The sequence below is a fragment of the Pseudophryne corroboree genome, chromosome 1, assembly GCF_028390025.1.
Source record: "Pseudophryne corroboree isolate aPseCor3 chromosome 1, aPseCor3.hap2, whole genome shotgun sequence".
NCBI classification, from domain to species: Eukaryota; Metazoa; Chordata; class Amphibia; order Anura; family Myobatrachidae; genus Pseudophryne; species Pseudophryne corroboree.
In genome coordinates, this window is record NC_086444.1 from 47,454,676 (window position 1) to 48,608,108 (window position 1,153,433).

At 47.8% G+C, this 1,153,433-nt stretch overlaps 4 protein-coding genes across 9 annotated transcripts; 2 read left to right on the top strand and 2 right to left on the bottom strand.

Moving 5' to 3' along the window:
* Positions 1 to 10,845: 10,845 nt before the first annotated feature.
* Positions 10,846 to 53,483, bottom strand: ACAA2 (acetyl-CoA acyltransferase 2). The gene is made up of 10 exons (XM_063959222.1): positions 53,336 to 53,483; positions 40,210 to 40,376; positions 39,558 to 39,686; positions 39,313 to 39,429; positions 38,938 to 39,085; positions 38,434 to 38,609; positions 31,352 to 31,481; positions 15,113 to 15,183; positions 13,480 to 13,634; positions 10,846 to 11,795 (listed from the first exon to the last, which is right to left on the bottom strand). Exons 1-10 carry the CDS (start codon positions 53,349 to 53,351, stop codon positions 11,711 to 11,713), a joined length of 1,194 nt encoding a protein of 397 aa, XP_063815292.1. The 5' UTR covers positions 53,352 to 53,483; the 3' UTR covers positions 10,846 to 11,710.
* Positions 53,484 to 117,694: 64,211 nt separating this feature from the next.
* LOC134895171 (tetraspanin-36-like) lies at positions 117,695 to 132,629 on the bottom strand. Its single transcript, XM_063913856.1, has 7 exons — positions 132,493 to 132,629; positions 127,477 to 127,668; positions 127,048 to 127,122; positions 119,816 to 119,911; positions 119,281 to 119,424; positions 118,496 to 118,579; positions 117,695 to 118,055 (listed from the first exon to the last, which is right to left on the bottom strand). Exons 1-7 carry the CDS (start codon positions 132,550 to 132,552, stop codon positions 117,987 to 117,989), a joined length of 720 nt encoding a protein of 239 aa, XP_063769926.1. The 5' UTR covers positions 132,553 to 132,629; the 3' UTR covers positions 117,695 to 117,986.
* Positions 132,630 to 147,946: 15,317 nt separating this feature from the next.
* On the top strand, positions 147,947 to 222,779 carry CFAP53 (cilia and flagella associated protein 53). 2 transcript variants are annotated; one of them, XM_063959245.1, is made up of 9 exons: positions 147,947 to 148,076; positions 149,415 to 149,506; positions 183,639 to 183,868; positions 189,103 to 189,276; positions 213,232 to 213,535; positions 213,615 to 213,833; positions 215,279 to 215,495; positions 220,223 to 220,325; positions 221,809 to 222,779. In XM_063959245.1, the coding sequence occupies exons 2-9, from the start codon at positions 149,435 to 149,437 to the stop codon at positions 222,047 to 222,049; spliced, it is 1,560 nt and encodes a 519-aa protein (XP_063815315.1). In that variant the 5' UTR covers positions 147,947 to 148,076; positions 149,415 to 149,434; the 3' UTR covers positions 222,050 to 222,779. The 2 variants fall into 2 exon arrangements, with proteins under 2 accessions (XP_063815315.1, XP_063815305.1); XM_063959235.1 differs by having other exon boundaries at positions 149,418 to 149,506.
* Positions 222,780 to 346,321: 123,542 nt separating this feature from the next.
* PDZD2 (PDZ domain containing 2) lies at positions 346,322 to 906,122 on the top strand. 5 transcript variants are annotated; one of them, XM_063959260.1, is made up of 25 exons: positions 346,323 to 346,503; positions 507,482 to 508,228; positions 750,119 to 750,551; positions 754,097 to 754,239; positions 754,753 to 754,885; positions 761,847 to 761,999; positions 779,302 to 779,413; positions 780,093 to 780,241; positions 782,749 to 782,868; positions 785,181 to 785,295; positions 793,351 to 793,424; positions 795,179 to 795,404; positions 795,708 to 795,825; positions 799,766 to 799,898; positions 803,527 to 803,608; positions 804,397 to 804,500; positions 805,019 to 805,187; positions 808,441 to 809,240; positions 811,032 to 811,176; positions 815,401 to 818,578; positions 839,733 to 839,850; positions 888,354 to 888,455; positions 890,712 to 890,967; positions 900,988 to 901,119; positions 905,473 to 906,122. In XM_063959260.1, the coding sequence occupies exons 2-25, from the start codon at positions 507,747 to 507,749 to the stop codon at positions 905,637 to 905,639; spliced, it is 7,644 nt and encodes a 2,547-aa protein (XP_063815330.1). In that variant the 5' UTR covers positions 346,323 to 346,503; positions 507,482 to 507,746; the 3' UTR covers positions 905,640 to 906,122. The 5 variants fall into 5 exon arrangements, with proteins under 5 accessions (XP_063815350.1, XP_063815330.1, XP_063815340.1 ...); XM_063959270.1 differs by having other exon boundaries at positions 754,100 to 754,239; XM_063959280.1 differs by lacking the exon at positions 761,847 to 761,999 and having other exon boundaries at positions 346,322 to 346,503.
* The last annotated feature ends 247,311 nt before the right edge of the window (positions 906,123 to 1,153,433 follow it).

Below are 1,153,433 nucleotides of genomic sequence, written 5' to 3' on the forward strand. Positions count from 1 at the left end.
GGAGTGTATCTTAGCTTAGCAGAAGTGCGAACGAAAGGATCGCAGCGCTGCTACAAAAAAAGATTGTGCAGTTTCAGAGTGGCTCGAGACCTACTCCTATCTTGCGATCACTTTACACTGTTTAGTTCCTGTTTTGACGTCACAAACACGCCCTGCGTTCACTCAGCCACTCCCCCATTTCTCCAGCCACTCCTGTGTTTTTATCTGGCACGCCTGCGTTTTTCAGCACACTCCCCGAAAACGGCCAGTTACCTCCCAGAAACACCCACTTCCTGTCAATCACTCAACGATCAGCAGTGCGACTGAAAAGCGTCGCTAGACCTTGTGTGAGACTACGTCGGCTTTTGTGAAAGTACGACGCGCGTGCGCACTGCGTGCCATGCGCATAATTGCCGATTTTTTTGCCTGATCGCTGCGCTGCGAACAACGGCAGCTGGCGATCAACTCGGAATGACCCCCATAGTCCCACCCCTTTCATATCAAATAATTGGACCGCCACCTTCATAGGCCCAGCCCTCTTCGTAGACTGGCCAGCCGCCTTCCCAGCGCTATTGTCCATTAATAGCTCAAACCATCAATGTTTCCCTGTTGAGGTAAACGGTCATCAATATAAAGTACTGATGGCACTATTAATGGTGAACAATTCAAAGGCCATCCCTAGGTCCTACAGGTTTGATGGCACAGGTATGATGAGAGGGGGGGGCTGGGATAAAGGGGGCTCTGTAGTCCTGATAGTCTGAATAATTTACATAGGATCTGGCTCCTACGGTATATCATTTAAGGATTCCCTAAATACACATTATAGGTTAGTTTTACATAATAGTCGGCCAAAAACCAAGCCTAACTTGCATATTAAAATAAAGTCGGAAGGGTCTACTGTTTATATCGTTATTTCTACTTTTAGCCCCAGAAAGTGATACAAGTATGTGTTATGTGCACTATAATCGCAGATAAACAAAGATTAGTAAATATCTGGCTAATCTTACATCATAAATCCTTGTGTAATGACCCAAACCCTGGATATGGGGCCTAATTCAGAGTTGATCGCAGCAGCAAATTTGTTAGCAGTTGGGCAAAACCATGTGCACTGCAGGGGAGGCAGATATAACATGTGCAGAGAGAGTTAGATTTGGTTGGGGTGTATTCAAACTGAAATCTAAATTGCAGTGTAAAAATAAAGCAGCCAGTATTTACCCTGCACAGAAACAATATAACCCACCCAAATCTAACTCTCTCTGCACATGTTATATCTGCCCCACCTGCAGTGCACATGGTTTTGCCCAATTGCTAACAAACTTGCTGCTGCGATCAACTCAGAATTACCCCCATGATGCTTTGCTAATCCCAGTAGCTGTAGACTCTGGTACCTGTGAACATTAATTTATAAAACAGAGAGAAATACAGTGTATCAGTGCACGGAGATATAATAAAGACCGTGTATTTCAGAATAAACTTGTCAAAGTGGTTAGACTGGAAACGGGAAGCCCAAAAACTGAAGCCCTCCAAATCCCGATAATGGAAGTCTACGTTCTGCAAGATTAACTCTGCATACACCCAAGAGCACACAGCAGCCAATTGTAGGTCAATAGACCATGGCGGACACTGCGTCACTACTCCTTCAGTGTCAAGGTGATCCCTCAGCCGTGCAGGAAGGTGACTCGGCTCTCTCGCCGAGCAGCGTCTGCATTGTGCCCAGACAGGAGATCCAGTGTGATGGGAAATTCACTCTAACTAAGGGGGTCATTCAGAGTTGATCGCTCGCTGCAGACTTTCGTAGCGCAGCGATCAGGTAAAAAAAAAAAAATGGCAAAACTGCGCATGCGTATGCACCACAATGCGCAGGCGCGTCATACAGGTACATACAGGATCGGTGCTGGGCGATGGATTTAGCGAAGATTCCATTCGCACAGCCGGTCAACTGACCGTTTTCTGGGAGTGGTAGGAAAAACACAGGCGTGTACAAGCATTTGCAGGGCGGGTGTCTGACGTCCATTCCGGACACGAACAGGCTGAAGTGATCGCAGCGGCTAAGTAAGTCCTGGGCTACTCAGAAACGGCACAAAATGTTTTTGCAGAGCTCGGCTGCCCAGGCGTTCGCACACTTGCAAAGCAAAAATACACTCCCCTGTGGGCGGCGACTATGCGTTTGCACGGCTGCTAAAAGTAGCTAGCGAGCGATCAACTCGGAATGAGGGCCTAAAACAGTAGTGTTTCTATGGATGGAACATATAGGCAGGAGTGTATTGGCCATACGGCTCACCAGAACGATTCCTGGTAGGCTGACGTGTCTGTGGGGCCTGTTTTGTGTGTTGTCATGTGGCCCTAACACGGAGCCCACCGCACACAGTACACTGCATTGTCCCTATTCATTCCATCTCTGCAGTGCAGCGACTGCCATCCAGTGATGCTGCCATGGCTACACGGTATGTTATACCTCTTGTGCTGCCCATGTTGTGGCACTTCAACAAAAGTTCACAGGGCCACTTTAGTTCCCAATCCACCCCTGGTCTCAGACACAATTGCAGCAAAAGACGTAAGGAAGACCACAATTGCCTAAAATCAGTCCCTAGGAGGAGGGATCCTGCTCTCTAAACAGACCCCATCCCCTCATCAGACCACACCCCATTAGGGCTGCTTCCATAAATTTCCCTGGTTTTCCATCCCAATCCGCCCCTGTATATAGTAGTCTATACACCAGGGGTGGGGCACTTTTGGCCCTCCAGCTGTTGTTGAACTACACATACCAGCATGCCCTGCTACAGTTTTGCTATTTGGTCATGCTAAAACTGTTGCAGGGCATGCTGGGATGTGTAGTTCAACAACAGCTGGAGGGCCGCAGGTTCCCCACCAATATCCAGCACTAACTCTGTATCACTGCTGATTGTAGCCGTACTGGCTGTATTTGAGCTGGTACTTGACACACCGAGACCCCTCATGGAGACCTGGCGAAAACCCCGCTCTCCTGTGAGAAATTTATCCTGGGTGTCGGCAGCCCAGCTCCGCCAGCGACGGCTTACGTTAAAATGCACCAGAGCATGCGCTTAGTTGTTTAACCCAGAGGGAATACTTCTCCGGATTTGCAGGTCACCCATTGCCTGGTATAGGCAACGCCAGCTCAAGATGGCATTACTCGGCAAAGCTTTGCTTTTTTTCTCTCATGTGATAATTTCATGATTCCATTATGCAAATAGAGGACTAGGGAAATGGCGGTAAAGTGCGCTAAATAGGCGTTTCCTTTTCCTGATGAAAGCAGAGAAAAGGCTTTTCTTAGCTGGAGCCAATTGAAGCTGCATACGGGATAACAGTTGCAGGCTAAAATGCACCCTGAAAATGGTTGAAATGTCCGCGTTCTTACTCCCCGTAACTGCCGCAAACGGTGCTTCTCAATCACTTTGCAAATAAATGCTCTCTGTGACCGCTATGGCAAGCCTATACACCATTTTCGGGGTGCATTTGAGATTGTGTTTGCAATAAATATTGCATTCTCCCACACACAATGGGGGTAATTCCAAGTTGATCGCAGCAGGAAATTTTTTAGCAGTTGGGCAAAACCATGTGCACTGCAGGGGAGGCAGATATAACATGTGCAAAGAGAGTTAGATTTGGGTGGGTTATTTTGTTTCTGTGCAGGGTAAATACTGGCTGCTTTATTTTTACACTGCAATTTAGATTTCAGTTTGAACACACCCCACCCAAATCTAACTCTCTCTGCACATGTTATATCTGCCTCCCCTGCAGTGCACATGGTTTTGCCCAACTGCTAAAAAATTTCCTGCTGCGATCAACTTGGAATTACCCCCAATATTGTAATAGAAGGCGATGCTGCCATCTTGTGGTGTTTTATGGTATTAACCATAGACATACTTCAAAAGAGCAACAAAAACTACTTTGGTATGTTGTAGAAGGATGGACAATAACATCATATAGTCCCTCTTGGCGCACCAGGTCTCGCCTGACTATCTCTCTCCAAGATGCTGGATGAGGTTAACTACCAACCAATCACGGTCTGTAATTTTTCAAACACAGAATGTAACATGGCCGTTAGGAGCAGATTGGCTGGTAGTTTATCTCTATCCGAGGCTTAGGACATATGTCCCACAGTGCGATACCCTGATGGCTTGTGGGGTGGAGTAGGTGCAATGCATACACTGGATGTATTGTCCTCTTCTGAAAACATTTTAGGGCTGTACACTTGCCTGGCAGAGAAGCCAGGCTTTCCCCCAGGCCAGCAGAGACAGAGACGCAGATATAAACCGCGTTACTCTTTTGCATCATAATGCCATTTGGTATGAGGCCTGAACTAATCACAACATAAACGATCACGGATATATCTTACAGTGTAAATTACAATGAAATCCCGCTTAGAAAATGCTAAACGAAGCAATTATGCATCAAGTAGAGCAAGAATAACACTTTGCAGCACAGTCTGAAAAAAATAAAAAAAATAAAAAATAAGAATTTACTTACCGATAATTCTATTTCTCATAGTCCGTAGTGGATGTTGGGAACTCCGAAAGGACCATGGGGAATAGCGGCTCCGCAGGAGACTGGGCACAAAAGTAAAAACTTTAGGACTAGCTGGTGTGCACTGGCTCCTCCCCCTATGACCCTCCTCCAAGCCTCAGTTAGGATACTGTGCCCGGACGAGCGTACACAATAAGGAAGGATTTTGAATCCCGGGTAAGACTCATACCAGCCACACCAATCACACCGTACAACCTGTGATCTGAACCCAGTTAACAGCATGATAACAGAGGAGCCTCTGAAAAGATGGCTCACAACAATAATAACCCGATTTTTGTAACTATGTACAAGTATTGCAGACAATCCGCATTTGGGACGGGCGCCCAGCATCCACTACGGACTACGAGAAATAGATTTACCGGTAAGTAAAATCTTATTTTCTCTGACGTCCTAGTGGATGCTGGGAACTCCGTAAGGACCATGGGGATTATACCAAAGCTCCCAAACGGGCGGGAGAGTGCGGATGACTCTGCAGCACCGAATGAGAGAACTCCAGGTCCTCCTCAGCCAGGGTATCAATTTTGTAGAATTTTACAAACGTATTTGCTCCTGACCAAGTAGCTGCTCGGCAAAGTTGTAAAGCCGAGTCCCCTCGGGCAGCCGCCCAAGATGAGCCCATCTTCCTTGTGGAGTGGGCATTTACAGATTTTTAGCTGTGGCAGGCCTGCCACAGAATGTGCAAGCTGAATTGTAGTACAAATACAACTAGCAATAGTCTGCTTAGAAGCAGGAGCACCCAACTTGTTGGGTGCATACAGGATAAACAGCGAGTCAGATTTTCTGACTCCAGCCATCCTGGAAACATATATTTTCAGGGCCCTGACAACGTCTAGCAACTTGGAGTCCTCCAAGTCCCTAGTAGCCGCAGGCACCACAATAGGTTGGTTCAGGTGAAACGCTGAAACCACCTTAGGGAGAAACTGAGGACGAGTCCTCAATTCCGCCCTGTCCGAATGGAAAATCAGATAAGGGCTTTTACAGGATAAAGCCGCCAATTCGGACACGCGCCTGGCCCAGGCCAGGGCCAACAGCATGACCACTGGCACTTTCCATGTGAGATATTTTAACTCCACAGATTTAAGTGGTTCAAACCAATGTGACTTTTTGGAACCCAAAAACTACATTGAGATCCCAAGGTGCCACTGGAGGCACAAAAGGAGGCTGTATATGCAGTACCCCTTTTACAACATCTGAACTTCAGGGACTGAAGCTAGTTCTTTTTGGAAGAAAATTGACAGAGCCGAAATTTGAACCTTAATGGACCCCAATTTCAGGCCCATAGACACTCCTGTTTGCAGGAAATGTAGGAATCGACCCAGTTGAATTTCCTCCGTCGGGCCTTACTGGCCTCGCACCACGCAACATATTTTCGCCAAATGCGGTGATAATGTTTTGCGGTTACATCCTTCCTGGCTTTGATCAGGATAGGGATGACTTCATCCGGAATGCCTTTTTTCCTTCAGGATCCGGCGTTCAACCGCCATGCCGTCAAACGCAGTCGCGGTAAGTCTTGGAACAGACAGGGTCCTTGCTGAAGCAGGTCCCTTCTTAGAGGTAGAGGCCACGGATCCTCCGTGAGCATCTTTTGAAGTTCCGGTTACCAAGTCCTTCTTGGCCAATCCGGAGCCACGAATATAGTGCTTACTCCTCTCCATCTTATCAATCTCAGTACCTTGGGTATGAGAGGCAGATGAGGGAACACATACACTGACTGGTACACCCACGGTGTTGTTACCAGAGCGTCTACAGCTATTGCCTGAGGGTCCCTTGACCTGGCGCAATACCTGTCGAGTTTTTCCCAACGGTTTATAATCATGTGGAAGACTTCTGGGTGAAGTCCCCACTCTCCCGGGTGGAGGTCGTGTCTGCTGAGGAAGTCTGCTTCCCAGTTGTCAACTCCCGGAATTGCTGACAGTGCTATCACATGATCTTCCGCCCAGCGAAGAATCCTTGCAGCTTCTGCCATTGCCCTCCGTCTTCTTGTGCCACCCTGTCTGTTTACGTGGGTGACTGCCGTGATGTTGTCCGACTGGATCAACACCGGCTGACCTTGAAGCAGAGGTCTTGCTAAGCTTAGAGCATTGTAAATGGCCCTTAGCTTCAGGATATTTATGTGAAATGATGTCTCCAGGCTTGACCATAAGCCCTGGAAATTTCTTCCCTGTGTGACTGCTCCCCAGCCTCGCAGGCTGGCATCCGTGGTCACCAGGACCCAGTCCTGAATGCCGAATCTGCGGCCCTCTAGAAGATGAGCACTCTGCAACCACCACAGGAGGGACACCCTTGTTCTTGGTGACAGGGTTATCCGCTGATGCATCTGAAGATGCGACCCGGACCATTTGTCCAGCAGGTCCCACTGGAAAGTTCTTGCGTGGAATCTGCCGAATGGGATTGCTTCGTAGGAAGCCACCATTTTACCCAGAACCCTTGTGCATTGATGCACTGAGACTTGGCTCGGTTTTAGGAGGTTCCTGACTAGCTCGGATAACTCCCTGGCTTTCTCCTTCGGGAGAAACACCTTTTTCTGGACTGTGTCCAGGATCATCCCTAGGAACAGAAGACGAGTCGTCGGAACCAGCTGCGATTTTGGAATATTGAGAATCCAATCGTGCTGCCGCAACACTACCTGAGATAGTGCTACACCGACCTCCAACTGTTCCCTGGATCTTACCCTTATCAGGGAATCGTCCAAGTAAGGGATAACTAAAATTCCCTTCCTTCGAAGGAATATCATAATTTCGGCCATTACCTTGGTAAAGACCCGGGGTGCCGTGGACCATCCATACGGCAGCGTCTGAACGGATAGTGACAGTTCTGTAACATAAACCTGAGGTACCCTTGGTGAGAAGGGTAAATTTGGACATGAAGGTAAGCATCCTTGATGTCCCGAGACATCATGTAGTCCCCTTCTTCCAGGTTCGCAATCACTGCTCTGAGTGACTCAATCTTGAATTTGAACCTCTGTATGTAAGTGTTCAAAGATTTTAGATTTAGAATCGGTCTCACCGAGCCGTCCGGCTTTGGTACCACAACAGTGTGGAATAATACCCCGTTCCCTGTTGCAGGAGGGGTACCTAGATTATCACCTGCTGGGAATACAGCTTGTGAATGGCTTCCAAAACTGTCTCCCTGTCAGAAGGAGACATCGGTAAAGCCGACTTTAGGAAACGGCGAGGGGGAGACGTCTCGAATTCCAATTTGTACCCCTGAGATATCACCTGAAGGATCCAGGGGTCTACTTGCGAGTGAGCCCACTGCGCGCTGAAATTCATTGAGACGGGCCCCCCACCGTGCCTGATTCTGCTTGTAAAGCCCCAGCGTCATACTGAGGGCTTGGCAGAGGCGGGAGAGGGATTCTGTTCCTGGGAACTGGCTGATTTCTGCAGCCTTTTTCCACTCCCTCTGTCACGGGGCAGAAATGAGGAACCTTTTGCCCGCTTGTCCACGAAAAGACTGCGCCTGATAATACGGCGTCTTCTCATGTTGAGAGGCGACCTGGGGTACAAACGTGGATTTCCCAGCTGTGCCGTGGCCACCAGGTCTGAAAGACCGACCCCAAATAACTCCTCCCCTTAATAAGGCAATACTTCCAAATGCCGTTTGAAATCCGCATCACCTGACCACTGTCGTGTCCATAACCCTCTACTGGTAGAAATGGACAACGCACTTAGACTTGATGCCAGTCGGCAAATATTCCGCTGTGCATCACGCATATATCGAAATGCATCTTTTAAATGCTCTATAGGCAAAAATATACTGTCCCTATCTAGGGTATCAATATTTTCAGTCAGGGAATCCGACCACGCCAACCCAGCACTGCACATCCAGGCTGAGGCGATTGCTGGTCGCAGTATAACACCAGTATGTGTGTAAATACATTTTAGGATACCCTCCTGCTTTCTATCAGCAGGATCCTTAAGGGCGGCCATCTCAGGAGAGGGTAGAGCCCTTACAAGCGTGTGAGCGCTTTATCCACCCTAGGGGGTTTTTCCCAACGCACCCTAACCTCTGGCGGGAAAGGATATAATGCCAATAACATTTTAGAAATCATCAATTGTTATCGGGGGAAACCCACGCATCATCACACACCTCATTTAATTTCTCAGATTCAGGAAAACTACAGGTAGTTTTTCCTCACCGAACATAATACCCCTTTTTGGTGGTACTCGTATTATCAGAAATGTGTAAAACATTTTTCATTGCCTCAATCATGTAACGTGTGGCCCTACTGGAAGTCACATTTGTCTCTTCACCGTCGACACTGGAGTCAGTATCCGTGTCGGCGTCTATATCTGCCATCTGAGGTAACGGGCGCTTTAGAGCCCCTGACGGCCTATGAGACGTCTGGACAGGCACAAGCTGAGTAGCCGGCTGTCTCATGTCAACCACTGTCTTTTATACAGAGCTGACACTGTCACGTAATTCCTTCCAACAGTTCATCCACTCAGGTGTCGACCCCCTAGTGGGTGACATCACTATTACAGGCAATCTGCTCCGTCTCCACATCATTTTTCTCCTCATACATGTCGACACAAACGTATCGACATACAGCACACACACAGGGAATGCTCTGATAGAGGACAGGACCCCACTAGCCCTTTGGGGAGACAGAGGGAGAGTTTGCCAGCACACACCAGAGCGCTATATATATACAGGGATAACCTTATATAAGTGTTTTTCCCCTTATAGCTGCTGTATCTTTAATACTGCGCGTAATTAGTGCCCCCCCTCTCTTTTTTAACCCTTTCTGTAGTGTAGTGACTGCAGGGGAGAGCCAGGGAGCTTCCCTCCAACGGAGCTGTGAGGGAAAATGGCGCCAGTGTGCTGAGGAGATAAGGCCGCCGATAAGGGGGCGGAGCCTATCTCCCGTTTTTCTATGTATTCTGGCAGGGGTTAAATGCATCCATATAGCTCAGGAGCTATATGCGATGTATTTTTTTGCCATCTAAGGTATTTTTATTGCGTCTCAGGGCGCCCCCCCCCCAGCGCCCTGCACCCTCAGTGACCGGAGTGTGAAGTGTGCTGAGAGCAATGGCGCACAGCTGCGGTGCTGTGCGCTACCTTATTGAAGACAGGACGTCTTCTGCCGCCGATTTTCCGGACCTCTTCTGGCTCTGTAAGGGGGACGGCGGCGCGGCTCTGGGACCCATCCATGGCTGGGCCTGTGATCGTCCCTCTGGAGCTACTGTCCAGTAGCCTAAGAAGCCCAATCCACTCTGCACGCAGGTGAGTTCGCTTCTTCTCCCCTTAGTCCCTTGATGCAGTGAGCCTGTTGCCAGCAGGACTCACTGAAAATAAAAAACCTAATTTAAACTTTTACTCTAAGCAGCTCAGGAGAGCCACCTAGATTGCACCCTTCTCGTTCGGGCACAAAAATCTAACTGAGGCTTGGAGGAGGGTCATAGGGGGAGGAGCCAGTGCACACCAGCTAGTCCTAAAGCTTTTACTTTTGTGCCCAGTCTCCTGCGGAGCCGCTATTCCCCATGGTCCTTTCGGAGTTCCCAGCATCCACTAGGACGTCAGAGAAAAGAAGTTTGAGGCAGATTCAGTATCATCTCCCCTTTCGGTATAGGGTTCTCGCGGTGTCAGTCACAGGTATCAGCGTCCCTCGAGTAACAGGTCTCAGCCTGAAACCACTGCTTAGTATCTGCTGCCGTTCTCAAGATGTCACCCTCTCCCTGGAGCTGCTATTCCTCCCACCCCAGCTCTGTACAAGACGGTGCCACCCCTGCTAACAGTTCTCATGCTCCTCTGGGTTTTAACAGCAGTCCCCCTCAGCAGTTACTGGCACTCTCTCCAACTGTCACTTTTTGCACCCAAAAGGCTTGTGGGGGGCTGTAGCCTGCCGCGGCTCCCAAACAAAAGAAAGTGATACCTCGTGATTTGGGGTATCACAATTGGGGTATACACTGATAGTGTACTCTGATCAATATGGTGTGCGACATTTGTACATCTGCGTGTGACAGATTGTAAGTGCTGTGTCGCAGCAGCCACGCCCGGTTGTGTTTCACCTGCAACTTTTTACGCGTTTAAAACTAATTTCTGTGCGGTTCAAGTCGTAGTCTAGAGTCTCTAACACACAACGGGGGCTTTTCGCTCTGTCTGCGATGCGGCCAACATGCAAAATTGAATTAAATATATGCAATACTCCTCCGTTGTGCCAGGTGTGTCGCACGATGACATGCAAGGACAGATCTGTACGTACATACACACTAAGGGGCACAACTTAAAGAATCGGATGCCACCCGGAACACAACAATAAATGTGTGTAAATGTATCACGATTTTCGTTATACATAATATAATGATCACGAGAAACACATACTGTATAGTCACATTTTATTTTGCAGTCTCGGTAAAGGCACTTGTACAATGAGTTAGCCCTTTATATCCTGGCACTAGTTAATCTTTACATTCATTGGCAAGTGTAATATAAATGGACGATAACACAAATTAGAGGATAGTGAAGCAATTTGCAGATTGCCACGTTAGGAGGTGACAATATATAATTTGGTGTTTACATTAGGTGGCCAGTCCCAAAACCTTTAAATGCCCAATGAGCACTAGCCACAGACACACTGGGGTCAGCCATTTTATGCCGAAACCAATATTCATTAGCATGTGGCCTATGAAATCCTTAGGAGCTTGTGAGATCTTTGAGGCACGAGGCATCGGATGTCCATAGTGAATTAATAGGCTTATTATCTCAGCGCCTCACTGTGTTTGGAACCTCCTTTTTGCAGCAAATTTCTTTACACTATAGATGGACAATTTTGGCTACGACTTGTTTCTATAAAACACTAATAGAATCCGTACACTGCATGGAAGCAACGGAACGCAGGACCAAAACAATACTCATTTGTATTAAATTTAAACAACAGAGACTGGGAGATCTATGGTGCGCTAAACGAACCGCACAAATACAAGATGCTGGGAACGCCTACTGCTCCTGTGTGACAATATAAATGTATTATAGTATTCTCCAATAGAGAATGGGATTGTCTGGTCTCGTGTATTGTGTCCGGGAGAGTTAAGCGGCCTCCGCAGCACTAGATTGTATCCGCCATGTTGGTTCGATCACCCGGTGACCCATCATTTCCAACAATTGGCTACTACTTTATAAACAGTTGGGCTGGTTTCCTAAAGAATAACATTGTCCATTGGTTTCCATGTTGTAGGTGGAGACTTTAGACGACATTTTCCAGGATGATGGCGATACCTTGTCCTCCACCGATGCAGGCAGATCCCACCGCGTATTTTCCACCACGACGCCTGAAGTTTTAATTATTTAAAAATGATTAATACATTTTTATTGTAAATATTAGAGTCATTTTTTTTTAAGGACATAATAGATGTTTTCAAAGTTTAAACCATGTGATTATTTATTTATTTATCTATCCAGGATTAGGCCAGCAAAGTGCCGGAGTGCTTGTAATTTCTTACACGTTTCGCCTATCAAGTGCCGACTTCATCAGGCAGCTCCGCATGGCTTACCGCTAGAAATGCCCATTTATTCTGTCGGTATTAATTGGTCTTCAATGTCTAATTAGTAAACATTCTGAGGCTCACCAGCTTGTGAAGGGTATCTTGAGTGGTTTTGCTCTGCCCATGCTGAAATAGCGATCACCTGTATATTCTCCTTCTGTCTATTACACGTTGCCGCTATGGCTTGTCTCCTAGCAGAGTCCTGGTTGTTGCTAGGCAACCTGGACACTGCATCTTTTTGCCGCTGAGGTTTAAGACCCGTCGGCATCCTAAGTACCAGTGTGTGCGTTGTACACTAAGGCTGTTGTAGGCAGAAGACTCTCTCATTGACTCTAAGGGTCTTCCACAATTGTGCTGGAGTTCCATAACACTGTCACACATGTAATACGAACATATCAGTCCTTACAACGGAGGCGGTGGAACATAAGTGTGGATATGCACTATTTTACCTTGTATACTTTTCTGAGGTTTATCTTACACCCATTTTGCTACCATTCAGCCCCCGTTTTAAATAAGTACTTAAAAGTTGCATTTGTAACATTCATAAATTATAAGAAAGAAATGGAATACTATTAATTGGCACAAGAGAAACCACTCAGACGTCAAGAATGAACTTCTTATGAAGAGTGTTACCTTAAATTTCTTTTCTATAAGCATTTAGTGAAAATCGGTCAGATACTATAGGTGAAAAATGCAAATGGTTTAAGCTGAAATGAGTGTGAAAAATGATGCTATAGAAAGAACAGGATGTTTGCAGATCCTCGATGCATATTCTATTACACTGACCTCCTGTATCTTAGACGGTTTTGTTATATGATGTGGTGAGATCCTCAGGGTATACAGTATATAACATCAAATGCTTACTATAGATGCTACATTCACAATACTATTATTCCACAGTATCAGACTAATTTTTAATTGATTCTAAATGAGAACATGAAGGTAACAATTTTTAGAGGTATTCATTAATTTGAGCGATTTCTCATGTACCAATGTACTTTAACGCACACAAGTGTAATGTACATACACATCTTACAAACGGTCGTTGAAAGTACAGACTCCGGCTATTCACTAATTGGACCAATGAAGAAACACTCCTAGCATTAGGTCATATACACTTCGCTAAGGACATCTGGGTTAGGTAGGCGAAACGCATAGGAATATATATATATATATATATATATATATATATATATATATATATATATATATATATATATATATATATATATATATATATATATACACACACACACAATGGCCCTTGCTGAACAGACTCCAGCATTGCTTTCTACCCCATAACCCAATAAACTCCACAGGGAAAGCCAGGGGATAATCGGACTCATGATTAACCAGCACTTGAGGAAAGGGCGACACAATGATCAATAAAACTAGTATCATCACTAGATGCCACTTACACAAATACACTATGACTTTATACAAATGGAATGGTTAAGCCAATAAGACGCACCTGAGTTCATGGGTGAGATGAGCAATGATTCGTGACCCTGACGCAGCCAGCGGATGTCCCAGGGCGATAGCTCCTCCATTAACATTGGTCTTCTCACGGTCTAGGCCTAAAACTTTCTCCACTGACAAATACTGGGCAGCAAAAGCCTCATTCACCTATCAATGCAAATAATTGAACAGGGTTTATTACAGTGGATTTATATATTATACATACCGATTAAATGTAAAATATTTTAAAGTGTAGCCATAACTCCCATATTCTGGAGGCAGCCATTTTGGCTGGGCTAATAGGTAAAAAAAAAAAGAAAAAAGTGAACTCAAAAGAAACCAGTGACTTCACTGAGGTATGAGGCACAGGGAGAGGTCACAGGTTCCTAGTGCATTTGCTTTGCCACTAACAGAAATATGTCCACATACACCTGTCCTAAAATCGCAGCCCTGTTTAATGGGCCACAGACTTTTGCGCCAACACACTAATTCTAAGTACCTAGCACACAATACGTCATATGAAGTGCTTCAAGTATTACTAAGGGGCATATTTATCACTCTCCGCATCTCAGATGCGGATGGGATGGGATGCAATAAATGCACCCAAATTTGCATTGCGATAACTTAATGCATCTCAAGAACGTACCAAATATCGCATGCAGGGCCAAATCTTGCGAGAAAGCACTGTCCCTGCAAATCGGCTCACCGCAGTTCTCAGGGTATTTTTCACAAAAAATACTCATAGTGCGTGACCATACATGTGCCACTGGCTAAAAGACTCCCCGATTCGCTTACACTTACCTGCAGACAGAACTTGTGATCGATGATCCGGTGAGGACAGCCGGTCAGCTGATCCTGTGCTCCGGCTGTGACCCCAGATGCAGTTTAGTGATATGGCGACTTCACAACATCAGAGTTCAATTTACTGCACTGGGGGGGGGGGATTTCAGTAGCAACAAAGCGATCATCTTCTGACCGGCTGCCCTCACCAGATCACTAATCACTTGGTGAAGGTGTTACTTAAAAAAAAAAAAAAAGTGGTCAGCCTGTGGTTTTTCAGACACACATGGTGGATCACAGGGGCTGGGTCTGAACTCATCCTTCCCTGCCAGCATGCAGAGGAATGGAAGCCTGGATAACGCTATCTGAAGATGGCATTATCACATAGGACAGTTTTGTTTTTTTGTTTGGTTTTAGTTTTTTTAAACTTGGGGTCTGTTTTGTGTGGAAGTTTTCCGGATGCAATGTAAGCACATTTACTGAAAACAATTACTCGGTGAGCTCTTCGGAGTAGTAGGATTCCAAATATTTGTACAGAGACACAGGACGTTGGGGCTCCCTTTAGTCATCACTAAAGGATTTCAGTGTAAACAAACATTTATGTGGATCTGCAGCAGGCAGGCGAGACCACATACACCCTGCATTACCCCTGGACTGCCCCCTGCTGGCAGAGGTCACAGAATGTCTCTGCATTCAGATGAGGGGACGGACACTATTTTCTGCAGGGTACAGCAGCCACCGTTCCATGTTAGCAGGTGGTCAGAAATGGTTAAAGACTACTATTTCTATCTCTGTATCATGGTTTATTAGGAACAGGCAACGAATCAGGGCACTTTAAGCAAGACCTGTAGCTACATCACAATTACCTCCACGAGATCCATGTCTTTGATGGTTAGTCCGGCTTTCTTTAGCGCTTCACTAATGGCGGGAACGGGACCTAAAAATGAAGTCAAACGGCAAAGAAAAAGGTAAAAAGGTCCATTAAATATCTCCCAGCCAGACAGTCACAGTAAAATAACCTTCTATATTGTGTATTATCTTCCCGCCTGCGCACAGACAGCGGATGCTCTCCCCAAACGATGACCGTGCGCAATGGTACCTGCAGCTCAATATGCAGAAAATGCTATCGCTTCAGCTGCTGTGACATCTAATCATGGTTCCTGTAACACATGATGCATTTCTGCAAATGAGTCTGGCAAACCATCACCCACCCGGTATCTGCTCTGCCAGAGAAGCATCTCCTCCCTAAGAGGATAACCTGCTGTAGAGGAGTGAGCAAGCGTGGAGGTAATGTTTTATTAAACGAAAACCCCACTTGTGTGGCAAATTCAATTAGCTACGGGACTTAAACACCCGGAGATATTAAATTAGCTGCCCGTTTACTCGTGTAGTGACCTACATATTGGGGGTCATTCCGAGTTGATCGCTCGCTAGCAGTTTTAGCAGCCGTGCAAACGCTATGCCGCCGCCCACTGGGAGTGTATTTTAGCTTAGCAGAAGTGCGAGCGGTTGTATCGCAGAGCGGCTACAAAGTTTTTTTGTGCATTTTCAGAGTAGCTCAAAACCTACTCAGCGCTTGCGTTCACTTCAGACTAGTCCGTTCCGGATTTGACGTCACAAACCCGCCCAGCCACGCCTGCGTTTTTCCGCACACTCCCTGAAAACGGTCAGTTGCCACCCAGAAACGCCCACTTCATGTCAATCACTCTGCGGCAAGCAGTGCGACCGAAACTGCATAGTTCGGTGTGACCGTACGTCGTGCGTGCGCATTGTGCCGCATGCGCAGAACTGCCATTTTTTAGCCTGATCGCTGCGCTACGAACAAATGTAGCTAGCGGTCAACTCGGAATGACCCCCCCCCCCCCCCCCCTTCTGCGTTAAGTGACCGGAAGAGTAAGCCTCAAAAGCCTTACTTACTCACTTCAGAAGCGTACAAACAAAAATCTGCCTGAAGTGCAGCTTGCGTAATTGCCACAGGCTGAAAATGAATAGCACCATAGAACCCGGGAGCTACAAGCACATGGTAAGTCCTTCGGCTAACTGAATATAGCCCCATGTGTAGTTTATGCATTTATTTATTTTTTATGATGTGGTTTAGGGATTTAGGGGCAGATTTATCAACAAGTGATATCCTTGTTATCGCTCGTTACGTATGATAACTGATGCTCCAGCCAATCAGCTCCTGTCATTTTTCAAAGACATGTGTATGCCTCACTCCCTGAAATGCGTTTTGCACCTTGAGTAAAAGGAACCAGTGTTCTATAAAAGAAAGGCCTAAGAACAGAATACTTGTGATCTCAGGAGAAGAAACCTTCTACGCTTCACACCAGGATACGGTTGGAACCGGCTTCCTGGTGCGGACCACGCTGTATAAAAATATATAGCTATACCAGAAACAGTCTCCCTCAGGTTAAACCTTCTGCAGGATGCAGGGTAACATCAAAAACCAGCCTCATGCATACCAAAAACACCTTCTAAATTCCTTGTCCTGGAGCAGTAGCACTCCACATTGTGGTTCAACCAGGATACCATCATGTCAAACTCCGGCTGGCCCCAAGAGTCCACAATCTGCTGGGAGACTTCCGAGTGAAGGGACCAACCCCCAGGGAAGGGTCTGGTTGCAGTTTAGTTTCTACCCCCACTATGGTTGGAGTATTAAAGCTTTGCTCCTCACATGATGGTCCTGTCCATCTTTCAGTGGCTGTAGTCTGAATGGTTCTTGATGGCTATTCCCCATAAGAACTGGCCTCCTCTGACTAGAACACTGAAAGCCAAGACTTGACTTAGCCAGAGGGTATGAAATGCTAATTGGTCACTTGATTGGGAGGCTAGTTCCGTTGTGACAGAATCTCAACTTACTGTTGAACACACTTTAAGAGATAAGTTTAGACCGTCTCCAGAACCTGAGATACAGCAACGTCCGAGATCCTATTTAATCAGATTATACAGGTAATGGATAACCATCGCCCCCTGGATCTGAGAAGAAGGGCAGTCCTCTCCACCTTGAGCATTGTCAACGCCCTAGGTGCTGAAGCCAAGACTGGAAAACAGTAGCCAACACTGGTCCCTCCCAGATTTGGAATATGGAATCACGTCCTCAATGTCCATAGACACCTGGACCCCATATACCTCGCCACCTACACTTTTTAGGTCCAGAATGGGACCAAGAAGATTATTTGAGGAAGAAAAAAAAAAAAAAAAAAAAAAGGGAGGTTGAATCTCATATACATTTGGGACTGGAAACGACCTCTACTGGCTTATCCTAAAGCAAAATGCAATGTTTATCTCCGTGGAGATCTGAAAACGGTCTTGTTGGGGACTTCATGAAACATAAAAGAATCCCAGACTTATAGTACATCCCTGTGGCCGAGACCCTGGCGGCCACATGGTTAATGGCTGCCAAGGCACGTACGGGGTTAGCCCTTAAGTGCCCAGCGCCATTTTAAGGACAACTTTTGCTAGGCACCATATTTGAAATTTACTTACGGTGCTGGGCGCGGACTGTAAAAAATATGTTTAATGATGTGTTTTAACATGTCATATGTAGTGCTCTGTGCACAATTGTAGGATTGCATGTTTAAATGTATTTATATTTAAGATGTGCTCACATGTATTTTAAAGGGAAAAATGCACTTAGTACTGTATATGTCTGAATAAGCATCCCCTATCTTCTGCGACTAGGAAATGGCATGCTAATTGCCCTCTCCTAGCAGATGTGTGAATGACAAAACCTTTTGAGGTTGGGCAGTGCACAGCAGGTAAATGCTGGTAGTGCGAGTTCCTCAGGGAAAGATGTTAATCACGGGGGATTTCCTTATTCCATATGTAAAGTGGCATGGATTGGTATGGGTTTGGAACCTGTATTTATTTATGTAGCTGGTTTAATTGATATATGAATCCTGAATGGTATATGCAGGAAGGAGGAACATTTGTTTGGGAAATCAAATACAAACCGTGTTTTGAAGCTATGTGATAAATGCATCAATGGCGAAGTGTAGTGTAAAGTTCCAGGTGGTAGGAATTGGAGTTTAAATGACACAAAACTTTGTGTGTGACAGGAAGGAGGAAATTGCTTCATGCACTTATATCCTTTTAAAATGTAATTTATTTATATTTTGTAAGATATCCGGATTGGATGGAAAGGACTCAGGGGGGAACTACCCCCTGAGATGCATTGTGGTTTTACTGTATAAAAAGGAGGAGGCCTGTGAGCTCCAAGGTGTATTATACCATTTCCATTCTGCTGTAACATCTTGCTGTATTGCTGTTGCCCTTAGCAATAGGGAAGAGTCTTTTTTAAGACTATTTGAGCAAGTAAACATCTGCCTCAAGATGACCGCTTCATCTTGTGACCTGCAGGGCTAGGCGAAACCTAGCTCCGTTTTCCGGCTGTCCAGGGTGTAACCAGCATCTCCAAGCTCCGCCTTCAGCCATTTACCAGATAGCCTAGCGGATCGGCTAGCGGAATTAGGGGAAAGGGCAACGGAGCAAGAGTCAGTGATCATCATCAAGATGTGGCGTGATGAGCGGGCACCACAGGCCGTGGTACCCCGTGAGCCGTTGTCCGCTGCTGCACTCAGATAGGGACGCATTCAGTTTGCACACAGTGATGGGGACATTTGGCCTAATTCTGAGTTGATCACAGCAGCAAATTTGTTAGCAGTTGGATAAAACCATGTGCACTGCAGGGGGGACAAATATAACATGTGCAGAGAGAGTTAGATTTGGGTGGGGTGTATTCAAATTGAAATCTAAATTGCAGTGTAAAAATAAAGCAGCCAGTATTTACCCTGCACAGAAACAAAATAACCCACCCAAATCTAACTCTCTCTGCAAATGTTATATTTGCCCCCCATGTGGACTGTGGGGGATTACGACGAAGTCGCGAAGGCCCTCCTCCAGCGATTCTTCATCACTCCAGAGTCTTACAGGAAAAAGTTCAGAGACTTGCCCAAGAACCCTAACAGCACCCATGAGCAGTTCGCCACCCAGCTGCGGCAGTACGTGGTGAAGTGGGTGAAGGATTCTGAAGCCACATGGGACGCACTGATCGACCTGATCTGCAGGGAGCAGTTCTATCGCAGGTGCGCCCCTGAAGTGAAGGAGTGGGTGCTAGACCGGGAGCCACCCAGCTTAAAGATGGCTGCCCAGCTAGCACATAAGTATGTGGCAATTCGGCCACATGGGCAGAAACGCCCAAGCAGCAGCCAGCCCCAAAAGACTGTACCACCAGGGGGACACCCCTCTTCAGTTCATCGTCTCCCAACGCAAGCATCTTCTAACCCGGGTGCTTTTGGCCAGCAACTGCCCTTAGTGCCCCTGCCAGTAATCAGAGGCCACGGGAGCTACGCCTGGACAAAAAGTGCTATAGTGGTGGGAAAAATCGGACAGCCGAGGATGAAGTGCCTGAATCCCAAGCACCCCAGACTCGTGCCCCAAATCAGAGTGCTGGAGCCCGGATTGCTTGCTTAACCTGTGGAGATGAGCCTTCAGAGACTGTACCCCCTCCAGTCAGTCTGATGGAGTGCGGCAAGTAACAGGTGCACTCTGCGGAGAGAGTCACCTGCATGGCCAAACAGCCCCTACCCAATATGTGGAGGCACCTGCAGCCGGTCCACATGGGACCCCTGTAGGGAGAAGGCCTAAGAGACTCTGGGGCCTCAATCACTGTGGTGAGCCCCCACCTTGTCGATCCTGCTGCAGTATTGCAGGGTCGCACTGCCAAGGTCACCATGGCAGATGGAACGGAGAAAGCGGTTCCCATGGCAAGAGTCTACCTGGACTGAGGAGCTAGACTAGAGTTGCGAGAAGTTGCAGTCATGGATGGTCTCCCAACTGATGTGGTCCTAGGAAATAATCTGGGTGGTGGGATCATCACCAGTTTTGCTGGCGCCATTCCCCGGAGTCAAGTTCCACAACCACCGTTGACATCAGCTACTCCAGCACAGTACAGCCCAGAGGAAAAGACTACAGCAGCTAGACAACTGCCAGCACAGCCAACCACAGCCTCAACCAGCCCAAAGGAAAAGATTACAGCGGCTAGATCGGTACATTGACCCCGCATGCCTTTTGCATCTGGTATGCCTACGTTCCCCAGCAACGCAGAGGATGTTGGTTCCAGCTCGTTTGATCCTGTGGGGGTGCCCAATGATAGTTGACAGTTAGCAGACAGTTGCCAGATAGGAATGACAGAGGTGCAGTGCCTGGGTCACAGTGTGGGAGGAAACATGGGTAGTCCCAAAGCAGAGGCGACCAGAGGCTGTCCCCGGCCCACATCACCCAGACAGGTACTGACCTTAGAACCTGTAAGGCCCTACGGACATGTCACTGACTTTAGTTCTGTAGTGAACCCCCTTACAGAGATGACTAAGAAGGGCTTTCCCAAGTCAGAGGACTTTGCACCCACTTGTGAGTTGGCATTCCAGTCATTGGAGGAGGCTCTGGTAACCGCTCTAGTGCTTATGGCGCATATTCTTGACCAGGACGTTGTGGTACGAACTACTGCGCCACTGCACAGACTGGGAGCAGTACCGAGCAAGAAGGAGCCATATGGGCAGGAGTACCCTGTGGCCTGTTTGAGGAGAACACTGCTATGGTGGGAGGTGGGGTATCCCACAATTGGGACACCTTGGGTGGCACTTGTGTGTACGTTGGACCAGTTTTTACTTTATTTGTGTAACTGGGCCCCCCCAGTGGTGACTTACCACCCACCTGTTAGGTGGTTGCAACCTTCCTTGGAGAGCATTGACAGACTTTTGTGGTGGAGCCTTGAACTTGGACATCATGTGGACTATTTGAACATTGTGTACCCACGAAGAAAGGCCCATAGCACTATGGATGAACTGTCTAGGCTGGCGGCCCCACGGTTAATGGCTGCCACGGCACGTAAGGGGTTAGCCCTTAAGTGCCCAACGCCATCTTAAGGACAACTTTTGCTAGACACCATATTTGAGATGCATTGTGGTTTTACTGTATAAAAAGAGGAGGCCTGTGAGCTCCAAGGTGTATTATACCATTTCCATTCTGCTGTAACATCTTGCTGTATTGCTGTTGCCCCTAGCAATAGGGAAGAGTCTTTTTTAAGACTATTTGAGCAAATGAACATCTACCTCAAGACGACTGCTTCATTTTGTGACCTGCAGGGCTAGGAGAAACCTAGCTCTGTTTTCCGGCTGTTCAGGGTGTAACCAGCGCCTCCAAGCTCCGCCTCCAGCCATCTACCGGGTAGAGCCTAATCAAGCGACTAGTGGGGATTCGTCAACACCACACAGGTGTGGTAAGGCGGCGTGCGACGCATACAGAGAAGAACCATGGTTCCTGAAGCCATGGCAGGTTAGGAGTTTGGTGGTGGCAGCGCAGAACCCGCCCACTGCGCAGTGGGTGGTGTCCGTAACAGGCGGTTACTGGCGGCAAGCGGGAATCCCTTTTGTGGCCAGATCCGGTGTGACCGAAACATCCCCTCTGTGTACTGGGGACGGGACGCGACAGTGGTGAGGGCTGTCGTACAGGACCGTCCGGTCACAATCCCATTCAAGCCTCTAGTGCAACCAAACCACCAGACCTGGAATAGCAGCAGGTTGGATCACTGTATGATAAATCCTTTGTGGGCAGCCTGTCGTAATGTCGTCTTTTTGCTTGAAATTCCTCAAAGTAGAATCTTTAGTAGTTAAAGCTTTTTTCTCTGTGGACCTCCACAAGGAGTGGGGGGGGGGGGGGGGGGGACTGTCCTCTGTAGGAATAACGCCTCATCTAACTGCCAGACAAAAGGATTGTAAGCTAAGGCCTTTAGGTTAGAAAACTAGCTTAATTTCCTTTCCACAGGGGGAAAATAAGAATTTACTTACCGATAATTCTATTTCTCGGAGTCCGTAGTGGATGCTGGGGTTCCTGAAAGGACCATGGGGAATAGCGGCTCCGCAGGAGACAGGGCACAAAAGTAAAGCTTTCCGATCAGGTGGTGTGCACTGGCTCCTCCCCCTATGACCCCCCTCCAAGCCAGTTAGGTACTGTGCCCGGACGAGCGTACACAATAAGGGAGGAATTTTGAATCCCGGGTAAGACTCATACCAGCCACACCAATCACACCGTACAACTTGTGATCAAACCCAGTTAACAGTATGATAACAGAGGAGCCTCTGAAAGATGGCTTCCTAAACAATAACCCGAATTAGTTAACAATAACTATGTACAATTATTGCAGATAATCCGCACTTGGGATGGGCGCCCAGCATCCACTACGGACTCCGAGAAATAGAATTATCGGTAAGTAAATTCTTATTTTCTCTATCGTCCTAGTGGATGCTGGGGTTCCTGAAAGGACCATGGGGATTATACCAAAGCTCCCAAACGGGCGGGAGAGTGCGGATGACTCTGCAGCACCGAATGAGAGAACTCCAGGTCCTCCTTAGCCAGAGTATCAAATTTGTAAAATTTTACAAACGTGTTCTCCCCTGACCACGTAGCTGCTCGGCAAAGTTGTAATGCCGAGACCCCTCGGGCAGCCGCCCAAGATGAGCCCACCTTCCTTGTGGAGTGGGCCTTTACAGATTTAGGCTGTGGCAGGCCTGCCACAGAATGTGCAAGTTGGATTGTGCTACAGATCCAACGAGCAATCGTCTGCTTAGACGCAGGAGCACCCATCTTGTTGGGTGCATACAATATAAACAACGAGTCAGATTTTCTGACTCCAGCTGTCCTTGCAATATATATTTTTAATGCTCTGACAACGTCCAGTAACTTGGAGTCCTCCAAGTCACTTGTAGCCGCAGGCACTACAATAGGCTGGTTCAGATGAAATGCTGACACCACCTTAGGGAGAAAATGCGGACGAGTCCGCAGTTCTGCCCTGTCCGAATGGAAAATCAGATATGGGCTTTTGTAAGATAAAGCTGCCAGTTCTGACACTCTCCTGGCCGAAGCCAGGGCTAGTAACATGGTCACTTTCCATGTGAGATATTTTAAATCCACCTTTTTTAGTGGTTCAAACCAATGAGATTTTAGAAATTCCAAAACCACATTGAGATCCCACGGTGCCACTGGAGGCACCACAGGAGGCTGTATATGCAGCACTCCCTTAACAAAAGTCTGGACTTCAGGGACTGAAGCCAATTCTTTTTGAAAGAAAAATCGACAGGGCCGAAATTTGAACCTTAATAGATCCCAATTTGAGACCCATAGACAATCCTGATTGCAGGAAATGTAGGAATCGACCCAGTTGAAATTCCTCCGTCGGAGCACTCCGATCCTCGCACCACGCAACATATCTTCGCCAAATGCGGTGATAGTGTTGCACGGTTACTTCCTTCCTTGCTTTAATCAAAGTAGGAATGACTTCTTCCGGCATGCCTTTTTCCTTTAGGATCCGGCGTTCAACCGCCATGCCGTCAAACGCAGCCGCGGTAAGTCTTGAAACAGACAGGGACCCTGCTGAAGCAAGTCCCTCCTTAGAGGTAGAGGCCACGGATCTTCCGTGATCATCTCTTGAAGTTCCGGGTACCAAGTCCTTCTTGGCCAATCCGGAACCACTAGTATCGTTCTTACGCCTCTTTGCCGTATAATTCTCAATACTTTTGGTATGAGAGGCAGAGGAGGAAACACATACACCGACTGGTACACCCAAGGCGTTACCAGCGCGTCCACAGCTATTGCCTGCGGATCTCTTGACCTGGCGCAATACCGGTCCAGTTTTTTGTTGAGGCGAGACGCCATCATGTCCACCATTGGTCTTTCCCAACGGGTTACCAGCATGTGGAAGACTTCCGGATGAAGTCCCCACTCTCCCGGGTGAAGGTCGTGTCTGCTGAGGAAGTCTGCTTCCCAGTTGTCCACTCCCGGGATGAACACTGCTGACAGTGCTATCACATGATTCTCTGCCCAGCGAAGAATCCTTGCAGCTTCTGCCATTGCACTCCTGCTTCTTGTGCCGCCCTGTCTGTTTACATGGGCGACTGCCGTGATGTTGTCCGACTGGATCAACACCGGTTTTCCTTGAAGCAGAGGTTCTGCCTGGCTTAGAGCATTGTAGATTGCTCTTAGTTCCAGAATGTTTATGTGAAGAGACGTTTCCAGGCTCGTCCACACTCCCTGGAAGTTTCTTCCTTGTGTGACTGCTCCCCAGCCTCTCAGGCTGGCGTCCGTGGTCACCAGGATCCAATCCTGTATGCCGAATCTGCGGCCCTCCAATAGATGAGCACTCTGCAACCACCACAGAAGAGATACCCTTGTCCTTGGAGACAGGGTTATCCGCTGGTGCATCTGAAGATGCGACCCTGACCATTTGTCCAACAGATCCCTCTGGAAAATTCGTGCATGGAATCTGCCGAATGGAATTGCTTCGTAAGAAGCCACCATTTTTCCCAGGACTCTTGTGCATTGATGTACAGACACCTTTCCTGGTTTTAGGAGGTTCCTGACAAGCTCGGATAACTCCTTGGCTTTTTCCTCCGGGAGAAAAACCTTTTTCTGAACCGTGTCCAGAATCATCCCTAGGAACAGCAGACGAGTTGTCGGCATTAACTGGGATTTTGGAATATTCAGAATCCAGCCGTGCTGTTTTAGCACTTCTTGAGACAGTGCTAATCCCCTCTCTAGCTGTTCTCTGGACCTTGCCCTTATTAGGAGATCGTCCAAGTATGGGATAATTAATACGCCTTTTCTTCGAAGAAGAATCATCATCATCTCGGCCATTACCTTTGTAAAGACCCGAGGTGCCGTGGACAATCCGAACGGCAGCGTCTGAAACTGATAGTGACAGTTTTGTACAACGAACCTGAGGTACCCCTGGTGTGAGGGGTAAATTGGAACGTGGAGGTACGCATCCTTGATGTCCAAGGACACCATAAAGTCCCCTTCTTCCAGGTTCGCTATCACTGCTCTGAGTGACTCCATTTTGAACTTGAACTTCTTTATGTACAGGTTCAAGGACTTCAGATTTAGAATAGGTCTTACCGAGCCGTCCGGCTTCGGTACCACAAATAGAGTGGAATAATACCCCTTTCCCTGTTGTAGAAGAGGTACCTTGACTATCACCTGCTGAGAGTACAGCTTGTGAATGGCTTCCAAAACCGTCTCCCTTTCGGAGGGGGACGTTGGTAAAGCAGACTTCAGGAAACGGCGAGGCGGATCTGTCTCTAGTTCCAACCTGTACCCCTGAGATATTATCTGCAGGATCCAGGGATCTACCTGCGAGTGAGCCCACTGCGCGCTGAAATTCTTGAGACGACCGCCCACCGCCCCCGAGTCCGCTTGAGAAGCCCCAGCGTCATGCTGAGGCTTTTGTAGAAGCGGGGGAGGGCTTCTGTTCCTGGGAAGGAGCTGCCTGTTGGTGTCTCTTCCCCCTTCCTCTGCCTCGTGGCAGATATGAATATCCCTTTGCTCTCTTGTTTTTAAAGGAACGAAAGGGCTGCGGTTGAAAAGTCGGTGTCTTTTTCTGTTGGGGAGTAGCTTGAGGTAAAAAGGTGGATTTCCCGGCTGTAGCCGTGGCCACCAAATCTGATAGACCGACTCCAAATAACTCCTCCCCTTTATACGGCAAAACTTCCATATGCCGTTTTGAGTCCGCATCGCCTGACCACTGTCGCGTCCATAAACTTCTTCTGGCCGAAATGGACATAGCACTTACCCGTGATGCCAGTGTGCAGATATCCCTCTGTGCATCACGCATATAAAGAAATGCATCCTTTATTTGCTCTAAAGACAGTAAAACATTGTCCCTATCCAGGGTATCAATATTTTCAATCAGGGACTCTGACCAAGCTACTCCAGCACTGCACATCCAGGCTGTCGCTATAGCTGGTCGTAGTATAACACCTGTATGTGTGTATATACTTTTTTGGATATTTTCCATCCTCCTATCTGCTGGATCTTTAAGTGCAGCCATCTCAGGAGAGGGTAACGCCACTTGTTTAGATAAGCGTGTGAGCGCCTTATCCACCCTAGGAGGTGTTTCCCAGCGCGCCCTAACCTCTGACGGGAAAGGGTATAAGGCTAATAACTTCTTTGAAATTAGCATCTTTTTATCGGGGGCAACCCACGCTTCATCACATACATCATTTAGTTCTTCTGATTCAGGAAAAACTATAGGTAGTTTTTTCACACCCCACATAATACCCTGTTTAGTGGTACCTGTAGTATCAGCTAAATGTAACGCCTCCTTCATTGCCAAAATCATATAACGTGTGGCCCTACTGGAAAATACGAAAAGAAAGAGATCACAAAACGGAGACCGTTTGTGATAACCCGGCGCTGTAATAGTGTAAATAGTTATATATTTGAGATGTTTCAGCAGCTAAGCATAAACAACTTGCCAGGTTGCAACGTTAAAATCTAGAGAGAAAAAAAGGAGGGGAGTATGCTTTGCGCTTGAAACAATATATCAAAAATTAGATGTGAAATACACGTCTTGAGGAAGTCTCCGTTGCTAGGAGACGAAACGCGTTGACGCCCACTCTCGATACACTTCTCACTTGGTGATACCCGCCGAAAGGACCCAGTCCGCAGCTCAGCATAACCGTGACAGCTTCGGTCACAGCTTTTTGCCGCACGCTGGATTCATCATTGCCGCACGGCTGTACAAACACTGGTCGGGTGAGTTCTGTGTGACCCCCGCTGTGGGGCCTAACAACCGTTCCCAGTAGTTTGTTCACGGCGGCTAAATCCATCTAAATTGAACATTGCTGCTATATTTATAATTAACAAAACCTTACCGGGAAAGACGGCAACTACCAGCTGTAATTATAACAGGAAATAAAGCACACATTATTACTCCTCGTGTATTTCATTTAATGAGGACCCTGTTTCTACACTAACGCAGGAACCAGCACGGGAGCATTAATTACAGATTGCACCTTTCCTTTAAAGAACTATATTAATATCTGAGACTGTGAGACTGTCAATTATCCCTGCGGGAATTACAAACCCAAAATAATACACTGGGACGCCAGTGTTGTGATTTTTTTATTATCACCATTTGAATATAATCATTTAACTGTTTTATTTTTATTCTTATGTTTATTTTTATTTTCAGTTTAGTTTATCTAACAAATTGTAAAACTGTCATTATTTTAATTCATTCTATATGTGGCATACTCTGCTTTAATTGATACCATAAAAGTGTTTTTTTATTATCATTTTGAAGTTGTACTGAGTCTATCTTCTTTGTCCGACTGCACATCTAATTTTTGATATATTGTTTCAAGCGCAAAGCATACTCCCCTCCTTTTTTCCTACTGGAAAATACGGTTGATTCGTCACCGTCGCCACTGGAATCAGTGCCTGTGTCTGGGTCTGTGTCGACCGACTGAGGCAAAGGGCGTTTTACAGCCCCTGACGGTGTTTGAGGCGCCTGGACAGGCACTAACTGATTGTCCGGCCGTCTCATGTCGTCAAACGATTGCTTTAGCGTGTTGACACTATCCCGTAATTCCATAAATAAAGGCATCCATTCTGGTGTCGACCCCCTAGGAGGTGACATCCCCATATTTGGCAATTGCTCCGCCTCCACACCAATATCGTCCTCATACATGTCGACACACACGTACCGACACACAGCAGACACACAGGGAATGCTCTTAACGAAGACAGGACCCCACTAGCCCTTTGGGGAGACAGAGGGAGAGTTTGCCAGCACACACCAAAAGCGCTATATATGACAGGGATAGCCTTATAATAAGTGCTCCCTGTATAGCTGCTTTTATAATATAATTTTTGCCACTATTTTGCCCCCCCTCTCTTGTTTTACCCTGTTTCTGTAGTGCAGTGCAGGGGAGAGACCTGGGAGCCGTCCTGACCAGCGGAGCTGTGTAAGGAAAATGGCGCTGTGTGCTGAGGAGATAGGCCCCGCCCCTTTTCCGGCGGGCTCGTCTCCCGCTCTTTAGTGTATTCTGGCAGGGGTTAAATATCTCCATATAGCCCCCGGAGGCTATATGTGAGGTATTTTTTAGCCAAATAGGTTTTCATTTGCCTCCCAGGGCGCTCCCCTCCCAGCGCCCTGCACCCTCAGTGACTGCAGTGTGAAGTGTGCTGAGAGGAAAATGGCGCACAGCTGCAGTGCTGTGCGCTACCTTTAGAAGACTGAGGAGTCTTCTGCCGCCGATTCTGGACCTCTTCATGTTTCAGCATCTGCAAGGGGGCCGGCGGCGAGGCTCCGGTGACCATCCAGGCTGTACCTGTGATCGTCCCTCTGGAGGTGATGTCCAGTAGCCAAGAAGCCAATCCATCCTGCACGCAGGTGAGTTCACTTCTTCTCCCCTAAGTCCCTCGTTGCAGTGATCCTGTTGCCAGCAGGACTCACTGTAAAATAAAAAACCTAAGCTAAACTTTCTCTAAGCAGCTCTTTAGGAGAGCCACCTAGATTGCACCCTTCTCGGCCGGGCACAAAAATCTAACAGGCTTGGAGGGGGGTCATAGGGGGAGGAGCCAGTGCACACCACCTGATCGGAAAGCTTTACTTTTGTGCCCTGTCTCCTGCGGAGCCGCTATTCCCCATGGTCCTTTCAGGAACCCCAGCATCCACTAGGACGATAGAGAAAAAGTTTTTACCCTAAGAGATCAGCAAGAACTCAACTGTGTCCGCCTTCCAAGCACTAGGCCAGAACACAAGACATTCTGTGAACATGGAGGCTGATTAGTAACCCCCATGGGTGGGCTGACCACAACCAATACACTGTAACCCACATCCTTCTCCATAGGAAATTTGGGAACTTACATACATTCCGTGCCTCTGGTACGTGGTCAGATGCCAGAGCACCACCCAGAAGGCAATCCCACAAGTGCCAGTCTAATGGGACATTTGAAGCGCACAAACTCATCCCATCGATCCGGACTAATGACTCCACAGAGGGACACTTACATGTTGCTGAATGCCTTCAATATCTCAGTCTACATGCCCGATGAAGAGGTGGAGGAGGTGTCAGCGCCGCACACAGTCGGCTGATGTAAGTTTGGCATCAGCATAAGATGCAGGTATGGCTGGCTGAGAATCCGCCAATATAATGCATGCTGTAGATACGCAACTAATGAAACGTATCACAGTCCTCAGGTGGTCCCGAAAGCCACTGTGCGATAGACGCCCTTACATGTTCCTTTACTTAAAAGGGCAACTTCTAAAAAAATGGACTGCTGCACCATATAACCCGGTTCATGGATTACTGATCAGTCACGTTACCATCCTCCTCCTGCTCAGAGACGTAGGTCAAGGATACGAAAAACAAACCATTAATGAGAAACCATTAGAATATTTATCTGCAAGACTGAGAAAATAAATAACTCTGAACGGAGTAAATACATCCTGTGAAGTGGACATGCGATTTACTAAACAATGAAAAGCAGATCTACACAGCATACCCAATGCCAAGTGATTATAATATACCCAATGCCAAGTGATTTAGTCACACGCTAAAAAACAAACAACTGATAATTGATATATGGGTATGTCTGGCTGTGTGTACAGGCAACGTGCCGTCCTCACAGACATATTAAGCAGCAGACTGGTAAGTGTGTCGGCATGAAGGGCAGTCGGCGGATATGTCTGTGTAGTGCGTACTCACCATTAGACCACATGCACATGCTTTGCGATACAATGTAATGACAGCGAGCATCATGGGGACCTCACATCTTACTCAGAGAGTTTCTGACTGCGAATATCTAGCAAGAAAACCTCCCGTATACTGTATAAGGACCCAGTGATGTTCCGTCTCCCTATGTTATATCCCCAGCTGGGTTCAACACTTGTAAGTCTCATTACAGCACTTCCTCCAAAGACAGCTATTCCACATTCACAGAACAGGAAGCTGGTACCCTGCCCTTACCCTCCACCAGCTGAGCATGTACCCTGCTCTTACCCTCCGCCAGCTGGGCCGGCACCCTGCCCTTATGCTCCGCCAGCTGGGCACGCACAATGCCCTACGTGCACCCTGCCCCTACACTCTACCAACTGAGCGCGCACCCTGCCCTTACCCTCCGACAGCTGAGCTTGTACCCTGCCCTTACCCTCCGCCAGCTGGGCCTGCACCCTGCCCTTATGCTCCGCTAGCTGAGCACGCACAATGCCCTGCGTGCACCCTGCCCCTACACTCTACCAACTGAGCGCGCACCCTGCCCTTACCCTCCGACAGCTGAGCGCACAGCCTGCCCTTACCCTCCCCCAGCTGAGCGCACACTACGCCCTGCGTGCACCCTGTCCCTACACTCTGCCAGCTGAGCCTGCACCCTGCCCTTTCGCCACCTGCCCTTACGCTCCGCCAGCTGGAGGCGCACCCTGCCCTTACCCTCCACCAGCTGAGCGTGCACTCCTGAGAATGTCATGCTTCGTCTTTTCTCAGGGTCTTCCATCCCCTGCACTTATGCCACCTACCACCAATGTTCCTGCCGTTCAGGATGCAGTCAGCATGTTGCCGGTCATAATGTCAACAGTACGATGTCGACAAGTGAAATGGTACCATACTGCTGGCATTACATTTAGGGAAATACCATCGCAAATGCTGGGTTACAGTTAGGCTACTTACGGCCGACACAGCCAGTTGACATTACTGTTAGCATGTTGAAATTTCATCTGTGTCGACATGCTCAATACTGGCATCCCACATGTCAACATTACGACCATGACAAAATTTTCATGCCTTAATGATGAATGTCAACACCCAAATAGCCCCTATTTGTGCCTCGTACCTCAATGATGCTGCATGTGCCAGATAATTGATGGGATACAATCTAAGGCATGTTGGCTGAGCCCCCACTATGGCGCCTCTACTATATTGTAGCCAACAGCTGATGTTTATAGAATATTGTACTTGCAACATTAAGGGGGGGGTTGTTCAATTAGCCGTGGGACTTTTAGCTCTTGGTCAGGGAGCCAGAAGTTATTCACTTAGTGCCTGTGGTAAGCCAAGGGTGCACCTAACGCGGATTTCTGAGTGAAGAGCCCCCCCCGGAGCTTACTGCACAGTAATCCAGAATCGGTGCCTTACCGGACGTTAGCCGTGGGATATAATTCAATAGCTCCTGGCACTTACCGCAGGCTTTTAGTTCCTTGGTTAAGTCCTGCAGATAAGCATTCTAGCGCCTGACCTTAGAATAACGGGACAACTACAGAGAACATGTCTTCTTACCAATGCCCATGATCTTGGGGTCACATCCAGACGCGTGGTACGCCACGATCCTAGCCAGCGGGGTGAGCTTGTGCTTGGTAATGGCTTCCTCGCTGGCCACAATCACGACACCGGCTCCATCGCAGATCCCCTGCGGTAGAGAATCTCTGTTACTGGATGTATGGACAGGAATACGGCGACAGTAGAAAATAAGAATTTACTTACCGATAATTCTATTTCTCGTAGTCCGTAGTGGATGCTGGGACTTCCGTAAGGACCATGGGGAATAGCGGCTCCGCAGGAGTCTGGGCACATCTAAAGAAAGCTTTAGGACCACCTGGTGTGCACTGGCTCCTCCCCCTATGACCCTCCTCCAAGCCTCAGTTAGGATACTGTGCCCGGACGAGCATACACAATAAGGAAGGATTTTGAATCCCGGGTAAGACTCATACCAGCCACACCAATCACACTGTACAACTTGTGATCTGAACCCAGTTAACAGCATGATAATAGAGGAGCCTCTAGAAAAGATGGCTCACTACAGCAATAACCCGAATTTTTTTGTAACAATAACTATGTACAAGTATTGCAGACAATCCGCACTTGGGATGGGCGCCCAGCATCCACTACGGACTACGAGAAATAGAATTATCGGTAAGTAAATTCTTATTTTCTCTGACGTCCTAGTGGATGCTGGGGACTCCGTAAGGACCATGGGGATTATACCAAAGCTCCCAAACGGGCGGGAGTGTGCGGATGACTCTGCAGCACCAAATGAGAGAACTCCCGGTCCTCCTCAGCCAGGGTATCAATTTTGTAGAATTTACAAACGTATTTGCTCCTGACCAAGTAGCTGCTCGGCAAAGTTGTAAAGCCGAGACCCCTCGGGCAGCCGCCCAAGATGAGCCCACCTTCCTTGTGGAGTGGGCATTTACAGATTTTTAGCTGTGGCAGGCCTGCCACAGAATGTGCAAGCTGAATTGTATTACAAATCCAACGAGCAATAGTCTGCTTAGAAGCAGGAGCACCCAGCTTGTTGGGTGCACACAGGATAAACAGCGAGTCAGATTTCCTGACTCCAGCCGTCCTGGAAACATATTTTCAGCGCCCTGACAACGTCTAGCAACTTGGAGCCCTCCAAGTCCCTAGTAGCCGCAGGCACCACAATAGGTTGGATCAGGTGAACGCTGAAACCACCTTAGGGAGAAACTGAGGACGAGTCCTCAATTCCGCCCTGTCCGAATGGAAAATCAGATAAGGGCTTTTACAGGATAAAGCCCCCAATTCTGACACGCGCCTGGCCCAGGCCAGGGCCAACAGCATGACCACTTTCCCTGTGAGATATTTTAACTCCACAGATTTAAGTGGGTCAAACCAATGTGACTTTTGGAACCCAAAACTACATTGAGATCCCAAAGTGCCACTGGAGGCACAAAAGGAGGCTGTATATGCAGTACCCCTTTTACAAACGTCTGAACTTCAGGGACTGAAGCTAGTTCTTTTTGGAAGAAAATTGACAGAGCCGAAATTTGAACCTTAATGGACCCCAATTTCAGGCCCATAGACACTCCTGTTTGCAGGAAATGTAGGAATCGACCCGGTTGAATTTCCTCCGTCGGGCCTTACTGGCCTCGCACCACGCAACATATTTTCGCCAAATGCGGTGATAATGTTTTGCGGTTACATCCTTCCTGGCTTTGATCAGGATAGGGATGACTTCATCCGGAATGCCTTTTTTCCTTCAGGATCCGGCGTTCAACCGCCATGCCGTCAAACGCAGCCGCGGTAAGTCTTGGAACAGACAGGGTCCTTGCTGGAGCAGGTCCCTTCTTAGAGGTAGAGGCCACGGATCCTCCGTGAGCATCTCTTGAAGTTCCGGTTACCAAGTCCTTCTTGGCCAATCCGGAGCCACGAATATAGTGCTTACTCCTCTCCATTTTATCAATCTCAGTACCTTGGGTATGAGAGGCAGAGGAGGGAACACATACACTGACTGGTACACCCATGGTGTTACCAGAGCGTCTACAGCTATTGCCTGAGGGTCCCTTGACCTGGCGCAATACCTGTCGAGTTTTTCCCAACGGTTTATAATCATGTGGAAGACTTCTGGGTGAAGTCCCCACTCTCCCGGGTGGAGGTCGTGCTGAGGAAATCTGCTTCCCAGTTTTCCACTCCCGGAATGAATATTGCTGACAGCGCTATCACATGATTTTCCGCCCAGCGAAGAATCCTTGCAGCTTCTGCCATTGCCCTCCTGCTTCTTGTGCCACCCTGTCTGTTTACGTGGGTGACTGCCGTGATGTTGTCCGACTGGATCAACACCGGCTGACCTTGAAGCAGAGGTTCTTGCTAAGCTTAGAGCATTGTAAATGGCCCTTAGCTTCAGGATATTTATGTGAAGTGATGTCTCCAGGCTTGACCATAAGCCCTGGATATTCCTTCCCTGTGTGACTGCTCCCCAGCCTCGCAGGCTGGCATCCGTGGTCACCAGGACCCAGTCCTGAATGCCTAATCTGCGGCCCTCTAGAAGATGAGCACTCTGCAACCACCACAGGAGGGATACCCTTGTCCTTGGTGACAGGGTTATCCGCTGATGCATCTGAAGATGCGACCCGGACCCTTTGTCCAGTAAGTCCCACTGGAAAGTTCTTGCGTGGAATCTGCCGAATGGGATTGCTTCGTAGGAAGCCACCATTTTTACCCAGAACCCTTGTGCATTGATGAACTGAGACTTGGCTCGGTTTTAGGAGGTTCCTGACTAGCTCGGATAACTCCCTGGCTTTCTCTTCCGGGAGAAACACCTTTGTTCTGGACTGTGTCCAGGATAATCCCTAGGAACCGAAGACAAGTCGTCGGAACCAGCTGCGATTTTGGAATATTGAGAATCCAATCGTGCTGCCGCAACACTACCTGAGATAGTGCTACACCGACCTCCAACTGTTCCCTGGATCTTACCCTTATCAGGGAATCGTCCAAGTAAGGGATAACTAAAATTCCCTTCCTTCGAAGGAATATCATCATTTCTGCCATTACCTTGGTAAAGACCCGGGGTGCCGTGGACCATCCCTACGGCAGCGTCTGAACTGATAGTGACAGTTCTGTACCATAACCTGAGGTACCCTTGGTGAGAAGGGTAAATTTTGACCTGAAGGTAAGCATCCTTGATGTCCCGAGACATCATGTAGTCCCCTTCTTCCAGGTTCGCAATCACTGCTCTGAGTGACTCAATCTTGAATTTGAACCTCTGTATGTAAGTGTTCAAAGATTTTAGATTTTAGATTTAGAAACGGTCTCACCGAGCCGTCTGGCTTCGGTACAATAGTGTGGGATAATACCCCGTTCCTTGTTGCAGGAGGGGTACCTTGATTATCACCTGCTGGGAATACAGCTTGTGAATGGCTTCCAAAACTGCCTCCCTGTCAGAGGGAGACGTCGGTAAAACAGACTTTTGGAAACAACGAGGGGGAGACGTCTCGAATTCCAATTTGTACCCCTGAGATATTACCTGAAGGATCCAGGGGTCTACTTGCGGGTGAGCCCACTGCGCACTGAAATTCATTGAGAACGGGCCCCCACCGTGCCTGAGCTTGTAAAGCCCTAGCGTCATACTGAGGGCTTGGCAGAGGCGGGAAAGGGTTTCTGTTCCTGTGAACTGGCTGATCTCTGCAGCCTTTTTCCTCTCCCTCTGTCACGAGCAGAAAAGAGGAACCATTTGTCCGCTTGCCAACAAAGGACTGCGCCTGATAATACGGCGTCTTATTTTGAGAGGCGACCTGGGGTACAAACGTGGATATCCCAGCTGTTGCCGTGGCCACCAGGTCTGAAAGACCGACCCCAAATGTCCCCTTTTTTTGGCAATACTTCCAAATGCCGTTTGGAATCCGCATCACCTGACCACTTTACTGGTGGAATTGGACAACGCACTTATACTTGATGCCAGTCGGCAAATATTCCGCTGTGCATCATGCATATATAGAAATGCATCTTTTAAATGCTCTATAGGCAATAATATACTGTCCTTATCTAGGATATCAATATTTCCAGTCAGGGAATCCGACCACGCCAACCCAGCACTGCACATCCAGGCTGAGGCGATTGCTGGTCGCAGTATAACACCATTATGTGTGTAAATACATTTTAGGATACCCTCCTGCTTTTATCAGCAGGATCCTTAAGGGCGGCCATCTCAGGAGAGGGTAGAGCCCTTGTTCTTACAAGCGTGTGAGCGCCTTATCCCCCCCCTAGGGGGTGTTTCCCAACGCACCCTAACCTCTGGCGGGAAAAGGTATACTGCCAATAACTTTTTAGAAATTATCAATTGTTATCGGGGGAAACCCACGCATCATCACACACCTCATTTTATTTCTCAGATTCAGGAAAACTACAGGTAGTTTTTCCTCACCAAACATAATACCCCTTTTTGGTGGTACTCATAGTATCAGAAATGTGTGAACATTTTCCATTGCCTCAATCATGTAACGTGTGGCCCTATTGGAAATCACGGTTGTTACTTCACCGTCGACACAGGAGTCAGTATCCGTGTCGGCGTCTGTATCTGCCATCTGAGGTAACGGGCGCTTTAGAGCCCCTGACGGCCTATGAGACGTCTGGACATGCACAAGCTGAGTAGCCGGCTGTCTCATGTCAACCACTGTCTTTTATACAGAGCTGACACTGTCACGTAATTTTCAACAGTACATTCACTCAGGTGTCGACCCCCTAGGGGGTGACATCACTATTACAGACAATCTGCTCCGTCTCCACATCATTTTTCTCCTTACATGTCGACACAAACGTACACACAGCACACACACAGGGAATGCTCTGATAGAGGACAGGACCCCACTAGCCCTTTGGGGAGACAGAGGGAGAGTTTGCCAGCACACACCAGAGCGCTATATATACATATACATATATATATATATATATATATATATATATATATACACACACACACACACACACACACACACACACACACAGGGATAACCTTATATAAAAGTGTTTTTCCCCTTATAGCTGCTGTATGTTTTAATACTGCGCCTAATTAGTGCCCCCCTCTCTTTTTTTAACCCTTTCTGTAGTGTAGTGACTGCAGGGGAGAGCCAGGGAGCTTCCCTCCAACTGAGCTGTGAGGGAAAATGGCGCCAGTGTGCTGAGGAGATAAGGCCGCCGGAAAAGGGGCGGAGCCTATCTCCCGTTTTTCTGTATATTCTGGCAGGGGTTAAATGCATCCATATAGCCCAGGAGCTATATGTGATGTATTTTTTGCCATGTAAGGTATTTTTATTTTGTTTTATTGCGTCTCAGGGCGCCCCCCCCAGCGCCCTGCACCCTCAGTGACCGGAGTATGAAGTGTGATGAGAGCAATGGCGCACAGCTGCGGTGCTGTGCGCTACCTTATTGAAGACAGGAACGTCTTCTGCCGCCGATTTTTCCGGACCTCTTCGCTCTTCTGGCTCTGTAAGGGGGCCGGCGGCATGGCTCCGGGACCCATCCAGGCTGAACCTGTGATCGTCCCTCTGGAGCTAATGTCCAGTAGCCAAGAAGCCCAATCCACTCTGCACGCAGGTGAGTTCGCTTCTTCTCCCCTTAGTCCCTCGATGCAGTGAGCCTGTTGCCAGCAGGTCTCACTGAAAATAACAAACCTAATCTAAAACTTTCACCAAGAAGCTCAGGAGAGCCCCTAGTGTGCACCCTTCTCGTTCGGGCACAGAGATCTAACTGAGGCTTGGAGGAGGGTCATAGGGGGAGGAGCCAGTGCACACCAGGTGGTCCTAAAGCTTTCTTTAGATGTGCCCAGACTCCTGCGGAGCCGCTATTCCCCATGGTCCTTACGGAGTCCCCAGCATCCACTAGGACGTCAGAGAAAAGAAAATGTGTACCAGCGCTGGCTGAATGAAGTTAAAATAATATTATTAATAATAATAATAATAATAATAATAATAATAATAATAATAATAATAATAATAATAATAATAATAATAATAATAATACGGATGTTTTGTTCTATGTAAAAAAGTAACAATTTAATGACATATCAGATATACCAATTCTAAAAAAGAAGGAATTCCTCTTGCCACTAAGGTGGCAATAAAAACTTGGGTATAACTTATCTGGACAGGATTTAATAAATTTCACATTCTCCAATGTTAGGATTGTCCATTCCTAAAGGCTAGGACAGCCTCCCTCTGTGCATTCACTGTACTGGGTAAATATTTACCAAATCCGCTCGTTGGTGAGCATCAGCCTTGGAACAAGTCCTTTGTATAGCTGTAGGGGTAAATGCCAGTTTGATGATAAGGTCCAGTGATGGGAGAGAAGTCCAAATTGTGCCAAAGGAGGACACGGCTTTTGCGGGCCGGTTAGGAGAACGGGGTCCAGGAGGAATACGGCGACAGTGGGCAGAATTCAGAATTGATCGCAGCAGCAAATTTGTTAGCAGTTGGAATGACCCCCATGGTTTTGTCCGAGTTGATCGCTCGCTAGCTGCTTTTAGCAGCATTGCACACGCTAGACCGCCGCCCTCTGGGAGTGTATCTTAGCTTAGTAGAATTGCTACTAAATAATTTGCTGCAGTTTCTGAGTAGCTCCAGACTTAGTCCTAGACTGCGATCACCTCAGTCCATTTAGTTCCTGGTTTGACGTCACAAACACGCCCTGCGTTCGGCAAGCCACTCCCACGTTTTTACCTGGCACGCCTGCGTTTTTTAGCACACTCCCTGAAAACGGCCAGTTTCCGCCCAGAAACACCCACTTCCTGTCAATCACACTACGATCACTCGAGCGATGAAAAAACGTCACTCGACCTTGTGTAAATCTACAAAGTTTTGTGTGAAAGTACTTAGCACATGCGCGCTGCGTACCATGCGCATTTTTGCAATTTTTTTACTTAATCGCTGCACTGCGAAAATAGTCAGCAAGCGATCAACTCGGAATGACCCCCCATGTGCACTGAATAACCCCCAGTGTGCGGTGAATAAGGACATATACAGAGTATATGGAAAGAAGGTGGTTGATATGTTGCCAACATGGAAGTCTGAGAAAAAGCCTCACCGATAGGCAATGAGGGGATAGAAGTAATACATCACAGCGCCTCTCACCGATGCATTTCCGGCAGTCACTACGCCATCCTTCTTGAACACAGAGGGGAGTTTCGCCATCTGCTCCAAGGTGGTCTGTGGCCTGGGGTGCTCGTCCTGTTCCATTTTAATGGGCCCTTTCTTCGACTTCAATTCAATAGGGGCCATCTCAGCTGCGAAGTGTCCTGCGTCCTGAGCTGAAGACGGGATGAGATTCAGATCACATATAACGTAACTAGTTCTAGAACATCCCCATACACATGTATAACCGGCAATCTGTGAAGGATTAATTTACAAATTATTTAGGTAAATGAAAACAAATTCTATGAATGGTTCTGTTACAAAGCGCCTACTCTTTAGTATACCAAGTCAGGAACGCAGCATTATGACTGTAATCTAGTGACGCAGCAATCAATAGGCTTTTTATGGACAAACGACATCACAAAGCTGAACACGTGTGGTCGCTGTGCGGAAAAGCGGGCATTTTAACAAGGATCCTTCAAAATCCCCTCATCAGCAACTCACCGGCTTTCCACCGCTGCTGGGTCTGGAAGGAATAGTTGTCACAATCTTGCCTGGCGATGCCGTACTTTTCGGCGAGGTTCTCGGCGGTGATGGCCATTGGCATCTTAATGTGAGAGTCGGTGAGACCAGCCCACAGCGTGTCTTCCATCTGGGGGAGTGGAGAGCGGGAGACTCAGCTACGCAACAAGCAGCTGGGGCGGCCGTACGGTGACGGCATTTACAGGACGCAGGCACCACAAATAATACACACACCAGGGAAAAAAAGGCTCCACGGTTGACCCGAATAAGGTCATCAGAGAACAATTCACCGCAGTAACGCCGGCATCACATGACCAGCTCAACATCACATTTGCAGGAAACGGACATTTATCGCACCTTGATGTCTGATCCCAGCTTGGTACCGAAGCGGATATTCCTGACGGCGTACGGAGCCTGGCTCATGCTCTCAGCCCCGCCGCACAGCACAATCTCCGACTCCCGAAGGGCGATTTCCTAGGGTAAGAAAGGTGAAATCACTATTTATCGGCCTGAAAGGACAATAATCTGCGTGAGGCTGTACACACAGCTGGGGTGTTATAACAGATGTATAGCAGTGATAACAAAAAGGCCAAGACCCGTACCTGACACCCATTGACGATGGACTGGAAGCCGGAGCCGCAGAGCCGGTTGACCGTTAGAGCGGGAACGGGTATGGGTATCCCTGCTCGGAGACCGGCATGTCTGGCCAGGTATATCGCATCGGTGGCGGTCTGCAACGTCAAACAACATTATTTGTATTAAATCAGGACTTCCTGTAATGACGACATGCAATATAAGCGAAAGCGTAGTAAGATTTTCAGCAGGGTGTAATGGAGTCCGAGATCACCGCAGCTGCGCAATGCCGCCAGTCCCGGAACTTTTTTTAAAAGATCACTTACAAGGCAGGACTCGCACCATTTGGAAGACAGATTATCACCCACTCGGCGCTTAAAAGCGCTTGCGACCCTACGGGGTAGTGAACACCATTGATTGAGCAAGATCCCACCACTGTAAAGTGCGTCAGGAGTCGCGCTAATACGGCTGGGCGAATCCAATTGCCCACAACTGAATTCCCCCGTTGGATAACAAAGATGGCCCAGAGATACTTGGCGGTGTTGTCCAGAAGACGGACTTGGCGGAGGAAAGTAATGCAGTATCATCAGCATAGAGAGACTTTATATGAAGGACTAAACCGCTAACGGAGGAAAGACGCAACCCAAGAGGCGCCGGGTGATCCATTATTTGGTATCATACCTGGGCAACGTTGCCAAACACCACACTGTCCACGGCATCAGGAGACACGTTTCCAGAGGCCAGGGCGGCTTTTATTGCAATCTCAGCCAGGTCCGTGGCAGTGTGGTCCTTCAGCACCCCCCCATAGGTGCCAAATGGGGTTCTTTTGGCAGCAACGACAAAAACGCCTGTAAAAGAGAAGTTTCACATAAGAGACTATGTATTACCGCTGCGCACATGGCGGAGTACAGGATCCAACAAGAAGGCTTCAGACCATAAAAGTACGTCGTTTTTTTATCTACGGAATAAAGTTCAGGGATTTACAGAGTATCTAGGCTGCTGCTGAAAGATCCCTTTAAACCCCGTAACCCCCGTAAATCTCATTGAAAACGACAAACTGCAAATTCATTTTTTTTTTTTTACTATTACCAAAGCTTTATTCCCCAAACAGACCAGTCAGTCAGCAAAGGAAACCACTGTCCGAGAATCTGATTGGTTACGGTGGGCAACTTAACCTGACCTTTATAGAAGGTTGGCTACATCCCCCCTCAGTCACACAGTGTAAGCGGGCAGATACATGGGCCTAATTCAGACCTGATAGTCGTTGTGCGAAATCGCACAGCGGACGATAATCAAATGACTGGCCATGCACCGGAAATGCGCAGGCGCGATCCCAAACAGCGTCAGAATTGAAACACACGACGTATGCAAGGTGACTGACAGGAAGCGGACATTTGTGGTTGGTAATCGCCCGTTTTCTGGGAGTGTCAGGAAAAACGCAGGCGTTCCCACGCGTTTTCAGGGCGGGTGTGTGGCGTCAGCTCCGGCCCCGATCAGCCCGATTCTTTCGCACTGCATGAGTAAGTCCTGGGCTGCGCAGAGACTGGAAAAATCATTCAATGGCGAGGTGCGAATGGATTTGCAGCTGTCCGCTGCCTGGCGAAGTTTTCGCACGGCGTACGCATGCATTCGCACACCTGCAGGGGGCGGGTTTTCACTCTCTATGGGCGGCGAATATCTGATTGCAGACTGCTGCAAATTTGCAGCACAGTGATCAGGTCTGAATTAGGCCTAATGGGGGTCATTCCGACCCGTTCGCACACAGAGGTTTTTTCGCTGTGGTGAGGAATGCGCGGCGGGCGCAGTGCGCGTGTGCGACGTTGCTCGGCGACAGGGGTCGTCGGGTTACGTCGCGGCTGCTGACGGGAGAAGATTAGGCGGATCCGGACCGTTGGAGAGCGTTTTCGGGGAGAGGCGAGTAAAACGCAGGCGTTTCCAGGACAACGGAGGGCCGAGGTGTGACGTCAAAGCCGGGTCCATCATCGTTGGATCCATCGCACAGGGCAAGTATGTCCAGCCCTAGTCTACTTCTGCTTGAAATGTTTTAGCTTAGCAGGGCTCCACAAGGGATCGCAGCCCTGCTAGGCTATTGACCAGTGGGGGGCAGCGTTTGCTATAGCTGGGAGGCAGCATGTATACATCACCAGTGTAATCAGTACTAGCTGTATGTACAAGGGTCACGCGGCAGAGGAATAACGGTTACAAAGGTGACTAGTCCTTTCTGCAGCTATAACTGGGATATTTTATCACACAAGTCTCCCCACGGGACTTGCACCAATCTGTACAGTAAGACATTTTGGCGCTCTAGCAGTCATCTGATGCAGACCGTAGGACAGGAGCTGATTGGCTGGAGCAGCACTTACTATACGCAACGAGTTTAAAATAGCTAAAACACAACAACATGTAGAAGCGCAGCGTTCCCGCCGGGTGTCTGCTCAACGTGATATTGCCCTGCTTACCCTGCCAGCACCTGCGCTCAGTACACAGTGCCACCATGACCACACCTGCATGAAGAGGGGGTGTATTTGGGGGTGAAGAGAGAGTAACTAAAATGTGTGGCCAATTCCAGAGGGTTTCTAGAACCAAGATCTACGCACCTACCTTTAGCGTCGTCTTCCTTTAGCGTGGTGCTAAAGGAAGACGACGGATTTAAATTACGCTCTTGTTGAATATGATCTGAATGAAGCAATGTAAAAAAAAACTATGTTATCTCAAGTGAGAGCGTGCTAGAAACACAGATGTAAAAAGTTAAATATCAGACACCTCCGTTGTGGCCCCCAGGAGCCGGGACCAAGGCCTGGCACCCCGCTGCCCTCCCAGGAGCCAGAACCAAGGCTAGGCACCCCGCTGCCCTCCCAGGAGCCGGAACCAAGGGCAGGCACCCCGCTGCCCGCCCAGGAGCCGGGACCAAGATGACAGTACGCTAATAACCGTTTTACTACTAATGTGGCAATTCACCTTTCTCCACAAAGTGACAGGACTCTAGAGGTCCCACGTTCTGGACACCACAGTCCCAAAATAACTGAACCTGTCAGCACCAACTTTAATATCATATTTATATGGCATCAAAAGGATTCCGCAGTCTCCTATTGCCCGGTGCTTGGCACCCTGGCAAGGTTTATTAAAAAACCCATGTTCTCAAAATCAGGCGCTTATCATTTCTATTCTGGACACGGACATAAGATTTTGGGCCCTATCACAGGATCACTTCACAATGGTAAAAATAAGATTTTACTTACCGATAAATCTATTTCTCGTAGTCCGTAGTGGATGCTGGGACTCCGTCAGGACCATGGGGATTAGCGGCTCCGCAGGAGACAGGGCACAAAAATAAAGCTTTAGGATCAGGTGGTGTGCACTGGCTCCTCCCCCTATGACCCTCCTCCAAGCCTCAGTTTGGATACTGTGCCCGGACGAGCGTACACAATAAGGAAGGATTTTGAATCCCGGGTAAGACTCATACCAGCCACACCAATCACACCGTACAACTTGTGATCTGAACCCAGTTAACAGTATGATAACGTAGGAGCCTCTGAAAAGATGGCTCACAACAATAAACAACCCGATTTTTTTGTAACAATAACTATGTACAAGTATTGCAGACAATCCGCACTTGGGATGGGCGCCCAGCATCCACTACGGACTACGAGAAATAGATTTATCGGTAAGTAAAATCTTATTTTCTCTGACGTCCTAGTGGATGCTGGGACTCCGTCAGGACCATGGGGATTATACCAAAGCTCCCAAACGGGCGGGAGAGTGCGGATGACTCTGCAGCACCGAATGAGAGAACTCCAGGTCCTCTTTAGCCAGGGTATCAAATTTGTAGAATTTTACAAACGTGTTCTCCCCCGACCACGTAGCTGCTCGGCAGAGTTGTAATGCCGAGACCCCTCAGGCAGCCGCCCAGGATGAGCCCACCTTCCTTGTGGAATGGGCCTTGACAGATTTAGGCTGTGGCAGGCCTGCCACAGAATGTGCAAGTTGAATTGTGCTACAAATCCAACGAGCAATCGTCTGCTTAGAAGCAGGAGCACCCAGCTTGTTGGGTGCACAGTATAAACAGCGAGTCAGATTTTCTGACTCCAGCCGTCCTTGAAATATATATTTTCAATGCCCTGACAACGTCCAGCAACTTGGAATCCTCCAAATCGCTAGTAGCCGCAGGCACCACAATAGGCTGGTTCAGGTGAAACGCTGACACCACCTTAGGCAAAAACTGAGGACGCGTCCGCAGTTCTGCCCTGTCCGAATGGAAAATCAGATATGGGCTTTTATACGATAAAGCCGCCAATTCTGATACTCTCCTGGCTGAAGCCAGGGCCAGTAGCATGGTTACTTTCCATGTAAGATATTTCAAATCCACCGATTTGAGTGGCTCAAACCAATGGGATTTGAGAAAATCCAAAACTACATTAAGGTCCCACGGCGCCACTGGGGGCACAACCGGGGGCTGTATATGTAGTACTCCTTTTACAAAAGTCTGGACTTCAGGAACTGAAGCCAATTCTTTCTGGAAGAAAATCGACAGGGCCGAAATTTGAACCTTAATGGACCCCAATTTGAGGCCCATAGACAATCCTGTTTGCAGGAAATGTAGGAATCGACCCAGTTGAAATTCCTCCGTGGGGGCCTTCCTGGCCTCACACCACGCAACATATTTTCTCCAAATGCGGTGATAATGTTGTGCAGTCACCTCCTTCCTGGCTTTTACCAGTGTAGGAATGACCTCTTCCGGAATGCCTTTTTCCCTTAGAATTCGGCGTTCAACCGCCATGCCGTCAAACGCAGCCGCGGTAAGTCTTGGAATAGACACGGTCCCTGCTGAAGCAGGTCCCGTCTTAGAGGTAGAAGCCACGGATCTTCCGTGAGCATCTCCTGAAGTTCCGGGTACCAAGTTCTTCTTGGCCAATTCGGAGCCACGAGTATCGTTCTTACTCCCCTTTGCCGTATAATTCTCAGTACTTTTGGTATGAGAGGCAGAGGAGGAAACACATACACTGACTGGAACACCCACGGTGTTACCAGAGCGTCCACAGCTATTGCCTGAGGGTCTCTTGACCTGGCGCAATACCTGTCCAGTTTTTTGTTGAGGCGAGACGCCATCATATCCACCTTTGGTTTTTCCCAACGGTTTACAATCATGTGGAAGACTTCTGGATGAAGTCCCCACTCTCCCGGGTGTAGATCGTGTCTGCTGAGGAAGTCTGCTTCCCAGTTGTCCACTCCCGGAATGAACACTGCTGACAGTGCTATCACATGATCTTCCGCCCAGCGAAGAATCCTTGCAGCTTCTGCCATTGCTCTCCTGCTTCTTGTGCCGCCCTGTCTGTTTACGTGGGCGACTGCCGTGATGTTGTCCGACTGGATCAACACCGGCTGACCCTGAAGCAGGGGTTTTGCCAGGCTTAGAGCATTGTAAATCGCTCTTAGCTCCAGTATATTTATGTGAAGGGACATCTCCAGGCTTGACCATACTCCCTGGAAGTTTCTTCCCTGTGTGACCGCTCCCCAGCCTCTCAGACTGGCATCCGTGGTCACCAGGACCCAGTCCTGTATGCCGAATCTGCGGCCCTCTAACAGATGAGCACTCTGCAACCACCACAGAAGAGACACCCTTGTCCGTGGCGATAAGGTTATCCGCTGATGCATCTGCAGATGCGATCCGGACCATTTGTCCAGCAGATCCCACTGAAAAGTTCGTGCGTGGAATCTGCCGAATGGAATCGCTTCGTAAGAAGCCACCATCTTTCCCAGGACTCTTGTGCATTGATGCACAGACACTTTTCCTGGTATTAGGAGGTTCCTGACAAGTTCGGATAACTCCCTGGCTTTCTCCTCCGGAAGAAACACCTTTTTCTGAACCGTGTCCAGAATCATTCCCAGGAACAGCAGACGTGTCGTCGGGTTCAATTGAGATTTTGGAAAATTCAGAATCCACCCGTGCTGTTGCAGCACTACTTGGGTTAGTGCTACTACGTCCTCTAGCTGTTCTCTGGACCTTGCCCTTATCAGGAGATCGTCCAAGTAAGGGATAATTAATACGCCTTTTCTTCGCAGAAGAAACATCATTTCGGCCATTACCTTGGTAAAGACCCGAGGTGCCGTGGACAATCCAAACGGCAGCGTCTGAAACTGATAATGACAGTTTTGCACCACGAACCTGAGGTACCCTTGATGTGAAGGGCAAATTGGGACATGCAGGTAAGCATCCTTGATGTCCAGGGACACCATAAAGTCCCCTTCTTCCAGATTCGCTATCACTGCTCTGAGTGACTCCATCTTGAACTTGAATTTTTGTATGTACAGGTTCAAAGATTTCAGATTTAGAATAGGTCTTACCGAGCCGTCCGGCTTCGGTACCACAAATAGAGTGGAATAATACCCCTTTCCCTGTTGTAGGAGGGGTACCTTGACTATCACCTGCTCAGAATACAGCTTGTGAATGGCTTCCAATACCGTCGCCCTGTCTGAGGGAGACGTTGGCAGAGCAGACTTTAGGAACCGGCGAGGGGGAGACTTCTCGAATTCCAACCTGTAACCCTGAGATACTATCTGCAGGATCCAGGGGTCCACCTGTGAGTGAGCCCACTGTGCGCTGAAATTCTTGAGTCGACCCCCCACCGCCCCTGAGTCCGCTTGTAAAGCCCCAACGTCATGCTGAGGGTTTTGCAGAAGCCGGGGAGGGCTTCTGCTCCTGGGAAGAAGCTGCTTGGTGCACTCTCTTACCCTTTCCTTTGCCTCGGGGCAGATAAGACTGTCCTTTCGCCCGCTTGTTCCTATAGGAACGAAAGGACTGCGGCTGAAAAGACGGTGTCTTTTTCTGTTGGGAGGGGACCTGAGGTAAAAAGGTGGATTTCCCGGCTGTTGCCGTGGCCACCAAATCCGATAGACCGACCCCAAATAATTCCTCCCCCTTATACGGCAATACTTCCATATGCCGTTTGGAATCCGCATCACCTGACCATTGTCGCGTCCATAAACTTCTTCTGGCAGATATGGACATCGCACTTACTCTCGATGCCAGAGTGCAAATATCCCTCTGAGCATCTCGCATATAAAGAAAAGCATCCTTTAATTGCTCTAAAGTCAATAAAATACTGTCCCTATCCAGGGTATCAATATTTTCAGTCAGGGAATCTGACCAAACCACCCCAGCACTGCACATCCATGCAGAGGCGATGGCTGGTCGCAGTATAACACCAGTATGAGTGTATATACTTTTCAGGGTAGTTTCCAGCCTCCTATCCGCTGGATCCTTGAGGGCGGCCGTTTCAGGAGACGGTAACGCCACTTGTTTTGATAAGCGTGTGAGCGCCTTATCCACCCTAGGGGGTGTTTCCCAGCGCGCCCTAACCTCTGGCGGGAAAGGGTATAATGCCAATAACTTCTTTGAAATTAGCAGTTTTCTATCGGGGTTAACCCACGCTTCATCACACACTTCATTCAATTCGTCTGATTCAGGAAAAACTACAGGTAGTTTTTTCAGACCCCACATAATACCCCTTTTTGTGGTACATGCAGTATCAGAGATATGCAAAGCCTCCTTTATTGCCGTGATCATATAACGTGTGGCCCTACTGGAAAATACGTTTGTTTCTTCACCGTCGACACTAGATTCGGTGTCCGTGTCTGGGTCTGTGTCGACCGACTGAGGTAAAGGGCGTTTTATAGCCCCTGACGGTGTCTGAGACGCCTGTACAGGTACTAACTGGTTTGCCGGCCGTCTCATGTCGTCAACTGATTTTTGTAATGTGCTGACATTATCACGTAATTCCATAAACAAAGCCATCCATTCCGGTGTCGACTCCCTAGGGGGTGACATCACCATTACCGGCAATTGCTCCGCCTACACACCAACATCGTCCTCATACATGTCGACACACACGTACCGACACACAGCAGACACACAGGGAATGCTCTTATCGAAGACAGGACCCCACTAGCCCTTTGGGGAGACAGAGGGAGAGTTTGCCAGCACACACCCAAGCGCTATAAATATATAGGAACAACCCTATAGAAGTGTTGTCTCCTTTATAGCAGCTTAATATATATAAAAATCGCCAAAAAAGTGCCCCCCCCTCTCTGTTTTACCCTGTTTCTGTAGTGCAGTGCAGGGGAGAGTCCTGGGAGCCTTCCTCGCAGCGGAGCTGAGCAGGAAAATGGCGCTGTGTGCTGAGGAGATAGGCCCCGCCCCCTATTTCGGCGGGCTCTTCTCCGGTGTTTGTGAGACCTGGCAGGGGTTAAATACATCCATATAGCCCCAGGGACTATATGTGATGTATTTTTTAGCCAAAACAAGGTATTATCATTGCTGCCCAGGGCGCCCCCCCCAGCGCCCTGCACCCTCCGTGACCGCTGGTGTGAAGTGTGTGACAACAATGGCGCACAGCTGCAGTGCTGTGCGCTACCTCATGAAGACTGAAAAGTCTTCTGCCGCCGGTTTCTGGACCTCTTCACTTTTCGGCATCTGCAAGGGGGTCAGCGACGCGGCTCCGGGACCGGACTCCATGGCTGGGCCTGTGTTCGATCCCTCTGGAGCTAATGGTGTCCAGTAGCCTAAGAAGCCAATCCATCCTGCACGCAGGTGAGTTCACTTCTTCTCCCCTAAGTCCCTCGTTGCAGTGAGCCTGTTGCCAGCAGGACTCACTGTAAAATAAAAAACCTAATAACTTTTTCTAAGCAGCTCTTTAGGAGAGCCACCTAGATTTGCACCCTGCTCGGACGGGCACAAAAACCTAACTGAGGCTTGGAGGAGGGTCATAGGGGGAGGAGCCAGTGCACACCACCTGATCCTAAAGCTTTATTTTTGTGCCCTGTCTCCTGCGGAGCCGCTAATCCCCATGGTCCTGACGGAGTCCCAGCATCCACTACGGACTACGAGAAATAGATTTATCGGTAAGTAAAATCTTATTTTTACCATTGTGAAGTGATCCTGTGATAGGGCCCAAAATCTTATGTCCGTGTCCAGAATAGAAATGATAAGCGCCTGATTTTGAGAACATGGGTTTTTTAATAAACCTTGCCAGGGTGCCAAGCACCGGGCAATAGGAGACTGCGGAATCCTTTTGATGCCATATAAATATGATATTAAAGTTGGTGCTGACAGGTTCAGTTATTTTGGGACTGTGGTGTCCAGAACGTGGGACCTCTAGAGTCCTGTCACTTTGTGGAGAAAGGTGAATTGCCACATTAGTAGTAAAACGGTTATTAGCGTACTGTCATCTTGGTCCCGGCTCCTGGGCGGGCAGCGGGGTGCCTGCCCTTGGTTCCGGCTCCTGGGAGGGCAGCGGGGTGCCTAGCCTTGGTTCTGGCTCCTGGGAGGGCAGCGGGGTGCCAGGCCTTGGTCCCGGCTCCTGGGGGCCACAACGGAGGTGTCGGATATTTAACTTTTTACATCTGTGTTTCTAGCACGCTCTCACTTGAGATAACATAGTTTTTTTTTACATTGCTTCATTCAGATCATATTCAACAAGAGCGTAATTTAAATCCGTCGTCTTCCTTTAGCACCACGCTAAAGGAAGACGACGCTAAAGGTAGGTGCGTAGATCTTGGTTCTAGGACTAGGACGTCAGAGAAATACATCACTAATCCTTATAAACCATATTTATTAACGCTGTAGAATCAGGAAATGGTTCATACTGGAGCCCAGTACATCTGTACAAAGTGATAGCTAGACCTGACCCCGCACAGCGCAAGCTGGCTCAGTGATCAGTCTCACCCCGCACAGCGCAATCCGGCTCAGTGACCAGTCTCACCCCGCACAGCGCACTCCGGCTCAGTGATCAGCCTGACCCCCGCACAGCGCACTCCGGCTCAGTGATCATCAGTCTCACCCCGCACAGCGCACTCCGGCTCAGTGATCAGTCTCACCCCGCACAGCGCACTCCGGCTCAGTGATCAGTCTCACCCCGCACAGCGCACTCCGGCTCAGTGACCAGTCTGACCCCCGCACAGCGCACTCCGGCTCAGTGATCAGTCTGACCCCCGCACAGCGCACTCCGGCTCAGTGATCAGTCTCACCCCGCACAGCGCACTCCGGCTCAGTGACCAGTCTCACCCCGCACAGCGCACTCCGGCTCAGTGACCAGTCTCACCCCGCACAGCGCACTCCGGCTCAGTGATCAGTCTCACCCCGCACAGCGCACTCCGGCTCAGTGACCAGTCTGACCCCCGCACAGCGCACTCCGGCTCAGTGATCAGTCTTACCCCCGCACAGCGCACTCCGGCTCAGTGATCAGTCTCACCCCGCACAGTGCACTCCGGCTCAGTGATCAGTCTCACCCCGCACAGTGCACTCCGGCTCAGTGATCACTCTGACCCCCGCACAGTGCACTCCGGCTCAGTGATCAGTCTCACCCCGCACAGTGCACTCCGGCTCAGTGATCAGCCTGACCCCCGCACAGTGCACTCCGGCTCAGTGATCACTCTGACCCCCGCACAGTGCACTCCGGCTCAGTGATCACTCTGACCCCCGCACAGTGCACTCCGGCTCAGTGATCAGTCTCACCCCGCACAGTGCACTCCGGCTCAGTGATCAGTCTCACCCCGCACAGTGCACTCCGGCTCAGTGATCAGTCTCACCCCGCACAGTGCACTCCGGCTCAGTGATCAGCCTGACCCCCGCACAGCGCACTCCGGCTCAGTGATCAGTCTCACCCCGCACAGTGCACTCCGGCTCAGTGATCAGTCTCACCCCGCACAGCGCACTCCGGCTCAGTGATCATCAGTCTCACCCCGCACAGCGCACTCCGGCTCAGTGATCAGTCTCACCCCGCACAGCGCACTCCGGCTCAGTGATCAGTCTCACCCCGCACAGCGCACTCCGGCTCAGTGACCAGTCTGACCCCCGCACAGCGCACTCCGGCTCAGTGATCAGTCTGACCCCGCACAGTGCACTCCGGCTCAGTGATCCGTCTCACCCCGCACAGTGCACTCCGGCTCAGTGATCAGCCTGACCCCCGCACAGCGCACTCCGGCTCAGTGATCAGTCTCACCCCGCACAGGAGGCTGGCACCACACACACATCGGGAGGGAGGCTGGCACCACACACACACACCAGGAGGGAGGCTGCCACCACACAAACACACACACCAGGAGGGAGGCTGCCACCACACAAACACACACACCAGGAGGGAGGCTGGCACCACACACACACACACACACACACACCAGGAGGGAGGCTGGCACCACACACACACCAGGAGGGAGGCTGGCACCACACACACACACACACACACACACACACACACACACACACCAGGACGGAGGCTGGCACCACACACACACCAGGAGGGAGGCTGGCACCACACACACACACACCAGGAGGGAGGCTGGCACTACACACACACACACACACCAGGAGGGAGGCTGGCACCATATACACACACACCAGGACGGAGGCTGGCACCATAAACACACACCAGGAGGGAGGCTGGCACCACACATACACACCAGGAGGGAGGCTGGCACCACACACATACACCAGGCGGGAGGCTGGCACCACACACACACACACACACACACACACACCAGGAGGGAGGCTGGCACCACACACACACACACACACACACACACACACACCAGGAGGGAGGCTGGCACTACACACACACACACACCAGGAGGGAGGCTGGCACCATATACACACACACCAGGACGGAGGCTGGCACCATAAACACACACCAGGAGGGAGGCTGGCACCACACATACACACCAGGAGGGAGGCTGGCACCACACACATACACCAGGCGGGAGGCTGGCACCACACACACACACACACACACACACCAGGAGGGAGGCTGGCACCACACACACACACACCAGGAGGGAGGCTGGCACCACACACACACACCAGGAGGGAGGCTGGCACCACACACACACACACACCAGGAGGGAGGCTGGCACCACACACACACACACACACCAGGAGGGAGGCTGGCACCACACACACACACACACACACACACACCAGGAGGGAGGCTGGCACCACACACACACACCAGGAGGGAGGCTGGCACCACACACACACACACACACACACCAGGAGGGAGGCTGGCACCACACACACACACACCAGGAGGGAGGCTGGCACCACACACACACCAGGAGGGAGGCTGGCACCACACACACACACACCAGGAGGGAGGCTGGCACCACACACACACACACACACACACACACACACACACACCAGGAGGGAGGCTGGCACCACACACACACACACCAGGAGGGAGGCTGGCACCACACACACACACACACACACACACACACACACACCAGGAGGGAGGCTGGCACCACACACACACACACCAGGAGGGAGGCTGGCACCACACACACCAGGAGGGAGGCTGGCACCACACACACACACACCCCAGGAGGGAGGCTGGCACCACACACACCCCCCAGGAGGGAGGCTGGCACCACACACACACACACACCAGGAGGGAGGCTGGCACCACACACACACACACCAGGAGTAAGGCTGGCACCACACACACACACCAGGAGTAAGGCTGGCACCACACACACACACACCATAAGGGAGGCTGGCACCACACACACACCAGGAGGGAGGCTGGCACCACACACACACACACACACACACACACCAGGAGGGAGGCTGGCACCACACACACACACACACACCAGGAGGGAGGCTGGCACCACACACACACACCAGGAGGGAGGCTACCACCACACACACACACACACACCAGGAGGGAGGCTGGCACCACACACACACACCAGGAGTAAGGCTGGCACCACACACACACACCAGGAGTAAGGCTGGCAACACACACACACACACACACACACACACACACCAGGAGGGAGGCTGGCACCACACACACACACACACACACCAGGAGGGACACTGGCAGCACACATACACACACCAGGAGGGAGGCTAGCACCACACACACACACACACCAGGAGGGAGGCTGGCACTACACACACACACACACCAGGAGGGAGGCTGGCACCACACATACACACACCAGGAGGGAGGCTAGCACCACACACACACACACACCAGGAGGGACACTGGCAGCACACATACACACACCAGGAGGGAGGCTAGCACCACACACACACACACACACACACACACACACCAGGAGGGAGGCTGGCACCACACACACACACCAGGAGGGAGGCTGGCACCACACACACACCAGGAGGGACACTGGCACCACACATACACACACCAGGAGGGAGGCTAGCACCACACATACACACACCAGGAGGGAGGCTGGCACCACACATACACACACCAGGAGGGAGGCTGGCACCACACATACACACACCAGGAGGGAGGCTGGCACCACACATACACACACCAGGAGGGAGGCTGGCACCACACATACACACACCAGGAGGGAGGCTGGCACCACACATACACACACCAGGAGGGAGGCTGGCACCACACATACACACACCAGGAGGGAGGCTGGCACCACACATACACACACCAGGAGGGAGGCTTGCACCACACATACACACACCAGGAGGGAGGCTTGCACCACACATACACACACCAGGAGGGAGGCTTGCACCACACATACACACACCAGGAGGGAGGCTGGCACCACACATACACACACCAGGAGGGAGGCTTGCACCACACATACACACACCAGGAGGGAGGCTGGCACCACACACACACACCAGGAGGACGGACACACACACATACACACGCACGAGGTTGACACTATACACTGTGATACACACTTCTGCAGAGGCACAGCCACACATACACTCCTGAGTCATACAATACATGGAGTTTGCAGCGATAGAAGCAGTTACCTCGGAGCAGAGCCATGCTGGAAGTGTGTGCAGCTGTCACAGGATAAGGTCACAGTACAGGCCCGGCCTGTTCTCCTTCACAGCCTGCCTTATTATCATCACCACAACCCCAAGGTCCTCCTTCTCCCCTCCCCCTGTATTACACTGCTCTCCACCCTGCCAGCATGCCGTGCAGAGCCTCCCCTCTACACTCCGCCCAGCCAGAGGAGTGCACTGCAAGAGACTCCCGGGGCTCTCCCCTTATATTTACACTACACCCAGCCAGCCAAGGTGCACTGCACACACACAACTACCCCATTACACTACACCCAGCCAAGGTGCACTGCACACACAGCCTCCCCATTACACTACACCCAGCCAGCCATGGTGCACTTCACACACAGCCTCCCCATTACACTACACCCAGCCAGCCAAGGTGCACTGCACACATAGCCTCCCCATTACACTACACCCAGCCAGCCAAGGTGCACTGCACACACAACTACCCCATTACACTACACCCAGCCAGCCAAGGTGCACTGCACACACAGCTACCCCATTACACTACACCCAGCCAGCCAAGGTGCACTGCACACACAGCTACTACCCCATTACACTATACCCAGCCAGCCTAGGTGCACTGCACACACAGCTACCCCATTACACTACACCCAGCCAGCCAAGGTGCACTGCACACATAGCCTCCCCATTACACTACACCCAGCCAGCCAAGGTGCACTGCACACACAACTACCCCATTACACTACACCCAGCCAGCCAAGGTGCACTGCACACACAACTACCCCATTACACTACACCCAGCCAGCCTAGGTGCACTGCACACACAACTACCCCATTACACTACACCCAGCCAGCCAAGGTGCACTGCACACACAACTACCCCATTACACTACACCCAGCCAGCCAAGTGCACTGCACACACAGCCACCCCATTACATTACACCCAGCCAGCCAAGGTGCACTGCACACACAACTACCCCATTACACTACACCCAGCCAGCCAAGGTGCACTGCACACACAGCTACCCCATTACACTACACCCAGCCAGCCTAGGTGCACTGCACACACAACTACCCCATTACACTACACCCAGCCAGCCAAGGTGCACTGCACACACAGCTACCCCATTACACTACACCCAGCCAGCCTAGGTGCACTGCACACACAACTACCCCATTACACTACACCCAGCCAGCCAAGGTGCACTGCACACACAGCTACCCCATTACACTACAGCCAGCCAGCCAAGGTGCACTGCACACACAGCTACCCCATTACACTACACCCAGCCAGCCAAGGTGCACTGCACACACAACTACCCCATAACACTACAGCCAGCCAAGGTGCACTGCACACACAGCCTCCCCATTACATTACACCTAGCCAGCCAAGGTGCACTGCACACACTGCTACCCCATTACACTACACCCAGCCAGAGGAGTGCACTGCAGAGACTCCCGGGGCTCTCCCCTTATATTTACACTACACCCAGCCAGCCAAGGTGCACTGCACACACAACTACCCCATTACACTACACCCAGCCAGCCAAGGTGCACTGCACACACAACTACCCCATTACACTACACACAGCCAGCCAAGGTGCACTGCACACACAGCTACCCCATTACACTACACCCAGCCAGCCAAGGCGCACTGCACACACAACTACCCCATTACACTACACACAGCCAGCCAAGGTGCACTGCACACACAGCTACCCCATTACACTACACCCAGCCAGCCAAGGTGCACTGCACACACAGCACCCCATTACACTACACCCAGCCAGCCAAGGTGCACTGCACACACAGCTACTACCCCATTACACTACACCCAGCCAGCCTAGGTGCACTGCACACACAACTACCCCATTACACTACACCCAGCCAGCCAAGGTGCACTGCACACACAGCTACCCCATTACACTACACCCAGCCAGCCTAGGTGCACTGCACACACAGCTACCCCATTACACTACACCCAGCCAGCCAAGGTGCACTGCACACACAGCTACCCCATTACACTACACCCAGCCAGCCTAGGTGCACTGCACACACAGCTACCCCATTACACTACACCCAGCCAGCCAAGGTGCACTGCACACACAGCTACCCCATTACACTACACCCAGCCAGCCTAGGTGCACTGCACACACTGCTACCCCATTACACTACACCCAGCCAGCCTAGGTGCACTGCACACACTGCTACCCCATTACACTACACCCAGCCAGCCTAGGTGCACTGCACACAGCCTCCCCATTACACTACACCCAGCCAGCCAAGTGCACTGCACACACAGCTACCCCATTACACTACACCCAGCCAGCCAAGTGCACTGCACACACAGCCTCCCCATTACACTACAGCCAGCCAAGGTGCACTGCACACACAGCTACCCCATTACACTACACCCAGCCAGCCTAGGTGCACTGCACACAGCCTCCCCATTACACTACACCCAGCCAGCCAAGTGCACTGCACACACAGCCTCCCCATTACACTACACCCAGCCAGCCAAGGTGCACTGCACACACAACTACCCCATTACACTACACCCAGCCAGCCAAGGTGCACTGCACACACAGCCTCCCCATTACACTACACCCAGCCAGCCAAGGTACGCTGCTACTACCCCATTACACTACACCCAGCCAGCCAAGGTGCACTGCACACACAGCTACCCCATTACACTACACCCAGCCAGCCAAGGTGCACTGCACACACAGCTACCCCATTACACTACACCCAGCCAGCCAAGGTGCACTGCACACACAGCTACTACCCCATTACACTACACCCAGCCAGCCAAGGTGCACTGCACACACAGCTACCCCATTACACTACACCCAGCCAGCCAAGGTGCACTGCACACACAACTACCCCATTACACTACACCCAGCCAGCCTAGGTGCACTGCAGACACAACTACCCCATTACACTACACCCAGCCAGCCAAGTGCACTGCACACACAGCCAGCCAAGGTGCACTGCACACACAACTACCCCATTACACTACACCCAGCCAGCCAAGGTGCACTGCACACACAGCTACCCCATTACACTACACCCAGCCAGCCTAGGTGCACTGCACACACAACTACCCCATTACACTACACCCAGCCAGCCAAGGTGCACTGCACACACAGCTACCCCATTACACTACAACCAGCCAGCCAAGGTGCACTGCACACACAGCTACCCCATTACACTACACCCAGCCAGCCAAGGTGCACTACACACACAACTACCCCATTACACTACAGCCAGCCAAGGTGCACTGCACACACAGCCTCCCCATTACATTACACCTAGCCAGCCAAGGTGCACTGCACACACTGCTACCCCATTACACTACACCAAGCCAGAGGAGTGCACTGCAGAGACTCCCGGGGCTCTCCCCTTATATTTACACTACACCCAGCCAGCCAAGGTGCACTGCACACACAACTACCCCATTACACTACACCCAGCCAGCCAAGGTGCACTGCACACACAACTACCCCATTACACTACACACAGCCAGCCAAGGTGCACTGCACACACAGCTACCCCATTACACTACACCCAGCCAGCCAAGGTGCACTGCACACACAACTACCCCATTACACTACACACAGCCAGCCAAGGTGCACTGCACACACAGCTACCCCATTACACTACACCCAGCCAGCCAAGGTGCACTGCACACACAGCTACCCCATTACACTACACACAGCCAGCCAAGGTGCACTGCACACACAGCTACTACCCCATTACACTACACCCAGCCAGCCTAGGTGCACTGCACACACAGCTACCCCATTACAATACACCCAGCCAGCCAAGGTGCACTGCACACACAGCTACCCCATTACACTACACCCAGCCAGCCTAGGTGCACTGCACACACAGCTACCCCATTACACTACACCCAGCCAGCCAAGGTGCACTGCACACACAGCTACCCCATTACACTACACCCAGCCAGCCTAGGTGCACTGCACACACTGCTACCCCATTACACTACACCCAGCCAGCCTAGGTGCACTGCACACAGCCTCCCCATTACACTACACCCAGCCAGCCAAGTGCACTGCACACACAGCTACCCCGTTACACTACACCCAGCCAGCCAAGTGCACTGCACACACAGCCTCCCCATTACACTACACCCAGCCAGCCAAGGTGCACTGCACACACAGCTACCCCATTACACTACACCCAGCCAGCCTAGGTGCACTGCACACAGCCTCCCCATTACACTACACCCAGCCAGCCAAGTGCACTGCACACACAGCCTCCCCATTACACTACACCCAGCCAGCCAAGGTGCACTGCACACACAACTACCCCATTACACTACACCCAGCCAGCCAAGGTGCACTGCACACACAGCCTTCCCATTACACTACACCCAGCCAGCCAAGGTGCACTGCACACACTACTACTACCCCATTACACTACACCCAGCCAGCCAAGGTGCACTGCACACACAGCCTCCCCGTTACACTACACCCAGCCAGCCAAGGTGCACTGCACACACAGCCACCCCATTACATTACACCTAGCCAGCCAAGGTGCACTGCACACACTGCTACCCCCAGAGCCGGCCCTAACCTGTATGATACCCTAGGCAAGATTTTGGCTGGTGCCCCCTAGGCACTGCCGCTGGTTCTGCAGGAAATGCCTGGCATGAGTCAGCTGGCAGCTCTGCTAACCTCAGGTGTCTCTTGTTTATGAAAATGCATCTTTTCTCTAACGTCCTAGTGGATGCTGGGACTCCGTCAGGACCATGGGGAATAGCGGGCTCCGCAGGAGACAGGGCACATCTAAATAAAGCTTTTAGGATCACATGGTGCGTACTGGCTCCTCCCCCTATGACCCCCCTCCAAGCCTCAGTTAGGTTTTTGTGCCCGTCCGAGAAGGGTGCAATCTAGGTGGCTCTCCTAAAGAGCTGCTTAGACAAAGTTTTTTTAGGTTTAAATCTCAGTGAGTCCTGCTGGCAACAGGATCACTGCATCGAGGGACTTAGGGGAGAGATTTCCAACTCACCTGCGTGCAGGATGGATTGGAGTCTTAGGCTACTGGACACTTAGCTCCAGAGGGAGTCGGAACACAGGTCCTCCTGGGGTTCGTCCCGGAGCCGCGCCGCCGATCCCCCTTACAGACGCTGAAGACGGAGGTCCGGAAAGCAGGCGGCAGAAGACTCCTCAGTCTTCATGAAGGTAGCGCACAGCACTGCAGCTGTGCGCCATTGTTGCTACACGTCTCACTGATTCAGTCACGGAGGGTGCAGGGCGCTGCTGGGGGCGCCCTGGGCAGCAATATTAAATACCTTTAGTGGCAAAATAAATACATCACATATAGCCATTAAGGCTATATGTATGTATTTAACCCAGGCCAGTTTTCTTAAAACCCGGGAGAAAAGCCCGCCGAAAAAGGGGCGGAGCTTATTCTCCTCAGCACTCAGCGCCATTTTCCTGCTCAGCTCCGCTGGTGAGGAAGGCTCCCAGGACTCTCCCCTGCACTGCACTACAGAAACAGGGTAACAAAGAGAAGGGGGGCATAATTTCGCGATATTGATATATTAAAAGCGCTTATATCAAAAACAACACCTTCTAGGGTTGTTTATATACATTTATAGCGTTTTTGGTGTGTGCTGGCAAACTCTCCCTCTGTCTCCCCAAAGGGCTAAGAGGGTCCTGTCTTCGATTAGAGCATTCCCTGTGTGGCTGCTGTGTGTCGGTACGTGTGTGTCGACATGTATGAGGACGATGTTGGTGTGGAGGCAGAGCAATTGCCGGTAATGGTGATGTCACCCCCTAGGGAGTCGACACCGGAATGGATGGCTTTAGTTATGGAATTACGTGATAATGTTAGCACATTACAAAAGTCAGTTGACGAAATGAGACGGCCGGAAAACCAGTTAGTACCGGCTCAGGCGTCTCAGACACCGTCAGGGGCTGTAAAACGTCCCTTACCTCAGTCAGTCGACACGGGTACCGACACAGATTAATCTAGTGTCGACGGTGAAGAAACAAACGTATTTTCCAATAGGGCCACACGTTATATGATCACGGCAATGAAGGAGGCTTTGCAGATCTCGGATACTGCTGGTACCTCAAAAAGGGGTATTATGTGGGGGGTGAAAAAACTACCTGTAGCTTTTCCAGAATCAGAGGAATTGAATGACGTGTGTGACGAAGCGTGGGTTAACCCAGATAGAAAACTGCTAATTTCCAAGAAGTTATTGGCATTATACCCTTTCCCACCAGAGGTTAGGGCGCGCTGGGAAACACCCCCTAGGGTGGATAAGGCGCTCACACGTTTATCAAAGCAAGTGGCGTTGCCGTCTCCTGATACGGCCACCCTCAAGGATCCAGCAGATAGGAGGCTGGAAACTACACTGAAGAGTATATACACACATACTGGTGTTATACTGCGACCGGCAATAGCCTCAGCCTGGATGTGCAGTGCTGGGGTAGTGTGGTTGGATTCTCTGACTGAAAATATTGATACCCTGGATAGGGACAGTATTTTATTGACTCTAGAGCAATTAAAGGATGCTTTTCTTTATAGGCGAGATGCTCAGAGGGATATTTGTACTCTAGCATCAAGAGTAAGCGCGATGTCCATATCTGCCAGAAGAAGTTTATGGACGCGACAGTGGTCAGGTGATGCGGATTCCAAAAGGCATATGGAAGTATTGCCATATAAAGGAGAGGAATTATTTGGGGTCGGTCTTTCGGACCTGGTGGCCACGGCAACTGCCGGCAAATCCACTTTTTTACCTCAGACCCCCTCCCAACAGAAAAAGACACCGTCTTTTCAGCCGCAGTCCTTTCGCTCCTATAAAAACAAGCGACCAAAAGGACAGTCTTATCTGCCGCGAGGCAGAGGAAAGGGTAAGAGAGGGCAGCAAGCAGCCCCTGCCCAGGACCAGAAGCCCGCCCCGGGTTCTACAAAGCCATCAGCATGACGCTGGGGCTTTACAAGCGGACTCAGGAGCGGTGGGGGGTCGACTCAAGATTTTCAGCAATCAGTGGGCTCGCTCACAAGTGGACCCGTGGATCCTGCAGATAATATCTCAGGGTTACATGTTGGAGTTCGAAAGGTCTCCCCCTCGCCGGTTCCTAAAGTCTGCTTTACCAACGTCTCCCTCAGAAAGGACGTCGGTTTTGGAAGCCATTCACAAGCTGTATTCTCAGCAGGTGATAGTCAAGGTACCCCTCCTACAACAGGGAAAGGGGTATTATTCCACACTATTTGTGGTACCGAAGCCGGACGGTTCGGTAAGACCTATTCTAAACCTAAAATCCTTGAACCTGTACATACAGAAATTCAAGTTCAAGATGGAGTCACTCAGAGCAGTGATAGCGAATCTGGAAGAAGGGGACTTCATGGTGTCCCTGGACATAAAAGATGCTTATCTGCATGTCCCAATTTACCCCTCACACCAAGGGTATCTCAGGTTCGTGATACAAGACTGTCATTATCAGTTTCAAACGCTGCCGTTTGGTTTGTCCACGGCCCCTCGGGTCTTTACCAAGGTAATGACCGAAATGATGGTTCTTCTACGAAGAAAAGGCGTATTAATTATCCCTTACTTGGACGATCTCCTGATAAGGGCAAAGTCCAGAGAACAGCTGGAAGTCGGTGTAGCACTAACCCAGGTAGTGCTTCAGCAACACGGGTGGATTCTGAATCTTCCAAAATCTCAATTGACCCCGACAACTCGTCTGCTGTTCCTGGGAATGATTCTGGACAAAAAATTTGAAAAATTTGAAAAAGGTGTTTCTCCCGGAGGAGAAAGCAAGGGAGTTATCCGAACTTGTCAGGAACCTCCTAAAACCAGGAACTGTGTCAGTACATCAATGCACAAGAGTCCTGGGAAAGATGGTGGCTTCTTACGAAGCGATTCCATTCGGCAGATTCCATGCACGGACATTTCAGTGGGATCTGCTGGACAAATGGTCCGGATCGCATCTGCACATGCATCAGCGGATAACACTGTCACCAAGAACAAGGTTGTCTCTCCTGTGGTGGTTGCAGAGTGCCCATCTGTTAGAGGGCCGCAGATTCGGCATACAGGACTGGGTCCTGGTGACTACGGATGCCAGCCTACGAGGCTGGGGAGCAGTCACACAGGGAAGAAACTTCCAGGGCGTGTGGTCAAACCTGGAGACGTCCCTTCACATAAATATACTGGAGCTAAGAGCGATCTACAATGCTCTAAGCCTGGCAAAATCGCTGCTTCAGGGTCAGCCGGTGTTGATCCAGTCGGACAACATCACGGCAGTCGCCCACGTAAACCGACAAGGCGGCACGAGAAGCAGAAGAGCAATGACAGAAGCTGCAAGGATTCTGCGCTGGGCGGAGAATCATGCCATAGCACTGTCAGCAGTGTTCATCCCGGGAGTGGACAACTGGGAAGCAGACTTCCTCAGCAGACACGACCTTCACCCGGGAGAGTGGGGACTTCATCCAGAAGTCTTCCACATGATTGTGAACCGTTGGGAAAAACCAAAGGTGGACATGATGGCGTCTCGCCTCAACAAAAAATTGGACAGATATTGCGCCAGGTCAAGAGACCCTCAGGCAATAGCTGTGGACGCTCTGGTAACCCCGTTGGTGTACCAGTCAGTGTATGTGTTCCCTCCTCTGCCTCTCATACCAAAGGTACTGAGAATTATACGGAAAAGAGGAGTAAGAACAATACTGGTGGCTCCGGACTGGCCAAGAAGAACTTGGTATCCGGAACTTCAAGAGATGCTCACGGAGGATCCGTGGCTTCTACCTCTAAGAAGGGATCTGCTTCAGCAGGGACCTTGTATGTTCCAAGACTTACCGCGTCTGCGTTTGACGGCATGGCGGTTGAACGCCGGATTCTAAAAGAAAAGGGCATTCCAGAGGAAGTTATTCCTACCTTGATTAAGGCTAGGAAGGAAGTGACTGTACAACATTATCACCGCATTGGCGGAAATATGTTGCGTGGTGTGAGGCCAAGAAGGCTCCAACGGAAGAATTTCAATTGGGTCGATTCTTACATTTCCTGCAAGCAGGATTGTCTATGGGCCTAAAATTGGGGTCCATTAAAGTTCAAATTTCGGCCTTATCAATCTTCTTCCAGAAGAAATTGGCATCAGTGCCTGAAGTACAAACTTTTGTCAAAGGTGTACTACATATACAACCCCCAATAGTGCCTCCAGTGGCACCGTGGGATTTGAACGTAGTTTTGAATTTTCTCAAATCTCATTGGTTTGAGCCTCTAAAATCGGTAGATTTAAAATACCTTACATGGAAGGTAACCATGCTATTGGCCCTGGCTTCAGCCAGGAGAGTTTCAGAGTTGGCGGCTTTATCATACAAAAGCCCATATCTGATTTTCCATTCGGACAGGGCAGAACTGCGGACACGTCCTCATTTTCTCCCTAAGGTGGTTTCGGCTTTTCACTTGAACCAGCCTATTGTGGTGCCTGCGGCTACTAGCGACTTGGAGGACTCCAAGTTACTGGACGTTGTCAGAGCATTAAAAATATATATTTCAAGGACAGCTGGAGTCAGAAAATCTGACTCGTTGTTTATATTGTATGCACCCAACAAGATGGGTGCTCCTGCGTCTAAACAGACGATTGCACGTTGGATCTGTAGCACAATCCAACTTGCACATTCTGTGGCAGGCCTGCCACAGCCTAAATCTGTAAAGGCCCACTCCACAAGGAAAGTGGGCTCATCTTGGGCGGCTGCCCGAGGGGTCTCGGCATTACAACTTTGCCGAGCAGCTACGTGGTCAGGGGAGAACATGTTTGTAAAATTTTACAAATTTGATACTCTGGCTAAGGAGGACCTGGAGTTCTCTCATTCGGTGCTGCAGAGTCATCCGCACTCTCCCGCCCGTTTGGGAGCTTTGGTATAATCCCCATGGTCCTGACGGAGTCCCAGCATCCACTAGGACGTTAGAGAAAATAAGAATTTACTTACCGATAATTCTATTTCTCATAGTCCGTAGTGGATGCTGGGCGCCCATCCCAAGTGCGGATTGTCTGCAATACTTGTACATAGTTATTGTTACAAAGATCGGGTTATTACTATTGTTGTGAGCCATCTTTTCAGAGGCTACTTCGTTTTTTGTTATCATACTGTTAACTGGGTTCAGATCACAAGTTGTACGGTGTGATTGGTGTGGCTGGTATGAGTCTTACCCGGGATTCAAGATCCTTCCTTATTGTGTACGCTCGTCCGGGCACAGTACCTAACTGAGGCTTGGAGGGGGGTCATAGGGGGAGGAGCCAGTACGCACCATGTGATCCTAAAAGCTTTATTTAGATGTGCCCTGTCTCCTGCGGAGCCCGCTATTCCCCATGGTCCTGACGGAGTCCCAGCATCCACTACGGACTATGAGAAATAGAATTATCGGTAAGTAAATTCTTATTATTTGCATTACTATGTGGCTAGGACGCACAAGCAGCTTCTGCTGATTAAAATGACCTGCAGCATGCCTATATTCTGTGTGCGACTGCGGCTGTATCTGCATATGAAATGCTACGTTACAGTGATTTCCAGGAATACACTGCAACATAGCATTTCGTATGCAGATACAGCCACAGTCACACACAGAAAATAGGCATGCCGCATATCATTTTAATCAGCAGAAGCTGCTGGTGCCCCTAAGAATACCAAATGCCCTAGGCATTTGCCGAGTTTGCCTATGCCTAAGGCCGGCTCTGGCTACCCCATTACACTACACCCAGCCAGAGGAGTGCACTGCAGAGACTCCCGGGGCTCTCCCCTTATATTTACACTACACCCAGCCAGCCAAGGTGCACTGCACACACAACTACCCCATTACACTACACCCAGCCAGCCAAGGTGCACTGCACACACAACTACCCCATTACACTACACCCAGCCAGCCAAGGTGCACTGCACACACAACTACCCCATTACACTACACCCAGCCAGCCAAGGTGCACTGCACACACAACTACCCCATTACACTACACCCAGCCAGCCAAGGTACACTGCACACACAGCCTCCCCATTACACTACACCCAGCCAGCCAAGGTGCACTGCACACACAGCTACCCCATTACACTACACCCAGCCAGCCAAGGTGCACTGCACACACAGCTACCCCATTACACTACTCCCAGCCAGCCAAGGTGCACTGCACACACAGCTACCCCATTACACTACTCCCAGCCAGCCAAGGTGCACTGCACACACAGCCTCCCCATTACACTACACCCAGCCAGCCAAGGTGCACTTCACACACAGCCTCCCCATTACACTACACCCAGCCAGCCAAGGTGCACTGCACACACGGCCTCCCCATTACACTACACCCAGCCAGCCAAGGTGCACTGCACACACGGCCTCCCCATTACACTACACCCAGCCAGCCAAGGTGCACTGCACACACGGCCTCCCCATTACACTACACCCAGCCAGCCAAGGTGCACTGCACACACGGCCTCCCCATTACACTACACCCAGCCAGCCAAGGTGCACTGCACACACGGCCTCCCCATTACACTACACCCAGCCAGCCAAGGTGCACTGCACACACGGCCTCCCCATTACACTACACCCAGCCAGCCAAGGTGCACTGCACACACGGCCTCCCCATTACACTACACCCAGCCAGCCAAGGTGCACTGCACACACGGCCTCCCCATTACACTACACCCAGCCAGAGGAGTGCACAGCAGAGACTCCCAGGGCTCTCTCCTTATATTTACACTACACCACACATAGCCTCCCCGGAGTGCAGAGGCAGTGTATATATACTACACCCAGAAATGCGGGAAGATGCACTGGGGTCTATTCATGGAGCAGTGGAAACTCTGGAGAGGTGACAGTGGAGAAGTTGCCCATGGCAACCAATCAGCTGCTACGTATAACTTTATAGAATGCACTTTATAAAGTTAAGTCAACACTGATTGGTTGCCATGGGAAAATTCTCCATTGGCTCATTTCTCCAAGCTTATCACTGCTTCATGAATAGCCTTGGAGAGAGATGGGGTCTATTCATGAAACAGTGAAAACATTGGAGAAGTGAGCCAGTGGAGAAGTTGCCCATTTGTAAAGCGCATTCTATAAAATTATACATAGCAGCCGATTGGTTGCCATGGGCAATTTCTCCACTGTCTAACTTCTCCACATTTTCACTGCTTAATGAACAGACCCAAAAGTACCAGCCAACCAGCTCCTAAGTGACATGTTATAACAGGCTGTGTTATGAAAATGACAGGAGCTGGTTTATTGGTAGTTTATCTCGCTCCACTTTACCACTCTCCACAGCTTAATACATCTGTCCTTATGTATTTACACTGCACCAGCCTGAGGGGATGCCGCCACTTTACCTACAATCAAAACCCCGACATGGTCAAAATACCAACATTTAAAATGTCAACAGGTCAAAAAGTCGACTTGAGTTTTTGTATTTTTTTCATTGAAACCGACTTGTTCATACTTTACTATCCCAGTGGACCTGGAGGGGGAATATACTAGTATGCCGAGCGCAGCATTGTTTGCGCAGCGAGCAATGCAAGGGAACGCGGTACACTTATACAGTGACCTATATATGCGCACCCAAAAAAACAATGAAAAACTTGTGTCGACTCTTTGACCTGTCGACATTTTAAAATGTTGATATTTTGACCTTGTCTGTATTTTGCCCATTTTGGGGATTTTCACCGCCAGGCAATTGTCGGTATTTTGACCGTCGGGATTTTGAGTGTAGTCATTTCATACTAAACCCAGCCAGAGTGCAGAGCCTCCCCCAGTATTACACTACCCACGGCCAGAGTGCAGAGCCTCCCCCTGTATTACACTACACACGGCCAGAGTGCAGAGCCTCCCCCTGTATTACACTACCCACGGCCAGAGTGCAGAGCCTCCCCCTGTATTACACTACACACGGCCAGAGTGCAGAGTCTCCCGCTGTATTACACTACACACGCCCAGAGTGCAGAGCCTCCCCCTGTATTTTACTACATACGGCCAGAGTGCAGAGCCCCTTCCTGTATTACACTACACACTGCCTGAGTGCAGAGCCTCCCCCTGTATTACAATACACACGGCCTGAGTGCAGAGCCTCCTCCTGTATTAAAATACACACGGCCAGAATGCAGAGCCCCCCCCCCCCCCGTATTACACTACACACGGCCTGCATGCAGAGCCTCCCCCTGTATTACACTACCCGCTGCCAGAGTGCAGAGCCTCCCCCTGTATTACACTACACGCGGCCAGAGTGCAGAGCCTCCCCCTGTATTGCACTACACGCAGCCAGAGTGCAGAGCCTCCCCCTGTATTGCACTACACGCGGCCAGAGTGCAGAGCCTCCCCCTGTATTACACTACACACGGCCAGAGTGCAGAGCCTCCTCCTGTATTACAATACACACGGCCTGAGTGCAGAGCCTCCTCCTGTATTAAAATACACATGGCCAGAATGCAGAGCCCCCCCCCCCGTATTACACTACACACGGCCTGCATGCAGAGCCTCCCCCTGTATTACACTACACGCGGCCAGAGTGCAGAGCCTCCCCCAGTATTACACTACCCACGGCCAGAGTGCAGAGCCTCCCCCTGTATTACACTACACACGGCCAGAGTGCAGAGCCTCCCCCTGTATTACACTACCCACGGCCAGAGTGCAGAGCCTCCCCCTGTATTACACTACACACGGCCAGAGTGCAGAGTCTCCCGCTGTATTACACTACACACGCCCAGAGTGCAGAGCCTCCCCCTGTATTTTACTACATACGGCCAGAGTGCAGAGCCCCTTCCTGTATTACACTACACACTGCCTGAGTGCAGAGCCTCCCCCTGTATTACAATACACACGGCCTGAGTGCAGAGCCTCCTCCTGTATTAAAATACACACGGCCAGAATGCAGAGCCCCCCCCCCCCGTATTACACTACACACGGCCTGCATGCAGAGCCTCCCCCTGTATTACACTACCCGCTGCCAGAGTGCAGAGCCTCCCCCTGTATTACACTACACGCGGCCAGAGTGCAGAGCCTCCCCCTGTATTGCACTACACGCAGCCAGAGTGCAGAGCCTCCCCCTGTATTGCACTACACGCGGCCAGAGTGCAGAGCCTCCCCCTGTATTACACTACACACGGCCAGAGTGCAGAGCCTCCTCCTGTATTACAATACACACGGCCTGAGTGCAGAGCCTCCTCCTGTATTAAAATACACATGGCCAGAATGCAGAGCCCCCCCCCCGTATTACACTACACACGGCCTGCATGCAGAGCCTCCCCCTGTATTACACTACACGCGGCCAGAGTGCAGAGCCTCCCCCTGTATTGCACTACACGCGGCCAGAGTGCAGAGCCTCCCCCTGTATTACACTACACACGGCCTGAGTGCAGAGCCTCCCCCTGTATTACACTACCCACGGCCAGAGTGCAGAGCCTCCCCATGTATTACACTACCCACGTCCAGAGTGCAGAGCCTCCCCCTGTATTACACTACCCACGGCCAGAGTGCGGAGCCTCCCCCTTTATTACACTACCCACGGCCAGAGTGCAGAGCCTTCCCCTGTATTACACTACACACAGTGTGAGTGCAGAGCCTCCCCCTGTATTACACTACACACGTCCAGAGTGCAGAGCCTCCCCATGTATTACACTACCCGCGGCCAGAGTGCAGAGTCTCCCCCTGTATTACACTACACGCGGCCAGAGTGCAGAGCCTCCCCCTGTATTGCACTACACGCGGCCAGAGTGCAGAGCCTCCCCCTGTATTACACTACACACGGCCTGAGTGCAGAGCCTCCCCCTGTATTACACTACCCACGGCCAGAGTGCAGAGCCTCCCCATGTATTACACTACCCACGGCCAGAGTGCAGAGCCTCCCCCTGTATTACACTACCCACGGCCAGAGTGCGGAGCCTCCCCCTTTATTACACTACCCACGGCCAGAGTGCAGAGCCTTCCCCTGTATTACACTACACACAGCGTGAGTGCAGAGCCTCCCCCTGTATTACACTACACACGTCCAGAGTGCAGAGCCTCCCCATGTATTACACTACCCACGGCCAGAGTGCAGAGCCTCCCCATGTATTACACTACCCACGGCCAGAGTGCAGAGCCTCCCCCTGTATTACACTACACACGGCCAGAGTGCAGAGCCTCCCCCTGTATTACACTACACACGGCCAGAGTGCAGAGCCTCCCCCTGTATTACACTACACACAGCCAGAGTGCAGAGCCTCCCCCTGTATTACACTACACCGCCAGAGTGCAGAGCCTCGCCCTATATTACAATACACACGCCAGAGTGCAGAGCCTCCCCCTGTATTACAATACACACGCCAGAGTGCAGAGCCCCTTCCTGTATTACACTACACACGGCCAGAGTGCAGAGCCTCCCCATGTATTACACTACACACGGCCAGAGTGCAGAACCTCCCCCTGTATTACACTACACACGGCCAAAGTGCAGAACCCCCCCCCCCTGTATTACACTACACACGGCCAGAGTGCAGAACCCCCCCCTGTATAACACTACACACAGCCAGAGTGCAGAGCCTCACCCTGTATTACACTACACACGGCCAGAGTGCAGAACCCCCCCCCCTCTGTATCACACTACACACAGCCAGAGTGCAGAACCCCCCCCTGTATTACACTACACACAGCCAGTGTGCAGAGCCTCACCCTGTATTACACTACAAACAACCAGAGTGCAGAGCCCCCCCCCCTGTATAACACTACACACAGCCAGAGTGCAGAGCCTCACCCTGTATTACACTACACATGGCCAGAGTGCAGAGCCTCCCCCTGTATTACACTAAACATGGCCAGAGTGCAGAGCCTCGCCCTGTATTACAATACACACGCCAGAGTGCAGAGCCTCCCCTGTATAACACTACACACAGCCAGAGTGCAGAGCCTCGCCCTGTATTACACTACTCACTGCCAGAGTGCAGAGCCTCCCCGTGTATAACACTACACACAGCCAGAGTGCAGAGCCTCACCCTGTATTACACTACACATGGCCAGAGTGCAGAGCCTCCCCCTGTATTACACTACACACAGCCAGAGTGCAGAGCCTCCCCCTGTATTACACTACACCGCCAGAGTGCAGAGCCTCGCCCTGTATTACAATACACACGCCAGAGTGCAGAGCCTCCCCTGTATTACAATACACATGCCAGAGTGCAGAGCCCCTTCCTGTATTACACTACACACGGCCAGAGTGCAGAGCCTCCCCCTGTATTACACTACACACGGCCAGAGTGCAGAGCCTCCCCATGTATTACACTACACACGGCCAGAGTGCAGAACCTCCCCCTGTATTACACTACACACGGCCAGAGTGCAGAACCTCCCCCTGTATTACACCACACACAGCCAGAGTGCAGAGCCCCCCCCCTGTATAACACTACACATGGCCAGAGTGCAGAGCCTCACCCTGTATTACACTACACACAGCCAGAGTGCAGAGCCCCCCCCCCCCTGTATAACACTACACACAGCCAGAGTGCAGAGCTTCACCCTGTATAACACTACACACAGCCAGAGTGCAGAGCCCCCCCCCCCTGTATAACACTACACACAACACTACACACAGTCAGAGTGCAGAGCTTCACCCTGTATTACACTACTCACTGCCAGAGTGCAGAGCCTCCCCCTGTATAACACTACACACAGCCAGAGTGCAGAGCCTCACCCTGTATTACACTACACATGGCCAGAGTGCAGAGCCTCACCCTGTATTACAATACACACGCCAGAGTGCAGAGCCTCCCCTGTATTACAATACACATGCCAGAGTGCAGAACCCCTTCCTGTATTACACTACACACGGCCAGAGTGCAGAGCCTCCCCCTGTATTACACTACACACGGCCAGAGTGCAGAGCCTCCCCGTGTATTACACTACACACGGCCAGAGTGCAGAACCTCCCCCTGTATTACACTACACACGGCCAGAGTGCAGAACCTCCCCCTGTATTACACCACACACACAGCCAGAGTGCAGAGCCCCCCCCCCCCCTGTATAACACTACACACAGTCAGAGTGCAGAGCTTCACCCTGTATTACACTACTCACTGCCAGAGTGCAGAGCCTCCCCCTGTATAACACTACACACAGCCAGAGTGCAGAGCCTCACCCTGTATTACACTACACATGGCCAGAGTGCAGAGCCTCACCCTGTATTACACTACACACAGCCAGAGTGCAGAGCCCCCCCCCCCCTGTATAACACTACACACAGCCAGAGTGCAGAGCTTCACCCTGTATAACACTACACACAGCCAGAGTGCAGAGCCCCCCCCCCCTGTATAACACTACACACAACACTACACACAGTCAGAGTGCAGAGCTTCACCCTGTATTACACTACTCACTGCCAGAGTGCAGAGCATACTTGCCGACATTCTGGCTGCTCTCTGCGGGAGAGAGCAGCCAGGTCGGCTCAGCAAGGGGGCAGAGGAGGGCTATGACGTGGGGAGGAGGAGGTCCGGAGGCGGTACGGAGGCGGAGCAAGGGCGGGGGCGGAGCAAGGGTGGGGTCACGCTGACACCCGCTTTAAGCCACGCCCCCCGCTCTGTAATGCCGCGATCACCGGCATTACACGGCAGGGGGCGTGGCTATGATGACGCGATTCTGCAAGAATCGCGTCATCAACTGCCCGGACCGCCCACTTTACACACTAAGTGGGCGGACGGGCAGGGGGACCCCCGTTTCCGGGAGACTTGCCTGCTCTTCTGTGGGGCCGGGAGGGTCACCCGATTTTCGGGAGCCTCCCGGCCATTCCGGGAGAGTAGGCAAGTATGGTGCAGAGCCTCCCCCTGTATAACACTACACACAGCCAGAGTGCAGAGCCTCACCCTGTATTACACTACACATGGCCAGAGTGCAGAGCCTCCCCCTGTATTACACTACACATGGCCAGAGTGCAGAGCCTCACCCTGCATTACACTACACACGGCCAGAGTGCAGAGCCCCCCCCTGTATTACACTACACACAGCCAGAGTGCAGAGCCTCGCCCTGTATTACACTACTCACTGCCAGAGTGCAGAGCCTCCCCCTGTATTACACTACACACGGCCAGAGTGCAGAGCCTCGCCCTGTATTACACTACACACAGCCAGAGTGCAGAGCCTCACCCTGTATTACACTACACATGGCCAGAGTGCAGAGCCTCACCCTGTATTACACTACACAGAGCCAGAGTGCAGAGCCTCGCCCTGTATTACACTACTCACTGCCAGAGTGCAGAGCCCCCCCCCCTGTATAACACTACACATGGCCAGAGTGCAGAGCCTCCCCCTGTATAACACTACACACATCAAGACTGCAGTGCCTCGCCCTGTATAACACTACACATGGCCAGAGTGTAGAGCCTCCCCCTGTATTACACTACACACAGCCAGAGTGCAGAGCCTCGCCCTGTATTACACTACTCACTGCCAGAGTGCAGAGCCTCCCCCTGTATTACACTACACACAGCCAGAGTGCAGAGCCTCCCCCTGTATAACACTACACACAGCCAGAGTGCAGAGCCTCACCCTGTATTACACTACACATGGCCAGAGTGCAGAGCCTCCCCCTGTATTACACTACACACAGCCAGAGTGCAGAGCCTCGCCCTGTATTACACTACTCACTGCCAGAGTGCAGAGCCCCCCTGTATTACACTACACACATCAAGACTGCAGTGCCTGACCCTGTGTAACTAGAGTGCAGAGCCTCTACCAGTATTACACTACACACGTCCAGAGTCCGACGCCTGTGTTATCCTCGCTCCCCCCCAACGCTGCCCCTGAAACGCAGATGTACCGCCCCCTCCCGCGCCACGAATGCCTCTGCCTGTCAATCAGTCAGAGGCGTTTGCACACGTGAGATGTCGCTGTATCTCACTGTGGTCCTAATTCAGCATGGAACGCAGGTATTATTGCATTTGCAGGCTGAAGCCCTGCGCTTGCTGCGCGTGTGCACCGCTGCCTGATTGACAGAGGCATTCGTGGGGCAGGAGGGGGCGTTGACTTGCTGTTTAAGTGGCGTCGCAGTGGAGTTGGGCGGGGCATGGTCCGGACAATGCAGGCGTGTTCCAAACGCTTGCAGGGGCAGACCGCAGCAGCTGCATGATGTAGCACGCATCCAATATGGCGGGTAGCCGTCTGCCTTCGTAGCTAGGCTGCGTAGGCACGGGGCTATCCTAAACATGCAAAAGAATCGCCATCATGTGATGCTTTCACATGTTGCAGGGAGGAGCAGGACACGGCATGCGGGGCGGACTATCCCTGTGCTGGGCGTCCCCCCTCATGTCAGTGTAATGGATTTGTAGATCTGCGATTTTTCACACATCTATGATCCATGCTGAATTATGCCCTGTGTGTGCACGCGCAGTGCGGCTGCTGCCGGTGCACACACTCCAGAAAGATTCTGCATGCCAGCGCATTCGTAGCTGTGTTGAATGCTGAATCAGATCCTTAGGTCACACAAGTGTGGTATTCCAGACCCTGGGCGTAATTACCCAAGTTGGTACCTATGTCACATATACAGTATATATATCAGGGGTGGGGAACCTCCGGCACGCGGGCCGTATAAGGCCCGCGTGTATGACTTGAAACCAGCCGCCGGTTAGTGAGCCAATCAGAGCTCGCGGACCGGCAGCCAATCAGGAGCCGTGGCTGCCGGTCTGCGAGCTCTGATTGGCTCCCGAACCGGCGGCTGGTTTCAAGTCTTACACACCGCCGCCCAACATAGCCGCGCTCTCCTCTGTGTCACCGCCGAAAGGAGCGGTAATCGGTACGGGTGGACGGGGACGGGGGGCATCTGTATACCTGGCACTGTGGGGGGGCATCTATATACCTGGCACTGTGAGGGGCATTTGTATACCTGGTACTGTGGGGGCATCTATATACCTGGCACTGTGAGGGGCATTTGTATACCTTGCACTGTGGGGGCATCTGTATACCTGGCACTGTGGGGACATCTGTATACCTGGCATTGTGGGGGCATTTGCATACCTGGCACTGTGCGGGCATCTGTATACCTGGCACTGTGGGGACATCTGTATACCTGGCTCTGTGAGGGGCATTTGTATACCTGGCACTGTGGGGGCATTTGTATACCTGGCACTGTGGGCGCATCTGTATACCTGGCACTGTGGGGGCAATTGTGGATCTGGCACTGCACTATTGGGGGCATATGTGTATCACGTCCCATTTTAACTGGCCACACTCATTTATTTGGCGCGCGCACGGGGCAGACTTGTATGGCCCCCGAAGGATTTTATAAATATCCAAATGGCCCTCGGTAGAAAAAAGGTTCCCCACTCCTGATCTATATCATAGTTGTTACCCTCCTGCAGGGTTGGACTGGCCCAAAGGGGTACAGGAGAAACCACTGGTGGGCCACACTGCCGGAGGGTCCTCCCCCTCCTCTAGCGACCATGTTCCAGACTGCAACCGTATTATACACATATGTTACCTGATACTGAACAGGACTATGGTGTATTCTCTACAGCGCTTTGCTGTTATTAATCTGGGTGGTCATTCCGAGTTGTTCGCTCGGTAAATTTTTTCGCATCGCATCGATTTTCCGCTTAGTGCGCATGTGCAATGTCCGCACTGCGACTGCGCCAAGTAAATTTGCTATGCAGTTAGGAATTTTACTCACGGCTTTACGAGGTTTTTTCTTCGTTCTGGTGGTCGGAGTGTGATTGACAGGAAGTGGGTGTTTCTGGGCGGAAACTGGACGTTTTATGGGTGTGTGCGGAAAAACGCTACCATTTCTGGGAAAAACGCGGGAGTGGCTGGAGAAACGGAGGAGTGTCTGGGCGAACGCTGGGTGTGTTTGTGACCTCAAACCAGGAACGACAAGCACTGAACTGATCGCAGATGCCGAGTAAGTCTGGAGCTACTTAGAAACTGCTAAGAGGTGTGTAATCGCAATTTTGAGAATCTTTCGTTCGCAATTTTACTATGCTAAGATTCACTCCCAGTAGGCGGCGGCTTAGCTTGTGCAATGCTGCTAAAAGCAGCTTGCGAGCGAACAACTCGGAATGACCACCCTGGTATATTATCATTCATGCACTAGCAGTATATACTGTATATCTCTGCTCAAGCCTCTAACCCCAAGCAACTTTTTAATACATTTAAATCACTTCTTGTCCTTCCCTCACCCAACCCACCAGCCACTGTCAGTGCGCAAGATCTTGCTTCCTATTTCAAGGACAAGATTGATAAGATCCGGAAATTAAATGGTATGCTCTTCCACAGCCAGTGACCTGCTCAATTCCCTGCCTGAACCCTCTAACACAGTGGTTCCCAAACTTTTTGGAATCATGGCACCCTGGAGTATCAGAATTTTATGCGTGGCTCCCCTAGGCCAAAAATGTCTTAGCGAGAAATTTTGAAATGAATATTAAATCAAAAATTGTGTTTGAATTACATCTTTAGGTTCCATTATGTGGTTAGGAACAAGATTTGCTTCTGTTTGTCCACAGATTTTATGATTGACAGCCACCAGCACTGGTTTTGCCTATTACATTGACCAGAAATAATTTTGATTGGTCCTGGACCACCAATCCAAGGCACCCCTGCAAGTGTCCTGAGGCACCCCAGGGAGCTACGGCACACAGTTTGGGAACCTCTGCTCTAACACCTTCTCTCCCTTTGATCCTACAAATGAAGATAAAGTATCTGCCCTCTTCTCATCTGCCTACTCTAATACCTCTCACCTTGACTCTATACCAGAGGCGTAACTAGGGTTTTTGGAGCCCAGGGCAAGATCAAAAAAATACAAAGGAAAGTATGTGCGCACGCCAGAAGGAGATATGGACACAGAAAATAGGATGTGCCAACATGGCACGCCAGCTGTTTCATGTCATACTGGGAACATTCTTTATAATTCCACATGCACCTTACCATCATCATCTCCTACACAAATAGGTGTCACTGTGCATAAAGATGTCAGGGTGTGTGTGTGTATAGATGTAGGTGCAGTGGTTGAAGTGGAAGTTTTGAAGTGGGGCTATGGAAAAGTGAAGGGTGCAATTATGCGCGCGCATCTGGAAAAGGGGCGTGGCCACTCAAAAGGGGGTGGGGTCCTTCAGTGTAGTAGAACCCCTGGGTGTAGTATGGTATGCCGGCGACCGGCCTCCGCCGGCATACTGACAGCGTGGCGAGTTCTGTAGTGCATGTGATCAGCGGTTAACTGTGCATGCGTATACACCGAGATCGTCGGACAGCGACAGGCTGCTGCGAAAAATGCAATCGCACAGCCATTTGCATGCTGATTGACAGGAAGAGGGTGTTTGTGGGTGGTAACTGGACGTTTTCTGGGAGTGTCAGGGAAAATGCAGGCGTTCCCAAGCGTTTTCAGAGAGTGTTCATTAATGAACGAGATTGTTCATATCTTTCAATGAAATCTTTAAGTGTGTAGAGTCCTGGGCTGCGCACAAACTGCGGACAGTGGAAAAATCATTTGACGGGGAGTGAGGTGCGAACGGATTTGCAGTTTTGCGCTGCCTGAGGGATTTTTTGCAGCTCGGTGTACACATGCGATCTCACACTTGCATGGAAAATATACACTCCCCTTGGGCGGTGACTACCTGAACGCAGCACAACAAATTTAGCAGCCCAGCGATTAGGCCTGAATCCCCCCGCTGTTTGCTCCTCTTATGCTTAAAATTATTCTTTCCAGGGGTTAAAGTGAGCCGGAACGGGGGGGATCTGCGTTTCGTCAGTTCGACTTGGAGATGGAATGCAGTTCCACCTCCTCCAGCTCACCTAACCCGATGTGTGCCGGCGCCGCAGGGAGATGCCGGGCGCCCGCTGAGATTGTGTTGTCAGCTGCGCCCGGCTCTCCCAGCACAGCCAGCGGCAGGAGCTCACTACTGAGCTCCTGCTTCCAGCTCCCGGCTCAGTGCGCGCTATGAAGAGAGACGTCATGACATCTCTCATAGTGCTGGGGAGCGAAGTGAAGCGGACGCCAGGAGATCACAGCGGGAGCGGGGATTGGTAAGTATGGGGGGTTTTTCGTTTGTTTTTTTAAAACGTGTGACTACTACTGGGGGCATAACTACAGGCGGGCTAACTACAAGGGGGCAAGCTACTGGGGGCATTACTACATGGGGCAAACTACATGGGGCAAACCTACAGGAGTGCATTACTACTGGGTGCATAACTACGGGGGCATTACTACATGGGGCAAATCTACAGGGACACATTACTACTGGGGGTATAACTACAGGGGCATTACTACTAGGGGCATTACTACTTGGCGCAAACTACTGGGGGCATAACTACAGGGCATTATTAGGGGCAAACTACTGGGGGCATAACTATATGGGGCTAAACTACATGGGCTAAACAACTGGGGGCATTACTACAGGCAACATTACTACTGGGGGCACTACTGAGGGCATTGTAAAGGGGGCACTTCATAAGGGGCATCACTCCTGGGGACATAAGGGGAACTACTACTGGGGGCATTCCATAAGGGGCACCACTACTATGGGCTCTATATAAGGGGCACTACCACTGTGGGCACTACCAGTACAGTGGACATTGCATAAGGAGCTACTACTGTGGGCATTGTATAAGGGACGCTACTGCTGTGGGCATTATGTATATTACGGGGTGCTGCTACTGTGGGCATTATTACTATTGTGTGCCCACGACACTTCCACATATTATTCATTATGTGCACCAAGCTAGTGTTATCACAGACAAGATTGATAATCCCCTAAATGAAATGATATGCTCTCCCTCAGCCAGTGACCTGCTCTGTTCCCTTCCCAAAGGGGTCATTCCAAGTTGATCGCTCGCTAGCTGTTTTTTTGCAGTGCTGCGATCAGATAGTCGCCGCCCATAGGGGAGTGTATTTTTGCTTTGCAAGTGTGCGATCACTTGTGCAGCCGAGCGGAATGAAAAAGTTTTGTGCAGTTTCTGAGTTGCTCAGAACTTACTCAGCCGCTGCGATCACTTCAGCCTGTCTGGGGCCGGAATTGACGTCAGACACCCGCCCTGCAAACGCATGGACACGCCTGCGTTTTTCCAACCACTCCCAGAAAACTGTCAGTTGACACCCATAAACACCCTCTTCCTGTCAATCTCCTTGCGATCGGCTGTGCGAATGGATTCCTCATAAAACCCATCGCACAGCAACAATCCACTTTGTACCTGTACGACGCGCCTGCGCATTGTGGTGCATACGCATGCACAGTAGTGACCTGATCGCAGCGCTAGCGTGCGGTCAGGTCTGAATGACCCCTTATATCTCCACTTCTTTAAACCCGTACTTTAGTAAATATACCTCTTAGAGTCTAAACTGGTACTTATATCTACATTATAGCGTACATCTGCTAAACAGCGGTTCTAGCCGGAGGATTTAAAAGGGCTACAATATTTAATCTAACATTTGTCTAGACATTTAGTTCCATTGAGAAAGTGGAGGTCAACTCATATACGCCCGGTAGGATGGAGACGACCAGGTGAGGAGTTATTACAGAAAGAGGACAAATATAACGGTAGGTTTCATAAAGCATTTAATGCAAATTGTCAACGCAGCATGAACAATAAAACCCCTGATTCAACTTAAAATATATTTAAGGCTGAATGTTAGAGTTGAACATACATAACTGCAGTATTTATAGTTGCTCTCTGTCACCCCTCTGTAGCAGGATGCCATATCAGGAGGGACTGGCTCCAGCAAAGCAGCCTTGCATAAAGCAGCACCTTTGCAGAAATCCTCTGTCTGGTTGGATGGTTTTGTATACAGGGGTCACAGCAGCTCATATGACTGCATTGTCATTTGAAAGACAGATTCCATTATAACATAGTTGCCTACCCTCCCTCATTCTGCAGGAGACTCCCTGAAATAGCAGCAATCTCCCTCACTCCCTGAATAGACCAGCAATCTCCCTGATTACACCTTATCCCCATTATGCAGCTGTTACATTCTTGGGGGGAAAAATAAACCAGACATAAATACATTCAAATGGGATCATCAGCGCTATTTCCCTGCATTGGTTATAAGACACAATGATCCCTATGGCTACATGCATTTTAAATAAGGTTTCTTGTGGTCACTTAGAGTATATGGAACCTCTTGCAAAACACAATACACAAACAAAAAAGGAATAATAGAGGTGGATGGTTGCGCTGTAAGGATTTGTGCAGGCCTGGGGGTAGTCTGGGAGTTCTCTACAAACTCCAAATGGTAAAAATGCACTAAAAATGGTAAAGTGACTCCTCCCACTTTGGTGCTAATCCAATGCTACACTTTTTGCAGAAACTTCTATTTTCTCAATAAAATGTAATGTACCGGCTTGATGTGAATAAAATATAAATTTAATACTACACAGTGATTAAAAGTGAGACAAAAACAGAACCCAATATGGGAAACAGAGTCCTACCAAGATGATAATCGGAGCCGCAGGTGTTATGAATGCAAGGTATTTCCCGGGAACAATACCCTGCATGTGGCTCTGTCAGGAGTGTTCCCCAGTGGTCCCTTTCACAGTCAAGGATGTCCAGAAGCACAGGAAAGTGCTGGAAAGCAGGTGCCGACGCGTTTCGGGACATAAAAGTCCCTTTTTCAAGGCTGTCTCACTTTTAACATTGTGTAGTATTAAATTTATATTTTATTCACATCAAGCTGGTACATTACATTTTATTGAGAAAATAGAAGTTCCTGCAAAAAGTGTAGCATTGGATTAGCGCCAAAGTGGGAGGAGTCACTTTACCATTTTTAGTACAATACACAAACAAATGCTGCAAAATATCAGTGTCTTTTCTTCAACAAATAGATATTACTAAGTTTGTGGCTCATTTATATTTGGATGTAAGTAATTTTCGTAACACGCCTCTCCGATGTAGCAGTACGCGGCCGCACTTTTAGTTGTTACTTTCACAATCTCCCTGAAATGCTTTTTCAAAAGTAGGCAAGTATTCATTATTACAGATGTGGCAGAAGCTTCTACTGTCTATAATACAGTGGGGAGGTACATTTGTTGCATAGTGGAAGGTTACCGCTGAACAATGTGATTACATTTCACCATTTATATGTGAAAAGAAAAACATTTTAGGACTTAGTGGTTGTTTAATAAAGGACTACCAGCAGGGGCGTTTTAAGAGAGGAGAGGGCCGAGACGCACTCTCTCTTGCTGGCAGCAGCTGGTAGACTAGCACGTGCTAGCGTCTACTATTCATGCACAGTGGCTGTGTACTGCTTTCTTCTCTGAATATGCCACATTCTTGCTTGTGATTTTTTTGCCTTTAAGTCAGTTTAGAAACATGTTGCATAGACTAGCACAGGAATATAGCAGTCCACAGAGATAAGCTTACTAATGACATTTTGGTAAGCAAAGCTCTTCAAATTATTTCATTTCCCCCCCCAGATTTCCTTTTAGTGTAAAGTGTGTTATAATGAAGCTAATTGATGTGTACTGCTCACATGTCACCACAAGATGGCAGCATCCCCACTCATGCATAGCTGTACTACTGCACCACCAATGTAGAGTTTTTTTCGCTTTCCCTTTGGGGCTAGAGGCCTGAAAGGCTGGAAGGCATTTTTCACGGGATCCGGTCTCTAGGTCGACACTATCTAGGTCGACAGGGTTTCTAGGTGGACAGGGTCTCTAGGTGGACAGGTCAAAAGGTCAACATGAGTTTTTCACGATTTTCTTCTATTTTTGAACCTTTTCATATTTAACGATCCACGTGGACTACGATTGCAAGGCTAATCTGTGCCGAGCGAAGTGGTAGCGGAGCGAGGCACCTTCCCCAAAGCATGGCGAGCGAAGCGAGGGGACACGGTGCACTAATTGGGGTTCCCGGTCACTGTACGAAGAAAACAACACCAAAAACCATTAAACAAAAAACCTCATGTTGACCTTTTGACCTGTCGACCTAGACCATCTCAACCTTAAAACCCTGTTGACTGAGTTACTGTCGACCAATAGTGGTCGACCTAGACACTGTCGACCTAGTTACTATCTACCTTCCATACCATACCCCACCTAAATCTAACACTCTCTGCACATGTTACATCTGCCCCACCTGCACTGCACATGGGTGGTCATTCCGAGTTGTTCGCTCGCAAGCTGCTTTGTGCAGCTTTGCAAACGCTAAGCCGCCGCCTACTGGGAGTGAATATTAGCTTATCAAAATTGCGACCGACGGATTCGCAATATTGCGATTAGACCTCTCTTAGCAGTTTCTGAGTAGCTCCAAACTTACTCGGCATCTGCGATCAGTTCAGTGCTTGTCGTTCCTGGTTTGACGTCACAAACACACCCAGCGTTCGCCCAGACACTCCTCCGTTTCTCCAGCCACTCCTGCGTTTTTCCCAGAAACGGTAGCGTTTTTTCGCACACACCCATAAAACGGCCAGTTTCCACCCAGAAACACCCACTTCCTGTCAATCACACTACGATCGCCAGAATGATGAAAAAATCGTGAGTAAAATTCCTAACTGCATAGCAAATTTACTTGGCGCAGTCGCAGTGCGGACATTGCGCATGCGCACTAAGCGGAAAATCGCTGCGATGCGAAGATTTTTACCGAGCGAACAACTCGGAATGACCACCCACGGTTTTGCCCAATTGCTAACTTTTTTGGTTTGCTAACAACTTTGAATAACTCCCTTGGTCCCTGCGGCTTATGTCATCTGAAAGTGATGCTAGCCCTTTGTAACCTATGTACTACAGTTGCAAGAGGGATACTAGCAATGGCTGCCGCACATGCGAATTGTGTCTCACTACCATTCCGAACACAAGGCACAAGCTCCTTCCGGAGACCCTGACCCTGCAGGTGTACATTGGTACATTCAGGTGTAATAATAACATACTGGAATAGACCCCTGTAGGGCTCATATTGGTGCATTCTTTGTGTGGTCCAATAATGCAGCATTTGTGTGAATTGTGGGGGTAATTCCAAGTTGATCGCAGCAGGACATTTTTAGCAGTTGGGCAAAACCATGTGCACTGCAGGGGAGGCAGATATAACATGTGCAGAGAGAGTTAGATTTGGGTGGGGTGTGTACAATCTGCAATCTAATTTGCAGTGTAAAAATAAAGCAGCCAGTATTTACCCTGCACAGAAACAAAATAACCCACCCAAATCTAAATCTCTCTGCACATGTTTCATCCTGCAGTGCACATGGTTTTGCCCAACTGCTAAAAGATTTCCTGCTGCAATCAACTTGGAATTACCCCTGTGTGTATATATATATATATACAGAATCTTGTCGGCGGCACTCCGGTATACAAATAGGTACAGACACAGGTACTATGAAACAACGTTTCGAAGTTTTATTTACTTCGTCCTCAGGTAAAGTAAATAAAACTTCGAAACGTTGTTTCATAGTACCTGTGTCTGTACCTATTTGTATACCGGAGTGCCGCCGACAAGATTCTGTATGTTACCCGCTGCCATACGGGTTCGTGAGGGCACCGGACATTGACATTCTGAGACTGGGAGTGCTGCCAAACATTTTCCCATATATATATATATATATATATATATATATATATATATATACACACACACACTGCTCAATAAAATAAAGGGAACACTAAAATAACACATCCTAGATCTGAATGAATGAAATATTCTTATTAAATACTTTGTTATTTACATAGTTGAATGTGCTGACAACAAAATCACACAAAAATCATCAATGGAAATCAAATTTATTAACCCATGGAGGTCTGGATTTGGAGTCACACTCAAAATTAAAGTGGAAAAACACTACAGGCTGATCCAACTTTGATGTAATGTCCTTAAAACAAGTCAAAATGAGGCTCAGTAGTGTGTGTGGCCTCCACGTGACTGTATGACCTCCCTACAACACCTGGGCATGCTCCTGATGAGGTGGCGGATGGTCTCCTGAGGGATCTCCTCCCAGACCTGGACTAAAGCATCCGCCAACTCCTGGACAGTCTGTGGTGTAACGTGGCGTTGGTGGATGGAGCGAAACATGATGTCCCAGATGTGCTCAATTGGATTCAGGTCTGGGGAATGGGCAGGCCAGTCCATAGCATCAATGCCTTCGTCTTGCAGGAACTGCTGACACACTCCAGCCACATGAGGTCTAGCATTGTCTTGCATTAGGAGGAAGCCAAGGCCAACCGCACCAGCATATGGTCTCACGAGGGGTCTGAGGATCTCATCTCGGTACCTAATGGCAGTCAGGCTACCTCTGGCGAGCACATGGAGGGCTGTGCAGCCCCCCAAAGAAATGCCACCCCACACCATTACTGACCCACTGCCAAACCGGTCATGCTGGAGAATGTTGCAGGCAGCAGAACGTTCTCCTTGGCGTCTCCAGACTCTGTCACGTCTGTCACACGTGCTCAGTGAGAACCTGCTGTCATCTGTGAAGAGCACAGGGCACCAGTGGCGAATTTGCCAATTTTGGTGTTCTCTGGCAAATGCCAAATGTCCTGCACGGTGTTAGGTTCTAAGCACAACCCCCACCTCTGAACGTCGGGCCCTCATACCACCCTCATGGAGTCTGTTTTTGATCGTTTGAGTAGACACATGCACATTTGTGGCTTGCTGGAGGTCATTTTGCAGGGCTCTGGCAGTGCTCCTCCTGTTCCTCCTTGTTGCCCTCCTACGGCCTCCTCCACGTCTCCTGATGTACTGGCCTGTCTCCTGGTAGCGCCTCCATGCTCTGGACACTACGCTGACAGACACATTAAACCTTCTTGCCACAGCTCGCATTGATGTGCCATCCTGGATGAGCTGTACTACCTGAGCCACTTGTGTGGTTTGTAGGCTCCGTCTCATGCTACCACTAGAGTGAAAGCACCGCCAGCTTTCAAAAGTGACCAAAACATCAGCCAGAAAGCATAGGAGCTGAGAAGTGGTCTGTGGTCACCACCTGCAGAACTCCTCCTTTATTGGGGGTGTCTTGCTAATTGCCTATAATTTCCACCTGTTGTCTATTCCATTTGCACAACCGCATGTGAAATTGATTGTCGATCAGTGTTGCTTCCTAAGTGGACAGTTTGATTTCACAGAAGTGTGAGTGACTTATAGTTACATTGTGTTGTTTGTGTTCCCTTTATTTTTTTGAGCAGTATATATATATATAGACACAAATATGCATACTATACTATGTGTTGTGTTCAATACATTATTGTTATGTATACACTATTTTCTGACTTTTGTTCCTCCTAATTAGAACATTGTGGCGGAGCAGTTGCGGAACCTGTGATTGAGGGAGCCCAGGTGCAAAAATATGCTTTGGGCCACTTGTCTGCCTCGTGAAGAGTTCATAATATGCAGGTAGAGGCAAGGCAGAGGGAAGCAGTGAGTGACATGGAGAGGCAGGGGGAGGCAGTAAGTGACAAGAAGAGGCAGTGAGATATAGGGGGAGGCAGTGAGTGACAGGGAGAGGCCTGCGGTGACATGGGTGGCAGTGAGTGACAGGAAGATACAGCAGGAGAATTGAGTGACATTGAGAGGCAGGGGGTGATAGGGGGCGGGAGTGACGAAAAGGCAGTGAGTGATAGGGCGAAGCAGGGGGCAACAATGAGAGTCAGTGAGCAACAGGGAGCAGGGGGAAGCAGTGAGGGACAGGCAGAGGCAGCGAGTGACAGGGCAAAGCAGGGGGTAACAGGGAGAGTCAGCGAGTGACCTGGAGAGGCAGGGGGAAGCAGTGAGTGAAAGGGAGAGGCAGTAATAGGGAAAGGCAGTGAGTGACAGGGTGAGGCAGGGGTTAGAGAGTAAGCGAGTGACAGGGGGAGGCAGAGGATGATGGGTGAAGCAGCAGGTGACAGGAGAAGACAGTAAATGATGGGGAGGCAGTGAATGACAATGAGGCAGCAAGCAACAGGTAGAAGCAGAAAATGACAGAGATGCAGAGGGGGACAGGGGAAGGCAGAGGGTGACAGGGACAGGTACAGGGTGACAGGGGGTAGGTGGTGTTAGGGCTGGACTGAGGAATACAGAGGGTGACAGAGTAATGCAGTGGATGGCAGAGATAGAAGTGCACAGTCTGGCCCTTACCATAGAGATGCAGCATGCATTCCCTGTGCGCACTGAGGCAACTCAGATGCCAGAAGCACACAGCATTCTGTACCATAGTACTATTCTCCTCTCCATCCTTTCTGCTGCCTGTGACCACTCTCCTGGCTTCTCCCTAAGTCCGACATCACAAGGTCATACTGATGGCTGCCCACTGGTCAGCTGAACCCTGCAGAAAATGGTCAGGTGACACAGACCGGGAAAACGCGTCGCTGTCTGGACAGCACGGACTCCTTACTACCCAGGTGCCCCGGTGCCATGCATCTGCTGCACAGCTGGTAGCTCCGCCCTTGTGGAGAACCACTGACATTCACTTATCAGGTCCGCGATTACGTTTGTATTTTCAGCAAAGATGTGCCATAATGTCTGCACCAACCCTGCATTACACTTACTGTGCGCATTAGGTTTTCTTTTTACTTCCGTGTTACTGTATAATTCTTTGTACTATGTGCTTTGTTTTTGATGCCTGTAAAGCGCCTTGAGTCCTATTGGAGAAAGAGCGCTATGTAAATAAAATGATATGTTATATTGTAAAAATAAACAAATAGTTTTAGTATAACAAGAGCTCCCCTGACCCAAAACCAGCACCAGCGTCATATAACCGCTATTATTTTCCATGGAAGCAGGATGTTATGGAGCAAGCGGTACAAGGCTAAAGTACCGGCATCACACGTTGAGCTGTTCTAGAACCATGGGGGTCATTCAGAGTTGATCGCTCGCTAGCTGCTTTTAGCAGCCGTGCAAACGCATAGTCGCCGCCCACTGGGGAGTGTATTTTCACTTTGCAAGTGTGCAAACACGGGTGCAGCCGAGCGGGACGAAAAAGTTTTTTGCAGTTTCTGAGTAGCTCTGGACTTACTCAGCCGCTGCGATCACTTCAGTCTTTTTGGTCCCGGAATTGACGTCAGACACCCGCCCTGCAAACGCCGGGACACGCAAGATTTTTTCCAAACACTCCCAGAAAACGGTCAGGTGACACCCATAGACGCCCTCTTCCTGTCAATCTCCTTGCGATCGGCTGTGCGATTGGATTCTTCGTAAAACCCATCGCCCAGCAACTATTCGCTTTGTACCTGTACGACGCGCATGCGCATTGCGGTGCATACACATGCACAGTAGTAATCTGTTTGCTGTGCTGTAAAAAAACGTCAGCGAGCGATCAACTCAGAATGACCCCCTATGGTAGGGGAACTCGGTGCAACATCTGGTCCGCCTATTCCTATGTGATTCACCTCCAGCCATAGAAAATCTGTGCTGTAGGGGCCACAGTAAATAACCATGTGAGTGACACAGTGGAGCTTCTCTTCCAGTAGAGTATTTACTTTGTAGATTACTGTCCCATACGGGATACTGTGGTCTCACTGGGAACACACCCTATCTCATGATGGAGCCCCAGGCTTATTGTTCAAGGTCATAATTTGGCCATGATGAGTTCTGCAGGGGGCTGGGGAAGGTGCTCTACACCCCTGTGTACAGGCATAGGTTTCCCAGCCGGAAACCCCCTGATGCTGCACTCCCTGTGTCATGGGCTTTTTTTTTGGGGGGGGGGGGGGGGGGGGGGGGTAATTTTAAAATGTGACCATCAGGTACAAACCTGTACAGTATATAATATACAAAATTCCACAGGTGAACAGGATGAAGCTACTGTATGGCCTAAATATCAGCACTGTCAGCCAGATGTACTAAGCTTGAAAAGTGATAAATATCACTGTGATAAAGCACCAGCCAATCGGCTCCTAACTGTCATTTTTCAAACACAGCCTGTGACATGGCAGTTAGGAGCCGATTGGCTGGTGCTTTATCACAGTGATATTTATCACTTTTCAAGCTTAGTACATCTGGCCCTGTGTCACTGTAGGTCTGCAACTATGTCAGCACTATTGTAAACTGAGGACCTCAACGCCACCCTGTTAAGGAGAATGAGGGTGGTGGGGGTAGTTACAATCAAGGGGGGCTCAGGGTAATTGTTAAAAAAAATTACATTTGTTTTTTTAAATAGGACTCCTGCTTCTATAGTTTCCATACTCCCATTGTATACAACGCTGTTGCTACATTATTACAAATCAGTTTTTATATGCAATACTCTACATATAAAGTATAGTACAGAGAGGTGCTGTATACAGTACACGGCACCCAGCAATACCCCACGGTACAGTAACATTTTATACAGGATGAATTAGTGGTTTATCAGGAGACATTTACAGGCAGGCGATGGGGCACAATATTGCACCTTTCCCTATCATAGGGTGAACAGCTGAAGCCCATCTAGCGTTGGTTATGGATTGTGGAGCGGGGCACAGTTTATGGTGTGTTTTACCAGAGCCGGCCCTAACTAATATGATGCCCTAGGCAAGATTTTGGCTGGTGCCCCCTAACACCGCCGCTAGTTCTGCAGGAGTTGCCTGGCATGAGTCAACTGGCAGCTCTGCTAACGTCGGGCGCCTTTTGTTTATGAAAATGCATCATAATACTTGCATTACTATGTGGCTAGGATGCACAAGCAGCTTCTGCTGATTAAAATGATATGCAGCATGCCTATATTTTGTGTGCAACTGTGGCTGTATATGCATACGAAATGCTACATTACAGTGATTTCCAGGAATACACTGCAACGTAGCATTTCGTATGCAGATACAGCCGCAGTCACACACAGAATATAGTCATGCCGCATATCTTTTTAATCAGCAGAAGCTGCTGGTGCCCCTAAGCATACCAGATGCCCTAGGCATTTGCCTAGTTTGCCTATGCCTAAGGCCGGCTCTGTGTTTTACTATGACACATGGGGGATCCGGTCTCTAGGTCAACACTATCTAGGTCAACAACTATTGGTCGACATGTTCTAGGTTAAAAGGTCCACATGAGTTTCACGATTTTTTTCTTTTTTTGAACCTTTTCATACTTAGCGATCCCGATTGGACCGGTAATCTGTGCAGAGCGCAGCGAGGTACCTTGCCCAAAGCATGGCAAGTGAAGAAAGCCATGCGAGGGGACACAGTGCACTAACTGGGGTTCCCGGTAACTCTACGAAGAAAATGACACCAAAAAAAATAAGATTTTACTTACCGATAAATCTATTTCTCGTAGTCCGTAGTGGATGCTGGGACTCCGTCAGGACAATGGGGATTAGCGGCTCCGCAGGAGACAGGGCACAAAAATAAAGCTTTAGGATCAGGTGGTGTGCACTGGCTCCTCCCCCTATGACCCTCCTCCAAGCCTCAGTTAGGATACTGTGCCCGGACGAGCGTACACAATAAGGAAGGATTTTGAATCCCGGGTAAGACTCATACCAGCCACACCAATCACACTGTACAACTTGTGATCTGAACCCAGTTAACAGTATGACAAACGTAGGAGCCTCTGAACAGACGGCTCACAACAATAACAACCCGATTTTTTTGTAACAATAACTATGTACAAGTATTGCAGACAATCCGCACTTGGGATGGGCGCCCAGCATCCACTACGGACTACGAGAAATAGATTTATCGGTAAGTAAAATCTTATTTTCTCTGACGTCCTAGTGGATGCTGGGACTCCGTCAGGACCATGGGGATTATACCAAAGCTCCCAAACGGGCGGGAGAGTGCGGATGACTCTGCAGCACCGAATGAGAGAACTCCAGGTCCTCTTTAGCCAGGGTATCAAATTTGTAGAATTTTACAAACGTGTTCTCCCCCGACCACGTAGCTGCTCGGCAGAGTTGTAATGCCGAGACCCCTCGGGCAGCCGCCCAGGATGAGCCCACCTTCCTTGTGGAATGGACCTTGACAGATTTAGGCTGTGGCAGGCCTGCCACAGAATGTGCAAGTTGAATTGTGCTACAAATCCAACGAGCAATCGTCTGCTTAGAAGCAGGAGCACCCAGCTTGTTGGTTGCATACAGTATAAACAGCGAGTCAGATTTTCTGACTCCAGCCGTCCTTGAAATATATATTTTCAATGCCCTGACAACGTCCAGCAACTTGGAATCCTCCAAATCGCTAGTAGCCGCAGGCACCACAATAGGTTGGTTCAGGTGAAACGCTGACACCACCTTAGGCAGAAACTGAGGACGCGTCCGCAGTTCTGCCCTGTCCGAATGGAAAATCAGATATGGGCTTTTATACGATAAAGCCGCCAATTCTGATACTCTCCTGGCTGAAGCCAGGGCCAGTAGCATGGTTACTTTCCATGTAAGATATTTCAAATCCACCGATTTGAGTGGCTCAAACCAATGGGATTTGAGAAAATCCAAAACTACATTAAGGTCCCACGGAGCCACTGGGGGCACAACCGGGGGCTGTATATGTAGTACTCCTTTTACAAAAGTCTGGACTTCAGGAACTGAAGCCAATTCTTTCTGGAAGAAAATCGACAGGGCCGAAATTTGAACCTTAATGGACCCCAATTTGAGTCCCATAGACAATCCTGTTTGCAGGAAATGTAGGAATCGACCCAGTTGAAATTCCTCCGTGGGGGCCTTCCTGGCCTCACACCACGCAACATATTTTCTCCAAATGCGGTGATAATGTTGTGCAGTCACCTCCTTCCTGGCTTTTACCAGTGTAGGGATGACCTCTTCCGGAATGCCTTTTTCCCTTAGAATTCGGCGTTCAACCGCCATGCCGTCAAACGCAGCCGCGGTAAGTCTTGGAATAGACACGGTCCCTGCTGAAGCAGGTCCCGTCTTAGAGGTAGAGGCCACGGATCTTCTGTGAGCATCTCCTGAAGTTCCGGGTACCAAGTTCTTCTTGGCCAATCCGGAGCCACGAGTATCGTTCTTACTCCCCTTTGCCGTATAATTCTCAGTACTTTTGGTATGAGAGGCAGAGGAGGAAACACATACACTGACTGGAACACCCACGGTGTTACCAGAGCGTCCACAGCTATTGCCTGAGGGTCTCTTGACCTGGCGCAATACCTGTCCAGTTTTTTGTTGAGGCGAGACGCCATCATATCCACCTTTGGTTTTTCCCAACGGTTCACAATCATGTGGAAGACTTCTGGATGAAGTCCCCACTCTCCCGGGTGTAGATCGTGTCTGCTGAGGAAGTCCGCTTCCCAGTTGTCCACTCCCGGAATGAACACTGCTGACAGTGCTATCACATGATTTTCCGCCCAGCGAAGAATCCTTGCAGCTTCTGCCATTGCCCTCCTGCTTCTTGTGCCGCCCTGTCTGTTTACGTGGGCGACTGCCGTGATGTTGTCCGACTGGATCAACACCGGCTGACCCTGAAGCAGGAGTTTTGCCAGGTTTAGAGCATTGTAAATCGCTCTTAGCTCCAGTATATTTATGTGAAGAGACATCTCCAGGCTTGACCATACTCCCTGGAAGTTTCTTCCTTGTGTGACCGCTCCCCAGCCTCTCAGACTGGCATCCGTGGTCACCAGGACCCAGTCCTGTATGCCGAATCTGCGGCCCTCTAACAGATGAGCACTCTGCAACCACCACAGAAGAGACACCCTTGTCCGTGGCGATAAAGTTATCCGCTGATGCATCTGCAGATGCGATCCGGACCATTTGTCCAGCAGATCCCACTGAAAAGTTCGTGCGTGGAATCTGCCGAATGGAATCGCTTCGTAAGAAGCCACCATCTTTCCCAGGACTCTTGTGCATTGATGCACAGACACTTTTCCTGGTTTTAGGAGGTTCCTGACAAGTTCGGATAACTCCCTGGCTTTCTCCTCTGGAAGAAACACCTTTTTCTGAACCATGTCCAGAATCATTCCCAGGAACAGCAGACGTGTCGTCGGGGTCAATTGAGATTTTGAAAAATTCAGAATCCACCCGTGCTGTTGCAGCACTACTTGGGTTAGTGCTACTATGTCCTCCAGCTGTTCTCTGGACCTTGCCCTTATCAGGAGATCGTCCAAGTAAGGGATAATTAATACGCCTTTTCTTCGCAGAAGAAACATCATTTCGGCCATTACCTTGGTAAAGACCCGAGGTGCCGTGGACAATCCAAACGGCAGCGTCTGAAACTGATAATGACAGTTTTGCACCACGAACCTGAGGTACCCTTGATGTGAAGGGCAAATTGGGACATGCAGGTAAGCATCCTTGATGTCCAGGGACACCATAAAGTCCCCTTCTTCCAGATTCGCTATCACTGCTCTGAGTGACTCCATCTTGAACTTGAATTTTTGTATGTACAGGTTCAAAGATTTCAGATTTAGAATAGGTCTTACCGAGCCCTCCGGCTTCGGTACCACAAATAGTGTGGAATAATACCCCTTTCCCTGTTGTAGGAGGGGTACCTTGACTATCACCTGCTGAGAATACAGCTTGTGAATGGCTTCCAATACCGTCGCCCTGTCTGAGGGAGACGTTGGCAAAGCAGACTTTAGGAACCGGCGAGGGGGAGACTTCTCGAATTCCAACCTGTAACCCTGAGATACTACCTGCAGGATCCAGGGGTCCACCTGTGAGTGAGCCCACTGTGCGCTGAAATTCTTGAGTCGACCCCCCACCGCCCCTGAGTCCGCTTGTAAAGCCCCAACGTCATGCTGAGGGCTTTGCAGAAGCCGGGGAGGGCTTCTGCTCCTGGGAAGAAGCTGCTTGGTGCACTCTCTTACCCTTTCCTTTGCCTCGGGGCAGATATGACTGTCCTTTCGCCCGCTTGTTCCTATAGGAACGAAAGGACTGCGGCTGAAAAGACGGTGTCTTTTTCTGTTGGGAGGGGACCTGAGGTAAAAAGGTGGATTTCCCGGCTGTTGCCGTGGCCACCAAATCCGATAGACCGACCCCAAATAATTCCTCCCCTTTATACGGCAATACTTCCATATGCCGTTTGGAATCCGCATCACCTGACCATTGTCGCGTCCATAAACTTCTTCTTGCAGATATGGACATCGCACTTACTCTCGATGCCAGAGTGCAAATATCCCTCTGAGCATCTCGCATATAAAGAAAAGCATCCTTTAATTGCTCTAAAGTCAATAAAATACTGTCCCTATCCAGGGTATCAATATTTTCAGTCAGGGAATCCGACCAAACCACCCCAGCACTGCACATCCATGCTGAGGCGATGGCTGGTCGCAGTATAACACCAGTATGAGTGTATATACTTTTCAGGGTAGTTTCCAGCCTCCTATCCGCTGGATCCTTGAGGGCGGCCGTTTCGGGAGACGGTAACGCCACTTGTTTTGATAAGCGTGTGAGTGCCTTATCCACCCTAGGGGGTGTTTCCCAGCGCGCCCTAACCTCTGGCGGGAAAGGATATAATGCCAATAACTTCTTTGAAATTAGCAGTTTTCTATCGGGGTTAACCCACGCTTCATCACACACTTCATTCAATTCCTCTGATTCAGGAAAAACTACAGGTAGTTTTTTCAGACCCCACATAATACCCCTTTTTGTGGTACTTGCAGTATCAGAGATATGCAAAGCCTCCTTCATTGCCGTGATCATATAACGTGTGGCCCTACTGGAAAATACGTTTGTTTCTTCACCGTCGACACTAGATTCGGTGTCCGTGTCTGGGTCTGTGTCGACCGACTGAGGTAAAGGGCGTTTTACAGCCCCTGACGGTGTCTGAGACGCCTGTACAGGTACTAACTGGTTTGCCGGCCGTCTCATGTCGTCAACTGATTTTTGTAACGTGCTGACATTATCACGTAATTCCATAAACAAAGCCATCCATTCTGGTGTCGACTCCCTAGGGGGTGACATCACCATTACAGGCAATTGCTCCGCCTCCACACCAACATCGTCCTCATACATGTCGACACACACGTACCGACACACAGCAGACACACAGGGAATGCTCTTATCGAAGACAGGACCCCACTAGCCCTTTGGGGAGACAGAGGGAGAGTTTGCCAGCACACACCCAAGCGCTATAAATATATAGGAACAACCCTACAGAAGTGTTGTTTCCTTTATAGCAGCTTAATATATCAAAAAACGCCAAAAAAGTGCCCCCCCCCCTCTCTGTTTTACCCTGTTTCTGTAGTGCAGTGCAGGGGAGAGTCCTGGGAGCCTTCCTCGCAGCGGAGCTGTGCAGGAAAATGGCGCTGTGTGCTGAGGAGATAGGCCCCGCCCCCTATTTCGGCGGGCTCTTCTCCCGGTGTTTGTGAGACCTGGCAGGGGTTAAATACATCCATATAGCCCCAGGGGCTATATGTGATGTATTTTTTAGCCAGAACAAGGTATTATCATTGCTGCCCAGGGCGCCCCCCCCAGCGCCCTGCACCCTCCGTGACCGCTGGTGTGAAGTGTGTGACAACAATGGCGCACAGCTGCAGTGCTGTGCGCTACCTCATGAAGACTGAAAAGTCTTCTGCCGCCGGTTTCTGGACCTCTTCACTTTTCGGCATCTGTAAGGGGGTCGGCGGCGCGGCTCCGGGACCGGACTCCATGGCTGGGCCTGTGTTCGATCCCTCTGGAGCTAATGGTGTCCAGTAGCCTAAGAAGCCAATCCATCCTGCACGCAGGTGAGTTCACTTCTTCTCCCCTAAGTCCCTCGTTGCAGTGAGCCTGTTGCCAGCAGGACTCACTGAAAATAAAAAACCTAATAACTTTTTCTAAGCAGCTCTTTAGGAGAGCCACCTAGATTGCACCCTGCTCGGACGGGCACAAAAACCTAACTGAGGCTTGGAGGAGGGTCATAGGGGGAGGAGCCAGTGCACACCACCTGATCCTAAAGCTTTATTTTTGTGCCCTGTCTCCTGCGGAGCCGCTAATCCCCATGGTCCTGACGGAGTCCCAGCATCCACTAGGACGTCAGAGAAAATTAATTAAAAACTCATGTCGACCTAGTTACTATCTACCTTCTATACCACACCCGACACATGGTGGCAGAAAATGTGCTGCTCATTTATAGATTAAAAAAAAAAAGGTAGAAGGGGGGCGTGGCCTGGACGGGCATGGAGTAGCACTTGTACTGTGCAGCTCTCCAGCCAATATATCCTGAAACATTATCCTGGACTCCCCCCCTGGGTCTGATCTTGGGGTCAACGTTGCATGAATGCTTCCTGCCCCCCTGGTGTGAATTTGGGCCGGATCCCGTTGTCCCTCTGGCTCCTGCAGCCCTATCTACCCGGCGGGCCCTGCTCGGCGCTGGAGCTGCCGCCTCGCGCTCACCTCCGACCGGAAGTTCGGCTCCCGCTCACCGCCGCCACCCGCGTCTCTGTGGTGGGGAGTAGGAAAGCTCGTCTGCCGCCCCTGTGTGCCTGCTGAGGGACCCGAGACGAGACTGTGGCGCCTGGAGCACTTCGCGCCCTGCACCGCCACGTACCTGTGCCGCCCGGAGGACCGGAAGTTCGGCTCCGGCTCTCCACCGCCGCCCGCGTCTCTGAGGAGGGGAGCGAGGGGAGCTTGACTGACACCCTGTGTGCCTGCTGGGAGGACCCGGAGCACGTCTGAGGCTGCCTGCACCGCCGCGGGCCCGGGGGACCGGAAGTGCGGCTCCCGCGATCTCTCCCCGCCCGCTGCAGCCGTCCGGGACTTTTGAGCGGGGCTGGGGCGCTGTATCGCCTGGACACTCTGGGGAGCCTGGAAGTTCATCCTGCCCATATTCGGCTGCCGGCCGCTGCGTCCACTGATCTGACCATCTGCTGCTGCATCCTCCCATCCTGACTGAAAATCGGTACCTACTAATACGGGGCGGATTGTTAATCTGTGGGGGCCTAACTGAGCTGGCTGGCGGTCTGTACCCTTCCCCTTTCTCCTCCTGCTGCACATCTCTAGCTGACCGTTCCGGATCTCACCTTGCCTGGAGGTCAACATTGGGGGCTGTTTATCTTTACCGCACAGCTCTGATTAGGGGGGACATTGCCTAATTCCCTGCTCCATCAGGCGGTCACTTTGCATTATATCAGGAGGCTCTGGCCCTGCTGCTTAGCTGTATATATTTATACCCTGCCTTGAACCCACTGGCCTTTCTGTGGGGTGTCGGCGTGGGCGCCCCCCTCCTGCTTGCCTATATTTGCTTTGATATACCTGGTCGGCTGAGTAGAGCGACACCGTGTTGTCTAAAATGGTGCGCGGCGGCCGCCAAAGTAATGCGGCGGCGGGCGCAATGGATAAGTTTGTCCGGAATCCTGGCTCTCAGCGGCGGGGGGGTGAGAGCGCCGGTTCTGAAACAGCACCACCATCTCCTGCGTATAGTTCCGCTTCCTCGGATCATCCGGATGCTGCTCTGCAGAGAGTATTAGAGGCGGTGACTGCCAGTGAGGCACGTCTGGCGGACAAGATTGGGCAAGTGCAGTCTGATCTCTCCATTATCCATCAAGACCTTCAACGAGTGAGAGAGAGAGTGGGAGAGGCTGAGACCCGTATATCCAATGTTGAAGACTCCGTCGGGCCGCTGGGTCGTCGCACTGATGCTTTGGAATCCCAAATGACTGAGGTGCGCAAAAAACTGACGGATATGGAGGGGCGCTTGCGGCGCAATAATGTCCGTTTCGTTGGCCTGCCGGAAAAGGAAGAGGGCTCAACTCCTGAAGAATTTCTTGTAAAGTGGCTCCGGGATGCTTTTGGGACTGAGGAATTCTCGCCTTATTTTACCGTTGAACGGGCCCATAGAGTTCCGATGCGCCCACTGCCTCCGGGGGCTGCACCTCGCACCTTTATTGCTAAGTTCCTTCATTTCCGAGACCGCGACACAGTTCTAAGGCTGGCCCGCACCAAAGGACCTTTGAAATGGAACGGATCGCCCATATCGGTTTTCCCGGACTTTGCCGTGGATGTACAAAAGGATAGGGCTCAGTTCCTGTCTGTTAAGAGGAGGCTCCGTGAACTTGACCTGCCGTATGCCATGCTCTTCCCATCTAGATTGCGAGTGGTGGCTGATGGGGAAACAAAGTTTTTCACAACTCCTCGTGAGGCCGCGGCGTGGCTGGATAGACGATTCCCAGCGAGGCGTGCCCTTGCAGACCCCTGAGTCTCCAACTACCCCTGACGCTGACTTTATCCTGTTTGCTGTATTTGTTTTTTTTTTTTTTTCTCTCTCCTTGTGTGCTTCTCTTGTTATTTACTATGTGGGCTGCACATGCGTGTTAATTAATGTGTGGTGATAGGCTGCGGGGGTGATATTCTGTGGTCATTGTCCTCTGTATCCCAGTTATTTTACTCTGATCTCACAGGTTAGACTGGGCATGTGACTACTCGTTTGCCTACGTTGATGTTTCGGGTAGGCTATCGGATTTATATTATCTCCTGTTGTTTCTGGGGGGTGGGGGGGGTTATGTTTGTGGGTCGATATGATTGGCTCTTTGTTATAAATGTATGCTCATTTTGGGTGTGACCGGACCCAGGGGGTGGATGTCTATGATTTCCCCTCCTACATTTTTTTTTTTTTGGGGGGGGGGTTGGTGGCTGGAGGCTATCTCTATTTTCCCGAGAGTCATTATATTCTTGGCCCCGATCGAGGTGTGGTTGCACCAACTAAGCCCCGATTAAGGAGTGTTTGCACTGGCCAATGGTGCAATACAGTTTGGTTTATTTTAATTTTTCGGTATGAACACTCAGTTTTGGGATCCAGGTATGCTGCATGTTGGGGGTGGTATACAGGGTGGGGGGAAGGGGAGGGGGATGGGTTATGTTTATTTTTTGAGCGGAAATGTATGTAGTGCAAGTACATGGTCTACAACTGTGCATTATAAGCAATGGTGTCTGGTTACAGAATTTGTATGTGACGGGGCTGACCGGCCGCGGGGCGATACACTGATTATACCTCTACTGTACTATGACGGGGATTAAGGTGGTATCGTGGAATGTGAGAGGGCTCAATGATAAAGTTAAGAGGTCTCTTGTGCTCCGACAGCTCAAACACTATGCCGCTGATATTGTTTGCCTTATGGAAACACATTTGGTAGGTAGTAAGATTCTCTCACTGAAGAGGCCCTGGGTGGGTTGGGCATACCACTCTATGCACACGTCCGCCTCACGCGGGGTCTCAGTCCTTATTAAACGGACCGTCCCTTTTGTAATGGAATCTATACAAACGGATCCCTGGGGGAGATATGTGTTTTTGAAATGTAGGTTATTTTATGTTCCTGTCCTCCTGCTGGCAGTCTATGTGCCCCCTCCATACTCTCCCGATGTACTTAAGAGGGTTGCTGGGTTCATGGCCTTATCCCCCGGGGTGTCTGTTATCTGCCTGGGGGATTTCAATAATGTGCTGGACGTGGTCATGGATAGGCTATCCAGGTCTCCGTCTGCTGCGGGTCCTGGGGGGTCTGGGTTTGCAAATGTGGTGTCGGGATTGGGCCTGGTCGATCCATGGAGACTGAGACACCCTTCTCTTAAACAATACTCGTGTTTCTCACACTCCCACTCTTCGTTCTCTAGGATCGACCTGGCCCTCCTCTCGAATGACATGGTTCCGCGCGTCGGTAACATTAGATATGAGACTAGAGGTATATCAGACCACTCCCCCTTGACCTTTAATTTAGACTTTAATTGTGATAGGGGTCAAGCTGTGTGGAAATTTAACCCATTTTGGCTCGTTCACATGGGTGAAGGATCTGAAATGGTGGCCGCATGGCGGGAGTTCTTCGAGCTGAATAGTACCGACCAGTCTATCTCTAACCTATGGGACACATTTAAGGCCTTTTTACGGGGGAGTTTGATTAAACGGGTGTCTGAACTCAAATCCTTCTATAGGAAAAGGGAGGCTGAGTTGGAGGCCCGGACTGTCGCTGCAGAACTACAATACTTGCAGGATTCCTTGATCAGTTCCAGGTCAGCCTGGTTGTCGGCTCAGAGGGAATGGAGAGACTACCTAATGGAAAAGACTCAGCATAGACTCCTTTTCTCATCCCATACCTTTTACGCAACGGGGGACAGGCCGGGGACATATCTGGCCTCTCTGGCTCGGGGAGACAGACCTACTAGTGTGGTGGTAGAGATTGTGAGCGCTGACGGTGTCCACCTGACCCAGACTCCACAGATGACGGCTGAATTTGTATCCTTCTATAGTCGCTTATATGAATCTAAATTAGATTGTACCTCATCACAATTAAATGATTACTTAGACGGTGTCTGCTTCCCCACCTTGTCCGGGGAGGCTTGCGACCTTTTGGAGGCGCCCATTTCCCCCGATGAAGTTAGAGCAGCGATTGAGGCCTCTCCTAGTGGTAAAGCCCCGGGCTTGGATGGAATACCATCCGAGGTTTATAAGCATAACTTGGATTTTTTTGTCCCCCACCTACTTGAGTTATATGGCCAGATGTTTACACAGGATTCTCTTCCCCCGTCTATGGCGGAGGCAATGATTGTGGTTCTCCCTAAACCTGACAAGGATCCTAAGAAAGTGGAGTCCTACCGTCCTATATCCCTCCTACCCACTGACATTAAAATTTTGGCTAAGATATTGGCTGGTAGACTAAATACAGTTATTTCCCACATTATACACCCGGATCAGACGGGATTTATGCCTAATAAATCGACCTCCATTAATCTCAGACGTTTGTTTACCCACCTACAAATCCCCCGGGCGGACCCTTCCTCCTCCATTGTTGTTTCGCTGGATGCCGCTAAGGCTTTTGACTCTGTGGAGTGGGAATTTTTATGGGAAGTTATGCGAAGATTTGGCATAGGCCCGAAATGTATTAAATATGTCCGACTGATGTACTCCTCTCCCTCGGCAAGGGTGGCGGTCAATGGTTTCGTGTCTCACTCCTTTCCCTTGTCTAGAGGCACGCGACAGGGTTGTCCCTTGTCCCCTACCCTGTTTGCTATGGCCGTTGAACCCCTTGCATGTCTTCTGAGAACTGATACGGGTATTTATGGACTTAAAGTGGGTGCTCGGGAGGACAGAGTGGCCCTATACGCTGATGACATCCTGATGTTTGTGGATCGCTATGCTGAGTCTATGCCTAGGATCTTGGAAATTATTGATGGGTTCGGGCGATACTCTGGCTTACTGATAAACTGGGAGAAATCCTCTATCATCCCACTTAAGGGCGAAGTCCCTGCCTCCCCGTTGATGGTTCTTCCATTGAAGTGGGTGGAATCATTCAAATATTTGGGTGTTTGGGTGTCTAATGACCCTCAAAAATTCTCTCTTCTCAATGTTACTCCTCAAATAGTATATCTCCGCGGCCGGGTGCAGGCGTGGGGTAAGTTGCCCTTAACAGTCACGGGGAGGGTTAATATGGTTAAAATGGTCTTCCTGCCCAAGCTACTCTATGTCCTGCAGCAATCACCCGTTTATATTCCACAGAAGATCTTTAAACAAATAGATGGGTTGATTTCCTCCCTGGTGTGGGCCAGTAAACGTGCACGCTTAAAACTAGATACCATGACCAGAACACGTGAAATGGGGGGTCTGGCCCTCCCCAATTTCCGTTTCTACTACTACGCGGCGCAACTGATACATGTCTGGGAGTGGGTTAATGATCTCGATCCCCTGGCTTTGCATTCGCTGATGTTGCATCACGACTACCCGGGGGGCTCCCCATTACAGCTACTTCTCTGTGGCAGCGTTAAAATGTCCACAATACCACTTATTAAGCAAGCCATCCTGGTGTGGAAAATGGTGCACTCGGTGATGCGGGGCCATGGCGTCGACCCTGACACCCCTCTGGATAACATATATGGGTTACCCGAACTGAGTCATCTTCAGGTCCGAGAAGTTTGGGGAAGATGGGGAGTAACATCTATGGGCCATATATATAGTGATGGGATTCTTAATTCTTTCCAACAACTTCAACACGCACACAACATTCCCTCAGGGTTCTTTTTTCAATTCCTACGGTTGAGACATGCACTGGCTGCCCAGTTCCCAAATGGCCCTCCAGTCTTAGTTGACTCCCCGGTTAAAACAATGTTGCAGACGCTAGACGCGGGACACTTGGTTTCTAGGATATATGGTCGTATCCTGCTAATGCACCACAGTGACCCTCTCACGGCTCTTCGGGGTAGGTGGAAATCGGATGTGGGCTTGCTATCAGATGATGCATGGAATACTGCCATAGGGGCCCATCGGATCTCCACTTCCTCTGTTAGATATCAGCAAATACAACTGTACATTCTACACAGGGTGTATATGACCCCGGTGCGATTGGCACATATCGGGGGTGCTCACAACTCGCAATGCCCTAGATGTGGAGCCGTGGATGCCGACTTCTGGCATTTACTGTGGGTGTGTCCTGGCGTGTCTGTGTTTTGGACGGCGGTAATACGGATCTTGTGCGACACAGGTATTCCCTCCTTCGTGTGTACTCCTGCGCTTTGTACATTGTTGATTGTGGACGAGGAAGCCTTAGACCCACCTAGTAGGCGATATGTTATTAACCTATGCGCTTTAGCTAGAGTCTGTATTGCCCGGCTATGGCTGGCCAGTGAGGCCCCGACATCTGGGGCTTGGATATCCTTGGTCAATGAAACAATTGCGCATGAAAGATTTGTGTTTCTGGCTAGGAAGGTGGAGAAGAAATGGTCCACAATATGGGGTAGATGGATGGACTCTAAATATTACAAAGAGAGATATAGCTAGACCCGGGTTCTTCCCAGGGTGTCAGTATGGGATGTTGTGTGGGCGGGGAGTCTCCGCGGCCGGTCTTGCCTTGCTATGATATTTGTAACATAATGTGACAATTCTGATGTGTGTATAAGCTCAGGGGAACTGTTATGTTTAGGATGTGTTGAGCTAAGACACCGTTGCTATGTGAATCTAAGCTATATGGGTAATAATGTTTACTAAATATACTATAAACTGCATACATGTACTGTTGTCTCCACACATGTTGGGTGTGGACACTGTTTGTGTGTTGTATGTGTGAAGTGTTAAAGCAAAATTGAAAATCTCAATAAAAAATATTGAATTTAAAAAAAAAAAGTAATAAGAACCTATTGTTTTGGGAAACCTTAGTACAATTATCATAAAGCCCCATGGTACGTTGCAGCCGACTTAAAATTGATGCTTGGCAAATATGAATCCCAGCTCAACCTATATGAATCCAAGTGGTCGGTCGGTTCACTGCGGGGCTGTGTACACTGGCACAATTACTGTGTTTTTACTATACAAAAAAAAAAAAAAGCTTCAATGTAGTTTTATTTAGAAGTAGTATGTTCCACTAATACTATATATACACACACAGTGCATACACTAGTGATTTACCATAAACAGTTAGCAACCCAAAAGTGACAAAGAAAACGAGGAGTTGAAGAGAATCTCTGCCCAGCCAGGTAAAGCCAAATCATCCCCCACCACAGGAGATTGTCACATCTAAATGCCCTTAAGGGGGGTACTAACGGAGCAATATTCTAAGCAATCTGACTAGACAGCTTAGAATATCGGCATGATTGCTCCGTGTGTAGCCCCCTCAGCGATAGCGATGCGCGGCCCCGCACATCGCTATCGCTGCTGCTAGATTGTCCTGCATGCAGGCCAATCTAGCGGGTCGCTCACTTCACCCGCTGGGTGAAATGAGCGCCCGCCACACGCTCAGCACAGATCGCGCTGTGCTGAGCGGCAGGAGATGAGTGCGGAGCGGTTCGCTCAGCACTCATCTCTCCTGCATTGACCCGTGGGTACTGACAGACAGAATGAGGCCTTAACATGAACTTTCTTCAGAACGTGCCCCCAACTTAAAATTCTCTCATCACAGATTCATAGAATGAGATAAAATATAAAAGCACAACACCTTTTTGATCCAAAAATGATTATGCATGTAACAGATTGCACTTGCAACAAATAAAACCAACTGTAGCAAACTATAATATTCCACAGTCACACATACAAATTGTACGCTTACCAGAGGAAAGAGACATATGGGCACACCAGATAAACTCTAATGGACCCTGGGCACCGATAGTCTGTGACTGGTTCTCCAATGTTTGCCAAGCATCCGAGGATTCTGTAACATTCCACCCTCTGCATCTCCTTAGTGTGTTTTGGTAAAACAGATCTCTCCTAAGATGTCGCTTTACTTTCATGATTGTGTATCTATGGTAAGTATTGCTGGCAAACGGAGTTACAGTAAAGGCACTTAACATTCATTTTCAAAGATTATACCAACAGGTAAAACGGTTTACTACTGCATTATATTTACAGCTGGTTGGCTCTTCAGTGTGGGGCTTTTAAATACTTTCCTCATTCAGCGCACACAACTAACACTAGTAGGGTACCAAAAGTTAATAATGCAAATCGAGTTGGGCAGTTAAATAAGGTAATAAAAATCAACAGTAGAGACCCAGGAACTGGGAGAAGATTCAGAAGGATGGGATGGCCGAGTCACTAGCATGTCTTCTCATCCTTCCTCTAGACCCCGGTTCATCATTGCTGTGTTATCATATCATACAGGCCACCAAGAACCTCTGCAATCTGGTGGACAACTATGCAACAGACAGCACTTATCCTTGTGTATCCATGCCTATTTTCCTATAGACTAATATTGCGAGCAGGGCCCTCCTACCTCTGACTGTTTATTACACACTTTTGTTATATCATTATTTCCAGTTGTAAAGCGCAATGGAATTTTCTGCAATATATAAGAAACTGTTAATAAATAAGGGAAGAAAAAAATAAGATTTTACTTACCGATAAATCTATTTCTCGGAGTCCGTAGTGGATGCTGGGGTTCCTGAAAGGACCATGGGGAATAGCGGCTCCGCAGGAGACAGGGCACAAAAAGTAAAGCTTTTCCAGATCAGGTGGTGTGCACTGGCTCCTCCCCCTATGACCCTCCTCCAGACTCCAGTTAGGTACTGTGCCCGGACGAGCGTACACAATAAGGGAGGATTTTGAATCCCGGGTAAGACTCATACCAGCCACACCAATCACACCGTACAACTTGTGATCTAAACCCAGTTAACAGTATGATAACAGCGGAGCCTCTGAAAGATGGCTTCCTTCAACAATAACCCGAATTAGTTAACAATAACTATGTACAATTATTGCAGATAATCCGCACTTGGGATGGGCGCCCAGCATCCACTACGGACTCCGAGAAATAGATTTATCGGTAAGTAAAATCTTATTTTCTCTATCGTCCTAGTGGATGCTGGGGTTCCTGAAAGGACCATGGGGATTATACCAAAGCTCCCAAACGGGCGGGAGAGTGCGGATGACTCTGCAGCACCGAATGAGAGAACTCCAGGTCCTCCTTAGCCAGAGTATCAAATTTGTACAATTTTACAAACGTGTTCTCCCCTGACCACGTAGCTGCTCGGCAAAGTTGTAATGCCGAGACCCCTCGGGCAGCCGCCCAAGATGAGCCCACCTTCCTTGTGGAGTGGGCCTTTACAGATTTAGGCTGTGGCAGGCCTGCCACAGAATGTGCAAGTTGGATTGTGCTACAGATCCAACGAGCAATCGTCTGCTTAGACGCAGGAGCACCCATCTTGTTGGGTGCATACAATATAAACAACGAGTCAGATTTTCTGACTCCAGCTGTCCTTGCAATATATATTTTTAATGCTCTGACAACGTCCAGTAACTTGGAGTCCTCCAAGTCACTTGTAGCCGCAGGCACTACAATAGGCTGGTTCAGATGAAATGCTGACACCACCTTAGGGAGAAAATGCGGACGAGTCCGCAGTTCTGCCCTGTCCGAATGGAAAATCAGATATGGGCTTTTGTAAGATAAAGCTGCCAGTTCTGACACTCTCCTGGCCGAAGCCAGGGCTAGAAGCATGGTCACTTTCCATGTGAGATATTTCAAATCCACCTTCTTTAGTGGTTCAAACCAATGAGATTTTAGAAAGTCCAAAACCACATTGAGATCCCACGGTGCCACTGGAGGCACCACAGGAGGCTGTATATGTAGCACTCCCTTAACAAAGGTCTGGACTTCAGGGACTGAAGCCAATTCTTTTTGAAAGAAAATCGACAGGGCCGAAATTTGAACCTTAATAGATCCCAATTTGAGACCCATAGACAATCCTGATTGCAGGAAATGTAGGAATCGACCCAGTTGAAATTCCTCCGTCGGAGCACTCCGATCTTCGCACCACGCAACATATTTTCGCCAAATTCGGTGATAATGTTGCACGGTTACTTCCTTCCTTGCTTTAATCAAAGTAGGAATGACTTCTTCCGGCATGCCTTTTTCCTTTAGGATCCGGCGTTCAACCGCCATGCCGTCAAACGCAGCCGCGGTAAGTCTTGAAACAGACAGGGACCCTGCTGAAGCAAGTCCCTCCTTAGAGGTAGAGGCCACGGATCTTCCGTGATCATCTCTTGAAGTTCCGGGTACCAAGTCCTTCTTGGCCAATCCGGAACCACTAGTATCGTCCTTACGCCTCTTTGCCGTATAATTCTCAATACTTTTGGTATGAGAGGCAGAGGAGGAAACACATACACCGACTGGTACACCCAAGGCGTTACCAGCGCGTCCACAGCTATTGCCTGCGGATCTCTTGACCTGGCGCAATACCTGTCCAGTTTTTTGTTGAGGCGAGACGCCATCATGTCCACCATTGGTCTTTCCCAACGGGTTACCAGCAAGTGGAAGACTTCTGGATGAAGTCCCCACTCTCCCGGGTGAAGATCGTGTCTGCTGAGGAAGTCTGCTTCCCAGTTGTCCACTCCCGGGATGAACACTGCTGACAGTGCTATCACATGATTCTCTGCCCAGCGAAGAATCCTTGCAGCTTCTGCCATTGCACTCCTGCTTCTTGTGCCGCCCTGTCTGTTCACATGGGCGACTGCCGTGATGTTGTCCGACTGGATCAACACCGGTTTTCTCTGAAGCAGAGGTTCTGCCTGGCTTAGAGCATTGTATATTGCTCTTAGTTCCAGAATGTTTATGTGAAGAGACGTTTCCAGGCTCGTCCATACTCCCTGGAAGTTTCTTCCTTGTGTGACTGCTCCCCAGCCTCTCAGGCTGGCGTCCGTGGTCACCAGGATCCAATCCTGTATGCCGAATCTGCGGCCCTCCAATAGATGAGCACTCTGCAACCACCACAGAAGAGACACCCTTGTCCTTGGAGACAGGGTTATCCGCAGGTGCATCTGAAGATGCGACCCTGACCATTTGTCCAACAGATCCCTTTGGAAAATTCTTGCGTGGAATCTGCCGAATGGAATTGCTTCGTAAGAAGCCACCATTTTTCCCAGGACTCTTGTGCATTGATGTACAGACACCTTTCCTGGTTTTAGGAGGTTCCTGACAAGCTCGGATAACTCCTTGGCTTTTTCCTCCGGGAGAAAAACCTTTTTCTGAACCGTGTCCAGAATCATCCCTAGGAACAGCAGACGAGTTGTCGGCATTAACTGGGATTTTGGAATATTCAGAATCCACCCGTGCTGTTTTAGCACTTCTTGCGACAGTGCTAATCCCATCTCTAGCTGTTCTCTGGACCTTGCCCTTATTAGGAGATCGTCCAAGTATGGGATAATTAATATGCCTTTTCTTCGAAGAAGAATCATCATCTCGGCCATTACCTTTGTAAAGACCCGAGGTGCCGTGGACAATCCGAACGGCAGCGTCTGAAACTGATAGTGACAGTTTTGTACAACGAACCTAAGGTACCCCTGGTGTGAGGGGTAAATTGGAACGTGGAGATACGCATCCTTGATGTCCAAGGATACCATAAAGTCCCCCTCTTCCAGGTTCGCTATCACTGCTCTGAGTGACTCCATCTTGAACTTGAACTTCTTTATGTACAGGTTCAAGGACTTCAGATTTAGAATAGGCCTTACCGAGCCATCCGGCTTCGGTACCACAAAAAGAGTGGAATAATACCCCTTCCCTTGTTGTAGAAGAGGTACCTTGACTATCACCTGCTGAGAGTACAGCTTGTGAATGGCTTCCAAAACCGTCTCCCTTTCGGAGGGGGACGTTGGTAAAGCAGACTTCAGGAAACGGCGAGGTGGATCTGTCTCTAATTCCAACCTGTACCCCTGAGATATTATCTGCAGGATCCAGGGATCTACCTGCGAGTGAGCCCACTGCGCGCTGTAATTTTTGAGACGACCACCCACCGTCCCCGAGTCCGCTTGAGAAGCCCCAGCGTCATGCTGAGGCTTTTGTAGAAGCCGGGGATGGCTTCTGTTCCTGGGAAGGAGCTGCCTGTTGCTGTCTCTTCCCTCGACCTCTGCCTCGTGGCAGATATGAATAGCCCTTTGCTCTCTTATTTTTAAAGGAACGAAAGGGCTGCGGTTGAAAAGTCGGTGCCTTTTTCTGTTGGGGAGTGACTTGAGGTAGAAAGGTGGATTTCCCGGCTGTAGCCGTGGCCACCAAATCTGATAGACCGACTCCAAATAACTCCTCCCCTTTATACGGCAAAACTTCCATATGTCGTTTTGAATCCGCATCGCCTGTCCACTGTCGCGTCCATAAAGCTCTTCTGGCCGAAATGGACATAGCACTTACCCGTGATGCCAGTGTGCAGATATCCCTCTGTGCATCACGCATATAAAGAAATGCATCCTTTATTTGTTCTAACAACAGTAAAATATTGTCCCTGTCCAGGGTATCAATATTTTCAATCAGGGACTCTGACCAAACTACCCCAGCACTGCACATCCAGGCAGTCGCTATAGCTGGTCGTAGTATAACACCTGCATGTGTGTATATACTTTTTTGGATATTTTCCATCCTCCTATCTGATGGATCTTTAAGTGCGGCCGTCTCAGGAGAAGGTAACGCCACTTGTTTTGATAAGCGTGTTAGCGCCTTGTCCACCCTAGGAGGTGTTTCCCAGCGCTCCCTAACCTCTGGCGGGAAAGGGTATAATGCCAATAATTTCTTTGAAATTATCAGCTTTTTATCAGGGGCAACCCACGCTTCATTACACACGTCATTTAATTCTTCTGATTCAGGAAAAACTATAGGTAGTTTTTTCACACCCCACATAATACCCTGTTTAGTGGTACCTGTAGTATCAGCTAAATGTAACGCCTCCTTCATTGCCAAAATCATATAACGTGTGGCCCTACTGGAAAATACGGTTGATTCGTCACCGTCACCACTGGAGTCAGTGCCTGTGTCTGGGTCTGTGTCGACCGACTGAGGCAAAGGGCGTTTCACAGCCCTTGACGGTGTTTGAGTCGCCTGGACAGGCACTAATTGATTGTCCGGCCGTCTCATGTCGTCAAACGACTGCTTTAGCGTGTTGACACTATCCCGTAGTTCCATAAATAAAGGCATCCATTCTGGTGTCGACTCCCTAGGGGGTGACATCCTCATATTTGGCAATTGCTCCGCCTCCACACCAATATCGTCCTCATACATGTCGACACACACGTACCGACACACAGCAGACACACAGGGAATGCTCCTAACGAAGACAGGACCCACTAGCCCTTTGGGGAGACAGAGGGAGAGTTTGCCAGCACACACCAAAAGCGCTATATATAACAGGGATAGCCTTATAATAAGTGCTCCCTTATAGCTGCTTTATATATATCAAAATATCGCCATAAATTTGCCCCCCCTCTCTGTTTTACCCTGTTTCTGTAGTGCAGTGCAGGGGAGAGACCTGGGAGCCGTCCTGACCAGCGGAGCTGTGAGAGGAAATGGCGCCGTGTGCTGAGGAGATAGGCCCCGCCCCTTTTCCGGCGGGCTCGTCTCCCGCTATTTAGTGAATCCAGGCAGGGGTTAAATATCTCCATATAGCCTCTGGGGGCTATATGTGAGGTATTTTTAGCCTTTATATAGGTTACATTTGCCTCCCAGGGCGCCCCCCCCCCAGCGCCCTGCACCCTCAGTGACTGCGTGTGAAGTGTGCTGAGAGGAAAATGGCGCACAGCTGCAGTGCTGTGCGCTACCTTTAGAAGACTGCAGGAGTCTTCAGCCGCCGATTCTGGACCTCTTCTGACTTCAGCATCTGCAAGGGGGCCGGCGGCGCGGCTCCGGTGACCATCCAGGCTGTACCTGTGATCGTCCCTCTGGAGCTGATGTCCAGTAGCCAAGAAGCCAATCCATCCTGCACGCAGGTGAGTTCACTTCTTCTCCCCTCAGTCCCTCGTTGCAGTGATCCTGTTGCCAGCAGGACTCACTGTAAAATAAAAAACCTAAGCTAAACTTTTTCTAAGCAGCTCTTTAGGAGAGCCACCTAGATTGCACCCTTCTCGGCCGGGCACAAAAATCTAACTGGAGTCTGGAGGAGGGTCATAGGGGGAGGAGCCAGTGCACACCACCTGATCTGGAAAAGCTTTACTTTTTGTGCCCTGTCTCCTGCGGAGCCGCTATTCCCCATGGTCCTTTCAGGAACCCCAGCATCCACTAGGACGATAGAGAAAAAAAAGGTAACCAGGAAAGGTATGATGTGGTTCTAACGCCTCTATAGGCCAGAGCCTACTGTCTGTATGGTGACCAGCGGCCTCCTAACTGCCAGTCACACAAACACAACCCCTAGGAAACAATGCCTTTCTGGCTTGAAGTATAACTGAATGCTCCATAGACTTAACCAAAAAAGAAAACTTTGAAAGACACATTACACCCTCCCCCAGGAAGTCTTCATGCAATGTACTTATGGTCCTAGACCATCTTGCAAGAATTTTCAAAGGGGGGGCGGGGGGGCTTGAGGGAAGAGAGACTTCCAATACCCTCTAAATCAGTGTTTCCCAACCTCAGTCCTCAGGGAACACCAACAGACCAGGTTTTAGTGCTGTCCACGCTCAAGCACAGATGGTTAACACAATAACTGATATACTAATTAAGTCACCTGTGCTCAAGTATGACAATCCTTAAAACCTGGAGTGTTAATGAGCATTGAGGCAGCATATTAGGAACCCCTGCTCTAGGTGATAAATGGAGGTGGTACCCATACTAACATTGGACTAGTACATTCTACCAAAAAAGCCATACAAAGAAGAAGTATAGACAAGTGGACTCTTTTTTGGGAGCACTCTAATTCAGAGGTGAAAATTGTAACATATCACTGGTAAAGTCATTTTTATTAGACATTTGTATGATTTGAGTTTTAAGGAGTATAAATATTTGAGTGATGTAGCCTCGCTAACATATAGACGTGAATTATTCAACATAAGTGATCACAATATCACAATTTGCGAATTGCCGGAAATAAGTGGTCATTGTACCTGGATTAAACAATCATTGCACGTTATTTCTCATATGGAATATGACCATCATTTTTTCTGCATGTATCCATTATGGATCATTGTGGTTGCAGAGAATTAAATCATAGGTCATATGAAAAACAGTACCTTGTGGTATTTGTCAAATGTGACCGTCTATTTGGAGCCAATTTATTGCAGTACCAGGGTGTTCAGAGGTGGTCTCCCATCCTATTACCAACCCGGCCCTTCACTACTTAACTACCAAGGCCAAAAAAGACCGGGCGTCTCCAGTGAGGTATGACCGCAATTATTGAGCTCACCTTTCTTGGTCACCTATGTGTTTGTTGTGTAATCACTGTATGTCTATATTGGTAAATGCTATAGGCACTCATAGGTCATATGGAACCGAGTACCTCGTAGTATTCGTCCTGGTGACAATCTATTTGGGAGCCAATTTATTGCAGTACCAGGGTGTTCAGAGGTGGTCTCCCATCCTATTACTAACCCGGCCTTTCACTGCTTAGCTTCCAAGGTCAGAAGAGATTGGGCATCTCTAGTGAGGCATTACCGAAAATATTGAGCTCACCTATACATATTGTAACGTGATCACTATATATCCACATTGGTGAATTAAGTAGATGTGGGATTGATGCCAATTGCGTATGAGAGTAAATGCAAAATACTGACTTAGTCAATATGTGACAGGTCAGGCAAAAGAGTACAATACTGGAGTAGAAAAATTTACTGTGTGGAAAAATTATTCAGAACCGCACAGCATCCACACATAGGACTTACTTTTTACTCATTTAGAAACCTCGGGAGACAGCAGTATGTCCATGTCAAACAAACATTAGGTGCCGAGTAAAATTGTTCTCTACATACTGCACATGTAGCAGTAAATTATAAATAAATATTTGAGCTACAATAGCCAAAGGATTGAAATAATTACCTTGGCACTGAAAAGAATTTTTCTAAATAGAATGCTTGCACCCAAAACTGTAGCACTGTCACTATATTGGTATATGAGAAAAAGGGAGGAAAAGAGGGATATGTGCTCGTAGCTATGTGGATGTTAAAGCTTGTTGCTATTCATCATAGCGTTGTAGATTGTGACCGGCACTAAATAAATGGATATGCTCTTCTTGATTATTTTATAAGTGAATCATATGTATCCTTCTGCTGTTGCTGATTTGAAAGTAAGTTACTCCTGATCGTATATGAAAGGAAACAAAGTATCTTAGTACAATTCCTCCTGCTCATAAATTTACTGAGCATGCACACATTTCTCTGACCGGTACCAATAAGCCCACAATCATTGCTTGAAGGTATAGAATATGATTACCGCCTTAATTTGTATGTACTCAGTCTGAGAAGTTTGAAACGCTTGTGATACACAAACTTCTCAGAGTACATACCAATTAAGGCGGTAATCATATTCTATACCTTCAAGCAATGATTGTGGGCTTATTGGTACCGGTCAGAGAAATGTGTGCATGCTCGGTAAATTTATGAGCAGGAGGAATTGTACTAAGATACTTTGTTTCCTTTCATATACGATCAGGAGTAACTCTTACTTTCTAATCAGCAACAGCAGAAGGATAAATATGATTCACTTATAAAACAATCAAGAAGAGCATATCCATTTATTTAGTGCCGGTCACAATCTACAACGCTATGATGAATAGCAACAAGCTTTAACATCCACATAACTACGAGCACATATCCCTCTTTTTCTCATATACCAATATAGTGACAGTGCTACAGTTTTGGGTGCAAGCATTCTATTTAGAAAAATTCTTTTCAGTGCCAAGGTAATTATTTCAATCCTTTGGCTACTGTAGCTCAAATATTTATTTATAATTTACTGCTACATGTGCAGTATGTAGAGAACAATTTTACTCGGCACCTAATGTTTGTTTGACATGGACATACTGCTGTCTCCCGAGGTTTCTAAATGAGTAAAAAGTAAGTCCTATGTGTGGATGCTGTGCGGTACTGAATAATTTTTCCACACAGTAAATTTTTCTACTCCAGTATTGTACTCTTTTTTGCCTGACCTGTCACATTTTGACTAAGTCAGTATTTTGCATTTACTCTCATACGCAATTGGCATCAATGCCACATCTACTTAATTCACCAACGTGGATAATAAGAATTTACTCACCGGTAATTCTATTTCTCGTAGTCCGTAGTGGATGCTGGGAACTCCGAAAGGACCATGGGGAATAGCGGGCTCCGAAGAAGGCTGGGCACTCTAGAAAGATCTTAGACTACCTGGTGTGCACTGGCTCCTCCCACTATGACCCTCCTCCAAGCCTCAGTTAGGACACTGTGCCCGGACGAGCGTACACAATAAGGAAGGATTTTGAATCCCGGGTAAGACTCATACCAGCCACACCAATCACACCGTATAACTCGTGATATTATACCCAGTTAACAGTATGAAACAATTGAGCCTCTCAACAGATGGCTCAACAATAACCCGATTTAGTTAACAATAACTATGTACAAGTATTGCAGATAAACCGCACTTGGAATGGGCACCCAGCATCCACTACGGACTACGGGAAATAGAATTACCGGTGAGTAAATTCTTATTTTCTCTGACGTCCTAGTGGATGCTGGGAACTCCGAAAGGACCATGGGGATTATACCAAAGCTCCCAAACGGGCGGGAGAGTGCGGATGACTCTGCAGCACCGAATGAGTGAACTCCAGGTCCTCCTTAGCCAGGGTATCCAATTTTGTAGAATTTTGCAAACGTGTTTGCCCCTGACCAAGTAGCAGCTCGGCAAAGTTGTAAAGCCGAGACCCCTCGGGCAGCCGCCCAAGATGAGCCCACCTTCCTTGTGGAATGGGCATTGACAGATTTTAGCTGTGGCAGGCCTGCCACAGAATGTGCAAGCTGAATTGTACTACAAATCCAACGAGCAATAGTCTGCTTAGAAGCAGGAACACCCAGCTTGTTGGGTACATATAAAATAAACAGCGAGTCAGATTTTCTGACTCCCGCTGTCCTGGAAACATATATTTTCAGGGCCCTGACAACGTCTAACAACTTGGAGTCCTCCAAGTCCTTAGTAGCCGCAGGCACCACAATAGGCTGGTTCAGGTAAAACGCTGACACCACCTTAGGGAGAAACTGGGGACGAGTCCTCAATTCTGCCCTATCCATATGGAAAATCAGATAAGGGCTTTTACATGATAAAGCCGCCAATTCTGATACTCGCCTGGCCGAAGCCAAGGCCAATAACATGACCACTATCCACGTGAGATATTTTAGATCCACGGTCTTTAGTGGCTCAAACCAATGTGATTTTAAGAAACTCAACACCACGTTGAGAACCCAAAGTGCCACAGGAGGCACAAATGGGGGCTGAATATGCAGCACTCCTTGTACAAATGTCTGGACTTCAGGTACTGAAGCTAGTTCTTTTTGAAAGAAAATCGACAGAGCCGAGATCTGTACCTTAATGGAACCTAATTTTAGGCCCATATTCACTCCTGCTTGCAGGAAATGCAGAAATCGACCTAGTTGAAAATCCTCTGTTGGGGCCCTTTCGGCCTCACACCATGCAACAAATTTCCGCCCTATGCGGTGATAAAGATTTGCTGTAACCTCTTTCCTGGCTTTAATAAGTGTAGGAATGACTTCTTCCGGAATGCCCTTTTTCTTTAGGATCCGGCGTTCAACCGCCATGCCGTCAAACGCAGCCGCGGCAAGTCTTGAAACAGACAGGGCCCTTGCTGTAGCAGGTCTTGTCTGAGCGGCAGAGGCCACGGGTCCTCTGAGATCATCTCTTGAAGTTCCGGGTACCACACTCGTCTTGGCCAATCCGGAACCCCGAGAATTGTGTTTACTCCTCGCCATCTTATTATTCTCAATACCTTTGGTATGAGAGGCAGAGGAGGGAACACAAACTGACTGATACACCCACGGTGTCACTAGAGCGTCCACAACTATTGCCTGAGGGTCTCTTGACCTGACGCAACACCTCTCTAGTTTTTTGTTTAGGCGGGACGCCATCATGTCCACCTGTGGACAATCCCACTGATTTACAATCATTTGGAAGACTTCTAGATGAAGTCCCCACTCTCCCGGGTGGAGGTCGTGCCTGCTGAGAAAGTCTGCTTCCCAGTTGTCCACTCCCGGAATGAACACTGCTGACAGATGATTTTCCGCCCATCGGAGAATTCTTGTGGCTTATGCCATTGCCATCCTGCTTCTTGTGCCGCCCTGTCGATTCACATGGGCGACTGCCGTGATGTTGTCTGACTGGATCAGCACCGGCTGGTGTAGGAGCAGGGATTTTGCTTGACTTAGGGCATTGTACATGGCCCTTAGTTCCAGAATATTTATGTGAAGGGAAGTCTCCTGACTTGACCATAGTCCTTGGAAGTTTCTTCCCCTTGTGACTGCCCCCCAGCCTCGAAGGCTGGCATCCGTGGCCTCGAAGGCTGGCATCTGTGTGCCGAATCTGCGGCCCTCTAGAAGATGAGCACTGTGCAGCCACCACAGAAGAGACACCCTGGTTCTTGGAGACAGGGTTATTAAACGATGCATCTGAATATGCGATCCGGACCACTTGTCCAACAGGTCCCACTGAAAGATTCTGGCATGGAACCTGCCGAATGGAATTGCCTCGTAAGACGCTACCATCTTTCCCAGGACCCGCGTGCAGTGAAGCACCGATACCTGTTTTGGTTTCAGGAGGTCTCTGACTAGAGAAGACAACTCCCTGGCTTTCTCCTCCGGGAGAAACACTTTTTTCTGGACTGTGTCCAGAATCATACCAAAGAACAGTATACGTGTAGTCGGAACCAGCTGTGACTTTGGGATATTCAGAATCCAGCCGTGCTGGCGCAGCACTTCCTGAGATAGTGCTACTCCCACCAACAACTGCTCCTTGGACCGTGCCTTTATTAGGAGATCGTCCAAGTACGGGATAATTAAAACTCCCTTTCTTCGAAGGAGTATCATCATTTCGGCCATTACCTTGGTAAACACCCTCGGTGCCATGTACAGTCCAAACAGCCGTGTCTGGACTTGGTAATGGCAAACCTGTACCACAAATCTGAGGTACTCCTGGCGAGGATGGTAAATGGGGACAAGCAGGTACGCATCCTTGATGTCCCGGGATACCATGTAATCCCCCTCGTCCAGGCTTGCAATAACCGCCCTGAGGGATTCCATCTTGAACTTGAATTTTTTTATGTATGTATGTGTTCAAGGATTTTAAATATAAAATGGGTCACACCGAACCATGCGGTTTCGGTACCCCAACCGTGTGGACTAGTAACCCCATCCTTGTTGAAGTAGGGGCACCTTGAGTATTACCTGCTGGGAATACCGCTTATTAATTGCCTCTAGCACAGCCTCCCTGCCTGAGGGAGTTGTCGGCAAGGCATATTTGAGGAAACGGCGTGGGGGGAGACAACTCGAATTCCAGCTTGTACCCCTGAAATACTACTTGAAAGAAACAGGGATCCACCTGTGAGTGAGCCCCCTAATTGCTGAAATTTTTTGAGAGGGCCCCCCACCGTACCTGGCTACACCTGTGGAGCACCCGCGTCATGCTGTGGACTCTCAGGAAGCGGGGGAAGAATTTTGATTCTGGGAACTGGCTGACTGGTGCAGCTTTTTCCCTCTTCCCTTGTCTCTGTACAGAAAGGAAGCGCCATTTGACCCGCTTGCTTTTCTGAAGCCGAAAGGACTGTACCTTTGTCTGTGAGGAAACCCGAGGTAAAAATATTTCTTCCCAGCAGTTGCTGTGGATACGAGGTCCCAGAGACCATCCCCAAATAATTCCTCACCCTTATAGGGCAGAATCTCTATGCGCTTTTTAAGTCAGCATCACCTGTCCAGTGACAGGTCTCTAATACCCTCCTGACAGAATGGACATTACATTCATTTTGGATTCCAGCCGGCAAAATATCCCTCTGTGCATCCCTCATATATAAGACGACGTCTTTAATATGTTCTCATATTAGCAAACTAGTATGCTTGACAGGGTCACCGACTACGCTGCAGCAGCACGATCTGCAGGTCTCAGTCTAGTACCCGAGTGTGTAAATACAGACTTCAGGATAGCCTCCTGCTTTTTATCAACAGGTACCTTCAAAGTGGCCGTTCCTAAAACGGCAGTGCCACCTTTTTTGTCAACCGTGTGAGCGCCTTACCCACCCTAGGGGATATCTCCCAGCGTAACTTATCCTCCTGGCAAGAAAGGGTACGCCATCAGTAACTTTTAAGAAATTACCAGTTTCTTAACGGGGGAACCCACGCTTTTCACACACTTCATTTATTCATCTGATGGGGGAACAAAACACTGCCTGTTTTTTCTCCCCAAACCTAACACCCATTTTTAGAGGTGCTTGGGTTAATGTCAGAAATGTATAACACATTTTTTATTGCCGGGTTCAAGTCACGGATGTTCCTAGTGGATTGTGTATATGTCTCAACCTTGTCGACACTGGAGTCAGACTCCGTGTCGACATCTGTGTCTGCCATCTGAGAGAGCGGGCGTTTTTGAGCCCCTGATGGCCTTTGAGACGCCTGGGCAGGCGCGGGCTGAGAAGCCGGCTGTCCCACAGCTGTTACGTCATCCACCCTTTTATGTAAGGAGTTGACACTGTCCGTTAATACCTTTCACCTATCCATCCACTCTGGTGTCGACATCACATATATCGGCCTCTGCTCCGTCACCATATAAGCCTCCTCATTCAACATGTCGACACACCGCAGACACACAGGGAATGCTCTAAACGAGGACAGGACCCACAAAAGCCCTTTGGGGGGGGACAGAGTGAGAGTATGCCAGCACACACCAGAGCGCTATATAATGCAGGGACTAACTGAGTTATGTCCCCTATAGCTGCTGTTTCTATATAATGTATACTGCGCCTAAATTTAGTGCCCCCCCTCTCTTTTTTAACCCTTTTCTGTAGTGTAGACTGCAGGGGAGAGCTAGGGAGCTTCCTTCCAGCGGAGCTGTGAGGGAAAAATGGCGACAGTGTGCTGAGGGAAGATAGCTCCGCCCTTTTTTGCAGCCTATTCTCCCGCTTTTTTTATGGAATCTGGCAGGGGTATTTAATAATATATATAAATATATATATATATATATATATATATATATATAGCCCCTGGGGCTATATATTGAGGTATTTTTGCCAGCCAAGGTGTTTTTATTGCTGCCTCAGGGCGCCCCCCCCAGCGCCCTGCACCCTCAGTGACCGGAGTGTGAAGTGTGAGAGGAGCAATGGCACACAGCTGCAGTGCTGTGCGCTACCTTGGTGAAGACTGATGTCTTCATGCCGCCGATTTTACAGACCATCTTCATGCTTCTGGCTCTGTAAGGGGGACGGCGGCACGGCTCCGGGACCGAACATCAAGGCTGGGCCTGCGGTCGATCCCTCTGGAGCTAATGGTGTCCAGTAGCCTAAGAAGCCCAATCCGGCTGCAAGCAGGCGAGTTCGCTTCTTCTCCCCTTAGTCCCTCGCTGCAGTGAGCCTGTTGCCAGCAGGTCTCACTGAAAATAAAAAACCTAAATCTTTCTTTCTAAGAGCTCAGGAGAGCCCCTAGTGTGCATCCAACCTCGGCCAGGCACAAAATCTAACTGAGGCTTGGAGGAGGGTCATAGTGGGAGGAGCCAGTGCACACCAGGTAGTCTAAGATCTTTCTAGAGTGCCCAGCCTCCTTCAGAGCCCGCTATTCCCCATGGTCCTTTCGGAGTTCCCAGCATCCACTAGGATGGTCAGAGAAATATAGTGATCACGTTACAATATGTATAGGTGTCCAAAAAGGTGAGCTCAATATTTGCGGTCATACCTCACTGGAGACGCCCGGTCTTTTTTGGCCTTGGTAGTTAAGTAGTGAAGGGCCAGGTTGGTAATAGGATGGGAGACCACCTCTGAACACCCTGGTACTGCAATAAATTGGCTCCAAATAGATGGTCACATTTGACAAATACCACAAGGTACTGTTTTTCATATGACCTATGATTTAATTCTCTGCAACCACAATGATCCATAATTGATACATGCAGAAAAAAAAAAAAAAAAAAAAAAAAAAAAGTCATATTCCATATGAGAAATAATGTGCAATGATTTTTTAATCCAGGTACAATGACCACTTATTGCCAGCAATTCGCAAATTGTGATATTGTGATCACTTATGTTGAATAATTCACGTCTATATGTTCGCGAGGCTACATCACTCAAATATTTATACGCCTTAAAACTCAAATCATACAAATGTCTAATAAAAATGACTTTACCAGTGACATGTTACAATTTTTCACCTCTGAATTAGAGTGCTCCCAAAAAAAAAAAAAAAAAAAAAAAAAGAGTCCACTTGTCTATACTTCTTTGTATGGCTTTTTTGGTTGATTACTTTTTTGACTCTAGGGAGCACCACTGAAAGCAACATGTATATGTAAAAGGACTTACATCCCATTCACATATGGTTGTTATATCTAGAAGCAATTCAAGAATAATTCAGTTTTTTTCAGAGGACATTATCAGCTTAAATATTTAAAAACCTTGGGTGGTACCACCACCCTCTCTTTTCCTCAAAACTAGTACATTCTAGAAAGGTATAGCTAGATCCTTTCGGTTGCTATATGGGCATCAGAACCACTTTATGCAGTTAGGGGCTTCTAATAAAGTAGGGTAAATCGGGAATGCAAAAGGGTAGTTATAACTACATTGTCTAGTCAATGTTTCCTCTCCTCCCCCCCACCACAGTGGGGACTATAGAGGAAGATGAGGAGCACATCAACAGAGTTGTGTCAACCGTTTCGCAGCGTCTTAACAGTCCCGTTTAGACAGGAGGGAGGAGGGGGGGGGGGGGGGGGGGGGGGGGAATATATATTTAAAAAAAAAATGTTTGCCCAAATGTGCGTCTGACAAATAGAAAGTGACAGAGCTGCATTGCTAGCACGCACTGGTTCATGCGACATTTGGTGCAGCACAGTCTGAATCCGTAAGAGGTGCCGTGGCTTTTCCCTCATCACAGGCTCTGTTGCGTTGCACCTGCAGCTTGGTGTGTGTGTAAACCCAGTTTGTGCAGTTAAAGTTACAGCCTAGCATCTGGTACACTAGGAGACTTTGCTGCACCTGCGATACAGCCTAAATAAAGATACAATACGCTACTTCTCAGAGACTCATGCCATCCATATGCCAATTCCACCCCCATGACAACCTACACATTAAAAAGGAACCTAAATGCAAGGACATGCCCTTTAATTCAGCTTTGTCGTACATCCGTTTTGTTAGAAGATGGAGGACCTCCTTCAACATGAAACATATTTTTATAATGTGCCCAGCATGAAAAAGCCCCTGAAAAGTTCCCTGTACTTACAGCTCATAGTAGGAATGGCCCAACTGTGGTCGATCCACATAATTTAATAAAGGCTGAACAGAGAGGAGGGAATAAAATAAATGTAAAGATAAATTACACATTACTTATTGTTTTATTCCAAAAGTTACAGAAATGCAGACACATACACAAACATTAAAAAAACAAAAATGAAAACAAAAAATAAAATTAAAAAAAAAAGTTAGTACTACAGGCTATTGCCACTTCCATTTTACAATTGAAATTAGAAGTTTAGAGAGTTCTAGTCCTTATTTACACAGAGCAGGTCCAGTGATAAGAATGCCGTGCAATAGATCCATCGAACATCATCCGTAAGGCCACTGTACTTTAATAGAGGTTCCTGAAGCTTTATAAACCACAGTAGGTCCTAGAGCAGCTGGTATCCTTCTGTTGCACTTCTGCGGTAGATGACGCACAAGCTTATCAAGCCAAGTAACTGCAAGAAAAAAAATAATAATTTACATTTAGAGTGTCAGCGGGTGGTCAAGAACGCTAACCATGCCAAGACATTCTGGAGTCCTGTTTATTTCATTCTCATACAAAGATCACAAAAATACGAATAAGAGTTTTAAATTGACCATTGGTGTATCCGTTCTACTAGATAGTAGGGCTGTAGTCGTTATCAAGTGCCACCACTAGAGATAGTGTATAAGTCCCTATGTGCCACCACAGTAACACGAGTACACGGAATCCCACACAATGGTGGGATGCAGATCCCACTCAACATTGAGCGGTAGCCATACCTACACCACTGGTATTATTTTTAAGTGTGGACAAAGGTGTACTGCCACCCCAAGCAAGATACCATGGCCCTACAAGGCCTCTTGGTGGCCACATTGACATACTAGTCCAATACCAGTTTTACACGGCACGTACCTCAATCACAGCAAATCCCAGTATGACTAGCATAGAGAAGCTCATTACTTGGTGGACCACAGTCTCCAACTTTACTTCACAGCCCTGTGAATGGGAATTACAGACCAAGAATTAAAACAGTCGCACAATACGTACCGGAAGTTCAGGAGTTTCAGCGTGCAACAGACTATACAATGGCCCTCATTCAGAGTTGTTCGCTAACTAGCTGCTTTTAGCAGCGTACGCTAGGCCGCCGCCCTCTGAGAGTGTATCTTAGTTTAGCAAAATTGCTAACGAATGGTTAGCAGTTCTGCTATTAACTATTTCCCTGCAGTTTAAGTAGCTCCAGACCTACTCCTAGATTGTGATGACTACAGACAGTTTGGTTCCTGCTTTGACGTCACAAACACGCCCTGCGTTCAGCTAACCACTCCCGTGTCTCCAGCCACTCCTGTGTTTTTCCCTGTCACGCCTGCGTTTAGCACACTCCCTGAAAACACCTAGAAACACCCACTTCCTGTCAAACAACGAACACTTGACTGAAAAACGTCACTTGAGCTTCAGTAAAACTACTACGGTTTGTTAAATTACTTAGCGCATGCGCATTTTCCACCCGATTGCTGTGTTGCGAAAAACTACAGCGAGCAACTCTGAATGAGGGCCAATATTTCCATCCAATGCACACTGCCAGAGCCACACATTAGCGCCTTCACAGAACAGACACCTACAGCGCTCCAGTTATATGAACCCAGCAATATTCTACACGGACCAGTTAACAAGTACTTTTCAAAGGTTGGTCTTCCTACCTCCTGGTTGATCTTGTCTAGAGCATCCAGCTTTCCACGACAGTCCGTTGCGTTCATACAGCAGCTTAACGGTAGACTGGCGTTCGTTTTCATCCAGGTGGTGTTCTGCCAGCTGGTGTAGTTGTTCACACCACAGCACTGCAACTATACACAAGAAAGGAAAGAAACCATAGTATTTAGGACACACGGGAAGCAGGGGAGGGACCAGAGCGGGCGAGCAGGCTGGTAACGGCCATACGCTAGGTAGATGCCCCAAGTGGTAGAGGCTGACAAAGACTTAGAACCAGAGAGCAACATGCTAGAGGCTGACAAAGACTTAAGGTCCGTACACATTAGACAGTCGCTCTGTGAACTTTAAGCCAATTTTTTAGCTGGTTTACACAAGAGAAAGCCATTGTCTTATATGCAGGTACCACTAGGTTTTTGTTTTAAAGAGCTGGTCTAACCGGCCTTAAATGTAAAGAACATTGCACGAAGAGCAACGACTGGTACTGCTGGGCACATTCCGCAACAGAACAGTCACATTCATAAATACCTCTTCTTGGATGAAGTCAACAGCTGAACTCTGTGTATTCTTCCCATTGTACTGCGCAAACAATTCATCCATGTTCTTATGGAGTTCTGGACTGATCTAGATCATAAGGATTAACACAAGTGACAGAAAGGCAAAAGTTTATTATAAAAAAAAAAAAAAAAAAATAAATGCATTATTCAATATTTCTCATTGGCTCTCCAACGATTGTGAAACTACACATCCAAGCATGCCCTGCCCCAGTATTAGCATCACCAAATAGCAAGTGTGGCACAGAACGCTGGGATTTGTTGCTCTCCAGCTGTTGTGAAACTACAGATTGGCCAGGCCTACCATAGATGATTGTCAGATAAGTCTGGTTGATGGAAAGTATATCTGAGCACAAATTAGCACATCTGTCCGGCATGCAGGAAGGTTTTCATGCCCGACAGACCGGTTTTTGGAGGTAGATTGCGGCCACAGACTAATCAGTATAGTGTTTTGCCATCTTCTCAGACAAGGTAGGCAACATTTTAGCTATACTTGCATATATGCATCATCCATGTGAAAACTACAGACTGTACAGTTAGTAAGAGCAGCCTCTGGCATGAGTCTAGATTCCAGATAGACCCACTTGGTCTTTCAATCACCCTCACCAATCCTTCTTGCTTTAAAAATGCCCCTTACAAAAATCCCGGTCAATTGTGCATGAAAGCACATCAACCCAGGACTTAGGTGGGTCTGAATGCAGACGACCAGGGACATGGAGCAGAGATCTAAGGATTTGCTGGTGTGTTAGACCCAGCAATTTCACAGGTCTGATGTCCGAAAGAGGTATATACAAGTGATATTTTGTTTCTATATATATATATATATATATATATATATATATATATATATATATTAATTAGTGTGTCTGGCCCAGCAAGACCAGACACAGATTTGCCAGGCCAGTATACAAGCATAGGCCAGAGGGACACCAACATCTTCTGAAATCTCAGTACCTGTACCAAATTGCATTCTCTCTTCTGTGAAAGAAAAAAAGAAAACGACAAATGGCCGCAATATGTTCTGTACCGACAGAGCACATGGTGGTCTTGCATTGATATCCCTCTTAATAGGGAATAGGTGGGCATATCTTCTGCAGAAGAGACAACCTTACGTCATCCTTGGTTGGCACAACATGGACTGGCATTAGGAGTCACGAACAGCAGGAGGCTTTCAAGACTAGGGACATAACATTACTGGGAGCTTTCTGGTGAAAATGTGAGGCTACTTTTTCTGAATATACCGTCCATACACTATGGTAACTTGTGAAATATAAAAATAAGATTTTACTTACCGATAAATCTATTTCTCGGAGTCCGTAGTGGATGCTGGGGTTCCTGAAAGGACCATGGGGAATAGCGGCTCCGCAGGAGACAGGGCACAAAAGTAAAGCTTTTACAAGTCAGGTGGTGTGTACTGGCTCCTCCCCCTATGACCCTCCTCCAGACTCCAGTTAGGTACTGTGCCCGGACGAGCGTACACAATAAGGGAGGATTTTGAATCCCGGGTAAGACTCATACCAGCCACACCAATCACACCGTACAACTTGTGATCTAAACCCAGTTAACAGTATGATAACAGCGGAGCCTCTGAAAGATGGCTTCCTTCAACAATAACCCGAATTAGTTAACAATAACTATGTACAATTTATGCAGATAATCCGCACTTGGGATGGGCGCCCAGCATCCACTACGGACTCCGAGAAATAGATTTATCGGTAAGTAAAATCTTATTTTCTCTATCGTCCTAGTGGATGCTGGGGTTCCTGAAAGGACCATGGGGATTATACCAAAGCTCCCAAACGGGCGGGAGAGTGCGGATGACTCTGCAGCACCGAATGAGAGAACTCCAGGTCCTCCTTTGCCAGGGTATCAAATTTGTAAAAATTTACAAACGTGTTCTCCCCTGACCACGTAGCTGCTCGGCAGAGTTGTAATGCCGAGACCCCTCGGGCAGCCGCCCAAGATGAGCCCACCTTCCTTGCGGAATGGGCCTTAACAGATTTAGGCTGTGGCAGGCCTGCCACAGAATGTACAAGTTGAATTTTGTTACAAATCCAACGAGCAATCGATTGCTTAGAAGCAGGTGCACCCAACTTGTTGGGTGCATACAGTATAAACAGCGAGTCAGAGTTTCTGACTCCAGCCGTCCTTTAAATGTATATTTTTAAGGCTCTGACAACGTCCAACAACTTGGAGTCCTTCAAGTCGTCTGTAGCCGCAGGCACTACAATAGGCTGGTTCAGGTGAAACGCTGATACCACCTTAGGGAGAAAATGCGGACGCGTCCGCAGCTCTGCCCTATGTCGAATGGAAAATTAAATAAGGGCTTTTATAAAACAAAGCCGCCAGTTCAGATACTCTCCCGGCCGAAGCCAGGGCCAGTAACATAGTCACTTTCCATGTGAGATATTTCAAATCCACATTCTTTAGTGGTTCAAACCAATTGGATTTGAGGAAATCTAAAACTACATTTAGATCCCACGGTGCCACCTTAGGCACCACAGGAGGCTGTATATGCAGTACTCCTTTGATAAAAATCTGGACCTCAGGGACTGAGGCCAATTCTTTTTGGAAGAATATTGATAGGGCCGAAATTTGAACCTTAATAGATCCCAATTTGAGACCCATAGACAATCCTGATTGCAGGAAATGTAGGAAAACGACCCAGTTGAAATTCCTCCATCGGAGCACTCCGCTGCTCGCACCACGCAACATATTTTCGCCAAATACGGCGATAATGCTTCGCGGTGACTTCCTTCCTTGCCTTTATCAAGGTAGGAATGACTTCTGGAATGCCTTTTCCTTTTAGGATCTGGCATTCAAACGCCATGCCGTCAAACGCAGCAAGTCTTGAAAAAGACAAGTACCCTGCTGAAGCAGGTCCCTTCTCAGAAGTAGAGGCCACGGGTCGTCCGTGACCATCTCTTGAAGTTCCGGGTACCAAGTCCTTCTTGGCCAATCCGGAGCCACTAGTCTTACTCCTCTTTGCCGTATAATCCTCAATACCTTTGGTATGAGAGGCAGAGGAGGAAACACATATACCGACTGGTACACCCAAGGTGTTACCAGCGCGTCCACAGCTATTGCCTGCGGATCTCTTGACCTGGCGCAATACCTGTCCAGTGTTTTGTTGAGGCGAGACGCCATCATGTCCACCATTGGTTTTACCCAACGGTTTAATAGCATGTGGAAAACTTCTGGATGAAGTCCCCACTCTCCCGGGTGAAGGTCATGTCTGCTGAGGAAGTCTGCTTCCCAGTTGTCCACGCCCGGGATGAATACTGCTGACAGTGCTATCACGTGATTCTCCGCCCAGCGAAGGATCCTGGCAGCTTCTGCCATTGCCCTCCTGCTTCTTGTGCCGCCCTGTCTGTTTACATGGGCGACTGCCGTGATGTTGTCCGACTGGATCAACACCGGTCTTCCTTGAAGCAGAGGTTCCGCCTGGCTTAGAGCATTGTAGATTGCTCTTAGTTCCAGAATGCTTATGTGAAGAGACTTTTTCAGGCTCGACCACACTCCCTGGAAATTTTTTCCCTGTGTGACTGCTCCCCAGCCTCTCAGGCTGGCATCCGTGGTCACCAGGATCCAATCCTGCATGCCGAATCTGCGGCCCTCCAATAGATGAGCCTCCTGCAACCACCACAGAAGGGATACCCTTGTCCTCGGCGACAGGATTATCCGCAGGTGCATCTGAAGATGCGACCCTGACCATTTGTCCAGCAGATCCCTTTGCATGGAATCTGCCGAAAGGGATTGCTTCGTAAGAAGCTACCATTTTTTTCCCAGGACTCTTGTGCATTGATGTACAGACACCTTTCCTGGTTTTAGGAGGTTCCTGACCAGGTCAGATAACTCCTTGGCTTTTTCTTCGGGAAGAAAAACCTTTTTTTGAACTGTGTCCAGAATCATCCCCAGGAACAGCAGACGAGTTGTCGGCATTAATTGGGATTTTGGAATATTCAGAATCCATCCGTGCTGCTTTAGCACCTCTTGAGATAGTGCTAAACCCATCTCTAGCTGTTCTCTGGACCTTGCCCTTATTAGGAGATCGTCCAAGCATGGGATAATTAATACGCCTTTTCTTCGAAGAAGAAATATTATCTCGGCCATTACCTTTGTAAAGACCCGAGGTGCCGTGGACAAACCAAACGGCAGCGTCTGAAACTGATAGTGACAGTTTTGTACAACGAACCTGAGGTACCCCTGGTGTGAGGGGTAATTGGAACGTGGAGATACGCATCCTTGATGTCCAAGGATACCATAAAGTCCCCTTCTTCCAGGTTCGCTATCACTGCTCTGAGTGACTCCATCTTGAACTTGAACTTCTTTATGTACAGGTTCAAGGACTTCAGATTTAGAATAGGCCTTACCGAGCCATCCGGCTTCGGTACCACAAAAAGAGTGGAATAATACCCCTTCCCTTGTTGTAGAAGAGGTACCTTGACTATCACCTGCTGAGAATACAGCTTGTGAATGGCTTCCAAAACCGTCTCCCTTTCTGAGGGGGACGTTGGTAAAGCAGACTTCAGGAAAACGGCGAGGTGGCTCTGTCTCTAATTTCAACCTGTACCCCTGAGATATTATCTGCAGGATCCAGGGATTTACCTGCGAGTGAGCCCACTGCGCGCTGTAATTCTTGAGACGACCGCCTACCGCCCCCGAGTCCGCTTGCGAAGCCCCAGCGTCATGCTGAGGCTTTTGTAGAAGCCGGGGAGGGCTTCTGTTCCTGGGAAGGAGCTGCCTGTTGCTGTCTCTTCCCTCGTCCTCTGCCTCGTGGCAGATATGAATAGCCCTTTGCTCTCTTATTTTTAAAGGAACGAAAGGGCTGCGGTTGAAAGGTCGGTGCCTTTTTCTGTTGGAGAGTGACTTGAGGTAGAAAGGTGGATTTCCCGGCCGTAGCCGTGGCCACCAATTCCGATAGACCGACCCCAAATAACTCCTCTACGCATCGCCTGTCCACTGTCATGTCCATAAAGCTCTTCTGGCCGAAATGGACATAGCACTTACCCGTGATGCCAGTGTGCAGATATCTCTCTGTGCATCACGCATATAAAGAAATGCATCCTTTATTTGTTCTAACGACAGTAAAATATTGTCCCTGTCCAGGGTATCAATATTTTCGATCAGGGACTCTGACCAAACTACCCCAGCACTGCACATCCAGGCAGTCGCAATAGCTGGTCGTAGTATAACACCTGCATGTGTGTATATACCTTTTTGGATATTTTCCATCCTCCTATCTGATGGATCTTTAAGTGCGGCCGTCTCAGGAGAGGGTAACGCCACTTGTTTTGATAAGCGTGTTAGCGCTTTGTCCACCCTAGGAGGTGTTTCCCAGCGCTCCCTAACCTCTGGCGGGAAAGGGTATAAAGCCAATAACTTCTTTGAAATTAGCAGTTTTTTATCGGGGCACCCCACGCTTCATCACACACGTCATTTAATTCTTCTGATTCGGTAAAAACTACTGGTAGTTTTCACACCCCACATAATACCCTGTTTAGTGGTACCTGTAGTATCAGCTAAATGTAACATCTCCTTTATTGCCAAAATCATATAACGTGTGGCCCTACTGGAAAATACGGTTGATTCGTCACCTTCACCACCGGAAACAGTGCCTGTGTCTGGGTCTGTGTCGACCGACTGAGGCAAGAGGCGTTTTACAGCCCCTGACGGTGTTTGAGGCGCCTGGACAGGCACTAATTGAGTGTCCGGCCGCCTCATGTCGGCAAACGACTGCTTAAGCGAGTTGACGCTATCCCGTAATTCCACAAATAAAGGCATCCATTCTGGTGTCGACCCCCTAGGAGGTGACATCCTCATATTTGGCAATTGCTCCGCCTCCACACCAATAACGTCCTCATACATGTCGACACACACGTACCGACACACAGCAGACACACAGGGAATGCTCTATACGAAGACAGGACCCACTAGCCCTTTGGGGAGACAGAGGGAGAGTCTGCCAGCACACACCAAAAAGCGCTATATATGACAGGGATAGCCTTATGATTAAGTGCTCCCTTATAGCTGCTTTTATATTAATATATAGCCATTTATTTTGCCCCCCCTCTCTGTTATACCCCGTTTCTGTAGTGCAGTGCAGGGGAGAGACCTGGGAGCCTTCCTGACCAGCGGAGCTGTGACAGAAAATGGCGCCGTGTGCTGAGGAGATAGGCCCCGCCCCTTTTCCGGCGGGCTCGTCTCCCGCTATTTAGTACATTTAGGCAGGGGTAAATATCTCCATATAGCCTCTGGGGCTATATGTGAGGTATTTTTAGCCTTTTTAAAGGTTTTCATTTGCCTCCCAGGGCACCCCCCCCCCAGCGCCCTGCACCCTCAGTGACTGCCGTGTGAAGTGTGCTGAGAGGAAAATGGCGCACAGCTGCAGTGCTGTGCGCTACCTTAAGACTGCAGGAGTCTTCAGCCGCCGATTCTGGACCTCTTCTTGCTTCAGCATCTGTGAGGGGGCCGGCGGCGTGGCTCCGGTGACCATCCAGGCTGTACCTGTGATCGTCCCTCTGGAGCTTCATGTCCAGTAGCCAAGAAGCCAATCCATCCTGCACGCAGGTGAGTTCACTTCTTCTCCCCTCTGTCCCTCGTTGCAGTGATCCTGTTGCCAGCAGGAATCACTGTAAAATAAAAAACCTAAGCTAAACTCTCTAAGCAGCTCTTTATGAGAGCCACCTAGAATTGCACCCTTCTCGGCCGGGCACAAAAATCTAACTGGAGTCTGGAGGAGGGTCATAGGGGAAGGAGCCAGTACACACCACCTGACCTGTAAAAGCTTTACTTTTGTGCCCTGTCTCCTGCGGAGCCGCTATTCCCCATGGTCCTTTCAGGAACCCCAGCATCCACTAGGACGATAGAGAAACAAGGGTTAGAATGGACAGAGTTTCAACATACTTACCTACTATACCAAATGAAAACCAGTTTTCAGGGGTTCTCCCTCACAAGTAAACACCCATCCATGATCCTAAATCCCTCCTCCCTTTACGCAGCCACCATTTAAGCTTTCCACCAGGGATCTCCTGAAGGAATATCTTAAAGAGTCAGACTACGCTCTACAGTTAACAAATTCCATAGGGCCAAGTCAATTGTTGGTCTCCTCAGCCACCACTAGAGATGGCCCCCCAACGGAGCAATTCAATTGCTGCTCCATTTTGAGCGCACACCACAACAAGTTCTCATTTTGAGAGCCCTCACCTTATCTTTGTATACGAGTCCTAATATGAGGGCAATCACTCCAGCAGCAAATATAATGGATATCAGGAACATGAACTGGAAGGACAGAAGAGAGGGACAACATTAGTTGTAATAACTCAAAAGTACGTAAGAGCCGATACAAAAGGCATATGGCTAGAGTTTTAGATCTTCTAAGATGTTACAACATGGCTTCCAAGTTACAATGAATGAACCAATAGGAAAAAACTTCTACCTCTCCTTACACTGAGAAATATCCATCCTTCATTTACCCCGTATCCATAGGGGTAAATGAAGGGCTAAAGTGGAGAAGTTGCCCATAGCAGCCAACTTCTGTCTTATATAGCACAGTCTATGAAATGACAGAAGCCGATTGCTTTGGGAGGCTTCCATGACTCGATACATCTCCCCCCTTCAGAGAACAGTACTCACACATCCCAGGCCACAGCAGGACTCCTGGATAGTAGAGAAACAGCCGAGCAGCCCAATGATGAACAGAACCACAGCTACAGCCAGGACGATTATAGCAGGGAGCATCACGTATGCGTTTCCCAGGAAGTCCTCATATTGCTTATAGGTGACAATAACCTTAATTCCGACATAACCCAGTCCAGCAGCCGCTGCCTGAAAAACAATGGATAATATATTCAGGAACATGATGTAAACACAACAGATTTTCAGGATACACAGAGATAGTTACCTTAAGGTGATGGCGACTAAATGAATAAATACGACCTGTGTTTCAGCTCACCCATCACCTACACCAGGCATGTCCAAACTGCGGCCCACCAGCTGCTGTGAAACTACATATCCCAGCATGCGCTGGCACAATTTTGCTGTCAGAGAATGCTAAAGCTGTATCAGGGCATGCTGGGATGTGTAGTTTCTCAACAGCTGGAGGGCTGCAGTTTGGACATGCCTGACCTACACTGTATAATAATTTACCAGATTATACAGGTGACTGTCAAAATACAAATGGCATAAAGACAATCACCAGCAAAGTACAGTAGGGAAGGCTTCTTGACGGTAAGAGCAGTGAAGTGGTGGAATTGCTTACTATAGGTGGTTGCACCATATTCATCCACAGATTTTATAAATGGATTGGATTGCATCTGTACTGAACAATCTATTCCATTGCCATTCTGGAGGCTAGGTGTAGAAGATTTACCACAACCTTGATTATGTGGTGGGGGGGGCTCAGGTTTGGAATCTTGGAGAGCAGTAAAATACCAATCAGCTCCTACATTTTTATAGGCGAGGGTAGAAAATGGTCAGAAGCAGTTTGCTATAGCCAACTTTTCCACTTTACCCTTTTCCAAGATTTGATAAGTTCCCCCCCCCCCATAGTGCTAGGAAGGCTCCCACCAAAGTTAAGCTTGTATAGAAGTTTATTGCCGATGACCAGAGAGTTGTAGCAAATCTACACTCGTGTCTAGACTATGGAGAACATGTGACAACAGCATACAGGCTGTGAAGGACTATAACACAGGAAGATGGTGTACAAAGGGAACCAAACACATAAATGTGTTGTCCCATGATCACTGCAGAGTGATGTCATCGTAATTTAGGAAGTGAGGTCACCAGAGGTCTAGGTACTGTTATTGTATGCAGCGGTTCCTTAAAGGATCACCCAGAGCATAGTGATCATGAATCACAGATTAGAGGAGCTACAAGTGACAGTTAAGGGTCTCGCTGGATGTAGAAATGCCATGCTGTATAGAGGTGCCCTGGCACCCAGCACCAGCCTGACCAGTCCCACTTCTCTACTCCCTGCCGTGTTGGGCCATGATCCTTCCCCTATTCAGCCTAGTCTGTGGCTTCCCGTTTCCCTCCGCTCCCTTCCTCATATCATGCTTCCCTGTCACATGCCGCCTTGTGCTCACCGACAGATCAGATGCATATAATATTATAACCATTATAGATAGGGTAATATGGTCTAAAAGGAGCTGAAGAGCACTGCAACGTAAATACACTACTATATAATAAAGCAGACTGCTAATAAAAGTGGCACAAGGCAACGCAGACCAGATACTACATAGTATCCTCGGTGAACTCGGTCCTCAGGACCCCACACAGTGCATGTTTTGCAGGTCTCCACAGAATCACAAGTGAAATAATTAACTTCACCTGTGGACCTTTTAAAATGTGTCAGTGAGTAATTAATACACCTGTGCACCTGCAAAACATGCACTGTGTGGGGTAATGAGGACAGAGTTTGAGAACCACTGCCATGGAGCATAGGTCTGCAAACTCGGCCCTCATTACCCCACACAGGTGCATTAATTAATCACTGACACATTTTAAAAGGTCCGCAGGTGGAGTTAATTATTTCACTTGTGATTCTGTGAGGAGACTGGCAAAACATGCACCGTGTGGGGTCCTAAAGACAGAGTTTGAGAACCTGTGCTCTATGGGGACCTGGCTGAAAGGTAGACAGACAGGAAATGGGGGATGGAGAGCGACAGACATTGGAGAAGAAAATGACCACAATGCAGGCACTGTCTTACCATACAATAGCACTGCATCACTTAAGTTAAAAAATTGCCGCAAGAGGCCTGCAAACAGTCCTGTATGTCCCTTAAGGGCAAACAACAAGCCCAGACCAGAACCACTGGTTAAGATTAGAACAGATTAAACCAACCTTTATGCTATAAATCTGCATATTATGCTGTTCGGTTTAGCTGTTCTAATTAGAGCAAAATATGGACCCACAGTTTCTACAACATAGGCCTTCTCGTACAGACACAGATTAGTTACAGGTTGTTCTAGGCCCACCCACTTTGGTGCTAGTGATATACCAGAAAAGTAGGAGATGAATGTGTATATGGAATGCGTGTAATGCTCACACACTAGTCCAGTTTCCTAATATCAGCCATTACAGGCCAGGTTTTAAGGATATCCATACTTGTTCACAGGGAACTCAATTAGTACCTCGGTACTCAATCATGGATATCCTTAAAAGCTGGATTGTAAAAAAAGGTGGAGTTTGGGAAACTCTGCTGTAAGTCAAAACTACAGAGTAAACAACTTTCTTCCAAAGAAAGTCTATCACCGCATTTCATGCGTTCTATTAGGAAGTGTTAACACCGTCTCTTCACAGTTTAACACCGTACCCTTAGACCTACAGCAAGCGTTCCCAACCACGCTCCTCAAGGCACCCTAACAGTGCAGGTTTTAGGGATATCCAGGCATCAGCATAGATAATTAGTACCTGGTTATTTTGATTTTAGTCACCTGTGCTAATGCCTGGATATCCCTAAAACCTGCACGGCTAGGGTGCCTTAAGGACAGAGGTTGGGAATGCCTGTCCTGCAGTATGAGGATGGAGATTCAACAGTCAAAACTAAATCCCAGGGTGTTCCCTTGCTACATGCACGTGCTGGCGTCAGCTGCACAAGCGGTAACAAGAAAGCGAACACCTATCACCTTTAGCGAAAGAGAATGCAGACGTTCAGAACATGGGACCCCCAGGGTTAGTATAATTAAATTGCTTCAGATCATAAATTAAAAAGTTGTTCAGAACATTACGCCAAATTAATACATGTAGCAGTTTAAGGACCGTATCCAATTAGCGCAGATTCATTTTCAGCTGATAAAAACAGCCAGATATGGCGATTCATGACCGATCATTATCGCAGTAACCTATTACAGGCCGTTTCAACTGGCAGGAAAAAAAAAAAAACCGCGATCGTGCGTTAACACATGGGAATGGGGATAAGATCCTATATGTTATCGAGCGCCTCAGCATAATCCCCAATAAGTGCCAGCATCAGGCATATTAGGATAGCTCCCAGGAATACAATTCACCACGGGTAGTTGGATACCCCCCCTAAGTGTTAAAAGGAGGTTTACTTAATATTCCAAACAAGTTTACCGATGTTCTGAAGCAGTTAAGTTATGCCAACCCCGGGGACCCCATGTTCTGAGCTTGGCCTCAAAATATTTAGGAGTTTATGTATCAAGCAGCGAGAAGTGGACAAGTTAGCCAAAGCAACCAATCAGCTTATACATAGCATTTTATAGAATGTACTTAATAAATGCTACCTCTATGGCAATTGGTTGCTACGAGTATGCTCACTATCCTTTTAAACCGGGACAGTCATGAGTTATGGGCCCAATACACTACAGACACATGTCGGAGGCTAAATTCGGATGCGATTTCCCTTGAACAGCCTCCCAGGCAGCAGGGGTTATTATTATTATTAAAATTAAACCTCTCCAAGGACCCATTACATTCCCCCTCCGTGTCTCATTACCTATACAAGGTCTATGGGCACAACATAAAATTACTTGGAGCTTGCAGCAATAAAATGAATGACTCAACAAAATAAAACAGTCGTCTGGTCAGTATCAATGGGTAGGTCACATGAGTGTGGGCAGAACTAAAGCCAGCGTGTCATTATCCAGTGCACCTTGTACCTTCCTGTATACAGCAGGAGCAGAACTAGTGGCCCAGATAGCAAGCTCTGCACGTGACAAAAGGGAGAGGGGAGAAGAGAGTAGAGATCCACAGACTGCAGTCAGGAAGAGACACCTCCTTATAGGCAGGGGGAAGTTGGAGAGGAGTTGGGAAGGTCCATGCAGGCAGTTAGAGCCACCTGGTTGCAGGCAGGGGAGAGATCCACACAGACCACAGGCAGGTAGAGCCACCTGGTTACAGGCAGGGGAGAGATCCACACAGACCACAGGCAGGTAGAGCCACCTGGTTACAGGCAGTGGAGAGATCCACACAGACCACAGGCAGGTAGAGCCACCTGGTTACAGGCAGGGGAGAGATCCACACAGACCACAGGCAGGTAGAGCCACCTGGTTACAGGCAGTGGAGAGATCCACACAGACCACAGGCAGGTAGAGCCACCTGGTTACAGGCAGTGGAGAGATCCACACAGACCACAGGCAGGTAGAGCCACCTGGTTGCAGGCAGGGGGGGGGGGGGGGGGGGGGAGAGAGAAAGAGCCACACAGACTGCAGGCAGGTAGAACCACCTGGTTACAGGCAGTGGGGAGATGAGATAGCGCAGTCTGTATTTGCATTTGGTTAGACCAGGTCATGGGCACACTAAAAACTACAGCACTACCATAAATTGTCAGCAAGCACCTGAACCAGGCAACACTTCAATTATCCCATCAAGCGCCATCTACTGGCCTCTGGCACACAAAATACTTGAATTCCCCCCCATAGAGGTGAGGAGCAGTTAGCCATTTATTATATAGGATAATACAGCAGGAAATATCAATCCAGCTGCTGAAGCCCCTACCCACTGAGCCAGCCAGAGATCTGACTAGTTACTTGTTTTGTAAGCTTTATACTTTGTTTTGTTCCCCCTGATTACAGCCAGGAGAGGGTCCTGACAAAGCCTCAGCACAGATGGAAGCTGGCAGCAGATAATGCCAGCCCCACTTTATAGCACTGTGTATAATATACAATGAGAGTAGAGGGGAGACTTACCACAAACACCAGGCTGAGCAGGATGAGGAAACTCTTGGAGGTGAATACTCCCAGACCCATGGTGCTGCTTCTCCTGGAGGTCCTGTGACTGCACTGAGACCTGCCTGGGCTGTGAGAGGAGCTGCACCTCCCCAGTAATAAACCCAGTCCCTCACATGTGACCAGCACACTAATCCCAGCAGTCACATGACTCCTCCCCACTCCCACCGGTGTTACACATTGAGAAGCAGCATTTCCTCTCAACTTTCACTAGTGGATACATTGTGCTGTGTTGTGCAATACACTGGTGACCTGGTGGTGTCATAGACACATGTCTGTAACAATTCATACACAACAAATACACTATTGTGCTCAGGTGTCATATCTATCTATCTATCTATCTTCTGGCGTATCAACTATTCCCAGACTCAGGCCTCAAGGCACTGTAACATCCCAGGTTTTATGGCTATCCATGCTTGAACATGCTCAAACTCGATCCTCAGGACAGTGCAAGTTTTCCAGATCTCCTCACAGACTAGCATGTGACATAATTAGCCCTACTTGTGGATCGTGTTAGTGAGGCTTACCATCCCTTTAAATCAGGATACTCATTGATTACACAGGTTTTGTGGCTGATTAAAACCAGATGACATACCGGCTTGAAGACAGCCAGCCCCAGAACCTGTGTAATTTATGAGCGTCCTAGTTTAAAGAGCTAGGGTGGGATGTACTAAAGGAAAAATGCAGTGAAACCCCCATTTTCGGGGGTTTTACTGCATTTTCAAATGTACCAAGACCCGGTCGCCGTTTTTTTTGCCGCGCAGGGTATCGCCATCTCTGGATGGCGATACCCTATAGAAGCCTATGGGTTTCTTATCGCCGGCTGACGCAACCCACCGCCTCCACCGCCCCCCCGCCGCAGATGCCGACCGCCCTAGTCGCCAGAATACCTTCCTCCAAGCAGCCTGGACCCGGAAGGTAAAATCCTCCTCCCCCTAGCAACGCAGCCGGAGGTCCTTCCGGGTGCAGGGGGGAGGAGGAGGCGCCGAGGACAGCCTGCTGCCGTGTTCCCTCACAGGTATCGCGGGGGGCCTCCGTCACCGCATTGCGATGTTGATCGCATATGTTAGTACATATGCGATCAACATCGCTGCTATGGACAGTGCATGCGCAAGTCTCCCAAAAAAACGCAATTTTTCAGAGACCTGCGCATGCGCTGTAGACTCTACGGAGCTCGGGAGAGGAGAGGGCCCACACCCGGACACCAGAAAGGTAAGTATAGAAGAAATAGGTGCAGTGTGTGCAGTGTGGGCCCCCTCTGGACCCAGGGGCCGTGTGCACTGCACCCATTCTAGATACGCTCCTGCTTTGCAAGTATAAATATATGTGTGCAGGGTGTGTGGTGTGGGTCCCCCTGGACTCTGCACCCATTATACTATAGACACACCAGTGTCCATGTAAACCTGCACATAGACCCTCTTCTCTTTTAAAATGCCCCTAGCTGGCACACAAAGTCATAGAGCAGGAAGTACCACAAATGCCCAAAATTCCTCCGTAGGGTCTAGAGACCACATGGGTCTTCAACTTGCGTCCCTACAGCTGCTGTGGAACTACACATCCCAACATACCCTGCCAAAGTTTTAGCATACCTTAATAGCAAAACAGGGGCAGGGCATGCTGGGATGTGTAGTTTCACAGCATCTGAAGGGCCACACGTTGAAGACCCATGGACAAACTGTATATTGTTATAATATGATGAGGAACTGTTGCACTGCCATTTCTAACACACACACAGTCCCACACACACACACACACACACACACACACACAGACACACCATAGTTGCCTACCCTCCCTCATTTTGCAGGAGACTCCCTGAAATAGTAGCAATCTCCCTGACTCCCTGAATACACCAGAAATCTCCCTGATTACACATTACCCCCATTATATAGTTGTTACATTCTTGGGGGGGGGGGGAATAATCAGAGATAAATACATTTTGTCACGAACCGGTCTCTCACCTTTGCGGGTTCTGGGGTTCATCCGTTGCCAGTGCGGTTGCTCGCGGTGCTGTGCGCCCGTGTGGGGACACGGCGTGATCAATGGCACAGGTAATGCAGAGTCTGGGAACTGTGAGTGCGGGGACCAAATGGCCTAAGGCACTGCGGTGTGTCTGCTGTATAGGAGGTGGCCATGCTGGAGACCAAATAGCTAATACAGAGCACTTGTGAAAACACCTGTGGACAGGTGTAAGCCAATCCCGTGCTTGTGCTGCCTTTAAGTAGGCTGGGACTATGTTACTCGGAGCCAGTGCTTTGTTGTATCAACGCTGTGCTCTAGCTCTGAGCTCTCTTCGTGCATTCCTGTGTGATTCCCGTGGTCCAGATATCGCCTCCGTTCCTAGAGGTCCGTCTGCAGCCTTCACTGCTGAAAGATCCACCGGCTCTCCGCTGTGCTGTCAGTTAATTGCTCACCTACTGGAAACAGTTGAATTCCCAGAGTCTTGCATGAGGTTACCTTGTCAGTCTGCCTATCCTACAAAGTCTGGAGGATCCCATTTCCCTCAGCTGTTCGTTTGTTCAACTCTGCATTTAACCAATTCATCACCTTGTCATCTACTACAGTTTCACAGTGATCTCCGGAACCCGCAAGTAACCCAATTCAGTACTTTTTGCTATGTTGTCATTACAAGGATAATTCTTCACAGTCTCTGTTAACTCTCAAAACTCCATTGCAAATCCTTACAGTTATCTCTTCATGTCTGCATTATCCAGTTAATCACATTCTGCAGTTCAGAATCAAAGCTTGTTTATATTTGCTATGTTGTCATAACAAGGATAATTCTTCACAGTCTCTCAGTTAACTCTCAAAACTCCATTGCAAATCCTTACAGTTATCTCTTCATGTCTGCATTATCCAGTTAATCACATTCTGCAGTTCAGCATCAAAGCTTGTTTATATTTGGACAATCCAACATTTATTCATCAGCTTGTTTTGCATATGTTTCCATGAACATTTCTTTTATTTATTTTTGAGTTTTCTCTTGCATATTATTCCTGCAATACTTCATTATTTATAATATGATGATTAACAACTTGTCAGTTAACTCTTTACTGAATTGTTATTTTGAATAAATATATGAATCGGAACTTTCTTCGTCCTCCCTACTTTCTTCATAGTCCAGCACCTACACCTGTGGTTGGTCCCGGGTTAACGGATTCACAAAACACCCGGTCCTGACAGTAAGCACTGGCCACATGGATCCGTCAAGTGACCAATTCGCAGGAGGCGGTGCTACGTCAGATATCCTTTCCCGTCTGGAAAACCAGGAGTCTATACAGACACAAATAGTGCAGTTTATGCAAACTATGGCAGACCGTTTAGAGACTCTTCATACGGCTATTAAAACGTCCCAAGTCCAGATTCCAACCCCGGATGTCCCAGTTACCACTACAGCTTCTCCTGTGATGCTGCCTACGTCCCGCTTGCAGTTACCCTCTCCGAGTAAGTTTGACGGAACTCCAAAACTTTGCAGAGGATTCCTGAATCAATGCGAGATCTAGTTTGAACTGATGTCTGCCAGTTTCCCATCAGCTCGTTCTAAGGTTGCATATATTATTACCCTCCTCTCCGGTCAGGCTCTGGAGTGGGCATCACCATTATGGGAGAGAGGTGATCCTATCCTCTCATTACAAAGAGTTCGTATCTTCCTTCCGGAGAATCTTTGACGAACCAGGCAGGACCGCCTCAGCATCCTTGGAGATTCTCCGTCTACGTCAAGGTTTACGTCCTGTCAGTCAATATATTATTCAGTTTCGCACGTTGTCTTTAGAGTTAAACTGGAATGAGGAGGCCCTGATCGCCGCGTTTTGGAATGGACTTTCAGAAAGAATCAAGGATGATTTAACTATCCGGGATGTGCCAATTAAACTGGATGAATTGATTTCTCTCTGTAACAAACTTGATTTACGTTACAGGGAGCGATGTTTAGAGAAATCCAGGGCAGAGCGATCCAGTCCACGTTATCATCCTAGGTCTCGACAAGATTCTCCATCACAGTCTCCAGTAATGACTGAAGAACCTATGCAGATTGGGCGCTCTCGCCTCACAGAGGAGGAACGACTTCGTCGTCGACAGGGTAACCTCTGCATGTACTGTGGGTCCTCCGAACATTTAGTTAAATTCTGCAAACTCCGACCGGGAAACTCTCGCCTCCTAGCTTATTCAAGAGAGGTTAAGCTAGGAGTTACTTTAGAATCACGTTCCGGGAAAGAGCCAACCTTGTCTATTCAATTAGAAGTTCCAAGTTCTACAGTGAAAGTTTCAGCTCTCCTAGATTCCGGGGCAGCCGAGAACTTCATCTCCTCAGCCTTTGTCATATGGTCTAAAGTTCAAACCATGCCTCTGGAAGCAGCAGTTGCCGTTACAGCAGTGGATGGAAGTCGAATTCCAGATGGTATAATTACTCATCGAACCGTATGTCTCAAGATGAAAGTTGGTGAGCTCCATTCCGAATACCTCTCCTTCTACGTGATTCCCAAAGCCTCTCAAGATGTGATACTTGGTTTACCTTGGCTGCAGAAACATAATCCTCAACTTAATTGGCAAACCATGGAAGTCCTTTCATGGGGTAAATCTTGTACCAAGGACTGTGTAGCTGCAATTGTACCTCTTCGGTCAATTAGCCTTTCCGATCTACCTCCGGTGTATCAATCCCTTGCGGATGTTTCCAGTAAGCAAGCAGCAGACTCTCTACCTCCTCATCGTGAATGGGACTGCCCAGTCGTCCTGGTTCCGGGCAAGACCCCTCCTAGGGGACAAATTCATCCGCTATCCATCCCAGAGACGCGAGCTATCCGGGATTGGTCCACTCCTACTACTCTCAAGGGGATTCAGCGATTTCTTGGCTTTGCTAATTTCTATAGGAGATTCATTAAGAATTATTCTACGTTAGCTGCTCCTATCACAGCCCTAACTCGCAAGGGAGCAAATCCTACGAACTGGTCTTCTGAAGCAATCAAAGCCTTCTCTGATTTAAAGCAAGCCTTTGTGTCAGCCCCCATTCTTCGACAGCCTGATTTGAATCGTCCCTTTCTACTAGAGGTGCATGCATCTACAGAAGCAGTAGGAGCTGTGTTGTCACAAGTCTTTGACGATAAAAAGGTCCATCCCTGCGGATATTGCTCCCGTAAGTTCCTCCCGGCAGAACGTAATTATGCAATCGGTGAGCAAGAGTTACTTGCCATCAAGTTGGCATTTGAGGAGTGGAGATACCTTCTAGAAGGAGCTCAACATCGCATTACAGTTTATACTGATCATAAGAATCTTCTGTATCTGCAGTCAGCTCAGTGTTTGAATCCACGACAAGCTCGATGGGCGCTTTTCTTCTCACGATTTGATTTCAAACTCACCTATCGTCCAGGGTCTCAGAACAAAAAGGCAGATGCCCTTTCCCGGTCCTTTGCTTCTTCTGAATTAAATGATGCTACCACGAATCAAGCCATTGTGAATCTTACGTCCTTTTTAATGACTCGGACCTCTCCAGTTCCTCCGCCTGGCAAGACCTTTGTCGCCACAAGTCTTCGAAAACGGCTGCTTACCTGGGCTCACTCCTCTTCCTTCATGGGTCATCCTGGGGTTCTAAAGACTCTCAAATTTATTCAACAGTCTTATTGGTGGCCACGTCTCAAAGTCGATGTCCAAGAGTTTATAGCAGCATGTCCTAAATGTGCCCAACATAAGAGTCCAAGAAGTTCTCCACCAGAGTTTCATCCATTGCCAGCCCTAGAGGCTCCAGCAGCAGATCAAGAGCTTCAACGTCTATCTAGCATCTGGAGTTGTGTACGTAAGTCCTTGGTCAAAACTTCCGCTCGTTTTAAATCTTTTGCAGATAGAAAACGTAAAGCTGTACCGAATTACAAAGTGGGAGACCAAGTTTGGATTTCTACGCGCAATCTCAAGTTCAAAGTTCCTTCTCAGAAATTTGCTCCCAAGTTTATTGGTCCATTTCCCATTGTAAAGGTACTCAACCCTGTGTCATACAAAGTGAAGTTGCCACCGTCTTTGAGAATTCCTAACGCCTTTCATACATCTTTACTGAAGCCTTTGATTCTCAATAAGTTCCGTACTACCCAGTCCAAATCTCCTAAAGTTCACTCTTTGCAGTATGAGGAATTTGAAGTTAAAGAGATTGTGGACTCATGTTCCCGATATGGACGTTTACAGTTTCTGGTCGACTGGAAGGGTTACGGTCCGGAGGAGAGAGCCTGGGTTTTCTCTGAAGATGTTCATACTCCAAGACTGGTACAGAAATACTTCTCCAAAAATCCTGACAAGGTTCAAAGGTGTTCGGAGACCACCCGTAGAAGAGGGGGTACTGTCACGAACCGGTCTCTCACCTTTGCGGGTTCTGGGGTTCATCCATTGCCAGTGCGGTTGCTCGCGGTGCTGTGCGCCCGTGTGGGGACACGGCGTGATCAATGGCACAGGTAATGCAGAGTCTGGGAACTGTGAGTGCGGGGACCAAATGGCCTAAGGCACTGCGGTGTGTCTGCTGTATAGGAGGTGGCCATGTTGGAGACCAAATAGCTAATACAGAGCACTTGTGAAAACACCTGTGGACAGGTGTAAGCCAATCCCGTGCTTGTGCTGCCTTTAAGTAGGCTGGGACTATGTTACTCGGAGCCAGTGCTTTGTTGTATCAACGCTGTGCTCTAGCTCTGAGCTCTCTCCGTGCATTCCTGTGTGATTCCCGTGGTCCAGATATCGCCTCCGTTCTTAGAGGTCCGTCTGCAGCCTTCACTGCTGAAAGATCCACCGGCTCTCCGCTGTGCTGTCAGTTAATTGCTCACCTACTGGAAACAGTTGAATTCCCAGAGTCTTGCATGAGGTTACCTTGTCAGTCTGCCTATCCTACAAAGTCTGGAGGATCCCATTTCCCTCAGCTGTTCGTTTGTTCAACTCTGCATTTAACCCATTCATCACCTTGTCATCTACTACAGTTTCACAGTGATCTCCGGAACCCGCAAGTAACCCAATTCAGTACTTTTTGCTATGTTGTCATTACAAGGATAATTCTTCACAGTCTCTCAGTTAACTCTCAAAACTCCATTGCAAATCCTTACAGTTATCTCTTCATGTCTGCATTATCCAGTTAATCACATTCTGCAGTTCAGCATCAAAGCTTGTTTATATTTGGACAATCCAACATTTATTCATCAGCTTGTTTTGCATATGTTTCCATGAACATTTCTTTTATTTATTTTTGAGTTTTCTCTTGCATATTATTCCTGCAATACTTCATTATAATATGATGATTAACAACTTGTCAGTTAACTCATTACTGAATTGTTATTTTGAATAAATATATGAATCGGAACTTTCTTCGTCCTCCCTGCTTTCTTCATAGCCCAGCACCTACACCTGTGGTTGGTCCCGGGTTAACGGATTCACAAAACACCCGGTCCTGACACATTTAATGTAATGTAATCAGACGTCTACGGTCTCATAGGAAAGGCCATCGGTAGGTTATCCATTGATGGTCACCATTCATGGATAACCTCAATGGTGTAAAACCATCTGTAAATGTACCATCGATTGTTTTACCCAACAATGGTCACCCCCTGTATTACTGTTAACTGTAATGCAGGCCAATCAGAGCCTGTGTCGGGGGGCGGAGCTAAGCTCTGTGCCCTGACACTATGTGGGGGGGGGGGATAAGTAAATTTTGTAGCACTGAACCATCAATGGTGGGAAACCATCTGGTTCTCCCCCATAAATGGTAAAAGTATTCGACATTGGTAATAGACCATCGATGACTTTTAATAATCGATGGTCGATGGCCACCCCTACCGTTTCAACACCTCCTTATAAACAAATCCTAAATAAGTGTGTTAAACTCATGGCTAGTCCTGCAGGGTTAGACTGGCCCCCAGGGGTACAGGAGAAACCCCCGGTCCCATTCCCTCCCCCCTTCCCCTCCGGGATCAGGTTCCAGACTATGTTCTTGAATTATACATTTCATACATTATGTATGTATGTATGTATGTATGTATACATATATGTCAGATATATACATTGAAATGGGATCATCAGTGCCATTTCCCTGCACTGGTTATAAGGCTCAATGATCCCTATGTCTACATGCATTTTAAATAAGGTTCCTCATGGCCACTTACAGTATACTAACTTTAAGGCTCATTTACATTTGGATATTAGTCATTTTCATGACACGTCTGTCTGCACTGATAGGTGTTACTTTCACATCTCCCTGAAATGCTTTTTCAAAAGTAGGCAATTATGACACACATACAGTACACACACACACACACACACACACACACACACACACACACACACACTGGCACACACACACACACTGGCACAGGCTCATATCTGCAGAGCGCTGCTTGTAGGTTTTCCTAGAGCAGGAAGTAACTGAGCATATAACCTTTGTTATGTATACTCTTAGTGATATTTATAGAGTCTGTATATCAGGAGAAGTGTCGGCATGCCATTGTCCCGGGATACCAAGTGGCGGCATGCCATTATCCCGGGATACAAAGTGTCAGAGTGCCATTATCCCAGGACACCAATTGTTGGCATGCCACTGTCCCGGGACACCAAGTGTCGGAGTACCATTATCCCGGGATACAAAGTGTCGGAGTACCATTATCCCGGGATACAAAGTGTCGGAGTGCCATTGTTCCGGGACACCAAGTGTCGGAGTGCCATTATCTCGGGATACCAAGTGACGGCGTGCCATTGTTCCAGGATACAAAGTGTCATCATGGAATTGTCCTAGAGTACCAAGTGTACAAATTCCATAGTAATGGTACTTTAAGGGGGGTGGGGGAATTCATTTGTTTTATTGGCTGCCTAAAGTATTGGGCACCTGTCGGAGCAATTTAATTGTTGATCTCATTGGGTGCACATTTTGTTTGACACGCACTGAGTAAAGTGGTTAAAACCAGCGAAAGTCCTGCCCACAACACAGAATACTCCCATTTAGGCACCCAGACGGGACACTTTTGCCCATTCCTGATCCACCGTGGCAGGAGGCTATGAACAAAAATGTTGACTCTAATGATGATCGCGTCCAAGTGGCAGAACAATTAAATAGCTGATAGCCGGTGCCGCCTAGTGTCTGACACACAAACAACAATTGAATCAGCCCCTATATACAGTGGTGCTAGTAGAAATTCTTTGTTAGTGGTACTGATAGTAAAAACGGGCGTGGCCACGTGTCATGAGGGGGCGTGGTCACACAAAACTAGGAGAGTATCTACATGACAATAGGGACATTACTACATTATGTCAAACACCGTATTACCCATTACACATTATGCCAAACACGTAATACCCATTACACATTATGCCACACCGTTATGCTTATTACACATTATGCCACACACCGTAACACCCATTACACATTATGCCACGCACCGTAATGCCTTACATATTATACAACACACCGCAATGCCTATCACATATTATGCCACACACAGTTATGCCACTGACACTATTTTATGTCCCACACACAAAAATGCCCCTTATAAATTATGCCCCAGCGGTGGGATGGTGGTACTGCATACCACCACCATATATCTTAATGGTACTCCATACCATCCCGTACCACCCTACTTTCAGCACTGACTAAGTGTCATTGTGTGATAATCCGGGGATCTTCAGAGTCAGTATGGCCTTGTCCAGGGGCACCAAGTGTCAATATACCACAATCCTGGACCATTGTTCTGTGGCTATCAAGCATACCTCCCAAAATGACCCTCTCCAGGAGGGACACAATGCTCTGCTTCTGGACTTTTCTCTTAATCTATGATTGCAGGCACCTGTTTTGAACAGGTTAATGGATAAGAAAGGAGTTTTAGCACAGGTGACAGCAATCACAAATTAAGAGGGAAGACCATGAACAGAGCATTCTGTCACTCCTGGAGAGGGTCATGTTGGGAGGTATGCATCAAGAATCAATGTGCCATAGGTTTGCCCATCCTGTCAGCATGCTATTGTGTTTATGCAGTAAAAGCTGGGAGGACCATTCCTAGAGGCATGTACAGGAAATATATACAGAATCTAACAGATATGAGACGTGCTTAGACTACATGTATACAGTGTTTATTTCCTCACACGTGAATTAAACACTGCAAAAAAAGTGAAAACACTGTAAAAAAAAGAAACTCCTGCCCACAAAACAAAGAAATAAAATGGTTCCAAGTTCCCATTCTGCTATCTGTACGGCTCTAGGGGCCTAATTCTGAATTAATCGCAGCATCAAATTTGTTAGCAGGTGGGCAAAACCATGTGCATTGCAGGAGGGTCAGACATAAGATGTGCAGAGAGAGTTAGATTTGGGTGGGGTGTGTTCAAACTGAAATCTAAATTGCAGTATAAAAATAAAGCAGCCAGTATTTACCCTGCACAGAAATGAAATAACCCACCCAAATCTAACTCTCTCTGCACATGTTACATCTGCCCCACCTGCAGTGCACATGGTTTTGCCCAATTGCTAACAAACTTGCTGCTGCGATCAACTCAGAATTACCCCTTAGGTTGCAAGCTCTAAGGATCAGCAATGTGCATAATATGCTGTCATACAGGTTTGTGCTTGTGGTAATGGCTTATCGTTCTATCAGGTCAGGGAAAGCACCTGTGTCATGTGATTGTGACATGCTCTAGTCATGTGTTGTGGTCATAAATTATCATATGATGTAATGGCTGTGCTTGTGGCTAGGCAGCAATTATGCCTGACAAGGGTACATGGTCCACAATAGGTTTACTAACCAATGTGCTGCTGCAGCTGCTTGCAAGATTAAGGGGGGCATGTACTAAGCAGTGATAAAAGTGGAGAAGTGAGCCAGTGGAGAAGTTGCCCATGCCAACCAATCAGCTGCTCTGTATATTTTTAAAGTATGAAAATTATAAATGTTACATCAATGCCGATTGGTTGCCGTGGGCAACTTCTCCACTGGATCACTTCTCCACTTTTATCACTGCTTAGTACATGTCTCCCTTAATGTAAGATGATCAGACGTTTACCGTCTCAACACCTCCATATAAATAAATCCTAAATAAGTGTGTTACACTCATGGCCAGTCCTGCAGGGGAATGCAGGTCCTATGAGGCGGCTAGAAGGGAGCTGGGCCCGGTTATGCCATGGCCCCCCTCTGATGCCCCTCTCAGAGCATTTGCCGGTCCAAATTGTGTTTCTGTCTGTATTACTCCGTGGTAAAGGCAGTAACCGTGTGTTGTGATGGTACGTTTATGCGCTGTGATGTTGTATGGTGTACATCCTGTTTAGGCGGAGATTGATTAAACCTGGACAAGCGGCGATAACCAATAAGATTCTAGCTGACAATTTATAGCATGTACTACTAGATAATGCTCGCTAACACGCCCAAACTGGCCGGGAGGCTCTCGAAAAATCGTGTGGCACTCTCGGCCACCCGGAAAAGTGGTCAAGTCTCCCGCCCGCAGCCCCCTCTCACCGCCGCATCCTCATGGAGGAAATGTGGTTAGGGTGATGATGCGATTCGTGCTGCCGGTAATGTGGGCATTGTGAAGCAGGGGGCGGAGCTGTGATGGTGTCTCCACGCCACCGGACGTCTGTTTTTTTTGAGCCATGCCCCCTGGTGATCGGACGCGCAGCTCCCTCCTAGAAGAAGCAGCCATTAAGTCCGCAAGTACGTACTAGATAGACAATAGATAAAGGTGGTCATTCCGAGTCGTTCGCTCTGTAAATTTCATCGCATCGCAGCGATTTTCCGCTGCATGCGCAATGTCCGCACTGCGACTGCGCCAAGTAATTTTGCTATGAAGTTAGTATTTTTACTCACGGCTTTTTCATCGCTCAGGCGATCGTAGTGTGATTGACAGGAAATGGGTGTTACTGGGCGGAAACTGGCCGTTTTATGGGCGTGTGGGAAAAAACGCTACCGTTTCCGGGAAAAACGCGGGAGTGGCTGGAGAAACGGGGGAGTGTCTGGGCGAACGCTGGGTGTGTTTGTGACGTCTAAACAGGAACGACAAGCACTGAACTGATCGCAGATGCCGAGTAAGTCTGGAGCTACTCAGAAACTGCTACGAGGTGTGTAATCGCAATATTGCGAATACATCGTTCGCAATTTTAAGATGCTAAGATTCACTCCCAGTAGGCGGCGGCTTAGCGTGAGCAACTCTGCTAAAATCGCCTTGCGAGCGAACAACTCGGAATGACCTCCAAAGTACGGTTGCTTTGGGCAACTTCTACACTTGTACTTCTCTAGCAGGCACAGAGTCTGCAGAGCTGCGACCGCTGACGGAGAGGAGGAACCTACACACGGCTCCCCTCTCTTCATCCGCCCCTGGATGCAGCCGGGACTTTTGGCGGTCACCCGTCTGTGACTTTATGCAAATGCCCCTACAAAGTTCTTCCCATGTGTAGCTTCTGAGACCCGATGAGCACTCTGTATCCCCTTACCGTTCCCGCTGGGGGCGTGTCGGAAAACGGGTGTGCGGCCTAGCTTAAAGGTGACTCTGGTTGCACTGGGAAGCAATCGATATACCGACGACGGGATCCCGAGAGAGGACGCTATACCGGCATCTATATACCGACGCCAGACAGGATGCCGGCGTCAGAATACCAACTGCCTGCCAGCATCCCAAACATCCTGACAGCAGATGTGGTGGTGGGTCAGGGGTGTGTGTGTGTGGGGGGGGGGGGTTAGGATTAGGCAGAAGAAGGGAGGGTTAGGGGGAAGCGCAGGGAAGGTTAGGGTTAGGGACCAAGGCAGGAGGGTTAGGGTTCGGCATCAAGCGGAGAGGGTTAGGTTTATGCAGCGGGAAGGGAGAGTTAGGTTTAGGCACCCACAAGGGAGGGTTAGGGTAGGGAAAATGTGAGAGTTCGGGGCATACTGGGGGCTGTTGGTATTATGATGTCGGTATACTGACCATCGTCATCCCGTCCATCGGTCATATATCCCGTTGCACTGCCTCTGTGACAGGAACCAAGTGGTGCAGGAGGATGTCACACTACAGCACCTGACTCTTATCACCTCCGAGGGTGACACCCGGGTGTGGCCCACACACCCCTAGTGACACCACTGTGCCTGTTGCCTCTTTAGCCACCACCATCAGTCGCACCATCGGAAAATTGCAGCAGCCCCACGCCAGGTGCAGATTTTACATCAGTCAGATTTGCACAGATCCAAAGACAATGGGGGTCATTCCGACCCGATCGCATGCTGCACTTGTTCACAGCGCAGCGATTGGGATGGAATTGCGCATGTGCCGGCGCCGCAGTGCACCGGCGTATGCCAGACGGACGAAGGCCGTTGTTACATAGCGATCACCTCTGCGGTCGCTGGGCGGGAGGGGGCGGCATGGCGGCTTTAAGCCGATGTTTAGGGGGCGTGGTCCGGCCAACGCAGGCGTAGCCGGACCGTGCGGGGGGCGGGCCGCAGAGGCTGCGTGATGTCACACGGAGCTGCTGCAACACGGGGCAGTGTCGAGTAACTCCCGGCCAGACGCAGGAGCTGCGTTGGCCGGTAGTTACACTCCAAGTACAAAGCATCGCCGCTGTGCAATGCTTTTGTACCTGTGCGGGGGGGGACTGACATGTGGGGCGGACTAGCGCCGTGCTGGGCGTCCCCCCCACATGTCTGGGAAGATGATCGTAGCTGTGCTAAATTTAGCAAAGCTACGATCAACTCGGAATGACCCCCTGTAGCAGCCTCCAACCTGCGAAGCTCAGTACAGGAACCTGTCCTGCAAGACAGCGAGCTTGTCCAATATCAGCAAAATCAGGCATCATTACAGATATGTTATATACTATATTGCATTGCCGCAATCCGCTCGTCCGTCTAGATCTGCTGACGACCTGAATAACTGTCATAGCACCATGACAATAAAAAAGTCCCATAAAAAACACCTGAGAGTAGTAGTGGCGTAGGTTTTTCTGATAAGAACAATAAAGCAGGTAGGAGTGATTATTCACATTTAAGTATCTTTTTGTAAATGACCCAACTACTCTTTTATTTGAGACTAGGCTTCGGCTGCCTGTTATGGATACACAAGCCATGCTGGGACTTGTAGTTCTACTGACAGGCTCCTTAAAACTAGATTCTATTGGATGTAAACAAGCTGCCTGCAACAGAAAGCCCACAGTATGTTCTATACACAGGACATATGCCCTCATTCCGAGTTGATCGCTCGCTAGCTATTTTTTGTAGCGCTGCGATCAGATAGTCGCCGCCTATGGGAGAGTGTATTTTCGCTTTGCAAGTGTGCGAACGCTTGTGCAGCCGAGCGGGACAAATTGTTTTTTTTTGCAGTTTCTGAGTAGGTCTGAAGTTACTCAGCCCTTGCGATCACTTCAGCCTGTCCGGTCCCGGAATTGACGTCAGACACCCGCCCTGCAAACGCTTGGACACGCCTGCGTTTTCCCTACCACTCTCAGAAAATGGTCAGTTGACACCCATAAACGCCCTCTTCCTATCAATCTCCTTGCGATCGGTTGTGCGAATGGAATCGTGGCTAGAAGCCTTGCATAGCAGCGATGCTGTTTGTATCCGTACGACACGCCTGCGCATTACGGTGCATGCGCAGTAGTAACCTGATGGAATGACCCCCATAATTTAGTGTAGGGATGGCCATCGACTATCGATGATTCAAAATCATCGATGGTTTATGGCCGATGTGGAATACTTTAGCCATCAATGGTGGAGAACCACATGGTTTCCTGCCAACGATGGTAAAGGCCAACTAAATTGTGTGTCCCCCCCTACACAGTATCGGATCTTGCTACGGGCAAGCAGGACTTTTGCCCGGGGCGCCGCCTTCCGGAAGGGCGCCGCACCACGGCAAGATCCGCTGCTGCTGTGCCCCCCCGCTGCCCGCTGTGAAGGGAAACTAGACGCTACGCGTCTAGTTTCCCTTCGTGGAGGGGACCTTTTCTGTAATGGTGTGCGGTGCGTGTTGACGTCATCGCGCATCGCACATAATTTCAGCGGCGCTACTACTGTACAGGGGGCGAACTGACCACGCCCCTGTATGAAGCCACGCCCCATATGGTCATCCGGGGCGCAAAAAGACCCTGAGCCGGCCCTGCCCCTACAATGTGTTTGGAGACGGAGCATAGCTCCGCCCCCTGATAACAGCAAAACCCCGCCCCCAGTGATTGTCCCATAGTCCCTTTTAAAGTAAAGCATGGATAACCATCGATGGGTGAAACCATCAATGGATCCCTATCAAATAGTCTTATACCATCGATGGTTGTAATCGATGGTCACAATCGATGGGTAACACACCGATGGCCATCCCTAATGCAGTGGGTTAGAAGCTGAGAAATGAATGGAGGGACTGCAGGGAGTGACTGGCAGCCTGTAGGTGCTGTGTGAGACTGGCAGTGACTCAGCAGCGCCCTCTGCTGGTGACTGCCTTGTGCACATTGCCTGGCTTCGCGCATGCGCCGCGGGAGTTTGTGTTTGGTTGCTAGGGCGCGGGTTCCTCACTTCCGGAGTCACGTTGCCTGGTGACCGAAACCTGGCTGTGTGCGGCTCAGGTGCTCTGAGGACCGGGCCTGAGAGCAGAGGACCGGGCTCCCAACAGTGACGGTAATGGTGACACCCCTATTCCCTGTATATAGCTATAAATCATGCCTTTACACAGTGCATGTGTCTGCTGCATAGGTGTGTGTGGGTCTGCAGGTGTGTGTGTGTATTTATATATATATATATATATATATATATATATATATATATATATATATATATATATATATATATATATATATATATATATAACACTGTAGTACACTTATTTTGTCACCAAAAAGTCCTAAATGAACAGTGCAGGGCCTCACTCGCGGTGTGACATAAATGCAGTTATTTGGGCCTTTACCTGTTAATATGCATGTGTTCATTTCCGCAAGCGACATCTTTTTATGTGTGCGACCACCCTGTTATTGCCAATGCCTGGGGCCAGGACTGGGCGTGGAGACATGGGCAAAATACAGTAATGGTGTGAAGGTCTGAGAGCGAGTAATATTTGAATGCAGGTGGCGACGTTCCCTTACTCCCAGTGTCTACCGTGCACTCACTGTGCGATACCCTGGGCAGCGATCCCGGGTGATGAGCGCCGTTTAAGTGGCGATGATAAACCACTAGGGCTGTTTCTTTATCTAGAGGCATATAAATGTTGTATCTGTAGCGTAGCCTGCGTTTTAGTAGATGACGGGAGTCTAGAAACAGCATTGTTTATAGTAGTGATCTATAGATGACTGCTGTGACGCGCGTTGAATGACGCGCAGGATAATACTCCACTCTTATACCGCTATCCTCTAATTGTAAGTGTTCCTCCATTTCAAAAGTTGGGAGATATTAAATTGGGATCAGTATGATTTACCAGCAATCAGAATCCTGATGATCCAAATACCAACAACAACTGAATACCGACAAGGTCATAATACCGACATGTAAAATGTCGACAGGTCAAAAAGTCAACACAAGTTTTGTGTGTGTATGTCGACATAGGTAAACATGAACACTGTATAAGTGTACCGCGTCCCCTTGCATGGCTCGCGTGCTTCGGGCACGGTGCCTCGCTGCGCTCGGAACACTATTATATTCCCCCCTCCACGTCCACTGGGATGGTAAAGTATGAACTAGTCGGTGTCAATTAAAAACTCATGTCGATTTTTTTTTGACCTGTCAACATTTGTCGGCATTTTGAACAGGTCGTCATTTTCAGTGTTGGTATTTTGACCGTCAGGATTTTGATTGTAGGTAAATTGACTGCATCCCTATTAAAGTATCTTTCTTTATCGCCTATACCTGTAATGATCGGCGTGAGGAAGTGGAAGTGTTTGGGAATAAGTACAGTGGAAATAAAGGTCTCTCTGTACATCTGTCTGTCACCCAGTACTGTATCTGACTGATCATTCTGTTTTCTAGTAGACGTCCCAGGAGATATCATGCTGCTGAGCCAGAGGAGCCGACCGCGCTGCCGGGAGGTGACCGGACCCAACCCTCACTCTGTGGCTCTGGTAAGCCGATGGACGTTTTACAATTAAGTAGGGTTATAGATATACGGAGTCCCAAGGGAACGCGCAGACAGATGTAGCAGACTTCAGTGTAAGCGCTATGGGGTGCTGAACACCAAACGACGGCAGCAACCAAGTGTTTAATGTTAGAGATAAAATGATCTTATTTTTGAGTTTAGAACCAGTGCATTGCAAAAAAAAAAGTCTACTCCATCTGTTTGAGGTACAGGCTAATACTTAGGTAGATAAAAAGTAGATGCTTTACTTTAAGAGGTCAGTAACCCCCTTCCTCTCTGCCACCCATTGCCTGAAGCCGGAGCAGTTATGTGTATAGTGTTTGCGGACTTCCCCCAATCCCCTTCACTACACTGCAATATACCGTATCACAGTATAACACATTGGGGGTCATTCTGACCCGATCGCTTGCTGCAGTTTGTCGCAGTGCAGCGATTGGGTCGGAACTGCGCATGCGCCGGCGCCACAGTGCGCCGACGCATGGCAGCTTTCGTTACCAAGCGATCGCCTCTGAGACAGAGGCGGTCGCTGGGCGGGAGGGGGCTAAACGGCGGTGTTAAGCCGCCTTTTAGGGGGAGCGGTCCGGCCACCACAGGCGTGGCCGGACCATTGGGGGTCTGCGGCCAGCGACAATTAACTCCCGGCCAGCCGCAGGAGCTGCACTGGCCGGGAGTTACTCCTCAAATACAAAGGCATCGCCACTGTGTGATGCTTTTGTATTTGTGCGGGAAGGGGGGGGGGGGGGGAGCCGGACTGACATGCGTGGCGGTATAGCCCTGTGCTGGGCGTCCCCCCGCATGTCAGGGAACATGATCGTAGCTGTGCTAAATTTAGCACAGCTACGATCAACTCGGAATGACCCCCATTATAATCAGTTATGCATAGTGGAATGGTCACATTAACTATGGGGCAGACGGAACTACAGCTCCAGGCCTCCTCATGAAAATAGGCCCATCATCATAGCAGTATGAAGATGACCAGCCGCCCAGTTGGCAACACAATCAGCCATAATTAATAAGTATTAAAATTGTTTTTCTAGTTTTCTCACAAAATGATGCAATTTTTGTATCTTTATGTATTTAGGGAGACAGTGGGGCTGATAGTGTAGGGGTGTACATGCCCACACAGCACTGCCCACACCCACACAGCACTGGCCACACCCACACAGCACTGGCCACACCCCCACAGCACTGGTATAGCGCCTTCCCTTTTCAGTATAGGCCCATGAACATTTCAGCCTCAGGCCCATGTGTTCCTTAATCCGGACCTGCAAAGTGGTGAAACCAGGTAAGTTAGTGAGACATGTTAAGAATTATGGCTTACATCCACAGTGTGGGAGGCTGCTGGCGTAGTGGTCAGTACTGGATCATGATTGTAAGGTCTAGAAATACACTCTGTGCGGGAGTTTTGATGGAACTGGTTAGAAAAATGCTTTAGATGGAGACGCTCGATTATAAGGACGGATAAATAATTTTGCTTATGGGACTGCATCCCCAGGCGTCCATCTTGAAATAGGCCCATCAGCCTTCAGATGCGTGCCTCAGCTCTGTGCCACACTCAGGCATAGTCTCTGCTTTCTAATGAAACAGAATAGTCTGACAGGCCCTCCAACATGGGTGGTCATTCCGAGTTGTTCGCTCGCAAGCTGCTTTTAGCAGATTTGCACACGCTAAGCCGCCGCCTACTGGGAGTGAATCTTAGCTTATCAAATTTGCGAACGAAAGATTCGCAATATTGCGAAAAGACTTCTCTGTGCAGTTTCTGAGTAGCTCCACACTTACTCTTCCAGTGCGATCAGTTCAGTGCTTGTCGTTCCTGGTTTGACGACACAAACACACCCAGCGGTCGCCCAGACACTCCTCCGTTTCTCCAGCCACTCCCGCGTTTTTCCCAGAAACGGCAGCGTTTTTTCAAACACTCCTATAAAACGGCCAGTTTCCGCCCAGAAACACCCACTTCCTGTCAATCACACTCCGATCTCCAGAACGAAGAAGAAACCTTGTAATGCCGTGAGTAAAATACCAAACTCCATAGCAAATTTACTTGGCGCAGTCGTAGTGCGAACATTGCGCATGCGCAATTAGCAGAAAATCGCTGCGATGCAAAGAAAATTACAGAGCAAACAACTCGGAATGAGGGTCATGGCCATTAGCACAGGTACAAAATGCTATTCTCCGGGACTTCCCAAGTAATGTTTAACTCCAGTCACATGTCTTTTGTGCCAGTCTGAGTGGCATGAGAGAAGCCGGAGGTGTTGAGGTCATGTAGGGTGATCAGAGTGGCATGTCAAAAGGTCTGGGTTGCATGTGGCTTGGTGTAAGTGGCATGTGGGGAGGTCTTCAAGAAATGTGGGGGAGGTATAAATGACATATAGGAAGACGTAAGTGCCATTTAGTGAGATCTGAGCAGCAAAATTGAGGAAAAAGTGTACAGCACAGGAATCGCACAAGGGATTTCTTGCCATATGATGCAAAAAGGATAGGTGTATGAGGAAACATCTGTAAATGATAATGATAAATTATAAATATAGTTCAATGGTGAAAGATGAGATTTAGCACCTCAGTATGCTCATTATGTCACCGACATACATCATGGACAGATTTTGTGATGTCACTCAACTTTGGTATGAATATCACTGCTTGGTTTAACTTTAAAGCTGTCCGTTGCATCTGCTGATATTACATGTTAAAGTCCGTGATCCAAGGAATAGGAGAAGGGGAGAGTTCTCCTAAGCACTGGCACTCTGAGTAGTGTAGGGGGATGGTAAGCATATCTACAAACAGAACTAGGTGAGGCCATTATCAGGGATATTATTTAGAAAATGCGGAGGTGACCCCCATGAGGGTGGAGCTAGAAAACAACAATGGGGAAAAGAGAAAGTTCTCTCGCTTATTGGTCTTAATTCTGAGTTGATCGCAGCAGCAATTTTGTTTGCAGTTGGGCAAAACCATGTGCACTGCAGGAGGGGCAGATATAACATGTGCACAGAGAGTTACATTTGGGGTGGTGTATTCAAACTGAAATCTAAATTCCAGTGTAAAAATAAAGCCGCCAGTGTTTACCCTGCACAGAAACAAAATAACCCACCCAAATCTAACTCTCTCTGCACATGTTATATCTGCCCCCCCTGCAGTGCACATGGTTTTGCCCAATTGCTAACAAACTTTCTGCTGCGATCAACTCAGAATTACCCCCATTGTGGCACTCAAAAACTTTTACCTTTATTTGTACTAATCTAAAAAGGACCAAATGTATTGTCACTAACACGACACATATATATAGTCATAAAACAATGAGCCAATCAGAATGCAGAATTATCATGATTGTACATTTATTAACCAAGGTCAAAATAGTGTGGAACATCAAATCAATAATAAACAATATAATGACAGGCTCATTTCCCTATATATGTTTCCATCGTCACCAGCAAGTGTAAATATTATGAAGATAATGAAAGTTAATATACGGTGATACAGAATACAATTGTATGCTATCTCTGTAACCTATAAAGGAGAGCAAGAAGAAATATCTGTAATCTGATCCTAAAGGAACCATGCCCATATGTAAGATGCAGTTTAAAGTATAAATGTATCATATGACATTTGTACAAAGTACAACAACATATACCAAGTTTAGGTATACAGGACATAAGGTAAATACAATTGTTTAAGTATCTGTGCCTTTGTTACCATCAGACCCCACCCCGAGTCTAATCTAACAGAGCAGATGTCCTTGATCTTCTGCCAATACCCCTAAATTCTGGAGAGGGTCCGTTCACATGCTGTTCACTGCTGCAGGGGCACACAGCGCGCAGCAGTCATCTCCTCCATTACACATTTAAAGGGATCTTGTCTTTATTAGATACCTCTACTGTATGGTAAAACAATAAAAAAGGTCCTTGCCCCAAACTTGTTTCAGATGTATGGTCCTTCAACCAATAGTCATTTGGATTCTCCTCATTTAGTATGCCTCACAGGTGTGGAGGCATGAAAAATGAAGAAAAGAGGGGTATAAATAACAACTCTATTTTATGTGAAGATCAGGGAAGGTTGGTATTATCATACCCTTATCCTCTTCCCAAAAGAGAGGGGTGCAGAAATCCTCTACAGTATGGGGCACCACCGTGATAACAAACAGAATAGTGCTCACTTTGGTGGTCATTCCGAGTTGTTCGCTCGCTAGCTGCTTTTGGCAGCTTTGCACGCGCTAAGCCGCCGCCTACTGGGAGTGAATCTTAGCATAGTAAAATTGCGAACTAAAGATTAGCAGAATTGCGAATAGACACTTCTTCACAGTTTCTGAGTAGCTCCAGACTTACTCGGCAACTGCGATCAGTTCAGTCAGTTTCGTTCCTGGTTTGACGTCACAAACGCTCCCAGCGTTCACCCAGACACTCCCCCATTTCTTCAGACACTCCCGCGTTTTTCCAAGAAACGGCAGCGTTTTTTCGCACACACCCATAAAACGGCCTATTTCCGCCCAGAAACACCCACTTCCTGTCAATCACATTACGATCACCAGAACGAAGAAAAAACCTTGTAATGCTGTGAGTAAAATATTTATTTATTTTATTTATTAACAGTTTCTTATATAGTGCAGCATATTCCGTTGCGCTTTACAATTAGAACAACAGTAATAGAACAAAACTGGGTAAAAACAGACAGACAGAGGTAGGAAGGCCCTGTTTGCAAGCTTACAATCTATAGGGAAATAGGCATAGATACACAAGGATAGATGCTACCTATTGCATAATGGTCCACCAGATTGCTAGGTTCTTAATGGGTTGTATGATGATACCCCACAAAGTTATCCAAGTGTCAGGAGGGTGTGAGACTAAAGAAAGACAAGATATGTGATGTTATGTATACTGTACAGAGAGGATGTAATTAGATAGGGAAGCACTGAAGGTTATGTGGGTGGGTCTGGAATTTGATAGGCTTGTCTGAAGAGGTGAGTTTTCAGGGAACATTTAAAGGTTTGGAGACTAGAGGCGAGTCTTACTGTGCGTGGGAGGGCATTCCACAGAGTGGGTGAAGCCCGGATAAAGTCCTGTAATTTTGAGTGTGAACAAGTAATGCGTGTGGATGAGAGACGTAGATCTTGTGCAGAGCGGAGAGGTCGGGTAGGGAGATATTTTGAGATGAGTGAAGAGATGTATGTTGGTGCAGTTTGGTTAATAGCCTTGTATGTGAGTAAAAGTATTTTATATTTAATACGGTAGAATACCGGTAACCAATGGAGGGACTGACAGAGCGGATCTGCAGACGATGAACGTCTGGCAAGGAAGATTAGCCTCGCAGCTGCATTCAAAATGGATTGTAGTGGCGAGAGCCTATGTGTGGGAAGACCGGTCAGGAGACTATTACAATAATCAATGTGGGAGATAATGAGAGCATGGATTAGAGTTTTTGCTGTGTCTTGTGTAAGATAAGGGCGTATTTTGGATATGTTTCTTAGATGTATGTAACATGATCTTGAGACAGATTGAATGTGGGCAAAATACCTAACTGCATAGCAAATTTACTTGGCGCAGTCGCACTGCGGACATTGCGCATGCGCATTAGCGACTAATCCCTCCATTGCGAGAAAAAAATAACCAGCGAACAACTCGGAATGACCACCTTTGTTCTTACTTTCAATAGATATGCAGAATACTCATAAAGGTTTCTTTAACTCTTATGAACACAAAACCATAGGTGGATTCATAACAGATGCTCACACTGCTTACGTGTTTATCTTGTTATTCAAGGCTCATAAAGGTTTCTTTCGTTCCGTTGCACATGAAAAAACAGTGTAGAAACTTCTCATGGTGTACTATACTTAAAAACAGTATTTAATCACAAACAAAACCATGTGATGGAACCCGGGTATTAGTTCTGTATACCGTACTGATGCTCGAAAGGGGATCCGGTCTGAAGATCGACAGTATCTAGGTCGACAATGTTTAGGTCGACCACTATAGGTCGACAGTCACTAGGTCGACATGGATGGAAGGTCGACAGGGTTTCTAGGTTGACATGTGCTAGGTCGACAGGTCTAAAGGTCGACATGAGTTTTTCACATTTTCTTTATTTTTTTACATTTTTTCATACTTAACGATCCACGTGGACTACGATTGGAACAGTAATCTGTGCCGAGCGAAGCGGTAGCGGAGCGAAGGCACCATGCCCGAAGCATGGCGAGCGAAGCGAGCCATGCGAGGGGACGCTGTGCACTAATTTGGGATCTATGAAGAAAACGACACAAAAAAATATATCCTCATGTCGACCTTTAGACCTGTCGACCTAGCACATGTCGACCTAGAAACCCTGTCGACCTTCCATCCATGTCGACCTAGTGACTGTCGACCTATAGTGGTCGACCTAGATACTGTCGATTTGATGAACCACACCCGCTCGAAAGATCAGCGTGGATGGGAAGCCCCTGGACAATCACTCCTTTGACATGTTTCAGCACCAAGGGGTGTCTTTTTCAACAGTCTAATCTAACAGAGCAGATCTTCTGCCATTACCCCTAAATTCTGGAGGGGGTCCACTCACATGCTGTTCACTGCTGCAGAGGGCACACAGCACACAGCAGTCATCCCCTCCAATACACATTTAAAAGGATCTTATCTTTTCTAGATACCTCTACTATATACAGTATATGTTATCGTAATGCTACATTAATGTTACGCAATAAAGCTCCATTTTACACTGCATAATGTCTGTGGCTATTGCTCCACTTGGATCATATTAGGGGTTTTCCTTGCTCCTGATTCATTTAGTCGCGGGGAACCTTGCGCGATAATCCCAAGAGGCAGGTTTTCTTTCCTCGTCTCAGGAGCTGCTCGGAAAAATCTGCATTAAAATGCACCCTTGGCATTTAGCATGCAGGGAAACCCATTGCATTCCACGTTTTATGCCGGTTCCATTGGTTTTTCCGCCTGGTACCAGAGGTTTTATCGTGCAGGGAAAAGGCTAAGAGGGGAATTCAATTAGAAGAGAATAAACATTTGGAGCAAAAAAAATTCTAAATGTTTCCTGAAGTTTATTCTGTATTTTTTTCGGACTATCCAATTTGGCCACTCTAAAAAAATACAATCTCTGCAGAAAACACACAGGTTCAGTGAGACAGGAGAAACTTAGGGGGTCATTCCGAGTTGATCGTAGATGTGCTAAATTTAGAACAGCTATGATCATGAACACAGACATGCGGGGGATGCCCAGCACAGGGCTAGCCCGCCCCGCATGTCAGTCACTGCCCCGTCGCTGAAGTACTTTTGTACTTCAGGAGCAGCTTTTGCGTGCTGGCCGGAAGCTACTCATCGCTGCACGGCTCGTAGCGGCTGCGTGTGGCGTCATGCAGCTGCTGCAGCCCGCACTGTCCGGCCACGCCTATGGTAGCCGGACCGCGCCCACAAAACAGCGGCCAAACGCCGCCGTGCCGCCCCCTCCCGCCCAGCGACCGCCTCTGCCTGTCAATCAGGCAGAGGCGATCGCTAGGCAACGACAGCTGCAGCGTAGTTCTGACCTGATTTCTCCTGTCTCACTGAACCTGTGTGTTTTCGGCAGAGATTGTATTTTTATAGCCCCGGCGCCGACAATTACTCGCAGTCACTGACTGCGGGTAATTGAATTCCGCCATAAGTGACTGAATAGATTCGGTCGTTAAACCTGAAACTTTCCTCGCGCAGTAAATCTTGCGCCTAATTGAATATGCCCCTTAAGGCATGTACAGTTGTGTTTGCCATTTTGTCGTGTATGCCTAAACGTGAGATAATGCTGTTCTTATATACTGCTATACTTTGTACAAATGTCATATGATACTTTTCCTTTAGGATCTGATTACAGATTTTTCTCCTTGTTCTCCAGTATAGGTTACATAGATAGTATACAATTGTATTCTGTACTTCCGTGTATTACCTTTCATTATCTTCATAGTATTTGCCATTGCTGGTTGGAACATATATAGGGATAATGCCGTCGTTATAGTGTTTATAACTGAGTTGATAGTTTCTGCAGCACATTATTTTGACCTTGGTTATAAAATTTACAATTATGACCATTTCACATTTATCTCATTAATTTGCTTATTGTTTTTATGGCTATCTATCTATCTATCTATCTATCTATCTATCTATCTATCTATCTATCTATCTATCTATCTATCTATCCTCACTCACCTATACTCCTATTCCACCTGTAGCACGGGTTGCAGCCGGGAGCCTGACACGGCTGCGACCCGTGCTACAGCCCCCTTTCCCACAGCGCTCACCAACCGGCATATTGCTGGGTTGGTGACGCTGCTAGTGACGCGGCAGGGGCGGTGCTGGGAGATCACATGATCTCCTAGCGCCGCCCTTCCATTCACTGTGAACGGGAGCCGTGTCGCCTCGACACGGCTTCCGTTCACACTACACAGCTTACCGGGTTGAACACGTGTTCAACCCGGCAAGCTACCTGTGTAGGATTCCCGGATCACTTGATCCGGGAATTTGCCGGGGGGGCCGTTTCCACTAGGAAAAAACACAGGTAAATGTGCGCCCCCACGTTATTTACCCGTGTTTTTATAGGTCGTGGAAAAGGGGTATCACTCACTCACTCACTCACTCATCACTAATTCTCTTACTTCCCGATATGTTAGGAAGCTGATATATAACAGGTATACAGGTGCTGATATGGAGTGTTTTACCTTTGGCTGCTACTTGGATGGGGTTAGTCAGATCCCTGTTACACAACAACACGAAAAAAATACACAAAGGTGTAAAGGAGCGCTATTCATAAATTCAAAAGAATGACATAAAACTGGGATAATACAGTAATAAAATATTTAATATGGATTAAAAACAATATATTCATATAGCAGCTTTTATCTCACCCATGACAGTGATCAATAGTAGCATGAATATGTTCAAGTCCTAGTAAGTTCCTGTTCCTATTTTTGCCTCTGATACAGGTTGAGTCTCCCTTATCCAAAATGCTTGGGACCAGAGGTACTTTGGATATGGGATTTTTCCGTATTTTGGAATAATTGCATACCATAGTGAGATATCATGGTGATGGGACCTAAATCTAAGCACAGAATGCATTTATGTTACATATACACCTTATACACACAGCCTGAAGGTCATTTTAGCCAATATTTTTTATAACTTTGTGCATTAAGCAAAGTGTGTCTACATTCACACAATTCATTTATGTTTCATATACACCTTATACACACAGCCTGAGGGTCATTTAATACAATATTTTTAATAACTTTGTGTATTAAACAAAGTTTGTGTACATTGAGACATCAAAAAACAAAGGTTTCACTATCTCACTCTCACTCAAAAAAGTCCGTATTTCGGAATATTCCGTATTTCGGAATATATGGATATGGGATACTCAACCTGTAATGATATTGGTGAGCTTGTGGAGTTGAATGGACCTTGTATTGTAGCCGGTTAATCTTTAAGCTGTGATGGTTTCCGCTAGTCCTTTAGTGGCATGCAAGCCTGGTTTTTATGTGCGGCAATAATATTGTTATCAGCTCCAAAAACATTTTGATGGAAAGAAGAACGGTCCCCGGTAAGCTGGTTTTCTCCAGTTGGAAAGTAGGAAAACTACGTAATTAGAATTTGAATAAACCTCCCCTAAGGGGATTAACAGGGGGTTGACATAATGACGTCATTTCCAATGGGTGGTGTGCGTTGCGTGAATGATAACGCCAAAACAGACAATCGGATCAAAATTTGGGTTGCACTTGCACTTCCAGTGTGTAGAATTTAATAAACTACAAAAGTGGTCCTGTCATTTTTTACCGTAGTACTACGGGTGCTCTTCGGGTAACGCCAAAATCCATGGATTAATAATCTTTATAGATTTACCAAATTTGTAACACTCATTTATATTTACAACCATGAAAATCAGAAACTCCCATGCAAAGAATATATATATATATATATATTAGAGATGAGCGCCTGAAATTTTTCGGGTTTTGTGTTTTGGTTTTGGGTTCGGTTCCGCGGCCGTGTTTTGGGTTCGAACGCGTTTTGGCAAAACCTCACCGAATTATTTTTGTCGGATTCGGGTGTGTTTTGGATTCGGGTGTTTTTTTCAAAAAACCCTAAAAAACAGCTTAAATCATAGAATTTGGGGGTAATTTTGATCCCAAAGTATTATTAACCTCAAAAAACATAATTTACACTCATTTTCAGCCTATTCTGAACACATCACACCTCACAATATTATTTTTAGTCCTAAAATTTGCACCGAGGTCGCTGTGTGAGTAAGATAAGCGACCCTAGTGGCCGACACAAACACCGGGCCCATCTAGGAGTGGCACTGCAGTGTCACGCAGGATGTCCCTTCCAAAAAACCCTCCCCAAACAGCACATGACGCAAAGAAAAAAAGAGGCGCAATGAGGTAGCTGTGTGAGTAAGATTAGCGACCCTAGTGGCCGACACAAACACCGGGCCCATCTAGGAGTGGCACTGCAGTGTCACGCAGGATGGCCCTTCCAAAAAACCCTCCCCAAACAGCACATGACGCAAAGAAAAAAAGAGGCGCAATGAGGTAGCTGTGTGAGTAAGATTAGCGACCCTAGTGGCCGACACAAACACCGGGCCCATCTAGGAGTGGCACTGCAGTGTCACGCAGGATGGCCCTTCCAAAAAACCCTCCCCAAACAGCACATGACGCAAAGAAAAAAAGAGGCGCAATGAGGTAGCTGACTGTGTGAGTAAGATTAGCGACCCTAGTGGCCGACACAAACACCGGGCACATCTAGGAGTGGCACTGCAGTGTCACGCAGGATGTCCCTTCCAAAAAACCCTCCCCAAACAGCACATGACGCAAAGAAAAAAAGAGGCGCAATGAGGTAGCTGTGTGAGTAAGATTAGCGACCCTAGTGGCCGACACAAACACCGGGCCCATCTAGGAGTGGCACTGCAGTGTCACGCAGGATGTCCCTTCCAAAAAACCCTCCCCAATCAGCACATGATGCAAAGAAAAAGAAAAGAAAAAAGAGGTGCAAGATGGAATTATCCTTGGGCCCTCCCACCCACCCTTATGTTGTATAAACAAAACAGGACATGCACACTTTAACCAACCCATCATTTCAGTGACAGGGTCTGCCACACGACTGTGACTGATATGACGGGTTGGTTTGGACCCCCCCCAAAAAAGAAGCAATTAATCTCTCCTTGCACAAACTGGCTCTACAGAGGCAAGATGTCCACCTCATCTTCACCCTCCGATATATCACCGTGTACATCCCCCTCCTCACAGATTATCAATTCGTCCCCACTGGAATCCACCATCTCAGCTCCCTGTGTACTTTGTGGAGGCAATTGCTGCTGGTCAATGTCTCCGCGGAGGAATTGATTATAATTCATTTTAATGAACATCATCTTCTCCACATTTTCTGGATGTAACCTCGTACGCCGATTGCTGACAAGGTGAGCGGCGGCACTAAACACTCTTTCGGAGTACACACTTGTGGGAGGGCAACTTAGGTAGAATAAAGCCAGTTTGTGCAAGGGCCTCCAAATTGCCTCTTTTTCCTGCCAGTATAAGTACGGACTGTGTGACGTGCTTACTTGGATGCGGTCACTCATATAATCCTCCACCATTCTATCAATGTTGAGAGAATCATATGCAGTGACAGTAGACGACATGTCCGTAATCGTTGTCAGGTCCTTCAGTCCGGACCAGATGTCAGCATCAGCAGTCGCTCCAGACTGCCCTGCATCACCGCCAGCGGGTGGGCTCGGAATTCTGAGCCTTTTCCTCGCACCCCCAGTTGCGGGAGAATGTGAAGGAGGAGATGTTGACAGGTCGCGTTCCGCTTGACTTGACAATTTTGTCACCAGCAGGTCTTTCAACCCCAGCAGACCTGTGTCTGCCGGAAAGAGAGATCCAAGGTAGGCTTTAAATCTAGGATCGAGCACGGTGGCCAAAATGTAGTGCTCTGATTTCAACAGATTGACCACCCGTGAATCCTTGTTAAGCGAATTAAGGGCTGCATCCACAAGTCCCACATGCCTAGCGGAATCGCTCCGTGTTAGCTCCTTCTTCAATGCCTCCAGCTTCTTCTGCAAAAGCCTGATGAGGGGAATGACCTGACTCAGGCTGGCAGTGTCTGAACTGACTTCACGTGTGGCAAGTTCAAAGGGCATCAGAACCTTGCACAACGTTGAAATCATTCTCCACTGCACTTGAGACAGGTGCATTCCATCTCCTATATCGTGCTCAATTGTATAGGCTTGAATGGCCTTTTGCTGCTCCTCCAACCTCTGAAGCATATAGAGGGTTGAATTCCACCTCGTTACCACTTCTTGCTTCAGATGATGGCAGGGCAGGTTCAGTAGTTTTTGGTGGTGCTCCAGTCTTCTGTACGTGGTGCCTGTACGCCGAAAGTGTCCCGCAATTTTTCTGGCCACCGACAGCATCTCTTGCACGCCCCTGTCGTTTTTTAAAAAATTCTGCACCACCAAATTCAAGGTATGTGCAAAACATGGGACGTGCTGGAATTTGCCCATATTTAATGCACACACAATATTGCTGGCGTTGTCCGATGCCACAAATCCACAGGAGAGTCCAATTGGGGTAAGCCATTCCGCGATGATCTTCCTCAGTTGCCGTAAGAGGTTTTCAGCTGTGTGCGTATTCTGGAAAGCGGTGATACAAAGCGTAGCCTGCCTAGGAAAGAGTTGGCGTTTGCGAGATGCTGCTACTGGTGCCGCCGCTGCTGTTCTTGCGGCGGGAGTCCATACATCTACCCAGTGGGCTGTCACAGTCATATAGTCCTGACCCTGCCCTGCTCCACTTGTCCACATGTCCGTGGTTAAGTGGACATTGGGTACAACTGCATTTTTTAGGACACTGGTGAGTCTTTTTCTGACGTCCGTGTACATTCTCGGTATCGCCTGCCTAGAGAAGTGGAACCTAGATGGTATTTGGTAACGGGGGCACACTGCCTCAATAAATTGTCTAGTTCCCTGTGAACTAACGGCGGATACCGGACGCACGTCTAACACCAACATAGTTGTCAAGGACTCAGTTATCCGCTTTGCAGTAGGATGACTGCTGTGATATTTCATCTTCCTCGCAAAGGACTGTTGAACAGTCAATTGCTTACTGGAAGTAGTACAAGTGGGCTTACGACTTCCCCTCTGGGATGACCATCGACTCCCAGCGGCAACAACAGCAGCGCCAGCAGCAGTAGGCGTTACACGCAAGGATGCATCGGAGGAATCCCAGGCAGGAAAGGACTCGTCAGACTTGCCAGTGACATGGCCTGCAGGACTATTGGCATTCCTGGGGAAGGAGGAAATTGACACTGAGGGAGTTGGTGGGGTGGTTTGCGTGAGCTTGGTTACAAGAGGAAGGGATTTACTGGTCAGTGGACTGCTTCCGCTGTCACCCAAAGTTTTTGAACTTGTCACTGACTTATTATGAATGCGCTGCAGGTGACGTATAAGGGAGGATGTTCCGAGGTGGTTAACGTCCTTACCCCTACTTATTACAGCTTGACAAAGGGAACACACGGCTTGACACCTGTTGTCCGCATTTCTGGTGAAATACCTCCACACCGAAGAGCTGATTTTTTTGGTATTTTCACCTGGCATGTCAACGGCCATATTCCTCCCACGGACAACAGGTGTCTCCCCGGGTGCCTGACTTAAACAAACCACCTCACCATCAGAATCCTCCTGGTCAATTTCCTCCCCAGCGCCAGCAACACCCATATCCTCCTCATCCTGGTGTACTTCAACACTGACATCTTCAATCTGACTATCAGGAACTGGACTGCGGGTGCTCCTTCCAGCACTTGCAGGGGGCATGCAAATAGTGGAAGGCGCATGCTCTTCACGTCCAGTGTTGGGAAGGTCAGGCATCGCAAACGACACAATTGGACTCTCCTTGTGGATTTGGGATTTCAAAGAACGCACAGTTCTTTGCGGTGCTTTTGCCAGCTTGAGTCTTTTCAGTTTTCTAGCGAGAGGCTGAGTGCTTCCATCCTCATGTGAAGCTGAACCACTAGCCATGAACATAGGCCAGGGCCTCAGCCGTTCCTTGCCACTCCGTGTGGTAAATGGCATATTGGCAAGTTTACGCTTCTCCTCCGACAATTTTATTTTAGGTTTTGGAGTCCTTTTTTTTCTGATATTTGGTGTTTTGGATTTGACATGCTCTGTACTATGACATTGGGCATCGGCCTTGGCAGACGACGTTGCTGGCATTTCATCGTCTCGGCCATGACTAGTGGCAGCAGCTTCAGCACGAGGTGGAAGTGGATCTTGATCTTTCCCTAATTTTGGAACCTCAACTTTTTTGTTCTCCATATTTTATAGGCAGAACTAAAAGGCACCTCAGGTAAACAATGGAGATGGATGGATTGGATAGTTTACTAGTATACAATTATGGACGGACTGCCACGGTTAGGTGGTATAAAAAAACCACGGTTAGGTGGTATATATTATAATAATAATACAATTATGGATGGACGGACTGCCTGCCGACTGCCGACACAGAGGTAGCCACAGCCGTGAACTACCGCACTGTACACTGGTTGATAAAGAGATAGTAGTATACTCGTAACAACTAGTATGACACTATGACGACGGTATAAAGAATGGAAAAAAAACCACGGTTAGGTGGTATATATTATAATAATAATACAATTATGGATGGACAGACTGCCTGCCGACTGCCGACACAGAGGTAGCCACAGCCGTGAACTACCGCACTGTACACTGGTTGATAAAGAGATAGTAGTATACTCGTAACAATTAGGATGACACTATGACGGTATAAAGAATGAAAAAAAAACCACGGTTAGGTGGTAGGTATATAATAATAAATAATACAATTCTGGTCGGACGGACTGCCTGCCGTGTGCCGACACAGAGGTAGCCACAGCCGTGAACTACCGCACTGTACACTGGTTGATAAAGAGATAGTAGTATACTCGTAACAATTAGGATGACACTATGACGGTATAAAGAATGAAAAAAAAACCACGGTTAGGTGGTAGGTATATAATAATAAATAATACAATTCTGGTCGGACGGACTGCCTGCCGTGTGCCGACACAGAGGTAGCCACAGCCGTGAACTACCGCACTGTACACTGGTTGATAAAGAGATAGTAGTATACTCGTAACAATTAGGATGACACTATGACGGTATAAAGAATGAAAAAAAAACCACGGTTAGGTGGTAGGTATATAATAATAAATAATACAATTCTGGTCGGACGGACTGCCTGCCGTGTGCCGACACAGAGGTAGCCACAGCCGTGAACTACCGCACTGTACACTGGTTGATAAAGAGATAGTAGTATACTCGTAACAATTAGGATGACACTATGACGGTATAAAGAATGAAAAAAAAACCACGGTTAGGTGGTAGGTATATAATAATAAATAATACAATTCTGGTCGGACGGACTGCCTGCCGTGTGCCGACACAGAGGTAGCCACAGCCGTGAACTACCGCACTGTACACTGGTTGATAAAGAGATAGTAGTATACTCGTAACAATTAGGATGACACTATGACGGTATAAAGAATGAAAAAAAAACCACGGTTAGGTGGTAGGTATATAATAATAAATAATACAATTCTGGTCGGACGGACTGCCTGCCGTGTGCCAACACAGAGGTAGCCACAGCCGTGAACTACCGCACTGTACACTGGTTGATAAAGAGATAGTAGTATACTCGTAACAATTAGGATGACACTATGACGGTATAAAGAATGAAAAAAAAACCACGGTTAGGTGGTAGGTATATAATAATAAATAATACAATTCTGGTCGGACGGACTGCCTGCCGTGTGCCGACACAGAGGTAGCCACAGCCGTGAACTACCGCACTGTACACTGGTTGATAAAGAGATAGTAGTATACTCGTAACAATTAGGATGACACTATGACGGTATAAAGAATGAAAAAAAAACCACGGTTAGGTGGTAGGTATATAATAATAAATAATACAATTCTGGTCGGACGGACTGCCTGCCGTGTGCCGACACAGAGGTAGCCACAGCCGTGAACTACCGCACTGTACACTGGTTGATAAAGAGATAGTAGTATACTCGTAACAATTAGGATGACACTATGACGGTATAAAGAATGAAAAAAAAACCACGGTTAGGTGGTAGGTATATAATAATAAATAATACAATTCTGGTCGGACGGACTGCCTGCCGTGTGCCGACACAGAGGTAGCCACAGCCGTGAACTACCGCACTGTACTGTGTCTGCTGCTAATATAGACTGGTTGATATTTAAAGAGATATTAGTAGTATACAACAATACTATACTGGTGGTCAGGCACTGGTCACCACTCCTGCAGCAAAAGTGTGCACTGTTAATTAATATAATTGTACTCCTGGCTCCTGCTAACAACCTGCAGTGCTCCCCAGTCTCCCCCACAATTAATTATAAGCTTTTAATTTATACATTGATGACTGTGCAGCACACTGGGCTGAGCTGAGTGCACACAGACTGAGTCACACTGTGTGACTGACTGTGCTGTGTATCGTTTTTTTTTTCAGGCAGAGAACGGATATAGCAGAGAGAACTGAACGGATATATTATATTAAATAAAAGTTAACTAGCAACTGCACTGGTCACTGACTGTGGTAAACTAACTCTGTCTGCGACTCTGCACAATCTCTCTCTATCTAATCTATCTATCTCTATTCTAATGGAGAGGACGCCAGACACGTCCTCTCCCTATCAATCTCAATGCACGAGTGAAAATGGCGGCGACGCGCGGCTCCTTATATAGAATCCGAGTCTCGCGAGAATCCGACAGCGTCATGATGACGTTCGGGCGCGCTCGGGTTAACCGAGCAAGGCGGGAAGATCCGAGTCGCTCGGACCCGTGGAAAAAAAAGTGAAGTTCGTGCGGGTTCGGATTCAAAGAAACCGAACCCGCTCATCTCTAATATATATATATATATATATATATATATGTCTATGTTTATTGTTGTGCATTCAATCTGTTAATATATTAGTGACAAATCATTTTTGGGCTTTTTAGATTAATACCAATAAAAGATTACGTATTCATTTTCCTTCTAGGTTGAGTGCCACAATAAATGAGTATTTTCTCTTTTTCCCTTTGTACAATGACATCTAAGCGTAAGGTAAATTTATTTTTATCTAAAGGGAATTCAGTTGCAGGCGAATAATCTTGTTAGGCTGAATCAGCGAAACAACTGCCACACTCTACGGCAGTGGTAACTCGCAAAAAAGTGTTCGCTGCCCCATGTCACTGATGCACAGTGTTACCTGCTTAATATGATGACTGGTGTCCAGTGGCTGCGTCTCTGGGCTGGAACCGAGGAGGCTGTATATAGCATGAGACTTTGGTAGCTGGAACGGACTGGCTACTGGCTGCAGAGACGCTGCTGGACCAGACTGGCTAATGGCTGAGGAATACAGCTGAACCGGTCTGGCTACTGGCTAAAGAGATGCTGCTGGAGCGGACTGGCTATCGGCTGAAGAGATGCTGCTGGACCAGACTGGCTACCGGCTGAGGAATACAGCTGACCCAGACTCGCTACCAGCTGAAGAGATGCTGCTGGACCGGGCTGACTACCAACTGAGGAATACCGTTGAACCGGACTAGCTACCAGCTGAAGAGATGCTGCTGGACCGGGCTGGCTACCGGATGAGGAATACAGCTGAACTGGACTGGCTACTGGCTGAAGAGACGCTGCTATACCGGACTGGCTACCAGCTGAGGAATACAGCTGAACCGGACTGGCTACCTGCTGAAGAGATGCTGCTGGACCGGACTGGCTACCAGCTAAAGAGATGCTGCTGGACCGGACTGGCTACCGGCTGAGAAACACAGCTGAACCGGACTGGCTACCGACTGAAGAGATGACACTGGACCTGGTAACTGCACAGAAGACAAAATGCAGGTTCACTTGTCACACATACAATGTAACTCGTTGCACAGGCCCAGAATGCTGTAGCTGTTCTTCCTTTAAATCCCTTGCTGGGCTGTGATTGCCTGCAGGGCAACTGGACTGAGACTTAGGTTGGTGAAGTGGAGATCAGCTAGAAAACATGGAATGCAGCAATGTCAGAAAATATCATAGACTGCACACAGGAGCTTGAATAAACCTCTGGCACAGGTATAGTTAACAACTGGTCTGAGAACATTGCTGCAATCTGGATTCTGTGCACCTATGTAATCATCCTGCGAAGGTGCTGCAGTTTGGAAACTGATTATGCACAGCAAACACTGGAGCCCCCGGGAACACTGCAGAGGATCATCATAGCTTGCCAGACGCCGGAGCTCTCCTTCCAGAGGACCCGACGGACCCCCCCGCCACACCTGAAGTGACACTGGTGAGTGTTTAGGACGCTGATGCTGGTCATGCGTCCTGACACCCCATAGGGTAGCAAGCACTTTTGTGCGAATTTCCTGGATTCAGCCGGGCAGGTGAAGGGTGTGAGATGCAGCGCTGTGTCCGGTGTTTAAATGCCGCAGCTATGGCAATTTGCTCTCTTCGACTGTAATTGAATCCCCCCCCACCCCCCCTAAATGTTACATGAAAATAATGTTAGATGATTCGAGATAAACATATAGACAGATAGATACATACCGCACATAGCTATCAGTTGTAAAGTGCTTGCAGGTTAAGTTTTATCATAGTAGGATGATCATGTGACTAGTTAACATCACAGTCAGCCTTTATGACGTTACTTAGTTTGGTATTAAAGTCACTGATTGGTATAGTACTGTCAGTTATCATCTATCTCTCTCTCTCTCTCTCTCTCTCTCTCTCTCTGCTATTATGACCTCACAATAAGGTAACTCATTTATACCTAAATATTGTTTGAAAATAATGTTTTACAGTGCATCCGGAAAGTATTCACAGTGCTTCACTTTTTCCACATTTTGTTATGTTACAGCCTTGTTCCATAATGGAATAACTTGATTTTTCCCCCTCAAAATTCTACACACAATAACCCATAATGACAACATGAAAAAGTATTTTTTGAGATTTTTGCAAATGTATTAAAAATAAAAAACTAAGAAATCACATGTACATAAGTATTCACAGGCTTTGCTCATTACTTTGTTGATGCACCTTTGGCAGCAATTACAGCCTCAAGTCTTTTTGAATATGATGCCACAAACTTGGCACACCTATCTTTGGGCAGTTTCACCCATTCCTCTTTGCAGCACCTCTCAAGCTCCATCAGGTTGGATGGGAAGCGTCGGTGCACAGCCATTTTCAGATCTCTCCAGAGATGTTCAATCGGATTCAAGTCTGGGCTCTGGCTGGGCCACACAAGGACATTCACTCCTTTGATATCATGGCTGTGTTCTTAGGGTCGTTGTCCTGCTGAAAGATGAACCGTAGCCCCAGTCTGAGGTCAAGAGCGCTCTGGAGCAGGTTTTCATCCAGGATGTCTCTGTACATTGCTGCATTCATCTTTCCCTCTATCCTAACTATTCTCCCAGTTCCTGTCGCTGAAAAACATCCCCACAGCATGATGCTGCCACCACCATACTTCACTGTAGGGATGGTATTGGCCTGTTGATGAGCGGTGCCTAGTTTCCTCCAAACATGACACCTGGCATTCACACCAAAGAGTTCAATCTTTGTTTCATCAGATCAGAGAATTTTGTTTCTCATGGTCTGAGAGTCCTTCAGGTGTATTTTGGCCGACTTCAGGCGGGCTGCCATGTGCTTTTTACTAAGGAGTGGCTTCCGTCTGGCCACTCTACCATACACGCCGGATTGGTGGATTGCTGTAGAAATGGTTGTCCTTCTGGAAGGTTCTCCTCTCTCCACAGAGGAATGCTGTAGCTCTGACCGAGTGACAATCGGATTCTTGGTCACCTCTCTGACTAGGGCCCTTCTCCCCCAATCGCTCAGTTTAGATGGCCGGCCAGCTCTAGGAAGAGTCCTGGTGGTTCCAAACCTCTTCCATTTACGGATGATGGAGGCCACTGTGCTCATTGGGACCTTCAAAGCAGCATATATTTTTCTGTACCCTTCCCCAGATTTGTGCCTCCAGACAATCCTGTCTCGGAGGTCTACAGACAATTCCTTTGACTTCATGCTTTGTTTGTGCTCAGACATGCACTGTCATGTGTGGGACCTTATATAGATAGGTGTGTACCTTTCCAAATCATGTTCAAGCAACTGAATTTACCACAGGTGGACTCCAATTAAGATGTAGGAACATCTCAAGGATGATCAGTGGAAACAGGATGCACCTGAACCCAATTTTGAAGGTTGTGAATACTTTTATGTACATGTTATTTCTTAATTTTTTATTCTTTTTTTTTTTTAAACATTACATTTTTTTATTGAGTTTTCATACAGATTACATGTACATTTAAATTGGTAGGTAAAATCAAGTGGGGGGGGGACACATACATAACAGAATTAATAAAGACATGGGGGAGGGAGAGTACATATCAGGGATATCGCAGTATAACAATGAAATCGTAGTATAGTGAAAGACAACAAGTCTGCTTCCTTTAGCAAATTAAGGCCCGGTATGAACCGGGGAGTGAAGCACAGAAAGGTCTGGAATGTCAGTTGGGACGCCAAATGCACCCGTCTGGCCCAAGCCCTCCCTGTAGAGGGACCATTTAAACCATTTCTTACTAATGGAATTATTTCCTGAGGAGTAATTGCCCTCTGCTGTTTCAAAAACATAGTGTTGATGGACTCTATTTTCTATCATTGAAATATTGGGGATGACCGCTGACTTCCATTTGGAGGCAATGGCGGCTTTAGAAGCTATGAGGATATGGCCTAAAAGATATCTATCAGCGCTAGACATCTCCTTCTCGTAATAGTGGAAGAGTGCCAAAAGGGGGTCTGGCAGAAGGACAACTCCTAGTATGTGGGAAATGAACAAGAACACCTCCCTCCATAGCGCTCGGATTTTCGGACATAACCAAAAAATATGTAGAATATCTCCCACCATCCCACACTCTCTCCAGCAACTAGCGGAGATATCAGGCCAGATCTTGTGCAAACGGTCCGGCGTTAAATATACCCTGTAAACCAGTTTGTAATACATTTCACAATGGTTTACGCATTTGGAGATTCTAAAACAGGATTTAAAGATATCTTTCCAGACATCTTCAGTGAAGACTGCAGGGAGGTCTTTTTCCCATTTAGTCTGTGCGGGGAATACCCCATGGTGGGATTCGATCACAAGATGCTGGTACCATCTAGATATACCTCCCCTATTGCCGCTAGGCACTAGAAGTGACATCAGTATTTTAGGGAAGTCAGTATGTGGGACTCCACTGGGAGAGCAGCTTTGAAGCCAATGTCGCAATTGTAGATATTTATGAAAATCTTGTTTGGGTACCTGAAATTGTTCTTGGAGTAGGGAGAAGGGGACTAAAGCGCCCTCTTGAAGAACATCTTTTAGAATGGTGAGACCCAAGTCCCGCCAGTGGTGTAATTGCAAATCTGGGATCGATAGGGCTATTGCATGGAGAGACAGCTGGGGGGAGGGCAGAGCACCAGGAGGGAGAGACCTCGTCACGTCCTTCCATGCCAACAGCGTTGCATGGATTGCGGGGCACTCAGCAACTCTAGTTGGGAGTGATTTGATGGGCAACCATAACAAGTCTGATAGTGTAAAGGGGGATATTGCGTCCTGTTCAAGGGATACCCATGGTTTAAAATTGCCCTGAGTGAGCCAATCTCTAGCCTGGGAGAGTAAACAAGCAATATGGCATCTCTCTAAATCTGGATATGCGGCTCCACCGGCACACTTTGGAGCGGTTAATGTGGATTTCGCTATTCTCGGCTTTGAGCCCCCCCCATATATATTTAGTTAATAGACGATTGAATCTATTACAAACATCTTTGGGGAATGTCCTTGGGATGGTACGGAAGAGATACATCAATTTTGGTAAAAGAACCATCTTCGCAGCTGCCACCCGTCCGACCCAGGAGACCTCCAGCATCATCCAATCTTTAATAAATAATTCAAATGCACGAAAAAGTGGGTCGTAGTTACACCCCATTAAGTCCCGCCCTCTAGATATATGTACACCCAAATATTTAAGCGAGCTAAGTTGCCACGTGTACTTATAATCATTCTTCAGACGACTAAGAGCGCTGTCCGAAAAGTTCAAAGGGAGGGCCTCAGTCTTAGTAGCGTTCAATTTATAATAAGAGACCGCTGCGTACGAGTCCAACAGAGAATGTAAATGAGGTAAGGACGACTCAGGCTCACTAAGACACACTAAGATATCGTCAGCAAAAAGGCAGATTTTATGGGGCAACCCTCCCACCTCTGGACCAACAATTGATTCCGACACCCTAATTCGCTCCGCCAAAGGTTCCACAGCTAGTACAAAGATAAGGGGTGATAGTGGGCATCCCTGCCGAGTCCCATTAGTAATATTAAATACAGAGGAGTTGCATCCATTGGCGAAAACCGAAGCCGAGGGCGAGGAATACAAAGCGAAAATGGAGTCAAGAATCCTACCCGCAAATCCAAACCGGCCCAGGGTAACCCTTAAATAGTCCCAATGGAGCCTATCGAATGCTTTTTCTGCGTCCAGGGAAAGAAGCAAGAAAGGTTCGCTCCGGGCCTGACAGCGGACAATCACATTAATAACCCTACGTGTGTTATCTGACGCCTGTCGGCCCATAACAAAACCCACCTGGTCAGGGTTAATCAAACTAGGCAGGAGAGGGGAAATCCTATTCGCAACCATCTTAGCGTACAATTTAAGGTCAGTGTTCAGCAATGCTATAGGGCGGTAGTTCTGAACAACTGTTGGGGATTTTCCTGGCTTGGGGATAGTAACTATTCGGGCCTCTAACATCTCTTTCGGGAAACATGTGGAGTCAGAGGCTTCATTGTAGACTGACGTTAAGAGTGGGGCAAGGGTTGATTTGAATGCTTTGTAGAAGCTGGAGGGGTACCCATCCGGGCCGGGGGCTTTATTTACTGGACATGAATCTATGGCTGCTTCGACTTCCTCGGGCAACCAGGGGGCGCTAAGGGATTCACGGGTCTGAGAGTCTATAGTAGGGAGCGACAACCCGTCCAAAAATCTGGTGATATCTGCCATAGTGGGCTGAGGGGTACCTGGGTCATCTCTGAGGTTATACAGCTGCGAATAATACTCAGCAAACGTATTCGCTATCTCGACCGGATCGGTTACTTTAACTCCAGAAGATGTATGAATAGCATGTATGCGTTCCTTGGCTCTACGCCCTCTCAATTTACGCGCCAGTAGCCGTCCCGCTCTATTACCAAGCCTATAATATTTTTGATTTAGCAGCTGCAGGTTGCGGTGAACTTCTGTTAAGGCAAATGTATGCACTTTGTCACGGGCACTAAGAAGTTGCTTAAAAAGGGATTTATTATCGGGGTTAATTTTATGTGCGGCTTCCAACCGGGCAGCCTCTCTTTCGGCCGAGACATGTCTTTTTCTATAGTCGCGTTTGAGTCTAGCCGCTATTTAAATTGCAGAGCCTCTAATCACGGCTTTCAGAGAACACCAATGGGTGAAAACAGATGTGTCCCCGGGGCAATTAGTGGTCAAATATAAATCCAGGGATTGCTGGATGACCTGGTGAGCCTCAGGGTTGGCCAGAAGGTATTGGCCCATTCTCCAGGGACCATGAGGGACCACTCTCTTACTGACATCCCAAACAACAATAAGCGGTGAGTGATCTGACCAGGACATAGGTAGTATATCCATCTTACTAATAGCCGCTAATGTCCATTTATCAGCTAATGCTAAATCTATGCGGGAGTACGAATTATGTACATGGGAATAGAAGGTGTAATCCCGTTCTGCCGGGTGTTTAGCCCTCCAGACATCATACAACGCGTACTCAGCTAGTAGTTGACCAAATTTGCATGAGGGGTCCTGAGGCGGACTGCTACGAAGGGTTCGGGTTGGGCGGGAGCGGTCAATAACGGGATCCAGCACCATATTGAAATCCTAGGATCAAAAGGGCTCCTTTAGTATGTTCTTTGAGAGTTCTACAGAAGGTTCTAAGAAATGGGATTTGTTTGGTATTGGGTGCATAGCAAGATACCAGTGTGGTCTATACATTATCTAGTTTGCCCACTAAGATTAAGTATCTCCCGTCTGGGTCTTCATATTTATCGGACAGAACAAACGAACAGTGTTGTGCTATAAGAAGAGCCACGCCAGCTTTCTTGGCGGGTCCATTTGCCATATAACAATGGGGGTAGCGTGAATTAGTGAAGAGGGGGGGATTTTGGCTCTGAAAGTGTGTTTCCTGTACTGCTACCACATGTGCCTTAAGCTTATAGAAATAATTCAAGGCTACTCTTCGTTTATGGGGAGAATTGAGCCCTTTGGCATTAATAGAGACTATGTTAACCATAATCCGTTGCAAATAGAGCTGATGATTCCGTTGACCAATTTCTGTGCTTAAACTGATATACCTGATAGGGGGGGGGAGAAACATATCCGGGAACAGGGAGGTAGACATAAAAAAAACAAAAAAAACAAAACTGAATTGATCTCTCTTGAGATCATTACCAGTCGCCATAATATGGCGGCTGTGTAGGCTAAAGGAGGGGTTAGTGGCATAACTCCCACCCGTTGCCATACTTTATACTGTAAACTATAAAAAACACATGAACATCTTGATAATATAAAGGCATATGAATACACATGCATATAAACAGAACATGATGGGCATATGATGCATAACAGAAACGGTTCAACCTGGAACTAAAGCATAAAAACAAACACTGAAATTGGTAAGATCATTAGGGTCTCCCCAGCGACCCATCCTACATATCAAGCTCTTAAGCTATCCTATCAGGTTAATTTTGATAGGGGCCTACCATGTCTGGGGGAGCGTCAGGCACTCCTCCCATAATGAGAGGGGAAAAAAAAGAGAACAAACTAGTCAACCTGTAGAACAAAGTATGCATACATGAGAATACGTCTGTAACATGGGTTAATCGCCTGCTACATTCAACGCCCCTCCCTTACTCTCCACGCCTCCCCAAACATGGGCAGAAGTGGTGTTGACAGAGCTAACAACCATAACTGGAGAGTCACCGGAGTCGTAACCGTAGAGACAGATCATCATTGGAGGCTATCTGGCCCAGAGCAGGCCTCCTCACTTCACCGAGGACCAGTCCTGCTGAAGTCGACGTGGGGAGGAGTCTGCTGAGGGGTCCGCAATGTTCCATGATTTAAGCAACTTTGCCCCTTCATCTGCAATAGAAATAGAGACAGTGGAGCCATCTCGGGAAATCAGCAGCTTGGTAGGGAAACCCCAACGATAGGGGATATCCGCCTTCCTAAGGGCTGCCGTGATAGGGTGAAAGGAACGCTGTTTGTAGAGGGTGGCTGCAGACAAGTCTCCGAAGAGTTGAAGTCCTTTAAGGGCTGAAGATGTGTCTGACGTCGGTCTTGATGCTTTCAGTAGGGCCTCTTTGACGTGAAAGTAGTGCATCTTCATTAGGACATCTCTAGGAGCGTCTCCTGGGGCTGCTCTAGCCTTTGGCAGCCGGTGTATCCGGTCAATAATGAAGTCTGCCGATGGGGACTGAGGTAATAGAACTTTAAATAGGGCCACGGCATAATCGTGCAAACTGCTGTGTGACACCGATTCAGGGACTTCACGCAATTTAAGATTGCTGCAACGCGATCTGTCCTCCAGATCAGTGACTTTGTCCCGCAAAAGCTTCACCTCCGCCTCTAGGGCGTCATGAGAGTCTAGTAGGCTGTTATGAGACCCCACGACTTCCTCCATTTTATTTTCCAAATGGTCAGTGCGGCCACCTAGGTCATCTATGGATTGTTGACATGCCGTTAACGTGGTACGGAACTCCGCTGCCACCTCCTCCTTAAAGCGAGACAAAAGGAGCTTCATAGTGCCCACGGTGAGAGCATCTCCATCTCCGACTTTGTCCAGGCTCGTAGCAGCTATAGAGGTGGAAGGGGGCACCTCCAGGGAGGGGGGAGTTTGCGGGACTGTATCTTTTGTAGAGGACCCGGTTGTTTTAGAGCCCGACATCCTCGGAGATGACTTGAAAAATGAAAGCTGCTGGGCGGGCTTTGACGGCTTACTGCATCTAGAAGGCATACTCAGGCCAGAGAAAAATAACTCGACGGTTCCCAACACTTAAAGATGGAGAGAAAAAAAAATAGGAGGCTCCACTGTCTCCGGGATCACCAAGATGTCACGTAGATATTGGCAGGGGTAGGAGATATTTCTCTTTTTACATTGGCATGAGCAGGGTCGGCAGGGCTATAGGACTAGCCATCCTCTTGTGCGTGCATATGAAGCATTGGGGGGAACTCCAGTCCCGCACCCCAAGCAACCCAGATATACTCAGGTTCGGGCCACAGGTCGTAGAAAATCAAGATCAGGTCCAGGGCTCCCTGGAAGGATATAATAACTTGGAGAAAGCGAATTCTTGATAATTCTAAGTGTAGGTCCAGGAGTGCTGCCTAGCTGCAATAGAGGAGCCCGGACGTATGAAGGATGTGTCGGCAAGGCTGGGGGGCCTGTCGTATTCGCCCCTACTGCTATATTATTCTGGGCTTCTTCCCCACGGCTCCTGCGTCTAATATGGGGCCACTGCAGGTCGCAGAGATCCCTGTCGACCTCCCTCTCCGTCCAACGAGCCACCCACAGCCGCGGGCGGACTCGCAGAGGGGCCGGGGTGCTACGGATAGGCCGGTAGAGTAGCTCTTATAGAAGGGGGGGTCTGTGCTTTCTGCTCGGGGGGGCTGCACCCCTGGATGCGGCTCAGCTGACCCCAGACCTCAGATATATGGGGGGGGCGCCCACCGAGCTGACTGCTCAATTTCTGACTGGCAGGAGGGGGGAAGCCTTGGCCGGGCCGGCAGTCCTCCGCAGCAACGTGCCACGGGTTTCCGGCTAAAGTACACGAGGGGGGAGAGGTACAGCCGCTCCTATGAGATCAAGGCAGCAGGTCGCTTACCCCCGAGGGCTTCCGGACAACTCCTCCGGGTCACCGCTGCCTCTCCTCCCGTCGCCCGTCTCCCAAGATGGCCGCCGCTCGTGCTCCGGAGCCCGCGTCTCGGCTCCGATCTTGTCCCGGATCTCCCCCGCCAGCGAGCGAGGACCACCCGGTAGGCTGCAGTGAAGTCCCAACAAGGGACAGGGTCAAAGTAGGCCCCTCCGACGTCCCGGGCTGGCCGTCCACCCGGCTGGGGGAAAGTATGAAAATTTAGGCCCCGGCTTCCGTGCAGCGAGTAGGCAGCAATCCGCGGGAGCCAGGAGACCGGCTCCCTGATTCCGCAGCTCTCACTCACTGCCTGCTCTGCTGCCTTGGGATGTTGATCTAGGCGTTTAGGGAGAATAATAGTCGTGTAGAGGCTAGTTTATAATAATGAAACTCCCAGATCCCTGGGAGCTCACAGGAAAAGCAGCCTGCTCATTCAGCCTCCAGGCCACGCCCCCCAATTTTTTATTCTTAACAAATTAGCATAATCTCCCAAAAAACTTTTTCACGTTGTCATTATGGGGTATTGTGTGTAGAACTTTGAGGGGAAAAATAAATTTATTCCATTTTGGAATAAAATGTGGAAAAAGTGAAGCACTGTGAATACTTTCTGGTTGCACTGTATGTATAGATTGAGATAGGCTAACAAAAAGATCTGAGTGTCATATGCTAAGAGTTCGCATGGGGTGGTCTGATTTGAATGTAGGAAGGTCTGAGTGGCATCTAGGGAGGTCTAAAGCTGGGTGTACACTTTAAGATATATTGTGCGATACAGATGTGTCCTTTTGCGTCTTGGCCAATGGCATGGAATGAAACGCCATGCATAACGTAGAAAAGTGCACGTCGGCGGCCGCACTTGTGCGCTCACACCACGCGATCCCTTAGGATTGCATGGTGTGTACGGCGATGCAATGTATTGTTACAATGCATCGCTGCATCGGTAGCTTGCACCATCAGAAGGTGTGTACCCAGCTTATGTGGCATGTAGAGTGGTCTAAGTGTCACGTGGAGAACATATGGGAGGTCTGAGTGGCATATGGGAAGGTGTAGGTGCTTAATGGGATGTCTGAGCGGCACAGAAATAATAGACATAAGCAAGCAGAAGAAGCGGGCAGAAGTTTCATGAAATGCGTAACAGCGTTTATGCAGTTTTATCACATGCTGTATCAGATGATGAAGACACCTTTATATTGATGACATACTACGACTCTTCAATAATCTATTTATTTAGAAGGTACTGACTATTCAGTTAGGGGAACCTGCGCCAGAAAAGACATTTGCCCTCATTCAGATGTGGTCGGAGTTGGTAGAAGCAGCAGCGATAGCTGTAATATGGTAATGCAGCAAGCGGGTGTCACGCCTCCTGCATGCATTACTGTATTGGATCATCTTCAACACCATTGGCCAGCTGCGTGACCCGTGGGGTCACACAAACTGGCCGCTGCATTTCTAAACAGATGCAAGGAAATCTACGTCCTCTGACGGAGATCCTGGCCTCTTCCCTCCCCCACAACGTCGGCAACACGTCTACCATGGGGTCGCGTAAGCCGGCCGCCAGATTGCTACACAGAGGCCAGGAAATGTCTGGCCTCTTCCCTCCCCCACAACACTGGCGACATGACTCCATTTTATGAAATGGAGGCATAAGCAGCCCCCTCCCCATCCCAAAATGGCGTCATACTTTCAATCACTGACGGTCTGATCCCTGTTATCACGCATATTGCGCCCGTAGTAATCCGGTTTAGCTGTGTAAAGGATTGGGTGCCTCATTACCCCCGGGGTAGCAAGCTGAAATGATGATACCACGCCCCCGAGGGCAGAAACAGAATGGGTGTGGAAGGGGGTGAAAAGAATTGAATACTGCCCATGGAGAAAAGTTAAAATAATCAGAGTGTGGTTATGATAACAAGCACCACCTGTGATTAAATATAAGAGGGAAAAAAGTGTCCCAAAAATATAGTTGACTGTAGACATTCCTTAGTCTGAAATACAAAACCTGAATATCCACAACATGAATAAGAGATGATTTTCACCCCTTAATGGTGTATCCTTACATTCATAGGATAATTACTAGGCATGCAGCGGTATCTACTCAACAGGGCTGATATCTAGAGCCTCTCTCTCTCACTCTCCGTCTGTCTCTTTCTCTCTCTAACTTTATTTTCATGTAAAATTGCCTTCTTAATACTGTGAGATGTCATATTAACAGATGTAGCTGGTACTTTAGCTCTAAACCAAGCAGTGACTTTAATACCAAATTGAGTGCCATTAGTAATTAGCCTAATGAGTCGATAAATCTAAACCTGCCTGCATTTCACATTTGATATCTATCTATCTATCTATCTATCTATCTATCTATCTATCTATCTATCTATCTATCTATCTATCTATCTATCTATCTCTGTAGATCTAACATTATCTTCATATAACATTTAGGTTAAAATAAGCTTACCCTACACTGTGAGATGTCATATTAGCAGGTGCAGCTAATAACTGATAGTTCTAAACCAAGCAGTGACTTTACAACAAGCTGGGTGACATTACAATGTCTGTCTATGATGTAAGCCAGTCACATGATAAACCTACTGCAGATTAATAACTGACTTGATTGCAGGTGCAGGCCTCCTTCTACATACAGGCATATCAGCCTCAATTGCGTCCCACTCTAATATATAATTTGCTTTTTTATGAAGTAGAACAGTGTTTCCTAAACTCTGCCACTACAGTCCAGGTTTTACAGAGATTAATGCATGAGTCCAGATGGTTAAATCAAATTGACTGAGGTACTACTTAAGTCACCTGTGCTTAAGCATAGATATCCTTAAAACCTGGTGTGTAATTTCAGAGTTTGTGAATCTCTTAAGTAGAGAATAGTCTGACAGGCCCTCCATGACCCCTGCCACTAAGTAAATGCTCTGCTCCTATGAGTGCAGAAACTTTTTTTTTTTTTTTACTCCAAGGTGGAAACCCTGCAATGTTCAAAGACACAACCAGAAGTAAAATGGTGCTTCACAGTATTTTCTGAAATGGTAATAAAGGTGCATAACCGGATAAGATGTGATTGTCAGACATTCAGAATAACATATAAAATACCTCCCCGGCCCCGCTGCACCCATGGTGTCCGCATTAAACATGCATAATGAATTTCCTATATATCGGATTTGTTTCTTAGGTACTGTAGGGTCTCTGCTATTAAGAACATGATTTTTTCCAAACTTTCCTATCATGCACCCAACACTTCTCTAATTTTATGTGACACCGTGTGAGAGTGCGGATGCCCAAGAGGAAAACAACAGGGGGGACTCAGTGTACAAGACGTTCTTGCTTTGGGTTCAGTATGATTTACCGATGGATAGGATGCCGGCGGTCAGAATACAGACAGCGGCATTTTGTCCATCAGAATCCTGACAGCCCCCTACCCTAACCCTCCCTTGTGGGTGCCTAAACCTAAACCTCCCCGGTACCTAACCTTAACCTTCCTGGCCCTGCACCCTAACCCACCACCTACCGCTGAAACTTTACCCCCCCCCCCCCCCCTCCGTGGCAGGATGCCAGCGCGCCCCACTGTCAGGACGACCGGGCTGCCGGTAATGAGACGCCGGTATCCAGAGTGGCGTCGGTATCTAGACGCCGGCATTGCATCCTCCTTCGGGATCCTGGTGTTGGTATATCAACCGCTGGGATCCCGTCTGTCGGGAAGCTAACTGCTTCCCCTTGCTTCTGCCTGTTCAGTTCTTTTCCGCTATATCACAGATTGGTGCCCGGGTATAGAACACTTTACAAATGCCCAATTGGAATCTGAGCTTATTTCCCCTTATTCCCACACTACTCCAAAAACCCCTCCCCCGACGCCCCACTCACTGACTACTTTGATCCCAATCTGTATTCAGAGTAATGTCTTATTTTCCTCTACCTCTGCTGAATGGCAGAATGGTAACAAAGGTTTTCCCCATTCCCATTGCTACTCCCCATACATCTGGGGCGACCCAACTTTACCAGCATCCCTAGATTATCCTGGTTTTATAAATCGGTCTTGTAAAGGAATTCAGTCTTAGACATGTCTTCAATCCAGGAGGCCACATGCTCATCTTCCAGCAACTCCATGAGGGGGTATGATCTTCCTCACCAAAACGTCCTTGAGTACAGATGTGTCCACTTCCATCTAGCCTCCCTGCACGTTAAACTGCCTTTCTAGTATGGTGTGGCTCGGTAGTGGTGAGTGTCTTTACTTGCAACTTTTTCCATTAAAATGCGTCTTAATCACAAAATGATGGAAAGAGGACGCACAAGCAGGTTTCCTGTAACGTAGCATTTCGTATGAAAATACAGCCGCAGTCAAACACAGAGAATATAGATATGCCGCATATGATTTTAATCAGCATAAGCTGTTTGTGCATCATATTTGCATCATTTTGAGAATAACACGCATTTTAATGGGAAAATTCCGTAAAGGTTCATGACTAGCATATCCCATCCACTAAGGAAACGTGTATGTGGGTCCCAGGTGGTGAGGCATACAGTATCTCTCAAATAGCCTGCGGTCGTAGTAGCAACCTCTGGCAGCAGAACGTATCCCACAGCCCTCCATCGAGGCCACTACAGTGCAGGGACCGGAGTCAGCAATTCACCCACAGCAAGTGGAGGAGGGTAGCACTGTGAGGTGAAAGGTCACGCTTTCTCATTCCGTAGCAGCAGGAGCTGACCAGGAGCAGTGGCACGGTCTCCCCCACCGTTCCGGGGGTCCGACATGAACTGTTGGCAGCAGAACCACTGTGGGCGCAGAAATATGCTATGAAGTCACAAAGGAATATGCTGCGCTATATAAGAAACTTTTGCTAAAAAATAATAATGAAGTCTGGCTCAAGCAGGGAGCTCCAACTCTATGCATCCACATTCTCTTGCGCCTGTGTTAAAAACACCGTCCTCGTCCATGAATCAGTTCAATGCAAGTTATTGCAATTTTCAATTAAGTAAAAAGCCCAGGAGCATATTGTACCTGGTGGAAGGGGTCAGGAATGCCAGCCATGGCTTCTGTGTCATGTGGCCTCCTCAGCATACTGCAGATCGGAGGAGGGAGTACTGTGTGCTTTCCTTCCTTACTTCACAGAACACCTTCTGGAGAGGTGAGTATTAGATTTCCAGTGGGTTTGGGCAACCTGCACAGCGCAGCCACATAGACCATATGCTCTTCTTCAGGTGTCTGCTGAAAACCTTTGTTGTGTTTAGACTGTAAACTCTCTGCCGAGCTGGACTGGCCAGTCTGCAGGGCCTCTGACTAGGGTAGTGGTTCACAGCATCTGGGGAGGTCTACGGCATGTGGGGTGTGGTGGTGGAAGGTCTGCATGGCATATAAGGAGGTGTTGGGGCATTTGTGGAGGTCTGAGGGGCATGTGGAGTAATATGAGGAGGTCTAAGTGGCACAGGGGAGGTAGGGGCATAGGAGGAGTGTTCTGAGGCGCATATGGGTGGCAGAGTGTTTAAGCACACATCTGACGGCAGGTGGGAGTCTGTAAGTGCATATGGGAACATTTTGTTGTAAGTGGGGGCTAAAGTGGCATGTGGTGGAATTTGGGAACTAGTGAGGGGCTTGTTTGGGTCATTTTGGGATGAGTGATGTGGGGAAGCCGGGGTCAGGTCATTTTGGGGGCTGTTTTTTAACTCTTGATATTAGAGGTATATGAACAGCCCTTTTGAGATTTGGGGGAAATGTAACAGTGTGTGAGAATCAGGATGTGAAAGACTTTGTGAGTTTTCCCTGTGTTTTTTTTTTAAAGTGGCAATCATTTACATATCAAAATAAACTTGCTTTTGTCATGTAAAATGATTGCCACTTTAAAAAAAAAAACAACAACAGATGACCTCTCACATCCTGATTCTTACCCACTATTTCATTTCCCCTTAGGAGTGCTATACATGTAGCCCTTGCTGTATGAGAGGTTGCCCATCATTGCCTTAGGGTTAGGGGGTTACCCTAAAATAAGACGCATGAACAGGTTCCCTAAAGAGCTCCCGGATCTGCTTCCCCTATGTAAGGCTGCCAAGGCCAAACTCCCCTCACTAGATTGTTTTGTTAATGACTCCGTTTCCAGTTCTCTATTATTAATTTTTCTACTTTTGAGAGGTCCTTGCGATATAGAACAGTGAGAATGCTGGACGCTTCACCCTATACCATGTGTCACTAGGGTGCCTTATATCAAGCGTAGGCTGTAGTAACATAGTAACTAAGGTTGAAAAAAGACAATTGTCCATCAAGTTCAACCTATTTGTGGTCTCCTATGCAGTCTTATTATAGGACTAGTTATTTTTATGTTAGGACTAGTTATATTAACTATAATACGGGCCTACGCACCATAACCCTGAATATCTTTATCCAATAGGAATTTATCTAACCCATTCTTAAAGGTGTTGACTGAGTCCGCCATTACTACTCTCTCAGGCAGGGAATTCCAAACACGTATTGTCCTTACTGCGAAAAAATCTTTTCGCCTCAATGTGCGGAAACTCCTCTCCTCTAACCTAAGCGAGTGACCACGTGTCCTCTGTGCTGATCTTATAGAAAACAGGTCCCCCCCGAGCTCTGTGTATTTCCCCTTATATATTTGTAGATGTTGATCATGTCCCCTCTTAGTCTCCTCTTTTCCAATGTAAACATGCCTAGCCTTGCAAGCCCTTCCTCGTATTCCAGCATCTCCATGCCCTTGATTAGTTTGGTCGCCCGCCTCTGAACCTTTTCTAGCTCCAGGATATCCTTTTGTAATATGGTGCCCAAAATTGCACACAGTATTCAAGATGCGGCCTCACTAGTGATTTATATAATGGGAGTATAATACTCTCGTCCCTTGTAAGCGACACCAACAGCATAAAGACAGTGTTCCTCATATACAGACTTACTGTATTGTCCACAGATTTGCACCGGTGCATCTAGCACCGTCTGAACTAATGTGATATACCGCCAAGAAACCTGCCAGGCCACAGTATGAAATACACCACTGGTCACGCCTGTCCGCCACTGGCCACACCCACGCACCACCGTCACTACTGCCACTCATTCTCCCAGTAGGCCCTTGATAATCGTCCGTCCTAGGCCAATGCGGCCCTTTCTCTGGCCCAGCCTATAGCTGATTCATTTTATATTCTCCTCCATACAGAAAGCCAAGTTTCCATCCAAACGCCCAAATGACTATATGAGTCTAGAGCGGAGGCGGCAGGATGACCTCCGGGACCAGATGCTGAACTTCACCAAACAGAATGACTTTGATTATATGAAGAGCAAATGGGAGAGGCTGACGGATCACAAAATACTGCACAATATGGTCCAGAGGAAGGTGACAGAGACGATGCAAGACTACAGGATGCACATAGAGCAACGCAGAGACAGGTAATCACAGCCACACAAGTGCCATTGTCATATGAGCAGTGCTCAGCGTTACACAGTCATTGTATATTACAGGTGATCACAGCCACACAAGTGCCATTGTCATATCTGTATGAGCAGTGCTCAGCGATACTTACACATTGTATATTATAGGGATATTTTACGTGACCTCGGTAGTCCATGCTCTGTATATAAAAAGCACACTGCAGCCTTTAGTTGTACAAACAGCAATGAACAATCCCTGAGAGATCTGTACCTAATGTCCACCCATCCCTTCCATGTCACCTGACCGCGTGCTGCTCATACAGGGGGTCATTCAGACCTGATCGCTCGCTAGCGTTTTTTGCAGCGCTGCGATCAGGTCAGAACTGCGCATGCGTATGCACCGCAATGGCACAGGCGCGTCGCACAGGTACAAAGCTGTTCACCGCACAGCTATGGGTTTGTGCAAAGAATCCGTTCGCATGGGCGTTCAACAAGGAGATTGACAGGAAGAGGGCGTTTGTGGGTGGCAACTGACCGTTTTCTGGAAGTGTTTGGAAAAATGCAGGCGTGTCCAGGCGTTTGCAGGGCGGGTGGCTGACGTCAATTCCGGTCCCGGACAGGCTGAAGTGATCGCAGCGGCTGAGTAAGTCCTGGGATGCGCAGAGACTGCACAAACTCTTTTTGTACCACTCGGCTGCACATGCGATCGCACACTTGCACAGCTAAAATACACTCCCTGGTGGGCGGTGACTATCTGATCGCAGTAGTGCAAAAAACCCTAGCGATCGATCAGGTCTGAATTAGGCCCAAAGACCTTAATCGCATTATTGTGGCTCACCTGCGCCTCCTAGTGGTGGGGATTGCATGGTTTGTAACGTGTAATGGGTTTTTGGGCACTGGCATAGGCGTGCGCAGGGGGGGTTCCTGGTGCGCACAGGCACCCCCTAATGTCTGTAACCCCCTCACACACACCTGCTGCTGCAGTATCAGTGATCGACGAGTGTGCTCATTTCTTTCCTCCCACCCACTGCGTCCGCCAACCCCTTCGCTCAGTCTGGCTGTTATTCATTTTTATGGTGCAGCATCACTGACGTAATCCTACTCCCAGTTCCTCTAACCTGTGGGATGTGTCGTGATGATGTCATGCCGCGTGCATGGCCGCTCATGCTCCCACCCACACTCTCTCTCCTCATCATGTGCCAACGCCACAGAATACAGCGTTCCTCTTGGAGGAGGACAAGTTCAAATTCAATATCAATATATATTTTGAGAGATTAGGATATAACCTATGGTAATAAAATATACAAATTGAACATATATAACAGATTTTATCCTATCTATCTATCTATCTATCTATCTATCTATCTATCTATCTATCTATCTATCTATCTATCTATGCATCAATTCTCTATATTATTTAGTTTGCATTGAGTGCCAATATTTGGTGGTAGACACGCCTAATAGGTGGTGCTAGACACACCCATTAGGTGCTGTTAAACATGCCCAATAGGCCGTGCACCACCTAATAAAATGTCCTGCGCACGCCTATGGGCGCTGGTGCTGTTTTACCAAAGGAGAAAAAGAAATAATGATATTTTGTCTTCGTCATTCTGATTACAGATACAGGTTGAGTATCCCTTATCCAAAATGCTTGGGACCAGAGGTATTTTGGATATCGGATTTTTCCGTATTTTGGAATAATTGCATACCATAATGAGATATCATGGTGATGGGACCTAAATCTAAGCACAGAATGCATTTACGTTACATATACACCTTATACACACAGCCTGAAGGTCATTTTAGCCAATATTTTTTATAACTTTGTGCATTAAACAAAGTGTGTCTACATTCACACAATTCATTTATGTTTGAGATACACCTTATACACACAGCCTGAAGGTCATTTAATACAATATTTTTAATAACTTTGTGTATTAAACAATGTTTGTGTACATTGAGCCATCAAAAAACAAAGGTTTCACTATATCACTCTCACTCAAAAAAGTCCGTATTTCGGAATATTCCGTATTTCGGAATATTTGGATATGGGATACTCAACCTGTATATATGAATCAACCTGGGGATGTAAATGAAAATGAATAGAACTTTGTATATATAGGATTGCAGTTCTTATATAGTGTCTAATTACTGCCTATAAGGAGAAAAGTTGACTTGTAAATGTTACTGCCTGGGGCAGGGCCGCAACTAGGGGGGGCTAGGGGGGCACGCGACCTGGGCGCGGAATGAGAGAGGGCGCCGGCGCGGGCGGTAAGCGGAAACATGCAGTGTAGGACGGCGCAGGGGTGAAGTAGCGCCTCCCCGCTCCGCTGCGCCAGGATGCTCCGTTAGAGTCTGCTTCCGGAAACACAGAGGCTCCACTTCACACTTCACACCAGCGGTGTGTGTGTGTGTGTGACGACCATCTTCAGAAACGGAGAGGACGGGGGCCCTGACGGATCATCACTAGGTGTGTGTAAAGGTAGGGAGAGGCGGACAGCTATATATGTATAATATGTGTGTGTGCAGTGTTGTACTTTAACCTAGTGTGTATGAGCAGTGCAGTGTAACCCTGAGTGAGTGTGTGTGTGTTGGAGCAGTGCAGTGTAACCCTGTGTGCGTGTGTGTGTTGAAGCAGTGCAGTGTAACCCTTTGTGTATGTGTGTTGGAGCAGTGCAGTGTCACCCTTTGTGTATGAGTGTTGGAGCAGTGCAGTGTAACCCTGTGTGTGTGTGTGTGTGTGTGTGTGTGTGTGTGTGTGTGTGTGCATGCATGTGCTGGCGCAGTTCAGTGTTACCCAGTGTGTGTCTGATGGAGCAGTGCAGTGTAACCCTGTGTGTGAACTGGAGCAGTGCAGTGTAACCCTGTGTGTGTATGTTGGAGCAGTACAGTGCAACCCTGTGTGTATGTGTGTTGGAGCGGTGCAGTTTAACCCTGTGTGTATGTGTGTTGGAGCAGTGCAGTGTCACCCTGTGTGTATGAGTGTTGGAACAGTGCAGTGTAACCCTGTGTGTGTATGTTAGAGCAGTGCAGTGCAACCCTGTGTGTATGTGTGTTGGAGCGGTGCAGTGTAACCCTGTGTGTATGTGCGTTGGAGCGGTGCAGTTTAACCCTGTGTGTATGTGTGTTGGAGCAGTGCAGTGTCACCCTGTGTGTATGAGTGTTGGAACAGTGCAGTGTAACCCTGTGTGTGTGTGTGTGTGTGTGTGTGTGTGTGTGTGTGCATGCATGTGCTGGCGCAGTTCAGTGTTACCCAGTGTGTGTCTGATGGAGCAGTGCAGTGTAACCCTGTGTGTGAACTGGAGCAGTGCAGTGTAACCCTGTGTGTGTGTGTGTGTTGGAGCAGTGCAGTGCAACCCTGTGTGTATGTGTGTTGGAGCGGTGCAGTGTAACCCTGTGTGTATGTGTGCTGGAGCAGTGCAGTGTAACCCTGTGTGTATGTGTGTTGGAGCAGTTCAGTGTAACCCTGTTTGTGTGTGTTAGAGCAGTGCAGTGTAACCCTGTGTGTATGTGTGTTGCAGCAGTTCAGTGTAACCCTGTTTGTGTGTGTTAGAGCAGTGCAGTGTAACCCTGTGTGTATGTGTGTTGGATCAGTTCAGTGTAACCCTGTGTGTGTGCTGGAGAAGTGCAGTGCAACCCAGTGTGTGTGTGTACTGAAGCAGTGCAGCGTAACCCGGTGTTGTGTGTGTGTGTGTATGATGGAGTACCCAGGTGGGTACTTAATTTGTATATACAGTATAGGAGGGATGTATAGAATCAGTGTATTGGGGTAAGTGTATATACAGGGGCATGTATATATGTTTATTTGGGTGGTATGTGTATATTCAGGGGCTGTGTATATATGTACCGTCCTGTGTATTGATGTACGAGAGGATGTATTTCTGTATATTGGGGGGCGGGGGGGTGGGGGGCAAATGACTGCCTTGCCCCGGGTGACAGAAACCCTAGTTTCGGACCTGCCTGGGGAGTGCCTCGGTGCCTCATTGTTCAATGTGACATCTGTGTATCATTCTTAACACACAACAAGTTTCTTAAAAAACGGCAAAAGAAACAAAGTTTTATAAAACTTGTTCACTGTTTCCCACAAGAATTGTATCTTTGTACTCAGCGGCTGTGTGATAATGCGCTAATTAGAGATGAGCGGGTTCAGATTTACTCGGTTCTCAAAACGGCATCTTATTGGCTCACGGATGTCTCTTGTATTGGACAGCCAATAAGATGCTGTTTTGAGAACCGAGTAAAACCCGAACCAGCTCATCTCTAGCGCTAATGCTGTCAGGGGGCGCTTTATGGAAATAGTCGCCTCCTGGCAGCTTCTGTGATCTGTTGCTGTGTCCGAATCATCGGATCATCTGAGTGACTGTCGGCCATCTGAGTGACCCTCACGTTACATAGGATGGCCGGTATCTTCACACAGCCAGAGCCAGTAAAGCTGCGTCCTGCCTCGGCACGCCCAGGATGTGGGTGTCGGGAGTCAGGATCCCTTTTTCTGGAACACTGGCCATTACTGCTCCTTTTTCACTCCTACACAGATACAGGCTGTGGCTTGGGGGGCACTATGAGATAGAGCAGTACAGGTCCTGCGCATACGCAGATCTCAGACCATCCCTGAATCCGGTCCACAGTGTGTTGGCTGCTTTGCAGCCATTAGGAAAGCTGATGGCACAGGCCGTTACTGCTCCGCTTGGCTACACATAGAACATGTCACTGACGGCAGGTCAGAACCACAGCACATCCCGTCTGTCCATCCACACACACTATTGAGGACACTACTGTGTATTCCAAGTTATTTCTGTCTTCAGTGTAGGACAGTGTCAGAGACCTCTGTATGGTCTAGATGAGCTACATCTCAGGTTCCACCTTGTTATATAGGGGGAGATGCGTCAAACCTTCCAAAGAGGAGAAGTAGAGGTGTTGCCCAGAACAACCAATTAGATTCTAGCTATCATTCTGCGTTCACTTCTGAATCGGGCCCATTTGTCTGATATTAGCTGAAATATCCTCACATATCTATCTATCTATCTATCTATCTATCTATCTATCTATCTATCTATCTATCTATCTATCTATCTATCTATTTCACAGATGCCTCCTATCTGTCTGCAGATCCCACGTGTATTTATATACCAGACTCTCCCAGAGCAGAGTCACCAGGTCTGTATACCATGCAGGTGGCTGAGTCAGTGACACCATCCTACAGGTAACACAGAGATTAAGACTGAGTATAACCAGTGTATTCTTACTTGCGCCAGACTCAGGGCTCTGCTGGAGACAGAAGAGATGGATCACATCAGGGAGATGGAGTCCATAGAGGAGACCACCCTGGAGCGGCAGGCTAAGATGCGGGAAAGAGCCAAGAGCCTGAGAGAGAAGAGGGAGAAGGAGAGACTGGCCCTGGTGGAAGAGAAACGGGACCAGCAGTTCAGGTAACACCGGGGCATCACTGTGCAGACCCAACACACGTCAGTGGTTCCAGGCAGCCTATCATTTCACTGTGGACGTGTGACATCACCGAGGCCTTTCCGGTTACTGTCTCTGATGTTACTAGTTCCTTGTGAGTATGTTCATGAATGTGGTTGTAATATAACCGCAGATCACCTCTATGACCTTCCAATAAGCTCCAGTGATACTGGCAGAGATAAGGCTGCTCTGTATAAACACCAATCAGCCATATATCATCCGGTTTGGCCGCTTCCCCAATTACCAGTCTGGACACTAATCTTCGTTCAGCGTGCAGACCGGGCATTAGAATCATACTATGTGCCACTGGCTGGATTCCTCATTTAAAACTCAAAGATGTAAAGTTCAACCGAAATCAAAGGCAACTACTTACCCCGACTAGTGGCAGTAATGGTCCCTTCCCCAGGGGTAAAAGCTTGGAGGTTTAACAATATGTAGTAGCTGTATGTACAAGACTTGCAGTCATCCACTCAGCTGTGCTCTGTGTACAGATCCGTCCTCATACGTCTAGCCTCAATACGCCATGCGGCGCAAGAAGCCTGGCGCAGGTGAGCCCAGCTGAGCGCTGTAGCATCTTTTTTCCTTGAATGTGCGTCTTAATCACAACACGATGCGACTGAACTGCTCTGCAGACTGCACTGATTAAGTTGTTATGCGACACCTCTGTATCTGTTTATAACTGAGTCTGTATACAGAGCGCAACAAAACTGGGCGTGGAAAACAGCCACGGCTGCTGCATCGTAGCACTTCCTATACAGATTCAGACTCCGTTGCACACAGATATACAAGTGTGACATATCACATTAATCAGTGCAGTCTTGAGAGGCGGTTCTGCAAATCTAGACAAGAAAAAGAGGTAATTCACATACCAAGGTAGCGCATTAAATACCTTGTTTAATTATAAAAGAGATATAACATACATATTATCCACACAATTACAGTTGTAACAAATATTCAGATAAAATTATAACCCCTTTCTGGTACCTTCCAGCTTATAAGAAACAATCAAAATGTAATAAAATTGGTCCACAGTAAATAGTTCAATGCGAATTAGCATTGATATTGATGCAAAAGGACCGTCTCTAGAGGGAGGGCACAAAGATGTATAAAGCGCTAGGCTCCACCTCTTATTGATCCTCCACAGTATTATTGGGCTGTAGAGATGACTGACAGCAGAGTGAGGGCACTGGATTCTTTGAAGATCGTCCCAGTACTATGCTCCACCCCATAGATTTAGCTGTTCCACGTAACAGTAATTGATTTCCTACTCGTAGCAAAGACAAGAGAGTGAGCAGTACTTTTAAAATATTACCCACAGCCGGAGGAGGATTTGCTTACGGTACTGCCTTAGTGGGAGCAGCAATTTAAATGAGATATATACATACAGTATTGTGATTACTTTTCAAACAAATGTGCTTGGAGGCTGATTTTTAGCGCTAGGGTTTCTTTCTTTTATGGGGCCTAATTCAGACCTAATCGTAGCAGCAAATTTGTTAGCAGTTAGGCACAACCATGTGCACTGCAGGTGGGGCAGATAAAACATGTGCAGAGAGAGTTAGATTTGGGTGGGTTATATTGTTTCTGTGCAGCGTAAATAGTGGCTGCTTTATTTTTACACTGCAATTTAGATTTCAGTTTGAACACACCCCACCCAAATAAATACCCTCCAACATGACCCGCCCCACTAGGTACAAAATGCTCTGTTTTTGGACTTCCCTCTTAATTTATTATTGCCATCACCTGTGAAGAAACAGCTTTCTTATCATTTAACTAGTTCAACACAGGTGATGGAAAATAAGATTTTAAACCTACCGGTAAATCTTTTTCTCCTAGTCCGTAGACGATGCTGGGGACTCCGTAAGGACCATGGGGTATAGACGGGCTCCGCAGGAGACATGGGCACTCTAAAGACTTTAGATGGGTATTAACTGGCTCCTCCCTCTATGCCCCTCCTCCAGACCTCAGTTAAAGAACTGTGCCCAGAGGAGACGGACAGTACAAGGAAAGGATTTTTGTTAATCTAAGGGTAAGATTCATACCAGCCCACACCATCCACACCGTATAACATGGAATATACGCAACCAGTTAACAGTATGAACAAAACAGCATCAGCCAAAGACTGATCTTAACTGTAACATAACCCTTATGTAAGCAATAACTATATACAAGCCTTGCAGAAATATGTCCGCACTGGGACGGGCGCCCAGCATCCTCTACGGACTAGGAGAAAATATTTACCAGTAGGTTTAAAATCTTATTTTCTCTTACATCCTAGAGGATGCTGGGGACTCCGTAAGGACCATGGGGATTATAGCAAAGCTCCAGACCGGGCGGGAGAGTGCGGATGACTCTGCAGCACCGATTGAGCAAACATGAGGTCCTCATCAGCCAGGGTATCAAACTTGTAGAATTTTGCAAAAGTGTTTGAACCCGACCAAGTCGCCGCTCGGCATTACAGCTTTTACCGAATTTGGTAACTGCAATCCAGCCGTAGAATGAGCCTGCTGAATCGTGTTACAGATCCAGCGAGCAATAGTCTGCTTAGAAGCAGGAGCGCCAACCTTGTTGGCTGCATACAGGACAAACAGTGCCTCTGTTTTCCTAACCCGAGCCGTCCTGGCTACATAAATTTTTAAGGCCCTGACCACATCAAGGGACTTGGAATCCTCCATGTCACCCGTAGCCACAGGTACCACAATAGGTTGGTTCATATGAAACGATGAAACCACCTTAGGCAAAAATTGAGGACGAGTCCTCAACTCTGCTCTATCCACATGGAAAGTCAGATAGGGGCTTTTGTGAGATAAAAGCCGCCAATTCGGACACCCGCCTTGCAGATGCCAAGGCCAACAACATGACCACCTTCCAAGTGAGAAATTTTAATTCAACTGTTTGAAGAGGTTAAAACCAGTGAGATTTTAGGAACTGTAACACCACGTTGAGGTCCCATGGTGCCACTGGGGGCACAAAAGGAGGCTGGATGTGCAGCACTCCCTTTACAAAAAACTGGACTTCTGACAGAGAAGCCAATTCCTTCTGAAAGAAAATTGATAGGGCCGAAATCTGTACTTTAATGGAGCCTAACTTTAGGCCCATATCCACTCCTGTCTGTAGAAAGTGGAGAAAACGGCCCAGATGGAAATCTTCCGTAGGAGCATTCTTGGCTTCACACCAAGATACATACTTCCTCCAGATACGGTGATAATGTTTCGCCGTCACCTCCTTCCTAGCCTTTATCAGAGTAGGGATGACTTCCTCCGGAATACCTTTCCCAGCTAGGATTCGGTGTTCAATCGCCATGCCGTCAAACGTAACCGCGGTAAGTCTTGGAACACGCAGGGCCCCTGCTGCAACAGGTCCTCCCTGAGAGGAAGAGGCCACGGATCTTCTGTGAGCATTTCCTGAAGATCTGAATACCAGGCCCTTCGAGGCCAATCTGGAACAATGAGTATTGTCTGCACTCTTTTTCGTCTTATGATTCTCAATATTTTTGAGATGAGCAGAAGATGAGGGAACACATAGACCGACTGAAACACCCTGTCACCAGGGCGTCCACCGCTACTGCCTGAGGGTCCCTTGACCTGACACAATACCTCCGAAGCTTCTTGTTGAGGCGTGACGCCATCATGTCTATTTGAGGAAGTCCTCAATGACTTGTTATCACTGCAAAAACTTCTTGATGAAGTACCCACTCTCCTGGATGGAGATCGTGTCTGCTGAGGAAGTCTGCTTCCCAGTTGTCCACTCCCGGAATGAAGACTGCTGACAGAGCGCTTATGTGATTTTCCGCCCAGCGAAGAATCCTGGTGGCTTCCGCCATTGCCACTCTGCTCCTTGTCCCGCCTTGGCGGTTTACATGAGCCACGGCTGTGACGTTGTCTGATTGAATCAGAACCGGTAGGTCGCGAAGAAGATTCTCCGCTTGTCGTAGGCCATTGTATATGGCCCTCAATTCCAGTACGTTGATGTGTAGACAAGCCTCCTGGCTTGACCATAGTCCCTGAAAATTTCTTCCTTGTGAGACTGCTCCCCATCCTCGGAGGCTCGCGTCCGTGGTCACCAGAACACAGTCTTGAATGCCGAACCTGCGACCCTCGAGAAGGTGAGCACTCTGCAGCCACCACAGGAGAGACTCCCTGGCCCTGGGCGACAGGCTTATTTTCTGATGTATTTGTAGATGGGACCCCGACCACTTGTCCAGAAGGTCCCACTGAAATGTCCTCGCATGGAACCTGCCGAAGGGGATGGCCTCGTAGGCCGCCACCATTTTCCCCAGTACTCGAGTGCATTGATAGACTGACACTCTTTTTGGTTTTAGCAGGTCTCTGACCATGTTCTGGAGTTCCTGGGCTTTTTCCATTGGGAGAAAAACCCTCTTCTGTTCCGTGTCCAGAATCATGCCTAAGAAAGATAGCCGAGTCGTTGGAATCAACTGTGACTTTGGTAGATTTAGAATCCAGCCGTGCTGCTGCAGCACTCTCAAGGAGAGCGACATGCTTTTCAGCAATTGATCTCTCGATCTCGCTTTTTTTTAAATTCAATAAGTTTTTATTGGTTTTTACAATGCTTTAACATTTAAACATTGCCTAGGGCAAACATAACAAACATAAATCAAATAAACTAAAACAATTAAACAAATAAAAAGTAATAAAATCGACAACATGCTTACGGTATTACATAGAGAGCATAATGTGACGTGGTGTTATGTATCCCATTCAAAGTCATATATAGCAACAGAGCAGTGATGACCCAGATTTACTATATATTGTACACACATCGTATTATACTTTGTCACGGCAGTATCATGCATTTGAACCCGGCTGACTATGGGCCACTCACCCCAGAGATCTCCCACAGAAATCACTCATATCGGTTAGTTAAATACATCTAGGGCTCAGCAGTATTCATCCGTGAAGCGAAATAGCGAGAGCTCATCCACTTTCCCCATATAGCAATAAACTTTTTTTCCGCATTCCTGGCCAGATATACAAATTTTTCATGTATGACAGAGGCATTAACCAGAGCAATCCAGGATTGTGGTGCTGGGGCTTCATTAGCCATCCATAGTCTGGCTATGCAAACCTTGGCCAAAGCACAGAGGTTTACAACATAGCGTCGACTGGGCGAATCTAGAACTTCCTCATCTATAGTTGCTAATATACAAGAGATAGGTGTAAGTACGGTAGAGGGGATACCCGTATCAACTATAGCACGTATAACCTCCTCCCAAAAAATCGACACCAAGGGACATAGCCATATCATATGCCAAAAGTCTGCTCCCAGACTGCCACATTTGGGACATTTTGAACTGTGGGATCCCCCTATATGCGACAGTCTCAGAGGGGACATATATACCCTGTGTAGCACGAACAACTGAATTTGTTGATATCGGACAGATGATGTTGAAAGCCGGCACGATCCCAGAGCACCCTCCCATATATCATCCGACACTGGACCTAGATCAGATTCCCACTTGGTCTTGAGGGAGCTAAGGGGGTCTATATGATGCATTTGAAGTAAATGGCCATATATTTTGGAGACTAAATGACCGGATCCCACCGTCTGCAACAGCAATTTGACCGGGGAATCAGTAAGCGCCGGCGGGCCATCGGGGAATTGGGCAGACATAGCATGCCGCAATTGGAGGAAGCGAAAAAAATACGCAGAGGGGACGTTAAATTCCTGTTGAATCTGCTGGAAGGATCTAAAAAACCCGTCAGTGTATAAGTGTCCCAGTGAAGTTACTCCCCATGGTTCCCACACCTCCCTGACTTGAAGCTGACACAACTCCGGCAATTCATATTTATTGTCCAGCGGAGTGTCAGGGTCAATGCCCTGTCCTTGCAATATCTGGTGCGCCAGCCTCCAAACAGTAATATATTGTTTAATGAGTGGTAGTGCCGACACTTTGACGCCTCCACAGAGAAGCAGTCTCAGTGGGGAACCACCTGGGTACTCCTGCAATATCAACTGTGAGTGCAGACTCGAATTGTCAGAATCATTAACCCATTCCCATAGATGTGCTAATTGTGCTGCAAAGTAATAAAAACGAAAGTTGGGAAGAGCCAGCCCCCCTGAAGTTTTGGGCCTGGTCAAAGTATTAAGTTTCAACCGTGCCCGTTTACTAGCCCAGACCAAAGAGGACAGCAAACCATCTATCTGTTTGAAAGTTTTCTGGGGGATGTATACTGGGGATTGTTGTAGTATGTACAGGAGTTTGGGCTGAAAAAACATTTTCACCATGTTAACCCTCCCTGTAACTGTCAGGGGCAGTTTCCCCCAGACCTTCACTTTATTGCGAAGATAAGATATTTGCGGTGTAATATTAAGGGAAGTAAATTTATGAGGGTCGTTGGATACCCAAATGCCCTGATATTTAAAGGAATTCACCCATCTTAGTGGGAGAACAACCAATGGGGAGGCAGGGACCTCGCCCTGAAGCGGGATAATGGAGGATTTCTCCCAATTGATCAGGAGCCCGGAGTAACATCCGAACTTATTAATAATATCTAAAATCTTAGGCATAGACTCAGCATAGCGATCCACAAATAGCAGGATGTCATCGGCATATAGAGCTATTTTCTCCTCCCTGGTGCCCACTGTATATCCAAAAATTTCAGGGTTCGCTCGCAGAAGACATGCAAGGGGTTCAATGGCCATAGCAAACAGGGTAGGGGACAATGGGCATCCCTGACGAGTACCTCTAGACAATGGAAAGGAATGTGATACAAAGCCATTCACCGCCACTCTAGCCAGGGGAGAGGAATACATCAATCGGACGAATTTGATAAAGCTGGGGCCTATACCAAACTTGCGCATGATACTCCACAAATACTCCCACTCCACGGAGTCAAAGGCCTTAGCGGCGTCCAATGATACTACTATGGATGAGGGTGCCTCACGGGAGACCTGGAGATGGGTAAATAATCGTCTGAGATTAATGGATGTTGATTTATTGGGCATAAACCCCGTCTGATCTGGGTGTATGAGCTGCGTAATGACCTGATTTAATCTACATGCCAGGACTTTGGCCAGAATTTTAATGTCGGTCGGTAGAAGGGAGATAGGTCTATAAGAATCAACCTTCCTATGGTCCTTATCGGGCTTCGGAAGGACAATAATCAATGCCTCCGCCATAGATAATGGGAGGGATTCCTGTGTGAATATCTGATTATATAACTCAAGTAATTGGGGGACAAAAAAATCTAAATGACGTTTATATAGCTCAGACGGTATGCCGTCTAGTCCCGAAGCCTTCCCATTGGGAGCAGCATTGATAGCAGCCACAATCTCCTCTGGCGAGATAGGTGCCTCGAGGAAGTCATGCGCCTCACAGGTCAGCAAGGGGAGCTGTATAGTCTGTAAATATTCGTCTAATTGCATCGGGGTACAGTCTAGTTTAGAGCTGTATAATCGCCTATAGTACGACACGAATTCCGACGCAATCTGTGGGGTCTGCAATAAAGTGGTACCGTCTGAGGCCTCAATTTCAACCACGGTATTAGAGGATCTCTCACCCCGTGCCAGGGAGGCTAAATACGATCCCGGCCTATCCCCGGAGGCGTAAAAGGCGTGAGAGGAGAAGAGGAGTCCATGCTGAGTCTTTTCCATTAGACATTCCCTCCATTCCCCCTAAGCTGACAACCATGCAGATTCGGAACTATCCAAGCAATCCTGTAAATATTGTGCTTCTGCAGCAACACTTAGGGTCTCTAGTTCGGACTCCCGGTGCCTGAAAAAGGTTTTTAAATTAGCCACTCGTTTAATTAGGGTTCCCTGCAAAAAGGCCTTAAACGCATCCCATAAATTAGAGATAGGCTGCCCAGCCTTGTTTATCTCGAAAAATTCCCGCCACGCAGCCACCAAATCGGAGCCATCTCCCATATGTACTAGCCAGAACGGATTAAACTTCCACACTGCCTGGCCTCTAGAGCAATTAAAATCCAGGATCAATGTTAAAGGGGAGTGATCCGATATACCCCTAGTCTCATATTTGCAATCCCGAACCCTAGGAATCAGATCGCTCGAGAGAAGAGCCAGGTCAATCCTAGAGAACGAGGAGTGGGAATGTGAGAAACATGAATATTGTTTAACAGATGGATGTCTCAGTCTCCAGGGATCAACCAGGCCCAGCCCCGACACAACATCAGCAAAATCATTTCTACCAGATTGTGGACCAGAGGGATTAGTAGAGAATCTATCCATCGCTTTATCTAATACATTGTTGAAATCCCCCACACATACCACAGGTATTCCCGGTGACAAGGCCATAAACCCTGCAACTTTTTTCAGGACATCGGAGGAGTACGGGGGAGGCACATAGACGGACAGTAAAAGCAGAGGGGTACAGTGGATCTTACACTTTAAAAACACATATCTCCCCCATGGGTCCGTTTGTACTGACTCCATCACAAAGGGAACAGTCTTCTTTACAAGGATAGAGACCTCCCGAGAGGCAGAAGTGTGTGTAGAATGGAATGCCCACCCCACCCAAGGTCTCTTAATGGCCAGGGTCCTGCTGCCCACCAGGTGGGTCTCCATAAGACATATCACATCAGCGGCATACTGCTTAATTTGTCTAAGCACCAGAGATCGCTTAATCTTGTCATTGAGTCCCCGCACATTCCATGACAATATCCTAAGTCCAACCATGAGGGGTCGTTGTGATAATAATAGAGGCTACAGCCCGCAGCCATCCAGATCCATCCTCGCTGCATACAAGTACAAGGCACCACCGCTCAATGAATAGATTCGTAAGCCACACATACTCAAATTCCAAACATCCATACAAGAAACAACCGTAGCCTTTAACTTTCCCCCTCCCCCCACCCTGTACACTACTCCCAACCTGCAGCATACTTGGATCCCCTAACCTAACACTAGCTCAAACCCAGAGCACACAACTAGTTATACTCTGGGTGGAGCCAAGAATATAATGGCCCTGAGAAAGAGAAAACAAAACACAAACAAAACAAAACATCCCCAGCCATTAGACTAAATCACCCCTATAAGATAGAAAAAGGGGCGAAACATACAAAGTCTCCCCCCGGGACTTAAGAACAAAATACAATCGGATATATTCGGACCACAGATATATCCCTCCTCTCCCCCAGCCCTCCCAACCCCCGCATCCCAGCAATATGAATATAATAATTGGCCTGTATGAGAAGAATAACAAAACAAAAAATCAGGTAAATAATTATCCCCCCCCACCACCCTCACATCCTCAGGGAGCAGCACTTAGATACTTAAACATTTTCCACATCCTGCAACCCCCCAGTAGATGTGCAGATATTCTTTATTCTGTACAGAAAATCTCTTGCAACTAGAGTCACAGGAATTAATCACGGATCAGCAAGAGCCCGTCTCGCCGGGAAGCGTCTATCCAGCCATACCATCGCCTCTCGAGGAGCCGCAAAAAATTTGGTTTCACCATCAGCTACCACTCGTAATCGTGATGGAAAGAGCATGGCGTATGGCAAATCAAGTTCCCGGAGTCTCCTCTTAACAGGTAGAAATTGAGCTCTATCTTTCTGCACCTCCACCGCGAAGTCTGGGAAGACCGATATTGGCGACCCGTTCCATTTTAGGGGGCCTTTCGTGCGAGCAAGTTTCAAAACAGTGTCCCGGTCGCGGAAGTGGAGGAACTTGGCGATGAAGGTACGAGGCGGAGCCCCCGGAGGCAATGGGCGCATCGGAACTCTATGGGGTATATGCAATAGCGGGCGAATCGCGGCATTAGATCCGCCTCTGTGTGATTCGCCCGCTATCGCCAGCCGCAGCCCTGTCGCCGGGACGCTGGTTTCACTATATTCAATGAAAAAACGATTCGCCCCTCCCGCAGGCGGATCCAGGCCAATCGGCGAGCAGTGGGCGTAGTGAATTCGCCTTCCTGCCCAATGGCTGGAACGGTAAAATCAGGGAAAAAAATGGCGTGAGGTCCCCCCTCCAAAGCATAACCAGCCTCGGGCTCATCGAGCTGGTCCTGGTTCTAAAAATGCAGGGGAAAAATCGGGCAGGGATCCCCCGTATTTTTAAAACCAGCACCGGGCTCTGCGCCTGATGCTGGTGCCAAAAATACGGGGGACAAAACGAGTAGGGGTCCCCCGTATTTTTAACACCAGCATCGGGCTCCACTAGCTGGACAGATAATGCCACAGCCGGGGGTCACTTTTATGCCGTGCCCTGCGGCCGTGGCATTAAATATCCAACTAGTCACCCCTGGCCGGGGTACCCTGGGGGAGTGGGGACCCCTTCAATCAAGGGGTCCCCCCCCCCCAGCCACCCAAGGGCCAGGGGTGAAGCCCGAGGCTGTCCCCCCCCATCCAATGGGCTGCGGATGGGAGGGCTGATAGCCTTTGTTGTAAAAAAAAGATATTGTTTTTTCCATTAGTACTACAAGTCCCAGCAAGCCTCCCCCGCAAGCTGGTACTTGGAGAACCACAAGTACCAGCATGCGGGAGAAAAACGGGCCCGCTGGTACCTGTAGTACTACTGAAAAAAAAATACCCAAATAAAAACAGGACACACACACCTTGATAGTAAAACTTTATTTCATACGTCGACACACACATACTTACCTATGTTGACACGCCGACTGCAACGATCTCCGACGATCCGAGGGTACCTGTCAAAAAATTATACTCACCTTCCAGCGTCCGTCCAGAGGTCCAGGTCCAGTGGTAAATCCACGTACTTGGCAAAATAAAAAACGATCAGCGAGCCATACGTACTAGAAAGGAGTGTAATGTTTTCACATTACACTACTTTCTCCCGAATGCCGGGACATCACGTGACTCCTGTCACTGACGTCCCTTCAGCCAATCAGGAAGCGCTACTTCCGTGGCGCTCAGCTGATTGGCTGGACGCCGTCTGTATTCTGACAGCGCCTTGCAAAGCCGCTCCATTACTTTCAATGGTGGGAACTTAGCGGCTAGCGGTGGGGTCACCCGCCGGTCACCGCTGACCGGCGGGTGACCTCACCGCTAGCCGCTAAGTTCCCACCATTGAATATAATGGAGCGGCTTTGCAAGGCGCTGTCACAGCGATCAGCCAATCAGGTGAGCGCAACGAATTTGCGCTTCCTGATTGGCTTAGAGACCTGTCAGTGACAACTGTCACTGTCAGATCTTAATCGTGGAAAGGTGACCCATGTGTCAACATGGGACACCTTTCAGTCCGTTATGGAGCGGGTAAATGCGCTTTCTTTTTTTGCCAAGTACGTGGATTTATCTCTGGAGCCTGTTGAGGTGAGTATATTGATCTTTTATTTTCAGGTACCTTGGGATTCTACATGGAGAAGAGGACCGATGTCGGCGTGTGAACATAGGTAAGTATGTGTGTGTCGGCAGTGTGTAATAAAGTTTTACTGTCGACGGTGTCTGTGTCCTGTTTTTATTTGGGTATTTTTTTTTCAGTAGTACTACAGGTACCAGCGGGCCCGTTTTTCTCCCGCATGCTGGTACTTGTGGTTCTCCAAGTACCAGCTTGCGGGGGAGGCTTGCTGGGACTTGTAGTACTAATGGAAAAAACAATATCTTTTTTTTACAACAAAGGCTATCAGCCCTCCCATCCGCAGCCCATTGGATGGGGGGGGACAGCCTCGGGCTTCACCCCTGGCCCTTGGGTGGCTGGGGGGGGGGGACCCCTTGATTGAAGGGGTCCCCACTCCCCCAGGGTACCCCGGCCAGGGGTGACTAGTTGGATATTTGATGCCACGGCCGCAGGGCACTGTATAAAAGTGACCCCCGGCTGTGGCATTATCTGTCCAGCTAGTGGAGCCCGATGCTGGTGTTAAAAATACGGGGGACCCCTACTCGTTTTGTCCCCCGTATTTTTGGCACCAGCATCAGGCGCAGAGCCCGGTGCTGGTTTTAAAAATACGGGGGATCCCTGCCCGATTTTTCCCCTGCATTTTTAGAACCAGGACCAGCTCAATGAGCCCGAGGCTGGTTATGCTTTGGAGGGGGGACCCCACGCCATTTTTTTTTTCTGATTTTACGTTCCAGCAATAAAAAAAAAAAATATTATTTTAAAAAATATATAAATAATATTTGTGCCTCCCCCAAAAAAAAAAAAAAAACCTAATCCCTTCTAATATAAATAGATCTACTATTCCCAAAAAAAAAAACACAAAAAAAAACATGTTTAAATTTTTTTTATTGGTTTTCACCCTCCAAAGTGTGGCGGAAGGAAAATCGCGAATTTGCTGTCTAAAAGCACTGCAGGCGAATTTCCAAACTTGCATTGAATATGCTGGAGGCGAATTGCAGCATCTGTACCATTGCAGAAAAGGCGAATTCGGAAAAACGCGAATTGAAAAAAGGCGAATTTTGACGGGCCGTTTTTTTGCGAAAAATGACTGCACTGCATAGGCGAATTGATTTTTGGAGGCGAAAACGGCCCGGAATTCGCCTTTTTTGCCGATTCGCCCGCTATTGCATATACCCCTATGAGCTCGTTCTATGGTGAAATGAGGCGAGAATTCATCGGACCCAAATGCCTTCCGAAGCCATGTTTCTAGAAATTCCTCAGGAGATGAGCCTTCCTCCTTCTCGGGCAAACCGATGAAACGGACATTATTGCGACGTAAGCGTCCCTCCATATCAGTTAGTTTTTTGCGCACATCAGTCATCTGAGACTCCAAAGTATCAGTACGCCGTCCCAGCGGGGTGACAGTATCCTCGACATTGGAGATACGGGTTTCGGCTTCACCCACCCTCTCTCTCACCCGTTGTAGGTCCTGATGGATAATGGAGAGGTCAGACTGCACCTGCCCAATTTTATCAGCCAAGCGGGCCTCACTAGCTGTCACGGCATCCAACACTCTTTGTAATGCAGCATCGGGCGGTTCTGATGAGGCAGAGCTGTATGCAGGAGAGGGGGGCGAAGACTCAGCTTGTGTAGTTTCCCTCCTCTGTTGTTGGGGACCGGGATTGCGGACAAACTTCTCCATTGCGCCCGCCGCCGCGTTTTGTTGGCGGCCTTTCACCATTTTGGATAACACAATGCCGCCGTACTCGACCAGTTATATATCAAATCAATGCAGGCAGAGAGAGGGGGCGCAGGTACTAGCACGCTGTGAGAGGGCCAAGAGGCGCGGGACAAATATATATTTATAGAAGGACCAGTGTTCTTGGTAGTGTTGCTGAGTGTCGGCACAGTGGATTTGGGAGCTGTGGTCTGAATCAGGGAGTCAGACAACTTCCCACCTGAACAGACGGCACCCCCCTGAGGCAGAGCAATGCAGGTCTCTCAGTATTAGTCTCCAGCCTTCAGTCAGGTCCAGCTGCCCAAGCAATATGAGAGAGACACTTCCAGCAGGAGAGGTGTGGACAGGAGCAGAGCCGAGCCCGCTGCCAACCACAAGATGGCGCCCGGAAAACCCCACGAACAGCACAGCCGGTAATATAGCCCTCAGGGGGGCAAGGGCTCATGTAATATACAGCGGGGGTGCTCTCCGGCCGGCACACAGGCTGCTCCAAATCCAGCCCAGGACTGTCAGGGGCGGGTGGCGGAGCTCCGTGCACGCGACCCGCCAACCGCAAGATGGCGCCCGGCGGCTTCCCGCAGTCAGCACAGCCGCAACAAGCGTCCCGGCCGTCCGGCGGGGAAGAGGATTAGATCGACGAGCTGCTCAAGCGGCGGGGCCCCCGTGCTATCCTCTCGCCGGCCGTGAGGTATGTTAGGCAAGCCGGGTGGGAGAAGAATGGCACAGCTCCCGGGCAGCACTGTCCAAGATGGCGCCGGCCTCATGCAGGTCGGGACCAGCACACTCCTTTAAATGTTCCCAGCAGGGACACAGGATCATATTAAAATGAAGCCCAGAACGGACAGCAGGCATTCAGACAGCCGTACAGGGCCACTTAGGTAGTCACTCAGGGGTATCAGGATATATTCAGGATACTGTTGGCTGGGGAGCTAGGAGAACACGTCCTACTCCATATCCAGTCAGGCCACACACCCTCGATCTCGCTTTTATCAGGAGATCGTCCAAGTACGGGATAATTGTGACTCCCTGCCTGCGCAGGAGCACCATCATTTCCACCATTACCTTGGTGAAAATCCTCGGGGCCGTGGAAAGCCCAAACGGCAACGTCTGAAACTGGTAATGACAGTCCTGTACAGCAAATCTCAGGTACGCCTGATGAGGAGGATATATGGGGACATGAAGGTATGCATCCTTTATGTCTAGTGACACCATAAAATCCCCCCCTTCCAGGCTGGAGATAACCGCCCGGAGCCATTCCATCTTGAATTTGAACCTTTTCAAGTACAGGTTTAGGGATTTTAGATTTAGAATGGGAATGACCGAGCCATCCGGTTTCGGGACCACAAACAGGGTTGAATAGTACCCTTTCCCCTGTTGGACTAGGGGAACCTTGATAATCACTTGCTGTTGACACAGCTTTTGAATTGCAGCTAAAACTATTTCCCTCTCTGGGGGAGAAGCTGGCAAAGCCGACTTGAAAAATCGGCGAGGAGGCACCTCTTCGAATTCCAGTCTGTAGCCTTGGGATATAATTTCCATCGCCCAAGGATCCACGTCTGACAGAACCCAGACCTGGCTGAAGAGTCAAAGACGTGCCCCCACCGGCGCGGACTCCCTCACTGAAGCCCCAGCGGCATGCGGTGGATTTAGTAGAAGCCGGGGAGGACTTCTGCTCCTGGGAACTAGGCGTAGCAGGCATTCTTTTCCCTCTACCCTTACCTCTGGCGAGGAAGGAAGAGCCCCGACCTCTTCTGGACTTATGCGACCGAAAGGACTGCATCTGATATTGTGGTGTTTTCTTTTGCTGTGGGGGAACATAAGGCAAAAAAGATTTACCCGCGGTAGCCGTGGAAACCAGGTCCGCGAGACCCTCCCCAAATAAAACCTCACCCTTGTAAGGTAAAACTTCCATAAGTCTCTTTGAGTCGGCATCACCCGTCCATTGGCGGGTCCACAGGGCTCGCCTAGCAGAAATAGCCATGGCGTTGGCTCTTGAACCTAACAGCCCAACGTCTCTCGCAGCGTCTCTCATATATAAGGCTGCGTCTTTAATGTGACCCAAGGTCCATAAAATGCTATCCCTATCTAGGGTGTCAATGTCAGATGACAAGTTATCTGCCCATGCTGCTACTGCGCTACATAACCATGCCGACGCCGCTGCCGGTCTGAGCAAGGCACCCATATGTGTATAAATTGATTTTAAGGTAGTTTCCTGTCTGAGATCAGCAGGATCCTTGAGGGCTGCCGTGTCCGGAGATGGTAGCGCCACCTTTTTGGACAAGCGCGTTAAAGCCTTGTCCACTTTGGGCGAGGATTCCCACCGTAACCTGTCCTGCGCTGGGAAAGGGTACGCCATAAGAATTCTCTTGGGAATCTGCAGTTTCTTGTCTGGAGTTTCCTAAGCCTTTTCAAATAAAGCGTTCAGCTCATGAGATGGGGGAAAGGTTACCTCAGGTTTCTTTTCCTTAAACATGCAGACCCTCGTGTCAGGGACAGAAGGGTCATCTGTGATATGTAAAACATCTTTTATTGCAATAATCATATAATGAATACTTTTGGCCACCCTAGGGTGTAACCTCGCATCATCGTAGTCGACACTGGAGTCAGAATCCGTGTCGGTATCAGTGTCTGCTACGTGGGACAGGGGACGTTTCTGAGACCCTGAAGGGCCCTGTGACACAGCCAAAGTCATGGATTGACTCCCTGTTTCTTCCCTGAACTCTGCTTTGTCCAATCTCTTATGTAATAAAGACACATTTGCATTTAAAACATTCCAGATATCCAACCAATCAGGTGTCGGCGTCACCGACGGAGACACCACAATCATCTGCTCTACCTCCTCCTTAGATGAGCCTTCTGCTTCAGACATGCCGACACACACGTACCCACACCCCCACACACTCAGGGATATATATCTATATGGAGACAGTCCCCCAATAAGGCCCTTTGGAGAGACAGAGAGAGAGAGTATGCTAGCACACACCCAGCGCCACCGGACATTCAAAATCCCACATTTTTGGGTCCCCTACTGACAAAATTACATATATAGTATATATTATGTGTATATACAGAGCCGGCCTTAACCAATATGATGCCCTAGGCAAGATTTTGGCTGGTGCCCCCTAGCACCGCCGCTAGTTCTGCAGGAGATGCCTGGCATGAGTCAGCTAGCAGCTCTGCTAACGTCGGGCGCCTTTTGTTTATGCATCTTATTTGCATTGCTATGTGGCTAGGATGCACAAGCAGCTTCTGCTCATTAAAATGATATGCAGCATGCCTATATACTGTGTGCGACTGTGGCTGTATCTGCATACGCTGCAATATAGCATTTCGTATGCAGATACAGCCGCCGTCACACACACAATATAGGCATGCCGCATATCATTTTAATCAGCAGAAGCTGCTGGTGCCCCTAAGCATACCAAGCATTTGCCTAGTTTGCCTATGCTTAAGGCCGGCTCTGTGTATATATTGATATGTTACATAGATGTATAATATAATATATATAGATATGTGTCATTATCTCAATAGGGGACCCAAAAATGTGGGATTTAGAATTTTGGATAAGAGATACTCAACCTGTGTGTGTGTGTGTATATATATATATATATATATATATATATATATATATATATATATATATATATATAAAATACACTCACTGCGCCAAATAAATGTGCCCCCCCCCCCCTCTTTTGTGCCCTCTGTACTTATGTTCAGCAGGGGAGAGTCCGGGGAGCCAACCACTCTGCAGCGTGCTGTGGAGAAAATGGCGCTGGTTAGTGCTGGAGGATCAAGGTCCGCCCCCTCAACGGTGGGCTTCGGTCCCGTTCAAATCTTTATACTGGCGGGGGTTTCTGTAATATACTGCCTCCGCAGTATATATATATCTATGCCAGTGTCCCTAGAGGTTTATAATTGCTGCCCAGGGCACCCACCCCTGCGCCCTGCACCCATACAGTGCTGTCAGTGTGTGTGAATGTGGGAGCAATGGCGCGCAGCGTTACCGCTGCGCGGTACCTCAGTGAAGATCAGAAGTCTTCTGCCGCCTTTGAAGTCTTCTTTCTTCTTATATTCACCCGGCTTCTATCTTCCGGCTCTGTGAGGAGGACGGCGGCGCGGCTCTGGGACGAACAACGAGGATGAGACCTGTGTTCCGACCCTCTGGAGCTAATGGTGTCCAGTAGCCTAAGAAGCAGAGCCTATCATTTAAGTAGGTCTGCTTCTCTCCCCTCAGTCCCATGATGCAGGGAGCCTGTTGCCAGCAGTGCTCCCTGAAAATAAAAAACCTAACAAAAGTCTTTTTCAGAGAAACTCAGTAGAGCTCCCCTGCAGTGCATCCAGTCTCCTCTGGGCACAGGATCTAACTGAGGTCTGGAGGAGGGGCATAGAGGGAGGAGCCAGTGCACACCCATCTAAAGTCTTTCGAGTGCCCATGTCTCCTGCGGAGCCCGTCTATACCCCATGGTCCTTACGGAGTCCCCAGCATCCTCTAGGACGTAAGAGAAATAATAAATTAAGAGGGAAGTCCAGGAACAGAGCATTTTGTACCTAGTGGGGTGGGTCATGTTAGAGGGTCTGCACATCTATCTGTCAGGCCAACAGAGTTACATCTAAATGACATGCTATCTTAATTTCATGCATTTTTCTCTATCGTCCTAAGTGGATGCTGGGGTTCCTGAAAGGACCATGGGGAATAGCGGCTCCGCAGGAGACAGGGCACAAAAGTAAAGCTTTTACAGGTCAGGTGGTGTGTACTGGCTCCTCCCCCTATGACCCTCCTCCAGACTCCAGTTAGATTTTTGTGCCCGGCCGAGAAGGGTGCAATTCTAGGTGGCTCTCATAAAGAGCTGCTTAGAGAGTTTAGCTTAGGTTTTTTATTTTACAGTGATTCCTGCTGGCAACAGGATCACTGCAACGAGGGACAGAGGGGAGAAGAAGTGAACTCACCTGCGTGCAGGATGGATTGGCTTCTTGGCTACTGGACATGAAGCTCCAGAGGGACGATCACAGGTACAGCCTGGATGGTCACCGGAGCCACGCCGCCGGCCCCCTCACAGATGCTGAAGCAAGAAGAGGTCCAGAATCGGCGGCTGAAGACTCCTGCAGTCTTCTTAAGGTAGCGCACAGCACTGCAGCTGTGCGCCATTTTCCTCTCAGCACACTTCACACGGCAGTCACTGAGGGTGCAGGGCGCTGGGGGGGGGCGCCCTGGGAGGCAAATGTAAACCTTTAAAAAGGCTAAAAATACCTCACATATAGCCCCAGAGGCTATATGGAGATATTTACCCCTGCCTAAATGTACTAAATAGCGGGAGACGAGCCCGCCGGAAAAGGGGCGGGGCCTATCTCCTCAGCACACGGCGCCATTTTCTGTCACAGCTCCGCTGGTCAGGAAGGCTCCCAGGTCTCTCCCCTGCACTGCACTACAGAAACAGGGTATAACAGAGAGGGGGGGCAAAATAAATGGCAATATATTAATATAAAAGCAGCTATAAGGGAGCACTTAATCATAAGGCTATCCCTGTCATATATAGCGCTTTTTGGTGTGTGCTGGCAGACTCTCCCTCTGTCTCCCCAAAGGGCTAGTGGGTCCTGTCTTCGTATAGAGCATTCCCTGTGTGTCTGCTGTGTGTCGGTACGTGTGTGTCGACATGTATGAGGACGTTATTGGTGTGGAGGCGGAGCAATTGCCAAATATGAGGATGTCACCTTCTAGGGGGTCGACACCAGAATGGATGCCTTATTTGTGGAATTACGGGATAGCGTCAACTCGCTTAAGCAGTCGTTTGCCGACATGAGGCGGCCGGACACTCACTTAGTGCCTGTCCAGGCGCCTCAAACACCGTCAGGGGCTGTAAAACGCCCCTTGCCTCAGTCGGTCGACACAGACCCAGACACAGGCACTGATTCCGGTAGTGAAGGTGACGAATCAACCGTATTTTCCAAAAGGGCCACACGTTATATGATTTTGGCAATAAAGGAGATGTTACATTTAGCTGATACTACAGGTACCACTAAACAGGGTATTATGTGGGGTGTGAAAAAACTACCAGTAGTTTTTACCGAATCAGAAGAATTAAATGACGTGTGTGATGAAGCGTGGGGTGCCCCGATAAAAAACTGCTAATTTCAAAGAAGTTATTGGCTTTATACCCTTTCCCGCCAGAGGTTAGGGAGCGCTGGGAAACACCTCCTAGGGTGGACAAAGCGCTAACACGCTTATCAAAACAAGTGGCGTTACCCTCTCCTGAGACGGCCGCACTTAAAGATCCATCAGATAGGAGGATGGAAAATATCCAAAAAGGTATATACACACATGCAGGTGTTATACTACGACCAGCTATTGCGACTGCCTGGATGTGCAGTGCTGGGGTAGTTTGGTCAGAGTCCCTGATCGAAAATATTGATACCCTGGACAGGGACAATATTTTACTGTCGTTAGAACAAATAAAGGATGCATTTCTTTATATGCGTGATGCACAGAGAGATATCTGCACACTGGCATCACGGGTAAGTGCTATGTCCATTTCGGCCAGAAGAGCTTTATGGACACGACAGTGGACAGGCGATGCGTAGAGGAGTTATTTGGGGTCGGTCTATCGGATTTGGTGGCCACGGCTACGGCCGGGAAATCCACCTTTCTACCTCAAGTCACTCCCCAACAGAAAAAGGCACCGACCTTTCAACCGCAGCCTTTTCGTTCCTTTAAAAATAAGAGAGCAAAGGGCTATTCATATCTGCCACGAGGCAGAGGACGAGGGAAGAGACAGCAACAGGCAGCTCCTTCCCAGGAACAGAAGCCCTCCCCGGCTTCTACAAAAGCCTCAGCATGAGGCTGGGGCTTCGCAAGCGGACTCGGGGGCGGTAGGCGGTCGTCTCAAGAATTACAGCGCGCAGTGGGCTCACTCGCAGGTAAATCCCTGGATCCTGCAGATAATATCTCAGGGGTACAGGTTGAAATTAGAGACAGAGCCACCTCGCCGTTTCCTGAAGTCTGCTTTACCAACGTCCCCCTCAGAAAGGGAGACGGTTTTGGAAGCCATTCACAAGCTGTATTCTCAGCAGGTGATAGTCAAGGTACCTCTTCTACAACAAGGGAAGGGGTATTATTCCACTCTTTTTGTGGTACCGAAGCCGGATGGCTCGGTAAGGCCTATTCTAAATCTGAAGTCCTTGAACCTGTACATAAAGAAGTTCAAGTTCAAGATGGAGTCACTCAGAGCAGTGATAAGCGAACCTGGAAGAAGGGGACTTTATGGTATCCTTGGACATCAAGGATGCGTATCTCCACGTTCCAATTACCCCTCACACCAGGGGTACCTCAGGTTCGTTGTACAAAACTGTCACTATCAGTTTCAGACGCTGCCGTTTGGTTTGTCCACGGCACCTCGGGTCTTTACAAAGGTAATGGCCGAGATAATATTTCTTCTTCGAAGAAAAGGCGTATTAATTATCCCATACTTGGACGATCTCCTAATAAGGGCAAGGTCCAGAGAACAGCTAGAGATGGGTTTAGCACTATCTCAAGAGGTGCTAAAGCAGCACGGATGGATTCTGAATATTCCAAAATCCCAATTAATGCCGACAACTCGTCTGCTGTTCCTGGGGATGATTCTGGACACAGTTCAGAAAAGGTTTTTCTTCCCGAAGAAAAAGCCAAGGAGTTATCTGACCTGGTCAGGAACCTCCTAAAACCAGGAAAGGTGTCTGTACATCAATGCACAAGAGTCCTGGGAAAAAATGGTAGCTTCTTACGAAGCAATCCCTTTCGGCAGATTCCATGCAAAGGGATCTGTTGGACAAATGGTCAGGGTCGCATCTTCAGATGCACCTGCGGATAACCCTGTCGCCGAGGACAAGGGTATCCTTTCTGTGGTGGTTGCAGGAGGCTCATCTATTGGAGGGCCGCAGATTCGGCATGCAGGATTGGATCCTGGTGACCACGGGTGCCAGCCAGAGAGGCTGGGGAGCAGTCACACAGGGAAGAAATTTCCAGGGAGTGTGGTCGAGCCTGAAAAAGTCTCTTCACATAAGCATTCTGGAACTAAGAGCAATCTACAATGCTCTAAGCCAGGCGGAACCTCTGCTTCAAGGAAGACCGGTGTTGATCCAGTCGGACAACATCACGGCAGTCGCCCATGTAAACAGACAGGGCGGCACAAGAAGCAGGAGGGCAATGGCAGAAGCTGCCAGGATCCTTCGCTGGGCGGAGAATCACGTGATAGCACTGTCAGCAGTATTCATCCCGGGCGTGGACAACTGGGAAGCAGACTTCCTCAGCAGACACGACCTTCACCCGGGAGAGTGGAGACTTCATCCAGAAGTTTTCCACATGCTATTAAACCGTTGGGTAAAACCAATGGTGGACATGATGGCGTCTCGCCTCAACAAAACACTGGACAGGTATTGCGCCAGGTCAAGAGATCCGCAGGCAATAGCTGTGGACGCGCTGGTAACACCTTGGGTGTACCAGTCGGTATATGTGTTTCCTCCTCTGCCTCTCATACCAAAGGTATTGAGGATTATACGGCAAAGTGGAGTAAGACTAGTGGCTCCGGATTGGCCAAGAAGGACTTGGTACCCGGAACTTCAAGAGATGGTCACGGACGATCCGTGGCCTCTACTTCTGAGAAGGGACCTGCTTCAGCAGGGTACTTGTCTTTTTCAAGACTTACCGCGGCTGCGTTTGACGGCATGGCGTTTGAATGCCAGATCCTAAAAGGAAAAGGCATTCCAGAAGAAGTCATTCCTACCTTGATAAAGGCAAGGAAGGAAGTCACCGCGAAGCTTTATCGCCGTATTTGGCGAAAATATGTTGCGTGGTGCGAGCAGCGGAGTGCTCCGATGGAGGAATTTCAACTGGGTCGTTTTCCTACATTTCCTGCAATCAGGATTGTCTATGGGTCTCAAATTGGGATCTATTAAGGTTCAAATTTCGGCCCTATCAATATTCTTCCAAAAAGAATTGGCCTCAGTCCCTGAGGTCCAGATTTTTATCACAGGAGTACTGCATATACAGCCTCCTGTGGTGCCTAAGGTGGCACCGTGGGATCTAAATGTAGTTTTAGATTTCCTCAAATCAAATTGGTTTGAACCACTAAAGAAGGTGGATTTGAAATATCTCACATGGAAAGTGACTATGTTACTGGCCCTGGCTTCGGCCGGGAGAGTATCTGAACTGGCGGCTTTGTTTTATAAAAGCCCTTATTTAATTTTCCATTCGACATAGGGCAGAGCTGCGGACGCGTCCGCATTTTCTCCCTAAGGTGGTATCAGCGTTTCACCTGAACCAGCCTATTGTAGTGCCTGCGGCTACAGACGACTTGAAGGACTCCAAGTTGTTGGACGTTGTCAGAGCCTTAAAAATATACATTTAAAGGACGGCTGGAGTCAGAAAATCTGACTCGCTGTTTATACTGTATGCACCCAACAAGTTGGGTGCACCTGCTTCTAAGCAGTCGATTGCTCGTTGGATTTGTAACAAAATTCAACTTGTACATTCTGTGGCAGGCCTGCCACAGCCTAAATCTGTTAAGGCCCATTCCGCAAGGAAGGTGGGCTCATCTTGGGCGGCTGCCCGAGGGGTCTCGGCATTACTACTCTGCCGAGCAGCTACGTGGTCAGGGGAGAACACGTTTGTAAATTTTTACAAATTTGATACCCTGGCAAAGGAGGACCTGGAGTTCTCTCATTCGGTGCTGCAGAGTCATCCGCACTCTCCCGCCCGTTTGGGAGCTTTGGTATAATCCCCATGGTCCTTTCAGGAACCCCAGCATCCACTTAGGACGATAGAGAAAATAAGAATTTACTTACCGATAATTCTATTTCTCGGAGTCCGTAGTGGATGCTGGGCGCCCATCCCAAGTGCGGATTATCTGCAATACTTGTACATAGTTATTGTTAACTAATTCGGGTTATTGTTTAGGAAGCCATCTTTCAGAGGCTCCTCTGTTATCATACTGTTAACTGGGTTTAGATCACAAGTTGTACGGTGTGATTGGTGTGGCTGGTATGAGTCTTACCCGGGATTCAAAATCCTCCCTTATTGTGTACGCTCGTCCGGGCACAGTACCTAACTGGAGTCTGGAGGAGGGTCATAGGGGGAGGAGCCAGTACACACCACCTGACCTGTAAAAGCTTTACTTTTGTGCCCTGTCTCCTGCGGAGCCGCTATTCCCCATGGTCCTTTCAGGAACCCCAGCATCCACTACGGACTCCGAGAAATAGAATTATCGGTAAGTAAATTCTTATTTATACATATACCCTTTATTCCACTTATTCCACTTATTGCTAATTTTTATTGATTCTATGGGGGAGATGTATCAATCCTTGGAGAAAGATAAAGTGGACAGAGATAAAGTACCACCCAACCAGCTCCTAACTGCCACTTTTCCAACACAGCATGTGTTAGGTGCTGGTTGGATGGTACTTTATCTCCATCCACTTTATCTCTCTCCAAGGCTTGATACATCTCCCCCTAAATATTGTAAATGTATTTTAAAGCCATTTTTCATTGTTTCAACAGTGTTTTTGTACATTGCCCTTCTCCCCATGTTGTGCCTTGGTTGAGGGACCCCCAACACTTAATTGCAGCTGCCACTCATGGTTTTAGCCGGGATTTGAACCTGTTTGGCCTTGAGGATTGCAACAATGCAAATTCTCATTGGACAAGAGCCACAGCCAATCCAAACAATCCCTTTTTAATTATACATCGCCTGTTCTAAGAATTGGTTAGGTAGGACCCGGCGACTTTGCTGATCTCAAAGCTTCCTGTTACTTCTAGTGTGATCAGTAGGTCTGGTGACAGTGAGGGTTCTGGGGACAGAGATACCCACTCGATCACTCTTGAGGGGTTGTACAGAGTAAGTAGAAATGGTTCTCTAATAGTGCACAACCCCTTTACGACACTCTATCATTGCTGTTTCAGGGAGCAGTGCGAGGAGATGCGTGCCCTGAAGTCCAGGCTCCACCAGAACGAGGTGTGTACGGAGAGGATGGCTCAGCTGGTTCTGAAAGAAGAATTGGAGAGGCAGAGAACTAAGGAAGAGGCCCTCTATGCTGAGCTCTGGGAGAAGGATCGCTTGGCCAAAGTGGAGCATGAGGAGAAGAAGACTCAAAGGCAAACGGAGCTGAACCGAGAAATGCTGGATGTCCTCCAGACCCAGAGAGGAGCCGCCGAGGCTCAGAGGGCAGAGGAGAAGCGGCTGAAGGAAGAGGAAGCCCAGTTACTGGTGAGATCTCTCTCCTAGGTGGACTGTACTGTTATAGAGAGATATAGGAATAATAATAGTAACGATGTACATGTGACAGGTGGAGCAGCGGAAGCTGATGAAGCTGGAGGACGAGCGGGCCCTGAGGGAGAAGCAGCAGAAACAGTCACAAGTCAGGAGCATGTTGGACCATTCCATCCGCCTCAAGATGAAGCGCCTGGCTCGGGACCAGCAGGAGGAACTGATGCTCGACATGAAGATCATGGAGCAGATCATGCAAGACAGCCAGGACGACACTGAGGAGAAACACCTGCGGAAGGTAAGTCAGACACACTTCTGTGTGGCCGGGTCTATAGGACATGATTCTGTCTTCCCATGCTGCTCCTGGCCATGTGTGTCACTAAGGGGTATATTCAATTGCTGTCGGAAACTGCCGTCTTGACGGAAAGACGGCAGTTTCCAACAGGTTTCGGTCGGAAGAGGTTCCGACCGATTCAATACCAGCTGTTTTTTTCCGTCAAGTCGGGAATTCCCGACTTGTCGGAAAACACGTGGATTGTCGGATTAGCCGTGGATCCACGTGTTTCGCGGCCAAATCCGACAGGTGTGGCCCCGGTTCCGAAAACGTTACAACGATAAAATTATACAACGATAAAAAAGGGGCAGTATAGATGGGCCAAGTGGTTCTTATCTGCCGTCAATTTCTATGGTAATGTCAATCCGACTCTTTTTTTTAAAGTCGGATTAACATTGTCGGAATCGGGGAGATGAGACGGGGGAGCGGCGACAGGTAGGAGGGGACGGGGACCATGTGAGGAGAGGAACGGGGACGGATGAGGAGTAGCTGAGAGGAGGAGCGGGTCAGCAGCAGCACGGACGGGACACCGGCACTCAGCACGGGGTACTTGTAATAGTTCTCGGGAATGGCCAAATGCGACAGTCGGATTTGGCCGCTTATTGAATAGGGCATTGTTGGGTCATTTCCGTCGGAAAGGATCCGACAAGCATTGAATATACCTCTGCGTCCTCGGACCTCCCAGGTAAATTCAGAGTCACCATGCGTCTCTGTGCATCCAGCGTTAGTACCCTGTGCTTCAGTCACGGCGGCCTGAACCCGATTGTAGGAACAGATCCCAGGCTCTCACCCTCGTGATGATGCTCACACACACATATCAGCCTGGAAATGTACAGTCTGTGGTTGTCAGTGCCGGCTATTAGACAGCTTCAGCAACACATTGGATTACATGGGTATACAGCGATCAATATAAACAGATACAGAGAATAAACAAATTGAGATATATAGATGCATAGGGCCTGATTCTGAGTCGGACCATCTCCATGCATACACATGGCCACCTCCCTCTCACCTCCCAGTCATCGCCCAGGAACGCCCAATACATTGTCAAGACATTTCTGAGGCTGGATGCATGTACAGTGAGAAACTACATCCGACAGATACATTCCGCACAACAGCGACATTCCGTCCAACTCACAATCCACAGGAATGAATATGTAACAATACATGAGGGAGGGACCTGCTCACAAGATCTTACATTTTGAAGGGCAACGGGATACAGAGAAGACGAGTCTGTAGGACAGTGGGGTGCAGAATTTGGAGATTGGAGAACCTGTGCGGTGCTGTGACCAATGCCTGTATAGCCAGGATATCCCAGTTAGTTATAGATGTGTGTCTGATACAATTGTATGAAATATAACACAAGAGTAACAAGCAGCCATTGATGTGACAACTGCTCTTGGCCGTAGCTGGAGCTGCAGAAGGAGCAGCAGACCTACCGGCAGTACCTGGCCCAGCAGCTAGAGGAAGAGAAGCGACAAGAGCATGAAATGGACAAGATGATAGAGGCTGAGCTGGAGAAAAGTCTAGCTAAGCGGGCGGAACAGCTGCGGCTGGAGAAGGAGGCCAGGAACCGCCTCATGAAGGATGTCCTGGACACACGGAGGCTGCAGATTAAAGAGAAGTGTATGTATAGTGTCACCATGTGGTATGCTCTCAATACAACACGCGTAGAACGAATATGGTTTCTATAGAAATGATGTGCTTGTACCACAGTATGGAATATGTAATGATGGCGGCTCATAGATGGAAGGGTCACTTCCGAAGCCAGGTGATGGAGCAGGGAGCGGTGACTGTAACAGATGAGCTCAGTAATGCCACAGACATTGGTGGCAGGTAGCCAATGGCACATAGTTGAGGGTGTATGTATAGTTGGGGCAGGTAGTTGGTGCAGCTAGTGGTAGGGATGAGGCACAGTGAACATTAGTAGATGAGCTGGGTAATGAGATAGGGGATGATGGTAGCCTGTGTATGGGGCAGGTAGTAGTAGGGATTGGTCACAGTGGAGATTAGTAGATGAGCTGGGTAATAGGATAAGGGGTGATGATAGCCAGTGTATGGGGCAGGTAGTGGTGGGGATGAGGCACAGGGGACATTAGTAGATGAGCTTGGTAATGAGATGGGGGATGATGGTAGCTAGTGTATGGGCCAGGTAGTGGTGGCAGGTAGTGGTAGGGATGAGGCACAGGGTACATTAGTAGATGAGCTGGGTAATGAGATAGGGGATGATGGTAACTAGTGTATGGGGCAGGTAGTGGTGACAGCTAGTGGTAGGGATGAGGCACAGGGGGCATTAGTAGATGAGCTGGGTAATGAGATAGGGGATGATGGTAGCCAGTGTATGGGGCAGGTAGTGGTAGGGATGAGGCACAGGGGACATTAGTAGATGAGATGTGTAATGAGATAGGGGATGATAGTAACCAGTGTATGGGCCAGGTAGTGGTAGGGATGAGGCACAGGGGACATTAGTAGATGAGCTGGGCAATGAGATAGGGGATGATGGTAGCCAGTGTATGGGGCAGCTAGTGGTAGGGATGAGGCACAGGGGACATTAGTAGATGAGCTGGGTAATGAGATGGGGGATGATGGCAGCCTGTGTATGGGGCAGGTAGTGGTAGGGATGAGGCACAGGGGACATTAGTAGATGAGATGTGTAATGAGATAGGGGATGATGGTAACCAGTGTATGGGGCAGGTAGTGGTGGCAGTTAGTGGTAGGGATGAGGCACAGGGGACATTAGTAGATGAGCTGGGTAATGAGATAGGGGATGATGGTAGCCAGTGTATGGGGCAGGTAGTGGTAGGGATGAGGCACAGGGGACATTAGTAGATGAGCTGGGCAATGAGATAGGGGATGATGGTAGCCAGTGTATGGGGCAGCTAGTGGTAGGGATGAGGCACAGGGGACATTAGTAGATGAGCTGGGTAATGAGATGTGGGATGATGGCAGCCTGTGTATGGGGCAGGTAGTGGTAGGGATGAGGCACAGGGGACATTAGTAGATGAGATGTGTAATGAGATAGGGGATGATAGTAACCAGTGTATGGGCCAGGTAGTGGTAGGGATAAGGCACAGGGGACATTAGTAGATGAGCTGGGCAATGAGATAGGGGATGATGGTAGCCAGTGTATGGGGCAGCTAGTGGTAGGGATGAGGCACAGGGGACATTAGTAGATGAGCTGGGTAATGAGATGGGGGATGATGGCAGCCTGTGTATGGGGCAGGTAGTGGTAGGGATGAGGCACAGGGGACATTAGTAGATGAGATGTGTAATGAGATAGGGGATGATGGTAACCAGTGTATGGGGCAGGTAGTGGTGGCAGTTAGTGGTAGGGATGAGGCACAGGGGACATTAGTAGATGAGCTGGGTAATGAGATAGGGGATGATGGTAGCCAGTGTATGGGGCAGGTAGTGGTAGGGATGAGGCACAGTGGAGATTAGTAGATGAGCTAGGTAATGAGATAGGGGATGATGTTAGCCAGTGTATGGGGCAGGTAGTGGTTGCGTGTAGTAGCAGGGGTCGGTCACAGTGGAGATTAGTAGATGAGCTGGGTAATAGGATAGGGAGTGATGGTAGCCAGTGTATGGGGCAGGTAGTGGTAGGGATGAGGCACAGGGGACATTAGTAGATGAGCTGGGTAATGAGATAGTGGATGATGGTAGCCAGTGTATGGGGCAGGTAGTGGTTGCGGGTAGTAGTAGGGATTGGTCACAGTGGAGATTAATAGATGAGCTGGTTAATGAGATGGGGGATGATGGCAGCCTGTGTATGGGGCATGTTGTGGTAGGGATGAGGCACAGAGGACATTAGTAGATGAGCTGGGTAATGAGATGGGGGATGATGGCAGCCTGTGTATGGGGCAGGTAGTGGTTGCGGGTAGTAGTAGTAGGGATTGGTCACAGTGGAGGTTAGTAGATGAGCTGGGTAATAGGATAGGGGGTGATGGTAGCCTGTGTATGGGGCAGGTAGTGGTAGGGATGAGGCACAGTGGAGATTAGTAGATGAGCTAGGTAATGAGATAGGGGATGATGTTAGCCAGTGTATGGGGCAGGTAGTGGTTGCGTGTAGTAGCAGGGGTCGGTCACAGTGGAGATTAGTAGATGAGCTGGGTAATAGGATAGGGAGTGATGGTAGCCAGTGTATGGGGCAGGTAGTGGTAGGGATGAGGCACAGGGGACATTAGTAGATGAGCTGGGTAATGAGATAGTGGATGATGGTAGCCAGTGTATGGGGCAGGTAGTGGTTGCGGGTAGTAGTAGGGATTGGTCACAGTGGAGATTAATAGATGAGCTGGTTAATGAGATGGGGGATGATGGCAGCCTGTGTATGGGGCATGTTGTGGTAGGGATGAGGCACAGAGGACATTAGTAGATGAGCTGGGTAATGAGATGGGGGATGATGGCAGCCTGTGTATGGGGCAGGTAGTGGTTGCGGGTAGTAGTAGTAGGGATTGGTCACAGTGGAGGTTAGTAGATGAGCTGGGTAATAGGATAGGGGGTGATGGTAGCCTGTGTATGGGGCAGGTAGTGGTAGGGATGAGGCACAGGGGACATTAGTGGATGAGCTAGGTAATGAGATGGGGGATGATGGTAGCCAGTGTATGGGGCAGGTAGTGGTGGCAGTTAGTGGTAGGGATGAGGCACAGGGGACATTAGTATATGAGCTGGGTAATGAGATGGGGGGTGATGGTAGCCAGTGTATGGGGCATGTAGTGTTAGGGATGAGGCACAGGGGACATTAGTGGATGAGCTGGGTAATGAGATGGGGGGTGATGGTAGCCAGTGTATGGGGCAGGTACTGGTAGGGATGAGGCACAGGGGACATTAGTGGATGAGCTGGGTAATGAGATGGAGGATGATGGTAGCCAGTGTATGGGGCATGTAGTGGTAGGGATGAGGCACAGGGGACATTAGTGGATGAGCTGGCTAAAGAGATGGGGGGTGATGGTAGCCAGTGTATGGGGCATGTAGTGGTAGGGATGAGGCACAGGGGACATTAGTGGATGAGCTGGGTAAAGAGATGGGGGGTGATGGTATCCAGTGTATGGGGCATGTAGTGGTAGGGATGAGGCACAGTGGAGATTAGTAGATGAGCGGGGTAATGAGATGGGGGATGATGGCATCCAGTGTATGGGGCATGTAGTGGTAGGGATGAGGCACAGGGGACATTAGTGGATGAGCTGGGTTAAGAGATGGGGGTGATGGTAGCCAGTGTATGGGGCATGTAGTGGTAGGGATGAGGCACAGGGGACATTAGTGGATGAGCTAGGTAATGAGATGGGGGGTGATGGTAGCCAGTGTATGGGGCAGGTAGTGGTGGCAGTTAGTGGTAGGGATGAGGCACAGGGGACATTAGTATATGAGCTGGGTAATGAGATGGGGGGTGATGGTAGCCAGTGTATGGGGCATGTAGTGGTAGGGATGAGGCACAGGGGACATTAGTGGATGAGCTGGGTAATGAGATGGAGGATGATGGCATCCAGTGTATGGGGCATGTAGTGGTAGGGATGAGGCACAGGGGACATTAGTGGATGAGCTGGGTAATGAGATGGAGGATGATGGCATCCAGTGTATGGGGCATGTAGTGGTAGGGATGAGGCACAGGGGACATTAGTGGATGAGCTGGGTTAAGAGATGGGGGGTGATGGTAGCCAGTGTATGGGGCATGTAGTGGTAGGGATGAGGCACAGTGGAGATTAGTAGATGAGCTGGGTAATGAGATAGGTGATGATGGTAGCCAGTGTATGGGGCAGCTAGTGGTAGGGATGAGGCACAGGGGGACATTAGTAGATGATCTGGGTAATGAGATAGGGGGTTATGGTAGCCAGTGTATGGGGCAGGTAGTGGTTGCGGGTGGTAGTAGTAGGGATTGGTCACAGGGGACATTAGTAGATGAGTGGGGTAATGAGATGGGGGATGATGGCATCCTGTGTATGGGGCAGGTAGTGGTGGCAGTTTGGTCTGGGTAATAGGACAGGTAGCGGGTGTGGTCAGCGGATGTGACAGATACTGTAGGTCTCGGGCTGCAGCTAGTAAATCAGACAGCGCTGGCATCTTGCTGATGGAATACGTAATGTTGCCAGCTCAGAGATTGTACAGCACAGTGTGATAGATGGGCAGCAATAGCTAATAGCTGATGAGATGAGTAATTGGACAGGTGGCACCAGGTGGGCAGAGGAGGTCATTGCCTCTGAGACAACATGGCAGCACTGATCGGATGCATTCCTAGATTGGCTGTTTATAGGATAATATGCGGCTGTCTCTCCGCATTCCCAGTAACAAGACACGATTATGGATGTATTGTGATACCTGACGGCACAATGAGCGCTCCTTGTATCTCTCTCTTTCTCCAGTGGAACAAAATGCCAGAGAGCAGGAGGAACTGGCCTCCGATAAAGAACTTCTGGAAAGGGCTATTGCAGAGCACCAGCAGCTGGAGAAGGAGAGGAAAGAGAGGTAGGTGCACATCTGCGGTGTCATAAAGTGTATGCAGAGGACAGATATTATTTCCCTGCTCCCTATGTACCGGGAGGTCATTGGGAAAACGTAGACAAACGCAGCGTTATTCAGTTCTCATTTGTAAAGAGAAGTGTTAGATGTGCTATATTTTGTAGGCTTTCAGGATGTCGGCAGCAGAGTGTCAACATGTCTGAATGTCGACATTCAGGATATCAGCATGTGCAGAATCTCAACACTGATATAACGTTGCCAGAATGTCCGCAGTCACCACGTCGGCAATGGGATTTCCCATTCCCTGTTACTCTACGCCTAACCCTGACCGCAGCCTGACCCTAACGCTAACATAACCCTAACCGTAATTCCACCCTAACGCTACCATGGTGTGTCGATATTCTAGTGGTCGACATTCACAATGTTGACTTGCCAATGTTGACATCAGGATGTTGACTACTGAAGGTTCACGCGATGACTATAGTTGGCCATCGGGTAGGTGGCTGGTTGTCTGGAAGTACTGTTCAATGTAAGATGAGAAATATTTAGAACAAATGATCCCTCTGAAGAAATACATTACAATCATCTTTACTGTGCAAAAACTACGAGAACACAATGGGCCTAATTCAGACTGGATCACTGCATCGGCAGTGATCGCAGTCTGAAGCCCTTTGCGGAGTGCGCTCACGTAGCGGGTGCCCCGGAAGCCCAGTGAGATGCTAACAGCAATTCAGGTCTACGATCATCTCAGGGAGGCGGTCGCGGGGCGGGGGGGCGTACCAACAGTGTTAGAACGTTGGCGGGGTGCGGTCCGGACAATCCAGGTGTGTCCGGACCGTTGTGGTGGCGGGCCGCGGCGGCTGCATGACGTCACACGCAGCCGCAGGACCCGGGACGCGCCGAGTAGCCGCCTGCCAGCGCAGCCAGTGCCGCCATGCAGTGCTTTTGCACCCGTGCCGGGGGGGGGGGGGGGGGGGCAGGGCCTGACATGTGGGGCGGACTAGCCCTGTACTGGGTGTCCCCCCGCATGTCTGAGTACCTGATCGCACATCTACGATCAGACCTGAATTACCCCCCAGTGTCCAGTCATTTTCTTAAACTATATTACTGTGTGAGAGTTATAAACGTTCCGCAGCATTCCACATCTTATATAAATGCAGCAGCCGGGGAATGGCCTTGCTGTAGACCGGTGAGTTATGGCGCTGGAACTGTCCGTCACGACATAATGCGGTAGTAATGGTAAATGCACATCAGGCTGCTGGCATCGCCTGTGGATGGTTTCTTTGGGTAGGACGCTGCCCGTCCTTTATTAAAAATATGGGCAGAGACAGGAATACATATGTCTGTGCGCCCGTGCCCCTAGTCTAATCTTAAATACTGAACCTATATTTCCGATCACCATATTTTGCACCTCCTATCTGCAATACCGTAGTTTCGGGACGTATGCACTGATTCCATAATGACTGTATGGCGATAACTATCTCTGCAGGGACAGGAAAGGCGCTCAGCAGTATCAGCAGCACCTCCTGTCTCAGGTGGCTTACCAGCAGCAGCAGCGGGAGTCCGCCAAGGAGGAGGAGTGGAGGGAGTACGAAGCCGGACTGCAGGCTGAGAAATCCTACCAGCAGAAGCTGCGCGATATCCTCTCCAGACCGTACATCCGCCAGGACCATGTCCATCCCTTGAGAAGGACACGTATATCCAGCCCTAAAGACTGGTTTCCACAGTGATCCCATCGGCATCTCAGGGACCACATTTGTATAGAAATATGTTTGTTCTGCTCTGGAAAAAAAATTGTCCAAATGAGATTCTGTAACATGTTGAAAAATGTGTAACAGAGACCAGGGTAGGCCTTAGTGAAACGTGGCAAGAGTGACGTCATTATACTATTAGACCTGTTATCCGAATGGCTTCCTCATCAGATCAAATACAAGAAATGTACGATGTATACGTTGAAAATATCCGTAATAGCCCAACAAAAATTTCCCTCTGTGGCCCAATGGTCTCTGTCCCTGTAAATGAAAACTAACGCGTACACGCGTTTCACTGTAAAGCTTAATCAAGGCATACAGTAGGCTTCAATGCCTTTGATGCTTATCTGAGCTTTAGGAAGCCATTCGTATCATGGCATCTGATTTTTAGTCCCTAAAACACTGTTCTACAATGCATCCCCCAAAGAGAGGGACAATAGCCTTCGGCAAAAGCATTTTATTAAGATACTGTTGTTGAAAACAGCCTGTAAACCAAACTAATCCTCAAGAAAATTATTTATCATATATGCACACTTTTTTTTCCAAAGACCATTTTATATAAAAGTGTCCTATGTAAAATGCCTGACCTGGATAAATATTAATATAAGTTTTAAACATCTGGAATTTATTCTCTGTATAATGGGAGCAAGACATGCAAAATAAACATTAACAATGTGTAAAAAAAATGAATAAACTATACTATACCTTACACAGTGGAGAGATGTGCCGCCTCTTGGTTTGGGTGCTTTTGAATCAATAGGCAGCTGATTTGTACCTCACCTGTGATATCAGCACCATGGGCTCGATTCAATTCTGAGAGAGTTGAATAGCGCCGGGAATTAGCTCCCAATGCTATTCAATACAGTGCAATAGTAAGTCGTAGAATGCCTGTTTTCCCGGACTAAACAGGGTGTTTTGTCAGGAGAGCCGGCCTTTTCCGACTTAAGTGCCCGGCGCAATGCTGTTTCCGCTGCACTAAGGGCAGAAATCAGCATTGCGCCGTCACTTTTGATGGATTTCTGCTGCATCCCTCTGGGGGTGCTAGAAGAAATCTCATCATCGGGGGTCACAGTGCGTTGTATTGAATAGCCCCGGGAGCTAATTCCCGGCGGTATTCAACTCTCTCAGAATTGAATCGAGCTCCTTGGTAGCAGAACCGGGGTAGACCCCCCACGCAGAAACAGACATCACGCCAGGTGAGGGGCCTGACCAACCCATTAGTAATGACTGAGTATCAGTCATTAAAGTCGTAAAGTGCGCCCGCTGCCGCAATGACTCGCACCCACAAGATCATCGGGGCTAATTGGATTGACCCCTAAGCGTTGAGATTGTTGTCCCTCTCTGGCCTCTCATGGTTGCAGAGTTCTGTAGCCAGAGACATCGCTCACTGGACACTGTTACAGTTCATGAATATCTTTTAAAGGGTCACTGAATGTAGCTGATGTGATCAGTGATCTTATAAAGCTGATGCAACTTGCAGCTGAGTGACTCACCACTAGGTGGCAGTATTGTGCTATGAGAGATAAGTATCCCCAGGTACAGTTCCCCTGGTGGTTATTTGTACATTGAAGAAAAAACAACTCTTCCACTGCAAGTGTTTGTGATTACATTCTCACACTTATGATTGTGTCATTAATTCCCACAAGTATATATTAATGTTTCCTTACTATCACCAAGAGAGATGCGTCAACCCCAGACGTGCGGATACATTGTTGAATTATTCCAGCATAGCAGGGTTTGTCTAATAATATTAAGTTTCCCTTTGTCCACTTTTATCTGTTCAAATTATTAAAGCATATAGGGCCTATTTATCAATGAATATTTGCGTTATATCCCCCCAAAAAACACCCGATTGTAGGTTGGTAGGGGTACCTGCAAATATTACATCTCCAGGATGTAGCAAACCATCACTAAGTTCCATCATTATAACAATAAAATAAAATAAAAAGATAGGACAAATAGTCCCCACCATTTATTTGGGAGTTTGGATTTATAGCATCTGATGAGAGACATGTCAGTGAGTAGGGAAAAGCAAGGAGAGGAGGAAGATGGGGTTATATGGCTACATATAGGTCACTGGTAGAACCCAGAGCCGGCCCTAACCAATATGATGCCCTAGGCAAGATTTTGGCTGGTACCCCTAGCACAGCCGCTAGTTCTGCAGGAGATGCCTGGCATGAGTCAGCTGGCAGCTCTGCTAACGTTGGGTGCCTTTTGTTTATGAAAATGCATCATATTATTTGCATTACTGTGTGGCTAGGATGCACAAGCAGCTTCTGCTGATTAAAATGATATGCAGCATGCCTATATTCTGTGTGCGACTGCGGCTGTATCTGCATACGAAATGCTACGTTACAGTGATTTCCAGGAATACACTGCAACGTAGCATTTCGTATGCAGATACAGCCGCAGTCACACACAGAATATAGGTATGCCGCATATCATTTTAATCAGCAGAAGCTGCTGGTGCCCCTAAGCATACCAAATGCCCTAGGCATTTGCCTAGTTTGCCTATGCCTAAGGCCGGCTCTGGTAGAACCCCATCTAGTGCACTGTGCAGAGTTCTGGAAACCCCATTCCATGGATGTAACAAAATAAAAAAAGTGCTATGAAATGCTGCATGATCCCCAAAGCAAAACCCAGGAAGGAATACACACATCGCTGCTGTTGCCATGGCTGGATTAAGGGGGAGGGGGGTGACAGGGAGCCCACACACACAGGGAGATCCTGCAAATGGTAGGAACAGGTTCCCTGACAGGGGCTGCACAGACTGCATACAGCGCAGAGTCAGAGCCAATGACCCATCATGTCCGTATCTCTAATGAGGGGACTCTGGATGTGCCAATCTGCCATGGTACCTGGGTGGCACAAGGGAAGGGGGGGGTGCACTGTGGCCATATTGCGGGGGGGGGGGCAGGGCAAGGGGTCATTTTATTGGAAGGGGCCCCCCCACAAGCCTTAATCCGGCCCCGGCTGTTGTGGTTGATTCAGATGGTATCAGGTAGGTGGCGGAAAAGCGATGGGTGTTCCTATACAGTGACTGGAATGAGGCTAGTAGTGCAGGCAAGCATGGTCCGTTCAGTGGGCGTGTTATGGGAGTGTCCTGGGTGGGTCAATGCAAGCGAATGAACTCGCAGATGCACAGCTGCTGGTATAGGAGTGGTCAGACGGAGAACCTGTGCACAAACATCCACAAGTGTGGGGCCAGATAGGGCTGCGAGGGGAGGGAGTGTGCACACTGTCGAATCGCAACTCATCCCTCTCATGTGCGGGGATGGGGTCACTGGATTGAGCCCTTATAGTCACTGACATTACATTCTCTTTTCTCTATCGTCCTAGTGGATGCTGGGGTTCCTGAAAGGACCATGGGGAATAGCGGCTCCGCAGGAGACAGGGCACAAAAAGTAAAGCTTTTCCAGATCAGGTGGTGTGCACTGGCTCCTCCCCCTATGACCCTCCTCCAGACTCCAGTTAGATTTTTGTGCCCGGCCGAGAAGGGTGCAATTCTAGGTGGCTCTCATAAAGAGCTGCTTAGAGAAAGTTTAGCTTAGGTTTTTTATTTTACAGTGATTCCTGCTGGCAACAGGATCACTGCAACGAGGGACTGAGGGGAGAAGAAGTGAACTCACCTGCGTGCAGGATGGATTGGCTTCTTGGCTACTGGACATCAGCTCCAGAGGGACGATCACAGGTACAGCCTGGATGGTCACCGGAGCCGCGCCGCCGGCCCCCTTGCAGATGCTGAAGTCAGAAGAGGTCCAGAATCGGCGGCTGAAGACTCCTGCAGTCTTCTAAAGGTAGCGCACAGCACTGCAGCTGTGCGCCATTTTCCTCTCAGCACACTTCACACGCAGTCACTGAGGGTGCAGGGCGCTGGGGGGGGGCGCCCTGGGAGGCAAATGTAACCTATATAAAGGCTAAAAATACCTCACATATAGCCCCCAGAGGCTATATGGAGATATTTAACCCCTGCCTGGATTCACTAAATAGCGGGAGACGAGCCCGCCGGAAAAGGGGCGGGGCCTATCTCCTCAGCACACGGCGCCATTTCCTCTCACAGCTCCGCTGGTCAGGACGGCTCCCAGGTCTCTCCCCTGCACTGCACTACAGAAACAGGGTAAAACAGAGAGGGGGGGCAAATTTATGGCGATATTTTGATATATATAAAGCAGCTATAAGGGAGCACTTATTATAAGGCTATCCCTGTTATATATAGCGCTTTTGGTGTGTGCTGGCAAACTCTCCCTCTGTCTCCCCAAAGGGCTAGTGGGTCCTGTCTTCGTTAGGAGCATTCCCTGTGTGTCTGCTGTGTGTCGGTACGTGTGTGTCGACATGTATGAGGACGATATTGGTGTGGAGGCGGAGCAATTGCCAAATATGAGGATGTCACCCCCTAGGGAGTCGACACCAGAATGGATGCCTTTATTTATGGAACTACGGGATAGTGTCAACACGCTAAAGCAGTCGTTTGACGACATGAGACGGCCGGACAATCAATTAGTGCCTGTCCAGGCGACTCAAACACCGTCAGGGGCTGTGAAACGCCCTTTGCCTCAGTCGGTCGACACAGACCCAGACACAGGCACTGACTCCAGTGGTGACGGTGACGAATCAACCGTATTTTCCAGTAGGGCCACACGTTATATGATTTTGGCAATGAAGGAGGCGTTACATTTAGCTGATACTACAGGTACCACTAAACAGGGTATTATGTGGGGTGTGAAAAAACTACCTATAGTTTTTCCTGAATCAGAAGAATTAAATGACGTGTGTAATGAAGCGTGGGTTGCCCCTGATAAAAAGCTGATAATTTCAAAGAAATTATTGGCATTATACCCTTTCCCGCCAGAGGTTAGGGAGCGCTGGGAAACACCTCCTAGGGTGGACAAGGCGCTAACACGCTTATCTAAACAAGTGGCGTTACCCTCTCCTGAGACGGCCGCACTTAAAGATCCATCAGATAGGAGGATGGAAAATATCCAAAAAAGTATATACACACATGCAGGTGTTATACTACGACCAGCTATAGCGACTGCCTGGATGTGCAGTGCTGGGGTAGTTTGGTCAGAGTCCCTGATTGAAAATATTGATACCCTGGACAGGGACAATATTTTACTGTCGTTAGAACAAATAAAGGATGCATTTCTTTATATGCGTGATGCACAGAGGGATATCTGCACACTGGCATCACGGGTAAGTGCTATGTCCATTTCGGCCAGAAGAGCTTTATGGACGCGACAGTGGACAGGCGATGCGGATTCAAAACGACATATGGAAGTTTTGCCGTATAAAGGGGAGGAGTTATTTGGAGTCGGTCTATCAGATTTGGTGGCCACGGCTACAGCCGGGAAATCCACCTTTCTACCTCAAGTCACTCCCCAACAGAAAAAGGCACCGACTTTTCAACCGCAGCCCTTTCGTTCCTTTAAAAATAAGAGAGCAAAGGGCTATTCATATCTGCCACGAGGCAGAGGTCGAGGGAAGAGACAGCAACAGGCAGCTCCTTCCCAGGAACAGAAGCCTTCCCCGGCTTCTACAAAAGCCTCAGCATGACGCTGGGGCTTCTCAAGCGGACTCGGGGACGGTGGGTGGTCGTCTCAAAAATTACAGCGCGCAGTGGGCTCACTCGCAGGTAGATCCCTGGATCCTGCAGATAATATCTCAGGGGTACAGGTTGGAATTAGAGACAGATCCACCTCGCCGTTTCCTGAAGTCTGCTTTACCAACGTCCCCCTCCGAAAGGGAGACGGTTTTGGAAGCCATTCACAAGCTGTACTCTCAGCAGGTGATAGTCAAGGTACCTCTTCTACAACAAGGGAAGGGGTATTATTCCACTCTTTTTGTGGTACCGAAGCCGGATGGCTCGGTAAGGCCTATTCTAAATCTGAAGTCCTTGAACCTGTACATAAAGAAGTTCAAGTTCAAGATGGAGTCACTCAGAGCAGTGATAGCGAACCTGGAAGAGGGGGACTTTATGGTATCCTTGGACATCAAGGATGCGTATCTCCACGTGCCAATTTACCCCTCACACCAGGGGTACCTCAGGTTCGTTGTACAAAACTGTCACTATCAGTTTCAGACGCTGCCGTTCGGATTGTCCACGGCACCTCGGGTCTTTACAAAGGTAATGGCCGAGATGATGATTCTTCTTCGAAGAAAAGGCATATTAATTATCCCATACTTGGACGATCTCCTAATAAGGGCAAGGTCCAGAGAACAGCTAGAGATGGGATTAGCACTGTCGCAAGAAGTGCTAAAACAGCACGGGTGGATTCTGAATATTCCAAAATCCCAGTTAATGCCGACAACTCGTCTGCTGTTCCTAGGGATGATTCTGGACACGGTTCAGAAAAAGGTTTTTCTCCCGGAGGAAAAAGCCAAGGAGTTATCCGAGCTTGTCAGGAACCTCCTAAAACCAGGAAAGGTGTCTGTACATCAATGCACAAGAGTCCTGGGAAAAATGGTGGCTTCTTACGAAGCAATTCCATTCGGCAGATTCCACGCAAGAATTTTCCAAAGGGATCTGTTGGACAAATGGTCAGGGTCGCATCTTCAGATGCACCTGCGGATAACCCTGTCTCCAAGGACAAGGGTGTCTCTTCTGTGGTGGTTGCAGAGTGCTCATCTATTGGAGGGCCGCAGATTCGGCATACAGGATTGGATCCTGGTGACCACGGACGCCAGCCTGAGAGGCTGGGGAGCAGTCACACAAGGAAGAAACTTCCAGGGAGTATGGACGAGCCTGGAAACGTCTCTTCACATAAACATTCTGGAACTAAGAGCAATATACAATGCTCTAAGCCAGGCAGAACCTCTGCTTCAGGGAAAACCGGTGTTGATCCAGTCGGACAACATCACGGCAGTCGCCCATGTGAACAGACAGGGCGGCACAAGAAGCAGGAGTGCAATGGCAGAAGCTGCAAGGATTCTTCGCTGGGCAGAGAATCATGTGATAGCACTGTCAGCAGTGTTCATCCCGGGAGTGGACAACTGGGAAGCAGACTTCCTCAGCAGACACGATCTTCACCCGGGAGAGTGGGGACTTCATCCAGAAGTCTTCCACTTGCTGGTAACCCGTTGGGAAAGACCAATGGTGGACATGATGGCGTCTCGCCTCAACAAAAAACTGGACAGGTATTGCGCCAGGTCAAGAGATCCGCAGGCAATAGCTGTGGACGCGCTGGTAACGCCTTGGGTGTACCAGTCGGTGTATGTGTTTCCTCCTCTGCCTCTCATACCAAAAGTATTGAGAATTATACGGCAAAGAGGCGTAAGGACGATACTAGTGGTTCCGGATTGGCCAAGAAGGACTTGGTACCCGGAACTTCAAGAGATGATCACGGAAGATCCGTGGCCTCTACCTCTAAGGAGGGACTTGCTTCAGCAGGGTCCCTGTCTGTTTCAAGACTTACCGCGGCTGCGTTTGACGGCATGGCGGTTGAACGCCGGATCCTAAAGGAAAAAGGCATGCCGGAAGAAGTCATTCCTACTTTGATTAAAGCAAGGAAGGAAGTAACCGTGCAACATTATCACCGAATTTGGCGAAAATATGTTGCGTGGTGCGAAGATCGGAGTGCTCCGACGGAGGAATTTCAACTGGGTCGATTCCTACATTTCCTGCAATCAGGATTGTCTATGGGTCTCAAATTGGGATCTATTAAGGTTCAAATTTCGGCCCTGTCGATTTTCTTTCAAAAAGAATTGGCTTCAGTCCCTGAAGTCCAGACCTTTGTTAAGGGAGTGCTACATATACAGCCTCCTGTGGTGCCTCCAGTGGCACCGTGGGATCTCAATGTGGTTTTGGACTTTCTAAAATCTCATTGGTTTGAACCACTAAAGAAGGTGGATTTGAAATATCTCACATGGAAAGTGACCATGCTTCTAGCCCTGGCTTCGGCCTGGAGAGTGTCAGAACTGGCAGCTTTATCTTACAAAAGCCCATATCTGATTTTCCATTCGGACAGGGCAGAACTGCGGACTCGTCCGCATTTTCTCCCTAAGGTGGTGTCAGCATTTCATCTGAACCAGCCTATTGTAGTGCCTGCGGCTACAAGTGACTTGGAGGACTCCAAGTTACTGGACGTTGTCAGAGCATTAAAAATATATATTGCAAGGACAGCTGGAGTCAGAAAATCTGACTCGTTGTTTATATTGTATGCACCCAACAAGATGGGTGCTCCTGCGTCTAAGCAGACGATTGCTCGTTGGATCTGTAGCACAATCCAACTTGCACATTCTGTGGCAGGCCTGCCACAGCCTAAATCTGTAAAGGCCCACTCCACAAGGAAGGTGGGCTCATCTTGGGCGGCTGCCCGTGGGGTCTCGGCATTACAACTTTGCCGAGCAGCTACGTGGTCAGGGGAGAACACGTTTGTAAAATTTTACAAATTTGATACTCTGGCTAAGGAGGACCTGGAGTTCTCTCATTCGGTGCTGCAGAGTCATCCGCACTCTCCCGCCCGTTTGGGAGCTTTGGTATAATCCCCATGGTCCTTTCAGGAACCCCAGCATCCACTAGGACGATAGAGAAAATAAGATTTTACTTACCGATAAATCTATTTCTCGGAGTCCGTAGTGGATGCTGGGCGCCCATCCCAAGTGCGGATTATCTGCAATAATTGTACATAGTTATTGTTAACTAATTCGGGTTATTGTTGAAGGAAGCCATCTTTCAGAGGCTCCGCTGTTATCATACTGTTAACTGGGTTTAGATCACAAGTTGTACGGTGTGATTGGTGTGGCTGGTATGAGTCTTACCCGGGATTCAAAATCCTCCCTTATTGTGTACGCTCGTCCGGGCACAGTACCTAACTGGAGTCTGGAGGAGGGTCATAGGGGGAGGAGCCAGTGCACACCACCTGATCTGGAAAAGCTTTACTTTTTGTGCCCTGTCTCCTGCGGAGCCGCTATTCCCCATGGTCCTTTCAGGAACCCCAGCATCCACTACGGACTCCGAGAAATAGATTTATCGGTAAGTAAAATCTTATTTTCTCTGACGTCCTAGTGGATGCTGGGACTCCGTAAGGACCATGGGGAATAGCGGCTCCGCAGGAGACAGGGCACAAAATAAAAGCTTAAGGATCAGGTGGTGTGCACTGGCTCCTCCCCCTATGACCCTCCTCCAAGCCTCAGTTAGATTTTTGTGCCCGGCCGAGAAGGGTGCAATCTAGGTGGCTCTCCTGAGCTGCTTAGAATAAAAGTTTAGTTTAGGTTTTTTTATTTTCAGTGAGTCCTGCTGGCAACAGGCTCACTGCATCGTGGGACTAAGGGGAGAAGAAGCGAACTCACCTGCGTGCAGAGTGGATTGGGCTTCTTAGGCTACTGGACATTAGCTCCAGAGGGACGATCACAGGTACAGCCTGGATGGGTCACCGGAGCCGCGCCGCCGTCCCCCTTACAGAGCCAGAAGAGACGAAGAGGTCCGGTGAAATCGGCGGCAGAAGACATCCTGTCTTCAGACTAAGGTAGCGCACAGCACCGCAGCTGTGCGCCATTGCTCTCAGCACACTTCACACTCCGGTCACTGAGGGTGCAGGGCGCTGGGGGGGAGCGCCCTGAGACGCAATATAACAGTATATACCTTAGGTGGCAAAAAGAATACATCACATATAGCTCCTGGGCTATATGGATGTATTTTAACCCCTGCCATTTTTACACAAAAAAGCGGGAGATAAGGACGTCGTGAAGGGGCGGAGCCTATCTCCTCAGCACACAAGCGCCATTTTCCCTCACAGCTCCGCTGGAAGGACGGCTCCCTGACTCTCCCCTGCAGTCCTGCTTCAGAATCAGGGTAAAAAAGAGAAGGGGGGGCATTTTTGGCAGCAAATAACGATAATAACAGCAGCTATAAGGGAATAACACTTATATAAGGTTATCCCTGTATATATATAGCGCTGGGTGTGTGCTGGCAGACTCTCCCTCTGTCTCTCCAAAGGGCTAAGTGGGGTCCTGTCCTCTATCAGAGCATTCCCGGTGTGTGTGCTGTGTGTCGGTACGCGTGTGTCGACATGTATGAGGAGGAAAATGATGTGGAGGCGGAGCAGTTGCCTGCGTTGGTGATGTCACCCCCTGGGGAGTCGACACCTGACTGGATGATTGTATTTAAACAATTAAGTGATAATGTCAGCAATTTGCAAAAAACTGTTGACGACATGAGACAGCCGGCAAATCAATTAGTGCCTGTCCAGGCGTCTCAGACACCGTCAGGGGCGCTAAAACGCCCGTTACCTCAGTGGGTCGACACAGACCCTGACACAGATACTGAGTCTAGTGTCGACGGTGACGAGACAAACGTAATGTCCAGTAGGGCCACACGTTACATGATCACGGCAATGAAAGAGGCATTGAACCTTTCTGACACTACAAGTACCACAAAGAAGGGTATTATGTGGGGTGTGAAAAAACTACCAATAGTTTTTCCTGAGTCAGAGGAAATAAATGAGGTGTGTGATAAAGCGTGGGTTTCCCCCGATAAAAAACAGCTAATTTCTAATAAATTATTAGCATTATATCCCTTCCCGCCAGAGGTTAGGGCGCGTTGGGAAACACCCCCTAGGGTAGATAGGGCGCTCACACGTTTATCTAAACAAGTAGCGTTACCGTCTCCTGATACGGCCACCCTCAAAGAACCAGCTGATAGAAGGCTGGAAAATATCCTAAAAAGTATATACACACATACTGGTGTTATACTGCGACCAGCAATCGCCTCAGCCTGGATGTGCAGTGCTGGAGTCGCATGGTCGGATTCCCTGACTGAGAATATTGATACCCTGGATAGGGACAATATTTTGTTAACTATAGAACATTTAAAGGATGCATTGCTATATATGCGTGATGCACAGAGGGATATTTGCACCCTGGCATCAAGAGTAAGTGCTATGTCCATCTCTGCCAGAAGAGCGTTATGGACGCGACAGTGGTCAGGGGATGCGGATTCCAAACGGCACATGGAAGTATTGCCGTATAAAGGGGAGGAGTTATTTGGGGCTGGTCTATCGGACCTGGTGGCCACGGCAACGGCTGGGAAATCCACCTTTTTACCCCAGGTCACTTCACATCAGCAGAAAAAGACACCGTCTTTTCAAACTCAGTCCTTTCGTTTCCATAAGTACAAGCGAGCAAAAGGCCACTCCTTTCTGCCCCGGGGCAGAGGAAGAGGAAAAAGACTGCACCGTGCAGCCGCTTCCCAGGAGCAGAAGCCCTCCCCTGCTTCTGCCAAGTCGTCAGCATGACGCTGGGGCTTTACAAGCAGACTCAGATATGGTGGGGGCCCGTCTCAAGAATTTCAACGCGCAGTGGGCTCACTCGCAAGTGGATCCCTGGATTCTACAGGTAGTATCGCAGGGGTACAAACTGGAATTCGAGGCGTTTCCCCCTCGTCGGTTCCTGAAGTCTGCTTTACCAAAGTCTCCCTCCGACAGGGAGGCAGTTTTGGAAGCCATTCACAAGCTGTATTCCCAGCAGGTGATAATCAAGGTACCCCTCCTGCAACAGGGAAAGGGGTATTATTCCACGCTGTTTGTGGTACCGAAGCCGGACGGCTCGGTGAGACCAATTTTAAATCTGAAATCCTTGAACACTTACATAAAAAGGTTCAAATTCAAGATGGAGTCACTCAGAGCAGTGATAGCGAACCTGGAAGAAGGGGACTATATGGTGTCTCTGGACATCAAAGATGCTTATCTCCACGTCCCAATATACCCTTCTCACCAAGGGTACCTCAGGTTTGTAGTACAAAACTGTCATTATCAGTTTCAGACGCTGCCGTTTGGATTGTCCACGGCACCTCGGGTCTTTACCAAGGTAATGGCCGAAATGATGATTCTTCTACGAAGAAAAGGCATTTTAATTATCCCTTACTTGGACGATCTCCTGATAAGGGCAAGATCCAGGGAACAGTTAGAAGTCGGAGTAGCACTATCTCAGGTAGTGTTACGTCAGCACGGGTGGATTCTAAATATTCCAAAATCGCAGCTGATTCCAACGACACGTCTACTGTTCCTAGGACTGATTCTGGACACAGTTCAGAAGAAGGTGTTTCTCCCGGAGGAGAAGGCCAGGGAGTTATCCGAGCTAGTCAGAAACCTCCTAAAACCAGGCCAGGTCTCAGTGCATCAGTGCACGAGGGTCCTGGGAAAAATGGTGGCTTCCTACGAAGCGATTCCATTCGGAAGATTCCATGCAAGAACGTTTCAGTGGGATCTACTGGACAAATGGTCCGGATCGCATCTGCAGATGCATCAGCGGATAACCCTGTCGCCAAGGACAAGGGTGTCTCTCCTGTGGTGGCTGCAGAGTGCTCATCTACTAGAGGGCCGCAGATTTGGCATTCAGGATTGGATCCTGGTAACCACGGATACCAGCCTGAGAGGCTGGGGAGCAGTCACACAGGGAAGGAATTTCCAGGGCTTGTGGTCAAGCATGGAAACATCTCTTCATATAAACATTCTGGAACTAAGGGCCATTTACAATGCCCTAAGTCAAGCAAAACCTCTGCTTCAGGGTCAGGCGGTGTTGATCCAATCGGACAACATCACGTCAGTCGCCCACGTAAACAGACAGGGCGGCACGAGAAGCAGGAGGGCAATGGCAGAAGCTGCAAGGATTCTTCGCTGGGCGGAAAATCATGTGATAGCACTGTCAGCAGTGTTCATTCCGGGAGTGGACAACTGGGAAGCAGACTTCCTCAGCAGACACGACCTTCATCCGGGAGAGTGGGGACTTCACCCAGAAGTCTTCCACCTGATTGTAAACCGTTGGGAAAAACCAAAGGTGGACATGATGGCGTCACGTCTAAACAAAAAACTGGACAGATATTGCGCCAGGTCAAGGGACCCTCAGGCAATAGCAGTGGACGCTCTGGTAACGCCGTGGGTGTACCAGTCAGTGTATGTGTTCCCTCCTCTGCCTCTCATACCAAAAGTACTGAGAATCATAAGAAGGAGAGGAGTAAGAACTATACTCGTGGTTCCGGATTGGCCAAGAAGGACTTGGTACCCGGAACTTCAAGAGATGCTCACGGACGAACCGTGGCCTCTACCTCTAAGAAAGGACCTGCTACTGCAGGGGCCTTGTCTGTTCCAAGACTTACCGCGGCTGCGTTTGACGGCATGGCGGTTGAACGCCGGATCCTGAGGGAAAAAGGCATTCCAGAAGAAGTCATCCCTACTCTGGTCAAAGCCAGGAAGGACGTAACCGCAAAACATTATCACCGCATTTGGCGTAAATATGTTGCGTGGTGTGAGGCCAAGAAGGCCCCTACAGAGGAATTTCAACTGGGTCGTTTCCTTCATTTCCTGCAAACAGGACTGTCTATGGGCCTAAAATTAGGGTCCATTAAGGTTCAAATTTCGGCCCTGTCGATTTTCTTCCAGAAAGAACTGGCTTCAGTACCTGAAGTTCAGACATTTGTAAAAGGGGTGCTGCACATACAGCCTCCTTTTGTGCCTCCAGTGGCACCTTGGGATCTCAATGTTGTGTTGAGTTTTCTAAAGTCACATTGGTTTGAACCACTTTCCACTGTGGACTTAAAATATCTCACATGGAAGGTGTCGATGCTGTTAGCCTTGGCTTCAGCCAGGCGTGTGTCAGAATTGGCGGCTTTATCATATAAAAGCCCTTACTTAATTTTTCATTCTGACAGGGCGGAATTGAGGACTCGTCCTCAATTTCTACCTAAGGTGGTTTCTGCATTTCACATGAACCAACCTATTGTGGTACCTGCGGCTACCAGGGACTTAGAGGACTCTAAGTTGCTTGACGTTGTCAGGGCCTTGAAAATATATGTTTCCAGGACGGCTGGAGTCAGAAAATCTGACTCGCTGTTTATCCTGTATGCACCCAACAAGCTGGGTGCTCCTGCTTCAAAGCAGACGATTGCTCGTTTGTAGTACAATTCAGCTTGTACAATTTGTACAGCTTGTACAATTTGTAGTACAATTCAGCTTGCACATTCTGTGGCAGGATTGCCACAGCCAAAATCAGTAAAAGCCCATTCCACAAGGAAAGTGGGCTCATCTTGGGCGGCTGCCCGAGGGGTCTCGGCTTTACAACTTTGCCGAGCAGCTACTTGGTCAGGGGCAAACACGTTTGCTAAATTCTACAAATTTGATACCCTGGCTGAGGAGGACCTGGAGTTCTCTCATTCGGTGCTGCAGAGTCATCCGCACTCTCCCGCCCGTTTGGGAGCTTTGGTATAATCCCCATGGTCCTTACGGAGTCCCAGCATCCACTAGGACGTCAGAGAAAATAAGATTTTACTTACCGATAAATCTATTTCTCGTAGTCCGTAGTGGATGCTGGGCGCCCATCCCTAGTGCGGATTGTCTGCAATACTTGTATATAGTTATTGTTACAAAAATTCGGGTTATTATTGTTGTGAGCCATCTTTTCAGAGGCTCCTTTGCGTTTATCATACTGTTAACTGGGTTCAGATCACGAGTTGTACGGTGTGATTGGTGTGGCTGGTATGAGTCTTACCCGGGATTCAATATCCCTCCTTATTATGTACGCTCGTCCGGGCACAGTATTCTAACTGAGGCTTGGAGGAGGGTCATAGGGGGAGGAGCCAGTGCACACCACCTGATCCTTAAGCTTTTATTTTGTGCCCTGTCTCCTGCGGAGCCGCTATTCCCCATGGTCCTTACGGAGTCCCAGCATCCACTACGGACTACGAGAAATAGATTTATCGGTAAGTAAAATCTTATTTTTTGTTTGTTCGAACTTTGCGAATCCAGCAACAAGAAACCGTCGCTGGGTCAGGCAGAGTCTTTCTACGTTTCGTCCTTGTTATGTGTCTTGTGTTTAGCAGCAGGACATGTTTTTGATTTGATTAAATATCCCTCTTACACATTATTTTCACCCAATCTCCTTCTTACTTTTATTCTGTAGCGTTTAGTTGGCAGATTGCTGTCTGTCATGTATGCTAGCCATTCCCCCCCCCTATACCCCCATCCAATCTCCTTCCCGGTACCCCATCCTTCTCCCGATGCAGCAGAGGTGGATGCTCCAGATGGTAAATGTGTCTGCAGTTGTCACTTCTACTGTGTTTTGGATGTTACTATTATAGAGGGGTGTGCTCCTAAAATCATTGGTTCCAAGTACAGTGAAATTATAGTAATGCTGCTTATTTCCCAACCATCCCAATTGCAGTGGGACACTCCGTCTTTTTCGCACACTGGGGGGGTTTCACACCTGATCGCTCGGCTGCGTTTTCTCACATCGGGTGATCAGGTCTAAGCTGCGCATGTGTATGCACCACAATGCGCAGGCGCGTCGCACGGGTACAAAGTGGATCGCCGCTCAGCGATGGGTTTGCGCAACGGATCCTTTTGCGCGGGCGATCGCAAGGATATTGACAGGAAGAAGGCGTTTGTGGGTGGCAACTGACCGTTTTCTGGGAGTGTTTGGAAAAACGCAGGCGTTCCCAATCCTTTGCAGGGAGGGTTCCTGACGTCAATTCCGGTCCCGGACAGGCTGAAGCGATCGCAACGGCTGAGTATGTCCTGGACTGCGCAGAGACTGCACATAATCAGTTTGTACTGCTCGGCTACACATGCGTTCGCACACTTGCACAGCTAAAATACACTCCCTCTGTAGGCGGCGACTATCTGAACGCAGCAGTGCAAAAATCGCTTGCTATCAGGTCTGAATTAGACCCACTGTTCCGCAGTCCCACCTGTATTCTGCTGAATTCAATGGAATACTTTTACTTAAATAAGGCTACCATCCAGACTACACCAATATACATCTCTTTGCTTATCTCAAAACATCTCCCAGCTCTCTCCACCTGCTCCGCTGTACAAGATCTGCGTCTCTCATCCTGTCGCACCTCACAAATGGATAGTGGATGCCAACCCGTAACTTGGGATTGGCAGTGAGATTGGAGGCGCGGAGTCTAACGTGTTGATATTCACCATGGACCCCCGCACTTTAGGTACTTGCAGTGCACTGACAGGCGTAAGACAAAGGGGCAGCAGACTAGATCGGAACTGGACAGGAACCAGGTACCACGCACAGGAGACAGGAACCATCACAGTAGGAAGGAACCAGGTAATAGCCATATATATTGTGTAGAATCACTACAGCCATTGATAGAAGCAAAACTGCAAGCTTGTACCTACCATACAGAATTTACCAACTTGTATTCTAGGACTTATTGTATTTTAACACCATTGGCTTGTAGTTGTACATGGATGACATATACCGAACGCGGCCTTCATCAGTCTAGGGGATCTAAAAGTCAAGGAAAAATCTGATAAATGAACTGATGTATCTGTTTATCTATGGTGAGCCAATAGCACGTTTACATTTTTATCAAAGACATTATGGCAAATCATTAAATGGAATCAAGCGCTTAACCTGTTGTGCAAATATTGGCAAATATAGGCTTTACTAACAACCTGAATGACTGACTGACGTCTGCTGGTGATAAGAGGCTTTGCCCAAAGTAATAAGTAAACTATCAGTGCAACACTTCTTCACATATGTTTTACGTTATCTTTTATTGCAGCAATTAAAAATAACATTATTTTGCTGGGATCATGAGGCTAATCTCCGGATTCATTATCAATGAATGGGAGGGTGGTTTGCCGAGTGTAGCAACGCACGGCTCATGGTTTCCCAAATAAGAACTCCCCCCCCAAAAAAAAAATCTACGTACCGCTCCGCCTGCGCTGTCAACACGGACATGCGCACGCAATTAAGGAAGGGCTGCAGTGATCACATCTTCATTGCACTTGCCTCTGAATATAATACCACATTCCCAGGATTACATGCACCTTTGTCCAGGTATGCATGTGTTCACAATTGTGCAAATACACCTTTGCTGTACTCAGCCTAAGGGGGTCATTCCGACCTGATCGCACGCTAGCTATTCTTTGCACTGCGCATACGTATGCACCGCAATGCGCAGGCACGTCGTACGGGTACAAAGCGGATCGGTGCTGGGCGATGGATTTAACGAAGAATCCATTTGCACAGCCGATCGCAAGGAGATTGCCAGAAGAGGGCGTTTGTGGGTGTCAACTGACCGTTTTCTGTGAGTGTTTGGGAAAATGCAGGCGTGTCCAGGCGTTTGCAGGGCGGGTGTCTGACGTCAATTCCGAGACCGAACAGGCTGAAGTGATCGCAGCGGCTGAGTAAGTTCAGAGCTACTCAGAAACTGCACAAAACTTTTTTGTACCGCTCGGCTGCACATGCGATCGCACACTTGCAAAGCGAAAATACACTCCCCTATGGGCGGCGACTATCTGATCGCAGCGCTGCAAAAAATAGCTAGTCTGCGATCAGGTCGGAATGACCCCCTAAGTTACAACACAAGGTGCAGTAATGGTCAGCGTTACTCAAGTCTGCATGTGCATAGCCGTGGTCAGTACATCTGTGTCTGAGGCGACACACCTCCATTTTTGGGAACGGACCCCATCGCCGTCCCAAAGATATTTGCCTTTTGCTTTCCTAGTTAATACACAGCGTATGAATGCCGACATCCCCTAGATATCTTGACTCATCGAGTTCCGCAAACACAGAGGATGTGTCACACTCTGGCATGTGGCTTAGGTTTGCTGCCTGTTCTGCAGGTCAGGTTTTCTTGTTGCACTTGTGTTGTGGAGCTGATGCATGGACGTCGCCATGTTGGATCTTGTCAGGTGACTGCATCTCCTTCAGAGTGCTCCTTGCCTCAGCTGACTCTGGCAGCCAATCTGGTCCCAGCCAGTAAACTCCAGTTACAGTCCCAGCCTGACTAATACAGCCCTGCATCCCCACAAAGCCGGTTCCGGCCTGTAATTCCTGCGTAGCCTGTCCTGGCCTGGTATCCCCGCCTAGCCGGTCCTGTCCCAGAATCCTGTGTAGCTGGTCCTGGCCCGGCATCTAGCTTAGTCAGTCATCCGATACAGTCCATCATCCAGTTTCCAGTCCTGCTGCTGCCTTGCCTCAGTCCTAGAGTGGTCACCTGTAGCAGCACCATTAAAGTACTTAGCTAAATCTCATACAGCTTCATCTATATTGCCCAGTGGTTCCAGTTCCAGTGTCCACAAACAAATCCTGAGTCTGACGGATCGTGACAGGATAGAGGATTGGTGTATTGCTGCGCATGCTGGCTTAGTACATAGCAGGCGCAGGCTTCCCTTGGCAGTGGTGCAACAAGGCAGCCTTTTGAGAATGGTGTGAGTGACTCTGCCCCAGTAGTGCAGCAGATGTAGCTACGCTTATTCAGCCTGCAATGCGGTTGCATCGCTCCACACCAATCGCCAAAAACGCGCCCGCCCATAGGCTTTGCAATGTGCGATCCCCAAGTGCGACTATTCGCACCTAGGCGCGGCAAGACAAATGCGTGACGCATACGCACGTGCGGCCGCATCGCGATTTGAATGAGCGTGGCTACTTCTGTAAAGCAAAAAAAGCAAGTAACTTTGTGTCTGGAACAAACCATATTGCCATGCAAGTGGAGCAAATACATTTATATTGTTTCTGTGTAGGGTAAATACTGGCTCCTTTGGCATGTAGCCCACAAATGTTAGACAGCTTTATGTTTACACTGCAATTTAGCTTTCAGTTTGGACACGCTGCAGCCAAATCTAATTCTCTGCACGTTACATCTGCCCCACCTGCAGTGCAGTATGGTGGTGCACAGTTACTTGTTGTTTTTTTGCTTTACTTCCAAATCAGAATCAGGCACAAAAGACTCAGACTTTTTTGGGCATGAACGTCCGGTACCCTAAGAGAAAAATATTGCCTACTGCTCCCCTGGCATATACAGCTGGCTTATTAGAACAGTGTTAAATAGAGATGACTTGTATAAGCAGATAATTATAGAACCATGTTCCATAAAAGCCCCTTCCCGTCTCCCAGCAATCACACCAGCAGGATATATAAAGTTGGCCTATTATAGCAGTGTTATATAGAGATCATGACTAGTGTACTGTAAGCAGATAAATATAGAACTCACCAGCTTGCACGGACCCAGAAAATTGGTGTAAATAATTTCAGCCTTTGCTGATTGGCAGGATGGAATACAGTCACATCTAGTGATTTCTGCAGACTGCGCCTGTGCCGCAGCGAACATAACGCATATTTGTGTATCATTGAGTATTACTGAGTCATACGCATCTCAGCCACTTCTCTCCACCCTTAAAATAAGATTATTATGGCAGACTGTAATATATCTAGTAACGGTTAGGGGAACAGGTACCATATCTAAGAATTGTCATGCAACTGGCCTCAACCTGTTTTATTAGGCAGCAAAACAAAATAAAACATCAAAATAAATACCTTGCCGTCTGGCACCAAACTAAATGGAATACATACGGAATCCTGGGGGATCGGATTCAGGCGACCACAAAAATTACAGAGGCATCCCGATGCACAGAATCCTGTCAGGGGTCAGGTAAGTATGCCTAATCTTCCCCCTATCTCCCTCACTCGCAGGCTAACCCTAGCCCCTCCCCCTCCCGGTAGTGTAGCCATAACCCTCCCTTGTGGTGCCTGACCCTAACAACCCCCCTTACCACAGACTAACGCTAACACTCCCTCCCTCACAGCCTATCCCTAACGCTCCCTCCAGCACAGCCTAACCAAACCCTCCCTGGGGTGCCTAACCCTCCCTTCCTTGTAGCCTAACCCTCCCTTCCCCACAGTCTAACCCTAACACTCCTCCCGCAGCCTAAACCTAACTTTCCCCCCAGGGCTAAAATCTAGGAGACACGCAATACTTACATTCACAATGCAATCAGTCGGGATTCTGGTGTCGGTATTCCAATTGATGTTGGAGTTGCGGTGCCAGGATTTTGACATGTGTCAGGATTATGGTGCCAGCATCCCGACAGCATCCCAACTTAACTCAAGAGCTTTTAGAAAGCATAGCTTACTTGTTTTCCCACTTGTTGTCTCTCACAGACACTCCGCAGTCTCTTTTTTTTTTTTTTTTTATCCCAGGCAGCGTGATATTGACAGCCTTATAACACTCTCATGCAGCTGAAATCACTTTCTATGGAGCCAACAGGCCCTAAGACGAGAAATGGGCCCGCCCTCTCTTTTCACATCCATATCCCAGGAACCCTTATCCAGCTTTTACCAAAAGCTGTTCGTAACACAACTAAAAACTTTCCTCAGGTTTTAAAATATATAGGTTAGAAACCTGGATCAAATATACCTGCCTTCATATATACATAGACCTTTCTCAAGAACAACATCACTGTCAGTTTTCTTTAAAACATATTTGTTCTCTATAGTGTCATATCATTCTCATGTTACCTTGGCTATTATCTAGTGTGATATTTATTAGTAATTGTTAGCATTTTCTTATTTTTTTTCTGGTTCCATCCAAAAATGGGGTAGAGCAGTTTTCTAGCATCCCTTTACTTTGTAAACACCATCAAACAGGTTATACATTGTATGCTATATATATATATATATATATATATATATTTTTTTTTTTTTTAATGCTGGGAAAGTTAACGCAATATTTTCGCATTAACGCTGTAACTTAATAACGGCGTTAATATTTTTATCGCATTAACGCTGCTGGTGGGCTACATGTGTGCTGCAGAGCCATCTACATAGCTGTTACTGGTCCGTTCGTCGCCGGAAGCTGCCAGACCCAGAAGCAGCAAGTCGCCGGGCCCCTTTGATGCAGAAGCCGCTGGATGCCATATCCATTTGCGGTGGAAGCCACTGGATTCACAAGCCACCAGACTCGCTTGCGGTGGAAGCCGCTGGACCCGGAAGCCGCCAACCGCCATACCTGATTGCAGTAGAAGCTGCTGGATCCCAAGCCACCAGCCGCCATACCTGATTGCAGTGAAAGCTGCTGGATCCCAGGCCACCAGCGGCCATACCTGATTGCAGTGAAAGCCGCTGGACCCGGAAGCCACCAGCAGCCATACCTGATTGCAGTGGAAGCTGCTGGATCCCAAGCCACCAGCCGCCATACCTGATTGCAGTGAAAGCCACTGGACCGGGAAGCCGCCAGCCGCCATACCTGATTGCGGTGGAAGCCGCTGGATCCCAAGCCGCCATACCTGATTGCAGTGAAAGCTGCTGGACCCGTAAGCTGCCAGCCGCCATATCTGATTGCAGTGGAAGCTGCTGGATACCAAGCCATCAGACCCGCTTGCGGCGGAAGCCGCTGGACTTGGAAGCTGCCAGCCGCCAGACTGTGTTGTGATTCAGGGAGACTGGGCAGACTCCCTCTCGGACACTCTGCCTGGGGACACCAGATCTCCCACACACCTGGGTACGTGCACTTGGGGTTCTAGCAGGAAAGGAAATATAATACAGTGACAGTGGTCTGCCAGACTTGTGTACATTGGGGCTGATATTGCTTATATTAACAGGAGAGGTAGTGGATGGGATTGAAAGCTTTGGGCCTTCTACGTAAGACCTCCTTCGTTCATCAAGGTCTCCCTGCTGCGCTATTATACTCCCTGTTATTTCTGGAGTGCCTAATCTGCTGTAAAAAAATGAAAAATTACAGGTTTTTTATTTATTTATTTTTTTCTCACAGAAATTAGAAAATGGAGAAAGGAAACAAAATCTGACATGGACATTTTCATTTTAAATCTCTACCAGATGGCAGAGTTGATAAAACTAAAGTTATTTGTAACCACTGCAAAGTTGAATTTTCTTATCACCTGAGTACTTCGAGTCGGAAGTTTCACTTAAATGCAATACACACCGTTGATGCCAGGAAATCACTCACCCAAACAAACAGTGGAGGGAGGCTTCGGCCAGCGGTGCAAGTGGGCGGGTACGGGTGGCTACGGCGTACCCTTAAGAATTTAGCCGTGGGTACGCCAGATCCACCGCCGCCGGACCGCCGCTCCCTCCCCCCCTCCGCTGCTGCTCACCGCGCAGCTGCTGCTTGAGGGGAGGAGAGCGCAGCGTGCGCCTCTCCTGCCCCTCAGTGTCTATCTTCAATTTGGCGCTGGCCCGAGAGCCAATCAGAGCTTGCAGACCAGCAGCCAAGGCTCCTGATTGGCTGCCGGACCGCGAGCTTTGATTGGCCCACGGATCGACGCCTAATTGAAGGTAGACACCTGCACCGCCACCGGAGACTGCGCTCTCCTCCCCTCACACACAGGACAGCAGCAGCTCGGTATGCAGAAGGGGAAGGGAGGCACTGTGAGGACACGTGTGCCTTGCACTGGGGGCATTTCTGTATCTGGCACTGTGGGGGCAATGTGTATCTGGCACTGTGAGGCAATATATATCTGCCACTCTGGGGGCATTTGTGTATCTGGCACTGTGGGGCAATGTATATCTGACATTGTGGGGCAATGTATATCTGGCACTATTGGGGTCATTTTCATTGGCCACGCCCCATGTTGAATTTTGCCACACCCATTTTTTAGCGTACGCACACAGTACCTGTAAGACATTTTTTCTACTTGCACCACTGGCTTCGGCAGACTATGTTGGATACGGCATATGGGAGAAGTATAGATAAACAAAAGCAAAAAATTGAACAAATAACAGCGAAGTGGATAGCTAGAAACTGCAGGCCGATTAGTATTGTGGAAGATGTCGGTCTGAGGAACGTTCTTAGGATCGCAACAAATTACAGCACGTATGAGCCTCCCTCAAGACGCACCATCAAAAGCTGTGCTGACCGGGAGCTACTCCTGAAGCATCACCGCTGTGCGATGCTTTTGTACGGGGCGGACTAGCCCTGTGGTGGGCGTCCCCCCCACATGTCTGTGTTCCTGATCGTAGCTGTGCTAAATTTAGAACAGCTATGATCAACTCGGAATGACCCCCTAATTCTGGAGAAGGGACAAAGAAGTGATAAAGCAGAGATAAGTGGAAAGTGATAACCCACCAGCCAATCAGCTCCCAACTGTCATTTTTCAAATCCGTAATGATTGGCTGGTGCGTTATCACCTTACACTATTACCGCTTTATCCCTTCTCCAGGCTTAATACATCTGCCTCATAGACTGTTTTATCCTGCTCGCTGATAAAGAAAAAAAAAAAAAAAAAATCCTACTGGTACCTGTTCTCAAAAACAAAAGAAAACAGATTTAGATACATACATGTTAACATTACATTAATGTTTTACTTTTAAAGTTGTGAGAAATATATTTTATTTTTAAAGTTTTTTTAAATGCTACTGTGTAAAGGGAATACTGCAAAGTGCAAACCAAGGGGTAAATTTACTAAGATGGGAGTTCTATTTAAGTTGGGATGTTGCCCATAGCAACCAATCAGATTTTACTTCTCATTTATTCAGCCCCTTTCAGAAGATAATACCTGGAATCTTATTGGTTGCTATAGGCAACATCCCATCTTAAATAGAACTCCCATCTTAGTCAATTTACCCCACATTTTGTTGCACTGTTGTTCATATAGAAGTACTAAAAGTGCGCAAAACACCACCTTTGAATTCATTATTGACTTTTGTGCCCAACAATGCGATTAATCGCAGAAAATCCTGCCATTAATTGCGATTAAAAATTGTAATCGTTGCCCAGCACTAGTGTGTGTATATATATATATATATATATATATATATATATATATATAAATAATTTATTCTCTCTTTTTGTCACTACAAGTTCATGTAAATCCAGTTATAACTGATGTATAAAATGTATATTGATGATAGCAGCTGTAACGCAGCAGCATTGCTATGGTTACTGTGACATCACACACCTATCCTGTGACATCACAGAGCTTCATCCTGCAATATCCTGTCTATATCTGCTGCAGTTTCCAGTTACCTTGCAGGAAGAAGGAAGGTAAGTCATACATAGGTTATGATGGAGATGGGGAAGGAAAGCAGAGTGCAGTAAATTAGGGAGGAAGGAAAGACAAGATAGATAGAACAGGGAATATACCGTAGGTACAAGCAGAGGCTGCGGATCCCGCTCGGCAAGGGTATGCATTGCAGGGAGGCGCCGGTCAGGAGAGGCGCTCTCCCCCCGATCTGCTACTGGGTCCACCATTACTACCGCTGCGCTTGTCAGACTGACAGACGGTAGCAATGTGAAGAGCGCCGCCTCCTCCTTCTGGCTGTATCACTGGCGTCTGGGTAGGTTTCAGCGCCGGAGCCTACACAGCTTCCTCAAATATCACCTCCCTGTATAACTCTGCTGACAGGGAGCGGATCCCTCTCTCACACTGCTGGCTACTATCGCATACCCTCCAACTGGACCTTTTTGGCAGGTACAGTACCTGTTTTTTTATGGTCTGTACCTGCCAAAAGGGCTTTGTACCATATTTGACCTCTCCAAATTTACATTGAAAGTATTGGAAAGGGTGTGTGGCTACGCCCTTTATCCGTGGCCACACCCTTTATCCGTGGCCACACCCACTTTGCTAATTTGTACCGGTTTTTATGTGTAAAATGTCTGCTATCAGGTTTGTCATACAGTATGATCAGCGGATCCGCAGCTGCATACACTGTAGGGCTCCATATAAGTAGTACAGGCTGTATTTTAGTTAGCAGGCTGCTGTTAGTGCGCGGCAGGGTTCCCTGTAGTGTACAGGAGGCGGAGCCCTGAGCAACATCAAAGGACGCAGGAAGGGGGATGAGACTTCTGCTGCGGAGGCTCCATGGAGGGATGCCCTGGCCTAGACTCTGCTGGAGCTGCAGGTGAGAGAGGATGCAGTGTGCAGAGTGGGCTCACCCTACTGGTAAGTAGCTCTCAGCTGGCCCCCGGGACAATGACCTTAAGTACCAGGACTTCAGGCTGATAAACTGATGGAGGATTCCAGGACTCCAAAAGCCAGAAGGTACTGCAGTGTAATCCTAATTTCCCCCCCGCCCGCAGCCTAAAGGACCCTACACATTGGCCGAGCTGCCCGACGGGCGACCCGGCGGCGGGGGGCAGTGATGGGGGAGTGAAGTTTCTTCACTACCCCCGTCACCTGGCTCCATACAAGTGCAGGCAAATATGGACGAGATCGTCCACATTGGCCTGCATGCACAGCCGACGGAGCACCAGCGATGAACGAGCGCGGGGCCGTGCATCGTTCATCGCTGGTGCCTCCACACTGAAAGATATGAACGGTATCTCGTTCAATAATGAACAAGACCGTTCATATCTTTGAAGATTGTCGCCAGTGTGTAGGGCCTGTAACTTTAACCGTGACTCCCCCCACAGCCTAACTCTAACCGTGCCTCCCCCACATCCTAAACCCAACCCGCCCCCCCCCCTACAGCCTAACCTTCTCCACCTCTCAGCCTAACCCAACCCCCAACAACTTAACCCTCCACCTGCAACCTAAGACTAATCATCCCCTCCCTCAGCCTAACCCTGACACTCCCCCACAGCCTAACCCTAACCACCTCTACAGCCTACCCCTCCCCAGCAGCCTTACCCTCCCCTCCCTCAGCCTAACCATAACCCTCCTGCATCCTAACCCTTACTCTCCCCTCCCTCAGTATAACCCTAACCCTCCCCCTCGCAGCCTACCCTATCCCTCCCACAGCCTAACTCTCCCCCTGAAACCTAATCATCCCCTCCCTCAGCCTAACCCTAACACTCCCCCACAGTCTAACTCTAACCACCTCTACAGCCTACCCTTCCCCAGCAGCCTTACCCTCCCCTCCCTCAGCCTAACCTTCCCCCCCTTCCCCCTCCGCAGCCTAACCATAACCCTCCCGCATCCTAACCCTTACTCTCCCCTCCCTCGGTATAACCCTAACCCTTCCCCTGCAGCCTAACCCTATCCCTCCCGCAGCCTAACCATAACCCTCTCTCACCACAGCCTAACCCTAACCCTCCCTCAGCCTAACCCCTTCTTCAGCCTAACCCTCCCCTCCCACAGCCTAACCCTCCCATCCCGCAGCCTAACCCTAATCCTTCTTCCCACAGCCTAACCCTCCCCTCGCAGCCTAACCCTCCTCTCCCACAGCCTAACCCTAACCCCTTCTTCAGCCTAACCCTCCCCTCCCACAGCCTAACCCTTCCCTCATGCAGCCTAACCCTCCCATCCCGCAGCCTAACCCTCCCATCCGGCAGCCTAACCGTAATCCTTCTTCCCACAGCCTAACCCTCCTCTCCCACAGCCTAACCCTAACCCCTTCTTCAGCCTAACCCTCCCCTCCCACAGCCTAACCCTCCCATCCCGCAGCCTAACCCTAATCCTTCTTCCCACAGCCTAACCCTCCCACCACTGCCGGAGACCAGACTGAGGGGCAGGGTGGCAGGCAGGAAAGGCGCGTGCTGCGCTCTCCTCGCCTCTAGTGGATGGGCGGCGGATCGCGATCGACTGGCCGCATGTCCGCGATCAACCAGTCGATCGCTATCAACTGTTTGGCCACCCCTACCGGCGCCTTCAACACTGTGGCACCTTACCTGTGCGCGTACCCCGCGTAACGGGCGGGTCGACCCTGCCTCCCACAGTCTAACCCTAACCCTTCATACCCGTATCCTTACCCTAATCCTCCCTCCCCGCAGCCTAACCCTTCCCCCCTGCAATCTAACTCTAACCCTCCCTACCCGCAGCCTAACACTAACCTCCTCCTACCATAGACTAACCCTAACCCTCCTCTCCCACAGTCGAACTCTGACCATCACTACCGGCAGTCTATCCCTAATCCTTCCTCCCCGCTGCCTAACCCTAACCCTCTCTCAACACAGCCTAACCCTCAGACTTCCCCCTGCAGCCTAACCCTTACCCTCCCTGACATGCTTACATTCAGGATTCTGGTGCCGGCATTCTGACAGGTGTCGGCATTCAAGAACTAGTTTCCTGACATGCAGCCTTCCCAAGTAAAAGATGCAAGGCAGGCCATAATTACCTCAGATTTAGAGGGAGTAAACCGCCACCCTCAGACCCCATCCTTTCAAAAGACTGACCCCTATTAGTGCTGTTTCCAGTATGTATACAGTGCCAGCGCAACCCTCTCAGTGGCACCTGCTACCCGTGTGCATTATGTGTATAAGTGGATGCTACTACAAGGGGATTATGTCTATAAGGGGCAATACTACTGTAGGCATTATGTGTATATGGGCGCTACTACAGGGGGATTATGTGTATAAGGGGCACTACTACTGTGATCATTGTGTATAAGGGGCACTACTGTGTAGCGTAACGTGAATAAGGGGCACTACTATGTGGTGTAATGTGAATAAGATTGCGCTATTGTGTGGCGTAATTTGAAATGTGTTTATTATTGTGTGGCCATGCCCCTTGTGAGACCATACCCCTTTTTTGCGTCACATTATCCCTTTGTAAAGTATGGGAGGGAGGGTGCAAAGTTGTTTTCTCTAACGTCCTAGTGGATGCTGGGGACTCCGTCAGGACCATGGGGAATAGCGGCTCCGCAGGAGACAGGGCACATCTAAAGAAAGCTTTTAGGATCACATGGTGTGTACTGGCTCCTCCCCCCATGACCCTCCTCCAAGCCTCAGTTAGGTTTTTGTGCCCGTCCGAGCAGGGTGCAATCTAGGTGGCTCTCCTAAAGAGCTGCTTAGAAAAAGTTTTTTTTAGGTTTTAAATCTCAGTGAGTCCTGCTGGCAACAGGCTCACTGCATCGAGGGACTTAGGGGAGAGATTTTCAACTCACCTGCGTGCAGGATGGATTGGAGTCTTAGGCTACTGGACATAGCTTCAGAGGGAGTCGGAACACAGGTCATCCTGGGGTTCGTCCCGGAGCCGCGCCGCCGACCCCCCTTACAGATGCTGAAGATCGGAGGTCCGGAAACAGGCGGCAGAAGACTCTTCAGTCTTCACGAAGGTAGCGCACAGCACGGCAGCTGTGCGCCATTGTTGCTACACACTTCTCACTGACCAGTCACGGAGGGTGCAGGGCGCTGCTGGGGGCGCCCTGGGCAGCAATATTTAATACCTTTAGTGGCAAAGAATACATCACATATAGCCATTAAGGCTATATGTATGTATTTAACCCAGGCCAGATTTCTCAAAACCCGGGAGAAAAGCCCGCCGGAAAAGGGGCGGAGCTTATTCTCCTCAGCACTCAGCGCCATTTTCCTGCTCAGCTCCGCTGTGAGGAAGGCTCCCAGGACTCTCCCCTGCACTGCACTACAGAAACAGGGTAACAAAGAGAAGGGGGGCATAAATTGGCGATATTTATATATTAAAAGCGCTTATAACAAAAACAACACCTTTTAGGGTTGTTTATATACATTTATAGCGCTTTTGGTGTGTGCTGGCAAACTCCCCCTCTGTCTCCCCAAAGGGCTAAGGGGGTCCTGTCTTCGATTAGAGCATTCGCTGTGTGGCTGCTGTGTGTCGGTACGTGTGTGTCGACATGTATGAGGACGATGTTGGTGTGGAGGCAGAGCAATTGCCGGTAATGGTGATGTCACCCCCTAGGGAGTCGACACCGGAATGGATGGCTTTAGTTATGGAATTACGTGATAATGTTAGTACATTACAAAAGTCAGTAGACGAAATGAGACGGCCGGAAAACCAGTCAGTACCGGCTCAGGCGTCTCAGACACCGTCAGGGGCTGTAAAACGTCCCTTACCTCAGTCAGTCGACACGGGTACCGACACAGATGAATCTAGTGTCGACGGTGAAGAAACAAACGTATTTTCCAACAGGGCCACACGTTATATGATCACGGCAATGAAGGAGGCTTTGCAGATCTCTGATACTGCTGGTACCTCAAAAAGGGGTATTATGTGGGGGGTGAAAAAACTACCTGTAGCTTTTCCAGAATCAGAGGAATTGAATGACGTGTGTGATGAAGCGTGGGTTAACCCAGATAGAAAACTGCTAATTTCTAAGAAGTTATTGGCATTATACCCTTTCCCACCAGAGGTTAGGACGCGCTGGGAAACACCCCCTAGGGTGGATAAGGCGCTCACACGTTTATCAAAGCAAGTGGCGTTGCCGTCTCCTGATACGGCCGCCCTCAAGGATCCAGCGGATAGGAGGCTGGAAACTAACCTGAAAAGTATATACACTCATACTGGTGTTATACTGCGACCGGCAATAGCCTCAGCCTGGATGTGCAGTGCTGGGGTAGTGTGGTTGGATTCCCTGACTGAAAATATTGATACCCTGGATAGGGACAGTATTTTATTGACTCTAGAGCAATTAAAGGATGCGTTTCTTTATATGCGAGATGGTCAGAGGGATATTTGTACTCTAGCATCAAGAGTAAGTGCGATGTCCATATCTGCCAGAAGAAGTTTATGGACGCGACAGTGGTCGGGTGATGCGGATTCCAAAGGAATTATTTGGGGTCGGTCTATCGGATCTGGTGGCCACGGCAACTGCCGGCAAATCCACTTTTTTACCTCAGACCCCCTCCCAACAGAAAAAGACACCGTCTTTTCAGCCGCAGTCCTTTCGCTCCTATAAAAACAAGCGAGCAAAAGGACAGTCTTATCTGCCGCGAGGCAGAGGAAAGGGTAAGAGAGGGCAGCAAGCAGCCCCTGCCCAGGACCAGAAGCCCGCCCCGGGTTCTACAAAGCCATCAGCATGACGCTGGGGCTTTACAAGCGGACTCAGGAGCGGTGGGGGGTCGACTAAAGATTTTCAGCAATCAGTGGGCTCGCTCACAGGTGGACCCGTGGATCCTGCAGATAGTATCTCAGGGTTACATGTTGGAGTTCGAAAGGTCTCCCCCTCGCCGGTTCCTAAAGTCTGCTTTACCAACGTCTCCCTCAGAAAGGACGACGGTATTGGAAGCCATTCACAAGCTGTATTCTCAGCAGGTGATAGTCAAGGTACCCCTCCTACAACAGGGAAAGGGGTATTATTCCACACTATTTGTGGTACCGAAGCCGGACGGTTCGGTAAGACCTATTATAAATCTGAAATCCTTGAACCTGTACATACAGAAATTCAAGTTCAAGATGGAGTCACTTTAGAGCAGTGATAGCGAATCTGGAAGAAGGGGACTTCATGGTGTCCCTGGACATAAAAGATGCTTATCTGCATGTCCCAATTTACCCCTCACACCAAGGGTATCTCAGGTTCGTGATACAAGACTGTCATTATCAGTTTCAAACGCTGCCGTTTGGTTTGTCCACGGCCCCTCGGGTCTTTACCAAGGTAATGACCGAAATGATGGTTCTTCTACGAAGAAAAGGCGTATTAATTATCCCTTACTTGGACGATCTCCTGATAAGGGCAAAGTCCAGAGAACAGCTGGAAGTCGGTGTAGCACTAACCCAAGTAGTGCTTCAGCAACACGGGTGGATTCTGAATCTTCCAAAATCTCAATTGACCCCGACAACACGTCTGCTGTTCCTGGGAATGATTCTGGACACGGTTCAGAAAAAGGTGTTTCTCCCGGAGGAGAAAGCAAGGGAGTTATCCGAACTGGTCAGGAACCTCCTAAAACCAGGAACTGTGTCAGTACATCAATGCACAAGAGTCCTGGGAAAGATGGTGGCTTCTTACGAAGCAATTCCATTCGGCAGATTCCATGCACGAACATTTCAGTGGGATCTGCTGGACAAATGGTCCGGATCGCATCTGCACATGCATCAGCGGATAACACTGTCACCAAGAACAAGGTTGTCTCTCCTGTGGTGGTTGCAGAGTGCCCATCTGTTAGAGGGCCGCAGGTTCGGCATACAGGACTGGGTCCTGGTGACTACGGATGCCAGCCTACGGGGCTGGGGAGCAGTCACACAGGGAAGAAACTTCCAGGGTGTATGGTCAGACCTGGAGACGTCTCTTCACATAAATATACTGGAGCTAAGAGCGATATACAATGCTCTAAGCTTGGCAAAACCGCTGCTTCAGGGTCAGCCGGTGTTGATCCAGTCGGACAACATCACGGCAGTCGCCCACGTAAACAGACAAGGCGGCACGAGAAGCAGAAGAGCAATGACAGAAGCTGCAAGGATTCTTCGCTGGGCGGAAAATCATGTCATAGCACTGTCAGCAGTGTTCATCCCGGGAGTGGACAACTGGGAAGCAGACTTCCTCAGCAGACACGACCTTCACCCGGGAGAGTGGGGACTTCATCCGGAAGTTTTCCACATGATTGTGAACCGTTGGGAAAAACCAAAGGTGGATATGATGGCGTCTCGCCTCAACAAAAAACTGGACAGATATTGCGCCAGGTCAAGAGACCCTCAGGCAATAGCTGTGGACGCTCTGGTAACACCATGGGTGTACCAGTCAGTGTATGTGTTTCCTCCTCTGCCTCTCATACCAAAGGTACTGAGAATTATTCGGAAAAGGGGAGTAAGAACAATACTAGTGGCTCCGGATTGGCCAAGAAGAACTTGGTATCCGGAACTTCAAGAGATGCTCACGGAGGATCCGTGGCCTCTACCTCTAAGAAGGGATCTGCTTCAGCAGGGACCTTGTATGTTCCAATACTTACCGCGACTGCGTTTGACGGCATGGCGGTTGAACGCCGGATTCTAAAAGAAAAGGGCATTCCAGAGGAAGTTATTCCTACCTTGATTAAGGCTAGGAAGGAAGTGACCGCACAACATTATCACCACATTTGGAGAAAATATGTTGCGTGGTGTGAAGCCAAGAAGGCCCCAACGGAAGAATTTCAATTGGGTCGATTCTTACATTTCCTGCAGGCAGGATTGTCTATGGGCCTCAAATTGGGGTCTATTAAAGTTCAAATTTCGGCCTTATCAATCTTCTTCCAGAAGGAATTGGCTTCAGTGCCTGAAGTACAAACTTTTGTCAAGGGTGTACTACATATACAGCCCCCGATTGTGCCCCCAGTGGCACCGTGGGATCTAAACGTAGTTTTGGATTTTCTCAAATCTCATTGGTTTGAGCCTCTCAAATCTGTAGATTTGAAGTATCTTACATGGAAAGTAACCATGCTACTGGCCCTGGCTTCAGCCAGGAGAGTTTCAGAGTTGGCGGCTTTATCGTACAAAAGCCCATATCTGATTTTCCATTCGGACAGGGCAGAACTGCGGACACGTCCTCATTTTCTCCCTAAGGTGGTTTCGGCTTTTCACTTGAACCAGCCTATTGTGGTGCCTGCGGCTACTAGCGACTTGGAGGACTCCAAGTTACTGGACGTTGTCAGAGCATTAAAAATATATATTTCAAGGACAGCTGGAGTCAGAAAATCTGACTCGTTGTTTATATTGTATGCACCCAACAAGATGGGTGCTCCTGCGTCTAAGCAGACGATTGCGCGTTGGATCTGTAGCACAATCCAACTTGCACATTCTGTGGCAGGCCTGCCACAGCCTAAATCTGTAAAGGCCCACTCCACAAGGAAGGTGGGCTCATCTTGGGCGGCTGCCCGAGGGGTCTCGGCATTACAACTTTGCCGAGCAGCTACGTGGTCAGGGGAGAACACGTTTGTAAAATTTTACAAATTTGATACTCTGGCTAAGGAGGACCTGGAGTTCTCTCATTCGGTGCTGCAGAGTCATCCGCACTCTCCCGCCCGTTTGGGAGCTTTGGTATAATCCCCATGGTCCTGACGGAGTCCCCAGCATCCACTAGGACGTTAGAGAAAATAAGAATTTACTTACCGATAATTCTATTTCTCATAGTCCGTAGTGGATGCTGGGCGCCCATCCCAAGTGCGGATTGTCTGCAATACTTGTATATAGTTATTGTTACAAAAATCGGGTTATTATTATTGTTGTGAGCCATCTTTTCAGAGGCTACTTCGTTTGTTATCATACTGTTAACTGGGTTCAGATCACAAGTTGTACAGTGTGATTGGTGTGGCTGGTATGAGTCTTAGAACAAAGGTTTTGATGGAGACAGAGTGCGCAATCAGACCAAGTGAATCGACCCAGTGAAAAATACAAAGGAAGTTTCACCTACTTCCAAGACAATTTCTATATACACAAGTAGTATCCCACTCTGGCGCTTCACAAGGTTTACATGTGTAGGAATATCTTCATATCCTTTAAAACCTATATATATAGCTTACATCCAATTTTTCAAGGATGTAAGCGAAGAAAAAAGAAGAACAATATAGTGCAGAGACCTTTTAAAAATGGATATCTTTATAAAGACGAATGTACACTCACAAGCCGACTTTAAAACATAAGCCCATCAGAGTTTCTCTCTCTTGTGTTGATTCCAAATGGGATTTTATTCTTCATTCTCCATAACACCAACCTGAGTAGAGTGTGTATGTATCTCCCACAATGGAGAGACACAATGGCTCACACACATAAAACAAAGAAAGGCTTATAGTGCAGACGTCCTTAAAAAGTATAACAAGGTTTTATTCTGACAAATTTGCACTTACATAACATAAAAGAATAAAAGGCATATAGAATCTCTATATCACTTCCCAACAAATGCCAAGGTTATCCACACCGGAGCGCAGAGATCACAAGAAACTGCTGGTTGGCTGCGGTCCCGGGAACCGTATAGCTCACCTATTCCAGGGGACAAGGATGGTATTCAGGCAGATGGTGGTATCGTGATGCAGACCCGCTTAACGCGTTTCGGTTTCCCTTTTTTTTGGTATGAGTCTTACCCGGGATTCAAGATCCTTCCTTATTGTGTACGCTCGTCCGGGCACAGTACCTAACTGAGGCTTGGAGGAGGGTCATGGGGGGAGGAGCCAGTACACACCATGTGATCCTAAAAGCTTTCTTTAGATGTGCCCTGTCTCCTGCGGAGCCGCTATTCCCCATGGTCCTGACGGAGTCCCCAGCATCCACTACGGACTATGAGAAATAGAATTATCGGTAAGTAAATTCTTATTTTTTGCAGTACAGCGCCGAACACCCTAGCACCGGCCCTGGGTACAAGGACGCATGATAAAGAGAAGTACAGGAAGTAATGACAAATTCAGGAAAGATAAGTCATAATGTAGCGTTGCAGAAATAAAGAGGGCATTATGGAGAATAAAACAGGATTTTAATTGTCTACCGAGAAATTCCTTTTCTCGAAGTCCGTAGAGGATACTGGGGTTCCATTTTGTACCATGGGGTATAGACGGGTCCACTAGGAGCCATGGGCACTTTAAGAATTTGATTGTGTGGGCTGGCTCCTCCCTCTATGCCCTTCCTACCAGACTCAGTCTAGGAAACTGTGCCCGAGGATATGGACATACTTTGAGAGAAGGATATAAAAGGATAGTGGTGAGATTCCGAACCAGCACACACAACAAGAGGAAAGCTATGCTAACCAAACTTGAAACAGGAACAGCAACAGCTGAACCAACAATACTTAACCAAGTAACAGTGCAGAAATAACGAAGCACCGGGCGGGCGCCCAGTATCCTCTACGGACTACGAGAAAAGGATTTACTGGTAGGTAATTAACATCCTATTTTCTCTTATGTCCTAGAGGATACTGGGGTCCATTTCGTACCATGGAGAAGTACCAAAACTCCCAAACCGGGTGGGAGAGTGCTGAGGTTCCTGCAGAACTGATTGATCAAACTGAAGGTCCGCAGAGGCCAAAGTATTGAACTTGTAGAACTTAGCAAACGTGTTCGAACCAGACCAAGTAGCTGCTCGGTAGAGCTATAAAGCCGAGATACCGCGGGCAGCCGCCCAATAAGAACCTACCGACCTAGTACAGTGGGCCTGTACAGATTTTCAAACTGACAATCCCGCCATGGAATAAGCATGCTGGGTAGTAAACCTGATCCAGCGTGCAATTGTCTGCTTAGAAGCAGGACACCCAATCTTATTGGGATCATAAAAAACAAACAGTGCATCCGATTATCTATGACGAGCAGTTCTCTTTACATACACCTTTAAAGCCCTCACAACATCCAAAGACCTTGAAGTAGCAGAGGTGTCGGCAACCACCAGAACCCAAATAGGTTGGTTGATGTGAAATGCAGACACCACTTTAGGAAGAAATTGCTGACTAGTTCTGAGTTCAGCTCTGTCCTCATGGAAAATAAAATAGGGGCTCTTGTGAGACAACGCCCCCAGCTCTGACACACGCCTCGCCAAAGCCAAGGCCAACAGTGTGACAGTCTTCCATGTAAGATATTTTATGTCTACCTCCAATAATGGTTCAAACCAGTCCGATTGGAGGAACTGCAGCACCAAATTGAGATCCCAAGGTGCCGTGGGAGTCACAAAGGGAGGTTGGATGTGCCGAACACCTTTCAAGAATGTCTGGACCTCAGGGAGAGAAGCCAATTGTTTCTGAAAGAAAATGGACAAGGCCGAAATCTGGACTTTTATCCACACCTGCCTGCAGAAAAAGCAGGAAACGTCCCAGATGAAATTCCCCCGCAGAATAATTTCTGCTCTAACACCAAGAGACGTATTTCTTCCAAATACCGTTGTAATGTTTAGATGTTACCCCCTTCCTGGCTTGGATCGTTGTCGGGATAACCTTGTCAGAGATCCCTCTCCTGGCTTGAATCAGCCGTTCAACTTCCATGCCATCAAACGTAGCCGCGGTAAGTCTTGATAGACGAATGGACCCTGTTGCAGAAGATCCTCGCGAAGTGATAGAGGCCACGGATCTTCAAGGAGCATCTTCAGAAGGTCCGTGTACCAGGCCCTTCTTGGCCAGTCCGGAGCAATGAGTATTGATTGAACCTTTTCCCTTTTTATTCTTTTTAGAATCCTTGGGATCAGAGAAAGTGGAGGAAACACGTACACCATCCGATAGACCCATGGAGTCGTCAGAGCGTCTACCACCACTGCCTGTGGGTCTCTCGACCTGGAACAATACCGCTTGAGCTTCTTGTTGAAACGAGGTCATAATGTCGATGTCACAACTGAGGGCCTGAGCTGACGGGAGGCAGCCTCAGTTGTAGGGGCTGAGATGTACCGGAACCTGGGAGGTTGTATCAGACCCCTGGACATGTAAGTAACATGAATAATAACTGCCCGAAGGCGTGACCACGACAACTTGGATAAAAGTCAATGATGTTTATTATGACAACTCCGCAACACAGCAGCAGTAAAAGAAAACGTAAAAGTCAGCAAAGAATAAATACAGTTCCTGGGTACTACAGGATGGCAGGAGCCACAGGACACTGGTAGTGTGAGATAGTTCTTATGATCTTCTAGATGGAAAGTCCTTACCAGGCCCGACTGTAGCAATGGAGATAACCCAGGATTGTGCCAGCTGGTGTTCCAGGAAAAGCTGGGTTGCTGAAGGTAAAACAGCTGCTGTGGATACTGGCTGGAACCAGACTGTTGTTAGCACGGAGTGGATACTGGCTGGAACCAGTTAAATAATAAATGAACTTGGGAGCGATGAAATATGAACTGAAATGTAGAACTTGAGAGCGGAGAAATAATAATACCGGTGGAGAGTGGTAAAGTGTAGAAAGGACACCGGCCCTTTAAGGGAAGCTGTACTCTGCTGGAAGCTGAGCTGGAAGCAGGTAATGTTGTAGCTGGAAACAGATGAATCCACAATGGATTGGAGAGTCAGGCTACACCGCAGGTGGAATGCTGGTGCGGGTCTCTATGGTGGAAGTCTTGAGACAGGAGCTGGAACCTGGAAGACAATCACAGGAGAGAGACAAACAGGAACTAGGTTTGACAACCAAAGCACTGACGCCTTCCTTGCTCAGGCACAGTGTATTTATACCTGCAGCAAGGAAGGGATTGGCTAGGCAATTATGCAGATTAACAATACTGACAACAGATTGGAGGAAATGATCAGCTGACAGAATCCAAGATGGCTGCGCCCATGCAGACACTTGGAGGGAAGTTTGGTTTGTAATCCATGTGGTAATGAAAACAGTAATGGCGGCGCCGGCCACTGGAGACAGGAGACGCCAGGCTGACAAGTGCACATCCAACCACGCGGACACAGCGGAGGCCGCGGCTGACGTAATCGCCACTCTGACACTCTGCATGCAGAAGCTCAGGGACGGCGGCGGAGGCCGCGGGAGACGCCATGCCAGATGTAATAAGGCGTTACTGTGACAGCGTCTCAGAGAGACAGGAGAGGATGCAGGAATGTGAACATTAGGATAACAGATGGGATCCGGTCCTGGAGCGCTGAGCCAGCCTTAGGAGGCATCTGATGGGTAAGAAATGGCGTCCAGATACCCGGATCGTGACAGCACCCCCCCCCCTTTAGGAGTGGCCCCAGGACACTTCTTTGGCTTTTGAGGAAACTTGGAATGGAATCTCCGGACCAAGGCAGGAGCATGGACATCAGAAGCATTGGTCCATGAACGTTCCTCAGGACCATAACCCTTCCAGTCAATAAGATATTGTAGTTGACCGTAACGGTGACGTGAGTCCAGGATCTTGGCCACTTCATACTCAGCGCCTCGTTGAGTTTGGACTTTCGGAGTTGGAGGAAGTGAGGAATGAAACCGATTCAAGATCAGCGGTTTCAACAGGGAAACATGGAATGTCCTGGGTATTTTTAAGAAGGGAGGCAACTGGAGTCTGTAAGCAACAGGATTGATGACTTGTTCAATCTTGAAAGGACCGATATAGCGAGGTGCAAACTTCATACTGGGAACTCTTAACCTCAAATTCTTCGTGGATAACCATACCCGATCACCCACCTTGAGAGCAGGAACTGCTCGACGCTTCTTATCCGCAAACTTCTTGTACCTGACCGATGCCTTGAGCAGAGCTGATCGTACGCTCTTCCAGATATTGGCAAACTGATGCAAGGTGATATCCACTGCGGGAACAGAAGTTGCTGGAAGCGGTTGGAACTCAGGAACTTTAGGGTGGAATCCAAAGTTAGTGAAGAATGGTGTTGAAGCAGATGAAGAATGATACTGGTTGTTATGACAGAACTCGGCCCAGGGAAGTAATTGAACCCAGTCATCTTGAGAGGAGGACACATAGATGCGGAGGAAGGCCTCCAAGTCCTGATTCACCCTCTCGGTTTGACCATTGGTCTGAGGATGGTAAGCCGTGGAAAACTTTAGCTTGACTTGGAGGACTTGACATAAACTTCGCCAGAATTTGGCTGTGAATTGAACTCCTCGATCTGAGATAATTTCTTCAGGAAGACCGTGGAGTCGGAAGATCTCTTGTATGAATACTTGAGCCAACTTGGAAGCTGACGGAAGACCGGTGAGAGGAATGAAGTGTGCCATCTTGGTGAACCGGTCAACTACCACCCAGATGGTATTGAACTTGTTGCACATGGGTAAGTCTGTAATGAAATCCATCGACAAGTGGGTCCATGGTCGACGGGGAACGGATAGTGGAACCAGTTGCCCCGCAGGCGACTGGCGGGATACTTTATGTTGGGCACACTTTGGGCAAGATGCAATAAACTCCAAGACGTCCTTTTTCAGAGTTGGCCACCAATAGGACCTAGAGATAAACTCCAGGGTTTTTTGGATACCTGTATGTCCGGCAAAACGGGAAGCATGGGCCCAATGCATGAGCTTCTTCCTTAGCATCGGCTTCACAAAACTTTTCCCTGATGGGGGCGTAGAGTCCATCCCTACCGTGGAGAATGCCAACGGATTTATAATAGGATGCTTGTCTGAAGACTCTGACTCATTTTCTTGCTCCCATGAGCGGGAAAGGGCATCGGCCTTGCGATTCTGAGAGCCCGGACAGAACTGGAGTTTAAAGTCGAACCTGGAAAAGAAAAGTGCCCATCTGGCCTGACGAGGGTTGAGACATTGTGCGCCCTTCAGGTATAAAAGGTTCTTGTGGTCTGTAAGTATGGTGATTAAATGAGAAGCTCCCTCCAACAGATACCTCCACTCTTCTAGAGCGAGCTTGATGGCTAGCAACTCCTGGTCGCCAATGGCATAGTTGCGCTCAGCTGGGGAGAACTTCCGGGAGAAGAAACTGCAAGGATGTAAATGGCCATCTTTAGCCCTCTGAGATAACACCGCTCCTACTCCAACGGAGGAGGCATCCACCTCTAGGATGAAAGGAGAGTCGATGTCAGGCTGTTTCAGGACAGGCGCAGAGATGAACCTCTGTTTTAAAAGATGAAAAGCTTGCATGGCTTCTTCAGACCACTTGGACGGGTTAGCACCCTTCTTGGTGAAAGCAGTAATAGGCGCCACAATGGTGGAAAAGTCTCGTATAAACTTTCGGTAATAATTGGCGAACCCTAAGAACCTCTGGACCCCTTTGAGGGTTAAGGGTACCGGCCAATTCTGAATTGCTTGTAGTTTCTCAGGATCCATCTCTAGTCCGGAACCGGACACAATGTACCCTAGAAACGGAATGGACTTGACTTCAAAGACGCATTTTTCTAATTTGCAATAGAGATGATTGACACGGAGACGGGACAGAACCTCTTTAACCCAAAAACGATGTTCCTCTAAATCGTTGGCAAAAATGAGGATATCGTCTAGATAGACCACGACATGACGGTATAGAATGTCTCTGAAAATCTCATTGACAAAATGCTGGAAGACAGCTGGAGCATTGCTCAATCCGAAGGGCATGACGAGGTACTCATAATGTCCGTCACGGGTGTTAAAGGCGGTCTTCCACTCGTCACCCTCACGGATCCGGATGAGATTGTATGCACCTCGCAAGTCCAGCTTTGTAAAGATGGTAGCTCCGCTAACTCTGTCAAAGAGCTCAGTAATCAGGGGTAAAGGATAACGGTTCTTGATGGTAATGTCGTTCAAACCTCTGTAGTCGATGCACGGCCGCAGACCACCATCTTTCTTTTTTACAAAAAAGAAGCCTGCGCCGGCTGGGGAAGAAGAAGGTCGAATGAACCCCTTTGCTAGGTTCTCTTTAATGTATTCCTCCATAGAATGCGTCTCAGGCAGAGACAACGGATAAGTTCGGCCTCGAGGTGGAACCTTCCCTGGAACGAGATCAATCGGGCAGTCCCATTCTCTATGAGGAGGAAGGATATCAGCAGAAGCTTTACTGAACACATCCGTGAAATCTTGATATGGAGGAGGTGGAACATCAGACGACCTGGGGGAGGAAGAACAGACAGGCAATACTTTAAACAAACATGTCTCTGCACAGGAGGAACCCCATGCCAGGATTTGCGTAGTCGTCCAATCAATTGTAGGATTGTGAAGACGGAGCCATGGAAGGCCCAGGACCACAGGATGTGTGGCTCTTGGAATCACTAAAAGTGAAATAAGTTCGGAATGAAGAACTCCCACTCTCAGACGAACTGGTAGAGTCCTTAGAGCAATAACAGTATCAAAAATTTTACTGCCATCCACGGCAGTTAAGGAAAAGGAGGAAGGAAGTCTCTCGGTGGGTAGGGACCACCGTTTAACATAGGCTTCAGTAATAAAGTTCCCAGCTGCTCCGGAATCAAGGAGAGCAATGACGTTCCGATAACGTTGAGCAACTTGAAGCGAGACTGGGAGATTACAATCATGAGGAGATGGAGAGGAGATCATTACTCCTAGCCGGCCCTCTCCTGGGCGAGCTAGGGTTTGGAGTTTTCCCGGACGTTCGGGACAGGCATTGATGGTGTGAGACGGAGCTGCACAGTAAAGACAAAGAGACTCAGAGAGACGTCTTCGGCGCTCAGCAGGAGTTAAACGGGAACGGCCAATTTGCATGGGCTCATCTTTAGATGGTGACAGTTGACGAGGAGGAGGAGCAGAAGATTTTGGAGCAGATGATCTTCCACGCTCAGTTGCTCTCTCTCTGAAACGTAAATCAACTTTCGTGCAGAGTGAGATTAGCTCATCTAACTTAGAAGGTAAGTCTCTGGTAGCTAACTCATCTTTAATAAGCTCAGATAAGCCATGCCAGAATGCAGCATACAGGGCCTCGTCGTTCCATGCCAGTTCGGATGCCAGGATCTGGAACTGTATCAGATATTGTCCTACAGTACGTAACCCCTGGCGTAAACGGAGAATCTCGGATGAAGCTGAGGTTACCCGGCCTGGCTCGTCGAAGATGCGCCTGAATGTTGACACGAATGCAGTGTAAGAAGATAGCAGGGTGTCGGACCTCTCCCATAACGGTGATGCCCAGTCAAGGGCGGAGCCACTGAGAAGAGAGATGATGTAGGCAATTTTTGTACGGTCACTGGGAAAATTGCCAGGTTGTAGCTCAAACTGAATCTCACACTGGTTGAGAAATCCCCTGCAGAATCTTGGAGATCCGTCAAATTTTGCTGGCGTTGGAAGATGAAGACGTGGAGCAGAAATGGGTAAGGTGGGTGGGGTTATAGCTGGAGTCACTGTGGTTGACGCACCAGATGCGCCTGATCCACGGAGAGTTGTCTGAATCCCATCCAGCCGAGTAGAGAGATCCTGGAGACAGCGGATGATGTGGCCCTGTGCAGCCTCCTGATGTTCTAGTCGGGCTGCCAGTTCTTGCATCGGCCTGGCCACTTGATCCTGGTCTCCGGCTGGATTCATTAGGTCAGTGCTTACTGTCACAACTGAGGGCCTGAGCTGACGGGAGGCAGCCTCAGTTGTAGGGGCTGAGATGTACCGGAACCTGGGAGGTTGTATCAGACCCCTGGACATGTAAGTAACATGAATAATAACTGCCCGAAGGCGTGACCACGACAACTTGGATAAAAGTCAATGATGTTTATTATGACAACTCCGCAACACAGCAGCAGTAAAAGAAAACGTAAAAGTCAGCAAAGAATAAATACAGTTCCTGGGTACTACAGGATGGCAGGAGCCACAGGGCACTGGTAGTGTGAGATAGTTCTTATGATCTTCTAGATGGAAAGTCCTTACCAGGCCCGACTGTAGCAATGGAGATAACCCAGGATTGTGCCAGCTGGTGTTCCAGGAAAAGCTGGGTTGCTGAAGGTAAAACAGCTGCTGTGGATACTGGCTGGAACCAGACTGTTGTTAGCACGGAGTGGATACTGGCTGGAACCAGTTAAATAATAAATGAACTTGGGAGCGATGAAATATGAACTGAAATGTAGAACTTGAGAGCGGAGAAATAATAATACCGGTGGAGAGTGGTAAAGTGTAGAAAGGACACCGGCCCTTTAAGGGAAGCTGTACTCTGCTGAAAGCTGAGCTGGAAGCAGGTAATGTTGTAGCTGGAAACAGATGAATCCACAATGGATTGGAGAGTCAGGCTACACCGCAGGTGGAATGCTGGTGCGGGTCTCTATGGTGGAAGTCTTGAGACAGGAGCTGGAACCTGGAAGACAATCACAGGAGAGAGACAAACAGGAACTAGGTTTGACAACCAAAGCACTGACGCCTTCCTTGCTCAGGCACAGTGTATTTATACCTGCAGCAAGGAAGGGATTGGCTAGGCAATTATGCAGATTAACAATACTGACAACAGATTGGAGGAAATGATCAGCTGACAGAATCCAAGATGGCTGCGCCCATGCAGACACTTGGAGGGAAGTTTGGTTTGTAATCCATGTGGTAATGAAAACAGTAATGGCGGCGCCGGCCACTGGAGACAGGAGACGCCAGGCTGACAAGTGCACATCCAACCACGCGGACACAGCGGAGGCCGCGGCTGACGTAATCGCCACTCTGACACTCTGCATGCAGAAGCTCAGGGACGGCGGCGGAGGCCGCGGGAGACGCCATGCCAGATGTAATAAGGCGTTACTGTGACAGCGTCTCAGAGAGACAGGAGAGGATGCAGGAATGTGAACATTAGGATAACAGATGGGATCCGGTCCTGGAGCGCTGAGCCAGCCTTAGGAGGCATCTGATGGGTAAGAAATGGCGTCCAGATACCCGGATCGTGACAGTCGATTTGTGTATACCCCATCGACGTGTCAAGCACCTGAACTCCCCCGGGTGCATGTCGTGTCCCACTCCCCCGGGTGCATGTCGTGTCTGCTGAGGAAGTCTGCTTCCCAGTTGTCTACTGCCGGTATGAAGACTGCCAACAACACCACAGCCTGTTTTTCTGCCCAGAGGAGAATTCGTGACACCTCAGACATTGCTGCTCTGCTTTTCATTCTGCCCTGTCGATTTATGTACGTTACTGCCGTCACGTTGTCTGACTGGACCTTAATGGCCTGATCTTGAAGAAGATATGAGGCCTGCAGAAGGGTGTTGTATATGGCCCTGAGTTCAAGAATGTTGATTGGAAGGATGACTTCCTGACTTCACCATCTTCCTTGAAACTGCACCCCCTGGGTAACTGCTCCCCATCTGAGGCTTGCGTCTATAGTTAACAGAATCCATATTTGAATTCCGAACCTCCGACCCTGGACGAGGTGAGAAGTCTGTAGCCACCACAGAAGGGAAATCCTGGCTTTTGGTGACAGACGGATCCTCTGGTGCATGTGAAGTTGCGATCCGTACCATTTGTCCAACAGATCGAGTTGGAAGGGTCTTGCATGAAACCTTCCGTATTGAAGTGCCTCGTAAGAGGCTACCATTTTCCCCAGATGGTGAATGTATAGATGCACCGATATCCGGGTTGGCTTCATGACATCCCGAACCATCGACTGGATTACTAATGCCTTTTCCAGCCGAAGGAACACCTTCTGCCACTCCGTGTCCAGTATCATTCCCAGGAAGGGAAGCCTCCGTGTCGGCTCTAGGTGAGATTTCGGAAGGTTCAGAATCCACCTGTGATCCTGGCGAAGTATGGTTGAAAGACCAATGCTGTCCAGCAACCTCTCCCTGGATGGTGCCTTTATCAGAAGATCGTCCAGGTATGGAATTATGTTCACTCCCTGTTTGCGGAGTAGAAACATCATCTCTGCCATCACTTTGGTGTACACCCTCAGTGCCATGGAGAGACCAAATGGCAGGGCCTGGAGCTGGTAGTGACAGTCCTTCAGTGCAAACCGTAGATAAGCCTGATGAGGTGGCCAGATCGAAATGTGAAGGTACGCATCCTTGATATCCAGAGACACTAGGAATTTCCCTTCCTCCAGACCTGAGATCACCACTCTCAGAGACTCCATTTTGAATTTGAACACTCTTAAGTATGGGTTCAATGACTTGAGGTTCAGAATCGGCCTTACCGAACCGTCCGGTTTCGGTACTACAAACAAGTTGAAATAGTACCCCTTGGTTTGCAGATGAGGTGGAAGTGGAACAATTACCTGAGTCTGCACCAGTTTTTTAATGGCGTCCTGTAAAGTTATACTTGCCTCTTGTGAAACTAGTAAGCCTGATTTGAAGAATCTGTGAGGTGGGAGCTCTTGGAACTCCAGACTGTAGCCCTGGGAAATAAGAGCTATGAACCAGGGATCCTGGCACAAACTTGTCCAGATGTGACTGAAGAATTTTAGTCAGGCTCCCACCTGCCGGTCTTCCAGGCATCGCGGTCCATTGTCATGCTGAAGGCTTTCAGGAAGCAGAGCCTGAGCTCTGTTCCTGAGAACCGGCAGTTGCTGGTTTGCGTGGTTTACCTCTTGCACTTCTGGTGGCTGTAGAAGAAACTCTGGATTTGCCCTTAAACTCGGCTGTCCGAAAGGACTGTAAATTTGAAGCTGAGTAAGTTTTTCTGGCTGGGGGAGCTGCGGAAGGAAGATATGTAGACTTACCCGCAGTAGCTTTGGAGATCCATTTGTCTAGTTCGTCTACAAATAAAGCCTCTCCTGTGAATGGTAGACCTTCCACGCCCTTCCTGGAGTCCTCATCAGCAATCCACTGGCGTAGCCACAAGCCCCTGCGTGCTGACACTGCCATAGCGGTGGTGCGTGCGTTAAGCACGCCTATCTCTTTTATGGCTTCCACCATGAAGTTCGCAGAGTCCTGTATATATTGCAGGAGTAAAACAATTTCCCCCCCTAGGTAAGGAATCTAACCCCCCAATTAGGTTACCTGGCCATTTAGCAATGGCCTTAGTAATCCACGCACATGCAATAGTGGGTCTCTGGGCCACCCCAGCAGCTGTGTACAAGGATTTGAGTGTATTCTCAATTTTACGATAAGCCGTGTCTTTTAGGGAGGCTGTACCAGGAACAGGCAATACAATTTTCCGTGACAGCCTAGTCACTGATGCCTCCACTATCGGTGGATGTAACTATTTTTTTTAATTCTCAGTAGGAAAAGGAAAAGATGAGAGTAACCTTTTAGGGATTTAAAAGTTCCTATCAGGTTTAACCCATGGTTCTTCAAACAGGGTATTTAATTCCTTTAATACAGGAAAAGTGACTGAGGACTTTTTTTTTTTTTTTTTAATAAAAACAAGATTCCTCACTCTCCTCTGTCTCCTTATCAGGAATTTGCAGAACGTCTCTGATAGATTCTATAATAGCCTCTATTCCCTGTGACAGAGCAGCACCCCCCCTTATGTATCCACCTCCCCCTCCTCCATGTCTGACCCTTCAGCGTCAGAGTCAGACTGCAGGACATGGGCCAGAGTTCACTTCTGCGGCCAAATGGTAGGGGACTGAGATGCTGGTTTGGGGACTGAGTCTCTGTTCATAAACTCATCCACAGTCTGTCTCAAGTCACCATCTCATTGAGGGACAATTTATTAGAAATATTGGAAATCATTCCTTTGATAGAATCCAGCCATGCTGGTTCAGCGCCGCTAGCCTGGGAAGGTGCATTACACTGAGTACATAGTAGTGAGCACCCTGGGGAAGAGGAACACTCTGCCATACATGTAACACTCTTTGCCTGACATATTGTAAATGTGACAGTACACACAGACACAGGAAAGGTTAAAAGCACAATTAACTGGCAAAGATCCCTTCTAGGGAGACACAGAGGTATAGTGGAGCCAGCACAAAGGTGCCCTTATCGCTAATGCCAAGCTTAGCCGGGTCGCAGACTAAGTACCCAGATTGGGGACTTAGTACACTAGTAATCACTCCTCCCCACTATGACCCTCTGGTACCACTGAGGTAATCTGGAGTCACTATGGAGGAGCTGCGCGTCCCTGTCAGTCAGCGTCTGTGTCCACTGCAGACGGAAAATGACACTGGTGAGCTGCTGGATCCTCTCATAGTGAACCCCGCCCCTTCAATAGAGCGGTCTTCCTGCTTTTTTATTCTGGCTGAGGTAATCTAATGCTTAAAATGGATTGAAAACCGTTTTAAGCCTGTGTTTGCCAGTGTGGGTACTGTGTACTGAGACGCAGTTGTGTACCGAGTCTGGAGACGCAGTCCGCCCCAGTTAGAAGCTGTGCGTCTCCGTACCCTCATGCCGCCATAATGTCCGGCGACCCACTAACCGGGATGACGGCTTAGTACTCACCACTCTTCATTCTTCTGCCCTGTTAGGGGTGGTGGTGTGCTGCGGGAATGTACGCTCGCCGTGGTGGGGCTTGCGAATAGTTCCCTCAAGAGCTAGTGTCCTGTTAGCAGGGAACGGGACCACTAACCCTTCAAGAGATTGGGCCGTCTCCCCCCTCCTAAGTCCCATGAAGCAGGCAGGCTGGTGCCAACCAGTCCTGCATGAAAAAAAAGATAAAATAAATGCAGAAAACTCTTCAGGAGCTTCCATAAGCGTGACCGGCTCCTCCAGGCACATTCTCTAAAATGAGTCTGGTAGGAGGGGCATAGAGGGAGGAGCCAGCCCACACTATCAAATTCTTAAAGTGCCCATGGCTCTTAGCGGACCCTTCTATACCCCATGGTACTAAATGGAACCCCAGTATCCTCCAGGATATAAGAGAAAGATGATGAAGTGGTTGGAAGAACAGGGACTTTGGTCATGGAAGAGTAAAAGACACCGTGTGAGAAAGTAACAGAGGACAGTGCAGAGTGAGGAGCTGCCAGAGGCATCATTAGTATTAGACTGTGCTGTGAGGAGAGACTGCATGGTAGAGTGACAGACAGACAGACAGACAGGGGCAGATGAAATCATTTGTATTAAGGTCCATACACACTGAGCGCTTTTCCCCCCTGCCCAGCGATGTCAGCGGGGGTGAGCGGCTTTCCATAGCAGGACGCTATGGAAAGCCGCTCACCCCGCCGTTCATCTACTGGTAATACCAGTAGATGAACGGTGGCCGCCAGCGATGAAGCGGGAGCGCACATCAGTGCTCACCGCTTGCTCATACACGCTGGGCGTCTTTGAGCTGAAAGCAGCTCAACACACCAAAAGTGACCTGCTCTCAGCTCAACATCACCCAGTGTGTATGGGCCTTTAGTCTGAGGTAAATGTGCTTAGCATGTGATAACAATGGTGGTCATTCCAAGTTCATCGCTAGCTGCATTTGTTCGCAGCGCAGCAATCAGGCTAAAAAATGGCAGTTCTGCGTATGCGGCGCAATGCGCATGCGCGACGTATGCCCACCACGAATGATGTCGTTTTGCACACAGAGTCTAGTGTTGCATTTCAGTCGCACTGGTTGCCGCAGAGTTATTGACATGAAGTGGGCGTTTCTGGGTGGCAACTGACCGTTTTCAGGAAAAACGCAGGCGTGCCAGGGAAAACGCAGGCGTGGCTGGGCGAACGCTGGTCGGGTGTGTGACGTCAAATCTGGAACTGAATAGTCTGAAGTAATCGCAAACGCTGAGTAGGTTTTGAGCTACTCTGAAACTACACCAAAAATATTTGCAGGCGCTCTGCGATACAACCGTTCGCACTTCTGCTAAGCTAAAATACACTCCCAGTGGGCGGCGGCATAGCGTTTGCACGGCTGCTAAAAACTGCTAGCGAGCGATCAACTCGGAATGACCCCCAATGTGCACTAAAATACTAACGGACTAATTTATTAACGAGTGACAAAACTCATTGTGGATGACAAAACTTAGATATAATAAATGCTGCCCCAGCCAATCGGCTCATAACGGTCATTTGTTCAGTTCCTAACTACCATAAGCTTGAAAAATGACAGGAGCTGATTGGCTGGAGTACAATTCATCATACACAAAGACTTTTATAATTCACAATGAGTTTTATCACTTGTTGATAAATGGGTCCCTACATCTGACAGCATCGTATCCCCCATTAAAACCTATCGGGGTTGCTACTGATGTTGTAAATGGAGGGACTGCAGCAGATATCAGAGTATTGCAGGGGAGGGGGATCACAAGTATCCCTCTCCTGGGTAGTTTTGCATAATGTAGCCCCTCCCATTACCTCTTAATGCCCAGAGGTGAAGGCGGTCCTGAAGCCATAGTTCCCCAGAGGTTTCCTCCACAAGGGGGTTTTCCTCTCCCGAGTGCTGAAGGATGACTCTACGTGAGCCCTGAGGCCGTCCCAGTATACATTTTATATATATATATATATATATATATATACATATATACATACACATACACAGTATATTAGCATTTTTTTGTGTCGACCATTTTCATGTCGACATTTTGATCGTGTTGACATTTTCGCCCTGTCGACCTTTTGTACTGTCTACCTTTTTCATGTTGACTTTTTAACCCTGTCGACTTTCTGACCCTGTCGACCTAATGTCTGTCTAACATGTGGTGTCTATCTATTGACTGTCTAACTAGACACTGTCTATCTATCATCCCACACTCGGTTTAGGCACCACTGCCGGGGTTTAGGGTTAGACTGCGGTGAGGGTTAGGTTTAGGCTGCGGGGGAAGGTTAGACTGCGGCCTCCGGGGATCCGGTTTAGGCTGAGAGGAAGGGGAGTTAGAGCTAGGCCCCTCCCAGGAGGGTTAGGCTAATGGAAAGGGAGGTTAGACTGTGGCCTCCGGGGATCCGGTTTAGGCTGAGAGGAAGGGGAGTTAGAGCTAGGCCCCTCCCAGGAGGGTTAGGCTAAGGGAAAGAGAGGTTAGACTGCGGCCTCCGAGGATCCGGTTTAGGCTGAGAGGAAGGGGAGTTAGAGCTAGGCCCCTCCCAGGAGGGTTAGGCTAAGGGAAAGGGAGGTTAGACTGCGGCCTCCGAGGATCCGGTTTAGGCTGAGAGGAAGGGGTGTGAGGGATAGGTACCTCCTAGGAGGGTTAGGCTAAGGGGAATGGAGGTTAGGTTTAGGCACCACCGTCCAAGGTTTAGGGTTAGGTAGCGGGTGGGGGAAGAGATTCTTTAGGCTCTGGTGTTGAGGGTTATGGGGGCCAGAGGGGGAAGGTAAGTTGAGGTTCCGATCTTCAGGATGCCGTGGTTGGTATTCTGACCGCCAGCATTCCAGACGCCAGCAAATTAAACCGAACCCATACAGTGTTTTGGGGGTTTAATTACTAAACTTTGGATGGAGATAAAGTTCCAGCCAATCAGCTCCTAACTGCCATGTCACAGGCTGGGTTTGAAAAATGACAGTTAGGAGCTGATTGGTTGGTACTTTATCCCCGTCCACTTTATCTCCATCTAAGGCTTAGTAAATAGACCCACTTAGTGTGTTATGGTACAGTCCCTGTGCTCCATGTGTACATGGTATTAGTGTGTGCTGTGTCAGTCCCCGTGCTCCATGTGTACAGGGTATTAGTGTGTTATGGTGCAGTCCCTGTGCTCCATGTGTACATGGTATTAGTGTGTGCTGTGTCAGTCCCTGTGCTCCATGTGTACATGGTATTAGTGTGTGCTGTGTCAGTCCCCGTGCTCCATGTGTACAGGGTATTAGTGTGTTATGGTGCAGTCCCTGTGCTCCATGTGTACAGGCTATTAGTGTGTTATGGTGCAGTCCCTGTGCTCCATGTGTACAGGGTATTAGTGTGTGCTGTATCAGTCCCTGTGCTCCATGTGTACAGGCTATTAGTGTGTGCTGTGTCAGTCCCTGTGCTCCATGTGTACAGGGTATTAGTGTGTTATGGTGCAGTCCCTGTGCTCCATGTGTACAGGGTATTAGTGTGTTATGGTGCAGTCCCTGTGCTCCATGTGTACAGGGTATTAGTGTGTGCTGTGTCAGTCCCTGTGCTCCATGTGTACAGGGTATTAGTGTGTTATGGTGCAGTCCCTGTGCTCCATGTGTACAGGGTATTAGTGTGTGCGGTCAGTCCCTGTGCTCCATGTGTACAGGCTATTAGTGTGTGCTGTGTCAGTCCCCGTGCTCCATGTGTACAGGGTATTAGTGTGTTATGGTACAGTCCCTGTGCTCCATGTGTACAGGGTATTAGTGTGTGCTGTGTCAGTCCCCGTGCTCCATGTGTACAGGGTATTAGTGTGTGATGTGTCAGTCCCCGTGCTCCATGTGTACAGGGTATTAGTGTGTTATGGTACAGTCCCTGTGCTCCATGTGTACAGGGTATTAGTGCGTGCTGTGTCAGTCCCCGTGCTCCATGTGTACAGGGTATTAGTGTGTTATGGTGCAGTCCCTGTGCTCCATGTGTACAGGGTATTAGTGTGTTATGGTGCAGTCCCTGTGCTCCATGTGTACAGGGTATTAGTGTGTTATGGTGCAGTCCCTGTGCTCCATGTGTACAGGGTATTAGTGTGTTATGGTGCAGTCCCCGTGCTCCATGTGTACAGGGTATTAGTGTGTTATGGTACAGTCCCCGTGCTCCATGTGTACAGGGTATTAGTGTGTTATGGTGCAGTCCCTGTGCCCCATGTGTACAGGGTATTAGTGTGTTATGGTACAGTCCCTGTTGTCACAACTGAGGGCCTGAGCTGACAGGAGGCAGCCTCAGTTGTAGGGGCTGAGGTATAGTGGAACCTGGGAGGTTGTATCAGACCCCTAGACATGTAAGTAACATGTAACAGAATTGCCCGAAGGCGTGACCACGACAACCAGGATAAAAGTCAATGATGTTTATTTATGACAAAACTCCGTAACACAGCAGTAGTAAAAAGAAAACCTAAAAATCAGCAGAGAATAAATACAGTTCCTGGGTACTACAGGGTGGCAAGGGCCACAGGGCTCTGGTAGTGTGAGATAGTTCTTATAATCTTCTAGGTGGAAAGTCCTTACCAGGCCCAACTGTAGCAATGGAAATAGCCCAGGATCGTACCAGCTGGTGTTCCAGGAAAAGCTGGGCTGCTGTGGGTAAAACGGCTGCTGTGGGTACTGGCTGGAACCAGACTGATGTTGACACGGAGTGAATACTGGCTGGAACCAGTTAAATAATAAATGTAACTTGAGAGCGATGAAATATGGAATGAAGTTTGGAGATTGAGAGCGGTGAAATTATAATGCCGGTGATAAATGATAATATGCAGAAAAGGGTACCGGCACTTTAAGAAGAGCTGACCTCTGCTGGAAGCTGGATGCTGAAAGCAGGTGGTTCTGTAGCTGGAAGCAGATGAATCCAATGAGGATAGGAGAGTCAGGCTACACCGCAGGTGGAATGCTGGTGCAGGTCTCTTTAGTGGAGGTTTGGAGATAGGAACTGGAACCTGGAAAACAACCACAGGAGAGAGACAAACTGGAACTAGGTTTGACAACCAAAGCACTGACGCCTTCCTTGCTCAGGCACAGCATATTTATACCTGCAGCAAGGAAGGGGTTGGCTAGGCAATTATGCAGATTAACAATACAGGCAGCAGATTGGTGGAAATGATCAGATGACAAAATCCAAGATGGCTGCGCCCATGCAGACACTTGGAGGGAAGTTTGGTTTGTAATCCATGTGAGAATTGAAACAGCAATGGCGGCGCCGGCCACAGGAGACAGGAGACGCCAGACTGATGATTGCACATCTAAACCACGCGGGCACAGCGGAGGCCGCGGCTGACGTAATCGCCACTCTGACACTCTGCATGCAGGAACTCAGGGACAGCGGTGGAGGCCGCGGGGAACGCCATTCCAGATGTAACATGGCGCCGCGGTGACCGCGTCTCAGAGTGACAGGAGAGGAGGCAGGAATGTGGACATCAGTGTAACGGATGGGATCCGGTCCTGGAACGCTGAGCCAGCCTCAGGAGGCATCTGAAGGGTAAGTAATGGCGTCCAGATACCCGGATCGTGACAGCACCCCCCCCTTTAGGAGTGGCCCCAGGACACTTCTTTGGCTTTTGAGGAAACTTGGAATGGAATCTCCGGACCAAGGCAGGAGCATGGACATCAGAAGCATTGGTCCATGAGCGTTCCTCAGGGCCGTAACCCTTCCAGTCAATAAGATACTGTAGTTGACCGTAACGGTGACGTGAGTCCAGGATCTTGGCCACTTCATACTCAACGCCTCGTTGAGTTTGGACTTTCGGAGTTGGAGGAAGTGAGGAATGAAACCGATTCAGGATCAGCGGTTTCAACAGGGAAACATGGAATGTCCTGGGTATTTTTAAGAAGGGAGGCAACTGGAGTCTGTAAGCAACAGGATTGATGACTTGTTCAATTTTAAAAGGACCGATGTAGCGAGGTGCAAACTTCATACTGGGAACTCTTAACCTCAAATTCTTCGTGGATAACCATACCCGATCACCCACCTTGAGAGCAGGAACTGCTCTACGCTTCTTATCCGCAAACTTCTTGTACCTGAACAATGCCTTGAGCAGAGCTGATCGTACGCTCTTCCAGTTATTTGCAAACTGATGCAAGGTGATATCCACTGCTGGAACAGAAGTTGCTGGAAGCGGTTGGAACTCAGGGACTTTAGGGTGGAATCCAAAGTTAGTGAAGAATGGTGTTGAAGAAGATGAGGAATGATACTGGTTGTTATGACAGAACTCGGCCCAGGGAAGTAATTGAACCCAGTCATCTTGAGAGGAAGACACATAGATGCGGAGGAAGGCCTCCAAGTCCTAATTCACCCTCTCAGTTTGACCATTGGTCTGAGGATGGTAAGCCGTGGAAAACTTTAGTTTGACTTGGAGGACTTGACATAAACTTCGCCAGAATTTGGCTGTGAATTGAACTCCTCGATCTGAGATAATTTCTTCAGGAAGACCGTGGAGTCGGAAGATCTCTTGTATGAATACTTGAGCCAACTTGGAAGCTGACGGAAGACCGGTGAGAGGAATGAAGTGCGCCATCTTGGTGAACCGGTCAACTACCACCCAGATGGTGTTGAACTTGTTGCACATGGGTAAGTCTGTAATGAAATCCATCGACAAATGGGTCCATGGTCGACGGGGAACGGATAGAGGAACCAGTTGCCCCGCAGGCGACTGGCGGGATACCTTATGTTGGGCACACTTTGGGCAAGATGCAATAAACTCCATGACGTCCTTTTTCAGAGTTGGCCACCAATAGGACCTAGAGATAAACTCCAGGGTTTTTTGGATACCTGTATGTCCGGCAAAACGGGAAGCATGGGCCCAATGCATGAGCTTCTTCCTTAGCATCGGCTTCACAAAACTTTTCCCTGGTGGGGGCGTAGAGCTATCCCTACCGTGGAGAATGCCAACGGATTTATAATAGGATGCTTGTCTGAAGACTCTGACTCATTTTCTTGCTCCCATGAGCGGGAAAGGGCATCGGCCTTGCGATTCTGAGAGCCCGGACAGAACTGGAGTTTAAAGTCGAACCTGGAAAAGAAAAGTGCCCATCTGGCCTGACGAGGGTTGAGACATTGTGCGCCTTTCAGATATAAAAGGTTCTTGTGGTCTGTAAGTATGGTGATTGAATGAGAAGCTCCCTCCAACAGATACCTCCACTCTTCTAGAGCGAGCTTGATGGCTAGCAACTCCTGGTCGCCAATGGCATAGTTGCGCTCAGCTGGGGAGAACTTCCGGGAGAAGAAACTGCAAGGGTGTAAATGGCCATCTTTAGCCCTCTGAGATAACACCGCTCCTACTCCAACGGAGGAGGCATCCACCTCTAAGATGAAAGGAGAGTCGATGTCAGGCTGTTTCAGAACAGGCGCAGAGATGAATCTTTGTTTTAAAAGATGAAATGCTTGCATGGCTTCTTCAGACCACTTGGACGGGTTAGCACCCTTCTTAGTGAAAGCAGTAATAGGCGCCACAATGGTGGAAAAGTCTCGTATAAACTTTCGGTAATAGTTGGCGAACCCTAAGAACCTCTGGACCCCTTTGAGGGTTAAGGGTACCGGCCAATTTTGGATTGCTTGTAGTTTCTCAGGATCCATCTCTAGTCCGGAACTGGACACAATGTACCCTAGAAACGGAATGGACTTGACTTCAAAGACGCATTTCTCTAATTTGCAATAGAGATGATTGACACGGAGACGGGACAGAACCTCTTTAACCCAAAAACGATGTTCCTCTAAATCGTTGGCAAAAATGAGGATATCGTCTAGATAGACCACGACATGACGGTATAGAATGTCTCTGAAGATCTCATTGACAAAATGCTGGAAGACAGCTGGAGCATTGCTCAATCCGAAGGGCATGACGAGGTACTCATAATGTCCGTCACGGGTGTTAAAGGCGGTCTTCCACTCGTCACCCTCACGGATCCGGATGAGATTGTACGCACCTCTCAAGTCCAGCTTTGTGAAGATGGTAGCTCCGCTAACTCTATCAAAGAGCTCAGTAATCAGGGGTAAAGGATAGCGGTTCTTGATGGTAATGTCGTTCAAACCTCTATAGTCGATGCACGGCCGCAGACCACCATCTTTCTTCTTTACAAAAAAGAAGCCTGCGCCGGCTGGAGAAGAAGAAGGTCGAATGAACCCCTTTGCTAGGTTCTCTTTAATGTATTCCTCCATAGAATGCGTCTCAGGCAAAGACAACGGATAAGTTCGGCCTCGAGGTGGAACCTTCCCTGGAACGAGATCAATCGGGCAGTCCCATTCTCTATGAGGAGGAAGGATATCAGCAGAAGCTTTACTGAACACATCCGTGAAATCTTGATATGGAGGAGGTGGAACATCAGACGACCTGGGGGAGGAAGAACAGACAGGCAATACTTTAAACAAACATGTCTCAGCACAGGAGGAACCCCATGCCAGAATTTGCGTAGTCGTCCAATCAATTGTAGGATTGTGAAGACGGAGCCATGGAAGGCCCAGGACCACAGGATGTGTGGCTCTTGGAATCACTAAAAAAGAAATAAGTTCGGAATGAAGAACTCCCACTCTCAGACGAACTGGTAGAGTCCTTAGAGAAATAACTGTATCAAAAATCTTGCTGCCATCCACGGCAGTTAAGGAGATGGATGAAGGAAGTCTTTCGGTGGGTAGGGACCACCGTTTAACATAGGCTTCGGTAATAAAGTTCCCAGCTGCTCCGGAATCAAGGAGGGCAATGACGTTCCGATAACGTTGAGCAACTTGAAGCGAGACTGGGAGATTACAATCATGAGGAGATGGAGAGGAGATCATTACTCCTAGCCGGCCCTCTCCTGGGCGAGCTAGGGTTTGGAGTTTTCCCGGACGTTCGGGACAGGCATTGATGGTGTGAGACGGAGCTGCACAGTAAAGACAAAGAGACTCAAAGAGACGTCTTCGGCGCTCAGCAGGAGTTAAACGGGAACGGCCAATTTGCATGGGCTCATCTTTAGATGGTGACAGTTGGCGAGGAGGAGGAGCAGAAGATTTTGGAGCAGATGATCTTCCACGCTCAGTTGCTCTCTCTCTGAAACGTAAATCAACTTTCGTGCAGAGTGAGATTAGCTCATCTAACTTGGAAGGTAAGTCTCTGGTAGCTAACTCATCTTTAATACGCTCAGATAAGCCATGCCAGAATGCAGCATACAGGGCCTCGTCGTTCCATGCCAGTTCGGATGCCAGGATCTGGAACTGTATAAGATATTGTCCTACAGTACGTGATCCCTGGCGTAAACGGAGAATCTCAGATGAAGCTGAAGTTACCCGGCCTGGCTCGTCGAAGATACGCCTGAATGTTGACACGAATGCAGTGTAGGAGGATAGCAGGGTGTCAGACCTCTCCCATAACGGTGATGCCCAATCAAGGGCTGAGCCACTGAGAAGAGAGATAATGTAGGCAATTTTTGTACGGTCACTGGGAAAATTGCCAGGTTGTAGCTCAAACTGAATCTCACACTGGTTGAGAAATCCCCTGCAGAATCTTGGAGATCCGTCAAATTTTGCTGGCGTTGGAAGATGAAGACGTGGAGCAGAAATGGGTAAGGTGGGTGGGGTTATAGCTGGAGTCACTGTGGTTGACGCACCGGACGCGCCTGATCCACGGAGGGTTGTCTGAATCCCATCCAGCCGAGTAGAGAGATCCTGGAGACAGCGGATGATGTGGCCCTGTGCAGCCTCCTGATGTTCAAGTCGGGCTGCCAGTTCTTGCATCGGCCTGGCCGCTTGATCCTGGTCTCCGGCTGGATTCATATGGTCAGTGCTTACTGTCACAACTGAGGGCCTGAGCTGACAGGAGGCAGCCTCAGTTGTAGGGGCTGAGGTATAGTGGAACCTGGGAGGTTGTATCAGACCCCTAGACATGTAAGTAACATGTAACAGAATTGCCCGAAGGCGTGACCACGACAACCAGGATAAAAGTCAATGATGTTTATTTATGACAAAACTCCGTAACACAGCAGTAGTAAAAAGAAAACATAAAAATCAGCAGAGAATAAATACAGTTCCTGGGTACTACAGGGTGGCAAGGGCCACAGGGCTCTGGTAGTGTGAGATAGTTCTTATAATCTTCTAGGTGGAAAGTCCTTACCAGGCCCGACTGTAGCAATGGAAATAGCCCAGGATCGTACCAGCTGGTGTTCCAGGAAAAGCTGGGCTGCTGTGGGTAAAACGGCTGCTGTGGGTACTGGCTGGAACCAGACTGATGTTGACACGGAGTGAATACTGGCTGGAACCAGTTAAATAATAAATGTAACTTGAGAGCGATGAAATATGGAATGAAGTTTGGAGATTGAGAGCGGTGAAATTATAATGCCGGTGATAAATGATAATATGCAGAAAAGGGTACCGGCACTTTAAGAAGAGCTGACCTCTGCTGGAAGCTGGATGCTGAAAGCAGGTGGTTCTGTAGCTGGAAGCAGATGAATCCAATGAGGATAGGAGAGTCAGGCTACACCGCAGGTGGAATGCTGGTGCAGGTCTCTTTAGTGGAGGTTTGGAGATAGGAACTGGAACCTGGAAAACAACCACAGGAGAGAGACAAACTGGAACTAGGTTTGACAACCAAAGCACTGACGCCTTCCTTGCTCAGGCACAGCATATTTATACCTGCAGCAAGGAAGGGGTTGGCTAGGCAATTATGCAGATTAACAATACAGGCAGCAGATTGGTGGAAATGATCAGATGACAAAATCCAAGATGGCTGCGCCCATGCAGACACTTGGAGGGAAGTTTGGTTTGTAATCCATGTGAGAATTGAAACAGCAATGGCGGCGCCGGCCACAGGAGACAGGAGACGCCAGACTGATGATTGCACATCTAAACCACCCGGGCACAGCGGAGGCCGCGGCTGACGTAATCGCCACTCTGACACTCTGCATGCAGGAACTCAGGGACAGCGGTGGAGGCCGCGGGGAACGCCATTCCAGATGTAACATGGCGCCGCGGTGACCGCGTCTCAGAGTGACAGGAGAGGAGGCAGGAATGTGGACATCAGTGTAACGGATGGGATCCGGTCCTGGAACGCTGAGCCAGCCTCAGGAGGCATCTGAAGGGTAAGTAATGGCGTCCAGATACCCGGATCGTGACACCTGTGCTCCATGTGTACAGGGTATTAGTGTGTGCTGTGTCAGTCCCCATGCTCCATGTGTGCAGGGTATTAGTGTGTTATGGTGCAGTCCCCGTGCTCCATGTGTACAGGGTATTAGTGTGTTATGGTGCAGTCTCCATGCTCCATGTGTACAGGGTATTAGTGTGTTATGGTGCAGTCCCCATGCTTCATGTGTACAGGGTATTTTTGTGTTATGGTGCAGTCCCCGTGCTCCATGTGTACAGGGTATTAGTGTGTTATGGTACAGTCCCCGTGCTCCATGTGTACAGGGTATTAGTGTGTTATGGTACAGTCCCTGTGCTCCATGTGTACAGGGTATTAGTGTGTGCTGTATCAGTCCCTGTGCCCCATGTGTACAGGGTATTAGTGTGTTATGGTACAGTCCCTGTGCTCCATGTGTACAGGGTATTAGTGTGTGCTGTGTCAGTCCCCATGCTCCATGTGTACAGGGTATTAGTGTGTTATGGTGCAGTCCCTGTGCTCCATGTGTACAGGGTATTAGTGTGTTATGGTACAGTCCCCGTGCTCCATGTGTACAGGGTATTAGTGTGTTATGGTGCAGTCCCCATGCTCCATGTGTACAGGGTATTAGTGTGTTATGGTGCAGTCCCCGTGCTCCATGTGTACAGGGTATTAGTGTGTTATGGTGCAGTCCCCGTGCTCCATGTGTACAGGGTATTAGTGTGTTATGGTACAGTCCCCGTACTCCATGTGTACAGGGTATTAGTGTGTTATGGTGCAGTCCCTGTGCTCCATGTGTACAGGGTATTAGTGTGTGCTGTATCAGTCCCCGTGCTCCATGTGTACAGGGTATTAGTTTGTCCCTGTGCTCCATGTGTACATGGTATTAGTGTGTTATGGTGCAGTCCCTGTGCTCCATGTGTACAGGGTATTAGTGTGTGCTGTATCAGTCCCCGTGCTCCATGTGTACAGGGTATTAGTGTGTTATGGTACAGTCCCTGTGCTCCATGTGTACAGGGTATTAGTGTGTGCTGTGTCAGTCCCCGTGCTCCATGTGTACAGGGTATTAGTGTGTTATGGTACAGTCCCTGTGCTCCATGTGTACAGGGTATTAGTGTGTGCTGTATCAGTCCCCGTGCTCCATGTGTACAGGGTATTAGTGTGTTATGGTACAGTCCCTGTGCTCCATGTGTACAGGGTATTAGTGTGTGCTGTATCAGTCCTTGTGCTCCATACGTACAGGGTATTAGTGTGTGCTGTATCAGTCCCCGTGCTCCATGTGTACAGGGTATTAGTGTGTTATGGTACAGTCCCTGTGCTCCATGTGTACAGGGTATTAGTGTGTGCTGTATCAGTCCCCGTGCTCCATGTGTACAGGGTATTAGTGTGTTATGGTACAGTCCCTGTGCTCCATGTGTACAGGGTATTAGTGTGTGCTGTGTCAGTCCCTGTGCTCCATGTGTACAGGGTATTAGTGTGTGCTGTGTCAGTCCCTGTGCTCCATGTGTACAGGGTATTAGTGTGTTATGGTACAGTCCCTGTGCTCCATGTGTACAGGGTATTAGTGTGTGCTGTATCAGTCCTTGTGCTCCATACGTACAGAGTATTAGTGTGTGCTGTATCAGTCCCCGTGCTCCATGTGTACAGGGTATTAGTGTGTGCTGTGTCAGTCCCTGTGCTCCATGCGTACAGGGTATTAGTGTGTGCTGTGTCAGTCCCCGTGCTCCATGTGTACAGGGTATTAGTGTGTTATGGTACAGTCCCTGTGCTCCATACGTACAGGGTATTAGTGTGTGCTATATCAGTCCCCGTGCTCCATATGTACAGGGTATTAGTGTGTTATGGTACAGTCCCTGTGCTCCATGTGTACAGGGTATTAGTGTGTGCTGTGTCAGTCCATGTGTACAGGGTATTAGTGTGATAATGCTGATATTGATTACCTTATAACCTTCACTATATGGGTAAGAGACTAAGTACGCAATTGGCGTATGAGATACCGTAAGGGTACGCACTTAGCGTAGCAGATGCTTAGCCGTGGTCGGGACGCACGAGCGGCACGTTCGCTCACGGCTTAATGCGTAGAGTCAAACACGCTATAGGCTGCCGACTACCGTAATGATACGCTACCAGCGTAGCGGACGCTCGAGACCACAAGGAGATCACGAGCGGCGCAGACGCTCACAATATGACAATCAGTAAACCTTGAATGTAACACACAGAAAGGATACTCTTATGCTGTAAACCCTGTACTGAAACACTGTAGCGATATAACGCTGCTTAACCTTAATAATACTAAAGCTGTTTGAGCGATCGAGACGCTCTTATTACCCTTTGCAATATAATGAACACACAATACCGTGCTAAGGTTCCAACACCTTTACTAACAAGCGTTTAAGTTATATCGAAAAGAGAAACAGTTAACAAGTCATACACTACAAACTAACATATAATTCTAACAGATTATCTAGACAGAAATATACAATAACATTACAATCTTATACTAAAACAGAGAGAGAGAATATGGCCAATACAATCAAAAGAGCGAGAAGATTACAGAGAATTACTTACAGACACTGGGAACGATCGCTGCGCTAGTCCTGGTACCAGCTCCGAGTTAGTCAATATGATAACCGTTTGTGGAGTGAGAGAGTGAGCTGTCCAGGCTGGCTGACCTTATATACACTGCATACAGTATACTACAAAGGGACCTATAATCTCATTGTTCATTGGACACAGGAATGTCTCCTCGCATCATAACAAAAGGTCATAGGTTAGTTTGAACAGGTGGGCTGTGGCTATTACAACCAGCTCAGGTGGGAGGGAATCTCCGGATTCCCGCCGCATGGATAATGAACTGCAAATATAGGAAATGTCCAGAAACTACTAATGGCCATAACTATACGCAGGAGCGTTTAATCTATACCTAACCAACACCGGATTATTGCTATTAAAATACTCTTCGGTTAGGTACCAGACACAACTGTTCTACCTTAATCAGACCCTTTGTACCACGTAAAGAGGGATTCCCAAGTCCGTGAACAAGTCACATTAAACAAACTTACAGTTATCACTAAGGGGAACATTACCTATAAAACCTGCTATATGGATTTACTATCTAGTGATTGAGTCGCTCGCTAGACGCACACAAACTCTACCGTAAGTGCACATACCATGCGCTCGAGCGCACGCCGTAGGGGCGCCGTCACGCAACTGCGAGTATGTGCACGCACGCCAAAGAAAGTGCATGTGCAGCGGGCAAGCGCATGAGGTGAATATATGGCAACGTGCAGCGTGATATTTTTATGACTTTGACAGTCCACCCTTTGGCAGTCACCAATAACTGCCACTTCCTAAAACAGTTCAAAAAGAGAAAAATATATGTCATATGTAAATACATTTCTATGATTGGGTAAGGGAGGAGAGAAGAAGGTGGGAAAAAGGTATGACCTAGTGAGATAGTAGAAGCATGTATGTATGAGTCCATGTTTGAGGGGTCATGTATCATCGTGCCGTACGTGTTTTAGATCAAGCTTCGAGGTATTACAAAGTATACATTTGAATTCCTTCTTATCCCGTATTAAGGGTCTGTGGATGGGCTGTCAAACTTTACCGAACTCTCTTCGGCTTTTGGTTGTAACAAAATGGGGGAGCACATTTTAGTTGATGATACATGAATGGGGGGGATATGTGATTGCTGATATCTGTGCCTATATTCCCTATCGACTATGTGTGTCATTACCTGAAGGTTGTAGAGATGAAGATAAGAAACAATTATGGTAAATGCAGTGATAAACTATGTGAGTTTAATATACATTTGCCGATTGAGGTCTTGTCTTGTGTCTTGTCTTGTCTTGTCTCGATGTACATGTTGACTGTAGTCTCCTGATGCTTTTGCAATAAACGGTGTGCAAAAAGCTTTCTCAATGTCCATAGACTTACAATCTTTAAAGTGTTGGGCTATCGTAAAATTTAAAGTCACTAGGGATATTGGGGGGTCTATGGCATTGTCCATCAGTGGTCTGTATAAAAGGTTGTCAAATTCTTCTTCCAAGCGGATGTCTTTGTACCTTGGAAGAAAACAAAGGAGAAACAGGTGAAAGAAACGGACCGCGGAATCACATTTTCATCACAACATTGTCTCTATCGTTGGGTCATAAATCAAATTAGTGGTTGTTATTACAGTATCTTCACTTCTTAAACTCATCACTCGGGCACTACGTTTACACTTCGTTAAAACCCGAACGCATCTAAATATCAGACCGACCAATATGATGACACCCAGAATACTCAAAAGAAATTTCCCTACATCCATGATAATACCTTGGGCCCATTCTCCTAAACCAGAGAACCAATTTTGTGGGTTCAACCATGACACCCAACCGGTCAGCTCATTACCCACAGCGGCGAGGGTGAGATTATGTCTCCTTCGGAACTCCCACTTTAATTGCAAAATGTCATCCATCTTTTGGTCTATGACTTCGACCGGGTTCTCCGTGCTGTTTGTAATGTACGTGCAGCACTTTATTCCATATTGAGTCGCTAGGGTAACACAATACCCGCCTGTCACAGCTGTGAGATAATTGAGAATCATCCTATGCTGAACCAGTTCTGTTTTGTAGGCCTGTAACTCTCTCCCAGTATACCTGAATGTGTCGTCATACATTTCGGTGATATTGTCTAATAAATTTGCAAGCGCAGATATATATCTATAATTCATCACTCCTCTGGCGGTACGAGTGATATCTAACGCGAGTAGGACTTGAATCCCGGTGGATTCATGGATCAGGTCAGAGGCCGGATGCTCTGTTCTTTCTATCAGGTGCCGTTTAACGATGTGCTCATAATGAGTGTGAGTATAAGGAGCTTGGGCACCACGGTGAATATCTTTCATTTTTGTGTGGGATACAGTCATTACCTCAGGCAGCACTTTTCCAATATAACATAACCCTTCTGAATTTGGGGCAAGCCACTTATACGCCTTCCTCCCGCATATGAAATATGCATCATCGGGGAGAACATATGGGACGGAGTGTGACATAACCATATTACAAATTTTCCATATGAAATCTCCTAACCCTAATTCTCCCATCTGTTTAGTACACGTATCTGTTTGTATGACATGTGCACAGTATCCTGGTGATACTTCTCCAACTTGCATGGTCCTACTTCCTAAAGTGTACCTATACCGGAAGAATCTTCCATGGTCGGCTATCTGGCGTATAAGCTCGGTGTCTATGGGCATTCTGTCGGCTCTGTGTGAAAAGGTCATGGTCTGATTACTCCATGACACTTCCCAATTTCCCGGCTTTCGGGGATTGGAAATGTTAAAGCACACTAAGGACCTATCCACATGATATTGGTGGAGCTTCAAACTAGGAGGACTAGAGATATTAAACCTCCTGTCCATTGGCCTCCCACCACTTAGCTCAAGTACCTCTCCTACCGTTAAAGGGAATGGTACTAGCCCTGATTTGCTATGGCCTTGAGGTACTTGAGAGCATACCCAACAGTCTGTCTGATTTAGTACTTTACCCACTAAGGAGTGATAGTCACTCAATGGATGCCGATCCATATGGATATTAAAACTGGATTGACATTTCTTGATGCACCCATCCTCAACTACGTTATTACAATGCCTACAGATGCAGTTTTCTTCAGCTAACAATCCTTCACAATTCCTTTTATTGTCAATGCTATCAGATCGTTTTCTGATACTCGCCTTTACTTGGTGATTATGTTGTTCTTGGAAAACTACGACTCCATCCTGGTCATCAGAACCCATTGCAGATCCTTTCTCGACTTCCATGGTACTCTCACCGAAACAGACTGCTCTGGTCAACATAATGGTTAACAGGAAAATCCGTATCACAGTCTCTTGGGGCAAGTCCATCTTAGAGGAGTAAAAGGAGAAAATAAGAAGGGGGAAGGGAAATATGAGGGAGGTGGGAACTGGAGAAAATAACAAATGGGAAAAAGAAATCTGGCTCGACAAGCTTCTGGTCTTATTATTCTCAACGCTCAGGTGTCGTCTCAATCTTCCCTGAACAGACACTCTAGTGATACAACCTCTACCGTCTGTTCTTTGTCACGGGACCTCTCTGGATCCGCAACCTTTTTACAATGAGACGTATGGACCCAAGTCTCTCTCTCGGCAACCTTCAAAGCAGTTGTGCTGGTCAATAAGACTTGATATGGTCCTTCCCATCTGTCAATAAGGCAACCTGAGCGTAGAAAATTCCGTATCATTACATAATCCCCAGGTTCAATGTCATGACAATTACTGTTTGGTAAATCAGGAATCACCAACTTTAGATTATCATTCTGATTCCTCAATTGCTTACTCATCTTAACCAAGTACTTTACGGTTACTTCATTGTTACATTTCAAATCATCCTGGGGGTTAATCATAACATGGGGTTGTCGGCCAAACAGAATTTCAAAAGGAGACAGATTAAGAGGGGACCTGGGAGTGGTTCTGATGCTGTATAATACAATTGGTAAGGCTTCAGGCCACAACAACCCTGTCTCGGTCATTACCTTGCTCAATTTATTTTTAATAGTGCTGTTTACCCTTTCCACCTTCGCACTCGCCTGGGGGCGATACGGAGTATGCAGCTTACTATTAATTCCCATTAACTTACACATTGTTTGAAAGACATCACCTGTAAAATGGGTACCCCTATCACTTTCGATTATTCTAGGGATACCGTACCTACACACAAATTCCTGCACAATTTTCTTTGCAGTAAATACAGCGGTATTTGTGGCCGCGGGAAATGCTTCGACCCAATTTGAGAACACATCAATACAGAACAAAACATACTTCAAATTTCTACAAGGTGGCAATTGTATGAAATCAATTTGTATTACCTGGAAAGGGCCATTTGTTGGAGGGATATGAGATGGCTCTGTCGGTACTGCCTTTCCGATATTCTTCCTCAAGCAGGTGAGGCATGTCATTGCTCTCTTACCCGCATGGGAAGAAAATCCTGGGGCGCACCAATAAGCTCTTACTAGCTTACACATCCCTTCTTTGCCCAGATGAGTCAGCCCGTGTGCTGCTTCCGCTAGACTTGGAAGGTATGTGTCACAACTGAGGGCCTGAGCTGACGGGAGGCAGCCTCAGTTGTAGGGGATGAGATGTAACGGAACCTGGGAGGTTGTATCAGACCCCTAGACATGTAAGTAACATGTAGAATAACTGCCCGAAGGCGTGACCACGACAACCAGGATAAAAGTCAATGATGTTTATTATGACAAACTCCGTAACACAGCAGCAGTAAAAGGAAACATAAAAGTCAACAGAGGATAAATACAATTCCTGGGTACTACAGGGTGGCAAGGGCCACAGGCACTGGTAGTGTGAGACAGTTCTTATAATCCTCTAGTTGGAAAATCCTTACCAGGCCTGACTGTAGCAATGGAGAGAACCCAGGATCGTACCAGCTGATGTTCCAGGAAAGGCTGGGCTGCTGAAGGTAAAACGGCTGCTGTGGATACTGGCTGGAACCAGACTGTTGTTGGTACGGAGTGGATACTGGCTGGAACCAGTTAAATAATAAACGAACTTGAGAGCGATGAAATAATAATGAAGTTTGGAGTTTGAGAGCGGTGAAATAATAATACCGGTGGAGAGTGGTAAACTGCAGAAAAGGACACCGGCCCTTTAAGAGAAGCTGTACACTGCTGGAAGCTGGGCTGGAAGCAGGTGATTGTTTGAGAGCGGTGAAATAATAATACCGGTGGAGAGTGGTAAACTGCAGAAAAGGACACCGGCCCTTTAAGAGAAGCTGTACACTGCTGGAAGCTGGGCTGGAAGCAGGTGATTGTTGTAACTGGAAACAGGTGAGTCCAGAATGGATCGGAGAGTCAGGCTACACCGCAGATGGAATGCTGGTGCGGGTCTCTATAGCAGAAGTCTGGAGACAGGAGCTGGAACCTGGAAGACAACCACAGGAGAGAGACAAACTGGAACTAGGTTAGACAACCAAAGCACTGACGCCTTCCTTGCTCAGGCACAGCTTACTTATACCTGCAGCAAGGAAGGGGTTGGCTAGGCAATTATGCAAATCAACAATACAGACAGCAGATTGGTGGAAATGATCAGATGACAAAATCCAAGATGGCTGCGCCCATGCAGACACTTGGAGGGAAGTTTGGTTTGTAATCCATGTGAGAATTGAAACAGTAATGGCGACGCCGGCCACAGGAGACAGGAGACGCCAGACTGACAAGCGCACATTTAACTACGCGGGCACAGCGGAGGCCGCGGCTGATGAAATCACCACTCTGACATTCTGCATGTGGAAACTCAGGAACAGCGGAATCCGGTCCTGGAACGCTGAGCCAGCCTTAGGAGGCATCTGAAGGGTAAGTAATGGCGTCCAGATCCTCGGATCGTGACAGCACCCCCCCCCCCTTTAGGAGTGGCCCCAGGACACTTCTTAGGCTTTAAAGGAAACTTTGCGTGGAAATTTCGGACCAAGGCAGGAGCATGGACGTCTGAGGCATTGGTCCAAGAGCGTTCTTCAGGACCATAGCCCTTCCAGTCAATGAGGTATTGTAACTGACCGTAACGGAAACGTGAGTCCAAAATCTTGGCCACCTCGTACTCGACTCCCCGTTGAGTCTGAACTTTGGGAGCTGGAGGAAGTGCGGAATGAAACCGATTCAGGATCAGCGGTTTCAACAAAGAAACATGAAATGTCCTGGGTATTTTCAAGAAGGATGGTAACTGTAACCTGTAGGCAACAGGATTGATGACTTGTTCAATCTTGAAGGGTCCGATGTAGCGAGGTGCAAATTTCATGCTGGGAACTCTCAACCTCAAATTCTTCGTGGACAGCCACACACGATCACCCACCTTGAGAGCAGGAACCGCTCTACGCTTCCTATCGGCAAACTTCTTATACCTGAATGAGGCTTTAAGCAGGGCTGCGCGGACGTTCCTCCAGTTATTTGAAAACTGACGCAAGGTGACATCCACTGCTGGAACAGAAGTTGCGGGAAGCGGTTGGAATTCTGGGACTTTAGGGTGGAATCCATAATTAATGAAGAATGGTGTAGAAGAAGATGAGGAATGGTATTGATTGTTGTGGCTGAACTCGGCCCAAGGAAGGAGTTGAACCCAGTCATCTTGAGAGGAAGACACATATATACGGAGGAAGGCCTCCAAGTCCTGATTCACCCTCTCGGTTTGACCATTGGTCTGAGGATGGTAAGCCGTGGAAAACTTTAACTTGACTTGGAGGGCTTGACACAAACTTCGCCAAAATTTGGCTACAAATTGTACTCCGCGATCCGAGATGATCTCTTCAGGAAGACCGTGAAGTCGGAAGATCTCTTGTATAAACACTTGAGCCAACTTGGAAGCTGACGGAAGACCGGTGAGAGGGATGAAATGTGCCATCTTGGTGAACCGGTCAACTACCACCCAGATGGTATTAAACTTGTTGCAGATAGGTAGATCGGAAACAAAGTCCATCGACAAATGGGTCCATGGTCGACGGGGAACAGATAATGGAACCAGTTGCCCCGCAGGCGACTGGCGGGAGACTTTGTGTTGGGCACACTTTGGGCAGGAGGCAATAAATTCCATAACGTCCTTCTTCAGAGTTGGCCACCAGTAGGACCTAGAAATAAATTCAAGGGTTTTCTGAATGCCTGTATGTCCAGCAAAACGGGAAGCATGGGCCCAATTCATGAGCTTCTTCCTTAGAACTGGCTTAACAAAACTTTTCCCTGGTGGAGGCGTAGAGTCCATCCCTATCGTGGAGAATGCCAACGGATTAATAATAGGATGCTTGTCTGCAGACTCGGACTCATTTTCTTGCTCCCATGAGCGGGAAAGGGCATCGGCCTTACGATTCTGAGAACCCGGACAGAACTGGAGTTTAAAGTCAAACCTAGAGAAGAAAAGTGCCCATCTGGCCTGACGAGGATTCAGACATTGTGCGCCTTTGAGATATAAAAGATTTTTGTGGTCGGTAAGTATGGTGATTGAGTGGGAAGCTCCCTCCAACAGGTATCTCCACTCCTCCAGAGCGAGCTTGATGGCTAGCAACTCCTGATCGCCAATGGCATAGTTGCGCTCAGCTGGGGAGAACTTCCGGGAGAAGAAACTGCAAGGATGTAGATGTCCATCTTTGGCCCTCTGGGATAACACTGCTCCTACTCTAACGGAGGAGGCATCTACCTCTAAGATAAAAGGAGAGTCGGTGTCGGGCTGTTTCAGAACTGGTGCAGAGATGAACCGTTGCTTCAGAAGGTGAAAGGCCTGTGTAGCTTCCTCGGACCACTTGGACGGATTAGCACCTTTCTTGGTTAATGCAGTGATAGGCGCCACAATGGTGGAAAAGTCTTGTATAAATTTTCTATAATAATTGGCGAACCCTAAGAACCTCTGGACCCCTTTGAGGCTTAAGGGTATAGGCCAATTCTGGATTGCTTGGAGTTTCTCAGGATCCATCTCTAGTCCGGAACCGGACACAATGTAACCTAGAAACGGAATGGTTTTAACTTCAAACACACACTTCTCCAATTTACAATAGAGGTGATTGACACGGAGACGGGAAAGAACCTCTTTTACCCAGAAACGATGATCTTCGAGATTATTAGCAAAGATGAGGATGTCGTCTAGATAAACCACGACATGGCGGTACAAGATGTCCCTGAAAATCTCATTCACGAAGTGCTGGAAGACTGCTGGAGCGTTGCTCAATCCGAAGGGCATGACGAGGTACTCATAATGTCCGTCACGGGTGTTAAAGGCGGTCTTCCACTCGTCACCCTCACGGATTCGGATGAGATTGTAGGCACCCCTCAAGTCCAGCTTTGTGAAAATGGTTGCACCACTAACTCTATCAAAGAGCTCGGTAATCAGGGGTAAAGGGTATCGGTTCTTGACGGTAATGTCGTTCAGACCTCTGTAGTCGATGCACGGACGCAGACCACCGTCTTTCTTCTTAACGAAGAAGAAGCCTGCGCCGGCTGGAGAAGAAGATGGTCGGATGAAACCCTTCGCCAGGTTCTCTTTGATGTACTCTTCCATGGAGTGTGTCTCAGGCAGAGACAACGGATAAGTTCGGCCTCGCGGTGGAACCTTCCCTGGAATGAGGTCGATTGGGCAGTCCCATTCTCTATGAGGAGGAAGGATATCAGCAGAGGCTTTACTGAACACGTCCGTGAAGTCTTGATATGGAGGAGGCGGAACATCAGATGACCTGGGGAAGGAAGAACAAACAGGAAGAACTTTGGCTAAACAAGTCTCAGCACAGGAGGGACCCCATGCCAGTATTTGCGTAGTCGTCCAGTCAATTGATGGGTTGTGGAGACGGAGCCATGGAAGGCCTAAAACCACTGGATGTGTGGCTCTTGGAATCACTAAAAAAGAAATATACTCAGAATGAAGAACTCCCACTCTCAGACGAACTGGAAGAGTCCTTAAGGAAATGACTGCGTCAAAAATCTTGCTGCCATCCACGGCAGTCAAAGAGATGGACGAGGACAGTCTCTCGGTGGGTAGGGACCACCGTTTAACATAAGCTTCGGTTATGAAATTCCCAGCTGCTCCGGAATCAAGGAGGGCAATGACGTTCCTGTAACGTTGAGCAATTTGGAGCGACACTGGGAGGTTACAGTCATGAGGAGATGGAGAGGAGATCATTACTCCTAGCCGGCCCTCTCCTTGGCGAGCTAGGATCTGGAGTTTCCCGGACGTTTGGGACAGGCATTGATAGTGTGCGACAGAGCTGCACAGTAGAGACAGAGAGACTCAGAGAGACGTCTTCGGCGCTCAGCGGGAGATAGACGGGAACGACTAATTTGCATAGGCTCATCCTTGGATGGAGATGGTTGACGAGGAGGAGGAGCAGAAGATTTAGGAGTAGATGATCTTCCTCGCTCGGTTGCTCTCTCTCTGAAACGTAGATCAACCTTCGTGCAAAGAGAAATTAGCTCATCCAACTTAGAGGGCAAGTCTCTGGTAGCTAACTCATCCTTGATGCGTTCTGATAAGCCATGCCAGAATGCAGCATACAGGGCCTCGTCGTTCCATGCCAGTTCGGATGCCAGGATTTTAAACTGTATAAGATACTGTCCCACAGTACGTGTTCCCTGGCGTAAACGGAGAATCTCAGATGAAGCAGATGTTATCCGGCCTGGCTCGTCGAAGATGCGCCTGAATGTAGCTACAAAGTCAGTATAGGAGGATAGCAGGGGATCAGACTTCTCCCATAAAGGTGATGCCCAGTCAAGGGCTGAGCCACTGAGAAGGGAGATGATATAGGCAATTTTGGTACGGTCACTGAAGGAATTGCCAGGTAGAAGCTCAAAGTGGATTTCACATTGATTGAGAAATCCCCTGCAGAACCTTGGAGATCCATCAAATTTTGCTGGCGTTGGAAGATGAAGATGTGGACTGGAAATGGGTAAGGTGGGTGGGGTTACAGCTGGTGTCACTGTAGTGGACGCACCGGACATGCCAGGTCCACGGAGGGTCGTTTGAATCCCATCCAGCCGTGTAGAGAGATCCTGGAGACAGCGGATGATGTGGCCCTGTGCAGCCTCCTGATGTTCAAGTCGGGCTGCCAGTTCTTGCATCGGCCTGGCCGCTTGATCCTGGTCTCCGGCTGGATTCATTAGGTCAGTGCTTACTGTCACAACTGAGGGCCTGAGCTGACGGGAGGCAGCCTCAGTTGTAGGGGCTGAGATGTAACGGAACCTGGGAGGTTGTATCAGACCCCTAGACATGTAAGTAACATGTAGAATAACTGCCCGAAGGCGTGACCACGACAACCAGGATAAAAGTCAATGATGTTTATTATGACAAACTCCGTAACACAGCAGCAGTAAAAGGAAACATAAAAGTCAACAGAGGATAAATACAATTCCTGGGTACTACAGGGTGGCAAGGGCCACAGGCACTGGTAGTGTGAGACAGTTCTTATAATCCTCTAGTTGGAAAGTCCTTACCAGGCCTGACTGTAGCAATGGAGAGAACCCAGGATCGTACCAGCTGATGTTCCAGGAAAGGCTGGGCTGCTGAAGGTAAAACGGCTGCTGTGGATACTGGCTGGAACCAGACTGTTGTTGGTACGGAGTGGATACTGGCTGGAACCAGTTAAATAATAAACGAACTTGAGAGCGATGAAATAATAATGAAGTTTGGAGTTTGAGAGCGGTGAAATAATAATACCGGTGGAGAGTGGTAAACTGCAGAAAAGGACACCGGCCCTTTAAGAGAAGCTGTACACTGCTGGAAGCTGGGCTGGAAGCAGGTGATTGTTTGAGAGCGGTGAAATAATAATACCGGTGGAGAGTGGTAAACTGCAGAAAAGGACACCGGCCCTTTAAGAGAAGCTGTACACTGCTGGAAGCTGGGCTGGAAGCAGGTGATTGTTGTAACTGGAAACAGGTGAGTCCAGAATGGATCGGAGAGTCAGGCTACACCGCAGATGGAATGCTGGTGCGGGTCTCTATAGCAGAAGTCTGGAGACAGGAGCTGGAACCTGGAAGACAACCACAGGAGAGAGACAAACTGGAACTAGGTTAGACAACCAAAGCACTGACGCCTTCCTTGCTCAGGCACAGCTTACTTATACCTGCAGCAAGGAAGGGGTTGGCTAGGCAATTATGCAAATCAACAATACAGACAGCAGATTGGTGGAAATGATCAGATGACAAAATCCAAGATGGCTGCGCCCATGCAGACACTTGGAGGGAAGTTTGGTTTGTAATCCATGTGAGAATTGAAACAGTAATGGCGACGCCGGCCACAGGAGACAGGAGACGCCAGACTGACAAGCGCACATTTAACCACGCGGGCACAGCGGAGGCCGCGGCTGATGAAATCACCACTCTGACATTCTGCATGTGGAAACTCAGGAACAGCGGAATCCGGTCCTGGAACGCTGAGCCAGCCTTAGGAGGCATCTGAAGGGTAAGTAATGGCGTCCAGATACCCGGATCGTGACAGCATGCTCTTGGTGCCACTGGTTTACCTTGTCCATCTGTACAGAGTCCTGAGGACTCCTGGCCATATCCTTTTGACCTCCAGACTGCCTTTTCCTGTGGGAAACACAAGTTTTGCATTTCACACAATTTCTTTGTGTTTACAGTATTAAATACCATCAGTTGTGTGGTGTCTGTCTGTCTGGGGGATACAGGCTGCTAATTTAGCAGCTTTGTCTGCTCGGCTGTTACCAAGTGATACCGGGTCTTGGCTATATGTGTGAGCTTAACACTTGATAACAGCCACTCTGTCGGGTTCCTTTATCACTGTTAGAAGTCTTTTGATGTGAGCTGCATGCGCAACGGGTGTGCCAGCTGCCGTCATGAAATTTCTGAGGCGCCATAGGGCTCCGAAATCATGGACTACTCCGAATGCGTACCTAGAATCTGTGTAGATATTGGCTGACTTGCCCTTAGCCAATTCACATGCTCTGGTTAGGGCAACCAGTTCAGCAACTTTTGCTGAGTGAGGTGGGCCTAGCGGTTCTGCTTCTATGGTACCTTGGTCATCTACGGCTGCGTATCCAGTACACAAGTCTCCCGAGTCCGTCTGTCTGTGACAACTACCGTCAGTGTAGAAAGTAAAATCTACATCTTCCAGTGGGTTGTCACTGATGTCAGGCCTTGCCGTGAAATTTTGGGTCAAATATTCCATACAATCATGCATGTCATCCCCTGTATTAAATCCTCCTTCACCATCACTCTCATCCTCCACCCTTTGTGCCTGTCCAGGCACACCTGGGAGATACGTTGCAGGATTTAATGCGCTGCATCTCCTTATGATAATGTTTATGGGGGCCATTAATGCCAATTCCCATCTTGTAAACCGCGCTGATGAGACGTGCCTGGTTTGGGCAGAATTCAGCAAGGCTAACACTGCATGTGGTGTATGAATTGTGAGGTTGTGTCCTAGCACTACATCTTCGCTTTTTGTAACTAGCAATGCTATCGCTGCAACACTTCGCAAGCATGTGGGGAGGGATCGCGCTACCGTATCTAGCTGAGCGCTGTAGTAAGCTACCGGCCTGCTGGCATCACCATGCTTCTGGGTTAGGACACCTGCTGCACAACCAGCACTTTCTGTTCCGTACAGCTCAAAGGGTTTCCCATAGTCAGGCATACCTAATGCCGGTGCCTGCGTTAGGCACTGTTTTAGTCTCTCAAATGCCATCTCAGATTCGTCTGTGTGCGAAATCCGATCAGGTTTACTTGATGAGACCATCTCCTGCAAAGGTAGGGCTAGTATGGAAAAACCTGGGATCCAGTTACGGCAATACCCACACATTCCTAAAAACGTTCTAATCTGTTGCTGGGTTTGTGGCAGGGTCATGTCACGAATTGCTTGAATTCTATCAGCGGTGAGGTGTCTCAGTCCTTGTGTCAGACAGTGTCCCAAATACTTCACCCGGGCCTGGCATAATTGTAATTTGTCCTTGGAAACCTTGTGTCCTGTGTCTGAAAGATGAAACAGGAGCTGTTTCGTATCTCTCAGGGATGCTTCCAGTGAATCTGAACACAGTAGTAAATCGTCCACATACTGTATCAGTACTGATCCACTCTCTGGTTGGAAAGACTGTAAACAATCATGCAAAGCTTGTGAGAAGATACTTGGACTGTCTATGAAACCTTGTGGTAGGCGAGTCCAGGTATATTGAACTCCTCTGTATGTGAATACAAATAAGTATTGACTGTCAGGGTGCAGAGGTACCGAGAAGAAAGCGGAGCAGAGGTCAATCACAGTGAAAAATTTGGCAGTGGGAGGGATTTGCATTAGGATAACAGCTGGATTTGGCACTACTGGGAATTGACTCTCAACTATTTTGTTGACCCCCCTTAGATCCTGCACTAATCTGTAACCCCTCCCCCCACTCTTTTTAACAGGGAAGATGGGGCTATTGGCAGTGCTGGACGTCCTTACCAGAATGCACTGTTGTAGCAAGCGCTCTATTACAGGGTAAACTCCTAGCTCCACTTCTGGCTTCAGAGGGTACTGTGGGATTTTTGGAGCTATCCTACCATCTTTTACTTGCACAACTACTGGGGCTACATTTGCCATCAATCCAGTGTCTTGTCCGTCCTTGGTCCACAGTGAATCTGGTATCTGGGACGTCATTTCTTCTATCTTGGACGGACACCTATTTACAATAACAGTGTGTGACATTAATCTTGTTGGGGAGTCTAGCATATCTTGCGCTTCCTGAGCGTATGTCCAAGAACACACTTTCAGGAGTACAGTATATGACGCATCCCATTTTGCACAGTAAATCTCTCCCTAAGAGATTAGTCGGAGCCGATGCAGCCAGCAGGAAAGAATGCTTGGTATGCAAAGGCCCTATCGTAACCTCTGTTGGTTTGCTTAAAGGGTATTGTCGTACTACTCCTATTACTCCCATGGCTGGAATTGTTTTACCAGTGGTTCTCATGCCCACGGTCGAATTTATCACTGACTTGGCCGCCCCCGTATCTACAAGGAAATTTAGAGATTTACCAGCTACATCAATTGCGACCTCGGGTTCACTTCCAAGACTCGCAATTAATTTCACTGGCTGCAGATTACAGGTGTGGCCACACCCCTATGGTGCGTGGTGACCTCCCTGTATTGCAGTGGCCGCTATTACCTGTGAAGGGGGTAAATGGGAACTACCAGAGACTTGCCAGTCTCTTTTTGGGGGATACCTTCTTGTTTCCCCTGCGTGTGGCTCATAACTCCGTCTCTGCGGTCCCTGATCCTAATTTCGTGTGTCATGTCGTTGTCTAGGGGGTTGATATGATTTTTGTGCATTTTTCAATCTACAGTCTCTTGCAAAATGTCCCTCTTTATGACAGTAATAACAAGTTACCACATTTGACTTACGCACAGGGGTCGGAGATTTATACAGAGGTTGCCTTGTGGTCAGGGCCTGTATACTTACGGCCATTAACTTATCACTTTGTGACTCCCTGTTTGGTGATATTCCGATCATGATCAATAGCAGCCTCTCTCAAAGTAGCCACCGACAGACCTCGCCAACATGGTTGGGTGGTCTGTACCCTTGTCCTCAATACTTCCTTTAAACCATCCATTAACACAGATACTGCTACTTCTCTATGATTTACATTTGTCTTAATGTCTTCTATGCCTGTATACTTAGCCATTTCCTGTAGTGCCCGATGAAAATACTCAGCAGCTGTTTCTCCCTCTTTTTGTTTGATGGAGAAAATTTTATTCCATTTGGTAACAGCTGGAAAATACTCTTTTAACTGTAAATTTATTATCTTCACATTATCTTGGTTGTACACATCCGTAAGGGGTACGTCTTCATCTAATTTACAGTCAGCTAAAAATCTTGCTGAGTCGACATTGGAGGGTAAACATGCCCTCAGCAATATCTGCCAGTCTTTGTTATTGGGCTCCACAGTATTTCCTAGTTCTCTAATGTATTTCTGGCTAGCGACTAGATCTTTTCTAGGATCAGGGAATTCAGACACCATTGCTCTCAATTCCATTCAGGAAAAAGGGCAGTGCATGGCAATGTTTCTGACAGGAGTGACTCCTGAAGCGTCAGTTTTCCCATTTGGCACTGCAATTACCCTAACGGGATTAAGTCCAATAACATCATTCTGAGTAGATTCTACAACATGTGGTGAAATGGTTTCAGCATAGTGTATGGTGCCGTACTTACCAGTTGATACGACCTCACCTGTCCCTCCACTAGGGGCCTTTGATACTGCTCTTACTGGCTGGGCCGTGCCCACTGTTGTTTCTGCTATGGTGGCTGCTAGAGAGAGTGCCGATATTGTTGTTGACTCATCCTCTTGATCACACTCCTGGGGAAAGTTTAAAACAGGGTACAGCTTGCACGGGTTAGTATTTGCATCTATAATCTTAGTCACATTATTCTAAACATTTACACAGTTACTAAGTGCCTGTTTATCATACACCAGTGTGTCATTCTCTGTAACCACTTTCTCTCCCGTTATGTATGGTGGCGGTGGCGCGGTAGCTATCAGTTTCCTGATAGGGTTAGATCCAGCCGCCTGAGCCAATCCTCTCTGTATTTCACCCTCCTGTTGCCATGACTGTAAATAGTCATAATGTTTGATCCGTCTCTTTGCAGATTTAATGAGACATATCCTTCTCCTTAGATTTTGTAACACATCTGGGCTAAAACTGCCTACTCTTGGGAACTTCTCCCCGTCATGCACAGTCATTCTTTCCCATTCATCGCACAAAACCTCTGTGTGTGAACCGTATTTCTCACACATTACATACCTTGCCAACCCGATTGGTCGGTTTACTAAGTCAACCCGAACCGAGGTTGATCACCCCCTACCTGAACAACTGGCCCCCATCTTTGCAGGTGTTGCTTTCACTACCTCTGACCTTCAAATCAGGGTCTTCAGCTAACCCTTACAAAAACCAAGATGTCCGGGGTAGGCCGGCGGCGAAGTTTACCGAGTACTCCACTCACTCGCCCACGTCGACCAATACGCCCACACACTGCCTTAGCGCTGGCGTACTCGACCTAGTGCCCCTGCGACCTGAACCTCTATTTACTGGAACATGTGGGTGTGATCCGAAGAGCACTTAACCCTTTCCAGTAACTATTGGTTGTTGGATAGTTCCCGAGTGACCAGCGAACTTCCCTTAAAATAAAAAAAATTACACAAATCACGTTAGAATGTACAAATAGCGTTTATGACCCCTCTAGCGTACGCAAATGGTACTGGGTCAAATTACTAACTAATGCACACAATTACGTGCGGTACAATCGTTCTGCACATAAGCAACTAATCTTATGTGCGGAGCGACCAGTGGAATCGAAAATTGTGGCTGCGAATTCCTTCAGCCTGAGCTTTAATGGCCTATATGGGTTCCGCACCAACCCTTTCTGGTGTTGTGCTTCTTTTATCTATAGCGGACTTCTTAGTCTGCTGTACCTAGACCTCCTGGTCTGTCTGGACCTCCTGGTCTGTGCTACAGTAGACCTCCTGGTCTGCTATACTCTAATGCTCTTTTTTTAAATGTTTAACAAGGGATGCCTCCCAAGCCACCATGCAGTCACTTACACGTATGTACCTCACGAGAACTCGATGATTTCCTGTGGTTCAACCCAAAAAGATTTTAGAAACTTATATATATGTATACACACTCTTTCACCTCATGTACCCTTTACTTTAGTTTCTGCGCAGAAATCCCTTTCATTCAGTAACACAGTCTAGTCCAGATGAGTCGCAAATTAGAGAAGGATCTATTAGCTTAAAATTTTGGACACTAAAATTGACTTGCGCTATTATCGCGTTACCACCTTTTCGCCTACTTAAAATAATGCTATCGTGTGATTTGTATTATGTGGGCGTACCCAGACGCTCCGTTGCGTAATATACGCTCCGTGCGTCGGCCCTTCTGTTGCGTACACTAGTCTCACCCTTTTGTTAGAGACACGTGCATGCCAGCCAGATATGTCCACGGAGATACAATTAACACGTTTATATCAATGTAGATGATCTTTAAATGTAATCATCTACCGAGCACCACACATGTCTTTCCTTATGTCTTTAGGCAAGGCTGTGTGCGTGTTTTACAAATTACCCCTTAATGTATTCTTTTTACTCTTTAACTACCAATAGCAACAAATCTTTCTTAGCACGTTATCAATTATGAAATGGCAAACAGGAAAGTGAGATGTGAAAATAAACAAATGAAAAGAAATACAGATGTATGCGTGCGTGCGTACGCAAGACAGAAATAAAACAGTTTTAAAAAGACAATAGCGTATTGTTCTTACCTCCGGTTCCGGATTCCACCAGCACTCCTACAACGTAGCGAAACAGACGCTTATCTAGCCAGCACTACTGCCTACTGCCTTCCCGCCCTTGCTGGCAGATCACGTCTGCTTTCGTCAGTGTGGATATGTGGAGAACGGACGAGCTCCCAATTGATAATGCTGATATTGATTACCTTATAACCTTCACTATATGGGTAAGAGACTAAGTACGCAATTGGCGTATGAGATACCGTAAGGGTACGCACTTAGCGTAGCAGACGCTTAGCCGTGGTCGGGAAGCACGAGCGGCACGTTCGCTCACGGCTTAATGCGTAGAGTCAAGCACGCTATAGGCTGCCGACTACCGTAATGATACGCTACCAGCGTAGCGGACGCTCGAGACCACAAGGAGATCACGAGCGGCGCAGATGCTCACAATATGACAATCAGTAAACCTTGAATGTAACACACAGAAAGGATACTCTTATGCTGTAAACCCTGTACTGAAACACTGTAGCGATATAACGCTGCTTAACCTTAATAATACTAAAGCTGTTTGAGCGATCGAGACGCTCTTATTACCCTTTGCAATATAATGAACACACAATACCGTGCTAAGGTTCCAACACCTTTACTAACAAGCGTTTAAGTTATATCGAAAAGAGAAACAGTTAACAAGTCATACACTACAAACTAACATATAATTCTAACAGATTATCTAGACAGAAATATACAATAACATTACAATCTTATACTAAAACAGAGAGAGAGAATATGGCCAATACAATCAAAAGAGCGAGAAGATTCCAGAGAATTACTTACACACACTGGGAACGATCGCTGCGCTAGTCCTGGTACCAGCTCCGAGTTAGTCAATATGATAACCGTTTGTGGAGTGAGAGAGTGAGCTGTCCAGGCTGGCTGACCTTATATACACTGCATACAGTATACTACAAAGGGACCTATAATCTCATTGTTCATTGGACACAGGAATGTCTCCTCGCATCATAACAAAAGGTCATAGGTTAGTTTGAACAGGTGGGCTGTGGCTATTACAACCAGCTCAGGTGGGAGGGAATCTCCGGATTCCCGCCGCATGGATAATGAACTGCAAATATAGGAAATGTCCAGAAACTACTAATGGCCATAACTATACGCAGGAGCGTTTAATCTATACCTAACCAACACCGGATTATTGCTATTAAAATACTCTTCGGTTAGGTACCAGACACAACTGTTCTACCTTAATCAGACCCTTTGTACCACGTAAAGAGGGATTCCCAAGTCCGTGAACAAGTCACATTAAACAAACTTACAGTTATCACTAAGGGGAACATTACCTATAAAACCTGCTATATGAATTTACTATCTAGTGACTGAGTCGCTCGCTAGACGCACACAAACTCTACCGTAAGTGCACATACCATGCGCTCGAGCGCACGCCCGTAAGGGCGCCGTCACGCAACTGCGAGTATGTGCACGCACGCCAAAGAAAGTGCATGTGCAGCAGGCAAGCGCATGAGGTGAATATATGGCAACGTGCAGCGTGATATTTTTCTGACTTTGACAAGTGTGTTATGGTACAGTCCCTGTGCCCCATGTGTACAGGGTATTAGTGTGTTATGGTGCAGTCCCTGTGCCCCATGTGTACAGGGTATTAGTGTGTTATGGTGCAGTCCCTGTGCTCCATGTGTACAGGCTATTAGTGTGTTATGGTGCAGTCCCTGTGCCCCATGTGTACAGGGTATTAGTGTGTTATGGTGCAGTCCCTGTGCTTTATGTGTACAGGGTATTAGTGTGTGCTGTGTCAGTCCCTGTGCTCCATGTGTACAGGGTATTAGTGTGTGCTGTGTCAGTCCCTGTGCTCCATGTGTACAGGGTATTAGTGTGTGCTGTGTCAGTCCCTGTGCTCCATGTGTACAGGGTATTAGTGTGTGCTGTATCAGTCCCTGTGCTCCATGTGTACAGGGTATAAGTGTGTGCTGTGTCAGGCCCTGTGCTCCATGTGTACAGGGTATTAGTGTGTGCTGTATCAGTCCCTGTGCTCCATGTGTACAGGGTATTAGTGTGTTATGGTGCAGTCCCTGTGCTCCATGTGTACAGGGTATTAGTGTGTGCTGTGTCAGTCCCTGTGCTCCATGTGTACAGGGTATTAGTGTGTGCTGTATCAGTCCCTGTGCTCCATGTGTACAGGGTATTAGTGTGTGCTGTATCCGTCCCCGTGCTCCATGTGTACAGGCTATTAGTGTGTTATGGTACAGTCCCTGTGCTCCATGTGTACAGGGTATTAGTGTGTTATGGTACAGTCCCTGTGCTCCATGTGTACAGGGTATTAGTGTGTGCTGTGTCAGTCCCTGTGCTCCATGTGTACAGGGTATTAGTGTGTGCTGTGTCAGTCCCTGTGCTCCATGTGTACAGGGTATTAGTGTGTGCTGTGTCAGTCCCTGTGCCCCATGTGTACAGGGTATTAGTGTGTTATGGTACAGTCCCTGTGCTCCATGTGTACAGGGTATTAGTGTGTGCTGTGTCAATCCCTGTGCTCCATGTGTACAGGGTATTAGTGTGTGCTGTGTCAGTCCCTGTGCCCCATGTGTACAGGGTATTAGTGTGTTATGGTACAGTCCCTTTGCTCCATGTGTACAGGGTATTAGTGTGTTATGGTGCAGTCCCTGTGCTCCATGTGTACAGGGTATTAGTGTGTGCTGTGTCAGTCCCCATGCTCCATGTGTACAGGGTATTAGTGTGTTATGGTACAGTCCCTGTGCTCCATGTGTACAGGGTATTAGTGTGTGCTGTGTCAGTCCCTGTGCTCCATGTGTACAGGGTATTAGTGTGTGCTGTATCAGTCCCTGTGCTCCATGTGTACAGGGTATTAGTGTGTTATGGTACAGTCCCTGTGCTCCATGTGTACAGGGTATTAGTGTGTGCTGTGTCAGTCCCTGTGCTCCATGTGTACAGGGTATTAGTGTGTGCTTTGTCAGTCCCTGTGCTCCATGTGTACAGGGTATTAGTGTGCTGTATCAGTCCCTGTGCTCCATGTGTACAGGGTATTAGTGTGTTATGGTACAGTCCCTGTGCTCCATGTGTACATGGTATTAGTGTGTGCTGTGTCAGTCCCCGTGCTCCATGTGTACAGGGTATTAGTGTGTTATGGTACAGTCCCTGTGCTCCATGTGTACAGGGTATTAGTGTGTGCTGTATCAGTCCCCGTGCTCCATGTGTACAGGGTATTTGTTAGGCGCCGGGGTCCGCTCGTCGGTGCGGCCCGGCGCCTAGCAACCAGGGACGCCGTATGCGTACAGCCGCCGGCTCCCTGGCAATGCTAGACGCCGGGCGCACTGAGCCGCACGGACCCTAGCAACGGGGACGCCACGGGCGGACCGCGTTCCCCGTTGCTGGGTCCAGTTTAAATGATTGTGCACCTGTTTCCTGGCCGTGCAGCAAGGCAGCTGCACGGCATTTATGTAATCAGCCCTGTCAGCAGCTGATTGGAGGACTCCTGTTTATATGCACTCTCAGGGCTTCTCACAGACGCCGGTAATAGCTTCCTGCATGCTGACCTTGTTTGCTGAGAGTCTGTTTCCAGTCTTGCTGTATCCGGTCGTTCCAGTCTTCAGTAGTCCTGTACTCGGAAGTTGTCATCTTGTTCCTGGAGTCCTGACTGATCACCGTTTAACATCCAGTGGTGTTCGTGAGTCGCGGCTTTGCCGTGTGTTGCGGCTTGGCCGCTTTACCATTTATTATTTGTGTTTTGGAGCATTTTGCGGAGGGTTCCGCTTCCACAGGTCCACTCTGGTATCCGGCGGTGCTGGGTAGGAGTATTGGACAAGTGGATTTTTGGTTGTCCTTTTCCCTGGCGGTTTTTCCGCACATACTTCAGGTCTTTGCTAGTTAGCTTGTTGCCCCTGGCCTGTTGTCAGTCAGAGGTCCTCTTGTTATCATCCCGCCTCGGATTTCCCTTTGTCTCTCATTAAGACCGGGGGGCACCGGAGTTGGGCAGACATAATCCGCCCTTCAAACGTGGCTGCCATGGGCTCAAGAAACCATAGTCTCGCAAGGGATCTCCGATAGCACGGGTGAGACAATAGAGTTAGGGCACCAGGGGCAACTAGTCTTTCCTGCTCCCGTTACCAGCATTCCATTCCAGCGCTCTGGTCATTGTCATAAGATCTCCTCTGGTCAGGAGTGCTGGAATCATAACATTATTGCCGGCCACACCAAAACTTAAAATTAAACGGGGTTTAATTTTTTCATTCAGTTTTGTAAGAGTTTATTGGCCTCATGAATCCAACAGGTTTAGGGCCAAATCCTGGTCAGCTCTTAGTCAGCCAGATTCAAGAACTTACTCAGATGGTTCAGGATCTTTCCCTTCGGGTGAAGTCGCAGGAAGATCTTTTGCGAACTTCCCCGAAGGTAGTCCCTGAACCAAAGATGCATTTGCCTGACCGTTTTTCTGGTGATAGGAAAGAGTTTTTTAATTTTAAAGAATCCTGTAAACTTTATTTTCGTTTAAGACCGATCTCCTCGGGTACTGAATCTCAGCGGGTTGGGATTATTATTTCTTTGCTCCAGGGGGATCCTCAGACCTGGGCATTTGGTTTGAAAGCAGAGGATCCGGCCTTGTTGTCAGTAGACGCCTTTTTTGGGTCTTTAGGGCTATTGTATGATGACCCTGATAGAGAGGCATCCGCTGAAGGTCAGTTGCGCGCTCTCAGACAGGGTAGGAATCCTGCAGAGGTTTATTGTACGGAGTTTCGCCATTGGTCGAATGACTGTGGCTGGAACGACCCAGCCCTGCGCAGTCAGTTTCGCCTCGGCTTATCAGAGTCTATAAAAGACAGTCTCCTTCAGTATCCCGCTCCTGAGACTCTCGATAAACTCATGGAGCTTTCTATTAAGATTGATCGTCGTCTCAGAGAGCGGAGGGCTGAAAAAGGAGCTCCTGTCAGGTCAACTCCATGTGTATATTCCATTCCTGAGGACGTAGAGGAGCCCATGCAGATGGATCTCTCCCGGCTGTCTCCTGAAGAAAGAGCCAGAAGGCAAAACTCTGGTCTTTGTTTGTACTGTGGGGGTAAGGGACATTTTGCTCGTAATTGTCACCCTTGGCTGACCTTTCATAATCCCACCATTGATTGGCGGTCGGGGGAGATTTCACAATGGGGTACCTTCTGTGATAAGGAATGTATTACGTTTCCAGTCAGAATAGCAGCTGCCATTCCTGAACTCATTCCCATGGAATACCAAGAGTTTGCTGATGTGTTCTCCAAGGGCAATGCAGACATTCTGCCTCCACATCGGCCTTATGATTGTGCTATTGAGCTAATTCCTGGTGCCGCATTGCCAAAGGGAAGGTTATATGCTTTATCCGGACCAGAAACTGCGGCCATGAATGATTATGTTAAGGAGAGCCTAGGGAAAGGATTTATTAGGCCATCAAAATCTCCTTTAAGTGCAGGCTTCTTCTTTGTGGAGAAAAAGGATGGCTCGCTTAGACCTTGCATTGACTATAGAGCCCTGAATAAAATCTCAGTTAAAAATACTTATCCTCTGCCGCTGATTTCTGTCCTCTTTGATCAGCTGCGTTCGGCTGTGATTTTTTCTAAAATTGACCTAAGAGGAGCATATAACCTCATCCGAATCAAGTCTGGAGATGAGTGGAAGACGGCCTTCAGTACTCAGTCGGGTCACTACGAGTACCTGGTGATGCCGTTCGGCTTGTCTAACGCTCCAGCAGTTTTCCAGGACCTCTTTAACGATGTACTCCGTGACTTCCTAGGGAAATTCGTGGTCGTTTACTTAGACGACATCCTGATTTATTCTGACTCAATTGAACAACATGTTACCCAGGTGCGTCAGGTTCTTCAAAAGTTACGTGAGAATCATCTATATGCCAAACTGGAGAAATGTGAGTTTCATGTCACGGAGGTATCTTTTTTAGGGTACATTATTTCCCCTCTGGGATTTTTCATGGAACCTAAGAAGCTCCAGGCCATCCTTAGTTGGGCGCAACCCACCAATTTAAAAGCAATTCAGCGCTTTTTAGGGTTTGCAAATTACTATAGAAGGTTCATTCATTCTTTTTCCGACCTGGTTGTGGCTCTGACAAAGAAAGGAGCGGATCCTACCAACTGGTCGCGTGAAGCTGAGTTGTCCTTTCGGGCCCTGAAACAAGCTTTTGTCTCGGCTCCAGTCCTCAGACATCCCAATCCAGAATTGCCCTTCGTTGTGGAGGTTGATGCCTCGGAGGTTGGAGTGGGGGCTATCCTCTCTCAAAAGGATCCGGAGTCTCTGGAACTACATCCTTGTAAAATTGACTTGCGCTATTATCGCGTTACCACCTTTTCGCCTACTTAAAATAATACTATCGTGTGATTTGTATTATGTGGGCGTACCCAGACGCTCCGTTGTGTAATATACGCTCCGTGCGTCGGCCCTTGTGTTGCGTACACTAGTCTCACCCTTTTGTTAGAGACACGTTCATGCCAGCCAGATATGTCCACGGAGATACAATTAACACGTTTATATCAATGTAGATGATCTTTAAATGTAATCATCTACCGAGCACCACACATGTCTTTCCTTATGTCTTTAGGCAAGGCTGTGTGCGTGTTTTACAAATTACCCCTTAATGTATTCTTTTTACTCTTTAACTACCAATAGCAACAAATCTTTCTTAGCACGTTATCAATTATGAAATGGCAAACAGGAAAGTGAGATGTGAAAATACACAAATGAAAAGAAATGCAGATGTATGCGTGCGTGCATACGCAAGACAGAAATAAAACAGTTTTAAAAAGACAATAGCGTATTGTTCTTACCTCCGGTTCCGGATTCCACCAGCACTCCTACAACGTAGCGAAACAGACGCTTATCTAGCCAGCACTACTGCCTACTGCCTTCCCGCCCTTGCTGGCAGATCACGTCTGCTTTCGACAGTGTGGATATGTGGAGAACGGACGAGCTCCCAATTGATAATGCTGATATTGATTACCTTATAACCTTCACTATATGGGTAAGAGACTAAGTACGCAATTGGCGTATGAGATACCGTAAGGGTACGCACTTAGCGTAGCAGACGCTTAGCCGTGGTCGGGAAGCACGAGCGGCACGTTCGCTCACGGCTTAATGCGTAGAGTCAAGCACGCTATAGGCTGCCGACTACCGTAATGATACGCTACCAGCGTAGCGGACGCTCGAGACCACAAGGAGATCACGAGCGGCGCAGACGCTCACAATATGACAATCAGTAAACCTTGAATGTAACACACAGAAAGGATACTCTTATGCTGTAAACCCTGTACTGAAACACTGTAGCGATATAACGCTGCTTTACCTTAATAATACTAAAGCTGTTTGAGCGATCGAGACGCTCTTATTACCCTTTGCAATATAATGAACACACAATACCGTGCTAAGGTTCCAACACCTTTACTAACAAGCGTTTAAGTTATATCGAAAAGAGAAACAGTTAACAAGTCATACACTACAAACTAACATATAATTCTAACAGATTATCTAGACAGAAATATACAATAACATTACAATCTTATACTAAAACAGAGAGAGAGAATATGGCCAATACAATCAAAAGAGCGAGAAGATTCCAGAGAATTACTTACACACACTGGGAACGATCGCTGCGCTAGTCCTGGTACCAGCTCCGAGTTAGTCAATATGATAACCGTTTGTGGAGTGAGAGAGTGAGCTGTCCAGGCTGGCTGACCTTATATACACTGCATACAGTATACTACAAAGGGACCTATAATCTCATTGTTCATTGGACACAGGAATGTCTCCTCGCATCATAACAAAAGGTCATAGGTTAGTTTGAACAGGTGGGCTGTGGCTATTACAACCAGCTCAGGTGGGAGGGAATCTCCGGATTCCCGCCGCATGGATAATGAACTGCAAATATAGGAAATGTCCAGAAACTACTAATGGCCATAACTATACGCAGGAGCGTTTAATCTATACCTAACCAACACCGGATTATTGCTATTAAAATACTCTTCGGTTAGGTACCAGACACAACTGTTCTACCTTAATCAGACCCTTTGTACCACGTAAAGAGGGATTCCCAAGTCCGTGAACAAGTCACATTAAACAAACTTACAGTTATCACTAAGGGGAACATTACCTATAAAACCTGCTATATGAATTTACTATCTAGTGACTGAGTCGCTCGCTAAACGCACACAAACTCTACCGTAAGTGCACATACCATGCGCTCGAGCGCACGCCCGTAAGGGCGCCGTCACGCAACTGCGAGTATGTGCACGCACGCCAAAGAAAGTGCATGTGCAGCGGGCAAGCGCATGAGGTGAATATATGGAAACGTGCAGCGTGATATTTTTCTGACTTTGACAAGTGTGTTATGGTACAGTCCCTGTGCCTCATGTGTACAGGGTATTAGTGTGTCATGGTGCAGTCCCTGTGCCCCATGTGTACAGGGTATTAGTGTGTTATGGTGCAGTCCCTGTGCCCCATGTGTACAGGGTATTAGTGTGTTATGGTGCAGTCCCTGTGCTTTATGTGTACAGGGTATTAGTGTGTGCTGTGTCAGTCCCTGTGCTCCATGTGTACAGGGTATTAGTGTGTGCTGTGTCAGTCCCTGTGCTCCATGTGTACAGGGTATTAGTGTGTGCTGTATCAGTCCCTGTGCTCCATGTGTACAGGGTATTAGTGTGTGCTGTATCAGTCCCTGTGCTCCATGTGTACAGGGTATTAGTGTGTTATGGTACAGTCCCTGTGCTCCATGTGTACAGGGTATTAGTGTGTGTTGTGTCAGTCCCTGTGCTCCATGTGTACAGGGTATTAGTGTGTGCTGTGTCAGTCCCCGTGCTCCATGTGTACAGGCTATTAGTGTGTTATGGTGCAGTCCCTGTGCTCCATGTGTACAGGGTATTAGTGTGTGCTGTGTCAGTCCCTGTGCTCCCTGTGTACAGGGTATTAGTGTGTGCTGTATCAGTCCCTGTGCTCCATGTGTACAGGGTATTAGTGTGTTATGGTACAGTCCCTGTGCTCCATGTGTACAGGGTATTAGTGTGTGCTGTATCAGTCCCTGTGCTCCATGTGTACAGGGTATTAATGTGTTATGGTACAGTCCCTGTGCTCCATGTGTACATGGTATTAGTGTGTGCTGTGTCAGTCCCCGTGCTCCATGTGTACAGGGTATTAGTGTGTTATGGTACAGTCCCTGTGCTCCATGTGTACAGGGTATTAGTGTGTGCTGTATCAGTCCCCGTGCTCCATGTGTACAGGGTATTTGTTAGGCGCCGGGGTCCGCTCGTCAGTGCGGCCCGGCGCCTAGCAACCAGGGACGCCGTACGCGTACAGCCGCCGGCTCCCTGGCAATGCTAGACGCCGGGCGCACTGAGCCGCACGGACCCTAGCAACGGGGACGCCACGGGCGGACCGCGTTCCCCGTTGCTGGGTCCAGTTTAAATGATTGTGCACCTGTTTCCTGGCCGTGCAGCAAGGCAGCTGCACAGCATTTATGTAATCAGCCCTGTCAGCAGCTGATTGGAGGACTCCTGTTTATATGCACTCTCAAGGCTTCTCACAGACGCCGGTAATAGCTTCCTGCATGCTGACCTTGTTTGCTGAGAGTCTGTTTCCAGTCTTGCTGTATCCGGTCGTTCCAGTCTTCAGTAGTCCTGTACTCGGAAGTTGTCATCTTGTTCCTGGAGTCCTGACTGATCACCGTTTAACATCCAGTGGTGTTCGTGAGTCGCGGCTTTGCCGTGTGTTGCGGCTTGGCCGCTTTACCATTTATTATTTGTGTTTTGGAGCATTTTGCGGAGGGTTCCGCTTCCACAGGTCCACTCTGGTATCCGGCGATGCTGGGTAGGAGTATTGGACAAGTGGATTTTTGGTTGTCCTTTTCCCTGGCGGTTTTTCCGCACATACTTCAGGTCTTTGCTAGTTAGCTTGTTGCCCCTGGCCTGTTGTCAGTCAGAGGTCCTCTTGTTATCATCCCGCCTCGGATTTCCCTTTGTCTCTCATTAAGACCGGGGGGCACCGGAGTTGGGCAGACATAATCCGCCCTTCAAACGTGGCTGCCATGGGCTCAAGAAACCATAGTCTCGCAAGGGATCTCCGATAGCACGGGTGAGACAATAGAGTTAGGGCACCAGGGGCAACTAGTCTTTCCTGCTCCCGTTACCAGCATTCCATTCCAGCGCTCTGGTCATTGTCATAAGATCTCCTCTGGTCAGGAGTGCTGGAATCATAACATTATTACTGGCCACACCAAAACTTAAAATTAAACGGGGTTTAATTTTTTCATTCAGTTTTGTAAGAGTTTATTGGCCTCATGAATCCAACAGGTTTAGGGCCAAATCCTGGTCAGCTCTTAGTCAGCCAGATTCAAGAACTTACTCAGATGGTTCAGGATCTTTCCCTTCGGGTGAAGTCGCAGGAAGATCTTTTGCGAACTTCCCCGAAGGTAGTCCCTGAACCAAAGATGCATTTGCCTGACCGTTTTTCTGGTGATAGGAAAGAGTTTTTTAATTTTAAAGAATCCTGTAAACTTTATTTTCGTTTAAGACCGATCTCCTCGGGTACTGAATCTCAGCGGGTTGGGATTATTATTTCTTTGCTCCAGGGGGATCCTCAGACCTGGGCATTTGGTTTGAAAGCAGAGGATCCGGCCTTGTTGTCAGTAGACGCCTTTTTTGGGTCTTTAGGGCTATTGTATGATGACCCTGATAGAGAGGCATCCGCTGAAGGTCAGTTGCGCGCTCTCAGACAGGGTAGGAATCCTGCAGAGGTTTATTGTACGGAGTTTCGCCGTTGGTCGAATGACTGTGGCTGGAACGACCCAGCCCTGCGCAGTCAGTTTCGCCTCGGCTTATCAGAGTCTATAAAAGACAGTCTCCTTCAGTATCCCGCTCCTGAGACTCTCGATAAACTCATGGAGCTTTCTATTAAGATTGATCGTCGTCTCAGAGAGCGGAGGGCTGAAAAAGGAGCTCCTGTCAGGTCAACTCCATGTGTATATTCCATTCCTGAGGACGTAGAGGAGCCCATGCAGATGGGTCTCTCCCGGCTGTCTCCTGAAGAAAGAGCCAGAAGGCAAAACTCTGGTCTTTGTTTGTACTGTGGGGGTAAGGGACATTTTGCTCGTAATTGTCCGAACAAGTCGGGAAACGCCTCGACCAGGTGAATTGTGAGGGGGTTCACCTAGGTCTGCAGCTTATCTCCTCGAATAACTCCCTTTTAGTCCCAGCTAAAGTTTCCTTTGGCAGCCTCAGTTCTTCGGTGTCTGCTTTTGTTGACAGTGGAGCTGCAGGAAACTTTATGGATTTAACTTGGGCTAAGGCCTTAGGCATTCCTCAGTTATCTTTGGGTAGGTGTGTCACCATGCATGGCTTAGATGGGAGTCCACTGTCCAATGGGGTTATTTCCCTCTGTACACCCCCTGTACTACTTACGGTAGAAGCTCTTCATTCTGAAAAAATCGAGTTCTTCCTTACCCATTGCCCAGCAGTTCCAGTGGTTCTGGGTCACCCTTGGCTGGCCTTTCATAATCCCACCATTGATTGGCGGTCGGGGGAGATTTCACAATGGGGTACCTTCTGTGATAAGGAATGTATTACGTTTCCAGTCAGAATAGCAACTGCCATTCCTGAACTCATTCCCATGGAATACCAAGAGTTTGCTGATGTGTTCTCCAAGGGCAATGCAGACATTCTGCCTCCACATCGGCCTTATGATTGTGCTATTGAGCTAATTCCTGGTGCCGCATTGCCAAAGGGAAGGTTATATGCTTTATCCGGGCCAGAAACTGCGGCCATGAATGATTATGTTAAGGAGCGCCTAGGGAAAGGATTTATTAGGCCATCAAAATCTCCTTTAAGTGCAGGCTTCTTCTTTGTGGAGAAAAAGGATGGCTCGCTTAGACCTTGCATTGACTATAGAGCCCTGAATAAAATCTCAGTTAAAAATACTTATCCTCTGCCGCTGATTTCTGTCCTCTTTGATCAGCTGCGTTCGGCTGTGATTTTTTCTAAAATTGACCTAAGAGGAGCGTATAACCTCATCCGAATCAAGTCTGGAGATGAGTGGAAGACGGCCTTCAGTACTCAGTTGGGTCACTACGAGTACCTGGTGATGCCGTTCGGCTTGTCTAACGCTCCAGCAGTTTTCCAGGACCTCATTAACGATGTACTCCGTGACTTCCTAGGGAAATTCGTGGTCGTTTACTTAGACGACATCCTGATTTATTCTGACTCAATTGAACAACATGTTACCCAGGTGCGTCAGGTTCTTCAAAAGTTACGTGAGAATCATCTATATGCCAAACTGGAGAAATGTGAGTTTCATGTCACGGAGGTATCTTTTTTAGGGTACATTATTTCCCCTCTGGGATTTTTCATGGAACCTAAGAAGCTCCAGGCCATCCTTAGTTGGGCGCAACCCACCAATTTAAAAGCAATTCAGCGCTTTTTAGGGTTTGCAAATTACTATAGGAGGTTCATTCATTCTTTTTCCGACCTGGTTGCTCCCATTGTGGCTCTGACAAAGAAAGGAGCGGATCCTACCAACTGGTCGCGTGAAGCTGAGTTGTCCTTTCGGGCCCTGAAACAAGCTTTTGTCTCGGCTCCAGTCCTCAGACATCCCAATCAAGAATTGCCCTTCGTTGTGGAGGTTGATGCCTCGGAGGTTGGAGTGGGGGCTATCCTCTCTCAAAAGGATCCGGAGTCTCTGGAACTACATCCTTGTGCCTTTATGTCCAGGAAATTCTCCTCCGCTGAATCCAACTATGACGTTGGTAACCGGGAGTTACTGGCAATAAAATGGGCTTTCGAGGAGTGGAGGCATTGGCTGGAGGGAGCAACACATACTATCTCAGTATTGACTGACCATAAAAACCTGCAATACATCGAATCAGCTAAGTGGCTGAATGCCCGGCAGGCTCGTTGGGCTTTATTCTTTACTCGTTTCAAATTTATTATCACTTTCAGGCCAGGTTCCAAGAATACCAAGGCGGATGAACTGTCACGCAGTTTTCTTTCGGTTCACAATAACAGTCCTGTTACTCCCATACTTCCATCTTCAGTCATTTGGGCAGGCCTCACACAAGATTTATTTACCCAGTTAAAACAGCTTCAACACCAAGCTCCTGGAAATACTCCTGCTGGTCGTCTTTACGTCCCTGAGTTTTTGAGAGCCACTGTTTTGACTGAGTTCCATGATAACAAAGTTTCCGGGCATCTGGGGATCTCTAAGACTTTGGAGTTAGTCTCCCGCTCAGTATGGTGGCCTGGTCTTTCTAAAGACGTTAAGGAGTTTGTTTTTTCATGTCAGGTTTGTGCACAGCATAAGGTTTCCCGTTCCTTGCCTATCGGGCAACTTATGCCTTTAAATGTCCCCCTCAGGCCATGGTCTCATATTTCCATGGATTTTGTGGTAGACCTTCCCCTTTCAGCCGGATTCCGAGTCATATGGGTGGTAGTGGACCGTTTTAGCAAGATGGCTCATTTCATTGCTCTTCCCCGACTGCCATCTGCCCAAGGATTGGCAGTTTTGTTTCTCCGCCATGTTTTCAGACTTCATGGGTTGCCCACTGATATTGTTTCTGATCGGGGTCCACAATTCATTGCACAATTCTGGAAGTGTTTTTGTGCTTCATTAAAGATGAAATTGTCATTAACATCCGGTTACCACCCCCAATCCAACGGGCAAACCAAGCGAGTTAACCAATCATTGAAACAGTATTTGCGTTTGTACTCAGCCAAACTCCAGAATGATTGGTCCGAGTTTCTTCCATTGGCGGAGTTTGCTTACAATAATTCCTGTCATTCCTCCACTAATGTGTCTCCATTCTTTTCAGTTTTTGGTTTTCACCCCAGAGCTAATTCTTTTTTTCCAACATTCCTCAGTCTCCTCGCTAACCTTAACCTCCCATCTCAGAGCCATTTGGAAAAAAGTGCACCTTGCTCTCAGAAAAGCGGCCTTTCGAGAGAAAAAAATTTCTGACAGGCTCCGACGTCCTTGCACTTTTAAGGTGGGAGATAGGGTATGGTTGTCGACTCGTAACATTAGACTTCGACAATCCTCGGCTAGATTGGGACCCAAATTTATTGGACCATTTCATATTATTAAAAAAGTCAACCCAGTTGCTTTCCGGTTACGTTTACCAAGATCTCTCCGGATTGGAAATACGTTTCATTGCTCCCTGTTGAAACCATACGTTTCTTCCAGTAGATTTCCTCGGAAGATCTCTCAGGGAAGATCTCCAGTGGATGTACAGGGACAACAGGAGTTCCTGGTGGAGAAGGTTCTCGATTCCAAATTGTCCCGGGGCAGGCTTTATTTTCTGGTTCACTGGAGAGGCTATGGTCCAGAGGAAAGGTCTTGGGTCCTGGATAAGGCTCTTCATGCCCCAAGGCTCAAGAGGGCATTTTTTCGGGATTTTCCTCGGAAGCCGGGCTTTAGGGGTTCCTTGACCCCTCCTCAAGGGGGGGGTACTGTTAGGCGCCGGGGTCCGCTCGTCGGGGCGGCCCGGCGCCTAGCAACCAGGGACGCCGTACGCGTACAGCCGCCGGCTCCCTGGCAACGCTAGACGCCGGGCGCACTGAGCCGCACGGACCCTAGCAACGGGGACGCCACGGGCGGACCGCGTTCCCCGTTGCTTGGTCCAGTTTAAATGATTGTGCACCTGTTTCCTGGCCGTGCAGCAAGGCAGCTGCACAGCATTTATGTAATCAGCCCTGTCAGCAGCTGATTGGAGGACTCCTGTTTATATGCACTCTCAGGGCTTCTCACAGATGCCGGTAATAGCTTCCTGCATGCTGACCTTGTTTGCTGAGAGTCTGTTTCCAGTCTTGCTGTATCCGGTCGTTCCAGTCTTCAGTAGTCCTGTACTCGGAAGTTGTCATCTTGTTCCTGGAGTCCTGACTGATCACCGTTTAACATCCAGTGGTGTTCGTGAGTCGCGGCTTTGCCGTGTGTTGCGGCTTGGCCGCTTTACCATTTATTATTTGTGTTTTGGAGCATTTTGCGGAGGGTTCCGCTTCCACAGGTCCACTCTGGTATCCGGCGGTGCTGGGTAGGAGTATTGGACAAGTGGATTTTTGGTTGTCCTTTTCCCTGGCGGTTTTTCCGCACATACTTCAGGTCTTTGCTAGTTAGCTTGTTGCCCCTGGCCTGTTGTCAGTCAGAGGTCCTCTTGTTATCATCCCGCCTCGGATTTCCCTTTGTCTCTCATTAAGACCGGGGGGCACCGGAGTTGGGCAGACATAATCCGCCCTTCAAACGTGGCTGCCATGGGCTCAAGAAACCATAGTCTCGCAAGGGATCTCCGATAGCACGGGTGAGACAATAGAGTTAGGGCACCAGGGGCAACTAGTCTTTCCTGCTCCCGTTACCAGCATTCCATTCCAGCGCTCTGGTCATTGTCATAAGATCTCCTCTGGTCAGGAGTGCTGGAATCATAAAGTTATTACCGGCCACACCAAAACTTAAAATTAAACGGGGTTTAATTTTTTCATTCAGTTTTGTAAGAGTTTATTGGCCTCATGAATCCAACAGGTTTAGGGCCAAATCCTGGTCAGCTCTTAGTCAGCCAGATTCAAGAACTTACTCAGATGGTTCAGGATCTTTCCCTTCGGGTGAAGTCGCAGGAAGATCTTTTGCGAACTTCCCCGAAGGTAGTCCCTGAACCAAAGATGCATTTGCCTGACCGTTTTTCTGGTGATAGGAAAGAGTTTTTTAATTTTAAAGAATCCTGTAAACTTTATTTTCGTTTAAGACCGATCTCCTCGGGTACTGAATCTCAGCGGGTTGGGATTATTATTTCTTTGCTCCAGGGGGATCCTCAGACCTGGGCATTTGGTTTGAAAGCAGAGGATCCGGCCTTGTTGTCAGTAGACGCCTTTTTTGGGTCTTTAGGGCTATTGTATGATGACCCTGATAGAGAGGCATCCGCTGAAGGTCAGTTGCGCGCTCTCAGACAGGGTAGGAATCCTGCAGAGGTTTATTGTACGGAGTTTCGCCATTGGTCGAATGACTGTGGCTGGAACGACCCAGCCCTGCGCAGTCAGTTTCGCCTCGGCTTATCAGAGTCTATAAAAGACAGTCTCCTTCAGTATCCCGCTCCTGAGACTCTCGATAAACTCATGGAGCTTTCTATTAAGATTGATCGTCATCTCAGAGAGCGGAGGGCTGAAAAAGGAGCTCCTGTCAGGTCAACTCCATGTGTATATTCCATTCCTGAGGACGTAGAGGAGCCCATGCAGATGGGTCTCTCCCGGCTGTCTCCTGAAGAAAGAGCCAGAAGGCAAAACTCTGGTCTTTGTTTGTACTGTGGGGGTAAGGGACATTTTGCTCGTAATTGTCCGAACAAGTCGGGAAACGCCTCGACCAGGTGAATTGTGAGGGGGTTCACCTAGGTCTGCAGCTTATCTCCTCGAATAACTCCCTTTTAGTCCCAGCTAAAGTTTCCTTTGGCAGCCTCAGTTCTTCGGTGTCTGCTTTTGTTGACAGTGGAGCTGCAGGAAACTTTATGGATTTAACTTGGGCTAAGGCCTTAGGCATTCCTCAGTTATCTTTGGGTAGGTGTGTCACCATGCATGGCTTAGATGGGAGTCCACTGTCCAATGGGGTTATTTCCCTCTGTACACCCCCTGTACTACTTACGGTAGGAGCTCTTCATTCTGAAAAAATCGAGTTCTTCCTTACCCATTGCCCAGCAGTTCCAGTGGTTCTGGGTCACCCTTGGCTGGCCTTTCATAATCCCACCATTGATTGGCGGTCGGGGGAGATTTCACAATGGGGTACCTTCTGTGATAAGGAATGTATTACGTTTCCAGTCAGAATAGCAGCTGCCATTCCTGAACTCATTCCCATGGAATACCAAGAGTTTGCTGATGTGTTCTCCAAGGGCAATGCAGACATTCTGCCTCCACATCGGCCTTATGATTGTGCTATTGAGCTAATTCCTGGTGCCGCATTGCCAAAGGGAAGGTTATATGCTTTATCCGGGCCAGAAACTGCGGCCATGAATGATTATGTTAAGGAGAGCCTAGGGAAAGGATTTATTAGGCCATCAAAATCTCCTTTAAGTGCAGGCTTCTTCTTTGTGGAGAAAAAGGATGGCTCACTTAGACCTTGCATTGACTATAAAGCCCTGAATAAAATCTCAGTTAAAAATACTTATCCTCTACCGCTGATTTCTGTCCTCTTTGATCAGCTGCGTTCGGCTGTGATTTTTTCTAAAATTGACCTAAGAGGAGCGTATAACCTCATCCGAATCAAGTCTGGAGATGAGTGGAAGACGGCCTTCAGTACTCAGTCGGGTCACTACGAGTACCTGGTGATGCCGTTCGGCTTGTCTAACACTCCAGCAGTTTTCCAGGACCTCATTAACGATGTACTCCGTGACTTCCTAGGGAAATTCGTGGTCGTTTACTTAGACGACATCCTGATTTATTCTGACTCAATTGAACAACATGTTACCCAGGTGCGTCAGGTTCTTCAAAAGTTACGTGAGAATCATCTATATGCCAAACTGGAGAAATGTGAGTTTCATGTCACGGAGGTATCTTTTTTAGGGTACATTATTTCCCCTCGGGGATTTTTCATGGAACCTAAGAAGCTCCAGGCCATCCTTAGTTGGGCGCAACCCACCAATTTAAAAGCAATTCAGCGCTTTTTAGGGTTTGCAAATTACTATAGGAGGTTCATTCATTCTTTTTCCGACCTGGTTGCTCCCATTGTGGCTCTGACAAAGAAAGGAGCGGATCCTACCAACTGGTCGCGTGAAGCTGAGTTGTCCTTTCGGGCCCTGAAACAAGCTTTTGTCTCGGCTCCAGTCCTCAGACATCCCAATTCAGAATTGCCCTTCATTGTGGAAGTTGATGCCTCGGAGGTTGGAGTGGGGGCTATCCTCTCTCAAAAGGATCCGGAGTCTCTGGAACTACATCCTTGTGCCTTTATGTCCAGGAAATTCTCCTCCGCTGAATCCAACTATGACGTTGGTAACCGGGAGTTACTGGCAATAAAATGGGCTTTCGAGGAGTGGAGGCATTGGCTGGAGGGAGCAACACATACTATCTCAGTATTGACTGACCATAAAAACCTGCAATACATCGAATCAGCTAAGCGGCTGAATGCCCGGCAGGCTCGTTGGGCTTTATTCTTTACTCGTTTCAAATTTATTATCACTTTCAGGCCAGGTTCCAAGAATACCAAGGCGGATGCCCTGTCACGCAGTTTTCTTCCGGTTCACAATAACAGTCCTGTTACTCCCATACTTCCATCTTCAGTCATTTGGGCAGGCCTCACACAAGATTTATTTACCCAGTTAAAACAGCTTCAACACCAAGCTCCTGGAAATACTCCTGCTGGTCGTCTTTACGTCCCTGAGTTTTTGAGAGCTACTGTTTTGACTGAGTTCCATGATAACAAAGTTTCCGGGCACCCGGGGATCTCTAAGACTTTGGAGTTAGTCTCCCGCTCAGTATGGTGGCCTGGTCTTTCTAAAGACGTTAAGGAGTTTGTTTTTTCATGTCAGGTTTGTGCACAGCATAAGGTTCCCCGTTCCTTGCCTATCGGGCAACTTATGCCCTTAAATGTCCCCCTCAGGCCATGGTCTCATATTTCCATGGATTTTGTGGTAGACCTTCCACTTTCAGCCGGATTCCGAGTCATATGGGTGGTAGTGGACCGTTTTAGCAAGATGGCTCATTTCATTGCTCTTCCCCGACTGCCATCTGCCCAAGGATTGGCAGTTTTGTTTCTCCGCCATGTTTTCAGACTTCATGGGTTGCCCACTGATATTGTTTCTGATCGGGGTCCACAATTCATTGCACAATTCTGGAAGTGTTTTTGTGCTTCATTAAAGATGAAATTGTCATTAACATCCGGTTACCACCCCCAATCCAACGGGCAAACCGAGCGAGTTAACCAATCATTAAAACAGTATTTGCGTTTGTACTCAGCCAAACTCCAGAATGATTGGTTCGAGTTTCTTCCATTGGCGGAGTTTGCTTACAATAATTCCTGTCATTCCTCCACTAATGTGTCTCCATTCTTTTCAGTTTTTGGTTTTCACCCCAGAGCTAATAATTTTTTTCAACATTCCTCAGTCTCCTCGCTAACCTTAACCTCCCATCTCAGAGCCATTTGGAAAAAAAGTGCACCTTGCTCTCAGAAAAGCGGCCTTTCGAGAGAAAAAAATTTCTGACAGGCTCCGACGTCCTTGGACTTTTAAGGTGGGAGATAGGAGATGGTTGTCGACTCGTAACATTAGACTTCGACAATCCTCGGCTAGATTGGGACCCAAATTTATTGGACCATTTCATATTATTAAAAAAGTCAACCCAGTTGCTTTCCGGTTACGTTTACCAAGATCTCTCCGGATTGGAAATACGTTTCATTGCTCCCTGTTGAAACCATACGTTTCTTCCAGTAGATTTCCTCGGAAGATCTCTCAGGGAAGATCTCCAGTGGATGTACAGGGACAACAGGAGTTCCTGGTGGAGAAGGTTCTCGATTCCAAATTGTCCCGGGGCAGGCTTTATTTCTGGTTCACTGGAGAGGCTATGGTCCAGAGGAAAGGTCTTGGGTCCTGGATAAGGATCTTCATGCCCCGAGGCTCAAGAGGGCATTTTTTCGGGAATTTCCTCGGAAGCCGGGCTTTAGGGGTTCCTTGACCCCTCCTCAAGGGGGGGTACTGTTAGGCGCCGGGGTCCGCTCGTCGGTGCGGCCCGGCGCCTAGCAACCAGGGACGCCGTACGCGTACAGCCGCCGGCTCCCTGGCAACGCTAGACGCCGGGCGCACTGAGCCGCACGGACCCTAGCAACGGGGATGCCACGGGCGGACCGCGTTCCCCGTTGCTGGGTCCAGTTTAAATGATTGTGCACCTGTTTCCTGGCCGTGCAGCAAGGCAGCTGCACGGCATTTATGTAATCAGCCTTGTCAGCAGCTGATTGGAGGACTCCTGTTTATATGCACTCTCAGGGCTTCTCACAGACGCCGGTAATAGCTTCCTGCATGCTGACCTTGTTTGCTGAGAGTCTGTTTCCAGTCTTGCTGTATCCGGTCGTTCCAGTCTTCAGTAGTCCTGTACTCGGAAGTTGTCATCTTGTTCCTGGAGTCCTGACTGATCACCGTTTAACATCCAGTGGTGTTCGTGAGTCGCGGCTTTGCCGTGTGTTGCGGCTTGGCCGCTTTACCATTTATTATTTGTGTTTTGGAGCATTTTGCGGAGGGTTCCGCTTCCACAGGTCCACTCTGGTATCCGGCGGTGCTGGGTAGGAGTATTGGACAAGTGGATTTTTGGTTGTCCTTTTCCCTGGCGGTTTTTCCGCACATACTTCAGGTCTTTGCTAGTTAGCTTGTTGCCCCTGGCCTGTTGTCAGTCAGAGGTCCTCTTGTTATCATCCCGCCTCGGATTTCCCTTTGTCTCTCATTAAGACCGGGGGGCACCGGAGTTGGGCAGACATAATCCGCCCTTCAAACGTGGCTGCCATGGGCTCAAGAAACCATAGTCTCGCAAGGGATCTCCGATAGCACGGGTGAGACAATAGAGTTAGGGCACCAGGGGCAACTAGTCTTTCCTGCTCCCGTTACCAGCATTCCATTCCAGCGCTCTGGTCATTGTCATAAGATCTCCTCTGGTCAGGAGTACTGGAATCATAACAGTATTAGTGTGTGCTGTGTCAGTCCCCGTGCTCCATGTGTACAGTGTATTAGTGTGTGCTGTGTCAGTCCCTGTGCTCCATGTGTACAGAGTATTAGTGTGTGCTGTATCAGTCCCTGTGCTCCATGTGCACAGGGTATTAGTGTGTGCTGTGTCAGTCCCCGTGCTCCATGTGTACAGGGTATTAGTGTGTTATGGTGCAGTCCCTGTGCTCCATGTGTACAGGGTATTAGTGTGTGCTGTATCAGTCCCTGTGCTCCATGTGCACAGGGTATTAGTGTGTGCTGTGTCAGTCCCCGTGCTCCATGTGTACAGGCTATTAGTGTGTTATGGTGCAGTCCCTGTGCCCCATGTGTACAGGGTATTAGTGTGTTATGGTGCAGTCCCTATGCTCCATGTGTACAGGGTATTAGTGTGTGCTGTGTCAGTCCCTGTGCTCCATGTGTACAGGGTATTAGTGTGTGCTGTATCAGTCCCTGTGCTCCATGTGCACAGGGTATTAGTGTGTGCTGTGTTAGTCCCCGTGCTCCATGTGTACAGTGTATTAGTGTGTGCTGTGTCAGTCCCTGTGCTCCATGTGTACAGGGTATTAGTGTGTGCTGTATCAGTCCCTGTGCTCCATGTGTACAGGGTATTAGTGTGTGCTGTGTCAGTCCCCGTGCTCCATGTGTACAGGGTATTAGTGTGTTATGGTGCAGTCCCTGTGCTCCATGTGTACAGGGTATTAGTGTGTGCTGTGTCAGTCCCTGTGCTCCATGTGTACAGGGTGTTAGTGTGTGCTGTGTCAGTCCCTGTGCTCCATGTGCACAGGGTATTAGTGTGTGATGTGTCAGTCCCTGTGCTCCATGTGTACAGGGTATTAGTGTGTGATGTGTCAGTCCCTGTGCTCCATGTGTACAGGGTATTAGTGTGTTATGGTGTAGTCCCTGTGCTCCACAGGGTATTAGTGTGTTATGGTGCAGTCCCTGTGCTCCATGTGTACAGGGTATTAGTGTGTGCTGTGTCAGTCCCTGTGCTCCATGTGTACAGGGTGTTAGTGTGTGCTGTGTCAGTCCCTGTGCTCCATGTGCACAGGGTATTAGTGTGTTATGGTGCAGTCCCTGTGCTCCATGTGTACAGGGTATTAGTGTGTTATGGTGCAGTCCCTGTGCTCCATGTGTACAGGGTGTTAGTGTGTGCTGTGTCAGTCCCTGTGCTACATGTGTACAGGGTATTAGTGTGTGCTGTATCAGTCCCTGTGCTCCATGTGCACAGGGTATTAGTGTGTGCTGTGCCAGTCCCCGTGCTCCATGTGTACAGTGTATTAGTGTGTGCTGTGTCAGTCCCTGTGCTCCATGTGTACAGGGTATTAGTGTGTGCTGTGTCAGTCCCCGTGCTCCATGTGTACAGGGTATTAGTGTGTGCTGTATCAGTCCCCGTGCTCCATGTGTACAGGGTATTAGTGTGTTATGGTACAGTCCCTGTGCTCCATGTGTACAGGCTATTAGTGTGTTATGGTGCAGTCCCTGTGCTCCATGTGTACAGGGTATTAGTGTGTGCTGTCAGTCCCTGTGCTCCATGTGTACAGGGTATTAGTGTGTGCTGTGTCAGTCCCTGTGCTCCATGTGTACAGGGTATTAGTGTGTTATGGTGCAGTCCCTGTGCTCCATGTGTACAGGGTATTAGTGTGTTATGGTGCAGTCCCTGTGCTCCATGTGTACAGGGTATTAGTGTGTTATGGTGCAGTCCCCGTGCTCCATGTGTACAGGGTATTAGTGTGTTATGGTGCAGTCCCTGTGCTCCATGTGTACAGGGTGTTAGTGTGTACTGTGTCAGTCCCTGTGCTCCATGTGTACAGGGTATTAGTGTGTTATGGTGCAGTCCCTGTGCTCCATGTGTACAGGGTATTAGTGTGTGCTGTGTCAGTCCCCGTGCTCCATGTGTACAGGGTATTAGTGTGTTATGGTACCGTCCCCGTGCTCCATGTATACAGGGTGTTAGTGTGTGCTGTGTCAGTCCCTGTGCTCCATGTGTACAGGGTGTTAGTGTGTGCTGTGTCAGTCCCTGTGCGGCATATGTACAGGGTATTAGTGTGTGCAGTGTCAGTCCCTGTGCTCCATGTGTACAGGGTATTAGTGTGTGCTATGTCAGTCCCTGTGCCCCATGTGTACAGGGTATTAGTATGTGCTGTGACAGTCCCTGTGCGCCATGTGTACAGGGTATTAGTTTGTCCCTGTGCCCCATGTGTACAGTGCATTAGTGTGTGCTGTCAGTCCCTGTGCCCCATGTGTACAGTGTATTAGTATGTGCTGTGTCAGTCTCTGTGCCCCATGTGTACAGTGTATTAGTGTGTGCTGTCAGTCCCTGTGCCCCATGTGTACAGTGTATTAGTATGTGCTGTGTCAGTCCCTGTGCTCCATGTGTACAGGGTATTAGTGTGCGCTGTGACAGTCCCTGTGCCCCATGTGTACAGGGTATTAGTTTGTTCCTGTGCCCCATGTGTACAGGGTATTAGTGTGTGCTGTGTCAGTCTATGTGTACAGGGTATTAGTTTGTCCATGTGCCCCATGTGTACAGGGTATTAGTGTGTGCTGTGTCAGTCCATGTGTACAGAGTATTAGTGTGTGCTGTGTCAGTCCATGTGTACAGAGTATTAGTGTGTGCTGTGTCAGTCCATGTGTACAGTGTATTAGTGTGTGCTGTGTCAGTCCATGTGTACCGGGTATTAGTGTGTGCTGTGTCAGTCCATGTGTACAGAGTATTAGTGTGTGCTGTGTCAGTCCATGTGTACAGGGTATTAGTGTGTGCTGTGTCAGTCCATGTGTACAGAGTATTAGTGTGTGCTGTGTCAGTCCATGTGTACAGGGTATTAGTGTGCGCTGTGACAGTCCCTGTGCCCCATGTGTACAGGGTATTAGTTTGTCCCTGTGCCCCATGTGTACAGGGTATTAGTGTGTGCTGTGTCAGTCTATGTGTACAGGGTATTAGTTTGTCCCTGTGCCCCATGTGTACAGGGTATTAGTGTGTGCTGTGTCAGTCCATGTGTACAGAGTATTAGTGTGTGCTGTGTCAGTCCATGTGTACAGAGTATTAGTGTGTGCTGTGTCAGTCCATGTGTACAGTGTATTAGTGTGTGCTGTGTCAGTCCATGTGTACAGGGTATTAGTGTGTGCTGTGTCAGTCCATGTGTACAGAGTATTAGTGTGTGCTGTGTCAGTCCATGTGTACAGGGTATTAGTGTGTGCTGTGTCAGTCCATGTGTACAGGGTATTAGTGTGTGCTGTGTCAGTCCATGTGTACAGGGTATTAGTGTGTGCTGTGTCAGTCCATGTGTACAGGGTATTAGTGTGTGCTGTGTCAGTCCATATGTACAGTGTATTAGTGTGTGCTGTGTCAGTCCATGTGTACAGGGTATTAGTGTGTGCTGTGTCAGTCCATGTGTACAGGGTATTAGTGTGTGCTGTGTCAGTCCATGTGTACAGTGTATTAGTGTGTGCTGTGTCAGTCCATGTGTACAGGGTATTAGTGTGTGCTGTGTCAGTCCATGTGTACAGAGTATTAGTGTGTGCTGTGTCAGTCCATGTGTACAGTGTATTAGTGTGTGCTGTGTCAGTCCATGTGTACAGGGTATTAGTGTGTGCTGTGTCAGTCCATGTGTACAGAGTATTAGTGTGTGCTGTGTCAGTCCATGTGTACAGGGTATTAGTGTGTGCTGTGTCAGTCCCTGTGCTCCATGTGTACAGGGTATTAGTGTGTTATGGTGCAGTCCCTGTGCTCCATGTGTACAGGATATTAGTGTGTGCTGTGTCAGTCCACATGCTCCATGTGTACAGGGTATTAGTGTGTGCTGTATCAGTCCCCGTGCTCCATGTGTACAGGGTATTAGTGTGTTATGGTACAGTCCCCGTGCTCCATGTGTACAGGGTATTAGTGTGTTATGGTACAGTCCCTGTGCTCCATGTGCACAGGGTATTAGTGTGTGCTGTGTCAGTCCCCATGCTCCATGTGTACAGGGTATTAGTGTGTTATGGTACAGTCCCTGTGCTCCATGCGTACAGGGTATTAGTGTGTGCTGTATCAGTCCCCGTGCTCCATGTGTACAGGGTATTAGTGTGTTATGGTACAGTCCCTGTGCTCCATGTGTACAGGGTATTAGTGTGTGCTGTGTCAGTCCCTGTGCTCCATGTGTACAGGGTATTAGTGTGTGCTGTGTCAGTCCCCGTGCTCCATGTGTACAGGGTATTAGTGTGTTATGGTACAGTCCCTGTGCTCCATGTGTACAGGGTGTTAGTGTGTGCTGTGTCAGTCTCTGAGCTCCATGTGTGCAGGGTGTTAGTGTGCACTGTGTCAGTCCCTGTGCGGCACATGTACAGGGTATTAGTGTGTGCAGTGTCAGTCCCTGTGCCCCATGTGTACAGGGTATTAGTGTGTGCTATGTCAGTCCCTGTGCTCAATGTGTACAGGGTATTAGTATGTGCTGTGACAGTCCCTGTGCTCCATGTGTACAGGGTATTAGTTTGTCCCTGTGCCCCATGTGTACAGTGTATTAGTGTGTGCTGTCAGTCCCTGTGCCCCATGTGTACAGTGTATTAGTATGTGCTGTGTCAGTCCCTGTGCTCCATGTGTACAGGGTATTAGTGTGTGCTGTATCAGTCCCCGTGCTCCATGTGTACAGGGTATTAGTGTGCGCTGTGACAGTCCCTGTGCCCCATGTGTACAGGGTATTAGTTTGTCCCTGTGCTCCATGTGTACATGGTATTAGTGTGTTATGGTACAGTCCCTGTGCTCCATGTGTACAGGGTATTAGTGTGTGCTGTATCAGTCCCCGTGCTCCATGTGTACAGGGTATTAGTGTGTTATGGTACAGTCCCCATGCTCCATGTGTACAGGGTATTAGTGTGTTATGGTACAGTCCCTGTGCTCCATGTGTACAGTGTCAAAGTCAGAAAAATATCTCTATACACACTGCCATATTTGCACCTCATACAGGTCCGCGCTGCGCATGCGTACGCTCTCCCGTGCGTGCGCATACTCACAGTCGCGGGCACCCGCAGGCGCACGGTATGCGTATTTACGGTAGAGTTTATGTGATCGTAGCGTGCGACTCAATCGTTACATATTTTCACTATATAATGTATTTTGTAGATCATGGTCCCTTTGATAGATTCTGAAAGTTTAGTTAATATAGCATGTTCCTGGACAGAGAGATCCCTCTTTGTATTGTACGAAGGGTCTAACAGGGGTCATACAGTGGTGTTTAGTATCCATCGGAAGAACATTTAATTAGCAATATTCCGGTGTTGGTTTGGAGTGGATTAATCGCTCGTGCGAATAGTTATGGACATAAGAAGTTTATGTCCATTTACTATTATTTGTTCTTACTTAGCCATGCGGCGGGAAACTCAGTATCCCACCCACCTGAACAGTTGGAAGTAGCCACAGCCCACCTGTATGAATCAACCTATGACCTTTTGTTATAATGCGAAGCCGAATTCCTGTGTCCAATGAACAATGAGATTGTAGGGACCATTGAATTGTATTGTGTGTGGGGCATAAATAGACAAGCCGACCATATCCAGTGCACTCTCTTCAACGGTTCTCATTGCTGATAATCGGGAGCTGGATATCGAGGCGCATGCGATCGTTTCCCCTTGTGCGTAAGTCTTCTCCGCAATCATATTGATCTTCTTGTTATTGTGAGCCATTTCTCTCTCTCTCTCTCTTCTCCTCTTTCTCTCTTATTTTCCCTTAAAACGTAATTGTATTGTATTGTATTTCCTGTGTAGTTATCTGGTTAGGTAGTCTATGTTATATTGTAGTGTATGACTTGTATTGTGTTCAATTCTTTTGCAAGTATATCATTCATAATATATATATAAGGCGTTAGACCCTAAGCACGGTATCTGTGTATTTCTTATAGTGTTAAGTATTCTCAGAGCGTCGGTGACGCTTGAACAGCTTTTGAGTTAATAAGGTTATACTGTGTTGCATTTACACTCTATCATTACACTAAGGTTTTACTGCATAACACACTGTTTATGGTTTAGATATAAAGGTTTAACATTGTGAGCGTCAGCGCCGCTGGTGATCTCCTCGTGGTCCCAAGCGTCCGCTACGCTATAGCGAATCATTACGTTAGTCGGCAGCCAATAGCGTGCCTGCCTGTGATCTCTTGGCCGTGAGCGAACGTGACGCTTGAGCGTCTCGACTACGGCTAAGCGATCGTTACGCAACGTGCGTACCCTTACGGTATTCCATACGTAAATAGCGTACAGTGTTCTTAGTCCTCATAAAGGGTTTTATATACGATAAATATACAGCTTTATCAATTGGCGGCTCGCCCGTCCTTCACATATCTGCACTAGGTAGATACAGCAGACTTTATCCATCAGCAAAGGGCGGGAGGTTATATTCCTCGTAGTGCTGTCGGGATAAGCGTCTGCTTCACTTAGTAAAGGGTGCTGAAGGAATCCGGGAACCGGAGGTAAGAACAACACGCTAGTCTCTTTTAAAACTGTTTATTTTTCTGTCTTGCGTACACACGCATGCACATATATATATCTGCATTTCTTTTTCATTTGTGTATTTTCGTATATCACTCTCCTGTTTGCCAGTTTTATAGTTGATAAACGTGCTAAAAGAGATTTGCCGCTATTTCATAGTTAAAGTGTAAAAGTAATACATTAAAAGGGATAAAGTGTAAAGCGCACACACAACTCTACCTAAAGGTATAAGGAGAGATTGGTGTGGTGCTCGGTAGATGATCAAGGATCATCTACATTGATAAACGTATAAATTGTGTTACGGTGGATCTTTGCTTTGCGTACACGTGTCTCTAACAAAGGACTGAGACTTGCGTACGCAACCCAAAGGCCGATGCACGCAGCGTATATTACGCAACGGAGCATCCGGGTACGCCCACGTAACTCAAATCACAAGTGTTATTTTTACAGGCGATAAATAGCGCAACGCGGTAAATAACGCAAGGCGATAAATCGCGCAAATCTATTTTAACATTCGAAATTTAAATTAACAGATCCTTCTCCTAATTGGTAACACATCTGGTCTAAAGAAAAATTTCTGCGCAGAAATAGAAATAGAAACAAAAGTGTATATGTGGTGAGTGAGTGTTTGTTTTTACAATTTTTGAGGTTGAACCACAAGAAAAGTCGAGTTCTCGTGAGGTACATACGTGTAAGTGACGTACATGGTGGCTAGGGAGGCATCCCTGGTTAAACATAAATTTGAGCATTAGAGTATAGCGGACCAGGAGGTCATACTGTAGAACAGACCAGGAGGTCCAGGTACAGCAGACAAGGAAGTCTGCTATAGAGTCAAGAGGCACAACACCAAGAAAGGGTTGGTGCAACACCCATATAGGCCATACAAGCTCTTGCTGAAGGAATTCGCAGCCGCAATTTTCGATTCCGTTGGTCGCTCCGTACATAAGATTAGTTGCTTATGTACTGAACGATTGTACCGCACGTAATTGTGTACATTAGTTAGTAATCTGACCCAGTACCATTAGAGTAAAGGGGTCACAAACGCTATTTGTACATTCTAACGTGATTTGTGTAATTTTTTTTATTTTAAGGGAGGTTCGCTGCTCACTCAGGAACTATCCAACAACCAATAGTTACTGGAAAGAGTAAGTGTTCTTCGGATAACCCTCGCAGGTTCCAGTAAATAGAGGTTCAGGTCGCAGGGGCCCTGGGTCGAGTACGCCAGCACTAGAGCAGTGTGTAGGTCGTATTGGTCGGCGTGGGCGAGTGAGTGGGGTACTCGGTAAACCGCCACCGTCAGCCTATTTTGAACATTTTGGTTTGCGTAAGGGTTGGCTGAATAAAGCAACACCTTCGAACTATGGGGGCCACTTGTTCAGGTAGGGGGCTATCAACCTCGGTTCGGGTTGATTCAGTGAACCGACCAGTCGGGTCGGCAAGGTACGTAATGTGTGAGAAATACGGAAGTCACACAGAAATTTTATGTGATGAATGGGAGAGAATGACGGTACATGACGGGGAGAAATTCCCAAAAGTAGGTAGCTTCAGCCTAGAAGTGTTACAAAATTTAAGGAGGAGGATATGTCTCATTAAATCAGCAAAGAGACGAATCAAACATTACGATTATTTGCAGTTGTGGCAACAGGAGGGTGACATACAGAGAGGATTGGCTCAGGCGGCGGGATCTGGCTCTATCAGGAAACTGATCGCCACGGCCCCACCGCCACCATACATATCGGGAGAAAAATTGGTTGCGGAGAATGACGCACTAAGGTGTAACAAACAAACACTTAGCAACTGTGTAAATGTTAAAGATAATGTTAACCAATTAACCAATGCAAGTATTAACCCGTGCAAGTTGTACCCTGTTTTGAACTTTCCCCAGGAGTGTGATCAAGAGGACGAATCGGCAACAATATCAGCGCTCTCTCTAGCAGCCACCATATCTGAGACAACAGTAGGCACGGCTCCACCCCCGAGATTAGTAACAAAAGCCCCTAGCGGAGGGATAGGTGAGGTCGTATCAACGGGTAAGTACGGCACCATACATTATGCTGAAACTATTTCACCACAGGCTGTAGAACCTACACAGAATGAGGTTGTTAGAGTTAATCCTGTTAAGGTAATAGTAGTTCCAAATGGGAAAACAGACACATCAGGAGCCACTCCCGTTAGGAACATTGCCATGTATTGCCCGTTTACCCGAATGGAATTAAGGACCATAGTGTCTGAATTCCCTGACCCTAGAAAAGATTTAGTTGCTAGCCAAAAATACATCAGAGACCTAGGAAACACTTTAGAGCCCAATAATAAAGATTGGCAGGTACTGCTAAGAGCTTGTTTACCCTCCAATGTCGACGCAGCTCAATTTTTAGTTGACTGTGGATTAGATCAGGATGTACCTCTTACAGATGTGTACAACAAAGATAACGTAAAAAGAATAAGTTTACAGTTAAAGGAGTATTTCCCAGCCGTAGTTAAATGGAACAAAATATTCTCCATTAAACAAAAGGAGTCAGAAACAGCAGCAGAATACTTTCACAGGGCATTATTAGAGATGGCAAAATACACAGGCATAGAGGACATTAAAACCAACATAAACCATCGAGAAGTAGCAGTATCGGTACTGATGGATGGTTTAAAAGAAACATTAAAGGCAAGGGTACAGACCACACAACCATGTTGGCGAGGTCTGTCTGTGGCTACTTTGAGAGAGGCTGCTATTGATCACGACCGGAATATCACCAGACACAGGGAGTCGCAAGGTGATAAATTAATGGCCGTAAGTATACAGGCCCTGACCACAAGGCAGCCTTTGTTTATATCACCAAACCCTGTGGGTAAGTCAAATGTGGTTACTTGTTATTCTTGTCATAAACAGGGACACATGGCACGAGATTGTAGAGCGAAAAATTCACGAAACTCATACCAACCCCCTAGACAACGACACGACACACGACATTGGGACCAGGGTCCGCAGAAACGGAGATATGAGCCACATACAGGGGAAACAAAAAGATGCCCCCCGAACAGAGACTGGCAAGCCTCTGGTAGCTCCCAATTAACTCCGTCACAAGTAGTTGCTGCCAGCGGGATTCAGGGAGGTCACCATACCCAATAGGGGTGTGGCCATACCTGTAATCTGCAGCCAGTAAAATTGATTGCAAGCCTTGGAAGTGAACCCGAAATTGCAATCAATGTAGCTGGTAAAACTTTAAACTTTCTTGTAGATACGGGGGCGGCCAAATCAGTGATAAATTCGACAGTGGGCATGAGAACCACTGGTAGGAAAATTCCAGCCATGGGAGTAACAGGAGTAGTCCAGCACTACCCTGTTAGCAAACCAGCAGAGATCACAATAGGGCCTTTACATACCAAGCATTCCTTTTTGCTGGCTGCATCGGCACCGACCAATCTTCTGGGAAGAGACTTACTGTGTAAAATGGGGTGCGTCATTTATTGTACTCCTGAAGGTGTATTCTTGGACATACCTGAGAATCACGCTCAGGAAGTGCGAGACATGTTAGACTCCCCATCAAAATTAATGTCACATACCATTATGACAAATAGGACTCCATCCCAAGTAGAAGAGATGACATCCCAGATACCAGAGTCACTTTGGACTAAAGATGGACAGGACACTGGATTAATGGCAAACGTAGCTCCGGTAGTTGTACAAGTAAAAGATGGCAGGATAGCTCCAAAAATCCCACAGTACCCTCTGAAGCCAGAGGTGGAGTTAGGAGTTTACCCAGTAATAGAGCGCTTGCTACAACAGGGCATTCTGGTAAGAACGTCCAGCACTGCCAATAGTCCCATCTTCCCTGTGAAAAAGAGTGGGGGGAGGGGTTACAGGTTAGTGCAGGATCTAAGGGGGATTAACAAAATAGTTGAGAGTCAGTTCCCCGTAGTGCCAAATCCAGCTGTCATCCTAATGCAAATCCCTCCCACTGCAAAATTTTTCACTGTTATTGACCTCTGCTCCGCTTTCTTTTCGGTACCTCTGCACCCTGACAGCCAATATCTGTTCGCATTTACATACAGAGGAGTCCAATACACATGGACTCGATTACCCCAAGGTTTCATAGATAGTCCAAGTATATTTTCCCAGGCTTTGCATGATTGTTTACAGTCTTTCCAACCAGTGAGTGGATCAGTATTGATACAGTATGTGGATGATTTACTACTGTGTTCAGATTCATTGGAAGCGTCCCTGAAGGATACGAAACAGCTCCTGTTTCATCTTTCAGACACAGGACACAAGGTTTCCAAAGACAAGTTACAATTATGCCAGACTAAAGTAAAATATTTGGGACACTGTCTAACACAAGGACTGAGACACCTGACCGCTGATAGAATTCAAGCAATTAGAGACATGACTCTGCCACAAACCCAGCAACAGATCAGAACGTTTTTAGGAATGTGTGGGTATTGCCGTAATTGGATCCCAGGGTTTTCCATTCTAGCGTTACCCTTGCAGGAGATGGTCTCCTCAAACAAACCTGATCGGATTTCGCATACAGACGAGTCTGAGACGGCATTTGAGAGACTTAAACAGTGCCTAACGCAGGCACCAGCATTAGGTATGCCAGACTATGGGAAACCCTTTGAACTATACGGAACAGAAAGTGCTGGTTGCGCGGCAGGCGTCCTAACCCAAAAGCACGGTGATGCCAGCAGGCCAGTAGCATATTATAGCGCTCAGCTAGATACGGTAGCGCGATCCCTCCCCACATGCTTGCGAAGCGTTGCTGCGATAGCATTACTAGTAACGAAAAGCGAAGATGTAGTGCTAGGTCACAACCTCACAATTCATACACCACATGCAGTGTCAGCCTTGTTAAATTCTGCCCAAACCAGGCACGTCTCATCAGCGCGGTTTACAAGATGGGAATTGGCACTAATGGCCTCCGTAAACATCACCATAAGGAGATGCAGTGCATTAAATCCTGCCAACATATCTCCCGGGTGTGCCTGGACAGGCACAAAGGGTGGAGGATGAGAGTAGTGGGGAAGGAGGATTTAATACAAAGGAAGACACTCATGATTGTATGGAATATTTGACCCAAAATTTTACCGCAAGGCCTGACATCAGTGAAAACCCACTGGAAGACGTAGAACTCACGTTCTACACGGACGGTAGTTGTCACAGACAGTCAGACTCGGGAGACTTGTGTACTGGATACGCAGTCGTAGATGACCAAGGCACCATAGAAGCGGAACCGCTAGGCCCACCTCACTCAGCCCAGGTTGCTGAACTGGTCGCCCTAACCAGAGCATGTGAATTGGCTAAGGGTAAGTCAGCCAATATCTACACCGATTCTAGATACGCATTCGGGGTAGTCCATGATTTCGGAGCCCTATGGCGCCTCAGAAATTTCATGACGGCAGCTGGTACACCGGTAGCGCATGCAGCTCACATAAAAAGGCTTCTAACAGCGATACAGGAACCCGACAGAGTGGCTGTTATCAAGTGTAAAGCACACACATATAGCCAGGACCCAGTATCACTTGGTAACAGCCGAGCAGACGAAGCTGCTAAGTTAGCAGCTGCTACCCCCAGACAGACAGACACCACACAACTGATGGTATTTAATACCATCAACACACAGAAGTTGTGTGAAATGCAAAATTTGTGTTCCACACAGGAAAAGGCAGTCTGGAAGGCAAAGGGATATGGCCAGGAGTCCTCAGGACTCTGGACGGATGGACACGGTAAACCAGTGGCCCCCAGAGCATACCTTCCATGTTTAGCTGAGGCAGCTCACGGGCTGACTCATCTGGGCAAGGAAGGGATGTGCAAGTTGGTAAGAGCATATTGGTGTGCCCCAGGATTTTCATCTCATGCAAGTAAAAGAGCAATGTCATGCCTTACCTGTTTGAGAAAGAACATCGGAAAGGCAATACCTACAGAACCATCTCATATCCCACCTGCCGGCGGCCCTTTCCAGGTAATACAGATTGACTTTATACAATTACCCCCTTGTCGGAATTTGAAATATGTACTTGTTTGTATAGATGTTTTCTCAAATTGGGTTGAAGCATTTCCTGCGGCCACAAATACCGCTATGTTTACTGCTAAGAAAATTGTGCAGGAATTTGTATGTAGATATGGTATCCCTAGAATAATCGAAAGTGATAGGGGTACCCATTTTACAGGTGATGTCTTTCAAGGAATGTGTAAATTGATGGGAATTGATAGCAAGCTGCACACTCCGTACCGTCCACAGGCGAGTGCGAAGGTGGAAAGAGTGAACAGCACTATTAAAAATAAATTGAGTAAAGTTATGGCAGAGACGGGATTGACATGGCCAGAAGCTTTACCCATTGTATTGTACAGCATCAGAACCACTCCCAGGTCCCCTCTTAATCTGTCTCCCTTTGAAATCTTGTTTGGTCGACAACCGCATGTCATGATTAACCCTCAGGATGATTTGAAATGTAACAATGAAGTGACTGTAAAATACTTGATTAACATGAGTAAACAGTTAAGGAATCAAAATGATAATCTGAAGTTGGTGATTCCCGATTTACCTGATAGTAATTGTCATGACATTGAACCTGGGGATTATGTAATGATACGGAATTTTCTACGCTCAGGTTGCCTTATTGACAGATGGGAAGGACCATACCAGGTCTTATTGACTAGCACTACAGCTTTGAAGGTTGCTGAGAGAGAGACTTGGGTTCATTCGTCCCACTGTAAGAAGGTTGCTGATCCAGAGAGGTCCCGTGATAAGGAACAGACGGTAGAGGTTGTATCACTGGAGTGTCTGTTCCAGGAGGATTGAGGCGGCACCTGAGCATTGAAAATCACAAGACCAAAAGATGTTGTCGATCCCCTGTTCCCTTTTATTGTTTTTCTCCGACTTCCCATCCCCTCTCCCTCAAATTATTTTTTTTCCCCCTTCTCATTCTTCTCCGTTTCCTCCTACAAGATGGACTTGCCCCAAGAGACTGTGATCCGGATTTTCCTGTTGACCATGATGTTGACCAGAGCAGTCTGTTCCGGCGAGAGTACCATGGAGGTCGAGAGAGGTTCTGGAATGGGTTCTGATGATAAAGATGGAGGCGTAGTTTTCCAAGAACAACTTAACCAACAAGTAAAGGCGAGTATCAGAAAACGATCCGATAGCATTGACAATAGAAGGAATTGTGAAGGATTGTTAGCTGAAGAAAACTGTATCTGTAGGCTCTGTGACAATGTAGTTGAGGATGGGTGCATTAAGAAATGCCAATCCAGTTTTAATATCCATATGGACCGGCATCCATTGAGTGACTATCACTCCTTAGTGGGTAGTGTGTTAAATAAAACAGATTGTTGGGTATGCTCTCAAGTACCTCAAGGTCATAGCAAATCAGGGCTAGTACCATTTCCTTTAACGTTAGGGGAGGTACTTGAGTTAAGTGGTGGGAGACTGGTGGACAGGAGGTTTAATATCTCCAGCCCTCCTAGTTTGAAGCTCCACCAATACCATGTGGATAGGTCCCTATTATGTTTTAACATCTCCAATCCCCGAAAGCCGGGAAATTGGGAAGTGTCATGGAGTAACCAAACCATGACCTTTTCATATAGAGCAGATAGAATGCCTACAGATACAGAGCTTATACGCCACATAGCCAGTAGAGGAAAATCTTTCCGGTATAGGTATACCCTAGGAAATAGGATTACGAGAGTTGGAGAGGTATCACCAGGATACTGTGCACATATCGTACAACCTGATACGTGTACTAAGCAGATGGAAGAATTAGGGTTAGGAGATTTCACATGGAAGGTGTGTAATATGGTTATGTCCTACTCCGTCCCATATGTTCTCCCCGATGATGCATATTTCATATGCGGGAGAAAGGCGTATAAGTGGCTTGCCCCAAACTCTGAAGGATTGTGTTATATTGGAAAAGTACTGCCTGAAGTAATGACTGTATCACATGACAAAATGAAAGACATACACCGTGGTGCCCAAGCTCCTTATACTCACACCCATTACGAGCACATAGTTAAAAGGCAACTGACAGAGAGGACAGAGCATTCGGCCTCTGATATGATCCATGAATCCACCGGGATTCAGGTTCTACTTGCGTTAGACATCACTCGCACCGCTCGAGGAGTGATGAACTATAGATACATCTCTGCGCTTGCAAATTTGTTAGATAATATCACTGAAATGTATGATGACACGTTTAGGTATACTGGAAGGGAACTTCAAGCTTACAAAACAGAACTGGTACAGCATAGAATGGTTCTCAATTACCTCACAGCAGTGACAGGCGGATATTGTGTCACACTGGCAACGCAATACGGCGTGAAATGTTGCACATATATCACGAATAGCACCGAGGATCCGGCCGAGGTCATAGACCAAAAGATGGATGATATTCTCCAATTGAAGTGGGAATTTCGCAGGAGACACAATCTCACTCTTGCTGCTGTAGGTAATGAGCTGACTGGTTGGGTGTCATGGTTGAACCCGCGAAATTGGTTCTCTGGTTTAGGAGAATGGGCTCAAGGAGTCATAATGGATGTTGGGAAGTTTCTCCTATGTATCTTAGGTGTTGTCATATCAATTGGTTTGATATTTAGATGCGGTCAGGCTTTAATGAAGTGCAATCGTCGTACTAGGGTAATGAGTCTGAGGAGCGAGGCAACTGTAATTCCAATGGACTTGATTTATGACCCAACGGTAGAAACAATGATGTAATGAAAATGCGATTATACGGTCCGCTTCTTTCACCTGTTTTTCCGTTTTTCTCCAAGGTAAAAAGACCCACTTGGACGAGGAATTTGATGAGCCGATATACAGACAACAGATGGATTAAAGAAGAAGTTTTGACAACCTTATACACAGATTTTTGATGAACTATGCCATAGATCCCCAGTTTCCCTAGAAATTTTAAAATTACGCTAGCCCAACACTTTTGTAAATCTATGGACATTGACAGCTTTTGCTCGCACCTTATGGGCAAAAGCACAAAGAAGACTGCAACCAACAGACACCGAACAAGACTTCAACCGACAAATGTACATTAACCTGACATAGAATACCACTGCATTTACCATAAGTGTTCTTTATCTTCATTTCTACAACCCTCAGGTAATGACACACATAGTCGATAGGGAATACAGGCACAGATATCAGCAATCACATATCTCCCCCATTAATGTATCATCAACTAAAATGTGCTCCCCCATTTTGTTACAACCACAGCCGAAAAGAGCTCGGTAGAGTTTGACAGCCCATCCACAGACCCTCAATACGGGATAAGAAGGAATTCAAATGTATACTTCGCAATACCTCGAAGCTTGATGTACAACACGTACGGCACGATGATACATGACCCCCCAAACATGGACTCATACACGCATGCTTCTGCTATCTCACTAGGTCATACCCTCTTCACACCTTCTCCTCTCTCCTCCCTTACCCAACCATGGAAATGTATTAACCCCTGACATATATTTTTCTCTTTTTGAAATGTTTTAGAAGGTGGCAGTTATTATTGACTGCCAAAGGGTGGACTGTCAAAGTCAGAAAAATATCTCTATACACACTGCCATATTTGCACCTCATACAGGTCCGCGCTGCGCATGCGTACGCTCTCCCGTGCGTGCGCATACTCACAGTCGCGGGCACCCGCAGGCGCACGGTATGCATATTTACGGTAGAGTTTATGTGATCGTAGCGTGCGACTCAATCGTTACATATTTTCACTATATAATGTATTTTGTAGATCATGGTCCCTTTGATAGATTCTGAAAGTTTAGTTAATATAGCATGTTCCTGGACAGAGAGATCCCTCTTTGTATTGTACGAAGGGTCTAACAGGGGTCATACAGTGGTGTTTAGTATCCATCGGAAGAACATTTAATTAGCAATATTCCGGTGTTGGTTTGGAGCGGATTAATCGCTCGTGCGAATAGTTATGGACATAAGAAGTTTATGTCCATTTACTATTATTTGTTCTTACTTAGCCATGCGGCGGGAAACTCAGTATCCCACCCACCTGAACAGTTGGAAGTAGCCACAGCCCACCTGTATGAATCAACCTATGACCTTTTGTTATAATGCGAAGCCGAATTCCTGTGTCCAATGAACAATGAGATTGTAGGGACCATTGAATTGTATTGTGTGTGGGGCATAAATAGACAAGCCGACCATATCCAGTGCACTCTCTTCAACGGTTCTCATTGCTGATAATCGGGAGCTGGATATCGAGGCGCATGCGATCGTTTCCCCTTGTGCGTAAGTCTTCTCCGCAATCATATTGATCTTCTTGTTATTGTGAGCCATTTCTCTCTCTCTCTCTCTTCTCCTCTTTCTCTCTTATTTTCCCTTAAAACGTAATTGTATTGTATTGTATTTCCTGTGTAGTTATCTGGTTAGGTAGTCTATGTTATATTGTAGTGTATGACTTGTATTGTGTTCAATTCTTTTGCAAGTATATCATTCATAATATATATATAAGGCGTTAGACCCTAAGCACGGTATCTGTGTATTTCTTATAGTGTTAAGTATTCTCAGAGCGTCGGTGACGCTCGAACAGCTTTTGAGTTAATAAGGTTATACTGTGTTGCATTTACACTCTATCATTACACTAAGGTTTTACTGCATAACACACTGTTTATGGTTTAGATATAAAGGTTTAACATTGTGAGCGTCAGCGCCGCTGGTGATCTCCTCGTGGTCCCAAGCGTCCGCTACGCTATAGCAAATCATTACGTTAGTCGGCAGCCAATAGCGTGCCTGCCTGTGATCTCTTGGCCGTGAGCGAACGTGACGCTTGAGCGTCTCGACTACGGCTAAGCGATCGTTACGCAACGTGCGTACCCTTACGGTATTCCATACGTAAATAGCGTACAGTGTTCTTAGACCTCATAAAGGGTTTTATATACGATAAATATACAGCTTTATCAACAGGGTATGAGTGTGTTATGGTACAGTCCCTGTGCTCCATGCGTACAGGGTATTAGTGTGTGCTGTATCAGTCCCCGTGCTCCATGTGTACAGGGTATTAGTGTGTTATGGTACAGTCCCTGTGCTCCATGTGTACAGGGTATTAGTGTGTGCTTTGTCAGTTCCCGTGCTCCATGTGTACAGGGTATTAGTGTGTTATGGTACAGTCCCTGTGCTCCATGTGTACAGGGTGTTAGTGTGTGCTGTGTCAGTCCCTGTGCGGCACATGTACAGGGTAATAGTGTGTGCAGTGTCAGTCCCTGTGCTCCATGTGTACAGCGTATTAGTGTGTGCTATGTCAGTCCCTGTGCTCCATGTGTACAGGGTATTAGTATGAGCTGTGTCAGTCCCTGTGCTCCATGTGTACGGTGTACTAGTGTGTGCTGTCAGTCCCTGTGCCCCATGTGTACAGGGTATTAGTATGTGCTGTGACAGTCCCTGTGCTCCATGTGTACAGGGTATTAGTTTGTCCCTGTGCCCCATGTGTACAGTGTATTAGTGTGTGCTGTCAGTCACTGTGCCCCATGTGTACAGTGTATTAGTATGTGCTGTGTCAGTCCCTGTGCCCCATGTGTACAGTGTATTAGTGTGTGCTGTCAGTCCCTGTGCCCCATGTGTACAGTGTATTAGTATGTGCTGTGTCAGTCCCTGTGCTCCATGTGTACAGGGTATTAGTGTGTGCTGTAAGTCCCTGTGCCCCATGTGTACAGGGTATTAGTTTGTCCCTGTGCCCCATGTGTACAGGGTATTAGTGTGTGCTGTGTCAGTCCATGTGTACAGAGTATTAGTGTGTGCTGTGTCAGTCCATGTGTACAGAGTATTAGTGTGTGCTGTGTCAGTCCATGTGTACAGAGTATTAGTGTGTGCTGTGTCAGTCCATGTGTACAGAGTATTAGTGTGTGCTGTGTCAGTCCATGTGTACAGAGTATTAGTGTGTGCTGTGTCAGTCCATGTGTACAGAGTATTAGTGTGTGCTGTGTCAGTCCATGTGTACAGTGTATTAGTGTGTGCTGTGTCAGTCCATGTGTACAGGGTATTAGTGTGTGCTGTGTCAGTCCATGTGTACAGGGTATTAGTGTGTGCTGTGTCAGCCCATGTGTACAGTGTATTAGTGTGTGCTGTCAGTCCCTGTGCCCCATGTGTACAGGGTATTAGTATGTGCTGTGACAGTCCCTGTGCGCCATGTGTACAGGGTTTTAGTTTGTCCCTGTGCCCCATGTGTACAGTGCATTAGTGTGTGCTGTCAGTCCCTGTGCCCCATGTGTACAGGGTATTAGTATGTGCTGTGTCAGTCCCTGTGCTCCATGTGTACAGGGTATTAGTGTGCGCTGTGACAGTCCCTGTGCCCCATGTGTACAGGGTATTAGTTTGTCCCTGTGCCCCATGTGTACAGGGTATTAGTGTGTGCTGTGTCAGTCTATGTGTACAGGGTATTAGTTTGTCCCTGTGCCCCATGTGTACAGGGTATTAGTGTGTGCTGGGTCAGTCCATGTGTACAGAGTATTAGTGTGTGCTGTGTCAGTCCATGTGTACAGAGTATTAGTGTGTGCTGTGTCAGTCCATGTGTACAGTGTATTAGTGTGTGCTGTGTCAGTCCATGTGTACAGGGTATTAGTGTGTGCTGTGTCAGTCCATGTGTACAGAGTATTAGTGTGTGCTGTGTCAGTCCATGTGTACAGGGTATTAGTGTGTGCTGTGTCAGTCCATGTGTACAGAGAATTAGTGTGTGCTGTGTCAGTCCATGTGTACAGGGTATTAGTGTGCGCTGTGACAGTCCCTGTGCCCCATGTGTACAGGGTATTAGTTTGTCCCTGTGCCCCATGTGTACAGGGTATTAGTGTGTGCTGTGTCAGTCTATGTGTACAGGGTATTAGTTTGTCCCTGTGCCCCATGTGTATAGGGTATTAGTGTGTGCTGTGTCAGTCCATGTGTACAGAGTATTAGTGTGTGCTGTCAGTCCATGTGTACAGAGTATTAGTGTGTGCGGTGTCAGTCCATGTGTACAGTGTATTAGTGTGTGCTGTGTCAGTCCATGTGTACAGGGTATTAGTGTGTGCTGTGTCAGTCCATGTGTACAGAGTATTAGTGTGTGCTGTGTCAGTCCATGTGTACAGGGTATTAGTGTGTGCTGTGTCAGTCCATGTGTACAGGGTATTAGTGTGTGCTGTGTCAGTCCATGTGTACAGAGTATTAGTGTGTGCTGTGTCAGTCCATGTGTACAGGGTATTAGTGTGTGCTGTGTCAGTCCATGTGTACAGTGTATTAGTGTGTGCTGTGTCAGTCCATGTGTACAGGGTATTAGTGTGTGCTGTGTCAGTCCATGTGTACAGAGCATTAGTGTGTGCTGTGTCAGTCCATGTGTACAGGGTATTAGTGTGTGCTGTGTCAGTCCCTGTGCTCCATGTGTACAGGGTATTAGTGTGTTATGGTGCAGTCCCTGTGCTCCATGTTTACAGGGTATTAGTGTGTGCTGTGTCAGTCCCTGTGCCCCATGTGTACAGGGTATTAGTGTGTGCTGTGTCAGTCCCCGTGCTCCATGTGTACAGGGTATTAGTGTGTTATGGTGCAGTCCCTGTGCTCCATGTGTACAGGATATTAGTGTGTGCTGTGTCAGTCCACATGCTCCATGTGTACAGGGTATTAGTGTGTGCTGTATCAGTCCCCGTGCTCCATGTGTACAGGGTATTAGTGTGTTATGGTACAGTCCCCGTGCTCCATGTGTACAGGGTATTAGTGTGTTATGGTACAGTCCCTGTGCTCCATGTGTACAGGGTATTAGTGTGTGCTGTGTCAGTCCCCGTGCTCCATGTGTACAGGGTATTAGTGTGTTATGGTACAGTCCCTGTGCTATATGCGTACAGGGTATCAGTGTGTGCTGTATCAGTCCCCGTGCTCCATGTGTACAGGGTATTAGTGTGTTATGGTACAGTCCCTGTGCTCCATGTGTACAGGGTATTAGTGTGTGCTGTGTCAGTCCCCGTGCTCCATGTGTACAGGGTATTAGTGTGTTATGGTACAGTCCCTGTGCTCCATGTGTACAGGGTGTTAGTGTGTGCTGTGTCAGTCCCTGTGCTCCATGTGTGCAGGGTGTTAGTGTGCACTGTGTCAGTCCCTGTGCGGCACATGTACAGGGTATTAGTGTGTGCAGTGTCAGTCCCTGTGCCCCATGTGTACAGGGTATTAGTGTGTGCTATGTCAGTCCCTGTGCTCAATGTGTACAGGGTATTAGTATGTGCAGTGACAGTCCCTGTGCTCCATGTGTACAGGGTATTAGTTTGTCCCTGTGCCCCATGTGTACAGTGTATTAGTGTGTGCTGTCAGTCCCTGTGCCCCATGTGTACAGTGTATTAGTATGTGCTGTGTCAGTCCCTGTGCTCCATGTGTACAGGGTATTAGTGTGTGCTGTATCAGTCCCCGTGCTCCATGTGTACAGGGTATTAGTGTGCGCTGTGACAGTCCCTGTGCCCCATGTGTACAGGGTATTAGTTTGTCCCTGTGCTCCATGTGTACATGGTATTAGTGTGTTATGGTACAGTCCCTGTGCTCCATGTGTACAGGGTATTAGTGTGTGCTGTATCAGTCCCTGTGCTCCATGTGTACAGGGTATTAGTGTGTTATGGTACAGTCCCCGTGCTCCATGTGTACAGGGTATTAGTGTGTTATGGTACAGTCCCTGTGCTCCATGTGTACAGGGTATGAGTGTGTTATGGTACAGTCCCTGTGCTCCATGCGTACAGGGTATTAGTGTGTGCTGTATCAGTCCCCGTGCTCCATGTGTACAGTGTATTAGTGTGTTATGGTAAAGTCCCTGTGCTCCATGTGTACAGGGTATTAGTGTGTGCTTTGTCAGTCCCCGTGCTCCATGTGTACAGGGTATTAGTGTGTTATGGTACAGTCCCTGTGCTCCATGTGTACAGGGTGTTAGTGTGTGCTGTGTCAGTCCCTGTGCTCCATGTGTACAGGGTGTTAGTGTGTGCTGTGTCAGTCCCTGTGCGGCACATGTACAGGGTAATAGTGTGTGCAGTGTCAGTCCCTGTGCTCCATGTGTACAGGGTATTAGTGTGTGCTATGTCAGTCCCTGTGCTCCATGTGTACAGGGTATTAGTATGTGCTGTGTCAGTCCCTGTGCTCCGTGTGTACAGGGTATTAGTTTGTCCCTGTGCCCCATGTGTACGGTGTATTAGTGTGTGCTGTCAGTCCCTGTGCCCCATGTGTACAAGGTATTAGTATGTGCTGTGACAGTCCCTGTGCTCCATGTGTACAGGGTATTAGTTTGTCCCTGTGCCCCATGTGTACAGTGTATTAGTGTGTGCTGTCAGTCCCTGTGCCCCATGTGTACAGTGTATTAGTATGTGCTGTGTCAGTCCCTGTGCCCCATGTGTACAGTGTATTAGTGTGTGCTGTCAGTCCCTGTGCCCCATGTGTACAGTGTATTAGTATGTGCCGTGTCAGTCCCTGTGCTCCATGTGTACAGGGTATTAGTGTGTGCTGTGACAGTCCCTGTGCCCCATGTGTACAGGGTATTAGTTTGTGCTGTGTCAGTCCCTGTGCGGCACATGTACAGGGTAATAGTGTGTGCAGTGTCAGTCCCTGTGCTCCATGTGTACAGGGTATTAGTGTGTGCTATGTCAGTCCCTGTGCTCCATGTGTACAAGGTATTAGTATGTGCTGTGTCAGTCCCTGTGCTCCGTGTGTACAGGGTATTAGTTTGTCCCTGTGCCCCATGTGTACGGTGTATTAGTGTGTGCTGTCAGTCCCTGTGCCCCATGTGTACAAGGTATTAGTATGTGCTGTGACAGTCCCTGTGCTCCATGTGTACAGGGTATTAGTTTGTCCCTGTGCCCCATGTGTACAGTGTATTAGTGTGTGCTGTCAGTCCCTGTGCCCCATGTGTACAGTGTATTAGTATGTGCTGTGTCAGTCCCTGTGCCCCATGTGTACAGTGTATTAGAGTGTGCTGTCAGTCCCTGTGCCCCATGTGTACAGTGTATTAGTATGTGCTGTGTCAGTCCCTGTGCTCCATGTGTACAGGGTATTAGTGTGTGCTGTGACAGTCCCTGTGCCCCATGTGTACAGGGTATTAGTTTGTCCCTGTGCCCCATGTGTACAGGGTATTAGTGTGTGCTGTGTCAGTCCCTGTGCCCCATGTGTACAGGGTATTAGTGTGTGCTGTGTCAGTCTATGTGTACAGGGTATTAGTTTGTCCCTGTGCCCCATGTGTACAGGGTATTAGTGTGTGCTGTGTCAGTCCATGTGTACAGAGTATTAGTGTGTGCTGTGTCAGTCCATGTGTACAGAGTATTAGTGTGTGCTGTGTCAGTCCATGTGTACAGTGTATTAGTGTGTGCTGTGTCAGTCCATGTGTACAGAGTATTAGTGTGTGCTGTGTCAGTCCATGTGTACAGAGTATTAGTGTGTGCTGTGTCAGTCCATGTGTACAGAGTATTAGTGTGTGCTGTGTCAGTCCATGTGTACAGTGTATTAGTGTGTGCTGTGTCAGTCCATGTGTACAGGGTATTAGTGTGTGCTGTGTCAGTCCATGTGTACAGGGTATTAGTGTGTGCTGTGTCAGTCCCTGTGCTCCATGTGTACAGGGTATTAGTGTGTTATGGTGCAGTCCCTGTGCTCCATGTGTACAGGGTATTAGTGTGCGCTGTGTCAGTCCCTGTGCCCCATGTGTACAGGGTATTAGTGTGTGCTGTGTCAGTCCATGTGTACAGTGTATTAGTGTGTGCTGTGCCAGTCCATGTGTACAGGGTATTAGTGTGTGCTGTGTCAGTCCATGTGTACAGGGTATTAGTGTGTGCTGTGTCAGTCCATGTGTACAGTGTATTAGTGTGTGCTGAGTCAGTCCATGTGTACAGGGTATTAGTGTGTGCTGTGCCAGTCCATGTGTACAGGGTATTAGTGTGTGCTGTGTCAGTCCATGTGTACAGTGTATTAGTGTGTGCTGTGTCAGTCCCTGTGTACAGTGTATTAGTGTGTGCTGTGTCAGTCCATGTGTACAGTGTATTAGTGTGTGCTGTGCCAGTCCCTGTGTACAGTGTATTAGTGTGTGCTGTGTCAGTCCATGTGTACAGAGTATTAGTGTGTGCTGTGTCAGTCCATGTGTACAGAGTATTAGTGTGTGCTGTGTCAGTCCATGTGTACAGTGTATTAGTGTGTGCTGTGTCAGTCCATGTGTACAGGGTATTAGTGTGTGCTGTGTCAGTCCATGTGTACAGTGTATTAGTGTGTGCTGTGTCAGTCCATGTGTACAGTGTATTAGTGTGTGCTGAGTCAGTCCATGTGTACAGAGTATTAGTGTGTGCTGTGTCAGTCCATGTGTACAGAGTATTAGTGTGTGCTGTGTCAGTCCATGTGTACAGGGTATTAGTGTGTGCTGTGTCAGTCCCTGTGCTCCATGTGTACAGGGTATTAGTGTGTTATGGTGCAGTCCCTGTGCTCCATGTGTACAGGGTATTAGTGTGCGCTGTGTCAGTCCCTGTGCCCCATGTGTACAGGGTATTAGTGTGTGCTGTGTCAGTCCATGTGTACAGTGTATTAGTGTGTGCTGTGCCAGTCCATGTGTACAGGGTATTAGTGTGTGCTGTGCCAGTCCATGTGTAAAGGGTATTAGTGTGTGCTGTGTCAGTCCATGTGTACAGTGTATTAGTGTGTGCTGAGTCAGTCCATGTGTATAGGGTATTAGTGTGTGCTGTGCCAGTCCATGTGTACAGGGTGTTAGTGTGTACAGTGTATTAGTGTGTGCTGTGCCAGTCCCTGTGTACAGTGTATTAGTGTGTGCTGTGCCAGTCCCTGTGTACAGTGTATTAGTGTGTGCTGTGTCAGTCCATGTGTACAGAGTATTAGTGTGTGCTGTGTCAGTCCATGTGTACAGTGTATTAGTGTGTGCTGTGTCAGTCCATGTGTACAGGGTATTAGTGTGTGCTGTGTCAGTCCATGTGTACAGTGTATTAGTGTGTGCTGTGTCAGTCCATGTGTACAGTGTATTAGTGTGTGCTGAGTCAGTCCATGTGTACAGAGTATTAGTGTGTGCTGTGTCAGTCCATGTGTACAGGGTATTAGTGTGTGCTGTGTCAGTCCATGTGTACAGAGTATTAGTGTGTGCTGTGTCAGTCCATGTGTACAGGGTATTAGTGTGTGCTGTGTCAGTCCATGTGTACAGAGTATTAGTGTGTGCTGTGTCAGTCCATGTGTACAGAGTATTAGTGTGTGCTGTGTCAGTCCATGTGTACAGTGTATTAGTGTGTGCTGTGTCAGTCCATGTGTACAGTGTATTAGTGTGTGCTGTGTCAGTCCATGTGTACAGTGTATTAGTGTGTGCTGAGTCAGTCCCTGTGTACAGGGTATTAGTGTGTGCTGTGTCAGTCCATGTGTACAGAGTATTAGTGTGTGCTGTGTCAGTCCATGTGTACAGAGTATTAGTGTGTGATGTGTCAGTCCATGTGTACAGAGTATTAGTGTGTGCTGTGTCAGTCCATGTGTACAGTGTGTTAGTGTGTGCTGTGTCAGTCCATGTGTACAGAGTATTAGTGTGTGCTGTGTCAGTCCATGTGTACAGTGTGTTAGTGTGTGCTGTGTCAGTCCATGTGTACAGTGTGTTAGTGTGTGCTGTGTCAGTCCATGTGTACAGAGTATTAGTGTGTGCTGTGTCAGTCCATGTGTACAGAGTATTAGTGTGTGCTGTGTCAGTCCATGTGTACAGTGTATTAGTGTGTGCTGTGCCAGTCCCTGTGTACAGTGTATTAGTGTGTGCTGTGTCAGTCCATGTGTACAGAGTATTAGTGTGTGCTGTGCCAGTCCCTGTGTACAGAGTATTAGTGTGTGCTGTGTCAGTCCATGTGTACAGAGTATTAGTGTGTGCTGTGTCAGTCCATGTGTACAGAGTATTAGTGTGTGCTGTGTCAGTCCATGTGTACAGTGTATTAGTGTGTGCTGTGTCAGTCCATGTGTACAGTGTATTAGTGTGTGCTGAGTCAGTCCCTGTGTACAGGGTATTAGTGTGTGCTGTGTCAGTCCATGTGTACAGAGTATTAGTGTGTGCTGTGTCAGTCCATGTGTACAGTGTGTTAGTGTGTGCTGTGTCAGTCCATGTGTACAGAGTATTAGTGTGTGCTGTGTCAGTCCATGTGTACAGAGTATTAGTGTGTGCTGTGTCAGTCCATGTGTACAGTGTATTAGTGTGTGCTGTGCCAGTCCCTGTGTACAGTGTATTAGTGTGTGCTGTGTCAGTCCATGTGTACAGTGTATTAGTGTGTGCTGTGTCAGTCCATGTGTACAGAGTATTAGTGTGTGCTGTGTCAGTCCATGTGTACAGTGTATTAGTGTGTGCTGTGTCAGTCCCTGTGTACAGTGTATTAGTGTGTGCTGTGACAGTCCATGTGTACAGTGTGTTAGTGTGTGCTGTGCCAGTCCCTGTGTACAGTGTATTAGTGTGTGCTGTGTCAGTCCATGTGTACAGAGTATTAGTGTGTGCTGTGTCAGCCCATGTGTACAGAGTATTAGTGTGTGCTGTGTCAGTCCATGTGTACAGAGTATTAGTGTGTGCTGTGTCAGTCCATGTGTACAGTGTATTAGTGTGTGCTGTGTCAGTCCATGTGTACAGAGTATTAGTGTGTGCTGTGTCAGTCCATGTGTACAGTGTATTAGTGTGTGCTGTGTCAGTCCATGTGTACAGTGTATTAGTGTGTGCTGTGTCAGTCCATGTGTACAGTGTGTTAGTGTGTGCTGTGTCAGTCCATGTGTACAGAGTATTAGTGTGTGCTGTGTCAGTCCATGTGTACAGAGTATTAGTGTGTGCTGTGTCAGTCCATGTGTACAGAGTATTAGTGTGTGCTGTGTCAGTCCATGTGTACAGGGTGTTAGTGTGTGCTGTGTCAGTCCCTGTGTACAGGGTGTTAGTGTGTGCTGTGGCAGTCCCTGTGCCCCATGTGTACAGGGTGTTAGTGTGTGCTGTGGCAGTCCCTGTGCCCCATGTGTACAGGGTGTTAGTGTGTGCTGTGGCAGTCCCTGTGCCCCATGTGTACAGGGTGTTAGTGTATGCTGTGCCAGTCCCTGTGCCCCATGTGTACAGGGTGTTAGTGTGTGCTGTGCCAGTCCCTGTGTACAGGGTGTTAGTGTGTGCTGTGTCAGTCCCTGTGTACAGGGTGTTAGTGTGTGCTGTGCCAGTCCCTGTGTACAGGGTGTTAGTGTGTGCTGTGTCAGTCCCTGTGTACAGGGTGTTAGTGTGTGCTGTGTCAGTCCCTGTGTACAGGGTGTTAGTGTGTGCTGTGCCAGTCCCTGTGTACAGGGTGTTAGTGTGTGCTGTGTCAGTCCATGTGTACAGAGTATTAGTGTGTGCTGTGTCAGTCCCTGTGGTCTATGTGTTGCTGTATACAGTGCAGGCATATGCTGGATGCAGAGTACCAGACGAGTGGCCGCCTCCTCTCCAGCACAGGGGGCGGCGGTGAGGAGGGCTGTAGACCAGCCCAGTGTGAGCTCCTGCAGCCAGGGTCGGGCGGGCTATCCGCTGCTGCTGCTTCCTCCTGTCCCTGCACTGATTCATACTGCAGCTTCCCCGGGAACCGTGCGGTCCCTGCACCTGGATCCCCCGCACACTGCAGGTAAGCCGGCTGTAACCCCGGGGGGAGCCCCTGCACTGAGGCAGGGTTATAAATGGGGGGCTCTCAGTATCCTTGCAGCTGCTGGAAGTTGCTGAGTCTCCCCAGTCCTGTGTGCGAGGGTTTGGGCAGCGCTGTTACTTCTATTACTGCATCCAGCCAGGAAGACTGGAAAATGTGTGTCGCATGTTGTAAAGATGGAAATACCATGGTAATTCCCCCCAACACACTTACACACACACACACACACACACACACACACACACACACACACACACACACACACACACCGCACTTTCTGTCCTGCCAAGAGGTTCTGCAGCAGCTGCCCAGCCAGTTCTCACTGTAGCTGCAACCTTATACTGCACAGCAATTTAGATTACAGGGAAATCTTCATCCTTTATCCGGGTATGGGTCATTAGGTCGACCACACTTAGGTCGACAGTCATTATATCGACCACTGCTGGTCAACATGCATTAGGTCGACATGAGTTTTTTTAACTTTTTTTTTGGGTGTCGTTTTCTTCGGAAAGTGACGGGGAACCCCAGTTAGTGCACCGCGTCCCCTCACATGAGCAAGGTGCCTCGCTGAGCTACCTCTGCGCTCGGCACAGTCCACGTGGATCGTAAAGCATGAAAAAGTTCAGAAAATGGGAAAAAAAGGTAAAAAACTAACGTCGACCTAGTGATCATGTTGACCTAATGCATGTCGACCAATAATGTTCAACCTAATGACCGTTGACGTAAGTGTGATCAACCTAATGTGTGATCAACCTAATGACTTTATTCTGATCTATCCATCCAATATATATTCACATCATAATAACTTTAGAATTACGTTTTGATTATGTGGGGGGAGGGGAACTGTGCTTTATATTACTGTATGTTTGTTTATATACTGACAAGTGATGTATTTATAGCATATGTTAGTGGAGAGTGATTGATGACAGGTAGAGTAGCTAGGTGAGATGGACTTCCTCATATATGGCATCATGCAGTGAGCAAACAATGCATCATTTCCTGATTTTTTTTCAGAGAAGTTACAATACGACCGTTCAGCAGCATTTGTTTCCACTTCATGTGTTAATCCCACGTTTCCTTTCCCTGCGTCCATATTCCGTGGAACTGAGGCGCTTTCTGCCATGTACCAAAATGCAGACTCCCCTGAATAGGGCACGTTATGACGATAAGCTGATAGTTTCAGGGGCAGATGATCCACCCAGGTAAACAGAGGCTGTATAATGTTCCTGCATGGAGTCTGCCGGCGGCGATCAATGGAAGAGCTTTGGCGCAGAGGAAGTGTTTGTTTTGAAGAGCCCTAGCTGATGCCAATGTATACTAGTCCTTATCCAGCAATTATACAGTTCGGTGCTGGCAGAATGCTGAAGCAGGTAGTTGGCACTATGTCATATATCCCTAGTAGTAAAACTTACTAGAGGTTTCCTGCTGTACATTCACTTTTTTTATTACTTTGTGCTTATTACACTCCCCCCCCCCCCCCCCCCCCCCCCCCCCCGAGCCGCGAGGTCTGGCGGGATAAAGACTAGATGGTCAGGAAAAGGCGCATTTTATTAGATTTTTGTATTGCAAATTACTTACCCACCGCCCTCAGTTAGCCTTTGAACTGGAGCCATGGTCTCTAGACCATGGGTCTTCAACCTGCGGCCCTCCAGCTGCTGTGGAACTACACATTCCAGCATGCACTGCCACAGTTGTCTATTAAGGCATGCTAAAACTGAGGCAGAGCATGCTGGGATGTATAGTTCCGCAGCAGCTGGGCGGCCTCAGGTTGAAGACCCATGGTCTAGACCAGGGGTGGGGAACCTTTGGCCCTCCAGCTGTTGTTGAACTACACATACCAGCATTCCCTGCTACAGTTTTGCTATTCGGCCATGCTAAAACTGTTGCTGGGCGTGCTGGGATGTGTAGTTCAACAACAGCTGAAGGGCCAAAGGTTCCCCATCCCTGGTCTAGACCATGAAGACAGCCATTTTGCAACCTGGACCAGTGACCCCTGGAATCCGGTGACATTGCTGAGGCATAAGGCACTTGAAGAATTTAAGGAATGGGATCATAGGGATTAAAAGATTAAATGGTCAGATGCAACTGGTTTAGTAGCCTGCGTTGTAATATTATTACAGGTATCGGCTATTATAGAGTTCTGTTTGTATGTGCATTCATCCCGAGGCAAATTTAGCACATAAGCAGTTTGGAATAGCATGAGAATAGGGATCATTGATCCCTGTGCGGAAGTATGAACCATTTTATCCTGATATTTTGTTGCCCATCATTTGTTTGGTTAAAAAAAATACATGTTCTGTATGCACCCGCTCCCTATAGATATCGGTCCTTGTAAACGGCGTTGTCGCTGGGCTTAGGAGAAATATTCCCCTGGTGTGTACACAGTGGCTGGCAGCAAGGGTATGTAACTCAAAACTGCTGACCTGAGCGACTTTGGGGTCTATTCATGGGGATCCGGTCTGAAGATCGACAATGTCTAGGTTGACAATGTTTAGGTCGACCACTATAGGTCGACAGTCACTGGGTCGACATATTTTCAAGGTCGACAGGGTTTCTAGGTCGACAGGTCAAAAGGTCGACATGGGTTTTTAATTTTAATTTTTGTATTTTTTTGAACTTTTTCATACTTAACGATCCACATGGACTACGATTAGAACGGTAACCTGTGCCGAGCGCAGCGGAGCGAGGCACCTTGCCCGAAGCATGGCGAGGGAAGCGAGCCATGCGAGGGGACACGGTGCACTAATTGGGGTTCACGGTCACTGTACGGAGAAAATGACACAAAAATATATATGAAAAACTCATGTAGACCTGTCGACCTAGAAACCCTGTTGACGTTAAAACCCTGTCGACCTAGTGACTGTCGACCTAAACATTGTCGACCTAGATACTGTCGATCTAATGATCCACACCCTATTCATGAAGCAGTGAAACGTGTGGAGAAGTGAGCCAGTGGAGAAGTTGCCCATGGCAACCAATCAGCATTGACGTAACACTTATAATTTGCATACTATACAATTGTTCGGAGCAGCTAATTGGGTGCCATGGGCAACTTCTCCACATGGTCACTTCTCCACTGTTATCACTGCTTCATGAATAGACCCCTTTGTGACGGCACAATGTTCTGCTCCTGTTTCACCTTCGTTCTCTCTTTGCTAACAAACTAGCAAACTAATAATATATATATTTTTTTCTGCTTCCCCCATTAATAACGAAATCTCTTCTTCACGTTCACCCTTTCCACCAGTATTGCTGGGACTCATTGGGAAGCCCTCCTGGAGGAATACAGGTTGTCCTGTAACGGCCTGCCTGATGTGCAGCTGCTCAGTCCACACTCACATGTTTGACAGGCTCAGTTGTGCGTCCCTGTGTCAGTCAGCTGTTCAGAACAGGGTGGGTGGCAGCAGGGTCAGGCCACCCCTAGGCACAATTTTATTGCCCCCCACCCCACCTCGAGGGCTTCTGGCGAGGCTCCACCCTGCGGGTGTGGGTTTCCTCTTTCAGGCTTCCAGATTGCAAATGCAAATGCTCCCAGGACTCCCCCTGATACATACCTAATGTTCTGGACTTCTGGATTACACATGCGCCTGCTCCTGAGACTCCCCCTTATTCACTGTATGGGATGTAGTCTTTGGTGGTCATTCCGAGTTGCTCGCTCGCTAGCAGTTTTTAGCAGCCGTGCAAAAGCTATGCCGCCTCCCACTGGGAGTGTATTTTAGCTTAGCAGAAGTGCGAACGAAAGGATCGCAGAGCGGCTACAAAGTTTTTATTTGCAGCTCAAAATCTACTCAGCGCTTGCGATCACTTCAGACTGTTCAGTTCCTGTTTTGACGTCACAAACACGCCCTGCGTTCGCCCCAGCCACGCCTGCGTTTTTTCTGGCACGCCTGCGTTTTTTCGAACGCTTCCTGAAAACGGTCGGTTGACACCCAGAATCGCCCACTTCCTGTCAATCACTCTGCGGCCAGCAGTGCGACTGAAAAGCTTCGCTAGACCCTGTGCAAAACTACATCGTTTGTTGTAATAGTACATTGCGCGTGCGCATTGCGCCGTTTTTTTGCCTCATCGCTGCACAGCGAACAAATGCAGCTAGCTATCAGCTCGGAATGACCACCTTTGTTCTGTAGCCAAATAGCCACGGCTCAATTGGGGCAATGGAAATCTGTGATGCCAGGGGATTGCTGTGCCAACCCCAGCCAGTGGCGCCCCTAGGTACGGTCTTGAAGTCATAGATGGATTTGCAGTACTTTTGTTTTTTACAAATTTTAATTGAAGTCCTGAATGCTTAAACCCTGTATTTTTGATATTTATTTTGTCCATCCGACAGGGACACTTTCCGTGTGTACTTCGAGGTTAGATGCACATTGTCAATAGAACTTGGGTTTACCGCTAAACTACAGTTCTAAGAAACCCCTACGTAGTAAAACTCTGGCCCAGCCCCCGGCAATTTACTCCTTGCCCTTTATGGACGTTAACATTCTAAGGGGTCTATTCATGAAACAGTGAAAAGTGTGGAGAAGTGAGCCAGTGGAGAAGTTGCCCATGGCAACCAATCAGCATTGAAGTAACATTTATAATTTGCATACTATACAATTGTGCGGAGCAGCTGATTGGTTGCCATGGCCAACTTCTCCACAGGCTCACTTCTCCACACTTTTCACTGTTTCATGAATAGACCCATATGTGGTCTATGTACTAAACCTTGGAGAGAGATAAAGTGGACGGAGATAAAGTACCAGCCAATCAGCTCCTAACTGTCATGTTACCGGCTGTGTTTGAAAAATGACAGTTAGTAGCTGGTTGCTTGGTACTTTATTTCTCTCAGGCATCGTACATAGTGCATAGTATTTGGAGGTTTAATTAGATTTACATCAGTGTTGCTGGAAATCTTATCCAAATGAAAAGACCCCCTACCTTCCCCCAACCCCACACACAGAATATGGCTGCCCCCGGTGTGTCTGAGGCAGGTACCCTATTTATACCCACTTACATGCAGTGCTGTCTCCCAGAACCGTGCAAGAGCAAGGGAATAACATTCAGGTTACAATTTATCATTGGCCGCATTTTCTCCCAATAAGCATAATTTGTTCTTGTGCTATCCTTTTAATACATACCTCCGATATTAATGTGGCAATCCTCCTAGCAGACCTACCGGTACTTTGATACATTGGCCCCTCAGTGTTTTGGTCTAAGCAGTGGTTCCCAACCTCTGTCCTCAAGGACCCCACACACATTAGGTAGGAGGGAACAGGTACAGATGTGTCCTCTTACATCGTTGCTGCAGTCACGCTAAACAGCCGTTCAAGTCGCGCTATGCCATGGCGGGACTCGGGAGCGCAGAGCGTCTTTTGCTGCGAAAATGCATCTTAGACGCAATGAAATGCAATAGGACGCACGCGCAGCTTATGCTGATTAAAATGGTATACAGCATGCCTGTATTCTGTGTATAATAGCGGCTCTATCTGCATCCGAAATGAAACGTTACAGTGTTTTCCAGGAAAACACCGTAGGATTGTATGCAAATACAATCATAGTCACAGACAAAATGTAGGCATGCTACATATAATTTTAATCAGCAGACGCTGATCGTGCATCTTATTGCATTACATTGTGTCTAAGAAGTATTTTCAGGGGGAAAAGTGCAAAAAAAAAGACACTTGGCGCAAACGGGTCACGCGCCACTCTAGCGACTTGTAGCGCATGGAGCAAAGTTGTAACAGGACACATCTGTAGCTTTGGACCATCTGGTGGTAGGTACACCTTATATGTTCTTGGTGACACTTTTGCTTCATGCAGACCAAACGCATCTCTGTTTACACGGTATACAAAGAGCTTGCTCGGGTTAATTGTGGTGAGCTCTGTGTAAATTGCACATTATATGCAAATAAAATATGAATGCACGGGGCGAGGAAGACATGTATTTCCCCTTCTGAGTGCAGCCCTGCTCGCTGTGACTCGTGTTGCATGCTCTGGATCTGCGCAGCGAGAATTTAGAAATGTTTGAGCTGGATGGCCTTGTCTTTATTATATATCTTTTGTTCTTTTTAAGCTGTGCCCTACCCCTGGAATTCTCTACCTCTCCCTATAAGATGCTTCACCTCTCTACAAAACTTCAAACGGGCTCTCAAGACCCATTTCTTCATCAAACCCAGCCATCTCTTATCCTAACCCTCTGTTACATGATCACTTGTACCCCATCTGTGTCACTCCTGTCTGTCTGCCCCCTCCCCTTTACAATGTAAGATCTTACGAGCAGGGCCCTCGTGCTTTTTCTTCTCTTACTTATACTATCATCTACTCCATACTCCCTAAGGTTTCCGGTCTTTAGGTGGACACTCATTAGGTCGACCATTATTGGTTGACATGCATTAGTTCAATATGGCAAAGGTCGACACATGAAGATGTCGACATGAGTTTACATTATTTTTTAAAAACTTTTTCATACTTTACGATCCACATGGACTACGATTGGGGAATAGTAACCTGTGCCGAGCGCAGCGGTAATGACTGTCGACCCAACGATCCACACCTTTCCCTAAAATGGTACTTAGCCCTCGTTTTCTGCCAACATGATGCTTATGTCAGTGTCCTGTCCCCTGAGGCAGCAATGTTTATATACCATGTAGTTGTCCTCGGTTGTCTTGTGCTGTAAGTCGCTGTTTTCTTGTCTTGCTCGTTTGTTTATGTACTCTGTTATGCGCTGCGGAACCCTTGAGGCGCCTTATAAATAACCAATAATATAGACAGACACATCTTCTGTTCCGACTTGCAGACTATGGGTAAGAACCAGCACTTGCCCTCTGACCCCTCGTACCGCGGCCCTGTGTTTACCAGAGGGACATAGATAACTGGGGCTGGGAGGAAGCCAGCATGTATGGAAGCAATAAGGAGCATCCCCCCTCCTGAATGCACTAATGTCTTTGAACGGATAGTAGGACTAGATGTAATAATCCGTGCATCGGGAAGTTTTCTGTTGTTGCTTAGTGTGACGTCCCATTCAGTGTCTGCCTCGGGTAAGTCACATTGCCTGGAGCAATCAGTGGAGGGAAAGTAACTACATTGGTGCACACAAATCCGTATTATTGTTGTTGCGATTGAAGTGTATAAAGGTTGTTTGGTGCCGTACACTGCAGCCACGCACAGTAACACACAACACTTGTACACTTCAGTAGCAACAACAAGGAAATTGTCATTACTGCCTTCTTATACACCGGCACTGAAATTAGATTGCAGCAGCTGGACGCAAAGAGCCGAATGTTGTCTGGAGTTCCTGAAAGGGGAGATTAATCTCACCTTATGTAGCAACCAATTAGATTCTAGCTATCATTTTGGAGAATGTCCTAGACAAAAGCTGGAATCTGACTGGTTGCTATTGGAGAGAGATAAAGTACCAGCCAGTCGGCTCATAACTGCCGTGTTACAGGCTGTGTTTGACAGACAGGAGCTGATTGGCTGGAGCACCATTTATCGTTTGTAACGAGTGATAACAAGAATATAACCTGTCGTTAAATCTGCCCCTAATGTTTCTCAGTTACTGCCCTGAATGCTTAAGTTGCAGTAAGTGCCCTGTCCTTATGGAATGTAACCCCTGGGGCAGAGAACCGCTTTTATTAGGGTGCACACCGCAACGGCAAAGAAAGTGGTCCTGTCTTTTTTTTCCGCTGGAAATATGAGGTGGATTAAAAATATTAGCGGGGGGGGGGGACTCATTTTTCGCCCATGGTGCATCTAACTCCGAGTGCTTTACTTAGCAAACTTATTTTACTGGGATCCTTGTATTTCCTTCCAATGAGCGTAATAATGGTTGAATCTCTCTGGGCTAATTCACATTTCATTCACATTTGATGAAGTTACCTCATAGTTCAGTCAGAAATGACGTTATGACAGACCTAATACCCCCTCCCACCCCTCGGCTAATTATGTGATGAATCATAATTACATTTAATGATGAAAATAAGTCGGGAAGTGTTGCTGATGTACTAAATGATTGTGACCTGTGATGCTAAGACTACTTTTGGAAAATTGTTCATAACAAGCAATTTAATTTATGCTTTATGGCATAATCGCCGGCTCCGTGGGTGCCTGGGCGCTCCCAATATTTGTACTTCCGCAGCTTATTATAATATTATTCTCCTGCATTAACCTACCTCCCAACCTAGATTCTAACTGCAGTATGCAGAGGTGATGCACTGGGATGCGGTTAAGATCCTGACTGCCGGAAGCCTGGCAGTCAAAATACAGACGCTGGAATCCCGACATCCTAACATCGGAAACCTGACAGGGTCAGGATATCAATGGCAGAACCCTGACAGATGGGATCCCAACCGTTGTAAGTATAGCTGCCAAGCTTGGGTTAGTGCAGGACAGGAGGGGGTGGGGGGGGGGGGGTGGGGTATTAGGTTTACGCGGAATGCCAGGTGGGTATATTTTGACTGCCGGCATTCCATCCGGCGGTCATTCATACCGAACGCAATGCATTGGATAAGAATGGGGTGAACAGGAGCAGAACATGATTACATTGTAGTATTGGGATATGTTGACAGGTCTGTATCGATTCTCGTTCTCCATTAGTAGATTGTTTTACTTCTCTGCTTTGCTAATCCAAATGAGTGTACACGTGCGCATGCAGCAATGTTTGTTTCTCTGGGCTACATGTAATAGCCTCCATGTTGCTGGAGGTGCGGAACTTGTGCAGGTCTTCCCGCTTTTTTTAAAGCAGCAATCATTTACAAGACAATTCCAGGTTGGTCTTGCCTTGTAAACGATTGCTGCTTTAATAAAAACTCTCACAAAGTCCCCGAGGCTATTACATTTAGCCCTTTTTATATTGCCATTAGTTCATGTTGTTTTTTTCCCATTTGTGTTTTTACGCAGATTTTATTGGACTTTTTAGAGAAATAGGTACATTTTCTGTACGTTTCTGTGCATACTCGGCTGGATGATATCATAAGAGACGTGCTCGCGGTGAATTGAGCCCAGACCCAGAAATCTCCCTGGGTTAATAAAAAGGCAAAATAATTAACAAGAGGTGGAAATGCAAACTAGAGTTTATCGTCCTGATCAGGAAACATTCAGCAACTGCATGAGGTTGTTCTAGGAACCTGAGCTGGCACATGGGATTGTCCTAGTCCACGCTGAGCCCCTGGATCTCCTGAATGAGAACAGAATTTGTTATTATAAAATATCCACAATCCCCTTTCCGACCTTACTGCCGAGCAGACAGATTTGTCCGCTGTTGTCTCTGCTTTAGAATCTAGAAGTGTCTTGTGTCTGACAGAGGAAGAGCAGCTTCCTGAGTGACCCAGGGTCCATTCTTATAGTACATTATAGTGTTCACTCTAGGATTTTTTTAGGGCAGGGTGCTGAGCATTGAAGAGGGCACATTTTTGACGTGACGCTTTGCGCACAAAGCGTAGTGCATATGTTTATAGTTTTTGTACATACATTTTGCCCTTAGTAAATCATATACCCATGCATACATATAAGACACCTAACATCTGTACTGAGAAACATGCTGTATATATCCAGTCTTCTTGAAAGATCGGCTGTAGCATATACATAAGTAGATAATTATAAATGTATTTCTCTGACGTCCTAGTGGATGCTGGGAACTCCGTAAGGACCATGGGGAATAGCGGCTCCGCAGGAGACTGGGCACAAAAGTAAAAGCTTTATGACTAGCTGGTGTGCACTGGCTCCTCCCCCTATGACCCTCCTCCAAGCCTCAGTTAGATTTTTGTGCCCGGCCGAGAAGGGTGCATGCTAGGTAGCTCTCCTGAGCTGCTTAGAGTAAAAGTTTAAATAGGTTTTTTATTTTCAGTGAGACCTGCTGGCAACAGGCTCACTGCATCGTGGGACTAAGGGGAGAAGAAGCGAACTCACCTGCATGCAGAGTGGATTGGGCTTCTTGGCTACTGGACATTAGCTACAGAGGGACGATCACAGGCTCAGCTTGAATGGGTCCCGGAGCCGCGCCGCCGGCCCCCTTACAGAGCCAGAAGAGCGAAGAGGTCCGGAAAAATCGGCGGCAGATATAAGGTTTAAAACACGTTTTAAACCTTATATGGCTAAAGAAATGCATCACATATAGCTCCTGGGCTATATGGATGCATTTAACCCCTGCCAGTTTTCCTAAAAAAAGCGGGAGAAAAGGCCGCCGAAAAGGGGGCGGAGCCTATCTCCTCAGCACACAAGCGCCATTTTCCCTCACAGCTCCGCTGGAAGGACGGCTCCCTGACTCTCCCCTGCAGTCCTGCTACAGAATCAGGGTAAAACAAGAGAGGGGGGGCACTAATTGGCAGATAATACAAATACAGCAGCTATAGAAGGGAGAAACACTTATATAAGGTTATCCCTGTATATATATATATAGCGCTCTGGTGTGTGCTGGCAAACTCTCCCTCTGTCTCCCCAAAGGGCTCGTGGGGTCCTGTCCTCTATCAGAGCATTCCCTGTGTGTGTGCTGTGTGTCGGTACGATTGTGTCGACATGTATGAGGAGGAAAATGATGTGGAGGCGGAGCAATTGCCTGTAATAGTGATGTCACCCCCTAGGGAGTCGACACCTGACTGGATGGTCGTATGGAAGGAATTACGTGACAGTGTCAGCACTTTGCAAAAAACTGTTGACGACATGAGACAGCCGGCAAATCAGTTAGTGCCTGTCCAGGCGTCTCAAACACCGTCAGGGGCTCTAAAGCGCCCGTTACCTCAGATGGTCGACACAGACCCAGACACGGATACTGACTCCAGCGTCGACGGTGACGAGACAAACGTAATGTCCAGTAGGGCCACACGTTACATGATCACGGCAATGAAGGAGGCTTTGAACATTTCTGATACTACAAGTACCACAAAAAGGGGTATTATGTGGGGTGTGAAAAAACTACCCATAGTTTTTCCTGAATCAGATGAATTAAATGAGGTGTGTGACAAAGCGTGGGTTTCCCCCGATAAAAAACTGCTGATTTCTAATAAATTATTGGCATTATACCCTTTCCCGCCAGAGGTTAGGGCGCGTTGGGAAACACCCCCTAGGGTAGATAAGGCGCTCACACGCTTATCAAAACAAGTGGCGTTGCCGTCTCCTGATACGGCCGCCCTCAAGGAACCAGCTGATAGAAAGCTGGAAAATATCCTAAAGGGTATATACACACATACTGGTGTTATACTACGACCAGCAATCGCCTCAGCCTGGATGTGCAGCGCTGGAGTGGCTTGGTCGGATTCCCTGACTGAAAATATTGATACCCTGGATAGGGACAGTATATTATTGACTATAGAGCATTTAAAGCATAGGTCTTCAACCTGTGGCCCTCCAGCTGCTGCGGAACTACACATCCCAGCATGCCCTGCCTCAGTTTTACCATGCCTTAATAGCAAAACTGTGGCAGGGCATGGTGGGATGTGTAGTTCCGCAGCAGCTGGAGGGCCACAGGTTGAAGACCCATGATTTAAAGGATGCATTACTATATATGCGAGATGCACAGAGGGATATTTGCACCCTGGCATCAAGAGTAAGTGCGCTGTCCATTTCTGCCAGAAGAAGTTTATGGACACGACAGTGGTCAGGTGATGCGGATTCCAAACGGCATATGGAAGTTTTGCCGTATAAAGGGGAGGAGTTATTTGGGGTCGGTCTATCGGACCTGGTGGCCACGGCGACGGCTGGGAAATCCACCTTTTTACCCCAGGTCACCTCTCAGCAGAAAAAGACACCGTCTTTTCAAACTCAGTCCTTTCGTCCCCATAAGGGCAAGCGGGCAAAAGGCCACTCATTTCTGCCCCGGGGCAGAGGAAGGGGAAAAAGACTGCAGCAGGCAGCCTCTTCCCAGGATCAGAAGCCCTCCCCCGCTTCTGCCAAGTCTTCAGCATGACGCTGGGGCTTCACAAGCGGACTCAGGCACGGTGGGGGCCCGTCTCAAAAATTTCAACGCGCAGTGGGCTCACTCGCAAGTGGACCCCTGGATCCTGCAGGTAGTATCACAGGGGTACAAATTGGAATTCGAGACGTCTCCCCCTCGCCGGTTCCTGAAGTCTGCTCTACCAACGTCTCCCTCCGACAGGGAGGCAGTATTGGAAGCTATTCACAAGCTGTATTCCCAGCAGGTGATAATCAAGGTACCCCTCCTACAACAGGGAAAGGGGTATTACTCCACGCTGTTTGTGGTACCGAAGCCGGACGGCTCGGTGAGACCGATTTTAAATCTGAAATCATTGAACACTTACATAAAAAGGTTCAAATTCAAGATGGAGTCACTCAGAGCAGTGATAGCGAACCTGGAAGAAGGGGACTATATGGTGTCTCTGGACATCAAAGATGCTTATCTCCATGTCCCAATCTACCCTTCTCACCAAGGGTACCTCAGGTTTGTGGTACAAAACTGTCATTATCAGTTTCAGACGCTGCCGTTTGGATTGTCCACGGCACCACGGGTCTTTACCAAGGTAATGGCCGAAATGATGATTCTTCTTTGAAGAAAAGGCGTCTTAATTATCCCTTACTTGGACGATCTCCTGATAAGGGCAAGGTCCAGGGAACAGTTAGAGGTCGGAGTAGCACTATCTCAGGTAGTGCTACGTCAGCACGGGTGGATTCTAAATATTCCAAAATCGCAGCTGATTCCAACAACACGTCTACTGTTCCTAGGGATGATTCTGGACACAGTCCAGAAAAAGGTGTTTCTCCTGGAGGAGAAGGCCAGGGAGTTATCCGAGCTAGTCAGGAACCTCCTGAAACCAGGACAAGTGTCAGTGCATCAATGCACAAGGGTCCTGGGAAAGATGGTGGCTTCTTACGAAGCGGTTCCATTCGGAAGATTCCATGCAAGAACTTTTCAGTGGGATCTGCTGGACAAATGGTCCGGATCGCATCTTCAGATGCATCAGCGGATAACCCTATCTCCAAGGACAAGGGTGTCTCTCCTGTGGTGGTTGCAGAGTGCTCATCTTCTAGAGGGCCGCAGATTCGGCATTCAGGACTGGATTCTGGTGACCACGGATGCCAGCCTGAGAGGCTGGGGAGCAGTCACACAGGGAAGAAATTTCCAGGGCTTGTGGTCAAGCATGGAAACGTCTCTTCACATAAATATCCTGGAACTAAGGGCAATTTACAATGCCCTAAGTCAAGCAAGGCCTCTGCTTCAGGGTCAGTCGGTATTGATCCAATCGGACAACATCACGGCAGTCGCCCACGTAAACAGACAGGGCGGCACAAGAAGCAGGAGGGCAATGGCAGAAGCTGCAAGAATTCTTCGCTGGGCGGAAAATTATGTGACAGCACTGTCAGCGGTGTTCATTCCGGGTGTGGACAACTGGGAAGCAGACTTCCTCAGCAGACACGACCTCCACCCGGGGGAGTGGGGACTTCACCCAGAAGTCTTCCACGTGATTGTAAACCGTTGGGAAAAACCAAAGGTGGACATGATGGCGTCTCGTCTCAACAAGAAACTAGACAGATATTGCGCCAGGTCAAGGGACCCTCAGGCGATAGCGGTGGACGCTCTGGTAACACCGTGGGTGTACCAGTCAGTGTATGTGTTCCCTCCTCTGCCTCTCATACCCAAAGTATTGAGAATCATAAGAAGGAGAGGAGTAAGAACTATACTCGTGGCTCCGGATTGGCCAAGGAGGACTTGGTACCCGGAACTTCAAGAGATGCTCACGGAGGACCCGTGGCCTCTACCTCTAAGAAAGGACCTGCTCCAGCAGGGACCTTGTCTGTTCCAAGACTTACCGCGGCTGCGTTTGACGGCATGGAGGTTGAACGCCGGATCCTGAAGGAAAAAGGCATTCCAGATGAAGTCATCCCTACCCTGATCAAGGCCAGGAAGGATGTAACCGCAAAACATTATCACCGCATTTGGCGAAAATATGTTGCGTGGTGTGAGGCCAAGAAGGCCCCTACAGAGGAATTTCAACTGGGTCGTTTCCTGCATTTCCTGCAAACAGGACTATCTATGGGCCTAAAATTAGGGTCCATTAAGGTTCAAATTTCGGCCCTGTCAATATTCTTCCAAAAAGAACTGGCTTCAGTGCCTGAAGTTCAGACGTTTGTCAAAGGGGTACTGCATATACAGCCTCCTTTTGTGCCTCCAGTGGCACCTTGGGATCTCAATGTAGTGTTGAGTCTCCTAAAGTCACATTGGTTTGAACCACTCACCACTGTGGAATTAAAATATCTCACATGGAAAGTGGTCATGCTGTTAGCCCTGGCTTCAGCCAGGCGTGTCTCAGAATTGGCGGCTTTATCATATAAAAGCCCTTACCTAATTTTTCATTCAGACAGGGCAGAACTGAGGACTCGCCCTCAATTTCTCCCTAAGGTGGTTTCAGCGTTTCACATGAACCAGCCTATTGTGGTGCCTGCGGCTACTAGGGACTTGGAGGACTCCAAGTTGCTGGACGTAGTCAGGGCCCTGAAAATATATGTTTCCAGGACGGCTGGAGTCAGAAAATCTGACTCGCTGTTTATCCTGTATGCACCCAACAAGCTGGGTGCTCCTGCTTCTAAGCAGACGATTGCTCGTTGGATTTGTAGTACGATTCAGCTTGCACATTCTGTGGCAGGCCTGCCACAGCCAAAATCTGTAAAAGCCCATTCCACAAGGAAGGTGGGCTCATCTTGGGCTGCTGCCCGAGGGGTCTCGGCTTTACAACTTTGCCGAGCAGCTACTTGGTCAGGGGCAAACACGTTTGCTAAATTTTACAAATTCGATACCCTGGCTGAGGAGGACCTGGAGTTCTCTCATTCGGTGCTGCAGAGTCATCCGCACTCTCCCGCCCGTTTGGGAGCTTTGGTATAATCCCCATGGTCCTTACGGAGTTCCCAGCATCCACTAGGACGTCAGAGAAAATAAGAATTTACTTACCGATAATTCTATTTCTCATAGTCCGTAGTGGATGCTGGGCGCCCATCCCAAGTGCGGATTGTCTGCAATACTTGTATATAGTTATTGTTACAAAAATCAGGTTGTTTATTGTTGTGAGCCATCTTTTCAGAGGCTCCTACGTTTATCATACTGTTAACTGGGTTCAGATCACAAGTTGTACGGTGTGATTGGTGTGGCTGGTATGAGTCTTACCCGGGATTCAAGATCCTTCCTTATTATGTACGCTCGTCCGGGCACAGTATCCTAACTGAGGCTTGGAGGAGGGTCATAGGGGGAGGAGCCAGTGCACACCAGCTAGTCATAAAGCTTTCACTTTTGTGCCCAGTCTCCTGCGGAGCCGCTATTCCCCATGGTCCTTACGGAGTTCCCAGCATCCACTACGGACTATGAGAAATAGAATTATCGGTAAGTAAATTCTTATTTTTCCAGTGCTGAAGTAGTTATAATCCGTATGTGTTATAAAACAGAAAAGTTAAACAATGGGTTAAAATATATAGGAAAAAAATAAGTGTTCTACTAGGGAAATACTGTAAGCAGTACATGCTCGCTGCTTACCCTGTTCTTTCCCTCTTTATCAGAGTGCTGTGTTATTTACGGTGCCTCCTCTGCCATCCAGTTGGCTAAGGATAGAAATTGTGTTCCAATTTCAGAGGTGGGCAAGGAGTAGACGACAACATTGTAACATGCACTCTGACTGTTGCATTCTGTATACAAAGGGGCGATTTATGGTCCTGCAGGGTGCACTGAAAAAGGGCAGGGTGCTTTTTCACATTTCGAAAATGGGCAGGGTGCAGCACCCTGCTGAAACAGCCTAGAAGGAACACTACATTAGTTATTCCCGCCACTGCCTGGGTTTTTCTATTCTCTGTTTCCTCCTCACTATCTTCAGCGGTCCCCTTCCTACTTTTTGTATCCCCCTCTTACTCCAGCTCTCTCCTCCCTCCTCTATTTATTTTCCTTCCTCTAACACCCTTACCCCTTTTTCTTCCTTTCTCTAACATCTTTATCCCTTTTTCTTCCTCCCTCTTTCACCCTTACCCCTTTTTCTTCTTCCCTCTAAACACCCTTACCCCTTTTTCTTCCTCCCTCTAAACACCTTTATCCCTTTTTCTTCCTTTCTCTAACACCTTTATCCCTTTTTCTTCCTCCCTCTAAACACTCTTACCCCTTTTTTTTCCTCCCTCTAAACACCCTTATCTCTTTTTCTTCCTTTCTCTAACACCCTTACCCCTTTTTCTTCCTCCCTCTAAACACCCTTATCTCTTTTTCTTCCTTTCTCTAACACCTTTACCCCTTTTTCTTCTTCCCTCTAAACACCCTTACCCCTTTTTCTTCCTCCCTCTAAACACCCTTATCTCTTTTTCTTCCTTTCTCTAACACCCTTACCCCTTTTTCTTCCTCCCTCTAAACACCCTTATCTCTTTTTCTTCCTTTCTCTAACACCCTTACCCCTTTTTCTTCCTCCCTCTAAACACCCTTACCCCTTTTTTCTTCCTCCCTCTAAACACCCTTATCTCTTTTTCTTCCTTTCTCTAACACCCTTACCCCTTTTTCTTCCCTCTAAACACCCTTACCCCTTTTTCTTCCTCTCTCTAAACACCTTTATCCCTTTTTCTTCCTCCCTCTAAACACCTTTATCCCTTTTTCTTCCTCCCTCTAAACATCCTTACCCCTTTTTCTTCCTCCCTCTAAACACCCTTATCCCTTTTTCTTTCTCCCTCTAAACACCCTTACCCCTTTTTCTTCCTCCCTCTAAACACCTTTATCTCTTTTTCTTCCTCCCTCTAAACATCCTTACCCCTTTTTCTTCCTCCCTCTAAACACCTTTATCTCTTTTTCTTCCTCCCTCTAAACATCCTTACCCCTTTTTCTTCCTCCCTCTAAACACCTTTATCTCTTTTTCTTTCTCCCTCTAAACACCTTTATCTCTTTTTCTTTCTCCCTCTAAACACCCTTACCCCTTTTTCTTCCTCCCTCTAAACACCCTTATCTCTTTTTCTTTCTCCCTCTAAACACCTTTATCTCTTTTTCTTCCTTTCTCTAACACCCTTACCCCTTTTTCTTCCCTCTAAACACCCTTACCCCTTTTTCTTCCTCTCTCTAAACACCTTTATCCCTTTTTCTTCCTCCCTCTAAACACCTTTATCCCTTTTTCTTCCTCCCTCTAAACACCCTTACCCCTTTTTCTTCCTCCCTCTAAACACCCTTATCTCTTTTTCTTTCTCCCTCTAAACACCTTTATCTCTTTTTCTTCCTCCCTCTAAACATCCTTACCCCTTTTTCTTCCTCCCTCTAAACACCCTTATCTCTTTTTCTTCCTTTCTCTAAACACTCTTACCCCTCCTTCCTCCTTCTAAACACTCTTACCCCTTTTTCTTCCTCCCTCTAAACACCCTTACCCCGCCTTCCTCCCTCTAAACACCCTTACCCCGCCTTCCTCCCTCTAAACACCCTTAGCCCTTTTTCTTCCTCCCTCTAAACACCCTTACTGTTTTCTCTTGCTCTCCTGCTACCCTGTCTCTCTATCTGGTCTCCTTTCTCTCTTCACCTCTCTCTTGTCTTGCTCTTTCCCCCCCTCTCGCTGTCCTGCCCACTCTGTGTTTGTGTTTCTGTTTATCTCCAGCCCCTCTATTGCTTTTTCATCTCTCCCCTTTTCTTTAGATTTCAGTACATTCTCCACGGGACCGTCTTCAGTTCTTCCAAATACTGTAACATCAGCTAGAAACTGGCATTGCACGCACTGTGCTTGTCGCTGCGTGGCCCATGCACATGTGCATGCTAGACCTAACGCGCACACTTGTATGCATGGATTGTGATTTTCATCTTTACTGTTGTACTTTTTTTGGGCCGTCCTCACCTTTTCTCCTTTACAAAGTGTTTCTCTTTCTGTTTGTGTCTCGTGCATCCCTGTCTGCCTTTTCCCTTTTATTTATGCTGTTTGGTTATTGCTGTGATGCTGTTGTTGAGCGGTTATTAGGAGTGTCTGTGCTGTCAGCATGATGTGGTGTGTGATGAGTAAGTATGGGAAGTAACAGAACTGTTTGGAGACTATAGATGTCAGTTATGCCAGAACTTTCTGGAAGTGACATCACTGACACATGTGGGAGGGGCCATAGTTCATATCAACTGCCTTACATTCCAATGTGATGACATCATTTTTATCAGCAGCTGATTTTATTATCTAGACTAGTAGTGAGTTGAGACTGTAACAAAGTAATATGGACAGGAAATCAGTGACAGAGGGTTATATGTAGAGAGGTAAAGTACCAGCTAATCAATTTCTGTCCTTTTTCAAACATAGCATGTAACATAGCAAGTAGGAGGTGATTGGCTGGTACTTTTATCTCTCTCCAGGGCTTGGTAAATAGACCCCAGAGTACTGCGTTTGCGCATGTCCCTGGGAAAATGGCATGGTATACTTTATCTGTAATTCCAGCATGGTGCACTAAAATATGAGGTTGATATTGAGCGATACTGCTGGCGCCAGGGGCTAAGCACTGTTTGTGCCAGGTTACATGGCAGTTATTCCTTGCGGCAGGAGATCCTGTTGCGTCCTCCAGCTGCGTTTACGTTGTGTAGGAATATATGCAGTTATTGGTACTGTTGGTAAATACCCTTCTTCTCAGATACGCATCATCTGCAGAATGCCGATGTATGCGTTCTCCGCCATAACGCTTTTAAGCACTCATGCTAATTCCTATAGTCTCCATGCGATCCTTGGGGCTATGCTAAGTGATCCGTGGTAAGTGCAGGACACATGTATATGAGGCTGATTGCTGCGTTCCTTCTGTGGGGGCTTCTACTAAGAGCATTGTATTGATAAAAAAATAAATAATTGCTATATCCCGAAGATAATTGGAAGCCGTGGAATGTATAAAATATTCTTCAGGTAATTTCCCTTAATGAAGTATGAAGCATTTTCGGTGTTTTTGAGAAAACCAATTGACTATTACTAACGGAAAGGACACGAATGATCTGTCATAACGTGTCACAGACTTATACACATCACTCTTGCAGGAGAGTATGCGTGGTTTTGCCATACACCTAGTTGTGTGTCTCCCACATGTAGAGGCGCACACATTCTGTATAGGGGGACCCTGCTGTAATGAAGGGTTAAGAAACATCTGGCCCGCTAGCTGCTGTGGAACTACACATACCAGCATGCTGTGCCGCCGTTTTGCTGTTAGGGTTTGCTAAAACTGTGGCAGGACATGCTGGGATGTGTAGTTCCAGAGCAGCTGAAGTGCCGGGCGCTGCCTGCCACTGCTCTATCGTTACCAAGGTTTGGAGTCCGGTAAGAAATTCTGAAAACTGATGTTTTCTGGTAATTTTCTGAATTGATTAATGCGTATCAGCTGTCTCCAGTAATACTGCGTGTTCCGGCATCGTTTATGTGTTGAGTTCTGAGAGTGAGGGGACACGGGGACTGCCTTTATGACATGTCACTATTTTACAGTTTAATGTTTTTATTACATTCGATAAAATGCTTCTAAAACACACTTTACAGTGCACCTGGTTCTGTCCATTAGTTACTCTGGGAAAGCCAGTTCATTATTTTACCAAATTATTAGATGACCTTATTTTAATGGTAGTTATACAATCTGTGTGCTAGAGGCAGTTGCTCGATATAAGTGCACTAACCCTTTTGAACCCCCTCCACTACTCTCTTTGTACACTTGCAGCTATTTATTATCAAGAGATGTTTTCCATAATATTTTATAGAAGAAGTAATCTTTCTCCCCATTAATGTCGTCAAATTATTGGACTTGCTACTACGTCCACATGCCCGGAATGTTCTAGACCGGAGGTGGCCTTATACCATTGCTTGTGGGACTGTCATGGGTCACAGTGAAGCGATTTGTACTCGCTTGTTAGTATCCGATAGTATCCGATAGCCATATTGATAGTATAGGCCACTGGTTTCCAAACTTTTTTGAATCACGGCACCCTAGAATATCAGAATTTTTCTCTAGCTGCTTGTTCCCGAAGCCGCGCCGTGTGGTGCATTTTATTATAATTTCTCTGACGTCCTAAGTGGATGCTGGGACTCCGTAAGAACCATGGGGAATAGCGGCTCCGCAGGAGACTGGGCACAACTAAAAGAAAGCTTTAGGTCTAGCTGGTGTGCACTGGCTCCTCCCTCTATGACCCGCCTCCAGACCTCAGTTAGAATCTTGTGCCCGGCTGAGCTGGATGCACACTAGGGGCTCTCCTGAGCTCCTAGAAAAGAAAGTATATTTTAGGTTTTTTATTTTCAGTGAGATCTGCTGGCAACAGACTCACTGCTACGAGGGACTAAGGGGAGAAGAAGCGAACCTACCTGCTTGCAGCTAGCTTGGGCTTCTTAGGCTACTGGACACCATTAGCTCCAGAGGGATCAAACACAGGACCCGACCTCGATCGTCCGGTCCCGAAGCCGCGCCGCCGTCCCCCTTACAGAGCCAGAAGCAAGAAGATGGTCCTGAAAATCGGCGGCAGAAGACTTCGGTCTTCAACAAGGTAGCGCACAGCACTGCAGCTGTGCGCCATTGCTCCTCATGCACACCTCACACTCCGGTCACTGATGGGTGCAGGGCGCTGGGGGGGGAGCAGCAATATTAACACCTTGGCTGGCAAAAAAATCACAATATATAGTCCTAGAGGCTATATATGTGAAAAATACCCCTGCCAGAGATCCATAAAAAAGCGGGAGAAAGTCAGCCGAAAAAGGGGCGGGGCTATCTCCCTCAGCACACTGGCGCCATTTTTCCCTCACAGCTCCGCTGGAAGGATCGCTCTCAGGCTCTCCCCTGCAGTTTCAAGACTACAAAGGGTAAAAAAGAGAGGGGGGGCACTAAATTTAGGCGCAGCAGTATATATATAAGCAGCTATAGGGGAAAATCACTCAGTTATAGTGTTCATCCCTGTGTTATATAGCGCTCTGGTGTGTGCTGGCATACTCTCTCTCTGTCTCCCCAAAGGGCTTTGGGGGGTCCTGTCCTCTGTCAGAGCATTCCCTGTGTGTGTGCGGTGTGTCGGTACGGCTGTGTCGACATGTTTTATGTGGAGGCTTATGTGGAGGCGGAGCAGATGCCGATAAATGTGATGTCACCCCCTGCGGGGCCGACACCTGAGTGGATGGACTTGTGGTAGGACTTACGTGAAAATGTCAACTCCTTACATAAAAGGTTTGACGACATACCAAATATGGGACAGCCGGCTTCTCAGCCTGTGCCTGCCCAGGCGTCTCAAAAGCCATCAGGGGCTCTAAAACGCCCGCTACCTCAGATGGCAGACACAGATGTCGACACGGATACTGACTCCAGTGTCGACGACGATGAGACTAATGTAACTTCCAATAGGGCCACACGTTACATGATTGAGGCAATGAAAAATGTGTTGCACATTTCTGATGTTACCCCAGGAACCACAAAAAAGGGTATTATGTTTGGAGAGAAAAAACTACCAGTAGTTTTTCCCCCATCTGAGGAATTAAATGAAGTGTGTGAAGAAGCGTGGGCTTCCCCCGATAAGAAACTGGTAATTTCTAAAAGGTTACTAATGGCATACCCTTTCCCGCCAGAGGATAGGTCACGTTGGGAAACATCCCCTAGGGTGGATAAAGCGCTCACACGCTTGTCAAAGAAGGTGGCACTACCGTCTCCGGATACGGCCGCCCTAAAGGAGCCTGCTGATAGGAAGCAGGAGGCTATCCTGAAGTCTGTATATACACACACAGGTATTATACTGAGACCAGCTATTGCTTCAGCATGGATGTGCAGTGCTGCAGCTGCGTGGTCAGATTCCCTGTCGGAAAGTATTGATACCCTAGACAGGGACACTATATTGCTAACCGTAGAGCATATTAAAGACACAGTCTTATACATGAGAGATGCACAGAGGGATATTTGCCGGCTGGCATCTAAAATAAGTGCAATGTTCATTTCTGCCAGGAGAGGGTTATGGACTCGGCAGTGGACAGGTGATGCAGATTCTAAAAGGCACATGGAAGTTTTGCCTTATAAGGGTTAGGAGTTGTTCGGAGATGGTCTCTCGGACCTCGTTTCCACAGCAACAGCTGGGAAGTCAGCATTTTTACCCCATGTTCCCTCACAGCCAAAGAAAGCACCGTATTATCAGGTACAGTCCTTTCGGCCCCATAAGGGCAAGCGGGTTAAAGGCGCGTCCTTTCTGCCTAGAGGTAGAGGGAAAAAGCTGCAGCATACAGCCAGTTCCCAGGAGCAAAAGTCCTCCCCCGCTTCCTCCAAGTCCGCCGCATGACGCTGGGGCTCCACAGGCGGAGCAAGGTACGGTGGGGGCCCGTCTCAAAAACTTCAGCAATCAGTGGGCTCGCTCACGGGTGGATCCCTGGATCCTTCAAGTAGTATCTCAGGGGTACAAGCTGGAATTCGAGACGTCTCCCCCCCGCCGTTTCCTCAAATCTGCCTTGCCTACAACTCCCTCAGGCAGGGAGGCAGTGTTAGAGGCAATACACAAGCTGTATTCCCAGCAGGTGATAGTCAAGGTGCCCCTCCTTCAACAAGGACGGGGTTACTATTCCACAATGTTTGTGGTACCGAAACCTGACGGTTCGGTGAGACCCATTTTAAATTTGAAATCCTTGAACACATATATAAAAAAATTCAAGTTCAAGATGGAATCGCTCAGGGCGGTTATTGCAAGCCTGGACGAGGGGGATTACATGGTATCACTGGACATCAAGGATGCTTACCTGCATGTCCCCATTTACCATCCTCACCAGGAGTACCTCAGATTTGTGGTACAGGATTGTCATTACCAATTCCAGACGTTGCCGTTTGGTCTGTCCACGGCACCGAGGGTATTTACCAAGGTAATGGCCGAAATGATGATACTCCTTCGAAAAAAGGGAGTTTTAATTATCCCGTACTTGGACGATCTCCTGATAAAGGCGAGGTCCAGGGAGCAGTTGTTGGTCGGGGTAGCACTATCTCGGGAGGTGCTACAACAGCACGGTTGGATTCTAAATATTCCAAAGTCACAGCTGGTCCCTACGACACGTCTACTGTTCCTGGGGATGGTTCTGGACACAGAACAGAAAAAAGTGTTTCTCCCGGAGGAGAAGGCCACGGAGCTGTCATCTCTAGTCAGAGGCCTCCTAAAACCAAAACAGGTGTCGGTGCATCACTGCACGCGAGTCCTGGGAAAAATGGTAGCTTCCTACGAAGCAATTCCATTCGGCAGGTTCCATGCAAGGACTTTTCAGTGGGATCTGTTGGACAAGTGGTCCGGATCGCATCTTCAGATGCATCGGCTGATAACCCTGTCTCCAAGGACCAGGGTGTCTCTGCTGTGGTGGCTGCAAAGTGCTCATCTTCAAGAGGGCCGCAGATTCGACATACAGGACTGGGTCCTGGTGACCACGGATGCCAGCCTTCGAGGCTGGGGGACAGTCACACAGGGAAGAAACTTCCAAGGACTATGGTCAAGTCAGGAGACTTCCCTACACATAAATATTCTGGAACTGAGGGCCATTTACAATGCCCTAAGTCAGGCAAAACCCCCTGCTTCAAAACCAGCCGGTACTGATCCAGTCAGACAACATCACGGCAGTCGTCCATGTAAACCGTCAGGGCGGCACAAGAAGCAGGACGGCGATGGCAGAAGCCACAAGGATTCTCTGATGGGCGGAAAATCACGTGTTAGCACTGTCAGCAGTGTTCATTCCGGGAGTGGACAACTGGGAAGCAGACTTCCTCAGCAGGCACGACCTCCACCCGGGAAAGTGGGGACTTCATCCAGAAGTCTTCCAACTGATTGTAAACCGTTGGGAAAGGCCACAGGTGGACATGATGGCGTCCCGCCTGAACAAAAAGCTAGAAAGATATTGCGCCAGGTCAAGAGACCCTCAGGCGATAGCTGTGGACGCTCTAGTGACACCGTGGGTGTACCGGTCTGTTTATGTGTTCCCTCCTCTTCCTCTCATACCCAAGGTACTGCGGATAATAAGGAGAAGAGGAGTAAGAACTATACTCATTGTTCCGGATTGGCCAAGAAGAGCTTGGTACCCGGAACTTCAAGAAATGATCTCAGAGGACCCATGGCCTCTGCCGCTCAGACAGGACCTGCTGCAGCAGGGGCCCTGTCTGTTCCAAGACTTACCGCGGCTGCGTTTGACGGCATGGCGGTTGAACACCGGATCCTGAAGGAAAAGGGCATTCCGGAGGAAGTCATTCCTACGCTGATTAAAGCTAGGAAAGAAGTGACCGCAAACCATTATCACCGCATTTGGCGAAAATATGTTGCGTGGTGTGAGGCCAGGAAGGCCCCAACGGAGGAATTTCAGCTGGGCCGTTTTCTGCACTTCCTACAGTCAGGGGTGACTATGGGCCTAAAATTGGGTTCCATTAAGGTCCAGATTTCGGCTCTATCGATTTTCTTCCAGAGAGAACTGGCTTCACTACCTGAAGTTCAGACTTTTGTTAAGGGGGTGCTGCATATTCAGCCCCCTTTTGTGCCTCCAGTGGCACCTTGGGATCTCAACGTGGTGTTGAATTTCCTAAAGTCACATTGGTTTGAGCCACTTAAAACCGTGGAATTAAAATATCTCACGTGGAAAGTGGTCATGCTGTTGGCCTTGGCTTCGGCCAGGCGTGTGTCAGAATTGGCGGCTTTGTCATGTAAAAGCCCTTATCTGATTTTCCATATGGATAGGGCAGAATTGAGGACTCGTCCCCAGTTTCTCCCTAAGGTGGTATCAGCCTTTCATTTGAACCAACCTATCGTGGTGCCTGCGGCTACTACAGACTTGGAGGCTTCCAAGTTGTTGGACGTAGTCAGGGCCCTGAGGATTTATGTTTCCAGGACAGCGAGTGTCAGGAAAACTGACTCGTTGTTTATCCTGTATGCACCCAACAAGCTGGGTGCTCCTGCTTCAAAGCAGACTATTGCTCGCTGGATCTGTAGTACGATTCAGCTTGCACATTCTGTGGCTGGACTGCCGCATCCTAAATCAGTGAAAGCCCATTCCACGAGGAAGGTGGGCTCTTCTTGGGCGGCTGCCCGAGGGGTCTCGGCTCTACAACTTTGCCGAGCAGCTACTTGGTCGGGGTCAAACACATTTGCTAAATTCTACAAGTTTGACACCCTGGCTGAGGAGGACCTAGAGTTTGCCCATTCGGTGCTGCAGTCATCCGCACTCTCCCGCCCGTTTGAGAGCTTTGGTATAATCCCCATGGTCCTTACGGAGTCCCAGCATCCACTTGGGACGTCAGAGAAAATAAGATTTTACTCACCGGTAATTCTATTTCTCGTAGTCCGTAGTGGATGCTGGGCGCCCATCCCAAGTGCGGATTGTCTGCAATACTTGTATATAGTTATTGTTTAACTAAAGGGTTATTGTTGAGCCATCTGTTGAGAGGCTCAGTTGTTGTTCATACTGTTAACTGGGTATAGTATCACGAGTTATACGGTGTGATTGGTGTGGCTGGTATGAGTCTTACCCGGGATTCAAAATCCTTCCTTATTGTGTCAGCTCTTCCGGGCACAGTATCCTAACTGAGGTCTGGAGGAGGGTCATAGAGGGAGGAGCCAGTGCACACCAGCTAGACCTAAAGCTTTCTTTTAGTTGTGCCCAGTCTCCTGCGGAGCCGCTATTCCCCATGGTCCTTAAGGAGTCCCAGCATCCACTACGGACTACGAGAAATAGATTTACCGGTGAGTAAAATCTTATTTTAAGCAGCGCTGGTCACATATATCCCTTGACGGGATATTTGGGCGCTGGGGTGTGAGCTGGCATACTCACTCTGTGTCCTCTATCTGGGCTTCATTGTGGGCCTGTCCCCTAGCTGAGACATTCTGTGTGTGTCCGTGTCGATAATACGTGTCGGCATGTCTGAGGCTGAATGTTATTCACCGGAGGAGGTTATTGGAGCGGATGCGGGTATAGATTTGGGCCTGTCGGCACAGCCGACACCTGATTTACTCACATTGCTAGGTACAATTAATACGAATGTAGCATCTTTGTCAAAGAGGTTGGATAAATCTGAGTCACAGACACAGGTGTGGAAAAAGTCCATGGAGGAGGTTTTGTCTCAGGTGCAGACCCCATCGGGGTCGCAAAAGCGGCCATTTACACGGACTCTGATTCCGAGGTCGATTTCACTGAGGCGGCTTTACATCCACGATTAGTTAAGAGTATTCAATACGCATTTCTGATGAATCTGCGGTACAGGAAACAAGGATTTGCTTGTTCAAGGAAAAAAAAAAAACCTGAGGTGAAGTTTCCCCCCTCTCATGAAATGAAAACTCTTTGTGAAAAGGCTTGGGAGTCGCCGGACAAGAGGTGGCAGATTCCCAAGAGGATTTACATGGCGTATCCTTTCCCCTCTGACAGGGAAAAATGGGAGTCGTCTCCAAATGTTGACAAAGCTCTATCTCGTTTGTCTAAGAAAGTGGCGCTTCCGTCTCCTGACACGGCAGCTTTCAAGGATCCGGTGGATCGCAAGCTGGAGACGTCGCTGAAGTCCATTTTCGCTAATTCGGGTGCATTGCTCATACCTGCTGTGGCGTCGGTATGGGTGAGTAGTGCTATTGCTAAATGGGCTGAGAATTTAGCTAATGATATTGATACCCTTGATAAAGATAATGTTATTTTGACTCTTGGTTATATCAAGGACGCTGCAGATTACCTGAAGGATGCGGCGAGGGATGTTGGTCTCTTGGGATCAAGAGCCAATGCCATGTCGATATCGGCCAGGAGGGCGTTGTGGATCCATCAATGGAATGCTGATGCCGACTCCAAGAGAGCTATGGAAGCTTTACCCTTCAAAGGTAATGTCTTGTTTGGGGACGGCTTGGCTGACCTGGTCTCTACCGCGACGGCGGGTAAATCCTCTTTTCTTCCCTATGTTCCCACACAACAGAAAAAGGCACCACATCAGCAGATGCAGTCCTTTCGTCCCAATAAATACAGGCGTGGAAAAGGTTCGTCCTTCCTCGCTTCAAAGGGGTAGAGGAAGGGGAAGAAAGTCGCCTGCCGTGTCAGGCGCCCAGGACCAAAAGTCCTCCCCTGCTTCTACCAAGTCCACCGCATGACGCTGGGGCTTCCTTGGGGGAGTCCGGACCAGTGGGGGGGCCGTCTGCGAATCTTCAGTCAGGTCTGGATTCAATCAGACCTGGATCCTTGGGTCCTAGAGATTGTGTCTCAGGGATACAAGCTGGAGTTTCGGGAGGTGCCCCCTCACCGGTATTTCATTTCGGCCTTACCAGTTTCTCTTCCAGACAGGGAGGTGGTGCTGGCAGCGATACAAAAATTGTGTCAACAGAGGGTCATTGTTCCCGTTCCCCCGTCCTAACGGGGGGAGGGGTCTACTCGAGCCTCTTTGTTGTGCCGAAACCAGACTGTTCGGTCAGACCGATTCTGAATCTAAAATCCCTCAATCCATACTTGAAAGTTTTCAAGTTCAAGATGGAATCTCTTCGAGCTGTGATTTCCAGCCTAGAAGGGGGGGATTTTATGGCGTCAGTCGACATAAAGGATGCCTACTTACACGTCCCGATATATCCTTCGCATCAGACCTTCCTCAGGTTTGCGATACAGGATTCTCATTACCAATTTCAGACGTTGCCGTTTGGGCTTTCCACGGCCCCGAGGATTTTCACCAAGGTCATGGCAGAAATTATGGTTCTCCTTCGCAAGCAAGGGGTTACAATTATCCCGTACTTGGACGATCTCCTGATAAAGGCGAGGTATTTGTCGCTGTCTGTTCTGCGACAGCACGGTTGGGTGCTAAATTTGCCAAAATCTCAGTTGATTCCGACCACTCGGCTGCCTTTTCTGGGCATGATTCTGGACACGGAGTTACGGAGAGTATTTCTTCCAGAAGAAAAAGCTCTGGAACTGCAGTCGATGGTCAGGGAACTTCTGAGGCCGACGAGTGTGTCAATCCATCACTGTACTCGGGTTCTGGGGAAAATGGTTGCGGCGTACGAAGCCATTCCGTTTGGCAGGTTTCATGCCTGGGTGTTTCAGTGGGACTTGCTGAGCAAATGGTCCGGGTCTCACCTGCACATGCACCGGAAGAACGTCTATCTCCCAGAGCCAGAATTTCTTTCCTGTGGTGGCTACAAAGTTCTCACCTCCTAGGAGGACGTCGGTTCGGTATCCTGGACTGGGTACTTCTGACAACAGATGCAAGTCTCCGGGGCTGGGGTGCAGTCACCCAAGGAAGAAACTTCCAGGGGAAATGGTCGCTCCAGGAAACTTGTCTCCACATAAATGTTCTCGAGTTAAGAGCCATTTACAATGGCCTGCTACAAGCAAGAAGCCTTCTTCAGGGTCGACCTGTCCTGGAACAGTCAGACAACATCACAAAGGTGGCACATATAAACCGTCAAGGCGGAACAAGGAGCAGAGCGGCAATGTCGGAGGCCACAAGAATCCTTCACTGGGCGGAACAACACGTGAGCGCCCTGTCAGCAGTCTTCCTACCGGGAGTGGACAACTGGGAAGCAGATTTCCTCAGCAGACACGATCTCCATCCGGGAGAGTGGGCTCTTCACCAAGAGGTATTTGCAGAGGTGACAAAACGTTGGGGAATTCCGTTGATCGACATGATGGCGTCTCGTCTCAACAAGAAGCTCCCGAGGTATTGTTCCAGGTCAAGGGATCCCCAAGCCAGTGCAGTGGACGCCCTGGTGTCTCCGTGGGTGTTCCAGTCGGTGTATGTGTTCCCTGCACTTCCTCTCATTCCAAAGGTACTGGGGATCATTCGACGAGCAAGGGTTCAGACGATTCTCGTTGTTCCAGATTGGCCAAGAAGGGCCTGTTACCCTGGATCTTCAGGAATTAATGGTGGAAGATCCTTGGCCGCAGGGTCCATGCGTGTTTCCAGACTTACCGCGGCTGCGTTTGACGGTATGGAAGTTGAGCGCCAGATCTTAGCTCGTAAGGGTATTCCCGGGGAGGTCATTCCCACTCTCATTAAGGCTAGGAAGGAGATTACGGCGAAACATTATCACCGTATTTGGAGAAAGTATGTTTCCTGGTGTGAGACTAAAATGGCTCCTGCGGAAGATTTTCACTTGGGTCGTTTTCTCCACTTTTTGCAGGCAGGTGTAGATGCAGGCCTGAAATTAGGCTCCATCAAAGTGCAGATTTTCGGCTTTGTCTATTTTCTTTCAAAAAGAATTAGCTGTCCTCCCAGAGGTTCAGACTTTTGTGAAAGGAGTAATGCATATCAATCCTCCGTTTGTGCCTCCTGTGGCTCCATGGGATCTTGAGGTGGTCTTACAGTTTCTCATGTCTTCCTGGTTTGAACCTTTGCGTAAGGTTGAGTTGAAGTTTCTCACTTGGAAGGTAGTCATGCTGTTGGTGCTGGCGTCTGCCAGGCGAGTGTCAGAGTTGGCGGCCTTATCTCATAAGAGCCCGTACTTGATTTTTCATTCGGATAGGGCGGAATTGAGGACTCGTCAACAAGGACTCGTCAATTCTTCGTTTCACATTAACCAACCTATTGTGGTGCCAGTGGCTATGGATGCTGTGGCGGTTCCAAAGTCTCTGGATGTTGTGAGAGCTTTGAAGATCTACATCGCCAGGATGGCTGTTGCCAGGAAAACTGAGACGCTGTTTGTCCTGTATGCTTCCAACAAGATTGGTCATCCTGCTTCAAAACAGACTATTGCACGCTGGATTTGTAGTACGATTCAGCAGGCTCATTCTTTGGCCGGGCTACCAGTGCCGAAGTCAGTGAAAGCCCATTCTACCAGGAAAGTGGGCTCATCTTGGGCGGCTGCCCGAGGCGTCTCGGCTTTACAGCTTTGCCCAGCGGCTACCTGGTCGGGTTCAAACACTTTTGCGTTTGCTCAGTCGGTGCTGCAGAGTCGTCCGCACTCTCCCGCCCGGTCTGGTGCTTTGGTATAAACCCCATGGTCCTTTTGGAGTCCCCAGCATCCTCTACGACGTAAGAGAAAATAGGATTTTAGTACCTACCGGTAAATCCTTTTCTCCTAGTCCGTAGAGGATGCTGGGCGCCCATCCCAGTGCGGACTGTTACTTGCAGTGTATTCTTGCTGGTTAAATTAGTGGGTGGTGTATTTATGGTTTTCAGCTTTTTGCTGTTAATTCATACTGTTATCTGGTTTACTGTTACTCTGGTTGTACGGTATGTTTGTGGTATGGGCTGGTATGTTTGTAGCCCTTAGTTTAAACAAAAATCCTTTCCTCGAAATGTCCGTCTCTCCTGGGCACAGTTCCTATAACTGAGGTCTGGAGGAGGGGCATAGAGGGAGGAGCCAGTTCACACCCAGTTTAAGTCTTTTCAGTGTGCCCAAGCTCCTGCGGATCCCGTCTATACCCCATGGTCCTTTTGGAGTCCCCAGCATCCTCTACGGACTAGGAGAAAAGGATTTACCGGTAGGTACTAAAATCCTATTTTTTCACGGCACCCCTAGGCCAAAAATTTGTTATTGAGAAATGTAGAAAGAAATATTATATTAAGTAGATCTCGTTTATATGTCATCCTTAGGGTCAGTTGTGTGGTGAGGGACAAGATTTGCTTCTGTTTGGCCACATATTTTATGACTGGCAGCCACCAGCACTGGTTTTGCCTATTATATTGACCATGAATAATTTGAATTGGTCCTGGACCACCAACCAAGGGCACCCCTGCAAGTGTCCCGAGGCACCCCAGGGAGCCACGGCACACAGTTTGGGAACCTCTGGTATAGGCTATGCTGCCCTCTACTAATTGTTTGAAGCCTGCTACTGTTTTGGAGAGCTCTTCTGGTCATACCGAGAATTGGGTTATTGTAGCCCCGCACTACACCGCACAATGCTGCAATTTGTAGTAGCGGGTGGAACCTTGATGATGCAGCTCATGGCGCCACCTCCTAAGTCTCCAAACTGGGTCTCTTCCTCCAGCGACACCTGGGCTGCTGAGGTGAATGATTAACAAGTGCGGCGCTGTGCGAAGCGCACAGCTGCACCTAGAGAGGAACGCCCCAAACTGCTCAGATCCTCGCACCATGCAAGATTCTGAACCTCCAGCAGATGTCACCAGCCAGGGGGGGTTCAGGTTTAGGCACCACCAGGGGGGGAAGTTAGGTTTAGGCACTAAGGAGAAGGAGGGGGGTTAGGGTTAGGAAGGATGCGGAGCAGGGGGGGCTTAGGTTTAGGCACCACTGGGGTGAGTTTAGGCACTAAGGGGGGAGGTTAGGCTGTGAGAAGGGAGGGTTAGGTGGCAGGGGACAGGTGCTAGTATAGTAAACTCATCCTTTCGGGATTTCACACTTTGTGATACCGGCGTCTGTATTTTGACTGCTAGCATACCGGCAGTCATTCATACCGAACCCCTTCTGGGGGTGTGGGGGACTGTCCGAAAAAAATCTTGAGTTTCCTGTAACTTTTGGGAGAGTAGGCAGGTATATGCTGTAAATGTTCCTCCGCTATGAATAGAATATTACAGTGTGATTATGTTTTTCTGCCGTTGCAGAAAGGAAGTTTATAATTAACGTCAGTGGTTTTGTCTCAGAATTGGGACAGATTCGCGTCACGTACCTCAATCATTGTTAATTAGTCGGGTGTGCGCGGCTCTTAGTCTAGAAAGAAGCTGCACAGTAAATATTGGACACGATTGTTTGTTTTCCTCTGATTTCCCTGTGTGCAGAAAAGAGGGATTTAATGTACAGGGTGATTCAGAAGTCGCAGTATACCCTTTTGTTTCAAAAACTGTGCAGGAAATGGGAAACTGAATACTCCAGTAAGGGATGGGTGAGGTGGGCTATCTTTTAGGGTATGGACATGGGCGCCATCTTGAAATTGGCGTAAGTCAGTTTTCCCATTTCCTGCACAGTTTTGGAAAGAAAGGGTGTACTGCGACTTTTGAATCGCCCTGTACTCTCATGTAACAAGTTCTAAAGTCGAGAGGAGATAATCCCTATTTTTTTTGTGCGTTTTCGCCCCCCCAAAAATGGATTTTTAACATTCGTGAAAATGTAACAAGGCATTCCGTGAATGTGCAGTCTACTAGGGGGGTCAACAGATTGCATTGCCGTGCTAAAATAAGGAGATTGTCATACATGTACCTCCAATTACTACACCAGGGTTGACGCTGGTGAGTATTGCCAATGAACCATACTGATGTCACACTTTTTTCTAGTGAAATACTGTAGATTGTAGGTCAGGGGTAGGCAAAGTGCGGCACTCCAGCTGCGGTGGAACTACACATCTCAGCATGTCCTGACACTGTTTTAGTATGCCCTAACAGCAAAACTTTGGCAGGGCATGCTGGGAGGTGTAGTTCCACAGCAGCTGCAGTGCAGCAGGTTGCCTACCCCTGTTGTAGGTGCTGGGTGTACTGTGAAGGAGGGTTACAGGAGGACGGAGCAGGGTACGCATTAGTTAGACTTGCTCCCTATGTAAACTTTTATTTTAGAAGTTAAATTGGACGTGGAGAGTGGAAATTTCTGCTCATCGGGGCTGAGTGCATATATAACATAATGGCTGCTTTATAATGTCACTTTTTGGACTGGCTTCAAGTCTATTAGAGCTAATTGTACATAAACTGCTGTATAGGGGAGAAAGCATTTGCATCGATCACAATACTGGTTGCTGTGGCTGCCCCTAGACAAGGACATGCCCTAATACACTATAGCACCTTACGTATCTGCACCATGTGCCTGAATTACAGCTTCATGGCTTTGCCAGGTTTCTGCAGCTTGGCAGAATCACAAATCTGTCAGGGGCTGAGGTTGTGCTCTGAGTCATTATTTTGAAATGGAAAACGGGGACATCCAAGGGATGATGACTCTCTGTGTGCGCCAAACGAGCCATAACGGCTCCAGGACAACACTCCATCTTATTACTGTATGTCAGCCTTTGGGCACCAGGACAAACGTATAGAAAAATAAGCACGCCGAGGGTTAGCAAACAAGTTAGCTTTAGTCTAGAAGTGTAAAACTTTGTTTCTCTAACGTCCTAAGTGGATGCTGGGACTCCGTAAGGACCATGGGGAATAGCGGCTCTGCAGGAGACTGGGCACAACTAAAAGAAAGCTTTAGACTACTGGTGTGCACTGGCTCCTCCCACTATGACCCTCCTCCAGACTTCAGTTAGATTCTTGTGCCCGGCTGAGCTGAATGCACACTAGGGGCTCTCCTGAGCTCCTAGAAAGAAAGTATATTTAGGTTTTTAATTTTACAGTGAGATCTGCTGGCAACAGACTCACTGCAGCGAGGGACTAAGGGGAGAAGAAGCGAACCTACCTAACAGGTGGTAGTTTGGGCTTCTTAGGCTACTGGACACCATTAGCTCCAGAGGGATCGACCGCAGGACCCGACCTTGGTGTTCGTTCCCGGAGCCGCGCCGCCGGCCCCCTTAGAGAGCCAGAAGCAAGAAGATGTTCCGGAAAATCGGCGGCAGAAGACTTCAGTCTTCAACAAGGTAGCGCACAGCACTGCAGCTGTGCGCCATTGTTCCTCATGCACACCTCACACTCCGGTCACTGATGGGTGCAGGGCGCTGGGGGGGGGGGGGGGGGGGGCGCGCCCTGAGGGCAATATAAGACACCTTGGCTGGCAAATCTACACCATATATAGTCAGGAAGGCTATATAGGTGTAAAAATACCCCTGCCAGAATTCCAGAAAAAGCGGGAGAAGTCCACCGGAAAAGGGGCGGGGCCATCTCCCTCAGCACACTAGCGCCATTTTTCCCTCACCGCTCCGCTGGAAGGACGCTCCCTGGCTCTCCCCTGTAGTGTACAAGCTACAGAAGGGTAAAAAAGAGAGGAGGGGGCACTAAATTTAGGCGCAGTATATATTATATAAGCAGCTATAAGGGAAAAACACTCATTTATAGTTGGATCCCTGTGTTATATAGCGCTCTGGTGTGTGCTGGCATACTCTCTCTCTGTCTCCCCAAAGGGCTTTGTGGGGTCCTGTCCTCTGTCAGAGCATTCCCTGTGTGTATGCGGTGTGTCGGTACAACTGTGTCGACATGTTTGATGAGGAGGCTGATGTGGAGGCGGAGCAGATGCCGATAAATGTGATGTCACCCCCTGCGGGGTCGACATCTGAGTGGATGGTGCTGTGGAAGGAATTACGCGACAGTGTCGACTCCTTGCATAAAAGGTTTAACGACATACCAAATGTGGGACAGCCGGCTTCTCAGCCTGTGCCTGCCCAGGCGTCTCAAAAGCCATCAGGGGCTCTAAAACGCCCGCTACCTCAGATGGCAGACACAGATGTCGACACGGATACTGACTCCAGTGTCGACGACGATGAGACTAATGTAACTTCCAGTAGGGCCACACGTTACATGATTGAGGCAATGAAAAATGTGTTGCACATTTCTGATGTTACCCCCGGTACCACAAAAAAGGGTATTATGTTTGGAGAGAAAAAACTACCAGTAGCTTTTCCTCCATCTGAAGAGTTAAATGAAGTGTGTGAAGAAGCGTGGGCTTCCCCTGATAAGAAACTGGTAATTTCTAAGAGGTTACTAATGGCGTACCCTTTCCCGCCAGAGGATAGGTCACGTTGGGAAACATCCCCTAGGGTGGATAAAGCGCTCACACGCTTGTCAAAGAAGGTGGCACTACCGTCTCCGGATACGGCCGCCCTGAAGGAATCTGCTGATAGAACGCAGGAGGCTATCCTGAAGTCTATATATACACACACAGGTGTTATACTGAGACCAGCTATTGCTTCAGCATGGATGTGCAGTGCTGCAGCTGCGTGGTCAGATTCCCTGTCGGAAAATATTGATACCCTAGACAGGGACACTATATTGCTAACCGTAGAGCATATTAAAGACGCACTTTTATACATGAGGGATGCACAGAGGGATATTTGCCGGCTGGCATCTAAAATAAGTGCAATGTCCAGTTCTGCCAGGAGAGGGTTATGGACTCGGCAGTGGACAGGAGATGCAGATTCTAAAAGGCACATGGAAGTTCTGCCTTATAAGGGTGAGGAGTTGTTCGGGGATGGTCTCTCGGACCTCGTTTCCACAGCAACAGCTGGGAAGTCTACATTTTTACCCCATGTTCCCTCACAGCCAAAGAAAGCACCGTATTATCAGGTACAGTCCTTTCGGCCCAATAGGGGCAAGCGGGTTAGGGGCGCGTCCTTTCTGCCCAGAGGTAGAGGGAAAAAGCTGCAGCATACAGCCAGTTCCCAGGAGCAAAAGTCCTCCCCCGCTTCCACTAAGTCCACAGCATGACGCTGGGGCTCCACAGGCGGAGCCAGGTACGGTGGGGGCCCGTCTCAAATATTTCAGCAATCAGTGGGCTTGCTCACGGGTGGATCCCTGGATCCTTCAGGTGGTATCTCAGGGGTACAAGCTGGAATTCGAGACGTCTTCCCCCCGCCGTTTCCTCAAATCTGCCTTACCAACCACTCCCTCAGGCAGGGAGGCAGTATTACAGGCAATTCACAAGCTGAATTCACAACAGGTGATAGTAAAGGTGCCCCTACTTCAACAAGGACGGGGTTACTATTCCACAATGTTTGTGGTACCGAAACCGGACGGTTCGGTGAGACCATTTTAAATTTGAAATCCTTGAACACATATATAAGAAAATTCAAGTTCAAGATGGAATCGCTCAGGGCGGTTATTGCAAGCCTGGACGAGGGGGATTACATGGTATCACTGGACATCAAAGATGCGTACCTGCATGTCCCCATTTACCATCCTCACCAGGAGTACCTCAGATTTGTGGTACAGGATTGTCATTACCAATTCCAGACGTTGCCGTTCGGTCTATCCACGGCTCCGAGGGTCTTTACCAAGGTAATGGCCGAGATGATGATACTCCTTCGAAAGAAGGGAGTTTTAATTATCCCGTACTTGGACGATCTCCTGATAAAGGCGAGGTCCAGGGAGCAGTTGTTGGTCGGGGTAGCACTATCTCGGGAGGTGCTACAACAGCACGGCTGGATTCTAAATATTCCAAAGTCACAGCTGGTCCCTACGACACGACTACTGTTCCTGGGGATGGTTCTGGACACAGAACAGAAAAAAGTGTTTCTCCCGGAGGAGAAGGCCAAGGAGCTGTCATCTCTAGTCAGAGGCCTCCTAAAACCAAAACAGGTGTCGGTGCATCACTGCACGCGGATCCTGGGAAAGATGATAGCTTCCTACGAAGCAATTCCATTCGGCAGGTTCCATGCGAGAACCTTTCAGTGGGACCTGTTGGACAAGTGGTCCGGATCGCATCTTCAGATGCATCGGCTGATAACCCTGTCTCCAAGGACCAGGGTGTCTCTGCTGTGGTGGCTGCAGAGTGCTCATCTTCAAGAGGGCCGCAGATTCGGCATACAGGACTGGGTCCTGGTGATAACGGATGCCAGCCTTCGAGGCTGGGGGGCAGTCACACAGGGAAGAAACTTCCAAGGACTATGGTCAAGTCAGCAGACTTCCCTGCACATAAATATTCTGGAGCTGAGGGCCATTTACAATGCCCTAAGTCAGGCAAAACCCCTGCTTCAAAACCAGCCGGTACTGATCCAGTCAGACAACATCACGGCGGTCGCCCATGTAAACCGACAGGGCGGCACAAGAAGCAGGACGGCGATGGCAGAAGCCACAAGGATTCTCCGATGGGCGGAAAATCACGTGTTAGCACTGTCAGCAGTGTTCATTCCGGGAGTGGACAACTGGGAAGCAGACTTCCTCAGCAGGCACGACCTCCACCCGGGAGAGTGAGGACTTCATCCAGAAGTCTTCCAACTGATAGTAAACCGTTGGGAAAGGCCACAGGTGGACATGATGGCGTCCCGCCTAAACAAAAAGCTAGAAAGATATTGCGCCAGGTCAAGAGACCCGCAGGCGATAGCTGTGGACGCTCTAGTGACACCGTGGGTGTACCGGTCGGTTTATGTGTTCCCTCCTCTTCCTCTCATACCAAAGGTACTGAGGATGAGGCTAATAAGGAGAAGAGGAGTAAGAACTATACTCATTGTTCCGGATTGGCCAAGAAGAGCTTGGTACCCGGAACTTCAAGAAATGATGTCAGAGGACCCATGGCCTCTGCCGCTCAGACAGGACCTGCTGCAGCAGGGGCCCTGTCTGTTCCAAGACTTACCGCGTCTGCGTTTGACGGCATGGCGGTTGAACACCGGATTCCACGTGGAATTGAAGTATCTCACGTGGAAAGTGGTCATGTTGTGGGCCTTGGCTTCGGCCAGGCGTGTATCAGAATTGGCGGCTTTGTCATGTAAAAGCCCTTATCTGATTTTCCATATGGATAGGGCAGAATTGAGGACTCGTCCCCAGTTTCTTCCTAAAGTGGTATCAGCTTTTCATCTGAACCAACCTATCGTGGTGCCTGCGGCTACTACAGACTTGGAGGCTTCCAAGTTGTTGGACGTAGTCAGGGCCCTGAAAATCTATGTTTCCAGGACAGCTGGAGTCAGAAAGACTGACTCGCTGTTTATCAGTTTATCCTGTATGCGCCCAACAAGTTGGGTGCACCTGCTTCAAAGCAGACTATTGCTCGCTGGATCTGTAGTACGATTCAGCTTGCACATTCTGCGGCTGGACTGCCGCATCCTAAATCAGTAAAAGCCCATCCCACGAGGAAGGTGGGCTCTTCTTGGGCGGCTGCCCGAGGGGTCTCGGCTCTACAACTTTGCCGAGCAGCTACTTGGTCGGGGTCAAACACGTTTGCTAACTTCTACAAGTTTGACACCCTGGCTGAGGAGGACCTAGAGTTTGCCCATTCGGTGCTGCAGAGTCATCCGCACTCTCCCGCCCGTTTTGGAGCTTTGGTATAATCCCCATGGTCCTTACGGAGTCCCAGCATCCACTTAGGACGTTAGAGAAAATAAGAATTTACTTACCGGTAATTCTATTTCTCGTAGTCCGTAGTGGATGCTGGGCGCCCATCCCAAGTGCGGATTGTCTGCAATACTTGTATATAGTTATTGCCTAACTAAAGGGTTATTGTTGAGCCATCTGTTGAGAGGCTCAGTTGTTATCATACTGTTAACTGGGTATTGTATCACGAGTTGTACGGTGTGATTGGTGTGGCTGGTATGAGTCTTACCCGGGATTCAAAATCCTTCCTTATTGTGTCAGCTCTTCCGGGCACAGTATCCTAACTGAGGTCTGGAGGAGGGTCATAGTGGGAGGAGCCAGTGCACACCAGTAGTCTAAAGCTTTCTTTTAGTTGTGCCCAGTCTCCTGCGGAGCCGCTATTCCCCATGGTCCTTACGGAGTCCCAGCATCCACTACGGACTACGAGAAATAGAATTACCGATGAGTAAATTCTTATTTTTCTTTCCTCTTGTGAAAAGATTATTATTTTTAAGAAGCATAAAAACGATCAAACGTTCTACAAAGTCAGGGGTTAGCAGAACCGGGTACACCAAGTTAATATATGATGATGTAAGTATACAAGAGAATTACATAGGAGAGATAAAATTGCATTGGTGGCACTTTAACTTGATTCAGTCTAGATTAGGAGATGTTTGGCTGTGCTGAAACCTGAGCCTAATTAGTGAGCTTGTAGTCTTCTAGGTAACATCAATGCTTTGTGCAGATTGATGGATTCCCCCCTCCTCCCTTTCCCTGATAGGCTGCAATGTTAATAGGGCAGGGCTCCTTTAAATAAGTACGCGGACAGTGACACTTGCTGGAGTAGAACATCAGCACAGAGCTATGTATTTTACCTTCATATATCATTTATGAGAATTTGGGGATTTAGGTGTTTTAGATATGACTGTGCAAGCTGACTTTTACTTTTTATACCATCTGTAGGTTGTTGTCTCGCCCCTTCTCAGCAGTACTCCATGCCATGGCCTCAACCCGTAACGCATTAAATTTGTGCATTATAAATACATAAAACTTATTTATAATCGATCCTTATTTCAGTTCTATTGTTCACCATAAATAATTGAATGCTGTCTGCAAATAATCACTGTTCGGAGAAAGCACCACCCACTTTTCCCCATTCTACCTGCTTCCAGTCCAGGGCAGTCTTTCTGCTTGCTGGATGTGTCGGGTTATAAAACCTGACGCTTCCGATCGTGTTTATGCGGAGATTAATAAAGGGCAATGCAATTTACTTGTCGTGTTTCCGTGTTCAGCTGAGTGCTACTGCTTTCTAGTACCTGTGTGCACAACTGCTCACAGAGACACTGTCATACAGACGCTGCTCAGCTGAGTGCTCAAGCTTCCCGGGGCCTGCAGTACCTGTGTGCACAACTGCTCACAGAGGGGTAAATTTACTAAGGTCCCGATTTTGACCGAGATGCCGTTTTTTCTTCAAAGTGTCATCTCGGTAATTTACTAAACTCAAATCACGGCAGAGATGAGGGCATTCGTATTTTTTTGGAAGTAGTTGTAAAAAAATACGAATGAATACACCATCGGTCAAAATACACCAGCAAATTAGTAGAACTCGGTCATTTACTAAAAAGTGCAAATCTCCAAAGAGGAAAACACTGCGGTGAAAAATTACAAATCGCAAAAAAGTGCTAAAAAAAAGCAGACCTGCTTTTTATATTCGTGATTGCATAGGCATGCAGGGATCCATGAGATCCGTGCATGTCTATCAGTGGGAAAGTGGTTTTTTCCCCCAAAAAAAATTGCGTGGGGTCCCCACTCCTAAGCATAACCAGCCTCGGGCTCTTTGAGCCGATCCTGGTTGCAGAAATATGGGGAAAAAATTGACAGGGGTTCCCCCATATTTAAGCAACCAGCATCGGGCTCTGCGCCTGGTCCTGGTTCCAAAAATACGGGGGACAAAAAGAGTAGGGGTCCCCCGTATTTTTAAAACCAGCACCGGGCTCCACTAGCTGGACAGATAATGCCACAGCCGGGGGTCACTTTTATATAGTGCCCTGCGGCCGTGGCATCAAAAATCCAACTAGTCACCCCTGGCCGGGGTACCCTGGGGGAGTGGGGACCCCTTCAATCAAGGGGTCCTCCCCCCCCAGCCACCCAAGGGCCAGGGGTGAAGCCCGAGGCTGTCCCCCCCCCCCATCCAATGGGCTGCGGATGGGGGGGCTGATAGCCTTTGTTGTAAATGAAAAGATATTGTTTTTAGTAGCAGTACTACAAGTCCCAGCAAGCCTCCCCCGCATGCTGGTACTTGGAGAACCACAAGTACCAGCATGCGGCGGAAAAACGGGCCCGCTGGTACCTGTAGTACTATTACTAAAAAAATACCCAAATAAACACAAGACACACACACCTTGAAAGTAAAGATTTATTACATACATGCACACAAACATACATACATACTTACCTTATGTTCACACGCAGGTCGGTCCTCTTGTCCAGTAGAATCCATGGGGTACCTGTAGAAAAAATTATACTCACAAAATCCAGTGTAGATCGGTCCTCTTCAAATCCATTTGTAATCCAGGTACTCGATTAAAATAAAAAAACGGACACACGAGCCACGAACTGAAAGGGGCCCCATGTTTTCACATGGGACTCCTTTCCCCGAATGCCAGAAACCCACTCTGACTTCTGTCTAAGTGGGTTTCTTCAGCCAATCAGGGAGCGCCACGTTGTAGCACTCTCCTGATCGGCTGTGTGCTCCTGTACTGAGTGACAGGCGGCACACGGCAGTGTTACAATGTAGCGCCTATGCGCTCCATTGTAACCAATGGTGGGAACTTTCTGCCCTGCGGTTGACCTAAAGTGACGTCACCGCTGAGCAGAAAGTTCCCACCATTGGTTACAATGGAGCGCATAGGCGCTACATTGTAACACTGCCGTGTGCCGGCTGTGTGCCGCCTGTCATTCAGGACAGGAGCACACAGCCGATCAGGAGGGTGCTACAACGTAGCGCTCCCTGATTGGCTGAAGAAACCCACTTAGACATCAGTCAGAGTGGGTTTCTGGCATTCGGGGAAAGGAGTCCCATGTGAAAACATGGGGCCCCTTTCAGTTCGTGGCTCGGGTGTCCGTTTTGTTATTTTATTCAAGTACCTGGATTACAAATGGTTGCCCCGAGGACCCTGGGACCCGGGATCTGGTGAGTAGAATTTATTCAACAGGTACCCCTTGGATTCTACTGGAGAAGAGGACAGACCCTCGTGTGAACATAAGGTAAGTATGTATGTATGTTTGTGTGCATGTATGTACCAGCCTCCCCATCCGCAGCCCATTGGATGGGGGGGGACAGCCTCGGGCTTCACCCCTGGCCCTTGGGTGGCTGGGGGGGGGACCCCTTGATTGAAGGGGTCCCCACTCCCCCAGGGTACCCCGGCCAGGGGTGACTAGTTGGATTTTTGATGCCACGGCCGCAGGGCACTATATCAAAGTGACCCCCGGCTGTGGCATTATCTGTCCAGCTAGTGGAGCCCGGTGCTGGTTTTAGAAATACGGGGGACCCCTACTCTTTTTGTCCCCCGTATTTTTGGAACCAGGACCAGGCGCAGAGCCCGATGCTGGTTGCTTAAATATGGGGGAACCCCTGTCATTTTTTTCCCCATATTTTTGCAACCAGGATCGGCTTAAAGAGCCCGAGGCTGGTTATGCTTAGGAGGGGGGACCCCACGCAATTTTTTTTTTTGGATTTTACAGTGTTTAATTTAAAAAAAAAAAAAAAAAATGAACCCCAGCACGGATCACACAGATCCGGCCGAGATTCATTGTAAAAAAGTCGGCAGTGTTTTGCTAATCACTGCCGTAAAAATAAAAAAAAAAACACGAATGACATCGACATCGGAACAAAAGAAAAACCCGAATACGACAGCTTAGTAAATCCGTCGTAACCAATTCAAAAAGTTGCAGTTTTACACTTTCGATGTCATTCGTGATTGAACTTTGACCTGAAACGGGAAAACACGAATCTTAGTAAATTTACCCCAGAGACTCCATCCTACAGACGCTGCTCAGCTGAGTGCTCAAGCTTCCCGGGGCCTGCAGTACCCGTGCGCACAACTGCTCACAGAGACTCCATCCTACAGGCGCTGCTCAGCTGAGTGCTCAAGCTTCCCGGGGCCTGCAGTAACTGTGTGCACAACTGTTCACAGAGACACCGTCATACAGACGCTGCTCAGCTGAGTGCTCATGGTTTCCGGGGCCTGCAGTACCTGTGCGCTCAACTGCTCACAGAGACTCCATCCTACAGACGCTGCTCAGCTGAGTGCTCAAGCTTCCCGGGGCCTGCAGTACCCGTGCGCACAACTGCTCCCAGAGCCACCATCATACAGACGCTGCTCAGCTGAGTGCTCCTGCTTCCCGGGACCTGCAGTAACTGTGCGCACAACTGTTCCCAGAGCCACCATCATACAGGCGCGGCTCAGCTGAGTGCTCAAGCCTCCCGGGGCTGCAGCACCTGTGCGCACAACTGCTCACAGAGACACCATCCTACAGACGCTTCTCAGCTGAGTGTTCCTGCTTCCCGGGGCCTGCAGTACCTATGCTCACAACTGCTCACAGAGCCACCATCATACAGGAGCTGCTCAGCTGAGTGCTCAAGCTTCCCGGGGCTGCAGCACCTGTGCGCACAACTGCTCACAGAGCATACTTGCCTACCTGACCCTCTCCATGAGGGAGAAAATGCTCTGTTCCTGGACTCTCCTGGTAATGTATGATTGCCATCACCTGTGGTGAAACACCTTTCTTATCAATTAACTAGCTCACCACAGGTGATGGCAATCATACATTACCAGGAGAGTCCAGGAACAGAGCGTTTTCTCCCTCATGGAGAGGGTCAGGTAGGCAAGTATGTCACAGAGACACCATCCTACAGACGCTTCTCAGCTGAGTGTTCCTGCTTCCCGGGACCTGCAGTAACTGTGCGCACAACTGTTCCCAGAGCCACCATCATACAGGCGCGGCTCAGCTGAGTGCTCAAGCCTCCCGGGGCTGCAGCACCTGTGCGCACAACTGCTCACAGAGACACCATCCTACAGACGCTTCTCAGCTGAGTGTTCCTGCTTCCCGGGGCCTGCAGTACCTGTGCTCACAACTGCTCACAGAGACACCATCCTACAGGAGCTGCTCAGCTGAGTGCTCCTGTTTATTAATAATATTAACAGTAAACCGTTCAGAATCAGACGTGCTGAGAGTGTTTTCCTGCAGTTACTCTCGGGAGTGAAAGCAGCTGTACCTACTGTAAGAGTTACTGTTTATAAGTAGGGGAATTATGCCGGTGAGTGACTGAGCACTTAGGGGCAGATTTATTAAGCTCGGTGAAGTGATAAAGTGGAGGGTGATAAAGGACCAGCCAGTCAGCTCCTAACTGTCATTTTTCAAACTGAGCCTGTGACATGGAAGTTAAAATCTGATTGGCTGGTCCTTTATCACCTTCCACTTTATCACTTCACCGAGCTTAATAAATCTGCCCCTTAGTCACCCTGTTTATGTGACATCGGATACAGTATTGCTGCGGCAACGGTTAGTCAGCGCTACCAGCAGGAGCCGGGCAAGTGATACTCCATATGGATCAACAGCTGAATAATAATTTAACAAACGGCAGAAGTCTGCTTTAATATTTTCCCTCCCTAGAACGTGGTAATGGGCCATTATTTCTGGTTTCTTTTTTTCAATTTAAATGGATGTTTTGGATACAGTCATTTAATTGCTGTAAATTTTCCCATTATTCACGTTAATAATTCACCTTTCTGTCTAATGCTCATGATTAATATTCGGATTAGGTCATTGTTATTACAGCATTCAAAGCTATTTATGGGTAAAGGAATGAAATTTATTGCGCAGTAAGTCTAGGTTGTAATACTTATTACAGAAGTGAAAGTTTTATATAGCAAGGTGTTTTCATTTTCTGTAGCTTTTAAGTTTCCCCAAATGTAAGTCCATAGCCCACTGCAAATGCCACTCATGAGCAGAAAATAGTATTTTGTGGTAATCGTCATTAAACACATTGCGTCACTGAGGCTGGGCACATTAGCGTGGCACTGAGGCTGGGCACATTAGCATGGCACTGAGGCTGGGCACATTAGCGTGGCGCTCCTTAGCATGGCACTGATGGGCACCTTAGCGTGGCATTGATGCTGGGCACCTTAGAGTGGCATTGATGCTGGGCACCTTAGAGTGGCACGGATACTAGGCACCTTATCGTGGCACTGATGCTGGGCACCTTATCATGGCACTGATTCTGGGCACATTAGTGGGAAAATGTAGATGATCCTCCTGTATGGGGTTAGTGTTTTAGACTTTCCACAGCCTAATCCTAACCTTCCCCTCCCACAGCCTAATCCTAACCTTCTCCTCCCGCAGCCTAATCCTAACCTTCTCCTCCCGCAGTCTACCCTAACCTTCCCCTCCCGCAGCCTACCCCTAACCTTCCCCTCCCGCAGCCTACCCCTAATCTTCCCCTCCCGCAGCCTACCCCTAATCTTCCCCTCCCGCAGCCTACCCCTAATCTTCCCCTCCCGCAGCCTACCCCTAATCTTCCCCTCCCGCAGCCTACCCCTAACCTTCCCCTCCCGCAGCCTAATCCTAACCTTCCCCTCCCGCAGCCTACCCCTTACCTTCCCCTCCCGCAGCCTACCCCTATCCTTTCTCTCTCGCAGCCTACCCCTATCCTTTCCCTCCCGCAGCCTAATCCTAACCTTCCCCTCCCGCAGCCTATACCTAACCTTCCCCTCCCGCAGCCTAATCCTAACCTTTCCCTCCCGCAGCCTAATCCTATCCTTCCCCTCCCGCAGCCTACCCCTTACCTTCCCCTCCCGCAGCCTACCCCTTACCTTCCCCTCCCGCAGCCTACCCCTATCCTTTCCCTCCCGCAGCCTAATCCTATCCTTTCCCTCCCGCAGCCTAATCCTAACCTTTCCCTCCCGCAGCCTAATCCTAACCTTTCCCTCCCGCAGCCTACCCCTAACCTTTCCCTCCCGCAGCCTACCCCTAACCTTTCCCTCCCACAGCCTACCCCTAACCTTTCCCTCCCGCAGCCTACCCTAACCTTTCCCTCCCGCAGCCTACCCCTAACCTTTCCCTCCCGCAGCCTACCCCTAACCTTTCCCTCCCGCAGCCTACCCCGAACCTTTCCCTCCCGCAGCCTACCCCTAACCTTTCCCTCCCGCAGCTTTCCCTAACCTTTCCCTCCCGCAGCCTACCCCTAACCTTCCGCTCCCGCAGCCTCCCCTAACCTTCCCCTCCCGCAGCCTAATCCTAACCTTTCCCTCCCGCAGCCTAATCCTAACCTTTCCCTCCCGCAGCCTAATCCTAACCTTTCCCTCCCGCAGCCTACCCCTAACCTTTCCCTCCCGCAGCCTACCCCTAACCTTTCCCTCCCGCAGCCTACCCCTAACCTTTCCCTCCCACAGCCTACCCCTAACCTTTCCCTCCCGCAGCCTACCCTAACCTTTCCCTCCCGCAGCCTACCCCTAACCTTTCCCTCCCGCAGCCTACCCCTAACCTTTCCCTCCCGCAGCCTACCCCGAACCTTTCCCTCCCGCAGCCTACCCCTAACCTTTCCCTCCCGCAGCTTTCCCTAACCTTTCCCTCCCGCAGCCTACCCCTAACCTTCCGCTCCCGCAGCCTCCCCTAACCTTCCCCTCCCGCAGCCTAATCCTAACCTTCCCCTCCCGCAGCCTACCCTTAACCTTTCCCTCCCGCAGCCTACCCCTAACCTTTCCCTCCCGCAGCCTACCCCTAACCTTTCCCTCCCGCAGCCTCCCCTAACCTTTCCCTCCCGCAGCCTACCCCTAACCTTCCCCTCCCGCAGCCTAACCCTAACCTTTCCCTCCCGCAGCCTACCCCTAACCTTCCCCTCCCGCAGCCTAATCCTAACCTTCCCCTCCCGCAGCCTAATCCTAACCTTCCCCTCCCGCAGCCTAATCCTATCCTTCCCCTCCCGCAGCCTAACCCTAACCTTTCCCTCCCGCAGCCTACCCCTTACCTTTCCCTCCCGCAGCCTACCCCTAACCTTTCCCTCCCGCAGCCTAATCCTAACCTTTCCCTCCCGCAGCCTACCCCTAACCTTCCCCTCCCGCAGCCTAACCCTAACCTTCCCCTCCCGCAGCCTACCCCTAACCTTCCCCTCCCGCAGCCTACCCCTAACCTTCCCCTCCCGCAGCCTACCCCTAACCTTCCCCTCCCGCAGCCTAATCCTAACCTTCCCCTCCCGCAGCCTAATCCTAACCTTCCCCTCCCGCAGCCTAATCCTAACCTTCCCCTCCCGAAGCCTAATCCTAACCTTCCCCTCCCGCAGCCTAACCCTAACCTTTCCCTCCCGCAGCCTACCTGGCAGCCTACCCTAACCTTTCCCTCCCGCAGCCTACCCCTAACCTTTCCCTCCCGCAACCGACCACTAACCTTTCCCTCCCGCAGCCTACCCCTAACCTTTCCCTCCCGCAGCCTCCCCTAATCTTCCCCTCCCGGAGCCTACCCCTAACCTTCCCCTCCCGCAGCCTAATCCTAACCTTCCCCTCCCGCAGCCTACCCCTAACCTTCCCCTCCCGCAGCCTAATCCTTACCTTCCCGCAGCCTAATCCTATCCTTCCCCTCCCGCAGCCTAATCCTATCCTTCCCCTCCCGCAGCCTAATCCTATCCTTCCCCTCCCGCAGCTTAATCCTATCCTTCCCCTCCCGCAGCCTAATCCTATCCTTCCCCTCCCGCAGCCTAATCCTATCCTTCCCCTCCCGCAGCCTAATCCTATCCTTCCCCTCCCGCAGCCTAATCCTATCCTTCCCCTCCCGCAGCCTAATCCTATCCTTCCCCTCCCGCAGCCTAATCCTATCCTTCCCCTCCCGCAGCTTAATCCTATCCTTCCCCTCCCGCAGCCTAATCCTATCCTTCCCCTCCCGCAGCCTAATCCTATCCTTCCCCTCCCGCAGCCTAACCCCAACCTTCCCCTCCCGCAGCCTACCCCTAACCTTCCCCTCCCGCAGCCTAATCCTAACCTTCCCCTCCCGCAGCCTAATCCTAACCTTCCCCTCCCGCAGCCTAATCCTATCCTTCCCCTCCCGCAGCCTAATCCTAACCTTTCCCTCCCGCAGCCTACCACTAACCTTTCCCTCCCGCAGCCTACCCCTAACCTTTCCCTCCCGCAGCCTCCCCTAATCTTCCCCTCCTGGAGCCTACCCCTAACCTTCCCCTCCCGCAGCCTAATCCTAACCTTCCCCTCCCGCAGCCTACCCCTAACCTTCCCCTCCCGCAGCCTAATCCTAACCTTCCCCTCCCGCAGCCTAATCCTAACCTTCCCCTCCCGCAGCCTAATCCTAACCTTCCCCTCCCGCAGCCTAATCCTAACCTTCCCCTCCCGCAGCCTAATCCTATCCTTCCCCTCCCGCAGCCTAATCCTATCCTTCCCCTCCCGCAGCCTAATCCTATCCTTCCCCTCCCGCAGCCTAATCCTATCCTTCCCCTCCCGCAGCCTAATCCTATCCTTCCCCTCCCGCAGCCTAATCCTATCCTTCCCCTCCCGCAGCCTAATCCTATCCTTCCCCTCCCGCAGCCTAATCCTATCCTTCCCCTCCCGCAGCCTAATCCTATCCTTCCCCTCCCGCAGCCTAATCCTATCCTTCCCCTCCCGCAGCCTAATCCTATCCTTCCCCTCCCGCAGCCTAATCCTATCCTTCCCCTCCCGCAGCCTAACCCCAACCTTCCCCTCCCGCAGCCTACCCCTAACCTTCCCCTCCCGCAGCCTAATCCTAACCTTCCCCTCCCGCAGCCTAATCCTAACCTTCCCCTCCCGCAGCCTAATCCTAACCTTCCCCTCCCCTCCCGCAGCCTAATCCTAACCTTCCCCTTCCGCAGCCTAATCCTATCCTTCCCCTCCCGCAGCCTAATCCTATCCTTCCCCTCCCGCAGCCTAATCCTAATTTCTCTAACGTCCTAAGTGGATGCTGGGGACTCCGTAAGGACCATGGGGAATAGCGACTCCGCAGGAGACTGGGCACAACTATAAAGAAAGCTTTAGACTACTGGTGTGCACTGGCTACTCCCACTATGACCCTCCTCCAGACTTCAGTTAGTATCTTGTGCCCGGCTGAGCTGGATGCACACTAGGGGCTCTTCTGAGCTCCTAGAAAGAAAGTATATTTAGGTTTTTTATTTTCAGTGAGATCTGCTGGCAACAGACTCACTGCAGCGAGGGACTAAGGGGAGAAGAAGCGAACCTACCTAACAGGTGGTAGTTTGGGCTTCTTAGGCTACTGGACACCATTAGCTCCAGAGGGATCGACCGCAGGACCCGACCTTGGTGTTCATTCCCGGAGCCGCGCCGCCGTCCCCCTTACAGAGCCAGAAGAGTGAAGAGGTCCGGAAAATCGGCGGCAGAAGACTTCGGTCTTCACCAAGGTAGCGCACAGCACTGCAGCTGTGCACCATTGCTCCTCATGTACACCTCACACTCCGGTCACTGATGGGTGCAGGGCGCTGGGGGGGGGGGGGGCGCCCTGAGGGCAATATTACACACCTTGGCTGGCAAATATACACCATATATAGTCCCAGAGGCTATATAGGTGTAAATTAATACCCCTGCCAGAGTTTCAAAAACGCGGGAGAAGTCCGCCGGAAAAGGGGCGGGGCTAACTCCCTCAGCACACTGGCGCCATTTTCCCTCACAGCTCCGCTGGAAGGAAGCTCCCTGGCTCTCCCCTGCAGTCTACAACTACAGAAGGGTAAAAAAGAGGGGGGGGGCACTAAATTTAGGCGCAGTATATATATATATATATATATATATATATATATAAAGCAGCTATAAGGGGATATAATTCAGTTAGTCCCTGTATTATATAGCGCTCTGGTGTGTGCTAGCATACTCTCTCTCTGTCTCCCCAAAGGGCTTTGTGGGGTCCTGTCCTCTGTCAGAGCATTCCCTGTGTGTTTGCGGTGTGTCGGTACGGCTATGTCGACATGTTTGAGGAGGCTTATGTGGAGGCGGAGCAGATGCCTGTAAATGTGATGTCACCCCCTGCGGGGTCGACACCTGAGTGGATGGTGCTGTGGAAGGAATTACGCGACAGTGTCGACTCCTTGCATAAAAGGTTTGACGACATACCAAATGTGGGACAGCCGGCTTCTCAGCCTGTGCCTGCCCAGACGTCTCAAAAGCCATCAGGGGCTCTAAAACGCCCGCTACCTCAGATGGCAGACACAGATGTCGACACGGATACTGACTCCAGTGTCGACGACGATGAGACTAATGTAACTTCCAGTAGGGCCACACGTTACATGATTGAGGCAATGAAAAATGTGTTGCACATTTCTGATGTTACCCCCAGTACCACAAAAAAGGGTATTATGTTTGGAGAGAAAAAACTACCAGTAGCTTTTCCTCCATCTGAGGAGTTAAATGAAGTGTGTGAAGAAGCGTGGGCTTCCCCCGATAAGAAACTGGTAATCTCTAAAAGGTTACTAATGGCGTACCCTTTCCCGCCAGAGGATAGGTCACGTTGGGAAACATCCCCTAGAGTGGATAAAGCGCTCACACGCTTGTCAAAGAAGGTGGCACTACCGTCTCCGGATACGGCCGCCCTAAAGGAATCTGCTGATAGAAAGCAGGAGGCTATCCTGAAATCTATATATACACACACAGGTGTTATACTGAGACCAGCTATTGCTTCAGCATGGATGTGCAGTGCTGCAGCTGCATGGTCAGATTCCCTGTCAGAAAATATTGATATTCTAGACAGGGACACTATATTGCTAACCGTAGAGCATATAAAAGACGCACTTTTATACATGAGAGATGCACAGAGGGATATTTGCCGGCTGGCATCCAAAATTAGTGCAATGTCCATTTCTGCCAGGAGAGGGTTATGGACTCGGCAGTGGACAGGAGATGCAGATTCCAAAAGGCACATGGAAGTTCTGCCTTATAAGGGTGAGGAGTTGTTCGGGGATGGTCTCTCGGACCTCGTTTCCACAGCAACAGCTGGGAAGTCTACATTTTTACCCCATGTTCCCTCACAACCAAAGAAAGCACCGTATTATCAGGTACAGTCCTTTCGGCCCAATAGGGGCAAGCGGGTTAAAGGCGCGTCCTTTCTGCCCAGAGGCAGAGGTAGGGGAAAAAAGCTGCAGCATACAGCCAGTTCCCAGGAGCAAAAGTCCTCCCCCGCTTCCTCTAAGTCCACAGCATGACGCTGGGGCTCCACAGGCGGAGCCAGGTACGGTAGGGGCCCATCTCAAATATTTCAGCAATCAGTGGGCTCGCTCACGGGTGGATCCCTGGATTTTTCAGATAGTATCTCAGGGGTACAAGGTGGAATTCGAGACGTCTCCCCCCCGCCGTTTTTCTCAAATCTGCCTTGCCAACCACTCCCTCAGGCAGGGAGGCAGTGTTACAGGCAATTCACAAGCTGTATTCACAACAGGTGATAGTGAAGGTACCCCTACTTCAACAAGGACGGGGTTACTATTCCACAATGTTTGTGATACCGAAACCGGACGGTTCGGTGAGACCCATTTGAAATTTGAAATCCTTGAACACATATATAAAAAAATTCAAGTTCAAGATTGAATCGCTCAGGGCGGTTATTGCAAGCCTGGACGAGGGGGATTACATGGTATCACTGGACATCAAGGATGCTTACCTGCATGTCCCTATTTACCATCCTCACCAGGAGTACCTCAGATTTGTGGTACAGGATTGTCATTACCAATTCCAGACGTTGCCGTTCGGTCTATCCACGGCCCCGAGGGTCTTTACCAAGGTAATGGCCGAAATGATGATACTCCTTCGAAAGAAGGGAGTTTTAATTATCCCGTACTTGGACGATCTCCTGATAAAGGCGAGGTCCAGAGAGCAGTTGTTGGTCGGGGTAGCACTATCTCGGGAGGTGCTACAACAGCACGGCTGGATTCTAAACATTCCAAAGTCACAGCTGGTCCCTACGACACGTCTACTGTTCCTGGGGATGGTTCTGGACACAGAACAGAAAAAAGTGTTTCTCCCGGAGGAGAAGGCCAAGGAGCTGTCATCTCTAGTCAGAGGCCTCCTAAAACCAAAACAGGTGTCGGTGCATCACTGCACGCGGATCCTGGGAAAGATGGTAGCTTCTTACGAAGCAATTCCATTCGGCAGGTTTCATGCAAGAACCTTTCAGTGGGACCTGTTGGACAAGTGGTCCGGATCGCATCTTCAGATGCATCGGCTGATAACCCTGTCTCCAAGGACAAGGGTGTCTCTGCTGTGGTGGCTGCAGAGTGCTCATCTTCAAGAGGGCCGCAGATTCGGCATACAGGACTGGGTCCTGGTGACCACGGATGCCAGCCTTCGAGGCTGGGGGGCAGTCACACAGGTAAGAAATTTCCAAGGACTATGGTCAAGTCAGGAGACTTCCCTGCACATAAATATTCTGGAACTGAGGGCCATTTACAATGCCCTAAGTCAGGCAAAACCCCTGCTTCAAAACCAGCCGGTACTGATCCAGTCAGACAACATCACGGCGGTCGCCCATGTAAACCGACAGGGCGGCATGAGAAGCAGGACGGCAATGGCAGAAGCCACAAGGATTCTCCGATGGGCGGAAAATCACATGTTAGCACTGTCAGCAGTGTTCATTCCGGGAGTGGACAACTGGGAAGCAGACTTCCTCAGCAGGCACGACCTCCACCCGGGAGAGTGGGGACTTCATCCAGAAGTCTTCCAACTGATTGTAAACCGTTGGGAAAAGCCACAGGTGGACATGATGGCGTCCCACCTAAACAAAAAGCTAGAAAGATATTGCGCCAGGTCGAGAGACCCACAGGCGATAGCTGTGGACGCTCTAGTGACACCGTGGGTGTACCGGTCAGTTTATGTGTTCCCTCCTCTTCCTCTCATACCAAAGGTACTGAGGATAATAAGGAGAAGAGGAGTAAGAACTATACTCATTGTTCCGGATTGGCCAAGAAGAGCTTGGTACCCGGAACTTCAAGAAATGTTGTCAGAGGACCCATGGCCTCTGCCGCTCAGACAGGACCTGCTGCAGCAGGGGCCCTGTCTGTTCCAAGACTTACCGCGGCTGCGTTTGACGGCATGGCGGTTGAACACCGGATCCTGAAGGAAAAGGGCATTCCGGAGGAAGTCATTCCTACGCTGATTAAAGCTAGGAAAGAAGTAACCGCAAACCATTATCACCACATATGGCGAAAATATGTTGCGTGGTGTGAGGCCAGGAAGGCCCCAACGGAGGAATTTCAGCTAGGCTGTTTCCTGCACTTCCTACAGTCAGGGGTGACTATGGGCCTAAAATTGGGTTCCATTAAGGTCCAGATTTCGGCTCTATCGATCTTCTTCCAGAAAGAACTGGCTTCACTACCTGAAGTTCAGACTTTTGTTAAGGGAGTGCTGCATATTCAACCCCCTTTTGTGCCTCCAGTGGCACCTTGGGATCTCAACGTGGTGTTGGATTTCCTAAAGTCACATTGGTTTGAGCCACTGAAAACCGTGGATTTGAAATATCTCACGTGGAAAGTGGTCATGTTGTTGGCCTTAGCTTCGGCCAGGCGTGTATCAGAATTGGCGGCTTTGTCATGTAAAAGCCCTTATCTGATTTTCCATATGGATAGGGCAGAATTGAGGACTCGTCCCCAGTTTCTCCCCAAAGTGGTATCAGCGTTTCATCTGATCCAACCTATCGTGGTGCCTGCGGCTACAAATGACTTGGAGGCTTCCAAGTTGTTGGACGTAGTCAGGGCCCTGAAAATCTATGTTTCCAGGACAGCTGGAGTCAGAAAGACTGACTCGCTCTTTATCCTGTATGCGCCCAACAAGTTGGGTGCACCTGCTTCAAAGCAGACTATTGCTCGCTGGATCTGTAGTACGATTCAGCTTGCACATTCTGCGGCTGGACTGCCGCATCCTAAATCGGTGAAAGCCCATTCCACAAGGAAGGTGAGCTCTTCTTGGGCGGCTGCCCGAGGGGTCTCGGCTCTTCAACTTTGCCGAGCAGCTACTTGGTCGGGGTCAAACACGTTTGCTAAATTCTACAAGTTTGACACCCTCGCTGAGGAGGACCTAGAGTTTGCCCATTTGGTGCTGCAGAGTCATCCGCACTCTCCCGCCCGTTTGGGAGCTTTGGTATAATCCCCATGGTCCTTACAGAGTCCCCAGCATCCACTTAGGACGTTAGAGAAAATAAGAATTTACTCACCGGTAATTCTATTTCTCGTAGTCCGTAGTGGATGCTGGGCGCCCATCCCAAGTGCAATCCGCACTTGGGATGGGCGCCCAGCATCCACTACGGATGCAATACTTGTATATAGTTATTGCCTAACTAAAGGGATATTGTTGAGCCATCTGTTGAGAGGCTCAGTTGTTATCATACTGTTAACTGGGTATTGTATCACGAGTTGTACGGTGTGATTGGTGTGGCTGGTATGAGTCTTTCCCGGGATTCAAAATCCTTCCTCTGGGACTATATATGGTGTATATTTGCCAGCCAAGGTGTGTAATATTGCCCTCAGGGCGCCCCCCCCCAGCGCCCTGCACCCATCAGTGACCGGAGTGTGAGGTGTACATGAGGAGCAATGGTGCACAGCTGCAGTGCTGTGCGCTACCTTGGTGAAGACCGAAGTCTTCTGCCGCCGATTTTCCGGACCTCTTCACTCTTCTGGCTCTGTAAGGGGGACGGCCCCGGGAATGAACACCAAGGTCGGGTCCTGCGGTCGATCCCTCTGGAGCTAATGGTGTCCAGTAGCCTAAGAAGCCCAAACTACCACCTGTTAGGTAGGTTCGCTTCTTCTCCCCTTAGTCCCTCGCTGCAGTGAGTCTGTTGCCAGCAGATCTCACTGAAAATAAAAAACCTAAATATACTTTCTTTCTAGGAGCTCAGGAGAGCCCCTAGTGTGCATCCAGCTCAGCCGGGCACAGTATCCTAACTGAAGTATGGAGGAGGGTTATAGTGGGAGGAGCCAGTGCACACCAGTAGTCTAAAGCTTTCTTTATAGTTGTGCCCAGTCTCCTGCGGAGCCGCTATTCCCCATGGTCCTTACGGAGTCCCCAGCATCCACTACGGACTACGAGAAATAGAATTACCGGTGAGTAAATTCTTATTTTTCTCCTCCCGCAGCCTACCCCTAATTTTCTCCTCCCGCAGCCTACCCCTAATTTTCTTATCCCACAGCCTACCCCTAACCTTGACCTCCCATAACCTAATCCTAACCCTTCCACAGCCTACCCCTAACCCTGCCTGTCGCAGCCTAACCCTGCCCTCTCGCAGCCTAACCTTTCCCTTCCGGAGCCTAACTCCTAACTATTCCCCTGCTGCAGCCAAACCTCTAACCCTTTTCCTGCCACAGCCTAACCCTCCCTTTCCGCAGCATAATTCTAACCCGCTCTCCTTCCACAAACTAATCCTAACCTTCCCCTCCTGCAGCCTAATACTAACCCTCCCCTCGCAGACTAATCCTAAATCTTCCCTCCCACAGCCTAACCCTATTCCTCCTGATAGTGCCTAACCCTATTCCTCCTGATAGTGCCTAACCCTATTCCTCCTGATAGTGCCTAACCCTATCCCCCCTGATAGTGCCTCACCCTATCCCTCCTGATAGTGCCTAACCCTTCCCACAGCCTAACCCGGACCTCCCCAGAAATCACATGTACATAAGTATTCACAGCCTTTCCCATGAAGCTCAAAATTGAACTTAGGTGCATCCTGTTTACACTGATTATCCTTGAGACATTCCTACATCTTAATTGGAGTCCACCTGTGGTAAATTCAGTTGATTGGACATAAGGCACACACCTGTCTATATAAGGTCCCGCACTTGACAGTGCATGTCTGAACACAAACCAAGCATGAAGTCAAAGGAATTGAATGTAGCCCTCCGAGACAGGATTGTCTTGAGGCACAAATCTGGGGAACGGTAAAGAAAAATATCTGCTGCTTTGAAGTTCCCAATGAGCACAGTGGCCTCTATCATCCGTAAATGGAAGAAGTTCAGAACAACCAGGACTCTTCCTAGAGCTGGCAGATCGGGGAAGAAGTGCTAGGCTTGCCCCCAGTGTGACGTAGGTGCCCCGGGGGTCCCGTTTTACAGATTTCCTTGTGCTTGGAGATGATTTCCTCTCCAAGAGCTGGCCTCAAAGACACTGCACCCGTGTGCAGTGTGAACGGGTCAGCACTGCAGTGTAAATGGTTCCATGTTCCAAATTCTGGGTTGGATCCGTGATTTTGGTGTAAAAGGGGTATACGACAATACTTACCTGGTTTCGTCTTACTAAACAGTGCAGCTTTAAATGTGACTGCTAACTCACCGAAAACTCTGCAGTTTGCCACACCCTATCACTGAACATTTTGGTACCACATCTGCTGTATTGTAGACGGTTTGTTTTTGTTTAAATTGGTTCATTTCATTATTTTATGGGGCCAATTAAGCACCTATAAATACTAAGCCTTTCTATTAGAATAGGGTTACAATGCTACCATAAGACACGAGCTGGTGTCGCACAGCCATAAGATTTGTGCTGGTGTAGCACTGCCATAAGATTTGTGCTGGTGTGGCAGTGCCATAAGATTCGTGCTGGTGTGGCACTGCCTTAAGATACGAGCTGGTGTGGCACTGCCTTAAGATACGAGCTTGTGTGGCACAGCCATACGACACGAGCTGGTGTGGCACTGCCATAAGACACGAGCTGTTGTGGCACTGCCATAAGACACGAGCTGTTGTGGCACTGCCATAAGACACGAGCTGGTGTGGCACAGCCATAAGACACGAGCTGGTGTGGCACTGCCATAAGACACGAGCTGGTGTGGCACAGCCATACGACACAAGCTGGTGTGGCACTGCCATAAGACACGAGCTGTTGTGGCACAGCCATAAGATACGAGCTGGTGTGGCACAGCCATAAGACACGAGCTGGTGTGGCACCGCCATACGACACGAGCTGGTGTGGCACAGCAATAAGACACGAGCTTGTGTGGCACAGCAATAAGACACGAGCTTGTGTGGCACAGCCATATGACACGAGCTGGTGTGGCACTGCCGTACGACACGAGCTGTTGTGGCACTGCCATACGACACGAGTTGTTGTGGCACTGCCATACGACACAAGCTGGTGTGGCACCGCCATAAGACAATGTAATACATGAGCTGGTGTGGCACTGCCATAAGACACGAGCTTGTGTGGTACCACCATAAAACACGAGCTTGTGTGGCACAGCCATAAGACACGAGCTGGTGTGGCACCTCCATAAGACACCAGCTGGTGTGGTACAGCCATAAGACACGAGCTGGTGTGGCACCTCCATAAGACACCAGCTGGTGTGGCACAGCCATAAGACACGAGCTGGTGTGGCACCTCCATAAGACACCAGCTGGTGTGGTACAGCCATAAGACACCAGCTGGTGTGGTACAGCCATAAGACACCAGCTGGTGTGGTACAGCCATAAGACACGAGCTGGTGTGGCACAGCCATAAGAGATAAGCTGGTGTGGCACTGCCATAAGACACGAGCTGTTGTGGCACTGCCATAAGACACGAGCTGGGGTGGCACTGCCATAAGACACGAGCTGGGGTGGCACAGCCATAAGAGACGAGCTGGTGTGGCACCTCCATAAGACACCAGCTGGTGTGGTACAGCCATAAGACACCAGCTGGTGTGGTACAGCCATAAGACACCAGCTGGTGTGGTACAGCCATAAGACACGAGCTGGTGTGGCACAGCCATAAGAGATAAGCTGTTGTGGCACTGCCATAAGACACGAGCTGTTGTGGCACTGCCATAAGACATGAGCTGGGGTGGCACTGCCATAAGACACGAGCTGGGGTGGCACAGCCATAAGAGACGAGCTGGTGTGGCACAGCCATAAGAGACGAGCTGGTGTGGCACAGCCATAAGAGACGAGCTGGTGTGGTACAGCCATTAGACACGAGCTGGTGTGGCACAGCCATAAGAGATAAGCTGGTGTGGCACTGCCATAAGACACGAGCTGTTGTGGCACTGCCATAAGACACGAGCTGGGGTGGCACTGCCATAAGACACGAGCTGGTGTGGCACAGCCATAAGAGACGAGCTGGTGTGGCACAGCCATAAGAGACGAGCTGGTGTGGCACAGCCATAAGAGACGAGCTGGTGTGGCACAGCCATAAGAGACGAGCTGGTGTGGCACAGCCATAAGAGACGAGCTGGTGTGGCACAGCCATAAGAGACGAGCTGGTGTGGCACAGCCATAAGAGACGAGCTGGTGTGGCACAGCCATAAGAGACGAGCTGGTGTGGCACAGCCATAAGAGACGAGCTGGTGTGGCACAGCCATAAGAGACGAGCTGGTGTGGCACAGCCATAAGAGACGAGCTGGTGTGGCACAGCCATAAGAGACGAGCTGGTGTGGCACTGCCATAAAACACGAGTTGGTGTCACACTAGAGCTGTTGTAAGCGAGCATTTTCCAGCCTATGTTATGCTGAACACAAATGTGCAATTAATAATTTTCACCCCAGTGTACTTATTACACATGTACTAATTATATAGATTGTGGAGTATATATTCCAGGCATTCCCAACCACGGTCCTCAAGGCACACCAACAGTGCAGGTTTTAGTGATAGCCAGGCTTCAGCACAGATGGTTAAATCAAAATAACTGAGCTACTAATTAAGTCACCTGTGCTGAAGCCTGGATATCACTAAAACCTGCACTGTTAGTGTGCCTTGAGGACCGTGGTTGGGAATGCCTGATATATTCTATGCACATTCTTTTTTTCTCTATCGTCCTAGTGGATGCTGGGGTTCCTGAAAGGACCATGGGGAATAGCGGCTCCGCAGGAGACAGGGCACAAAAAGTAAAGCTTTAGGATCAGGTGGTGTGCACTGGCTCCTCCCCCTATGACCCTCCTCCAAGCCTCAGTTAGATTTTTGTGCCCGGCCGAGAAGGGTGCAATCTAGGTGGCTCTCCTAAAGAGCTGCTTAGAAAAGTTTAGCTTAGGTTTTCTCTAACGTCCTAGTGGATGCTGGGACTCCGTCAGGACCATGGGGATAGCGGGCTCCGCAGGAGACAGGGCACATCTAAAAAAGCTTTTAGGTCACATGGTGCGTACTGGCTCCTCCCCCTATGACCCTCCTCCAAGCCTCAGTTAGGTTTTTGTGCCCGTCCGAGAGGGTGCAATCTAGGTGGCTCTCCTAAAGAGCTGTTTAGAAAAGTTTTTTTTTAGGTTTCAATCTCAGTGATTCCTGCTGGCAACAGGATCACTGCATCGAGGGACTTAGGGGAGAGATTTCCAACTCACCTGCGTGCAGGATGGATTGGAGTCTTAGGCTACTGGACACTTAGCTCCAGAGGGAGTCGGAACACAGGTCAGCCTGGGGTTCGTCCCGGAGCCGCGCCGCCGATCCCCCTTACAGACGCTGAAGAGACGGCAGAACGGAGGTCCGGAAAGCAGGCGGCAGAAGACTCCTCAGTCTTCTTGAAGGTAGCGCACAGCACGGCAGCTGTGCGCCATTGTTGTCACACGGCTCACTGACTCAGTCACGGAGGGTGCAGGGCGCTGCTGGGGGCGCCCTGGGCAGCAATATAATTACCTTTAGTGGCAAAATAAATACATCACATATAGCCATTAAGGCTATATGTATGTATTTTAACCCAGGCCAGTTTCTTAAAAACCGGGGAAAAGCCCGCCGAAAAAGGGGCGGAGCTTATTCTCCTCAGCACTCAGCGCCATTTTCCTGCTCAGCTCCGCTGGTGAGGAAGGCTCCCAGGTCTCTCCCCTGCACTGCACTACAGAAACAGGGTAACAAAGAGAAGGGGGGCATAAATTGGCGATATTTATATATTAAGAGCGCATATATAGTAAACAACACCTTCTAGGGTTGTTTATATACATTTATAGCGCTTTTGGTGTGTGCTGGCAAACTCTCCCTCTGTCTCCCCAAAGGGCTAGGGGGTCCTGTCTTCGATTAGAGCATTCCCTGTGTGGCTGCTGTGTGTCGGTACGTGTGTGTCGACATGTATGAGGACGATGTTGGTGTGGAGGCAGAGCAATTGCCGATGATGGTAATGTCACCCCCTAGGGAGTCGACACCGGAATGGATGGCTTTAATTATGGAATTACGTGATAATGTCAGCACATTACAAAAGTCAGTTGACGAAATAAGACGCCCGGCAAACCAGTTAGTACCGGTTCAGGCGTCTCAGACACCGTCAGGGGCTGTAAAACGTCCTTTACCTCAGTCAGTCGACACGGGTACCGACACAGATGAATCTAGTGTCGACGGTGAAGAAACAAACGTATTTTCCAATAGGGCCACACGTTATATGATCACGGCAATGAAGGAGGCTTTGCAGATCTCTGATACTGCTGGTACCTCAAAAAGGGGTATTATGTGGGGGGTGAAAAAACTACCTGTATTTTTTCCAGAATCAGAGGAATTGAATGACGTGTGTGATGAAGCGTGGGTTAACCCCGATAGAAAACTGCTAATTTCCAAGAAGTTATTGGCATTATACCCTTTCCCACCAGAGGTTAGGGCGCGCTGGGAAACACCCCCTAGGGTGGATAAGGCGCTCACACGTTTATCAAAGCAAGTGGCGTTGCCGTCTCCTGATACGGCCGCCCTCAAGGATCCAGCAGATAGGAGGCTGGAAACTACACTGAAGAGTATATACACACATACTGGTGTTATACTGCGACCGGCAATAGCCTCAGCCTGGATGTGCAGTGCTGGGGTAGTGTGGTTGGATTCTCTGACTGAAAATATTGATACCCTGGATAGGGACAGTATTTTATTGACTCTAGAGCAATTAAAGGATGCTTTCCTTTATATGCGAGATGCTCAGAGGGATGTTTGTACTCTAGCATCAAGAGTAAGCGCGATGTCCATATCTGCCAGAAGAAGTTTATGGACGCGACAGTGGTCAGGTGATGCGGATTCCAAGAGGCATATGGAAGTATTGCCATATAAAGGAGAGGAATTGTTTGGGGTCGGTCTTTCGGACCTGGTGGCCACGGCAACTGCCGGCAAATCCACTTTTTTACCTCAGACCCCCTCCCAACAGAAAAAGACACCGTCTTTTCAGCCGCAGTCCTTTCGCTCCTATAAAAAGCGACCAAAAGGACAGTCTTATCTGCCGCGAGGCAGAGGAAAGGGTAAGAAAGGGCAGCAAGCAGCCCCTGCCCAGGAACAGAAGCCCGCCCCGGCTTCTACAAAGCCATCAGCATGACGCTGGGGCTTTACAAGCGGACTTAGGAACGGTGGGGGGTCGACTCAAGATTTTCAGCAATCAATGGGTTCACTCACAAGTGGACCCGTGGGTCCTGCAGATAGTATCTCAGGGTTACATGCTGGAGTTCGAAAGGTCTCCCCCTCGCCGGTTCCTAAAGTCTGCTTTACCAACGTCTCCCTCAGAAAGGACGTCGGTTTTGGAAGCCATTCACAAGCTGTATTCTCAGCAGGTGATAGTCAAGGTACCCCTCCTACAACAGGGAAAGGGGTATTATTCCACACTATTTGTGGTACCGAAACCGGACGGTTCGGTAAGGCCTATTCTAAATCTGAAATCCTTGAACCTGTACATAAAGAAATTCAAGTTCAAGATGGAGTCACTCAGAGCAGTGATAGCGAATCTGGAAGAAGGAGACTTCATGGTGTCCTTGGACATAAAAGATGCTTATCTACATGTCCCGATTTACCCCTCACACCAAGGGTATCTCAGGTTCGTGATACAAGACTGTCATTATCGGTTTCAAACGCTGCCGTTTGGGTTGTCCACGGCCCCTCGGGTCTTTACCAAGGTAATGACCGAAATGATGGTTCTTCTACGAAGAAAAGGCGTATTAATTATCCCTTACTTGGACGATCTCCTGATAAGGGCAAAATCCAGAGAACAGCTGGAAGTCGGTGTAGCGCTAACACAAGTAGTGCTTCAGCAACACGGGTGGATTCTAAATCTTCCAAAATCTCAATTGACCCCGACAACACATCTGCTGTTCCTGGGCATGATTCTGGACACGGTTCAGAAAAAGGTATTTCTCCCGGAAGAGAAAGCAAGGGAGTTATCCGAACTTGTCAATAACCTCCTAAAACCAGGAACTGTGTCAGTACATCAATGCACAAGAGTCCTGGGAAAGATGGTGGCTTCGTACGAAGCGATTCCATTCGGCAGATTCCATGCACGAACATTTCAGTGGGATCTGCTGGACAAATGGTCCGGATCGCATCTGCACATGCATCAGCGGATAACACTGTCACCGAGAACAAGGTTGTCTCTCCTGTGGTGGTTGCAGACTGCCCATCTGTTAGTGGGCCGCAGATTCGGCATACAGGACTGGGTCCTGGTGACTACGGATGCCAGCCTACGAGGTTGGGGAGCAGTCACAAAGGGAAGAAACTTCCAGGGCGTGTGGTCAAACCTGGAGACGTCTCTTCACATAAATATACTGGAGCTAAGAGCGATCTACAATGCTCTAAGCCTGGCAAAATCGCTGCTTCAGGGTCAGCCGGTGTTGATCCAGTCCGACAACATCACGGCAGTCGCCCACGTAAACCGACAAGGCGGCACGAGAAGCAGGAGTGCAATGGCAGAAGCTGCAAGGATTCTGCGCTGGGCGGAGAATCATGTCGTAGCACTGTCAGCAGTGTTCATCCCGGGAGTGGACAACTGGGAAGCAGATTTCCTCAGCAGACACGACCTTCACCCGGGAGAGTGGGGACTTCATCCAGAAGTTTTCCACATGATTGTGAACCGTTGGGAAAAACCAAAGGTGGACATGATGGCGTCTCGCCTCAACAAAAAATTGGACAGGTATTGCGCCAGGTCAAGAGACCCTCAGGCAATAGCTGTGGACGCTCTGGTAACACCGTGGGTGTACCAGTCAGTGTATGTGTTCCCTCCTCTGCCTCTCATACCAAAGGTACTGAGAATTATACGGAAAAGAGGAGTAAGAACAATACTGGTAGCTCCGGACTGGCCAAGAAGAACTTGGTATCCGGAACTTCAAGAGATGCTCACGGAGGATCCGTGGCCTCTACCTCTAAGAAGGGATCTGCTTCAGCAGGGACCTTGTATGTTCCAAGACTTACCGCGGCTGCGTTTGACGGCATGGCGGTTGAACGCCGGATTCTAAAAGAGAAGGGCATTCCTGAGGAAGTTATTCCTACTTTAATTAAAGCCAGGAAAGAAGTGACCGCACAACATTATCACCGCATTTGGAGAAAATATGTTGCGTGGTGTGAGGCCAAGAAGGCTCCAACGGAAGAATTTCAATTGGGTCGATTCTTACATTTCCTGCAAGCAGGATTGTCTATGGGCCTCAAATTGGGGTCCATTAAAGTTCAAATTTCGGCCTTATCAATTTTCTTCCAGAAGGAATTGGCGTCAGTGCCTGAAGTACAAACTTTTGTCAAAGGTGTACTACATATACAACCCCCAATAGTGCCTCCAGTGGCACCGTGGGATTTGAACGTGGTTCTAAATTTTCTCAAATCTCATTGGTTTGAGCCTTTAAAATCGGTAGATTTAAAATACCTTACATGGAAGGTAACCATGCTGTTGGCCCTGGCTTCAGCCAGGAGAGTTTCGGAGTTGGCAGCTTTGTCATACAAAAGCCCATATCTGATATTCCATTCGGTCAGGGCAGAATTGAGGACACGTCCTCAATTTCTCCCTAAGGTGGTTTCGGCATTTCACTTGAACCAGCCTATTGTGGTGCCTGCGGCTACTAGCGACTTGGAGGACTCCAAGTTACTGGACGTTGTCAGAGCATTAAAAATATATATTTCAAGGACAGCTGGAGTCAGAAAATCTGACTCGTTGTTTACATTGTATGCACCCAACAAGTTGGGTGCTCCTGCGTCTAAACAGACGATTGCACGTTGGATATGTAGTACAATCCAACTTGCACATTCTGTGGCAGGCCTGCCACAGCCTAAATCTGTAAAGGCCCATTCCACAAGGAAAGTGGGCTCATCCTGGGCGGCTGCCCGAGGAGTCTCGGCATTACAACTTTGCCGAGCAGCTACGTGGTCAGGGGAGAACACGTTTGTAAAATTTTACAAATTTGATACTCTGGCTAAAGAGGACCTGGAGTTCTCTCATTCGGTGCTGCAGAGTCATCCGCACTCTCCCGCCCGTTTGGGAGCTTTGGTATAATCCCCATGGTCCTGACGGAGTCCCAGCATCCACTAGGACGTTAGAGAAAATAAGAATTTACTTACCGATAATTCTATTTCTCATAGTCCGTAGTGGATGCTGGGCGCCCATCCCAAGTGCGGATTGTCTGCAATGCTTGTACATAGTTATTGTTACAAAAATCGGGTTATTACTGTTGTTGTGAGCCATCTGTTCAGAGGCTACTTCGTTTGTGTTATCATACTGTTAACTGGGTTCAGATCACAAGTTGTACGGTGTGATTGGTGTGGCTGGTATGAGTCTTACCCGGGATTCAAGATCCTTCCTTATTGTGTACGCTCGTCCGGGCACAGTACCTAACTGAGGCTTGGAGGAGGGTCATAGGGGGAGGAGCCAGTACGCACCATGTGACCTAAAAGCTTTTTTAGATGTGCCCTGTCTCCTGCGGAGCCCGCTATCCCCATGGTCCTGACGGAGTCCCAGCATCCACTACGGACTATGAGAAATAGAATTATCGGTAAGTAAATTCTTATTTTTTATTTTACAGTGAGTCCTGCTGGCAACAGGATCACTGCAACGAGGGACTTAGGGGAGAAGAAGTGAACTCACCTGCGTGCAGGATGGATTGGCTTCTTGGCTACTGGACATTAGCTCCAGAGGGACGATCACAGGTACAGCCTGGATGGTCACCGGAGCCTCGCCGCCGGCCCCCTTGCAGATGCTGAAACGAGAAGAGGTCCAGAATCGGCGGCAGAAGACTCCTCAGTCTTCTTAAGGTAGCGCACAGCACTGCAGCTGTGCGCCATTTTCCTCTCAGCACACTTCACACGGCAGTCACTGAGGGTGCAGGGCGCTGGGAGGGGGGCGCCCTGGGAGGCAAATGAAAACCTTTTTTGGCTAAAAATACCTCACATATAGCCTCCGGGGGCTATATGGAGATATTTAACCCCTGCCAGAATCCGTTAAGAGCGGGAGACGAGGCCGCCGAAAAAGGGGCGGGGCCTATCTCCTCAGCACACAGCGCCATTTTCCCTCACAGAAAGGCTGGAGGGAAGGCTCCCAGGCTCTCCCCTGCACTGCACTACAGAAACAGGGTTAAAACAGAGAGGGGGGGCACTAATTTGGCGTTAGAAATATATAAAAAAGATGCTATAAGGGAAAACACTTATATAAGGTTGTCCCTATATAATTATAGCATTTTTGGTGTGTGCTGGCAAACTCTCCCTCTGTCTCTCCAAAGGGCTAGTGGGTCCTGTCCTCTATCAGAGCATTCCCTGTGTGTGTGCTGTGTGTCGGTACGTGTGTGTCGACATGTATGAGGACGATGTTGGTGAGGAGGCGGAGCAATTGCCTGTAATGGTGATGTCACTCTCTAGGGAGTCGACACCGGAATGGATGGCTTATTTAGGGAATTACGTGATAATGTCAACACGCGCCAAGGTCGGTTGACGACATGAGACGGCCGACAAACAATTAAACGCCCGTTTACTTTAGTCGGTCGACACAGACACAGACAGGGACACTGAATCCAGTGTCGACGGTGAATAAACAAACGTATTCCTTATTAGGGCCACACGTTAAGGGCAATGAAGGAGGTGTTACATATTTCTGATACTACAAGTACCACAAAAGAGGGTATTATGTGGGATGTGAAAAAACTACCGTAGTTTTTCCTGAATCAGATAAATTAAATGAAGTGTGTGATGATGCGTGGGTTCCCCCCGATAGAAAATATGGGCGGTATACCCTTTCCCGCCAGAAGTTAGGGCGCGTTGGGAAACACCCCTTAGGGTGGATAAGGCGCTCACACGCTTATCAGAACAAGTGGCGGTACCGTCTATAGATAGGGCCGTCCTCAAGGAGCCAGCTGACAGGAGGCTGGAAAAATATCATAAAAAGTATATACACACATACTGGTGTTATACTGCGACCAGCGATCGCCTCAGCCTGGATGTGCAGAGCTGGGGTGGCTTGGTCGGATTCCCTGACTAAAAATATTGATACCCTTGACAGGGACAGTATTTTATTGACTATAGAGCATTTAAAGGATGTATTTCTATATATGCGAGATGCACAGAGGGATATTTGCACTCTGGCATCAAGAGTAAGTGCGATGTCCATATCTGCCAGAAGATGTTTATGGACACGACAGTGGTCAGGTGATGCAGATTCCAAACGGCACAAAGGTGTATTGCCGTATAAAGGAAGAGGAGTTATTTGGGGTCGGTCCATCGGACCTGGTGGCCACGGCAACTGCTGGAAAATCCACCGTTTTTACCCTAAGTCACATCTCTGCAGAAAAAGACACCGTCTTTTCAGCTTCAGTCCTTTCGTCCCTATAAGAGTCATATCTGCCCAGGGATAGAGGAAAGGGAAGAAGACTGCAGCAGGCAGCCCATTCCCAGGAACAGAAGCGTTCCACCGCTTCTGACAAGCTCTCAGCATGACGCTGAGACCGTACAGGACCCCTGGATCCTACAAGTAGTATCCCAGGGGTACAGTTTGGAATGTCGAGACGTTTCCCCTTCGCAGGCTCCTGAAGTCTGCTTTACCAAGGTCTCCCTCCGACAAGGAGGCAGTATGGGAAAAAATTCACGAGCTGTATTCCCAGCAGGTGATAATTAAATTACCCCTCCTACAACAAGAAAAGGGGGTATTATTCCACACTATATTGTGGTACTGAAGCCAGAAGGCTAGGTGAGACCTATTCTAAATCTAAAAAAATTTGAACACTTACAAAGGTTCAAATCAAGATGGAGTCACTCAGAGCAGTGATAACGAACCGGGAAGAAGGGGACTATCTGGTGTCCCGAGACATCAGGGATGCTTACCTCCATGTCCCAAATTTGCCCTTATCACTAAGGGTACCTCAGGTTCGTGGTACAGAACTGTCACTATCCGTTTCAGACGCTGCCGTTTGGATTGTCTACGGCACCCCGGGTCTTTACCAAGGTAATGGCCGAAATGATGGTTCTTCTTCGAAGAAAAGGCGTCTTAATTATCCCTTACTTGGACGATCTCCTGATAAGGGCAAAGTCCAGGGAACAGTTGGAGGTCGGAGTAGCACTATCTCGGATACTGTTACAACAGCAGGGGTGGATTCTAAATATTCCAAAATCGCAGCTGATCCCGACAACAAGTCTCCTGTGCTTAGGGATGATTCTGGACACAGTCCAGAAAAAGGTGTTTCTCCCGGAAGAGAAAGCCAGGGAGTTATCCGAGCTAGTCAGGAACCTCCTAAAATCAGTGCATCATTGCACAAGGGCCATGGTAAAAAAATGGTGACTTCCTTCGAAGCAATTCCAGTCGGCAGATTTCATGCAAGAACTTTTCAGTGGGATCTGCTGGACAAATGGTCCGGATCGCATCTTCAGATGCATCAGCGGATAACCCTATATCCAAGGACAAGGGTGTCTCTCCTGTGGTGGTTACAGAGTGCTCATCTTCTAGAGGGCCGCAGATTCTGCATTCAGTTTTGGATGTTGGTGACCACGGAGGCCAGCCCGAGAGGCTGGGGAGCAGTCACACAAGGAAAAAATTTCCAGGGAGTGTGATCAAGTCTGGAGATTTTTCTCCACATAAATATAGCTAAGGGTAAATTTATAATGCTCTAAGCTTAGCAAGACCTCTGCTTCAAGGTCAGCCGGTATTGATCCAGTGGGATAAAACATCACGGCAGTCGCCCACGTAAATAGACAGGGCGGCACAAGAAGCAGGAGGGCAGTGGCAAAAACTGCAAGGACTTTTCGCTGGGCGGAAAATCATGTGATAGCACTGTCAGCAGTGTTTCATTCCGGGAATGGAAACTGGGAAGCAGACTTCCTCAGTAGGCACGACCTCCACCCGGCAGAGTGGGAACTTCATGGGGAAGTTTTCCACATAATTGTAAACCGTTGGGAATTACCAAAGGTGGACATGATGGCGTCCCGTCTGAACAAAAAACGGGACAGGTATTGCGCCAGGTTAAGAGACCCTCAGGCAATAGCTGTGGACGTTCTGGTAACACCGTGGGTGTACCAGTCGGTGTATGTGTTCCATCCTCTGCTTTTCATACCTAAGGTACTGAGAATTATAAGACGTAGAGGAGTAAGAACTATACTCATGGCTCCGGATTGGCCAAGAAGGACTTGGTACCCGGAACTTCAAGAGATGCTCACAGAGGACTTATGGCCTCTGCCGCTAAGAAGGGACTTGTTTCAGCAAGTACCATGTCTGTTCCAAGACTTACCGCAGCTGCGTTTGACGGCATGGCGGTGGAACGCCGGATCCTAAGGGAAAAGGCGTTCAGGAAGAGGTCATTCCTACCCTGGTCAAAGCCAGAAAGGAGGTGACCGCACAACATTATCACAACATGTGGCGAAAATATGTTGCGTGGTGTGAGGCCAGGAAGGCCCCACGAAGAAATTTCAACTGGGTCGATTCCTGCATTTCTTGCAAACAGGAGTGTCTATGGGCCTCAAATTGGGGTCCATTAAGGTTCAAATTTCGGCCCTGTCGATTTTTCTTCCAGAAAGAATTGGCTTCAGTTCCTGAAGTCCAGAAGTTTGTCAAGGGAGTATTGCATATACAACCCCCTTTTGTGCCTCCAGTGGCACTGTGGGATCTCAACGTAGTTCTGGGATTCCTCAAAACACATTGGTTTAAAACCAGTCAAATCTGTGGATTTGAAGCATCTCACATGAAAAGTGAACATGCTCTTGGACCTGGCCTGGACCAGGCGAGTGTCAAATTGGTGGTTTTTTTCTCAAAAAAGCCCATATCTGTTTGTCCATTCGGACAGGGCAGAGCTGCGGACTCGTCCCCAGTTCTCTCCCTAAGGTGGTGTCAGTGTTTCACCTGAACCAGCTTATTGTGGTGTCTTGCGCCTACTAGGGACTTGGAGGACTCCAAGTTGCTAGATGTGGTCAGGGCCCTGAAAATATAGGTTCCAGGACGGCTGGAGTCAGGAAAACTGACTTGCTGTTATCCTGTATGCACCCAACAAACTGGGTGCTCTTGCTTTTAAGCAGACTTTTGCTAGTTGGATGTGTAATACAATTCAGCTTGCACATTCTGTGGCAGGCCTGCCACAGCCAAAATATGTAAATGCCCATTCCACAAGGAAGGTGGGCTCATCTTGGGCGGCTGCCCGAGGGGTCTCGGCTTTACAACTTTGCCGAGCGGCTATTTAGTCAGGGGCAAACACGTTTGTAAAATCCTACAAATTTGATACCCTGGCTAAGGAGGACCTGGAGTTCTCTCATTCGGTGCTGCAGAGTCATCCGCACTCTCCCGCCCGTTTGGGAGCTTTGGTATAATCCCCATGGTCCTTTCAGGAACCCCAGCATCCACTAGGACGATAGAGAAAATAAGAATTTACTTACCGATAATTCTATTTCTCGGAGTCCGTAGTGGATGCTGGGCGCCCATCCCAAGTGCGGATTATCTGCATTACTTGTACATAGTTACAAAAATCGGGTTATTATTGTTGTGAGCCATCTTTTCAGAGGCTCCGCTGTTATCATACTGTTAACTGGGTTCAGATCACAGGTTGTACAGTGTGATTGGTGTGGCTGGTATGAGTCTTACCCGGGATTCATAAATCCTTCCTTATTGTGTACGCTCGTCCGGGCACAGTACCTAACTGAGGCTTGGAGGAGGGTCATAGGGGGAGGAGCCAGTGCACACCACCTGATCCTAAAGCTTTACTTTTTGTGCCCTGTCTCCTGCGGAGCCGCTATTCCCCATGGTCCTTTCAGGAACCCCAGCATCCACTACGGACTCCGAGAAATAGAATTATCGGTAAGTAAATTCTTATTATTCAGCTTAAAATAAATGTGACGTTACTAGATAGTAGATCCTGGCACATACTGTATATACATGTAAATGTAAAGCGCCTGATGCAGCGTTGCATCAGAATTGCTGCCACATTGGGTGCACGTAACTAAATGCGTATTTGCAGAGTTGTACGCGACTTATCGGGTGTGGCACCCCTATCTGTATGCTTAGCGGGATAGCCATCTTCATTATCATGGCACACCTGCCCCTGCCTGTACTTGTTGCAGATAATACACATATTTACACCTCCGTCTAACTCTGCACATCCTGCAGTTCAATCAGACGCTCTTTGCACGTTGCATCTGCAAGGATGACCCATTGCGGCACAGTGCCCCTTTTCAGTTGCTAGTGGAGACGGGATTGAAATGACAACCCTCTGCTCATACGATGTCCCCAGCGGTTCATTCCCAAATATTCCTACTGGGCTCATTTCTGATGATCATAACAATACTTTCTCTAACGTCCTAAGTGGATGCTGGGGACTCCGTAAGGACCATGGGGATTAGCGGCTCCGCAGGAGACTGGGCACAACTAAAGAAAGCTTTAGGACTACCTGGTGTGCAGTGGCTCCTCCCACTAAGACCCTCCTCCAGAACTCAGTTAGATTCTTGTGCCCGGCTGAGCTGGATGCACACTAGGGGCTCTCCTGAGCTCCTAGAGAGAAAGTATATTTAGGTTTTTTATTTTACAGTGAGATCTGCTGGCAACAGACTCACTGCAGCGAGGGACTAAGGGGAGAAGAAGCGAACCTACCTAACAGGTGGTAGTTTGGGCTTCTTAGGCTACTGGACACCATTAGCTCCAGAGGGATCGACCGCAGGACCCGACCTTGGTGTTCGTTCCCGGAGCCGCGCCGCCGTCCCCCTTACAGAGCCAGAAGCAAGAAAAGGTCCGGAAAATCGGCGGCAGAAGACTTCGGTCTTCACCAAGGTAGCGCACAGCACTGCAGCTGTGCGCCATTGCTCCTCATGTACACCTCACACTCCGGTCACTGATGGGTGCAGGGCGCTGGGGGGGGGCGCCCTGAGGGCAATATATGACACCTTGGCTGGCAAATCTACATCATATATAGTCCTAGAGACTATATAGATGTAAAATTACCCCTGCCAGTATTCCAGAAAAAGCGGGAGAAAGTCAGCCGAAAAAGGGGCGGGGCCATCTCCCTCAGCACACTGGCGCCATTTTTTCTTCACAGTGCAGCTGGAAGACAGCTCCCCAGGCTCTCCCCTGTAGTTTTCAGGCTCAAAGGGTTAAAAAGAGAGGGGGGGGGGCACTCAATTTAGGCGCAATATAAGTATACAAGCAGCTATTGGGGGAAAAATCACTCTGTTAATCCCTGCATTATATAGCGCTCTGGTGTGTGCTGGCATACTCTCTCTCTGTCCCCCCAAAGGACTTTGTGGGGTCCTGTCCTCAGTCAGAGCATTCCCTGTGTGTGTGCGGTGTGTCGGTACGGCTGTGTCGACATGTTGGATGAGGAAGGTTACGTGGAGGCGGAGCAGAGGCCGATAAATGGAATGTCGCCCCCTGTGGGGCCGACACCAGAGTGGATGGATAGGTGGAAGGTATTAACCGACAATGTCAACTCCTTACATAAAAGGCTGGATGACGTAGCAGCTGTGGGACAGCCGGCTTCTCAGCCCGCGCCTGCCCAGGCGTCTCAAAGGCCATCAGGGGCTCAAAAAAATGCCCGTTACCTCAGATGGCAGACACAGATGTCGACACGGAGCCTGACTCCAGTGTCGACGAGGTTGAGACATATACACAATCCACTAGGAACATCCGTTACATGATCTCGGCAATTAAAAATGTGTTACGCATTTCTGACATGAACCCAAGTACCACATAAAAGGGGTTTTATTTTTGGGGAGAAAAAGCAGCCAGTGTTTTGTTCCCCCATCAGATGAATGAATGAAGTGTGTAAAGAAGCGTGGGTTCCCCCGATAAGAAACTGGTAATTTCTAAACAGTTACTGATGGCGTACCCTTTCCCGCCAGAGGATAGGTCACGCTGGGAGATATCCCCTAGGGTGGATAAGGCGCTCACACGTTTGTCAAAAAAGGTGGCACTGCCGTCTTAGGATACGGCCACCTTGAAGGAGCCTGCTGATAAAAAGCAGTAGGCTATCCTGAAGTCTGTATATACACACACTCAGGTTCTATACTGAGACCTGCAATTGCCTCAGCAAAATAGTGCTGCTGCAGCGTGGTCTGATACCCTGTCAGATGATATTAATACCCTAGACAGGGATAATATTTTGCTAACATAGAGCATTTTAAAGACGTCGTCTTATATAGGAAGGATGCACAGAGGGATATTTACCGGCTGGCATCCAGAATTAATGCAATGTCCATTCTGCCCGGAGGGTATTAGAAACCCGGCAGTGGACAGGTGATGCTGCCTTTAAAAGGCACATGGAGATTCTGCCTTATAAGGGTGAGGAATTGGTTGGGGATGGTCTCTGGGACCTCGTATCCACAGCAACAGCTGGGAAGAATTTTTTTTACCTCAGGTTTCCTCACAAAAGCCTAAGAAAGCACCGTATTTTCAGGTACAGTCCTTTCCGCTTCAGAAAAGCAAGCGGGTCAAAGGCGCTTCCTTTCTGCACAGAGACAAGGGAAGAAGGAAAAAGCTGCTCCAGGCAGCCAGTTCCCAGGATCAAAAATCTTCCCTCGCTTCCTCTGAGTCCACCGTATGACGCTGGGGCTCCACAGGTGGAGACAGGTGCGGTGGGGGCGCGTCTCGGGAACTTCAGGGACCAGTGGGCTTGCCCACAGGTGGATCCCTAGGTTCTGCAAGTAGTATCACAGGGATACAGGCTGGAGTTCGAGGCAACTCCCCCTCGCCGTTACCTCACATCAGCCTTGCCTGCTGCCCTCGGAGAAAGGTAGTACTGGCGGCAATTCACAAGCTGTACTTCCAGCAGGTGAAATCAAGGTACCCCTCCTTCAACAAGGCCGGGGTTACTATTCCAAAATGTTGTGGTACCGAAACCAGACGGTTCGGTGAGACCTATTCTAAAATTGAAATCCTTGAACACTTATATACGAAGGTTCAAGTTCAAAATGGAATCGCTCAGGGCGATTATTGCAAGCCTGGAGAATTTCAGGGTATCACTGGACATCAAGGATGCTTACCTGCATGTCCCTATTTACCCTCTTCACCAGGTGTACCTCAAAATTGTGGTACAGTATTGTCATTACCAATTCCAGACGTTGCCGTTGGTCTGTCCCCGGCACCGAGGGTATTTACCAAGGTAATGGCCGAAGTACTTATCCCGTACTTGGACGATCTCCTTATAAAGGCGAGGTCCAGGGAGCAGTTGTTCGTCGGAGTAGCACTATCTCGGGAAGTGCTACAACAGCACGGCTGGATTCTGAATATTCCAAAGTCGCAGCTGGTTCCTACGATGCGTCTACTGTTCCTGGGTATGGTTCTGGACACAGAACAGGATAAAAAGGGTTTCTCCCGGAGGAGAAGTCCAAGAAGTTGGCGTCTCTAGACGGAGACCTCCTAATACAAATACAGGTGTCGGTGCATCAATGCACGCGAGCCTTGGGAAAGATGGTAGCTTCTTACGAAGAAATTCCATTCGCCAGGTCCCATGCAAGGATCTTCCAGTGGGATCTGTTGGACAAGTGGTCCGGGTCGCATCTTCAGATGCATCGGCGGATAACCCTGTCTCCAAGGGCCAGGGTGTCGCTGTGGTGGTGACTGCAGAGTGCTCATCTTCTAGGGGGCCGCAGATTCGGACATACAGGACTGGGTCCTGGTGACCACAGATGCCAGCCTTCAAGGCTGGGGGGCAGTCACACAGGGAAGAAACTTCCAAGGCCTATGGAAAAGTCAGGAGACTTCCCTACAAATAAATGTTCCGGAACTATGGGCCATTTACAATGCCCTAAGTCAGGCTAGACCCCTGCTTCAACACCGGCCGGTACTGATCCAGTCAGACAACATCACGGCGGTCGCTCAGGGAAACCGACAGGGCGGCACAAGAAGCAGGATGGCGATGGCAGAAGCCACAAGGATTCTCCGATGGGCGGAAAATCATGTGTTAGCACTGTCAGCAGTGTTCATTCCCGGAGTGGACAATTGAGAAGCAGACTTTCACAGCAGACACGACCTCCACCCGGGAGAGTGGGGACTTCATCCAGAAGTCTTCCAAATGATTGTACACCGTTGGGAAAGGCCACAGGTGGACATGATGGCGTCCCGCCTCAACAAAAAGCTACAAAGATATTGCGCCAGGTCAAGGGACCCTCAGTCGATAGCTGTGGACGCTCTGGTAACACCGTGGGTGTACCAGTCGGTGTATGTGTTCCCTTCTCTGCCTCTCATACCCAGGGTAATGAGAATAATAAGAAGGAGAGGAGTAAGAACTATACTCATTCTTCCGGGTTGGCCAAGAAGAGCTTGGTACCCAGAACTCCAAGAAATGATCTCAGAGGACCCATGGCCTCTGCCGCTCAGACAGGACCTGCTGCAGCAGGGGGCCTGTCTGTTCCAAGACGTACCGCGGCTGCGTTTGACGGCATGGCGGTTGAACGCCGGATCCTGAAGGAAAAGGGCATTCCGGAGGAAGTTATCCCTACGCTATTTAAAGCTAGGAAAGAAGTGAACGCAAACCATTATCACCGCATATGGCGGAAATATGTTGCGTGCTGTGAGGCCAGTAAGGCCCTAAAAGGAGGAATTTTCAGCTAGGTCGATTTCTGCACTTCCTACAAGTCAGAGGTGACTATGGGCCTCAAATTGGGTTCCATTAAGGTCCAGATTTCGGCTCTATCGATTTTCTTCCAAAATAGAACTGGCTTCACTGCCTGAAGTTCAGACTTTTGTTAAGGGAGTGCTGCATAGTCAGCCCCTGTTTGTGCCTCCAGTGGCACCGTGGGATCTCAACGTAGTGTTGGATTTCCTGAAGTCGCATTGAGTTGAGCCACTTAAATCCGTGGAGCTACAATACCTCACGTGGAAAGTGGTCATGCTGTGGGCCTTGGCGTCGGCCAGGCGTGTATCAGAATTGGCGGCTTTGTCATGCAAAAGCCCTTATCTGTATTTTATATGGATAAGGCGGAATTGAGGACTCGTTCCCAATTCCTTCCTAAGGTGGTATCAGTTTTTCATGTGAACCAACCTATTGTGGTGCCTGCGGCTACTTGGGACTTGGAGGATTCCAAGTTTCTGGACGTAGTCAGGGCCCTGAAAAATATATGTTTCCAGGACGGCTGGAGTCAGAAAGACTGACTCGCTATTTATCCTGTATGCACCCAACAAGCTGGGTGCTCCTGCTTCTAAGCAGACTATTGCTCGCTGGATCTGTAGCACGATTCAACTTGCACATTCTGCGGCTGGACTGCCGCACCCTAAATCTGTAAAAGCCCATTCCACAAGGAAAGTGGGCTCTTCTTGGGCAGCTGCCCGAGGGGTCTCGGCTTTACAAATTTGCCGAGCTGTTACTTGGTCGGGGTCAAACACTCTTGCAAGAGTCTACAAGTTTGATACCCTGGCTGAGGAGGACCTAGAGTTTGCTCATTCGGTGCTGCAGAGTCATCCGCACTCTCCCGCCCGTTTGGGAGCTTTGGTATAATCCCCATGGTCCTTACGGAGTCCCCAGCATCCACTTAGGACGTTAGAGAAAATAAGATTTTACTCACCGGTAAATCTATTTCTCGTAGTCCGTAGTGGATGCTGGGCGCCCATCCCAAGTGCGGATTGTCTGCAATACTTGTATATAGTTATTGCCTAACTAAAGGGTTATTGTTGAGCCATCTGTTGAGAGGCTCAGTTGTTATCATACTGTTAACTGGGTATAGTATCACGAGTTATACGGTGTGATTGGTTTGGCTGGTATGAGTCTTACCCGGGATTCAAAATCCTTCCTTATTGTGTCAGCTCTTCCGGGCACAGTATCCTAACTGAGGTCTGGAGGAGGGTCTTAGTGGGAGGAGCCAGTGCACACCAGCTAGTCCTAAAGCTTTCTTTAGTTGTGCCCAGTCTCCTGCGGAGCCGCTAATCCCCATGGTCCTTACGGAGTCCCCAGCATCCACTACGGACTACGAGAAATAGATTTACCAGTGAGTAAAATCTTATTTTTCTTGGGACAAGCAGGAACAGGCGGAAAAGTCACAATGTACTTAGTGATATATTGCCGACAATGATATCACTCCTGGTGTAATAGGATTCCTATGGCTAATGTAACGGATAGAGTGGGTGATATCGCAGAGGGTAATGTCTGGATGCTGAATCAATGTAAAAGGTGACAGTGCTGTGCAGTGCAGTGGGTGTGCAGTGTCACTGACTGCACAGCACTCTCGCCTTTTACATTGATTCAGCCAGTCACTCGGTTCTGCCAGCCAGTCACTATTGTTAGCGCCGGTGTCCTAACGCGCCGCATTACAGGCAGAGGCGTCACCGGGTGTGGTGACACCCGGTGCGCACCCCTGATCTCCTGCCGTGGTCTTTGCACATAGGGGGCGTGGTCTTACACAGGGGGCGTGGCTTCGCGGGGATCCCGGAATCGTCACTCTGGGGGCATGCCCAGAGTCTGTCGGCTCCTCTTCTATGACAGGAGCCGGGTGCTGTAGGAGACTTTCTCACTGCAGCACCTGGCTCGTGTCACTGCGGAGGAGCTGACATTTGGTGTCACCCCCCTCCAGGTGTCACACGCCTTGTGATGCCACTGATTACAGGGAAGTAGACGCACCAAATAAACTACCCCTCCCAGCAGCCCTTAACGCCAAAGCATTCCGGCGCTAATGCCTGCTGGGAGCTGTAGTTTATTGAGTGCATCTTCTTCCATGTAATGAGGAGCATTGGGACACCGGCGCTAACAATAGTGACTGGCTGCTGTGCGAGTCTCCGGGAGAGCCACTGCCAAAGGGAGGACAGCAGCTTAGCTGCTTCCAGGAGGAGAAGCAGGAGAAGCATTACCCACCCCTCCCCCACTCGCAATACCTCCCGGGCCCCATCCGCGGCACCCCCACTGCCCCCCCTCCACCTCCCGCGGTGTCTCTGGACCCCCACCCCCGCACCCTCCCCTCCGTCACACCACCACACCCACCCTTCCCCCATCGGCAGCACCCCCGCACCTGCGGTGGCTCTGGATCCCCACCAGCAGGAAACCCACCCCACCCACAGCACCACCGCACCAGCACCTCCCCCACCCGCAGCACCCCCGCAACCACCCTCCCCCATCCGTGTCTCCCCCGCACCTGCCACTCCCCCAATCACAGCACCTACTAGGTGATTCATCAGGCCCTGCGTGCGCTGTTCACGCTGTTGCAAGGGACTGCGACCCCTTAACCACCGCAGGCCCTTTGTCCGTGCAATATTTAACCACTCACACAATTATGATTGGAGGTAATACTCCATATAATACAAATATTGCACGCCACAAGAGCGTGCAAGGGTTAAGAGGGCGTAGCCCCTTACGATGGCGTGAAGAGCACCCGTAGGGCGCAGTGAATCACCTAGTACAGTATATTAAAGGAAATGCTATAGTAAACAAAACTTCATGCTGAGTAAAGTAGGGATGTAGTATGCAGATTTACAGTACAGCATCGGTACAGGGGGCAGCTGTAAGTGCTTTTCTGATTTCATAGATCTGTTCTGAATTTCAGCGCAGGTCAAGGTGATCCAGTTTGTGGCCACTTAGACTCATGGCAGGAGTAGAATGAGATCTAAAATGGAAGCCTAGGTCATAGTCACTTGGGGTCTGGATGACAGCCATCTACAGTACACAGATATGCCTTACTAGCTAAGATCAATTCCCAGTCAGTATTATTACCGGGATACCAAATAACAAAGAGAACATGTTATTATAATCATTAAATATATATTTTCAAAATAGCGTTCGACCGACGGGACGCTCACATGGATGTCTTTTATTGCTCATGAGAACTTATTTTGCAAAGACAGTAGTGCCATGTAATATTGTGATGGATATTTTATATTGTACACACTGATCCCAACATTTTTTTGTAAACAATATTTGCAGTTTTTCCTTCAGGGATAAACACAAAAAGAAGTATATCTGCTATATACAGACATAACCCTTAAGGTTTAATTATATGTATAGATAGATTCATTTGCCATTTAAGTATATCCAGGAAATCAACCTCAGAAACAAATCTGTGATACAGATACACAATAGGGTTCTAAGTCCAAGAGCCCAGACATATGCAAAAAATGGAAATAGGAACTGAGCACTCAATTATACATGCAGAACAAAGGATCTGGCACTGTGCAGACCTAAATATATATATATATATATATATATATATATATATATATATATATTGGTGCTAGAAACAATATATATATATAACGTTCAAAATCTCCAACTTAGTGCAAAGGTGCAAAATATGCTCAGGTGAACAAATATTTTGGGAATAGACTTAAGGGCCCCATATATTACAACGATACGTCTGAGTCTGAAGTCGGAGGGGATTTCCCTTGAACTCTCCCAGGAGCTTCCCGGGAGCGGTTCTATATGATTCCATACGATTTGGTACATTTTGCATGCGATATATCGTATGCGATCCCAGTTATGCCTGCGGGAACCGACATATCACAAGTGCAGCACTAACGATCTAGGGGAGCCGATCCGACCCTCACGGGGCCGCGCATCGAATCGGATACACAGCCAAAATGCCCGATTTGAGCCAATATATCGGCCATTAGGCTGAAATCGGGCATAATTGTTCTAGTAACTTATATTATACTAAAGGTGGATGTTTGTATCACCAGCGCTTTCTCCTCCGGAAGAAACACCCTCTGTAAGAAACACTTCTGTGTCGAGAATCATTCCCAGAAAAGACAGCCTCCTGGTTGGCTCCAAATGTGACTTTGGAAGATTCAGAATCCAACCGTGTTCCCTGAGCAGATGAGTCGTGAGAACAATGGACTGTAACAGCTTCTCCTTGGACGATGCCTTTATTAGCAGATCGTCCAGATACGGGATTGTATTCACCCCCTGTCTGCGGAGGAGACCCATCATTTCCGCCATTACCTTGGTGAACACCCTCGGTGCTGTGGAGAGGCCGAATGGCAGTGCCTGGAACTGAAAATGACTGTCTTAACAGTGCGAATCGGAGAAAAGCCTGATGCGGCTGCCAAATCGGAATATGGAGGTACGCATCCTTGATATTTAGGGATACCAGGAATTCCCCCTCCTCCAGACCTCATATCACCGCCCTCAGGGACTCCATTTTGAACTTGAACTCCCTCAGAAAGGGGTTTAGTGATTTTAAGTTCAGAATGGGCCTGACCGAACCATCCGGTTTTGGTACCACAAAAAGGTTTAAATAGTAACCTTTGTTTTGCAGATGAGGTGGAACTGGTACAATAACCTGTGACTCTTCCACCTTTTGAATGGCTTCCTGTAGGACAGCCCTGTCTGCCAGCAAAACTGGCAACTTTGATTTGAAGAATCGGAGAAGTGGGAGATCTTGAAATTCCAGCTTGTACCCCTGGGACACAATATCCTGTACCCAGGGGTCCAGGCCGAACAACACCCAGACGTGGCTGAATCGTCTGAGCCTCGCTCCCACCGGCCCTACCTCCAGGCCGCGCGGTCCACCGTCATGCTGAGGACATTGACGCACCTGAAGCGGGCTTCAATTCCTGGGAACCTGCAGCAGCAGGTTTCTTGGATTTTGCCCGACCTCCTCTAAAGAAGGTGTTAGACGGCTTGGTCTTTCTTGAATTGACAGCCCGAAACGACTGTGACGTAGCTGCAGAAAAAGGTTTCTTCATAGCAGGCACAGCTGATGGAAGAAAAGGTGACTTACCCGCGGTTGCCGTGGAAATCCACGCATCCAACGCTTCCCCAAAGAGTACTTGTGTAGGGTAGGTTCTCCACACCTCTCCTGGATTCAGTGTCGGCAGACCACTGGTGCAGCCAAAGTCCTCTGCGAGCCGAGACAGACATGGAAGATATCCCTGCAGCCATCGAACCCAGGGCTTTCATGGATTCCACCATAAATCCTGCAGAATCCTGAATGTTACGTAAAAACAATTCAGCGTCACTTTTATCCAATGTATTTGAATCTTCAAGTAACGTGCCTGATCACTTTACTATAGCTTTAGAAATCCACGCGCAGGCAATAGTAGGACGTAATATCGCCCCTGAAGCTGTGTATATGGATTTGAGCGTAGGGTCAATTTTGCGATCAGCCGGTTCTTTTAACGCGGTAATCCTGGAACGGGTAAAACCACCTTTTTAGACAGTCTGGAGACAGACGCGTCAACAATGGGCGGGTTTTCCCATTTTTTCCTATCTTCCTCAGGTAAGGGAAAAGCAACCATAACCTTTCTACTGATCTGAATTTTTTTCTCTGGGTTTTCCCAGGATTTCTCAAATATAGCGTTTAATTCCTTAGACGCAGGGAAGGTTAGCGAGGTTTTCTTATTATCAGTGAAGTAAGCCTCCTCAACCTGCTCAGGTAGTGTATCTGTAATATTCAACACATCTCTAATGGCCTCAATCATCAACTGCACCCCTTTTGCAAGAGATGCCGCCCCCCACATTAAATCCCCATCACCGTCTGCCGTGTCAGAATCGGTATCCGCGTCATCCTGCATAATCTGGGCAAGAGCACGTTTATGAGAGTGTACGCTAGGGGGCCCTGAGGGAACAGAACCGGACCAAACTGCCATAGCGTTTTGTAAGACCTGAGTTGCAGATTCATTTTGTGCAACCCTAGTAGAATTCTGAGAAATCATACTTTTGATAGAGGCTAACCACTCAGGCTCCCTTGCAGGGACCTGCGCTAAAACAGTACAATCCTGATTACATGGAATGGGCTCATCCTGAGAGGAATTATCCTCTGCAGCATATGACACAGAGTCCCTGGACATAGTTATATGGAGACAACAAACACCACACACACACACACACACAAACCCCCCCCAGACAGAGTTTCTCCCCTAAGAATGCCAAGAGAGACACACAGATTGGAGCCAACCCACACACAGCGCTTCAGGATATAGGGAAACCCCTATCCAGCGCTTACTGTGCACCTTAACAGGCGACACAGTACAGATATACAGCCTCCCCACCCTTCTACAACCCCCTGGTACCATACAAGGCAGAGCTGGAGTTGATCTGGAAGGACAGCTTACCCTGTCAGTGCTTCTGCAGCCAGGAAAATGGCGCTGAACGCTGCTGGGTCAGCTCTGAGGAGAAGCTCCGCCCCCTTTCATGGCGCTGCTTCCCGCTCTTCTGAAGATTATACTGGCTTCAGGAAATATGCTGGCAGTGATCCTGGGACCCTGACAGGCTTGCTAGACAGTGTAGGGTGTAGGGTGTAGGCGCTGGCTCAGGGCGCCCCTCACAGTGCTGCACCATGTACCGCTGAGCCCCGGAGTACAGTTAGTACTGCGCTCCCTACCCACTAGCCCCCATCTTCACACCGGCTCCCCGCTTGCCAGGGGGGGCGGTGACTAACTCACCACTGATCTTCTGGCTCTGTAAGGGGGTGGCGGCATGCTACTGGGGTGAGCGATCCCCTGTGGCGGCGGACGTTTGATCCCCTCAGGAGCTCAGTGTCCTGTCAGCGGAGATAGTGGCTAGACCCCGCAGGGCGGACACTATTCCCCCCCCCCCCCCCTAAGTCCCTTGAAGCAGGGAGGCTGTTGCCAGCAGCCTCCCTCTGCCTAAACTCTAACAAAAGTAATAAAACTAAAAGAACTCCTATGGAGCTCCCCTAGCTGTGACCGGCTCCTCCGGGCACATTTTCTAAACTGAGTCTGGTAGGAGGGGCATAGAGGGAGGAGCCAGCCCACACTCTCAAACTCTTAAAGTGCCAGTGGCTCCTAGTGGACCCATCTATACCCCATGGCACTAATGTGGACCCCAGCATCCTCTAGGACGTAAGAGAAAACCCCTTTAGTTACTGCATGGGATACTTTAGTTCTGCTGGCTTTGTGACAACCTGTTGTCTCAGTCCCTACCAATAGCCCAGACTTTGTCTAAGGCCAGAAAAGCACTCTTGTGTCATATGAATCATATATTATTATACACTTAGACAATAGTATTTGAGGTTTCCGCAGGATATATTATATTGGCAGCTGTAGATGTTCTTGCACAGTGTGCACATCGGCCGGTGTAAAGTCCTGAACATCTGAAGGCCACCTTTAGGTATCCCTGTGGCCTGTTCTTTCTACATCTCTGCCGGCTGGTGCAGTGGGTATTTCCAGTTTTGCGCGTCGCCTCTGTGTACCTTGGCCACATACTCTCCTGAAACAAACTGGCTTCTGTTGCCCGGGCATGTGGAAATTACATTATTTAGGGATGCAGTAAATGTTCCGTCAGGATGGCTGGGCTCTTGGCCGCCATTCTCGATGCTGATGATGATGTCTGTCTGGTGGAGGTACGGCAGCTCCCCGCAAGCCCTTTCCAAAGTGGAGACTGTCCCACAGCGTGAGGTGCTGATCTGATCAGTGCTGACTGGAGACTGTATAAAGGGAGCGTTGAAGAATGGCTTGTGTTTCTATAGTCTGGAAATTGAGGCTATACACTCTGTGGCGCCACAGCTAGAACTACAACTTCCAGCATGCTATGGCAGGACATGCAGAATCTTTTAGCTCCAGTACAACTGTGGCATCCTGTGACTTTTATGTGTATGTGTGTGTGTGTGTATATATATATATATATATATATATATATCTATATCCGAAACACCGACGTGAGGGGTGTGTAGGAATTTTAGACACATGAACAACTTTTATTTTGTGTGTGAGAACTTGATCAGTCGGTGCATTAGGAGTTAATTTAACGCAATGTTGGCACAAAGAGTTAAAGAGCGTCTCCACTTAAAATGTCAAGACAGAATCATGAGCTAACGGCAGAGATTTATTTTAATTATACAGGAATTGGTGGCAGCCCAAGCACTGAGACTATAAAACTAATAGCTCACAATCTTGGGCAGCGGCAGCCACAGTAGAGGGGGGTCTATTGGCTTAGTTGGCACTTGGGGGGGCTCTTATGCAGCTGGCGCTCTTCCCAGACTTTCCTGATGCCCGTGTGTGATATTGTTGTCCCTTTAGAAGACGTATTGTAAGAGAGAGACGTGTGGTTTTCTGTTTGATGCTGAAAGTGTTAAACACCAGCTCCACACTAATCCCCAATCCCACACACACACTATTACATCTCTTACATCTGCAATGCCTTTGGTACCGGCAGTGTACTGTATATAGGGTGTATGGAGGGTGGGGCGCTGCTGAAGGTTGGCGTGCTGTACTGTAAGCTGAGGAACACCGCTAAGCTCGGTTTACTGTATATCAGAAATACACAACAAAATATACAGTAAGTGGTAAATAATTGCAACTAAGGTCCTCTGTATACCACACGGTAGCAATGAGAGAAATCAATGAGAAGATTGTATCTAGAGAAGCAGTGGTAGACCTTTTTAAGTGCTCGGACCCTTCAGTTACCCTATGTTGTTCCCCTTTGAAAATTATTATTATTATTATTAATTGAAGAATTTTTTATATTTGAAAATCAGGGTAGAAACGTACTGCTTGGTCACATGACCGATGGTCGTCCGTATCCAACCGCTTCTTTATAACGGGTCCTACATGCCAAAATGCAACATAGGGAATAGGTGCAATGTGTGAGAGCTCCCAAAAATGGGGAGACCTATTGCTCCATATTTATTGTTTTTTCCTGTGTAAGTGTTGCAGCATTTTACGCTGGTGCTATTCTGCTCCCCCTGTACCCGCTTACAGTGACCTCTGCCCTGTGCTCCTGCTATTCTGCTCCCCCTGTACCCGCTTACAGTGACCTCTGCCCTGTGCTCCTGCTATCCTGCTCCCCCTGTACTCGCTTACAGTGACCTCCGCCCTGTGCTCCTGCTATCCTGCTCCCCCTGTACCTGATTACAGTGACCTCCGCCCTGTGCTCCTGCTATCCTGCTCCCCCTGTACCCGATTACAGTGACCTCCGCCCTGTGCTCCTGATATCCTGCTCTCCCTGTACCCGCTTACAGTGACCTCTGCACTGTGCTCCTGCTATCCTGCTCCCCCTGTACCCGATTACAGTGACCTCCGCCCTGTGCTCCTGCTATCCTGCTCTCCCTGTACTTGCTTACAGTGACCTCCGCACTGTGCTCCTGCTATCCTGCTCCCCCTGTACCCGATTACAGTGACCTCCGCCCTGTGCTCCTGCTATCCTGCTCCCCCTGTACCCGATTACAGTGACCTCTGCCCTGTGCTCCTGATATCCTGCTCTCCCTGTACCTGATTACAGTGACCTCCGCCCTGTGCTCCTGCTATCCTGCTCCCCCTGTACCTGATTACAGTGACCTCCGCCCTGTGCTCCTGCTATCCTGCTCCCCCTGTACCCGATTACAGTGACCTCCGCCCTGTGCTCCTGCTATCCTGCTCCCCCTGTACTCGCTTACAGTGACCTCTGCCCTGTGCTCCTGCTATCCTGCTCTCCCTGTACCCGCATACAATGACCTCCGCCCTGTGCTCCTGCTATCCTGCTCTCCCTGTACTTGCTTACAGTGACCTCCGCCCTGTGCTCCTGCTATCCTGCTCCCCCTGTACCCGATTACAGTGACCTCTGCCCTGTGCTCCTGATATCCTGCTCTCCCTGTACATGATTACAGTGACCTCCGCCCTGTGCTCCTGCTATCCTGCTCCCCCTGTACTCGCTTACAGTGACCTCTGCCCTGTGCTCCTGCTATCCTGCTCTCCCTGTACTTGCTTACAGTGACCTCCGCCCTGTGCTCCTGCTATCCTGCTCTCCCTGTACTTGCTTACAGTGACCTCTGCCCTGTGCTCCTGCTATCCTGCTCCCCCTGTACTCGCTTACAGTGACCTCCGCCCTGTGCTCCTGCTATCCTGCTCCCCCTGTACTCGCTTACAGTGACCTCCGCCCTGTGCTCCTGCTATCCTGCTCTCCCTGTACTTGCTTACAGTGACCTCCGCCCTGTGCTCCTGCTATCCTGCTCCCCCTGTACCCGATTACAGTGACCTCCGCCCTGTGCTCCTGCTATCCTGCTCCCCCTGTACCCGATTACAGTGACCTCTGCCCTGTGCTCCTGATATCCTGCTCTCCCTGTACCTGATTACAGTGACCTCCGCCCTGTGCTCCTGCTATCCTGCTCCCCCTGTACTCGCTTACAGTGACCTCTGCCCTGTGCTCCTGCTATCCTGCTCTCCCTGTACCCGCATACAATGACCTCCGCCCTGTGCTCCTGCTATCCTGCTCTCCCTGTTCCCGCATACAATGACCTCCGCCATGTGCTCCTGCTATCCTGCTCTCCCTGTTCCCGCATACAATGACCTCCGCCATGTGCTCCTGCTATCCTGCTCCCCCTGTACTCGCTTACAGTGACCTCTGCCCTGTGCTCATGCTATTCTGCTCCCCCTGTACTCGCTTACAGTGACCTCCGCCCTGTGCTCCTGCTATCCTGCTCCCCCTGTACTCGCTTACAGTGACCTCCGCCCTGTGCTCCTGCTATCCTGCTCCCCCTGTACTCGCTTACAGTGACCTCCGCCCTGTGCTCCTGCTATCCTGCTCCCCCTGTACCCGATTACAGTGACCTCTGCCCTGTGCTCCTGATATCCTGCTCTCCCTGTACCTGATTACAGTGACCTCCGCCCTGTGCTCCTGCTATCCTGCTCCCCCTGTACTCGCTTACAGTGACCTCTGCCCTGTGCTCCTGCTATCCTGCTCTCCCTGTACCCGCATACAATGACCTCCGCCCTGTGCTCCTGCTATCCTGCTCTCCCTGTTCCCGCATACAATGACCTCCGCCATGTGCTCCTGCTATCCTGCTCCCCCTGTACTCGCTTACAGTGACCTCTGCCCTGTGCTCCTGCTATCCTGCTCCCCCTGTACTCGCTTACAGTGACCTCTGCCCTGTGCTCCTGCTATTCTGCTCCCCCTGTACTCGCTTACAGTGACCTCCGCCCTGTGCTCCTGCTATCCTGCTCCCCCTGTACTCGCTTACAGTGACCTCCGCCCTGTGCTCCTGCTATCCTGCTCCCCCTGTACTCGCTTACAGTGACCTCCGCCCTGTGCTCCTGCTATCCTGCTCCCCCTGTACCCGATTACAGTGACCTCTGCCCTGTGCTCCTGATATCCTGCTCTCCCTGTACCTGATTACAGTGACCTCCGCCCTGTGCTCCTGCTATCCTGCTCCCCCTGTACTCGCTTACAGTGACCTCTGCCCTGTGCTCCTGCTATCCTGCTCCCCCTGTACTCGCTTACAGTGACCTCTGCCCTGTGCTCCTGCTATCCTGCTCTCCCTGTACCCGCATACAATGACCTCCGCCCTGTGCTCCTGCTATCCTGCTCTCCCTGTTCCCGCATACAATGACCTCCGCCATGTGCTCCTGCTATCCTGCTCCCCCTGTACTCGCTTACAGTGACCTCCGCCCTGTGCTCCTGCTATCCTGCTCCCCCTGTACTCGCTTACAGTGACCTCCGCCCTGTGCTCCTGCTATCCTGCTCCCCCTGTACCCGATTACAGTGACCTCTGCCCTGTGCTCCTGCTATCCTGCTCCCCCTGTACCCGATTACAGTGACCTCTGCCCTGTGCTCCTGATATCCTGCTCTCCCTGTACCCGCTTACAGTGACCTCTGCACTGTGCTCCTGCTATCCTGCTCCCCCTGTACCCGCTTACAGTGACCTCTGCCCTGTGATCCTGCTAACCTGCTCCCCCTGTACCTGATTACAGTGACCTCTGCCCTGTGCTCCTGCTATCCTGCTCCCCCTGTACCCGATTACAGTGACCTCTGCCCTGTGCTCCTGATATCCTGCTCTCCCTGTACCTGATTACAGTGACCTCTGCACTAAGCTCCTGCTATCCTGCTCCCCCTGTACCTGCTTACAGTGACCTCTGCCCTGTGCTCCTGCTATCCTGCTCCCCCTCTTCTTGCCTATAGTGACCTTTGCCCTGTGCTTCTGCTATCCTGTTCTCCTTGTACCAGCTTACAGTGACCTTTGCCCTGTGCTCCTGCTTTCCTGCTCTTCCTGTACCCACTTACAGTGACCTCTACCCTGTGCTCCTGCTATACCGCTTTCCCTGTACCCGCACACAGTGACCTCTGCCCTGTGCTGCTGCTTTCCTGCTCTCCCTGTACCCGCACACAGTGACCTCTGCCTTGTGCTGCTGCTTTCCTGCTCTCCCTGTACCCGCACACAGTGACCTCTGCCCTGTGCTGCTGCATTCCGGCTCTCCCTGTACCCGCACACGGTGACCTCTGCCCTGTGCTGTTGCTTTCCTGCTCTCTGTACCCGTGCACAGTGACCTCTGCCCTCTGCATCTGCTTTCCTGCTCTCTCTGTACCCACGCACAGTGACCTCTGCCTTGTGCTGCTGCATTCCGGCTCTCCCTGTACCCGCACACGGTGACCTCTGCCCTGTGCTGCTGCTTTCCTGCTCTCTCTGTACCCGCACACTGTCACCCTGTGCTTCTGCTTTCCTGCTCCCCTGTTTTTGCTCAGAGTAGCGTTTATGGGGCTGTGGCATTTAGGGCTATACAGTGAATAAGGGGGTAGTGGTAGACATCGGTAGCCTGGCATCAAATGGTTGCTGGGCTTCTGACATCAAATCAATGGCTACTAGTCATTGTATCAAGCCCATCAATGATTATACCGTGCACAGCAGCAGACGGAGCTTCACTCATATGTGTACCTAGCGATTGTATGGGCGTCGGAACCAGCATCATCCTATGGCTGGCAGCTATTGCAAACTGCTATTCGATGCAAAAAGTACTTCTATCTGATCAGAAATATCTGTGGATGCTGACCATCGGTTTCTGGTGTCCATACCTTTAGGGGGTGCTGCATTCATGATGAGTGAGTTCTTTTTTTAATTTTGGAAGTTGGGTTACTTTTCTCGGGTTGTGGCGTTTACACAAGAAAATAAAGTAGGTCATACAAGTGGTGAGAGGGGAGGGGGTGAATATGGAATATAAGGAAAGGTGGAGGCGCACTATGGGGGGATTACACCTTACTGAAACTGATGAAGTTCTGTTACTTTATTATACAGTTTGTTAAAAACAACACAGATAACAAACTAATATGACATTAATTAATCAGCGACACCAACTAGCACATGCACTAATGTGAATTCCATCACAGCAGCCTACTAAGAAGCTCCTCATAGGCTTACTTACAGCTTTATATTCCAGGACTTAGGTGGTCATTCCGAGTTGTTCGCTCGCTAGCAGTTTTTAGCAGCCGTGCAAACGCTATGCCGCCTCCCACTGGGAGTGTATTTTAGCTTCGCAGAAGTGCGAACGAATGTATCGCAGAGCGGCTACAAAGTTTTTTTTGTGCAGTTTTAGAGTAGATCAAAAACCTACTCAGCGCTTGCGATGAGTTCAGACTGTTCAGTTCCTGTTTTGACGTCACAAACACGCCCTGCGTTTGCCCAGCCACGCCTGCGTTTTTCTGGCACGCCTGCGTTTTTTGAACACTTCCTGAAAACGGTCAGTTGACACCCAGAAACTTCATGTCAATCATTCTGCGGGCAACAGTGCCACTGAAAAGCTTCGCTAGACCCTGTGTGAAACTACATCATTCATTGTAAAAGTACGTCGCGCGTGCGCATTGTGCCGCATACGCATGCACAGAAGTGCCGTTTTTGTGCCTCATCGCTGCACAGCGAACGAATGCAGCTAGCGAACAACTCGGAATGACCACTTTAGTTCATTTCCCTGGAACCATTTAAATCTGATTCTTGCAGATAAAGTTCCGAAATATCCAAACACGCACTTCCATGTGACAGGGTGAGTTACCAAACTCTACTGTGCCTCTCGTATAAAGATTGCAGTATAAATGATCCTACTAGTAAAAGAGCATTCAATATATTCAAATCACTCCTCAACATAAGTCTCCATGTTCTTTCTCAATAAAATGTTTAGCAGCACTTTAAAGTTTGCAGATTGGAGGACAGTAGCCCCTTTGTTTTTTCCGAGAACCAGTTTGGGAGCATTACAGCTTGTTGTTGTTCACGTTGTTGGATGTTCTCCTGGAGTCCAGGCGCTATCTGTTATTGATGCCATTTATTTTTAATTTCTCTGATTTTATCGCCTTGAACCCAAATTATAGATGTATATAATCCCGATGTTTCCGTACATGCCCAATGTTTTTAAATCTGCACATATGCCGATCTGGGGCAGCAGTATCGCTCGCAGTGCGCCAAACGCCGCAGCCTGATTGGACGCAGCTGTGGGTCAGAGAATTCGTCAGTGGTCGTCTTTTAACGTATTTTGCGTATTTTAGCACAGCCGCTGCGTATAAAGACGCAGGTAAAGATGAGATCTGTATTTTATATCGGTGAACTCCAGCCAATACACAATCTGAACTCGTTGTTCTTACGAACTTTTATTTACATAGTGTCAGCATAGGCTTCCCATGATATTCCTTTCACTGGGACACTCATGGATTACACAGGTTCTGTGGCTGATTAAAACCAGGTGAAATGCAGGCTTGATGCCAGCCAGCCACAGAACCTGTGTAATTCATACATATCCCGGTTTAAAGGTATAGTATGGTAAGCCTACGTCAACATATTCCGCTCCATTTTACAAAGATGGTTACTAAGGAATGCAGTTACATTTCCGGCAGTCGGGATCCCGGCTCACAGGGGCTATTCCCACTCGTGGGCGTCCAGAACACCCATAAAGTGGGAATACAACCTGTGGCGAGCACAGCGAGTCCGCAAGGCGCTCTCTAGCGCTCGCCCCGCTGCCGGTATACTGACGGCCGGGATGCCGCTGTCTGTATACTGAGGGCCGGCATCCCGGCCATTACTAATAGTAATTAAGAACCCTAACCCCCACCCCCCCAATCTTCCCTTACCGCTGGCTACACCTAAACACCCCCACCCCCCACAGCCTAACCCTCCCCCCCCAACCTTCCCTTACCGCTGGCTACACCTAACACCCCCACAGCCTAACCCTAACCCTCCACCCCCCCCTAACCTTCCATTACCGCTGGCTACACCTAAACACCTCCACTCCCCACAGCCTAACCCTAACCCTCCCATCCTTCCCTTACCGCTGGCTGCACCGAAACACCCCCACACCCCAAAGCCTAACCCTCCCTCCCCATCCTTCCCTTACCGCTGGCTACACCTAAACACCCCCACTCCCCACAGCCTAACCCTAACCCTCCCCCCCCCCCCATCCTTCCCTTACCGCTGGCTATACCTGAAGACCCCCACCCCCCACAGCCTAACCCTAACCCTCCCCTTCCCCATCCTTCCCTTACCGCTGGCTACACCTAAACACCCCCCCCCCCACAGCCTAACCCTAACCCTCCCCCCCCCATGCTTCCCTTACCGCTGGCTACACCTAAACACCCCCACAGTCTAACCCTAACCCTTCCCCCCCATCCTTCCCTTACCGCTGGCTACACCTAAACACCCCCACAGTCTAACCCTAACCCTCCCCCCATCCTTCCCTTACCGCTGGCTACACCTAAACACCCCCACAGCCTAACCCTCCCCCCCATCCTTCCCTTACCGCTGGCTACACCTAAACCCCCCCACCCCCCACAGCCTAACCCTAACCCTTCCGCCCCATCCTTCCCTTACCGCTGGCTACACCTAAACACCCCCACAGCCTAACCCTAACCCTCCCCCCCCCATCCTTCCCTTACCGCTGGCTACACCTAAACACCCCCACAGCCTAACCCTAACCCCCCCCCCCATCCTTCCCTTACCGCTGGCTACAACTAAACACCCCCACCCCCCACAGCCTAACCCTAACCCTCCGGGTGGTTGCCTAAACCTAACCGGGTATGGGTCATTGGGTCGACAGTCATTAGGTCGACCACTATTGGTCGACAGTGACTAGGTCGACACAGCCATTAGGTCTCCATGAACAAGGTCGACATGGAAAAAGGTCGACCATGATTTCTCTGACGTCCTAGTGGATGCTGGGAACTCCGTAAGGACCATGGGGAATAGCGGCTCCGCAGGAGACTGGGCACATCTAAAGAAAGCTTTAGGACTAGCTGGTGTGCACTGGCTCCTCCCCCTATGACCCTCCTCCAAGCCTCAGTTAGATTTCTGTGCCCGACGAGAAGGGTGCACACTAGGGGCTCTCCTGAGCTCTTTGTGAAAGTTTTAGTTTAGGTTTATTATTTTCAGTGAGACCTGCTGGCAACAGGCTCACTGCATCGTGGGACTAAGGGGAGAAGAAACGGACTCACCTGCGTGCAGAGTGGATCGGGTTTCTTAGGCTACTGGACATTAGCTCCAGAGGGACGATCACAGGTTCAGCCTGGATGGGTCCCGGAGCCGCGCCGCCGGCCCCCTTACAGAGCCAGAAGAGCGAAGAGGTCCGGTGAAATCGGCGGCAGAAGACGATCCTGTCTTCAGATAAGGTAGCGCACAGCACCGCAGCTGTGCGCCATTGCTCTCAGCACACTTCACACTCCGGTCACTGAGGGTGCAGGGCGCTGGGGGGGCAGCGCCCTGAGACGCAATAAATCGATAAAACCTTATATGGCTAAAATAAATGCATCACATATAACTCCTGGGCTATATGGATGCATTTAACCCCTGCCAAAACATATAGAAAAACGGATGATAAGGACGCCGAGAAAGGGGCGGAGCCTATCTCCTCAGCACACTGGCGCCATTTTCCCTCACAGCTCAGTTGGAGGGAAGCTCCCTGGCTCTCCCCTGCAGTCACTACACTACAGAAAGGGGTTAAAAAAGAGAGGGGGGCACAAATTAGGCGCAGTATAAACAATACAGCAGCTATAAAGGGAAAAACACTTATATAAGGTTATCCCTGTATATATATAGCGCTCTGGTGTGTGCTGGCAAACTCTCCCTCTGTCTCCCCAAAGGGCTAGTGGGTCCTGTCCTCTATCAGAGCATTCCCTGTGTGTGTGCTGTGTGTCGGTACTTTTGTGTCGACATGTATGAGGAGAAAAATGATGTGGAGACGGAGTAGAGTGTCTGTAATAGTGTTGTCACCCCCTAGGGGGTCGACACCTGAGTGGATGTACTGTTGAAATTGCGTGACAGTGTCAGCTTTGTATAAAAGACAGTGGTTGACATGAGACAGCCGGCTACTCAGCTTGTGCATGTCCAGATGTCTCATACAGGGGCTCTAAAGCGCCCGTTACCTCAGATACAGACGCCGACACGGATACTGGCTCCTGTGTCGACGGTGAAGAGACAACCGTGATTTCCAATAGGGCCACACATTGCATGATTGAGGCAATGGAAAATGTTTACACTTTTCTGATAATATGAATACCACCAAAAAAAAGGGGTATTATGTTTGGTGAGGAAAAACTTCCTATAGTTTTCCTGAATCTGAAAAATAAAATGAGGTGTGTGATGATGCGTGGGTTTTCCTCCGATAACAATTGATAATTCTAAAAAGTTATTGGCAGTATACCTTTTCCCGCCAGAGGTTAGGGTGCGTTGGGAAACACCCCCTACAGGGGATAAGGCGCTCACACGATTGTAAGAACAAGGGCTCTACCCTCTCTTGAGATGGCCGCCCTTAAGGATCCTGCTGATAAAAAGCAGGAGGGTATCCTAAAATGTATTTACACACATACTGGTGTTATACTGCGACCAGCAATCGCCTCAGCCTGGATGTGCAGTGCTGGGTGGCGTGGTCGGATTCCCTGACTGGAAATATTGATATCCTAGATAAGGACAGTATATTATTGCCTATAGAGCAATTAAAATATGCTTTTCTATATATGCATGATGCACAGCGGAATATTTGCCGACTGGCATCAAGTATAAGTGCGTTGTATTCTACCAGTAAAGTGGTCAGGGATTCCAAACGGCATTTGGAAGTATTGCCTTAAAAAAGGGGATGTACCCTAGGTCGCCTCTCAAAATAAGACGCCGTATTATCAGGCGCAGTCCTGGTTGGCAAGCGGACAAAAGGGTTCCTCTTTTTTCTGCTCGTGACAGAGGGAGAGGAAAATGGCTGCAGAGATCAGCCAGTTCCCAGGAACAGAAACCCTTTTCCGCCGCTGCCAAGCCCTCAGTATGACGCTAGGGCTTTACAAGTTCAGGCACGGTGGGGGCCCGTTCTCAGTGAATTTCAGTGCGCAGTGGGCTCACTCGCAAGTAGACCCCTGGATCCTTCAGGTAATATTTCAGGGGTACAAATTGGAATTCGAGACGTATTCCCCTCGCCGTTTCCAAAAGTCTGTTTTACCGACGTCTCCCGCTGACAGGGAGGCAGTTTTGGAAGCCATTCACAAGCTGTATTCCCAGCAGGTGATAATTAAGGTACCCCTCCTGCAACAGGGAACGGGGTATTATTCCACACTATTGTGGTACCGAAGCCAGACGGCTCGGTGAGACCGATTTTAAAATCTAAAATCTTTGAACACTTACATACAGAGGTTCAAATTCAAAATTGAGTCACTCAGAGCAGTGATTGCAAACCTGGAAGAAGGGGACTACATGATGTCTCGGGACATCAAGGATGCTTACCTTCATGTAAAAAATTTACCCTTCTCACCAAAGGTATCTCAGGTTATGGTACAGAACTGTCACTATCAGTTCAGACGCTGCCGTAGGGATGGTCCACGGCACCCCGGGTCTTTACTGAAGTAATGACCGAAATGATGATATTCCTTCGAAGGAAGGGAATTTTAGTTATCCTTTACTTGGACGATTCCCTGATAAGGGTAAGATCCAGAGAACAGTTGGAGGTCGGTGTAGCACTATCTCAGGTAGTGTTGCGGCAGCACGAGTGGATTCTCAATATTCCAAAATCGCAGCTGGTTCTGACGACTTGTCTTCTGTTCCTAGGGATGATCCTGGACACAGTCCAGAAAGAAGGTGTTTCTCCCGGAGGAGAAAGCCAGGGAGTTATCCGAGCTAGTCAGGAACCTCCTAAAACCGAACCAAGTCTCAGTGCATCAATGCACAAGGGTTCTGGGTAAAAATGGTGGCTTCCTACGAAGCAATCCCATTGGGCAGATTCCACACAAGAACTTTCCAGTGGAACCTACTGGACAAATGGTCCGGGTCGCATCTTCAGATGCATCAGCGGATAACCCTGTCACCAAGGACAAGGGTGTCCCTCCTGTGGTGGTTGCAGAGTGCTCATCTTCTAGAGGGCCGCAGATTCGGCATTCAGGACTGAGTCCTGGTGACCACGGATGCCAGCCTGCGAGGCTGGGGAGCAGTCACACAGGGAAGGAATATCCAGGGCTTATGGTCAAGCCTGGAGACAAAAATATCCTGGAACTAAGGGCCATTTACAATGCCCTAAGTCAAGCAAAGCCTCTGCTTCAGGGTCAACCGGTATTGATCCAGTCGGACAACATCACGGCTGTCGCCCACGTAAACAGACAGGGCGGCACAAGAAGCAGGAGGGCAATGGCAGAAGCTGCAAGGATTCTCTGCTGGGCGGAAAATCATGTGATAGCACTGTCAGCAGTGTTCATTCCGGGAGTGGACAACTGGGAAGCAGACTTCCTCAGCAGACACGACCTCCACCCGGGGGAGTGGGGACTTCACCGAGAAGTCTTCCAACTGATTGTAAACCGTTGGGAAAAACCAAAGGTGGACATGATGGCGTCCCGTCTTAACAAGAAACTGGACAGATATTGCGCAAGGTCAAGGGACCCTCAGGCAATAGCGGTGGACGCTCTGGTGACACCGTGGGTGTACCAGTCAGTGTATGTGTTCCCTCCTCTGCCTCTCATACCAAAAGTACTGAGAATCATAAGAAGGAGAGGAGTAAGAACGATACTCGTGGTTCCGGATTGGCCAAGAAGGACTTGGTACCCGGAACTTCAAGAGATGCTCACGGAAGACCCGTGGCCTCTACCTCTAAGAAAGGACCTGCTCCAGCAGGGGCCTTGTCTGTTCCAAGACTTACCGCGGCTGCGTTTGACGGCATGGCGGTTGAACGCCGGATCCTGAAGGAAAAAGGCATTCCAGATGAAGTCATCCCTACCCTGGTCAAAGCCAGGAAGGATGTAACCGCAAAACATTATCACCGCATTTGGCGAAAATATGTTGCGTGGTGTGAGGCCAAGAAGGCCCCTACAGAGGAATTTCAACTAGGTCGTTTCCTCCATTTCCTGCAGACAGGACTGTCTATGGGCCTAAAATTAGGGTCCATTAAGGTTCAAATTTCGGCCCTGTCGATTTTCTTCCAGAAAAAACTGGCTTCAGTACCTGAAGTTCAGACATTTGTAAAAGGGGTACTGCATATACAACCTCCTTTTGTGCCTCCAGTGGCACCTTGGGATCTCAATGTTGTTTTGAGGTTCCTTAAGTCACATTGGTTTGAACCACTCACCACTGTGGACTTAAAATATCTCACATGGAAGGTGACGATGCTGTTAGCCCTGGCTTCAGCCAGGCGTGTGTCAGAATTGGCGGCTTTATCATATAAAAGCCCTTACTTAATTTTCATTCTGACAGGGCAGAATTGAGGACTCGTCCTCAATTTCTCCCTAAGGTGGTTTCTGCTTTTCACATGAACCAACCTATTGTGGTGCCTGCGGCTACTAGGGACTTGGAGGATTCCAAGTTACTTGACGTTGTCAGGGCCCTGAAAATATATGTTTCCAGGACGGCTGGAGTCAGAAAGTCTGACTCGCTGTTTATCCTGTATGCACCCAACAAGCTGGGTGCTCCTGCTTCTAAGCAGACTATTGCTCGTTGGATTTGTAGTACAATTCAGCTTGCACATTCTGTGGCAGGCCTGCCACAGCCAAAATCTGTAAAAGCCCATTCCACAAGGAAAGTGGGCTCATCTTGGGCGGCTGCCCGAGGGGTCTCGGCTTTACAACTTTGCCGAGCAGCTACTTGGTCAGGGGCAAACACGTTTGCTAAATTCTACAAATTTGATACCCTGGCTGAGGAGGACCTGGAGTTCTCTCATTCGGTGCTGCAGAGTCATCCGCACTCTCCCGCCCGTTTGGGAGCTTTGGTATAATCCCCATGGTCCTTACGGAGTTCCCAGCATCCACTAGGACGTCAGAGAAAATAAGATTTTACTTACCGATAAATCTATTTCTCGTAGTCCGTAGTGGATGCTGGGCGCCCATCCCAAGTGCGGATTGTCTGCAATACTTGTACATAGTTATTGTTAACTAAATCGGGTTATTGTTGTTGTGAGCCATCTTTTCAGAGGCTCCTTCGTTGTTATCATACTGTTAACTGGGTTCAGATCACAAGTTGTACGGTGTGATTGGTGTGGCTGGTATGAGTCTTACCCGGGATTCAATATCCTTCCTTATTATGTACGCTCGTCCGGGCACAGTATCCTAACTGAGGCTTGGAGGAGGGTCATAGGGGGAGGAGCCAGTGCACACCAGCTAGTCCTAAAGCTTTCTTTAGATGTGCCCAGTCTCCTGCGGAGCCGCTATTCCCCATGGTCCTTACGGAGTTCCCAGCATCCACTACGGACTACGAGAAATAGATTTATCGGTAAGTAAAATCTTATTTTTACTTTTTTTGTGCCGTTTTCATCGTAAAGTGTTGGGGAACCCCAATTAGTGCACCGAGTCCCCTCGCATCGCTCGCTTTGCTCGCCATGCTTCGGGCAAGGTGCCTCGCTGCACTCGGAACAGGTTACCGTTCCCAATTGTAGTCCGCGTGGATCGTAAAGTATGAAAAAGTTCAAAAAAATGGAGAAAAATGTGAAAAACGCATGTCAACCTAGTGACCATGTCGACCTAATCCATGTTGACCAATAGTGGTCGTCCTAATGACTGTCGACCTAATGACCGTATACCACCTAAACCCCCCCACCTTCCCTCAGCCTAAACCTAACCCCCCCCTTCCTGCAGCCTAACCCTCCCCCCACAGCCTAAACCTAAACTCCCCCTGCACGGCTTACCTCTCCGGCAATCCCTCATTCGGGATCCTGGTGCCGGCATTCTGAATGAGATCATAATCCTGGCGCTGGGATCCCGAACGAGGTAAGGCCGGCCTGCCGGAGAAGTGAGACGCATTCCGAGCAGTGTTGGATTTCTGCGTCTGTATTTCGCCTGCCGGGATCCCAACCGAATCCCGTAATTGGCGACTCTCGGGTGTGAAATTATAGCATTTTGGCAGCGTTGTAATGGGATCGGTATGTAATACCGGTGGGCAGGATCCCGATCGTCAGTATACCGACAGCGAAATCCCGGCCACCGTTATGCGGGTGCGATGGCTCGCTGCGCTTACCCCAGGATTTATACTTCCTCTATGGAAGTTTAATAACGGATGGTAGCACTACAGAATAGTATTCCCTCTCCTGTATTAAACAATCTGCGTAACATAAGGAAATTTGCATAAATAGAAAATCCGTCTAACTATCAAACTCTATGGTTAAACATTATATTTTTTTGTCCACATTTTGGAACATTTTGTCTTGGGAGCTTAGTAGAATATTACCTTGAAGACTATTTAATAGCTGATGCTGTAGAATATAAGTGCACCCACCATACTGCAGTTATTTAGGGTTCCGGATATGTAACCTCTTTGTTACCGGAGCATCCAGCTGTTCTCTCTTATAACGCATCAGATTTCCTTAAATGGAAGACAGTAACGGGGGGCAAACATCAATGTAAACCCATGTGTTTCTTATTCTTTTACATGTTGCAGAGACTGGATGTTATTCTAAAGGAATCATATAGATGTTGTGATTGCATTTTATGGCATTTTATTGTTTAGGTTTACTTGGGTACAGCCTGTATACGTTTAACCACTTAACTGGCTATTTTTCCCCCCAAAAAATGTTCAGAAATAGTTTTTTTGTGATTGAATTAGATCAAGAACATCTGTTTAAAACTTATTCAACACAAATTTATAAAAAAAATATATTTTTCAAAAGGCAATATACCATAAAAATATAATTTTATATGGTTTTCTGTAGTGATGGCTGTACCATCTCTATAAAAGGATTGTTTAGCTTTCAGTGGTTGAGTTCTACATGGACTGAAGTCGCCGGTGGACAGGGGGCTATCATCGGTGGTGCGTCATCAGTGTCTGCTAGCAAAGGCAAAACCACTTGCCATCGGTCATAGACCATTGATAGTTCGTAAACCATCGATGGCCAGTGCCCATTCTTAGTATACTGTATAGCATATAGCATAACATCCCTATTTGGAGACGTCATATCATTAGTTTTTGTTATGAGCCACGGCTGTGGCTCATTTCCATTTTTGCATTTTGGTTATGTATTTTATGTTATACTTCTGTTCGTGTTCCCCGTGGGTGTCATGGGGTGCTCGGAGCTCACCCTTAAGGAGGGGATACTGTTATGAACCACAGGTAGTGGTTCATTCCTATTTTTATGTTTATAAAGTTGTCTTGCATGCCAGGATTTCCTGTTGCTCTGTTTTAGAATACTCTTGTCTGCTGCCGCTGGTGAGTCTGTGTAATTGCAGCTTGTTCCCATGTGTTCAGCCTCACTTGGCTGCTAATTGCATCTTGTCAGTTTGGAGTCATGCAACAGGGCAGCTGCATGAGATTATTAATTAGGCCTCTCTGTTATATGCTGGCTGACTGCAATTCACAGATGCTGGTGATATTTCTGGGTATCCAGTCTGCTTGAGTTCTGAGCTTGGTTCCTGCTAGTTCCTGAGCTTCCTGTGTCGATTCCTGTGTCAGTCCCTGTGTCGATTCCTATGTCTGATCCGTGTCCTGCCGTGAGGCGTTCCTGTCCTGAGGTCCAGTGCCTTTGCCTGTGCCTGGTCAAGTTTCTGGCTTCTTGGTGTCCACCGGTCTTTCGTTGTGGATTCTGCCTGTCCTCCAGTTCTAAGAGTCTGTGTCAGCAGCATTGGGAGTTCCTGTCCGTTTGCCAGTATTCGTACCGGTTCCGTGAGTAGCGGCTCTGCCGCGTCCATCGGCCTAGGCCGCTGTATTCCATTATTATTTCTGTCACTGGTGTTTTGCAGAGGGTTCTGCTTATGCTGTCACCGCCGGTACACAAAAGTATTGTGTGGGCGTGTGGTCAGCATTTCCTTTGTTGTTCTTTTCCTTTGGCGGCAAACCGCACATACATTTAGTTTTAGGCTAGTTAGTAGCCCCTGGCTTTTGGTTGTTTCAGTAAGAGGGCCCCTTGTTATCACCCTGTCTCGGTACACTCTTTGTCTCTCATTAAGACCTGAGGGGGCATCGAAGTTGGGCAGACGTAATCCGCCCTTCAAACGCGGCTGCCATGGGCTCAAGCAACCATAGTCTCGCAAGAGTGTACTGACAGCACGGGCGAGACAACGGAGATAGGGCGCCAGGGGCTATTCCCTTTCCATTCCCCTTTCCCAGCATTACGTTCCAGTGCTCCGGTCCTTGCAATAAGATCTCCTCAGACCAGAGTACTGGAATCATAACATTATCACCAGCCATACCACAAAAAAGAAATAAAACTTTTTTTTATTTTTTGGCCCAGTCCAGTGTCTAGTCTAGAATCCAGTCCGGTGTTTAGAATCCAGTCCGGTGTTTAGAATCCAGTCCGGTGTTAAGAATCAAGTCCGGTGTTTAGAATCCAGTCCGGTAAAAAAGAATCCAGTCCGGTGTTTAAAAAAAAAAAGAGTCTTGTTTTGTTTAGCAAAAATTTAGTCCTGCCTTGTCTAGTCTTGCCTTGTCTAGTCTTGTCTAGTTTTAAATCCTCCTATGTCTACTATGCAAGCCCTGCAGGCATCTCTCGCCAGCCCTGAACTCTGTTTTCAGTGCTTTGAGACCAGAGCGACTAGAAGTTTTGCAGCAATCCCTAAAGCAACTGCAAAACCTTCTGACTAAAATCTTGCTCATCTTGCCAGAAGTCGTTGAGAGTACATCTATCTCTAAAGAGACTCTTGTTCACAGTATGGTGACAAGAGAATCCTCTGGTTTAATTGAAGAGAAAAGGTTTAAAAGTTTTCTGCGGCCCAGGCTCTCAGAAGAGGAGCGTCTGCGTCGCAGAAACTTAAACTTATGCCTATATTGTGGGGGTTTAGGCCACTATCTGCAGACCTGTGAGTTGCGCAAGCCAAAGTGTGGTGACGAGTCTTGCCCTCTGGCCAAGTTGAGTCAGGATACAAGACCTACTCCTGTCTCTACTGTGGCAGAGGTACTTGTCACACAACCCACACTAAAAAGCTCTCTGTCCTATAATTGGGGTCCTTGGGCAAGGGAGCCCCATTATAGATTTAGGAATCAAAAGAGAATGTTTCTCTCCTCTCTTGAGGTTCCTGTTGAAGCAGAGTTGCAAGCCCCTGGAGTGGTGCCCGTTGCCCAGGTTCCTGGAGTGGTTCCCGTTGCCCAGGTTCCTGGAGTGGTGCCCGTTGCCCAGGGTCCTGGAGAGGTGCCCGATGCTCAGGATCTTGGAGCGGTACCCGATGCCCAGAGTGCTGGAGCGGTACCCGATGCCCAAAGTGCTGGAGCGGTACCCGATGCCCAGAGTGCTGGAGCGGTACCCGATGCCCAGAGTGCTGGAGCGGTACCCGATGCCCAGAGTGCTGGAGCGGTACCCGATGCTCTAGCTTATAGAGGGACATCAAATATTTTAGCTCAGGTTTCCATACCAGAAGGGGTCTCAGAAGCTGTTACTCCAGGTAGGGACTTGAAGAGCGCAACCCCAGAAAGGGTATCTGAAACCATAGTTCTAGAAGGGAACTCGAGAAGCAAAACCCCAGAAGGGATCTTTGAAGTAATATCCCCAAGTGGGGTCTCGAGAGACGCAACCTCTAAGAAGGGTCTAGAGGTCGCTTCCCCAGGAAAGAACTTAAGAGGTGTAGCATTAGTGGAGGTGCTGAAGGTTATAGCTTCAGCAAAAGTTCCGGAAGTCATAGTCCCGGGAGAAGTTTCGATAATTATCGACTCGGAGAGGGAGGCCGATGGCTCGGTCCCAGTGGGGGAGGCCGACGGCTCGGTCCCAGTAAAAGAATCGGAGGCCACTGCCCCAGCGGGGTTCCCGGAGGCCACTGCCCCAGCGGGGTTCCCGGAGGCCACTGCCCCAGCGGGCTTCCCGGAGGCCACTGCCCCAGCGGGGTTCCCGGAGGCCACTGCCCCGGGTGGGGTTCAGAAAGTCACTGCCCCTGGTGGGGTTCAGAAAGTCACTGCCCCGGGTGGGGTTCAGAGAGTCTCAGCCTCGAGTAAGGTCAATAGTGACCAGGTCCTAGCAAAGCACTCCAGTCAGTGAGATGGGAAGGAAACAGATCCTGACTCTGATATCTCAACATCCATAATCTTTGATGGGGACTTAGCCCATTTTCTGGCGCTTTACAAACACTATTACATTATTATGTTGTCTAGACCATTTCTGGGCATCACTTCAGAGAACCTTGTGCTTTATCTGATTTATTCTTTTAGAGGAGAGCCTTTTGAGTGGGCGACCAGCCTAATGAAAGCTGAAGATCCCATTCTTCAGGATCCCCCAGCATTCAGTGATGCAATTATTAAAAGATATGGTTCCAAAGAAATTGGTTCAGGTTCCTCTAAGTCACCCGTCTTGTCTGCTGAGAGTCCACCAAATACTGTAAACTCGGCACAAGAGTCCCAGCCCGTTGTTTTGACTGCAGGATGTGCTTTTCTGACTTCTTCTTCTTCTTCTAATAATAGTACTTTGCCAGAAAGTTCAGCTCCCAAGGGTAAGAAACCTGTCTCTGATTTGAACGCAGCCTTGCTGGGTGGTACCATCAGTTCAGACAATGTTTGGGGAATTACCTTGGTCAGACCTAAAGAGCTTTGTAAAAAGAAGAAGAAGAAAAAGAAATAATTTTTGACTCTTGCCTTGATATTAAAAAAAATAATATTTTTTTTTCCTTATCTTGTGTCCAGTGGCCACCGTCAGGGGGAGGGCACTGTTACAAGCTGTGGTTGCAGCTTGTTTCTGTTTTCGTGTCTGTTAGACCAGTGTGTCAGGTTTTTTTTTTGTGTATCACTTGTTTTGGATAGTCTGTATTTTGGGGTCCTTTGACCCCTCCTCAAGGGGGGGGGTAATGTTATGAGCCTCGGCTGTGGCTCATTTCCATTTTTGCAATTTGGTTATGTATTTTATGTTATACTTCTGTTCATGTTCCCCGTGGGTGTCATGGGGTGCTCGGAGCTCACCCTTAAGGAGGGGATACTGTTATGAACCACAGGTAGTGGTTCATTCCTATTTTTATGTTTATAAAGTTGTCTTGCATGCCAGGATTTCCTGTTGCTCTGTTTTAGAATACTCTTGTCTGCTGCCGCTGGTGAGTCTGTGTAATTGCAGCTTGTTCCCATGTGTTCAGCCTCACCTGGCTGCCAATTGCATCTTGTCAGTTTGGAGTCATGCAACAGGGCAGCTGCATGAGATTATTAATTAGGCCTCTCTGTTATATGCTGGCTGACTGCAATTCACAGATGCTGGTGATATTTCTGGGTATCCAGTCTGCTTGAGTTCTGAGCTTGGTTCCTGCTAGTTCCTGAGCTTCCTGTGTCGATTCCTGTGTCAGTCCCTGTGTCGATTCCTATGTCTGATCCCGTGTCCTGCCGTGAGGCGTTCCTGTCCTGAGGTCCAGTGCCTTTGCCTGTGCCTGGTCAAGTTTCTGGCTTCTTGGTGTCCACCGGTCTTTCGTTTGGGATTCTGCCTGTCCTCCAGTTCTAAGAGTCTGTGTCAGCAGCATTGGGAGTTCCTGTCCGTTTGCCAGTATTCGTACCGGTTCCGTGAGTAGCGGCTCTGCCGCGTCCGTCGGCCTAGGCCGCTGTATTCCATTATTATTTCTGTCACTGGTGTTTTGCAGAGGGTTCTGCTTATGCTGTCACCGCCGGTACACAAAAGTATTGTGTGGGCGTGTGGTCAGCATTTCCTTTGTTGTTCTTTTCCTTTGGCGGCAAACCGCACATACATTTAGTTTTAGGCTAGTTAGTAGCCCCTGGCTTTTGGTTGTTTCAGTAAGAGGGCCCCTTGTTATCACCCTGTCTCGGTACACTCTTTGTCTCTCATTAAGACCTGAGGGGGCATCGAAGTTGGGCAGACGTAATCCGCCCTTCAAACGCGGCTGCCATGGGCTCAAGCAACCATAGTCTCGCAAGCGTGTACTGACAGCACGGGCGAGACAACGGAGATAGGGCGCCAGGGGCTATTCCCTTTCCATTCCCCTTTCCCAGCATTACGTTCCAGTGCTCCGGTCCTTGCAATAAGATCTCCTCAGACCAGAGTGCTGGAATCATAACAGTTTTGAATGATACTTTATAATTACTAAGATATTAACCCCCCAAAAATATATAAAAACATTGCTTTCATAAAATATCGATTTTCTGATAAAACGTCAAATCAGTATTTGATTATCGGGACACACTTGGAGGCCTGTTGCCAGAGGAGCAGCCGCCGGCTATACATTGTGTGAATTTCCAATTATTTCTAATAAATATTTAAAATGCCAGCGTTAATGTATACTGCGGACGCAAAGCGCATCTTATTACCATATACGATAAAAGTGCGCTGTACGTCGCAAACACTACATCCCTTAAGAGAAAACAAACCGTCGCATACATTGTCTGCTGAGGTCCAACGCTCAGAGATGTAGATATTTGATATTAAAAGGGTATGCATACAATATAACACATGTACAGTATATATATGTTTACAGAGTTACAATTACACAAGAAGCAGTTGTAGTTACATAAGGATCAATTACAGCAAGCATACTTAACCCAATTTGCTCAATGCACAGTCGTCTCCATTTTAGAATCTGCACCAACAGCAACGAAACAGCACAGAACTTCCTGGGTGAGGGGAAATACCTATATACTGTGTATTGGGGGAAGTACATGTCTGGGACTGAGTCTTCTGTTATTGGTCCAGGGGAGGGAGATCTCTCATTCATGATGTGTTATTGGTCAGTTTGAGGGCTTTTGTTCTAGGTTGCTGGCACATGTGTCTTCAGGAAATCCTTTGTATTCATACATTTAATTATAACTAATTGTTGCAATGTGCTACAATCTTCCCATAGCTATCAAATTAACACACTCATTCCCCTGACCATTTTGACACTAAGCATGATATGTTTATCTTGTTCCGTTCCAATAATACATATATATCTGATGTTAAACTCTATTATATAATTTAATACATAATGATACTAAACATGTTTTGTCTATGTGTTGTATGCATATGTTGTATATGTCTTTGTGGCTTCACTGAGCGAATGCGTATGCTACCGTATATGCGCAAAACGCACGAACAGAGACCCATCTGTTTGGAGTTTGTATGTGTAATATTTTTGACTTCGACAATTGATAGTGCACTGCTGTATATTGATATTTCCCCAATGGCAGCTTCTCGCTTCAGCCGCTGGGTGGGGGCTGTCACCGGGCTGCCCAATCACTGCTGGTCACAGTGATCGGGGTACGCTGGGAGAGTAGCCGTGGCTACCGTGAGGCACTGTTGCTCTCTTAACATTGCAGTTGTGGCTGCTGCTCAACCACCGGGTGGGGGGTGCTGCCAGCAGTGACTGGGACACACTGGGGGTGGGGGGGGGGGGGGTGGAGCTGTGGATGCAGGGGAACCGGGATGTCCCCCTGAGATTGGTAGCTGCCCAGTGGGAATTTCTGGCTGGTTGCATCTGAGATTGACAATGATAGTTAGTGAGCTGGTACTGTCATGCATTGATACTCTTTTATTAGGATCAGTAGATGACACAGAGATAGGTTTGTGTGGAGCACAAGGCCGCAGTGAGGCTTCAGCTGCCGTCAGATGTCACATTGCTCATATGTCATCCTTCCAAGTATTAGCATCAGTTTTGTAGACATGGTTGAAGCATTTTGGGGCCGTAATGCAGTTTTCCCAATTATTTATGTAAAACGCTAGCAGCTGGTGTTCAAGAGGATGATGGTGAACCTGCGAGTTGGCATTATTTGTGGTGCTCAGACATTGGCAGGCCTGCCAAGTTTTCGAGTGGGCCCCCGGCACGAGGGTGGCGTGACCAAACGTTGGGGGTGTTGCACCATCTTGGTTGTATTAAAGGTCACAATAATCTGATTGATAGATGATGGGACAGTCCCCTCAAACTTGTGTGCTGACAAATTGTGACATTGTATGCTCTCCATAGCTCATCTTCAAATTTGAGGGGACTGGTGAATGAAGGTTGGGGGTGGTGCGGAGCTTCAGAAGCACGTGGCGCGCCCCTATGTGATAGGACTGCGTCCCTTTTCATCGGTTTACTGTATACGATTTGCATAGGGACAATGAATATTATACTTGAATATCAATATCATAGATCTAACAATGGGGGTCATTCCGAGTTGATCGCTAGCTGCTTTCGTTTGCTGCGCAGCGATCAGGCAAAAAAAGGCACTTATGCGCATGCGTATGAGGCGCAATTGTACTATTACAACGAACTATGTAGTTTCACACAAGGTCTAGCGAAGCTTTTCAGTCGCACTGCTGGCCGCAGAGTGATTGATATGAAGTGGGCGTTTTTGGGTGTCAACTGACCGTTGTCAGGGAGTGTTCTAAAAAACGCAGGCGTGCCAGGGAAAACGCAGGCGTGGCTGGTCGAACGCAGGGCGTGTTGGTGACGTCAAAACAGGAACTGAAGTGATCGCAAGCGCTGAGTAGGTCTGACGCTACTCTGAAACTGCACGAAATAATTTTTTAGCCGCTCTGCGATCCTTTCGTTTGCACTTCTGCTAAGCTAAAATACACTCCCAGTGGGAGGCGGCATAGCGTTTGTACGGCTGCTAAAAACTGCTAGTGAGCGATCAACTCGGAATGACCACCAATGTTCGGGGGCCCAGGGTCCGTCCCTACATCAGCCTTGAATTGAGGTGGCAGGGTGGTACAGTATGTTCTGCCATGCCCACCAGCTATGAGAGGAGGTAGCAGTGGGCTGTGTCCTGGGATTGGTGCAGCATGGCTTTACCCGGGTGCATAGTTACTGGATTTCTGCTTCCAGCTCAGAATCCTCCTCTTCTTTCTTAAGGAGTTAAGTGAAGAGTTTTCTACTTACAGAGACATCAATATTGTTCATTAGTGCTGGCTAATTGGTTGTTTTTACATTATTGCAGATCTTCTAAGTGCTTCAGAAGCCTATTTTTTATATGGATGTCTCTGTGTAAAACGCTTTGAGGTGTGAGTCAACAGGCACTGGAGTGAGTTCTGCTAATTTTATTCCACATGGAAGCTTCCTGTAAGGCACTCGCGTGCCGATGACAGATCTACGATGTACCGTTCCTATGATGTCCTCCATTTACATTTGGACAAATAAGCCTGTGTCCGATCTCTGTCTGCAGTAGGATTTCCTGTATTGGTGTTTGGAATATATAGGGGAAAAGTAAATTCAGCCGCTGTCCCTGGGGATACGCAAGGATGGGCATCGGATGACAAAGCTTTGGGTACTATGTAGATTTAACGACCAGGTCATTGCGTTAGAAGTGTTACACGGTATGGCGGCACTTGAGTATGGAGGATTTTAGATTTTGTTTGGATGACAAATGGTTAACAAAAGAATTTGATGGACATTATTATGATAATTTATATTTTATTTTTAAAGTGCCTCAAAGTTTTCACAGCTTTGCTCCCGATACAAAAATGTAGAGAAATATATGGACATTTATGCAGAAAATATTGTAGTATTGGTACAGTTGTCTGGCTTCTTACCTGTTTACGTATGGAGGCATCAAACAACCGTGGATACTTGAATCCTTCAAGGACCACAAGTAGCTATTAAATACATTAAGATTATTGAAAAAACTACTTTATTATTGTGTCTGTCAAGGAAGAGAGAGAAATGTTCCCTGTTGCCGTGTGCCTGATAATCCAAACCTACCCAATCCACTGGATACCATTGGTGTATGTCACACTACAGTGGTGGTGTTACACATGAGATCTCTCAAACACCTCTTTGTGCATCTCACACTTAGGGGTCTATTCATGAAGCAGTGAAAACTGTTGAGAAGTGAGCCAGTGGAGAAGTTGCCATTGGCAACCAATCAGCTGCTCTGTATAATTTTATAGTATGCAATTTATAAATGTTACTTCAATGCTGATTGGTTCTTCTCCACAGGCTCACTTCTCCACAGTTTTCACTGCTTCATGAATAGATCCCTTAGACAAACAGACAAGGAGCACAGGTGTCCCTCCATTGAGAGCGTACATACTAAGGGGTCTATTCATGAAGCAGTGAAAACTGTGGAGAAGTGAGCCAGTGGAGAAGAACCAATCAGCATTGAAGTAACATTTATAATTTGCATACTATAAAATCATACAGAGCAGCCGATTGGTTGCCATGGGCAACTTCTCCACTGGCTCACTTCTCCACTCTTTTCACTGCTTCGTGATTAGACCCCTAAGGGGAAGGATGAACAGTTAGAGGGTGAACTGGAGTGAAGTGCATCAAGAACTGAAATGTACGTGAAGCTTTTTGGAGGTGAAAAGGTGTGTTTTGAGTGCACGTGTGTAGACTGGTAGAAAGTCTGACTTAACGAGGGAGTGTGTTCGAGAGGAGGGGATCGGAACGGAATTGGACAAGTCTAAGAGGCTTTCTTGTATATAGGTAACCAGAGTGGAGTTTAGGGCAGCGATCCGTGGAAGAACAGATTGGCATGGACAGGAATGACCTTAATGGGAATTCCAGTTTTTACCGAAGCCATTCACCTGTCAATTTGTATTTGTAACTAATGGGCCCTACACACTGGGCGATATTACTGAAAGATATGAACGATCTCGTTCATTAATGTACGAGATACCGTTCATATCGTTCAGTGTGGAGGCACCAGCTATGAACGATGCGCGGCCCCGCGCATCGTTCATCGCTGGTGCCCCGTCGCTTGTGCATTCAGGCCAATATGGACGATCTTGTCCATATTTGCCTGCACTGCTATGGAGCCGGGTGACGGGGGGATTGAAGAAACTTCACTCCCCCCGTCACTGCCCCCCCGACGCCGGGTCGCTCGTTGGCGGCTTGCGCTGTGTGTAGGGCCCATTACAATTGCAACTTCTCCAATCAGATTGGACCTGAAACTTTGCTCTACTCACCTTGGAACATTATGAAGACCAGGAGGCCTGGCAGAGAACATTCAGTGTGGTTCCAAGGGCAAGTGTGTGGCTATAGGAATATTGTATTAGAAGAAGGGTTTTTAGTTAAAATTTCTTTTTTTTGTGTGTTCAACCTAAGGACTAAATAATCATGATATGTGTATTGAATAAAGTGCCAGCTGCTGTACATGTAAATGTGTATACAGATGTGTCCACTCACATCTAGCCTCCCTGCACGTTACACAGCCCGTCTAGTCACACCATGGCAAAGCGATGCGAATAAGACGGATTTTTGCCCCAAAAAAGACACAAGACGCTAACGGAGTTGCAGGTGAACGGTCGGCCCACTCATGCTAGCTTCTCCCGCTACGTGTCGTATTGAGGCATGACGTATGAGGACACATCTGTGCAGGCTTGAGGATGTAGCAGCAGTGCCGTAACTAGGCATTTTAGCGCTGTGTGCAAGAAACGACATTGGCGCCCCCCATGTAAGATAGGGGCAGTGTGCGGCATAGGCGTGCGAAAAATATATAGGGGCGTGGCTTCATGGGGAAGGGGCGTGGTCACAAAATAATAGCAATTCATACACAGTAGTCTCCATTATTCAAATTAGCTGCACAGTAGCGCCACTACACCAGGTAGAGCCCCTTTTATACATTACAGCAGACAGCGTCCCCCTTTTTACACATTACAGCAGACAGTCCCCCTTTTTACACATTGCGGCAGCCAGTCCCCCTTTTTACACATTGCGGCAGCCAGTCCCCCTTTTTACACATTGCGGCAGCCAGGCCCCCTTTTTTACACATTACGGCAGACAGCGTCCCCTTTTTTACACATTACGGCAGACAGCGTCACCCTTTTTACACATTACGGCAGACCGCTTCCCCCTTTTTACACATTATCGCAGACAGCGTCCCCTTTTTTAACATTACAGCAGACAGCGTCCCCTTTTTTAACATTACAGCAGACAGTCCCCCTTTTTACACATTGCGGCAGCCAGTCCCCCTTTTTACACATTGCGGCAGCCAGTCCCCCTTTTTACACATTGCGGCAGCCAGTCCCCATTTTTACACATTACGGCAGCCAGTCCCCCTTTTTACACATTACGGCAGCCAGTCCCCCTTTTTACACATTGCGGCAGCCAGTCCCCCTTTTTACACATTGCGGCAGCCAGTCCCCCTTTTTACACATTGCGGCAGCTAGGCCCCCTTTTTACACATTGCGGCAGCCAGGCCCCCTTTTTACACATTATGGCAGACGGTGTCCCCCTGAGAGAGAGAGAGAGAGAGAGAGATACCATCTCCCCGCTGGCAGTCAGGCTCCTCGTGCAGCTCCCTCGGTGCAAGCAGGTGAGAAGGAGGAGGAGGGAGGGGGACTAGAGCCGCAGCAGCGCTATTTCATTGGTAGTAAGCGCAGCTGCAGCTGTCCCCTCCCCTTCTGTATTGGCTGCCCGGCGCTGCTGTGGATGCTGGGATGGAGGAACCTCATCCCAGCATCCACAGCAGCTCTGGGCAGCCAATACGGAAGGAGAGGGGGCTGCTGCAGCGGCGCTTACTACCAATGAAATAGCGCTGCTGTGGCTCCAGTCCCCCTCCCTCCTCCTCCTTCTCCGCTACCCGGCGCTGTAGCTCTCCTCCCCAGTGCGGCCACGGCGCAGACTTCAGAGGCGGCATGTAATGAGTCAATTTGACTCATTACATGCCGCTGGCCGTGCGCCCTCAGGGCAACTGCGCTGTGTGTCAAGCCCACTTGGCACACACGTAGTTACGGCCCTGTGTAGCAGAGTTTTCTTTACTCACCAGTGGATGCCTTACTAATACGGACAGCCCTGTTACCACGATGGAGTGGTTTTATTGAAGGTATAGCCGGTACAGCCGTACTCCCTATTATACACACTGATGGATAGAGCGGAGACTGAGCCGAGCGGGGTGTCATACAGCTCAACCGGTGAATGTTGGTACCGGATAGTGCTGCAGGATGCCGTAACAGCATCTAAAACAGCAGGTAATTGCAGGTCTCACTAGAGCTAAGTGGAAGACTACGGTCTCCTACTGTGGCACTCGAACACAGTCTCAAGATGGCTCCACACATGCTCAGTAGTAGCCTCAGTGGCCATCTTGGTATAGGGAATGAAGCATCCCTTGGAGGAGTAGCAGTATGTAGTCTGCACAATAGCACACTCTACTTTCAACACTTTAAAATATAAGGATATTATAGGGCATCAAAGAGTTTAGTAACCTTTGTAGACACAAGGCCATGGACCTCCGTGGTGGCTTCTCATATATGTTATAATTTAGAGTAGGGGCTTCAGTATTTCATATAATTAGGAGCTAAAGTAATGACCTCAGAACTGAACGATTATAAGACGTGGCTTCCTCACTTGCTGCTTATACAGCTATTATTTAGAGGAGATTATACTCATGTTTGCATCACTTGTTATATTCATAGAATAATATTGAAAATTAACACCTGCAATCAATGGATATATTTTGTTTTCCGCAGCCTGTTAGTGGGCATCACCCCTCGGATGTATCAAACCTTCTAAAGAGAAAAAGAAATGGAGTAATTGGCCGTAGCAAGTAATCAGATTCTAGCGATCATTTATATATCGCACTCTATAAAATGGCACAAGCTGATTGGCTGGTATAAGTAACCATTGCGCTTTATCACTTTGATAAAGGGCCCATTTATCAACGAGTGATGCAAAGCGTTGTGAGTGATAAAACTGGTTGCGTATGATAAATGGTGCTCCAGCCAATCAGCTCCCAACTGTCATTTCCAAACATGACAGTTGGGGGCTGATTGGCTGGAGCGCCATCTACTATTTATTATATGCAATGAGTTGTATCATTCACAACTCATTTTATCCCTAGTTGATAAATGAGCCTCTAAGTTTGATGCATCTCCCCCAAAAGTGTAAATCTTGTATTACTTCTGTCAGTGGTCCCTGTAAGGTGCTCTGGGGCTCTGTAACTCTCCTGGGCACGTACAATCGCTGTGCTATTATTAGTCTATCAGCCCTTCTCTTCCTGCTCTTAGCTCTGATAATAAGCATGGGGAAGGAAAGCTGTCAGTTCCTCTCCGCCTATATCTGCGGCACAGGCTGTGGGAAATATATGAAATCAAACTATGGGGCAGATGTATTAACCTAGAGAAGAGATAAAGAAGTGATAAATGCAAGGTGATAAACGCACCAGCCAATCATTATGGTTTGGAAAATGACAGTTTGGACCTGACTGGCTGGTGCGTTTTCACCTTGCACTTACCACTGCTTTATCACTTCCTTATCCCTTCTCCAGGTTAATACATTTGCCCCATAATTTCTAAGCAGTGGAAGGACATGGGGACAGATGTATTAACCTGGAGAAGGCATAAGGAAGTGATAAACCAGTGATATGTGCAAGGTGATAAACGAACCAGCCAATCGGCTTCAATATGTAAATTAACAGTTAGGATCTGATTGGCTGGTGCCTTTATCACCTTGCGCATATCACTGGTTTATCACTTCCTTATGCCTTCTCCAGGTTAATTCATCTACCCCTGTGTTTGCAAAATGACAGGAGCTGATTGGTTGGTACTTTATCTCTCTCTGGACGTGAGGTACTAAGCATCGCATCCGTGATGTGGTACATCTTACCATGGACATACTAATTGCATATGTACTTACATATGCACTTAGTATCTCTCAATAAAAGCTTCCCTTTGTCATGTCAGGACTACCATGTTTAGGACCCAGGAATCCCCTCTGCGCACGCACAGAAGAGTGCAGGGGATCACTTAAGGTAAAATCACAAAACGAAGCTCAAAGATGGCATTACCCACCAGCTCTAAGCCATTCTCCAGCTTGGTGCATATGGAAACGTAGTGAAAACTCAGAATACGGGATTTTCTGAGTTCATACTGCATTTCAGACCTTAATACATCCCACCGTCTGAGGTTTGATACATTTTACTCTGTTTTCAAATTTAAATATACGTTAGTGTTGCCGGAGACCCCCATGCCACATGGTTAATGTCGGCCGCAGTACTGAAGGGGTTAACCCTCAGTGCCCTGCGCCATTTTAACGAACAACTGGCTTTAGGCACCATGCAGTGTAAATGACTAAGGGCGGGATTTACTAAAAGGAAAATGCGGTAAAACCCCCATTTTACCGCATTTTCATATGTTCTAACTCCCGACCGCTGCGTTTTCGCACCATAGGGTATCGCCATCTTTTTATGGCGATACCCTATAGAAGCCTATGGGATTCTTACAGCCGCCGGCTCCTGCCGCATCCCGCCGCCGCCCCTCACCGTTCCCGATGACTCCCCCTTCCCCCCGGCATACCTGACTCCTCCTCCTCCCCCGCATCACAGCCTTGTCTCCTTCCGGCTGCAGGGGGGGAGGAGGAGGAGCCCGGGGACTCCCTGCGCACTTCACCTCCCGGGTCTGGGAGGTGACGGATATCCCCGCTGACCCCCGCCGAGCCCCGCAGACATCATCGCGGGGGGCCTCCTATACCGCATTGCGATACTAATCGCATATGTTAGTACATATGCGATTAGTATCGCTGCGGTGGGCGGCGATGTCTTATAGTACATCCCGCCCACAATATATGTTTATTGATGTGTTTTAACATGTCATATAGTGCTCTGTGTACAGTTGTAGGATTGCGTGCTTAGCTGTATTTTAAAAGGAAAAAATTCACTTACTATATATGACTTAATAAAGATCCTCCATCTTCTGTGACTAGGAGATGGGATTCTAATTGCCGTCACCTAGCAGATCTGGCGAATGACAAAACCTTTTGATGATGTGCAGTGCACAGCAGGTAATGTGCTGGGATTGTGAGTTCCTTAGGGAAAGGTGTTTATCACAAAGGATTTCCTTATTCCATGTAAGGTGTCAAATTGGGTTTGGAACCTGTATTTATTTATGTAGCTGGTTTGATTGATATACGAATCCTACATGGTATATGCAGGAAAAGGAAGAGGAACATACGTTGGAGAAGTCAGATACAAACTGTATTTTGAATTTATGTGATAAGTGTATCAAAGGCGACTTGTAAACTGCCAGGTGGTAAAGGATGTTGTTTAAGCGACACAGAAATTTGTCCGTGTGACAGGAAGGAGGAAATAGATTTATGCTGTTGTTATCTCCTTTTAAAATGTAATTTATTTATTTAATTATTTCTCTAACGTCCTAGTGGATGCTGGGGACTCCGTAAGGACCATGGGGAATAGACGGGCTCCGCAGGAGACTGGGCACTCTAAGAAAGATTTAGTACTACTGGTGTGCACTGGCTCCTCCCTCTATGCCCCTCCTCCAGACCTCAGTTAGAATCTGTGCCCGGACAGAGCTGGGTGCATTTTAGTGAGCTCTCCTGACTCTCTGCTACGTGGGACTGAGGGGAGAGAAGCAAACCTACTAACTGCGGCTAGGTTCTTAGGCTACTGGACACCATTAGCTCCAGAGGGATCGAACACAGGAACCTAACCTTGGTCGTCCGTTCCCGGAGCCGCGCCGCCGTCCCCCTCACAGAGCCAGAAGACAGAAGCCGGCGGGTTGAAGCAAGAAGACGTCAAAATCGGTGGCAGAAGACTCCTGTCTTCATATGAGGTAGCGCACAGCACTGCAGCTGTTCGCCATTGCGCCCACACTAACCCACATACTCCGGTCACTGTAGGGTGCAGGGGGGGGGGGGGGGGCGCCCTGGGCAGCAATTAAGTACCTCCTGGCAAAAGCAGCATATATACAGTTGGACACTGTTATATGCATGAGCCCTCGCCATTAATTTCACACAAAATCGCGGGACAGAAGCCCGCCGCTGAGGGGGCGGGGCCTTCTTCCTCAGCACTCACCAGCGCCATTTTCTCTCCACAGCTCTGCTGAGAGGAAGCTCCCCAGGCTCTCCCCTGCAGACTCACGGTAGAAAGGGTAAAAAGAGAGGGGGGGGGGGGCACATAAATTTAGCGCATTAATCATATATACAGCAGCTACTGGGTAAACACTAAGTTACTGTGTGATTCCTGGGTCATATAGCGCTGGGGTGTCCAAAAGGCCTTGTGGGGGTCCTGTCCTCATATAGAGCATCCCCTGTGTGTGTGGTGTGTCGGTACGCGTGTGTCGACATGTTTGACGAAGAGGGCTATGTGGAGGCAGAGCAAGTGCAGATGAATGACGTGTCTCCGCCGACGGCGCCGACACCTGATTGGATGGATATGTGGAAGGTGTTAAATGATAATGTAAACTCCTTGCATAAAAGGTTGGATAAAGCTGATGCCTTGGGACAGTCGGGGTCTCAGCCCATGCCTGATCCTACAGCGCAAAGGCCGTCAGGGTCTCAGAAGCGCCCACTATCCAAAATTGTTGACACAGATATCGACACGAATTCTGACTCCAGTGTCGATGAGGATGATGCAAAATTGCAGCCTAAAATGGCTAAAGCCATCTGCTACATGATTATAGCAATGAAGGATGTTTTGCACATATCAGAGGTAAACCCTGTCCCTGACAAGAGGGTTTATATGTATGGGGAGAAAAACCAAGAGGTGACTTTTCCCCCTTCACATGAGTTAAATGAATTATGTGAAAAAGCGTGGGATTCCCCCGATAGGAAAGTGCTGATTTCCAAAAGGTTACTTATGGCGTACCCTTTGCCGCCAACGGACAGGGTGCGCTGGGAATCCTCCCCTAGGGTAGATAAAGCTCTGACACGCTTATCTAAGAAGGTGGCCCTGCCGTCACAGGATACGGCCGCCCTAAAGGATCTTGCAGATAGGAAGCAGGAAAGTATCCTGAAGTCTGTTTATACACATTCAGGTACTTTACTGAGGCCGGCAATTGCGTCGGCCTGGATGTGTAGTGCTGTAGCAGCATGGACAGATAATCTGTCTGAGGAAATGGATACCTTAGACAAGGATACCATTTTACTGACCCTGGGGCATATAAAAGACGCTGTCCTATATATGAGGGATGCCCAGAGGGACATTTGCCTACTGGGCTCTAGAATAAATGCAATGTCAATTTCTGCCAGAAGGGTCCTGTGGACTCGGCAATGGACAGGTGATGCCGACTCCAAAAAGCACATGGAGGTTTTACCTTACAAGAGTGAGGAATTGTTTGGGGACGGCCTCTCGGACTTAGTTTCCACAGCTACGGCTGGGAAGTCAAATTTTTTGCCATATATTCCCTCACAGCCTAAGAAAGCACCGTATTACCAAATGCAGTTCTTTCGATCACAAAGAAGCAAGAATGTCAGAGGTGCGTTCTTTCTTGCCAGAGGCAGGGGTAGAGGAAAGAAGCTGCACCATACAGCTAGTTCCCAGGAACAGAAGTCCTCCCCGGCTTCCACTAAATCCACCGCATGACGCTGGGGCTCCACAGGAGCGGTGGGGGCGCGTCTACGAAATTTCAGCCACCAGTGGGTTCGCTCACAGGTGGATCCCTGGGCTATACAGATTGTGTCTCAGGGATACAAGCTGGAATTCGAAGTGATGCCCAGTCACCGTTACCTCAAATCGGCCCTGCCAGCTTCCCCCATGGAACGGGAAGTAGTGTTAGCGGCAATTCACAAGTTATATCTCCAGCAGGTGGTGGTAAAGGTTCCCCTGCTTCAACAAGGAAGAGGATACTATTCCACAATGTTTGTGGTACCGAAACCGGACGGTTCGGTCAGACCCATATTGAATTTAAAGTCCCTGAACATTTATCTGAAAAGATTCAAGTTCAAAATGGAATCGCTCAGAGCGGTCATTGCAAGCCTGGAAGAGGGGGATTTTATGGTGTCTGTGGACATCAAGGATGCTTACTTGCATGTGTCCATTTATCCACCTCATCAGGAGTACCTCAGATTTGTGGTACAGGACTGTAATTACCAATTCCAGACGTTGCCGTTTGGGCTCTCCACGGCACCGAGAATATTTACCAAGGTAATGGCAGAAATGATGGTGCTCCTTCGAAAGCAAGGAGTCACAATTATCCCATACTTGGACGATCTCCTCATAAAGGCGAGGTCCAGAGAGCAGTTGCTGATCAGCGTAGCACACTCTCAGGAAGTGTTGCAACAGCACGGCTGGATTCTGAATATCCCAAAGTCGCAGCTGATTCCTACAACGCGTCTGCCTTTTCTGGGCATGATTCTGGACACGGACCGGAAGGTGTTTCTCCCGGCGGAGAAGGCTCAAGAGCTCGTGACTCTAGTCAGAGACCTCTTAAAACCGAAACAGGTGTCGGTGCATCGCTGCACGCGAGTCCTGGGAAAGATGGTGGCATCATACGAAACCATTCCCTTCGGCAGGTTCCATGCGAGGATCTTTCAGTGGGATCTGTTGGACAGGTGGTCCGGATCGCATCTTCAGATGCATCGGCTGATCACCCTGTCCTCGAGGGCCAGGGTGTCTCTTCTGTGGTGGCTACAGAGTGCTCACCTTCTCGAGGGCCGCAGGTTCGGCATACAGGACTGGGTCCTGGTGACCACGGATGCGAGCCTCCGAGGGTGGGGGGCAGTCACTCAGGGAAGAAACTTCCAAGGATTGTGGTCAAGTCAGGAGGCTTGTCTGCACATAAATATCCTGGAACTAAGGGCCATATACAACGCCCTGAGTCAAGCGGAGCCTCTGCTTCACAACCAACCGGTGCTGATTCAGTCAGACAACATCACCGCAGTGGCTCATGTAAACCGCCAGGGCGGCACAAGAAGCAGAGTGGCGATGGCGGAAGCCACCAGGATTCTTCGTTGGGCGGAGAATCACGTGCAAGCACTGTCAGCAGTGTTCATTGCGGGAGTGGACAACTGGGAAGCAGACTTCCTCAGCAGGCACGACCTCCACCCGGGAGATTGGGGACTTCATCACGAAGTCTTCACTCAGATTACAAATCGAAGGGAACTGCCACAGGTAGACATGATGGCGTCCCGTCTCAACAAAAAGCTACAAAGGTATTGCGCCAGGTCAAGAGACCCTCAGGCGATAGCTGTGGACGCACTGGTAACACCGTGGGTGTTCCAGTCGGTCTATGTGTTTCCTCCTCTTCCTCTCATACCCAAGGTGCTGAGAATCGTAAGAAAAAGAGGAGTGAGAACAATACTCATTGTTCCGGATTGGCCAAGAAGGACTTGGTACCCGGAACTGCAAGAAATGCTCACAGAGGACCCATGGCCTCTGCCTCTCAGACAGGACCTGTTGCAACAGGGGCCGTGTCTGTTCCAAGACATACCGCGGCTACGTTTGACGGCATGGCGGTTGAACGCAGGATCCTAGCGGAAAAAGGGATTCCGGAGGAAGTTATTCCTACTCTGATAAAGGCTAGGAAGGACGTGACAGCAAGACACTATCACCGTATATGGCGAAAATATGTTGCCTGGTGGGAGGCCAGGAAGGCCCCTACAGAGGAATTCCAGCTGGGCCGGTTCCTGCACTTCCTACAGTCTGGAGTGACTATGGGCCTGAAGTTGGGGTCCAGATAGGTCCAGATTTCGGCCCTATCCATTTTCTTTCAAAAGGAACTGGCTTCTCTTCCTGAAGTTCAGACGTTTGTTAAGGGAGTGCTGCATATTCAGCCCCCTTTTGTGCCACCAGTGGCACCTTGGGATCTTAACGTGGTGTTGGGTTTCCTGAAATCCCACTGGTTTGAGCCACTTAAGACCGTGGAGCTAAAGTATCTCACGTGGAAGGTGGTCATGCTATTGGCCTTAGCTTCGGCTAGGCGTGTGTCAGAATTGGCGGCTTTGTCATGTAAAAGCCCCTATCTGGTTTTCCATATGGACAGGGCAGAATTACGGACTCGTCCGCAATTTCTGCCGAAGGTGGTGTTATCTTTTCATTTGAACCAACCTATTGTGGTGCCTGCGGCTACTCGTGACTTGGAGGATTCCAAGTTGCTTGATGTAGTCAGGGCTTTGAAGATCTATGTAGCCAGGACGGCTGGAGTCAGGAAGACTGACTCGCTGTTTATCCTGTATGCATCCAACAAGCTGGGTGCTCCTGCTTCAAAGCAAACCATTGCTCGCTGGATCTGTAGCACGATTCAGCAGGCTCATTCTGCGGCTAGTTTGCTGCATCCAAAATCAGTGAAAGCCCATTCCACAAGGAAAGTGGGCTCTTCTTGGGCGGCTGCCCGAGGGGTCTCGGCATTACAGCTTTGCCGAGCAGCTGCTTGGTCGGGTACAAACACATTTGCTAAGTTCTACAAGTTTGATACCCTGGCTGAGGAGGACCTTGTGTTTGCCCATTCGGTGCTGCAGAGTCATCCGCACTCTCCCGCCCGTTTGGGAGCTTTGGTATAATCCCCATGGTCCTTACGGAGTCCCCAGCATCCACTAGGACGTTAGAGAAAATAAGATTTTACTCACCGGTAAATCTATTTCTCGTAGTCCGTAGTGGATGCTGGGCGCCCGTCCCAAGTGCGGACTTTCTGCAACACGTGTACATAGTTATTGCTTAATAAAGGGTTATGTTATGTGGGCATCCATTGTTGATGCTCTGTTGTGGTTCATACTGTTGACTGGGTAAGTTTATCACAAGTTATACGGTGTGATTGGTGTGGCTGGTATGAGTCTTACCCGGGATTCCAAAATCCTTTCCTTATAATGTCCGCTCTTCCGGGCACAGTTTCCTTAACTGACGTCTGGAGGAGGGGCATAGAGGGAGGAGCCAGTGCACACCAGTAGTACTAAATCTTTCTTAGAGTGCCCAGTCTCCTGCGGAGCCCGTCTATTCCCCATGGTCCTTACTGAGTCCCCAGCATCCACTACGGACTACGAGAAATAGATTTACCGGTGAGTAAAACCTTATTATTTTGGGGTATATTCAATTAAAGTCGGATCCATTCCGACATGTATTTGTCGGAATGGATCCGACAACCCTATTCAATCCCATCTTAATTCGACTTTTTCAAGTCGAATTGAGATGGGACGCAGAGGAGGAGAAGGGGGGGGGGGGGAGTTGGGGGGAGACCAGCGGGGACAGCCGGCAGGCATACAGGGAAGATCAGCGCTACAGTAGCGCTGCAACAGGATGTCACTCAGCCGCCCGACCTCACGGCAGCTTCCACCCGGCTCCAGCAGCGTGCTGGAGCCGGGTGTAAGCTGCCGTGAGGTCGGGCGGCTGAGTGACATCCAGCTGCAGCGCTACTGTAGCGCGGATCTCCCCTGTATGACCGCCGGCTCCCCCCCCTGTCTCCCTGCGGCTCCCCCCCCTCTCCTCCTCTGGGTCCGCATCTCAGTCCGACATCTTTTTGATGCCGGACTGAATTGGTCGGAAAGGGTTTTGGCCCCGTTTTCGACACAAGCACGTGGATCGGCAGCTATTCGACTTGTCGAAAAGCACGTGGATCGGCGGAATAGCTGCCGGTCCACGTGCTTTTCGACAAGTCGAATTCATCGACTTGTCGAAAAATTTAGGGATATATTGAATAGGTCGAATCAGGATTCGACCTTAAAAGTCGAAAACTGCCGTCTTTTCGACAGACGGCAGTTTTCGACTTCAATTGAATATACCTCTTTGTGAGATAACCGGATTGGTTAAAAAGACTCTGGGTGGGACTACCCTATGAGAAACAGTGTGTTTTTACTGTATAAAAAGGGGGTTGCGAGCCTCAGTAGAGATTCCATCTTACTTCATTCTGCTGTGAACATCTGTATGCCGTTTCCCCTACAACATAATTTGCATCAACACGACGATTGCCTTCCATCTTGAGACCACCAGGAATGCCTAATAGCAGTCCCGTTCTCCGGCTGTCCAGGGTACAAGCCTAGCGTCTCCAAGTTCCGCCTTCCGCCACGCTATCGTGCAGAGGCCTGGTCAGTGACCAGTCGGGGTTGATACATACACAGCAGCAAGCAGTTTGCCAGGTGCCAACAGTAGGAGCCTAAGCAGAAACATGGTTCCAGGTGCCACGGAATTAAGGAGCGTGGTGGTGGCAGCATTGTACCCGCCCACTGCGCAGTGGGTGGAGTCAGTAACAGGTGGTTACAGACAGTAAGCGGGAATCCCCTAATTGGCCGGGTCCCGTGTGACCTAAACCCATTCCGTGACCGCGGGACGCAAGCCAGTGAGTGCTTAGGAAGCGTCCAGTCACAGTTATCACAGTGGCTTTATTATATGAAATGTTTGCTGTGTAGCTCAGTCTACCACTCTTCTTTTACCCCTGTGGACAGCTCGCGTGTACGTCAAAGCATCATATCCTGGCCACCGTCTACCACCGATGATTCATAGGCCCCTAAGAGTGGTGTCAGAGGGGCGCTTTGAACTCCAGACATTTTCTAGCTGGACAATTTCTACAGCTCAAAGTGCTTATCCGACACCATCCAAGGAGGATGAAACGTTGATGATTAAATGATGACACAAGTAACCTGTAGATACAGCCTGACTGGTGTATAAACTGCAGGCAGATGTCAGACAGATGGTTATTTATTGAGCAACTACTTAATACATAACTTCAGAAGTTATTTAATGTGCAATAAGTGAACTACAATGTTGCAAAAGACGCTTCTCACTGCAGAAATGTAATATTTTCCTTCTGTATTCATTAACGTACGGCGTCCCGCTCACTTCTGTGGAATGTTTTTCTTTTTCCTTGTGATAAAGACTATATCTGGGTTTTATCTTATTTATTCCATTCACTAGAAACCCATTTATCAGAGGGTAAAACAAATACCGTCATTACAAACACAAATGGCTAGAAAATAACAGTTTCCCATTTCACATCCATTTAAATCGGTTACTTCTGTATTTTATCTTTTTTTAGTGGTTATTAATAAGGTGGAAATCCTTCCTGCTGCGGCCGCTGAGAGCTGGAACGCGATCTCCTATCTTGGACTGGGCTCGTTATGAGTAAAACCCTCTGAGCATTGAATAGTTTATCATTCTCAATCAGCTTCCTGACTGCTCCCTGGCAACCGCTCACGTCTGCTGTGTGTAAAACATAAATAAGAGTGAAACAAGTCCTACAAACACGGAGTAGACAGTGCTCCAGAGATTAGGAGTGCGCAGTGGGACCCGCAGCCGAGCGGAGCTCACCGTCTTTGTTTTTTTTAGATTATTATTACAGATGTGTGCACTCTTCATTCATTTACCCTCAAATCGCACAACCTTGTTTGGTGTGCCGTGGACTTTACGGCTAAGTTACATCCCCTCTGTACAGTCCACATAAACTCACATTTTGTCTTCCAACATTGCTGGGTGATCATATCTTATACAACCCATTAAGAACCTAGCAACCTGGGGAACCATTATGTAACAGGTAGCATCTATCCTTGTGTATCAATGCCTATTTCCCTATAGATTGTAAGCTTGCGAGCAGGGCCTTCCTACCTCTGTCTGTCTGTCTTTGCCCAGTTTTGTTCTATAATTGTTGTTCTAATTGTAAAGCGCAACGGAATATGCTGCGCTATATAAGAAACTAGTGTTCATTCTAGCACCCTGCACCTTTCAAAATCCGTGCAGTTCCTCTTTCCTGCCTGGGGTGTCACTCTTTGCTGTGATGCTTCTCAGTATACTCTGATCTGTTACTCAGTGCTGTGATACAGAACAAAGTGTGCTGAGACGCACCTGAGCAGAGAGCGACACCCCAGGCAGGAAAGAGGAACTGCACAGGATTTGAAAGGTGCAGGGTGCTAGAATGAACACTAAGAAACTGCTAATAAATAAATAAATAAATAAGTGGGGTATTTATCGAAGGTTGGAGAGAGATAAAGTAGCAAACAATCTGCACTTAACTGTCATTTTTCAAACACAGCCTGTAACATGTACGGCAGAAGCTGATTGGCCGGTACTTCATCTGTCACAATTTTATTGCAGCTGGATGGAGCAGTGAATTGCTGTGACTGCGTTCTGCTCCTCAATGCTGCAATTTATCCGCGGATGACCTACTGCACTGGGAGAGTGTCAGGATCCAGGAGGATAGTCTACAGATAACTAAGGGCCTAATTCAGGTTGGGGGGTGGCGCAGAATATGCGATCGCCTCTGCCTGTCAATTGGAGAGTCTCTTGGAAGTTTTGGGAGAGTAGGAAAGTATGATATAAATTTGGCACCTTCGGTATAATTGCAGTGCCTATTTTTTTTGCCTGTGTTTTCCTCGGATGGATATATGTACTGATGGCTTTTCTCTTGATGAAGGTGCTGCTGCACCAAAAAAGCTGTAGGCAGGGTCGGACTGGCCCACAGAGGAACAGGGGAAACCACCGGTGGGCCCCACTAACTGTGGGCCCTCCTACTCCTCTAGGGATCAGGTTCCAGACTCTATCCTAGTGCACTTGAATTATGCATTATACATATGTTACATTATACTTCACAAGAATATGGTTTATTATATATTTACCAAGGGGAACAGAACATGTACTCTGTAATAGTTAGCCAAACATCTGTGATGGCTGGCCACGCCCCAGTGGAGCCTGGCCACACCCTTAAGCATGGGCCCCTACAACAGCATCCCTCCGGTGGGCCCTTCATTCCCCAGTCCGACACTGGCTGTAGGAGCTGCCAATTGCTGTGATGCGTTGAACCGCTAAGTATAACTTTTATGATGCTATTTTTACCATTGTTTGCACTATGCACTGTTGGAAAAAAATCATGTGGATTAAAATGAATTGAATTCTGCTACTATTTATGGTGTGTTGGTCTATGTGGACTTTCTGCATTACACTCTCTCTCTCTCTCTCTCTCTCTCTCTCTCTATATATATATATATATATATATATATATATATATATACACACACAAATAAAACCACGTTTCAGCTCCCATTTAAACTGCTGCTATTATTGCCAGTGAATAAAATCCAGTGTAAGCATCTCTAAGCAGAGGGGGAAAGGTGCAGATGTCGTTTGTTACAAGCTGCCATCGCCTCGACTCATCTCTTCTACAGGTCCCGTCCTTTGCTAAGCGACTGGAACGTTACGTCACTTCCGCACTATGCCCAATGGTCCCCATTGGTTGCTAGGCAACTGGGACGCCTTTGCGAAACCCTGGGGGTGCTCTCACTGAAAAGCATTGTGTGAGACGTTCAGCGCTGCAGCTGTGCGAAGTTATTCATTAAGGTGTCCTTCCTCCTCCAGCGCCGCTTATTCCAGTATCTCTTATAAGGCTGTCAGTCCTGCAATGCCTTGCCGGTTATAGTTTATGCATTGGTGTAAGCTGCTGGTCCGTGCCCCAGATTCTTGTGCCTAGTGCCTGTCCTGTGGATACTCTGCCCATTTGTGGATACTATGCCGTCAGTAGCCAAGACTCCTTGCCTTGCTCAAACCCCTTCCTTGTATCTGTCCAGGTTACCCCTTGTGTAGTCTCCCAGTGCATTGACCCTGTGCTCAGCCTGCAAGTTATACCATGTGCACAGTGCTTCGTACCAACTTACTGTGATTTCACCTGCATCTGCTGAGGTCCTAACCCAGAACTGCTTTAACCTTTGGTGTCTCAGACTGTTCCTGATCTGTAAATTACTTTAGCCTATAGCCTGTGGTCTCCAGCCAATTGAGTAAGCCCCTACTGTAAGTTTCTCTATCGTCCTAGTGGATGCTGGGGTTCCTGAAAGGACCATGGGGAATAGCGGCTCCGCAGGAGACAGGGCACAAAAAGTAAAGCTTTCCGATCAGGTGGTGTGCACTGGCTCCTCCCCCTATGACCCTCCTCCAAGCCTCAGTTAGATTTTTGTGCCCGGCCGAGAAGGGTGCAATCTAGGTGGCTCTCCTAAAGAGCTGCTTAGAGAAAGTTTAGCTTAGGTTTTTTATTTTACAGTGAGTCCTGCTGGCAACAGGATCACTGCAACGAGGGACTTAGGGGAGAAGAAGTGAACTCACCTGCGTGCAGGATGGATTGGCTTCTTGGCTACTGGACATCAGCTCCAGAGGGACGATCACAGGTACAGCCTGGATGGTCACCGGAGCCTCGCCGCCGGCCCCCTTGCAGATGCTGAAACATGAAGAGGTCCAGAATCGGCGGCAGAAGACTCCTCAGTCTTCTAAAGGTAGCGCACAGCACTGCAGCTATGCGCCATTTTCCTCTCAGCACACTTCACACGGCAGTCACTGAGGGTGCAGGGCGCTGGGAGGGGAGCGCCCTGGGAGGCAAATGAAAACCTATTTGGTTAAAAAATACCTCACATATAGCCTCCGGGGGCTATATGGAGATATTTAACCCCTGCCAGAATACACTAAAGAGCGGGAGACGAGCCCGCCGGAAAAGGGGCGGGGCCTATCTCCTCAGCACACAGCGCCATTTTCCTTACACAGCTCCGCTGGTCAGGACGGCTCCCAGGTCTCTCCCCTGCACTGCACTACAGAAACAGGGTAAAACAAGAGAGGGGGGGCAAAATAGTGGCAAAAATTATATTATAAAAGCAGCTATACAGGGAGCACTTATTATAAGGCTATCCCTGTCATATATAGCGCTTTTGGTGTGTGCTGGCAAACTCTCCCTCTGTCTCCCCAAAGGGCTAGTGGGGTCCTGTCTTCGTTAAGAGCATTCCCTGTGTGTCTGCTGTGTGTCGGTACGTGTGTGTCGACATGTATGAGGACGATATTGGTGTGGAGGCGGAGCAATTGCCAAATATGGGGATGTCACCTCCTAGGGGGTCGACACCAGAATGGATCCCTTTATTTATGGAATTACGGGATAGTGTCAACACGCTAAAGCAGTCGTTTGACGACATGAGACGGCCGGACAATCAGTTAGTGCCTGTCCAGGCGCCTCAAACACCGTCAGGGGCTGTAAAACGCCCTTTGCCTCAGTCGGTCGACACAGACCCAGACACAGGCACTGATTCCAGTGGCGACGGTGACGAATCAACCGTATTTTCCAGTAGGGCCACACGTTATATGATTTTGGCAATGAAGGAGGCGTTACATTTAGCTGATACTACAGGTACCACTAAACAGGGTATTATGTGGGGTGTGAAAAAACTACCTATAGTTTTTCCTGAATCAGAAGAACTAAATTATGTATGTGATGAAGCGTGGGTTGCCCCCGATAAAAAGATGCTAATTTCAAAGAAGTTATTAGCTTTATACCCTTTCCCGTCAGAGGTTAGGGCGCGCTGGGAAACACCTCCTAGGGTGGACAAGGCGCTCACACGCTTATCTAAACAAGTGGCGTTACCCTCTCCTGAGACGGGCGCACTTAAAGATCCAGCAGATAGGAGGATGGAAAATATCCAAAAAAGTATATACACACATACAGGTGTTATACTACGACCAGCTATAGCGACAGCCTGGATGTGCAGTGCTGGAGTAGCTTGGTCAGAGTCCCTGATTGAAAATATTGATACCCTGGATAGGGACAATGTTTTACTGTCTTTAGAGCAAATAAAGGATGCATTTCTTTATATGCGTGATGCACAGAGGGATATCTGCACACTGGCATCACGGGTAAGTGCTATGTCCATTTCGGCCAGAAGAAGTTTATGGACGCGACAGTGGTCAGGCGATGCGGACTCAAAACGGCATATGGAAGTTTTGCCGTATAAAGGGGAGGAGTTATTTGGAGTCGGTCTATCAGATTTGGTGGCCACGGCTACAGCCGGGAAATCCACCTTTTTACCTCAAGCTACTCCCCAACAGAAAAAGACACCGACTTTTCAACCGCAGCCCTTTCGTTCCTTTAAAAACAAGAGAGCAAAGGGATATTCATATCTGCCACGAGGCAGAGGAAGGGGGAAGAGACACCAACAGGCAGCTCCTTCCCAGGAACAGAAGCCCTCCCCCGCTTCTACAAAAGCCTCAGCATGACGCTGGGGCTTCTCAAGCGGACTCGGGGGCGGTGGGCGGTCGTCTCAAGAATTTCAGCGCGCAGTGGGCTCACTCGCAGGTAGATCCCTGGATCCTGCAGATAATATCTCAGGGGTACAGGTTGGAACTAGAGACAGATCCGCCTCGCCGTTTCCTGAAGTCTGCTTTACCAACGTCCCCCTCAGAAAGGGAGACGGTTTTGGAAGCCATTCACAAGCTGTACTCTCAGCAGGTGATAGTCAAGGTACCTCTTCTACAACAGGGAAAGGGGTATTATTCCACTCTATTTGTGGTACCGAAGCCGGACGGCTCGGTAAGACCTATTCTAAATCTGAAGTCCTTGAACCTGTACATAAAGAAGTTCAAGTTCAAAATGGAGTCACTCAGAGCAGTGATAGCGAACCTGGAAGAAGGGGACTTTATGGTGTCCTTGGACATCAAGGATGCGTACCTCCACGTTCCAATTTACCCCTCACACCAGGGGTACCTCAGGTTCGTTGTACAAAACTGTCACTATCAGTTTCAGACGCTGCCGTTCGGATTGTCCACGGCACCTCGGGTCTTTACAAAGGTAATGGCCGAGATGATGATTCTTCTTCGAAGAAAAGGCGTATTAATTATCCCATACTTGGACGATCTCCTAATAAGGGCAAGGTCCAGAGAACAGCTAGAGAGGGGATTAGCACTGTCTCAAGAAGTGCTAAAACAGCACGGCTGGATTCTGAATATTCCAAAATCCCAGTTAATGCCGACAACTCGTCTGCTGTTCCTAGGGATGATTCTGGACACGGTTCAGAAAAAGGTTTTTCTCCCGGAGGAAAAAGCCAAGGAGTTATCCGAGCTTGTCAGGAACCTCCTAAAACCAGGAAAGGTGTCTGTACATCAATGCACAAGAGTCCTGGGAAAAATGGTGGCTTCTTACGAAGCAATTCCATTCGGCAGATTCCATGCACGAATTTTCCAGAGGGATCTGTTGGACAAATGGTCAGGGTCGCATCTTCAGATGCACCAGCGGATAACCCTGTCTCCAAGGACAAGGGTATCTCTTCTGTGGTGGTTGCAGAGTGCTCATCTATTGGAGGGCCGCAGATTCGGCATACAGGATTGGATCCTGGTGACCACGGACGCCAGCCTGAGAGGCTGGGGAGCAGTCACACAAGGAAGAAACTTCCAGGGAGTGTGGACGAGCCTGGAAACGTCTCTTCACATAAACATTCTGGAACTAAGAGCAATCTACAATGCTCTAAGCCAGGCAGAACCTCTGCTTCAAGGAAAACCGGTGTTGATCCAGTCGGACAACATCACGGCAGTCGCCCATGTAAACAGACAGGGCAGCACAAGAAGCAGGAGTGCAATGGCAGAAGCTGCAAGGATTCTTCGCTGGGCAGAGAATCATGTGATAGCACTGTCAGCAGTGTTCATCCCGGGAGTGGACAACTGGGAAGCAGACTTCCTCAGCAGACACGACCTTCACCCGGGAGAGTGGGGACTTCATCCGGAAGTCTTCCACATGCTGGTAACCCGTTGGGAAAGACCAATGGTGGACATGATGGCGTCTCGCCTCAACAAAAAACTGGACAGGTATTGCGCCAGGTCAAGAGATCCGCAGGCAATAGCTGTGGACGCGCTGGTAACGCCTTGGGTGTACCAGTCGGTGTATGTGTTTCCTCCTCTGCCTCTCATACCAAAAGTATTGAGAATTATACGGCAAAGAGGCGTAAGAACGATACTAGTGGTTCCGGATTGGCCAAGAAGGACTTGGTACCCGGAACTTCAAGAGATGATCACGGAAGATCCGTGGCCTCTACCTCTAAGGAGGGACTTGCTTCAGCAGGGTCCCTGTCTGTTTCAAGACTTACCGCGGCTGCGTTTGACGGCATGGCGGTTGAACGCCGGATCCTAAAGGAAAAAGGCATGCCGGAAGAAGTCATTCCTACTTTGATTAAAGCAAGGAAGGAAGTAACCGTGCAACACTATCACCGCATTTGGCGAAGATATGTTGCGTGGTGCGAGGATCGGAGTGCTCCGACGGAGGAATTTCAACTGGGTCGATTCCTACATTTCCTGCAATCAGGATTGTCTATGGGTCTCAAATTGGGATCTATTAAGGTTCAAATTTCGGCCCTGTCGATTTTCTTTCAAAAAGAATTGGCTTCAGTTCCTGAAGTCCAGACTTTTGTTAAGGGAGTGCTGCATATACAGCCTCCTGTGGTGCCTCCAGTGGCACCGTGGGATCTCAATGTGGTTTTGGAATTTCTAAAATCTCATTGGTTTGAACCACTAAAAAAGGTGGATTTAATATATCTCACATGGAAAGTGACCATGTTACTAGCCCTGGCTTCGGCCAGGAGAGTGTCAGAACTGGCAGCTTTATCTTACAAAAGCCCATATCTGATTTTCCATTCGGACAGGGCAGAACTGCGGACTCGTCCGCATTTTCTCCCTAAGGTGGTGTCAGCATTTCATCTGAACCAGCCTATTGTAGTGCCTGCGGCTACAAGTGACTTGGAGGACTCCAAGTTACTGGACGTTGTCAGAGCATTAAAAATATATATTGCAAGGACAGCTGGAGTCAGAAAATCTGACTCGTTGTTTATATTGTATGCACCCAACAAGATGGGTGCTCCTGCGTCTAAGCAGACGATTGCTCGTTGGATCTGTAGCACAATCCAACTTGCACATTCTGTGGCAGGCCTGCCACAGCCTAAATCTGTAAAGGCCCACTCCACAAGGAAGGTGGGCTCATCTTGGGCGGCTGCCCGAGGGGTCTCGGCATTACAACTTTGCCGAGCAGCTACGTGGTCAGGGGAGAACACGTTTGTAAAATTTTACAAATTTGATACTCTGGCTAAGGAGGACCTGGAGTTCTCTCATTCGGTGCTACAGAGTCATCCGCACTCTCCCGCCCGTTTGGGAGCTTTGGTATAATCCCCATGGTCCTTTCAGGAACCCCAGCATCCACTAGGACGATAGAGAAAATAAGAATTTACTTACCGATAATTCTATTTCTCGGAGTCCGTAGTGGATGCTGGGCGCCCATCCCAAGTGCGGATTATCTGCAATAATTGTACATAGTTATTGTTAACTAATTCGGGTTATTGTTTAGGAAGCCATCTTTCAGAGGCTCCTCTGTTATCATACTGTTAACTGGGTTTGATCACAAGTTGTACGGTGTGATTGGTGTGGCTGGTATGAGTCTTACCCGGGATTCAAAATTCCTCCCTTATTGTGTACGCTCGTCCGGGCACAGTACCTAACTGAGGCTTGGAGGAGGGTCATAGGGGGAGGAGCCAGTGCACACCACCTGATCGGAAAGCTTTACTTTTTGTGCCCTGTCTCCTGCGGAGCCGCTATTCCCCATGGTCCTTTCAGGAACCCCAGCATCCACTACGGACTCCGAGAAATAGAATTATCGGTAAGTAAATTCTTATTTTTGGTGGCATCCTAAGTACTGGTGTGTATATCAAACAATAAGGGAACAAAGGGATGCTTCTGTAGGCGGATGACCCTCTCACTGTCTCTAGGGGTCTTACAGAATTGTGCTGGAGTTCCCTAACACCGTTATAAGGAACAGAACGACTTAATTAAACTGGAGGTTTGGGCAGCTAAGTGGAGTATGAGGTTTAATATTGAGAAATGTAAAGTCATGCGTTTTGGGACCAAAAACAAACCAGCAATCTATTTGTTAAATGGGGAAATGTAGGAAAACCGGTAATGGAAAAGGATTTGGGGAGAGCCCAATGTCAGGCTGCAGCAGCAAATGCAAATAAGGTACTAGCATGCATAAAACGGGGAATAGAGACAGGGGAAGCCAATATAATCCTGCCACTATAAATTATTAGTACGGAGGCATCTGGAATACGGTGTTCAGTTCTGGGCACCACACTATAAAAAAGACATCATGGAACTTGAAAAGGTTCAGATAAGAGCTACTAAATTGATAAAGAGTTTAGAGTCATTGGATTATGAGGAAAGGCTTACTACAGTAGGTTAGACATGTTTACATTAGAAAAGAGGAGTCTAAAGGTGGGTACACGGGTGGTAGTCATGTGACCGCCGGTCGGCTGACCGACAGTCACATGACCTCCTCCGTGAGCCCGACGGCTCACTATCCCGATGGTCGGCATGCCGACCAACAGGGACTATTTCCACTCGTGGGTGTCCACGACACCCATAGAGTGGGAACAGAACCCGTGGCGACCGCAGGTCGCCACCGAGCCCGCAGCGTGGCGAGCGCAGCGAGCCCGCAAGGGGCTTGCTGCACTCGCCCCTCCCCGCCGGGATCCCGGCGTCGGTATGCTGCCGGGATCCCGGCGTCGGTAAGGTGACCGGCGGTCAGGAGACCGCCGGTCACCCGTACTACACCCGGGTACACACTGGCCGATATATCGGCCGTTATCTTGAATGGCCGATATATCGCGGGTCCATCGGACAGTGTGTACGGGCGATACGTCTGTGAACTCCGCCGTTCACAGACGTATCTCGTCGGCCCCGCAGCACAGCCGACGGACAATATATCTACCGATATATTGGCACGTAGCTGTGTGTGTACGGGTGACCAGCCGACCACCCGTACACATGCTGCGGCAGCCGGCGGTGATTGACAGCTGAACTGAGCGTGCGTGTGTACATGCCCGACCAGTTCATGACATCAGTCCCCGACAGATCGGGCAGTGTGTATGCGCAACACACTGAGGGTAATTCCAAGTTGATCGCAGCAGGAAATTTTTTAGCATTTGGGCAAAACCATGTGCACTGCAGGGGGGCCACATATAACTTGTGCAGAGAGAGTTAGATTTGGGTGTGGTGAGTTCAATCTGCAATCTAATTTGCAGTGTAAAAATAAAGCAGCCAGTATTTACCCTGCACAGAAACAAAATAACCCACCCAAATCTAACTCTCTCTGCACATGTTATATCTGCCCCCCCTGCAGTGCACATGGTTTTGCCCAACTGCTAAAAAATTTCCTGCTGCGATCAACTTGGAATTACCCCCACTGCCCGATCCGTCCATAGATATATCTGCCGATCAATTGATCGGCAGATATATCTACCAGTGTGTACCCACCTTAAGAGGAGACATGATTAATATTTACAAATACATCAAGGGTCAGTACATGGAACTATCAGGCGATTTGCTTATCAAGCGAGCTGTACACAGGACACGCGGTCACTCTCTAAGGTTAGAGAAGAGGAAGTTTCGTACTCGGCGAAGGAAGGGTTTCTTCACAGTAAGGGCAGTAAAGAAATGGAATTCTCTGCCAGAGAAGGTCGTAATGGCTGACTCAATTGATCTATTTAAGAATGGGTTAGACAATTTTTTTGCAGAAAGGTGCATCCAAGGATATACCCTTTAATAATAATGTATGGTACTATGGGGCAGAAATTTAAAAAAAAAAAGGAAATCCTGAGCATAACAGTAGATTAATTATAAGTTGAACTAGATGGACAAATTGTCTTTTTTCAACCTCAACCACTATGTTACTATGTAAGTGTGTGCAATAAGGGCCTAATTCAGACCTGATCGCAGCAGCAAATTTGTTCTCTAATGGGCAAAACCATGTGCACAGCAGGTGGGGCAGATGTAACATGTGCAGAGAGAGTTAGATTTGGGTGGGTTATTTTGTTTCTGTGCAGGGTAAATATTGGCTGCTTCATTTTTACACTGCAATTTAAATTTCAGTTTGAACACACGCCATCCAAATCTAACTCTCTCTGCACATGTTATATCTGCCCCTCCTGCAGTGCGTATGGTTTTGCCCATTAGAGAAAAAATTTGCTGCTGTGATCAGGTCTAAATTAGACCCTAAGTTTCCAGATGCACAAAAAGTATCATATTTACAAGTGACCATTACATTTTTGTGTATGACTTCTACATGCTCAGTATGTCTTCTACGTGCCGAGTGTGACTTCTACATGCCGAGTGTGACTTCTACATGCCGAGTGTGACTTCTACATGCCGAGTGTGTCTTCTACATGCCGAGTGTGTCTGCTGAGTGTGTCTTCTACCTGCTGAGTATGACTTCTACGTGCTGAGTATGACTTCTACGTGCTGAGTATGACTTGTACGTGCTGAGTATGACTTCTTCGTGCTGAGTATGACTTCTACGTGCCGAGTATGTCTTCTACATGCCGCGTATGAGACTGCAGGTTCCGGTGACTCAAAACGAATCCCAGGCATCTTGCACAAGATTTGTGGGAACATGAAGAAGTCGCAGGGGGCCAGGTCTGGACTGCACGGCGGATGACCAAGCTCCTGGATGCATTCAAAGGCCAGAAAATTCACCACTTTCCTGGACTTTTGGGCAGGTGCATTGTGGTGATGGAAAAGTTCTCGGATGACACCTGGAAATGACTTCCAGCACTTGCAGCAGGCACTGGATGGTGTGCCAGTCCCCTGTGATGTTGTGCTTCTGTATGCCACAAAAACAGCCACCATATGCTTGGCCACGCTGTGCTCACGTCGGAACTTCTGTGATGGTGCATCTCCAATTGGGGTCCACTGGTCTTACTGTTGTTTGTTCTCGGGGCTGAAACTGTAGATCCAGGATTCATTGCCACTGATGACCGACTGCCCTCAAACCTGGCCAGCATGTGGCACAAAGTCACCTGAGCCTACATCTCAAGTCAGCTGATTAGACACCCAGAATGCAGAAACCGTGCTCAGGCCAAGCTTTTCATGGGGTATCAACGGGATGGATCCAGATGAGATACCTATCTCCTTCTCTAACTGGGCCACGGTCACCCTGGTGTCCACCTCAACTATGGGCCGCATGGCAGCAACGTTGTCCTCCGAGATGGCAGACACAGGTCTCTCATGCCGAAATTCTGTAAACCACTCAAACACAGTGTCTTGGTATGGTGCTTCTTCCTCAAAAGCAGCTGCAGTCTGCATTGTAGACCACTCTTGTAGTGGTAGAAGAACATGGCTCTCCGGTGGCCTCTGTTCAGCTCCATAACGAGTTTGTGAAGGAAGTGAACAAGCTGACTTCTTCGGTGTGCAGTGCTACTTATATAAGGTTCTGTTCCCTGACATTTCACAAGAACTTTAGTTAGAGATTACAGCTCACAACCAGACAGACAGATTGGGATAAATTTACTAAGGGGGTAGTTTTTTATTTTAGAACTGGTGATGTTGCTCATAGCAACCAATCAGATTCTATTATTTCTAGAAGCAGCTAGATAAATGTTAAGTAGAATCTGATTGGTTGCTATGAGCAACATCACCAGTTCTAAAAAAAACTCCTCCCACCTCAGTAAATTTACCCCATTGTGTCTACTCTGCCTATGCACTGCACATCCGGAAACTTCTTGCTTGCCCCTCATACATGGCTGATCACAGGGCTTAAAGGAATATTCCACTTTATCATTCCAAAAATACATATCCCAAAACCCCCACTGCACCTCTCACCCCTGTTCCTGGGGAGGGGGTGTTAAAGGGGGTTTATGAGATTTTCAGAATAGATCTGTTTCAGAATCTCTCAGTGCTGTGTAAACAGATGCATGCGTTGTTTGTTCTAGTTCTGAACGGTTTATGGACGCGTCTGACCTGTAACGCAGCTGACAGAAAATGGGACCTCTCCGGCCATGTACAGATGGAGCCACGTTTATCTTGGCTTCCTTGCTGCGCCTAGGCACACCATGGTTTATTAGCATAAGCCCTTCATCTATTGTTCTCAGCTGCAATACAATACAGAGAGAACAATACATCAGGGGATTAAGTCTGACTGCCCTGGCTAACTTAATCCTATTAAAGGCCAAGATAAAGATGTCTCCATCTCTAGGTGTAGTGACTGGACATAAAGTTCTGAGAGACTATAACTTATGTGCGCCCGTTCTTTTGCAAATACATTTCCATCATTCTGGGGACTCTGTGTATTAAAATGCATTTATATGTCCTGCAGCCTCTATGAAAAAAATTAATAAAAAATAAATTATATATTGATAATGTCGATATTATCTTAAACCATAAAGCTATACCTCTAGATACACTTTTACCGTGGAGCCGCTATGGCCGCTAGACTGAATACACGCGCTACGCACTTTGTACGCTATTTGCGTACAGAGTCCCGTACGTGGTACGTACTTGGCGTACATACGCCGCGCTGAGTGTACAGAGTACGCACAGCGCACGCACACACAATTGATAACCTTTAAACCTTATTCGTAATGTAATGCAATGTTATTCTTACACTCTAAACCATGTGCCGCAAAGCACTGAAATGATGTTATACTTTAAACCTTAAGTAGCACTGGCGGTATAAAGTACCAGCAGTGCGTACACCTTATCAATACTTATAAACCTTATACAGTTAAATACGCTTTAGACCCTTGCAGAAAAGTGAGGACACAACACCGATTTGTAGTTGAAACCACAGGGTTCTAAGGCCACAGTGGATTATTTCAAAAGGTAAAACAGTACAAATCATACACTACAGGCTAACCAGATAAATCTAAACAGAATAATGGCTACAGTCAATGTACATACGTGAGAATGTTCGCAAGCGCAACCTGGACCAGTCCTCCGTCTATCAGGTAGAAAGCGTTCAGAGTCTTCTGACCAGCCAGGCAGCAACGGGCTTTTTATACACAACTTACATACACAATACAATGGTCACTGTAATCGCATTGTCCATTGGACATCAGAGGTGCATCTTTACATTACAGGAGAGGTCATAGGTTGATTTGAAAAGGTGGGCGATGTCCTTCTCAACTGCTCTTGTGGGTGGTATCCTCTGGATTCCCGATGCATACATAATATACAGTAAATAGTCTATATCTATATTCTACTTCTGCACATAACTATACGCTGGAACATGCGATCTTTCTCTAACCAATACCGGAATGTTACCCTTAAAATACCCTACAGCTGGATACTAGACATCACCTTCCAACCTTTGTCTGACCCTTCCTATCATGCAAAGGCGAATCCCTTAGTCCTGGAACTGTTTAAACTGTTGATACTCGCTGATGTGGTGCATGGGAGCTATATCTAAAATGTACACTATTTGGGTTAAATATGTAATGTTCTAATAACCCTCTACGCGCCCACAAACTCCGCCGTAAATACCCATACCACGCGCAAGAACGCGGGAGCGATCCTACGCAAATTGCAGATATGTGCACGCACGGCGGATTAAGTGCACGCGCCGCGGGCATGTGCATGGGGTTAGTACATGGTGTATGCATTACAATATTTCTCTGACGTCCTAGTGGATGCTGGGAACTCCGTAAGGACCATGGGGAATAGCGGCTCCGCAGGAGACTGGGCACAAAAGTAAAAGCTTTCTGACTAGCTGGTGTGCACTGGCTCCTCCCCCTATGACCCTCCTCCAAGCCTCAGTTAGATTTTTGTGCCCGGCCGAGAAGGGTGCATGCTAGGTAGCTCTCCAGAGCTGCTTAGAGTAAAAGTTTTAAATAGGTTTTTTATTTTCAGTGAGACCTGCTGGCAACAGGCTCACTGCATCGTGGGACTAAGGGGAGAAGAAGCGAACTCACCTGCATGCAGAGTGGATTGGGCTTCTTGGCTACTGGACATTAGCTCCAGAGGGACGATCACAGGTTCAGCCTGGATGGGTCCCGGAGCCGCGCCGCCGGCCCCCTTACAGAGCCAGAAGAGCGAAGAGGTCCGGAGAAATCGGCGGCAGAAGACGTTCCTGTCTTCAATAAGGTAGCGCACAGCACTGCAGCTGTGCGCCATTGCTCTCAGCACACTTCACACTCCGGTCACTGAGGGTGCAGGGCGCTGGGGGGGAGCGCCCTGAGACGCAATAAAACATGTTTTAAACCTTATATGGCTAAAGAAATGCATCACATATAGCTCCTGGGCTATATGGATGCATTTAACCCCTGCCAGTTTTCCTAAAAAAAGCGGGAGAAAAGGCAGCCGAAAAGGGGGCGGAGCCTATCTCCTCAGCACACAAGCGCCATTTTCCCTCACAGCTCCGCTGGAAGGACGGCTCCCTGACTCTCCCCTGCAGTCCTGCTACAGAACCAGGGTAAAACAAGAGAGGGGGGGCACTAATTGGCAGAAAATACATATACAGCAGTTATAGAAGGGAGAAACACTTATATAAGGTTATCCCTGCATATATATAGCGCTCTGGTGTGTGCTGGCAAACTCTCCCTCTGTCTCCCCAAAGGGCTCGTGGGGTCCTGTCCTCTATCAGAGCATTCCCTGTGTGCTGTGTGTCGGTACGATTGTGTCGACATGTATGAGGAGGAAAATGATGTGGAGGCGGAGCAATTGCCTGTAATAGTGATGTCACCCCCTAGGGAGTCGAAACCTGACTGGATGGTAGTATGGAAGGAATTACGTGAGCCTGTCCAGGGGTCTCAAACACCGTCAGGGGCTCTAAAGCGCCCGTTACCTCAGATGGTCGACACAGACCCAGGCACGGATACTGACTGTAGTGTCGACGGTGACGAGACAAACGTAATGTCCAGTAGGGCCACACGTTACATGATCACGGCAATGAAGGAGGCTTTGAACATTTCTGATACTACAAGTACCACAAAAAGGGGTATTATGTGGGGTGTGAAAAAACTACCCATAGTTTTTCCTGAATCAGATGAATTAAATGAGGTGTGTGACAAAGCGTGGGTTTCCCCCGATAAAAAACTGCTGATTTCTAATAAATTATTGGCATTATACCCTTTCCCGCCAGAGGTTAGGGCGCGTTGGGAAACACCCCCTAGGGTAGATAAGGCGCTCACACGCTTATCAAAACAAGTGGCGTTACCGTCTCCTGATACGGCCGCCCTCAAGGAACCAGCTGATAGAAAGCTGGAAAATATCCTAAAAGGTATATACACACATACTGGTGTTATACTACGACCAGCAATTGCCTCAGCCTGGATGTGCAGCGCTGGAGTGGCTTGGTCGGATTCCCTGACTGAAAATATTGATACCCTGGATAGGGACAGTATATTATTGACTATAGAGCATTTAAAGGATGCATTACTATTTATGCGAGATGCACAGAGGGATATTTGCACCCTGGCATCAAGAGTAAGTGCGTTGTCCATTTCTGCCAGAAGAAGTTTATGGACACGACAGTGGTCAGGTGATGCGGATTCCAAACGGCATATGGAAGTTTTGCCGTATAAAGGGGAGGAGTTATTTGGGGTAGGTCTGTCAGACCTGGTGGCCACGGCGACGGCTGGGAAATCCACCTTTTTACCCCAGGTCACCTCTCAGCAGAAAAAGACACCGTCTTTTCAAACTCAGTCCTTTCTTCCCCATAAGGGCAAGCGGGCAAAAGGCCACTCATTTCTGCCCCGGGGCAGAGGAAGGGGAAAAAGACTGCAGCAGGCAGCCTCTTCCCAGGATCAGAAGCCCTCCCCCGCTTCTGCCAAGTCTTCAGCATGACGCTGGGGCTTTACAAGCGGACTCAGGCACGGTGGGGGCCCGTCTCAAAAATTTCAACGCGCAGTGGGCTCACTCGCAAGTGGACCCCTGGATCCTGCAGGTAGTATCACAGGGGTACAAATTGGAATTCGAGACGTCTCCCCCTCGCCGGTTCCTGAAGTCTGCTCTACCAACGTCTCCCTCCGACAGGGAGGCAGTATTGGAAGCTATTCACAAGCTGTATTCCCAGCAGGTGATAATCAAGGTACCCCTCCTACAACAGGGAAAGGGGTATTACTCCACGCTGTTTGTGGTACCGAAGCCGGACGGCTCGGTGAGACCAATTTTAAATCTGAAATCATTGAACACTTACATAAAAAGGTTCAAATTCAAGATGGAGTCACTCAGAGCAGTGATAGCGAACCTGGAAGAAGGGGACTATATGGTGTCTCTGGACATCAAAGATGCTTATCTCCATGTCCCAATCTACCCTTCTCACCAAGGGTACCTCAGGTTTGTGGTACAAAACTGTCATTATCAGTTTCAGACGCTGCCGTTTGGATTGTCCACGGCACCACAGGTCTTTACCAAGGTAATGGCCGAAATGATGATTCTTCTTCGAAGAAAAGGCGTCTTAATTATCCCTTACTTGGACGATCTCCTGATAAGGGCAAGGTCCAGGGAACAGTTAGAGGTCGGAGTAGCACTATCTCAGGTAGTGCTACGTCAGCACGGGTGGATTCTAAATATTCCAAAATCGCAGCTGATTCCAACAACACGTCTACTGTTCCTAGGGATGATTCTGGACACAGTCCAGAAAAAGGTGTTTCTCCCAGAGGAGAAGGCCAGGGAGTTATCCGAGCTAGTCGGGAACCTCCTGAAACCAGGACAAGTGTCAGTGCATCAATGCACAAGGGTCCTGGGAAAGATGGTGGCTTCTTACGAAGCGATTCCATTCGGAAGATTCCACGCAAGAACTTTTCAGTGGGATCTGCTGGACAAATGGTCCGGATCGCATCTTCAGATGCATCAGCGGATAACCCTATCTCCAAGGACAAGGGTGTCTCTCCTGTGGTGGTTGCAGAGTGCTCATCTTCTAGAGGGCCGCAGATTCGGCATTCAGGACTGGATTCTGGTGACCACGGATGCCAGCCTGAGAGGCTGGGGAGCAGTCACACAGGGAAGAAATTTCCAGGGCTTGTGGTCAAGCATGGAAACGTCTCTTCACATAAATATCCTGGAACTAAGGGCAATTTACAATGCCCTAAGCCAAGCAAGGCCTCTGCTTCAGGGTCAGTCGGTATTGATCCAATCGGACAACATCACGGCAGTCGCCCACGTAAACAGACAGGGCGGCACAAGAAGCAGGAGGGCAATGGCAGAAGCTGCAAGGATTCTTCGCTGGGCGGAAAATCATGTGATAGCACTGTCAGCAGTGTTCATTCCGGGAGTGGACAACTGGGAAGCAGACTTCCTCAGCAGACACGACCTCCACCCGGGAGAGTGGGGACTTCATCCAGAAGTCTTCCACATGATTGTAAACCGTTGGGAAAAACCAAAGGTGGACATGATGGCGTCCCGCCTCAACAAAAAACTAGACAGGTATTGCGCCAGGTCAAGGGACCCTCAGGCAATAGCTGTGGACGCTCTGGTAACACCGTGGGTGTACCAGTCAGTGTATGTGTTCCCTCCTCTGCCTCTCATACCCAAGGTATTGAGAATTATAAGACGGAGAGGAGTAAGAACTATACTCGTGGCTCCGGATTGGCCAAGAAGGACTTGGTACCCGGAACTTCAAGAGATGCTCACAGAGGACCCGTGGCCTCTACCTCTAAGGAAGGACCTGCTCCAGCAGGGACCTTGTCTGTTCCAAGACTTACCGCGGCTGCGTTTGACGGCATGGAGGTTGAACGCCGGATCCTAAAGGAAAAAGGCATTCCAGATGAAGTCATCCCTACCCTGGTCAAGGCCAGGAAGGATGTAACCGCAAAACATTATCACCGCATTTGGCGAAAATATGTTGCGTGGTGTGAGGCCAAGAAGGCCCCTACTGAGGAATTTCAACTGGGTCGTTTCCTGCATTTCCTGCAAACAGGACTATCTATGGGCCTAAAATTAGGGTCCATTAAGGTTCAAATTTCGGCCCTGTCGATCTTCTTCCAAAAAGAACTGGCTTCAGTGCCTGAAGTTCAGACGTTTGTAAAAGGGGTACTGCATATACAGCCTCCTTTTGTGCCTCCAGTGGCACCTTGGGATCTCAATGTAGTGTTGAGTCTCCTAAAATCACATTGGTTTGAACCACTCACCACTGTGGAATTGAAATATCTCACTTGGAAAGTGGTCATGCTGTTAGCCCTGGCTTCAGCCAGGCGTGTCTCAGAATTGGCGGCTTTGTCATATAAAAGCCCTTACCTAATTTTTCATTCAGATAGGGCAGAACTGAGGACTCGCCCTCAATTTCTCCCTAAGGTGGTTTCAGCGTTTCACATGAACCAGCCTATTGTGGTGCCTGCGGCTACTAAGGACTTGGAGGACTCCAAGTTGCTGGACGTAGTCAGGGCCCTGAAAATATGTTTCCAGGACGGCTGGAGTCAGAAAATCTGACTCGCTGTTTATCCTGTATGCACCCAACAAGCTGGGTGCTCCTGCTTCTAAGCAGACGATTGCTCGTTGGATTTGTAGTACAATTCAGCTTGCACATTCTGTGGCAGGCCTGCCACAGCCAAAATCTGTAAAAGCCCATTCCACAAGGAAGGTGGGCTCATCTTGGGCGGCTGCCCGAGGGGTCTCGGCTTTACAACTTTGCCGAGCAGCTACTTGGTCAGGGGCAAACACGTTTGCTAAATTCTACAAATTTGATACCCTGGCTGAGGAGGACCTGGAGTTCTCTCATTCGGTGCTGCAGAGTCATCCGCACTCTCCCGCCCGTTTGGGAGCTTTGGTATAATCCCCATGGTCCTTACGGAGTTCCCAGCATCCACTAGGACGTCAGAGAAAATAAGAATTTACTTACCGATAATTCTATTTCTCATAGTCCGTAGTGGATGCTGGGCGCCCATCCCAAGTGCGGATTGTCTGCAATACTTGTATATAGTTATTGTTACAAAAATCGGGTTGTTATTGTTGTGAGCCATCTTTTCAGAGGCTCCTACGTTTATCATACTGTTAACTGGGTTCAGATCACAAGTTGTACGGTGTGATTGGTGTGGCTGGTATGAGTCTTACCCGGGATTCAAGATCCTTCCTTATTATGTACGCTCGTCCGGGCACAGTATCCTAACTGAGGCTTGGAGGAGGGTCATAGGGGGAGGAGCCAGTGCACACCAGCGAGTCAGAAAGCTTTTACTTTTGTGCCCAGTCTCCTGCGGAGCCGCTATTCCCCATGGTCCTTACGGAGTTCCCAGCATCCACTACGGACTATGAGAAATAGAATTATCGGTAAGTAAATTCTTATTTTTTCGACTTTGACAATATATATATATATATATATATATATATATATATAGAAAGGAAGGTAGAGGCACTCTCCAGATTTTGTAAATATGCAAAAAGGTAATTTATTATACTATACGTTACATAGTCCACTTGAATAGTGTCCTTAATGAATCCTCAAGCGCTTTCGGCCCATAGAGGGCCTTCCTCAGGAGGCTGTGTACAATAATTCCATCAGATCATAAGACCGAACAACAGGTCTACCCAGACATCCAGCAGTACTGCTGGATGTCTGGGTAGACCTGTTGTTTGGTCTTATGATCTGATGGAATTATTGTACACAGCCTCCTGAGGAAGGCCCTCTATGGGCCGAAAGCGCTTGAGGATTCATTAAGGACAATATTCAAGTGGACTATGTAACGTATAGTATAATAAATTACCTTTTTGCATATTTACAAAATCTGGAGAGTGCCTCTACCTTCCTTTCTATAATTAGAATGCTTTGCATTTGGAGTGATCACCCCAGTCGTTGTTTCTTCTGAAGATGTGAGTGCGACCATCATTGGAAATATATATATATATATATATATATATATATATATATATATATATATATATATATAAAATATTTTACTTGATTCCCCACCACCACACCTATATAAATAGACATATTTACTCTAATAACCTACCAAATAAAAATCCCCATCTGTCCTTATACAAACAATAACACATTTATTTGCATGAACTAATAAAGTAATGCTTGGAGCGGTTAACACTCTGACTACAACGCTACGAGTCGGGGTGGTTCATCTCCTTTACGCCTTGCAGAAAGTGAAGCTTTAAGTCCAGAAACGGTTAAGGAGTCCTTGGTCACAAGCCTTCCCTGTGATCCTGACTGTCTGCGTGTGGAATGTCTGGGAAACAAATGAAGGGAAATAAGTGGAAATGAAGGCTTCTCGAGGAAACGTTCCCTTTGATTACTGTATAATTGCTAACAATGGGACAGGGGAACAGGCAGCCCCCGCATGAGTTATTGTGTTTGACCGCAAACGCAGGGCTGTGCAAAACTCTAAATTTCACTCTAAACAAGCACAAAGTCCCTCCAGTATGTGTTTACATCCGACGTCCTTTAAAAGGAGTACTTACTGTATTATTGCAGTGGATGAAAATGATGTGAGTGGACTCGTCGTGGTCTGTTCTGTGAGATTCCACAGATCCGGCTGAGGCCTGACAGGGAGCCAGCTCCATGGTCCTGTCATCTCGTGGGCCGGAGCCTCCTATCCGAGGACTCTTTGAAGTGTCGTCGGCTGTAAGGGCTGCTAATTGCTAATACGGCTTCAGTCTCTGTTACGTTGCGTAGCGCGCTGACAGGGCGCTGCAGCTGTGCCAGTGCATGCGTTTGATGATAACTAGATGGCCTTGATTTAAAACCCAATCTAAATTAAAAGCAGTCACTTCCTTTGCTGTTTTGGCCGCAGAGTCATAATTGTGTTTAGGAAATAAGATTGCATTAACTCTGGACTGGAGACCACGCGTGTGGATTAGTTACATTCAAAGTCAGGACATATTCTCCCGGGAACCTGGCGTAAAATGTGCTGCATATTCTGTATGATGGTTTATTTATGTTATGGCTTAATTTCTTTAACATGTTTATATTTTGTGTCTTAATCGCATTGCAGGCGCAGTGAAAAGCCACTTACAGGACAATGGGGGTGCTAGGCTGCGACTTTAATCGCACAGGTATTGGCGAATCCCAGTCGCACGGGAATCTGCGTCCCGTGAGGGCGGGTTTTTGGGGGCGATTGAAGCCACAGTATAAGAGAACACATCTATATATAGAGCCAGGATCCTCGGCATTGAGAAATTGGCGCATGCTCCCTGGAAACGGCGTGTGCAGAGCTGTATTTACTTTTTTGAGCACGATAATGTGTGACTGGACAGGTCGCTATAAGGGACGTCGCTTGTGCTTGCGAGATGCCCTCGGTCATCACCTTTTTTTCAGTCCGAGAATATATATATTTTTATTTTTGTAACTTACTAATTCAGAATTTCTCCAGCGTAGAAAGGGGGTCATTCCGAGTTGTTCGCTCGGTAAAAATCTTCGCATCGCAGCGATTTTCCGCGTAATGCGCATGCGCAATGTCCGCACTGCGACTGCGCCAAGTAAATTTGCTATGCAGTTAGGAATTTTACTCACGGCATTTTCATCGTTCTGGCGATCGTAATGTGATTGACAGGAAATGGGTGTTACTGGGTGGAAACAGGCCGTTTTATGGGCGTGTGGGAAAAAACGCTACCGTTTCCGGAAAAAACGCAGGAGTGGCCGGAGAAACGGGGGAGTGTCTGGGCGAATGCTGGGTGTGTTTGTGACGTCAAACCAGGAACGACAAGCACTGAAATGATCGCAGATGCCGAGTAAGTCTGGAGCTACTCAGAAACTGCTACGAGGTGTGTAATCGCAATATTGCGAATACTTCGTTCGCAATTTTAAGATGCTAAGATTCACTCCCAGTAGGCGGCGGCTTAGCATGAGCAAATCTGCTAAAATCCGCTTGCGAGCGAACAACTCGGAATGACCCCCAAAGCAAGAATGGGTTCTGAGCAATTCACGTAGAAAATGTTTTCCCTCGCTTTGATCACTTCTGCGAGCAATTCACCTAATTGACTATTTAATCTCCACTCTTCCAATGATCCGAGCAAGGACACGTGATTTGCTAAATGTTTCCGGATGGAATCATTCCATAAACATGTGGGTGAGGAGAATACCAGCGAATACCAATAGGCAGCGCAGAATATATTGCTAGATGTCTCTTATTGGTAAGTTCAGCGTTGTTTTCTTACCAATCAAACCACACTGGTTTGTAGTGTTTGTGTGACGCGCTGCTCTCTGCTTGTGTTGTTTTGGTGGGGCAGGTGTTGCTCTTATTGGGGGCAATTCAGACCTGATCACTGGGCAGCGAGTTTTGCAGCCCTGCGATCGGAGAGTCGCTGCCTACGGGGGGAGTGTATTTTAGCTGTGCGATTGCATGTATAGCAGAGATGTACAAACAGATTTGTGCAGTCTCTGCACAGCCCAGGACTCAGCCACTGCGATCACATCAGCCTGTCCGGAACCGGAATTGACGTCAGGAACCCTCCCTGCAAACGCTTGGACACGCCTGTGTTTTTCCAAACACTCCCCAGAAAACGGTCAGTTGCCACCCACAAACACCCTCTTCCTGTCAATCTCCTTGCGAACGGATCCGTCTCACAAACCCATCCCTGAGCGGCCATCTGCTTAGTAGCCCTGCGCTGCACCTGCGCATTGCGGTGCATACGCATGTGCAGTTTGTGTCTGATCGCCCGCTATGTGAATTACCCCATTGTGTGAAGACCACCTTCTCCCAGGCTTTGGCAACTGCTGCCCCCTGGAAGTAGCTAGCTGCGTTCTCTGCACCTTCTCCAGTCTACAAGTCCCATGGCGCCCTGCCACAGTTTTGCTATTAGGGAGTGTTAACACTGTGTCAGGACATGCTGGGACATGTAGTTTCTCAACAGCTGGAGAGCCACAGGTTGGCCAGACCTGGTGTAAGTGGTTGCAGTGCCACTCTCCCAGGTACAGTAACCACGCTATGTTGTCTTATTGGTATAAATACCCATAAGAATGACAACACACTTACCGACGTCCGAATGATGCCCTCAGAGAAAACACAGTGAGCTGGAGCAGGGTTAAAGGTTCATGGTGCTGTGAATTGTGCCATCACAACCATGCCCGCTCTGCTCATAGCCATGTGGCATTGGACAGTTAGGTGTGGGGCCACAATTATGTAAATCACCAAGCTCTGCCCTGTTGGCTGGAGAATGAATGGGTCCGGAACGCTGGTCTACTCTCTCAGAAGACTTAAGCTGGGTACACACTAGCCGATGTGTGTACCCGGAAATATTGGCGGTGGTGGGTAACCGGCGGGGTGTCGGCATCGGCAAGTGCATACACACTTGCCGATGTTGGCATGTAGGGAGCGACCGGGGGTGGGGGGGTTGTAAGTGGGGGCTGCTTAATAGCCCTCGTTAACGAGGTCCTCCCTTGTCTGCACTGTTCAAACGAGGGAGGGGGTCGTTAACGATATGCGGGAGCGTGCATCGTTAACGACATTGAGTGTACACACTAGACAAGATTGTACAACATCTTGCTTAGAATGGCCCTTCTGAGCTATATCTTTTTATTTTCACGTCTAGTGTGTATGGGCCTCTAGGGGAGCTCCCCAAAATTTTCCAGTCTCTTTAACATACTTCTCAATCTGACCAAATGCAGAGTCAGTGAGTAATGAGTCCTGCACGTGGGGCGCTAGCAGTGATGGGTCCTGCACGTGGGGCGCTAGCAGTGATGGGTCCTGCACGTGGGGCGCTAGCAGTGATGAGTCCTGCACGTGGGGCGCTAGCAGTGAGGAGTCCTGCGCATAGGATACTAGCAGTGAGGAGTCCTGCGCATAGAAAGCTAGCAGTGAGGAGTCCTGCGCATAGCACGCTAGCAGTGAGAATTCCTGCGCTTAGCACGCTAGCAGTGAGGAGTCCTGCACTTAGCACGCTAGCAGTGAGAATTCCTGCGCTTAGCACGCTAGCAGTGAGAATTCCTGCGCTTAGCACGCTAGCAGTGAGGAGTCCTGCGCTTAGCACGCTAGCAGTGAGAATTCCTGCGCTTAGCACGCTAGCAGTGAGAATTCCTGCGCTTACCACGCTAGCAGTGAGGAGTCCTGCGCTTAGCACGCTAGCAGTGAGGAGTCCTGCGCTTAGCACGCTAGCAGTGAGAATTCCTGCGCTTAGCACGCTAGTAGTGAGGAGTCCTGCGCTTAGCACGCTAGCAGGGAGGAATCCTGCGCATAGCACACTAGCAGTGAGAATTCCTGCGCTTAGCACGCTAGCAGTGAGGAGTCCTGCGCTTAGCACGCTAGCAGTGAGGAGTCCTGCGCTTAGCACGCTAGCAGTGAGGAGTCCTGCACTTAGCACGCTAGCAGTGAGGAGTCCTGCGCTTAGCACGCTAGCAGTGAGGAGTCCTGCGCTTAGCACGCTAGCAGTGAGGAGTCCTGCGCTTAGGGGGTCATTCTGACCCGTTCGCTTGCTGCGTTTTAACGCAGCAGAGTGAACGGGTCCCTACTGCGCAGTGGGTTTGGTCCGGCCAACGCAGGCGTGGCTGGACCGAATGGGGGACGGGCTGCAGCGGCTGCGTGATGTCACACACAGCCGCTGTGGGCCACGGAGCAATGAGTAGCTCCCGGCCATCACGCTAAAGCTGCGCTGGCCGGGAGCTACTGTGCGATGCCTTTGCACTTCTGCGAGGGGAGGCCGGACTGACATTCAGGGCAGGATAGCCCTGTGCTGGGCGTCCCCCCCGCATGTCAGGGAAGATGATTGTAGCTTTTCTAAATTTAGCACAGCTACGGTCAACTTGGAATGACCCCCTTAGCACGATAACAGTGAGGAGTCTTGCGCATAGGACGGTAGCAGTGATGAGTCCTGCACATAGGACGGTAGCAGTGATGAGTCCTGCACATAGGGGGTAATTCTGAGTTGATCGCAGCAGGATTTTTTTTAGCAGTTGGGCAAATCCATGTGCACTGCAGGGGGAGCAGATATAACATATGCAGAGAGATAGATTTGGGTGTGGTGAGTTCAATCTGCAATCTAAATTGCAGTGTTAAAATAAAGCAGCCAGTATTTACCCTGCACAGAAACAAAATAACCCATCCAAATCTAACTCTCTCTGCAAATGTTATATCTGCCCCCCCCCTGCAGTGCACATGGTTTTGCCCAACTGCTAAAAAATTTCCTGCTGCGATCAACTTGGAATTACCCCCATAGCACAATAGCAGTGAGGAGTCCTGCACATAGGATGCTAGCAGTGAGGAGTCCTGCACATAGGATGCTAGCAGTGAGGAGTCCTGCACATAGGATGCTAGCAGTGAGGAGTCCTGCACATAGGATGCTAGCAGTGAGGAGTCCTGCACATAGGATGCTAGCAGTGAGGAGTCCTGCACATAGGATGCTAGCAATGAGGAGTCCTGCACATAGGATGCTAGCAGTGAGGAGTCCTGCACATAGGATGCTAGCAGTGAGGAGTCCTGCACATAGGACGATAGCAGTGAGGAGTCCTGCACATAGCACGCTAGCAGTGAGGAGTCCTGCACATAGCACGCTAGCAGTGAGGAGTCCTGCGCATAGGATGCTAGCAGTGAGGAGTCCTGCACATAGGATGCTAGCAGTGAGGAGTCCTGCGCATAGGACGATAGCAGTGAGGAGTCCTGCACATGGGCCCTCATTCCGAGTTGTTCGCTCGCTAGCCGCTTTTCGCAGCATTGCACACGCTAAGCCGCCGCCCTCTGGGAGTGTATCTTAGCTTATCAAAATTGAGACCGAAAGATTCGCAAAATTGCGAATAGAAATTTCTTAGCAGTTTCTGGGTAGCTCCAGACTTACTCCTACACTGCGATCAGTTCAGTCAGTTTCGTTCCTGGTTTGACGTCACAAACACACCCAGCGTTCGCCCAGACACTCCCCCGTTTCTCCAGCCACTCCCGCGTTTTTCCCAGAAACGGCAGCGTTTTTTCACACACACCCATAAAACGGCCAGTTTCCGCCCAGAACCACCCACTTCCTGTCAATCACATTACGATCACCAGAACGAAGAAAAAACCTTGTAATGCCGTGAGTAAAATACCTAACTGCATAGCAAATTTACTTGGCGCAGTCGCAGTGCGCACATTGCGCATGCGCAGTTAGCGGAAAATCGCACCGATGCGAAGGAAAATAATGAGCGAACAACTCGGAATGAGGGCCATAGTACACTAGCAGTGAGGATTCCTGTGGATAGCACGCTAGTAGTGATGAGTCCTGCACATAGGATGGTAGCAGTGATGAGTCCTGCGCATAGTTCTCTAGCAGTGAGGAATCCTGCACATAGCACGATAGCAGTGAGGAGTCCTGCACATGGGATGGTAGCAGTGAGGAGTCCTGCACATGGGATGGTAGCAGTGAGGAGTCCTGCGCATAGTATGCTAGCATTGATGAGTCCTGCGCATAGCACACTAGCAGTGATGAGTCCTGCGCATAGCACGATAGCAGTGAGGAGTCCTGCGCATAGGATGCTAGCAGTGAGGAGTCCTGCGCATAGGATGCTAGCAGTGAGGAGTCCTGCGCATAGGATGCTAGCAGTGAGGAGTCCTGCGCATAGGATGCTAGCAGTGAGGAGTCCTGCGCATAGGATGCTAGCAGTGAGGAGTCCTGCGCATAGGATGCTAGCAGTGAGGAGTCCTGCGCATAGGATGCTAGCAGTGAGGAGTCCTGCGCATAGGATGCTAGCAGTGAGGAGTCCTGCGCATAGGATGCTAGCAGTGAGGAGTCCTGCGCATAGGATGCTAGCAGTGAGGAGTCCTGCGCATAGGATGCTAGCAGTGAGGAGTCCTGCGCATAGGATGCTAGCAGTGAGGAGTCCTGCGCATAGGATGCTAGCAGTGAGGAGTCCTGCGCATAGGATGCTAGCAGTGAGGAGTCCTGCGCATAGGATGCTAGCAGTGAGGAGTCCTGCGCATAGGATGCTAGCAGTGAGGAGTCCTGCGCATAGGATGCTAGCAGTGAGGAGTCCTGCGCATAGGATGCTAGCAGTGGGGAGTCCTGCGCATAGGATGCTAGCAGTGGGGAGTCCTGCGCATAGGATGCTAGCAGTGGGGAGTCTTGCGCATAGGATGCTAGCAGTGGGGAGTCCTGCGCATAGGATGCTAGCAGTGGGGAGTCCTGCGCATAGGATGCTAGCAGTGAGGAGTCCTGCGCATAGGATGCTAGCAGTGAGGAGTCCTGCGCATAGGATGCTAGCAGTGAGGAGTCCTGCGCATAGGATGCTAGCAGTGAGGAGTCCTGCGCATAGGATGCTAGCAGTGAGGAGTCCTGCGCATAGGATGCTAGCAGTGAGGAGTCCTGCGCATAGGATGCTAGCAGTGAGGAGTCCTGCGCATAGGATGCTAGCAGTGAGGTGTCCTGCGCATAGGATGCTAGCAGTGAGGAGTCCTGCGCATAGGATGCTAGCAGTGAGGAGTCCTGCGCATAGGATGCTAGCAGTGAGGAGTCCTGCGCATAGGATGCTAGCAGTGAGGAGTCCTGCGCATAGGATGCTAGCAGTGAGGAGTCCTGCGCATAGGATGCTAGCAGTGAGGAGTCCTGCGCATAGGATGCTAGCAGTGAGGAGTCCTGCGCATAGCACGCTAGCAGTGAGGAGTCCTGCGCATAGCACGCTAGCAGTGAGGAGTCCTGCGCATAGCACAATAGCAGTGAGGAGTCCTGCACATAGGATGCTAGCAGTGAGGAGAAATTAGAGTTAAACAGAATTCATATTAATTACACATGGAGATACAACTATTGCCAAACTCCCCTCTCAAGGTGAGGTGGGCCCATAATACTACGAAGCTGCCAGTCACTATGGACCTCACTTAATAAGCTCAATGGATCACTTACAGACACCTCTTTGGTTAAATTATACTTTGATACAATCTTCCTAAAATGTGTAAATTAATCAGGAGAGTGGGACTTATTATTACACAGTGCCCGTCTATCATTTATTTACAAGTGCATCTAGAGATTGTAGTATGCCCGGCACTGTCCTTACAGGATGGAAGCTGATCATTGCCAGCTCAAAGCAGGAGCAAAAAGTCCTTTCAAAGACTATAAATGGCTATGTGCCAGTAACGTCCTCTAATATGCGCCCGCTCTTTCTTATATCTCATATCAAAACTCTTGTTAATACGATAGTAAATCTTGATTATACACTGGTGCGGCGGGCAAGGAGCGGGTGTTTGGGGGGTGTCTTAGGGGCCGTAAAGTACTTTTATTCTATTTTTTGGTGGATAAAGAAAAAAACAAACCAAATGTAACATTTCAAACAGAAAACATCTTTCTTGTCCTAATGTGGGCCTGCGGTAGTTCCTAGTTGCCCAACCCCTTTGTACAGAAGACATGTTGTGTAGAGTAGTCTGAAAGCCGCACAGAACTCTGTAATGCTGCTTTCAGCTTCGTATGATGGATCTCATTCAACAGAACTATTAGGAGACTCTTACCCTCTGCTTAGTCTCCCTTCAAGGTGGTGAGAAGTTCCTTTGAAAATGCAATTAAAGGAATTCCATCCACTTCATTTCAATACTTCATCCTACATCCTCAGGATATTTAGAGTTGAGAAAGTGAATTGAGTGATGTGAGATAGCTCACACCTCTCTAACGTCTTCTACACCGAGGTCCAGTTACAAAGAGATTGTCCGATATAACATCAAAGACTGAATTATTTCATTCTGGGTCTACAGTCTGCTCTTCTCTTGTCTTTCCAAAAATAAAAATAACGCTAGCTGTTTTCTTCCTCCTTTTCTTCTTGTAAAGGAATTTTCTTGTGCTTGTTTTTTAAATTTACCATTCTGGTCCGTAGCAAAGTTCTGCAGGAATATTCTGCGCCACTTCCAGGTAAGGGAACCGGATTCCCAATTCTCCACCCGCTACTTTTAGAGATCTAAGGGAAGAGTTATCCAGGCTTGGGAAGAGATAAAGTACTAACTAAACTGCCGTGTTGCAGGAGCTCAATGGTTGGTATTTTAGCTCTCTCCATTTTACCCCTCTCCAAGCTTTGATAAATCTCCCCCAAAGACTTCTACTGTATATATTATAAAAATAAAGATCTCAGCACCTGAAATAAAGAATACAGCTGAGCGACAAGTCCGTGTTCTCCCCAGGACCAATTTCACGGGTCCTCCACCTGGCACTGTCCTGCTCCAGGGGTCTGATGATTAAAATCAGGGTTGTACTCCGCAGACGTTACTGCGACACAATTTTGACTGCGGGAACATTGCCGAAAGGGGCATTTGTGGACACAAGTATATCTGTGACCAAGTAGGTGGCCAGTATCTGCAGTCTTTAAAAACATTTCATTTAGAATTGGTAACCTCGATTTCAAATTAATCTAAGGATTTTTTTTAGATTTTTAATTTTTCTGAAGGACCTCTCATTGACGCACCCCCACTCCCCTTCCTTGCACATGGAAGTCCTCACAATGGATAGGACAGCAGTTTTTTGGAAGAGCTCTATTGTGAGTTTATAGTCACAATTAGTCATACATACAGCGCTATTAAACACCTCTATTGATGCGATAAGCGGCAGGTTGTATCTCATGCAATATGTGATGCATGATATATCCCACCCTCAGTCCATGAAATATCAGGGGCAACGTGTTAGAAATAAGTAAAGATCTTCTTTTCTTCCATCCAATATGTTTTTCAAAAGTTCGACACATCTATCGTGCAAAAATAACATTTCTTTTCTGGGGTTTAAACACCCGTCAGTGAAGTGACATCTTTTTCACTGTTCTGCTGACATTTCCTCATGATAATTGTATATTCTCTTACACATTTGGCAGGAGCTATGTGTGTCACAACACATTTTCTGTTATGTGGATTCACTAGACTGAAGCTGTTCCAATTCCAAGTGATGACAACAAAACTTTACTGAAGTTGTGAACGTACCGTGTTCACACTTTTTTTTTTTTAAACGCCTACCATAAGTGTCAGATTATGTTTAGTGATGGGCTATAGATAGTTCACAGACCCCTGAAATGTGTCTTCTATGTCCCTCTCTTGTGGAGGTCCCTGGTTGCATATACTACTATCTGTGCTGTAGGTGTTACCTGGTGTGTATAACCTCCAATGCAATAGCAAGTGTAGTGAAAATACACTATATAATACGGTATCCAATTAGCCACAGTAATTTACCGTGGCTAATTGATCTACCAGGGGCTGTCCAGTTAGCCCCGATCCTGACACTTATTGGGGATTTTGAGGCAGATGAACCAAATACCCGATAAGTATGCACTGTTACGGTTACCCTGACCTCAGCCACGAAATTGCATAGGTATGCGACTTTTCGTTGATCATTTGTGTTGTCGTACGAAAAAGGGAAAAATTCTGTCCGTAAAAAAGAGGTATATTTGGATAGGGGGAAAAAATGTAATCGTCGGTAATGTAAAAAGAAACCATGAAACCCCCCCTTGTTTTTCGCGCTTAAGGCCAAATAGCTGCGAATAAAATTTCGGCCGCAAATAATGTGCTTTCGCAATTATTTTGTCCGCCGATTTTTTGGGGAGAGTATCCAACACAGAATAAACAGTTGCTTATTAAATACAATAGTCTATTGTCTGTGGCCCAGTATATTTATGTAACTACTGTATCGGTGAAGGGTGATGCCCCTCTTGTAGCTGAGTGGTGACATTCTGGCTATTTTGTTTTTTCATTATTGTGAACAAATGTTCTAATCCACAGGTTCTCAAACTCGGTCCTCAGGACCCCACACAGTGCATGTTTTCCAGGTCTCCTCACAGAATAGCAAGTGAAATAATTAGCTCCACCTGTGAACCTTTTAAAATGAGGCAGTGAGTAATTAATACACCTGTGCACTTGCTGGGTTACCTGCAATACATGCACTGTGTGGGGTCCTGAGGACCGAGTTTGAGAACCACTGTTCTAATCCATGAAAACAGCAGCTTTAAGTCCTGGTTTAAAACGTATTTTGTAATCTGTTTCGGGGTGTCACAGTAGTCTCTGTTTCCACCAGCGTCCGCATACTGGCTCTCTGCCAGAGCACTATGAAGGAGATTTGGTCTGGGCCCTGAATCCCGCTGTTTCGGGCGAGGTGCACGCATATAGTGCAATAAGCTTCTGACTTGGGCGTTTTGTTAAGATCAGTAGATCTTTAATAGGCTTCAGTGTGGCTGCTTGTTACATGTGGGTTATATTTACTTTTCCTATGAATGGAAAACTTAAAATGAGGTCGCTAATTGAATGCATCGTGCAAAATACACAAGTAGTGTAATAAATGTACGGGAAAGGGCTCTGAGACAAGCGTGCTGGGCAGCCCCCCTCCTCCCCCACAGTACGATGCCATGCAGATAGTGATAAAGACCTTCCCTTGCTTACATTTTCCTGGCTACATTGTTTACAGGTCACTTCAAAAGATCAGAATTAGGAGAAAAGGAAATGAAATAAATCTAAAAAAAATTAGTTGGGTTCAGTTATAGATCCTTAAAGCCGATCCATAGGCACTAGGTTATGAAGGCCATCCGTAGACCCTTGGTTATGTAGCCCCCAATTACAGTCCTTTCGTTATCATTCCCACATCCATGGACCCTTGTTTATGAAGCCCCCATCCATGGACCATTGGTTATGAAGCACCCATCCATGGACCCTTGGTTATGAAGCCCCCATCCATGGACCCTTGGTAATGAAGCCCCCATCCATGGACCCTTGGTTATGAAGCCCCCATCCATGGACCCTTGGTTATGAAGCCCCCATCCATGGACCCTTGGTTATGAAGCCCCCATCCATGGACCCTTGGTTATGAAGCCCCCATCCATGGACCCTTGGTTATGAAGCCCCCATCCATGGACCCTTGGTTATGAAGCCCCCATCCATGGACCCTTGGTTATGAAGCCCCCATCCATGGACCCTTGGTTATGAAGCCCCCATCCATGGACCCTTGGTTATGACGCCCCCATCCATGGACCCTTGGTTATGAAGCCCCCATCCATGGACCCTTGGTTATGAAGCCCCCATCCATAGACCCTTGGTTATGAAGCCCCCATCCATGGACCCTTGGTTATGAAGCCCCATCCATGGATCCTTGGTTATGAAGCCCCCATCCATGGACCCTTGGTTATGAAGCACCCAATTACAGTCCTTTGGTTATGAAGCCAATCCATAGACCCTTGGTTATGAAGCACCAAATTACAGTCCTTTGGTTATGAAGACCCCATCCATGGACCCTCTGTTATGAAGCTCCCATCCATAGACTCTTTGATATAAATCCCCCATCCGTGGACCCTTGGTTACAAAGCCCCCATCCATGTACTTTTTGTTATGAAGCCCCCAACTGTGGCCCCTTGGTTATGAAGCCCCCATCTGTAGAAACTTCATTAAGAGCCAATATAGTAAAAACAGAATGTATGTACTACTGTCCTGCAGTTTTATGTAAAGGGATAACCTGAAGTCTGTTTCATTGATAATTAAATATAACTGAAAAATACATTTTTCAGGGTATTCAGCTAGGTTTAAACTACAATATTTTTCTTTGTCAATCTTTGTGTTACAGTCTGTGTGGGGTGATAGTTTTTTTTAATAAATAAAAAAAATGACATGATATTTAAAATATCTGAAGCACTTTATTGCTTGTATATGTCAATCTTCCCATATCATCAATCACGCGATTTGCCAGTAAAACCATTTATGCTTTACATTCCCAAGCATGATCTTGTGTATTGAGAGAGAGAGAAAGTACCATCCAACCAGCTCCTGACATTTTTCAAACGCAGCCTATATTATGGCAGTTAGGAGCAGATTGGTTGATACTTTATCTCTCTCCAGCCTTTGATAATGTTGATTGGTTGCTGAAGCATTGGAGTCCAAGCATCTTCCAGTGGTGAATGCAATCTCTCAGACACCTCTGGCCTAGCAGACAGCAGGCCTGTAGGTCTTTTCCCGCTCCGAGTTATTGGTAGGTCATGTGATTTGTTATTTTAAGGTTACCACGGAGAACTTTCAGACTTTAATTCCTGTAATGTGTTCTGGCTTTTCTATCACATGTAATGAACTGTGCTGACTACACTACTACTGGGAAGGACTTTTTTTTTCCCCCCCCTGATTTAACATCACCAAGCTTCTCATTAATCAGAACTGGCAGCTGGCTTGTACCCAGCACAGTCTGTTATTTCTGGGGCCCTCTGTAAAATGGTATAATAATACCCGCAGGCGTGACTAGTTTTTCACAGTGCAAATCTCCAATTTAATCCACAGCCTTCCATAACTAGACTAAACCTGAAATCACATAACTCTATTAGTAAGGGGTTAAGTTTGGTTTTCAGTGCCAGGAATTCCCATGTGGTCTGTTAGTTTATTAAACTCTTTCAGGGGCGAGATTTGTTTAGGCTGTTTACCTCCTGGGGGCCGAAGCAGAGTTGTATGCTGCTATTAATTATCTATAGTGTCGTGTGACTACCAGGGCGACCACAGTCATATGATGTAGTGAGCAGGGAGGCTTTGGAATGCACCTCTGTTCTCTACATGTGCTGGAAATTCCTCCCCTTTCTCATCCTCCCTCTGGTGCCACATGACATGCTGAGTGCCTGTGTTTGTCTGTCTGTCTGTCTGTGTGTGTGAGAGAGAGAGAGAGAGAGAGAGAGAGAGAGAGAGAGAGAGAGTGTGACTGGCAGCCATGTTTGTCTGTCCTCCAGAGAGGTATTAGAAATGAGATAATGACTGGCAGGAGAAGAGTTAATTAAATAATATATGGAACTTAACTTTGTATTTAATGGAACCCTTATGTGGTATAGCTACTTTATGAGCATATTAAATTACAATTTTAGGTGGCACAAATACACACACTGACACATAGCACGTTCCAATAAATAATTATTTTCATTCAGTTAACACAATAACTCCTGGGAGTGGGTCAGTGAAAAGCCACTTGTCACAAACAATAGTACAAGACTGCATGTATAAAGTGCATCATTATTGAGCTCGCCAGTAATAATTCTCTGTCTCGCTTAGTATAATCCGTGATTTAACCAATTTGTCTGAACGACCGTTGTTGTCCATTTTCCGGTGTTTGGGAGCAAATGTCATTTGCTCCCATCCATTACCATATTTTCATTCCAACCAGCCAGACTGGACAAATGGTCTGCCAGATAATCGTGTAGTGTATGCCTAGGTTCAGAGGTAGGGGTGTACGGGTGAGTGTTAGGGATAGGTTACATGAAGAGGACGTTTCACTAACCCAGACTAACCTCCTTATTTGTTCCCAGTGCACACGTCCCTGCAACTCTCGCCAGCTGGTGCTGTTTGTGTCACTGAAATGAGGTTTCATTGAGGTTTGGGGCACGTCCAGATGATTGGTCATTGCAAAGACATTCTTGGAAAGAGAACAATAAGAAAATAGACCCTAAACACTATAATGCAGGCAAATTATTGCTTTGTGTGCTTACATGTGTCAGCGTGGGCCTGTTTGGAGTCTTCTCGAAGGTTATGCAGTTGTGGTGACATAGCTTCACCTTGCTGGGTCGGATTTAACATCTGATCGTCCGCAGCCGCTTACAGGTCTGTTTATTAAAGGAAAAAGAGCCCATAGTAGGACGGCTTCATATTTACCAATCCCGGCGCACATTGATGGCTAACGCTGGGTATTGCCGGTGGCAACTACGGTTTCTCTGGTACTCTCCTGTCGTAGCGAGGACGCTAGTTATTGTATACATGTATCACCGGATGACCTACTCCTATGCTGTGATATAAATATGTACAGGAGCACTTTTTTCCATTGCTAATGTTAATAAAATAATTTGAGACAAGATGGTAAACTCTAGGACGGGAGCTAGGGAGCACAACACATCGGTCAGTCATTTTCGGAAAACCCTTTTAACATGTAATGCGTATGATAATAGCACTTTGCGTTGATGACAGTAGCTAAAGCCTCTGGATTATTCATAACGAGGCTTTCAGTCAGGATTAGCATGAATAAGTATAATCTTCTTGTGGGATGCAAATATGGTTTTAACCCTCTAATAACTAAATGAGAGATTTGCGACAAAATAGTTCTGTGTCATGGCTGAATTGGGATATTTTATGCTGGGTACACACTGGAGCGACGGGCAGACGTTCCTACATCGAAACGTATGCCCTTGAACCGGGGATTGCCCGTACAGACTAGAACGAGTTAAATGAAGGACGGAACAATCACTGTTCCGTCCTTCATTGGTATAAATTACGTCGCTAGCGTTATCGCTAGGTTTGATGTGCGGCACATCAGACTTGGCGACCGCGGTAGCGCGCAGTTACCCGTACACACTGAGCGATGAAGGCAATTTGTCGTTACGAAGCGACAGATCAGCCCGACGTCGCTCCACTGTGTACCCAGTTTAACAAACATTTTCCAACCGCTGTTGAAAGATAGAATCCCGCATGGGGCGACTATTAAAAGAGATGAGCAAGGAGAAACGAGGGGGAAGTGTTTTAGAGAAGCAGCAGTAGTGGGGTGGGGGGTTCCTTGCCTAATGTGTGACAGAAATGTCTCCGGCTCCAGGGACGGCAAGTTTGGCGCGGGGCACGCGTCTGGTGATGCCAGTCATTTGGAAGACGAGGAATCATTTGGTTTCATTGGGTGATTGAGGGTGGCCACATTAGTAGGAGAGGCTGGGCTATTTTCATGGTCTTGTAGTTCATCAGAGAGCCGTAATGCACACGTTTTTGGTTTGTTTTAGCCTTAATTTACTCTGTTCATACATATAGAAAATGGTGTTATTTATAGATAAAAGATAATAATGTACATTCATGTATAAGGCACTTGTCTCTAGGTTGGAGAGAAAACCATTTCCCACATGACAGCCTCTTGCACCATTGTTTTCTGTTTCTACAGTGGCAGATGTACTAAGCCGTGGAGAGAGGGAAAATACCAACCAATCCGCTCCTGTCATTTTTTAAACGCAGTCTGTATCATGGCAGTTAGAAGCTGATTGGCTGGTAGTTTATCTCTCCCAATTTCTCACACTCTAGGGCATTGGTTCTCAAACTGTGTGCCGTGGCACCCTGGGGTGCCTCAGGACACTTGCAGGGGTGCCCTGGGTTGGTGGTCAAGGACCAATTCAAATTATTTATGGTCAATGTAATAGGCAAAACCAGTGCTGGTGGCTGCCAATCACATATACCCTCCAGCTGCACCTTTTTGGCAGGTACAGGACCTTTTTTTATGGTCTGTACCGATTTTTGGCTCTCCAAATTTCCATTGAAAGTATAGGAAAAGGGGCGTGACCACACCCCTTTACATGCGGCCACGCCCCTTTTCTAATTTGTACCGATTTTTATGTGTAAAATGTTGGAGGTTATGCAATCATAAAATATGTACAAACAGAAGCAAATCTTGTCCCTCCCCGCATAACTGAGCCTAAGGATGACATTTAGGGGGACATGTACTAAGCAGTGATAAAAGTGAAGAAGTGAGCCAGTGGAGAAGTTGCCCATGGCAACCAATTAGCTGCTCTGTATATGTTTATAGTATGCAAATGATAAATGTTATGTCAATGGTGATTGGTTGCCATGGGAAACTTCTCCACTGGCTCACTTTTCCACTTTTATCACTGCTTAGTACATGTCCCCCATAAACACAATTTACTTAATATTTCTTTGGCCTAGGGGTGCCGTGAAATAAATTCTGATACTCTACTCTAGGGTGCCGTGATTCAAAAAAGTTTGGGATCCACTGCTCTAAGGTTTTAGTACATCTCCCCCTGTATCATCCCTCTGGTGAGATAATGCCAGGCTCCCAGCTAAATGTATCCCAGCAACGCTACATAACATAACACTGTAAGGAAATGAAATATTTTGGTTAACCATCATTTTTGTCTATAAAAAAAAAAAAAAAAGTACAGAATACAAAAGACTAAAACATCTTGCTATAAAACCCCCCAAAATTCAATTAACTATTTAACAATCATTGGTTGCCTTGGACAGCATATCACAGATCAAACCAGGCTCAATAACAATAATTAAATAATAATAATTGCACTATAAATATACTGTGGTAGTAAAAAAAAACCACATTTTTTGTTTACAGTTATTAAATTTGTGCTTATTGCAGTGATATCATAGCTGGCTTTAAGGTGACATAGACAGTACCAATAATCCGTGGGGTAAATTTACTAAGGTGGGAGTTTTTTTTTAGAACTAGTGATGTTGCTCATAGCAACCAATCAGATTCTACTTCACATTTTTCAAGCTGCTTCTAGAAGATAATAGATAGAATCTGATTGGTTGCTATAGGCAACATCACCAGTTCTAAAAAACTCCCACCTTAGTAAATTTACCCCCGTGTGTACTGTATGCTAGTAATGGTCTGGGACTAAATGAAGCCAAGTATTGGCATTGATTTGTATGGCCCACAGTGGGTAAAACAGTATTACAAAAAAACATACAAGCTAGACAAAATAAAGGCAGGTGTGAAAGCAGAAGGGCCCTGCTCGTACGAGCCCTGTCAGTCTAATTGGAGAGAAGGCACAGCGTAAACGTGGAGAGTGAGTGTGGATCACCGTGTTTGGGACAGCATTGAAGGTTCACCAGTCTGAGTATTATAAGTAGGGGACCAGCCCCACTATAAAGTCCAGGGGTGATCATTAGCAGGTATAGGTTTCATAGGAGTCCAGGATTAGCGCAGTGATGGCATCATATACAGGGTCGGACTGGCCCACAGGGAAAACCACCGGTGGGCCCCACTGCCTGGGGCCCCTCCTCCTCCTCTAGTGATCAGGTTCCAGACTGTGTTCTTGAATTATACATTATACATATGTTACCTTATACTGCACAGGACTATGATGTATTCTCTACAATGCATTGCCAATATTTTTTGGGTACATTACCATGCATGTACTAGCAGTATTTATATATTTGTCAAGGGGCCCAGTCCATGCACTCACTAATGATTAGGCAATCCAATGTAGCGGCTGGCCACACCCCCTCTGGAGACTGACCACACCCCTAAACTTGGGCCCTACCACTGCATTCCCTGGTGGGCCCTTCATGCCCCAGTCCAACACTGGTCATATAACTGATACGGAGTGTTTTTTGTCACAATGAATGTAACCTGAAGGCGTCACCTTGTTGATGAAGCCGACAGAATATCCAGTATTTACGGGGCGTGGCCGCGGCAGTGGCTCCGCTCCAGCTCTTCATATTGCCGACCTCGCTGTGACACCAGCTTTGTTCTGTATATTGCGCTGTCATTATAAAGAGGTATCCGGGTGATTGGATGGCAGTGTCTAGGTAGACAGCCAATGCGTCAACATGTATTAAGTGAACAGGCACACAAAAGGTCGACGGTGCTTAAGGTCGACAGGTTCCAAAAGTCGACATGACAATGGGTGATGCACAAGTGGTCGACACAAGTTTTTGTTAGGGTTTTTTTTTTTTTAACGTTTTCCCAACTTTGCTTGATTTAATGTCCACGTGAACTACAGTTGGGAATAGTAACCTGAGGCGATCTCAGCGAGCCGGCGAGGGTACACGATTCCACGGATTATGGTCAAATATGGTGACAAATACAAATGGACACCCAATTTAAAATAAAATAAAATTGTGCGTCGTCCATTGTCATGTTGACCTTTTGACCCCATTTGGCCTTTCTCACTACCTTTTATCTGTCACATTCAGAGGCGTAGCTAGGGTTTTCGGAGCCCAGGGCAAGATGGAAAATGCCCCCCCCCCAAAAAAACAAAAAAAAAAACACCAAAAGAAACATGTGCGCGCGCGGTGAAAAAATGGGCGTGGTCACATACCAGAAGGGGTGTGGCCACTGAAAATGGCCCACAGTGCCAGTTACATTGCCCCACAGTGCCGGATACATGCCCCACAGTGCCAGATACAATGCCCCACAGTGCCGGATACATGCCCCACAGTGCCGGATACATGCCCCACAGTGCCGGATACATGCCCCACAGTGCCGGATACATGCCCCACAGTGCCGGATACATGCCCCACAGTGCCGGATACATGCCCCACAGTGCCAGATACATTGCCCTACAGTGCCAGATACATTGCCCCACAGTGCCGGATACATGCCCCACAGTGCCGGATACATGCCCCACAGTGCCGGATACATGCCCCACAGTGCCGGATACATGCCCCACAGTGCCAGATACATGCCCCACAGTGGCAGATACATGCCCCACAGTGGCAGATACATGCCCCACAGTGCCGGATACATGCCCCACAGTGCCAGTTACATGCCCCACTGATTGCCAGCTACATGCCCCACTCAGTGCCAGATACATGCCCCACTGTGCCCCTCCCCCGGGGTCACTCACCGCTTGTTGATATGTGAGGGGAGGAGAGTGCTCCAGGTCTCCGGCGGCTGTGTGGCGCTGGTTCGCTAGCCAATCAGAGCTCGCGGACCGGCAGCCAATCAGGAACCGGTCCACAAGCTCTGATTGGCTAACGCCGCCGGAGACCGGACACACGCAGCGCTGCTAGTGCTGGCAGCGGCGGTTAGGGGAGGGAGAGACGCTGCGCTCTCCTCCCCTCACATTTCGGCGTGATGGGGGCGAGTGGGGCATGATGCCCTGGCCGGCGGCGGCGCCCCCCTCTCCTGGGCCTGCCAAGGCGCCCAGGGCACGTGCCCCACTCACCCTACCCTTGTTACGCCTCTGGTCACATATTTATCCCTATCGGCCTAATGCATGTCAAAAATATAGGGTCGACCTAATGACTATCTAGACACTGCAAATACTTCTATACCGCACTCTATAAAGAAAGGGCACAGAAATCTATAAAAAAAACAAACTGCAGAATGTTTTTAATAAGATTTTAGTTATAACCTGTCCATCTAAGTACTGTACAGATTGAGTCTCCCTTATCCAAAATGCTTGGGACCAGAGGAATTTTGGATATGGGATTTTTCCGTAATTTGGAATAATTGCATACCATAATGACATATCATGGCGATGGGACCTAAATCTAAGCACAGAATGCATTTATGTCACATATACACCTTATACACACAGCCTGAAGGTCATTTTAGCCAATATTTTTTATAACTTTGTGCATTAAACAAAGTGTTTGTACATTCACACAAATCATTTATGTTTCATATACACCTTATACACACAGCCTGAAGGTCATTTAATACAATATTTTTAATAACTTTGAGTATTAAACAAAGTTTGTGTACATTGAGCCATCAAAAAACAAAAGTTTCACTATCTCAGTCTCACTCAAAAAAGTCCGTATTTCGGAATATTCCGTATTTCGGAATATTTGGATATGGGATACTCAACCTGTATAAGTCTCCGTCTGAAACTCCATAGCCACAGCGCCACCTGCAGGTTATAAGGAAGAGGGTAACCGAACTACTAAACAGTTGAAATCATACAAATACTAACACATTTAATCTAATAGGATAAAAGTACAGTAGGTTATTTTCATAGTAAAGTAAATTACATGTTTCAGTCGTGCATTGTTTAATGCAACATATTAGTGGGATTATTATACATATAGCAATTTTATTTTTAGATCCAGACATCATTGAATTAATTCCAATGCAGTTTCATTGTTTTTTATTTTTTTTTATTTCTCACAATTCAATCAGTGATATAGGGGTCTATTTACAAAGCCTTGGCTAAAGAGAAAGTACATGGGGATAAAGTATCAGCCAGTTAGCTCCTAATTGCCATGTCACAGGCTGGGTTTGAAAAATGACAACTAGGAGCTGATTGGTCGACACTTTATCTCTGTCCACTTTACCTCCACCCAAGGCTTAGTAAATAGATGCCATACAGAAGGTGGAAATTATTGGGTATATCAGGACTGATATATACAGCTGCTGTTTGGGTATAGATCAGAGGCATCGTACGTGACCTTTGAACTCGCCGGCATGCCACGCACGATAATTGTGGAGAAGTGTCAGTTCACACTGTGAAATAATAGCAGCAGGTAAACCTGTGGCTGGAAGGTGAAGCTGGTTCAAAGACACAGTCTTCCTCTAACTAGACTGTATACACTGCAGTACGAACGATAGAATATATGAGCGTTTAGCAGCCAAAGCACCCCAAACAGCTACTGGGACACCCGGGAGTTATGGTCCTCATGTGTTCTTGGGTTTTTTATGACTGTCTCCTTTTCATATCCAAAATCTTGTACTCCCCGACCATGCTTACTTTCCCATATGAAACTCCAATGAGTGTGTATTTGTCTTTGCAAGGTGAAATAGTTTGGTTCCATTGTGTAACTGTACGAGTGGGCCACTTAGGAAGCATGGGGGTGTATCTTATGTCAAATTTCAGGTCTCTGTTTATGTCAGAATGACTGAAGCACAGTCCACGGGTTAGTCACGACTGTTGTAGAGAGCACCGTGTTGCCACGGAAAAGAATGACTGCGGTTAAAATTATAATTGTTGTTGTTTTGCAGGTGGAACGTCGAGCCTTCGAAAGCGGATTAAAAGAATCTTGTGACACGAAGTAGCCACTGTTCCCGGTAACCTGAATGTGTTGCTTAGTTTCCAGCAGCTCCGTTGGCCCTTGCCCAGTACTGGAATGTAGCCTCACATATGCAAGCTCCTTCTTTATTGTATGTGGCTTTGTATTGCCGCTACTCGCCTTTACTGGAGAGAAGCCTGCCAGTGCCTATGCAGCGGTAATGCACCACATGATGCTAGGACTATTTTCCTCTGACGATGCCCATTACTCAGGAGAATGCTGCATTTCATCTCACACTCTTTCACCAGTGGCTGCAGGACCATCTCCCGGTGGAGGATGGTGGACCAGAGAAGACCTTGTACCTTGCCGCCGTCCAGAAGCTCAAGGAATACATACAGCTCAACTTCGTTTTGGACGAAGCCACGCCTGGCGACCATCAGAGAACTGTAGACCTGGAAATCTGCACGGTTTACCTCGCCAGGGACGATGGAGGCGATGATGACAGGGTCCTTGGCCTAAATTTTGGAAACATTCCCATTTTTGGACACTGCGGGGAAAAGCATAGAGGTGGCAAGAAGAGGAAAGTGCAGAACGGGCCGGTGCTTGACGTTGGATGTATATGGATAACTGACTTGAAAAAGCAGAGTCCGGCCGCAAAAAGTGGGAAGATAAAGCTTCGGGATGAGGTCCTGTCATTGAATGGGCAACTGATGGTTGGTGTTGACGTCTGTGGTGCCAGGTAAGGTCATTAACTTGAATGAATTCCTTAAATTGTATGTATTTGCTGTGCTGTGTAGCACAAGCTGCTGTTCTCAGTTTTCAGACCTTGAAACAGTGCTCGTCAGTAAAAAGCTTGCCTAGAGAGAGGTCTTGCATTCTAGCGGTGCAGTGAGAAAGAGGGGGAAAAAGTTGGGCATTGTTGATGTTCGAGATTTAGGATGGGGTGAAGGGGTTGTAGACATAAGAAGAGATGAGTTTTAAGGGCAGGTTTGGAGGGGCTTGGAGTCTGGACTGGACATAGTATGTGGTAGGGCATTCTATAATTTGGGATCTGTATGGGAGAAATTTTGGAGGTGGGGGAGGGGAGGAGGTAGGCATAGAAGCGGCATCATTGGCCTAGCAGAGTAGGAACGAGAAGAGTTGGCCATCGCTGAAACACTTCGCATAGCTCTGGGCTGTGTCCAGCATCCTTTATGTTCCTCTGTGCATCTGAGCAGATCAAGGCGTTTCTCTGCCGGAGCTACTGTGCATCATGTTATGGTTGTTGGTTACTGAATTATTATTTTCCATTCTAGTGTTTTTTTGTTTGCTTTTTTATGTATAAAAGTTATGGTGCTCCCCTTGTTTAGTGCAGTTGTTGTGACCCTGACTTTGGAGACTTCTCCGACCACCCTGAGAAGCAGAACTAGGAATGACCTATGTACCTGCCCTGGGTGGGAAGCACTTGTATTGCATTAAAGTATTGGGCAGTTGCCACGGGTTTCTGGTCTGGCGCGTGGCCTGGAGGGGGGAGTATAAAACCACTGCGCTTACTGACTAGCAGTCTGCAGACAAAGAGAGTCTATTCCTTCACAAGTCGCAGCAATAACACACCTCATTCCCTTTCCTGGGAAATAAATGAGTTACTGACAGTCATGGGAACATTACGGCATAATAAAAAACAGAATATGTGTTTATGAGAGCGCGGTTGCCCGTCCTCTATGCATGACGCGCGGCGTTGTGCCGCAGATTTCTGTAACGCTGTTTGTACTGTACAGCAGAGCGTTGTGGCCGTGTGTAACCCACATGTGTGTCATCTTCCACACTGTAATTTACATTCTCTCTCTGTTTTTAGTTCTGCTTTTAGGCTTTACTCCGTAACATTTGTTGGTTCCTGATTACACGGTATAACCAGCCCAATGTACTGTTGTTCCCCGTGCCGGCTTTGAGGAAATATCATGTAAACACTGCACTAACAATTATGGGAATGCCAAGTGTTCTCAGGGTATTGTGTCTTGTGTGTTCCTGAGATATATCCTGAGCTAAGTTTATATATAATATATTTCACTTTGGGGCCTGACACAGGGATGGAGGCTGTGGGAAAGCCGCTGTAACCGTGTTATCTGTGCAATATTCTTATGCCGCAGGAGGCGTCTTGTGTAACTAGCCTCCTGCCGGCTTCTCTGGTCTGCTGCTGCATCCGAAGAGGCTGCATCAGGTCATCTGCGTGAACATTGGTAATTCGGAGTAACTCTCAGGTCACTCGGGAAGGCCGGAGAATTCACGCTGCTGGGATCGGTGAAGCTGCGTTCAAGGAAGCAGCCACTGGCCTCGGATGCCTGGAAAACTGAGCCGACAAGCCCCGGTTTTCTGAGAAGCTGACCGTCACCGCCCCTTCCCCGTCTCCGAATAAGCGGGTACTGCAACCGCCGTCGTACAAACAGAACATCGGAGATGTACGGAAATCATTGGGTTTGTGTACATCTCTGCATTAGGGGGGTCATTCCAAGTTGATCGCTCGCTAGCTAGTTTTAGCAGCCGTGCAAACGCTATGCCGCCGCCCACTGGGGAGTGTATTTTAGCTTAGCAGAAGTGCGAACGCATGTGCAGCCGAGCTCTGCAAAAACAGTTTGTGCAGTTTCTGAGTAGCTCTGAACCTACTCAGCGCTTGCGATCACTTCAGCCTATTCGTGTCCGGATTTGACGTCATACACCCGCCCAGCGAACGCCCAGCCACGCCTGCATTTTATCAGACATGCATGCGTTTTTACAAACACTCCCTGATAACGGTCAGTTGACACCCAGAAACGCCTTCTTCCTGTCAATCTTCTTGCGGCCGTCAGTGCAAAGAAAAACTTTGCTAGAACCTGAGCACAACCACAAAGGGCTTTGTACCCGTACATCGTGCGTGCGCATTGCGGGGCATACGCATGCGCATAAATGCCGTTTTTTCACCTGATTGCTGCGCTGCGAAAATCGGCAGCGAGCGAACAACTCGGAATGACCCCCCTAGGCCCTTTTGCCCTGATTCAAATACGGTCGCAACTTCGATGGTTTTGCAAACCGAGCAATTGCTGACAGACTGCGCACGTGCTGCGGCCGCAGTGCGCACGCACCAAGGAACCTTTGCGATGCCGCTGGCAGTGAGGAATCCGTTGCAGAGAGATTGTAAGGAAGAAGCTGTTTGGGAGGTGGCGGTGGTGAAGGGGGGGGTAATGGGAAAGTCTGGAGGAGTGTTGTGCAGCGGAGGCAGATAGAGCGTGCAGTAGCTACCTCCCCCCCCCCCCCCCCAGCCACCCCAACATTTGAGCCCCGTAGCCATCACACCTTCTGCAGTGACGCTGTTCAGTGCATACAAAGTCTATATGATTTATTTAAAGCTATTTATATACATCAGCCCTGCCTTATTACGTTCCCTACCACAGTCACACACACACACACTAGGGTTAATTTTCCACCAGAAGCCGTTTAATGTTTCAGAAGTGTGATAGGTAACCTACGCAAACATGGGGAGAATGTATAAACTCCACACATATAGTGCCTATTGAACACTACGCCAACTGTGCTAATGCAACAAACAAACATGGGAGGTCATTCCGAGTCGTTCGCTCGGAAAATTTCTTCGCATCGCAGCGTTTTTCCGCTTAGTGCGCATGCGCAATGTCCGCACTGCGACTGCGCCAAGTTAATTTGCTATGAAGTTTGGATTTTTACTCACGGCTTTTTCTTCGCTCAGGCGATCGTAATGTGATTGACAGGAAATGGGTGTTACTGGGCGGAAACAGGCCGTTTTATGGGCGTGTGGGAAAAAACGCTACCGTTTCCGGAAAAAACGCAGGAGTGGCCGGAGAAACGGAGGAGTGTCTGGGCGAACGCTGGGTGTGTTTGTGACGTCAAACCAGGAACGACAAGCACTGAACTGATCGCAGATGCCGAGTAAGTCTGGAGCTACTCAGAAACTGCTACGAGGTGTGTAATCGCAATATTGCGAATACATCGTTCGCAATTTTAAGATGCTAAGATTCACTCCCAGTAGGCGGTGGCTTAGCGTGTGCAATACTGCTAAAATCGCCTTGCGAGCGAACAACTCGGAATGAGGGCCATGATTCATATAAAAAATCTTATTTTAGCAAAAGGCACTTAGATGTGAGGAATGAATGAAAAATACAAGCGGTAATAATATACAGTGGTTCTGGCGTTTAGAAGAGACGACCCAATGCTGCCACCTTGTGGCGAAACATAATTAAGTCTCCATTCCACATGTCTCTAATTTGCGGATAAGGACTAACTATTGCAACTTCATTGCGTGTGATATAGTGTGACTTTCATACTGCGTGTTATGACCTGGTATTATAGCTGTAGCGTCACAATTTTTTTAATACATTCTATTTTACAACTGTTCCTCTATTAATGATATGTAGTATATTATTTATTTATGAACAGTTACTTATATAGCGCTAGCATATTGCATTGTGATATACAATTGGTGTCAAAACAGTAACAACACAAGACTGGGTAATGACAGACAATATGAGGACCCTGCTTGCAAGCTTATAGGGGTCGATTCAGTTCAGCAACAGTTGAATAGATCCGGCGCTATTCAATACAGCGCCAAGTGACACCAATTGTCGTGAATTCTTCTCTCACCCCCGTGGGATGAGAGAGGAAAGCGGACAAAAGTGCTGCCGCGAGGCTGATTCTGTCGGGAATCAGCATTGCGGCGGGGAGTTAAGTCGGAGAATGCCCGTTCTCCCGACAAATCAACCTGTCAAGTCCGCGAGAACGGGCCATCGCCGACTTAACTTGAGCTGAATTGAATAGCGACGGGAGCTAAATCCTGGCGCTATTCAACTGTTGCTGAATTGAATCGACCCCATAGTGTATAGGGAAATGGGCATTGATACTCAAGGATAAGTAACATACAGTAACACCAGTGTATGTGTGTGTGTGTGTGTGTGTGTGTGTAACTAGTGCTTCAGTGCTCTGCGTCATCCGTGACATGTAACACTTGTAAGGGCTTGTATTTTAAAGTGCTGCTTGGATTTGTAAGTGTGAGTTGGTAACAGCAAAAGCAGGAGCTGGAAGCTGAGTGAAAAGGAGGTGCAGTGAGCTGGAACAACTGCAACTGCTAAGTGGAGTATAGGTGCCGCAGGAGAGAGTACTACGGCTGCATAAAAGTGAAGGACCAAGAACCGCACAAAGATAGATAAGTATAAGCCAGCTTAATTATTGTATAAGTGAGATTGTTTGTCTTCTACCGTTTATTTTTGCTGCTTTTTCTTTGAGAGTAACAGGGAGTTAGACCTTACAAACAATATGGGAGGGGCTGTGATTGGGGACCTCACTCAGTGCATGTCGTGCAAGATTTATGCATACCTGGAGCTACCGGCCCAGTGTGATTACATCTGCACGAGGTGTGTGCGAACGGTTGCCCTGGAAGCCCAGGTAACTGATCTAGAGCAAACCGTTAAGCGACTGAGGGAGATTCACAATCTCGAGCGAAGTTTAGACAGAACGGTGGAGGAGTTGCGGGAGGGGTCACTGGTAGAAGAGGATGATGATCAGGTAGACAGCTGGGTCACAGTTAGAAGGAAGAAAAAGAGGGGGAGGCTCGACATCTCCGAACTATCAAACCCGAACAAATTTGCCTGACTGGACGAGGAATCGGAGGATGATAGTGAAGAAATGATGGTGCCGGAGGAGACTGCTCCCTCTAGCATCCAGAGGAGCGGTACCTCTGGCGCGGTTGGGATAAAAGATAGTGAGGTACCTAGTCAGATGGTGGTGGTAGGGGATTCTATCATCAGGAAGGCAGGTAGGGCAATCTGCTACCGGGACCGTGATAGCCGTACAGTCTGTTGTCTCGCGGGTGCTCGGGTACGGCACATTGCAGACCGGGTACATAGATTGTTGGGAGGGGCTGGGAAAGACCCGGCGGTCTTGGTGCACGTTGGCACCAATGACAAAGTTAGCGGAAGGTGGGATGTCCTTAAGAAAGACTATAGGGACTTAGGAAAGAAACTGAAGGCAAGGACATCTAAGGTAATATTCTCGGAATTATTACCCGTGCAGAGGGAGATTAGGGAGGTAAATGTGTGGCTTAGGGATTGGTGCAGGAAAGAGGGTTTTGTGTTCCTGGAACACTGGGCGGACTTCTCAGTCAGGCGCCATCTCTTTTGTCGTGACGGATTGCACCTGACTGAAGAGGGGGCAGCGGTGCTGGGGTGAAGGATGGTTAGAAGGTTGGAGGAGATTTTAAACTAGGAGCCTGGGGGGAGGGTTTAGCTAGAAACTACGGGTCATGCAGTGAGAATAGTGGGGATGGCGGTAGTAAACGAAATGGGGGAGAAGTTGGGGGGAGGGTAAGAGCAGGCGGTAAGGTTACTAACATGGGTACTAAAAGAGATTTTACCAAAGCACTAACCAATGACGATTACAGGTCATCATTGCTACATAAGGTGAAAGATGTCCCTAACGCAAGGGAAAATACTTATCTTAGTTGTATGTATGTAAACGCCAGAAGCATTACTGGTAAAAAGGGTGAACTAGAAATACTTGCAGCAAGCAAACAGTATGATATTATAGGCATTACTGAAACTTGGTGGGACGAATCTCATGATTGGACAGTCAATCTAGAGGGCTATACACTGTTTAGGAGAGACAGACTAAATAAAAAGGGTGGAGGGGTGTATCTTTACGTAAAGCCGTTTTTAAAACCTGATATACGGGAAGATATTCAGGAGGGGACTGTAGACACTGTCGAAACATTATGGGTAGAAATTGCATGCGGGGAAAAAGGAATAAAAAAGTTAGTATTGGGTGTATGCTATAGGCCGCCTGGTATCAACGCATCTGATGAGGAATTGTTGCTAAAGCAAATTGAAAGAGAAGCAGGAGTAGGAGACATAGTAGTGATGGGAGATTTTAACTATCCAGAGATAAACTGGAAAAACGATTCATGTGATACTGCTAGGGGCAATATGTTTTTAAACACACTTAATGATAACTACTTAGTTCAACTACTTGAGGAACCAACTAGGTGCAATGCAATCTTAGACCTGGTATTAACAAACAATGGGGATTTGGTATCAGGTATTATAGTAGGGGAACCCATAGGAAACAGCGACCACAATATGGTCACATTCAATATCAGTTTCCATAAACAGCCCTATACTGGCTCAATTAGGACTCTAAACTTTAGCAAAGCAAATTTTGAAAAGATGAGGGTATTTTTCAGGGATATTGAATGGGAAGGTTTGTTTTTAGGAAAAAATACTACGGAGAAATGGGAGGTACTAAAATTCCTGCTAGCTAAAAATACACTCAAATTTATTCCTACGAGCAGCAAAAAAAGGAATAAAAATCATAAACCGATGTGGCTTAACAAAAAGATTAAGGAATTTATGGGCAAGAAAAGGCGAGCATTTAAAAAATACAAATCGGACGGGGAAGCAGAGTCATTTCAGCACTATAAGGAATGTAACAAAATATGCAAAAAGGAAATAAGATCTGCTAAAGTAGAAACTGAAAAACTAGTAGCAAAGGAAAGCAAAGCGAATCCCAAAAAATTCTTTAAATACATTAATAGCAAGAGATTAAAGAGGGAGAGTATAGGCCCTTCAAAAGACAAGTTGGGAGTCTTAAGCAAAAATGATAATGACATAGCGGACACATTAAATTAGTTTTTTTCAACAGTATTTACTAGAGAGGACCCAATTCAGGGACTAACATATAATCTCAATAATGAGAATATCCCACTGATGGGTACTTATTTAAGCGAGGAAGTAGTCTGTGACCGATTAAAACATTTAAAGATTAATAAGTCACCAGGTCCCGATGGTATTCACCCAAGGGTTCTAATGGAGCTTCATTCTGAACTTGCAAAACCGCTATTTTTGATCTTTAAGGATTCAGTAATATCAGGTATGGTTCCCAAAGACTGGCGTATAGCGGAAGTAGTGCCTATATTCAAAAAGGGAAGTAAAGCTGAACCAGGTAATTATAGACCAGTTAGTCTTACATCTATAGTAAGGAAAGTATTGGAAGGTATTCTAAGAGATAGATAGTATTCAGAAGTTCCTTGAAGTCAATAAGGTCATTAAAAGGAATCAACATGGGTTTATGAAGGACAGATCCTGTCAAACCAACTTACTTGGCTTTTATGCAACAGTAAGCGCAAACCTAGATCAGGGTAAAGAGGTGGATGTAATCTTTTTAGATTTTGCCAAAGCGTTCAATACTGTACCACACATGAGACTTATCTATAAGCTAATAGAATCAGGGCTAGGAACCACAATATGCACTTGGGTCAAAAACTGGTTAGATAATAGGGAGCAGCGCATTGTGGTTAATGGATCTTTTTCAACTTGGACTGAAGTGCTAAGTGGTGTGCCGCAAGGCTCAGTATTAGGACCGCTATTGTTCAATATTTTAATTAACGACCTAACAGAAGGTCTAGAGAGCATGGTGTCAATTTTTGCAGATGATACCAAATTGTGTAAAGTTATAAATGTGGAGGGGGATGCTGAGTCGCTTCAGAATGACTTAGTTAAATTAGAAGCTTGGGCAGCGAAATGGAGAATGCGCTTCAATACAGACAAGTGTAAGGTAATGCACTGTGGTAACAAGAACAAAAATAACACCTAAAATGGGGTAAAATTAGGGGATTCTGTACTGGAAAAGGACTTAGGTGTCCTCATAGATAGCAAACTAAGCAGTAGTACCCAAAGTAGGACTGCAGCAAAGAAGGCTAATAAGATATTAGCATGCATAAAACGGGGAATTGATGCTAGGGACGAGAGTATTATACTCCCGTTATATAAATCACTTGTGAGGCCACACCTTGAATACTGTGTACAATTCTGGGCACCTTACTACAAAAAGGATATCCTGGAGCTAGAAAAGGTTCAAAGGCGGGCGACCAAAATAATTAAGGGTATGGAGACGCTGGAATACGAGGAAAGGCTTGCAAGACTAGGCATGTTTACACTGGAAAAGAGGAGATTAAGAGGGGACATGATCAACATTTACAAATATATAAGGGGACAATATACAGATCTTGCGCAGGACCTGTTTTTGGTTAGATCAACACAGAGAACTCGTGGACACTCGCTCAGGTTAGAAGAGAGGAGATTCCACACAATGCGGCGTAAAGGCTTTTTCACGGTAAGGACGATACGTGTTTGGAATTCCCTGCCTGAGGGAGTTGTAATGGCGGAATCTGTCAACACCTTTAAGAATGGGTTAGATAAATTCCTAATGGATAAGGATATCCAGGGTTACGGGGCATAGTCACGCACTATGGTTATTATAAAAAAAGAGGGGTTAATCGGAACGGCAGTCAGCAACTTCAGTCAAAATTTTATACAAAATACATGTTAAATCTGCCCCTCCTGCAGTGCACATGGTTTTGCCCAACTGCTAACAAATTTGCTGCTACGATCAACTCAGAATTACCCCCATGATTATAATAATAGTACATGATAGTGAATGCTACTTACATTTAAGGCTATCCAGATAACTACACAAACAGACATCTTATCGCTTATCCCAAATTACCCCACCCTCCAACCCACTCTGCACAAGATCCATCATCCACACGCCTTACCTTACCTCAGAATTAGGCCTCATATATTTCTATTTACAATTGGGAACAAGCACCGTAATAAGATTTGTAATTGGCAAACGTGCAAGAGGTACGAGGGCCCTGCTTGCAAGCTTACCCTACATAGAGGAGTGGGCGCTTGATACTTGAGGATAAGTGTCACTCGTGTAGATCCGGCCATATTGCACTGGGACGCAGGTGGTGGGAATTTGGCTTGGGGGTAAGTACAGTAGGTTGTTTCTTTATAGAAGGTGTAAGATTTGAGGGAACTGCGCAGTGTAATCAGGCCGTATAGCCAGTTTGTACTTGGAGGGACTGCTGATTGGCTGTGACTGATACCTGTGACGTAGCTAGTCAGGGAGTCAGGGAGTCGTATAACACATCAATAGATAGCCTGTTGTTAAATTAATATTTAAAAATGACAAAGGCTCGTTCCCACCTATCCACTATTTTGAGCTCTCGCACAATAACCACATGAAGAGCGCACACTTTACACCCTATTTCCCCTATGTGGTAACATGCGTCACCCGGTGTGTCAGTGTGCTACAGCTGTCTTGTATAAAGGAATCAGGCTACATAGAATTTCCATCACAGACTGACGCAGTTAGGCAACAATGGGGGGGCTTCCTGTGCTGGGTAAGGGGAGGGCACAAGAGAACCCGGCACCATACCTGTTATTGCTGCCACCTGTTGCCAACAAGTTTTTTTAATTTTGTTTATTAGATTTTGTTGCAGAACTTGGAGTATATTCCTTTTATCATTTGGAATAGATAATAGGCTAAAAATAAATGAATCTTCCTTTAATGGAACATGCTGTATCAGGGGAGCGTCTCTCTAGCACAGTAAAGAAAATAATTGTGGTTTATATGAAGGTTCCTTTTAAAAGTGTTGTCTGTTTACAAAGGTTGCTGCATGGTTCAATAACCCCTTCAACGTACCGGTAATATAACATGGAATGGATCCGTTTTTTTTTTTTTACTGCTATCGATCACTAGTTTGCAGCCTGCAGCTTTCCTTCTGTGGTGGAACTATAAATCCCAGCATGTCCTGCAGTCAGAGGTGAGCTGGGAACCGCAGTTAAGCAACGTGAGCTGCGGCTGAACTACAAGTATCAGCATACACACCCACACAGGAGTTCTGTGTCATTAAGGGAAAATGCATTTGCAGCATTACAATTGTCCTGCGGGGGGCAGTAGATTACAAGCTATGAGTGCCTGGGTTTCCCTCCTTTAAGAGAAAGCTTATTCACATAAGACACGCTCAGCTTTCATAGCCGATTTGTGTCAGCCTGACCTGCTTTTATGCATGTTCCTGAAACAAACCCCTTTTCTACCAGGTACAAAACACTAAAAGCCGATGATGTAACGGCGCTCTGTCTGTTTGTGAGCCGTGTTATTTTCTTCATAGATGGAATCTAACTTCCTGTACGACTATTGTTATTCTGAGCAGTTTCCCTGGATATTAGGCTGGAGAATGAGTACGCTGATTCAGGAGAGGATGCCATGAGGAGCCGTGTTCCTATTGAGTAATGGTGGTCATTCCGAGTTGATCGCTCGCTAGCTGGTTTTAGCAGCCGTGCAAACGCTATGCCGCCGCCCACTGGGAGTGTATTTTAGCTTAGCAGAAGTGCGAACGAAAGGATCGCAGAGCGGCGGCAAAGTTTTTTGTGCAGTTTTAGAGTAGCTCAAATCCTACTCAGCGCTTGCGATCACTTCAGACTGTTCAGTTCCTGTTTTGACGTCACAAACACGCCCTGCGTTCGCCCAGCCACGCCTTCGTTTTTCCTGGCACGCCTGCATTTTTCCGAACACTCCCTGAAAACGGTCAGTTACCTCCCAGAAACGCCCTCTTCCTGTCAATCACTCTGCGGCCAGCAGTGCGACTGAAAAGCTTCGCTAGACCCTGTGTGAAACTACATCGTTCGTTGTAATAGTACGTTGCGCGTGCGCATTGCGCCACATACCCATGCGCAGAAGTGCCTTTTTTAGCCTCATCGCTGCACAGCGAATGAATACAGCTAGCGATCAACTCGGAATGACCACCAATGTGCTGCTATCTAATAACTAGTGGTACTTCCTGGGGTAGACGTATGAGTGCACGCTGGCGAAGCGGTAGAGGGTCTCCACTGCGGTATGTTAATGGAAGATTTTCCAGCACTTTGCTTGTTTCCATATATAGCGAACGCGGAGGAAGTCTCATTTCCTCTAAAAAAGCAATAGTGCTCAATAGGATGTTCGCCATTGTACTTGCTTGGCAGTGTTGAGTCATTGTATAAGGAGTCAGTTATTAGTGTTTGTATAAGAATGCCAGTTTATGGTCCTCCTTCTATAGAGTGTACATAGACGCACATTGGGGGGATGCAGAGACGTACGGTAATGCCGCTGCAGCTGCAAATGTTTACGCAGCGACTGTGCGAATATGTGCAAATGCCGCAGCCGCCTGGATTTGTCTAGAGACACCCAACAGCGGCTTTGCGAGTTCCAGCGGCCGCGTACAGAGACGCCGTATGTGTCGCAGATCAGTTGATAATAGAACTTTTGATGAACCCTATGGCTGCAGGAAGTAAGTTACTGGAGATGCGCAGATGCGTACGGGATCACAGCGTCAGGCTGAGACTCCCGGAAAATGAGATGTAAAAATAAGAATTTACTTACCGATAATTCTATTTCTCGGAGTCCGTAGTGGATGCTGGGGTTCCTGAAAGGACCATGGGGAATAGCGGCTCCGCAGGAGACAGGGGACAAAAGTTAAGCTTTAGGATCAGGTGGTGTGCACTGGCTCCTCCCCCTATGACCCTCCTCCAAGCCTCAGTTAGGATACTGTGCCCGGACGAGCGTACATAATAAGGAAGGATTTTGAATCCCGGGTAAGACTCATACCAGCCACACCAATCACACTGTACAACCTGTGATCTGAACCCAGTTAACAGTATGAGAACAGAGGAGCCTCTGAAAGATGGCTCACTACAACAATAACCCGATTTAGTTAACAATAACTATGTACAAGTATTGCAGATAATCCGCACTTGGGATGGGCGACCAGCATCCACTACGGACTCCGAGAAATAGAATTATCGGTAAGTAAATTCTTATTTTCTCTATCGTCCTAGTGGATGCTGGGGTTCCTGAAAGGACCATGGGGATTATACCAAAGCTCCCAAACGGGCGGGAGAGTGCGGATGACTCTGCAGCACCGAATGAGAGAACTCCAGGTCCTCCTTAGCCAGGGTATCAAATTTGTAGGATTTTACAAACGTGTTCTCCCCCGACCACGTAGCCGCTTGGCAAAGTTGTAAAGCCGAGACCCCTCGGGCAGCCGCCCAAGATGAGCCCCCTTCCTTGTGGAATGGGCATTTACATATTTTTGGCTGTGGCAAGCCTGCCACAGAATGTGCAAGCTGAATTGTACTACAAATCCAACGAGCAATAGTCTGCTTAGAAGCAGTTGCACCCAGCTTGTTGGGTGCATACAGGATAAAACAGCAAGTCAGATTTCCTGACTCCAGCCGACCTGGAAAACTATATTTTCAGGGCCCTGACAACATCCAGCAACTTGGAGTCCTCCAAGTCCCTAGTAGCCGCAGGTACCACAATAAGCTGGTTCAGGTAAAACGCTGACACCACCTTAGGGATAAACTGGGGACGAGTCCGCAGCTTTGCTCTGTCCGAATGGACAATCAGATATGGCTTTGTGAGACAAAGCCGCCAATTTTGACACTCGCCTGGCCGAGGCCAGGACCAACCGCATGTTCACTTTCCATGTGAGATATATCAAATCCACAGATTTGAGTGGTTTAAACCAATGTGATTTTTGGAATCCCCAAAACTACGTTGAGATCCCCCAGTGCCACTGGAGACATCAAAAGGGGTTGTATATGCAGTACTCCCTTGACAAACTTCTGGACTTCAGGAACTGAAGCCAGTTCTTTCTGGAAGAAAATCGACAGGCCGAAATTTGAACCTTAATGGACCCCAATTTGAGGCCCATAGACACTCCTGTTTGCAGGAAATATAGGAATTAACCTAGTTGAAATTCTTCCGTGGTGCCTTCCTGGCCTCACACCATGGAACATATTTTCACCTAAACTGTGATAATGTTGTGCGGTCACCTCCTTCCTGGCTCTGACCAGGGTAGGGATGACCTCTTCCGGAATGCCTTTTTCCCTTAGGATCCGGCGTTCACCCGCCCCTGCGTCAACGCAGCTGCGGTAAGTCTTGGAACAGACATGATTCTTGCTGAATCAAGACCCTTCTTATCTCTTGAAGTTCCGGTTACCAAGTCCTTCTTGGCCAAACCGGAGCCACGAGTATAATTCTTACTCCTCTCCTTCCTATAATTCTCAATACCCTGGGTATGAGAGGCAGAGGAGGGAACACATACCCGACTGGTACACCCACGGTGTTACCAGAGCGACCCAGCTATTGCCTGAGGGTCTCTTGACCTGGCGCTTCAGGTGGGACGCCATCTTATGACCACCTTTGGTCTTTCCCACGGTTTACAATCATGTGGAAACTTCCAGATGAAGTTCCCACTTTTCCGAGTGGAATTCATTCCTGCTGAGGAAATTCAGTTTTCCACTCCCGGAATGAACACTGCTGACAGTGTTATCACATGATTTTTTGCTCAGCGAAAAGTTCTTGCTGTCATTGCCCTCCTGCTTCTTGTGCCGCCCCGTCTGTTTACGTGGGCGACTGCCATGATGATGTCCGACCAGATCAGCACCGACTGACTTTGAAGCAGAGGTCTTCCTAGGCTCAGAGCATTGGAAATTGCTCTTAGCTCCAGTATATTCATGTGGAGAAAAGTCTCCAGACTTGACCACATTCCTTGGAAATTTCTTCCCTGTGTGACTGCTTCCCAGCCTCTCAGGCTGGCATCCGTGGTCACCAGAACACAGTCCTGAATGCTGAATGTGCTGTCCTCTAGAAGATGAGCACTCTGCAGCCCCCACAGAAGAGACACCCTTGTCCTTGGAGACAGGATTATCTGCTGATGCATCTGAAGATGCGATCCGGACCATTCGTCCAGCAAATCCCCCTGAAAATTTTTTTGCGTGAGATCTGCCGAATGGAATTGCTTCGTAAGAAGCCACCATTTTTCCCAGGACTCCTGTGCATTGATGCACTGATACTTGGCCTGGTTTTAGGAGGTTTCTGACTAGTTCGGATAGCTCCCTGGCTTTCTCCTCCAGGAGAAACACCTTTTTCTGGACTATGCCCAGAATCATTCCTAGGAACAGCAGACGTATCGTCGGAAAAACGCTGCGATTTTTGGAATATTTAGAATCCACTCGTGCTGTCATAGAACTACTTTAGATAGTGCTATTCCGACCTCCAACTGTTCTCTGGACCTTTCCCTTTTCAGGATATCGTCCAAGTAAGGGATAATTAAGATGCCCTTTTCTTTGAAGAGAATCATCTTTTCGGCCATTACCTTGGTAAAGGCCCGGGGTGCCGTGGATAATTCAACGGCAGCGTCAAAAACTGATATTGACAGTTCTGTACCACGAACCATAGGTACCCTTGTTGAGAAGGGCAAATTTGGACATGGAGGTAATCCTTGATGTCCAGGGACACCATATAGTCCCCTTTTTTCCGGTTCGCTATCACTGTCTGAGTGACTCCATCTTGATTTGAACCTTTGTATGTAAGTGTTCAAAAATTTCAGATTTAGAATATGTCTCACCAAGCCGTCTGGCTTCAGTACCACAATATAGTGTGGAAGACTAATACCCTTTTCCTTGATTGTAGGAGGGGTACTTTGATTATCACCTGCTGGAAATACAGCTTGTGAATTTTTTTTTTTTTTTTTCCAATACTGCCTCCCTGTCGGAGGGAGCCTTTGGTAAAGCAGACTTCAGGAACCTGCGAGGAAAAGATGTCTCGAATCTCCAAACTGTACCCCTGGGATAATACTTTGTACGATCTAGGGGTCAACTTGCGAGTGATCCCACTGCACGCTGAGACTCTTGAGACGACCCCCCACCTCACCTGAGTCAGCTTGCACGGCCCCAGCGTCCTGCTGAGGACTTGGCAGACTCGGTGGAGGGCTTCTGTTCCTGGAAAAGGGGCTGCCTTCTGCAGTCTACTTCCCTTTCCTCTATGTCTGGGCAGATATGACTGGCCCTTTTGCCCGCATGCCCTTATGGGAACGGAAGGATTGAGGCTGAAAAGACAGTGTCTTTTTCTGCTGAGATGTGACTTGGGGTAAAAAGGTTGGATTTCCCAGCTGTTGCCGTGGCCCCCAGTTCCGATGGACCGACCCCAAGTACCTACTCTCCTTTATACGACCATACTTTCATGTGCCGTATGGGATCTGCATCACCTGACCACTGTCGTGTCCATAACATCTTCTGGCAGATATGGACAACACACTTATCTTGATGCCAGAGTGCAAATATCCCTCTGTGCATCTCGCATATATATATATATATATATATAGACTGCATCCTATTAAATGCTCTATATCACTAAAATATTTTCAGTCAGGGAATCCGACCAAGCCAACCCAGCACTGCATTTCCAGGCTGAGGCGATCGCTGGTCGCAGTATAACCACCGTATGTGTGTATATACTTTTTAGGATATTACTCCAGCTTCATATCAGCTGGCTCCTTGAGGGCGGCCGTATCTGGAGACGGTAACGCCACATGATAAGCGTGTGAGCGCCTTATCCACCCTAAGGGGTGTTTCCCAACGCGCCCTAACTTCTGGCGGGAAAAGGTATAACGCCAATATTTGCTATCGGGGTAAACCCACGCCTCATCACACACTTCATTTTATTTTATCTGATTCAGGAAAAACTACGGTAGTTTTTTCATTGCCACATAATACCCATCTTTGTGGTACTTGTAGTATCAGAAATATGTAACACCTCCTTCATTGCCCTTAACGTGTGGCCCTAATGAGGAATACGTTTGTTTATTCACCGTCGACACTGGATTCAGTGTCCGTGTCTGTGTCTGTGTCGACCGACTAAGGTAAACGGGCGTTTTAAACCCCTGACGGTGTTTTTGAGACGTCTGGACCGGTACTAATTGTTTGTCGGCCGTCTCATGTCGTCAACCGACCTTGCAGCGTGTTGACATTATCACGTAATTCCCTAAATAAGCCATCCATTCCGGTGTCGTCTCCCTAGAGAGTGACATCACCATTACAGGCAATTGCTCCGCCTCCTCACCAACATCGTCCTCATACATGTCGACACACACGTACCGACACACAGCACACACACAGGGAATGCTCTGATAGAGAACAGGACCCACTAGCCCTTTGGAGAGACAGAGGGAGAGTTTGCCAGCACACACCAAAAACGCTATAATTATATAGGGACAACCTTATATAAGTGTTTTCCCTTATAGCATCTTTATATATATGTCTAACGCCAAATTAGTGCCCCCCCCCTCTCTGTTTTAACCCTGTTTCTGTAGTGCAGTGCAGGGGAGAGCCTGGGAGCCTTCCCTCCAGCCTTTCTGTGAGGGAAAATGGCGCTGTGTGCTGAGGAGATAGGCCCCGCCCCCTTTTCGGCGTGCTCGTCTCCCGCTCTTCAACGGATTCTGGCAGGGGTTAAATATCTCCATATAGCCCCCGGAGGCTATATGTGAGGTATTTTTTGCCAAATAACAGGTTTCCATTGCTGCCCAGGGCGCCCCCCCCCAGCGCCCTGCACCCTCAGTGACTGCCGTGTGAAGTGTGCTGAGAGCAATGGCGCACAGCTGCAGTGCTGTGCGCTACCTTAAGAAGACTGAAGAGTCTTCTGCCGCCGATTTCTGGACCTCTTCTCTTTTCGGCATCTGCAAGGGGGCCGGCGGCGCGGCTCCGGTGACCCATCCAGGCTGTACCTGTGATCGTCCCTCTGGAGCTAATGTCCAGTAGCCTAAGAAGCCAATCCATCCTGCACGCAGGTGAGTTCACTTCTTCTCCCCTAAGTCCCTCGATGCAGTGATCCTGTTGCCAGCAGGACTCACTGTAAAATAAAAAACCTAAAACTAAACTTTTCTAAGCAGCTCTTTAGGAGAGCCACCTAGATTGCACCCTTCTCGGCCGGGCACAAAAACCTAACTGAGGCTTGGAGGAGGGTCATAGGGGGAGGAGCCAGTGCACACCACCTGATCCTAAAGCTTAACTTTTGTGCCCTGTCTCCTGCGGAGCCGCTATTCCCCATGGTCCTTTCAGGAACCCCAGCATCCACTAGGACGATAGAGAAACGCCAATACTATTACACCTGGTGTCTTACTTTGGATAGCGTTTCCGGCTTACAGACACAGAGAACCTTAGTAAATCTCTTGTCACATATTGTACGTGTCATGGTAACGTGAAAATGGCTTCGTCTATGGGAGATCCCTTCTGCGTATCTCAGTGCTAGAAGCTGCAGTCACACCTGAGCATTAGGAAGCTTTGACGAGCAATGGTTTTGGTTCTCTTGGGAACGTTGCAGCATTTTATCTGTCAGAATGGTGGATGCAGTTAATGCGATTCCTGTGTGACGGTGAAAATGACATTTCCGATTAACTAAGGGACCAATTTAAAGGTGTACGCAGTTACACTCGCAGCAGACTAAAGAGCCGGCCTCCGTCTTTTGTACAGAGATTCCCGCTACCGGCGCCTCGCACAAAAGCGGAAACATCGTGAACATCTGTCGCACGTCAGTCCCGAAACACCAGCGTTTTTCTAGTCACTCTCCCCAAACACTGTCTGCCTTTTACTCACTTGGCGTTTAATTACCCACTGCAGGTCGCCAAACAATCGCGGGCAGGATGCGGGGTACACTGCATCCTTCATTCACCTGGATCAAGCCCAGGTGGCGCTTTTCAAGTTCCACAGCGCTTTTCTGATTTAGCAGTCTAAAGGCAAAAAGCCCCGAATCCTGCATAAACGTTCTGTTTTGCACCAGCCTCGTCCTTAGTGCAGGAGATCCATCCAAAATAAGACGGATATTCTGCGTATGCACAACTTCGTAGCCTCCGTTACCACCCAGTTTACACCTGCTGCTATCGATTTCGACAGCTGCAGTTGTCATTGCCCATACACCACTGCCAGGTCCAGCGCTCTCCCTGGCTGCGCCGACTGCTGGCTCCGGGGCTGCATGTGTCGCATCTCGCGAGAGTAGCGAGATCACTGGAGCTGGCCAGGGGAGAGAGACAGTGTGAAGTGTATGCTCCCCCTTACCTTGTATACAGGCCTTAGAAAGTGCCGAACTGCCCCACCTCCCTGCGACTTACCATCGATGGCCCTACAAAATAGATTGTTGCACTACTCTCGGTCCATGCCCGCGTCCTGCTCATTTTATTGCTGTGTGTCGTTACTGTGGGAAATGTGTGTACAGGCTGAGGATGTAGCAGAATTTCTGTACACACCAGCAGATGCCTTCTACTTTACCTAGGAGCAGCCCAGCTACTTTATCAGTGGAGTTGTTTTATTGAAAATAAATGCAGCTACAACCGTACTCACTGTTATACCCACTGGTAGATGCAGCAGAGCTTGAGTGAAGTGGGGTGTTACACAGATCCCCGTCAGGTAGGTGTATGTAGATACCGGGTAGCAGTACAGGATGTTGGAACAGCGGTTATATTAACAGCTAGTAATTGCAAGTCTCACTGGAGCTAAGTGGAAGACACCACTGTGGTACTAACGCACAATCCCAAGATGGCTTCACACATGCTTAGTAGTAGCCTCAGCGGCCATCTTGTAACAGCGAATTAAGCTTCCCTGGGGAGTAGCAACATGGAGTCTGCGCAGTGTTGCATTCCACTTTCAACAGTTCCTAGATATACCAGTTTACACTGTATTGTACCCATCATATATTCTCTCCTGCAGTGTATTACCCCAGGCGTCCAGCGTGCAGGAAGAGAGGAAATTGCAGTATAAGACATAGAACCGCTATCACTGATTTCCTCAAGCAGCAGCAGATGTTCATCTGCTTTCCTTACTACAGCATAAGGTTCTGGACTCCACCTGGGAAGCTGTTGTCCTCTCCCTGACGCTGCCATGTTCCTGGCGAGCATTAGATCACCAACGCTGAGCGGGGGAATTTGGCAGAAAGAGGATACGTCTCTTTGTTTCTTTGCTACTCCACCAGATGCTTAGGCCAAGGCATTGTTTGCACTCTGCTACCCAAGTGTCCTCTGTCCAACACTCTCTGGGGATTGTAGGAGAGCAGTTCAGTTTGGGTGCAGTCATTCCTTCTTAAGCATGAGGTAAACGGGGGTGTCCCCAGTACATCGGGTTGTTGCAATCACCAAGCACAGTTCTAAGACATGCTATGGCTAAGTCAAGTTCATGCTTCGGAACGTACTGTTTATCCGGGAGATTGCATCTGTGCACACAGAGTCCTCATCATGTATGGAGACTATGTGATAATCTTGATTTAACAAGCCCGAAGGTAGTATCTTCCACATTGAGATGGTCACAGACCATCAGCCAGATGTGCTCCTCTCTGAGGGAGTCGTTATCTGCTTACTTAGACTCAGGCCAGACAGGCTAGGAGGCAAATTCCAACCCTTCTGGGTCATGCCCTGCAGAAGCCATCTATAGCCGGGAGGGTTTGTCCAGCATGGTGTTCCTCGGTAGGTTAGCCCAAATTAAGTTTTCCTTATCTCATAGAGCATCTTTGGTCCCACCAAGGATCTCAGGAGTTAAGATTTAACTAGGAATGTTGCCGCATTCAGGTGGTTTCTTCTTTTACCTGCAAAGGGAAGCCCTACCTCTTGCTTAGCCGGAACATAGGTGGGGATATTTATGGAGGACAATCCTGGATTCTCAAGCGTATTTTCTGACGGAAGCACTTCACGACTCTGGGGGTAATTCCAAGTTGATCGCAGCAGGAAAGTTTTTAGCAGTTGGGCAAAACCATGTGCACTGCAGGGGGGGCAGATATAACATGTGCAGAGAGAGAGATAGATTTGGGTGTGGTGAGTACAATCTGCAATCTAAATTGCAGTGTAAAAATAAAGCAGCCAGTATTTACCCTGCACAGAAACAAAATAACCCACCCAAATCTAACTCTCTCTGCAAATGTTATATCTGCCCCCCCTGCAGTGCACATGGTTTTGCCCAACTGCTAAAAAATGTCCTGCTGCGATCAACTTGGAATTACCCCCTGTGTTCAGAGCCTGCTAAATCCAGCTACAGTCTGTCGCCGGTCACCGGTGCTGATCGTTCTACCCAGCGTATAGGCGCCCACCTATTTCTGCAGCATGTTTATCCCAAGGATGCGCTAGGCGGCTTTGCTTCACCACTAACATGCGACTCCGTGTCCGCACAAACACTCCTGCATCCACACGGTCAGTTGCAGCGCCACAAAGAGACCGATAACTGGCTGCTGTGTTCTTCCAAAAAGATGCTCCCCACCTTTGTTGTTTCCGCAACACAGAGCGGTAACATAATATGGGGCAGACTGTCTTGTTCCTTTGTCCCCTTGCCAGTGATTCACCTCCAGAGAGGAGACACCATTACCAGCAAACGATATAAGTGTTCTTTCTATACGCTGTGCCCCCTGTAAATATTCCCTTTCCTTACCGCTGCCTGATGCCACCTGTATTAGCCCCTTACTATTCTGCTTCAGCACCGTAGTTCCCTTTCTCCCTCTAGTTTTATTTCCTTCCCTTTTTGTCCGTTCTATCTGCCCCGTACACCCTTTCTCATCTCTCCATGCATTACCCCCTACTTCTTCCTCTCTGAGTACTCTGCGGTTCTTCCTTTCTTTAGGGGCCTTTGTATCAAACGGAGAAGTTCCCCAAATCCGTTTCAAATGGCAGTCTTGGCTGGATTTCTGGATTCTCCCAGGTTGCAGTGGTCATCACCGTGTGTCACCGGCCATCCCAGGGGCTGCGATAAGATAGTTGGGGGGCGCGAGAGGTCACATAGTTGATAAGGACAGCGGCGGTACCTGCGCTTGTTGCGTTTCGTGGCACCTGTGATACCGGGTATGCATACTCAGTAAGAACCCTGTCTGGCCGGAAGTATCACTCAGGATGTGAGCGTCACTCAACTTCCCTGCAAATTGTGTTTTGTTTGTTTTGTGTTTTATCCTGCATCCCATGGCATCGTAGCACTCAGTACCCAGGCCTCTTCTGCTTTCGCCATGTCTTGTTCCGCAATGTGTAGCTGATTGTCTCTGCAGTTAGTAGCCTAGAGCCATTCCTATAAGCTTGCTGTAACAAATGCAGCGATAGGTATCATTCTGGAACACAGGAATGCATTGTCTGCCGTCGGAGAGATAGATATACAGTATCAATACGAGCAATCTCCTGCCACAGGTAACAGGTAATGTGCGGAAGGATGACACAAGCCTGAGCTTGTACAGCACCCTGGAAGTGACACGTGGGTGCTTGGACCTGCATTAAGGGAAAGCCTGGCAGAGAATATACACCAGAGCCTGACGGATACAATTACAATCATTCATAAATGTGTGTTCTCAGGAATTTGATAGGTTATGGGTCTTCTATGATGTATTAACACCCTCTCTGCTGAGGGTGTTCTCAGCCTTGTGCTAATGTCATGTTTTCACATTCGTACTCGTTTCATTCCAACATCAATATCACTGATTTATTTAAGCGGCACCCACACAAATTATAACCTGGTTTTCTCAGACTTTGTACTTTCAGAAAATACCATTAGTCTTATTGCTCATTCTAACACGTCAAAAACGTTTTAACCCAAATGGACGAAAAAAGTTTTTTTTTTTAATTTTTAATTTTATTGAAATTATTAGAAAAGGAACCAAAAGCAAATGCGATCCCCCCCCCAAAAAAAAAATCTTATAAATATGGTTGTTTCACCAATAATCCACCTATAAAATATAGTAAAAACATGCTCAGAAAACAAAAATGCATTATTTTTTACACTTTAAGGTCCATAGGGATCCACAGGGAAGACATTGGTGAGTGGAAGATGTGGGAGATAGGTATCAGCTAACCAAATGACTTGTATGCGTGTGGTATAGGAAATTCATAGCAGGCTGGAATGTTTACTTTTATGGAAGAACTAATTGAACTTCAGAGGTGATGCCTGAAGTATGTTTTTTTAAAATTCTTTTTATGTTCTCTGAAATTGACTGTAATCGGTGTGTACTTTTAAATAATCATAATACTTTTTTCTTTTTTATATCTGTAAGCTTTGAAGTTGTTCTTGAAATTAAAACCTAATTTTAGTATTCTGTGTTCTTGGACCCTAGGCCCTGTGTGGCTCATGTTACCTGTGTTGTGAAATATTAATAACTGTGTTTGTAGCTAGAAGCAAAGAGCTACCTAGTGTCATATCACTGAATCTTTTTCTTTGCTGGTGGCAGTATGGTATATGATTAACCACATGTGCAGAAGCAACCTGGTCAATATGTCGACACCAAAAGGTCGACAGACAGTACGTACACAGGTACAAAAGGGCGACATGTTCAAAAGGTCGACATGGCAATGGTCAACACACATATGGTCGACAAGTTTTTTTGGGGGGTTTCACATGTTTTTCAACTTTTGCTTGGTTTACCAACCATGTGGACTACAATTGGGAATTATTATTATTATTATGACATTTTATTTATAAGGCGCCACAAGTGTTTCGCAGCGCCGTACAAAGGACAGTACAGGGAGACAAAACTTATCATTACAGTAAATAAATAACAAAAATAGAGTACAGGTAACAAAGAGCACCACAATTCTTAATACATAAAACAGCTAAGATGTAAGTAGCGAGAGACTAATCATCGTACTACTTGGGGCTGGCGGCCATAGATGGAGATGCGCCTTTACCAGCAGGAGAAAAAGCGGGTAAAGATGGTCGCTGAGTATGAGAGAGCAGCGAGTGAAATGTGTAGAGAAGAGGGCTTTGACAACGAGGAAAGAGGGCCCTGCTCTGGAGAGCTAACAATCTAGTGAGAAGGGCGACAGACAGATGACATGAGGTGCAAGCAAGCGGGAGGTAGCCTGATGGCAGTGTGTACGCAAAGCAGAGATGTTCAAGGCATGAGGCAGGGGGATGGAGGAGCAGCCTCAGGACTAAATTATGCATCGGAAGGGTACACTTTGATGAATAGGTGGGTTTTTAGTGCCCGTTTGAAGCTTTGTAAGGTCGGGGAGAGTCTATTGGAGCGGGGGAGCGCGTTCCCCTGAAGGGGTGCAGCACAGGAAAAATCTTGAACTCGAGCATGGAAAGCAGTGACCAGGGCAGTGGAGAAGCGATGGTCATTGGCTGGCCGTAGGGGGCGGTAGGGAGTATGAAGGGAGAGGAGGTTGGAGAAGTAGGAAGCAGTGGAATTAGAGATGGCCTTGTATGTGAGGATGAGGAGTTTGAAGAGGATTCTGTAGGGGAAATAGCAACCTTGCCCGAAGCGACATGACCACTAATTACGGTCACAGGTGATAAAACATACAAAATGACACAAATTTTTTTAATAAAAACTTGATCGCCAGGCAGTAATATCCAAGAGGAGCACATACTTTGGATGAGGGGACTCCCCTCTTTGAAATGAGGCTGCTTCCATCTTGATAGATGCTGGGGTTGGGGAGATAGAGGGACTTAGGGCCAGGAGTCCCCATTGGCCCTTCGTAAAAGGTGAGGCTGAGGTAAACCTCTTTTTTTTTTTTTTTTGTAATACATCCCCTCACTGCGGAGGTATATCTGGAGGATGAGCCCCACTTGCCCTCCGCAGTGAAGGGGTTAAATCTCATTGAATTCTGCATGAACAGTGCGAAAACACATTTGCAAAACACTGGCCTGTCAGTGAGGAATGGGACAGTCTTCAAAAACTGGGATTTATACAACATTTTATGTCGCTTTGTGCCCACTCTGTTACCATTGCATTCCCAGACCCAGTTATCGCACCATGTTTTGGCACCTTCTCGCCAGTCCGCCCTTATGACTGCCGGTTCATTACATCACAGCTGGCTGTCAGGAGGCCTTTGATCACTATATAAACGTCAGGGTATTCTTGTGATTGTTTGTACACACACATCTGAAGAAGGGCCATTGCTGTATATCTTAGAATTCCGTGATCACGGCTAAAGCTTCTATAACGTTATTACGCTGCGCTACTTTCCTGTGCTAAATGTACGTTATAGTCATATTGGTGATGTTCCTACAGCTCAACTTTTAAAGCTGTGAAGTTGTCTAAAGTTTCTTATGTTGGGTGGGGGAGAATATAGTTACAAAATAATTATACTTTCTCTATCGTCCTAAGTGGATGCTGGGGTTCCTGAAAGGACCATGGGGAATAGCGGCTCCGCAGGAGACAGGGCACAAAAAAGTAAAGCTTTTACCAGATCAGGTGGTGTGCACTGGCTCCTCCCCCTATGACCCTCCTCCAGACTCCAGTTAGATTTTGTGCCCGAACGAGAAGGGTGCAATCTAGGTGGCTCTCCTAAAGAGCTGCTTAGAGAAAGTTTAGCTTAGGTTTTTTACTTTACAGTGAGTCCTGCTGGCAACAGGATCACTGCAACGAGGGACTTAGGGGAGAAGTAGTGAACTCACCTGCGTGCAGAGTGGATTTGCTGCTTGGCTACTGGACACTAGCTCCAGAGGGACGATCACAGGTACAGCCTGGATGGTCACCGGAGCCGCGCCGCCGGCCCCCTTGCAGACGCTGAAGAGAGAAGAGGTCCAAAATCGGCGGCTGAAGACTCCTGAGTCTTCATAAAGGTAGCGCACAGCACTGCAGCTGTGCGCCATTTTCCTCTCAGCACACTTCACACAACAGTCACTGAGGGTGCAGAGCGCTGGGGGGGGCGCTCTGAGAGGCAAATAAAAACCTTATTAGAGGCAAAAAATACCTCACATATAGCCCACAGAGGCTATATGGAGATATTTAACCCCTGCCTAACTTCAAAAATAGCGGGAGACGAGCCCGCCGAAAAAGGGGCGGGGCCTATCTCCTCAGCACACAGCGCCATTTTCTCTCACAGAAAAGCTGGAGAGAAGGCTCCCAGGCTCTCCCCTGCACTGCACTACAGAAACAGGGTTAAAACAGAGAGGGGGGGCACTGATTTTGGCGATATTGTATATATATAAAAGATGCTATAAGGGAGAAACACTTATATAAGGTTGTCCCTATATAATTATAGCGTTTTTGGTGTGTGCTGGCAGACTCTCCCTCTGTCTCCCCAAAGGGCTAGTGGGTCCTGTCCTCTGTCAGAGCATTCCCGGTGTGTGTGCTGTGTGTCGGTACGTGTGTGTCGACATGTATGAGGACGATGTTGGTGAGGAGGCGGAGAAATTGCCTGTAATGGTGATGTCACTCTCTAGGGAGTCGACACCGGAATGGATGGCTTATTTAGAGAATTACGTGAGAATGTCAACACGCTGCAAGGTCGGTTGACGACATGAGACGGCCGACAATCTATTAGGACCGGTCCAGGCGTCTCAGAAACACCGTCAGGGGTTTTAAAAACGCCCATTTACCTCAGTCGGTCGACACAGACACAGACACGGACACTGAATACAGTGTCGACGGTGAATAAACAAACGTATTTCTCATTAGGGCCACACGTTAAGGGCAATGAAGGAGGTGTTACGTGTTTCTGATACTACAAGTACCACAAGAAAGGGTATTATGTGGGAGTGAAAAAACTACCTGTAGTTTTTCCTGAATCAGATAAAATAAAATGAAGTGTGTGATGATGCGTAGGGTTACCCCGATAGCAAATATTGGCGTTATACCCTTTCCCGCCAGAAATTAGGGTACGTTGGGAAACACCCCTTAGGGTGATAAGGCGCTCACACGCTTATCAAGTGGCGTTACCGTCTCCAGATACGGCCGCCCTCAAGGAGCCAGCTGATAGGAAGCTGGAAAAATATCCTAAAAAGTATATACACACATACGGTGGTTATACTGCGACCAGCGATCGCCATCAGCCTGGAGATGCAGTGCTGGGTTGGCTTGGTCGGATTCCCTGACTGAAAATATTTTATTCATGTAGAGCATTTAATAGGATGCATTCTATATATATGTATGTGAGATGCACAGAGGGATATTTGCTCTCTGGCATCAAGATAAGTGCGTTGTCCATATCTCCCAGAAGATGTCAGGGACACGACAGTGGTCAGGTGATACAGATCCCATACGGCAGATGGAAGTATTGCTGTATAAAGGGAAGGAGTTATTTGGGGGTCGGTCCATCGGACCTGGGGACCACAGCAACAGCTGGGAAATCCAACCTTTTTTACCCCAAGTTACATCTCAGCTAAAAAAGACACCGTCTTTTCAGCCTCAATCTTTCCTTTCCCATGAGGGCATGCAGGCAAAAGGCCAGTCATATCTGCCCAGACATAGAGGTAAGGGAAGTAGACTGCAGCAGGCAGCCCTTTCCCAGGAAAAGAAGCCCTCCACCGCGTCTGCCAAGTCCTCAGCATGACGCTGGGGCCGTGCAAGCGGACTCAAGGTGGGGGGGTAGTCTCAAGAGTCTCAGGGCGCAGTGGGATCACTCGCAAGTTGACCCCTAGATCGTACGATTATTATCCCAGGGGTAAAGATTGGAGAGTCGAGACATCTTCTCCTCGCAGGTTCCTGAAGTCTGCTTTACCAACGGCTCCCTCCGACAGGGAGGCAGCATTGGAAACAATTCACAAGCTGTATATCCAGCAGGTGATAATCAAAGTACCCCTCCTACGACAAGGAAAAGGGTATTATTTTTCCACACTATATTGTGGTACTGAAGCCAGACGGCTTGGTGACACATAGTCTAAATCTAAAATGTTTTGAACACTTACATAAAAGGTTCAAATCGAGATAAAGTCACTCAGAGCAGTGATAGCGAACCGGAATGTCCCTGGACATCAAGGATTACCTCCATGTCCAAATTTTGTCCTTCTCATCAAGGGTACCTCTGGTTCGTGGTACAGAACTGTCAATATCAGTTTCAGACGATGCCGTTTGAATTATCCACGGCACCCCGGGCCTTTTTACCAAGGTAATGGCCGAAAAGATGTTTCTTCAAAGAAAAAAGGCATCTAAATTATCCCTTACTTGCACGACCTAAAAAGGGCAAGTTCCAGAGAACAGTTGGAGGTCGGAAGAGCACTATCTAAAGTAGTTCTTCGACGGCACGACTGGATTCTAAATATTCCAAGAATCGCAGCTGTTTTCCGACGATACGTCTGCTGTTCCTAGGGATGATTCTGGACACGGTTCAGAAAAAGGTTTTTCTTCCCGAGGAAAAAGCCAAGGAGTTATCCGACCTGTCAGGAACCTCCTAAAACCAGGAAAGGTGTCTGTACATCAATGCACAAGAGTCCTGGGAAAAATGGTGGCTTTTTACGAAGCAATTCCATTCGGCAGATTCCATGCAAGAATTTTCCAAAGGGATCTGTTGGACAAATGGTCAGGGTCGCATCCTCGGATGCACCTGCGAATAACCCTGTCGCCAAGGACAAGGGTATATCTTCTGTGGTGGTTCCAAAAGGCTCATCTATTGGAGGGCCGCAGATTCGGCATACAGGATTTGATCCTGGTGACCACGGACGCCAGCCTGAGAGGTTGGGGAGCAGTCACTCAAGGAAGAAACTTCCAGGGGGTATGGACGAACCTGGAAAAGTCTCTTCACATAAACATTCTGGTACTAAGAGCAATCTAAAATGCTCTAAGCCAGGCGGAACCACTCCTGCAAGGAAAACCGGTGTTGATTCAGTCGGACAACATCACGGCGGTCGCCCATGTAAACAGACAGGGCGGCACAAGAAGCAGGAGTGCAATGGCAGAAGCTGCCAAGATTCTTCGCTGGGCGGAGAATCACGTAATAGCACTGTCAGCAGTGTTCTTCCCGGGCGTGGACAACTGGGAAGCAGACTTCCTCAGCAGACACGATATTCACCCGGGAGAGGGGGGTCTTCATCCAGAAGTCTTCCACATGCTAATAAACTGTTGGGAAAGACCAATGGTAGACATGATGGCGTCTCGCCTCAACAAGAAACTGGACAAGTATTGCGCCAGGTCAAGAGATCCACAGGCAATAGCTGTGGACGCACTGGTAACACCTTGGGTGTACAAATCAGTATATGTGTTTCCTCCTCTGCCTCTCATACCAAAGGTATTGAAGATTATACGGTGAGGAGGAGTAAGAACAATACTAGTGGCTCCGGATTGGCCAAGAAGGACTTGGTACCCGGAACTTCAAGAGTTGGTCACGGACGACCCGTGCCCTCTACTTCTGAGAAGGGACCTGCTACAACAGGGTCCCTGTCTCTTTCAAGACTTACCGCGGCTGCGTTTGACGGCATGGCGGTTGAACGCCAGATCCTAAAAGGGAAAGGCATTCCAGAAGAAGTCATTCCTACCTTGATTAAGGCAAGGAAGGAAGTCACCGCGAAACATTATCACCGCATTTGGCGAAAATATGTCGCGTGGTGCGAGGATCGGAGTGTTCCGACGGAGGAATTTCAACTGGGTCGTTTCCTACATTTCCTACAATCAGGATTGTCTATGGGTCTCAAATTGAGATCTATTAAGGTTCAAATTTCGGCCCTGTCAATATTCTTCCAAAAAGAATTGGCCTCAGTTCCTGAGGTACAGACTTTTGTTAAAGGAGTACTGCATATACAGCCTCCTGTGGTGCCTCCGGTGGCACCGTGGGATCTAAATGTAGTTTTAGATTTCCTCAAATCCCATTGGTTTGAACCATTGAAAAAGGTGGATTTTAAATATCTCACATGGAAAGTGACTATGTTACTGGCCCTGGCTTCCGCCAGGAGAGTATCTGAATTGGCGGCTTTATCTTATAAAAGCCCTTATCTAATCTTCCATTCGGATAGGGCAGAACTGAGGACTCGTCCGCATTTTCTCCCTAAGGTGGTATCAGCGTTTCACCTGAACCAACCTATTGTGGTGCCTGCGGCCACTGGCGACTTGGAGGACTCCAAGTTGTTGGACGTTGTCAGAGCCTTAAAAATATACATTTCAAGGACGGCTGAAGTCAGAAAATCTGACTCGCTGTTGTTACTATATGCACCCAACAAGTTGGGTGCCCCTGCTTCTAAGCAGACGATTGCTCGTTGGATTTGTAACACAATTCAACTTGCTCATTCTGTGGCAGGCCTGCCACAGCCTAAATCTGTTAAGGCCCATTCCACAAGGAAGGTGGGCTCATCTTGGGCGGCTGCCCGAGGGGTCTCGGCATTACAATTCTGCCGAGCAGCTACGTGGTCGGGGGAAAACACGTTTGTAAAATTCTACAAATTTGATACCCTGGCAAAAGAGGACTTGGAATTCTCTCATTCGGTGCTGCAGAGTCATCCGCACTCTCCCGCCCGTTTGGGAGCTTTGGTATAATCCCCATGGTCCTTTCAGGAACCCCAGCATCCACTTAGGACGATAGAGAAAATAAGAATTTACTTACCGATAATTCTATTTCTCGGAGTCCGTAGTGGATGCTGGGCGCCCATCCCAAGTGCGGATTATCTGCAATACTGTACATAGTTATTGTTAACAAATTCGGGTTATATTGTTAAGGAGCCATCTTTAAGAGGCTCTTTCTGTTATCATACTGTTAACTGGGTTTAGATCACAAGTTGTACGGTGTGATTGGTGTGGCTGGTATGAGTCTTACCCGGGATTCAAATTGCCTCCCTTATTGTGTACGCTCGTCCGGGCACAGTACCTAACTGGAGTCTGGAGGAGGGTCATAGGGGGAGGAGCCAGTGCACACCACCTGATCTGGTAAAAGCTTTACTTTTTTGTGCCCTGTCTCCTGCGGAGCCGCTATTCCCCATGGTCCTTTCAGGAACCCCAGCATCCACTACGGACTCCGAGAAATAGAATTATCGGTAAGTAAATTCTTATTTTATGGTGAAGCTGCAATGCTTGGTATGTGTCACTATCCATGGGACAGTATGAGCTATGTAATGGTTAGCATTTCTGCCTCACAGCACTGAGGTCATGGGTTAAATTCCCATCATGGCCCTAACTGTGTGGAGTTTGTATATTCTCCCCGTACTTGCGTGAGTTTCCTCCAGGTATTCCGGTTTCTTCCCACCATCTAAAAATATACTGGTAGTATAACTGGCTCCCAACAATATTAACCCTAGCGTGAATGTGTGTGCGTGTACATGTGGCAGGGAATATAGGGGTGATTCCGTCCTGATTGCTGGGCTGCGTTCGGATTGTCGCCGCCTCCAGGGGGAGGGTAAATTCGCTGTGCAACCCATATGTACTCCTACAGTGCGATGTGAAGAGGCTGATTGGGGCCGGAGCTGACGTCACACCCTCCCTGAAAACGCTTGGACACAGCTGCGTTTTTCCGGACACTCTCAATAAACGCTCAGTTACCACCCACAAACGGCCTCTTCCTGTCAATCACCTTGTGAACGCCCACGCGATCTGATTTTTCGCACCATCACGTTGCTGACGCGCGTGCGCATTGCGGTGCAGGTGCAGTTTCTACTTGAAATGCACCGCAGTGATCAGGTCTGAATCACCCCCATAGATTCTATTCTCCACTGGGGCAGGGACTGATGTGAATGGGCAAATATTCTCTGTAAGGCGCTTCCGCACATGTGTGCGCTATATAAATAACTGGTAATATATATATATATATATGTGCTGTAGTTTTCCTTTAAGGAATATGCAAAGCTGTATGAGGACATGTTACTTTCTGCACTTCCACTGAAGGCTGTTTGGATATTTGAGCCAAGACACAACATCTGCGGCCTCTATGCGTGGAATTCGCGTATCTTCACACACACACACTGCAGATGTGTCTGCTCGTCAGCGGCTGAAAATATGTAGAAAAAAAAAAGTTTACACAATAAATGAAAGTCCTGGGTGCAGTCATTAGGTCATCATTTACAGTGTGGACATCACAATGGCGACTGTTATAATTTTGACATTTGAGCTGATCGCTAGCTTCATTTGTTCGCAGCGCAGTGATCAGGCTAAAAAATTGCACTTCTACGCATGCGTCGCAATGCGCACGCACTTCGTACGGTCGCAACGACCGATGCAGTTTTGCACAGGGTCTAGCGAATCTTTTCAGTCGCACTGCTGACCGCAGAGTGATTGACATGAAGTGGGCATTTCTGGGTGTCAACTGACTGTTTTCAGGGAGTGTTCGGAAAAACGCAGGCGTGGCAGAAAAATGTAGGCGTGGCTGAGCGAACGCTGGGCGGGTGTGTGACGTCAAAACAGGAACTGAACAGTCTGAAGTGATCGCAAGCGCTGAGTAGGTTTTGAGCTACTCTGAAACTGCTCAAAAAAACTTTGTAGCCGCTCTGCGATACAACCGTTCGCACTTCTGCTAAGCTAAAATACACTCCCAGTGGGCGGCGGCTTAGCGTTTGCACGGCTGCTAAAAACTGCTAGCGAGCGAACAACTCGGAATGACCCCCATTGTCAGGCTATGGTCAAGAGTACTAGGGTTAGGCTGCGGGGTGAAGGTTTGGGATAGGGCTTGGGGAAAAATGAAGAATACCTACAGGGAACTCTGGTGGTTCAGTGGGCTAATCTGGGAAGGAAAAGTCACATGACCGCTGGGACCCGGAAGCCGCGCTGTAGCTCTGCAGCCACCAGGAGCAGGTAAGTGACCGCTGGGACACAGAAGCCGCGCTGGAGCTCTGTAGTCACGAGGAGCAGGTAAGTGACTGCTGGGACCCAGACGCCGCGCTGGAGCTCTGCAGCCACCAGGAGCAGATAAGTGACCGCTGGGATCCAGAAGCCGAGCTGGAGCTCTCCAGCCACCAGGAGCAGGTAAGTGACCGCTGGGACACCGAAGCCGCACTGTAGCTCTGCAGCCACCAGGAGCAGGTAAGTGAACGCTGGGACCCAGAAGCCGAGCTGGAGCTCTCCAGCCACCAGGAGCAGGTAAGTGACCGCTGGGACACAGAAGCCGCGCTGGAGCTCTGCAGCCACCAGGAGCAGGTAAGTGACCGCTGGGACACAGAAGCCGCGCTGGAGCTCTGTAGTCACCAGGAGCAGGTAAGTGACTGCTGGGACCCAGAAGCCGCGCTGCAGCTCTGTAGTCACCAGGAGCAGATAAGTGACCGCTGGGACCCAGAAGCCACGCTGGAGCTCTGCAGCCACCAGGAGCAGGTAAGTACTGGAGCAGGTAAGTGACCGCTGGGACACTAAGGACGATATGACATCTGTCAACATTCTAACACGTCAACCTTTAATCAGTGCTACATGATGAGCGTCGACATGTTCAATATTGATATTATGGCCATATTAACACCCATGAGAATGGAATGCGGTTAAATTACCGGCTATCGGGATCCCGGCAGTCAGGATACCGACGCTCGGAATCCCGACACCGCCGGGATCCCATACCGATCCCATGAGAATCCCTATTTTAGTTGCCCTACCTGAGTACTGAAATCCTGATTGTTCTGCATTTAGTTATGATCCTCACACAGTGCACCGGGGGGAACCCTGCGCCCCTTTCCCCAGTCACCCTAATCCTGCACTTGCTCCTCTCTGATCTACATTATGGATTATTATTTCCTAATGGGTTACTCCCCCTTATTCAGGGACATTGCGATTATCAGGCCGGAGAATGCGGCTAAGTTTATATTGTTAATAAATACTTGAAGAGAACTGAAGATAAATACCTCTCTTCAGTAGAACGGCTGGAATGGGCGCTGGTAGGATCCACCATCGACTTGGGGAAGGTTTGTCAGACGCACGTTAAGGAGATTTTTACCCTAAAATGTTAAACAAAGTTTGTATTGACTACAGAATTGTGGAATGAACACAGTGTTATTTCACAGCACGTTACGTTATCAGTAATCAGGCGTTTGGCGTTGCTGTGTGACCCTGATTGAGAACCAGTCTGTAATTTGTAAGGAGACATAAACAAACCTTGGAGTTCCTTGTAAGATAAATTGTAAAATGTTTTTTTTTTATCCAAAAGGAGAAGTTTTATATATATTTTAAAATGTATTTCCGTTGAAGTTGGTCTTACGACACTATCAGTACCCTCTTTGTGATGTGAATAACGCTGATTATCTAACAATGGCACCTGTCATGGTGGTGATATATGTTAAGCAGCAAGTGAACCCTCACTTCTTGAAGTTGATGCGTTGGGAACAGGAAAATGGGCAAGCGTAAAGACCAGAGCGACGATGGCTCAGGCCCAGTGACTGTGATAGGACAGGGTTCAGTATGATTTATCGGCGGCCAGGATGCCGGCCGTCAATATACTGACAGCAGCATGCCGGCAGCAGGGCGAGCGCAAAGAGTCCCTTTGGACACCCATTAGTGGTAATAATCCTGTTTCGCCTGTATTCCGACATTGCCAGCTGTCGGGATTCCGGCGTCGGTATCCTAAACATCAGGATCCAAACAGCTGGCAAATTAAACGTATACCATCGGACAGCATTACGCTGCTGGCCAGCACAGATTAGGGGAAGATACTAAATGTGCTTAGTGCACTATTCTTGGGGTTATAGGGATTCCCTCTCACCACTCACAATACCTGGTACTGACTCCACACACAGCGTTATGGATAGGTAACCCTCTACTGCCACCAGGCTCCTACGCCAGCATCTGGAACCACTTTTGCCACTCTTCTTCTTACATTGACACCTGGTACCACTTGTTCCACCCAAGCTTCTACCCTGGCACAACTCGATCCACCCATCCTTCTTCACTGACACTAGGAACCAGCATCTGCAACCACTTGTTCCACCCATCCTTTTACACTGGTACCTGGAACAGCTTGTTCCGACCAGACTTTTACACCCGCATCTGGAACCACTTTCTCCACTCTTCCTCCTACATTGACACCTAGAACCACGTGTTCCGCCCAAGCTTCTACACTAGCTCCTGGAACAGTTTGATTCACCCATCCTTCTCCGCTGACACTTGGAACCAGCATCTGCAACCACTTGTTCCACCCATCCTCTTACACTGGTACCTGGAACCGCTTGTTCCGACCAGACTCCTACACCAGTATCTGGAACCACTTTTTCCACTCTTCCTCCTACATTGACACCTAGAACAGCTTGTTTCACCCAAGCTTCTGCACTGGTACCTGGAACTGCTTGATCCACCCATCCTTCTACACTGACACCTGGAACCATCATCTGGAACCATTTGTTTCACCCATCCTCCTACACTGACACCTGGAACCACGTGTTCCGCCCAAGCTTCTACACTAGCACCTGGAACAGCTTGATCCACCCATCCTTCTTCACTGACACTTGGAACCAGCATCTGCAACCACTTGTTCCACCCATCCTCTTACACTGGTACCTGGAACAGCTTGTTCCGACCAGACTCCTACACCAGCATCTGGAACCACTTTTTCCATTCTTCCTCCTACATTGAAACCTAGAACCGCTTGTTCCACCCAAGCTTCTGCACTGGTACCTGGAACTGCTTGATCCACCCATCCTTCTACACTGACACCTGGAACCATCATCTGGAACCATTTGTTTCACCCATCCTCCTACACTGACACCTGGAACTGCTTTTACACCCTGGCACCTTTGCAGATACTAGTGCATAAATACATATCTCTCTACATTGGGAAAGGCAAGGTTGAGACATTTGTGCACGCTTCCATAAAAATGGGCATAGTCATATGACTCTCATGAGTCCTTTCCTCCTGTTGTGCTCATTTTGGTTGAGTGCCTGTCCCTGTTTTCGTCATGATTGCGGCTTGCATGCGTGGGTTATCTATTTAATGCTGGTGGCCACTGAAATACCCCCTTCGCTCCCCTTGTAATGCACTACGGCCCAAGGATGGTTTGGCGGACATTGCTCAAGAATCAGAACGTCCCTCTAGTATCGAGATGGTTAGGAGGTTTGATATGTATTTTAAGGTCCGGGGGTGACACAGCGCATTTCCTGGTCCCACAACAAAGTTTGTTGGAGGGCCCGGTAATACCACTTCAGCCTCTGAGAGGAAACGTAGAACCGGGGCTTATTCTGGGTACTGTATGTGTGGGTCTGGCTCACGCAAATTAAAGCCTTAAATGTTCTGAGAGCAGAACCAGGACCTGGGGCAAGTGATGGCTATTGCCCAATGCCCTCCCTTCCAGGTCCTGTTGCTGCCACACACCTTGCAGCCTGCAGTGGCTGTAAAAGGTCATTTACCCATAGGCTGATATGGAACTCAGGGGTAAATGTATGAAGCAGTGATAAGAATGGAGAAGTGAGCCTGTGGAGGAGTTGACCATGGCAACCAATCAGCTGCTCCGTACAGTTGTATAGTATGCAAATTATAAATGTTACGTCAATGATGATTGGTTGCCATGGGCAACTTCTCCACTGGCTCACTTATCCACACTTATCACTGCTTCATACATTTACCCCACAGGGCTGTAATGTTTATATATTGCCAGTAATTACAGAATTCACACAGAATTCTGCATTGAGGAGATCATTTTGGTTAACTCCTTGGCATACGTGGGGAGCTGTGCAGCCCACTGGCGGAGCAATCTGGATATTCTGGGTTTTGCAAAATCTGACAAGGAAAAAACAATCTCTTTTCCCACTTGATTATAAGTAAAGTGCTGGGAACTGGCAGGGAAGCGAGACACACTACGGGGTCACACACATGAACAGCGTTTTTGGATTATGGTAGAAAAGGTTTCAAATTTCTTCACAGCAGAAGAAAACAACTCGTCGTACAGATGTCTGGTATTAAAGGGATTTCTGTAATTAATAATACAAACTCTTTAGTCTTTTACAATCTGTCCGACTTTAAAACAGCAGTTTTTGCTTTTTTTTTGTTAATCCTGTTTTGAATTGCGGTGTAATAAATAGCACGTTCAGCTCCTTAGAGCTTCTTATGTGCTTCCAAGAGCCTGTTATTCCGCTGTATAAAGTGCAAGATACAATAAACTATTTTTTTTATATCTGTCCTTGGCTAATTACCAGGTGTGGTGTAATAAAATGAAGCACAAACAGAATTAACCAATACAAGTATGACGATACAGTAGAGTCATTTGTATTATTACAAAATAAGTAACAAAACACCTGAAAAATAAAACATACGAACCCTTCTCTTCATTAGCTAAGTATTACCATCAGTGCTGCTTACTGATTGGAATGAATGACTGCAGGCAAATGTAACCATTTTGGCTTATATACCACAATTTCATAATCTATAGATGGCACTACTGTCTTCTCTAGTCCCCGATTGCGCTGTCTTGGAGTAGTCCTGGACTCCTCGCTCTCCTTCAAACCACACATCCGTACCTCTCGCAGTCCTGTCATTTTCATCTCAAAAATATTTTCAGGATCAGACCCTTTCTCACCCAGGACGCTACTAAGACCCTTATCCACTCACTGGTCATTTCCAGACTGGATTACTGCAATCTCCTCCTGACTGGCCTCCCTGACAATTACCTCTCTCCACTCCAATCTATCCTCAATGCTGCATCCCGGCTCATCTTCCTCACCAAACACACTACGTCCACCTCCCCTCTCCTACAAGCCCTTCACTGGCTACCCTTCCCTTTCAGAATCCAATTCAAGCTTCTCACACTCACTTACAAAGCCCTCACTCACTCCTCTCCCGTTTACATCTCTGACCTTTATCTTCTTTTACTCTCCCATCCGTCCTCTTTACTCCACTAATGCACGCCGCCTCTCCTGCCTGCTGAATACCTCCTTCCACTCCTACCTCCAAGATTTTTCACGTGCTGCACCACTTCTCTGGAATTCTCTACCTCTCCCCCTCAGGCTCTCCATCTCTCTACACCTCTCTGCAAAACTTTAAATGGGCTCTGAAGACCCACTTCTTCACCAAACCCAGCCAACTCTCCTCCTAACCCTCTGTCCCACACTCGGTCTACCCCAACAGTGTCACCCCTATCTGTCTGCCCCTCCCCTTTAGAATGTGTGCTCTCACGAGCAGGGCCCTCTTCCCTCATGTGCCTTTCCTTCTCTTACTTAAACTACCTTATACTCCATACTCCCTTCGAAGGCACAACATCCCTCGATTTTCTGCCATCCTAATACTTATGTCAGTGTCGTCTGCCGATGTAGCCATGTTTATATACCCTGTTCTGTCCTATATTGTCTTGTATTGTAAGTCCCTGTTTCTCTAACGTCCTAGTGGATGCTGGGGACTCCGAAAGGACCATGGGGAATAGCGGCTCCGCAGGAGACTGGGCACAAAAGTAAAAAGCTTTAGGACTACCTGGTGTGCACTGGCTCCTCCCCCTATGACCCTCCTCCAAGCCTCAGTTAGATTTTTGTGCCCGAACGAGACGGGTGCAGGCTAAGGGGCTCTCCTGAGCTGCTTAGTGTAAAAGTTTAAAGTAGGTTTTTTATTTTCAGTGAGACCTGCTGGCAACAGGCTCACTGCACCTAGGGACTAAGGGGAGAAGAAGCGAACTCACCTGCATGCAGAGTGGATTGGGCTTCTTAGGCTACTGGACATTAGCTCCAGAGGGACGATCACAGGCCCAGTCATGGATGGGTCCCAGAGCCGCGCCGCCGGCCCCCTTACAGAGCCAGAAGACTGAAGAGGTCCGGAAAATCGGCGGCAGAAGACGTCCTGTCTTCAATAAGGTAGCGCACAGCACCGCAGCTGTGCGCCATTGCTCTCAGCACACTTCACACTCCGGTCACTGAGGGTGCAGGGCGCTGGGGGGGGCGCCCTGAGACGCAATAAAACACCTTTTTTGGCAAAAAATACATCACATATAGCTCCTGGGCTATATGGATGCATTTAACCCCTGCCAATTTTTCCATAAAAAAGCGGGAGAAAGGCCGCCGAGAAGGGGGCGGAGCCTATCTCCTCAGCACACTGGCGCCATTTTTTCCTCACAGCTCCGTTGGAAGGCTCCCTGACTCTCCCCTGCAGTCCTGCACTACAGAAACAGGGTAAAACAAGAGAGGGGGGGCACTAAATTGGCATATAAATATATACAGCAGCTATATTAGGGAAAAACACTTATATAAGGTTATCCCTGTATATATATATATATAGCGCTCTGGTGTGTGCTGGCAAACTCTCCTTCTGTCTCCCCAAAGGGCTAGTGGGGTCCTGTCCTCTATCAGAGCATTCCCTGTGTGTGTGCTGTGTGTCGGTACGTTGTGTCGACATGTATGAGGAGGAAAATGGTGTGGAGGCGGAGCAATTGCCTGTGTTAGTGATGTCACCCCCTAGGGAGTCGACACCTGACTGGATGGTCTTATGGAAAGAATTACGTGATAGTGTCAGCACTTTACAAAAGACTGTTGACGACATGAGACAGCCGGCAAATCAGTTAATACCTGTACAGGCGTCTCAAACACCGTCAGGGGCTCTAAAGCGCCCGTTACCTCAGGTCGATACAGACACAGACACGGACACTGACTCCAGTGTCGACGGTGAGGAAACAAACGTATTTTCCAGTAGGGCCACACGTTACATGATCACGGCAATGAAGGAGGTTTTGAACATTTCTGATACTACAAGTACCACAAAAAAGGGTATTATGTGGGGTGTGAAAAAACTACCCGTAGTTTTTCCCGAATCAGATGAATTAAATGAGGTGTGTGATGAAGCGTGGGTTTCCCCCGATAAAAAACTGCTAATTTCTAAAAAATTATTGGCATTATACCCTTTCCCGCCAGAGGTTAGGGCGCGTTGGGAAACACCCCCTAGGGTGGATAAGGCGCTCACACGCTTATCAAAACAAGTGGCGTTACCGTCTCCTGATACGGCCGCCCTCAAGGAACCAGCTGATAGGAAGCTGGAAAATATCCTAAAAAGTATATACACACATACTGGTATTATACTGCGACCAGCAATCGCCTCAGCCTGGATGTGCAGTGCTGGGGTGGCTTGGTCGGATTCCCTGACTGAAAATATTGATACCCTGGACAGGGACAATATATTATTGACTATAGAGCATTTAAAGGATGCATTTCTATATATGCGAGATGCACAGAGAGATATTTGCACTCTGGCATCAAGAGTAAGTGCGATGTCCATTTCTGCCAGAAGAGGATTATGGACGCGACAGTGGTCAGGGGATGCGGATTCCAAACGGCATATGGAAGTATTGCCGTATAAAGGGGAGGAGTTATTTGGGGTCGGTCTATCGGACCTGGTGGCCACGGCAACGGCTGGGAAATCCACCTTTTTACCCCAAGTCACCTCGCAGCAGAAAAAGATACCGTCTTTTCAGGCTCAGTCCTTTCGTCCCCATAAGGGCAAGCGGGCAAAAGGCCACTCATATCTGCTCCGGGGCAGAGGAAGGGGAAAAAGACTGCAGCAAACAGCCTCTTCCCACGAACAGAAGCCCTCCCCCGCTTCTGCCAAGTCCTCAGCATGACGCTGGGGCCTTACAAGCGGACTCAGGCACGGTGGGGGCCCGTCTCAAGAATTTCAGCGCGCAGTGGGCTCACTCGCAAGTGGACCCCTGGATCCTGCAGGTAGTATCTCAGGGGTACAAATTGGAATTCGAGACGTCTCCCCCTCGCCGGTTCCTGAAGTCTGCTTTACCAACGTCTCCCCCCGACAGGGAGGCGGTATTGGAAGCCATTCACAAGCTGTATTCCCAGCAAGTGATAATCAAGGTACCCCTCCTACAACAGGGAAAGGGGTATTATTCCATGCTGTTTGTGGTACCGAAGCCGGACGGCTCGGTGAGACCCATTTTAAATCTGAAATCCTTGAACACTTACATAAAAAGGTTCAAGTTCAAGATGGAGTCACTCAGAGCAGTGATAGCGAACCTGGAAGAAGGGGACTATATGGTGTCTCTGGACATCAAGGATGCTTACCTCCATGTCCCAATTTGCCCTTCTCACCAAGGGTACCTCAGGTTTGTGGTACAGAACTGTCACTATCAGTTTCAGACGCTGCCGTTTGGATTGTCCACGGCACCCCGGGTCTTTACCAAGGTAATGGCCGAAATGATGATTCTTCTTCGAAGAAAAGGCGTCTTAATTATCCCTTACTTGGACGATCTCCTGATAAGGGCAAGGTCCAGGGAACAGTTAGAGGTCGGAGTAGCACTATCTCAAGTAGTACTACGACAGCATGGGTGGATTCTAAATATTCCAAAATCGCAGCTGATTCCGACGACACGTCTGCTGTTCCTAGGGATGATTCTGGACACAGTCCAGAAAAAGGTGTTTCTCCCGGAGGAGAAAGCCAGGGAGTTATCCGAGCTAGTCAGGAACCTCCTAAAACCAGGCCAAGTGTCAGTACATCAATGCACAAGGGTCCTGGGAAAGATGGTGGCTTCTTACGAAGCGATTCCATTCGGCAGATTCCACGCAAGAACTTTTCAGTGGGATCTGCTGGACAAATGGTCCGGATCGCATCTTCAAATGCATCAGTGGATAACCCTGTCTCCAAGGACAAGGGTGTCTCTCCTGTGGTGGTTACAGAGTGCTCATCTCCTAGAGGGACGCAGATTCGGCATTCAGGATTGGGTCCTGGTGACCACGGATGCCAGCCTGAGGGGCTGGGGAGCAGTCACACAGGGAAGAAATTTCCAGGGCTTGTGGTCAAGCATGGAAACGTCACTTCACATAAATATCCTGGAACTAAGGGCCATTTACAATGCCCTAAGTCAGGCAAGACCTCTGCTTCAGGGTCAGCCGGTGTTGATCCAGTCGGACAACATCACGGCAGTCGCCCACGTAAACAGACAGGGCGGCACAAGAAGCAGGAGGGCAATGACGGAAGTGGCAAGGATTCTTCGCTGGGCGGAAAATCATGTGATAGCACTGTCAGCAGTGTTCATTCCGCGAGTGGACAACTGGGAAGCAGGCTTCCTCAGCAGACACGATCTTCACCCGGGGGAGTGGGGACTTCACCCAGAAGTCTTCCACATGATTGTGAACCGTTGGGAAAAACCAAAGGTGGACATGATGGCGTCCCGCCTCAACAAAAAACTGGACAGATATTGCGCCAGGTCAAGGGACCCTCAGGCAATAGCTGTGGACGCTCTGGTAACACCGTGGGTGTACCAGTCAGTGTATGTGTTCCCTCCTCTTCCTCTCATACCAAAAGTACTGAGAATCATAAGAAGGAGAGGAGTAAAGACTATACTCGTGGCTCCGGATTGGCCAAGAAGGACTTGGTACCCGGAAATTCAAGAGATGCTCACGGAAGACCCGTGGCCTCTACCTCTAAGAAAGGACCTGCTCCAGCAGGGACCATGTCTGTTCCAAGACTTACCGCGGCTGCGTTTGACGGCATGGCGGTTGAACGCCGGATCCTGAAGGAAAAAGGCATTCCGGATGAAGTCATCCCTACCCTGATCAAAGCCAGGAAGGATGTAACCGTACAACATTATCACCGTATTTGGCGTAAATATGTTGCGTGGTGCGAGGCCAGGAAGGCCCCTACAGAGGAATTTCAACTGGGTCGATTCCTGCATTTCCTGCAAACAGGACTGTCTATGGGCCTCAAATTAGGGTCCATTAAGGTTCAAATTTCGGCCCTGTCAATATTCTTCCAAAAAGAACTAGCTTCTCTTCCTGAAGTTCAGACGTTTGTCAAGGGAGTACTGCATATACAGCCTCCTTTTGTGCCTCCAGTGGCACCTTGGGATCTCAATGTAGTTTTGGGTTTCCTAAAATCACATTGGTTTGAACCACTCACCACTGTGGACTTAAAATATCTCACATGGAAAGTGGTAATGCTGTTAGCCCTGGCTTCAGCCAGGCGTGTCTCAGAATTGGCGGCTTTATCCTATAAAAGCCCTTACCTAATTTTTCATACGGACAGGGCAGAATTGAGGACTCGTCCTCAATTTCTCCCTAAGGTGGTTTCAGCATTTCACTTAAACCAGCCTATTGTGGTGCCTGCGGCTACTAGGGACTTGGAGGATTCCAAGTTGCTGGACGTAGTCAGGGCCCTGAATATATATGTTTCCAGGACGGCTGGAGTCAGAAAATCTGACTCGCTGTTTATCCTGTATGCACCCAACAAGTTGGGTGCTCCTGCTTCTAAGCAGATGATTGCTCGTTGGATTTGTAGTACAATTCAGCTTGCACATTCTGTGGCAGGCCTGCCACAGCCAAAATCTGTAAAAGCCCATTCCACACGGAAAGTGGGCTCATCTTGGGCGGCTGCCCGAGGGGTCTCGGCTTTACAACTTTGCCGAGCAGCTACTTGGTCAGGGGCAAACACGTTTGCTAAATTCTACAAATTTGATACCCTGGCTGAGGAGGACCTGGAGTTCTCTCATTCGGTGCTGCAGAGTCATCCGCACTCTCCCGCCCGTTTGGGAGCTTTGGTATAATCCCCATGGTCCTTTCGGAGTCCCCAGCATCCACTAGGACATTAGAGAAAATAAGAATCTACTTACCGATAATTCTATTTCTCATAGTCCGTAGTGGATGCTGGGCGCCCATCCCAAGTGCGGATTGTCTGCATTACTTGTACATAGTTATTGTTACAAAAATCGGGTTATTGTTGTTGTGAGCCATCTTTTCAGAGGCTCCTTCTGTTATCATGCTGTTAACTGGGTTCAGATCACAAGTTGTACGGTGTGATTGGTGTGGCTGGTATGAGTCTTACCCGGGATTCAAAATCCTTCCTTATTGTGTACGCTCGTCCGGGCACAGTATCCTAACTGAGGCTTGGAGGAGGGTCATAGGGGGAGGAGCCAGTGCACACCAGGTAGTCCTAAAGCTTTTTACTTTTGTGCCCAGTCTCCTGCGGAGCCGCTATTCCCCATGGTCCTTTCAGAGTCCCCAGCATCCACTACGGACTATGAGAAATAGAATTATCGGTAAGTAAATTCTTATTTTTCTTGTTTTGATTATTTATGTAGTCTGTGTCTGGGCGCTGCGGATCCCTTGTGGCGCCATATAAATAAAGATTAATAATTATACACTCCTGCAACTTTATTAATAGTTATGTGACCGCCGGTAACTATACCGACGCCGGGATCCCGAGCAATTAACAGCCCGACAGCCGGGATACTGACTGACAGGGACTATACCCACTCGTGGGTGTTCACGACACCCACAGAGTGAGGATGGAACTTGTGGTGAGCCACGGAGCCTTCTGTGTGGCAAACTCAGTGAGCTCGCAAGGGGCTCTTTTGCACTCGCCCCCCCATCCCTGCCCCCACGGCGGAATTCTGCTGCCGGGATCCCGCGGTCTGTATGCTGACCGCCGGGATGCCGGGCGCTGGCAAATCATTACCAACCCATGAATAGACCTACTTCACTGATTATTCCTTCTTTCTGTCATTTGTGGGTAGTGTACTTTTGTTGTTGTGAGATATAACACAACTGTGTTACTGTATGCTTTCTGCACTAGATACTGTACATTTGTATCCGCAGAGTAGCCTTGTGTCTTCAGCCGGGTACACACTATACAATAATCGGCCGGTCTGTAACTGTCGATAGTTCATTTTAAAACGTCGCCTTTGTGTTGGAATCTGCAATGCGTTGTCTTCTCTCCGCCCCTTTAATTGTGTTTTTTTTAAGCTCCAAAAATTGTCTAGTCTCTAGCGTTGTTTGGCTTATCTGGCAGGTGTATTCCTAGCATTACTCTAGGGCCAGCAAAGATAATGCACTCCGATAATAAAAGAAATGACTGAAAAGCACAAGAGAAGACGGAAACAAACGTGGATTCAGTAAAAATTGAAGATTATGCACGGGGCAATGAATTAAAGTCTTCTTAAAACTGCAGAAGGTCTTGTGTTCTTTTAAATGTAAGTAAGTTACTTGCCAAGTTCTAGTTATTTTGTTACTGGTTAATCCTGGATTGTGCCCACTTCACAGGCTGGATCCTGCAACATGCAGTAAGTCCAGTCATCATGGCCGTCCCAACTGGCTCTCCGCTTCCAGGATTTCCCGAGGCATGGTGTCAAATGTAGGCCAGTATGGGGTTGCTATCACTGCTGTGTAACTTGGTGGCATGTTCACCTCAGGATTTTAACCCTGGATGAGTTTGTATTGAACTCACCACAAAAGGGAACAGGTTCAAAGAGCTGGACCCCCATTTTGACTTTGGATAGGTCTCCGTTACTATCTGCCTGGATTCCAGCAAAAGTACGGACACCCTGGTATTTGGTTCTTGCACATCTGTGGGCGTTGATTCCTGGACTCGCCCTGCTCTGTTTCACGGGTGTCTCTCTAGTGGGTTTATGTTACACACGTAGTCGGAGTGCCGTGAAGGTTGAGGAAGTACATGTTATGGTCTATTGTGCCGTAGGAGTCCGCCTGGCTGCAGCCACACACAAACACATTCCAAGTTTCATCAGACCATAGACCAAACAAACCCTGGGCTTGTTCTCAGCCTTGAGATTGACTGCTGTCCAGTTTAGGACTGATATTACAGACATTAGGGTAATCAGTGCCAAAGAATCTTATAGAAAAGTCTGGAGCGTTTTGGGAATTCTAAATTAAAGCATACCTGCGTATTCTGCTGGAATTGCCAGGAGGCTCCCAAATGTGTAGGCGTTTTCTCAGGTTTTTCATGGCATGCTCTCCGTGGCGCATTGTGGGCCATGATAATGAACTGTATGGCGCCACGCTCACACCCCCACCTTGTCAAACCTCCCACCTAGATAATCTCCTCCTGTAGTGCGCCACTAAAAGGTGGTTATGTCTGAAAGTTATTCCGCTTACCTGTTGTTGTTCTTGTTGTTGTTGTTATTATTATCCTTTATTTATATGGCGCCACAAGGGATCCGCAGCGCCTATTTACAGAGTTCATAAACAAATAATCAAAACAGGAAAACAGCAACTTACAGTTGATGACAGTATAGGACAAGTACAGGGTAAATAAACAGTTACATCAGCAGATGACACTGGAATAAGTATCAGGTGGCAGAAGACTGCTGGATGTGGTACAGTTGAATATTATTAAAGTAAGAAAAGGATAAGCACATGAGGGAAGAGAGCCCTGCTCGTGAGAGCTTACATTCTAAAGGGGAGGGGTAGGCAGACGGGGGTGACACGGATGGGGTACACAGAGAGCCTGGAATAGAGGGTTAGGAGGAGATATGGCTGGGTTTGGTGAAGAAGTGGGTTCTGAGAGCCCATTTCCAGTTTTGTAGAGAGGTGGAGAGTCTGAGGGGGAGAGGTAGGGAATTCCAGAGAAAGGGAGCAGCACGTGAAAAATCTTGGAGGTAGGAGTGGGAGTAAGTAATGATCAGGCAGCGTGTACACTACTTAGCCCCGGGGCTGTGGAGTCCATATATTATACTATTATACTATATTTTACAAGAATTAACAAGGGAAAAGAATTGGATTCTACTGGGTGCACTCCGTCCCCTTAAATTTTATTGTTTAAAATACCATTTTATTTCATTCATTAAAATTCAATATGAACATGCCACCCTTATCTGAGAGCGTGTAGGGCTCAACGTATAATTATTCTATTCAGCCATATTTCAGGCTGAGTAAAGCGAAGTATTAAAGTGAATAAAGAAAAAAAAGTGACAAAAAATAATAAAATAAAATAATAAATGTGTTGGTGAAGACAATATTACAATTATTTCGATGACCCGTTCTGTCGTGTGGATATAATTGATAAGAGACTTCTACTGATATTGATAAGTGATTGTTACTGCTGATACTTGAAAGCCTGGAGCCAAGTATTTACATGCAGAATGTTAATTGATACATTTATCTCCACAGTGGTTTTGATACTTAGTGTGTGAAGTAATGTATCCAAAAGTGTTCCCTGTCATGGAGAATATAACCCTTCTGTTTCAGCAGTTATGGGAGAAGTATGATTTTAAATGTATCAATCAAACTGATACTATATTCAAAAAGATAAAGATATTTCACAGATGACTGTATCGTGTATACTGCTCTTATTGCCCCCATTGTATGCCTACAATTGCAAAGCACACTCCCCTCTGTATGGGGAAATAAAACTGTATTAACATCAAGAATCAAGGCAGCTAATATGGTATCCGTTCACATGGTCGACCATGTTATGGTCGACAGTCATTAGGTCGACCACTATTGGTCGACATTGACATGGTCGACATGGACACATGGTCGACACATGAAAGGTCGACATATGAAAAGGTCAACATGAGTTTTTTAACTTTTTTTTCTTTTGGGGAACTTTTCCATACTTTACGATCCACATGGACTACGATTGGAACGGTAAGTGTGCCGAGCGAAGCGGTAGCGGAGCGAAGGCACCATGCCCGAAGCATGGCGAGCGAAGCGAGCCATGCGAGGGGACGCGGTGCACTAATTGGGGTTCCCAGTCACTTTACGCAAAAAACGACACCAAAAAAAGTAAAAAAACTCATGTCGACCTTTTCATATGTCGACCATTTTCATGTGTCGACCATGTGTCCATGTCGACCATGTCAATGTCGACCAATAGTGGTCGACCTAATGACTGTCGACCATAACATGGTCGACCATTCAAACCGGAACCGCTAATATATGAAGTCTGCTAGCAATATACCCAGTATCACATGCAGCTAAAGTGTGAAGATTCTGCCGAGGTGAATCATATAAGAGCTAAAAGTTAATATACGTACACACAGGAGGCTGTACCCTAAAATTGTGCGCAGCACGAGTAGAAAAATACCCCCAAGTGGATTCTCCGTATATATAGAGGGGATTGTGCCTTAAAACCATCTGTAAATAATCCTGTGTGCACAAGGAGGATTACAAAAGCACAGTACCTGACAATTATTTATGCAGCAATACATTTATGCCTAATGTCACGGCAATCACATGCAGTATAAATGTGAAGCTAAATATTTATGTGAGCCAAAAGGATACAAACATACACAGAGGGGATTGTATTGTAAGATTGTGTTCAAATAATCCTGCATGAAAAATAGGTTATTTAAAAAAATATTATACATGACATAACTACCTGTGTAATAGTACCCTACTAATATTTAATATTGAATCAACTGTGGGTACACACTAGTAGATATATCTGCAGATCAATTGATCTGCAGATATATCTATGTACGGATCGGGCAGTGTGCTGTGCATACACACTGCCCGATCCGTCGGGGGACTGACGTCATGAACTGGGCGGGTGGGCGCCCGCCCAGTTCACCTGTCAATCACCGCCGGCCACCGCAGCATGTGTACGGGCGGTCGTCCACACAGCGACGCGCCAATATATCGTTAGATATATTGGCCGTCGGCTGTGCTGCACAGCCGACGCGATACGTCTGTGAACGACGGAGTTCACAGACGTATCGCCCGTACACACTGGCCGACGGTCCCGCGAAGTATCGGCCGTTCAAGAGAACGGCCGATATATCGACCAGTGTGTACGGGCCTTTAGTCATCATTAGAAACAGTTGTTAGCTTCTTGCCGGTCTAAAAAGGCACCATCTAAATCGTGGCTGAACCAATATACTTAATCCACTGTTTATCTTTTTGAATATAGTATCATTTTGATTGAAACATTTAAAATCATACTTCTCCCATAACTGCTGGAACAGAAGGGTTTTATTCTCCACGACAGGGAACACTTTTGGATACATTACTTTACACACTAAGTATCAAAACCACTGTGGAGATAAATGTATCAATTAACATTCTGCATGTAAATACTTGGCTCCAGGCTTTCAAGTATCAGCAGAATCACTTATCAATATCAGTAGAAGTCTCTTATCAATTATATCCACACGACAGAACGGATCATCTAAATAATTTTAAGATTGTCTTCACCAACACATTTATTATTTTATTTTATTATTTTTTGTCACACTTTTTTTTCTTTATTCACTTTAATACTTTGCTTTACTCAGCCTGAAATATGGCTGATAGAATAATTATACGTTCAGCCCTACAGGCTCTCAGATAAGGGCGCCATGTTCATATTGAATTTTAATGAATGAAATAAAATTGTATTTTAAACAAAATTTAAGGGTATGGAGTGCACCCAGTAGAATCCGATTCTTTTACTTGTTGTTTAATCGGAGGGTAGCACCCATAAAATTGGTCATGATTATTTGAATAATACAGTGTAGTAATACAGAAAGGGCCAATAGTCCCTGAAGCTTCAAAATATAACACTTTGTTTCTGGTGCAGATGAAAACTTCTTTCTCTATTTTCGATACTATATTTTACTACTGTTCGAGTCCTTGCTAAATGGCATATGTATATTTTACATGCATTCTGTCTAGACTACAATTTGAACCTCAGGGTAATTTAAATCTGTACGATACATAATTTCATTAATACCCATTTCACATCGCAAAAATAACCCGGTATCGATCCGGCATATTGCCGGGTAAACACGGGTCACTGTGCGATGTGAAAGGGGCCATGGAGAATTCCCGTTGTCACCTGACCCGGTAATTCAACCTGGGAATAAAGCAGTGTTATACCCGGGTTGAATACCAGGTCAGTGGCAGTGTAAACGGGTTCCCGGGTTGATGTGTCCCGGAACCTGTTCACTACATATGGAGAGGTGGTGCGGAGATTAGCTCATCTCCCAGCACCGCCCCTGCCGCTATGGCAACCCAGAAAAAAGAGGGGGGTGGAGGAACTCGATGGGCGCGGGAAAGGAGGTGGGCTGCCTTGGGTACTCCTAGGGGTTTTCCTAATTGCCCCAAGATAACGTATGTAACAAAAGAGAAATGGTGAAACTTGGGCGCCCTCTTTCAGTGGCTAGTAGCATGTACCAAAGCAATGGTCATTGTAACACAAGTGTTTAAAACTAGGTGAATATGAATCACCCTTCTAATGACGGTGTCATCACAGCAAATGTTTTAAAATCAAAATAAAAGATTTAATACAATCACAAATACAAAAGACACTAAATACATGTAACAAAACAATTTGAAGCAAAAGCATACCAAATAGGTAGCTAAGGAGCCGCAGGTGGTATGACGTGGCAGGGTGGTCCGGACTTCACCCTGCTCTGGCTCCCAAGCCGCTACTGGACACCGGCGTATTTGGACCAGGACAATCATATTCACCTAGTTTTAAACACTTGTGTTACAATTACCATTGCTTTGGTACATGCTATGGCAACCCAACCCGGCATATGCTGGGTCGGGAAGCCTGCTGTTAGGAACCAATGCCGGATCCTACCCGGGAAGGACCCGTGTCCAATTCCCGGGTGGGATCCGGCATTGGAGATGTGAAAGGGGTATAAGGATTAAATAGTAGTTTAGGTCATGAGACAGTAGAAGGATACATGTAAACTCTGACAGCAGAACTGGTTAATGATATCGCAGAATAACGTGTGATGGCTGCATGTGGCTGTTTAGCACAGTGTAGTGGGTAACTGCCGCATGGGGTGATTATAATGGCATAATATATAATTTTGCCATACTTTACTTTGGATACAAATAGTTTTTAAACTGTTGAGAGCAATAATTTAATTGCTACAAAAATGTAAAGTGACTAATTTTTCCAAAAAGTAATTTATCACTTTTCTCATACGTCCTAGAGGATGCTGGGGTCCACTTCATGACCATGGGGTATAGACTGTTCCGCAGGAGCCATGGGAACTCTTAAGACTTTTCAATGGGTGTGAACTGGCTCCTCCCTCTATGCCCCTCCTGCAGACCTCAGTTTTAGAAATGTGCCCAGGCAGACTGGATGCACTCTGAGGAGCTCTACTGAGTTTCTCTGAAAAGACTTATGTTAGGTTTATTATTTTCAGGGAGGACTGCTGGCAACAGTCTCCCTGCTTCGTGGGACTGTGGGGGAAGAAGTAGGAACCAACTTCCTGAAGAGTTTCATGGCTCTGCTTCTGGCTGACAGGACACCATTAGCTCCTGAAGGGAACTGAACGCTAGCCGTGTCTAGATGCTCACTCCCATAGCGCGCCGTCACCCCCCTCACAGAGCCAGAAGTCAGAAGACAGGTGAGTAGAAGAAGACAGATCTTCTATCAAGAAAAGTGACGGCTGAGGTACAGCGCGGCTGGCGGGAGCGCAGCGCGCCATTGCTGCCCACACACACAGGCACTGCAAGGAGCAGGGGGGGGGCGGGGGCCCTGGGCAGCAAAAACACCTCTATAAACTGGCAAAAAGGGGGCATAAGATGCCCAGGCATAGCCCTACCCCCGCCAGTATAAATATTATAAAAAGTTTCTGAGGTAAAAAGGGCGGAGCTTCTTCCTCAGGCAGCCAGCACACTGCTCAGTGCCATTTCTCTCTCCTCAGGCTGCAGAGACATTGCTGGTCCTCCTTCACTTCTGACTACAAGTATGAGGGTGCAAAACGGTGGGGGGGGGGGGAGCACAAGCGAATTTGGTGCTTTACAAATGTGTTTTACTGTGTAAAAAGCGCTGCATGTCAGTGGGCATTCTGTGTTCACAGGCATTAGATACTGGCGCTGGGGTTGTGAACTGGCTGCTCCTAAACTGTGTTCCCCTGACAGATTTTACTGTGGGTCTGTCCCCTATAAGTCCCAGTGTGTCTGTGAGTGTGGTGTACACGTGTGAGGCATGTCAGAGGCAGGGAGTTCCTCCCCGGAGGAAACCATTTTAGGGACACAGAAGTGTTACGTGACAGTATGCGTCATATCAATAGGAGATTAGATAAGTCTGAATCTCATTCAGAATGCTGGAGAAAATCTGTGGTGGATGTGATTTTTCAGGGCTCTGTTCTTCCATCCGCAGGCGACCCCTCTGGGCCACATAAGAGACCATTTGCGAATATTGTGAATACTGATACCGACACAGACACTGATTCTTGTGTCGACGATAGTGACTCCAGAGAAATAGATCATAAATTGGCAAAAAATATATAATATATGATTGTGGCTATAAGGGAGGTTCTGGAAGTCACGGAAGCCACTCCTGTACCACGAGAAGGCTTATTTCTATAAAGAAATCTAAGGTCACTTTCCCTCCTTCCCACGAGCTTAATACACTCTTTGAACGGATGTGGGTGAATCCCGAAAATACATTTCGTATTCCCAAGAGAATTCAGATAGCTTATTCTTTCCCGGTGGAGGACAGGAAAAAATAAGAATTTACTTACCGATAATTCTATTTCTCGTAGTCCGTAGTGGATGCTGGGGACTCCGTCAGGACCATGGGGATTAGCGGCTCCGCAGGAGACAGGGCACAAAAGTAAAAGCTTTAGGACTAGGTGGTGTGCACTGGCTCCTCCCCCTATGACCCTCCTCCAAGCCTCAGTTAGGATACTGTGCCCGGACGAGCGTACACAATAAGGAAAGATTTTGAATCCCGGGTAAGACTCATACCAGCCACACCAATCACACTGTACAACTTGTGATCTGAACCCAGTTAACAGCATGATAACAGAGGAGCCTCTGAAAAGATGGCTCACAACAATAATAACCCGATTTTTGTAACAATAACTATGTACAAGTATTGCAGACAATCCGCACTTGGGATGGGCGCCCAGCATCCACTACGGACTACGAGAAATAGAATTATCGGTAAGTAAATTCTTATTTTCTCTGACGTCCTAAGTGGATGCTGGGGACTCCGTCAGGACCATGGGGATTATACCAAAGCTCCCAAACGGGCGGGAGAGTGCGGATGACTCTGCAGCACCGAATGAGAGAACTCCAGGTCCTCCTCAGCCAGGGTATCAAATTTGTAGAATTTTGCAAACGTGTTTGCCCCTGACCAAGTAGCAGCTCGGCAAAGTTGTAAAGCCGAGACCCCTCGGGCAGCCGCCCAAGTTGAGCCCACCTTCCTTGTGGAATGGGCATTTACAGATTTTGGCTGTGGCAGGCCTGCCACAGAATGTGCAAGCTGAATTGTACTACAAATCCAACGAGCAATCGTCTGCTTAGAAGCAGGAGCACCCAGCTTGTTGGGTGCATACAGGATAAACAGCAAGTCAGTTTTCCTGACTCCAGCCGTCCTGGAAATATATATTTTCAGGGCCCTGACAACGTCTAGCAACTTGGAGTCCTCCAAGTCCCTAGTAGCCGCAGGCACCACAATAGGTTGGTTCAGGTGAAACGCTGACACCACCTTAGGGAGAAACTGGGGACGAGTCCGCAGTTCTGCCCTGTCCGAATGGAAAATAAGATATGGGCTTTTGTGAGACAAAGCCGCCAATTCTGACACTCGCCTGGCCGAGGCCAGGGCCAACAGCATGGTCACTTTCCATGTGAGATATTTCAAATCCACAGATTTGAGCGGTTCAAACCAATGTGATTTGAGGAATCCCAGAACTACGTTGAGATCCCACGGTGCCACTGGAGGCACAAAAGGGGGTTGTATATGCAGTACTCCCTTGACGAATGTCTGGACTTCAGGAACTGAAGCCAATTCTTTCTGGAAGAAAATCGACAGGGCCGAAATTTGAACCTTAATGGACCCCAATTTGAGGCCCATAGACACTCCTGTTTGCAGGAAATGCAGGAATCGACCGAGTTGAAATTCCTCCGTGGGGGCCTTCCTGGCCTCACACCACGCAACATATTTTCGCCAAATGCGGTGATAATGTTGTGCGGTCACCTCCTTCCTGGCTTTGACCAGGGTAGGTATGACCTCTTCCGGAATGCCTTTTTCCCTTAGGATCCTGCGTTCAACCGCCATGCCGTCAAACGCAGCCGCGGTAAGTCTTGGAACAGATAGGGTCCTTGCTGAAGCAAGTCCCTTCTTAGCGGCAGAGGCCATGGGTCCTCTGTGAGCCTCTCTTGAAGTTCCGGGTACCAAGTCCTCCTTGGCCAATCCGGAGCCACAAGTATAGTTCTTACTCCTCTCCGTCTTATAATTCTCAGTACCTTGGGTATGAGAGGAAGAGGAGGGAACACATACACTGACTGGTACACCCACGGTGTTACCAGAGCGTCCACAGCTATTGCCTGAGGGTCCCTTGACCTGGCGCAATACCTGTCCAGTTTTTTGTTGAGGCGGGACGCCATCATGTCCACCTTTTGGTTTTTCCCAATGGTTCACAATCATGTGGAAGACTTCCGTGTGAAGTCCCCACTCTCCCGGGTGGAGGTCGTGCCTGCTGAGGAAGTCTGCTTCCCAGTTGTCCACTCCCGGAATGAACACTGCTGACAGTGCTATCACATGATTTTCCGCCCAGCGAAGAATCCTTGCAGCTTCTGCCACTGCCCTCCTGCTTCTTGTGCCGCCCTGTCTGTTTACGTGGGTGACTGCCGTGATGTTGTCCGACTGGATCAGCACCGGCTGACCTTGAAGCAGAGGTCTTGCTAGGCATAGAGCATTGTAAATTGCCCTTAGCTCCAGTATATTTATGTGGAGAGAAGTCTCTAGACTTGACCACGTTCCCTGGAAATTTCTTCCCTGTGTGACTGCTCCCCAGCCTCTCAGGCTGGCATCCGTGGTCACCAGGATCCAATCCTGAATGCCGAATCTGCGGCCCTCTAGTAGATGAGCACTCTGCAGCCACCACAGAAGAGACACCCTTGTCCTCGGAGACAGGGTTATCCGCTGATGCATCTGAAGATGCGATCCGGACCATTTGTCCAGCAGATCCCACTGAAAAGTTCTTGCGTGAAATCTGCCGAATGGAATCGCTTCGTAAGAAGCCACCATTTTTCCCAGGACCCTTGTGCAATGATGCACTGACACTTTTCCTGGTTTTAGGAGGTTCCTGACTAGCTCGGATAACTCCCTGGCTTTCTCCTCCGGGAGAAACACCTTTTTCTGGACTGTGTCCAGAATCATCCCTAGGAACAGCAGACGTGTCGTCGGGATCAGCTGCGATTTTGGAATATTTAGAATCCACCCGTGCTGTTGTAGCAGTACCCGAGATAGTGCTACTCCGACCTCCAACTGTTCCCTGGACTTTGCCCTTATCAGGAGATCGTCCAAGTAAGGGATAATTAAGACGCCTTTTCTTCGAAGAAGAATCATCATTTCGGCCATTACCTTGGTAAAGACCCGGGGTGCCGTGGACAATCCAAACGGCAGCGTCTGAAACTGATAATGACAGTTCTGTACTACGAACCTGAGGTACCCTTGGTGAGAAGGGCAAATTGGGACATGAAGGTAAGCATCCTTGATGTCCAGGGACACCATATAGTCCCCCTCTTCCAGGTTCGCTATCACTGCTCTGAGTGACTCCATCTTGAATTTGAACCTTTGTATGTAAGTGTTCAAAGATTTCAGATTTAGAAAAGGTCTCACCGAGCCGTCTGGCTTCGGTACCACAAATAGTGTGGAATAATACCCCTTTCCCTGTTGTAGGAGGGGTACTTTGATTATCACCTGCTGGGAATACAGCTTGTAAATTGCTTCCAATACTGCCTCCCTGTCGGAGGGAGACGTTGGTAAAGCAGACTTCAGGAACCTGCGAGGGGGAGACGTCTCGAATTCCAATCTGTACCCCTGGGATACTACCTGTAGGATCCAGGGGTCCACTTGCGAGTGAGCCCACTGCGCGCTGAAACTCTTGAGACGACCCCCCACCGCACCTGAGTCCGCTTGTAAGGCCCCAGCGTCATGCTGAGGACTTGGCAGAAGCGGTGGAGGGCTTCTGTTCCTGGGAAGAGGCTGTCTGCTGCATTCTTTTTCCCTTTCCTCTACCCCGGGGCAGATATGACTGGCCTTTTGCCCGCTTGCCCTTATGGGGACGAAAGGACTGAGGCTGAAAAGACGGTGTCTTTTTCTGCTGAGAGGTGAGTTGGGGTAAAAAGGTGGATTTTCCAGCTGTTGCCGTGGCCACCAGGTCCGAAAGACCGACCCCAAATAACTCCTCCCCTTTATACGGCAATACTTCCATGTGCCGTTTGGAATCCGCATCATCTGACCACTGTCGTGTCCATAAACATCTTCTGGCAGAAATGGACATCGCACTTACTCTTGATGCCAGGGTGCAAATATCCCTCTGTGCATCACGCATATATAGAAACGCATCTTTTAAACGCTCTATAGTCAATAAAATACTGTCCCTGTCAAGGGTATCAATATTTTCAGTCAGGGACTCCGACCACGCCACCCCAGCGCTGCACATCCAGGCTGAGGCAATCGCTGGTCGCAGTATAACACCAGTATGTGTGTATATACTTTTTAGGACATTTTCCAGCTTCCTATCAACTGGCTCCTTGAGGGCGGCCGTATCAGGAGACGGTAACGCCACTTGTTTTGATAAGCGTGTGAGTGCCTTATCCACCCTAGGGGGTGTTTCCCAACGCGCCCTAACTTCTGGCGGGAAAGGGTATAATGCCAATAATTTCTTAGATATCAGCAATTTTTTTTATCGGGGGAGACCCACGCATCCTCACACACTTCATTTAATTCTTCTGATTCAGGAAAAACTACGGGTAGTTTTTTCACACCCCACATAATACCCTTTTTTGTGGTACTTGTAGTATCAGAAATATGCAAAGCCTCCTTCATTGCCGTGATCATGTAACGTGTGGCCCTACTGGAAAATACGTTTGTTTCTTCACCGTCGACACTGGAGTCAGTGTCCGTGTCTGTGTCTGTGTCAACCAACTGAGGTAATGGGCGCTTTAGAGCCCCTGACGGTGTTTGAGACGCCTGGACAGGCACTAACTGACTTGCCGGCTGTCTCATGTCGTCAACAGTTTTTTGTAAAGTGCTGACACTATCACGTAATTCCTTAAATAAGACCATCCAGTCAGGTGTCTAATCCCTAGGGGGTGACATCACTAATACAGGCAATTGCTCCGCCTCCACACCATTTTCCTCCTCATACATGTCGACACAATCGTACCGACACACAGCACACACACAGGGAATGCTCTGATAGAGGACAGGACCCCACTAGCCCTTTGGGGAGACAGAGGGAGAATATGCCAGCACACACCAGAGCGCTATATATATATAGGGATACCACTATATAATGTGTTTTCCCCTTATAGCTGCTGATATTATCAAACTGCGCCAAATTAGTGCCCCCCCTCTCTTTTTTATCCTTTTCTGTAGTGCAGGACTGCAGGGGAGAGTCAGGGAGACGTCCTTCCAGCGGAGCTGTGAGGGAAAATGGCGCCCGTGTGCTGAGGAGATAGGCTCCGCCCCCTTCTCGGCGGACTTTTCTCCCGCGTTTTGCTGTATTCTGGCAGGGGTTAAAATACATCCATATAGCCCTGGGGGTTATATGTGATGTATTTTCGCCAGCCAAGGTGTTTTAATTGCTGCTCAGGGCGCCCCCCCTAGCGCCCTGCACCCTCAGTGACCGGAGTGTGAAGTGTGCCTGAGGAGCAATGGCGCACAGCTGCAGTGCTGTGCGCTACCTTGTTGAAGACTGATGTCTTCTGCCGCCGATTTTCCGGACCTCTTCTTGCTTCTGGCTCTGTAAGGGGGCCGGCGGCGCGGCTCTGGGACCGGACTCCGAGGCTGGGCCTGTGTTCGGTCCCTCTGGAGCTAATGGTGTCCAGTAGCCTAAGAAGCCCAAGCTGGCTGCAAGCAGGCAGGTTCGCTTCTTCTCCCCTTAGTCCCTCGATGCAGTGAGCCTGTTGCCAGCAGGTCTCACTGAAAATAAGAAACCTAAATCTAACTTTTTCTAAGAAGCTCAGGAGAGCTCCCTAGATTGCACCCTGCTCGGTCGGGCACAAAAATCTAACTGAGGCTTGGAGGAGGGTCATAGGGGGAGGAGCCAGTGCACACCAGGTAGTCCTAAAGCTTTACTTTTGTGCCCAGTCTCCTGCGGAGCCGCTATTCTCCATGGTCCTTACGGAGTTCCCAGCATCCACTAGGACGTCAGAGAAAGGGCATTAATAAAGGTTGGCATAATGTGTAAAGCGCATTATGTTTATAAGGACATTAATAATGTGTCTCATATGTGTAAGGGACACACAGCACACACACAGGGAATGCTCTGATAGAGGACAGGACCCCACTAGCCCTTTGGGGAGACAGAGGGAGAGTTTGCCAGCACACACCAGAGCGCTATATATGTATAGGGACAACCTTATAAATAAGTGTTTCTCCCTTATAGCTGCTATATATGTTTTTATATGCCAAATTAGTGCCCCCCCCTCTCTTTTTTACCCTGTTTCTGTAGTGCAGGACTGCAGGGGAGAGTCAGGGAGACGTCCTTCCAGCGGAGCTGTGAGGGAAAATGGCGCTTGTGTGCTGAGGAGATAGGCTCCGCCCCCTTCACGGCGGCCTTTCTCCCGCTTTTTATGAGGTAAAATGGCAGGGGTTAAATACATCCATATAGCCCAGGAGCTATATGTGATGTATTTTTTTACCATAAATAGTGTTTTCATTGCGTCTCAGGGCGCCCCCCCCCCAGCGCCCTGCACCCTCAGTGACCGGAGTGTGAAGTGTGCTGAGAGCAATGGCGCACAGCTGCAGTGCTGTGCGCTACCTTTCTTGAAGACAAGATGCCTTCTGCCGCCGATTTCTGGACCTCTTCACTCTTCTGGCTCTGTAAGGGGGCCGGCGGCGCGGCTCCGGGACCCATCCATGGCTGGGCCTGTGATCGTCCCTCTGGAGCTAATGTCCAGTAGCCAAGAAGCCCAATCCACTCTGCACGCAGGTGAGTTCGCTTCTTCTCCCCTTAGTCCCTCGATGCAGTGAGCCTGTTGCCAGCAGGACTCACTGAAAATAAAAAAACCTAAGTCTATACTTTTATTCTAAGCAGCTCAGGAGAGCTACCTAGATTGCACCCTTCTCGGCCGGGCACAAAAACCTAACTGAGGCTTGGAGGAGGGTCATAGGGGGAGGAGCCAGTGCACACCACCTAGTCCTAAAGCTTTTACTTTTGTGCCCTGTCTCCTGCGGAGCCGCTAATCCCCATGGTCCTGACGGAGTCCCCAGCATCCACTTAGGACGTCAGAGAAAATGGGAGTCACCCCCTGTGTTAGACAGTGCACTGTCCAGGTTGACAAAGAAGATAATTCTCCCTGCTCCTGGCACGGCTTCACTAAAAGAGCCAGCACACCGAAAGATGAAAACTACATTGAAATCCATTTATGTTGCCAATGGTACGCTGCTCAGGCCCACAGTTGCTTGCGCGTGGGTGAGTCGCGTTATTGAAAAATGGTCAGAAAGCGTGTCATCAGAAATTGACACGATTGATAAAGATGAGATACTCCTTAAGTTAGGGAATATCAAAGACGCTGCCGCATACATGCTAGAAGCAATGAAAGATATTGGACTCTTGAGTTCACAAGCCGCTACCATGGCAGTATCGGCTCGGCGGGCATTGTGGATTCGCCAGTGGAACGCGGATGCAGATTCCAAAAGAAATATGGAGGCTCTCCCATATAAAGGTGAGGCCTTATTTGGCGATGGACTGGATGCGTTAGTCTTGGCGGCTACTGCAGGTAAGTCGACATTTTTGTCCTCTGCGCCTGCACCAGCAAAAAAGGCATATCACCCGCACATGCAGTCCTTTCGGCCCAATAAATACAAAAAAGCGAGAGGTTCCCCCTTCTTTGCGGGTAGGGGAAGGGGCAAGGGAAAGAAGTCCACAGCAGCTTCAGGTTCCCAGGAGCAGAAGTCTACCCCTACTTCTGCCAAATCTTCAGCATGATGCTGGGGCTCCTTTGCGGGAGGCCGCTCGGGTGGGGGCACGTCTCAAACTGTTCAGCCAAGGTTGGATTCTGTCTGGCCTGGATCTCTGGGTGTTGCACATAGTGTCCCAGGGATACAAGCTGGAGTTTCAAGACGTTCCCCCATGCCGATTTTTCAAATCGACCTTCTCTTCCAGAAAGCAGTAACAGCGGCAATCCAAAAATTATGTCAGGATCAGGTCATAGTCCTGGTACCTTTGTCACAACAAGGGGAGGGGTTTTATTCAAGCCTCTTTGTAGTTCCGAAGCCGGACGGCTCGGTCAGACCAATCCTAAACCTGAAAAATCTGAATCTCTACTTGAAACGATTCAAGTTCAAAATGGAATCACTGAGGGCAGTGTTTTCCAGTCTGGAGGAGGGAGACTATATGCAGGGCCGGTGCAAGGTTTTTCGGCACCCTAGGCAAAATGTCTTCCTACTAAAGCCCCCCCCCCCCCCCCCCCCGCCCCCCCCTTGCCCAAACCCACAAACTGCCCCTCCAAAAATATATGGAAGAAAAACCACACTATGTGTGACATATTGCGGTGACTCCAGGCAGGCAGTAGTGGTGTATGGGGGAGGAAAGGGGGAACACAACTCAGCAGGATATGTACTGTAGATAGATGCATACATTACATACATAGACAGACAGATATGTGTGCAGGAACTGGGGGGTATATTCAGATTTTTATATGGAGATATGTGTATATATATATATATATATATATATATATATATATATATATAGATTTATAGGGATGTAGTTATGTGACCGGTGGTCACGAGACTGCCGATCACATTACCGACGGCTACATCCCGCCCCCCTCTAAATCCTGTCAGTCGGCATGCCGACTAGCAGGGACTGTTCCCACTTGCGGCGAGTTTGTGTGTGTGTATACAGTGGTCGAAGTGGAAATTTTGAAGTGGGGGTATGCAAAAGTCAAGGATGCAATTATGTGCGCGCCAAAGGCGCCCGCGCTCCAGGAAAAGGGGGCGTGGTCACCTAAAATGGGGGCGTGTCCAGTGTAGTAGAACCCCTTATACCAGGCATGTCCAAACTGCAGCCCCCCAGCTGTTGAGAAACTATACATCCCAGCACGCCCTGACATAGCTTTAGCATTCTCCGACAACAAAACTGTGTCAGGGCATGCTGGGATATGTAGTTTCACAACAGCTGGAGGGCCGCAGTTTGGACATGCCTGCCTTATACTATCTAGTACTGGTGCCCCTTTCACCTTATAGCACACGGTACGAGCTGAAATTCACCTTATAGCACACGGTACGAGCTGAAATTCACATTATAGCACACGGTACGACCTGAAATTCACATTATAGCACACGGTACGATACTAAATTCACATAATAGCACACTGACTGAGCCGATAGTCACATTGTAGCACACTGACTGAGCCGAAATTCACATTATAGCACACTGACTGAGCCGATAGTCACATTGTAGCACACTGACTGAGCCGATAGTCACATTGTAGCACACTGATACCCCTTTTACACTCGCAGAAAAATCCCGGGATATTGCACGTGAACGCGCATCATCCCGGGATTTTTCTCAGTGTAAATGGGTACAGGGACAATTTCCCGGGACGAGCATCCCGGGATTTCATCCCAGGTCTAGAGCAGGGTTGAACCCGGGACCGTCCCGGGAAGCTGCCAGTGTAAACGGGTATACCGGGTCAAGGCGACCCGGCACCCGTTCTCTTCATAGGAGGAGGCGGTGCTTGGAGAAGATTATCTCCAAGCACCGCCTCTGGGAGACTCAGCGGTGACGTCACTGACCCGGCAATATGCCGGGTCAGCCCGCAATTGTGAAAGGGGTCAGTCCCGGGAAGGCATCCTGGGACGCATCCCGGGAAGCATCCCGGGAGTGCGAGTGTAAAAGGGGTATAACTGAGCCGAAATTCACATTATAGCACACTGACTGAGCCGATAGTCACATTGTAGCACACTGACTGAGCCGATAGTCACATTGTAGCACACTGGCTGAGCCGACAGTCACATTGTAGCACACTGACTGAGCCGACAGTCACATTGTAGCACACTGACTGAGTCGACAGTCACATTGTTGCACACTGACTGAGCCGACAGTCACATTGTAGCACACTGACTGAGCCGACAGTCACATTGTAGCACACTGACTGAGCCGACAGTCACATTGTAGCACATTGACTGAGCCGAAAGTCACATTGTAGCACACTGACTGAGCCGACAGTCACATTGTAGCACACTGAATGAGCCGTCAGTCACATTGTAGCACACTGACTGAGCCGATAGTCACATTGTAGCACACTGAATGAGCCGACAGTCACATTGTAGCACACTGACTGAGCCGATAGTCACATTGTAGCACACTGACTGAGCCGACAGTCACATTGTAGCACACTGACTGAGCCGACAGTCACATTGTAGCACACTGACTGAGTAGAGAGTCACATTGTAGCACACTGAATGAGCCGACATTCACATTGCAGCACACTGAATGAGCCGAAATTCACATTATAGCACGCTGAATGAGCCGAAGTTCACATTGTAGCACACTGAATGAGCCGAAATTCACATTGTAGCACACTGAATGAGCCGAAGTTCACATTGTAGCACACTGAATGAGCCGATATTCACATTGTAGCACACTGAATGAGACGAAAATTACATTATAGCACACTGAATGAGCTGAAATTGTGACAGCAGTGACAGCCAGAGTGACAGCAGGGACAGGGAGAGAGAGAGTGACGACAGGGAGAGAGAGAGTGACGACAGGAAGAGAGAGAGAGTGACGACAGGGAGAGAGAGAGTGACGACAGTGACAGCAGGGAGAGAGAGTGACGACAGTGATAGCAGGGAGAGAGAGAGTGACAGTAGGGACAGTAACGACAGGAAGAGAGGGTGACAGCAGGGGAACATTACCTGACTGTGGTCGGCGGAGGCACCCATGGGCAGCGGCAGTGATAAGGAGGCCTTTGGTGGGTTAGGTCCCTCTGACCGCCATTTGTTGCGGGTGAGCGGCTGGCGGCGGTGAGCAGCGGGCGGCTGTTGGCTGGTGGCGGTGAGTGGCTGGTGGCGGTGAGCGGCTGACGGCGGTGAGCAGCTGGTGGCTGGCAGCGGTGAGCGGCTGGTGGCGGACGGCCAGAGACGAAAAAGATCATATTGCCCCCCCACTCGGTCCAGTTCAGGTATACACACAAAACCACATATACACGCACTTACATATATAAAAATACACACCCAGCCACATTTACACACAGCCATATACACACACACACACACACACACACACACACACACACACACACACACACACATTATATCACTTATACACACATAGCCACATATCTACATACTCACATACACGCAGCCAGATTTACACACACACACACACACACACACACACATCACAGACACACACACACATGTCCCCACACTGACACTCTCTTACATCAGTTCCAGACTGAGCTGGGCAGCTGCGCTGTCAGGCTGGCGGCGGCTGGGCAGCTTTGAGCCGTGGAGTGTCACGCGTGAGCCGGGCTGGCGGCGGCGGGTGGAGGGCGGCTGGGCGGCTGTGAGCTACAACAGCACTCTACACAGCCGCTGGCCATCGAGCAGGGACAGGAGCACAATGTGCAGCAGGATGGCGACTTCCCTCGCCTCATGCTGCACATTTTAATTTCCGGGTCAGTGGAAGAAGTGGCGGCATACCATACCACTGTATACTGCCCCACTTCGACCACTGTGTGTATGTATATGTATGTATGTATATGTATGTATATATATATATATATATATATATATATATATAGAGCTGTGGGGATATACTGTACATATATATATATGAAGAAGGGGACTAGGTCCCCGAAACGTTGATGTGACCTTTTTTGCACTGCTTCCGCCAATTATATTTCTCTATCGTCCTAGTGGATGCTGGGGTTCCTGAAAGGACCATGGGGAATAGCGGCTCCGCAGGAGACAGGGCACAAAAAGTAAAGCTTTTCCAGATCAGGTGGTGTGCACTGGCTCCTCCCCCTATGACCCTCCTCCAGACTCCAGTTAGATTTTTGTGCCCGGCCGAGAAGGGTGCAATCTAGGTGGCTCTCCTAAAGAGCTGCTTAGAAAAAGTTTAGCTAGGTTTTTTATTTTACAGTGATTCCTGCTGGCAACAGGATCACTGCAGCGAGGGACTGAGGGGAGAAGGAGTCAACTCACCTGCGTGCAGGATGGATTGGCTTCTTGGCTACTGGACATCAAGCTCCAGAGGGACGATCACAGGTACAGCCTGGATGGTCACCGGAGCCGCGCCGCCGGCCCCCTTGCAGATGCTGAAGTCAGAAGAGGTCCAGAATCGGCGGCTGAAGACTCCTGCAGTCTTCTAAAGGTAGCGCACAGCACTGCAGCTGTGCGCCATTTTCCTCTCAGCACACTTCACACGGCAGTCACTGAGGGTGCAGGGCGCTGGGAGGGGGGCGCCCTGGGAGGCAAATGTAACCTATATAAAGGCTAAAAATACCTCACATATAGCCCCCAGAGGCTATATGGAGATATTTAACCCCTGCCTGATTTCTCTAAATAGCGGGAGACGAGCCCGCCAGAAAAGGGGCGGGGCCTATCTCCTCAGCACACGGCGCCATTTCCTCTCACAGCTCCGCTGGTCAGGACGGCTCCCAAGTCTCTCCCCTGCACTGCACTACAGAAACAGGGTAAAACAGAGAGGGGGGGCAAATTTATGGCGATATTTTGATATAACAAAGCAGCTATAAGGGAGCACTTATTATAAGGCTATCCCTGATATATATATATATAGCGCTTTTGGTGTGTGCTGGCAAACTCTCCCTCTGTCTCCCCAAAGGGCTAGTGGGTCCTGTCTTCGTTAGGAGCATTCCCTGTGTGTCTGCTGTGTGTCGGTACGTGTGTGTCGACATGTATGAGGACGATATTGGCGTGGAGGCGGAGCAATGGCCAAATATGAGGATGTCACCCCCTAGGGAGTCGACACCAGAATGGATGCCTTTATTTATGGAAATACGGGATAGTGTCAACACGCTAAAGCAGTCGTTTGACGACATGAGACGGCCGGACAATCAATTAGTGCCTGTCCAGGCGACTCAAACACCGTCAGGGGCTGTGAAACGCCCTTTGCCTCAGTCGGTCGACACAGACCCAGACACAGGCGATGACTCCAGTGGTGACGGTGACGAATCAACCGTATTTTCCAGTAGGGCCACACGTTATATGATTTTGGCAATGAAGGAGGCGTTACATTTAGCTGATACTACAGGTACCACTAAACAGGGTATTATGTGGGGTGTGAAAAAACTACCTATAGTTTTTCCTGAATCAGAAGAACTAAATGACGTGTGTAATGAAGCGTGGGTTGCCCCTGATAAAAAGCTGATAATTTCAAAGAAATTACTGGCATTATACCCTTTCCCGCCAGAGGTTAGGGAGCGCTGGGAAACACCTCCTAGGGTGGACAAGGCGCTAACACGCTTATCTAAACAAGTGGCGTTACCCTCTCCTGAGACGGCCGCACTTAAAGATCCATCAGATAGGAGGATGGAAAATATCCAAAAAAGTATATACACACATGCAGGTGTTATACTACGACCAGCTATAGCGACTGCCTGGATGTGCAGTGCTGGGGTAGTTTGGTCAGAGTCCCTGATTGAAAATATTGATACCCTGGACAGGGACAATATTTTACTGTCGTTAGAACAGATAAAGGATGCATTTCTTTATATGCGTGATGCACAGAGGGATATCTGCACACTGGCATCACGGGTAAGTGCTATGTCCATTTCGGCCAGAAGAGCTTTATGGACGCGACAGTGGACAGGCGATGCGGATTCAAAACGGCATATGGAAGTTTTGCAGTATAAAGGGGAGGAGTTATTTGGAGTCGGTCTATCAGATTTGGTGGCCACGGCTACAGCCGGGAAATCCACCTTTCTACCTCAAGTCACTCCCCAACAGAAAAAGGCACCGACCTTTCAACCGCAGCCCTTTCGTTCCTTTAAAAATAAGAGAGCAAAGGGCTATTCATATCTGCCACGAGGCAGAGGTCGAGGGAAGAGACAGCAACAGGCAGCTCCTTCCCAGGATCAGAAGCCCTCCCCGGCTTCTACAAAAGCCTCAGCATGACGCTGGGGCTTCTCAAGCGGACTCGGGGACGGTGGGGGGTCGTCTCAAAAATTACAGCGCGCAGTGGGCTCACTCGCAAGTAGATCCCTGGATCCTGCAGATAATATCTCAGGGGTACAGGTTGGAATTAGAGACAGATCCACCTCGCCGTTTCCTGAAGTCTGCTTTACCAACGTCCCCCTCCGAAAGGGAGACGGTTTTGGAAGCCATTCACAAGCTGTACTCTCAGCAGGTGATAGTCAAGGTACCTCTTCTGCAACAAGGGAAGGGGTATTATTCCACTCTTTTTGTGGTACCGAAGCCGGATGGCTCGGTAAGGCCTATTCTAAATCTGAAGTCCTTGAACCTGTACATAAAGAAGTTCAAGTTCAAGATGGAGTCACTCAGAGCAGTGATAGCGAACCTGGAAGAGGGGGACTTTATGGTATCCTTGGACATCAAGGATGCGTATCTCCACGTTCCAATTTACCCCTCACACCAGGGGTACCTCAGGTTCGTTGTACAAAACTGTCACTATCGGTTTCAGACGCTGCCGTTCGGATTGTCCACGGCACCTCGGGTCTTTACAAAGGTAATGGCCGAGATGATGATTCTTCTTCGAAGAAAAGGCGTATTAATTATCCCATACTTGGACGATCTCCTAATAAGGGCAAGGTCCAGAGAACAGCTAGAGATGGGATTAGCACTGTCTCAAGAAGTGCTAAAACAGCACGGGTGGATTCTGAATATTCCAAAATCCCAGTTAATGCCGACAACTCGTCTGCTGTTCCTAGGGATGATTCTGGACACGGTTCAGAAAAAGGTTTTTCTCCCGGAGGAAAAAGCCAAGGAGTTATCCGAGCTTGTCAGGAACCTCCTAAAACCAGGAAAGGTGTCTGTACATCAATGCACAAGAGTCCTGGGAAAAATGGTGGCTTCTTACGAAGCAATTCCATTCGGCAGATTCCACGCAAGAATTTTCCAAAGGGATCTGTTGGACAAATGGTCAGGGTCGCATCTTCAGATGCACCTACGGATAACCCTGTCTCCAAGGACAAGGGTGTCTCTTCTGTGGTGGTTGCAGAGTGCTCATCTATTGGAGGGCCGCAGATTCGGCATACAGGATTGGATCCTGGTGACCACGGACGCCAGCCTGAGAGGCTGGGGAGCAGTCACACAAGGAAGAAACTTCCAGGGAGTATGGACGAGCCTGGAAACGTCTCTTCACATAAACATTCTGGAACTAAGAGCAATATACAATGCTCTAAGCCAGGCAGAACCTCTGCTTCAAGGAAAACCGGTGTTGATCCAGTCGGACAACATCACGGCAGTCGCCCATGTGAACAGACAGGGCGGCACAAGAAGCAGGAGTGCAATGGCAGAAGCTGCAAGGATTCTTCGCTGGGCAGAGAATCATGTGATAGCACTGTCAGCAGTGTTCATCCCGGGAGTGGACAACTGGGAAGCAGACTTCCTCAGCAGACACGATCTTCACCCGGGAGAGTGGGGACTTCATCCAGAAGTCTTCCACATGCTGGTAACCCGTTGGGAAAGACCAATGGTGGACATGATGGCGTCTCGCCTCAACAAAAAACTGGACAGGTATTGCGCCAGGTCAAGAGATCCGCAGGCAATAGCTGTGGACGCGCTGGTAACGCCTTGGGTGTACCAGTCGGTGTATGTGTTTCCTCCTCTGCCTCTCATACCAAAAGTATTGAGAATTATACGGCAAAGAGGCGTGAGAACGATACTAGTGGTTCCGGATTGGCCAAGAAGGACTTGGTACCCGGAACTTCAAGAGATGATCACGGAAGATCCGTGGCCTCTACCTCTAAGGAGGGACTTGCTTCAGCAGGGTCCCTGTCTGTTTCAAGACTTACCGCGGCTGCGTTTGACGGCATGGCGGTTGAACGCCGGATCCTAAAGGAAAAAGGCATGCCGGAAGAAGTCATTCCTACTTTGATTAAAGCAAGGAAGGAAGTAACCGTGCAACATTATCACCGAATTTGGCGAAAATATGTTGCGTGGTGCGAAGATCGGAGTGCTCCGACGGAGGAATTTCAACTGGGTCGATTCCTACATTTCCTGCAATCAGGATTGTCTATGGGTCTCAAATTGGGATCTATTAAGGTTCAAATTTCGGCCCTGTCGATTTTCTTTCAAAAAGAATTGGCTTCAGTCCCTGAAGTCCAGACCTTTGTTAAGGGAGTGCTGCATATACAGCCTCCTGTGGTGCCTCCAGTGGCACCGTGGGATCTCAATGTGGTTTTGGACTTCCTAAAATCTCATTGGTTTGAACCACTAAAAAAGGTGGATTTGAAATATCTCACATGGAAAGTGACCATGCTTCTAGCCCTGGCTTCGGCCAGGAGAGTGTCAGAACTGGCAGCTTTATCTTACAAAAGCCCGTATCTGATTTTCCATTCGGACAGGGCAGAACTGCGGCCTCGTCCGCATTTTCTCCCTAAGGTGGTGTCAGCATTTCATCTGAACCAGCCTATTGTAGTGCCTGCGGCTACAAGTGACTTGGAGGACTCCAAGTTACTGGACGTTGTCAGAGCATTAAAAATATATATTGCAAGGACAGCTGGAGTCAGAAAATCTGACTCGTTGTTTATATTGTATGCACCCAACAAGATGGGTGCTCCTGCGTCTAAGCAGACGATTGCTCGTTGGATCTGTAGCACAATCCAACTTGCACATTCTGTGGCAGGCCTGCCACAGCCTAAATCTGTAAAGGCCCACTCCACAAGGAAGGTGGGCTCATCTTGGGCGGCTGCCCGAGGGGTCTCGGCATTACAACTCTGCCGAGCAGCTACGTGGTCAGGGGAGAACACGTTTGTAAAATTTTACAAATTTGATACTCTGGCTAAGGAGGACCTGGAGTTCTCTCATTCGGTGCTGCAGAGTCATCCGCACTCTCCCGCCCGTTTGGGAGCTTTGGTATAATCCCCATGGTCCTTTCAGGAACCCCAGCATCCACTAGGACGATAGAGAAAATAAGATTTTACTTACCGATAAATCTATTTCTCGGAGTCCGTAGTGGATGCTGGGCGCCCATCCCAAGTGCGGATTATCTGCAATAATTGTACATAGTTATTGTTAACTAATTCGGGTTATTGTTGAAGGAAGCCATCTTTCAGAGGCTCCGCTGTTATCATACTGTTAACTGGGTTTAGATCACAAGTTGTACGGTGTGATTGGTGTGGCTGGTATGAGTCTTACCCGGGATTCAAAATCCTCCCTTATTGTGTACGCTCGTCCGGGCACAGTACCTAACTGGAGTCTGGAGGAGGGTCATAGGGGGAGGAGCCAGTGCACACCACCTGATCTGGAAAAGCTTTACTTTTTGTGCCCTGTCTCCTGCGGAGCCGCTATTCCCCATGGTCCTTTCAGGAACCCCAGCATCCACTACGGACTCCGAGAAATAGATTTATCGGTAAGTAAAATCTTATTTTTTGGAGTGACAGCCTCTGAGTGCCGCCTCGTTTGTTCCACTCTATATATATATATATATATATATATATATATATATATATATATATAAAAACAGGATTCAATTCCTGCGCTGCATGTCCATGTTTCCAGAGTCTCTATAAAATGTTGTTTCAGTGCTGCTCGATCCCACTCCCAGCCAGGGAGTAATTGGTATTGGTACTAGAAACAAATAAGGAGAGCGCACCGGTAAACGTAAAATCATTCACTTTATATAGAAAAAGTAATATCCACATACATTGCAGTAAAAGTATCCAAACTCAGCGAGGTCCACACGACCATCAGAATTGTACTCAACCGAGCTGGAACTGTCTCGTCGGCTCCGGACCCGGCGGGTGACGTCACAACGTCCTCAGCAGATAGCCACGCCCAACGCGTTTCGACCTATCACAGTCTTCGTCAGGGGATGTTCCAGCTCGGTTGAGTACAATTCTGATGGTCGTGTGGACCTCGCTGAGTTTGGATACTTTTACTGCAATGTATGTGGATATTACTTTTTCTATATAAAGTGAATGATTTTACGTTTACCGGTGCGCTCTCCTTATTTGTTTCTAGTATATATATATATATATATATATATATATATATATATATAATGTGTGTGTACAGTATATCCCCACAGCTCTCTCTCTCTCTATATATATATATATATATATATATTACACCCAAAATCACTACAATCAGCCCATGAAAATGTATAGTGGGGGCCAGGCCAAGGAGAACAGATTGCAGGCTGCAGGAATTGGTGATCCACGCATGGAACAACAACAGCAGGAGGCCGCCTGCAGTCTCTTCTGTAGCCGCTGTCTCTCACTTACCGAGAGCAGCTCAAGCTGATCACCCCCTCCGGAGATGTTACCAGCGGGACGCAGAGACGGGCGGCAGCAGGCGAACACGGACAGCGGCACCCGGGAAAGCGTGAGTGGAGCAGCCCAGAGCAGCTTACAGGGGCTCTTAACTCACACGGCAGAGGCGGCGCTTGAGGGACTTCTCTTCAGTTACTGCAGTAGAGCGGGAGCCGGCGGAGCTGACGGAAAATGTGACCGTCACATTTGCCGGGGAGGCCGCTCACTCATACTTAATTTTTTTTCACAGACAGCCACATGCCCCAGCGACAGCGACCCGCCCCCTCAGGTTCTGGCGCCCATAGGCAGCTGCCTAAAGCTGCCTAATGGAAGCGCCGGCCCTGACTATATGGTGTCTGTAGACATAAAAGATGCTTACCTGCATGTTCCCATTTATCATCCTCACCAGGCTTATCTGAGATTCGCGGTTCAGGATTGCCATTACCAATTCCAGACGTTACCTTTCGGTCTCTCCACGGCGCCGAGGGTATTCACCAAGGTGATGGCGGAGATGATGGTTCTCCTGCGTCAAAAAGGAGTCAGTATAATTCCTTATCTAGACGATCGAAATATTGTTCCAGGTCGAGAGACCCTCAACAATAGCAGTGGATGCACTAGTGGCCCAGTGGGTGTTCCGGTCAGTGTATGATAAAGGCGAGATCCAGGGAGCAGTTGTTACAAAACATCACACTCTCCCTGTCAATACTCCAACAACACGGTTGGATCATAAATTATCCAAAGTCACAGTTGGAACCGACGACAAGGTTGTCTTTTCTCGGGATGATTCTGGACACAGAAGTTCAGAGAGTATTTCTTCCGGTGGAAAATGCTCTGGAAATCTAGAAAATGGTAAAACAGATATTGAAACCATCGAGTGTGTCGATCCATCAGTGTATTCGGTTGTTGGGGAAGATGGTGGCGGCCTACGAGGCCATACAGTTTGGCAGGTTCCATGCCAGGGTATTCCAGTGGGACCTGTTGGACAAGTGGTCGGGATTCCACCTACACATGCACCGGAAGATAATCCTGTCGTCAAAAGCCAGGATTTCGCTCCTGTGGTGGCTACACAGTTCTCACCTACTAGAGGTACGCAGGTTCGGGATTCAGGACTGGGTCCTGGTAACCACGGATGCAAGTCTCCGAGGCTGGGGAGCTGTCACTCAGGGGGAAAGCTTCCAAGGAAAATGGTCAAGTCAGGAAGCCTGCCTTCACATAAACGTGCTGGAATTGAGAGCCATTTACAACTGCCTTCAACAAGTGATACATCTTCTTCAAGATCATTCCGTGCAGATCCAGTCGGACAATGTAACAGCAGTCGCGTACATAAACAGGCAGGGCGGAACGAAAAGCAGAGCGGCAATGGCAGAGGTGACGAAGATCCTCCTCTGGGCAGAAAGACATCTAAAGGCTCTGTCGGCAATTTTCATTCCGGGAGTAGACAACTGGGAAGCAGACTTCCTCAGCAGATACGATCTCCATCCAGGAGAGTGGGGCCTCCACCAAGAAGTCTTCGCAGAGGTGAAAAGTCTTTGGGGAGTTCCTCAAGTAGACATGATGGCATCTCGTCTCAACAAGAAGCTTCAGAAATATTGTTCCTGGTCGAGAGACCCTCAAGCAATAGCAGTGGATGCGCTAGTGGCCCAGTGGGTGTTCCGGTCAGTGTATGTCTTCCCTCCACTTCCGCTGATCCCAAAGGTGCTCAGGATCATAAGGAGAACAAGAGTTTGAGCAATCTTCATTGCCCCAGACTGGCCAAGGAGGGCTTGGTACCCAGATCTTCAGGAGTTGCTCATAGAAGATCCTCGGCCTCTTACTCTTTGCGAGGACCTGCTGCAGCAGTGGCCGTGCGTGTATCAAGACTTACCGCGGCTACGTTTGATGGCATGGCTGTTGAGCACTGGATCCTAGCCCGTAAGGGTATTCCCAAGGAAATCATCCCCACCCTTATTCAGGCCAGGAAAGGAGTAACGTCGAAACATTACCACCGTATTTGGAGAAAAGATGTGTCTTGGTATGAATCCAAGAAGGCTCCTACGGAAGAGTTTCAGTTGGGACGTTTTCTCCATTTTCTGCAGGCTGGTGTTGAGGCGGGCCTCCGATTGGGGTCAATCAAGGTCCAGATTTCGGCCTTGTCAGTGTTCTTCCAAAAACAATTGGCCTCTGTTCCAGAGGTTCAGACCTTCGTGAAAGGGGTTCTGCACATCCAGCCTCCATTTGTGCCTCCAGTGGCACCATGGGACCTTAATTTTGTGTTGCAGTTTCTTCAATCGGATTGGTTTGAGCCTCTACAAGAGATAGAGTTGAAGTTTCTCACTTGGAATATGGTGATGCTTTTGGCATTGGCATCCGCACGGCGGGTGTCTGAGTTGGGGGCCTTGTCTCACAAGAGCCCTTACCTGATCTTCCATGAAGATAGGGCAGAGTTGAGAACTCGTCAACATTTTCTTCCAAAGGTGGTTTCATCTTTCCACATAAACCAACCTATTGTGGTGCCAGTAGTTACTGACACGTTCACTGAGTCAAAGTCTCTAGATGTGGTTAGAGCTTTGAAGATTTATGTCGCTAGAACAGCTCGAATACGGAAAACAGAGTCCTTGTTTGTCCTGTATGCTCCCAACAAGATTGGGTGTCCTGCTTCCAAGCAGACTATTGCGCGTTGGATCAGAAGTACGATTCAGCACGCTCATACTACTGCTGGATTGCCGTTACCGACGTCGGTGAAGGCCCATTCCACTAGGAAGGTGGGCTCATCCTGGGCGGCCGCCTGGGGGGTCTCGGCATTGCAACTTTGCCGAGCAGCTACTTGGTCGGGGTCAAACACATTTGCTAAATTCTACAAGTTTGACACCTTGGCCGATGAAGACCTCAAGTTCGGTCAACCGGTGCTGCAGGGTCATCCGCACTCTCCAGCCCGTACTGGAACTTTGGTATAAACCCCATGATCATGAAGTGTGCCCCAGGATCCTCTAGTACGTATGAGAAAACAGGATTTTGATACCTACCGGTAAGTCCTTTTCTCCTAGTCCGTAGAGGATGCTGGGCGCCCTTCTCAGTGCGTACTTTACCTGCAGTTTTGTCTATTAGAGTTACACATGTTGTGTTTTATTAGTTTCAGCATGTTTGCTGTAATTGGTTCATGCCTGTTGGCGTGTGTTATGTTGAATGCCATGTTGTGCGGCATGGTTGAGGTGTGACCTGGTATGTACCTCACCATTAGTATTAAAGTAAATCCTTTCCTCGAAATGTCCGTCTCCCTGGGCACAGTTCCTATAACTGAGGTCTGGAGGAGGGGCATAGAGGGAGGAGCCAGTTCACACCCATTGAAAAGTCTTAAGAGTGCCCATGGCTCCTGCGGAACCGTCTATACCCCATTGTCATGAAGTGGACCCCAGCATCCTCTGCGGACTAGGATCAAAATCCTGTTACTTATTATTGTGAAGTATATGCAGGGTAATTAACTAAATGCAATGCATGATTTCACGGTCATGTATTCTCCAGTAATTTCTCTATCGTCCTAGTGGATGCTGGGGTTCCTGAAAGGACCATGGGGAATAGCGGCTCCGCAGGAGACAGGGCACAAAAGTAAAGCTTTCCGATCAGGTGGTGTGCACTGGCTCCTCCCCCTATGACCCTCCTCCAAGCCAGTTAGATTTTTGTGCCCGGCCGAGAAGGGTGCAATTCTAGGTGGCTCTCCTAAAGAGCTGCTTAGAGAAAGTTTAGCTTAGGTTTTTTATTTTACAGTGAGTCCTGCTGGCAACAGGATCACTGCAACGAGGGACAGAGGGGAGAAGAAGTGAACTCACCTGCGTGCAGGATGGATTGGCTTCTTGGCTACTGGACATCAGCTCCAGAGGGACGATCACAGGTACAGCCTGGATGGTCACCGGAGCCGCGCCGCCGGCCCCCTTGCAGATGCTGAAGTAAGAAGAGGTCCAGAATCGGCGGCTGAAGACCCTTGCAGTCTTCTAAAGGTAGCGCACAGCACTGCAGCTGTGCGCCATTTTCCTCTCAGCACACTTCACACGCAGTCACTGAGGGTGCAGGGCGCTGGGGGGGGGCGCCCTGGGAGGCAAATGTAAACCTATATACTGGCTAAAAATACCTCACATATAGCCCCCAGAGGCTATATGGAGATATTTAACCCCTGCCAAACTTCACTAAAGAGCGGGAGACGAGGCCGCCGGAAAAGGGGCGGGGCCTATCTCCTCAGCACACAGCGCCATTTTCTCTCACAGAAAGGCTGGAGAGAAGGCTCCCAGGCTCTCCCCTGCACTGCACTACAGAAACAGGGTTTAAACAGAGAGGGGGGGGGGCACTAATTGGCGATATAAATATCTATATAAAGATGCTATTAGGGAGAAACACTTATATAAGGTTGTCCCTATATAAAATTATAGCGTTTTTGGTGTGTGCTGGCAAACTCTCCCTCTGTCTCTCCAAAGGGCTAGTGGGTCCTGTCCTCTATCAGAGCATTCCCTGTGTGTGTGCTGTGTGTCGGTACGTGTGTGTCGACATGTAGGAGGACGATGTTGGTGAGGAGGCGGAGCAATTGCCTGTAATGGTGATGTCACTCTCTAGGGAGTCGACACCGGAATGGATGGCTTATTTAGGGAATTACGTGATAATGTCAACACGCTGCAAGGTCGGTTGACGACATGAGACGGCCGACAAACAATTAATACCGGTCCAGACGTCTCAAAAACACCGTCAGGGGTTTTAAAACGCCCGTTTACTTTAGTCGGTCGACACAGACAGGGACACTGAATCCAGTGTCGACGGTGAATAAACAAACGTATTCCTTATTAGGGCCACACGTTAAAGGCAATGAAGGAGGTGTTACATATTTCTGATACTACAAGTACCACAAAAGAGGGTATTATGTGGGATGTGAAAAAACTACCATAGTTTTTCCTGAATCAGATAAATTAAATAAAGTGTGTGATGATGCGTGGGTTCCCCCCGATAGAAAATTATGGGCGGTATACCCTTTCCCGCCAGAAGTTAGGGCGCGTTGGGAAACACCCCTTAGGGTGGATAAGGCGCTCACACGCTTATCAAAACAAGTGGCGGTACCGTCTATAGATAGGGCCGTCCTCAAGGACCAGCTGACAGGAGGCTGGAAAATATCATAAAAAGTATATACACACATACTGGTGTTATACTGCGACCAGCGATCGCCTCAGCCTGGATGTGCAGAGCTGGGGTGGCTTGGTCGGATTCCCTGACTAAAAATATTGATACCCTTGACAGGGACAGTATTTTATTGACTATAGAGCATTTTAAAGGATGCATTTCTATATATGCGAAATGCACAGAGTTGCACTCTGGCATCATGAGTAAATGCGATGTCCATAACTGCCAGAAGATGTTATGGACACGACAGTGGTCAGGTGATGCAGATTCCAAACGGCACAAAGGTGTATTGCCGTATAAAGGAAGAGGAGTTATTTGGGGTCGGTCCATCGGACCTGGTGGCCACGGCAACTGCTGGAAAATCCACCGTTTTTTTACCCTAAGTCACATCTCTGCAAAAAAAAAAAAAAAAAAAAGACACCGTCTTTTCAGCCTCAGTCCTTTCGTCCCTATAAGATCATATCTGCCCAGGGATAGAGGAAAGGGAAGAAGACTGCAGCAGGCAGCCCATTCCCAGGAACAGAAGCGTTCCACCGCTTCTGACAAGTTCTCAGCATGGCGCTGAGACCGTACAGGACCCCTGGATCCTACAAGTAGTATCCCAGGGGTACAGATTGGAATGTCGAGACGTTTCCCCTTCGCAGGCTCCTGAAGTCTGCTTTACCAAGGTCTCCCTCCGACAAGGAGGCAGTATGGGAAAAAATTCACAAGCTGTATTCCCAGCAGGTGATAATTAAATTACCCCTCCTACTACAAGAAAGGGGTATTATTCCACACTATATTGTGGTACTGAAGCCAGAAGGCTAGGTGAGACTTATTCTAAAAATTTTTTTGAACACTTACAAAGGTTCAAATCAAGATGGAGTCACTCAGAGCAGTGATAACGAACCAGGAAGAAGGGGACTATATAGTGTCCCGGGACATCAGGGATGCTTACCTCTATGTCCCAAATTTGCCCTTCTCACTAAGGGTACCTCAGTTCGTGGTGCAGAACTGTCACTATCAGTTTCAGACGCTGCCGTTTGGATTGTCCACGGCACCCCGGGTCTTTACCAAGGTAATGGCCGAAATGATGATTCTTCTTCGAAGAAAAGGCGTCTTAATTATCCCTTACTTGGACGATCTCCTGATAAGGGCATAGTCCAGGGAACAGTTGGAGGTCGGAGTAGCACTATCTCGGATACTGCTACAACAGCACGGGTGGATTCTAAATATTCCAAAATCGCAGCTGATCCCGACGACACGTCTGCTGTGCCTAGGGATGATTCTGGACACAGTCCAGAAAAAGGTGTTTCTCCCGGAAGAGAAAGCCAGGGAGTTATCCGAACTAGTCAGGAACCTCCTAAAAACAGTGCATCATTGCACAAGGGTCCTGGTAAAAATGGTGGCTTCCTACGAAGCAATTCCATTCGGCAGATTTCACGCAAGAACTTTTCAGTGGGATCTGCTGGACAAATGGTCCGGATCGCATCTTCAGATGCATCAGCGGATAACCCTATATCCAAGGACAAGGGTGTCTCTCCTGTGGTGGTTATAGAGTGCTCATCTTCTAGAGGGCCGCAGATTCGGCATTCAGGATTGGATGCTGGTGACCACGGAGCCCAGCCCGAGAGGCTGGGGAGCAGTCACACAAGGAAAAAATTTCCAGGGAGTGTGATCAAGTCTGGAGACTTTTCTCCACATAAATATACTGGAGCTAGGGGTAAATTTATAATGCTCTAAGCTTAGCAAGACCTCTGCTTCAAGGTCAGCCGGTATTGTTCCAGTGGGAAAAACATCACGGCAGTCGCCCACGTAAACAGACAGGGCGACACAAGAAGCAGGAGGGCAATGGCAAAAACTGCAAGGACTTTTCGCTGGGCGGAAAATCATGTGATAGCACTGTCAGCAGTGTTTCATCCCGGGAATGGAAACTGGGAAGCAGACTTCCTCAGCAGGCACGACCTCCACCCGGGAGAGTGGAAACTTCATCGGGAAGTTTTTTCCACATGATTGTAAACCGTTGGGAAATACCAAAGGTGGACATGATGGCGTCCCGTCTGAACAAAAAACGGGACAGGTATTGCGCCAGGTCAAGAGACCCTCAGGCAATAGCTGTGGACGTTCTGGTAACACCGTGGGTGTACCAGTCGGTGTATGTGTTCCCTCCTCTGCTTCTCATACCTAAGGTGCTGAGAATTATAAGACGTAGAGGAGTAAGAACTATACTCATGGCTCCGGATTGGCCAAGAAGGACTTGGTACCCGGAACTTCAAGAGATGCTTACAGAGGTCTTATGGCCTCTGCCGCTAAGAAGGGACTTGCTTCAGCAAGTACCATGTCTGTTCCAAGACTTACCGCAGCTGCGTTTGTCGGCATGGCGGTGGAAAGCCGGATCCTAAGGGAAAAAGGCATTCCGGAAGAGGTCATTCCTACCCTGGTCAAAGCCAGAAAGGAGGTGACCGCACAACATTATCACCACATGTGGCGAAAATATGTTGCGTGGTGTGAGGCCAGGAAGGCCCCACAAAGAAATTTCAACTCGGTCGTTTCCTGCATTTCCTGCAAACAGGAGTGTCTATGGGCCTCAAATTGGGGTCCATTAAGGTTCAAATTTCGGCCCTGTCGATTTTCTTCCAGAAAGAATTGGCTTCAGTTCCTGAAGTCCAGAAGTTTGTCAAGGGAGTATTGCATATACAACCCCCTTTTGTGCCTCCAGTGACACTGTGGGATCTCAACGTAGTTCTGGGATTCCTCAAATCACATTGGTTTAAAACCAGTCAAATCTGTGGATTTGAAGCATCTCACATGAAAAGTGACCATGCTCTTGGCCCTGGCCTGGACCAGGCGAGTGTCAAATTGGTGGTTTTTTCTCAAAAAAGCCCATATCTGTTTGTCCATTCGGACAGGGCAGAGCTGCGGACTCGTCCCCAGTTCTCTCCCTAAGGTGGTGTCAGTGTTTCACCTGAACCAGCTTATTGTGGTGCCTTGCACCTACTAGGGACTTGGAGGACTCCAAGTTGCTAGATGTTGTCAGGGCCCTGAAAATATGTTCCAGGACGGCTGGAGTCAGGAAAACTGACTTGCTGTTATCCTGTATGCACCCAACAAACTGGGTGCTCTTGCTTCTAAGCAGACTATTGCTAGTTGGATGTGTAATACAATTCAGCTTGCACATTCTGTGGCAGGCCTGCCACAGCCAAAATATGTAAATGCCCATTCCACAAGGAAGGTGGGCTCATCTTGGGCGGCTGCCCGAGGGGTCTCGGCTTTACAACTTTGCCGAGCAGCTACTTGGTCAGGGGCAAACACGTTTGCTAAATTCTACAAATTTGATACCCTGGCTAAGGAGGACCTGGAGTTCTCTCATTCGGTGCTGCAGAGTCATCCGCACTCTCCCGCCCGTTTGGGAGATTTGGTATAATCCCCATGGTCCTTTCAGGAACCCCAGCATCCACTAGGACCATAGAGAAAATAAGAATTTACTTACCGATAATTCTATTTCTCGGAGTCCGTAGTGGATGCTGGGCGCCCATCCCAAGTGCGGATTATCTGCAATACTTGTACATAGTTACAAAAATCGGGTTATTATTGTTGTGAGCCATCTTTTCAGAGGCTCCGCTGTTATCATACTGTTAACTGGGTTTAGATCACAAGTTGTACGGTGTGATTGGTGTGGCTGGTATGAGTCTTACCCGGGATTCAAAATTCCTCCCTTATTGTGTACGCTCGTCCGGGCACAGTACCTAACTGGCTTGGAGGAGGGTCATAGGGGGAGGAGCCAGTGCACACCACCTGATCGGAAAGCTTTACTTTTGTGCCCTGTCTCCTGCGGAGCCGCTATTCCCCATGGTCCTTTCAGGAACCCCAGCATCCACTACGGACTCCGAGAAATAGAATTATCGGTAAGTAAATTCTTATTTAAAGTACAATGCTTAATCCTCACCCCCGCTGTACCATCATTTACCACTCTTCATCTATCCCTGGTCAGCGCCATTGGCTGTTCTATAATGAGAGTAACGTGTGTGGTTCACACGGACCCCTGGGTGCAAGGGGGCCCACACTGCACTCACTGCACCCATGTTTTCATACTAACCTTTCTGGAAACCGCAGCTGCGGCAAAAATCACAGCCAAAGTGGTCGCCGCGCATGCACAGTAGTAATTAGTCAGTAGCGGATCTTGCTACGGGCCCCGCACCATGGCAAGATCCGCTACTGTTTGGCAGTGCCCCCCACTGTGCCCCGCACTGTGAAGGGAACTAGACGCTACCCGTCTAGTTTCCCTTCGTGGAGAGGACCTTTGCTGTGCGGTGCGCGATGATGTCATTGCGCACCGCACAGCATTGTGGGACTGGCACAGACGATAGGGGTCATAATTGACCTCTAGTGTCTATCTATGCTGTGCTATGGGAGACATAGATCCGAGGAGCGGCGCCGGCGGAGGTCTGCAGTGGAGGTCAGCAGCGGTCGGGTATCAGGAGCGGGGAAAGTAAGTATTCATTTTTTTTTTATGTAAGCGGCGCTACTCTACGGGGGCACAAATGGGGGCACAACTCTACAGGGGGCGTAACTGACCACGCCCCTGTATGATGTCACGCCCCTATTTTCGGCCCGGGGCGCCACAAGGGCTAGAGCCGGCCCTGTAATTAGTCTCCAGGACACGGCGGGCGCCATGTTTCTGGAGACCTGAGTAGACATATGAAGTATACATACATACATAGAATCACAAAAAACTGGTTGGAGAAGGGAAACTTCAACCTCATTATGCAGCTAGTTTTTTTCTCTCCCTGTTTTGAATTCAACGTTATTGTTTTTAGGACAGAGGACACTACTGTGCTTGTTTTTTTTTTTTTTTGTCTTTAAATAACACTTTGCTGGCTTTCTACTCCTGCCATTTAGCATTTATTTTCTACTAGATAATGATCATACGGTCAGAGAGGCATGAGACTGATCTGGAGGAGTGCCTGGAGAATAATATATCATAGGCATGCGTTAATGCGATTACTGATATTTATATAAGAGTGTACCTTTTTAATTTAAAACTGGAGTTGAGACATTTCTGCTGACTTCCACTGTAGCCAAATTTGACTCTGACTGCACAGCTTTGCTTTATCACCTTTGAACCCATCGTGCATGGATGCAGTGCCATAGGTTTGTTAGCCCTCATGCTTCTACTGCACTTCAATTGGTTAACAGGTAACTTTAACCTTTGCGGGGTCAGTCTGTATAGTTCTACGGATGAGTGAGCGAGATTGTTGGCCAAGTGAAAAGAATTAACCAATGAAACTCGTTGCCAGTGCTAGTTATGTGTCTCCAACAGAAATCGCTTTGTTGTATTGAGTAAAAGTAAACACACTTGGGGGGAATTCAATTGCTCCTGAAACATTTTCAATCATAAAAATTAACACAATTTTTATACCTAATATTTTTTCCAGGCAATTCAATTACAGCCCATTTTTTCAGACGAAAATACATAAGATCCGAGATAAGTTCCCAGATCCATATGTTTTCACGGCCGCGATCGTGAAAAGGGTAATTTATCAGGGATTTTCATGCCTGCCTCGGGGCAGGTGAAAAAAAATCCAGATAGTGCCGGCTTTTGGGTTTAATTGGATAGCCCCCGGGTGATCTATTAGCATCTGTAAATTACTATAGCGAATTGAATTTCCTCCTTAGAGGCAAACGCTCAGAAAAAAAAAAACATTTCAACCTTTGATAGATGGTCTTGTCAGATCCTTAATACCTTGACCCAACCTGTATGCCCCATTAAATACAACCCACTACTATGATCTTAACCTGTGTTCTTGAATTTGACATGTAATGTTAATTGCAATTCCCAAGAGAATGGCAAATAATAATAACTAGCTGATGTGCCCGGTTTTAACCTGGGAAAGGTTTACTGTGCGGAACATTTTACTGCTTTTCACCCCACTTAGGAGTCGAATTTTGAATTTTTTTTAAATAAATGGCTGGCTGCAAATAACTGTCACAGTTCCCAGACCACCCAGCAGGTCACATGTTCCCGGTCACCCGGATGGTGCACAGGGACAGTTCACCAACAGTCACATTTCCAGAGCACATTGGTGATGCATTGTAAATCGCAGCGGACGTTTTGCCACTTAACTCCAAAACGAAGCAACCAATAACATTGCCAATATTTTTCTGCAAATCTCCAGACCAAGCCCTATAATTTGGTATATCATGTTTCTTGCCCAGATAACCGCATCATAAAAATAGCTCACTCATAAAAGTCATCCTTCTGCTATTAATATATAGATTAATAAAAACGCAGTTATCAGCATGCACATAATTTTGATAAATGTAAGCTTTAAAACGGTGGCCTTTATGTCTGAAATACTCCTTTTTGTTTTTTGTTCTGTATTTTGTGTTAGAAGGAAACCCTCCAGCGCCAAGCCGCGTCCTCGCTACAGCCTGACAAATGCCGTGTATATCCTTCTTCCTTATGGAGCTACATGACTAATTACAGACGTTCCCTAGAACAAGCATATAATCTTACAGATTGCTGTGCAAACTATGTTTTAATGTATAGTCCATGTTTATTTTTTAACTCCATTGGAATGCTGAGGCGTTCTCGGAACACAGGGTACGCACAGCCGCAAGATTGAGGGAAAAGTTTCCGAAAACTAAACAAATATTTACTTTTCCTCTTGAACCCGCTGCTACCGAAAGAATCACACTTTCACTTAGCAACACATTTCAGGCGCTGTGTAAGAATGCTCTCTCCAGCCAGTGTTACTGTTGATTTTATAACGTGTGATGCATCCATTTGGCACGGCGTGCCGCTTGTAATCACTATGTTATCCCTGGGAGTGTGACATCCATTATATACTGTTTCCCTTAAGTGCATTTCGCTGTATACAGATCTGCACCATCTACCGGTTCTGGGACTTTTCACTCTGAGTAAATGTCCATTACGCTCCAAACATTCAGACGCTGAAAGCCATTTACCTGTTGTACGAAATTAATTTCAGGCAATCCACTTTGGAATTAAGGGTAAGTTAGGTACAGAAAGCTGCAGCAGATCGCCTGCATTACTGGGGAGCTGTAGATTTCTGCAGGAAGAGGGTATCAGATTAATGATGGATAAGAAATGCTATGTTTAACATAGAAACATAGAATTTGGGCGCCACTTGGCCCATCTAGTCTGCCCATGTACACACACACTTACACGCTAGGGTTAATTTTTTTTTTTGTCGGGCCAATTTAACTACCAGTATATTTTTGGATTGTGGGAGGAAACCAGAGTACCCGGAGGAAACCCACGCAAGCACGGGGAGAATATACAAACTCCACACAGTTAGGGCCGTGGTGGGAATTAAAAACATGTTGTGAGGCGATAATGCTAACCATTACACCGTCCGTGCTGCCCAAATCAGATTAATGATCAATAAGGAATGCTATGTTTATACCGCTGTGCATATCTTGCATGGTTTCATCTGATCATTAAAAACCATCCACTATCCAGTGTTCACCTGTGGCTGGTCATCCCTACACTGGGCTGTCAACTAGAGTGGACTTGCTGCAGCAGAGACTATGAGACATAAGGACAGGTCCACCATATATAGTTCTGGGTCCAGTTCTCCAAGGGCGTATGCCCTCACCCCATTAAACCTCTCATGGAAATGAAACGCCATGTGAAGTGTTGGCATGTTGCCGGAAGGGGTGTGACCACTCAAAATTGGAGGTGTGGCTACACTTCCTTGACTGACCCGTACCAAGGTCCTGCTGCTTTGTGCATGTGCCCCCTCTCTTGGCACCGCTGGAAAAGGTTCATTCACAACAGCGCCAAAATTATACCTTGCAGTAAAAAATGCTGGATTAGGTGCGTACTGGTCACAATGCATTGAGATTTAGATGTATTTTAAGCAGAAAAAACCCCCAACGCTAGAAGATTCTTACTCGACCTGGCGTGCCAAGAGGGGCTGTTTGGCGTGACTGCAGCAAAGATGTATGAGGACACGTGTATCTGAGTAACCATATGCTAAATTACAAATTACATCCTAGTGGCCGTGGTAATACATAGGGGGGGAATGTAACCCCGTAGGGGCATTCCTCCAAGCTGCTTTGGCAGAACAGTTGCAATTCGTAGGCCTCAAAGACGGATGGGCTTTTCTAAATGTTGGGAGATGTGTACGGGTTATTTATATCTGGGGATAAGGATGGTTTTTCATTAAAAAAAATGTGTAAGAAAACAATCCCAAAGAGACAGTCGAACAACACTTTAGCTGCCCCAAGTGATACCGGGCAGGAGCGGTAAGTGTTAGCTCTCCACCTCGCACGCACAATGGAACTACTGAGAGCTCAGGTTTTGTATTTTTAAAAAGTTTAATACTCGATAAACATTCAAAATACGCTTTATTTAAAGGAAAAGCCATTTTCTCAATAACTTTTATCTGCCCTCTGATGGAGATAATTGGTGGGGCAAAGCTGGAAGGTCACACCGATGCGATAGTGCTCCCCCCCTTTCATTGAGCTGGAATAGAGCATAGGAGAGAAAGGGTTTCCTCAGCTGCTTACATACAGAAATAATGAGTGTTACTCCCTGTATACGCATCCGCCACTAAAATGAGATATGAGACCGGACCTAATGCAACTGAATCTTTCATTTTATTAATATAGATCGCACTAGCTCCAGACATACAGTAAATCCACTTGGCTGCTATCGACTTTGTCTTTGCTGAAATAAACAAACCTTGGATTCTGTTTCTAAGCTTATCCTGCCTCACCCTTTATGGGGTGTCCCATACTTGCCTGTTTCCTCAGAATCTCCGGGAGACATGGCCGGTCTACCATATACCCAGGGAACTGGGCAGTTTTGGAGCTTGTTAATACGATTTGTGGTGATATGCATCACCATGGTGGTCATTCTGAGTAGTTCGCTCGCTAGCTGCTTTTAGCAGCGGTGCAAATGCTATGCCGCCGCCCACTGGGAGTGTATCTCAGCTTAGCAGAAGTGCGAACGAAAGGATCGCAGAGCGGTTACAAAAAAATGTTGTGCAGTTTCAGAGTAGCTGCAGACCTACTCAGCGCTTGCGATCACTTCCGACTATTCAGTTCCTGTTTTGACGTCACGAACACGCCCTGCGTTCGGCCAGCCACGCCTCCGTTTCCCCAGCCACGCCTGCGTTTTTATCTGGCACGCCTGCGTTTTTCCACTCACTCCCTGAAAACGGTCAGTTGACACCCAGAAACGCCCTCTTCCTGTCAATCACTCTGCGGCCAGCAGTGCGACTGAAATGCTTCGCTACACCATCGTTCTTTGTAATAGTACGCCGCATGCGCAGAAGTGCCGTTTTTTTTGCCTGATCGCTGCACTGCGACCGAAATCTGCTGGCGATCAACTCGGAATGACCACCCATGTCTCTTTCCATCCCGTTTCACTGTTGTGTCCCCCCCCCACACCTTCCCCCGATGATCCAATTTTGACCCATGTCCGTGAGATTCTTAGCATGCATTGGTTTTGTAATGGGTTAAACGTTTGATAAACTCCGAATCCTCCTCAATCATTAGAGAAGTAATTAGAGGAAGTGATTAGTAAATTACAGCTCTCATTATTGAAACCAGATTGTTAGAACTTGGCATGAGATATTGTGATGTGATATATGCAGGGTACACAAATGGTGAAGCACTCAGTCACGTCTAACAGCCGGAGAACTATACACCCTTCACGTGTCATTCATCTGTAAGTCCTGATAAAGCTTTTGGGATATGGTCATTAGGCCGACACCACTTAGGTCTAGTGTTCATGCTAGGCTGTTTTAGCAGGGCGCCGCGCCCTGCCCGATTTTTTGAAAGTCAAAATTCGCCCTGCCCTTTCTGCGGCGCCCTGCTAGAACAGCTGCCCGCTTCCTGCCCTCCCTGCGTGTAAAGATGCCGTGCGCATGCACATGGCATCCATTCACGCTGTGAGAGAACTTGGGGGAAGCCCAGCACCTCCGTAGGTGCTGGGCACGCCCCCAACAGTGACGCCACCGGCCGCCCACGTCCCCCGTCTGTGGGCTGAACCGTCCACTTTTATTATGTGTATTGACCACTCCCCCTATTTTGAGTGGCCACACCCCTTTTTTGACGCGCACACGCTTGTGCCCCTCACAGTCCGGCACCCTGCCCTGCCCGGATCCTAGAGTGAACACTTTAGGTCGACCACCATAGGTCAAAAGGTCGACATGAGTTTTTCACCTTTTTTTTTTTTCTTTCAATTTTTGGACTTTTTCATACTTTATGATTCACGTGCACTACAATTGGGAGCGGTAACCGAGCGAAGCGAGCCATGCGAGGGGACACGGTGCACTAATTGTGGTTCCCCGTCACTTTACGAAGAAAACGACACCAAAAAAAGTAATAAAACTCATGTGACCTTTTGACCTGTCGACCTAGTACATGTCGACCTAGTGACCCTGTCGACCTAATGCATGTTGACCAATAGTGGTCGACCTGATGACTGTCGACCTACGTTGTGTCGACCCGATGACCCATACCCAAGCTTTTATAGGTACCGTAACTCCTGACTCAGTGCTGTTTGTTCTACATGGTACCAGAATGAGGGGGAAGCACAAGCAGGGCGTAAGAGTAAGCATTTAGGAAGTGCAGCCCCATATAGTCGAAAATTAAGAGCATAGTCTCATCATGCATGAAAGAGTCCTAGGGGAGGCAGTGCCACCGAGATGGTGGGTGGGGCCAGGTACTAATTACCCAGGCGCGGGCATGCCAAGGGGGCCCAGGTTGGAATACACCAGTTGCCATTTTAAAAAAAGTATGGATTTTAAAATAAAAATAATAATATTTTTTTGACACCTTGGCAGGCTGCGGGGGTGAGAGGTATGGGGGGCTGGGCAGTCACCGGGCTGTGACTCACTTCCAGGTGCTGCAAGTCCCTCTTTCTGTCTCTTTGCAGCAGGCTCTGGGCAGTCTCTGGTGGTGGGCAGGGACTGGAAGCAGGGAGGGGCAATAGGCATGCCGGCTATCCTGGCTGGGAGTGGCCACATTGGTCATTAAGTCTTGTGACGCAGCTAGTCACACAAGGTAACACAACTCCGTAAGAAGAATCAGGGGCAGCAGGACTGTGGAGCTGTGTGTGAGTGACAATAGCCACTGACAGTCTCATCGCTGAGTATGTGAGTGACAGTGCATTGCCTGCTGCTGAAAACAATTCATTTATACATTTGTATAACAGAAGTAAATATATAATACATGGGTTGGATATGATATCCCAGCTGTCAGGATCCTGGCAGTCAGGAGACCAACGCCGGAATCCTGGCGGTGAGCGTCGTGAGTCAGATCATCACGCATCAGGCCTGGTGGCGACTTTAAGTTGATACACTATTCCCCTTCGGGTGGTGCCGTGGACCGCCACCAGAGGGGCAGTACAGGGCAGGGGTCGGGAATCCGACTGCCGGTATTTCACCAGCTCTCTGGATTCCAGCGTCTGTATCCTGTATATTGACTGCATCCCATAATATATGTATCCCTCCATTAGTGTTAGAATTAGATATATCTCTATAGAGAGAGTAGCACATCAGTGTAGCACTCTGAACCTGGAATATAACCTCCTTATAACATCTAAATGCATCAGTTGTGACTCATTGTGCATGGCTGCAGCACCTCTAGCTGTGACTCATTGTGCATGTCTGCAGCACCTCTAGCTGTGACTCATTGTGCATGGCTGCAGCACCTCTAGCTGTGACTCATTGTGCATGGCTGCAGCACCTCTAGCTGTGACTCATTGTGCATGGCTGCAGCACCTCTAGCTGTGACTCATTGTTCATGGCTGCAGCACCTCTAGCTGTGACTTATTGTGCATGGCTGCAGCACCTCTAGCTGTGACTCATTGTGCATGTCTGCAGCACCTCTAGCTGTGACTCATTGTGCATGGCTGCAGCACCTCTAGCTTTGACTCATTGTGCATGGCTGCAGCACTTCTAGCTGTGACTCATTGTGCATGGTTGCAGCACCTCTAGCTGTGACTCATTGTGCATGGCTGCAGCACCTCTAGCTGTGACTCATCGTGCATGGCTGCAGCACCTCTAGCTGTGACTCATTGTGCATGGCTGCAGCACCTCTAGCTGTGACTCATTGTGCATGGCTGCAGCACCTCTAGCTGTGACTCATTGTGCATGGCTGCAGCACCTCTAGCTGTGACTCATTGTGCATGGCTGCAGCACCTCTAGCTGTGACTGTGCATGGCTGCAGCACCTCTAGCTGTGACTCATTGTGCATGGCTGCAGCACCTCTAGCTGTGACTCATTGTGCATGGCTGCAGCACCTCTAGCTGTGACTCATTGTGCATGGCTGCAGCACCTCTAGTTGTGACTCATTGTGCATCTGGAGAGCTATTGCTATGCGCAGTTGAGCATGTAGACCAGACTGCCTTACACTTAAAATATAGCTGGTCTTAAACACCTTAGTAGGGGACCCTATAACTGACCTTTGACTTTCCTGCGCAAATTTCGATGGTGTCTGTAGTTGCTGCCCCCACCCCCCTGGAAAAATGCGGACATGCTGTAATGTTATATGGAGTGATGCGTACATATATGTAACAACTTGTATTCTCATCACTGTACAGGAAGCCAGTATGGGGTGCAAAGCAGACAGTTTACACGCCCTATTCGGGCTTCCTTAGCTGGATTTCTGGCATCGCTTTTCAGAGCCGCAACTAGTCTCCCCAGAGAGCGGCCGCTGATTGAAGTGAGCTGGAGAAGGGCGGAGCGGTGCCTGCTTAACGGAAGGTGGAGAGGAAACATTGGGGACTGTGCAGTCAAATCGAACGATTCAGCAAAGCAAAAACGTAAAGTCAGTGTAATAAGATAGACCTATGAGTATGAAGCGCACACAGTGTGGCCAGGCTGGCAGCGTATTGTGGAATGGGTAGCTAACGTTATGCCATGTAACAGAATGCATTTTCATTATTAATCATCTAAGAAATGGGGCCAACTCTGGTCCCTAGTGAGCTTGCATTCTTGTAACGATTGCTTGTGCCCACAAAATTGCTGTCTTCGCTATGTGCATGCAATGGGGACATCCGTCCTGCTGACTTTGTTATTCATGGACTGTTTTAACTTAGTCATCCATCCAGTCCTTATTACAAGTACCCCATAAGCCGCGGCCCCCACTAATAGATTGTATGGTATATCTGATTGCCAGGAAATGTAAAACAGGTTCTGTGCACCCACACTGGGTCCTGTCCCACAGGTTGTGCACCCTTGCTGTAAGTGCATCTATACCTCCCCTGCAGCATGCACAGGAGATAATGCATTGTACAGTACATGCACTTTGTCGCTGACATGTGTGGGCCTTCATGATGCATCCTGAAAGAATGTTTGATATGCAGAAGTATGGCAATTGTTCCAGCGTTTGTGTAATCTCTGTTACAGGCAGGCTGCCCGGCGCTGAGCGACGGCTACAGTTATACAGTTCAGCTGCTCCGTGCACTTCCAGGCGCCTATCCGTACAGGCTAATGCTAGGCAAACATACCCCCCTCCCCTGTGTTGTCTGCACTCCTTGTTCAGCCGCCCGGTTACCCTCACTCACTGCTTGCTCACTGTGATTGCCAGCAGGTGATTAGGCTAATGGGATTTCTACGCCATTTTATCGTGGATTAACCTGCTGCAGCGTCCTGCTCCAGAGAGGAATCCCATGGAAAAGGGGACGGAGAATTAACATTCCAGAGGTATGCCATTTATATATACGTTGCTAACACTAATTGCAGGTCAGTCAGTCAGTCTGCAGCGTTAGCGGCTAGTTCTGTAACAGCCATTTGCTATATAAGAGGCCAGAAATTTCTTCCTTGACGGATCACAGGCGCACGATATATACACAGTACTATCAATATAAATGATCGTGTTGGGAAATTTTTTCCGGATGAACTTGGACTATATATAACAGGTTCTGGATATTTGCAGATATCCTGTGGCGCAATGGCATTTATATTATAATCTGGTAACTGTATTAACCTTGTGGCACTTCCTTTATTAGAGGTTCTACATGTTTTTATTACTTTATTTTATTGATGAGACTTTATGCGCAGGTTAATGTACCTCTGCGGCGTTTGTGTTCCTGATTCTGGAGTATGTTATTGGTATGTAAGCGCTGTACAGGAGCGATCCTCAGGTGGGATATGGCGTCAGCGCAGTATTACGAGACGCTGGTGTTAGGGGCCCATTCGTCAACGAGTTTTAGCTATTTAAAACTTGTTGCGTATGATAAGTGGTGCTAAGGCCAATCAGCTCCTAGCTGTCGTGTTTGAAAAATGACAGTTGGGAGCTGATTGTCTGGAGCACCATTTATCATACGCAGCGAGTTTTAAATAGCTATAACCTTTGATAAATAGGCCCCTTAGTGTTGACGGTTTGTGTAAAGTTCTCCCTCAGCATATGGAAGGTTCAAAGCACGTAAAAGGGAGATTGTAATAGGTGAAAAAAAACAAAATTAAAAAATTAAATAGCAATAAATAAAATATAAGTTAAAACAGTATTATTATTTTGTTCTTGTTAATTTATATAGCACAACTATGGTGCGTAGCGCTGTACAGGAGGCATATTATGTAAATAGCCTCCTAATGCCGGCTTCCCCAATCAGCTGCTGCGTCCAGTAATTCAGCGTCGGATCATCTACGTGAACATCGGTCACCTGAGTAATTTAGGATGGCCGGGAAATTCATACTGTTAAAACCAGTGACGTTGTGCCGAGGATGCAGCCACTAGCTTCAGCGCAGAGAGAACATACAGACTCCACACAGACATGTCCTGGTATGGAGCTGAACTCATGACCACCAGTTCAGTGACATAGCAGTAGTAACCACTGTGCCACTGTGCTCCGTTTAAAGCACTGATGCCATTTTTTACTTGTTTAAGACCGGGAACTGAGAAGCTAAAATATACAGTACAGGATCTTTTCTGCTTCCTTTCATTTAATGGGCAGATATATATTTCATTTAATGGGCAGATATATATTTCATTTAATGGGCAGATATTTCACTCAGAAATACATCACAGTGATGAGCAACCGGTAGCCCACTGCAACACTGCAATTTAGATTTCAGTTTGAACACACCCCACCCAAATGGACTCCCTCTGCACATGTTACATCTGCCCCACTTGCACTTGTAAGGCGAACAGTTACCCAACCTGCTTTGAATACTGCAACAGCTGCATCCACGTATTGCCACTAGCAACAAACACTGGAGGAAATAAAAGGTTATGGGTCTGATTCAGAGGTGGGCGCAGTAGCCGGTACTGCGTCTGTGTGGTCATGCTGCGGCGGGTGGGCTACGATATAAAATGCAAAGCCAGCGCTCCATTAATAGGAGCTGTATATGATACACACTGCTCGGAATTGCATCCCTTTGTATTTTCCTCGGATGAAAGAGCCGCTGTCCACTATGCTAACGAGTCTCTGCTGTGAAGGGTTTGTTGGTCATTTCACATGACGTTATAATTTCCTTGAACAACAGATCTCCCTCCAAGACCTTTATGCAATGCATCTGGGAGAGAAATGTTTCTCGTACAAGCCGCACATGGGTCTTTTCTAAACAAACACATTGCATCCTGGGCACAATAGGAAAAGTACCCCCCCCCCCCCCCCCCATTTAATTTGTTTCCCATGGCAGTAATAATGAAAAGCAATTTATTTGTAAGATTTATTTATTTTCCAACGAAATGCAGACATCCTGGATTCCTGCTCCATCCACACTACGGCCGCCGATACGGGGCATGTTGGTTTCTGGTATAGAGAGCCTGAACAGTACTGCAGAGGAATGTTAACTGTATTGTTCATTGTGCATCCGTCAAAAACAAATGCCAGTAAGCTAGTATCAGCTACAGTATCTGCTAATTCTCTCGCTGAAAGCTGCTGTAGCCAAATATTAATGGAAACCTGTAAATTTTCCTTTTTACTGTGCCCTTTGTTTAGCCCCTTTTTGTTTTCTCCACCCTGTGCTGAGCCTATTTTGGCCCCTTTAGAGTTGGTCACATTCCATCATCAGTAACCGTTCCGTTACGTAGAAGCCACGTACAGTGGGCCCGATTCAAAGAAGGGCGCAATGCGCATGCGTCTATGGGGGCAATTCAGCTGCTGCCGAATCATCGCAGCTGCCGACGCAATTTACATTTATATTTTATACATTTATATATATATTTTTTACAAATGACATTAGGAAATACTTTTGGTTCTCGCTTCAACAGCGATCCACCTCTCCCAAGGCAGTGACTGCACGTTGAATGCATTTGCGTTGTGTGATTTTCTGGACCTCGAGAGTGAACCGCAGCACTGGACATAGTTTACACTCTTCCAGGAAGGGACCTCTGCAATCCGTGCACCTGTGATACTGTATAGCTAGATAGATGGGCTGCAGCCATCTGTCCCTTTTTCTCTGGAGATAAACCGGGTGGAGATTGACGCCCCCCCAGAATTTCACCACGTACATGTGGTTAGAAGAAGTATTTAGACTGTAACAACCCTCTCTGAAAGGAAGCAACATATTGTACTTCTGTGGAGGATTATCCTGCAATCCCCGATTATCCCCCTCCGGTGATCACAGAGTGAAGCCAGTGAAAAGAAGTATTCTGCAGAAAATCCTCACGCTGTTTTGAAGTTTTCTCTCTCTCTTAAGTACATCCTGACATGCAAACGTTGAGCAGCTTGTGAAAGGGAATACCGGAATCCCCAAGGGAGATATATTGCGCAGGATGGAAGTATTTTACATTTAATAAAAAATAATAATCTGAAGCTGAAAGTGATCTGATACTATAATACATTGTTTGTACGATACACTGTAGCACGGCATACCTTTTACCTAAACTCAGTGCTTGCGGCTAGTGGTGGAAATACTGTCACTGACACTAGGGGCCCGGCAATACCAGGTCACTCTACTGAGCCCCACATTGGTGGTCATTCCGAGTTGATCGCAGCCAGCAACTTTTTGCTGCTGCGATCAATAGTCCCCGCCTATGGGAGAGTGTATTTTAGCGTAGCAGGGCTGCGATCACTTGTGCAGTCCTGCTAAGCTAAAAAATATTCATACAAAACAAGACTAGGCCTGGACATACTTACCCTGTGCGATGGATCCAGCGATGATGGTCCCGGCTTTGACGTCACTCCTCCGCCCTCCGTTCTCCTGGACACGCCTGCGTTTTACTCACCACCCCCCTGAAAACACCTCCAAACGGTTCGGATCCGCCCTGCACCGCCCTCTTCCTGTCAATCTTCTTTGCGGTCCGTCCTGCGATCGCTTTCTTCTTAAGCCGCGACCAACGTCGCGCACTGCGGCCGCCGCGCATGCGCATTCCGCACCCTGTTCACACCGCAGCGATAAACCGCTGCGTGCGAACGGGTCGGAATGACCCCCATTGTGTATCAGTTGTTCTGTAGACTGATGTTTTCTATTCACAATACCGATCCCTAAATTACTGCTAGAACACAGACACCTAAATTAGATACCAGTAATATTTCTTGTACTAGAATTCGGGATGACGTCATCCGTGCAGAACCGTCAGCGCCGCCTTACTCAGTGTCACAAAGTAGGTTTTCCTGTTCAGACGTTACACAGCGTCGACTGTAAACAAATATGGATGTATTTAGTACGCAGCGTTCCATGACAAACACGCAGTAACGTGGCTTATTACGGCCTGATCTTGTGTTGCAGACAGCCAGAACATGTCAGGGGCTGCGATTAGTAGTGTTGGGGGATCACGCCGGTGTTGTGTCACCGGGGGAAATTACTGTTGTTGCCCAAGTGATGTGGCTAATTGCTGTACTGGTTTCTTACCAAAAAGCAGGTTTGTACTGGTATTAATATGTTTATCAGTAAATGACTTCCTGTCATTGGCCCCCTATTGAGGGACTGTGCAGCCGCCTTGTACAGAGAGAATGGAGAACGCTACCTTGCAATTACATAACAATTGCACTTATAATGCTGCATTCCCGTTATTTCAGGTTTAGAGATTTTACCTCTATGTTAGTTCTGTATTAGGCAACTATAGTTTAGGTTGAGTTTGACTCTGGAGATCCCTGTATTAATTCCAGGTGAATGAGATCTAGGACAGGATGCAGCAACGCTAGAAATGCGTCCAAATCCCCCAAAATGCTGTTTTCAGAGGTTCGGCCGCTTACCGCATACGTTCCAAGAGCCAGAATGTGATACATTCTGGAGCTTGGATGTGGTGGGCAACGCCATCTGTAGATGGCGTTACCCTATAGAAGCTTATGGGCTAGGGATGGCCATCAACCAATTGTGATACAAAATCATCTATGGTCCATGTCCGATGTTAAATACTTTCACCATCGATGGGGGAGAACCAGATGGTTTCCCGCCATCGATGATACAGAACCTTCAAATGTTTTTTTTCCCCCTCTCTCCAAGGTGTCGGGACAACATGCCTAGCTCCGCCTTCTGATGCTCCTGCAAAGTCCCACCCCCAGGCTCTGATTAGCTTACAGTCCAGTGAGTAGTAAAGCAGGGGTGACATTAGGCATGTGAAACCAGCAAGGTCCATGGTACCATCGATGGTGACCATCAATGTTTTACTTACCGATGGTCATCCCTACTATGGGCTTCTTTTACGCCTTAGAGGGTTCCAATCGGATCCCTCCCAACACCCGCCGCAGCTCATGCGTCACTCGACACGTGCACAGGCAGACACCAATATGCATGCGATGACTGGTGGGAATGCGATGCATCATGGACTCAATTGGCAATTTAAATGTGGTGAAAAATAAAATACCCGCTTTACCTGTATGTGTATGTCTGCATGCCTCACTGGGGTCTTGAGTTTGATTTCTACCAAGTCCTTATCTGTGTGAGGTATGTATGTTCTCCCATGTTTGTCTGGGATTACTCAGGTTATGTATGAAATCACAGACTAAACGCTGGAGACAGGAAAATGAATGCTCTGCAACTTTCTTTTCCAACTTGGGGCACCGTCACTGGTCACACATACTTTATAGCTCTGTGCATTTTGGTGAAATCATGGATATATCAAAACTGAACGCCGGCTAATGCCCCCTCCCTCCTATAGGATACAGGCGCTATGATGAAATATGTCACAATCCTGACTGTAATTCTCATATTTGGTGACTTACCCCTGCTTTCTGTCCTGGATCCTGTGTCTTTTCACTCACGGAGTTAAACAGCTTGTCAGCACTGAGTTTCCTGAGTTCTCTGCCTGAGAGGTAATCAGCTCCACCTGTGGTGATCTCCTGTGTGAGGCTGAATTCAGTAATCTAAAAGCAAGCATCCTGTGTTTTGCAGAAGTCCAGGCTTCAGTGTTCTCTTGGCCTGCTAGGCCTCATTCTACATCACAGCCTTGGCTAGAGTAGTCACATGACAGTGACATCACCTAATCCTGCCCACCAATCATCAAGGACCAGGAAGTATAAATCAGGAGGCTGAGTTAGGAATCTGGGCCAGTTCCTCGTGTCACATACAGCCTTGTGAGAGTCTTTATGCTGAGCTCCCTTAAGGTAACCATTGTACCTAAGTTCCTGTGGAAACTCTGTTCCCTTGTTCCTGTATGGTTACTTGTGTGTTGCCATTTGATTTCACCATTTCCCTGAGTCTCAATGTAAAGGCACAGCTGCAATGTTTCGTCTTAAAGGCACAGTACTGAATTCCATGTTCTCCACTGAAAACCACAGCTGTCGTGTTTCAGTTTTACTACTGTTGTAGTTGGGATCTCCAGAGCTCAGTACTTCCGTGCTTCCAACACCTCCGTGCCTCCGTGCTTCCAGCAGCTCCGTGACTCAGCATCTCCGTGCCTCAGCATCTCCGTGCCTCAGTACCTCCGTGCCTCAGGACCTCCGTGCCTCCGTGCCTCAGTACCTCCGTGCTTCCAGCACCTCCGTGCCTCCGTGCTTCCAGCACCTCCGTGACTCAGCATCTCCGTGCTTCCAGCACCTCCGTGCCTCCGTGCTTCCAGCACCTCCGTGCCTCAGCATCTCCGTGCCTCAGCACCTCCGTGCCTCAGTACCTCCGTGCTTCCAGCACCTCCGTGCCTCCGTGCTTCCAGCACCTCCGTGCCTCCGTGCTTCCAGCATCTCCGTGCCTCAGCATCTCCGTGCCTCAGCACCTCCGTGCCTCAGCACCTCCGTGCCTCAGTACCTCCGTGCTTCCAGCACCTCCGTGCCTCCGTGCCTCAGCACCCCAGTGTCTCTACGCACTCCAGTGTCTCTACGCACCCCAGTGTCTTCACGCACCTCAGTGCCTCTACGCACCTCAGTGCCTCTACGCACCTCAGTGCCTCTACGCACCTCAGTGCCTCTACGTACCTCAGTGTCTCCAAGTACCTCAGTGTCTCCAAGTACCTCAGTGTCTCCAAGTACCTCAGTGTCTCCAAGTACCTCAGTGTCTCCAAGTACCTCAGTGTCTCCAAGCACCTCAGTGTCTCCAAGCACCTCAGTGTCTCCAAGCACCTCAGTGTCTCCAAGCACCTCAGTGTCTCCAAGCACCTCAGTGTCTCCAAGCACCTCAGTGTCCCCAAGCACCCCGTGCCCTTTAGCACAGTTGTACCTGTTATTCTTCACTGATTCATCAGCGCCTTTCCAGTTCTGTCTTTCAGGAGACCTTCAGCGCCCACACGTGCTTCCTGTCTGCCGACCTCATCCTGCATGAGGAGAACCTGGATTCGGCCATCTCTGCCGCGGTTCCTCTTCCCAGTCACCGGAAGAGACCCCGAGTCCACAACACTTCCAAAACCAGGTCAGTGGTGGTATTCGTGTAGTTCTCCAGTCGCCCGCGCAGACTTCGCTAGCACCGGGTTCACAAAAACCTTAGTCATGACAGTAGGAACTGGCCCCATGGACCCGGCCGAAAGTGTTTGTCTGACGCAGGACCTCCTAAGCAATATTGCAGGACGCTTGGAAGGTCTGGAGTCGACTCAGCATCAATTGGCACAGTGTCTGCAGCGGAATTCTTTCTCCAGAGATTCTCTGACCTTCTGCTCTAAGACTCCTGACCAACTGCAGATATTCTACCAGATGTTATTACAGTTACAAGAACTTTTGCCTAGTATTCTCTCTGTAATGCCTGATTTCCTCAGGAATACTACCAACGTTGTTGATCCTGTTTTGTCCCAACCAGTTAATAGAGTCTCTTCCTCTGTGCAAGGAAAAGTTGTTCATCAGAGCTATCCACGGCCCAAGCTCTCTGAAGCTGAACGTCAGCGGCGTAGGGAGCTACACCTCTGTCTTTACTGTGGAAATTCCGGTCATTTTGTTAAAGACTGCATTCTTCGCAAGCCAGGGAATGGTGACAAATCGCAGTATCACAGTGCTCATGTCTACAAGTCATCCACAGTAGCCGATCCTGCTACTGCTGACGGGGGTATCAAGATGGCTACTCGGAAAGAGACTCAAATTTATGACTGGGGTCCGGTGATTAAAAGACCTTATCCCAAGTTGGGTGTCCAGAGAAGAATATTCAAGCCATTTAGAGTCACAGAGGAGTCAGAGTGTCCAGCCCCAGGGGGGGCGTCCGTGTCTTCAGCCCCAGGAGGGGCGTCTTCAGAGTGTCCAGCCCCAGGAGAGGCGTCTTCAGAGTGTCCAGCCCCAGGAGGGGCGTCTTCAGAGTGTCCAGCCCCAGGAGGGGCGTCTTCAGAGTGTCCAGCCCCAGGAGGGGCGTCTTCAGAGTGTCCAGCCCCAGGAGGGGCGTCTTCAGAGTGTCCAGCCCCAGGAGGGGCGTCTTCAGAGTGTCCAGCCCCAGGAGGGGCGTCTTCAGAGTGTCTAGCCCCAGGAGGGGCGTCTTCAGAGTGTCTAGCCCCAGGAGGGGCGTCTTCAAAGTGTCCAGCCCCAGGAGGGGCGTCTTCAAAGTGTCTAGCCCCAGGAGGGGCGTCTTCAGAGTGTCCAGCCCCAGGGGGGGCGTCCGTGTCTTCAGCCCCAGGGGGGGCGTCTTCAGAGTGTCCAGCCCCAGGGGGGGCGTCCGTGTCTTCAGCCCCAGGGGGGGCGTCTTCAGAGTGTCCAGCCCCAAGAAGGGGTTCTTCAGAGTGTCCAGCCCCAAGAAGGGGTTCTTCAGAGCGTCCAGCCCCAGTGAGGGGTTCAGAGCGTCCAGCCCCAGTGAGGGGTTCAGAGCGTCCAGCCCCAGTGAGGGGTTCAGAGCGTCCAGCCCCAGGAGGGGGTTCTTCAGAGGGCACAGCCCCAGGAGGGGGTTCTTCAGAGGGTCCAGCCCCAGGAGGGGGTTCCGAGGGTACAGCCCCAGGAAGGGGATCCGAGGGTCCAGAGCCAGAGGGTCTACAGAGTGCTGCCCAGCCAGAGGGTCTACAGAGTGCTGCCCAGCCAGAGGGTCTACAGAGTGCTGCCCAGCCAGAGGGTCTACAGAGTGCTGCCCAGCCAGAGGGTCTACAGAGTGCTGCCCAGCCAGAGGGTCTACAGAGTGCTGCCCAGCCAGAGGGTCTACAGAGCGCTGCCCAGCCAGAGGGTCTACAGAGCGCTGCCCAGCCAGAGAGCCTTCAGAGCGCTGCCCAGCCAGAGAGCCTTCAGAGCGCTGCCCAGCCAGAGAGCCTTCAGAGCGCTGCCCAGCCAGAGAGCCTTCAGAGCGCTGCCCAGCCAGAGAGCCTTCAGAGCGCTGCCCAGCCAGAGAGCCTTCAGAGCGCTGCCCAGCCAGAGAGCCTTCAGAGCGCTGCCCAGCCAGAGAGCCTTCAGAGCGCTGCCCAGCCAGAGAGCCTTCAGAGCGCTGCCCAGCCAGAGAGCCTTCAGAGCGCTGCCCAGCCAGAGAGCCTTCAGAGCGCAGCCCAGCCCCGTGAAGAGAGGGCTCTTGCCTCAGCCCAGCCCCGTGAAGTGGGGGCTCTTGCCTCAGCCCAGCCCCTTGAAGTGGGGGCTCTTGCCTCAGCCCAGCCCCTTGAAGTGGGGGCTCTTGCCTCAGCCCAGCCCCGTGAAGTGGGGGCTCTTGCCTCAGCCCAGCCCCGTGAAGTGGGGGCTCTTGCCTCAGCCCAGCCCCGTGAAGTGGGGGCTCTTGCCTCAGCCCAGCCCCGTGAAGTGGGGGCTCCTGCCTTGGTTCAGCCCCGTGAAGAAAGGACTCAGTCCGTCCCGGTTCCAGCCGGTCCAGCAATACTCCAGGCCCAGCCTGGTCAGTCCGTCCCGGTTCCAGCCGGTCCAGCAATACTCCAGGCCCAGCTTGGCCAGTCCGTTCCGGTTCCAGCCGGTCCAGCAATACTCCAGGCTCCGCCTGGTCAGTTCGTTCCGGTTCCAGCCGGTCCAGTGTTACTCCAGGACCAGCCTGGTCAGTCTCCTTTGGTTCCAGCCAATTCAAGCATCCCCGGATCCAATCCAGTCCTACTCGTCCAGTCAAAGATTTCTCCAGTTTCAGCCTCTAAGCTTTCGTCTGATGGTTTACCACCTATTTACTTCGATGGAGATTTACTGCAATATGCCGCTTTGGTTGAACAATTTCTGTCTCGGATGGAGTCTGATCCTTCAGGTGCAGTAACTCCTTCCAACGTTACTCGATATCTGTTCCTGGCATTCAGAGGAAGAGCTTTGGAGTGGGCCAACATGCTTTTTGAGAGTAATGATCCTGTGTTCCATGACTTACAGAATTTTAGTAATGCTGTGGTTAAAGAATTTGGTCCTAAACCTATGGAATCTGACTCGGTAAAGAAATCAGGCTCTAAAGGGAATGCAGAAGGAAGTTTGTGCTGTCCTCCCAGGGATAATCTAAGAATCTCCTTCAGTAAGAATCCGACCATTAAAATTGCTCATGTTGGAGTCTCTCCTAGCCCAGAGAATTTAAATCTCCAGTGCACCTCATTTTCATCTGCAAACTGTGTATCTATGGGAGATTCATATCTTCCATTAGACTTGGACTCAGACTCTGAATTTGATCCAGTCCATGATGCTACTCCTTTCTTGGGAGCCCCCATGTTTTCTAAGGAAGGTTTTTCTTTACAGGAGATCCCGCGGTCCTTGGTCAAAACCAAACGTTCCCATAAGAAGAAGAGGCATCAACGAAGGTCCTAAATTCTTCTGTATGAATTTCTCAAGTTCCCCTAAGATTAGATGGGTGTCCGGAGTCCACCCTCGAAGAGGGGGATACTGTCACAATCCTGACTGTAATTCTCATATTTGGTGACTTACCCCTGCTTTCTGTCCTGGATCCTGTGTCTTTTCACTCACGGAGTTAAACAGCTTGTCAGCACTGAGTTTCCTGAGTTCTCTGCCTGAGAGGTAATCAGCTCCACCTGTGGTGATCTCCTGTGTGAGGCTGAATTCAGTAATCTAAAAGCAAGCATCCTGTGTTTTGCAGAAGTCCAGGCTTCAGTGTTCTCTTGGCCTGCTAGGCCTCATTCTACATCACAGCCTTGGCTAGAGTAGTCACATGACAGTGACATCACCTAATCCTGCCCACCAATCATCAAGGACCAGGAAGTATAAATCAGGAGGCTGAGTTAGGAATCTGGGCCAGTTCCTCGTGTCACATACAGCCTTGTGAGAGTCTTTATGCTGAGCTCCCTTAAGGTAACCATTGTACCTAAGTTCCTGTGGAAACTCTGTTCCCTTGTTCCTGTATGGTTACTTGTGTGTTGCCATTTGATTTCACCATTTCCCTGAGTCTCAATGTAAAGGCACAGCTGCAATGTTTCGTCTTAAAGGCACAGTACTGAATTCCATGTTCTCCACTGAAAACCACAGCTGTCGTGTTTCAGTTTTACTACTGTTGTAGTTGGGATCTCCAGAGCTCAGTACTTCCGTGCTTCCAACACCTCCGTGCCTCCGTGCTTCCAGCAGCTCCGTGACTCAGCATCTCCGTGCCTCAGCATCTCCGTGCCTCAGTACCTCCGTGCCTCAGGACCTCCGTGCCTCCGTGCCTCAGTACCTCCGTGCTTCCAGCACCTCCGTGCCTCCGTGCTTCCAGCACCTCCGTGACTCAGCATCTCCGTGCTTCCAGCACCTCCGTGCCTCCGTGCTTCCAGCACCTCCGTGCCTCAGCATCTCCGTGCCTCAGCACCTCCGTGCCTCAGTACCTCCGTGCTTCCAGCACCTCCGTGCCTCCGTGCTTCCAGCACCTCCGTGCCTCCGTGCTTCCAGCATCTCCGTGCCTCAGCATCTCCGTGCCTCAGCACCTCCGTGCCTCAGCACCTCCGTGCCTCAGTACCTCCGTGCTTCCAGCACCTCCGTGCCTCCGTGCCTCAGCACCCCAGTGTCTCTACGCACTCCAGTGTCTCTACGCACCCCAGTGTCTTCACGCACCTCAGTGCCTCTACGCACCTCAGTGCCTCTACGCACCTCAGTGCCTCTACGCACCTCAGTGCCTCTACGTACCTCAGTGTCTCCAAGTACCTCAGTGTCTCCAAGTACCTCAGTGTCTCCAAGTACCTCAGTGTCTCCAAGTACCTCAGTGTCTCCAAGTACCTCAGTGTCTCCAAGCACCTCAGTGTCTCCAAGCACCTCAGTGTCTCCAAGCACCTCAGTGTCTCCAAGCACCTCAGTGTCTCCAAGCACCTCAGTGTCTCCAAGCACCTCAGTGTCCCCAAGCACCCCGTGCCCTTTAGCACAGTTGTACCTGTTATTCTTCACTGATTCATCAGCGCCTTTCCAGTTCTGTCTTTCAGGAGACCTTCAGCGCCCACACGTGCTTCCTGTCTGCCGACCTCATCCTGCATGAGGAGAACCTGGATTCGGCCATCTCTGCCGCGGTTCCTCTTCCCAGTCACCGGAAGAGACCCCGAGTCCACAACACTTCCAAAACCAGGTCAGTGGTGGTATTCGTGTAGTTCTCCAGTCGCCCGCGCAGACTTCGCTAGCACCGGGTTCACAAAAACCTTAGTCATGACAAAATAAGGGAGAGTTCTTGGTCTCTTTGGGTTTATTGCATCTGCTCAGAATCTGGATTTATTTAATCACAAAGCTCTCACTACTCCAGTGATCACGTTTCTGCAACACCCCCCCCCCCCGGACCAAATGTGAGATTGTTTTGCTGGTAGAACGGTATTAAGCAATAGGAATGATATTTAGAATATATTGGAATCGCTTAGAACTGGAAGCCATGAGGCTGTAAAGAAATCGGCATTTAATACTAAAAAGGTTTCGGTCACCGCCGAGCGAGTGCTAAGAATCCTGACCGCACCAGAGCAGTTACGGTTCCTGCAGCCGCATCTTGTTCCACCAGATGTTCTAAGGGGGTAGGAAAAAATTGTGCTCACTTCTAGGTTTCTTTAGTGCTCTGCTCTATGCTGTTTGCAATTGCAATTTAAAGTCTGATTTAAAGATGCACAAAGAGAATCATCCACATGTAGACTAACAGGTAAATTGCACTTGCAGCCCCTTGTGCTTGGGGTGGATCCGGTACATTCACATATACCTTCACTAACGTAAGGGAGGGTACATGTAAGGTTGCGGCACAATGATGCCTGGCTTATCTCTGCTCCGCACCTCCTCTTAAGGCTACACGGGAAGTGGTATGAGCAGGAGTGAGGCTTTATCCATCTATATTGGTGCGAACAATGGACTACAGCCGCCTTTTGTTCGCTTGGCAGCCTTTTTGCAGATGGCACAAAGGTATGCAACAGGGTAGACACATCAGGAGGGGTAAAACAAATGACTGAGGATCTAGGTAGACTAGAGGAATGGTCAAGAGTGTGGTAATTACAGTTTAATCCCTAAAAAAATGCAAAATCATGCACTTGGGTCTCTAAAATCCAAAGGCTAAAATAAGATTTTACTCACCGGTAAATCTATTTCTCGTAGTCCGTAGTGGATGCTGGGACTCCGTAAGGACCATGGGGAATAGCGGCTCCGCAGGAGACTGGGCACAACTAAAGAAAGCTTTAGGACTACCTGGTGTGCACTGGCTCCTCCCTCTATGACCCTTCTCCAGACCTCAGTTAGGATACTGTGCCCGGAAGAGCTGACACAATAAGGAAGGATTTGGAATCCCGGGTAAGACTCATACCAGCCACACCAATCACACCGTATAACTCGTGATACTATACCCAGTTAACAGTATGAAATATAACTGAGCCTCTCAACAGATGGCTCAACAATAACCCTTTAGTTAAACAATAACTATATACAAGTAGTGCAGACAATCCGCACTTGGGATGGGCGCCCAGCATCCACTACGGACTACGAGAAATAGATTTACCGGTGAGTAAAATCTTATTTTCTCTGACGTCCTAAGTGGATGCTGGGACTCCGTAAGGACCATGGGGATTATACCAAAGCTCCCAAACGGGCGGGAGAGTGCGGATGACTCTGCAGCACCGAATGAGCAAACTCTAGGTCCTCCTCAGCCAGGGTATCAAACTTGTAGACTCTTGCAAAAGTGTTTGAACCCGACCAAGTAACAGCTCGGCAAAGTTGTAAAGCCGAGACCCCTCGGGCAGCCGCCCAAGAAGAGCCCCTTTCCTCGTGGAATGGGCTTTTACAGATTTAGGGTGCGGCAGTCCAGCCGCAGAATGTGCAAGTTGAATCGTACTACAGATCCAGCGAGCAATAGTCTGCTTAGAAGCAGGAGCACCCAGCCTGTTGGGTGCATACAGGATAAATAGCTAGTCAGTTTTCCTGACTCCAGCCGTCCTGGAAACATATATTTTCAGGGCCCTGACTACGTCCAGTAACTTGGAGTCCTCCAAGTCCCAAGTAGCCGCAGGCACCACAATAGGTTGGTTCACATGAAAAGCTGATACCACCTTAGGAAGGAATTGGGAACGAGTCCTCAATTCCGCCCTATCCATATACACAATCAGATAAGGGCTTTTGCATGACAAAACCGCCAATTCTGATACACGCCTGGCCGACGCCAAGGCCAACAGCATGACCACTTTCCACGTGAGGTATTTTAGCTCCACGGATTTAAGTGGCTCAACCCAATGCGACTTCAGGAAATCCAACACCACGTTGAGATCCCACGGTGCCACTGGAGGCACAAACGGGGGCTGAATATGCAGCACTCCCTTAACAAAAGTCTTAACTTCAAGCAGTGAAGCCAGTTCTTTTTTGGAAGAAAATGTACAGAGCCGAAATCTGGACTTTAATGGAACCCAATTTTAGGCCCATAGTCACTCCTGACTGTAGGAAGTGCAGAAATCGACCCAGTTGAAACTCCTCCGTTGGGGCCTTCCTGGCCTCACACCAAGCAACATATTTTCGCCATATGCGGTGATAATGTTTTGCGATCACATCTTTCCTATCCTTAATCAGCGTAGGAATGACTTCCTCCGGAATGCCTTTTTCCTTTAGGATCCGGTGTTCAACCGCCATGCCGTCAAACGCAGCCGCGTAAGTCTTGGAACAGACAGGGCCCCTGCTGCAGCAGGTCCTGTCTGAGCGGCAGAGGCCATGGGTCCTCTGAGATCATTTCTTGAAGTTCTGGGTACCAAGCTCTTCTTGGCCAATCCGGAACCACGAATATAGTTCATACTCCTCTCCTCCTTATTATTCTCAGTGCCTTGGGTATGAGAGGCAGAGGAGGGAACACATACACCGACTGGTACACCCACGGTGTTACCAGAGCGTCCACAGCTATCGCCTGAGGGTCCCTTGACCTGGCGCAATATATTTTTAGCTTTTTGTTGAGGCGGGACGCCGACATGTCCACCTGTGGCCTTTCCCAATGGTGTACAATCATTTGGAAGACTTCTGGATGAAGTCCCCACTCTCCCGGGTGGAGGTCGTTCCTGCTGAGAAAGTCTGCTTCCCAGTTGTCCACTCCGGGAATGAACACTGCTGACAGTGCTAACACATGATTTTCCGCCCATCGGAAAATCCTTGTGGCTTCTGCCATCGCCATCCTGCTTCTTGTGCCGCCCTGTTGGTTTACATGGGCGACCGCCGTGATGTTGTCTGACTGGATCAGCACTGGCTGGTGTTGAAGCAGGGGTCTAGCCTGACCTAGGGCATTGTAAATGGCCCTTAGTTCCAGAATATTTATGTGTAGGGAAGTCTCCTGACTCGACCATAGTCCTTGGAAGTTTCTTCCCTGTGTGACTGCCCCCCAGCCTCGAAGGCTGGCATCCGTGGTCACCAGGACCCAGTCCTGTATGCCGAATCTGCGGCCCTCTAGAAGATGAGCACTCTGCAGCCACCACAACAGCGACACCCTGGCCCTTGGAGACAGGGTTATCAGCCGATGCATCTGAAGATGCGACTCGGACCACTTGTCCAACAGATCCCACTGGAAGATCCTTGCATGGAACCTGCCAAATGGAATTTCTTCGTAAGAAGCTACCATCTTTCCCAGGACTCGCGTGCATTGATGCACCGACACCTGTATTTGTTTTAGGAGGTCTCTGACTAGAGATGACAACTCCTTGGTCTTCTCCTCCGGGAGAAACACTTTTTCCTGTTCTGTATCCAGAACCATACCCAGGAACAGTAGACGCGTTGTAGGAACCAGCTGCGACTTTGGACTATTCAGAATCCAGCCGTGCTGTTGTAGCACTTCCCGAGATAGTGCTACTCCGACCAACAACTGCTCCCTGGACCTCGCCTTTATAAGGAGATCGTCCAAGTACGGGATAATTATAACTCCCTTTTTTCGAAGGAGTATCATCATTTCGGCCATTACCTTGGTAAATACCCTCGGTGCCGGGGACAGACCAACGGCAACGTCTGGAATTGGTAATGACAGTCCTGTACCACAATTTTGAGGTACTCCTGGTGAGGAGGGTAAATGGGGACATGCAGGTAAGCATCCTTGATGTCCAGTGATACCATGTAATCCCCTTCGTCCAGGCTTGCAATAACCACCCTGAGTGATTCCATTTTGAACTTGAACCTTCGTATATAAGTGTTCAAAGATTTCAATTTTAGAATGGGTCTCACCGAACCGTCTGGTTTCGGTACCACAAACATTGTGGAATAGTAACCCCGGCCTTGATGAAGGAGGGGTACCTTGATTATCACCTGCTGGAAGTACAGCTTGTGAATTGCCGCCAGTACTGCCTCCCCTTTCTCCGAGGGCAGCAGGCAAGGCTGATTTGAGGTAACGGCGAGGGGGAGTCGCCTCGAACTCCAGCTTGTATCCCTGTGATACTACTTGCAGAACCTAGGGATCCACCTGTGAGCGAGCCCACTGGTCGCTGAAATTCCCGAGACGCGCCCCCACCGCACCTGGCTCCACCTGTGGAGCCCCAGCGTCATGCGGTGGACTCAGATGAAGCGGGGGAAGATTTTTGATCCTGGGAACTGGCTGTCTGGTGCAGCTTTTTCCCTCTTCCCTAGTCTCTGTGCAGAAAGGAAGCGCCTTTGACCCGCTCGATTTTCTGAAGCCGAAAGGACTGTACCTGATAATACGGTGCTTTCTTATGCTGTGAGGAACCTGAGGTAAAAAAATTTCTTCCCAGCTGTTGCTGTGGATACGAGGTCCCAGAGACCATCCCCAAACAATTCCTCACCCTCATAAGGCAGAATCTCCATGTGCCTTTTAAAGTCAGCATCACCTGTCCACTGCCGGGTCCCTAATACCCTCCTTGCAGAATGGACATTGCATTAACTTTTGGATGCCAGACGGCAAATATCCCTCTGTGCATCCCTCATATATATATAAGACGACGTCTTTAATATGCTCTATGGTTAGCGTAATAGTATCCCTGTATAGGGTATCAATATTATCTGACAGGGTATCAGACCACGCTGCAGCAGCACTATGCATGCTGAGGCAATTGCAGGTCTCAGTATAGTACCTGAGTGTGTATATACAGACTTCAGGATAGCCTTCTGCTTTTTAACAGCAGGCTCCTTCAAAGTGGCCGTATCCTAAGACGGCAGTGCCACCTTTTTTGACAAACGTGTGAGCGCCTTATCCACCCTAGGAGATATCTCCCAACGTGACCTAACCTCTGGCGGGAAAGGGTACGCCATCAGTAACTTTTTAGAAATTACCAGTTTCTTATCGGGGGAACCCACGCTTCATTCACTCATCTGATGGGGGAACAAAACACTGGCTGCTTTTTCTCCCCAAACATAAAACCCCTTTTTTGTGGTATTTGGGTTAATGTCAGAAATGTGTAACACATTTTTCATTGCCGAGTGCAACGGATGTTCCTAGTGGATTGTGTATATGTCTCAACCTCGTCGACACTGGAGTCAGACTCCGTGTCGACATCTGTATCTGCCATCTGAGGTAGCGGGCGTTTTTGAGCCCCTGATGGCCTTTGAGACGCCTGGGCAAGCGCGGGCTGAGAAGCCGGCTGTCCCATAGCTGTTACGTCATCCAGCCCTTTACATAAGGAGTTGACACTGTCGGTTAATTCCTTCCACTTATCCATCCACTCTGGTGTCGGCCCCACAGGGGGCGACATCACATTTATCGGCATCTGCTCCGCCTCCACGTAACCTTCCTCCTCAAACATGTCGACACAGCCGTACCGACACACCACACACACACAGGGAATGCTCTGACTGAGGACAGGACCCCACAAAGTCCTTTGGGGAGACAGAGAGAGAGTATGCCAGCACACACCAGAGCGCTATATAATGCAGGGATTAACACTATAACTGAGTGATTTTTCCCCCAATAGCTGCTTGTATACACAATATTGCGCCTAAATTTTGTGCCCCCCCTCTCTTTTTAACCCTTTGAGCCTGAAATCTACAGGGGAGAGCCTGGGGAGCTGTCTTCCAGCTGCACTGTGAAGAAAAAATGGCGCCAGTGTGCTGAGGGAGATAGCCCCGCCCCTTTTTCGGCTGACTTTTCTCCCGCTTTTTTTATGGATTCTGGCAGGGGTATTTATTACATATATAGCCTCTGGGACTATATATTGTGATTTTTTGCCAGCCAAGGTATTCATATTGCTGCTCAGGGCGCCCCCCCCCAGCGCCCTTCACCCATCAGTGACCGGAGTGTGAGGTGTGCATGAGGAGCAATGGCGCACAGCTGCAGTGCTGTGCGCTACCTTGTTGAAGACCGAAGTCTTCTGCCGCCGATTTCCATGACCATCTTCATGCTTCTGGCTCTGTAAGGGGGACGGCGGCGCGGCTCCGGGACCGAACGATCGAGGTCGGGTCCTGTGTTCGATCCCTCTGGAGCTAATGGTGTCCAGTAGCCTAAGAAGCCCAAACTATCTCCAGTCAGGTAGGTTCGCTTCTTCTCCCCTTAGTCCCTCGTAGCAGTGAGTCTGTTGCCAGCAGATCTCACTGAAAAAAAACAACCTAAAATATACTTTCTTTTCTAGGAGCTCAGGAGAGCCCCTAGTGTGCATCCAGCTCAGCCGGGCACAAGATTCTAACTGAGGTCTGGAGGAGGGTCATAGAGGGAGGAGCCAGTGCACACCAGGTAGTCCTAAAGATTTCTTTAGTTGTGCCCAGTCTCCTGCGGAGCCGCTATTCCCCATGGTCCTTACGGAGTCCCAGCATCCACTTAGGACGTCAGATAAATATAACATAAATGGCACTATACTGGAAACTACTGAGGAGGAAAAGGATTTAGGAGTCACTATTTCTCTGACGTCCTAAGTGGATGCTGGGGACTCCGTCAGGACCATGGGGATTAGCGGCTCCGCAGGAGACAGGGCACAAAAGTAAAAGCTTTAGGATCAGGTGGTGTGCACTGGCTCCTCCCCCTATGACCCTCCTCCAAGCCTCAGTTAGATTTTTGTGCCCGGCCGAGAAGGGTGCAATCTAGGTGGCTCTCCTAAAGAGCTGCTTAGAGTAAAAGTTTGTTAGGTTTTTTATTTTCAGTGAGTCCTGCTGGCAACAGGCACACTGCTACGAGGGACTTAGGGGAGAGAAGTGAACTCACCTGCGTGCAGGATGGATTGGCTTCTTAGGCTACTGGACACCATTAGCTCCAGAGGGAGTCGGAACACAGGTCTCACCCTGGGGTTCGTCCCGGAGCCGCGCCGCCGACCCCCCTTGCAGATGCCGAAAAGTGAAGGTCCAGAAACGGCGGCAGAAGACTCTTCAGTCTTCATAAGGTAGCGCACAGCACTGCAGCTGTGCGCCATTGTTGTCAGCACACTTCATAGCAGCGGTCACTGAGGGTGCAGGGCGCTGGGGGGGGGGCGCCCTGGGCAGCAATGATAGTACCTTATTCTGGCTAAAAATACATCACATATAGCCCCTGGGGGCTATATGGATGTATTTAACCCCTGCCAGGTCTCAAAAAAACGGGAGAAGAAGCCCGCCGAAAAGGGTGCGGGGCCTATTCTCCTCAGCACACAGCGCCATTTTCCCTCACAGAAATGCTGGTGGGAAGGCTCCCAGGCTCTCCCCTGCACTGCACTACAGAAACAGGGTTAAAACAGAGAGGGGGGGCACTTATTTGGCGATATGTATATATATATTAATATGCTATAAGGGAAAAACACTTATATAAAGGTTGTCCCTGTATAATTATAGCGTTTTTGGTGTGTGCTGGCAAACTCTCCCTCTGTCTCCCCAAAGGGCTAGTGGGGTCCTGTCCTCTATCAGAGCATTCCCTGTGTGTGTGCTGTGTGTCGGTACGTGTGTGTCGACATGTATGAGGACGATGTTGGTGAGGAGGCGGAGCAATTGCCTGAAATGGTGATGTCACTCTCTAGGGAGTCGACACCGGAATGGATGGCTTATTTAAGGAATTACGTGATAATGTCAACACGCTGCAAGGTCGGTTGACGACATGAGACGGCCGGCAAACAAATTAGTACCTGTCCAGGCGTCTCAAACACCGTCAGGGGCTGTAAAACGCTCATTTACCTCAGTCGGTCGACACGGACACTGACTTCAGTGTCGACGGTGAAGAAACAAACGTATTTTCCTTTAGGGCCACACGTTACATGTTAAGGGCAATGAAGGAGGTGTTACATATTTCTGATACTACAAGTACCACAAGAAGGGTATTATGTGGGGTGTGAAAAAACTACCTGTAGTTTTTCCTGAATCAGATAAATTAAATGAAGTGTGTGATGATGCGTGGGTTTCCCCCGATAGAAAATTATTGGCGGTATACCCTTTCCCGCCAGAAGTTAGGGCGCGTTGGGAAACACCCTTTAGGGTGGATAAGGCGCTCACACGCTTATCAAAACAAGTGGCGGTACCGTCTCCAGATAAGGCCGCCCTCAAGGAGCCAGCTGAGAGGCTGGATAATATCCTAAAAAGGTATATACACACATACTGGTGTTATACTGCGACCAGCGATCGCCTCAGCCTGGATGTGCAGCGCTGGGGTGGCTTGGTCGGATTCCCTGACTGAAAATATTGATACCCTTGACAGGGACAGTATTTTATTGACTATAGAGCATTTAAAGGATGCATTTCTATATATGCGAGATGCACAGAGGGATATTTGCACTCTGGCATCAAGAGTAAGTGCGATGTCCATATCTGCCAGAAGATGTTTATGGACACGACAGTGGTCAGGTGATGCAGATTCCAAACGGCACATGGAAGTATTGCCGTATAAAGGGGAGGAGTTATTTGGGGTCGGTCCATCGGACCTGGTGGCCTCGGCAACAGCTGGAAAATCCACCTTTTTTACCCCAAATCACATCTCAGCAGAAAAAGACACCGTCTTTTCAGCCTCAGTCCTTTCGTCCCCATAAGGGCAAGCGGGCAAAAGGCCAGTCATATCTGCCCAGGGATAGAGGAAAGGGAAGAAGACTGCAGCAGGCAGCCCATTCCCAGGAACAGAAGCCCTCCACAGCTTCTGCCAAGTCCTCAGCATGACGCTGGGGCCGTACAAGCGGACTCAAGTGCGGTGGGGGGTCGTCTCAAGAGTTTCAGCGCGTAGTGGGCTCACTCGCAAGTGGACCCCTGGATCCTACAAGTAGTATCCCAGGGGTACAGACTGGAGATTCGAGACGTCTCCCCCTCGCAGGCTCCTGATGTCTGCTTTACCAACGTCTTCCTCCGACAGGGAGGCAGTATTGGAAACAATTCACAAGCTGTATTCCCAGCAGGTGATAATCAAAGTACCCCTCCTACAACAAGGAAAGGGGTATTATTCCACACTATATTGTGGTACTGAAGCCAGACGGCTCGGTGAGACCTATTCTAAATGGGAAATCTTTGAACACTTACATACAAAGGTTCAAATCAAGATGGAGTCACTCAGAGCAGTGATAGCGAACCAGGAAGAAGGGGACTATATGGTGTCCCTGGACATCAAGGATGCTTACCTCCATGTCCCAAATTGCCCTTCTCACCAAGGGTACCTCAGGTTCGTGGTACGGAACTGTCACTATCAGTTTCAGACGCTGCCGTTTGGATTGTCCACGGCACCCCGGGTCTTTACCAAAGTAATGGCCGAAATGATGATTCTTCTTCTTCAAAGAAAAGGCGTCTTAATTATCCCTTACTTGGACGATCTCCTGATAAGGGCAAGGTCCAGAGAACAGTTGGAAGTCGGAGTAGCACTATCTCAAGTAGTTCTACGACAGCACGGGTGGATTCTAAATATCCAAAATCGCAGCCGTTTCCGACGACACGTCTGCTGTTCCTAGGGATGGTTCTGGACACAGTCCAGAAAAAGGTGTTTCTCCCGGAGGAGAAAGCCAGGGAGTTATCCGAGCTAGTCAGGAACCTCCTAAAACCAGGAAAAGTGTCAGTGCATCATTGCACAAGAGTCCTGGGAAAAATGGTGGCTTATTACGAAGCGATTCCATTCGGCAGATTTCACGCAAGAACTTTTCAGTGGGATCTGCTGGACAAATGGTCCGGATCGCATTTTCAGATGCATCAGCGGATAACCCTATCTCCAAGGACAAGGGTGTCTCTCCTGTGGTAGTTACAGAGTGCTCATCTTCTAGAGGGCCGCAGATTCGGCATTCAGGATTGGATGCTGGTGACCACGGAGGCCAGCCTGAGAGGCTGGGGAGCAGTCACACAGGGGAAAAATTTCCAGGGAGTGTGATCAAGTCTGGAGATTTTTCTCCACATAAATATACTGCAGCTAAGGGCAATTTACAATGCTCTAAGCTTAGCAAGACCTCTGCTTCAAGGTCAGCCGGTATTGATCCAGTGGGACAACATCACGGCAGTCGCCCACGTAAACAGACAGGGCGGCACAAGAAGCAGGAGGGCAATGGCAGAAACTGCAAGGATTTTTTGCTGGGCGGAAAATCATGTGATAGCACTGTCAGCAGTGTTCATTCCGGGAGTGGACAACTGGGAAGCAGACTTCCTCAGCAGGCACAACCTCCACCCGGGAGAGTGGGGACTTCATCGGGAAGTCTTCCACATGATTGTGAACCGTTGGAAAAGACCAAAGGTGGACATGATGGCGTCCCGCCTGAACAAAAAACTGGACAAGTATTGCGCCAGGTCAAAAGACCCTCAGGCAATAGCTGTGGACGTTCTGGTAACACCGTGGGTGTACCAGTCGGTGTATGTCTTCCCTCCTCTGCTTCTCATACCCAAGGTATTGAGAATTATAAGACGTAGAGGAGTAAGAACTATACTCGTGGCTCCGGATTGGCCAAGAGGGACTTGGTACCCGGAACTTCAAGAGATGCTCACAGAGGACTCATGGCCTCTGCCGCTAAGAAGGGACTTGCTTCAGCAAGTACCATGTCTGTTCCAAGACTTACCGCGGCTGCGTTGACGGCATGGCGGTTGAACGCCGGATCCTAAGGGAAAAAGGCATTCCGGAAGAGGTCATTCCTACCCTGGTCAAAGCCAGGAAGGAGGTGACCGCACAACATTATCACCACATGTGGCGAAAATATGTTGCGTGGTGTGAGGCCAGGAAGGCCCCATGAAGAAATTTCAACTCGGTCGTTTCCTGCATTTCCTGCAAACAGGAGTGTCTATGGGCCTCAAATTGGGGTCCATTAAGGTTCAAATTTCGGCCCTGTCGATTTTCTTCCAGAAAGAATTGGCTTCAGTTCCTGAAGTCCAGAAGTTTGTCAAGGGAGTACTGCATATACAACCCCCTTTTGTGCCTCCAGTGGCACTGTGGGATCTCAACGTAGTTCTGGGATTCCTAAAATCACATTGGTTTAAACCGCTCAAATCTGTGGATTTGAAATATCTCACAGGGAAAGTGACCATGCTGTTGGCCCTGGCCTCGGCCAGGCGAGTGTCAGAATTGGCGGCGTTTGTCTCAAAAAAGCCCATATCTGATTGTCCATTCGGACAGGGCAGAGCTGCGGACTCATCCCCAGTTTCTCCCTAAGGTGGTGTCAGTGTTTCACCCGAACCAGCTTATTGTGGTACCTGCGGCTACTAGGGACTTGGAGGACTCCCAGTTGCTAGATGTTGTCAGGGCCCTGAAAATATAGTTTCCAGGACGGCTGGAGTCAGGAAAACTGACTTGCTGTTATCCTGTATGCACCCAACAAACTGGGTGCTCTTGCTTCTAAGCAGACGATTGCTAGTTGGATGTGTAGTACAATTCAGCTTGCACATTCTGTGGCAGGCCTGCCACAGCCAAAATCTGTAAATGCCCATTCCACAAGGAAGGTGGGCTCATCTTGGGCGGCTGCCCGAGGGGTCTCGGCTTTACAACTTTGCCGAGCTGATACTTGGTCAGGGGCACACCCTGACTGAGGAGGACCTGGAGTTCTCTCATTCGGTGCTGCAGAGTCATCCGCACTCTCCCGCCCGTTTGGGAGCTTTGGTATAATCCCCATGGTCCTGACGGAGTCCCCAGCATCCACTTAGGACGTCAGAGAAAATAAGAATTTACTTACCGATAATTCTATTTCTCGTAGTCCGTAGTGGATGCTGGGCGCCCATCCCAAGTGCGGATTGTCTGCAATACTTGTACATAGTTATTGTTACAAAAATCGGGTTATTATTGTTGTGAGCCATCTTTTCAGATGCTCCGCTGTTATCATGCTGTTAACTGGGTTCAGATCACAGGTTGTACAGTGTGATTGGTGTGGCTGGTATGAGTCTTACCCGGGATTCAAAATCCTTCCTTATTGTGTACGCTCGTCCGGGCACAGTATCCTAACTGAGGCTTGGAGGAGGGTCATAGGGGGAGGAGCCAGTGCACACCACCTGATCCTAAAGCTTTTACTTTTGTGCCCTGTCTCCTGCGGAGCCGCTAATCCCCATGGTCCTGACGGAGTCCCCAGCATCCACTACGGACTACGAGAAATAGAATTATCGGTAAGTAAATTCTTATTTTCAGGTGACATAAAGGCAGGTAAGCAATGTAACAAAGCATTGAGGAAGGCTAGTCAGATGCTTGGCTGCATTGGGAGAGGAATCAGCAGCAGAAAGAAGTAATAATGCCACTGTATAGGTCATTGGTACGGCCTCATCTAGAATACTGTGTTCAATTCTGGAGGCCATGCGCCAAATGTAATAGAGTGAGAGTTTCAAAAAGTGAGAGATTTGGTAAGGTTTTCCTTTTTTTTTTTTTTTTAAGTGGCAATCATTTACACTGCAAAACCAGGTTGATTTTGCTGTGTAAATGATTGCCACTTTAAAAGAAACTGCAAAACCTTACCAGATCTCTCACTTTTTGAAACTCTCACTTTATTACATTTGGCCCCCTATCTTCAAAAAGGATATTAATACATAGGAGACTGTACAAAGAAGGGCAACTAAAATGGTGCATGGCCTACATCACAAAACATACCCAGAAAGACTATAAAATCTCAATATGTATAGTTTGGAGCAGAGAAGGGAAAGGGGGGACATGATAGAGACTGTCACATATATCAAGGGTTTTAACAAAGTCCAGGAGGGAAACAGTCTCCAAATGAAGAGAAGCAATAGGACACGAGGACATACACTGAGACTGGAGGGATGGAGGTTCAGGGGAAATTTGAGGAAAAATTACTTAACGGAAAGGGTAGTGGACAAGTGGAATAGCCTCCCATCAGAGGTGGTAGAGGCCAAGACAGTAGAGCAATTTAAACATGCATGGGATAGACATAAGGATCTCCTTACACAGAAATAAGGATCAAATAAGGTTTGAGAGAAAAATATGGTTAAAAAATGGGCAGACTAGATGTTCCAAGTGGTTCTTATCTGCCGTCAAATTCTATGTTTCTATGTTTACACATACCATCTGTGACCAGGGGTCTAGGTGTGTGAGTACTACCTATTGCAGTGGCCTCTATCGTTTGCTGTTATCGGCATTAGAAACCTGTTTAGTTAGCAGGACAGATACACCCGATTCAACCTCCAATTTGCACATGACATCTCACCTGAATTTAAGGATTACTGCTAATAATCCACTACTCTGATACCCCTTTCACACCGCAGCTTGTACCCGGTAATTTGCCGTTTTTATTGGCTTCCTAAACGGTTCGAGCTGCGATGTGAAAGGGCCAACTTCAATTTACGTTTACAAAATACCGGTATTTTGAAACGGTAAAAAAGCAGGGTCCTACCCGTTTCAGACCCGTTTAATTGTGCAGTGTGAAAGGGTCTGAAACGGTATTTGCAAGCCCCAGAAGGTGATAGGCTGTCTCCATGTGTGATGTCACCAGGCAGAAGCAGGAAATAAACATTTAAAATGACAACCACTGTTTTCTATAGGTGAAACTGGTTCAGTGTGAAAGGTACCAAAACGGTAATGAAATGGTAATATACTGGTTACAACATGCGATGTGAAGGGGGTTTAACTGCTCAGACCCGTTTTAAGAACCGTTTAAAGAACCGTTTCAAAAGCAGGTTTTGCGACGTGAAAGCAGCATGAGTCATTCATACAAAATACAGTATATCCTCTATCCAGAGTGAACACTGTCTGTTCTAAGTGGTTACAAATATTCATTTTGTGCAAGTGTGGATTATAGATGTAATGGTTTTAATTGATTATAGTAATTACTCGTTGTGGAATTTTACCTAGCCCTATATGGTGAGAATAAGTTATTACGTATCACTATTAGAGGGTATTTAGACCATTGCTGTTGTGTTTTGATGATATGTAGAATTTTTATTATACAAATTTTGACTGTAAACATTTTTTTATTTTTGCACTGTTGGTTTTACGATCACTATTTGTTATATGTACTGTAGTGTCTTATTTGGTAACAAGAGATACAAGATACACTATTTGGCGCTGCATTGATGATGACATAGTTGAATTAATATATTTCATTTATATAGTGTTCTGTGGCTAGTTCATTCTTGATGTCTCTGTTTGAGTTCTAACTTTCTCAGCGCCATAATGATGCTTGTGTTTCACCTGTTTGGGGCGCTGAATTACCTAATTGCTGAATTAAAATGTTTTATTATTTCCAGAGCTGAACTGACCCACCCCCAGAGTTGCTAGCCCAGTTTTGATATATCGTAGGCCACTTTGAAAACTTGTTGTAAACTTTGTTGTTGTTTTTTTTTTTTTTTGGGCGGGGGGGGGCGGGTTGGTCTTTTTTTTTTTTAAATGGTTGTAAGTGCTGTGTTGAGAAATACCCGAAGAGGTTGGAAGACCGTCCTTTGCCATTATTACGTCAGTTTTGTGTGCAAACTCCGGGTACTACACAAAAGCTGTAGGAGGAAAAAGACAGAGGGATGATTTATGAATCCTTGGAGAGAGGAAGTGGAGAAGCTGCCCGAAGCTTCTGTCATTTATCCAGCACATCTAGTAACTGGTTGCCTTGGGCAACATCTCCACTTTATCTCCATCCAAGTTCTTCATACAGTACATCTCCCTTTCAATACCCTTCTGGAAAACAAAATATCTTACATGAGAATGGTTAATATTATTTATATTTACAGTACAGTATCTTATATCCGTGGAATCTTATTTATCCAGTGTAGAACCAGTATTTGGCTATTTGCAGAAATCACACGTGGCTGGCCAGCCGCTCACATGTCGCGAATCGTCTATCGGTAGCTCTGGCATTGAAGACGTTACTGGATGTTCAGGGGTACGCAACATCCAGTACATACAGGGGTGCCAAAAGTGCACACCCTCCTATCGCTTCCCCGAATGTCCCAGACAAACAGGTTTATTCTTTATCTTAACTCCGTTGATCCCAAACTCAGTCTTCAAGGCACCCTAACAGTCCAGGTTTTAAGGATACCCATGGTTGAATACAAATGGGCAAATTCAATTAACCAAGGTATTAATCTATACCCCTTTTGCACTACCATGAAAATTCTGGGTTATTGCACGTGAATATGTATCAACCCGGGATTTTTGTCAGTGGAAACGGCTCAACCTAGGTCCAGTGACCCGGGAATCCAATCCTGCTAGTGAGCAGGGTTTTTCTCTGGAAGGACCCGTGTAAGGCTCAGTGTAAATGGTAACTCGGGTCATCCGACCAGGGACCTGTACACATCATGGACAGAGACGATTTCCCGGCGCATGGAGATGATGTCATCTCTAAGCTCCGTTACTGTACCCATGTGCAATGTGAACAGCGCCGATCCGGGAATAACCTAAAACCAGCGCTGCAGTGGAAAGGGGTCTGGCTTGGTCTGACCCAGTATGGAACTGTGTCCAATTCCTGGTTCAGACCTGGGACTTAGGTGGAAAAGGGGTATAAGTCACCTCTGCCCCAGAATGGATTTCCTTGAAACATGTGCTGTTACGGTCTCTTGAGGGCAGTATGTCAACCTCTGAATTGGGTGTGGGTCTTTCCTGAGGCATGAAAGGTTAGCCCTTTCTTCCAATGTGGGAGATTTCTCCCAGCCACACCCTAATTTATACAAATGTGTGAACCCTACTGATTGGGTCATCTATCCTGCATCCCTATCGGAGATAGGCGACGTGTCACTCTCCAGCTGATTTCTTGTCCTACGTGAAGTCCTAGTACGACAGCAGCTGATATGATCTCGGGTTGCCTACTTTAGATCCATGATAAAATACCCATTTTCTTAGTTAACTTTTGTACTAAGAAATTAAGAAATCAACTAAATAGGGGAACATTTTATTTTTATATTGAATTACAGCCTTCAATATGGTATTTGAAAGGATTGTCATAATTTTGCATTGCCCCTCTTATCAAACATGCACCCCACAATGTCTAGTGAATAAAGGGGTTCTCTCTTGTTGGGCATCTCATTTGTTACCTCCCTATATCGAGGATGCAGGGAACAAGAAAGCCCTATGTTACTTTCTAACTGACTCTTAGTATTATTGCAATATGTTGATATTTCTCTTAAAGATCTTTGATAATTATTGACAGGCTAATCACTAACTTGGCTGCTTAACGTAGAGTCCTATGTAGCGTCTTACAGCTGTCGAATGGATGGCGCCAGCAGTTAAATAGCTGTGTCATGCATTTGAGAACCTGGGGTCCATAAATTCTCTTTTAGATTTGAAACTGGCTTGTCAGACGGTATAAGAAGAAAGAAACACATTGTGCTTCCCCTTCCCCTTAAGAGCTCACAGTAACCAATTTACTAAGGTGTGCCGTTGGCAGAAGCACCAGCTTTGGTCTTATCTGTAAAAGGTTGTGTAAGCACAACACATTTCTCTATTTAGGATAATTCCAGGTCTTATTAATAAGCAAAGGTTATATTCGCCCAATACAATTTTAAGAGTTTTATATCTTCAGAGGGGAAGGGCAGGGTAACCATGATTGTAGCAGAGAACTGCATCCATACTCCTACATTTCAGTACGGTTCTTCCCTGTGACATCATCACTAGCTCCCTTTTGCATGGTTTGTCCAACACTTGTTTGAACCGTACTTCCAGGATAATGGTTACCAACGAGATACAGTGGCACATTGGTGTTTGAAGTGGGGTAGGTCAGTCCAGATTGATCTAATTCATGTTTTGAATCTCCCGCTCCACCACATCCCAAAGGTGCTTTATTGTACTGAGACCTGGTGACACTGGGGTACACTAACCTCGTTGTCATGTTGGTGGAACCAGCCTGAGTTGACGTGCTCTGTGTGACATTGGGCGTTATCCTGCTAGAAGTAACCCTTAGAAGATGGGAGGGCTGTAGACATAAAGGGAAGCACATGCGTCGGCAGGCTGTGATATATAATCAGTGCTCAGTTGGAATTAACAGGTCCTAATGTGTGCCAAGAGTACATTACCCACACCATTAGAATGCCACCAGACTGAACCACTCAGACGTGGCAGCATGAATCCACGGATTCCTGTTGTTTACACCAAATTCTGACCCTAACACCTGGTTGTTACAGCACAAATCAAGATTCATCCGACTCGGTGATGATTTTCCAGTCTCAAACTGATCAGTGTCGGTGACCCAGTGCACTCTATATCCTCAGTACAGAGGCGTCACAAGGGGGCGCGTGGGTACGGAACGTACCCAGGTGTCATTCTTCCAGGGGGACCTCCGCAGTGACAGTGAGCTGGGTGCTGCAGTCTGACATTCTCATGCAGCGCCCAGTTTTGTTACTGAAGGGGAGCTGGCAGTGCAGGCAGAGAATGCTGGGCGCGCCCCTGGACTGATGTAACTGGATCTTTTTGTTTCGTGCACCATTCTCTGTAAACCCAACATGAAAATTCCAGGAGATCTGCAGTTTCTGAGATATTCAGACCTTTCAGTCTGGCACCAACCATCATTTCACTGTGAAAATCCCTTTTATTTCACATTCTAATGTTTGGTTGGAACAATAACTGATCCTCTTGACCATGTCTCTGTACTTTTATACACGGAGTACTGTAGCTACCATTCGATTGGCTGATTAGACGATATGTTGAGTGTATACATAAGGCAAATAACAAAATATAGGATTTGTGTCACTGCAGAGGGAATATGTACATTATCACAGGCTCCACCTCTAACGGGATGTAGTTAAAATGCTGCCATCAAAATCCGAATGGAGCTGGGGATCCCAGCATCAAAATACCGATGCCTGGAATCCCAAACGTTCTCTTAGAGGGACGCGTCCTCCTGCGGGGGGTGGGAGGTTAGGTTTAGGCATTAGAAGGGGGGTTAGGTTTAGGGTGCAGGGACAGGAAGGGGGTTGGTTAGGTACGAGGAGGGGGGGGGGGCACCAAGTGGGGAGGGTTGGGTTTAGGCAACGTGGAAGGTAAAGTTAGGGTTAGGCACCACCGGGGAGGGTTAAGATTAGGCATCCACAAGGGAGTAATAGGGTAGGGGTCAGGGGATGGTTAGGGTACTTTCTGGGGTGCTGTCAGGATTCTGATGGTCAGGATGCCACTGTCTGTATTATGAATGCCGGCATCCCAGCCATCGATATATCATACTGAATCCGTGTTAACTACTTAGCTTGTCACAAAATGAGTTTCCTGTTTTGTTGGTGCTGATAATCGGTACTCTCCCATTAGTATGCATGTTGACTATACACGTGAACAGTGTGCTGGTTACATAATATGAACACATTCTACCGTGTCCTTAGAGATCAGGTTGATTTAAGATGAGAACTGCAAGGAAGGATTGGAAAATGTTTTTTTATTTTTTTTTATTTTTATTAGACCATTTATCTTACTTCTAACATATTCCTTTGAACTGTTTGAATCTGGCAGTAAGTCCGCTTGGCATGAGTGGGAACAGATAACAGACTAAAGATGGTCATGTTCAATACTGGATGTATTTTGAATATTTTTTTTTATTTCATTATGCCGTTGCGTATGTTCTCTACATAGCTGGTTATACCAAATACCCCCTTTCCATCGCCTTATCATCCTGACCCCCGTTATCTATGTAAAAATTGAGAATGGCATGTCTCCTCCTCCTCAATGGCTTTCCCCGCCATGACGGAGAGGGGACAGCCCAGCAGAGGAGAACCCTGCAATGGCACAGGTAAGTGATATAGGGGGCGATGGGCTTGACGGGCTGAGGTGACCCATTGTATCCATTTTACTATGGATACGTAGTTGGCGTATACTTGACCAACACACATTTCCATGTTTTTGGTCTGTGTTGGTTTCCTGTGCTCATTCTGCCCAAGTAGGTTTATTGGTAGGTCCTTTTTATTTATTTTTATTTTGTGGAAAGGTTAAGGACATATAGGGTCTTCATTTGTGTAACCTATAGTTCTAGATAAGTTTTAATCGGGCCTCAAGGTACCCTTACAGTCCAGGTTGTAAGGATTTTCATTATTGTACATAGATGGCATCATCAAAGAGACTGAGGTACTGATTAAGGGGTCTATTTACTAAGCTTTGGATGGAGATAAAGTCAATGCAGATAAAGTACCAGCCAAACAGCTCCTAACTGCCATGCCACAGGCTGGGTTTGAAAAACGACAGTTAGGAGCTGATTGGCTGGTACTTTATGGACTTTATATCCATCCAAAGCTTAGTAAATAGACCCCTAAGTCACTTGTGCTTAAACATGGATATCCTTTAAACCTGGAATGTTAGTGTCTTGAGGGCTAAGTTTGGGAACCATTGCTCCAGCATACAGTAATGGGAGACTAGGCAATTATGACATTGTTAAATGTGACTTTTGTAAACAACATTTCGCTTTAAGCAATTAGGGGAAGATTTATCAAAGTTTAGACATGTATGAAGTACCAACCAATCCGCTCCTGTCATTTTTTAAAAATCAGCCTGTAAAATGACCGTTGGAAGTGGATTGGTTGGTACTTTTTCTTTTTCCACTTTATCTCTCTCCAAGCTTTCATCTCCACCTTAATGTTGGTTCAGACAAACTTTCCCATATGAATCTCAACATTCTACCGATGACTTGGGGTGGGGTGGGGGTCTTCTCCAACAGTCTACATCAGTGGGCTGTTGGGGTCCCTAGACATCAGGAGAGGGGTGTAACAGGCATCGTTGGAAAGGGGGTTAATTACCAGCCTGCATATGATGACCAGAAAGAAGCTTTAAACTTTTATTTTTTATTTTTATAGGCATACGACTCTCCCCAAATGTATTATATACCATAGAAGACACTTCCGCCTACATTATATCAGGAAAATGTGCTTAGAAATAAAGAATGAGAATGAACTATTAATTCAGCGTAATTAGTAATTTCCCGCTGTCTGTGTTTAAGGTCACAATAAAAGGGATTATTCACAGTGTAATAAGTGAGGTCATGTAATTGCACTTAGTAAGGAAGATTGGCTTCTGGAGGCCGAGTGAGGGAGGGGAGGGGAGGGTGGGCTGCGATATTTCATATGGTAAAATTGTTTTGTGTCTGGAAAGTATGGAAGCCATCTGTTACATAATTACATCTTTTTCCATATGCCGAGTTCACCTAAGTTTATCAAAAGTTTTTAATTTGGGTTCAGTAGGGTGAGACGCCTGGTTTGCACTAGACCTAACAGTTGTCACTCTAGGTTAAGGAACATAGCTCAGGGGTGAAATGGTTAATGCACCCATTCACCGCTAGGAGCCCAGACCTTGTTCTGCATTACTACACTTTATACCATTCTGTACATAAGATAAGCAAACGGTGTATTGCAGAGAATACTCACCATTGCACACCGTGTATTGCAGAGAATACTCACCACTGCACACCGTGTATTGCAGAGAATACTCACCAGTGCACACCGTGTATTGCAGAGAATACTCACCATTGCACACCATGTATTGCAGAGAATACTCACCATTGCACACCGTGTATTGCAGAGAATACTCACCATTGCACACCGTGTATTGCAGAGAATACCCACCATTGCACACCGTGTACTGCAGAGAATACTCACCATTGCACACGGTGTATTGCAGGGAATACTCACCACTGCACACCGTGTATTGCAGGGAATACTCACCACTGCACACCGTGTATTGCAGAGAATACTCACCAGTGCACACCGTGTATTGCAGAGAATACTCACCATTGCACACCATGTATTGCAGAGAATACTCACCATTGCACACCGTGTATTGCAGAGAATACTCACCATTGCATACCGTGTATTGCAGAGAATACTCACCATTGCACACCGTGTATTGCAGAGAATACCCACCATTGCACACCGTGTACTGCAGGGAATACTCACCATTGCACACCGTGTATTGCAGAGAATACTCACCATTGCACACCGTGTATTGCAGAGAATACTCACCATTGCACACCGTGTATTGCAGGGAATACTCACCATTGCACACCGTGTATTGCAGGGAATACTCACCATTGCACACCGTGTATTGCAGGGAATACTCACCACTGCACACCGTGTATTGCAGAGAATACTCACCATTGCACACCGTGTATTGCAGGGAATACTCACCATTGCACACCGTGTATTGCAGGGAATACTCACCATTGCACACCGTGTATTGCAGGGAATACTCACCATTGCACACCGTGTATTGCAGGGAATACTCACCATTGCACACCGTGTATTGCAGGGAATACTCACCATTGCACACGGTGTATTGCAGGGAATACTCACCATTGCACACGGTGTATTGCAGAGAATACTCACCATTGCACACGGTGTATTGCAGGGAATACTCACCATTGCACACCGTGTATTGCAGGGAATACTCACCATTGCACACCGTGTATTGCAGGGAATACTCACCATTGCACACCGTGTATTGCAGGGAATACTCACCACTGCACACCGTGTATTGCAGAGAATGCTCACCATTGCACACCGTGTATTGCAGGGAATACTCACCATTGCACACCGTGTATTGCAGGGAATACTCACCATTGCACACCGTGTATTGCAGAGAATACTCACCATTGCACACCGTGTATTGCAGAGAATACCCACCATTGCACACCGTGTATTGCAGGGAATACTCACCATTGCACACCGTGTATTGCAGAGAATACTCACCATTGCACACCGTGTATTGCAGAGAATACTCACCATTGCACACCGTGTATTGCAGGGAATACTCACCATTGCACACCGTGTATTGCAGGGAATACTCACCATTGCACACCGTGTATTGCAGGGAATACTCACCATTGCACACCGTGTATTGCAGGGAATACTCACCATTGCACACTGTGTATTGCAGGGAATACTCACCATTGCACACCGTGTATTGCAGGGAATACTCACCATTGCACACCGTGTATTGCAGGGAATACTCACCATTGCACACCGTGTATTGCAGGGAATACTCACCATTGCACACCGTGTATTGCAGGGAATACTCACCATTGCACACCGTGTATTGCAGGGAATACTCACCACTGCACACCGTGTACTGCAGAGAATACTCACCATTGCACACCGTGTATTGCAGGGAATACTCACCATTGCACACCGTGTACTGCAGAGAATACTCACCATTGCACACCGTGTATTGCAGAGAATACTCACCATTGCACACCGTGTATTGCAGGGAATACTCACCATTGCACACCGTGTATTGCAGAGAATACTCACCATTGCACACCGTGTATTGCAGAGAATACTCACCATTGCACACCGTGTATTGCAGGGAATACTCACCATTGCACACCGTGTATTGCAGGGAATACTCACCATTGCACACCGTGTATTGCAGGGAATACTCACCACTGCACACCGTGTACTGCAGAGAATACTCACCATTGCACACCGTGTATTGCAGGGAATACTCACCATTGCACACCGTGTACTGCAGAGAATACTCACCATTGCACACCGTGTATTGCAGAGAATACGCACCATTGCACACCGTGTATTGCAGGGAATACTCACCATTGCACACCGTGTATTGCAGGGAATACTCACCACTGCACACCGTGTATTGCAGAGAATACTCACCATTGCACACCGTGTATTGCAGAGAATACTCACCATTGCACACCGTGTATTGCAGAGAATACTCACCATTGCACACCGTGTATTGCAGGGAATACTCACCATTGCACACCGTGTATTGCAGAGAATACTCACCATTGCACACCGTGTATCAGTGACGTGCGATGAGGTGAGGCAGAGCCTTTCCTGTCATACTTACGTTTGTACCAGTGTTTTGCCTGTATAAAGTATATGAAAAATACAAAGAATATGTTTGAAATATGTTATAACTTATTTGCATTATTCTAATAATTTTTATAGGCAAAACTCTGGAGTAAAAAGTCTATGGCAGGTGAGGCAGTGCCTCACCTGCATAACTTTTATGCTCATCTCTGATTAAAACTCACCAAATGTCCAGGAGTTTATACTGCTGCACCTGTGTATAATGCCCTTATGTACCCTTTGGCTCATATATTGCTTGTAAATATGGCTCTGGTGCTAGCCAGTGGCTCCTGAGCTATTTAGCTCACCGCACGTCCCTGCCGTGTATTGCAGGGAATACTCACCATTGCACACTGTGTATTGCAGAGAATACTCACCATTGCACACTGTGTATTGCAGAGAATACTCACCATTGCACACTGTGTATTGCAGAGAATACCCACCATTGCACACTGTGTATTGCAGGGAATACTCACCATTGCAAACCGTGTATTGCAGGGAATACTCACTATTGGACACCGTGTATTGCAGGGAATACTCACTATTGCACACCGTGTATTGCAGAGAATACTCACCATTGCACACCGTGTATTGCAGAGAATACTCACCATTGCACACTGTGTATTGCTGGGAATACTCACCATTGCACACAGTGTATTGCAGAGAATACTCACCATTGCACACTGTGTATTGCAGAGAATACTCACCATTGCACACCGTGTATTGCAGGGAATACTCACCACTGCACACCGTGTATTGCAGGGAATACTCACCATTGCACACCGTGTATTGCAGGGAATACTCACTACTGCACACCGTGTATTGCAGAGAACACTCACCATTGCACACCGTGTATTGCAGAGAATACCCACAATTGCACACCGTGTATTGCAGGGAATTCTCACCATTGCACACCGTGTATTGCAGAGAATACTCACCATTGCACACCGTGTATTGCAGGGAATACTCACTATTGCACACCGTGTATTGCAGAGAATACTCACTATTGCACACCGTGTATTGCAGGGAATACTCACCATTGCACACCGTGTATTGCAGGGAATACTCACTATTGCACACCGTGTATTGCAGAGAATACTCACTATTGCACACCGTGTATTGCAGGGAATTCTCACCATTGCACACCGTGTATTGCAGAGAATACTCACCATTGCACACCGTGTATTGCAGGGAATACTCACCATTGCACACCGTGTATTGCAGAGAATACTCACTATTGCACACCGTGTATTGCAGGGAATTCTCACCATTGCACACCGTGTATTGTAGAGAAACGTCCACATTGTGAAAGTTTTTCAGAGAAACAGCCCCTCTATTGCAAGACTGTAGTTGCTGATAATGCTGAACTCACCTGCAGGGAAGGTTCCTGGACCAACTGCAGGAGCAGGCACGCATAAGCCAGTATCGCTTTCTAACTGCAGAATTGGACGGGATCTGGGAGTCTCCTGGACATTCCAGGAGAGAGGTAAACATATACCCCAGTTGCCAGCTGCCCCCATAATTATTGCATGCTTATCTTCTAGCCACCTGTATTGTAAAGTGTTCAAGGCTGCCATCAGAAATTGTGGGTCTCGGGACTGACAAAATAGACAGGGCCCCTACCCACCCCAAGAGGGAGAAAAGGTGTCGGCAAGCCGGCGGTCGGGATCCCGGCGCCGGTATGCTGGCCGCCGGGGACCCGGCCGTCGGCAGCTCATACCACACCCTTCTAGAGAGTGCAGTGCCACCCAATGCTGTGCAGACACTGAGGGGCAGGGTTCACTACGGCTGGCCGGCGGTCGGGCTCCCGGCGCCCAGCATACCGGCGCCGGGAGCCCGACCGCCGGCTGACCGACAGTGTGGCGAGCGCAAATGAGCCCCTTGCGGGCTCGCTGCGCTCGCCACGCTACGGGCACGGTGGCGCGCTACGCGCGCCACACTATTTTATTCTCCCTCTATGGGGGTCGTGGACCCCCACGAGGGAAAATAAGTGTCGGTATGCCGGCGGTCGGGCTCCCGGCGCCGGTATACTGAGCGCCGGGAGCCCGACCGCCGGTATACAGAAGACCACCCGAGGGGCACAGTGGTATGTAACGCAAGCTGCACCGCTGATAATATAACTTCCCTGCTGTTATCAGAAGTACTTTTAAGAAGCGCTACAGGTTAACACAAAAAGCACGTATTAATCCTGCGATCAGCAGGCGTGAAATAAAAGGCTGCATTCACCTATAAATCACGTAAGTCTAGAATATATTATTTCAGTCCATTTGGCAGCGCTGAGACATTAACCCATCTCCCCCCTCCATTCCCAGTGCAGCCACCTGTTGCACTAAGTACTCCCCCAGCAACTACCAGTCCTCTTCTTCATCTCCCAGCACTTACACGCGGAGCTCGCCAAGGTCATTCAGGACTGCGCCATCATGTATTGGCCCTGAATGACCCCGGTAGCCATGTGAGCCACAGTGAAGTCCGGCTTTCTGTAAAATACACTGTACAATATTTTCTATAGTTATGTATTTATATTGTACAATATATTCATGCAGCCTCTATTTTATTTTTTCTTTGTTCCCTACATTTTTCAATGACCTCTATCATGATTGTATTATTTTACACCAGGGTTTGCATTATTATTTACATATATTGTCTTGTCATTACACACTCTTGTGTATACTATAGTATTTTTTAAAAATAGACTGCTTTAAATCTGCCCGCTGTGTCCCAAATTGACCAGATCTGGTTGTGGTGAGATCAAGCAGGCTCTCTCTTTGGTGAGGGGCTCAGTGATCTTATTTCACTTGGTTCACATCATAATTCATAAGACATTATGAAGAAACGTTTGTTAAAGTGGTCGATGTTCTGATCATCCATCAAGGAAGAACGCGTCCGGAATCCACGCCGCGCTGTAATAAGACTGAAGACAGAGGCATCACAATCCACCCACAAGTTCAGACTTGAAATGGATTTTGGCGTCCAGATCACCTTATATAATATCTTGCAATTTGCAGGATTCTAGTGCAGTTTGCGTTGACTTTTAATCTGCTAAATCACCAGTAGTTTAGCCCACACAACTGGCTGTTTATTGAAACACGCCTCCAGTCTAGGGTGGACCTGAATATTCTTCTGTGCTTCCGCACCGAAGAGTGCCAATTCCAATGCGAAGTGGCGTTATCCTGATCCAAGTGCCCCTGGCTGATGGACACCAATGACATCAAAGCCCTCATTCCGAGTTGATCGCTCGCTAGCTACTTTTTGCAGCCGTGCAAACGCATAGTGGCCGCCCACAGGGGAGTGTATTTTCGCTTTGCAAGTGTGTGAACGCCTGTGCTGCTGAGCGGGCCGAAAAAGTTTTTGCAGTTTCTGAGCAGCTCTGGACTTACTCAGCCGCTGCGATCACTTCAGTCTTTTTGTTCCCGGAATTGACGTCAGACACCCGCCCTGCAAACGCCTGGACACGCCTGCGTTTCTCCAACCACTCCCAGAAAACGGTCAGTTGACACCCACAAACGCCCTCTTCCTGTCAGTCTCCTTGCGATCGGCTGTGTGAATGAATTCTTCGTTAAATCCATCTCCCAGCACCGATCCTCTTTGTACCCGTACGATGCGCCTGCGCATTGGGGTGCATACGCATGCGCAGTAGTGACCTGATCTCTGCGCTGCGTATAATTGCAGCAAGCGATCAACGCGGAATGACCCCCAAGTCCGTATCTTTATCTATATAAACAAATAAATATCTGTTGCCTCTTTTCTATTTTAAAATAATATGTTCGCGCTTTCTAGTTTATATTCATATGAACCCGGTACTGTTCATTTATTTTGGGCCTTCTTTATTAAATACATTTTAAGCCCCCCAATGTTGTCTGTGGTGGGTCTTATACTTTCTTGTCTTCCTTGATCTTCTTTCTTGGTACAAAGTTGACAGAAATGTTCTCATCTGTAACTTTGTCATTAAATGACCTCATTAGCGGTGTAAGAAATACATTTATTACTAAATACCAGCGCAGGAAAGCAAAGTTATGACGTTTCCTGTCACTGGCTGCTTTAAACCCAAGATCAGGTTAAAAGGTCGCTGCCCTGTCTTGGAAGTCGCTGTTGCCCAACTTCCCAGTTAATTGTTTTGGAAAAACTACCTCTGGAAGATTCTTTTCCAGGTCACTGGCGAACTGTAAAACATCCTGTTTATATTCTGTGCATGTGCTTAGAATTCCATAAGGAACTATACAGTGTATGGAGCTTTCGTTCCCTGCTCCAGACCGGATTGCGAGATGGAACCCAGCTGAGCTCTTTCCCAGCGCATGGGAAAATGCACGGAACACGTCCTGTGAGACCATTAACATAAATTGTTTTTAATCCCTTATATCTTGGAGAAATAACTTAACGTCTGCTTGTGCCTGATGGGAAGGTTCATGGGCATTATGCAATTCGGAGAAAGTAGAACGTTGTTGGGGCTACCACAGGCCCAGCGTAGCTTCACCGGTCCTCTATACGTTCCAAGGACGCACAATCCCGTCACCCACTATTCCTGTTTGGGGCTGTAAGATGGACACTGATAAACAAGTATCATTTTGAATACATCACCTAAAATTTTATCTAATTTGTAACCAACTCCCGATATTGCTGATTTTACGTCATAATATTAAGGGGTACATTTACTAAGCAGTGATAAGAGCAGAGAAGTGAGCCAGTGGAGAAGTTGCCAATGGCAACCAATCAGCACTGAAGTAACATCTATCATTTGCATACTATAAAATGATACAGAGCTGCTGATTGGTTGATGGGGAAATTTCTTCACTGGCTCACTTCTCCGCTCTTATCACTGCTTAGTAAATGTTCCCCTAAGTCTGTTATATATAGTTAGTACAAAACACAGAATTCTCTGGCCTTAATCTATTTACCAGCACTTACCGCCATCCCCATAGATCATTGTGTGGACGGTAGATTCGGGCAATGTAGGAAGCTGCAAAAAGCTTTGCATCCTGAGAGGGTGTTTGTTACACTGGGCAGCGGGGACTTTTCTTTGGATCCCCAATGGTTTAAACAGCTTTGCTCCTGCGCAAACATCAATGGGGCAGATGTATTAAGGCTGGAGACGTGATAAAATGGTGATAAGTGCAAGGTGGTAACGCACCAGCCAATCAGCTCCAATATGTACATTTTCAGTTAGGAGCTGATTGGCTGGTGTGTTATCACCTTGCACTTATCACTGGTTTATCACTTCTCCAGGTTAGTACATCTGCCCCCCAGTGTGCTATCCTGCTGCTTGCTGTATTAGGCTGCCGGTGACGGAGAGGAAGAGATCCACAAGCAGGAGACAAGGCCCTGGTGATTGCCAGACAAATGAGGATTGGTGACTGTTTCCAGCCTCCATAATATGTATTACTGCTAGTACATAAACCAATGATAATGCCAGTTGTGGACTCAATTGACAACCGGAGCCCTAAAGCTCTCCATGGTGGGGTTTTCAGTTGTGTATTTATGTATTTGTAGTGTAGCTGCCCCCAGAGTGGGACTGGCCCACAGGGGAACAGGGGAAACCACCGGTAGGCCCCACTACCTGTGGGCCCTCCTCCTCCTCTAGAGATCAGGTTCCAGTCTCTATCCTAGTGCACATGAATTATGCATTATACATATGTTACATTATACTTCATAAGAACATGGTTTATTATGTATTTACCAAGGGGCACAGAACATGTACTCTGTATTGGTTAGCCAAACCTCTGTGGTGACTGGTCACACCCTTAAGCATGGGCCCTACAGCAGCATTCCCCCGGTGGGCCCTTCATTCTCCAGTCCGACACTGGCTGCCCCCCTGTAAGTATAAATCATTATATGATTACTAGTTTGTTCTTGTGTAACAACTCGTTGCATAATTCACATTAATGTTATTCTGGTTGTCAGGGCCGCTAGTGACTCACGCCTTTACCATCCTAATTCCTCCAATAATAATGTTTTATTATATGCCGTTTGGATATTTTTACTCTTTACTTACAGCTGGCCTATATGAGTGATTTACACACTGGGGGCAGTGTACGGCCTGCAGACTGTATTAATGCAGGAAATGAGACAAGTAATGCAGGACAGACCGTAGCGAGGATCTGTGAATAACTACAGATGCTGAGAATGTAAAGCGCAACAGGTTAGAGACCGCCTTAACTGCGTGCCACCTCGACAAGGTGGCCGCATGTTGTCCCCTGGCAATTCAGGCTACCCGAATCATGTAGGTGCAACAGGCGGGTGGGCTTAAATACTAGGTGCTGCTGTTAGTCGTATCTGAGGCCTGAGAAGACTCAGGGGGACATTTACTAAGCAGTGATAAGAGCGGTGAAGTGAGCCTGTGGAGAAGTTGCCCCATCAACCAATCAGCAGCTCTGTATCATTTATAGTATGCAAATTATAGATGTTACGTCAGTGCTGATTGGTTGCCATGGGCAACTTCATAACTGGCTCACTTCTCCGCTCTTATCACTGCTTAGTAAATGTCCCCCCTCAGTGAGCAAGGGACCAGAATATGTGCACTAAGGTTAAAGGGTGCCCTTTTCTTTTGCTTAAGCTGCGTAACTTTTCTGTCAGACCGCCGCTGTCCCAGTTGCAGCATCAGAGTTCACGCAGGCTGCCAGTCCCGCAAATGTGTCTGTTTGGGTTGATAATTAAGCTTCGTGATTCATCTCTTGATGTGTTTTTTTTGTAGGCTGCTTTTCAACATATAGCCGGCAGCTATAACTGTATTTTAATGCTGAACAGCAAGTTTCATCTCGCGTTCTATTTGTGCTACGCCTTATAGCATTTGCAGCAGTCACTGAAGGACATGCTCAATACCAGACGGTGTACGTTTTACATTTCATACTTGTTTCAGGAATCATGAGATACGTCGGTTCCTGTGCAAGGTGACAGCGGCCACCACAGAATAGAATCAGATGGCTTTGATGGCTACTGTAACTTTATCTTGGTTATATCGGCAGCAGGGGTGTCTGCTAGTCTTGGCGAGTAGACCCCGTTGCGGATGGCACTGGGCAAGTTGATATTTGCAGATATGAACCAATAAAACCTAGGGGCGTCCTGTGACAGTGCAGCCATAGGGCTGCCGGAGGTGGCTGGGGAAGGAGGAGATACTGTGACCACTTAGGGGTTTAGGGGGACATTTACTAAGCAGTGATAAGAGCGGAGAAGTGAGCCAGTGGAGAAATTTCCCCATCAACCAATCAGCAGCTCTGTATCATTTTATAGTATGCAAATGATAGATGTTACTTCAGCGCTGATTGGTTGCCATGGGCAACTTCTCCACTGGCTCTCTTCTCTGCTCTTATCACTGCTTAGTAAATGTACCCCTTATTCATGAAGCAGTGAAAAGAGTGGAGAAGTGAGCCACTGGAGAAGTTGCCCATGGCAACCAATCAGCTTCTCTGTATAATTTTATAGTATGCAAATTATAAATGTTACTTCAGTGCTGATTGGCTCTTCTCCACTGGCTCACTTCTCCACAGTTTTCACTGCTTCATGAATAGACCCCTAAATCACTTTCCGCAGTCCCTCTGTAATGGGTAAGGACAGCCTAATACAGTGTGTAACATGACAGTTGGGAGCTGATTGGCTGGTACAGGACTTTGGTGTCTATTTACTAAGGATGGGGCTGTAGTGGACAGAGATAAAACACCAGCCAATCAGCATCTACCTGCCATGCCACAGGCTGGGTTTGAAAAATGACAGGAGTTGGATGGCTGGTACAGTCTATTACAGTTGGCCCCCTGGGGCCCTATGAGGAATTCTTTAAACTAATGAGAACTTTACAATTACATATTTCTAATTTTATTTTATTGTTTTCAAATTTGGATTGCTGTTGTACTGTGTGTGCGTTTGAGGAGTTCTCTATGTTCTGCATGGAGATCCCCTTACCTGTAGTAAAGGTGATCTTCTATTCCAAACCCCGAGGTCTCTGCTTAGATAAAGCAATTGACGTGACAGACTGCTATGTGTTAGATTGTGACAATACGGTGATACCGCCTAATCTCCGCTGTTTAACAGTCTCTCCAGATGGAAACGTCCTCATTACCAGGCTGGAATAATATGTTATACAGTATCCCGCTAGGGAAGGAGACAGGTTATTTAACAACACTTTTTTTTTTTTTTATGTTAACCACCATTCAAGAGCTATATTACTGTTATTACAATTGTTTCAGTTTTATATTATCTCCTATATAATAGCCTTGTGACTCTGTGCCTGGCCCTGTAACCCTGGGCGGAGTCACAGATCTGGCCAATTATATAGGAGAGGGATCACTTTCTCTGGTGTCCCAGAATGGCTGCAGGCTGCAGCCACGGGACACAGAGGCACAGCGCTCTCCCTGTCCGGCGGTGTGCCCCGCGGCACGGCTCTCCAGACGTAGCCCCTCTCTGCACCATGCTGCAAGGGGGACTGCTCAGCTGTGTGTCCCGGGGATCAGGGCCGGCGGTGGCGGTGGAGCAGAACACGCTGCGGCTGGATGGGGAAGTGACAGGCTCGGGGGATGCCGGTCCACCTGACGGAGAGGCCGAGGAGCGGAGGAGGCAGCGGCGGTGGAACGTGCTGCTGCAGCTGTGTGGAGAAGTGCCAGCCCATGGGAGTGCCGGGGCCCAGCACAGACACAAGTGGTGAGTGCGGACAGGAGTGCAGTCGCTGCATCTGTACAGACTGTACAAACCAATATGTGTGTGCATATGTGCAATGTCCCCCCCACCCACGGCAACCCCCGAAACTGCCCCTCCACCACCCACGGCACCTCCTGACCCCCCCCCCCCCCCCATCCCCCACACCACCGCAACTGACCCTCTCCCACCCACACCAGCCATGCCCCTCCCCCCCACACGGCACTTCTCAACCCCCTCCCCCACCTGCAGCACCCCCTCCCCCACCCGTGGCATCCACACACCCCCACACCTGCCCTTCACTATTCACACCGCCTCCAGACCCCCTCCCCCATTTGCACCCCCCAGCACCTCCCGAACCCCTCACCCATCTTGGCACCCCCCCTTCCTATCAACCCCCCTCCACCCGAAGCATCTACAGACACCCTCCCCCCACACCGCAGCAACACCCGCACCCGTCCCTTCCCCACCCGCGCCACCCACCCCTCCCCCACCCTCGGAACCCCCACAACCGCCCCTCCCCTACCGCCCTCGGACCCCGTCCCACGCCAACTCCCGCAACTGCCCCTCCACCACCCGCGGCACCTCCTGACCCCATCCCCCACACCACCACACCTGCCCCTCTCCCACCCGCACCATCCATGCTTCCCCCATCCCCCCCCCACCCCCCCACGGCACCTCCCAACCCCCTACCCCACCTGCAGCACCCCCCACCCCTGGCATGCGCACACCCCTGCACCTGCCCCACCAGCAGCACCTCCGTGCCCCCTTCCCTATCCACCGCACCCCCGCAACCAGCCCCTTCTCCACTTGCAGCACCTTCGAAACCCCACCCCCATCCGCAACAGCCCTGCACCTGACCCTCCCCCACCCGCCACACCCCCTCCCCTCCACTATTTGCACCGCCTCCAGACCCCCTCCCCCATTCGCGGCACCCCAGCATCTCCCGACCCCCCCTCACCCATCCGCGCGCACACCCCATATCAACCCCCCTCCACCTGTAGCATCTACAGACACCCTCCCCCACACCGCAGCAACCCCCACACCCGTCCCTTCCCCCCCCCCCCCCGCACCCCCCCCTCCCCCTTTCTCGGCACCCCCACAACCACCCCTTCCCTACCGCCCTCGGACCCGCGGCAACCCCCGCAAACACCCCTCCACTACCCGCGGCGCCTCCGGACCCCATCCGCAACATCTTTGCACCAGCCCCTCTCCCACCCGCTGCACCCATTCTCCTCCCCCACACACGGTACCTCCCAACTCCCTCCCCCATCCGCCCCTCCACCTGCAGCATCCACAGACACCCTCCCCCATCCACGGTCCCCCCGCCCCCCCTTCCCCGCTACATTCTCTACATCGTGCGCTGCAGGTGCTGTTCACGCCGTCGCTAGAGGCGACGCCCCCTTCACCATTGACTGCCCTTACATTGCGCAATATTTTACCACTAACAACAGTAAGAATGCAGGTAATACTCCATATAATACTTATATTCAAGCACACAACGGCGAGCAGGGGTTAAGTGGGCGTAGCCCTCTACGACGGTGTGAAGAGCGCCCGTAGGGCGCGATGGAGCACCTAGTTTCTATATATAAAGCATCCACATATGGTACAGCTGTGTAATGTAGCTTTGTATGGTTGTTGATATGACGTTGGATTTGCTTTGTGAACCATTGAGGTGCCTGAGGGGCGTTTACTTGTTCTTACCAGGTGAAGGTCAGGACAAGCTATGGATGCCCCGAGCCAGTCTACGGCCACTTCTAGACAGTGCTCTCCCTACTCGGAGCTTTCACAGGGGACAGATTAGAAGGACTCCGTGGCATTGATGAGGGATTTTCAGCCTGCTGCATAATAAATTGATCCACCATCCTTTAACTACCTGGGAAAGTCCACTACGTATTCAAAACATTTCTCAGTCCTTGCGTCCGACACTGAATCAGACTAGAAGTAGTTATCGGCCTATGTACTAAGCCTTGAAAAGAGATGAACTGAACGGAGAGCCAACCAATCAGCTCCTGTCATTTTTCAAACCCAGCCTGTAGCATGCAGTGAGGAGCCGCTTGGCTGGTACTTTATCTCTTCTCCAAGGTTTAGTACATAGACCCTTTAAATTGGTGGAAGTGTTTGTTATATACCAACAGTGCCGAAAGGTTGAACCAGTCAGCAATCATCTTTTATCTGTCCAGCAGCACTGGATAGACCATGAAGGCAAATGACTGGTTGCTATGATCTCGGTGCAGTTGAGCAACATTATACAATAACTTAATGCTTGCTATTGTGGTCTTGTTAGTTCTTATAAACCTGGATTACAGATAAGCAGCAATGACAACACTACCATTCCATGGCCATCCTGTATTTCTAGATAACTGGACAATCATTTTGGACTATTTTCAACCTCTTTGAAAATGTGTTCAAAACAATTCTCTTCAGAGGAATGTCTTCTATCATTTTCCAGGACAATGTAAAGAGATGCGGTCACAGTCCCGGCAGTTGGGTTCCAGGCGGTCAGAATACCAACTGATTCCGTTAGGGTTAGGCACTAGAGGTAGTGTTAGGATTGCATTGCGGGGAAGGGGGGAGGGTTAGGATTAGGGTTAAGGTGAAAAAAATGGGATTCTGCGGGATTCTGCTGTCTGTCTTCTGATTGTTGGGATCCCGACTGCCGTGATTTCTTACCAACCCAATGTAAATGATATTTCAGGAGCTTGGGTGTGTATTTTGTGACAACGTGGTCATAATGTGGACAATGGAGCATGATGACATTAAACGCGTCAACATTTTATCATGTTGACACTGATGAAATGTCGTCACGTCCCTGGTGGCCCAGCAATGCCTAACATGGTACGGTGGGATGCAGCTACTCCAGCGATGTTTTCTGGGTCCAGCGGTCAGCTGACAATGACTTCCATCGGATTCAGCTGCGCTCCTGGTTGGTGAGTATGCTTTACCCCTTACCCTAACCTCCCCTCCAATAGTCTAACCCTCCACTCCTGTAGCCTAACCCTCCCCCTAATGCCTAACCTTAACCTCCCCTCCCATAGTCTAACCCTCCACTCCTGTAGCCTAACCCTCCCCCTAATGCCTAACCTTAACCTTATCCTCCCCTCCCGTATCCCCTCCCGTAGCCTAACCCTCCCCCTAGTGACTAACCCTAACCTTAACCTCCCCTCCCATAGCCTAACCCTCCCCCTAGTTCCTAACCCTAACTTTAACCTCCCCTCGCGTAGCCTAACCATCCTCTCCTGTAGCCTAACCCTCCCCCCTAGTGCCTAACCTTATCCTCCCCTCCTGTAGCCTAACCCTCCACTTTACCATAACCCTCCCCCTAGTGCCATACCCTAACCTTATCCTCCCCTCCTGTACCCTAACCCTCCCCCTAGTGCCTAACCCTAACCTTATCCTCCCCTCCTGTAGCCTAACCCTCCTCCTAGTGCCTAACCCTAACCTTAACCTCCCCTCCTGTAGCCTAACCCTCCACTCCTGTAGCCTAACCCTCGCCCTAGTGCCTAACCTTATCCTCCCCTCCCGTAGCCTAACCCTCCAATCCTGTAGCCTAACCTTAACCTCCCCTCCCGTACCCTAACCCTCCAGTCCTGTAGCCTAACCCTCGCCCTAGTGCTTAACCTTAACCTCCCCTCCCGTATCTGTAGCCTAACACTCCCCCTAGTGCCTAACCCTAACCTTAACCTCCCCTCCCGTAGTCTAACCCTCCACTCCTGTAGCCTAACCCTCCCCCTAGTGCCTAACCTTAACCTCCCCTCCCGTAGCCTAACCGTCCACTCTAGCCTAACCCTCCCTTTAGTGCCTAACCCTAACCTAATCCGCCCCTCCCGTAGCCTAACCCTCCACTCCTGTAGCCTAACCCTCCCCGTAGTGCCTAACCCTAACCTTATCCGCCCCTCCTGTAGCCTAACCCTCCCCCTAGTGCCTAACCCTAACCTTATCCTCCCATCCCATTGCCTAACCCTCCGCTGCCAGTCCTTGCAGGAGGACAGTGTTTCACATGTCGACATTGGGCCTCATTCAGATGCAGTCGCAATGCCGACGCAGCAACAATCCTTTTACAGTGACTGAACTATGAGGCAACAGAAGTTGAGCCGTCGTCCACAAGCAAACAGACGCCCATCGAAATCACATTTTAGTACTGTTGATGTCATAACTGTTGACATTTTGATGTCGAGATGACGAATGATGACATTGTAAACGTCATCACTATGACTACATCCCATGGACTCACTGCCTCCGCTTTCTGCGTTGAGCTAAATGTGCTTCGCTGTTCACATAGCCATGTTAATTACTGGTGCGTGCTCCGTATGATGTGTTGAAATATATAACAGAAGTTCTGCTTAATGAAATAAAATATATATATTTTGCTGGAAAGGTGCAGATTGAAGCGTAAATAGCATGCTAGCACACAGCTGACAATCTAAAGTGGCTTTTTAAACTTTTAATGCCCTTCCCCGGCTGCAGAGGAGTTATTGATGCCGGCTAAGAAAGCGCTCATCGTGTTCCTGCGTACAATCCCTGTGGTACACACGGGGAGAGGGATCGTCGTTTGTTGCCAAAGAGAGACGACATGAGTCTGGTGACTTACGATGGACAGAAGAATCCGCAGCGACGCTTTGCTCTGGTTAAACGTTGGATGGGACGTGCAGTTGTCATGGATTAGACCAGTGTTTCCCAATTCCCTACCTTTGTGGTGTTACGGCACCTGCTGATACAGATTATATTACATTAATTACGTTTGAATTCACTTATAAGGCTACAACCTTCATCACTGGTAAGCAGGGAGCATTGCACCAACAGATCATAGTGTTCATTCCAGCACCATGCACCTGTCAATACCAGTGCAGTTCCTCTTTCCTGCCTGGGGTGTAGCTCTCTGCTCTGGTGATTCTAGCACACTCTGGTCTGTAGCTGAGCACTGAAGTATTGTTTTGTTTAGGATATTTTGCTTCATCCACCAGTAAGGGATTTTTAAAGTCACCTAAGATCCATTAGACAGACATTCCTCTCCTAATCCCTCTCACTTTCTAATTTGGCAACAGTCCCTCTCTGGTATCCCCCACGCGGCGGCACAGTGTGAGCGGCAGCGATGGAACACAGGAAAGGATTACTGTATCGGCTTACATGTTTCCATGCACCTGGCTCATGTGAATAATAGCTGAGGTGATTCTGAATGCGTAGCTGTACCAGGAACCTTTCCTGGCGGCTTATCTGGCTTTGCTGACTGAGAAAAGGAAATATTAGAGGTAATTGAGGAATAATGGAATTTATCATGTAGACTTTAGACAGGAAGCGTAGCTGAATGTGCACCTGTATGCGGAGCGGGTTTTCACACTACGCATGCTCCGGAACCAAGCGTACATAAATGTGGGCTGTGCGGAGTCCTACACAATTCGCTCACATCGTCCCGTGCGACTGAAGGGGAGTGACTGGACTGCAGCGGGGCGTTCTCACGTAGGCGGTGTTCAGTCGGGGTGTATCAGCGCAATTATGGGCTGTGCAGAACTCGGCCGGTGCAAGTGCGCCCTGATGAAGACTTCACCAAACAGGACATACGGGTAGAGGGCGGGTGCACCACACAAATGCTTACAGCGCAGCATAATGGCGAATATTTCCATGCACGCTACGCAGGAGCACTTACGGTCAACTTGCGTTCATCTCTGCCTCAGGCCCTTTCAGTATTTTGGGGAGGAGGGGTGTGTCAAATCTTGGAGTGAGATAAAGGGGTCTACAGTATATACTAAGCTTTTGAGAGAGGTAAAGTGAATAGAGGGGTATGGGTTGACACAACTTAGGTCGACAGTCATTACGTCGACCACTATTGGGCGACATTGTCATTAGGTCGACATGTACTAGGTCGACAGGTCAAAAGGTCGACATGATTTTTTTAAACTTTTTTTGGTGGTGTTTTCTTCGTAAAGTGACCGGGAACGCCAATTAGTGCACCGTGTCCCCTCACATGGCTCGCTTCGCTCACCATTCTTCGGGCAAGGAGCCTCACTCCGCTATTGCTGCGCTCGGCACAGGTTACCGTTCCCAATTGTAGTCCACGTGGATCGTAAAGTATAAAAAAGTTAAAAAATTGGACAATAAAAACAAAACAAAAACTCATGCCGATCTTTTGAACTGTCGACCTAATGACCATGTCGACCCAGTGACCCTGTCGACGTAATGCATGTCGACTAATAGTGGTTGACCTAATGACCGTATCCCGAACAGAGATAAAGTACCAGCCAACCAGCTCCTAACTGTCATTTTTCAAACACAGCCTGTGACATGGCAGTTAGGAGCTGATTGGCTGGTACTTTATCTCTCTCCACTTTATCACTGTCTAAGGCTTAGACATATGTAGAATATTTGAAAACGCCAAAACGTTGAATCGCCCCAAAATGCAATGATAGAAAATCTGTTATTGTCTCTATTTATCATTCAAATGTAATTGAGGCAGCGTAGCGATGCCCCACCCGCGGCGGCGCTGCCCTCCAGCGGTGGTGAGCATAGACTTAACCTGTCACCTGCCAGCCTGGCTCTTCCTCTGCCCGTGTGACCCTGGTTACACAAGCGCACCGCTCTGGATGTCCGGTCTCAGGCTTCCAGTGCAGATTCTCCAAAATGTACAAAAACTGGAGTTATTTTAAATTTTTAATTTAAACATTTTTATAATAGAAGTTTTTAAATAAAGCATTTTTTTCGCCCCCGTATCGCAACCTGCTGTCGCTGTCCTGAGATGGAGATAGCAATGGAAGACAGCTGGGGGTATTTGTGCCACCGCTGTTCTTGATGAGTTTGAGGTAAGTAGCTTACTCACGGAGGGTGGAGATTGGCAAATATGGAGAATCCCCAAATCCAACAAAAACTGTAGCTTTATCCGGATTTAGAGATTTTCTCCCTTTGATAAAACGGCCTCTACATCAAGTAATCCTGTGCCTCCAAATGCAAGATTAAGCGAGACCCATCCTTAGTACGCTTTGAGGTTGTAAGTAGCAACTGTCTCACCCTTCCCTTAGTATATAGGGGGCCATTCCGAGCCTTTCGCACGCTGCAGTGTGTCACAGCGATGCGAAAGGGTTGGAACTGCGTATGTGCAGCGGACGCATTGCGCACGTGCGTCGTTGCCGGGCAGCAACGCCGCCAGCGGAATAAGTGATCACAGCGGCGATCGCAAGAAGACTGACAGGCGGGAGGCGTTCCGGGGGGGGGGGGGGGGGTGTCAACTGACCATTTTCCAGGCGTGGTGAGGTGAACGTAGGCGTGTCCAGGCATTTGGAGGGTGGATGTCTGACATCAATACCGGGACCTTCATCGCTGGATACGTCGCACAGGGTCTGGTCTTGTTTTGCAGGAAACTTTTTTAGCATAGCAGGGCTCCACAAGCGATCGCAGCCCTGCTATGAAATACACTCCCCCATATGCGGCGTCTAGTTGATGGCACGAGCAGCAAAAAGTTGCTACGTGCTATCAACTTGGAATGAGTGCCATAATTGGGGGGGGGTTAGTAGGCAATCCTGTGATAATGAGTAGGCAGAAGAGGTAGCTGCCCGGGGGAAAGAGATTCAGAACAGAAAACATTTCATATCAGTCCAACTACAAGATCCAAACAAGTAAAATGTGCTTTTTGCTTTAACATTTATTTCCAAATAATTTACAAAATTAAAAAAAGAAAATGAATAATATATAGCAGCCCCCAAAAACATCGTAATGTGGTTCCCAGTCCAGAATCTTTGCGTTGGTGCCTGAACCCCTTATCCCGCCACTGTATCGTGACGATTTAAATTTCCGTGGAGTAAAGGGATGGAAACCCAGTTACAGTCTCATTGTGTTGCTACTCTTTATCCCTAGTATAGAGATTAGTGTCTCGCACAGAGGCCGTGCTCCGTCATGAGCGTGTTTGTGCTCTGGATTACAGTGAGAATAGGCCTGCTAAACGGCAGCATTCTGTGCAGTGAATGGGTAACCGTTTACCCCGGGGTGGAACTTGCTGACAGAGGCCTTTTCTGTGTGCCAGTCCAGCTTTTCAGGCCCTGTCAGGCTGCTCTGTTTTGTTTTTCTAGCTATCAGGGCTTTTTATTTGCGGTCAATAAATCCCTCTATCAAAGCTGCATTCTTTGTTGAACTTGTGGCCTCTCTAAACGATTTCATGTACTTAAATTGCCTTTTTCTCTCTACGGCAGACAATTACAGCCATTGAGCTTGTGTCATTGGGGGAGATGTACTAAGCCTGAAAAGTGATAAATATCACAGTGATAAAGCACCAGCCAATCGGCTCCTAACTGTCATGTCACAGGCTGTGTTTGAAAAATGACAGTTAGGAGCCGATTGGCTGGTACTTTATCACTGTGATATTTATCACTTTTCAGGCTTAGTACATCTGGCCCCTTGCCTCATGTATTTAATGCTATATTTACATCACAGATCATTACTACTTCTTGGAGGTTTATCGGTGTCTACATATAAAAGTGAGGTTACGGCGTTTGTCCTGCGGAGACGTATTCTCCTGGAATGGTTGCGCCTTAGAAACGCTGAATGCAGACGTGTGCCTTATGTGAAAGCAGCAGGTCAACTTTAACCGAAGATTCATTTCTTTTGTGATTACTTTCTAGTTGTGATGCTCAAGGATTTCCTGGGCGGTGAGGTTGTCGTGCACAGTTCAGAATGGCTCTTGCGATAAATGGTTCCCAAAAAGGGACCTAAAAAATAAATAAAATAAAGGTTGCTGACTAGATGGTTGCTGCCGCTGTAATGGTATTGTGACAAGACTGCCTACTGTGGCAGCTCCCACCACACTGGTCAGCCCTCGGGTGTGGCCACTGCTGCCCCCAGCTATGTCTGAGGGACGATACATTCCGTGATTATAATGTTCTCCTGTAATATAGGAGAGCTGACGATTCAGTCACAGTTGCACAAACCATTTGGTGGTTTCCGAAGCTTGGGGGTCTATTCATGAAGCAGTGAAAAGTGTGGAGAAGTGAGCCTGTGGAGAAGTTGCCCATGGCAACCAATCAGCTGCTCCGTACAATTGTAATGTATGCAAATTATAAATGTTACTTCAATGCTGATTGGTTGCCATGGGCAACTTCTCCACTGGCTCACTTCTCCACACATTTCTCTGCTTCATGAATAGACCCCTTGGTAACTTTTTGTCTCTCATTTGGTCTGGGACGACACACTAGCTTCCACGAATGGAATGGAATAGACGCTGAACAGCTTGTGAAGCACAATATGCCAACACCAGTATGTCAACACTTTGTGAATGTCAGCATATTGACGCGGATGCATATCATCATTGTTTTTTAGTTCACATATATTGGCAAGCTGCTCAATCAGATTGTGATGTCACTCGTGCTAAAAGGGAGGGGTAATTCTGTGTAAGAAAAAACAATTTGTGTTCCCTAATGCACACTGAGTGAAAAAATAATACTACATAATAATCAGATAATACGGAGATCTTAGTTGCAGATATAGGGTTAAGCCCCCAGGCCGATCGGCAAGGCGTCTCTGTCACTGGGGGTCCCTAATACTAGGTATGGGTCCGGGGTGCAGGGCCCCATCACGTCGGCACAGGTCGGCTACCCCAGGTCAGCACGCAGGTGAAAATCAATAAGGGTTAATAAGAAGCACATAAGTGCTATGTAAGTGAAGTGCCATTAGATAAGTTAGGGGTGTCTCCAGGTAAGCTGGCTCTCAGATGCTGTAAGAGCCATTATCATGTGGCCTTACATTGGGCTTTCAGACCCAGACATATGTGTAATTAATAATTATTTATGGGGTGGGTGTCGGGTGCGGTGGCCCCTATGTCAGTATGGCTGGGCGGCTTCAGGTCGGCACACCCTAACACTTTATTAACACTTATGATTTTCCCTATCACTTTTTATATATTTTTGTACTATTTTAATCACATTTCACTTACATAGCACTTTTTCTTACACATTGTTTTTTAGTTGTTAGTGCCCTAAACCTGTAATGTTGACCTTGTGACTTTGATACATATGCCCAGAAAGAGGGACACACTCTATGTATCATAGCTTGGAGAGAGATAAAGTACCAGCCAATCAGCTCCTGACTGCCATGTTACAGGCTGTGTTTGAAAAATGTCAGGAGCTGATTGGCTGGTAGTTTATCTCTCTCCATGCATTGATGCATGTCTTGCTTTGTGTTTTCTTTTTTTATTATGAGGGTGGTATCGGAATCGCGGCGCTTGAGATGTCTGCTGTCAAAATACCGACAAAGAGTAATTGAAGAAGGTTACCCTGATCCCTAACACTTACCCACGGGGATAGTGATAAATGTCCGGATCTCAGCGCTGGCATTCGGTGTAGTGTTGGGATTTTGGCGCCAGGATTTCGACTGCTGGGATCCCGACCAGGCTCCTTGGCACAGACCCATTACATATAAATGTTGTAAAATCTAACGTCCGGCTAATCCGCTGGTTAGCGCGCTCCTTGTAGTAAACGCGCCTGAAGGATGGGAGCCACCTGTGTGTCAGCTGCACTGAGCCGCTGTGTAATAGCTTAGCCTGACCTCATGTGTCCTGATGTATTGGTAGGCTTCTCCTCCGTGCTGATAGGGACTGCCTGAGCCCCACAGAGGAGAAGCCGCCATACATTCCCAGTCTCATTTCCAAGGACAAAGTATTTGTTGTTTGTATGCGCTCATCCGTCCTGTGATGATGTTATTCAAGTGGACGCGTTGTCTGAGCTGTAATTCGCTGTCCTGCTCTTTAGCGTAAACTTTCTTTATTGGGGAACGCACCTGAGAATGCCGCCGCGGAAACTAACCTATAACAACGGTTAGAAACCCGCTGCCCGAGCGAGTATATTCCCGTTGAGTCCCCCTCGCTGTCTACGGCAGTGGGAATGTCCTCTTGCCACTGCCTGCAACCGTATGTATGTGACACCGTCCACGCCAGCTATGCCGGGATTCGCAGGCAAAGATGTGTACTGTGTATGTATATGTGTATATGCTTGATAAAGGGTGCATATTTACTAAGCCTTGGAGAGAGATGAAGTACCAACCAATCAGCTCCTGTGATTTTTCACTCTGTAACATCGCATAGTTAGGAGCAGATTGGCAGAAACTTTTTCTCTTTTCATTTTATCTCTCTCAAAAGCTTAATACATCTCCTCCTTAGTCCTTGCATATGACCACCTTCAGGGAGGCCACACACTCTAATGTTCTTTTCTCTAACGTCCTAGTGGATGCTGGGGCCTCCGTAAGGACCATGGGGAATAGCGGGCTCCGCAGGAGACTGGGCACACTAAAAGAAAGATTTGGTACTTCCTGGTGTGCACTGGCTCCTCCCTCTATGCCCCTCCTCCAGACCTCAGTTAGATTTCTGTGCCCGGCCCGAGCTGGATGCACACTAGGGGCTCTCCTGAGCTGCTAGAAAGAAAGTTTAAAATTAGGTTTTTTATTTTACAGTGAGACCTGCTGGCAACAGACTCACTGCAGCGAGGGACTAAGGGGAGAAGAAGCGAACCTACCTGCTTGCAGCTAGCTTGGGCTTCTTAGGCTACTGGACACCATTAGCTCCAGAGGGATCGACCGCAGGACTCGTCCTTGGTGTTCGTTCCCGGAGCCGCGCCGCCGTCCCCCTTACAGAGCCAGAAGCATGAAGATGGTCCGGAAAATCGGCGGCAGAAGACATCAGTCTTCACCAAGGTAGCGCACAGCACTGCAGCTGTGCGCCATTGCTCCTCATACACACTTCACACTCCGGTCACTGAGGGTGCAGGGCGCTTGGGGGGGGCGCCCTGAGCAGCAATAATATCACCTTGGCTGGCAAAAATAACCACAATATATAGTCCCAGAGGCTATATATGTGGTAATTACCCCTGCCAGAATTACAGAAAAAAGCGGGAGAAAGGCCGCCGAAAAAGGGGCGGAGCCTTCTCCCTCAGCACACTGGCACCATTATTCCTCTCCCTGACTCTCCCCTGCAGTCTACACTACGGAAAGGGTAAAAAAGAGAGGGGGGCACTAAATTTGGGCGCAGTTTAATATAATAAGCAGCTATAAAGGGTCATAATTCAGTTAGTCCCTGTATTATTATAGCGCTCTGGTGTGTGCTGGCATACTCTCTCTCTGTCTCCCCAAAGGGCTTTTGTGGGGTCCTGTCTCCTTGTAAGCGCATTCCCTGTGTGTGTGCGGTGTGTCGGTACGGCTGTGTCGACATGTTTGATGAGGAGACTTATGTGGAGGCGGAGCAGATGCCTATTAATGTGATGTCACCCCCTGCGGGGCAGACACCTGAGTGGATGGATTTATGTAAGGAATTACGTGCAAGTGTCGACTCCTTACATAAAAAATTTGACGACATGCCAAATGCGGGACAGCCGGCTTCTCAGCTCGTGCCTGCCCAGACGATTCAAAGGCCGTCAGGGGCCCTGAAACGACCACTACCTCAGATGGCAGACACAGATGTCGACACGGATACTGATGCAAGTGTCGACGACGATGAGTCAAATTTAATGTCCACTAGGGCCATTTGTGGCATGATTGAGGCAATGAAAGAGGTATTACACCTTACTGATATAAACCTGAGTACTGATATGACCCCTGCTATCAAGTTTCCCAGCTGTAGATTGCAGAGACTGATTTGCTCAGTATGCTTTTATAGAAGATCCCGTCAGAGGTCTCGTTGTACTTTTTCAATGTGGCAGTTCTCGATCCTAAGGGGGACATTTACTAAGCAGTGATAAGAGTGGAGAAGTGAGCCAGTGGAGAAGTTGCCCCATCAACCAATCAGCTGCTCTGTATCATTTTATAGTATGCAAATTATAGATGTTACTTCAGTGCTGATTGGTTGCCATGGACAACTTCTTCACTGGCTCACTTCTCCACTCTTATCACTGCTTAGTAAACGTCCCCCTTAGTGAATAATGTCCCCTTGGACATGGGTGATCTGGGCTGGCACGGAGTCCTGCGTGTCTTTACATGGGCCAAGTTCATGACTATTTCACTTCACATTTGTATGACCTGTCACTGAGGATCACCTTGCTGAGAGGTTTCGGCCATTACTGCAGGTGAAGTTTTGCCTTCCACCTTGGGGTTGTCCTGTGTATCAGTAGGCGAGTGTGATCATATGTGTTAGGGTGTGGCATAGCACAGAAAACAGCCGTCTATATGGTGAGTGCAGTGGGAGTATACATTTTGGCGATATAACCCACATGGGGATCGCGGCTACCTCCCGCAAGGTGGGTCCATTTTTCATTAGGTAATGTTGGAGGATGAGGCACTCTTATTGGCAACCATGTTGCACAGGGGTAAGTGCTGTAAGCCCGTGATTTATTGCATGTTTGTTGAATCACATCTGCTACAGCCTACTCCTGTTATCTCGTGCCTTAGTCTCTCATCTCTCATTTACTATATTTAATTAGAAATGTATTCCAATTTAAAAAAAATAAAAACGTTATTTTAATAAAGCTAGACCAATTTGCCATAATCAACATCATGTTGTCTTCTATATATTATGATAAAGCTCAAAATTTATCGTATATATAACCCTTTATGAGGTCTAAGAACACTGTACGCTGTTTACTTAAGAAGTACCGTAAGGGTACGCAAGTTGCGTAACGATCGCTCAGCCGTAGGCGAGACGCTCAAGCGTCACGTTCGCTCACGGCCCAGAGATCACAGACAAGCACTCTGTTGGCTATGACTAACGTAATGATTCGCTATGGCGTAGCGGACGCTCGAGACCACGAGGAGATCACCAGCGGCGCAGACGCTCACAACGCTATACCTTTATGTCTAAACCTTTTCTTAATGAAATACACAGAGTACCTTAATGTGAATACAGGGTGTAAGTGCAACCTTGTGTAACCTGACTAACTACAAAGCTGCTTGAGCGTCACCGACGCTCAAGTGAACACTTAAAACTATGAGAAAATACACAGATACTGGTTTAGGGTCCAAAGCCTATTATCTGTATTATAACTATTATACTTGCAAAAAGAATCACAGTACAAATGATACACTACAATATAACAGAGACTTCCTAACCAAACTTACTATACAAGAAATACAATACAATGCTATGCTGATCTAATACAATACAATACTAGTCAATGGGAGATACGAGAGAAGGAGAAGGGAGAGAGAGAGAGAGATATAAATATGAGAGAAATGGCTCACAGAAAGACAATGATTACGGAGAGAAACTTACGCACAAGGGTAAACGATCGCATGCGCCTGGACATCCAGCACCCGATTTTCAGCAATGAGAACCGTTGAAGAGTGAGAGCTGGATGTGGTCGGCCTGCCTATTTATGCCCCACACACAATGCAATCTTACAGTCCCTACAATCCCATTGTCCATTGGACGTCAGAATTTGGCCCTGCATCATAACAAAAGGTCATAGGTTGATTCATACAGGTGGGCTGTGACGATTTCAAACAGCTCAGGTGGGTGGGGAACTAGGTTTCCCGCCGCATACCTGAGTATGAGTAAATAGTAGAAATGGACATAAACTTCTTATGTCCATAACTATTCGCACGAGCGATTAATACGCTCCAAACCAACACCGGAATATTGCTATTTAAATACTCTTCCGATGGGTACCAAACACTACTGCATGACTCCTGTTAGACCCTTCCTACGATACAAAGAGGGATTCCTCAGCTCAGGGACATTCTATATTAACCAAACTTTCAGAATCTATCAAAGGGACCATGATCTACAAACTACATTATTACTGAAAATATGTAACGAATGAGTCGCACGCTACGATTACATAAACTCTACCGTAAATACGCATACCGTGCGCCCGCGGGTGCACGCTATTGCGGGTATGCGCCTTCACGGGAGAGCGTACGCATGCGCAGCGCAGACCAGTGTGCGGTGCAAATATGGCAACGTGCATAGAGATATTTTTCTGACTTTGACAGTCCACCCTTTGGCAGTCAATAATAACTGCCACTTCCTGAAAACATTTCAAAAGGAGAAAAATATATGTCAGGGGTTAATTCATTTCCATGGTTGGGTGAGGAAGAAGAGAGGAGTAGGTGTGAAGAGGGTATGACCTAGTGAAAAAGCAGAAGCATGTGTGTATGAGTCCATGTTTGGAGGGTCATGTATCATCGTGCCGTACGTGTGGTAAATCAAGCTTCGAGGTTTTGTGAAGTATACATTTGAATTCCTTCTTATCCCGTGGTACAGGTCTGTGGATGGGCTGTCAAACTTTACCGAGCTCATTTCGGCTTTCAGTTGTAACAAAATGGGGATGCACATTTTAGTTGATGATACATGAATGGGGGAAGTATGTGGTTGCTGATATCTGTGCCTGTATTCCCTATACTATGTGTGTTATTACCTGAGGGTTGTAGAGATGAAGATGAAGAACACTTATGGAAAATGCAATGATATTCTATGTCAGGTAAATGTACATCTGTCGTCAAAGTTTTGTTCGGTATCAGTTGAAAGTCGTCTTCTTTGCGCTGTTTTGCTCCTTAGGCATGAGCAACAAGCTTTGTCAGTGCCATCAGATTTACAAAAATGTTGGGCTAGCGTGAGTTTAAAAATACTAGGGAAACTGGGGATCCATGGCAAAGTTCATCAAGTGTCCATATCATAGGTTGTCAAAACTTCATCTTTGGTGCTTGTCTGTTGTCTGTATAGTGTCTCGTCAACTTCCTCGTCCAAGGGGGTCTTTGTATCTTGGAGAAAAGCAGAAAAACAGGTGAAAGAAACGGACCGTATAATCGCATTTTCATCACATTCTGGTTTCTATCATTGGGTCATAAATCAAATCCAGGTTAATTACAGTTTCCTCACTCCTCAAGCTCATCACTTTTGTACTTTGTTTGCACCTCATTAAAGCCTGCCCGCATCTAAATATCAATCCAATAGATATAACAACACCTAAAATACATATGAGAAACTTTCCAACATCCATTATGACTCCTTGAGCCCAGTCTCCTAAACCGGAGAACCAATTTCGCGGGTTCAACCATGACACCCAACCAGTCAGCTCATTACCTACAGCAGCAAGGGTGAGATTGTGTTTTCGACGAAATTCCCACTTCAATTGGAGAATATCGTCCATCTTTTGGTCTATGACCTCTACCGGATCCTCGGTGCTATTTGTGATATACGTGCAACACTTTATGCCGTACTGTGTTGCCAATGTAACACAATATCCGCCTGTTACTGCTGTAAGATAATTAAGAACCATCCTATGCTGAACTAGTTTTGTTTTGTAAGCTTGAAGTTCTCTTCCAGTGTATCTAAACGTGTCATCATACATTTCGGTGATATTATCTAACAAATTGGCGAGTGCGGAAATGTATCTATAATTCATCACTCCTCGAGCGGTGCGAGTGAAATCTAACGCTACCAGAACCTGAATCCCGGTGGATTCATGGATAAGATCAGAGGCCGGGTGCTCTAACCTTTCTGACAGTTGTCTTTTAACTCTGTGCTCGTAATGAGTGTGAGTATAAGGAGCTTGGGCACCACGGTGTATGTCCTTCATTTTGTCATGTGTAACAGTCATCACTTCAGGCAATACTTTTCCAATATAACACAATCCTTCAGAGTTTGGGGCAAGCCACTTGTACGCCTTTCTCCCGCATATGAAATATGCATCATCGGGGAGAACATATGGGACAGAGAAGGACATTACCATATTACACACCTTCCAGGTGAATTCTCCTGACCCTAATTCTTCCATCTGCTTAAGGCACGTATCAGTTTGTACGATATGTGCACAGTATCCTGGTGATACTTCTCCAACTCTAGTAATCCTATTTCCTAAGGTATATCGATACCGGAAAGATTTTCCTCTACTGGCTATGTGGCGTACAAGCTCTGTATCTGTAGGCATTCTATCTGCTCTGTGTGAAAAGGTCATGGTAAGGTTGCTCCATGACACTTCCCAATTTCCCGGCTTACGGGGATTGGAGATATTAAAACATAAGAGGGACCTATCCACATGGTATTGGTGGAGCTTCAAACTAGGAGGGCTGGAGATGTTAAACCTCCGGTCCACCGGTCTCCCACCACTTAGCTCAAGTACCTCCCCTAACGTTAAAGGAAATGGTACTAGCCCTGATTTGCTATGACCCTGAGGTACTTGAGAGCATACCCAACAATCTGTTTGGTTTAGTACGTTACCCACTAAGGAGTGATAGTCACTCAATGGATGCCGGTCCATATGGATATTAAAACTGGATTGGCATTTCTTTATGCATCCATCCTCAATCAAATTGTCACAGAGCCTACAGATACAGTTTTCTTCAGCTAACAATCCATCACAATTTCTTCTATCGGATCGTTTTCTGATACTCGCCTTTGCTTGTTGGCTTGGTTGATCTTGGAAAACTGCGCCTCCATCATCATAATCGGAACCCATTCCAGAACCTCTCTCGACCTCTATGGTACTCTCGCCGGAACAGACTGCTCTGGTCAACATCATGGTTAACATCAAAATCCGGATCACAGTCTCTTGGGGCAAGTCCATCTTTGAGGAGGAAATAGAGAAGAATGAGAAGGGGGAAAAATAAATTTTTAAGGGAGAGGGGGATGGGAAGTGGAGAAAACAATAAAAGGGAGAAGGGGGTCAACAACTGCTTTCGGTCTTCAAGGCTCAGGTGCCGCCTCAGTCCTCCTGGAACAGACACTCCAGTGATACAACCTCTACCGTCTGTTCCTTATCACGGGACTTCTCTGGATCAGCAACCTTTTTGCAGTGGGATGAATGGACCCAAGTCTCTCTCTCAGCAACCTTCAATGCTGTGGTGCTAGTCAATAAGACCTGGTATGGTCCTTCCCATCTATCAATAAGACAACCTGAGCGTAGAAAATTTCGTATCATTACATAATCCCCAGGTTCAATGTCATGACAATTACTACCTGGTAAATCAGGAATCACCAACTTCAGATTATCATTTTGATTCCTCAACTGCTTGCTCATGTTAATCAAGTATTTTACAGTTACTTCATTGTTACATTTCAAATCTTCCTGAGGGTTAATCATGACATGCGGTTGTCGACCAAACAAGATTTCAAAAGGGGACAGATTAAGAGGGGACCTGGGAGTGGTTCTGATACTGTACAATACAATGGGTAAAGCTTCTGGCCATGTCAATCCTGTCTCTGCCATTACTTTACTCAATTTATTTTTAATAGTGCTGTTCACTCTTTCGACCTTCGCACTCGCCTGTGGACGGTACGGAGTGTGCAGCTTGCTATCAATTCCCATCAACTTACACATTCCTTGAAAGACATCACCTGTAAAATGGGTACCCCTATCACTTTCAATGATTCTAGGGATACCATATCTACATACAAATTCCTGCACAATTTTCTTAGCTGTAAACATAGCGGTATTTGTAGCTGCTGGAAATGCTTCGACCCAATTCGAGAAAACATCTATACAAACAAGTACATATTTCAAATTTCGACATGGGGGTAATTGAATGAAGTCAATTTGTATTACCTGGAAAGGGCCGCCGGCAGGTGGGACATGGGATGGTTCTGTAGGTATTGCCTTTCCAATATTCTTTCTCAGACAGGTAAGGCATGACATTGCTCTTTTACTCGCATGAGAGGAGAATCCTGGGGCGCACCAGTATGCTCTTACCAATTTGCACATCCCCTCCTTGCCTAGATGAGTCAGCCCGTGAGCTGCTTCAGCCAGACATGGAAGATATGCTCTGGGGGCCACTGGTTTACCATGTCCATCCGTCCAGAGCCCTGAGGACTCCTGGCCATATCCCTTTGCCTTCCAGACTGCTCTTTCCTGTGTGGAACACAAATTCTGCATCTCACACAACTTCTGTGTGTTGATGGTATTAAATACCATCAGTTGTGTGGTGTCTGTCTGTATGGGGGTAGCAGCTGCAAGCTTAGCTGCTTCGTCTGCTCGGCTGTTACCAAGTGACACTGGGTCTTGACTATATGTGTGTGCTTTACATTTGATAACAGCCACTCTGTCGGGTTCCTGTATCGCTGTTAGAAGCCTTTTTATGTGAGTTGCATGCGCTACCGGTGTACCAGCAGCCGTCATGAAATTTCTGAGACGCCATAGGGCTCCGAAATCATGGACTACCCCGAATGCGTATCTAGAATCGGTGTAGATATTGGCTGACTTACCCTTAGCCAATTCACATGCTCTGGTTAGGGCGACCAGTTCAGCAACCTGGGCTGAGTGAGGTGGGCCTAGCGGTTCCGCTTCTATGGTGTCTTGGTCATCTACGACTGCGTATCCAGTACACAAGTCTCCCGAGTCTGACTGTCTGTGACAACTACCGTCCGTGTAGAACGTGAGTTCTGCATCTTCCAGTGGGTTGTCACTGATGTCAGGCCTTGCGGTAAAATTTTGGGTCAAATATTCCATACAATCATGTGTATCTTCCTTTGTATTGAATCCTCCTTCCCCAGCACTCTCACCTTCCACCCTTTGTGCCTGACCAGGCACACCTGGGAGATATGTTGCTGGATTTAATGCACTGCATCTCCTTATGGTGATGTTTACGGGGGCCATTAGTGCCAATTCCCATCTTGTAAACCTCGCTGATGAGACGTGTCTGGTTTGGGCAGAATTCAATAAGGCTGATACTGCATGTGGCGTATGGATTGTGAGGTTGTGGCCTAGCACGACGTCTTCGCTTTTTGTCACTAGCAATGCTATCGCAGCAACGCTTCGCAAGCATGTGGGGAGGGATCGCGCTACCGTGTCTAGCTGAGCGCTGTAGTATGCAACTGGCCTGCTGGCATCACCGTGTTTTTGGGTTAGTACACCTGCTGCACAACCAGCACTTTCTGTTCCGTATAGTTCAAAGGGTTTCCCATAGTCTGGCATACCTAGTGCTGGCGCCTGCGTTAGGCACTGTTTGAGTCTCTCAAATGCTGTTTCGGATTCGTCTGTATGCGAGATTCTATCAGGTTTGTTTGAGGAGACCATTTCCTGCAAAGGTAACGCCAATATGGAAAACCCTGGGATCCAATTACGGCAATACCCACACATTCCTAAAAACGTCCTGATCTGTTGCTGGGTTTGTGGCAGTGTCATGTCTCTAATTGCTTGGATTCTATCAGCGGTCAGGTGTCTCAGTCCTTGTGTTAGACAGTGTCCCAAATATTTTACCTTAGTTTGGCATAATTGCAACTTGTCTTTGGACACCTTGTGTCCGGTGTCTGAAAGATGAAACAGGAGCTGTTTCGTATCCTTCAGGGATGCTTCCAGTGAATCTGAACACAGTAATAAATCGTCCACATACTGTATCAATACTGATCCACTGTCTGGTTGGAAAGACTGTAAACAATCATGCAAAGCCTGAGAAAATATACTTGGACTATCTATGAAACCTTGGGGTAATCGAGTCCACGTGTATTGGACTCCTCTGTATGTGAATGCAAACAACTATTGGCTGTCAGGGTGCAGAGGTACCGAAAAGAAAGCGGAGCAGAGGTCAATAACAGTGAAAAATTTGGCAGTGGGAGGGATTTGCATTAGGATGACAGCTGGATTTGGCACTACGGGGAACTGGCTCTCAACTATTTTGTTAATCCCCCTTAGATCCTGCACTAGCCTGTAACCCCTCCCCCCACTCTTCTTAACAGGGAAGATGGGACTATTGGCAGTGCTGGACGTTCTTACTAGAATGCCCTGTTGTAGCAAGCGCTCTATTACTGGGTAAACTCCTAACTCCACCTCTGGCTTCAGAGGATATTGTGGGATTTTTGGAGCTATCCTACCATCTTTTACTTGTACCACTACTGGAGCTACGTTTGCCATTAATCCAGTGTCCTGTCCGTCTTTTGTCCAAAGTGACTCTGGTATCTGAGATGTCATCTCTTCTACTTGGGATGGATTCCTATTTGTCATAATGGAATGTGACATTAATTTTGATGGGGAGTCTAACATGTCTCGTACCTCCTGAGCGTGATTCTCAGGGATGTCCAAGAATACACCTTCAGGAGTACAATAAATGACGCACCCCATTTTACACAGTAAGTCTCTTCCCAGGAGATTGGTTGGTGCCGATGCAGCCAGCAAAAAGGAATGCTTGGTATGCAAAGGCCCTATTGTAATCTCGGCTGGTTTGCTAACAGGGTAGTGCTGGACTACTCCTGTTACTCCCATGGCTGGAATTGTCCTACCAGTGGTTCTCATGCCCACTGTCGAATTTATCACTGACTTGGCCGCCCCTGTGTCTACAAGAAAGTTTAAAGTTTTACCAGCTACATTGATTGCGACCTCGGGTTCACTTTCAAGGTTGGCAATCAATTTCACCGGCTGCAGATTACAGGTATGGCCACACCCCTATTGGGTATGGTGACCTCCCTGAATCCCGCTGGCAGCGACTATTTGTGAGGGAGATAGTTGGGAACTACCAGAGGCATGCCAGTCTCTGTTTGGGGGATATCTTTTTGTTTCCCCTGTATGTGGCTCATAGCTCCGTTTCTGCGGACCTTGCTCCCAATGTCGTGTGTCGTGTCGTTGTCTAGGGGTTTGGTATGAGTTTCGTGGATTCTTTACTCTACAATCTCGTGCCATGTGTCCCTGTTTGTGACAAGAATAACAAGTAACCATACTTGACTTACCCACAGGATTTGGTGATATAAACAAAGACTGCCTTGTGGTCAGAGCCTGTATACTTACTGACATTAATTTGTCACCTTGTTGTTCCCTGTGTCTAGTGATGTTTCTGTCGTGATCAATAGCAGCCTCTCTCAAAGTAGCCACAGACAGACCTCGCCAACATGGTTGCGTGGTCTGTACCCTAGTCTTCAATGACTCTTTTAAACCATCCATCAGTACCGATACTGCTACTTCCCGATGGTTTGTGTCAGTTTTAATGTCCTCTATACCTGTGTATTTTGCCATTTCTAATAATGCTCTGTGAAAATACTCTGCAGCTGTCTCTGACTCCTTCTGTTTAATGGAGAATATCTTATTCCATTTAGCTACTGCTGGGAAATACTCTTTTAGCTGCAAGTTTATTCTTTTCACATTATCTTGGTTGTACACATCTGTAAGAGGTACATCATGATCTAGTCCGCAATCAGCCAAAAATTGAGTTGCGTCGACATTTGAGGGTAAACATGCTCTCAGCAATATCTGCCAGTCTTTATTGTTGGGCTCTACAGTGTTACCTAAGTCTCTGATGTATTTTTGACTGGCAACTAAGTCTTTTCTAGGGTCAGGAAATTCAGACACTATGGTCCTTAATTCCATTCGGGAAAATGGAGTGTACATGGCGATGTTCCTAATGGGAGTGGCTCCTGATGCGTCTGTTTTCCCATTTGGTACTGCTATTACTCTAACAGGTGTGATTCTAACAACCTCATTCTGTGTAGATTCTACAGGCTGTGGTGAAATAGTTTCAGCATAATGCATGGTGCCGTACTTACCAGTTGATACGACCTCACCTATCCCTCCGCTAGGGACCTTTACTAATCTCGTGGGTGGAGCTGTGCCTACTGTGGTCTCTGCTATGGTGGCTGCTAGAGAGAGCGCTGAAATCGTTGCCGATTCGTCCTCTTGATCACACTCCTGAGGAAAGTTCAAAACAGGGTACAACTTGCACGGGTCAATACTTGCATGGGTTAATGAGTTAACATTATCATTAACATTTCTCTATCGTCCTAAGTGGATGCTGGGGTTCCTGAAAGGACCATGGGGAATAGCGGCTCCGCAGGAGACAGGGCACAAAAAAGTAAAGCTTTTACCAGATCAGGTGGTGTGCACTGGCTCCTCCCCCTATGACCCTCCTCCAGACTCCAGTTAGATTTTGTGCCCGAACGAGAAGGGTGCAATCTAGGTGGCTCTCCTAAAGAGCTGCTTAGAGAAAGTTTAGCTTAGGTTTTTTACTTTACAGTGAGTCCTGCTGGCAACAGGATCACTGCAACGAGGGACTTAGGGGAGAAGTAGTGAACTCACCTGCGTGCAGAGTGGATTTGCTGCTTGGCTACTGGACACTAGCTCCAGAGGGACGATCACAGGTACAGCCTGGATGGTCACCGGAGCCGCGCCGCCGGCCCCCTTGCAGACGCTGAAGAGAGAAGAGGTCCAAAATCGGCGGCTGAAGACTCCTGAGTCTTCATAAAGGTAGCGCACAGCACTGCAGCTGTGCGCCATTTTCCTCTCAGCACACTTCACACAACAGTCACTGAGGGTGCAGAGCGCTGGGGGGGGCGCTCTGAGAGGCAAATAAAAACCTTATTAGAGGCAAAAAATACCTCACATATAGCCCACAGAGGCTATATGGAGATATTTAACCCCTGCCTAACTTCAAAAATAGCGGGAGACGAGCCCGCCGAAAAAGGGGCGGGGCCTATCTCCTCAGCACACAGCGCCATTTTCTCTCACAGAAAAGCTGGAGAGAAGGCTCCCAGGCTCTCCCCTGCACTGCACTACAGAAACAGGGTTAAAACAGAGAGGGGGGGCACTGATTTTGGCGATATTGTATATATATAAAAGATGCTATAAGGGAGAAACACTTATATAAGGTTGTCCCTATATAATTATAGCGTTTTTGGTGTGTGCTGGCAGACTCTCCCTCTGTCTCCCCAAAGGGCTAGTGGGTCCTGTCCTCTGTCAGAGCATTCCCGGTGTGTGTGCTGTGTGTCGGTACGTGTGTGTCGACATGTATGAGGACGATGTTGGTGAGGAGGCGGAGAAATTGCCTGTAATGGTGATGTCACTCTCTAGGGAGTCGACACCGGAATGGATGGCTTATTTAGAGAATTACGTGAGAATGTCAACACGCTGCAAGGTCGGTTGACGACATGAGACGGCCGACAATCTATTAGGACCGGTCCAGGCGTCTCAGAAACACCGTCAGGGGTTTTTTAAAAAAACGCCCATTTACCTCAGTCGGTCGACACAGACACAGACACGGACACTGAATACAGTGTCGACGGTGAATAAACAAACGTATTTCTCATTAGGGCCACACGTTAAGGGCAATGAAGGAGGTGTTACGTGTTTCTGATACTACAAGTACCACAAGAAAGGGTATTATGTGGGAGTGAAAAAACTACCTGTAGTTTTTCCTGAATCAGATAAAATAAAATGAAGTGTGTGAGGATGCGTAGGGTTACCCCGATAGCAAATATTGGCGTTATACCCTTTCCCGCCAGAAATTAGGGTACGTTGGGAAACACCCCTTAGGGTGATAAGGCGCTCACACGCTTATCAAGTGGCGTTACCGTCTCCAGATACGGCCGCCCTCAAGGAGCCAGCTGATAGGAAGCTGGAAAAATATCCTAAAAAGTATATACACACATACGGTGGTTATACTGCGACCAGCGATCGCCATCAGCCTGGAGATGCAGTGCTGGGTTGGCTTGGTCGGATTCCCTGACTGAAAATATTTTATTCATGTAGAGCATTTAATAGGATGCATTCTATATATATGTATGTGAGATGCACAGAGGGATATTTGCTCTCTGGCATCAAGATAAGTGCGTTGTCCATATCTCCCAGAAGATGTCAGGGACACGACAGTGGTCAGGTGATACAGATCCCATACGGCAGATGGAAGTATTGCTGTATAAAGGGAAGGAGTTATTTGGGGGTCGGTCCATCGGACCTGGGGACCACAGCAACAGCTGGGAAATCCAACCTTTTTTACCCCAAGTTACATCTCAGCTAAAAAAGACACCGTCTTTTCAGCCTCAATCTTTCCTTTCCCATGAGGGCATGCAGGCAAAAGGCCAGTCATATCTGCCCAGACATAGAGGTAAGGGAAGTAGACTGCAGCAGGCAGCCCTTTCCCAGGAAAAGAAGCCCTCCACCGCGTCTGCCAAGTCCTCAGCATGACGCTGGGGCCGTGCAAGCGGACTCAAGGTGGGGGGGTAGTCTCAAGAGTCTCAGGGCGCAGTGGGATCACTCGCAAGTTGACCCCTAGATCGTACGAGTATTATCCCAGGGGTAAAGATTGGAGAGTCGAGACATCTTCTCCTCGCAGGTTCCTGAAGTCTGCTTTACCAACGGCTCCCTCCGACAGGGAGGCAGCATTGGAAACAATTCACAAGCTGTATATCCAGCAGGTGATAATCAAAGTACCCCTCCTACGACAAGGAAAAGGGTATTATTTTTCCACACTATATGGTGGTACTGAAGCCAGACGGCTTGGTGACACATAGTCTAAATCTAAAATGTTTTGAACACTTACATAAAAGGTTCAAATCGAGATAAAGTCACTCAGAGCAGTGATAGCGAACCGGAAAAAAGGGGACTATATGGTGTCCCTGGACATCAAGGATTACCTCCATGTCCAAATTTTGTCCTTCTCATCAAGGGTACCTCTGGTTCGTGGTACAGAACTGTCAATATCAGTTTCAGACGATGCCGTTTGAATTATCCACGGCACCCCGGGCCTTTTTACCAAGGTAATGGCCGAAAAGATGTTTCTTCAAAGAAAAAAGGCATCTAAATTATCCCTTACTTGCACGACCTAAAAAGGGCAAGTTCCAGAGAACAGTTGGAGGTCGGAAGAGCACTATCTAAAGTAGTTCTTCGACGGCACGACTGGATTCTAAATATTCCAAGAATCGCAGCTGTTTTCCGACGATACGTCTGCTGTTCCTAGGGATGATTCTGGACACGGTTCAGAAAAAGGTTTTTCTTCCCGAGGAAAAAGCCAAGGAGTTATCCGACCTGTCAGGAACCTCCTAAAACCAGGAAAGGTGTCTGTACATCAATGCACAAGAGTCCTGGGAAAAATGGTGGCTTTTTACGAAGCAATTCCATTCGACAGATTCCATGCAAGAATTTTCCAAAGGGATCTGTTGGACAAATGGTCAGGGTCGCATCCTCAGATGCACCTGCGAATAACCCTGTCGCCAAGGACAAGGGTATATCTTCTGTGGTGGTTGCAAAAGGCTCATCTATTGGAGGGCCGCAGATTCGGCATACAGGATTTGATCCTGGTGACCACGGACGCCAGCCTGAGAGGCTGGGGAGCAGTCACACAAGGAAGAAACTTCCAGGGGGTATGGACGAACCTGGAAAAGTCTCTTCACATAAACATTCTGGTACTAAGAGCAATCTAAAATGCTCTAAGCCAGGCGGAACCACTCCTGCAAGGAAAACCGGTGTTGATTCAGTCGGACAACATCACGGCGGTCGCCCATGTAAACAGACAGGGCGGCACAAGAAGCAGGAGTGCAATGGCAGAAGCTGCCAAGATTCTTCGCTGGGCGGAGAATCACGTAATAGCACTGTCAGCAGTGTTCTTCCCGGGCGTGGACAACTGGGAAGCAGACTTCCTCAGCAGACACGATATTCACCCGGGAGAGTGGGGTCTTCATCCAGAAGTCTTCCACATGCTAATAAACTGTTGGGAAAGACCAATGGTAGACATGATGGCGTCTCGCCTCAACAAGAAACTGGACAAGTATTGCGCCAGGTCAAGAGATCCACAGGCAATAGCTGTGGACGCATTGGTAACACCTTGGGTGTACAAATCAGTATATGTGTTTCCTCCTCTGCCTCTCATACCAAAGGTATTGAAGATTATACGGTGAAGAGGAGTAAGAACAATACTAGTGGCTCCGGATTGGCCAAGAAGGACTTGGTACCCGGAACTTCAAGAGTTGGTCACGGACGACCCGTGCCCTCTACTTCTGAGAAGGGACCTGCTACAACAGGGTCCCTGTCTTTTTCAAGACTTACCGCGGCTGCGTTTGACGGCATGGCGGTTGAACGCCAGATCCTAAAAGGGAAAGGCATTCCAGAAGAAGTCATTCCTACCTTGATTAAGGCAAGGAAGGAAGTCACCGCGAAACATTATCACCGCATTTGGCGAAAATATGTCGCGTGGTGCGAGGATCGGAGTGTTCCGACGGAGGAATTTCAACTGGGTCGTTTCCTACATTTCCTACAATCAGGATTGTCTATGGGTCTCAAATTGAGATCTATTAAGGTTCAAATTTCGGCCCTGTCAATATTCTTCCAAAAAGAATTGGCCTCAGTTCCTGAGGTACAGACTTTTGTTAAAGGAGTACTGCATATACAGCCTCCTGTGTTGCCTCCGGTGGCACCGTGGGATCTAAATGTAGTTTTAGATTTCCTCAAATCCCATTGGTTTGAACCATTGAAAAAGGTGGATTTTAAATATCTCACATGGAAAGTGACTATGTTACTGGCCCTGGCTTCCGCCAGGAGAGTATCTGAATTGGCGGCTTTATCTTATAAAAGCCCTTATCTAATCTTCCATTCGGATAGGGCAGAACTGAGGACTCGTCCGCATTTTCTCCCTAAGGTGGTATCAGCGTTTCACCTGAACCAACCTATTGTGGTGCCTGCGGCCACTGGCGACTTGGAGGACTCCAAGTTGTTGGACGTTGTCAGAGCCTTAAAAATATACATTTCAAGGACGGCTGAAGTCAGAAAATCTGACTCGCTGTTGATACTATATGCACCCAACAAGTTGGGTGCCCCTGCTTATAAGCAGACGATTGCTCGTTGGATTTGTAACACAATTCAACTTGCTCATTCTGTGGCAGGCCTGCCACAGCCTAAATCTGTTAAGGCCCATTCCACAAGGAAGGTGGGCTCATCTTGGGCGGCTGCCCGAGGGGTCTCGGCATTACAATTCTGCCGAGCAGCTACGTGGTCGGGGTTAAACACGTTTGTAAAATTCTACAAATTTGATACCCTGGCAAAAGAGGACTTGGAATTCTCTCATTCGGTGCTGCAGAGTCATCCGCACTCTCCCGCCCGTTTGGGAGCTTTGGTATAATCCCCATGGTCCTTTCAGGAACCCCAGCATCCACTTAGGACGATAGAGAAAATAAGAATTTACTTACCGATAATTCTATTTCTCGGAGTCCGTAGTGGATGCTGGGCGCCCATCCCAAGTGCGGATTATCTGCAATACTGTACATAGTTATTGTTAACAAATTCGGGTTATATTGTTAAGGAGCCATCTTTAAGAGGCTTTTTCTGTTATCATACTGTTAACTGGGTTTAGATCACAAGTTGTACGGTGTGATTGGTGTGGCTGGTATGAGTCTTACCCGGGATTCAAATTGCCTCCCTTATTGTGTACGCTCGTCCGGGCACAGTACCTAACTGGAGTCTGGAGGAGGGTCATAGGGGGAGGAGCCAGTGCACACCACCTGATCTGGTAAAAGCTTTACTTTTTTGTGCCCTGTCTCCTGCGGAGCCGCTATTCCCCATGGTCCTTTCAGGAACCCCAGCATCCACTACGGACTCCGAGAAATAGAATTATCGGTAAGTAAATTCTTATTTTACACAGTTACTAAGTGATTTTGTGTTACACCTTAGTGCGTCTTTCTCCGTAATCAACTTCTCTCCTGATATATATGGTGGCGGCGGGGCCGTGGCAATTAATTTTCTGTTAGTGCCAGATCCCGCCGCCTGAGCCAAACCTCTCTGTATCTCACCCTCCTGTTGCCACAACTGTAAATAATCATAATGCTGAATTCGTCTCTTTGTTGATTTTATGAGACATATCCTCCTCCTTAAATTTTGTAACACTTCTGAGCTGAAGCTCCCTATTCTTGGGAATTTCTCCCCGTCATGCACAGTCATTCTCTCCCATTCATCACATAAAGTTTCTGTGTGACTTCCATATTTCTCACACATGATATACCTGGCCGACCCAATTGGCCGGACCACTGAATCGACCCGAACCGAGGTTGATCGCCCCCTACCTGAACAAGTGGCCCCCATAGTTCGAAAGTGTTGCTTTATTTAGCCAACCCTTTACGAAAAACCAAATGCCAATAATAGGCTGACGGTGGCGGTTTACCGAGTACCCCACTCACTCGCCCACGCCGACCTATACGACCTGATCACACCGATATGGTGCTGGCGTACTCGACCTAGGGCCCCTATGGAACCTTCGGTTTACTGGAACATATGAGGGTTACCCGCAGGACACTTACTCTTTCCAGTAAAGGTGGGGTTGTTAGATAGTTCCTGAGTGACCAGCGAACTTCCCTTCCAAAAATAAAAAAATTACACAAATCACGTCAGAATGTACAAATAGCGTTTGTGACCACTTTACTCTAATGGTATTAGGTCAGATTACTAACTACTGCACACACTTACGTGCGGTCCAGTCGTTCAGTACACAAATAACTAAGCTTATGTACGGAAAGACCAATGGAATCGAAACTTACGACTGCGAATTCCTTCAGCCAGAGCTTATATGGCCTATATGGGTGTTGCACCAACCCTTTTCGGTGTTGTGCCTGTGAACTGTATAGCGGACTTCCTTGTCGGCTGTACCTGGACCTCCTGGTCTGTTATGACCTCCTGGTCTTGTTACAGTATGACCTCCTGGTCTGCTATACTCTAATGCTCAAAATTGTATTTAACCAGAGATGCCTCCCTAGCCACCGTGCACGTCACTTACACGCATGTACCTCACGAGTACTCGACTTTTCTTGTGGTTCAACCTTTAAAATTGTAAAAACACTCACTCATCACATGTACACTTTTGTTTCTATTTCTATTTCTGCGCAGAAAATTTTCTTCAGCCCAGCTGTGTTACCAATTAGGAGCAGGATCTGTTAATTTAAATTTTTGGATTTCCAAAAATAGACTTGCGTTATTTACCGCCTGTTGCGCTATTTACCGCTGTGCGTTACTTATCACGTTGCGTTAAAAAAATCAACTTATCGTGACTTGAGCTACGTGGGCGTAACCGGACGCTACGTTGCGTAATGAACGCTGCGTGCGTCGGCCTTTGGATTGCGTACGCTAGTCTTTGTTAGAGACACGTGTACGCAAAACAAAGATCCACCGTAACACAATATACTTTTATCAATGTAAACGATCCCTGATCATCTACCGCGTACCCCACTGGCTTTGCCTTATCTCCCAGGCAAACCTGTGTGTTTGTCTACACTTTTAACTATTACCTCTATCCTTAAACTATGAAATAACAGCAAGTCTCTTTTAGCACTTTTCTATCAACTATAAAAACTGGCAGACAGGATAGTGATATACGAAAATGAAAAAGAAATGCAGATATATGTATGCGTGCGTGTGTACGCAAGACAGACGACAAATAAACAGTTTTTTTAAAGACACAAGCGTTTTGTTCTTACCTCCGGTTCCCGGATTCCTTCAGCAATCTTTATCTAAGTGAAGCAGACGCTTATCCCGTCAGCACTACGAGACAACCTCCCGCCCTTTGCTGAGGGATAATGTCTGCTGATCTACCTAGTGCAGATATGTGAAGGACAGGACGAGCCGCCAATTGATAAAGCTCAAAATTTATCGTATATATAACCCTTTATGAGGTCTAAGAACACTGTACGCTGTTTACTTAAGAAGTACCGTAAGGGTACGCAAGTTGCGTAACGATCGCTCAGCCGTAGGCGAGACGCTCAAGCGTCACGTTCGCTCACGGCCCAGAGATCACAGACAAGCACTCTGTTGGCTATGACTAACGTAATGATTCGCTATGGCGTAGCGGACGCTCGAGACCACGAGGAGATCACCAGTGGCGCAGACGCTCACAACGCTATACCTTTATGTCTAAACCTTTTCTTAATGAAATACACAGAGTACCTTAATGTGAATACAGGGTGTAAGTGCAACCTTGTGTAACCTGACTAACTACAAAGCTGCTTGAGCGTCACCGACGCTCAAGTGAACACTTAAAACTATGAGAAAATACACAGATACTGGTTTAGGGTCCAAAGCCTATTATCTGTATTATAACTATTATACTTGCAAAAAGAATCACAGTACAAATGATACACTACAATATAACAGAGACTTCCTAACCAAACTTACTATACAAGAAATACAATACAATGCTATGCTGATCTAATACAATACAATACTAGTCAATGGGAGATACGAGAGAAGGAGAAGGGAGAGAGAGAGAGAGAGATATAAATATGAGAGAAATGGCTCACAGAAAGACAATGATTACGGAGAGAAACTTACGCACAAGGGTAAACGATCGCATGCGCCTGGACATCCAGCACCCGATTTTCAGCAATGAGAACCGTTGAAGAGTGAGAGCTGGATGTGGTCGGCCTGCCTATTTATGCCCCACACACAATGCAATCTTACAGTCCCTACAATCCCATTGTCCATTGGACGTCAGAATTTGGCCCTGCATCATAACAAAAGGTCATAGGTTGATTCATACAGGTGGGCTGTGACGATTTCAAACAGCTCAGGTGGGTGGGGAACTAGGTTTCCCGCCGCATACCTGAGTATGAGTAAATAGTAGAAATGGACATAAACTTCTTATGTCCATAACTATTCGCACGAGCGATTAATACGCTCCAAACCAACACCGGAATATTGCTATTTAAATACTCTTCCGATGGGTACCAAACACTACTGCATGACTCCTGTTAGACCCTTCCTACGATACAAAGAGGGATTCCTCAGCTCAGGGACATTCTATATTAACCAAACTTTCAGAATCTATCAAAGGGACCATGATCTACAAACTACATTATTACTGAAAATATGTAACGAATGAGTCGCACGCTACGATTACATAAACTCTACCGTAAATACGCATACCGTGCGCCCGCGGGTGCACGCTATTGCGGGTATGCGCCTTCACGGGAGAGCGTACGCATGCGCAGCGCAGACCAGTGTGCGGTGCAAATATGGCAACGTGCATAGAGATATTTTTCTGACTTTGACAGTCCACCCTTTGGCAGTCAATAATAACTGCCACTTCCTGAAAACATTTCAAAAGGAGAAAAATATATGTCAGGGGTTAATTCATTTCCATGGTTGGGTGAGGAAGAAGAGAGGAGTAGGTGTGAAGAGGGTATGACCTAGTGAAAAAGCAGAAGCATGTGTGTATGAGTCCATGTTTGGAGGGTCATGTATCATCGTGCCGTACGTGTGGTAAATCAAGCTTCGAGGTTTTGCGAAGTATACATTTGAATTCCTTCTTATCCCGTGGTACAGGTCTGTGGATGGGCTGTCAAACTTTACCGAGCTCATTTCGGCTTTCAGTTGTAACAAAATGGGGATGCACATTTTAGTTGATGATACATGAATGGGGGAAGTATGTGGTTGCTGATATCTGTGCCTGTATTCCCTATACTATGTGTGTTATTACCTGAGGGTTGTAGAGATGAAGATGAAGAACACTTATGGAAAATGCAATGATATTCTATGTCAGGTAAATGTACATCTGTCGTCAAAGTTTTGTTCGGTATCAGTTGAAAGTCGTCTTCTTTGCGCTGTTTTGCTCCTTAGGCATGAGCAACAAGCTTTGTCAGTGCCATCAGATTTACAAAAATGTTGGGCTAGCGTGAGTTTAAAAATACTAGGGAAACTGGGGATCCATGGCAAAGTTCATCAAGTGTCCATATCATAGGTTGTCAAAACTTCATCTTTGGTGCTTGTCTGTTGTCTGTATCGTGTCTCGTCAACTTCCTCGTCCAAGGGGGTCTTTGTATCTTGGAGAAAAGCAGAAAAACAGGTGAAAGAAACGGACCGTATAATCGCATTTTCTCTATCGTCCTAAGTGGATGCTGGGGTTCCTGAAAGGACCATGGGGAATAGCGGCTCCGCAGGAGACAGGGCACAAAAAAGTAAAGCTTTACTAGGTCAGGTGGTGTGCACTGGCTCCTCCCCCTATGACCCTCCTCCAGACTCCAGTTAGATTTTGTGCCCGAACGAGAAGGGTGCAATCTAGGTGGCTCTCCTAAAGAGCTGCTTAGAGAAAGTTTAGTTTAGGTTTTTTTCTTTACAGTGAGTCCTGCTGGCAACAGGATCACTGCAACGTGGGACTTAGGGGGAAAGTAGTAAACTCACCTGCATGCAGAGTGGATTTGCTGCTTGGCTACTGGACACCATTAGCTCCAGAGGGATCGAACACAGGCCCAGCCGTGGAGTCCGGTCCCGGAGCCGCGCCGCCGACCCCCTTGCAGATGCTGAAGCGTGAAGAGGTCCGGAAACCGGCGGCTGAAGACTCCTCAGTCTTCATAAGGTAGCGCACAGCACTGCAGCTGTGCGCCATTTTCCTCTCAGCACACTTCACTGGGCAGTCACTGAGGGTGCAGAGCGCTGGGGGGGGGCGCTCTGAGAGGCAAATATAAACCTTATACAAGGCTAAAAATACCTCACATATAGCCCATAGGGGCTATATGGAGATATTTAACCCCTGCCTGACTGGAAAAATAGCGGGAGAAGAACCCGCCGAAAAAGGGGCGGGGCCTATCTCCTCAGCACACGGCGCCATTTTCTGTCACAGCTCCGCTGGTCAGAACGGCTCCCAGGTCTCTCCCCTGCACTGCACTACAGAAACAGGGTAAAACAGAGAGGGGGGGCACATTAATGGCTATATATATATATATTAAAGCAGCTATAAGGGAGCACTTAATATAAGGATATCCCTTGTATATATAGCGCTTTGTGGTGTGTGCTGGCAGACTCTCCCTCTGTCTCCCCAAAAGGGCTAGTGGGTCCTGTCTTCATTAGAGCATTCCCTGTGAGTTTGCGGTGTGTGTCGGTACGTGGTGTCGACATGTATGAGGACGATATTGGTGTGGAGGCGGAGCAATTGCCAAATATGCAGATGTCACCCCCCAGGGGGTCGACACCAGAATGGATGCCTTTATTTGTGGAATTACGTGATGGTTTATCTTCCCTTAAACAGTCAGTTGAGGACATGAGGCGGCCGGACAATCAATTAATGCCTGTCCAGGCGCCTAAAACACCGTCAGGGGCTGTAAAACGCCCTTTGCCTCAGTCGGTCGACACAGACCCAGACACGGGCACTGATTCCAGTGACGACGGTAGAAATTCAAACGTATTTTCCAGTAGGGCCACACGTTATATGATTTTGGCAATGAAGGAGACGTTACATTTAGCTGATACTACAGATACCGTAAAACAGGGTATTATGTATGGTGTGAAAAAACTACAAACAGTTTTTCCTGAATCAGAAGAATTAAATGACGTGTGTGATGAAGCGTGGGTTGCTCCTGATAAAAAGTTGATAATTTCAAAAAAGTTATTGGCATTATACCCTTTCCCGCCAGAGGTTAGGGCGCGCTGGGAAACACCCCCTAAGGTGGACAAGGCGCTCACACGCTTATCCAAACAAGTGGCGTTACCCTCTCCTGAGACGGCCGCACTTAAGGATCCATCAGATAGAAAGATGGAAGTTATTCAAAAGAATATATACACACATGCAGGTGTTATACTACGACCAGCTATAGCAACTGCCTGGATGTGCAGTGCTGGAGTAGTTTGGTCAGAATCCCTGATTGAAAATATTGATACCCTAGATAGGGACAATGTTTTACTGTCGTTAGAACAAATAAAGGATGCATTTATCTATATGCGTGATGCACAGAGGGATATTTGCACACTGGCATCTCGGGTGAGTGCTATGTCCATTTCAGCCAGAAGAGCCTTATGGACACGACAGTGGACAGGCGATGCGGATTCAAAACGTCACATGGAGGTTTTGCCGTATAAAGGGGAGGAGTTATTTGGAGTTGGTCTATCAGACTTGGTGGCCACGGCTACTGCCGGGAAATCCACTTTTTTACCTCAAGTCACTCCCCAACAGAGAAAGGCACCGACCTTTCAACCGCAGCCTTTTCGCTCCTACAAAAATAAGAGAGCAAAGGGCTTGTCGTACCTGCCACGAGGCAGAGGAAGAGGGAAGAGACACCAACAGGCAGCTCCTTCCCAGGAACAGAAGCCCTCCCCGGCTCCTGCAAAAACCTCAGCATGACGCTGGGGCCTCTCAAGCGGACTCGGGGACAGTGGGGGGCCGTCTCAAAAATTACAGCGCGCAGTGGGCTCACTCGCAGGTAGACCCCTGGATCCTGCAGATAATATCTCAGGGGTACAGGTTGGAATTAGAGACGGATCCTCCTCATCGTTTCCTGAAGTCTGCCTTACCAACCGTCTCTTCCGAAAGGGAGAGGGTGTTGGAAGCCATTCACAAGCTGTACGCTCAGCAGGTGATAGTCAAAGTACCCCTATTACAACAAGGAAAGGGGTATTATTCCACTCTATTTGTGGTACCGAAGCCGGATGGCTCGGTAAGGCCTATTCTAAATCTGAAGTCCTTGAACCTCTACATAAAAAAGTTCAAGTTCAAGATGGAGTCACTCAGAGCAGTGATAGCGAACCTGGAAGAAGGGGACTTTATGGTATCCTTGGACATCAAGGATGCGTATCTGCACGTTCCGATTTACCCCGCACACCAGGGGTACCTCAGGTTCATTGTTCAAAACTGTCACTATCAGTTTCAGACGCTGCCGTTCGGATTGTCCACGGCGCCTCGGGTCTTTACCAAGGTAATGGCCGAGATGATGATTCTTCTTCGAAGAAAAGGCGTATTAGTTATCCCATACTTGGACGATCTCCTAATAAGGGCAAGGTCCAGAGAACAGCTGGAGACAGCTTTAGCACTATCTCAAGAGGTGCTAAGACAACACGGGTGGATTCTGAATATTCCAAAATCCCATTTAATCCCGACAACTCGTCTGCTGTTCCTAGGAATGATTCTGGACACGGTTCAGAAAAAGGTTTTCCTTCCAGAGGGAAAAGCCAAGGAGTTATCCGATCTGGTCAGGAACCTCCTAAAACCAGGAAAAGTGTCAGTACATCAATGCACAAGAGTCCTGGGAAAAATGGTGGCTTCTTACGAAGCAATTCCATTCGGCAGATTCCATGCAAGAATATTCCAAAGGGATCTGTTGGACAAATGGTCAGGGTCGCATCTGCAGATGCACCTGCGAATAACCCTGTCACCAAAGACAAGGGTGTCACTTCTGTGGTGGTTGCAGAAGGCTCACCTATTAGAAGGCCGCAGATTCGGCATTCAGGATTGGATCCTGGTGACCACGGACGCCAGCCTGAGAGGCTGGGGAGCAGTCACACAAGGAAGAAACTTCCAGGGAGTATGGACGAGTCTGGAAAAGTCTCTTCACATAAACATTCTGGAACTAAGAGCAATCTACAATGCTCTAAGCCAGGCGGAACTTCTCCTGCAAGGAAAGCCGGTGTTGATTCAGTCGGACAACATCACGGCGGTCGCCCATGTAAACAGGCAGGGCGGCACAAGAAGCAGGAGTGCAATGGCAGAAGCTGCCAAGATTCTTCGCTGGGCGGAGAATCACGTGATAGCACTGTCAGCAGTGTTCATCCCGGGCGTGGACAACTGGGAAGCAGACTTCCTCAGCAGACACGATCTTCATCCGGGAGAGTGGGGTCTACATCCAGAAGTCTTCAACATGTTAATAGACCGTTGGGAAAGACCAATTGTAGACATGATGGCGTCTCGCCTCCACAAGAAACTGGACAAATATTGCGCCAGGTCAAGAGATCCACAGGCAATAGCTGTGGACGCACTGGTAACTCCTTGGGTGTACCAGTCAGTGTATGTGTTTCCTCCTCTGCCGCTCATACCAAAGGTATTGAAGATCATACGGCAAAGAAGAGTAAGAACAATACTAGTGGTTCCGGATTGGCCGAGAAGGACTTGGTATCCGGAACTTCAAGAGATGCTCACGGACGAACCGTGGCCTCTACCTCTGAGAAGGGACCTGCTACAGCAGGGTCCCTGTCTTTTTCAAGACTTACCGCGGCTGCGTTTGACGGCATGGCGGTTGAACGCCAGATCCTAAAAGGGAAAGGCATTCCAGAAGAAGTCATTCCTACCTTGATTAAGGCACGGAAGGAAGTCACCGTGAAACATTATCACCGCATTTGGCGAAAATATGTAGCGTGGTGCGAGGATCGGAGGGTTCCGACGGAGGAATTCCAACTGGGTCGTTTCCTACATTTCCTGCAATCAGGATTATCTATGGGTCTCAAATTGGGATCCATTAAGGTTCAAATTTCGGCCCTGTCAATATTCTTCCAAAAAGAATTGGCCTCTGTCCCTGAGGTCCAGACTTTTGTCAAGGGAGTACTGCATATACAGCCTCCTGTGGGGCCTCCGGTGGCACCGTGGGATCTAAATGTAGTTTTAGATTTCCTCAAATCCCATTGGTTTGAACCATTGAAAAAGGTGGATTTGAAATATCTCACATTGAAAGTGACTATGTTACTAGCCCTGGCCTCTGCCAGGAGAGTATCTGAATTGGCGGCTTTATCTTATAAAAGTCCTTATCTAATCTTCCATTCGGATAGGGCAGAACTGCGGACTCGTCCGCATTTTCTCCCTAAAGTGGTATCAGCATTTCATCTGAACCAACCTATTGTGGTGCCTGCGGCCACTAGCGACTTGGAGGACTCCAAGTTGTTGGACGTTGTCAGAGCCTTAAAAATATACATTGCAAGGACGGCTGGAGTCAGAAAATCTGACTCGCTGTTTATATTGTATGCACCCAACAAGTTGGGCGCACCTGCTTCTAAGCAGTCGATTGCTCGTTGGATTTGTAACACAATTCAACTTGCACATTCTGTGGCAGGCCTGCCACAGCCTAAAACTGTAAAAGCCCACTCCACAAGGAAGGTGGGCTCATCTTGGGCGGCTGCCCGAGGGGTCTCGGCATTACAACTCTGCCGAGCAGCTACGTGGTCGGGGGAGAACACGTTTGTAAAATTTTACAAATTTGATACCCTGGCAAAGGAGGACCTGGAGTTCTCTCATTCGGTGCTGCAGAGTCATCCGCACTCTCCCGCCCGTTTGGGAGCTTTGGTATAATCCCCATGGTCCTTTCAGGAACCCCAGCATCCACTTAGGACGATAGAGAAAATAAGAATTTACTTACCGATAATTCTATTTCTCGGAGTCCGTAGTGGATGCTGGGCGCCCATCCCAAGTGCGGATTATCTGCAATACTTGTACATAGTTATTGTTAACTAATTCGGGTTATTGTTAAGGAGCCATCTTTAAGAGGCCCTTTCTGTTGTCATACTGTTAACTGGGTTTAGATCACAAGTTGTACGGTGTGATTGGTGTGGCTGGTATGAGTCTTACCCGGGATTCAAAATGCCTCCCTTATTGTGTATGCTCGTCCGGGCACAGTACCTAACTGGAGTCTGGAGGAGGGTCATAGGGGGAGGAGCCAGTGCACACCACCTGACCTAGTAAAGCTTTACTTTTTTGTGCCCTGTCTCCTGCGGAGCCGCTATTCCCCATGGTCCTTTCAGGAACCCCAGCATCCACTACGGACTCCGAGAAATAGAATTATCGGTAAGTAAATTCTTATTTTCATCACATTCTGGTTTCTATCATTGGGTCATAAATCAAATCCAGGTTAATTACAGTTTCCTCACTCCTCAAGCTCATCACTTTTGTACTTTGTTTGCACCTCATTAAAGCCTGCCCGCATCTAAATATCAATCCAATAGATATAACAACACCTAAAATACATAGGAGAAACTTTCCAACATCCATTATGACTCCTTGAGCCCAGTCTCCTAAACCGGAGAACCAATTTCGCGGGTTCAACCATGACACCCAACCAGTCAGCTCATTACCTACAGCAGCAAGGGTGAGATTGTGTTTTCGACGAAATTCCCACTTCAATTGGAGAATATCGTCCATCTTTTGGTCTATGACCTCTACCGGATCCTCGGTGCTATTTGTGATATACGTGCAACACTTTATGCCGTACTGTGTTGCCAATGTAACACAATATCCGCCTGTTACTGCTGTAAGATAATTAAGAACCATCCTATGCTGAACTTGTTCTGTTTTGTAAGCTTGAAGTTCTCTTCCAGTGTATCTAAACGTGTCATCATACATTTCGGTGATATTATCTAACAAATTGGCGAGTGCGGAAATGTATCTATAATTCATCACTCCTCGAGCGGTGCGAGTGAAATCTAACGCTACCAGAACCTGAATCCCGGTGGATTCATGGATAAGATCAGAGGCCGGGTGCTCTAACCTTTCTGACAGTTGTCTTTTAACTCGGTGCTCGTAATGAGTGTGAGTATAAGGAGCTTGGGCACCACGGTGTATGTCCTTCATTTTGTCATGTGTAACAGTCATCACTTCAGGCAATACTTTTCCAATATAACACAATCCTTCAGAGTTTTCGGCAAGCCACTTGTACGCCTTTCTCCCGCATATGAAATATGCATCATCGGGGAGAACATATGGGACAGAGAAGGACATTACCATATTACACACCTTCCAGGTGAATTCTCCTGACCCTAATTCTTCCATCTGCTTAAGGCACGTATCAGTTTGTACGATATGTGCACAGTATCCTGGTGATACTTCTCCAACTCTAGTAATCCTATTTCCTAAGGTATATCGATACCGGAAAGATTTTCCTCTACTGGCTATGTGGCGTACAAGCTCTGTATCTGTAGGCATTCTATCTGCTCTGTGTGAAAAGGTCATGGTAAGGTTGCTCCATGACACTTCCCAATTTCCCGGCTTACGGGGATTGGAGATATTAAAACATAAGAGGGACCTATCCACATGGTATTGGTGGAGCTTCAAACTAGGAGGGCTGGAGATGTTAAACCTCCGGTCCACCGGTCTCCCACCACTTAGCTCAAGTACCTCCCCTAACGTTAAAGGAAATGGTACTAGCCCTGATTTGCTATGACCCTGAGGTACTTGAGAGCATACCCAACAATCTGTTTGGTTTAGTACGTTACCCACTAAGGAGTGATAGTCACTCAATGGATGCCGGTCCATATGGATATTAAAACTGGATTGGCATTTCTTTATGCATCCATCCTCAATCAAATTGTCACAGAGCCTACAGATACAGTTTTCTTCAGCTAACAATCCATCACAATTTCTTCTATCGGATCGTTTTCTGATACTCGCCTTTGCTTGTTGGCTTGGTTGATCTTGGAAAACTGCGCCTCCATCATCATAATCGGAACCCATTCCAGAACCTCTCTCGACCTCTATGGTACTCTCGCCGGAACAGACTGCTCTGGTCAACATCATGGTTAACATCAAAATCCGGATCACAGTCTCTTGGGGCAAGTCCATCTTTGAGGAGGAAATAGAGAAGAATGAGAAGGGGGAAAAATAAATTTTTAAGGGAGAGGGGGATGGGAAGTGGAGAAAACAATAAAAGGGAGAAGGGGGTCAACAACTGCTTTCGGTCTTCAAGGCTCAGGTGCCGCCTCAGTCCTCCTGGAACAGACACTCCAGTGATACAACCTCTACCGTCTGTTCCTTATCACGGGACTTCTCTGGATCAGCAACCTTTTTGCAGTGGGATGAATGGACCCAAGTCTCTCTCTCAGCAACCTTCAATGCTGTGGTGCTAGTCAATAAGACCTGGTATGGTCCTTCCCATCTATCAATAAGACAACCTGAGCGTAGAAAATTTCGTATCATTACATAATCCCCAGGTTCAATGTCATGACAATTACTACCTGGTAAATCAGGAATCACCAACTTCAGATTATCATTTTGATTCCTCAACTGCTTGCTCATGTTAATCAAGTATTTTACAGTTACTTCATTGTTACATTTCAAATCTTCCTGAGGGTTAATCATGACATGCGGTTGTCGACCAAACAAGATTTCAAAAGGGGACAGATTAAGAGGGGACCTGGGAGTGGTTCTGATACTGTACAATACAATGGGTAAAGCTTCTGGCCATGTCAATCCTGTCTCTGCCATTACTTTACTCAATTTATTTTTAATAGTGCTGTTCACTCTTTCGACCTTCGCACTCGCCTGTGGACGGTACGGAGTGTGCAGCTTGCTATCAATTCCCATCAACTTGCACATTCCTTGAAAGACATCACCTGTAAAATGGGTACCCCTATCACTTTCAATGATTCTAGGGATACCATATCTACATACAAATTCCTGCACAATTTTCTTAGCTGTAAACATAGCGGTATTTGTAGCTGCTGGAAATGCTTCGACCCAATTCGAGAAAACATCTATACAAACAAGTACATATTTCAAATTTCGACATGGGGGTAATTGAATGAAGTCAATTTGTATTACCTGGAAAGGGCCGCCGGCAGGTGGGACATGGGATGGTTCTGTAGGTATTGCCTTTCCAATATTCTTTCTCAGACAGGTAAGGCATGACATTGCTCTTTTACTCGCATGAGAGGAGAATCCTGGGGCGCACCAGTATGCTCTTACCAATTTGCACATCCCCTCCTTGCCTAGATGAGTCAGCCCGTGAGCTGCTTCAGCCAGACATGGAAGATATGCTCTGGGGGCCACTGGTTTACCATGTCCATCCGTCCAGAGCCCTGAGGACTCCTGGCCATATCCCTTTGCCTTCCAGACTGCTCTTTCCTGTGTGGAACACAAATTCTGCATCTCACACAACTTCTGTGTGTTGATGGTATTAAATACCATCAGTTGTGTGGTGTCTGTCTGTATGGGGGTAGCAGCTGCAAGCTTAGCTGCTTCGTCTGCTCGGCTGTTACCAAGTGACACTGGGTCTTGACTATATGTGTGTGCTTTACATTTGATAACAGCCACTCTGTCGGGTTCCTGTATCGCTGTTAGAAGCCTTTTTATGTGAGTTGCATGCGCTACCGGTGTACCAGCAGCCGTCATGAAATTTCTGAGACGCCATAGGGCTCCGAAATCATGGACTACCCCGAATGCGTATCTAGAATCGGTGTAGATATTGGCTGACTTACCCTTAGCCAATTCACATGCTCTGGTTAGGGCGACCAGTTCAGCAACCTGGGCTGAGTGAGGTGGGCCTAGCGGTTCCGCTTCTATGGTGTCTTGGTCATCTACGACTGCGTATCCAGTACACAAGTCTCCCGAGTCTGACTGTCTGTGACAACTACCGTCCGTGTAGAACGTGAGTTCTGCATCTTCCAGTGGGTTGTCACTGATGTCAGGCCTTGCGGTAAAATTTTGGGTCAAATATTCCATACAATCATGTGTATCTTCCTTTGTATTGAATCCTCCTTCCCCAGCACTCTCACCTTCCACCCTTTGTGCCTGACCAGGCACACCTGGGAGATATGTTGCTGGATTTAATGCACTGCATCTCCTTATGGTGATGTTTACGGGGGCCATTAGTGCCAATTCCCATCTTGTAAACCTCGCTGATGAGACGTGTCTGGTTTGGGCAGAATTCAATAAGGCTGATACTGCATGTGGCGTATGGATTGTGAGGTTGTGGCCTAGCACGACGTCTTCGCTTTTTGTCACTAGCAATGCTATCGCAGCAACGCTTCGCAAGCATGTGGGGAGGGATCGCGCTACCGTGTCTAGCTGAGCGCTGTAGTATGCAACTGGCCTGCTGGCATCACCGTGTTTTTGGGTTAGTACACCTGCTGCACAACCAGCACTTTCTGTTCCGTATAGTTCAAAGGGTTTCCCATAGTCTGGCATACCTAGTGCTGGCGCCTGCGTTAGGCACTGTTTGAGTCTCTCAAATGCTGTTTCGGATTCGTCTGAATGCGAGATTCTATCAGGTTTGTTTGAGGAGACCATTTCCTGCAAAGGTAACGCCAATATGGAAAACCCTGGGATCCAATTACGGCAATACCCACACATTCCTAAAAACGTCCTGATCTGTTGCTGGGTTTGTGGCAGTGTCATGTCTCTAATTGCTTGGATTCTATCAGCGGTCAGGTGTCTCAGTCCTTGTGTTAGACAGTGTCCCAAATATTTTACCTTAGTTTGGCATAATTGCAACTTGTCTTTGGACACCTTGTGTCCGGTGTCTGAAAGATGAAACAGGAGCTGTTTCGTATCCTTCAGGGATGCTTCCAGTGAATCTGAACACAGTAATAAATCGTCCACATACTGTATCAATACTGATCCACTGTCTGGTTGGAAAGACTGTAAACAATCATGCAAAGCCTGAGAAAATATACTTGGACTATCTATGAAACCTTGGGGTAATCGAGTCCACGTGTATTGGACTCCTCTGTATGTGAATGCAAACAACTATTGGCTGTCAGGGTGCAGAGGTACCGAAAAGAAAGCGGAGCAGAGGTCAATAACAGTGAAAAATTTGGCAGTGGGAGGGATTTGCATTAGGATGACAGCTGGATTTGGCACTACGGGGAACTGGCTCTCAACTATTTTGTTAATCCCCCTTAGATCCTGCACTAGCCTGTAACCCCTCCCCCCACTCTTCTTAACAGGGAAGATGGGACTATTGGCAGTGCTGGACGTTCTTACTAGAATGCCCTGTTGTAGCAAGCGCTCTATTACTGGGTAAACTCCTAACTCCACCTCTGGCTTCAGAGGATATTGTGGGATTTTTGGAGCTATCCTACCATCTTTTACTTGTACCACTACTGGAGCTACGTTTGCCATTAATCCAGTGTCCTGTCCGTCTTTTGTCCAAAGTGACTCTGGTATCTGAGATGTCATCTCTTCTACTTGGGATGGATTCCTATTTGTCATAATGGAATGTGACATTAATTTTGATGGGGAGTCTAACATGTCTCGTACCTCCTGAGCGTGATTCTCAGGGATGTCCAAGAATACACCTTCAGGAGTACAATAAATGACGCACCCCATTTTACACAGTAAGTCTCTTCCCAGGAGATTGGTTGGTGCCGATGCAGCCAGCAAAAAGGAATGCTTGGTATGCAAAGGCCCTATTGTAATCTCGGCTGGTTTGCTAACAGGGTAGTGCTGGACTACTCCTGTTACTCCCATGGCTGGAATTGTCCTACCAGTGGTTCTCATGCCCACTGTCGAATTTATCACTGACTTGGCCGCCCCTGTGTCTACAAGAAAGTTTAAAGTTTTACCAGCTACATTGATTGCGACCTCGGGTTCACTTTCAAGGTTGGCAATCAATTTCACCGGCTGCAGATTACAGGTATGGCCACACCCCTATTGGGTATGGTGACCTCCCTGAATCCCGCTGGCAGCGACTATTTGTGAGGGAGATAGTTGGGAACTACCAGAGGCATGCCAGTCTCTGTTTGGGGGATATCTTTTTGTTTCCCCTGTATGTGGCTCATAGCTCCGTTTCTGCGGACCTTGCTCCCAATGTCGTGTGTCGTGTCGTTGTCTAGGGGTTTGGTATGAGTTTCGTGGATTCTTTACTCTACAATCTCGTGCCATGTGTCCCTGTTTGTGACAAGAATAACAAGTAACCATACTTGACTTACCCACAGGATTTGGTGATATAAACAAAGGCTGCCTTGTGGTCAGAGCCTGTATACTTACTGACATTAATTTGTCACCTTGTTGTTCCCTGTGTCTAGTGATGTTTCTGTCGTGATCAATAGCAGCCTCTCTCAAAGTAGCCACAGACAGACCTCGCCAACATGGTTGCGTGGTCTGTACCCTAGTCTTCAATGACTCTTTTAAACCATCCATCAGTACCGATACTGCTACTTCCCGATGGTTTGTGTCAGTTTTAATGTCCTCTATACCTGTGTATTTTGCCATTTCTAATAATGCTCTGTGAAAATACTCTGCAGCTGTCTCTGACTCCTTCTGTTTAATGGAGAATATCTTATTCCATTTAGCTACTGCTGGGAAATACTCTTTTAGCTGCAAGTTTATTCTTTTCACATTATCTTGGTTGTACACATCTGTAAGAGGTACATCATGATCTAGTCCGCAATCAGCCAAAAATTGAGTTGCGTCGACATTTGAGGGTAAACATGCTCTCAGCAATATCTGCCAGTCTTTATTGTTGGGCTCTACAGTGTTACCTAAGTCTCTGATGTATTTTTGACTGGCAACTAAGTCTTTTCTAGGGTCAGGAAATTCAGACACTATGGTCCTTAATTCCATTCGGGAAAATGGAGTGTACATGGCGATGTTCCTAATGGGAGTGGCTCCTGATGCGTCTGTTTTCCCATTTGGTACTGCTATTACTCTAACAGGTGTGATTCTAACAACCTCATTCTGTGTAGATTCTACAGGCTGTGGTGAAATAGTTTCAGCATAATGCATGGTGCCGTACTTACCAGTTGATACGACCTCACCTATCCCTCCGCTAGGGACCTTTACTAATCTCGTGGGTGGAGCTGTGCCTACTGTGGTCTCTGCTATGGTGGCTGCTAGAGAGAGCGCTGAAATCGTTGCCGATTCGTCCTCTTGATCACACTCCTGAGGAAAGTTCAAAACAGGGTACAACTTGCACGGGTCAATACTTGCATGGGTTAATGAGTTAACATTATCATTAACATTTACACAGTTACTAAGTGATTTTGTGTTACACCTTAGTGCGTCTTTCTCCGTAATCAACTTCTCTCCTGATATATATGGTGGCGGCGGGGCCGTGGCAATTAATTTTCTGTTAGTGCCAGATCCCGCCGCCTGAGCCAAACCTCTCTGTATCTCACCTTCCTGTTGCCACAACTGTAAATAATCATAATGCTGAATTCGTCTCTTTGTTGATTTTATGAGACATATCCTCCTCCTTAAATTTTGTAACACTTCTGAGCTGAAGCTCCCTATTCTTGGGAATTTCTCCCCGTCATGCACAGTCATTCTCTCCCATTCATCACATAAAGTTTCTGTGTGACTTCCATATTTCTCACACATGATATACCTGGCCGACCCAATTGGCCGGACCACTGAATCGACCCGAACCGAGGTTGATCGCCCCCTACCTGAACAAGTGGCCCCCATAGTTCGAAAGTGTTGCTTTATTTAGCCAACCCTTTACGAAAAACCAAATGCCAATAATAGGCTGACGGTGGCGGTTTACCGAGTACCCCACTCACTCGCCCACGCCGACCTATACGACCTGATCACACCGATATGGTGCTGGCGTACTCGACCTAGGGCCCCTATGGAACCTTCGGTTTACTGGAACATATGAGGGTTACCCGCAGGACACTTACTCTTTCCAGTAAAGGTGGGGTTGTTAGATAGTTCCTGAGTGACCAGCGAACTTCCCTTCCAAAAATAAAAAAATTACACAAATCACGTCAGAATGTACAAATAGCGTTTGTGACCACTTTACTCTAATGGTATTAGGTCAGATTACTAACTACTGCACACACTTACGTGCGGTCCAGTCGTTCAGTACACAAATAACTAAGCTTATGTACGGAAAGACCAATGGAATCGAAACTTACGACTGCGAATTCCTTCAGCCAGAGCTTATATGGCCTATATGGGTGTTGCACCAACCCTTTTCGGTGTTGTGCCTGTGAACTGTATAGCGGACTTCCTTGTCGGCTGTACCTGGACCTCCTGGTCTGTTATGACCTCCTGGTCTTGTTACAGTATGACCTCCTGGTCTGCTATACTCTAATGCTCAAAATTGTATTTAACCAGAGATGCCTCCCTAGCCACCGTGCACGTCACTTACACGCATGTACCTCACGAGTACTCGACTTTTCTTGTGGTTCAACCTTTAAAATTGTAAAAACACTCACTCATCACATGTACACTTTTGTTTCTATTTCTATTTCTGCGCAGAAAATTTTCTTCAGCCCAGCTGTGTTACCAATTAGGAGCAGGATCTGTTAATTTAAATTTTTGGATTTCCAAAAATAGACTTGCGTTATTTACCGCCTGTTGCGCTATTTACCGCTGTGCGTTACTTATCACGTTGCGTTAAAAAAATCAACTTATCGTGACTTGAGCTACGTGGGCGTAACCGGACGCTACGTTGCGTAATGAACGCTGCGTGCGTCGGCCTTTGGATTGCGTACGCTAGTCTTTGTTAGAGACACGTGTACGCAAAACAAAGATCCACCGTAACACAATATACTTTTATCAATGTAAACGATCCCTGATCATCTACCGCGTACCCCAGTGGCTTTGCCTTATCTCCCAGGCAAACCTGTGTGTTTGTCTACACTTTTAACTATTACCTCTATCCTTAAACTATGAAATAACAGCAAGTCTCTTTTAGCACTTTTCTATCAACTATAAAAACTGGCAGACAGGATAGTGATATACGAAAATGAAAAAGAAATGCAGATATATGTATGCGTGCGTGTGTACGCAAGACAGACGACAAATAAACAGTTTTTTTAAAGACACAAGCGTTTTGTTCTTACCTCCGGTTCCCGGATTCCTTCAGCACTCTTTATCTAAGTGAAGCAGACGCTTATCCCGTCAGCACTACGAGACAACCTCCCGCCCTTTGCTGAGGGATAATGTCTGCTGATCTACCTAGTGCAGATATGTGAAGGACAGGACGAGCCGCCAATTGATAAAGCTCAAAATTTATCGTATATATAACCCTTTATGAGGTCTAAGAACACTGTACGCTGTTTACTTAAGAAGTACCGTAAGGGTACGCAAGTTGCGTAACGATCGCTCAGCCGTAGGCGAGACGCTCAAGCGTCACGTTCGCTCACGGCCCAGAGATCACAGACAAGCACTCTGTTGGCTATGACTAACGTAATGATTCGCTATGGCGTAGCGGACGCTCGAGACCACGAGGAGATCACCAGCGGCGCAGACGCTCACAACGCTATACCTTTATGTCTAAACCTTTTCTTAATGAAATACACAGAGTACCTTAATGTGAATACAGGGTGTAAGTGCAACCTTGTGTAACCTGACTAACTACAAAGCTGCTTGAGCGTCACCGACGCTCAAGTGAACACTTAAAACTATGAGAAAATACACAGATACTGGTTTAGGGTCCAAAGCCTATTATCTGTATTATAACTATTATACTTGCAAAAAGAATCACAGTACAAATGATACACTACAATATAACAGAGACTTCCTAACCAAACTTACTATACAAGAAATACAATACAATGCTATGCTGATCTAATACAATACAATACTAGTCAATGGGAGATACGAGAGAAGGAGAAGGGAGAGAGAGAGAGAGAGAGAGAGATATAAATATGAGAGAAATGGCTCACAGAAAGACAATGATTACGGAGAGAAACTTACGCACAAGGGTAAACGATCGCATGCGCCTGGACATCCAGCACCCGATTTTCAGCAATGAGAACCGTTGAAGAGTGAGAGCTGGATGTGGTCGGCCTGCCTATTTATGCCCCACACACAATGCAATCTTACAGTCCCTACAATCCCATTGTCCATTGGACGTCAGAATTTGGCCCTGCATCATAACAAAAGGTCATAGGTTGATTCATACAGGTGGGCTGTGACGATTTCAAACAGCTCAGGTGGGTGGGGAACTAGGTTTCCCGCCGCATACCTGAGTATGAGTAAATAGTAGAAATGGACATAAACTTCTTATGTCCATAACTATTCGCACGAGCGATTAATACGCTCCAAACCAACACCGGAATATTGCTATTTAAATACTCTTCCGATGGGTACCAAACACTACTGCATGACTCCTGTTAGACCCTTCCTACGATACAAAGAGGGATTCCTCAGCTCAGGGACATTCTATATTAACCAAACTTTCAGAATCTATCAAAGGGACCATGATCTACAAACTACATTATTACTGAAAATATGTAACGAATGAGTCGCACGCTACGATTACATAAACTCTACCGTAAATACGCATACCGTGCGCCCGCGGGTGCACGCTATTGCGGGTATGCGCCTTCACGGGAGAGCGTACGCATGCGCAGCGCAGACCAGTGTGCGGTGCAAATATGGCAACGTGCATAGAGATATTTTTCTGACTTTGACAATTAATAGCAGAAGGATGACTTTCAATTATAGGGCTTGGTCCGCAGATTTGCAGAAAAATATTGGCGTTGTAATTGGTTGCTTCGTTTCGGAGTTATGTGGCAAAATGTCCGCCTGCCATTTACAATGCATCACCATTGTGCTCTGGAAAATGTGACAGTTGATGAACTCTCTCTGTGCACCTGCTGGGTGACCTGGATCATGTGACCTGCCGGGTGGTCTGGAAACTGTGACAGTTATTTGCAGCCACCCACTAAGCAGGGATTTTTCGAAATTGGACTCCTAAGGGCAGTTGAATCCGGGCAAATTAACCTAGTTATTTATTATTCCAGTTGTTAAGAGTTATGTTTCTTCCTATTGATGGGAAAGGTGTCAACAGTTAGTGGGTTTACCAATAAATGGAATGGGAAAAGGGATTGGATGGATAACCGCAATTATACGGAAGGGGAAGGAATACAATTGTTGCGCTTGTCCCCCTGCCGGCATACTAGCGGCCGAGATCCCGGCGTCGGTATGCTGACAGCCGGTCTCCCAAACCCCAGGAAGGCGGTTTATTATAGGCAACCCCCATCCTAAAGTTTATTTTTTTTAGAACCTTAATAACTCCCAAAAAAAGTAAAGCAAACACTACTTATTGAGACTTTATTATATGGAATATTGCATTTATTACGCCCCTCATTTTACAGTCCCCGAAATATTGTTGCCTGAGTCACTGTAGGCACGTCGCTGCCTGTCGTGTCCAAGTGACACTACGTGGGTGCGTTCATTAAAATTTGTCTGGATGATGGAGTGTTGCAACCAGTACGGAACTTGTCACTTCCTTCTCTGTCCGCGTCGTTCCCTCTGGTTCTCCAAAGCCATATATCCAAATGTCAGCGCTCCTAGGAATAGATATAACTGGTGCTACTTTCCACTACTGTTGTCCCATAGGCACAGAGGTAATGGGCTCACACTTCTACCAAATCCGTTATTATTGGAGAATTAAATACATCCTGCTAGTAATTAAAAGTCCTATTTCCCTGCTGATAGGCGGAATCCGGGAATACTATGACCTCACTGGTGCTGTTCTTGGCCTGTATGGTGCTTTACAAATCCGGCCCTGACTGTCCCTCTGTCACTTCTAATTGTGACACATCTAGGTCTGATGTATTGGACTGTCTCTATCTACAGATGTGTCCACATTTCTATACCATACAGGCGCAAGAGTCCTGGCACATTAACCTGCAGCTCCCCGGATAAGTGTCTGTTGCGATGCAAGTGTTGGGTTGTGACTAGTCTCGGAACCCTACTTAACATGTATTTCCGCAAGTCCGCGATAAGTGCAGCCTCTTGGAAGCAAGTGACCGCTGGGTGCCTGGGAGCTAAAGGCCTAATTCAGACCTGATCGCAACTGCAAAATTTTTCTCTAGTGGGAAAAACCATGTTGCCTTGCAGGTGGGGCAGATATAACATGTGCAGTGATTTTGGTGAGGTGTGTTCAAACTGAAATTTAAATTGCAGTGTACAAATAAAACAGGCAGTATTTACCCTGCACAGAAACAAAATAACCCACCCAAATCTAACTCTCTCTGCACATGTTACATCTGCCCCACCTAAAGTGCAGCCAGTGGCAAACGCAGGATTTGCATGGGGGGGTTTCCAGAACTGGGTGGAGCCAATCACGGGGGTGGGGACTGAGGTGACCCAGTATATGCTGGATCCGTAAAACTAGTGTGTGTGTGTGTATATATATATATATATATATATATATATAGACACACACACACACACACGTCTACATATATATATACCGTATATATATATATATATTTATATATATATATATATACACACACACACACACACACACATATACATAGCATATTAAACATGTATATATACACACACACACACACACACACACACACACACACACACACAGTACGCGTATATATACACATGTATATATATCATATGTGTGTGTGTTTATATGTATGTATATACACGTGTATATATGTATGCACATGGATATATATGTACTATAATTAAAATAAAGTAAACTTTTATTGCACTTACAAGTGCCACCAGGAAGACAGCAGGCTGCAGAGGATGCTAGACAGCCATTAATAATACTCATGCAGCTAAAAAAAAAATAAAAATCTTTTTTTTAGTTGAGGGGGGTTTCTGGGTGCTCGGAAACCCCCCTGGGTGCGCCACTGAGTGCAGCATGGTTTTGCTCCTTAGAGAAAAAATTTGCATGTGCGTTCAGGTCTGAATTAGTCCCTAAGTTCCTGCGTAAGAATTGAATTACCCCCAACACATTCTAGAGACACTGGGATCAACGTTAACCATACAGGATTTTGTTTTAAATATGTGCAAAGTCACAGATGAAGCACAACGGAACGTGGCGTGAGATAAAGCCGCAGCCGCTACAACGGAGCATTTCTTGATCCAGACGCTGTGTCGCACACGTACAAATGTCTTACGTCAGATTGATCAGTGTAAGCTAGCAGTATAGTTTTGTCAGACCCGGTTGTTTTATTTATGTGAAGAAGACGCACGTTTCGTGTGAGAAAGCTGCTCGGCCATGTCGCCGGAACTGTGATGGGCCGCGAAGGGCAATTTGCCATGACTTGAGCATCAGTATGAGGACATATTTGCTATCTGGAAGAAACTTTTTTTGAGTTTTATCTCTAAACAAACTCCTAATTTGGCTCCTATTCTTATATTAATGTTCACCCTGTACCAAAATATGATTGCAGGGCATAAAAGCAATCCAGGAGTTAAAAAGAATGTCCCATTAGGGATGACATCCCAGGAATATAATCAGTCCCTCACTGTAGACGATAGTCACCGACTGGGGAAAATGAGAAAGTGGAGAAAAAAAATGAAAGCTAAAAAATGTGATCGGCAAATGCCACGTGGATCACTGGTGACTGCATCATGCGGTCTGTCATACGGATCAGTCAGGTTTTTATTCCAGCTGGGAAAGCCACAGATGATAATTAGATCATTAAACACCGTTATCTTTAAGACGGAAAACAACTCTCGCAGCTTCAGATTGGTGGCGTTGTTTGTGTTTTGTTTGTTTTGTAATTATATTCTGCACTCTAAAACAAATTAGCCATTGTGGCATTTAAATGAATGTTCTCTGCGTACTAATGTATCTCACGTAATGGGGAGCTTGGGGAGAGACAAAGTACCAACCAATCATCTCCTAACTGCCATGTTACAGACGGGATCCGGTCTGAAGGTCGACAATGCTTAAGTCGACCACTATAGGTCGACAGGGTTGGAAGGTCGACATGTGCTAGGTCAAAAGGTCAACATGAGTTTCTCCCAAAAAAAATAATTTTTTTTGAACTTTTTCATACTTAACGATCCACGTGGACTACGATTGGAACGGTAATCTTGCCCGAAGCATGGTGAGCGAACACAGTGCACTAATTGGGCTTCCCAGTCACTGTACGAAGAAAACGACCTAAACATTGTCGACCTAGACACTGTCGATCTAATGATCCACACCCATTACAGACTGTGGGGAGATGTACTGTACTAAGCCTAGATAAAGTGGAGAGAGATAAAGTACCAACCAATCAGCTCCTAACTGCCATATCACAGATTGTGTTTGAAAAATGACAATTAGGGGATGATTGGTTGGTACTTTATCTCTCTCCATCTTATCTCTTCCCAAACTTTGATGCATCTCCTCCAGGAAAATGGAGACCATTACCATTTTTAATATACAGGGATGTCCACTCATCCAGGGTTGGTACAAGCCCTAGGATGCTCCTCACACCTAGGGAGTGCCTCCTATTGGGTGTTGCCCCTAACCCCTGCTGCTTCTTACTCATAACATGTGGAAGGTAAGAACAGCATCCAAAACTCTGAGCGTTGCCGCTTAGCGTGACATCATAGACCAGCGCCATACTCTGAGTGTAAAGCTGACATTGAGGAACAGCAGATAACAGCTTCATGGGATGTAGTCAGAATGTTGACACAATAATGTCTATATGCTTGGAATGTCGACATGTTTGAAATGTCGACACATGGATTTGGAGTGACACTCATTAACATGCAAGACAGGCCGCTTAGCGTGTTAGTCGTCCAGCCTATCTCCCACCATTGCAGCCATGCCTAGGCACTGATATTTGTCTACGAGCCCCTGTGCTTGGCTAATACAATATGGTAACTTTGCAGCACAAAGGTCAGAAAAGGAAGGAGGATTGGTTTAACGTAGGGATTCTCAAACTGGATTTCACGTTCCACCGTGGGTTTCCGCAAACAAAAATGGGTAATGGCAGAAGAAATAAGTAACAGTCCTAAACTTGTATAGCGACTTTCAACACAATCCTTTCCGCCTCAGAGAATATGCCTGATCTAGGCGAAGTTGCTGTGAAAGTTCCGGACAGCGGGGACAATACTGCAACAACTTTAGTCCCAGTTGCAGAAAGTTATAATCCAGCTTTCGTGGTGGATGGGACAAGGGCAGGAAGTTCTGCAGTGTTCTGTGTGCTAAGATGAATTGAGAACCACTGGCTAAATGTAAATCTGCTTGCCGAAATTTTCTTAAAGCTCTCCAGAGGATCTCGGAGGGCAGGCTCAGTTGTCAGGGGCACGGTCCATTGAGGTGGTGATCACGTCCCTACCCCTGCTGCTCAATGCTGCAGTACGTGACAATGAAGATAGGGACTTAATGGCAAGGGATTCGCCACAAATTGTGTAATTGGGTTTCTGGACCACCCACTTCGCCGGGGAAGTAGGTGGTCCGGTGAGAGATTCACCGTAACTAGTGGAATTAGGTTCTCGGACCACTTACTTCACTGTGGTAGGAGACTGGTCCAATGTATTTTTCTCTTGGCAGTGTAAGCAACTGTGATGGAAAATATGGTGGAAGTTCGGGAGTCCCCCGGACAGTACAGTAAACTAGGCAACCATGGTGGAAGTTTGGGAATCCCCTGGACAGTCCAGGAAAATAGGCAACCATGGTGGAAGTTTGGAAGTCTCCTGGACAGTCCACGAAAATAGGCAACTATGGTGGAAGTTCGGGAGTCCTCCGGACAGTCCAGGAGAATAGGCAACTATGGTGGAAGTTTGGGAGTCCCCCGGACAGTCCAGGAAACTGGGCAACTATGGTGGAAGTTCAGGAATTCTCCGGACAGTCCAGGAGAATAGGCAATTACGGTGGAAGTTCGGGAGTCCCCCGGACAGTCCAGGAAACTAGGCAACTGTGGTAGAAGTTCGGGAGTCCCCTGGACAGTCCAGGAAACTAGGCAACTATGGTGGAAGTTCGGGAGTCCTCCGGACAGTCCAGGAAACTAGGCAACTATGGTGGAAGTTCGGGAGTCCTCCGGACAGTCCAGGAAACTAGGCAACTATGGTGGAAGTTCGGGAGTCCTCCGGACAGTCCAGGAAACTAGGCAACTATGGTGGAAGTTCGTGAGTCCTCCGGAACAGTCCAGGAAACTAGGCAACTATGGTGGAAGTTCGGGAGTCCTCCGGACAGTCCAGGAGAATAGGCAATTACGGTGGAAGTTTGGGAGTCCCCCGGACAGTCCAGGAAACTAGGCAACTATGGTGGAAGTTCTGGAGTCCTCCGGACAGTCCAGGAAACTAGGCAACTATGGTGGAAGTTCAGGAGTCCGCGAAAATAGGCAACTACGGTGTAAATTAGGGAGTCCTCCAGACATTTGGAACAGTAGGCAACTATAATGGTCATTGCTGACAGTGGCAGACTTTCTTAATATTTCTACATGGACTGGTTCATCTTTCCTGTCTCTCCCTCTGTCTTCCCCTGACTCCTCATTTACAGAGGTACCAGCGGCAGCTGTAGTATTAGTAGCTGATAGTATTGGTGCCTCACAGTAATTACACACTTTTTGCATTAGCATTTACAGTGATTATTCTGCTACCTCACCGATCACCTTTTCCTCACATCTCATGGGTTGTAAGCTCATGGTCATCTTTACCTTCTGCTGCGTGCCACCGGACGTCATGCGCTCCCTGCGCTGCACCAGCACCCCTTGTCTCTTCTATTTACATAGCTGTGTAATGTGTAAGTGAAGGATAGTAATAAAAGTGAATTATGATCCTGTGAATGTGTTGCGGATCCTGTACATTGCTACTCTGGCCCCAAATCACAACTTAAACATATTTCTTGCCACAGAGTGTTAATAGAACCTTCTGAGAAGTATTGTGTGCTGCCGTCACCGTTCATCTGTTGCATCTAGTTGTAACACGTGCGATCTCTGCTTAACGCTCATTATATCCTAATTACAGGGGGATGTTTTAATGGAAAACCCTTATCACTAAGCTGCTTACCGAGATGACTCACTATTGATGCATATATTGATTTGTACATATCCATTGTGAAATGAAAAAGAGTCTTAATGCAATCGGGAACATACTGTGTAGCTCCAGCTCATCAGTCTGACTAATAATTACACCAGGAGACAATGTTGATCGCGCACTGACCCTATTATATTATACAGGATTTAGCCGACCGTGTTAACTGTCTCTATGCTGGGAAATCAGCTCTCAACTCTTGGTACTGGGTTGCGGGGGTTATTCAGAGTTGTTGGCAAACCTAAAAAGTTAGCAATTGGGCAAAACCAAGCTGCACTGCAAGTGGGGCAAATGTAACATGTGCAGAGAGAGTTAGATTTGGGTGGGTTATATTGTTTCTGTGTAGGGTACATACTGGCTGCTTTATTTTTACACTGCAATTTAGATTTCAGTTTGAACAAACCCCGCCCAAATCTAACTCTCTCTGCACATGTTACATCTGCCCCACCTGCAATGCAGCATGGTTTTGCTCATTAGTGGGCTTTTTTGGTTTTCTGACAACTCTAAATGACCCTCTGTGTTCATAGATGTTAAATAATTGTGCACATAATAGCGTGTATGTACAGTAAGTATGTATGTATAACAGAATACATATTTTATACTTTTTTTATCCGTAAGGGTGGAGATGCATCAATCCTTGAAGGGGGCAATCAGGCGATCTCTAGCTGGTGGAATTTTGCAGTTCACTAGTGAAGCATTTGTGTGTGATGCAGTTAGGAGTACATTGGGCGTCAGCACTCCTGCAATGTGTACACATGGGGAAAAATGGGTTCACTCACCGCTATGTGGAATTATACGCTCCCTGCGCTGCACCAGCACCCCCTGTCTGTACGCTTGGTTTGGTATCTGCACCAGCACCCCCTGTCTGTACGCTTGGTTTGGTATCTGCACCAGCACCCCCTGTCTGTACGCTTGGTTTGGTATCTGCACCAGCACCCCCTGTCTGTACGCTTGGTTTGGTATCTGCACCAGCACCCCCTGTCTGTACGCTTGGTTTGGTATCTGCACCAGCACCACCTGTCTGTACGCTTGGTTTGGTATCTGCACCAGCACCCCCTGTCTGTACGCTTGGTTTGGTATCTGCACCAGCACCCCCTGTCTGTACGCTTGGTTTGGTATCTGCACCAGCACCCCCTGTCTGTACGCTTGGTTTGGTATCTGCACCAGCACCCCCTGTCTGTACGCTTGGTTTGGTATCTGCACCAGCACCACCTGTCTGTACGCTTGGTTTGGTATCTGCACCAGCACCCCCTGTCTGTACGCTTGGTTTGGTATCTGCACCAGCACCCCCTGTCTGTACGCTTGGTTTGGTATCTGCACCAGCACCCCCTGTCTGTACGCTTGGTTTGGTATCTACACCAGCACCTCTTGTCTGTACGCTTGGTTTGTTATCTGCACCAGCACCCCCTGTCTGTACGCTTGGTTTGGTATCTGCACCAGCACCCCCTGTCTGTACGCTTGGTTTGGTATCTGCACCAGCACCCCCTGTCTGTACGCTTGGTTTGGTATCTGCACCAGCACCCCCTGTCTGTACGCTTGGTTTGGTATCTGCACCAGCACCCCCTGTCTGTACGCTTGGTTTGGTATCTGCACCAGCACCCCCCTGTCTGTACGCTTGGTTTGGTATCTGCACCAGCACCCCCTGTCTGTACGCTTGGTTTGGTATCTGCACCAGCACCCCTTGTCTGTACGCTTGGTTTGGTATCTGCACCAGCACCCCCTGTCTGTACGCTTGGTTTGGTATCTGCACCAGCACCCCCTGTCTGTACGCTTGGTTTGGTATCTGCACCAGCACCCCTTGTCTGTACGCTTGGTTTGGTATCTGCACCAGCACCCCCTGTCTGTACGCTTGGTTTGGTATCTGCACCAGCACCCCCTGTCTGTACGCTTGGTTTGGTATCTGCACCAGCACCCCTTGTCTGTACGCTTGGTTTGTTATCTGTCCTCATCATCCTTGCACACTTGCACCAGCCCTGTAATAGGTGCAAACGGTATGCCTGCAATTTCAGCTTGTCTCCCAACCCTGCGTAGAGCGCAGCTGCGCCGACACGTCCTCACTGGACTATTAATATGTGACGGCACTCGGCGTAGGTGTGACTGAAATGCACAGCACTTTGTAAGGTTAGCTTCCGGAACCTGTGCAGTGCAAAAACATGCAAGATGTATGTGCCGCCAAAAGGCGTACCGTCAACTCTGCGTCAGGCCCTTCAGATTTAAATGTATTTCTCTGACGTCCTAGTGGATGCTGGGAACTCCGAAGGACCATGGGGAATAGACGGGCTCCGCAGGAGACTGGGCACTCTAAAAGAAAGATTAGGTACTATCTGGTGTGCACTGGCTCCTCCCTCTATGCCCCTCCTCCAGACCTCAGTTAGATTTCTGTGCCCGGCCGAGCTGGATGCACACTAGGGGCTCTCCTGAGCTCCTAGAAAGTAAGTATATGTTAGGTTTTTTATTTTACAGTGAGACCTGCTGGCAACAGGCTCACTGCAACGAGGGACTAAGGGGAGAAGAAGCGAACCTACCTGCTTGCAGCTAGCTTGGGCTTCTTAGGCTACTGGACACCATTAGCTCCAGAGGGATCGACCGCAGGACCCGTCCTTGGTGTTCGTTCCCGGAGCCGCACCGCCGTCCCCCTTACAGAGCCAGAAGCATGAAGATGGTCCGGAAAATCGGCGGCAGAAGACTTCAGTCTTCACCAAGGTAGCGCACAGCACTGCAGCTGTGCGCCATTGCTCCTCATACACACTTCACACTCCGGTCACTGAGGGTGCAGGGCGCTGGGGGGGGGGGGCGCCCTGAGCAGCAATAAAGACACCTTGGCTGGCAAAATAATCACAATATATAGCCCCAGAGGCTATATATGTGATAATTACCCCTGCCAGAATCCATAAAAAAGCGGGAGAAAAGTCCGCGAAAAAGGGGCGGAGCTATCTCCCTCGGCACACTGGCGCCATTTTCTCTAAACAGTGTAGCTGGAAGACAGCTCCCCAGGCTCTCCCCTGTAGTTTTCAGGCTCAAAGGGTTAAAAAGAGAGGGGGGGCACTAAATTTAGGCGCAATATTGTTTATACAAGCAGCTATTGGGGAAAATTCACTCAGTGATAGTGTTTATCCCTACATTATATAGCGCTCTGGTGTGTGCTGGCATACTCTCTCTCTGTCTCCCCAAAGGGCTGTGTGGGGTCTTGTCCTCAGTCAGAGCATTCCCTGTGTGTGTGCGGTGTGTGGTTACGGCTGTGTCGACATGTTTGATGAGGAGGCTTATGTGGAGGCGGAGCAGATGCCGATAAATGGGATGTCGCCCCCTGGGGGCCGACACCAGAGTGGATGGATAGGTGGAAGGTATTAACCGACAGTGTCAACTCCTTACATAAAAGGCTGGATGACGTAACAGCTATGGGACAGCCGGCTTCTCAGCCCGCGCCTGCCCAGGCGTCTCAAAGGCCATCAGGGGCTCAAAAACGCCCGCTCCCTCAGATGGCAGACACAGATGTCGACACGGAGTCTGACTCCAGTGTCGACGAGGTTGAGACATATACACAATCCACTAGGAACATCCGTTACATGATCCCGGCAATAAAAAATGTGTTACACATTTCTGACATTAACCCAAGTACCACTAAAAAAGGGTTTTATGTTTGGGGAGAAAAAGCAGGCAGTGTTTTGTTCCCCCATCAAATGAGTGAATGAAGTGTGAAAAAGCGTGGGTTCCCCCGATAAGAAACTGGTAATTTCTAAAAAGTTACTGATGGCGTACCTTTTCCCGCCAGAGGATAAGTTACGCTGGGAGATATCCCCTAGGGTGGATAAGGCGCTCACACGTTTGTCAAAAAAGGTGGCACTGCCGTCTTAGGATACGGCCACTTTGAAGGTACCTGCTGATAAAAAGCAGGAGGCTATCCTGAAGTCTGTATTTACACACTCAGGTACTAGACTGAGACCTGCAGATAGTGCTGCTGCAGCGTGGTCTGTAACCCTGTCAAACAGGGATACTATTTTGCGAACATAAGTCGTCGTCTTATATATGAGGGATGCACAGAGGGATATTTTGCCGGCTGGCATTCAGAATTAATGCAATGGCCATTCTGTCTGGAGGGTATTAGAGACCCGACACTGGACAGGTGATGCTGACTTTAAAAGGCACATAGAGCCTTATAAGGGTGAGGAATTGTTTGGGGATGGTCTCTGGGACCTCGTATCCACAGCAACAGCTGGGAAGAAAATTTTTTACCTCAGGTTTCCTCACAGCCTAAGAAAGCACTGTATTATCAGGTACAGTCCTTTCCACTTCAGAAAAGCAAGCGGGTCAAAGGCGCTTCCTTTCTGCACAGAGACGAGGGAAGAGGGAAAAAGCTGCACCAGTCAGCCAGTTCCCAGAATCAAAATTCTTTCCCCGCTTCCTCTGAGTCCACCGCATGACGCGGGGGCTCCACAGGCGTAGCCAGGTACGGTGGGGGGCCGCCGCAAAAATTTCAGCGATCAGTGGGCTCGCTCACAGGTGGATCCCTGGATCCTTCAAGTAGTATCTCAGGGGTACAGGCTGGAATTCGAGGCGTCTCCCCCCCGCCGTTTCCTCAAATCTGCCTTGCCGACAACTCCCTCAGGCAGGGAGGCTGTGCTAGAGGCAATTCACAAGCTGTATTCCCAGCAGGTGATAGTCAAGGTGCCCCTACTTCAACAAGGACGGGGTTACTATTCCACACTGTTTGTGGTACCGAAACCGGACGGTTCGGTGAGACCCATTTTAAATTTGAAGTCCTTGAACACATACATAAAAAAATTCAAGTTCAAGATGGAATCGCTCAGGGCGGTTATTGCAAGCCTGGAGGAGGGGGATTACATGGTATCCCTGGACATCAAGGATGCTTACCTACATGTCCCTATTTACCATCCTCACCAGGAGTACCTCAGATTTGTGGTACAGGATTGCCATTACCAATTCCAAACACTGCCGTTTGGACTGTCCACGGCACCGAGGGTCTTTACCAAGGTAATGGCAGAAATGATGATACTCCTTCGAAAAAAGGGAGTTTTTAATTATCCCGTACTTGGACGATCTCCTTATAAAGGCAAGGTCCATGGAGCAGTTGTTGGTCGGAGTAGCACTATCTCGGGAAGTGCTACAACAGCACGGATGGATTCTATACATTCCAAAGTCACAGCTGGTTCCTACCACATGCCTGCTGTTCCTGGGGATGGTTCTGGACACAGAACAGAAAAAAAAAGTGTTTCTCCCGCAGGAGAAAGCCAAGGAGCTGTCATCTCTAGTCAGAGACCTCCTGAAACCAAAACAGGTATCGGTGCATCACTGCACACGAGTCCTGGGAAAAATGGTAGCTTCTTACGAAGCAAAATTCCATTCGGCAGGTTCCATGCAAGAACCTTTCAGTGGGACCTCTTGGACAAGTGGTCGGAATCGCATCTTCAGATGCATCGGCTGATAACCCTGTCTCCAAGGACCAGGGTATCTGTACTGTGGTGGCTGCAGAGTGCTCATCTTCAAGAGGGCCGCAGATTCGGCATACAGGACTGGGTCCTGGTAACCACGGATGCCAGCCTTCGAGGCTGGGGGGCAGTCACACAGGGAAGAAATTTCCAAGGTCAAGTCAGGAGTCGTCCCTACACATAAATATTCTGGAACTGAGGGCCATTTACAATGCCCTAAGTCTGGCAAGGCCTCTGCTTCAAAACCAGCCGGTACTGATCCAATCAGACAACATCACGGCAGTCGCCCATGTAAACCGACAGGGCGGCACAAGAAGCAGGATGGCGATGGCAGAAGCCACAAGGATTCTCAGATGGGCGGAAAATCACGTCTTAGCACTGTCAGCAGTGTTCATTCCGGGAGTGGACAACTGGGAAGCAGACTTCCTCAGCAGACACGACCGACACCCGGGAGAGTGGGGACTTCATCCAGAAGTCTTCCAACTGTCGGTAAACCGTTGGGAAAGGCCACAGGTGGACATGATGGCGTCCCGCCTAAACAAAAACCTAGATATTGAGCCAGGTCAAGGGACCCTCAGGCAATAGCTGTGGACGCTCTAGTGACACTGTGGGTGTACCAGTCGGTTTATGTATTCCCTCCTCTGCCTCTCATACCAAAGGTACTGAGAATAATAAGAATACGAGGAGTAAGAACGATACTCGTGGTTCCGGATGGGCCAAGAAGAGCTTGGTACCCAGAACTTCAAGAAATAATATCAGAGGACCCATGGCCTCTACCGCTCAGACAGGATCTGCTACAGCAGGGGCCCTGTCTGTTCCAAGACTTACCGCGGCTGCGTTGGACGGCATGGCGGTTGAATTCCGGATCCTAAAGCAAAAGGGCATTCCGGAGGAAGTCATTCCTACGCTGATAAAAGCCAGGAAAGAAGTAACCGCAAACCATTATCACCGTATTTGGCGAAAATATGTTGCATGGTGTGAGGCCAGGAAGGCCCCAACAGAGGAATTTCAGCTGGGTCGTTTTTTGCACTTCCTACAGTCAGGGGTGACTATGGGCCTAAAATTGGGTTCCATTAAGGTCCAGATTTCGGCTCTGTCAATTTTCTTCCAGAAAGAACTGGCTTCACTGCCTGGAGTTCAGACATTTGTAAAGGGAGTGCTACATATTCAGCCCCTTTTTTGTGCCTTCTGTGGCACCTTGGGATCTCAACGTGGTGTTGAGTTTCTTAAAATCACATTGGTTTGAGCCACTTAAAACTGTGGATTTGAAATATCTCACGTGGAAAGTGGTCATGTTATTGGCCTTGGCTTCGGCCAGGCGTGTGTCAGAATTGGCGGCTTTGTCATGTAAAAGCCCTTATCTGATTTTCCATATGGATAGGGCAGAATTGAGGACTCGTCCCCAGTTTCTCCCTAAGGTGGTATCAGCTTTTCACTTGAACCAACCTATTGTAGTGCCTGCGGCTACTAGGGACTTGGAAGATTCCAAGTTACTGGACGTAGTCAGGGCCTTAAAAATTTATATTTCCAGGACGGCTGGAGTCAGGAAAACTGACTCGTTTTTTTATCCTGTAGGCACCCAACAAAATAGGTGCTCCTGCTTCTAAGCAGACTATTGCTCGCTGAATTTGTAGCACAATTCAGCTGGAGCATTCTGCGGCTGGATTGCCGCATCCTAAATCAGTAACAGCCCATGATGAGGAAAGTGGGCTCATCTTGGGCGGCTGCCCGAGGGGTCTCGGTTTTACAACTTTGCCGAGCTGCAACTTGGTCAGGGGCAAACACGTTTGCTAAATTCTACAAATTTGATACCCTGGCTGAGGAGGACCTTGAGTTCTCTCATTCGGTGCTGCAGAGTCATCCGCACTCTCCCGCCCGTTTGGGAGCTTTGGTATAATCCCCATGGTCCTTACGGAGTTCCCAGCATCCACTAGGACGTCAGAGAAAATAAGATTTTACTCACCGGTAAATCTATTTCTCGTAGTCCGTAGTGGATGCTGGGCGCCCATCCCAAGTGCGGATTGTCTGCAATACTTGTATATAGTTATTGCCTAACTAAAGGGTTATTGTTGAGCCATCTGTTGAGAGGCTCAGTTATATTCATACTGTTAACTGGGTTTAGATCACAGGTTATACGGTGTGATTGGTGTGGCTGGTATGAGTCTTACCCGGGATTCAAAATCCTTCCTTTTTGTGTCAGCTCTTCCGGGCACAGTATCCTAACTGATGTCTGGAGGAGGGTCTTAGTGGGAGGAGCCAGTGCACACCAGTAGTCTAAAGCTTTCTTTATAGTTGTGCCCAGTCTCCTGCGGAGCCGCTAATCCCCAATGTCCTTACGGAGTCCCCAGCATCCACTACGGACTACGAGAAATAGATTTACCGGTGAGTAAAATCTTTTTTTTTTATTAAGTGCGAATGCATCAGTGCTTTGTTTTTTAATACGTTATACACGGTGGAGTCACATTATTATGACCACCATCTAATAGCCAGAGTAAGCGTCGTGTGCAGCTAGACGGGATGAGCTGTCGTTATAGACACACGTCTGGTTTATTGTGACGGTGAGCTGCTCCACTGTAGCATGTCGGTCGCCCCTCACGCACCTTCGTAGCCGACGTTCACCTCTCACATCTGTGGCATGTAGTGCTCCGCAGGTTCTTCATCGGTTATTCACTGTATTGCTATTTGTCCAGTCACGATACACCTTCACCGCAGCAGCACGCGGACAGGTCACACACTGCGCTGTGTCAGAAATACCATCACTCTTGGTCCGAAAGCCGATAATCAGCCCTTTTTGCAACTCCGATAAATCGCCTCTTTTACCCATGACTGCAACAAGTGATGTGTGTGCAGACGGCCTATTGCCCACCTTATATACCCACCAAGCCTGCGCACGTCATGTGACGTACTTCAAGGGCTACCCGCTGCCGGCGTAACATGCAGGAGGTGGTCATAATAATGTGACTTGACCATGTATGTAAGGGGTTTAAGGGGACATTTACTAAGCAGTGATAAGAGTGGAGAAGTGAGCCAGTGGAGAAGTTGCCCATGGCAACCAATCAGCACTGAAGTAACATCTATAATTTGCATACTATAAAATTATACAGAGCTGCTGATTGGTTGAGGAGGAAACTTCTCCACTGGCTCACTTCTCCACTCTTATCACTGCTTAGTAAATGTCCTCCTTAATATCATAATAATATTTCTCTAACGTCCTAGTGGATGCTGGGGACTCCGTAAGGACCATGGGGAATAGCGGCTCCGCAGGAGACTGGGCACAGCTAAGAAAGAATTAAGACTACTTGGTGTGCACTGGCTCCTCCCACTATGACCCTCCTCCAGACTTCAGTTAGAATCCTGTGCCCGGCCGAGCTGGATGCACACTAGGGGCTCTCCTGAGCTCCTAGAAAGAAAGTATATGTTAGGTTTTTTATTTTAGAGTGAGATCTGCTGGCAACAGACTCACTGCAGCGAGGGACTAAGGGGAGAAGAAGCGAACCTACCTAACTGGTAGTAGCTTGGGCTTCTTAGGCTACTGGACACCATTAGCTCCAGTGGGATCGACCGCATGGAACCGGCCATTGGTGTTCGGTCCCGGAGCCGCGCCGCCGGCCCCCTTACAGAGCCAGAAGCAAGAAGAAATCCGGAAAATCGGCGGCAGAAGACATCAGTCTTCACCAAGGTAGCGCACAGCACTGCAGCTGTGCGCCATTGCTCCTCATACACACTTCACACTCCGGTCACTGAGGGTGCAGGGCGCTGGGGGGCGCGCCCTGAGAAGCAATAAATACACCTTGGCTGGCAAATATATCACAATATATAGCCCCAGAGGCTATATATGTGATAAATACCCCTGCCAGAATCCATAAAAAAGCGGGAGAAAAGTCCGCGAAAAAGGGGCGGAGCTATCTCCCTCAACACACTGGCGCCATTTTCTCTTCACAGTGTAGCTGGAAGACAGCTCCCCAGGCTCTCCCCTGTAGTTTTCAGGCTCAAAGGGTTAAAAAGAGAGGGGGGGCACTAAATTTAGGTGCAATATTGTTTATACAAGCAGCTATTGGGGGAAAAATCACTCAGTTATAGTGTTATTCCCTGCATTATATAGCGCTCTGGTGTGTGCTGGCATACTCTCTCTCTGTCTCCCCAAAGGACTTTGTGGGGTCCTGTCCTCAGTCAGAGCATTCCCTGTGTGTGTGCTGTGTGTCGGTACGGCTGTGTCGACATGTGGGATGAGGAAGGTTACGTGGAGGTGGAGCAGAGGCCGATAAATGGGATGTCGTCCCCTGTGGGGCCGACACCAGAGTGGATGGATAGGTGGAAGGTATTAAACGACAATATCAACTCCTTACAAGGCTGGATGACGTAAAACAGCTGTGGGACAGCCAGCTTCTCAGCCCGCGCCTGCCCAGGCATCTCAAAGGCCATCAGGGGCTCAAAAAAGCGCCCGTTACCTCAGATGGCAGACACAGATGTCGACACGGAGTCTGACTCCAGTGTCGACGAGATTGAGACATATACACAATCCACTAGGAACATCCGTTACATGATCTCGGCAATAAAAAATGTGTTACGCATTTCTGACATGAACCCAAGTACCACATAAAAGGGGTTTTATTTTTGGGGAGAAAAAGCAGCCAGTGTTTTGTTCCCCCATCAGATGAATGAATGAAGTGTGTAAAGTAGCGTGGGTTCCCCCAATAAGAAACTGGTAATTTCTAAAAAGTTACTTATGGCGTACCCTTTCCCGCCAGAGGATAGGTCACGTTGGGAGATATCCCTTAGGGTGGATAAGGCGCTCACACGTTTGTCAAAAAAGGTGGCACTGCCGTCTTAGGGTAGGCCACCTTGAAGGAGCCTGCTGATAAAAAGCAGGAGACTATCCTGAACTCTGTATATACACACTCAGGTTATATACTGAGACCTGCAATCGCCTCAGCATAAATAGTGCTGCTGCAGCGTGGTCTGATACCCTGTCAGATAATATTAATACTCTAAGACAGGGAAAATAGTTTGCTAACATAGAGCATATTAAAGACGTTGTCTTATATATAAAGGATGCACAGAGGGATATTTGCCGGCTGGCATCCAGAATTAATGCTATGTCCATTCTGCCAGGAGGGTATTAGAAACCCGGCAGTGGACAGGTGATGCTGCCTATAAAAGGCACATGGAGACAGGTGCGGTAGGGGCGCGTCTCGGGAACTTCAGGGACCAGTGGGTTTGCCCACAGGTGGATCCCTTGGTTCTGCAAATAGTATCACAGGGATACAGGCTGGAGTTCGAGGCGACTCCCCCTCGCCGTTACCTCACCTCAGCCTTGCCTGCTGCCCTCGGAGAAAGGTAGTACTGGCGGCAATTCACAAGCTGCACTTCCAGCAGGTGAAATCTAGGTACCCCTCCTTCAACAAGGTCGGGGTTACTATTCCAAAATGTTGTGGTACCGAAACCAGACGGTTCGGTGAGACCCATTCTAAAATTGAAAGCCTTGAACACTTATATACGAAGGTTCAAGTTAGAAATGGAATCGCTCAGGGCGATTATTGCAAGCCTGGAGGGTATCACTGGACATCAAGGATGCTTACCTGCATGTCCCTATTTACCCTTTTCACCAGGAGTACCTCAAAATTGTGGTACAGGATTGTCATTACCAATTCCAGACGTTGCCGTTGGTCTGTCCCCGGCACCGAGGTATTTACCAAGGTAATGGCCGAAATAATTATCCCGTACTTGGACGATCTCCTTATAAAGGCGAGGTCCAGGGAGCAGTTGTTCGGCGGAGTAGCACTATCTCGGGAAGTGCTACAACAGCACGGCGGAATTCTGAATATTCCAAAGTCGCAGCTGGTTCCTACGACGCGTCTACTGTTCCTGAGTATGGTTCTGGACACAGAACAGGATAAAAAGGTTTTCTCCCGGAGGAGAAGTCCAAGGAGTTGTCGTCTCTAGACAGAGACCTCCTAATACGTATACAGATGTCGGTGCATCAATGCACGCGAGCCCTGGGAAGGATGGTAGCTTCTTACGAAGAAATTCCATTCGCTAGGTCCCATTCAAGGATTTTCCAGTGGGATCTGCTGGACATGTGGTCCGGGTCGCATCTTCAGATGCATCGGCGGATAACCCTGTCTCCAAGGGCCAGGGTGTCGTTGTTGTGGTGGCTGCAGAGTGCTCATCTTCTAGGGGGCCGCAGATTCGGCATACAGGACTGGGTCCTGGTGACCACGGATGCCAGCCTTCGAGGCTGGGGGGCAGTCACACAGGGAAGAAACTTCCAAGGCTATGGAAAAGTCAGGAGACTTCCCTACACATAAATATTCTGGAACTAAGGGCCATTTACAATGCCCTAAGTCAGACTAGACCCCTGCTTCAACACCGGCCAGTGCTGATCCAGTCAGACAACATCACGGCGGTCGCTCATGTACACGACAGGGCGGCACAAGAAGCAGGATGGCGGTGGCAGAAGCCACAAGGATTCTCCGATGGGCGGAAAATCATGTGTTAGCACTGTCAGCAGTGTTCATTCCCGGAGTGGACAACTGAGAAGCAGACTTTCTCAGAAGACACGACCTCCACCCGGGAGAGTGGGGACTTCATCCAGAAGTCTTCCAAATGATTGTACACCGTTGGGAAAGGCCACAGGTGGACATGATGGCGTCCCGCCTCAACTAAAAGTTACAAAGATATTGCGCCAGGTCAAGGACCCTCAGGCGATAGCTGTGGACGCTCTGGTAACACCTTGGGTGTACCAGTCGGTGTATGTGTTCCCTTCTCTTCCTCTCTTACCCAGGGTAATGAGAATAATAAGAAGGAGAGGAGTAAGAACTATACTCATTGTTCCGGGTTGGCCAAGAAGAGCTTGGTAACCAGAACTCCAAGAAATGATCTCAGAGGACCTATGGCCTCTGCCGCTCAGACAGGACCTGCTGCAGCAGGGGGCCTGTCTGTTTCAAGACGTACCGCGGCTGCGTTGACGGATGGCGGTTGAACGCCGGATCCTGAAGGAAAAGGGAATTCCGGAGGAAGTTATCCCTACGCTATTTAAAGCTAGGAAAGAAGTGAACGCTAACCATTATCACCGCATATGGCGGAAATATGTTGCGTACTGTGAGGCCAGGAAGGCCCCAAAGGAGAAATTTCAGCCAGGTCGATTTCTGCATTTCCTACAGTCAGAGGTGACTATGGGCCTACAATTGGGTTCCATTAAAGTCCAGATTTCGGCTCTATCGATTTTCTTCCATAATGGAACTGGCTTCACTGCCTGAAGTTCAGACATTTGTCAAGGGAGTGCTGCATATTCAGCCTCCTTTTGTGCCTCCAGTGGCACCGTGGGACCTCAACGTGGTGTTGGGTTTCCTAAAGTCACATTGGTTTGAGCCACTCAAAACCGTGAATTTAAAATATCTCACGTGGAAAGTGGTCATGCTTTTGGCCTTTGCTTCGGCAAGGCGGGTGGCAAAATTGGCGGCTTTGTCATGCAAAAGCCCCTATTGGATTTTCCATATGGATAGGGCAGAATTGAGGACTAGTCCCCAGTTCTTCCTAAGGTGGTATCAGCTTTTCACTTGAACCAACCTATCGTGGTGCCTACGGCTACTAGGGACTTGGAGGACTCCAAATTACTGGACGTAGTCAGGGCCTTGAAAATTTATGTTTCCAGGACGGCTGGAGTCAGGAAGACTGACTCGCTGTTTATCCTGTATGCACCAAACAAGATGGGTGCTCCTGCTTCAAAGCAGACTATTGCTCGCTGGATTTGTAGCACAATTCAGCTTGCGCATTCTGTGGCTGGCCTGCCGCAGCCTAAATCTGTAAAAGCCCATTCCACGAGGAAAGTGGGCTCTTCTTGGGCGGCTGCCCGAGGGGTCTCGGCTTTACAACTTTGCCGAGCTGCTACTTGGCAAACACGTTTGCAAAATTCTACAAAATTGATACCCTGGCTGAGGAGGACCTTGAGTTCTCTCATTCGGTGCTGCAGAGTCATCCGCACTCTCCCGCCCGTTTGGGAGCTTTGGTATAATCCCCATGGTCCTTACGGAGTCCCCAGCATCCACTAGGACGTCAGAGAAAATAAGATTTTACTCACCGGTAAATCTATTTCTCGTAGTCCGTAGTGGATGCTGGGCGCCCGTCCCAAGTGCGGACTGTCTGCAATACTTGTATATAGTTATTGTTAACTAAAAGGGTTATGGTTGAGCCATCTGTTGAGAGGCTCTGTTATGTTCATACTGTTAACTAGAGATGAGCGGGTTCGGTTCCTCGGAAACCGAACCCGCCCGAACTTCCCGCCTTGCTCGGTTAACCCGAGCGCGCCCGAACGTCATCATCCCGCTGTCGGATTCTCGCGAGGCTCGGATTCTATCGCGAGACTCGGATTCTATATAAGGAGCCGCGCGTCGCCGCCATTTTCACACGTGCATTGAGATTCATAGGGAGAGGACGTGGCTGGCGTCCTCTCCGTTTATAGAGAAGAGAAGAAGAGAGTGAGACTAGAGTAGAGAGAGACACAGTAGTAATTTTGGTGAGCATTAGGAGGAGTACTACTACTTGCTGAAGTGATAGATAGATAGTGTGACTGTATAATGTATATCTGACTTGTGGGGGAGACACTGACAGTGGGGAGCAGTTAGAGTCTGAGAGCAGGACTCAGGAGTACATATAACGTACAGTGCACACTTTTGCTGCCAGAGTGCCACACTGCCATTGTGACCACACTGACCACCAGTATAATATATATTGTGATTGTCTGCTTAGGAGTACTACTTGCAAGTTGCTGATAGTGTGACCAGTGACCTGACCACCAGTTTAATAATCACCACCAGTTTAATATATATATATATATATATATATATATATATATATAATTGTATATAATATATATATAATATTGTATACCACCTACCCGGTTTTTTTTTCTTTCTTCTTTATACATACTACTATAGTAGCTTACTGTAGCAGTCTGCGGTGCTGCTGAGCTGACAGTGTCCAGCAGGTCCGTCATCAGTCATTACATAATAAATATATATACCTGTCCGGCTGCAGTACTAGTGATATTATATATATATATATATATATATATATATATATATATTAATTTCATCTCATTATCATCCAGTCTATATTAGCAGCAGACACAGTACGGTAGTCCACGGCTGTAGCTACCTCTGTGTCGGCAGTCGCTGGTCCATCCATAATTGTATACCACCTACCCGTGTTTTTTTTTCTTTCTTTCTTCTTGATACATACTACTATAGTAGCTTACTGTAGCAGTCTGCGGTGCTGCTGAGCTGACAGTGTCCAGCAGGTCCGTCATCAGTCATTACATAAATATATATACCTGTCCGGCTGCAGTACTAGTGATATTATATATATATATATATATATATATTAATTTCATCTCATTATCATCCAGTCTATATTAGCAGCAGACACAGTACGGTAGTCCACGGCTGTAGCTACCTCTGTGTCGGCAGTCGCTGGTCCATCCATAATTGTATACCACCTACCCGTGTTTTTTTTTTTTTTTCTTCTTGATACATACTACTATAGTAGCTTACTGTAGCAGTCTGCGGTGCTGCTGAGCTGACAGTGTCCAGCAGGTCCGTCATCAGTCATTACATAATAAATATATATACCTGTCCGGCTGCAGTACTAGTGATATTATATATATATATATTAATTTCATCTCATTATCATCCAGTCTATATTAGCAGCAGACACAGTACGGTAGTCCACGGCTGTAGCTACCTCTGTGTCGGCAGTCGCTGGTCCATCCATAATTGTATACCACCTACCCGTGTTTTTTTTTTTTTTCTTTCTTCTTGATACATACTACTATAGTAGCTTACTGTAGCAGTCTGCGGTGCTGCTGAGCTGACAGTGTCCAGCAGGTCCGTCATCAGTCATTACATAATAAATATATATACCTGTCCGGCTGCAGTACTAGTGATATTATATATATATATATATATATATATATTAATTTCATCTCATTATCATCCAGTCTATATTAGCAGCAGACACAGTACGGTAGTCCACGGCTGTAGCTACCTCTGTGTCGGCAGTCGCTGGTCCATCCATAATTGTATACCACCTACCCGTGTTTTTTTTTTTTTCTTTCTTCTTGATACATACTACTATAGTAGCTTACTGTAGCAGTCTGCGGTGCTGCTGAGCTGACAGTGTCCAGCAGGTCCGTCATCAGTCATTACATAATAAATATATATACCTGTCCGGCTGCAGTACTAGTGATATTATATATATATATATATTAATTTCATCTCATTATCATCCAGTCTATATTAGCAGCAGACACAGTACGGTAGTCCACGGCTGTAGCTACCTCTGTGTCGGCAGTCGCTGGTCCATCCATAATTGTATACCACCTACCCGTGTTTTTTTTTTTTTTTTTTTCCTCTTGATACATACTACTATAGTAGCTTACTGTAGCAGTCTGCGGTGCTGCTGAGCTGACAGTGTCCAGCAGGTCCGTCATCAGTCATTACATAATAAATATATATATACCTGTCCGGCTGCAGTACTAGTGATATTATATATATATATATATATATATATATTAATTTCATCTCATTATCATCCAGTCTATATTAGCAGCAGACACAGTACGGTAGTCCACGGCTGTTGCTACCTCTGTGTCGGCAGTCGCTGGTCCATCCATAAGTATACTAGTATCCATCCATCTCCATTGTTTACCTGAGGTGCCTTTTAGTTGTGCCTATTCAAATATGGAGAACAAAAATGTTGAGGTTCCAAAATTAGGGAAAGATCAAGATCCACTTCCACCTCGTGCTGAAGCTGCTGCCACTAGTCATGGCCGAGACGATGAAATGCCAGCAACGTCGTCTGCCAAGGCCGATGCCCAATGTCAGAGTACAGAGCATGTAAAATTCAAAACACCAAATATCAGTAAAAAAAGGACTCCAAAATCTAAAATAAAATTGTCGTCGGAGAAGCGTAAACTTGCCAATATGCCATTTACCACACGGAGTGGCAAGGAACGGCTGAGGCCCTGGCCTATGTTCATAGCTAGTGGTTCAGCTTCACATGAGGATGGAAGCACTCAGCCTCTCGCTAGAAAAATGAAAAGACTCAAGCTGGCAAAAGCACCGCAAAGAACTGTGCGTTCTTCGAAATCCCAAATCCACAAGGAGAGTCCAATTGTGTCGTTTGCGATGCCTGACCTTCCCAACACTGGACGTGAAGAGCATGCGCCTTCCACCATTTGCACGCCCCCTGCAAGTGCTGGAAGGAGCACCCGCTGTCCAGTTCCTGATAGTCAGATTGAAGATGTCAGCGTTGAAGTACACCAGGATGAGGAGGATATGGGTGTTGCTGGCGCTGGGGAGGAAATTGACCAGGAGGATTCTGATGGTGAGGTGGTTTGTTTAAGTCAGGCACCCGGGGAGACACCTGTTGTCCGTGGGAGGAATAGGGCCGTTGACATGCCTGGTGAAAATACCAAAAAAATCAGCTCTTCGGTGTGGAAGTATTTCAACAGAAATGCGGACAACATTTGTCAAGCCGTGTGTTGCCTTTGTCAAGCTGTAATAAGTAGGGGTAAGGACGTTAACCACCTCGGAACATCCTCCCTTATACGTCACCTGCAGCGCATTCATAATAAGTCAGTGACAAGTTCAAAAACTTTGGGCGACAGCGGAAGCAGTCCACTGACCAGTAAATCCCTTCCTCTTGTAACCAAGCTCACGCAAACCACCCCACCAACTCCCTCAGTGTCAATTTCCTCCTTCCCCAGGAATGCCAATAGTCCTGCAGGCCATGTCACTGGCAATTCTGACGAGTCCTCTCCTGCCTGGGATTCCTCCGATGCATCCTTGCGTGTAACGCCTACTGCTGCTGGCGCTGCTGTTGTTGCTGCTGGGAGTCGATGGTCATCCCAGAGGGGAAGTCGTAAGCCCACTTTTACTACTTCCACCAAGCAATTGACTGTCCAACAGTCCTTTGCGAGGAAGATGAAATATCACAGCAGTCATCCTGTTGCAAAGCGGATAACTGAGGCCTTGACAACTATGTTGGTGTTAGACGTGCGTCCGGTATCCGCCGTTAGTTCACAGGGAACTAGACAATTTGTTGAGGTAGTGTGCCCCCGTTACCAAATACCATCTAGGTTCCACTTCTCTAGGCAGGCGATACCGAGAATGTACACGGACGTCAGAAAAAGACTCACCAGTGTCCTAAAAAATGCAGTTGTACCCAATGTCCACTTAACCACGGACATGTGGACAAGTGGAGCAGGGCAGGGTCAGGACTATATGACTGTGACAGCCCACTGGGTAGATGTATGGACGCCCGCCGCAAGAACAGCAGCGGCGGCACCAGTAGCAGCATCTCGCAAACGCCAACTCTTTCCTAGGCAGGCTACGCTTTGTATCACCGGTTTCCAGAATACGCACACAGCTGAAAACCTCTTACGGCAACTGAGGAAGATCATCGCGGAATGGCTTACCCCAATTGGACTCTCCTGTGGATTTGTGGCATCGGACAACGCCAGCAATATTGTGTGTGCATTAAATATGGGCAAATTCCAGCACGTCCCATGTTTTGCACATACCTTGAATTTGGTGGTGCAGAATTTTTTTAAAAACGACAGGGGCGTGCAAGAGATGCTGTCTGTGGCCAGAAGAATTGCGGGACACTTTCGGAAGACAGGCACCACGTACAGAAGACTGGAGCACCACCAAAAACGCCTGAACCTGCCCTGCCATCATCTGAAGCAAGAAGTGGTAACGAGGTGGAATTCAACCCTATATATGCTTCAGAGGTTGGAGGAGCAGCAAAAGGCCATTCAAGCCTATACAATTGAGCACGATATAGGAGGTGGAATGTACCTGTCTCAAGCGCAGTGGAGAATGATTTCAACGTTGTGCAAGGTTCTGCAACCTTTTGAACTTGCCACACGTGAAGTCAGTTCAGACACTGCCAGCCTGAGTCAGGTCATTCCCCTCATCAGGCTTTTGCAGAAGAAGCTGGAGGCATTGAAGGAGGAGCTAAAAGGGAGCGATTCCGCTAGGCATGTGGGACTTGTGGATGGAGCCCTTAATTCGCTTAACAAGGATTCACGGGTGGTCAATCTGTTGAAATCAGAGCACTACATTTTGACCACCGTGCTCGATCCTAGATTTAAAACCTACCTTGGATCTCTCTTTCCGGCAGACACAAGTCTGCTGGGGTTCAAAGACCTGCTGGTGACAAAATTGTCAAGTCAAGCGGAACGCGACCTGTCAACATCTCCTCCTTCACATTCTCCCGCAACTGGGGGTGCGAGGAAAAGGCTCAGAATTCCGAGCCCACCCGCTGGCGGTGATGCAGGGCAGTCTGGAGCGACTGCTGATGCTGACATCTGGTCCGGACTGAAGGACCTGACAACGATTACGGACATGTCGTCTACTGTCACTGCATATGATTCTCTCCCCATTGAAAGAATGGTGGAGGATTATATGAGTGACCGCATCCAAGTAGGCACGTCAGACAGTCCGTACTTATACTGGCAGGAAAAAGAGGCAATTTGGAGGCCCTTGCACAAACTGGCTTTATTCTACCTAAGTTGCCCTCCCACAAGTGTGTACTCCGAAAGAGTGTTTAGTGCCGCCGCTCACCTTGTCAGCAATCGGCGTACGAGGTTACTTCCAGAAAATGTGGAGAAGATGATGTTCATTAAAATGAATTATAATCAATTCCTCCGTGGAGACATTGACCAGCAGCAATTGCCTCCACAAAGTAGTACACAGGGAGCTGAGATGGTGGATTCCAGTGGGGACGAATTGATAATCTGTGAGGAGCGGGATGTACACGGTGATATATCGGAGGATGATGATGAGGTGGACATCTTGCCTCTGTAGAGCCAGTTTGTGCAAGGAGAGATTAATTGCTTCTTTTTCGGTGGGGGTCCAAACCAACCCGTCATTTCAGTCACAGTCGTGTGGCAGACCCTGTCACTGAAATGATGGGTTGGTTAAAGTGTGCATGTCCTGTTTATACAACATAAGGGTGGGTGGGAGGGCCCAAGGACAATTCCATCTTGCACCTCTTTTTTCTTTCATTTTTATTTGCGTCATGTGCTGTTTGGGGAGTGTTTTTTGGAAGGGCCATCCTGCGTGCCACTGCAGTGCCACTCCTAGATGGGCCAGGTGTTTGTGTCGGCCACTAGGGTCGCTTATCTTACTCACACAGCTACCTCATTGCGCCTCTTTTTTTCTTCTTTGCGTCATGTGCTGTTTGGGGAGTGTTTTTTGGAAGGGCCATCCTGCGTGCCACTGCAGTGCCACTCCTAGATGGGCCAGGTGTTTGTGTCGGCCACTAGGGTCGCTTATCTTACTCACACAGCTACCTCATTGCGCCTCTTTTTTTCTTCTTTGCGTCATGTGCTGTTTGGGGAGTGTTTTTTGGAAGGGCCATCCTGCGTGACACTGCAGTGCCACTCCTAGATGGGCCAGGTGTTTGTGTCGGCCACTAGGGTCGCTTATCTTACTCACACAGCTACCTCATTGCGCCTCTTTTTTTCTTTGCGTCATGTGCTGTTTGGGGAGTGTTTTTTGGAAGGGCCATCCTGCGTGCCACTGCAGTGCCACTCCTAGATGGGCCAGGTGTTTGTGTCGGCCACTAGGGTCGCTTATCTTACTCACACAGCTACCTCATTGCGCCTCTTTTTTTCTTCTTTGCGTCATGTGCTGTTTGGGGAGTGTTTTTTGGAAGGGCCATCCTGCGTGACACTGCAGTGCCACTCCTAGATGGGCCAGGTGTTTGTGTCGGCCACTAGGGTCGCTTAGCTTAGTCATCCAGCGACCTCGGTGCAAATTTTAGGACTAAAAATAATATTGTGAGGTGTGAGGTATTCAGAATAGACTGAAAATGAGTGGAAATTATGGTTTTTGAGGTTAATAATACTTTGGGATCAAAATGACCCCCATATTCTATGATTTAAGCTGTTTTTTAGTGTTTTTTGAAAAAAACACCCGAATCCAAAACACACCCGAATCCGACAAAAAAAATTCGGTGAGGTTTTGCCAAAACGCGGTCGAACCCAAAACACGGCCGCGGAACCGAACCCAAAACCAAAACACAAAACCCGAAAAATTTCAAGTGCACATCTCTACTGTTAACTGGGTATAATATCACGAGTTATACGGTGTGATTGGTGTCGCTGGTATGAGTCTTACCTGGGATTCAAAATCCTTTCCTTATTGTGTCAGCTCTTCCGGGCACAGTATCCTTACTGAAGTCTGGAGGAGGGTCATAGTGGGAGGAGCCAGTGCACACCAGGTAGTCCTAATTCTTTCTAAGCTGTGCCCAGTCTCCTGCGGAGCCGCTATTCCCCATGGTCCTTACGGAGTCCCCAGCATCCACTACGGACTACGAGAAATAGATTTACCGGTGAGTAAAATCTTATTTTTTTTTATTTACATGCAAACTTTACGCAGTTGACTGAATGGTTGAATCCCGTTTAAAAAAATTATTTTGGAGGGAATAAGTACGCTACGCTGATGCAGGTAATTCTCCCCTGTGCATCAGTTTATGTGTGGCTGCTGCAAACGCTAAACGTTGCATTTTCAGAGAGTGCACGATAACGCTGGTATGGCCGAATTTGTCTGTTCTACACTATGCTTTGGTTAAGCCAGGTTATGTTTAACCCCGTTATGTGTGTACACTAATGTCATCTTCTTTTCTCAATTATCACTGTACCATAATCAGCAAAAAGTTGTTATAAAGAGGAAGCCTTTTTATTTTTTAATATACCGTATATACTCGAGTATAAGCCGACTTTTTCAGCACTTTTTTTTGTGCTGAAAAAGTCCCCTCGGCTTATACTCGAGTCAGTGTTTAGGAGGGACACGGAGGGCACAGCTCTCCTGTGTCCCTCCTGCGTCTCCGGCGGCAGAAGCGGGTCTATTAAATGAAGTGCCCGTTCGTGAGCTCTGATTGGCTCACGAACCGGCACTTCATTTAACACACACACACCGCTGCCGCCGGAGACGCAGGAGGGACACAGGAGAGCCGCGCGCTATGCCTTCCGTGTCCCTCCTTCAGAAGGCAGCGCGGGAGCGATGGAGGGTAAGTAACTGGCACTGGGAGAGCATATTTGGCACTTGGGGGGGCGGGGACATATGTGGCACTGAGGGGGCATATCTGGCACTATGAGTGCACATCTGGCACTGTGGGGCATATCTGGCACATCTGGCACTGTGGGGCATATCTGGTACTGTGGGGCATATCTGGCAGCATGAGGGCATATCTGGCACTGTGGGGCATATCTGGCAACATGAGGGCATATCTGGCACATCTGGCACTGTGGGGCATATCTGGCAGCATAAGGGCACATCTGGCACTGTGGGGCATATCTGGCACTGTGGGGCATATCTGGTACTGTGGGGCATATCTGGCAGCATGAGGGCATATCTGGAACATCTGGCACTGTGGGGAATATCTGGTACATCTGGCACTGTGGGGCATATTTGGCAGCATGAGGGCATATCTGGCACTGTGGGGGCATATCTGGCAGCATGAGGGCATATCTGGCACTGTGGGGGCATATCTGGCACTATGAGGGCATATCTGGCACATCTGGCACTGTGGGGCATATCTGGCACTGTGGGGGCATATCTGGCACTATGAGGGCATATCTGGCACTATGAGGGCATTTCTGGCACTGTGGGGCATATCTGGCAGTATGAGTGCATATCTGGCACTGTGGGGGCATATCTGGCACTATGAGGGCATATCTGGCACTGTGGGGGCATATCTGGCACTATGAGGGCATATCTGGCACTGTGGGGGCATATCTGGCACTATGAGGGCATATCTGGCACTGTGGGGGCATATCTGGCAGTATGAGGGCATATCTGGCACTGTGGGGCATATCTGGCACTGAGGGCTGTGTACGTCTAGAGCTGCATTTCCCATCCTAGGCTTATACTCGAGTCAATACGTTTTCCCAGGTTTTTGTTGTAAAATTAGGTGCCTCGGCTTATATTCGGGTCGACTTACACTCGAGTATATACGGTATATAAAACAAGTAAGAAGAGGTAAGACTGTATCTGTGTTGGGTGAGTTAGTGGAGATCCTGATATATGACATCACTCTGCTCTCAGCATCCCAGGGGTTAAAGAGGGACGATTGTGCAGTAGGTGTGGCGGCAGCACAGTAGCTGAGGGGGCAGGACTGCTGCACAGGCTTCTGCTGCTGCTGCACAGCTAGAGGAGACTGGAGAGCAGGCAGCAGGATGTATGGATCTGAGCGGAGCTCCCAGCCTGGACTGTGTGTGGAGGCTCCCCAGTAACTTACAGAGGCTCCCATGTAAGCCATGACCGTGCGTGGGTGGATTATGGGGCTCCTGATAGTGCCAGACAGAAGACTTAGTACAGGGATTGCAGCATAACAAGGTATGGAACGCTGGACCACAATACAGGTAGCAGTTGCTAATGCGTCATGTACTTTTGCAGAGTTTTATTGTAGTGCAGGAGCCCCAGCTCTCACCTCAGTGCTGTTCTCAGTTGTTTTCCATTATGGGAAACATCTACCGGAGCTGTAACCTTTTACTTGTGTTCTTGTGATGCACTGACATGTGCGGGTTCCCCATATGTGTTCTCTGTCATGTGGCTCATCTTCCTCAGTCATCACAATTAGTTACACACCCTGCTGCATGTGGCCATCACCAGAGCTTATTAAGGACTAAAGTAAATACCAAGTGTGTGTGTGTGTGTGTGTGTGTGTGTGTGTGTGTGTGTGTGTGTATGTATATATATATGTATATTTATTTTAGGATATACGTTGACTGTTTGCGGAGTTTGTGTGCATATATGCCTGCGCTGTGTATGTGTGGCAGCGATGCAGGCTGGGGGTTGTTGGCAAAACACAATGTTGCACGAGGGTTCGTGTGATGATCTCCCCGCAGATGGCTTCAGATGCATCCACTGATTTCTTCAAACAAAAATGTAAAAATAAACGTGGTAAACTGGAAAAAAAAAAACCTGTACAGACCTGTTTATCGTTTCACAGTTTGGACAATTGGAATATTTATCAGATGGGAATATAGTGGCAGGAGAGTATATACTGAGTGTATTCCTAGACTCTTGGTAGAGCAGTTCATTTGGTTTATATAGTCTGCTGGTGGTCTGTTCCAGATGTCTACTACTCTTTTACTAATGTAATCTTTTTGCAGGGCTGCAGGGTGTGATTAGTTTATTTTTTGCAGTATTACGCGACATCAACACACTGCATCAATCGTGGGTAAGCAATGTGCGTGCCACTGTGGAACTACAGGTCCCAGCAGGACAAGCTGGCATGTGTAGTTCCACAGCAGCTGGAGTGCCCACACGTTTCCTACCCCCTGGCATGGATATAATAAGTAAGAGAAGTGTATGCACTGTTACATCAGTATACGTAATGAAGAGACTTCTTCCTGGAAAGGGAACGTAACACTCTAGACCCAGATATTCTGTGTTATTATATGGTACAAAGTGTCACGTTTACCAGTGAGTTGTCTTCTTGCACTTCCCATGGTCCGTGAAGGAGATCTAAAAAATTGGATTAGCAACTTTTCATCTTTGGACTTTTGATACTTTGATACAGCGATGTGAATGCGGGATCTCTTACTGATCTCCTCTGTACAGTGATGTCCAGTAAACTGATTCATAGTAATTCAACCTGGTTGCAGGAGAAAGGGTCTTATTGCTAAAGTAATGGGAGGAATTCGGGCTTACCTAGACATAATGGGGGAAAATTCAATTGTTTGAAAAGTCAGTTGGGAGTCTGTTTGCTATCTAATGCTGCTTTTAGATCGCAAATGCCGGATCCCACCCGGTAAGAGAAACTTGTCCTTAACGGGTGGGATCCGGCATTTGCGCTCCTTTGCTGGCTTTCCGACCCGGCAATATACCGGGTCGGTTGCAATAGCAGCGGGGGTGGAGGCGGCGCTGGGAGATGAGCTCATCTCCTGCGCCGCCTCTCTCTATGCTGTGAATGGGAGCCGTGTCGCATCGGAACGGCTCCCATTCACACTGCGCCTGACCCAGTATTCAACCCGGTAATAACCCTTCTTTTTTACAGGGTTGAATTACCGGGTCTGGCGACCCGCTTATTCTGCAAAGTAGCTTTCACATTGTGTCGATACCGGGTTATTTGTGCGATGTGAAAGGGGTATTATAGACAGGAAAAAACAGACACCCAACCATCTTTTCAAACATTTGACTATCTCCCAATGGGCGGGATGTATTAACATACATCGCCGCCCCTCGCCGGTTACCGCAGCGATGTTGATCGCATATGTACTAACATATGCGATCAACATCGCGATGCGGTGACGGAGGCCCCCCGCGATACCTGTTAGGTGGTCTGCGGGGGGTCTCCGTCACCTCCCCGGGGTCCCCACACTGGCTAGATGCCGGGAAGCAGCAGCAGGCTGCCCCCGGCACCTCCTCCTCCCCCCTGCAGCCGGAAGGACGTCCGGCTGCGTTGCTAGGGGGAGGAGGACACTACCTTCCGGGTCCAGGGCAGCCTGGAGGAAGGTAAGCCAGGGGGAAGGGGGGTCGGCGTCTGCGGCGGGGGTCGACGGTGTCGGCGGGTTGCGGCGGTCGGCGAAAAGAAGCCCATAGGCTTCTATAGGGTTTCGCCATCCAGAGATGGCGAAACCCTGGACGCCGAAAACGCTGCGGTAGGGTCTTAGTAAATATGAAAATGCGGTAAAACCCCCGTTTTCGGGGTTTTTACCGCATTTTTGCTTTAGTACATCCCGCCCAATATGTGAAAAATTTAAAAAAAAAAAGTGAAATAAAAAACTTGAACTGTAGAGAACAAAAATATATGCTTATATAGTTTTAATCCTACAATGGGTTTAATATGGATTTAATGACACAGAGGTCTATTTACTAAGCCTTGGATGGAGATAAAGGGGACAGAGATAAAGTAGCAGCTCCTAACTGCCATGTTACAGGCTGCGGGGCAGATGTATTAACCTGGAGAAGGGATAAAGAAGTGATAAAGCGGTGATAAGTGCAAGGTGATAACACATCAGCCAATCATTCAGGATTTGAAAAATGACAGTTAGGAGCTGATTGGCTGGTGCGTTATTACCATGCACTTATCACCGCTTTATCCCTTCTCCAGGCTTAATACATCTGCCCCATGTGTTTGAAAATTGACAGTTAGGAGCTGATTGGCTGGTACTTTATCTTCGCCCACTTTATCTCTCTCCAAGGCTTAGTAAATAGACCCCACAGTCTTGCTCCTCACATACCACAACCCCGATATACACCTATTATCATTTCACATTTAATGCACAGGACTGGAGATCTTAAAGGTTTACGACTGGTCCTGTTTTATTTACTAATGAGCTGCTCCCACACTAAAGATAATACCCCCCCCTTCTCACACACACACACACACACACACACACACACACACACACACACACACACACACACACACACACACACACGCACGCTCATCTCCCAGAAGAGGGACCTAATTTTAGCGAGCCGTGCCTGGTCCTCCCCTACCGGTCTGCTTCTCCATCACTGCACTTCTCACTGATCTACAATGATAAGGAGGAACGACCAACGATTAACATACAAGTCAGGCCAATTTGCATGTTATCCGAACTGCAGCAGCCTCTTCCAAGTGACCCCAGAGTGGCTGGATCATAACTCCATTGCAGACAAGGATACTGGGACACAATTTGGCTACGACCCTACTCTACCCAGACATTGACAATTTGGGGTTGTGGTTTTGCTTGAAAGAAGTTTACAGGATTACAAACACTTGTATTTATATATATATATATATATATATATATATATAAACCCTGTAAGTAATGTGGATGCAGATGGCTCTTAGTGATGTCATAACTCAGTTCATTATAAACTAGTTACTAGCCCATCAATATAATGGAACAACATAACAGTAATGTCAGGGCCACCGGCTGTGCGCGCCCAATAGAGCAACACTTGAATTGCTCCATCGGGCGCCATCTTTTTGCTGCCGGCATGAAAACACTTGAATTCCCCCCATGAAGGTGAGGTGCAGCGTTAGCCTTTAATTATAATACCTGTGTAATACAAGACACAACTTAAAAGATACTATAGATCGTAGTCATTTTCTGAGCCGCAACAGAATGCCAATACCACAGCTTACACTAGAGGGCGCATTACTATAAATGTATACTGTATATAGATAGCCTTTTAATATACTATTGTACAGTGTGTCTCGCAGGTGTGAAATATCATACAAAGCATGTTCACACAATAATAAACAAGCCTGCATTGTTGTATTCACTATTCTCTTAATGCATTGTTGTTACCTGTTCCTAATTTCCAGAGGCTCTCTCATGTTTTTCACTATTGTTTCAAGTAGGCTTTTGTTCCTGTAATTGTCTTATTTGATATATTTATGCCCTCATACATTCAGCAGCTGAAAACCAGGACAGTTTAAGGCAAACAGTCTGCAGAGCACTTATTAAGCAAATTATCAATGTAATTTTTATTAGTATCTGTTCTTTATTGCATGGTAGCGCTTGTATTACAGTGCGTTCACTGGTGCTCAGTGGTTGCGTCACGCTGGGCTGCAGAGTCTTCTTTCCAATAGTGTGCGATATACCTGTCCAGTCTGCTGACACAGGGGTTTATTTTTACTAAGCCTTGGAGAGAGATAAAGTAGACGGAGATAAAGTACCCAGCCAATCAGCTCCTAACTTTAATTTTTCAAACTCAGGGGTCTATTCATGAAACAGTGAAAAGTGTGGAGAAACGAGCCTGTGGAGAAGTTGCCCATGGCAACCAATCAGCTGCTCCGTACAATTGTACAATATGCAAATTATAAATGTTACTTCGATGCTGATTGGTTGCCATGGGCAACTTCCCCACTGGCTCACTTCTCCAATCTTTTCACTGCTTCATGAATAGACCCCTAAGTTTGAAAAGTGACAGTTAGGAGCTGATTGGCTGGTACTTTATCTCCGTCTACATTATCTCTCTCCAAAGCTTAGTAAATAGACCCCTGAGTACAGTAAGGGAAGCGGGACCTGCACCTGCTGCTCTAGCCGCCAGTAACGCGCGATACGGCTGTCTGGTGTTACGCGCTATATTGAACCCCATATGAGCACAATATAAGTTGCTGGGGAGTCATCCAAAGACCTGTAGCCTATAGGTATAACTCATGTGGCCAAGCTCCAACAAGCTCAGGGACAATTATGGGGATTGCAGTGCTAAATGTTATTGTGGTTAAAGTAGGCGATATTATTAATATATTTATTTGTACTTTTCACCAGAGTGTAGAATATTTCCAGCAATAGTAAATACAGGGGGAGCAGACAGAGGAGTTGTGGTTACCCACATGTTGTGTTCTGCAGTTCTCTCCACTTATCACAGATACATGTGGCTGTGTCTCTCTTTATAGGGTGTTTTATTTCCCAGCAATGAGCAGAAGTTCTGTAATCCTCCAGGATTTCCAGGTACTTTCCATGCAGCGGCTGAGTGCTCCGTATCGCTTCCTCTCTGTCGTGCTCGCATGATCTGTGATTGCCTTCCACGCTTACCTGGTAAAATATTTATGGGTGCCGAATATAGTTTCCATTTTCTCATAATTCTCAAAAGAATATTTTGTAACATTTATAATTTATTACCAGTTATTTATATAGCGCACACATATTCCGCAGCGCTTTACAGAGAATATTCGGTCATTCACATCAGTCCCTGCTCCAGTTGAGCTTACAATCTATATTCTCTACCACATGTACACGCACACACATTCACGTTAGGGTTAATTTTTGTTAGGACCCAATTAGCCTACCAGTATATTTTTGGATTGTGGGAGGAAACCGGAGTACCCAGAGGAAACCCACGCAAGTACAGGGAGAATATACAAACTCCACACAGTTAGGGTCATGGTGGGAATCAAACCCATGACCTCAGTGCTGTGAGGCAGTAATGGTATCCATTACACCGTCCGTGCTGACCAACATTACCTCAATCGTATCGGACCTGTTTTTTGTGTACTTTATCCTCAGTTTTGAGACTTAGCTTATAGTGTACTACAGTGGGCACTTAGGGTTAGTGTAATGTTTTGATGTGGCAATGTCTGTGGCACGATAAACTGGGGTGTTTGGTGTGAATTGAGGATTGGTGTATGTGGACATATCTTGAAACAGTGATAGGCAAAATAAGTTTATGGTTTTCAAAGGGAGTCCTTTATATATTATGCTTTGCAGTTTCGGCTTTTTGACCCATATCTGTAGTATTCTTGTCACTGACATTAAACTGAGTTTTATCCTTTTGGATGGCAGCATTTCCTATGTTAAGGTTTATATTCAACTATAGAATTTCTATTTGCTCAGTGCAAATGGGACGAAGCCTAGTAGTTGAATGAATCGACTAACAATGATTACGTTGTCTTATTGAGTCAGTTCTGCACCATTTTAACGTCCCTCAATTCTTCAAGAGGATGGCAAATACTATGAACACTTGTTTTTGCATATGACGATATCTATAATTAAGCATTTTGTTTGAAATTCATCAGCTATTAATTTCTATGGTAACAGGTTTCAAATCACCCTACAGGTAACTAGTGTTCACTCTAGGATTTTTTTAGGGCAGGGTGCTGATCACGGGGAGGGCACATTTTTTAATTCGTGAGGGCACATTTTTAAGTTAGAAGGGCAAAATTTGGTACATACTATAATGCTTGGTGCTCCCATTCCTACAGGAGAAAGCATAGACAGTGCGCGCCAAAGGCAAGCAGCAAAAATTTAGGGGCGTTGTTTCGTGGGGAAGGGGCGTGACCACATAATAGTACCAAATCACATTATACTACACAATAGTACCGCTTATACACATTGCACCAGGTAGAACCTCCTATACACACTGCGCCAGGTAGAGCACGTTATACATATTGCGCCAGATAGAGCACATTACACACATTGCACCAGGCAGAGCATTTAGACACACTGCACCAGGGAGAGAGCACTGAGGCACCTTGCACCAGGGAGAGAGCACTGAGGCACCTTGCACCAGGGACAGAGCACTGAGGCACCTTGCACCAGGGAGAGAGCACTGAGGCACCTTGCACCAGGGAGAGAGCACTGAGGCACCTTGCACCAGGGAGAGAGCACTAGGAGGGAGGGGAGGACGGGCACAGGGCAGATGCAGAGCGGCACTCACCGTTGCGGAGGAGGGTGCTGTGCCGGGTCAGCGGGGCCGGTCTCTTGATGCTGACGGCAGAGCCCAGGTCAGCGCGCAGCGCCATGGTGCGGGGGAATCAAACCATGCCGGAGCACTGGCGGGAGACACCGCAGGCTCTGATTGGCTGCTCCTCCCCACTGCACGCTGACCCTGTCTCCGCCATCAGCTGATAGCTATCAGCGCAGCGAGGGGGAGAAGTGACAGCGCCGCTGGGAAAAGAAGTGACAGCGCCGCAGGGGGAAGAAGTGACAGCGCGGCGGGTTGAGAAGGCAGTCCTAGCAGGGTGGGCACAAACGGGCAGGGCGCATTCTGTCACTCAAAAAAGGGGCAGGGCGCAGCGCCCTGCGAAAGAAGCTTAGAGTGAACACTAGGTAACAACACGCAGCTCCGCCATTCAGATGGATCTCGACACGGCATTAACTAGGGTGGTCCGACATTTGCCGCTGCACAGGGCACCGCAAAGCAGGGGGCACTGTTTTGCAGCACCAGTCAATTTCCTGTATTAAGCAATCTCACTTGCAACTTCCTCCTCTCTAATCCCCGGGATCACCTGGCCGCCCCCCTTCTCCGCCTCTCGTCCCTAACCACCTTCAGTCACACACTTCTTTCTGTATGGCACACATTGTCAAATGCTCTCATACTTCCCATACAGGAGCAAAAAGCTGCATGAGTAAGGTGTCTGACTGCAGTATGGAAGGTTGTGGGTTCGAATTCTTGGGTAGGACATTATTTTGAAATGTGTGCTTTAAATAAAGGAGGATGTGACTGTAGGTCCTGGGTATGACTGCTATGAAATGCGTGATTTACAATAATGTATAATGTAACTAAATAACGAAGATCTCTCAAATTAAGTGCATAAATGATGGTTAATCATGGGGGAAGGGGCATCATAGCAAGTGCTTTCACTGGGCGCCAGGGCTCACCTCATGTTCCTGGGGAGCGCCAATGCTTTTTCTGGCCCAGGTCACCAAAATGTCTCATTACTGCCCTGGATCTATGTTTAGCACTTCAGATGCTCCATGGCCATGCTTTTATACCAATGCGTAACTACAAGTCTGCTAGATAAATGACTGAAGTTTTTTTGGTTGCTATGGGCAACATCTTCATTTTTTAAGAATTTTTAGAAGCTTTAGTAAATCTACCCACAAGACTTGATACATTTCCCCCAGAGTATTGCAGTGGATCCGCTCATTCGCCCAGCCAAGCACAGTCCAGAACTGTGTGTGGGTACTACTTGCATTGTGTATGTTTGTGTCCCAGAGGGAGAGTAAATGACTCGTATAACCCACATGCCTCTCCCTTTCTGTGGTCTAGAGGAAATCTCAACTATGTGGTAATAAGTTGGTGTAAAACAATATTTGAAATTGTGAAATATTTGGAGAGATCGGCGGGAATGTGGGCCGTTGTGTAAGCCAACAGCAACATCAATGAATGAAATGCAGTATTGTCACCATGTGTGCACCCATTGCCTACACACTGTGGAGGTTGCCAGTTTGTGAGCTAAGCCATAGCAATAAAACTGCTGCCTAGGGTCCGGGACCAGTGATATGACGGAGGAGCAGCCATTTTGCGAGGCTGCACTTTATGTCTCAGTGCCCTCTAGTGGAATTACATAATGCAATCATGTGAATTATTAGCCATGCCCACAAAATGGCTGCCTAGGCTATGTGCTGTCATTGGGTTTGTTTTCACATATGGTTTTCATTCATCGTGGTGGATTTTGATCTGTGTTTAATAAACCAGATTTGATTAAGCATTGCAAATAAACTTCTGTAAAATAATGACAACGAGCATATCTCTTCTAGCGGTGTCCATTATAACCCTTATTAGAGAGCCAGCCAACATAGCTTGCTTGGGCGTACATAAAAGGTAGACTTAATTCAAACTGACAGGAAATTGTGAAAGGTTTATAATGTATTGCCTTGCACTTATACGACGTGTGTATACAGTGTCATATTGCCACAGGAACACATGGATGCAATTTTATCAAATATTGAAAGTGTTTCCTGGCGTTAAACACTGAGATAATGTAAATATACAAGGCCGGAGTAACGAGGTTATGATGAAGGCTTGGCTCCTCATTTCAGATAAAAATATAAATAGAAAACATCTTGGCTAATGCAAAAATTATTAAAAAAATCCAAATTTTCTACACTCTTTCTTACCTCATGGAAGACCTTTCGCTAATGAGACCCCTTAATGTAAAGTGCAGTGGTTCCCAAACTGGGTGCTGTGTGTTTCGGTGTGGTGGTTCAGGACCAATTAAAATTATTTGTGATCAACGTAATTGGCAAAACCAGTGCTTTGGCTTCCAATCATAAACTATGTGGTCAAACAGAAACGAATCCTGACCCTCACCGTATCACTGAGCCTAATGATGAGCTATAAACACATTTTACTCAATTTTATATTTATTCTGAATTTCCCAATAATACCACTTTCAGATCGCAAATGCCGGGTCGCACCTGGGAATTGGAAACGGGTCCTTCGCGGGTGCGACCTGGCATTGGCCCCTTTCTACTGGTTTCCCGACCCGGTAGTATGCCGCCTCTCCCTATGCTGTGAACAGGTTGCATCGACCCCGATAACCCCTTCACATTGCACCTGACCCGGGTATAACCCGTCTTTATTCCCGAGTTGAATTACCGGGTCAGTTGACCCGGGATTTCTGGAGTGACCCTTTCACACCGCACAGCGACCAGTGTCGACCTGGCACTATACCGGGTCGATACCGGGTTATTTGTGCGGTGTGAAAGGGGTATTAGAAACTTTTGGCCTAGGGGTGCCGTGAAAAAAAGTTCTGATACTCTAGGGCGCCGTGATTCCCAAAAGTTTGGGAACCACTGGTACAGTGCGAAGTACTGCATGGGTGTATTTTCCAAAAATAGTGTGTTTTTTGTTTTTTTTGCATCGAATACATAGAACCCTAAAGAACTTGGATACAGACAGAGGGAGCTGACACACGGTCGGACGCAAAGCAGTCGCAAGTGCGCAAGTCCGTCTGTGTATGTGAGTATATCTTCATGTGTATGGTCGGGGCAGGAGGCGTGGTCACATAGTGGAGGGGGCGTGTCCATGTCATGGATGTGAGGGGCAGCAAGTGGGGACATCCGCATCCTACTTCCTGGTGATCGGGACAGTGCAGGACCCGATCGTGATGGCAGGACGGAGACCTCAGATGGCGGCTGCGCGGCTGATATCAGGACGGTTGGGAGGTGTGCATTATGACTGCAGCCACTACAGTACAGCATGAAAACTTGTATTATTTGCATATACTGGTAGTCAGTTTGATGTGAGACTAGGCTGGGGGTATATTTACTAAACAGCGACTTTTTAGAGACTATGATTATCTGCGCTATTTCCCACAGAATTTATAAGAGCAATGCCAGACCGTACAAAACACACCTGATCCCACACTTCCTGCCATAGCTGTTACAGGTTCTCTGGGGAAAAATTCAGATAATCGCCTGTTTAGTAAATAAACCCCTGGGAGCCCACGTTACACAATAGGCGGCAGAGAAAACTAGTCATCATTAATCCATCATTACTGAGTGTTTAACGCGTCCAAATGCATGACAGCGGCTTTTCTGGTGCTCCCACCAACTCTGTGTTTAAAGAAAGATCAAAAAGCCGCGATGGAACATTCACACAGGACAGTCCTCAATGTGCGGACAGTTTTGTTCCTTTTTAAGGTTTATACCCAGTGAGGCGGGAACATTTTTTATTACTCAAGTACTGCAGCCATGCACAGGGGAGATGCTGTCATCCCAATACGTGGTCTCGCAGGAGCTGCAAATATCAGGGCGTATGGGAGACAGCTGATACAAGGGCTCCTTGGGGTTAGTACGTTTGGGGCATCTCACCCTTTATCCGGTCAGCCAAATGTCAGCTTCTATGGGGCACCGAACACTTTTGTGCGAGATCGGGCTGCCGTACAGCACAACTATTGGCTCGCTGATTCGGCCGGGCAAATGGATTGCTGGCAATTGAATTCCCCCCCCCCCCCCCAAGCTGGAAATGGGCTTGGTGGGGAACCTAGCAAGGAACCTGCGGAAGTATATGACGAAGCAGAGTTACTGGCCACGGAGAGAAAGAAGGAGTAATAGGCAATCAGATAGCGTAATATGTGGGATTTTGATTCCACCTCCTCAGTTTTGGTTTCTTGCCGAAATTTGGTAACTAATACTTGGTTTATTACCATTCCTATAAAGGGCGCAATTCATCGGTGGACGCAGGGAAAGCATCGGCAGTGTTTACAGTCTGCAAATGTATCCGAGTCGTAATGCGCTTATGTTCCGATGGTTACCACTCTGATACATGGTAAGATGGGTACTGGCAGCCCTTAGTGGGGGTGGGGAGATGGGGAAAACCCTTGCGCCAGAGAGAGCCGGTAATAAATATACCAAGGCGATTTATATACATAGTCTACCTGTATACAGATGGAGCCCTGTTCATCTTTCCCTTTAATAGGATTACCTGAGCCAGTGCTGTCGGACTTAATCCCCTGCTGTATTGTTCTCTCTGTATTGTATTGCAGCTGAGAACAATAGATGAAAGGCTTATGCTAATAAGCCTTGGTGCACCTAGGCACAGTAGAATAGCCTAGATGAGCAAGGCTCCAACTGTATGCCCATATGGTTGTTTGTATTAGGTACAAAGGGTCCTCCTGAGCCATCCCTCGGTGGAATAACCTTCTGTGCGCATCCCTGTAAGTAGAGAGGAAGAGTCGGGTAGGGGCTTTGTGTCAGTAAGAGAAGTTAGTGAGAACACACGCGTCACACAATCCCCGGTCAGAGAGCCGGTGTGAGGGGCTGTTACAGTTTCATGCATCACTTTATGGGAACACTGAGGATGAAAGGAACAGCTGAGAGGTGGCCGCTTATATGGATCAGAATTGCAAATCCTTCGCTGTGTTTCCCTCTCTGTTCTGCCTCATCAATATTAATCACAAGCTCAGGTCATCTAAGGATTGTTTTGATCTGTTTGGAGATTTGAAGCGGTTTTCCTTCTCCGCTGATACACACAGCGCCTTTTATATAGGGCAAGAGCCAGTCATCCTCACATGTAGGTTTTTAAATGGATGATCATAGGATTAGACTTTTTTTCTATTTTAATCCAGATACCAGATTAATAAATGCCATTTACATTATAGAATTAGAATCATAGACTTTTGACAGGAGATAGTCTGAACTAAACACGCCAGGAGCCAGTTGACCTACCTGTATATTTTTGGATTGTGGGAGGAAACCGGAGTACTCAGAGGAAACCCGCATAAGTACGGGGAGAATATACAAACTCCACACAGTTAGGGCCATGGTGGGAATTAAACCCAAGACCTCAGTGCTGTGAGGCAGTAACCATTACGCCATCTTTACATAGGAAACATGTTGCATTTGCGTTTTTCATAAATATCTACCTAATGGCCTCTTTCCATCTATCTGTGTATTCCTCTTTGGTCACTTCCAGGTCTTGATCTGCATGCTATTATGAATGCAGACGTGTTGAGCAATTCTCTTTATTTTTTTTATAGCAAACTGCGCATGTGGCGTATACACATCTTTACATATTTTTGACTTTTATGCATCTTGCTCACTTCACATTTGTGGCTGGATAGGGGTCATTGGGTGGCAATGGGGTGTTCGCACAGAATAGGTTTGCAGTGGGCGCGTGTGCAGTTGTGTCTAGTTCAGCCCTATTGCCCACATGGGTGCAAGTGTATATTTACAGCTTTGACATATGCCTGAAATTGCCTCTATAAATCTCAGAAACACCCTTTTGCCGTTAAATAACAGATACTTAGCCAATAACTGACCTTGCTTCTTTAACCATGTCAATAATCAGTGCAATCCAATTGGTTGGTTTTTGTTGCGAATGAGGGTCAGTCGTTCACAGCCCTATCTGTCAGATGGAGAGAGTGTGTTGTGAGGTGTAAATGGGTGATTTCAGGCCTTTTAATACAATTCCGGGAGTCTTCTCACCAGCAGTGCTAAGCCTCAGGAGGTAATATAGCTGGGATGCTGCATATACACTCTGCATTCTGTTATATAACCTGCCAGACTGAATTACAAAGAAAATGAACATTTCAGAGATTCCAAGGTTTTGTAATGACTTGTGCATTAGCATTACACTTATGGGATTTCCATAGTACTCCCGTATGAATGTATTCCAGCATCAAAAATGACACGACCTACATTCTGGTATGTTGTCAGAACCTAGCTGCTAATTTCTGCTGTCTGCAGTATCCGGCTTAGAGGAATGCATAATGGCCCTCATTCCGAGTTGTTCGCTCGCAAGCGGATTTTAGCAGATTTGCTCATGCTAAGCCGCCGCCTACTGGGAGTGAATCTTAGCATCTTAAAATTGCGAACGATGTATTCGCAATATTGCGATTACACACCTCGTAGCAGTTTCTGAGTAGCTCCACACTTACTTGGCATCTGCGATCATTTCACTGCTTGTCGTTCCTGGTTTGACGTCACAAACACACCCAGCGTTCGCCCAGACACTCCCCCGTTTCTCCGGCCACTCCTGCGTTTTTTCCGGAAACGGTAGCGTTTTTTCCCACACGCCCATAAAACGGCCTGTTTCCGCCCAGTAACACCCATTTCCTGTCAATCACATTACGATCGCCAGAACGATGAAAATGCCGTGAGTAAAATTCCTAAGTGCATAGCAAATTTACTTGGCGCAGTCGCAGTGCGGACATTGCGCATGCGCATTAAGTGGAAAATCGCTGCGATGCGAAGATTTTTACCGAGCGAACAACTCGGAATGACCTCCAATGATCGTTATTAATATAGCATTGCCCGGGACCACTGTGCAAGTTTTCTGTTCTTGGAAACACTCGCAGTAGTGCTGAGTATTGCACTTAAACTGTATGAATCCCGACCTGTTCATTAGACATTAGATTGTGATTTGTTGGAAGAAAACAGGTCGCGTCTGAAGATCAGTCTTTATGTGCAGTTTAATATTTAGCAGATGCAGTGTTGCGTTATTGGACCAAGGGCCTAATTCAGACCTGATCGGCTGCTGTGCGTTTTCGCACAGCAGCTGATCAGGCCTGAACTGCGCCGGCGCATGCCAGACAGCCGATGGCTGTTTCAGCCCTGCGATCAGCCAATCAGGCAGAGGCGGTTGCTGGGCGGGAGGGGGCGGGCCGGCAGTGTTTGGCTGCCGTTTAGGGGGCACGGTCCGGGCAACACAGGCGTGTCCGGACCGTTGGGGGGGGGCAGGCCGTGGCGGCTGCGTGACGTCACATGCAGCCGCTGCGACCCTCTCAGCGACGAGTAGCTCCCTGACAGCGCGCAGGAGCTGCGCTGGTAGGGAGCTACTCCTAAATTACAAAAGCATCGCCGCTGTGCGATGCTTTTGTACTTGTGCGGGGGGGGGGGGGGGGGGGGTCGGACCTGACATGCGGGGCGGACTAGCCCTGTGCTTGGCGTCCCCCGGCATGTCTCTGTGAGTGATCGTAGATGTGCTAAATTTAGCACATCTACGATCAGGTCTGAATTAGGCCCCAAGAGCGAAGTGTGTGCGCGCGGCTAACCGTTCTGCCTGTGCTGCTGCTGCCTTTGTGTGCTTTCATCCGATATTTTAGGCAGAGGGGGGTGGAAGATCGCAGGCTACATTGGTAAAGTGAATATAGAAATGAGGGATATAAAAACTTCTTAAACAGTTCAGATCAGCTTAGGTAATGAAATAGCGATCCCCTACCTTGAAAAAGACCCCAGTTGAGGGGAGGAAACGCGTTGGTGGAGGAGGTACTCCAGTGCTGGCTCTGTTGGAGATCAAACCTGTTGGACTCAGCGACAAGGGTGGACGTGAGTGATGTTCCCGGGATCGCTATTTCATTACCTAAGCTGATCTGAACTGTTTAAAACACAGTTCCACTTGATTTGGTAAACCTCCATTTTATAAGCTAACTGGATTACCTGCCTTGTCAAATTTATGCCATTTTGCACAGACCTTTGGATTTTAGAAATTTTTATATGTTTTTTATGCTGTTCGTATGAATTAAAAATTGTATTACACTATATTCTCTATCCCATATTCTGTGTTTTATGTACATATGATGGGGATGATCTGAAGAGAATCAAGTGAATTATTGGCTGAACAGAAGCGCCAGTTAAGTGGTTTTTTCCATTTTTTTGTCTAAATTTACATTGGTAAAGTGTGCACCCACATAACGGCGCTGTGATCGGGACTTCTGAGCATAAGTGAAATCAAAAGCAAAATTGCATTTGATGATTGTACAAGTGTGTACACAGCTTAAGACAGGAAGCGGTTATGTGACCGCCGGTCACTATACCGACGCCGGAATTCTGAGCGGGGGAAAGCCCAACAGCCGGCATGCCGACTAACAGGGACTATTCCCACTCCTGGGTGTTCACGGCACCCATAGAGTAGGAAGAGAACCTGTGGCGAGCGCTTGTCCCCCTGGCAGCATTCTGCGACCGTGATCCGGGGTCGGTATGCGGAACTCCGGGATCCCGGCCGCTGGTCTACCAATACCAGCCCCTTTAGACAGGGTGGAAAATTATTCCATCGGGGGGGGGGCGGCAATTTTGCACCTTGGCAAAACCATGGTGCACTGCAGGTTGGGGGCTGCCATATGGCTTCTTATTTCCTTGTTTTCAGTTTGTAGCGTGCCCTTAGCTATGCTGCGTCACATGATGTTGTACCTCGCTACAGTACTGGTGCTGCCATGACCTCTCTGACCTCTCTAATGCCCTAATCTTCCCAATTCTCCTCCTGACAGTCTAAAAGAGGGTCAGATAGAATTCCTGCGGCCTGTACAAGCTCTGGCGGCTGCCTGGTGTCTGGGAGCATAACTGCTGGAATCCAGGCAATTTATCTAGATGGAAGTCCTAGATTATCTGGCTGGTCCTGGAGAGTTCTCGCAGACTGGAGAAGGCTGTAAATGATTGTCTAAAGTCACGATGTCCAAGCAATTGCAGAACAACGTCTGCATATATGTTGCAACCATAGGCTGAGTCTAACGGGGGTTCTCAATGAGTGGTGACCTCGTGACCATCAACATTGAACGTTCCTCCGTGCACCCCATGGGAAAATCTGCCTTCTTGAGTAACCATATTGGGGCGGAGATGTATCAGGCCTTGGAGAGTGATAAAGTGGGGAGAGATGAAGTATCGTCACTGAACTGTCATGTCACAGGCTGTGTTTAAAAAATGACAATTAGGAACGGATTGGTTGGTACTTTATCTCTCTCCACTTTATCTGTCTCCAAGGCTTCGGTGTCTATTTACTAAGCCTTGGAGAGAGATAAAGTGGACAGAGATAAAGTACCAGCCAACCAGCTCCTAACTGTCATTTTTTAAACACAGCCTGCAACTTGACAGGTAGGAGCTGATTGGCTGGTACTTTATCTCCATCCACTTTATCTCTCTCCAAGGCTTAGTATATAGACTAAAAAGTACTGTACATCTGCCCCCCTTAGTGCTATGACTGAACTTGGCTGCTATTCTAAATAACCCCTATAAATCTAAAAATATGAAAGGGACGTATCTTATGATACTGACGAATACTGTAGGCATGTACATATTTACATTTCGATCAATGAACTTAGCGCGCCTGACAGTCTGTTTACATTACTTGTGCTGACAAGTACAGACAGTTGTTCTTTATATTCCGCTTTCTATTTTATCTTAGAGAAACTTTTATGCAGGGCCGGCAACAGAAATCTTGGGGCCCCATACACTGATATCTCTGGGGGCCCCCTACCCCCTCAACTCTTCCCCTCAATATAAATGTGTGTATATATATATATATATATATAAATATACAGTATATACATACACACGCACACATATACAAACATACATATATAAGCACACATACATGTACATATACTACACAGACACAAGCATACATATATAGACACAGACCCACAGATTGTCACAACGGTGAGGGAGATTGCAAGGACCCAGGAGGGACTGACCTTGTCTGTAGGGACATCACATTGGTAAAGCTGCAGTCGGCTGCTGTCTGATATTCCCAGTCAGTGTGCCTGGCAGTGCTGTGCCGCTCAGCTCCTCGGAGTCAGCGGCAGCAGCAGGGACGGGCTGGCGCGGGTTCATGCGTAGTCACGCCGCAACGCTGGCAACACAGCACGGGACCAGCTCAGACCAAGTGATGGGGTATGCGGCGGGGGTGGTGTTTGTATTGGGAAGTAATTGTCTGTTAATTGATGTATGGGCGTCCCGAAGTGCACGGGAGCCACAGCTTTCTTAGGCGCTGCCTACACATTTCTTGTGCCCCTGATGCTCGGGGCCCCCCTGATCCTTGGGGCCCCATACGGGTGTCCCCTTTGACCCCCCCTGTCGCCGGGCCTGCTTTTATGTTCATATTTATGTTTGTTTTTTTTTGTAAAACAACCTCCGGTACTTTAGGAGTTCTGCTGCCTTTAGTTCGGGGACCTTTTTACAGATCTGTAAAACGCATGAAATATTTGTGGTCTTGCATAATGCAGTAACAGTGGAAGTGGTACTTTTCGCAGTTGTTTTTTTCTTTACGTTGCCCTTGTGATGTATTAATGTTTATTGGTCTGCCTGCCATCCATATGCGAGAGCCCTATTCTCTGCTATGACGCCCTCAGACGCCTCCACCTGTAATTCCTGCGGGTGTGAGAGGGCTGACGGGCTGTCACCAGGATTACTCCCCTCTGTTAGATGTAAATCTCAGACCTTTGGGTGAGAAGCAGCAGCAGATCATTCCTGCGCCCATAACAAACTAGGCTGAGCTACCCCATAAAGCATAGATGAAGGGAACTTTTGTTTTGGTGCAAAGCAGAATATTACAGTAAAGTTTTCCCCATAAATCGGCTTCAGAGGAAATGCTGCAGCAGTGGGATTATATGTAATCTTCTCAGCTGTAATTGTAGTTTATATGGACCCTATGTACAACGCAGGATGTGCTGGGGAGATATGAAAAGCTCAGATTTTAGGAAGCTGATCTGCAATTTCCTGCTTCATGAAAACAAGTATTTTATGTGCCGGGTGTAAGTTACTCTGTTTCATTCAGCCTGTGGATGGTTTCTGAGTGGGGGTCAAAGAGCTCGTTGAAAGTATGCATTATACATACAGTAGTACTTTCCTATTTTGGGAGACTCTTGAATATTGGGGAGTCACCATCCCATATCCCTAAAGGTGCATACACACGGTGCGACACGTGCGGTGGCCGATACTGCCTATATTGACGCCGGAGGCGCGAGCCTCCGATATAGACAGTATTGGCCCTGCCTGCACCCACTATATTTCATTGCGATGCCGATCCCGCGGGACTGCGCATCGGCTTTGCAAGGTTCATACACATGGTGTAATATGCATTATATTTATTATTATTATTATTATTATTATCCTTTATTTATATGGCGCCAGAGGGTTTCCGCAGCGCCCAATTTCAGAGTACATAAACAAAGAATCAAACAGGAAAACAGCAACTTACAGTTGACGACAATTTAGGACAAGTACAGGGTAAATACACATAGTTACATCAGCAGATGACACTGGAATAAGTATCAGGTGGCAGAAGACTGCTGGATGTGGTGCAGTTGAAGATTATTAAAGTAAGAAAGGATAAGCACATGAGGGAAGAGGGCCCTGCTCGTGAGAGCTTACATTCTAAAGGGGAGGGGTAGACAGACAGGGGTGAGACAGATGGGGTACATAGAGAGCGTAGAACAGAGGGTTAGGATGAGATTTGGCTGGGTTTGGTGAAGAAATGGGTCTTGAGAGCCCGTTTGAAGTTTTGTAGAGAGGTAGAGAGTCTGAGGGGGAGAGGTAGGGAATTCCAGAGAAGTGGTGCAGCACGTGAAAAATCTTGGCGGTAGGAGTGGGAGGAAGTAATCCGTAGGCAGGAGAGTCGGCGTGCATTAGCAGAGCGAAGAGGACGTGTGGGAGAGTAAAGCGAGATAAGGTCAGAGATGTAGATGGGAGAGGAGTGGGTGAGGGCTTTGTAAGCGAGTGTGAGAAGCTTGAAATGGATTCTGAAAGGTAAGGGGAGCCAGTGAAGGGCTTGTAGCAGAGGGGAGGAGGATGTAGTGCGTTTGGTGAGGAAAATGAGCCGGGCAGCAGCACTGAGGATAGATTGGAGTGGAGAGAGGTGTTTTTCAGGAATGCCAGTCAGGAGCAGATTACAGTAATCCAGTCTGGAGATGACCAGTGAGTGGATAAGAGTCTTAGTAGCATCCTGGGTCAGAAAGGGTCTGATCCTGGAAATATTTTTTTGATGAAAACGGCAGGTTTGTGAGAGGTGCTGAATGTGTGGTTTGAAGGAGAGGGAGAAGTCAAGGATTACTCCAAGATTTACTTCCAATATGGACTATACAGTCCATATCGGAGGTAACCTTGCACCGTGTGTATGCACCTTTACACTTAGTGAAATAGATGGAGAGCTTGATAGTGCGATAAATAGCCCCACCCCCTTGGCGTGGTTCTGCAATTTGCAGCATTGCAGGAGTCCATGCAGTGACGCCATGTTGGCCCACCCACGCTCAGTCTACTCCGTCTGTGCCACTCTTGTCCGTCGGTCCCTCCCCTTTTGAATGTAACCACTCACGAGCAGGGCCCTCTTCCCTCATGTGCTTAGTCTACCTTTACTTAGATTATCTTCTACTCCATTCTCCCTACAATGGCACCTAACACCCGGTTTCTGCCACCTGGATGCTTATTTAATTGTCATGTCCGCTGATGCAGAACGTTTATATACCACGTAATTGTCCCGCATTGTCTTGTATTGCAAGTCACTGATTTCTTGTTTTGCTCCATTGTTTATGTACTTTGTAAGGCGCTGCAGAACCCTTGCATGTGTAAATAAAGATAATAATAATACTTGCCAACACTTCCTGAATGTCTGGGAGACTCCCTGAATGAGTGGTAATCTCCCTACTTCCCTGAAGAGTAGCAATCTCCCCGAGTCCTGGCTCGGAATGGCCATCGGTGTGATTGCCATTGATGGTGATATGGCAAGTAACCATCCGTGCCTACCAACTATGCAGTGGATGACCATAGATAGTTTCCCCAACCAATGGTCCTCCCTATTTTTTTCATTAACCGGCCCATTGGCCAACGAAAACATGGGCGTGTGGCTTCATGGGTGTCAGGGGCGGAGCTATGCTGTGTCCCAGCACCTCATTAAAAAATAAATAACAAATATTTGGTTAATACCTTTCCATCGATGGCAAAAGTATTCTACAGCGGCCATAAACCATCGACCATTTTGAATCATCGATGGTCGATGGCCGTCCCTAGTCCTGGCTATGTGATCAAAATATCACACTTCCCCCATCATGGAGGAAATACTGGCTAGAACATATAGTTGTCAGAAAGCTTTAAATTGTATATAGGGATAAAACTCTCTTCTGTCTGTGCAGGTGACATTCTATTGCACGTGTACTATTTTTCCCCGGTGTCTGCTCTGGTCGTGTTTTAGAAATATTTATGTAACGAACCAATAATGAAAGTTGAGTTTAGTTTTGCATCCAGGGAGAACATAACAGGAAGAGGCTTGTCAGCAATGTTACAGGTTGATCCGGGAAGCTGGGAATATGTTGTATCATCTTCATTAATCACTTGCTGTCTGACAAATATGTAGAAATGGAATTAGGGAATGGTTTCAGGACCCAGCCTGGGGACAGTGCACAAAGTCAGTAGTTTCAGCCCTCCCTCCAACACCAGCGCACCCAGGCATCTGCCAAACGCCTAGCAGGATACTGCAGCCAAGTATGTAGCACCTGATTGCTAACACTTCAACTATTCCAAAGAATCAACAGAATACAGTCCCTGGCACCGAGCAGTCACAACTGGTGATGTGTCCAAATATTTAATGTATCCGTCCCGACAGAGACTACTCACAGTGAATTGCCTCTCGCTCTTTGTCTGAGCCCCCAACTGAAAATACATTGGCAACATCCGTTTCTCTGCTGTCATGCGAGCAAGAGAACCTGTAACTCCTCGCTCTGTCCTTATTTTGAATATGGGGGTGGGCACCAATTTGCTTTCTGGGCACCAATTTGCTTTCTGGCACAAGGCACCAAAATGTTTAGTTATGGCTCTGTTAGTGGGGACTACGGTCTGACCCCTATGTACCAAACTCTGAAAATAAAACCTTTGCCAAGATGGCGTAAATACAATCCTTCAATACAATCGTCCCCAGCATCATCCAACCCCAAATTACTTTGCCTAGGTGTCCCAGAAGCTATCTGTCCCTGGATAGTAGACTTCCTGTCAGATAGGACACGTGGTGAAAGCGGGGGAATTCACCTCTCAAGCGCGGTCCATTAGTACAGGGGGTTCTCAGGGCTGTGTCCTCTCACCCCTTCTCGTCTCCCTGTACACAAATGACTGCACCTCAGAGGCGCAATCAGTAAAGATCATCAAATTCGCCGACAATACCACCGTCATTGGCCTCATCAAGGACGGGGACGAATCTGCCTATAGATGGGAAGTAGACCGGTAGGCCCAGTGGTGCAGCCACAACAACCTTGAGCTCAACCCCCTCAAAACTGTTGAGATGATAGTGGACTTCAGGAAGAAGTCATCTAGTGCACCTCCGCTAACTATTGCTGACAGTATGGTATTGCTAGTGGACTCCTTCAAGTTCCTGGGGACCACAATCTCCCGGGACCTTAAATGGGGGTCCAACGCTGACGCCATTGTTGGGAAAGTGCAGCAGAGGTTCTTCCTCGGGCAACTAAGGAAGTTCAACATCCCACAGAAGCTTCTGCTCCTCTTCTACGCCGCGGTTGTGGAGTCGGTACTCTGCTCCTCGATACTGGTATGGTACGGCTCCGCCAGCGCGAGGTACAGATGCTGGCTCCAAAAGGTGGTCAGAACTACAGAGAAGATCATCGGGGCCGACCTTCCCTCAGTCCAGGACCTGTACCTGTCCAGAGCTAAAATGCGGGCAACAAAGATAGTAAAGGACCAGCTACACCCCGGCCACAGCATGTTTAACTTTCTTCCTTTAGGCAGGTGTTACAGGGCCGCCCCCGCTGGGTCCACCAGAAGCCTCAAAAGCTTCTTTCCCCAAGCGGTCCGCCTGCTGTACTACTGAACATTGACTGACTAGACGTACATGTAACTAACTTGTGTCCCTACTGTATACCTATCTGTGTGACTTTACTTCCCCCCCCCCCCACCACCTACTACTTATCTGTTACCTACTTGGCTGCTGTATAGCAAACCGAAGACAAATTCCTAGTATACGCAAGTATACCCGGCCGATAAAGCCGATTCTGAATCTGATTCTAAATGGCTTTATACTTATGGAGATATTCTCACAGGAGAGGGATCCGGTAGCTGTCACTGTGTCAGATTCACAAGAGTATTTCGAAAAAGTTCTCGCAGCCTTTACGGACTGCTAATACACGCGCCACTGTCTATGAGTGGTCAAGCATCCTGTTTTTTTCTGTGCTTCCAAAGCGGACAGAACCATATCGGTGATAATTAAACATGCCAGGTCCTACAAAAGCCAGGTGCATTATTGTTTCCATATACACATAGATTTTGTTGAAATCCAGTTTTCGGCTAGGTGGGGTTGCGATGTTAGGCTCTATAGATCCCAAGAAGTAAGGTAGTGCAACACTGCTCGTTTATCTTGGCACCTCTATGAAAAAAAAGATGTGTGTGTGCCTTTGAGGTGGCAACTTTCCAGCTGTCCCCACGGTTCTCCGGTGGCACGCCATTGCTGAAAGTTTCTTTCTTCCTGATGCCAACAGTTGAGTTGGAAACACAAATGCTGTGTACACACTTTATAGTTTGCAAAAAAACAAAAACAAAATGAGAACACTTTTTTTCCATTTGCTTTAAGCATATTGTTAACAGTCCACCAGTATTCATAAATGTAAGTAGTAACTTGCGGTACTGCAGCCCCGTTTCCAATCTTCAGTGTTCTCATTTCAGTGGTTTTTTTTTTTCTTGTTACAAGGGAAGCCTTGTAATATTCTGCTGCGTGACAGCTCTGCCCTGGGAACTGACTCATAACCCAGGTAATTGAATGAACCATGGAGAGATTATGGGATTTCTTGATTTAATAAATAGATGCCAAGTGCCGGGGGGTTATTTGGTTGTAGGCCTGGATGCATGTTCCTGCTTTCCCCTGGCGTATCCTGAGTCACTCGGCAGAAAACTGCGCCGTCCTGTAATGTGCCTGAGCTAATCTGTGTACACCCATGAAACACGGTGACTTAGTGGCTGTAATGTCAGGATCTCCATAATAGCAGCCCTGATAGAAGGATCTCCATTAGTAAGTGGCAGTTGGAAGAGGCAGGAACGGAAATGATGCCTGTCGAATGGACACGGTTTGATTGCTTAATTGTTTAATTTGAGAGGGCGTGTGAAATCCATTTGATATACAGCACTGGAAGATTATTATTAACATTTATTTACATAGCACCAACGTAGTCCTCAGAGCTTTACAGGTGGGAAGAAGCACAGTCATAAATCCAGGCAGAGAGGTAAGGTGTGCTGCTCGCAAGCTTACAGTCTGTAGGACATTGGGGGAAGGGGGGGTAATGTGCTTTGCTGTGAATTGCATTTTGTATTTATTCTTTTGCAAGCCGCTGCTATGTCATATTACCCCTTGGGGTTCAAATAGCCCATGCAATTTGCTGTGAGGTGAGTGGGCAGGATCTGGGGGGGGGGGGGGGGGGGGGGCAGCTCTCCTTACAGTTGATCAGAACTAAATTAGAAAATCTTCTAAACATTCCAGAAGAGTAGCCAAGTACTGGCGTATCCTTCATAGGTCAAGGGTGTGCCTTGCATATGGGTGCAGGTGGGCCCTGCTCCCAGGTTCTGACAACTGTGACTGCCCCATCTTTCAGTATTCGTCCGGCAGCGCCAACTTTCCGACGATGTATTTGGAAAGATGGGTCCGCACATGAGCTAGCAAAGACTTCTGCACTCTGCACCATCTTTCTGACTATGGGGACTATTTACTATATGGTGGATAGAGATAAAGTACCAGCCAATCAGCACCTACGTACCATGGGGGTCATTCCGACCTGTTTGCACGCTGCAGTTTGTCGCAGCGGTGCGAATGGGTCGGAACTGCGCATGCGCGGCGGCCGCATTGTGCACCGTCGCCGGGCAGCGACACCGCCAGCGGAAAAAGTGATCGCAGCGGCGATCTCAAGAAGACTGACAGGCGGGAGGCGTTCCGGGGAGTCAACTGACCATTTTCAAGGCGTGGTGAGGCGAACGCAGGCGTTTGGAGGGCGGATGTCTGACGTCAATTTCCGGGACCTTCATCGCTGGATCTGTTGCACAGGGTAAGTAAGTCTGACCCTGGTCTTCTTTTGCTCAAAACTTTTTTTGCATAGCAGGGCTGCACAAGCGTTCGCAGCCTTGCTATGCAAAAAATCCTTCCCCATAGGCGGTGTCTAGTTGATCGCACGGGCTGCAAAAAGTAGCTTTGTGCGATAAACTCGGAATGACCTCCCATGTCAGAGGCTCTGGGGCAGATGTATTGTGGAACGTCTGAGGTGTAAAGGTTACTGCGATACAGTATTTGTGGGACTCTGCTCTCTGGGTAGGATCACCGGCTATGTGTGACAGGGACCCAGGGGTTAATTATCTCCCACTGTACAGGAATTCCACAGCCTGCTCTGCCCAGGATTTGTCAGAATGCCTTGTAATCTGGCTTTCTATGTAGGTCATGTCAGAGGGAATAATGGACCATTTCCTCGCACAGAACAGGCCATGGGAATGAAACCGGACTGGATGCACAGCAGAAAGGGTAGCCTGTGTTTTGTGTTAATAAAGAGTTGTTGTTTTTAGGATAAAGGACGTCTTCATTTGTATATTTCATTCACTGCCCCATTTACATGAAGAGAGACAAAAGCCGGACTCCGGAGACTTTAACTCCTTCCTGATCAGCGGAATTATACATGTATATAACGTGCAGATGCTGTGAAACGTATCCACCTCCTCGGACATTTTTCATATTTTATTTCCATCAGAAATCATTCGGGGAGCCCGTGCCGCAGATCCTGCATGAAACACTCCGTAATGTTAAATTAAAATTATTTCGTTTTTTTACACCCAGATATTCAACCACTTGCTTTAGTAGATGGTTAGACGCGTGTTCGGCTGTAATTACAGCTGTGGGTCTGTTTGAATAAGTCTCCGCATCTGGACAGTGCATTCTTCTCTGCAGGAGTAATCCAGTTTCATCAGGTTTGATGGGGACACTTGGTGCAGAGCATTTGTTAAACCCTACTATAGATTTACAGAAGGATCGTGGATTGGGCTTTAACTGACTTTTATTACTTTAATTATTTTAGCTCCACTAATTTTTGTCTTTTGCTTAGCTCATTATCCTGCTAACATATCCGTGTTCTTCCAAGGGGTTCGGTAAGATATCCCGCCGCACGGGATGCCGAATGTCATTATACTAACATTGGCATCACGAGCGGTGGAATGGTGGCTGCGCTCGGCACACTGCAGGCTCGGTGGCGACTTCTATTCTCCCTCTTTGGGTGTCGTGAACACCCATAGAGGGGGAATCACCTACCTCGCCGGTGTACCGGCGGCAGTATGGTGCACCCGTTGGGATCCCAGAATCTGTATTGTAACCACCGGGATCCTAGCAATCAGTATGCTAAGCGCATACCCTTAGAAGTATTAGGGGATATAAGGGTCTATTCATGAAGCAATGAAACGCGTGGAGAAGTGAGCCTGTGGAGAAGTTGCCCGTGGCAACCAATCAGCTGTTCTCTGTAATTTTACAGTATGCAAATGATAAATGTTACTTCAATGCTGATTGGTTGCCATGGGCAACTTCTCCACTGGATCACTTCTCCACACTTTTCACTGCTTCATGAATAAACCCCATATTTACTAAAGTGCACTTTTATAGAAGTGGTGATGTTGCCCCATAGCAACCAATCAGAATCTAGCTATTATCTTGTAGAAGGTGCTAGATACATGATAAGTAGTGTCTGGTTGCTATGGGCAGAGGTAACATTCTGTCTGTATCTTATCAAACCATAGAGTCTTTCTCCATATTGTATGAGAGTCTCCCATGTCCGCTCTGGCAAACTCTTGGGATGCCGTGTAAACGCAGACGATGGCAGCCTTCTTCACCCCTACAGTATGTATTTTGTCATGCAGACACAGGGGGTTGTGTAGGAAAATGCACAATAGGTCTAAACTGCGCATGCGTATGCACCGCAATGCGCAGGCACGTCACACAGGTACAAAGCGGATCGCCGCTCAGCGCTGGGTTTGTGCGAATGATCCATTCGCACGGGCGTTCGCAGGGAGATTGATTGACAGGAAGAAGGCGTTTGTAGGTGGCAACTGAGCGTTTTCAGGAAGTGCCTGGAAAAACACAGGCGTGTCCAAGCGTTTGCAGGGAGGGTTCCTGACGTCAATTCCGGTCCCGGACAGGCTGATGTGATCGCAGCGGCTGAGTACGTTCTGGGCAACTCATAAACTGCACAAAATCAGTTTGCACAACTCTGCTACACATGCGTTCACACACTTGCACAGCGAAAATACGCTTCCCCTATGGGCGGTGAAAATCCGATCGCAGCAGTGCAAAAATCGCCTGCTAGCAATCAGGTCTGAATTAGGTCCATTGTTAGGCTACAGTCTATGACATGTACTAAGCCTTGCAGAGGCCAATCAGCTCCTAACTGCCATGTTACAGGCTGTGTTTGAAAAATGACAGGATCTGGTTGGTTGGTACTTTATCTCCGTCCATCTTTCCCCTTGGATAGGGGGCTAATAGAATAGCCCCCGGCCAACCAATTAATAATTACCACGGCTAATTTGATACCTCTGTGTCTTAGTACATAAGGGTCTTTTTCATAGTTTTGTCACATAAAGACACGGCTCATGCAGCTACTATAAAACATTTTGTGAAATCCTTTCCCCAATTTGTGGTTTATAAATAACCTTTTTATGCATGCAGACAGATGGAGCCCAGTTTATTATGTGGCATCAGAAGAGATAGCTGATCCAGGGTTTATTTAGTTAGCAAAAGTCATCTCTCTCCCAATATTGAAACATGCAGAATATGGACTAAAATAAGTCCCATCCCTAATGCATCCCTCAATCCATCTATACGCCACTTTTCTGTTTTTTATCCTTTTATTCTACGCCTATTATTTCTGCATAAGCTTTGCTTCTTTTGCGGTCCGTAGACCGGGAATGTCGGTCAGAAATCATGACTGCTGGGAGCTACAGCATGAAAGGGACTTCATACGTAATTACAAATTGTTTGTTTTTTTATTTGTAATTCACTGATTACGCTATATGGAGAGACGACATTTAATTTGGAGTGATGTTCGGCTGCGCACATTACCACTTAGTAGCTGACCTTGGCTCATTTACCTGTGCCCCCTGTAGGCAGTGAGGGAGAAGTAGCCATGTTACTGGTGAATAGTGCCTGCAGCAACTATTTCTGAGGTAATTTGCTGCCATAACACTGATCTGAATTCCCCCTATGTATAATGACCTCTAATCTGATATGATACATCATTTACACATACTGATGTTGTCAGTGATGTCACCCAGTTGTGACGTCAATAATATTACTCCATTTGAAGTTCTCAGTGATGTCACTCATTCTAAAGGGCCTTACACATTCGGCGATCCGCCGCCGAGCTGCCCGACGGCAGATACGGCCGACGAGCGACCTGGCGGCGGGGGTAGGGGGGGGGAGTGAAGTCTCCTGGCTCCATAGCAGTACATGCTAATGTGGACGAGATTGTCCATATTGGCCTGCATGCATAAGCGATGGGGCACCAACGATTAACGAGCGCAGGGCCGCACATTGTTAATCGTTGGTGCCTACACACTGCACGATATGAACAAGTTCTCGTTCATTAATGAACGAGAACGTTCATATCGTGCAGTGAGATCTGCTAGTGTGTAGGGCCCTTAACATCAGTTGTATCATTTATGATGATGATGTCAGCAGTGTAATAAATGGTGATGTCATCTATTTCAGTGTCGTCATAGAGGCCATCTTTTTGCTTCAATCAGGGAGGCCATGAGAATTGTGATTTATGTTGATGTCTTCAGACCTTTAACCACTGGGATGTCATCCTTGATGACACTTATTAGTTTGCATACAGTCATTGTTACAAGCCATATTTAGTCACGGGTCTATATACTAAACCATGGCGAGAGATAAAGTGGACGGAGATAAAGTACCAGCCGATCAGCTTCTAACTGTCATTTTTCAAACACAGACTGTAACTTGGCAGTTAGGAGCTGATTGGCTGGTACTTTATCTCTCTCTCTCTGCTTTATCACTCTCTGAGACTGAGGGGTCTATTTACTAAGCCTTAGATGGAGATAAAGTACCAGCCAATCAGCTCCTAACTGCCATGTCACAGTCTGGGTTTGAAAAATGACAGTTAGGAGCTGATTGGCTGGTACTTTATCTCCGTGTACTTTATCTCCATCTAAGGCTTATACCCCTTTTCCACTAGCTCAAAAAACACGGGTAAATGCACGGGGGCGCGCATTTACCCGTGTTTTTTGCAAGTGGAAAAGGGTAAACCCGGATCAAGTGATCCGTGAATCCTACCCGGCTATTTACCTGGGTAGGACACGGGAATGATCCGGGTAGGGTTGTAGTGTAAACGGGAGCCGTGTCGATGCGACACGGCTCCCATTTACACTGTATGGAAGGGCGGCGCTGGGAGATCATGTGATCTGCCTGCGCCGCCCCTGCCGCGTCACTAGAAGCGTCACCAACCCGGCATATGCCGGGTTGTGACTGCTGATGGGAAAGGGGCCGAGCACGGGTCGCAGCAGGGGGCAGCTCCCGTGTCAGGCTCCCGGCTGCGACCCGTGCTCGTAAGTGGAAAAGGGGTATTAGTAACTAGACCCCTCAGTACGTAGATCCCTTAGTGACCCAAGCGGATTAGGACAGTGGAAAGAAACTTTGTCTAGAAATGCGAATGTTCACTTCAGGACAGGTTCTAAGTCCCAGTCATTCCCCCAGGCTGTCGCTTTTCGTTATGTACTTGTTAACTATTTTTATTTATTTCATATATTTACTTTTAGTGAATGTGTGAAACCTAACACGTGTGCAGTACCCATGCTGCGTGCCAGACACTTGTATTCAGTAAGCGTCATGCATAGCGCTGGCTGATCGATCTCTCCTCTGGGAAGTGCACAGGTTAGCTGGATGAAGTCATCTGGCTGTACGGTTTATCTTACTGTCTACCCTTTTGCTGCTGGCTCGGGCATTAGGTTGTGTACCTCCTGCCACTGGCGTGTTCTGTGAATTATGTCTTTATTGCAAAAGAAAACAGAAGAGAGACGTATGGTGCGTGCTCCTGCTTCTTCCTAGCAAACATAACCCAGGACTGGCGCTGGGACCCAAGTAATACCTCACCCTCTGTAATGTGCTGCACATGTGCCCGGCAGGTCCTGTGTGACTAGTTAGGGGGTCGGTGTCCGGGGAATGGGAACACATACTCACTACATCATTTACTGCAAGTGCGACTAGACAGCAGAATAACAAAGTATGGACTAGATGTGTCATTGCTTGGAGAGTGATAAATTGGATGGAGATAAAGTACCAGCCAATCAGCTCCTTACTGTCATGTCACAGGCTGTGTTTGAAAAATGACACTTAGGAGCTGGTTGGCTTGTGCTTTTTCACACTCAGGGGTAGATGTACTAAGCAGTGATAAGAGTGGAGAAGTGAGCCAGTGGAGAAGTTGCCCATGGCAGCCAATCAGCTGCTCTGTATGCTTTTACAGTAGGCAAATTATAAATGTTACGTCAATGCGGATTGGTTGCCATAGGCAACTTCTCCACTGTCACACTTCTCCACTGTTTTCACTGCTTAGTACATCTCCCCCTTAATCTTATCACTCTCCAAGCGATGATGTCCAGTCTTTAGGTCGACATGGTCACTAAGTCAACATGGTAAAGGTTGACACATGAAAAGATCGAGCTGAGGTGTTTTAAAAAAAAAACAAAAAACGTGTTTTGAACTTTTTCATACTTGACGATCCACGTGGACTACGACTGGGAATAGTAACCTGTGCCGAGCGCAGCGAGGCACCTTGCCCGAACGCGAGCCATGCGAGGGGACACGGTGCACTAATTGTGGTTCCTACTATATAAAAGTGAAAATTTGTGCTTCTGTCTTTCTATACAAATCCACAGTTTACAAGCGAGGATCGTGAAACTTGACATACAAGCGTATTAAACCGCGACGGAGGCAACTAAAAAAAAGTTAGACTTCCCTAGCACCCCTAGGTATGGGACAGCAGCACAGAGTATGTCAGCAGACACAGGGGCGTAAGTTAATACTCGATACCCGGAGGCGAAAAAGACTATATTGCGCCCCCTCGGCCCAGTTCAGGTATACACACACAGCACATATACACGCATACACACACACACACTCACACATCTATACAAATACACACAATACACACAGCCATATGCACACACACATTATACCACTTATAAACACATATCCACATATATACAGACACATAGCCACGTATCTACATACTCACAGCCACATACACACACACACACACACACACACACACACACACACACACACACACACACCTTTCCTCCATCAGTTCCCTCTTCTTGCAAGTTGCAGGACGGCCAGGGTGTCTGCATGCAGGAGCCGGAGCTCGGCAGCAGCACCTTCAGAGGGGTGGGAGCCAGCCAGCCAGCCATGCTGTCATCAGGCGGAGGCTGGAGCTCAGCAGCAGCACCTTCAGAGGGGTCGGAGCCAGCCAGCCATGCCGGCATCAGGCGGGAGCCGGACAGCTGCACGCTGTCAGGGGGGCGGGAGTGGGTTAGGTGCGTTTTCATCATGCGGGAACCGGAGCCGGGCAGCTGCATGTGTCAGGGGACGGGAGCCTGGCAGCCGTGGTGTCATGCGGGAGGTGGGAGCCGGAGCCAGGCAGCCGTACTGTCACCAGAGGCAATGGAGAAGGTGCCCCGTTCACTGCTGGAGCCCGGCGGCATCCGACTCCATTGCCTCCCAGACTTCCGCCACTGAGCAGACAGCAAAACTGTGGAAGGGCTGGAGCAATTTACACCAAATTTGGTACACATCTGACTTACAATCTGGGAACAAACTCTGTGGGGGTTAGACACCCCTAGCACCGGGGCAGCAGCACAGAGTATTTCAGGTTAAAGCATAACTCCCGAATGCCTGGACCAATTTACAACAAACTTGGTTCACATTTGACTTGCAATCTGGGAACAAACACTGTGGGGGTAACACACCACTAGCACCCCTAGGTGTGAGGCAGCAGCACAGAGTATATCAGGAGATGAGATATGTCAGTGATGACAGGGCTGCATGTGACAGGGACAGTGACATGATGTGAGGAGGGGAATGGAGGCAGCAGGAAGCCACAGACTGAGAGTTATATAGTGGGAGGAGCAGGGTCACCCAGCAGCACAGAGTATATCAGGAGATGAGTGATGTGTCAGTGAGGACAGGGCTGCATGTGACAGGGGCAGTGACATGATGTGAGGAGGGGAATGGAGGCAGCAGGAAGCCACAGACTGAGAGTTATATAGTGGGAGGAGCAGAGTCCCCAGCAGCACAGAGTATATCAGGAGATGAGTGATGTGTCAGTGAGGACAGGGCTGTATGTGACAGGGGCAGTGACATGATGTGAGGAGGGGAATGGAGGCAGCAGGAAGCCACAGACTGAGAGTTATATAGTGGGAGGAGCATTGTCCCCAGCAGCACAGAGTATATCAGGAGATGAGTGATGTGTCAGTGAGGACAGGGCTGCATGTGACAGGGGCAGTGACATGATGTGAGGAGGGGAATGGAGGCAGCAGGAAGCCACAGATTGAGAGTTATATAGTGGGAGGAGCATTGTCCCCAGCAGCACAGAGTATATCATGAGATGAGTGATGTGTCAGTGAGGACAGGGCTGTATGTGACAGGGGCAGTGACATGATGTGAGGAGGGGAATGGAGGCAGCAGGAAGCCTCAGACTGAGAGTTGTAGAGTGGGAAGAGCAGGGTCCCCAGCAGCACAGAGTATATCAGGAGATGAGTGATGTGTCAGTGAGGACAGGGCTGTATGTGACAGGGGCAGTGACATGATGTGAGGAGGGGAATGGAGGCAGCAGGAAGCCTCAGACTGAGAGTTGTATAGTGGGAGGAGCAGTGTCCCCCAGCAGCACAGAGTATATCAGGAGATGAGTGGTGTGTCAGTGAGGACAGGGCTGCATGTGACAGGGGCAGTGACATGATGTGAGGAGGGGAATGGAGGCAGCAGGAAGCCTCAGACTGAGAGTTGTATAGTGGGAAGAGCAGGGTCCCTTGGGGAAACAAAAAGGGGTCCGGCCACTACACAAAGTGTGTCAGGGAAGCAAGATATGCCTATATACTAGATCTCCAACCAACGTAAATTAACGAACAACTATCACTCTGATCTACCATCCTCATCCGGTAGTGAAGCACGGGTATTCAGCTATCTACAATGTTATTTATACTGTGTGTTTAATATTTACATTTATTTTTGTACACAGACATTCTTAAGATCCCGGGCAACGTCGGCTACTCCAGCTAGTTGTATTTAAAAAAAAATCTCATGTCGACCCTTTTCCATGTCAACCTAATGACCATGTCGACCTATTTCATGTGTCGACCTAGTCACTGTCAGCCAATAGTGGTCGACCTAATGACTGTTGACCTAGTTACTGTCGACCCAACGATCCACACCCCCAAGCGATGATGCTTCTAGCCTGTTGGTGGAAATATAATAGGGTATGAGAATCAGAAAGATGAGAGATTTTGGTCAAATTCTCCTGTTTTTTTAAAGTGGCAATCGGTTAGATGGCAAAATCAACCTGGTTTTCCTATGTAAATGATTGCCACTTTAAAAAAACAGGAGAATTTAACCAAAATCTCTCCTCTTTCTGATTCTCACACCCTATTACATTTCCCCCTATATTTCAATATGTAATATACGGTCATTCCCAGCCAGTGTTCCGAATATATATTTCTATCGTTGCACCAGGCTGGACTTGTTACTGTGGTTTCTGAGTTAGGAGACGCTATACAACAGAAGTTGAAGATATACTATGGCATTGATACATTGATTATACCTTTTATTGCAAATATTATTTATTATTTATTAAGTTTCTTATATAGCGCAGCATATTCCGTTGAGCTTTACAATTAGAACAATAGTAATAGAACAAAACTGGGTGAAAACAGACAGACATAGAGGTAGGAAGGCCCTGCTCGCAAGCTTACAATCTAACAAAGTATATGCAATGAACCTTTTTTTTTTTTTAGTCTTGTGCTTTTATTTCTTACATTATAACATTGATGTGTTCCAACGCCCCCCGACTGCACTTTCACATTCGTTTTAAATAATCAACATTTATTGTTGTTGTGAATTAGCCACGTTTACTTTTGTAAAATAGAAATATATTGTGACACTTTGCTATTAGGTAATTTATCCTATATTCAGGATGGACAGGTCTGTGGGCAATCATTATCTCAGACGTGACACACAGTGATGGCACAGATCTTGTTGCCCACCTGGCCATTGGCCAACACGCGTCATGGGGGATCTTTGGCCTACAAGATTTCCCAGTGGCGGTGCAGCCCTAGGCCGGTACTAGATGATACTTGAAGCACTTGTTGAGAACAAAACTAATTTTTTGATTTTTTTTTTTTTTTTTTTTTTTCTAGTTACCTGGCCGAACAGTGCTGGAATGGCGGATTCATCTACCTGATCATGTTACGCCGCATTAAACGCAAAGCTCCTCTTCCTCCTTCCAATGGCGGCCAAAGCAACACCTGTCAACCCAAAGCAACCACTTCTACCTCGCAGCCGAGCGTTAAAGCGGCACAAAGCGGAAAGAGAACCAGGAAATTTGGCGTCATCTCAAGGACCTTGGCCAAAGACAGCAAGGATGGTGATGGCGGCGGGCAGGCGGGTGCCCATGAGAATGGGCATTGTTCTCCTATGGAGCTGGATGGAGGCCACTCTAGTGAGGAGGCTGCTGGACTGGACGGTTACACGAGACAGGACTCTCACAGCAGTTACGACGAGGAGAAGTGCGATTACCACGTGCCAAAGGCTGCCAGGACGGTGTCTAAATCAAGTGACTGTCCTGTCCAGGTATATATGATCCATGTACCCTCCTCCGCCCTGGCTGTATAGGATATATAATTTTTTAATTAATTCATTAAAAACATTGGGGTCTTTTTTTCAGTAAGTGGAGACCTGCTAGTGGTTTTGTTTGGGAAGGGGGGAGTACCTGAACAATGGTTGAAACTACCGTAGAGACCTTGGGGGTCATTCCAAGTTGATCGATCGCTAGCTATTTTTTGCAGCGCTGCGATCAGGTCAAAACTCATCAAAACTGCGCATGCGTGTGCACCACAATGCGCAGGCGCGTCGTACGGGTACAAAGCGGATCGGTGCTGATCGTTGGATTTAACGAAGAATCTATTCGCACAGCCGATCGCAAGAAGATTGACAGGAAGAAGGCGTTTATGGGTGTCAACTGACCGTTTTCAGGGAGTGGTTGGAATAACGTAGGCGTGTCCATGTGTTTGCAGGGCGGGTGTCTGACGTCAATTCCGGGACCGGACAGGCTGAAGTGATCGCAGCGGCTGAGTAACTTCAGATCTACTCAGAAACTGCACAAAACTTTTTTTGTACCGCTCGGCTGCACAAGAGTTCGCACACTTGCAAAGCAAAAATACACTCCCCTATAGGCGGCGACTATCTTATCGCAGCGCTGCAAAAAATAGCTAGCGAGCGATCAACTCGGAATGACCCCCCTTGTTCGGTCTTGCTTCCTCCTGTGCTTTTCAGCTGTGCCTTTAAACCGTCAGGCAGAGTTGTTTATTTTGCTCCACTTGGTCTAAGTTATGTGCCATGTCCAGAGATAGGGAAATGAAAACCCTCTGCCTGATGATATAAATGCGTGATTGAAACGTGCAGACATAATGTGGAGGGGCAAAAGCTGGGTATATAGTTAAAGTTGCAGGAGGGCAGATACAAACCATTATATTCATTTGAAGGTGGAATACCTTTCTTAAAATATTTTAGCTTATCCAGAATGTCAACTAACAATGATTATGTCTGTCCTTGAAGATCCATAAAATGTGACCTTTTGGGGTAGAGCTGGGGATAGGTTTTATTCACTTAAGTTCAGTCCTGTAGTTGGGGGAGAAGGTCGATGCTTATGTTGATTTAATGGAAAATTATTAATAATACAATTATTCATCATACATGGATTAGCTTCCTGTTTATAATTTCTTAAGCACATGGGAGAAATCATTTGTGACAGTCAAATCTGGACTTTCTCAGTAGATAAATACACTACTACAGTACCTTCCCAGTATCTGAGTGTCTTTCCAAAATGTGTGTCTGTAGGTTTACGGAAGTAGCAGCTTTAATCCCAGTATAATAATATAAAAGTATCCCATCCGTCACATATTTCTGATTTTGTTTGGTTAGAAATGTGCAACTTATTAATTGATCTCAGACCCTCAGCTGGACTACAGTCTTGTTCATAAATATTTAGATTAGCACATGTGTATTTAGCGAGTATTTCCAAATATACAGACACGTCTGCACCATCTGATGTAAACACGGCGAGGCCGGCCGCCAGCGAAAGTATTGATTGTTTGAACTTATACCCAACCAAAACAATCGCAGAACCCCAGTGTTTGCTTTACAGTCTATGGAATGACACATGGATTGTTTGGCCATTCAAGGCTCCGTTATGAAAACAGTTACCTGATCCAGGGGTTGTTAGTCCACGGACGCAGGGGTGACCTAGCCTTTTAACGTGTGCCCTGTTACTCTGTCTTTGCATACTGTACTTATTGTGTTCTGCCAACTATTATTTATCTATGATGGGCAAATTGTTCTAAAAAGTTCAGTGAAATAATAATAATAATAATAATATTATAATTATTATTATCAACATCAACTTTTATATAGGATACATTCTGCAGCAACTTTACAAAGAATATTAAATGGACATCAGTGTAGCTTGTCTTGCAAAGAGAAGAACCCAAACATTATGAGAACATGCAAACTCCATACAGATAGTGCTGTAAGGAAGCAGTGCTAACCACTGTGCTGCACCGTTTGCATCACGCTGCATTTTGCCGTGAACATTTGCATGTTTATCCCACAAAATGTGGTTCCCGTCAACCGCACCAGGCGGGAGAATGAATTAACTGCTTCCTAAATAACGATAAGTCCCCTTTAAATAATAATAAAATATGGTCCATTGTTGAGGGGGGCCTGGCAACGCTGGCCCCCCCCATTTGGTACCTATGAGCAAGTGCTCTGTTTGGGCATTCAGCGGCAACTGTTCCGCCTTTGGTTGCAGGAATCCTGGTAGCCCCTGGCTGCATTATCGGGATGTTTTACATTACAATGCAGTGCAGTACAGTAGAATACTGTGCAGGCCACCAGTTAATCAGTTGTTCGTTATTGCCATGCATTAATTAGAAATTCATGGCATTCCTTCTCCAGTCTTTGTAATATAATACTGATACATTTATTTGTTTGACAAGTTTCAGGACAGGAATGCAGATACATAAAGGACTGTGTTATATGGGTATTGCTGCGGCCATACTCTACATTCCTGAAGGGCTTGGCAACTCAGTAACCCATTCAGGGACTGTACAGTACAGTACGTCTGCTTTATTTGTGTGGGGTACCGGACCTGTAACCGCAGCAGCCAGGCTCCGTAGTATTACTCCCCTTGGTAAGGAGAGAGAGTTGCATTATGAATATAGATGGCGCTCCAGCCAATCAGCTCCTGTCATATTTCAAACACATGACCGTTAGCAGGTGATTGGCTAGAGCACCATTTATCATTCGCAGTGAGTGATAACAAGAATATCACTTGTTCTTAAATCTGCCCCTACATACGGCACCATAGCTACAATGCATGGCGATTTGCCTTCCTGCCATCTTCAACTAATCAGGTCATTCCCCTCTGTCGTCTCATTAACAAGACCTGTTTCCCTTGTGTACATCCATGCATATTTGCGAGGACTTTACGCTTCGGTTTTTTATAACATGTTGAGCCTGTCCTGCACAGTTATCAATACTTTATGGCCCTCATTCCGAGTTGATCGCTCGCTAGCTACTTTTAGCAGCCGTGTAAACGCATAGTCGCCGCCCACGGGGGAGTGTATTTTTGCTTTGCGAGAGTGCGAACGCTTGTGCAGCCGAGCGGTACAAAAACATTTTGTGCAGAACAAGACCAGCCCTGTAGTTACTTATTCTGTGCGATGATTGCAGCGACGAAGGTCCCGAATTGACGTCAGATACCCGCCCTGCAAACGCCTGGACACGCCTGCGTTTTTCCAAACACTCCCAGAAAACAGTTAGTTGACACCCATAACTCCAACTTCCTGTCAATCTCCTTGCGATCGGCTGTGCGAATGGAATCATCGCTAGAAGCATTGCAAAACAATGATGCTCTTTGTGCCCGTACGCCGCGCGTTCGCATTGCGGCCCATACGCATGCGTAGTTTTGTCATTTTTTTTAAAATGATTGCTGCGCAGCAAACAACGGCAGCTAGCGATCAACTCGGAATGAGGGCCTATATGCCTTATGTTGTCCAACGTTCCGTTAAGTCATAGAACTACAAGCACCAAAATCCATCTGATCGTCTTTCTTTCAGCAGGAAGGCTGCTGCATATGGAAGATGCACATAGTAAAGGGATCGGACGGGCTGGGAATCCAAATCACCGGTGGCCGAGGTTCAAAGAGGTCTCCTCATGGCATTGTCATTGCCCACGTAGAAGAGGGAGGCTCAGCCGACAGGTATTAACCGGAATTGCAACATGTGCCGCTAGCTCATCCCTTGTCTATACTGTAGCACCTCTGTTTCCTTTTTTAATGGCGTTGCCTACGTCACTGTATCAGTACGCTATACTGTGTATCACTGGTTTTGTTTTATGATCAGTTTTATCTGCAAGTTTTTGTTTTTTCCTTAATTTTTCAACAACATCCCAGTAACTGATCTAGAATTTTGCAACGTTTCCTTTGACCTAGATATAGCTACAAGAAAACTACTAGAGGAAGTTCATCTGCTCCAGTGAATAGTTTGAGAGAGAGAAGTTGCGTTACTTGATGCAAAGGGGGAGATTTATCAAACCTTGGAGAGAGACAAAGTACCAATCAGCTCTAATTGTCATGTTACAGGCTGTGTATAAAAAAGGACAGTAGCTGATTGGTTGGTACTTTATCTCTTTCCACGTTATCTCTCTAAGTTTTCATTAGTTTACATTAAATACTTCTATACTTTCTTGAGCATCCATATCGCTGTGTTTTCAGGGACGGCAGACTGAAGGCGGGAGACGAGTTACTGATGATAAATGGCCAGTCGCTGGTGGGGCTCTCGCATCAAGAAGCCGTAGTTATTCTCCGGGCTACAGTCGGACTGGTACAGCTTGTGGTGGCCAGCAGGGTAGGTTTATAGTGTTACCATGGTGACAGGTCTGATGAGTCTGTCTTCTGAATCGGGCAATGCAGGCGGCCATTTTGTGTGGTGAACCGATAATTCAGGCTATGGATTCAGTAGGAGGTAGTTATTTCCTGAGGCATAAGGCACAAAATTCCTCAGTTACCTCACTTTTTCTTCGATTGATTGACTGGACTTTGATGAACACTGGTTTCACCCATTGCTTCCTCCACTATATCTAGACAGTGCGTCTGCTCCATTGTGCTTTGGCTGGTTTGTGTTCATCCTGGAACATTAATGGGTATGCGTTTTTTGTTTCTTTTTTTTATAAATTTCCCATATAATATATTTATAATAAAGAAATATATTTATACGTAGGAGAAAGGGAGGAAACTTATGGGTCCACACATGGAAGCCTGTTGTGCAAGAGCAATAGATATAGCAACCAATGTAGCTCCTAAGGGGCCTGGAGACATGCGGGGCCTTGCGAGATTATTTCCTAAGGGCTAATACCACTTGGGTAATTCTTGCTCCAAACCTAGGAAACTATGGGGGAGATTTATCAAAGCTGGAGAGTGATAAAGTGGGGGAGAGATAAAGTACCAGCCAATCAGCTCCTAACTGCCATGTTACAGGCTGTGTGAGAAAAAAGACAGTTGGGAGCTGATTGGCTGGTACTTTATCTCTCTCCAAGGCTTCGTAAATAGACCCCACAGCCTGTTACATGTCAGTGAGTTGCTGATTGGCTGGTACTTTATTTCTCTCCAAGGCTTAGTAAATAGACCCATCTATCTCTCTCCAATGTTTTCCTGCACATAACAGACAGCAGTGTACCCGCTTGATGCCTACATGATTCTCATCCCTGCAAGTTCTATGCTTATTTTATGAATTGTGATAGGTAACCTGTGTCTTTGTTTATAATTATTCCTAACCACTACTATAGTAGGAATTCACTGTGTACTAGTGGGGGATGTCCTGCTCTATTGTTATTCACACCTGTAGCTGATCTTTTGTTGTGGGTGGGGTCTCAGTGGGTGGGTGCTGTTAGCAATCTAGACTGTATCTTTATTTAATCAGTACATACTAGGCTGTAAGCCTCTGGCTGCAATGCATCTTAGCTGTGAAGTATGTTAGTGTTAAGTATGGCGATATGACCTTGGAGATAATCGGAGATGCACAGGAGAAGAACAGAAGGACAGCAGACTATCTTCCACACCTGCAATCAACAGCCTACAGAGAGTAACCTAATCCAGTACCACCAACGCCTGCAATCCACACAGCCTGGACACTGACCTCCCTGTCTGCTTAAGTAACAGCCATACTGCTCTCGCACATTGCTTTCTGCTCCTCATTTATACTCTCTACAACCACTGTGTAACATTCTCAGTGTTTCCATTCCCTCCATTATTTACAGAAAAACTGGTCTCCACTGTCTCTGCTTTGACTACATCCCCCTTCTTATTGTTATTTCTTTATTACAGCCACTCCATTCAGTACTATTCCTCTGAACAACACTACTGAACAGGAATTATGGCTCCTCGATCCTGTCCCATACCAATCCTCACTGCTAGATCACCCGCCACCCAAATTTCCAGACTACCCACACGCATTAAGAACCCAGCCAACCTGATCCCCATTTCCCCCGTCCCCTCCCTTCCCTTCTCCTGTGCACTCTGGAATGCTAGATCAATCTGCAACAAGTTGCCAACTATCCACGACCTCTTCATCTCCCACTCTTTTAACCTTCTCGCTATCACTGAAACCTGGCTCTCCTCCTCTGACACCACCTCCCCTGCTGCCCTCTCCTATGGAGGCCTCTCCTTCACCCACACGGTCAGACCTGATGGCCGCCAGGGTGGAGGCGTGGGCATCCTTCTCTTTCCTAACTGCACCTTTCGTGTCATCCCACCTGAGCCCTCCCTCACCTTCGCCACCTTTGAGGTCCACACTATCCGCCTCTTCTAACCCATTCACCTCCATGTGGCAGTGATCTACCGACCCCCTGGCCGCTGTACACCTTTCCTTGACAACTTTGCTGCCTGGCTTCCCCACTTTCTCTCCTCCGACCTCCCCTCTATCATCCTCGGTGACTTTAACATCCCTATCGACATCACTAATGCAGCTTCCTCTAACCTTCTTGCTCTTTCCACCTCCTTTGGACTTTCTCAATGGTCCTCCACCCCTACTCACAATCTCGGCCACTCCCTCGACCTTGTCTTCACCCACCGATGTGATCTCTCTGATTTCTCTAACTCTTCCTTCCCTCTCTCTGACCACCATCTGCTTTCTTTCACCCTCTCATCTTCCCCTCTCTGCTCCACACCCAGACCCACCATCACCAGACGCAATCTCGGGTCCCTCAACCCCGCTATCATGTCCTCCCTCGAGACCTTCCTCTCTCCTCTTTCCACTATGACTTGTCCCAACCAGGCAGCCTCCTTCTATAACTCTTCCCTTACTGCTGCTCTTGACTCTGTGGCCCCCCTCTCATCTGCCCCCCTCCGCCGCTCCAAACCGTAACCCTGGCACACCAAACTCACACGATTCCTACAAAAATGTTCACGGTCTGCAGAACGCTCCTGGAGGAGATCCCACTCTCTGGCGGACTTTCTCCATTTCAAGTTTATCCTCTCTTCCTATAGCTCTGCTCTTTCTCTCGCCAAGCAATCCTTTTTCCAAACACTCATCTCTTCTCAGTCCTCCAGTCCACGCCGACTCTTTGAAACTTTCAGCACTCTCCTTCGCCCCCCTCCTCCTCCCCCCCCCCTCCTCCTCCCCTCCCCTCCTCCTCCCCTCCCCTCCTCCTCCCCTCCCCCTCCCCTCCCCTCTTCCCTCACTCCCACTGACTTTTCCTCCTTCTTCATCTCCAAAATTGAGGATATTCAAAATTACATCTCCTCCCGTCACCCCTCTGCTGCCCCCCTGCTCCCACCATCCCTCCCGTCCATCTATCCCACCCTGTCCTGCTTCCGTCCCACCTCAGACAAGGAAGTCCACTCCCTCATCTTATCCTCTCCCCCCACAACCTGCCACTTGGACCCCATCCCCTCCCGTCTTCTCCGCTCCCTCCCCCCCACTGCCTGCTCCCACCTTGCTCACCTCTTTAACCTATCGCTCTCTACTGGCATCTTTCCCTCACCATTCAAACATGCTCTGGTGTCCCCTATTCTCAAAAAAGCCAACCTCGACCCTTCATCACTCACTAGCTACCGCCTCATCTCTCTTCTCCCTTTCGCCTCCAAACTACTTGAACGACTGGTCTACAGCCATCTCACAAGCTACCTCTCTGACCACTCCATCCTTGATCCACTACAATCTGGCTTTCGCCCACTCCACTCCACCGAGACTGCCCTGGTGAAAGTCACCAGTGACCTGCTTTCGGCCAAATCCAAGGGCCACTTCTCTTTGCTCATCCTGCTGGACCTCTCTGCTGCCTTTGACACCGTGGATCACCCTCTCCTCCTCCGCACACTCCAAAATGTTGGCCTCTCTAGCACCGTCCTTGACTGGTTTACCTCATACCTCACTAACCGCTCCTTCTCTGTGTCTGCCTCCAGAACCACCTCACACCCTTCCATCCTTCCTGTTGGTGTCCCTCAGGGTTCTGTCCTAGGCCCCCATCTGTTCTTCCTCTACACCTCTTCCCTGGGTGCGCTCATTAACTCCTTTGGCCTTCAATACCACCTCTATGCTGATGACACACAACTCTACCTCTCCTCTCCTGATCTGTCCCCCTCTGTCCTCTCTCAGGTCTCCAGCTGCCTCTCTGCCATCTCATCCTGGATGTCTGAGCGCTCTCTGAAGCTCAATATGGATAAAACTGAACTTACTATCTTTCCCCCAGCCAGAGCAACACCCCCTACAAACATCTCTATCACTGTTGACAACACTATCATCTCCCCCGTTCCCCAACTCCGCTGCCTGGGCGTCACTCTTGACTCCTCCCTCTCCTTTGCACCCTACATCCAAGCTCTGGCGCAATCTTGTCGGTTCCAGCTACGCAACAATGATCGCATCAGGCCATTTCTCTCCCAGAGTGCAACTAAACTTATCATCCACTCACTGGTCATCTCACGACTTGACTACTGCAATCTGCTCCTCACTGGCCTCACTTGCTCCCACATCGCTCCCCTCCAATCTGTCCTCAACTCTGCAGCTAGGCTCATCTTCCTCTCCCGCCGCTCCACTTCTGCCACTCCCCTTCAACAAAATCTACACTGGCTCCCATTCCCCTACAGAATCCTCTTCAAACTCCTCACCCTCACATACAAGGCCATCTCTAATTCCACTGCTCCCTACATCTCCAACCTCCTCTCCCTTCATACTCCCTCCCGCCCACTACGGTCGGCTGATGACCGTCGCCTCTCCTCTGCCTTGGTCACTGCTGCCCATGCACGAGTTCAGAATTTTGCCCGTGCTGCACCCCTTCAGTGGAATGCGCTCCCCCGCTCCATTAGACTCTCCCCGACCTTGCAAAGCTTCAAATGGGCATTGAAAACCCACCTATTTATCAAAGCGTACCCCTCCAATGTATAACCTAGTCCTAAGGCTGCTCCTCCATCCCCCTGCCCCATGCCTTGGACATCTCTGTTTTGCTCGCATACCACCATCAGGCTTCTACCTGCTTGCACCTCATGTCATCTGTCTGTTGCCCCTCCCCACTAGATTGTTAGCTCTTCAGAGCAGGGCCCTCTTTCCTCTTGTCTAAACCCTCTTCTTGACACATTTCACTCAGCGACCATCTTTACCTGCTTTCTCTCCTGCTGGTAAAGGCTCATCTCTATCTATGGCCGCCAGCCCCAAGTAGTACAATGATTACTCCTTCGCTACTTACATCTAAGCTGTATTATGTTTTGAGAATTGTGTTGCTCTTTGTTAACTGCACTCCATTTTTGTTATTTATTTACTGTTATGCTAAGTTTTGTCTCCCTGTACTGTCCTTTGTACGGCGCTGCGAAACACTTGTGGCGCCCTATAAATAAAATGTAATAATAATAATGCCTGACGCTGTTTGGCTCTGTGTGCACTGCCCACAGAATTTGCAGAATGAATTGGTGTTCGTGGTTTAGGCGCATAGGGGCCTACTGTATTTTTTAAGATGGAGTGATAAGAACTATGCACTACCATAGCAATAGAAAATCTTTCCAGTTTACCATTAAAAAATGACGGTACCAGTCACGTCCTGCGCGTGTGCGACCCTGCTGTATGGCTGACGGGATCCGGTCTGAAGGTTGACAATGTTTAGGTCGACCACTATAGGTCGACAGGGTGGAATGTCGACATGTGCTAGGTCGACAGGTCAAAAGGTCAACTTGAGTTTGTTTGTTTTTTAACTTTTTCATACTTAACGATCCACGTGGACTATGATTGGAACGGTAATCTCGCTCGGCACCTTGCCCGAAGCATGGCGAGCGAACACGGTGCACTAATTGGGGTTCCCGGTCACTCTACGAAGAAAATGACACAATGCCCCCCAAAAAACACTCATGTTGACCTATCGACCTAGCACATGTTGACATAGAAACCCTGTCGACCTTCCAACCCTGTCGACCTAGTGACTGTCGACCTATAGTGGTCGACCTAAACATTGTCAACCTAGACACTGTCGATCTAATGATCCACACCCATGGCTGACACGTGCGCACTGTGGATTTAATCATTAACAAAAAACCCATTAGTAAAGGCTATGCCTCTAACGTCTCAGTAGTTATTGTATCAGATGATCTAGTAAGACACCTCACGCCTCCTTTTCTTATGCCTCATCCCTAACCTCCCCTCCATCGCTTGTCTGATGGGTATGACCGTCAGGTGCAAGTCATGACGGTGCTTAATGACTTGCGGATGTTTGTGTATAACTTTGTGCTATATAAGTTATTGCTGTGACAGTAGGAGAGTTCCAATTACCAGATACTATTCTAATCCCTAGTCAGAGACAGACGGATAACATTTAAAGGATAAGATAGTAAATAGAATGACAGCAATTACACCCACACGGATTTTGGGTTGGGGATACTCCTCCCTTTGTTGTATATAAATATCATTTCCAATTTAAGATCTGTTTGTCTGGGTTGGTCATATCACTCCCTGTCATGTTTACCTGTATTACGTCCCTCCCATTGTCACCTGTGCTTACCTGTGTCCCTCGATCATGTTATTTTCCATGTTCCACCCGTGTCCCTTCCCTTGTATGCCCACCCGTAATGGCGAGGCATCCAGGTAATAGACACACCTGGCATCACGGTAGGACCCCTATAACAAAATGAAAGCGGTGTGGACTATAGTTTTATTGTCAGTTTGACATTGTTCATGAATTGTGAGAAATATATGTGTATAATTCATTCTATTCTTAGTTTATGTTATTTTTTTTTATCTTTTTTTTTTTTTTTTATAGCACATTTATCTCTCTTGTTTGTAAAGGCACCTAAACATTTTATCTAATAGGAATTATATTCATTATAAATGGGCAGCTTTGTAAATGTTGGGGGTACACATAACGCAGCTGGGCCGCAGGGGGCGCCCAGCCTGGAGATGACTGAGAACCGTTGCACTAGAGCTATTGCGTATAACTGTAACAGAGATCTGCAGATCCGTTCAGTATATTGCGTTTGTATGTTTTACTATCCAGAACGTTATAACATAATTTAGTAAAGGCGCGAATGGCTTATTTCTGCGGCTTTGACCGTACACAAGACTATATTGTGTGTTCAGTCCATGAAAACAGCATGTTCAATTCATATCTATAAATAATTACCAGCATGGCTAATTGCCCCTGCACAGCTCATTCCTCACATTTTGAAAGCATAATGTTGACATCAAAGGCACAAAGCCTAGGGGGCGTCGCTATTGCTCCCCCCCGAAAAAAGCTTGATCTTATATGAGCGTTATTTCCGCACCCTGACACTTTTTAAACTTTTTTGTAAAACTTTTTAAAAACTTTTTTTCACTTTTTATTTTCTTTTGTTTTAAGGACGGCACAGACGTGGACTTCTGCAAATACCCATCCACGAGTCTGCCGGACTTAGTGAGTGCGTGCGCCGCCCAGGACACTCACACTGACAATAAAGAGAACGTGGAGCCAGATGGGGAAGAGGAGAAGGGATGCGGGGTCCCCCCAGCAGCTGTAAGTTTATCCCATGCAGACACAGCCATCGGCCCATAAACTCGCCAGACGTTCCGGTGCTCCGGCTCTGGGTCCTTAGGAATAAATACATGAGGTCATTTTTTTTTTTTTTAGGACAAGATAATAACTTTCCAGGTTCTGTTATAGCAATCACACTTGTCAAGTTAACGGCTTTACAAATGGCGTTTGCTGCGACCAGTCTTATTACATTATTAAAGGGATAATAAAGCGGAACGCCGCTGTAAAATATTTTCTTTCAAATAAAATTTGTAATACATTTTTTGTTATTTATTTCATTTGAAAGTTTATCTAGTTGTGGTAACGTAATATACTTTGGGCAGAATTCATGTTCCATACGAACAAATCAGGATTGTATTATGATCAGCGGCCCTGTCTACGAATTGTCTGTGGGAGCTTTTTGTTAATACTGTAATTATTATGCCTTTGTTTGATTGGCTTCAGAAATGCTCTCACGTGCGTAGACGGGAACTGGGTTCAAATAGTATTACAACGCTGATTATCCCAATGCCTATTATCTGAACACAATTTATGGGAATTAAAAAATATTTGTTGGCCATAAAATCAAAAATGCGTTGTTACATTCCAGAAAAAAAAACGACTAATACACTGTACGTCCTGTTACGTTACCAACTGTTTATCCGAAATAATCTGCGTTCTGCAGAAGCACTTACCTCTGCCCCACATTCCTGTGTACTGGGCAGCCCCCTCAAGTTCTCTCTGCTACTCTATATCCAAATCTTCCCCCTTTGGGCACCTTCCTCTTCTTCCTCCTCTTCCTCTCTGGCTCCTCTCCACTAACATATTCGCAATGATGGAGGGAAACAAAAGCTGTGCCAATCCTCCCGGCTTTGGTCCTGGAGCGGTGATTGCACCGCCCTCCATACGGCTCTGCCGCACCATTCCTAGAACTTTTTTCGCACTCCTTTTACTCTTTTTTGTAGTGTCGTTTGTAGACCATTCCAGAGCAGGGTATATATATTATATTTGCTTCTATGTGCACACACTTAATGTAGTGCTGTTATATTTAATGTGAGATATTGAATTCCCCCCCCCCATAGAGGTGAGGAGCAGCATTAGACTTTTATTATTTAGGATTTGCCAGGTTAATTTACTTTGCTTGAATAATTTCTTGAAATAGAGCATTATTTCCCTCCAAGAGATTGCAGATTGCTGTTTTATTGCAGAAGCATGTTACATGTAAGAGCGCATGAATAAAACAGAAGCGGCAGAATTATTTATGGGGAAGGTTTGGCAGACACTTCAGAGATTATTTGCATGTATAATTTATGCTGGGACTTGGTAAAGTGATGTGGGCGGGACAGAAACTTTGCTGTAAGTGATGCGAGGGTTTATGTTGTTAGCGCTGTATATGCAATGTACCTTACGTCTATGGCTGTTATTCCTTAGTTACATTAGAAACATTAAGTTTTGCTTCTTTGGCAAGGATTCCTTGAAATAATTTCTGTAATATATAGACTCCAGTGGAACAGCGCCGCCGGGGGCCATATTAAAAAAAGAAAAAGAAAAAAAGAAAAAAAAAACTTTCTTGAACTTCGACTGTCATGAAAATAACCTTACGTTACTCAACATGTTGCTGTGGGCAACAGCCTCCATATCCCCCAAATGTCACGATTTAGGTATGACAGGCTCTATCCACTTAATCCCGATTGATCTGGAAGGTTGGGAGGTATATCCTGTTCCCCAGAGGCATTATATATGAAGCATTTGTGTCAGTACATGCTTGTTTGTCCTGATTCCCCAACATTTACATATCTTCTTTTAAAGGCACGGTAACCATTTTCATTAATCTCTATCAATGCTTGGAGAGAGATAAAGTACCAGCCAATCAACTCTTACCTGCCATGTTACAGGCTGTGTTTGAAAAATGACAGTTAGGAGCTGATTGGTTTATACTTTATTGCTCTCCACATTATTCTTTTTTTCAAGCATTGACAAATCTCCCTCTTTATGTTTTTGTAATGCGAGTATTAAGATGGCTAAGCAGTTTCTAGGAGGGTGCTAGGAAACTGTTGCGGAGCTCAGCATACAGTACAGTTGCAAGAGTTTGCCTTCTCTTACCCATAACCTCTGTTATCCTTTAGAGTTACTCTGTCAATGTGGTAATCCTCTTACAGTATAACTAGGTGCTTCATCGCGCCCTACGGGCGCTCTTCACACCGTCGCAAGGGACTACGCCCCCTTAACCCTTGCACGCCTTTCTGGGGTTCAATATTTGTATTATATGGAGTATTACCTGCATTCCTTTGTTAGTGGTTAAATATTGCACAATGAAAGGGCGTGCGATGGTGAAGGAGGCGCAGCCCCTTGCGACGGCGTGAACAGCGCCTACAGGGCACAATGTACAGAATGTAGCGGGTGAGGGGGGGACTGCGAGTGGGGGGGGGGCGGATGGGGAATGGTCGGGAGGTGCTTTGGGTGGGGGAGGAGCATAGGAGTGGGGGCTGCAAGTGGGGGAGGGGTCCGGAGGCACTGCTGGTGGGGGAGGGGCTAGGGTGCCACGGGTGGGGGAGGGGCAGGTGCGGGGATGTTGCGAATGGGTGAAGGTTTCCGGAGGTGCTGTGGGATGGGAAGGGGCAGGGGTGTCGGGGGTGGGATAGGGGATTCGGAGGCTCTGCGGGTGGGGGAGGGACAGGTGCAGGTGGTGCGGTGGATGGGGAAGGGGGTCCGGAGGTGCTGCAGATGGTGCAGGTGTGGGGGTGGGGGAGGGGCAGGGGGGTGGGGGGGGGGCAGCAGATGGGGGAGAGTGTCTGCAGATGCTGCGGGTGGAGGGGGGCAGGTGTGTGGGGAGACATATATGCGGGGTGGATGGTGGAGGGGGTCTGGAGGTGCTGTTGGTGGTGGAGGGGCGGGGGATTGGGAGCCGCGGGTGGTGTAGGGGGTCTGGAGGTACAGCGTGTGGGGGAGGGGTGGGGTGCCGCATGTGGTGGAGGGGAAGGTGCGGAGGTGTGGTGCATTGGGGAGGGGTCTGGAGGCGCTGCGGGTACTGTACCTGCCAAAAAGGTAGTTGGAGGGTATGCGGTGACAGGGTCAGAACAGGGGTGACGGGGCAAGGACAGGGGCGATGTGGCCAGGACAGAAATAACAGGGACAGGATAGGGGTGACAGGGCCAGGGTAGGGGTGGCAGGACCAGGACAGGGGTGACAGGGCCAGGATAGGGTTGACAGGGCAAGCACAGGGGTGACAGGGCCAGGATAGGGGTGACAGGACCATGATAGGGGTGATAGGGCCAGGATAAGGGTGAAAGGGCCAGGATAAGGGTAAAAGGGCCAGGATAACGGTGACAGGGCAAGGACAGGGGTGACAGGGACATGACAGAACACAGGGCACGGGAGAGATTGGTATTAGGGACAGAACAGTGGTGACAGACAGATGTGTCTTACCGGAGTCACTGCTGCTGGCTGCTGCTGTTCCACTCCAACCTGTTTGGATCTGCTGCTGCTGGAGACTTGGCATGGCTGACTCTCTCAGGCTGGAGTCCTGCTTCCTCTGCCCATCCGCATCCCTCCCCCCCTCCTCAGTCACACACCGCAGACCTCGCGCGGCAGCCAGGCACTGTGGTAAGGGGAGACTGGGAGTGACTGGTTAGCCCCCAGGAGACGCTGCCGCTGGAGGGAGGAGGGGGTCGGAGCCTTGAAGCAGCGCGGACTTCTGCAGCGCTGCCCGCCGGCTAAAGTGTGTGAAGGAGCAGGGCGCACCTCACTGCGGGCGGCAGCGCTGCAGCTAGCGGTGGGGTTGCCGGGGCTGGAGATAACAGAGGCAGTACGGAACCTGCACAGCTGCTGGTGCCCCACAAAACTGCAGCTAAGAAGCGTGGAGTGTGCTAGAAAGTGACGCTCCTCCGCGCCAGAGAGACCCTGCTGAGTATGCTGATGTGGGGGGTCAAGCACACAGTGAGCCGATGCCCGTCTGTCTGTACGGCATACCCCCTCACACACCCCCATACCTCCCCACTGTCCCGATTTTCGCAGGACAGTCCCGTTTTTGGGGTCTGTCCCGCTGTCCCACCCGCAGGCCGCAGTGTCCCGCGGTGGGTGGGGGCAGTTGGGAAGCTCCTGTACTCGCTGTTCTGCTTAGCAGAGCAGCGGTGAATAGACGCTGTGCGCATGCGCACAGCGTCTATTCAATGGAGACAGGAGGAGAGGGGGCATGCCAGCAGCTCTCAGAGCGCTGGGCATGCCCCCTCACTGACGAAAACGGGGCGTGACTCGCGATCGCGGGTCCTCCGCATAGCCACACTTCCTTTTTGGTGGCCACCCCCCCCCCCCCTTTTCGCCGCACGTGTGTCCCTCCTGCTGCCTGAAGAAAGCTGGGAGGTATGCACCCCTGTCTGCCTGAAGAAAGCTGGGAGGTATGCACCCCTGTCTGCCTGAAGAAAGCTGGGAGGTATGCACCCCTGTCTGCCTGAAGAAAGCTGGGAGGTATGCACCCCTGCCTGCCTGAAGAAAGCTGGGAGGTATGCACCCCTGTCTGCCTGAAGAAAGCTGGGAGGTATGCACCCCTGTCTGCCTGAAGAAAGCTGGGAGGTATGCACCCCTGCCTGCCTGAAGAAAGCTGGTAGGTATGCACCCCTGCCTGCCTGAAGAAAGCTGGGAGGTATGCACCCCTGTCTGCCTGAAGAAAGCTGGGAGGTATGCACCCCTGTCTGCCTGAAGAAAGCTGGGAGGTATGCACCCCTGCCTGTGCCATTCCCATACTATCTGCTTCTGCTCCTAGTCTCCTATAGATTTGCCCAGATCTGTGACTCATTTGACTAACTCCGCCCAGCGTTGTGACTCCGCCCAGCGTTAGCAAATGAGGCACAAAGTCACGGATCTGTCCCACCCGCAGGCCGCAGTGTCCCGCGGTGGGTGGGGGCAGTTGGGAAGCTCCTGTACTCGCTGTTCTGCTTAGCAGAGCAGCGGTGAATAGACGCTGTGCGCATGCGCACAGCGTCTATTCAATGGAGACAGGAGGAGAGGGGGCATGCCAGCAGCTCTCAGAGCGCTGGGCATGCCCCCTCACTGACGAAAACGGGGCGTGACTCGCGATCGCGGGTCCTCCGCATAGCCACACCCCCTTTTTGGTGGCCACCCCCCCTTTTCGCCGCACGTGTGTCCCTCCTGCTGCCTGAAGAAAGCTGGGAGGTATGCACCCCTGCCTGCCTGAAGAAAGCTGGGAGGTATGCACCCCTGTCTGCCTGAAGAAAGCTGGGAGGTATGCACCCCTGTCTGCCTGAAGAAAGCTGGGAGGTATGCACCCCTGCCTGCCTGAAGAAAGCTGGGAGGTATGCACCCCTGCCTGCCTGAAGAAAGCTGGGAGGTATGCACCCCTGTCTGCCTGAAGAAAGCTGGGAGGTATGCACCCCTGTCTGCCTGAAGAAAGCTGGGAGGTATGCACCCCTGCCTGCCTGAAGAAAGCTGGGAGGTATGCACCCCTGCCTGCCTGAAGAAAGCTGGGAGGTATGCACCCCTGTCTGCCTGAAGAAAGCTGGGAGGTATGCACCCCTGTCTGCCTGAAGAAAGCTGGGAGGTATGCACCCCTGCCTGCCTGAAGAAAGCTGGGAGGTATGCACCCCTGTCTGCCTGAAGAAAGCTGGGAGGTATGCACCCCTGTCTGCCTGAAGAAAGCTGGGAGGTATGCACCCCTGTCTGCCTGAAGAAAGCTGGGAGGTATGCACCCCTGTCTGCCTGAAGAAAGCTGGGAGGTATGCACCCATGCATGCCTGAAGAAAGCTGGGAGGTATGCACCCCTGCCTGTCTGAAGAAAGCTGGGAGGTATGCACCCCTGCCTGTGCCATTCCCATACTATCTGCTTCTGCTCCTAGTCTCCTATAGATTTGCCCAGATCTGTGACTCATTTGACTAACTCCGCCCAGCGTTGTGACTCCGCCCAGCGTTAGCAAATGAGGCACAAAGTCACGGATCTGGGCTAATATATAGGAGATAGCTCTGGCCAGGTATAGTGGCAGGAGATGTGGTACAATATTGGGGACGGGCATGACATATCTGGATCAGGGAGCATAGAAAATCTGACTCTATACAGGCAAATTGGTAGTAAATGCAACTTCCTGAGCAGAGACGCAACATAAGTTATGTCTACTGTACACAATTATCAAAAGATATTTCGGAGGGTGCGGGCCCTTTAAGCAGTAAGGGATTTGGGTGCGTGACTTACTATAGAGCGTGTCATCCTTTTTTCAATGAACTGAGAGCTCGCTGCTTTTTTGCAGATTGCCCAGGAGAGGCTCATGGATGAGAATCCAACATCTGCTAAATAGATTTGAAGGTTTTTGCCTTCATCCTTCAGTGGTGGAATTTCCAAGACGATCATAATTCGTTACTTTAGCTGAAAATTATTGCCAAAAGTTATCTGCGTTCGGTAGTGAAGGCATAAATGAAACTTAAATACCCTACCTTAATTAAACCTGCTCCCAGGGGGGCCCACTAATCCTCATGACACAAGTGATTTGTACGTCTCCGTATAATGGCGGCCAATTAGCCAGGCCACGCTGCTCCGACGGTGAGCCCTGAAACCTGTCACAGCGTTCTAAACCCTCTAACTGCTAATGTTCCACATGATTAAATTGAGATCATATGTGCGGGGCTGGGAGACCGGGAAGGGAAACAGTATCTGGTGTTTTAATAAAAATGTATTTCAGAGCTGCCAAGTCCTGTAAACGTGCCGCGCTCCCTGATATGGGAAAGTGGTCGATTGGAACAGATGTTTTTTTCTCTTTCCCATGGATTTGGGCAGTGTGGAGTCGCTTATGAAGGGGTCACCTCAGCACCTGGCGAAGGAAGCCGCGTAATTATTGCAGGAAAACTCCCAAAAACGTATCCGTGATGCCAGACGTTTAGGGGGCTTTGCTCAGAGCTCTTGGGATGGACCTTTCCCCTGGCTTCCGAACAGGTGTATCTGGCTCTTAGGTTTGTCGGTCTGAACGTGCAGTTACTTTGTCCACCTTCCCCCTCTATGCATCCGTCTAGACATCTGTATTCCTATAAAGCTGCAGCCAGATGTACAGTTTTGAAAAGCTGTTGTTTTTCTGCTTTTAGATGACACGATGCTTCAGATAGGTTCCTAAAACACCTTGGGGGCTAGGGGATGCGTGGTTGCCAGCTGCACGCTTCCTGAATTAAAATGCTAGGCCAATAGCACAAATAGCACACATTTTCCTGCATACCTCTTTGGGGTGAGAGGGGAAATGTGTCATGTTGGAGGTCCATCACCTTAAATTGAATTGCCAACCCCCCCCCCCCCCCCCCCCTCCCCCGTTTAAAAATGTAACCTATATTGCACTGACACGAATACCTGTACTGTTATTGCCTTCCCCAGCTATATGCAAGTAACGTTACTCTGATCTCATACAGTTCATTGCAGTGGTCAGGGATTTTTTTTACTGCAGTAATTGAAAACAATAATGAATTGCCGCTTAGAGATTGGCCGGCAGAATGCGTTTTGCAGTGTCCTCTCTCCATTCGCCCACATTCTTTAGGTTTCAGGCCCTTTGACGGCTAGGATATTTCTTATTATATATACTACACCTGTATGCGCAAACGTGGCCTCTGTGCACCGTAAATCTGCCCCTATCCACGTAGGTCCCAGGCCAGCTATGAAATCCAGAGCACCTTCTATCACCATGCAGAGTTAAAGGGTCATGATCAGAGATCACCGAGCAGCTAATACAGCCAAGGTTCGCAGGGTGACCCGAACATCTGGCCTCTCCCCAGCATTCGCCAAGCCGCCGCTGTCAGCTCGGTATCTGCACAGATTTCGCATGTCACCCGCAGCAGCAGCAGCGATGAGCTGGAAGCTCCAGGAGACTTCCTGCGAGACACCAGGGACTTTGCACGTCTTGGCAAATCGTCAGGATAAATTCCGAATAAAACAGGATGGAGGCTTCAAGATCCTGTGAATTGTTTCTGATGAGCCTGAGCCAACAAAGACCTGCAGGAGTACTTTAAAAAAAATATATATAAAAATAAAATAATAAAATGATAATTAACAGACCATTTAGGGAGAAGGAAACAAATTCTGTTTTGGCAAAAAAAAAACGCCGGCTGTCTATTGTTAACAGAAATATGTTGCTGTAATCGTATCTCGTGAGCGGCTATTTGTCATTCTAATCAACGTGTTGTGTTTCAAAACACTGGAGCGCAGAGGATTCATTCCATTTAAGCGTTATATCGCCAAGCATGTCACTGATGGAATACAGACCGCAAGCGGCAGCACTCCCCACTATCCAGGATGGGAACCAATTTGTTTATTTTCACTTAAAAGTGGCTTCCAAACAACTTTATAGAGGAAGGGGGAGATGTGCCAAGCTTTGGAGAGAGATATGGCGGAGAATTTGCTCATAGAAACAAATCAGCTTCTGACTGTGATTCTTGTAACACAGCCTGTAAAATGACCGTTGGGAGCTGATTGATTGATACTTTATCTCTTTCCACTTTATCGCTCTCCAAGATTTGATAAATCTCCCCGAGTCCATATACCTACCAGCAATCAAAAATTCTAAATTAGGGGCATCACAGTGGCACAGTGGTAAGCCTTCCCACCTAGGACCTACCTGTGGGAAGCGTGTATGTCAGAGGTTCTCAAACGCGGTCCTCAAGGCACCCCAACAGTCTAGGTTTTAAGTTTATCCATGTTTGGCCGCAGGTGACTAAGGGGTCAATTCAATTCGGCAACTTATGAATAGCGCCGGGAATTAGCTCCCGACGCTATTCAATTCAGCTGCTAGTTACCCGCAATTGTCGGGAATTCTTCTCTCATCCCCGGGGATGAGAGAAGAAACCCGACAAAAGTGCTTCCTCGCGGCCGGCGCGAGGCTGATTCTGTCGGGAATCAGCCTCGCGCCGGGGAGTTAAGTCGGAGAATGCCCGTTCACCCGACAATTCAACCTGTTTAGTCGGCGAAAACGGGACATCGCCGACTTAACTGGAGCTGAATTGAATAGCGTCGGGAGCTAATTCCCGGCGCTATTCATAAGTTGCCGAATTGAATTGACCCCTATGGGGTCTATTTACAAAGCCTTGGATGGAGATAAAGTACCAGTCAATCAGCTCATAACTGTCATTTTTAAAACACAACCTGTGGCATGTCAGTTAGCAGCCGATTGGCTGCTACTTTATCTCCGTCGACTTTATCTCCATCCAAGGCTTAGTAAATAGACCCCTTCATTTGATCTAACCATCCGTGCTGATCCATGGATATACCTAAACCCTGAACCGTTGGGGTGCCTTGAGGAACTCTTTTGAGAACCTCTGGTGTATGTTCTTCCCATGCTTGTGTGGGTTTCTTCCTGGGGCTTCGATTGTCTCCCACAGTCCCCGAAACATACCGGTAGGTTAAGTGGCTTCTGACAAAACGAAATGTATTGCGCCAAACTAGTCTTCTCTAGTTGCGTCCATTCCCCTTATTGCGGCTTTGGTGGATGAGTAGTCTCCATTCCACAAGGTGGTCACTGGTGGTGTTCTTGAGGTCATTCCTCCAAACCGCCACTTTTTCAACGAGTCTCGAATTCCAGGGGACTGCGCCTCCATCCCGCGCTCAGACAGTTCCTCCCAATTTGCAGGAGGTGTTATATTTCCATTTAAAAAAAATCAAACAACATACAAATGTTTTTATGCAAAATGCATCAACACTGGCCATGCCAAAACTGTGACCCTTGGTGTGCTGTAGGCCCCCTTCCCAATCTGCGATGTTGGGAGTTATGGTGTACGACGCTTGCTATGCGTGTTGCTGCAGTACATCCCACATCTGCACTGATCTCAGATTAGGTGGGGGGGGGGGGGGGATGACGTCTGGGTTTCAGGCAGATAAACTGATGAGCAGCTGACAATCTGGAATTTTTCAGTAGAAAGCTTCGGTCTGACCCCAGTAGTAACCTTCCTACATAAGTACGGCCATATGTTTAAGCACTAGCAGCCCTGAAAGGCATGCCTGTGTGACAATCTGCCTCAGACCTATAAAATACAATTTCCTCCTCCTCAAACTGTAAAAAATGTATATTTCATACTGAGCGGTATCTCAGACACACGTCCCCCAACTGCGTTTCTAGTGAGATCGGCGGGTTTAAATGCACTAAACTGAAAATAATATTGGATTGTTATGGAGGAACTTTGCAGACACATAAGGAGGGGATTCAATTGTTTGAAAAGTCAGTTGGGAGTCTGTATTTTCCTATCTAATAGAAAGAAACAGACACCCAACCATCTTTTCAAACAATTGAATTCCCCCCAGTAGTGTAATAAATGTAGGGAGTAAATGTGATACTGCACCGACTACTATAGCCCATATGGAAAAGTCGTCCTGTAGTCCTGTACCCATATAAAGGAACCAGTCTGCTTGTCTCTATATAGGTCCCTTATATTTGCGGTAACTTATAATATCGGTTTATTTATATTACAGGGAGCATTAATACCTTCAACACACATTTCTAATGAACGCAGAACCGCGTGACATCAGAGCTCCGCAAATTATAGGCGATGACATCAGAATGCATATATTATATGCGGGACTTTTTTATGTATTAGATTATATATAAGTACTGTTCTCTTTCCGATGTCATTGCGCACTTTCAATGAATACAAATAATAAGAATTTACTTACCGATAATTCTATTTCTCGTAGTCCGTAGTGGATGCTGGGGACTCCGTCAGGACCATAGGGAATAGCGGCTCCGCAGGAGACAGGGCACAAAAATAAAGCTTTAGGATTAGGTGGTGTGTACTGGCTCCTCCCCCTATGACCCTCCTCCAAGCCTCAGTTAGGATACTGTGCCCGGACGAGCGTACACAATAAGGAAGGATATTGAATCCCGGGTAAGACTCATACCAGCCACACCAATCACACCGTATAACTTGTGATCTGAACCCAGTTAACAGTATGACAAACGTAGGAGCCTCTAAACAGACGGCTCACAACAATAACAACCCGAATTTGTTTGTAACAATAACTATGTACAAGTATTGCAGACAATCCGCACTTGGGATGGGCGCCCAGCATCCACTACGGACTACGAGAAATAGAATTATCGGTAAGTAAATTCTTATTTTTTCTAACGTCCTAAGTGGATGCTGGGGACTCCGTCAGGACCATGGGGATTATACCAAAGCTCCCAAACGGGCGGGAGAGTGCGGATGACTCTGCAGCACCGAATGAGAGAACTCAAGGTCCTCCTCAGCCAGGGTATCAAATTTGTAGAATTTTGCAAACGTGTTTGCCCCTGACCAAGTAGCAGCTCGGCAGAGTTGTAATGCCGAGACCCCCCGGGCAGCCGCCCAGGATGAGCCCACTTTCCTTGTGGAATGGGCCTTGACAGATTTAGGTTGTGGCAAGCCTGCCACAGAATGTGCAAGTTGAATTGTGCTACAAATCCAACGAGCAATCGTCCGCTTAGAAGCAGGAGCACCCATCTTGTTGGGTGCATACAATATAAACAGTGAGTCAGACTTTCTGACTCCCGCCGTTCTTGAAATATATATTTTCAATGCCCGGACCACGTCCAACAACTTGGAATCCTCCAAATCGTTAGTAGCCGCAGGCACCACAATAGGCTGGTTCAGGTGAAACGCTGACACCACCTTAGGCAGAAAATGAGGACGCGTCCGCAGTTCTGCCCTGTCCGTATGGAAAATCAGATATGGGCTCTTATATGATAAAGCCGCCAATTCTGATACTCTCCTGGCTGAAGCCAGGGCCAGTAGCATGGTTACTTTCCATGTAAGATACTTCAACTCCACCGATTTGAGCGGCTCAAACCAATGGGATTTGAGAAAATCCAAGACTACATTAAGATCCCACGGTGCCACTGGGGGCACAACCGGGGGCTGTATATGTAGTACTCCTTTTACAAAAGTCTGGACTTCAGGAACTGAAGCCAATTCTTTCTGGAAGAAAATCGACAGGGACGAAATTTGAACCTTAATGGACCCCAATTTGAGGCCCATAGACAATCCTGTTTGCAGGAAATGTAGGAATCGACCCAGTTGAAATTCCTCCGTGGGGGCCTTCCTGGCCTCACACCACGCAACATATTTTCTCCAAATGCGGTGATAATGTTGTGCAGTCACCTCCTTCCTGGCTTTTACCAGTGTAGGAATGACCTCTTCCGGAATGCCTTTTTCCCTTAGAATTCGGCGTTCAACCGCCATGCCGTCAAACGCAGCCGCGGTAAGTCTTGGAATAGACACGGTCCCTGCTGAAGCAGGTCCCGTCTTAGAGGTAGAGGCCACGGATCCTCCGTGAGCATCTCTTGAAGTTCCGGGTACCAAGTTCTTCTTGGCCAATCCGGAGCCACTAGTATCGTTCTTACTCCCTTTTGCCGTATAATTCTCAGTACTTTTGGTATGAGAGGCAGAGGAGGGAACACATACACTGACTGGAACACCCACGGTGTTACCAGAGCGTCCACAGCTATTGCCTGAGGGTCTCTTGACCTGGCGCAATACCTGTCCAGTTTTTTGTTGAGGCGGGACGCCATCATATCCACCATTGGTTTTTCCCAACGGTTCACAATCATGTGGAAGACTTCTGGATGAAGTCCCCACTCTCCCGGGTGTAGATCGTGTCTGCTGAGGAAGTCTGCTTCCCAGTTGTCCACTCCCGGAATGAATACTGCTGACAGTGCTATCACATGATCTTCCGCCCAGCGAAGAATCCTTGCAGCTTCTGCCATTGCTGTCCTGCTTCTTGTGCCGCCCTGTCTGTTTACGTGGGCGACTGCCGTGATGTTGTCCGACTGGATCAACACCGGCTGACCCTGAAGCAGGGGTTTTGCCAGACTTAGAGCATTGTAAATCGCTCTTAGCTCCAGTATATTTATGTGAAGAGACATCTCCAGGCTTGACCATACTCCCTGGAAGTTTCTTCCCTGTGTGACCGCTCCCCAGCCTCTCAGACTGGCATCCGTGGTCACCAGGACCCAGTCCTGTATGCCGAATCTGCGGCCCTCTAACAGATGAGCACTCTGCAACCACCACAGAAGAGACACCCTTGTCCGTGGCGATAAGGTTATCCGCTGATGCATCTGCAGATGCGATCCGGACCATTTGTCCAGCAGATCCCACTGAAAAGTTCGTGCGTGGAATCTGCCGAATGGAATCGCTTCGTAAGAAGCCACCATCTTTCCCAGGACTCTTGTGCATTGATGCACAGACACTGTCCCTGGTTTTAGGAGGTTCCTGACAAGTTCGGATAACTCCCTGGCTTTCTCCTCCGGAAGAAACACCTTTTTCTGAACCGTGTCCAGAATCATTCCCAGGAACAGCAGACGTGTCGTCGGGGTCAACTGAGATTTTGGAAAATTCAGAATCCACCCGTGTTGTTGCAGCACTAGTTGGGTTAGTGCTACTCCGTCCTCCAGCTGTTCTCTGGACCTTGCCCTTATCAGGAGATCGTCCAAGTAAGGGATAATTAATACGCCTCTTCTTCGTAGAAGGATCATCATTTCGGCCATTACCTTGGTAAAGACCCGAGGTGCCGTGGACAATCCAAACGGCAGCGTCTGAAACTGATAATGACAGTTTTGCACCACGAACCTGAGGTACCCTTGATGTGAAGGGCAAATTGGGACATGCAGGTAAGCATCCTTTATGTCCAGGGAAACCATAAAGTCCCCTTCTTCCAGATTCGCTATCACTGCTCTGAGTGACTCCATCTTGAACTTGAATTTTTGTATGTACAGGTTCAAAGATTTCAGATTTAGAATAGGTCTTACCGAGCCGTCCGGCTTCGGTACCACAAATAGCGTGGAGTAATACCCCTTTCCCTGTTGTAGGAGGGGTACCTTGACTATCACCTGCTGAGAAAACAGCTTGTGAATGGCTTCCAATACCGTCGCCCTGTCTGAGGGAGACGTTGGCAAAGCAGACTTTAGGAACCGGCGAGGGGGAGACTTCTCGAATTCCAACCTGTAACCCTGAGATACTACCTGCAGAATCCAGGGTCCACCTGTGAGCAAGCCCACTGTGCGCTGAAATTCTTGAGTCGACCCCCCACCGCTCCTGAGTCCTCTTGTAAGGCCCCAGCGTCATGCTGAGGGCTTTGCAGAACCCTGGGAGGGCTTCTGTTCCTGGGCAGGGGCTGCTTGCTACCCTCTCTTACCCCTTCCTCTGCCCCGAGGCAGATATGACTGTCCTTTTGTCCGCTTGTTCTTATAGGACCGAAAGGACTGCGGCTGAAAAGACGGTGTCTTTTTCTGTTGGGAGGGGGTCTGAGGTAAAAAAGTGGATTTTCCGGCAGTTGCCGTGGCCACCAGATCCGATAGACCGACGCCAAATAATTCCTCCCCTTTATACGGCAATACTTCCATATGTCGTTTGGAATCCGCATCATCTGACCACTGTCGCGTCCATAAACTCCTTCTGGCAGATATGGACATCGCATTTACTCTCGATGCCAGAGTGCAAATATCTCTCTGCGCATCTCGCATATAAAGGAAAGCATCCTTTAATTGCTCTATAGTCCATAAAATACTGTCCCTATCCAGGGTATCAATATTTTCAGTCAGGGAATCCAACCAGACGACCCCCGCACTGCACATCCAGGCTGAGGCGATGGCCGGTCGCAGTATAACACCAGTATGTGTGTATATACTTTTTAGGGTAGTTTCCAGTCTCCTATCCGCTGGATCCCTGAGGGCGGCCGTATCAGGAGACGGTAACGCCACTTGTTTTGATAAGCGTGTGAGCGCCTTATCCACCCTAGGGGGTGTTTCCCAGCGCGCCCTAACCTCTGGCGGGAAAGGGTATAATGCTAATAACTTTTTTGAAATTAGCATTTTTCTATCTGGGTTAACCCACGCTTCATCACATACATCATTTAATTCCTCTGATTCAGGAAAAACTACAGGTAGTTTTTTCACCCCCCACATAATACCCCTTTTTGTGGTACTTGCAGTATCAGAGATATGCAAAGCCTCCTTCATTGCCGTGATCATATAACGTGTGGCCCTACTTGAAAATACGTTTGTTTCATCACCGTCGACACTAGATTCAGTGTCTGTGTCTGGGTCTGTGTCGACCGACTGAGGTAAAGGGCGCTTTACAGCCCCTGACGGTGTCTGAGACGCCTGGGCAGGCACTAACTGGTTTGCCGGCCGTCTCATGTCGTCAACTGATTTTTGTAATGTGCTGACATTATCACGTAATTCCATAAACAAAGCCATCCATTCCGGTGTCGACTCCCTGGGGGGTGACATCACCATTATCGGCAATTGCTCTGCCTCCACGCCAACATCGTCCTCATACATGTCGACACACACGTACCGACACACAGCAGACACACAGGGAATGCTCTTATCGAAGACAGGACCCCACTAGCCCTTTGGGGAGACAGAGGGAGAGTTTGCCAGCACACACCCAAGCGCTATAATATATATGGGAACAACCTTATATAAGTGTTGTTCCTTATAGCAGCTTAAATATATCCAATATATCGCCAAAAAATGCCCCCCCTCTCTGTTTTACCCTGTTTCTGTAGTGCAGTGCAGGGGAGAGTCCTGGGAGCCTTCCTCACAGCGGAGCTGAGCAGGAAAATGGCGCTGTGTGCTGAGGAGAATAAGCCCCGCCCCCTATTTCGGCGGGCTTTCCTCCCGTAGTTTTAGATAACTGGCATGGGTTAAATACATACATATAGCCTCAATGGCTATATGTGATGTATTCTTTTGCCATAAGGTATTAAAATATTGCTGCCCAGGGCGCCCCCAGCAGCGCCCTGCACCCTCCGTGACCGCTTGGTGTGAAGTGTGTGACAACAATGGCGCACAGCTGCAGTGCTGTGCGCTACCTTTATGAAGACTGAAGAGCCTTCTGCCGCCTGTTTCCGGACCTTCAATCTTCAGCATCTGTAAGGGGGGTCGGCGGCGCGGCTCCGGGACGAACCCCAGGGTGAGACCTGTGTTCCGACTCCCTCTGGAGCTAATGGTGTCCAGTAGCCTAAGAATCCAATCCATCCTGCACGCAGGTGAGTTGAAATTCTCTCCCCTAAGTCCCTCGATGCAGTGAGCCTGTTGCCAGCAGGACTCACTGAAAATAAAAAACCTAAAAAACTTTTTCTAAGCAGCTCTTTAGGAGAGCCACCTAGATTGCACCCTGCTCGGACGGGCACAAAAACCTAACTGAGGCTTGGAGGAGGGTCATAGGGGGAGGAGCCAGTACACACCACCTAATCCTAAAGCTTTATTTTTGTGCCCTGTCTCCTGCGGAGCCGCTATTCCCCATGGTCCTGACGGAGTCCCCAGCATCCACTTAGGACGTTAGAGAAAAAGCTTTCCATGTTTAAAAAAAAGATTGTAACGAATATAAACATTTATCCTGTGGGCCACTCCGTAGACCAGTTTATGGTTCAATAGGGACAATCCAGTACCTATACAGAGCGGCAGCCATTTTTGTTTTTAACCGATACTCATGCTGCAGTGATGTCACTTGCTCCTAGTGAATTGATTGGCTGTCTGCTCATGAGGATCATCATTACTCTTCTGGAGTGTCCTGCAGACAGGAGATTGTCGGGGAACCCTGTCGCACTTGTTCCCCAGGCGTCCTTTCAGCGATCTCATAGAGGGGAGAGACGCGAAATTATCAGCACGGACCTTGCGCTGTGCGAAAACACGGATTCCATCAGCAAACAGGCGTACATTCCCCTCAGTGTCAGGCACCAAATATTTATGTTTAACAAAGTAACCGTGCACTTAATTATAATATGCTTTTATTTGTCAGTGGCTGTTTCAGTGTTATCGTGGCCTTATACTCGGAGAGAACTGGGGGAAGCATCAGTGTCATGAATGGAATCTTGGAGAAACTCACGGAAAGTTTTTATAGCAAAAGATTTCTGGCACAGGGGATTCCTATAATATCCTATTTAAAATGACCGTAGGATAAAATGCTGAACAGGAACGACACCTCATCTGCGTGATATATTCATATTGGATATAAAGCTTAGCCGTCAATATCAAAGTGGAATAAAACGCAAGGAATGGTAACGCTTGTTTTGAAACTCGTCCTAAGGGGGAATAATTGGGTTTTATATACTAATATACATCAGTTGTACAATGGGGCCTCTCAGATTGGGTATTGCTGAGCGGTATATATTGAGAGGGGGGAAAAAAACGGCTGCTGACAGTGTAGTTTATTGATTCAAGTCAGTGACTTGGAGTGTGTAAATGAGTTGAATACATTCACTGTTGTATAGAATTGTTTTACTTTACCAGGCCACAGCTTCCATTGTATCTACCTGTTCTGACGGCAACAAAACTTTTTTTTTTCCTCTTATTTTAAGGTGACTGAAACGGACGACTTTCAAGAGAAGATATTGGAGGATGATACTAAGGGAATCTGCCAGAGCCCCACCCTAGGTACCAGTCTCCTGAAGTACAGGAGCCGATCACAAGGTATAATGTTACAGGATAACTTTTCGCCTGCCTTACACACGCAGCCGTCACGGCGGATAGTTTTAGGCAATTCCAAACTAAATGCGCAGTTGGAAATTCCATGTCAGAATAGGTTTCTGGTCAGTGGGAGTGTGATTGGACAGGCTGGAGTATTTGGTTGGTCAGTTAGGTAATTTATGAACTGTAAATGATGCGGGTACCTGGCACACTACTTAATATCAGAGTCGCAGAACTGAGCCGGGAACGGTATTATTTATTACCAGTTATTTATATAGCGCACACACATTCCGCAGCGCTTTACAGAGAATATTTTTCCCATTCACATCAGTCCCTGCCCCAGTGGAGCTTACAATCTATATTCCCTACCACATGTACACGCACACACATTCACGCTAGGGTTAATTTTGTTGGGAGCCAATTAACCTACCAGTATATTTTTGGATTGTGGGAGGAAACCCACGCAAGTACGGGGAGAATATACAAACTCCACACAGTTAGGGTCATGGTGGGAATCGAACCCATGACCTCAGTGCTATGAGGCAGTAATGCTAACCATTACACCATCCGTACTGACAGAGGGCTGAAAGAATTGATATACATATATAATGTATATAATATATAGTGATGCTTTCATTCCTAGAATTATGAGCTTGTAATTTGATGAACCTGTACGTTGCAGGAAGCGGCAGCCGCTTGGAGTCGGTGGGAGAAGATGACGAGCTGGCAGTGGCCAACGGAGACACTTATATCGATAAAGGAGACAGACTTTCATGTGGGGGTCGGAAACATTCCCTGCCGCAGCATCTGGAACCCACAGGGTCCCGACAGGTTAGGAATCTGTAGTGTAATCAAGTATTGTATGCCCAGTGGACGCTAAAGTGAAAAGTTGTCTTTAAGATTAAAATATCATTTTTGGTTCTTATTCTCCAGGTGACGCATCAGTTACTCACAATCTTTTTTCTTACACTTTGTTGGCATGAAATTTCTGGCTACATAGGAAGGGGAATTTCCTAATCCTTTAGGCTTAACCAATTACCGGTATCTGTTTATCGATCGTTCTACAGCTGGTTCCACCCCGATAGATACCAATTTTGGACCAAAATATGTTGATATTGTGTCAGCTTGGTTTGTGACCATTGGCCATGGAAATTTGCGCTGATAACTTGTCACCATATACATAGGTGAATAACTGGATGTTGCATCCAACCCAAGTGTTCTCTTATAAGGGGGGATACACAATTGGCAGAACAGTGTCGTGGCGACACAATATGTGCACATTACTCGGAGTACCGCCATTGTTGAAGAAAAAACATTTACATTTTTTACTTAAATATTTTAGACTTTTTGATGGTCAAACAGTGATGTATCTCAGATGAGTTATTTATGGTTTGTGCTGTTTCTTTGCTGTTTTTTCGCTATTTCTCACTACTTCATTTCTCACTTGGACGCGTCTTTCTTTGCCTCATGTTCGTCGTCATGGTCTCGTCCATGTAAGTCGCTTGCTGTAACAGGCACAGTTATAAAACCTGATACAGGGGATAAGTCACTTAAAGGGACATTTACTAAGCAGTGATAAGAGTGGAGAAGTGAGCCAGTGGAGGAGTGGCTCCATCAACCAATCAGCAGCTCTGTATCATTTTATAGTATGCAAATTATAGATGTTACTTCAGTGCTTATTGGTTGCCATGGTCACTTCTCCGCTCTTATCACTGCTTAGTAAATGTCCCTTTAAGCACCTACTAGAAGGCTACAGAAAAACCCACCCTTTAATATTCGTCACTTATAAAACATTTATATATTTATCGCTATCTTGTGTTTTTAACCCTTCCGCTTCTGTCTAATACTTAGGGTGTCCCTATTTTTTTAATACCTATCTTATGCCTCAGATAATGGGATATGCAGTTGTTTGAAAAGTCGGTTGGGTGTCTGTTTGTTCCTGTTTATTAGACAGGGAAAAACAGACACCCAACTGACTTTTCAAACAATTGAATACCCCCCCCCCCCCCCCCCCCATTGTGTTCACTATTAGCCCAGCTCTTTAAGCATGTATCCCCCGACATGCAATTCCCACTTTGTGATGTGGCTGGTTTACCTGCTTCTAGTACCAGGTACAGACCCTAAACGCCTCCCTACTTTTATCACCATGAAACGGCAAAGGGAAAAAACACCTGTTGGTGATATATATGTTGCACTAGCATTATACTGTTGTTTGTATACGCTTCTCTGTTGTATTTGTATACGCTTTCCCCTGTACTAGCATTACAGATGTTCCTTTGTTGTCTAATAGTTACATAGAATGGAGATATTAGTTATGACGTCTCTGCTGTCTGTGGCTCAGCAGTGGTTTGGTTTTATACGTTTTGTTTGATTTGTTTTTGTTTAGTTCTCTCTCAACAATTCAGTAGTGGGTTTTATTGGTTCTGTCGTCTATGTAACATATAGAATAATGATTCACCCACCCCTATATTAAAGGGTGCCCGTCACAGTGCCCATGGTCACGTTGCAGAAGGCATTGCCACCATCCTAGGGGCATGCATAGCTTTCAGAAGTGCTAAGCCTCTTTCAACACCACTGGCTTCCTCTAACCTCATTGTACAATAGCTGCAGGCACCAGCAACCATAGTACCTACCCGTCAATCCCCTCCAATTATGGCTGTCCTGCTGGATTCGGGCCGTTGGGAGGTACGGTACTGAACAACTGTAACTTTATGCAAACATATAAAAAAAGCAAACCTAGAAGATATGATCTAGTGATGACCTAGTGTTCATTCTAGCACCCTGCACTTGTCACAACCCGTGCAGTTCCTCTTTCCTGCCTGCGGTGTCACTCTCTGCTCTGGTGCTTCTAGCACACTCTGGTCTGTAACTTTCCTTTCTAGTGACAGCACTGCAGAAACTACTGGGAAAATGGCATGGTTGAGATTTTCCCATAAATCTGCTCATGTGCAGTAGATAAGTCACCTGAACCATGGCGTAATATTGCATGCGCAATAGAGTTCCAAAGTCTACTCGGCAGCTGTGCCAACATGAAAGTGAAACCACGCCATTTAGCCCTTTAAAAAAAGATACTTGGTCCAATTCAGGGGTAATTTGGGAATCACGCTATACAATCCTGTACTTACTGTTTTCTAAACTGTTGGGAGACTCCTATCAGCATGAATGTAAATTTCGGGAAATGCCGCCCCTAATTAGACAATTTCCGTCAAGTATTCCTAATTCCAGTAATTATACGCAGCACATTGCTGATCAGAGAAGAACCGCCTGCCTCCGTAGCAACATTTTAGTCTGATGTGACTTCTTCATACGTCAAGAAACCTCTTAATCTCTTTCGCCAGGAATACGCTTTCGTGAAGAAGACGGCGAGGTCTCTAAGCACTGCGCAGGTGGAGTCCCCCTGGAGGTTCGCTCAGCCATCCATCATCTCAAATATCGTCTTAATGAAGGGCCAAGGGAAGGTAAATCTGTACTGAGGGAATAGTTTCCACTAAAAGATCCATCTGAGTAAAAAAGGTTTCTAAAGGAACATGTAAGCTTCATCAGGAATCCAAGCAACCAGTTTGCAGAGCTGCAGTAGGTTTTTTTGTTTTTGTTTTTATGTGCCCCCTTCCCGTCCTCCTCCTATGCTACACATTTCATAACTGACATACACGGCCACCAAGCCTTAAAATATATACCGTAATTCCTGACCTCCTTAATGACCAGGGCACTCTCAGCGCAGCTTTCCGAGAAGTGTTTTTACACCGAGTTATTTATCACCATGTCCTCTGCTTTGCAAAAGATCTTACAAGCGCTGTTGTCACTGAAATTGGACGCAACTAAGAGCGATGGGGTCTGGCAATATTTTACCCCCCCCCCCCCCCTGCCGTCCCACACACACACACACACACACACACACACACACACACACACACACACACACACAAATAAAGGTAACTCCTCCGTATGTGTTTCTTGTTTGTAATTCAAGACTTTTGGGGCTTCAACCAATGTATTTACGCAGTCCCCTGCCAGGAGCGTCTATTTTCTCTTGAAAAAAACTCATTTTAAACTTCTCTTTATTTGATTCAGCTGCTCTCTGCGTTGTTTGTTTTCCTAGATGACTGTGTATATGGAACTCCCTGCTGAAGCTGCGTAATAAAAGTCAACGGCACTTTATAGAGTGTAAAAAAAAAACGCAACCATAATAACAAAAGCACGCTACGATGATGCCACATTTTTATTTTTATCTTTTTGAAATAGTAAATATTATTGAATGTTGCAATGTATTGTATGATTAAAAAAGCATGTGTTTCATAGATCATTAAAGATCACTTTTTATGACCGAACGTTCTTGCCTTTTTAGAACATTAACAGACGGCAGATGTTGGTTTCTAGTAATTGCCATGGATAGTTTTTGCACTGGTTAGACACGGTGGGTGTGGTATGGAAGGTAGATAGTAACAGGTCGACAGTGTGTAGGTCGACCACTATTGGTCGACAGGGTCTTTAGGTCGACAGGTCAAAAGGCTGAGATGTGTTTTTTATGTTTTTTTGGTGTCTTTTTCATCGTAAAGTGACCGGGAACCCCAATTAGTGCACTATGGTGGTCATTCCGAGTTGATTGCAGCCTGCAACTTTTTGCTGCTGCTGCTGCGATCAATAGTACACGCCTATGGGGGAGTGTATTTTAGCGTATCAGGGCTGCGATCGCTTGTGGAGCCTTGCTAAGCTAAAAAAATGTCAGGCAAAACTAGAAAAGGCCTGGACATACTTACCCTGTGCGATGGATCCAGTGATGATGGTCCCGGCTATGATGTCACTCCTCCGCCCTCCGTTCTGCTGGACACGCCTGCGTTATACTCACCACTCCCCGAAAACGGCTCCAAACGGCCCATCCCCGTCCTGCCACGCCTCCGTCCTGTCAATCTTCTTTGCGGTCCGTCCTGCGACCGCTTTCTTCTTTAGATGCGACGTAACCCGAAGACGTCTGTCACCGGGCAGCGTCGCGCACGTGCACAGTGGCCGCCGCGCATATGTGCATTCCGCACCCGTTCGCACTGCCGCGATAAACCGCTGAGTGCGAACGGGTCGGAATGACCCCCCATGTCCCCTTGCATGGCTCGCTTCCAATCGTAGTCCACGTGGACCGTTAAGTATGAAAAGGTCCAAAAAAATTTTAAAAATTGTGAAAAACTCATGTCGACCTTTTGACCTGTTGACCTAGAACATGTCTACCTAGAAACCCTGTCGACCTAGTTACTGTCGACCAATAGTGGTCAACCTAGATTGTGTCGACCTAGTTACTGTCGACCAATAGAGGTCAACTTAGATCGTGTCGACCTAGTTACTGTCGACCTAGAGACCGGATCCCAGTCACGGTACAGCCTCACCTAAAGCAATCACAATCTAGCTACAGTGTGTTTATTTGATACATCTGGTAGCTGATGAGTAAAGCTTGGCCGTACACTGCATTATAATCCCGCACACCAGCCAATCAAATAAATGATTGGAGTAGTTATCGCTCAGTTACTGAATGATGGTTGATCACACCCTGATTTGGAGCCTGGTGGTTTCATGACTCCTTGCACTGTATATAATGTCATCGTGGAGCTGCCCCCAGCCCAATGCACAATGTTTCATTGAAGTGCGCGGGGGTCCGCAATGAAGTGACCCATGCCAGCTTACCTCCCATGGGGCACAAGTAAAATGTCAGCGAGTATACTTACAGACATTCAGACTTGTAGTGCTGTAACATTAGCACAATGTGATAATAGTCTCTTGTTATCAGGGTCTCGGGTTCAGCATTGTCGGGGGCCAGGATTCTGCCAGAGGCCGGATGGGAATCTTTGTAAAGACGATTTTCTCAAATGGAGCTGCAGCTGCGGATGGGCGACTAAAAGAAGGTACGAGTGGACAGAGTTGGGGGAAGCGCGGGGGGGGGGGGGCTGCAGAGGTTAGGACATCGAGCAAGTTGCTCAGTAAAGTTTGTGCAATGCTATCTGTCTTCTGATGCTCCAGCTACTGATATCTCTGCCCTGGGCAGCGTCATAAATACATTAGTAATAGCGCCCTAATCCCCACCACACCCCACCAACATGCCCCTGTCTTTCTCTATCCCACCAACTCCGTTATTTGCCCCTGTCTTTCTCTATCCCACCAACTCCGTTATTTGCCCCTGTCTTTCTCTATCCCCACCAACTCCGTTATTTGCCTGTGTCCTTCTCTGTCCTCACCAACTCCGTTATTTGCCCGTCTTTCTCTATCCCCACCAACTCCGTTATTTGCCCCTGTCTCTCTGTATCCCCACCAACTCCGTTATTTGCCCCTGTCTTTCTGTATCCCCACCAACTCCGTTATTTGCCCCTGTCTTTCTCTATCCCCACCAACTCCGTTATTTGCCCGTCTTTCTCTATCCCCACCAACTCCGTTATTTGCCCCTGTCTTTCTGTATCCCCACCAACTCCGTTATTTGCCCCTGTCTTTCTCTATCCCCACCAACTCCGTTATTTGCCCCTGTCTTTCTCTATCCCCACCAACTCCGTTATTTGCCTCTGTCTTTCTGTATCCCCACCAACTCAGTTATTTGCCTGTGTCCTTCTCTGTCCTCACCAACTCCGTTATTTGCCCGTCTTTCTCTATCCCCACCAACTCCGTTATTTGCCCGTCTTTTTCTATCCCCACCAACTCCGTTATTTGCCCCTGTCTTTCTGTATCCCCACCAACTCCGTTATTTGCCCCTGCCTTTCTCTATCCCCACCAACTCTGTTTGTTGCCCCTGTCTTTCTCTATCCCCACCAACTCCATTATTTGCCCCTGTCTTTCTCTATCCCCACCAACTCCGTTATTTGCCCCTGTCTTTCTCTATCCCCACCAACTCCGTTATTTGCCCCTGCCTTTCTCTATCCCCACCAACTCCGTTATTTGCCCCTGTCTCTCTGTATCCCCACCAACTCCGTTATTTGCCCCTGTCTTTCTGTATCCCCACCAACTCCGTTATTTGCCCCTGTCTTTCTGTATCCCCACCAACTCCGTTATTTGCCCCTGTCTTTCTCTATCCCCACCAACTCCGTTATTTGCCCCTGTCTTTCTGTATCCCCACCAACTCCGTTACTTGCCCCTGTCTTTCTCTATCCCCACCAACTCCGTTATTTTCCCCTGCCTTTCTCTATCCCCACCAACTCTGTTTGTTGCCCCTGTCTTTCTCTATCCCCACCAACTCCGTTATTTGCCTCTGTCTTTCTGTATCCCCACCAACTCCGTTATTTGCCCCTGTCTTTCTCTATCCCCACCAACTCCGTTATTTGCCTCTGTCTTTCTGTATCGCCACCAACTTTGTTATTTGCCCCTGTCTTTCTGTATCGCCACCAACTCTGTTATTTGCCCCTGTCTTTCTCTATCCCCACCAACTCCATTATTTGCCCCTACCTTTCTCTGTCCCCACCAACTCCGTTATTTGCCCCTGCCTTTTTCTATCCCCACCAACTCCGTTATTTTTGGTTGAAAAATAGAAGGATGGTAGAGACTACGTAGCTTGAAAAGGAGCAATCCTCTGGGCATTGTGCCCTAGTCGTGTACCCGGACTCCTTACTGAGTGCATGCAGCCCTGCCCTAGAACACACACTGATACAACTAACCACAGAGTTAATATTTTATCACAGAGTACAGTAAATATGCTTCACTAAACCCAGCTCCCCATGCGCGAGCAATACAGCTAGTGGTTCCTGACCTACATAATCCCCGTATTCATTCCAGCCCAGGACTTCTAAATTCATCTGTCCTTCCAGATCTGATCAGGGAAGCAAACGGATCATTTTATGTCATTTGGTGAAGCCCTACAGCGTCCCGCGCGTGACCCAGATAAGGGGGACGCTGCCGAGGCGCTCAGTCATTTGCCTGGGTGGCGTTCCTCCTAAGCCTCCTGCGTGTAATGCTGACACCGGACATGCCTATGTATTAAGTCATTCTCATGTACAGACCGTCTACATTAACCGTTTCCTTGCCAGTAATTCCTTTTTTTGCAGCGGGATACACTGTGTTCCACAGGGAATAAATCAGGGTGTAGAGTTGGATTTTGATCCAGAGGCACCAACAGGCTAAAGCTTTGACTGTTCCCAGGATGCACTGCACCGCCTCCTCTATAACCCCGCCTCCAGACACTGGAGCTCAGTTTGTAAGTTGGTGCCTGCAGAGCAGGTCACTTAATGGGGGGCTGCACTAGGCATCCCTGAAAAGAGCTTTAGTTTAGAAGATTCTTCAAGGGCCGCAGCACTGTTTATGTCCTAGTGACATACTGTGCTGCAGCTCCAACACCTTCCCAGCAGCGTTGCATACTCCCACTGGCCGAGTTCCCGGGTACTTGCAGCAGAGGCGCTCCAGTTTCCAGGCACACGCCGCTGTCGCTCTCCAGGATCGCGTGGTTGCTTCTTTGGGAGGAGGTAAGAGGGTCCCCCAGATGGGACCCGCTAAAATCGCGTTCCAGTCGCGGCCTTAGGAGATGGACTGCAACGCTGGTGTGGACACTGTGGCCATACAGGGACCCCACTATATCCATCAGGGCAGGGAGCACAGGTCGGATTTCACAATTTTTTTTTTAACAAGGCTCCACAATACCTGGTGGTGAGGATCAGGGGATAAGGCGCTTGACCTGTAGCCCCTCCCCCAGTACCGGGCACCATCTACTGCTGGTGTTCCCACCCTGGAGCTGCTTCTCACTCTCACTCACTCCCTTACAGAGATTTGGGCGCCATCTTTACACAAGTAGCTGCTGCTGATCTCCGGGACTGCAGGGCTCTGTCTCCTCTGTAAATCCGCCTGCCTCATCAGCACTATGCATTTACAGTCACTTAAGTATTGTACATGTCATTTTAGACAGTGTTAGTTAAGAACAAGTGTACTGCTACCTGAATAGTTGGTACAAGTATTCTGAGATATACATCCAGTATCTGCTGTGCATTGTTATGTATATATGTAGTTCTACTAGTCCAGCGCAGTTTTATTGTTTGTTTGAAATAATTTCTGCATTGTACCTGTGACTGAGTGTGCCTGTAGCTGCTGTGTGGATTTCATTCACGTGTATCACACTTATTGCTATCACTGTATTCTGTACCCTAGTGCTACACAGTATATACTATTTAGTGTGTTTTACTGTGTATTTCAGTCACCTCATACTGCTTTAATTCTCTGTTTGTGTCCTGTATTTACTGTCACATAAATCGGGGTTATTTGCAGCTATTGTATTTGTCTGGCTATATTGTACTGTTACGCTCTACGGCTACATTACCTATAATGTCTGCCACACAGGGCGGGAAATCCGTGGACGCTTCTGCATCATGCAGTGCTTGCTCCAAGGATTTACCTGAGGGGGAGGTTTTAACTGATGTACTGGGTGCCATACATCTCCCAGTCAGCCTGCAGCCCCTGTGGCCAAACAGTAACCACCTTGGGCAGCGTTCTTAAGTATGCTGTATACGCTTGTGACACGTCTTATGCCCCCTGTGGGTCCTCCTGTGCCATTGCAGCCACATATTGTTCCTGTAGTTAATCCACCCTGGGCGGACACTCTGTCTACTCAGATACAACAATTAAATCAATCTTTGGTGAGACAAAAGTCTACCCCACGTCCCTCTGGGGTCATGGGGTCATCTAAGCGGGTCACTTCCTCCTCAAAATCCACTAATATTTCAGATAATTCTTCTGATGAGGATGGGGAATATACTGATCCGTCAGACACTGATACAGTTGCTTCTGACGAGGAACCTACAACTCAGGTTGATGTTCCTGACCTAGTGGAGGCTATTAAGCTGATTCTACAAATTGATGATGAGGTAGGTCCCACTACTGCGTCTAAGAAACCTGATAAGTTCAAACGTCAGAAGGTTACTAAAGTAGTCTTACCACATTCTGACCATTTAATCGACATATGTCAGGAATCCTCATGGTTTTCTCCAGGAAAGAAATTCTCCCTGTTTAAAAAGATGCTAGCTCGCTATCCTATCCCTACAGAGTTGAGTAACAAGTGGGAAAATCCACTGCCGGTGGACTCTCATGTTGCCCGTCTTGTGGTGTCTTCTACTCTGCCTGTCACCTCACTGAAGGAACTGACGGATAAGCGTGTGGAGGGATGCCTGAGTCTATTTACTCCCTTACCGGTGCTGTACATAGGCCCACTATAGCAGCCTCCTGGGCTGCAAAAGGAATTGAAGCATGGATTCAGGCATTAGAGGAACAGCTACATCAGGATAATTTTGACACTGTATCTGTCTCATATTAACACCGCCTCCCACTATATTCAGGATGCGGCCTCTGAGGCAGGTGTAATGGCGGCCAAGGCGTCTACTACGTCTATACTGGCTAGCCGAATTCTGTGTTTGAGGTCCTGGAAGGTGGACCTGGACTCCAAAACGACCTTGGAGGTGCTCCATTTTAAGGGAGACATCCTCTTTGGGGAGGATCTGAACAAGATTGTGACTGACTTGGCGACTGCTAAGACTGCGTTTCTCCCAAGTACTAATCCTTCTGCACCAAAGGCTAAGAGTACCACTTTTCGTTCCTTTCAACCTCCAGGGAAAGCAAGGGTCAGGCGTACCCGAGACAGGCTCGTGCTTCCAAAACCACTAAGCCCAAACCTAAACAATCCTGGGCTGGCCATCAGCCTGCTCCCAAACAAGACAAGCCTACTGCATGACGGGGCGGGCCTTCCCCTTGGGGATCCCAAGGTGGGAGGCCGACTTCTGCAATTCGCCCAGGTCTGGTTAAGTACCACTTCAGACGCCTCGGTGTGGGAAGTTGTCTCTCACGGGTACACTGTCTCTTTCAAGAGACGTCCCCCTCACCAGTTCTGCACGACGGTTATTCCTTTGAATCCGTTGAAAGCGCAAGCTCTACACCTGGTTGTGCAATCCCTCCTGGACACAGGAATGGTAGTGCCGGTACCTCTGTCCCCGAGAGGCAGGGGATACTATTCGACCCTGTTTCTAGTCCCGAAACCCAATGGGTACTTCCGGCCTATACTCAACCTCAAATCATTGAACAAATTTGTGAGAGTGTCCAAATTCCGTATGGAAACTCTGCGCTCTATTGTACTGGCTATGGAACCCATTGGCAACCTACATTATTAATTCCAGGCTCTGCCGTTTGGACTGGCCACGGTCCCTCGGATCTTCACCAAGATCATGGCCGTGATGACGGCCCTTCTCCGCCGTCAGGGAATCAGGATCCTTCCGTATCTGGACGACTTGCTGATCCTGGCGTACTCCCAAGATGTTCTCCCCAGTCATCTGGAACTGACAGTCCAATGCCTACAAGCCCACGGGTGGCTCATCAACTGTAAAAAGTACTCGCTGGTCCCTACTCGGAGTATGGTGCACCTGGGAGCACTGCTGGACACACACAGCCAAAGACTGTTTCTGTTTCCAGAGAAAGTCCTAAAACTTCAGGACAGGATCAGATATTTCCTTTCTCGCCCAAGAGTGTCGATACACTCGGCGATGCAAGTTCTAGGCCTCATGGTGTCGACTTTCGACATGGTAGAGTACACTCAATTTCATTCCCGCCCTCTGCAGCGGTTAATCCTTGCCAAGTGGGACAGCCTACCCCATCGGATCAGGTCTCAAATGATCTCGTTGACTCTGGAGGTTCGTCTGTCACTGAGCTGGTGGCTACAGGACCAACAGTTGAGCAGGGGCCGTCCCTTCTGGATCTCCAACTGGGTCCTACTGACAACGGACGCCAGTCTTACGGGGTTGGGGTGCGGTATTAGAGCAACACTCTCTCCAGGGTCGGTAGACCAAGGAGGAATCTCTCCTCCCGATAAACATTCTAGAATTGCGGGCAGTGTTCAGTACGTTGACGCTTGCCCTGCCTCTGATACAGAACAGGCCTGTTCTGTATCAATCAGAACACGCTACCACGGTGGCATACATAAATCATCAAGGCGGCACTCGAAGCCGCATGGCAATGACGGAAGTATCAAAAATCCTTCGTTGGGTGGAACGTCATCTGCCAGCAATATCGGCATTGTTCATTCCCGGAGTCCTCAACTGGGAAGCGGATTTCCTCAGTCGTCAGGACGTGCACGCCGGAGAGTGGAGTCTTCATTCGGAAGTTTTTCAACTCCTAGTGGATAAGTGGGGCCTACCAGATGTAGACCTGATGGCGTCTCGACACAATCACAAGGTTCCGGTCTTCGGATCAAGGACAAGGGATCCTCAAGCAGCATTCGTGGACGCACTAGCATTTCCATGGAACTTTCGGCTGCCGTACGTGTTCCCTCCAGTGTCACTCCTGCCCAGGGTACTATGGAAGTTCAAGCAAGAAGGAGGAATGTTGCTTCTAGTCGCTCCAGTGTGGCCCAGACGACATTGGTTCTCAGACCTGCATGGTCTGTCGATCGAGCGTCTTCTTCTACTTCCTCAACGTCCAGACCTCCTCGTTCAGGGCCCTTGTGTTTACCCAGACCTGGCCAGACTGGCTTTGATGGCATGGCTCTTAAAGCTTCACTTCTGAGGGCCAAAGGATTCTCTGAGGCGGTTATCCAAACTATGTTGAGGGCCCGCAAACCGGCTTCTGCACGGATTTATTACAGGGTCTGGAATTCTTACTTCACTTGGTGTGCTGATAAGAATTATGATGCATACAATTTAAGAACTTCCAGACTTTTGGCTTTTCTGCAACAAGGCCTAGACATAGTCCTTCGTCTGGCCTCCCTCAAGGTTCATATTTCTGCCTTGTCGGTGTGGTTTCAGAGGAAGATTGTGTCTGTTCCTGACGTTCGAATTTTCATTCTAGGCGTTTTACGGATTCAGCCTCCCTATGTCCCTCCTGTGGCTCCATAGGATCTGTCTGTTGTCTTGAATGCCCTCCAAGAGTCTCCATTTCAACTCGTCCTGGTTATCTACCTAAGGTGGTGGCATCTTTCCATCTTAACCAAGAGATTGTGGTTCCGGCTTTTATCTCTTCTGGTTTGTTTTCCAAAGAGTGGTCTTTGGATGTGGTACGGGCTCTCCGTATTTACGTGGAGAGGACTGCCCCTCTCAGGAGGTCCGATACCGTTTTTGTACTTTTTGGTTTTCACAAACGTGGCTGGCCTGCGAATAAGCAAACCTTGGCCAGATGGATTAGAATGGTGATTGCACAAGCATACTCTGTCTGTTGGACCCTCTTGGGTGGCCTGCCGAGGCGCATCCGCTGAACAATTGTGCAAGGTGGCTACGTGGTCCTCCGTGAACACGTTCATTTGGTTTTATGCTTTTGATACTTCCGCCTCCCAGGATGCTTCCTTTGGATGCCGGGTTCTTGTACCCTCTACGGTGCGTCCCCTCCCATGAGGAACTGCTGTAGGACATCCCCAATGTATTCCCTGTGGAACACAGTGTACCCCGCTGCAGAAAAGGAGATTTATGGTAGACTTACCATAGTTAAATCTCTTTCTGCGACTTACGCTGGGTTCCACAGGGCGCCCACACTGACGCACTTAGGTTCTTTGGGTTGATATGGCATTAGCCGCTGATACCTTCTCCTGTTGTGAGAATGTGGTTCTGTGTGACTAACATCAGCCTTGTCTTTTACCTGCTACTGCATTGGACTAGTTAACGAAACTGAACTCCAGTGTCCGGAGGCGGGGTTATAGAGGAGGACATGGAGTGCATCCTGGGAACAGTCAAAGCTTTAGCCTGTTGGTGCCTCTGGATCAAGATCCAACTCTACACCCCAATGTATTCCCCGTGGAACCCAGTGTACCTCGCAGAAAGAGATTTAAATATGGTAAGTCTTACCATAAATCTCCTTTTTTAGCTCCTTTCTGTTAAAATAAATTAAATTTTCTTGTTATATTTTTTTTTATAAATCTTCATTACCTGCGTCCATCTATATCATTTTATGTATATATAAAATTATTATTTTTTTTTTTTCATGTGTATTCTCCCATATGTCCCATATTAACGTTTGTGTTTTATTAACAGGAGATGAACTCCTGGAAGTTAATGGAGAGTCGCTGCAAGGGCTGACGCACCAAGAAGCTATTCAGACATTTAAGGTATCATGAAAGTCAGCGGGGATTACAACAATAGTGCACTGTTAATCCTGCATACAATGGAGTCTGTCAGTGTTAATGCGCTGTCTGCTCTGGGTGTAAAGATATAACTTATCTCGCCCCTTTTATACGTTGCAGCCTTCCGAATCTTATGGCGGGGGATAAGGATTGGTTGTGATTATGCTAAAGGCTAACAGACAGACGTTCTGTATTTAGCTGATGTTGATAAACTGGGTTACCATTCGTTACCTAAAGAGTCCAGATAACACAAAGCCGGCCTTTCAGTCTTTTCCTAAATACAGCCTGTACAAGGCGTTACACAAACCAGCCCGCGATTGTGTACTCGCATACTTCCCCGCATTACAGAACCATCTTGAGTATGTATACAGAGGTGTGCACAAACACCTATCCAGTCGTGCCACACAGGACTAAGACGCACCATATGTCCCGCCACTCAGTTCTAACTGAGTCTGAAAAGGGGATCATCGTAGGCTGGGCGTTTTTTCATGTTTCCAGGGCGACGCTGGACTGGTATACAGGAAATTGGGTAACCCGGATGGATTGGCCAGCTCAGAAACCAGATCTTAACCCCATTGGGTTGAATTGGAGCATTGTGTGCGTTGAATTGGAGCATTGTGTGCGTTCTAGTCGTCTTGACCTTGTTCAATGTCGCAGTTGGTCACTGTACTTAAGGCGGAATGGGAAAACATACAGTACCCCTGCTGTTGTCCAGGAACTTGTGGACAGTTTGCCAAGAACGGTGTCTGCGGTAGTCACTGCACGTGGTGGACCACGTCAATAAGATCTCATTGAGCTATTTGCATTCAGTGTCCAATCATTTTTGTCTTCATAGTTTTGAAGTCTTGTGCGGATGCGTCACGCAACTTCGGGTGCGTGGCGTTTGACGACAGTTTAAAGGTATTATTTGCACCAGTTATAGGCTAATGCAAAGCTTCACTGATGATGATGATGAGTATTAAACAGATATGGGTGGGTGCAACACAAAGATGCGTACATTAGGGCGTATATGCACATATTTCCTTACATGCAGTGTGTTAGCATCTGTGGTCAATTTGTGTTCAAGTCAGCACCGGCCCCTATTTACCTGTTACCACCATGTGATAATGCAGGCCCCAGGCCTCCAAATAAGAATAGGCCCATCGTCATGACAGAATAATGATGATCAGCGGCCCAGCTGGCCTCATGCTCAGCCGTACATCATAAGTACACCTGGAAGCCCCCGTGTGCAGCAGCCCCCCCCCCCCCCCCTTCCCTTCCCTTCATACCTTTTTCGTCCAGCTGCAGACTAAGTAGGGGGAGGGAACCACTTGCCGCACAACTGGTGACCAGTGAGGTATGGTGCGGTGGGTGCAAGGTGGGCGATTCCGGGCCCCCCTGTGTACCAAACACCCTGTACCCATTCTATATACCCCTATAGTGAGAGGCGTTGTTATTGCTGTAGCAGCCACATCTACCCCCTGTGGACAAATTGTGTATGACCCACTAGTTTACTTAGTACCAGGCTTTTCCATCTGCACCAGAGGAAGAGAACGTGCTAAGGGGTAAAGGGATGATGGAAGGCTCCACTGGGGGATATTTAACCCTTAAACTTGTTACCCTGGATCACATGTTAGCTGGGTCCATCCAGACAGAAGAGGTTCCTTCTCGCTTATCACAGATTTGTCATAAACATTGTTCTCTTAAAATGTGTCTCTTAGTTATCATCCTTTCATTATGGCTTTTCCTTTTTACTACAGCAACTCAGGAAAGGCGTAGTAACTTTAACCGTGCGTACCCGTCTGCGCAGTCCCACCCTGACACCTTGTGCCACGCCAACCTTAATGAGCCGCTCCAATTCCCCAAACTCCAGCATCAGCATTGGCACGCCTGTGCCCGCCTCGGAAGACGGTGACTCCTCTTCTCTGTGTCGCAGGGGACCTGGTCCCAAAGACAGGGTCGTAATGGACGTAACACTTAACAAAGGTAAAGATCCTTCTAAGCTGAGATAGATCCTTTGTAAAGTATCATTCTAAAAGTTATATGACGTAGAATATTACCCAATAAAAGGGCTGTAACCCTGCCCCTATTTAGATTGCATCATTGTAAACCATAAAACCAAACTCAAAACTACTGTTCATTGCAACTTAACCTGTGTTGGTCGGGATAACGCAATAGTTGTTTTGTTGCCCAGTGTTCCAAGACCAGCGCATGAAATGGGTGCATTGCATTACAGAAGAACTCTCCCTGCACATTAATGAATATATCCTCTGCATATACTTGTTACAGAGCCAGGGGTCGGTATAGGCATTGGCGTCTGCTGCCTTACGCTCGAAAACAGCCCTCCGGGGATCTACATCCATAGCCTGGCGCCGGGGTCCGTAGCCAAGATGGATGGAAGACTAAGGTACCCGTCACTCAAATGATGTTATAAATGAGTTTTTTTCATTTTCAGTGAAATGATAATAATGGTTCCAATCATCTCACACCTATTGGTAATATATTTTCACTCAGTTTTGTTGTTCATACATTTCCCAACAAATGTTTAATTAGTAGTAGAATCGTTGGGGTTCTGCGTCTGGGTTCCGTGTGGTTTGGGAGATTCTTACTTCCCACTGCCCGCATGCAATGTATTCTGTAAGTGTTATAGCTGGGACCTGCCGTGATTACCGTGGTTCCACTAGATGGGGTAACAATACATGGAGTTTACAAAATAATTGCAGACAATAATAATTTAATCCACAGCAACAATCAATCAAAACACTCTCGGAACCTATTACAGAACCTCCTTACATCTAGCACAATAATTGTAGGCATTAGGATACACTTCCTGAGGGGATACAACCAAGGAAGCCGTTTAGCGCAGTTCCTATACAAGTTTGCGTTACTGAGAAAACCCCCATAGTGGTCATTTAGTTACTATTAAAGTCCACAGATCCACAAATGCTAAATTCCAGGTATAGATCTTGAAGTAGCCAGTCTGGCGTGTAACTGCGAGTAATTCAATATTCTCAAATGTAAAATATCTTTCTTCTATCCAAATGATGGTAATGCAGTATGGTGCATTCCTATGGGTGTGGATCATAGGTTGACAGTGTCTAGGTCGACCACTATTGGTCGACATTAAGTAGGTCGACATGGTTTCTAGGTCGAAAAATGGTCTTTAGGTCGACATGACAGAAGGTCGAAATGAGTTTGTGGAGCCGGCAGCAGGGATGGAAGCGGTGCTGCTGGGAGATGAGCTCATCTCCGCGCCGCCTCTCCCTATGTAGTAAACAGGTCCCAGGTCGCATCGACCCGGGAACCCGTTTACACTGCCACTGACCCGGTAGTCAGCCCGGGAATAACCCTTCTTAGTACCCGGGTTGAATTACCGGGTCAGGCGACCCGAAAATTCTCCATGGCCCCTTTCACATCGCACACTGACCCGTGTCGACCCGGCAATATGTTATGATATTGTCGAACTACAGACCAGATAACCCATTCCTATATCATGGTCTTATCTCAGTGAGCTATACTGGTATATCGATTTGATGCTTTTTATTTGTGCAGTCTGATGTTTTATATATAGATGTGTCCACGGTTATCTTGACTAATTTTCTGCGCCTAGGCACAACATGACTTATTAGCATAAACCCTTCATCTATTGTTCTCAACTGCAAAACAATACAGAGAACAATACAGCAGGGGATTAAGTCTGACTGGCCAGTCTCAGTTAATTCTATTAAAGGTCAAGATAAATGTGGACCCATTTGTATCTAACGTTAACAATCAGCCTTTCATGTTCGATGCTTAGTTTATGTATATTTTCAGGCATATGTGTTCATACGTTAAAGCCTGTTTGATGCAGTCATCCCCGGTTAAGCCCGTATTCAGTTCTCACTTTGGTCGAAAATTGTAGCAAAGTCACATCAGATTAAATCAACAGTTCCCGTGAATGGAACTTTTTACCGAACGTATGGTTTTAATAGACATGGAAATCCTTTTAAGACAGCCTCGATGATCTATTTTGTGAATGGTTCCAGATGGTCTTCTATAATGACACCGTTCAGTGTGAAGTGTTACAGTCTTTCCTCTGTGTTTGTTATTCTGGATTAAGTACCGGCAGTTAATTCATTATGCAGCCCCAATCTCCCACACCTACCGCACCTACTAAATCTTCATTTATTTATACCTGTACCATGGTTTCAAGTATCATAAAAAAACATTGTTACACTCCACGCAGTAAAATAAAGTGTCTTTCAGATGACAGATTTAAGGAAGAATTTGATGTTAATGAGTTAGAAGTATTTATTCTTGGGAAGAAACGTTAAAGAATTGGTGAATTACAGCTGGAGCCCTCCTCAGCTATCCCTTTAACAGGATTAAGTGAGCCAGGGCAGTCGGACTTAATACCCTGCTGTAATGAGTTAGGGTGGTCATTCCGAGTTGATCGCTCGCTAGCAGTTTTTAGCAGCCGTGCAAACGCTATGCCGCCGCCCACTGGGAGTGTAAATTAGCTTAGCAGAAGTGCGAACGGTTCTATCGCAGAGCAGCTACAATTTTTTTGTGTAGTTTCAGAGTTGCTCAAAACCCACTCAGCGCTTGCGATCACTTCAGACTGTTCAGTTCCGGATTTGACGTCACACACCCGCCCAGCGGTCGCCCAGCCACGCCTGCGTTTTTCCTGGCACGCCTGCATTTTTCCGCACACTCCCTGAAAACGGTCAGTTGCCACCCAGAAACGCCCACTTCATGTCAATCATTCTGCGGGCAACAGTGCCACTGAAATGCATCGCTAGACCCTGTGTAAAACTACATCGCATTGCGCCGCATACGCATGCCCAGAACTGCAGTTTTTTTGCCTGATCGCTGCGCTGCGAACAAATGCAGCTAACGATCAACTCGGAATGACTCCCTTAATCCCCTGCTGTAATGTTCTCTCTGTATTGTATTGCAGCTGAGAACAATAGATGAAAGGCTTATGCTAATAAGCCTTGGTGCACCTAGGAGCAGCAGTGAAGCCAAGATGAGCCTGGCTCCATCTGTACTAAATAAGCATTCTTTCTCTTATATTTAACCGAGCTGTGTTTGTAAGAGGCATATACTGGTTTTAAGTGTTTTGTTTGATAATACCATTTGCAACCTCAAAGGAAGTCACTTATATGGAAAATATTTAGCAAAAATATTCTCACTGGGTGTTCACTCTCCAATTAAAAAAATAAATAATTAGAAAATAAATTTATGAAAGTTGCGTACCCTTTAAATCAGGGGTTCTCAAACTCGGTCCTCAGGACCCCACACAGTGCATGTTTTGCTGGTAACCCAGCAGGTGCACAGGTGTATTAATTACTCACTGACACTTTTTAAAAGGTCCACAGGTGGGGCTAATTATTTCACTTGTGATTCTGTGAGGAGACCTGCAAAACATGCACTGTGTGGGGTCCTGAGGTCCGAGTTTGAGAACCTGTTGTTTAAATGGTCATAAATTATGCTTAGGGTAAATGTGACACCTAGAGCAACTTTGGCATCGAGGATTTGTTGGCTGCACCAGTTGATTAGCTCTCATCAAATAATGTTCTTCCAAAACCTTTTCTGAAATCTGACAGCCCTTTCGGGATAACTAGTAATAGTGAATTATATTAACTGAATCTGGGCAGAACTAAGTGTGACTGCAGTGTTAAATTCCCTCTTTTATCTTTCCGGCCGCTCCAAATAACAAATTAGAATAATATGTCTGCATCTTGTTCTTGCAGCGCCCTCCGAACTCCATATATACTCCCAATAGTTACTGTTGGGCAATGTGGGCGTGGCCACATGTCATGGGGTGTGGTCAACAGGACCGCCTCCCCATCCTCTTCCCCTCCACCAAAAATATAGTTTGCATGCTGCATACATGAAGATAACATACAAACCAGGATTGACCTGCCTGCTGTCCATATTGAGACAAAGGTGTGTTACCGCAGTAAGGCATAGAGACCCGTGGATTATATACTGCATTCCACCATGTTTATCCAGCAGTGTTGCCCATGTAGATTAGCCCATATTGGAGAAGAACTTAATTGAAGTTGCAACAAGAACAATGGTGGTGTTTACGTAGGCTGTTTAACTACAATTTGTTTCAGGCACAGTCAGAAACTATCCTATCTGTAAAGAACGTATATGAATATATTTCTTTATGAATACCTTAGAAAGACCATTCGAGAGAGCTACAAATAATGAGACTACTTTGCCTTTAGTTATCCATATTTAACACCTCCGTAAACGGTGCAATTTTTTAATTAGCAAATACGTTCTCCTTCAGTATTTGGAAGTGGGGAAAAGGAAAAACCGCTCATGTTTTAACGCTGTTGTTTTTGCAATTCTAGCCGCGGCGATCAGATCCTGGAAGCTGACTCTGTGAGTCTCCGCCATGCTGCGCTAAGCGAAGCCTACGCCATATTGAGTGAATGTGGGCCAGGACCCGTAAGCCTGATCATAAGCCGTCACCCAAATCCAAAGGTGAGGGCGGCCATCTTGTACTGTACTGGACATCACAGCAAACGTTGCACAAAATGTTGTCGTTGTTTATAATGGGAATAGTGCTCTACAAAACAAAGCAATCGATGTGTAAGTCAAGACCAAGTGCAGAATCGTTATGGGAGTGCGGTTGGCTTTGGTAGAATATACTTATAATAATTACCTTCATGCCGTGCGCAGGTTGTATCCTATTACAAGCAGGATTTTGACAATACTGATAAATTGACCGACTATGGCCCCCATTTAATAACGAGACATAACCTCCTTTATATAGTCCTCCTGTCGGTATTTAACAAACAGCGGTAAGTTCAGCTAACGGCAATCCCGCTATGGTGCATCTTACATGCCGGGATGGCGGAATGATGTGAAACCTCAAATGGAAACAGTCAAGAACTGTGGCTCTTTCCTGACCTGCATGTTTCATTTTCTTTGCTCATTTCATTGGACTTACTTTTGTTTCTGTTGCATTAGAGTCGGTCTAGTGGGCCCCAGGCAGAGCTCCTATTAGTAGGCGACCACCCCTCTGTAACGCTGAGCTATGCCAAAAGCAGCGGGTGTCTGCTTCTCCGCATGCCACTGAACAATACCCCGTAACAGTAACGTAATATTAGCTAATATTATTGCACAGAAAACAGAAGGTGGATTAATGAACTTCCAGCAGATTTAATTGTAAAAATAACAGTGAAGGAATTTTAAAATGTTTGGCACCAGTACAGGTCCCTATATTAGTGCGGTGAGCGCCCAGGCCAGATAGGTCCAATGGTGCAAAGAAAAAACATGTTTTATTACGCAGGTTTAATCATTTGTTGGGTGGAATGAGATTTGTTTTATGAGGAGATTTAGAGGTTGGAAGCTTGGGCGACGTTTATGGTTAAGATTCTGATCTAGTTCAGGTTTTGTGCTTCTTACACTAATGTTAGGTTCACAGTACATACAGATGTGTACTCATCTGTCGTGCCAGATAGACCGCCCCGAAACGCCGGGTACCGGGGGCGAATCGGCCGCACCGACTATCTTTCTAACTTAAATCGTGCGTCTTATTTGATTAAATAAAACAACTGGCCATGACAAAAATACATTGCTAGCTTGCACTGATCAATTATGTGTGTGACATTTGTACGTGTGTGTGTGTGACGCTGTGTAAAAAGTGCTACACAACACAACTCATGTCAAGTGCTTCATATGTGACTTTGTACGTGTTTAAAACTAATTAATGTGCAGTTAATGCCGCAGCCCATTTACCACTGGATTAAATGTTTGTTTACATTGGTTCCCCTCTAACACAATTCCTCTTTCCTGCGTGGGCTGTCGCTCTCTGCTCTGGTGCTTCTAGCACATTCTGGTTTGTATCTCAGTGCTGAGATACAGAACAGCACTGAGAGTGTGCTAGAAGTACCAGAGCAGAGAGCAACAGCCCAAGCAAGAGAGAGGAACTGCACAGGTTGTGACAGGTGCAGAATGCTAGAATGAAAATTAGTAGATTCATATGCTTTTCAGACACTTCTGTTCTTATGACATAAGAGGTGGTACTGGACTGTAATGGGTTTTTGGCAAATATTATTGAGAGCTTGTTTCCAGAATTGCAGACTTTGATGTAAGTGTAAATATGCCTGTTTGCTGGAGTATCTTTTGCACGTAGCATAGGATAGGTGCAAGTGCACTGTAGTGACGAAGACTATTCGCAAACTAAGCTTACACATAGTGGGCGGGCGCATTGCAAAACATGTACAGCTCTGCCTCTGGGGGTATATGCACAATTTCTGTCCAACTTTATATCAAGCCCTATATGTATGTTTTACATGTATATTTTACCTATAAACTTTCTATTGATATGCCACAGGCCAAATTTCTGCGTACCGTATGCTGTGCTCTATCTGTGTTCTATACCCGTGTGTCCCATATGTGTGTTTGTTACATGGGGAGGTGGGGGACACAGACGGAATTATAGAAGCTTTTTAACTCTTTTTAGTAAAAATCAAGGAATTTTGCAAGCGATTCAGTTCAATAGGATAGTCCCGAGTTTCCGTTCCAGTACAGCAAATTGCGCCCAACCGCATTGCAGGCTTTACCTCCCATTCCACAGAGGTGCAATTGCAATGTCGGGGGGTACTGTAATGCCCAGTAATTGAATTCCCCCCTTTGAGTGCTGTCGCTGAATGTGGGGAATTATATAGTGTTGCTGAGCGTTCTACTTCGCTCTTTCCTGCGAACTCTCGCATTTTGTATCTGTTCCGTGACTGCAGAGTCCTCACGTTGCATCGCCTCATCGCTACAACCTGACAGTGTGCCTCTCTGTACGCTGAATAATGAAATAAAGATGCTTAAGAAATGTTCTTCCAGGCTTTCCAGCGTCTGCAATTTATTTTATTTTGCTGAATTCCAGCTAGATGGCAGCTCACTCACTCCCCCGTTAATATAAAAAAGGCAATCGTGAAGTAACTATATAAAACACATGTCCAGCCTTCATTTTCTTCTCTCGCTTATATATATACATCGTTCTCCCAAATGCTGAATGAGCAGACGATGATAGCCAGTGAGCCCTGTACACTTCAGTTCCACAGAAGTTCTGAATTATTCATATGGCATGTAACAAGTATTCCGTGTAATAAGTTACAGATCTGAAGCAGTCCTGGAGACAGGTGGCCACACGCTGAGGACACAAACCTCTGTGTTACACATACACAATAATATATAGGAGTACTAATAATTGTAGCAGGGCTAGGTCATTTGCTGGCACGCTGTCACAGTCATCCACAGAGGGTCAAAAAGTTAGATCGATCTAAAAGCCCAGTGATGTCGGGTGTGGTATGGAAGGTAGATAGTAACTAGGTCGACAGGGTCTTTAGGTCGACAGGGTCTAGGTCGACAGGTCAAAAGGTCAACATGAGTTTTTAGTGTTTTTTGGGTGGTGTTTTCTTCGTAGAGTGACCGGGAACCCCAATTAGTGCACCATGTCCCCTCGCATGGCTCGCTTCGCTCGCCATGCTTCGGGCAAGATGCCTCGCTGGATCGTTAAGTATGAAAAGGTTAAAAAAAAAAAATTGTGAAAAACTCATGTCGACTTTTTGACCTGTCGACCTAGAACATGTCGACCTAGAAACCCTGTCGACCTAGTTACTGTCAACCAATAGTGGTCGACCTAGACACTGTCGACCTAGAGACCGGATCCCGTGATGTCACTGGGTTCTAAAAACTCCATAGGCTGCATTCCCATTGGTTCAATCTCTGGGGGGCAGGTACGTCTTGAGAGATCCCGGACTATACATACCTCTAATCCTCTTACCACGTCCTGCCATCGTTTCTGCCATTTGTACACCCAGTCCTCCCCACCGGCCCACATTTGTATTATCCATTCCCTTGATTTCTGTACAGCTTCCTTGTTGGGATTCTAGACTGTCAGGTCATCGTCCTCATAAACGATTGGACTGATTGCTGTGGTGATCATGTGCTGTCAGTAGTGATTCCCCGGTTGTGTGTACAGTTACTGATACTTATCATTACCCTGATTGGATTAGGATGTGGGACGATATCTGTCCTTTATATGTGTTTTTCCGATGTAGCATTAATTAATGTTTGTATTTGTTTTGTTTTGTTTTTTTATTGCATGAAGATGTCCGAGCAAGAAATGGATGAGGCTATCTCTCGGACCACGCATCGCGAGAGCAAAGACTCGGGGTCCCCCCACATGCCAGGTAGGTGACTTGTGCCGTTCATCTTTACTACTCAAACCAGTTAAAGAGAATCTGTCACCACCACACCTTGAGGTCTACTGGAACTATAGGGCAGATGTATTAAGCCTGGAGAAGTGATAAGTGGAAGGTGATAACGCACCAGCCAATCAGCTCATAACTGTCATTTTTTCAAACCCATAATGATTAGCTGGTGCGTTATCACCTTCCACTTATCACTGCTTTATCACTTCTCCTGGCTTAATACATCTGCCCCTTTGTGGGAAGGACTTACAAAGAGAATCTGTCACCACCACACCTCAAGGTCTCTTGGAACAGTGGGGTAAATGTATGAAGCAGTGATAAGAGTGGAGAAGTGAGCCAGTGGAGAAGTTGCTCATGGCAACCAATCAGCTGCTCTGTATAATTTTATAGTATGCAAATTATAAATGTTACTTCAGTGCGGATTGGTTGCCATGGGCAACTTCAGCACTGGCTCACTTCACACTTTTCACTGCTTCACACATTTACCCCCTAGTGTGGCGGAAAGAGAAGCGGTCAGACTAGGAGCATATGAAACCAGGGTACAGAGACGGTGCCACAGCAGGAGTACTGCCTAGGGTGCAGTGGCAGTCTCTGATAATGCAGTGGAATGCAATATGAGGATCACCAGCTGTTGAGGATGTGTGCTGGGGCTTGTAGTTCCACAGCAGCTGGCAATCCGCATCTTTGCAGCATTACATAGTCCAGAATCTGTTCCGTCTTTGGAAGATTGTATTTGTAATGTGCTGCGAAATACAATATATCACCAGGTCTGCATTTGAAGAGCCCGTCCCCGACTGTAAAACCAAAGCAAGCAGACGGGTCAGCACCGCTGAGCTGGACTATGAAACGCTTCCTGGAACCCGCCAGCAGGGTAAGAGAGGGGATAACAAGCACAATAACGTAATATTATATCCTCTGCAAAGTTCTGACGGGTAAATGCTAACTTCATCCTCTTGTCAGGTGTACATTGCTGTAACGAGGCAAATCGGTGTATAAAGACCTTTTGTTATAAATGTCCTTGTTGCACGCAGACAGCCATATTGTGTGCTAAACTGTAGACATCCCCTCGCCTGCCACGCAGATTGCATCCGTTCATTGTATTCTGCCTATTTATAATGGTCACATATGTCACATGTTGTTGTCTTGTGCTCACATGCCCCGTCGTGGTGTCTTAGCAATGTTTTATATATACCTAGCCTATATATTGTGCTTATGCGCTGTAGCTCTGCTATGTTTTTTTGTTACTCCCTTACACGGCGCTGCAGACACTCCGTGTTGCCTTATAATTAACAGCTGATAATGTGGGATATGCTAATCTGGGCTTTTTTTTAAATGAGTGCCTCATGTATCCTTAGTTCCTGACCCATGTTTCTGTCTCGTTCCTACCAGGGTTCTGTGAGCTCTGAAGTGGAGCTGTCACAGTACTTTTCCCAAGACGCCCCCAGCCAGTCCTCTCTCTCCGACACGGTAGTGACGGGCTCTAGCGAGGACGAGCGGCTTCGCCTGCGGAGTGCCAGCGTCTCTGTGGAGGAAAACGCTGCTCCCTTCAGCACTGCCAGTAAGATTTCCTTTTACAGTTTCATCTGAACAGGCTGTGCCTGTGTGCTGACATATCCGATGAGTCCAAGAGTCCTCGCACTGCACCTGACATCTGTGGATTAATTTATGTGTGATCCTCATCACTCTGGAGCTGTGGTCCAGCTATGCCAGAAGCTTCCCTCCGCTTCACACGCTCCTGAATTCTCACCCCGTTACTGCCTGTCCTGAATCAAGGCCTTGTAATATGTGCAGAAAATGCACTTCCTCCAAACCATTGCTGGTAAAGTGGACGTAATGTCCTCGCATAAATCGGCGCTTGTATTCACCATCCAATAATGACTATATAAGAAGAAATTTTTTATAATGAGCTTATTCTGTTCTGGAGTCTACAACGTCAGAGATCATTTTTTAAAACACTAGGGCCCACATGTATTAATAGGCTAATTTATCAATGAGTGATGCATTTCACTGTGAGCGATAAATTGCACCAGCCAATCACCTCCTAGCTGTCATTTTTCAAACACAGCCTGTGACATGGAAGTTAGGAGCTGATTGGCTGGTGCAATTTATCACTCACATGAAATGTATCACTCCTTCATAAATGAACCCATAAGCCTTAAAAAGTGATAAAGTGGCGACGGATAAAGAGTGATTAAAGTCCCAGCCAATCAGCTTCCTAACGGCTGTGTTTGAAAAATGACAGGAGCTGATTGGCTGGTACTTTATCCCTTTTCAAGGCTTAATACATTTGTTTCAAGAATCCCAGCTGGTCCTGACTCCTCTCCTTCATTTACATACATTGCCAGTGGCAAAAAGGGGAGAAGACAAACTTAAATAATAAATATAAGGATTAAGTGGGACACGATTTTTTGGCACACTAATACATTTCTAGAGAACGACAGATGGCAAAAAAACTGTCTCCAAGCCAGTGCGTTCTCTGTCCAATAATATCATTTCATCTGCAATAACTTATCTCTAGTTAATTTTTCTCTCAATGAGAAATCAATATATAAAGTAACTGTTGCATATATAATGTTCAAGTTATGCGTATGTGAGGTCATTTAAGTATACCCTCATCTTTACCACGATGGCTATATTATAACTTATAATTAACAAAGAGCCATGAGATGTTACATGTTACTGAATTACAGGGTACACAGTCTCAATGTCAACAGCAGAATGTCGGCAGTGATGATGTTGACATTGATAAAATCTTAACACATGAATGTCAACAAAATGTACAATGCCCAATTGCAGGATATAAAACCATTTTGTTGGAGATAAGTATTATCATATTGAGGACAAATAATACAGTCAGCCCCGTCAGGGCAGGCTCTACCAATAGGCAGCTCTAGGCAGTTGCTCATCACCAACAACTCAAGGCTTAAAGGCCCCCATACATCAGCAATTGGTTGGGGCAATTTGCAGACGATTGTGCAAATAAATCTGCACTGTATGGGGTTCACAGATCGCAGTCCACAAATCGATTGGGATTGTTAAATCAGATTTTTCAACATGTTTCATTTCACAGATCAGTTGGGGCTGTAGATTGCTAGTGTATGGGAACAATCAGCAGATCTGCAGACCGTTTCTAGTAACCTGATGAGTCTTTCAAGATTGGCAGATCTGCTTTACTGAAAATGATCTGCAAATCACTGACACATATCCGTAATGTATGGGCAAAGTCACATGGATTGTAAAAACAATAAATGTGGGGGGGAAATCTCAGGATCTGTGAAACAATAAATTGCGATTGCAGATGTATGAGCCCCTTTACTCAAGACCAACAACTCAAGGCTTTGTTTGCGCCAACCGCCAGCCCATCCCCAACAGCTGGTAAACTGCCAGCCCATAACCACAACTAAGGTTATTCACAATCCCTTGCCAGTGACACACAAAAAGGCCCACCAGTCCCGGTGGTGTCGCTAATCCCAGTAGGGTAGAATCAGCCAGGCATATAAAATGCCGCCTGTATGTAAAAGTTATTGTCACAGTTTTCAGAGCAGCACCAAAGTATTTTAGGGGACAATGTGGGAGGATCTTGTGGGAGGCATTGACCTGTCTTGTCTCAAAAGACTTGGCTGTGTTTAACAGGGGCAGTGCCATGATGGCAAGAGCGGATTATAAGAATGCAGGAAGACACAGACTGACAACTAGGTGTTGGAAAGAGCTGGGTCTCCCAACAGCGCAGAGCAGTAAAACTATACCTAGATCTTACAGCTGCTTATGATCTGACTCTAAAGTCCTCTAAACTGCCTTAGAGCGTATCTTGCAGGCACAGGATGTGGGGAAGACACAACCAGTCTTACAGCAGCGTAAAAATACAAACCTTTTTTTATAACTTTTAAAAGATCGGAGCAATCCACCTTCCATCCAGTGGATGGAAAATGGATTTCTTCCTGAGCCATGAGGTGTGAGGCTGATAATGTTCTGGACTCAGGACTTCTAGATCTTGCTGTCTCCCAGCTGATGCACACCGTACATGTGTCCAGTGTGCGGTGGATCAGAGGGGGGGGGGGTCTGCTCATAACTTAGGAGTCATTCTATTAGTACAAAAGTTTAAACTGTTTCCATAAATGAGAGCCAATACCCGGACAGTTTCTTGGGAAAAACAGATCTGCTATACTGTCTGCTGTCTGAGTCTCCTGCACTCTCCCTGCCAGGATTATTTCATTATTCTACAGCACAAAATGCTTAGATGTGTTCAGTGATGGACAAACACTTAACCTGTATAAATCACACAGCAGCCCATAACAATGCAAAAAATTCCAGGTGTGATAGCTTGGTGTGTGTGTTATGAGAGCGTATTTATTAAGAGCTTTGTACAGCTTTGCTCATGTAGTATTCTATGTGTTAGTCATAGTCCCGTATTCAGTGCTCCGCAATGTGCGGCCACGATATGCATCTGCAAACAACAGGGATTGTGGTACCCCAGCTGCGCCAATTATCTTGGCAGGGTCTATTGCAGATGTATGCAGCCCTCCAGCTGCTATGGAACTACACATCTCAGCATACCCTGCCACAGTTTTGCTATTTAGTCATGCTAAAACTGTTGCAAGGCATGCTGGGACTGCATGTTGAATACCCCTAGTCTATTGGATGCAAGGGAAAATAGGGTGATGTTGGTGTCCATTGCCCACCATTGAACCTCCCATAGCATTTTGGAGCGCTTAGATGCTGGGCTTCAAACTTGGGAAAAAAGTGTTTGTTTTATACCTTTACTTATATATATTTACTTATTTGTGGTTCTCTTCTTTTTTTATCATGTAAAGAAAATGGAGCAGCCAAAGGACAAGTTTCCGTTTGCTTCTCTCCGATAAACGGGATAATCGCAACGCCTGGTAGCAAACATTGCCCTTCGAAGCAGAGCAGTGTGGATGAAAGCCCCCAGTCCATGAGAAGTCCTCTCCAGCGGCAGCAGAGAGTTGTCTGCTACGATGACGATGAAGTCGCCAGTGAAGAGGATGATTTCAGCAAGAAAGACGACCGGCACTTTTGCGATACCAGGAAAAAGAACGCAGATGAGGATTCCGGGATTGTTATGACTACTCCCCTGGATGTCGAAGAGGAAATTCAGTCTGAGGACTTGCCGAGAAGCATGGTCGGCGAGGCAGGGCCATCTCTGTGCAGCAGTTCCGTGGAATCTGAGGACAGCTCAATGGAACATATGGTGGAGTCGCCCTTTTTTGCCATTAAAGCTTTTGATTACTCTGGCAGGACTGAGGTTCGCCCAGATACTTTAGGAATAAAGGACCCCTTTGAAGGACAGCCTGAAAACAAGAGGTCCCCTAAACTGGAACACAAAGCTGTGACCAGAGTAAAGAGCATGATTAACTCGGAAAGCCTTAACGCCTCCAAGCAGAAAAACGAGGACAACAGATCTTCTCCAAAGCCCTCAAAGATGACCCCACAGGTGAAGAAGGCGGAAGGAGCGGAGATATTAAGCAGACCTAGCACAGAAACCGTGGATTTACTCTGTAGCGAATATGAGTCTGTTGGGTTACATTTGGAGATAAAAGAGTCGCCTGTCAGAGTTATAATAACCGGTTTGAGTCATGGGGAAACAGATAAGGTGAGCCAAAATGATTCTTTATTTCCTGTTTGTTCATTTAAGCGTCTTTCACAGTTTTGGTGAATCTACCAGGTGACTCCTTGTGTTTTATTGTGATTACTTCTATCTGCTGGTTTTAAAGCTCATCTAATGGTAAATTCAAGTTACACTACATGTAAATTTCTCTGTTTCAAAATCATATTTTATTATATAAACTACCAGTGAAGGGACCAGCATATACTGAACCACCACAGTCTTGCCCTATCCTGACTCATCCAGCACCGGCCCTGGGCCCTTATTGCTCCACCTTCTTCCCTGCCCCACCCCGCCCTCTCTATCCGCTGCTCCATCCCCTTCTCTGCCTCCTCTATCCGCTGCTCCACCCCCTTCTTTACCCCACCCAGCCCCCTCTATCTGCTGCTCAATCCCCTTCTCTGCCCCACCCCGCCCCCTCTATCCACTGCTCCATCCCCTTCTCTGCCCCACCCCGCCTTCTCTATCCGCTGCTCCATCCTCTTCTCTGCCCCACCCCACCTCCTCTATCCGCTGTTCCATACCCTTCTCTGCCCCACCCCACCTCCTCTATCCGCTGTTCCATACCCTTCTCTGCCTCACCCCCGCCTCCTCTATCCGCTGCTCCATCCCCTTCTTTACCCCACCCAGCCCCCTCTCTCTGCTGCTCGATCCCCTTCTCTGCCCCACCCGCCCCCTCTATCCACTGCTCCATCCCCTTCTCTGCCCCACCCCGCCTCCTCTATCCACTGCTCCATCCCCTTCTCTGCCCCACCCCACCTCTTCTATCCGCTGCTCCATCCCCTTCCCTACCCCACCCCGCCACCTCTATCCACTGCTCCATCCCCTTCTCTGCCCCACCCCGCATCTTCTATCCGCTGCTCCATCCCCTTCTCTGCCCCACCCCACCTCCTCTATCCACTGCTCCATCCCCTTCTCTACCCCGTCCCCTCTAACCCCTGCTCCATCCTCTTCTCTGCCCCACCCCGCCTCCTCTATCCACTGCTCCATCCCCTTCTCTGCCCCACCCCGCCTCTCTTATCCGCTGCTCCATCTCCTTCTCTGCCCCACCCCGCCTCTTCTATCCACTGCTCCATCCCCTTCTCTGCCCCACCCCGCCTCTTCTATCCGCTGCTCCATCTCCTTCTCTGCCCCACCCCGCCTCTTCTATCCACTGCTCCATCCCCTTCTCTGCCCCACCCCGCCTCTTCTATCCGCTGCTCCATCTCCTTCCCTACCCCACACCGCCTCCTCTATCCACTGCTCCATCCCCTTCTCTGCCCCACCCCGCCTCTTCTATCCGCTGCTCCATCTTCTTCCCTACCCCACCCCGCCTCCTCTATCCACTGCTCCATCCCCTTCTCTGCCCCACCCCGCCTCTTCTATCCGCTGCTCCATCCCCTTCTCTGCCCCACCCCACCTCCTCTATCCCCTGCTCCATCCCCTTCTTTACCCCACCCCGCCACCTCTATCCACTGCTCCATCCCCTTCTCTACTCCAGCCCGCCACCTCTGTCCCGCCCCATCCCCTGTGTTCGCTGCTCCAATGCGGTCACACAAAGGCAGGGATGGGTCGGTGGTGGGGTCTGAGGCTGGTGCCCATGATCTTCATGTTTCTCCCATCCGTTCCACCATTATTGTGAGTATTCCCCTGACGGCATCAGACACCACCTGTGCTGATTGTTTCTTAGACAGAAGTATTGTAATATTTAATCAGTTTGAGAAGACCTGTACAGGAAACGGTGTATCACTTGTATGGTTCACCCTATCTTTCCTGATTTGTGACTTATCGTACGGTTAGGAGTCTATGGGGAAGTTGGCTCCTGGAGATGAGATCCTGACAATTAACGGCATCCAAGTGAGCGACCTCTCTTACCAGGAGACCTGTGATTACGTCCAGTGTTTGCCCTCAGCTGTAACATTAGAAGTCCGGAAACCGGTATCAGGTAAAAACTACATCACTTTCCTACTTCACGGCTACATTTTATGCTTCAATTTATTTTTTAATTATTATTAAAAAAAAATTTCAAGAGCAATACACTTATTTGCCTGGTCTGAGTCTGTGCTGGAAAAAAGCAGATACACACTGCAAACATTAAGAATACTCATAATCGAGATAATTATAATAAACTATACAATTTAACTTTGAGTAATAATAAGGTTTCTTAGCACATGTTTGGCCAAAGGTGCGATCCCACCAAATACAGCACGGTGAACGTATATCAGCTTAATACTGACGCACTATATAAATGTATCCAGGACTTACCTATCGTAGTGCCCATGTTAACGTGTAGACTGCTATGCAAGGACCATCCACTTATTAAAACCACCTAAGGGCAGTTAGGTGGGGTGTGTGTCCAGACAGGAGGGGTCTTCAAGTCTACGTGTTAAATGGTAGATTTTATTATAATTGTCCTGATTATCCGTATTCTTAGTGTTTGCAGTGTGTACCTGCCTTTTTCTTTTTTCTGTGTAACATTCTAATCATGTCAGCATAATGAATGTTGACGTGGTACAATGTCGACAAAATATACCTCACCCAACCCTCAGATGCTGAGCTTTCATTATCTTGAAATGAAATACCAGGATGGCCATATGAGCTACGGCAGTGGTTTCCAAACTTTTTTGAATCACGGCGCCCTAAAATATCAGAATTTTTTTCACGGCACCCCTAGGCCAAAAATTTCTTATTGAGAAATTTAGAAAGAAATATTACATTAAGTAGATCGCGTTTATATGTCACCCTTAGGGTCAGTTGTGTGGTGAGGGACAAGATTTGCTTCTGTTTGGCCACATATTTTATGACTGGCAGCCACCAGCACTGGTTTTGCCTAGTATACTGACCATGAATAATTTGAATTGGTCCTGGACCACCAACCCAGGGCACCCCTGCAAGTGTCCCGAGGCACCCCAGGGAGCCACGGCACACAGTTTGGGAACCTCTGAGCTACGGGATGTTGGGAACCTCTGAGCTACGGGATGTTTGGGCCATAGCGGTCACCCTTTACTTCCATACTTTTGGAACCTATCACCACTTCCTCTTTCTGTGTATGGGGGGGCAACAGGAACTTGAGTGATGTGACAACATGCACTGTGGGAATACAGGAGTTTTCTGGGAAAGCCGGAGAAAGCTGAAGGTAATTTGGGCTTTTACTATGGGAATTCTATCACTGTATGTTTCTAAACATGGAACATTCAGTTCTCCTATAGGAATTCTGTGCTGGGGAAACAGAAATGGGACACTATGCTGGTAGGAGGAAGGGATGACCATTATAGTGATATAATACTATTACAGTTGACTTTCCATGATAGCTTTATGCTGTGTGCGCTCTGTGGCTTCTCGCGTTTTGCACATTGCATGAGATTGTGCTATGCCTTCTCCAGAAATAGGCTCACGCAGATGCGTTTGTGCCGAGTCGTACACAGTTTGGATGCACCTGTCCCTAAGAGGTTGGGACTGGGGTGGGAAGTGGTGTTCTCGTTCAGGCAAAGGTCAGTTATTAAACACATGACATGCGTGAGGCTTTATGCAGACATGTAATATACTATAATGTGACCTCTAGCGCAGTGGAAACTCTACAGTCTCCTCCATGTTATGTCTAATGGTTGCTAAGAGTCACAGGAGGGCTCGCTGCGTCCGCCACCTCTATGTAGTGTTACGTTAGGACACTCAGAGACAAGCTACAGTTTCTGCCTTCAGTGGATCTTACTGTCCCATAACAGTGGTCGCATAGCAGGGTTACCCACAAGACTCAAGGGTACGAACCAGGTACATTCCTAATTATGCAACTCGTTTACATGTTCATTAGTGAATAGTGTCCCTACGTTCATTTATTAATAGCCTATTACTGTAAGCATGGGTTTGTTGTGCCTTTCTCACCAATGTGAGCCCCCCAAACCTAAGGCCATTTAATCATCCATCCCCTGATATCCACCCGTCCTATATAGAAGGTTTGATGAATCTCCCCCTATGGTGTTTAGTACAGCTGCACAATTTATTCCTCTTCACGCCTGATTTTCCTATACGGATTAATCATTAGCAATTTACTAAATCATTGTGTTTTCTATAAGGGGCTCTTCATTTAGCCAATGGATGAGTGCCGCCTGGAGGGAAGTCCGTAGACTCCCCCCTATTCCAGGTGCCTTATGTAACATGCATTATAAAGGAGAGAGTGGGGGTTGTGTGGGGGCGCGCAATCTGCCTGTAGACTAAACTCTTTCTGCCGCCCACCAGACCTCAGCTATGTCCCGTTTCCTTCTCCAAAGATCTGTTCATCTGGTTTCATTAAACCCACGCTTAACATTACCTGCAGTGCCTAGAAATGGAAGGTATTTTCAATCCAGCACCGAACTCGTTTGCCTTTGGCTCATCAAATCACGGAGTGCAATGTTTGGAGCCCATCCTTAGTATTCAATGTTAGTCTTTTACTGGAGACTGAAGCGCTTGTTTCAAAGAAGAAGAAAAATTAGATTGTGTGGTCGGAATTCTGATTTTCCAACTTCCTTTTCCCTTAAACGATGGAATAATCACATCTTTAAAGAGTTGAGAAGACTTGTGTTGTCTTTGGAATTTCTGCAACTTCGTCCTCATACACACCCAAGGGCTAATCTGCTACAGGGGCTTATATAGGGTTGCACGCAAGACGGCCGCATTGCGTCCTCCGAAATAAATGCTGATCTCCGCCTATATTTAGAGGCGTCCGTATCTATGCAGCTGCACCACTGCTATCCATCCACTTTTGAAAGTAGTGCACACAGCCGCAGTTGCTCAACTAGGAAACATGTGCATTGCGATAAATTGCGAAAAACAGACTTTAAATTAGCCCCCAGGGTATTTAGATACAACACTTAGATATAAACCAGTCAGGCAGTTGCTTTCATTGTCAAACTTGCTCCAGATGAAATCTAACGGCTGATTGGTTGCTGCGACACAGTGCAGATGGTGCATTACTATTCCGTGTTCCTAATGGAGACTTAGATTTTCTTTCCGGTTAAAACAATTCTCCAAATATATGATCTAGACGGCAGTGATGAGTACCTGTGGGGTTAGTAGGGGTGCTAGTAAAGAGGTGGGGTTATCGGGCAGCGTTTAAAGATTTGAAGGATGGGTGAGAGTCTGCTCCAGTGTGTCTACATGTTCTGAATGTCGACAAAGCGTTTTAAGTTGATTATAACCCTAACCATAGCCTGACTTCAAAGTTGACAGCTGACATTCTGCCTGTTGCCATTTTGTCCGTGTCGGCACTGTGAATGTCAACATACAGTACCAACTGCATAGCATTATGTTAGACTATAGCTATGGTTTAGAGTTGTGGAAACATTTGTTGATCTGAGCTTTCCCAAAGCCATGTTCTAGTTAGTATTCCTGCTGACAGTGTTATGGGAACGTCTGTCTAAATACTACAGACTTTAGAGAAAGTTTGCACTTTGTCTTGGCAGACAGATTGTTGTACTTGAAATAAAACTAAAGTTGTGTCATCAAACTGTATATCACACTTCAACAAATTGCTTCTCCTGCCAGCTGTAGCCTACGTAGTGTGCCCCAAATAGCTCCCTCGCCTGGTACTTTCATGGGCAGGATGAAGAACCCATGGAACAATTTATTCATTAGCGTCACAAAGGTGGGTGTGGTTAAGAGCGGCTCTGCTGTTTTGGTGTCACACCGTACGTCCCGCACTCCCCTAGTGATTTTATTCAGTGGTTATCTTGTTAGTTATTTTCCATTTCAACCTCCCATGTGTTGCTTATCTCGCGCACTATAACCTATGTCGCGCACCCAAGATGTCTGCCTCGCCTGGTACTCTCGTGGGTAGGATGAAAAATGCATGGATCGGGTGTATTTGTAAGGATCATGTATCTCACTTTAGTATTCTGCAGCTCCCCCATTACGTGTAATCTCATCGTGGCACCCAGTGTAACCTATAAAATGCGGCCAAGATGGTTTCCTTGCCTGGTACCCTCATGGGTAGGGTATATAATCCTTGGAATTTCTAAAACAAAATGGCTGCCTCAACTCTGTATTATGTTCATGATTTCTGTGAAGCACCTGAAGTCCTATTGGGGAAAAGCTCTATATAAATGAATATTATTATTATTATTATTATTATTATTATTATGATCATTATTATTATTATTATTATTACCCATACTTATTTATGTTTTTGTTACAGCTGTGGATAGATTGTCCCACATTATCATGGCATCCGGAGCAGACACAACACCATATGATCGACAGGAGGAGTCTGTTGAGAAATTACAGTGCAATAACCACTCTCAAGAATGCAATACTATTAATGGTTTCTCAATTATTGACTCAGCGTCGTCTTCTTCAGCTGCCACAGAGGAGGAAAAATTGCCACACAGCTATTGCTCCTCACCTGGTCACTGTGATGGGACTTCGGTTACCAACATTGATGAGTTTATTCATGATCAACAACAATGTGAATCAAACGCTCTATCAATGGGAGCATTAAGCCAAGCTAAGAACATGGAAACCGTTACAGTCTCTGAACACGCACCTTCCTTTAAAGCTGATATGGCTGCACTTGAACCACCCAAGGTTTCTCCTGTCACAGCCAGCCAAGCAGACGATAGGGGTAACCTCCTTGGATTTACATTTTTGGACTCTATTGCAATAAACAAAACCACCGCTGTTAAAAACAGCCTGAGTAATTACTGTAGGAATTTCAGCAACCTGGCTACTGATGATTTCTCACTGTCCGAACAGCTTGATAGCAGCTCTTTCGAACTTTCAAATTGTATGTATGGGGCAGCGGAGGACTCTGACAGCGAATCGTTGCTGGAAGTCCCTTCGGATTCTACGAGCGATATGATTTCGTCCCTTCAAAACCAGTCTTTTGCATCGGAAACTCAGACCACCACAGATTCCGAGGATGAGCAAATTGAGATCTGTTTCCCCACCAAAAGAGATGACGTTGAAATGCAGAAGGCATCCCGTTTTTGTCCTACGCTACAGTTTAATAGGGAAGCCTGCCAATTACAGCCGGAGAAAAGTTCCTCTTGCCCCAACAGTCTGCAGAACTTCAGTCAATGTCCAGTTATAGAAGACAAGGACGTTGTTGGAAAAAGGGCCAATATGACATTGTTAGATGCTTCCTCTATGTCACTTCAGGAGGATTCTCAGGAACTTCATGATGGCCATGCCTTAAATACAGAAGATCCGGTGAAGGAGGGTATGATTACAAGTAACACTGCAAGAGTCATGGTGCCTTTGGGCAGTGATTCTATAGATATTAGCTCCCCAACCTGTTTGAATTCTGTTGATAAACACGATGATTGTGGCAGTGAAGCAGTTGAAGAAACTCTTAATGGAAGGCCTAATAATAATTCTAAAGACCCAACCGGTGCCACTAAATCCTCCGTTACAAGCAAAAGTAACCAAGCTTCTACATTAATTGAGAAAAAGGTGCATGGTACAACCGAAACTAAAGCTTCAAAAAGTTTAACCATGAAAACCTCAACTGTGGATAAATACAAGCTAAACAATACTAGTACAAAACTACATAATGACAGTAAGAGGCCAAGCAGCAACCTTGATATACTCAGTGGTCAGATACCCAAGCCAGGGCCAAAGCTGAAAGGACTCATTATTAAGAGCAAAAACAGGGTGAGCTCTGATGTGGCTAAATCCAACAATTGCAAGGCTGAAAGTCATAACTATAGAAAGTCATCCCCACAGCCATCGCCTAAACTTCTTCATAAGAGGTCCGCCATAGCAGATGGCTCATCTTCTGCAAGTGAATTAGGTTCCAGGACTTGGAAGACCAACGAGGATGAACAGAAACACAAGACGGTGATATCTTTAACTAAGGTTGATTCACCGTCAACCTCATGCACCAAGCCCGGTAATTTTAGCAAAGAGAAATTGAATTTCAATGGAATGGGAAAATGTTCACATGTGGACAACCTAGAGGAGAAGTACTCTGCCAACATGGCTAGTGTGGAGTTGGAAAAAAAGCTTAAAACCGGGAATAAGATCCTTGTATCAACAAACCAGGGAAAAGATATCAGCGATGGACCGTTTGGAAAGAGTGATGCCACCAGCAATGGACCATATGGAAAGTGTGATGCCATCACAGATTGTAAATCTAAAGGAAGCCTGAATGGACTTTCTAGAAGCTTCACATCGACCAAAAATGAAACTCAGCGTGCGGATCCTTTTGCGGCCCATGAAGAACAAGTAGATAGCCACGACATTCGGCGTACATTTATGGAAGTCAAGTTATCTACTAGTACTTTATCACCTGCAAACCACACTTCCTTAAAACACAACAACCGGAAGAAAGACGATATTTTCCCCTGCGATGGCTTCGCTATCGTTTTTACACCAGCCAAAATCAAACAAGAGGTCAATCTGGCCGAGAAGCCACCTACTGGGTCAAAGTCAGTGACCAGAACTTATTCGGTGCCAACACAGCTCTCCAACGCTGTCAACCATAATGCGATAAACGGAAAGGGAAGCCCGGTGGATGATGGCCCTCTTTCACCAGTGTCCAGTCCAAGTATGGATGACTATGTTGCGCAAGATTTTCAGAAAGCCAACGAAGAGCATCAGGTTGCACATGAAAAAAGCTCCATAAGGTATGATGTCCTAAGGACTATTAAGAGAAATTATTATTACGAACTTAATTTGTCGCACGAGGTTATGTCTTCTCTTACCGTCAAGCAGAGGATTAAGTCTTTTGAAAATCTGGCCAATTTTGATAAAACTGTAATGAAGGTGATCGAAATAAATAATACTCCTTTTTCGTTCAAACCGCCCCTCAGTCGAAGGTCTTCTGGCTCCATACCCTCACATACACGCTCCAATGAGAATACAAATATTCTGAGGCGCAGCTTAAGCTCGTGCTGTGATAACCAAAGCGAAATATTTTTAGCAGGGCAAATGAAGAAGTCCCCTTCGAGCGTGACCTTATCAAGTGCTGAGAAATTGCCCGTGGATCCAATACAGGAAAAACCTCTTCACGAGTCCACCAGGATTCAAAAGACTGAAAACGCTGTACAAGGGGTGCAGGTCAGGAAAAGTAGGGTGGCTTCAAGCCACATACGGCCATCTCTGTCTCGCTCTAAACTGCGGGAACTGAGAGCGTTGAGCATGCCAGATCTGGACAAGCTGTGCACCGATGATTTCTCTGTGGAACCTAAAGCCCCGCAGTGTAAAGCAGATGTCGAGGTTTCACCTAGGACATCACCCGTAGACGGCGCTTTGCCTGCCCAGAACGGGACTCGGTTAAGTTCTATAGACTTTAGCGGTGGAACGCTTGGATCTGCGTATGATGGTGATGTAATACAGAATGGGGAACTCAGCCGAAGATCCTGGTCCGTCAGGTGAGAAATTGGCTTATTTATAAATATTTTGGTTTTTTTCCCCCTGCAAATTATTATAAAATAATCTGTAGAAAAAATTCTCTGTAAGAAGGAATTTATTTGTTCCAAACTATTTCCCCCCCCATTATTTTAAGAAGCACTTACTATTGTTACAGGTGGAGCAGAGGCGTAAAACTAGGTTAATATAAAGTCAGACTCTCTTAACCTCATTTTCTTGTCTCAACACTGGCAGAAATGCAGGAAGTGTTTAAGAGTGGTCTGCTGACATGTAGAACAACTTACACTTAGACATAAAATAATAATAGTAATAGAGAATACATTACGTAACTTACTGTATCTGTCTGTCCTCTCACTGAAAGTCATGTATGGTGAAGGCACAGCACCCCCGTAAAGCCGCCCCCCAACTTCTCCCCTTCCTTTTCTCAGTGCAGTGAGATTCACCAAACACAAGTAGAGGTTTTGGTGGGGCTGGGGGCTGCTGTGAACTCATCCTGGAAGATGAAACTCTTCTATAGAACATCTACATATTATTCCATTGTTTATGCTGCGGTTTGTGCAGAGTTTATTGGCGGAGAGTGTGATGCCATCACAGATTGTAAATCTACAGGAAGCCTGAATGGACTTTCTAGAAGCTTCACAGCAACCAATTTTGCTACCTTTTTTGCTTTTTCTTCTTTATTAAATTGTGTCTTTATAATTGTTTGGTTGCAATAGTTTAGTACTGTACAATTTACAATCTGTAGTTGGCTTTCATCTGCCTGATTACTATTAAGAATCTTTAAATCAAAAGTCGTTAGGGCAAATTTGCATCTTGACCCTGTGAGTCCGTTGGGAGAGAAGTTCTGTATTAGTGATCATATTCTTTACACTTCAATGTCATTGCATCGAATTTCTGTGTAGTAGGCTGGGGTCGTTCTCTGGGGAAAGAAAATTGTTGAATTCAGCAAATCTGTTTATCCGCAGCCGCTGACAAACCAAAGGCGAGCATACAATTGGCCACTGTGTTGTCCGCAAACTTCCCCTTACATTATTATGTTCTGTAGCCCCCCCCTCTCTCTCTCTCTGAGCACTTCCATGTTGTATGTGGTTTGTCAATGGTTAATCTCAAATCCAGGAGATGAAGGGGGGGGGGGGGGGGGGGGGGTTTATAATATCCCCCCCCCCCCCCCGCCCCCCCCATCAGCCTTTCCATCTTTTCTCCATCTGTTGCACCTACTTTCAAGCGGCAGTTAAACGTACTCATCTCTTATGAAACATATTTATATACAGTATGGGAAGACCATCATAGGGAGAGGAGAGGCAAAAGGGGCTTACCGTGCAACACTTCTCTATCGGTTCTGATACTTGAAATCGGACCATTTGCTCCAGTTCCTGGTCTTCTCAGGCCATGACTATTTCTCAGACCACGAGGCGCTAATGGTTATCCTAATATAATAGTATTAGTTACGTAAAAAAATCCGGCAGCTGTGTAAATATAAACTTATGTTTCAAGTATCAATGGATTAATAACAATGTTGCAATTCCCTTGTTTGAAAAGTTCAATTGTAATAATAATAATAAGACAACTGTTTCGGAATGGTATAAACAAGCTTAGTGTTTCTTATGCAGAGGTAAATGCTTTGTTTTGGGAAAATAGCAACTGTTTCAATCAAAGGGGGTCATTCCGAGTTGATCGCTCGCTAGCTACTTTTAGCAGCCGTGCAAACGCATAGTCGCCGCCCACGGGGGAGTGTATTTTCGCTCTGCAAGTGTGCGAACGCCTGTGCAGCCGAGCGGTACAAAAACATTTTCTGCAAAACAAGACCAGCCCTGTAATTGCTTATTCTGTGCGATGATTGCAGCGACGAAGGTCCCGGAATTGACGTCAGACACCCGCCCTGCAAACGCCTGGACACGCCTGCGTTTTTCCAAACACTCCCAGAAAACGGTCAGTAAACGCCTTCTTCCTGTCAATCTCCTTGCTATCGGCTGTGCGAATGGAATCTTCGCTAGATCCAGTGCACGGCAGCGATGCTCTTTGTGCCCGTACTACGCGCATGCGCAGTTTTTTCACCTGATCGCTGCGCTGTGAAAATCGGCAGTGAGCGATCAACTCGGAATGACCCCCATAGTGCATAGAAGCTGAAAATTGCCCCTGCTAAGTACGCCCAATGTTTATATCAGAATAAATCAGCGTGGGGCTCCCATTCATTGTCTGCCTATATAGTAAGTGCCATTAGCTCCTCTATAGGTGGAGTCTCCCAGGCACTAAAGGGTCCTGTCAAATCCCATATGAGAAATTGTTAGGGGCAGATTTAAGAATGAGTGATATTCTTGTTATCACAAATCTGATAATGGTGCTCCAGCCAATCAGCTTCTGTCATGTGATTGCAAAATGACAGTTGGGAGCGGATTGGCTGGAGCACCACTTATTCGTAACAAGTGATAACAAGAATATCACTCATTGTTAAATGTGCCCCTTACTCAGATTGCTTTTTTATATACATGTGATACATTTCTTAATAAAAAAAGTTTTTTATTTAATCACTTTTGGAACAGATTGTTCCAAAAGTGATTAAATAAAAAACTTTTCTTATTAAGAAATGTATCACATGTATATAAAAAAGCAATCTGAGTAAGGGGCACATTTAACAATGAGTGATATTCTTGTGGCTTTGTGAGTCTGGGCGCTGTTTATTTCACTTTTATGACTATGGGGGTCATTCTGACCCGTTCGCTCGCTGCTTTTTAACGCAGCAGAGCGAACGGGTCCCTACTGCGCATGCGCCGGCACATGCCAGACGGCCGAAGGCCGTAGCAGGGATACGATCGCCTCTGCCTGATTGACAGGCAGAGGCGATCGCTGGGTGGGAGGGGGCAGAACGGCAGCGTTTGGCCGCCGCTCCGTGGGTTTGGTCCGGCCAACGCAGGCGGACCGAACGGGGGGTGGGCCACAGCGGCTGCATGACATCACAGGCAGACGCTGTGGGCCGGGGAGCGATGAGTAGCTCCCGGCCAGCACGCTAAAGCTGCGCTGGCCGGGAGCTACTTTTGCAGTGCAAAGGCATCGCTGCTGTGCGATGCCTTTGCACTTATGCGAGGGGGGGCTGGACTGATATGCGGGGCGGGATAGCACTGTGCTAGGCGTCCCCCCGCATGTCAGGGAAGAAGATCGTAGCTGTGCTAAATTTAGCACAGCTGCGATCAACTCGGAATGACCCCCTATATCTCACCATATCATTCTCCTCTCCCAATGGGGGAGACCCCTTCTAACTGACTGGGGGTCATTCCGAGTTGATCGCCTGCTGCCAATTTTCACAGCGCAGCGATCAGGTAAAAAAAAACGCAAAACTAGGCACCGCAAGGTGCAGGCGAGTCGTACGGGTACATAGAGGATCGGTGCTGGGCGATGAATTTAGCGAAGAATCCATTCACACGGCCGAACGCAAGGTGATTGACAGAAAAATGGCGTTTATGGGTGTCAACTGACCGTTTTCTGGGAGTGTTTGGGAAAACGCAGGCGTGTCCAGGCGTTTGCAGGGCGGGTGCCTGACGTCAATTCCGGCACCAAAAAGATTGAAGTGATCGCAAGGGCTGAGTAAGTCCAGAAACTGCACAAAATGTTTTTGCTGCGCTCGGCTGCAAAGGCGTTCGCACACTTGCAAAGTGAAAATACACTCCACCGTGGGCGGCGACTATGCGTTTGCACGGCTGCTAAAAGTAGCTAGCGAGCGATCAACTCGGAATGACCCCCTGTATTTGTGATTGTCCCTGGTTATGTCACCTCCCCCACCACTTGGGAAGCTGTGATAGCGAGCCTGGGTTCACATTAACATAAGTATAATAAAAAAATATATGTATATAATAAGAATTTACTTACCGATAATTCTATTTCTCGTAGTCCGTAGTGGATGCTGGGGACTCCGTAAGGACCATGGGGAATAGCGGCTCCGCAGGAGACTGGGCACATCTAAAGAAAGCTTTAGGACTATCTGGTGTGCACTGGCTCCTCCCCCTATGACCCTCCTCCAAGCCTCAGTTAGGATACTGTGCCCGGACGAGCGTACACAATAAGGAAGGATTTTGAATCCCGGGTAAGACTCATACCAGCCACACCAATCACACTGTACAACTTGTGATCTGAACCCAGTTAACAGCATGATAACAGAGGAGCCTCTAGAAAAGATGGCTCACTACAGCAATAACCCGATTTTTTGGTAACAATAACTATGTACCAGTATTGCAGACAATCCGCACTTGGGATGGGCGCCCAGCATCCACTACGGACTACGAGAAATAGAATTATCGGTAAGTAAATTCTTATTTTCTCTAACGTCCTAAGTGGATGCTGGGGACTCCGTAAGGACCATGGGGATTATACCAAAGCTCCCAAACGGGCGGGAGAGTGCGGATGACTCTGCAGCACCAAATGAGAGAACTCCAGGTCCTCCTCAGCCAGGGTATCAATTTTGTAGAATTTTACAAACGTATTTGCTCCTGACCAAGTAGCTGCTCGGCAAAGTTGTAAAGCCGAGACCCCTCGGGCAGCCGCCCAAGATGAGCCCCCTTCCTTGTGGAGTGGGCATTTACAGATTTTTGGCTGTGGCAGGCCTGCCACAGAATGTGCAAGCTGAATTGTACTACAAATCCAACGAGCAATAGTCTGCTTAGAAGCAGGAGCACCCAGCTTGTTGGGTGCATACAGGATAAACAGCGAGTCAGTTTTCCTGACTCCAGCCGTCCTGGAAACATATAGTTTCAGGGCCCTGACAACGTCTAGCAACTTGGAGTCCTCCAAGTCCCTAGTAGCCGCAGGCACCACAATAGGTTGGTTCAGGTGAAACGCTGAAACCACCTTAGGGAGAAACTGAGGACGAGTCCTCAATTCCGCCCTGTCCGAATGGAAAATCAGATAAGGGCTTTTACAGGATAAAGCCGCCAATTCTGACACGCGCCTGGCCCAGGCCAGGGTCAACAGCATGACCACTTTCCATGTGAGATATTTTAACTCCACAGATTTAAGTGGTTCAACCAATATGACTTTTGGAACCCAAAAACTACATTGAGATCCCAAAGTGCCACTGGAGGCACAAAAGGAGGCTGTATATGCAGTACCCCTTTTACAAACGTCTGAACTTCAGGGACTGAAGCTAGTTCTTTTTGGAAGAAAATTGACAGGGCCGAAATTTGAACCTTAATGGACCCCAATTTCAGGCCCATAGAAACTCCTGTTTGCAGGAAATGTAGGAATCGACCCAGTTGAATTTCCTCCGTCGGGCCTTACTGGCCTCGCACCACGCAACATATTTTCGCCAAATGCGGTGATAATGTTTTGCGGTTACATCCTTCCTGGCTTTGATCAGGATAGGTATGACTTCATCCGGAATGCCTTTTTTCCTTCAGGATCCGGCGTTCAACTGCCATGCCGTCAAACGCAGCCGCGGTAAGTCTTGGAACAGACAGGGTCCTTGCTGGAGCAGGTCCCTTCTTAGAGGTAGAGGCCACGGATCCTCCGTGAGCATCTCTTGAAGTTCCGGTTACCAAGTCCTTCTTGGCCAATCCGGAGCCACGAATATAGTGCTTACTCCTCTCCATCTTATCAATCTCAGTACCTTGGGTATGAGAGGCAGAGGAGGGAACACATACACTGACTGGTACACCCACGGTGTTACCAGAACGTCTACAGCTATTGCCTGAGGGTCCCTTGACCTGGCGCAATACCTGTCGAGTTTTTCCCAACGGTTTATAATCATGTGGAAGACTTCTGGGTGAAGTCCCCACTCTCCCGGGAGGAGGTCGTGCTGAGGAAGTCTGCTTCCCAGTTGTCCACTCCCGGAATGAATACTGCTGACAGTGCTATCACATGATTTTCCGCCCAGCGAAGAATCCTTGCAGCTTCTGCCATTGCCCTCCTGCTTCTTGTGCCACCCTGTCTGTTTACGTGGGTGACTGCCGTGATGTTGTCCGACTGGATCAACACCGGCTGACCTTGAAGCAGAGGTCTTGCTAAGCTTAGAGCATTGTAAATGGCCCTTAGCTTCAGGATATTTATGTGAAGTGATGTCTCCAGACTTGACCATAAGCCCTGGATATACCTTCCCTGTGTGACTGCTCCCCAGCCTTGCAGGCTGGCATCCGTGGTCACCAGGACCCAGTCCTGAATGCCGAATCTGCGGCCCTCTAGAAGATGAGCACTCTGCAACCACCACAGGAGGGACACCCTTGTCCTTTGTGACAGGGTTATCCGCTGATGCATCTGAAGATGCGACCCGGACCATTTGTCCAGCAGGTCCCACTGGAAAGTTCTTGCGTGGAATCTGCCGAATGGGATTGCTTCGTAGGAAGCCACCATTTTACCCAGAACCCTTGTGCATTGATGCACTGAGACTTGGCTCGGTTTTAGGAGGTTCCTGACTAGCTCGGATAACTCCCTGGCTTTCTTCTCCGGGAGAAAAGCCTTTTTCTGGACTGTGTCCAGGATCATCCCTAGGAACAGAAGACAAGTCGTCGGAACCAGCTGCGATTTTGGAATATTGAGAATCCAATCGTGCTGCCGCAACACTGCCTGAAATAGTGCTACACAGACCTCCAACTGTTCCCTGGATCTTACCCTTATCAGGGAATCGTCCAAGTAAAGGATAACTAAAATTCCCTTCCCTCGAAGGAATATCATCATTTCGGCCATTACCTTAGTAAAGACCCGGGGTGCCGTGGACCATCCATACGGCAGCGTCTGAACTGATAGTGACAGTTCTGTACCATAAACCTGAGGTACCCTTGATGAGAAGGGTAAATTTTGACATGAAGGTAAGCATCCTTGATGTCCCGAGACATCATGTAGTCCCCTTCTTCCAGGTTCGCAATCACTGCTCTGAGTGACTCAATCTTGAATTTGAACCTCTGTATGTAAGTGTTCAAAGATTTTAGATTTAGAATCGGTCTCACAGAGCCGTCCGGCTTCGGTACCACAACGGTGTGGAATAATACCCCGTTCCCTGTTGCAGGAGGGGTACCTTGTTATCACCTGCTGGGAATACAGCTTGTGAATGGCTTCCAAAACAGTCTCCCTGTCAGAAGGAGACATCGGTAAAGCCGACTTTAGGAAACGGCGAGGGGGAGACGTCTCGAATTCTAATTTGTACCCCTGAGATATCACCTGAAGGATCCAGGGGTCTACTTGCGAGTGAGCCCACTGCGCGCTGAAATTCATTGAGACGGGCCCACCACCGTGCATGATTTTGCTTGTAAAGCCCCAGCGTCATACTGAGGGCTTGGCAGAGGCGGGAGAGGGTTTCTGTTCCTGGGAACTGGCTGATATCTGCAGCCTTTTTCCTCTCCCTCTGTCACGGGGCAGAAATGAGGAATCTTTTGCCCGCTTGTCCACGAAAAGACTGCGCCTGATAATACGGCGTCTTCTCATGTTGAGAGGCGACCTGGGGTACAAACGTGGATTTCCCAGCTGTTGCCGTGGCCACCAGGTCTGAAAGACCGACCCCAAATAACTCCTCCCTTTAATAAGGCAATACTTCCAAATGCCGTTTGGAATACGCATCACCTGACCACTGACGTGTCCATAACCCTCTACTGGTAGAAATGGACAACGCACTTAGACTTGATGCCAGTCGGCAAATATTCCGCTGTGCATCACGCATATATAGAAATGCATCTTTTAAATGCTCTATAGGCAAAAATATACTGTCCCTATCTAGGGTATCAATATTTTCAGTCAGGGAATCCGACCACGCCAACCCAGCACTGCACATCCAGGCTGAGGCGATTGCTGGTCGCAGTATAACACCAGTATGTGTGTAAATACATTTTAGGATACCCTTCTGCTTTCTATCAGCAGGATCCTTAAGGGCGGCCATCTCAGGAGAGGGTAGAGCCCTTACAAGCGTGTGAGCGCTTTATCCACCCTAGGGGGTGTTTCCCAACGCACCCTAACCTCTGGCGGGAAAGGATATAATGCCAATAACATTTTAGAAATTATCAGTTGTTATCGGGGGAAAACCACGCATCATCACACACCTCATTTAATTTCTCAGATTCAGGAAAACTACAGGTAGTTTTTCCTCACCGAACATAATACCCCTTTTTGGTGGTACTCGTATTATCAGAAATGTGTAAAAACATTTTTCATTGCCTCAATCATGTAACGTGTGGCCCTACTGGAAGTCACATTTGTCTCTTCACCGTCGACACTGGAGTCAGTATCCGTGTCGGCGTCTATATCTGCCATCTGAGGTAACGGGCGCTTTAGAGCCCCTGACGGCCTATGAGACGTCTGGACAGGCACAAGCTGAGTAGCCGGCTGTCTCATGTCAACCACTGTCTTTTATACAGAGCTGACACTGTCATGTAATTCCTTCCAACAGTTCATCCACTCAGGTGTCGACCCCCTAGGGGGTGACATCACTATTACAGGCAATCTGCTCCGTCTCCACATCATTTTTCTCCTCATACATGTCGACACAAATGTACCGACATACAGCACACACACAGGGAATGCTCTGATAGAGGACAGGACCCCACTAGCCCTTTGGGGAGACAGAGGGAGAGTTTGCCAGCACACACCAGAGCGCTATATATATACAGGGATAACCTTATATAAGTGTTTTTCCCCTTATAGCTGCTGTATATTTAATACTGCGCGTAATTAGTGCCCCCCCTCTCTTTTATAACCCTTTCTGTAGTGTAGTGACTGCAGGGGAGAGACAGGGAGCTTCCCTCCAACGGAGCTGTGAGGGAAAATGGCGCCAGTGTGCTGAGGAGATAGGCTCCGCCCCCTTATCGGCGGCCTTATCTCCCGTTTTTCTATGTATTTTGGCAGGGGTTAAATGCATCCATATAGCCCAGGAGCTATATGTGATGCATTTTTTTGCCATCCAAGGTGTTTATTATTATTATTGCGTCTCAGGGCGCTCCCCCCCAGCGCCCTGCACCCTCAGTGACCGGAGTGTGAAGTGTGCTGAGAGCAATGGCGCACAGCTGCAGTGCTGTGCGCTACCTTGTTGAAGACAGGACGTCTTCTGCCGCCGATTTTCCGGACCTCTTCTGCCTTCTGGCTCTGTAAGGGGGCCGGCGGCGCGGCTCTGGGACCCATCCAGGCTGGGCCTGTGATCGTCCCTCTGGAGCTAATGTCCAGTAGCCTAAGAAGCCCAATCCACTCTGCACGCAGGTGAGTTCGCTTCTTCTCCCCTTAGTCCCTCGATGCAGTGAGCCTGTTGCCAGCAGGTCTCACTGAAAATAAAAAACCTAAACTAAAACTTTCACTAAGAAGCTCAGGAGAGCCCCTAGTGTGCACCCTTCTCGTTCGGGCACAGAGATCTAACTGAGGCTTGGAGGAGGGTCATAGGGGGAGGAGCCAGTGCACACCAGATAGTCCTAAAGCTTTCTTTAGATGTGCCCAGTCTCCTGCAGAGCCGCTATTCCCCATGGTCCTTACGGAGTCCCCAGCATCCACTTAGGACGTTAGAGAAAATAAGAATTTACTTACCGATAATTCTATTTCTCGGAGTCCGTAGTGGATGCTGGGGTTCCTGAAAGGACCATGGGGAATAGCGGCTCCGCAGGAGACAGGGCACAAAAGTAAAGCTTTTACAGGTCAGGTGGTGTGTACTGGCTCCTCCCCCCATGACCCCCCTCCAGACTCCAGTTAGGTACCGTGCCCGGACGAGCGTACACAATAAGGGAGGATTTTGAATCCCGGGTAAGACTCATACCAGCCACACCAATCACACCGTACAACTTGTGATCTAAACCCAGTTAACAGTATGATAACAGAGGAGCCTCTGAAAGATGGCTTCCTAAACAATAACCCGAATTAGTTAACAATAACTATGTACAAGTATTGCAGATAATCCGCACTTGGGATGGGCGCCCAGCATCCACTACGGACTCCGAGAAATAGAATTATCGGTAAGTAAATTCTTATTTTCTCTATCGTCCTAAGTGGATGCTGGGGTTCCTGAAAGGACCATGGGGATTATACCAAAGCTCCCAAACGGGCGGGAGAGTGCGGATGACTCTGCAGCACCGAATGAGAGAACTCCAGGTCCTCCTTTGCCAGGGTATCAAATTTGTAAAAATTTACAAACGTGTTCTCCCCTGACCACGTAGCTGCTCGGCAGAGTAGTAATGCCGAGACCCCTCGGGCAGCCGCCCAAGATGAGCCCACCTTCCTTGCGGAATGGGCCTTAACAGATTTAGGCTGTGGCAGGCCTGCCACAGAATGTACAAGTTGAATTTTGTTACAAATCCAACGAGCAATCGACTGCTTAGAAGCAGGTGCACCCAACTTGTTGGGTGCATACAGTATAAACAGCGAGTCAGATTTTCTGACTCCAGCCGTCCTTTAAATGTATATTTTTAAGGCTCTGACAACGTCCAACAACTTGGAGTCCTTCAAGTCGTCTGTAGCCGCAGGCACTACAATAGGCTGGTTCAGGTGAAACGCTGATACCACCTTAGGGAGAAAATGCGGACGCGTCCGCAGCTCTGCCCTATGTCGAATGGAAAATTAAATAAGGGCTTTTATAAAACAAAGCCGCCAGTTCAGATACTCTCCCGGCCGAAGCCAGGGCCAGTAACATAGTCACTTTCCATGTGAGATATTTCAAATCCACCTTCTTTAGTGGTTCAAACCAATTTGATTTGAGGAAATCTAAAACTACATTTAGATCCCACGGTGCCACCTTAGGCACCACAGGAGGCTGTATATGCAGTACTCCTTTGATAAAAATCTGGACCTCAGGGACTGAGGCCAATTCTTTTTGGAAGAATATTGATAGGGCCGAAATTTGAACCTTAATAGATCCCAATTTGAGACCCATAGACAATCCTGATTGCAGGAAATGTAGGAAAACGACCCAGTTGAAATTCCTCCATCGGAGCACTCCGCTGCTCGCACCACGCAACATTTTCGCCAAATACGGCGATAATGCTTCGCGGTGACTTCCTTCCTTGCCTTTATCAAGGTAGGAATGACTTCTTCTGGAATGCCTTTTCCTTTTAGGATCTGGCATTCAAACGCAGCCGCGGTAAGTCTTGAAAAAGACAAGTACCCTGCTGAAGCAGGTCCCTTCTCAGAAGTAGAGGCCACGGATCGTCCGTGACCATCTCTTGAAGTTCCGGGTACCAAGTCCTTCTTGGCCAATCCGGAGCCACTAGTCTTACTCCACTTTGCCGTATAATCCTCAATACCTTTGGTATGAGAGGCAGAGGAGGAAACACATATACCGACTGGTACACCCAAGGTGTTACCAGCGCGTCCACAGCTATTGCCTGCGGATCTCTTGACCTGGCGCAATACCTGTCCAGTGTTTTGTTGAGGCGAGACGCCATCATGTCCACCATTGGTTTTACCCAACGGTTTAATAGCATGTGGAAAACTTCTGGATGAAGTCTCCACTCTCCCGGGTGAAGGTCGTGTCTGCTGAGGAAGTCTGCTTCCCAGTTGTCCACGCCCGGGATGAATACTGCTGACAGTGCTATCACGTGATTCTCCGCCCAGCGAAGGATCCTGGCAGCTTCTGCCATTGCCCTCCTGCTTCTTGTGCCGCCCTGTCTGTTTACATGGGCGACTGCCGTGATGTTGTCCGACTGGATCAACACCGGTCTTCCTTGAAGCAGAGGTTCCGCCTGGCTTAGAGCATTGTAGATTGCTCTTAGTTCCAGAATGCTTATGTGAAGAGACTTTTTCAGGCTCGACCACACTCCCTGGAAATTTCTTCCCTGTGTGACTGCTCCCCAGCCTCTCTGGCTGGCACCCGTGGTCACCAGGATCCAATCCTGCATGCCGAATCTGCGGCCCTCCAATAGATGAGCCTCCTGCAACCACCACAGAAGGGATACCCTTGTCCTCGGCGACAGGGTTATCCGCAGGTGCATCTGAAGATGCGACCCTGACCATTTGTCCAACAGATCCCTTTGCATGGAATCTGCCGAAAGGGATTGCTTCGTAAGAAGCTACCATTTTTTCCCAGGACTCTTGTGCATTGATGTACAGACACCTTTCCTGGTTTTAGGAGGTTCCTGACCAGGTCAGATAACTCCTTGGCTTTTTCTTCGGGAAGAAAAACCTTTTCTGAACTGTGTCCAGAATCATCCCCAGGAACAGCAGACGAGTTGTCGGCATTAATTGGGATTTTGGAATATTCAGAATCCATCCGTGCTGCTTTAGCACCTCTTGAGATAGTGCTAAACCCATCTCTAGCTGTTCTCTGGACCTTGCCCTTATTAGGAGATCGTCCAAGTATGGGATAATTAATACGCCTTTTCTTCGAAGAAGAAATATTATCTCGGCCATTACCTTTGTAAAGACCCGAGGTGCCGTGGACAAACCAAACGGCAGCGTCTGAAACTGATAGTGACAGTTTTGTACAACGAACCTGAGGTACCCCTGGTGTGAGGGGTAATTGGAACGTGGAGATACGCATCCTTGATGTCCAAGGATACCATAAAGTCCCCTTCTTCCAGGTTCGCTATCACTGCTCTGAGTGACTCCATCTTGAACTTGAACTTCTTTATGTACAGGTTCAAGGACTTCAGATTTAGAATAGGCCTTACCGAGCCATCCGGCTTCGGTACCACAAAAAGAGTGGAATAATACCCCTTCCCTTGTTGTAGAAGAGGTACCTTGACTATCACCTGCTGAGAATACAGCTTGTGAATGGCTTCCAAAACCGTCTCCCTTTCTGAGGGGGACGTTGGTAAAGCAGACTTCAGGAAACGGCGAGGTGGCTCTGTCTCTAATTTCAACCTGTACCCCTGAGATATTATCTGCAGGATCCAGGGATTTACCTGCGAGTGAGCCCACTGCGCGCTGTAATTCTTGAGACGACCGCCTACCGCCCCCGAGTCCGCTTGCGAAGCCCCAGCGTCATGCTGAGGCTTTTGTAGAAGCCGGGGAGGGCTTCTGTTCCTGGGAAGGAGCTGCCTGTTGCTGTCTCTTCCCTCGTCCTCTGCCTCGTGGCAGATATGAATATCCCTTTGCTCTCTTATTTTTAAAGGAACGAAAAGGCTGCGGTTGAAAGGTCGGTGCCTTTTTCCGTTGGGGAGTGACTTGAGGTAGAAAGGTGGATTTCCCGGCCGTAGCCGTGGCCACCAAATCCGATAGACCGACCCCAAATAACTCCTCTACGCATCGCCTGTCCACTGTCGTGTCCATAAAGCTCTTCTGGCCGAAATGGACATAGCACTTACCCGTGATGCCAGTGTGCAGATATCTCTCTGTGCATCACGCATATAAAGAAATGCATCCTTTATTTGTTCTAACGACAGTAAAATATTGTCCCTGTCCAGGGTATCAATATTTTCGATCAGGGACTCTGACCAAACTACCCCAGCACTGCACATCCAGGCAGTCGCAATAGCTGGTCGTAGTATAACACCTGCATGTGTGTATATACCTTTTTGGATATTTTCCATCCTCCTATCTGATGGATCTTTAAGTGCGGCCGTCTCAGGAGAGGGTAACGCCACTTGTTTTGATAAGCGTGTTAGCGCTTTGTCCACCCTAGGAGGTGTTTCCCAGCGCTCCCTAACCTCTGGCGGGAAAGGGTATAAAGCCAATAACTTCTTTGAAATTAGCAGTTTTTTATCGGGGCACCCCACGCTTCATCACACACGTCATTTAATTCTTCTGATTCGGTAAAAACTACTGGTAGTTTTTTCACACCCCACATAATACCCTGTTTAGTGGTACCTGTAGTATCAGCTAAATGTAACATCTCCTTTATTGCCAAAATCATATAACGTGTGGCCCTTTTGGAAAATACGGTTGATTCGTCACCTTCACTACCGGAATCAGTGCCTGTGTCTGGGTCTGTGTCGACCGACTGAGGCAAGGGGCGTTTTACAGCCCCTGACGGTGTTTGAGGCGCCTGGACAGGCACTAAGTGAGTGTCCGGCCGCCTCATGTCGGCAAACGACTGCTTAAGCGAGTTGACGCTATCCCGTAATTCCACAAATAAAGGCATCCATTCTGGTGTCGACCCCCTAGAAGGTGACATCCTCATATTTGGCAATTGCTCCGCCTCCACACCAATAACGTCCTCATACATGTCGACACACACGTACCGACACACAGCAGACACACAGGGAATGCTCTATACGAAGACAGGACCCACTAGCCCTTTGGGGAGACAGAGGGAGAGTCTGCCAGCACACACCAAAAAGCGCTATATATGACAGGGATAGCCTTATGATTAAGTGCTCCCTTATAGCTGCTTTTATATTAATATATTGCCATTTATTTTGCCCCCCCTCTCTGTTATACCCTGTTTCTGTAGTGCAGTGCAGGGGAGAGACCTGGGAGCCTTCCTGACCAGCGGAGCTGTGACAGAAAATGGCGCCGTGTGCTGAGGAGATAGGCCCCGCCCCTTTTCCGGCGGGCTCGTCTCCCGCTATTTAGTACATTTAGGCAGGGGTAAATATCTCCATATAGCCTCTGGGGCTATATGTGAGGTATTTTTAGCCTTTTTAAAGGTTTACATTTGCCTCCCAGGGCGCCCCCCCCCAGCGCCCTGCACCCTCAGTGACTGCCGTGTGAAGTGTGCTGAGAGGAAAATGGCGCACAGCTGCAGTGCTGTGCGCTACCTTAAGAAGACTGCAGGAGTCTTCAGCCGCCGATTCTGGACCTCTTCTTGCTTCAGCATCTGTGAGGGGGCCGGCGGCGTGGCTCCGGTGACCATCCAGGCTGTACCTGTGATCGTCCCTCTGGAGCTTCATGTCCAGTAGCCAAGAAGCCAATCCATCCTGCACGCAGGTGAGTTCACTTCTTCTCCCCTCTGTCCCTCGTTGCAGTGATCCTGTTGCCAGCAGGAATCACTGTAAAATAAAAAACCTAAGCTAAACTCTCTAAGCAGCTCTTTATGAGAGCCACCTAGAATTGCACCCTTCTCGGCCGGGCACAAAAATCTAACTGGAGTCTGGAGGGGGGTCATGGGGGGAGGAGCCAGTACACACCACCTGACCTGTAAAAGCTTTACTTTTGTGCCCTGTCTCCTGCGGAGCCGCTATTCCCCATGGTCCTTTCAGGAACCCCAGCATCCACTTAGGACGATAGAGAAATATATTTTTCTCCTTCATCCACTAGGGGCCACTGGAGCGTAGTTACAATGGGGAAATAGTAGGCAGTAATTGGGAGCTGGCACTTTAAAATTCTCACACTGTGGCTAGCTCCTCCCCTACTATCTCCCCTCCAAGCCAGTCTTAGTTAGTGCCCGATGTGAGCTGGTTCACTTGGGTTTAGCTGAAGAAAATTTTATTTTTTCTTTATTATTTTATTTTTTCTTTCACACATGCACAGACTGGCAGCTCTGCCACTGCCAGTCTGCACCGCGGGAGCTGCCGGCGGGGTCCCATCGCAGCTGCGTGCGGCTCGGGATGGGCCCCGGCTGAGGGGGACACTGAGCTCTCCTGAGTTGGCGGACACCTCTGCGTGCGGCGCGTGTCGGGACCACTCCATCCAGCAGAAGATTCCGGCAGCATGGCAGCGGTGAGTATCAAAAATGGCCGGACACCGCTGCGTGCGGCGCGTGTCGGGGCCACTCCATCAGAAGATGAGTATCAAAAGGGACCGGACACCGCTGCGTGCGGCGTGTGTCGGAGCCGCGGGGTCGAGTTGGAGTACGCCTAAAGTGTGGTGAGTACAAACATCCCCCCTTTCAGACTGATGTATGTTTTACAGTTTCCGTTTTCAGCATATGTATGGACCCCTATACTCCAGTCATAGAAGGCTGGAGTGCATCAAAGGCGCTTACTAATTTGAACTTGGCGCCATTATATGGGGGGCGGAGCTTCAGCCCGCTCTGTAAGCGGGCTCAGCGCTCTTCACTACCCGGCTGCAGAAGGCAGCCGGGGGATACAGAACAGTGAATCCAAGGCTGGTTACCTTTTATAGTTGCCGCCATCTTATGTCAGTGTGGGCAAAAACATGGGGCTCTGTTCATGAAACGCTCCCCGGCCACAGCATACAAGCGGCCGGGGAGATACAGGGCGCTTCCCGCTTACTGTAGAGCAGGTTTGAATTTGGCGCCGAAGCGGAGGGGGCGGAGCTAACTCCCGCTCTGTTCGGCGGGCTAAGCGCTCTCCGTCCCCCGGCCGCTACAGGACCGCCGCTTCACTGTCACACCGCTCCCCGGCCGCTGCAAGCTCCCTTCCCTCTCCGGGCTGTTCAGGGAGGATAAAGGTAGGATGTGGGGGTGAAGGCTATTCCCGCTTTGCTCAGCGGGCTTCCGGCGGCGGATCGCAGCGTTCACTGCCTCTAGGCACAAATCCTGTCTCAGGGGGGTTTTTAGTTTTTCTGTGCAGGGAGTTGCTGACATATTTGTAATATCTGATTTTGTCAGCCATTCCTCCCTGCAGGAGAGTCCTCTGCCAGGCATTTCATACAGGAGCCTGCTCTATTACAGGAGCTGGGGCTCATCTCATTAATGATTAAAAATGTGCACAATTTCTTTACCCTACATATACTACAGTATTTATCTACCCTAATGGGTTCACATACACGGTTGGATTCACTGTGGGTGTGTGTATATATATATATATATATATATATATATATATATAGATATGTATGTATGAATATATATATATGTGTGGAGGTATGTATATAGATATATGCATACAATACCGTATATAGGGCAGTGCGGATGGTGTGGTGGTTGGCATTGCTGCCTCGCGGCATGGAGGTCGTGGGTCTGGTTCCCACCAGTGCCCTAATTGTGTGTAGTTTGTACAGATGTGTCCACATACATCTTTAAGATAAAACAAACCACTTCCGCAATGTTTTCTAATAACAAAATACCTCCTTGCCACATAACATTTTCCCCCATCTTTTCTCACAGGCTGGTCACCATTTTGAAAAGCCAGCGGAACCTCCGAGAAACATCTGGTGCACCTAAATTTAGCGGTACACTACATACAGGGCGGGGTGTTGCCTTCCCTTTATTATTCCTTGGTGTCACTAGTTACTAATGCTATTTGTAATTTGGGGAATGCGTGTAAGGCATCAGACAAATAGCGCGGCGGCTCAGTACGCTAGTAGCGGGTATCTGTACAGGGGGACCAGGGTTTGAAAATAAAGAAACTTTAAGGGGAGCCCCTATAGCCTAGGGCTAAGACTCCTGTCCCACAGCGCGGCGCTACTGGTTCAGGTCTCCGCTGCTCCAGAAAGTTTATTTGAATCGTGTCGGTCACTACACATTATAGTGCAGACCTTACATAGAGCTGTGTTTCTTTAACCCACCTTTTCTCCTCTCACCTGGGATAGTCAAAGAATTCCCTCTTAGGTGTGAAGTATGCGGTGGAGCCATCTGCAGAGACCTCCACGCACCTGCAGGACACTCCTGTTTGAACAGCTCAGATTATACAGGTAATGTCACTCTTAACCAGAGACCTTGTACGTCATTTCACCTCTCCAGGTTTCTAAAGGAACCTTGCTAACTAACCTTCCATGTTACAATACTGATGATGTCTGTTTTCTGTGGAGTCTGAACCAGTGTCTCAGAATATCCAGGTGCATTATACAGCAGTTCGTCTGGTACTGCAGGTAAAGGAGGCGGACACGTCAAGTCCATCAGGGTTCGACGCCAATGACGAAATGACAGCGACTGGCCCAGTCTCGGATGAGCTGGCCAGGCTCCGGTAGGCGGCCGTCAGACACCCGAATACACAATATCAGGTATCAAACAATGTTTGTTTTCCCTACCCTCTCCCCACAGTCGGCAGGAGATGGTATCAGAACCTTTCTAGGGTATACCCCTCGATGTATCGCCGGTCCAACAAGCTGCCGTTTTCCTGAGCAACCTTGTTCAGGGACCCATCAAAGACATATACGGCAGCATGGTACTACCTTGTCCGGAGCAGGTAGGTTGTGGAACAATTGTCCTCTAGGTTACAGGATGTTTCACATCAGGATCAATTGATACTTTGGTACAGGTCCGAATCACGATTCTGCTCTATGATCTTTGAAGGTCACCACGTCTGCAGACTCGGACCCTGCATTTTCGCTTGGGCTGTCTTAAACCGTCGACCTCTGGGTCTGCAACTGTGACAGGCGAACATGTAATCCTACGGGGCAGATGGTTCAGGGGAAGGAACTTTCTGCAGGATTTCTTGAACCATTGGAGGTAAGTCCACTTTGCTTTCTCCTAATACTGCCCCAGCTCCAAGACAGACCTTTACCGGTCTTTCCTTTAGATTTTTCCGTGCCCCTTCAAAAACTTTCGACTCCACATGGGCGATATTTCAGTCGCCAGGGGATCTAAAAAAAAAAAAAAAAAAGCTGAAGCAGAGGTTCAGCATCCTCCTATAAACCCACTACAGGTCAGACTTTCCTACCACCTGGAGGGTCCCAGGGTAGGCGCAGGTCGGTGGTCCTATGGGAAGAACTGAGAAGGCTTGGGCGGTTACAAACTAGATTTCAGTGTACAACCATCTACAGGAGTCCCTCGGCAGGGGTCGGCCGATTTACGATGACAAGAGTCATACTGCAGGCGGCGCTCCATATGCTTCTAACCGCAAAGGGTGTTGATCCCTGTTTTTCACATATCATTTGAATCGGGACAGTTCTCAGGCCTTTGTTTTCTTTTCACGTTCCGAAGCCAGTTGACTCGGCCAGACCTATTCTGGCCTTAGAATCCTTTCAGTCTGTGATTGCTATTTTGAACAAGAAAGGGAGTTTTTACGTGTCCCTTGTCTTCAGCGATGCCTGTTTACTGATTTCCGTTGGACGGGTTTTTCTCAGATTCGCATTACAGGATTCTCATTTTCACTGTCAATCCTTTCCTTTCGGTCTGTCTTCCGCTCCCACAGAGTTCAGGAAGATCACAGAATAACTCTCTTTCAAGGGCAGAAGGTGACGTTGGTTCCCTAATGGGACAATCTACTGCTGTTTTCCCACTCTGTACATTAGGTGGCTTCTGAATATCCGGAGGATCCAGGAGCTTCTGGTTCAACACAGATCCAATTTATGCTCCTCATAGACGTTTCTCAACGCGGTCCGTCAGAGGATTTTTCCTTCCTCGGCACCAGGTACTCTATTCCTTCAGTCAAGTTGCGACGCAATGAGTGGTCGCCTACATTCCTCTCTGAGCGGGGGACAACATTCCTCTCTGAGCGGGGGACAACAATCTTCTTTCCGGGTCAAGCCACCAGGTCAGACTCCCGGTTGAGAAAACATTCCCCGGAGTTTTGTCAGCTGGTCCGCTGTGGGCGGAGATTTCGGATCGACCTCAGGGCGTTCTGACTGACTTTTTAACCCTTTACTACTCTCGGACGTGAGCTCGGGCAGTAGCCGAGGAGGCCCTCAGGGCTCCGGGGAGTTTTCTGGTTATTCTATCCTGCCTCCCTTTTTGATTTCTACCTCAGGTTCGGTAACACAGGAGGGGATTATGCGTGCTAGTCCTCTCGGTGGCTCTGGTTGGGCCACAGATGACTTGAAGATACAGATACACCTGTTGTCAGTAGAGGAGCCTTGGCTACTACCTCGACTGGACTGTCCACTTCAACAACTTTTCTTTGTTCAATCTTACACTGGTTCCGTGTAACCGTGTGACTGTTCACGAGACCTCAGAAGGGAGTAGTTCCCTAGTTTGGTTAGGCCTACCGGGCCCCGATTTCAGAAGTCTGTTACCTCTTCTCGCTTTTGCCACTTTTGGAAAACTGTATGGGACATAATAAGCATAAAAGGGGTTTTCCCCTTCTTTCAGTTACCATTCAGCCGTCATCTTTGGTTTCTCTGGGAGGTTTTGCTCCGCTGCGCTTCATACCACACTGACCTGAATTTTAGGTCTCTGCCTTTTTCGGTTTTCTTCCAAAAGAGATTAGCCTAGCGGCAGTAGGTTCGGCCTCTTTTTCAGGGAGTGCTCTATTGGCAACTCCCCCGGCTGAGCTTCGGTCTCAGCGGTCGTTTCTTCCAGAGGGGATGTCCATTTTTCCGACAAATCTGACACTAGTGTTTTTTGGTCCTCTTTGAATGTTGTCATGGCTCGCCGACTCTCCCTACAGAGGTCTTCGGCTATTCGACAAAGTGTTTTTCTTCTTTGTGCTGTACAATGCTCCCGTGCTAAATAGCCGGGGTCCCAACATACGCTGGGCCGTTGGATACATCTGACCTTCAGACAGTCTTCTTGGAGGTTGCTAGGGAGCCTCCGTATTCCATTTCAGCGCACTTAACGCGCGTTGTAAGACCTTCGTGGGCGGCTGCCCGTGGGGTCTCCATAAATAGTTTGTCGGGCGGCTACTTGGTCGGACCGACATGCCTCTTGTCAAATTCTACAAGTTTGACACTTTTGCGGCCTCTGCATCACAGTTTGGCCGAGCAGTTTTTACAGGACTCTCAGCGCTCTCCCGCCCGTTTTTGGGAGCTCTGGGACGTCCCCATTGTAACTACGCTCCAGTGGCCCCTAGTGGATGAAGGAGAAAACAGGATTTTGGTACTTACCGATAAATCCATTTCTCCGATTCCACAGGGGCCACTGGACGCCCGCCCAGCGCTGTTCCCCCTTGTTTTTTGCTTAAAGGTTTGCAGGTCACCATATGACTGCTTGTTGAGTTCAGGCTAGCCTGGTTTTTGTCAGGTTCTGTTCCAGGTTTAGTTTGGATTACCCTGGTTTACAGGGCGTCATTAACCTCCTCTACCTTAAGGTTTGTTTATTCCATCTCTCATCGGGCACAGTTTTACGTAGACTGGCTTGGAGGGGAGATAGTAGGGGAGGAGCTAGCCACAGTGTGAGAATTTTAAAGTGCCAGCTCCCAATTACTGCCTACTATTTCCCCATTGTAACTACGCTCCAGTGGCCCCTGTGGAATCGGAGAAAGGGATTTATCGGTAAGTACCAAAATCCTGTTTTAGGAGCCTCCACTAATCAACTGTCCCCTGACCGGGGCGGACAGGTTCTAGATCATTTCTCGTTTTAGACAGAGAGAAATAAAATTCCAGTCTGCATCTTTCTTTCTAAATCCCATTGCAAGTAAACACTCAGTAATTTCTGTTGGTCTGTCTGGTTTTCCAATGCACAAATAAAGTCCTTTGCTCAGAAACCATCCAGGTAAAAAAAAATAAAAAATAAAAAATATTTGGGACTGGGAGTTAGGAAACTTCTCGCAATGTTGTTACTTTGTTGTTACTCGCCTGTTCCTCTGTCTCACGGTCTGTGTTTGTGTTTAGCTTGGACCAGCTCATCGTCTCTACCAGGGACCAGCAGAAGCTGCAGGCTGTTTTGACTTCTGTCGCGTCCAAATCAGATATCATCACTCTGATTCAGGAGGCCAAAACGCAAGTGGAGGTGAGTTGCACGTATTTGGTACTCCTACCAAGTTCCACAGTCAGCTGAAGCCTGAAAATCCTGCGTTACAGTATAAATCGTTTTCCAAAGCTCCAGCCATGAGCTCCAAAGGTTAAATCAATCTGCAGACTGAAAAAAATAAGTTGTTAAACTTTATACAGTATTTTCATTTGCGCCTGATATCATCTGTAGCTTGTTGTTTGAGAAAGCAGGGTCTATATCGCTGTGACAACCTGCACTTTCCCGGAACGCTGCAACTTCTGTATATGTTGTTCTGCACTACAGGCTCATTTGCAAACTAGCAAAATACAGCGCTGCGCGGCTTCTTAGTGACACACGTGCGACTGGTTGTCTGCCAATCACATATTAATGTCCGCAGTCACTTCCCTGTGCCGCCCCGGCAGTCTGTGCCCAGTTTTGAGGTTTTACAGAGTCACTGGGACACACACAGAGGGAAGAACGGACCTTAGTATAAAGTTCGACCTAGTAACACTTTTGCAGCCCCTACTTTAGTGTTTTCAAATGTTACATTTTTTCTCTCCTAAAATACTCCCCAGTTTATCTTGATTTATATCTATTAATTCAGAACAATCGGATTGGCTTTATTATGTGTGAGTTTTGTTTGTTTACATGTGTTTGTTATCTTGGTGGAAGTGAGCCTGGAAATACGACTTTTTGCAATGGCAAGTGGCAAAACGCGTCTCATTAACAGTATCTGACACTGAGAGGCGGTGGAAAAATCAAATCCATTTGTGGGGAGAGAAATTATATGCAGGCAGATTCCCCCAAATACTGTAAACCTGCGCACCCCTACCACAGACCTATGCACCTATATGTAAAACCTGGTGCATTTGGGCAAGAATGCGGCTTTGCCGTTGTGTGCGATTTACAAGAGAGCAGCCATACTGCAGAATAGTATCTCACTGGTACATGTGTAAGACAAATGGGACGTCAACTACAAGTGCCAGCAATAGTGCCAAGCACAACCTGTTTATTCTGTAACTTTCTTGTGCTTCTAAGCCGTACAGTTGGAGTTCTCTCTGTATTGTTCATCCCAGCCCCCTCCTCTCACCTGTAAATATTTGGGGTTGTTATTTCAGTTGAATTGAGCAATGCATCATTTTAAAGTGTCTGGTTTTAAACGTTCTGGAACCCAGAGAGGAGTTTCCAAGCTTAGGCAGGGCCATGTAAAGGGGGTACACAGGGAGAGATCCGTGTTTAGGGGTCTATTCATAAGGAAAAGAAGATAGAATTGTTACTTTTCACTATATATCGCATCAGTAAGTAACAATTCATGTATACTTACATGTCCTGGGAAGCGATGCGAAAGCCAGCCCTTCAGCGTCCCTGTGGAGCGGTGCGGTAGTCCATAGCAGCGCAGTCGTCACGAGAAGGCAGTCTCTCCGCATGCGCCGTGAGTGCGTCTGCCGGAGGAGCAGGGAGAATTGGCTGAGCAGGGGAAGGGGGGGCAATGCTGGGCGAGTGAGAAAGCACATACTGTTGGGGGGGAGTTCACATACTTTGATGCCTCACCCGTCCACTCTAACCCCCAGCCAGCATACCATAAACCCGGCCGCCGCTAGTGACTCCCCCTGCCCCGCCCTCCAGCATACAGTGCCCGCCGGCGCTAATGACCCTCCCCATATAATTGCTTCCACCAGCCAGCATACAGGGGGAGGGGGGCTCAGGAGGGTGGTCGGTGGCGGGAAGGGAGGGGGGTGAAAGCTGTATATCAGATGGAGTGGGCAGTAGTTTGAGGGATCTCGGCATAATATGCATTGCCGGGTCCCTTTACTAATACATAATTGGCATACACTATAAAGGTGTGCCCCGTACCCGGCCGTTGTGGCCGCTGATTGGCCAGTGTGAGTGTAGGGGGCGGAGATAACAGGGAGGGGGCGGGGAGACAGGATTCTCCACTGCTCTTCTCCTCTCACCGGCCTCCTTACGCTATCCTGGGATGGCGAGTTTGTTGGCGCAGAGCTTTCTGTGCTTATATGAATCGCTCTCCCCATACCGTTGTATGGGAAAGCAATCCTGACACAGAGCCGGGCACCGCTGGAGAAATCTGAGATTTCTCTGCGGTAACTCCTTCTGTGAATAGGAGGAAGCAGCGAAAAGCCCTGTTATCAGCAAAATAGGGCTTTTCTCTGCTGCATGAATAGACCCCTGAGTAGATTGCTTAGAAGTTAAGCACAGATCTCTCCATGTGTATGGCCACAGCAATAGCGATGCGCGGCCCCACGCATCGTTATCGCCGGTGATAGCAGGTCGCTCACTTCAGCGTTGTGTGAAGCGAGCGCGCCCCCCCCCCCCCCTCCTCGCTTAGCACACATCACGCTACGGTGAGCAGGGGGAGAGATGTGTGCTGAGCAGTCTGTGATAGATCACTCAGCACACATCTGACTCAGTTCATACAGTTTTACAAATGACATTTTCTATACAGAATTTGGATAATACTGTATTTTAGGATCAGATAATGTGATGGATCCTGACAGTCCCCTTTCCCGGTGAATACAAGGTAATCCAGGTAACACTGGGCAGCAGGCATAGCTTAGGTGTGTCCCCAATTACATAGCAGTGCATCCATCTACTACACACAGTGCCAGATTAAGGTCCACATGGGCCTGGAGCTGAAATTTACAAAGGGCCTAATTGTGCGCCGCCACATGGGGTGTGGCTAGTGGTGTGGGGGGGGCATGATCAGTGGTGTGGGGGTGTGTCCTTCCTTCAGTCACCTTAATTGCCATCTCCACTTCACTTATATCAACAGTGTAATGTGAAAGTTAACAAACAAAAGGAAACCCCCTGTAAATAGCAGTGCCGCTTATACACATAATGATGCCCACGGTAGGAATGCCCCTTATACACATAATAATTCCCCGTGGCAGCAGTGCCTCTTATACACATAATAAATGTCAGTGGTAGCAGTGCCACTTACATACATGTTAACGTCCACAGTTTCAATGCCGCTTATACCCATAATGCCCACATGGTATCAGTGCCCCTTATACACATAATAATTCCCCGTGGCAGCAGTGCCTCTTATACACATAATAAATGTCAGTGGTAGCAGTGCCACTTACATACATGTTAACGTCCACAGTTTCAATGCCGCTTATACCCATAATGCCCACATGGTACCAGTGCCGCTTATACACATAATAAATGCCCACAGTAGCAGTGCCGCTTATTCCACATACAACTGACGGAAACGCAGTTCTGCCCCGTTCTGATACACTTTAACCCCTAACAAAAAAAGGTATCAGGAATACCTAGGGAGCACAATAACAAATTTATAAAAAATGAATATTACATACACATTATGCATACATAATAACAATATATCATTAAAAATATATTAACTGAACAATTGAACAAGACTCCTTTTATCTTCAAATAATTAAGGTTACCCAATAAGGGTTTATGGACAGAAATCCTTAATCGATGGTATCCAATCCTAAAAATAAGAATTTACTTACCGATAATTCTATTTCTCGTAGTCCGTAGTGGATGCTGGGAACTCCGTAAGGACCATGGGGAATAGCGGCTCCGCAGGAGACTGGGCACAAAAGTAAAGCTTTAGGACTACCTGGTGTGCACTGGCTCCTCCCCCTATGACCCTCCTCCAAGCCTCAGTTAGGATACTGTGCCCGGACGAGCGTACACAATAAGGAAGGATTTTGAATCCCGGGTAAGACTCATACCAGCCACACCAATCACACCGTACAACCTGTGATCTGAACCCAGTTAACAGCATGATAACAGAGGAGCCTCTGAAAAGATGGCTCACAACAATAATAACCCGATTTTTGTAACAATAACTATGTACAAGTATTGCAGACAATCCGCACTTGGGATGGGCGCCCAGCATCCACTACGGACTACGAGAAATAGAATTATCGGTAAGTAAATTCTTATTTTCTCTGACGTCCTAGTGGATGCTGGGAACTCCGTAAGGACCATGGGGATTATACCAAAGCTCCCAAACGGGCGGGAGAGTGCGGATGACTCTGCAGCACCGAATGAGAGAACTCCAGGTCCTCCTCAGCCAGGGTATCAAATTTGTAGAATTTAGCAAACGTGTTTGCCCCTGACCAAGTAGCTGCTCGGCAAAGTTGTAAAGCCGAGACCCCTCGGGCAGCCGCCCAAGATGAGCCCACCTTCCTTGTGGAATGGGCTTTTACAGATTTTGGCTGTGGCAGGCCTGCCACAGAATGTGCAAGCTGAATTGTACTACAAATCCAACGAGCAATAGTCTGCTTAGAAGCAGGAGCACCCAGCTTGTTGGGTGCATACAGGATAAACAGCGAGTCAGATTTTCTGACTCCAACCGTCCTGGAAACATATATTTTCAGGGCCCTGACTACGTCCAGCAACTTGGAGTCCTCCAAGTCCCTAGTAGCCGCAGGTACCACAATAGGCTGGTTCAAGTGAAACGCTGAAACCACCTTAGGGAGAAATTGAGGACGAGTCCTCAATTCTGCCCTGTCCGTATGAAAAATTAGGTAAGGGCTTTTATAGGATAAAGCCGCCAATTCTGAGACACGCCTGGCTGAAGCCAGGGCCAACAGCATTACCACTTTCCATGTGAGATATTTTAAGTCCACAGTGGTGAGTGGTTCAAACCAATGTGATTTTAGGAACCCCAAAACTACATTGAGATCCCAGGGTGCCACTGGAGGCACAAAAGGAGGCTGTATATGCAGTACCCCCTTGACAAACGTCTGAACTTCAGGAACTGAAGCCAGTTCTTTCTGGAAGAAAATCGACAGGGCCGAAATTTGAACCTTAATGGACCCTAATTTTAGGCCCATAGACAGTCCTGTTTGCAGGAAATGCAGGAAACGACCCAGTTGAAATTCCTCTGTAGGGGCCTTCCTGGCCTCGCACCACGCAACATATTTACGCCAAATACGGTAATAATGCTGTACGGTTACATCCTTCCTGGCTTTGATCAGGGTAGGGATGACTTCATCCGGAATGCCTTTTTCCTTCAGGATCCGGCGTTCAACCGCCATGCCGTCAAACGCAGCCGCGGTAAGTCTTGGAACAGACAGGGTCCCTGCTGGAGCAGGTCCCTTCTTAGAGGTAGAGGCCACGGGTCCTCTGTGAGCATCTCTTGAAGTTCCGGGTACCAAGTCCTTCTTGGCCAATCCGGAGCCACGAGTATAGTCCTTACTCCTCTCCTTCTTATGATTCTCAGTACCTTGGGTATGAGAGGCAGAGGAGGGAACACATACACTGACTGGTACACCCACGGTGTTACCAGAGCGTCCACAGCTATTGCCTGAGGGTCCCTTGACCTGGCGCAATACCTGTCTAGTTTTTTGTTGAGGCGGGACGCCATCATGTCCACCTTTGGTTTTTCCCAACGGTTCACAATCATGTGGAAGACTTCTGGGTGAAGTCCCCACTCTCCCGGGTGGAGGTCGTGTCTGCTGAGGAAGTCTGCTTCCCAGTTGTCCACTCCCGGAATGAACACTGCTGACAGTGCTATCACATGATTTTCCGCCCAGCGAAGAATCCTTGCAACTTCTGCCATTGCCCTCCTGCTTCTTGTGCCGCCCTGATTACAAAAATTAATAGAGGCGCTCATGTAGACACACACACCAAATTTTTATGGTTTCAATAACAACCAAGAGACATTAATAAATTTAATAATAATAAATCTATATATTTATTTAATAATAATGTTCCATATATAACCAAAAACACACATATAGAATGTGCTTCAATAAATATAATATGTAAATAAAATTACACTGAACATTGATAGTCTGAGAATACAGACAGGTGGCAATATGTTGCAGTCCTTTAGGAATATTATTGTCACAGCTGCATAATACAGATTCCCCGCATGAATGGATTAAATAGAGATGTTTACGTGGGCGACTGCCGTGATGTTGTCTGACTGGATCAGCACCGGCTGACCTTGAAGCAGAGGTCTTGCTAGGCTTAGAGCATTGTAGATGGCCCTTAGCTCCAGGATATTTATGTGAAGTGATGTCTCCAGGCTTGACCACAAGCCCTGGAAATTTCTTCCCTGTGTGACTGCTCCCCAGCCTCTCAGGCTGGCATCCGTGGTAACCAGGACCCAGTCCTGAATGCCGAATCTGCGGCCCTCTAGAAGATGAGCACTCTGCAACCACCACAGGAGAGACACCCTTGTCCTTGGTGACAAGATTATCCGCTGATGCATCTGAAGATGCGACCCGGACCATTTGTCTAGCAGATCCCACTGGAAGGTTCTTGCGTGGAATCTGCCGAATGGGATTGCTTCGTAAGAAGCCACCATCTTTCCCAGGACCCTTGTGCATTGATGCACTGAGACTTGGCCTGGTTTTAGGAGATTTCTGACTAGTTCGGATAACTCCCTGGCTTTCTCCTCCGGGAGAAACACCTTTTTCTGGACTGTGTCCAGGATCATCCCTAGGAATAGAAGTCGTGTCGTCGGGATCAGCTGCGATTTTGGAATATTGAGAATCCAACCGTGCTGGCGCAGCACTATCTGAGATAGTGCTACTCCGACTTCCAACTGTTCCCTGGATCTTGCCCTTATCAGGAGATCGTCCAAGTAAGGGATAACTAAAACTCCCTTCCTTCGAAGGAGTATCATCATTTCGGCCATTACCTTGGTAAAGACCCGGGGTGCCGTGGACAATCCAAACGGCAGCGTCTGAAACTGATAGTGACAGTTCTGTACCACAAACCTGAGGTACCCTTGGTGAGAAGGGTAAATTGGGACATGTAGGTAAGCATCTTTGATGTCCCGAGACACCATATAGTCCCCTTCTTTCAGGTTTGCAATCACTGCTCTGAGTGACTCCATCTTGAATTTGAACCTTTGTATGTAAGTGTTCAAGGATTTTAGGTTTAAAATTGGTCTCACCGAGCCGTCCGGCTTCGGTACCACAAATAGTGTGGAATAGTACCCCTTTCCCTGTTGTAGGAGGGGTACCTTGATTATCACCTGCTGGGAATATAGCTTGTGAATGGCTTCCAATACTGCCTCCCTGTCTGAGGGAGACGTCGGTAAAGCAGACTTTAGAAAACGGCGAGGGGGAGACGTCTCGAATTCCAATTTGTACCCGTGAGATACCACCTGAAGGATCCAGGGGTCCACTTGCGAGTGGGCCCACTGCGCACTGAACTTCTTGAGACGGGCCCCCACCGTGCCTGAGTCCGCTTGTAAAGCCCCAGCGTCATGCTGAGGACTTTGCGGAGGCGGGAAAGGGCTTTTGTTCCTGGGAACTGGCTGTTTGTTGCAGCCTTTTTCCTCTCCCTCTGCCACGGGGCAGAAATGAGGCGCCTTTTGCCCGCTTGCCCTTATGGGGCCGAAAGGACTGCGCCTGATAATACGGCGTCTTCTTAGGTTGAGAAGCTACCTGGGGTAAAAATGTGGATTTTCCAGCAGTTGCCGTGGCTACCAGGTCTGATAGACCTACCCCAAATAACTCCTCCCCCTTATAAGGCCTTTTAGAATCCGCATCACCTGACCACTGCCGCGTCCATAAACCTCTTCTTGCAGAAATGGACAGCGCGCTAACTCTTGATGCCAGTCGGCAAATATCCCTCTGTGCATCACGCATATATAGAAATGCATCCTTCAAATGCTCTATAGTCAGTAATATACTGTCCCTATCTAGGGTATCAATATTTTCAGTCAGGGAATCCGACCACGCCAGGCCCGCACTGCACATCCAGGCTGAGGCGATTGCTGGTCGCAGTATAACACCCGTGTGAGTGTATATACATTTTAGGATATTCTCCAGCTTTCTACCGGCAGGTTCCTTTAGGGCGGCCGTATCAGGAGAGGGTAGTGCTACCTGTTTAGACAAGCGTGTGAGCGCTTTATCCACCCTAGGGGGTGTTTCCCAACGTGCCCTATCCTCTGGCGGGAAAGGGTACGATGCCAATAACCTTTTAGGAATTATCAGTTTTTTATCGGGGGAAACCCACGCCTCATCACACACTTCATTTAATTCCTCGGATACAGGAAAAACTACAGGCAGTTTTTTCTCACCCAACATAATACCCTTTTTAGTGGTACTTGTATTATCAGATATATGCAATACATTTTTCATTGCTTCAATCATGTAACGTGTGGCCCTAGTGGAAGTCACGTATGTCTCCTCATCATCGACACTGGAGTCAGTATCCGTGTCTGTGTCTGCCATTTGAGGTAACGGGCGTTTTAAAGCCCCTGATGGCGTTTGAGACCCCTGGACAGGCACAAGCTGAGTAGCAGGCTGTCTCATGTCGTCAACTGTCTGTCGTAAAGAGCTGACACTGTCACGCAATTCCTTCCATAAGCTCATCCACTCAGGTGTCGACTCCCTAGGGGGTGACAACTCTATAATAGGCAATTGCTCCGCCTCCATCTCATTTTCCTCCTCAAACATGTCGACACAATCGTACCGACACACCGCACACACACAGGGAATGCTCTGATAGAGGACAGGACCCCACTAGCCCTTTGGGGAGACAGAGGGAGAGTATGCCAGCACACACCAGCAGAGCCGGCCCTAACCAATATGATGCCCTAGGCAAGATTTTGACTGGTGCCCCCTAGCACCACCGCTGGTTCCGCCTCTGACCTTGCACCTCTTTCCCAGCACCATCACCCCTCACCCATAGCAGTCCTTATTTTGGTGTTTGTACCCCCTATATTTTAAATAGGAACAGTTCGCACATTTGGCGCACAGCCCAAAAAGGGGTGTGTTTTTGCTGGCAAGGGGCATGGCCACACAATAGTAACCCCAATTCAAATGACGCCACACAGTACTGCAACTTTATTCACATTTGATCATGCGATAGTGTCCATAATTCACATTACATCCCACAGTAGTATCACTTTACCTTATAAACGTTACTCCTCACAGTAGAGCCCCTTATTCACATTACACATCACACTGAATTGCTCCTTATTCACATTACACCACACCCTATTGCTCTTTATTCACATTAGACGACACAGTAGTGCTCTTTCTATATGCAATGCCACATAGTAGAGCACCTTATACACATAATGCCACACATTAGTAATGCATTTATACACATAATTCTGCACCGTAATGCCCCTTACACATGAGAGACATTATTAATGTCCTTATAAACATAATGCGCCTTACACATTATGACAACCTTTATTAATGCCTTTTTACACATAATGTCCCTTACACATATGCCGCACCTTATTAATGCCCTTTTACACATAATGACACACATAGTGCCCCTTACACATATGTTGCACATTATTAATACATTTTTACATGACACACATAATGCCCCTTACACATATTCCGAACACTACTGCACAACCAACCAACTCACATGCACACAGCACTCACACTGCCACTAACACTGTGATCTCTGCCTCTGCTTGGATACAGATGTGTCCTCATAATCCTTGCCTCAATGCTAACGTCGGGCACCTTTTTTTTTTTATGAAAATGCATCTTATTTGCATTGCTATGTGGCTAGGATGCACAAGAAGCTTCTGCTGATTAAACTGATATGCAGCATGCCTATATACTGTGTGAGACTGTAGCTGTATCTGCATATGAAATGCTACACACAGAATATAGGCATGCCGCATATCATTTTAATCAGCAGAAGCTGCTGATGCCCCTAGGCATATCAAATGCCCTAGGCAATTGCCTAGTTTGCCTATACCTATGGCCGGCTCTGCACACCAGAGCGCTATATATAGACAGGAATACCACTATAAAATGTGCTTTTCCCTTTATAGCTGCTGTTAGTATTAAAACTGCGCCAAATTAGTGCCCCCCTCTCTTTTTTACCCTTTTCTGTAGTGCAGGACTGCAGGGGAGAGTCAGGGAGACGTCCTTCCAGCGGAGCTGTGATGGAAAATGGCGCCCGTGTGCTGAGGAGATAGGCTCCGCCCCCTTCTCGGCGGCCTTTTCTCCCGCTTTTTGGTGAGTTCTGGCAGGGGTTAAAATACATCCATATAGCCCTGGGGGTTATATGTGGTGTATTTATGCCAGCCAAGGTGTTTACATTGCTGCTCAGGGCGCCCCCCCCTAGCGCCCTGCACCCTCAGTGACCGAAGTGTGAAGTGTGCCTGAGTAACAATGGCGCACAGCTGCAGTGCTGTGCGCTACCTTGTTGAAGACTGATGTCTTCTGCCGCCGATTTTTCCGGACCTCTTCTTGCTTCCGGCTCTGTAAGGGGGCCGGCGGCGCGGCTCTGGGACCGAGCTCCGAGGCTGGGCCTGTGTTCGGTCCCTCTGGAGCTAATGGTGTCCAGTAGCCTAAGAAGCCCAATCCACTCTGCACGCAGGTGAGTTCGCTTCTTCTCCCCTTAGTCCCTCGATGCAGTGAGCCTGTTGCCAGCAGGTCTCACTGAAAATAAAAAACCTAAAACTAAACTTTCACTAAGAAGCTCAGGAGAGCCCCTAGTGTGCACCCTTCTCGGCCGGGCACAAAAATCTAACTGAGGCTTGGAGGAGGGTCATAGGGGGAGGAGCCAGTGCACACCAGGTAGTCCTAAAGCTTTACTTTTGTGCCCAGTCTCCTGCGGAGCCGCTATTCCCCATGGTCCTTACGGAGTTCCCAGCATCCACTAGGACGTCAGAGAAAAGTGTCATATAGAATTTTAGTTTCAATAGTTGTATTCCATTAAAGTTAGTTGTGCTTATTTATTCCAGCAATGTCAGTCTCTGGAGAGAGGGCGTCTGACTGTACGGTTCAAAAAGAGCGCGGTGCTATGGTCCACCTCCTAGATGTTACTCTTATCCCCACAGCATTGTGGGTAAAGTACTTTGGCAGCTGCTGGCCTTCTCCATTCCTAATGTTGGTTAATAGCATCTTGGATATACAGTAACTTTGTACAGTAACTACAAACATCAAAGGTGGAGCATAGCGCTGGTACGTTACATACAGAGCCCCGGCGACCTCCTTTTGTCAGCGTAAAAGTTATTCCGTTACATCATTGCTGTGGGGATAAGTGTTACATCTGGGAGGTGGAGCATAGCGCCGTGCTCTTTTTTGGGTAAATGTATGATCTGGCAATATGAGGGAGAAGCGGTATCAGCGCACACGATGTGCGCTATACCACTTCTTCCCCATGTATGATGGCTGCGGTGCGGCTATCTAAAGCATAGCAGGCGGATATGTGCGGGAAATGTATAAACGGTCAGCATCGCTGACCATTCCGACACCTGCAGCTGTCGATTTGGACAGCTGCAGGTGGCGATGCCCATACACTACAGCAGGGACAGAGCTGTCCCTGCCTGTGGCGGGTGCCGGCACCGGACTGCGCTGAAGTTCTCACCTGAGTAGCGAGTTCCTGCGCATGCACAGAGGAGCCGGCCGGGTAGGAGACGCAGCGCGTCAGCACTGAGCTGACGTGCTGTGTGCTCAGGGGAACATCACCGGAGGGGGGAGCGCTTCGGCAGACAAGGTGTTAATACATCTTGTTGATGTCCCTTCCTGCTTCGCCTCAGTAATGAGGTGACGCAGGAAGTGTTATAGCGGCATGATGCGTGCGGCTATTATACATTTACCTATTTGTGCCGTACAGTCAGACGCCCCCCCTCCAGAGACTGACATTGCTGGAATAAACAAGCACTAACTTTATCAGAATACAACTGTTGAAACTAAACTTCTATTTGGCACTTTTTAGGATTGGATGCCATCGATTAAGGATTTCTGTCCATAAACCCTTATTGGGTAACCTTAATGATTAGAAATAAGAGAAGTCTTGTTCATGTAATATATTTTTAATGACATACAGTATTGTTATTATGTATGCATAATGTGTATGTACTGTAATATTCATTTTTAATAAATATGTTATGGCACGCCCTAAGTATTCCTATTACCTTTTTTTGTTGTTACTTATCCCTGGCATCACAGTACTGCAGCATTACATGAGAATTCTACATAGAAGAATATAGCCATTGGCCAAACAGTTCTGGTGCCTTAATAAGCGCTAGGTATTAATTTGTTGTTTCACTTTTATCCCTGCCTACCACCACATACACACACATAGTACACACAACAAACACGCACCACCACATACACACACATAGTACACACAAGAAACACGCACCACCACATACACACACATAGTACACACAACAACCACGCACCACCACATATACACACACAGTACACACAAACACGCACCACCACATACACACACATAGTACACACAACAAACACGCACCACCACATATACACACATAGTACACACAACAACCACGCACCACCACATATACACACACAGTACACACAAACACGCACCACCACATACACACGCATAGTACACACAACAAACACGCACCACCACATATACACACATAGTACACACAACAAACACGCACCACCACATATACACACATAGTACACACAACAAACACGCACCACCACATACACACACACATAGTACACACAACAACCACGCACCACCACATATACACACACAGTACACACAACAAACACGCACCACCACATATACACACATAGTACACACAACAAACACGCACCACCACATACACACACATAGTACACACAACAACCACGCACCACCACATATACACACAGTACACACAACAAACACGCACCACCACATATACACACATAGTACACACAACAAACACGCACCACCACATATACACACATAGTACACACAACAACCACGCACCACCACATATACACACACAACAACCACGCACCACCACATATACACACACAGTACACACAACAAACACGCACCACCACATATACACACATAGTACACACAACAAACACGCACCACCACATACACAACAACCATGCACCACCACATATACACACAATACACACAACAAACACGCACCACCACATATACACACATAGTACACACACATACACTACACCTAGTACACACACACGCACATCACCACATATATACACACACAGTACACACACACCACATATACACACACACACACAAGCGATAAATATACACACATACAGTACACACACCACCAGATATGCACACGCAGCACACACTAAACACACGTACTACCATATATACACACACACACACACACACACAGTACACACTACCACATATATACACGCACAGTACACACACACCACTGCCACATATACACACAAACACTACACACCACCGCTACATATACACACGCATACAGTACACACACTCCCACAACCATATATACACAAACACACACAGTACACACACACCACCACATATAGACAAAGTACACACCCACACCACTGTATATACACACTCACATTACACACACATACAGTACACACATACATACAGTACACACACCACCACATATGCACACGTAGCGCACACTACACACACATAAAGCACCCACCCACAACCATATATACACATACACCACCACAGGGTGGTCTTCAGTATGCCGACTGTCGGGGTCCCGGCGCACAGTATACCCGCGCCGGCATACCGACACTTTTTCTCCCTCGTGGGAGTCCACGACCCCCTGGAGGGAGAATAAAATAGCGTGGCGAGCGCAGCGCGCCCGCAAGGGTCTCATTTGCGCTCGCCACGCTGTCGGTATGCCGGCGGTCGGGCTCCCGTCGCCGGTATGCTGGTCGCAGGGAGCCCGGTCGCCGGCTTACCATACTACACCCCCACCACATATAGACACAGTACACACACCACGACATATACACACGCACACAGTACACACACCACACATAAAGCACACACCCACCCACAACCAAATATGCGCACACACACACACGTATACCACCACATATAGACACCGTACACACACATACAGTACACACACCACCACTGCATATACACACGCACAGTATACACTACATACACATACAGTACACAAACACATCACTACACACCACCACATATATATACACACACGCCACTGCATATACACATGCACAGTACACATACACACAGACAGTACACACACATCACCATAGTGCACACTACACACAGTACACACTACACAGACATACAGTACACACCATCACATGTACATACATACACACCACTGCATGCACACAAACACTACACACACAAAGCAGTCGATGCTACTTATCCAGAAGCCATTGTACAACTTACAATTACCAGGTCCCTTCTCCCACTCCGACATAGAATCAACCCTACTGCTCATTCTAGCATCTACCGCAGCAGCAGCTCCTCGTGTAGTGTGAGGGGGCGGAGCTTGTGAGTGACAGGATCAGTCAGGACCCCGGAGAAGGAGAGACTGGGGGAGAGATGCGGCCACCACACTGCCTGCACCGTGCTGTGGCTCTTGGTGAGAGTGCTGGCGTCGGGGCATGGAAGAGAGGAGGCCGCTGACAGTCTGTGACAGGAAAAAGTTATTTTCCTGTCATGGCTGTCAGTCTCCTGTGGGCCTGTTTGCAATGGGGGGCCTGGAGCTGCAGCTCCATCCGCCCCATTGTTAATCCGGCCCCTACACAACACATTGCCATTAATGCGGAAAACTCGGAGTAGCCCGTTTGTTTGGTGTGTGCCCAAGTGCAGTGGTATCTCCGGATATCGTTGAGTTTCGTTCTGGAACGTCAGTAACATCACGAGGCTGAAGTTAGCTTCTTATTCGGCCAGCTTCTTATTCACTTCTTATTCAAGCTCCAGCTTCTTATTCACTTCTTATTCGAACTCCAGCTTCTTATTCAGATCATTCAGTTTCGCAAGGGTTAATAAGTCTTCTGTCACAAATTTGACACCTGAAATCAACAGAGTAGGGTCCCTTGCATGTGACCCACTTGTATTTTGCCTGGCCCAACACTGTTTTGGGCATGAAATACACTGGCAAAGTGGGCACACACACCATATTTTGCCATTTTGAATAAGTAGCTGTAGTTTTGCAAGGGTTAACTAGTCTTGGGCCACAAATTTGACACCTGAAATCAACAGAGAGTGGTCACTTGCATGTGACCCACTTGTATTTTGCCTGGCCCAACGCTGTTTTGGGCATGAAATACACTGGCAAAGTGGGCACACACACCATATTTTACCATTTTGAATAAGTAGCTGTAGTTTTGCAAGGGTTAACCAGTCTTGGGCCACAAATCTGACAGCTGAAATCAACAGAGGGTGGTCACTTACATGTGACGCAGTTGTATTTTGCTTGGCCCAACGCTGTTTTGGGCATGAAATACACTGGCAAAGTGGGCACACACACCATATTTTGCCATTTTGAATAAGTAGCTGTAGTTTAGCAAGGGTTAACTAGTCTTGGGCCACAAATTTGACCCCCATAAACAACAGAGGGTGGTCACTTACATATGACGCAGTTGTATTTTGCCTGGCCCAACGCTGTTTTGAGCATGAAATATACTGGCAAAGTGGGCACACACCATATTTTACCATTTTGAATAAGTAGCTGTAGTTTTGCAAGGGTTAACCAGTCTTGGGCCACAAATTTGACACCTGAAATCAACAGAGGGTGGTCAGTTACATATGACCCACTTGTATTTTGCTTGGCCCAATGCGGTTTTGGGCATGAAATACACTGGCAAAGTGGGCACAAACACCATTTTATAAATTGCCATTTTGAATAAGTAGCTGTAGTTTTGCAAGGGTTAATTAGTCTTGGGCCACAAATTTGACACCTGAAATCAACAAAGCGTAGTCACTTACATATGACCCACTTGTATTTTGCTTGGCCCAACGCTGTTTTGGGCATGAAATACACTGGCATAGTGGGCACACACACCATATTTTCCATTTTGAATAAGTAGCTGTAGTTTTGCAAGGGTTAACCAGTCTTGGGCCACAAATTTGACACCTGAAATCAACAGAGGGTGGTCAGTTACATATGACCCACTTGTATTTTGTTTGGCCCAACACTGTTTTGGGCATGAAATACACTGGCAAAGTGGGCACACACACCATATTTTGCCATTTTCAATAAGTAGCTGTAGTTTTGCAAGGGTTAACTAGTCTTGGGCCACAAATTTGACACCTGAAATCAACAAAGGGTGGTCAGTTACATATGACCCACTTGTATTTTGCTTGGCCCAACGCTGTTTTGGGCATGAAATACACTGGCAAAGTGGGCACACACACCATGATTTGCTATTTTGAATAAGTAGCTGTAGTTTTGCAAGGGTTAACCAGTCTTGGGCCACAAATTTGACACCTGAAATCAACAGAGGGTGGTCACTTACATATGACCCACTTGTATTTTGCTTGGCCCAACACTGTTTTTGGCATGAAATACACTGGCAAAGTGGGCACAGACACCATTTTATAAATTGCCATTTTGAATAAGTAGCTGTAGTTTTGCAAGGGTTAACTAGTCTTGGGCCACAAATTTGACCCCTGAAATCAACAGAGGGTGGTCACTTACATATGACCCACTTGTATTTTGCTTGGCCCAACGCTGTTTTTGGCATGAAATACACTGGCAAAGTGGGCACAAACACCATTTTATAAATTGCCATTTTGAATAAGTAGCTGTAGTTTTGCAAGGGTTAACTAGTCTTGGGCCACAAATTTGACCCCTGAAATCAACAGAGAGTGGTCACTTGCATGTGACCCACTTGTATTTTGCCTGGCCCAATGCTGTTTTGGGCATGAAATACACTGGCAAAGTGGGCACACACACCATGTTTTGCTATTTTGAATAAGTAGCTGTAGTTTTGCAAGGGTTAACTAGTCTTGGGCCACAAATTTGACCCCTGAAATCAACAGAGAGTGGTCACTTGCATGTGACCCACTTGTATTTTGCCTGGCCCAACGCTGTTTTGGGCATGAAATACACTGGCAAAGTGGGCACACACACCATATTTTCCATTTTGAATAAGTAGCTGTAGTTTTGCAAGGGTTAACCAGTCTTGGGCCACAAATTTGACACCTGAAATCAACAGAGGGTGGTCAGTTACATATGACCCACTTGTATTTTGCTTGGCCCAGTGCTGTTTTGGGCATGAAATACACTGGCAAAGTGGGCACACACACCATGTTTTGCTATTTTGAATAAGTAGCTGTAGTTTTGCAAGGGTTAACTAGTCTTGGGCCACAAATTTGACCCCTGAAATCAACAGAGAGTGGTCACTTGCATGTGACCCACTTGTATTTTGCCTGGCCCAACGCTGTTTTGGGCATGAAATACACTGGCATAGTGGGCACACACACCATATTTTCCATTTTGAATAAGTAGCTGTAGTTTTGCAAGGGTTAATCAGTCTTGGGCCACAAATTTGACACCTGAAATCAACAGAGGGTGGTCAGTTACATATGACCCACTTGTATTTTGCTTGGCCCAATGCGGTTTTGGGCATGAAATACACTGGCAAAGTGGGCACAAACACCATTTTATAAATTGCCATTTTGAATAAGTAGCTGTAGTTTTGCAAGGGTTAATTAGTCTTGGGCCACAAATTTGACCCCTGAAATCAACAGAGAGTGGTCACTTGCATGTGACCCACTTGTATTTTGCCTGGCCCAACGCTGTTTTGGGCATGAAATACACTGGCATAGTGGGCACACACACCATATTTTCCATTTTGAATAAGTAGCTGTAGTTTTGCAAGGGTTAACCAGTCTTGGGCCACAAATTTGACACCTGAAATCAACAGAGGGTGGTCAGTTACATATGACCCACTTGTATTTTGTTTGGCCCAACACTGTTTTGGGCATGAAATACACTGGCAAAGCGGGCACACACACCCTATTTTCCATTTTGAATAAGTAGCTGTAGTTTTGCAAGGGTTAACCAGTCTTGGGCCACAAATTTGACCCCTGAAATCAACAGAGAGTGGTCACTTGCATGTGACCCACTTGTATTTTGCCTGGCCCAACGCTGTTTTGGGCATGAAATACACTGGCATAGTGGGCACACACACCATATTTTCCATTTTGAATAAGTAGCTGTAGTTTTGCAAGGGTTAACCAGTCTTGGGCCACAAATTTGACACCTGAAATCAACAGAGGGTGGTCAGTTACATATGACCCACTTGTATTTTGCTTGGCCCAATGCGGTTTTGGGCATGAAATACACTGGCAAAGTGGGCACAAACACCATTTTATAAATTGCCATTTTGAATAAGTAGCTGTAGTTTTGCAAGGGTTAATTAGTCTTGGGCCACAAATTTGACCCCTGAAATCAACAGAGAGTGGTCACTTGCATGTGACCCACTTGTATTTTGCCTGGCCCAACGCTGTTTTGGGCATGAAATACACTGGCATAGTGGGCACACACACCATATTTTCCATTTTGAATAAGTAGCTGTAGTTTTGCAAGGGTTAACCAGTCTTGGGCCACAAATTTGACACCTGAAATCAACAGAGGGTGGTCACTTACATATGACCCACTTGTATTTTGCTTGGCCCAATGCGGTTTTGGGCATGAAATACACTGGCAAAGTGGGCACAAACACCATTTTATAAATTGCCATTTTGAATAAGTAGCTGTAGTTTTGCAAGGGTTAATTAGTCTTGGGCCACAAATTTGACCCCTGAAATCAACAGAGAGTGGTCACTTGCATGTGACCCACTTGTATTTTGCCTGGCCCAACGCTGTTTTGGGCATGAAATACACTGGCATAGTGGGCACACACACCATATTTTCCATTTTGAATAAGTAGCTGTAGTTTTGCAAGGGTTAACCAGTCTTGGGCCACAAATTTGACACCTGAAATCAACAGAGGGTGGTCAGTTACATATGACCCACTTGTATTTTGCTTGGCCCAATGCGGTTTTGGGCATGAAGTACACTGGCAAAGTGGGCACAAACACCATTTTATAAATTGCCATTTTGAATAAGTAGCTGTAGTTTTGCAAGGGTTAATTAGTCTTGGGCCACAAATTTGACACCTGAAATCAACAAAGCGTAGTCACTTACATATGACCCACTTGTATTTTGCTTGGCCCAACGCTGTTTTGGGCATGAAATACACTGGCAAAGTGTGCCCACACACCATATTTTACCATTTTGAATAAGTAGCTATAGTTTTGCAAGAGTTAACTAGTCTTGGGACACAATTGTGAGACCTGCAATCAACAGAATGTGGTCACTTACATATCACCCACTTGTATTCTGCTTGGCCCAACATTGATTTGTGAATGAATTACGCTGGGAAAGTAGGCACAACCACCATATTATGATTTACCATTTTGAATATGTAGCTGTAGTTTTGCAAGGGTTAACTAGTCTTGGGCGACATATTTGATACCAGAAATCAAGGGTTAGATTAGCTCCTTATCGCACAGGGGAGTCATAGAGAGTCTATGTTGCGTTAAAGTTGTCTGAAGTCAGCTCTTATCCTTGCTTGAAGGAAGCTATACTCAGCAGGATTGGGGTGACGGGTCCCAGCAAAGCCCAAGAATATTATGAGTTGCAGCTGAACCCATCTGAGCCTCCAGTGGTCAAACTGGCATAATTGGCCAAACTGAGTAAAACCTGGTTACAGATAAAAACTCTTCTCAGTGGGTAGTGGAAGTGATGGCTCTAGACCAGGCTATACGGGTATCAGACCGTGGTGTAAAACACTGGGCCTTTGCAGGCTGACCCCAGACAATTGAGGAGCTAGCAGTGGTGATTGAGAGGTACCTGACCCTGGGAAATTTTAATAAAGCCAAGCAAGGGTTACAGCCAGTACATAAGCCCAATACCCAGATCCCCATTGTTAAACCAAACAGCCCGTCTCCAGTCATATGTTTTGAGTGCAGAGAGCCCAGTCATGCACAGCGGTACTTCCTAAAGCAGGGTGAGCTAGTGGATTGCAGCTCAGGGAAAACAGTACAACCTGTATTCAGTATGGCGCCTGGAATTATTTCCCCAGCTGAAACTACCATTTCATCTGATGGTACAGATTGAAGGCTGGGATATCTGGGCCTTGGTTGATACTGGCAATGAATTATCTATCATCTCTGCTAACCTGGTTCTTCCCGGGTCTGGCCAGGTTGTGCTTCTGGTAAAGATGCTATGTATACTTGGTGACATAGAAGAATGCCCATTGGTGCACCTGCCGGTGGTGATTAAAGTAAGACCAGTAAAAATGGTAGTCACAGTAGCTTCCAAACCTCTTTATCCACTAATCCTGGGCCAGGACTTCCCACTGTTGCAGGAGTTTGTTACCTGGCATGACATTGGCAGACAGACAAAGGTTAAGCTGTCGCAGGGGCCAAGATCTACTGGAAGCCAAGGTTGTATGACTGTAAACCCCTCTCTTGCCAGTGAGATTGAGACACATTAGTCCCCCATTTGCGAAAGAGTGTCTTTGCAGGACTTTAGGCGAGATCAACATAACGATGGCAACTTGTCTAATACTTTTTAAAATGTGGTAGTGGTAAATGGTAAGGTAAACTCTGCTTTACCACCTGAAGGTGTACCTTACTTTATGTGAAAAACATTTTTTTTTTACCTTGTAACTTATTTGCAAGGTAAAAGGGTAGACCAGTTGCTGATTCCCCGAAAACACGAGCAGCTGGTACTGAGGGCGGCTCACATGCATTTATGGGGTGGCCATTTAGGGGAGAGGAAAACTCTCCAGCTATGTTTCTCCTGGCCAGGCATTCATGCTGCAGTAAAAGAATATTGTCAGGAATGCCCAGTGTACTAAAAGAATGCACCCCAGACAGAATTTAGGGCGACCTTGGTTTTCCTGACTATAATTTCCATGCCTATTCAGCCAATTTTTATAGATCTGATAGGGCCAGTAGAAAAATCGGATCATGGGCATCAGTATATATTGGTGACGGTGGACTACTCCACCGGGTACCCGGAGGCCATACCACTATGTAACATGAAATCTAGCACTATTGTCCAGGAGTTCTTGATGCTGTATACCCGTCTAGGAATACCAATAGAGGTCCTGACCGACTAAGGTACCCCTTTTGTGTCTAAATTAATGAAATACCTGTGTCGCCTGTTAAAGGTGGATAGAATTACCATTTCGGTTTACCACCCGCAGACAGACGGCTTGGTTGAATGCTTTAACAGAACCCTTATGCAGATGATGAAAAGGGCAGTGTCACAGGAGAAGCGAGATTAGGACCTACTCTTACCTTAGCTAATGTTGGCAGTTTGAGAGGTACCCCAAGCCTCTTTTTTTATTATTATTATTATTATTATTATTATTATCCTTTATTTATATAGAGACTTTATATAGAGACTGTATGGGGTTTAGACCCTTCAAACTCCTCTATGGTAGACAACGCAGAGGGATACTAGATCTATTAAAAGATGGGTGGGAGCAGCAATTGTCCCAAGGGGATGCGGTTAAGATCCCGCCGGACGGAATCCCGGCGGTTGAAATACTGACGCCGGAACCCCGACCGGCACAATCCCGACATATTCTGCCTCCGTGGGTGTCCACGACACCCATAGAGGGAGAATATAAAAGTGTGCTGAGCATAGCAAAGCACCGTGCCTGCAGCGTGGCGAGCAAAGCGAGCCCACAATGGGCTGCGTTCTGCTCGCCACCCCTGTCGGGATTGTGTGGTCGAAATTCCGGCGTCAGTATTTCGACCGCCGGGATCCCATCCTGCGGGATTTAGTACTGATCCCGTCCCAAGAGCCTAACATCGTTCGGTTTGTGTCCCAATTATATGGCTGTCTAAGGCAAATTGCGCCACTTCTGACCAAGCATATGGCAAGAGCTCAACAGGATCAAAAACGCAGTCATGGCGTTACTGCTGTCAACCGGACTCTCAATAGGGGCAACAAGGTACTGATACTTGTGTCTAGGTACGGCAGGAAGGTAGAAGGAAAGAGGTAAAAGTCTACCATGTGAATTTGTTGAAGCCTTGGAAAGTGCCAGTCATCCCTCTTTAGTGGCCATGAAAACCCCAGTATGTCAGGTGCCTACTGAAGTGACTGAGTCCTAGCCAGAAACAAGAAGTGGTAAACTTAGTAGCACAGTACCAGGTTGTGTTCTCTGCCCTCCTGGGGAAAACTCAAATCATACAGCATGACAATGTTACTCCACCCAGGGGGGTGATAAAACAAAGGCAATATTGTATATCTGAGGCCCAACAGGCAGCAGTAAAACGGGAACTGGAAGTGATGCGGCGCTTGGGGGTCACAGAGTAGTCAAACAGTGAATGGAATAATCCCATTTTTTTTTAGAGCCCAAGCTTTTTGGAGCTTTGAGATTCTGTAATGACTTCAGAAAGTTAAATAAAGTTCCTCGGTTTGATTCCTATCCTATGCCCCGGGTTTATGAACTTAGCAATAAGCCTGTATCTAACTACGCTAGATTTACTGAAGGGGTACTGGCAAATTCCTCTGATGGAAGCTGCCAAAGCAACAACAGCCTTCTCTACCACAGTGGGTTTGTTCCAGTCGCACCTTCCAAAGGTGGATGCAGTGTTACAGTCTCTACAGGCACAAGGGTTCACAGCTAACCTGGAGAAGTGTGCCATCATATCTGTGGAGGCAAAGTATCTGGGGTATATTGTATGCCAAGGGTAAGTTAAACCTCAACCTGGCAAGGTGGAAGCAGTCTTCACATGGCCTAAGCTAAAATGTATGTCGCAACTCAGGATATTCTTTGGTCTGGTGGGCTATTATCGTAGGTTCAGGGGTGGAACTTGCAGCGGTGCAACCGGCAGGGCCCCTCCACGATGAAGGGGCCCACAGCCGGAGGCACTACAATGAGTGAGACTGACTCATTACATGCCACCTGCCGGCGCGCTGCAAGCCGCCGCTTCCCCTTAACAGAATGAGGCTGAGCTGCAGTCTGGCCAGAGGGGGAGGAGGATGCAGTGGAGGAGTCTGGAGAAGGAGAAGGGGCCATCTTCCCCTCTCATTCACGGGCAGCCCAGCTGTTTCTTTTTGCTACCGGAGCCGGAGCATCACGTGACCATGCGGCTAAACTGTAGAGTTAGTGCAGCAGCATTCCTTGTAAAGGCGGTAAGGCAGCTGTGTGTTAATTTATTTTTATTTTATTATACATTTTTCTAATTGTACATTTCATCCTGCAAACTCAGAATCGCGGACCTCGAAGAGGCGGAGCCTACATTGAGGGGGCGGAGATTGGGAGGTGGTGGTCTCTCTGCAAATAGTAATGGTGACTGTGCAGTGACATATAACATACAGCACAGCATAGAGTGACCCCACTAAGGCAGCCAGGCACAGGGTCATGTGTTGTCACCCAGGGTGCATGTGCTGCTGCTGGCTGCATGATGCATAGTGTGGACATCTGTCTCCATGGGCCTTGTGTATCCTTGTACAAAGGAATTGTCCCATTTTTATACAGTGAGAAGTCTTCTGAGTTTTTGTGGGAGTTGGATACAATTGGCCGACAGTTATCATATTGATATTCATTATGTCGACATAAAGAACTGTCAACAAACAGTCCCTTGTGATATAGCAGTTTCGTACTTTATACCGGTGACAGCAGTGCCTTTTTCTGGATCACATTGCATTGGCGATGTCTCAGCAGTGTTCTGGTGAGTATTTTCCCCATTATCCCTAATCCCTAAACCTTTCCCTAGTAGCTAACCTTAACCTTTACCCCTCCCCACAGCCTAACCCTAGCCACCACCCCAGTGCCTCACCCCTCCCCCCCAGCAGCCTAACCCTAAAACTTTACCGTAGTGCCTACTATATTGGCGTTATGTGTAAAAGAAGCTCTACTGTGTGGCGTAATGTGTATAAGGAGCTCTACTGTGTGGCTTAACCTGTATAAGGGGTATTACTGTGTGGTGTAACGTCTATAAGAAGCACCACTGTGTGGCGTAACGTGTATAAGGAGCACTATTGTGTGGCGTAAAGTGTATAAGGACCATTAAAGTGTGTTGTAACGTGTATAAGGAGCTCTACTGTGTTGCGTAACATGTATAAGGAACAGTACTGGGTGGAGTAACGTGTATCAGGAGCACTACTGTGTGGTATAACGTATATTAAGATACTACTGTGTGGTATAACGTATATTAAGATACTACTGTGTGGCGTAACATGTATAAGAGGCACTACTGTGTGTTGTAATGTGTATAAGAACTACTGTGTGGCGTAACGTGTAGAAGGAGCTCTACTATGTGGCGTAATGCGTATAAGAAGCAGTACTGTGTGGCATAACGTGTTTCAGGAGCACTACTGTGTGGCGTAACGTGTAGAAGGAGCTCTACTATGTGGCGTAATGCGTATAAGAAGCAATACTGTGTGGCATAACGTGTTTCAGGAGCAGTACTGTGTAGCGTAATGTATATAAGGAGTACTACTGTTCAGTGTAATGTAATGTAAATCAGTGTAATGTAATGAGGTTGCACTACTGTGTGGCATAATTTGAATTGGTGGTACTATTGTGTGCCCACACCCCTTTTCAATGAGACCATGCCCTATTTTTTGACACACGTTTTGGATCTTGGGCGGGCTGGGGCAACGCATTTTGTTGCACCTCGGCCCACCATGGTCTTGTTCCGCCACTGCGTAGGTTCATGCGCGAATTTGCCACAGGGCAGCATCATTCACTGAATGTCTGAGGAAACAGTCCCCAGACAAGATCTAATCACAGATGTGCTAAATGTAGCACATCTACAATCATGTACTCTGACATGCGGGTGGATGCCCAGCACAGGGCTAGTCCGCCCCACATGACTGGCCCTAGCCCCCCCCTCGCACAGGTACAAAACCATTGCACGGTGTCGATGATTTTGTACCTGATGAGTAACTCCCTGCAAACGAAGCTCCTGCACGCTGGCAGTCCGCTACTCGCCACATCCCGGGTCGCAGAGTCTGTGTGTAACACCACGCAGCTGCCTCGGGCCACCCCCCAACGGTCCAGACAGGCCTCCGTTGTCCGGACCGTGGTTCTAAAGCCGGTGGCATGCCCCTTCCCACCACATGACCGCCTCTGCCTGTCAATCAGGCAGAGGCGATCGAAGCCCTGAGATGCTGATAGAATCTCACTGGGCTCCCGGATTGCGCACGCGCAGGGCGCACTCCACAAAGTAATTCAGACTGCGATCGCTGCTGCTGCAGTGATGCAGTCTGAATTACCCCCTAGGCCCGCAGAGACTACATTGCAGAATTTAAGAAAAGCTTTATACGCAGAGACTGTATTGATAGGCTCCTGATTCCAGGTGTCAAATTTGTGGCCCAAGACTAGTTAACCCTTGCAAAACTACAGCTACTTATTCAAAATGGCAAAATATGGTGTGTGTGCCCACTTTGCCAGTGTATTTCATGCCCAAAACAGCGTTGGGCCAAACAAAATACAAGTGGGTGATATGTAAGTGACCACCCTCTGTTGATTTCAGGGGTAAAATTTGTGGCCCAAGACTAGTTAACCCTTGCAAAACTACAGCTACTTATTCAAAATGGCAAAATATGGTGTGTGTGCCCATTTTGCCAGTGTATTTCATGCCCAAAACAGCATTGGGCCAAACAAAATACAAATGAGTGATATGTAAGTGACCACCCTCTATTGATTTCAGGTGTCAAATTTGTGGCCCAAGACTAGTTAACCCTTGCAAAACTACAGCTACTTATTCAAAATGGCAAAATATGGTGTGTGCCCATTTTGCCAGTGTATTTCATGCCCAAAACAGCATTGGGCCAAACAAAATACAAATGAGTGATATGTAAGTGACCACCCTCTATTGATTTCAGGTGTCAAATTTGTGGCCCAAGACTAGTTAACCCTTGCAAAACTACAGCTACTTATTCAAAATGGCAAAATATGCTGTGTGTGCCCACTTTGCCAGTGTATTTCATGCCCAAAACAGCGTTGGGCCAAACAAAATACAAGTGGGTGATATGTAAGTGACCACCCTCTGCTGATTTCAGGGGTCAAATTTGTGGCCCAAGACTAGTTAACCCTTGCAAAACTACAGCTACTTATTCAAAATGGCAAAATATGGTGTGTGTGCCCACTTTGCCAGTGTATTTCATGCCCAAAACAGCATTGGGCCAGGCAAAATACAAGTGGGTCACATGCAAGTGACCACTCTCTGTTGATTTCAGGGGTAAAATTTGTGGCCCAAGACTAGTTAACCCTTGCAAAACTACAGCTACTTATTCAAAATAGCAATTTATAAAATGGTGTTTATGCCCACTTTGCCAGTGTATTTCATGCCCAAAACAGCATTGGGCCAAGCAAAATACAAGTGGGTGATATGTAAGTGACCACCCTCTGTTGATTTCAGGGGTAAAATTTGTGGCCCAAGACTAGTTAACCCTTGCAAAACTACAGCTACTTATTCAAAATGGCAAAATATGGTGTGTGTGCCCACTTTGCCAGTGTATTTCATGCCCAAAACAGCATTGGGCCAGGCAAAATACAAGTGGGTCACATGCAAGTGACCACTCTCTGTTGATTTCAGGTGTCAAATTTGTGGCCCAAGACTAGTTAACCCTTGCAAAACTACAGCTACTTATTCAAAATAGCAATTTATAAAATGGTGTTTATGCCCACTTTGCCAGTGTATTTCATGCCCAAAACAGCATTGGGCCAAGCAAAATACAAGTGGGTGATATGTAAGTGACCACCCTCTGCTGATTTCAGGGGTCAAATTTGTGGCCCAAGACTAGTTAACCCTTGCAAAACTACAGCTACTTATTCAAAATGGCAAAATATGCTGTGTGTGCCCACTTTGCCAGTGTATTTCATGCCCAAAACAGCGTTGGGCCAAACAAAATACAAGTGGGTGATATGTAAGTGACCACCCTCTGCTGATTTCATGTGTCAAATTTGTGGCCCAAGACTAGTTAACCCTTGCAAAACCACAGCTACTTATTCAAAATAGCAATTTATAAAATGGTGTTTATGCCCACTTTGCCAGTGTATTTCATGCCCAAAACAGCGTTGGGCCAAACAAAATACAAGTGGGTGATATGTAAGTGACCACCCTCTGCTGATTTCAGGGGTCAAATTTGTGGCCCAAGACTAGTTAACCCTTGCAAAACTACAGCTACTTATTCAAAATGGCAAAATATGGTGTGTGTGCCCATTTTGCCAGTGTATTTCATGCCCAAAACAGCATTGGGCCAAACAAAATACAAATGAGTGATATGTAAGTGACCACCCTCTATTGATTTCAGGTGTCAAATTTGTGGCCCAAGACTAGTTAACCCTTGCAAAACTACAGCTACTTATTCAAAATGGCAAAATATGCTGTGTGTGCCCACTTTGCCAGTGTATTTCATGCCCAAAACAGCGTTGGGCCAAACAAAATACAAGTGGGTGATATGTAAGTGACCACCCTCTGCTGATTTCATGTGTCAAATTTGTGGCCCAAGACTAGTTAACCCTTGCAAAACCACAGCTACTTATTCAAAATAGCAATTTATAAAATGGTGTTTATGCCCACTTTGCCAGTGTATTTCATGCCCAAAACAGAGTTGGGCCAAACAAAATACAAGTGGGTGATATGTAAGTGACCACCCTCTGTTGATTCCAGGTGTCAAATTTGTGGCCCAAGACTAGTTAACCCTTGCAAAACTACAGCTACTTATTCAAAATGGCAAAATATGGTGTGTGTGCCCACTTTGCCAGTGTATTTCATGCCCAAAACAGCGTTGGGCCAAACAAAATACAAGTGGGTGATATGTAAGTGACCACCCTCTGTTGATTTCAGGGGTAAAATTTGTGGCCCAAGACTAGTTAACCCTTGCAAAACTACAGCTACTTATTCAAAATGGCAAAATATGGTGTGTGTGCCCATTTTGCCAGTGTATTTCATGCCCAAAACAGCATTGGGCCAAACAAAATACAAATGAGTGATATGTAAGTGACCACCCTCTATTGATTTCAGGTGTCAAATTTGTGGCCCAAGACTAGTTAACCCTTGCAAAACTACAGCTACTTATTCAAAATGGCAAAATATGCTGTGTGTGCCCACTTTGCCAGTGTATTTCATGCCCAAAACAGCGTTGGGCCAAACAAAATACAAGTGGGTGATATGTAAGTGACCACCCTCTGCTGATTTCAGGGGTCAAATTTGTGGCCCAAGACTAGTTAACCCTTGCAAAACTACAGCTACTTATTCAAAATGGCAAAATATGGTGTGTGTGCCCACTTTGCCAGTGTATTTCATGCCCAAAACAGCATTGGGCCAGGCAAAATACAAGTGGGTCACATGCAAGTGACCACTCTCTGTTGATTTCAGGGGTAAAATTTGTGGCCCAAGACTAGTTAACCCTTGCAAAACTACAGCTACTTATTCAAAATAGCAATTTATAAAATGGTGTTTATGCCCACTTTGCCAGTGTATTTCATGCCCAAAACAGCATTGGGCCAAGCAAAATACAAGTGGGTGATATGTAAGTGACCACCCTCTGTTGATTTCAGGGGTAAAATTTGTGGCCCAAGACTAGTTAACCCTTGCAAAACTACAGCTACTTATTCAAAATGGCAAAATATGGTGTGTGTGCCCACTTTGCCAGTGTATTTCATGCCCAAAACAGCATTGGGCCAGGCAAAATACAAGTGGGTCACATGCAAGTGACCACTCTCTGTTGATTTCAGGTGTCAAATTTGTGGCCCAAGACTAGTTAACCCTTGCAAAACTACAGCTACTTATTCAAAATAGCAATTTATAAAATGGTGTTTATGCCCACTTTGCCAGTGTATTTCATGCCCAAAACAGCATTGGGCCAAGCAAAATACAAGTGGGTGATATGTAAGTGACCACCCTCTGCTGATTTCAGGGGTCAAATTTGTGGCCCAAGACTAGTTAACCCTTGCAAAACTACAGCTACTTATTCAAAATGGCAAAATATGCTGTGTGTGCCCACTTTGCCAGTGTATTTCATGCCCAAAACAGCGTTGGGCCAAACAAAATACAAGTGGGTGATATGTAAGTGACCACCCTCTGCTGATTTCATGTGTCAAATTTGTGGCCCAAGACTAGTTAACCCTTGCAAAACCACAGCTACTTATTCAAAATAGCAATTTATAAAATGGTGTTTATGCCCACTTTGCCAGTGTATTTCATGCCCAAAACAGCGTTGGGCCAAACAAAATACAAGTGGGTGATATGTAAGTGACCACCCTCTGCTGATTTCAGGGGTCAAATTTGTGGCCCAAGACTAGTTAACCCTTGCAAAACTACAGCTACTTATTCAAAATGGCAAAATATGGTGTGTGTGCCCATTTTGCCAGTGTATTTCATGCCCAAAACAGCATTGGGCCAAACAAAATACAAATGAGTGATATGTAAGTGACCACCCTCTATTGATTTCAGGTGTCAAATTTGTGGCCCAAGACTAGTTAACCCTTGCAAAACTACAGCTACTTATTCAAAATGGCAAAATATGCTGTGTGTGCCCACTTTGCCAGTGTATTTCATGCCCAAAACAGCGTTGGGCCAAACAAAATACAAGTGGGTGATATGTAAGTGACCACCCTCTGCTGATTTCATGTGTCAAATTTGTGGCCCAAGACTAGTTAACCCTTGCAAAACCACAGCTACTTATTCAAAATAGCAATTTATAAAATGGTGTTTATGCCCACTTTGCCAGTGTATTTCATGCCCAAAACAGAGTTGGGCCAAACAAAATACAAGTGGGTGATATGTAAGTGACCACCCTCTGCTGATTTCAGGGGTCAAATTTGTGGCCCAAGACTAGTTAACCCTTGCAAAACTACAGCTACTTATTCAAAATGGCAAAATATGGTGTGTGTGCCCACTTTGCCAGTGTATTTCATGCCCAAAACAGCATTGGGCCAGGCAAAATACAAGTGGGTCACATGCAAGTGACCACTCTCTGTTGATTTCAGGGGTAAAATTTGTGGCCCAAGACTAGTTAACCCTTGCAAAACTACAGCTACTTATTCAAAATAGCAATTTATAAAATGGTGTTTATGCCCACTTTGCCAGTGTATTTCATGCCCAAAACAGCATTGGGCCAAGCAAAATACAAGTGGGTGATATGTAAGTGACCACCCTCTGTTGATTTCAGGGGTAAAATTTGTGGCCCAAGACTAGTTAACCCTTGCAAAACTACAGCTACTTATTCAAAATGGCAAAATATGGTGTGTGTGCCCACTTTGCCAGTGTATTTCATGCCCAAAACAGCATTGGGCCAGGCAAAATACAAGTGGGTCACATGCAAGTGACCACTCTCTGTTGATTTCAGGTGTCAAATTTGTGGCCCAAGACTAGTTAACCCTTGCAAAACTACAGCTACTTATTCAAAATGGCAAAATATGCTGTGTGTGCCCACTTTGCCAGTGTATTTCATGCCCAAAACAGCGTTGGGCCAAACAAAATACAAGTGGGTGATATGTAAGTGACCACCCTCTGCTGATTTCATGTGTCAAATTTGTGGCCCAAGACTAGTTAACCCTTGCAAAACCACAGCTACTTATTCAAAATAGCAATTTATAAAATGGTGTTTATGCCCACTTTGCCAGTGTATTTCATGCCCAAAACAGCGTTGGGCCAAACAAAATACAAGTGGGTGATATGTAAGTGACCACCCTCTGCTGATTTCAGGGGTCAAATTTGTGGCCCAAGACTAGTTAACCCTTGCAAAACTACAGCTACTTATTCAAAATGGCAAAATATGGTGTGTGTGCCCACTTTGCCAGTGTATTTCATGCCCAAAACAGCATTGGGCCAGGCAAAATACAAGTGAGTCACATGCAAGTGACCACTCTCTGTTGATTTCAGGGGTAAAATTTGTGGCCCAAGACTAGTTAACCCTTGCAAAACTACAGCTACTTATTCAAAATGGCAAAATATGGTGTGTGTGCCCACTTTGCCAGTGTATTGTATGCCCAAAACAGCGTTGGGCCAAGCAAAATACAAGTGGGTCATATGTAAGTGACCACCCTCTGTTGATTTCAGGGGTCAAATTTGTGGCCCAAGACTAGTTAACCCTTGCAAAACTACAGCTACTTATTCAAAATGGTAAAATATGGTGTGTGTGCCCACTTTGCCAGTGTATTTCATGCCCAAAACAGCGTTGGGCCAGGCAAAATACAACTGCGTCATATGTAAGTGACCACCCTCTGTTGTTTTTGGGGGTCAAATTTGTGGCCCAAGACTGGTTAACCCTTGCAAAACTACAGCTACTTATTCAAAATGGTAAAATATGGTGTGTGCCCACTTTGCCAGTGTACTGTATTTCATGCCCAAAACAGCGTTGGGCCAAGCAAAATACAACTGCGTCATATGTAAGTGACCACCCTCTGTTGATTTCAGGTGTCAGATTTGTGGCCCAAGACTGGTTAACCCTTGCAAAACTACAGCTACTTATTCAAAATGGTAAAATATGGTGTGTGTGCCCACTTTGCCAGTGTATTTCATGCCCAAAACAGCGTTGAGCCAGGCAAAATACAACTGCGTCATATGTAAGTGACCACCCTCTGTTGTTTTTGGGGGTCAAATTTGTGGCCCAAGACTAGTTAACCCTTGCTAAACTACAGCTACTTATTCAAAATGGCAAAATATGGTGTGTGTGCCCACTTTGCCAGTGTATTTCATGCCCAAAACAGCGTTGGGCCAAGCAAAATACAACTGCGTCATATGTAAGTGACCACCCTCTGTTGATTTCAGGTGTCAGATTTGTGGCCCAAGACTGGTTAACCCTTGAAAAACTACAGCTACTTATTCAAAATGGTAAAATATGGTGTGTGTGCCCACTTTGCCAGTGTATTTCATGCCCAAAACAGCGTTGGGCCAAGCAAAATACAACTGCGTCATATGTAAGTGACCACCCTCTGTTGTTTTTGGTGGTCAAATTTGTGGCCCAAGACTAGTTAACCCTTGCTAAAACACAGCTACTTATTCAAAATGGCAAAATATGGTGTGTGCCCACTTTGCCAGTATATTTCATGCTCAAAACAGCGTTGGGCCAGGCAAAATACAACTGCGTCATATATAAGTGACCACCCTCTGTTGTTTTTGGGGGTCAAATTTGTGGCCCAAGACTAGTTAACCCTTGCTAAACTACAGCTACTTATTCAAAATGGCAAAATATGGTGTGTGTGCCCACTTTGCCAGTATATTTCATGCCCAAAACAGCGTTGGGCCAAGCAAAATACAACTGCGTCACATGTAAGTGACCACCCTCTGTTGATTTCAGGTGTCAGATTTGTGGCCCAAGACTGGTTAATCCTTGCAAAACTACAGCTACTTATTCAAAATGGTAAAATATGGTGTGTGTGCCCACTTTGCCAGTGTATTTCATGCCCAAAACAGCGTTGGGCCAAACAAAATACAAGTGGGTGATATGTAAGTGACCACCCTCTGCTGATTTCAGGGGTCAAATTTGTGGCCCAAGACTAGTTAACCCTTGCAAAACTACAGCTACTTATTCAAAATGGCAAAATATGCTGTGTGTGCCCACTTTGCCAGTGTATTTCATGCCCAAAACAGCGTTGGGCCAAACAAAATACAAGTGGGTGATATGTAAGTGACCACCCTCTGCTGATTTCATGTGTCAAATTTGTGGCCCAAGACTAGTTAACCCTTGCAAAACCACAGCTACTTATTCAAAATAGCAATTTATAAAATGGTGTTTATGCCCACTTTGCCAGTGTATTTCATGCCCAAAACAGAGTTGGGCTAAACAAAACACAAGTGGGTGATATGTAAGTGACCACCCTCTGCTGATTTCAGGGGTCAAATTTGTGGCCCAAGACTAGTTAACCCTTGCAAAACTACAGCTACTTATTCAAAATGGCAAAATATGGTGTGTGTGCCCACTTTGCCAGTGTATTTCATGCCCAAAACAGCATTGGGCCAGGCAAAATACAAGTGGGTCACATGCAAGTGACCACTCTCTGTTGATTTCAGGTGTCAAATTTGTGTCCCAAGACTAGTTAACCCTTGCAAAACTACAGCTACTTATTCAAAATAGCAATTTATAAAATGGTGTTTATGCCCACTTTGCCAGTGTATTTCATGCCCAAAACAGCATTGGGCCAAGCAAAATACAAGTGGGTGATATGTAAGTGACCACCCTCTGTTGATTTCAGGGGTAAAATTTGTGGCCCAAGACTAGTTAACCCTTGCAAAACTACAGCTACTTATTCAAAATGGCAAAATATGGTGTGTGTGCCCATTTTGCCAGTGTATTTCATGCCCAAAACAGCGTTGGGCCAAACAAAATACAAGTGGGTGATATGTAAGTGACCACCCTCTGCTGATTTCAGGGGTCAAATTTGTGGCCCAAGACTAGTTAACCCTTGCAAAACTACAGCTACTTATTCAAAATGGCAAAATATGCTGTGTGTGCCCACTTTGCCAGTGTATTTCATGCCCAAAACAGCGTTGGGCCAAACAAAATACAAGTGGGTGATATGTAAGTGACCACCCTCTGCTGATTTCATGTGTCAAATTTGTGGCCCAAGACTAGTTAACCCTTGCAAAACCACAGCTACTTATTCAAAATAGCAATTTATAAAATGGTATTTATGCCCACTTTGCCAGTGTATTTCATGCCCAAAACAGTGTTGGGCCAAACAAAATACAAGTGGGTGATATGTAAATGACCACCCTCTGCTGATTTCAGGGGTCAAATTTGTGGCCCAAGACTAGTTAACCCTTGCAAAACTACAGCTACTTATTCAAAATGGCAAAATATGGTGTGTGTGCCCACTTTGCCAGTGTATTTCATGCCCAAAACAGCATTGGGCCAGGCAAAATACAAGTGGGTCACATGCAAGTGACCACTCTCTGTTGATTTCATGGGTAAAATTTGTGGCCCAAGACTAGTTAACCCTTGCAAAACTACAGCTACTTATTCAAAATAGCAATTTATAAAATGGTGTTTATGCCCACTTTGCCAGTGTATTTCATGCCCAAAACAGCATTGGGCCAAGCAAAATACAAGTGGGTGATATGTAAGTGACCACCCTCTGTTGATTTCAGGGGTAAAATTTGTGGCCCAAGACTAGTTAACCCTTGCAAAACTACAGCTACTTATTCAAAATGGCAAAATATGGTGTGTGTGCCCATTTTGCCAGTGTATTTCATGCCCAAAACAGCGTTGGGCCAAACAAAATACAAGTGGGTGATATGTAAGTGACCACCCTCTGCTGATTTCAGGGGTCAAATTTGTGGCCCAAGACTAGTTAACCCTTGCAAAACTACAGCTACTTATTCAAAATGGCAAAATATGCTGTGTGTGCCCACTTTGCCAGTGTATTTCATGCCCAAAACAGCGTTGGGCCAAACAAAATACAAGTGGGTGATATGTAAGTGACCACCCTCTGCTGATTTCATGTGTCAAATTTGTGGCCCAAGACTAGTTAACCCTTGCAAAACCACAGCTACTTATTCAAAATAGCAATTTATAAAATGGTGTTTATGCCCACTTTGCCAGTGTATTTCATGCCCAAAACAGCATTGGGTCAAGCAAAATACAAGTGGGTGATATGTAAGTGACCACCCTCTGTTGATTTCAGGGGTAAAATTTGTGGCCCAAAACTATTTAACCCTTGCAAAACTACAGCTACTTATTCAAAATAGCAAAATATGGTGTGTGCCCACTTTGCCAGTGTATTTCATGCCCAAAACAGCGTTGGGCCAAACAAAATACAAATGAGTGATATGTAAGTGACCACCCTCTATTGATTTCAGGTGTCAAATTTGTGGCCCAAGACTAGTTAACCCTTGCAAAACTACAGCTACTTATTCAAAATGGCAAAATATGGTGTGTGTGCCCACTTTGCCAGTGTATTTCATGCCCAAAACAGCGTTGGGCCAAACAAAATACAAGTGGGTGATATGTAAGTGACCACCCTCTGCTGATTTCAGGGGTCAAATTTGTGGCCCAAGACTAGTTAACCCTTGCAAAACTACAGCTACTTATTCAAAATGGCAAAATATGGTGTGTGTGCCCACTTTGCCAGTGTATTTCATGCCCAAAACAGCATTGGGCCAGGCAAAATACAAGTGGGTCACATGCAAGTGACCACTCTCTGTTGATTTCAGGGGTAAAATTTGTGGCCCAAGACTAGTTAACCCTTGCAAAACTACAGCTACTTATTCAAAATGGCAAAATATGGTGTGTGTGCCCACTTTGCCAGTGTATTGTATGCCCAAAACAGCGTTGGGCCAAGCAAAATACAAGTGGGTCATATGTAAGTGACCACCCTCTGTTGATTTCAGGGGTAAAATTTGTGGCCCAAGACTAGTTAACCCTTGCAAAACTACAGCTACTTATTCAAAATGGCAATTTATAAAATGGTGTCTGTGCCCACTTTGCCAGTGTATTTCATGCCCAAAACAGCGTTGGGCCAAGCAAAATACAAGTGGGTCATATGTAAGTGACCACCCTCTGTTGATTTCAGTTGTCACATTTGTGGCCCAAGACTGGTTAACCCTTGCAAAACTACAGCTACTTATTCAAAATAGCAAATCATGGTGTGTGTGCCCACTTTGCCAGTGTATTTCATGCCCAAAACAGCGTTGAGCCAGGAAAAATACAAGTGGATCACATGCAAGTGACCACCCTCTGTTGTTTTTGCGGGGCAAATGTGTGGCCCAAGACTGGTTAACCCTTGCAAAACTACAGCTACTTATTCAAAATGGTAAAATATGGTGTGTGCCCACTTTGCCAGTGTACTGTATTTCATGCCCAAAACAGCGTTGGGCCAAGCAAAATACAACTGCGTCATATGTAAGTGACCACCCTCTGTTGATTTCAGGTGTCAGATTTGTGGCCCAAGACTGGTTAACCCTTGCAAAACTACAGCTACTTATTCAAAATGGTAAAATATGGTGTGTGTGCCCACTTTGCCAGTGTATTTCATGCCCAAAACAGCGTTGGGCCAGGCAAAATACAACTGCATCATATGTAAGTGACCACCCTCTGTTGTTTTTGGGGGTCAAATTTGTGGCCCAAGACTAGTTAACCCTTGCTAAACTACAGCTACTTATTCAAAATGGCAAAATATGGTGTGTGTGCCCACTTTGCCAGTGTATTTCATGCCCAAAACAGCGTTGGGCCAAGCAAAATACAACTGCGTCATATGTAAGTGACCACCCTCTGTTGATTTCAGGTGTCAGATTTGTGGCCCAAGACTGGTTAACCCTTGAAAAACTACAGCTACTTATTCAAAATGGTAAAATATGGTGTGTGTGCCCACTTTGCCAGTGTATTTCATGCCCAAAACAGCGTTGGGCCAAGCAAAATACAACTGCGTCATATGTAAGTGACCACCCTCTGTTGTTTTTGGGGGTCAAATTTGTGGCCCAAGACTAGTTAACCCTTGCTAAACTACAGCTACTTATTCAAAATGGCAAAATATGGTGTGTGCCCACTTTGCCAGTATATTTCATGCTCAAAACAGCGTTGGGCCAGGCAAAATACAACTGCGTCATATATAACTGACCACCCTCTGTTGATTTCAGGTGTCAGATTTGTGGCCCAAGACTGGTTAATCCTTGCAAAACTACAGCTACTTATTCAAAATGGTAAAATATGGTGTGTGTGCCCACTTTGCCAGTGTATTTCATGCCCAAAACAGCGTTGGGCCAAGCAAAATACAAGTGGGTCATATGTAAGTGACCACCCTCTGTTGATTTCAGGTGTCAAATTTGTGGCCCAAGACTGGTTAACCCTTGCAAAACTACAGCTACTTATTCAAAATGGTAAAATATGGTGTGTGTGCCCACTTTGCCAGTGTATTTCGTGGCCAAAACAGCGTTGGGCCAGGCAAAATACAACTGCGTCATATGTAAGTGACCACCCTCTGTTGTTTTTGGGGGTCAAATTTGTGGCCCAAGACTAGTTAACCCTTGCTAAACTACAGCTACTTATTCAAAATGGCAAAATATGGTGTGTGTGCCCGCTTTGCCAGTGTATTTCATGCCCAAAACAGCGTTGGGCCAAGCAAAATACAACTGCGTCATATGTAAGTGACCACCCTCTGTTGTTTTTGGGGGTCAAATTTGTGGCCCAAGACTAGTTAACCCTTGCTAAACTACAGCTACTTATTCAAAATGGCAAAATATGGTGTGTGTGCCCACTTTGCCAGTGTATTTCATGCCCAAAACAGCGTTGGGCCAAGCAAAATACAAGTGGGTCATATGTAACTGATCACCCTTTGTTGATTTCAGGTGTCAAATTTGTGGCCCAAGACTAGTTAACCCTTGCAAAACTACAGCTACTTATTGAAAATGGCAAAATATGGTGTGTGTGCCCACTTTGCCAGTGTATTTCATGCCCAAAACAGCGTTGGGCCAAGCAAAATACAACTGCGTCATATGTAAGTGACCACCCTCTGTTGTTTTTGGGGGTCAAATTTGTGGCCCAAGACTAGTTAACCCTTGCTAAACTACAGCTACTTATTCAAAATGGCAAAATATGGTGTGTGCCCACTTTGCCAGTATATTTCATGCTCAAAACAGCGTTGGGCCAGGCAAAATACAACTGCGTCATATATAAGTGACCACCCTCTGTTGTTTTTGGGGGTCAAATTTGTGGCCCAAGACTAGTTAACCCTTGCTAAACTACAGCTACTTATTCAAAATGGCAAAATATGGTGTGTGTGCCCACTTTGCCAGTATATTTCATGCCCAAAAGAGCGTTGGGCCAAGCAAAATACAACTGCGACACATGTAAGTGACCACCCTCTGTTGATTTCAGGTGTCAGATTTGTGGCCCAAGACTGGTTAACCCTTGCAAAACTACAGCTACTTATTCAAAATGGTAAAATATGGTGTGTGTGCCCACTTTGCCAGTGTATTTCATGCCCGAAACAGCGTTGGGCCAAACAAAATACAAGTGGGTGATATGTAAGTGACCACCCTCTGCTGATTTCAGGGGTCAAATTTGTGGCCCAAGACTAGTTAACCCTTGCAAAACTACAGCTGCTTATTCAAAATGGCAAAATATGGTGTGTGTGCCCACTTTGCCAGTGTATTGTATGCCCAAAACAGCGTTGGGCCAAGCAAAATACAAGTGGGTCATATGTAAGTGACCACCCTCTGTTGATTTCAGGGGTCAAATTTGTGGCCCAAGACTAGTTAACCCTTGCAAAACTACAGCTACTTATTCAAAATGGCAATTTATAAAATGGTGTCTGTGCCCACTTTGCCAGTGTATTTCATGCCCAAAACAGCGTTGGGCCAAGCAAAATACAAGTGGGTCATATGTAAGTGACCACCCTCTGTTGATTTCAGTTGTCAAATTTGTGGCCCAAGACTGGTTAACCCTTGCAAAACTACAGCTACTTATTCAAAATAGCAAATCATGGTGTGTGTGCCCACTTTGCCAGTGTATTTCATGCCCAAAACAGCGTTGAGCTAGGAAAAATACAAGTGGGTCACATGCAAGTGACCACCCTCTGTTGTTTTTGCGGGTCAAATGTGTGGCCCAAGACTGGTTAACCCTTGCAAAACTACAGCTACTTATTCAAAATGGTAAGATATGGTGTGTGTGCCCACTTTGCCAGTGTACTGTATTTCATGCCCAAAACAGCGTTGGGCCAAGCAAAATACAACTGCGTCATATGTAAGTGACCACCCTCTGTTGATTTCAGGTGTCAGATTTGTGGCCCAAGACTGGTTAACCCTTGCAAAACTACAGCTACTTATTCAAAATGGTAAAATATGGTGTGTGTGCCCACTTTGCCAGTGTATTTCATGCCCAAAACAGCGTTGGGCCAGGCAAAATACAACTGCGTCATATGTAAGTGACCACCCTCTGTTGTTTTTGGGGGTCAAATTTGTGGCCCAAGACTAGTTAACCCTTGCTAAACTACAGCTACTTATTCAAAATGGCAAAATATGGTGTGTGTGCCCATTTTGCCAGTGTATTTCATGCCCAAAACAGCGTTGGGCCAAGCAAAATACAACTGCGTCATATGTAAGTGACCACCCTCTGTTGATTTCAGGTGTCAGATTTGTGGCCCAAGACTGGTTAACCCTTGAAAAACTACAGCTACTTATTCAAAATGGTAAAATATGGTGTGTGTGCCCACTTTGCCAGTGTATTTCATGCCCAAAACAGCGTTGGGCCAAGCAAAATACAACTGCGTCATATGTAAGTGACCACCCTCTGTTGTTTTTGGGGGTCAAATTTGTGGCCCAAGACTAGTTAACCCTTGCTAAACTACAGCTACTTATTCAAAATGGCAAAATATGGTGTGTGCCCACTTTGCCAGTATATTTCATGCTCAAAACAGCGTTGGGCCAGGCAAAATACAACTGCGTCATATATAAGTGACCACCCTCTGTTGTTTTTGGGGGTCAAATTTGTGGCCCAAGACTAGTTAACCCTTGCTAAACTACAGCTACTTATTCAAAATGGCAAAATATGGTGTGTGTGCCCACTTTGCCAGTATATTTCATGCCCAAAAGAGCGTTGGGCCAAGCAAAATACAACTGCGACACATGTAAGTGACCACCCTCTGTTGATTTCAGGTGTCAGATTTGTGGCCCAAGACTGGTTAACCCTTGCAAAACTACAGCTACTTATTCAAAATGGTAAAATATGGTGTGTGTGCCCACTTTGCCAGTGTATTTCATGCCCGAAACAGCGTTGGGCCAAACAAAATACAAGTGGGTGATATGTAAGTGACCACCCTCTGCTGATTTCAGGGGTCAAATTTGTGGCCCAAGACTAGTTAACCCTTGCAAAACTACAGCTGCTTATTCAAAATGGCAAAATATGGTGTGTGTGCCCACTTTGCCAGTGTATTGTATGCCCAAAACAGCGTTGGGCCAAGCAAAATACAAGTGGGTCATATGTAAGTGACCACCCTCTGTTGATTTCAGGGGTCAAATTTGTGGCCCAAGACTAGTTAACCCTTGCAAAACTACAGCTACTTATTCAAAATGGCAATTTATAAAATGGTGTCTGTGCCCACTTTGCCAGTGTATTTCATGCCCAAAACAGCGTTGGGCCAAGCAAAATACAAGTGGGTCATATGTAAGTGACCACCCTCTGTTGATTTCAGTTGTCAAATTTGTGGCCCAAGACTGGTTAACCCTTGCAAAACTACAGCTACTTATTCAAAATAGCAAATCATGGTGTGTGTGCCCACTTTGCCAGTGTATTTCATGCCCAAAACAGCGTTGAGCCAGGAAAAATACAAGTGGGTCACATGCAAGTGACCACCCTCTGTTGTTTTTGCGGGTCAAATGTGTGGCCCAAGACTGGTTAACCCTTGCAAAACTACAGCTACTTATTCAAAATGGTAAGATATGGTGTGTGTGCCCACTTTGCCAGTGTACTGTATTTCATGCCCAAAACAGCGTTGGGCCAAGCAAAATACAACTGCGTCATATGTAAGTGACCACCCTCTGTTGATTTCAGGTGTCAGATTTGTGGCCCAAGACTGGTTAACCCTTGCAAAACTACAGCTACTTATTCAAAATGGTAAAATATGGTGTGTGTGCCCACTTTGCCAGTGTATTTCATGCCCAAAACAGCGTTGGGCCAGGCAAAATACAACTGCGTCATATGTAAGTGACCACCCTCTGTTGTTTTTGGGGGTCAAATTTGTGGCCCAAGACTAGTTAACCCTTGCTAAACTACAGCTACTTATTCAAAATGGCAAAATATGGTGTGTGTGCCCATTTTGCCAGTGTATTTCATGCCCAAAACAGCGTTGGGCCAAGCAAAATACAACTGCGTCATATGTAAGTGACCACCCTCTGTTGATTTCAGGTGTCAGATTTGTGGCCCAAGACTGGTTAACCCTTGAAAAACTACAGCTACTTATTCAAAATGGTAAAATATGGTGTGTGTGCCCACTTTGCCAGTGTATTTCATGCCCAAAACAGCGTTGGGCCAAGCAAAATACAACTGCGTCATATGTAAGTGACCACCCTCTGTTGTTTTTGGGGGTCAAATTTGTGGCCCAAGACTAGTTAACCCTTGCAAAACTACAGCTACTTATTCAAAATGGCAAAATATGGTGTGTGTGCCCACTTTGCCAGTGTATTTCATGCCCAAAACAGTGTTGGGCCAGGCAAAATACAAGTGGGTCACATGCAAGGGACCCTACTCTGTTGATTTCAGGTGTCAAATTTGTGACAGAAGACTCATTAACCCTTGCGAAACTGAATGATCTGAATAAGAAGCTGGAGTTCGAATAAGAAGTGAATAAGAAGCTGGAGCTTGAATAAGAAGTGAATAAGAAGCTGGCCGAATAAGAAGCTAACTAAACATCTTAGTGATATTTGGTGGACCCCTTTCTTTGAAAGTAAAGCATTCATAATCATAACCAGAAATAACGACACTGAGACTTGAATTTGGCAGAAAATTGCTAGCTATTTATTTGTCCCTAACCATTAGGAAACCTGTAATAAAAAGAGATTAATTTAATATGCCGCTCCATCTGGCATATGGTGGCGGCCCAAAAGAACGGCTCCTTAATCTAAATTAACTTAAATAACTCAATCCTATAAATTTACTAAAAGCTTACCATAAACCGGTAATAGGTGACAACTCAACCCCCACAGTGGCTACCCACCGCTCCTGGGTGCCCTGCCGCTGCCTTCCCGGATGGGTGGTCAAGCGGCCATAAGTCGATGGAGGTGAGTGCACCTAAACCACAACAAACTGTAAAACACTACAGTTTTCTCTACCATACGAAACTGCCGTTCTTTTCCGCCAATAAATAGCCAACGAAAACAGCCAACAACTTAGAGCCAAAGCACCACGTGCCACAATCTCCAACTACCAGGGCGGGAGGGAGGGAAACCAAATCACCAAGAGACGTAAAATGGCCTCGCCTTCCCTATATATATCAAGCCCTCCCCTTAAAGGCTGTACTTTCCTAACAGCTAGGTCCACCCCTCCCCAGATGTTTAACTCTTTTCTCTCCTATGCAGTCAATACTCTCTTCTTCAGCCTCGTGTAACATCCCACTTCCTGCAGCTTCCGTGTCAGCGAGTCCCTTATCTGGGTGTAGACAGCCTGAGAGAGGTGTCAGTCAGAGAGATTTACTGACAGGTTTAATAGAGCTTCAGGAGATTAGCTGCCAGCCAAGCCCAGGGCAATCTGGGTGGGTGATGAGTCCAGGTGGTAATTAATTTCAGAACCGCCCTGCAAATAGGAAATCTCAAAACCAGACCGGTGACATTCCCAGTGCACGCTAGCATAAGAATATCTTCATAGACCATAATTATAATCAGCCCTGCGAGGTGATCGTGGCGAAGTGAAACGTTTTCCTGCAGTGGCTTTTGGGACCTAAAATGTATATATCCGTTTGTGACTTTGCAGCGCGGCTTTCCGCATGGCGTCAGCGGGGACACGGCGTGCCAGGACCTTCCCGTTCCCCCGTTTGTACATTCTAGCTTGCTGAAAAGAATATTGCATTTGTTAATAAGTGCTTGGAAACGTACCACACAGGAAGCAGACTGTGAAACCAAAAACTTGTCTACGCTGCTGTACAGCGGCCCCCCTTCCCCTCGCACCAATATAAATATTATTATGCATACTTGTGGTTTGGGGCGGCTGCAGGTTACGTTGCATATTTTTTACCCTCTTTAGAGAAAACGTTCTAATTACTTTCTCCAGATTAGATGAAATAGTTTTTGTCTTTCTTTTTTTTTTCTTCTACCCCCATATGTAAGATTTAGGCATTGATTGGACACAGATTGCTGGAGATGTCTGGGTGGTAAGGCATTTCACAATTTATTGGCCAGTTTTGTAAGACATCAGTAGATCCTGAGAACGGCTGCCAAAAGATTTCATTGTTCTGGTATTTGGTGAAGTGCTATTATAGTGTTGGCGTTGCAGAAAGGGTGCACATTACAAATGCTTCTAAAATGTCTATTTTTGGGTGACGCAGAGAATTTTTCACTGTGGCGGACGGGGAACCTATAGGGCGCTTTTTCTGCTCCGTTAGGCGTATGGAATAATCTTCCGTCTCTGGAGCATAGTGACTTACCCAAGGTGAAGAGGATTCTGGGATCCAACATGTTTTTGCATCCGTTGTTTATTCGCTTATGGATATTCGTTAAATTATGTTTTTAATTAAAATGGCTCTTACCCACTGAGTCTGCCAACGATTGGGATGGTTTCTGCCCCCACCCGCCTCATTAAAGAGGTGCATGCAGGAGGGTAGTCCAGTTTACCACTATAGCTGGATTTGTGCATCAATATCCAACAGTTGTGAATACTTTTTGGATTATTTGTAGAAGTGCATGTTTGTGGGGGTGTGGTATGGAAGGTAGATAGTAACTAGGTCGACCACTGTTGGTCGACAGCAACTAGGTCGACAGGGTCTTTAGGTCGACAGGGTCTAGGTCGACAGGTCAAAAGGTCGACATGCATTTTTTAATGTTTTTTTGGTGTCGTTTTCTTCGTAGAGTGACCGGGAACCCCAATTAGTGCACCGTGTCCCCTCACATTTTCGCTCGGCACAGATTACCATTCCAATCGTAGTCCACATGGATCGTTAAGTATGAAAAGGTTAAAAAAAAGAAAAAAATTGTAAAAAAAAACTCATGTCGACCTAGAGACCCTGTCGACCTAGAGACCCTGTCGACCTAGAGACCCTGTCGACCCTGAAACCCTGTCGACCCTGAAACCCTGTCGACCAATAGTGGACGACCTAGATAGTGTCAACCTAGTTACTGTCGACCTAGAGACCTGATCCAGTTTGTGGTTACTTTGAAATACATATATAAGTTTCATTACCATGAGCTAAGATGGTGGTAATAGCCCTCTTCGGACACATCCGTATACGCAGGGCCAATTGCCCTTCTGGAATTCAAAGCGCCCAATCCTGTGTTTCAGCCATGAAATTATTGTAGACTGCCGTATTGCGGCGCCCCGTGCAAAGTTCACAACCGCTGCAGGAGCGCACAGACCAGGCAAAAGTGTTGCACAGATGTTTGTGTATCACTATCACGTCTATATACTACTGAGTTCAGACCTGGATTTCTGAATGCGCAGACATTGGGCCTGATTCATTCCCGATCGCTGCTGTGCGTTTTCGTACAGCGGGCGATCAGGTCCTTACTGCGCATGCGTATGTACCGCAATGCGCACGCACGTCGGACAACAACAAAGGGCATCGCCGGTCAGCGTCAGGATGGTGCGAAAAATCCGATCGCACAGAGGAGGCGTTTGTGGTTGGTTTACAGGGAGAGTCCGCAAAAACACAGGCGTGCCCAAGCGTTTTCAAGGAGGGTGTGTGACGTCGGCTCCGGCCCTGATCAGCCTTTTCTCATCGCACTGGAGGAGTAAGTCCTGGGCTGCGCACACACTGCACAAAGTGGATTTTTTCGGCTCGGCGTACACATGGGATCGCACACTTGCACTGCGAATTTACACTCCCCCTGGAGGCGGCGACTATCTGATCGCAGGACAGCAAAGTTAGCAGCCCAGCGATCAGATCTGAATTACCCCCATTGTACGGCACCTGTGCGAGCGTCGGTTACCAGAGAAGGATCCTTTTGGTTCCTGGCGCCAGACACAAATGGAACTAGCTGTTGGGAGATAGGCTGCAAAAAGCGAAGCTGGGTGCATCTTGCAATTTCGCAGTCCCCATAGAAATCTATGGGGGCAGATTTTGCAATCGAAAAAAATCCCTCTTCACGCATAAAGGGGAAATTTAATCTGTGCAGAAACCATTTTGGGGGGGATTTTACAGCACAATATGCTTAATACATCTGACCTAACTCATTGATTTGCAGAAGTGTTTTCTTTACAGAGTATGATTCTTCTTAGCGAGTCCCAGTAGCTGGTGTTGGGCATACAGAGTGGATTCCGTGTGTACCGGTTCCCCCTCGTAGGCTGTAGTGTTGGCCTCAGCAAGGGCAGTCATAGACTAGAGTGGTGTCAGGAGCAGGGCAGCCAGCTACGGGTGGACAGAAGCTCTCGGGAAGGCCTAGGCTGGGAGATGTGATACGTTTTATGGTTTGGACCAGTAGGACGGCTGTCTGGCAGCCGCTGAAAGGACATATTTGAGGTCCGTGTTGGAACCTGAGTTCTGCATTTCACAGAATTGGCTGCTCTGACAGTAAGTGTGACGACCTGGCCGGGTTTGTTCTGCCAAACGATTTGCTGAAAATGTAATGTCATGTCGCCTAGTTAAAGAACCACAAATCCAAAACTTGTTTTCTATTAAAGAGCTGCTAATAACACTCAGAACATAGATAAAGTTACTTATACAATATAACCTAATTGTACCTTTTCCAAAGTAACTCTTATAATGTCTCAGCTTGTCCTACGAGTACTGCGGCTGGTTGGAGGAAGCAGAACATATAATAAAGGGTCTTTAGTAACAAATTACATGATACCTGCCCAAGATATTGCAGGGAGAGGACCCCTCCCACTGCGCCAGTCATGCCAGGAGAGGCCCTTTTTAAGGGATTTGTGTGTTCTGATTAATTTCAAACATGGGATAATTTTTATTTACATTTCTACTGGTAGTGTATGTGGATGGCGGTCATTAGGTCGACATGGAAAAAAGTCGACACACGTTTTTCCCAATATTTTTCATTGTTTGACCTTTTTCATACTTAACAATCCACGGGGACTACAATTTGGAACGGTAAGCAAAGCGAGCCATGCGAGGGTTGACGGTGCACTAATTGGGGTTCCCCGTCTCTTTACGAACAAAACACCAAAAAATGACAAAAAACTCAGGTCGACCTTTTTCCATGTCGACCTAGTGGTCATGTCAACCTAATGCATGTCGACCAAACGTGGTCGACACAATGTATGTCGACCTAATGAACCACACCCAGTGTATGCATGGATTGCAAGGTTAGACGATGTGTAGCACTACGGCTGCTGCGGAACTTCACATACCAGCATGCCCTGCCACCGTTTTAGCATGCCCTAGCAGCAAAACTCTGGCAGGGCATGCTGGAATGTGTGGTTCCACAATAGCTGGAATGCTACACATTGCCTACCCCTAATATACTTTGAATGCACTGAACTAAACGATGACCTATAATAACGAGCACTAAGGTTCTAGATAGAATCTACAGCAAGGCAAGACGTTCCTTAGTCATTTATCACTGTAGCTGCATGAGATATAAAGGAGCAGTGAGACTGTGAAAATCTATATTGTGTATTTGCCAGCCAAGGGCACCCGTGCTGCAGGTACCTGCCCCCCCATTCTGCATTTTCGGAACTCCTGCCATTAAAACCCTATTGCTGAATTGCACTTGTGATGTCTGATAGTCTGCTAGGGGCTGTCTTAGGTGGTCATTCCGAGTTGATCGCTAGCTGCATTTGTTCGCAGCGATCAGGCTAAAAAAACGGCAGTTCTACACATGCGTATGTGGCGCAATGCGCACGCGCGTCGTACGACCACAACGAACGATGTAGTTTTGCACAGGGTCTAGCGAAGAATTTCAGTCGCACTGGTGACCACAGAGTGATTGACATGAAGTGGGCGTTTCTGGGTGTCAACTGACCGTTTTCAGGGAGTGTTCGGAAAAACACAGGCGTGCCAGGAAAAACGCAGGCGTGGCTGGGCGAACGCTGGGCGGGTTTGTGACGTCAAAACAGGAACTGAACAGTCTGTAGTGATCGCAAATGCTGAGTAGGTTTTGAGCTACTCTGAAACTGCACAAAAAACTTTGTAGCCGCTCTGCGATACAACCGTTCGCACTTCTACTAAGCTAAAATACACTCCCAGTGGGCGGCGGCATAGCGTTTGCACGGCTGCTAAAAACTGCTAGCGAGCTTTCAACTCGGAATGACCCCCTTAGTTTTATGTGTCACATTTATGTGCAGTATGCGAGTGGTTTTATTACACTGAGATTTCTGCACATTAAAATGCTATTTTTTGCATGGGTTTTAATCTGCTTAGAAATGGGTGAATTTGCTGCAATATAAACGTGACATTAGGAAGTGTCATCATGGCTGTATTCAGCATTCCTGCAGCTTAGTAAGACCCCCCGTTTAATAATCTCAGTCCATGTCCTCTAAGCTATTGGTGTCTGCAGTTCCCAGACCTGGCTATACTACAGTGGTGACTGGAGGATAATGATTTTCCCAAGGTATTTCCCAGTAAGTTCATAGTATGTGAACAATTTCTCACAGTAAACAATAAGGGGTATTGGGACTGAGATGAGAACGTAGCCGCTGGTTGACCTAATAACCGCGGACTCTACGTATTTACATTTATTATATACTAATTTTGGTCTCTCTTACGTGTTCCAGCCGACAAGCTCCCAGTCCCAATAGATTATATATTTTTGACCTAGTAAATCTCTTTTTTATCACTAGATGATAATTTAAGTCATTTGTGGTTTAGTATCCACGTTTCAGCTCATAACATCTAGGTTTAGTGTGGGAATTGGGTTACTGTTTGTAATAAATGCAATCTTTTGTTGGCAGGGTATAAGCCGTGGCGTTGTATGCTTTTGCTTTGCTGTGGTTTTAGTGGCTGAGATGAATATCCTGCAACAAAAGCTACGATTAACCTTCTGTATGGCCCAGCGTAATTACTGCTTTCGGCTCCCTGTATCTCTTCACTTGTCCCTAAATTATAGGTTGTAGACTTATTATTTGTGTTTTTTAATCTGTTTTAACTATTATTGTAATGTAGTGTTCCAACTCATTTTACAGGGCAGACTATATATTGTATATAAATATACCCTGAAGTGTAGACGTTGCAGCGCCTATTGTTGTCTAGGGTTATCCGGTTTCATATCCGCTGACTAATGACAATATCTCGGTCTTGCAAGGTTATCATCTGCGTCCACTTCCAGGGTTTACGTGGAATGCAGTCTAAGGGGGGAATTCAAATGTTTGAAAAGTCGGTTGGGTGTCTGTTTTTTCCTGTCTATGAGATAGGAAAAAACAGACACCCAACTGACTTTTCAAACAATTGAATCTCCCCCTAAGTGTCTGATTCGAAATGTTGTTTTCTTAGACGGGTTCTTACACAATAATAAAAAAGAGGGTGATTTTTTTAATTTATTTTTTTCTGGTTGCGTTAACCAAATAGCGCAGGAAGCTTGATTTGCTGTTATCATAAAGATTGTGTTAAAATGAACTTGTTCCCAACACTTAAATATGTGAAGAGGACGAGTTTGCAGCGACCAATTATTGCTACTGTATAAAACCGCCGTTCAAAACCGTAGGACTGAATTACATGTGAGCCTTTAAATATTGCATGAAATACTGTTTGTATGCAAACACAAATATGTTCAGTGTAAAGGTTCGGACCGTTGTGTTGCAGCTATACAAAACACAACATGCCACGTTTTTGTATCCAGCGCATATTAGTGAATGTGGTGTTGCGGCGTGCAAGAGCTAATTTATAGCTATATACTTAGAGTCCCGGTAATTTCTGGTTACGATACTGATGCCATTTATTGGCTGTTGCATTGTGGAAATTATCGTACATAAAAGTCCTACCATTGGCATGTAATACCTATATGCACGCGTTTCGCATCACGCATTTCGCTTGTGTTGATTAGGCATGGTGAAGGGTTTGGGCCTCGGGGGTTGCCTGGGAGGGACTATACATTTGGATGTATGTCATCTTCTCTTACCATACAGGTTTGCATTAATTAGCGAGAATGTGAATAACCGCAAACATTATGAAATTATATTTTTTATTACAATAATTATTATGCAGCGGTTATTATGGTGTAATATAATGGCAGAGAAAGGGCTCGGAGTCTCATGTATGACAATGCTGTTTTTATTCCGGCAGAGAAAAGAAGACGTCTACTTTGTAGTACTTAGTAAAGAGGAGGGGGCCGGTCTGGGCTTCAGCGTTGCCGGAGGCGTTGACCTGGAGCAGAAGTCGGTCACAGTAAGTGATTTTCACGTGTTTAACTCTAACTGTAAATGTAAAGTGTCAGCATTTTTAACACAGGCAGTAATAAGATGAAGTGTAGGGATTTATAATGTACATTATTATATAGAACTGTAACTATAGATAGCAAGATAAAGAGAGGTTCAAGTGGTGGCACACGGGATCAGTGAGAGGTGAGAGCCCCATTGTTTCCCACACTTACTGGGGTTTACCTGTGTCTTGCCGTGTCCACCAGTGGCAGAGCGGGTGTAGTATGGTATGCCGGCGGCCGGGATCCCGGCGACCAGCATACCGGCTCCGGGAGCCCGACTGCCGGCATAGCGTAAATGAACCCCTTGCGGGCACGGTGGCGCGCTACGCTATTTATTCTCCCTCCACGGGGGTCGTGGACCTCCACGAGGGAGAATGTGTCGGTATGCCGGGTGTCGGGATTCCGGCGCCGGTATACTGTGCACTGGGATCCCGACATTCGGCAACGTGAAGACCACCCGGCAGAGACAGCCCTAACCAATATGATGCCCTAGGCAAGATTTTGGCTGGTGCCTCCTAGCACCACCACTAGTTCCGCCTCTGATCATGCACCCCTTTCTCAGCACCATCACCCCATAGTCATAGCAGTCCTCATTTTGGCTCATATCCCCTATATTTTAAATAGGAACAGTGCGCACATTCGGTGCACAGCCCAAAAAGTGGTGTGTTCTTGCTGGGAAGGGGCATGGCCACACAATAGTACACCCAATTCAAATTACACCACACAGTAGTGCAACTTTATTCACATTTTATCATGCAATAGTGTCCCTTATTCACGTTACATCACACAGTAGTAACACTTTACCTTATAAACATTACTCCTCACAGTAGTACCCCTTATTCACATTACATCACACTGAATTGCTCCTTATTCACATTACACCACACCATATTGCTCTTTATTCACATTACACCACACCATATTGCTCTTTATTCACATTAGCCCACATAATAGTGCCCTTTCTATACGTTACGCCACACAGTAGAGCACCTTATACACATAATGCCACACATTAGTAATGCCTTTATACACATAATACCACACAGTAATGCCCTTTACACATGACTCACATTATTAATGTCCTCATAAACATAATGTGCCTTACACATTATGCCAACCTTTATTAATGCCCTTATACACATAATGTCCCTTACACATATGCCGCACATTATTAATGCCCTTATACACATAATGACACACATAATGTCCCTTACACATATGCCACACATTATTAGTGCACTTATACACATAATGACACACATAGTGACCCTTCCATATTTGCCGCACATTATTAATGCATTTATATACATGACACACATAATGCCCCTTACACATATGCCGAACACTACTGCACAACCAACCCACCCGCACACAGCACTTACATGGCCGTTAACACTGTGACCTCTGCCTCTGCTTGGATACAGATGTGTCCTCATACATATTGCCTCAATACTCCATGCAGTAGGAGATGCCTGGCGTGAGTCAGCTGGCTGCTCTGCTAACGTCGGGCGCCTTTTTTAACTAAAAAAAGCAAAAACATCTTATTTGCGTTACTATGTGGCTAGGATGCACGAGCAGCTTCTGCTGATTAAAATGATATGCGGCATGCTTATATTCTGTGTGCGACTGTGGCTGTATCTGCATACGAAATGCTACGTTAGTGATTTCCAGGAATACACTGTATAGTAGCATTTTGTATGCCGATACAGCCACAGTCACACATGGAATATACTGTAGGTATGCCGCATATTATTTTAATCAGCACAAGCTGCTTGTGCCCCTAGGCATACCAAATGCCCTATGCATTTGCCTTGTTTCCGTATGCCTAGGGCCGGCTCTGACCAGTGGTCACATGACTGCTTATTTATATCGCCATAGTATAATTGTTCAGGATTTTTTAAATTCCCCATCAAATTTCACTTAAGAGCCAGATGTACTAAGCCTTAATAAGGGATAAAGTGCAGAGTGATAAACTACCAGCCAATCAGCTCCTGTCATTTTTCAAACACAGCCTGTGACATGGCAGTCAGGAGCTGATTGGCTGGTGCTTTATCACTTTTCACTATATCACTGTTTAAGGCTTAGTAAATCTGGCCCTAAAAATCATTACAGGCTATGTATAACTGTGGGCTCCTACGTGAGCCACTGCACGCTGTTTTTGGCTTCTGTGGTGTTTTTTTTTTTTTTTTTTTGCATATGTAAAATATTATCCATTTTTCCAGGTGCACAGAGTATTCTCCCAAGCAGCTGCGTCGCGGGAGGCCATCATTGAGCGAGGCGACGGCATACTCTCCATCAACGGCTGCTCCCTGCGCGGTGCAGCCCACGGCGACGCTCTAGGGGCCCTGCACAGGGCCAAGCTGCACCGGGAATCTGTCATTGTGATCAGGAAGGAGCGGCCGTACAGACCAGACACGTCTGCCTCGGGAGGAAGACACGCCACATCTGGAAGGGATGTCACTATGGCAACACACCCAGGTAGGAGGTTAACCCCGGGACACATGGAAAATGAGAATTCTCGGGGTAGTGACATTTGTTTTGCATTATCACTGGGAGACTTCTCGCAGGCTGTGGAAAGTAATGAAATACATATTACCCATCCAGATCTCTCCACAAGTCATCAGGCTGATTCTCCTCTGGGTTCCGGCCTTGGGCTACCTCCGGCGATTCTCTGTTATATTTGCTGTGTAGAAATCTGTAGGCTTACACAGGATGAATATTATTGCAGACGGGCGTTATAGAATGGCCGCGGTCTGTAACGTCTCCTCTGATGCATGCACGGGGCATAAGGGTACATTTACTAAGCAGTGATAAGAGCGGATAAGTGAGCCAGTGGAGAAGTTGCCCATGGCAACCAATCAGCACTGAAGTAACATCTATAATTTGCATACTATAAAATGATACAGAGCTGCTGATTGGTTGATGGGGGAATTTCTCCACTGGCTCACTTCTCCGCTCTTATCACTGCTTAGTAAATGTACCCCACAGTCCTATAATAACGCAGTCATGTTCTGTTGTAGCAGCTACTGGGATAAGTACCTCAGCAGCGCATTTATAAATGTGGCTTCAGTCACCCATCTGTCGCCCCCTTCAGTCACATGTTCTGCCCACTGTATGATCATGCAAGTGGTGCTATAAGAGGTATAAACTCCTATCATGTGCATTAGTAACTCTGTATAACATTACTATTGTTGACTTCTAATATCCATATAACTTACAGTAGGCAGTCCATTATCTCATATATACATGCAGGACCTCACATGTAACCGGCGATCCCTTGTGGTATTACAGACATTACATTACAGAGATTGGTAAGGCCACACAGTCATTTTACACCATTATAGTTGAACCGTATCAGAACACAAAGACACCAGTACCCAGAGGAAACCCACACAAACACGGGGTAAACATACATATAGTACAGTGAGGCAGCAGTGTTAGCCACTGTGCAACCATGCCACTGCCATGGTGTTACGAATAATTGGTAGGAGGTTAATCCTCGTTTAGAACAAATCACTGTTCAATTGTAGGTTTAACTAACTTTGTCTGTGGAAATGAAAATTTGTGGTTCAATACATTAATCTATCACTAGCAATAATACATAATGTTATAATGGAGGCTGAATAGGGATTGTCCAAGACTTTACGTAAAGAGGCTGCATTTTCTCATCCCACCTCATCGCACCTAGAACTAAACATGTAGGTACCTTAGGGGGAGACTGCTGGAACGTGAAGAGATAAATGATATTGTCTGTTACTCTCCTTGGCTGTTATAATTGTGCCATGGAACGTGGTGAGACTTGACGTTTATTCTGAGCGCAGACTCCTCCCTGCTCTTATATACAACTATAGTAAGAGAGAACCTCACCCAGCACCGCTCACCTTGTTCAAGCAGAAGCATCAGGAGGAGTCTGATAGGGAGAGGGGCCACCGTCCCGGGACTTATTGAAGCCCTGCAGTATCAGCGCTCCTCTGTCAGTGACTAAGCATGGCCTCTCTTCTCCTGTTATATTACAAGTTTGTCATTTATTTACTTACATTACATTTAATTTTGGCTGTAAATGATCACATCTCCTACATTGTCCTATAGCAACTATGAACACTGTGTCTGTAGCTTAGCGGCAACACAGAAACGGGAGGGGGGGGGGGGGGCTGGCATGTCACTTTAGGGCAGGCTGCCCCCCAACTCCCTTTCTCTGCCCAGATAGACCCTTGCAGCATTAAGCACACCAATGTTCCGGCTGTTGGGGGACAGACAAGTTGACACATGTCAGGACTGCGGGACAATTCATTATTAGGTTCCACGCTAGGGGGAATGTCTGCTGTAACTGTCTATGGAAAGTCTTTGCCATGGTACCATGAACACGCTGTTGGAAACAAAGCACCTACCACTTCCGACAGGATATACTCACTGCAGTGCACATATTACTATTGCAGAACACAACTCCTAGCTGACTGGTTGCTATGGGAAACTTCTCCAGTTATTCTCTTATCGAAGGTTTGATAACCTCCCGTCTAAAGAGCATTCTTTCTTTACCCATGGATTGTATATGGCATAACTCCTATAAATGTACTACATTACAGTATAGGGATGTCCCTCTCTCACCGTAACTGGCTCAGGGAAGATTCCAGTATGTCGGGAAATGTTCCAAGGACTGTAGCGCTCATTTCCACACTTACACTAGTACATTAAGCCGTGGGATACTGTTAAGTCTTTGTACATTTTCCCGGAGTACAAACCTGTAAGGCCCCCTTCCATATCACTCAGGAATGCCTCCCCCTAATGTATATCCCCCTGACGATCCCCGGCGAGGGCCCGGCCTTTCTGCAAGACTTAGCTTAATGCCTTTTCTTGTTAGTCTTGGAATATAAGAAGGCCGGAGCTTGTAGAAAGTACAGGCCGCTTCCTCTCCTACTGTACATTAAAGCGCAATCACGGAACACGCCCTGGTGCGGCCGGAGCTCTGAAAACACAGCTAGAAGTCCCCTTTGTGCCGGGCGCTTGTCCTGGGATATTTACACAGGTTGAAGTGTTTAGTTGTGGGCTGGAATGTTCCCCAGATTATGCTGAGGAGGGTCCTTGTCTGGTGTTCAAAGCTCATGTAATGTCATTAGTTATACAGCGCTGTAAGACTGTAATTCCTCCGTCAGCGCTTGCTGCAGCTCAGGATCTCTATAAATCACAAGCCATGATAATGCCGACCTGGACAACCCATTAATAGGAAGTGGTAGTGTATTAAGCATAAGGACTCGTTGAAGTGGAAATTATGCCTGACAACTAAATGTAATTAGAAAGCAGAAGAAAAAATAGGATTTTAATACCTACCGGTAAATCCTCTTCTCCTAGTCCGTAGAGGATGCTGGGGACTCCAAAAGGACCATGGGGTATAGACTGTATCCGCAGGAGACATGGGCACGCGAAAAGACTTTGACTGGGTGTGAACTGGCTCCTCTCTCTATGCCCCTCCTCCAGACCTCAGTTATAGGAACTGTGCCCAGGGGAGACGGACATTTCGAGGAAAGGAATTTTTGTTAAACTAAGGCGAGAAACATACCAGCCCACACCACAAACACACCGTACAACTGGAATAGCAGGAATACCAGATAACAGTATGAACTAACAACAGCAACAAGCTGAACCCAACTGATACACAACCTTTGTGCAACCGAAAACAACAAGTAGCAATACAAACTGCAAGAAACAGTCCGCGCTGGGATGGGCGCCCAGCATCCTCTACGAACTAGGAGAAAAGGATTTACCGGTAGGTATTAAAATCCTGTTTTCTCTTACGTCCTAGAGGATGCTGGGGACTCCAAAAGGACCATGGGGTCTATACCAAAGCTCCAGACTGGGCGGGAGAGTGCCGACGACTCTGCAGCACCGATTGAGCAAGCATGAGGTCCTCCTCAGCCAGGGTATCAAACTTATAGAACTTAGCAAAAGTGTTTGAACCCGACCACGTAGTTGCTCGGCAAAGTTGAAGTGCCGAGACCTCTTGGGCAGCCGCCCAAGACGAGCCCACTTTCCTTGTGGAATGGGCCTTTACTGACTTCGGCAACGGCAAACCAGCCGAAGAATGAGCTTGTTGAATCGTATTACAGATCCAGCGTGCAATGGTCTGCTTGGAAGCAGGATTTCCAATCTTGTTGGAGGCATACAGGACAAACAGTGTTTCCGTTTTCCTGACAAGAGCCGTCCTGGCGACATAAATTTTCAAAGCTCTCACGACATCAAGAGATTTTGGGACTGCCACAGCCTCCGTAGCCACCGGTACCACAATAGGTTGATTTATGTGAAACGAAGAAACCACCTTCGGCAGAAATTGTTTGACGAGTCCTCAATTCCGCTCTATCCACATGAAAAATCAAATACGGGCTCTTGTGAGACAAAGCCGCCAATTCTGACACTCTTCTAGCAGAGGCCAAAGCCACAAGCATGACCACTTTCTAAGTGAGAAACTTAACTCAACCTTTCGCAAAGGTTCAAACCAGTGAGACATAAGAAACTGTAACACCACTTCAAGGTGCCACGGGTGGCACAAATGGAGGATGGAAATGCAGCACTCCCTTCACGAAAGTCTGAACCTCAGGAAGGACGGCCAATTCTTTTTGAAAGAAAATAGATAAAGCTGAAATTTGCACTTTGATGGAACCCAATTTCAGGCCTGCATCCACGCCTGCCTGGAAAAAATGGAGCAAACGACCCAAATGAAACTCCTCCGCAGGAGCCACTTTGGTTTCACACCACGACACATATTTTCACCAAATACGGTGATAATGTTTCGCCGTGACCTCCTTTCTAGCCTTACGGAGAGTGGGGATGACCTCCCCGGGAATACCTTTCTGAGCTAGGATCTGGCTTTCAACCTCCACGCCGTCAAACGCAGCCGCGGTAAGTCCGGAAACACGCATGGCACCTGCAGTAACAGGTCCTCTCGTAGAGGAAGGGGCCAAGGATCTTCTACTAGTAACTCCTGAAGATCCGGATACCAGGCCCTCCGTGGCCAATCGGGAACGACGAGTATTTCCTGAACCATTGTTCGCCTTATAATCTTCAACACTCTTGGAATGAGAGGAAGAGGAGGGAACACATACACCGACTGAAACACCCACGGAGTTACCAGGGCGTCCACTGCACTGGCTTGGGGGTACCTTGACCTGGAACAATACTTCGGAAACTTCTTGTTGAGGCGAGACGCCATCATGTCTATTTGAGGAATTCCCCAATTCGTTGTTACTTCTGCAAATACCTCTTGATGAAGAGCCCACTCTCCTGGATGGAGATCGTGTCTGCTGAGGAAGTCTGCTTCCCAGTTGTCCATGCCCGGAAGGAAGACTGCTGACAGAGCGCTCACGTGCTGTTCCGCCCAGCGGAGAACTCTTGTGGCCTCCACCATTGCCGCCCTGCTCCTTGTTCCGCCTTGGCGGTTTACGTACGCCACCGCTGTTATATTGTCCGACTGGATCAAGACAGGGAGACCCTGAAGAAGGTTCTTCGCCTGCAAGAGGCCGTTGTAAATGGCTCTTAACTCGAGGACATTTATGTGGAGACAAGATTTCTGGCTGGACCATTTTCCCTGGAAACTTCTCCCTTGTGTGACTGCACCCCAGCCTCGGAGACTTGCATCTGTGGTCAGCAGGACCCAGTCCTGGATTCTGAAACTGCGCCCCTTTAGGAGGTGAGAACCGTGCAGCCACCACAGGAGAGAAATCCTGGTCCTGGAAGATAGACTTATTTTCCGGTGCATGTGTAGGTGAGACCCGGACCATTTGTTCAGCAGATCGCACTGAAACACCCGGGCATGAAACCTGCCAAACGGAATGGCTTCGTAAGCCACAACCATCTTCCCTAGCACTCAAGTGCATTGATGAATCGACACTTTTGCCGGTCTCAGAAGTTCCTTGACAATGGTCTGGATTTCCAGAGCTTTGTCCGCCGGAAGAAACATTCTCTGTAGTTCCGTGTCTAGGATCATGCCCAAGAAGGGCAGCCGATTTGTCGGGATCAACTGAGACTTCGGCAAATTTAGAATCCAACCGTGATGTCGCAGAACAGACAGGGAGAGTTCCACATTTCTTAGCAACTTTTCCTTTGATCTCGCCTTTATCAGGAGATCGTCCAAGTACGGGATAATTGTGACCCCCTGCTTGCGAAGGAGTACCATCATTTCCGCCATTACCTTGGTAAAAACCCTCGGGGCCGTGGAAAGCCCAAACGGCAACATCTGAAATTGGTAATGACAATCCTGCACCGCAAATCTTAGGAAGGCCTGATGAGGAGGATATATCGGGACATGTAAGTAGGCATCCTTTATGTCGACTGACGCCATAAAATCCCCCCCTTCTGGGCTGGAGATCACAGCTTGAAAAGATTCCATCTTGAACTTGAAAGTTTTCAAGTATGGATTGAGGGATTTTAGGTTCAGAATCGGTCTGACCGAGCCGTCCGGCTTCGGCACTACAAAGAGGCTCGAATAGAACCCTTCCCCCTGTTGGGACTGGGGAACCGGTACGATGACCCTCTGTTGACACAGCTTTTGTATTGCAGCATTTACTACTTCCCTTTCTTGACCGACTTGAAAAAGCGGTGGGGGGGGGGGGCATCTCCTGAAACTCCAGTTTGTACCCTTGGGAGACTATGGCTAAGACCCAAGGATCTAGGGTCGATTGAACCCAGACCTGACTGAAGAATCGGAGACGGCCCCCCACCGGCACGGACTCCCGCAGGGGAGCCCCAACGTCATGCGGTGGACTTGGTAGAGGCGGGGGAGGACTTTTGGTCCTGGGTGCCAGGCACGGCAGGTGACCTCTTTCCCCTTCCTCTACCCTTTGAAGCGAGGAAGGACGAGCCCTTTCCTTTTTTGTATTTATTAGGCCGAAAGGACTGGATCTGATAATGGGGCGCCTTTTTCTGTTGTGTGGGAACATAAGGAAGAAAAGATGACTTACCCGCAGTAGCGGTAGACACCAGGTCAGCAAGGCCATTACCAAACAAGACACTACCTTTAAAAGGAAGAGCTTCCATAGCTTTCTTGGAGTCAGCATCAGCATTCCATTGATGAATCCACAGCGCCCTCCTGGCCGAGACCGCCATGGCATTGGCTCTTGATCCCAAGAGGCCAATATCCCTCGCCGCATCCTTTAGGTAATCTGCAGCGTCCTTGATATAACCAAGAGTCAAAAGAATGTTATCCTTATCAAGGGTATCCATATCAGAAGCTAAATTATCAGCCCACTTAGCAATAGCACTACTCACCCACGCCACAGCAGGTCTGAGTAATGCACCAGTAGTAACGAAAATGGCCTTCAATGTCGTCTCCTGCTTGCGATCCGCCGGATCCTTGAGGGCAGCCGTGTCAGGAGACGGAAGCACCACCTTTTTGGACAATCGGGATAGAGCCTTGTCCACGTTGGGTGACGACTCCCATTTCTCCCTGTCGTCAGAGGGGAAAGGATATGCCATAAGAATTCTCTTGGGAATCTGCCACCTTTTGTCAGGCGACTCCCAAGCCTTTTCACAAAGAGCGTTCAGTTCATGAGAGGGGGGAACCGACACCTCAGGCTTTTTTCCCTTATACAAACAAATCTGCTTATCTGGAACAGGGGGTTCTTCAGAAACATGCAAAACATCTTTAATAGCCACAATCATGTACTGAATACTCTTAACTACCTTTGGATGTAAAGTAGCCTCATTGAAATCGACACTGGAATCAGAGTCTGTGTCGGTATCAGTATCTGCCATCTGGGTAAATGAACGTTTATGTGACCCTGAGGGGGTCTGTACTTGAGACAAAGTGTCCTCTATGGATTTCCTCCATGTTTGTGTTTGAGAATCAGATTTATCCAGCCTCTTAGACAATAAAGCCACATTCGCATTCAGTGTACTCAACATATTCACCCAATCAGCAGTCGGCTGAGCAGACAGATTCATTCCCAAATCCTTTTCTGCGCCCCCAGTAACCTCCTCCGGGGAGGAACACTCAGCCTCAGACATGTCGACACGTAGTACCGACACACCCACACTCACACCGGCCAAATAAAGGGGACAGACCCACAGGGAAGCCTGTAGAGAGAACACAGAGGGAGTATGTCAGCTCACACCCCAGCGCCCATATACTACAAACAAATAATATATGGTGTTTGCGCTGTAATAAACATATAAAGCGCCAAATTCTATGTACAGACACCAGTGCAATACAAAGTAATCAGGTACCAATTGGTTCATTTATAGGGGGGTTAGATGCAGGAGATGGGGTTGCTTAGGGCCCTGGGTACCTGTTCTGTCACCTTCCCTAAATGCCTGGGTCACTGGGTGAGTGGTGAAACGCGCCTAGATATCAGCACATTTCCTATGACAACTTTGTTTTTCTACGTTCCACTCTGCGGCCATAACTAATCCTGTAGAAATATAGAGAAACATGTTGGGGGAAAATGTGCGGAGTCTCTGGGCCTCTGCAGGCAGGACGCCCGCTACACGGCTGAAAGCTCTGCATGTGTTACAGTGCTGGGGAGAGCTCCAATCAGGATACAGCATTAGAGAGGCTTCAGGGATGTATTATAGCAGATACCTAGGTGATAGGAGCCAACGCGGTTTCTGAAAGACTGGTTGTGCTGGATTTTTCTCATTCAGCTTCTGTGAGGAAGGAGACTGCAAACCGGATCCTAATAATGCAACTGAGGTGATACATTTACATAACGTGACCGGTTTGGCAGTGGGTCAGTAATGGTGTGGGGTGGCATTTCTTTGGGGGGGCCGCACAGCCCTCCATGTGCTCGCCAGAGGTAGCCTGACTGCCATTAGGTACCGAGATGAGATCCTCAGACCCCTTGTGAGACCATATGCTGGTGCGGTTGGCCCTGGGTTCCTCCTAAAGCAAGACAATGCTAGACCTCATGTGGCTGGAGTGTGTCAGCAGTTCCTACAAGACGAAGGCATTGATGCTATGGACTGGCCCGCCCGTTCCCCAGACCTGAATCCAATTGAGCACATCTGGGACATCATGTCTCGCTCCATCCACCAACGCCACGTTGCACCACAGACTGTCCAGGAGTTGGCGGATGCTTTAGTCCAGGTCTGGGAGGAGATCCCTCAGGATACCATCCGCCACCTCATCAGGAGCATGCCCAGGCGTTGTAGGGTGGTCATACAGGCACGTGGAGGCCACACACACACTACTGAGCCTCATTTTGACTTGTTTTAAGGACATTACATCAAAGTTGGATCAGCATGTAGTGTGTTTTTCCACTTTAATTTTGAGTGTGACTCCAAATCCAGACCTCCATGCGCTAATAAATTTGATTTCCATTGATAATTTTTGTGTGATTTTGTTGTCAGCACACTCAACTATGTAAAGAACAAAGTATTTAATAAGAATATTCATTAATTCAGATCTAGGATGTGTTATTTTAGTGTTCCCTTTATTTTTTTGCGCAGTGTATTATCTTCCCGCGGTCAGACTGACATTTGTGCTTCAAGCCTTTTTTTGGACCGCAGCGAATCCTGTCACTATAATATATGCTTCTCTAGATGTAATCACGTCTCCTAAAATTATACTGTATTTATGTCGTATCCCAGAGCATTTGTCGCTATGAAGGAAGACTGGTGTAGTTTTGTGTTGGGAACAACAGACCGGAGAGTGACGAATACATGCAAGACCTGTACCTCTATCCAACGGACAAGCCTGGGGGACGGGTGTTACATTGGGGGGGGCGGGGGGGGGGGGGCTGACGTTGTGTATTCAGGCACTGCAAGCTTTACATCCATTGCGCGAAAAGCAAATTCTAGATCGTAGCGCCAAATTCTACAGACTAGAATCAGGGCGGGGTCTACGGAGCTGGAGCTAAACAGAATTAGGGGGTATATAGCACTCCCACATACACCAGTAAATTTACATCGGGAGGGTTGATGAGGAAGACCTCGTTTTGGATTGGCCTGGTCAGAGTCTTGGCCTAACCCCATTTGTGCAAGTCACCCCCAGGCATGGGGACATAAACTGATGTCACTGATGCTTATGAAGACGTCACCGCTGTCTAAAGCTAAGAGGGTCACTTAATCTTAACAGTCGGTAGTTGTTGATCAAATTTAAAATTGAAAAATGTCATCTTTTTGTTACTACAGTAGTTTAATGTTTCTCTCCGGATAGGACAGAGGTGGCGATCAGGTCACGTTTGAAATCATATTTATACAGTATTAACAGATCATTTTAAAGGAGTCGCTGAAGTTTTCCCTGCACTGTAATGGGCTGCATTGCCGTCATGTTACCGTGTTTCATGCCTCCTGCTGTGGGTCCAGTTTAATTCTGTGTCTCAGCGTATAATACAGACACTCTGTGCGAGCTGAGTAATTAGTAACAGTATCGGCTTAGTACGGTGCACCCATATAATTACAGCCTGCCATACACAGGGCCGGTGTTTCTGGGAATCAGTTTTACACGAGGTGCAGCAGCCGGATGCACAGGGGAACAATAGGGCACTAATGACATGTTGTCCTTTGTTGCAGCTAATGTGGATCTGCTGGATGCGGTTTGTGTGGAACTTCATAAGACATCCGCAGGGCTCGGCTTCAGCCTGGATGGAGGAAAAGCTTCTATTTATGGGGACAGGCCGCTCTTTATCAAAAGGATTTTTAAAGGTATGTCTTTCATGTAACTGTCCGCCTCATGTCACGTCATCAAAGTTCTTACTACAGTAATACAGTAAAGATGAAGTAATTGCACACAAACAAGAGGATGAGCCGCTGGGAAACGAGGCAGCTGCTTTGGGCTCAGGCTCAGAAAAGCAGCAAGAGTAATGTATCAGGTGTTCACCTGCTCTCCACCAGTGGAACTCTGCTAGGTCTGCACCTGCGCACCACCCACAGGACAGCACCACATCTGCACCTAACCCCCACCCACAGAGCAGACCCAGATCTGCACCTCACCCCCCCCCCCCCACCCCACCTACAGAGCAGACCCAGATCTGCACCTCACCCCCCCCCCCCCCCCCCCACCTACAGAGCAGCACCAGATCCGCACCTGGCCCCCACCCACAGAGCAGACCCAGATCTGCACCTCACCCCCCCCCCCCCACCTACAGAGCAGCACCAGATCTGCACCTCTCCCCCCACCTACAGAGCAGCACCAGATCTGCACCTCACCCCCCACCTACAGAGCAGCACCAGATCCGCACCTACAGAGCAGACCCAGATCTGCACCTCACCCCCCACCCCACCTACAGAGCAGCACCAGATCTGCACCTCTCCCCCCACCTACAGAGCAGCACCAGATCTGCACCTCACCCCCCCCCCCCCCCACCTACAGAGCAGCACCAGATCCGCACCTGGCCCCCACCTACAGAGCAGCACCAGATCTGCACCTCTCCCCCCACCCACTGAGCAGCAGCAGATCCGCACCTGACCCTCACCTACAGAGCAGCAGCAGATCTGCACCTCTCCCCCCACCTACAGAGCAGCAGCAGATCCGCACCTGACCCCCACCTACAGAGCAGCAGCAGATCTGCACCTCTCCCCCCACCTACAGAGCAGCAGCAGATCCGCACCTGGCCGCCACCTACAGAGCAGCACCAGATCTGCACCTCTCCCCCCACCCACAGAGCAGCAGCAGATCCGCACCTGACCCCCACCTACAGAGCAGTAGCAGATCTGCACCTCTCCCCCCACCCACAGAGCAGCAGCAGATCCGCACCTGACCCCCACCTACAGAGCAGCAGCAGATCTGCACCTCTCCCCCCACCTACAGAGCAGCAGCAGATCCGCACCTGGCCGCCACCTACAGAGCAGCACCAGATCTGCACCCACAGAGCAGCAGCAGATCCGCACCTGACCCCCACCTACAGAGCAGCAGCAGATCTGCACACAGGGTCGGACTGGCCCATAGGGGTACAGGGGGAACCCCCGGTAGGCCCCACTTCCTGGGGCCCCACCCACTCCTCTAGGGATGAGGTTCTAGATTGTGCACTTGAATTATATATTATGCATATTTTACATTATACTGCACAGGACTATGGTATATTTTCTACAGTACATTGCTGTAATTAATCTGGTACATAATGATGCAAGTACTAGCAGTATTTACTTTATATATTTTTCAAGGGGCCCAGATCGTGCACTAATGGTTAGCCAAGCCTCTAAGCATGGGCCCCTACCACTGCGTTTCCCCGGTGGGCCCTTCATGCTCCAGTCCGACACTGTCTGCACCTGACCCCCATCCACAGAGCAGCACCAGATCTGCACCAGGCCCCCACCCACAGAGCAGCATCAGATCTGCACCAGACCCCCACCCACAGAGCAGCACCAGATCTGCACCTCTGCACCACCCACAGAGCAGCACCAGATCTGCACCAGACCCCCACCCACAGAGCAGCGCCAGATCTGCACCTGACCCCCACCTACAGAGCAGCACCAGATCTGCACCTCTGCACCACCCACAGAGCAGCACCAGATCTGCACCAGACCCCCACCCACAGAGCAGCGCCAGATCTGCACCTGACCCCCATCTACAGAGCAGCACCAGATCTGCACCTCTGCACCACCCACAGAGCAGCACCAGATCTGCACCAGACCCCCACCTACAGAGCAGCACCAGATCTGCACCTCTGCACCACCCACAGAGCAGCACCAGATCTGCACCAGACCCCCACCCACAGAGCAGCGCCAGATCTGCACCTGACCCCCATCTACAGAGCAGCACCAGATCTGCACCTCTCCCCGCACCCGCAGAGCAGCAGCAGATTCGCACCTGACCCCCACCTACAGAGCAGCAGCAGATCTGCACACAGGGTCGGACTGGCCCATAGGGGTACAGGGGGAACCCCCGGTAGGCCCCACTTCCTGGGGTCCCACCCACTCCTCTAGGGATGAGGTTCTAGATTGTGCACTTGAATTATATATTATGCATATTTTACATTATACTGCACAGGACTATGGTATATTTTCTACAGTACATTGCTGTAATTAATCTGGTACATAATGATGCAAGTACTAGCAGTATTTACTTTATATATTTTTCAAGGGGCCCAGATCGTGCACTAATGGTTAGCCAAGCCTCTAAGCATGGGCCCCTACCACTGCATTTCCCCGGTGGGCCCTTCATGCTCCAGTCCGACACTGTCTGCACCTGGCCCCCATCCACAGAGCAGCACCAGATCTGCACCAGACCCCCACCCACAGAGCAGCGCCAGATCTGCACCTGACCCCCACCTACAGAGCAGCACCAGATCTGCACCTCTGCACCACCCACAGAGCAGCACCAGATCTGCACCAGACCCCCACCCACAGAGCAGCGCCAGATCTGCACCTCTGCACCACCCACAGAGCAGCACCAGATCTGCACCAGACCCCCACCCACAGAGCAGCGCCAGATCAGCACATGACCCCCACCCACAGAGCAGCGCCAGATCTGCACCTGACCCCCATCCACAGAGCAGCACCAGATCTGCACCTGACCCCCACCTACAGAGCAGCACCAGATCTGCACCTGACCCCCACCTACAGAGCAGCACCAAATCTGCACCTGAGCTCCACCACAGAGCAGCGCCACATCTGTAGCTGGGTCCCACTCACACAGTAGCGCCACATCTGTACCTAAACGCCACTCAAAGCAGCACCAGATCTGCACATGACCCCCATCCACAGAGCAGCACCAGATCTGCACCTGACCATCACCCACAGAGCAGCGCCAGATCTGCACCTGACCATCACCCACAGAGCAGCGCCAGATCAGCACCTGACCATCACCCACAGAGCAGCGCCAGATCTGCACCTGACCCCCATCCACAGAGCAGCGCCAGATCTGCACCTGACCCCATCCACAGAGCAGCACCACATCTGCACCTCTGCATCACCCACAGGACACTGCCACATCTACACCTGAGCACCCCCCACAGAGCACGTGACCCCCACTCACATGACTGTGAGGTCATGCCTAGATTTGACCTTGATCAGCACTGGGGTATTTTTCTGTAATAGAAGAAGAGAAGGATACAATATGGGGCACTCTGCATTGCTACACACATCTGCTGGCCCTATGCCATGTGTAGTATGGCATCTCTCCATTGGGTAGAAAAACACATTCTCCCAATCCTTCATAAAGAAGAGCAGAGCCATAGAAGAATACATGATCACACTATGGAACGCTGCATCCTGTAACTTCTTCTCAGGATATACTGTATTCCCATAAACCAGATTGTTCTCTCTCTGCATTACACAGCTGCCCCCTCTGTCTCTGGTAGGGGGTCCCGGGTGATTTATCAGTACAGTGTGCACAGTGCATGCTAAGACTCGCACTCTTCATGCTGTTACATAGTGTCTGCTACAGGGAAAACTACAGTGACTAATATGTTTATTATCCCCATTACATCATACCGTGTCTACAAAGGTGATGCCAGAGGGGTTTTTTGTTTCTTTTTTAAGAAAAGTTGTTCCCCCGTAACACTATAGTGATTCTGCTGTCATAGTGCCACAGGCATCGCTGTAACCGCAGAGTCTCTGCGCAGTGACAGTCTGTCTACTTTCATTATATGCCGACTGCATTAGGACACTGTCTCTGCCGGTTCTGGTCTGAAATCCCATCACTCTAAAACGTACGTCGTCCTGTATCTCTATACGGTTACCCGATGCCCGGGAAATGACTGGGTATCTCTATTCGGTATAGGAATGATTTAGAATATGTCTTATGCGCTCACTAATAGGAAAACGTGACATTCCGCGCCGTAGTGTGACGTGTTACAGACCAGCTGGCTTTCAGCCTACAGTATAACTTATCAGGATACACGTCGTATTGGAAGTTCATTAACTTATTCCTAAAAATCTCTTTGCATTGTGCAGTTGTTCATCCATGATGGAACCTGGAGAGTGTTTACTTTTACTTTGTAGCCTTCGCCAGGTCTGTCCCGTGTTCCATTGACTGACTATTGTGTATGTTTTTTTTTACAATGTTTTCGAAAAACTTGCAACTATTACTAAAACTAGTCTATATTTTGCCTGTAGGTGGCGCCGCTGAGCAGGCTGGGAGGATAGAAGCCGGCGACGAAATAATTTCAATCGGCGGCAAAGCTCTCATTGGCCTCATGCACTACGACGCCTGGAATATAATTAAGTCCGTCCCCGAGGGGCCGGTACAGTTGCTCATCAGGAAGCACAGAACTGCGGTGTGACAATAGCGGTTTCTCATACACAACGAGGACCCTATCAATCTGCAGGGCGGTGATTCCGCTGGCCAACCCTGAGCTGCCGGGGAAGTTTACAGTGTTACATGACGTGAACATTAATCAGAGCTTTCCTGCCAGCCCCTGGGAGATAGCCGCTCTGCGGTGACTGCGCCACTGGACGTTGCGCCCATACGGTGACAGCCAACAGGTCTCAGTTTCCTTTGTGGTGATTACACTTGAATAGTACATTTATTTATATCTCTTTTGAACACTTTATTCTATTTAGTGGAAATATTGTTTTACTCAATTTAAACAACCACATTGCGCTAAACTTCCAGGAGCTAACTGCTGTTGGACAATGCAGGGGGCGTTTCAGCAGCAGCGGAACGTTTTCTGTGTAGCATGCGTTGATATAGTGTCATGCATCTTCAGTTCTCTCATTGGGGCAGATGTATTAAGCCTGGAGAAAGGGATAAAGCAGTGATAAGTGCAAGGTGATAAGGCACCAGCCAATCAGCTCCTAACTGACAATTTACATATTGGAGCTGATTAGCTGGTGCGTTATCACCTTGCTCTTATCACTGCTTTATCACTTCTCCAGGCTTAATACATCTGCCCCAGTGTACGGAAACTTTTCCATATATATTTTGAACATTCATTCAAATTAATAATTTACGGTTGGCCCGTACTGACCTCTCCGGTATAGATTCTACGTCATTCCTGCGATGACTGTACATGTCTCTTTATTATATTTTTATTATTTTTCCTATTTCATGACATGTTGTAAGTAAATAATGTTATTTATGTTTCTAAAGCAGCCAAAATTCAGTTTCGTTTTTGTTCTATTGTTTTCTTGCAAAACTTTTAAGTGCTTGCTAAACTCCTCCTTAGGACACTATAGTCCTCGCTTGTGAAAAATCTGCCGCTGTGATCAGATCATGGAGGTTGGGACACGCGAAACTGGAGCAAAGCTAAAAATAACGTAAGGACTAGGGTAAGGACTACCTGTCCAGAGCTAAAATGCGGGCAATGAAGATAGTAAAGGACCAGCTACACCCCGGCAACAGCATGTTTAACTTGCTTCCTTCAGACAGGCGTTACAGGGCCGTCCCCGCCAGGTCCACCAGAAGCCTCAAAAGTTTCTTTCCCCAAGCGGTCCGCCTGCTGTACTACTGAACATTGACTGACTAGACGTACATGTAACTAACTTGTGTCCCTACGGTATACCTATCTGTGTGACTTTACTTGGCCCCCCCACACACACACACACACACATATACACACACACCTGCTTATCTGTTACCTACTTGGCTGCTGTATAGCAACCCGAAGACAAATTCCTAGTATACGCAACGCAAGTATACCTGGCCAATAAAGCCGATTCTGATTCTGAAGTTCACACGGGGATGCGTTTCACAGTTCAAGTCCTGACTGCTAGAAGGCCTGAGATGTAAAATGGAAGATTAGCGCCATCTACTGGAAAGTCACGGCAACAAGTTTTGTCCATATTTTTCTGCAAATGTGTCTAAGAATGAATCCTATACAAAATATATCCTTATACTGTATTTGCCATATATATATATATATATATATATATTTTATAGCTAGCGCTGTAGAAACCTAATCAGGAATAGCGCCAAGGAAATTACTTTAGAGCTAACGGTCGGAGTAATATCATACGTAGGTGAAAGTCAAATGTATTTTTGTTTCTACAGTGTATTTACTATCTATATTTACAGCCACAAAAAGAAAACCACTGTGAGAGTTCGGCAAAGATGCACTGGTATTTTTATTATATAATGCATTGTAAGGACGGATCCAGGAGAGTCTATTTGTAAATGTGACTAATTACTGTCAGAAATATTTTTTAATATATATTAAAAAAACAAAACTTTAAAACTCATTATAACGAAGACATTTGGTGCGAATATCACCAAACGGGCTGTTCCGGCAGCTTAGAGTAAGATACTGCGCACCGTATAATGAGCCGTTTTTATCCATAGGTGATGGCATCTAATTCTTTGCACGAGTCATTCACTAAGTTTTCTATATGATCTGGCTATATGTCACTTTCACGTTTACGGTAGTAGTGTGCTATATAGTTCCTTAGCTCTCTCTCTCTATGTATGTATATTATATAACATGTATTTTGCATTTAAATATTCTGAGCTGTTTCATTTTCTATAAATGTTTTCATGGGTTTACTCCCCCAAAGCACGACTATTATAATGTCAAGGACGTAATACAGAGCAATCTGTGTGCACATGCGCCTCTACTGTAGGTCACGGTCCTCTCAGCACACTATGGGACTACATAAACGATTGTAAGTTCCGATGACTGACGGAAGATTACTGCGTGCTACAGCAGCTGCCAACATTTTATTGGTGTCATTTTGATCCTTGACCTAGAGATTATGGGGGTCATTCCGAGTTGATCGCTCGCTAGCTAGTTTTAGCAGCCGTACAAACGCTATGCCGCCGCCCACTGGGGAGTGTATTTTAGCTTAGCAGAAGTGCGAACGCATGTGCAGCCGAGCTCTACAAAAACTGTTTGTGCAGTTTCAGAGTAGCCCTGAACCTACTCAGCGCTTGCGATCACTTCAGCCTATTCGTGTCCGGATTTGACGTCATACACCTGCCCAGCCACACCTGCGTTTTTTCAGACACGCCTGCGTTTTTGCAAACACTCCCTGAAAACGGTCAGTTGACACCCAGGAACGCCTCCTTCCTGTCAATCTTCTTACGGCCGTCAGTGCGACTGAAAACTTTGCTACAACCTGTGCACAACCACAACGGGCTTTGTACCTGTACGACGCGCGTGCGCATTGCGGCCCATACGCATGCGCAGAAATGCCGATTTTTAGCCTGATCGCTGCGATGCGAACAACGGCAGCTAGCGATCAACTCGGAATGACCCCCTATATGTAACAGTCCTACAGCTTGCGGCAATTAATGCTTCAGATTGTTACTGATAAATACTGTATGTTCTTTAAAATCTTTCAAATATTCTAGAACAGCCAGTGGGGTCGCAGAATATAAAACTTTATTTTGTATACCTATTAGCGATTTATATCTGTGACTGTTGATGTTCCATAGCCCGCAGCCATTTTTCCTTATGTGTTTGGAGATGACGGATGCAGAATTTATCCCTCTGATCTTTTTATGCTTTGCACTTTTTAGATGTAGATTTAACAATTGGGGACATGGGCCAGTCACTAAATTGCATTCTCCCTATATATACTCGGCCCCTGTCTTCCAGACAGTCATTCTCATTTCCTTAAAGTCTGAGGATGTGATTATATTTCCTATGTACTGTAGAAAGGTGAGCTGTAACAGGAGACTGGAAACACATTGCAGCATATCTGCTTTCCGTATATAGAGCTGAGCTGTTCGGCCAATAGGAAATGGAGAGCTTTACAAGTGTCAAAAAACTTCAAAACTTTCCGCCGGGGCCCCATAAAGTATTTCTGAGTGAAACAGAGGGATTTTCCACCATCAGACGACTATAATTTATCACTTGGCTCATGTAACTTTAGCTAAAGACATTACTTTTCTCTTGCAGCTTCCACTAGTGCTTTGCAGCCATGTCATTATATCAGCAGCCTTTATTTTCATTGCTCAGACATTCAGCATTTGCTTATTGCAGTAAATGCAGTTGTGCCCAGTAAGTCATTTTGTATATTCCAGTATTGACAAACATAGGAACTGATTTTATAAAGACCTGGCTGAAAGGCAAGGTATTTAGTAAGAGTTGTACAAACTAACAATCTATAATCCTCTGAAGGTGGGAAAGCCCCCATTTTAAATTACCAAGGAAGTGTTTTGTCCGTAGTCATGTCTGCTTGAGTGTGTCATATTTCCTCACTAGAACCAGGCATGTATTGAAACCACCTTAATCACTATTGTATCATATTGTATATTTTGTTTATATAATTCTGTCAATTGTCGGAGATGCCTTGTACATGACACAAGATCATGAGTGCAATAACACAAAATAGACTGTACATTTTTAATGCTGCTTTTCCTCAGCTATGTAAATCTGATATTGTATCTTGTTTTTAGTAGTTTTACAGAAAATTGTAAAATAAACACAATATTCCAGCTACTTGTTATTGTATATCATTGTGTTACTGCGGTACATGTGTGTGCTTTACTAGTTGCAGAGAGCGCCATCTAGTGCTGAGATGCAGAATTGTTTTTCTGGTTAAAAGTTGGGTATATGGGGGTTATTAAGAGTTGTTAGCAAACCAAAAAAGTGCGCTAATGGGCAAAACCATGTGCAGTGCAGGTGGGGCAGATGTAACATGTGCAGAGAGAGTTAGATTTGGGTGGGGTGTGTTCAAACTGAAATCTAAATTGCAGTGTAAAAATACAGCAGACAGTATGTAACCTGCACAGAAACAATATAACCCACCCAAATCTAACTCTCTCTGCACATGTTACATCTGCCCCCCTCCCCCCATACATACACCCTGCAGTGCAACATGGTTTTGCCCAATTGCTAACTTTTTTGGTTTGCTAACAACTCTGAATAACCCCCCATATAGTGTAATTGGCTGTTCATGTACGTGGATTATTGATGACAATAAAGAATAGATTGGGCAGCACGGATGGTGTAATGGTTAGCATTACTGCCTCACAGCACTGAGGTCATGGGTTAGATTCCCACCATGGCCCTAGCTGTGTGGAGTTTGTATATTCTCCCCGTACTTGCATTGGTTTCCTCCCACAATCCAAAAATATACTGGTAGGTTAATTGTCTCCCAACACAAATTAACCCTCGCGTGCATGTGGTAGGGAATATAGATTGTAAGCTCCACTGGAACAGGGACTGATGTGAATGGCCAAATATTCTGTGTAAAGCGCTGCGGAATATGTGTGCGCCATATATATAACTGGTAATAAATAGATTGGATTGGATTGGTTTGAATGACAGAGTTCTAGACTGCGGGACCTAGTGTTCTTTACCAGTGCCTTCTTCCTCCAGTCTCAGTGCCCCTCTCTTCTGCTCGGAGACCAACTCTTCCATTGCCTCCAGGGATTACACTACTACCTTATCGTGCAACAGCCCTAAACAGCAGGTTTATGTGTTACCCACTGTTTCACTGTCCCTGGAGTTGAGTGGTAGATGAAAATTTGCTCTCTCTCAAGAGTTAAGTATGACAACAATGTATAGTTAAACATGTTCAATTTCTCTTCACATAAGCAATGTGCCTCACTTAAAGAGCATTCTAGAAAGTGTAATATATTATTAAATGCTATTGAGTACATTTTATCCACCTTATATATTTTACCCTAGCAGTCACACTTCTAACGATTCAATACTAATACATAACTACAGTATGAGTCAACCTATTAATACTAAATACCGGTCTAACTAGCAGCTTATTACCTGGTGTCGTCACACTGTAATACAATTCAGGCCATATTAACGTTGGTGCACATATTTGGCGTCTTCAAGAAAAACCCGGGTTTCATTGGTTAATTAAACTTCCAAGAGTTGTAGTTTGGATATTTCTTATTTTCGTAGCAGCTGAATTAACATTGTATAACAGCTCTGTCTCTTATTGCGCTAATAATGAACAGGGTGGAGGCATGGGAATAGAGGACAGAGAAGATAAACAGGAGGAGGAGAGAGATATATAGGGAAAGTAGGGTGCAGGGGAGCCAGCTATGCCATCTGTGTGTCCTGGTGGCTGTGCACCTTGTCTGACAAAGGCAATACATACCCTGCACCCACGGTGGCTATGCCACAATCATCAACCATTTAACATTGCAAATTGTTCAATATAATGAGCGGGATGTACTAAGCGGAAAATGCGGTAAACCCCGTTTACCGCATTTTCCTGATGTATTATCCCCCGGCCGCCAGGTCAGCGCCGCGGCGGGGTTCGCCAGCTGGGCTTCTCTCCGCGGCGCTGTGTGAGGGATCCGATCGGATCCCTCCCAGCATGCCCTGCGGCCGCCCCCGTCACCCTGTGCATGCGCAGACTGACTTCTGGGGCCGAATCCCGGAAGTCAGGCTGCCGCTGTGCATCGCGGAGGACAGCTCTTATCGGAAGAGCTGTCCTCCGCAATGCTGATCGCATATGTTAGTACATATGCGATCAACATTGTGGCGATGGGCGGCGATGTACATTAGTACATCCCGCCCAATAAAACATTTTAGTTCCATTATCTAAGCACACACCCCATGGCTATATATGTTTATTCTTACACTTTGATACAGTGTATGTATATAGTATCTTTTATATACAGGCTGAGTCTCCCATATCTCATCTGCTCGGGACTAGGAGTATTTTGGATATGGGCTTTTTCCGTAGTTGGAATGCTTGTATACCATAATGAGAGATCAAGTCTAAACACAGAATGCATTGATTTCAAATACACCTTATACACGGGTGTGGATCATAGAGTCGACAGTAACTAGGTCGACAGTCATTAGGTCGACCACTATTAGTCGACAGTGACTAGGTCGACACCTGAAATAGGTCGACACGATCATTAGGTAGACATGAAAAAAGTGAACATGAGTTTTTGTAAAAAAAATTGGTGGCGTTTTCTTCATATAGTGACCGGGAACTCCAATTAGTGCACCGTGTCCCCTCGCGTGGCTCGCTGCGCTCAGCACAGGTTACTATTCCCAATCATAGTCCACGTGGATTGTAAAGTATGAAAAAGTAAAAAAAAAAAAAATGATTTCTTTTTTTAAAAAACTCATGTCGACCTTTTTCCATGTCAGCCTAGTAACCATGTCGACCAATAGTGGTCGACCTAATTAGTGTCGACCTAAAGAACATATCCCCTCATACACGCAGCCTGAAGGTCATTTTATATAATATTTCTAGTGATTTTGTGCATGAAACAAAGTTTGTGCACATAGGGGGTCATTCCGAGTTGATCGTAGCTGTGCTAAATTTAGCACAGCTACGATCTTCTTCCCTGACATGCGGGGGGGCGCCCAGCACAGGGCTAGTCTGCCCCGCATGTCAGTGCCCCCCTCGCACAAATACAAAAGCATCACACAGCGGCGATGCTTTTGTATTTCAGGAGTAACTCCCGGCCAGCTCAGCTCCTGCGGCTGGCCGGGAGTTGTTTGTCGCTGCCACTGGTCGCAGCGGCTGCGTGAGTCGTCACGCAGCCGCCGCGGCCCGCCCCCCCAACAGTCCAGCCACGTCTGCATTGGCCGGACCGCTCCCCAGCCCCCTCCCACAGCGACCGCCTCTGTCTCAGAGGCGATCACTAGGCAACGATGACTGCCATGCGCAGTTCTGACCCGATCGCTGCGCTGCGACAACCTGCAGCGAGCGATCGGGTCGGAATGACCCCCATTGTACCATCAGAAAACAACAGTGTCCGTATCTCAGTCGCACTAAAATAAATGTGGATTTAAATATGGGAGACTGATAAAAGCATAAAGCTAGGACAGCTACGTTACAGCTGAGGGATTTCCGTACAAATTACCCCATGACATCATCGCGGTATTTCATACACTAACAGCTTTTTATTTATTTTATAAACAAATGTATTTAAAGTTTTGCAACACATTGGAAAAAGGAAAAGAATAAAAACACATACTGGAGCTGGCGTGAACAAGCAAACGCATCAATGGGAGATTCAGAAAAATAATAATAAAAAATAATTAAAAAACAGAAACTTGGCTGAAGAAATCTGCATTGGACTAAACTGCAACGGTAGCATGAGGATAGGCAATCATACAATACTGAGATAAAGGCTAAAAGGGTCAAAAGTGACATCACAGCGCAAAATAAAAGGTAAGAGGCATATGAGCAGAGAAAGAAGGAGGGAATAGGGGGGGTAGGATGCAGGCCATAATGTAAACTATGGGATGTATTAAATAAATTCTATAAGGAACCATGGAGATAAGAGGTCCAAAAAGTCAAAGGGAAGATCACCATGGGGTGTAGATCTACTGTATACAAGCCAGTCACACCAAACCATGAGAATCTAATTGGAGGTATTGTGTAAGGTTGCAGAAAGTTTCTCCAGGGATGCCAAATAGCAGATTTTATTCAGGAGTTGCTGACGGAAAGGTGGGTCACTACCCGTCCCTTAGCTAATTTAGCAAAGATTGCCCTCATTCTCTATCGGCTGGTGTAAATCCAGCCATCATGCTCTGTAAGTCTGTACACAGGTAGAGACTTTGTTGGCCACTCTTTACCAAATTGGACAAAAATGGTTACATTTGTGGAGCTTCACTAAACACCATAGACTCCCTAATGTCTACTTACATATTTTCTACTAAAATGTAATCCATGCGGTATTGCTTACAACGGACAAGAACGGGGTCTGTATGCTACACTAAACAAGGAATAGGATTTTCTTTACATAACTGTAAACATTACTCTGGTACATCACCAGAACATGCTCTGTATTGTACACCAGCCAACAGAACGTGCTCTGTATTGTACACCAGCTAACAGGACGGGCTCTGTATTGTACACCAGCCAACATAACAGGCTCTGTATTATACGCCAGCCAAGAGAAACTGGCTCTGTATTGCACACAAGCCAACAGAACAGGCTCTGTATTGCACACCAGCCAAAACAACCGGATTTGTATTGTATGCCAGCCAACAGAAAAGGCTTTGTATTGTACACCAGCCAACAGAATGGGCTCTGTATTGTACACCAGCCAACAAAACGGGCTCTGTATTGTACACCAGCCAATGTCATGAGCTCTATAATGTACACCAGCTAACAGCATGAGCTCTATAATGGACACCAGCCAAAAGAACAGGCTTTGTATTGTACACCATCCAACAGAATGGGCTCTGTATTGTACACCAGCCAACAGAACGGGCTCTGTATTGTTCACCAGCTAACAAAACGGGCTCTGTATTATAAACCAGCCAACAGAACGGACTCTGTATTGTACACCAGCCAACAGAATAGGTTATGTACTGTACACCAGCCAACAGAATAGGTTATGTACTGTACACCAGCCAACAGAACGGGCCCTATATTGTACACCAGCCAGCAGAACGGCCTCTTTATTGTACACCAGCCAACAGAAAGGGCCCTGTATTGTATACCAGCCAACAGAAAAGACCCTGTATTGTAAACCAGCCAACAGAACAGGCTCTGTATTGTACACCATCCAACAGAACAGGGTGTGTGTTGTACACCAGCCAACAGGATGGGCTCTGTATTGTACACCAGCCAACAGAACGGACACTATTGTACACCAGCCAACAGAACGGACTCTGTATTGTACACCAGCCAACATAACCATCTCTGTATTGTACACCAGCCAGCAGAAAGGGCTCTGTATTGTAAATGAGACAACAGAAAGGACTCTGTATTGTACACCAGCCAACAGAGCAGGCTCTGTATTATAAACCAGCCAACAGAAAGGGCTTTGTATTGTAAACCAGCCAGCATAACAGGCTCTGTATTGTACACCAGCCAACAGAAAGGGCCCTGTATTGTACACCAGCCAACAGAAAGGGCCCTATATTTTACACCTGCCAACAGAAACGGTCCTGTATTGTACACCAGCTGGGTTATGTAGGGGAAGGTATTGTGACCGACCGCCGGTCACATAATTGCATACCCACCAACCAAAAGAAAAGGCTCTGTATTTTACACCAGCCAACAGTCCGGGCTCTATAGTGTACACCATCCAACAGAATGGGCTCTGTATTGTACACCAGCCAACAGAACGGGCTCTGTATTGTTCACCAGCTAACAAAACGGGCTCTGTATTATAAACCAGCCAACAGAACGGACTCTGTATTGTACACCAGCCAACAGAATAGGTTATGTACTGTACACCAGCCAACAGAATGGGCCCTATATTGTACACCAGCCAGCAGAACGGCCTCTTTATTGTACACCAGCCAACAGAAAGGGCCCTGTATTGTATACCAGCCAACAGAACAGGCCCTGTATTGTAAACCAGCCAACAGAACGGACTCTGTATTGTACACCATCCAACAGAACAGGCTGTGTGTTGTACACCAGCCAACAGGATGGTCTCTGTATTGTACACCAGCCAACAGAACGGACACTGTATTGTACACCAGCCAACAGAACAGACTCTGTATTGTACACCAGCCAACATAACCATCTCTGTATTGTACACCAGCCAGCAGAAAGGGCTCTGTATTGTAAACGAGACAACAGAAAGGACTCTGTATTGTACACCAGCCAAACAAAATGGGCTCTGTATTGTACACCAGCCAACAGAGCAGGCTCTGTATTATAAACCAGCCAACAGAAAGGGCTTTGTATTGTAAACCAGCCAGCATAACAGGCTCTGTATTGTACACCAGCCAACAGAAAGGGCCCTGTATTGTACACCAGCCAACAGAAAGGGCCCTATATTTTACACCAGCCAACAGAAACGGTCCTGTATTGTACACCAGCTGGGTTATGTAGGGGAAGGTATTGTGACCGACCGCCGGTCACATAATTGCATACCCACCAACCAAAAGAAAAGGCTCTGTAGTGTACACCATCCAACAGAGCGGGCTCTGTATTGTACAGCAGCCAACAGAACAGTCTCTGTATTGTACAACAGCTACCAGAATGGGCTCTGTATTGTACACCAGCCAACAGAACAGTCTCTGTATTGTACACCAGCCAACAGAAAGTGCTCTTTATTGTGAACCAGCCAAAAGAATAGGCTCTGTATTGTACACCAGCAAAGAGAATGAGCTCTATAATGTACACCAGCCAACAAAACAGGCTCTGTATTGTACACCACCCAACAGAACGGGCTCAGTATTGTACACCAGCCAACACAAAGGGCTCTGTATTGTACACCAGCCAACAGAACAGGTTCTGTATTGTACACAAGCCAACAAAAAGTGCTCTGTATTGTGAACCAGTCAACAGAACAGGCTTTGTATTGTACACCAGCAAAGAGAATGAGCTCTATTATGTACACCAGCCAACAGAAAGGGCTCTGTATTGTACACCAGCCAACAGAAAGGGCTCTGTATTGTACAACACCCAACAGAACGGGCTCTGTATTATACACCAGCCAACAGAACAGGCTTTGTATTGTACATCAGCTAATAAAACAGGCTCTGTACTATAGACCAGCCAACAGAAAGTGCTCTGTATTGTACACCAGCCAACATAACCGGCTTTGTATTGTACACCTGCCAACGGGACGGGCTCTGTATTGTACACCAGCTAAAAGAACGGGCTCTGTATTGCACACCAGCTAACAAAACAGGCACTGTGTTAGAAACCAGCCAACAGAACGGACTCTGTATTGTACACCAGCCAACAGAATGGGCTCTGTATTGTACACCAGCCAACAGAACAGGCTCTGTATTGTACACCAGCCAACAGAATGGGCACTATATTGTACACCAGCTAACAGAACAGGCTCTGCCTTATAAATCAGCCAACAGAAAGGGCTTTGTATTGTAAACCAGCCAGCAGAACAGGCTCTGTATTGTACACCAGCCAACAGAAAGGGCCCTATATTGTACACCAGCCAGCAGAACGGGCTCTTTATTTTACACCATCCAACAGAAAGGGCCCTGTATTGTACACCAGCCAACAGAAAGGGCCCTGTATTTTACACCTGCCAATAGAAAGGGCCCTGTATTATACACCAGAAAACAGAACGGCTCTTTATTGTATGCCAGCCAACAGAAAGTGCTCTGTATTGTTCACCAGCCAACATAACCGGCTTTGTATTGTACACCAGCCAACGGGACGGGCTCTGTATTGTACACCAGCTAAAAGAACGGGCTCTGTATTGCACACCAGCTAACAAAACAGGCACTGTGTTAGAAACCAGCCAACAGAACGGACTCTGTATTGTACACCAGCCAACAGAATGGGCTCTGTATTGTACACCAGCCAACAGAACAGGCTCTGTATTGTACACCAGCCATCAGAATGGGCACTATATTGTACACCAGCTAACAGAACAGGCTCTGCATTATAAATCAGCCAACAGAAAGGGCTTTGTATTGTAAACCAGCCAGCAGAACAGGCTCTGTATTGTACACCAGCCAACAGAAAGGGCCCTATATTGTACACCAGCCAACAGAAAGGGCCCTATATTGTACACCATCCAACAGAAAGGGCCCTGTATTGTACACCAGCCAACAGAAAGGGCCCTGTATTTTACACCTGCCAATAGAAAGGGCCCTGTATTACACACCAGAAAACAACGGCTCTTTATTGTATACCAGCCAAAAGAAAGGGCCCTATATTGTACACCAGCCAACAAAAAGGGCTCTATATTATACACCAGCCAACATAAAAGGCCCTGTATTGTGCACCAGCCAAAAGAACCGGGTTTGTATTGTATGAGAGCCAACAGAAAGGGCTCTGTATTGAATACCAGCCAACAGAAAGGGCTCTGTATTGAATACCAGCCAACAGAATGGGCTCTGTATTGTACACCAGCCAACAGAACGGGCTCTGTATTGTACACCAGCTAACAGAATGGGCTCTGTATTGTACACTATCCAACAGAACGGGCTCTGTTTTGTACACCAGCCAACAGAATGAGCTCTATAATGTACACCAGCCAACAGAACGGGCTCTGTGTTGTACACCATCCAACAGAATGGGCTCTGTATTGTACAGCAGCCAACAGAACGGGCTCAGTAGTGTACACCAGCCAACAGAACGGGCTCTGTATTGTACACCTGCCAACAGAATAGTCTCTGTATTTTACACCAGCCAACAGAAAGGGCTCTGTATTGTGAACCAGCCAACAGAAAGGGCTCTGTATTGTACACCAGCTAACATAACGGGCTCTGTATTGTACACCAGCCAACAGAACAGGCTTTGTATTGTACACCAGTTAATAAAACAGGCTCTGTATTATAAACCAGCCAACAGAATGGGCTCAGTATTGTACACCAGCCAACAGAACGGGCTCTATATTGCACACCTGCCAACAGTACAGTCTCTGACTTGTGCACCAGCCAACAAAAAACGCTCTGTATTGTGAACCAGCCAACAGAAAGGGTCCTGTATTGTACACCAGCTAACAGAACAGACTCTGTATAGTACACCAACCAACAGAACAGTCTCTGTATTGTACACCAGCCAACAGAAAGGGCTCTGTATTGTGAACCAGCTAACAGAACAGGCTCTGTATTGTACACCAGTTAATAAAACAGGCTCTGTATTATAAACCAACCAACAGAAAAGGCTCTGTATTGTTCACCAGCCAACAGAACAGGCTCTGTATTGTACACCAGCCAAAAGAACAGGCTCTGTATTGTACACCAGCCAAAAGAACGGGTTCTGTATTGTACACCCGCCAACAGAACGGGCTCTGTATTGTACACCAACTAACAGAACATGCTCTGTATAATAAACCAACCAACAGAAAGGGCTTGTATTGTAAACCAGCTAGCAGGACATGCTTTGTATTGTACACCAGCCAACAGAAAGGGCCCTGTATTGTACAACAGCCAACAGAAAGGGCACTGTATTGTACACCAGCCAATAGAATGGGCTCTGTATTGCACACCAGCTAACAAAACAGGCACTGTGTTAGAAACCAGCCAACAGAACGGACTCTGTATTGTACACCAGCCAACAGAATGGGCTCTGTATTGTACACCTGCCAACAGAACAGGCTCTGTATTGTACACCAGCCAACAGAATGGGCACTATATTGTACACCAGCTAACAGAACAGGCTCTGCATTATAAATCAGCCAACAGAAAGGGCTTTGTATTGTAAACCAGCCAGCAGAACAGGCTCTGTATTGTACACCAGCCAACAGAAAGGGCCCTATATTGTACACCAGCCAGCAGAACGGGCTCTTTATTTTACACCATCCAACAGAAAGGGCCCTGTATTGTACACCAGCCAACAGAAAGGGCCCTGTATTTTACACCTGCCAATAGAAAGGGCCCTGTATTATACACCAGAAAACAGAACGGCTCTTTATTGTATGCCAGCCAACAGAAAGTGCTCTGTATTGTACACCAGCCAACATAACCGGCTTTGTATTGTACACCAGCCAACGGGACGGGCTCTGTATTGTACACCAGCTAAAAGAACGGGCTCTGTATTACACACCAGCTAACAAAACAGGCACTGTGTTAGAAACCAGCCAACAGAACAGGCTCTGTATTGTACACCAGCCAACAGAATGGGCACTATATTGTACACCAGCTAACAGAACAGGCTCTGCATTATAAATCAGCCAACAGAAAGGGCTTTGTATTGTAAACCAGCCAGCAGAACAGGCTCTGTATTGTACACCAGCCAACAGAAAGGGCCCTATATTGTACACCAGCCAGCAGAACGGGCTCTTTATTTTACACCATCCAACAGAAAGGGCCCTGTATTGTACACCAGCCAACAGAAAGGGCCCTGTATTTTACACCTGCCAATAGAAAGGGCCCTGTATTGTACACCAGCCAACAGAATGGGCTCTGTATTGTACACCAGCCAACAGAACAGGCTCTGTATTGTACACCAGCCATCAGAATGGGCACTATATTGTACACCAGCTAACAGAACAGGCTCTGCATTATAAATCAGCCAACAGAAAGGGCTTTGTATTGTAAACCAGCCAGCAGAACAGGCTCTGTATTGTACACCAGCCAACAGAAAGGGCCCTATATTGTACACCAGCCAACAGAAAGGGCCCTATATTGTACACCAGCCAACAGAAAGGGCCCTGTATTGTACACCAGCCAACAGAAAGGGCCCTGTATTTTACACCTGCCAATAGAAAGGGCCCTGTATTATACACCAGAAAACAACGGCTCTTTATTGTATACCAGCCAACAGAAAGGGCCCTATATTGTACACCAGCCAACAAAAAGGGCTCTATATTATACATCAGCCAACATAAAAGGCCCTGTATTGTGCACCAGCCAAAAGAACCGGGTTTGTATTGTATGAGAGCCAACAGAAAGGGCTCTGTATTGAATACCAGCCAACAGAAAGGGCTCTGTATTGAATACCAGCCAACAGAATGGGCTCTGTATTGTACACCAGCCAACAGAACGGGCTCTGTATTGTACACTATCCAACAGAACGGACTCTGTTTTGTACACCAGCCAACAGAATGAGCTCTATAATGTACACCAGCCAACAGAACGGGCTCTGTGTTGTACACCTGCCAACAGAATAGTCTCTGTATTGTACACCAGCCAACAGAAAGGGCTCTGTATTGTGAACCAGCCAACAGAAAGGGCTCTGTATTGTACACCAGCTAACAGAAGGGGCTCTGTATTGTACACCAGCCAACAGAACAGGCTTTGCATTGTACACCAGTTAATAAAACAGGCTCTGTATTATAAACCAGCCAACAGAATGGGCTCTGTATTGTACAGCATCCAAACAGAATGGGCTCAGTATTGTACACCAGCCAACAGAACGGGCTCTATATTGCACACCTGCCAACAGTACAGTCTCTGTCTTGTGCACCAGCCAACAAAAAACGCTCTGTATTGTGAACCAGCCAACAGAAAGGGTCCTGTATTGTACACCAGCTAACAGAACAGACTCTGTATAGTACACCAACCAACAGAACAGTCTCTGTATTGTATACCAGCCAACAGAAAGGGCTCTGTATTGTGAACCAGCCAACAGAACAGGCTCTGTATTGTACACCAGTTAATAAAACAGGCTCTGTATTATAAACCAACCAACCAACCAACAGAAAAGGCTCTGTATTGTTCACCAGCCAACAGAACAGGCTCTGTATTGTACACCAGCCAAAAGAACGGGTTCTGTATTGTACACCCGCCAACAGAACGGGCTCTGTATTGTACACCAACTAACAGAACATGCTCTGTATAATAAACCAACCAACAGAAAGGGCTTTGTATTGTAAACCAGCTAGCAGGACATGCTTTGTATTGTACACCAGCCAACAGAAAGGGCCCTGTATTGTACAACAGCCAACAGAAAGGGCACTGTATTGTACACCAGCCAATAGAATGGGCTCTGTATTGTACACCAGCCAACAGAAAGAGCCCTGTATTTTACACCAGCCAACAGAGAAAGACCCTGTATTGTACATCAGCAAACAGAATGGGCTCTGTATTGTACACCAGCCAACAGAATGGGCTCTGTATTGTAAACCAGCCAACAGAAAGGACCCTGTATTGTACACCAGCCAACAGAAAGGGCCCTGTATTGTACACCAGCCAACAGAAACGGTCCTGTATTGTACACCAGCCAACAGAATGGGCTCTGTATTGCACACCAGCAGGGTTATGTAGGGGAAGGTATTGTGACCGACCGCTGGTCACATAACTGCATACCCACCAGACCAAGAGAAAAGGCTCTGTATTTCTCTGACGTCCTAGTGGATGCTGGGTACTCCGTAAGGACCATGGGGAATAGACGGGCTCCGCAGGAGACTGGGCACTCTAAAGAAAAGATTAGGTACTACATCTGGTGTGTACTGGCTCCTCCCTCTATGCCCCTCCTCCAGACCTCAGTTAGAATCTGTGCCCGGCCAGAGCTGGATGCACTCTAGGGGCTCTCCTGAGCTTCCTAGAAAGAAAAGTATTTCTTAGGTTTTTTATTTTCAGTGAGATCTGCTGGCAACAGACTCACTGCTACGTGGGACTTAGGGGAGAGAAGCAAACCTACCTGCTTGCAGCTAGCTTTTGCTTCTAGGCTACTGGACACCATTAGCTCCAGAGGGATCGAACACAGGGCCCGACCTCGATCGTCCGTTCCCGGAGCCGCGCCGCCGTCCCCCTTGCAGAGCCAGAAGACGGAAGAAACCGGAGGCTGAAGACTTCGGTCTTCATTAAGGTAGCGCACAGCACTGCAGCTGTGCGCCATTGCTCCCTATGCACACCACACACTCCGGTCACTGATGGGTGCAGGGCGCTGGGGGGGGGGGGGGTGCCCTGGGCTGCAATTAGAGTACCTTACATGGCAAATTGACACATAATACAGCTTTTAAGCTGTATATGTGCATAATCCCCCGCCATTATACAGATAAAAAAGCGGGAGAAGCCCGCCGAGAAGGGGGCGGGGCTATCTTCCTCAGCACACCGGCGCCATTTTCTCTTCACAGCTGCGCTGGAAGACAGCTCCCCAGGCTCTCCCCTGCAGTTTCCAGACATCAAGGGTAAAAAAGAGAGAGGGGGCACTAAATTTAGGCGCAAAACTATATATAAAAGCAGTTATAGTGTAAATCCCTGATTATATAGCGCTGTGGTGTGTGCTGGCATACTCTCTCTCTGTCTCCCCAAAGGACTTTGTGGGGTTCTGTCCTCAGTCAGAGCATTCCCTGTGTGTGTGTGCGGTGTGTCGGTACGGCTGTGTCGACATGTTTGATGAGGACGCTTACGTGGAGGCGGAGCAGGTGCCGATAAGTGTGATGTCGCCCCCTGCGGGGCCGACACCTGAGTGGATGGATATGTGGAAGGTATTAACCGACAGTATTAACTCCTTACATAAAAGGTTCGATGACGCAGCTTTGGGACAGCCGGCATCTCAGCCCGCGCCTGCCCAGGCATCTCAGAGGCCGTCAGGGGCTCAAAAACGCCCGCTACCTCAGATGGCAGACACAGATGTCGACACGGAGTCTGACTCCAGTGTCGACGAGGATGAGACAAATATACAATCCACTAGGGCCATCCGATGCATGATTACGGCAATGAAAAATGTGTTGCACATTTCTGACATTAACCCGGTTACCACAAAAAAGGGTATTATGTTTGGGGAGAAAAAAGCAGCCAGTGACTTTTCCCCCATCTGATGAGTTAAACGAATTGTGTGAAGAAGCGTGGGGTTCCCCAGATAAGAAACTAGTAATTTCTAAGCGGTTACTAATGGCGTACCCTTTCCCGCCAACGGATAGGTTATGCTGGGAGACATCCCCTAAGGTGGACAAAGCGCTCACACGCTTATCAAAAAAGGTGGCACTGCCGTCTCAGGATACGGCCGCCTTAAAGGAGCCTGCAGATAGATAGCAGGAGGCTATCCTGAAGTCTGTGTATACACACTCAGGTACTATACTGAGACCTGCTATTGCTTCAGCATGGATGTGCAGTGCTGCAGCAGCGTGGTCTGATTCCCTGTCTGATAACATTGATTCCCTTTACAGGGACACTATATTGCTAACCATAGAGCATATTAAAGACGTAGTCTTATATATGAGAGATGCACAGAGGGACATTTGCCGGCTGGCATCTAGAATTAATGCGATGTCCATTTCTGCCAGGAGAGTATTATGGACTCGGCAGTGGACAGGTGATGCTGATTCTAAAAGGCACATGGAAATTTTGCCTTATAAGGGTGAGGAATTGTTTGGGGACGGTCTTTCGGACCTCGTATCCACAGCAACAGCTGGGAAGTCGACTTTTTTACCTCAGGTTCCCTCACAGCCTAAGAAAGCACCGTATTATCAAGTACAGTCCTTTCGGCCTCAGAAAGGCAAGCGGGTTAGAGGCGCGTCCTTTCTGCCCAGAGGCAGGGGTAGAGGGAAAAAGCTGCACCATACAGCCAGTTCCCAAGAACAAAAATCCTCCCCTGCTTCCACTAAGTCCACCACATGACGCTGGGGCTCCACATGTGGAGCCAGGTGCGGTGGGGGCCCGTCTCCGGAACTTCAGCGACCAGTGGGTTCGCTCACAGGTGGATCTCTGGGTTCTACAAGTGGTATCTCAGGGATACAAGCTGGAATTCGAGACGTCTCCCCCTCGCCGTTACCTCAAATCAGCCTTGCCAGCTACTCCCCAGGACAGGGAGGTAGTACTGGCGGCAATTCACAAGCTGCACCTCCAGCAGGTGATAATCAAAGTTCCCCTCCTTCAACAGGGACGGGGTTACTATTCCACAATGTTTGTGGTACCGAAACCAGACGGTTCGGTGAGACCCATTCTAAATTTTAAATCCTTGAACACTTATATAAGGAAGTTCAAGTTCAAAATGGAATCGCTCAGGGCGGTTATTGCAAGCCTGGAAGAGGGGGATTACATGGTATCACTGGACATCAAGGATGCTTACCTACATGTCCCCATTTACCCACCTCACCAGGTGTACCTCCGTTTTGTGGTACAGGACTGCCATTACCAATTCCAGACGTTGCCGTTTGGTCTGTCCACGGCACCGAGGGTATTTACCAAAGTAATGGCCGAAATGATGATACTCCTTCGAAAGAATAATTATCCCGTACTTGGACGATCTCCTTATAAAGGCGAGGTCCAGGGAGCAGTTGTTGGTCGGAGTAGCACTATCTCAGGAAGTACTACAACAGCATGGCTGGATTCTGAATATCCCGAAGTCGCAGCTGGTTCCTACGACGCGTCTGCTGTTCCTGGGTATGATTCTGGACACAGAACAGAAGAAGGTGTTTCTCCCGGAGGAGAAGGCCAAGGAGTTGTCATCTCTGGTCAGAGACCTCCTAAAACAAAAACAGGTGTCGGTGCATCACTGCACGCGAGTCCTGGGAAAGATGGTAGCTTCTTACGAGGCAATTCCATTCGGCAGGTTCCATGCACGGATCTTTCAGTGGGATCTGTTAGACAAGTGGTCCGGATCGCATCTTCAGATGCATCGGCTGATCACCCTGTCCCCGAGGGCCAGGGTGTCTCTGCTGTGGTGGCTGCAGAGTGCTCATCTACTCGAGGGCCGCAGATTCGGCTTACAGGACTGGGTCCTGGTGACCACGGTTGCAAGCCTCCGAGGTTGGGGGGCTGTCACTCAGGGAAGAAACTTCCAAGGACAATGGTCGAGTCAGGAAGCTTCCCTACACATAAACATTCTGGAACTAAGGGCCATTTACAATGCCCTAAGTCAGGCAAAACCCCTGCTTCAAAACCAGCCGGTGCTGATTCAGTCAGACAACATCACGGCGGTCGCCCATGTAAACCGACAGGGCGGCATAAGAATCAGGATGGCGATGGCAGAAGCCACAAGGATTCTCCGATGGGCGGAAAATCACGTGATAGCACTGTCAGCAGTGTTCATTCCGGGAGTGGACAACTGGGAAGCAGACTTCCTCAGCAGGCACGACCTCCACCCGGGAGAGTGGGGACTTCATCCAGAAGTCTTCCAGCTGATTGTAAATCGTTGGGAAAGGCCACAGGTGGACATGATGGCGTCCCGCCTCAACAAAAAACTAAAAAGATATTGCGCCAGGTCAAGGGACCCTCAGGCGATAGCTGTGGACGCTCTAGTGACACCGTGGGTGTACCAGTCGGTTTATGTGTTCCCTCCTCTTCCTCTCATACCAAAGGTACTGAGGATAATAAGAAAGAGAGGAGTAAGAACTATACTCATCGTTCCGGATTGGCCAAGAAGGACTTGGTACCCGGAACTACAAGAAATGATCTCAGAGGACCCTTGGCCTCTGCCTCTCAGACAGGACCTGCTACAGCAGGGGCCCTGTCTGTTCCAAGACTTACCGCGGCTGCGTTTGACGGCGTGATGGTTGAACGCCGGATCCTGATGGAAAAGGGCATTCCGGTTGAAGTCATTCCTACGCTGATAAAAGCTAGGAAGGATGTGACAGCAAAACATTATCCCCGCATATGGCGAAAATATGTTGCTTGGTGTGAGGCTATGAAGGCCCCAACAGAAGAATTTCAGCTGGGTCGTTTTCTGCACTTCCTACAGTCAGGAGTGACTATGGGCCTAAAATTGGAATCCATAAAAGTCCAGATTTCGGCCCTGTCTATTTTCTTTCAAAAAGAACTGGCTTCACTGCCTGAAGTTCAGACGTTTGTTAAGGGAGTGCTGCATATTCAGCCCCCTTTTGTGCCCCCAGTGGCACCTTGGGATCTCAACATTGTGTTGGATTTCCTAAAATCACATTGGTTTGAGCCACTTCAGACCGTGGAGTTGAAATATCTCACGTGGAAAGTGGTCATGCTTTTGGCCTTGGCTTCGGCTAGGCGTGTGTCAGAATTGGCGGCTTTGTCATGTAAAAGCCCCTATCTGATCTTCCATATGGACAGGGCAGAATTGAGGAATCGTCCCCAATTTCTCCCTAAGGTGGTATCAGCGTTCCATTTGAACCAACCTATTGTGGTGCCTGCGGCTACTCGGGACTTGGAGGCTTCCAAGTTGCTGAATGTAGTCCGGGCCCTGAAAATCTATGTTTCCAGGACGGCTAGAGTCAAAAAAACTGACTCGCTGTTTATCCTGCATGCACCCAACAAGCTGGGTGCTCCTGCTTCAAAGCAGACTATTGCTCGCTGGATCTGTTGCACGATTCAACTTGCACATTCTGCGGCTGGACTGCCCATCCTAAATCAGTCAAAGCCCATTCCACGAGGAAGGTGGGCTCTTCTTGGGCGGCTGCCCGAGGGGTCTCGGCTTTACAACTTTGCCGAGCTGCTACCTGGTCGGGATCAAACACGTTTGCAAAATTCTACAAGTTTGATACCCTGGCTGAGGAGGACCTTGAGTTTGCTCATTCGGTGCTGCAGAGTCATCTGCACTCTCCCGCCCGTTTGGGAGCTTTGGTATAATCCCCATGGTCCTTACGGAGTACCCAGCATCCACTAGGACGTCAGAGAAAATAAGATTTTACTCACCGGTAAATCTATTTCTCGTAGTCCGTAGTGGATACTGGGAGCCCGTCCCAAGTGCGGAATTCTGCAATACTTGTATATAGTTATTGCTTAACTATAGGGTTTTTTGTTCTGAGCCATCAGTTTAATGAGGCTCAGTTGTTGTTCATACTGTTAACTGGGTATAATTATCACAAGTTGTACGGTGTGATTGGTGTGGCTGGTATGAGTCTTACCCTGGATTCCAAATCCTTTCCTAGTAATGTCAGCTCTTCCGGGCACAGTTTCCCTAACTGAGGTCTGGAGGAGGGGCATAAAGGGAGGAGCCAGTGCTCACCAGATGTAGTACCTAATCTTTTCTTTAGAGTGCCCAGTCTCCTGCGGAGCCCGTCTATTCCCCATGGTCCTTATGGAGTACCCAGCATCTACTACGGACTACGAGAAATAGATTTACCGGTGAGTAAAATCTTATTTTTACACCAGCCAACAGAGCGGGCTCTGTATTGTACACCAGACAACAGAGCGGGCTCTGTATTGTACAGCAGCCAACAGAACAGTCTATGTATTGTACACCAGCCAACAGAACGGGCTCTGTACTGTACACCAGCCAACAGAACAGTCTCAGTATTGTACACGAGCCAACAGAAAGTGCTCTGTATTGTGAAACAGCCAACAGAACAGGCTCTGTATTGTACACCAGCAAAGAGAATGAGCTCTGTAATGTACACCAGCCAACAAAACGGGCTCTGTGTTGTACACCATCCAACAGAACGGGCTCTGTGTTGTACACCATCCAACAGAACGGGCTCTGTGTTGTACACCATCCAACAGAACGGGCTCTGTATTGTATACCAGCCAACAGAAAGGGCTCTGTATTGTACACCAGCCAACAGAACGGGCTCTGTATTGTACACCAGCCAACAGAAAGTACTCTGTATTGTGAAGCAGCCAACAGAATAGGCTCTGTATTGTACACCAGCAAAGAGAATGAGCTCTGTAATATACACCAGCCAACAGAAAGGGCTCTGTATTGTAAACCAGCCAACAGAAAAGGCTCTGTATTGTACACCAGCCAACAGATCGGGCTCAGTATTGTACACCAGCCAATAGAAAGGGCTCTGTATTGTAAACCAACCAACAGACAGGGCTCTTTATTGTACACCAGCCAACAGAATGGGCTCTGTATTGTACACCAGCCAACAGAACAGGCTTTGTATTGTACACGTTAATAAAACAGGCTCTGTATTATAAACCAGCCAACAGAAAAGGCTCTGTATTGTTCATCAGCCAACAGAACAGGCTCTGTATTGTACACTAGCTAACAGAACGGGCTCTGCACTGTACACTAGCTAACAGAATGGGCTCTGTTTTGTACACCAGCCAACAGAATGAGCTCTATAATGTACACCGGCCAACAGAATGGGCTCTGTATTGTACACCATCCAACAGAATGGGCTCTGTATTGTACAGCAGCCAACAGAACGGGCTCAGTATTGTACACCAGCCAAAATAACGGGTTCTGTTTTGTACACCTGCCAACAGAACAGTCTCTGTATTGTACACCAGCCAATAGAAAGGGCTCTGTATTGTGAACCAACCAACAGAAAGGGCTGTGTATTGTACACCAGCTAACAGAACAGGCTCTGTATTGTACACCAACCAACAGAACAGGCTCTGTATTGTACACCAGCCAACAGAAAGAGCTCTGTATTGTGAATCAGCCAACAGAACAGGTTCTGTATTGTACACCAGCAAAGAGAATGAGCTCTATAATGTACACCAGCCATCAAAACGGGCTCTGTATTGTACACCATCCAACAGAACGGGCTCTGTATTGTACACCAGCCAACAGAACGGGCTCTGTATTGTACACCAGCCAACAGAGCAGGCTCTGTATTATAAACCAGCCAACAGAAAGGGCTTTGTATTGTAAACCAGCCAGCAGAACAGGCTCTGTATTGTACACCAGCCAACAGAAAGGGCCCTGTATTGTACACCAGCCAACAGAAAGGCCTCTTTATTGTACACCAGCCAACAGAAAGGGCCATGTATTGTACACCAGCCAACAGAAAAGGCCCTGTATTGTACACCAGTCAACATAACAGTGTCTGTATTGTACACCAGCCAACAGAAAGGCCTCTGTATTGTACCCCAGCCAACAGAACAGTCTCTGTATTGTACACAAGCCAAAAGAACGAGCTCTGTATTGTACACCAGCAAAGAGAATGAGCTCTATAATGTACACCAGCCAACAAAACGGGCTCTATGTTGTACACCATCCAACAGAACGGGCTTTGTATTGTACACCAGCCAACAGAACAGGCTCAGTATTATACACCAGCTAAAAGAACAGTCTCAGTATTGTACACAAGCCAACAGAAAGGGCTCTGTATTGTAAACCAGCCAACAAAATGGGCTCTATGTTGTACACCATCCAACAGAACGGGCTCTGTATTGTACACCAGCCAACAAAACGGGCTCTATGTTGTACACCATCCAACAGAATGGGCTCTGTATTGTACACCAGCCAACAGAACAGGCTCAGTATTGTACACCAGCTAAAAGAACAGTCTCAGCATTGTACACAAGCCAACAGAAAGGGCTCTGTATTGTAAACCGGCCAACAGAAGGGGCTCTGTATTGTACACCAGCCAACAGAACGGGCTCTGTATTGTACACCAGCCAACAGAACAGGCTTTGTATTGTACACGTTAATAAAACAGGCTCTGTATTCTAAACCAGCCAACAGAAAAGGCTCTGTATTGTTCACCAGCCAACAGAACAGGCTCTGTATTGTACAGTAGCTAACAGAACGGGCTCTGTTTTGTACACCAGCCAACAGAATGAGCTCTATAATGTACACCAGCCAACAGAATGGGCTCTGTATTGTACACCATCCAACAGAATGGGCTCTGTATTGTACAGCAGCCAACAGAACGGGCTCAGTATTGTACACCAGCCAACAGAACGGGCTCTGTATTGTACACCTGCCAACAGAACAGTCTCTGTACTGTACACCAGCCAACAGAAAGGGCTCTGTATTGTACAGCAGCCAACAGAACGGGCTCAGTATTGTACACCTGCCAACAGAACAGTCTCTGTACTGTACACCAGCCAACAGAACGGGCTCTGTATTGTGAACCAGCCAATAGAAAGGGCTATGTATTGTACACCAGCTAACAGAACAGGATCTGTATTGTACACCAACCAACAGAACAGTCTCTGTATTGTACACCAGCCAACAGAAAGGGCTCAGTATTGTACACCAGCCAAAAGAACGGGCTCTGTATTGTACACCCGCCAACAGAACAGTCTCTGTACTGTACACCAGCCAACAGAAAGGGCTCTGTATTGTAAACCAGCCAACAGAAAGGGCCCTGTATTGTACACCAGCCAACAGAGCGGGCTCTGTACTGTACATCAGCCAACAAAACAGGCTTTGTTTTGTACACGCTAATAAAACAGGCTCTGTATTCTAAACCAGCCAACAGAAAAGGCTCTGTGTTGTTCACCAGCCAACAGAACAGGCTCTGTATTGTACTGTACAGTAGCTAACAGAAAGGGCTCTGTATTGTACACCAGCCAACAGAACGGGCTCTGTTTTGTACACCAGCCAACAGAATGAGCTCTATAATGTACACCAGCCAACAGAATGGGCTCTGTATTGTACACCATCCAACAGAATGGGCTCTGTATTGTACAGCAGCCAACAGAACGGGCTCAGTATTGTACACCAGCCAAAAGAAAGGGCTCTGTATTGTACACCTGCCAACAGAACAGTGACGTGCGGTGGGGAGAGGCAGGTGAGGCAGAGCCTTTCCTGTCATACTTACGTTTAAACCAGAGTTTTGACTGAATAAAATATATGAAATATACTGATAATTTGTTTGAAATATCTTCTTTGCATTATTCTAATCATTTTTATAGCCCAAACTCTGGAGTAAAAAGTCTATGGCAGGTGAGGTAGTGCCTCACCTGTGTATCCTTTCCACACATCTCTAATCAAAACTCACCAGATTTCCAGGAGTTTAGAATGCTGCACCTGTGTATAATGCCCAGATGTACCCTTTGCTCATATATTGCATGTAAATCTGGCTCTGGGGTTAGCCAGTGCCTCCTGAGCCATTTAGCTCACTGCACGTCCCTGCAACAGAACAGTCTCTGTAGTGTACACCAGCCAACAGAAAGGGCTCTGTATTGTAAACCAGCCAACAGAAAGGGCTCTGTATTGTACACCAGCCAACAGAACGGGCTCTGTACTGTACATTAGCCAACTGAACAGGCTTTGTATTGTACACCAGCTAATAAAACAGGCTCGGTATTATAAACCAGCCAACAGAAAAGGTTCTGTATTGTTCACCAGCCAACAGAACAGGATCTGTATTGTACACTAGCTAACAGAACGGGCTCTGTATTGTACACTAGCCAACAGAATGAGCTCTATAGTGTACACCAGCCAACAGAATGGGCTCTGTATTGTACACCATCCAACATAATTGGCTCTGTATTGTACAGCAGCCAACAGAACAGGCTCAATATTGCACACCAGCCAAAAGAACGGGTTCTGTATTGTACACCTGCCAACAGAACAGTCTCTGTATTGTACACCAGCCAACAGAAAGGGCTCTTATTACTTTTAAATACTTAGAATACCGCCATACCATAAAAAAAATAAAAAAACTTTTTAAAATAGAAAGAACAACATTGGCACATGGTTGCCGCCAAATATACAACTTCCGGAATGACCATTTCCTGTTTTAAATAGAAGAATAATAAAGTTTTTTGAAAGTTATTTTAGATTTTAACAAATAAAAAGGAAAAGGAAATAACACTCCCTCATCCTTGACAAAGGGGCCCAAACCCCGAAATGCGTTGGAGAGAGAGAGACGGAGGAAGGAAGCGCCGCTACACGTCATCGTTGGACGCTCGGCACTAACTGGCGGTGAGGAAACCAGGTCCGGAGACCAGAAACAAGCCGCGATCAGCGGCTTGTAAGGTAGGGACAGCAGGGCTAGACAGGACGGGACAGCTGCACAATAACATCACCCACTTCTGTTACCGGATCAATTTACATTTGGAATCCTCATTACTCCACATCCTCATCTTAAACAAAAACACCTCTAAAAGGGGCTGTAAACATTATTACTAACCCAATTTTTTTACAGGTATGAGCGGTATAACTCACAACAAGCGCTCCTTTATTTAAATTATTTTGGTATTCTTATTTTATGTGGAGCAGCTAATATACACAAGCGCAGTAATAATCACATATTATATTGCTTGTTATTATTAATTACTGCAGCTATGACTAGTCATATTACACACCCCAGTAGATTAAACATATCAGATATTTTTACAATTGACAAACCACCCCCTGAACAAAATGATCAGGAGGAGGGGTTTTGTACACAGTTCCTAAAACTGGAAAAAGATTACCAACAAGAAATTAAATATTGGTGGGAGGTTACAACTCTCACCAAATATTTGGAAATGAGTTTTATCCCTAGGGGTTTACGTATACAAAAAAATCCTACCTTTGACCCGATGGACTCGAATAATTTTTTTTCGAAATGGAACAATATATTAGACAATTGTTCAAACGCACTCATGGCTTTAATTATAGAGGAAAGAAAAAGATCTTTGGAACTATTAAGTGTAAAAATCCAAACAACTGAAAACAAATTTGAATCATTGAAAAACATGCCAGACTACATCAACCTAATGAAAATGACAAATGTGAAAATGGAAAAAATGGAGGAAGATATAATTCAACAAAAACAGAGGAAATTTTATAGGGACTATCAAGAAAACCCACAATATATGAAGAATGATAGAAGAATGTCTAATCCACATACAGCAAACATAAAACAGAATAAAAGAGACCCTTCAAAAGCACGACAACAACAAAAAAATTACACTCCTTTTAGACCACAGGCTAAGAAAACCTATCAGCAAAACATATCAAATAAAACCTTGATAAGGGAGAAACCACGAACACCTCATCAGAAAAAAGAATATCCCCCGTATAATCCTAGAAACTTCCAGTACAACCAAAAGGAAAAACCAACGGTGGAAATTGATTCTTTCAATCAAGGCAGAGACAAAGCTAAGAAAGAGGAAAGACTGGAATATCAGGCCCTTATGAAGAATGTTGAGAAAAATAAAATAGCAAGTACATTTAAAAAGAGATCACTTAGACAAGAGGAAGATGATGAAGATCAAGAAGAGGAACATTTTTTAGGGGAGTTGATGGAGGCACCACAACCTCCAATATGGAAGCAGACTTCAGGAGGACAGAAAACAAAACGACTGGCCCTTTCACCAGGAGAAGGGGGGTCAGGTGTGGTAAGAAACTACACAAAAAGAGACTTACAACAGAGAAAATAGTCAACCTGGAGGATGAAGGAATATATAACCTAAGTGAGAAGGATCTATCTGTGCACCATATATCCTTATTAAGGAAAGGACTCAAATTTTCACCACATTCAAATGCAAACAGTTTTGACATATATATAGATGTCCACAAATTTATACGCAAATTGTGCATTAGAAAGTTCTTTTCAGAGAGACCAGAAGAACCAGTTTTGGGTGAACAACCGACAGAATTTCAACATAGTCAATTCAGACCTACATCAACATTTTTCCTGCACATGTAAAAGGCCCTCATATAGAGACTTTTCAACGATTAGTAGAGAAAGACATTCTTAACATCTCTAAAAATACAAAGAAAAAATACAATCTTACGAAAGAAGAGAAAGAAGCCCTACAGGAACTCAAGAAAGATGCATCTATAGTCTTGAAGCCTGCAGATAAGGGTGGTGGCTTAGTAATAATGGAAAAAGAGAAATACCAACAAGAAGTCCTCAATCTACTATCTGATAAAAATACCTACAAGACTCTAAAAGGAGATCCAACAGGACGATATCAAAAGGAACTTCTGAAACTTTTGGAAGAAGGTAGAGACATAGGAATTCTGACAGAGAAAGAAAAGGAGTTCATATATGTTGAACATCCTAAAATTCCTACGTTTTACCAACTCCCTAAACTCCATAAAAGTTTGACCAATCCTCCTGGCCGTCCCATAGTGTCGGGAATAGGTTCACTTTCATCGAACCTTTCCCAATACGTCGAATCCTTTCTGAAAGATCTGGTTCAACAACAGAAGAGCTATCTTAAAGATACCCTGCATATTCTACAGATAATTGAGACTTTTGAATGGCAAGAGGAATACATCCTATGTACCTGTGACGTAAGATCCCTCTACACATGTATCAATCATGATTTAGGATGTGAAGAAAGCAGATTTTTTCTTTCAACTAGTACACAGCTACCTAATGCACAGATAAATTTCCTTATTGAATGTATACAATACATACTCAATAAGAACTACTTTTGGGATCATGAAGTCTATTATAATAAAGTGAAAGGAACAGCAATGGGTTCTTCCTTCGCGCCTAGCTACGCAAATTTATTTGTGGCTAGGTGGGAGGAGGAGAAAATTTGGAACAGCAACCCATTTGAAAAGCATGTAATTTTATGGAAAAGATATATAGATGACCTACTGATCATCTGGAAAGGGTCAACACAATTACTTACAGAATTTTTGCAATATATAAACAATAATGAATATGGACTGGAATTTACGTTCACAATCCGCAAACAAATGGTAGTGTATTTAGATCTAGAGATTTTTGTGCAGAACAACCAACTACATACAAGAAATCATACTAAAAAAGTCAGCGGCAACAACATGTTAAACCGCACCAGTAATCATCATAAAAATTGGCTCCAAAATATTCCAGGAGGCCAATTTAGACGCCTCAAACGAAATTGTACACAGGAAGACACTTTTCATCAACAATGTATAAACATGAGAGATCAATTTATGAAGAAAGGATATGATGAAACAATGCTGAATAAAGAAATAGAAAATATAAAGGCCATGGACAGAAAGAGTATGATTCAATATAATCATAAAACAGATAACATCAACTACAATACAGCTTTTATCATCCAATTCAACAGTCAATTCTACCATCTTGAAGACATTCTACGTAAACATTGGCATGTTTTACTCTTGGACAAACAACTGACTCCACACATCAAATCAAAACCACAAATAATATATAAAAAGGCAAAGAACCTAAGACAAAACCTAGTACAGAGCCATTTACACAAGGAAGGTGTCACGATCCGGGTATCTGGACGCCATTTCTTACCCATCAGATGCCTCCTAAGGCTGGCTCAGCGCTCCAGGACCGGATCCCATCTGTTATCCTGATGTGTACATTCCTGTATCCTCTCCTGTCACTCTGGGACGCTGTCACAGTAAACGCCATATTACACCTGGCATGGCGTCTCCCGCGGCCTCCGCCGCCGTCCCTGAACTTCTGCATGCAGAGTGTCTGAGTGGCGATTACGTCAGCCGCGGCCTCCGCTGTGTCCGCGTGGTTGGATGTGCATCTGTCAGCCTGGCGCCTCCTGTCTCCGGTGGCCGGCGCCGCCATTACTGTTTTCATTACCACATGGATTACAAACCAAACTTCCCTCCAAGTGTCTGCATTGGCGCAGCCATCTTGGATTCTGTCAGCTGATCATTTCCACCAATCTGTTCTCAGTATTGATAATCTGCATAATTGCCTAGCCAATCCCTTCCTTGCTGCAGGTATAAATACACTGTGCCTGAGCAAGGAAGGCGTCAGTGCTTTGGTTGTCAAACCTAGTTCCTGTTTGTCTCTCTCCTGTGATTGTCTTCCAGGTTCCAGCTCCTGTCTCAAGACTTCCACCATAGAGACCCGCACCAGCATTCCACCTGCGGTGTAGCCTGACTCTCCAATCCATTGTGGATTCATCTGTTTCCAGCTACAACATTACCTGCTTCCAGCTCAGCTTCCAGCAGAGTACAGCTTCCCTTAAAGGGCCGGTGTCCTTCCTACACTTTACCACTCTCCACCGGTATTATTATTTCTCCGCTCTCAAGTTCTACATTTCAGTTCATATTTCATCGCTCCCAAGTTCATTTATTATTTAACTGGTTCCAGCCAGTATCCACTCCGTGCTAACAACAGTCTGGTTCCAGCCAGTATCCACAGCAGCTGTTTTATCTTCAGCAACCCAGCTTTTCCTGGAACACCAGCTGGCACAATCCTGGGTTATCTCCATTGCTACAGTCGGGCCTGGTAAGGACTTTCCATCTAGAAGATCATAAGAACTATCTCACACTACCAGTGCCCTGTGGCTCCTGCCATCCTGTAGTACCCAGGAACTGTATTTATTCTTTGCTGACTTTTACGTTTTCTTTTACTGCTGCTGTGTTGCGGAGTTGTCATAATAAACATCATTGACTTTTATCCAAGTTGTCGTGGTCACGCCTTCGGGCAGTTATTATTCATGTTACTTACATGTCCAGGGGTCTGATACAACCTCCCAGGTTCCGGTACATCTCAGCCCCTACAACTGAGGCTGCCTCCCGTCAGCTCAGGCCCTCAGTTGTGACAGTAAGCACTGACCTAATGAATCCAGCCGGAGACCAGGATCAAGCGGCCAGGCCGATGCAAGAACTGGCAGCCCGACTAGAACATCAGGAGGCTGCACAGGGCCACATCATCCGCTGTCTCCAGGATCTCTCTACTCGGCTGGATGGGATTCAGACAACTCTCCGTGGATCAGGCGCGTCTGGTGCGTCAACCACAGTGACTCCAGCTATAACCCCACCCACCTTACCCATTTCTGCTCCACGTCTTCATCTTCCAACGCCAGCAAAATTTGACGGATCTCCAAGATTCTGCAGGGGATTTCTCAACCAGTGTGAGATTCAGTTTGAGCTACAACCTGGCAATTTTCCCAGTGACCGTACAAAAATTGCCTACATTATTTCTCTTCTCAGTGGCTCAGCCCTTGATTGGGCATCACCGTTATGGGAGAGGTCCGACACCCTGCTATCTTCCTACACTGCCTTCGTGTCAACATTCAGGCGCATCTTCGACGAGCCAGGCCGGGTAACCTCAGCTTCATCTGAGATTCTCCGTTTACGCCAGGGGTCACGTACTGTAGGACAATATCTGATACAGTTCCAGATCCTGGCATCCGAACTGGCGTGGAACGACGAGGCCCTGTATGCTGCATTCTGGCATGGCTTATCTGAGCGTATTAAAGATGAGTTAGCTACCAGAGACTTACCTTCTAAGTTAGATGAGCTAATCTCACTCTGCACGAAAGTTGATTTACGTTTCAGAGAGAGAGCAACTGAGCGTGGAAGATCATCTGCTCCAAAATCTTCTGCTGCTCCTCCTCGTCAACTGTCACCATCTAAAGATGAGCCCATGCAACTTGGCCGTTCCCGTTTAACTCCTGCTGAGCGCCGAAGACGTCTCTCCGAGTTTCTCTGTTTCTATTGTGCAGCTCCGTCTCACACCATTAATGCCTGTCCCAAACGTCCGGGAAACTCCAAATCCTAGCTCGCCAAGGAGAGGGCCGGCTAGGAGTAATGATCTCCTCTCCATCTCCTCAAGATTGTAATCTCCCAGTCTCGCTTCAAGTTGCTCAACGTTATCGGAACGTCATTGCCCTCCTTGATTCCGGAGCAGCTGGGAACTTTATTACCGAAGCCTATGTTAAACGGTGGTCCCTACCCACCGAGAGACTTCCTTCGTCCATTTCTTTAACTGCCGTGGATGGCAGCAAAATTTTTGATGCAGTTATTTCTTTAAGGACTCTACCAGTTCGTCTGAGAGTGGGAGTTCTTCATTCCGAACTTATTTCTTTTTTAGTGATTCCAAGAGCCACACATCCTGTGGTCCTGGGCCTTCCATGGCTCCGTCTTCACAATCCTACAATTGATTGGACGACTACGCAAATCCTGGCATGGGGTTCCTCCTGTGCTGAGACATGTTTGTTTAAAGTATTGCCTGTCTGTTCTTCCTCCCCCAGGTCGTCTGATGTTCCACCTCCTCCATATCAAGATTTCACGGATGTGTTCAGTAAAGCTTCTGCTGATATCCTTCCTCCTCATAGAGAATGGGACTGTCCGATTGATCTCGTTCCAGGGAAGGTTCCACCTCGAGGCCGAACTTATCCGTTGTCTCTGCCTGAGACGTATTCTATGGAGGAATATATTAAAGAGAACCTAGCAAAGGGGTTCATTCGACCTTCTTCTTCTCCAGCCGGCGCAGGCTTCTTTTTTGTAAAAAAGAAAGATGGTGGTCTGCGGCCGTGCATCGACTACAGAGGTTTGAACGACATTACCATCAAGAACCGTTATCCTTTACCCCTGATTACTGAGCTCTTTGACAGAGTTAGCGGAGCTACCATCTTTACAAAGCTGGACTTGCGAGGTGCATACAATCTCATCCGGATCCGTGAGGGTGACGAGTGGAAGACCGCCTTTAACACCCGTGACGGACATTATGAGTACCTCGTCATGCCCTTCGGATTGAGCAATGCTCCAGCTGTCTTCCAGCATTTTGTCAATGAGATCTTCAGAGACATTCTATACCGTCATGTCGTGGTCTATCTAGACGATATCCTCATTTATGCCAACGATTTAGAGGAACATCGTTTTTGGGTTAAAGAGGTTCTGTCCCGTCTCCGTGTCAATCATCTCTATTGCAAATTAGAAAAATGCGTCTTTGAAGTCAAGTCCATTCCGTTTCTAGGGTACATTGTGTCCGGTTCCGGACTAGAGATGGATCCTGAGAAACTACAAGCAATCCAAAATTGGCCGGTACCCTTAACCCTCAAAGGGGTCCAGAGGTTCTTAGGGTTCGCCAACTATTACCGAAAGTTTATACGAGACTTTTCCACCATTGTGGCGCCTATTACTGCTTTCACTAAGAAGGGTGCTAACCCGTCCAAGTGGTCTGAAGAAGCCATGCAAGCATTTCATCTTTTAAAACAAAGGTTCATCTCTGCGCCTGTTCTGAAACAGCCTGACATCGACTCTCCTTTCATCTTAGAGATGGATGCCTCCTCCGTTGGAGTAGGAGCGGTGTTATCTCAGAGGGCTAAAGATGGCCATTTACACCCTTGCAGTTTCTTCTCCCGGAAGTTCTCCCCAGCTGAGCGCAACTATGCCATTGGCGACCAGGAGTTGCTAGCCATCAAGCTCGCTCTAGAAGAGTGGAGGTATCTGTTGGAGGGAGCTTCTCATTCAATCACCATACTTACAGACCACAAGAACCTTTTATACCTGAAGGGCGCACAATGTCTCAACCCTCGTCAGGCCAGATGGGCACTTTTCTTTTCCAGGTTCGACTTTAAACTCCAGTTCTGTCCGGGCTCTCAGAATCGCAAGGCCGATGCCCTTTCCCGCTCATGGGAGCAAGAAAATGAGTCAGAGTCTTCAGACAAGCATCCTATTATAAATCCGTTGGCATTCTCCACGGTAGGGATGGACTCTACGCCCCCATCAGGGAAAAGTTTTGTGAAGCCGATGCTAAGGAAGAAGCTCATGCATTGGGCCCATGCTTCCCGTTTTGCCGGCCATACAGGTATCCAAAAAACCCTGGAGTTTATCTCTAGGTCCTATTGGTGGCCAACTCTGAAAAAGGACGTCTTGGAGTTTATTGCATCTTGCCCAAAGTGTGCCCAACATAAAGTATCCCGCCAGTCGCCTGCGGGGCAACTGGTTCCACTATCCGTTCCCCGTCGACCATGGACCCACTTGTCGATGGATTTCATTACAGACTTACCCATGTGCAACAAGTTCAATACCATCTGGGTGGTAGTTGACCGGTTCACCAAGATGGCACACTTCATTCCTCTCACCGGTCTTCCGTCAGCTTCCAAGTTGGCTCAAGTATTCATACAAGAGATCTTCCGACTCCACGGTCTTCCTGAAGAAATTATCTCAGATCGAGGAGTTCAATTCACAGCCAAATTCTGGCGAAGTTTATGTCAAGTCCTCCAAGTCAAGCTAAAGTTTTCCACGGCTTACCATCCTCAGACCAATGGTCAAACCGAGAGGGTGAATCAGGACTTGGAGGCCTTCCTCCGCATCTATGTGTCCTCCTCTCAAGATGACTGGGTTCAATTACTTCCCTGGGCCGAGTTCTGTCATAACAACCAGTATCATTCTTCATCTGCTTCAACACCATTCTTCACTAACTTTGGATTCCACCCTAAAGTCCCTGAGTTCCAACCGCTTCCAGCAACTTCTGTTCCCGCAGTGGATATCACCTTGCATCAGTTTGCCAATATCTGGAAGAGCGTACGATCAGCTCTGCTCAAGGCATCGTTCAGGTACAAGAAGTTTGCGGATAAGAAGCGTCGAGCAGTTCCTGCTCTCAAGGTGGGTGATCGGGTATGGTTATCCACGAAGAATTTGAGGTTAAGAGTTCCCAGTATGAAGTTTGCACCTCGCTATATCGGTCCTTTCAAGATTGAACAAGTCATCAATCCTGTTGCTTACAGACTCCAGTTGCCTCCCTTCTTAAAAATACCCAGGACATTCCATGTTTCCCTGTTGAAACCGCTGATCTTGAATCGGTTTCATTCCTCACTTCCTCCAACTCCGAAAGTCCAAACTCAACGAGGCGTTGAGTATGAAGTGGCCAAGATCCTGGACTCACGTCACCGTTACGGTCAACTACAATATCTTATTGACTGGAAGGGTTATGGTCCTGAGGAACGTTCATGGACCAATGCTTCTGATGTCCATGCTCCAGCCTTGGTCCGGAGATTCCGTTCCAAGTTTCCTCAAAAGCCAAAGAAGTGTCCTGGGGCCACTCCTAAAGGGGGGGTGCTGTCACGATCCGGGTATCTGGACGCCATTTCTTACCCATCAGATGCCTCCTAAGGCTGGCTCAGCGCTCCAGGACCGGATCCCATCTGTTATCCTGATGTGTACATTCCTGTATCCTCTCCTGTCACTCTGGGACGCTGTCACAGTAAACGCCATATTACACCTGGCATGGCGTCTCCCGCGGCCTCCGCCGCCGTCCCTGAACTTCTGCATGCAGAGTGTCTGAGTGGCGATTACGTCAGCCGCGGCCTCCGCTGTGTCCGCGTGGTTGGATGTGCATCTGTCAGCCTGGCGCCTCCTGTCTCCGGTGGCCGGCGCCGCCATTACTGTTTTCATTACCACATGGATTACAAACCAAACTTCCCTCCAAGTGTCTGCATGGGCGCAGCCATCTTGGATTCTGTCAGCTGATCATTTCCACCAATCTGTTCTCAGTATTGATAATCTGCATAATTGCCTAGCCAATCCCTTCCTTGCTGCAGGTATAAATACACTGTGCCTGAGCAAGGAAGGCGTCAGTGCTTTGGTTGTCAAACCTAGTTCCTGTTTGTCTCTCTCCTGTGATTGTCTTCCAGGTTCCAGCTCCTGTCTCAAGACTTCCACCATAGAGACCCGCACCAGCATTCCACCTGCGGTGTAGCCTGACTCTCCAATCCATTGTGGATTCATCTGTTTCCAGCTACAACATTACCTGCTTCCAGCTCAGCTTCCAGCAGAGTACAGCTTCTCTTAAAGGGCCGGTGTCCTTCCTACACTTTACCACTCTCCACCGGTATTATTATTTCTCCGCTCTCAAGTTCTACATTTCAGTTCATATTTCATCGCTCCCAAGTTCATTTATTATTTAACTGGTTCCAGCCAGTATCCACTCCGTGCTAACAACAGTCTGGTTCCAGCCAGTAAAACAGCAGCTGTTTTATCTTCAGCAACCCAGCTTTTCCTGGAACACCAGCTGGCACAATCCTGGGTTATCTCCATTGCTACAGTCGGGCCTGGTAAGGACTTTCCATCTAGAAGATCATAAGAACTATCTCACACTACCAGTGCCCTGTGGCTCCTGCCATCCTGTAGTACCCAGGAACTGTATTTATTCTTTGCTGACTTTTACGTTTTCTTTTACTGCTGCTGTGTTGCGGAGTTGTCATAATAAACATCATTGACTTTTATCCAAGTTGTCGTGGTCACGCCTTCGGGCAGTTATTATTCATGTTACTTACATGTCCAGGGGTCTGATACAACCTCCCAGGTTCCGGTACATCTCAGCCCCTACAACTGAGGCTGCCTCCCGTCAGCTCAGGCCCTCAGTTGTGACAGAAGGAGAGAATCAGATGGAACACGAAGGCAGTTTTTTCTGTCTGAATTGCAAAGCATGCAAAACGACAGGAAAAAACTCCATTCAACCAATAATAGAATTTTAATCAAAGACAACAGATGTTTCATATAAAGTCAGAGAGAGAATCACATGTGATTCAGAAGGAGTCATTTATCTCCTGGAATGCCCATGCGGATATCAGTACATCGGACAAACGAAAATGAAGCTAAAGACCAGAATCTCAGAACACATTTACAATATACGAAAAGGTCTGGAGACTCACAGTGTATCAAAACACTACAAAGATTACCACCAACAGGACCCATCAAGTTTGAAATTTATGGGCATACAAAAAGTCCAAAAAAACTGGAGAGGAGGAAATCCAAGTTTGGATCTTAGAAGAAAAGAAACTAAATGGATTTATTTTATGCAAACATTGCAACCTTCTGGTCTGAACGTAGAAATAGATATAAATGCTTTTTTGAAAACTTAATATGTTTAAAACAAGTTCTTAATCCATATAAAAATATTCTTAAATTTATTTTATTACTTTTAAATACTTAGAATACCGCCAAACCATAAAAAAATAAAAAAAACTTTTTAAAATAGAAAGAACAACATTGGAACATGGTTGCTGCCAAATATACAACTTCCGGAATGACCATTTCCTGTTTTAAATAGAAGAATAATAAAGTTTTTTGAAAGTTTTTTTAGATTTTAACAAATAAAAAGGAAAAGGAAATAACACTCCCTCATCCTTGACAAAGGGGCCCAAACCCCGAAACGCGTTGGAGAGAGAGACGGAGGAAGGAGGCGCCGCTACACGTCATCGTTGGACGCTCGGCAGAGCAACTTGCTCACATACCACTAACTGGCGGTGAGGAAACCAGGTCCGGAGACCGGAAACAAACCGCGATCAGCGACTTGTAAGGTAGGGACAGCAGGGCTAGACAGGACGGGACAGCTGCACAATAACATCACCCACTTCTGTTACCGGATCAATTTACATTTGGAATCCTCATTACTCCACATCCTCATCTTAAACAAAAACACCTCTAAAAGGGGCTGTAAACATTATTACTAACCCAATTTTTTTACAGGTATGAGCGGTATAACTCACAACAAGCGCTCCTTTATTTAAATTATTTTGGTATTCTTATTTTATGTGGAGCAGCTAATATACACAAGCGCAGTAATAATCACATATTAGAAAGGGCTCTGTATTGTGAACCAGCCAATAGAAAGGGCTATGTATTGTACACCAGCTAACAGAACAGGCTCTGTATTGTACACCAACCAACAGAACAGTCTCTGTATTGTACACCAGCCAACAGAAAGGGCTCTGTATTGTGAATCAGCCAACAGAACAGGCTCTGTATTGTACACCAGCAAAGAGAATGAGCTCTATAATGTACACCAGCCATCAAAACGGGCTCTGTATTGTACACCATCCAACAGAACGGGCTCTGTATTGCACACCAGCCAGCAGAACGGGCTCTGTATTGTACACCAGCCAACAGAGCAGGCTCTGTATTATAAACCAGCCAACAGAAAGGACTTTGTATTGTAAACCAGCCAGCAGAACAGGCTCTGTATTGTACACCAGCCAACAGAAAGGGCCCTGTATTGTACACCAGCCAACAGAAAGACCTCTTTATTGTACACCAGCCAACAGAAAGGACCATGTATTGTACACCAGCCAACAGAAAAGGCCCTGTATTGTACACCAGCCAACAGAAAAGGCCCTGTATTGTGCACCAGCCAACAGAACGGGCTCTGTATTGTACACCAGCTAACAGAACAGGCCCTGTATTATAAACCAGCCAACAGAAATGGCTCTGTATTGCACACCAGCCAAAAGAACCGGGTTTGTATTGTATGCCAGCCAACAGAAAGGGCTCTGTATTGTATACCAGCCAACAAAACCAGCTTTGTATTATACACCAGCCAACAGAACGGGCTCTGTATTGTATGCCAGCTAACAGAATAGGCTTTGTATTATAAACCAGCCAACAGAAAGGGCTTTGTATTTTAAACCAACCAGCAGAACAGGCTCTGTATTGTACACCAGCCAACAGAATGGGCTCTGTATTGTACACCAGCTAACAGAATAGGCTCTGTATTATAAACCAGCCAACAGAAAGGGCTTTGTATTGTAAACCAACCAGCAGAACAGGCTCTGTATTGTACACCAGCCAACAGAATGGGCCCTGTATTGTACACCAGCCAACAGAAAGGGTCCTATATTGTACACCAGCCAGCAGATCAGGCTCTTTAATGTACACCAGCCAACAGAAAGGGCCCTGTATTGTACACCAGCCAACAGGAAGGGCCCTGTATTGTACACCAGCCAACAGAAAGGCCCCTGTATTGTACACCAGCCAACAGAAAAGGCCCTGTATTGTACAACACCCAACAGAATGGGCTCTGTATTGTACACCTGCTAACAGAACAGGCTCTGTATTATAAACCAGCCAACAGAAAGGGTTCTGTATTGTACACCAGCCAAAAGAACTGGGTTTGTATTGTATGCCAGCCAACAGAAAGTGCTCTGTGACAACTGAAGTACCGATGGGGTTTCCCTTTCAGTCTACAGGTTTCCGCTTCGGGGAAGATACACACCCTACTTACTCCCTCTGACCTCCCCACTTTCTGCTCCGGTCTCGGTCTCCCACCCCTGAAGATCCCGGACTGGGACTTCATCCTCCCGGATCTGCACCCGCCCCAACCTGCGGGGAATGGAGCGCCATGGCAAGTTGTAAGTAGCTCTCGGAAGAAAGCTTCAAAACCCCTTCCCGCATGCCAGGACTCCTCCGCTACCTGAAGGTACTGTTCGTCACTGCCCTGTAAACTGGACTTCCTTGTTTTCTACAGGAGGGTTGAACGTTCCGGCTGTGGCATGCCGGGTGTGACACGTCCTGTGTGGCCCGCGCCGCTACCGCTCCGTTTCACCGTGTCCCCCCCCGGTTTCGCCTACAGACCTGGAGTTTAGTATTGTGACTTTACTAGTGGTTAGTTAGTTGTTGCTGCCGGCTGCTACTAATGTTTGCTTTGGTTTTAAAATGTTTATAATAGATGTAGTGCCTGTGGGGGTGACTCCTTTGCTCCGGTCCCGCACACGGCCGCTGTGCCCTATGGGGATGCTGGTATATATACTTACCTGCTCTCCCATTGCGGGTGTTTCTTTGTTTATGATGTTCCTATTCTCTGTGACCTGCTCTTTTTCTTTTCTCTCTCTTTTGTACTGTTTTTTTATTTTCTTTGGTGACCTGTCCGAGTCTCCTGCTATTCTGTGTTGTGATACGATTTGATGCCTGCCCCGGGTACACTTAAATTTGCCTCAATCAACGCCAAAGGTCTTAACATCCCTGAGAAGAGGTCCCATTTATTTCGGACACTGCGGTCGGACGGAGTAGATGTGGCCCTGATTCAGGAGACACACTTTAAGATCTCTACTCGCAGGCCCTCTTTAGTAAGTCATAGATTCCCCCTCGATTTCTACTCCAATAACCCCGAAAGTAAATCCAAAGGGGTCGCTATACTTTTCTCTAAAGCTCTACAAGTGACCGATGTCTCTGTCCATAAATTAGTTCCTGGGAGATTGCTGGTGGTCCAATGAAAGATATTTTCTCAGGCGTACACTCTCATAGCCATCTATGCTCCAAACCAGGGCCAATTGTCCTTTTTTCGGTCCCAAATTCCCCGACTTGAAGCCCTCATGACGGGTATTGTTGTTTTGGGAGGCGACTTAAACTGGTCCACGGACCCCTCCATTGACACCTCCCCGCCAGCCCCTAAATTCTCTGAACATAAATATAGACAGGTTAGGAAGGTCTTCCACGAATTTCAACTAGCTGATTCTTGGAGGGTCACTCATCTCGCTGACAGAGATTTCTCATTCTTCTCACACCCACATCAGGTTTACTCACGCCTAGACTATTTGTTTTTGAGCCATAGACACCTCCCCTTATTAGTGGACGCCTCTATTGGCTCCATTACTTGGTCAGACCATGCCCCGGTATTCCTATCTCTCTCGGCCCCCTCCCGATCCCCTGGCCCTTGGACCTGGCGCCTTAATGAAACCCTCCTATACGATGAGTATTGCAAATCAGAATTAGATAAGGCGTTATCTGATTACTTTGCCATTAACGACACGGGGGATCTATCCGAAATCACGGTCTGGGAGGCCCACAAATGTGTCATAAGGGGTAAATTGATCCAATTAGGCTCCTTCGTGAAGAAAAATAGACTGGCCTTAATTACCGCACTGTTGCATAAAATCCATTCTCTGGAGGCCCGCCATAAATCCTCCCTGTCTCCCTCCAATTTGGCAGAGCTGTCCAAAGCCCGGACGCACCTCCGGACAATCCTCAATAACAAAACCCAAGCCTCTCTGCGTAAATGTAACAGCAAATACTATAAATGGGGAAATAAGCCAGGACGCTTGCTAGCACAGGCAATTAGATCCAGGAGAATGGCCTCTTTTATTCCCTCTTTGAAAAATAGCGCGCGCTCCGTATGCTTTAAGTCACCGGAGATAGCAGCGAGTTTCAAAAATTATTATAATATCTTATATAACCTAGGTGACCCTTCTCCGGCCCACGATCCCCTTTCTAATATGTTGAGATCCAGGACATACTTAGCTAAAGTGGCGTTCCCTCAGTTGTCACTCTCCGACCGTGACTCCCTGGAAGCTCCCTTCACCTTAACTGAAGTGGAACAAGTTATCTCCTCCACACCCCTACGCAAAAGCCCGGGCCCGGACGGTTTTACCGCCACCTATTATAAGACATTTAAGGAGACTCTAGCCCCCAGATTATTACAGGCCTTTAACTCCATCTCCGCAGATACACACTTCTCACGTCAGTCCCTGGAGGCTCAAATTACTGTGATTCCTAAACAGGGGAAGGACCCCTCAGTGTGTTCCAGTTACAGGCCCATTTCTTTGCTTAATGTGGATCTCAAACTTTTTGCGAAATTGTTGGCTCTCAGATTGAACGAGTTTCTCCCATCACTCATTCACAGTGACCAGGTGGGCTTTGTCCCGGGCCGTGAAGCAAAAGATAATACGACAAAGATCCTCAACCTTATACATCTGGCCTCTAGCAGCAGGACATCTACTGTGTTGCTGTCTACAGATGCCGAAAAGGCCTACGACAGAGTCAATTGGGACTTTATGAGGGCGGTACTGGAGCACATTGGGTTGGGTCCACAGGCCCTCCATAGAATATTATCACTCTATACACAGCCATCGGCTAGAGTAGTGCGGGTTAATGGGATCCTTTCTGACAATTTCACAATAAGCAATGGAACGAGACAGGGCTGTCCTTTGTCCCCCCTGATTTTCGTTCTTTGTATTGAAGCCTTGGCCAGGGCCATTAGAGCGAATGACTGTATTAAGGGGCTTCAAGTAGGTAACATGGAATATAAACTTGCTCTGTTTGCAGATGACCTGCTAACAGTTGTCACACAATCCACCCACTCACTTTCTCACCTGATGTGTGAATTGGACACATTCAGTTCACTTTCAGGTTTTAAGGTTAACACGTCTAAATCCTATGCCCTTCATGTCTCAACCCCTCAAACGATTTTAACTGTCTTGAAATCCACTTTCCCATTTATATGGAGAGATTCCCACATCACGTACCTAGGAGTCCAGCTTTCTAGCGACTCATCACGTCTGTTGTCCCTGAACTTCCACCCTATTCTCCAGGCCATTAGAAATGACTACTGCAGATGGCAACACCACAATCTTTCATGGCTAGGCAGAATCAATGTTGTAAAAATGAACACATTACCCAAATTGCTCTATCTCCTCCAGACCTTACCCATTCGAATCCCGGATTCCTGGTTCCAGACTGTAGGATCCTTAATCCAACAATTTATTTGGCGCCGTAAGAGGCCCAGAATTGGTAGATCCGTTCTGACTCGCCCGCCTAAAAAAGGTGGGTTTCAACTCCCAGATATTAAAACCTATTACCATGCAATCCTCCTGAACAGGGTCTTGGACTGGACCAGGAGTCGGGAGGTGAAACAGTGGGTGGCCTTGGAGGGCCTATGCGTTCAGCTGTACCCCGAAATTTTCCCTTGGCTCCCGACCTTACCCAAACTCTTGCACCCTCACCTGACTGTTTCCCCTACGCTCTCCTTTTGGAAGGGGATAAGGCGACGACCGTCCCTTTCCTCGGTCTTTGGCCCCCTTACTTCCTTTTTGAGTAACTCGGCTTTCCCACCTGGCCTCTCCCTGGGTTATTACCAAAACTGGGCGCTGGAGGGACTTTTTAGGGTAGGTCAGCTAGTTCAACCATCCGGGGTTAAGCAATTCTCGGATATTCGAGCAAAATGGGAGATCCCGCAGGCTGTCTTCTGGAAGTTCTTACAGGTTCGACACTTCCTATATATGGATAATATATACCGGCAAGCATCCCGGGAGCTGACTCCATTTGAAAAGATGTGTGTTGCGCCCCTGAACCCCGTACACACGGTGTCCACCCTGTATAGACTCCTGTGTGCGTCTGACTCCTTGGCCCCTCCTCTTTTCACCCAGAAATGGGAAAGAGATCTGAACATCTCACTCTCGGATAGGGATTGGGACTCTATTTTTCGTAAAGCCCATAGGAGTTCCATATGCATACAGGTCAGAGAAACACAATATAAGATTCTGATGAGATGGTACAGGCACCCTACCCTCCTCCACGCCATTTCCCCATCTATCTCACCTGCCTGTTGGAGATGTCATAAAGACCTCGGCTCTTTGTTGCACACCTGGTGGACCTGTCCCCTTATTAAACCTTTTTGGGGTGATGTAATTTCCATTTCCAGTGTTATTCTGCATGCTCCTGTCCCATCTGACCCGGCTTTTTGGTTGTTGAACCATTCCACTACCCCACTCTCTACCTATAAGTCATCACTACTACGACACCTTGGCAATGCCGCACGTGCGGTAATTCCCACTCTGTGGAGGTCCTCCAGTCCTCCTACATGGTATACCTGGTTCTCCAGACTGGACTATTACATGAATATAGAAGATATATTACTGAGCGCTGGCGATAGATGGTCAGAGTCTATTGCTACGTGGTTGCCTTGGATAGAATATAAGACCTCTGAGTCGTACAAGACCTATACCTCTTCTACGAAATGAGATGGGAGATGGGAGCCTAGTGGTCATTTGTCCCGGGCGTGCATGTTTGAATATATCTGTTCATTTCACATATCCTTCCCTCCTCCTCTATGCATTCTCGGCTCGTTCACCTTTTTCTCTGTTATGTTCTTTTTCTCGTTCTATGTCTGTTTTCTTCTAATGTTCCCTATTTCAAAAATGTTAGTGCAGACTTTGGATATATTGAACACGCAGCTACAAGTTTGTTTATATTTCTGTACGCTACTATATTTAGCCGTTTACTGTTGACATGTTCATACGTGTTTATATGTTGACACAAGTCTGTACTCTTTTCAATAAAAACAGATTATACAAAAAAGAAAGTGCTCTGTATTGTAAACCAGCCAACATAACCGGCTTTCTATTGTACACCAGCCAACAGGACGGGCTCTGTATTGTACATCAGCTAAAAGAACGGGCTCTGTATTGTACACCAGCTAACAAAACCGGCTCTGTATTATAAACCAGCCAACAGAACGGACTCTGCATTGTACACCAGCCATCAGAATGGGCTCTGTATTATACACCAGCCAACAGAACAGGCTCTGTATACTACACCAGCCAACAGAAAGGGCCCTGTATTTTATACCAGCCAACAGAAAAGACTGTATTGTACACAAGCCAACAGAATGGGCTCTGTATTGTACACCAGCCAACAGAAAGGGCCCTGTATTGTATACCAGCCAACAGTAAGAGCTCTGTATTGTACACCAGCCAACAGAAAGGGTTCTGTATTTTACACCAGCCAACAGAAAATACCCTGTATTGTACACCAGCCAACAGAAAGGGCCCTGTATTGTACACCAGCCAACAGAAAGGGCCCTGTATTGTACACCAGCCAACAGAATGGGCTCTGTATTGTACAGCAGCCAGGTGATGTAGGGGAAGGTGTTGTGATCGACCGCCGGTCACATCTACATACCCACCAGCCAAAAGAAAGGCTCTGTATTGTACACCAGCCAACAGAATGGCTCAGGTTTTCTAATACCTCAGTGGAATGTACAGCTTCTTTTATTCAGCATGAATGGTTGAGCATATTGTGTCAGACTCCTGCTCATCTTTATATAAATATATATTTTTTTATTATTTGTGCCTGTATGTTACCCAAAAGACAGACTTGTAGAAATGCATATGGCTGCAACATTTAGCTTTATTTATTTATTTATTTATTTATTTGAGACAATTAAAATAAAAACCATTACATTTTGTATTTTTTTAAACCCCAGACAATTCTGAAAGTAACCTTACTAAATTGCACAATTGGACCTGTCACCTCTGGTGTCACCTGTCCCCCTCCTATCTGGAGCCTGGACTGTGTATGGCGCAATGTTAAAAGAATGTAATAGTGTTTGCATAAAGTGTTAATATTTGAAAAATAATTCATGAGATATATATATATATATATATATATATATATAGTAGGATATGTACAAAGAAGGGCTCATATCTTATGTAGGGGATCTCTAAATTCCTAATATTATCTATAAAGTGTAAACTTGTGAGTAGGAATTTGTCAAGAAAGCAGCACCCTTAGTTTTTATGGGGTCTGTTTTTTGCAATTGTAACCCAGAGATCTCAGCAGAAACAGTATCTCTGATATTTTCTGCGGACCCTGTAGGTACATTCAGGAAATACTTCATATCGGCAAGAATCCAAAAAAACAAATGTTTTCTGGGAATATCCCAAAAATATTTATTGCCAAATAGTCCAGTTTGGACATGCCTGCCTTAGTGTTTCCTGGTTCCACAATGAAATCCTGTTCTATCACTATGGATTTTCCCCAGCAGAGGGCAGTGCAGGCGAGGGTGAATGTGATGTGGGTTTCATATACTCCAATAGATCAGTTGACTTTGCACTCAGAGCTGGCAAAACAGGGGCCCATAGAGCCAACAGGAGCTTACCCAAGTTTAATATAAGAATATCCATAAAACCACAAAGTTACAGAAAGCTGAATCTAGGATTCCATAATTTGGCCTATTTTCCCCTCTGCAACAGACTACAGTATAATGTATTTGATAGTGTAGGAGCTTCCGCAGTTTAGTATATATATATATATTGATTCACGTTTTTCGCATTTATTAAGATATTTACTGTTAATCACAAAATGAGTTGATATGTCCTTAAGAAAAATGTGCAGAGCTGGTCAGAATGTTGTATTTGCTGAATAATCTTGTTTTAAGGCATGACTTGTACAAGACAAATGCAACATTAAATGTATTGGAAATGTATCTAGGACGGACAAAGCAACACCAGATATATCCAAGGCTAATTGAGAAGAATAAAGAAAGAAATCTTTTGAGTTTATGTCCGAAAGACTGATAAACGAAACAATAACCATTTTCAAGGCTGTCCTAGTTGCCACTTCTAACATTGTATAACAATCGATGTATTTTCAAGACATACATGGTGTATTCTGATTGGCTAAATATATTGGCAAGCATAAACCCTTTGTGTTCAAGCTATAAATAATAAAGCCATGACGGCCCCCAAACAGATCAACTATGAACTGCTTAGGTTACACAATGATCCGGTGTCACTTATTCATTCACTGATCTCCAACCGGTTGCTAAGGGAAACAGCATTCTGACTGATGACTGAAGAGAGTTCATAATCAGACCTATTGTTAACATACCCTATCATTTTGGGGATCTCGTCCAGGGATATTCCAGCATCTCCTCCACTGGCAATAAATCCTCTGATCTTTCAGGAACCGCTGATAACAAACAAAACCGGTAAGTGAGATTTACTGTGTAGATTTCTACCTGCTCACTTGAACTCAGCGCTTCTTGTGTAAATCAAGGGGAAGTCCAGTCGAGAAAGTCAGAGAATATCTTAAAGAGCCCAGCGTCAGTCAGAAGAAATTTTTTTAAGGTACCATACATGTATGTTATATTGTTGAATTGTGTTATATTGTTGAATTATGTTATATTGTTGAATTGTGGGTAAATAATTTCAGATAATTTGTCACAAGTGCACAGGGGGAATTAATCAAGTATGCAGAAAACTTTTAAATTGTGCAAATACTGATGTGTGTTTGTTGAGAAAATAGAGCCGTTTTATAAAAGTGCCGCATGGCCAAGATATGTTCTAATGCTGATAACCAGTTTGAATTGATAAATAACCAAAGAGGTGTATGCAAATCTTGTACCTGTGTTGTTGTGTTAAGAAAATATAAAGGGTCTGTAGCACCAAGATTGCTGGCAATTACAGGCACTGAAGTCTCATTTGGTTATGTGGAAAATGATGATGAATTTTATTGTACAAAAGGTTGTCATTTTAAAAAGAGAATTGTTGGAACATTAAGAATGATTGATTTAACATCATAACCTATTGGCCTAGGAACCACATAATTCCAGGTCTAAGACCCATGTGCCGTGCAGTCTCAAACAGCTGCCGTGCACGCAGATAACAGATATAGGATTTACTGTCATCTTTGTTTTTGTATCCTTGCACTGTTATATGTACTCTGTCAATATGCTTTTGAAAAGGTGGGGGGGAGTCGGGTTGTCTGCTGAATAATGAAACTAGATTCTCCACACACTGATAGGTATTTCTCACATCCAAGCATTCCCGGTGTTAGCTGTTACTTTCTGAAGAGAAACAAGCATTAAACTACAACAGGGATACTGATACAAGCAGGAGTCCATATAGGCAGGGGGATAGACCCTTGGAGTAACTTAACAATAATATTAGGGACGCATCTCAGTGATCCAGAAGAAATAATCTATTATGCAGGTCTCACTTGGGGAGCAGTACTAACAAATTCTCCACCAACACAGGGAGGAAGGGGCAACACTACAACCCCAGTCATTTGTCCACAGACGGATTGAAGAAGCTCTTTTGGAGATTCTTTAACAGGAGATTTTAATTCCCTCATAAGGAGTTATTAAAATACCACATCAGGATGGGTTCAAACCCGTGGATATTGTTAATAACAAGGAGGGAAGCAAAGCTTTAAAAGGAGATTTTAAGTCCCTCATAAGGAGTTACTAAAATACCACATCAGGAGGGGTTCCGCGCACGTTCACCCAGGCATGGGAGCGCGGTCTGTAAAGATGTCAGGGCCCGACAAACCCGTGGATATTGTTAGTAACAGGGAGGGGAGGAAAGCTTTGAAAGGAATAAGTAAAATTTTTAAAAGAGCAGGTTTTCCGTCAGAAGGGACACCAGACTTAGAGAAATGGGAAAAATTTGCCTCCTGTAACAAGAGTTGGATAATTAAGCATAATAGTAGAGATCAAGCATCCATCTGGATCACTGTAGCAAAAGAATTAGGAGCAGAGAATAGAAGAAGAGATGAGGAAAATGATTTCCCCATTGTACCAGAGTACTCAATAGCACCACAACCAGCGTTAAACTCACTGCCTGTAATTGCAGCAACAGCACCTGCACACTATACCCCACCCCTATACCCAGACATGCATGCACACCAAGGTACCCCTAGTATGAACAGAATGCAATTACCTACAAGCTCACTAAAAGTGAAATTAAAAAGATACGAGCAAGGTTAAAAGAGTGACGAATAATCAGCCCTATCTTAGAAGGATCTGTGGTTGAAAATCCGAATGATTTACCTGAGCTATGTGTACAGAGTATGCCCCAGTGTCCTGATACTTCATCACAAGAAACCCCAACAAGGTTAAAGCAAAGAAATTTTCTACCTAATGCTTCCCTCATGTTTAAACGAGTGGTAGACACCTGCAATCAAGCTGAGTCCAGTAAACAATTGTCCACAATCAGGAACTATAGGCGAAAGGGTGCAAATCAGGTGAAGAGGAGAAGCAAGGGGTCAAGACACAGCCTCTACAGCTTTTCATGCCCAGGTGCATAATGTACAGAATAAACTGACATATTTTCCAGAAAGATTGTGTCCGGTATGTCAGTTTTGCGTTCCAGAAGGATATGAACATTGCCCAAATTGTGGAAACTGGATTTCACACCATGAACCACCATGCCAAGATATCTATGCGACTAGAAATACTGAAAGACGGTCATCATTGCCTGTTTCTCTGTATCCAGCACAAGTACAGGGAATACGCAACCCAGATAATGCAGCCAGGACGAACGAACCATACATCGTACAGAGCCAACACCACAAACCATGGTATGGCAATGACCTCGCAAATATAGTTGCAGAGTCCCCAGATCCTAGATAAAACCCAATAGCAGTTTATGCCTACATGGAAAGAATTCAAACCATATGGACACCGGCATGGGTCGACTACCACCAGTTGTGTGAAGCTATACTAGGACCAGCTCAGTAAGCACCATGTTAAAAGCAGATGCAGTAGATGATTGCCCAGCCATAACGGACGTTCCGACAGAGAAAAATAGAACAACGTTTGAAAGTGGAAAGATGTACATGACAAGACTTAAGAGATGGTGTCATGCACAGACACTCAGGGCACCAGCAGCCCCAGATTTGAAACAGGAAAAGACTGAGTCTATCAGAACTTACTATGATAAAGTCACTATACGACACACAAGATGATAGAATATGAAAGTGTGCAACTCCTGTGTCGGCAACAGTGTACTCAGTCACCACTGGCAGTTCGATAAAAGTGACTTTACCCACAGGAGACCCAAGGGTTTCAAGAGCTGTTTTTATGCACAACCAGATTCCTCTACGTTTACTTACAGATCAAGCCATTGCAACGACTGGATTGGGAGGTTAAGCCCTACCCTTGCAAGAAAGCAAAGATGTAACCTGAAATACAAGCTGCTATACAAGACTATCTCTCACAGGAAAAGTAAGACAAAGAGGAACAACAACTCCCAGCATAAACATCATTATGTTAAACACCAGCCTGGGTGGACTTGGACTAAGAAAATGACATGCCAGCAGCAGTGAGAAAGAATATGCAAGTGAAGAAAGGACAAAGTATGAAGAATAATGAATGAATCATAAAGAGAGGTGATTGGAAAAAGAAAAGTTGAGAAACAATATGAAGGTTGCATGAAAGTTTGGAGACTAAAGGAAGTCTGCTTTAAGAAGGACAAAGAAAGACATCTGACAAGTGGTCAGTACTACCTGGCAAGATTACAGAGATAATGCCATGATTTAAAGCAACAGAAGCTCCGGGGTTTAAAGCAAATAATAAGGAACAAGACAGAAAAAGTTCCAGAAAACAAATGAATGATGCTTCTTCTGCCAATATGAAGTACAAGCTCCTTCAGGTACTCCCCAGTGAACATAATATCTCCAGAGGAAACAGCAGAAGGTATGATTACAGTCACCTTGCCCACTGGAGAAATACGTCTGTGCCTAATGAATACTGGAGCCAGCACACGCAGAAGACAGCAGAGGGAGATACCACAAGAACTGGTGATATCAGAAATTCTTAAAGGGACAGGAGATGAGAGAAATGCAGTCACCAATACCAGCCCAATTCTTGACCTTGGAGTACATGTCCAGTGACTTTGCTGAAGCACAATGTACTAAAGCTTATCCAAGGAGAATACAGTACACATCAGCAGAAGTTTAACTTTCCAGCAACTTATCAAAGGAAAGAACAAAAAGCCATTTAGAAGCAAGTTAAAACAGAAGTTCAGTATTGACTCATTCTAGCAGTACCAGTTGTAGAAGAAAGGAAGCAATACTACTGGACCGGAATAGCCCAAGTGATATATCCACAAAACACACAGCTAAATACAGGATGTGAATGAACTGCTGATTGCCACCACTACTAAAAGAAGCACCAAGAAGGGGCAGTGTCCTTAGTGAAGTTTCTGAAAGACCAAGACTGCAGAGCCTCAGAAGGAGAAATTGCAGCTAGTCAAGCAAGAGTTAATCTTCCTAGGACACTCAAGGTACCAGACATCTAACAAAAGTGAAAAGGAAAAGATTCAGACTGCAAGCTAAGATGCCAACTAGTGTCAAGCAAGTCAGATGATCATTCCTGGGCCTAGTAGGACACTACAGAACACGGATACCTCTAGCACCAGTCTACATGCAAGCATTGTATGACAACACTGAAAGGGAGGAGGGTCCGCATCCTACATACAGCAACAGATGAATTAGGCTATTGAACAGTTGGAAACAGCAGTTGCCTCATCTCAAGCCCTAGAACTACCTGACTATTAAAGAAGGAGGCCATACATAGAAGTCCTTATGCAAAATCATGGACTGAGGTGAAGACCAGTGGCCTACAACTTAAGCAAGCTTGACAGCGGTAATCAAAGAGCACCTACCGGCATCAGAGCAGTGATAGCAGCAACAGCCCTAGAAGAGTATAAGAGCACAGACACAGTGATGAATCAGAAGTCCTAGAAGAGGACAAGAGCACAGGCATAGTGCTGAATCATGAACTTATCATCCAGGGTCCACATGCAGGTACAGAGAAGCTTCAACAAGCAAGAACCAAACACCTGTCAGTGGCAAGGCTGACCATGTATGAAGTAGCACTGCCAAAATGTGACAAGTAACCATCAGAAGATGTATTACCCTCAACGCAGCAACCCTTTTCCAACATTAATCAATAAAGGTGTTGAATCTCAAGATTCAAAAGGAGGGAAAATCAGATTATCTACTGATGAATGGGAAAGCCAGAAGTTTCTAATATTCACTCACGAAGGTAAACAATATGGTGGGACACAATTACCCCAAGGGGGAGCCACTAGTCCATCAGATTTCTCAGAGGCAATGGCATTAATCCTGCAGAAATGGAGACCACACTTTACAGACACCCAGTTAGTTCAATATGTCGATGATCTGCTTATTGCTGCACAGACAGAAGAGAAGTGCAAAAAGGAAACAGTATCACTACTCATCTTTTTGGCAGAAGAAGATTGCAGAGTGTCAAAAGACAAGCTTCAGCTAGTACAGAAAAAAGTTGTCTTCTTAGGACACTGCATATCTCAAGGAACAAGGCATCTTACTGATAAAAGAACAAAGGCAATAACTCAAGCAAAAACCCCAAGAACATTAAAAAGGAGGCGTCAGCAGAAAACAGGGACACCATTGAAGAAGCAGTAAGACAACTAAAGCAAACCATAATAACAGCCCCAGCATTGGGATTGCCTGATTACACTGTGTATACAAGTACCTCACGCTGTAACAGAAATATTAAGTCAAGAAAATAGCAAGCATCTTTCTGCAGCCAGACTTACCAAATATGAAGTGATTGCCTAGCCTCATGGAATTAGAGACTTTACCTCTTCCTAATGTCTAAGATACACCACTGGACAATCCAGACATGAACCTGTTCGTCGATGGATCAAGATATTATGATAATGGATCCCCAAAGACAGGATATGCAGTAACAACTGAAACTGAAGTCATAGACTCTGGAGCATTGCTACCAAGTATGTCAGCACAAGAAGCAGAACTCATAGCAATGACCAAAGCCTGCATACATGCTGAAAACATGACAGCTAACATCTAGTCCCAAGATTACGCTGTTATATGGAAAAGTAGGGACTTCAAAAGTGCAAACGGAAAACCCATCAAACATGCCAGTTTGATTATGGAACTCTTCAGAGCATTGGAACTACCTAAAAGAATTGGAATAATCAAGGTACAAGCACATACTAAGAGCCAAACCATGGAAGCTAAAGGAAATGCATTTGCAGATGCAGAAGCCAAGAGAATTGCCTTACAATCAAAAGAACTTGAGCAAGTCTTAGTAGCTCAAGACGTGAAGCAAATGCCCAGTGAGAGGAGTTGATCAAAATTCAACAACAAACATCACAAGGAGAAAAGGAGAAATGGAGATGATTTGGGGGCAGAAGAAGATGAACATGGACTTTGGAAATAAAGAGAATTGAAGTACTGTCTACCAGCAGCTCTATTTCCACCCATGTTACAAGTAGCTCATGGACAAGTACACCATTCAAAGGAAGCCATGGTGAATAGAGTACAAGAGCATTGGATAGCTCCAGGCTTCAATAAAGCTGCAACAAACTTTGTAGCAGGATGCTGGATCTGTGGAATCAGCAATCCACGACAAAGAACCAAGACACCTCTAGGAACTATACCCAAAGCCTCTTACCCATTTGAAAGACTACCAATTGACTATATACAGTGGCGACGAAGCAGTCCATATGAATATGTACTAGTAGCAACGGACATGTTTAGTCACTGGGCCGAAGCCTGGCCAGTAAGCAAAAACCACTGCAAAGAAACTGATAGCAGAAGTAGTATGTAGATTTGGGATACCTGAGGTTATAGAATCAGATAGAGGTACACATTTCACAAGAGAAGTCATGCAGCATATAATGAAAGATTTGGGGGTACAGCAGGCCTTCCATGTGCCTTACCAGCCCCAGGCGAGTGGGAGGGGGAACATCTGAACTTTGACCTTAAGCTAAAACTACAGAAAATGACAGAAACCAAAAGAACTTGTCCAGAATGCCTACCTATAGTCTTGTTTAATATTAGGACCACACCCATGAAACCTAGTAAACTGACTCCATATGAAATATTGTTTGGGTCAGCTCTAAGAACAGGTTGTTATTATCCACAACAATTACAACATAATCATGATGATTTTTACAGGTTATGTACAGGAGGTCTGTAAAACATTGACTAACCTCCATGGCCGAGTGTTTTCTTCCATTCCAGACCCAGAAGGATCAGCTACGCATAAGCTAAATCCAGGAGATTGGGTCTATTTAAAGAGACATGTGAGAAAGACCTTTGAACCAAGATATGATGGTCCATATCAAGTGCTGCTAACCATGTCTACCTTAAATTAAGATGAAAGGTCGTGATACTTGACTACGTGCATCCCACTTGAAGAAGTTGACAGTGACTCTCCAGCCAGAAGAATGAAGTTGCTTATCCTTTGATTGTTGTTAGGGGTAATCCCCAAGGTTTGGACTATAAGTCCAGGGGACTGGTTTACTGAAAGAGAATGTTTCAGGCCTAGATAGTGTAGGTAGAATAGGGAGAAAAAGTGGAATCAAAAAGAGGGGAAATGATAGTGTAGGAGCTTCCGCAGTTTAGTATATATATATATATATTGATTCACGTTTTTCGCATTTATTAAGATATTTACTGTTAATCACAAAATGAGTTGATATGTCCTTAAGAAAAATGTGCAGAGCTGGTCAGAATGTTGTATTTGCTGAATAATCTTGTTTTAAGGCATGACTTGTACAAGACAAATGCAACATTAAATGTATTGGAAATGTATCTAGGACGGACAAAGCAACACCAGATATATCCAAGGCTAATTGAGAAGAATAAAGAAAGAAATCTTTTGAGTTTATGTCCGAAAGACTGATAAACGAAACAATAACCATTTTCAAGGCTGTCCTAGTTGCCACTTCTAACATTGTATAACAATCGATGTATTTTCAAGACATACATGGTGTATTCTGATTGGCTAAATATATTGGCAAGCATAAACCCTTTGTGTTCAAGCTATAAATAATAAAGCCATGACGGCCCCCAAACAGATCAACTATGAACTGCTTAGGTTACACAATGATCCGGTGTCACTTATTCATTCACTGATCTCCAACCGGTTGCTAAGGGAAACAGCATTCTGACTGATGACTGAAGAGAGTTCATAATCAGACCTATTGTTAACATACCCTATCATATTCCAGTACTAGCCACAGACTAAAGAAAACATACAAAATAACATTTAACTAATTAAGCAAACCAAACTATAAATGCATCATAACACTGTGTTTTCATGTCGCGTCTCACACACTGCAGCGAGTGTCCTGTAACGAGGAAATAATAATAGCACGTCTCTGCGCTCCTGTGTGACCTGTTATGTGTACGTGACCACAGTGTGTGTGTGGGTAACTGTGTAACATGCCACATCCTGATCCGGACACGTGCAATAGTCTCATGTGACAGCTAGAAAACCACATATGTCACGGGTGGGCACCTAGCAGATCTAGGACCCCATCTAACCCCTCTGTGTTACTGCCTACCACCTCTGCTGGGAGGCTTATCCTCCTATCCACTACCTTGCTGGTGAAGTTATTTGTATTCAATATCTTAACTTTTCCAGTTAACTTATTACTGTCCTCTAGTTCGGATAAAGGGTTAAGCAATGTGTAACAGACCGGCTGCTGTGGAACTACACATCCCAGCATGCTCTGACCGTTTTGCTGTTTGAGTATGCTAAAACTTTCTGGGATGTGTAGTTCCACAGCATCTGGAGTGCCGCATGTTTCCCACCCTGATACTTCTCCCCCTCTACAGACTGATGTTCTCCTTTGCCTAACAGTCCCTTCATTATATTTTATTGCTTCTATCATATACTTCCGTCCCCCATGTGTCTCCTGCGCTCCCAGCTATACTTAATCAATGTAGACCACGGACTATTCTGCTACCTCTCTGCCTATTTAAACCTTTTTTTTATGTCCTGCTTATGAGATGGCCACAAGAACTGACACTTAATTCCAGGTCACGGCAGTGACCTACATCGTGGCGTCGGAGACCCCCGGATCAGGTGAGGCCTCAGTGAGGCAACTTTCACCCCCTCCCTTTTCCTCCCTAGACCACCAGGGACGGGCATTAGGCCCGGGGGCACAGTTCAGGCACTAGGCCGGTTGCGCAGTTAGGAGTTTGTCACCCCCTGATTTGGTGGTTTGGGCATTAGGCCCAGGCCACCGTAATTGGCTGTGTAGGCGGGCATTAGGCCCGAGGGCATATAGTGGGCATTAGGCCCAGATTAATAGGTGCGCCTCCCCCCCCCCCAGATGAATAAGGGTGGTACTGGGCGCTAGGCCCAGGCCATCCCGACGTGCACAGAGTAGGCAGGCTTGGTGAGCCTGAGCCCCACTCTATAAGGTGACCCTGGGCATCAGGCCCAGATCACCCAACGGCACCAAGATAGGCGGGCACTAGGTCCGAGGATAAAGTCAGGCCTCTGGCCTGGGTGCAGATAGGGGGCAATAGGCCCAAGTAGGGGTACGGGAGGTGGGTGAGCTGTACAGCGCCCACTCCCTGGCGTTCTGATTTAGGTTGTTAAAGGGACAGCACCGTGGTTGTTACACTGTGAATGTGATTGTATATGTGTGTTACCGTGCAGGGCGAAGTGTAAGCCTGTTAAGTGTGTTTAGTTTTGTTGCACCACACCCACAGAGCTAGTTTGAGGGCTCTGCCGTTGTAGTTAGTATAGGGGTGTTACACTAGGTTAGAGTTAGGCCCTGCACGCCTGTTTGGTTGCTTGTTTGTTTGCCTCCTTACAGGGACCTGTAAGAGGAGAAGACGTTCGCAGTGCGGAACTGACGGTGAGTAGCATCTGTGTGCGTTTGTCCCTTGTCTGTCCCCGAGCGCCGGAATAGGGATTGCTCACGGACGTGAGAATCCCCTTCATGCGCTTCCCGATTGTCCGTGGAATGAAGACCGGATGATTGCGGATGGTCGTGCCCAGAGATGGGAGGAGGAAACCAGGGAAATGGAGCGGAAGACCCTGCTTGAAGTTAGTTCGCAGGTGCCCATTTCCTCTGAGCCGGAACCAACGGGTGAAGATTCCCCAGTGAAGGAGGTGGCCAAGGAACCCGTCTTGGAGAAGGTGGCGGTGGCCCTACCTTGTTGGAAGTGTCGGCGACCAGGACATGCGGCCAGTGAGTGCCCCTGGGAAGATGCCGCGGACCTACTCTGTCCCAAGAAAGCGTCCCCAGTAACGAAGGATCCTTTCCTGCATCAGGCGGAGGTGGACGACTGGGAGGTGAAGAGACCACGCTGCGAAGAAAAGCGTGAAGACCCAGTGACGGAGACGTCCGGAATCTCCCCGCGATGGAACCGTCCACGACCAGGACGTGCGGAACAGGTGTGTCCTGGGTACCTAGAGATACCAGCGGAAACGAAGGAGTACGCTGAGGAAGTAGAGATGCCAGCGGAAGAGAAGAAGTACGCTGAGGAATTACAGATGCCAGCGGAAGAGAAGTAAACTGAGGAATTAGAGGTGCCAGCGGAAGAGACTAAGTACGCTGAGGAGGAAAATAATCCCCTAGTCCAGGTATCGGTGGAGGAGGACTCGGACTACGGTGAGATGTCCGCCGACGAATCCCTCCAAGAGCAGATGGAGGACGACTCGGGCATCGGGAGTGTCGACGAGTGGGACTGGCAGGATCGGGTGGAGTCGTGCTCCCAGTTGAATGCCCTTCGTGAAGAGGAGGAGATAGTCCTGGAGCAAGAATACCTGCCGGAAGTGCCAAAATGGACGGACGTACGGGGACAGGATCGTGATGCCGTGGGAGGACCCGTTCCAGAGGAAGACACAGGACCTTTGGAGATGCCCCACGAGGAAATGCGACATATGGTGGCTGTTGCCCGGGAGTAAACGGATGCCCCGGAGGATTCCGCTGTTGGGTGGTGGTCGGTACCACACCCTGAAGACAGGGACGATGTCCCAGACGATATGGAAGGCCAGGAGTGGGTGACTGTTGTCCCCGTGGAGGAAGATTCCCCTTGGTGGCCCATGTCGAGCGACCGTGAGGAGATGCCACTCCCCCAGAGGATCCACCGATGGAGGTCGGGAGGAACGAAGAGGAGGAATCTGGAACCGGTGGAGGAAGGATGTGGGGTCACAGCCTGTCCGGGCTGGGCCCTCGAATACAACCTCGCCGGAGGGACCTCGGAATTCCTTGACCCGTGGGCGATGGACGTCGTGGAGACCTTTGTAGGGACTACAAAGGAAAAAGGGGGGGGGGAAATGTGGAGATGTGCCCTGTACTACAGGGCACATCGTTACGGCGACGGGTGTCCGGTGCAGGGATTAGACTTTTCCCTGCACCGGACTTACAGCGGTGGCGGGATTTGAAATCCGGCGCCGTCCGTGAGCCAATCACGGCTCGCGGGGCGCCGGCCAATCAGAAGCGGGCGCGGCGAGCCAATCGCCACATGTCCCACCCCCGGCATCTGACGTTAGACGCCGGGCGGGAGCCGAAGAGACCGCGCGCGCGGAAGAGCGCAGGAGAAGACGCCGCCGGGAGAAGACGGAAGGCCGCGCCGAGGAGCGGTGAGGAGGCCCTGAGGCCGCGGAAGAGGCCAGAAGACGCCAGGCTCCTTGAAGAAGATGTCCAGCGGCGGCTGGACGCGGAGAAGAGACGGCGGCGCCGCTGGGCAGAACGGGTCAGCGGCAGAAGAGGGCGCCGGAGACCCCTGGATCAGGTGAGGCCTCAGTGAGGCAACTTTCACCCCCTCCCTTTTCCTCCCTAGACCATCAGGGACGGGCATTAGGCCCGGGGGCACAGTTCAGGCACTAGGCCTGTTGCGCAGTTAGGAGTTTGTCACCCCCTTATTTGGTGGTTTGGGCATTAGGCCCAGGCCACTGTAATTGGCTGTGTAGGCGGGCATTAGGCCCGAGGGCATATAGTGGGCATTAGGCCCAGATTAATAGGTGCGCCCCCCCCCAGATGAATAAGGGTGGTACTGGGCGCTAGGCCCAGGCCATCCCGACGTGCACAGAGTAGGCAGGCTTGTAAGCCTGAGCCCCACTCTATAAGGTGACCCTGGGCATTAGGCCCAGATCACCCAACGGCACCAAGATAGGCGGGCACTAGGCCCGAGGATAAAGTCAGGCCTCTGGCCTGGGTGCAGATAGGGGGCAGTAGGCCCAAGTAGGGGTACGGGAGGTGGGTGAGCTGTACAGCGCCCACTCCCTGGCGTTCTGATTTAGGTTGTTAAAGGGACAGCACCGTGGTTGTTACACTGTGAATGTGATTGTATATGTGGGTTACCGTGCGGGGCGAAGTGTAAGCCTGTTAAGTGTGTTTAGTTTTGTTGCACCACACCCACAGAGCTAGTTTGAGGGCTCTGCCGTTGTAGTTAGTATAGGGTGTGACACTAGGTTAGAGTTAGGCCCTGCACGCCTGTTTGGTTGCTTGTTTGTTTGCCTCCTTACAGGGACCTGTAAGAGAAGAAGACGTTCGCATTGCGGAACTGACGGAGAGTACCATCTGTGTACGTTTGTCCCTTTGTCTGTCCCCGAGCGCCGGAATAGGGGTTTGCTCACGGACGTGAGAATCCCCTTCATCACACTACGTGCGAGAGTGCGAGTGTGTGAAATCTGGGTGGCTGAGGCTTTGTGCCAGTGATGACCTTTCACCCAACCGGTGAAGGTCGCCGTCACCCCTGGGGTATCCCCTTTTCCGGTGGAAGAAGGGTTGATACCCCCCTTAAGGTAACCTATTTTCTCCTCAGCTCGGTCGTCGGTCAGCTCCGAGAGGGAATCGCCGTGTCCGGATCCGACTGAAGATTGCCAGGTCCGTTGAAGGTACCGGAACCTGAAGGTGAGAGAGAGCGGCGCCTGGTGAGTACCGAAACTACACCTACACGGCAGCAGGCACCACCACACGCACCGCCGCACCTCTTACATTTACAACCCCAGGTATAGCCGGAGATCCTTTCCCTGCGCAGTAACTGATACATCAGTGCTGATAATACTGTGATCATTCCTTTGGGCTTTTGAGATCCACGCGCAGATTTTGGCAATTATTGGCATTCACCTGCAGTAGTGACCCAGCTCCTGAAGAAGGGAAGCCATTACATCAGCGATCATGTCACTTCTTACACACCTCAGGGAAGGATTCCTTTTCGGAGCCCCTGTCCCTGCGGATATTTCTTAATACAGCTGGGCGATCATTATAGTCTTATTGCCGCAAATAGTGGCGATAAATAATTATAATATTCGGTTATAGGACCTGATAATCTCCTTTATAATAGCCCAGATCTGTGACTCTGTGCCTGTGTGTATAACGCTGGGCGTGGCTAGGTGCTCTCATTGGGTTAGCAGCAGGTCTATCACACCCAGTCCGCAGCTGATTGGGAGAGAAACGCCCTCCCACACAGGTTACATCCAATGGGAGGCTCTGCCCTTTGGCTGCTGTGTGTTCCCTGAGCAGGATTAATAACAGTGGGGATGATGGAGCTGCAGCTCCAGCCCACACCCCAAAATAGGCCCACACCCTTTATCTGCAGCACCATACCCTGCAACAATTTACACATAAAAATCTGGACAAATTCGAAAAGGGGCGCGTGGCCACGGGTAAAGTGGCGTGGCCACGTCCTTTCTCCTATACTTTCAATGGAAGTTTGGAGAGCCAAAAATTGGTACAGACCATAAAAAAAAGGTACTGTACCTGCCAAAAAGGTGCAGCTGGAGGGTATGCCACTGCATCTGCAGCAAGAAACTGCACTGTAGATAGGTGGAAAAAAAAGATTCTTTTACTGCAGCTCTCCTATGTCCTGCTGCCAGTCCGTCTGCCCCCTCCGGCATCAACAATCCCCACTCCATAGCTGCGGCGCAGGTGGAACAAAAGCTGCTGGGCCCACCGGCATATATCATACTTGCCTACTCTCCCGGAATGGCCGGGAGGCTCCCGAAAATCGGGTGACCCTCCCGGCCCCCCCGGAAGAGCAGGCAAGTCTCCCGATTCTTCAGGTTGCCCCTGCCCGTCCGCCCACTTAGTGTGTAAAGTGTGCGGTCCGCGCAGTCGATGACGCGATTCTTGCTGAATCGCATCATCATAGCCACGCCCCCAGCAGTATAATGCCGGTGATCGCGGCATTACAGAGCGGTGGTGTGGCTTAAAGGAGGTGCCACTGTAACCCTGCCCCCATCCTGCCTTCACCCCACCTCCAGTCCACCCCTCCTCATGTCACAGCCCACCCCTGCCCCCCTGCTGAGCCGACCTGGCTGCTCTCTCCCGGAGAGAGCAGCAGAATGTCGGCATGTTATGGCATAGATGTGTATGAAAGCGGCGCAGTGGAAGGCTTTCAGAGGCCTCCTTGCGCCGCATGCTCTCTGAGCCCCGGAGCCTCCTCTGCGCGTGATGTCACAGAAGTGCCTCCCCGCCACAGCCACGCCCAGATCCCCCAAATCCCTGACTCCGCAACACAGCACCTGGGCTGCCGGCCTGGAAGCCCCGAGATGGATCATGTAACGGATAGAGTGGGTGATATCGAGGAGGGTAATGTCTGGACGCTGAATCAATGTAAAAGGTGACAGTGCTGTGCAGTGCAGTGGGTGTGCGGTGTCACTGACACTGCACAGCACTCTCACCTTTTACATTGATTCAGCAAGTCAGTCAGTTCTGCCAGTCAGTCACTATTGTTAGCGCCGGTGTCCCAACGCGCCGCATTACAGGGAAGTAGACGCAGTAAATAAACTACAACTCCCAGCACCCATTAGCGCAGGAGCATTCCGGCGCTAAGGGCTGCTGGGAGCTGTAGTTTATTGAGTGCGTCTACTTCCCTGTAATGTGGCGCGTTGGGACACCGGCGCTAACAATAGTGACTGGCTGCTGTGTGAGTCTCCGGGAGAGCCACTGCCAAAGGGAGGACAGCAGCTTAGCTGCTTCCAGGAAGAGAAGCAGGAGAAGCATTACCAGCCCCTCCCCCACTCGCAGTACCTCCAGGCCCCATCCGTGGCACCCCCCACCACCACTACCACCCGCGGTGGCTCCAGACCACCTCCCCCACCCGCAGCACCCCCTGCACCCACCCCTCCCCCACCCGTGGCACCACCGCACCCTCCCCTCCCCCACCCGTGGCACCCCCGCAACCGCTACTCCCCCACCCGCGGTGGCTACGGGCGCCCTCCCCCACCCACAGCACCACCGCCCCAGCCCCTCCCACATCCGCGGCACCCCCAGACCCCCATCCGCGTCAACCCTGCTCCCGCCACTCCCCCAACCACAGCACCTACTAGGTGATTCATCATGCCGTTGCAAGGGGCTACAACCCCTTAACCATCGCACGCCTTTTGTCCGTGCCATATTTAACCACTCACACAATTATGATTGGAGGTAATACTCCCTATAATAAAAATATTGAACTCCACAAGGGATTGCAAGGGTTAAGGGGGCGTAGCCCCTTACGACGGTGTGAAGAGCGCCCGTAGGGCGCGATGAATCAACTAGTTAATAAATATGTACAAAGAAAAATACAGAGGCACGCTCTATTTGTTTTCCTGTATGGTACTAGAAGTCTCAGCATGGTAGCAACTCATATTATGTTTAAAATTAGGGTGTGCAGTCCAAGTTCCCTATTTAATTAATTAATTTGTGCCTACAGTAGTTGATTACCTGCGCTGACCATATGCAAATAATTCCTAATCTTCTAAAGTCCAAAATATAATTGCAGTGATAAAGAGTCAGTTTCAGCATACGCTGGTCAGTTTCAGTCTCGCGGGTTGCTGTTGCTATTTGCATCTATATTGTAACGCCTTATTTCCTCCTGTTGATGTTTGTTTAGGTTTGCACACAGGTGAGTGACAGCTCACGGGGCCGGGAATCTAGTTTAGGCTGTTTTATGAGCTAGTCCTGATATAGCAGAACTCCGCTGGGGCCTCTGTCTTCCTGGTGCCAGGGGTCTCCCTCAGCAGGTGAGCAGGGTCTCTCTCCCCCAGTGACAGGGTGACTGTAGATGAGGTCTCTCTGGGCTAATTCAGCATGGATCGCAAAAGCAAAATCTTTCTCTAATGGGCAAAACCATGGGGGTAATTCCAAGTTGATCGCAGCAGGAAATTTTTTAGCAGTTGGGCAAAACCATGTGCACTGCAGGGGAGGCAGATATAACATGTGCAGAGAGAGATAGATTTGGGTGTGGTGAGTTCAATCTGCAATCTAAATTGCAGTGTAAAAATAAAGCAGCCAGTATATACCCTGCACAGAAACAAAATAACCCACCCAAATCTAACTCTCTCTGCACATGTTATATCTGCCTCCCCTGCAGTGCACATGGTTTTGCCCAACTGCTAAAAAATTTCCTGCTGCGATCAACTTGGAATTACCCCCCATGTGCACTGCAGGGGGGGCAGATATAACATGTGCAGAGAGAGTTAGATTTGGGTGGGTTACTTTGTTTCTGTGCAGGGTAAATACTGGCTGCTTTATTTTTACACTGCAATTTAGATTTGAGATTGAACACACCCCACCCAAATCTATCTCTCTCTGCACATGTTACATCTGACTCCCCTGCACATGGTTTTGCCCATTAGAGAAAGATTTTGCTTTTGCGATCAGGTCTGACTTAAGCCCTATATCTGATGTCTTTGCTATTGAATTCTCTGTTTCCACTGTCATTGCGCAGTTCAGTCCACACGAGCCCACTAAACTTTGCAAAGGTGAAACCCCCCCCCCCCCCCCCCCGTTATACAGCCCAGTTATGCCTCCTCAGTCATAAGCAGAAAAACACTAGGATAACATATGTAACTGTGACAGGGAAGGTGGCCCCTCTCAGCTCTGGGCCCCATAGCAGCTGCACTCCTTGCACCTATGGTAGCTACACCCCTGTATATAACACATGTAACTGTGACAGGGAAGGTGGCCCCTCTCAGCTTTGGGCCCCATAGCAGCTGCACTCCCTGCACCTATGGTAGCTACGCCCTTGTATATAACACATGTAACTGTGACAGGGAAGGTGGCCCCTCTCAGCTCTGGGCCCCATAGCAGCTGCACTCCCTGCACCTATGGTAGCTACGCCCTTGTATATAACACATGTAACTGTGACAGAGAAGGTGGCCCCTCTCAGCTCTGGGCCCCATAGCAGCTGTACTTCCTGCACCTATGGTAGCTACACCCTTGTATATAACACATGTACCTGTGACAGGGAAGGTGGCCCCTCTCAGCTCTGGGCCCCATAGCATCTGCACTGCCTGCACCTATGGTAGCTACACCCTGTATATAACACATGTAACTGTGACAGGGAAGGTGGGCCCCTCTCAGCTCTGGGCCCCATAGCAGCTGCACTCCCTGCACCTATGGTAGCTACACCCTGTATATAACACATGTAACTGTGAGAGGGAAGGTGGTCCCTCTCAGCTCTGGGCCCCATAGCAGCTGCACTCTTTGCACCTATGGTAGCTACACCCTTGTATATAACACATGTAACTGTGACAGCGGAGGTGGCTCCTCTCAGCTCTGGGCCCCATAGCAGCTGCACTCCCTGCTCCTATGGTAGCTACACACTTGTATATAACACATGTAACTGTGACAGGGAAGGTGGCCCCTCTCAGCTCTGGGCCCCATAGCAGCTGCACTCCCTGCACTTATGGTGGCTACTCCCTTGTATATAACACATGTAACTGTGACAGGGAAGGTGGCTCCTATCAGCTCTGGGCCTCATAGCAGCTGCACTGCCTGCACCTATGGTAGCTACACCCTGTATATAACACATGTTACTGTGACAGGGAAGGTGTCCCCTCTCAGCTCGAGCCCCATAGCAGCTGCACTCCCTGCACTTATGGTGGCTACGCCCTTGTATATAACACATGTAACTGCGACAGGAGAGATGGCTCCTCTCAGCTCTGGGCCTTATAGCAGCTGCACTGCCTGTACCTATGGTAGGTAAGCCCTTGTGGACAGCAGACTTGTGGAGAGACTGCGGAGGGGCGAGGTGGGAATTAGGAAGACCAGAGAGGAATGGATTACAGTAATCAGGACAGGAAATGATGAGGGCATGAATGAGAGCTTTAGTAGCTTCCAGGGTGAGGATGGGCCATCTCCGGCTATGGCTATGCCCCAGTCATGTTTTGCATTGCACCCTGACTCAGTAACAGCCACAACATCCAGATTATCACTTCTTATTTCAGTGTTGTTACTGCTAAGCAATTAAATACTTGGGGTTCAATGCAGTGTTGAAAGTGCACACTCTACAGAGGCCATCTTGCGTCTGTTCGCACTGCACCTGCTCTGGTACCAAGCACAGTACCTCGGTCTGGCCACGTTCTCTACGGCCCTGACTACACCTACACAGTCATACACACGGCATTCGCATCTCCACTGACAGCTGAAGGGACTCAACTTGGCATAAATCTCATAGGGAAATTTCAGAGAGGCTGTGTCTGCACTACGGCGGTCTGTGCAGAGTTGGGCAGGAGAGTAATTACTCCCGTTTTCAGAAGCATCGTTTGCTCAATGCATCTGCTGGTGCAAATGCAATCTGCTGATGATGATTGTTATCAACCCAAGTGTATAGAAAAGTAGCGATCCCCTCGCAAAAGTGCGCACAACTCTATACGCATTTCAGTGTACACAAAATGGGAACAAGTGTGGCTGAGTTGTGTTAACATTGCAGCCAGGCCTTCATCTGAGGAGAACCTCTTTTGCTTACAGTACCACCTTCCTAAACTCACTCCACTGCCTTAAGATAGACAAGAGGAGGCGGTTACCACTCTATGGGCGGGATGTACTAAGCTCTCCCACTGCGCTAATTGCCTTCTCAGCGCTCCCTTGACATCTCCATGGTAACCTTTCTCCTCCCCTCCCGGCGCTGCTATTCGCTCCCATTGTTTTCTGCCCTGTGCATACAGGGCCTGAGAAGCACCAATGGGCAGCCTATGTGAGGTAACATGACGGAGGGATCACGTGACATGGAAACAACGGGAGCGTATGGCAGCGCCGGGTGGGGAGGAGACAGGTTACCGTGGAGATGTCAAAGGAGCGCTGAGAAGGCAATTAGCGCAGTGGAAGAGCTTAGTACATCCCGCCCTATGGGGTCTATTAATGAAGCAGTGAAAAGTGTGGAGAAGTGAGCCAGTGGAGAATTTGCCCATGGCAACCAATAATTTTATAGAATGCAATGTTACTTCAATGCTGATTGGTTGCCATGGGTAACTTCTCCACTGGCTCACTTCTCCACACTTTTCACTGCTTCATGAATAGACCCCTTATGTCTTCATACACTTGGAACTAGTGATGTCACTGAGTATAGGGGGAATGTATCAAAGCTTGGAGAGATATCAAGTGGAAAGAGATAAAGTGCCAACCAATCAGCTGCTTACTGTCATGTTACAGGATGTGTTTATTATTTATTAACAGTTATTTATATAGCGCACACATATTCCGCAGCGCTTTACAGCAAATATTTTGCCCATTCACATCAGTCCCTGCCCCAGTGGAGCTTACAGTCTATATTCCCTATCACATGTACACGCACACACATTCACACTAGGGTTAATTTTGTTGGGAGCCAATAAACCTACCAGTAGATTTTTGGATTGTGGGAGGAAACCGGAGTACCCGGAGGAAACCCACGCAAGCACGGGGAAAATATACAAACTCCACACAGTTAGGGTCATGGTGGGATTCGAACCCATGACCTCAGTGCTGTGAGGCAGTAATACTAACCATTACACCATCCGTACTGCCTGTGTTTGTAAAATGACGGTTAAGAGCTGATTGGCTGGTACTTTATCTCTTTGCACTTTTTCTCTATCTGCAAGCTTTGGTACATCTCTCCGCTAGTCAGTTAATTGTGAATATAGGTTTAGTCCAAAAAATGTTTCCCCCACTTTGTGCGGGCGACATCATTAGTGTTCTTTCTTTATAGTTCCTTTTTTGTGTGGTTTTGATGAATCCCACATTAATACACAGCGACATAACCTCCGCCCACAGTGGAGTACAGTACAGACTACAGGGGGAAGTGGTAAAACTCTTCTCTTCTCAGACTTCACCACCTGATGTGTTATTCGGCCGGTCTCTCAGCACCGCCATCCAGAGCTCTCTTGTGTAATATGTATAAAGCACTGTGAGAAATGTGGAACTTTAGTAGCAATTTGCAAATAATAAACACATTTATCATCATAATAGGAAAGGGTTTTTTTGTGCAAGTAACATAAAAGGTCAAACGTTTTTTTTTTTTTAAAGCAACGTTTACTGATGCGCTTGTTGTGCAAGAGTCGTGCAGTGGGAGACTTGTTGGCACCATCTGATCTGTGCCCACGTGAAATCCATCATATAAAGCTACCGCGGTTCATTCAGTAGACTTTTCCATACCTGCCTATTCTCATACAATTTTGGGGAGTCCCCTGATCTCCTGGGACCTCAGGTCACCCTCCTGCACCCAGCCTTAGTAAATCGCATTATCAAGGCCCTGCCCTCTCTGTGTGATGCTGCAATTTAAGGCATCAGGACAGGCATAAGTGCCCCATACGCCCTTACCTGCATCCGACCTCAGGGATTCCCCAGAGGGGTCAGAAAGAAATTAGATAACTATGCTCCATATAGACTTTGGCCCAGATCAGACATTTGAATTGCTTTGCCTAAAAACACATGGGATCAAGCTGCCAAAAGGAATCTTGACTGTGGCGTCTTCTCGGGGTCCCACCTCCTAAGCTGTGTATGTAGCTTTAGTAGGGCTGGCCATCGAACATCGATGATTCAAAATCATCAATGGTCTATGGGGGTCATTCAGACCTGATCGCTCGTTAGCATTTTTTGCAGCGCTGCGATCAGGTCAGAACTGCGCATGCATATGCACCACAATGCGCAGGCACGTCGCACAGGTACAAAGCAGATCGTTGCTGTGCGATGGCTTTTACGAAGAATCCATTCGCACAACCGATCACAAGGAGATTGACAGGAAGAGGGCGTTTGTGGGTGGCAACTGACCGTTTTCTGGGAGTGGTTGGAAAAACGCAGGCGTGTCCAAGCGTTTGCAGGGCGGGTGTTTGACGTCAATCGCAGCCCCGAACAGGGTGAAGTGATCGCAGCGGCTGAGTAAGTTCAGAGCAACTCAGAAACTGCACAAAGTTTTTTTGTACCGCTCAGCTGCACATGCGATCTCACACTTGCAAAGCGAAAATACACTCCCCTATGGGTGGCGACTATCTGCTCGCAGCAGTGCAAAAAAAACCATAGCGAGCGATCAGGTTTGAATTAGGCCCTATGAACAATGTCGAATACTTTTACCATCAATGGGGGAGAACTATATGGTTTCCCGCCATCCACGATTCAGTGCTACCATTTTTTCCGCCTCAAAATGTCAGGGCACTGAGCTTAGCCCCGCCCCCTGACACCAGTGAAGCCATGCCCCCTGGCTCTGATTGTCCCACAGTTAATTTTACAGTAATGTAGGGGGTGACCATCGATGGGTAAAACCATTGATGGTTCCCTTACAGATGTTTTCACACCATTGAGATTATCAATCGATGGTGACCATCGATGGATAACCCACTGATGGCAATCCCTAAGCTTTAGCACAAGCTAGAGCTACGTGTGAAGCATAGTGATGTGTGTAAGCGGTGTGTGACCACATAGACCAGAGGTTCTCAAACTCGGTCCTCGGGGGCCCACACAGTGCATGTTTTGCAGGTCTCCTCACAGAATCACAAGTGAAATAATTATCTCCACCTGTGGACCTTTTAAAATGTGTCAGTGAGTAATTAATACACCTGTGCACCTGCTGTTTCAGATGTATTAAATGAAGACAAACACTGCATGCTAGTTCCAAGTAGTCATGTTGAACAAGGCAGCCTGGACAGGAAGTCACACCTGCTGGGTTACCTGCAAAACATGCACTGTGTGGGCTCCCGAGGACTGAGTTTGAGAACCTCTGACATAGACCAATAGGAAGCCATTGGCAGGGGGTGAAAGGGGAGGCGGGTATTAATTACTCTCGCCTGGGTATGTGCAAGGGACTCGGACCAGCTTTGCAGCAGAAAGCATACACGGTAGTTTTAATTCTTTTGGTGGAAGTGCATACCTCCCAACATGACCCTTTCCAGGAGGGACAGAATGCTCTGCTCCTGGACTTCCCTCTTAATTTGTGATTGCTCTCACCTGTGCTGAAACACCTTTCTTATCCATTAACCTGTTCAACACAGGTGAAGACAATCATAGATTAAGAAAAACGTCCAGAAGCAGAGCATTCTGTCCCTCCTGGAGAGGGTCATGTTGGGAGGTATGGAAGTGGATGAATGTGGCCACGCCCCCGAATTTGGCCACACCTCCATATTAACCCTGGCCCAACAGTGTTTTGTACGACCCTTGTTTTCACTTGTAGCCCACCAATACCGGACAGCTATACTGGATGAGTGCATTTGTACACAGCGGCTGTGATAACATCTTCCAATGTTGCAGCCACCCGGACAGCATGAAGACTGTCTCCGCAGCTGCTGGATGGTACTGAGAGACTCTGGAAGCATCTGCTGCACATGGAGTAGCCCAGGAGATCAGGTCTCAGGTTGGCAGAAGAGCCACAGATAGGGGTGAGAATCTGTTCTATTCCATTCCCTCTGATGCAAACTCTTGCCGCTGCTGGTGGCTATTCAAGAGGGTGGGATTTTAGTAGTTGGCACCCCTTAAGCTCTGCTGATGTGCACCTGTCATTACATGTTATATCTAACGTCTATAGTAAAGAGCACTGAAGCTCCCTTATTGCTGAACTGATTCCACTAAAGCTTATTAATTGCATAGATTGTTTGTTTAAACCTATGCCGGTGCACTACAAGTACCACAGTAACCTCCATGTGCTGAACTATTTTCCATAAGCTGATTAATTGCATAGACTGCTTAAAACTAAGCAGGTGCACTACAAGTACTACAGTGACGTGACCTCCATGTGTTGAAACTGCCTTTTTCAGGGGATCCGGTCTCTAGGTTGACTAACTAAGTCGACACTGTCTAGTTGGTCCACTATTGGTTGACAGTAACTAGGTTGACAGGGTTTCTAGGTCGGCATGTTCTAGGTCGACAGGTCAAAAGGTCGACATGAGTTTTTCACAATTTTGTTTTCACTTTTTTTTTTTTTACTTTTTCATACATTACAATCCACATGGACTACAATTGGGAACGGTAACCTGTGCCGTGCGCAGCGGTAGCGGAGCGAGGCACATTGGCCGAAGCATGGCGAGCGAACACGGTGCACTAATTGGGGTTCCCGGTCACTGTACGGAGAAAACGACACCAAAAAAAAATTAATATCTCATGTCGACCTTTTGAACTGTCTACCTAGAACTAGAGATGAGCGCCTGAAATTTTTCGGGTTTTGTGTTTTGGTTTTGGGTTCGGTTCCGCGGCCGTGTTTTGGGTTCGAACGCGTTTTGGCAAAACCTCACCGAATTTTTTTTGTCGGATTCGGGTGTGTTTTGGATTCGGGTGTTTTTTTCAAAAAACACTAAAAAACAGCTTAAATCATAGAATTTGGGGGTCATTTTGATCCCAAAGTATTATTAACCTCAAAAACCATAATTTACACTCATTTTCAGTCTATTCTGAATACCTCACACCTCACAATATTATTTTTAGTCCTAAAATTTGCACCGAGGTCGCTGTGTGAGTAAGATAAGCGACCCTAGTGGCCGACACAAACACCGGGCCCATCTAGGAGTGGCACTGCAGTGTCACGCAGGATGTCCCTTCCAAAAAACCCTCCCCAAACAGCACATGACGCAAAGAAAAAAAGAGGCGCAATGAGGTAGCTGTGTGAGTAAGATTAGCGACCCTAGTGGCCGACACAAACACCGGGCCCATCTAGGAGTGGCACTGCAGTGTCACGCAGGATGGCCCTTCCAAAAACCCCTCCCCAAACAGCACATGACGCAAAGAAAAAAAGAGGCGCAATGAGGTAGCTGTGTGAGTAAGATTAGCGACTCTAGTGGCCGACACAAACACCGGGCCCATCTAGGAGTGGCACTGCAGTGTCACGCAGGATGTCCCTTCCAAAAAACCCTCCCCAAACAGCACATGACGCAAAGAAAAAAAGAGGCGCAATGAGGTAGCTGTGTGAGTAAGATTAGTGACCCTAGTGGCCGACACAAACACCGGGCCCATCTAGGAGTGGCACTGCAGTGTCACGCAGGATGTCCCTTCCAAAAAACCCTCCCCAAACAGCACATGACGCAAAGAAAAAAAGAGGCGCAATGAGGTAGCTGACTGTGTGAGTAAGATTAGCGACCCTAGTGGCCGACACAAACACCGGGCCCATCTAGGAGTGGCACTGCAGTGTCACGCAGGATGTCCCTTCCAAAAAACCCTCCCCAATCAGCACATGATGCAAAGAAAAAGAAAAGAAAAAAGAGGTGCAAGATGGAATTGTCCTTGGGCCCTCCCACCCACCCTTATGTTGTATAAACAAAACAGGACATGCACACTTTAACCAACCCATCATTTCAGTGACAGGGTCTGCCACACGACTGTGACTGATATGACGGGTTGGTTTGGACCCCCCCCAAAAAAGAAGCAATTAATCTCTCCTTGCACAAACTGGCTCTACAGAGGCAAGATGTCCACCTCATCTTCACCCTCCGATATATCACCGTGTACATCCCCCTCCTCACAGATTATCAATTCGTCCCCACTGGAATCCACCATCTCAGCTCCCTGTGTACTTTGTGGAGGCAATTGCTGCTGGTCAATGTCTCCGCGGAGGAATTGATTATAATTCATTTTAATGAACATCATCTTCTCCACATTTTCTGGATGTAACCTCGTACGCCGATTGCTGACAAGGTGAGCGGCGGCACTAAACACTCTTTCGGAGTACACACTTGTGGGAGGGCAACTTAGGTAGAATAAAGCCAGTTTGTGCAAGGGCCTCCAAATTGCCTCTTTTTCCTGCCAGTATAAGTACGGACTGTGTGACGTGCCTACTTGGATGCGGTCACTCATATAATCCTCCACCATTCTATCAATGTTGAGAGAATCATATGCAGTGACAGTAGACGACATGTCCGTAATCGTTGTCAGGTCCTTCAGTCCGGACCAGATGTCAGCATCAGCAGTCGCTCCAGACTGCCCTGCATCACCGCCAGCGGGTGGGCTCGGAATTCTGAGCCTTTTCCTCGCACCCCCAGTTGCGGGAGAATGTGAAGGAGGAGATGTTGACAGGTCGCGTTCCGCTTGACTTGATAATTTTGTCACCAGCAGGTCTTTCAACCCCAGCAGACTTGTGTCTGCCGGAAAGAGAGATCCAAGGTAGGCTTTAAATCTAGGATCGAGCACGGTGGCCAAAATGTAGTGCTCTGATTTCAACAGATTGACCACCCGTGAATCCTTGTTAAGCGAATTAAGGGCTGCATCCACAAGTCCCACATGCCTAGCGGAATCGCTCCCTTTTAGCTCCTTCTTCAATGCCTCCAGCTTCTTCTGCAAAAGCCTGATGAGGGGAATGACCTGACTCAGGCTGGCAGTGTCTGAACTGACTTCACGTGTGGCAAGTTCAAAGGGCATCAGAACCTTGCACAACGTTGAAATCATTCTCCACTGCACTTGAGACAGGTGCATTCCACCTCCTATATCGTGCTCAATTGTATAGGCTTGAATGGCCTTTTGCTGCTCCTCCAACCTCTGAAGCATATAGAGGGTTGAATTCCACCTCGTTACCACTTCTTGCTTCAGATGATGGCAGGGCAGGTTCAGTAGTTTTTGGTGGTGCTCCAGTCTTCTGTACGTGGTGCCTGTACGCCGAAAGTGTCCCGCAATTCTTCTGGCCACCGACAGCATCTCTTGCACGCCCCTGTCGTTTTTTAAAAAATTCTGCACCACCAAATTCAAGGTATGTGCAAAACATGGGACGTGCTGGAATTTGCCCATATTTAATGCACACACAATATTGCTGGCGTTGTCCGATGCCACAAATCCACAGGAGAGTCCAATTGGGGTAAGCCATTCCGCGATGATCTTCCTCAGTTGCCGTAAGAGGTTTTCAGCTGTGTGCGTATTCTGGAAAGCGGTGATACAAAGCGTAGCCTGCCTAGGAAAGAGTTGGCGTTTGCGAGATGCTGCTACTGGTGCCGCCGCTGCTGTTCTTGCGGCGGGAGTCCATACATCTACCCAGTGGGCTGTCACAGTCATATAGTCCTGACCCTGCCCTGCTCCACTTGTCCACATGTCCGTGGTTAAGTGGACATTGGGTACAACTGCATTTTTTAGGAGACTGGTGAGTCTTTTTCTGACGTCCGTGTACATTCTCGGTATCGCCTGCCTAGAGAAGTGGAACCTAGATGGTATTTGGTAACGGGGGCACACTGCCTCAATAAATTGTCTAGTTCCCTGTGAACTAACGGCGGATACCGGACGCACGTCTAACACCAACATAGTTGTCAAGGCCTCAGTTATCCGCTTTGCAGTAGGATGACTGCTGTGATATTTCATCTTCCTCGCAAAGGACTGTTGAACAGTCAATTGCTTACTGGAAGTAGTACAAGTGGGCTTACGACTTCCCCTCTGGGATGACCATCGACTCCCAGCGGCAACAACAGCAGCGCCAGCAGCAGTAGGCGTTACACGCAAGGATGCATCGGAGGAATCCCAGGCAGGAGAGGACTCGTCAGAATTGCCAGTGACATGGCCTGCAGGACTATTGGCATTCCTGGGGAAGGAGGAAATTGACACTGAGGGAGTTGGTGGGGTGGTTTGCGTGAGCTTGGTTACAAGAGGAAGGGATTTACTGGTCAGTGGACTGCTTCCGCTGTCACCCAAAGTTTTTGAACTTGTCACTGACTTATTATGAATGCGCTGCAGGTGACGTATAAGGGAGGATGTTCCGAGGTGGTTAACGTCCTTACCCCTACTTATTACAGCTTGACAAAGGGAACACACGGCTTGACACCTGTTGTCCGCATTTCTGGTGAAATACCTCCACACCGAAGAGCTGATTTTTTTGGTATTTTCACCTGGCATGTCAACGGCCATATTCCTCCCACGGACAACAGGTGTCTCCCCGGGTGCCTGACTTAAACAAACCACCTCACCATCAGAATCCTCCTGGTCAATTTCCTCCCCAGCGCCAGCAACACCCATATCCTCCTCATCCTGGTGTACTTCAACACTGACATCTTCAATCTGACTATCAGGAACTGGACTGCGGGTGCTCCTTCCAGCACTTGCAGGGGGCGTGCAAATGGTGGAAGGCGCATGCTCTTCACGTCCAGTGTTGGGAAGGTCAGGCATCGCAACCGACACAATTGGACTCTCCTTGTGGATTTGGGATTTCGAAGAATGCACAGTTCTTTGCTGTGCTGCTTTTGCCAGCTTGAGTCTTTTCATTTTTCTAGCGAGAGGCTGAGTGCTTCCATCCTCATGTGAAGCTGAACCACTAGCCATGAACATAGGCCAGGGCCTCAGCCGTTCCTTGCCACTCCGTGTGGTAAATGGCATATTGGCAAGTTTACGCTTCTCCTCCGACAATTTTATTTTAGGTTTTGGAGTCCTTTTTTTTCTGATATTTGGTGTTTTGGATTTGACATGCTCTGTACTATGACATTGGGCATCGGCCTTGGCAGACGACGTTGCTGGCATTTCATCGTCTCGGCCATGACTAGTGGCAGCAGCTTCAGCACGAGGTGGAAGTGGATCTTGATCTTTCCCTAATTTTGGAACCTCAACATTTTTGTTCTCCATATTTTAATAGGCACAACTAAAAGGCACCTCAGGTAAACAATGGAGATGGATACTAGTATACAATTATGGACTGCCTGCCGACTGCAGACACAGAGGTAGCCACAGCCGTGAACTACCGTACTGTACTGTGTCTGCAGCTAATATAGACTGGTTGATAAAGAGAAGATGTCTATGTAACTATGTATGTATAAAGAAGACTGAAAAAAATCCACGGTTAGGTGGTATACAATTATGGACGGACTGCCTGCCGAGTGCAGACACAGAGGTAGCCACAGCCGTGAACTACCGTACTGTACTGTGTCTGCAGCTAATATAGACTGGTTGATAAAGAGAAGATGTCTATGTAACTATGTATGTATAAAGAAGAATGAAAAAAAACCACGGTTAGGTGGTATACAATTATGGACGGACTGCCTGCCGAGTGCAGACACAGAGGTAGCCACAGCCGTGAACTACCGTACTGTACTGTGTCTGCAGCTAATATAGACTGGTTGATAAAGAGAAGATGTCTATGTAACTATGTATGTATAAAGAAGAATGAAAAAAATCCACGGTTAGGTGGTATTACAATTATGGACGGACTGCCTGCCGAGTGCAGAGACACAGAGGTAGCCACAGCCGTGAACTACCGTACTGTGTCTGCTGCGACTGGATGATAAATGATATAAAAAATATATATATATCACTACTGCAGCCGGACAGGTATATATTATATATTATATAATGACGGACCTGCTGGACACTGTCTGTCAGCAGAATGAGTTTTATTTTTATAGAATAAAAAAAAAAAAAACACACAAGTGAAGTCACACGACGAGTGTTTAACTTTTTCAGGCAATCACAATATAAGTATACTACTAACTATACTGGTGGTCAGTGTGGTCAGGTCACTGGTCAGTCACACTGGCAGTGGCACTCCTGCAGCAAAAGTGTGCACTGTTTAATTTTAATATAATATGTACTCCTGGCTCCTGCTATAACCTATAACTGGCACTGCAGTAGTGCTCCCCAGTCTCCCCCACAATTATAAGCTGTGTGAGCTGAGCAGTCAGACAGATATATAATATATATAGATGATGCAGCACACTGGCCTGAGCCTGAGCAGTGCACACAGATATGGTATGTGACTGACTGAGTCACTGTGTGTATCGCTTTTTTCAGGCAGAGAACGGATATATTAAATAAACTGTACTGTGTGTCTGGTGGTCACTCACTATATAATATATTATGTACTCCTGGCTCCTGCTATAACCTATAACTGGCACTGCAGTAGTGCTCCCCAGTCTCCCCCACAATTATAAGCTGTGTGAGCTGAGCAGTCAGACAGATATATATAATATTATATATAGATAATAGATGATGCAGCACACTGGCCTGAGCCTGAGCAGTGCACACAGATATGGTATGTGACTGACTGAGTCACTGTGTGTATCGCTTTTTTCAGGCAGAGAACGGATATATTAAATAAACTGCACTGTGTGTCTGGTGGTCACTCACTATATAATATATTATGTACTCCTGGCTCCTGCTATAACCTATAACTGGCACTGCAGTAGTGCTCCCCAGTCTCCCCCACAATTATAAGCTGTGTGAGCTGAGCAGTCAGACAGATATATATAATATTATATATAGATAATAGATGATGCAGCACACTGGCCTGAGCCTGAGCAGTGCACACAGATATGGTATGTGACTGACTGAGTCACTGTGTGTATCGCTTTTTTCAGGCAGAGAACGGATATATTAAATAAACTGCACTGTGTGTCTGGTGGTCACTCACTATATAATATATTATGTACTCCTGGCTCCTGCTATAACCTATAACTGGCACTGCAGTAGTGCTCCCCAGTCTCCCCCACAATTATAAGCTGTGTGAGCTGAGCAGTCAGACAGATATATATAATATTATATATAGATAATAGATGATGCAGCACACTGGCCTGAGCCTGAGCAGTGCACACAGATATGGTATGTGACTGACTGAGTCACTGTGTGTATCGCTTTTTTCAGGCAGAGAACGGATATATTAAATAAACTGCACTGTGTGTCTGGTGGTCACTCACTATATAATATATTATGTACTCCTGGCTCCTGCTATAACCTATAACTGGCACTGCAGTAGTGCTCCCCAGTCTCCCCCACAATTATAAGCTGTGTGAGCTGAGCAGTCAGACAGATATATATAATATTATATATAGATAATAGATGATGCAGCACACTGGCCTGAGCCTGAGCAGTGCACACAGATATGGTATGTGACTGACTGAGTCACTGTGTGTATCGCTTTTTTCAGGCAGAGAACGGATATATTAAATAAACTGCACTGTGTGTCTGGTGGTCACTCACTATATAATATATTATGTACTCCTGGCTCCTGCTATAACCTATAACTGGCACTGCAGTAGTGCTCCCCAGTCTCCCCCACAATTATAAGCTGTGTGAGCTGAGCAGTCAGACAGATATATATATTATATATAGATAATAGATGATGCAGCACACTGGCCTGAGCCTGAGCAGTGCACACAGATATGGTATGTGACTGAGTCACTGTGTGCTGTGTATCGCTTTTTTCAGGCAGAGAACGGATTATAAAGTAAACTGCACTGTCCTCACTAGTAAACTCTCTCCACTCAGTCTCTACACTTCTACAGTAACAGTACTCCTCCTAGTCAGCTCCAGTAAATCTCTCTCAGTCTCTTATAATCTAAATGGAGAGGACGCCAGCCACGTCCTCTCCCTATCAATCTCAATGCACGTGTGAAAATGGCGGCGACGCGCGGCTCCTTATATAGAATCCGAGTCTCGCGATAGAATCCGAGCCTCGCGAGAATCCGACAGCGTCATGATGACGTTCGGGCGCGCTCGGGTTAACCGAGCAAGGCGGGAAGATCCGAGTCGCTCGGACCCGTGAAAAAAAACATGAAGTTCTGGCGGGTTCGGATTCAGAGAAACCGAACCCGCTCATCTCTACCTAGAACATGTCGACCAATAGTGAACGACCTAGACACTGCCGACCTAGTTACTATCGACCTTCCATACCACACCCCTTTTTCAGATTGGTTTTCTTTTCCACACAGACTCTTTGCTCGAATCAAAGCCGATCCACTACAAGTACCACTGTAACCTGCATGTACTGAACTGTGGGGGTAATTCCAAGTTGATCGCAGCAGGATATTTTCTAGCAGTTGGGCAAAACCATGTGCACTGCAGGGGAGGCAGATATAACATTTGCAGAGAGAGTTAGATTTGGGTGGGTTATTTTGTTTCTGTGCAGGGTAAATACTGGCTGCTTTATTTTTACACTGCAATTTAGATTGCAGATTGAACTCACCACACCCAAATCTATATCTCTCTGCACATGTTATATCTGCCCCCCCCCCCTGCAGTGCACATGGTTTTGCCCAACTGCTAAAAATGTCCTGCTGCGATCAACTTGGAATTACCCCCTGTGTGCACTAAAGCTGATTAATTGCATAGACTGCTTAACTCTGTCTATGCAATTATTTAACAAATAAATCCACCATTTACAGGATAACCTTCTGGGTGAGGAGCCACTATTTAGGATTCATAAAGTAGAATCAGTACAATTAGACATAAGAACAGCCTCCTTTAAAATCAGGACATAACTTTAGGGTTAACAGACTTATGCTAGAAACTTGTTCTCAGTAATTGGAAACGTAATTAACACCCAGGTACCCAAACAGTTTATATATGTGCACCAACCTTTTAACTGGCCATAGGATATTGGGGGTAATTCAGAGTTGATCACAGCAGCAAATTTGTTGGCAGTTGGGCAAAACCATGTGCACTGCAGGAGGGGGCAGATGTAACATGTGCAGAGAGAGTTAGATTTGGGTGGGTTATATTGTTTCTGTGCAGGGTAAATGCTGGCTGCTTTATTTTTACACTGCAATTTAGATTTCAGTTTGAACACACCCCACCCCAAATCTAACTCTCTCTGCACATGTTACATCTACCCCACCTGCAGTGCACATGGTTTTGCCCAACTGCTAACAAATTTGCTGCTGCGATCAACTCTGAATTAGGCCCATTGTTCTTGTAAGAAAATGTACTATTTGTTTGTGTCTGTATATTAACTATAAATAAGACATTACCCAGTAGTATAACAAAACTACTTATTTGAGCATCACTGAGAGCCAGGGCCGTCTTAACAGCAGTGTAGGCCCCTGGGCACAGCAATGCACTGGGCCCCCCTACCCATCCTCCAGCGGTAGGTGTGGGGGGCGCTATCAGCGGCACCTTTTATGTATAATGGGCGGTAGGGGGTGTTCTATCTTCTGCTCAGCATGTAGGACCTGGAGCAGTAGTTTCTGCTAATTACTCCTTCACTGCACAAATGGGGCTGAACTGTAGAAGGGGGCATTGGGCTGAATGAAGGGGCCCTGGTATACGGCTTCCAGGGTGGTAAGGGGTGTTTAATACGTAGGGAAGGGGTTCCTGAAATTAGATTTCTTAGCTTTGAATGGGATCAAAAAAACTAGAGTCCCACCTTTCAGGAGGTACTGGGGACACCTTTCAGGAGGTATTGGGACACCTTTTGGAGGTACTGGGGACACCTTTCAGGAGGTATTGGGACACCTTTTGGAGGTACTGGGGACACCTTTCAGGAGGTATTGGGACACCTTTTGGAGGTACTGGGGACATCTTTCAGGTGGTACTGGGGACTTGGGGATCAGAGCTCAGGAGCCAGAGCAATTCACCAATGCAAATATAAAACTGCATACCAGGCGTTTGGAGCTGGAGCAGGGACCAGCTGCTTGAAGGCTGATATCCCTGGTTCTGGGCATAGTAGAGACAAGCTGCCAATGTCCGCCAAAAGGAGACAGTCCCAGCTTTTGGTGTATACCCTCAGAGAAATTCTAAGCCAGACAGAACCCGAGATATCTGTCTGGGAAGAGCAATTAACAGGCTTGGATGGGGACCACGGCTTTCAAGTCAGATATCTCCAGTTCCCCTGGGCCGATTTTCAAAAATCTGGTACCCCTCGAAAGAGGGGACCCTCAGCTCTCAGGCTAGGGCCCTTATACTCCTGGGGCCCTTGGGCAAGAGCCCATTGAGCCCATATGAAAAGACGGCCCTGCTGAGAGCCAAATAGCATATTTATTCTAGAAGACAATGTTAACATGTAGTACAGGCATGTCCAAACTGCGGCCCTCCAGCTGTTGTGAAACTACATATCCCATCATGCCCTGACACAGTTTTGCTGTCAGAGAATGCTAAAGCTGTGTCAGGGCATGCTGGGATGTGTAGTTTCTCAACAGCTGGAGGGCCGCAGTTTGGACATGCCTGATGTAGTACCTTCTGAACACTGTGTTCAACCATTTTATTGAACAAGTTGTAAATATATGTATGTTGATTTGTGTAGTACAACTGTGATTGTTGACTTTGGAGATATTTGTTTAGAGAGGTCAAATAATACCATAAATCTGTTCAAAATAATTGTTTGTTAGATTTATTTTGGTCGATCATGCATATTTATACTCAGGGCCATAACTAGGATGGTGCTGACAGTGCATGGCACACAGCACATTTACCCTTTGGGCAACCAGCTACATCCACCCATGATCCCCTTTGTATGTGCCGTCACTGTCAAATCCTGGGTCTTTACACCTGCCACTATGCCAGCTCATTGCACTCGCACTGAACTGCAGGGACCGGAGCGGCCGCTGTCAGTAAGTCGGAGCTGAGGTTTTTGCACCTGACACCATGAAAGCTCCCTGCACCCGCACAAAACTGCCGGAAAGGTAGCAGCAGCTGTCAGGAAGTGGGAGCTGAGGTCTTTACACCTGCCGCCACGCCAGCTCCTCACACCTACACTGAACTGCAGAGACTGGAGCAGCGGCTGCACACAGAATTAGCAGACAGTGAGTGGAGAAGAACAGGAGAGGAGACGACAGCCACTAGGGTGACATTAAGGTTAGCGTTTTCTACCCTGCACCATTAAAGCTTATTTTTATTTTACTGTTTTTTTTATTTGTTGTAATTTCTGTTCCCTTTTTTCTCTTTGATTTTTTTTTCCTCCTTTTTTTCTTGATATGTTGCCACTTAATTCTTAGATTGTATTTCTAGGTCATACTGATTTACTGACAACGTATTTCATATAATATTCTACAAATATCACTTTTTTAATTACACTTTTCATGTGTATCTTCTTATTTTTTTTATTTTTTTATTGAGACATCATGAAAATCACAAGATGTACATAGATCATAGAGTAAAAGTACACAGATATTAAAGTCAAAAGGTGTACATCAATTTCTTCTACAATATCTAATAATAAAGACAGTAGTTTTCCAAAAAATCAACAGTTATCATGCTAGTGGTATTGTATACAGTATAGGCAACCAGGAGAGATATCGCCACAGCTGCCCGCACCTAGACCAAGGATATAGGTTGTTCCTGTGTAGCCAATCTAGTCAGGTACCATGTGGTGTTTTTGAGGCTGTTATGAATGTTTAGACGTGTAGTAAGGGGCAAAGTGGAGATATAGGATTCCCACAGGTGAAAAAATCGTTCCACTTGTTTACCTTTATCTACAATGGCCTCCACCCAGTCCATCTTGAATATATGATGTAGCTTATTTAAAAATAGTGGTATCTGTGGTGGTGTACTATCCAGTGACGGCCGGTGGGGTGAGGCAGGTGAGGCAGAGCCTTTCCTGTCATACTTATGTTTAAACCAGAGTTTTGACTGAATAAAGTATATGAAAAATACTAATAATTTGTTTGAAATATCTTCTTTGCATTATTCTAATAATTTTTATAGCCCAAACTCTGGAGTAAAAAGTCTATGGCAGGTGAAGCAGTGCCTCCCTACCTGTTCCGCACATCTCTGATCAACACTCACCAGATTTCCAGGAGTTTATACTGCTGCACCTGTGTATAATGCCCAGATGCACCCATTGGCTCACATATTGCATGGATTTCTGGCTTTGGGGTTAGCCAATGCCTCCTGAGCCATTTAGCTCACCGCACGTCCCTGGACTATCCATCCACCCCTGTAATATTGTCTTTTTCCCCGCCGCACTTAAGGCTATCAGTAGTATTTTACATTCCGACGGCATGCGGAGGGCAGGGTCAATGATACCCAAAACTGCCCATTCGGGGGTAAAGGACACATAGGTTATTAGGTTTGCCTCCGCATATCTCCTAACTAGATGCCAAAAGTATTGCACAATCGGACATGTCCACAAACAATGAAAGGTATCCGCTTCACTCTGATGACATTTTGGACAAGAATGTGAGTCAGTCGCTCCCATATGGAAGCGCCGCAATGGGGATAAGTAAGTGTTGTGATACACATTAAGAAACAATTCAGTGTACATGCTTGCTGGGAAGACTTTTCGGGAGTAAAGTAACGATTTTTCCATAATTGGTATGGTCAGACCAGGAAAGTGAGCCAACCATGTGGACATACCACCCCTCACAGTGGCGTGATCTAATATTTTTCTCAAGAAAGTGTAGTGGATGGAAATGGCCTTATGACTCGGTACAGGGTGTGTTAAAAGGTTATCCAGAGGGTTGGTCCAGTCCCCATCCGCAAAGTGTGTAAGGACATGCCTGACATAGAATTGTGTCTGTAGAAATGGAAGGGAAGACGAAGCAATCACATCATGCCTCGCTGAGACCTCTTAAAGGGTGAGTAGACGGTGGTCTTCCACAGATACCAATGAGCGAATTGACATTATACCATCCTCCCTCCACATTTTGAAGGGATGGGCAGCCATGCCATCTAAGAAGTCTGGGTTTTTAATTAAGGGTAGGTGTAAGGAGTGATACGGGTTCAATTTCGCGTCATGTCGCAGTATGTGCCACATCTTCCTGGTAGACCAAAGAAGAGGGTTAGACCGAATATGATCAGGTATTTCCCAGTCATGCTGATGGAGGAAACATGTCAGGGCTACAGTCGGTAGGAAGCACTGTTCGAGGGATGTATTCGTATAGATAGAGCTGTTCTGCAACCAGTCCCTTAAGTGTCTCAAAAGAGCAGCATGATTATAAACCACTACATCTGGAAAATTGATACCCCCATTGGATTTAGGTTGAGCAAGCTTGCGCAAAGCGATACGTGCTCGGCCCCCCTTCCATATGAAGGTTCTAATAAGTTTATTAATCTGTTGTGAGTCCTGCTTCGTCAACAGTATGGGAAGCGTTTGCAAGGGGTACAGTATGCGTGGTATAGCCACCATTTTTAAGAGGTTAGCCCTACCAAGATATGACAATGGAAGACGCTCCCATCTCTTAATATCATCGGTTAGAGTGTGTATTACCTTATGTATGTTGAGTTTGTATAGTTCTGAAATATAACGTGGAACTTTAATACCCAAGTATATAATGTATGTGGACACCCAATGTAAGGGGAAACGTGTGGCCCAAGTCGGACACGTCACAGTGCCACACAACAACAAGGCTTTAGATTTGTCCATATTAATACTAAAACCCGAAATGTGGCCGAATAATTGAATCTTGTTCAAAATCTGAATAAGGGAATGTTCGGGGTCCGATATATAAAGAAGGATATCGTCAGCGAATGCTGAAAGTTTAATTTCCTGACCACCCACTTTTATACCTCTAAAAACAGACCAATCCTGCAATGTCCTACGCATCGGGTCGAGGGCCAAGTTAAATAACAGTGGCGATAGAGGGCATCCTTGACGGGTTCCCCTTTCCAAAAAGAATTGTTGGCCTCTGATCCCGTTAATTAATAGAGAGGCAGATGGAGCGTTGTAGATATATCGTATATAGTTAATAAAACTCATATCAAACCCCCTTCTCTCCAACACAGCAAACAAATGTGGCCATAGTACCATATCAAAAGCCTTATTGGCATCGAGGCTAAGAAGCATGTTGGAGTCTGTGCAGGGAGACAGGGATGCCGCTACCGCCGCCAGTGCCATGCGAATTGCCTTAACCGCATGTCTGCCAGTCACAAAACCCATTTGTGTTGTGGTGAGAATATCAGGGAGAATGGATTGGAGCCGCGTCACCATTATCTTGGCTAGTAGTTTGTAGTCTACATTTAGGAGACTGATTGGTCTGTAGGAGGAAAGGAAATTGATGTCCCTATCAGGTTTAGGGATAAGTGAAATAAAGGCTTCATTAAAAAGCGGGGATGGGGAACTCCGTTCGTGTATTGCGTGAAACAATTCCAGTAATGAAGGGACAATTTGGGCCTGTAACATGCGGTAATAATCGCCCGACAAGCCATCTGGGCCTGGGGACTTACCATGGGGCAAATTGGAAATGGCTGTGTTAATTTCCTCCGCCGTTATAGGACCCACAAGGGCTTCTCTCTGGTCTCTGGTCAGGGGGGGCAATACATCATCTGTGAGCAACTGTGTTTGTATATCAGTATCTATTTGTGTCGATTGAAACAAGGACTGAAAGTAGGACTGAAATTGTTCTACTATTTCCTGAGACTTTGTGATAACCCGGCCGGACCTGGGGTGGTGTATGGTGGTTACAACATGACGTTTTTGGGGGGGTCTAGAAATGACCGCCAATAACCTACCAGCCTTATTGCCCCATCTATAAAATTTATTTTTGGTGAAATCTAAGGAATGTTTCGCTTGGGTGGCTAAGTAGGTTTCAAGTAGGCGTCTAGCCTGTTTGTATTCGTCAAAAGTAGTCACTGTTGGGTTAGAAGTATATGTTCGAAAGGTCCTGGACATAGTTGCTTTAACATAGTGTATTCCAATTTGGAATCTCTTTTTTTCCGGGTGACATAACTAATAATATGGCCCCTCATCACTGCCTTTGAGGCATTCCAAAAAATTTCGGGTTTGTCCCAATATTCTATGTTGTCATCAACGTAATTAGTCCAATGATATGTTAGGTATAGTTTAAAGTCCTCCGAATTTGCCAGGTATTGTGGAAATCGCCAAATACAATCTGTCGAATGCATTTGGGGATGAGCCAGCGCTAATGTGACGGGGGCATGATCGGAGACCAATATGTCTAGTATATCTACCCCAGCAATCTGGGACATTAAGTCATCGGCAATTAAAAACCTGTCAATACGAGACAAGGTTCCATGTGCCAACGATAAATGGGTGTGCGTCTTGTCAATTGGGTGCAGCAATCTCCATGGGTCAGAGAGGTCCAAGGAGTCTCGAAATGCCAATAGGTGTCTGCTCTGGGAGTCAGTAGTTCTCGGCACGCTCGGTGATCTGTCAACTGTTGGATCGTCCACCATGTTATAATCCCCACCCACCACCAGGGAGTAGTTAGTTCTGCTTAGAAGAATATGGGCAATGTCCTGAATAAATGTATGTGTATTGACATTCGGGGCATATAAGTTGACAAGGGTATATTTGGTATGAAAAAGCTCTATGTCCATAATGATATATCTGCCTTCGGGGTCAATGATTTCTGTCAGGACAGTAACAGGAAGGTTTTTCTGAAAAAGTATTGCCACCCCTCTGGCTTTTGTGCGAAAGGGAGCAGCGATACAGGGGCCAAGCCATGGTGCCTTCAATACATTATCCTCACCCGCCAGCCAGTGAGTTTCCTGTAAGAAAATCACATCCGGGTGGAAACGTTTAAGGTGCGTGACCACACATCGTCGCTTGACTGGGGAATTAAGTCCCCCTACATTCCAAGAAATGAATTGTATCGGCTTTGGGGGTAGTACCTCAGATGAGGAAGAAACTACAGACAGCATGGCTACCCAATCCCCTCAGGGCAGTGAGAAACTTGACTGGCAAGCAATAAACTCAAGCGACAGCGGCGGCCCCCCTCCCAACCCAAGGTCGCCAGAACATCAGTGATTTCAACAGCATAAACATCAGCATGACATGAAATATATAACAGTCTTAATATGTGAAATAACAATAGTGAACCATAATGACTCATAACTCTTTTTTCCAACATTTTCTTAACATCCAAAACCATAGTGGGCACCAACTAGGTCTAGCGGTGCGCACACAAAATACCAACAAAGTATTTACTAAATTAGTAAAAGTAGACACTCATAGTAAAATACTATATTAACCGTAGAAAGAAAAATAAACCAATAATTGGCGAACACACATCCGCCCGAGGCAGGAGTACCCGATGTGATCAACCCATAGCTCCTCCCCGACAGATACCCTAATTAGCAGGTGACTTTGATGGGGATTTATGAGTCAGAAAGTGAGATCTCGCCACTTCCAGGTCTGTGTAAAACACTTGATTACCATTCTCTGTGAGCCGTAGTTTGGCTGGGTACAACAAGGCAAACCTGATGTTTTTACTATGTAGATGGGAACAAACTTCAGAGAATTCCTTTCTTTTCTGAGCCACTGCAGCTGAGAAGTCTTGTAATATCAAGATCTTGTAACCCTTGACTAACAATTCTCTAGTTTTACGATAAGCTGTGAGAACCTGTTCTTTGGCCCTATAGTCAAGGTAGCGAGCAATGACCAGGCGTGAGCGCTTCCGCACTCCGTCCTGTATCGCCCCCAGCCTATGCACTCTTTCCAGATATGGGATTTCCATATCATCTATAATTCCCAACGAGTTTGGGAGGTCTACAGAAAGGTATGAGGAGAGGGCTTGGCCCGTCAAGGACTCTGGAACACCTATAAATCGAAGGTTATTCCTGAGAGATCTATTCTCCAGGTCCTCAACTTTATCCTGCAGTTGTTGTATATATTTATGTTGGGATGATATCCCCTCCTGACAGGATTGGGCCAAGTCCTCAGTGTCACCCAGTCTCGTTTCCAACGCAGTAAGATGCATCGCATGAGAGTCTATGCGAGCCAAGCCCGTTTCTAATCGGGCCTGTAGGTCGTCAAATCGCTTATCAAGCAAGGGCATGAGGAAATCAGAAATCTCTTTAGCCGTAAGGGGAGGGGTTTTGTCACTAGGTAAGCTAGGTAATTCTGACCCGTGTCCAACCGGGGAGGATGGGCCTGATTTAGGGAGGGGCTCTTTCCCCTCCCTGTCTTATAAGAGGTGTTGGACTGTTTCGGGGGCATGGTCTTGTCGAGGTATTTGTCCATACCCCAGGGAATGAAATATGGAACAGTCAACGTCACCTACAAATAGTGTCTCCCCCGATGTGGACAATGGCAAAAATACAGAGGCGATTACATATAAAGCTCGGGCGGAGGTGCTAAGCCAAGCCCATTATCTAGAGCATACCGTAACCTGCAAGAGAGCCCATGAAGCAGCCCCGGCAACAAACTATGGTAGTTCTCGACTAGAGTGAAAACATATATCTAGAAACAATATATTATATATCTAGGAACAATATGTTATGTCAAGCAATACAGAATAGAGTATCTGAATAAAAATAACAAACGTCACATGTTAGTATTAAAAAAAAAAAAAAAAAATTGCAAACGGTACATAAATGTTGCCTAAGAAATAAGAGAAGTAAACACGTCATTCGAGAAAATATGAAAAATAATAAACAACACAGATAAGTTCCAAAGGGAATCCTTCAAAAATCAATAAGTAAAGCTTAAGCGGTAATCAAGCAGCTGGGATATAGAGTCCTCTCCTGATAAAGGGTCATCTCAGTGTAGCACCATCCGGTGCTATACATTGCCTGTGGGTACAGTGGACATTCGAGGGGTAGGTGGGGGATTGCAGCAGGGTGCCGCGGCACAGTCCATAAGGAGCGTTGGTACACCCTTATTATGACACAACTGAAGAGCGGAGTATTGTAGAAGTCCAAAGAAAGGGCCAATCTGTCCCACACAGTTATAAAGGTTCCCAGACACTCTTCAAGTGCACAAAGGAAATGCGTAATAGGGGGAGAGAAAGAGAGGGGTAAGCAAGGGTAGCTTCAGTTAGGGAGGGGAGAAATATACCGTAATTGGGGGGCAAGGGATCACACAAAAGGAGGGACGGTACCAAGGATGGGGTAGAGTAAAGGTGGAAACGGGGAAATTATTAGTAAAAAGTGGTGGGGGAGACAAACAGTGTTAGTACCTGGAGCGTTAGTATGATCAGTGCCAGTTAGTCGTCTAGCACAGAAATTGTCAGGCTCTCCTGCAGCTTGGCTTCACCCTCAGGAAGGCAGCGTCTGTGTTACCTCATACATGGAGAGTGGCGGCAGGGAGCATAATACTCCCAGAGACGGCAGTCTCGAGATCCCCCGGGCGTCAGCAATAGAGACGGGCGCACAGCCACACCAGTCTCAGCGGTCCCTCTCAACGGCTCGGACAGAGATGGGTCATCTTAGTCCTGGGGAGTCTAGCCATCCCAGCGGGGAAGGCGTCAGCAGATGAAACGGGCTCACATCCACACACCAGGGTCACAGCCTCGCTTGCCTCGGTGGTCACTCACAAGGGCACAGACGGCTCCCGCGGTCTCAGCAGTCCCCGTAGGAAAGACGTCAGCGGCAGGGGTGAACACACAGCCACGGCAGTGCTCAGCGGCACCGATCGGGGCACACCACGGCAGTCCCAGCTGACTCGATGGACCCAGCAGGGAACATGCAGATCGGCAGCTCCAACTGACGGCTGGAGGACAGCCCGCGCCGCGCCCCAGCCCCCGCCGGGGAGACGGAGGAAAGCCTCACACTGGGGGGTCCCGCCATTCGGCAAGCAGCAGACCTGTAGACAGCAGCACACTCCGCCGTGAAAACGCAGTGGAGGGATCCCTCGTCCGGCAATCCAAGCCCTCAGGGCACTACCCCGGGAGCTCGCGGTCAACGGCTCAGGCACCCACGGTAAGAACTTCGCCCTCCTGAAATGCTCAAATAGGCGCCCTGTATTCCAGTCACTCGAGGGTGGGTTAGTGTAGAGGGGAACAAGGGGAGACCTAGGGAGTCAAGCGTCCGGCGCTCTGTAGCCTCAGGTACATTCCTCCCGAGATTCGCGCCAAAAGTGAGCAGCCGTCCACGCCATCTATAGAAACAACTTGACTTCGGTGTAAAATCGGTCCACAGGGGCGGATAAGGTGTTAAACAGTTCCCCTACACACGGGGGGTTCACTCCCACAAAGTGTGCATCCCCATGGAGGCAGGAACAGGAGGATTGGGATGGATTATTCTGGCCCCTGTGCAGACAGTAGTTAAAATGCGGCCATGCTAGATGCCCCGCCCACCGGAAGTCGTGTATCTTCTTTTATATATAGCATCTGCTTCCTAATATTCACTTACACTTTAACCTCACACTGGTGTACTGCCCTGGGGTGTCTGGCCCTTTCCCCGTGTGTGGGGTGTTGCGACCCCGACTTAGATAGGTACCCCCAGTACTCAGAGACGCCTTGAAGCGGCTTCCCATACCTTTGCAAATGTGTGCAACTGAGATCTCTGAAATTTCTACCACCATGTAGTTATCAAATCCTGTTGCTGATGTCATCCAGTGTGCTGGGGATACCAATGTTTCTTATTCAGAATAACCTCTCCCTTTCATGCACCTGGATGACATTACTATTGGATAAGAGCAGTTACCAAACTTCTTGTTACTTTATTGAGCTGCTCTGTACTTCCAGCATTCTGTGGCCACGCCCCTTCTGGGGGCACCAGTTTTCTTTCTGGCACAGGGCACCAAAATATATAGAGGTTGAGTATCCCTTATCCAAAATCCCAGATTTTTAGGTCCCCTACTGAGATAATGACATATATATTATAAATATTATATATATATAATGTATATACATATGTAATTATCTCAGTAGGGGACCTAAAAATCGGGAATTTTGGATAAGGGATACTCAACCTGTAGTTACTGCACTTAAGTTTGCACTTGAATTGGTGAGCCATTGGAGGACAGTTGATTGTTACTGATCTGTGCTTCCTGAAAAATAAAATGATAAATATATGTTTTCAGTTATTGAGTCAGTTCTAGGTTAAGTTGGAAAGACCATTTGCCCCTCTGATAGATATACAGTACTTTGTAACAAGTATAGTGGAGGGAAACCCCGTAGGTAAATCTAACAAAAAGTGTCAGGCTACCAAATGTATACAGCATATATAGTTAAAAAACAAAACATGTTTTAGTGTAATGTCCTTAAAAAACAGTACACAGATTTGTCTATTACCCCCAAATGGTACCTTGAAGTAAAAACGTTGACTGCATAAAGGTGTATATATAGTAGTACATTCTAGAAATCCATAGCCACAATTCTTTATCAGAGTTTTGATAAATCTACCACCAAATTAATATAATTACGATTGTTATGGTTAACAATAAACTGAACATTTCCCAGCATAGTGGCACAGTATTTTTCTATGCTACTGGGCAGTACCTGGGGCTCTTACAAATGTTGTTATGGGGCCCAGTGGCATAAGTTTGTTCCAGTTGCCCGGAGGCAAGAAAAATATTGGTGCCCCCCTATATCATCCGTGAGCCAATAAGATGCCGTTGTGAGATCCGAGTAAAACCGAACCCGCTCGTCTCTAATTCTAACTATATGAAGTTGCTACAAAACCCGTTGCAGCTAGGCAGATCTATCTATGTAGGGGTCCAACCACACACTACATAGATCTGCTCAGTCACTCACAATGCTGATAATTTCTCTGACAATTAATTTGCAAGTGTCATATCCAGGATTAAAACCCACAACCTTTTACACTGGAAGCATGCACCTTACTGGTGGAGGGTATCCGTTCACATGGTCAAACATGTTATGGTCGACAGTCATTAGGTCGACCACTATTGGTTGACATTGACATGGTCGACATGGACACATGGTCGACACATGAAAATGGTCAACACATGAAAGGTCGACACATGAAAAGGTTGACATGAGTTTTTTTACTTTTTTTTCTTTTGGGGAACTTTTCCATACTTTACGATCCACGTGGACTACGATTGGAACGGTAATCTGTGCCGAGCGAAGCGGTAGCGGAGCGAAGGCACCATGCCCGAAGCATGGCGAGCGAAGCGGTGCACTAATTGGGGTTCCCAGTCACTTTACGCAAAAAACGACACCAAAAAAAGTTAAAAAAACTCATGTCGACCTTTTCATGTGTCGACCTTTCATGTGTCGACCATTTTCATGTGTCGACCATGTGTCCATGTCGACCATGTCAATGTCGACCAATAGTGGTCGACCTAATGACTGTCGACCATAACATGGTCGACCATTCATACCGGAACCCTGGTGGAGATAGCTGCTCTTGCATAGGAAGTATGAGAATTCTAACTATATGAATTTAAGTTACTTGTAATTGTCAGAGAAATTACTTCATATAGGCCCTCATTCCGAGTTGTTCGCTCGCAAGGCGATTTTAGCAGTATTGCACACGCTAAGCCGCCGCCTACTGGGAGTGAATATTAGCTTCTTAAAATTGCGAACGATGTATTCGCAATATTGCGATTACACACCTCGTAGCAGTTTCAGAGTAGCTTCAGACTTACTCGGCATCTGCGATCAGTTCAGTGCTTGTCGTTCCTGGTTTGACGTCACAAACACACCCAGCGTTCGCCCAGACACTCCTTCGTTTCTCCAGCCACTCCCGCGTTTTTTCCGGAAACGGTAGCGTTTTTATCCACACGCCCATAAAACGCTGTGTTTCCGCCCAGTAACACCCATTTCCTGTCAATCACACTACGATCGCCGGAGCGAAGAAAAAGCCGTGAGTAAAAATCCTATCTTCATAGCAAATTTACTTGGCGCAGTCGCAGTGCGGACATTGCGCATGCGCACTAAGCGGAAAATCGCTGCGATGCGATGAAATTTACCGAGCGAACAACTCGGAATGAGGGCCATAGTTAGAATTCTCATGCTTCCTTTATAGGAGCAAATAGCTTCATCAGTAAGGTGTCTGCTTCCAGTATAGCTATAATAAAGAGGGTGGGATTTGTAAGGTGTAGTGACTAGAGGCAGTGGCGGAACCAGCGAGCGGTGGGCCCATGTGCGACAAAATGGCTTACCCCCCCCCCCCCAACCCATCCAAGTCCACCCCCTCACCCCTGGAGAGGATCTGGTGAGGGGAACCTGCTCAGGGAAGTGGATACCTAGCAACAGTGCCGTAACTAGACATTTTAGCACTGTGTGCAAGAAACGGCATTGGAGCCCCACCCCTGCATGCAAAACAGGGGCAGTGCACGCCGTAGGCACGCGCAAAAATACATAGTGGCGTGGCTTCGTGGGGAAGGGGTGTGGCCACAAAATAATACCAATTCATAAAACGGTGCACAGTAGTCTCCATTATTCAAATTACGCAGCACAGTAGCACCACTACACCAGGTAGAGAGCCTTTTACACCTTACGGCGGACAGATTCCTCTTTTTACACATTACAGCAGACAGCGTACCCTTTTTACACATTACGGCAGACAGCGTCCCCCTTTTTTACACATAACGGCAGACAGCGTGCCCTTTTTACACATAACGGCAGACAGCGTGCCCTTTTTACACATAACGGCAGACAGCGTGCCCTTTTTACACATAACGGCAGACAGCGTGCCCTTTTTACACATAACGGCAGACAGCGTGCCCTTTTTACACATAACGGCAGACAGCGTGCACTTTTTACACATAACGGCAGACAGCGTCCCCTTTTTACACATAACGGCAGACAGCGTGCCCTTGTTACACATAGCGGCAGACAGCGTACACTTTTTTCACATAACGGCAGACAGCGTGTCCTTGTTAAACATAGCGGCAGACAGCGTACACTTTTTTCACATAACGGCAGACAGCGTGCCCTTGTTACACATTACGGCAGGTAGATTCCCCCTTTTTACACATTGCGGCAGACAGCGTGTCCTTGTTACACATAGCGGCAGACAGCGTACACTTTTTTCACATAACGGCAGACAGCGTGCCCTTGTTAAACATAGCGGCAGACAGCGTACACTTTTTTCACATAATGGCAGACAGCGTGCCCTTGTTACACATTACGGCAGGCAGATTCCCCCTTTTTACACATTGCGGCAAACAGCGTGTCGTTGTTACACATAGCGGCAGGCAGATTCCCCCTTTTTACACATTGCGGCAAGCAGATTCCCCCTTTTTACACATTGCGGCAGGCAGATTCCCCCTTTTTACACATTGCGGCAGGCAGATTCCCCCTTTTTACACATTACGGCAAGCAGATTCCCCCTTTTTACACATTGCGGCAGGCAGATTCCCCCTTTTTACACATTGCGGCAGGCAGATTCCCCCTTTTTACACATTGCGGCAGGCAGATTCCCCCTTTTTACACATAGCGGCAGGCAGATTCCCCGTTTTTACACATTACGGCAGGCAGATTCCCCATTTTTACACATTGCGGCAGGCAGATTCCCCATTTTTACACATTGCGGTAGGCAGATTCCCCCTTTTTACACATTGCGGCAAGCAGATTCCCCCTTTTTACACATTGCGGCAGGCAGATTCCCCCTTTTTACACATAGCGGCAGGCAGATTCCCCGTTTTTACACATTACGGCAGGCAGATTCCCCATTTTTACACATTGCGGCAGGCAGATTCCCCCTTTTTACACATTGCGGCAGGCAGATTCCCCCTTTTTACACATTGCGGCAGGCAGATTCCCCCTTTTTACACATAGCGGCAGGCAGATTCCCCGTTTTTACACATTACGGCAGGCAGATTCCCCCTTTTTACACATAGCGGAAGGCAGATTCCCCATTTTTACACATTACGGCAGGCAGATTCCCCATTTTTACACATTGCGGCAGGCAGATTCCCCCTTTTTACACATAGCGGAAGGCAGATTCCCCGTTTTTACACATTGCGGCAGGCAGATTCCCCGTTTTTACACACTGCGGCACACAGTCCCCCTTTTTTGTAGGAAAGAAAGAAAGAGAGAGAAAGAAAGAAAGAAAGAAAGAAAGACAGAAAGAAGAATTATACTTACCCTCTCCGCTGGCTCAGGCTCCTCGGTGCAGCGTCAGACGATTCCCGGGCAGTAGAGAATGAGGAGGAGGGAGGTGGAGGAGGGAGCCGCAGCAGCGCTGTGTCATTGGTGGAGGCGCTGCTGCTGCTGCTGCCCCTCTGCTTCACTATAGGCTGTTCTCGGAAGACATCCTATAGTGAAGCAGAGGGGCAGCAGCAGCAGCGCCTCCACCAGTAACAAAGCGCTGCTGCGGCTCCCTCCTTCACCTCCCTCCTCCTCCTTCCCCCGTCCGTGCCGCTGCTCCTCTCCTCTGTGGGCGGCTGTGCGCTGCGGGCAGCGGTTGCCCGCAGCGCACAGCGGCATGTAATGAGTCAATTTAACTCATTACATGCTTGGGCCCCTGGACAGAGGCGGGCCCCAGTGCAACGCACTGCTTGCACTGGCGGTAGTTCCGCCTCTGACTAGAGGGGAAGTCGGCTACGGAAGAGATACCGGCTGCTGTCAATTAACTTAACTGATGAATGTCGCTGAACACACGGAACAGGAGGAGAGGTGCCCCCCTTCAAAGCAGGAGCCCGGCGGCAGCTGACTCCGTTGCCTCCCAGAGTTCTGCCTCTGATGGGGCCCACGAATTACTAGTAATGCCCCGGACCAGGATCAATGTCTGTGTAGTGTTTGGCTGTTCTTACCTTGTGTGAGTGGGCTTTCTCTGGGTACTTTGTGCACACTCCCAAACACACAGGTAGGCCCATGCTTGTAACTATGGGGGTAATTCTGAGTTGATCGCAGCAGGAACTTTGTTAGCAGTTGGGCAAAACCATGTGCACTGCAGGTGGGGCAGATGTAACATGTGCAGAGAGAGTTAGATTGGGGGGGGGGGGTCAATCTGCAATCTAAATTGCAGTGTAAAAATAAAGCAGCCAGTATTTACCCTGCACAGAAACAAAATAGCCCACCCAAATCTAACTCTCTCTGCACATGTTATATCTGCCTCCCCTGCAGTGCACATGGTTTTGCCCAACTGCTAACAAAGGGGGTAATTCCAAGTTGATCGCAGCAGGATTTTTGATAGCAATTGGGCAAAACCATGTGCACTGCAGGGGAGGCAGATATAACATGTGCAGAGAGAGTTAGATTTGGGTGGGTTATTTTATTTCTGTGCAGGGTAAATACTGGCTGCTTTATTTTTACACTGCAAATTAGATTGCAGATTGAATACACCCCACCCAAATCTAGCCCTCTCTGCACATGTTATATCTGCCTCCCCTGCAGTGCACATGGTTTTGCCCAATTGCTATCAAAAATCCTGCTGCGATCAACTTGGAATTACCCCCAAAGTTCCTGCTGCGATCAACTCAGAATGACCACCTATAATAGGTGTACAGGGTCTGGCTGCTATGGGGTGTATACACACAGTTTACCCACTCACTTATGTCTCCTGCAAGAGCCATATCACAAGGCTGATTTAATAGTTTCTTACAAAAGACTTTATATCATAAACTATTAGGACTACATAAACTATTTTTTTAAACTAATATATTTATTTATTTTTGTTTATAATACTTACTGTCTGCTAATCAGCATTCACCTATTCATGTATTTTAACTAAGCAGGCAGACGTTAGATCAAATGTTGCTATGGGGCCCCATAGGTCTAGCTAGGCCCCTGGGTAGATCAATTGGCTGTTGACTAAAATGGATCCACAGGTGATGTGTGTGTTTCTGGTGTTAGGGAATTTAGGGGGGTATTTACTAAGCCTTGGACGGAGATAAAGTACCAGCCAATCAACTCCTACTAAGCAGTGATAAGAGCAGAGAAGTGAGCCAGTGGAGAAGTTGCCCATGGCAACCAATCAGCACTGACGTACATAGGTGTGCGCAGGGGGGGTGCCTGGTGCGCACAAGCACCCCCTAATGTCTGGCACCCCGATCTCACATGCCTGATGCAGCGATCGCCAAGCAGGCTGATTACTGTCCCCTCTGCGCTGCACCCTGTCAGAAATGCATTACTAACGGGATGTCTGGGTTAATCAAGGGTGCCACTGCCACCGGCTTTCAAACTCCCGGCTCCACCTCCATGTACAAAAACAGCGTGATGTGACGTGAGTACGTCATGCTTCTCGAACGCCCACCCGTCACATGCCCACCTCTCCTTCTATGCTATACCAATGCCAGCCACTGATGAGGATCAGCATGCAACCAGCATTCCTCTTAGGAAGACAAATTCAATACTGGCAGGCGATCGGCAGCAGCTTTGACACGTCACTCGTTTTTCCAGCAGCAACAGTACTAGTCTGCGACTGTCAGTGTCAGTGAGTTTTTGACTTGTAAGTAAGCTGCTGGAGCTTGCCAGGGAAAGAGAGGGGGAGCCAGACCAGGCTGAGGAGGAGCAGTGTAATTGCAGTGAGTGCCATCAGGGCCATTTGTTTGGTGCACACCACAACATCTGACAATGTATCTGCTTTATTAGGATTGGTACAAGGGTGGATATTTTATATTGCGTTGACCGTCAATAGATGGTGCTAGACACACCCCTCCAACGGTGCACCCCCTAATAAAATGTGCTGCGCACGCCTATGCTGACGTAACATCTATAATTTGCATGCTATAAAATGATACAGAGCTGCTGATTGGTTGATGGAATCACTTCTCCACTGGCTCACTTCTCTGCTCTTATAACTGCTTAGTAAATGCCCCCCCCTTTTTTTTTTTATCTCCGTCGACTTAATCTCCATCCAAGGCTTAGTAAATAGACCCCATAGACTGTAAAATCCACTGGTGCATGGACTGTTGTGGATGATTACACATACTCTCATTCTCTGTACAGCACTATGCAATATGAAAGGTTTCATTTTCCACCAGAAGGAAAGATAACGCCTATGATTAAACTATTTCACACCTGCCTGCTTGTGAGATGGAGATATCACCAGTCATATTTTACATCAAATAGTAGTCTCTCACATCTATCTCCCCTACTCACCATACTAGTACGTGGCAGGCAGTCACAAGTACTGTTAGTCCTTTCACTTTTTGAACCATTGTAGCTGCATTCTGGGAACCAGGGAACCCCTTGGGTAGCGTTATGCTGGTGATCTAGAGTAGACACCACATATGCTGTGGCGCTTAAAGGAGCCTCCACTAAGCCAGCAGGTGATCACATCATCTTCAGGCCAGTAGGCCGCTGCCTGAATCCCCAGGTGCCTTCTCGGTGCTGTATGAGTCAATGATGCTGGAAAATGCACTGGCACCTTCACACAGATTATGGCACTTACCATTGTACTAAGTCAGGCTGAATTATTGTTCCTTAGCCTCAGTCTGCTGGCCAGGGCAATGTTTATGTTCCCAGATGAAAGGATGAGGCCTTATAGTACTATTTATTGCACATATTTTGTGTCACCTTGTTAATTTAGTTTTTGGGGGAGACCTTTAGGGGCTTCCCACATCATCGGAGGCTCCTTCCCAATGGGGGGAGTAGAAGCCAATCTTGGAGAGAAAGGGGCACAACAGAGCCTTGCGGCAGAAGGTATGCCTGAAGACCCGTTCCAGACTAAGGAGCCTTTTGATTCTGGGGAAGAGGGAGGCAGAGGGAGATTTGAACATTCCCTTTTCTCTAAGGGGCCTTATGGCGCTGGGCATGGGGAGAAACGGTGCCCTTCTCTTAGACAAAAGGTTTGGAGAGGTCGACAGTCAATAGGTCAACACGTATAGTCAACATGTATGAGGGCCACAGATTCAAAAGGGTGACGGGTTAAAAAGTCAACATGACAGTGGTTGACACACAAATGGTCAATACAACTTTTTTTTATTTTTTCCCAACTTTTGCTTAATTTACTATCTACGTGGACTACGAGTGTGAATAGTAACCTGAGTAGTGAGCAAAGCGATCCCGCAAGGGTACACGTTTCCACTGGTTGTGGTCATATATCATGAAACATACAAAATGACACAAAAAACGTGTGTTGACAGTTTGTGTGTTGACCTTTGTCACGTCAACCTATTGACCCTGTCTACTTCCTTTCACCTATTGACTTTTTGTCCTGTCGACCGTATGGGGTCGATCTAGTGACTGTCTAGACAGACACTGCAGATCTTCTATACCAGACATTGGACACAGACAGGCTCTTGGTTTGAAGGGGGGGGGGGGGGGGGGGGGCTCTTGGTTTTGATGATCAGAAATGAGGCGAAATTATGAAGAACAGTAATTGTGGGCAGTAGCTATCTTAAGCATTTGTACAGTGACTGATTCACCTTACAAGTCCCCCCTTCCCCTTCTAACTAAGGGGGTAATTCTGAGTTGATCGCAGCAGGAACTTTGTTAGCAGTTGGGCAAAACCATGTGCACTGCAGGGGGGGCAGATATAACATGTGCAGAAAGAGTTAGATTTGGGTGAGTTATTTTGTTTCTGTGCAGGGTAAATACTGGCTGCTTTATTTTACACTGCAATTTAGATTGCAGATTGAACATACCCTGCACAGAAACAAAATAACTCACCCAAATCTAACTCTCTCTGCACATGTTATATCTGCCTCCCCTGCAGTGCACATGGTTTTGCCCAACTGCTAACAAAGTTCTTGCTGCGATCAACTCAGAATTACCCCCTATATCACACTGTCAGAGGCATCTTGGATAGCCGTGTGCTGCGGGCTCGCTACATACCTGCTGCCGGCGGTGCCATATTGTGTATCAGGTATTCCCTGCACCTGTTAAGGGGGGTACTCATGGAGCGATATTCTAAGCAATCTGACTAGATTGCTTAGAATTTGAGCATTATCGCTCTGTGTGTTCCCCCTACAGCAATAGCGATGCGCAGCCCCGCGCATCGCTTTCGCTGGTGCTAGATTGGCCTGCATGCAGGCCAATCTAGCGGGTCGCTCACTTCACCCGCTGGGTAAAAAGAGCGCCCCCCCCCCCCGTCTCCCCCTGCACGCTCAGCACAGATCGCGCTGTGCTGAGCGGCGGGAGACATGTGTGCTGAGCGGTTCGCTCAGCACACATCTCTCCAGCATTGGCCCGTCTACATGGGCCTTTAGATTGTAAGCTCCTTCAGGTAGGCCCTCTTTACCTTCTGCTTTAAGTTAGTTGTGCTTTATGTCAATTGTCTTTTTTCAGCAATTGTCTTTTTTCAACCTCAGATACTATGTTACTATTACATCTATAGTGGGGAAAGTATTGGAAGGTATTCTAAGAGATAGTATTCAGAAGTTCCTTGAAGTCAATAAGGTCATTAAAAGGAATCAACATGGGTTTATGAAGGACAGATCCTGTCAAACCAACTTACTTGGCTTTTATGAAACAGTTAGCGCAAACCTAGATCAGGGTAAAGACGTGGATGTAATCTTTTTAGACTTTGCCAAAGCGTTCGATACTGTACCACACATGAGACTTATCTACAAGCTACAAGAATCAGGGCTAGGAAGCACAATATGCACTTGGGTCAAAAACTGGTTAGATAATAGGGAGCAGCGCGTTGTGGTTAATGGATCTTTTTCAACTTGGACTGAAGTGCTAAGTGGTGTGCCGCAAGGCTCAGTATTAGGACCGCTATTGTTCAATATTTTCATTAACGACCTAACAGAAGGTCTAGAGAGCATGGTGTCAATTTTTGCAGATGATACCAAATTGTGTAAGGCTATAAATACAGAGGAGGATGCCGAGTCTCTTCAGAACGATTTAGTTAAATTAGAAGCATGGGCAGCCAAATGGAGAATGCGCTTCAACACAGACAAGTGTAAGGTAATGCACTGTGGTAACAAGAACAAAAATTACACCTACCTACCAAATGGGGTAAAATTAGGGGATTCTGTACTGGAAAAGGACTTAGGTGTCCTCATAGATAGCAAGCTAAGCAGTAGTACCCAAAGTAGGACTGCAGCAAAGAAGGCTAATAAGATATTAGCATGCATAAAACGGGGTATTGATGCTAGGGACGAGAGTATTATACTCCCGTTATATAAATCACTAGTGAGGCCACACCTTGAATACTGTGTACAATTCTGGGCACCGTACTACAAAAAGGATATCCTGGAGCTAGAAAAGGTTCAGAGGAGGGCGACCAAACTAATTAAGGGCATGGAGACGATGGAATACAAGGAAAGGATTGAAAGACTAGGCATGTTTACATTGGAAAAGCGGAGACTAAGAGGGGATATGATCAACATCTACAAATATATAAGGGGACAATACACAGAGCTTGCGCGGGACCTGTTTTTGGTTAGATCAACACAGAGGACTCGTGGACACTCGCTCAGGTTAGAGGAGAGGAGATTCCGCACAATACGGCGTAAAGGCTTTTTCACGGTAAGGACAATACGTGTTTGGAATTCCCTGCCTGAGGGAGTTGTAATGGCGGAATCTGTCAACACCTTTAAGTATGCGTTAGATAAATTCCTAATGGATAAGGATATCCAGGGGTATGGTGCATAGTCATGCATTATAGTTACTATAAATAGGGATAAAATGTAACGGCTGACAGCAGCATCAGTCAGAAATTTTAGTCAAATCATCATGCATAGGAGACCACAAATAGGTTGAACTCGATGGACAATTGTCTTTTTTCAACCTAAGATACTATGTTACTATGTTACTATAAGTCTCATGATGCCCTCACTGTACAGCGATGTGTAATATAACTCCTTATAAATAATAGGATAATTATAATGAATGATACATGATACATGATACATGTCACCGGCAGTTGGGATGCCGACGTTCACATGACCAGCACCAGCATCCCGACCCTCAGAATGCCGACAGGGGATGAGGTAATTATTTTACCCCTCCCGTGCCCCCCACCCTAAACTGATCCCGTCTGTGGTGGCGGCCAGGGCTAAGACACAGGGACTGGTGGCTATGGCTAACCCCTCCTCTAGTGTAGGGTTATGTGAGCTGGGGATACAGGGAGCGTCAGGGAGAGAGCAGAGGTGAGGCGGCTGTGAGCTGGGGATACAGGGAGTGTCAGGGAGAGAGCAGAGGTGAGGCGGCTGTGAGCTGGGGATACAGGGAGTGTCAGGGAGAGAGCAGAGGTGAGGAGGCTGTGAGCTGGGGATACAGGAAGTGTCAGGGAGAGAGCAGAGGTGAGGCGGCTGTGAGCTGGGAATACAGGGAGTGTCAGGGAGAGAGCAGAGGTGAGGCAGCTGTGAGCTGGGGATACAGGGAGTGTCAGGGAGAGAGCAGAGGTGAGGCGGCTGTGAGCTGGGTATATAGGGAGTGTCAGGGAAAGAGCAGAGGTGAGACAGCTGTGAGCTAGGAATACAGGGAGTGTCAGGGAGAGAGCAGAGGTGAGACAGCTGTGAGCTAGGAATACAGGGAGTGTCAGGGAGAGAGCAGAGGTGAGACAGCTGTGAGCTAGGAATACAGGAAGTGTCAGGGAGAGAGCAGAGGTGAGGCAGCTGTGAGCTGGGGATACAGGGAGTGTCAGGGAGAGAGCAGAGGTGAGGCGGCTGTGAGCTGGGTATATAGGGAGTGTCAGGGAAAGAGCAGAGGTGAGACAGCTGTGAGCTAGGAATACAGGGAGTGTCAGGGAGAGAGCAGAGGTGAGATAGCTGTGAGCTAGGAATACAGGGAGTGTCAGGGAGAGAGCAGAGGTGAGGCAGCTGTGAGCTGGGGATACAGGGAGTGTCAGGGAGAGAGCAGAGGTGAGGCAACTGTGAGCTGGGGATACAGGGAGTGTCAGGGAGAGAGCAGAGGTGAGGCGGCTGTGAGCTGGGTATATAGGGAGTGTCAGGGAGAGAGCAGAGGTGAGGCAGCTGTGAGCTGGGGATACAGGGAGTGTCAGGGAGAGAGCAGAGGTGAGGCAGCTGTGAGCTGGGGATACAGGGAGTGTCAGGGAGAGAGCAGAGGTGAGGCGGCTGTGAGCTGGGTATATAGGGAGTGTCAGGGAAAGAGCAGAGGTGAGACAGCTGTGAGCTAGGAATACAGGGAGTGTCAGGGAGAGAGCAGAGGTGAGACAGCTGTGAGCTAGGAATACAGCGAGTGTCAGGGAGAGAGCAGAGGTGAGACAGCTGTGAGCTAGGAATACAGGGAGTGTCAGGGAGAGAGCAGAAGTGAGACAGCTGTGAGCTGGGAATACAGGGAGTGTCAGGGAGAGAGCAGAGGTGAGGCTGCTGTGAGCTGGGAATAGAAGGAGTGTCAGGGAGAGAGCAGAGGTGAGGTATCTATGAGCTGGGGATACAGGGAGTGTCAGGGAGAGAGCAGAGGTGAGACAGCTGTGAGCTGGGAATACAGGGAGTGTCAGGGAGAGAGCAGAGGTGAGGCAGCTGTGAGCTGGGGATACAGGGAGTGTCAGGGAGAGAGCAGAGGTGAGGCAGCTGTGAGCTGGGAATAGAAGGAGTGTCAGGGAAAGAGCAGAGGTGAGCTGGGAATACAGGGAATGTCAGGGAGAGAGTGTTAGGCGCCGAGGGTCCGCCCGTCAGTGCGGCCCGGCGCCTAGCAACTAGGGACGCCGCAGGCAGACAGCCGCCGGCTCCCTAGCAACGCTAGACGCCGGGCGCACGGAGCCGCTCAGACCCTAGCAACGGGGACGCCACGCTCGGACCGCGTTCCCCGTTGCTGGGTCTTAATTAATCAGTTCAATTGTATCCTGGCCGTACAGCATGCAGCTGCACGGCATGATTATGTGATTACCCTGTCTGGATCTTGATTGGAGGGCTCCCAAATTTAAGCACTCTCAGGACTTCTCACAGACGCCGGTGATAGCTTCCTGTTTGCTGTGTCAGTTACAGAGAGTTTCCAGTCCTGCTCAATCCGGTTGTTCCTGTCCTCAGTGGTCCTGTACTCGGAAGTTGTCATCTATTCCTGGAGTCCGACCGAGCACCTTTAACATCCTGTGGTGTTCGTGAGTCGCGGCGTAGCCGTGTGTTGCGGCTTGACCGCTTACTGTTTATTATTTAGTTTCATTGTGTTCCGGAGCTTTTGCGGAGGATTCCGCTCCCACAAATCCACTCTGGTATCCAGCGGTGCTGGATAGGAGTAACGGATCAGTGGATCTTTGGTTGTCCTTTTCCCTGGCGGTTTGTCCGCACATACTTTTGGTTTAAGTTAGTTAGCTTGTAGCCCCTGGCCTGGTTGCTTAGTCAGAGGGCCCCTTGTTATCACCCTGTCTCGGATTTCCCTTTGTCTCCCATTAAGACCTGAGGGGGCATCGAAGTTGGGCAGACATAATCCGCCCTTCAAACGCGGCTGCCATGGGCTCAAGCAACCATAGTCTCGCAGGGGATTTCTGATAACACGGGCGAGACAACGGAGTTAGGGCGCCAGGGGTTACTAGGCTTTCCTGCTCCCGTAACCAGCATATCTTTCCAGTACTCAGACCTCTGCCATAAAATCTCCTCTGGTCTGGAGTACGGGAATCATAACATTATCACCGGCCAGACTAAAATTTAAAATTAAACAGGATTTAATTTTTTCCCTTATTCAGTTGGAAGATTTGTCGGCCTCATGAATCCCACCGGTGTTGGGCCAAATCCTGGCCAGCTTTTAGTTAGCCAGATTCAAGAACTTACTCAGATGGTTCAGGATCTGTCCCTTCGGGTGAGGTCACAGGAAGATCTGTTACGGACTTCCCCGAGGGTCATTCCTGAACCAAAAATGCATTTGCCTGACCGTTTTTCTGGGGATAGAAAGCAGTTTTTTAATTTTAAAGAGTCTTGTAAACTTTATTTTCGTTTAAGACCAGTCTCTTCAGGTACGGAATCTCAGCGGGTTGGAATTATTATTTCTTTACTTCAGGGGGATCCTCAGACCTGGGCTTTTGGTTTAAGAACAGACGATCCGGCTTTATTGTCTGTAGACGCCTTTCTGGGGTCTTTAGGGCTATTGTATGACGACCCTGATAGAGAGGCATCCGCCGAGAGTCAGTTGCGTGCTCTCAGACAGGGTAGGAATCCCGCAGAGATTTATTGTACGGAGTTTCGCCGTTGGTCGAACGACTGTGGATGGAATGACCCAGCCCTGCGCAGTCAGTTTCGCCTCGGCTTATCCGAGTCTATAAAAGACAGTCTCCTTCAGTATCCCGCTCCTGAGACTCTCGATAAACTCATGGAGCTCTCTATTAAGATTGATCGTCGTCTCAGAGAGCGGAGGGCTGAAAGAGGAGCATCTGTCGGGTCTACTCCTTGTGTTTTTTCCATTCCTGTGGACATAGAGGAGCCCATGCAGATAGGCCTCTCCAAACTGTCTCCTGAAGAAAGAACCAGAAGGCAAAATTCTGGTCTTTGTTTATACTGTGGAGGTAAGGGACATTTTGCCCGTAGTTGTCCGAACAAGTCGGGAAACGCCTCGACCAAGTGATTTGTGAGGGGGTTCACTTTGGTCTGCAGCTTATCTCCTCAAATAATTCACTGTTAGTCCCAGCTAAAGTTTCCTTTGGCAGCCTCTGTTCCTCGGTCTCGGCTTTTGTGGACAGTGGAGCTGCAGGGAACTTTATGGATTTAACATGGGCCAAGGCCTTAGGTATTCCTCAGTTAGCCTTGGTTAGGTGTATCACCATGCATGGTTTAGATGGGAGTCCCTTGTCCAATGGGGTTATTTCTCTCTGTACACCTCCTGTTCTACTTTCGGTAGGAGCTCTGCATTCTGAAAAAATTGAGTTTTTCCTTACCCATTGCCCAGCAGTTCCAGTGGTTCTGGGTCACCCTTGGCTGGCCTTTCATAATCCCATCATTGATTGGCAGTCGGGGGAGATCTCACAATGGGGTACCATCTGTAATAAGGAATGTATTACGTTTCCCATCAGAATAGCTGCTGTCATTCCCGCACCCATTCCTGTGGAATACCAGGATTTTGTTGATGTATTTTCCAAGGGCAATGCGGACATTCTGCCTCCCCATAGGCCTTATGATTGTGCTATTGAGCTAATTCCTGGTGCCACTTTGCCTAAGGGAAGGTTATATGCATTGTCCGGACCTGAAACTGTGGCCATGAATGAGTATGTTAAAGAAAGCCTAGGGAAAGGATTTATCAGGCCATCTAAATCCCCTTTAAGTGCAGGCTTCTTCTTCGTGGAGAAGAAGGATGGATCACTCAGACCTTGCATTGACTTTAGAGCCTTGAATAAGATCTCAGTAAAAAATACTTACCCTTTGCCGCTGATTTCTGTCCTCTTTGATCAGCTACGTTCGGCTGTGATTTTTTCTAAGATTGACCTGAGAGGAGCATATAACCTCATCCGGATCAAGTCAGGGGATGAGTGGAAAACGGCATTCAGTACTCAGTCGGGTCACTATGAGTATCTGGTTATGCCATTCGGCCTGTCTAACGCTCCGGCAGTTTTCCAGGATCTCATTAACGATGTGCTCCGTGAATTTCTTGGAAGATTCGTTGTAGTCTACTTAGACGATATTTTGATATATTCTGACTCTATAGAACAACATGTTACCCAGGTGCGTCAGGTTCTAAAAAAATTACGTGAAAATCACCTATATGCCAAGCTGGAGAAGTGTGAATTTCATGTCACGGAGGTATCCTTTTTAGGGTACATCATTTCCCCTCGGGGATTCTGTATGGAACCAAAGAAGCTCCAAGCCATCCTTAGTTGGGCGCAACCCACCAACTTAAAAGCAATTCAGCGCTTTTTAGGGTTTGCGAATTACTATAGAAGATTTATTCACTCTTTCTCCGACCTAGTTGCTCCCATTGTGGCACTGACTAAGAAGGGAGCAGATCCTACCAACTGGTCACGTGAAGCGGAGTTATCTTTTCAGGCCTTGAAACAAGCCTTTGTCTCAGCCCCAGTCCTCAGACATCCCAACCCAGAATTGCCTTTCATTGTTGAGGTTGATGCCTCGGAGGTTGGAGTAGGGGCTATCCTATCTCAGAAGGATCCGGATTCTCTAGAATTACATCCTTGTGCCTTTATGTCCAGGAAATTCTCATCTGCTGAATCCAACTACGATGTTGGTAACCGGGAATTACTGGCTATTAAATGGGCTTTCGAGGAGTGGAGGCATTGGCTTGAAGGAGCCACTCATACCATTTCAGTTTTGACTGATCACAAAAATCTTCAATACATTGAATCAGCTAAACGGCTGAATGCCCGGCAAGCTCGTTGGGCTTTATTTTTTACTCGTTTCAAGTTCATTATCACCTTCAGGCCAGGTTCCAAGAATACCAAGGCAGATGCCCTGTCACGCAGTTTTCTTCCAGTTCAAGACAACAGTCCTGTTACTCCCATACTTCCGTCTTCAGTCATTCGGGCAGGCCTCACACAAGATTTATTTACCCAGTTAAAGCAGCTTCAACATCAAGCTCCTGGAAATACTCCTGCTGGTCGTCTTTATGTCCCCGAGTTTTTGAGAGCAACTGTTTTGACGGAGTTTCATGATAGCAAAGTTGCCGGGCATCCGGGGATCGCCAAAACTTTTTAATTAGTTTCCCGCTCTGTATGGTGGCCTGGTCTTTCCAAAGACATTAAGGAGTTTGTTTTTTCTTGTCAGGTCTGTGCACAGCATAAGGTTCCCCGTTCCTTGCCTATCGGTCAACTTATGCCCTTGAATGTTCCTCTTAGGCCATGGTCTCATATTTCCATGGATTTTGTGGTGGACCTCCCTCTGTCAGCCGGATGCCGAGTCATATGGGTGGTAGTGGACCGTTTTAGCAAAATGGCCCATTTCATTGCTCTTCCCCGATTGCCATCTGCCCAGGGATTGGCAGTCTTGTTCCTCCGCCATGTTTTCAGACTCCATGGGTTACCCACTGATATTGTCTCTGATCGGGGTCCACAATTCATTGTGTTAGGCGCCGAGGGTCCGCCCGTCAGTGCGGCCCGGCGCCTAGCAACTAGGGACGCCGCAGGCACACAGCCGCCGGCTCCCTAGCAACGCTAGACGCCGGGCGCACGGAGCCGCTCAGACCATAGCAACGGGGACGCCACTGTCGGACCGCGTTCCCCGTTGCTAGGTCTAGATAATGAGTTCATTTGTATCCTGGCCGTGCAGCATGCAGCTGCACGGCATGATGTTTATTATCCTGTCTGGATCCTGATTGGAGGGTTCCCAAATAAAGGCACTCTCAGGACTTCTTACAGACGCCGGTGATAGCTTCCTGTTTGCTGAGTCTGTTACAGAGAGTTTCCAGTCCTGCTCTATCCGGTTGTTCCTGTCCTCAGTGATCCAGTACTCGGAATTTGTCATCTATTCCTGGAGCCCGACCGAGCACCTTTAACATCCTGTGGTGTTCGTGAGTCGCGGCGTAGCCGTGTGTTGCGGCCTGACCGCTTACTATTTATTATTTAGTTTCTTTGTGTTCCGGAGTTTTTGCGGAGGATTCCGCTCCCACAGATCCACTCTGGTATCCAGCAGTGCTGGATAGGAGTAACGGATCAGGGGATCTTTTGGTTGTCCTTTTCCCTGGCGGTTTGTCCGCACATACTTTTGGTTTAAGTTAGATAGCTTGTAACCCCTGGCCTGGTTGCTTAGTCAGAGGGCCCCTTGTTATCACCCTGTCTCGGATTTCCCTTTGTCTCCCATTAAGACCTGAGGGGGCATCGGGGTTGGGCAGACATAATCCGCCCTTCGAATGCGGCTGCCATGGGCTCAAGCAACCATAGTCTCGCAGGGGATTTCTGACAACACGGGCGAGACAACGGAGTTAGGGCGCCAGGGGTTACTAGGCTTTCCTGCTCCCGTAACCAGCATATCTTTCCAGTACCCAGACCTCTGCCATAAGATCTCCTCTGGTCTGGAGTACGGGAATCATAACATTATCACCGGCCAGACTAACATTTAAAATTAAACAGGAGTTAATTTTTTCCTTTATTCTGTTGGGAGATTTGTCAGCCTCATGAATCCCACCGGTGTTGGGCCAAATCCTGGCCAGCTTTTAGTTAGCCAGATTCAAGAGCTTACTCAGATGGTTCAGGATCTGTCCCTTCGGGTGAGGTCACAGGAAGATCTGTTACGGACTTCCCCGAGGGTCATTCCTGAACCAAAAATGCATCTGCCTGACCGTTTTTCTGGGGATAGAAAGCAGTTTTTTAATTTTAAAGAGTCTTGTAAACTGTATTTTCGTTTAAGACCAGTCTCCTCAGGTACTGAATCTCAGCGGGTAGGAATTATTATTTCTTTGCTACAGGGGGATCCTCAGACCTGGGCTTTTGGTTTAAAGACAGACGATCCGGCTTTATTGTCTGTAGACGCCTTTCTGGGGTCTTTAGGGCTATTGTATGACGACCCTGATAGAGAGGCATCCGCCGAGAGTCAGTTGCGTGCTCTCAGACAGGGTAGGAATCCCGCAGAGATTTATTGTACGGAGTTTCGCCGTTGGTCGAACGACTGTGGATGGAATGACCCAGCCCTGCGCAGTCAGTTTCGCCTCGGCTTATCCGAGTCTATAAAAGACAGTCTCCTTCAGTATCCCGCTCCTGAGACGCTCGATAAACTCATGGAGCTCTCTATTAAGATTGATCGTCGTCTCAGAGAGCGGAGGGCTGAAAAAGGAGCATCTGTCGGGTCTACTCCTTGTGTTTTTTCCATTCCTGTGGACATAGAGGAGCCCATGCAGATAGGCCTCTCCAAACTGTCTCCTGAAGAAAGAACCAGAAGGCAAAATTCTGGTCTTTGTTTATACTGTGGGGGTAAGGGACATTTTGCCCGTAGTTGTCCGAACAAGTCGGGAAACGCCTCGACCAAGTGAGTTGTGAGGGGGTTCACTTTGGTCTGCAGCTTATCTCCTCAAATAATTCACTGTTGGTTCCAGCTAAGGTTTCCTTTGGCAGCCTCTGTTCCTCGGTCTCGGCTTTTGTGGACAGTGGAGCTGCAGGGAACTTTATGGATTTAACATGGGCCAAGGCCTTAGGTATTCCTCAGTTAGCCTTGGGTAGGTGTATCACCATGCATGGTTTAGATGGGAGTCCCTTGTCCAATGGGGTTATTTCTCTCTGTACACCTCCTGTTCTACTTTCGGTAGGAGCTCTGCATTCTGAAAAGATTGAGTTTTTCCTTACCCATTGTCCAGCAGTTCCTGTGGTTCTGGGTCACCCTTGGCTGGCCTTTCATAATCCCATCATTGATTGGCAGTCGGGGGAGATCTTACAATGGGGTACCATCTGTAATAAGGAATGTATTACGCTTCCCATCAGAATAGCTGCTGTCATTCCCGCACCCATTCCTGTGGAATACCAGGATTTTGTTGATGTATTTTCCAAGGGCAATGCGGATATTCTGCCTCCCCATAGGCCTTATGATTGTGCTATTGAGTTAATTCCTGGTGCCATTTTTCCTAAGGGAAGGTTATATGCATTGTCCGGACCTGAAACTGTGGCCATGAATGAGTATGTTAAAGAAAGTCTAGGGAAAGGAGTTATCAGGCCATCTAAATCCCCTTTAAGTGCAGGCTTCTTCTTCGTGGAGAAGAAGGATGGATCACTCAGACCTTGCATTGACTTTAGAGCCTTGAATAAAATCTCAGTAAAGAATACTTACCCTTTGCCGCTGATTTCTGTCCTCTTTGATCAGCTACGTTCGGCTGTGATTTTTTCTAAGATTGACCTGAGAGGAGCATATAACCTTATCAGAATCAAGTCAGGGGATGAGTGGAAAACGGCATTCAGTACTCAGTCAGGCCACTATGAGTATCTGGTTATGCCATTCGGCCTGTCCAACGCTCCGGCAGTTTTCCAGGATCTCATTAACGATGTGCTCCGTGAATTTCTTGGAAAATTCGTTGTAGTCTACTTAGACGATATTTTGATATATTCTGACTCTATAGAACAACATGTTACCCAGGTGCGTCAGGTTCTAAAGAAATTACGTGAAAATCACCTATATGCCAAGCTGGAGAAGTGTGAATTTCATGTCACGGAGGTATCCTTTTTAGGGTATATTATTTCCCCTCGGGGATTCTGTATGGAACCAAAGAAGCTCCAAGCCATCCTTAGTTGGGCGCAACCCACCAATTTAAAAGCAATTCAGCGCTTTTTAGGGTTTGCGAATTACTATAGAAGATTTATTCACTCTTTCTCTGACCTAGTTGCTCCCATTGTGGCACTGACTAAGAAGGGAGCAGATCCTACCAACTGGTCACATGAAGCGGAGTTATCTTTTCAGGCCTTGAAACAAGCCTTTGTCTCAGCCCCTGTCCTCAGACATCCCAACCCAGATTTGCCTTTCATTGTTGAGGTTGATGCCTCGGAGGTTGGAATAGGGGCCATCCTATCTCAGAAGGATCCGGATTCCCTAGAATTACATCCCTGTGCCTTTATGTCCAGGAAATTCTCGTCTGCTGAATCCAACTACGATGTTGGTAACCGGGAATTACTGGCTATTAAATGGGCTTTCGAGGAGTGGAGGCATTGGCTTGAAGGAGCCACTCATACCATTTCAGTTTTGACTGATCACAAAAATCTTCAATACATTGAATCAGCTAAACGGCTGAATGCCCGGCAAGCTCGTTGGGCTTTATTTTTTACTCGTTTCAAGTTCATTATCACCTTCAGGCCAGGTTCCAAGAATACCAAGGCAGATGCCCTGTCACGCAGTTTTCTTCCAGTTCAAGACAACAGTCCTGTTACTCCCATACTTCCGTCTTCAGTCATTCGGGCAGGCCTCACACAAGATTTATTTACCCAGTTAAAGCAGCTTCAACATCAAGCTCCTGGAAATACTCCTGCTGGTCGTCTTTATGTCCCCGAGTTTTTGAGAGCAACAGTTTTGACGGAGTTTCACGATAGCAAAGTTGCCGGGCATCCGGGGATCGCTAAAACCTTTGAATTAGTTTCCCGCTCGGTATGGTGGCCTGGTCTTTCCAAAGACGTTAAGGAGTTTGTTTTTTCTTGTCAGGTCTGTGCACAGCATAAGGTTCCCCGTTCCTTGCCTATCGGTCAACTTATGCCCTTGAATGTTCCTCTTAGGCCATGGTCTCATATTTCCATGGATTTTGTGGTGGACCTCCCTCTGTCAGCCGGATGCCGAGTCATATGGGTGGTAGTGGACCGTTTTAGCAAAATGGCCCATTTCATTGCTCTTCCCCGATTGCCATCTGCCCAGGGATTGGCAGTCTTGTTCCTCCGCCATGTTTTCAGACTCCATGGGTTACCCACTGATATTGTTTCTGATCGGGGTCCACAATTCATTGCACAATTTTGGAAGTCTTTTTGTGCCTCATTAAAGATGAAATTATCTTTAACGTCTGGCTACCATCCCCAATCCAACGGGCAGACTGAGCGAGTTAATCAGTCATTGAAACAATATTTGCGTTTGTACTCGGCCAAACTCCAAAATGACTGGTCTGAGTTTCTTCCGTTAGCAGAGTTTGCTTGCAACAATGCCTGTCATTCCTCCACCAATGTATCTCCATTTTTTACAGTTTTTGGTTTTCACCCCAGAGCTAATTCCTTTTTTCAACATTCCTCTGTCTCCTCACTGACCTTGACCTCTCATCTCAAACTCATTTGGAGAAAAGTGCACCTGGCTCTCAGAAAAGCGGCATTTCGGGAGAAAAATTTTTCTGACAGGCTCCGGCGGCCGTGCACTTTTAAAGTTGGAGATAGGGTATGGTTGTCGACTCGCAACATTAAACTTCGACAAACCTCAGCCAGATTGGGTCCTAAATTTATTGGACCATTTCATATTATCAAAAAAGTCAACCCAGTTGCTTTCCGGTTACGTTTACCAAAAACTTTACGGATCGGGAATACCTTCCATTGCTCCTTGTTAAAACCATATGTTTCGTCCAGTAGATTTCCTCGCAAGATCCCTCAGGGGAAATCACCAATAGATGTACAGGGTCAGCAGGAGTTCTTGGTGGAGAAGGTTCTCGATTCCAAGTTGTCCCGGGGTCGGCTTTATTTTTTGGTGCATTGGAGAGGTTATGGTCCAGAAGAAAGGTCTTGGGTCCTGGATGAGGATCTCCATGCTCCAAGGCTTAAAAAGGCATTTTTTCGAGAATTTCCTCAGAAACCTGGCTTTAGGGGTTCCTTGACCCCTCCTCAAGGGGGGGGTACTGTTAGGCGCCGAGGGTCCGCCCGTCAGTGCGGCCCGGCGCCTAGCAACTAGGGACGCCGCAGGCACACAGCCGCCGGCTCCCTAGCAACGCTAGACGCCGGGCGCACGGAGCCGCTCAGACCATAGCAACGGGGACGCCACTGTCGGACCGCGTTCCCCGTTGCTAGGTCTAGATAATGAGTTCATTTGTATCCTGGCCGTGCAGCATGCAGCTGCACGGCATGATGTTTATTATCCTGTCTGGATCCTGATTGGAGGGTTCCCAAATAAAGGCACTCTCAGGACTTCTTACAGACGCCGGTGATAGCTTCCTGTTTGCTGAGTCTGTTACAGAGAGTTTCCAGTCCTGCTCTATCCGGTTGTTCCTGTCCTCAGTGATCCAGTACTCGGAATTTGTCATCTATTCCTGGAGTCCGACCGAGCACCTTTAACATCCTGTGGTGTTCGTGAGTCGCGGCGTAGCCGTGTGTTGCGGCCTGACCGCTTACTATTTATTATTTAGTTTCTTTGTGTTCCGGAGTTTTTGCGGAGGATTCCGCTCCCACAGATCCACTCTGGTATCCAGCGGTGCTGGATAGGAGTAACGGATCAGGGGATCTTTTGGTTGTCCTTTTCCCTGGCGGTTTGTCCGCACATACTTTTGGTTTAAGTTAGATAGCTTGTAACCCCTGGCCTGGTTGCTTAGTCAGAGGGCCCCTTGTTATCACCCTGTCTCGGATTTCCCTTTGTCTCCCATTAAGACCTGAGGGGGCATCGGGGTTGGGCAGACATAATCCGCCCTTCGAACGCGGCTGCCATGGGCTCAAGCAACCATAGTCTCGCAGGGGATTTCTGACAACACGGGCGAGACAACGGAGTTAGGGCGCCAGGGGTTACTAGGCTTTCCTGCTCCCGTAACCAGCATATCTTTCCAGTACCCAGACCTCTGCCATAAGATCTCCTCTGGTCTGGAGTACGGGAATCATAACACATTGCACAATTTTGGAAGTCTTTTTGTGCCTCATTAAAGATGAAATTATCTTTAACGTCTGGCTACCATCCCCAATCCAACGGGCAGACTGAGCGAGTTAATCAATCATTAAAACAATATTTGCGTTTGTACTCGGCCAAACTCCAAAATGACTGGTCTGAGTTTCTTCCGTTGGCGGAGTTTGCTTACAACAATGCCTGTCATTCCTCCACCAATGTGTCTCCATTTTTTACAGTTTTTGGTTTTCACCCCAGAGCTAATTCCTTTTTTCAACATTCCTCTGTCTCCTCACTGACCTTGACCTCTCATCTCAAACTCATTTGGAGAAAAGTGCACCTGGCTCTCAGAAAAGCGGCATTTCGGGAGAAAAAATTTTCTGACAGGCTCCGGCGGCCGTGCACTTTTAAAGTAGGAGATAGGGTATGGTTGTCGACTCGCAACATTAAACTTCGACAAACCTCAGCCAGATTGGGTCCTAAATTTATTGGACCATTTCATATTATCAAAAAAGTCAATCCAGTTGCTTTCCGGTTACGTTTACCAAAAACTTTACGGATCGGAAATACCTTCCATTGCTCCTTGTTAAAACCATATGTTTCGTCCAGTAGATTTCCTCGCAAGATCTCTCAGGAGAAATCACCAATAGATGTACAGGGTCAGCAGGAGTTCTTGGTGGAGAAGGTTCTCGATTCCAAGTTGTCCCGGGGTCGGCTTTATTTTTTGGTACATTGGAGAGGTTATGGTCCTGAAGAAAGGTCTTGGGTCCTGGATGAGGATCTCCATGCCCCGAGGCTCAAAAGGGCATTTTTTCGAGAATTTCCTCAGAAACCTGGCCTTAGGGGTTCCTTGACCCCTCCTCAAGGGGGGGGTACTGTTAGGCGCCGAGGGTCCGCCCGTCAGTGCGGCCCGGCGCCTAGCAACTAGGGACGCCGCAGGCAGACAGCCGCCGGCTCCCTAGCAACGCTAGACGCCGGGCGCACGGAGCCGCTCAGACCCTAGCAACGGGGACGCCACGCTCGGACCGCGTTCCCCATTGCTGGGTCTTAATTAATCAGTTCAATTGTATCCTGGCCGTACAGCATGCAGCTGCACGGCATGATTATGTGATTACCCTGTCTGGATCTTGATTGGAGGGCTCCCAAATTTAAGCACTCTCAGGACTTCTCACAGACGCCGGTGATAGCTTCCTGTTTGCTGTGTCAGTTACAGAGAGTTTCCAGTCCTGCTCAATCCGGTTGTTCCTGTCCTCAGTGGTCCTGTACTCGGAAGTTGTCATCTATTCCTGGAGTCCGACCGAGCACCTTTAACATCCTGTGGTGTTCGTGAGTCGCGGCGTAGCCGTGTGTTGCGGCTTGACCGCTTACTGTTTATTATTTAGTTTCATTGTGTTCCGGAGCTTTTGCGGAGGATTCCGCTCCCACAAATCCACTCTGGTATCCAGCGGTGCTGGATAGGAGTAACGGATCAGTGGATCTTTGGTTGTCCTTTTCCCTGGCGGTTTGTCCGCACATACTTTTAGTTTAAGTTAGTTAGCTTGTAGCCCCTGGCCTGGTTGCTTAGTCAGAGGGCCCCTTGTTATCACCCTGTCTCGGATTTCCCTTTGTCTCCCATTAAGACCTGAGGGGGCATCGAAGTTGGGCAGACATAATCCGCCCTTCAAACGCGGCTGCCATGGGCTCAAGCAACCATAGTCTCGCAGGGGATTTCTGATAACACGGGCGAGACAACGGAGTTAGGGCGCCAGGGGTTACTAGGCTTTCCTGCTCCCGTAACCAGCATATCTTTCCAGTACTCAGACCTCTGCCATAAAATCTCCTCTGGTCTGGAGTACGGGAATCATAACAGAGAGCAGAGGTGAGGCAGCTGTGAGCTGGGAACACAGGGAGTGTCAGGGAGAGGGCAGAGGTGAGGCGGCTGTGAGCTGGGGACACAGGGAGTGTCAGGGAGAGAGCAGAGGTGAGGCAGCTATGAGCTGGGAATTCAGGGAATGTCAGGGAGAGAGCAGAGGTGAGGCAGCTGTGAGCTGGGGATACAGGGAGTGTCAGGGAGAGAGCAGAGGTGAGGCAGCTGTGAGCTGGAAATACAGGGAGTGTCAGGGAGAGAGCAGAGGTGAGGCAGCTGTGAGCTGGGGATACAGGGAGTGTCAGGGAGAGAGCAGAGGTGAGGCAGCTGTGAGCTGGGAATAGAAGGAGTGTCAGGGAGAGAGCAGAGGTGAGGCATCTATGAGCTGGGGATACAGGGAGTGTCAGGGAGAGAGCAGAGGTGAGGCAGCTGTGAGCTGGGAATACAGGGAGTGTCAGGGAGAGAGCAGAGGTGAGGCTGCTGTGAGCTAGGAATACAGGGAGTGTCAGGGAGAGAGCAGAGGTGAGGCAGCTGTGAGCTAGGAATACAGGGAGTGTCAGGGAGAGAGCAGAGGTGAGGCAGCTATGAGCTATGAATACAGGGAGTGTCAGGGAGAGAGCAGAGGTGAGGCATCTATGAGCTGGGGATACAGGGACTGTCAGGGAGAGAGCAGAGGTGAGGCAGCTGTGAGCTGGGGATACAGGGAGTGTCAGGGAGAGAGCAGAGGTGAGGCAGCTGTGAGCTAGGAATACAGGGAGTGTCAGGGAGAGAGCAGAGGTGAGGCAGCTGTGAGCTAGGAATACAGGGAGTGTCAGGGAGAGAGCAGAGGTGAGGCATCTATGAGCTGGGGATACAGGGACTGTCAGGGAGAGAGCAGAGGTGAGGCAGCTGTGAGCTGGAGATACCGGGAGTGTCAGGTAGAGAGCAGAGGTGAGGCAGCTGTGAGCTAGGAATACAGGGAGTGTCAGGGAGAGAGCAGAGGTGAGGCAGCTGTGAGCTAGGAATACAGGGAGTGTCAGGGAGAGAGCAGAGGTGAGGCATCTATGAGCTGGGTATACAGGGACTGTCAGGGAGAGAGCAGATGTGAGGCAGCTGTGAGCTAGGAATACAGGGAGTGTCAGAGAGAGAGCAGAGGTGAGGCAGCTGTGAGCTATTAATACAGGGAGTGTCAGGGAGAGAGCAGAGGTGAGGCAGCTGTGAGCTGGGGATACAGGGACTGTCAGGGAGAGAGCAGAGGTGAGGCAGCTGTGAGCTGGGGACACAGGGAGTGTCAGGTAGAGAGCAGAGGTGAGGCAGCTGTGAGCTAGGAATACAGGGAGTGTCAGGGAGAGAGCAGAGGTGAGGCAGCTGTGAGCTAGGAATACAGGGAGTGTCAGGGAGAGAGCAGAGGTGAGGCATCTATGAGCTGGGTATACAGGGACTGTCAGGGAGAGAGCAGATGTGAGGCAGCTGTGAGCTAGGAATACAGGGAGTGTCAGAGAGAGAGCAGAGGTGAGGCAGCTGTGAGCTATTAATACAGGGAGTGTCAGGGAGAGAGCAGAGGTGAGGCAGCTGTGAGCTGGGGATACAGGGACTGTGAGGGAGAGAGCAGAGGTGAGGCAGCTGTGAGCTGGGGATACAGGGAGTGTCAGGGAGAGAGCAGAGGTGAGGCAGCTGTGAGCTAGGAATACAGGGAGTGTCAGGTAGAGAGCAGAGGTGAGGCAGCTGTGAGCTAGGAATACAGGGAGTGTCAGGGAGAGAGCAGAGGTGAGGCAGCTGTGAGCTAGGAATACAGGGAGTGTCAGGGAGAGAGCAGAGGTGAGGCATCTATGAGCTGGGTATACAGGGAGTGTCAGGGAGAGAGCAGATGTGAGGTAGCTGTGAGCTGGGAATACAGGGAGTGTCAGAGAGAGAGCAGAGGTGAGGCAGCTGTGAGCTAGGAATACAGGGAGTGTCAGGTAGAGAGCAGAGGTGAGGCAGCTGTGAGCTAGGAATACAGGGAGTGTCAGGTAGAGAGCAGAGGTGAGGCAGCTGTGAGCTAGGAATACAGGGAGTGTCAGGGAGAGAGCAGAGGTGAGGCAGCTGTGAGCTAGGAATACAGGGAGTGTCAGGGAGAGAGCAGAGGTGAGGCATCTATGAGCTGGGTATACAGGGAGTGTCAGGGAGAGAGCAGATGTGAGGCAGCTGTGAGCTAGGAATACAGGGGGTGTCAGGGAGAGAGCAGAGGTGAGGCAGCTGTGAGCTAGGAATACAGGGGGTGTCAGGGAGAGAGCAGAGGTGAGGCAGCTGTGAGCTAGGAATACAGGGGGTGTCAGGGAGAGATCAGAGGTGAGGCTGCATCATTTATCGTTGGTGCCTACACACTGAACGATATGAACGAGTTCTCGTTCGTTAATGAACGAGAACGTTCATATCGTTCAGTAATATCGCCCAGTGTGTAGGGGCTATTAGGCTGCTTCTGCAACGTGTTTACAGTATGTGATATTTTATATTGCCCAACTTTTCCCTGTGGCCACCACCACCAGCTGCGCCAGGCATCCCCCAGCTAGTGTAAGCACCAGTTGTAATATACTGTGCATTGCTGCGGGTCTGGGACTCCAGGTAGACACCAAAAAGGTCGACACACCTTACGTTGACATGGACAAAAGGTCAACATGGACAAGGTCGACACGAGTTTTTAATGGGTTTTTTGTGTCGTTTTCTTCGTACAGTGACGGGGAACCCCAATTAGTGCATCACGTCCCCTTGCATGGCTCGCTTCGCTCGCAATGCTTCAGGCAAGGTGCCTCACTCTGCTACCGCTGCGCTCGGCACAGGTTACTACTCCCAATAGATAAAAAATAAATAAAAATAAATAAATGTGAAAAACTCACGTCGACCTTTCCATGTCGACCTTGTTCACGTCGACCCAAGGTGTGTCGACCTTTTTGGTGTCGACCTGGAGTCCAGATACCCATTGCTATAGTCTATATATTGGGCACTGGATCCATAGGGAATCACACCGGTTATACTGCTGCACCTTTATAATGCCGCCCACATGGCAATACATACCATTTACCGGCGGACGGGATGTCGGCTGTCAAGTTCCCGACAGCAGCATCCCATCCGCCAGAATGCCAGCAGCGGGGCGAGCGCTAGGATTCCACTTGCGCGCTCGCCACAGGATTTATTCCCACGCTATGGGTGGCGTGGAATAGCCCTGGTGGGTCAGGTTACCTGCTGTCGGTATTACCGGCTGTTGGGATTTCGGCGTCGGTATTGTGAACGCTAGGATCCCGACAGCCGGAATTTTAACTGCAACCGCCCACACGAACTATCGGGTTCATATATGGGTGTCAGGGTGTATAAATCTGGCTCTGGTACTAGCCCGTGCCTCCATAGCCACTCACCTCATCGCACCGCACTGAATAACTATTAATATAATGTCTATGGAGGGAATTCAATTGTTTGAAAAGTCGGTTGGGTGTCTGTTTGTTCCTGTCTATTAGATACAGTAGGTAAAAACAGACTCCCAACTGACTTTTAAAACAATTGAATAGCCCCCCTGTAGGTCTTCTGAATATAAGGAATGGACACTAGTTATATACAGCAGCAAAGTACAGTAATCGTTAGAACCCGGACACAAACTGACAATGATGTGATACATTTTTATTTTATGCGGTATCATCAAAATAACAAGCAGAACACAAATCAGTAGCTATGAACAGGTCCGTGTAGGTTACACCAGCAGGAACATCGCATAGTCTGAATTATGCTACAATAATAATAATAATAAAAATAATAATAATAATAATATAAAAAAACCTGCAGCAAGTTAAAGATTAATCTCCAGTGTAAAGTTCAGTAGGATTCTCTATGCTGTAAAACGTCTTTACGTAATGCATTACTTCACATTAGTCAACAGACTCCACCGTTGCTAGGCAACATGACAATAAGTGCAGAAACCAATAAGACCTTTCTCTCGTTATCTGGCTCCTCCTGCGCACACTCCAGCACTGTGGAGAGGCCACATATTGCTGCACCACTACACCGGCGTTGCTTCCCGGGTTCCTTGCATCCCATGGCGGAACATAGGCGCTTCTCCTTTATATTACTGGTCCACAGACTGACCATCTGAAACCTCATGTTGATTTTCCTGTCGGGCATGTATTCCGGAGAGATATTGGACAATAGAATTTTTTATTTTCCATTTTTGCAATTGTTTGATTATTGTACAGCATGTCAGGTTCCTGGAGACAGAAGCTTGGTCACCACATCCAGGACTTTTTGCTTCATGTTGTACTTATCTCCAATCCAACGCAGCTGCTTCGCCACCTCAGCCACAATCTCTTTCTCTGCAAAAACAGGACGGCTATTAGTATTTTTTGTTAAAAACTACACACCATTACCGCCTCACAGCACTGAGGTCATGGGTTCAAATCCCACCACAACCCTAACTGTGTGGAGTTTGTATATTCTCCCCGTACTTGCGTGGGTTTCCTCCGGGTACTTTGGTTTCCTCCCACAATCCCCAAAAATATACTGGTAGGTTAGTTGGCTCCCAACAAAATTAACCCTAGCGTAAATGTGTGTGCGTGTACATGTGGTAAGGAATATAGATTGTAAGCTCCACTGGGGCAAGGACTGATGTGAATGACCAAAAAAATTCTCTGTAATGCGCTGCGGAATATGTGTGCGCTGTATAAATAAATTGTAATAGTAATAATTATATATGGGCTCCGTATGATATCCCTGCGGTTCACCTCAGGATAGATAGATAAATATTATACATGCTCTGTTGAGACTGGCACGCCTAAATTTGCATCTGTTACTCAGCACGACAGGTGACTACAAATAGGTCACACGAGTGGGTGGTACTCATGGCACATATTCAAATATCTAGATGAATCCAACATTTCAGGACCTGTATTGTGTGTGTGGTCCCTGAGGAAAGGACACAAAATCAAGTCTCTGAAACGTTGGATTAATCAAGTCATTTGAATCTGCGCCATGTTTGCCACCTACTTGTCTTACTGATTATCTAGTCATGCATATTCATATCATAAGATGATGACTCCCGAAATAATGAGGGAAAGACAATTCTATATGCTAAACGAGTGACGTCACTGACCTAATTTTTCAGATCAGTAATTGGTGACCTACATATAGATCTAATGTGTCTGTGACGCTCACCAAGAGCTACCACAAAATACCTCTCTGCTTAATAAAATATGACTAACATACAGTACGTTTCTTAGCCACAATGTATAGAGTCATATGAAGCATTATAAGCATTACTGTGCATGTTCTATATTAAGAATTACTCCTAATCACTTTTCAGTTCATTTAAGAATACAATTAATATTTGTAATTTTTAAAGCAGCCGTCCAAGTGTCGCCTATATATCAGTGTATAAACGTTACTGTGACGGAGCCCTATGGGGTTGATGTAACGTAACAAACTGATGCTAATTTATGCATATTAAATACGCGAAATCGTTACAATTTAAAAATAGTTTTCAGAGATCATTTGGTTCTACGTGGGAGCACCACATGTACTAAAAGGGGTTATAACAAGACTAAACCCTCCCCCACTGCCCTCCCCCAAACACAACAACCACAGGCTATAATAGCCATTCAGTTACTACATGATTTTATTTATTATCTTATTAACTGTAAAGAGAAAGGGCAAATATTGTAAACATAGGACACTGAGGGGTAAAATGTACTAAAGCTTCGAAAACAGAGAATTGCTGAGGTTTCCTATAGCAACCAATCATATGCCGTCTGTCGTTTCTCTATTGCCTTTTAGAAAATGAAAGACAGCACCTGATTGGTTGCTATGAGCAACAGCAGCAATTCTCTGTTTTAGAAGCATTCTACAGCATAGAATAAAGTCATAGAGGACCAACCAGAGAACGACAACACAAGGACAGGCAAAACGACAGGACATTCATGTATTGCTAGAAGATGAGAATGAAACACAACACAACACAATACATACAGCAACAGGACGGGGAATTGTGTCTATACTGAAATAATACACACACACACACACACACACACACACACACACACACACACACACACACACACACATAAAAAATGGATTTTTCAAAATGTATAGTAACAATGGGTTATGTAAGGATCAGGGGTGTAGTATGGAATGCCGGCTGTCGAGGTCCTGGCACACAGCATACCGGCGCCGGCATACCGACGGTGTGGTGAGCGGAAATTAGCCCCTTGCAGGCTCGCTGCGGGCACAGTGGCACGCTACGTGCGCCACGCTATCTATTCTCCCTCCAGGGGGGGTCGTGGACCCCCAAGAGGGTGAAACAATGTCGGTATGCCGGCGGCGGTATACTGTGCGCCGGGACCCTGACAGCTGGCAAACTGAAGACCACCCAAGGATCAGACTATGGCATATAAAATCTGTAATATAACAGTCAAATATAACACATACATACGTATCAATAGTACACGATACAGTACGTAATAAATGAACACAAAGTTACATACATAACAGAAGTAGAGAACAAAGGTCTCTAAGGTATTTGTTGAACTACAAGTTTCAGAATGCCCTGACAGATGGGTCCCAATAGTGGTTTTCTACAGTTCCCTGAGCCTTATTAGGAGATAAGTGCTGTATAAATAATATTATTACTCTCTGCGGTTGTGGAACTAAAGGTCCCAGCATGCCATCTAACATCATCCTTATATTATTATTGTATATATGTTGTGTTACCTGCAGGTTGCAGCTTTCTTAAGGATGTCCTCCCCGGCTTCATGGCTGGTTCCTGGGAGCTAGCTATGATTGTAGCAGATACAGCACAATATACAGCACAATGGGAGACTTGGAGCTGGAGACAGTGATGAACCAGACAACCTCTTCCACAGTGTACAGCAGTGTGTGAGCCTCCCCTCCCTGATACAGGGCATGTCAGGCTGCTAGGCCCCGCCCAGTGCAGTCATCAGGGTATTTCCAGGGCAGCACCAGTGAGGAAGAAGAGGAACTCCTGACATGCTCAGGCCAATCTCTGGCTGCTACAGTGTAACCAGCTGCGGCTCAGGTGGCCAATGGTGTCACTGCTACATTGTAACAGGTTCCAGCGTGTACAGAAACAGCACAGCCAGGAAACACTCTTCTCTTTCTCTTCTCTTTCACTTCTCTTTCACTTTATGTGGCAGAAATGTCCTTTTATGGTCATAATTAACCCTAATATGATAAAAAAAACACTATATATATATATATATATATATATATATATAGCTAGATATATAGCTAGATATCTATACATATGTGTGTGTGTACATATATACACTGCTCAAAAAAATAAAGGGAACACTAAAATAACACATCCTAGATCTGAATGAATGACATATTCTTAGTAAATACTTTGTTCTTTACATAGGCCCTCATTCCGAGTTGTTCGCTCGGTAAAAATCTTCGCATCGCAGCGATTTTCCGCTTAATGCGCATGCGCAATGTTCGCACTGCGACTGCGCCAAGTAAATTTGCTATGCAGTTAGGAATTTTACTCACGGCTTTTTCATCGTTCTGGTGATCGTAATGTGACTGACAGGAAATGGGTGTTACTGGGCGGAAACAGGCCGTTTTATGGGCGTGTGGGAAAAAACGCTACCGTTTCCGGAAAAAACGCAGGAGTGGCCGGAGAAACCCGGGAGTGTCTGGGCGAACGCTGGGTGTGTTTGTGACGTCAAACCAGGAACGACAAGCACTGAACTGATCGCAGATGCCGAGTAAGTCTGGAGCTACTCAGAAACTGCACAGAGATGTGTAATCGCAATTTTGAGAATATTTTGTTCGCAATTTTAAGAAGCTAAGATTCACTCCCAGTAGGCGGCGGCTTAGCGTGAGCAAATCTGCTAAAATCAGCTTGCGAGCGAACAACTCGGAATGACCCCCATAGTTGAATGTGCTGACAACAAAATCACACAAAAATGATCAATGGAAATCAAATGTATTAACCCATGGAGGTCTGGATTTGGAGTCACACTCAAAATTTAAGTGGCAAAACACACTACAGACTGATCCAACTTTGATGTAATGTCCTTAAAACAAGTCAAAATGAGGCTCAGTAGTGTGTGTGGCCTCCACGTGCCTGCATGACCTTCCTACAACGCCTAGGTATGCTCCTGATGAGGTGGCGGATGGTCTCCTGAGGGATCTCCTCCCAGACCTGGACTAAAGCATCCCCCAACTCCTGGACAGTCTGTGGTGCAACGTGGCGTTGGTGGAAGGAGCGAGACATGACGTCCCAGATGTGCTCAATTGGATTCAGGTCTGGGGAACGGGCGGGCCAGTCCATAGCATCAATGCCTTCGTCTTGCAGCTAGTGTTTTTGGAGCCCAGGGCAAGATCAACAATGGCGTACCCCCCCCCCCCCCCTCCCCCAAAACCCCCCAAATATATATACAAAAGGAATGTATGTGCAGACGCCACCAGTGTCACTGCATATAAAGATGTCAGGGTGTGTATGTATGTGTATGTAGGTGCAGTGGTCGAAGTTGAATTTTGAAGGGGGAATGAAAGAGTGCAAATAGCAATTATGCGCGCACCGAAGGCGCGCACGCTCCAGAAAAGGAGCGTGGTCACTCAAAAGGGGCATGTCCTTCAGTGTAGTAGGACCCCTTATACTATCTAGTACTGGTGCTCCTTTCACATTATAGCACACGGTATGAGACGAAATTCACATTACCCCACACGGTATTATTAATATTATTATTATTATCCTTTATTTATATGGCGCCACAAGGGTTCTGCAGCGCCCAATTACAGAATACATAAACAAATAATCAAACAGGAAAACAGCAACTTACAGTTGATGACAGTATAGGACAAGTACAGGGTAAATAAACATAGCTACATCAGCAGATGACACTGGAATAAGTATCAGGTGGCAGAAGACTGCTGGATGTGGTGCAGTTGAAGATTATTAAAGTAAGAAAGGATAAGCACATGAGGGAAGAGGGCCCTGCTCGTGAGAGCTTACATTCTAAAGAGGAAGGGTAGACAGACAGGGGTGACACAGATGGGGTACACAGAGAGCGTAGAACAGAGGGTTAGGATGAGATTTGGCTGGGTTTGGTGAAGAAGTGGGTCTTGAGAGATCATTTGAAGTTTTGTAGAGAGGTGGAGAGTCTGAGGGGGAGAGGTATGAGACGAAATTCACAGTATAGCACACGGTATGAGCCGAAATTCACATTATAGCACACGGTATGAGCCGAAATTCACATTACAGCACATAGTATAAGCCAAAATTCCCATTATAGAGTGAGGGGATCCTACCCCCTTAATTAACAAGGCCTGTGGGGCACTGTGGTGAGGGGAGCCTACCCCTTTAATAGACTAATTGCAGAGTTTAGCAGCGGAAGGGCTGCAGCGGTTTCTCACCCCAAGCTGCGGCGCTTCTGCCACCTACCACACTCCACATCTTCGGCACCACCCGGGATGCAGAGCACCGCGCTGGGGATGCACCCTTTTCAGTGTGGTCTGCTGCGCTCCTAAGGTGTTCTTCTCTCCTGCTGCAGGATCCCGATGTGCGCCTTCCTCCCCGCTGTTACTGCCACGGTAAGCATTAGTATCGTTTACCACAGAGGCCATTTACTGAGGCATATGTGTTAAACCTCGGGAACTGAGATGCCCTTCTCACCATACAGCTGTGTGGCCGCGCCGGGCGGGGGGACAGCCAGCAGCATGCCGGATATCAGCAGCTGAGGGTGCGGGCTGTACATACTTGAGGCAGCTGGATATTCAACAGTGCTGAAAGCCTCCGGAGCCCGCACCCCCGGAGCTGCAGTACACCAGCAGAGGACACCCATCCCCCGAACCCTGCATAGCCCAAAGCCGGAGATCGGCAGCATGTTGAATGCAGAAGCAGAAGCCGCTTGTTGCTGGTCAACATGCTGCTGATCTCCGGCTTTGGACTCCGCACCGCTCTGCACGTGCCTTACAGCCCGCACCCTCGGCTGCTGATATCCGGCATGCTGACCCTGCTGCTGGCTTTCCACCTGCCCAGCTCGCCCACCCAGCTGGATGGTGAGTGAGAAGGGCATCTCAGTGCCCGTGGTTTAATACATATCTCTCTTCGGTAAATGGTCATTAGTACATCCTGCCCACACACACAGACTGCCCCACCCCCTTACTTACACACACACACACACACACACACACACACACACACACACACACACACACACACACACATTACACACACACAGACTGGCCACCCCCAAACCCTACACACACACACACTCAGACTACACACACATTCTCATACTTTCCCCTCCCCCACGCACACTGGACTGCAAAAATGTACACACACTCACACTGTCCCACACACACACAATTAACACACACGCACACTATCCCACACACCAATGGCATGCGGTGAGGTCAGTGGCTGGTGAGGCACTACAGCCATAATGTCCACCGAATCCTGCCGATGACCCCTACCGCCACTAAGCCAATGCCCGCCACTGCCTCTGAGCCGATGCCTGCTGCCACCGCCAATGGCTTACAAACTCACCCACCATCAACTGACCCAGCCCTTCACCACTAATTTGCACCTCAGTCCAATGCCGCCAATGCCCGCTCATCATACTTGTGATATATTGTACATTTTTATAGAAAAGAATAATAATGAGTGTTTGGGACTGGGAAGGGAGTGGGAGGAGGACATGAATGCAATTTTGTTGTCCAGGGCTTCCATTAACTTAATGGAAAAGGGTCTGAATGGGTTAAAAAAAAAATGCATGAGGTCCCCCCCTCTAAGTATAACCAGCCTCGGGCTCTTTGAGCCAGTCCTGGTTGTTTAAATACTGGGGAAAAATTGGACAGGGGTTCCCCGTATTTAGACAACCAGCACCGGGCTCTTAGTTCGGTCCTGGTTCGAAAAATACGGGGGACAAAAGATGTATGGGTCACCCGTATTTTTAAAACCAGCAACGGGCTCCACTAGCCAGGGACATAATGCCACAGACGGGGGATACATTTATGTGTCACCCCTGGCCGGGGTTCCCTGGAGGAGTGAGGACCCCTTAAATCAGGGGTCACCCATCCCCCTCCAGGCACCCAAGGGCCAGGGGTGAAGCCTGAGGCTGCCCCCCCCCCCCCCCCCCCCCCTCCGTGGGCGGTGGATGGGAGGCTGATAGCCATGTCTGTAAAAAAAAAAAAAAGAATATTGATTTTTGTTGTGGAACTACAAGGCCCAGCAAGCCTCCCCCGCTTGCTGGTACTTGGAGAACCTCAAGTACCAGCATGAGGAGAAATAACGGGCCCGCTGGTACCTGTAATTCTACAACAGAAAAAATACCCAAATAAAAACACAACGCACACACCGTGACAGTAAAAATGTATTAAAACACACTTACACACTCACACATACTTACCTACATCCCACGCCGGTCACGTACACTTGTCCAGTAGAATCCAATAGGGTACCTGTAAAAATGAAAATTATACTTAGAGAGAGAGAGAGAGAGAGAGAGAGAGAGAGAGAGACTAACCTGCTGCTGCTGGGGAGAGCTGCACACACTGCAGGTCCACGCCGGGAGGACGGAGCCGGCAGAGGAAGGGGAGAGCCGCACAACGCCCCTCCTGTCAGCGGTGGCGCAGGACGGGGGGTAGCGCACACTGCAGACGCCACACACCACCGGGGGACCCACCACCTCAGGCGCCGCGTGTGGGTGATTGGACAAGCGGATCACTCACTGGATCCGCTGTCCAATCACAGGTGCCTCGCTGACATGGGGTTGGTGTCCCGGTCAGCGCGGCACTTGTTTCAGTGCAGCTTTCCCCATCTGTTTTATTGGGCTTTTACAGCCCAGTGCTTGGCCCCGCCCCTCACTCTGTCCCGTTTCCATTCTGTATGGGAGGCACTGCTATCAGTGCCTCCCATACACATTAAAGGTAGAAAAATTATTAGAATTAAATAAATAAGATACTTATGACACAGAATATGTGTCTTATAAGTATCTTCTTTATATTAGTTTAATAATTAATCACAGGGGAGGCACTGTCTCCCCTGACTGCATGTCCCTGTCACACACGCACACTGTCCCACACACACACACACACACACACACACACACACACACACACACACACACACACACACACACAATTAACACACACACACACACACACACACACACACACACACACACACTGTCCCACACACAATTAACACACACGCACACTGTCCCACACACACACAATTAACACACACACACTGTCCCACACACACACACTGTCTCACACACAATTAACACACACGCACACTGTCCCACACACACAATTAACACACACTCAAACTGTCCCACACACACACACACACACACACACACACACACACACACACACACACTGTCCCACACACAATTAACACACGCACACTGTCACACACACACACACACAATTAACACACACTCAAACTGTCCCACACACACACACACCCACACACTGTCCCACACACAATTAACACACACGCACACTGTCCCACACACGAACAATTAACACACACACACACACACACACACACACACACACTGTCCCACAAGCACACTGTCCCACACACACACAATTAACACACACACACACTGTCCCACACACACACACACACACTGTCCCGCACACCCTTCCCCTCCTCTCCCGACAGGAAAGTATAAACCTTACCCACTCACCTGCACTGTTCTGAGGCCGCGCACCTCCCCGAGGTCGCACACGCGCAATGTACACTTTGCAGGGGGGTGGGGGAGTAGCTAGATACGCCACTGGCTCGCATTGATGTGCCATCCTGGATGAGCTGCACTACCTGAGCCACTTGTGTGGGTTGTAGACTCCGTTTCATGCTATCACTAGAGTGAAAGCACCGCCAGCTTTCAAAAGTGTCTAAAACATCAGCCAGAAAGCAAAGGAGCTGAGAAGTGGTCTGTGGTCACCACCTGCAGAACAACTCCTTTATTGGGGGTGTCTTGCTAATTGCCTATAATTTCCACCTGTTGTCTATTCCATTTGCACAACAGCATGTGAAATTGATTGTCAATCAGTGTTGCTTCATAAGTGGACAGTTTGATTTCACAGAAGTGTGATTGACTTGGAGTTACATTGTGTTGTTTAAGTGTTCCCTTTATTTTTTTGAGCAGTGTATATACCTGTGATACACTGGAGAAAGCGGAACGGCGTATTGATCTTATGATGCAGGACTTTGTTAGTCATGGTTATGAAATCACTCATTTAAGGACTATCAAGAAACAAGTCCTGGAAACATCGAAGGAAGATGTTCTCTCTATTAAGCCAGTGAACAGCAATTGTGACAATAAAGTCCCCTTTGTCCAGGAGTTCCACCCATTTAGTCACAGGAATATGCAGATTGGCAACAAGTTGTGGCCTATCATCACAGCGGATCCGGACCTAAAACCCCTTAAGGACTGTAATCTGATGCCCAGTTATAAGCGTAACCGTAATCTTCGGGACATTCTTGTTAGGAATGATATTTCTAACATGGATATTGTAACTCCCAAGACTTATCCTGGCTCGGCAGCCAGGTTGTTACAAATGTTTAGGCTGTACAACTTGCGGCTCAATGGAACGTGGCCCAACTTTCACCCACCCACACTCAGGCGCTAAGATTAGAATTAGACATGTTCTATCCTGTCTAAGTTCCTTTGTAATTTATTACATTAAATGCCCCTGTGGTTTGCTCTATATAGGCAAGACCATTCACCAGTTTAGGGAGAGGATGGCATTACAGCACCAGGCCATACGTTCAGCCCTAGAGGGTATCCCCCAGGAACAACCGGTAGCTCGCCACTTTCGGGAAGCCAAGCACACCTTAGCCAGTTTCAGCCATAAGGTCATTGACCATGTCCCTATCAACATAGGTGGAGGGGGTGGGGTAGTGATCGGGGAGCACTTTTGCTCCGCAAGGAGGCCCGTTGGATCGTTGGATTTTGAGCTCCGTACACTTCAACCGTACGGGCTCAAAGAATCCAATTTTTTAGGATGTTTCCTCTGATTAAACATTAAATTATGGCCTCCACTAACCTTATGAATTCATTCTTTTTCATTTTGATTAATGTGAGAGATATTAATTATATTTACATTTATTATTGCCGCTTATACTCTCTGATTGAAGCATTAGTTTTTGCATTGATCATATATGCGTTTTCTATTAACAGTTTTTGCCTTATAGATACAGCCTATGTATTCACTTTTATGTTTTTAAGTTGCACTCTTAAATGGTGTTATGTTTTTACCCACAACGCTGTGTGTGTGAGTCTGGCGGGTTACTATGGTAACGGCGCTGGAGAGCACACGTCGCTTGAGGGTGACGTCATCGGCCCCTGTCCGGGACCCGCTCACACTGCGAGGGGATCTGTCTGTGTATGGTTTTCAAGTCCTGGGAGTGCCGTGTTACATCAATTTGCATGTAATTTCCCACACACTGGCACCTGGGCCTCTACTACATTGTGGATCATTTTGGAGTGCCAGTCCTCTTGTCACACTATATATGTATAGATATATATTAGATAGATAGATAGATCGATAGTGATAAAGACAGCACAAATCTGACCTAGGTGTAATGAGCCCTACACACTTATGAGCCCTACACACTGGGCGATAACACTGAAAGATATAGTATGAACGATCTTGTTCATTAATGAATGAGATACCGCTCATATCTTTCAGTGTGGAGGCTCCAGAGATGAATGATGTGCGGCCCCGCACTCGTTCATCGCTGGTGCCCAGGTCCGTCTTTTTGTATGGGCTCAATGGGCACTTGCCCAAGGGCCCCAGGAGTATAAAGGCCCTTGATTGATAGCCGAGGGCCCCCTCTTTCCAGGGGTACCAGATTTTTTAAAATCGGCCCTGGGGAACCAGAGATATCCGACTTCGAAGCAGTCGTCCCCATCCAAGCCTGTTAATTGCTCTTCCCAACTAGATATCTTGGGTTCTGTCTGACTTAGAACTTTTATGAGGGTATATTCCAAAAGCTGCGACTCTCTCCTTTTAGTGGACACTAGCAGCTTGTCTCTGCTATGACCAGAACCAGAGATATCAGCCTTAAAGCAGCTGGTCCCTGCTCCAGCTCCACACGCCTGGTATGAAGTCCCCAGTACCTCCTGAAAGGTGGGACTCTTCAGTGTTTATTTCCATTAAAGCTTAGAAATCTATTTTCAGGAACTTGACATATCTGCAGTCAAGCAAGCTGCCCTCTCACCAGAAAAGGATGAATGTTAAGTCCACTCCACTATCCACCCCTCCCCTGTGTATTAAACACCCCCTACCAGTGACGTGCGGTGAGGTTAATGACTGGGGAGGCACTAGCTATCATTAGAGTCGGATTTACACACATTATATATATATATATATATATACATACAGTGGTCGAAGTGGAAATTTTGAAGTCGGGGTATGCAAAAGTCAAGGACGTAGTTATGCGCGCGCTCCAGGAAAGGGGGCGTGGTCACCCAAAAGGGGCGTGGTCACCCAAAGGGGCATGTCCAGTGTAGTAGAACCCCTTATACTATCTAGTACTGGTGCCCCTTTCACCTTATAGCACACTGAATGAGCCGAAAATTCACTTTGTAGCACACTGAATGAGCCAAAATTCACCTTGTAGCACACTGAATGAGCCGAAATTAACATTGTAGCACACTGAATGAGCCAAAATTGACCTTGTAGCACACTGAAAGATCCGAAATTCACCTTGTAGCACACTGAATGAGCCAAAATTCACCTTGTAGCACAATGAATGAGCTGAAATTCACCTTGAAGCACACTGAATGAGCCAAAATTCACTTTGTAGCACAATGAATGAGCCGAAATTCACCTTGAAGCACACTGAATGAGCCAAAATTCACTTTGTAGCACAATGAATGAGCCGAAATTCACATTGTAGCACACTGAATGAGCCCGAAATTCACATTGTAGCACAATGAATGAGCCGAAATTCACATTGTAGCACACTGACTGAGCCGAAATTCACATTGTAGCACACTGAATGAGCCGGAATTCACATTGTAGCACAATGAATGAGCCGAAATTCACATTGTAGCACACTGAATGAGCCGAAATTCACATTGTAGCACACTGAATGAGCCGAAAATCACATTGTAGCACACTGTATGAGCCGAAATTCACATTTTATCACACTGAATGATCCAACATTAACATTATAGCACACTGAATGAGCTGAAATTCACATTGTAGCACAATGAATGAGCCGAAATTCACATTGTAGCACAATGAATGAGCTGAAATTGTGACAGCAGGGACAGCCAGAGTGATGACAGGGAGAGAGAGAGAGACGACAGGGAGAGAGAGAGAGACGACAGGGAGAGAGAGTGATGACAGGGAGAGAGAGTGATGACAGTGACGACGGAGAAAGAGAGTGACGACAGTTATGACAGGGAGAGAGAGTGACGAAAGGGAGAGAGTGACGATGGAGAGAGTGACGACAGGGAGAGAGAGTGATGACAGGGAGAGAGAGTGACGACAGGGAGAGAGAGTGACGACAGGGAGAACAGGGAGAGAGAGTGACGACAGGGAGAGAGTGACAACAGGGAGAGGACAACAGGGAGAGTGACGACAGTGACGATAGGGAGAGAGAGTGATGAGAGTGATAACAGGGAGAGAGTGACGACAGGGAGAGTGACGACAGTGACGACAGGGAGAGTGACGACAGTGACGACAGGGAGAGAGAGTGACGACAGTGACGATAGGGAGAGAGAGTGACGACAGGGAGAGAGAGTGACGATAGTGATGACAGGGAGAGAGTGACGACAGGGAGCGAGAGTGACGATAGTGATGACAGGGAGAGAGTGACGACAGGGAGCGAGAGTGACGACAGGGAGAGAGAGTGACGATAGTGATGACAGGGAGAGAGTGACGACAGGGAGCGAGAGTGACGATAGTGATGACAGGGAGAGAGTGACGACAGGGAGCGAGAGTGACGATAGTGATGACAGGGAGAGAGTGACGACAGGGAGCGAGAGTGACGACAGGGAGAGAGAGTGACGATAGTGATGACAGGGAGAGAGTGACGACAGGGAGCGAGAGTGACGATAGTGATGACAGAGAGAGAGTGACGATAGGGAGAGAGAGTGACGACAGGGAGAGAGAGTGACGACAGGGAGCGAGAGTGACGATAGTGATGACAGGGAGAGAGTGACGACAGGGAGCGAGAGTGACGATAGTGATGACAGGGAGAGAGTGACGACAGGGAGCGAGAGTGACGATAGTGATGACAGGGAGAGAGTGACGATAGGGAGAGAGAGTGACGACAGGGAGAGAGAGTGACGATAGTGATGACAGGGAGAGAGTGATGACAGGGAGAGAGAGAGACGACAGGGAGAGAGAGAGATGACAGGGAGAGAGAGTGATGACAGTGACGACGGAGAAAGAGAGTGACGACAGTTATGACAGGGAGAGAGAGTGACGAAAGGGAGAGAGTGACGATGGAGAGAGTGACGACAGGGAGAGAGAGTGACGACAGGGAGAGAGAGTGACGACAGGGAGAGAGAGTGACGACAGGGAGAACAGGGAGAGAGAGTGACGACAGGGAGAGAGTGACAACAGGGAGAGGACAACAGGGAGAGTGACGACAGTGACGACAGGGAGAGAGAGTGACGACAGGGAGAACAGGGAGAGAGAGTGACGACAGGGAGAGAGTGACAACAGGGAGAGGACAACAGGGAGAGTGACGACAGTGACGACAGGGAGAGAGAGTGACGACAGTGACGATAGGGAGAGAGAGTGATGAGAGTGATAACAGGGAGAGAGTGACGACAGGGAGAGTGACGACAGTGACGACAGGGAGAGAGAGTGACGACAGTGACGATAGGGAGAGAGAGTGACGACAGGGAGAGAGAGTGACGATAGTGATGACAGGGAGAGAGTGACGACAGGGAGCGAGAGTGACGATAGTGATGACAGAGAGAGAGTGACGATAGGGAGAGAGAGTGACGACAGGGAGAGAGAGTGACGACAGGGAGAGAGAGTGACGATAGTGATGACAGGGAGAGAGTGACGACAGGGAGCGAGAGTGACGATAGTGATGACAGGGAGAGAGTGACGACAGGGAGCGAGAGTGACGATAGTGATGACAGGGAGAGAGTGACGACAGGGAGCGAGAGTGACGATAGTGATGACAGGGAGAGAGTGACGATAGGGAGAGAGAGTGACGACAGGGAGAGAGAGTGACGATAGTGATGACAGGGAGAGAGTGACGACAGGGAGAGAGAGTGACGACAGTGACAGCATGGAGAGAGAAAGTGACAAGTAGGGACAAGGATGGTAACGACAGGGAAAGAGGTGACAGTAGAGGAACATTACCTCATTTGTTGCTGGTGGCTTGGCAGCGGTGAGGGGTGGGCTGCTGGTGGCTGGTGGCGGACAGGGGACTCAGGTCTGCGCCCCTCTCCCCAGGTATACGGCCAGGTTTCCTCTGGTCAGTGCTGTAATCTCCTCCCTGGATGCGGGTTGCAGTGAGAGACGGCATCAGCTCCTCTGTGTGTGTGTGTGTGGGGGGGGTGCGCTCATTATAACAGCGGGACCGGCGGGACGGACGTGCGGTTACTTTAACAGTGCGTCCGGGCTGGGGGGTTGACGGTAGATGCGGCTACTTTAACAGTTGGGTCCGGAGGGGGGGGGGGGGGTATGCGGCCGCCGTAACAGCGAGTCCGGGGGGGGGGGAATTATCGTGAGATGCTGTTACTTTAAAAGCTGGTCTGAGGGCGGGAGGGTATGCGGACACCTTCACAGCTGGTCCCGGAGGGGGGGAGGGGGGGGGGGCGGCGGCGTACGGCGGGGTGATCAGCGGCGTGTTACTTTAAAAGCTGGTCTGAGGGCGGGGGGGTATGCGGACACCTTAACTGCTGGTCCCGGAGGGACCCACCTATAATACCCACACACCTACCCTACTCCCACCTATACTACCCACACTAATACACCCTCACACCTCCCCTACTCCCACCTATACTACCCACACTAATACATCCTCACACCTACCCTACTCCCACCCATACTACCCACACTATTACACCCTCACACCTACCCTACTCCCCCTTATACTACCCACACTATTACACCCTCACACCTACCCTACTCCCACCTATACTACCCACACTAATACACCCTCACACCTACCCTACTCCCACCTATACTACCCACACTAATACACCCTCACACCTACCCTACTCCCACCTATACTACCCACACTAATACATCCTCACACCTACCCTACTCCCACCTATAGTACCCACACTATTACACCCTCACACCTACCCTACTCCCACCTATACTACCCACACTAATACACCCTCACACCTACCCTACTCCCACCTACACTACCCACACTAATACACCCTCACACCTACCCTACTCCCACCTATACTACCCACACTAATACACCCTCACACCTACCCTACTCCCACCTATACTACCTACACTAATACACCCTCACACCTTCCCTACTCCCACCTATATTACCCACACACCTACCCTACTCCCACTTATACTACCCACACTAATACACCCTCACACCTACCCTACTCCCACCTATACTACCCACACTAATACACCCTCACACCTACCCTGCTCCCACCTATACTACTCACACTAATACACCCTCACACCTACCCTACTCCCACCTATACTACCCACACGAATACACCTTCACACCTACCATACTCCCACCTATACTACCCACACTAATACACCCTCACACCTCCCCTACTCCCACCTATACTACCCACACTAATACACCCTCACACCTACCCTACTCCCACCTATACTACCCAAACTAATACACCCTCACACCTACCCTACTCCCACCTATATTACCCGCACTAATACACCCTCATACCTACCCTACTCCCACCTATACTACCCACCACTAATACACCCTCACACCTACCCTACTCCCACCTATAGTACCCACACTAATACACCCTCACACCTACCCTACTCCCACCTATACTACCCACACGAATACACCCTCACAGCTACCCTACTCCCACCTATACTACCCACACGAATACACCCTCACACCTACCCTACTCCCACCTATACTACCCACACTAATACACCCTCACACCTACCCTACTCCCACCTATACTACCCACACTAATACACCCTCACACCTACCCTTCTCCCACCTATACTACCCACCACTAATACACCCTCACACCTCCCCTACTCACACCCATACTACCCACACTAATACACCCTCACACCTACCCTACTCCCACCTATACTACCCACACTAATACACCCTCACACCCATACTACCCACACTAATACACCCTCACACCTACCCTACTCCCACCTATACTACCCAAACTAATACACCCTCACACCTACCCTACTCCCACCTATACTACCCACACTAATACACACTCACACGTACCCTACTCCCACCCATACTACACACACTAATACACCCTCACACCTTCCCTACTCCCACCTATACTACCCACACTAATACACCCTCACATCTACCCTACTCCCACCTATACTACCCACACTAATACACCCTCACACCTCCCCTACTCCCACCTATACTACCCACACTAATACACCCTCACACCTACCCTACTCCCACCTATACTACCTACACTAATACACCCTCACACCTACCCTACTCCCACCTATACTACCCAAACTAATACACCCTCACACCTACCCTACTCCCACCTATACTACCCACACTAATACACACTCACACGTACCCTACTCCCACCCATACTACACACACTAATACACCCTCACACCTTCCCTACTCCCACCTATACTACCCACACTAATACACCCTCACTACTATCGCACTGGCTGAGAATGCTCTCTTTATCTGTCTGCCTATTTTGTCTGTTTTATTACATTCATCTTTTCAACAAATGAGCAATGACCTCAGGATTATGTACAGTAGAAAGCCTCATAATGTTAGTAACCAGCTGCGTGCATGTTTCCTTATTGCCCCAGCAGGGGGTTACCCTGGGTGTGGTCCCCCTGACGGTAATTCATTTTGTTGTTTATTATTGTTCTCAGTTATTTCTCTTCCTTGTAAGGAAATGGATTGTTTCTGCCGCAATGTGTAACAGCCTCAGAAGACACAGATTCCTCTCAGTATATTACAGTGATTAAATGCTTATAGTGACGTGTGTAACTTACCATAGAATGTAACAAAAGTGTCATTTCCCATCAAATTTCATTAAACTGTAAATGTTTCAGTTTTTTTTAGGCATTCTGCTTTCATTATTCACCCTGTTAGATATGATTAATATATGTTGTTTAAATGATAGTTTTCCGGTGCTGCAAACCATTAGGTTCCACATAACAACAGCAGACTATAGCAGTGGTTCTCAAACTGTGTGTCGTGGAACCCTGGGGTGTCTTGGGACTCTTGCAAGGGTGCCCTGGATTGGTGGTCCAGGACCAATTCAAATTATTTATGGTCAATGTAATAGGCAAAACCAGTGCTGGTGGCTGCCAGTCATAAAATATGTGCGCAAACAGAAGCAAATCCTGTCCTGCACAACATGACTGAATCTGAAGATGATGTCCTGTATAAACAGGGCCATATGTCACTAGCCACACCCACACAGCATTAGCCACACCTCCTCAACTGCTCACAGTAGGCCCTTGATAATTTTCAGTCCCAGGCCATGTGGATCTTAATCCAGCCATGAATATAGACACGGTTTAATTAATTTAATATTTTTTTCAACATTTCTCAATAAAAAAAGTTTTGGCCCAGGGGTGATGTGAAAGTTTTATTTCGACTCTCTAGGGTGCCGTGATTCAAAAAAGTTTGGGAACCACGGGACTATAGTATATAGTTGAGAAAACATTTATGCTGCACCCATACATTATATGGAGCATACAGTAACAGACAATGGGGGTAATTCAAAGTTGATCGCAGCAGGAAATTTTTTAGCAGTTGGGCAAAACCATGTGCACTGCGGGGGGGGGCAGATATAACATGTGTAGAGAGAGTTAGATTTGGGTGGGTTATTTTGTTTCTGTGCAGGGTAAATACTGGCTGCTTTATTTTTACACTGCAAATTAGATTGCAGATTGAACTCACCCCACCCAAATCTATCTCTCTCTGCACATGTTAAATCTGCCTCCCCTGCAGTGCACATGGGCCCTCATTCCGAGTTGTTCGCTCGCAAGCTGCTTTTAGCAGCTTTACACACGCTAAGCCGCCGCCTACTGGGAGTGAATCTTAGCTTCTTAAAATTGCGAACGACGTATTCGCAATATTGCGATTAGACCTCTCTTAGCAGTTTCAGAATAGCTCCAGACTTACTCGGCATCTGCGATCAGTTCAGTGCTTGTCGTTCCTGGTTTGACGTCACAAACACACCCAGCGTTCGCCCAGACACTCCTCCGTTTCTCCAGCCACTCCTGCGTTTTTCCCAGAAACTGTAGCGTTTTTTCACACACACCCATAAAACGGTCAGTTTCCGCCCAGTAACACCCACTTCCTGTCAATCACATTACGATCACCAGAACGATGAAAAAGCCGTGAGTAAAATTCCTAACTGCATAGCAAATTTACTTGGCGCAGTCGCAGTGCGAACATTGCGCATGCGCAGTAAGCGGAAAATCGCTGCGATGCAAAGAAAAATACAGAGCGAACAACTCGGAATGACCACCATAGTTTTGCCCAACTGCTAACAAACTTGAAGCTGCGATCAACTCAGAGTTACCCCCAATATACTGTAGGAAGATTTGTTACATGGTTCCGGGATAAAGGAGGAGGAGTGTGTACGGATTTATCGGTCCACCAGCGGACCACATTTTCCATGTAGTGGCATTTCTGGCTGGCGACCATGAGGATGCATGTAACTGTTCTACCTGAGGGGGTGGGGTGTGCCATGGGGGTGTCATGCGTGTGGAATCTGAGTTTTGGTCAGTCCTTTACACCCAGCATGGGGTGGCTGTAAATACAGATAGTAATTATGACTCCTGTGGATGTAAGAACAGTGGGCGATATAGGATTTGGCGTGCAGACGCACAGATCTTGGGTATGTACAGGCCGATTCTCGGATTAGCATGGAGAAGTAAGCAGGCTGTGGTTAATATACCGCCTGTCAGGATCCGGTTAATATACCGCCTGTCGGGATCCCGGCGTTCAGGATACCGACACGGGAATTTCGACAGTGGGGGGAAATGCCGGCAGTCAGAATCCCGACTGGGGACCGGTATTCCCACTCCAGTGGTGGGTCAACGCCACCACCTGAGTGGGACTATAACCTGTGGCAAGTACAGCGAGCCGCGAGGGGACTTGCGGCCTCGCTGCGGGGATTCCGGCTGATGGGATGCCGCTATCGATATAGTGACAGCCGGTATCCGGTCTCCCGTATGTATTCCCTGGAACCTATAGCTGATTCTGAGCCGTTTACATCTCAGGATATAATTACTGTATCATTTCACACTTTTTGTTTGGTTAAAACATTTTCAGTTTAGAATTCTGCACTTTTTAGTCTCTGTTTATAGTTTCCCAGCAGAGTCACAACCAAATATGAAAGGAAATCTGATTTATGGTGCGTTCAGTTTCTCATTCATACATTAACCTTTGCTCTCATTTTTCATTTCAGTATCTGTTTTAATTTTTTATTTTTTTTACCTGGTTGTTGTCCGGTGTGAGAGTGTGACGAAGGAATAAACTTGTGTCACAGGGAACAGTGGCCCTCATTCCGAGATGATCGTAGCTGTGCGGGGGGACGCATGTCAGTCCCCCCCCCACCACAGAAGTGCAAAGACATTGCACAGCGGCGATGCCTTTGCACTTCAAGAGTAGCACCCCACCAGCGCAGCTTTAGCGCGCTGGCCAGGAGCTACACGTCGCTCCCCGGCCCGCAGCGGCTGCGTATGACGTCACGCAGCTGCTGCGGGCCGCCGCTTTGAGCTATAATTTGAACAAACAAGATAGGAGAGGATAGCGCAATAGTTATATAAAATTCTAAATATTTTTTTTTTTATTAATAAATAAAGAATTGCCAGTGGTTATAATAAACAGTCTTTATACTTAATCATAAGGATCACATTCAAAAACATATAAAACCATGTATTTATAAAGTGCAATTGTTAATATAATATAATACACTCTCCAGAATATCACAAGCGTATAATAATAAGTTGCAACTGTAGCAAACCTGAACCACAGGGTGTTTATTCAAGTGTTACCGGAAACTTTTGTATCTACTATGAGAAGTTTCTCCGCACAGCACACATGCATTCAGACTGTTTAGTCTAAAGGCCCATACACACTTGCCGATAAAATGAGCGACGTCCAGTGGCGTCATGAGGTGGGTGCGGGGGGTGCGGCCCGCACCCGGGTGTCACCCTTCAATGGGGTGACACCAAATAGAACCGCACACACACACCAGCGACCCATTCCCATCTATTACCGGTGAGAGGTGAGGTTCATGTCCGCAGCGCCGTCCACACCCCCCTCTCCACACTGTAAGTGTCAGACAGTACATACCCGGCCGCGGCTGAGTGTTGCAGGCGGAAATGTGTGACGTTGAACCAGCTGGGGTGCGATCGTAACTGCAGATTAAGATCGCACCCCCGCTGACTCAAAGTCACACATCTCCGCCTGAAAACATTCCACTGCAACGGGTCCATAAGTTGTCATCATGCCGCCACCTGCACTGCAGTGCTGGGAGGGAGAACGAGAGAGAGGAGATTAAGCTGCTCTGCTCTCACAGAGCTTCCATTCCGTTACTAGAGGCAGCCTAAGGAGGACCTGCCTTGTAGAAGTGGAGAGCGCACCTTAATCAACTTTCTGCTAAGTTAGTATTTACAGTTATACAATATCATACACTGTCAGTTATATATATATATATATATATATATATATATATATAAATAAAAGTGTCCAAAGGCGGAAATAAATGGCACTCACAGGGTATATCATATCCAAAAGACTGGTATATATTGTAACGTTTCGGAAGCACCAGCCCCTTCTTCCAGACAACACCAGAATAAAACAAACTGAGTGTAACTCACCACATTAAGTACCTCAGCTGCCCGTCCACGCCATCCTCTCCTTCCCAGACGCCCCCCAGAGCCGCAAGTCCATTTCCGGTGACGCACTTCCGGGTGCGAGCTTCCGGCCGTCGTCATGGTAACGGCACTGCTTGCGCTTCACAACCCGGGGGTCACCATGGAAACCCGGCCACAGTGCGGTCTATAGGAATAGAAGAGAGAAATGGATGATCTAGCAGCGCACCCACAGACAAAAAATAAATAAAAGATACATAAAGAATGCATAGAAGTGCATTAAAAATAATACATAATACAAAATGAGAGATACACAGGGGATAACTGCAACAAAACAAATTAGCAATGTATCAAGTGCATGATCACAATAAGTAATTTTTAAACATCACATGATGCTATTCCAACTGATTTTCTCGTTCAGCCCATGGGGCACCATAGTATTGAGCCTAAAGATCCATCGTGATTCAGCCAGGAGTAATGCCTTACCACGATCACCCCCACGGAGGGATACTGGTATATGATCTATAATAAAATATCTAAGATCAGATAAACGGTGACCTTTACTTTTGAAATGGCGCGCCACTGGCTGGTCTATAGATCTCCGTGCTAGAGATAAATCAATGCTAGATCGATGGAGGGCCATCCGGTCCCTGAATTTGCGTATTGTTTGTCCCACATAGTATAAACCACAGGGACAGCAAATGACATATACTACATGGGTAGTTTTACATGTAAGTACATGGCGGATATCAAATACTTTATTCGAACTAGGATGCTTGAAGCTTTTACAAGGCATTATGTATTGACACGTAACACAGTCATGGCAACTATAACAGCCGGGCGGCTTAGTATATACATTAGGGGGTCTTGGGACTCCCCGACCAGAGATGTCTGTTATCACAAGTCTATCACGTAAGTTACGGCCTCTTTTAAAGGCAGCCATTGGTCTGTCTTCTTTAAAGCAAGTCAGCTCTTTATCAGATTTTACTATAGGCCAAAGTGCCTTAGTGGCCTGATTAATGATAGGGCTTGCCACCGTGTATGTACTTACCCACGGTATCACATGTTTGCTATCCCGCCTGGCTGGTTCCAGTAATTGGGGTCTCGAAATTTTAAGGACTTGCTCCTTCTGGGCTAATAATATATTGCGGTCATATCCCCTCATGGTAAATTTATCAATAAGTTCATCTATGCGTTCAGAGACCTTAGATTGCTCACTTATGATTCTAGCCACTCTCATCATCTGTGATAGCGGGAGTCCCCGCTTCAGAGATGCGGGGTGATGGCTACTTGCCTGTAGGAACGTGTTACGGTCTACATCTTTAAAAAAGATGTCTGTTTCAATCCGTCCATGATTAATGATCACTTTAACATCCAAAAACTGCATAATGTCACCGCTGTACGAGTAGGTATACTTAATGGGCGTGTCAGTCTCGTTAACTTCGCTCATCAAGCAGTCAAACTGGTCAGCACCCCCGGTCCATAGAATGAAAATATCATCTATGTACCAGGTGTAAGCCAGGATATTTTGGCTAATCTCTGGCCTATCCAGGAACATGCGGTCCTCAACATCGAACATAAATACATTTGCATATGCCGGTGCCACTGCTGACCCCATGGCACAGCCACGTAATTGTAGAAAGTATTGACTATCATATAGGAAATAGTTTCTAAGTAATGTGAATTTAAGGAATTGCATAAATAACTTATGATCGAACACTGATACATCTAAGAACTGGTCTAGAAAGTGTTTCATTGATGTCAATCCTTCTTCATGAGGTATTGATGTATATAAATTACAAACATCTAAACAACACATCAATGTACCCTCCGGGACCTGTCTAATGTCCAATAACAATTTGATGAAACTAGAAGTGTCCTTGAGAAAAGATTTTTTAAGTAGCAACAGTGGCTGCAAGATATGATTCAGCAGCTGGGCAATACTTTGATACAATGAGTCCCGGGCATAGATAATAGGCCGTCCTGGCGGCCTCTCCGCGTTCTTATGCAACTTCGGGAGTGTGTACAGCACAGGAATTTTAGGGAATTCCTTGTATAGTATCTTCTGTAGTGCTGGAGAAATTATTCCATCTTTAACCGCTGTGTCTAGAAGGGAGCGCAGTTCCACCTGGTAGCGTTTTGTAGGGTCATTAGGTAATTTCTGGTAGACATTGACATCCGCCAGCTGTCTCTCAATTTCACTGCGGTATTCGCCTATATCTTGGATTACAATGGCCCCGCCCTTGTCGGCGGGCCTCATGATGATATCTTCGTATTGAGCAAGGTTCTTAAGGGCTGTGGCTTCACAACGTGACAAATTTTTCTGGATCTTCCCCGGAGCTGCTTGGAATCTTGTAACTGATTCGTCTAACAGACGACTAAATGTTTTTAACAAAGGATTAAGGGACACAGGATCGTATGTAGATTTTGAAACAGATTGAATACATTTTTCAACTGTAGTGGCCTCCATAGGGGCAGGTTGATGTTGAAAATGTTTTTTTAATCTTAGTTTACGTGCAAACTTGTGGTGCTCCCTTTTCCATTTGAAGTCATTGTGTAGATTCGTAGGTACGAACGACAGGACTTTCTGTAAAACGTCCATCTCCTTCTTCGTCAAAATTCGTTGTGATAAATTAAAGATCACAGTTGGTTCTTTGCAGCTTTTCTTGTAGTTGTTCCTTTTATTTTGTCTGCCCCTGCGGGTGGTCGCTCTTTTGTTTTTTTGGAAGGCTCTGTTGTGTACCCTAAAGGGGCAGCTGCAGACCTACCGGGCTCATCCAACTCAGATATCAGAAAATCACTGTCACTATGACTGTTGGATGTCTCGGCTTGATTACGATTGGTCGCTCTCGCTTTTTGCCAGGGTCTGCGTCTCCGTTCGGTCCTATAGCTCCGTTCACTGTTGTCCCCTCCTGCCAGCCATCTGTAAACTTTATTCTCCTCGTAATCGTTGTCCACGGTGAATTTCTTATTTCTTTTGAATTTGAGCAAATCTTTTCTGTACTGATCACATTTCTGTTCCAGCTTAGTGATCCAGCCTGCATTGACAGGATCATCTAGGAGTAATTTAGCATCTTTTAGTACTTTATCAATTTTTCCCCTGAAGTAAATATGGATTGTACTGAAATTAGTACCATTTGATTGTACAAACAAATGGTTAATTTCAATATAATCAAGTATTGTAAAAAAAAGTGTGCATGTGTGTGTGTATATAAATATATACATATATATGTCTATATATATATACATACATATATATATATATACATACACACACACACACACACACACACACACACACACACACACACACACACACAGTGCTCGAAGTGGGCTGGTTTGCACCGGTCTGGCATACCGGCACTTCAAGCACTTAAGTACCCTGCCACTGCTGCTGCATTTCCAATTCCACACTGTTAAAGCGCCAATTGGAACTCTGGAACCGGCAGCCAATCAGAAGCGGCCACGCAGCCGCTCCTGATTGGCTGTCGGTCCACTGCAGATTTCAAATGGTGGACTTCACCAAAGCCGCACTGAAGGCCTCCTCCACACCGCCGCTGCCCAGGGCCTTCTCCTCCTGACAGCCGTAGCCCACCTCCGCACCGCCGCTGCACATGGCCTTCTCCTCACTGACGCTGCCCAGGGACTTTTTCTCCTCACCGTTGCCGCCCTCCACCGCTCTGCCACTACCCATGGCCTTCTCCTCCTCATCCGCCGTCCACGGCTTCCTCCACACCGCTGCTGCCTAGGGCCTTCTCTTCCACACCACGCTGCCCAGGGCCTTCTCCTCCTCACCGCCGATGCCCACTGCCTCCTTCGCACCGCTGCTGCCCACAGTCTTCTCCTCCTCACCACCGCCGACTACAGCCTCTGCACCACCGCTGACCATAGTCCCCTCTGCTGCTTATTAGTTACTGTTACCCTGCTTGCCTATGTCCCTCTTTCGGTCCCTCTCCCTGTCCCTGTTGTCTCTCTCCCTGTCCCTCTGTCACTCTCCCTGTCCCTGCTGTCACTCTCCATGTCCCTATGTCCCTGCTGTCACTCTCTCTGTCACTCTCCATGTCCCTGCTGTCACTCTCCCTATGTCCCTGCTGTCACTGTCCCCGTCACTCACCCTGTCCCTATGTCCCTGCTGTCACTCTCCCTGTCCCTACTGTCACTCTCCCAATGTCCCTGCTGTCACTGTCCCCGTCACTCACCCTGTCCCTATGTCCCTACTGTCACTCTCCTTGTCCCTATGTCCCTGCCGTCACTATTCCTGTCCCTATGTTCCTGCTGTCACTCTCCCTGTCCCTATGTCCCTGCTGTCACTCTCCCTGTCCCTATGTCCCTGCTTTCACTGTTCCTGTCCCTATGTCCCTGCTGTCACTCTCCTTGTCCCTATGTCCCTGCCATCACTATTCCTGTCCCTATGTCCCTGCTGTCACTCTCCTCGTCCCTATGTCCCTGCCGTCACTATTCCTGTCCCTATGTCCCTGCTGTCACTCTCCCTGTCCCTGAATTTTGGCTCATACTGTGTGGCATAATGTGAATTTTGGCTCATTAAGTGTGGCATATTGTGAATTTTGGAGCATACTGTGTGGCATAATGTGAATTTTGGCTCATTAAGTGTGGCATAATGTGAAGTTTGGATCATACTGTGTGGCAGAATGTGAATTTTTGGATCATACTGTGTGGCGTAATGTGAATTGTGGATCATACTGTGTGGCATAATGTGAATTTTGGCTCATACTGTGTGGCATAATGTGAATTTTGGCTCATTCAGTGTGGCATATTGTGTAAGTGGCACTAGTACTAGATAGTATAAGGGGTTCTACTGTTGTGGTGCACAATGTGTATAAGGGATATATGGTGTGGTACACTACACTTAAGGACATGCCCCCTTTCGAGTGGCCACATCCTCTTTTCTGCAGCGCACAAGCATAATTACGTTAACTTTTCCATACAGCCACTTCAAAATTTGCACTTCGTCCACTGTGTGTGTATATATATTTGACTAAGTTAAAAAAAAATACTAGTACAAAAACATTACAAAGTGTTCCATGTGGTGTGATATGGAAGAAGGTCCATGGGGGTGACACCATAAGTTACCATACCGGGTGACACCAACCCTAGTGACACCTCTGGCGACGTCGCTCGTTTTCCCCCTCCCTGAGCGACGTCGCTCATTTTATCAGCAAGTGTGTATGCCGCCAGCGATGACTGATGCGCGGCCCCGCGGGTCGGCAACGATCGTCGCTGTCGCCAGTGCATGCATGCAGGATCTGGACTGTCATCCACGACCTGCATGCAGGGCTGGCGGAGGCGTGACGTCAGTGAGCGACATGAGCGGTCATATCGCTCAGTGTGCATAGTCGGCCGCCGACCGGCCGGCCCAGGAGGGGAAACATAAGACGACGACGCTCACAGAGCGACATCGTCTAATGTGTTCGGACCTTTAGTGTGGACTGCAAGTTTCTTTTGGACTCACAATCGCCAACAGTGTTTATTAGTGTGGTCACAGATGTGTCCAGTTAATGGCTATTCACGTATGTGAGTCCAGCGGGAGCAGAACAGTGCTGTCTGTATAACACTAGCTGGCACATCCAACATTGGTGGTCATTCCGAGTTGTTCGCTCGTTGCCGTTTTTAGCAGAATTGCGATCAGGCTAAAAATCTGCAAAAATGCGCATGCACATGGGCCCTCATTCCGAGTTGTTCGCTCGCAAGCTGCTTTTAGCAGCTTTACACACGCTAAGCCGCTGCCTACTGGGAGTGAATCTTAGCTTCTTCAAATTGCGACCGACGAATTCGCAATATTGCGATTAGACCTCTCTTAGCAGTTTCTGAGTAGCTCCAGACTTACTCGGCATCTGCGATCAGTTCAGTGCTTGTCGTTCCTGGTTTGACGTCACAAACACACCCAGCGTTCGCCCAGACACTCCTCCGTTTCTCCAGCCACCCCCGCATTTTTCCCAGAAACTGTAGCGTTTTTTCACACACACCCATAAAACGGCCAGTTTCCGCCCAGAAACACCCATCACATTACGATCACCAGAACGATTAAAAAGCCGTGAGTAAAATACCTAACTGCATAGCAAATTTACTTGGTGCAGTCGCAGTGCGAACATTGCGCGTGCACAATAAGCGGAAAATCGCTGCGATGCGAAGAAAAATACAGAGCGAACAACTCGGAATGACCACCATGGTACGCAGCGTGCATGCGCTAAGTACTTTCACACAAAACTTTGTAGTTATACACAAGCTTGAGCGACGTTTTTTCATTGCTCGAGTGATCGTAGTGTGATTGACAGGAAGTGGGTGTTTCTGGGCGGAAACTGGCCCTTTTCACGGAGTGTGCTGAAAAACGCAGGCATGCCAGGTAAAAACGCAGGAGTGGCTGGAGAAACGGGGGAGTGGCTGGAGAAACGGGGGAGTGGCTGGCCGAACGCAGGGCGTGTTTGTGACATCAAACCAGGAACTAAACGGACCGTGGTGATCACAGTCTAGGAGTAGGTCTGGACTCTGGAGCTACTCAGAAACTGCAGCAAATTATTTAGTAGCAATTCTGCTAATCTTTCGTTCGCTATTCTGCTAAGCTAAGATACACTCCCAGAGGGCGGCGGCTTAGCATGTGCAATGCTGCTAAAAGTAGCTACTTTGTTCTTTACATAGTTGAATGGGTTGACAACAAAATCACACAAAAATGATCAATGGAAATCAAATTCATTAACCCATGGAGGTCTGGATTTGGAGTCACCCTTAAAATTAAAGTGGAAAAAGACACTACAGGCTGATCCAACTTTGATGTAATGTCCTTAAAACAAGTCAAAATGAGGCTCAGTAGTGTGTGTGGCCTCCACGTGCCTGTATCACCTCCCTACAATGCCTGGGCATGCTCCTGAGGAAGAGGCGGATGGTTTCCTGAGGGATCTCCTCCCTGATAAAGCTGAATATTTATCTTATATAAAACCCTTTATGAGGTCTAAGAACACTGTACGCTATTTACGTATGAAGTACCGTAAGGGTACGCTCGTTGCGTAACAATCGCTTAGCCGTAGTCGAGACGCTCAAGCGTCACGTTCGCTCACGGCCAAGAGATCACAGGCAGGCACGCTATTGGCTGCTGACTAACGTAATGATTCGCTATAGCGTAGCGGACGCTCGGGACCACGAGGAGATCACCAGCGGCGCTGACGCTCACAATGTTAAACCTTTAAATCTAAACCATAAACAATGTAATATGCTGTAAAACCTTAGTGTAGAGATAGGGTGTAGATGCAACACAGTGTAACCTTATTAACTCAAAAGCTGTTTGAGCGTCACCGACGCTCTGAGAATACTTAACACTATAAGAAATACACAGATATCTGGGCTTAGGGTCCAACGCCTAATATATATATATTATGAATGATATACTTGCAAAAGAATTAATACAAATACAAATCATACACTACAATATAACATAGACTACCTAACCAGATCACTACACAAGAAATATAATACAATTACTATTTAAGAGAAAATAAGAGAGAAAGAGGAGAAGAGAGAGAGAGAGAGAGAAATTGGCCCACAATAACAAGAAGATCAATATAGTTGCGGAGAAAAACTTACGCACAAGGGGAAACGATCGCATGCGCCTCTGGACATCCAGCTCCCGATTTTCAGCAATGATAACCGTTGAAGAGTGAGAGCTGGATGTGATCGGCCTGTCTATTTATGCCCCACACACAATGCAATTCAATGGTCCCTACAATCTCATTGTTCATTGGACACAGGAATTCCTCCTCGCATTATAACAAAAGGTCATAGGTTGATTCATACAGGTGGGCCGTGACTATTTCCAACAGCTCAGGTGGGAGGGAAACTGGGTTTCCCGCCGCATGGATAAGTAAGTGCAAATACAGTAAATGTTCATAAACTTCTTATGTCCATAACTATTCGCACGAGCGATTAATCCGCTTCAAACCAACACCGGAATATTGCTAATTAAATATTCTTCCGATGGGTACTAAACACCACTGTATTACTCCTGTCTGACCCTTCGTATCAAACAAAGAGGGATTTCTCTGTTCACGAACATTCTATATTAAGCAAACTTTCAGAATCTATCAAAGGGACCATGATCTACAAAATACATTATATAGTGAAAATATGTAACGATTGAGTCGCACGCTACGATCACATAAACTCTACCGTAAATACGCATACCGTGCGCCTGCGGGTGCCCGCGACTGTGAGTATGCGCACGTACGGGAGAGCGTACGGGAGAGCGTACGCATGCGCAGCACGGACCTGTGTGAGGTGCAAATATGGTAGTGTGCATAGAGATATTTTTCTGACTTTGACAGTCCACCCTTTGGCAGTCAACAATAACTGCCACCTTCTAAAACATTTCAAAAAGAGAAAAATATATGTCAGGGGTTAATACATTTACATGGTTGGGTAGGGGAGGAGAGGAGAAGGTAGGAAAAGGGTATGACCTAGTGAGATAGCAGAAGCATGTGTGTATGAATCCGTGCTTGGGGGTCATGTATCATCGTGCCGTACGTGTTTTAAATCAAGCTTCGAGGTATTGCGAAGTATACATTTGAATTCCTTCTTATCCCGTGGTACGGGTCTGTGGATGGGCTGTCAAACTTTACCGAGCTCTTTTCGGCTTTGGTTGTAACAAAATGGGGGAGCACATTTTAGTTGATGATACATGAATGGGGGAGATATGTGATTGCTGATATCTGTGCCTGTATTCCCTATCGACTATGTGTGTCATTACCTGAGGGTTGTAGAAATGAAGAAAAGACATAATTACGGTAAATGCGGTGGTATTCTATGTCAGGTAAATGTACATTCGTCGATTGAGGTCTTGTTTGGTGTCTGTTGAATGCAGTCTTCTTTGTGCTTTTGCCCATAAGGTGCGAGCAAAAGCTGTCAATGTCCATAGATTTACAAAAGTGTTGGGCTAGCGTAATTTTAAAATTTCTAGGGAAACTGGGGATCCATGGCATAGTTCATCAAAAATCTGTGTATCAGGTTGTCAAAACTTCTTCTTTAATCCATCTGTTGTCTGTATATCGGCTCATCAAACTCCTCGTCCAAGTGGGTCTTTTTACCTTGGAGAAAACGGAAAAACAGGTGAAAGAAACGGACCGTAGAAATCGCATTTTCATCACATCATTGTTTCTACCGTTGGGTCATAAATCAAGTCCATTGGAATTACAGTTTCCTCACTCCTTAAACTCATTACCCTAGTACGACGATTGCACCTCATTAAAGCCTGACCGCATCTAAATATCAAACCAATCGTTATGATAACACCTAAGATACATAGGAGAAACTTCCCAACATCCATTATGACTCCTTGAGCCCAGTCTCCTAAACCAGAGAACCAATTTCGCGGGTTCAACCATGACACCCAACCAGTCAGCTCATTACCTACAGCAGCAAGAGTGAGATTGTGTCTCCTGCGAAATTCCCACTTCAGTTGGAGAATATCGTCCATCTTTTGGTCTATGACCTCGACCGGGTCCTCGGTGCTATTCGTAATATATGTGCAACATTTCACGCCGTATTGTGTTGCCAGTGTGACACAATATCCGCCTGTCACTGCTGTGAGGTAATTAAGAACCATTCTATGCTGTACCAGTTCTGTTTTATAAGCCTGAAGTTCTCTTCCAGTATACCTAAACGTGTCATCATACATTTCAGTGATATTATCTAACAAATTGGCGAGCGCAGAAATTTATTTATAATTCAACACTCCTCTAGCGGTGCGAGTGATATCTAACGCGATTAGAAACTGAATCCCGGTGGATTCATGGATCATGTCAGAGGCCGGATGCTCTGTTCTTTCTATCAGGTGCCGTTTAACTACGTGCTCGTAATGGGTGTGAGTATAAGGAGTTTGGGCAACACGGTGTATGTCTTTCATTTTGTCATGTGATACAGTCATCACTTCAGGCAGTACTTTTCCAATATAACACAATCCTTCAGAGTTTGGGGCAAGCCACTTATACGCCTTTCTCCCGCATATGAAATATGCATCATCGGGGAGAACATATGGGACGGAGTAGGACATAACCATATTACACACCTTCCATGTGAAATCTCCTAACCCTAATTCTTCCATCTGCTTAGTACACGTATCAGGTTGTACGATATGTGCACAGTATCCTGGTGATACCTCTCCAACTCTCGTAATCCTATTTCCTAAGGTATACCTATATCGGAAAGATTTTCCTCTACTGGCTATGTGGCGTATAAGCTCTGTATCTGTAGGCATTCTATCTGCTCTATGCGAAAAGGTCATGGTTTGATTACTCCATGACACTTCCCAATTTCCCGGCTTTCGGGGATTGGAGATGTTAAAACATAATAGTGACCTATCCACATGGTATTGGTGGAGCTTCAAACTAGGAGGGCTGGAGATATTAAACCTCCTGTCCACCGGTCTCCCACCACTTAACTCAAGTACCTCCCCTAACATTAAAGGAAATGGTACTAGCCCTGATTTGCTATGACCTTGAGGTACTTGAGAGCATACCCAACAATCTGTTTTATTTAACACACTACCCACTAAGGAGTGATAGTCACTCAATGGATGCCGGTCCATATGGATATTAAAACTGGATTGGCATTTCTTTATGCACCCATCCTCAATGACATTGTTACAGAGCCGACAGATACAGTTTTCTTCAGCTAACAATCCTTCACAATTCCTTCTATGGTCAATGCTATCGGATCGTTTTCTGATACTCGCCTTTGCTTGTTGATTATGTTGTTCTTGGAAAACTACGCCTCCATCTCTGTCATCAGAACCCATTCCAGAACCTCTCTCGACCTCCATGGTACTCTCGCCGGAACAGACTGCTCTGGTCAACATCATGGTCAACAGGAAAATCCGGATCACAGTCTCTTGGGGCAAGTCCATCTTGTAGGAGGAAACGGAGAAGAATGAGAAGGGGGAAAAAAATAATTTGAGGGAGAGGGGATGGGAAGTTGGAGAAAAACAATAAAAGGGAACAGGGGATCGACAACTGCTTTTGGTCTTGTGATTTTCAATGCTCAGGTGCCGCCTCAATCCTCCTGGAACAGACACTCCAGTGATACAACCTCTACCGTCTGTTTTTTATCACGGGGCCTCTCTGGATCAGCAACCTTTTTACAGTGGGACGAATGAACCCAAGTCTCTCTCTCAGCAACCTTCAATGCTGTAGTGCTAGTCAATAAGACCTGGTATGGTCCTTCCCATCTGTCAATAAGGCAACCTGAGCGTAGAAAATTCCGTATCATTACATAATCCCCAGGTTCAATGTCATGACAATTACTATCTGGTAAATCAGGAATCACTAACTTCAGATTATCATTTTGATTCCTTAACTGTTTACTCATGTTAATCAAGTATTTTACAGTCACTTCATTGTTACACTTCAAATCATCCTGAGGGTTAATCATAACATGCGGTTGTCGACCAAACAAGATTTCAAAGGGAGACAGATTAAGAGGGGACCTGGGAGTGGTTCTGATGCTGTACAGTACAATGGGTAAAGCTTCTGGCCATGTCAATCCTGTCTCTGCCATCACTTTACTCAGTTTATTTTTAATAGTGCTGTTCACTCTTTCCACTTTAGCACTCGCCTGTGGACGGTATGGAGTGTGCAGCTTGCTATCAATTCCCATCAATTTACACATTCCTTGAAAGACATCACCTGTAAAATGGGTACCCCTATCACTTTCGATAATTCTAGGGATACCATATCTACATACAAATTCCTGCACAATTTTCTTAGCAGTAAACATAGCGGTATTTGTGGCCGCTGGAAATGCTTCGACCCAATTTGAGAAAACATCTATACAAACAAGTACATATTTCAAATTTCGACAAGGGGGTAATTGAATAAAGTCAGTCTGTATTACCTGGAAAGGGCCGCCGGCAGGTGGGATATGAGATGGTTCTGTAGGTATTGCCTTTCCGATGTTCTTTCTCAGACAGGTAAGGCATGACATTGCTCTTTTACTCGCATGAGATGAAAATCCTGGGGCACACCAATATGCTCTTACCAACTTGCACATCCCCTCCTTGCCCAGATGAGTCAGCCCGTGAGCTGCCTCAGCTAAACATGGAAGGTATGCTCTGGGGGCCACTGGTTTACCGTGTCCATCCGTCCAGAGTCCTGAGGACTCCTGGCCATATCCTTTTGCCTTCCAGACTGCCTTTTCCTGTGTGGAACACAAATTTTGCATCTCACACAACTTCTGTGTGTTGATGGTATTAAATACCATCAGTTGTGTGGTGTCTGTCTGTCTGGGGGTAGCAGCTGCTAATTTAGCAGCTTCGTCTGCTCGGCTGTTACCAAGTGATACTGGGTCTTGGCTATATGTGTGTGCTTTACATTTGATAACAGCCACTCTGTCGGGTTCCTGTATCGCTGTTAGAAGCCTTTTTATGTGAGCTGCATGCGCTACCGGTGTACCAGCTGCCGTCATGAAATTTCTGAGGCGCCATAGGGCTCCGAAATCATGGACTACCCCGAATGCGTATCTAGAATCGGTGTAGATATTGGCTGATTTGCCCTTAGCCAATTCACATGCTCTGGTTAGGGCGACCAGTTCAGCAACCTGGGCTGAGTGAGGTGGGCCTAGCGGTTCCGCTTCTATGGTGCCTTGGTCATCTACGACTGCGTATCCAGTACACAAGTCTCCCGAGTCTGACTGTCTATGACAACTACCGTCCGTGTAGAACGTAAGTTCTACATCTTCCAGTGGGTTGTCACTGATGTCAGGCCTTGCGGTAAAATTTTGGGTCAAATATTCCATACAATCATGTGTGTCTTCCTTTGTATTAAATTCTCCTTCCCCACCACTCTCATCCTCCACCCTTTGTGCCTGTCCAGGCACACCTGGGAGATATGTTGCAGGATTTAATGCACTGCATCTCCTTATGGTGATGTTTACGGGGGCCATTAGTGCCAATTCCCATCTTGTAAACCGCGCTGATGAGACGTGTCTGGTTTGGGCAGAATTTAACAAGGCTGACACTGCATGTGGTGTATGAATTGTGAGGTTGTGACCTAGCACGACGTCTTCGCTTTTCGTTACTAGCAATGCTATCGCAGCAACGCTTCGCAAGCATGTGGGGAGGGATCGCGCTACCGTATCTAGCTGAGCGCTGTAATATGCTACTGGCCTGCTGGCATCACCGTGCTTTTGGGTTAGTACGCCTGCCGCGCAACCAGCACTTTCTGTTCCTATAGTTCAAAGGGTTTCCCATAGTCTGGCATACCCAATGCTGGTGCCTGCGTTAGGCACTGTTTAAGTCTCTCAAATGCTGTCTCGGACTCGTCTGTATGCGAAATCCGATCAGGTTTGTTTGAGGAGACCATCTCCTGCAAGGGTAACGCTAGAATGGAAAACCCTGGGATCCAGTTACGGCAATACCCACACATTCCTAAAAATGTTCTGATCTGTTGCTGGGTTTGTGGCAGAGTCATGTCTCTAATTGCTTGAATTCTATCAGCGGTCAGGTGTCTCAGTCCTTGTGTTAGACAGTGTCCCAAATATTTTACCTTAGTTTGGCATAATTGCAACTTGTCTTTGGAAACCTTGTGTCCTGTGTCTGAAAGATGAAACAGGAGCTGTTTCGTATCCTTCAGGGATGCTTCCAATGAATCAGAACACAGTAGTAGATCATCCACGTACTGTATTAATACTGATCCACTCACTGGTTGGAAAGACTGTAAACAATCATGCAAAGCCTGGGAAAATATACTTGGACTATCTATGAATCCTTGTGGTAATCGAGTCCATGTGTATTGGACTCCTCTGTATGTAAATGCAAACAAATATTGACTGTCAGGGTGCAGAGGTACCGAAAAGAAAGCGGAGCAGAGGTCAATAACAGTGAAAAATTTCGCAGTGGGAGGGATTTGCATTAGGATGACAGCTGGATTTGGCACTACGGGGAACTGACTCTCAACTATTTTGTTAATCCCCCTTAGATCCTGCACTAGCCGGTAACCCCTCCCCCCACTCTTTTTAACAGGGAAGATGGGACTATTGGCAGTGCTGGACGTTCTTACCAGAATGCCCTGTTGTAGCAAGCGCTCTATTACGGGATACACTCCTAACTCCACCTCTGGCTTCAGAGGGTACTGTGGGATTTTTGGAGCTATCCTACCATCTTTTACTTGTACAACTACCGGAGCTACGTTTGCCATTAATCCAGTGTCCTGTCCATCTTTCGTCCAAAGTGACTCTGGTATCTGAGATGTCATTTCTTCTACTTGGGAGGGAGTCCTATTTGTCATAATGGTATGTGATATTAATTTTGATGGGGAGTCTAACATGTCTCGTACTTCCTGAGCGTGATTCTCAGGTATGTCCAAGAATACACCTTCAGGAGTACAATAAATGACGCACCCCATTTTACACAGTAAGTCTCTTCCCAGGAGATTAGTCGGTGCCGATGCAGCCAGCAAAAAGGAATGCTTGGTATGTAAAGGCCCTACTGTAATCTCGGCTGGTTTGCTAACAGGGTAGTGCTGGACTACTCCCGTTACCCCTATGGCTGGAATTGTCTTACCAGTGGTTCTCATGCCCACTGTCGAATTTATCACTGATTTGGCCGCCCCTGTGTCTACAAGAAAGTTTAATGATTTACCAGCTACATTGATTGCAATTTCTGGTTCACTTCCAAGGCTTGCAATCAATTTTACTGGCTGCAGATTACAGGTATGGCCACACCCCTATTGGGTATGGTGACCTCCCTGAATCCCGCTGGCAGCAACTACTTGTGATGAAGTTAATTGGGAGCTACCAGAGGCTTGCCAGTCTCTGTTCGGGGGATATCTTTTTGTTTCCCCTGCATGTGGCTCATAACTCCGTTTCTGCGGACCCTGATCCCAATGTCGTGTATCGTGTCGTTGTCTAGGGGGTTGATAAGATTTTTGTATATTTCTCGATCTACAGTCTCGTGCAAAGTGTCCCTGTTTGTGACAAGAATAACATGTTACCACATTTGACTTACCCACAGGGTTTGGTGATATTAACACAGGCTGTTTTGTGGTCAAGGCCTGTATACTTACTGCCATTAACTTATCACCTTGTTGTTCCCTGTGTCTGGTGATGTTCCTATCGTGATCAATAGCAGCCTCTCTCAAAGTAGCCACAGACAGACCTCGCCAACATGGTTGTGTGGTCTGTACCCTAGTCTTTAATGATTCTTTTAAACCATCCATCAGTACCGATACTGCTACTTCTCGATGGTTTATGTTTGTTTTAATGTCCTCTATGCCTGTGTATTTTGCCATTTCTAATAATGCCCTGTGGAAATATTCTGCAGCAGTTTCTGACTCTTTCTGTCTAATGGAGAAAATCTTGTTCCACTTAACTACCGCTGGGAAATACTCTTTTAACTGTAAACTTATTCTTTTCACGTTGTCTTTGTTGTACACATCTGTAAGAGGTACATCCTGATCTAATCCACAGTCAGCTAAAAATTGAGTTGCGTCAACATTGGAGGGTAAACATGCTCTCAGCAATATCTGCCAGTCTTTGTTGTTGGGCTCTACCGTGTTACCTAGGTCTCTGATGTATTTTTGGCTGGCAACTAAGTCTTTTCTAGGGTCAGGGAATTCAGACACTATGGTCCTTAATTCCATTCGGGAAAATGGGCTATACATGGCAATGTTCCTAACAGGAGTGACTCCTGAAGTGTCTGTTTTCCCATTTGGAACTACTATTACCTTAACAGGATTAACTCTAACAACCTCATTCTGTGTAGATTCTACAGGCTGTGGTGAAATAGTTTCAGCATAGTGTATGGTGCCGTACTTACCCGTTGATACGACCTCACCTATCCCTCCGCTAGGGGCCTTTGTTACTAATCTCGGGGGTGGAGCTGTGCCTACTGTGGTCTCTGCTATGGTGGCTGCTAGAGAGAGCGCTGAAATTGTTGCCGATTCGTCCTCTTGATCACACTCCTGAGGAAAGTTCAAAACAGGGTACAACTTGCACGGGTTAATACTTGCATTGGTTAATTGGTTAACATTATCTTTAACATTTACACAGTTGCTAAGTGTTTGTTTGTTACACCTTAGTGCGTCATTCTCCGCAACCAATTTCTCTCCTGATATGTATGGTGGCGGTGGGGCCGTGGCTATCAGTTTTCTGATCGAGCCAGATCCCGCCGCCTGAGCCAATCCTCTCTGTATGTCACCCTCCTGTTGCCACAACTGCAAATAATCATAATGCTTGATTCGTCTCTTTGCTGATTTAATGAGACATATCCTTCTCCTTAAATTCGTTAACACTTCTGTGCTGAAGCTACCTACTCTTGGGAATTTCTCCCCGTCATGTACTGTCATTCTCTCCCATTCATCACATAAAGCTTCTGTGTGACTTCCGTACTTTTCACACATTACGTACCTTGCCGACCCGACTGGACGGTTTATGGAATCAACCCGAACCGAGGTTGATCGCCCCCTTCCTGAACAACTGGCCCCCATAATTTGCAGGTGTTACGGACCCTTACAAAAAACCAAGATATTCACGATAGGTTGACGGTAAGGTTTACCGAGCACCTTACTCACTCTGCCCACGCCGACCAATACGACCTGATCACACCGATATGGTGCTGGCGTACTCGACCCAGGGCACCTATTTAACCTTTGTTTACTGGAACATGCGAGGGATATCCGCAGAACACTTACTCTTTCCAGTAAAGGTGAGGTTGTTGGACAATTCCTGAGTGACCAGCGAACTTCCCTTTGTAAAAATAAAAAATTACACAAATCACGTCAGAATGTACAAATAGCGTTTATGACCTTCGTACACAAATAGTACCGGTCAGGTTTACTAATGCACACAATTACGTGCGGTACAATCGTTCAGCACATAAGCAACTAATCTTATGTACGGAGCGACCAGTGGAATCGAAAATTGCGGCTGCGAATTCCTTCAGCAAGAGCTTGTATGGCCTATATGGGTGTTGCACCAACCCTTTTAGGTGTTGTGCCTGTGGACTGTATAGCGGACTTCCTTGTCTGCTGTACCTGAACCTGCTGGTCTGCTATGACCTCCTGGTCTGTTACAGTATGACCTCCTGGTCTGCTATACTCTAATGCTCAAATTTTATGTTTAACCAAGGATGCCTCCCTAGCCACCGTGCATGTCACTTACACGTATGTACCTCACGAGAACTCGATGATTTCTTTTGGTTCAACCTCAAAATTGTATGTAAAAACACTCACTCACCACATGTACACTTTTGTTTCTATTTCTATTTCTGCGCAGAAATTTCTCTTTAGACCAGATGTGTTACAAATTAGGAGAAGGATCTATTAATTTAAATTTTGAATGTTAAAATAAATTTTCGCTATTTATCGCCTGTTGCGTTATTTATCGCGTGTTGTTTGAGTTACGTGGGCGTACCCAGACGCTCCGTTGCGTAATTTACGCTGCGTGCGTCGGCCTTTGCGTACGCGAGTCTCTCTTTGTTAGAGACACGTGTACGCCAGTCTTTGTCTACCGTAACCCAACTAACACGTTTTATCAATGTAGATGATCCTCGATCATCTACCAAGCACCACACCAATCTCTCTTTATACCTTTAGGTAGAGTTGCGTGTGCGCTTTACACTTTATCCCTTTACTTTTACACTTTAACTATGAAATAGCGACAAATCTCTCTTAGTACGTTTATCAATTATACAATGGCAAACAGGAGAGTGATATATGAAAATACACGAATGAAAAGAAAAGCAGATATGCGTGCGTGTGTACGCAAGACAGAAATAAACAGTTTTAAAAGGACACTATCGTTTTGTTCTTACCTCCGGTCCCGGATTCCTTCAGCACCCTTTACTAAGCGAAGCAGACGCTTATCCAAACAGCACTACGAGGAATATGATCTCCCGCCCTTTGCTGCTGGATAATGTCTGCTGAAATTACCTAGTGCAGATATGTGAAGGACGGGCGAGCCGCCAATTGATAAAGCTGAATATTTATCTTATATAAAACCCTTTATGAGGTCTAAGAACACTGTACGCTATTTACGTATGAAGTACCGTAAGGGTACGCTCGTTGCGTAACAATCGCTTAGCCGTAGTCGAGACGCTCAAGCGTCACGTTCGCTCACGGCCAAGAGATCACAGGCAGGCACGCTATTGGCTGCTGACTAACGTAATGATTCGCTATAGCGTAGCGGACGCTCGGGACCACGAGGAGATCACCAGCGGCGCTGACGCTCACAATGTTAAACCTTTAAATCTAAACCATAAACAATGTAATATGCTGTAAAACCTTAGTGTAGAGATAGGGTGTAGATGCAACACAGTGTAACCTTATTAACTCAAAAGCTGTTTGAGCGTCACCGACGCTCTGAGAATACTTAACACTATAAGAAATACACAGATATCTGGGCTTAGGGTCCAACGCCTAATATATATATATTATGAATGATATACTTGCAAAAGAATTAATACAAATACAAATCATACACTACAATATAACATAGACTACCTAACCAGATCACTACACAGGAAATATAATACAATTACTATTTAAGAGAAAATAAGAGAGAAAGAGGAGAAGAGAGAGAGAGAGAGAAATTGGCCCACAATAACAAGAAGATCAATATAGTTGCGGAGAAAAACTTACGCACAAGGGGAAACGATCGCATGCGCCTCTGGACATCCAGCTCCCGATTTTCAGCAATGATAACCGTTGAAGAGTGAGAGCTGGATGTGATCGGCCTGTCTATTTATGCCCCACACACAATGCAATTCAATGGTCCCTACAATCTCATTGTTCATTGGACACAGGAATTCCTCCTCGCATTATAACAAAAGGTCATAGGTTGATTCATACAGGTGGGCCGTGACTATTTCCAACAGCTCAGGTGGGAGGGAAACTGGGTTTCCCGCCGCATGGATAAGTAAGTGCAAATACAGTAAATGTTCATAAACTTCTTATGTCCATAACTATTCGCACGAGCGATTAATCCGCTTCAAACCAACACCGGAATATTGCTAATTAAATATTCTTCCGATGGGTACTAAACACCACTGTATTACTCCTGTCTGACCCTTCGTATCAAACAAAGAGGGATTTCTCTGTTCACGAACATTCTATATTAAGCAAACTTTCAGAATCTATCAAAGGGACCATGATCTACAAAATACATTATATAGTGAAAATATGTAACGATTGAGTCGCACGCTACGATCACATAAACTCTACCGTAAATACGCATACCGTGCGCCTGCGGGTGTCCGCGACTGTGAGTATGCGCACGTACGGGAGAGCGTACGCATGCGCAGCACGGACCTGTGTGAGGTGCAAATATGGTAGTGTGCATAGAGATATTTTTCTGACTTTGACATCCCAGACCTGGACTAAAGCATCCGCCAACTCCTGGACAGTCTGTGGTGCAACGTGGTGGATGGAGCGAGACATGATGTCCCAGATGTGCTCAATTGGATTCAGGTCTGGGGAACGGGCGGGCCAGTCCATGGCATCAATACCTTCGTCTTGCAGGAACTGCTGACACACACCAGCCACATGAGGTCTAGCACTGTCTTGCATTAGGGGGAACCCAGGGCCAACCGCACCAGCATATGGTCTCACAAGGGGTCTGAGGATCTCATCTCGGTACCTAATAGCAGTCAGGCTACCTCTGGTGAGCACATGGAGGGCTGTGTGGCCCCCCAAAGAAATGCCACCCCACACCATTACTGACCCACTGCCAAACCAGTCATGCTGGAGGATGTTGCAGGCAGCAGAACGTTCTCCTTGGCATCTCCAGACTCTGTCACGTATGTCACATGTGCTCAGTGAGAACCTGCTTTCATCTGTAAAGAGCACAGGGCGCCATTGGCGGATTTGCCAATCTTGGTGTTCTCTGGCAAATGTCAAACATTCTGCACAGTGTTGGGCCCACCTGTGGGGGCCCTAATACCATCCTCATGGAGTCTGTTTCTGATCGTTTGAGTAGACACATGCACATTTATGGCTTGCTGGAGGTCATTTTGCAGGGCTCTGGCAGTGCTCCTCCTGTTCCTCCTTGCACAAAGGCGGAGGTAGTGGTCCTGCTGCTGGGGTGTTGCCCTCCTACGGCCTCCTCCACGTCACCTGATGTACTGGCCTGTCTTCTGGTAGCGCCTCCATGCTCTGGACACTACGCTGACAGACACAGCAAACCTTCTTGCCACAGCTCGCATTGATGTGCCATCCTGGATGAGCTGCACTACCTGAGCCACTTGTATGGGGTGTAGGGAGGTCAGACAGGCACGTGGAGGCCACACACACTACTGAGCCTCATTTTGACTTGTTTTAAGGACATTACATCAAAGTTGGCTCAGCCTGTAGTGTGTTTTTCCACTTTAATTTTGAGGGTGACTCCAAATCCAGACCTCCACGGGTTAATAAATTCGATTTCCATTGATCATTTTTGTGTGATTTTGTTGTCAGCACATTCAACTATGCAAAGAACAAAGTATTTACTAAGAATATTTCATTCATTCAGATCTAGGATGTGTTATTTTAGTGTTCCCTATATTTTTTTGAGCAGTGTATTAACAATTGCACTTTATAAATACATGGTTTTATATGTTTTTGAATGTGACCCTTATGATAAAGTAGAAAGACTTTTTATTATAACCACTGGCAATTCTTTATTTATTAATTATTTTTTATTTTTTTATAATTTTATATAACTGTCGCGCTATCGTCTCCTATCTTGTTTGTTCATCTCTGTTTGTATTGGAACCTTCACAGAAGGGTTCAGGAGGATTGCTGCAGTAATTTTTCATTTTTATTTGAGATTCTGCTCTGATTATAGCATTTGCTAGCACCTTGAGGGTTAATACACATTTTTTTCTTTTTAGCTATCATTTATCTAGCACAGTCTATAAATGACTGCTGGAATCAGAGGCGTCACAAAGGGGCGTAGGCCACACCCGGGTGTCAGGAGCCGGGAGCTGCAATGTGACATTTTCCTGCGGGGCCCACTTCTGTCTCTAGTATGCCTGGAGTGATGTAACCGGTGGGGAACTTTCCACAATGCCCTGCCCCCATAGTGTCGCAAACAGGGCATCCGGGCAGGGCCAGATTAACAATGCGGCGGATGGAGCTGCAGCTCCAGGCCCCCCATCAAAATAGGCCCACAGGATCTGAAAGTGGTTGTGCTGAAGTAGACAGGATTTTTATTTTCCTGTTATAGGCAGCCATCAGACAGCTGACAAAGTTCCGCTCACTTTCTTCAAACACCATGTGCACTGACTCACACACTGACACGTGTCGCGCAGGGGGAAGCGTCACTATCCCTCCCTGCGCTCACTGGCGTTTCTGCACCCATTTGTAAAATACTCACCCCTCCGAAGTCCAGTGCCGGCATCCGCAGCGCTGTTAGAACACAGTGAAAATGGCTCAGCGGCCATTTTCACGAAGTTCTGCGCATGCGCAGTAGAGAAATCTCGGGGAAAATGGCTGCCGCGCCATTTTCCCGGAGATCTGCACATGCGCAGTAGAGTCTGAGCCCTCTAGTGCTCAGACTCTATAGCGCACTGGGCAGAGAGGAGGGGGCCCGAATGGAGGAGGCTGAACACGGGCCTCCTCCTCTCTCAAAACGCCCCTCCTCCTCTCTCAAAACGCTCTATAGTGTTTGGGGATGGTGGCTCCTCAGCGCCGTTTGATGTCACTCAGGTGCCATCCCGCAGTGCGGTAAGGAGGGTGGGACAAGCAAGAAAGTATTGTCGGCGACAGCGTAGATGGGCGCCAACACAGGGCTTACATTCAGCGTGGCTCCAGACACTCTGCCTAGTATAATTCTATGGCGCGCCTACCAGTGCCCTGTGCTCTTCCTTCTAAAAGTGGCGGCGCGGATGACCTTCCTGCAATGTTCTCTGCAGTCCAGGCAGCTGTGCATCTGGCTCCCGGCAGTGTTATTTTGTAATGAGGATGTGAAGATGCCTCAGAGGAGCCGGCAGAAGGAGAGCCCTTTCAGGAGCATACAGGAGAGGGAGTATGTATGTTAGCAGTTACAGGCAAAGGGGGAAGGTGTGTGTAGCACATCAGGCTCAGACTGGCCCACAGGGGAACAGGGGAAACCACCGGTAGGCCCCATTGCCTGTGGGCCCACCTCCTCTGCCTGTGGGCCCACCTTCTCTTGGGATTAGGTTCCAAACTCTATCCTAGTGTACTTTAATTATACATTATATATATGTAACATTATACTACACAGGACGGGAGTAGTATGGTATGCCGGCGGCCGGGCTCCCGGCGACCAGCATTCCGGCGCTGGGGGCCCGACCGTCGGCATACCGTCAGCGTGGCGAGCGCTATTTATTCTCCCTCCAGGGGGGTCGTGGACCCCCATGAGGGAGAATATGTGTCGGTATGCCGGGTGTCGGGATTCCGGCGCTGGTATACTGTGCGCCGGGATCCCGACATTCGGCAACCTGAAGACCACCCCACAGGACTATGGTGTATTTTCTACAGTGCATTGCTGTTATTAATCTGGTACATTGTCATAAAGGCTCTGTGGTGGTTGGCCACACCTCCACTATTGCCTGGCCACACCCTTAAGCACGGGCCACTACCACTGCATTTCCCCGGTGGGCCCTTTATGCCCCAGTCCGACACTGTAGCACATTAATGAAATTAAGCAACATGCAGGGGATGGCTGGGGATTTTTGACTGCCAGGCAATGTGTATGTGTCACTGTTATGCTAATACTTGTGGTCTGCCGGCACATTGATGCATTTGTGATTGGTGATTGCTGTATTTTCCCTCCTCTCAGTTGGCTACACTAAGGTGAAGCTATCCCAACTCTGGCTCCTTCCTGTTCCCAAATCCTTGCCCCTTCCTTCTCCTCTTTCACCTACCGCTGCCTATTTCTTGCTTCCACAATCCACTCTGCAGCCTGCAGCATGATGAGCCTCTCCTCTGCAGTTCTGCAGTCATGCGGTATACTGACCTGAGATTCTGTTTCAAGGTTTAGTATCTGTGGAGGAAGTGCATTAAAAATAAACTAGAAGGGGGGTGGTATGGGAGAATATTAATGTTGTCTAGGAGGCAGTATTGTGCTGTGGGGGTGTACTGAAGTGTCTCTGGGAGGGGGTATTGTGCTGTGGGGGTGTACTGAAGTGTCTCTGGGAGGGGGTATTGTGCTGTGGGGGTGTACTGAAGTGTCTCTGGGAGGGGGTATTGTGCTGTGGGGGTGTACTGAAGTGTCTCTGGGAGGGGGTATTGTGCTGTGGAGGTGTACTGAAGTGTCTCTGGGAGGGGGCATTGTGTAGGGATGTACTGATATGTCTCTGGGAGGGGGTATTGTGCTGTGGGGGTGTGCTGAAGTATCTCTGAGAAGGGGATATTGTGCTATGGGGTGTGCTGAAGTGTCTCTGGGAGGGGATATTGTGCTGTGGGGGTGTACTGAAGTGTCTCTGGGAAGGGGATATTGTGCTGTGGGGGTGTACTGAAGTGTCTCTGGGAGGGGGTATTGTGCTGTGGGGGTGTACTGAAGTGTCTCTGGGAAGGGGAAATAGTGCTGTGGGGGTGTGCTGAAGTGTCTCTTGGAGGGGCTATTGTGCTGTGGGGGTGTACTGAAGTGTCTCTGGGAGGGGGTATTGTGTAGGGATGTACTGACATGTCTCTGGGAGGGGGTATTGTGCTGTGGGGGTGTGCTAAAGTGTCTCTTGGAGGGGGTATTGTGCTATGGGGGTGTGCTGAAGTGTCTCTGAGAAGGGGATATTGTGCTATGGGGTGTGCTGAAGTGTCTCTGAGAAGGGGATATTGTGCTATGGGGTGTGCTGAAGTGTCTCTGGGAGGGGGTATTGTGCTATGGGGGTGTGCTGAAGTGTCTCTGGGAGGGGGTATTGTGCTATGGGGGTGTGCTGAAGTGTCTCTGGGAGGGGGTATTGTGCTGTGGGGGTGTGCTGAAGTGTCTCTGGGAGGGGGTATTGTGCTGTGGGGGTGTGCTGAAGTGTCTCTGGGAGGGGGTATTGTGCTGTGGGGGTGTACTGAAGTGTCTCTGGGAGGGGGCATTGTGTAGGGATGTACTGATATGTCTCTGGGAGGGGGTATTGTGCTGTGGGGGTGTGCTGAAGTATCTCTGAGAATGGGATATTGTGCTATGGGGGTGTGCTGAAGTGTCTCTGGGAGGGGGTATTGTGCTGTGGGGGTGTGCTGAAGTGTCTCTGGGAGGGGGTATTGTGCTGTGGGGGTGTACTGAAGTGTCTCTGGGAGGGGGCATTGTGTAGGGATGTACTGATATGTCTCTGGGAGGGGGTATTGTGCTGTGGGGGTGTGCTGAAGTATCTCTGAGAAGGGGATATTGTGCTATGGGGTGTGCTGAAGTGTCTCTGGGAGAGGGTATTGTGCTGTGGGGGTGTGCTGAAGTGTCTCTTGGAGGGGGTATTGTGCTATGAGGGTGTGCTGAAGTGTCTCTGGGAGGGGTTATTGTGCTGTGAGGGTGTATTAATGTGTGCTAAAAGGGAATAGTGTGATGTTCTCTAGGAGAGGTACTGTGGTATTGAGATGTATTAATGCTATCAGCAGTAGGGATATATTAATGTTGTCTGGGGTACTTGGGTGTGTACTCTATTTATTTTTAAATTAGGGGGCTGTATTAATGTTATGTGTGTGTGTGTGTGCAGGGCCGGTTCTTGGCCTTGTGGCGCCCCGGGCAAAATATAGGGGCGTGGTCACGACGCTGAAAGAAAAAATTAAATTTAAAAAAACTATACTTACCATCCCCGTTCCTGATCCAGACCGCTGCAGACCCCCTCCGCCGGCGGCGCCGCTCTTCTCCTCTCCTCTCTTCGATCTATGGGAGAGACGTTATTATGTCTCTCCCATAGAACAGCATAGACACTAGAGGTCAATTATGACCCCCAGTGTCTGTGCCACTATGCTGTGCGGTGCGCAATGACGTCATCTCGCATCGCACAGCAAAGGTCCTCTACATGAAGGGAAACTAGACCGTAGCGTCTAGTTTCCCTTCATGGAGAGGACCTTTGCTGTGCGGTGCGCAATGACGTCATCGTGCACCACACAACTAAGGTCCTTTCAATGAAGGGAAACTAGACGCTACGCGTCTGGTTCCCTTCAAAGCGGGGGGAGGGGGGGGGCACAGCAGGGCACTGCGGGGGGCACAGTGGCGGATCTTGCCCTGGTGCGGCGCCCTCCGGATGGCGGCGGAAGGCGGCGCCCCGGAAGGCGGCGCCCCGGGCAAAAGTACCGCTTGCCCGTGGCAAGAACCGCCACTGTGTGTGTGTGTGTGTGTGTTATCCAGAGGGTATTGTGGAAGAATCATAGCATTTCCCAGCATGGAGTATTTACTGATACAATGTTTCTCCTATAGTATCTGTCTTCAAGTGACACATTGTCATTTATTTGTAATCATGTATTTCAATTATATTCATGTTCTATATATTAAAGGTTTTATCTATCTATCTATCTATCTATCTATCTATCTATCTATCTATCTATCTATCTATCTATCGGAGTGCCATAATTTTTTCTGTTGAGATATATTTACAGGTTGAGTATCCCTTATCCAAAATGCTTGGGACCAGACGTATTTTGGATATTGGATTTTTCCGTATTTTGGAATAATTGCATACCATAATGAGATATTATGGTGATGGGACCTAAATCTAAGCACAGAATGCATTTATGTTACATATACACCTTATACAAACACCCTGAAGGTAATTTTAGCCAATATTTTTATAACTTTGTGCATTAAACAAAGTGTGTCTACATTCACACAATTCATTTATGTTTCATATACACCTTATACACACAGCCTGAAGGTCATTTAATACAATATTTTTAATAACTTTGTGTATTTAACAAAGTTTGTGTACATTGAGCCATCAAAAAACAAAGGTTTCACTATCTCACTCTCAGTCAAAAACGTCCGTATTTCGGAATATTCCGTATTTCGGAATATTTGGATATGGGATACTCAACCTGTATATATATATATATATATATATATTAAAAGAGAGTGGATTAGTGCGCTTGTCCAAATTGTGCGAAGTTCCTTACTGATAAAGTATATATATATATATATATATATAGTCTAAAGTCACAAATAAATTTGGTCAAATGACCAATCCAGTATATGAGTTTTTCAAAAACTTGTGTTTTGATTGAATTGTCCAATAGTCCACACTTTCCCCGTTTTAACGGGTGGCTGCTCAGTTCTTCAAAAAGTGCCACTAGATATACGTAGCCCAAAAGGAACATCTGAAAGTAGAGGAAGAAACAACAGAGCGCCTATAGTGTAGTATCCCTTAAATTAGTTTTTGTCACACGCAAGAATAATATTGCGTACCGAATTACGGCTTGACTCAATGCCTATCGGTCCCCTGGTCTTCTAGTCTACATCTCTGTCGGAGTTGAGGATATCTGCTCCAATCCACTGCCTCCTCTTCTAGATACTTGGATTTCTCTGCCTTCAAATCTCGGTAGGAAGTAGGGTGCCTGGTCTCTGCAGACTGCGGAGCTGGAGCTCATGGGGAGAAGGAGGGACAGTCACAGATAGGGCAGAAGAGAGGAGGAGAAATGGTGGAGGCTAGGGCAGGATAAACAATGACATACCTACCCTCCTTCTCCCCATGAGCTCCAGCTCCGCAGTCTGCTGAGACCAGGCACCCTACTTCCTACCGAGATTTGAAGGCAGAGAAAACCAAGTATCTAGAAGAGGAGGCAGTGGATTGGAGCAGATGTCCTCAACTCCGACAGAGACGTGGACTAGAAGACCAGGGGACCGATAGGCATTGAGTCAAGCCGTAATCCGGTACACAATATTATTCTTGCGTGTGACAAAAACTAATTTAAGGGATACTACACTATAGGCGCTCTGTTGTTTCTTCCTCTACTTTCAGATATATATATATATATATATATATATATATATATACTGCTCAAAAAAATAAAAGGGACACTAAAATAATGCATCCTAGATCTGAATGAATGAAATATTCTTATTAAATACTTTGTTCTTTACATAATTGAATGTGCTGACAACAAAATCACACAAAAATTATCAATGTAAATCAAATTTATTAACCCATGGAGGTCTGGATTTGGAGTCACACTCAAAATGTAAGTGGAAAAACACACTACATGCTGATCCAACTTTGATGTAATGTCCTTAAAACAAGTCAAAATGAGGCTCAGTAGTGTGTGTGGCCTCCACGTGCCTGTACGACCTCCCTATGTGTGTGTATGTATATATATATATATATATATATACTGCTGGAACCATCGCATACCTCCCAAAAGCGAGACAATCCCATTTTTTGGGACTGTCCTGCTGTCCCACCTGTGGGTCACGGTGTCCCATAGTGGGGTGTGTGGTGGTGGTGGGGGTGGGGGTGGGGGGCAGTTGAGAGACCCTCTGTTAAGCAGAGCAGCGAGTGACGAGATCCTCCCAACTGCCCATGGTTGGGACAGCGGGACAGTCCCAATAAAAGGAGACTGTCCTGCAAAAATCGGGACAGTTGGGAGGTATGCATGCTGGTTACAGTTCCTGCGTCAGCGCGCAATATGTCCTTCATAAATTTCAGCTCCAGGCACAAATGGACCTTAATCTGGTACTGTATCCGGGGGGCACTGCAGGGCACTGAAATAGGCCCCGTGTGCACTGCAGGGAGTAGGACAGATGTAACATGGGCCCTCATTTCGAGTTCTTCGCTCGTTGCTGATTTTCTCTATATTGTGATTAGTCGCTTACTGCGCATGCGCAATGTTCGCAGAGCACATGCGCTTAGTTATTTTACTCACGGCATAACGAGGATTTTTCTTCGTTCTGGTGATCGGAGTGTGATTGACAGGAAGTGGGTGTTTCTGGGCGGAAGCTGGCTGTTTTGTGGGTGTGTGGGAAAAAACGCTGCCGTTTCTGGGAAAAACGCGGGAGTGGCTGGAGAAACGGGGGGGTGTCTGGGCGAACGCTGGGTGTGTTTGTGACGTCAAACCAGGAACGAAACTGACTGAGCTGATCGCAGTGTAGGAGTAAGTCTGGAGCTACTCAGAAACTGCTAAGAAACTTCTATTCGCAATTTTGAGAATCTTTCGTTCGCAATTCTGCTATGCTAAGATTCATTCCCAGAGGGCGGCGGCCTAGCGTGTGCAATGCTGCTAAAAGCAGCTAGCGAGCGAACAACTCGGAATGAGGGCCATGGTTTTTCCCAATTGCTAACTTGTTTGGTTTGCTAGCAACTCTGAATAACCCCATATGAGCCTGATTCAGCTTGGATTGCTGTTGAGATAGAAATTAGATTTTCTCAATCCTGCTTCTGGTGAAGAGCCGTCCAGAAAGGTAAAAGACGCCCACCAATGCAATCGCAAAATTGCCTATGCAGTTGCAGAATTGCGATGCATACGCAGAAATCGAGAAACATCAACAATTTAGGGTTTACCCAGGGTGACTCAAAATAATGAGAATGCAGTGGCACCGGCGCCATGTTTTCAGTCGCAATCCATTGTCAGATACATGCCCCAAAAACGGCCATGATCCACCTGCGTTTGTCCAAATACTCCCCACAAACGCCATGTTAACACCCATGAACGCTCACTTCCTGTCATTCAAATTGTGAACGCAATTTAGCCTTTGTGCACGCACAATGCATGCGTGGCACATGCGCAGTCTGCCAATAATTGCCTGATTTGCAATTTTGCTGAATTAAGCCCTATGGGGGTCATTCCGACCCGATCGCTCACTGCAGTTTATCGCAGCGATCAGGTCGGAACTGCGCACGCACCAGCACCGCAGTGCGCCGGCGCATGCCAGCCGTCGTTGCCTAGTGATCGCCTCTGAGGCAGAGGCGGTCGCTGGGTGGGAGGGGGCTGGACGGCGGCGCTGAGCCGCCGTTTAGGGGGCGTGGCCCGGCCAACACAGGCGTGGCCAGACCGTTGGGGGGGTGGGCTGTGGCGGCTGCGTGACATCACACACAGCCGCTGCATCCCGGGGCAGCAAAAGGTTGCAGGAGCTGTGCTGGCCTGGAGTAACTCCTGAGATGCTAAAAAAAGCATCGCCGCAGTGCAATGCTTTTGCATTTCTGCGGGGGGGTGGGGGTGGTGGTGGATGCGGCACTGACATGCGGGGCAGACTAGCCCTGTGCTGGGCGTCCCCCCGCATGTCTGAGTGTCTGATCGCAGCTGTGCTAAATTTGGCACAGCTACGATCAACTCGGAATGACTCCTTATGTCCATTAGCCACCTGAACAGTGTATTTATTGCACACCATCCTTTAGAGAATGTCTGTTTGGGATCTGAAATTTTCCATCCATTATACAAAAAACAAAGAGCTACGTGTCATTCCGTGTGTTTGGCAAGAAATAGCCGCATAAACACGGTGAGGCGTTACCATAATAACCACTGTTTCTGCTAATCTGAGGGAGAGAATCCTCATTTCCCGACAGACTGCTCATCTTCTCACTCAGGGGGAGATTTATCAAATGTTGGAGAGAGAGAAAGTTGAGAAGTTGCCTCCCACCCTCGGAATGGGACTGAAGGGGAGCACGTATGATAACTTTTCCATGTGTAGCTGCAAAGTAACGTACATGAGTTTCACTTTCAGTTTCAGTTTCTATATCGTAGAGAGCAAATGTCTGTAGCTGTATAATGGGCGATTTCTCCTTTCCTGTGGAGCTTTTCCTTTTTTCCGGAGCTTTACACAATAACAACAGAAATATTTTGCATTTATTGTAACTCTGGTAACAGGTTTCAGGCCAGATGTACTAAGCCTGGAGAAGTGATAAAGTGGAGAGAGATAAAGTGCCAACCAATCAGCTCCTAACTGCCATCTTTCAAACACAATCTGAGATATGGCAGTTAGGAGCTGATTGGCTGGTACTTTATATCTCTATCACACAAGGCAGGGGTGGGGAACCTTTTTACTGCTAAGGGCCGTTTGGATTTCTTTCAACATCATTCATGGGCCATTTTTACCCCCCCCCCCCTTCCCCATTCGCTCACTCTTCTAGGCAAGTGGGCATGGCCTTACACTTAATGCCCACATTATAAGGAGCACACATATAATGGCCACAGTAATAGCTGCTCACACATACCGTAATTCCAGTTACACATAATGCCCCAGAATAGTGCCATTTATACATAATGCCCCAGTATACTTCCATGTACACATAATGTCCCAGTATAGTGCTAGTTACACATAATGCCCTGGTATAGTGCCAGTTACACATAATGCCCCAGTATAGTACCAATTACACATAATGCCCCAGTATAGTGCTCACCACTGCAGGACAGGTCTCATCCAGACTCCTGCACACCACTGGTCCAGGTCCTGGGTCTGCTCTGCACCATAGCACAGGAGATCTCTCTCCAAAACTGCCTCATAGCATTGCCCGGAGCCATCTCTTATGCACTGCATCATGGGAAATGTAGTTTTTTTTACACTGTACACTGTATGCAGTGGGAGAAAACCACATCTCCCATGATGCCGTGCGTGGTGGATGGCTCTGCACTCTGCAACTGCCTTGGCAGTGCCCCGGGCTGGACAAAATGCTTCTCCTGGGCCGTATAAGGGCCGCGGTCCGGAGGTTCCCTACCCCTGCTCTAAGGCTTAGTTGATCCTTTGAGGCTGTCTACTGTGGGCTAAGAACTTTGGGGGTCATTCCGAGTTGATCGCTAACTGCTGTTGTTTGCTGCGTAGCGATCAGTAAAAAAAAAGGCTAATCTGCGCATGCGTATTCACCGCAATGTGCACGCTCGTTTTACGGGTACGAAGTCCTTTGTGGTTTTGCACTGGTTCTAGCGACGATTCCAATCGCACAGCCGAACGCAAGGAGATTGACAGGAAGTGGGCGTTTCTGGGTGGCAACTGACCGTTTTCTGGGAGTGTTTGGAAAAGGTGTGGCCGGGCGTTTGCTGGGCGGGTATCTGACGTCATTACCGTGTCACTCTTCGCAGCAATCATTGCATAGAATAAGTAACTACAGGGCTGGTCTTGTTCTGCAAAAAATGTGTTTGCTGCCGCGCAGCTGCACAGGCGTTCGCACTTCTGCAAAGCGAAAATACACTCCTCCGTGGGCGGCTATGCGTTTGCACGGCTGCTAATAGTAGCTAGTAAGAGATCAACTCGGAATGAGGGCCTTTGTCTTCTGGGATCCCGGAACGCACATGCAAATGCTTCCGAGACTCCCCGCGATGCAAACCTAATCTTCGGGGGGGCTCCTGTGCTCACTTATGAGACTCCTCCTGATGCATCATTGGTGATGTAGGCTATGTTCTGTCTCCAAATAGCCATGGCTGAATTGGGGCAGTGGAAAGCCCTGATGCAGGTGGATTGTTGTACCTCCCCAGTCAGGGGCGCATCTACTATGAAGCTTAAGCTTCAGGGCCCTTAATCCCAGAGGGACCCGATTTCACCTGTGATGTACTGTATGGTTGTAGCTCTTCAACAATAACACCATCACAACCAGGCTTCTAGTACAGCATAGCTGCACTTACAGCTTGGATACACACGGCTTAGTACTGCGGGAGCTGCTGGGAGTTGTAGTCCAGCTCTGTATTTTGCGCTCTGTAAATAGCGGGAAACGTGTATCCATTTTAAAGTACAATTCCTGACAGCCTGCAGAGCTTCTCTTGGTGACATTCCCGGGAACGGTGGAGCCTGAGAGGGCCCGTCCTAGGAGGAGATTGGGGGCAATGAAAGGTGAGAAGGAGCCGTCTAAAAGGGTCATTTTGCTGGCGCTGAATGGTGTGTGCTGTCAGGTGTTTATTGAAGAGGTGGGGGGGGGGGGGGAGTACTGTGAGGTGATTAATGAAGTGGAGGCTCTGTGAGGTGATTATTGAAAGTGGGGGAGAGCCTGTGAGAGGTAGACATTGAAGGAGCCAGTGGAATGGGGTACCTGTAACCAGACCTGCCCCACAAATTCTCACCCTTTCACCCACCACATCTGTCCCGCAGACTCTCTCACCCCATCACCCACCACATCTGTCCCGCAGACTCTCTCACCCCATCACCCACCACATCTGTCCCGCAGACTCTCTCACCCCATCACCCACCACATCTGTCCCGCAGACTCTCTCACCCCATCACCCACCACATCTGTCCCGCAGACTCTCTCACCCCATCACCCGCCACATCTGACCCATTTTCAAGGACTCCACCCCACCACCCCATTCTCACCCATTTGGGCCTTTAGGTCCTTGCAAGGGCAACAATGCCCTTTGGACCTTGTTGGCTGCTGCCCTATTGTTGCAGGTTACAAAGGGGCCACCATAACAGTTCAAGCTTCAGGGCCCCAAAAATGTAGGTCTGCCACTGGTCCCAGCTAGTGGTGCCCCATGGCGCATGCCTCACGTGACTAGTGGGAAATCCAGACATCATGTAGCATGTAATGTTACTTACAATAACACTGAACCTTTGTAAAAAAAAATAAAAAAAACTTACCATACAGGCGTGTCCCCCTACCCCCCCAAAAAATCTAATGGTCACTTTCTTGTGACAAATAAAATCTCTTATCAATTGTATGTAGCAGGAAGATTATTCATTTGAATGTACATAGCCTAAATAATATCCAGTTACTGAATAGAGGCCCTCATTCCGAGTCGTTCGCTCGGTATTTTTCATCGCATCGCAGTGAAATTCCGCTTAGTGCGCATGCGCAATATTCGCACTGCGACTGCGCCAAGTATCTTTGCTATGAAGATAGTATTTTTACTCACGGCTTTTTCATCGCTCCGGCGATCGTAATGTGATTGACAGGAAATGGGTGTTACTGGGCGGAAACATGGCGTTTTATGGGCGTGTGGCTGAAAACGCTACCGTTTCTGGAAAAAACGCAGGAGTGGCCGGAGAAACGGGGGAGTGGTTGGGCGAACGCTGGGTGTGTTTGTGACGTCAAACCAGGAACGACAAGCACTGAACTGATCGCACAGGCAGAGTAAGTGTGGAGCTACTCTAAAACTGCTAAGTAGTTTGTGATCGCAATATTGCGAATACATCGGTCGCAATTTTAAGATGCTAAGATACACTCCCAGTAGGCGGCGGCTTAGCGTGTGTAACTCTGCTAAATTCGCCTTGCGACCGATCAACTCGGAATGAGGGCCAGAGATAATAGAGGAGCTTGTGAAGAACTAAATACATTATCACTTCATCACATGCACGGCAGGTTTCCAGCGTTGCTTGACAAGTTTTCGTAGACGAACCTGACACCTAACTTCTGACACCTGACTTCTAAAACAGTCATGTGACTTCCAGGAACCCGAGACCTAGCAATCGCCTCTAGTGACTGCACTGTAAAAGGGGAAGTGTATTATTATGGATACAGTGTACTGTTTGCGCAGACAGCTTTTATTCTCTGTATATTTACATTGGCTCGTGCTTTCGTAATAATTGCAAAACAGCATCATGCAGGCGACAGTTAGAGATGGCTGCACACTAGACTTAGCTTTGTGCCCTAGATCTGACAGCTATAAAACAGGTAGTTGCTCCCTCTCCCGGGATTCCTGACAGACTGACACTTGTTATAGTGGCCAACTCTCCGTGAATGGGTGGGGGACAGGGTGCGATGACCCAATTGGCTATATGAATAGTGTTTCACTGCCTTGACCCTCAGCCGTTATGCCACAATACATGGCAGAGCATGGCAGGAACATAGGCTTTGATTATGCAAATGATAGCGTCATTCCCCCACAGCTCCCATCTAGAATTCCACCTCAACGGATCCTCTAGCACAGGTTGAGGGATATTGTTAAATGTTTGTGACCCAATTGGCTATGAATAGTGTTTCACTGGCTTGCCCCTGAGCCATAATGCCGCAATACATGGCAGAGCATGGCAGGAACATAGGCTTCAATTATGCAAATGACAGCGTCATTTCCCCACAGATTCATTTAGACTTCCCCCTCAACGGATCCCCTAGCAAAGGTTAGGGGGTATTGTTAAATGTTTGTGAGGGCAGTGGGTAATTAATTATATGTTGCTGAAGAGTCATGACAGCAATTTCAGAAGATATTCTGAATACTACTGTATCTCAGTTCAGCCGCTGGGTGCAGAATAGGCAGTGCTAACTGTGGCAATTGGCAATGCTCCAATCACTGCTATAGCACCTCTCTGCATTCAGCATTGCACATTCTTTTCCACACACCATAGAGTTGCGGCAGAAAATCTGAGCTATTGCTGTTCTGTCAGTCTCAGGAAACTGCACATGCAGAACGGGTCTTATGATCGCATTGCAGTATTACAAACGCCCCCGTTTTCTGGGAATGGCGAGGCTATGGACTGCGTCGCGAGATGCAGTTTCCTTGGCTTTGCAAGCTGCCCTGCGATGGCAAGCCTGGATGTGTCTCAGCTTACTCAGGCTGGCCGTCGCAGTGCAAAATAATGATGCAGCTAAGACACCGGCTTCTGGCTGATACACAGCACATTAAGGAAAAGGCTGTAGGAACATTAACAGTGGTTAAGATTAGTATTGAATTAGATTAAACAGTCACTCTGAAATTCTAGACTAGAGCCTTATGCAATTCAGCCTCAGATAGAGACGGAACTTCCAAATCATGTAGAGTCTGATGCCTGTCAATGATGGAATGGAGTGACTAGCACACACACCCCTGGTAACTCTGACTATAAAGGGAAAAGCTTGTAGTTTCCACATTGTTCCATTACCCTAATGCGAATCACTGCTCAATGGGCCTAATTCAGACCTGATCACTAGCAGGCGATTTTTGCACTGCTGCAATCAGATAGTCGCCGCCTACAAGGGAGTGTATTTTTGCTGTGCAAGTGTGCGAACACATGTGTAGCAGAGCTGTACAAACTGATCTTGTGCAGTCTCTGCTCAGCCCAGGACTTACTCAGCCGCTGCGATCACTTCAGCCTGTCCGGGACCAGAATTGACGTCAGGAACCCTCTCTGCAAATGTATGGACACGCCTGCGTTTTTCCAGACACTGCCAGAAAACGGTCGGTTAACACCCACAAACGCCTTCTTCCTGTCAATCTCCTCGCAATCATCCGTGCGAACGGATCTGTCGCACAAACCCATTGCTGAGCGGCGATCCACTTTGTACCCGTGGGACGCACCTGCACATTGCGGTGCATACACATGCGTAGTTTGGACTTGATCGCATGCTATGAGAAAACGCAGCCTAGCGATCAGGTCTGAATTACCCCCAATATCCATTCACCAAAATCCAGAATATTTTCCAAATTATTTTCCCCTATTCTGTCACTGATCACTTCCCAAAAATGTATTGACTCAAACTTACTTACAAATGGAAATGGGAGATGCATAAAAATACTTAACAATCAATGCACAAAATGGTTTATTTCAGAAAAGCCGCAGTCATGTTATCTGGCAGAAAGCAAAAGATCAAGTGCTGCAAGTGATGCCTGGTGCACAGTGTTACCTGGGTTATCTTGTAGCCGTTGGGAAACCCCCTCACCCCCCCCCCCCCCCCACATGCTTGGGACATAAAGGAACTGCGCGTGCGCCACAAAAAGGGGTGTGGTCCCCAAAAAGGGCGTGGTCAACCAAGAGTATCTCCAATTCAAATTACGCCGCACAGTAGCACAATCTTATTCACATTACACCACCCGTATTCATGTTATGACACACATTAGTGCTCCTTATACACAATGTTCACAGTAGTAGCACCCCAAATACACATAATGTCCACAGCAGTAGTGCCCCTTATGCAATACCCACAGTAGTGCCCACAGTTGCAGTGCACCTTATGTAGAGCCTATAGTAGTGGTGCCCCTTATTCAGTGTCCCTTATGTCCCCAGGAGTGATGCCCCTTATTACGTGCCCCCTATGCAATGCACTTATTAGTATTGCCCCCCAGTAGTAATGCCCACATAGTTATGTCCCCTGTAGTTATGTCCTCAGAAGATATGCCCACTGTAGATATGCCCCCTGTAGTGCCCCCAGTTGGTTTGCCCCCAATAGATATGCCCCCAGTTGGTGTGCTCCCAGTAGGTTATGCCCCCAGTAGGTTATGTCCCCAGTTGGTTTGCCCCCAGTTGGTTTGCCCCCAGTTGGTTTGCCCCCAGTTGGTATGCTCCCAGTAGTTTATGTCCCCAGTTGGTTATGCCCCCAGTTGGTGTGCCCTCTGTAGTTATGTCCCCAGTAGATATGCCCCCTGTAGTGCCCCCAGTTAGTTTGCCCCCAATAGATATTCCCCCAGTTTGTTTGTCCCCAGTTGGTGTGCCCCCAGTAGTTATGCCCCCAGTAGGTTTGCCCCCAGTTGGTGTGCTCCCAGTAGTTATGCCCCCAGTAGGTTATGTCCCCAGTTGGTTATGCCCCCTGTAGTTATGTCCCCAGTAGATATGCCCACTGTAGATATGCCCCCTGTAATGCCTCCAGTTGGTTTGCCCTCAATAGATATGCCCCCAGTTGGTTTACCCTCAGTAGTTATGCCCCCAGTTGGTTTGCCCCAGTAGGTTTGCCCCAAGTTGGTGTGCACCCAGTAGTTATGCCCCCAGTAGTTATGCCCCCAGATTGTTTGCCCCCCAGTAGATATGCCCCCAGTTCCCCCCTCCAGTATCGCTGCTTACACACACACACAAAAACCCCCAATACTCACCAGCCCCGCTCCTGCTTCTGGATAGCAGCCTCCATCTGGCGCCCGCTCCTCGCAACTATGGGAGAGACGTCCTGATGTCTCTCCCATAGCGCCACCCAGCCGCACACTGCCTGAGCTGGAGCTCAGGAGTGAGCTACAGCTTCCGGCCGCCACTTAGGGGGAAAGAGACAGCGCCCATTGGTAACACAGTCTCAGCGGGCACCCGCACATACCTGGGTAAGGTGAGCCGGAAGAGACGGAACGCCCAAATGGAACTGGCGGAACGCAGTTTCACCCCGTTCCGGGTCACTTTAACCTCTGGGTATTTTCTCTCAAAAGAGAGGTAATATGTTAGTACACAACACACAGATAACAATAAATATATATGTGGCATACTGGAATATTAGGAGACAAGAGATATTGGAAAGTTCCAAAAGCCATTTAATTCTTATCAGTGAGTGGTGGAGTTTTATGGCCCCAAAACCAGTTCTGGCCGACCCTGCCACATGTAGGGGGTTAGGACAGGAAGTGCAGGGGGATTTTAGCAAAAGGAACAAAGCACAGGACAGTTCAGTGTGAGCTGAGGACTGAGATGGAGGGCACAGGCTAGTGTCCAGGAGAAACGCAGTCTGGGGCCTGTGGAACAAGCATGGTACTCCACAGTCCCTGGCATTATGGAACAGCATGTAGGTGCTGCTAGGAAGAGCAAGAGATATCCAGATTTGCAGTGTGAGAGCAGCTACAGCATGAACAATCAGTGGAAGAAACAAAGGGGATCCTCACCTTCAGGGGTACCCAAGAAGCAGGACGGGAGGTGTGAGTCTGCGGGAGAGGACGAGCTGGGTGAGTGATAGAAAATCACGTTTGGCGGAAGGCCCCCTGTAACGTGTCCATGATAGATCCCGTTTAGATAGAGCCCCTAGAGAATGGGGGAGAGCACACTGAAATGAATCTCAGTTTGCGGAAGCCGCACTACTGATTCCCAGAGACTGCGCTGGTATGTACTGTACTGTAATGCTGCCACATCACTGTAAATGCTGTTATTGCCCGTGAAGCAAATGAAAGGAGATGTAACCTGATGTAACCCAAATGAATATTGTGCTGGAGAGAAGAAAAAGAAGTTAAATGTTACTGTCGTAATAACCCTGTCTGAACTGTGAATAAACTGCTTGCTTATGTGATGAGACGGCCTGGTGTGCAATGCTTTTTAATATGACTGATGGACCGGCCGCTGCCCGGCTATCACATATACCTATAAACAGAACAGACACCGACATCTTATTTGGGGGAATATTTATCAATTAGCTGGCTTTAGACCAGATAACTGTTATACCTTATATATACTGTTATAACGCCGCTATTTGCCATGTGTAATATAGACACACAGTGAGAGGAGCCCATCCCTGCAATGTGTTCACACCAGTGATCTCTTCACTCTTCTATCGGGACTCCTGTGCATGTGGGGTATGCCCAGTGACTCAGGGGCGTAACTATAACTTTGAAGGCCCCATAGAAAAATCTTAGGGGAGCAGAAGAGAGAGAGAGAGAGAATGAGGGGAGTGAGAGAGAGACAACAAGTTTGTCAGGGGGAGAGAGAGAAAAAGAGAGAGAGAGAGGAGAAAGAAAGAGGAATAGAGAGGGGTCAGGTAGAGAGAGAGTTTTCATGGAAATTGAGGGAATGAGAGAAAGGAGCAAAAGAGAGGGTTTCAGGGAGAAAGAGAGAAAAAGAATTGAGAGGGGACGAGAGAGAGAGGGCATCAGGGAGAGAGAGTGAGAGAGAGAGGATGTCTCTCACTCTCTCTCTCAGGCCCATGAAGCCCTAAATCCGGCCCTGGTGTCAGGGGGAGAGATAGATAGACAGTGTCAGGGACAGAGGGAGAAAGAGACAGTGCTACGGAGAGAGGCAGTTTCAGGGAGAGAGAGAGAGGGAAGGAGAAAGAGACAGTGTCAGGGAGGGACAGAGAGACAGTGTCAATGAGAGAAGGAGTAGACAGACAGAGTCAGAGGGAGAGAGATAGAGTGCCAGATAGAGAGAGAGATAGTGTTAGACAGAGAGGGAGCAATAGAGTATCAGGGAGAGAGAGAGTGAGAGATAGTGAGAGGAGGGGAGAGACAGTGCCAGGGAGAGAGACAGTGTCAGAACATGAGAGAGGGAGAGACAGTGCCAGAGAGAGAGAGGGAGAGAAAGACAGTGTCAGGGAGAGAGATAGACAGTGTCAGGGAGAGAGTGTGTAGCAAGATAGAAAGTGTCAGGGAGAGTGTGGGGGTAGAGAAAGGGGGGAGCGAGCAGGAGATACAGAACCTGCTACAGCAGAGGTGCTTCACAACATTAGGCCACACCCCCTAAATCCCTGGGAATCGCGGCACTGCTGATGGTGCTCGGACCCTGCCAGGTAGGGCCCCCACCGGCCTGCCACATCCTCCACACGGATGTCGGGGGGTGCTATCGGCTGCCGTTCATCCTGTGGGCGGGGGTGAAAGGAGAGCTACGTGCCTCTGAGGCAGCCCTTGACTGGATGCAGGGGTGAGCAGTGGGAACTGGAAGCAGCTGGGGTCCCATAGCAGCTACACCCCCTGCACCCACGGTAGTTCCGCCACTGCTCGGACTTCTGCAGAATGTAGCCCACAGGATACTATAGGATAATGTCATCTGTAAATGCTTAACATTCTGGAGCTTCGTAAATGTGACCGCTGCTGCAGTTGCTCCGTCATACATTTGTAGGATCCTTAATGTTTGTGGGTACCCCAATAAATGGGTATATTTCAGTGGATATGCCACAAATATTCAATGGTAACTTTGCCCTTAGGAAAATGTGGGTCTCTAGTATATTTTCTTGTCATCATTGACATCTAGTGGTCATTATGAATAATGCAGTAAGATTAAGGCATACAGTCAAAAGACTTCAACTCCCTGTATTGAAATGTGAAAAAAAAAAAAAAACATGAGGATAAGAATGATATACCCAGTTCAATGCTTTATTTTTGTCTTTTCACGTTCATATTATTTCCCCCCTTTAAAGTATGAGACTCATATTAAATTGACCATCAACATCTTTTATTTATAGAACTCTGCAATGCTGGAGAGTTGATACAAACAGATCCCCTGATACATAGTAACACTACATAGAAGAAGAAGATGCAGAAACACGGCAAAGAGTAGAGAGGGCCCTGTGCATGAAAGCTTACATTCCAGAGCAGGGGTAGACAGAGGTTCTCAAACGCGCTCCTCAAGGCACATCGGTCCAGGTTTTAGGTATATCCATGGTTCAGCACACATGGTTAAATCAAATTGACTGAGATGCTAATTAAGTCACCTGTGGCCAAGCATGGATAAATGTAAAACCTGGACCGTTGGGGAGCCTTGAGGGCCGTGTTTTAGAGAACTTCTGATGTATGACACCTTTGTCATACCTCCCAACGGGTGTGGTATGGTATGCCGGCGGTCGGGCTCCCGGCGACCAGCATACCGGCGCCGGGAGCCTGACCGCCGGCTTACCGACAGTGTGGTGAGCTCAAATGAGCCCCTTGGAGAGGGTAATGTTGGGAGGTATGCCTTAGCTGCTGTTGAACTACTCATTCCAGCATGTTACAGTATTTGCATGCCCTAATAGCAAACTATAGCAAGGCATGCTGGAAAGTATATTTCCACAGAAGCAGTAGTGTTGCACATTGGCTACCCCTGATCTAATGCTTATATAATATCTGGTACACATAGGAGATACTGGGCCTAATTCAGACCTGATCGCTAGGCTGCGTTTTCATACAGAGTGCGATCAGGTCTAAACTGCACATGCGTATGCACCGCAATGTGCTGGCGCGTCGCACGGGTACAAAGCAGATTGCCGCTCAGCGATGGGTTTGTGCAAAGAATCCATTCGCACGGGAGTTCCCAAGGAGATTGACAGGAAGAAGCCGTTTGTAGGTGGAAACTGACCGTTTTCTGGTAGTGTTTGGAAAAATGCAGGCGTGTCCAAGTGTTTGCAGGGAGGGTTCCTGACGTCAATTCCGGTCCCGGACAGGCTGAAGTGATTGCAACGGCTGAGTAAGTCCTGAGCAACTCAGAAACTGCACAAAATCAGTTTGTACAACTCTGCTACACATGCGTTCACACACTTGCACAGCTAAAATACACTCCATTATGGGGGTAATTCCAAGTTGATTGCAGCAGGAAATTTTTTAGCAGTTGGGCAAAACCATGTGCAGTGCAGGGGGGGCAGATATAACATGTGCAGAGAGAGTTAGATTTGGGTGGGTTATATTGTTTCTGTGCAGGGTAAATACTGGCTGCTTTATTTTTACACTGCAATTTAGATTTAGAACTCACCCCACCCAAATCTAACTCTCCCTGCACATGTTATATCTGCCCCCCCTGCACTGCACATGGTTTTGCCCAAGTGCTAAAAAATTTCCTGCTGCGATCAACTTGGAATTACCCCCTATGGGCGGCAACTATATGAACGCAGAACTGCAAAAAAAAACCTGAGCGAGCGATCAGGTCTGAATTAGGCCCACTATCAGCTAGGATAAGCACAGCCAGTAACAATGTTGGAACTGGTGGATTGGACTTCCCTATGAACAGTACACAGAGGTTGCGGCCCCCTGAACTGGCCACCAGGTAAATGTGGAGAGAATAGACAGCCAAGCTGGACTCTGGGAGGCTATGAGGATATTCTAGAAACAGGAGTCACAGACAAAACCAAGGACAATGTGTCTGGAGGTTACAATAGTGTGGTACCCACGTTTGGGATACCACTACTACCCCCATCATGGCCCAACGCTGCCTGAGACCTGTCAGCTAGACAGGCGCTGACTGTTAAAATCCCCTTCTCCGGTTGCCTAGCAACGGCCCACGGAGAAGGCTGAGAAGGAGGGCATCGGGACCCAGGAGCACTCCTGCTGTGGGAAGAGAGCGGGAACCCCTGGAGTCCCCTGGATTGGAGGAGAACGGGCGCGAAAACGGAGGGTAGGACCGATATAAAAGAAAAGCTGGGCGGCCACGCGCAAGTGTGGAGAGGCAGCTGCTGGTCGCGGAGAGGTAGCCGCCGCACGCAGGGGGAGAAGCCGCTGCAGGGAGCGCAGGAGAACCAGAGCCGTGGGAGTGACAGCCGTCACGACTCAACCTGCGAGTAGAGCCCAGCAGCCGGCGGAGAGTGAGAGCCGCCAGAGCAGAGCAGAGGGGGGAGTGTCGCACGGAGCAGAGGAGGAGAGCGGACACATGGGGACAGCGGGTGCAGAGTGCCGGAGCTGCCCGCTAATCACACTGAAGGGAGACCTGACTGGCAGGAGCCAGCGACGCACACAGGTACCCTTATCTATGGCTTCCTGAGTTTATGACCCCATAGTGCATTACCCTCACGATTCCCCAAGCCAGGCAGCTCTAACCCATACCCCACCAGTGACCCAGTGGCATATAGGAAGGACTGCAGCCGGAGACTCAGAGGCAGACAGCAGGAGCCTCCAACATTAACACAGGCACCCCGTCACCCCTCCGCTCCAATATATATATTATATATATATATTTTGGGATCCATCCGTGACCATTGCACCAGAGCTCCATCCATAGGTCACTATACTCGAAGCAACTTGATTTTCTTTGACTTACCTTTCCGTGGATACAATAAACTTAGGAGCACTAAGACGTATAGTTCTCCTCACTGACTTACCTTTTCTTTTGTGTATACAAATATGGTTAGCACCGTTATCCATTGCCAGAGCCGGCCCTAACCAATATGATGCCCTAGGCAAGATTTTGGCTGGTGCCCCCTAGCACCACCGCTGGTTCCGCCTCTGACCTTACACCTCTTTCCCAGGTGTTTGTACCCCCTATATTTTAAATAGGAACAGTTCGCACATTTGGCGCACAGCCCAAAAAGGGGTGTGTTTTTGCTGGCAAGGGGCATGGCCACACAATAGTAACCCCAATTCCAATTCCACCACACAGTACTGCAACTTTATTCACATTTGATCATGCGATAGTGTCCATAATTCATATTACATCCCACAGTAGTATCACTTTACGTTACTCCTCACAGTAGAGCACCTTATTCACATTACATCACACTGAATTGCTCCTTATTCACATTACACCACACCATATTGCTCTTTATTTACATTAGATGACACAGTAGTGCCCTTTCTATAAACAATGCCACATAGTAGAGCACCTTATACACATAATGCCACAGAGTAATGCCCCTTACACATATGAGACACATTATTAATGTCCTTATAAACATAATGCGCCTTACACATTATGACAACCTTTATTAATGCCCTTTTACACATAATGTCCCTTACACATATGCTGCACATTATTAATGCCCTTATAAACATAATGACACACATAGTGCCCCCTACACATATGCCTCACAGTATTAATGCCCTTATACACATAATGAAACACATAGTGCTCCTTACACATATGTTGCACGTTATTAATGCATTTTTACATGACACACATAATGCCCCTTACACATATTCCGAACACTACTGCACAACCAACTCACTTGCATGCACACAGCACTCACACTGCCACTAACACTGTGACCTCTGCCTCTGCTTGGATACAGATGTGTCCTCATAAATCTTGCCTCAGTGCTAACGTTGGGCATATTTTTTTTATGAAAATGCATCTTATTTGCATTGCTATGTGGCTAGGATGCACAAGCAGCTTCTGCTGATTAAAATGATATGCAGCACGCCTATATACTGTGTGAGACTGTGGCTGTATCTGCATATGAAATGCTACACACAGAATATAGGCATGCCGCATATCATTTTAATCAGCAGAAGCTGATGATGCCCCTAGGCATATCAAATGTTCTAGGCAATAGCCTAGTTTGCCTATGCCTATGGCCGGCTCTGTCCGTTGCTGCTATGTTACATTACAATTAGCCCATTCCGCACGTCTTCCTACAAGTACTTACCTTATGTCTGCTGACACCTTCCCAGGAATAAATAAAGTGCAAGCGTTCTTTTAAGGAGACACTGACCTCAAACGCCAACCAAGGCGCAGGAACTGAACGTTGCTATATGATGTGGAGTGCCACCCTGTGGACAGTGTAGGTAATATACTAATTAGACTGTCAGGACATTTCTTACCCTAAGATATTCAAGGTGGTGCATTACATTCTAATGATTGTTGTTGCATGCAATATAAATGATTATTTGGCCCAGCCATTGTCGTGCCTTTGAAATACATAAGCTGTGATTGCTGTTATAGACACTAGAGGAATTGAGGTATTGTACTGATGTCTAACCTATGCAATTGTCCTTACAAGAATTGAGTTACAGCGGTGACTGATAGTCTTCCGTTAAATAAATGGTTGTCACTATCTTCCTGTGTGGTGGTCGTTGAGCATACTGTGTGTGGGTTGTCCTCCCGGGGGGTCCTGCTTGTCCTTCTGTCCCAGCCATACAGTTGATGTGAAGAATAGCCGCTGGTCTCGACATTGTTGAAAAGTGGATTCAGCTGAACACGAACATGACTGAACTTCAGGTACGAACACACCCCACCCACTCTAACGTTATATCACAATAGCCACCTGAAACTGCAGAAGCATAAGTCAGGATACAAGCCGGGTCATATACAGGAGTCCTGCAGCCCCTTCCCCGCCTGTTAAAATCTGCCACCACCAGTGAGGGGTTCAATATGTAATACCACTGCCCGGGATGCCAAATGTCACTACCCTGGCATCAGCATCCTGAGCGGTGGAATGCCGTCAGGTTGGCGAGCGCATTGAAGCCCCTTGCAGGCTCACTGTGCTTGCCACGCTGCAGGCTCGGTGGCAAGCTGCGCTCGCCACAGGTTCTATTCTCTCCCTCTATGGGTGTAGTGGACCATTGAGAGGGACTCCCCTACTTCACCGGTATAGCGGCGGCACTATGGTGTCCCCGTCGGTATCCCGGTGTCTGTATTGTGACTGCCGGGATCCGGACGATCGGTATGCTAGCCGCATACCCCAGTGAGAATCCAGTGATTGCAGTGGCTTCCCATTGGCAGCACTATCTGCTTAATTATATGCTAAGCTGCGATCCACATATTTTGCTTCCAATGGGAAGACTTTCTGCCAGCTCTATAGTTCTTCTAGGATTGCCCCAATGCAGTTCCTTGATGCTGTAGGGGAGAAAGGGGGTTAGGCTGCACATGTACTTCTAAGGGCTGCAGCTGATGCAGTCCCTAGAAGCCAGTGCACATACTGTATGTGAGTCTGTAGTTTTCATTTTCCTTCTTCACCTACACTGACTGAGGCTTGTGCGCATGCGCAAGCCTTCTCTTTTCTTTTTCTTTATTCCCCTCTCCCTTTTAGGGTCTATCCTGACCCCCCATGACCTATGATATGTTCTATACATTTTGAAAAGTGTTTAAATTATTTGTGTGTAGGAATTTACACTAGACCTAGAAATAATACCAAACACAAATATCTAACTGAGATGCTCTCAATTATTTATCTATTAGCTGAATACCCGTGCTTCACTATGGAATTTAAAGAATAATGCCAATCTTCGTCAGGTTGCACCTCTGGGCTTCCCCGGATTGATGCTGTCAAAAATGCTGGCGCTGAGGAGAATAATCCGCCTCCTTCTCTGCCCCGTCCCGCCTCTGATGCTGCCCTGCTCAGTGCTGTAAATGCTGGTGCTGAGGAGAATAATCCGCCTCCTCCTCCGCCCCGTCCCGCCTCTGATGCTGCCCTGCTCAGTGCTGTAACTGCTGGTGCTGAGGAGAATAATCTGCCTCCTTCTCTGCCCCGTCCTGCCTCTGATGCTGTCCTGCTCAGTGCTGTAAATGCGGGTGCTGAGGAGAATAATCTGCCTCCTTCTCTGCCCCGTCCCACCTCTGATGCTGCCCTGCTCAGTGCTGTAACTGCTGGTGCTGAGGAGAATAATCAGCCTCCTTCTCTGCCCCGTCCCGCCTCTGATGCTGCCCTGCTCAGTGCTGTAACTGCTGGTGCTGAGGAGAATAATCAGCCTCCTTCTCTGCCCCGTGCCGCCTCTGATGCTGCCCTGCTCAGTGCTGTAACTGCTGGCGCTGAGGAGAATAATCCGCCTCCTCCTCCGCCCCGTCCCACCTCTGATGCTGCCCTGCTCAGTGCTGTAACTGCTGGTGCTGAGGAGAATAATCCGCCTCCTTCTTTGCCCCGTCCCGCCTCTGATGCTGCCCTGCTCAGTGCTGTAACTGCTGGTGCTGAGGAGAATAATCCGCCTCCTTCTCTGCCCCGTCCCGCCTCTGATGCTGTCCTGCTCAGTGCTGTAACTGCTGGTGCTGAGGAGAATAATCCGCCTCCTTCTCCGCCCCGTCCTGCCTCTGATGCTGCCCTGCTGTAAATGCTGGTGCTGAGGAGAATAATCCGCCTCCTTCTCTGCCCCGTCCCGCCTCTGATGCTGCCCTGCTCAGTGCTGTAACTGCTGGTGCTGAGGAGAATAATCCGCCTCCTTCTCTGCCACGTCCCGCCTCTGCTGCTGCCCTGCTCAGTGCTGTAACTGCTGGTGCTGAGGAGAATAATCTGCCTCCTTCTCTGCCCCGTCCTGCCTCTGATGCTGTCCTGCTCAGTGCTGTAAATGCGGGTGCTGAGGAGAATAATCTGCCTCCTTCTCTGCCCCGTCCCACCTCTGATGCTGCCCTGCTCAGTGCTGTAACTGCTGGTGCTGAGGAGAATAATCAGCCTCCTTCTCTGCCCCGTCCCGCCTCTGATGCTGCCCTGCTCAGTGCTGTAACTGCTGGTGCTGAGGAGAATAATCAGCCTCCTTCTCTGCCCCGTGCCGCCTCTGATGCTGCCCTGCTCAGTGCTGTAACTGCTGGCGCTGAGGAGAATAATCCGCCTCCTCCTCCGCCCCGTCCCACCTCTGATGCTGCCCTGCTCAGTGCTGTAACTGCTGGTGCTGAGGAGAATAATGCGCCTCCTTCTTTGCCCCGTCCCGCCTCTGATGCTGCCCTGCTCAGTGCTGTAACTGCTGGTGCTGAGGAGAATAATCCGCCTCCTTCTCTGCCCCGTCCCGCCTCTGATGCTGTCCTGCTCAGTGCTGTAACTGCTGGTGCTGAGGAGAATAATCCGCCTCCTTCTCCGCCCCGTCCTGCCTCTGATGCTGCCCTGCTCAGTGCTGTAAATGCTGGTGCTGAGGAGAATAATCCGCCTCCTTCTCTGCCCCGTCCCGCCTCTGATGCTGCCCTGCTCAGTGCTGTAACTGCTGGTGCTGAGGAGAATAATCCGCCTCCTTCTCTGCCCCGTCCCGCCTCTGATGCTGCCCTGCTCAGTGCTGTAACTGCTGGTGCTGAGGAGAATAATCTGCCTCCTTCTCTGCCCCGTCCTGCCTCTGATGCTGTCCTGCTCAGTGCTGTAAATGCGGGTGCTGAGGAGAATAATCTGCCTCCTTCTCTGCCCCGTCCCACCTCTGATGCTGCCCTGCTCAGTGCTGTAACTGCTGGTGCTGAGGAGAATAATCAGCCTCCTTCTCTGCCCCGTCCCGCCTCTGATGCTGCCCTGCTCAGTGCTGTAACTGCTGGTGCTGAGGAGAATAATCAGCCTCCTTCTCTGCCCCGTGCCGCCTCTGATGCTGCCCTGCTCAGTGCTGTAACTGCTGGCGCTGAGGAGAATAATCCGCCTCCTCCTCCGCCCCGTCCCACCTCTGATGCTGCCCTGCTCAGTGCTGTAACTGCTGGTGCTGAGGAGAATAATCCGCCTCCTTCTCTGCCCCGTCCCGCCTCTGATGCTGTCCTGCTCAGTGCTGTAACTGCTGGTGCTGAGGAGAATAATCCGCCTCCTTCTCTGCCCCGTCCTGCCTCTGATGCTGTCCTGCTCAGTGCTGTAACTGCTGGCGCTGAGGAGAATAATCCGCCTCCTCCTCCGCCCCGTCCCACCTCTGATGCTGTCCTGCTCAGTGCTGTAACTGCTGGTGCTGAGGAGAATAATCCGCCTCCTTCTCCGCCCCGTCCTGCCTCTGATGCTGCCCTGCTCAGTGCTGTAAATGCTGGTGCTGAGGAGAATAATCCGCCTCCTTCTCTGCCCCGTCCCGCCTCTGATGCTGCCCTGCTCAGTGCTGTAACTGCTGGTGCTGAGGAGAATAATCCGCCTCCTTCTCTGCCACGTCCCGCCTCTGCTGCTGCCCTGCTCAGTGCTGTAACTGCTGGTGCTGAGGAGAATAATCCGCCTCCTTCTCTGCCCCGTCCTGCCTCTGATGCTGCCCTGCTCAGTGCTGTAACTGCTGGTGCTGAGGAGAATAATTTGCCTCCTCTGCCACGTCCCGCCTCTGATGCTGCCGCGCTCAGTGCTGTAACTGCTGGTGCTGAGGAGAATAATCTGCCTCCTTCTCTGCCCCGTCCCACCCCTGATGCTGCCCTGCTCAGTGCTGTACATGCTGGTGCTGAGGAGAATAATCCACCTCCTTCTCTGCCCCGTCCCACCTCTGATGCTGCCCTGCTCAGTGCTGTAACTGCTGGTGCTGAGGAGAATAATCCGCCTCCTTCTCTGCCCCGTCCCACCCCTGATGCTGCCCTGCTCAGTGCTGTACATGCTGGTGCTGAGGAGAATAATCCGCCTCCTTCTCTGCCCCGTCCCGCCTCTGATGCTGCCCTGCTCAGTGCTGTAAATGCTGGTGCTGAGGAGAATAATCCGCCTCCTCCTCCGCCCCGTCCCGCCTCTGATGCTGCCCTGCTCAGTGCTGTAACTGCTGGTGCTGAGGAGAATAATCCGCCTCCTTCTCTGCCCCGTCCTGCCTCTGATGCTGTCCTGCTCAGTGCTGTAAATGCGGGTGCTGAGGAGAATAATCCTCCTCCTTCTCTGCCCCGTCCCACCTCTGATGCTGCCCTGCTCAGTGCTGTAACTGCTGGTGCTGAGGAGAATAATCAGCCTCCTTCTCTGCCCCGTCCCGCCTCTGATGCTGCCCTGCTCAGTGCTGTAACTGCTGGTGCTGAGGAGAATAATCCGCCTCCTTCTCTGCCCCGTCCCGCCTCTAATGCTGCCCTGCTCAGTGCTGTAACTGCTGGTGCTGAGGAGAATTATCCGCCTCCTTCTCTGCCCCGTCCCGCCTCTGATGCTGCCCTGCTCAGTGCTGTAAATGCTGGCGCTGAGGAGAATAATCCGCCTCCTTCTCTGCCCCGTGCCGCCTCTGATGCTGCCCTGCTCAGTGCTGTAACTGCTGGTGCTGAGGAGAATAATCCGCCTCCTCCTCCGCCCCGTCCCACCTCTGATGCTGCCCTGCTCAGTGCTGTAACTGCTGGTGCTGAGGAGAATAATCCGCCTCCTTCTCTGCCCCGTCCCACCCCTGATGCTGCCCTGCTCAGTGCTGTACATGCTGGTGCTGAGGAGAATAATCCGCCTCCTTCTCTGCCCCGTCCCACCCCTGATGCTGCCCTGCTCAGTGCTGTACATGCTGGTGCTGAGGAGAATAATCCGCCTCCTTCTCTGCCCCGTCCCACCTCTGATGCTGCCCTGCTCAGTACTGTAACTGCTGGTGCTGAGGAGAATAATAAGCCTCCTTCTCTGCCCCGTCCCACCCCTGATGCTGCCCTGCTCAGTGCTGTAACTGCTGGTGCTGAGGAGAATAATCAGCCTCCTTCTCTGCCCCGTCCCACCCCTGATGCTGCCCTGCTCAGTGCTGTAACTGCTGGTGCTGAGAATAATCAGCCTCCTTCTGTGCCCCGTCCCACCCCTGACGCTGCCCTGCTCAGTGCTGTACATGCTGGTGCTGAGGAGAATAATCCGCCTCCTTCTCTGCCCCGTCCCACCTCTGATGCTGCCCTGCTCAGTACTGTAACTGCTGGTGCTGAGGAGAATAATCAGCCTCCTTCTCTGCCCCGTCCCACCCCTGATGCTGCCCTGCTCAGTGCTGTACATGCTGGTGCTGAGGAGAATAATCCGCCTCCTTCTCTGCCCCGTCCCACCTCTGATGCTGCCCTGCTCAGTGCTGTACATGCTGGTGCTGAGGAGAATAATCCGCCTCCTTCTCTGCCCCGTCCCACCTCTGATGCTGCCCTGCTCAGTGCTGTAACTGCTGGTGCTGAGGAGAATAATCCGCCTCCTTCTCTGCCCCGTCCCACCCCTGATGCTGCCCTGCTCAGTGCTGTACATGCTGGTGCTGAGGAGAATAATCCACCTCCTTCTCTGCCCCGTCCCGCCTCTGATGCTGCCCTGCTTAGTGCTGTAAATGCTGGTGCTGAGGAGAATAATCCGCCTCCTCCTCCGCCCCGTCCCGCCTCTGATGCTGCCCTGCTCAGTGCTGTAACTGCTGGTGCTGAGGAGAATAATCCGCCTCCTTCTCTGCCCCGTCCTGCCTCTGATGCTGTCCTGCTCAGTGCTGTAAATGCGGGTGCTGAGGAGAATAATCCTCCTCCTTCTCTGCCCCGTCCCACCTCTGATGCTGCCCTGCTCAGTGCTGTAACTGCTGGTGCTGAGGAGAATAATCAGCCTCCTTCTCTGCCCCGTCCCGCCTCTGATGCTGCCCTGCTCAGTGCTGTAACTGCTGGTGCTGAGGAGAATAATCCGCCTCCTTCTCTGCCCCGTCCCGCCTCTAATGCTGCCCTGCTCAGTGCTGTAACTGCTGGTGCTGAGGAGAATAATCCGCCTCCTTCTCTGCCCCGTCCCGCCTCTGATGCTGCCCTGCTCAGTGCTGTAAATGCTGGCGCTGAGGAGAATAATCCGCCTCCTTCTCTGCCCCGTGCCGCCTCTGATGCTGCCCTGCTCAGTGCTGTAACTGCTGGTGCTGAGGAGAATAATCCGCCTCCTCCTCCGCCCCGTCCCACCTCTGATGCTGCCCTGCTCAGTGCTGTAACTGCTGGTGCTGAGGAGAATAATCCGCCTCCTTCTCTGCCCCGTCCCACCCCTGATGCTGCCCTGCTCAGTGCTGTACATGCTGGTGCTGAGGAGAATAATCCGCCTCCTTCTCTGCCCCGTCCCACCCCTGATGCTGCCCTGCTCAGTGCTGTACATGCTGGTGCTGAGGAGAATAATCCGCCTCCTTCTCTGCCCCGTCCCACCTCTGATGCTGCCCTGCTCAGTGCTGTAACTGCTGGTGCTGAGGAGAATAATCAGCCTCCTTCTCTGCCCCGTCCCACCCCTGATGCTGCCCTGCTCAGTGCTGTAACTGCTGGTGCTGAGGAGAATAATCAGCCTCCTTCTGTGCCCCGTCCCACCCCTGACGCTGCCCTGCTCAGTGCTGTACATGCTGGTGCTGAGGAGAATAATCCGCCTCCTTCTCTGCCCCGTCCCACCTCTGATGCTGCCCTGCTCAGTACTGTAACTGCTGGTGCTGAGGAGAATAATCAGCCTCCTTCTCTGCCCCGTCCCACCTCTGATGCTGCCCTGCTCAGTGCTGTACATGCTGGTGCTGGTGAGAATAATCCGCCTCCTCCTCCGCCCCGTCCCACCTCTGATGCTGCCCTGCTCAGTGCTGTAACTGCTGGTGCTGAGGAGAATAATCCGCCTCCTTCTCTGCCCCGTCCCACCCCTGATGCTGCCCTGCTCAGTGCTGTAACTGCTGGTGCTGAGGAGAATAATCAGCCTCCTTCTGTGCCCCGTCCCACCCCTGACGCTGCCCTGCTCAGTGCTGTACATGCTGGTGCTGAGGAGAATAATCCGCCTCCTTCTCTGCCCCGTCCCACCTCTGATGCTGCCCTGCTCAGTGCTGTACATGCTGGTGCTGAGGAGAATAATCCGCCTCCTTCTCTGCCCCGTCCCACCTCTGATGCTGCCCTGCTCAGTGCTGTACATGCTGGTGCTGAGGAGAATAATCCGCCTCCTTCTCTGCCCCATGCCGCCTCTGATGCTGCCCTGCTCAGTGCTGTAACTGCTGGTGCTGAGGAGAATAATCCGCCTCCTCCTCCGCCCCGTCCCACCTCTGATGCTGCCCTGCTCAGTGCTGTAACTGCTGGTGCTGAGGAGAATAATCCGCCTCCTTCTCTGCCCCGTCCCGCCTCTGATGCTGCCCTGCTCAGTGCTGTAACTGCTGGTGCTGAGGAGAATAATCCGCCTCCTTCTCTGCCCCGTCCTGCCTCTGATGCTGTCCTGCTCAGTGCTGTAAATGCGGGTGCTGAGGAGAATAATCCTCCTCCTTCTCTGCCCCGTCCCACCTCTGATGCTGCCCTGCTCAGTGCTGTAACTGCTGGTGCTGAGGAGAATAATCAGCCTCCTTCTCTGCCCCGTCCCGCCTCTGATGCTGCCCTGCTCAGTGCTGTAACTGCTGGTGCTGAGGAGAATAATCCGCCTCCTTCTCTGCCCCGTCCCGCCTCTAATGCTGCCCTGCTCAGTGCTGTAACTGCTGGTGCTGAGGAGAATAATCCGCCTCCTTCTCTGCCCCGTCCCGCCTCTGATGCTGCCCTGCTCAGTGCTGTAAATGCTGGCGCTGAGGAGAATAATCCGCCTCCTTCTCTGCCCCGTGCCGCCTCTGATGCTGCCCTGCTCAGTGCTGTAACTGCTGGTGCTGAGGAGAATAATCCGCCTCCTCCTCCGCCCTGTCCCACCTCTGATGCTGCCCTGCTCAGTGCTGTAACTGCTGGTGCTGAGGAGAATAATCCGCCTCCTTCTCTGCCCCTTCCCACCCCTGATGCTGCCCTGCTCAGTGCTGTACATGCTGGTGCTGAGGAGAATAATCCGCCTCCTTCTCTGCCCCGTCCCACCCCTGATGCTGCCCTGCTCAGTGCTGTACATGCTGGTGCTGAGGAGAATAATCCGCCTCCTTCTCTGCCCCGTCCCACCTCTGATGCTGCCCTGCTCAGTACTGTAACTGCTGGTGCTGAGGAGAGTAATCAGCCTCCTTCTCTGCCCCGTCCCACCCCTGATGCTGCCCTGCTCAGTGCTGTAACTGCTGGTGCTGAGGAGAATAATCAGCCTCCTTCTCTGCCCCGTCCCACCCCTGATGCTGCCCTGCTCAGTGCTGTAACTGCTGGTGCTGAGGAGAATAATCCGCCTCCTTCTCTGCCCCGTCCCACCCCTGATGCTGCCCTGCTCAGTGCTGTACATGCTGGTGCTGAGGAGAATAATCCGCCTCCTTCTCTGCCCCGTCCCACCCCTGATGCTGCCCTGCTCAGTGCTGTAACTGCTGGTGCTGAGGAGAATAATCCGCCTCCTTCTCTGCCCCGTCCCACCTCTGATGCTGCCCTGCTCAGTACTGTAACTGCTGGTGCTGAGGAGAATAATCAGCCTCCTTCTCTGCCCCGTCCCACCCCTGATGCTGCCCTGCTCAGTGCTGTACATGCTGGTGCTGAGGAGAATAATCCGCCTCCTTCTCTGCCCCGTCCCACCTCTGATGCTGCCCTGCTCAGTGCTGTACATGCTGGTGCTGAGGAGAATAATCCGCCTCCTTCTCTGCCCCGTCCCACCTCTGATGCTGCCCTGCTCAGTGCTGTACATGCTGGTGCTGAGGAGAATAATCCGCCTCCTTCTCTGCCCCATGCCGCCTCTGATGCTGCCCTGCTCAGTGCTGTAACTGCTGGTGCTGAGGAGAATAATCCGCCTCCTCCTCCGCCCCGTCCCACCTCTGATGCTGCCCTGCTCAGTGCTGTAACTGCTGGTGCTGAGGAGAATAATCCGCCTCCTTCTCTGCCCCGTCCCGCCTCTGATGCTGCCCTGCTCAGTGCTGTAACTGCTGGTGCTGAGGAGAATAATTCGCCTCCTTCTCTGCCCCGTCCCGCCTCTGATGCTGCCCTGCTCAGTGCTGTACTGCTGGTGCTGAGGAGAATAATCCGCCTCCTTCTTTGCACCGTCCCGCCTCTGCTGCTGCTCTGTTCAGTGCTGTACATGCTGGTGCTGAGGAGAATAATCCGCCTCCTTCTCTGCCCCGTCCCCCCTCTGATGCTGCCCTACTCAGTGCTGTACATGCTGGTGCTGAGGAGAATAATCCGCCTCCTTCTCTGCCCCGTCCTGTCTCTGATGCTGCCTTGCTCAGTGCTGTAACTGCTGGTGCTGAGGAGAATAATCCGCCTCCTTCTCTGCCCCGTCCCACCCCTGATGCTGCCCTGCTCAGTGCTGTACATGCTGGTGCTGAGGAGAATATGTGCCTCCTTCTCTGCCCCGTCCTGCCTCTGATGCTGTCCTGTTCAGTGCTGTAACTGCTGGTGCTGATGAGAATAATCCGCTTCCTTCTCTGCCCCGTCCCGCCTCTGATGTTGCCCTGCTCAGTGCTGTAACTGCTGGTGCTGAGGAGAATAATCCGCTTCCTTCTCTGCCACGTCTTGCCTCTGATGCTGCCCTGCTCAGTGCTGTAAATGCTGGTGCTGAGGAGAATAATCCGCCTCCTTCTCTGCCACGTCCCACCTCTGCTGCTGCTCTGTTCAGTGCTGTACATGCTGGTGCTGAGGAGAATAATCTGCCTCCTTCTCTGCCCCGTCCCGCCTCTGTGCTGCCCTGCTCAGTGCTGTAACTGCTGGTGCTGAGGAGAATAATCCGCCTCCCAGTGGCGTAACTAGAAATTTTTCTCCCCCAAGCCAAAAAATCCTTAGGCGCCCCCCCCCCCATACACCCCGTAATTGCCTGCGGCGTGCGCTGGCAAAAAGGGTGTGTGGCTTTGTCGAAATGGGCGTGGCTTTGCGTGGAGGGCGTGGCATTGCAGGAAAAGACTACCTTATACCCCAGTTTTGCAACCTGCACGCCCAGACGTTGGCCACCACAGGAAAGAAAAATAATCCTGATTCATGCCCCTTACATTATTTGTCATTTTTCCTCCTTATAGTAATGCCCAGTATACATTATTCCACATACTGCAATGGCCCTTAGACATTATTCCACACACAATCAGTGATTGCGCTGAGCCAAAAAAAAAGTGGGTCCCAGGGACCCTTCACTTTTAAAAATTGGGGTCCTACCGGTCTTTTTCTGGGTCCCATCGGAATGAAGGTTCTTATTAATTTTAATCTTGTTTGGACACTACAAAAGTGTTGCAAGATGGGGGGGATGGGGTGACAGTGCTGCCAGGCTGTGTAGCATGCAGGACACCCTGCACCAGAGCTGTAACTAGACATTTTGGTGCCCTTAGGCAGAAAGTGAATTGGTGTTAGACCACTTAGACCACAAAGAACAGGTAGTGCGCGCCGTAGGCGCGCCGCAAAATTTTAGGGGCGTGGCTTCATAGGGAAGGGGCGTGGCCACATAATAGTGTCAATTCACATTACACCACACAGTAGTGGCGCTTATACACATTGCACCAGGTAGAACCTCCGATACACACTGATCCAGGTAGATCACGTCATACACTTTGCTCCAGGTACAGCACGTCATACACTTTGCACCAGGTACAGCACGTCATACACTTTGCACCAGGTACAGCACGTCATACACTTTGCACCAGGTAGAGCACGTTATACACTTTGCACCAGGTAGAGCACGTTATCATACACATTGCCACTAGGTAGAGCACGTTATCATACACAGTGCGCCAGGTAGAACACGTTATACACACTGCGCCAGGTAGAGCACGTTATCATACACATTGCGCCAGGTCGAGCATGTTATCATACACATTGCCGCTAGGTAGAGCAAGTTATCATACACATTGCATCAGGTAGAGCATGTTATCATACACATTGCCGCTAGGTAGAGCAAGTTATCATACACATTGCCGCTAGGTAGAGCAAGTTATCATACACATTGCGTCAGGTAGAACACGTTATTATACACATTGCGCCAGGTAGAACACGTTATTATACACATTGCGCCAGGTAGAACACGTTATTATACACAATGCGCCTGGTAGAGCACTGAGGCACATTGCAGTAACCACTCACTTATCACCTCCAGTTGCACGAAGGGGCCGTTTGACACAAGTGGTTCCGCCCCCAGCAGCAACTCACTGACACTCACCATTTTTTCTGACAGCACAGTGCAGTGAGTGCACTGGCAGAAGTAGCCAGCCTGCGCCTGTAGTAGCCGCAGCCTGGAGGAGCTCTATGTGAAATCGCAAGCAGAGGCTGTTCTCTGGCAAGAAGGAGCTCGTCCAATCGCTTCCCCTGACGGGCTGGCCACTGCTAAATATACCGATAATCAGTTCCAACTGTGTCAAAGTAGTGGAGCCCCAGGTGCAATGGGAAAGTCAGTGTCACTGCACAGTTGTACTGATATACTGGTATATTTAGCAGTGGCCAGCCCGTCAGGGGAAGCGATCGGAGCTCCTCCTTGCCAGCCTCTGCTTGCGATTTCACAGATAGCTCCTTCATGCTGCGGCGCCGGCTGGCTACTTGTGCCAGTGCACTCACTGCACTGTGCTGTCAGAAAAATGGTGTCAGTGAGGCCCTGACACTCTGAGCGGCCTCACATTGCACACATGGAGCTTGCAGCCCCCGGACATCCCGCATCTGCACCAGCTACTCCAGGTGAAGCGGGGCGATGCAGCACTGTCTACTGCTTACCTACAGCGGGAGCTGCGCAGCCCGGACGGCTCCTGCTGGAAGGTAGTTGTCGGGTCTCGGTGGGGCGTTGAGCGGGTCCCGGGTAGGGGGGTGGCGGCGGGCAGATCCGGAGCTGTACTCCCAGTCGCAGAGGAGGGTGCTGGCGGCAGAGCGGCAGTGGAGCCGGATGAGCGGGGCCAGTCTGTCAGCCCTGCAGCACAGATTCATGTGCTGGCGGGGAGCAGGATTCAAAGCGGGAGATGCTGCAGGCTGTGATTGGATGGAGACTACAGGAGGTGATTGGCCGAGGAAACAGCCAGTCACCTCCTGCATTCCGCTGACAGGCTTAACACATGCAAACACATATTCAGATGAGCGCGTCCTGTGGGACCCGCTCATCTTCTAAATGTGAGTCCCGGGCGGCTGTTTCTGGGTAAAATACGCGCCATGGCGCGTTTTTGCGATCACTGACAATAATGCACATGACACAATATGCACACACCGTAATGCCCCCTACACATTATGCCACACACCGTAATGCCCCCGACACATTATGCCACACACCGTAATGCCCCCGACACATTATGCCACACACCGTAATGCCCCCGACACATTATGACAGGAATCGCAATGCCAGTTATACATTATGCTACACACTGCAATGCCCCTGATACATTATAGCACACACAATGTCTGTGACACAGTATGACACACACCACAATGATCCTGAGACATTATACCACATACCACAATGCCCGTGATATAGTATACAACACACCGTAATGCCTGATACATTATGACACACACCGCAATGTCCGTGATACATTATGCCACACACCGTAATGCCCATTACACATTAAGTTCTACAGTAAGGCTTCCAATTACTTTTAAATTACCTCCTCGTTGCCAGGGGTTTCATGCTCTTGGTTCCATGCACGGTGCCAGGGGTTTTCATGCTCAGGGCGTCATGCTCGTTGCCAGGGGTTTCATGCACTGGGTGTCCTGCTCGTTGCTAGGGGGTAGTGCTTGTTGCTAGGGCCGTGCTCCCAGTGCCACATATGCTCCTAGTGCCAGATATTCCCCCACAGTGCCAGGTATATGCACCCAGTGCCAGATATTCCCCCACAGTGCCAGGTATATGCACCCAGTGCCAGATATTCCCCCACAGTGCCAGGTATATGCCCCCCCCCCAGTGCCAGATATTCCCCCACAGTGCCTGCTTCCCCCCCAGTGCCAGATATTCCCCCCCAGTGCCAGGTATATGCCCCCAGTGCCAGATATCCCCCCCCTCCAGTGCCAGGTATATGACCCCCCAGTGCCAGATATTCCCCCCCCCCCAGTGCCAGGTATATGCCCCCAGTGCCAGATATTCCCCCACAGTGCCAGGCATATGCCCCCAGTGCCAGATATTCCCTCCCAGTGCCTGCTTCCCCCCCCCCCAGTGCCAGGTATATGCCCCCCCAGTCACGGGTATATGCCCCCAGTGCCGGGTATATGCCCCCCCAGTGCCAGGTATATTCCCCCAGTGCCAGGTATATGCCCCCCCAGTGCCAGGTATATGCCCCCAGTGCCAGGTATATGCCCCCCCAGTGCCAGATATTCTCCCAGTGCCAGATATTCCCCCCCAGTGCCAGGTATATGCCCCCAGTGCCAGGTATATTCCCCCAGTGCCAGGTACATGCCCCCCCCCAGTGCCAGTTATATGCCCCCAGTGCCAGGTATATGCCCCCAGTGCCAGATATTCCCCCCCAGTGCCTGCTTCCCCCCCAGTGCCAGGTATATGCCCCCAGTGCCGGGTATATGCCCCCCCAGTGCCAGGTATATGCCCCCAGTGCCGGGTATATGCCCCCCCAGTGCTGGGTATATGCCCCCAGTGCCAGGTACATGCCCCCAGTGCCAGATATTCCCCCCTAGTGCCTGCTTCCCCCCCAGTGCCAGGTATATGCCTCCAGTGCCGGGTATATGCCCCCCCAGTGCCAGGTATATGCCCCCAGTGCCAGGTACATGCCCTCAGTGCCAGGTATATGCCCCCCCAGTGCCAGGTATATGTCCCCCCAGTGCCGGGTATATGCCCCAGTGCCTGCTCCTCCGGCCCCCCCCCCCTATGTGTTGGAGGGACACGAGCGCATCACGCGTCTCTCCTGTGTCCCTCCTGGCTCTCCCCCAGCTGTCTAATAAAGGAAGTGCCGTTCGTGAGCCAATCAGAGCTCACGAACGGCACTTGCTTCCTTAGACCGGCCGGGGGAGAACCAGGAGGGACACAGGAGAGACGCGCGATGCGCTCGTGTCCCTCCAACACATGGGGGGGGGGAGAACCGGGGGAGCAGGCACCGCAGCAAGGAGGAAGAGGAGATCGCAGATTGACATGCGGACGCTCGTCCGCATGTCAATCTGTTCTAAATCAGTGGCGCCCCCGCAGCCCCTCGCCCCCAAGCCACCGCGAGGACTGCGGGGGCAGTAGTTACGCCACTGCCGCCTCCTCCTCTGCCCCGTCCTGCCTCTGATGCTGCCTTGCTCAGTGCTGTAACTGCTGGTGCTGAGGAGAATAATCCGCCTCCTTCTCTGCCCCATCCCGCCTCTGATGCTGCCCTGCTCAGTGCTGTAAATGCTGGGATGACAGGCCAAGCTCCACCCACTGTATGTTATGTTCACTACCCCTTCTCACCCCCATGCTGATGGGTGCTGAACTTGGACTGAAACGGCATTGGGAGTGTCACTATTTACCTCAGTGACCCCGAAAACTATGGATTTTTAAATTTCACACCCTTCCCACCCATATCCCTAGGGGTGCTAGGGGTGTGTTACCCCCCGGTATTTTTTTTCCAGATTGTAAATCACATGTGTACCAAGTTTGGTGTAAATTGCTCTAGACATTCCAGAGTTATGCTGAAAACTTTGTATTTTTACATGACACTACCTTCTCACCCCAACCCCTAGGGTTGCAAGGGATGTCTTAACCCCACTTCTCACCCCCCCATACTGATGGGGGCTGAACTTGGACTGAAATGGCATTGGGAGTGTCACTATTCATCTCATCGACCCAGAAAACTATGGATTTATACATATCACCCCCTACCCACTCCCACCACTAGGGGCGCTAGGGGTGTCTTACCCCCACAGTATTGTAAGTCATATATGTACCAGGTTTGGTGTAAATTGCTCGTGGCATTCCAGAGTTATTCTGAAAACTATGGATTTGTACATATCACCCCCTTCCCACTCCCACCACTAGGGGTGCTAGGAGTGTCTTACTCCCACAGTATTGTAAGTCATATATATACCAGCAGGGCTGGTTCTAGGGCTTTTAGCACCCCGGGCAGGCAATAGGGGCGTGGCTTCATACAGGGGGCATGGTCAGTTACGCCCCCTGTACAGTAGTAGCGCCGCTGAAATGATGTGCGGTGCGCGATTACGTCATCGCGCACCGCACAGTAAAGGTCCTCTCCACGAAGGGAAACTAGACGCTACGCGTCTAGTTCCCTTCACAGCGGGAGGCAGCGGGACAGAGCGGGCAGCAGCGGATCTTGCCATGGTGCGGCGCCCTCCGGAAGGCGGCGCCCCGGGCAAAAGTCCTGCTTGCCCGTGGCAAGATCCGCTACTGTATACCAGGTTTGGTGTAAATTGCTCGTGGCATTCCAGAGTTATACTGAAAACTATGGATTTGTACATGTCACCCCCTTCCTGGGGATGTCTTACCCCCACAGTATTTTTTTTCCAGATTGTAAGGCATATGTGTACCAAGTTTGGTGTAAATTGCTCCAGTCATTCCAGAGTTATGCTGGAACATACACACATACATCCATTTTTATACATATAGATTATCTGTTTATTTATTATACCACAAAACTGATGGAGTTAAGCTAAGTTTTTATCTTTCACTTTTTCTTTATCTGTACTCACAACTGAGGGCCTGATTCAGACATGGACGCAGTTCATTGCGCTGCTGCATCCTAAAATGCGGCATCTGATCATTTGCTAGACCATTGGCCCTCTGAGCTACGCCCCTTACATACACATGGGGAGAGATGTGTGCTGAACGATCTGTCACAGACCGCTCAGCACAGCGTGATGTGTGCTGAGCAAGGGGGTGGGACGGGGGGGCGCACTCATTTCACCCAACGGTGAAATGAGCGACCTGCTAGATTGTGCCTGCCAATGCAGGCCAATCTAGTATCAACGATAGCAACGTGCGGGGCCGCGCATTGCTATCGTTGTGGGGCATACACACAAAGAGATCTGTGCTTAATCTAGTCAGATTGCTTAGAATGTAAGCACGGATCTCTCCGTATGTACCCCCTTAACATTGAGGTTACTCAGTTTTGGACAAGAAATCTGGACCTGTTTTCTGCATGATATGGTGGCCACAATGATGTTCAGTGTATTTAATGGTGGTCACCGTGATGTTCTCTACATTATTTAGTGTTCACTACAATGTTCTCTGTATTTGAAGCTGGTCACTGTGCTGTTTTCTGTATTATATGGCAGGTACTGTCATGCTTTCTGTTTTATATGGCTGTCACTGTGATGTTCTCTGCATTATAGGGCGTTTCTGTGTTGTTCTCTGCATGATACATTTGCCACTGTTATGGTCATTGGCGTTTCTATAATGGGTGCAGTGTGTGCGGTGCACATGGGCCCCTGAGTCCAGAGAGGGCCCCCACCGCACACACTGCACCCATTTCTCCTATACTTAACTTTCCGGAGTCCATCGCTGACCGTGTTTGGGCCCCCTCCTCTCCCATAGCCATCGCGCCGCTGCTAGCGCACTGAGCACTGGAGACTCTGGCACAGTGCCAGAGTCTACAGTGCATGCACAGGACTCCGAAAAAATGGTGCGGCGGCCATTTTCCGTGGTCCTGCGCATGCGCTGTAGACTCTGGCACTGTGCTAGAGTCTACAGCGCTCAGAGCGCTAGCAGCGGCGCGAAGGCTACGGGAGAGGAGGGGGCCCACACACGGAGTCTGCACACGGGTCCCCTCCTCTCTAGAGACGCCCCTGGTTATGGTCTATGTATTACTGTATATGGCGGTCACTGTGATGTTCTCTGCATTATATGGTAGTCACTGTGATGCCCTCTGTATTATAAGGTGACTAGTGTAATGTTGTCTGCATTATATAATAGTGACTGTGATGTTCTCTGCATTATATAGCAGTCAATGTGATGTTCTCTGTATTATTGGTGGCCACTTTTATGTTTTTTGTATTATATGAAGGTCACTATGATGCTCTCTGCATTATATGACAGTTACTGTGATATTCGCTGCATTATACTGTGGTCACTGTGATGTTCTCTGTATTATATGTCGGCCATTGTGATACCCTCTGAATTATAAGGCAACCACTGTAATATTCTCCATATTACACGGCAGTCACTGTGATTGCTCTCTGAATATTTGGCCACACCCATGGTCTTGATTACCTGGCCACCATAAGCAACTAGATTTCCAGTGTGACAGCAGTCAATAGGTGTTTCAGAATTTGTGCACTAGAGGAGTTCATGTGTCTAGAGTTAACTCCTTCACATGTAATAAATGTGAATGACTTACATTAATATAGGTTCCACACAATTCTGTCCCTGATGAGCCCACTTAATAATGTACCATGGGATGAGGAAGGTACAGTATATGCCTGTAGCTTTTTTGACTTGTCTGAGAGCCCTTTGTAGTAGTATACGTGCCATTCCTTTTTAACCTTGAGCCATGCATCCACAATGGCATCGCTGAAAAACGGATCTATGCATTGGAGACCTTGTGGCATCACAGCCAGACTTAAATTGGTCTATGTGCAAATCACCCTAGTCTCTGGAGAGCTACAAAAGTGTGATTTTACTAGCTGCAGGTCATATTGAACCATGGCTGCAGAGGCACATCCTGTATAGTAAATGCTTCCTGTATAACAAGCACTTCCTGTATAAAAAAAGTGGATGGCAATGATGCAACTTCCTCTCATGCACATAACCTACTCAGCGCTTGCGATGACTTTAGACTGTTCAGTTCCTGTTTTGACGTCACAAACATGCCCTGCAATCGCACCAGCCACTCCTGCGTTTTTCCTGGCACGCCTGTGTTTTTTCGAACACTCCCTGAAAGCGGTCAGTTGACACCCAGAAACGCCCACTTCAATCACTCTGCGGCAGCCAGTGCGACTGAAATGCATCGCTAGACCTTGTGTGAAACTACATCGGCCGTTGTAATAGTACGTCGCGCGTGCACATTGCGCCACATACGCATGGGCAGAAGTGCAGTTTTTTTGCCTCAACGCTGCACAGCGAACGAATGCAGCTAGCGATCAACTCGGAATGACATCCATAGTCCTCAGATCGGCATTGTCCGACATAACTAAGTACAGGTAGAAACTCTGATTTACTGACTACCCATACACCCACCACTTTTATTACCATTTCTGGCACATGTGTCCCATGAATTTGATCTTTACTAATACTTATTGTTACTATTGATTTGAACATTAATCGCTTTAGATATCATCTATCTAAACTTTATAGAGAACGTATTCACTGGGAGTAACACATTCAGTGTGACCGCCCTTTCCCCGGGTTTATGGTTCAGCTTAGGTTATGGCTTAGGAAGGGCCAGGCAGGACCATTGAGACATCCACTGGGCACGGGGCAAATGAGGAGGGCATGGCCAAATCTGGGAGGTGTGACCATGCCCCCTCCAAAAACAAACAAACACAACAATGTGAAATACTATGTTCAGCACCGCATGCTGCAAAGAGATACATTTGTACACCCTCAGCAGCTGGTCCAGGCTCCAGCCGGGCCTATAAAACAGACCCCGGCCCTGGTAATTAGTACCTGCCCAGTTGTGTCTCACCCCCCCCCCCCCCCCCCCCTACCTTCATCCTTTGCAGCACCCCTGGATACATGATTAAAACTTGATGGAGGATAGATTTGGCCCTTTGGTAATTGAAATTAAGAATATTACTGTACGTAAAAAAAAAAAATTATAATAACTACAAGAAGTGTTATGTATGTTTGGTTACAGTATATTTTCTTTGCAATGCAATTCTCATTGTTGCTGTGGGTGTATTAGAAAAAGTATGTGGCCGGAGGATGGGTAAACTTAAAAGGGCCAAAGGTTTTGTCTCCTAAATTGTTAATTCGGCCCTACCTGAAACCTTTCTACATGACGGTAAACAGGAATTGGGCACATAATGACCTGCACTAAAATAGATTACTTGTCCTAATGAAATAAGCACATCTTAATCTTAAATAGGTTTGGGGGTTCCATGCACAAGATGTAAAAAATGTCAGCTGCTTATTGTTATTCAGCCACAAGAGGGAGACATGCACTTCATTCAAAGACAGTTACAGTTTCTACAATTGGACTTTGTAGTACTGTACTTTTGATAAATAATGTCAGCAAGATTACTATATAGACTAGCAGCATACACATGGTGGCTTGTAGCGTATTTGGTGCATTATATGTGTTGAGATAGGCAAACTGTAGTTTTCCAGCCAGAGGCGTCACTAGGGTTGGTGTCACCCGGTGCGGTAACTCATGGTGTCCCCCCCCCCCCCCTTCCCATGGACCTCCTACTGTATCACACCACACGGAATCCTTAGTTATGTTTTTGCACTAGATTTACTTGTAAATCATAAATCACTGAATGTAGTGGCAATAGTAGTGACATATACTACTAACAAAATTAACATTATACAGATGGAGCCTCCGTTATTTTTGCTCTGTCTGTCTATTTATATATTATACCACAGTGGTCAAAGTGGGAATTTTGAAGTGGAGGTATGGAAAATTGAAAGGGGCAGTGTCCACTCGAGGGTGTACTGTGGCACACGCCGATAAAATGGGTATAGCCAATCAGAAGGGGCGTGTCCTTAAGAGGCACTGGATAAGAGAGAGGACACACGGTGGACGAATGACTGAAGAGGACGGGGGCATTAGGTGAGAGGGGGGATTCAGGGTGGGAGAAGGACATAATGGTTAGAGGGACAGAGGAAGGGGGAGATGCTGGGTGGGAGAGGTAAATACTGGAGATTGGGACACTAAGTGGGAGAGGGACATACTGGGGATTGAGACACTGGGTGGGAGAGGATGCAGGGGGGAGAGGATGCAGGGTGGGAGAGGATGCAGGGTGGGAGAGGACGCAGGGTGGGGATTGGGACTCAGGGAGGAAGAGGATGCAGGGTGAGAGAGGACGCAGGGTGGGAGAGGACGCAGGGTGGGGATTGGGACTCAGGGAGGAAGAGGATGCAGGGTGGGAGAGGACGCAGGGTGGGAGAGGATGCAGGGTGGTAGAGGACACACGGTGGGAAAGGACGCATGGTGGGAAAGGACGCAGGGTGGGGATTGGGACTCAGGGTGGAAGAGGATGCAGGGTGAGAGAGGACGCAGGGTGGGAGAGGATGCAGGTTGGGAGAGGATGCAGGGTGGGAGAGGATGCGGGGTGGGAGAGGACGCAGGGTGGGAGAGGACGCAGGGTGGGAGAGGACACAGGGTGGGAGAGAGGACGCAGGGTGGGAGAGGACACAGGGTGGGAGAGAGGACGCAGGGTGGGAGAGGGACATGTTGGGGATTGAGAAATGCTGGGAGTGAGAGGATGCAGGGTGGGAGAGGACACAGGGTGGGAGAGGACACAGGGTGGGAGAGAGGACGCAGGGTGGAACAGGGACATGTTGGGGATTGAGAAATGCTGGGAGTGAGAGGATGCAGGGTGGGAGAGGACACAGGGTGGGAGAGAGGACGCAGGGTGGGGATTGGGACTCAGGGTGGAAGAGGATGCAGGGTGAGAGAGGACGCAGGGTGGGAGAGGATGCAGGTTGGGAAAGGATGCAGGGTGGGAGAGGATGCGGGGTGGGAAAGGACGCATGGTGGGAAAGGACGCAGGGTGGGAGAGGACACAGGGTGGGAGAGAGGACGCAGGGTGGGAGAGGGACATGTTGGGGATTGAGAAATGCTGGGAGTGAGAGGATGCAGGGTGGGAGAGGACACAGGGTGGGAGAGAGGACGCAGGGTGGAACAGGGACATGTTGGGGATTGAGAAATGCTGGGAGTGAGAGGATGCAGGGTGGGAGAGGACACAGGGTGGGAGAGAGGACGCAGGGTGGGGATTGGGACTCAGGGTGGAAGAGGATGCAGGGTGAGAGAGGACGCAGGGTGGGAGAGGATGCAGGTTGGGAGAGGATGCAGGGTGGGAGAGGACGCAGGGTGGGAGAGGACGCAGGGTGGGAGAGAGGACGCAGGGTGGAACAGGGACATGTTGGGGATTGAGAAATGCTGGGAGTGAGAGGATGCAGGGTGGGAGAGGGACATGCCAGGGATTGAGAGATGCTGGGTGGGAGAGGATGCAGGGTGGGAGAGGGACATGCTGGGAGTGAAAGGATGCAGGGTGGGAGTGGGACATGCCAGGGATTGAGAAATGCTGGGTGGGAGAGGATGCAGGGTGGGAGGGGGAGATACTGGGGCTTGTCATTTAATTTTAAAGCCTACCAGCTCCAGCAGCGGCAGGTACAGGAATCAAGCACCCGGCGGTGCTCCTTCAGCCGCAGGGACAGATCCGGGCTCCTCTTCTGTGTGCGCCCGGCAGTGCTCCGTTGGTGGCAGGCAGGGATGAGAGCTGCAAAGACGAGAGCCGGGTGCACCCCACGTAGGTGCCGTGCACTTAACTCAAGTCTCCTCACATTCAACCTCCCAGAATGGCCTGCAGTGCCAGCGTATACAGATTGTGGCAGTATGGACCCGGCGGCGCCGCGGCGGTGAACACAATTAGGCCAGGCGGGTGCGTGAAATACTTGGTGCCTCTGAGTGAGTGTGGGTGCGGGCGTGGATGAGATGGAGGTGCAGGGTGTGCAGCTCTTTTTGGTGTCACCCCATTGAAGGGTGACACCTGGGAGCGTGCCGAAACCCCCCGCACCCCCGTCATGACGCCACTGTTTCCAGCTATTGTTGAACTATAAGTCCCAACCAGCCCAGGACTTGTTCAGAGAGGGTAATTCAGATCTGATCGTAGATGTGCTAAAATTAGCACATCTACGATCAGTTTCTCAAACATGTGACGGGACGCCCAGCACAGGGCTAGTCCGCCCCGCATGTCCGGCCCTACCCCCCATGCAAGGGTGCAAAAGCATCGCACAGCAGCGTTGCTTTTGCACCTGCTGAGTAGCTCCCTGCCAGCGCATCCCGGGTCGCAGCAGCTGCGTGTGACGTCATGCAGCTGCCGCAGCCCACCCCCGCAACGTTACGGACGCGTCTCCGTGGTCTGGACAGCGCCCCGCCAACGGCCTTCTAACGCCGTTGGAACTCCCCCTCCTGCCCCGTGACCGCCTCTGCCTGTCAATCAGGCAGGGGCGATTGCAGCCCAGAGATGCTTTTAGCATCTCACTGGGCTCCCGGGGTGCGCAGGCGCTGCCGCTGCAGCGATCCAGTCTGAATTAGCCCCAGAGATAGGTGTATGTCTCTCCAGATGTAATGGAACTACAAGTTCCAATATCTAGGCAAAATTGTATTGCAAAAACAATGACATCACAGCATGGGCTGCAATGGTGCAACACCCAGACTTCTCAGTAACTGCTCTGCCGGTGACATACATACCTGGCACAGGGACTGCTGCTGAGTCACACAGATCTCTTCACGGACGCAGATAGTGTACAGCATACAAATGTCATACATCGCATGTGCAGAAGGGACTTCACACATCGTTGTATATGTTCCCCCACTTCTGCTTCGGATTAGTCTTTCCATGAAACTGTGAGTTTTATGAACTGCCAAGAGATTGCTCCGAACCACCCTGGGGATGTAACTATAGCTCAGTGTGACAAAGGGAAGGTAGGCCTGTTTCTGATGGATCTTTTGCACCCACAGTCAGGGATGGCCATTGGTTGGTTATCCATCAATGGTTACCATCGATGGTACCATTTATGGATAACCTCAATGGTGGGAAACCATCTGTAAGGGAACCATAGATGGTTTTGCCCATCGATGGTGACCCTTACTTTAATATTGAGTGAGTTGAGGGCCAATCAGGGCCCGAGGGCATGGATTTGTGGGTGTCGGGGGGTGGGGGGTGGAGCTATGGTCCGTGTCCCTGACACCCTGGAGAAAAAAAGTATATATATTTGATAGCTCTTTATCATCGATGGCGGGAAACCATCTAGTCCTCCCCCATTGATGGTAAGTAGTTACCATCGGTCACAGACTATCAATGATTTCATAGCATCGATGGTCGATAGCCATCCCTACCTACAGTAGAATGGGACCATGGCCGTCTTAAAAGTATTGAAGGCCCTGGGCAAAGCAATGCACTGGGGTCGCTACCCATCCAATCACAGGAATACATTTTTTTTTTTAAATCATAACTTCCCCCACCCGCGGTCAAGCACTGTCTCTCCACACACTTCCATACAGTAAAAGGCTATCAGCACTCCGATTGCCACACTGTTAAAGCCATCCACCCATCAGCATGCAGACAGCCATTCACTGTCTGGCCGCAGGCTGGGAGGCAGGTAGAGAATGCTGCCCTTTGATTGGTGTATTGTTAAAGCCATCCACCAATCAGCATGCTGAAAGCCATTCACTGTCTGGCTGCAGGCTGGGAGGCAGGTAGAGAATGGTGCCTGGCTGCACTGATTGTGTCATACTTGCCTACCCTCCCGGAATGGGCGGGAGGCTCCCGAAATTCGGGTGACCCTCCTGGCCCCCCGGAAGAGCAGGCAAGTCTCCCGATTTCAGGGGTCACCCCCTGCCCGGCCGCCCACTTACCGAGTAAAGTGGGCGGTCCGGGCAGGCGATGATGTGATTCTTGTTGAATCGCTTCATCATAGCCACGCCCCCTGCTGTATAATGCCGGTAATAGCGGCATTACACAGCAGGGGGTGGGGGGGGGGTGGCTTACATGACGTGCCCAGCAGCTACGCACCCGTTCCGCCTCTGGCCCGCCCCCATTCTGCCTCTGGCCCGCTTCCCCTCAGCACATCTCCACACTGCCCGCCTGCCCTGCTGAGCCACCCGGAGAGAGCAGCCCAAAAGTCGGTAAGTATGGATTGTGTATAAATCCCAACCAGAGCGGCTGTGCAGCAATCTCCACCTTCTTCTTCCTAAGAAGCTCCAGAGGCACCCCTGGCCCAGCCTGCCCCTGATCGAAGGCCCCTCAACTTGTGCGGCCCAGGGCAGCTGCCCAGTGTACCTATACGTTAAGATGGCACTGCATGGAGCTTGTGCAAGTGCTGTTACTAATAACGATAGTTATGGCCAGGGCTGCCATCAGAAATTGTGGGGCCCGGGACTGACAAAATAGGCCTGGGACTGACATATTATGCCCCACACAGTAATGCCCCTGACAACATATTATGCCCTCACATTAATGCCTTTGTCACCAGAGCTGGTGCTGGGGTGTTTGGTGTTGCCCTGCAAACTATAGATTTGCGCCCTACCATACATTACAAGGAAGGGATGTGGCCACACAATAGTATCCCTAATAGCCTCCTCTAGTATCTTTAAAAACTGTCTTCACTGAGGCGGCGGCCATTTTGGGAGGGAAGGCTACAATTGAAGCTTAGTACGTTCTCTCCCCTTCCTGTGACAGTATCTGAACTCGGGCATGAACAGGGTGCAGAGCAGGCGGCTGGTGGACGGCGGCATGAGCGGGCCTCTCCCTCTCCTTTCTGTTAGAGAGGCTGGCCAGGGACAACTGTGCCCGCAGCACCCCCCTGATGGCGGGCCTGGTTATGGCGGCTGCACGCGCATGATCCCCTGCATTAGATGGACAGGTACACGCATTAGAATAGTGCAGTAAATCAGGCTTCTGCCTGCAACTACAGCCACCTAGCGTGTGGGTCAAACTAAGTCCCATAGCGGCTTGCAGGACATGCTTTGACTTATAGTTCCACAACAGTCTAAAATACATATGTTCATCTGTCTCAGTTCCAAATCATCACCCACATATAAATGCATCCCTGTGTGTAATCTATTGTTGTATCCACTGTTGATATTAGTATAAAATAAGCAACACACAGCAACTTACTGTGGACGCATCGTTTGGTACAATGGGCGGGATGTATTAAGATACATCGCCGCCCCTCGACGGTTACCGCAGCGATGTTGATCGCATATGTACTAACACATGCGATCAACATCGCGATGCAGTGACGGAGGCCCCCTGCGATACCTGTTGGGTGGTCTGCAGGGGGTCTCCGTCACCTCCCAGGGGTCCCCACACTGGCTAGATGCCGGGAAGCAACAGCAGGCTGCCCCCGGTGCCTCCTCCTCCCCCCTGCAGCCGGAAGGACGTCCGGCTGCGTTGCTAGGGGGAGGAGGAGATTACCTTCCGGGTCCAGGGCAGCCTAGAGGAAGGTAAGCCGGGGGGAGTGGGGTCGGCGTCTGCGGTGGTGTCGGCGAATTGCGGCAGTCGGCGAAAAGAAGCCCATAGGCTTCTATAGGGTATCGCCATCCAGAGATGGCGATACCCTAGACGCCGAAAACGCGGCGGTAAGGTGTTAGTAAATATGAAAATGCGGTAAAACCCCCGTGTAAAACACCCAATGTGTGTGAGGTGTCAAGTAGTTGGCTGGCAATGCATTCTGGGGCTTGTAGTTCCACAACAACTGGACATCCACACGTGTCTTTTTTCTCGAATCATGGACTCCTCCTGATAACTCCTGATACGTATATACACTCTTCTTTTGGCTAGTGGGATGTCCTGAGACTTGTAGTTCTACACATTTGTGAGTGTGTGTGTAATAGTCGTCTGCCTCTGATCCAGCATAATGTAGCAGCCGGCGTCAGTGATATGTGCTCCTCCCTTCTCTATAAAGCACATTTATAAAAGGCGACGGCTTAGTGACATTTAACTAGCGCACAGTCTTGTTCAATAAAATACGCACCGTGGTCCCAGGGCTGAAATATATTTTGATGGCTTCCCGTCTGTATCCAGTTTTTGGAAGAACTCAAGTTAAAAGGTAGTTAAGCCCATAGAATCGCACTGGTGGAAGAATATTCCCATGGATCCACAGAGTATTGAGCTATGTGTACGGTGCATGGCCACAGCTTCACTTGGCCTCGGATCCCTCATTTCTGGGGTCCCCTGATCACTAAATAAAGGCATGCCAGTATTGCTCTCATCACATGCAGAATCCCAGCTGAGAGCACGGGGCTGATTCACTGTCAGAAACTGGATAGTGTCCTCACACCAGCAGCGCAGAGAAAACATTTTATTTGTAATGCAATCATTCCAGTTGTGGGGTTATTTTGTGGACACCGCTGCGAGTTTCCCCTCCGGGAGACCGCTGTCTGCTCATCAGCTTCACTTCTGGGCAAATGGAAACAGGCTCATCAAACCAAACTTCTGAAAGTAGCTTTCCAAGCTGAGATAAAATAATTGCTACCTTTAGGGGATTCAGAATCCCGACAGCGGCATCCTTGCAATCAGAATCAGTACAGCCCCTCCAAAACCCTAACTCTCGCCGGTGGTGCCTAACCCTAACCCTCCCTTCCCCGCTGACTAAACCTTACCTTCCCCGCTCAGTGCCTTAACCTAACCCCCCCTCCCCGGTACCTAACCATATCCTTCCTGTGCCTGCACCCTAACCCTACTAAAACCTAAACCTAACCTCCCATCCCCCCCAAGGCAAGATGCGAGCACGTCCCATTGGAAGAATGATCGGGATTCCGGGCATTGGTATTTTGACTCCGGGATCCCAAGCTCCGTCGGGATTTTAACGCCGGTCTTATGTCGTCGTTCGGGATTCCACGTCGGTATTTCAAACGCAGGGATCGCATCCGGCGGTATTTTAACTACATCCCCATTTAGGGATGTAACAAATTCATACAGTATTTTAGGAGTTGCCCAAATACTGAAACCCTCTGCAGAAAAAATTGCCGAGCACAATTTTATAATGTAAATGTTCATATTAAATGAAGTAGGAGGAAGAAGGTACTGAGGGGGCGTGGCCAAAACAGGGTAGGTCACGCCCACTTCTCTGTGGAGGTGGGTGGAACGGAGAGGCGTAGCTACACAATTTCAGGAGTTGCCAGTTAGTTCTATGTACAGTACCAGAGATGTTCGAACCGCTCGCCATTCAGTTTTTGATAGTGGTTCAGTTTTACAAATTAGTTACAAAATTTGGAATTCAATTTTTTTATTACATTAAAAACACATTTTTAAATTTTTCAGAAATTCACAAAAAATTATATTTTGATTGTGTTTAAAATAGCTTAATAAAGTCACAAATTTCGACTACAATTGTTTACCCCGGCAAATCTTTTTGGAACGTTGCCCTAATCGGTGACCTTCAGATAGTGGGGGTCATTCCGAGTTGATCGTAGCTGTGCTAAATTTAGCACAGCTACGATCATTAACTCAGACATGCCCCGCACAAATACAAAAGCATCGCACAGCGGGAGTTGCTCGTCGCTCCCGCTGGCCACAGCAGCTGCGTGACACGTCACGCAGCCACCGCGTCCCGCCACCCCCCAACCGTCCGGCCACGCCTGCGTTGGCCGGACCGCTCCCGCTAAACGGCGGCTTAACGCCGCCGTTCAGCCCCCTCCCGCCTAGCGACCGCCTCTGTCTCAGAGGCGATCGCTAGGTAACGAAAGCTGCCATGCCCTGGCGCATGCGCAGTTCCGACCCGATCGCTGCACTGCGACAAACTGCAGCGAGCGATCGGGTCAGAATGACCCCCAGTGTCTGCCATTGTAGCCTAAAGGCTAGCTTCTTACTATAGAGGTTTGGGGGAAGATGTACTAAACCTTGAAGAGTGATAAAGTAGAGAGAGATAAAGAATCCGCACCGGTCATTTCTCAAACACACACGGGGGAATGTAATAGGGTGTGAGAATCAGGAAGTGAGAGATTTTGTAGGTCCTCTTGTTTTTTCAAAGTGGCATTTATATGGCAAAATCAATCTGGTTACAGTTTCCCCCACAGTCTGTAGCACGAGACAGTTAGGAAGCTGATTGGCTGGTCATTTATCCATCTGCACTTTATCCCTTGATAAGGCGTAATACATTTCTATCTCTCTCCACTTTATCTCTCTCCAAGACTTGGAGAAAGAGTGCTATACAAATAAAATTATAATAATAATTATTATTATTATTATTATTATTATAATATGTAATACAGGTACATCTGCCCCATAGCCGGAACCCTCCCTGGCAGCCTATACTTGCACATGTGTGGTCCAGTGGCCAGATATGAGCAGTAGGTAAGGTTGGACCCTACCTGGTGCAAGCCATCACTTTACTATTCATTCTTCGCTGGGGATCCTATTGTAGCTACAATCCCAGTGAGAGGCTGGTCATAAATTGCCCTAAGAGGACTTTGCTTAAGAAGTGACAGTTTTCTGGGTTAAACTACAAAGGGTCTTATAATTTTATTTAAATAGCGCTCTTTCTCCAACAGGACTCAAGGCGCTTTGATGAGAAGTGAAGGGGCCGGATCAACACAGAGAGGTGGGGAAGCTGCTGGAGGGATACAGGGCATGGAGCTGCTGCTGGAGGGACATAGGCAGAAATGTGTATAAGGGGCACTACTGTGGGCATTATGTGTAAGAGGCACTACTACTGTGGGAATAGTGTTTAAGGAGCACTACTGTGGGGATTGTGTATAAAGGGCACTACTACTGTGGGAATTGTGTATAAGGAGCACTACTGTGGGCATTGTGTATAAGGGGCACTACTACTGTGGGAATTGTGCATAAGGAGCACTACTGTGGACATTGTGTATAAGGAGCACTACTACTGTGGGAATTGTGTAGAAGCAGCACTTCTGTGGGCATTATGTGTAAGGGGCACTACTACTGTGGGAATTGTGTATAAGCAGCATTTCTGTGGGCATTATGTGTAAGGGGCACTACTACTGTGGGAATTGTGTATAAGGAGCACTTCTGTGGGCATTATGTGTAAGAGGCACTACTACTGTGGGAATTGTGTTTAATGAGCACTACTGTGGGGATTGTGTATAAAGGGCACTACTACTGTGGGAATTGTGTATAAGGAGCACTACTGTGGACATTGTGTATAAGGAGCACTACTACTGTGGGAATTGTGTATAAGCAGCACTTCTGTGGGCATTACGTGTAAGAGGCACTTCTACTGTGGGAATTGTGTATAAGGAGCACTACTGTGGGCATTTAGTATAAGGGGCACTACTCTGGCATAACATGTATAAGCAGTACCACTGTGTAGTGTAATATGAATAAAGGGCATTATTGAGTGACATAACGTGAATAAGGGCCATTACTGGGTGCTGTAATGTGAATCAGGGGCACTACATGCGGTGTAATGTGAATAAGATTGTGCTGCCGTGTGGCATAATTTGAATTGAGGGTACTATTTTGTCACCACGCCCCTTCCTTGCAAGAACACTGTCCCTCTATAAATTATTGGAGGTAGGGCACAAAGTTATAGTTTGCAGGGGGGTGCCGAAAACCCTAGCATTAGCCCTGGCTCTGCCTACTGGGAGGTGTGTGGGTAGAAAGGGGGGTGGGGGAGGGGTAGGTGGCAGGGGAAATAAGTTCCACCACCTCTCCAGGACCACTTTAAGCCCTGGCCCTGATAGTTCCTATATAATGGATTCAGTGAAACCTTTTCAGCCATTATTCTGCAGCCTGACATGCAGGGAGCGCCAATACGGGGGGAGGGGAGGGGGAGGGATTGGTGCCTTTCCAGGAGTCCGGTCCAAAAAAGTAATAATAAAATTCAATAATAATGATGATGAGGATATTAATAATAATAACAACAATAATATAATAGTTGATCATGGACAAGGGTTATTTTTTTGTGCTAAATAAGTACAGACACACTTGCTGAATTATATAGAAACACATGGACTGGAGAACTTATTACAGCTCTGGGGTAATAAACAATAGAACCAGATCACGGTAACCATGGGAATTAGAATATATCATATGTTGTACTATACAGACATCCAATTGGATCATACAGAAGAATCCAAACAGATGTAATAATGATACAGTAAAACAAATACCAAACATTCAAATAAAAACGCCCAAAATGTGATATGCAGGGATGACAAAACCTATAAATAAAACATTTCACAGCACCGAGCATACTGTACATGTTAGAGTACACTTTAAACCAGCAATGCTTCTTTTGTTCTAATAGTTAATTACTTGTTTGTAAATGTATATGCCAGTAAATGAAATATCTTTTGCATCTAGTATAGATCTATATATAGTATAGAGCAGGTGCCAGTACTGTCCGATGATGAGGACTTGTAGGAACCCGGTATATATATATATATATATAAATATATATATGCAGTGACGCAGAGGCAGGCGCATCAAGAAGCGTACAGTTCTGCATACGTGTGAAAATACATTATTATGCATTTAATGCGCGCCCATCGTGCTTCTGAATCAGCACCGCATGGACTTAGGACTTTAGAAGATGAATAAGAACAATGAAATTACCCTTAGCCCTAGGTCTACAGTTATAATTGACTCAGAAGTCTTTGGGCTGGATGTATCATTTCTCAGAATGTGGTGTAACCTCTGATAACCACCATTTTTGGAAGCTTACCACAGTATATATTTATTGGCATGTGTATTAAAAAAAGGTCTGCAATGGATATAAGATATATCTGCCTCAGACCCATAACACAGCGATCTCCTTAGAAATTTATGGGGGTGTGAAGTGCCAATATACATCAAGCGGAGGTTGAAAACAATGGGTAACATCATCTACAGATGGTGTTTCCTAAAGTAGCCTACGGGCGTCTTTTTGTAACATATCCCCAGAGAAGGATCCGAAAGATTCCTCTCCTCCTTTTTAAACTTGTGCATGCACAGCTGCCATCAGGAATTGTGGGGCCCAGGACTGACAAAATAGGTAGGGCCCCCACCCACAGAGGCAAACAAGACTGGGGAAGGGGGGGGGGGTAGGAAGGGGAGGGCAAAAAACTTAGTAATGTGCCAGTAATCCCACCAGTTGAGAAAAATCTCCAGCCACCTAACCCCTAGTTCTCTTCAGCCTCACCCCCCGTGTTTCTGCAGCTCCAGCCCTGCAGTGTCTCTCCAGCTCCAGCCAGCCCCCGTCTGTCGCTCCAGCTTCCCATCTGTGTTTACAGCCAGACCTCCCCTTCTATGTCTTCAGATGGCCTCTCTTCTGAGTCTCAAGCCAGCCCCCACAGGCCACAGACACTTACCTTTTCCTGTGTATTCTGGCTGCAACTGTCCTCCTTGCACTGTGGCCGGCTCCTCTGTGTGATGGCGGTGTGGGGCATGTGACGTCATGATGTAACGCACTCCTTGTCTCAAAAAAACCTTTTTATTCATTGCACTGTACCAGGCTGCCACTGGTGAGCACCATCAGCTGCCCAGCCCCAAACCCCAGTCACCACATTAATAGATAGCTCCATCTACAATATATATCCAGGGGCGGGCCCCCTTCTCTGTCCAGGCCCGGGACTGGAGTCCCAGCAGTCCCCCCCCTGATGACGACCCTGTGTGCATGCATTAGGTGAGTGCTGTTGATGCACAATAGGACTCATGGGTGATAAACCCATAAGCCAGTACTTCACTGGGCCAACTCTGCATTCTACTTCGGAAGAGCTGTCCTGGCAGATAAGTAATTTTGTATACTGGTATTAAATAAATGCATGCTAATAGGGACCGGGATTTATCACCCTGCAATTGCGATACATGATACATCCTGCCCCTTTATAAAAGACCCCACGACTAAGCCAGAGGATATATATTTGCTGTGATTGACTTCCGATAGCGTCTGCTTTGATTTTTAATCATAGAAAGTTTTATTTTTGCTAGAAACCAGCAAGGGGAGGGGGAGGGGGAGAGGAAGGGAAGGGCAGGGCAATGGTTGGGGGAAGTAAAGGTGAATAGAACATACCCAGGATATGAGAACGAACCACAACCCCTGTATAGGAATATAAGATACTGTCAGAACTGTCTAGTCTGTCTTGTTTATCTGTTTTGATGTTTGTAATGTAAGTTATTGTTATGTATTTATGCAAAAATCGTTAGCAGAAAACAATTAAATAAAGAAAAAAAGGAAACCAGCACAACATGCGTACCTTTATCAGGCACTACTGCACTCGAGTCAGGGACACTGATTGGATGCGGCAAGAGCCAATCAGCATAGTATGACTAGTTCTACTCGTTAGGGGATGGGTGACATGTTAAACCATCTTCTTCTTCTTTAATAAGAAGAAGATGGTTTAATAAGATATTAGCATGCATAAAACGGGGAATTGATGCAAGGGACGAGAGTATTATACTCCCATTATATAAATCACTAGTGAGGCCACACCTTGAATACTGTGTACAATTCTGGGCTTCGTACTACAAAAAGGATATCCTGGAGCTAGAAAAGGTTCAGAGGCAGGTGACCAAACTAATCAAGGGCATGGAGACGCTGGAATACGAGGAAAGGCTTGCAAGGCTAGGCATGTTTACATTGGAAAAGAGGAGACTAAGAGGGGGCATGATCAACATCTACAAATATATAAGGGGTCAATACACAGAGCTCGGGAGGGACCTGTTTTCTATAAGATCAGCACAGAGGACACGTGGTCACTCGCTTAGGTTATAGGAGAGGAGTTTCCGCACATTGAGGCAAAAAGGTTTTTTCACAGTAAGGACAATACGTGTTTGGAATTCCCTGCCTGAGAGAGTAGTAACAGCGGACTCAGTCAACACCTTTAAGAATGGGTTAGATAAATTCCTATTGGATAAAGATTAAAGATATTAAGGGTTATGGTGCGTAGGCACGCATTATAGTTAATATAACTAGTCCTAACATAAAAATAACTAGTCCTATAATAAGACTGCATAGGAGACCACAAATAGGTTGAACTCGATGGACAATTGTCTTTTTTCAACCTTAGTTACTATGTTAAATGTCTATAACTGAAGACTTATGTTTCCATGTATTCATTTATTATCCAATATTCTGCAATTAGCATTATTAGTGTTGTGCATTGAACGAGCACACACCTTAGATGTGAAGCAGCCAGATAACTGCAATCCGTGGGCCTACGCCCAGAAAAACCACCTCCACATATTTCATTGCAGGCGTTCTGCTCTTGGAAAGAAGTTTGGCCCCAATTAAAGCTGACTCGTCAAAATTTGTTTAACATCATTAAATACATCAAGCCTGTCTTTTCGCACTTAAGCAATCTGCAGCACTTGAAATAAACACCCTGTGCCCTGGAAAGGATCATTTATTTACACTGAATGTTACGTTAATGACAACTTCAAATGAGGAGAATATTAAAGACGACATTCCAAGGCTGTAAAACCTTCCACGGTCGGCGTAAAAGTCTAAAGTTAATGGAATCAGGGTGTTGTGTGCGCGTTTCCTCGTAAAGAAATAAGGGAAACATTGGACTGAGATATGAGCTGATGCGTATAATGACTGACAATGGGCTCAACGTGTTTTGTTTAGAATAAAGAAACTCAGATGAACTTATCCCTGCATAATGTGAATGACAGATTGAACGCCTTGACGCAACAAGACACATTTATTACCCACAGTCCTCTGGGGAAATGGGCTTTAGTGGGGTTTATCAATCACTGCAAAGCTGCTGAGGGGGATTCTGCACTGGATAGAGTTTGGTCGCAGAAGAGTAAAATTACATTTAATGTATCCATTTCGGAGGACGAAAGTGCTTCACACTTAGGGAAATGATTGCAAGGGCTGTCAATAGGGATACCAGGGTTGCTTTGATCTGTAGTGCGCCCATGCTGAGCGGGGGTGATGTCAGGGGGTTATACTAAATTGCAGGAAGGCGGTAGTACATTATCACATATTCTAGTCATGGTCCTGCTCTGAGAAAACTCAGGCCGCTCTCTCTGCTTTGCTGGGATGCCGTGAAATATCTGCTCTTCATTCACATCCAAAATCTGGGTTCAATCAACTGCATGAATACAAGGCGTAAATACTGTCCGCCGTAGAAAACATATTGGCCACTATAGGCTGCATTCTTTCAGCTGTGATATTTTGAGTGGAGCGAGTTAAAGGTCCTCTAATCCTACAATACAAGCCTGTCCAATACGGAAAAGTATCTTGTAACACTCACAAATTCATATGTAAACGTTCCCATACAGTGATGTGAAAGAGTCTTAGCTACCCAGCCTCCCAGGTCATCTCATTTTATCCCGAGATAACGTAATCTGATTTAAACTTGAAATAGAGTCTAGCGAATAACTGTTCTGGGTAGCCTGCAGAATACGTATGGATTAACTACTTTATGTTGGAAATGATGTGTGTGCAGGTGTTGATACTGCACAGTTATATAGGCGCACACCAGCCGATAACTCAAACTTGGAACAGCCCAGTTACTTAACCAGTGGTGTTGGTTTATTGATAGCAGCTGTACTCACTGTTGCATGCACACTGGTGGTGGAGCGGGGCTTGAGCAGAGCGGGGTTTCATTCAGTTCTCTAGCCGGAGAGTTTTGGCTGCAAATGGGTTGTCCCCAACCATGTCACTCTACACAATGAAAAGTCAAGATGGCCTCTGCACATGCTCACCAGTGATCCCAGTAGCCATTTTGAGATAGGGCATGAAGCCTCCTTGGAGAACAGGAAGATGTAGTGCACTCCTCTTTCAACACATTATTCATTTTGGGATGACTAATGCTCCACATTTGCCTAATCAAACTGTGCTCCACCTGTAGCTGAGTCTAGCTTTCTGCCCTCTATTGTCGGCTGTATTAGTCCCTGAAAGGCCTAGAGTATCTTCCAATGGTTTTGTCAGAAATGAGCTGTTTAATACTTTGATCCCAAAGTCTGAAATCCCAGATTTTAAAATGACACATAATTCGAGATTAAGATTTTCACACCATATTTTAAACTGTTTACACTGTCCCCGCTTCTACAGTACCTGTGTATACTTGCTTGTAGGTAGATTTACTAATGGGCGTTTTTTGCTATAGTTGACAATAATTGGTGGCAGGGCTGTCTTAACAGCAGTGTAGGCCCCTGGGCAAAGCAATGCACTGGGGCCCCCACCCATTCTCCAGCGGTAGGGGTGCCATCAGTGTCAGCTTTGATGTCCCGCGGGCGGTAGAGGGTGTTCTATCTTCTGCTCCGCATGTAGGACTTGGAGCAGTAACTTCTGCTAATTACTCCTTTACTGCACAGATGGTGGGAGATGGGACGGTGGGCTTAATACTCATCATTTTCCGGTGGGAGGTCAGATGCTTGACTGCAGATATCTCCAGTTCCTGGAAATAGATTTCTTAGCTTCGAATGGGATAAAATAAACTAGAGAGTCCCACCTTTCAGGAGGGTCTGGGGACTTGGGGATCAGAGTTCAGGAGCCAAAGCAATCCACCAATGAATATATAAAACTGCATACTAGGCGTGTGGAGCTGGAGCAGGGACCAGCTGCTGGAAGGCTGATATCTCTGGTTCTGGGCATAGTAGAGACAAGCTGACAGTGTCCACCTAGATGGGGAGAGTCCCAGCTTTTGAAATATACCCTTCGAAATACTTTAAGTCAGACAGAACCTGAGATATCTGGCTGGGAAGAGCAATTAACAGGTTTGGATGGGGACTACTGCTTTGAAGTCAGATATCTCCGGTTCCCCAGGGCCGATTAAAAAAATTCAGGTACCCCTGGAAAAAGGGGACCGTCAGCTATCAGCCTAGGGCCGTTATACTCCCAGGGCCCTTGGGCAACTGCCTATTGAGCCCATACGAAAAGACGGCCCTGATTGGTGGCTTTAACCAATAGTTTTAAAACGGTAGCAGGACTCAAAAACATTGATTACTGTTGCTGTTTTTAGGGGGCAACTTCTCCACTGGCCCACTTCTCCACCCTTTACACTGCTTGATATATTTCCCCCTATATATCAAAGCTGTCAATGATCAGCAGCTTTGACAAACCACCCGTTAGTAAATATACCCCATGGTTTCTTTAGTGTGCAGTGAATTGTTCTGATCAGTGTCATGACCCAGCTGCCTCATCAGTTATGGATCAATGGGTCAACCTGGATAAGGTCGACAGTCAATAGCTCGACCACTATTGGTCGACATGGACAAGGTGAAAAGGTCGACATGAGTTTTCTGAATGGTTTTGGTGTAATTTTCTCCGTAACACGACCAGAAACCCCAATTAGTGCACCGCGTCCCCTTGCATGGCCTACCAATCGTAGTCCACGTGGATGGCAAAATATGAAAAATTTAAAAATAAAAAAATATGTAAAAATAAAAAAGCGCATGTTGAACATTTTTCATGGGTTGATCTTTTACCCATGATGACCTTGCCCGTGTCGACCAACAGTGTTCTATCTACTGACTGTCAACCTACCATCCGGATACCGCCTCATCACAGTGTGCTTTTTGCCAGCCTGTTTCTGCGTTTCAGTGCAAGTGCAGGGGGTGGGAAATAGCTGTGTTCCACTATGCAATGCAATGCCGACTTGCTCAAAGGATCTGATCTTTGGACATTATATTGATGAAGAGGAACATGCCTGAGGGCCTTGCGGGGTCCTGTCGCCTCAGCGGATAGGGTTGGAATCCCTCATGGGCCAGTGCCCACTGCCGTGCTTGGGTTCACTTCACTAAATGTAAAAGGGGCCTAGCAATAGCAGCACTACATGAGAAACCCACCTGCGCTAAAAAGAACTGAGTGCACAACTTAAAGTGTCTTATATTTATTTTATTTCCAATAGATCCAATGTCCAATACATAGAACACTTAATAATTTTGTAACTGGGGTCTGATTTGTAAAAAAATTGCCATATTTATATTTTAATGTTTTCCGGAGTAAGTTCATCAATAAATGTTTTAAAAATGTACATTCTGATATTATGGGTTTTTTAAATCTATTTATGTATAATCTATATCTATAATAATGTTGTAATTTTTGTTTCTTTGTTCCGGCATTGCGCAACTTCTGGATAATTTGGATGGCGTTTTAACTATTGTATAACTTAGTAACCTGGAAAGAAACTGAGGTATGTATGATCTCGATGTGACTTTAGGGACAGGAGCAGTAAAGGAAAAAAATAGATTCTTGACATTTAGTGCGTATGGTGTGCAGGCTACGCAAGTCCAAAATGGCTATGGGGCAGATTTATTAACATTGGCCCTCATTCCGAGTCGTTCGCTCGGTAATTTTCATCGCATCGCAGTGAAATTCCGCTTAGTACGCATGCGCAATAATCGCACTGCGACTGCGCCAAGTAATTTTACAATGAAGATAGTATTTTTACTCACGGCTTTTTCTTCGCTCCGGCGATCGTAGTGTGATTGACAGGAAATGGGTGTTACTGGGTGGAAACACGGCGTTTTAGGGGCGTGTGGATAAAAACGCTACCGTTTCCGGAAAAAACGCGGGAGTGGCTGGAGAAACGGGGGAGTGTCTGGGCGAACGCTGGGTGTGTTTGTGACGTCAAACCAGGAACGACAAGCACTGAACTGATCGCAGATGCCGAGTAAGTCTGAAGCTACTCTGAAACTGCTAAGTAGTTTGTAATCGCAATATTGCGAATACATCGGTCGCAATTTTAAGAAGCTAAGATTCACTCCCAGTAGGCGGCGGCTTAGCGTGTGTAACTCTGCTAAAATCGCCTTGCGAGCGATCAACTCGGAATGACGGCCATTATTTTTTACTAAATTAATGTGAAAAAGATCACCTAAATGTATTAAAGGGCCCTTGGAGCAGTTTTGGGGAAAATCTGCTACAAACCCTTTAATTCACTTTTTTTTTTATTAACAAGATTGCAGCACGGATGGCGTAATGGTTAGCGTTACTGCTTCGCAGTGCTGAGGTCACGGGTTTGATTCCCACCATGGCCCTAACTGTGTGGAGTTTGTATATACTCCCCGTGCTTGTGTGGGTTTACTCCGGGTACTCCTGTTTCCTCCCACAATCCAAAAATATACTGGTAGGTTAATGTGGTAGGGAAAATAGAGTGTAAGACCCACTGTTGCAGGGACTGATGTGAATGGCCAAATATTCACTGTAAAGCGCTGCGGAATATGTGTGCGCTATATAAATAACTGGTAATAAATATATTTCCCATACTTATAATGGGAAATGAGATCTGACCAAATTTACAAAAAAAAAAAAAAAATTTAAAAAATACCTAGACAGCGTTATCAGAGGGCTCACTGCAATATGCAATATGCTTCTCTGCCCAGCTATGGGCCTTATCAGTATGGATCACATCCGCGATGTGATCGCACACTGGCAATTTTCTAAATAGTGTGCACGCGCAGTGCCCAATCTGTGAATGCGCGGACTGGGCACTGCACTTCCATCGCATTGATGCGAACGCCTCTGCCTGATTGACAGACAGAGGCATTTAGGGGGCGGTCAGGGCAAAGTCACGGTGTTGCAGGGGCATGGCATCGGGAACGCAGGTGGCTCTGGGCCGTTTTTGGGGCAGCCAAGTGACATCATATGCAGCCGCTGCGACAGGTAAGATGGACGCGTTGCCCAGTGGCGTTACCGGCGGTGCATGCACAGCATTAATTGGGGTATTTTTCACAAAAATACCCCAATAAGGCTGCAAAATGGCATCTGTCCCTGCTTATGATTATTGATACATCCATGCGATATAATCAATTATCGCATTACGGATTGGGGCAATTTTATCACATCACATCCACATCCCCAGATGCCGATGGTGATAAATATATATTTTTGGAGAGAAATATACTTCTAGGGACTGTTTATGAACTATGGAAACAACATTTTTTTGGGAAGACATCCACACGAGCGAAGCCATGGGCAAACGCTAATAGTATGTTACTTAATAAATTGTTACTTAATAATGTATTGTTAATAGTAACAATAATAATAATAGTATGTAATAATAGCAGTATGTAATAATAGTATGTTAATAAAATTGGGGCTTATTTAGTAACATGCAGAAACTGAAATACTGACGATATAAACAGCACACTGTTTAGAATCTGAGACACGAGCGCATCTGTAGCCGAATACAGTATTACAGGAAAAGTTTCTACGCAACTTCTCAGGACACAATTTATCTTTCAACACAAGTTGTACATTTACTTAATGGAGCCACTGATCAAGGAGGAGTACAGGTAAACTGCCATCCATTGCTATGATGAAGCGTCAGTAAATGAGGACGTGCGGAAAATGTGGTTTCGTCATAATGATGTCATCTCTGATTAATCAAAGCTGCAGAATATTACAAAAATTGATCTGGAACATATAAACTTTTTAACTGGCCCCCCTGCCGTGTGCCCAGCCTATCTGTAGCACTGTGTGATACAACACAGACACAAGTAATTATGAGGAGTATATATGATAAGATCTCATGTGAGGCCTCACCCAGGTGCAAGGAAATATTGGGGCTCATACTAAGTTGGAGTCTGCATCTAGAGGCCAATTTAGACCTGGTCGCTAGGCTGCGTTTTCATACAGCGGGCGATCAGGTCTAAACTGCGCATGCGTATGCACCGCAATACGCAGGTGCGTCGCACAGGTACAAAGCGTATCGCCGCTCAGCGATGGGTTTGTGTGAAGGATCCGTTCGCACGGGTGTTCGCAAGGAGATTGACAGGGAGAAAGCGTTTGTGGGTGGCAACTGACCGTTTTCTGAGAGTGTTTGAAAAAATGCAGGCGTGTCCAAGCGTTTGCAGGGAGGGTTCCTGACGTCAATTCCGGTCCCGGACAGGCTGATGTGATCGCAGCGGCTGAGTAAGTCCTGGGCTGCGCAGAGACTGCACAATGGGGGTCATTCCGAGTTGATCGCTCGCTAGCTGCTTTTAGCAGCAGTGTAAACGCTAAGCCGCCGCCCTCTGGGAGTGTATCTTAGTTTAGCAGAAGTGCGAACGAAAGGTTAGCAGAACTGCTACAAAAAACGATTGTGCAGTTTCAGAGTAGCTCGAGACTTACTCCTAGCTAGCGATCACTTCAGTCTGTTTAGTTCCTGTTTTGACGTCACAAACATGCCCAGCATTCGCCCAGCCACTCACCCGTTTCCCCAGACACGCCTGCGTTTTTATCGGGCACGCCTGCGTTTTTGCACACCCTCCCCGAAAACGGCCAGTTACCACCCAGAAACACCCACTTCCGGTCAATCACTCTGCAGCCAGCACTGCGACTGAAAAGCGTTGCTCGACCTTGTGTGAAACTGCATCGTTTTGTGTGAAAGTACGTCGCGCGTGCGCACTGCGCCCCATACGCATGTGCAGAAATGCTGCTTTTTCACCTAATTGCCGCGCTGCGACCAAAAGCAGCTAGCGAACAACTCGGAATGACCCCCAATATTTGTTTGTACAGCTCTGCTACACATCCGTTCATACACTTGCACAGCTAAAATACACTCCCCTATGGGCGGCGACTATGCGAATGCAGGACTGCAAAAAAAAAACAGCGAGCGAACAGGTCTGAATTAGACCCCTAGATCGTGAGCATAAAATGCATCCTCTTAAAAAGGATTATTAGCTAATTGCAGAGTGAAGGTTTTTTGTTTTTTTAGCATTTTCCCCATGTGCAGTGCATTGGGGCCTGATGCCAGGTCATGCTGGCACTTGTGGTTGTCCAAGTGCCAGCATGACCTGCCAGTCATTTCTGGCACCTGTTTATGCTGGTACCTGTAATGCGCCAAAGACAAAGTGGATTTTTTTCTATTATACTGTATGCCACTATTACTTTGTATCCACTGCTATCCAGGAATGGGAAAAGCCATAGTGTTACTTGCACTAGGTATATGCATGCCTGGGAGACGGGGCCATACCTCCATACTTTGTCTATGCTTGAGGAGGGAAAGCAGCGAGCACACAAAATTTTAGTGGACGTGGCCTCATGGAAAGTGGGCCAGATTAAAAGGGGGGGGGGGGGGGGCGGCACAGGGGATACTTACCCTGGGCCACCCTATGTCAGAGCCCCTGGGCCGGGGCACACTGACATCACTAGCTCTCCCTCTTGTGTGGCAGCAGAACCGGACAGCCAGAATGCAAGACGACTGTGCAGGCAGAGACACAGGAGTATCAGGAGACATAGAAGGGGGAAGAGAGCTGTAAGTGACCCAGGGATCCAGGCTTCTCATCCTCACCTGTGTCAGAATACCTCTCTTATCAATTAAATAGTCCAACACAGGTGATGCCAGTCATATATTAAGAGGGAAGTCCAGGAGCAGAGCATTTTACCCCTCCTGGAATGGGTCATGTTGGGTGGTATGCATAATATACACCCCCTTACCCCAGGACCCCCCTGTCTTAAATGCCCCGGGCCCTTCCAAGGTTTAATCTGGCCTTGCGTAATAGTGATTTTTTTTATCACTGTGGGTGATTAAGCAGAGCAGTAAGTGAGAGGGGCCTCTAACCCCACAGCCTAATACCCCTTTTCCACTAGCTCAAAAAACACGGGTAAATGCACGGGGGGGGGGGGCGCATTTACCCGTGTTTTTTTGCTAGTGGAAAAGGGTCTCCCCGCAAAAACCCGGATCAAGTGACCCGTGAATCCTACCCGGGTAACTACCTGGGTAGGACACGGGAATGATCCGGATAGGGTTGTAGTGTAAACGGAAGCCGTATCGATGCGACACGGCTCCCATTTGCACTGTATGGAAGGATCATGTGATCTCCCAGCGCCGCCCCTGCCGCGTCACTAGCAGCATCACTAACCCGGCAATATGCCGGGTTGGTGAGCGCAGTGGGAAAGGGGGCTGAGCACGGGCCGCAGCCGGGTAGCACCCGTGTCAGGCTCCCGGCTGCGACCCGTGCTCAGTAGGTGGAAAAGGGTATACGTCTACCCCTCCCCGGTGGTGCCTAAACCTTCCCCCCTGCAGCTTCCCCCCGGCGCCAGCATATTGGATGAGACTGTTTCTGCCTCATTTAGCATTTTTTTTTTACATTTTTTTGAAATTCCGCACAAGAGACAAATGATAGTGTAGGGGAGAAACGATTTTTCACTAACGACTTCTAAAGACAGATAGGTACACACTTTAAGATTATCTGCCCAATCTGGCAGGTTGGAACGGAACTCTGGTAATGTCTGGGAGCAAATGACAATCAACCGTTTGATTTAGCAAATTTATCTGGAAGACCGTTTTTGGCTGATTGCTGGGTTGCTATGGGCAACTTCTCAAATGGTCCACTTCCCCGCTCTGTGAAGGTTCAGTACATCCTCCGCCCTTTATTTATTTATTTATTTATTTTTTAATCTATGTCCTTTGTAATGTTTTACATCCCTTTTAGTTGGAACTACCATATTGGAGAGTCTCCTGATTGCTAGAACCAAACATATAATTATACCAGGGGTGGCCAACCAGTCAGAGACAAAGAGACAAAAAATCTTGTTAGGTACGTCAAAGAGCCGACATCAAGCCGAAGGCATGTGTGCAAAAATGTAGCGTGACCTTGTGCCTGCTAGGCCACACCCCTGGTATAAAGTGAAAATGCCAGATCCACATAAAATACATTTTAAAGCCAGAATCAACATAAAATACATTGAAAAAGACACTTCCACATAAAATAATTTAAAAATCCAGATCCACATAAAATAAGAATTTACTTACCGATAATTCTATTTCTCGGAGTCCGTAGTGGATGCTGGGGTTCCTGAAAGGACCATGGGGAATAGCGGCTCCGCAGGAGACAGGGCACAAAAAAGTAAAGCTTTACTAGGTCAGGTGGTGTGCACTGGCTCCTCCCCCTATGACCCTCCTCCAGACTCCAGTTAGGTACTGTGCCCGGACGAGCATACACAATAAGGGAGGCATTTTGAATCCCGGGTAAGACTCATACCAGCCACACCAATCACACCGTACAACTTGTGATCTAAACCCAGTTAACAGTATGACAACAGAAAGGGCCTCTTAAAGATGGCTCCTTAACAATAACCCGAATTAGTTAACAATAACTATGTACAAGTATTGCAGATAATCCGCACTTGGGATGGGCGCCCAGCATCCACTACGGACTCCGAGAAATAGAATTATCGGTAAGTAAATTCTTATTTTCTCTATCGTCCTAAGTGGATGCTGGGGTTCCTGAAAGGACCATGGGGATTATACCAAAGCTCCCAAACGGGCGGGAGAGTGCGGATGACTCTGCAGCACCGAATGAGAGAACTCCAGGTCCTCCTTTGCCAGGGTATCAAATTTGTAAAATTTTACAAACGTGTTCTCCCCCGACCACGTAGCTGCTCGGCAGAGTTGTAATGCCGAGACCCCTCGGGCAGCCGCCCAAGATGAGCCCACCTTCCTTGTGGAGTGGGCTTTTACAGTTTTAGGCTGTGGCAGGCCTGCCACAGAATGTGCAAGTTGAATTGTGTTACAAATCCAACGAGCAATCGACTGCTTAGAAGCAGGTGCGCCCAACTTGTTGGGTGCATACAATATAAACAGCGAGTCAGATTTTCTGACTCCAGCCGTCCTTGCAATGTATATTTTTAAGGCTCTGACAACGTCCAACAACTTGGAGTCCTCCAAGTCGCTAGTGGCCGCAGGCACCACAATAGGTTGGTTCAGATGAAATGCTGATACCACTTTAGGGAGAAAATGCGGACGAGTCCGCAGTTCTGCCCTATCCGAATGGAAGATTAGATAAGGACTTTTATAAGATAAAGCCGCCAATTCAGATACTCTCCTGGCAGAGGCCAGGGCTAGTAACATAGTCACTTTCAATGTGAGATATTTCAAATCCACCTTTTTCAATGGTTCAAACCAATGGGATTTGAGGAAATCTAAAACTACATTTAGATCCCACGGTGCCACCGGAGGCACCACAGGAGGCTGTATATGCAGTACTCCCTTGACAAAAGTCTGGACCTCAGGGACAGAGGCCAATTCTTTTTGGAAGAATATTGACAGGGCCGAAATTTGAACCTTAATGGATCCCAATTTGAGACCCATAGATAATCCTGATTGCAGGAAATGTAGGAAACGACCCAGTTGGAATTCCTCCGTCGGAACCCTCCGATCCTCGCACCACGCTACATATTTTCGCCAAATGCGGTGATAATGTTTCACGGTGACTTCCTTCCGTGCCTTAATCAAGGTAGGAATGACTTCTTCTGGAATGCCTTTCCCTTTTAGGATCTGGCGTTCAACCGCCATGCCGTCAAACGCAGCCGCGGTAAGTCTTGAAAAAGACAGGGACCCTGCTGTAGCAGGTCCCTTCTCAGAGGTAGAGGCCACGGTTCGTCCGTGAGCATCTCTTGAAGTTCCGGATACCAAGTCCTTCTCGGCCAATCCGGAACCACTAGTATTGTTCTTACTCTTCTTTGCCGTATGATCTTCAATACCTTTGGTATGAGCGGCAGAGGAGGAAACACATACACTGACTGGTACACCCAAGGAGTTACCAGTGCGTCCACAGCTATTGCCTGTGGATCTCTTGACCTGGCGCAATATTTGTCCAGTTTCTTGTTGAGGCGAGACGCCATCATGTCTACAATTGGTCTTTCCCAACGGTCTATTAACATGTTGAAGACTTCTGGATGTAGACCCCACTCTCCCGGATGAAGATCGTGTCTGCTGAGGAAGTCTGCTTCCCAGTTGTCCACGCCCGGGATGAACACTGCTGACAGTGCTATCACGTGATTCTCCGCCCAGCGAAGAATCTTGGCAGCTTCTGCCATTGCACTCCTGCTTCTTGTGCCGCCCTGCCTGTTTACATGGGCGACCGCCGTGATGTTGTCCGACTGAATCAACACCGGCTTTCCTTGCAGGAGAAGTTCCGCCTGGCTTAGAGCATTGTAGATTGCTCTTAGTTCCAGAATGTTTATGTGAAGAGACTTTTCCAGACTCGTCCATACTCCCTGGAAGTTTCTTCCTTGTGTGACTGCTCCCCAGCCTCTCAGGCTGGCGTCCGTGGTCACCAGGATCCAATCCTGAATGCCGAATCTGCGGCCTTCTAATAGGTGAGCCTTCTGCAACCACCACAGAAGTGACACCCTTGTCTTTGGTGACAGGGTTATTCGCAGGTGCATCTGCAGATGCGACCCTGACCATTTGTCCAACAGATCCCTTTGGAATATTCTTGCATGGAATCTGCCGAATGGAATTGCTTCGTAAGAAGCCACCATTTTTCCCAGGACTCTTGTGCATTGATGTACTGACACTTTTCCTGGTTTTAGGAGGTTCCTGACCAGATCGGATAACTCCTTGGCTTTTTCCTCTGGAAGGAAAACCTTTTTCTGAACCGTGTCCAGAATCATTCCTAGGAACAGCAGACGAGTTGTCGGGATTAAATGGGATTTTGGAATATTCAGAATCCACCCGTGTTGTCTTAGCACCTCTTGAGATAGTGCTAAAGCTGTCTCCAGCTGTTCTCTGGACCTTGCCCTTATTAGGAGATCGTCCAAGTATGGAATAACTAATACGCCTTTTCTTCGAAGAAGAATCATCATCTCGGCCATTACCTTGGTAAAGACCCGAGGCGCCGTGGACAATCCGAACGGCAGCGTCTGAAACTGATAGTGACAGTTTTGAACAATGAACCTGAGGTACCCCTGGTGTGCGGGGTAAATCGGAACGTGTAGATACGCATCCTTGATGTCCAAGGATACCATAAAGTCCCCTTCTTCCAGGTTCGCTATCACTGCTCTGAGTGACTCCATCTTGAACTTGAACTTTTTTATGTAGAGGTTCAAGGACTTCAGATTTAGAATAGGCCTTACCGAGCCATCCGGCTTCGGTACCACAAATAGAGTGGAATAATACCCCTTTCCTTGTTGTAATAGGGGTACTTTGACTATCACCTGCTGAGCGTACAGCTTGTGAATGGCTTCCAACACCCTCTCCCTTTCGGAAGAGACGGTTGGTAAGGCAGACTTCAGGAAACGATGAGGAGGATCCGTCTCTAATTCCAACCTGTACCCCTGAGATATTATCTGCAGGATCCAGGGGTCTACCTGCGAGTGAGCCCACTGCGCGCTGTAATTTTTGAGACGGCCCCCCACTGTCCCCGAGTCCGCTTGAGAGGCCCCAGCGTCATGCTGAGGTTTTTGCAGGAGCCGGGGAGGGCTTCTGTTCCTGGGAAGGAGCTGCCTGTTGGTGTCTCTTCCCTCTTCCTCTGCCTCGTGGCAGGTACGACAAGCCCTTTGCTCTCTTATTTTTGTAGGAGCGAAAAGGCTGCGGTTGAAAGGTCGGTGCCTTTCTCTGTTGGGGAGTGACTTGAGGTAAAAAAGTGGATTTCCCGGCAGTAGCCGTGGCCACCAAGTCTGATAGACCAACTCCAAATAACTCCTCCCCTTTATACGGCAAAACCTCCATGTGACGTTTTGAATCCGCATCGCCTGTCCACTGTCGTGTCCATAAGGCTCTTCTGGCTGAAATGGACATAGCACTCACCCGAGATGCCAGTGTGCAAATATCCCTCTGTGCATCGCGCATATAGATAAATGCATCCTTTATTTGTTCTAACGACAGTAAAACATTGTCCCTATCTAGGGTATCAATATTTTCAATCAGGGATTCTGACCAAACTACTCCAGCACTGCACATCCAGGCAGTTGCTATAGCTGGTCGTAGTATAACACCTGCATGTGTGTATATATTCTTTTGAATAGCTTCCATCTTTCTATCTGATGGATCCTTAAGTGCGGCCGTCTCAGGAGAGGGTAACGCCACTTGTTTGGATAAGCGTGTGATCGCCTTGTCCACCTTAGGGGGTGTTTCCCAGCGCGCCCTAACCTCTGGCGGGAAAGGGTATAATGCCAATAACTTTTTTGAAATTATCAACTTTTTATCGGGAGCAACCCACGCTTCATCACACACGTCATTTAATTCTTCTGATTCAGGAAAAACTGTTTGTAGTTTTTTCACACCATACATAATACCCTGTTTTACGGTATCTGTAGTATCAGCTAAATGTAACGTCTCCTTCATTGCCAAAATCATATAACGTGTGGCCCTACTGGAAAATACGTTTGAATTTCTACCGTCGTCACTGGAATCAGTGCCCGTGTCTGGGTCTGTGTCGACCGACTGAGGCAAAGGGCGTTTTACAGCCCCTGACGGTGTTTGAGGCGCCTGGACAGGCATTAATTGATTGTCCGGCCGCCTCATGTCCTCAACTGACTGTTTAAGGGAAGATAAACCATCACGTAATTCCACAAATAAAGGCATCCATTCTGGTGTCGACCCCCTGGGGGGTGACATCTGCATATTTGGCAATTGCTCCGCCTCCACACCAATATCGTCCTCATACATGTCGACACCACGTACCGACACACACCGCAAACTCACAGGGAATGCTCTAATGAAGACAGGACCCACTAGCCCTTTTGGGGAGACAGAGGGAGAGTCTGCCAGCACACACCACAAAGCGCTATATATACAAGGGATATCCTTATATTAAGTGCTCCCTTATAGCTGCTTTAATATATATATATATATAGCCATTAATGTGCCCCCCCTCTCTGTTTTACCCTGTTTCTGTAGTGCAGTGCAGGGGAGAGACCTGGGAGCCGTTCTGACCAGCGGAGCTGTGACAGAAAATGGCGCCGTGTGCTGAGGAGATAGGCCCCGCCCCTTTTTCGGCGGGTTCTTCTCCCGCTATTTTTCCAGTCAGGCAGGGGTTAAATATCTCCATATAGCCCCTATGGGCTATATGTGAGGTATTTTTAGCCTTGTATAAGGTTTATATTTGCCTCTCAGAGCGCCCCCCCCCAGCGCTCTGCACCCTCAGTGACTGCCCAGTGAAGTGTGCTGAGAGGAAAATGGCGCACAGCTGCAGTGCTGTGCGCTACCTTATGAAGACTGAGGAGTCTTCAGCCGCCGGTTTCCGGACCTCTTCACGCTTCAGCATCTGCAAGGGGGTCGGCGGCGCGGCTCCGGGACCGGACTCCACGGCTGGGCCTGTGTTCGATCCCTCTGGAGCTAATGGTGTCCAGTAGCCAAGCAGCAAATCCACTCTGCATGCAGGTGAGTTTACTACTTTCCCCCTAAGTCCCACGTTGCAGTGATCCTGTTGCCAGCAGGACTCACTGTAAAGAAAAAAAAAACCTAAACTAAACTTTCTCTAAGCAGCTCTTTAGGAGAGCCACCTAGATTGCACCCTTCTCGTTCGGGCACAAAATCTAACTGGAGTCTGGAGGAGGGTCATAGGGGGAGGAGCCAGTGCACACCACCTGACCTAGTAAAGCTTTACTTTTTTGTGCCCTGTCTCCTGCGGAGCCGCTATTCCCCATGGTCCTTTCAGGAACCCCAGCATCCACTTAGGACGATAGAGAAAATATATTGAAAAAGCCATATTCACATAATACACTTCAGCATAATGTCACTCCAGTCAGCTCCCCCATGTGTCAATGTGTCACTCCAGCCAGCTCCCCCATGTGTCACTCCAGCCAGCTCCCCCATGTGTCAATGTGTCACTCCAGCCAGCTCCCCCATGTGTCAATGTGTCACTCCAGCCAGCTCCCCCATGTGTCAATGTGTCACTCCAGCCAGCTCCCCCATGTGTCAATGTGTCACTCCAGCCAGCACCCTCCTGTGTCACTCCAGCCAGCTCCTCCATGTGTCACTCCAGCCCACCCTCATATGTCACTAAAGCCCAGTATCTGGCTCCCTCAGTTTTCAGTCGCCATAGTGCTGCTGTGTGTCTGGTTGGAGTGCACCAGTTTCCAGGATTCTGTTGTGATCAAATGACTGAGTGTCGGGAGCCACATTTGAATAAGGAAAGAGCCGCATGCGGCTCATGAGCCACAGGTTGGCCACGGCTGAATTATACAGTATGCTCCTATAGCAAGAAGAAGCGAGCAAATTGGAGACCACAGTAAGGACTGAGATTCTCCTCGGCTGGCACGCTGTCCATTTTCCACAAACTAGTAAAAGCTGCAGATTGGAGAAGAGGATGGAGACCGGGGTTTAATAAAAGAGGTAGATTTTCTATCTATGTCTTTGCATTCTTCCATCAGAATCCCCCGTCCTCCCTCCAGCTATTCGGTGTTATTTTACACATTCCTCACAGATTGCGATGCTTGGATCTTGTGAAACATCTCTGTAGGATGCCTTGCATTATAAAACACAGACGTAAGACAAAACACATTCCGCGGAGAGGGCTTATGTGGCACGGAGGACAGGAAGCCCCTCATCTGCGCCATGGGCACGATCCCTTTATCATATTTTCCTAACGTTGGGAAAAAAAAATCGGATCAAAATCCGCAATTGTCGGGAAGAATCTGACAGGTTACGCGTGGTGATTGATACCACGTCCTCCTGGTCAAATTGGTCCGGGAATGAGATAATGACATCATGTGCTGCAATAGCTTTTGATGGAGGATAGGTAAATTAATCTTATGAGGCACGCTGGGACATGGGGGTGGCAGCTGGGATCAGAAGGCCTGGAACACATGTTTATCATGACTAAATATAAACACATTGTGTTCTGCACAGCCCATCGTCGTTCTGTCCTAATGAAAATGGCCGCAGGCTGGCGCTCATCCGTCCTTTCTATTGCAAAATGTTTGTGCTGTAGCATGGGCGGCATCATGATAACAAATTAAGCAGCAGTACCCAAAGTAGGAGTGCAGCAAAGAAGGCTAATAAGATACTAGCATGCATAAAACGGGGAATTGATGCAAGGGACGAAGGTATTATACTCCCATTATATAAATCACTAGTGAGGCCACATCTTGAATACTGTGTGCAATTTTGGGCACCATATTACAAAAAGGATATCCTGGAGCTAGAAAAGGTTCAGAGGCGGGCGACCAAACTAATCAAGGGCATGGAGACGCTGGAATATGAGGAAAGGCTTGCAAGGCTAGGCATGTTTACACTGGAAAAGAGGAGACTAAGTGGGGACATGATCAACATCTACAAATATATAAGTGGTCAATACACAGAGCTTGGGAGGGACCTGTTTTCTATAAGATCAGCACAGAGGACACGTGGTCACTTGCTTAGGTTAGAGGAAAGGAGTTTCCGCACATTGAGGCGAAGAGGTTTTTTCACAGTAAGGACAATACATGATTGGAATTCCGTGCCTGAGAGAGTAGTAATGGCGGACTCAGTCAACACCTTTAAGAATGGGTTAGATAAATTCCTATTGTATAAAGATTTTCAGGGTTATGGTGCGTAGGCACGCATTATAGTTAATATAACTAGTCCTAACATAAAAATAACGAGTCCTATCATAGGACTGCATAGGAGACCACAAATAGGTTGAACTCGATGGACAATTGTCTTTTTTCAACCTTAGTTACTATGTTACCAGGGGCGGATTGGGAACAAAAAGCGGCCCTGGAAAAATTTGTACATCAATGTGTAAGGTAATTTCTCATTGCTGCGCTATTTAATGATATATGCTTTGGAGCCCCACTTCCACCAATGATAAATGGATCCCTAACACTTTGTGTCCAAGAATGATATCACCCTGACACCTTGGGGTGTCAATGATTAACTGACACTGGGGGTCCCAGTCAATGACACACTAAAACCATACTTGCCTACCCTCCCGGAATGGTCGGGAGGCTCCCGAAAATTGGGTGACCCTTCCGGCCCCCCGGAAAGGTGGGCAAGCCTCCCGTTTTCCCTGTCAGGCCCTCCGCTCCCCGACTCGGCTGCCAACAGCAGGAACATGTGGGCGGTCCGAGGGGATCCGATGACGCGATTCAGGTTGAATCGTGTCATCGTAGCTCCACCCCCTGCTATACAGTGCCTATTTTCTCGGCACTGTATAGCGGGGGGCGGAGCCACGATGATGCGATCATGATACCACACCCCCTGGACTGCCCACTTCCCAGTAATCATGCCCCCGGACAACCCACATTGATGCTGACCACGCCCCCGGACAGTCCATCATGCCGCCGTCCACGCCCCCATGCGCCTACAACGCTGCCTCCTCCCGGAGGAGGGGGAAGCAAAGTAGGCAAGTATGACTAACACCATGGGTCCTAGAACAATGGCACATTGACACAAGGACATTGGGGTATTTTTTACGAAAAATACCTCGATGATGCTGCGGAGTGTCATCGCAGGGACAGAGCTTGCTCACAAGCTCTGTCCCTGTATGCGATAATTGACACATCCCTGCGATGTAATCAATTATCACAGTGCGAGTTTGGGCGATTTTATCACATCACATTCGCATCCTTGGTCATAAATGGCCACTTTAGTAACTAGAGGAGGGAGTTGTCCAAATTGGACAGCTTTAGGGACCAGGTCAGGAAGACCACTGTCGTAGACATTGTGTTTTCCCTGGTATATATGCTTGACCCCCCTGCTGTATCGTAAACAAAACTCTGTCCAAACAGATCCTTTGATCAATATATTCACAGAGTAAAAACACACCATTTGAACATACAGTTTAAGGCAGAGGTTCTCAAACTCGGTCCTCGGGGGCCCACACAGTGCATGTTTTGCAGGTCTCCTCACAGAATCGCAAGTGAAATAATTAGCTCCACCTGTGGACCTTTTAAAATGTGTCAGTGAGTAATTAATACACCTGTGCACCTGCTGGGTTACCTGCAAAACATGCACTGTGTGGGCTCCCGAGGACCGAGTTTGAGAACCTCTGGTTTAAGGCATGGCTACTCAATCTAGATGACATACTCCCAGACAATTATTATACAGTAATCATCATGCAGATCATATTTTAGCCCCATCGTCAAACCGCCCTCCTTATATACAGTTTCACCAATCACATTTTTCATGTAGAATATACAATTGCTGCAATATGTAATTTGAATAATACCATTCACAGTTATGCCCAGTCCGATATGAAATGGGTGTTTGCTACAGTACAGTATGCATATTTGCCATTTATATTGCCACGCCGCTGGTACCATGTACTATACAGGTAGAATTGCGCACGGGCATACAGATGTGTCCTCATACATCAAGCCTTAGGTTCTTAAAGGCGGTCATCAAGGCAGGTTTTAAGTTTTTCCATGCTTGACCACAGATGAGTTAATAACCGTCTGTGCTAAGCCATGGCATACTTGCCTACCTTATCCTCTCCATGAGGGAGAAAATGCTCTGTTCCTGGACTCTCCTGGTAATGTATGATTGCCATCACCTGTGGTGAAACACCTTTCTTATCAATTACCTAGCTCACCACAGGTGATGGCAATCATACATTACCAGGAAAGTCCAGGAACAGAGCATTTTCTCCCTCATGGAGAGGGTCAGGTAGGCAAGTATGACCCAAAACCTGAACCATTGGGGTGCCTTGAGGACCGCATTTGAGAACCTTTGACCGAGACTCAATACACAGCGGACAGGGAGATGCCTTCTGCGAGTGAGCCACCATGTCCCATAAAACTCACAAATATATACATGTGTAGGCTTACCATACTATCCCTTTAATATCATATGAGATCGGGGTGCCGGACATTAAGGGGTGCCAGGCACCCCCCCCTGCGCACACCTATGCCTATTTCCCTATAGATTGTAAGCTTGCGAGCAGGGCCTTCCTACCTCTGTCTGTCTGTTTTTACCCAGTTTTGTTCTATTACTGTTGTTCTAATTGTAAAGCGCAACGGAATATGCTGCGCTATATAAGAAACTGCTAATAAATAAATAATATCTCATGGATTACATAGATTCTGTGGCTGATTAAAACCAGGTGAAATGCAGGCATGAAGTCAGCCAGCCACAGAACCTGTGTCATTCATTAGTATCCCAGTATGGCAAAGCCTACACATGTGTCGCATATAAAATTAATCAGCAGTCTTTTGGTGCGTCAAAAGGCCCGTACACACTGGTCGATGTATCGGCCGTTCTCTTGAACGGCCGATACATCGCGGGACCGTCGGCCAGTGTGTACGGGCGATACGTCTGTGAACTCCGTCGTTCACAGACGTATCGCGTCGGCCGCGCAGCACAGCCGACAGCCAATATATCTAACGATATATTGGCCCGTCGCTGTGTGTGTACGGGGCGGTCGTCCGACCGCCCGTACACATGCTGCGGCGGCCGGCGGTGATTGACAGGTGAACTGGGTGGGCGCTCGCGCCCGCCCGCCCAGTTCATGACGTCAGTCCCCCGACGGATCGGGCTGTGTGTATGCTCAACACACTGCCCGATCCGTACATAGATATATCTGCAGATCAATTGATCTGCAGATATATCTAATAGTGTGTACCCACCTCTAGTCACATTGACCAATTTGAGAGAGAGTGGGCAAACCTCTAGCATCCAATCCAGTGTTATGTCACCAGAGGCCTATCCCCAAATGTAATGCTGCAAATCAACATGGGGATGAGGCCATGGGGCCAAAAACAAAACAAACACAGGTGCATCTCCAATAATACTGTAGTTATAGAACAGTACATCTATAAGCTTTGCTTTTTTGCAAAATTGCCCCCAAACAGTTATCAATGACACACTTCTTGGTTATGTACAGACTTACACTACAATTATAGAATTGTCTCAAAATTTCCATACATATATATATATATATATATATATATATATTCATCTAGGCAAGTTTTTAGGATGGATCACTTGTACAAATCTGGCAGTAAGCAGAAAGCAACCTTTGAATGGCTTCTGAGGAAACACAGGTGCTGTAACATAAAAGAAGATTTAAGAGAACACATTTCACCATTCGCAACATCACAAAAACTATATATATTTCACATTTCCTTTACGGTGCTGCCTGCCAGGTACCATGTGTTGAAGGAGTGTACGGGCCAAAACTGTCTATCACTATTGTATGTACGATAGGGAAAATGACGATACATTCCAAGATCTGTCTGCTGTTAATTCTAGCCATATGCTGCCTGGAAATCACGAGTTAGAGATACAACATAAACAAAACTAGTATTGTGTATAATTATTTCCCACTAACTGTTTCACCTTATTTCTGTGATGTTCCACTATTCATTTTTCCATGTTAAACAATCCGTGCAACCACCCAGGCCTGTACTGACCACACATGTGCAGACGGAATGAGAGGGTTTTCAGCATACAGTATGTGATATTTTACACTGTGAGCCTGACGCTGGGTCCGAACGCATCCAAATCGCAGACGCGCGATGGGTTCGCTAAAAGCCTGCAATTGCGTTTTCATGCAAAGTTTACATTTATAATTTTCTGTGCAGGGTAAATATTGGCTGCTTTTGCATGTAGACCACAACTGTTACACAGCTGTATTTTTACTTTGAAGTTTAGATTTCAGTTTGCACACACCCCACCCAAAATCTAACTTTTTCTGCACGTTACATCTGCCCCACCTGCAGTGCAACAAAGTTTTGCCCAGTTGCATGCTTTTTTGCTTTAATTACACGAATCAGGCCAAGAATTGCATGGCTGATTGAGCTGCACGGACTCTGGAACTTATTGTGACTGGGAGGAGTCCAGGGCCGGACTGGCCATCTGGCAGTTCAACTGAGCAGAAGACAGCCGGAGCCGCTGTAGGCAGAAAACATTTTTTTCCTGTTACTGCAACTTGAGTTGATAGCCGCAGTCCGACCGAGGCTCCGCCCACCCGCGGTTCTAAACATAGTGATAGGCATACACACACCCACACTGTGATTTCAGTGCCCGCTGTTCTTTTCCCGGGCTGGCACTGACTGTACAGTAGCTCTGCCCCCAACAGAACAGACTAGTCAGTGTTTATGAGCCCGCCTCTCCTCCATTGTTCTAATCAGTCTCTTCCTGCGTCTCATGTTCCTCCCCTCTTCCTCAGCTCCTCTTTCATTTTCTGATTGTCTCTCCTCTCTTGGCTCTAATAAGCACATCCGTTCCCCCCCACCTGCGTCAACTCCTGCACCCGCAGCAACTTCCCCTCTCGCACCCACTTCCCCCACCCTACTTACCCCCCCCCGCAGCAACTTTCCCTCTGACACCCGCTGTAATCCCCCTTCCCCCACCCGCAGCAACTTCCCCTCTGACACCCGTAGTAACCCCCCTTCCCCCACCCGCAGCAATTACCCCCCCCACCTGTGGAACCTCACACACCCATCCCCCATTACCCAGAAGCCAGACTGGACCTCAGAGTGGTAAGAATGTCTATTTCATTTTTACCTGATGAAAAATGTAATAACATTTGAAACACTGGAATTTAATATGTGCCACATTATTGGAAGAAACTCTTGGAGTGCTGCCCATTTTGCTTCTGTTTATGAAGGCCCCTAGAAATTCCCTGGAGGACACCAAGTTACCTACTATTTCTTTGAGTTGACTGCCTGTCTAATTAGTGATTATATATACACAGAGCCAGCCCAGACTAGGCAATTCACCTCTAGCACCTAACAGTAGTGGTTCCCCCGATGCCCGTCCAGTGGGGTGTGAGTTGTTTATTTTGTATAGGAGAGATGGCTGGCTGTGCCCCTGGAGGCATTCCCTGTGACTGCGGGGACTAGAGGGAGAGGAGGTTGGCTGTGCCGCTAAAGGCATAACCCTGTGACCGATGTCTCCCTTCCACCCACTATCTCCCTGTCGCACAATGTCTCCCTGTCACCCTCTATCTCTGTCGCACAATGTCTCCAAGTCATCCTGTCACTGTCACCCAATGACTCCCAGTCACCCTCTCCCTAACACCCTCTATCTCCCTGTCACACAATGTCTCCATGTCTTCCTCTACCTGTCACCCAATGTCTCCTTCACTATCTCCCTGTCATTTTCACTATGTCACCCACTATCTCCCTGTCACCCTCTTCTTGTCACCCATTGTCTCGCTGCCATCTTCTATTTCCCTGTCGCACAATGTCTCCCTGTCATTCTTTCCCTGTCACCTTCACCATGTACCTACCATCTCCCTATCACCCTCTCCCTGTCACCCCTTCCTCCCCTGTCACCCTCTCCCAGTCACCCACTATCTCCCTGTCACCCCTGCCTCCCCAGTCACCCACTATATAAGGTATAGCATACTATGAACTGCAAATCCTACTGTATGTTACTATGAATTGGGGGTCCTGCAGTGTGGCATGCTTTGTGTTGGGAACCCTACTGTATGGGTGGTCTTCAGTATGCCGACTGACGGGATCCCGGCGCACAGTATACCGGTACCGGAATCCCGACAACCGGCATACCGACAACCGGCATGCCGACACTTATTCTCCCTCGTGGGGGTCCACAACCCCCCCCCCCCCCCCCCCCCCCCGGAGGGAGAATAGCATGGGGAGCGCAGCGAGCCCGCAAGGGGCTCATTTGCGCTCGCCACACTGTCGGTAAGCCGGCGGTCGGGCTCCCGGCATGTTGGTCGCCGGGAGCCCGACCGCCGGCATACCATAGTGAACCCCTACTGTATGCCAGGCTATGAATTGGTGGCCTTACTTGTCTTATTATAATTTTGGGGTCCTGCTGTCTCAGTGGTTTGAATTGAGGGCCCTGCTGTGTAGTATAGGCCTGTTTGGGGGGGGGGGGGGGGGGATGTGGGCAGTGATATCACTGCAGGTTTAGACATCGGTCCTGCTGTCACTGTGTGAATCCAGGCTCAGTGTCACATCCGCTGCCTGGGTGAGGAGGAGTGTGAGTGTGGCTCCTTCCCACATGTCCCCGAGCAGATATTACATCAGTGTAGCAGTAAATGTGAGATTAATTCTGTATATATTATTATTTTTCATCCACATGTTTGTTTCCTGTGTTCCCCTTGTGTATCATATGGGCGCACATGTTGCTGTGGATCAGGTGTTTTTGGCTCATGTTTATATTAATGCAACCATTATTTGTCTCCTTGTCTGTTGTATGAGTTATAGAAATGGGGGGGGGGGGGGGGCATGAGACCACACCTCTCTTCTGGTGTGCGCGCGCCAGGTGTGAACTCCTGCACTTGAAATTCCTTACAGTGAACACCATCTAATACTCTGAACTGCTAAGCCAAAACTTGGTCAACTGGGACAATGCCTTCCCTTTTCTTTGTGTGTGAAGTACATCAATGAAGTGCCAGCTTTACCTAACAGTACCAACCAAATACCTATGTGATTTAAATGCCAGGGCCTATTTTTAGTCCCAGTCCGGCCCTGGAGGAGTCTATGCAGTCGCACCAATATATTGTGGCGGTAGGGATGGTGTAATGGTCAGCATTACTGCCTCACAGCACCGAGGTCATGGGTTCAATTCCCACCATGGCCCTAACTGTGTGGAGTTTGTATGTTCTCCCTGTACTTGTGTGGGTTTCCTCCGGGTACTCCGGTTTCCTCCCACAATCCAAAAATATACTGGTAGGTTAATTGGATCCCAACAAAAATTAAACCTAGCATGAATGTGTGTGCGTGGACAGGGAATATAGATTGTAAGCTCCACTGGGGCAGGGACTGATGTGAATGGCCAGATATTCTCTGTGTTCAGCAGAATATGTGTGCGCTATATAAAATTAATAACTGGTAATAAATAATAATTAATATTTCATCTGATGGGTATTTTACGGGAGTGTCGTGGGCGTGTTGAAGAGGGGTTTCGGACTCAGAGCCGTAATCACTTACATTGGAGTCCGTAGTCTGATGGAGTTTCTGCACCTAACATTGGCCTGGGGCAAGTCCGGATGGTGCGTACTATGGTTGCAACTGCAGCAGCTAAGAGTGGGTGCGCCAGCCATTCTGCATACAGGAACACGGCTGTACACCAGAGGAAGGACTGCCAACGGGCTTACGGCAAGACACTACTGTGGTTGCTGCAGCCCACTTAGGTACAGGGCCATTGGGAGATCTATCGGGCCCCAGTACTAACGGCGTGGCCAAATCCAGGATCCTGTATAATACAGGACGGGTGACAAACCTACCCCTGATGGTGGCATGACCATCAACACCAAAGTACTATGTAAAAGTGTATAACAGCCCATTCCGTGTCATTGCGTTTAGTCCACAGTAAGATTTCCCACCTCCTATAACAGCCCGTTTTCTGGTCATCTTTGTTCAGCCGCTATAAAGGTTCTGTATCTGGCGGGCATGGAGAAGCAGCACACTTCCTGCCCATTGGGTCTGATCCGGAGGCGGGCGCGCTGCTGATGTTGGACGCAGTGGAGCCATGTTCTGATACTGAGCACGTGTCTAATACCCCTTTCACATCGCACAAATAACCCGGTACCGACACGGCATATTGCCGTGTCGAACCGGGTCAGTGTGCGATGTGAAAGCACACTGGGCGATTTAGCGGGTCGCCTGACCCGGTAAATCAACCCGGTAAAAAAGAAGGGTTTTACCCGGGTTGATTGCCGGGTCAGGTGCGGTGTGAATGGGAGCCGTGTCGATGCGACACGGTTCCCATTCACAAGATAGGGAGAGGCGGCGCTGGAGATGAGCTCATCTCCCGACGCCGCCTCCACCCCCGCCCCTGCTGCTGCTGCGGCCTCCGTTGTCATGGCAACCGACCCGGTATATTGCCGGGTCGGGAAGCCTGCAACAGAGCGCAAATGCCGGATCCCACCCGGTAAGTACACGTTTGTCTTACCGGGTAGGACCCGGCATTTGCGGTGTGAATGCAGCATAAGTTGCACCACGCATGCGTCCCGATTGTGTCTGTAGAGACTTGCAGCTGTGATTTCAGACACATGTCTGTATAGGGGGTTGCCATACACTGGCTATTGTATGCATTTAGTTTTATGCACACAATAAGCAAGCAATCACGACATTCAGCTCTTCACCAGCCGCCATATCTCCTGCCATCTATTCCTGGAAGGTAAAGGGTTCTTACACACTGTACATCTTGTATTGAGCTGAGAGAGAATTTGCAGTGTATCGCCACCTTTGTGTTGAAATAATTATGGTTGCAGCAGATGTTTCAGGTTATCCTGCTATATTTAGTGCTTATTGCTCCTGACCCATAAACGGAATTTGGCTGAAACACTGAAATTTCTATCACGGGCAATATTTTTTTCTGTATGTCAGGTTCATATGGGAGGGGGGGGGGGGGGGGGGGTTAGGAAATGAGGAATGGTGGGTTAAGGGACACATGTACCTAGGGCTGAAAATCATGAGAGCCTATTGTGAAAAGCGGAGGAGCCTATCTATCTATCTATCTATCTACTATCTATCTCTGCTTTACTCTATCTATCTATCTATCTATCTATCTATCTATCTATCTATCTATCTATCTATCTCTGCTTCACTCTATCTATCTTTCTTTCTATCTATCTATCTATCTATCTATCTATCTATCTATCTATCTATCTACAGTATCTATCTATCTACTATCTATCTCTGCTTCACTCCTTTCTTTCTTTCTTTCTTTCTTTCTTTCTTTCTTTCTTTCTTTCTTTCTTTCTTTCTTCTATCTATCTATCTCTCTGCTATCTATCTATCTATCTATCTATCTATCTATCTGCTATCTATCTATCTATCTCTGCTTCACTCTATCTATCTATCTATCTATCTACAGTATCTATCTATCTATCTCTGCTTCACTCTATCTATCTATCTATCTATCTACAGTATCTATCTATCTACTATCTATCTCTGCTTCACTCCTTTCTTTCTTTCTTTCTTTCTTTCTTTCTTTCTTTCTTTCTTTCTTTCTTTCTTTCTTTCTTTCTTTCTTCTATCTATCTCTCTGCTATCTATCTATCTATCTATCTATCTGCCTGTTATCTATCTATCTATCTATCTATCTATCTATCTATCTATCTATCTATCTATCTATCTCTGCTTCACTCTATCTTTCTTTCTTTTTCTTTCTTTCTTTCTTTCTTTCTTCTATCTATCTATCTCTCTGCTATCTATCTATCTATGTATCTATCTAGCTCTATCTTCTATCTTCTATCTATCTGCTATCTATCTATCTATCTTCTATCTTCTATCTATCTGCTATCTATCTATCTATCTTCTATCTATTTATCTATCTGCTATCTCTCTCTCTATCTATCTGCTATTTATCTGCTATCTCTATATATATATATATATATATGCTATCTGTATATCTATCTATCTATCTATCTTTCTGCTATCTATCTATCTATCTATCTATCTATCTATCTATCTATCCATGAATCTATCTATCTATCTATCTATCTACTATCTATCTCTGCTTCACTCTATCTATCTATCTATCTGCTATCTATCTATCTATCTATCTATCTATCTATCTATCTATCTATCTATCTATCTATCTATCTATCTATCTATCTATCTATCCATGAATCTATCTATCTATCTATCTATCTATCTATCTATCTATCTATCTATCTATCTAGCAATGGCAGCTGATGGCAGCACTCGGATAGATAACATCACACAGATACCAGTGTTTCAGTATTTGCCTTTACTTTAAGGGCTTGGGCTAATATACAATATAAACTTCCTCTGTGCACCACCTGTATTGAGGAAATACATATGATATCCCGGCTATCAGTTCACCGGCAGCGGCATCCCGTCTGTGGGAATCCCGACAGCTCGCCACACTTTGGGCACGGTGACTCGCTTTACACAGGTTATATTCCCATTTGGTTGGTGGCGTGGACCCACCAACCCAGTGAGAATACCCGGCGTTGGTCGGGATTGTGGACATCAGTATTTCACCGGCTGACGGTATTCCGGCGTTGGTCTCTTGAACGCTGGGATCCCGACAAACGGAATTTTATCTGCCTTCTGTATTGAGTACATGAGTATTAGATATCATCCACTGCTCCAGTGACCTGGTTCCTCTGCTTACCTACATCTGATCTTGACCTCTGACCCTCTGCCTCTTTACCATATTTTACAGCGTGCCTTTGACCCTGACCATTGCTACACTTGACCGTTCTCTGGACCTGATTCATTGATATAGGCAATGTCGATGCTGTACTCAGTGGAGCGATTTTTTTCTTCAGCATGATCTGATGGTGATGTCACATTGACCGCAGTGCGCAGTCACACGTTCTATATAGCAGATTAGTGTGTGATTGGAGGGTGATGTCACACAGTCTATGTAGCAGGTTAGTGTGTGATCAGATGGTGATGTAACAGTGAGCGCAGTGCGCAGTCACACGTTCTATAAAGCAGGTTAGTGTGTGATTGAAGGGTGATGTCACAGAGTGAGCAAAGTGCAGTTACACAGTCTATGTAGCAGGTTACTGTGTGATTGGATGGTGATGTCACAGAGTGAGCGCGGTGCAGTCACACAGTCTATGTAGCAGGTTAGTGTGTGATCAGATGGTGATGTAACAGTGAGCGCAGTGCGCAGTCACACGTTCTATAAAGCAGGTTAGTGTGTGATTGAAGGGTGATGTCACAGAGTGAGCAAAGTGCAGTTACACAGTCTATGTAGCAGGTTAGCGTGTGATTGGATGGTGACATCACAGAGTGAGCGCGGTGCAGTCACACAGTCTATGTAGCAGGTTAGTGTGTGATCAGATGGTGATGTAACAGTGATCGCAGTGCGCAGTCACACGTTGTATAAAGCAGGTTAGTGTGTGATTGAAGGGTGATGTCACAGAGTGAGCAAAGTGCAGTTACACAGTCTATGTAGCAGGTTAGCGTGTGATTGGATGGTGACATCACAGAGTGAGCGCGGTGCAGTCACACAGTCTATGTAGCAGGTTAGTGTGTGACTGGAGGGTGATGTCATAGAGTGAGGGCAGCGCAGTAACACAGTATACAGTATGTAGCAGGTTAGTGTATGACTGGATTGTGATGTCACAGAGTGAGCGCAGTGCAGTCACACATTCTATGTAGCAGGTTAGTGTGTGATTAGATGGTGATGTCACAGAGTAGGTGCAGCGCAGTCACACAGTCTATGTAGCAGGTTAGTGTGTGACTGGAGGGTGATGTCATAGAGTGAGGGCAGCGCAGTAACACAGTATACAGTATGTAGCAGGTTAGTGTATGACTGGATAGTGATGTCACAGAGTGAGCGCAGTGCAGTCACACATTCTATGTAGCAGGTTAGTGTGTGATTAGATGGTGATGTCACAGAGTAGGTGCAGCGCAGTCACACAGTCTATGTAGCAGGTTAGTGTGTGATTGGATGGTGATGTCACAAAGTGAGCACAGTGCAGTCACACAGTCTATGTAGCAGGTTAGTGTGTGACTGCTGGATGGTGATGTTACAGAGTAGGTGAAGCGCAGTCACACAGTCTATGTAGCAGGTTAGTGTGTGATTGGATGGTGATGTCACAGAGTGAGCACAGTGCAGTTACACAGTCTATGTAGCAAGTTAGTGTGTGACTGGATGGTGACATAACAGAGTGAGTGCAGTGCGGCTACACAGTCTATGTAGCAGGTTAGTGACAGTGTGTGACTGGATGGTGATGTCACAGAGTGAGGGCAGCGCAATCACACAGTCTATGTAGCAGGTTAGTGTGTGACTGGATGGTGACGTCACAGAGTGAGCACAGTGCAGTTACACAGTCTATGTAGCAGGTTAGTGTGTGACTGGATGGTGACATAACAGAGTGAGAGCAGTGCAGCCAGTTACACAGTATATGTAGCAGGTTAGTGTGTGATTGGATGATGATGTCACAGAGTGAGCGCAGTGCAGTTACACAGTAGATGTAGTGTGTGATTGGATGGTGATGTCACAGAGTGGGTGCAGCGCAGTCACACAGTCTATGTAGCAGGTTAGTGTGTGATTGGATGGTGATGTCACAAAGTGAGCACAGTGCAGTCACACAGTCTATGTAGCAGGTTAGTGTGTGACTGGATGGTGACGTCACAGAGTGAGCACAGTGCAGTTACACAGTCTATGTAGCAGGTTAGTGTGTGACTGGATGGTGACATAACAGAGTGAGAGCAGTGCAGCCAGTTACACAGTATATGTAGCAGGTTAGTGTGTGATTGGATGATGATGTCACAGAGTGAGCGCAGTGCAGTTACACAGTAGATGTAGTGTGTGATTGGATGGTGATGTCACAGAGTGGGTGCAGCGCAGTCACACAGTCTATGTAGCAGGTTAGTGTGTGACTGGATGGTGATGTAACAAAGTGAGCGCAGTGCAGTCACACAGTCTACTGTATGTAGCAGGTTAGTTTGTGATTAGATGGCAAGATCTTCTGACAAGTTTGATTAACACCAGACGTACCGTAACTTTTTACTTTGTCCTGTGTGACCTAATGTGATCTTGCTTCTGCATTGTTTGATCAAGAGCCACTGCTGAGGCCTGAAAGCTATTCCTATCATCCCTACTGAACGAGAACCTTTGGGCTCGAATGCAAACTTTCCACTCCACATCCTGCTTTAAACAGAACTGTAAGGGGGCATACACACGGGGCGACTTGTGCTGTGTGCTAAGCGATCTAGGTTATCACAGATCGCTCAGCACACATCGCTATACACACAGCGATGTTACTGAGCGATCTGTGCTAACCAGTGTTATATGGGCCTAATTCAGATCTGATCGCCGGGCTGCTAATTTTGCTATCCTGCGATCAGATGGTCGCCTGATCGCCGGGCTGCTAATTTTGCTATCCTGCGATCAAATAGTCGCTGCCCAAGGGGAGTGTAAATTCGCTCCTTGCAAGTGTGCAATCGCATTTGTACTCCGTGCTAAAAATATCCCTCAGTCAGCGGACAGCTGCAAATCCGTTCTCACCTCACTCCCCAACGATTTTTTTCCCACTGTCCGCAGTCTGTGCGCAGCCCAGGACTTACTCCTGCAGTGCGATGGGAACAGGCTGATCGGGGCCGGAGCTGACGTCACACACCCTATCTGAAAACGCTTGGGAATGCCTGAGTTTTCCCTGACACTTACAGAAAGTGGTCAGTTACCACCCACAGGGCCTTCCTGTCACTCAGCTTGTGAATGGCTGTGCGATTAAAATTTTCATACCAGTCTGTCGCTGTTCAGCGGTGCCTGTTGTTGTTTGGCGACGCGCGTGTGCATTGCGGTGCAAATGCATGCGCAGTCAATCGATAATCGCCCGCTGTGCGAAAACGCACAGCAGTGATCAGGTCTGAATCAGGCCCTATATGCACATGCTAGGCGATCTAACTAGGGCCCCTCTGCTTGTGCAGTACGCTGACTTTCTGCACCTGTGCACACTGTAACACCGCCAGTGGTTCTAGACTGTCCACCATCGATACTTGCACCTGTCCATCACTTTACTGCTCCATTTCTGATACCACCTGTTTCAAATGCAGCAGATTTGCGTGTGCACTCAGGGTAACGCATGCGCCATCTGGGTTTCTGAATTTTTCACGCACTCTCAGTAGCAAATCGCTGAACCAAGTGACATCGGCATTGTGTGTGGTTTGGGCCTAACAAGCGGGAGCCTTGGAAGTGCTACTTTAATATAGGGCCTGAAAGGGTTAAAGCTCGTCTCTGCTTCAATGTCATAGAATTGCTTGTGTTATAGAACTTAATGTTCCAGCACATTCCTTGCTACTGTCCTTGTCTCTTATCTTTTTCTTATACCGTGTGAACAACCTCCCTATTTGAAATACAAACTTGCCCATATATGCATATCCTTCCACTGCGGCAGTTCCTAGCCAATCATGTTATGTTAGCCCCTTTTTGTGTTCTGTCCAATTAGTTATTGACTTGGGATATACACGCCCTAAATCCTTTCTTTTATATACTTTTGTTAAACGAACAATAAACAGTGTGAATCTTTACTGCTTGTGTTGTGCATGTTCCTTGTGGCTAAAGGTTTACACTCACAGACGTCTGAGAGGCCATCACATCGAGGGTTAAAGAATATAGGGACATATCCTTTCAAGTGGGGGCTACGTCCGCGATTCAGTGATCGTCCCTGAATGGTAAGATAGAGAATTTATTGTCTGTCTTTGCCATACGGGATTGCGGTCATACACTGAAGCTGAATCCGTGTCAGTGTTCTGGGAACACGTGACCAAACATCTTTAATGTCTGGGACTTAAAGATACGTCTGAGAAGGGACCAGGGGTCCAAGCGCAACTCTCCAAAGACGTTAGTATCTGGGATACTTAAAATAGACCTGGGAGTCTATACATAACGTGACGTTAGTATCTGGGATACTTAAAAATAGACCTGGGGTCTATACGTAACGTAGAGAATACCTCGATTTGATCGTCTATATATTCTTGTATGTTTGTAGTGAGATAAGTTCTTATATTTGATCAGACGGCTGGTAAGTTTTCGTCTGCCAGATATCTTTACTCAAACACTTTTCCTGCTTCCTGTTTAAAACGCTGTATTTTTCTGACATCTTGTACGAATGGTAAGTATCGTACACGTCAAAAGATTTCATGTTCTCACTATACAGATAATATTGTGATATTGTCAATGACTAATTAACTGGTTAGCTGATGCATATAGTAAGTAGAGTGTTGTAAATTTTAGATATTTTCTTTTAAAGTTGTACTGTTGATTTATATTACTGTCTGACAATGGGCTCTAGTCAGAGAAAAAAAAAAAAAACTACATATTCCCCGCCCCTCCCTGGTGAGACATGCAAGATGTATGTCGCCCGCAACTCTACCTCAGAGTATTACTTAGTTAACCCCTGGGTGGATAATTTAGCGGGATGGACAGAGAAAGCAGGACAGGACCCATTCCTACGGGAAGGCAGTAATTACCCTTTCTATATGGAGGATTACAAAAATGTCAGTTCCCAACAGCACAGAAGCGAAGAAGTGAGAAACTGTAAAATCTTTGAAAACCCTCTCCCTCCCCCTTACATTCCAATATATCCTGCGCTCGGAGACACAGATCTCTTGGCAGCAGTAACCCTTTCACACCAGATGGGATCGCCTCCAACTCCACTGCTGGAGGGTGCGTCCACTAGCTCTATCCCTAACGCACCAGTAACCCAGAGTTTAGATAATAGTAAAACACTGTCCCAAGCCCACTATTACCCTCGATGGCTGTATATCCTATTTGCGCAAAGCTTGCAAAGGACGCAGCGATACACATATGGAGGAAGTCTTTAAAACCCGTGCTCCTTTGCCTGTGTTTTTTTGCCTGTCGCTGTAGCTTGTAAACAGAAACCTTCGGAGTCTGTTACTGAGTTTTGGAAAAGGTTTAAGGACTGCTGGACAGATGACGCTGGCTTACCTTTGCTTAACTCAGAAAGCTTACTCATTTCCACCTTCATTAAC

What these genes read in the sequence shown, in the direction of transcription:
- ACAA2 (XM_063959222.1), bottom strand. An exon ending in CCCCAAGATCATGGGCATTG is followed by an intron (nt 15,184 to 31,351) that starts GTAAGAAGACAT and finishes CTTCATTTTTAG; the next exon opens with GTCCCGTTCCCGCCATTAGT. An exon ending in CATCTCACCCATGAACTCAG is followed by an intron (nt 11,796 to 13,479) that starts GTGCGTCTTATT and finishes TTAAAACTTCAG; the next exon opens with GCGTCGTGGTGGAAAATACG.
- LOC134895171 (XM_063913856.1), bottom strand. Translation starts at nt 132,552, where the DNA reads ATGGGTCTGGGAGTATTCACCTCCAAGAGTTTCCTCATCCTGCTCAGC. An exon ending in TGCTCAGCCTGGTGTTTGTG is followed by an intron (nt 127,669 to 132,492) that starts GTAAGTCTCCCC and finishes ATTGTTTTTCAG; the next exon opens with GCAGCGGCTGCTGGACTGGG. An exon ending in CCTGCTGTGGCCTGGGATGT is followed by an intron (nt 127,123 to 127,476) that starts GTGAGTACTGTT and finishes CTGTCCTTCCAG; the next exon opens with TTCATGTTCCTGATATCCAT.
- CFAP53 (XM_063959245.1), top strand. Translation starts at nt 149,435, where the DNA reads ATGCTGCTGAGCCAGAGGAGCCGACCGCGCTGCCGGGAGGTGACCGGA. An exon ending in AAGAGGAAGCCCAGTTACTG is followed by an intron (nt 213,536 to 213,614) that starts GTGAGATCTCTC and finishes TACATGTGACAG; the next exon opens with GTGGAGCAGCGGAAGCTGAT. An exon ending in AGGAGAAACACCTGCGGAAG is followed by an intron (nt 213,834 to 215,278) that starts GTAAGTCAGACA and finishes TCTTGGCCGTAG; the next exon opens with CTGGAGCTGCAGAAGGAGCA.
- PDZD2 (XM_063959260.1), top strand. Translation starts at nt 507,747, where the DNA reads ATGCCCATTACTCAGGAGAATGCTGCATTTCATCTCACACTCTTTCAC. An exon ending in AGCTTGTGGTGGCCAGCAGG is followed by an intron (nt 754,886 to 761,846) that starts GTAGGTTTATAG and finishes TTTTGTTTTAAG; the next exon opens with GACGGCACAGACGTGGACTT. An exon ending in GGACGTAACACTTAACAAAG is followed by an intron (nt 795,405 to 795,707) that starts GTAAAGATCCTT and finishes TACTTGTTACAG; the next exon opens with AGCCAGGGGTCGGTATAGGC.